The sequence below is a fragment of the Hippocampus zosterae genome, chromosome 13 (genome assembly GCF_025434085.1).
Source record: "Hippocampus zosterae strain Florida chromosome 13, ASM2543408v3, whole genome shotgun sequence".
Taxonomy (NCBI): domain Eukaryota; kingdom Metazoa; phylum Chordata; class Actinopteri; order Syngnathiformes; family Syngnathidae; genus Hippocampus; species Hippocampus zosterae.
The window spans coordinates 17,227,203-18,380,635 of record NC_067463.1 but is presented as its reverse complement, the minus strand read 5'-3'; the positions used below and the strand labels follow the sequence as shown (position 1 = coordinate 18,380,635).

The following is a 1,153,433-nucleotide window of genomic DNA, read 5'->3' as shown; positions in this document are numbered from 1 at the left end:
ATGTGACCCAATATTTAAATGTATCCATTAGATGCCACTCTAATACGATTTGCCACACAGCTTAACAGGCTTCTCCTCTCTCACAAGAACAGGTGATGTGAAAGTATAATAGGCTGTTAAAACCCTCTCAACAAAGACTACGGAGGGAGAGAAGGCCAAGTGTGGACTGCAACTTCAGACGAGATAACTAACAGACAGACCTTCCAGGACTTTCTTTTACATAGTAGTTGGGCGACAGCTGCTCACGGCTGAGCTATGAAGTGTCCCCAGGCAGTCTGAGGAATGGTTCTTGTAATGATTGAATTGACCATGTTTAGAGTTTTTTTCTTTTGGAAATTAAGATTAAGATGGGGCGGCCCGGTAGCCCAGTGGTTAGCACGTCGGCTTCACAGTGCAGAGGTACCGGGTTCGATTCCAGCTCCGGCCTCCCTGTGTGGAGTTTGCATGTTCTCCCCGGGCCTGCGTGGGTTTTCTCCGGGTGCTCCGGTTTCCTCCCACATTCCAAAAATATGCATGGCAGGCTGATTGAACACTCTAAATTGTCCCTAGGTGTGAGTGTGAGTGCGAATGGTTGTTCGTCTCTGTGTGCCCTGCGATTGGCTGGCAACCGATTCAGGGTGTCCCCCGCCTACTGTCCGGAGACAGCTGGGATGGGCTCCAGCACCCCCGCGACCCTAGTGAGGATCAAGCGGTTAGGAAGATAGGGGAAATTAAGATGAAGATTGTGCTTCCTTACTGATGAGGGGAACAGACCTAAAGCGGGACTCCTAGGTCCTCCTGTGGTTTTATAGTATAGTGAAAATGTCACAGTGTATAAGAACTATGAATGAATGTATTCTCAGACAGGTTTAGTTTATCGCTTGTCTATGGGGTGGAGGTGGTGGTGGTGGTGGTTTGGTTACTGTGTCAACCCCAGCAAGGCGCCTCCTTTCTCTTATTTTCTTTGCATCCCCTCTTGCGCCCCCAAGCCAGTATTAGACTGAAGAAGAAGCTAATGTAGCGCTTAGTTGAGGCGGGTTCTTTTGAGTGCAAATACGCCTTAGCGAGGGAGAGGGAGAGAGAGAGAGAGAGAGTGGAAGAGAGCAAAGGCGCACGGGCGCAAGAAGGGAGGGGAGCTCGAGAGAGAGGCGCGCACTCTTATGCGAAATCGATGCGTGCAACAGATCTGTATGACAGCGTACCGGGGGTATTTTTAATCTAAATTGGCGCAACTCAGCCAGTATTCCATATGAATGTGTTTTTTGTGTGTCAAGATCGAGGAGCAATGCAACGGGGAGCATCCCATCCAGTTGCCTAAATCAAATCTGGAAGTGACCGCCTCAACATTTTGGAGCTCTTTTTTGCTTGATTTCGACCACAAGAGGACATGATGACGGGACTCTTTGAAATGAGAATGTGGGCACTTTTCATTGTTTTGGCTCTGTCAGCGCCTCACGCCACCGGTAAGACACTGCGATATCAGATTTTTGAGGAACAGAAGGTTGGCACCGTTATTGCTCGTTTAAAAGATGATGTCGCGGATGTTCTGGCTAAACTTCCAACCTCTGTGTTGCTCCGCTTTCGAGCCATGCAAAGAGGGAGTTCATCCTTCCTCACGGTGCGCGAGCAGGACGGAGAAATAAGCATCAAGTCCAGAATCGATCGAGAAAAACTTTGTGAAAAGAATCTCAACTGCTCGATCCAATTCGACGTGCTCACGTTGCCCACGGAGCACCTCCAGCTTTTTCACGTCGAGGTGGAAGTGTTGGACATCAACGACAACGCGCCACAGTTTTCCCGTGCCATCATCCCAATTGAAATATCCGAGAGTGCGTCCGTCGGTGCGCGCATTCCCCTGGACAGCGCCACGGACCCAGACGTGGGCGTAAACTCCCTGTACAGCTATGCTTTGGAGCCCAACAATGTTTTTAATATTGACATACAGTCCAGAACAGACGGGGCAAAATATGCTGAGCTGGTTGTTCTCCGGGAGCTGGATCGGGAGGTGCGCTCCAGTTATGAACTTCAGTATACGGCTTTTGATAGGGGTGTTCTCTCCCGAACCGGAACCACCCTGCTTAAGATCAGCGTTGCAGATTCAAATGACAATAGCCCGATCTTTGACGAGTCCTCGTATGTGATAAACCTTCCCGAAAATGCACCTGTTGGAACACTGTTAATTGACTTAAACGCCACTGACGCGGACGATGGGACGAATGCCAAAATAGTCTATTCGTTCAGCAGTCATGTATCCCCCAAAATTATGGAGACATTCAAAATTAACCCTGACAATGGTCACCTGACCCTCATTGCTCGTGTAGACTATGAGACAGCTCATTCCTATGACATCGATGTCCAAGCGCAAGATATGGGTCCAAACTCCATGCCAGTTCACTGCAAGATCCTGGTCAAGGTGGTTGACGTAAACGACAACAAACCAGACATTAGCATAAATATAATGTCCTCGCAGGTCAACGGGGATGCAGCTTATATATCAGAGGCTGCTCCTCTGGACACATTTGTAGCTTTAGTAAGGGTGGAGGACTTAGACTCTGGTTTGAATGGCGAGGTGGAGTGCAAGCTTCACGGTCAAGGTTATTTTAAACTCCAGAAAACATACGAAAACAACTACATGATTCTAACGAATGTGTCTCTGGATCGAGAGAAGAGGTCAGAGTTCAGTCTGACAGTCGTGGCAGAGGACCGAGGCACTCCGAGCCTCTCCACAGTCAAACACTTCACGGTGCATGTCACTGATGAAAACGACAACCCTCCACATTTTGAGAAGGGCCAGTTTGAGATCTTTAAATCTGAGAACAATGCTCCGGGGGCATATTTGACCTCCATCATGGCAACAGATCCAGATCTGGATGTCAATGGACAGGTGACCTACTCCATCCTGGAGAGCTCAATTCACGGGAGCTCCATTTCTACGTACGTGACCATTGACCCCTCTAATGGTGCCGTCTATGCGCTGCGTACATTTGACAGGGAGGACGTGAGTCGCATCTCCTTTACAGTGCAGGCCAAAGATGCTGGAAAGCCACCACTGCTTAGCAATGCCACCATTGTTCTAAACATCCTGGATGAGAATGACAATCCTCCAGTGATTGTGGTCCCCCAGCTGTGGAACTTTAGTGCTGACGTTCCACTGTCAAAGTTCACTGAAGCCGGACATCTTGTGACTGTGGTCAGGGCAACTGACCGTGATACGGGGATCAATTCTGAGCTTGTTTGCTCCATCGTCAGTGGCAATGAAGAAGGCTTCTTCATTATTGATCCGAGAACCTGCGAAATTCATGCCAACGCCAGTCTGGACAACTTCCCTCATGAGCATGCTGAGATAACTGTTGTGGTGAGGGATCAAGGAAGCGAGAGCCTCAGTGCTAAAGCAGTTCTAAGGATCAACCTCTATGAGAATATGGAGAACCATGTCCAACTGATGGACCGAGGGGAGTCTCCACTTGATGCATCGCTGATTATCATCATCTCCCTTGGGGCCATCTGCGCCGTGCTGCTGGTAATCATGGTGGTGTTTGCTGCTCACTGCAACAGAGAGAAAAAGGAGACAAGGCAATCTTACAACTGCCGGGTCGCTGAGTCGACCCACCAGCACCACCCCAGGAAGCCCTCACGGCAGATCCACAAAGGAGACATCACCCTGGTTCCCACTGTGAATGGTACCCTACCAATCAGATCCCATCACCGTTCGCCTTCAGCTACACCCCCCTTGGACCGAGCCCAGATGGGGAGCAGGCAGAATCACCACAGTCGCCAATCCCTTAACAGCCTGGTGACAATCTCATCCAATCACATTCCGGAGAGCTTTGCCCTGGAGCTGGCACATACAACTCCACAGGTGGAGGTGAGTGCATGCGCACACATGCTTGCTCGCTCACTCGCACACACACAAACTCACACATGTACACAGACACACACACACACACACACGCATACACAGACACACACACACACACACACAAAGTGTGGGTAATAGAATTTCCTTTGTAGTTTTGAAGGAACTCTCATTAAGTGTATTGATAGTTACAGCCCTTTGTCTTTACTTTGTTTGCACCGTGTCCCAATCCATGCTAACCATGAGTCATCTGTCTCCAAATTCACCAAGATTCACTCTCTCCACGAGCACGCACCCCTTTTTTTGTATAACACCGTCCATTTTGTGTCATCCATATTGAGCAGCCTCTCCATCATTCATTTTGTGTACTCATCCATTTTTTTGTCTTCTGTCTTGTTTTCTCTCTCTCACTCTCTCTCTGTCTGTCACCTTTATTTACCACCCCGACCCTTTTCATTTTCCCCCTATTTTTTGTTTATTTGTTTTATTTGTTTTGTTATTTTTGGATACAGCAAGTCTCACAGCTTCTGTCCATGCTCCATCAGGGCCAGTACCAACCCAGACCCAGTTTCCGTGGCAACAAATACTCTCGCAGCTACAGGTAATCCCTCGGCCCCAAAAATGCCAATATATTTTTATTCACCTTTTAAAAAACACTTTGTTGTCTTTGATTTACATCTGTGCGACATCTTCAACAACCTGTTGCATAGTTTGTCTTCATTTCCATATTACAAATGTCAACATACATACCAATGCCATTCACTTTCCAAAGTATTCAGCTCATTTGTCAAAACGTCCCATTTAGTTCTCGACTGCCCCTGGAACAAATTTGGAGTATGGAATTTTTACTGTACTACTTTGTCCTGCTGATCAAATCACTTGATAGACTTATCGATGTTTGATAACTGTTGTCACATATTTACTTATCAGACCTAATTTCAGGAAGTAGAAATGGGACAAGATAGGCTCCAACACGCCCGCGACCCTCCTGAGGATACGCGGATTAGAAAATGGATGAATGGATGAAATAGGACAAGCTCCTTTGGAGATTTAACAGTTGCAAAAAATCAATTTGACGACTGAAATGTTTCATAAAACATAACGGGCCATTCCAATTTACAAATTTTCCAGGCATTGAACTTGCACTTTTTGTGATGGTTCTATCTAGGTATGCATTACAAGACATGGACAAGTTCAGCCTAAAGGACAGTGGACGTGGGGACAGCGAGGCGGGGGACAGTGATTGTGAAATGGGGAGAGAATCCCCCGTGGACAGGCTGCTTCTGGGGGAAGGCTTTTCTGACCTGATACATCTCGAAATGCACCACCGCCTTCATCCAGGTAAGCTACCTTAATGTAACACACGGATTCTGATCATTTTCCTCAGCCCGTCTTGTTGCAACTGTTCGGTTGGCTCTGCTCTCCTGAATCACAAACGTCCAACACGTTCTCCAAAACGTCTTCACATGCTCCTCACACCTGAGAACACAATCGCACTTCCAATTAATTTTGTCACGCAAAAAGTGTTGAAGACATCATTTTAGCCACTTGCAATAGCATATGCAGAGAATGGTTAAATGTGTTTTGAATTTTTTTTTTCCAAATATGAGACCAGAACAGAAGGAAAATGTAGACTTGAAGTAATCCCTAAAGCAGAGACAGCCAGAAATCGATAGGCAGTGCGGATGGACATCCAAACATGTGAGATGGCATTTTCCATATTGAATTTGAATTGCGGCCGCTTGCAATCTGCATCGGATTTGGATGAAACTCGTTTTGCATGGTGAACTTTTCACTCTGCAAAGCAGATTTCATTCAATTCTTTGAAGGTGTGAAACAGCTTTATTGACCACCATGAGAAATGTGATTAAAAAAAAAAAAGCCGTAATTGGAAGAATAAAGATTCATGGTGCCCATCATCAAAACAAAGTTATCGTTACCCAACCATGGAAGTAGGACACAAATAAAGTTACATAGGAAATCATACAAACCTCCTCGGCAGACGTCACATTATTGTGGAAGTGAACTGAATTGAGTTGTTTCCTCTGCACTGCTCCTTGCAATTTTGTGGACATGCCGTCTGACAATTTTTAGCACTATGGACAGGTCAGGCCTGAGCCAACTAATAGCTCATACGCCTGCCTATACAGCCATTCAGCACACTGAAAACACCGTCCCATTGTACTCGGCCCATTCTTCCACACAGACTCTATTTTCTCGCTTGTTATCACACCGAGAGAGGTTAAAGTGTGCCGGGCTGTTTGTGTCATTCTGCACATGTGTGTGTGTGTGTATGTGTGCACGTTTATCTAAGCCCCAAGTCGTGTCTGTAAAATCCTCCCCGGAGCAGAGATGAGTCGCTTGTCACTCATCGCTATGCGTCTCAGGGTGCTGTTTTTTTTTTTTTTCTACCCCCTTTCCTCCATTTTCTTTCCATTCTCCCCCCTCCTCTTTTGAGTGACAGTGTTGCACTTTCATGTTTGAGCTGAAGAGAATTCACAGTAATTGCTTTTAGAATTATGTTATTCTCTCGCTCACTCACTCTGTCCCTCTCTCACCCATCGCAACCCGGAGAGCTTCGCCATATACATGTCTTTTTGCTGTACATCTTAATTGTGATGTATAAAGGGAGGAGTGGTGGACACCAATGTCTGTCAATTTAAGTGACTTCCACTCCCCACCTCACATCTTTTTTTTTGTGGCAATATGTAAAAACAAATGTGAATGAATGGGTAGGATTACTGTATCTTGATTTCTCTTCAATAGATTTAATTTATTTGGATTTTCAGTCGTGCTGGATACGATAAAGCAAGACAATCCCTGCTTCACCCTGAATATGTCAAAGATGTGGGTAATATGATAGGAAGATGAGTCAGATTTGAATTTATCAGCCACCTTTGATGTCAGATGGAAGGAATCTAGCAATTAATCATTTTGTTATCTCGTGATTGTTTTCTTATCTGCCACAATATTCCTATCGTAGCCTGTAAATAGCACCACTGTGCTCATACTGATAGAAATATGAAAGGCTGCAGAGAAAATGGAGGGAAAACAATTACCCAGCTGCGGTTTAAGAATAAGACAGAACCACCCTGTGAAATATTGAACAGGCATCGTACATTAATATTCCAAAATGAAAAGTGAATGCATTATTTCCGCTTTTCATGCAGAAAAAAACAAAACAAAACACGAGGACAACCACTGTTGAATTGTTGCAGCTTTGGAATAGCATTTGTCCCGATTCCACTCCCAAATTTTGTACATGTAATGTATTCAAGATGACAGTGCAGTCGTACTCCCAGTGTGATGCTTCGGATGGATCTGACTTTACCGATTTTGCAGTGAGCACTTGTTCATAAATTAGTTTTCCTCTCTGTGCATCAGGTCACGAGGACACTCTCTTTTGTTGAATAAGCTCCTGATGGTTGTCACTGTTGTTTTCCTCTAGCAATGAGGCTGTGCACGGACGAATGCCGGGTCCTGGGACACTCTGACCAATGCTGGATGCCTCCCGTCTCCTCTCCAACATCCTCCTCAGATTACCGCAACAACATGTACATCCCAGGGGAAGAGTCTTCCCAGCAACCCCAAATTGATGATGACCAGTCCTCGGAAGAGTCAGAACAGCTCAAGAGTTTCTCCACCTTTGGCAAAGAGCAAGGGAGTGAGGAGGCGGGGCCTGCGAGAGTCGCTGCTGCTGGAGGAAGTGATGTGTGTCCACCTGCAGGAGCGGCTGGTTCGCTCCTCACCGAGATGAACAGCGTCTTCCAGCGGCTCCTACCCCCGAATATGGACACATATAGTGAGTGCACTGAAACAAGCCCAACGTCATCATCGTCAACCGGCGAGAAAGGAAGCGGACGCCCTGGCAACATTTCTGGTAATCAGAGCAACAACGCTGTTCCTCAGGATAGCCGTAGAGGCTTGTTACCAGGTGGGAAGGGTCCCGCTTACCCGCCGGGTGTGGCCACGTGGGCTGCCAATACTCACTATCTAAATCCAGGAAGTGGATCTGTGGGGAACAACCACGTGTCCCCGGCCCCTCCGTCATCCTCCAACCCCACCAACGGACAGCCGCCACACCTCAAATGGCTCCCTGCCATGGAAGAAATTCCAGAGAACTATGAGGAAGATGATTTTGACGGTGTGTTCTACCAGGCTGGCAAACGTGGCGAGAACCGCCAGGAGACTGCCATCGATGCGAGCGAGCTCGTCCACGAGATCAACAAACTACTGCAGGACGTCAGGCAGACCTAGAGAGTGAAATACATAACGTGGTTTTCCTCCGAGTTATTTGACCGCTTTCTAAAGAAAGTCAAACGTGCAAACATACATAATCAATAAGACGAAGGTGTTGTACTCATTGTAATGGCTGTGTTGTTTGTTTTACCAAATATCTTCTCACCACTTTGAGATGAGAGACTTGAAGAGTCAAACTCTGCACTGTAAAGGAAGCGGCGCAATGACCGACAGCTTCTACAATTGTTGTTGTGTTTGTAGGTGATTTTGAGGGAGAATCCACCGACGGACTCCCGATTCATCATTTGTACTGTTTACAGATGCCAGCAGGAGAACTGTTACGTGATCTCATCTTACAATGTACAACAAATGTACAGTGTCTGTGAGAAAAAGACTTCACTTGAATATTGTGCTTCGTCTCATGTTTTGTTATCATGGAATGTAACTGTACAAATGGATCTTTGTATTTTAAAAATACACTCTTTTGTATTTCTATATATTTATATGTGTCCATGTATGTTTGTACAGAAAAAGAAAAAAAAATCCGTCTATTTTTTTATATTGTCACTGCATGTCTAAATATTCGGTGTGTCCCTCGTTGTTCTTCTTTGTTACTTTTATAAAACAATTGTATTTAATTTTGTATTGAATGTCTGTGAGCACCATTTCACAAAATCACATTCCAATGAAGTAGAAGTGTTGAAATATGGTTTTGTACAGTGTCCTTATGACAAAGACGAATAAAGTAGAAGAATCCATGATGTCATTTGGGCCAAGTGTTTTAATTTTAGAACGTCCTGAAATTCCAACTCATCTCAACTTGTATTTCCTCTCGCCAGGCTTCGTTTTGCCCCTTTGTCTCTTAGCCCCTCCTAATGTTCACCATCTGAACTGCACCATTTTTTCTTCAACATTAACAGTGCCCGCAGACTGTACAACAATTCGCAAGCATCACTCCACTAATAGTCACGTATTCCTAAATATGCATTATTTACAAATGTCTTTTGGGAAAACCTATTTAAAAATCCTTCCACAAATGTGCTATATTCTTCCTTCAGCAACTGTAAATGAAGTGACAAGCGCTGCCATTAGAATGTATAATTCAGTTAAATTGAAAAGAAGGTTTGCGTGCGTGTGTGTTTACGTGTGTGTGTGCGCGCCTGACTTGCTCCGTTTAATCATGGGTGCTTTTTTTTTTTTTTTTAACACTCGTGCGCGCATACGCAAACGTATACAACTGACAAATCTGAGGTTAAAACATCGAGTTGTTTTTTTACAAGAAGCAAAAAACCAACAACTCCGGCCAAATAATGCACTTCAACCTCATTAGACGGAGCTCGAACAAAGGTGAAGTTTACAATTTGCATGCGCACACACAGAACCTGATGTGAATCGGCCCGACTTGAGAGCAGGTCCACACACACACACGCACGTACACACGCACGCGCAAGCACACGCTGCACATGCACCCACGCATACACAGACGCACGCACCCACACAACGGCGGACGCACGCACGCATACAACGGCGGACGCACGCACGCATACGCATAGATTTATTAATGAGCTCATTTGTCTTCATCATTAAAAGGACCAAGCCTCAATAATCAGCAATGACACTGTGTGTGAATGTTCTAAGCGTGCTCGATTCTCAATTAACTCAGCTTTGTCAGGCATTTGATGGCTGTTAGCATCTGGGAGGGACTGTTGTTTACAATGGCACGTCTAACTTTCAAGTAAACATGCAACAATATATGTATAGACTTCAGTATGCATTCACTTGATTCATTCGTACGACGGTGACGATCTTTTACTTGTCGTCTGCCAAAGAAAAGCACTTAAATAGTCAGTGTTCGAAATAAGCTTGACTTTCACATTTGAACACAGACGGCGTGAGTAAATTTACATTTTAAACAGTGTTGCAAAACAAGCGAAAAAAAAAAAAAACATCTAAAAATGAGCCAGTGAAGACATGATGGATGATCTTTAACAACAAGAAATATCTTTGGTTTTGGGTAATGGAGTGTGTAATAGAAAAAAAAAAGAAAAGAAAAAAAAACATTTGGATGAAATATTTGGTGGGGCTGATTTATTACCGTGGAGGTACAGTAATTAATTTTACACAAATAGCTATGACAGTCACATTGATAGGATATTGAAATATAACCTCCACCTTATCATTGTCTCTGCAAATCCTACATTATTTGTCAGTCCCAGACTCACTTGTCTTCAACTCATGCCCATTTATAAACCCGTTTTCTTTGGTCTTTTTCATCTTTCAGCTCTTTCTGTACATCCAATTTTTGACAGACATGCATTTGCATGCACGGTCTATGCTTCCTTCAGTCTGTATGTCATCACTTGCCACATTTTCATTTCTTTTTTAATCCCTAACTGTAATCGTATTTTGAAATGCCTCCCGCTGAACTATTACAATGTCACTCATGTAATACTGATGTGTTTCATGACAAACACACTCTTAGCTGTTTGAAATGTCTTGTCTCACTGTTAAACAGGAAATTAAGACGGAAATGGCCTCTGTAATTTTGATTTATGGGAAATCTCAACTAGACAACAGTTTTCTTGTGAAGTCGAACACAGCACGGTGACCCAACTGTCCAGCAAACAGGATATTAGAAAGTGTGATATAAGCAGTGCTATATGTGCATCACTGTGATAAAACCACTCAGTTTGCGATTGAATTTTTGCTTTTGTTCATCTTATAATATTATATGCTACATATCTATTTAATGTATTATTTATTTACATTTTATTATATTGTGCATCCTCCGTCAAATTATCATGTCCATTCCTCTCTGCCTTGCATCGTGGTAATGCAGCAACATTACTTGATATGCTTGATTAGGAAATATTAGTTTGGGCTAGGGGGTAGTTGTCAACATGGTGTGACATACAAAAATTTTAATCAGGTTTCATGACGTGGTACACTGGGGGGGGGGGGGGATATTTACTTGGAAAAAAGAAAACCAGGAATTCAGAAATTCTAAGTCACTTTTGCAAGGAGAGTTTTGGACTACAGTTTACTTGGACAGTATTAGTTTATTAAAAAGAAAAAAAATCACTCCAGAGTTGAGGAATGAAGCCACCATCCTCTGATTGGGAGATGGCCACTTTACCACCTGAGCCAAGCCGCTCCTACTGTGTGTTTGTAAATCACTGGTGTCAGGCGAAATATATCTCCGAGACCATTTCTGGGGTCTCCTTTTGGAGACAGCAGTAATATGCGAATACAAAGTAGGAATGGCGCAGCTCAGGTGCGAGAGTAAATTTTGAGGGTTTATTGATTTAAAGCCTAGAATATTCATTCATTCATTCATTCATCTTCCGAGCCGCTTGATCCTCACTAGGGTCGCGGGGGGTGCTGGAGCCTATCCCAGCCGTCTTTGGGCAGTAGGCAGGGGACACCCTGAACCGGTTGCCAGCCAATCGCAGGGCACACAGAGACGAACAACCATCCACGCTCACACTCACACCTAGGGACAATTCAGAGTGTTCAATCAGCCTGCCATGCATATTTTTGGAATGTGGGAGGAAACCGGAGTACCCGGAGAAAACCCACGCAGGCCCGGGGAGAACATGCAAACTCCACACAGGGAGCTGGAATCGAACCCGGTACCTCTGCACTGTGAAGCCGACATGCTAACCACTGGACTACCGGGCCGCCGCCTAGAATATTCTTTTATTTATTTATTTTTTACACCTCTCCCGACTGATATCTTTGAACAATGGGATCCTGCTAATACTGGAAGCTCTCTTGAAACCATTTTAAGATATGACTACCAAAATAAAAGGAAAACCCTACGAGAACAGCTGTGGTTAATTAGGGTTGATCAGAGTCATTTTTAAATGGCGGCAGGTCCATGTTAACTGTCAACGAGAATGTGTGAGTTTAATTTGACATCTCCACTAAAAATATTCTTTTTTTTTCCAGTTTAGTGATGCGGGTTCAATGTCATACTGTATCACAAAAACCTGGTATTTGAACAAGGGTGCGTGAACCTTTTTGATGCACTGTAGCTTCCCTTCAGCTCCTTTGAAACTGGGTTTGCTGACTGTGTTGATTGTGTTGACAGGAATAAACACATAACTAAAACATGGGGGATGTACAGGACTGTTTGTATAAATATGTGAATACATTTGGTGATGGGTGTGCCCTTTTTTGACTTGAGAAAATGTTTGTGCATATGTGCCTGATAGCAAGGCGACCTTGTGAGTGACTGGTAGTTAGAATATGTGGTTTATATATCTGACACAATTATCCATCCATCCATTTTCTGAACCGCTTGATCCTCACTAGGGTCGCGGGGGGTGCTGGAGCCTATCCCAGCCGTCTTCGGGCAGTAGGCGGGGGACACCCTGAATCAGTTGCTAGCCAATCGCAGGGCACACAGAGACGAACAAACATCCGCGCTCACACTCACACCTAGGGACAATTTAGAGTGTTCAATCAGCCTGCCATGCATATTTTTTTGGAATGTGGGAGGAAACCGGAGCACCCGGAGAAAACCCACGCAGGCCCGGGGAGAACATGCAAACTCCACACAGGGAGGCCGGAGCTGGAATCGAACCCGGTACCTCTGCACTGTGAAGCCGACGTGCTAACCACTGGACTACCGGGCCGCCTGACACAATTATTTTTCAACAATTTACACTCCACATACTGTGTACTGTGAGCTTATTCCAGTGTTCTCAACCATCCTGGTTTTTATAAGCCACGTGCAGAGGCCATTCATTAATGCAGAATAAAGTTCAAGAGGATTGAAAAATAATGTAACAGTAGGTATACCTGCATCATCTGTTTAGCTAACGCAAGGGCAAAATCAGACAGCTGTCATACTGGACCTCATTAGATTGTGCAAGTGTGCATAATGTGGTGGCTCCTGAACGTGAACTTCAATTAAGGCTACTTCAGCTGTTTTAATTTAAATTACACTCCAATTGATTCGTCCAGCAGATGGCACTGTGGTTCTTACCTTCCCACATCGGGGAATTTCCTTTCATGCAATTCAGCCTTCACTTCATGCCATACACTCAGCTTCAACAATGCTGGGGGGCCAGTGAGGGGACACAGCAATCCTCTCTTCTTAATTGTGTTCAATTCAGGCGGCAATTCTTTCTTTTATTTTGTCATGCCCAGGCATGTTGTCTTTCTTTGTGAGTGAGTGAGCGAGCACATACAGTGGCCTACTAGCTGTCCGTATTATGTGTGGAACGTGTACTGTACAGAATGTTTGGATGAGGGTGTGACCACCGGTTTGTAGGAGTGCTGTGAGGCCTCTGTACGCGTGTTCTGCTTGTGTCTGTGTGTACGGGGGGTAGCTGGGTGTGTTTGCAGTTTCCTCACCCTCTCGCAGTTATCCTCATCCAGCTTGCCATTTAGAGTTGGATCGCCGCCAATCGCTACATGCTCCATCTCTGTGTTTCTCTTTCTGGCTCTCTCCCTCTGCCTCGCTTTCTGTTTGAACAATTGGATTAGTGCGGAGTGACAGAGACAAAAGCCAAAATCGCACTCTCTCAGCCAGTTGCTTGTCCTCGTGACATGTATGATGGCGACACACACAAATGGGAAACGCACGTTCCTACACGGCACTGCTGTCATTGTATCCTGAGGCTGAGCTAGTTTGATATCCAGATGGCTTCATTATTGCAAACACAAAATCACACCCACACACACACACATACATGCACATGCCTACACCCACACGCCCACACCCACACCCACACCCACACACACCCACACACACACACACACACACACACGTGCCAGTGGGCTGTTTTGTGACGGTCCATGACTTCATCTTGTGGCTCTTAGTCATTATTATTATTATTATTATTTTGCTGCATGTTGATGGTTTGGGGTTAACATTTTAAAAAGCTGACAAAATTTAGAGATACAATACAGGTTCCTTTTTTATTTGTTTGTTTTGGAGAGTGACAAAATCTCATCCATGAAACGTGTGCAAGTAGACTATTTTAAACATAAAAAAAGTTATGGACAATATAATTGGTCCCTTGTTTATGATAGAGTACATTTCCACTTACAGTACAGAATTCACATATTGATGATCAGTATGAGACTCAAAATGGGGAAACCTCATTCCAGAAGAAAGAAAAAGAAAAGCAAATGTTCAAACTCTTAATAAATGCAAATGAACCATCCATTTCAAAACATGAGTTGGCTGCAAACACTTTAAAATGGCCTCATGTAAAAATAAATTTAAAGAAATAGATAAACAATACTTCAAATGCTTCAATTAAAAAAAACGGATTAATTGAAAAGTTTGTATTTTAAAGTAGTCACTTTGTGCATTTGTTTTGACAAAAGTCATATTTATATCGTGCCTATTTAGTGCACGCTTTGACCCTACTGTTCAAGTCTTGGCTCACCTTGTTCCCCTCTGCTGCAGTGTTCCAAACCAAAAACAGATGTTGGTACCTTGAAGACAAGGAGCAAAGCTATTTGTCGAGCTATATTAAAAATAGAAACATAACAATCTGAACTACACAAGCAACACAAGACCCAATGATTGTAGTTTCTCACTCAGCCTTTCAAATTACACATCTCAACTCAATTACTGTACAGATCTATGCTTGTGTGTCATGCAGTGGACATGGAAACATTTCGAGCACTCTTTTTCAAAACGCTACAAATTCATTTTGATTATATGGGGAAAAAGAGATTACTTTCCCAAGAAAAGCAGATGTTACAAACATTAATTGTATCCTGCAAATTACTTAGTCAATCTGAACATGTTGAAAGAGAGAATAGTCCTTGCCAATGACTGGCATAGTAAATTAAATCATAACATTTGGAATTTACCTTGTTTTGGAAAAAAAAGCTCTTGATTTGTCGCAATGTGGTTCTGGCTACCCCAAAATGAATATGGAACGCAATCTGCAATTGAAGTTAAAGAAGCAGCATTGAAAGCAATAAGACAAAATTGCTTTGAAGGTTGTATGTGTGTTGGCACCGTTGCATTCAAGTCACACATGCACACATGCAGTTGTTTATAGGGCAATAATAACCCCCCGCCCCCATGCATTTCATGTGCCCCCCTAAAGACTGAGGTCTGGTGATGGCTCTGGAAGGAAATCCAATGTATAATAGTGTAAAAAGAGAATACCCGGGTAAGAAAGAAAACACTGTTGATGGGGCGAAAAGGTGCAGCAACTGCACTGTTATTTCCCAGATGACCCGTCTCCCCCTTGTGTCCCACTGCAACTATGGGTTACGTCAGATTCCATTCACTCAGCAATTCATCCCCCTTTAGAGTATCTGCCTGTGTGTGGGATTGTTTTGGTTCGTGTGTGTGAAAGAAGATAGGAAGGTGCCATATCTGACTAGGCTTTGTATTTTGAAATATTATTCACCCACCGTAACGATGCACAAAACTATGTGTTTCTTGTTGCACTCATACACTTGTGTGGAGCAGGGACAATTGATCCAGGTATCCTGCATCATTCTTTAATGAGAAATCAATCTTTGAGGAATCCAGATTACCATTAGCACAAACAACCAAGACATACCAAACAGTACGTTACTTATAAAAGGGCCTCACTCAAGTGAAACAGTGATGATAATGTATCACTTGAACAGACTTTGTACTATCTCTGTTGATATATCATTGATAATTTGCATAAAAGATGCATAGTGACCTTTTTGTGAATTGAATTGTTTTTATTACCGGTATAAGAAAACAGGCAAAATGAAGAAGAAACATCAAAATATGTGCATGGTAAATTTTGATATACCGGTAATTCTGTGTTTACTGTGCAAAGAGAATATCCTGTGGGTCTTTTGTGAACTCTTGCACAAATGATTAGGCAAGTGCAAATGCTCCGTTGATTAGTTTTTCCAGCCAGTTGATGGTAGCAAAAGGCACAAAGATGTTCTGGAGCATGACATTACCATTAATTTATTTGCCTGTTTGAGATGTCTGAGTGCTTTGCTAAGCTCCGCCCACCCTCTGAGCATGAAAGCCTAGATGTTGAGTAAGCCCTCAGTATCTGAGGTTCACAACAAGCAGGAAGCGTGTGCTCAAATGTGGTTAAAGTGTGTGTGTGACTGTGTGAAAAAAAAAAAAAACTTTCAACCTTCCCCTCTCTGTAATGTGGACCCACACAAGAACATCGGGAAAACTGTTAGGCTATAAGCTTTTAAGTTGCTAACGCCCAGGGGCATTGTGTCCATCATGAATTTCGGGAAAATTCACCGCTTGTCTATTTCCAGCCATCACGGCCGCAGGTCGCCCACCCCATGGTCGCCGGCTATATATATATATATATATATATATACAGTCACAATTATACATTGTAAAATAAAGAACCAAAATGTATGTTCTAGCTTTATTGGGAGTTTGAACCAGTGATGGGCACCACAGATTTTTTTCAACGTACTGAATAAATAGATGCAACAGATTTGTTCAAAAGATACATTCACCAAATGGTTCTGCATTCTGCATTCTCGAATGAAACAACACGAGTTTGAACTCTTTGTGTGTTCTTTGGTTCAGTTTAGTTCTATCATGTTATATAACAAAAGCCTGGAGCTTGATAAGATCAAGCATCCATACATGGTCCCAGCCAGACGGTAAAGGCCCACTGCTTGAACTAAAGAGCCATATATTTCCTTTGGGATTAGGTACCATGAAAAGATGAGCAGAAAAGTCCAGATTTCAAATTGTTTTTTTGGAAATCATGGATGTGGATGGATGTCCTTCGGGCCAAAAAGTAAAAGGTCCTTCCGGATTATCAACCCAAAGGTCGTTACAAGGTTAGGTAACAGGGTAACAAAAGTCTTGCAAAATCTCAACGTTGTTTATTGCACATGACAATTTGACATTTCAGTACAGATTTTAGCAAGGATCAGTGAAGTTGACACACATGATTTGCTTTGGTTTTTTTTTTTTCAAGATGGCGCCCGAGTAGGCAGCCTTCGGCAAGTGCTCTTCAAGAGCCTTGCTTTTTTGTTCTTTTTTGCTGTTTTTGTCTTTTGTTTTGTCACATGTTGTTTGTTGTTTCATTGTGTGGACCTGATATGGACTGTTTTCAGCGCTTTTTGGCCACGACATTCGTCAAAGGAGCAGTATCTGTGCTTGGTGGTTGCGCCTTCTCGGCAGCACGCCTGTACCAGCACAGATTTTGATTGGGAGGAATGTCGGCGCCATTGACTGTCGGTGCTGGACAGACCTGGGGCGCTTGTGTTTTTTGCGCCAGTAATGGGCAGCATTTTTCACAACCCCGATTTGTTCAGCGGCTATGTCGGCGCTGTTGGACAGTTGGCGTTGGTGCGGCTGGATGGATGGCCGCTGAAGTTGAGGATGAGGAGAGAGGAGCGTTGGCGAAGAGCGCCGATGCGTTTTTGGAATCGTGAGTCGCCGCTTGGAATTGAAATGGATTTCCATGGGACAGGAGAAGTGAACCAATCTCTTTTTTCGTCAATTTTTCGTCAATGGATGCTACAGCTTGACTTTGAAACTTAGCTTGTAGCCGACGTGTGCACATTTTGAGCATGACGTCTCTGATCCACTGGTTAAAGGACACTTTGATTCTCTCCTCTTTCATCTCAAACTGCTTCAAACAACAAAGCGTGTGATGGAAAAGTGGTTAGGACTGCACGACTGTCCGTGTTTTATGTTATGTGTTGTGTTTATTATTTTACTTTATGTTAACTGTTTTGTAAAGCGCTTTGTTACAGCTGCCACTGCTGTGAAAGCGCTATATAAATCAGCATGTATTATATTGTATTGTATTGTATTTGGTGGGCCACATCAGGCCCCCGTGCCTTGAGTTTGACACCTGTGCTGTAACGTAAGGGTATCGTCATGCAGTAGTAAGACCCAATGACAGTTGTGAGACAACGTGCAAAGTATCAAGTTGGGCTAGAGTGATCATTGGTAGAATACAATTCTATAACAGTTGACCAGTAGCAGTATTTGAAGAACAACGTAATGTGTGCAATTGTACAGAAAGTCCTTGAGTGCTTTAAAGTGGGTGGTGTTGTGGATAATGTAACTTTTGTTTGTTTGTTTGTTTTTTAAACCACACTGCCGATTGTATGGCAAATTGCAGTTTTGCTGTCTTTTCTAATGCTACACAGGAGGATATAATTGTTTATTAATCAGAATGTCAGAAATAAGCGGCCTGGTAGATTAGTGGTTAGCACATTCACCTCACACTTGTGAGTTTAGGGGTTCAAATATGGGCTCTAGCCTTCCTGGAGGCAGCTTACGTTTTCCCGCCATGTTTGTGTGAGTGCTCTCTGAGTACTCTGGCTTCCTCCCACATTTGAAAAACAGCCCGATAGGTTAATTCACTAAAATGTCTGTGAGTGTGAATGGTTGTTTGTCAGTGTATCCCCTGCAATTGACAGCTCATCCATGACAGAAAACGAATGGATAACTTCAGATATCCATCCATCTGATATACAGTACAAGGCACTTACCCTCATGAGAGTAAGTGGCTCCACCTACTGCCCAAAGGTGCCTGGGATAGGTCCGAGCCGTCTTTGGGTAGATAGGTGGGGTACACCCTGAAATGGTTGCCAGCCAATCACAGGGCGCACATTGACACAGAACCATTCACACTCACATTCAGAACTGGAGACAATTTGGAGTACCCAACCAACCTATCAAAGTGTTTTTGCGGGAGGAAACTGGAGCACCCGGAGAAAACACATACAGGCAAGGGGGGGATTTGTACACTTCACACAGGAAAGCCAGGGCACTGTTAGGCGGAGGTAACCACTCGACCACCGTGCCTCTGCTAATTTGGAATATCATAACTTTTCTTTGGCATACTGTATTGGCTGAATCTTATGTGAACTATTATTTAGCAGTGAAAGCATTGTCTTAGAATTGTCGTACTTTATTCACCCAAATGACCCATTCATCTATCCATCCATCCATTTTTTTCAGATTTACATTTAGCCTTGTGGAATTTGGGTGCCCAGAAATAATCATTTGGGCCCTACCTGTTAGGGAGGGGTCAGCCAGGATGATCTGCACCTCACACCTGAGGCTTGCCAACTCATCACCCACATGTTACTCATCAGCTCATTTGGGCTGGTTTCAGTTGGCTTCCAAACCAGTCCTCAGTGCAATTTTGTGTTGTAACCACCTCACAGCAAGTCCTGGTAGACGCCTCATGCAGTTCTCGTGTCCTCTGTGGATATATCCTCACTACGTGGACTCCTCGTGCTCTCGCTTGAATGCTAAGTAAATTTTCAGTTCAAATTCTCCTGAGTTCACTTTAGAAGACCAAGTTTTGTCTAACGCCGTCCTTGTCTGTTGTTTTGCGTTTGGGGTTGCATGCAAACCCAAACACTCACGACTACAAGACCGCAAATTAAAAATATAATTTTCATGGAATCCCTGTCAGTCATGGATATTCTCCCCCTTATAGCGTCCAACCCATGATGTGAGACAGATGTGCTAGTCAATTACCACAGGAAAAATGTAACTTCTGCTCTCCAGGTTGTCACAGTATCACATATAACACTATCACAGTTGTTTGGTAGGCTTAAATAACCATCAGAAAATACTGCTTTTTTTCTACTAAGTTGAAAATTTTGTTATATATTATGGTAAGCCACCATTTGAACGTTAACACTGCGCTTCAACATGGTGGGTAGGGTTGGGAGATACACTGAACTTGAATTATGATTCAGTCAAAATGTATTCCTCCAAAAAAAATGGCATAAAATTGTACATATTTAATTAAAATCCAACATTATCTTCAAGATCAAATATAAAGGTATTTATTGAACTGAAAAATTTAATACAAGTAATTTAATACAGTGAGCTTAAACAGTGACTCAATATGTGCTGCACGAGAGAAAAGCCCACAACTATTCATTCTACACTTGGAGAGTCACTGTGCCAGACCATTTATGCCACTTTATGAATAAATGATTTGCAGGTGACACTTGACAAAGTCATGTTTGATAGCTCATTATGCCAATGTATGAGTCATTCGAGTGTTGATGCTTTGACACACAAAGAGCCTATTTTCTAAGTATGTCCCGACAAGAAATTTCTAATATAGTCTCGCCAAAAATATTGCATCACTGTTGGAAACAGCTGTGGACTGAAGCTGATGGTTTACTTCTCTGTTTTCTTTGGAGAATGACAAGAATAATTGTGCGATCTCGCTCTCTCTCTCGTTGCAATCTTCCTCTCCTTACTGTAAAATATCTTCCTAAAACTATGTCAAAAAAGAGTGGGAAAATTGAAGAGATTTTTATGATAGCAGGTGTTATATTTGAAGAATCGAGTGTGTGCCTGTTGCTGGGGTACAGGTGCCAGGGTAGTGTCAGAGTAAACAGTCTCAATCTGGAATCGGCTGATTGACCAATTAGGGACTGTTTCTATGTGACACAGAGCAGTCAATTTACACTCCCTTTTCCACCGCCTCTTACAATCGCTCCTTTGCTCTCATCCTTAAGTGCTTCCGTCTTTAGCTCCATCCCATCTGTCTCTTCCAGTATCTTGTCTCCTTTTTCTTCCTCCCATTTAATTTCTATCTCCTCACTTGCCCACATCCGAGGTTTATCCATCCCCCCCCCCCCCCCCCCACCATCCCCCGGTCCCCCGGAACCTTTAACTTTGACTTGCCACAACATTAGGAGGTGTTTACGCGTGAGCAATTTTAACTGAACTGTGCTGTTGCACGGATCCTTCCACAATCAAAATAAATAATGAAGATACATTTTGCATTAGGCTATCTGAGGTGGATTAGTTTCACAGCTGATCAAAGACAGGCACAGTTGGTCACATTAAAGTAACAATTTACATTGAACAGTAATTAGAAGCTTATGCGCAGTTGTTAAATATAGCTGAAGGGGCTATGCCTTAAACACTTAAATGCAGCAATATAGACAAAATTAATGACATCAATACTAAATCAAATTGCAAGTTAGTCAAAGCCTGTGATTCTTTCCTCCCTCGCGATGAAGACTTTGAAATAGACATTTCATCGACAGAATCACCGATGGTCACTCTTCAGTTTGCCGACCACAAAGGTACAACAGTTAATGATGCTAAAATACTGTCTAACGTGAACAAGCAAACCCGCAGCCAACCTGCTCTTCGCAGACGTCTCTTCTGCTTTCCACTCGCCACAGATCCTATTCCCTTTTTTTCACCTCTATTACCAGCTACAGTAGTGCAGATCTTAGGCTTTCAGATGAGCGGGTCGTAGAGAATTCGCCAACCTAACTTTCACCTCTCCTGGCTCCAGCCATGGTTGTGTCCTCACGCCAACGCTGCCATTTATTTTCCACAACAATAACAGCGGGACCACCCATCGAGATGTGTCACCTGGTCAAGTATTCGGACGACACACTTCTCCTATCAATGCACTCAGCTCAGTGCTCCTTGGGTTTATGGAGTGTTGCGAAAACTCCCACCTGGAGTTACACGTGAGGAAAGCACATGTGAATTTCTTCTTCCGAGGGAGCTGGTTGGAGTAGCCTGACACATAATGCATATCGAAGCTGCAGTGGTTAGTGGATGCAAGTCCTTCAGACCTCCAAGTGCATCCCAAAGAGTACAAATATCATTGTGAATCTATATCGTTTCAATCAACCCCTTTCATGCACAAATAATGATTACCTACGTCAAGATTTTTTTTTCTTTTCTTGAAAAAAAATGGCAGTGGATGGCAAAACGCATAAGGGTCTGTTGTAGAGTCGTTGCACAACTGTGACAGAAAGATGAATTACCGTATTTTCCACACTAAAAGGCGCACCGGATTATGAGGTACACCTTCAGCGAATGGCCTATTTGTAATTATAATAATACTAATACATTTTATTTATAAGCGCCTTTCAAGACTTCCATGGACACTTTGCAATAAAGTTTCATATATTGGACGCACCACACTATAAGACCAAATCTACAATGCATACACTAGATGGAGCTACGCTCAAGGAAATACCAACAGTACTAAAGCAACACCACTCGAATGAAGCACACCTCAACAGTCCATAATCCGTTGCTTTCTGCTTTGCTCAACCGACGCGACCACGTCTCACAGATCAAAGAAGCTTTGAACAAACAACAACAGCTAAACTTAGCTGTTGAGTGGCGTTGCTACAGAATGATCAGATGTCAGTAAAACATACTTAATAAAGCTGCAGCACAGTTCACTTTACCAACAGCAAGTTATAACATTGACTCGTTAACGTTGAACTCTCTTGCCACTGCTCTATTTCCGTGTTCAACTGCGTAACTGATCGCCTTAAGTTTGACCTCTCCGTTGTAAGCATGTCTCTAGCAAGTAGCTATTTTACAATACAATACAATACATGCTGATTTATATAGCGCTTTCACAACAGCGGCAGTTGTAACAAAACAGTCGACATTCAATTTTAGGTCGACATATTACCGTAATAACACCACACAAGGCGCATAGGATTTTAAGGTGCACTGTGAGCTTTTAAAAAAATGGAAGGATTTTAGGCGCTCCTTTCAGTGCAGAAAATACGGTAAGAGAAAACATGTGGATAGCTGTCCACTCTAGTAACCACTGTCTCTGGAAGGGTTAAAAAGGTGAAATTCACAATGTAGTTCCCTCTTCTGCCGCAACGCACACAGTTTGTGACAGCCCTGCAAATAATATCCTTTGTTCAAAAAAATATTCCACGACTAAAACTCTACAAAAGTGCAACCAGTTTCGCACGATGCAAAACATTAAAGGTGGAAAGGGCCAATTCACGGGCGGACACAACACCAGCAACTATCAATACTCTGCCCCCCCCAAAAAACCCACAGACAAAATGCTGCAAATGTTCAAAACCGTTTGCACCAGGGCACTCATGGGGGCTGGGGGGGGGTGGCGTGTCAGATGTCTGGATGGGAGAATTGGCAAGTGCGCAAGCAAGTAAAGTTAAAAAAAAAAGCGGATTGGGAAAATATAGCCTTAAATGCTTTTCACTTTTCACCAACCATATGTGTCGATCGCTGCTGCCTTTTGATGCTTGGACGCACAAGGCTGCCAATAATTCATCTCCAGATTGGAGAATGCCGAGCAGTGATGTTGTTTGTTTCATCAACAGTACACAACACTCCGCAATTTCGCCCTTACACACGTGCCAGTGGAATGTGCTCTGCTTGACATGCAGGCTCCCAGATGTCCAAACATTCAAAAAGAAACACAATTATCTGTCATGCACAGGCCTGTTGTTCGCGCACAGACACACACAGTTGCCACTGGAACGATCGTCTCCCCTCGGTTTTCTCAGCACTTGGCGAGTGTTTCCAAGCCTGGATTCCTCTAACCTGCTTTGATGCTGGTGTCTTGTTTTATTGTCATCTCCCAGCTCTCCATCACTCCGGGAATATCAAGGCTACAACAATGCAAGACATCGACCCCCCCCCGCCCTGCACCCCCCAACACACACACACACACACACACACACACACACACACTCTATCTGGTCTTTGTGCCAGACAATTACAATTCAATGTTCTTAACTCATTCAATACCAGCCAATTCTGGACCAAGTCTGAAAAGATGTTGAAAAACGTCTTTGGGAGTGAATGAGTGAAATGCTATTTTTGTGGTATTCCCTTCCTTGCTCTTTGGTGTAACATTGGTAACACTGGTGAAAAAATGAACGGGAAAAAAAAAATATGTCTTATACTGCGTTTGCTTCATAACATGTATCAATCAAGGAAGAAACGTCTTGTGAGTGAATATGTAAGTCATAGAGTAAAGAGCATACCAGGCACTCTAAAAGTCTAAGGTCACTTATTCATCATGACAGGGACAGTTTTACACTGCGTAAGGTACAGCAGTCTGACTGCAAAAATGAAAAAAAAAAAAAATCAAAGCAACTTAGGAGACAATGAATGAGTCAACAAGACTTTGATTCTGAGGTATCACGGAGCATGACACTGATATACAGTACAGCGATACTTCAGTGTGTGCCACTGACGGTATGTTCACGACTGTAATGGGTTAAATTCAGTACATAACAATACATAAACAGGATTATTCTTGGAATTGTATTCTATTTAGGATTGAGACTACCCCCCGCAGGCGGCCCGGTAGTCCAGTGGTTACCATGTCGGCTTCACAGTGCAGAGGTACTGGGTTCGATTCCAGCTCCGGCCTCCCTGTGTGGAGTTTGCATGTTCTCCCCGGGCCGGCGTGGGTTTTCTCCGGGTGCTCCGGTTTCCTCCCACATTCCAAAAACATCCGTGGCAGGCGGATTGAACACTCCAAATTGTCCCTAGGTGTGAGTGTGAGTGCGAATGGTTGTTCGTTTCTGTGTGCCCTGCGATTGGCTGGCAACAGATTCAAGGTGTCCCCCGCCTACTGCCTGGAGACAGCTGGGATAGGCTCCAGCACCCCCCGCGACCCTAGTGAGGATCAAGCGGCTCGGAAGATGAATGAATGAACTACCCCCGCACGCAAACCTGTTCTCTTTTACCATATGCATATGTCATATCCTTTCCTCGGCAACATGGTGATCGACTGGTTAGCACAACGGCCTCACAGTGCAGAGGTGCAGGGTTCGATTCTGGCTCTGGCCTCCGTGTGGAGTTTGCATGTTCTCCCCTTGCCTGCGTGGGTTTTCTCTGGGTGCTCCGGTTTCCTCCCACATTCCCAAAACATGCATGGCAGGTTAATGGAACACTGTAAATTGGCCCTTGGTGTGAGTGTGAGCACGGATGGTTGTTTGTCTCTGTGACCTGTGATTGGCTGGTAACCGGTTCAGGCCGTCTACTGACCGAAGACAGCTGGGATAGGCTCCAGCATGCCCGCCACCATTGAAAGGATAAGCGGATTAGAAAAAGGTTGGATCGATATCCTTCTATCATTAACTTCTATCATTTTACTCCCTTAAATAAAATGCAGTGCTAATGTCATCCCTCTCTTAGTGGAACGCTACTGTCATGTTTTGGATAACAATGTCACTGTGGAAGGGAAAAATAGTCATATTTCAAATGTCTGAATGGAAGCTGAAGAGAGGTGGCATAGCCGACCTTGAACTGTTGCTTGCTTTTAAATCACAAAGCTTTTCTGAGATTTTTATTTAACCCCCCCGCCCCCCACCACCACCACCATATATAATTGCACAGTCGTTTGCTTGTGTTCTCCTGCCTCCTTGCTGTCCTTGTAGTTCTGCAGTATATATTTTCTGGTTCATCGGCCATATATAATTTCAACTCAGTCTTTCCCAATTAGTTCTGCAAAATGATAAGCTGTGAAAGAAAGCAACGTGGGGGAAATTCCCGATGTAATTCGGCAAGATGAATTAATAGATTAATAATTGCATTATTATATGAGAGCAGACCAATAATGGGGCCAAAAAGATCAGGTAGCTATGATTAAGTCTGTCGCTACTCAAAGGACAGGATTTTTTGCAGAGATGTTATTGCGGTTCCTCAATGTTTTTACTGTGATTTGAGGGAAGTTATTTCAGAAATACATTTGCAAGAGTTGACCTTGATGGAAGTCTCGTGCAGTGATTCTCAGTCACTGTTAGTCTTCCGTAAGAAGTCATTAGGTGTGCCAGATGGTATCCAGTTTCAATTAGTTTGCAAATGTAATTGCCACTGTGTCTTTTTTCCATCGATGCTAGCCATGTTTAGTGTCACGCAGGACAATTAAATGTTCTTCCATTAGATAACCAAAGGTACTAAAGTTATGCTTTATGCATCCAGATTTCGGACTCTGTAAGTACATTTGTGAGTAAATTGAAACCATATCATATTGAGTGCAGTTTACACGTGAAATTGTCTCTTGCTTTTTGCCCGTTTTTCTTCTTTTTGGGGCGAATTTAAACACAATCAATTAATTCAGAGATGAGGCATATAGTTACTGAATGATGAGTATTAGATAAAATTAACAGTACATTTTATAGCAAAGTGTTTATGTCAATTGTGTCATTGTTGTATTTTATTTCTGTAATCGCACAAGGTGTCAAACAAGGTGCTTTCAATTTGGAACAAAAGGCTCAGGAAGGCCGGTGTTGTGATGCGGAGACACAGTCTTTGAAATTAAAGTAGTCTTGAAAAGCACAAATGGATTGCAAAAACTTGGTTAAATTACAGTTGATGCAATTACAGACACAGCAAACTGCACTAACAAATAGTAATGTGACAAGAATTCCCCAAAATATTGAAAAACAGGGTTTAAAAATACATTTTCAAGGTAGGGTTTTATCATAGGATTAGGGTTTAAAGGTATTGTTTAAAAGTAGGGTTAGGGTTTGAAAAAAAGGTTTTTATAGTCGGGTATCAGAGTCGACTATCATTAGGTATCGTGATGAGATTGTCTGGGTTCCATTTGATGCGTGACAATACTGGACCTGTCTGTCTGTTCCCTGTCTGATAAACGCATTGATTTTATGGACTGGCCTACCATTCCTCAGACATTATTTGGACACAAATATTCTCAAATGTGATTTCCCACGCTATTCCACCCCCAACTCCAGAGCTCAGAATACAGTGCTTACAATATATTAACACTAAGATGAAAATGTGTCATTGTATTTTTCCTTATGATCATTGTTGACAGCCAAAAATCTTTACCCTGCCCTTCTGACATCTCCTGGATACAAGTATTCTCAAATGTGGTCACTGAAATGTGAAATTACTAAATAATGCATGTGAAGTGAATGAAGAGAATAAATTGCCGATATTTCTGAATATAAGTGAAAATGGTTGTTTGTGTTTACTGGGACTCACTGTTGACCAGTCAACAAGGCTTTGATGAATGGATGAAGGCACAGCGTGTCTCTCTCTCTCTTTTTACCTCACGATCTCGCACACACACACACACACACACACACGCACAGTTGCCGCATTCAGCGACAATAACTCAACTGAGGTCTTGGCCCTCTTTATGAGAAGATTCTGGCTTTAGGAATCCAATCACATCGGGGGATTTTTAGAGAGATCAGAACCACAATAGTTTTAATTGTGACCTCAAGCTTCCGGTAAATGACACAGATGCATGCCACTGGCAATGTCTGTATATTAGTTTGTTATAAACTGGGTTGCAATGTCAGATGTATAACGCTTGACTGATCAGACAGTGTTGATTTTTATCTCACGCGGTTCACACTCAGCTGTCGACAGCTTCAGTGAGAGTTGAAGACGAACCCCTGAAGAAAGACCTTACAGACTTCGCCTGTTCAAACTATGCGTGCGGTAATCTTGCCATCAACCCCCTGCTGGCCTGCTTCGACAGTTACCTGTTCTGTCTCGTCCATGGTCACACATCTCATTAGATTTCATCACTGGTCTCTCTATGTCTCGTGGCAACACAGTCATTCTCACCATGGTTGCCTGTTTTTCCAAGTTGGCCCATTTCATGGCTCTACCTAAGCTGTCGACATCTCTGGAAACCGCACAACTCCATCTTTTTTGCAATCATGGTATCCCTGCGGATATGGTTTCTGAAAGGGGTTCGCAATTTGTTTCTCAAGTGTGGAAGAAATTATGCAAGACATTGGGAGCAACGGCGAGCCTTTCGTCTGGGTAACATCCACAGACCCACGGACAGACGAGAGGGTCAACCAAGAACTGGATGTGTGCCTCCACTGACTTTATATCCTTGTCCATCCATTGTGTGGTATACACACACCTTATCTCGTCTGTCACAGGTCGGTCCCCCTTTTTTTGTCTGCTTATGGTTATCGATCACTGTTGTTTCCCTCACTGGAAGGGCAAGTAGAAATCTTGTCGGTACAGCTCTACCTGCAACAGGCTCACTGACTCTGGAGGGAGACCAGAGAAGCGCGGTCAGGCACAGCATCCCGAAACCAGAAAATCACGGAGCGTCTATGTCGCGCCTTGCTCCTGTTTACCAACTCGGACAGAAGGTCTTGCTGTCGAACTGGGATCTGCATCTTGTTGGTTCACGCAAAGTGGGACCTCGGTTCATCGGAGCAATAAAGGTGGAGGCTATCATGAATCTCTGTCAAGCTCTGGCTGCCACCCACCATCAAGGCATGTCAAACCTCTGAAATCCTGCCCTTTGGCTGCTACACCTACCACACCACCACCTCCACGCATCATTGACGGTGAACCAATGTACACGATGAAAGAGATTTTGGACTCCAGATGTCGGGGGAGGGGTATCCAGGGTCTAAACAAAAACATCCTGTACAAATAATATTGCAATGAACATGACAGGAAATGTGCAACAAGAAATAATGTTCTGCCGCAGAGAGTCTGATCGATTGTTGGACTCTGTCCGCTTCTCTCATCGTCATCCCGTGATCAAGAACATGGTGTACAACAGCTGCTCCAATTTCATTTCATCCGTGATGATTATTCTGGGTCTTGCTTGGCCACCTCATCCTCATTCCCTTCCTTCTTGTCTACCACCTCCCCAACGACCCCCTCTACCTTGTTGTACGTTTCTGTCCATTGTAGAGGGAAGCACATATGCCACCTGCATACTCTGAACCAGATTTTATCCTGCCGAATCGGTCCGATCACATCGTTATATACAGTTTTAATGCATTCAATTTTGAATTATTGTGTGGAAAAGATGGCATACATTGGAGTTGTCTTCGCATTGTGTATCCAGCGTTTACAGTGTTGCAAGTATATTTCAGAGTGGAAAGGGTTTAGTGACTGATAATGTTTACAGTTTTGCAAATTCACAATGGCAGATCACTTTTGCAAATGGAGTCTTCAGGACCCGAACACAGTTTTTAAGGTTTGGCCAACAGAGTGTCTGAATGTTTCAGTAATTGTTAAAAAAATGTTTTTGCAGTCCTCTCAAGAGCTACAACAGTACCTCCTTCAATGCTTTTTGGGATTCCAACTAACACTTGACAAGCTAACCTGAGTGGTTGCGAGCATTAAGAGCACAAGCAAATGGAGTGCTGCTGATTTTGCACCCCACATGTTAATGTTATTATTCTCAAATTTTATGATGTAACATCAATTTAAAACATGCAGTGTAATTCTGTTTAGATTTTTTTTCGAATGCTAACATATTCAGTAAGAGTGTGTGTGTGTGTGTGCGTGTGCGTGTGCGTGTGCGTGTGCGTGTGCGTGCGCGTGCGTGTGCGTGTGCGTGTGTGTGTGTGTGGTGGAGAGTATGGGTAGATGGTGCCAAGACTTCAGAGTGGACCAAAAGGGGTTCAAGCACAAGGTCATAAATCATTACTCTCTTTTATTTGGTGTGTGGATTTCAAGACCTATGATGCAGTACCGACACTCAGGGCAGATGGAAAATGGTCCCACTGAGTTTGGTAAACAGGTGGTCATAACTACCACTGAACACCGAGGTCACTGCGTCGTAGCTCTTTGTGGTCTATGGTGGATGTTTTACCGACTGTTTTCATTTTAGTGCACTGTAAGTCAATTTGCACAAAGCCAGTCGTTATCCGAATGGCAATTAATCATCAGTATGCATCTGTTTATCATTATTTGCATCTTTTCTTCACTTTTTTTGTTAGATTGATTTTACTTTTTATTTTTTGTTTTTGTAAAGGGCGTGTTAGTAACCACGACGCGCCAGCACAGGATCCCTGGAAATACAATATACGAGACAACGCTTGTCTCTTTTTCTCAAGGAAGGGAATATAAATTGCAGGGTTTAGAAGGGGTCTTTACGACTGCATTTTGCGGGGGAAAGAAAATGGCAAAGCGGACAATTTCATGTGTAATAGCACCTTGGTTGCAATGAACAATGTTTGTTCATAATTTCTGACGATGACCATATTCATCGTCAAAGAAGGAAAGACGTAATAGCCCACATAATGCTATAAATAGAGACTGGAATGAGAATGGGGCACTCAGGCCAGTAAAGGCTTCCAATAATGATTACAAAACTGAACAGGATCAATAAACAGTATGTGTTACAAATGGGCTATGGTGTGAATGTGTCATTCATATTAATCTCTTGCAATGGCCATTTTAGTGGAGAGCTCACATTGAATCCTTCATTAGTGTTTCTTTTTTTCGAGTGGGGGGGGGGCATGATGCATGTCACGGTCCTGACTTAGTCACATGGAAAGTCATATTCCTAATTTAAATGGCTCTGTAAGGTGTGGTAATATACACTGAAGGTAGTGGAAATCATAACGAAGGGAGGGGTGCAGGGTGCTGATATTTCTTCACGTGTACATTCAAGATTCTAAATGGTAGAGAATAGGGTTGGGGCAAAAATACTGATGTCAGTTCAACAGTCTCCGTGGGAGGCTAATTGTGTGTTATCCACGCAATGAGTTACATTCCCATTCCGAATCCTGTATGCGGTTACTTCTCTTACCAGCAGATGGCAGTAAAGTCTTTCCATACATCGCCAGTTGAGTGGCGCCAAATGCATGGTAAATTTTGGCATCAAAATAAAAGGTCTGTGTCACCAACGCATATTTCATAATGTGTGCTTCAAAAATAATGAATCTTTTTTTCTCTCTCTCTTTGTCTCAATTTTCTTGTGATTCTGTTCTGGCAGTCACCTTCCAGTACTAAAGTGTCATTCATGATATCAATATTAACATTTGCTATTTCCTAAACTTAAGTGTCTCAGATCGCGGTCTATTAGAAGTTGTCATATTTATGAATGCGCCTGTGTGGTGAATATATCTAATTTATCAGAGGCTATTTAAAGCTGTAAGCAAGACAAGATTGAGTAAAATGTGATTCCTAGGTACTCAGGCAAATGTTTAAAAACTGTCACCATAGCAACACCACGCAGTAATGGAGAGAAATCATATAGCACACGCTCAAGCACACACCAAAAATGCCACAGACTGTATATGCGTTATGTGTTATTGTTGTAAGACCTGTGTGTTACTTCTCATGGGTTGCACTTAAATTCATTAGTCCTAATCCACTTTTATAATCTTTTGTCCATGCTGTTAATATCACCATGACATCTTGGCCCCTGTACCAGATATAAAGAAGCGGGTGACACAAATGAAAATGAGTTAAATCCTAAAACACTTATCAAATGTTAAGCCTTGCTCTCAGCAAAATTGGATACATTTTGTCAAGATTTGTTAATTTACTCTTAAGGGGTGGGGTGTGTGTGTGGGGGCATGAGCAGTACATTGTATATAGAAGCCATGCAAGTGCTGATATTTTGTTGTTGTTGTTTTGTCACTTAAAATTGTTACAATGACAACGACCTCCCTCCAAAAGCTGCTTTATGAATTTGGACCTGTGTGGAGCCTTAAAAGCCGAAGACCTATTAGAGAGTTAATCTCGTAAAACCAAGAGATTATTGAAAATTCTTTGAGAGTCAAGGCAGTGGCCATTAGCCCAAAGTGCCTCCTTAGGTTTGCCTTTTTTATCCAAAATATATTTCCTTTTAATCCCTATGATGCTACTTATACTCAATATAGATAATAGCTCCGCAGATACCGTATATCGGCAGCTGGACATGGGTGTGCGGGTATGTGCGTGCATGGACGCGTGCACGTTGGCCTTGTTTTGGCTGCCTGTGCATGTTGCGGCCAACGTGAGAGCAAGACCCTAGGATGAACAGGAAGGAATATTTCATTATCAAATGTCTCTCTCAGGCTGCTCATGCTTACACAAGCTAAACCCGGCTTTATGAACCCCCTTGTCACAGTGTTCCTTTCCATTTTACTCAGATTATATGTGGAAGCTGGGAATGGCACACAGGCATTGCATTGTCGACTAGAGGAGGGTGAGTAACGAATAGGATAAGAGGGTGAACGCAGGACTGACTGCGGGCTGGATACATGTATTACATCCTGTTCTCTTCCATTGATGGCAGGGGCAGATGCCTATTTGCCATTTCAGCCATTAGTCAAGCAGTGAGGTGTACACAACAGTACATTGGTGCACACACACACACCCACACCCACACACACTCACACACTGAGTCAAATATAGCCCTTGGTGCCTAGCTGTATCGATTAGAGTAGGAAGTTACACAGCTATTTCTGCAGGTCTGTCATCAGCATCTGCTGTCCCCCTGTAGCTGTCGGAGAAACACACCAAGAGGAACACTCAACGTGCCCTTTTTTTTTTCTTTTTCCTACCACTTCTACCTGTTCATGGTCATGGATGAATAGTAACTCGTTTAGTTTGTAAAATCCATCCATCCATTAATTTTCAACACCGCTTATCCTGAACAGGGTCACGGGGAGTTGCTGGAGCCTATTCCAGCTGACTTTGGGGGGAAAAGACAGACTACACCGTGAACTGTGTGCCAGTCAGTCGCAGGGCACATACAGAGACAAACAACCATTCGGACCCACATCCAAGTCAAGTCAACAGTATTTATAGAGCACTTTCATACAGCCATCGCTGCATACAAAGTGATGTACATGGAGCAATTTAAACATCCACACTATCACTCAGTGAGAAATGACTCCACGCAGAACCGGCACCTTAGCTGCTCTCACTATCCGTGCGCCATGCGGGCCCCGTGAAGGCACACAATATCTTTTGAGGATTGCTGCTTCCTTTTGCGTGGACGTAGTGTCTTGCTTTCAGCAAACCCATCTGCCTTGTCATGCTTGGTGGATTTCCCCCCACCCGCAAAAAAAAAATCTGTCCTCAAGGATTAATCGTTTTGATGTTTCTATCGCTACTGGTTCAAATGCACTCTCGACTAACTCCACGCAACTCCATACGACTCCACGCAACTCCACAACTTGTTTGGCAGCATGATCTTGGCTGATCCCTTACACCCGCTGCCACCTGTTGGACAGATTGTAAATGATTTTCAATGCAGACAAACCTGATCATTAGTCAGAGGCTACGGCAGACCCATCTGCACACTATGATGCAAAAAATCAACAACAAAAAACGCAACAGGTGTCAAAATATGTCATGGGTAGTTGGCTGTAGTGGGTTTTCAAGCAGTATTAATAAGTCAAGGGAAATAGTTAAAAACAAATTATGCCAAGATTAATTTCTCAGAGTTTTCAAGAGAACCAACTTTTAGCCCTCGCTCTCAAACTCCTCACTGATCAAACGCATACACAAGGCTAGTAAAGTGTGACAGAAGACAAAATGAAATAAGACTATCCTCCTTTGGCATGACTTGTTTTGTTTTCAAAGATGGCCCTCATCAGAGGTGGGGAAGAGATTAACACGAACTCACTCAATAAGTGACCGCTGATCAAAGATTGTGCGGGAGTGAGCTGCGTTTGGTGATCGTTTCCAGTGTGCATCCAATGTGCATTAAGAGTACTCCATCGCAGTAGAGTGCGAGTGTGGCCTCACATTTTCAAGTCGGAAGAGTTAAATGTCAGAGTGGAGTGCCACTGAGAGAAAAACACTGACGTGGTAAGAAAAAAATATTACTCGCCTCCCTCCCTCTCTTCCCTTTTTCCTCACACTTGCTCATCTCAGACACCCTGATGGGCCAAGGTCAGCCAATTACCCTTCAGTGACCAATGCATACGCACGCTCACACACACACACACATACACACACACACACAAAGACTGGCCTATATTAGCTCACGTGTCTCTGAGTGTGGGGCAGTGGGCAGCAGCCTGGCAAGCTAAATTCATGGTGAATATGTCAGCCATCAGCCTGGGCCTTTCAAACAATGCTTCACAATGTGCTTGACAGCCCTGAAAAACAGCCTGGTGCTTGGAAACTGCCAGCCCATCATCTCCACTCCCTCATCTGGGCTCTCTCTGACTCTCTCGCTCTGTTTGTGCACTTATCACTCAGCATCACACTCTCCATATCTCATGTTCACTCCTAATTCATCTTCAACCTCACATTTTCTGTCACACACATGCTTACAACAAGTATATATTTACATAGTCTCTGTCCGTAGTGTTGACTAGCGTCTCCCTCTTTGTAATAAAGCATTTGATAATGCCGACCAATTTCATTTTTTCAACAGATTTTCTCCCCTGCACATCCTGTGAAAGAGCACCAAATCACCAGATGCCACTTATAAGGTGCAGGTCGTAAGCTATTTTAGTGCATAACATGCACTAACAGGGACGTAGATGTTGCATGCACGTGCGCACGCACACACACACACACACACACACACACACACGTATGTACATTAAGGTATTATCTGGACAGCTGGTGATACATCTTGGTGGGACACCAGCTCATAAAACTACAGGGATGTGCAGTGCAGCCCCCTTCTATTTGGCAGAGTGCCTTTCCCGCACCTCCTTTCTCTCTTTGCCTCCCACTAGTCACATGCAATAACAAACAACCCTGATTCACAGGCTCATAAGAACAAGCGATGGGCTCTTTGAGATTAGAGGACTATCGGTATCGGGTTTGTGTGTGTGTGTGTGGGGGGGGGGGGGGGGGTTAGGAGTCAAGAAGCAAAAAAGTACTGATATTGCGAAATGAACGGGGGAGGGAGAAATTTGTATGTTTCCAACATGTTAATTCATTGTATGATCACTAAGTTGGAGAATTTCTATTCACACTCCTTATGTTTTTGTTGCTGGAACCATATCACACACATGTAGCCATGCAAGGAGAGTTGCCAGTGGAAATTGATTCACAGTTCAGTGTCCTTTATGCTTGGCTTGGGGTGCTAGGTCAATAGGTGTTTAATTCCTTGCTCAAGTGCTTCTTGACAGTCAGGCAGCACGATAGCATGCCTGGTTGTCTATTTTTGTCCGTTGCATGACTCAAACCTTGATCTTCCAGTTCCAAAACCGAAGTCCTATACAGAAGACCAAATCAGTATGAGCATATGCGTATTTCCGCTGTTGAGAAATACCCTGTTTATTTAAAGGACTACGGGAAAACAATTTGTATGTGTGAGTTAAATCAAGTACCGAGTATGCATTTCTGTTCACATTCTTTCATTCTGTTATGTCTCACTCCAAGGTTGCAAGCTAGCCATGTTGTGCCTTGCGGGTTCATGGTTTGATGTGTCAGCATGGGGGTTGAAAACAATACAGAGAACAGATCGACCCCAATCCCATTCCCCATATGAATATGTATTATTCCAAAATCCCTGATCCATATCTACATGCTGGAACTTTCAACAATAATTCCAGAGCTCCACTTTTCCACTCTTTGCACCACACGATACATACCTGCAGTGGAAATGTAAAAATAAGCTCTGACTGAACAGCACATTTTCTGGATATCCAAGCATTTATGTCATATCTTATTTTTACCTTTCTTCAATTGAAAAGCCTTTCCAATCATTTTCTTTCCAGGCTGTATTTGTGTGCGTGCGTGTGTGTGTGTGTGTGTTATTCTTAACAGAATAATTATGAAAACAGGGGTAAGCACCTGAAATTATCAATTGATGTGTTCCATATTTTTCATTGTGATCAAGGTCAAACCTCTTCGGCAATCACATTTGGTGAAGAGGATGGAAGCATAAAAAAAATGAATAATTTATTGTGTTGATTCATTCCACTCGGTTTTATCATAGTGAGCCCCCAACGTTAAGCGTATGAATAGGTACCAGCAGAATAAAACAAGCTTCTCCGCAAACTTAGCAAAGTCACATCTCTAGACACTTTTTATGTGATATTGCTCCCCTGCTTAGGCACATTATGATGATGTGCATGGTGGGAGGTGTTAAGAAAAATTGCATTGCTTTTAGAACACAACCCACTTGAAATCATAAACGTCTATTTAAATGACTACCTCCTTAGAATTTTGAAGGATGTGAGCTATGAATCTGACATTTTGATGTAACGGTTGCATTGAACACAAACATCCTATGTGATTTAATTAGAATCAGAACTTGTGGGCGCTAGTAGTAGGCCTCATAGTACATGTCAGTTCCTGAGCGATGTTAAGGTTTGCAGTGTATGTATTACACAATCTTTGCATTATTTTCAGTATATTAGTGATTCCCAACCACTGCGTGGACTAGTGTGCTATCAGAGAACATTAAGATAAGATATCCTTTATTCGTCCCACACAAATTAGCTGTGCGGCGAGAAATTATACAATTTCACTCTCATGGTCATAAAATTTTAAGTACAAATAATATATCTTTCTTATGCCAGCGACATGGTAATAATTGATGGAAGAATTCAAATGCTTTTCCAGTAGATCTCTGCATACATTTTTATTTGAGTTCATGTAATGTACTGTTATGACCATGCGGGGCCATGCATCTCCTGAATGGTTCGCACCATTTGCCGTGTTAATGTGCAATAATGATGAATGCACCGGTGAGGAAAGCTGACATTGGTGCATTCTCATAACTTATGATCTGCATTGGGCATGGATCATCCTTATTGTCCCTCAGGCTGACAGAGATGTGGCACACCTGAGTGCATTCATTCATTCATTTTCCGAACCGCTTTTGTCCTCACTAGGGTCGCGGGCGGTGCTAGAGCCTATCCCAGCTGTCTTCGGGCACTAGGCGGGGGACACCCTGAACTGGTTGCCAGCCAATCGCAGGGCACACAGAGACGAACAACCATCCGCGCTCACACTCACACCTAGGGACAATTTTGAGTGTTCAAACAGCCTGCCATGCATGTCTTTGGAATGTGGGAGGAAACCGGAGTGCCCGGAGAAAACCCACGCAGGCCCGGGGAGAACATGCAAACTCCACACAGGGAGGCCGGAGCCGGAATGGAACCCACGACCTCTGCACTGTGAGGTCAACGCGATAACCACTGGACCACTGGGCAACTGGGCACTGGCCACCTGAGTGCAATGGAAGATATTTAGCATTCACACTCTAGCCTGAGTGTGAGTTTCAAATGGTCAGTGACATCTAGGGAAGGTGATTCATATTCCAAAGTACATTCGTCCAGCACTGGTAAAGGTCTCTGACACGTGCTTGATCATTGAGATTCATTATCTGCAAGAGGCTGAAGTCGCAGAGATGTCAATAGATGGACACAGGAGGAAGTGAGGCATCAGGAGAGACAGAGCAGAGATTGGGCTGTCTTGCCTGTCATCTCTTATTTGAAGAGGGAAACCCATGGGACCTCAGATCTCTGCGTAGCAAATGGATAGGACACACACACGATAGCCCACTTCAAGGGTATTGTAGTTAACAAAATCTAACAAAACAAGTCAAACTTAAATTGAAAAAGAAAAGCCATGCATGCTACCGTATTTTAGTTGTCATACATTTTACCATGCCTGAGTCCAATATTATAATGTCTTGTGTATATGTTAAATACAGAAAAGTCATAACTGACACTATGCCTTTTAATACAGTGCGCCGTATGGTCATGAAAAGATGATGTGTGTGTGTGTATATATATATATATATATATATATATATATATATATATATATATATTAATGTATTGTGAGATGTCAAATATTGTTCATGTGACAGTGACAAAGATCAATTATTACATTCTAAAAATTGAGACATTTAAAACGGTTCCAGTTGCATTGGTCTTCAGCCTTCATTTCCTAAACAGAAGACACACTATTGATCAAGCTGTTGCCTAAAAAGAAGAGATCTGGGCCCGGATAGCCCATCCTCGGTTTCTTAATAAGGTGCAGTGAAAGGCACTTTCAATTTGTGGGCATGAATTATTTTTAAAAACATGACATTCTTATGTTTTCACAATACATGTTCTTTATTGTTCCTTACTTCTCTAAAAAGTGGGTCACTCACGGACAATAGAAAAATGCGGGTCCCAGGGTGGCAAAAAACAGAGAACCAATGGTCTGTACAATGCAAACATAACCTGATATAAATTATTTTCATCTGTCTTATGAGGCAATTGAGCTGCTCATCCCAGCAGACTATCCTTGCATCATTTCCCGCAATAATGTGTATAGTCAGAAGATGTTTTATACACATCCCAGCGATCTTGTTTATCTCAGAGAATGGCTCTGGATGAGTGATTACACAAGGAATTTAACAAGATTAGACAAATGAGTGTGATTCGACAATGTACTGTTGTGATGTTTGTGTAGGTTAAAACGTAATGTTTCAAACATTAATATATGGCCTGCAGGACACAACCGGCTTACTTGGGGGTCCGGTTTGACCGGTGGAACGGGCTTACTGTGATACTCGGGTAATTGCACTTATTCAGATGGTGTTGGGGTAATTTAATGACTAAAGAGCACCCCTCTCTTAGAAAGCGGCTATACGTACAGTATGGTAGGTGTGTTAAAAACTCTCCCACTTCATGAACATCAGCTACATTTAAAGTGGTTCTCTGTTCTATTTAAAATAAAACGGAACAGACTCACAGTGCAGAGATCCAGGTTCCGATTCCAGTCTCCGACCTTCCTGTGTGTGGAGTTTGCATGTTCCCCACGTGCCTGTGTGTGTCGACTGTCTGGAAGCATTCCGGACAGAACAAGAATTCCACAAGACAGAAATAAGAGGCTTAGAAGAAAAAAATATATTTATTTTAAAACCACAAGACAGTCAAAGTGCAACGAAAGACGTTGGTAACAAAAAACCATGAAAAGGCGAGAACAAACCAAAGCACTTACAAAAGGAAAGGAGCAAGTAGAATGTAAATTGCTTGTCAAGTCAAAGAACAAGAGAATCCTTCATGCAAAGAACATAATCCAAGAGTGCATAACAACAATACTTACAGAACAAAAATACTATGAATCATATACTATATAAATACTGTCCAGTTGATGACAGCGTCGTGAGCAAGGCTAAATAATCCGACAGCCAGTTGTCAGCGTGACATGTTTTTTTTTTTTTTAAAGGAAAGATGTACCGAGGCCAGATTCGGGCAAGGTGAGAGTGAACGCCTTCTCTCCAGCTGGAGACTGAAAAAAAAAACCAAACAAGACAGGATCATGACAGCGTGGGTTTTCTCTGGACATTCTGTTTTCCTCCCACATCCCATGGCAGATTAATGGGACACTCGAAATTGTCCCTCGGTCTTATTGTGAGCGTGAATGCTTATTCGTCTACGTGTGTCCTGTGATTGGCTGGCAACCAGTTCAGGGTAAATCCCACCTACTGCCCGATGACAGCTAGTATAGGCTCCAGCATGCCCGCAACCCTTCTGAGGATAAGTAGTTCAGATAACGGATGGATGGATAAATAAGCCCTTTAGTTAAATTTGCTAAACTTTACTTGAGTGGCAATTAGTGGGATGGTGATTTTGGCATGTTGTGGCGGATGTCGTCATGAGCAATAACATCAGCAGCTTCTAATCCAAGGCTTGATGACTGTTACTCATGAGAATGAGCATTGTGAGAAAATGTCCAGACTCTTCTTGGACCACACTACTTTCGGATGCAGCGGGAAGAATGTCTCACACTTACAGTAGTTGTCACGAGTCACATATTGGCACATTTAGTTTTCTCGGTTCTCACTTTGTAAGAAGAGATCACACGATACACATTTGTGACTCAAACATCAAACAAAGGAACGCGAGGTGTCAGAAGAAACTCAGCCGCAAGCATTATTATTATTATTATTTTTAACTTTTAATCATTTGTGATCTTTGCGAATCCACGCTGAAGTAAGAAGGTTGTAAAATCCTTCACGATTGCATTTGCAAAATGTGTTTTTGAAGATGAGTTAAATAATATTCTGAGATTACATCTCAGATACAATTACGCTGAATTTAAAGGTAATATGTGTGGTGCATTTTTCTTTTGCGGATGTGGGGATCCTAGGCCAAAGGTCACCCAGCTGTCATTTCTCTCTGCGCACACGTGTGTCTGATTTCCACTTTAACAGTTGCCCTGCATCCATTGATGGCCTGTACCTCCTCTTCCTTTCCGTTTCCAACATTTTTTTTTATTCTTATGTTAATCAGTAGAACCCTACTGTGCACTGTTAATCTCTCCCTCCCTCTCACCCATCCTGACCATTTCACCTGATCCCATAAGCTCCATTTTCACTTGATCTTTCCCCAACGGCTACACTTTAATGATCATTCTCTTTGCGGTTTCTGCTCCCAGTCCCTTCTTTTTTTAGACTTCTTTTGCTCTTCGAACCCTCATCGAATTGGTTACGCAATGGAAATTAGGTTTTCAATCCTCACTGCCTACTGGTCTTTTTTTTCCTTCTCTTGTTTGTTCCTTGCCCTGGGCTCGCAGCCTCTGCTGTGACACAATTTAATATTTTTTAGTGGCACAGTAAAGACAGAGGAGGCTGAGGTTCACAGGACAATGCGAGGGCACACATTGAAAGCTTGCATCAAAGACTGACTCTCTAGATTTTTTGGTAAAGTATGGTAAATCTCAAACAGGTGAAAGGGAGGATTAGAAATACAGTAAACAGCGAGACTGCAGGGGTGGGCAATTCCAGTCCCGGAGGGCTGCTGTGCTGCATGTTTTCCATCTTCCCCAGTTGCAACACAGCTGATTCAAATGATCAGAACATCAGTAAACTCTGTGGAAGCCTGATATTGAACCTGTTCATTTGAATCAGGTGTGTTGCAACAGAGAGAAATGGAAAACATGCAGGACAGCGGCCCTCCAGAATTTGAATTGCCCACCCCTGAGCGAGAGGGAAGTTGGAGAAATATATTTTCACAACCAAGCCTCACATCTGAAACATGTTGCAAGACATGTATGACAGCATTGACATTAATTAGAGCAGGGGTTGGGAACTCCCCGGGAGCCATATCCTGCCTGTTTTCGATCCTTCCCTACACTAACACACCTGATTGAAACAATCAGCTCATCAGCAAGCCCCGAAGAGGCCTGAAACAATCAGGATCAATTGAATCAAGTGTGTTGGATTAGGGAGGACTCTAAAATAGGCAGGATATGGCCTTCGAGGAACCGGAGTTCCCGACCCCTGAGTTGGAGCATTTTCCCACACTGTATAAATGTCACTTTTTTTGCATATTGGGACTATTGACAATTATAAATAAATAAATAAACAAAAAACATCATATTTAGCTACTCTGTCATTTTTATACATTTTGTTCATTACCATTTTATGATCTGACTTTGTGTTTTTGCTAAACTTTGTGCTTGCCCTTCTTATTGGTGCAGAAAGCACACTGCACCAAGATAATGAGACCTTTTCTTGCAAATGTGAACAATTGATTACATTTTGTGGTACAAATGATTGCACCCAATCAGTTCTGCCTCGTGCTATGTGGCCGTTCAAATGTGGCGTCAACAAAAACAAAATTACAGTGCTGTGAAAAAAGTATTTGCCCTCTCCTCCAATTTTTTCTTTTTTTTTTTTGCATAGTTTCATCCATCCATCAATTTTCCGATCCACTTATCCTCACAAGGGTGCTAGCTGTCTTCGGGCAGTAGGCGGGGGACACCCTGAACCGGTTGCCAGCCAATGGCAGGGGACAGACATACAAACAACCATCCACACTCACTCACACCGAGGGACAATTTGGAGTGTTCAATCAGCCTGCCATGCATGTTTTTGGAATGTGGGAGGACATCAGAGTATCTGGAGAAAACCTACGCAGGCCCGGGGAGAACCTGCAAACTCCACACAGGGAGGCCGGAGCTGGAATTGAACCCGGTACCTCTGCACAATGAGGTCGACGCACTCACCACTGGACCACCGGGCTGCCCCTTTTTTCATTGTTTCCCCACTCAAAATAGTCGATAAAATTAGCCCAAGTAATATATATATTATAACTAACTGTTTGTACCATTGTGAGTGCTGACCATGTTATCTACAGATAAGCAAAGTTGCTTTCTCATGTGCCAGACTTCATCCTGTTATCTGTAAGTGTCTCTGTCCAAAGTAGTGACTGTCCTGGGTGGTCGGACTCTAACTGCTCCCAAGAAAAAAAATGGTATAAAAGGGGAGCAGCCCACTGCTTAGGGGAGGCTCCATCACATATCTGTCAATGGTGCTATTGTAATTCTTTTGTAGCTGAAATAAATCATTTTACAAAGACTTTCGTCGTCTTGGTTTCCCTGGATGAGACAGGGGGACGCTGTACAAAGCTACCAGGGCCTGTGTGGAAAAACACCTATGCCCTAAACTGAAATAAAACATTTTCTATTACTGGCAATGAGTCTTTGACATCTTTGGGGAGATAATAGGCCCACTCTTGGTTCTTTAATTCTGCAGCACAGGATGTCTTTTGAGCAACAAGGACAAACACGTTTTAACAGCACGCCAAGAAAATACAGTATGTGGTGTTACAGTTCTGCACCACAAGCTGACAAAATGTTTACAGTCAAATTTCGATTGGCCCAAATGTTGAACAATTTGACATCCGATAAGGTGCCATGACTGTCACTTGGGATCAAATTGTGTTTTGGGCATCTGTATGTGGTTTCACATTTTATATTACTGCTTCATTTCAACTAAGGTGAGAATAGGGAATGGCTTACAAAGTATGACTTATTCTGAATATCTATTTAATAATTCAGAGAAGGCGGCCCGGTAGCCCAGTGGTTAGCACGTCGGCTTCACAGTGCAGAGGTACCGGTTTCGATTCCAGCTCCGGCCTCCCTGTGTGGAGTTTGCATGTTCTCCCCGGGCCTGCGTGGGTTTTCTCCGGGTGCTCCGGTTTCCTCCCACATTCCAAAAACATGCATGGCAGGCTGATTGGACGCTCTAAATTGTCCCTAGGTGTGAATGTGAGAGTGGATGGTTGTTCGTCTCTGTGTGCCCTGCGATTGGCTGGCAACTGATTCAGGGTGTCCCCCGCCTACTGCCCGAAGACGGCTGGGATAGGCTCCAGCACCCCCGCGACCCTGGTGAGGATTAAGCGGTTCGGAAAATGGATGGATGGATGGATAATTCAGAGATGGGCAACTTCAATGAATTTGGGTGGTACACTTTTTTGTCACCGCAGATGTACAGTCAAAATAATTGAATGGGTTTTTTTCCCTTTTCAAGAAAATTGCCCTTCAAAGAGGCCACACAAAATAAGTCGATATTGACAACTCATTTTGTGGACATTACAACCAAAAAATGTAACTAATCGAAATAATTTAGAACTAATTAGTTGTATTTATTTATTTTTTTCATAGTTGCCTTTCCATGAAATTACTGTACTTTTTGGAAGATAAGTTTTTCCTTCACTTAACCTGATAATCTGTTCACTGTAGTAACCGCCTGTTTATGTGTTAAAAGAACATCAAACAAGACCTGACAGAACCACAGGGTTTGTGTGCGCTATCCCCCCCCCCACCCCCCAATGTGTGCAACAGCATGGGGTTCACATTTTTTTCATCTTGTGTGAGGTCTTGGAGCGTCCACCTATAGGAAAAACTAACACATGGGCACTTCTAATTGGCCCGTGTTTGTGACACCATTTTCCTGATACCCTAAGATGGAAAACAACTTTTACTCAAAAGCAAGCAACTGTCAAAAGTCTTTTTCATGGGATGCATGATTGATGCTTTTGCCATTGTCAAAATCTATGATCATCTATAAATGAGATGAGTCAAGAAAAGGGGAAACAAATGTATAACTGACCTTTCCTTGAGATAAATCAACAATTTCTGCGCTCATTTTTACTCACCAGTTTTTGTAGTGTCATTAACTGACCTCAGTTGACAATTCAGAACACCTCAGTAGAATCTCTTAACTTCCATTCACCGTCTCAAAAGCACTTTGTGAAGAGGCATGTTGATCTGTAGAATGACACAGAAAAATCAAGAAAACCAACCTGGTTGAGCGTGGACCAAGCCAGCAGCCTGCTAAGTTTTGAGCTATAATGAACAGCATTTCTGTGTTTTTTTTTTTTTTTTTTGAGCAATGCATTGACTTTGGAATTCTTTTTTCCCCCATGCAGTTATTCTTTGTGAAGCTTTACTTGTTTTGACTTTTGGTGTGGACGTGAGCTGCTCTCAGTTGGCTTCTCCTTGGACAATTTGCCGTCTAATTAAATTTGTTTCTCACCTGATTTGTCTCGAGACCATACCTGATAAATCTTTTTATACTCTGAAGAAAGACAGAAACTTGCAAATCTTGCAGGTTTTGAGAGGTAATATGGAACATAGTATGTACCATTTGAGACATTACAAGAGAGCGCTGGTTTGAGCATTTAGTAGGAAACGTATCAAGAAAGATTGAATGAAAATTGTTATATTTTTAAAATAGCATCATGCTCAGCAGGTGAACGCAAGAATCTCATGATGAATGATGCTTTATGGCATTCAATTACATTTATGTCAAATGTTTGTGGAGGGATTGATCCACTGGGTAAGATGATGTATGTGGGTATCATGTGTTGAAGCACTTGGCCAAGGTTTTAGGTTGGGACCCTTGTAATTCATATCGGCCCCATGAGGTATGTTGCAATACGTGCGTGTGTCTCTGTGTACGTGCAAAAAATATTTGTGTGATCCATAACATGGCACCCGCTCGGCTATGAGGGAACTCATTAGACTCCTGTCTTCTTGCCTGCTGGTTCGAAAAAATACCTGGCATCTGGGAGTTTATATTCCCTCTACTTTGCAACTCTTTATTGCTTCCACACTCTGCCACAAAAAACTAATGGCAATCACCAATCAATCGTATAAAGCCACCTAGTATTCCCTCCACTGCTAACTATTGTTCGTCTACTCTTGTTGCCCTTTCCTATACATTCATTCATTCATCTTCCGAGCCGCTTGATCCTCACTAGGGCCGCGGGGGGTGCTGGAGCCTATCCCAGCCGTCTCCGGGCAGTAGGCGGGGGACACCCTGAATCGGTTGCCAACCAATTGCAGGGCACACAGAGACGAACAACCATCCACGCTCACACTCACGCTGAGTGTTCAATCAGCCTGCCAAGCATATTTTTGGAATGTGGGAGGAAACCGGAGTACCCGGAGAAAACCCACGCAGGCCCGGGGAGAACATGCAAACTCCACACAGGGAGGCCGGAGCTGGAATCGAACCCGGTACCTCTGCACTGTGAAGCCGACGTGCTAACCACTGGACTACCGGGCCGCCTTTCCTATACATTCTACCTCCTATTCAGGCACAGAAGGAAATGTTGGTTGAAATGCTTTCATCGTATATGGAATGAAAAAAAGTGATCACGTCCATGTTGTTACATCGTTTTTACTGTAAACCAAATAAACCGCAGTAAATCATTTTCAAACATATCCATAATATTGTGAATTATAAACTATCATTGTCTATTGTTAGGGTCACAAGTGAGCTGGAACCTATGCCAGGTGATGTTGGTCAAGTGGCAGTTTGTATGCCGGATTCTCTACAATGATGTTCCAACAAAGATCTGAATCTGGATCTGTGAGGAAGGTGCTCTGCTGTTAAAAACTCTACGACCAAACTGAGAAAGAAAGAATCCTCTTTTCGTGAAAAAATATACATACAAAATGAAACAGGTGAAAAAAATCTGATTGCATAAAATATACGATCACAAATACTTTGTTCAGATTTTGATGAGTAGTGCTCAAACTTTTAGGCGAGGAGTCTATAAGCATGGCCTGTCTTGACTTGGCAATGTTGACCCATTTCTGTTTGCAAATGTGACCCAAATGTGTCAGATTTTGACTGTGTTCAGCCCCGTTCAGGTCACGCCAAAACATTCTGAACAAGGTAGGCTACTCCAAAAGTATTTTCTTCTCACAAAGACATTCTTTGGTTGATTTAGGTCTATACTTTGTGTTCTTGTCAAGATGAATGAGGCAATTCTTCCTGATCTATCTCAGGGAAGGCTGAAGGTTTTGTGCCAAACATTTAGAACTGTTTATAATTCCCTTCACGTTGACTACAAGGAGATCATTCCAAAAACTTAATACTGCCGTTGTTATGTTTCATGGATGGTATTCCTTTGTGCAGTTTTGCTTTTGCTTCTGCATCCTCCTCTTTGACAAGTGCCCTCATGTCTTACCTTCTCTTCGACCTTCTCTTAGGTCTTTCTCTTGCTCTCTTCGCAGCCTTCCTGACTTGACTTCATCTCGTCGTTTTTTTCACTTTTGAAGGGCCCAAAAAATTTGTGACATACAGTATTTTTGCCACTGAATAACTCCCTGTGCTCTTCACTGTGCTACATGGTATATCGACGCATTGGCTATTATTTTGTTCCCTTCTCCCGAGTAACACCTTTTAATGCGATTCTTCTGATTCTTTGGGAGTTCTTTGTCGACCGTTGCTTTTAATATAACATTAAACCAAGAAAATGGGAGGAAGATTCGACCAAGAACATCCTTCCATCCATTAACTGACCTGTTTATTCTCATATGTGATTGACTCCCACCTCTGCATTAAATTATTTCTATTTTGCATCGTTATGTCTTAAAATCTCATGACTGAAAAACAGACCCTTACAGCCTTTAAGTAATCACAATTCACAAATCAAAGGGAATACTAATTGTCCCCCTCAAAAGGGGAACTCAATCCCATTAGAGTCCATGCGAAAATTGAATGAAAACAAGTAGGTGTTTTAGTGGCATGGGGCTAGAGACAGTATGTGTCATAACACAATGCCAAATGCTTGTTTGGTTGTTATGAGTGCTGTCGCCTCATTAGGTTTTAATGGTGGTTTCAGTGTTAAGTTTGGGCTCAGGGATAGCTGTCACCTAGGAAGGTAATTTCGCACAATGATGGATTGACAGAAAGAACTGTTTACACTGCTCACCGCATTGCCTCGGGTGTGTGGGGATGAGGTGGCACCTGAAAGTGTGACTATCCGCCTGTTTTCTGTATTTGACAGTGAAGATGCACGCGCTGATCTGGATCACTGTGCAGGTGAAGGCACTCTGCCAGGTATTTCTCTCAACGATTTCATTCTTATCTTCGCAGCCTCACATAAACAGAGTTGCGCATCAGTATGCAAGAAGGAAACTTTGCAGCATGGGGAAAAAAAAAAAAAAACTGGAACAGTTAGGAAAGAGGGAAGATTTGCGTGCATGCTCAAGCATAAGTATTTGTTTGCATTTTAAAGTACTGCCTTAGCGAGCAGATTGTCAACCTCAGTGGCATATGGTGTGCATGCAGGTGACTCCAACACCGGGCCTTGCCGTGTAGTATTGTCTAAATGTGTGCCTCCGTCTTTTTAACTCTGCTGACCATCTGCGGCCCTTCTTCAAAGAGTCCCTTGTGCTCCATGCTGCTGACAAATTAATTATTTAACGGCTTTTCCGATTGATTCAACCTTTGTGGTGGGACAGTCACAAACTTCAGGAAATAATCACTCAGAATCTATGATTGCTCCCTCCTACCGATTTCCCTCCGGTCCAATTTCCCCTGCCCACCCCATCCATGACAGCTTATGTAACTGTAGCACTCATTTACTACGATTGTCCGCTCTTCTTTCACTCTTCTAATTGCTCCCATTCTTTTCACTGCAATGACTGAATACTTAATTTTGTGCCTTTCTTCACCCCCACTTTAAATCCTATCGTTCTCATTCTGTCCAAATAAAGTCAATTGTCCTCCTAACCTCAATGGCAGGGACAGCAGACACTTGAGGAATCTAACAGGGCTGATTAAGTGCTGAAAATATAATTACAGTGAGTGTGCAAGCCCAATCAATATTTTGCTTCCACAATACAGTACTACAAATTTGCAATCTGGGTCACAGGATAACTTCAGGTTTGACAAATACATTTCGCCGTGCGAATAACTTGGCCACCATGCCGACACAGAGTAAAATCACAATAAAAATGTGTTTCTTAAGAGTCTCATCATTGATAATGTAAGTTTTATCAATGGACATTTAAAGATTCAAGATGTTTATTTGTCAGCATTTGTCAGTAAAAACACAATGGCAGTATTGAGCAATGAAATTCTTACTTTGCTAATCTCCATCAAATCGTCCAAAGAACATCATAATCACAAAAAAAAGAAAGCCAATTTAAACAACGAAAGATTAATACTTGAAGGAACAAAGAGTGACAGGCAATAACACAAGAACCATTAAAAAACAACAACAAAAAAACCCATCAATTATCGGAACCATTTTATCCTTGCGTGGCTTGTGGGCATGCTGGAGCCTGTCCCAGCTGTCTTTGGGCAGTAACTTAAAATAAATACATAAATAAAATACAAAGTACAGTGTATTTGAGTTCAGAAGTGGCAATAGTCAACTTAGTGCAAAACGAAAGAATATGTATAGAAAATGGTCAAAGATGCAAGCAAGCAGTGGGCCATTCAAGTATTGCAGGTTGCACAGGAATTTCACAGTGTAAACGTTCAAGTGAGTTGAACGAGGTGAAGCATTTGAAGAGCAAATTATTATTTATCTCCAGTATGTGTGTGAATCCTGAGAGACCATTCACTAGATGTGGGTGGTGGATGACGCCAAGTGATGTAGTCCTTGAAGCCAGATTGTTGCTTCCCTGTGTTTTTCAACGTCATAAAATGTATTTTGCAATGTTATGGGAAGTTTCAAATTAATTCAAATTAAGAATCATGCATTGTGACAACAGGGCATCGCTTTTAAATACGTTTAATAGTTTGTGAACTCAATTCTCAGTGCCAATAGGTTTAATTTTCAGTTACCGGTATATTCATTTCTCAAGAGAAATTTAAAAGTCTGTCATGAATTAATTGTTTTTTTGCATATAGTTGCAAGAAAAAAATATTTATGCCTAAAATAGTCATTAAATGTATGATGTTCCTCTCTTTCAAAAATACTGTAGAAAAAAAGTTTTGTAATTATTAATTCAATTATTATTGATACTTTCTACCCACATTCTTGCTGCTGGAGGCTGTAAATTTCCCCAGTGTGGGACAAATAAAGGATATCTTATCTTATCTTACATGTAACCTTATAGAAAGTGATACAAAGCCACATTATTCTGAGATTTGGAGCTATTATTGTTTTAGTCCCTCTCAAGACAACATAAACCAAGAGGAGCCGCTGCGGGTGCCCGCGCCGCCATCAAAAGAAAAGTTAACATAAAATGACAAAATAATACAAGACAACACATTAGACACAGACAATCGTGCAATCTTAACCACTTTCTTGCGTACACTTTGTTGTCTGAAGCAGTTATAAATGAAAGAGGAGCGAATCAAAGTGTCCTTTTCACCAGTGGATCAAAGACGTCATGCTGCAATGTGCACATGTCTGCTACAAGCTAAGCTTGAAAGCAACAAGAAGCTGTTGGATCCATTAACGAAAAAGAGATTGTCTCTCTTCTCCTGTCGCATGTACAGGTAAATCCGCTTCAATTCCAAGCCGCGACTCCCAGTTCCACATATGCATCGGCGCTCTGCACTGACCCTCATTTCTTCTCATTGTCAGCTCCTCAAGCCATCCAGCTGCAGACTGTCCATCAGACCTTTCCGCTGAACAAAGCGGGGCTGTGAAAATGCTGCCAATTTCAGGCGCAACACACAAGCTGTCCAGAAACGATAGTCAAATGGCGTAGACATTCCTCCCAATCAAAATCAGTGCTGGTACACACGTGCCGCCGAGAAGACGCAACCACCAAGCACAGATTATTTTTATTTGATGAATGTCGTGGCCAAAAATGCTGAAAACAGTCCACATCAGGTCCACAGAATGTAACAACACCATGTGACAAAACAAAAGGCAAAAACAACACAAAAAAAACAAGGCTCTTGAAAAGCACTCACCGACGGCTGCCTACTCGGTGCCATTTTGGGGAAAAATTAAAAAATACAACTTAACATGATTTTGACTTTGTAATTCAACTGTCTTGCTTTCTCCAGCCTTGACAACGTCAGACTGTTCCTTCCTTTTCTGACTCTGGCATTTTGTCTCAGTGTTGAAATGAAAGATTCATGACTCATCCCCAGTGACGACCGTCCCTCATGTAACTGGTCGTCTCATCATGACTCACTGTGATCATTACTTGACGATCTGACACAGACAATGCTTTTAAAAGCATGTAAAAAGAGGTTCAATATAGCAGCAGATTGCCGAGGTTACAGTCATACAATCTAAGGGTAGTTATGTTGAAAGCAAAAATACATACTATGTGGGTTGAGTTCGAAATATATATTTTTGTGAGACCAATCCTGCAACTTGTCTGACACAACTCATACATTTCGCGAGGGTACAAAATGCATAATGCTTTTTAAATGTAAGGCTTTTGCACAATGGGACATTCCATTAAGTAAGAGGAGATTAGCAAATGTTTTCCTACAAACAGCCCAATTTGCTGTTTGTTTAATTTATAAGCTCAGCAAAACATACTGTATTTTGACAGGATAATGACTTGTGGTTCCTGGGAATACTCTTTTGGGAGATGATAAGCGAATAGATGGTGGCCAGGTGGTCAGCACATCTAACTCACTTCCTTGATTCTTATTTCCCCACTTCCCAAAATGCTTGTGATTTGAAAACTCTAAATTGTCCATTGATGTGAATGCTTTTGTTTTGTTTTTAAACTCTATGTGCTGGCAACCTGTCCACGGTGTACCCCGCCTCTTGTCCGAAGTAAGCTAGGATAGGCTCCAGCTTACCCATGGCCCGACTGAGGCCAAGCAGAAAAGACGGAGGATAGTTGGTTAACGTAAATAGTTTCTCAGATTTTCTAAAGTGACATTACCTCAACTGTCAATTAAGCATATCTTTTGCTTAGTCTCACACTCGTCGTCAAGCTACTGCCTTATCAATGCCGACATTATTTACCTAATTAAAAGGGCTATCACTGACACAGGAATTTAATATGCAATGACGCAACACTTCGAAAACTCCTGATGATGAAGGGAATGGGGGGTGGTGGTGGGGGCGGCGTAAGGGAGAAACACTCCTTCCTCACCGCTATCCTTCTCTTTTGTCAGTCCACTGGGACGAGGAGCTTAAGTACTTTGGAGCTGCAGTGTCTGTCTTTCACACATCAAACGATTTGTTTTATCCGGTTCATATTCTCCCCTTCCGACCCTGTGCAGCCTGATAAGGCTTTGATGATGAAACGCAGAGGACATCCATTGCATTATATCTGAATTGGCATTCACATAGGTGTGTTTGCGTATGAGTGTTTTGTACGTGTTTTACCGCTTCAACAATGTAATTTCAGGCAAGGTCCTTCTCTGACAGCAACGGCAATAGACCTAATTCTCTCCACCTGTGCCTTTTAAAAAAAGCTGCCATCCTTCGCTGCCCTCTTTTTCTCTGTCGGCTTTCATCTCTCACAGTCCTCTCATCCCTCAACCTCGCTGGAGTGAGTGCAACCAAATGAATAAGATAATTAAGCAGAGAAGATTTCCTAACGACCTCTAACAAGTTGTCGCCGAGTAATTTTGAAGCAAAGAATTCAAAGAAACAATAAGATACCTTCCTCTGAAGTTCTACTATTAAAAAATAGTCCTCAACCTCATCTCATTAACTCTGTGACATTGTAGGGTTGGTAAATCTAAAAACACCCAAATTTAAAACTTGTCCACGTATTTCAGATGGTCTACTGGTTCCTCTGGTAAACACTGTTGAAATATGACAGTAAATAAATTGTTTTTATTTAGAGCATTGGTGGGACCGAATCAGAACGCATGCTACACATCACAATGACTTGGATCTTGGTTTGACATTTACTTGAACAGGACATCTTTACCTTGAAGGCTTTGTTCAGAATTGTCACATTTGGTTGTGTTAAAATCAACCCTGGTGTGATAGCTCTGCTAACGTGGCTTGTTTGGTCAAGTGCAAAAGCTAGCATGCAAACACTGATCCGCACCAAATTATTAACAAAAATAAAGTTTGATTAGCTTGAAAATGAACGGTGCGGCTGGTTGATGTGAACTGAGTTATGAATTGCATGTATTTAACTAAAATGACAGCGTCTGGAACCCCTCAATCTGTGTTCTGAAGTGGTTTTCTCACCAATCCCTCTCCTTACACGTCTACATAAATGCCGGGCTAATTAATTACTTTGAGCTCTCCTAAACTAATTCTGAATGTTTTAGTGTCTCGCTGGCCTGTGATTGACTCCGCTAACATAACTCAGTGAGCCAATTCAAATGAATTATCGGAGTCCATCAATTTGCCTTGTACACTTAACAGGAGAGACCCAGAAAAGTCATACGAGTCAGGTTGATGGACAGATACCTCGGGCTCATGATTGTTGAGTCAATGTGGCGATTTGATTCACCAACCTTTTGTTGTGACTGCTTGCTTGTTCTTCCTTATTGCTTGAGTTGCTATGCAGTTGCTGTGACTCTTTTATGCTTTGTACCTTTATCCTGTCATATAGGCTCGATGTCTCATAGTATATATAAACTTGCATTAATCAATGACGGGTTGTTACTCAGTACATCAAGCTTTTTACCGTGATCCCAAAATCTTCTGTGTCTTCTGCATCCAGCCTTGCTCTCGATAGTTTGTATTTTCATAGACAGACTTTTACTTTTCAACCTCCATGTCATGTCTGCTCCTGGGTCCTAATTCCACTCCCCACGCGATAGATTACCGGTAATCAAAAAACGACCCTTTCTAGTCTGTCAAAACTACTATTGCTCTCCTAACCTGAAACTAAAAACCCATAATTACACAGACATATTAAACACTGTACCTATTTACTATTGCCTCTACAGTAATGCCATGGCCAGTCAATATTAAATGTGTTTACCAGATGTACTTTGAAACAAGGCTAACTCTTACAAAGTAAATGTGAGTAACTTGTCCTGTACTATAAAATGATTTGCTCACATCGTGGCCGTGACTGACACATCCATCCATTTTCTGATCCGCTTATTCTCACAAGGGTCGCGGGGCGTGCTGGAGCCTTTCCCAGCAGTCTTCGGGCAGTAGGCGTGGTACACCCTCAAATGGTTGCCAGCCAGTCATAGGGCACACACAGACGAACAACCATCCATGCTCGCACTCACACCTGATTGACTCATGTGGGATTGTTTGTCAACATGCATATTAAAAAGTAGTGGAACAGAATCGGTTAAGACCTGCTCCAAAGAGCACATTCAATTCCAATTTATCCTTGGGGAATATTTTTTAATCCATCTGAGGAAATGATGTGCCAAGCCCGGTGCTGGAAATTGCAGATGGTATGTCTCAAAGCTATCATTGTAGAAAACACTACATCATGACCATGAGTCAAGAGTCTAACTAAACCTCCATGGCCTGGAGCCGCTGCATGTATCACTGCAGTTGCCTGGAAATATCACAGCCATATACCCTTGCCACACTTCTACTTTGCTATGACAAAGAGCCAGTGTTGTCGACGTGCACAAACTCACAAAACGTCGATGGCTTGTCACATCTCCGTATTGGTACTTCTCCTTCTCCCTACATCATGTTGTCCATTCACTCCTCCTGCCAAAAACCCCTTGATCAAATGGACTTGCTTAGATTTATACAGTTCCATTGTGCATCTGCGACATTTCCATTCAACCCCTCCTCTCATCCATCTTCTCTCTCAGGAAGGCTCTCACACTCACTCACGATGTGTCAGAGGGTTAAGATGCATTTTTCCAATAACACACTGTAATATTCAGAATCCTCATCCATTTGACAATAGCTAAAAGTAGGTCCGGGCAGTGAAGTGAATAGACTGTTTTTGCTTTTGGTTCTTTCATTCATTTATTCCATTCACTGTGATGGATAGTCAAATTGAACAGCGTCAACATGATTTCTTTCACGAAGACCATGAACAATTAGGGATTCTGCGATTAGGGATTTGAGGATTTCAATTTAACAATTACGACAACTGATTTTTGTTGAATAATCAGTCATTTGTTTTTCAATTAATTTCTTTAAATTTATTAATAAAATTATATGAAATGCTGAGCGAGGCAGAAACCGACCTGAAAGCTAAGATCATGGCGAGAATGAAAGCTGGGCAACCTAGAAACTGATTACAACGGCTATGTGAAGTACCACCTGAAAGTCTCATGGAAAGTGCGAATGCAGCACTGAGGGCAATTCCGACCGTAACGATCACGGAAACCAATGAGCTGATATACGCTTCAGCATCAGTGATCCTTGAGATGCTTAGCTATAAGATCAACCATGGAAGCCATGAGATATGTTACCCTCCATGGAAAAGACGGTTGGAGGCCAAGATCAAGGCGGCTCGGAAAGATGTGAGTCAATTGACAGAGGCCCAGAGAGGTGTGATGAAAAGGCCAATACCTGAGAAGTACATCCAGATGACCATACCTGAAACACTCGAAACTGCCAAACAAAGGCTCCAAGCCTTGTCCAGCCGCCTAAAGCGGTACACGAAAGAGAATGAGGCCAGGCGAATAAACAGGCTGTTCGCAACACAACCTGCGAAAGTGTACGCTCAGTGGCAGGGTCCTAACAACAGAGCAGACCCACCAAGACTGGAAACTGAAAGGTACTGGAAAGGCAAATGGGAGAAGGAGGTTGCACATAACAGCAAGGTGATGTACTCTCCCCACTGCTGTTCTGCATAGGACTGAACCCCCTAAGCCAAGTAATCACCAAGACAGGCTATGGATGCCACCTCAGAAATGGAGCTACAATCAGTCACCTCCTCTACATGGATGACATAAAGCTGTATGCTAAGAGCGAAAGGGACATAGACTCCCTGATCCACACTACCAGGATCTACAGCAGCGACATCGGGATGTCATTCGGGCTTGAGAAATGTAGTCGGATGGTGACTAAGAGAGGAAAGGTAGTCCGTACTGAAGGGGTCACACTCCCTGAAGGAACAATAGCAGACATTGAGGACAGCTACAAGTACCTCGGTATACCACAAGCCAATGGCAACCTCGAACTGGCAACAAGGAAAGCGGCTACGGCCAAATACCTCCAGCGAGTGAGGCAAGTCCTAAGAAACCAGCTCAATGGCAAAAATAATACCCGGGCATTAAACAGCTATGCCCTGCCAGTGATCAGATACCCTGCAGGAATAATAAGGTGGCCAAAGGAAGAGATTCAGACCACGGACGTTAAGACCCGAAAGCTCCTGACCATAAATGGAGGGTTCCATCCCAAATCCAGCACCCCTACACGGGATGTACCACCGGACCATAACTGAAGTGGCCGATCTCAAGAAGTCCTATCAGTGGCTCGAGAGGGCTGTCCTGAAGGACAGCACAGAGGCACACATCCTGGCTGCTCAGGAGCAGGCCCTGAGCACCAGAGCCTGCCAGCCAGAGCTGAGACGATCCAACACATAACTGCAGGGTGTAAGATGCTGGCAGGGAAAGCCTACATGGAACGCCATAACCAGGTGGCTGGCATAGTCTACTGAAATATCTGTGCAGAGTATGGACTGGAAACCCCAAGATCAAAATGGGAAACACCTCCGAAGGTGGTGGAGAATGCCAGAGCGAAGATCCTGTGGGACTTCCAGATCCAGACTGACAAGATGGTAATGGCGAACCAACCAGATATCGTGATCGTAGATTAAGGGCAGAGGAAAGCCATTGTAGTGGATGTAGCGGTCCCAAGTGATGGAAACATCAGAAAGAAGGAACACGAGAAACTCGAGAAATACCAAGAGCTCAGAGAGGAGCTGGAGAGAGCCTGGATGGTAAAGGTGACAGTCGTGCCTGTGGTGGTTGGAGCACTCAGGCAGTGACCCCCAAACTAGATGAGAGGTTTCAACAGATCCCGGGAACAACATCGGACATCTCATTCCAGAAATGTGCAGTGCTGGGAACAGCAAGGATACTGCGCAGAAACCCCAAGCTTCCTGGCCTCTGGTAGAGGACCCGTTCTGAATGAGGGACGGACACCACCCAAGGGGTGAGACGAGGATTTTTTATATATGCTGCATCCCTTTAGTATTCAAAAACAGGACATTGGTTCAAATTGACAGTTCAGAAAACGCACAAATTATGATTATGTTACTATTTTGGTCCGTACTATGTCACAAAATAGAGGGAAATGTGGGTCATCATTTTCCCTCAAGGAAAAGGGGCTGTTTTCAAATACTCGCACACAGATTAAACACAGCCGGCCTAGTGGTCCAATGGTTAGCGTGTTACCCTCACAGTGCAGAGGTACCAGTGTGGAGTTTGCATGTTCTCCCTGGGCCTCACATTAGCTGAATGTCACAGCCAATAGGCACTAGCAGTACCGGCCCAATGAACTGACCAGCCACACATATCAAATGTCTGCTCAAGGATTCATCGGCACCTTCACTTCTTGCGGCGTCGAAGAATATTTGGAGTTGGCAGAGAAATATTATGTTGATCTTTTATAGAGCAACCATTGAGTCAGTCCTGCGCTTTGGAATAACCCGTTGGTTTGGGGACTTAACTGTTAAATCTAAAGATCATAAAACAAGCTTGGTTAAGACAGCGGAGACGGTAATGGGCAGCTGCCACTCCCTGCTCCCCAGCTTATATATGTCCAGCCTGTTATTCAAGAGGCCAACAACATTTTAGACAATCCTTCCCATGTGCTACACTCCCAATTTGAGTTCCTAAACTCATGAAGGAAGTATAGGACTCCTCTCTGCAAACTAAATCGAAAGAAAAACTCATTCATACCGCAGGCTAGCAGCTTAATTAACAAACAATTAGAGGGAGGCAGACAGACAAGCAGGAGGACACGGGGGCAATGTCGGGTGTGCATATGCCTGTAATGTATTGTCCAATATATGTAGAGTATATATTGTCCTGTACTGTAGATATTGTCCCATGTATGTAGCGGCGCAGGGATCCTGTTCTCCGAGACAAGTTTCTCCTCGGGGAGACCAAATTAAAGTCAAATTCAATTTATATAAGGAGGACAAGGACAGTAACACATATTCCATTGAAGCACCACATTTTTTTAAAAAGTCATTTCACAAATGAGAACACCAAAAAAAATCCCTTCATAATGAACGATCAGTTGGTTTCTTCCCATCAATTCTGTCAGTACAACGTACCAACAATGTATCAAAATCGTTTAATAACCTTGGAAATGACAACAAAGGTTTCTCCAGCTCTAAAGTTGCTTGCCTCCCCATTGACACAGGTTGGGGAAGTCCGGAATCAAAGTGCATCCCATAAACATAGACCAAGCTGGATCGTTTGACAAAAATATATTAAAGAACAAAGCAAGACTGACAAACAACAAACAGCGATGCTGGTAACAATGAACCCGGAGAAAACGCAATAAACAAAAAGCGCTTGCAGAAGGCAAGAAAGAAAACAAGAACATAGATTGCTTGCCTCAAAAGGACAAGAGAAATGTCACTGTTTTGACCAGTTCTGTCATCCAGTTCAGTTAGCTCCACCGTTGATACATTTTGGAACATATCAACAAACAACAGTTAGAAAACTCAGGCAGATTTACAAAGTCTCCTTGATTGGATTGCGATTTGAGGAAAGCTATTTAAGAAAAGGACCAATTGGCCGAAAAAAACAAAAAGAAAACTGCTGTTGTCTGGTAATTCTGTTGACTGGCAACCTTATTAGTCATTAAGGAACAAAGTAACAAACATGAATAATCAGAAGGTAAAAATATGACCAAAATAGATATACTGAATATAATAAAAAGGACCACACAAATATGGACTAAAACTCAATTAAATTTGGGTTGAACAAAATGAGTTAAATATTTTCATTTATTAAGGTGAATGCAACATGTATTATTAAACATGTTGAAATTGCAACTATTTCAATAATTACTACCAAGATAGAGTGAAAATCATAAAAAATAACATCTTCCAAGTGAGTGATATGCTGTCAGAATCAATCCATCCATCCGTTATCTGAACCGCTTTATTCTCACGAGGGTCACAGGCGTGCTGGAGCCCATCCCAGCTGTCTTTGGACAGCAGGCGGGGTACACACTCGGCTGATCGCCAGCCAATCACAGACACATAAACAAACCATTCGCGCTCACAACCACACCTCGGGCGGTCAATCTACCATGAATATTTTTCGAATGTGGGAGGAAACAGAGTACCCGAAGAACGTATGCACGGGGAGAATTCCACACATGAAGGCCGCGGCCGAAATTGAACCCCGGAAGAGAGGTGACCACCATGTCCTTGTAATCAATTATAAGAAGAGAGAAATTGTTTGACAGGAACAGTTTATTCAATTTTCAAACGACAATATTCAAAGAATACTAACAAATACGAACTGCGACAAACCTTATGGAAGTGACAATACAGATGGAAAATGAAAGATTGTACCTTATCAGTGGTCACGCCTCGATAAAAGAATTCATATATCCAAATTTGTGAAAAATATCAAAAGTTGTTCCTCTGGCTAAAAATTCCAAAGAGCCACTGAATGGGTTCAAAAGCAAGGGTTCAAAAGAAGGCGGTCACTGCCATTTTTGCAGAAAATATCAACATTTGGCAGGGTGTAGCTCTCAAACTCCTGCTCCGATTGACCGAGAATTTGAGATTTTGTGTTGTGCCATCACTCGCAACAAGTTTCATAAAAATCAAAATCAGTTTCATTAAACCCACTGGGTGATTTGGCATGGAATGACTCAAATGATTTGATCTAAACATCATAATTCATTTTTTTGTTGTTGAACTGCTTGATGGAATATGGTTGTTTTTTTTATGTAGTGACAGGTTCGGTCACAGGACAGGATCATTCTCAGAGCACTTAATGTTAATGTTATTTCCAGAGACCAGCTGCTGTGAGGATTTCACCAGATGCTGACCCTGCATGGTCCAGCAAAATCTTCATGAATGTATCAAGACCATAATCTGCCCTACCACCATTGCAAACGACCCTTCAACTCCTTCAAGCATATAAATGATAATTAATGCTTAAACCGGCAATTGTAACAATATCCCATAAGAATGAGAACCGCCTCTGTGCCGGACTCCTTGAAAAGACAAAGTAACAGTCCACCCTAAGGCTGACAGACAGACTACTTTGAGGGCCATGAATAACAACTAGCCAAGGATAAAGCTGAGGCCCCACTCAAGTAGGTGTCAGGAAGTCAAGTGGGTTTGGTGTTATCTCTGCGTACTTTCAGCTGGCCCATTAGCATAGCTTTTCAGTCGGCACGGTACATGGCCCACAATGGGAATAGAAAGGAGGGAGCCAATCTCCCTCTCTTATTTTCCTCTTTATGTCCTCTACTCTTCAGACCTTCTCTCTCCTTGCTCCCTTACTCCTCACTAATCCGTTAAATCCCAGAAGGGGGTGAGAAGTTGTTGAGGTTGAAGTGGCTTTTTGTCTTCTAGTTTTGTGATGAAAAGTGGGAAGTCCACCTGCTCCTGATAATTTCCAGTTGTGTGAGAACAGTGTGAGTTTGTGGTTGTATAGAAGGGTGCACATAAATGCAACTCAGCGGCAATGAAATGTTCTGAGTGGAAGATTGTTTTTTTCAAGACTAATGTGATGTTAGGCGGAATTAGGTGGGATATGTCATTTTAGGTCTGCGTGTACATCATTCTTTGCAAGTGGAAGCTTTTGATCATAAAAGTTAAAAGAAGACAGATGGCAAATAAAGCACCAGAGAAAACAACAGAGTACATTCCGTCTTTGGTGTTGCAGGGAAGCACTTGGATCCCCCCCCCCAAAAAAAATCTGGAAATTAGGTTTTCTTCATTTTATGAATGGACAATTATTCTCTGACGATGATGCTCTTTCTGAGCATTGGGAGCAATGTAATTATGATTTAATGACTACTTAAAATTAGAACATATTTAAGTGAATTGCATCACTGGCAGTGTTTAATCTCTCACCTTTTCTTTTACAAAAATAACATAATAATAACAGGACAGCATCACCAATGAATTCATTTTTAATTAGTTGCACAAAAATGTTCTGCTGCAATGTTGCTAGCATGCAATTTGCAGTTTGGACCTGTGGGCTATGAGACAAACCATCAAGATGACTGACCTTATGAAATATGTCGGGATGTCATTTTGTGCATGTTTTTACTTTGCTTTCTTTTTTTTGTTTTTAATCAGTGGAATATGACTGCGGGGGAAATTAGAGGTTCTCTTTCAAACTGTGCATAAACCCTAAGATGCACAATTGTTTTTTCACCATCGATTTTTAATAATGTTTCTCACATAAATAATGCGTGAGTTGGAGAAAATTCTCCCTAATTCTTGAGCGACATAAAGACCCTTTCAAATTCCTCTTGAGGATTACTGTATTGTCTAACAAATTTATCATCGGAACACTGAACTCAACATAAAATTTAGGTTTCTATTTCAATGCCTCGTATTTTGGATGTAAAAAATGCTAAGTTTTCTACTGTTCGCGATTAGGTCGATTCCTTAAATGCATTTCTTGCGCACATTCAAGACGCGGCGATTCCGTCTTGGCTTCTTGACACACCTACCATGCGTATCCCTAGTACACGTGCTCAACCACCAAAGAGGCGTAGTTTTGTGACGTCTGTGGGGATGGTGGGAGGTGGGTGGCGTAATTTACAGTTTGTACAATTATCATGAAGATTCTAGAGCGATCTATTCTGAAAATATGGCACATTTTGATTTGGGAAATGAACTTGCATCGAGGACCCGGTTTGAGCAAAATGATCCACAGTTTTCATTTGTCCTACGTTTGCAATAAAGCTTCACTGTAATTGCCATGTTGCCATTTTACTTTGGTTCGCTATTGATTGAGCCTTTTGCCACCGTACATGTTCATCACGTTGTTCACAACACGGCAGCTTTGCCCTTTTCCACTGACCTACGCATTAGTTGTGTGACATCTTCCTTTATCGGTATGTGTTTCCTTTCACCATCTCATATTGATTCTTCATCCTGACGTTCTTCATTGGTGATGTCTCCTCAATAGGTTCATAGATTCTTGTTCTATTTCAACATAGAATGTCTTCTTGCAGTCATTCTGGAGGAATTTGCACAAGCCATAATGTGATCTGATGACTGCAAGTGCTCACAAATCACTTTGCCATTGAACAAAGGCTGGATTGAGGAAAAAGTTCTGAGCCATGGTGCATCACTCTAAACAGATTAACTTGGATTTGACAGTGTTTCTAAAGATTCTCTTCAGACATCATTCCACTTAAAATATACTGTACTGCATGTGCATTGACTCACCTATTAGCTTCCCACTCCTACCTCAAAATCTTCTATTCCACACCATTCCTTCTCCCTGTCCATGTCCCGCGCAAGTCGATGCTTTGACCTTTTTAGCAGCTGCTTAAACAGATTAGCTGTTATTAGAAACTATGCACTGCTGATGACTCTTTCATGAGGTGGGAAATTGGGGGGGCGATTGGAGATAAATCGGATGTTGACAGAGAAGTCAGTTTAGGGCCGACTCTGGGTGGGCAAGGTATCTCAGACATGTCAGAGACGAGTCCCATTTTCTGCAGCGAACTTAGAAGTTGGCAAGGGACAAAAATTGGGTGCAATGTAATTGAATTATTGAGGAGGAAAAAAAATCTGCGGAAATTCAACCGTTTCAGGCTCAGCAGTTACTACAGTGGACAGCTTATCTTGTTATCAGGTTACATGGTGCATGAAAGGATTAAAGTATTCGATAAATGAGCGAGAATGAAACTGGAAGGATTCAAGAAATGTATGAGGTGCAATATTGTGATTTACTTCAGAGGAACAGCAGCTTTATCAGTGAAGTCTGTTTCCCTGAATTTTCCCTTGTCACCCTGAAAAGCATCATCGAAATGTGACTCCTCATCACGGGCTGACATTTGTGATAATTGCACTGAAAGTGAACTGACATTCTGATTTATCTGCCAAAACCTGGAGACTTGCATCGTGCCAGTCTGTTGATCACACAACAACATGCATTTTTTTTTTAATGATACCCTTGATCATTATACATTGTGTTGAATTACTTTGGCTACGCTCACACTGCAGACAAATATGACCCACATCAGATTTTTTTGCCTATATGCAACCTGTATCTCATTATTTTTTTATTATTATTTATTTTTTTTATGACAGTCTGAAGGGCTCAATTCCGATTTTTTCAAATCTGAACTGGGTCTCTTTCAAATGTGGCCCTCGATCAGATGCATATCTGATTTTTTGGAAATGTGACCACAGTCTCAAAGGTCAGGTCACATTTATCCGCCCTGAACGTCATCCAAAGCTCATAATGCGCTTCACCCAGGCAGGAGAAAGTGTTTCGGTGTATTGTGCTGATGTTCCTGTCCTGTTTCAACTGCGTACGGGTGACTTAGGGATTTTGAGTTTGTTTACTCTTTTTCCAAGGCTTTATTCTTTTTATTTATTTATTTACGTTTGCCTTAGGTACACTACAGAGCATCCGGCGCAGGACCACCAGGCTGAGGAACAAATTCTTTCCGGAAGCTGTTCGACTGTTAAACTCAAACTACGCTCTGGAGCCCCCAACATTTTTTTTTTGTTTGGTTTCTTTATTGAACATAAAACATATACAGTAATAATTTGACAGAAAATAAGGTAGATAAAAAAGTAAAAGAAAGAAATCAGTCTTCATTCAACACAGTTATTATGTTCAAGGGAGTAGGATGAAGTAAAAAATCGTATCTAGTCCTACCCCGTTATGTGTTTATATCTACTAAATCATTTTTATATCAATCAAAACATCATAATTGTTGCCATATCGTGTTCAAAATGTGTCCTGGACAATTCAATCATTGATCCATTCCTCAACACTGCCAGAGAAAGTCTAGCTTGGCAGGGTTATCTGCTCTTTTAGTGTAATCTGCGATCGAACTACCATTGTTTTGACTTTCGTCTTGTCATGTCACTACAGTAGGTCACTCGCATTATTTTTTTAATAAAGGTGGGTGTACTATTTTTATGCCGAATGTCATTCCTGACATAACTCATTCCCTTTTCTAATCCAGTTTGAGGAGTGAGGCACTGATTAGGAATCGGACCTGCTGTGTGAAAGACAACAGCATGTACCACTCTATGCTTCTATAACTACTCAGTTTTTGAAAAGACATGTATTAAAATAGCACTTCTTTATACTGGCTCCTTGGGGCCTGTTGGACAGCATTCATTTCAAGTGACTCATTATTGCTCTTAAAAATGTAGGACATTGGGGGGTTAAATTAACCAGTTCATTTATTTTTGTGAGAATTTATTGAGTATATCAATATGTTTATCACAAAAATTAATGCAGATGTAGGTGTATTTCAGGTTTTATTCATTCATTCATTCATCTTCCGTACCGCTTGATCCTCACTAGGGTCGCGGGGGGTGCTGGAGCCCATCCCAGCCGTCTCCGGGCAGTAGGCGGGGGACACCCTGAATCGGTTGCCAGCCAATCGCAGGGCACACAGAAACAAACAACCATTCGCACTCACACTCACACCTAGGGACAATTTAGAGTGTTCAATCAGCCTGCCACGCATGTTTTTGGAATGTGGGAGGAAACCGGAGCACCCGGAGAAAACCCACGCAGGCCCGGGGAGAACATGCAAACTCAACAATTATTTTCCTGATGTGGTGATCAGTATAGCGCTGCAGATTTTCCCAGTTGACCTTGTAAAATAAGTATGATAGGATTCTACATCCCCCCCCCCCCCCCCCCAACCCTTCACACACCTTGAAAAATCCATGCCAAACAACAAATATGACATTGGGACCTAGTTGCTCCCAATGATTATGCAATCATACCATTTACAAAATTTAAAACAAAATTGTCCAATTTTGCATAAAATACAGTTTTAGCATTTCTTTCTTTGTGGTAAAGTCTCTTGGGAACGACTTTGTTACGATGAGTCCCTTGATGATAGGGGCCTTCAGAGTCGACGAGGCCGTTGAGAGTAGTTCTACCATTTGTTTGCACAGTTTCCATTGTGTTAACTGGTGCTTGAAAGCGAGATAGGCCTCATTCAATTAAAAAGAAAAAGAAAAATCTCTGGGTCTTTTAGGTTAATAGAGTAAGCACTGTTGTACGATCAAAGACAGAATCCTGAAGGTGAAGTGTTCATGAGAGGATGAGTAAAGTAATTAACTAAACTTTAAAATTTATTTTCCCTTTTCAAACCAAAATCCAATTTCAGGCTTTGCAACACCCCATGATAGGTCAATCACAGAGTGCCGAAGCCAAATTATCAAACATCTTTTCATTTTTGGCCCAGTTAAACTTCTTATACGCCCTCTGCTCCACCACAATGCACAAAAACATCCATTTAAATAAATTGTGCGAAAGAACCAGACCTACAGGAGTCTATGTGCATGCATTTTTCATTCTTCTAGCACTCACGTTTTATTTTTCTCTCTAACCTATTACAACCTTGTTTTTTTTTTGTCAACTTTCCTTCAGAAATAACCACTGCCTCCTAACACAGCACCATTTATTCATCCGACACCATCCAAATGGAAAAAGAAAACCCAAGGTCACATTTCATCAATTGGAATTGTGTGTCAACGTTTATTTTCCCCTTAAAACATCATGACGTGTTTGTTGTGGGTCATTTTTCCCTCTTGTGATGCAAGAGCTTGTCAATCTGAGTATATAGGTATACTGTAGGTGCATCTGTGTAGAGGAGCATAAAGCATGTATTTCTGCACCTACACAATATTATTTTGTTTACTCGTCTGATGTACAATCTAGTAAATTGAAGCAGTATGGCGATCGGGCCATCAGTGGATCAATCAGTTGATTTCCAGTCTCGTGTGGGAGCTCTTTCAGAAGGTGGATGTCATTGTTATATGGATTGCGTTGAGAGTATTTTTGTCCGCATTTAATAGATCTCTTCCCACTGGATGCAATTAACATTTTCTGACATTCAAATGAACACTTTTTATCATCCTCTCCGACTTCATAATCAGCGAGGCTTAAAAAAAGCAATAAGATTTCCCATCTGGAAAAAAAAGATCCCTCAAAAGACTAAAGCCCTGAAATGTCAGTTTTATGGTTTGACAATTTAATGGTAAACACGGCTGTTATCTCAAAAGATTTGAAGATGTTTTTTTTTCTTTCTTCACTTGCTTCAGTTTCTCCTGACAAGCAAATTCCATGGATAGTGCCTGACAACATCAGTGTGTCCACTAGAGAGTCAATACTTATGTACTATTAAAACACAAAAGTCAAATCTTGTCGCGTTGGGGGAATGCTTGGGTGCGCGCGCGTGTGTGTGTGTGTGTGTGTGTGTGTGTGTGTATGTTTTAATTACCCCTGAGTCATGGATTTAAGCACAGATTAGAATTAGCATGTAAACAATGGCGACAGCAAATCACTAAGAAGCGCTGGTCATTAATGTGACAAGGCTCCTGCCGGAGGTTGGGGGGGGGGCATGGGGTCACAATGGCAGGATTCACCCGCTCGCTCTGACAACTGTAAAAGGTATCAGACACATTGTTATAATGAGGGCCAGACAGGCAGTCCAACATGTCCTTCACGGTGCATATGGAGAGCAAAATGAAACAAACACACAAAAAGACAAACAGCGACTCAGGATAGTACAGAGGGAAGAAATGGTTGTACTGCATTTTGAAAGCTGGACCAATGAAAGTTCACAAAACCTTCACCATTATTATTAGGATTAGTATGGAACCGTGAGTCGCCGCTTGGAATTGAAATGGATTTCATTGGGACAGGAGAAGTTAACCAATCTCTTTTTTCGTCAATGGATGCTACAGCTTCTTGTTGACTTTGAAACTTAGCTTGTAGCCGACGTGTGCACATTTTGAGCATGACGTCTCTGATCCACTGGTTAAAGGACACTTTGATTCTCTCCTCTTTCATCTCAAACCGCTTCAAACAACAAAGCGTGTGACGGAAAAGTGGTTAGGACTGCACGACTGTCTGTGTTTTATGTTATGTGTTGTGTTTATTATTTTACCTTATGTTAACTGTTTTGTAAAGCGCTTTGTTACAGCTGCCGCTGTTGTGAAAGCGCTATATAAATCAGCATGTATTGTATTGTATTGTATTGTATAGTATTAAAGCCAAAGTGATGAGTAGGTTCCTATTCATATCGTTTCAGTATTTGTCACTGGCAGTTCTAGAGAGTTTAATCAGGGGTGGCAACGGGGTGGGAGGCAGTTCAGTTGGCAGGGCGAAGGTTATAACATCCACACAAATGCAATCACATGCGTACATACACGCGCACACACACACACACACACACACACACACACACACACACACACACACACACAAACACACACATTCACAAATGTGTTTCAAATTCAGGCTTCATTCTCCCTTTTTATGCTCGGCACAACATAGCTTCATGTTGAGCACTTAACCCAGTCTGTGTCGGCTCTGCAATAACAATTCTCACCGAAAGGCTTGCCACACATTAATATTTCGTTCGTCAACTAGTCACAGATGGTAGTTGCATTTCGTCGACTAATCAGATGTAAATGTAAATCACAGCATATCGCTGCAGCAAGCAGCTGCTCTTATGTAACCATAGTTATCCGTTCGAATTGTTTAAATTATGCACAGAATAATCATAAAGAGAATTAAGATGGCAGTACGTTGAACTTTGATTGAACTTTGCAGCCTGTACCAGCATTTGAGACATGTTTATAAATGATGGTACAAATTCAATCGAAGGCAGTACTGTGGCCTTAACATTTTTATCTGTAAATGTTGAGTGCAGTTTAAAATAGAATCAACACCTTCTCTACACACATGCACTATGACTACAATGAAAGTATCTATTGAACTGCTATGTTTTTGTACATAAGAACAATTTGATTAAGGTGTGGATCCTGCTATATTTGAGACATTCCAGGTGGTGTCAAATGCTTCGCAGAACATATTGCTCACACTTAAGATGACTGATTAACTGATAATTCATTTTGAATTTTATCGATAATTTATGTGCCATTTACTTAGTTGGGTTTCAATAAATAGCAAGGCACAATTAATATAAAAAAGGCTAATTCATCTATTGAAAGGTGACTATTGGTGGTCGTCCAAAATGTGAGGAAAATATGGCTGGTTTGATGTGATGATATTTCTTAATTCCAAAGGATGCATGAGTAGAAGCCTTAACTACGGTACTGTATTTTCTAAACTGATCAAGTGCGAAAGAAAAATCAGTATCAGGTTAAATCACATATAGCATACATTATTAGCATACATTAAAAGTTGCACTTCACAACCATAAGTGTAATTTATCATTGTTTACGGTAGTCCATTTACACCTAAATTAAGATAATTTTTCCAGTGTGGAAAGGCACACAACGCTTGACATTTCAGAAGCAAAATTTGAGAAATGAAATTCGCGCGGGCAATGTGCATTTATACAGATAGACTGCAAGATCTCCCCTTGCGGATGATGGAGTCAACTGCGCATGTTATGTGGGCCTGTCTACAAAAATATGGTCTCATGTGATTTCTGGACTGGCAAAATACTTCTGAGTGTTTCCCTTGTGGTGGTCTGTGGGTGTCGGGGGTGGGGGGGGGGGTGCTCTTGGGATATCCACGCCTTGTAGAATCAGAGTAAGAACATGGTTCACATTCAAGATGCCAACAGGCAGGTGACACTTTTATGACCTCAACGGAGATGAACACTTGTAGGATAAACTCAAATATATTACTTGTACTAGAATGACCAACACAGATCAGAAACAAGGCTGTTGACCAGCTTGACGAGGTGGCAAGCTGTTGTGGCTGTGTATTCTATTTCCATATGCTCACTGAGGCCCCTGACCGCTGATAATAATAATGAATTGTTAAATATCCAAGAGGAGTTGTTGCTCTTAAGACTTGCATCATTCGATCCTCCAAATGACAAAGTCAATAACAACACATAATAATATGTTTGAGTTAGACAGTGAGCATTTAACATTCATTCATTACATTTTACTGATAAGATGTGGAGAATGTCGGGTACAAATAAATCTTAGGATAACAATGGTCTCTTTTTAGGCCTCTGATTTCTTTCCTCGTGAGATTTCTGGCTTCTTTTTTTATTTATTTATTTTTGGGGGTGATATCGGTGTACTGTATTTATTGTGATGTGCACATCTGAGTCGATTGGAGTGCCGTGCTCCAAAACCAATTTAGATGTTTCATGCTATGCAATAAAACATTGATGCGTGAGCTCACGAACTCTCAGTCTCGAGGCAGGTAATAAAACCACAAGGTCAGCGAGCCAGCTTCATACTTGACACCATAAGTATTTGTCAATGGTCTTTCATTTAAACGCTGATGGAAACAGAGAGGAGCTATTGATGTTAGCTGCCACTTTTCAGGTCATGCAGTCAATCCACTTGGTAGGTTAAGTGATGACTTCCTCCTCTTTTGCAACAGACTTGTCACACATTTTTTGCCATTCGGCTTAAAATTTTATTTATCACTTTTTTCCTCGTGTTGTGTGTGACTTCTCATCTTACTCTAGGTTTCACAGAGGGGTCGCGTTGCTATTGTAGCCGTAGTAGTCGAAGTACACTTTGATGTAAGACAACAATGTGGCTTGTGCCTCCGCTCAATTCAATCATATTAAGTAGTTGACCATGCCACCACTGTGACTCTGAACGTCTTCAGTTTCATTCATTCTCTTTTTGTCTATCGTCACCTAGCCTTGGGGCTGAGAGGAAGACAGCACAGTGCTTAACAGAGGTACTGCTACCTAGCGCCATCTATTGATGAGCCAACACCGGTAGTGGGACACTCACTTAACACTGGAAAAGCAGAAAATGGCTGCCAAAATAATGCTTATTGTAATTTGTCAACGCTTGTTTTCCCCTCAAATTTAATCATTCAAAATCAAGGGTGAAGTACAATAGAAATTCCCATTTCCCATTTCCCATTCCCATTTGTCCGATTGTATCGACCAGGAGTTCCAATCCTTTTGATTGTGGTCGACTGGTAGAACCTGGACTGTGGGGATGGGGGTGGGGGGGCGAGTGGGTGTGCATAATATTAATTAATCAATTAATTATACATTTTGTGTTTGTGTATACCAAAGCCTGCAAACCTTCTAACAGTCATCTCCACAAAAAATATATTTCAAGGAAAAAGAAAAAAAAAAGTCTGTGATTGTTAACCTACGGTGGCGCGTGACCTGTATCACAGGAAGTTGTTCACGGTCAGCAGTGCCTTTAGGATTGAGAGGTTTGTTTATTCTCATTCAAAGCTTGTTTGTTTCATCCGCAATGCAATAATGGCAGTGGCAACTAAAGGTCATCTGGAACACTATCTTAAAATGGTGTGAAAACACGAGACCTACAACAAAAAATGGCTTTAAGGACTACAAAGTAAGTCTCTACCTCCATCTCCCAGTATCAAATCTCCCACTTGGGGTGGCAGATCAGTGGTAGAGTAGTCACTTCTTAACCCAGAGTTTGGTGCTTCAATCCCTGACCACGTCAAAGTGTCCTTGAGCAAGATACTGAACACCCAGTTGCTCCTGATGTTGTGTCATCAGTAGGTGAATGAGGTTAAAAGTGTAAAGCACTTTGAGTACCTGAGGTAGAAACGCGCTATATGTGTGACAGCCCTTTTAGCACGGAGGTATAGAGTGATTTCCTGTTTTTTATGTACCGTAGTTTGTTTTTCTGTTTCATTCATGTGAAGGTCATAAAGGCGCGTGCCTTTATTTATGGGCTTGTGCTCACATGAGTATGCATGTGCGTGCCGACGCATATACAGTTTGTGTGTGCACGTGTGAAAAGGAGCTGAGAGAGCGACACGATGTAAAGTGATTACATGACAAGTGTTAAGGGTGGTTACTGCAGGTTAGAAAAGGTTGTGTGTGTGTGTGTGTGTGTGTGTGTGTGTGTGTGTGTGTGTGTTTGCGATGTTGAGAATGAACTGTTTGATTGCGAGAGGTTGGCTACCAAGGAAAGCATAAACACAACGCAAGAGAACACCAAACAAATATGTCTGCACATAAGGAGTCCCTTTCTGAGCATGAATAACAGCAAATTAGGGGAGCTCCTAATCCATGAGGACTAAGCAAAATCAACTTTTGTCCGCCAATTTTGGGAGGCAGTGTATGATATGAGTGTGTTATTCTCCAGAAATTACAGTTCCCTACCAAACCGGATCATACTGCCAAGTGAATGTGTCATTCAGATTCAATGGTGATCAGTCCAGGGTGGACCTCACCGCTCATCCAATGTCAGCTGGAATAGGCTCAAACTCTCAGTGATCCTGGAATGGAAAAGCAAACAAATTCCAAAAAAAAAAAAAATCCAATTAGTAGCATGTTGTCAGACAATTTATAACAACAGCAAATGTCTCACAGGGTTCATCAGGAATACCAGCCAGACATAAAAACAAAACAAAAAAACAAGTAAAAATGAAAAAAACATATATCAGGGTAGGCAAAGACATCAAGAACCGCTTGTTGAACAGGTGGAATAAACGATCAGTCAGTATCTCCTCTTTTTTTTTCCTTCCCTTGCCTTAAAGAAGGAACTTTTTTTCTCCTGAAATTTTCCTTTTTTCAGGTTTCCAGTCACAGGGTAACCAGTAGCAACCCTGAAGGCATGGTTTGCTCGTATCCACTCTACCTGCCAGTGTCTCTTCAATTGAAAAAATCTTATATTGCCAAGTTAACCACACAGTGAACATCTTTATCTTCTCAAAATGTGTTTTGTTGTTTGTGTTGCTGCTCCAGGCATTTGGTATTAGATTACTACTAGCTTGGAGATTGTTGATCTTCCACTTTTGGTGTCACAGAAGTACAACCTCACAGAAAGGCCCGATTTTGTTTTTGGCAGGTTTTTGGCAGCTTTGTCAATGGGTTTATTTATGCACCAACATCTCTGTTTTGATGATTGTTGCGGAAGTGATTATTGATGGCTCTGTGGTTTCCCTGTGCTTCTGCCGGAGAGGTCAGTGTTTGGAATTATTAGCGCCTCTCCAAATCTGCGTTTATTTTTGTCATCATTCCAATTTCGCTGGAGCAATCACTGTGGCAACAGCCCAATCGTCTCATCACCATATGTCGGCTGTGTCATCATCCCTTATCATATGGCTGTCAGGCTAATTGTAACCCTATCACTCAATGCTTTGTTGTTAATTACATTTCATGTTTATTAAAAGATTATGTTGCGAGAAAATGAAATCATTAACCCAGCTGTTGTCCACACTTTGGCCTTTCGTGCTCAATTGGCTAAATCAAACAAGCTCTCGACTAAGCAGCCACATTTACAGCATTTTTATGTTGAGTCTTTTATATAGTGATGCGACCTATTGCTTTTTGTATAATGCCTTCCAAAAAAATAATGAGTCAATTAACTGCCCCCCCGTTTTGTTACACAAAACAACCCCTTCAAGTTTCTGCATGCTATTCAGATAATGAAATGGAGTTATGCAGATTTGTGCGTTTATACATCAAAGTACAATACATCTAATCACGAGTTTCAGCAAGTCAACAGATATCTTTAGAGGCCCCCTTTTCCTCTTAAATCTTACAATACTACTTCATAAATGACTGGAATACGCTGAGACATAGCATTAGTGGGGAATTTTAGGATTAGCCAGGATTTAACTAATCCGCCCAGAGAAGGAAGGGTTTAGTAGGGATAGCACAGCACAGGTTAAAAAGTAGGAGTAGGATAAGGAGAGCAGAAAACCCTCTGGACGGGTTAAAGGTAAGAAAATATGATCTGTTAATGTTGAAAGAGCATTTGGGATAAAAGTGGGTTGACAGAGAAGGACAGAGGAAAACAGTCAGTATTGTTTTAATCCTGTCAGTAGGAGCCTTCTAATCCCTTGTTGGGAACATCACAGAGACACTTTGGAGTTTTTGTTAGCGAGAGTAATCCCTGGTTTGGCGGCCCCTAAAACCGGGGTGGTACATCATAAATACAGTTTCATGTCTCTATATATTTCTGAAACTGAAGCATGTAAAGAACACAAGCAATTACCTGCACTGATATTTCAAACTGTTTTAATAGTGATAGACACCAGGAAGAACCCCAATCCATTTATTTGATGGAGCCTACCCCAAAAGATAGATGCACCAAGGACAGATCACTGGTCAAACACCTGGCTGACACAGCAAAAGCCAATAGGAATCTTAAGTGAATCATTGTACATGTTTGTGGAACGGTTTTGGATTTATTTCTAGAATATATATACTGTAATTACAGTATATATATAATCACAGGTGTCAAACTCATGGTCTGGGGGCCAGATCCGGCCCACCAGGTCATTTTATGTGTGTCATGTTCCATATTCGGCAGCAGGTGGCACGCGTTCACTTCTGCCGCCTGCCCACCTGCTGCCTATTTGTTAGTGATTGCACCTGCTATATCTAGGCGCTCCGGCGGTCGACCCATTGCCGGAGTATTGTATGCCGTGCCACTGCTGTTCCTCATGATCTATATTGTTCGATAACTTTCACGTTTAGTTATATTGTCGTTGTCCCAAGGGAATCTTTATATAATCGTTGCGTGAACTAGTACTTGTGTTAACCTATCTTCCTTGCCGTTTTTTGCAAGGGTTTTCTGTTGGTGCGTTCCTTATTTCCTGGCTCTCGTTTTTGACCAGCGTTTTCTGTTCTTTATTAGGCGGGATTTTTGTTTATAATAAATATTATTGTTTTACAAAGTCCTTGTCGGTATCTGCTATTTCGAGGATCCGCTTATTTTAGTTTTCTCGGTTACGTATGAAGCAGTTCCCTTTTCCCGCTTCGTACGTAACGTGACAATGTGTCCTGCGAAAGCAAATCATGGGTGTCAAATTGCTAAAATTTGTCATAAAATGTCAAATTGCCATTTGTAATAAATAACATTGAGATTTTCTAATAATTTTGTGACCCTGTTGACACTCATTTGAACAATAATTGCACAAACTATTGAAATTGACTGATTTCCAAAACTAGCATCTCTTCATTTGTTGTGTACAAGTTATAATTTTGTGGTTTCACTCACATAACAGCCCTCCAAGGGAAGCCGTAACTCCAAATTGGCCCGTGACTCAAATGAGTTTGACACTCCTGACATAGAATATATTATCCTGGGTCAAAACTGATGCCAGTCATTTCTTGTTGTCAAAGATGCTTGGGAAAACATAATTTCCTCTGCAAACATCCATCCATCCATTTTCAACACCACTTATCCTGAAGAGGGTCGCTCTGAGTTCTGGAGCCTATCCCAGCTGACTTTGGACGGGAGGCAGACACCCCGACCTGGTCGCCAACCAGTCACAGTGCACATACAGAAACAAACGAGCATTCACAACCAATTCCACACCGTCACTGAGCAGGATGTCACACTGCCCGCACACAAGTCAGGCGAGTGTACCGATACACCATCGGCGACAATGCAAACATACATCTGATGGTGAATACCTTCCCTTTGTTGTATCCCCTCATATTCTATAAAGACAGTGAATATAAGCTCTTGCCTCATCATAGATGACAATGTAATATCTCGTTGCTCAGCGTGGTCAAGGCAATACACAAAAGACACACATTTAATGACACAAAGGTTCCATTTTTGCCTCTTTTGAGGATAGTCAGACACTGTTTTGCCTAGTGGCTTAAAGTTATGATGTCAGTGGGTCACAGTGGTTTATAGGATTTAGCCCCTGGAGGAAGTTGTAGGCTCTTTAAATCCAAGACAAAATGGCCCCTAAACTTAATTGAGGTTGCAAGTAGGTGCAAGAACACTGATTGTTGTTATCATAAACCCACAGAGGCATTGCACGCTTCACTGTTGTTGATATTACAATAAAAGCCACATTAGTTGTGTGAATCCAATTGAGCTTAACTAAGAAAAAACTGTGGAAGGGTGTCCAACATAGTCGAAGTATACACTAACTTGAACTCTGTAGGTCAAAAACAGATTAAACAACTGCAACAGCAACTCAACATTAATGGGGCATTCCATTTCACTGCCATGACACGTACGGTATGGGCTTCATTAGCAGAAAAAAAACAGATTGTCTCCCTCCTAAAAAATGTTATTAGTCATAAGGGGTGTTCACACAGCACACACTTGGTGCTGCACCGATGTATTTTGTTGTGATATATCTTACATCGGTGTCGATTTTGTGGAGCGTTCACACGTATAAAGCTACTTACTAAAGAGAAGCGTGTTAACCCCGGTGCAGCCCCACTTGCCTTCACACAGCAGTTTCTGCGGTCGTGCAATATGTTAATATTGGAAATAAAACATGTGCATGCATAAAATGTACTTCCTTTTCCCCGCCATGTTTGTGACATATCGAAAAACTATGGCTTATAATTCTTCAGACAAATCAACGCTGTGGTCAGACACCGTAAAAGTACAACAGAGCACGAAAGTAACGCATTCTTCCCGTATGTAATCAAGTCTTCTCACGCGTCCAGGTCAAGTCAAGTCGCGTAGCGAGGCTACCCCTGTAGTGTTCCCACGTCCCATTTTATATCGGTGCTGCCCCCAAACTAGCATTTACTCCGGGGTAAATTTTTAAACTTGGGAAAGTGGCTTGCCATTGGCTTCAAGTGTGGTTTTCCACATCCTCATCGAGTTCGGAATGAAGGCACTTAGGGTCCTGTTCACCTTATACAACTCCAAGCATTCAGTGATCCATGTATGTGGCATCGAGTCATAGGCTTTCTTGTAATCAATCCAGGCTGTGCACAGGTTGGTACGTCGGGACCTGCAGTCTTGTGCGACTGTTCTGTCAACCAGGAGCTGATGTTTGGCTCCTCTGGTATCTCTACCATATGTGTCATATGTGTCCTCTTATCTTAGCCACAATGATGCCTGACATGAGCTTCCATGTTGTGGAGAGACAGGTTATTGGGCGATAGTTGGATGGGACCGCACCCTTTGAGGGATCCTTCATGATCAGGATCGTTCGCCCTTCGGTTAGCCATCCGGGGTGAGTCCCATCCCTCAGCAGCTGGTTCATTTGTGCTGCTAGGCGCTCATGGAGTGCTGTGAGTTTCTTTAGTCAGTAGGTGTGGACCATGTCCGGGCCTGGTGCTGTCCAGTTCTTCATATCTGAGACTCTTTCCTGTATGTCTGCCACTGTTATTTTAACTGGGTTCTGTTTAGGGAGGTTGCTGTGCTCCTCTCTCAGGGTCACCAGCCATTGTGCACTGCTGTTAAGTGCAACCTCCTTCTCCCATATGCCTTTCCAGTACCTTTCAGTTTCCAGTCTTGGTGAGTCAGCTCTGTTGTTAGGACCCTGCCACTCAGCGTACACATTTGCAGGTTGTGTTGCGAACAGCCTGTTTATTCGTCTGGCCTCATTCTCTTTCGTGTACCGCTTTAGGCGGCTGGACAAGGCTTGGAGCCTTTCTTTGGCAGTTTCGAGTGCTTCAGGTATGGTCATCTGGATGTATCTCTCGGGTATCGGCCTTTTCATCAAAACTCTCTGGGCCTCCATCAATTGACTCACATCTTTCCGAGCCGCCTTGATCTTGGCCTCCAACCGTCTTTTCCATGTTGTGTAACGTATCTCATGGCTTCCATGGTTGCTCTTATAGCCAAGAGTCTCTAGGATCACTGATGCTGAAGCGTACATCAGCTCATTGGTTTCTGTGATCGTTACGGTAGGGATCGCCCTCAGTGCTACATTCACACTTTCTGTGAGACTTTCAGATGGTACTTCACATAGCCGTTGTAATCGGTTTCTAGGTTGCACAGCTTTCATTCACGCCATGATCTTAGCTTTCAGGTCAGTTGCTGCCTCGCTCAGCATTTCATTCATTGGGGCTGGCCTCCCAATCTCAACATCTGTATTCATTGGGGCTTTCCTCCCAACCTCTGGTATGACCTCCTCCTCTGATCTGGCAGCCTGGGGCCCTTCACCATGGAACCTGCGTTGTACCTCATCAATCTCAAGTTGTGACAGCAGTTGCCGTTTGTGAATGATGGAACGCTGAGCTACTAGTTGTTTCGTGGTCAACCGTGACTGTGGGTTTCGAAGTAACCATTTAGCCCACATTCTCTGCATGTAACCCCTCTGACTAGGGTTTCTTGAGTAGTAGCATTCCAACAGAGCCATGTTATCGCATCTCGTCCATCTCCGCTTTGTTCCAGTAGCCCATGTTTCATCAAGGTGCTCTGGTTCCCCAGTACCTGATGCAGACCTTGTTTGACCGGGCTCCAGCAACCCCCGCGACCCTAGTGAGGATCAAGCGGTTCGGAAAATGGATGGATGGATATATATACGTATGTATATATATATATATACAGTATATATATATATATATATATAATTCCAATGAGAAAACGCATTTGGAGCAAACACAGATTCTCTGGAATACTTCGCCTTGATGAATATCTGAGACCTGTGTGCGGATACCTTGAAACGCTCATGGCAAATATTAATGTGCATATGCACTGATACACAAATGCACATTTAGCACTTCACTCACAGAAGTGAATATTTACAAAATGATAACGAGTGATAAATGTACCCCCCCCCCCCAAAAAAAAGAGATGGGTGAAAATTCCACCTATATTTGTGGATCTGAAAAACACGTGTGTACTTTGCACAAAAGGCTCCCCACAGTAATGCAGTATATATCGTTTTCCTGATAATGAAAAGTATTGATGCTCTAAAATTGGCTGGATAGGCTCCAACTCCTCCGCAACCCTCATGACGATAAGGAGTATACTGTAGGTTAATGATGGATGGGTGTTTGTTATGATTACAAATAAATTAAAAATCCCACATGGTTAATATAAATCAACCATTAATATAAATGGTAATGGATGAATTCCCAGCATGACTTGCCCCAAATAGCCTATGAAGTAATCACTGAAGTAAATCAATCTCTTCCCGAAATGGATTCTGTAAATGGATTCTGTAAATAACTGAATACTGCTACTGTGTCTTGCAGTGTTTTTTTTTCAATGATTTAAAATTAACCTATTAGTTTAATGTTAATGTATTTAATGTACGAATGAAGGACTAATTGTATCCGTCTGGCAAAGTACATGATTGAATAGATATTGCTTTGATTTGGAAAGTGTCATTTTTTTCAGAAGTGTAGTTTGCATGTTCTCCCTGTGGTTGTGTCTCTTTTATGTATAAAGTATGTTGCATAGTTGCATTGAACCAACCGTTATTGATGCACAGAATTGAATAGGAATAATTATGAATTAAGAATCTTGTTGATTTTAATGTGAAATACATTGTAGATAAATACATAAGGTAAAACAAAGTGTTTCCTCCTGACCTGCCTTTTGCAAGATGAGTACCGTAATATAAATGGGATTTGCATGGGATGAATGGGATACGTTTCTCTGTCTTCATCTCATTGCAGCGTAAATTGCGGTATTCAAAATCATAGCAGTGATTTTTGTTCATTGCTCTCCTTCATCACGGATAGCGAACCACCTTGTTTGGTGGAAGATGTTTGCCAGAAAAAGACAGAAAGTGATGCGTAAGATTTCTGAAAAGGGTCCATGTGCCGTCTCTATCACCACTGACAATATTCCAGTTTTCTCGCTCCCCAGTGACATTGATTGGAAAACAGCTACAGGCAACCCCAAGGCTCCTGTTCTTTTTTTCTTTTGTTTCTGTGTATTTGATGGTGAATGTGCATGTCTTTGTGCCCTGATCTCCTTCTCAAGCTCTTTCATTTTCATTAGCAGTTGCTAGCTTTTGTATCCATGACATTGTGACCGCACACGTAACTTTTTTGCTGTTGCAAACCCTATTTACCTGGGATGTAATATTTATGATGATGACTATAATTTGCCCGATGAGATATTAGTGCACATTTTTCTTAATAAGGTGGACATATCAAACACCTGAGTGACTACATAAAAACTACAGTTCTGAAATATACGTATATTGTGGGTTTTACGAAGAACAGGGATTTGCAATTTTAAATCTATAATGGTGGGATACGAATTTAATCAATGATGGTGGGCTAGTGGTCTCACCAGGCTTTGACTTCCTTTCCTTTTTCCTTCCGTTTGGTTCCTCATCCTTGGATTGGTTTGGCTTAAATACCACACAAAAATATAAAAATATGCACAATCTTTCAAATGATGACTAAGTGCCCATTGGTGTAAATGTGAGTGTAAATGTTTGTTGGTGACTCGTTCAGGGATTACGTGTTATTTGGCCCACAATCAGATGAGAGAGGCTCTACTCTTTCACGATCCTGCTCAGCACAAGCTGAATGGAAAGAGGAAGGATGGACAAATGGATGCGAAATTCCAAGATTGTGTAAGTCATTTGAAGTATTGATTCAGTTAAAAATAAAAAAAGAAAACATTTACATCAAACTTCCACAGCATGTTTTCTATTCATCGCATCAGTGACTTTGAAAAGTCTGTGAAATCGACGCACAGCATAGCAAGGATGGCGTCTCAAACAATGCTCCTCATCTATCTGAGAGCTTTCCATACTCTTTGTGCACTCACAAAAGCACACGCATTGTGCCTAGATCTCAGGGAAGAGGCAGGGAAAAGCATTTGAGCGCTGTCTCCATTCACTTTCATCTCTCATCTCTTTTTAATACTGAGTTTTCTCCTTCCACCCTCGCTCCCTCAGCTGTTATTTAACCAGCCCGCTGTGTGTGAAATGCATTACCGATCGGTGAATGGGTTGAGCTGGTGTGTCAAAACAAAATCAAACTGTTGGACTTCAATACAACATATGTGCAGGTATTAGATCACGTTAGGCCCATTCTCTTGCATTGTCTCATTTGGTTGGTTGTCAACATGGCAGGCTGCCTCATGTCCATTAACACCCCTCGCGCACCCACCTGCCACTTTTTCTTTTGAGTTGGGTGTCATGGTTCACTGAGCACTGTCAGTGTTTATATATACACATCCAATTTTGAATGTGTCCATCTTGAGGGGAGGCATACAGTAATTGCGAGTGTTAGTCTGTTTCCATGTGGAAACTCTCATGCTTACGCCACTCAGTCTTCAATTTTCCGTTTTCGAATCTTCCGCTATTGACCTGAGAATACCAGTGAATTCTCACATGGGGTGCTGCTTCAGTAAGCATCTTAAATGGCAACAAACTCCCTGTGATACTGTTTTACATCCGCACACTTATACCAAAAAATGCACTGTACATTTGATGAGATCCCATTGGAGGGCTGTATGAAAAATGTTGCCTTTGTAAATACAAGATAAAAGAGCTAACATAAAACGGCATATTGTCATTGTATTGCATGACAGACTTGAAACGTTACTCTTTGCTGTGATGAAAAAAAAAGACAGTAGGGAAAAGGGTAGTGTATCAATAAAAATGTACACAATACAGTCGAAGCAATTTGAAAAATAAGACGATGAATAAAATTAAATGCAAAATGTTGAGGTGAGAACACTTGAAAACCTGAAGGTAATGTTGCACATTTGTGTTCTATTAATATTTCACACTGACGTTATTCATATTAGTGCTTATTCTTCTTAAGAGGGAAAAGGTGCATTGCACACTTACATTTTTCTAGCTGAGTGGATTCTCCCATACACTTAAATCTGTCATTTACATACCTTCATACCAGATATGCACTCTTGAGTGGAGCAACCCTAAAATGTGTGCATTTCCAATCGCGTGCATTTCGCTGTTGGTTGAAGCACTTGTACTTTTACTTGACTATACTAAGTCAAGTACCCCAGGAACAATGTTCACTCTAATTTTCCATGTGTTTGAGCATTCAAACAAACTCTCTGCAACACACAAAAAAGCCTCATTTAAGGGGCTTTTATACATGACAAGCTGCAGTACGCTGGAGTGGACCACCACCTCATATCATGGATTACAGTTTGTCTCACAAACCGGCCTCAGTACGGAAGGGCGCAGGGCTGTGAGTCGGACAGGCTCCTCTGCAACAACGGGGCACCACAGGGGATTGTCCTGGCTCCATTCCTGTTTACTCTGTACACCTCGGACTTCAGCTACGTCACTTCAACCAGCCCTCTTCAGAAGTTCTCTGGTGACAACGCGATCGTCGGGCTCATTATGAACGGAGATGATCGGGAGTACGGGGGACTGACGGAGGACTTAGTGGACTGGTGCCTGCAGAACCACCTCCAGATCAACCCCAGGAAAACTCAGGAGTTGGTTTTGGATTCCTGCAGGAAACTGTCTTCACCAGCGCAGATGAACATCCGGGGTACGGACATAGACAAAGTGACCTCTGACAAGTACCTGCGTGTTCTTCTCAACAATAAACTAGACTGGTCTCACAACACAGACGCTCTGATCGGGAAGGGGCAGAAAACTGAGGTCTTTTGGAGTTCATGGGTCACTCCTTAAGACCTTCTATGACTCTGTTGTGGCCTCAGCCATTCATTATGGAATAGTCTGCTGGTCAAGCAGCATCTCAGCCCGGGACAGAGAGAGACTGGATCGACTGGTCAGGAGGGCCAGCTCAGTCCCGGGATGCTCCCTGGACACTCGGGAGGAGGTGGGCAACAGCAGGATGCCGCCATTACTCTCTGTGCTCCCATTAGATGCTGTGCCCCCGGCGTATCATGCCTTTACAGTCCTTTACAGTAAATATACAAATACTGAGAGTAAAAGTACTAGATTCCATTATTTTTATTAAGGTTGAAGAATTGCACGACATCATAGGCTACTGTCAGGTGGTAAGCACATAATAACTATGACAAACACAAATTTCATCCCACCTTTCTGTTACCCACCTCATTGTCGCTCTTAAACTGATTTATGCACCGCACAAAACTGTACACATATTTTTCAACAAAGTTGATAGGTAACCCAAACATTACAATGCAAAAAGGCTCTTTTCTTGGTAAAACCAGGACATTTCCCTCCATCGAGGTTTCATTGTATTGGATAAACACCCATCTTTATTGCTCTTCTTTTCTAGCTTCCATTGTTCAAGTAGGCGTTAACGCTGGCTGTGATGTTCTTGTTCTGTTATTATGTCTAAATAGACTCCATGCTGGGACAATTGGCTCAAGTTCAACGTGAGTATAAATGACCAAAAAGGCATTCTAATAAGTGCACATAATGACCTGTGTGCTCATGCGCTCGCCTCTTTGTATTTTCCCGCATGCGTTCACTTGTGTTTTTATGTGTGCATTTATCTGTGCATATGGGTGTGCTTGATAATGATGTCCATGAATTATGCATGCAATGCGATGCTTTTCATTCAATGTCTGCTCTTATAACCCCCAAACAACATTACAGAGGCGGGTCTCTGGGCATTTGGCTGTAAATAAACTGTGAACTAATAGACTCAAGACAACTCCGGGCAACACTAGTCTAAAAAACACTCACTGGGGAGGGAGAATAACAAATTGCCTGGAGGCGGAGCTGTTTTCAGGTCAGCTCTTGTACATTACTTTTGACTGACATAGTACCAGTGAGGTTAAAACGAATGTGAAACCAGCAATCTAGGGCATTTTGTTGCTGTCGTTCAAAGACGGGATAAGAGAACTAAAGATAAAATAATTTAAATTCAGTAAAATAAAGACTGATCATTTCTGAGAAGGACACATGAATAAATTTTGCTGTCATTGTCAGTCTGTATATTTCAAGCCAAACCAAAAGTCACACCACAGCGAAGGTGCCGGGTCTGCCTTCGCAACGGCGGGCGAAGTGAAACCAGAATGTGGTGTAAAACATGGTGCATCAGGGCAATTGCTTCATTTTGTATCTCACACACACACAAACCAAAATTTCAGGGTGAAAGAGACACACACATGCACGCGCACAAAATTGCAGAGTGGAGGGGACAGAGATGCACGTGCACACGTGCATGTGCAATGTACTTATACAGGCGAACACACGTGCCAATGCTCACTGAACTCATTGTTTCACTTCTGTTCACAGTTCATGTCATCAGTTCCATCCAGTGCAGATAAATAGTTTTGCTATCAAAAGCCCCTTTGTGGTTTTGTTTATGTTGCTTTGTAGAAGGAAAGTGTTATTTAGATGTTTGAGATAATGATAAAAAAATAGTGGTGCCATACTTAAAAGCATGCTTGAAAGGTCTTTTCCGTTTTTTCCTCAGAAACTGGAAATCTGATGAATTTTAGCTATTCTCTCATGCTGATTGCTAAAGAATGGAAAATAAGATATATATATTTTTCAGCTGAAAGAAGAGGGTTTCAGCTTTCTCTTGGCAGGTCGCATGCTTATATCACAATCAAACACAATCTGTAGGCCTTGCAAATCAGTCAAAGTCCATTAAAATGGCGGGGCAATTGAAGGGTTTGCTCCAGTGAAAATGGTGAGGATTCAATGAGTTACTAATGAAAGGCCAACAGTTTAGTTTTTTTTTTTTTAATTCAATTTTGTTTTAAGAACATTATATTCACTTGTATTAAAACTGTGCAAAACAGCAATTGAGTTTCCTCTTTGGAAACATTTGTGAAAATGTTGATAATTCTCTCCCTACAGTTTGGTCTGTAAGATGCAGAGATGTCAGAACCACAGGAGTGATTTTGATATATATATATATATATATATATATATATATATATATAAAAAAATCCTCATCTCACCCCTCGGGTGGTGTCCGTCCCTCATTCAGCTCGGGTCCTCTACCAGAGGCCAGGAAGCTTGAGGGTTCTGCGCAGTATCCTTGCTGTTCCCAGCACTGCACATTTCTGGACTGAGATGTCCGATGTTGTTCCCGGGATCTGTTGCAACCACTCATCTAGTTTGGGGGTCACTGCCCCGCGTGCTCCGACCACCACAGGCACGACTGTCGCCTTTACCTTCCAGGCTCTCTCCAGCTCCTCTCTGAGCCCTTGGTATTTCTCGAGTTTCTCATGTTCCTTCTTCCTGATGTTTCCATCACTTGGGACCGCTACATCCACTACAACGGCTTTCCTCAACCCTTTATCTATGATCACGATATCTGGTTGGTTCGCCATTACCATCCTGTCAGTCTGGATCTGGAAGTCCCACAGGATCTTCGCTCTGTCATTCTCCACCACCTTCGGAGGTGTTTCCCATTTTGACCATAACTGAAGTGGCTGATCTCAAGAAGTCCTATCAGTGGCTAGAGAGGGCTGGCCTGAAGGACAGCACAGAGGCACTCATCCTGGCTGCTCAGGAGCAGGCCTTGAGCACCAGAGCCATCGAGGCCCAGATATACCACACCAGACAAGACCCAAGGTGTAGGTTGTGCAAAGAGGCACCTGAGACGATCCAACACATAACTGCAGGGTGTAAGATGCTGGCCGGGAAAGCCTATATGGAACGCCATAACCAGGTGGCTGGTATAGTCTACCGAAACATCTGTGCGGAGTATGGACTGGAAACCCCAAGCTCAAAATGGGAAACACCTCCGAAGGTAGTGGAGAAGGACAGAGCGAAGATCCTGTGGGACTTCCAAATCCAGACTGGCAAGATGGTAATGGCGAACCAACCAGATATCGTGATCATAGATAAAGGGCAGAGGAAAGCCGTTGCAGTGTGTGTGGCGGTCCCAAGTGATGGAAACATGAAGGAACACGAGAAACTCGAGAAATACCAAGGGCTCAGAGAGGAGCTGGAGAGAGCCTGGAAGGTAGAGGTGACATTCGTGCCTGTGATGGTCGGAGCACTCGGGGCATGTCCATAATATAGTATTTGGTAAGGTGAGGTTTATTTTTAATTTGTCCTTCTTCATGCATTGGCGCTGTCATACTGTCATGTAGAGCATGACCAATTGTTGAGGTTAGTGTGAGGGTTTTTTTTTTCCCTGAGAGTGTAGACACAAAGAAGGAGGTTGCGTGAGGCAGAAAAAAAAATGCCTCGAAAGAGATGGATGGACTAATTACAGTTTTAGTTTTGTCCCTTGAGGGGTATTGAGTATTTTCCAGGTTTATTAGGGTTGATGAGGCTGAAACTAAGCAGATTTGCAACAAAGTATGAGAGTCAAAATTGAGCATTTTCCGTTCAAATCCAACACATTGAAAAGCAAAACTGAACGAGCATGAACGCCCTGCTTTGCACAATGCTGAACTGCCAAGTGTTTCGGAAATCCCCAGACGTTACACCTGTAAAACTGATTGTTCCGGACATATATTTTAAAAAGAAAATCTTCCAAAGGGTCACAAGTACAGATTGCTTTAAAGTTCCCTTTGCTCCGGAAAACGCTTTAATTTGGCACTGAGTGGAATACTTGGGAAAGTGAGAGCGCAGCAGCCCTGGTGGGTCCCTCATAACCCATCGAAGAAACAAGACAAATTGATGCATATCACTGCGACGAGTATGTCAGCCGAATTACAACGTTGCTGTCTCAGCCCCGGGCTGTTGCGAGTCATTTTCAGTCCCAAGGCAAAAAAGAAAAAAAGGCAAAGCTGCTTTTTAAGTTAATTTTTATTGCAAAAAATGGCTCCTTACATTAAGAAAGTTGATCCTCAAATGAATTCATTGATTGAGCAAAACTACTCTTCAAATCAAACAATTATTTCAAGCCTTGGATGTGGATAGATTATGTACACAGGTATGTCATTTTTCAGATTCTCTGTTTGCCAAGATGATACCAGGGTGAGTAGATATGTTGCGTTATGTGACTGCTCATATCACCAATGTCAATGATTTGTGACCTTGCTCTCTTTCATCACTTGCTGTTTGTGACTGTGCCATGGCTCAGAGCACTGTTGCACTTTGTCCTCTCCCTGTCATCACGTCTCTCTCTCTCTCTCTCTCTCTCTCTCTCTCTCTCTCTCACACACTCCTTCTCTGCTTCGATGCTCACCAATGGCCCCAGGCTACTTGTTTGGGGCCTGGGGTGACCAATTCTGCACTTGTGACATTGAAAGCGTATATGCCTGTGCATGTGCATCGACTGTATGAGTGCACAGTGCAGATATATATGATTGTGCTGTGACCACCAGATGAGGAATCATTTTGTTTAACTGACAGAAGTCACCTGCTGCATTGCTTCATCCATCCATCCATTTTCTGATTCGCTTATCTTCTCAAGGGTCGCGGGCATGCCTGAGCCTATCCCAGCAATCTACGTGCAGTTGGCAATGTGCACCCTGAACTGGTTGCCAGGCAATTGCAGGGCACACATAGATGAACAAGCATCCGCACACAATTTCGAGTGTTCCATTCACGTGCCACGCCTGTCTGTTGGAATGTGGGTTGAAACCCACACAGGCCAGGGTGAATATGCAAACTCGGAATTGAACCCTGCACATCTGCACTGTGAGGCCAACACGCTAACCAGTCGATCACTGGGCCTCCTTGCATTGGTTCAATTGATATAATTAAATTTTATTTTTTTCCACAATATCTCAGGGTACTGTATTTAACTTGTTCTCAGGGTAAATACCCATTTGACGGCTATTTTTAATGACCAATTTTTTTCGATGCTTTTTATTGAGACATCCACATACACTTTGTATTACACCCTGATAGATTTTAGGACAGACCAGATTCCTGTGCAAGCAGGTACTGCTTCTGGCAGCCAAAAGCAATCCAGACTCGCCTTTCGACGACACGACGTGCGTTGTATCTGTGCGGTTTCACAGCCATGACGTCTTGGAGGGAAAGGTTCCGCGAGCGCTTGCTTGAAAAGAGATCATTCGGACTTTATAGTCACACCAATGGAGCGAACTGATTTTAACATTTCAGACACAAGTCACAGTGTGCCGTTAACAATGTGCAACTTAAATTTAACCCAAATGTTCATTGAGAGGGCGGCCCGGTAGTCCAGTGGTTAGCACGTCGGCTTCACAGTGCGGAGGTACCGGGTTCGATTCCAGCTCCGGCCTCCCTGTGTGGAGTTTGCATGTTCTCCCCGGGCCTGCGTGGGCTTTCTCCAGGTGCTCCGGTTTCCTCCCACATTCCAAAAATATGCATGGCAGGCTGTTTGAACACTCTAAATTGTCCCTAGGTGTGAGTGTGAGTGCGAATGGTTGTTCGTCTCTGTGTGCCCTGCGATTGGCTGGCAACCGATTCAGGGTGTCCCCCGCCTACTGCCCGGAGACAGCTGGGATAGGCTCCAGCACCCCCCGCGACCCTAGTGAGGATCAAGCGGTTAGGAAGATGAATGAATGAATGAATGTTCATTGAGACACACATTAGATGAATTATAGGATACAAACAGTAATGCACAAATTATTCACGACATAATGACGGAAAAGATTCAGTATTGCATGCCGAAATGCATCCTGGGAACTCAAGACTGGTGGAAAAGTACACCAATAACTGTTATTTTTTTTTCTTCACAAGAACTGTTGACAGTTGATTTAAAGTGCACAAAAGGGAAATCCCTACGGCATGGGTGGCCAACCAGTCAAAGACGAAGAGCCAATTTTTTTTCCTGTGTTCCTGCAAAGAGCCACACACACACACGCACACGCACACACACACACACAAACACACACACACTTTTTTGCCCCGAGATCGACTTTTGAAGCGACCAATCTCCCCCGTAGACCCAATCGCGCACATGCAAGCATATGCACACACACAAACACACACGCACACACACACACACACACACGGACACACACGCACAACCATGGACTCGCACAGATATGCATGCACACCACGACGAGCAACAGCCAGAGCACCCAAACATAATTTAAACTTGAAGACACAAACACACAAATCTTTTTTTCCATTTTTTTTTTTTCATCTCCTCCCATCGCTCGCGGTCGACTTGGGAGCAGTCTGTTGGCTCTTGGTCGATTACAATCGACGTATTGGGAACCCCGGCCTTAAAAACAGAGTATTCGCTGACTAGCTTAGCACTTAGCGCCGTATTCTGCACATGAGTGGTGATTCAGGCTTCTGATTGGTTGCCCTCGATGTCAATCAAGTAACAGGATTGATGATAGGCTGATGTAGTTCTTCGGTATATTAAGAATTGTTGCTTGAATGGCAGGGCCATCGCTGAGGCGTTTTTGACAATTGTCGTGTGAAAGCCCGGGGGCCGCATGGAACCAGCCAAAGAGCTCACGAGCCGCGGGTTGGCCAACCACTGCCCTATGGTCTGTATTACAACTATTACAATTTCTTTAAATTGCTTTCCAGACGACAGTGGAATCTTTCAAAAGACAGAGGCTGAGCAATTTTTCGTACCCTTACATGCAAAGAAAAAGAAAGATGGCCTCTTTTTTATTTTTTAGCCATCTGTGGACTTGAATGCTTTTGGATAAGAAATAAAAACAACAAAGCTTTTTGCTTCCCCTGGTTCTTCTATGACCTCTGCCCCCAAAAAATATCACAGACAGCGGCATATTCCAAGATTGAGTCACCTATTTTGCCCAGGCACAATGTGGGTAAAATGACTCAGAGAATGGCAAAAAACATACTTATATATATTAGTTCAGTAATAAGCCTGACCAATTTACTGACCCTCCAAAAATTAATCTGAAGGTCAAACGATGGGGGCTGGATATCGTTTTTTGTATGTACCTGTACGCTAAGAAGATGAAAAGCTCGAAAGGGGTCCCTGTTCATATTTAGCCGACTCAGAATGTCCGTGATATCCAGCTTTACCTTTTCCGGTTTGTCTGGATTGGATGAGAAACTAATATTAATGACAGTGATGTGTTTAAATGTTACATCGTAGTTGTGTCCTGTTTTTGTCCTTGTGCTCTGTTTTGATCCCCACTTATTTTCCACAAATGCTAGATTTGTTCATAAATCGATACTATTGGTCAGTCCACAAGCGTGGGTGTTATTTTTACAAAAGTGAAATGACTCGCTCTGTCACTTCTCCTTCCTCCTGTGCCTGTCTGATTGTTGGCCCCGCCCTGATTGTTTCCACCTGTCGCCCCATACCTTGTGTTTAAATGGCCTCCCTATGTCTGGCGCCAGTGTGTTTTGTCTCAGTGCATGCACTGTAGCCTCTGGCCATAGTTCTGTCCAGCCCTTGTCTTGTTTTTGTAGTCATGCCTATTTTGAGTTTTCACCTGTTGAACCTAAAAAAAAAATAAAAAAATCTCCCCGATTGCTCTGAACCCTGCAACTGTGTCCAAGTCTGGTACTGACACTCTTTTACGATGCAATATGACTCGTTGAACAATCATGCTGTTTTTCGAATCCCTTCAAATCAAAGTGATGATTTTGGAGGTACAAAGATTCCGCGTCATGCCAGCGATCTGATATAATAATCACCTTTCCACACTACCGGTTATAACGCCATCAATATATAACAATATATCAGATTGTTATATTTTTCACTTAACTCAGCAGTCTGGCCTTGGCAGAGGCCTGCAGTCTGAGTTCTATTCATGTTATTGCTTCAGTCCATACTCACTGTTACCTCGAAACCTCATGCACTGCACTGTAACTCTTATATGTAGTATGCATCTGAGTTCAAATAAAATGATTTAATGAATGATTCAAAATCATTCAATGCTTGCTTTCTGTGGAACTGACTGGCAACTAGTTTAGGATGTAGTCCGCCTTTTCCCCCAAATCCTAAATCCCTGAATAGGATTAACAGGATATGAATTGATTGTACTGTTTGGATTATATGTTCTGAATGTATGTATGGATCTATGGGTTGATGTTTTGTGTGTCTCATATCATGTCCCTATTTGTTTTGTTTTTCAATTCCTTTTTATGATTCAGGTGCACCAGACAAGAAGAATGCCTTTTTTTTAAAAACTGTCACAAAAATTCATATTGACAACAAAATAAATTATGATCACCTGATAGTCATTATCGCCACAGCAGCTGCCTGATTATCTAGTGCTCCTTATCCATTTTAAAGCTCAGGCTAATATGTATTTCTCCGCTCATGGTGGGAGGGTGCCATAGTGCCTTGAAATGAAAAGAACTTTGACCCAGATCTCTGTAATTAGAAATCCATATTTCATTTCTCAGGCAAGAACCTTTGTTTCTCCAAAGCCGGCAGCTGATGCTGGCAACTATGATAGGTTCTATGTCAGTATTCAGGCCAGCTAATCCTCATGTCTCCTTATTTAGTGGTTGAAAACTCGGGATAATGAGAGACAGAGAGAAAGTAAAAGGAGAGAAAGCGAGACTGAGAGACAAACAGAGCGAGTATAAGAGAGAAACAGAGAGAGTGTTCCAGCATGCTCCAAACGTTCAATCGTGATATTAGGTCATATGATCTGGAATGCTCATAATAGAAGTAGAGAAGCAGAGGGTGATGACATGACCTTTTCAATGATCACCAAGGTTATTCTTTTTTTTTTTCAATTATGTTTGACTTATTTTTCTAACTGTATTAATGCCTGGAGAAAAAGACCCATAGGTTATGGTTCATCAGCTGGCTGGTTGTTGGTTGACAAATTTTGTTTCCTGCCAACTAAAGACAGACCCTTATGGACTTTAGTTAGTCTCCTGGGGCACAATCACGCTGGAAACATTCATTCATTCATCTTCCGAGCCGCTTGATCCTCATTAGGGCCGCGGGGGGTGCTGGAACTAAACTTGGGGAACTAAACTTGTAATGAAACATTTACTGTCAACTGGCATATTTTTTGTTACAGTTTAATGCCTCACAGAAATGTCACCTCATTGTAGTAGAGGGGTTTGTGTGTCCAAGTGATCGTAGGTTGTCTGGAGCTATATGGCCCTGGCACGGTCACCCCTGGAAAACAGGTCTTTGCTGAAGGACCAGACAAAGCATGACTTCAAAACTCCTTATGATGAGTAAAATGTTTTGTACATTTTGCCTTACGCATCACAATAATAAATGAACAGCCATAACCTCCCATTTTTGATTTCCTACTCCTTAAATTCAGTTTACATTTATAGCTGATTTTCAAATTGTGGTTGATCTGCCTTAGAATTAAATACCTGACCTTTTGATTGCCGTGATGACATTTACCTGCTTATTCACACATAAAGTACTGTACAAATTAAATGAAGGTCAGAGGTTTATGTCAGCTGTAGGCTAATGATGAACCATGTTTCATATGTCAGCTTGTGTGCCTTTTTCACTTCAGTGCTATGACCGGATTAATTGACCACCATTTAATTTAAGCATGGCACATTTAAGCCGTCTCCCATTCTGGCGTACATTTAAATTTTTACTTAGTGACTCATCCACAGAGGAGGGCTGGGAAATGCTGCACAAAAATATTTCAGTTAGTTTTTGAGGTCTTTCGTGCCACTGATCCACCCATCTTTATTCTGAATGATGATAACAAAAGTTATTGTCATGATGGTGTGTGATGGTAGAGGACCAAAAAAAGAAGGGATGCAGGAGAAGCAGGGTGAGCCGGACCAAATTAATTCACAGAAACACTTACATTGGACAACCTAAATCAATAACATAAAACAAGTCCTGAAAACCCCCAAAGCTCAAAGCAACAAACAAAAACCCATGACAGTAGCACAACGATACGACGTGGAGTGTGCCAGTCCTTTTAACAGAAAGGAGCCAATGACAATCATGAACAACACGTGTGACGCTGGAGGAGAAGCCCCCCCCCCCCCAATACCAACTAATGGTCACAAATGGAACAGAACCATGACAATACCCTCCATTCCCTCATCAGATGGATCCGAGACATCCTAATGTCACCCAGTGGCGGTGACAGGACATGTGGGAACAGGAGGCAGCCACAGGACGTGCACCTGTAGAAGAGGAACAGGCGGCGGCCGCAGGTCGTGCACCGCCGGGACAGGAACAGGTGGCAGCCGCAGTTCATGCTTCGCCGGGACAGGAACGGGTGCCGGCCGCAGGACGTGCGCCGTGGGAAAAGGGTGGCTATGAAATAAGGCCTATGGTCCTGCTGGGTCCAGTTTTGGTCGGATCGTTCTGTCATCAGGTCCTTGATGGTAGGCGACCAAAAAACCTGGAAGGTAGGAGAAGCAGGACGTACTGAACCAATTGTATTCACAAAAACACTTACAGGGGGCACATTGGACAAACTATTTGGGAAATAGCGCTTCACGATCAATGGCAGTGATAGTAAAGCTTTCAAGAGGAAGCACAGATCCTCCCTCACGTGAATCAACTCCGACCTATGGGTCGTTAAAAATAATCATGTCATCTGTGTGGCTTGCCCCAACTCAAACTGTATAGTTCACTGCTCACACACGCCTGCCTGCTTATCCTTTGTGCACACCAGGGGCTTTGTGCATCAGTATCCTTTTTGTGGAATATCATGCCTGTGTTCAACTCGCTTATTGTTTCTGATCGACCCCTTGCAACCTTTTGCAGTGCGTTATGCCATTGTTTTTGTTTGTGTCCTCCTCATTGTCAAATGTCTCACTATTGTCTGGCAAGTGAGTATGCCCACATATTACATCTTGTTGCCTGCAACACGGATGTATCCTTGTGTTGCCATGAAATTGAAATACTCAGAGGTGCATTTTTCAGTTCCAATGCATTTTTCCAAGCTCAACTAATTAATTACTACACATTAAGCCACATACGTAAAATTAATGAAGCCTTCTTTAAAGACGTGCTTCGGCTCAGCACAGTTAACATAACTGGATACGAAAATCTTATTCTTATGCTTGAACCCTGCATTGCAATTTTTTTCAAGACAGCTATTTAAAAGCTATACTTGAGGAGAAAGGATGCAGTAGAAAGTGAAATTCTGTCAGCAGTGCATGTTGTGACAACCTCTAACATTTGTCCAAATCGTTCATGCAAGTCATACCTCAGTTTGACAATTCATTTAATCAACAATTACTGAATTGTGAAAACAAGATGCCTGGAAACTGTGTATTTCAACCAAAGACCACACTGGAGTGTTACTAGCTGAAGGACTGAAGGAGGCACTCTTGTCCTGGAACCTAATTGAGGATGAAATAGTGACTGACATTTGATTGACCGGTGATCATTTATTTACCCTGTTTTAAACTTGTATCTCTCAATTTTTTGCAGGGAACAATATAAGAGTGCCTGCATGGTACACAGGACATGCTTATTGACTTGTAGGCTTGATGTTCAGACATTCATTACAATTGTTTGGTGAAACACATTTCGTTTGAATCAGCTTTCACTGTGTTGATTTGAGTTTTTCATCATGGTGACCTCGGAGGGAGAAAATAACAAAAATTAGTAAATAACTTCAGCCTTTTCGAAAGGATTCTCATTTGGAATAGGTACAACTAAATTGATTGAGAACTCCTGAGTGACATTTTACTAATTTTTGACATCTCTGTTGTCACCATTATTACCATTTTCATTGTTGTAACTATTTCACTTGGTTACATGCATAACTACATGCATATTTTTCTTTTCAGTTTTACTGCGGCGCACTACTGGACACGTTTGAGTGCTTGAGAGCTCTGTATCATTTTTCACAGTTGTCGTTTTATCAGAATTATCATACTGGTGGTCACTTTAAATTGTTTAATGAATGGTTACATAATTTACTCAATTGTCTTTGTCTTGACAATAGCACGCAACTGCAACCATGACAATGCTCACTGACTTCCTCGCCATTGTGTGAGAGCGATTGCACACCCGCGCACCTGTCTCAGTGCACACAGTACACACACATCAATAGTAAAAGGGGCATGTCCTCCAGCATCCAAAGACTGCTGGCAAGGCTGATCAAAGTAAAAGTTTCACGACTACACAGAGTGTCAGCTCGTCTGGGCTTTGGTGAAATGGAATTTCGTATTGGTAGCACCCATCCATTTTCGGATCCGCCTATCCTCACATGGGTCGCAGCGTGTGCTGGAGCCGATGCCAGCTGTCTTTGGGCAGTAGGCCGGGGACACCCTGAGCTGGTTACCAGCCAATCACAGGGCACACATAGACGAACAACCATTTGCGCTCAGACTCACACCTAGGGACAATTTGGAGTGTTCCATTAACCTGCCGTGCATGTTTTTGGAACGTGGGAGGAAACCGGTGTACCCGGAAAAAAAAACACACAGGCATGGTGAGAACATGCAGACTCCACACAATAAGGCCAAAGCGAGAATCGAACCCTGCACCTCTGCGGTGTGAGGCCCCTGGTAACCATTCGCCCACCGGGCTTCCCTGTATGGAGGCATTTTAACATTTTATTTTTCACAACAGCTGTGGTGAAAATCAAAAGAAAATGAAACCTTTTTTCCACAGTATTTTTGGTGACATAGGGCCTTCACTTTACCCTTCCACCATATTCGTTTTTGCACAGTCAAGGAGAAGGTCCTGGAAATGTGCTGTCAGTAAACACCAATTTACTTTCAGGAACAGGTCAGGGTATTCCACAAGCGTGCCTTCTTGATTTAAGTTGACTCTTCTGGAATGGGGGTGGCACAGCTCAGTGGTAGTGGTCGTTTCCCAACTCAGAGGTTGTAAGTTCAATCGCCAGTCATTGTGACCTTCTTGAAGTGTCCCTGAGCAAGATTCTTAGTTGCTTCTGATGCTGCGTCGTCAGTTGGTGAAATGAAGAGGACAGTGTAGTGTAGTGTCAAAGGTGGAAAAGAACTACAAAACTGACAAAAAGACTGTGACTCGAGCTGGGTGGCACATATGCAAGAATAACAATCATACCACTACTGGGTAGTCCACCTTCACACATTTCACACATAATATTATATATCGCTATACACATATAGAGTAAATAGATTCATTCTGTTAGTGACAAACGCAGAGGTAATCAAATAAATATGGACACATACACGTTTAGTGAACACAAGCATGCATACGGTGGTGTGTATATATATACAAGTACACGCTTTCTTTTTGGATTAACACTCAGGCCTAGTCTCGAGGAGAAAATCATAAAGCAAGAGGTGCCTTAATGTTTCACAGCATCCCTGAGACTGCTGCTCTCTCTGGAGAAGCTGGTGTTTTATAAAATAATTGACTACATCACAGTATGCGAAACCAAGCAAGGGCTCTTCTCGAGCATAGAGAGTGTGGAGGACTAGATCAGTGTGGACTCAATTCAATTACTGGTAAATTTTATTACATTTGTACGGATGTATGTGATTTAATGTGGATTATGCCTGACTGCCTTGTAATGAAATAATTTGAATGCTTGATATTCTCTGTGAATATGCGTCTGAACACACACACACACACACACACACAGTGCTGCTGACACCTCTGCTTACTTATTAACCTCCGTTGCGGGAATCCCAAGCATCCTTGACTTCTTGCAGTGCATGCTTCTCTCATGTTAATGCAATACTATTGGATGTGTTTACCTTGTGGTTTTCTTTGAATTTAGTCTGGCTAATCAAGCTATTGTTTAAACATAGGAAAAAAAAGCATCCGTTCTTTACTGTGTGAAGCTCTGAGGACATTTGCATATCTAATTAGTGACAAAGCAAGTAAACAACTGAATATGTATCACTTTCATACATTGATGATCAACACCTCATCAGTGTCAGGACTACCTAATCAATTTCAAATACATGTTGACAGAGAGAGAGAGAGAGAGAGAGAGAGAGAGAGAGAGACCCCTCAAAAACTCGATTTCTTCTCAAAATCACTGTTCAATAAAAACAAGTCATGCATTGTGAAAACTCCCCAAAATTACTTGTTTTGTCAATATTCATTCCAAAGATACAGAAAAAAATAATAACTAACTTTCTGATTTTGTGCACAAATGAAATATGGATAAAACATGAGGGGCTTTGAAAGGCACATAGTTCCGCTGCAGGCTGTTTGGCGAAGAGAATAGATGGTCACTTGATGGTGTCCACCGTGATGCTGGAATGCAACGGCCGTGCATGAACATTGTTTCTGTCTCTTCAGAAGTTAGTTCAAGTTCAAAGTATAATTGGTCTTTTGGACCAGTTTCCCAATGGAATATGTTTGATTGAAGGTCGTGAATCTGTTCAAGTGGAAAGGAATCATTCAAAAATAAAGTGGTACTAGATTGTTTAGTGTTTGGGGTCCATGTAGCAACCAAGTAGACCCCGACATTCTCCAATCTCCTGCAAACAAAGGGCTGAGTGAACTATCTTTATTTATTCAAAGCATCTAACAGGAACGTTTGATTTAAAGAATATTTAATATTTTTTATTACTGGTTTTGCACAAGTTCATTTTGGGGCTCACATGTTACCGGTAGTCCAGTGGTTAGCACGTCAACTTCACAGTGTAGAGGTACAGGTTTCAATTCCGGCGCCGATCTCCCTGTGTGGAGTTTGGATGTTCTCCCCGGGCCTTCGTGGGTTTTCTCCGGGTCCTCCGCTTTCCTCCCACATTCCAAAAATATGCATGGCAGGCTAATTGGACACTCTAAATTGTCCCTAGGTGTGAGTCTGAGCGCGAATGGTTGTCCGTTTCTGCGATTGGCTGGCAACCGGTTCAGGGTGTCCACCGCCTATTGTCCAAAGATAGCTGGGATAGGCTCCAGCACCCCCCACAACCCTAGTCAGGATAAAGCGATTTGGAAAATCAATGGATGAATTAATCCATGATGAATCAATCAAATTTTTGCCAGGCAGGGTGAACCGATACTCTTTGGTCTGAACGTAGCGTAAGGGTGGCCCTAATTCCTGGATGGTGGAGTTTTTCCTCATCAAATGATAAGTTGATATCGTCACAGGCCAATGTGAAGACATTTTCATGGACCAAAACGATTAAAAATGTCACTCAGCATAGCTGCACTTCAATGAGCAGTGGGCATATGTATTCCAATAAGTACAGTGCACTGTCATCCATCCATTTTCTGAACCACTTATCCTCACAGCTATTCAGTCATAGTTCAGCTTGACATAGTGTTTGCATGTTCTCCCCATTTCTGTGTGGATATTCTCTGGGCACTCTTGTTTCCTCCCACATTCCAAAATATGCACAGTAGGTGAATTGATCACTAAATTGTCTGTAGGTGTGATTGTGAGTGTGAATGTTTCTTTGTCTATGTGTGCCCTGTGATTGGCTGTCAACCAGTTCAGTGTGTATGTTCAAAGTCAGTTAGAATAGGCTGATGAGTGCCTGGCTATAGCAATCAGGCCCTAATAGAAAGTCCGGTCTTGTGTCTGATGGATGCGGGAGGACAGGGGGAAGAAAGCCACAACCTGGGACACCCAGGACAGTTTTGGGTACCCTGGGGGACTTCACCAGCAGGGAAGAGATGGTTGGGAGGGTGTCTGGATGACTTCCATGGCTGGAAAGTCATTACCGAGATGTGCTACATGTCCAACAAATTGGAGTGCACTGTTCTTGAGACTGCCTCTGGACTTCAGGCACCATTAATACTGAAAGGTACCTACGGGTTCTGGACGAACAGATGCAGCCAACCACGCAAAGTCATTTTAAGGAGTGTCCCAGATTGTTTCAACCAGACAATGTCTATCCGCATTCTTCAAACATCATAGCTTTATAATAAAAGAGTACAAGTTCTAGGCTTGACCGCTCATCGTCCAGATCTATGTAAAACGTGTATGTAAATACGGAAATGAAGGTAGGGTTGTTGAGCAATTGAAAGATTCCACCTTCAATTAATAGAGTCCTCAGTTCCCAAAAGTTAATTGGGTGTTCGCAAGAGGAAAGGCGATGTAACAGAGTGGTAAACATGCGCCTGTCTCAGTTATTTATTTTTTTAATGTTTCCAAGCAGTGTCTTTTATTGAGTACTGCATTTGTCTCCACAGCACCCCCTCTCCGCCCTCCACAAAAAAAATCTTGATTACTGGAATTAAACAAGAACTACACAATTAGATACACACACACACACACACATTTTTTTAATCGTTCCTTCATTTCCACCCCATTCTAATCTACAAAAAGGACACCACACGATTGCCATTTCCATTACAGTTTCAGTGGTCCAACCGAGAGTTCACACTCCGTTGTTCCACGGTAGTTTGATGCATATATTGACAAACATTCACTCACAATCACCACAGACGATAGCCTGCAGCGACGCGCGGAACGCTCTTTTCAGGCAGTCCAAACATGGACATAGTTTACGAGGCTCTTTCGCGTATTTCAAAGGTCACAAATGTTTGTTTTCGTAAATGTTTTCCTTTATTTATGAGTGGACAATGTGTGACCATAGTTATACAGACTGCTTTCATGAATTATCCTTCAAATAACACTAACAAACTTAAATCTCCATTCGATTATATGTTTGATTTTGATATACATAAAGGTAATTTCCTATTTTTTTTTCAGAACATACTAAATAATGTACCTTGTTATGATTTTGGACAAGGGTGATCCTGGTTTTGGCCATGCAGACAGTTTTTTTCCCCCTCAAGTCATTACTGCAATAAGTAACCACCGAAAATAATCAAAGCGACTGCATTTTAAACCTAAACTCACTACCTCACTTGTGCAATAATGAGCAATATCCGAACCATTTCATTCAATGTGCAATGTGTGTCCTGCGTGCAATATAAGCCTCAGTCCACACTACCACTACTGCTGCTGTTGTTGTGTGTTGTTGAGTTTTGTATTTATTTTATTTAATTTTTTTCGAAATGCACTAATGAATGGCACCCAAATTTCCTTGTATGCTATACAATGACAATAAAGGCGATTCTGATTCTGATTCACTGTATACATGTGTTGATTTTGCTCACCATGGACCAAGGACAGATCAGGGAGTTTATGTGAATGCTTGGACGATGCTAAATTAAAGGCAATATTGCTGATAACAAACTAGGTTTAAATGAGAAAAACCAAAAGGGACAAAGATAAATTGAAAATGTTTGTCACATAAGGGCAGGCAATCCAATACACCTATGATACACACCGATAATAATATAAACAAGAACTACTTACATGAAAAATCTTAACAAAACAACTACAACGCCAACGTGCTGAATGTCTGGAAAATACAGGCACTTGGAAAAAGAGTCATGAGATAGGCTGAATAATCCGATAGCAAGTAGTCGAAGTGGCATTTCTTTTTAAGACAAATGGTCAATAAGATTCATGGACAGGTGCGGCTTTGGTGGGAACGCCCTCCAATCCCACCTGAGACTGGAACACAAACCGGACAGTATCATGACATAAATGTATTCTTATTATTTTAAGTGGAAGTCAATTGTGCATAATTTTTCCCAAAGATTTTCTTTTGAACCAATTGGGCACGTGACACGCCAAGGTACCAAGGTGTAGATTTTATAGTACTTAACAGGTACTTACAGATTGGGTACACCCAATCAGCCATTTTATTTATTTTTCAAAAACTATTTTAGTAATCCCTTAACACAGTGGTATCAAACAAGCGGGCCAGAACCGGCCCACAAGGAGGTGTGATCAGGCCCGCGGGAGAATTTAAAAGTGACTAAATGCACAAAAGACACAGAATGAATATTTTTAATGAGGTGCAATTCATAGAATATCCACTAGTTTGTCAGTTTTGATCAGAGTAAAAGACAACTTCGTTTTGCATAAAACACAATAGTCTCTGAAAGACTCCATCCTGGATTTCACTGACAAGATGAAAAACCTTGTTAATATTGGAATCCAATTTACACCACACCCGGCCCTTCTTTTCATCACCCCTCAACCTTTCCTATTACATGACCTGGCCATCCCAAAACGCACCGAATAGCCATCCACCAATGGCTACCAAGGCCGTCAGTAAGTCGGATTTGTTTCCCGTGAGGCTTGGACTCCTAAGACTGCGCTTTCTCTACCATTCTGTTCATAACCTTTATGTATGGATAGACTTTTTTTTATCGCAGACGGAGTCCATTTTGGTGGCCTCAGTATTGAATCTCTTTTTGTTACAGATGATGTGATACCGTTGCCTTCTTCAACCTGTGATCTCTAACCCTCACTTGTGCGGTGTGCGTGTGTGAGTGTGTGTGTGAGTGTGTGTGTGTGTGTGTGTGTGTGTGTGTGTGGTGCGCACGAGCTGTCATTGTGCACTGAGACGTGTGCGGGTGTGCAATCGCTCTCGTGAGCAATTTAAAGGGAGCATTTGTTACCAGCATCTTTGGTTGTACTTTGTCGGTCCTATGTTTTGTGAAAAACATTTTTTGTCAACTCTTATCTCTGTCTTTGCTTCTGTTCCAGAGTACTTTGGAATACCAGACAATTGAGAGGGCACTTTAAAATGTTATGAGACTACATACAGCCTATCTCATAAAACATGATCTCAAAAAGCAGCCAAAGGATGTATTTAGATGCATCCCCCAACCCTCCCCATATGCTAGCGCAAGTAGAAAAGCTGGGATGTTGGTAATGGAACCGAAAAGTGAATTTACCACCAGCGGATCACGTAAGTCATCAGCATACCTCATTTCAACTCTTGTGACACATTTTGGAAATGGCCGCAGTGAGGGGAGAAGGGAATATGTAGGCCGCTGAGGTTATTGTGAAGTCAGCATGGGATAGGGCTTAACGTAGTTGCCTCACAGTCAGTAAATCTCTGTTGAAATATTCTGTGTGCAATAAATAAACATTTGCACATGGAAGATCATTTAAGTTATGCAAAACTTTCAGAACTATAATGGCTTGTGGAAAAAAAAGTAACTTTAATGTAAATCATGCATCGAACAATGGATTTGGCAATTACCCCTTGTCATAGTTCAATTAGTGAACGTAGGCTGGATGAGATCAGTTCCCTAACAGGATGTAAATATGATGGTTATTTGAAATGAATTTTTGCTTTTTTCCAAGCAAAAAAAAAATCTGAATCTTCACTCCTCAAACTCTCCCTGGCATGTAATTACTTTATGCATTGGACATTGCATTTAGTTTTTAATATTTCACACACCCCATCTGCCATCACTCTCCCAACCTCAGTCTGCCCCGCCGCATGTGTTTAATTCTCATTTTCACCCCAAATGGCAAATCTTTGAAAGAAATTAGATAGCTCTCCATTTCCTTTCACACGACAATGAACAACTCTTGAGTTGGGGGTGAAATACGAGTCTTGTCTCCTGTCTTTCTTGGCACCGCGTTTCAACCCACAAACATCTTTGACCTCTTTCAGTTTCACTTGAAACGCCCCGAGCATCCCACCTCCAAGACCACTCATCCTCACACATTCTGCTTCACCTTTCACATGCATTAAATCAAATGGAATACATTAAAATGGCATGCACAGCAGACAATAGCTTTTATGATTGCCTGTCATGTTCAGCCTGGTTGTGCTGCAAGGCCCCATAAAATGCCATTTGAATCACCTCATTTGATCAGACCTTAGTACACGGGGGGGAAGGCGAGCAAGATTAGAGGGAGATATCAAGCAGAAATATGGTAGGTTGAGCACGGACGGGTCGAAAATGGGGAAAAAGGAGAGCCTGTGTGATAGGAAAGATTTGGGCCAGGGTTTAAAAAAATATATCTGAAAAAAATGATCACGGAGAGAAAAAATAATTTTAAATTTGATCAAACAGTCTATAAATTAAAGTTATTGTGAACATGGGAAATGAGGATTAAAAAGGGGAGTAAAGATTGACAAGATTAAAAAATGAAATGTGGCGAAAAAGGTCAACGTGGAAAGATTGGCAGAGTGAGAAAAGACAATGTAACAAAAAACGTGAAAAATGATGCTCATGAGAAAGCCACAGTAGGAACAAATAAAAGGGCTGCACACACCGACTTAATATCCGTATAGGAATCCCAGAAACCATTAAAAAGAGGGACTGTCTGCCAGGACAAACGCCAATCACAGGACAAACAATCATCCGCGCTCACAATCACACCTAAGGTCAATTTAAAGTGTTCCATTAACCTGCCGTGCATGTTTTTGAATGTGGAAGGGAACCGCAGTACCCAGAGAAAATCCACACAGGCAGGGGGAGAACATGCAAACTCCACACAGGAAAGCCGCAGCCGGAATTGAACCCGACACCTCTGCACTGTGAGGCGTACATGGTAACCGGTTAACCGATTATTTTTTTTTACGTAAAAAAAATAAATATTTATTTTATTGTGGTATGAAGTAGTGGTATATTGGTGTGCATTACCTTGAGAGGTGTTTTACCCTCATGCAAGTTAAATAAATTGGCAACATCATTATTGGAGAACAGTAATGATATGACACGACTTGGGGCTTGCCTTGACTTAGCACAAGACTTCACGTTGAGCTTATCTGGGACTTGACTCAACCATTTCAAGGGACAATGGTTACTACTGCACATCTTATCATGTTATCAGGTCACAGGGTGCATGAAAGGGTTAATTTAACTGGCCTAATACAAAATGACTTGTGACTTGAAGGATACGAATTGTGACTTACGCTGCATTGCAAAAAATAATCGTTCACCTTCCTTAACTTGCATTTGAACTGACATCCATCCAGTGACACAGATTAAGAGCCTCAACTCTTCTGGGAAGGCTTTCAGCAAAAAAAATGTTTTTTTGGAGGACGTTTTGACTGTTCTTCTAGACTCTAGAATCTAGAGGCATGTGTAAGGTCACAGACTGTTGCTGGATGATAAGGTCTGGCTCTAAGTCTCTGCTCTAATTCATCCCAATGGTGTTCTCACGGGTTGAGGTTAGAACTCCGTGCAGGCCAATCAAGTTCATCGACACCAAACCGTACGTGGCACGGTGAGTCTGAGCTTGAGGTATTTGCTTTGCTAATTGGAAAATGTTCATTCCCCTGATGTGTCTGGTGTGTGTTGATGTTTATTGAGGGACTGATAAAAACACGGCAGAGCGATAACAATTGCAGGAACCACAGAGAGATGGGAGGGCAAAGTGTAAGAGGAGCACCTTGGGGGTATTTACCGGTTAGAAGGAATATGAAAAATCAATGAGTGCATAATGAGCTTCATTTAGAAAGTTGTCAGACACCAGCAGAGGGCTTTTTAGTATGCTGAATCCAATGTGTGAAACAGACACTGTTTACTTAACACAGCACACAAGGTTACTCCATTGTTACAAAACAATGTCCAGTGCTAAGATTGAATCCAACAGGAATGCCTCCTTTCAGCATTCGAAATATATTCAAGACGTATTAAATGAATAATATTGCATGTCTGCACATAAATGGACATTGGGCAATGAATCAAAGAATACTTTTTGTCATGTTACAGAAAATCACATTTAATTTGTAAAATGAAACTGCATAATGTAGCCCAAGCCGAGGGTGACCAGAAATTCAAAATTAATAACCGGGCCAAAACAATTTAGCTGAAAATGAAATGTATCATAAATTCTCACCAGGAACTATTTATCACAAATTGAATCGCTAGTCAATCTAGTGACCATGGTTGTGCTGTTATTTTAGCTAATCCTAAATGTTATTTTGGTTGACAGTTCAACAGCGCTACATGAGTCAATTAACCTATAATTCCACCATACCCCGGCCCCCCTCCCCAAAAAAGCTTCTCAGTTCCAACATTAAAACAAAAGCAATACTTAAAATGATATTCTTGTCTTTTCATTAGTAGTGCCGACATGCGAACCACTTCTCGGCACAGCGAGGGTTCATACCTCATCAATGGTGTCAGTCCCTTATAATGACTCACGCTTTGGTATGCTCTTCAGAAATTCTATCCTGGATGATTGGACACACCCTTCGAAGCCTCGGCACATTTTGACTCATCACTACCCTAGCCCTAGCTGTGCACAGTTACCACGTTACAATACATTTGCATACAAAATCCTCATTGTACATCACCGCTTGTCTATCGCTCAAGAACGATACCCAGAAATAAGCACATCCTTTATGTGCACCTACAGGCAGCATTTTCCACAAGCTCTTTTAAGAGGTTAGAAATGCTTCCTGTACTGCCCCTCCACCATTTTTACTTTCTTTCCTCCTTATAATAATATAAGCAGCACATACCAAAAGCTGCAAGGAGGTGCAAAAACAGTTTACCGTGTTTCCACACGGCCTTTTTTCTGATGAGCAGGCCACACGTTAATGCATGCGGAACAGACACACAAGAAAACATGCTTGCCATACTTGTCAGCAAAGATTCCAGATACATATCACCGGGTGCAACCACTTTCATTCTCAGAAGTATAACATGGAATTGCGCAACTGTTGCTGGACTTAAACTAAAAGGATTGTGATAGAAATACATTGCATGCTTGCCATATCATTTAACATATCCTTGTAGGCTTGGAATTTTTTGACATTCCCATGCCATACTAATGACATACACCAGGGTCTCTGTCACCCGACTGCAAATATAAATGACCTAAAGCTGTTGCAAGTTTACAAAGAATATTGCATCTGCTCAGTCTCATGAAACAAAACCAACTCTTTCTGTTAAACCTCCCAAAACAATTTAGCTGGGAAATCTCAGACAAAGGTATGTTTTTGTTGACGTTTGACATCTTATGTCATTCGATCTCTGGTACTATTAGAGTTGTGATTAAGTGCTTCATCATCAGCAGCTAGTTCAACACTGATGAAAATCAGCATTTCCTACATCGAGTTAATCATCTAATAAGGCCTTAGGTGGACAATCAAATTATCTGAGACATCAGATAACGCTATTTGTAATTAATTTAGGGAAATTGTACTATTTTTCTTGGTTTTAGACATCACAGTGTGAACTGCTACATAACCAATGCTGACACAGCGGTCTGCCATTTTACTCAGTGTGATGCTTACCCACGTACCCCCTTTGAGCACCCAGAAAAGGAATGAAGATATCCTTCATCCTGTTGCACTTGGACTGGTTAAAGAGTGTGTGGGCTTTCACTTTGGTCAGTTCGCTCAGGTGGTTGCGAGGTCATCTCGCAGCTTGAATTTGAAGAGGACTGATGCTATCTTGCTGGCTGACTAATGTGGCATCACATCTGGCAGTTGCAGCCAGCCCTTATTCTACTCTGACTGGACTCCTTTAGAATTGTTTCAGACTGCTGCAAGTTATGTTTATTTTGTTCTTAGTAATGATAGCAGAATAAAAACAATTCCATTCGCCAGGTCTGACAGCTTATAATGCCCTATTTTTATAATGCTTGTCTCTGTGCTTGCTTTAATTCTTGCAATGGAACATGTCTTTATTTTTTAGATAAACTTATGGAGCTTAATAAAAATGGAGTTGTCATAATAACCCAAAAGCTGGTACAGGAAACCCGCCTTCTACATGTTGACGATGATCGACTGGTTGGGAAGTCCTGGTATGCAATACAATGCATGAAATATGCATCCATCCATTATCTGATCCGCTCTTCCTCCCGAGGGTCATAGATGTGCTGGAGCCTTTCTCAGCAGTCCTCGGGCAACAGGCGGGTACACCCTGAACTGGTTGCCAGCCAATCACAGGGCACACAAAAAACAATTACTCCTCACAATCACACTGAGGGACTGTTTGGTGGAGATATTTTTCGAATGTGGAGGAAACTGGAGTAAATGGAGAAACCCCATGCAAGCATGGCGAGAACATGATAATTCAAACGTGAACAGAGAGACAAGTTTAAAGTCAAACTTTCAACATTTTCATTGATGTAGCTGCTGTAGTATTCTCAGGTAGGGACTTCAACAATACTGGAACCATAACAGAGAATGCTTTAGAGCCAGCTGACTTCTTTGTAGCTCTCGGTCACCAAAAGATAATCTTGTTGCGAGTGTGAGACCCGGGATGGAACATTAGGTCGCACTAAAGCAGCTAAATAAGTAAGTGCTATGCCATGTAGCATTTTATAAGTGGCAAAACCTGAAAGTCACTGTCATCCTCATGGAGTTGAGAAAGATGGTCAGAATAGGTGCCAGAATGGAAAAAGGCTGAAGCCCAAATGAGTCTTGCAACAGAATTTTGCACTCGCTGCAAACTTTTACTCAACATGGAAAGGATGGAAAGCAGCATGCCACAATAGTCAATGTGAGATGTACTACATAACATGCTTGAACTACGGTTTTCCCACGTCCCTCATGGATATACTGGGCCATATTTTCAAGATGGAAAAAAAACCCTGCGATTCTAATGACATTCCTTATGTGGAGGTGAAGGGGTGAGCTACTGTGAATAACAGTACTTTGGTCAATGCTCATATATTTATTCTGAAGCACTGTGTCTGTGTCTGGTAGGTCCAACAATCAGCTTCTCAGGTTTTTTTGTCTTCTGATTTCAGGGTACAGAAGTCAAAGGTTACAGGGCATCCTTATTACATGCCACATGTTTGTGGCAATTGCATGGGTTACTTGGGACTCCAGGCACATATTTGATTTGTACCATCATTTCGGTGAAAGCTGATGTCTGATATCTCCAGGTTGAAGCACTGAACAATAAAGGACTGTGTACCAATCTCTGCGGCACTCAACAGCTAACATTGCAACACTCATAGGTCACAGTGTCATGAATGTTAATCCCTTCTCCATTTAACTGAGCGCTCCTCTCTTGTTTGCTAAATAGCCAATAACAAAACCCAGGGATTGGTTATCTTGTCTTCATTCCTCATATGCATATACAGTCATAGTGATTAAAAGTAATCTGCAGCCATATTGATTGCTTAGAAATATTCTGTCCTTGATCTAAATGGGACCTTTCTGCACTCTTGAGCAGCGCTCATTGTCTGATCTACTCTTTCGGCTAGTGTGCAGGATCATCTTCAAGTCTGGAACACTGATTAACGTGACTGTTAAACTGCTGAGTGAATGATGAATCTTACAATCCAGCTCCTCATCATACTCAGAGCTAGACTGGTGGTCCCCTGGCTGGGTCGACTACTGTCTCCTTCTGAGAATCCATGCATACAACGGTTGTAATCTTTATGCAGTCTCAAAAGGTAACTAAATGCAATTTCTTCAGAGAGTGTACTTTAGTCCAGTTTTGACAAAAGGTAAAGGTAATTTAGGACACTTTGTCACAGGAGGGTGGAGGTGTGATGTTTTTTTTTCTTATTTTTTTTACATGTGAATGAGAATAAAAACAAGAATAAATGTTTTAAATCAAATAAGACCAGTTTTTATGTGATGGTTATGGGGGTGAGATGTGAAATCCCTGAGATGGCCCAATGATAAGTTTTCCTTAGCTGAAGATGTGCTACACCATTTGCCCCCCTTATACTCTGACATCTCCACTTCCCTGCCTATGTAAACTGCTTTTCTGTTTGGTGTGCAACAAAAACATACAGTGGAGTCAGTTGAATTTCCCCATTAGGGAGTATTATGGGAAAAATAAATAGATTTGCTGATTCCCTTCTCTGGGTGTATTTGTGCATCCCATCAATCCATCCATCCATCCATTTTATGTACCTCATATCACCATATGGGTCATGGGAGAACTGGAGACCATCTCAGTTGAGTTGTGGGTGAGATTCTGGACCGGTCCCCAGCCAATTGCAGTATGTGGGCATTGCATTAGATATACACGGAAGCACTTTTGGCTCCCATGTCTCCGTTTCCCTGCTACAATGTTATTTTTACACTGCTATGTGTCATGGCTTATATGGGTAGGTTGCTGTATAACTGTTAAAAGTAATGGTTGCTAGTTCCTCAGTGATTTGGCTCACCAATTGTTCAGGACATGGACTGTGGAACAGTCTGTGAATACATTTGCGCGGCGGGCGGACTGTATGTAAACAAAGAAAAAAAAAGGCAAATGGTTTCAACCAAGTATTTATTTTAGGGGTGTTCTGATCATGCTGCTGATTGCGACACAGATAATCCATGTCTGGAGGCCTCTACAGATTCCAATCACATGGATTACCTGCCATTTTTCAATTATAGAGCTGCTCACGATGATTACTTTGATAATCACTTAATCTGACAATATTTTTTGATTAATTGATTAATCTGATTTTAAAAAAAATCACATTCCCCACAATAATCACATCACGTCCTGCCATATTTCAAAAACATGCATGGCAGTTTAATAGCACACTCTAAATAGTCCCTCTGTGCGAGTGTGAGCGTGGAAGTGTGCCCTGCGATTGGCTGGAAACCAGTTCAGGGTGTACCCCGCCTACGACCCAAAGACGGCTGGGTTAGGCTGCAGCACGCCCACAGCCATTGTGAGGGAAAGTAGCTTGGAAAATGGATGGATGGATATCATGGTGCTGAAAATGAATCCTGACAGGCTTTCCAGTCATGTGGGTCATTGTTTTCGTTTCATTGGCACGTTGTACCTGTTAAGTCAATTTTGTTGCTCAATTTGCATGCATGATTACAAGATCCATTCATTCAAAAGTTCTGAATTTCAGCTCTAATTTCATGGCATTTACGTTTAGATGTGTTAACCATCCAGGACAGAGTACCTTTTCTTTTCAAGTGAGCACAAGTATTTGAAAGGCCATGATTAAATTTATTCAAAATGATGAACATTTATCATTGACTTCACCAGACTTTTGCACTGTTCATTTGAAATGCTTTTCTGGGCTTCTACTGCAGCCTCTTTCAGGTCTCGTTTGATTCTGGGGGTTTCTCCCTTCAGTCTCCTCTTCAGGAGGTAAAATGCAGGTTCTTTTAAGATCTGGTAATTTTCTATGCCAGTCTCAGACCTGCTTTTTTTTATTTTTTATTTTTTTTTCGCTCAATGAAGTCCTTTGTTGTGTTGGAAGTTTTACGGGGGTGATTAGCTTCTTGCATGATGAAGCTTCTCCCAATTTTTTTGGATGCATTTTTCTGTGGTTTTGTAGACTTATATAGTATATAAAACTCTTGTTCACACTACTTTGTGTTAGGCAACTTTATACATTAAAAAACTAAGCTTTCAATGCCTTGGCCAACGTCCTTGTATATGTACATTGGTTGTACAAATTCATGTCACATGCATATACATGAGGTGCAGTGTTATATTTCGGAACACAAATCAGGAATGATCAAGTGAAGTATGGCTAAAAAAGTGTTTTATGCATATACATACACCCAGCAAATGTAATGCTAGAAATCTCTTTCAAAATATATTTGTCTCCAATTGTAACCACAGATAATTATGGATATTCATGTATACATGGAGCTCACAATGTGATGAAATATTGTCATATTTTAGTGTTTACAAAATTTGATTAGTGGTGATTTTTTCTTTCAAAAGTAATGAGAGTCAGCCCAGTCACTGACATTGTTGATGGTAAGTCTTCACTATTGATGGTTGTTGACAAAACATGGCGGAGAACACCAAGACCCCAAAACAAAGTCCAACTCGTTAAGTTTATTGACACCTGACCCTGTTTCTGCATGTCAATGTTATCCTGAGAAATAGCAATCGATCAATTGTGATATCGATACTTTACTTACAGCCTTCAAGTTGTTGACTTACAGTATTTGCTAATTGGTAAATTAACCAAATGGTTCATTTGCATTAATAAAGACCAATGCCAATATTTAATTCAGGATATGTTCGAGTGGGTGCTTACACAGTCATGAAATTCCATCTTTTGAATGATTGCCTTCAATTATTAGGCTTGAAAGGAGCAGCAAAAGAGTAATGGTCTTGAGATTCCTTTTAATCTCCATCAACTTCAATTACCTGTGCACTATAAAGTGGAATAATGCATTCAAGGTGCCCACAAGACTGACTGAATGTCAAAGTCATTATTATTTTTTTTACATGAAAACTGAAGTGTCCAGAAGGTCGTTTTTTTTTTAGTCCCCCCCCCCCACCCTCCCACGAACAATCTCCACATGTACTTTTTGATCAGTAAGATGAAACTCATCCAGAATAATATCCATTTATTATGGAGCAATCTGTCAATAACTAATTCACCCAGGAATGCCCCTTTTTCATTGCCTAAATCGATATGCCAATCATGTCTTGATGTGACATCAGCAGCAGAAGTGGAAACCAAATTAGCTATATAGACGGTGTAGATGAACAAATGTAATTTACAATAGTATTAACTTGTCTATATTATATATACTGGCCCTCAGGTGGCATCCCTTCATCTCCAAATGTAAAACTTTTGACAAACAAACAAACATCTTTCTTGAGTTTCCAAATGCTGCATTGTTGAAGTTGGTGTTTTATGAACAAATACTGTTACAGATACAGTTACAACCAAACACAAAAGCATTTCAAAGTTATATGTCCCTACCAAACTATGGCCCGGGGGCCATTTATGACCCACCATCTCTTTTTAAACGGCCCTTGACATGTACTAAAAACAACTTTGCGACAAAAGTATTGTTTTTATGTACAGTACTGCAGTGCTTTTCTAAATATGCAGAGATGCATATTAACTATTTACATCTGAACTAGTAACATTTCTCTTCATAAACTCTCTTCATAAACTGGTAACATTTCTCTTCATAAAACTGTGGTGAATATACATCCGTTTTCAATACCACATGACACCACTGACCAGGGTCATGGGGACTTCCTGGAGCCTATCCCAACTGACTTTGAGCAGAAGTCAAGCTACACCTGGGACTGGTCGGCAGCCAGTCACAGGGCACATAGAGAGAGAAAAAAAAAAAATATATATATATATATATATATATATATATATATATATATATATATATATAATATATACACACACACACACTTACACCCTCACCATCACTGAGTGGGAACCAATCCCACACGCGTCAGGCGCGTGTACCACTACAACGTAAACTTAAAATAAATTTATACCAGCAAAAATGGTTTCCTCCACTTTTGCTTTGTGTCAAGGTCCAAATTGTGAACATCACATGAGTGATTTGCAGCCTATTCACCAGTGTAACGACTAATCTCCTGTCTGCTGTTCGTTTAAAGTGTATTTAATTAATCTGTTCACAGTCCTGTTCCTGTTATCTTTCTGCCAACACCTGCCTTGGATGGATTCGGCCATTTGTACAGTAAAGTGTCACGCTTCTTAGTTGCTTGGTTTCCATGTTAGTCATCATGTTCATCTTGCTGTTCATGCCCCCGCCCTCCAAAAAAGAGTACATTCCTCAAGCTTTGGACTAACTGGTTTTACAGATCGTATGTTTGTTGTTTTATTCAGGCTCAAAATCTTGCCAGATTCAATTTTAAACTGTGGTTGCTGATTGTCTCCATTGGCTGCACTTGCTTTCACACCTCATCAAAAATGTAGCACCTCCTTTTCTAGGTTTGGTTTTTTTTTTCACTGAATTGAAGGAATATTTCTTGCTTACGACAGCCCTGGATATCTCAGGGTATTTTTAATTTGTTCACGTCCTCTCAGACTTCTGAAAGCATTTTACATGGGAATACAATTATGATGGCAACATAAGACTAGTTGAATAAAATCACTACTTCCGATGAAATATAAGCACATCAGGTCCTTCATTTTGGCATTTGCATGTTACCGTGATGCTAGTGTGGGTTTTCTAAAACTAAGTACTGTACTCTGGTTTTCTCCCACATTCCTCGTAGGTGTGAATATCAGTGGAAATCGTTGTTTTTGTGCCATGCAATTGACTGGCGCCCAGTCTCGTGTCAACCGTGTCTCCAGCTCACCAGTGACCCAAATGAGGACAAGCACTTTAATGGAGGGATGAACTTAAAAAAAGAAAAAAAAAGGTATTGCAGCATATTTCGATGAAATGGAAATTTTCAAGCTTTTCAGTGTGTGCAATTTAAAGGGTTATTGTGAGCCAGGGCTCCAGACTGGACAAAATGAAAACAAACATGGAATCAAAGCTGATGGTACTACCATTTTGCAGCCATTTGTAGCTCACAAGTTTTCATTGCGCCATGAACCAGACACTCTCAAGGGCCGGCACATAACAAGCAAAAAAGCCCGTCTACCCACTTAGCTCAAAAATGTTCTTCACACTCTTCGGTGAGCTAACTTTTCTTGCATAAATAGTGTGTTTTAAAAAAAGTTAGCTCGACATACACACACATAAATGCCTGCACTTACACAACCAATCGCACGCACGCATACACACACACACACACGCACACACACGCACACACAGGCTGACAGACAAGGTTGGCGAGTGTAGATGTGGGCAGGTTCAGTGATTCTTATGTCAAAGGCAGTCTGAACACTGTGTGTGTCTCTTCTCTCTCCAGCAGACCTTACATGGCAGTTCTCCTCTCATGGGTGTTCTGAAAAGAGACAGGAAGGGCAGCAAAAGAGAGGGATAAGTGGAAGGATAGGATATGATGGCAGGTACTGGGGAATTCTTCCAATGCCCTTGACATCCAGGAAATGCTAGAATAAGAGGGAACAAGTGCCAACCAAGAAGAGGGATCAAAGATAAGACACCCTTAAAAGGAGTGTGTATCTGGGTGGGAACATGCGTGGATGAGCTTTTAACTTATTTAACTACTGGTATATTGTATATACGGGAGATGGATGTGTTTTCTTCTGATTGTGGGTTAAGTATGAAACCAACTCACTCCATTGAGAAAGACTGGCACATTGTGTGTGTGTGTGTATGTGTGTGTGTGTGTGGTGCTAGGGTGGGGGGAGACCCAGACTGAGGCTTTTCTTTGGCAGAGCAGATGTTCAGATGTTTTGCTCTCACCTTGCCACACCTCATAAAGCTTGATGGCTCAGGACCCTGGGGCCAGAATATCACTCACATAAACACACACACATGCACCAATATGTCAGCCCATGCTGAACTTCCACATGCATCCACAATTACTTACAACCACCATGAAATGGTCTCTCTCTCTCTCTCTCTCTCGTTCTCTTTCTCTCGTGCCATTCATCATACATGTCCCAAACAGAAAATAATTGTGTGAATTGTTCACAAAATATTCTTGAAATAAATAATTTCACCAATATTTAACAGAAAAACACGTTTAGGGTTTATATGCAAAAAAACACATGCATAAAATTAGACTGAAACAAAGATTAACCTTCGGATGTCCTGTCAACCAATAGAAAGTATTGTAGGCGGCAGCGTGGTTGTAAAGCACAACAATGTTTATTTCTCACTTTAATTTAATGCCACTTGAAACATAAAACATAAAGTGAACATTTGTCATGATGTTAATAATTCTGACACGCAGACAGTGCATGTGACAATGACGTGATATCATTTTAAGCAGATGTCTCCATCAAATGAGTGTTCGAAGAGCCACTAGTAATTAGTGACGCTTCCACTGATTGATGAAAACCCACTTTTCTAAGTTAGTCTATCATGTGTTTTTTTTGGTTTTGTTTGTTTTTGTAACAATGAGAAGACCAGGAAACTCCCTCGTCACCGACAGGAGAGAAGGCATAAACAGGTGAATCTTGTTTATGCCTTATATATATATATAATCGCCGAGATGCGATAACATAATGTTGGAATGCTACTACTCAAGCAACCCAAGTCAGAGTGGTTACATGCAGAGAATGTGGACTAAATGGTTACTTCGAAACCCACAGTCACGGTTGACCACAAAACAACTAGTAGCTCAGTGTTCCAACATCCACAAACGGCAACTGCTGTCACAACTTGAGATTGATGAGGTACAACGCAGGTGAAGGGCCCAAGGTTGCCAGATCAGAGGAGGAGGTCATACCAGAGTTCGGGAGGCAAGCCCCAATGAATGCAGATGATGAGATTGGGTGGCCAGCCCCAATGAATGAAATGCTGAGCGAGGCAGCAACTGACCTGAAAGCTAAGATCACGGCGAGAATGAAAGCTGGGCAACCTAGAAACCGATTACAACGGCTGTGTACCACCTGAAAGTCTCCTTTCAGGTGCTGAAACACCAAGACTGGAAACTGAAAGGTACTGGAAAGGCATATGGGAGAAGGAGGTTGCATATAACAGCAGTGCACAATGGCTGGTGACCCTGAGAGAAGAGCACAGCAACCCCCCTGGCCACACACACAGAATTAAAAAAAAAAAAAATGATTGTGTGATCTTGACAAGCTGGTCAGTCCCATGAAGATGTAGAGATGATTAAATGTGGGACCACAGGTTTGATAATTGGCAGAGTGATGGACAGAATGACAGGCAATGTCTCGTCTGTGGAGTCATTATCGAGCTCCTGAGTGTGTCAGAGATTCAGGGATGAAGGTGTTGCCGCGCTCCTAAATTTTGACTGATTTATTTCTGTATTCATTCTACTGTATTTCCTTTTTAAACAAGCTAGCTTATTCCCTCAAATCCACTATTTTAACAACAGAAATAAAGCACCTCCTTGCCTAACACCCATCTCTCTTCGACTGCCAAGACAGTTAGTGAGAGACAATTTTTATTTAACATGACACAGATTTTTTTTGCATGTTGTTGTTTTTTTTTTGTCCAAATAAACCACGACAATAACGTTCCATTTCACAATTTTTATGTGTTTTGTTCATAACACCACCCACCGAGATGAATAAAAGCGGGTGGCTTTTACTGCTTATTTCATATACTGCAAATGCAACATTAATCAGAATATTATGTTTCGATAAGTGGGGTGCAAAGAACACATTATAGTACAGAAAACGTCTGACTTCACTTCCTTTTTAAATCATACCAAATAGTAACATTTATCTTGCCTGGGTAGGAGTTCAGCACCGCAACACCTGTGATTCTAAAACTCAACAACTCTTGTGCAGTATATATTATAATTACCCTGCATTCAGTGACAATGTTATTATTTGAAACTGTCTTCCTTCCTTCCTTCCTCTTTGTCACTTATCACGTTTGTTTCTTCATGCAGCATGTTCACATTTGTTTGTTTGTTTTTTTTTAATACAGAATGTTTGATGTCACGTGTACTCATTCAGTTGACTTGTTATTTTCGTATTTAATTTTTGATAACCCAATGAGTGAGGCTGGAAGAGAGGTGGTTCTTCAGAGCAGTATTGTCCCGAAGAATTGTACCAATGAGGATAAAGAAAACACAACGATTTAAGACAAGAAAGAGAAAAGTGCACACACGCATTCTGTGGGTTTGACAGACAAACCAGAGGGCGGTCAACACTGCTGCGATTCTCATTAAAACACAAAGGAGAAAAGCCCTCTTAATCGTGAGAGCGTTGTCCATTCGGTAATCCACTGTGTTGGTTGTGCTGAACATAAACCCGCAAGTGAAACCACAAGGCGGCAGAGAGCCTTGGCTGTGTGGCTACAAAAACATAAACTTTAGTTTTAAGCTCTTGAAAGAGCAGAATAAGAAGTAACCACAGAAGTTATTCACCATCTTCTTCCTTTGCATTCCAAATATCAGAGACAATTTGCACCTGATATCTTCAGCAAACAGGTTATAATCAACGGTACAGACCTCTTCATTGCATCAGTACACTGTGGCTGTAGCATACATGTTTGTTGTGTTGGTGTTTGATAATGTATTCATCTTAATTTATTTTTCAGAAATATTTTCAGTCCTTTTACTGTTATCATAGCAGCTTGATGTTAAGTCACTCCCAATCACGGACAATTGTTAACATCCTCTTGAGGGGCTCTTCCTGAAACAGACTTTTTCAGCTTCGTTGCTGGAAACATTAATTTAGATCATCTTTTATACCGTTCATGATTCACTTTTGTATGTAGCCATTCTGCTTTTTGTGTGAAGAAAATACCCCTGCACACATACAATCATCCCTCTTTACATTAGCTCTTTTTTCTTTTCTTGACATCGCTTATCTTGGTCATCAGGGTCATGGGGAGCTGACCTCTTCGCCAGCTGATTTGAGGTAAAAGACGGAACCCACTTTGAACTAGCTGCCAGACAATCGCAGGGCACCGACTGTACAGAGACAGACATCCGTTTATGCTCACATTCACATAAATGAGCCCACGCTGCCTGCACCAAAGTCATAGGAATGAGCCGGGGTGTATTATAATTCACCAATTCGTCATTATAGATCACTGTCAACATGATCATTTCCTGTTGCACTCGTTGAACGTCTGCTGCTATAGCAAAATTGAACCGTACTACTTTTATTATTTATTAGTTGCCACAGACCATCAGGCAATACCCGTCTCATTTCTGTCTCATCCCTGCTTAGATCATATTGATTGTCTTCACTCGTGCGGGTTCCTCTCAACGGTTGCTGTTGGATTCTTTTATTTTTTTTGTTCACTTTGTTGGTTGCTGTTAATCTGGTGGAATTGTGATGCTTTCTGATGTGACAAAATAAATTCCATCACTGGATATTCCATCCATCCATTAACCCATGTTTCTGGTCTGTGAGTGTTAAACATTATTGTTTGCACAAAAAAAAATGAATTTCATTTGATGGAATTATGTATTTGTAGTCTGGTTGAACGGTCAGATACAGAATGTTTATTTAAAAAAATTTTCTACATGTCGGATATTCAGTCAACCTCAGCTATGATTGATAAATAAATGACTTGAAGTAAGCACGATGCACCTCTTATTTGGAGAACTTTGCAAGCAAAGTGATTCCTCAAAGTGATGTGATATGCGTAAGTCTTCAATGTTTTTGACAGCGTAAGAGTGAAAATAGGCGTTAATACTAGAAATTTTGCTTTTATAAGTTTGATTGCACCAAACAAAAAACAAATATGCTGAGATGGTTTCTCTCTCAGATTTTCATGGGTTTTCAATCTAGCGCAAACATAAAATATTTGGCATCACTGTTCAACACTTGTGGAGAGGACTGTATTTGTCTACACGCCAGAGCTCAAATCACAGACCTTGATACTCTGCATCTTATCTTCCTGGCTAGTATCAGCACCAGAGGCGTCCTGTTTAATCTTCCGCCCGACCAGCGATCACAGTCCCTCCGTCGTCCTATTTTATTGGTTAGAAAAGACTAAGCAAATGTATTTGTCTTTGAAAAGACATTCTATGCATAGTGACTTACTTTCCATCACAATTGGGCTTCGTCTGGTTGACTACCCCCTGATGAGAAGCGTTCACACATTTGGTCCTTCTTACATTGACTGAAATGCACAAACATTGCTGTCAAATGCACACACATACACACCGGCACTTCGCTTGTCATTATTCGCTCAGTCAAAGCAGATCATAGAGACATTAATTGAGAGTGCAATCATGCTCTGAGCCTACGGTTCAAAGGAGCTGATAATAAGCTGTGATAGGTCCAGCTGATGAAAAAAATCAGTGTGGCAGTTGGAATGCAGAGACACACTGCCGCGCGTGCTTTTGTCCTTGTATATTTTTTCATTACACACTAGAAATGAATTGATATCAGTCCCCCATTTTAAGTGGATGTGGACGCTTGAATTTGGAGGCAAAGTAGAACAGATTTAAAACTTGATTATTTGTGACGCCATTTTGGATTTGAGTCAATGTTTTGCCTTCAGTGATTCTTATAATAAGGAAACTGGTGGCCCGAAGGCCACACAGGCAGAGCCCCACCCTCACCCGATCTGGCCTGCACGTCAGTGGATGACATGTACAGTAATTGCAATCACAGTTGGCACGCCGGAGTGCTTAGATAAGTTGTCCCCGGTGCAGGACAATGTGCAAGAAGAAGTGGCTCGGTGATGCTTGATGGCAGTTCAGCTTCACAGTGCTACACTGATTGTAGATGGCTGGGGAAAATGGTTTGCCAATAAAACAATTATGATTGCAATCGTCAGAGTTGTCCATCTGATATTGAGCCTCTAAAATTAAAATTGAGTTTAACGGTTAACTGTTCAGTAGAAGCATCACAGAATTCCTTCAATCATCAACAATTGCAAGCACTAACAAATTTAATGGATGAAAGGATGAAGAGAGATTAAAAAAATATTAACCAACATGCTTAATGAAAGTTTTATCATCAATTAACTGATAAAAGACAATCAAGACCATCCAGCTGCTACTGTTCTCTCATTGCCCCTTTGTCATCATTCTAAATGTGACTGTGTGCATTTGAATTACCGAATGTGTTTTGTGAACATCCTCTGAAGCCTGTACCATGTCTCATTATCACTTCTGTGTTCCTGACACAGATGTGGTCCATAAGACGGTTCAATACAAATTCAGTGTGTGTTGGAGGTGTCTATGTCATCCATTTTCCACACAACTGCTCATTATAGTCATGGGGCAATGGCGGCTTTCCCAGCTGACTTTGGGCGAAAGGTGGGATACATGACCCATCACATTACAGTGCATATCCAGGATAGACATTCATCCATTTGGAATTAAATTCACACAAGTGGTTAACTTTGAGTCTTCAATTTACCTAAGAAGTATGTGATTGGCATGCGGGAGAAAGCCAAGTACCCGGAGAAAACCGACACAAACATGAGCAGAATATGCAGACACCACACACAGATGTTCCAGCAGAGAATCGAACCAGAGCGACTCATAGTAGGGCACTAGTGCAAACTGCTGTTTCACCTTGCTGGCCATATTAAACATATATGTTTTTATGAGGGGGGCAATGGTTAGTGCGTTGATCTCACAGGACAGGGGTAGTTCCAAACTCCCTGTGTGAAGTTTGCATGTTCTACGTGGGTTTTCTCAGAGCTCAGAGAGGTAAGGTGGCCCGAGATTATTCAGAGATTTGAAAACAAAGAGCAGGATCTTGAAAATAACTCAAAAATGAATGGGGAGCCAGTGAAAGGATGCCAGAGTAGGAGTTATGTGCTCCCTCCAGTCAAGAGGCGAGCAGCGGCATTCTGGACCAGCTGAAGGCGCTTAATGGAGGATTGGCTAACTCCAAAGTAAATCGGGCCGGGATGTGACAAAGGCATGAATTACTGTCTCAAAGTGTTCATGTGAAAGGAGAGGTTTTATTTTGGCCAGCTGTCTAAGGTGAAAGAAGCTGGATTTAACAACGGCACCAATTTGCCGATCGAGTTTAAAATCACTGTCTAGTTTAAGGACCAAGTTTGAGACTGTTGACTTAAGATAAGGAGACGGGAGCCCAAGTCTACAGGATGGAATGTACAAGGGCCACTGGGACCAAACAATATCACCTCTGTATTCTTTTCATTGAATTTCAAGAAATGTTGTGCCATCCAGGTTTTGATTTAGGTGACCTTAATGATAAGGTGTATTTCTTGCTCAGTGGGACATAGATCTGGCAGTCATCTGCATAGCAGTGGAAGGGAATACCATGTTTCCTTAAGATGGAACCCAATGGGAGCAGATACATCGAGAACAGCAGAGGCCCCAGAATTGAGCCCTGTGGAACACCACATGACAGGGGAGCAGTGCGTGACTCAGAGCAGCCAAGGCTGATACAAAAGGTTCTGTCAGCTAGATAGGACCTAAACCACTCAAGAGCACTGCCGCCAATGCCCACCAAGTGCTGCAAACGAGTCAGCAAAATACTGTGATCCACTGTATCAAATGCTGCAGTTAAGTCCAATAAAACTAGACACACGTGGTCTCCAGAGTCATTTGCCAGGAGGATGTCATTAGAAACGCGTAACAGGGCTGACTCCGTGCTATGCATCATCTTGAAACCTGACTGGAAGACCTCCAAGTGTTATGTTCATTAAAGAAAAGTTTCAACTGCATGTGCACCACATTTTCCAGAATTTTGGACATGAAAGGCAGTTTGGAAATGGGCCTGAAACTTGACAGCACATCTGGATCAAGACCAGGTTTCTTGATCAAGGGTTGGACCACAGCATGCTTAAACTGTTGGGGATCTACACCAGAAAAGAGGCTGCTGTTGATGATATCCAAGACCGATGCGCCAACACTCGGGAGAACCTCCTGAAAGAAGTGCGGGGGAAGAGAGTCGCAAGGGGAGCCAGATGGCTTCGTCTGGCGAACTACATCCTCCAAAAGCACCAAGTACACAGTTTCAAAAGAATTTAGTACAGATGAACATGGAACATGGACAGAGGGGTCAGATGCAGTCTTTGAGACCGGAGTCCTAGCTGTAGAGACCTTATCAATGAAAAACTGAAGGACTCTGTTGCACATCTCAGGTGAAGAATCCGAGCAAGTAGGCAGAGGGGGTTTGAGTACAGAATCGTTTTAAATAGTGCGCGTAGGTTGTGACGGTTAGCTTTTAAACGATGATGACTCTGATCATTGTAACGTGGCTAATGCTATTCGCGATTGGTGTGATCGTTCTTTCTTAGAAATAAATGTTTCCAAACCTAAATAAATGCTCATTGAAGCTAGTCTCCTCCTCTTCCTCTTGTCCTTATCCATGGCCAGCTCGTGGAGGTAGTTGAAAATTCGAAATACTTCGGGATAACTCTTGTCAACAAGCTAACTTTTGATGCTCACATTGAGTCTGTTTGTGCAAAGGCCCATCAGCAAATAACATTTTATGGGAAGCTTAGCGGTCTTAATGTTGAATCAGTTTTTTGGGGATTTTTTTTTTTATTGAGTCTGTTTTAACATTTTCTTTTATACAGTGGTTTGGGATCCCTCGTAAAAACAAAAAAAAGTGCTTACAACACATTGTAAAGGTGTGCAGCAAGATTGGAGGCCTCAATTTCCGGGAGCTTCCCTCACTTTATTGAGCGAGAGTAGCAGCAAAAGCCCGTTCCATTACAACAGACACCTGTCATCCTCTCTGCTGTATATAAACTGCTGACATTAGGGCGCAGATACATTATGCCCAGGTACAGGACAAACAGATTTAAAGGTCAAATGTGAATTAATTTTCGCAAATCCCAAATTAAACTTTTTATGTCACGAATAATTGAACAGACTACATTAAAAATATTATATTTCTTTAATTAAAAAAATAAAAGTATGGCCTCCTGAATGGAGTTTTTATGTTCTCTCACTCAATTAATTCTTTCACAGAAAGCAATCACATTGGTTGTGAGGTTTGTCAGTAGGACCATCAAAAGCTGTGGAAAACCAACACTTTTTTTTTTAATGGGGGAGGTAGGTGTGCAAGCTAAAACCCATTACAATGAGTGACTTGTTCTGAGCACGGTGCAGCAGTTAGTGAACCATGCTGGACTGCACTTGATGGTGCATTACTGACTCTCGAATAGTTGAAGTATACATTTTTGTAATTCAGCGTACTTGTCATCAGAAGGGAGAAAGTACACTCTTAGCACACATCAGTAGATACACTTCCATAATGAGATCCCATTTTCAAACGCTTTTAAAACTAAATCTTTACAACAACGGGCAATGTCGGCATTTAAACTGAACCAATCTAATCATTTCTCAAATGTTTCAAGAAACTGCTTCAATTAGATCACAGTCCTTCTCCATGCCTGAAGGTTGTATACCTTACACCATCATGCAGAAAAACAAACAAAAAAAAAACCCTCCTCTATTGGGTTTAGGATGGGTGAATATGGTGGAAGGTATAAAACTGCAAATTCAAAATGCTCATGGAAGCAATTCTGGTCCAGAGAAGATCGATGTAGAGGGACAAATTACAACGTCCCAAATGACAATGAAATGCATGCGATCCACTTTGTTGAAATGCAAAAGTATTAGATTGCCATTCCCAGATTAGCATGGTGGTGGAAGACCCCATTTTGGGTTATGGTTGTTAAAAGGGCGATGTTACGCCCTCGCTGCTTTGGCCATAACCATAACAAAACATACATAGACTCCCATGCCTCAAGATAAGTACATTATTTAAAAATCCCAACAGTTTCACTCTGATTCTATTTTCATTTTCATTTTAAAATGGATTAATACAAAAAAACACATGAGACAAACATAACTAAATACCGATGTTAAATCCAGGTGTTCTATAGTGCAAAACAGTGACACAATACTGACAAACTGCCAACACAGTGTCAATATTTTGCCCAGTGTGCAACACTTCATTAAGCCTCATCTACCCATCGCGAGTGACATTAATGAAACCAATGAATACAATTTCCCATTCCATTCTCCCTAAGTGGTGTACAAGACATACTGATGTTACAACTGTTTTGTAGCATTGCAGAGGAGAAAAGGGCAAAAATGGAAGTAACAGCTGGATGTGAACAAAAGAGGTATTTTAATAGAGTTTTCAGACACATACATGACAACCAGCGCCCATGATACACGGAACAAAGGCATACCACAACACTTGACCTCCACCGAGACCTTTCACTCAGGAATCCCCCGTCTGCTAGTGCTGCACAAAAACGAGGAGAATACACACACAAGGCCGAGTCAAGATATTTCTCAAAGAAATGAAAATTATGCATTGCATACAAAAGACAGCGAGACAAAAGTACACAGGATGCATACAAACAACATGAACATTCATTTACAGCCAGTCCCCCTCTAATGGCAAGAAGAGTCCTTTTTAAACAGTGATAGTTATTAGTGCAGCCAATGGCGGAACTGTAATCCAATTAGTGATCAGACCTCTTCCTTCACACAGGTTGCTGGATAGAGTCGGGGAGGGGGGTGGGGGGGGGGGGGGGTTAGCAGTAGGAGATTGTCACCAGCTCACACACAAATTAACATCAGAAGGCAATTCAATGGCCATGCAATAATGTGAGCCGCAAGACTTGAACGAATGCGTTTGGGGCAGGGTTTCATCCCCGACCTGAAGAGGGCACTCCAATCTTTTCAGACCGAGGACCATGGTTGCAGATTAGGTAGACCGGATGATGTATTTTGCAAATATTGCATATCTGCATATATTTTGCCAAATACATCACCCATCCATTTTCCGATCCACTTAATCTTCACAACGGTCACGGGGAGTGCTAGAGCCTATCCCAGCTGTCTTCGGGCAGTAGGCGAGGGACCCTGAACCGGTTGTCAGCCAATCACAGGCCACACAGAGACGAACATTCGTGCACACTCACACCTCGGGACAATGTTTGAGTGTTCAATCAGCCTGCCATGCATGTTTTTGGAATGTGGGAGGAAACCAGAGTACCCGGAGAAAACCCCCGCAGGCACGGGAAGAACATGCAAACTCCACACAGGAAGGCCGGAGCTGGAATCGAACCCTGTACCTGCGCACTGTGAGGTCAACCACTCCTGCACCAGCCCTCCCCAAATACATACAAACTTCGTGGCTCATTTCTGGATTCAACTTATGTTTTTTTCATTACCGGTACATAGACACTAATTTACATGAAAGAAAAATAGTTTTCTGACTCGGATTCACAGTTATCTCTTCCAAGCAGCCCTGCATGTTCGTTGTTTTCTTCTTGTGCTCATATCATTGCCAATATACCCATCTGTCCACAATGACAGTTCAAACAAGAAAGGTCAATAAACATGTGGTGCCGCCTTGTACACCAATATGACTCTTTTTCTATTCGACTTATTTCATTTATGCTGAAGCTCTGAGCATCAACTCTGGCATTACACCCATAGTACAGAAGATCGACAGAGTCACCAAAGTCACCATGATTTCATTGATTACGTTTACATGCAGTATATAATCCTTTTAAAACCAGTATAGTTTCTTACTCAGGTTTTTCAAAACATTACTGAGACCCGTGGTTCAGATATTGAGTCATGTCAACGAGATTGCGTACCTCTTTTCGAAAGGGGCATTGATTTGTGTTCTGCGCATGCTCTTGCTCTATTTGCAATGATTTTTGGTCTATGAGCCCTATCTTCATGTCCAGCTCAAGTCTAGCGCAGTGTAATCTCAAGGCTATATCCCACTGAGTGGCGAATGTTTGCAAGTGTTTGAGAGGGGAGCAGATACTGATTTTTAGTCAGGGTTCATTCAAGGTCGCAAAGTGATCTTGAGTCTGTCCAATATTCCCCTCTGCTAAATATTGCTGGACTTCAACCATTGCAACTGCACTTACACTTCTCCCTGAAGTATCTACTTCATTATCCAAGTGCTGCCACAGATCTTCTAAAAACCAAAAAAACTCGGATTACATAAATATTGCCAAAACATCAGATTGTAAAACCAACACCTGTGGAAGGAGCTGAAACATGAAAACTGGAGAAGGTACCCTTCAAACCTGAGGCAGAAGTGCGATTTGCTCAAGAGGAGTTTTAATTGTGCCAGTTTGGACACAATATGAAGTATTTGGCGAGAATCAAATGTATACTTCATTCTTTGTGAAATGTCGAACTGGATTATATCACATTACATTGACCAATGCATTTGGAAACCCTTGTTGCGAAGCACATGATTATCAAAATAAGGAATTTGGGAGTATTGCTGCCCTTCTTCCAATTATTGGTAGCAGACATGCCTGTCATGTCTGGCACTGAATAAAATATTCCCATACTTTCTCTGCCATTCTGTCAAAAGCAGTTGATTAATGAATAGGCATGTCAGCTACGCATTCGAGGCCATGTCTGGTAACAAGCAGGAGAATTATGCATCAAACCTTCCTGGATTGTCGGATGGAAATGACTGGCTCATATTTCTCTTAAATGACAGTAAAATATACATATTTAGTAATGTATAAACAACATGGAAAGGATCACACTTATTTATGCATGAATTTATGGAACCGCACATTCCAGCTGGCTGAAATAACACTCAATTCAACACATCAGCACAATCTCCTGACAGCTAATCTAATGAAGTACCTCTTCTCATCACCGGCCGCCAAGTGGCAACGCTTTGTCAAGGCTCTTTAGCATCTCTTACTGATGAACAATGCAACCTTTTGTGATTGTAAGAGGCATGGCGGGCGGTTAATCACTTCCAACGTAAGGCCTCTCGTAAACTCAACAGCTCCTGTCATCATACAGTGAATGAGATGTGTGATACTAGTGATGGATGTGCAATACTGACAAATCTTTTTTTTTTTTAACCGCAACCATGACGACACCCCCCACCCCCTCCTTCCCACAAACCCCCCCAAAACAGACCCCAAAAAACATACATTTGACTGGGCACATATTCTAATGACAGCGAACAGCAACAGGACATGAATTATTCAATCACAAGAATGACACTCAACTCAGAGTGCCCTCAGATTTGTTTGGACATAAAAATGTGATGGGCAGAAATTTGATTCCACTTCACGGATGTTATTGGAGGTACCTGGGAAATTCCACCTTTAACCACTCTGACCACCTTCCTTTGGATATTTCTGTTTGGATTTTAGGGAAGGTAAGTATTTAGACCCACAGTAACGGTAAATACTTTGACCCAAACACACACACACACACACGATTCATGCTTGGCTTCTGGATATGGTCAAGGTTTATTAACTCCACCTATTGAAACATACAAGACATACAACAAGATCCTACACCACAGGAAGCCTGAATGCAAAACAAATATCATGAATGAATGGCAGGTAAATGGGATGTGTGAGAAGATGGTAATGAGGATTGTGACAGTGCCGAACTTTATGAAACACAAAGTTTTGCCAGTGCTCATTAAATCCTTATACGCACCAAACTGATGCTTAATTGGGCTGCAAAGTCAACATTTACATTTGATCAGCAGAGTATCACCCGATGAGCAGGTGGAAGGAACTTCGACTTGTTTGCCGATGAAGAAAACAAAGATAAAAAGGGAAAAAAAAAGCAGCTGGAACCAGGAAAACAAAAGCTTGGTAGGTTTTGTTGTGGTTTGGAACCTGTGCGTTTGCAGAGTTCCGTCAGGATTTTTTTTCGGTCTTGTGGCAGAAGCAGAGCAATGTAGGTGCTTCATCTTGTGCTCACGACGACCAGGTCGTCACGGCTAACATGCCACGAGCATGGTGCTGGGAGACGAGAAACCGGAAGTCAAGCTAGTGGGAAGTCCATTGTGTACATTTCAGAATTTCTCACTTGCATCAATTTTGATGCATCAGGTGGAAACATTCTCAACTCATTCTAAATTCATGCAACACTGATTTTGGTTTTGACAAATTTTCTACACTCATGTGTTAGTTCTTCCATGTACAGCACTTTGTATGCAGCGATGGCTGTTTGAAAGTGCTCTATAAATACAGTTGAGTTGAGTTGAGATAAACAGCCATCCATCAATCATCTCATCCGCTTATCCTGACAAGGGTCCTGGGTATGCTGAAGCCAATCTCAGCTGTCTTCGGGCAGTAGGAGGAGGACACCCTGAACTGGTTGCCATGTTACATTTAGACAAACAACCATTCACATTCACAATCACACCGCGGGACAATTTTGAGCATTTAATCAACCTCCCATGCATGTTTTTGGAATGTGGAAGGAGTACCGGAGTACCCGCGGGCCCAGGTAGAACTTGCAAACTCCACACGGGAAGGCCGTGCTAATCAATCGCCCACCGTGCCACCTACTGTATAATTCATAAACATGACCAGAGAAAAATGATTATTATCATGGCCTAGCGAAGACATCAATGCAAAGTTAGCAGGAAAAGCATAGTAAACAAATATACTTTGCATTTATTTTTTTTTCATACACAACTGCAAAGGAAGGCTTGTATCTGCAGTTCTCATGTTTCATATCAAGTTGTTTGGAGTCCCCACCCTAGTTTTTTTTATTGATTGGATAATTTCTTCAATCACCTTCAGTAAAAAGAAAACATCACGGTCAGTGCAGGTCCCCCCCCCAGCCCTCCCGCCCCCCACCTCCGGAAAACAAGCCAATTGAAATGTTATAGGGTGAAGCTACAACCTTTCTAGCCTACACGCTTTTATATGACAAACCCAATTCCAGTGACGTTAGGATGTTGTGTCCAACATGAATGAAAACAAAGTAGAATCATTTGCAAAGTATACTCGACCTATATTTATTTGAATACACGACAAAGACAAGATAGTTCATTTTTAAACGGATCAACTTTATTGTTTTTAGCAAATAATCATTGACTTTGAATTTCATGACTGCAACACATTCCAAAAAAGCTGGGACAGCTGACAAAAATGAAAGTTGAGGAATGTGTTGTGACTGGTAGTTCTTGATGTTTCAGTTGCGATGCAGTTGCTGTGGCCCTTTTATACTTTGTTCTTTGTCATATAGGCTAGATGTCTCACAGTATAAACTCGAGTTACGCAGTGACATTCGGTCAGTATGTCAAGCTTTCTTTCAGTGAAAATGTCAACTCTCTTCATCGTCTTATGCATCCAGCCTTGTTCAATGTAGATACTTTGTGTTTTGGTTGAAAAGGACCTTTACTTTGCAACGTTTGGGTCATGCCTACTTCTGGGTCCATATTCCACTCTTCGCACGACAGACGGTTCATTAAACACTTGTTTGGAACCTCCCCACAGATTAACGGACTACCGTATATTCTGGATTATAAATCACTTTTTTTTTGTAGTTTGTCTGGGGGTGCGATTTATACTCTGGAGCGATTTATGGGTGAAATTTTTCACAGATTATTATATCATTTCACATGTTATTTTCACATTAAACCCCAAGAAGCCGCTCTAGACCTGTGTTGAAAAACCATGATGATTCTGATGTAAGCAATGTAGAAGAAGCGCTGCATCAGAGGATGACACAGAGGATGAAGATTCCATTGGATTTAGTGATTAGGAGTGACATTGACGGTTTGGTGAACTTGTTAGCATGTTCTCTCTGCTATAGTTATCTGAATAACTCTTAATATGTTACTGGAACATACCAGGCACGTTCTCAGTTTATGTGTCATGTAATGTTAGCATATTGTACACACATTCAGTGTGTTGTTACTATTTTATTTTTTTTTAATTGCTTTTGAAGATGACATGTCTGTTCTTGGGGTTGGAAACATGTTACTTGTGACTTGTTGTAATTGTTATATGCTTATTCATGTGCTAAGGCCTTTTTTTATCCTGGACTTAAATTATCCTCAGAAGAGGATAGTTTTTTTCCCCCTGTCCCTACCCAGTGTTTTCCTTTCTGAATTCTGACTGTAATTTCCCCATTGTGGGACAAATAAAGGATGTCTTAATTTTATCACATAAATCCCCCCCCCCCCCCGCCATGCGACTTATACTCTAGAATGACATATGTATGTTTTTATGTTTTTTTTTTGTTCTTTATTATGCATTTTATGGCTGGTGCAACTTATATGAAAAATGGGAACAGGTGGTTACCATGATTTGGTATAAAAGGAGCTTCCCTGAATTGCTCACTCATTCAAACACAAAGATGGGGTGAGGTTCATCTCTCTGTGAACAACTGTGTGAGAAAATAGTCAAACAGTTTAAGGACAATGTTTCTCAATTTACAATTGCAAGGACTTTAGGGATTTCATCATAAATGGTCCGTAATATCATCCATCAAGAATCTGAAGAAATCACTGCATGTAAGCAGCAAGGCGGAAAACCAACATTGAATGCCCATGACCTGCATCAAAAACTCCCCCCCAAAAAATGAACAAAAGTTAAAACAAATTTAAAGCAGCGCCAAATAGATAAATTAGAACTGCAGTTGTGTTCCATGCTTTTGAGTTGTTTTTACATTTTTCTTTCTTACAATTTCCTTTTTGTCTGTGAGGCAGTGAAGATGTTTGAATGTAATTGGATGAGGGAGAGTGTGAATGTGATTGAATGTGTGTGTCAGTGGAGTGGGCGTGACGGCGAATGACAGTGTTGATGTCAATGGCTGGGAGAATGAACATGGATTTAGGGGCTGAATGCAAACAGTTGTGCGCATAGCAAGGTGACAATTGCAAAAAATGGCAATGAAATCATTTACTACAGTCATTGTTGACTCAACTATCACCACTCAGCTTCAACTACAAAAATATCTGAAGTTGACTTGTGCGTATTGTGGTCCCTCACCTGGGACCCGTTTGCCATATGTGACATTACCAGGCTGATAAATCCCCAGACAATGTGTCTCCTAGTATCAGTGGGGACACACAGCCCCACTGCCAAAACAAGATGATTGTTCAAGGGAAGATAAAAAGAGCCAGAAGCTTCAGAGTTGGAAAGTCTGGGTTAGGGGGTTAGGCGTGGCATGTCTGAATTCTCTGAGGCATAAGCCAAGTCGCATCGCAAGCTGGTGTGATTGGGTTGCATAAAAGAAGGTGAAACAATACAACAAAGGGAAAGACAGATCCTAATAGCAATATCCTCATTACGTACCGTACACTGTCTACTCATCACAGGTCCCATTGATCCAAATCCACATTTTTGTGATTTAATTTAAGATTTCAGCGAGAGCTGAATATCGCAGCTCGGTGAATCCAACAAAACCACTTTATCTGCAGAGTAAGGACGGAAAATTCAGGCCACCAAATCTGAGTTTTTTTTTTTTTAATTTTGCTAGTAAAGCTTATGAAGAGGATCGGTGACGAGAGCAGTGATTACTTTTAAAACTCTTGACATCGATAGACAGGCGCATCAGACGTCGAGACAAGGTTTACAGTAGAGTTAAGTGACAGCTGGCCGTGTCAGTTTTCTGGGGATATTCATTGTAAGATTTGAGGGCAATAGAAAGCATTGCTGTGTGACATCCTGGAAGCATCATTATTTGATATCATGGCATGAGAAGATTTTAGATAGAAACTGGGAGTGGGAGCGACACAAAAGATCTTGGAAAAACAAGTTTGAGTGCATCACAAGATCACTAAATTCCAGTGAATGTAGCTTTGCTATGATAAACAAAATGAGTAATTTGGTAGAGCTGCGATTGGCTGGCAACCGATTCAGGGTGTCCCCCGCCTACTGCCCGAAGACAGCTGAGATAGGCTCCAGCACCCCCCGCGACCCTAGTGAGGATCAAGTGGTTAGGAAGATGAATGAATGATAATTTGGTAGAGGTCTGTGCTCTGTAAATCATCTAGTTTTCTGATTTGTTGCAACTTGGTGTTAAATTTCTGTCATGATTATCATACAGCGTTACTGACAGGATATCATGCAATTAATAGCTAAACATATTAAAAGATCAGACTGACTGCAGTTAAAGCCTAAATATCGGCAGCAAGCAATTCATCTCTCCCTTAATCATAAATGGGTTCGCTTTCCGCCTGGACTCGGGGTTCCACAAGGATTGCTTACATGTGTGGTTTTGGGATAAACTTTTATATATCTGGATTAGCTATGACATTAGTGAGTGTTAAATGCTCTGAGACTGGATTAGATTGTTTCCTCATTTAATTCATACATTACTGTTAAATGTGTGGCTTTGCTCAGATAGTAGTGGCATTAAAAGCTTAACGTATTTTGTTCTGAACCCCCCCCCCCACAAAATTAATAACCTTTGCAAGATTTGTTCATTTTTATATACTATTAGTACATGAAGGGATTGAACCAGAACATGCACATTACACCAAGCTTCTCAATGTGTTTTTTTTTTTTTTGTAAATGTGATCTTACCTTTCCATGCTGCCACCAACAGAATGAAAGTCCAAAAAAATAAACCAAATGTGACGAATAAATAAATGAGGTATGTGTATGAACAGAATGCCACGAAAAAATAGAAATTTATATATATATATATATATATATATATATATATATATATATATATATTAGTTTGAACGGCTTGAACACTCTAAATCAGGGGTGCCCAAACTTTTTGGACCGAAGATCGACTTTTCGATCAACCAACCTACCGTGATCGAACCGTTACCGCATTTTTTTTTTCCTCCTATAGACCACTCTCGATCAACTTGGGACCAGTCCGCAATCTCCCAGTCGATCACGATCAACGTAATGGGCACCACGGCTCTAAATTGTCCCTAGTTGTAAGTGTGAGCGCGGATGGTTGTTTGTCTGTGTATGCCCTGCAATTGGCTGGTAACCGGTTCAGGGTGTCCCCCGCCTACTGCTCGAAGACAGCTGGAATAGGCTCCAGCACCCCTTGTGAGGATAGAGCGGATCGGAAATGAATGAAATAATATATATATATATATATATATATATATATATATATATATATATATATATAATATACACATACCTACAGTATATGTATAAATACACACACAAATTAATTTACAGTATTTCTATTCTGACTGCCCAAAGTCAGCTGCTTCGGCTTCAGCACGCCCACAACACTCGTGAAGATGAGTGGATCAGAAAATGGATGGATAAAAAGAGAGAGAGAGACCGGGAGACAAGGTTGTCAAAATTAAAGGGCTCTATTGTCATGAAACTGTGCGCTTGGTTGGAGCTTTCGTTCTTTATGCGTTTTGCTCGATGTTGTGTCACGAGATTTGGGCGTAACAGGGCGTTTGCACATTTGTGCGCCATTGTGGTATGGAAGTAGACTTTTATAGGCCAATCGGATGGTGGCGGACGTGTGGGTGCTGTGGATAACCCCTTTCAGGTTCAGGTGGATCCCCGGGGCCGATGGGGGAGTGGCTTCTGTTGTTTCCGTCCAGGATCCAGCACATGACGGTCAATTATTCCCAGGCTGCACTGAGCTTAAGTGAGTGATGGCTGTTACAGCACACAGAAGAGGGAGGGAGAACAGACAGAAACAGTAGGGACAGATAACACGACAGACGGCAGGAAAAGGAGTTAACAGTGATCCTTCGCTATTTCACGCGTTGATTATCGCGACCTCAGTGCATCATGTTTTTTTTTCCAAAGTACTGTATTCAGAAAAAAATGGCAAATGACTCAGAGGTTTTGCGCATGACTCTAACTTCATGGTTCCCAGCGCCAAAGTCGACGAATCACAGCACGAGTGGATCTTTCCCAGAAAGAGAGAGAGAGAGAGAGAGAGAGAGAGTAGGGGGGGGGGGGTGATTGGGTTTGTACGAAAAATGCAACACTGTCTCTTCGCCTCCTTGATTGTCTAATCATAAACGTATCGGCTGCGGGATAGCTGGCCAGCAGCTCGCTGGAGGCTCACGGAGGCTACACTGTCAGAGCTGCATAAAAGCAATGATGATGAATTAAAGATTTAAATAAATATGTGAACTGCTATAGTCTTTGTCTCAAATATGTAAAGTATAAATCCTGTTTACGTATTTTAAACATGCTGGTACCCACAAACCTTACACATGAATTCCTAGGGGGGAGGGCAAAGACTACTTCGCGGATTTCCGTCTATCGGGGGCAATCCCGATCCCCATGAACTGCGATAAGCGAGGGATCACTGTACATCTGGACACATATAATTGACAAAACAAAGGCCGAATGTAGAGTCGCAATGAGAAAAAAGAAGGAAAAAAAAACAATATCCAGAATCAGAATCTTTATTGGCCAAATCTGTAGAACACACAAGGAATTTGTCTCCGGTAGTACATGCTACCCGAGTACAATCAATAACAAGCAACTACGATGAACAAGGACATGACAAATAAGTATGGAAATACATTCCGTAAGGTAAAGGTACCGTTGTGCGGTAGTACAGCACCACCCAATGACAGCTGTGAGACAATGTGCAAAGTATCAGGCAGAGCTAAAGTGATCAGTGGTAGAATACACTAATATAAAAATATTGCAGTTGGTGCAGATAATCGTTGCCCCATTTTAAAGTGACCAGTAGCAGTATTTGTAGAGCAAGTTTAAGTGTGCCATCGTACATAAGCCCTTGAGCGCTTTAAAGTGTCTGGTACTGTGGAAAAGAGATCGGTGACAATGGTTCAAGTACAGAGCTGGAGCTACAATGATCATTGCGGTCATGCTGTTCTACAGGGATGTGCAAAATTGCAAAGAGCCACGATACAGGTAGATTTGGGTTACTGTTTAGGGAGTTAATGGCTAGAGGGAAGCAGCTGTTTGAATGTCTGCTGGATTTGTTCCGCATGGATCGGTAGCGCTTGCCTGAGGGGAGTAGCTGGAAAAGGTGGTGGGCAGGGTGTGGGGGGTCCAGTAGAATTTCCCTGCCCTTGTCTTGTTCTTGCAGTGTGCAAGTCCTTAAGAGTGGCTAGGGCAGTGTCAATGATTTTTTTTCCACTCTTGTGATCTTTAAACACAGTTGAGTTGAGGAGAAGAACTGTATTCAAAGAGAGAAAATGTAAAAAATGGAAGGCCATTGTACTTGCGTGTGCTTGGCAGTGTGCAGTGCTGAACGGAATTAAGGTAGAGAATAACACAACAGCTAGTTTAAAATTGTTGTTGCAGAAAGCAAGAAAACATTATTGTTTCACGGAATCAAAACCTAATTGTTGAAGTATTTACGCTTGTTGAACTTAAGATCACTCTCATTCAAGACACATCATAAAGGGTACAGTAAAAAGAATAACACATCAGTGTATTGATCTCTAGCAGAAGGAGCACAATGATGTGTCTTTTGTTTTCCTTAACGTTTGTTTCTTTGAAATAGTATAATTAAAAATTAAGAAGCGTGTATCATGTCTTTACTAAATTATCTCATGCATCCTTCCCGACTTTAGCAGCCCCTCATTTTATGAAAAACATTATGGAAGCTTTAAAATCTCTTCTGCGTACTGCTCGGATCATCCAATTACCCAAGAGCAAGCTGCACTTGATTTTAGGAAGTACAGAAAGTCAATCCATATGCCCTGCTTAGGCTTTAAATAATTGCTCTGGAAAAACATTGTGTACGTGGCTTCATTTGCATTAAATATGTAAAATGTGCATTGCATTTAAAGGGGGAGTTTGCAGTTAACCTACGATTGACTGTTGAACAGTTCAGGGTGAACTCTGCATATTGCCCAAAGTCAGCTGGAAATAAGCTCAAGCACATAAATGAGCATAGTGAGGATAAGGGAGACAGAGAATGATGGATGGATGTTTGCCATGAAACAGAGACAAAGTAATTTAGATGTATGTTACATCTATGTACAATATATAATGGTAGAATATATAAAACAAGCTTTGGAAAAATCATTCCCCCCCATTTTCATTCATTCATTCATTCATTTTCCGTACCGCTTGATCCTCACGAGGGTCGCGGGGGGTGCTGGAGCCTATCCCAGCTGTCTCCGGGCAGTAGGCGGGGGACACCCTGAATCGGTTGCCAGCCAATCACAGGGCACACAGAGACGAACAACCATCCGCGCTCACACTCACACCTAGGGACAATTTAGAGTGTTCAATCACTCATATTTTTGGAATGTGGGAGGAAACCGGAGCACCCGGAGAAAACCCACGCAGGCCCGGGGAGAACATGCAAACTCCACACAGGGAGGCCGGAGCTGGAATCGAACCCGGTACCTCTGCACTGTGAAGCCGACGTGCTAACCACTGGACTACCGGGCCGCCCTCCTCCCCATTTTATTACTCAAAATTTACTTTTATAATTACTTTAATGCCCTACGATTGGCTGGCAACCAGTTTCCCACGCCTACTGCCTGAAGACAGCTGGGATAGGCTCCAGCACCCCCCACGACCCTTGTGAGGATAAAGCGGATCGGAAAATGAATGGATAATTACTTTGAAACACATCGCTTCTTGAGAAAAATAACCAATCAGCGACTGCAGAGACACAGAAGGTGTGACAGAGAAATCTTGTCAGTCATTTGCCATGTACAGGCAGGCACAAAGCCGCAGCTTTGCCGTGTTGCCATGGCAGCCTCAGTTACTTTGGCCGCAATATTTACCTCCGGTTCACAGCAAAGTTAAAAAGAAGAAATTGGACAACTCTCGAGACCAAACAAAGGTAGCAACACAACACTACATCATGAAGAAGTCATGCTAACAATGTAGCCGCTATGGCTAAGAACAGTTTATTTGCCTTGCACGTTCACATTCTGAGGGGTGTGGCTTTGGTCAGAGACTCAAGGGTGGGGGATGAGGAGAGTGAAATAAAGCTACATTCAGAGTTTGATCCTATTCGAGAACTCCAACTCGGCCTTGAAGTCAAGAGATGGTTAAAACGGTACAACAACAGCAACAAAAGAACCTGTTTTGTCATCTTTACAGTATGCATTTATGTCTATATTTGCCTTTTTTTTTGCGAATTAAAACATTTAGAAGCAAAACGTTTTTGGCCAATAAAAATAAGTGAAAGTTTTGGTTTTACCATTAGTGAGATGTTTATGCTGATTATGAGGTAGATACAGTAAATCCTTTGTTTGCTTTTTAACCTCTGCTTTTGTGCCCCAATCGCTCTGAATTAATACATGCGGCATTATAAGAAGGCATAATAAAGAAAGTCCGTACAATATAATAGATCAAATACCAAACAAGAAACAACACAGACTCACTGTCAAATCTAATGGTCTACAACTAAGGGGGAAGAGAGTACATTTGTTGTCACCGAGACCTTTCTTGCTGTGCATTTAGTTGTTGAGCAATTTTGGCTACTTACCGTATGCGTCTGAATCTCTGTGTGCACGTCTGTACCTGTGGGAAGAGGGGTATCGGAAGTGCATGTGTGGCTGTTACTAATTCACAGCTCGCTCCAGAGACTGTTATTTTCCAAGAAAAGATCAGTGTTGCATATTCGGATGATCTGTCTCAGTGGGGTCATTAAAAAGCATGCCAGCAACTCCACATTGCTATTAATGAGCTATGCTTATGGCTTTATTAAAACTACTTGTTAGCCTGTCCACATTTGGAAATCGGCAAAGAAAGGACATCAATGTGCATTGGCCTTTTTGCTGGGCACTTGCACTTAAGCTTTTTCCCAATCTACTCCCAAAAGACTTTGAATATGCAGCATGCATTCATTAACTGCTCTGTGTCAGTCGCATCCAGATATTTTGAAAATTGAAATGTGCTGCCAACCTCCAAAGTGATACGAAACACTTGACAGCATTGTAATTCAGTGCAACAGGAAGCCTGCCATTCATCGCCAGAGCTCTAATTTTAGTGCACCAGCTGAAAGCCTGTTGACATTCATTTCCAAGCTTTTGTGAGAACCCCCCCCCCCCCCCCACACCCCACCAAACCCCTGGACCTGTTCTGTCATTCCATTTAAAGAATGTCTTTCAAGAGAGTCTTGAGCTGTTTGAGCACTGTACTTGGGTCATTTGGAAAATGTGGGATTATAAAGTGACATTATATTCTGTAAGGAATCAAGAAACAAATGAGCAATGTCATGGTGAATGGTATCAACACATTTGCTTTTTAATTGTAATTTTATTTCTTCATATTTCCTCTTGGGTCAGGTGTTCCATTCTTCCGTTTCATGTCATCTTTATTTTAATACCAGCATGTTATTGTTTTCGTGCACTTCATTTAAAAGGCGGAAAGAGCAGATGATTACATCTGGTCCGGTCATCACAGCCTCTGCAGTTGAACTAATGGTCTCCCACAACGGGACACATAGCAGACAAAAATTACATCGTGAAAATGCTGATATGTTCAGCAAAGGACATGACTACCATGTGTCATTGTTTGAAGAGAACATTTTCACTGGAACATGCTCTTATCTCTCCAGTAGCGCTTGGTTGCGTTAAACCGAGCACAAGTTACAAACCTGCTATAAGATCAGATCTGTAATAATTTCAATGCACTGGAGGACATCGTCTCCACCAACGACTAGGAATTGAAGCTGATCCTCGGTGCCCGAAGCAGCATGCTCTCCATGGAGCCAGATAAAACACATGAGGTGCAGGCCACTCCTGAATAGTGCAAAACCAGTTGAGCAAGGGAAGCACAATCCAATAAAAGCTTTGCTACGCTCAAACTGTTACATCTGAAGGAAAGTGCATGAGTGGGTAGGATAGTGTGTGATTAGAAATGCTTTCTATTTATTTTATTTTTTAATATATAAACAAGTAGCACAAGATATATAGTAAAAAAAAAGATTTCAAAGAAGTGAATGTACATAAATATTCAAGCACACGTTACATGTTCGAAAGGGAATAGGAAGAAGGAAAACACTAATATAGTCCTACGCTTTGGTCTGTGTGTGTGTGTGTAAAAATTAAAATAAAATTCCTGGTCTCACCCCCCCCTCGGGTGGTGTCCGTTCCTCATTCAGCTAGGGTCCTCTACCAGAGTCCAGGAAGCTTAAGGGTTCTGCGTTCTGGGTTCTGGTTCATTTGTGCTGCTAGGCGCTCATGGAGTGCTGTGCGTTTCTTTAGCCAGTAGGTGTGGACCATGTCCGGGCCTGGTGCTGTCCAGTTCTTCATATCTGAGACTCTTTCCTGTATGTCTGCCACTGTTATGGTAACTGGGTTCTGTTCAGGGAGGTTGCTGTGCTCCTCTCTCAGGGTCACCAGCCATTGTGCACTGCTGTTAAGTGCAACTTCCTTCTCCCATATGCCTTTCCAGTACCTTTCAGTTTCCAGTCTTGGTGGGTCAGCTTTGTGGTTAGGACCCTGCCACTGAGTGTACACTTTCGCATGTTGTGTTGCGAACAGCCTGTTTATTCGTCTGGCCTCATTCTACTCTTTCGTGTACCGCTTTAGGCGGTGGACAAGGCTTGGAGCCTTAGTTTGGCAGTTTCGAGTGCTTCAGGTATGGTCATCTGGATGTACCTCTCGGGAATCGGTCTTTTCATCACACCTCTCTGGGCCTCCGTCAATTGACTCACATCTTTCCGAGCTGCCTTGATCTTAGCCTCCAACCATCTTTTCCATGGTGGGTAACGTATCTCATGGCTTCCATGGTTGCTCTTATAGCCCAGAGTCTCCAGGATCACTGATGCTGAAGCGTATATTTGCTCATTGGTTTCCGTGATCGTTACAGTAGGGATCGCCCTCAGTGCTGCATTCACACTTTCCATTAGACTTTCAGGTGGTACTTCACATAGCCGTTGTAATCGGTTTCTAGGTTGCCCAGCTTTCATTCTTGCCATGATCTTAGCTTTCAGGTCAGTTGCTGCCTCGCTCAGCATTTCATTCATTGGGGCTGGCCTCCCAATCTCATCATCTGCATTCATTGGGGCTTGCCTCCCAATCATATATATTTTTTTTAATTATTACAATAAAAGGTTGTTCATATCGTATATTCCAGGAGAAAAAAATAGTTTAACAAAACAAACGAACCCAAAAAACCCCACAAACAACTGCACCTAAACAAGTGCGTACATTTCCCTTATAGCTTCATATTCACACATTTAATTGCCATTGGACTCCTACTAATGCGTCATCGAAGTTCCGGCATTTCTGCTGTTTCACAAGTTTTTCCTGATTTACGATATATGTTTTCTTTGTACTTTGCTTTTGAATCTCACTAGCAAGTGATTCACATCTTTTCAGATCAGTTGACAAAAGAATGCCTCTTACAGAATTATTCCTTTAATGCATGTTTGATCCTGTTTTGTACTTTTTGGAGAAACTTGTGCCCCTTAAGCCACAGCAATTTTCTACATTTTCGAACACCTTCTGAATATTGTGGCAGAATAAGCTATTGTGTGCTTTGTACATTATTTGTGCTGTTTTGAACTCGACTACATCAAAGAATTATTTTCTTAGATGCTTTTATTGAGGCGCAAGCAGTGCAAAGCTGAAAGCATTAAGGGCTCGTGTGCACAAAGAAGTTGAGCAGTTGAGGGGGGGGGGGGAGAAGGAAAAAAGATCGCTTTGATTCCATGCACGTAGTTTTCACTCTGCCAAACATTAACGTCAAGATTTATATTAAAAGCTTCAAACCACTATCAGGACAAATTGCCTCTTGTGTCCAGACTTGAGCTTTCAGTCCAGTACACAGACATTTCAACGTTAAATATCAGGAACAACACCCTGAACCTCAATAGTATTCAGACCCACTATAACATATTTTACTTTCTTTTAATCAGTCATCTGAGATTTAATGAGATGCTATGTTTTTATCTATCTATCTATCTATCTATCTATCTATCTATCTATCTATCTATCTATCTATCTATCTATCTATCTATCTATCTATCTATCTATCTATCTATCTATCTATCTATCTATCTATCTATCTATCTATCTATCTATCTATCTATCCATCCATCCATCCATCCATCCATCCATCCATCCATCCATCCATCCATCCATCCATCCATCCATCCATCCATCCATCCATCCATCCATCCATCCATCCATCCATCCAACCATCCATCCATCCATCCATCCATCCATCCATCCATCCATCCATCCATCCATGTGAAAACAGTCATTGTTGCACATGGCCTTCAATCCATCCATCATCCCTGAAGCATGGTGCCCGAGTGGGTAGCAGGTCTGCCTCACAGTTCTTGCGCTTTGGATTTGAATTGCAGGTGCTCGGCCATTCCCCAGCATTCCAAAACCATGCATATTAAACAAACAGACTGAAAAGAGCCGAAAACTTTTCATGAATGAATGAAAACTTTATATGAAAAAAAAAAACCCCTTCACTTTCAGAAGCTTTTGGATTGCTCAAAACATACTTACATGGAGCAGTTCGAAAGTCGGCCACAGCTCAGCGAGTGAGGCATGTTGTTCAGTAACTGGAGGATCGGTTTTTCGAATCTGGTTCTGTCTGAGTCATGTGTTGTGTCCTTGGGCAAGACACTTTGCCCACTTGGCCTCCAGTGTCACTCACAATGGTGCATGGCTGTTTTGTGAGTGTTTGATGGAGATAGGAGTGCCCTAGGCTCACACCGGCAGCCACACTTCCAGCAGCCACCCGAGGGCAGCTGTGGCTACCTGCCTAGTTTACCACCATGAGAGTATGAGTGCATGAATAATGTATCCATTGTGAAATGTCCTTTTGTGTCCCCAAAATTGGTATATAAATGTGATATATTACTGTTAAAACTAGAGATGAAAGTCCTCTGGATTTTCCCAGAATTACGGATTTTTAAATTTTTATGAAATTTCCTCCGGAAAATTGAGGAAAATTTGCCTACAATGAATCCATATATTAGTTGACAACATTGAACGAACACACATTTGAGTTTGTTCGTTGTTTTGCTTTCAGGAGCGTCGCCATGTTGAGGCACGAACACAAGTAACAGTAACACCCCTCCCCTCGCATTGTCATGGTCTCGCCATATCTCGGAGATTTTAAAATTTCCGTGAGAATGGAAGCCACAAAGGGTGCATGTGTGGACACAAAAGATAGAATACTCATTGAATGTCGAGTATTTCAATAACGTTTTGTGTAAACTAATTCATGCGTGAGCGGCCAGGTACGGCCCCAGCAAAATGCTCAAAGAGGTAGACAGGCTCGCTCCCATGTGCCATAAGCGCGGGTGTGAGAAAAACGTTCACGTGGTCATGGCTTGAGGAAAAGGTCTTGAACAGAGATTTTTTTTCTGTCCGACTACATTAGAAAGGTTGACAAACCTGATCAGTTAACATTACTTATATATTTGCGGAATTTTCAGGAAAGACCACTTCTCTACAAAACTGACAGGACTTTAACACTATGTTTAGGTTTCTAAATACATTTTATGACAGGTAACTCACAACTGTATCGGAATACATTTTCAAAAGTAACAATCCTAACCCTGGATAGGAACCAGTAATTGGTGAAAAGATGCCTCTCTCCTCTTTTACAAAAAAATAACGTTTTTCACTGTTTTTATTTATGATGGAAAGATAACAGCTTTGTATAACAGGTTAAAGATGTATGTGAAAGGTTGCACGGCCATGTCAATATTCTTGTTTTTATGTCTTACATTGAATAGTTCTTTGTCATTTCCAGTACTAAGGCACCTAGTGGAGAACATGGTTTTAATACATTTATCTATTTGTATCTTTCTTGCAACATTGACAAAATATTCTTTTAAATTCAATAACCATCCATGTATTCTTTTAATAGTATTTTCATATTGGAATGGAACACTCAAAATTTTCCTTAGTTGTGATTGTAAGCATCAATGGTTGTTCGTCTCTGTGTGCCCTGCGATTGGCTGGCAACCAGTTCAGGGTGTACTCCGCCTACTGCCCAGAGACAGCTGGGACAGGCTGGACGGTAGACTAGATTTGCAGCGGCACCAAAATGAAAATGCTCTAATTTTTATGTTGAGCGTACGGCTGCCTGCTCACGAAAATAGGGCCCAAAGTGTTTTTTTTTTTAAAGAAATCTGTGACCTGACATTTATCTTTGAATGTTACATGCACATACTTCAGAAAATATATGAAAGGCACTTAATAGAAGATGATAAAGTGATGCAGGGGTTGAGTGAAGTTTGCATCACTTAACTCCCCAGCCACTAATGAGTTTTCATCTTCTGTTTGGGTTTGAATGACACACTTTTCATCATCACACCATACTGTATGCATAGAAAAAAGGGTCTTTCATTTTTTTCTGAAAACTATTTAGAGACTGCTATGTGTATAAATGGATTTTAACTTTCGAAAATGGTCAAATGTAGCCCCCCAAATGATTCCTTGATTTAGAGTAACTGCATGAAAAAAAAAATATTGAAGTCCTGAGAATCTGGTGAACTGGTTTCAAGAGTGAATGTCAACTTCAGACATTGCCCAATAATATGTCAAATGCAAATAACAACATGTTAATTTATTATAAAATAATACAAATTAAGAGACATTTATTAAAATGAACTTCCTTTGTTTAGACTTGTGAAACCTCACAATGGGCTCACCAGCCAGGCAAGGCATGGCGTCGCTGTTCTTTTTCACAGTGAGTGAGGTAAACACAGATGGAATCTGAGGCCAGCGGTGTTCTGCCTCTTCCGTCTGCGAGTCACACACCATTGTTTTTATCCTGTGGCAAGTAAATGAGTCACTTTAAAAACTGGGTGTATCTAAGGCCCATTAAATGTATCACTTGTGTGGATCTCAGGCTTCTTAACGGAATCATTTCTATGTCTCCTTATTAAGGAGCATTACGATTGTTTTAAATATCGATTGAAGTGCGAGGAACGAGCATCAAAGAGGTTCCAAGGAATAGCTAAAGTCAAGGAATAATTGTTGTTTCCTTAAATAATTAAGCTTTTTAGTTTTTTCTTTTCCTTAAATATTTTAGTTGACGTGCATATTTTGCAAAATGTCATACTAAATTTCACACACACACACACACACACACACACACACACACAGTCTCTTCCTAGCACTCTCAATCGCATGCATCGCGACGAAGGAGCTAATGTGTGGCATTAAAGAAAAGCATTTTACATATTTGAGGATATTCTTAAAAGAAAAACACACACTTATCTTTATCTTCTGATACATCACATAAAGAACTCCCAAACTCCATTTTTATCAATATAAAAACTTTCAATGAATAAGTCATGACATCATCCTTACCAGAGATGCAAATGAAAAAGTTCCTGCTTGACGGTCCGTGTATGCTAACTACTCCAGTCACACATTACTACTTTGAAAGTGCCCCCCTCCCTCCCCGGATTGACCAAAAGCCACTTTGCAATGCAGTGCTGGTTGAAATAGCCTCACAAAGTCCCGTTTTTCTTGATAACTACACCTTAAAATTGAATTTTTAATTCTGATTTCCATCGTAAATCAAGCTTTGACCGCAAATCGAGTGGAACCAATCAAAAACAATAGTAGCTGAACCAGTGAGAGGACTCACTTGTCACAACAGCTGCGGGATGACTTTGGTGAATCTACAATCTGATTGGCTAACAGAAAAAAATATACAATACAATACATCTTTGTTAATGTAGTGCTTTCACAACAGTTGCAGCTGAAACAAAGCGCTTGAAACAAAACAGTTGGGCAAATAGGCCGGGTACACCCTGAACTGGTTACCAGCCAATTGTAGACCTTTGGGTAACCATATTTATAAAAGTGAGTAAATTAGATAAAGGGAAAGTGGTTTGTTAGTTTGTTGAACGTTTTTGTAACTATTTCTTTGACGTTATGGGCTGATGAACACTGTTTGTGATTCAAGTCTCCAGACAATGTCTTGCATGTTTACTGCTAGGTGACCTCGACATAATTATCAGCTGCGGGACTCATCAGATGTTGCCATACTCACTTCAATTGTGGCGTCTTCCTTGTCACTTATTGCCCATTAGCATTTACAAATGATCTGCATGCTCAACAACATGAAATGCCTCCTCAATTTCCTCTGAGTGAATATGAAATGGCTTCTAGGGCAAACAGAAGATCGTATTGAGAGAGGGAGGAATGCACAAAGAGAGATACGGAGGTTTATTTTATTCTATCGCTCATTCTGGCTTATACGTCCCCATGGGTGATTAATTCCAGCACTGAGAAACCCGATAATTTCAGTCCTGAATGAATACGCATGTCATCAGTCGGAGCCGTGCAATCTATTGGGGTCTTATTGGAATGCATGACTGGGAGGGTTTTTGTGCCTGGACAGATTGGCTGCGGAACAAAATGAGAATCGCTCGTTTTGTGTGATCCATTCCTGGCTTTGCTGGCAAGTCTTTACCATGCATCAGCTGCCGCTGCTCTTTGGAGACGGGCAGCATCTGCGCACCGTGTTTCGCTCTGCCGAGTGAGACAGCCCAAGGTTGTGCACAGCACAACAGGGACTGAGTGACCACGGAAGTATATGGCGAAGAAACAGATACAAATTTGAATAAACAAAAAGAATCAAAACAATAGCTCGAAAGGGTTACCAAACCACAAATTGACTGGAGAGAAAACAGATCAAAGGCATCAAAACAACACAACAGTTTTTTTGTTTTTTGTTTTTTGTGGATTTGATGTGATTGCTTCTGTTGGTGATAGACACGTCGAAGAATGGCCCCAGACTGACGTACACAACTTAAGGTGGTGGTGATGTGTGTGCGTGTGTTTGTGTGTGTGTGGGAGGGGGGTTAATGTTACTCAGTTTAATGTGGCACTGACCTATAATTTTTTGCAGTTATGAATCACGCACAATTTTGCACACAGTCAGGTGTTGCATAGTTTCTGAATCATCTTTTTTTTCTAAACTGTTTTTCATTTAATTATTTGATATTTTCCCCTCTGTGAGCCGTACATTTACCGTGATGGAGGGGTTTGTGTGTCCCAAACATCTTGTGAAATACTAGATTTATGTACAGATTCAGATCAGTGTCATAGGAACAAACACGTGACAGAATCTGACGACCCATTGAACTTTTTTTTTTTATGTACAAAATACACATAAATTGGGTCAAAGTGACAGCAGCCCGTTTTTATGATGCAATGTGTCATGGAATCAATATGTAACGATGTTGTTGGATAGCATCGTTTCATCTGTCAAATTGTATTTTTCTAAGGTCAAAGAAGAAGACAAAGCTGAGCCCGGGGAAGGGGGCAAGAAGTGTCATAGGGAACTTCAAAGGGGTTCAACATGATGCAAGTGAATGCAACATCTTGCCAAACTCCCAACACTGGACCTTGAAGAAGCAGGTATTTTAAACATAGGCCAACAAACTGATCACCAGTGTGGACAGGAACCAGTGGCTCTCATTATTTTCCTCTGATCCTTTTGATATTCAAGTTGAGTCTGAAAAGTGGCTTTGATTAAGATTTCTCTACTCTGCCTGTGCAAGAAAGTATATATTCATTGAGCTGAAAACGGGCGCAATCATGTTGACAGTTCACATATCACCTTGGGAGATGAGAATAAAATAATAATAAAATCCAAAACATTAAAAAAAAAACATTGAAGAAGAAAGAGAAAAGAGAAATAAGCCCTGTGAATATGCAAATCTGAATATGCAGAGGTCAAAAGTCGTTTTAAGTTGTAATTTTAGTTGCATCTTAGTTGCACCGACACTGAGACTTATACTGCCCTATACTACAATGTGAGTAGACCTAATTTTTTTTTGTTGTTGAAAATTTAGAACGTACAGAACAAAAAGTAATTAAAACACTACTTTAAATTTTTCACAGAAGTTGATTTCTGTGAAAAAAATGAACAAAATGAGTTATTGCAATTCATTTTGGTTTCTTGTCGGGCAGTATTGTGTCATACTTGAATTTTTATTTTTATGCAAGATGACTGGAAAAAAATACACTATGAGCTTATTTTGTAGGTTGTTCATTTAGGATTGTGAATATTTCATAGATGCATTGAAATATGTGTTATCAAAAATAAAATTGATTAAAAGCACATAGAATGCATGTAGCACATATTTTGTAGGTAGACATTAGGACTGCACGACTGTCCGTGTTTTATGTTATGTGTTGTGTTTATTTTACTTTATGTTAACTGTTTTGTTAAGCGCTTTGTTACAGCTGCCGCTGTTGTGAAAGCGCTATCTAAATCAGCATGTATTGTATTGTATTGTATTGTATATTTAAAACAGCATTTTAAACGTGCCATGTATACCCAAATGTGTTTTAGTCATAAGTGCACTTGCATGCTGTTAAGCTTCATCTTAGTACCTTTTTTTTTATAACCTGTTGTTTGACAAGGCTTGGTCACCATGTCAGAGAACAATCTTTCTCCAATCGGTGCCTTTAATAAATTAAATGATCTCATGAGTGACTTGATATTAAATAAAATTTGAAAGTGTTACATTAGTTTTCCACCAATTACTCTTGAGTCATTTAAAAATAATCTATAAAGCATTGGTACCATTGGCGGTGATTTCAAGAGGTCCGCTTTCCTTGGAGATTAGTCATCTATCAGTAGTTGTTGATTTATTTGCTTCTGCATCTCATTAATGTTTGCATACGTGAGGTAAATTAGTGGGAAAGAAACACAATGAAACAGCAAAAGATCAATGTTTTTTAATTTGGTCTTTGCACTGTCTCGTCTTTCTACGGACATTCTAGGCTGTCGTTTGAAGGAGCCTGACTTGAATATGCAATAGCTGAAGCTTTGTACACGTGTTTACCATAACGCGAGCTGTTTTCAAAGGCCGAAAGAAGAAATCTAGCCCTTTGAGATAAGCGACACTTTGTTTTTAATCAAAGCCTCTGTTTGAATGAGAAAATGTTCAAAATGACTAGCATCAAATGACAAGAGAGATTTATCTAGGCAGCTACAGAGCTTTTAGTTATCAAATCAAGCCTCAGAACAACAAACATAAGAGAGCAGACTGTAAAAACAAAATTAAGATTTTGCTACTTTGAAAAAAAAAATCATATTCACGCTCTGACATACTTCACAGTTACGGAAACTGAAAGAAGTTTGTGCATTTAGTATGCAGTGGTGAGGAATTTGTCCGTTATTTGCCAGCGGTCGATCAGTGGTGAGCAGTTTTGGATTCACGGACGATTGTCTGTATAGTGTCCCTTCCAGCACTCTCACCACCACGCATTACATTCATATCCGATTTATACACATAAGCAAAAGAGGTTGATGTATGACATTAAAGACGAGCATTATGTCACGTTGTGCCCGAAGCGATAGAATGATCGCTCCGTGCACAACAAAATAAGGAAGAGGATCCCGAAATAGCAGACACAGAAAGATGTTTGTCAAAGAACAAAAGGAGTCTTTAGTACGAAACACAAAATAACCCGACAGGGAGAATAACAAAAAGCGCTGGTCAAAATAGGGACCAGGGATCAAATAAAAGGACAACAGAAAACGCTTGCGGAAAAAGATAGCAAGGAGGGTCAGATTAGACAACGAATATAAATTTCATTCACAAGAGGAACAACGACGCGTAATAACAGCCACAAGGCTAAGAGGCAACGAATCAAATGCAAGTAGAAATAGGGCGAGAGAAATTTTGGCACGGCGTGGAATTCTCCGGCAGTGAGTAGACTGCCAGAGCGTCCAAATAAAGGCTGAGCAATTACTCCGCAATGGGTGTGTAAACGGCGGGCAGAAAGCCCGCCCCCTGCTGGCAACCCTGGGACGTGACACATTAGAAATAAATAATTTCCACTCCATTTAAGTTTTAAATGTAGGTCTGTGCTTCTGATAGTGTTTGTTACTGCAAAGAAGTCTCTGAATGCCGTGTTGCCTCTCTCTCTCTCTCTCTCTCTCACACACATATGCACAAAAGAATGAACCAGTCCAACAGCATTTGACCTACTCCTGATCTTGTGAGTCAATAAAAATAACACAAAAGATTATGGAAGCTGCACTTGAGTCACCCCTGTTTTGCAATCAATGATCTGGTATCTGATCTTATTTCGGTTGGTAGGCAGTCTCTTTTAAATGTTGCAGGCGCAAAAACACATGATGGAGCAATAATCATGAAAAATCATTTCAATGTGTTTTTATTTTGCCTAAAAGGATCATTGGGTTAAAAAAAAAATCACAAAAAAGAAAGCATCCATTCAGAGCCGCAACCTACGATCATCAAAAACAATTTAATAACATAAAATCACAGATGCTACTGCCCACCAGAACATGTGATATTCCGCTTTTACCATCTCAGCCACATATCTACCATGACAGAAATGTTTAATATCAAAGATTAAAATCCGAACACCAACACTTTAAACGTGAAGGTCTATTTTGTGTACCACTGCCCCCGTGTGTGTGTGTGTGCTTGTGTGTGTGCTTGTGCGCACCCGTGTGTGTGCATGCATATGCGTGTGTGCGTCCGTGTGTGTGAAAAAAAATGTGCGGCAATAAATTAATACGTTTATAAAGTTAAAAGTGGAGTTCATTCCAATAGAGTAAAAATACAGTTTGTTCATAACATATTCTTTGCCTTGTGAAAAACACAATGTCCATTTTTGTCATTAAAAAAAAAAAAAGGCCTTTTTGCATGTCCGAAACGGGAACACCCCATGTATTCAAGTAAAACTAAAAAGTAAATTGTATTAAAACTATTCTAGCAAGTACAATTGATCCTGAACGTCACTTGAGTAAATGTAACGGACCTCTGCTCATGACACATCCACGGGAATCCGTCAATACACTCATCCATTCCTTTATTGTGCCCCTTGTCGTTTGCGTGCAAGCTGTTAGGAGGGACTGTGATCAGCAGTAATCACAAATGTTCCCAGACAATTATATTCAAATTCGGACCTATATTTAGTGTCTTCAATTAACACATTTTAGTTGTGGGAGGAAGTGAGAATGACTGTTGAGAATAGGCAGAATCAAGCCTCGAAAATTCTTGCTCTGCTCTTGCAATTCAAACTTGCACACTGGATTGTCACCTTTCTTTCTTATCGGCGGAACAAGGCACAAGCATGTGTAGAATTGAAATGATCGGATTGTCCACCTCATGCATGGGAGTTCATCATTGTAGATTACTAGCTGGTTCACCGCCCTCCGGGCGGCTCATCAGCTAGTTCCTGCGGAAGGCTGGTAAGGTGGGCCTTCGGCACACAAAAGTGTTGTTGCTTGGTTCAACTTTTTGTTCATCTTCATTGCTTATCGCGAAAATAAAGAGATGTTTAGCTCTACTAAATAACTAACAATTTCATTGCAATGCTTGTGGGTAGACAACATTTTTTCGCTAAGATGCCCGCGCGATTGTAGTGAGCCACTGCCTGAGCGGCGCGCAGCGGCGCGGTGAAGTAGGTACGTTTTGAAAAGGGACAGACGGAAGGACAGACCGCGTGCGGGAGGACGCGCAATATATATATAGAAGAGGTGGCGTGTTTTGACTGTGTTTTCTGCCCTGAAAGTGATTCTTCACCCACATACACAGATACAAAGATTTTAAATGTGAAAACTGTCCACTGAAGACGTTTCACTGCATGTTGCAATTGGGTTTCATTCTTCAGTCGTCCATAGTTCACATAGAGGGTAAGTCAAATATGCTAGAGAGTTCACTGCCCAGTAGCTGATGTCAAACAAGAGCAGAGGCCCATACTCCATTCCTGCGTTTTTGAAGGTCCTTTAGAAGTCAGTGCTAACAAGAAGCTGGGGAATTAAGTGTCTGAGTTGATGCAGAAACGAGTTGAGTCCCACAAGTGGCTCCGTCAGACCCTCAACGCTTGCACCTCATACAGATTCTCTTTCATGTGGACTATTAGCATCAGGTAACATGCAACTCGCCGCTTTGAAGTGAACTTATATATCACGGATGTAGGAAGAGACGTGGGAAGAGGATGCTAATCATAATATGTAATGCTGGCGTTGGGCTGAAACCCCATATGTCCAATATGGACTAATTTAACATTTTTTTTCACAAATCACAACAAATCGTCAGTCCCCATATGAGTATTATATGTTATTTATTGATCGGCCAATTCAATGTATAGAATCAAGATATAGAAATTATATTACATTTATGGTGTGAAGTATTTTTCACAGCCAGAGGTGATGCTCAAAATGGATCGATTGGATTGTATTCTGAATTTCAAATCACAACACAAATCACAAATCACAACAAATCATCAGTCCCCATATGAGTATTTTATGTTATTTATTGATCGGCCAAAATCAATGTGTTTAACGGCACGTGGCAGGATAATATGCTTCAGTTCGGCACAAATACACGCTCACACACGACATAGGTTCTCTTATCTGATTAATTGGTATTCAGAACAATCTGTGATGAGCGTTCACTGAGTGATTTGGCAGCTCTGCCTTTTGCCACGTAAACACTATCATGAAGACAGCCCCACTTACCTGAACTCGCAACAGGGTAGAATAGCTCCACTAATCAATCTGTGACTGGGGCACTCCGAGTTCACCGCTGGTAGTGCAGTTTTTTAACTTTTACTTTCATTCTTGGAGAAGTTCAGAGTTGGTACTCTGCCAGCCTAGATTGGGCGAAAGTGGCGTGTTCTAAATTGAGGGCTAATAGAAAAGTGGACAGTGAAAATTGGCGCAGGGTTCACACGTGTGAAGCTCCTGAATGTTTGGGCAGATTTTTTTTTCCTCCTTGCTTGCTTCTTTATGTTCCTCGTATCTGCATGTGTTGACTGGCATTGTGTTTTGTTTTATTCAACTTTTCAATTTAATTGAGTGTATGTCAAAACGAAGTGACATTTTAGTTGGTATTTTGTGTTTTTTTTTAAAAGGAATTGTCTTGTTTCAAATTTTACAGTGTAATCATGTGACCTGGGGTAAGTCAAGAAATGGGCCTTTGACTCATCCCAACATTTGTTTTTGAGTACGTCTGGTCTAAAGTCCAGTATATTATTCAACATATTCATGTTCACATGTCAAACAAATATTAATGCCATGGGAAGAGATTGTCTGGAATTCTCACAAACACAAGCACTGCACGAAGCACATGATGAGACATGCATTTCACACCAAAAATACTTTTTTTTTTTTTTGTGACTTGGTTAATCTTGTGCCTGCAAAGAGAAAAAGAATAACTGAAAGAGATGGACAGAGGCAGAAAGAGACTTTCATGTATGGGGTTCAGCCAAGTGTGAACACCAGATATGTGGAATACTGGAAGGGAGCCTGATACTCAAGGCCCATCTCACAAACACAATCAGACATCCACTTGTACATGCACACGCGCGCACACACACACACACACACACTCAGTACACGCACAGATGCCTGAAAATGTAAAAGTAGGTGAATTGCAAAGCCATCCCAAGCCCTTTGGAAGCGCCTTAAAAAGCGAGTGGTAAATCACCGTCAGATAATCAAACCAATGACTGGCAAGAATCAAACTCTTAAAAGAATGACAGATTTCAGTAAATGTAGTAAATGCCCAAGGCTCGAAATAAGCGGTTTCTCATCGCTGTTTGCAACATAAAATGTGTATTGTTCCTGACAAATGAACCCATTGAAATGCAAAACTGCCAGTGGGATGCCGTTTATTTGGCAAAAGGCTGCCAAATGTTGCGGAATCACCGATTGAACTGGTATCGCCCGTCACACATTGAAATTGAATGTTTAAAAATAATAATAAAAGATCGCAGTTGCCGCCGCATGTGAGTCCTTGTTTTTCCTCCAGATCTATTCTCTTTGTTTTATTTAGTTTTTTCTCAGTCCACTCTTTCTGCCGCTACTTTGTGGGTCCCTCCTAACCAAAAAGGGAAGAGATCCGGTCTCGTGTGAGCCTATCTTTGTGCCAAAATGAAGCATATGACTGTGGCTCGAGCCGCTAAGCACAATGACGCTGTATTTAGCTGGCTTTATCCTAAATACGATAACTGAAATTGATGAGGACTTTAAACTGATTTTAATTCCTTAGGGTTTTTGATAAGATATGGTAAATTTAGATTGAAATTGATATTTGTTTAGACTTGCCCGACTCAACATAATTTTACACGATAAAAAATGTAATCTATTGATCACATGAAAAAAAGAAATAAACTAATTGCTTGTTTGTTATGAAGTGAGACATGTTAATTAAAAATACGCTTTTTTGTACACTGCATTTGGCTGGCAACCAATCCAGGGCATACTCTGCCTACTGGCCGAAGACGGCTGGGATAGAATCCAGCACGCCCCGCAAACCTTGAGAGGATAAGCGGATCAGAAAATGGATGGATGGATGGACATCCTTTTATAGGAATACACTATATTTACAACATTTGGAAGTGCGAAAGGTGTTAAAATAAAGAAAATTCTAAATTGTTTAGTCTTGCCCGACTCGACATAATTTTACACGATAAAAAAATGTAATCTATTGATCACATGAAAAAAAGAAATAAACTAATTGCTTGTTTGTTCTAATAGAATTAAAATTCTAATAGATATCTAAAGACAGACAGATAGATCGGCAATTGGACATGGTTTCCTAACTGGTGCATTTGTTACCTTGTTGAGTCTTACTATGAACAAAACAGAGCTATGGATTGCTTCTGCTTTGTAGAGGTAATGCATTGCTCCTGTTCCAGTTTCCTGATCACTCTGATTAATTAAAATGATTGGGGCCAGAGATTTCTTACCGAGGCCACCGGAAGTGAGTGCTGGGCTGCATTTATCTGAGCAAGCATGCAGAGAATTATTGTCTATAGGATGGAGAAGTTAACCACTGTTGCATTAAAAAAATGAGTCATTCTTGAAAGGCTGCAATTATTGGTATTAAAGGAGTGGCGTCAGCCATTCATTTCAGGGAACAAGTATTCAGAGACATGCCAGAGAATTCAAGATTCAAGATGTAATCTGAACACAGTTGAGGTTAGATGAATAAATGTGCGGTGTATTTTTTTTATTAAAAAAAAGATTTCCTTATTCTTAATATAGATATGCACCATTTTCCTCTGCCAAATTATGAAAGAGGAAAGATGATATAGATTTGCAGCCACATCCTCTTCCTCCCTCTTCCACTCCCCTGAAATGTTTTAGTCAAAGTGATATTAAGCGAGTGTGGGCGGTGATTTTTGGTTAAATGTGGGGGTAATCAGCTTAATGCAGAGTTAAAGGGATGATGGGATGCTGGCCAAATAGCTGAGCTATTAAAGTCGCAACGCATCCCTGACTGTGACCTCAACTGCAAGCTTTAATTATGGCTATGGTGTTGCCTTTAGCTCCTCAGTCCCCTCGCTATTTGTCTTTTACCTCCTTTGCAGCTCACATTCTGACTTCTTTCAATTTGTTGTGAGAGTGCTTTTACACTGACACCCTTAAGTGTATTTGTATCAAGCTGCACTTCATGCTACCCCCCTGTTGTGTTTCATTTGGCTTGTCCAAGACCACTAGCAAGATGTAATTTCCACTGTGACCAAGGAAAATATGCATGATATGCTAGTTTATTAAAAAAAAAAACATTTATCAGGTTTGATACATTTTATGTTTATTTGTGTGGCTTCATTTAGTTCATGCCTTTATGGTGCACTTGGAATTTGGCTTGGAAACCTGGGAAGTGCGGGCAAGGGGAGCAGGGGAGGCAGGGCCCCACCTGTTCTCTATAAAGAGTATAACACTACTATTACTACTACTACAGTTATTTTTTGTTTAGATTACATTTGGGTATGTTCCCTTATGTGTCTTTTTTATCTCTACCTGTTCTCGTCATCCGTGCCTCTTATGTTTAACCAATCAGCTCCCTCAACCCTTTGTGTCTTGTCCAGGTGTTTCTCATTGTCTCGTCACTTTGCTTGTATTTAGTTGCAGGGGTTCTTTCAGTCTTTGTTGGATCACTGTATGTGCCTGTGTGCTCCTGTCATGTTTTGTTTCTGGAATGTTTTTGTTACTTTGATTCCTGTGGTTTGCAGGACTTTGTTTGTATACTTCAGTTAGTCGTTTTTTTTTTTTCTTTCCTCAGTGTACTCTTGTTTGTACAGTATTTTTGTTAAATACAGTATTGGCTCGAATATAAGACGGCCTTGATTATAAGACGCCCCCCTCTTTTTCAAGACTCAAGTTTGAAAAAATACTTTTTGAACACCAAATTAATTTTATACAGAAAATAATTACAGTACATCTGAAACAAATGATTATAACAATATATTTGAGGGAAAAAGCATATTATTTTGCCTCATTCAAATCTTAATATCTGAACTTTTAAATATGTAAACTAAAGTGCAATCACATTCGTAAATGAATGGCTCCTGGTTTTTGAAATGTAAATTACATCATAACTTCTCCTCAGCTGCCGGTTAACCTGGCTGATCTTCGACCCATTTTTCTCCAGATTGTCGCTACGTTTCTCCATTTTCTGTTATCTCTTCTATTATTTTCTTCTCTTTTCTTTCTTAGTGCTATTTTTTATTTCTCTTTTTCGTGCTACCGCTATTTTTATTTTTATTCTTCGTGACGTGTTTGCTTTGGCCTGGGGAGTCATATTCAGCATTCGCTTCAATGGTATCTGGCCCCATCTAGCGTCTTGAATGGGTATAATGTCTAGACCCCAAATATAAGACGACCTCCACTTTTTCAGTCTTATTTCAATGCAAAACACACCATTTTATATTCGGGTCAATACGGTACATCTTGCTCAGTCCACTCTACTCCTCCTGCCTCCCTGCTTTTTGGGGTCCTCCACCTGCCACCTCATAAATGTGACTACTACTACTACTACTACTACTACTACTACTACTACTACTACTACTACTACTACTACTACTACTACTACTACTACTACTACTACTACTACTACTACTACTACTACTACTACTACTACTACTACTACTAATAATAATAATAATAAATATATAATATTGTGGGCGGCCCGGTAGTCCAGTGGTTAGCACGTCGGCTTCACAGTGCAGAGGTACCGGGTTCGATTCCAGCTCCGGCCTCCCTGTGTGGAGTTTGCATGTTCTCCCCGGGCCTGCGTGGGTTTTCTCCGGGTGCTCCGGTTTCCTCCCACATTCCAAAAACATGCGTGGCAGGCTGATTGAACACTCTAAATTGTCCCTAGGTGTGAGTGTGAGTGCGTATGGTTGTTCGTTTCTGTGTGCCCTGCGATTGGCTGGCAACCGATTCAGGGTGTCCCCCGCCTACTGCCCGAAGACATCTGGGATAGGCTCCAGCACCCCCCGCGACCCTAGTGAGGATCAAGCGGCTCGGAAGATGAATGAATGAATGAATGAATAAAAAAAAATAATAATAAATCTTTATTTTGGGCTACTAATTTGTTGATAGAGTTGTTTCAAATATTTGAGCATGATTGTCAAAAAGGAAAAAAATTAAAGTAAAAGTATTCACCATGAGTTAATGTCTAATTCAAATCTGCCTTTTTTAGGAGGATGTCAATTAGTCGTAAATTTTTGCTATTTGCAGGGAATAGGGACCTGAGCCATAAATATCTAACTGCATGCGTGACTCTAATTCCAGTGCCTTGCGAGCCGTGCACTTCAACGCACACCACTGGTGTGAACATAAACTGAACCAGGGGCATGACATTCCTTCTAAACTCGGCAACGGATTTGCCCCAGAGAAAGCGGAAGGTGCGAAAGCACCCAACAACTCACTTAATAAACTCCTTCAGCACCTTGTTTCTCGGGTTCATTCGTAGATGCCATTCCTCTTCCTTTGCTGACATACGTTCATATTTCTGAAGCTTCCTCGCTCGGCCCACCCACCCTCCAGTTCTCACCTCCTCTTCCAACCCTTCCATCTTGTGAGGGGAACAGCGGCACATGAACACTATGCTGCTTTATCTGTCATCTTTTTTTTTCTCTCTTGTTCTCCCTTCTCCTCCTGCATTCTGTGCTTTGCTCTTGCTTGTCACTTCAGGACACTGGAAGTGAATGGAAGACTGAGTGAGCTCGAAAGTATGCCACTCGTTTGATGACATCAAGAGAGGCTAGTGGGACATTTCATACCATAATGACCCTCGATTTTTATTTTTATTTTTTACTTTGTATTACAGTGGCGCCACACCAGTTCAACCAAGTGGCACCAATTAACCGATTTAACAAAGAGCACACAGCTCATTGCGTTTTTTTTCCTCCTCAACATGTGGGTGCTATTCGAAAAAAAATGGGGGGTGTCTTTGCATTCACAGTACAAAATAATTAGACTAGCCATCTGCATCCCAACAGTGGCCAAGGTGCTGGATTACAGAATCACTTTACTCTTCTTTCCAAAATGGAAGAGTGAAAGGAAAAAAATGTGAAGTGAACCAAACTGTATTACTGGGTGGAAACTGATGTTGAGCGACAAAACCTATGAGAATCAAAGACAGATCTGATTTACTGTTATTTAGGAACGAAAAGGGGAATTTATTTGACAGTTTTTCATGTAAAATGTTTGTCTTTGCACAGATGGTCTGAGGCTTGTTCAGCCATGATTGAATGATGTGTCTGGCGATGCTTGTCCTGTGATCATGTGTGCCGAACATAAATGTCCAATAAAACCTCTGGCAATCAGTTGTAAGCGGCTCTCAAAATGCATCGTGTGATTCAAGTTACACCTTACCTTCTCTTAAAACCGGTGTGCCCCAATTTGTATCATCATTTTTTATTATTGTACAGCGCTATTGCCTTCATTGTACTTTTTAAAAAAAATATCAATGGAGGCATAGTGGTGAGGACGTTTGCCACACAGTTCTGGCTTCAAAAGGTGAATTATATTCAGCTTGTGAAGCCTTTCCTGTCTAGATATTATTCTCCCTGCCTAATCGGCCAAATCTAACATCCCCATGCTTTTGTGGATTTCTTTGGGCACTCCAATTTCCTCCCACATTGAAAAAACAAGGTAGGTTCATGAAAGACACTGATTGCTTGTCTCTTTGCGTCCTGTGACTGACGCGGGACTTGTCTTGGGTGTACCCCAGCATGTCAGCCAAAGTGATCTGGGATAGGGTCCATCTTGCATGCACCCCTAATGATGACAAGCAGTGTCCAAAATGCTCATGACTGGAAAATTATCCTAAACATTTTTGTGTCTGGCGGTATGATCTGTTGTGGGCTACAAGAGTGAGCGCTGTTGCGTGAGGGAGTTGGCTAACACAGGGATGATTCTTACAGCCGATTGCCTTCAGTTTTTTTAATTATGTTTTTTTTTTTGTTTTGCTTGTGTGTGTGTCAAGCCACTGCAGACTGGAGAACCTGCACTCACGACTGTAACCAGGCACCTCCAACCTTAAGCCATTTTGTGAGGGCTTTTGACATCATGCCATATGTTGTGAAGTGTATTCGGAAAAGGAACCGCAATTTCAGAGGGAGTTGAATTCAACACTTTGATAGCATCTACAACATTAGTGTCAAACTCAAGGCCCAGGGGGCCAGATCTGGCCCGCCTTATCATTCTGGGTGGTCTGGGAGAACAGATCAAGCATGTCAAATTTTACATGATGCTTGATAATGTCATGATTCTGTTTGGGACCAACAGGTGGCACTGTAGGGCTCTCCCTGCAGCTGCACACCTGTTGGTGATTCTGTAATTAGGGCTTTAAAAGACTCCCAGCCCGACGACTCATTGTCGGGTCATTGTTATTTGCTGTTTGTTTGTCACTGTCATGTTTGTTCTAAATCATGTTTTAGTCACTGTTATGTTTTAGATTCAGTCATGATTTTTGTTTGATACTTTCGACTTTGTTTGTTTTGGATTTAGTTTTCTCTGTTTTAAATCAAGTACACCCTGCTCCTTCCTCTTGCCTATTTTTTGGGGTCCACCACCACCTCGCTAACGTGACAGCTAAAGTCTCAACCAAATTTACAATTGTCATATGTAATCCACCATTACATAGAGAGATGGCAAGCATTCTCATTATGTACTTATTACATTAACATAAAAAAATGGCAGAAGTAACCATTATTCTTGACTTCTGATTTCAAAACTAGTTATCCACCGATTTGTTGTGCACTGTATATTTAATATGTGGAGGTGATCAAACATTTATACAGTTTCACAAAATTCACAGGAGAAAAAGGCCCGCTCAGGGAAACCGTAACTGCAATGTGGCCCATTGAAAAAAAATAATTTGACACCCCTGAAATACAATGTAAAATAAATAAATAAATGGCTTTGTAGTAACCCCAACAATACACTTACACATTCTAAATTTCAGTTGTGTGAGCTGGATTCAAGTTCTACACACCTCTTGTGGAATGAAGCCATATAAAACGGTTTTATAGACTTAAGAATTCATTCATTACGAGCTCTCACAATTTTTATGTCATCAACTGCTGTTGATACCTTTGTTGAACCTGTTTGATGTTTATTGCTCAGTATGCCAGTAGTTTCTTTTTCAGGACATTCCAAAGTGTATTGTCTATGCCTGATGTTTGTGTGACAGCTCTGCTTTATTTTCCCTCTTCTCTCAGTTTCACAATCGTTTGCTTTTCTCCCATAGACAGCTGTCTGGTTTTCATGTTTGCTTAATAGCTAATGCAGTTTTCACAGGTGAAACCCAAAGCCTAAAACAAGCATGATCTAATGCTTCAGCAATCAAGCTATCGGGCAACACCTGAACAACGACTAACACCCATCAGTCACATTTCAAACAAAAGGTGCTTCGTTCTGAGTTAGGAACCTCAGTGTGAATACAGTACCATGAAATAGAAGATGGACTTGTGAACATGTGTCTCATATTCACATTTTGATCGGAAATTCAAATGTTTTCAGTATACATGTTTAAACTTTCACCATTCATGGTCCTAATCCTCCACAAGTAGCGGATAGAATAGAGCACAAAAATACTCTATTCAGTGACATTTGAGCAAAATAACCATTAACGCACCCATCAAAAAAGTGTATTGAACAATCAAGCTAACTTTAACATGGGACTTAACAATGTCATGATGTTGTTTTTAAAATCAACATTTATCACGCTAAACACCAACTCTTGCGGGACCAAAAGTCTTATGTAGTTGAGCTTGACTCAACAAATGAACACCGGCTTTTTAACGGACATAAGCATTCCATCAAAACTGACAGTCCATCATTGTTTCTGCCAGTATTTCAGGCCGACCCACGTGGGACAAGTCCGTCCGTCGTGGGTGACAGCTAATATTTGTCAAGAAGCTGTCACGCAGCCAAAAATAAAGGAGAAAAAAAAAAGAATAAAAACAACAAACACACACGCTCAGCGTCCTGATTGGTGAAATAAAAACAATATAGGGACACAAAGTTTGCCGGACTGAGAACTTGCTTTATTCTATTTGTTTTCCGTATTTTGGCAGCGGCTCAAGTGTAACGACACCAGTATGTACCGGTAAGTCCGTTGTCAACGCCCCTTTCCGTCACTGACAGCTTGGACAGTCTGAGCAGGCCTGAAATCCTGACGGAAGCTCACTGACAAGACTCACCTGGCAGACGATGCTCATCTCTGATTTTTAACACCAAACACCACTCTGGGGGGGGTTGGGAACTATTTTGTTGTGAAGATGTTCCATGGCATTGGAGATGGCCATCATTTGACTTTAGCAATATTAAATTGGCTTATTTAGCCATGTGGAACATGACAAACACAACTTGGGAAATGGATGGGAACAAGAACGACCATATCAAATTGCAATTTTTAATTGCTTTTTTAATGCACAGATCAAGTTCAGCGGTATCTCTGGTCGTCCGATAAATAAGTAAATCTGGTTTATCCAGGAAAAAATAATGCATCTAAACGCAACTTGGTTACACTGGTTGTATTAAAGCAAGCTTGCAACCTATCTGTCCGAGAAGTGGTAGCAGCTAATGTGACGGACCATCATTCAAGGTGAAGCTGGCAGTACCTGCTTGCACAGGTTTCTGGTCTGTGAAAAAGCTAACATGGAGGAATGCAAAGCATATGGATGTCTCAAAATGCTAAAAAACCAACAGCAACAATAACAAAAAAAGATATGGCTAAACCTGTTAATCCAGAGCATGAAATGACCATGGAAAGGTAGCTGCAGAACTGGGATCACTCATGATCAACTGGTGGGTGCAAGGGAAGGTCCAGTCAATGATGTGACATCACATTCATTCCTACCGCTGCAGCGTGCACAAAAAAATGAACCAGGGTGATTGTGAACGTGCTTTTTCTTTTTTGGTGAATACACAAAGACTAAAAAGAAAGATGGGAAGACCAGATATTGATAACATTTTACAATATTGCTGTTTCCCCATCAATACCAGGAGATTCTGCTGTCCCTGTGCTTCATGTGACAGTCAATCATTCCTTCTCAACGCACAGAGACGCAGAGAGAGAGAGAGAGAGAGAGAGAGAGAGTATTTGGGCACATTAAAGAAGATTAGAGTAAGCAATCAAGTAATGGTTGTCATGGCAACGTCAATCCTAAACTGTTATTAAGTGGAGCCCAGTGGCGAGCCAACGGTCAGATTGAACAATGGGGATAAACTACCCGGGCTATGTTTTCTGGTTCTCCTAGCTCGACTGTAATTTGCAATCATGCAGGAACCCACATAGTAACTTGCCTACCATATACATATTGTGTTCTAAATACATTTTTTTACATTTGTTTATTATCGGCAGCATGGAAAACCGAATGAGCATTGTTTCAATTATATTCATCCGTAGATGGGAAATATTAGGAAACAAGTGACATAACAACAATCCACTCATCATGGCTTGTAATTTATTTCTATTAATCACGTAACATCAGTGCATGAAACTACATTTTTCAATTTACAGTATGATCAGTTAGCTTGGCATCTTTGTATGTGCCTTTTTACAGCAATATTTAAAAACATTGACTTTCAGGGTCTGCGTTGGCTGGCAACCGGTTCAGGGTGTCCCCCGCCTACTGCCCGAAGACGGGTGGGATAGGCTCCAGCACCCCCTGCCCCTGACCCTAGTGAGCATTAAGCGGTTCGGAAAATGGATGGATGGACGGACTTTCAGGGTTGAACATATATTTTTTTGTCATTTTAAAAGGTTGAATCAATAACGGCTTCTCCTTCAGCAGTAAAGGTCTCGCCAAACTCCAGGAACCATATCAAACAGGAGAACTAGCACAGAGTGCTTTCTCATTCCACGTCTAAGAACAACTCCAAACAACCTACACCAGCAATGCTCAGCGCCTTCAGCATTAGTTTTTTTTAGAATCACTGGTCACTGTTGTAATGTTCATGCTGGCAGTCAGGGAATGTATAAGGATGCTATAAAAGATGATGTCATGCAGTGTAGCTTTTGGAGCAGGATTTTTTTTTTTTTTTTTGCAGAGATAAAAATCCTTCAGATTCCTAAGTGACTGATGTTGCACTCGATGGAAGCCAAGGCACTTAAGTTCCTTCATACTACACTCATCACACTATGATCTCCACTTCCAATGAGCTAATAGGTTTCACAAAGTGTTTAGGATCCACCACAGGCACCCTCCAGTCAAAAAGGGTTGCTCTAATAGCGGAAAAGATGTGTACAATATTTGACTCAATGCAAATGTAAAGCTTAACTGGCAGAGGAAGCGCCTTCAGCTTTTTGACTCCAAAAGTGATGGTGCTTTCTTTTTCTTAAAATAAATGAAAAATAAAAATAACATTTACATAATGGATTTTGTGGGTTGGCGGGTGGGGTGGGGGGACTGTGCAGAGGATTTTGAATAAGACAAAAGATATATCGCATTTTAAGATGAGAAAAGTAACCACACAAATCTAAATACTCCATGCCACCAAACAATTAATAGTGTTGACTTTGATTATCATGATAAGTCTTTGTTAGCACTGTGTTAGTTTCATACTGAAACATTTCAAATGTATTCATGTAATACTATGATGTCTTTATTTATAATTTACAGTAATATTATTATAATCTGTGATTGGCTGGCGACCACTTCAGGGTGTACCATCAATCCTCATGACGATAAGCAGTTTGAAGGATGGATGGCTTATTATTTTTCTATATTACTTGCCATGGCCCAACGTCATCAAAACCACAAAATACTCTATGGATCCTGATCTTCCTTCTTAAATGAGATAGACAGATATGTCAATGTACATCTATATATCATCTATATATCTATATCTATATATATATATATATCTATATCTATATATATATATATATATATATATATATATATATATATATATATCTATATCTATATATATATATATATATATATATATATATATATATATATATATCTATATATATATATATCTATATATATATATAAATTTTTTTAAACAGGTGGCCCAGTGTTTCAGTGGTTAGCACGTCAAACTCACAGTACAGAGGTACCAGCTCCGGCCTCCCTGTGTGGAGTTTGCATGTATTCCCCGGGCCTGCGTGGGTTTTCTCTGGGTACTCCAGTTTCCTCCCACATTCCAAAAACATGCATGTCAGGCTGATTGAGCACTCTCAATTGTCCCTCAGTGTTAGTGTGAGTGAGGATGGTTGTTGATCTCTGTGTGCCCTGCAATTGGCTGGCAACCGGTACAGGGTGTCCCCTGCCTACTGCCCGCAGATGGCTGAGATGGGCTCCAGCGCCCCCTGCGACACTTGTGAGGATAAGCGCATCGCAAAATGGATGGATGGATATATATTAAACAACCGGTAGTGTAGATGCAACCAGACAGACACTTTGCCGGTGTCTAAAATGAGCACCATAGGTGTTGAATCAATAATCATAAAGAGATTCAAATTACAGTATGTTCAGGCTCTGTTACAAATTACTCCATAATTACATATACAGTGTATAAGGTGGCATGAAAGGCGCTTTTAAATGAACAATGAATTATTATTATTATTATTATAGCTGCAGTACGTACTGGTCCACCACTGACAGCTACGACAGTAATTAGATTGAGAAAACATGTTTAAAGAGATTCCTGGTGAACATTCTGACAATTTATTTCATGTGCTTTCTCCATAATGAGAGATAACAGCAGTGTTTGATTGTTGTATGCCAATTTCTGCAATTCCCAGTTGACCACATTAATCGTAATGGAATATATATATATGTGTATATATATAAGTATATATGTGTATATATATATATATATGTATATATATATATGTGTATATATATATATGTATATATATATGTGTGTATATATATATATATATATATGTGTATGTGTGTGTGGTGATTTGTGCCACTTGTCACCCTGTAATTTATGCAAGTTGCGGATTTGAGGATGGTCCTTCTCACAGTCGATAAGAAAACTATAGCCGTTAGCCCAGTTACTGCTATTCATTTGAAGTGAGAACAAATGCAGCCTCAATCTTTTGACAGATAGTTTGGCTGCGTTTGAATATCCGGCAAACTTCCACCCACCAGAGAGGAATGCTGGTGATGGTGGCGTTATGTCTCACCAACTTTTACTTTGTCATTTGTACAGTACGTGTTTGCTCAACTCGGCAATTTGTGTGTTGCTCATCTTTACTTATCTTTTAACAAGGCGTACGTAGGAATAGTTGATGTCATGTCTTCTGTGGTATTATTGTTATACTCTTTTAATGTTCTGGAAAGCGCTTTGTTACAGCTGCAGCTGCTCTGAAAGCTTTAGATACCGTAAATAAAGCTGGATTGTGCTGTATTGTATTTTCTTTAGCGGTCATAGTACTTTGGGGTTTCAAAGTCAGGTAATCTTTCATATGGTTTATGGTTGAACAGAAGTTTCAGCAAATTTCTCTTTACTGCGACGGCTTATCATGTTTTTTTTTTCAACCAATGTCAGTCTTATCAAACCCCGAAATACTTCCACGAAAGAGATGGTGGACTTAAATCAAGCTATTAAATGATGATGTTGAAACGGTAGACACTTCCATATTTGAAATAATGTAGTTTTCCCCCAGCTGCTGCCATGTTCACATGACTGAATCCTGCCCGCACGTGGATGCGCCAAAGGAGGACTTTCAATCACTTCCTCTTACTTTGCAGCGAATCAATGGATCGGTTCGTGTTTTCTTTGGAGACAGTGCCAATACTCGATAATGTCAAATTGCACATTCTGAAAACAACATTGAAATTAATATCAATGGCGATATGCATCGCTCACCCCGAGTCAACACCATTCCTGTTTTTTCTGAAATTTTGACTGACTGACGAAACCCTCCCCTCCCATCTCCTCGACGCCACCCCATACATTCTGGAAAAGTTTCCAAACAGAAGACTGCATATTGCATGCACTATGTTACACATGTTTGTGTCATGTCATTACACCTGTACTACATGCAAATCCTGCCCTTTCATGAGCATGGGAGTTGAGGAGCAAGTGAAGCAATGCCCTAAATGGCAAGTAGTGACAGAGGTCACCTGCATGCATCTGGGAATGCTCCTGACATTAATTATCCTCCCTGTTATATTACCCTATTAGCGAAATCCCAAGCAATGCAATATCTTTACTGCCATCTGCTGGCACGGCATAACACAATTGATTAATGAACAAACAAGATACTCATTAAAAGTCATTTTATAGGAGAGCCACTGTCCTGAGTCTCAACAATATTTTGGGTTATTCAGACTGACTTCCCTTCACCTGCCTTCTGCCCCATCTTTCAGTACCTTAGGGAGCAATACTGAAAAATGGTGACTCCTCCTGAATTTAGGTCCATAATTAAGGAGAGAGGATGGAAGGGAGTAGAGGTGAGCGTGAGGAGTGTGTGCGTGTGTGTGTGTGTGCGTGCATGCATGACGGCAGAGCATAAAGACTTGAGGGAAATATGAGAGACTTGCGATGCACCTGCATTACAGCAGCTTGTGGCCCTCAATAATATAGGACGAAACAGAAGCACAACACCATTAAGTACAAGTTATTACCCTCGAGGGAGTTATTGGCTTTGGGATTTTTTTATGGGCACTTTGATGGCTGGAAATTGGCAGGAGATCTTGTAGCATTAATGGAATGCTGTTTAGAACAAGTTCCCGTTGGATGTATTTCACACGCTTGACTGTGCAGTGCACAGGAATATGTGTATGTATGTTTCTGTGCTTGTACTTGAAAACTAACATTTCATATCCCTCACTGCTCCAGGAAATTCACATCAAGTACCCTTTATTATTATACTTTTAAATTTGTATCTGCCGCAAAATGGCAGCAATGGCACACACTGTGTCCCCACGATGTTGTGATGCCACAATGATCTCTTCCTGTTCTCATGACAACAACAGTAACGTTTAGAGTCCCGCTACATCCAGACACATCTATCAGTACAGTAGCCAAATTCTACTGTACTTCATCAGAATTACGTGCCACAATCTGGTAGACTCGGAAACGCTTCCGAATCCTCTGCATAGTAGGACTTGATACTTTGCCACTCTGCTGCACTTACAATGGACTTGACTGCTGTTTTAGAGGAAGCAGACGGAAGGCAAATGAGACCCACAAGTCATAAGTCTCACGCCAAATTCACATTCACTCAAAAATCAAAAGGAAATGTATACAGCTGCAGAGAGCTCCGTACACAGTAAATTTAATCGAGTACATTTTACTCGAAAGCTTTGGTACCAGTTATAACGGAGTAAAATTTGAACATTTTACACTGAACACACATTTGAGCAGTATTTACTTGAAAAAAAATCCATAGTTGCGTTTTTTTCACGACGGGTAAATATTTCAAAGACAATTTTTGAGTAAATTTTACTTGCGTAGTATGATCCATCCATCCATTTTCCAATCCACTTATCCTTAGGAGGGTCCTCGTGTGCTGGAGCCTATCCGAGCTGTCTTTGGACAGTAGGCCGGATACGCCCTGAATTAGTTGCCAGCCAATCACAGGGCACACATAGAATCCATTCACAGCTCACAATAACTTCTAGGAGCAAATTAGAGTGATCAATTAACCTGACATGCATGCTTGTGTGCCCAGAGAGAACCCACGCAGGCACAGCAAGAACATTCACATGTCACACAGGAAGCCGGAGACCCAGAATCGAACTCTGCACCTCTACAGTGTGAAGAGGACATGCTAACCAGTTGACCATCGTGCTGCCCTGTGTCATATTAGTTTACTTTAAAAATTGGTGGATCAATGGATAAATTGATTGCTTGAGTGCAGGCCGAACTGTCCCTGACAGACAGACATTGTCGATAGACACAATTCATCTCATGAGGGGAAGTAGATTTACTTGCTTTACTTTTTTTTGTTCCTATAAAGCAGGAGTAGGGAACTCTGGTTCCTCAAGAGATTGATCCTGCTTGTTTTAGATCTTTTACTCTTTATTGCAACACACATGATTATTGATCATGATCGTTTCAGGCTTCTCCAGAGCTTGCTGATGAGCTGATCGTTTGAATCAGGTGTGTTGAAGTAGAGAGAGTTGTTGAAGTAAAGAGAGAGAGAGATTGAAAACAGGCAGGATATGGCTCTCGACAAAGAGTACCACTGCCACAAAGAGTGAAATGGGGGAAAAAGAGGATGAAATAGGACAAATTCACTGTGTGAAAGGAACATTTTCTGCCAGTAGTCCCCAATTACCCACACACATGCAAACACGCATGAGTGTGCACAGACTCACTCTGTAATTATGAGGCCGTGAGAATGACGATGCGTGCCGTCAACCACGAAAAAACGTTTTAATGCCAGTGAAAAAAGTTAAACCATTTTTGTTGTTAATCACCTGTCACCTATCCCTTGACCTCGGTTGTGGTCGTTGGGGCGCCCGTGAAGACCCTTTCACCGTTTCTTTCCAACCGTCTCTGTTTTCTGCCGCTCTCTGGGACTTTGCGAAATCCAGGTTGGTCCACTCTCTGATGTTGTCCTCCCACCTCTTTTTCTGCCTTCCTCGTTTGCGAGATCCTTGTACAGTTCCTTGTAGCACCGTCTTTGCAAGGCCTGATGATCTCGTAACATGGCCGTACCACCGTAACTAGCTACGGGTATTTTGTGTCGGGAGGGTAACACTTGGTGCTTGGTGCAGATAAATCTCTTAAACTTTTTTTGTGCCAAATTTCATATGCATATATTTAATAGACTTTTTTTTAACTGTTGATTGTTGTTCTGTCACATCCTGTCACAGGATTGTATACACACATCTGATGTCAGCCAAGTGAGTTGAAAGTTTTCAAACTTGGCCAAACATTTGGCGCCTCCACTGCAAGAAGTGAGAATTTATTCTCCACTTAATCAAACATGTTTTCACTCCATAAATAAAAGGGCCCAGTCAGTTGAGCTCCCTTTCGAAAGACTCAACCCGAAAATCAACAAGGGAGTGGAAGGACACCGCTCCATCTTGACCAATGCCCACATCTGCTGCTTCAACTCTTCAAAATTGAACCCATGTGTTTATTTGACCAAATTCTTACTGTGGTAAACCTGTTCCTAATCCTTACTGTATTGTGGGTGTGTGCATGTGACCCCCCCTCCCCCTCCCCATCACTACCACCACAGACCACCCCACTCCCCTCCAAACAGAGCAAATGAGGGGCATGGATGTGCTCTCTTGCCAACAATGTGCAGAGATCACCAAGATGCATGTAATTGATTCAAAGTACATTTCTGGAGCTGTTACATTTTAAAAAATATACTATTCAGGGATAAGGCTATAAAAAAGATAATTGATTCATAGTACATTTACGGAGCTGTTACGTTTTAAAAAAATATATACTATTCAGGGAAAAGACAAAAAAAAAGATAATTCCAAGACTTACATCAGACAGACTTCTTTACATTGCATACTGAAAAGGTGCTCAACAGCCAGAATTCGTCAGTTCACATTGAGTGAAAACACACACGCATTGGAATGTTCTCATTGCTGTTTCGACATTAATATTTTACAATTCTCACACAAATGATTAAGTGCATTCGTCATTTAGGTCCTGTTTTAAGATGTCAGAGCACACTGACTGTGGATTTTCCCGTGTTTACACATCCTTTGTAAGTGTTCTCTTTCAATAATGTCACGAAACCCCATAAGCTCCTCTGGCATCTCTGTATCACTTGCAGACAGCCATCGCTAAAGCTATTCTCACTGAATAAACAAGTGTCTGCCTCTCCCAACACTTGTCCCCTAATTATTCATAAAGAGCTGAATGGAACATTGTTCGTCAAGACTGTGGCTCCATCAGCCCTTGTGGAATGGGCTGTACACCTATGTGAGTGTATGTGTGTAGCATGTTAAGCCAGAGGAGAATAATGAAGAAAAAAAAAAGATCTCGAAGTAGCTCATGCTCAGCCAGCCAACTTTTTAAACTGGTAATTAAAATACTTTCGACCAAACAAGTTCAGCTGTCTTCTCACGATTGTTATGCTAATGAGGGTTCAAGAAGTAAATTGGGTTCCCACAACCAAGTGGGTGAAGAGGGCTGGTTTTAGACTACCGGTATGTACAGCATTGTATAATGTGGAGTATGTTTGGTCAAGAACACAGAAATAAGTGTAAATATATTATAATTGTATCATTACAATCGTGGAGCAATTGTTTTTGTAGGTTAATCCCAAAGGACCGGAAGGATGGTTTTTATTAGTTAACACAAATAAGACAATTGAACAATTAGTGTTTTTTTTAATATATAATCACCAGTTTTTATTTCTTAAATCCATGTCGAGATGCAAAGATGAATTGTTGAAAAAATATACATCTACTGCAATGTAATTTGGAGAACATTTCCGGTTTCCGAATCAGTTTAGCAACTAGAAATGTATCTTTGCCGTGAGATGCTTATTAATGTGCCTGAAGGGTCGTGCATAGTACAGTAGATGCTCAAATTGAATGGCCGGTTTTGAAGCTCCCAAATTTGAGGGTCTCAATAGAGAGGGGTTATGGGTGGAGGGTATAAATATTCATTTAAGCATCCTCGCCCAACTCGGGGATTGAGCCCGGGTTACCGGCTTCATCATATCATATATTAAGTAAATGCTTTTTAGTGTTGGGTTAATCAACATGTATGTTGATGTGATGATAAATAGTGCCACAGGTACATGCTTCAGGGGTAGTGGTCCTCCTCAGGTCCTGTCCTGTTCGAGGCAAATGACTTTGCCATCTCGACCTCTCAACAAGCAAAAGAGGGTCAAGATATCAGCGGAGAAGCGGCAGAAAGACAGGCCAAAATCCAGATATCAGCGAGTGACGCAGGACGAGAAAAAATTGCAGACGAGTTGTTCTTTAACCAATTTCAAGAGTGTACAAATAAGTTAGGTAGAGATTTAAACATTTTAACAAATGTTAAGAACAGGTGGAATAAAGGTCAGGAAAGGAGACTTTTGAAAGAGGTCCACAGACACACATGCAGAGTAAAAAGCAGCGGGGGTTGAAGGAGGACAGTCAAGACGACCTGACAATTTTGGGGAACTTCAGCAAAACTACGGGCAGCCGTAGTTGAGTGCCGCTATCGAACAAGGCACATAATCCCGAAAACTTCTCCTTGAGCACTCCCAGCCCCTTTCCTGCTTTAGGGTACGCTGCTGTGAGGCCCTGGTCAGGCTCCACTCGCCCTCCTCTGTGGCTCCTGTCTCAGCATTTTGTGAGACTGATGGACCGCCCTGAAGCCATGAGTGTGATTTGTGTATTCTTGTCCGGGTCCCACCATCCTCATTGTGTCGGCATAGAAACTCCGTACCTCTCTGATAACTAACGTGCATGTCTCTCTAGACACACACACACACAAATGGGATTTAGTTGCTTGATGTGGGCCCATGCGCTCTCTAATTTCTATACACACCCCTAATTATTACTTAATTTCCTGGACCTGTCTCTCATTTTCGCTTTAAATTTTTCCAGGGATCATTGGCAGGAAATAATCACTCCCACCATTCACCGGTAGCATTGCCTGGTTCAGTACCCTAGCCCTGCCCCATCTTGTTTTGTTCCATCCTGTCCTATCTGCTACTGTACTTGTTAATTTCTCAGCGAGTAGTTGTCATTTCCCGTTCTACTGTCATACTGTGCATGCTCCAAATTAAATTGATTCTTGGGTGACTTATTTCCACACGTTTGTGTGCAATGCCACAGAATGCATTTATACTCTTATTAAATAGTATCAGTTTGACCTGTGATGCAATTGAAATGACAAAGATTTTATTTGTCTTAATTATATGTGATGATAATGTGATCATTCGTTCCACTGCACCCAGGCAATTCATCGCTTCACTAAATACAGAGTTGCTACTTAATACTTCTTGGCAACCTGAATTAATGAGATATCAGGACAACTGCAACTGAAGTCCATTTCCTTCCCTTGTGTTTGAAATTGTCATTGCTAAAACAAAAATAAATGTGATGGCCGCAAGACTTGTTTACAATTATATTCCCTTCTGGATTTCACAATCATTCACATATTTTGGCATATCTCATTCCCCATTGCCAACACAATAAGCATTGAATTAGGCCCGAGCTCAAATTGTCCTTGACTGATTTTCATGAGATTCCACTGACATTTACAATAAAGTCGGATGGAAACGTAATGAGGGATGCAGAGAGGCAGACATGGCAGTGGTTCTCTGCACATTCATTCAGAAACCTCCCTGGATAAGCACCGACTTTCGAGATAAAGCCCTTGTATCATTCAAATGTTAATAGGCTTTATATAGGCTTAAACCTGCATTTATTATCGTGCAAATTAACCAATTTCCTCATATCTATATACTGCTGTTAGAGCTGGCATGTTTAGTTGTCTGAACTTAATTAGAATTATTAGAATGGAAGGATAATAGAAGGCAAGTATGAGGACAAGGGGAGAAAAGAAAAGGGAAAGGTGAAGCTTTTGCAGAAAGTTTCCTCAGACTTTCTTGTTAACGCGCAGATTGATGGATGATTTAATTTTCTCAGTCTTTCCTTTTTTCAAAAGAGAAAATTGCCATACTATGCGAGGGGAGATTTTTTGCCGAAAGCAGATGTGGAGAGAAAATTTGCGATTTGCAAATACAATACAATTGACATAAAGTCAACCCCCCCCCAAGATGGCGCCCGAGTAGGCAGCCTTCGACAAGTGCTCTTCAAGAGCCTTGCTTTTTTGTTCATTTTTGGTGTTTTTGTCTTTTGTTTTGTCACATGTTGTTTGTTGTTTCATCGTGCGGACCTGATATGGACTGTTTTCAGCGTTTTTTGGCCACGACATTCGTCAAAGGAGAAGTATCTGTACTTGGTGGTTGTGCCTTCTCGGCAGCACGCCTGCACTAGCACAGATTTTGATTGGGAGGAATGTCGGCGCCGTTGACCGTCGGTGCTGGACAGACCTGGGGCGCTTGTGTTTTTTGCGCCTGTAATGGGCAGCATTTTTCACAACCCCGTTATGTTCAGTTAAGATGTCGGCGCTGTTGGACAGTCGGCATTGGTGCGGCTGAATGGATGGCTGCTGAAGTTGAGGATGAGGAGAGAGGAGCGTTGGCGAAGAGCGCCGATGCGTATTTGGAACCGTGAGTCGCCGCTTGGAATAGAAATGGATTTCCATGGGACAGGAGAAGTGAACCAATATCGTTTTTTTGTCAATGGATGCTACAGCTTCTTGTTGACTTTGAAACTTAGCTAGTAGCCGACGTGTGCACATTTTGAGCCTGACGTCTCTGATCCACTGGTTAAAGGAATCTTTGATTCTGTGTGTGTCTGAGTGTGTATGCATGTATATGTATGCCTGTGTGGAGTTTGCATGTTTTCCCCAGGCCTGCGTGGGTTTTCTCTGGGTGCTCCGGTATCCTCCCACATTCCAAAAACATGCGTGGCAGGCTGATTGAACACTCTAAAATTGTCCCTCGGTGTGAATGTGAGCCTGGATGGTTGCTTGTCTCTCTGTGCCCTACGATTGGCTGGCAACCGGTTCAGGGTGCCCCCCGCCCGAAGACTGCCCGAAGACAGCTGGGAAAAGGCTCCAGCACCCCCGCGACCCTAGTGAGGATCAAGCGGTTCGGAAAATGGATGGATATATATATATATCGTGTATATATATCGTGTATATATAAGGTAGAGCATGTTCCCCAGGGTCTGAAGGTTCAGTTGTTTGAATCTTGGCTGTTTCGCTTTTGCTGCTCATCAGCACAAAAACAAACAAACAAAACAAACAACCCCCCCAAAAAACTTTTCTAGTTTATTTTTACTCCTTTTTTGTTTGTTTTTGTTTTCATTACAGTGATCGGGGGAGAAAAACTGACCTAAACGATGGGATTAAAAATTAAATTTAAAAACCAGATTTTAGTCATTTTCCTGCTGCAACTTATTTTCTTAACGACAGTCTAATTTACCAGCATTTGTGGTGTCCCTCCCTGCTCTCATTTTCTCATCTGTATACATGCGCATATGCCATGCAATTGACGGCCCTTGCCCCCTGCCCTGTGCAATGGCTGGCATGTAGAAAAGTCTCCGGGGGTGGGCGAGGGGGGGTTGGGGTGTTGTGACGTTGGTCTTAAGTAAGGAGCCGCTCCTCGATTACTTCAAAGAACACCCTCAAAGTGCTTTTCTTTCATTGCACACTTGCAGTTTGCTGTGTTCTGCCACAAAGATTTAAAGAGTGGCCTGGTCAGGGGCATTGATTTTGCATTGATCAACAATATGAATTGCAGTTGCACACTGTGACAGGGTCGCAAATCACAGCCGAATCAATACTCTCTGTGTTTTAGTTTTGACATCTAGTGATCTACTCTCTATTAAGGTGCTTTTCCATTACAGGTTACAGAACGGCCTTGGCACCGCTCTGCCCTGGCCTCGCTTGACCTGACTCGCCCTCCGTTGCTTCTCCATTCCAACTGGCCAATTTGAGTGGGATCAATTGAACTGCACAAACCTTCACTTGCACACTCTTTTTGTGCGGGGTTCTGGCACAGATTTCACATGTAGCCGAATATCGACCACTGATTTTGCGGTATTTCATGATATAAATCACAGTTCCATTATTCCATATTATATTCATCAAACCTACTTTAGTGTTCAGTGGAGTCAACCCGGCTTATTCAGCCCCATGAAGAAACACATGAGGAAGTCTTGATTATAATTTCACCAAACAGAAAACAACAACTATAACACTTTATACACAAATAGATACACATCCATAAATTATTAAACTCAAAAAGATTGCAGATTTGTGTTGTTAGAGCAAGAACAAAAAAACAAAGCGTGACATCATGTGGTTTCCTTAGCCAATCACAGCCGGTCAATCACCGTCCCTGCAGGGATCCTTTTGAAAACAGGAGCATTCACTGTCACAACTATATTGTATAGTCAATGCACTCCTCGCTAAGAAGCCGTAGAAAACAGCACACGAGACAGACGAGCATGTCAGCCGTCAGCAAAACGGGCGTCAGTCAGTGATGGACAGAGAGGTCCGTCAGTCCTGACAGAATGCCCACGTCTGGCAATCATGTCACTGCTCTCTGCTTCTTTATTACTAAATACGACACTCCAAAAAGGAATGTTAACTCCAAGTAGAAGAGTAAAGGTGTCAAATTCATCAAACATGACCATGTCACATCGAAGGATCGTCCACCACATAGGATGGGAGGGGACTGAATTATGATGGACTACTTCAAGACTCCAAGTGTATAGTTGGAGTGATAATTGAACTGAATCAAAGTTTAATTCAATTTAGGAACTCAGATCACACTTTGATGTCTTTGGTAAGCAGATCCATTTTGTTTTTTTGAAACAACCCTTTTAGTAGAGACCATTTGGTGCTGATTATTTATTAGACAGGGCGGCCCGGTAGTCCAGTGGTTAGCACGTCGGCTTCACAGTGCAGAGGTACCGGGTTCGATTCCAGCTCCGGCCTCCCTGTGTGGAGTTTGCATGTTCTCCCCGGGCCTGCGTGGGTTTTCTCCGGGTGCTCCGGTTTCCTCCCACATTCCAAAAACATGCGTGGCAGGCTGATTGATCACTCTAAATTGTCCCTAGGTGTGAGTGTGAGTGTGAATGCTTGTTCGTTTCTGTGTGCCCTGCGATTGGCTGGCAACCGATTCAGGGTGTCCCCCGCCTACTGCCCGAAGACAGCTGGAATAGGCTCCAGCACCCCCCGCGACCCTAGTGAGGATCAAGCGGCTCGGAAAGTGAATGAATGAATGAATATTTATTAGACAACAGCAATGATGTGGACAATATCAGTGGAATACAGTATTGAGTCTCTTGTTCCCTGTCACTTGTGTGCATTCTGTGGTGACCGTCACAAATTAAATTGTTGAGAAGGAGCGGGAAAGAATCATTTAAGATTGTATATGAAGAGGAACATATTTTTAAATACCGGTAAATACAAAATTAAAGTTGCTTGCCGCATATGTTGAATATGTTCTACAATAGCACCATTTTTGATTCTGGAGCAGTAAGGTTTTTTTTTTTTCTTTAAAGATCTTTTCAGGTAACTTCACAATACCCTCTAGTTGCAGTTGTCATTGTCCATTCATGCTCACACAAGTCATGGCATTAATCTAGTGGCTACACCGAACCAAATCATTGCACTGGCTTCAATAAGAAAGATATGTCCAACCATCTGTTTGCTTCTTCAATTATATACGGTATATTTCAACAAGTACATGTTGGGAATACAAAAAATGAAGTGATTCTTTATTTGTAGAATATCAGGATCTGAGTGGCAGTACATTATACTGGAAGAACGAACGGATCATAAAAAGCTTGAAGGATTCATTTATTCTCATTGTCTGACACAATTTAATTCGTTTTCACTTTCATAATTGATTGTATACCTGGCATCTCATGGACATATATTGTGTATCGTGTTGAGCCATTGGGACAAGAACATAATTTGTATCTCATTTGAACAAAAGATGTTCCAGGCTTCCCAAGGCAAGACTGCAAGTATAGGGGAGAAGGTGGCTGGAACTGTATATCCAAAAACCTCACCACTACTAAGGTGAATTCATGGATGAACCTGTTATATTGGTTTGTTAGTCCGAGTTAAATTGAGCTTTGCCCTCCTATCTCCAAATATCTCTAACTATCTGTCGACAGTCAATTTCAGATAAGAGAACAGGATCAGATTCGGTCATCAGTGACCACAATCCACAGATTTGTCATTCCAATTTTTCATGACAGATGACCTCCATCATGCCCTCTTTTTTCCACAAAATCTTTCTTCTACACCCTGCTTTGTCTGCATGTCACCAATTATGTTGCCATTGTAGCCTTTCTGGTCAATCAATAATTATTTTTCTTTTCACCTGCTTCTTTTTTTTTTTACAATAGATATTGAACTTCTCTCTGGTATTACCATCTACAAATTTAATACCCACATTGTTTTTGTTTTCACCCCACAGTTCTCCGTCTTTTTTTCTTTTTCATCGCCTCTAGTACAACCCCTACTCTGCTCTCCCCAGGAGAGATTGTGTCCATCTGCTATATCACTGTGACAGGACAGTGACAGTGACCACTGACACCCGCACAATCAGACAGTCTGGCAATTGGGGCCGACAGATTTCTTTCGCACTTGGTTTTTGAACAGTCCAATTGCTCACTTGCTGAAGCTTGGCAACGATTTTCAAAAGATTGTTAGAATAGATGAGGCCACACGAGACAATACCAAAGAGCAGCGGTTTACACAGTCAGGCCAGACGAATTATTATAACACGCAAATAACAATAACCTGAATGTGTTAAGCTTGCGCGTGAGTCTAACAAGGCTGGAGCAATCATTCGAAGAAGATTAGCGAGTGTACTTTCATGAGTGTGAAACATCACAAGTCAGTATGAGAATGTTCGAGGCGTGGTGGGAAAAATATATCTTTAATTAAGTCAAGAGGAGGTTTGACTGTTTTATATGCATGGATGTAATTGCAGACCATAATGCTTGAAGACAGGAACAAAGCATGAGAGTATGTGTGTAGGAGACAGCAGAAGTACACGAGCCTCCTAAGGTCAACTACATTTTTACCGTGCCCCTAAAATGTAATATTTATTTTAGTTAATTTTACTCCATGGCATGTAATATGATTGCTGATGACACAAACACCACCATTTTTTTGTCTCTCTGACTCTATCTCTTTGTATATATATTTGTCGCTCTCTAAGTAAAAGGTAAATAACTTACTTTGACATCCAGGATCCCTCATCGTACACTAGGCAATGGCAATGGGTGTTTGTTTTCTTTTCTTTGATTTTAGGTAACGTTTTAAATCCATTCATTTTCATTTTCGGACCAGGTGGGTAGCGCTAGACTAAGATAACTGTCTCTCTGCTCCAACATCTGAGTTTGCAAACTCCCGTCATGCTTGGGTTTAACAGCAAAGTAACGACAAAGGCGTTGATACACGGCCGAGATTGACCTATTGCGCAATCGTAGAATTAATAGTGTGTACTATGCACATTTCTTTTCCCGTCCCACCGACATCATGGATGAATGTAAAGATTAACAGCACATCCAGGCAAAGTAGGGCTCATGGGCCACATCTGGCCTGACTACAGTCTCTACTGGCTTTGATAAGTCAAACGATAACATCAAGAAGTGTGCACTGCTTTTATTTAGATGTGTACATATGTCAACATATATATATATATATATATATATATATATATATATATATATATATATAAATCAGTATTGGGAATAACAGTGTTTAAATACAATGAAATGATTGAGTGCCTTAAGTTTTGAATATTAAATTAATCTACTTAATGCATTTGTTGTCATGCTGCTATTGTCGTTACGGATGCTGTATTGTGCCACAAAGCCAGCATTTTTTAGGCATTTAACTCTTTACATGACTTTTATAGTTAATGATAAACAACACCTTTGCTATGGACAACATAAGTTTGTCATATAGCTCGGGGGTCATTCTTTGTTGTGAAATGCACACATCCAAAATCTTGCTCAACACATTCATGGTGGGGGTAGGAACAAACTCAAGCATATACCAGTGTTCAGAATTGTGGAGAATTAATAGATTTTTGTGTGATGGTGCTTTTTCGACATTGTGTCTAATAGAAGTTAATGGCAAAAAAAAAGGTCTTCTAGTAAATTCAGCTCAGCTAAACCTTTCTTTTTACTTTGTATCAATTCTACGTGTGTTGCATATGTGTTGTGTGGCGTTTTTTTTATTTTATTTTTTTTTTAATATGGCATTGATAAAAATTACTTATGTTATAGTTATGAGAGCACAAGAAGAAATCCACTGCCGTATTTGTTCATAGAGATAAACCTGTCTGCCTGTAAACATAAAGTGACTTTTACCTCTACCATCAGACAAGTTGCGGACACCTGCAGTGGTTCTTAACCTGGGTTCGATCGAACCCCAGGGGTTCAGTGAATCGGTGTCAGGGGTTTGATCGAGCCTCTCCCATGGAGGTTAAAATGCACCCAACTCAACACGTCAATTAGTTATGATACGCCCGCTTGGCCATCGCTGGCTGGTTCATTTTGTGCACAATTTAATTTCACAGTTCATAGTAAGTGTGTTTACTTTTTTCAGTTTTCAGTAAATGCCTTTTTATGTCTTGAATTTGTAAAAAATAAAAAAAATTAATCATATTTGTATTTTTCACAAATGAAGGTTTTTTTTAATGTGCATATGAGCTGCTTGGGTTCAATACCTCTAACAAGGTTAAGAACCATTGTTTTAGCAGTAAAGTAACACAATTTAACATGTTTTTTTTCTTACGCAACATTACAGAGTTGGATAAAGCTTAGTTTACTGTGCAGCAATATAAAAATATAGAGCTACCTAATGGCCAGATTTGTTCTTTTTTTTTTTACATTTAAGTTTACATTTATGTCTCGGTTTTGCACTTAAATGCAGTGAGAGAATATTATTTTTTCAATATTTACTTTTTATACATTGTTATTTTACGTTATCTTATTTGAACTCAACAGATTGCAAGTTGTCACATCACTCTGTTGAGATGAAATAAACACCAAATGTTTCAAAATATGCTTTTTTATCACTCATCCCCTGGTTGTAAACACATTGATTTTATTTTAAATACAACGTAATGAGAAACATTTCATTATTACTGCGCTGAGTTAGTAACTGAATTCCTTTTTTGAACAAGGTATTCATAACTTCGAAACAAATACGTTTTCATTAATTTATTTTATATTTTTTTTAAATCTTGTATCTCTTTGTAATGATGCACAAACTGAGTATATGTGTGTCCTCTGATGCTTTAAAGACATGAGATGAGGTGGTTCATACAAAGCGCCCTACTGGCAGCTGGAGCACATGCACCTTTTAAATGTTCACTGAGCCTTTCATGTGACATTACAACGCAATGTGTGTCAGAAGTGATAAAAACAAAACCCGCTCGACAATGCACCCAAGTGACACATAAGTATGGCGGAAACAGAATTAATCATCATTTCCGTGATTCATATTACTCAGTGTGTAAAGGGATTAAGGGTCTAATTATTCATTGATTATGTTGGTAGCCTGAAAACGTAGTGGGTTTAATCTCATGAAAAATTTAATTGGATCCTACTTCCTTGGGATAGACTGACACACACTGTCTTACCTCCAAGCATGTGCGTGTCCTCAAATAAATCTAAAACCCATTACATAAGCCACTGGTGACTTGTTAGCATTGAAATGATTTTCAAATTTACTGCTATGCAACTGCTGTGCTGAAATGTTTCGAAATGATGTGCTTGTGGAATTCACATCATAAAAGAATGAGATCAGTACTGCAAATTTTTATGGTCTGTATGTCAGTGGTGTTAATTACAGTACAAATCCAAGATGGTGACTTCTTTTCAAATGCTCAGAGTCACAAATTAAAAGAAGGTTGAAGAGTTGAGGAATTTAGGTTGTGCATTGTGTCATGCTCACAATTCTTTTCAATGATACACCAGTTCCCTCCTTAGATCGAGCCGGCGCATTGTATTTAGATCTCTTTTCTGTAATAGTTTATCTTCCTCTGGGCAATTCTCATGGGGCACTTTAAACCCAGTACGAGAGTGGTCAGTGAGGCACTAAAGTGCAGTTGATGTACTACAATAACAGTGTATACCTGAGTGGAATTTCTTTTGTTGTTGTTGTTGTTTTAAAATTCTGTTCCTTGTTTAAGGTTCAACACTACCTCGTTATCATTTTAGCGTGCCACTGGAACCAGGTTTATTTCCTGATATATTCTCAATTTTACGGTTGAGATTTTCCTGGTTCTTTCCCAAGTTGTTTTTCTAACCAGGGTGACATTTTTTTCGCTACCCCCAAATCCTTCCCTTAAGCCTTTACTTTACTAACCCAGTTGGCCATTTGGCAGGAACCTCAGTGGCGAACTAAATGTTCTGGTTCATCTTGTTATTCTACCTACGACTCGGTGTATCTATTGTGCTCCCAACCTCTATGGGACCAGGCTGATAAAATGTACATTCCCATTCCTGCACCTCGGCAGTAGCAGGTTCACGTTCCTGCGCCTCAGAGCTACAGGCGCAAGTTTCTGCGCCTCGGCAGGCGTACGCTTCAGCAGTGCAGGCACTATGTCCGCCCTCACCTCATTTGTGGTCTCCTCATAACTGTTTTACTGACCAGTCAAGAACGGAACTGTGAGTTTGGCATTCGGGCCAGCCTCCTGACAGGGCCATCCAAACATCTAGCATGTACTGTACTGGACACAGACAAGACTTGACCCTGATCGGCGGGCCATGATCTCACCTTCAGGACTCATTCCGCCTGCCCTGTTTTGTGGATTTTTGTGTTTCTTCGGGGATGTCTGGGGTCCATCCTCAGGGTCATGATCTGTTTTTGCTGATTTGGTTAAGGTTAGATTTGAGTTTTGTCATGGTTTCCTTAATATCTATTTATTTATTTTTTTCTGTATGCCTCGTTAAGTGTCCACCTGTGCTTGTCATCTCGGTCCCAATTGTCCTCCTGTCAGTCCCCTCAGCCACTTCTGTCTTGTCCAGGTGTTCCTTGATGTTGGTTCGCACACAGTCACGCAAGAATGAATGGCGATATGCATCATCAAACTGGAACAATGCGTCATCTATCTGTGACCACTACTACTTAAAAAAATAAATCAAATAAAAATATTAGGTGTCATACCAGGGAAGTATGCATATATGCCTTACATACAGAATCACAATAGATCTATCCACATTGTTTACAGCCTCCCAAACATCATCTCTGTGTGGACGAAATGCACAACTGGTAAACAGCTTGGGCAGATTCACTAAATTGCATTTTCGTTTTGAAGGGGGCTATAGAAAACATCTTCTCTTTTGTTTGCTGTCTTGTGTCAGATGCCATCCCAATGTTTGGTTGTAACTTTTTGTTTTGGGTCTTTGTTGATTTTGCGTATTTAGATGAGCCCAAGTACAGGTACCTTATTTTCATTTCTTTTCGTCTTTTGAAATGAAATGATTTTTTCTTTTTTTCGTAGTTCTTGCCTTTCTGCTTCCTTGCATTATGGTGCACATCACTTCCAACTGTCAGATCCCGCTTACCTATCGGGAAAGCCTTGGCTGACTCTCCGTGCAAAGGGTTAAAACTCCCCTTATCCTTCGTCCGCTATAACGCGGGAGGGGACGGGAATTTTCCAAGGCCGGCACGAGAAAGACTTGTCAGTTTGAAGGAATCAGTCCTGTTTTAAGGCCTTTCATCCACCTTTACTGAGTCACCTTAATAGAAATAAGGCGAACACCAGGCCACTCCCTTTTCACTATCATGCTTTTCCTCTTTAGATCTGGTGTGTTTGTTCTGACTTAGATGGGATTTAGCTGTCCTGGTAAAACCGCAAGGACTCGATTCTAGTTTCTCAATGAATCTGGAGGAACTACTTTGATTACTTTATGGCAAAAACTGATGGGGGTGGAGGGAGCCATTCTTCCATTTGAGAGAGGGTGATTCTATAATAAAATAATAAGGCTGGCAAGAATAAATCCAACATTTTTTAATGGATTGAAGAGCAAAGCAAAAATTTAAACAATAATTATCAATCAAATATGATGAAATATATTGAGTTGATAATCATCAAAATATGATAATCATTACAGCAATTAAACAATAAAAATGACAAGGATATTGATAATTTTAGAAGATTTATACATTATTTATCCATCTTTTATCATCCGCACCTCACTTATGGGCTCTGAGCCCTTAGCTCAATTCAACACAACCTTGACACATCCATTTTGTTCTGCAATGAGACGATTTATGCAATGCCAGTTGTCCTTCTGGGTACAGTAATAACATACACCAAAAAGCACTTTTTATTGGATATCTCCTTTGAATCAAATAGCTAGCAAATTTTGCATTGGAAGCTCTGACAAAGGAGATGGCGAAAGGAAAAATGATGAGGATGGTACATTTCAGCACAAATGGACAGAGAAATTAGCCAATGTTGAGAGAGCAGTTTCCGCTGTATCTAATATACAGTTGAGGTTGACAAAAGTAGAGACGTTCACATATAATTTGAAGAGTGATCGGAGTTTTATGATAATGAGCGGTGTAAGCTTGTTCACACTAATTTCCTGGTTATGTGATTACCATGCAGTGTGATCCCTGCAAATATATTGTTATAATCATTTGTTTCAGATGTAGGGTCATTATTTTCTGTATAAAAAATTATTTGGTGTTCAAAAAGTCTTTTTTCAAACCTGAGTCTTGAAAAAGAGGGGGCGTCTTATAATCAGGGCCGTCTTATATTCGGACCAATACGGTATATAAAAGGTGTGCTCAGACGGCACACATTTGCATCGGTGCTGCACCGATGTACTTTGTTGTGATATATCTTACATTGGTGTAAATTATGTGGAGCATTCACACGTATAAAGCTGCTTAATAAAGAGAACCGTATTAACCTCGGTGCAGCCCAAATTGCGTTCACACGGCAGTTTCTGCGGCCGTTCAATACAATCGTAATAAAATAGAAATAAAACACGCGCATGCGTAAAGTTTACTTCCTTTTCCCCGCCTTGTTTGTGACATCGAAAAACCATGGTTTATACTTCTCCAGAAAAATCAACACCGTCAGACATTGTAAAAGGATGAGAGAGAGAGAGATGGCGATGTACAACAGAGCACGAAAGCAACACACTCAATACCCGTATATAATCAACTCTTCTCATGCACAGCGAGTCGACCCCTGTCGCGTGCACACGTCCAATTTTATATCAGTGCTGCCCCGCCAACTAGCATTTACTCCGGAGTAAATTTTTAAACCACCTCCTGAGCATGGTTCAATTTGCTCCGGTTTAAGCTATTTTCAGGGGCTACAACTTTGAATGTGTGAACACTCTACGGACGGCAGCACCGGTGCTACACTGGAATAAAAGCTGCTGTATGTACATATAGGTGTGTGTGTGTGTGTATGTATATATAATATCTCATGACATTCAACCTTCTGTGCTTGCAGGGACAAATCTACCTGTTTAATTACCGTCTCTCCAGAGCCAAATGGCTCCTGGCATATACAGTACTTGGAAGAGCTCTGATTTTCCCACCAGTCAAATCTTTTGCATTGTTCAGGCATATGTGTGTTGCACAACTTCTTGACATGCACAGATGAGACAAATGCTGCGTCCCTCATGGCAATTTCCCTCTTGTCCTTTGGCACTCTTTAGAAGGTCAGCTACACATGAAGCAAAACAGTGACTTCCATCCTTAAGGTCACCGTCCTCTCCTCTGATGCTTCCTTTGAGTGTCGATCTCTCTCAACAGTTCCCCATCATCGTTTCTTCGCTTTCTCTACTTCGTGCGGAGTTGGAGGAGAGAGGCAGAATGCGGTTGCTGGCCACTGATGCCCGGTGAGCTCCTGGGCTGAGGGCTGCTGGATTGTGCGCTGCTGGTGTGAGAGCTGCTGGATTGTGTGCTGCTTGGCAGAGGCAACACACCAGGGGAGCCTGTTAGCAGCCGTGGTTTCCTTCATTTGTTTCTGGCAAGCCAGGGCTGTGTGTGCAGATGTATGTTGGGGAAACAATTAAAGTTTATTTAAGTTTTTCAGTAGCCAGGGGTGCCAAACAACTAAAAAAAAAAAAAAAAAGAAAGACAAAGGGAGCTCTCGCTCCAGTCTTCAACTCCACCGATGTCGTAACATATTCATTTCTTCTCCTTCACTCAGAAATGAGTCATTGTAATTCGTCTCCAATGGAAGTGTGGAACTGCCAATGTGGAGTTATTATTTATTGACTCCCAAATGCGTCCAAACGTGTTCACAAAGAACGTTTGAATATATTGTTAAAATGTATACAATGCTAAAAGCAGCATGTTTGCCCCAATACACCATGGGATGATGAGAAAAAATGCAGAACGGAAACCATGCATATTTAGTAAAACCTTAAAAAATGACTAATAAACAATGTATATTCACTGAATGTTCAACATATTGGTATGATACCCCGCACTGATGGTTCCACGCATCCACAAGAAATAATTATTTCAGCAAGATTAGTGGACAAGTTACTCTACACAGACGGCTAGGAGCTTCTGCATGGCGTGTCTGAGGAGTAGGATGCTATTTATTTGTTTAAAGTTTTCATATGGATAAAAATGGATTTTTAAGTACTATATTGTACTGTTGAGGTTTGGAGTTCTTGTGGTGATGTATTGGAAGATAAAGGTAGCTGTTTTTCTTCTCTGCTCTTTAATGCTCACATTGGCCTCATTCCTATGGATACGTGCGAGTGAGAGTGATTGGAAGGGAAACTATACGATTCAATGCAAATCTGCAAAGGTGTTTTTGGAACAGTTTCGCGTAACAGGCAGTGAACATCGACAGAGTTATATAGTGTTTTGGGGGTTGGCAGGGAGTGTGGGGTGGGGTGGGGGTACATATTTTGATGCAATGGGGTTATTAAGAAGTGGATTCGATCACGAAATACACACTGAAGGCCCAGGTCCAAACAAGGGGTGTGGCATACGGGATATCAGTGATGCCATCTTTAACTGCTGTCACCATGAAATGAGGACATCAAGGAGGATTAATCTCATATCTCCAAATATTTGTCCCTCCTCTCTTCGCTGTTGTTTTCCCTAAATCTTCAAATGTCATCTCGAATGGAAGGTGCTTGCATGTAAACAGAGAACTGAGGAGGTTGACAACAAATAAAATAAATCAGACTTTGTTTTTGAATACTACTTTTTTTTTTTAAATGCAGACTCTGTGTTATTAATTTACATTTCCCAACGCAAATTTACATTCATTCTCTTTCCTTGGTTTGATCAATTATATTTGATTTATCAATTTTGTTGAGTCTGGGTTGGTTTCCAAAGCTGTGTTTTTGCCTTCCTGACAAATACATCTATTATTGAGTGTTATTAGCATGATCTGGATCATGGCAATGGGTGTGCCTGCAGTGCAGAAATTGAACAATGCTGTTTTTACTTTTATATTGTTTTTTTCTCTCATTAACTAATCGACATTTGAACATTTAAATGCTGTCGCATACTTCTTATTCATGAAGATGGGACACTATTATCTCAAAATGTCTTTCAGAACAGAGTACCGGTAGTTAGTTATACTAGCATCAAACGATAATGTCCCAGTTCTTTATTGTACAGTTGCACACGTATTAAGGATTGCCTTTTTAGTATAATGTGAATCTTCATATGCTCGCTCCTTCATGTATTGTCATGTTTCATCACTTGACGCTTGTAACGATGAGCTTCTCCGATACTTGTCACTGTGTTCATTTTCTTTTTGGAAGACTGAAACAGTCAAGACAAGAGACATCTGTAGGGTACTTTCTTTTAATCTAAAATAGAGTGTAAAAGCAGTGTTTTGTGATCATCACGGCATATTGCTTTTATATTCTTTATCTCATTTTGTACTGAAAAAAAAAAAAAAAAGAATACAATAAGCGAACACATGTGACTGAACACTCTTTGGTAAGGTTGGTCCTTCTTTTGGTATAAACTACAAAAAGCCAGGGCTTTTATTCATATCAGTGTTTTATTACCGGTATCTATTGTCACGGCATCTTACTGAATAAAAATGTGGCCATGTAAAGAGCTGAATACGTTTCCTGAATCCACCCATGTCCTTGAGAAAAGTATGCACTCAACTATCATTGACAAAAAAAATATATATTAAAAAAATGTTACAGTACAGCCACTAGAAAAAAAGTGTGGCAAATGTATTTTTTTCCTCCCATATTGTGCTTCATGAAGGCATTTTTTTTTTCAAGCAGTAATGACACATGTGTCATTGTAATTGATAATGCATTTTCTTATATTGTAAGTTTACGTACTAGAGATATAAATATCTTATAGATATGTTAGTCCTACTTTGAGATTTTTGGGGTGTTGTAAATCACAGGTGACTGCTCTAACAGCACCGCGTTGAGTTGAGTGCATGCGGCAGGTATAACAAAGCGCTTGACTGAATAGTTTACATAAAATAACAAAATATGGTCATATAACGCGGTCATGCAGTCATCACCATATTCCAGCATATGCCTTGTTGTTTGAAGCAGTTCTAGATGAAAGAGGAGAGAATCAACGTGTACTTTCACTAATGGATCATCATGACATCATGCTCGAAATGCGCACACATATGTTTCGCTTCAATTCCAAGTGTCGACTCTCAGGTCCAAATACACATTTGCGCTCCATGCCAACGACACTCCTCCCTCCTCATTATTTAAGTAAGTATTCATTGTTTGCAAAACCCATTAAATGCTTGCAGTTAAACTACAGTATATATTGTACATTTCCCCAGTGTGGGACAAATAAAGGATATCTTATCTTATTTTATCTTATATGATTACTAGCCCCCATGTGTACAGCTCACTTTAAAATCTATTTACATCATCCCGGTTCTGTTCTCTGTAATTTGTGTTTCTTTTATTTGTGACTAATACAATTTTCCCTGCCTCTCTGTTGTTTTCTTTCTCACCTTCCGGCTCATTCAAAATTGTCACTCCAAACACATAATTGGCTTTCTTCATATGCCTTCACTGGATTGCCTCTTTCTGCCTCCGACAACACCCAAAACACAATGCAGATTCTGTCCTTCGTAATAAGCCGTTGTGCCGCAGTGAATGAAAATGGGCCCTGCAGAATTAGAAAGACCAAATAATCAGGAGGTACAGTAATTATGTTTTAAATGAATTAATTATCAGCGAATCATTTTACCACTAAGCCAATAGCATGAGTGTGCTACACATTTTAAAACGTACCATGAAGCACAAGTCGGTGATTATGGGGTTGGTTTTATTGTGGGAATAACTCATGGTCAAGTATGGCGTCTCAACTGCGTATGACTTGCAGGCTGGTTACATCTGGAGCTTACACATCTTGCATATCTGACTCTTGAGTGGCATGCCTTTGATTGCAAGATGCCTCTGCCCTCCGGGTAGAGGGACATGCTTCAAAGTCACAATACAGCACAATGGCTCCTTGTTGTCAGGTGATTAGGCAGTCTATTGTGTTTTCTCGAAGCAATTTCAAATAACACCGCTTGCCAGAGTTGACGAATGAGCAGCATGACTGGCAGCGCTTTGTCACATAGACCTTTTCAGCATGATGATGATGTTGGTATCTTCATTTGGAAAGCTTAAAAACAAAAGTGTTTTAATGACAAAAAAAAAAAAGTTATTGTCCTCCTTGTTTTCTGCAGAATATAGGATGGCCATGTGCTTATGAGTTGTGAGCCATACATGATGGTATAGTTAATGATGTGTAAATGTCAGCATAAAAAAAATAAACACGTTGAGTAGCATCTGTCTCACATGCATCAAGCTTTGCTACCTCCTGCCAAACTCTCTTTTCAAAGACACTGGCTGTGGCGTGCTGGCTTTCCTTTATCTCTCACATCTTGTTGTTGTAATTTGGGCAACTGCATTGTGAATAATAAAATGCTTTCTAAAGAAAATAGCCCAAAACAAATTGGCCAAAACAGACTGACCTTCTTTTGAAAAAAAATGTTGACCTATTGTTTGAAGCGCAAGCAATGCCAAAAATGTAATTTTTGCAACCATTGCTATAAAGTTAAAATGTTAATACATTTAGACTAGATATATCTTGAGGGCAGGAATTGAGAAATCAAGGAAGATGTTAGGATGTGAAGGAGAACAAGGTCAGTGCTGGGGTGGGGGTCTGGCTATCAAAGTGCTTATTAGGTCAAAGAAATTCAAGCCCAGGGGCAAAGTCTACTGTCTCACCCAGCGCGGTGGGGGCACAGAGACAAGTTTTGGCCTCTGACCTTGGATCTTTCCACACGGCTCCATCAGGAAAGCACATCTAACGCCCCATTAGTTCTGTATGTCTCATAGAAATGCTGCAAGAAGCCGAAGCAGATGTTTTACACTGTAATCTTTTTTTTTCAGAAGTTTTGTGTGATTTATTATCCACTGTAAGGTGGGCTCGTCATTTATCTCCAGTCATTGAAATTTACCTGTGGAAGCAACAACGTCAGACATGGGCTCAGAATCGCATGTTATCCAATTCAAGAGCTCTACCAGCATAGGTGCAAAAGAATTCATCTCATTTTGATTGTTTATTATTAGCTGAGAATTGTTTTGAATATAATCATGTAGGTTCATCCTCAAGAACTTATAGTCCAGCAATTGAATTAATAATTAATTTGTGGAGGTGTTCCTAATAGTGGTCAGTGTAATGTCTCAGATATAGGATTCCCACCTGTATTTATTTATTTTTTGAAATGTAAACTTTTTTTAGTTTGCAAAATGGGCAATCTGGTGGACTTGTGGTTAACAGTGCCACACAGTTCCATCCACAGTGTTAATTGAAGACATGGAATTGAAATCCCCCATCCAAAAAAAAAAAAAAGAAAAAGTGATTTTAGGCTCTTTTTCTGACTTTTTTTTTCTACAGATTTTGGAAAGCCCACATTTAGGTCGGAAACTACATTGTCAGACTGATATAAGGCATAATATGTGTCTGTTCCCACCTGGTCTGTTATTTTTCAGCAATATTAACCATTTTGAAGTGGTGAAAATAGCTTGAGAACAAATCAAATGCTCTTGAACACTCAAAATGTCTGAGGAGTGATCTGCTATTTCTCATGTTGTGAACGACAGCTATGCCATGTCGTCGTCTCTTAAAAAATCGAGTTGTTTTCTTTTCGACAATCACAAGTAAAAAGGTCGAATGGTTAGCACATCTGCCTCACAGTGCAGAGTTTAAAAGTTGCAAAAAGACAGCAAAAGTCCAAGTCTATGAAGACTGAGCAACATAGCGTTGATCATATCAGCTCAAAGAATGCATTCACCAGCTAAATTAAACATCAGACATCACGAGGTGAGTTTATGCATGACATTGAATGACATGAAACTTATTTGCATGAAGGGTCCTGGGGATGTGGTTCCAATACAATCGGAAGAAGGAACTTTGGCTGGCTCCTTCCTATGTCCTATTATGTCCAACATCTTTGAACAAAGCGCCAACCAAGTAGGGACTGATTCACTTCAGAACGTTTGAGATTTCCCATTGCCCTCGCGTCTGAAGTGATAACCAAGGAACTTTGATTCCGTCTTCCAAGCACGAAGGAAAATGATGCTGAAGAAAATTGTCTAGACTCAAGCCAACAAACTTCAAGGGTGTGGTTTCAATTTCAAATCGACACCAATGAGGGTCAAATCCAGGTGACACACCCATTTAAACAACATTACAGTGTTACATCCGAGACGACATTATTGAACGGTGTGTATGCAGACATTTGTTAACACTACCCTTGAATTTTTAACAGTGACTGATTTTCAGTGTAGCCCCATAACAACTCCTACTTGTCGGACTAGAGTCATTTTTACAAATCTGTTACACATTAAAAAATACAGATGGAGTGTGAGACGAAAGATTAGAACTGAATCGTAGTTTAACTTTGAGGTCCTGTCCCCCTCTCCCCGGCAAACATGTCTGTCTCCCCTCTTGCACATCTGCCTTCGTCGTCTCCTTCATCTGCTTGTTTCACCCGCTCATCGTCACCTCTGCCTCATTTAAAAATTGCTCCTTTCTTCAGGGTAGTGTTAACCTCGACCGCTCAGTCACACAGCCCTAAGGCCGTGATTACAGAACAGAGACGGACTGGGAAGGCAAGGGAAAGAGAAAAAAAAAGGACGTAAAAAAGAGTGATGGTTGCTGAAAATTTGAATGGAAGCCTCAGCAGTACACAATAGTATGATGCAGTCATCAACCATCCAATTAAAGGCGTTTTCTTGCCCTTGTTTATCTTCAAACACACCGACTTTGATCTCATTGTCTGCTATGATTGTTTTGACCTTCTTGCACTGTCTTTGCTGGTAAACAAATCATTTATTTACTGGGATGTTTTTGTAAAAAATAATGAATCATCGTCAGTTATCCACTGCCTTGGAGGTTCCGGGTACCCGTTGGCTGATTGAATCGTATTTCTACCCGTATAATTTAATAATATTTTAATTAAAATCGCAAAAGTATTTAGATGGCATTTGTTCTGTTTTTTTTTAAGTCAGTTTCTCCAACCTTTATTTTAAGCCAAGTCGCCCATTTTACATCTCAGTTCCCCTCAGCAACCCAAAATATCCCCAAAGTATAAATGCTGAAATAATGATTATTGTTAACCTTTAATCATAAATTGACTTACTCAGAGTGAAATCTGGGCACAAAGCTGATGCTCACGGGAAGCCGTGACCATTTGCTGTTCGAAGTACATGTAAAAATTTGTTTTTCACTGTGGAGTTGGGTTTGGAAACAGTAACATTATCATAATATCAACATGACTACCTGTTGTGGAACAAATCGGAGGAGAAAGGAGTTGAGTCGTTCTTAATTCCAAGAGGAAACAGGCCAATTCAGAAACACTGATCTTGTAAGATTTTCAAACTCTGTTTAATTATCTCCTCATCTCTCCTTAGTGTACCAGCAATTTCTTTGCAAGATTTCTTTTGAGCAATCTGTTGACCAAGTGACTTGTTTGCATTGATTTCATAAATCGGGCAATCCAAATTATTATGGTTATGCCTGTACATTTATTAATTACCGGTAACTGGTGTCAATGTGATGTCATGTTGGTTCGATTAGAAATGAATACATTACCTTTGTTCAAGTTTGGTTCTGTAGCTAAAATGTGAAAGAAAGAATATCACAGCAATCATGCTTCAAGTGAAGTGTGATTGGTTACATCAGCATGATGCCTCATCTCCTGTCGCGATTCGTTGTGGTTTTGGACCGTCGGTCGTCGCACGGTTTTCCTCGGTCGCGCTGTTGCGTCCTGCCTGCTCGGCTGTCGGACGGGGCTCGGTGCCTTCTCTACGCCTCTGCGCCCCGTGGTGGGGGTCGACGAGGCCTGTGTCTCGGCTGTGCTGCCATGGACCGTCCTGTCGCTCCTCATTCTGCCCGTGTGGAGACTGCTGCGGTGTTCAGTGGGGGGGGCTTCTTTGGGCTCTGCTTCCGGTTGCCGGGCTCCCCGCCTGCACTGCACCGTTTCTCGGGCTGCGCTCCTCGTCCTTCCCGGAGGTGCATCCGCTGTGGATTTCGTCGGGGCTTCCATCTCGATGGCTCCAGGGGCATCACCTCTTTTTGGTTGTCCTCCCGCCGGCCACGCTGAGACAACAGCAGAAACGGCGGGCGATCCGCGGACCGCGGCGATGTTGCCGATTCCGATATTCGCTATATTCAGTTTAAATTCATCTTTCCTTTGATTTATAATTGTATCTGTGGTTTTATTGTTCTTGTCTTGATTGTAAACTGTCCTTGAGTGATTTGAAAGGCGCTTATAAATGACATGTATTATTATTATTATTATTTAGTCACGAAATGAAATGTTTGTAATATCCGGACAACATTTTATTCGCATTTACCAAAGAAGACTCGGCATACATTATCTGTCTATAAATCTGAACTTTGTCAACAATTGAATTAAAATATGATAAACAAAAAGGAGAGCTTATTAGAAAAGGATGGTTTTGTTGCTGCTGTTGAAGAAGGGCTTTAGTTACCCTGGAAACCAATTGAATTGTTCTATTTTAGTTCACGGTGGTGAGCAAATAATTCCAAGAAAAATAATACATTTTCCAACACAGTTAAATATGTGAACAATCTGTGCTGTCTGTCACATTAGATTACCGGTATAAGTACGTCTCTATTGTGTTTTGACATGATCCATTTTACATTATTGTATTGTCACTTGCAATACCAGGGGAGATTCATTTTCCAGACTGGTGGTGCATTGTTCCCATAGGTGCAGCACTTTGAGAATGTTCTGAAAGTGTGTTATGCAGGGTTTTTTTTTTTAATTTCCCCTGAAAACTTCTTGCTCCTCCAAATTGATACTGATAACCGAATGCAAAAAAAGTTGAACCATCAAATAACTTTTTGATTTAATAAAATTTCCTTGTGTAGACAAATTCATTTGCTATACAATATCCATGATAAAATATGAATCAATATTCTTGGCATAGGCCAAACCGAATGGCAAATAATCTCATGACACAGAATTCTTTGATCAAGTTTCCCATTGCGGAAATTTGACCTCATTTTCAAAAGCACGCGACGCAGCAAAAAACAAAAAAAAATTAAAAAATGAGGCAAACTCTAGCAGATGATGCATCAGGAAATGAATTGTAGCTTAATGACATTTTCAAAGTTGTTTTGGGGTGGAGACCACGTGATCTCTCTCGGCACTCGAAGGCCTAGATTGTATTACGTGCTCAGGACAACATATACCATATAATATTATTGTTTATGTTCCAGTGCTGGAACGTGATTTTGAAAGCCTCGTAGAGTGCTGTTCCTGTGTGTGAACAGGACACATTTTATGAATTCACTGTCATCTTCTGCATGTTATCGTACTCGTCCAGCCGTAGCGGCTTCAAGCTGAGCCAGTCATTTGCGTTTTGGTTAAGACTTGTCTGCAAAGTATTGTGTGCTGCAAATTAAATGTAAGTATATTTTATATACACACACACACACATATATATATATATATATATATATATATATATATATATATATATATATATTATAAGATAAGATATCCTTTATTTGTCCCACAGTGGGGAAATTTACAGCCTCCAGCAGCAAGAATGTAGGTAGAAAGAAGAAAGAAGAAGAAAAAAAAACAAAAACAACAAAGACCGTTCAATTAAGTGAATATAAACACAAAATGGATAAATCGCAGTGCTATTTACAATTGTCTTTCACATCATTTAATTATTATGATTGTTATTTTTATTCAGAAGCCTGACAGCAGTCGATAGGAACGAGCGTCGGTATCTCTCCTTCTTGCAGCGTGGGTGTAACAGTCTCTGGCTGAAGTAGCAACCAAGTGCTGTCAGGGCGGGCTGGAGGGGGTGGGAGGGACTGGCCATCATAGCTTTTAGCTTAGTTAGCATCCTTCTGTTGCCCACCTCCTCCAGAGTGTCAAGGGAGCAACCCAGGACAGAACTGGCCTTCCTGACCAGTCGCTCCAGTCTCTTTCTGTCCCGGGCTGAGATGCTGCCTGACCAGCAGACAATGCCATAATGGATGGCTGCATTTTATACTATAATATACAATATTATGTATATTGTATAATTTTATATTTTAAACCTGTATTAATGTGCTACTTCATGCAGCATAGGCTCGGCACTTGGTGTTCTTATAATCTTAAAGCTGTTGTTATCGATCCAATTTCATTGATCTTGGACCAATAAATGAATGCCATTTTTCCCCAATATTGGTCCGATAGTTATTGTCTATCCCTAATCTTTACCCTGAGCCTGTTGCACGCATAGAGAGACAGGGGTGAAGTGAAATGTGAAGTTATTCTCATCAAGGTATGTGCCAACGGACCGCATTCTGTCGTAACTTGTGACAGCATCGTGCGCAATGTGATAACATTGCGCACGATGCTTTGCGCTCCCCTCAGAAAAATGCGCTCTGGCTGCTTAAAAATGTCTTTCTAATGTGTAAACAAGCGAATTCATGAGAACTGATGAGCTTATGTTTGGGCTGTATTCTTCATCTTCGGATTGTTATCTGGACATCCTGACTGTTGTAACTTATTTTGCATGACTTCAAATGTCAATTTGCGCTCATTGATGGGGTATTTTGTAGATTGCTCAACACTGCCTTTGCTTTCTCCTTAAAAAGATAATGCTGCAAGAGTACCAACATGACCAATCCAGCTGCTGGAGAATGCCGTGTGAATCAAAGACTGTTTTTTTAATGACCTTTCTTTGGGTGAAGTGGTGACTGAGGCCTACTACATTGTGCTCTTTAGTGATTGAATTTTCAACAACACTCAAAGAGGTTGGGATGGTGACTGAATCATTGTGATGGCGAAAAGTAACCTTTAACAGTGTATGAATAAACAGTTGATGCTGTGTTTGGTTGACATTTACTTTATTGGCTCATTGTTTGGGGTCCCACAGAGTCCACTGCTGCGTGCTGAATTAATTCTAATAACTCAAAATGATGTTTGTATTTTTTTTCTGACCTTATGAAAACGTAACATTTTCAAACAATGATTCTTTTTCACATGCTGAAATGAATAGAGTGTTTAACGGCATCGTCAAAAGTCTTTTACCAGCCATAATGTCAGAAATCATGAAATGTACTGCATGTACAGCATTAAGTTTTGGGGGCAATTAGACATCTTAAAGCGCAACTTACTTCAGTAACAGCTTAAAAACAAAAAAAACACGACAAAAACACTAACCAAAGGGTGTCAAGTCAAGTCAAGAGTATTTATAGAGCACTTTCAAACAGCCATCGCTGCATACAAAGTGCTCTACATGGAGAAATTTAACATGCACAATAAACAGTAAGACAAATCGGTAATAAAGGTGGTAGAAAGCACCAAGCAGTAAAACCAAAAACAAATCTAAGTCATGCTGAGTCGAATGCCAAAGAATACAAGTGAGTTTTGAGGAGGTCTTTGAAGATGGGCAGCGAGGAGGCTTGCCGAATGTTCAGTGGGAGGTCATTCCAGAGAGAGGGACCAGCAACAGAAAAGGCTCGATCCCCTCTGAGCCTCAGTTTAGTTCTTGGTACGTCTAACAAAGACTGGTCCACAGACCTGAGGCGCCGGGCAGGTCTGTAGGGGCGGATGAGCTCAGAGAGGTAAGGTGGCGCGAGATTATTCAGAGATTTGAAAACAAAGAGGAGGATCTTGAAAATAACTGTAAAATGAATGGGGAGCCAGTGAAGGGATGCCAGAGTAGGAGTTATGTGCTCCCTCTTACGAGTACCAGTCAAGAGGCGAGCAGTGGCATTCTGGACCAGCTGAAGGCGCTTAATGGAGGACTGGCTGACTCCAAAGTAAAGGGCATTGCAGTAATCGAGCCGGGATGTGACAAAGGCATGAATTACTGTCTCAAAGTGTTCATGTGAGAGGAGAGGTTTTATTTTGGCCAGCTGTCTAAGTCTTATTAAAGAGTTCAAAAGTAGGTACAGTGCTGCCTTAGATATGTGTTTAATTAATTTCAGGAATTATATATATACCGGTGTGTATATTAAATATATATATATATATCTTGCACAATGAATGTGTTTTTCCTTTAATCACTGCATATGGCGAGTTTACCCTTTTAGCCCGTAGTCTTGACCTGTGCCCCTCGCTTAATCTCCTGTATCTGTCCTTTTTTATTCCCATAATCACACCATCTATCATCCCTCCATGTATATCCCTACCTCTGTGATCCCTTTTTCGACAATATAGATCGAGATATCTATTCCGCCATTAGACCTCAATTTCCCCATTCTCTTTCATTTTGCCTGCAACCCCCCCCCCCCCTCTTGATCATCTCCTTTCTTCTCCAAATACCAATCCTCATTTCAAACCTTGCTGCATTGCCTTTTCTGACATCAAGCCACTCTGATCATTCCTTGCAGCTTTCGTTCCGCCTTCTCTCCCCTCTTCTCCACCCCCACCGAAGCAACCCTCTCTCCCTTGCTGGTTTCTGACCTCCATCCTCCCTATGATCATCCCTCCAGATTTAAGACCATCTGTTCCTTCAGGAGAACCAAGTCCTTCCCAGCCCCTATTGCTAGCTGGACGATTCGCAGGCATGTGCACAGACATGTTTGTTTTGTTTGTTTGTTTGTTTGTTTTTTTTGGGGGGGGGGGGTAACATCATGACCAAAACTATACTAGATATGTATTTAAGTGAACACACTCAAATGGTCGGCTTTTTTTTTTTTTTGCTTTTGTGATATTCAACTATGAGAAAAAAAAAACATAATTTTTTTCCCCCAGTATTTATTCATCTATAAATTGTAAAATTCACCTGAAAAACACATGAACATATTTTCGACAATATTTCTAAAAGATATGTTGAGTGCAAAAGAAACACTGATCATCACTACGGCGCAGTATGGTGGTGGCAACATCAGGAACACAGGCTGGAAATGGCACCTTAGTCAAGGTGCAGGGAATCGGCGCACTTCCCAATTGCAGTTTGTTTAAGCCAGAAAGCAAACAAAACGCCATGACAAGCCTTCAAGAAAAGCTGGAATGTATTTGGGCTTTTATCAGAGGCACTTGATGTGAAGGTAGTTGTGTGCTGGCTCTCATTCAACATAAGTTTGAGCGTGACTGCTTACTTCCGAACACAGCCGCATCATACTGGTGCCTACAGATTAGTTGAGGTGTTTATTCTCACCCTTATCGAGAATATTTGATTCTCAATTTGATTTAGGTGTCCAAGTTATAGGTCACAATAATGGTGTAATAAATACATATATATATATATATATATAATTTTTTTTTCCCCAACCAAGACTTCCGTGATTGGGTGCAAATTAGGGATGTAACGGACTGTGTGGAAAAAAAAAATACTGCTGAAATATTTTGAGGCTTGTGTCCTCATTGTTTACTTCCTTCCTAAATGGACTGGAAAGTTCCATGTTGTCCTGCTGCTGTGTTGTCAAACTATTAACAGCACTCATCCAGCTGATATGCTGATATGCCATCAGCCACACGTGCTCAGTGCAAACGCTTACCAAAACAGGATGAACAAAACTGCCTTGTGTGGAACGTGGTTGTATTATTGTTAATTCATATTTGCACCAGTTGTATTTTTCCCCAGGTTAAAGGGGAAAGGCATTTTTGTTCCACTGGATCTGGTGGCCGAAACATTATCTTTTTTGAGTAGGGCATACCAAAAAAAAAATGGTGAATACAAAACTTAATTTAAATCAATTTGTCACCACAAGAAGCCAATATGTTAATTATGAAGCCAGTAAATTTAGTTACGTTGTATATTGTACCGCATCAAGCACATTTGATCTTTTCGAATGCACAAAGAAAAGTCACGGGTCACAACTGTACATTTTGGTGGGGACTTGCGACTTCAGCGTTGACAACAAACGGTACCGTGAATGTCGAAAATTCACTCACCTTTCTCAGCGCTCCAATACCTTTCCTCTCATTTGAGCAGCAGCTGTGCATATTCCTCCTTCGGCTGAATCCTCTTCGAGCGAGAAGGCCCGCTTTTACAAGAATGACCCAATTTATCAGACAGGCTGTTGATGGATCTAAATTAAAATCTGTGTGCCAATCTTGCAAAGGCCAGCGGTAATCATATTCATACGGAAGGGTTTCAGTTCCACTCAGGCAGTGATCCCCAACCCTTTTTCGCACCAACGACCAGTTTCCCCGAAAGACATTTTGGACAGAGCAGCATAAACACAAATCTAGCAAACGATTAAATATATCTATCTATCATTAGGCCATTTCCCTGAATGTAGTTATAATTAGTGGGAGCCCTGAGGTGGCTTTTCTTCAATGAGCCGTCCCGTCTTGGGGTATTTTTTCTTTCTTTCCAAAAACTCCAACGATCTGTCTTTTAATCCAAGGTGTTTGGTCTCCATGTTGCCTCGTTTGCAAACCTAGCATGACAGATTATGTAGATCCGCTCGAGTGCCGTGCAAGTTGACGAGCTATAAACTCATACCATAAGTAGTACGACTGATATTATTATCTGTTAAATGCAACTTCTTTTTCTTGAGGGTTGTTGGCTCTTCTATCTCAACTGTTTTGTTTAAACATTAGTCATGAGCATTTTGACAGAGGCACGGATGCACTTATGGGTCTTATACTTTATTTCAGCATATTGAGTTCTCAATTTGATAAAAAAGTTTAATGTAAAATGTTTTTATTTTCACATGCGTTCTCTGTACCTTTCATCATTCACAACTTATTAAGCCTTGATACTTCCTTGTGACTTTAGTTCATGAAAAATGAACTTTTAAGGAGATTTAAGGAGATTATAGAAGACTGAAATGCATCATATGCATTATTTGGATCTTTCTTTGAATAGACCTCAGACCAGTTTTGATTTTCTAGGTCCATCATAAAAGCAGAAAAGGAACATGTTTTTCTTTGTCTCATCTACCTCTTTCTGAGCCAAGTTTATGTTGGTTTTTTTATCTATTGGACTTCCATGGTAATCGTATCCATCAAGTCGTGGCTTGGTTGAGTCCATTATAATCTGAACAAATCCTTGAAAGTCGTCATGCTGTTGTTGGTGTAGTTCATTTATTTGCGTGAGTGTAATGTATTCATTGTCTTGCTTTGTGTCCTGCTTATGTTTGGGTGGCATTTTGTCAGAACTTTTTGCTAGGTGCTTGTTAGTTGCTGAGTTGGCTGGTGGATTTGTCGCTCTACTGGTGCTGCCCCTGAGGACCAATGAGTGAGTGAGTGCCACCGTTGCCGTGGGGCTTGGTGTTTTGCCACTGGTGGTTCTAGCTGGTTGTGCCGAATCCAAGGTGTCAACCGCCACTCGTGTTCCAATAGTGGAGCCAATAGTTGCTGCTTAGGCCAGGCCTCCGCTCGCTGTCGTCCGTGAGGCTCGCTCGCTAGTCCGTCCATGTAATCAGATGCTTTGCGTGGGCATTGTCGGGCATTTAGTAAGCAGGTCAGGCTGGTAAGTACACACACACTTACTAGCCTGAGTAAATTACAAAAATCAAAGAAACTTGAATTTGTGTGAACTTGTGAAATGAGACAAATAGCTGCAGTGAACGATATCAATTTTTGCAGCCTATACCAAATACGCTTTTTTAGACATCTTGCTTGCTTTTTATTTATGTATTTAATTGGGGGGAGGGGGCATTCTTCTGGTCCACACAACAGTTGGATAGAAGTTATATTCTCATAACATGTTTCGTGCCAATCCACAGTTTAAGGACAGCATTGAATTCTACTGTGTGTTTTTAAATGGAAAAACCTTCAATATCAAAGCTAACTTTTTCAGTACTAATGAAAATGTGGAAATGTGGCTTATTTTTGTAAATGACGAGACCAAGTGTCAGTTCTCAAGCAGTTCTTTCTTCTTCTTTTCCATCTCATCTCGGCTCTACTTTAGTCAATTCCGCTGCCATCCCTGTGCAAATATAAGCTTGGATCACAGTGTTACAGTCTTAATTATCTGGATTGTTTGCACAAAAGGTATCCTTATAACGTTATGTTTTACATCCAAATACTGTACATTTGGTGCGACTCACACTTTATGTGATAATATAGCTCATAGACAAATTTTAATTTTAAGCAGTCGGAAAGGTTATTGGACGTGCACAAACCTACATTGTATACCTGGAGTACCTTGGTAAAAAGCAAAAATGAAAAGATCTTGTTGTGACACTCTGTTGAATACGGACTCCATTTTCTGCCATGATATTTTGTATCCAGCCACAATAAATCACTTTTAAAAGTACTACATACTGTGTTAGAACAGCTTTGTTGGGGAAAAAAATAATAATAACAACAACATTGAGCCCTCATGATTACCAGATCCAATCCCCGTTTTGCTTTTTTAAACACATATATTTCAAAGAGATATTTTTGTTGTGCTGAGGCGCAAGTACTATTTTCAAGAGGCATATAACGATTAAATAAAGTGAGTCTTCAATGTAAGAAATTTAAAAAATGTGTCCATTAGATAGCGGCTGGATTCCAGCGATTGGTTGCATGTTTATGTGAGTTGAAACCTGTCAGTACTTTTCTCCAAATACGGTGCCTTAGTTTTGACGTTTAACTGATCACATTGTTCCACTCCCGACTCCTTAACACAAACAGTTCCATTTTTTTTAAGCAGTGAAATTGCATTCATCGCATGGGCTATGTTCCATACCACCCGCAAAATATAGAACATTCTTAACAAATATTTTGGTGTGGTTGACCACTCTCTTATGCTTTGAACACATTTTAACTATTTAAATCACACTTTTGAAACACACTGGAAACATATTTGAGCACACAATAAAAATGAATTGAAACATAATAATAAAAAAATACTTATACTCAGTATGTTAGTATTTTTGTGTTAACATATGTGTCTTAATGAGGTGCTGCTTCTTTGGATGGCATCTGAGAATGAGCTGGATGGAAATTGACCACTTGACTCAAACTATGATGAGTTAACGTGGATGTGTGTGTGTGTGCGCGTGTGTGTGCGTGTATAGCCGTGTACTCCATTTTCCTCCCACATTCCGAAAACATGCACCGGAGGATAATGGAACACTCTAAATTTTACCCAAGGTTTTATTGTGATTATGAATGTGTACCCTGTGATTGGCTGCCAAAGAGTTCAGGGTGTACCTCGCCTAATGCCCGAAGACAGCTGATTTTGGCTCTAACACACCCGCCAACCTCGTGGGGATAAGCAGTTCAGATCGTGAATGCTTGGATTTTGGAAGCCTGAAATGTGGCAAAACATAAAAAAAGGTTCAAGGGAAGTGAGTGCTTTCACAAGCCGCTATATATCATGCACTGTCATGGGAAGACTGGAAGGTTTTGAAGCTCCACATTTCTCAGGTTTCTTCACTAATCTTGAGGAAGGCATTTGCTCGTATTTGGGAAAAAAAGTGAAGTGCAGACTTGGTAAAGCCAACTGCTGAGAAAAAAAAGTATCGCTCTAGTTCAGATCATACAAGCACTAAACGTTCAGAGTAAGACCCTGCTGTTCTGCAGATGGATTGGGGGCAGCAATTTTCTCTGTGCATGGTGGAGATTGCCTTTGATTGCTCCTGTAGGTTGGTATTAGGGCACAAAGCAAACACTTGGCTCTGCAATGGCAGATTCATTTGGCCAAATTATGATGATGGTGATTGTTATTACATGTTCTGTACAAATATATAGTGCTATTTAACAAAGTAAGTAAAAAAACAGAATTCTAAATCTAATTTTACCATGTCACTTCAGTGGCAGTATGTCTGAAGTTTGCTCCTGAATAAAATTTTGGTTTACCAACACAAATAACGTGACAGCTCATAACTCGAAAACCTCGCAAATTGGAGCCGTCTTCAATCAAGCCACCACAGGACACCAGTATCAAACCCAGTTGGGAACATAACTTTCCATAACCCGAGTTGGCACATATGAGTGCAATGATAACTTCCTTTTCTGTTTTGAACTTTTTTGAGAATCTGAGGAGTGTGAAATCACAGGAACGTAATGAATAATCCTCACTTTAATATTGGAAACCAACAGCCCATCTGTCATCAATGAATGTGGAAATTATGAGCACTTCCTCTTCAATAAAATCCCTCTTTAAGATGTGCCGACACAGGTCTCGCTTCATTCTTTGACAAATGTCAACTATGTCAACATATGCTAATGTACTGTCTCCACAAGGGGTGGACAATTAAATTTTCAAATGGGGCGCATGAGAAAATGTTGGGTTTGGTTTTGGGCAGGGAGACCGGAGTTGGACACCCTTCGTTTTGGGTTTCTCCGGGTACTCTGGTTTGATCCCACATTCCAGAAACATGCACTGTAGGTGATCTTAAGACTCTTAATTGTCCATAGATGTGAGTGTACTGGTAAATGGGTCTTTGTTTATATGTGTCTTCCTATTGTCTGGTAACTAGTACAGGGTGGACCCCACCAGATGGGATTGATTCCAGCACACCTGTGACATGAGTGAGGATAAGAGGCACAGCCTGCCCCTCTTAAAAAGTTGAAGAAAAAAAAATGAATCAACATGTGTGCAGGTTGTAGGACGCAATAATGGTGGATAAAGTTTTTAAATGTTTTATCGTGGTTTCATGTTTTTATGTCATAAATAATGTGGCCTTTGATAAGGGCTGTATTGACTTGTATCCATCCATTTTCTGATCCACTTATCCTCACAAGGGTCGCAGAGGGCGCTGGAGCCTGTCCCAGCCGTCTTCGGGCAGTAGGCGGGGTACACCCTGAACTAGTTGCCAGCCAATCGCGTAGCACACATAGACAAACAGCCATCTACGCTCACACTCACACCTAGGGACAATTTCGAGTGTTCCATTAACCCGCCCCGCGTTTTTTGGGAATGTGGCAGGAAACTGGAGTACACGGAGAAAACCCATGCAGGCACGAGGAGAACATGCAAACTTGCAAACTCCATACAGGAAGTCAATAGATCCAATTTATATAAAACCCTGATTGTTTCAACAATAGGCATCAAATATTCTCCCAAGTATCAGGTATCCTAGAAAATGAAAATGACAGAAAAAAAAGCTAAATTCAACATGTTGAACTCAGGCACAGTAACAAATTATCAGTTCCACTGTTGTTTTAGCAAACCCATCAATTCCTGAGTAAGTAGCAGGGACAAATAAATGTGAGTCATCTCGCCACTTATACTGGTATGATTTGTGGTGTAATATGTGGTATAAATGGGTAGGGCGAAATGAAACAAAAGCGCACATGTAGTATTTATTTTGCATTTAATGTGCTTATACAACTCTTGAAATATGTACACCTTTGACTCGATATTAAAAACACTGAAGCTGCAGCGGTAGAAGAGTATCAAAACAAATGTGAGGGATTTCAAAGGATAACAGTATCTGCCCAAGAGCAGACTTCTCAGTTGGAATTTCCCTGCAGGAAAAATACACACAGAGGGTTTTTCATCCCTGATAATAAGTCTTAGCTGTACCTTTGAGGGTTCAAGAATCTCCTGTAAAATTAGCTCCCAGATGCTTTGCTTTTGCTCTTAACACATTACAGTATAGTCGATTCAAAAATCAAAATCCAGTAATCAAATCAGCTCTTTAGGCATTTAGGAATCCACATTTGGCTTTGTGTCAATTTCATTCCCTTCAACATTGAATGTCACGACAACCCACATGGTAATGTTTGCGTGGCTTAATAACCGTGACCTTTCCCATTAGTCAATTGACATCAACCCACTGGTTCTTGGGCAGATACTGGTAATAGAGATTTTAGAGGAAAGCAATGCCAAACTGGTCAGAAGACAAAAGAGCAAGGTAGTCTCCACCAGTTTTTGAAGATTAGGATGATACAGTATATTTATTGAACTGAATCTGAGAGGGAATGAGATGGACACATAATCTTGCCTTGCTTATCAATGAAAAACTGAAGGAATCTGTTGCACATCTCGGGTGAAGAATCCGAGCAAGTAGGCAGAGGGGGTTTGAGTACAGAATTTTTTCGTTTTAAATAGTGCGCGTGGGTTGTGACGGTTAGCTAGAATAAGGTCCGACAGATATTCTGTTTTGGCCTCTTTTACTGTGAGCTGGTAGTTACGCCAGCAGTCTTTCCAAATTTGATAAGAGACATGCAATTTGTTTTTTTTCCACTTGCGTTCAACTTTGCGACACCCCTGCCTAGCCGCATGGGTAATGTCGTTAAACCATGGCTCGATATCGATTATAGCTATGACATTTTACACAATTCTAGCCAAAAGGCTAGTTTCCATTGATCAAACCACAACAATAACATGTTAACAGCAAAGTATAATACAAGCTGTCATGTTCTGCTCTGCTTTGTTTTTGTTTGAGCACCAGCTGGGGTGTTGGGCGTGATCCTTCAGCGGTGCAGCTGTGTATCGTCATGCAATCAAGCTTCTTTGTATATTAAGGACTCTGACTTCTGTTTCTCTTTGTTGGGTTATTGACCTTGATTGTTCTTCTTGTGCAAGTGCCATTTTCTAGACCTCATGCGCTCCCTCATTTTGCCTTGATCGATTTTGATTTTGTTTTCTTAGTCAAACTATTTTTGACTAGGTGTGCGTGTGCGTGCGTGTTTGGACTTGAGTCATTTCATTTTGTGGACTTTCGATTTTCAGTTTTCCATTGCTGGTTGGAAGCGCTTTTAGTTCTCGTTTGATTTACCTGGCTTTTTGTCACCAGTGATTTCTACTTTGTCAGTCTCTCACTTTTCTAGGAATTCATACTTTTTTTGTTATTGTCATTTATTTGAGTCTGCGTTTTTTGGATCCACTTACCTCCCTGTCTTTCTTCAGACCCTGCAACAACCACAATCTTTTTAAAAACGGCAGAATAACTAATAAGCCTGCGTGTAGCAGTGTTGACACATTTAGTTGTAGATTAAGCATTTATTTGAATTGTTTAAATGTGATGTATGAGAGGGACTCTCTTATGTTTTGTGGGATTGCAAGGAACACCAAGTGCTGGCTTCAATTTTAGTATTCAGGAAAACTCAACTAAGAATATATATATATATATATATATATATATATTGGGGTTTTTTTTTCAAAATTGGGACAGCCAGGTTTCATAGCTTGGTACGGTAACACTGCTGATGTGAAGCAAAAACTGTTACAGCATTATTTATCCTTCATCCTATACCTCCATCCATTATCGGATCCAATTATCCTCACCAGGGTCGCAGACCCTTTGGAACCTATCCCAGCTGTCTTTGGGCAGTAGGCAGGGGTATACCTTGAACTGGTTAACAGACAATTGCAGATAATTCAATCCCTTTCCTTGAATTATGTCCTCCAGTTACAGTAATTTCTTGATTTGCTTCCATATCCTTTTGGAGTTTCCGTTATTTCAAGAACGCAATTTGTCAAGGGCTTTCTAAATTCTCTTGTTACTTTATTTCTTCATGATGTGTATTTGTGCCGATCAGCTGTGAATTTATATGCAGTATGTTTTTATTTTTTTTAATCCATAAAATAGTAACCGTTTAGTAGAATTTCTTTTTCGAGTTCATTAAATTCTTTAATGAACTTGCACCAATTATCTAAAATACTGACTGGTAAAACCCAAAGGATTATATTTCATCAGATCAGTCCACTGATCGGTACTACCGGTACTCTGGACCACATATTTAAAATCTTCCCTCTGATTTTTTTGGCATCCTAATGTCTTCCATACATTGAGAAGAGTTGTGCGGTCTATTTCTGTTCGACTTTCTGATCATTCAAATCAGATTATGGTCACATACTCCAGTTATATTGTGAGAAATTTTAATTATTCTGTTTGGCATAAAAGTTACATCCATCCGTGTGCTGGAGAAATGTGTAATTTCAAATTCATCAATTATTCGTGTCAGATTAAAACTGTCAGTCACCAGTTTAATTTGCTTTCCCAATTCACATTTTCATCAGCGATCTCTACTAAAATCTCACTGCTGTAATAATTCTCAAAACCTTTCATAAAAGATGGCATTAGATGAGAGCAGAGTAAATGCCATTTATCATGACAGTATAATCATTACACCCAGACATTTGCAGAATGACACAGAGAACATTTGTGAAATTGACCGAATGGTATCTCGTAGTGGCTTTGACATAATGCGTAACATTTTTTTTTTTTTCCCCATTGTCAACGATGATTCTGAAAATGTTTTAAAACCAGACACATTTACGGCCACGTGAGATTAGTTTTCATTCAGCCAGGTTTCAGTTTCATTCATCATTGTAAAAAAAAAAAAAAAAGTACATCTAGATTTGATTTGTGTAGATCAGGCTTGTCCTGCCGGTTTTCCAGTTCCCCAGGCGGCCAGACACATGATTGATCCTATACACCCCAGTATCTGTGCCATTTGCTTTGTTGAAAAATATGGTTCAGTCCACCCTGCTCTACTGCTTGGCTTCAAATGCTTCCCTTCACTTGGCTCCACATCCCTGCCACCACCAGAAAATGGATGTGGCCATTGGTAAAATTTGCTCAGAATTGAGTTTGAAGGACAAAATATTCAGTCTTAATCCCATGAGTCCTGTCTCGTTGATTTTCAAGGAGCAAATCGCTTCACTTTGGCACGTTGCAACATTGATGTATTCAAGACGGGGTGTATGTATACACGCTGTAGATGTTGTCTCAGGTAGGAATTGCCAATGGTGTTCGCAAAGGGCGCTTATCAAAACTACCGACTCTGAGCGGCAGTTCTGTGCGAATAGAGTATGGTAGCAAAAAATATATGGAGCAAACTAAGTTGTATCTTGAGGGTAATGGGAATAATTTCAAGTGACCCTCCTATGTCTGAAGTCTGGGGGCTGTCTGTTGGTTGTTCTTTACATGTTCAATTGCTGAGTGTCTCAGGTATAGTGGTCTGTTCCGATAACTGTAACCTAATGAATTCTCGTATGCATCATCTCGGATGCATTGAAATACAGCTCAAAAACATGCACACTATGTGCTGGACCGCTCCATTTGATAGTTTTTTTTAAGAAAAAAAATATTCAGCCTTTTTTAGAGACAGGAAAAGATTTGATTTAGTTTTTGTTATTTTTACTTTGAAATTAATATTACCTGACAGGATGGATTGCAAAATCAGAATGCAGCATCATTATTTAAAAATCCAGGGTCGAGAGTTCAAATTAAAATTAAATACATCAAAAACAAAAGATATTGTTCAAGTTCATTCTGATACTAAGTGAGTAAAACACAGCAAAACACTGAAACACTGCTGGTGTCAAACAAATTAAAAGATGATTTGTGTTTTCATGTTTCTTGCTTTTTGTTTGTTGCAAAAGATATTGTGATGTTTCTTGAACCTTGCCTCACCTCTATCAAATGATTGTCACCGCTATTTTAGGTAGTGTTAGTTCAAGGTCATCGCAAAAGTGGCTGTTTTTAGAACTTCAGTGGAAAAGATTATTCAGACTTGCATTTTTGGGGGGAGGGGCATTGACTATAATAATGTAATGAGAATAAAAATGTAATTAAAAATGCATATGTTATGTGGTTCTACTCCCAGGTGAATGATGTAACAATAAAATGAAACTTAAATTCTTTTTATTTGTGGAACAATCTAGTCAGCCTGTTGTATACATACTTGGCTCATCCAGTGAAAACAGACAAAGCAATGGATGCAAAATCAGAAGAAGCAGTTGTAGAAAGTTGGAAATACAAAATGTCAATCATGTAAACTTTCCTCAATAGATACCAAATCAACCATTAACATCGGTTGGAGTGTCAAAAAATGGTGTCTGTTTCTACATATCAACAATGGTCTTTTTTTTCCCCCTGCAATTATGAATTAAAGATGAACTGCCTGAGCAAAAAAAAAGCACTTGTGACAAAAAAAAAGATGTGTTCCCAGAGTGATTTAGTGTTTATGCCTGACTACAGAAGCATTTTGTCAAGCCTGCAGAGATTAACATGTGTACAAAGTTAGAGACACATGGATTGACTCACAGACAAACAAATAAAAAGACAGCTAGTGACAGATGGGGTCACGCACACCCACTCTCCACACACACACACACACACACCCACACACACACACACACACACACACACACACACACACACACACACACAGCAGCTCTTCAGATGATCAGAGACGGTTCCAGTGTCACCTCTCTCCTCTCCGAGGAGCTTGCTATGTGTCAGTGACGCCAATTTGTAGACGATGTGCCAGCCACCTCTCTGAGTGCATATTTGTTTTGTCGTGGGGGAGGGAGTTTAATATTTCATTCCCGTGGAAAAATGGAGTGTGGATACTTATGCTAGCTTTTCAAATGTCTTGCAAATGATAGATTGAGATTCAAATGCAAGAGAACTACAAGTTCAAATTGTTGCTATAGGGATGCGGTCGCTTGAAACCCACTGATTGATGGCGTTCAAGCAGAGGGGCAACATCATGGTCATCGGTGCAATTTTGTTGCAAGCACGCTCACACCCACGTGCTTGGACTGACGCACGCGCAGCCACTCGACAGAATTGCTATTGGCACCACGTAATTATGCAGGGTGTCCAGTTTTAATATTGAGATTTGTATGTTGAACGTTAACGATATAACAAAAATGTTCCAATACATTATATTCTGTTTTAAATCATTTGGAATATATGCAAGGCAAGTCTCACTGAGGCACCCAAAAAAGACTAACAAACAAAAAAAATAAATACCCACTAAACAAATTTACAGGTATATTAAAATTGATTTGCCGGTAAATAAATTTCACTACACTAATTCCACTTCATAATAAAAATACGCACATTAGAAGTCCATCTTATGGGCCTTGTGCTCAGCAAGGTCATTTACGAGTCTCTATTCTTGTTTTTTGTCTCAGAGGAATGGTCAGGTACGGGCCTGCAGTACACGAGTCATGAGTTACGATGACAGCTTTTTGCATTGGCATCAGGAGTACAATCATAGAGTTCTTGTTGCATGGCCAAAATAGTTTTTACAATCGGTGCACAGCTGGGCACGGCCGAATCCGCCAAATTCGTCCCCTGAGGCTGGGGTGGCGGAGGAAGCAGGACGCGGCAGTAGCATCATTGCCTCTTCGCTGATGGAGCTAGCTGGCAAGCTACTGTTCGACTCCGGCATGACGCGAGTTTTTGCCTGGCTTTGATCAAAAGAAAACAAATCGACCATAGTCATTTTAATGTTAATCTCATCCTGCACAATTTTATCCTTTCTTTTTTGCGCGCTCCACGTCATGTCATCAAAAGTCATGGTGACTGACAGGTGAGTGGACAAAATATAATTTCCTCCTCCCATACTCTAGCCACTCAGCGTGACTGACCCGCCCCAAACGATATGGGAATTCTGGACAGCTCTATTTTTTTCCCCCTTCCTTCTTGAGTCCCTAACATCGTCTGGACCCTGGTTGCACTGTCAATTTTTGGTGCCACTGTGTTGAAGATATCATTGCACTCTGCACATACCAGAGAAATGTGAGTGTTCTCTGTGAAAGATACAGGCACAGCTTCTGATCGGATGCCGAGCAAGAGAGTACTGGAAGTTCAATTTGAAAACATTGTTTCACTGTAATAGGCATAAGGGGAAAAGGAGGATACATTTTGATGACTGTCAATCACTTTGCATATACAACGTTTCATAATCATAAAAAAAATAATCACAAAATACAATTAATATTGCTGCTGTTGTTTGAGTTTAAAGGGGAAAAAAAATGAAACAAAGTGAATTTTAAACAAAGACAAATGATGTCTCCCAAAGCAACAGTTCAAAGATTATAATTCTAATTGTTGTTTTGCAGTTTGGGCCATGTACACTAAAAATGATGGCTTGATGTGATTAATGTTACACTGTTTCCAAACAAAGAGGGCGCGCTGCGTTTTATCTCCAAAGCCCTGAGAAATGTGGATTCTATGCAAAGCAACAAAGAAAAAGAACAGACTTGTCGAGCCAATGTTTTGACATCTACAGGCAGAATGCCACCACTGAGCTAATGTTAAGTGATAAAATGTAGGTTTATGAAGGATTAATCGGCTGCGTGTGTGAATTAAACACGCGCACACGCAAATGCACATGAAGGCACATGAGATTCCCCAAGTTTAGCGATGCATTAGTGGTGTTTACAACAGCTTTGAATGGAGCTTACCCTCTGCTCCTGTAATGCCCGCCCTCCCCATCGCCGTTGCCTTGTACCAGGCATTCAAGCTACGGAAACCCGTTTTGGAGGGGGGGTTTAGTTTAAGAGAGAAATTGTCAGTCACAGATGTTCAGGGCACCGAGAGTGGGAGGGATGGAAACAGTCGCGCTTGGTTGTTATAGTGGGGTTACAAGGAGAAGGGAGATGGAGGTCACGGCAAAGGCGCCCGGAGAGGAGGAAACATATTTGGGGTTGTGTGAAAGAAACTGCTTTTTACACCATGCCATCGGGGCTGGTGCGGTTGGAATGTGGGTGTGCAATGAGTGCAAAAATAAAAAAACAGACAACAAGAGAAACTCAAGAAATCATCAACAAAGAGTCATGGAGCATGTGAAAGAAATAATGTTATAATTTAACTAACCATTTTTGTGAAATTTACCAAATAATCACCAATAAGATTAAAGACGGTCACATGAATTGATCGGGGTTTTCCAGATCGTATCTCTAAATGCTGATTATTTCTATATTACAGCAACAGTGGTATTAATAATAGTAAGAAAGAAAACACATTTTTACTGTAGTGTGAGGTCTTGTTTTTAAATTGAAATTTCATGAATGGTCAAACTGAAAAATCGAGAAAAGCAGCAAAAAACGCACACCACCCTCTCTTCTTCCGTCACAAGTAAAGGATGACAATGTTGTGTTTGCGTCTCTCTCTCTCTCTCTCTCTTACTATATATATATATACACGATATTTATGTAAATCTTTTTGAATCAAAAAGATGGCTTGTGCTTGATATAGGACAGAAACACTCTTAGCTCAGAGCTTAGCAAACACTGGAATCTTCTTAAATCTATACTAATCCATTATCCTCTGGGTGTACTGTTTTCATTGGGAGGGGCAAATGTGTGTGTGTGTTTGTGTGTGTGTGTGTGTATACACGTGGGTGTGTGTGTGTGTGTATACACGTGGGTGCGTGTGTGTGTGTGTGTAGGTATTGAACAAGTCATACAGTGTGTGTCATTATCGGAGGTCACACATGTACTCCAGGTCGATAACTATGAAGGGGAAAACTTGTATTTTTTATTTTAAATATCTTTAGTAATGTCATCCGTACGATTTTTTTTCTGACACACTTGTTTTCTTCCGGTTATCATTCTGCCATTTTATGGGAATGGGTTGGGGTAAGGTGTGGAATAATGCCATACACCATTTAATGTACCCACACAGATAAAGCATCAAAAGATGTCTCTCTACGGTGCCAGGTGTCATGACAATTTTTTTCTTCTGAGAATTCCATGTTACTATGGTGATGCAACTCGCTTCAAATTAAGAATAAATTATCATTGGAAATGAATGTGGTGCCTTCTTTTCCAGGCATCACGTTGTAGCATACAAGAACTGACAGACTCATTTGCCATTTTATTTTGTTCAAACACTTCTGAGCTACAACTTCACTTTTTTTTTCATATGCCAAAACTTCAGTCAGATTTTTTTTTCTACTATATATTTCCCTTTTCTCTCTGGGCTACAGTAAACTCCTTTTGTTTTGGCTCTTGTCTGAACTTTGCTCAATAAAAACAGATGTTCCCAACCGCTAGGGCTGGACTGCTGCCCAGTGGGCCGGTGTGTTTGAGGGCTGTTGATCTTTAATTTACTATTTAATTCTTACGACGGACTGAGGACGTCCATCGGTACTGAACCGTACGATTCCGGTGATGGATAAAAACCACTTGCGTCGCTGCTCAAGCTGTCAGTTTTTCAGTTTTCTGTCATTTGTCATTCACCAGCAAAACGGGTGTCTGTCATAAATGGACCTTCCGTCAGTACTAATGGAACAGATTGTTTTCCAGTGTTTGTTGGATGGTCTTCCAGTTTGCAATTATTTTCTATGATATTTTTTTTCAGGTTTTTTTTTCCCCCACACTAATTCTCTATATTGTTTTATCAATACCAATGACTTGAGAGGATATATTATAATGTTTATAATGCTGCCCCAAGAGGATTGTCTCCTTGCCTTGATGTATTTTCATCAATGAGGTTATGTTACCAAACTTTCAATTAATAAATTTTTGTTGGACCGTATTTTGAGTCAATTACTATGTATAGGAATTTGTATAGCTTTCAAATTGCTCACAGCCAAACACCATATGTGCAGCGCAAATGATACTAAAGTCTTTCCACTGCCTCCATTGAAAATATTCAACTCCTACAGAGGCAGAATGAGTGCTACCGGCTGGGTATCTTTGTCAACAGAATAATTGTCTTTGATTAGTCTATCATTGCTGTAGAGAGTGGAACAGATGCTGCCTCATCACTCTCACAATCTTCAGTACACACTCATGCACACATGAAGGAAAGGGATCTAATGCATCGTTTGATTCTTTAGTTGTCCTTTGGATACAGACGATGTGTTTCATTGATTTATGTTGTGTGTACGTGCACGATTCGCTGCTTTTGGGTGAGCCAATGCTTCTAAACACTTAACACTGAATTAATTTTCCAGTACATTTTTTTCTTCTAACAATACAACACAAAATCACGATGGTGATAGAAATTGCTTTTTACAGCTTTACAGTGTATAGTGTGTTCCATAAATTTCCGCCCCCCGCCCCCTCAATCCGAAGCCATTGGCAACTGCAGCAGGCGGGGCTGGAGTGGCACTAAAAATCCACCCTGGCATTATTGGCTTAGACCAGTTCTTGTCAGAGATGTGTGTGTGTGTGTGTGTGTGTGTGTATGTGGTGGTGGGGCTGGGGGGTGACGATGGGTTGGCTTTGACACCAGGGAACATGTCAGCATGTCATTGCACAACCACGACTACAGAAGGTGGCAGAGGTGCTGCCATTTGTACTGTGCGCAGGGATCTCACACATCGTACAGAGCAAGAGATATAAAGTGGACTGAACCAAACCTTGAAGACAACAGAGAACATTTTTTTGTCTTCTTTAATGTTAAGGAGGGCACAATGTTATGCAGAGGTGTACAAATAATACCATTTATAGTCACGGTGGAAAGTTGGGGAGGCACGGCATATTTTCTTATTCCTGGGAAGGGTGTAATTGAAAATAACTGAGAAGAACTGGCTTCGACCAGCCCATGTCGATGTCTATGCATAGAGAGAGAGAGAGAGAGAGAAAGACTCCTTCCAAAAAAAATACAGCAATTAAAGAACAGCATTGGACAGGGACACTGACATTGCACAGCAGTGCTTCGATCCAACATGGCCTCACTTGTACAATGTAAACACTGACACAGAGAGGGGAATGGGTTATGCAAATGATCATGGCCTGTAAAAGAGGACAGTCAGTGGTGTTTCTTGTCACTGCCAGGAGCAGAAAGTTAACTATACAAACAAGTCAGGAGAGCTCTGAACCCAATCTATTTTTCCTTGTTTTCCTCATTTGCGTGTGATTGTAAAACTTTGACCTTAATAATTTTTTTTTCTGGGAATTTTATCAGTTTATCACAGATTGTTAATCCAAACTCCAAATTCACCTCAATGTATGTCTTTTTCAAATGCAGTTTGTAATTCTTAAAGCACATCTTGTCTCCTCTGACCCAAAGAGTTCCTCATATTCCATTCAGTTCAATGACTTGACTTGAGAGAGAGCGACAGGACGGCTGGGTTTAGTGGGTATATTTTCATACCGTTCTGGTGGGAGAAACTTGGCCTTGTTTTCAAAGCCTGGTGCCAGATGGTACGAGCAACTTGTGAGGCAAAGGAGGAGATAAAAGAAAACAAGGTTGACTCCAAAATGCCAAGACCAGATGAGAAGACAACCCAATTCACACGCAGCCTGACACACACAGACGTCCAATTTTGCATCTCGATCACCATTTCAAAAGACCACTTTCAGATATATATATATATATATATATATATATATTTTGCAGGAGCCTTGCATGCTATTGTTAGATTGTGAACAAAAGCATCTGTCCATCCCACATGGCTGATCCTACATTTACATGAACAATAAGGAGGTGAAACACGAACTCTCTTCTACACTTCTAAAAAGTAATGTCTTCAATATATTTGGTATTGGAGTAATCCATGATTAATCCATGAAAATCAAAAAGTTTCATTCCTTAATATTATGATGCTCGGATTGCATTACAGTGGTCCCTCGCTATTTCACGGTTCGTTTATCGCGGATTCGGAAAAGACATAGAATTGGTCAAACATACTCACTAAAAAAAAAAAATTAAGAGCAACATGGCGGTGGTGTTTAGCATATGGTGAAGCCAGACAGCTTAGACCCTCTTTAGACCAATAATGGGGTACAAGTCAGGTCAACCAGTCAAGTACAAAGATTGTACCGACATGAACTTATGAGGAGATGATCCTCACTTCTGTTTACTGCTCAAACCTCAGTAATCACCCCAAGCTTCTGGTTGGTGCCTTACCATAGATGATCGTGACATCAACAGCATGGAGGATTTTCGGACCTGACATGAGCAATTGTTTCCACAGGTTCCTTGGATCAGACAAATCGGATGGTTTTAGAGATAAAATAATCCTGCCTTTGGGGACAGTGTTTACTAATTGCACATTATTGTGTGTTTTAGTTAATTACATTTCCCTGCTAATGATCTTAAAGGGTAGATCACAACTTACAATTATTTACTATTTCTTTTTAGCTTCCATGTTGTGGAGAGACAGGTTATTGGCCGATAGTTGGATGGGACTGCACTCTTTAAGGGATCCTTCATGATCAGGATCGTTGCCCTTCGGTTAGCCATTCTGGGTGAGTCCCATCCCTCAGCAACTGGTTCATTTGTGCTGCTAGGCGCTCATGGAGTGCTGTGAGTTTCTTTAGCCAGTAGGTGTGGAACATGTCCGGGCCTGGTGCTGTCCAGTTCTTCATATCTGAGACTCTTTCCTGTATGTCTGCCACTGTTATGGTAACTGGGTTCTGTTCAGGGAGGTTGCTGTGCTCCTCTCTCAGGGTCACCAGCCATTGTGCACTGCTTTTATGTGCAACCTCCTTCTCCCATATGCCTTTCCAGTACCTTTCAGTTTCCAGTCTTGGTGGGTCAGTTCTGTTGTTAGGACCCTGCCACTGAGCGTACACTTTCGCAGGTTGTGTTGCGAACAGCCTGTTTATTCGTCTGGCCTCATTCTCTTTCGTGTACCGCTTTAGGCGGCTGGACAAGGCTTGGAGGCTTTGTTTGGCAGTTTCGAGTGCTTCAGGTATGGTCATCTGGATGTACCTCTTGGGTATCGGCCTTTTCATCATTTATGTATTATTATATTATTATATATTAGCGATTTCTCACAATCCTTATGAAACAGATAAATACCAATTGGCTACGCTTCATTAGAAATACCTGCTAGTGTTCACATCTTGAAATGATCGCTTCTACATTATTCCTGGAGAGTGACAGTGTCTCATCACTGGTGAGCTATTTTTGGAATGGGCCCGTGGGCTACTCATGTAGTCCTTCAGGGCTCCCTGGTGCCCATGGGCACTACGTTGGTGACCCCAGGTCGAGGTATATCTGTTGTTCATCTATCCGTTGTTTAATCACTATTCCACACCACTAGACACAATAGAGTGCTCAAGGACTCCCTGCATCATTAATGACTCTCTGTATCTGTTGTGCGTTAGTGTTCATTTTGTTATAGCTGCGTGTTGCTGTAATACGTGAGTTGTTCAAACTCCGAGACGAAAAAAAAATGAATCAACCCCAAAGGATTGTTGGCCCACCGGGCATTTGCCTGGTGTACCCGATTGCCAGTCCAGCCCTTGACCCACAATAAGTATTTCGTTTCACCAGCATGAACGTTCATAGAATGTGTGAATCAAATCCAAATCATTGACATCGCCCTCACGATGCATCAAAGAATGTATTTCTTCAACCGCCTCTTTTGCTGTTTTAAAACAGCACTGTTTTGAAACACTTTATACTTAAGAAATAACATCATCATTGCATGGTGTGCATACTTTGGACATCTCAGTTATAATTATTTTCGGAATAAAACTTGTGAAAAGATCTCTATCTAGGGCATCGGGAAACCAACCCTCTCCTCAGCTCAATACAGCAAAGGCAGATAAGCTCCATTTTCAGATGGATTCGGTATTCCTCCTCTGTCTGTCTCGCTGTCTTCCATTCTCACACTCTCTGTACAAATAAAACCATAGGGTATTTTGGTTCCCATGAAATGGATTAGACTCATTTCTCTCTGGCAACTCTGAGAATTTGTGCCTCAGTTTAACATTGTTGTAATTCCACTCACTATTATTTCAGTAAAACATTCATCATAATAATTAAGCATTTTGACATCTAATTTAAACTAATTAATTTGAGAGAAATATAGCTTGCAATACTGAGCTCCAGGAAAGGCAATAAAACTTATCATGAGGATAGTGTGTGTTTCAAGTCGTATTGTCACAAAAACAGTTGTTAATTGGTTCATGTGTTTGGGTATAACTCTGAATAGGCCGTTTACCACCAGACAGCATGAATGACCGCTCAGTCGGCAAAAAGATTACTAGTGTACTTTACAAAAATAGCACGATGACGAGGGATCCCCACAGAAAATATTAAAAGTATTCACATGCAAAAGCGTTTTGCATTTTTGTGGGAAATGGGGTGCGGAGGGGAAAGGAGTGGAGCGGCAGACGGGGTTCAATTAGTGTTGTGCTGTTCGCAAATGACTCATTCATATGAATCAGTTGAGTGAATGTGCTGAATGAAATCTATGAGAGTTCCTTTCTCGATTCAGTTTCGCTCAGCCACGAGCATGCGTTGCAGGAGCGAACTTCTCCATAAGCGGGTGTTTGGTAGCTGACAAACCAGTCCGTGGCAGAAAATTCATTGCGGAACCACTGCCTTTGCACAACTGCCATATAAAGTCTCTGCGAAATGTAGTGGAGCACTGATTCAACGTTTTCTCCTCTTTGGTAGGGCATTTAATAAACTGCTTGTACTTGGGTCGTTCATGTCACAGATTCCCCTTGTTAAAGTAACCAAGTACAATTACCAGGGATTTGGTGAAAGTCAGTTCAAAATTCAAATGTGCTCCACAAACATACGCTTGCAGATATTCCGGAGCAGGAAATTATCGTTCGGATAATGCTGTCACATTTTTGGTGGGGAATCAGACACTGCTAACTTTGCTTTTGCTGGGGAGCTCTGGGTTACGATCTCCACGGTACATCTGAAATCGCTCCAGATGTAATGCGGTACTCAGGATCTGGTCACAAAGCTATCTCTCTGTGAAGCTTTCTTCATTGATCAACTCAATTCAGAGGGGGACCCACCTCTCCGAAGGGGTCTCCCGACTGCGTTTTCATCTTGTTAAATGGACATTTATGTCATTCGAACATTATGTCAATCAATATAGTGTCAAATGTTGGCCACTCGGCATCCATTGCAACTTGGTAATCCTGGAAGGGGGATTCTCCCATCTGCGGCCCCTTCTCAAGGTTTATTTTTGCCCAGAAGGGGATTTTTGTTGTTGTTTTTTTTTGCCTGTCAGGTCAAGAGATGCTGTTAATATTTGTCAACTCTGGGCATGCGAAACCCTTTTAGTCTGTTTGTGATTCAGGGCTATATAAATAAATTGAACTTGACTTGAAGCACAAAAGAAGAGGAAGAACAGTCCCTTTTTGTGCTTCTTGTCCCTCTCTTGATGACTGGAGTGCACGTTGGAATGGAAGATCCCAGGTGCGTGTGTTTGTGCCCCCCATACATGGAGTTGCATGAGAATGACAGCTCGCTTCACTCTTCTATGGTGTCTCACAATTTCCATCAAAAAATGCACCAAATTCATAGCAGGTGCCCCAAAAATTGGCAATATTTCCATAGGAATCGCATTTGTGATGTCTTTGAGCTCTTCTTGGGTGTATGATCATGTGGACATGCTATTGACACACAAAAACAGACAAACATAACCCACTAATAGACCAGGGAACAATCATGTTTACTATATACTGAAACTGAACGAGATGGCAATTATTTCCAGGTTTGGAAGAAGACTGAGATGGTAAATTATTTAATAATTACTAATTTAAAAAAAAGCCCATACATGCAGCAGTGTATGTGTTATTATATTATATATTTTGTGTTAGCCATCATACACACCTTGTCTGTCTCACAACCACAAAAAAGTAATATTTTCTCAAATACAGAATTCAAAATTTTTGTTAACCACACATGACCTACATCACAGGAAGGTGTTTATGGTTACCAGCTGTCAGATGATAATACCATATTGTTTTTCATTCAAAGCTTGTTTGTTTGATCTGCAATGTACAATTTCATTGGCAAAGGGAATTTGGATTTTAGCACGGTAGATGCGAGCTACGATAGTGATGTTTTTGGACTTTACGTGACAAGATTGCATCGATGCCTCCCTGTATCAGGTCTTCCAGTATGTAGGCAGTCATTTCCTTTGTACAAACTCAGATATTTGTATCCTGTATCTGGTTTGTGTTTATGTTTCCTTCACATTTGGATCAGTTATGGCTATTGCTCATCATGGCTTGCATGCGTGTGCGTGCACATGTGTGTACGGTGCACTTCCTTGAACTGATCGATCACGGGAGGTTGGCCGCATGAGAATTATATCTCGATCGAAAAAAAGATTGGGCTAGACGTAGTGACATGAGTACGAACGGGTTGCTAGTATAGAGTTAACCAACAGCATGACGTGTTCAGTGACTGACTAACAGCTTGTGTTCAGCATCCGTTACGGTTCGAAAAACTACAGAGGGAGAACTATCGAGTGGGCAATTTTCACAAAGATTTATTTTCACAATATGTGCCGCAAGCTAGACATAAAGACGTATCATAAAAAAGACATGTATTGCATTTTTCAACAAAGACATCCATCATCTGTTTGAATGTCTCAAAAGTCATGTTTTTTTCCAGCGAGATAATGCCAGTTTATCATTATAAGGCTGTGCAGATCACCAATGCATTGCATAACGTTATCTGAACCACTTCTCACCAGGTGTGGCAGGAAATTCATGCTCTTTACGAGGAAGACGCGCTCGGTTCTACAGTAGCTTGCGGGGGTACGGACATACGTGCATATTCATAGAATGTCATCTTCAGACTGCTGAAATTATGCCATCTGTGGTACAGCAACACATTTGAAAAATTTGGAATTTCCACTCACTTGGTAAGTCTCCGTAGTTCTTGGTAGATACTGTAGCATTCAAAAGTAGACAATACACGTGTACGGGAATGTATGACGTACTTTCCTTTTTCTAAGTGTCTCTTTTTTTCAAATTGAATATGGGAATTATTGTTGACAGGCCTGTGTTGCTCTCAACGCATGTACTCACTTTTTCGGATTTGCATGTGTATGAGTGTTGGTGTTCAAGCTCCTGTAAAGGAAGCTGGTCTTTGCTCTGACACACTGTTGCAGTGGGAGCTTTGTGCAAGGGAATCATTGACATGGACGCAGATATCACAGGGCTTTTACTGTGGCTCTGTAGAAGGACATGCACAAATGCACAACTATACCGTACACACAACATTTTTCCCAACATCAGGTCCATGGGGATTCAACGGATTAAATACAACATCCAACCTTAGAGACTTGCCTTTGTATGGATGAAGCATTTTAGCTCTCAGCACTCCTGTGGGTTTGCTCCCATGTTTTGTCGATAAAACCTAGAATGCTTGCTTATGTTTAAAAGGCTTGAAAAATGCAGTTCTAATTCCGGGTCCGAGGTCAGGCCACACTTGTTTCATCTTTCTGTCACAGTTGTGGCAGCGAGAGATCAGAGGAACGAGGGGAAAGGTTGTGATTTTCATTTCAAAGTGTTGTATTCATGTATTCATTATAAAGAAGACGAGGCCACATCAACACACACACACACACACGCACAGTTAATACAAAGAAAATTGCTTCACAGAGCTTCTTTGGCCTTGTCTCTTTCCACCTGCATGTGATATACATTATTTATTTTAATCTTTTGTTGAAATACAGCACATAAGGAACCAAAATGGGAGAAGTACAGTATGCTTCCTTTGATAAGGACTCTTTTGACATCATGATTTAAGCTTATTTTAGCATTACTCCTGAATTGAATTACTTCTCTCTGTATATTTGAACATGTGGTATCCTATTGACATACGCTAAAGTTAGACTCTATATTAACAGGTTAATATAAAGGAAATCAAGAATATGTTCACAGCACACTAGCCATGAACAATTAGTTAAGGGTCTTATTTGATATTTACCTATGCTAGACCACATTTGGCCTTAATATATATCACTTGCGTCGGACCGAACCCTTATTTGTCTGAATTTGGTCTTTTTTTTCCTCACTAATTCAGACTACTGGTCAGGACACGTGTGTGGGTTTTATATCTTGTTGTTTTGTTGTTTGTTTTAAAGGCGCTTATAAATAAAATGTATTATTATTATTTTAATTGTTGACCAATATTAACCAGTGAAAATTGCCTTTTCCCATTGACAATGCAATGTTAATGGTTGAACAAAAGTTTTTGGGGTCTCGTCTCTTTTTGGAGCTCTATGTGTGTGTATGTGTGCACGTTCGCGTGTGTGTGTTTAATGTTGCGGCCACTCTTGTTAAATACTGGCCATGAGGAGAATAATGTCACAATAAATAAGCCCAAGACATTTTGCAAAGCACTGTTTTTTTTCTTCTTCTTCTCAGTTGCAGTGTTACCTGACTTAACGCCACTTTAAATTACGTCAAGTGTGCAGAGGAGCTTTGATCAGCTGTGGGGCATCTCTTATAATTATGAATACATCACTTCAAATGGGCTTTTATTATCAATAATGCAAATGGATAGTTGGGTTACTTGCTTACAAAGCACAGTGACTGAACTTAACACCCCAGAGCCTCAAAAAAGTTGTGCAACAAACTATATTTTCAGTGTGTCTTTGATCCTGTCAGTGAAATCAGTGAATCAAAGACTCTGCAAGCTGAGTGAATGTTTAAAACGCTAGTTTGATGTGATGAATCACATTTGACTTTTCAGAAAAAAAACTGCTCCATTACGGTAAATATGTCCATGTTTGTTCATATATATACTGTGTATATATATCTATATATATATATATATATATATAGATATATATATAGATATAGATATATAGATATAGATAGATAGATAGATATAATATATATGTGTGTGTGTTGAGAGTCTGTTTATGGGCAAATGTTTTGTGATTCTGTATGAATCCTAGCTCCAGAAGCTATCTCCCCTGGGGCAGAAGACCCTTGTCTCAGTGTGACAGCTGAGTGCCTGCACAAGAAGGACAGGGGAACAGTGACAGAAAGAACTTGACAAAGTTGGAGTTGAAGGAAGGTGGAAATAGATATGGAAAAAGAATCATATCCCTCACTGGATCAATGTCTACCCTGCGCAACATGCGAACAAATCTTCAGTTTTTAGACCAAAAGCTTTCCTTCTGAAAAGGATTAGGATTCCTGCGCCACACTCTGTATCACTGTAGGATTGAGAGGTTGAAGGATGCTATCGATCTCTCAGTGGTAAGGGGATAACATTATACAATGTTTTTTTTATAGACATACATATATATCTATAATTAGATATGAATGTGAAATGCTGCGGCAAGAATAGGAGTGACACACGTTGAGCTGCTGTTGACAACAGCCTGTTGTCACCTCAGAAGGAGAATGTATTCGTTATTATTTGAGGACATACGTCAGGTTTCAAAAACAGAATAAAAATCAATAGGCTTTCAGTTTCAGTCTTGTTTTCCAAAACAGCCATACCGTAAAATATTAATATAACCAATTGAATCAAATATAACCTCTTTGAAGTTGCTTCATAATTTATTTTCACAATAAAGTTTCAAGCAAACATTTACTGTTTTCACGACATATCTTTTATACTTTTAACCCACATGAACTACCATTTTTATATATGACTTACAGTATTGTCTCTTTTTCCATCCTGTTGGGTTTTTTTTTTAAATAACTCGTACAAAGTAATCACATTTACTTATTATTGGCTGGGCAAAGCTGAATGCCGTGTCATTGCATCTGGCACAAAACCTCTCTGAGATGGAAAAAGGATGTCATCCAAAAATGGCATGCAACACTCATTTTGGAAACCTTCTCACACTACTTCCATGCAACTCTGGAATGCACCGGGTGCGTTTATTCGACCAAACGGGATTCTAACCCATTCATAAAGACCACGGGGTGTGCTAAAAGCTGTTCAGCGTCTTGATTCGTCGCTGACAAAACCTTGATGCTATGCGCTCCCTTAGAACCATGAGTTGCTTGCTAAACTATCAGATCTTACATTTGTGGCAGTGGGTGACGATCAGGGATGGTCTTGCCCTTGAGCTTTCTGAAATCAACACACAGACGGCGTCTTTTCTGCACATGAACACACACACACAGGCTGACTGTAACTTATATATACACAAAACACACTTTTTTTCTCCCCCCCACTGCCCTTGCGATCGACTTGGGGGCAGTCTGCCGTTACCAGTCAACCACGATCAAATGGTCGGGCAATACTGTATTACCAATGTCTAATATCAGAAGGTTCTTTTTTACTTTTTGTGCATTTGTTTGCCATGGAAATATGTGTTCCTTTAAATCATCCATCGTGGCTGTATACTTAGTCTGTTTTGTCTTTGTCAATCAAGTTGCGTTAGCTAAAAGCTGGAGGCTGAGGTCTGGACTCTCCTGGTTTATTCCACCCTTGGGGGGGCCAGAGCATGAATCAGAGGCCTGATTCCGTCACCCCGGGTTACCAACTCATGACTTCCAATCCAGAATATTAGAATGAGAGGGGATGGTGGCTGAGGGCAAAATGTTGCAGGCCTAACGAGCGAGTGCGTATGTGTGCGTGTGTGTGCGTGTGTATGTGTGTGTGTGCTATTTTTTGGTGCTAAAATGGAGTAATTGTAAAGTAGGACAGAACAACTGCGCACCGATGAGGGACAGATCCCGTTCTATATTTAGAGTTGCCATTTTCCGTCCAATATACTGGTATGTCATTTTTGCTTACTGAAGAAGTGTATTGTCAAGGGGCTATCTCATCCACTGTCTATTGTCTTACGATCAGAACAAAACATACACACTCAGCACATTTTGTAAAAATGTGCAGTTCAATGAGCTCTAAAGTAAGAGCTTCAAGATTCAGTGTTTGCCCTTTAAAAGATGACTTATAATTCTGTCATGCTAATATTTTATCACTGTTATGCAGAAAATAACTCCGGTGCACGCAGGCCAAATAGAAAATCAAAAGAGGTATTTTTGCACAGCTATCATCATCCATCCATCAACTTTCTAATCCACTTCGCTTCACGAGGGGCGTGGGCATGCCTGCTGTCTTCGGGCAGCAGGCGGGGTACACCCTGAATTGGAGCCAGCCAATCGCAGGGCACACAAAGACAAATAACCATTCGTGCTCACAATAGAGTGTTGTGTAAAATGTAATGTAAAAGGAAACTGTAGTCACCGTAGAGAAGAGGCAAACGCCACACAGGAAGGCCAGAGTCAGAATTGAACCCCCCTGAAAATTTATCGAATGTTGTCGTCGATTCATACTGTCTGGCCTGCCAAACTATTTTACTTTGAGCATCCTTGTCCACTTCTGCGGAGGATATTGAGGTTTATGAGCTGCTCTTCGCTCCTCCTTGGTGTTCATCTGTTTTTTCAAAATGGGTCTGTTTTCCTTTTTGCAGGCATTTGGTCAGGATGTGAACAGTGGATTAATGTTACTTGGAAGAGCTTTCTGCAAAGTGTTTATCTCCATGAATTACACTTAGATCCGAGGTGCATGTAGACAGCCCCCTACTTAATGATATGTCGCCGTGGTGGTGAGATTGGAGAATGTTGCAATCATGGGCTTAGTGATCTTCCTTGCAACCTCCAAACCACATGACTATTTTAATATATTTATTTGTGAGAAAAAGATCAGGAAAATGTCAATGAACCCAATTTTGTCCTTGTCCACGTTGTATTGCAGCTTTCACAGTAAAAGCTTTCATGAGACCTGGTATAAATGCAGACCATAATAAAAGCAACCCTTGCTTTGAATAGTGTTAACTTTATATGCACTCCAAGGGCTGATTAATTAACCATGTTTTATTTCTATCAAATGCGTAATGAAAACATTCTGTAAGAGTATTCACATTCAGTCCGAGCAGTTATTTTGAGAACTGATTTAATTAAAAATGGATCTTTGTATTTAATATGATTCATCCTATCATGACAACACATTCTTTTTCTTAAAAGTTAAGATCAAAAGGACGTTGGTTTTTATTTTTTTGTTTGTAATACAATACATCTTTATTGATACAGTGCTTTCAGAACAGCTGCAAATGTAAGAAAGCACTTTTCACAACAGCCAACATACAATACGGGAATATAACACAACACGTAACACACGGACATGCAATCACAACCATGTTCCAGCATATGCCTTGTGTTGGAAGCAGCTATAGCTGAAAGAGGCGAGTATCAAAGCATCCTTTCACCCGTGCATTCGAGACGTCATGCTCAAAACGTGCAAGCGAAGTTTGAAAGAAAACAAAAAGCTGTTGTGTCCATTGATGAAAAAAGAGATTTGGTCACTTCTATTGTCCCATGTAAATCCGCTTCAATTCCTAGTGCTGACTCTCAGTTCCAAATAGGCATCCGTGCTCCACGCCGATGTTCCACTCTCCCCATCCTCAGCTCCAGCGGCCATCCATCCAGCCGCACCAACGCAGACTGTCCAACAGCACCGTCCATCATCTCCGCTGAAGTGAAAACACAAGCTGCCCCGACAGCCAAATGGTGCCGACATTCCTCCCAATCAAAATCAGTGCCGAGAGAAGGTGCAACCATCAAGCACAGATTCCTCTCCTTCGACGACTGTCGTGGCCAAAATCGCTGAAAACGGCTCACAACGGGTCCACACGCAGGACGCCAAATAAAAGACAAAAACAACAACAACAACAAAATCAGAGCTCTTGCAGATGGCTGCCAACTACTGCGCCATCTTGAAATCTTTGCGGTTCCGTGTAAATTGAGTATTTGAGGCCAGTTTACATTGGCTAACTATCTTGGACATGAAATTATGACATCTTCCAGACAACCATAAGTGTGTCCATGTCTTAAAGTGGAGCAAAATTACATAATGAGAGAAGCCTGTGAGGATAAATGCTCCTTTGAGCACACACTGTAATAGCTGTCTGCTGGTGTCCGATGTGGTGGCGAGTTGACGTCGACCAGCAGTGTGTCTGTAAAAGGCTGTACATGCGTGTTGACTGATGGGCCTGTAAAAAGATAAGGCAGCAGGAGGGGTTGGGGGGTCGGGACATGTGTTCCTGCGTGGGCGTGTCATATTACGCTTGTGTGTGCGTATGGCAGAGTGCGTATGTCTGATGAGGTGCCTGTGTCGAAAGGTGCGAGGGCTGATGGGGTCTCTTGAAAGTCTATTTAGCCAGAGTAATGAAGTGCGTCTGCCAGGGATGAATATGAGGGAAAGGCTCAGAAGCTCAGACTGACAGCTAGGTCACCTCACTAAACCTTCTATAAGTGAAAAGAAGTGAGATAGACACGATGATTCAGCTGTATTGCCGCTGTCTGCTATGGAGGCGCCTTAAGATCAGGTCAACTCAGGGTCATTGATTAGAATGTCTGGCTCCTCTTTAAGGTCATATGTATTTGACTAAACAGGATGCGTACCTTGTCCTTTCTTTTTATGGTTGTGCCAGTTGTGTTCGGCATCCAAAATCCTGTTAAAAAGAGCTGTCAGACCTAAGTAAAAAAAAAAAATGTGCTCCCCAATGTTATACAATTTGATGTTTTTTTTTTTATCAGTTCAGTTATAGTGATTATTTTCTCAAATATATATTCATTCATTCATCTTCCGAGCCGCTTGATCCTCACTAGGGTCGCGGGGGGTGCTGGAGCCTATCCCAGCTGTCTTCGGGCAGTAGGCGGGGGACACCCTCAATCGGTTGTCAGTCAATTGCAGGGCACACAGAAACGAACAACCATTCGCACTCACACTCACACCTAGGGACAATTTAGAGTGTTGAATCAGCCTGCCACGCATGTTTTTGGAATGTGGGAGGAAACCGGAGCACCTGGAGAAAACCCACGCAGGCCCGGGGAGAACATGCAAACTCCACACAGGGAGGTGGACTCGAACCCGGTACCTCTGCACTGTGAAGCCGACGTGCTAACCACTGGACTACCAGGCCGCCATATATATATATATATATATATATATATATATATAACATTTTAAACAATATTCTATTTCGTCAGAAATGTCTGCTCTTGTTCATCTGAAAGGTGTTTGATGAACTTTGAGGTCAGAGCACTATAAGTTTCAGTCCAGTTTTTCAACAGCTCAATGCTGCATTCCCTCAATGTTGAAAGGATTAACTATTCACAAGTGTTTATGGAAATAAAATTGACATTTACATGATGGACACATCAAGAAAGATTAGGTGGTGTGTTTTTTTCTTTCATGTGAAATATACTTACTTGTCAGATAAGAAAAGTCACGTTTTCCGGAACAAGATTCCAAGGTAATAACAGTTTCCTAGAAACGGAATGCAGCATTCTCTCAAATCAAAATTGAGAACACAGCACGGAACACAGTACATGGGGTAGGAAAGTGGTCAGTAAAATACATAAATAAATAAACATAACCCTTCTAAATTATCACATGAATTTCTCTTTTGTGTTTTACATTGATCAGAGCCCATCAACTTCCAGTCTTCAATCTCATGCCTTAGCATTTGATAGAACGTTTCTGGATGAGATGCTCATCCAAAACCCAAAGGCCATTCATTCATGCAGGAAACCACCGGATCAGTCACATGCGGCAGTCACATGAATCTCTGCTTCTAAAAGAAGGCAATCTTGTGATAGATGCAAACAGATCATCTCTGTTTGCAGTCAGCCAATTGACAGCCCCCCCCCCCCGACCCCACCCCTTCCGATGACCTCAAATTCAAGAGCTCTTTCTCTTCTTGTAAACATCTGCGAGGCCATGTGAGAATCACATTGGAGTAAAGCGATGATGGAAGTGGAATGTGAGGGTTGAGCTTTCGCCGGTGACTTTGGGAAAATAGGTGGAAGCGAAGATTGATGGCCATTTTAATTTGTATTTATTTATTTATTTATTTGGGGTCAGTGGAAGGTAAACCATTGCTATTACATCTTTAAAGTCCATAAGATTCATGAGGGATAACTCAATGCCACATGAAAATCCAAGCACTAAAAATAACAGCGAAAGCAGAAAAGATGTTCTGGGAAGAAAAGTGCAGGTTTCCCAGCGGACTTCTGGCAAATTACTCCCGACAAAACACACATTAGAGAACTTCAATGACATGGTTTATTTATTACTTGACCTGTGTGTGTGTGTGTCTGTGTTTGTGTGTGTGTGTGTGCGTGTGTGTATGTACTTGTGAGCATATGATGGTAAAATCTCAGTTGTAATAGACCCTTCCTGTACATGAGCATACACTGAGTTAAAAATACACAGGCAGCCAAGATCTCAGTGAAATGGTGAAAATAACAAATAAAAAGTCTACCAATCCATGGTTGACGTGAATGGGGTTTGCTTTTTTTTTTCGTCAAAGCATTCCTCCTTTCCAGTCAGAACAACTCTCCATTACATCTTACTTGGAATACTTCATTGAACGAGGCGTAAAAACCAATGGTTACACAGTTTTCGGGAAAACAAAACGGTTCTGTTTGTATATAGTTTCATATATAGATGTAGTTATATATGTATAGATTGATATTAATTCAAAACTTTTTTAAAATAGCACAGTAAACACTTTTCACACATGATAAAAACCACAGAATGTGTCTGATTGTTTATGTATAGGCCGAGGGCATTAAAAGAATCACATCCTGGTAGTTTATCACTTCACTTCCATAAATCAACACTTGGAGTAAGAACATTCTGGTAATTGGTGACTTGACCTTGAAGCTGGCTTTCGACAGCAAAAAGTCATCCAGAAGAGGACTGCGACTCTACTTTGCTGTTTGCGTCTCAAAATTGTAATATGTATGCCCCTATATTTCTGCACACTGAACCACACAGAAAGAACTGAAACGGAAAAGGTATATAAAGACAGTCGGTCAAAAACAGAAACACAGAATTTGTAGTCCGTTTTCTGTGTCCTTTTCTTCCTGTGCCATCAAAGACCTGAATAGCACCAGCTAGCCCTCTCTCACACAATACTGTATGTCATTGTCTTTGTACATTTGACTCACTGGTGACCAAAGAACACGCCAAAGGGCTCCACATGACATTGGTCCAAGTTAATAACGCTTCATGTATGTAAACAGGCACACACAACTCTTCCCGAGTCCGAATCACATGTGGGAGGTCCTTCATGGTCTGTCGTATTCCTGTTTCACTACTTCTCCACCCGTTGCTGATAACGTTGAAATCCCCAAAACGTCAAAAGAGTGTGTCAAGCCCAGATCTCAGTCCTGCTGAGAGGAATAAGGCCTTGGAATGCTCCACAGATACTGAAAGATTCACAGCTACTCAGAATGTCATTCTCTTTGCCTCTTTTTGGCAAGCAAAGCCGAGAAAATGGCATTAATCCAGAGTTGTTGTTGTCCAGCTTTCTGTTTTGTTTTGTTTTTTGTCTTAGTTTGAGGTCTCTATCATGAATGTGGTGGTCTGTGACTGAACTTCACGCTGTCTCTGACAGGTCCACATGGAATGAGCTAGCAAATCCTCTTGCGGGCTGTAAGACAGAGAAGAGTCGTTAAGACACTGGCACTGTTTCCCATGCGGCTTTTTAGCAACGGCTCCAAATACAGCTCGTTGGAGGATGCACGCCACGAAAGATTCTCTGTGAAGTTATTTATGCACCATAAAATCTCCTCAACAGTGTGCAGCACTAAACAGAAGGAATGGTATTCCAAACAAGGATGACGTTTACCATATAAAGGTTAACACCCCAAAAATGGATCAATAAAAAAATGATATATTATGTATAAATACTTTGGAAGAAAATGATACTACTGTATTGCTACAAACAAAAACATGATATAATGTTAGTATATCATCAACCCCTAGAGATATCTATCCTCGTTGTTTTTGCAGCCAACTGAGCCACACAACATCTGTGGTTCCAAAATGAAGCACAGCGATTTTAAAAAGACCAAAGAGAAAAAAAAATCGCTAAAATGTTGTTCCATATTGCACATTTATCATTACCCTGTGAGGCAGAAGAGATGAACTACCTGCTATACTTAGAGCAGGCTACCTAAAGGCTAAATAGTAATGATTTTTTTTTCTTCCCACACGATGCAATTGATGTACAGGAGAAAAAATGCTCAGCATTTGCTAGGTCAAAAACAATCCGTTACCTGAGAGACAGTCCGCAGTCAGCACGCAGTTTCATGGAGGACGACGGTGTGTATGCTAGTGACTTGAGTGGAAATGACCTCTCTACTGAGTGTGTAGATCGAATCCATTCTGTACACTTAGAGCTAATAGATTATTCATGCTATGTGGGAGCTCGGAAATGATTTGTTATTATCTTCTAATGAATGCTGTGGAACTCTTTGGAACTGGAAATTCCTTATCATATTCCAACTGATGTCAACATGATGCAGCTCAACTTTCCTAAGAGTGTAGTTTATCAGTTCTTGCAACACAAGGGACGCATACTTTTCCGTAATAGAAAGAAATGACCACTTCTTTCTGTGAATTTCACGGCACGTGTCAAATGGGGATTCAATGAAGTTTTAAACAATAAACAGCATTGAGATGAATGTGTGCGGTGATGAAACAAATAAAAACAGGAGGTGAGCTTGATGTAAATGACCTTTACTTACAGTATATGAACAACAGATAAAAAAAGAAAAAGATAGCTTGGCGAAATTTACACTGGGTGGGAGGGAGACAAATGGGCCACAGCAGGTTCATAAGAGTCCGATTATTTCTTGTTTGTTTATTAGTATTTTTTGATATGACATAATAATTACAGACAGTATCTAAAATTAGTGGGGAAGTCTCGTTCATGGATTTTAGAGAAAAGCCGAGTAAGCAATTATGGATTTGACCAAAAAAAAAATGTATATAAATTACAAGAGAGCAATACAACAAATTAAAGTTTCACTTTTAGACTCCCTAAAAACAGGAGAAGTAGTTTATAGTTTATAGTCCAGATCAGAAAAAGAGCTATTTTCAGCACCCTGTCCTTTAGCATCTGTACTGGATCAGACCAAAGTCAAAGGGTCCTAGGGATTTTTCATACTGATACTCACAGAAAAAAGTGGATTTGTATGGAAGGGTCCCCCTATCATATTCTTTCCTCTCTAGCGTGCCGGAGCTGTACTGCTGCTGTTGCGGATGGAGGTGGTGGTGAAGACTGTTGTGTGACTGTGACCTTTGACCATCCTTGCCAAAGGTGAAGAATGACCTATCGCTGGACGAAGCGGTGGACGATGTCAAGGCGACTTGGTCGGAGAGGTTGACAGAGGAGGGTACCTCAGTGTCTGGCAGTGTGGCATCCATTCCGGGGACGTGGAGGTTGCTGCGATAGTCTGGCCCCTGGCGTCCATCGGATGGGACAAAAGATGGCATCCAGCAGCGGTCGGAGTGGCCCAGGGCTTTGCACTCTTCTGTGCAGTTGGAGAACAGATCAGCACCTGCAGTCAGGTCAGTGAAAATACAAAGAGGAGATTGTAAACGCAATGGCAACAAAGTGGGGAAAGGCCGTAAATAGAAGGCAGCACATAACAGTGACAGTGGGAAAGAAAAAAAGGAGTCGATAGCGAATGAGAGAGACAACCGGCAAAGATGTGTAAGAGGACAAGCAAGATGGGGGAGTGGGGGAGATCTGGGGGTGGTAGTGGCACAAATTAAATCTTCCATGTTGCAAGAACAAAAAAGTACATGAAAACTATTCATCAACGAGACAAAACCAACACTGATGAAACAAATACTGTAGTTGGTTTTCCTCTAAACGTCGTTCATTCTGTATGACATGTGCAATCGAAGTAAGGCAGCATTTAAACAACAAGCGCCCCGAGCACCATCATTTTAAAACACAACCACACGTAAACAAAAACTACAATTATCCCAAGAAATGTGACACGAAAAGCAACAAAGTATTCACTTGACTGCCAAATTATACTTCAGTGTCAATCATCCCGATAGAACCAGCCAGTCTGTAAGTGACATCGGGTGACTGCCAAAAACAAAACTTCCACACAAAAAAAAGATTATATTAACACGGGAAGTGATATAATAGAAGCAGAGGCATGAAAGGGATCCAATTTATGTTAATTACGCTCTCTTAGAGAGAATAAAGAGAGGAGGGTGGTGGGATAAGTGTGTCAGTGAGATTATAAAGGGGGAAAAAAAATTGAGAAAAAAGAAACATGAACAGAGTCATCATAATAATTACACCCTGCAGACAATTTCCTCTTGTGCAGATTGGATTTGTGTTTCTTCGTGTTTTCCCCCGTAGCATGGTGAAATGCGGGAAAGCAATGGGATAGTGTGATCAAAGAAGGAGACAGGAGGTTGCGGGCTTACACCAGGGAGGCGAAAGGCAACGGGACGGAATGAGCAAAAGAAAAGGGGACAATCTACAATCCCTCCACTCCCCATCCCCCCGAGGCCAAAATGGCTTGCCGTCAAAGAGCCTGCAGCTGCAGAAATGCACGCTGGTGAACCATGTGAACGTGTGACATCAAGTATTTTGTATTTTTATCCACCGTGCAGGTGTACCTGATGTTTTGACCAGTTAATGCATGAAAATAAAAATGTTACATAATGACATCAACCCATGCAAAGTACTCCAAATGTACATGCAGAAACACCGCAGGCACTCACAAATCAGAATGCATCAATTGAAAAAAATATATCTATATATACACACATATATATATATATATATATATATATATATATATATATATATTATATAAAGATTAAGATTAAGATATCCTTTATTTGTCTATAATGTGGAAATTTACAGTCAGTGTTCAGAAAGGAAAACACTGGGTAGGGAGAGGGGAAAATAAAACCACGCTCGAACTTTCCTCTTCTGAGGATAATTTAAGTCCAGGATAAAAAAAGACCCAAGCACATAAATAAGCATATGACACTTACAACAAGTCACAAGACATAACATGTAATGAGAGGGCAGATGGATGGGAAGTGGGCGGGGGGTCGACCGTGGCGTAGCTTATTGACCAGCTGCACGGTCCCCGATGCGCTCTGCAGATAATACTACGTCACAGGGGAAAAGAATCGGAGCGATGAAGACGGTGATAATAATTATACGTATGCGCGTGTGATTGTCCAGTTGTGTATGTGTATGCGTGTACAGGTCATAGCTGCTTCGTCGAGGTCTGCTCATCATGACAGTCCCGGCTTATTAGTCCGTGGCCGAGAAGGAGGGGGGTGGTGGTGGGGGCCCTAGACTTCATGCGTATTTCCATACAGGGGAAAGGCCAGATAGCGTTGTTTGTTTTGGAGGGACGGCCGCCAACAATTTCAGACAGCCTTGAGTCCTTGGTCTGTATCTCTTCAAGGGCGCCGATCAGCCGGATCCGAAAATTCTTTCCGCAGCGCGGATTCCAACTTCTCCATGGTGTTGTCAATCGCGCGGAGTTGTGATCGTGAATGTATATATATATATATATATATGTATGTATGTATGTATATATACACGCATTACACTATTACTATTAATTACCATTATGCTGTAAGACTTTCCCATTTTTTTGTTTTCCTCTTTATCGTTTCGTGTGCTTGGAGAGAAAAATACATCTCAAAATATCTGACCATTGTACTGAGAATTATATTTACCCAGCATGAAAAGAGAAGGCGCAAAAAAAAGCGGGACATGTCAGAAATGCACCTTGTCAAATTTTCGATTTCACTTAGATTTGCTTTGACAGGCTAATGCTGCTCTTCTGCGCTGTGCACCTATCACAACAATTTGATCTCCCCTAAACAGGTCGCACCACTCGAAATAACTGAATAAGAACAGAAGGGGAAAGCACTATTATTATTGTGTGGAGAGGCGGGAAGATTTCACGATAGTGTTGTGCTTGAGGCCAATCTGTTTACCATGTGTGATGTCATTGTGCGTGAATGAATGTACCCTAAAGTGTTTTTTTTTTCTTTTGTTTGTGTTTTTATCTTAGTCTAACTTATTTGTTAACACTCCATTGTTATGTTCTTTCCATGTAAGACATTCTTTCAGTTATTGTATGTCCTCTAGATCAGGGCCATATGAACAGTAGCATGGTTCACCCCCGGAAATGGACAAAAGACGAAAGCAAAGCATTTCTTTTGAACAATAAATCACAACTAAAGATGGGTTGACACATATAAACATATAACGCGGCCTAATTTGAGCAATTTACGATCTTCTGACCAAAGTCAGCAAAGACCCAATTGTTGGATGTCTATAAAAGAGTAGTGTTACAAATGTTTCCCGTGGTGTTAAGAATGTTATTTTGGGCAAGGCTGAAAGACTTCAGAAAGAGAGGGGCTATTGTTACTGTTGACTATTTGAAGAATGAGTTTCCCCGAGTCATTCACAACAATGAAAGTGATCAGGAAAGAGCTCCCAACTCCAATCTAAGCGGTGTGTCAGAAAATGTCCAGAACATGTGTCACAGAAGATACCGGTAATTTAAAATCCAAACTACTAACTTTTCTCCTCCAAAGGCATCCCTTTGAAGTCTAACACACATTCTGAGCTTTATGTGCCATGCCTTCAGGCACTCTTGGAAGAATTCTTCCGGGATCCTCTGCAGCTTTGTTGTCACGGCCATCTTGATGTCGCCCATGCGCCTTATCATGGGTGCTGGTCGATCATCTGGCCCACGCGGAAGGGGAGAACTCATATTTTATGTTTGAAATATATTTTGTGACACCAGCCGTGGAACTTTTAGGACACTCCCTGTAGTTACCGTTAAAGTGAATGTTGGCTAAGCTTTTTTTTTTCTGCTGCTATTACCGTATTTTGCTCTATAAGGCGTACCAAAAAGCATTCATCTTGCTTAAAAGCCAACAGTATGCCTTATAATCCAATGCACCTTGTATATGGTGTCACAGCCTCTTTATAGTCCCGATTGAGTTGTTCCCCTGTTAGTGTTCCTATGCCATCTCGTGGTGATTCTTAGCAGGAACCAATTGTAACTTAAAAGGGTTCTGCTCAAAACTAATTGACATGTGCCTTTGCCAACACACACTCAAAAAGACAAGTGCTTTGTGGGCTCTGCGCAGCTATTGTGAAATGAAGATAATACCAAAAGTACAGTTAACTACTGACTAAACGAAGGAAGAAGGAGACAAGCCCGACTTCTAAGTCTTCTAATGATATTTAGCGCCTTGTGGATGTGAACCCATGAGGTTTTTGTTGAATCATTTGTCTTCAATTGTCTTATAGTGTGGAAAATATGGGACTATTCTGTGAATTTTCTGACAGTCTGGCTTCCCTGTTGCATTTCACTATGTCAGTGATGTTATTTAGTTGAATATTAGAAGAAATGGTTGTCTGCACTGTTTGTATCAGGCTGTCAGCCCTGTGAGTGATTGGTGACCAGTCCAGGGGGTACCTAACATTAGCTTTCATGAGCTCTAACTCACTTGTGACAATGAACACAACAAGGAGGTTAACATCGATTCATTCATTAATTACCTTGTTTTGTTTTATGTACACAAAGGTAAATCTCTGAGGTCGCTGATGGTGTAGTGGTACACCCACCTGAATTGTGTGCGGGCACCGTGGGATCGGTTCCCACTCAGTGACGGTGCAAATGTGGGTATGTATGGATGTTTGTCTCTAAATGTGCCCTGTGACTGACTGCCGACCAGTTCAGGCCTTATTCTACCTTTCGCGCAGAGTCAACTGGCATAGGCTCCAGCAATTCCTGCGACCTTCATCAGGATAAGCATTGTTAAAAATGATTGGATAGATGGATGGATGGGTAAATATCTGATATGAAATTGTACTGTTGTTGGAATGATCTGAATCTATTTCCAATTACTTTAAATGTCATTTATCCTCATCTAAGTAATACTGGTCATAGCTGAGGCAGGCCCTTGTTTGTTTTGCACTATGTATGTAATAATGCTGCTAATGTAATTCAGGACACAAGGCAGACCCTGTGACCGCAGTGACCATGAAGTCAGATGAGACACAAGGCTCCAAGACAATCAACAGAATGGGCCAAAACAGAAGCGGGAGTCACAGATTTTCAGGGCAGTAAAGCTGCGGGAGCCATAAGGAACAGAGAGAAGGAGCGCAAAAAACACAGATGGAGAGCACAATGGCCAAAAACAGACAAGGGGACACCGCAGATGGAATGGGGAGAGTGCTTAAATGCATACAGAAATGGAGGGATTATATACAAGTAAATACTCGCTTAGTGGTTTTCTGTTGTGCAATCATTTGCTTTAAAAAATGCACTGTTTTATATTACTAGGTGTATTTAACCTTTTTATCCCCATTACCAACATGACTTAGGGAATGAAAATTCACATTTAGATGGACATGATTTCGTGATTTCACTATTACCCAATTAATATGAATAATAATAATTGTTGTCATTAACCCTTTTATGATACTGCAAAACATATATGGATAAGCAGCGACATCACAGAGTGGCCTTTCGACATTTAACGATTTGTTGTCGTTTCCTTGTGCTGACCTCAGGCATTCGAATCTCCTCCGTGCCATTGTGCAGATAAGTGACATGACAGTCACAGTGCACCTTCAACTTAAAATATATCCGTTTTCATGAAATCAAAGGCAACAATGGGGCATTGTACTCTGGGGAGGAAGAGTAAATATAGTGCGCAAAGCCTCTGCAACCTGAGAGTGGTCTTTGCCTGTCAGCTTGCTCTTAACCAACAGCGACATCAACACATATGTTTGCAAACACACAGGCTTAAAAGTACTCTCATGCCAAGTTATGTAAATGCTTGGAAGCAAACAGACAGACAGGCCATGTGCGCATGACACCCAGTGGCTGTTGATCCTCATGAAGCACCTTCACTTCCTCGGGCAGGAAGCAAACAACAACCAAAACAGTGAGTGGCAATGACAGTCCCTGCCAACAGCGCTCTCCCTCATCATGACCTCATCCGGCAGGCAAAAACATACACACACACACACACAAGCAAGCAAATTTGTACACATGCAAGGGGGTAAACAATGCTACACAATGCAAAAACAATCAACTTTCTAATAAGCCATCAGCACATTTCCCCTCGACTATTTAGTTTTTCATTACATCGCGGCGCATTTCAGAAATCCCATGTTGCAGTGATTTGACTAATTGTGCCGCCTGACATACAATCAGCAAGTGGGAGCTGAAGGAAATAAGGGAAAAATGAGCCAAATGTTTGAATGCTCTGTGTGGGTACCCAGATTAGACCCCCCCCACCCCTTCCCCAACCGTGCCCTGCAATCACCCCTCTGTTCTTGACTGTCTCCCTTGGGGGCACCTTTTCCTCTTAAAAAGAAAGAAAGAAAGAAAAAACACCCCTGGCCGATGGTGTCTTCGAGCTGTACTATATAAAAATAATGTTATTTCTTCTTTGTTCCAGAGAGAATACAGGCGTGCCAATATTTGAAAGCGGCTCAAGACGGCAAGAGAGTAGAAAAGCCTCCTTGCGAGCTGCCCAGTGATGAGAACGCCACAGACCTCCCTGGGCAAAAACAGAGCAAGATGGCTGCCACTCTACCCGGCAATGACAGACAGAGAAATTGTTGGGAGCCTCGCAGAGGCGGCTACTAAATGTTTTGATGGAGAGTCCAGATGGCTGCTTGCCCATGCGCTGCCTGGTTGATTAATCTACCCCCTTACTGTACAGGCTCTGAGTGACCACTGGTTATTGATCTTTGGCTTGTGTGTTATTTGGATGCAATGAGATGTGCGGGATACTTTTTTAATGAAATCAATACAACTTGCGCAAAGTTTGTCACACCTCCATTGGTTGCAAAATGCTAATTATAATTTCTTTCTGTGTAGCTTGTCCTCATTTTGCATCGAGGTGAGGTAGGGCTGACTTTAGTTTCCTATGAATGAAAATATGAAAAAAAAACATTCATTCATTCATTCATCTTCCGAGCCGCTTGATCCTCACTAGGGTCGCGGGGGGTGCTGGAGCCCATCCCAGCTGTCTTCGGGCAGTAGGCGGGGGACACCCTGGATCGGTTGCCAGCCAATCGCAGGGCACACATAGACGAACAACCATCCACGCTCACACTCACACCTAGGGACAATTCAGAGTGTTCAATCAGCCTGCCACGCATGTTTTTGGAATGTGGGAGGAAACCGGAGCACCCGGAGAAAACCCACGCAGGCCCGGGGAGAACATGCAAACTCCACACAGGGAGGCCGGAGCTGGAATCGAACCCGGTACCTCTGCACTGTGAAGCCAACGTGCTAACCACTGGACTACCGGGCCGCCCACGACATGATAATACTACAGTGTATAGTATTGTACTATATGTTTTAATACTATTGCCTGTGAGCAAAGGTGGATACCAAACCCATCTCGCTTAATGCCTTTGACAGATCCCTGACAAGGAAACATGATGCCAGCTACTAATTCATAATCATCAATCCTTGCCACAGTGATTTAATTGCCCCATTTGTCATGCTGTTCGTTCTCACGAAAATGTCATCATGACGATAATTTTTGTTCTCCCTACCATCTCACAGGATCAGCATCCGTGTCTGAGATGCCTCTTTTTTTTTTGCTTGTTAACTCAATTTCCTATTAGGGAGACAAGGGAGCTAATCCAGAGTAGACAACATCGTATTTGAATAAAACAACCTGAATGAGGGTGTGGGCTAGATAAGGGTGTGGTAGTGAATCACTTGCGGTTGGGATCCTGACACGGGAACGTTTCACTGCAGACGCACTACGTTCAGCCAAGCTATTTGCACACTTTTAAAAAGCATCTGGAGAGAACTTCACAGGCACGATCCCTTTGATTTAAAACAACATCAGGAGCCTTATTTTCTAAAGTGTCAAAAAAGGGTGGCTGTGCAGTTAGCAAATGCAGGTGCGGTTGATGATATGCCAACTGCAGATGGTTTTCTCTTGATTTTAAATATTCAGAGACATACCGAAGGGGACATTGTGATGCGCGGTCCTGTGAGGACAACCTGCCTCTAAACTCCCTTTGATAATTGCTATGCAAAGGCTTCTGAAATGAATTACTGCTCAGCCAAGTGTCGCGGAGAACCAACGTGTGGGGGAAACAGAATGAAGGATGAGACTCTGCCACATATGCGAGTCACATAGCTTTTTGGATGTGTCCACACGAGCAAATTTGCTTAGCCGTCAAACTCTGGAGAAATACATAAAACCGATGTGAGGTTTATGCTGGTTTTCACTCGCTCGGTGCATTATTTTCTAAGAAAGATGCACTCAGCACAAATGCATGGTAGCCATCACACAACTGCCCATATTAGAGAAGAAGACGTAATGGTATACTGTACAGATGTCTACTGAGTTAAAAAAGGCACATCCATCACTTTTGATGCGAGAATCCATGAGGTCAAGAAGCAATATGCATTGGACCACACCGTATTTGCGGTTCAATTCACCTATTCACAGTTGTGTTTTTGGCTTTCTTCACAAATCCTCCGTTGTTTGTGTAAAAACTCACCTGTCCAACATTACTGGTTACGTGGCAACAAAAGGATTTTTTGGGGGAAATTATTTTTGTTTTACTTTCAAAATGCTGTCCACAACCTTTTTGAAAGTGAGAGCTACTTCTTTTTTATTTGATACACCCTTCTACATGAACACATTTTCTGAAAAGATCCACAATAATGTAATTATGTTCGTAATTAATGTCTGCCCATATCCATTTATGTGAAGACACTGACTATGGTAATGATTTCTCATAAAAATTAGGAAACAGATAAAGTAAATATCGACATGAAACACTTAATCTATAAATCTCTGCCAGTGGTTACATTTTCAAATGATTGCTTTGACCAAATTCCGAGAAAACCACAATGTCACATCACGAGTAAGTTATTTTTACAAAATGCCGTGGGCTAATTAATTGGTCCTTGGGGATTACTTGGTTTCGGCGGGCACTAGGTTGGTGAAACCTGGTCTACAATATGTCTGAAATGATATTGAAGTATCTCGTCAACCAAGACAACATATGTTTACTGTTGACCGAAACCATGTTCATACATCAAACTCCTCTCGCCACTTGACCAAAACTTTTGCGGAGGAAGGTGGACACATATGGTACAAACACATTTGATTGTAGCGACTCATTAAGGGAGATCATAAGCACAGGTGGTTGAAACCACACCAAAAACATCAAACTAGTCACCTGCTCAACCAAACTTCGGTTCAACTAAACATCAAACTATGAAGGCTGGAGGCTGTGTTGCGGGTCTAGGCGAATGTTTTGCCTCCACCTCATCCTATCACAAATTTTAATGGTAGCCAAGTTAAATTTGTGATTACATGGCCAGCATACTTATACGCTGCTAGACTGATATCTGTTGGCTGCCCCGGGAGCACTGGCACCATTGATATGACTGCTCCGCCTATGGTGCAGTCAAAAGTTTTACACCGGACATTATCATAATCATTATCATCATCATCATTATCATTAGCAGAATTTTGATGTGTGTGCTTAGCTGTAAAGTCATTTTTGAAGACGTTTATCAGCATCTGAAATGCTATTGAAGGGTTTTGGCATGACACTTAGCGTGTTATTCATGCTTTAACTATCAAAGCAGATTATTACAATACATTTTTGGGGAATCATTCATAATTTGCGGTCGTTTGATCATTATCCCCCCTGAATAGGTGGTCCATAGCACACACTGGCAGAGCGCCAAGCAATTGCTTTGACTACAAAATGAATATCTGTTGAGATTTCTGCTACTTAATACTACTGCTAATACGGGTATATTATCAGTTAATAGACCACAAAAACACACAATTTGCATCATGTGTATACAATTATATATATATATATTCATTCATCTTCCGAACCACTTCATCCTCACCAGGGTCGCGGGGGGTGCTGGAGGCTATCCCAGCTGTCTCCGAGCAGTAGCCGGGGGACACCCCGAGTTGGTTGCCAGCCAATCACAGGGCACACAAAGACGAACAAACATGCATGCCCATACTCACACCTAGGGACAATTTAGAGTGATCAATCAGCATGCCATGCATGTTTTTGGAATGTGGGAGGAAACCGCAGTACCCGGAGAAAACCCACACAGGCCCGGGCAGAACATGCAAACTCCACACAGGGAGGCCAGAGCTGAAATTGAAGGCGGTACCTCTGCACTGTGAAGTCGACATATATATATATATATATATATATATATATATATATATATATATATATATATATATATATATATATATATATATATATATTTTTTTTTCAATCCAAAATCCAAACTAACTACTTTCAACAAAGGAAAGGTACATTTGTACTGCAGCATTTGAAAACACTAGACAACTATAGGGGGAGCATAAGAAGCAAAAAAATAAGTGAAATCCCCTCAAATAAAAACCTTATATTGTATTGGCATGCTTCTCCGCAAACCCACACTGACTTTGGAAGTTTGTGAAACTTGAATGCCTCCACAGTCAGAAATAGCATGCATGTGCAATTACTTCCCATGGAGCGGTCATCTGTTCACTTATAAATCAAACACAAGATAAAGTGTTGATATATAACAAAATATTGTACAGTATCTATGTTCTGAGACTGGTGCCAAACTCTCTTATTTACCGTGTACGAATCCACACAAAACAGCGCTAAATTATCCTATCAAGACTAAATTGTCATAAAACATTGCCAACGCTATATTTCTCTTCTTCTTTGTTGAATAGAACTGCTGACAGTGGTATAAAGAGTCAAATATTTAAATCACAACCGCTGCATTTCTGATTTACACGGCATGACCTTCCTCGAGTGTTTGATAAGCAAGAGCAGAGTGTTACGCTATCGCTTGCGTGTAGCTGGCTCTGTTTTGCCTCAGGTGATAAATAATGTCAAATGCCACAGAGCTTGATGCGTACAGTTCGCTATCCTACAACACAGATCCAACAAAGTCTAGTTGATATTCCCAGCACCGATGCGATATTTAGCAGACTCCCGTCTAGACGGAGGTCTTATATGAGATGTTCGGAGGGAAGCCTCAAAGGAAAAGGGCAACTCAATATGAAATGTGATTTTCTATTGCCTCCTCCTTTTGTCTGACTCCACTTGGATCAATAAACAGGTACAACCGTAATCGAATGTTTGCATAAACATGATGATTGTTATGGTACACTATCTACAAAAAGGACTCGTCAACGCAGTAGCCCCCAACCCCCACCCTTGGGGTTGCACTGGCTCTATTTAGTACAGTATGTCAAGACAATGAATCTTTTTCCACATCTTTGGAAAATACAGTTGCATTGTTGGCCCGATTAAGGTGCAACAATGGCAGATTGGGCTCATCAGCTACGGAGATGGAAGGTCACTGTTCAAGTCCCGCTGTGGACAAAAGGAAAAATAAAACGGCAGCACACACATGGTTGGGGGGGATGCTGGTCTGCTTCCCGGCGACTGTTGAGGTGCCCTTGAACAAGCACCCCCTCCCCTCTCAACCACACTCCCCACTTCCCTTTCTCACATACACACACACACACGCGATGCAACACAACTTTCATGCATCCTTACACTACATCACTACTTGTGTGTGATTGTGAGTGCAGGAATTAAATGTGAACATGAATAAACGTACAATAGCTTTGACTGTTATCATTTCAAATGTATTGTAATAAAAATCCCTAGACTGTTTTCTGTTTTTGTTTAGGTTACATTTGGTTTTGTTCCCTCGTGTGCCCTTTTTGTCTTCACCTGTTCTCATCATCCGTGTCCGTTGTGTTTAGCCAATCACCTGCCTCAACCCTTTGCGTCTTATCCAGGTGTTTCTCGTTGTCTCGTCAATTTGCTTGTATTTTGTACCCTGGGTTATGTATGTCAGCTTTTGTTGGATTGTTGTGTGTGTGTGTGTGCGTGCTCCTCTGTCATGTCTTGTTTCTGGCCTAGGTTTTTGTTTGTTAGTTTGGTTCCTTTTGGTTTTCAAGACTTTGTTTGTGTTTTGGATTTTGATTTTCCAGTATGTTTCGTAAAGCCCACACTGCTACTCCTGCCTCCCTGCTCCTCTTCCGTCACGCAAAATTTGACACATTGAGTTTTTTTTTAACATCGATGCATATTTTAAATATTTTTATTCCATTGTAAATCAATTTTCCGATAAATCGTTACATCCCTATAATCATGACTTGTCCAAAAAAAGCTCACCCACTATTACCTTGATGTCCAAAAATAACTTGTTTTTTTTTTTTCTTCTTGTGAGTCAATACTTAAATGTGGCTGACTAATGACGCTGTCTCCAGATATAGATTATTTCTCACAGTGTTGATTGGCTGATTGGTTTAAAAAGGGGGAATGCAACAATTCATACAGCTGATTAGTGTCTGTGCCTTTCTCTTTCACTTGAGTGAATGTCTTGATGAATGCCACAAAGAACTGCAGGCTGAACACTTCCTCCATGTGAGTTGCTGTCCTTTCAGGTCCCCTCAGCGGAACAGCAGTTCAGGGAGAGAAATGATGGATTTTCTTTTTTTAAGTTCGGCCAAAATAATCTGTGTTCTTCACCTTCATTATTGAATGCAATCAATAAATTTAGCTTCTGCTTGTAGAAGCTAGCTAGCATCACAAGGCCATGGCAGTCTTAGTGATAAAAATGAAAAAAGACCCCCGTCTGCTGAATTCACCACATCCAACAGATTTAAAAAAAAAAAACAATATGTGCGATGATGTTTCAAAGAACTCACCGGTAGAGTGGCCCCGGTTCGTGGCATCATGGTCACTGTCGCCTTGTTCACTATCACCATGACCGCTGTCTTTAGAGCTCACAATGTCTGCTTCTTGGAATGCCGAACTGGTGGAGAGAGGCACAATACAGCCAGTCACGGAGATACAAGAGAACAAAACTAATTCATGGGTGGAGACAGAGGTCAAGACACAATACTGCAAGGGGGATTAAATGAAAGGCCAAGAGAGTGCGAGAGAGAGAGACAGACAGAGAGCGAGAGAGAGAAAATGAACGACAAGAAAATCTGAATCCGCCAACGCATCACTGAATTAATACCGTCACGGAGGCCATCACGATTCTAAATTGGATGTTACACATGGCATGTAATGAAATCCAGTCTTAGAGCTTTAATAGGCACCGCTCTGCCAGTTATGGGACTGGTGCCAAATTGAAGAGCTACATTACGGACACATTGGGAACCATGTAGTCTCTCAGAGCCGCAATTAATGATGCAGAATCCACAAGACTAATACTGATGGGTGCAATATTCAGTTTTATAGATATGTGAATAGACTCTGATTCCCTTTGGCCAGCTGGATGTTAGCAGTCCTCAGGTAGCCAATGGTTATGTGGTTCGCCTTGCTCAGCACATTTCTCCGATCAGGGTGTGTGTGTGTGTGTGTGTCTGTGTCCGTGCGAGTGTGAACATGTGCTCTTCACTACCTGTTCACACGTCTTGGTCTGTCCACCAGGTAGGTGAGCTCCGCGCGTTGGTGTTTATTCTAGAAAACCCGAAAAAGACAGAGCAGGTCACCTCAACTAAAAATAGACATCCATTAAAGAAACTCACGTGACCACAAATGCATATATTGGCATAGCTCGTTACAAACTAGTTAAGTGGTAAGCCGTACGAGATGGTGAATGCATCCACTTGCACGCATGCATCCACTTAATGACTGGGTGAGAAGAGAGCAGCGGAGAGTGGGTTAGGAGGCGATTGAATGTGTAAATGATTGAGCCGGCCTACGCTGGGACTGAACAACCTTTGTTCACGCTGCTGCCATGCTGGGTCGTGCAGAGAATACTTAAAGTGCAGCAAAGGAAAGACTGTGACTGGCTGTCTGGCAAACCTCCAGCCTCGCCGCAATAAACCAAAAAAAAAGCTTAAAGCCCTCGAAGCTCTCCGGTGTAAAACGCACGAGGTAGGCACGAAATGGGGCCACCAACTCACTTATCTCATTTTCATCTGTTTGCCGCCCGTATATATATTTTCGCGTATCGAAATCGTTCTTTTGAAGAAAAGGGGCCGTGATGATAGCTATGCATGTCTTCTGCACATGCACGGTTCTTGGATATTTTTTTAAGCAAAGATTCTAAGAAATGAAATTGTTCAATTGTGTCATTTCCCTGCATAAATCTGCCTGTGAAGATGGTTTTGACCACATTATTAACTTCAAATGGCCTTGCAAATACACTATGAAGTCACAGGATCCACAATACATGCATGGGCTGTCTTTGTGCTTAAGCAAATAAAAACTATTCTTGCATTCATGTAAAGTATGTTTTTGCTTACACGATAAAAGAAGACCGCAAAATGTCAAATTGTGCTGAAAAACGACTCGCATAAGTGCTATCTCCTTTATCTGGCATGAGTGAATAAAAACTAAAGGGCCACAGGAGATTTAACAATTGACAATCGCCATTAGGCATGACAATGATTAAAGGCCACAGAGCAAAACAGTCAATTCAATATCCATCTTCTGAAGGGCTTTCGTTTGACATGAATAGAAAACATGAAACAGATCTGGTTGAATGATTATTCGTGCCGATATAATCAAGTTAAATGTTAACATGATCATGCATCTGGTCTGATAATTGAGATGCTTACCTCACTGGAAAGAATGCTGCCATTGGATATGATGTCTGGTTGTTGGTCGCTGTAACCAGTGACTAAAGCGCCACACGGGTTAGTGTGATCCGTATCATTGCTTCGTGAGGGGCTGCACGGTTTTAGGAACATCAGATCAGTTTTGGCAGATTCTGGTGTCAGACACACTTGGTAGCAGTAGGAGTTCTGGTTCTGGTGGTGATGGGAGCCAAATCCTCCTCCCACACTCCCCACTCCCGACTCCTCCACGGGCACCTGGCCCACGGGCCCAACACCCGATGTCACATTGGTACTCTGAACCAACATGATGTCGGACTTACTCAGCTTCTTCTGCTTGCGGCCTCGAGCGTGCCTGCTGCAACAGGAGCCGCAACACATGCAACAGTCACCGGCTAATAGGCAGGTGTTCAGGTTGAGTTTCTTGTCCTTTTGGCAACGCACGGCCAAGACAATCATAGCCAAGAGGAAGATGAAGGACACGGAGCCGAGGGCTATGATGAGAATGAGCGTCAGGTCAAGGGAGGTCTGCTTTGCCTTGGAGGCAGAGCCACGATCGCCGCTGCGACCTTCGACCACGGTGTCCACTAATATCACACTCACACTGGCTGAGGATGAAAGGGGGGGCTGCCCGTGGTCCCTCACTTCGATTAGCAGGTCATAATGGCCCTGAGAGTCCCGCTTGTGAGAGATCCGGCGGGCGGTCCTCAGCTCTCCGGTCCTCCAGTCCATGCGGAACATGCCCATCTCGTTGCCCCGCAAGATGCTGTAGGAGAGCCGTGCGTTTTCGCCATCATCCGCATCCATGGCCACGACGCGTGTCACAAGGTAGCCGGGCTCGGCGGAGCGTGGCAGGGGCTCCCTAGCCGTGCCGTTTTTACCAAGAGGGGCGATGACAGTCGGGGCATTATCGTTTTGGTCCACTATTATAACGTTCACAGTGGAATTTGAGAAGTGCTCGGGCGTTCCTGTGTCCTTCGCCTGGACCATGAAGCTGAATTCTTTGAGCTGCTCATAATCGAAAGAGCGCAGGGCGTAGAGGTAACCGGTGTCCTGATTGATGGAAACATAAGTGTCCACAGACATGCCCTGTATGTCGCACTCCAATATGGAGTAAGTAATAAGAGCGTTCTGTCCAATATCAGGGTCTGAAGCGCTCACGGCATGAATGAAAGCCCCGGGCACATTATTCTCTGTCACATACACGTCATAAACCACCTGCGTAAAACACGGCGCGTTGTCATTCTCATCAGAGACGTGCACTTTTATGGACTTGCTGGTGGCAAGAGCGGGCTGGCCCTTATCTTTTGCCACCACTGTGATCGTGTACGACTCTGTCGCCTCTCGGTCCAGCGGACCGTCCGTCACGATCGTGTAGTAGTTTTTAAACGACGACTTGAGCTTGAAAGGGACATCTCCCAGGATCTCGCAGCTCATTAAACCGTTCTCGCCCGAGTCCCGATCGGAAACGCTGAAAAGTGCAATCACGGTGCCCGGGGCGTCCTGCTCGCTCACGGACTCGGTCACGGTGCTGAAGCCGATCTCTGGCGTGTTATCGTTCACGTCCACCAGTTTCACGAGCACTTTGCAATGAGCGGGGACCGCGTTCGCTCCTAAATCTTTTGCCTGCACGTAAAGCTGGTGCGTGTTGCTCTCCTCATAGTCCACCTCGCCCGCCACCTCTATCCTGCCTGTCCTGGCATCGATGCTAAATAAGTCTTTAATCCGCGGGGTATTGTGGTTGCTGAAGGAATAAATAATTTCCCCGTTTTGCCCCTCGTCCACGTCAGTGGCGTTGAGCTGAATGACCTGGGTGCCCACGGGGGAATTTTCTCGCAAGTTAACAGTGTAGACGGACTGGTCGAAAGTGGGCGCGTTGTCGTTTGAGTCGAGAACTTTAACGACGAGCAGCGCGGTCCCGGTGCGCTGCGGGTTGCCCCCGTCCACCGCGGTGAGCACGTAGCGGTGCACGGCTTGCTGCTCCCTGTCCAGAGGCTTCTCCAGCACGAGCTCAGCAAACTTGTTCCCGTCACTCTGAGTCTGCACGTCCAGGTAAAAATTGTTATTATTGGTGATGGCGTACGTGCTGAGGGCGTTTGCGCCCACGTCCGGGTCGAAGGCGTTCTCCACTGGGAAGCGCGTGCCGGGGATGGCACTCTCGGATATTTCCACCGAAATGTCCGCCTCGGGAAAACTGGGTGGATTGTCGTTGATATCCATCACTTCAATCTCGACGCGAAAGAGTTCCAACGGGTTCTCCAAAAACACCTCCAGGTGCAGTAGGCACGGGATGGTCTGCTTGCAGATTTCTTCCCGGTCAATTTTCTCCCTCACCACAAGCGCTCCGTTTTCTAAGTTCATTTCCAGATAGGGCGTCCGTGAACTGGGCACAGTCTGGAATCGGCGAGCAGAAAGTTTGGTTATGTCCAGCCCCAAATCCTCTGCGATATTCCCAACCACTGTCCCGGGCTCTTGCTCCTCTGCCACCGAGTAGCGGAGCTGAGAGAGCGCTCCGTCCAGGAAGGAGACCAGAAAAAGCAAACGAATCATGTTTGCTCTCTCCCTGCAAGTGCACTTCAAAAAAGGCAAAGCTGATATGAGAAAAAAAAATAAAATAAACTTTACTCCTTACTTTCTACAAGCATTCCCAAATGATCTGCCTGGAAAAAAGGCGGTGGGATTAAAAAATCAAGAAAGAGAGAAAAGGTCTCCATTTGCGCAACTCCTCTCCTTGAACTGGGTAATAGAACATTTCGTCGTTTGAGCGGTGTGAAGCACGGCCATCTGATCCGAGCGCCTCCGTTTTAATCAATTCCGCACCGCGCGGCTGTGAGTTTAGGCGTCAGGCTGGTGCAGAGCCAACACTTCCTGTGTGCAGAAACACACTGACCACTTCTTCACAAAAAGTCACCAAAAAACTGGAAATTGCTGGCTGATAGACGGGGAGGGGGATGGAAAAAAAAATGTCAATGCAATTTCTACATGAAGACGATGACGAATAGCAGAGCTTTTCTCCCCCCCGTCTCAACCTCGCTGAGTGAATGGAAATCAGTGTGTCTGTGCGCTCAAAGCGGATGATGTTCTCAGCTCGGCTTTTGTCAGGCGAGTGTGAGCGGCGGGTTGGTTTTGCGCACTGCTTCTTTCCCCACCAGCCAATGGTGAGCTCAAAGACCGCGCGTAATGCCACCTGATTGGGGCTCCGCGACACCAGCCAGCGCACACACTGGAGCATCTTAACAAAACCAGTTAAGTGCAGTTGCGCTCCTCATCTCTTCTTCCCCTCTTCTCCTCCAGGCCAACCCTTGGCAGTAACAGGGAAATGAAATGTTCTACACATTCGATGAATTAAGAAAGCTACGCGCACCCAGCAGCTGTCGAGGGAATACTGTTTTGATTCATATTGTACCTGTTAGAATCAATCATACTGTATATACTCAAAACGAGTAACTTTAGCAACAAGCCAATGCAAAGTTTCCAGCAATTATTTTTGCAGTGCGTGAGTCATAGCGTAATCATACATAAAGATGCTCACAGTTCAGGGGCACCCCGGAAACATCCATTGCTTTCAATTGAACTCTACGCGGTGCCTCATTGCCCTTGTCATGGCGCATGTCCAACGGGCGGGCTGCATGTTTTGGATCTAAGTTACATTTCCCGTGTTGTTGGGGAGTTGTCACTAAAAGGGTTTCCCATCAGAGCACGATCACACATGGGTTGCTTTAATTCAGTTTAATGAAGCATCATGCTTTAGTCCCACCGTGATGCTAATAGCTTGGAGTCTATTAGTTCCCCCTGTCTTCCATTTCTTATCATTAACTCGCCTCACATGCTGGCCTTGGCTGTACTTCCACTTGCATCATGTGCTATTTTAATTGACAATGAATATATTTAGGAGGCTTCCGAGAGCGGCACATAGTTGAGGTAGTACTTGTGCGCATTTTTTTGAGACGGAGATAACAAAGAGGATGAAAAGGGGTGTAATTGAAATTAATTAGCATAAGTCTCTAAATCCAAGTGTAATAGACGGGGCGCAACAATATCGACCATAATGCAAAGCGACGTGCCCATTGTGGAGTGGATTAAACAGTGATTCTGCATCTAGCCACGCAAGTCAGAAGAAACAAAGAGCAGACGTTGGATACATTTTCACCCATGTCTGAGCCAGAGCTGTGTGACTGAATCGAGTTGACACTGAAGTGGGATCTCACAGCCGCTCTCTCCCTCTCCCTTTCTTTCTCCCTCTGTCATCCTCCCTTCTCCCCGCTTGTAACAGACCATTTTAGAGACCAACGACGCCCCCTGGTGTCTTCTTCCTTTTGTCCCGCTCCATTTTTGACCACTAATTCAGCTCAGGGTACCAGATGAGCTGGGGCCTTAAATGTACATCACCCCAATTTGTACTTTCGCCATTTATTTTAATCTCGTTTTTTTTTCAAATACACCGCAGTCTCGATTTCAGCACAGTCTAGGCTAAGATGGCATCAAATAAAACACATACCGAGATGTTTCAGACACAGACTGACAGACTTGACCCAAGATAACACTGTGTCACTAATGGCTTTTCTCCAGTGAGGAGATAAAAGTAAAGTAAACATTTCATGAATGCATGCTCATGATGATAAACAGGGACAAACTTTGGAACATATCTGGACCCTTTAGAACTGGAAAAGAGAAAATAGTTATACACGTGTAGAGAACAAGTTGCGACAGTGTAGATAACACACTAAATCCTAAACATCGAGAAGAGAGATGATGGTTAATGATGGTCTATGTCACGGAATAGTAATGAAACATGCACCACACAATTCCATGTACCGGTACCTGTAATTTACAGGGATGTGATCCTGATACAGATTTACAGTGGAGCCACTTGACAAAATAAAACTGTAAATTCAACAAAACCTCCCAGATGAGAGGAGAAACATTTTCTGAGACAACCGAAGCAGTCCAATTGTGATTCATTCAATGTTCTGAGAATCAAAAGATATCTATTGAGCTACTTCGGACCATTGTGCCGCTTCAAATATTACTTTGACTCTGGAAAAAAAAAGTAGGTACAATCAACAGTGCTTCAATTGATAATGTTTTTTTACTTTCAACTTGGTACTTTTTGGTAAGGGTTCACAAAGCAAGTTATTTCTAAAAGGAATTCATTCAGCGACTAAACTATCTTTACAAATACAGCCATCTGTCTACATATAAAATAGGTAAGCATGAATATTAACAATGGAGAACTGGGTGTGACACCATACCCGGACAAGTCTGTGGAAAGTGAAAATCTGATTTAAAGTGTTTCCTATTATCGCTCCTTTCTAATTCATTCGTGGTTCTGGTACACCGAGGAAATGCGTCTTATTCTGTTCAGAAAAAAATTAAAGTTGAATTTCACGTTGTCATTTAAAAGATTAATTGGTGACACATTTCTTTTGATCTTTTAATCCAATATACTCACACTGGAAGATTGTTTATCTGATACTTCTGAAGTTCCAATAGTTTGCCTCACAACTAAATGCATTTAAAACTAAACTGCAAGTTAACTGCAAGTTAAGCAACCAAGAAAAAAGGTATACTAGCTCTACATTACATTGCATTTGGAGATGGTAGATTGGCTATTTTTGTATGAAATACTGAAGTAGAATGATGAAGTCAGGCATTCATTTAAAAAAAAAAAAAAGGTTCTGCTATACAACAACAATATGCAATGTGGTAGGGACGGCGCTGCAGGATTTTTTTTTCTCTCCCGAGGCTAAAGTGGGGCTTGACCGAGCCATAGGAGGCATGAAAAAAAAAATATTGATATACTTTAGGGTATCAAATAAAATGTTTAACTGAGGCTCCACAGGTTTCTGACGGGGCTATATAATCTTAGAACCAATATCTCCCCATAGGATTATAAGCATCCAGATGTTGGAAAAGTTTGAACACCAATGCCACAGATGATGGCCCTGATAGAGAGTTCAAATGTTTCAGTTCCAGGGATATGTGTAATCTGCATACCTGCTGAGATGAAATCTATGATACCAAGAACATTGCCTATCTTCCCCTATCTGGTCATGTGTATGATCTTGACAGAGAACTCAAGTGTTGCAGTTTTGAGTTACCGGTAATTAATCCAATATACTCAGGATGTGACAGTGAGAAATCCTAAGAAGCAGAAAACAACGAAGATACAAAAAAAAATGTACAAGTAAAAACGTAAAATCGACTTACTTGGTCAACCCTCACATGTCAAATCTAAGTTCAACATGCTTGAAGTGTCCACTCCAGGCGGGGAGTTTTATGTTACGGTCTGTATTTTTTTTAGCCACTCAATGACCACCATTTACAAGGCTCGCTCTTCAGTTACTGTATATCACATCTTAAGTAGAATAAATAAACAATGGAATACACATGGCGGCCCGGTAGTCCAGTGGTTAGCACGTCGGCTTCACAGTGCAGAGGTACCGGGTTCGATTCCAGCACCGGCCTCCCTGTGTGGAGTTTGCATGTTCTTCCCGGGTCTGCGTGGGTTTTCTCCGGGTGCTCCGGTTTCCCACAATCCAAAAACATGCGTGGCAGACTGATTGAACACTCTAAGTTGTCCCTAGGTGTGAGTGTGAGCGTGGATAGTTGTTCGTCTCTGTGTGCCCTGCGATTGGCTGGCAACCGATTCAGGGTGTCCCCCGCCTACTGCCCGGAGACAGCTGGGATAGGCTCCAGCACCCCCCGCGACCCTAGTGAGGATCAAGCGGTTAGGAAGATGAATGAATGAATGGAATGCACATGCGCGTACACACACACACACGGAAATCAGCAGGGCTCACAAAATTATGCTGATATACAAAGTAGACTAAAACCGTTGATCTTCATACAGCTTGTACAGTGCAATCTTCAAAGACTAGAGGTAATGTAGATGTTCTGTTTCTGTGGGAGATTTACACTACAAATCCTCTTTATTGTTTTTAAACCCCCTTTTCTACCCACATTAGCATGCCAATTGATTCTTCTGCCCACTCATTTTTGTGTGGTCACTGTTGTCATATCCTACTGACTCACCAACATCCTCCATCCAGGATGAAAGTCTGCCTGTACCATCAGAGCTTGAATGTGAATTAAAACGGTATAATACAAAAGAAGTGAACAATTCAGTCAAATTGATTGTTTCCTTCATAAAGTCGTCCATCCATTGGGAAGGAATATAAACATATGTTAGGGTAACAAATGGGCATTTCTCACAAGCGTTGACACAAAGCAAGCTATATATAATATATTTTAATAACTGTTGCCATGAACAATCTTTTACATACCAGGGACTATAGCAAGCGATAACTCAATTTACCACCTGTCATCATTTGATGGATGTGGACGCTTGGGTTGCCAAAATATGTTTGTGAATCCACACTGTACCTAAACCTGGTGTTCTCGAATGGAAATGACTGCAGTTCAAAGACTGTTCTGAGCAGGGCTCCAGACAAAGTTTTTTTTTTTTTTTAACTTGGAACACAGTGGCCCCTAACCGGACATTTTTTGTGTGCAAGTAGATTTAGGGGCAGGAGGTCTGTCAGCAAAAACAACCAAAATTAAGAATATCCTTCCATCCATGTTATACGCTGATCCTCACAAGTGTTGCGGTGCATGCTGGAGCATATCCCAGCGGTCTTCGGGCAGTAGGCGGCGGACAGGAATTACTCTGTCTGTGCCTTGATCAGACATACCAAAAGTGTGTTAGAGCACCTGCACAAAATAGACTTCCTTTTAGCCAGTTTAAAATTCTGTCTACTTTTTGCAAATAAATTTGCAGACGTGTCTGGGGGTGAGGCAGTAAACACACTGAAGCATTGCCCGAGCACGAAAATTGACAATGCGCATGTTTTTTACGCTGAGCGCAGACTACTTTCTGTTTCCAAATTGTCTGATGAGTCTCAGGCGAGGCAACTGCATGCGCCAGGACGCCTACAGAGCCGCAACATGGCCCCAAACGCACTAGACCAATTACGCCTATTTTTACGCGCAGCGCACGGATGCCAGTCAACCAAAATTGGGACCTCGGAGTGCAGAGCACCCAGATGAGGCAAGGGGTATGTAGAAAATGGATGGTTGTACCCTCAGCTTAAAGTGACTCTGTGTGTGATAAGTGTCTGTCCCAGACAGCTGCAGGGTGACTCCTGGGTCTTGAGGCTATTACTCAGCCTGATGGGTGGAAGGACAGCAGAGTGGTGGTGAGAAAATGTAAAGGGTGGTAGGAAGGAAATAGGGATGGATAGGGCTGAAAGGAAGGCAGGGACAGGACATTGAGGCAGGATGAAAGAATGGTTGGAGTGAATGGAAGAACGGGGGCCTCAGGAGACTGAGGTGTTAATGTGTCTTGAGAGTTGAAGAGAAACGGAGGTAGAGCGATGGCAATCTATGTGATGGACTTGACAGCAGTGATGACATGAAAATGGGAAAAATAAAGAGCACAAAATGAAGCTTACATTATTTGAGGTGAGTGGTTGCTTTGCACAAATGATCGTCATGTGTACAGTGGTAAGAAAGCATTTTCTAACTCGATCACATAGGCATGGAAATGGCGATTATCAGTGATCAGAGAAGCCCCTGGTGAGATGAACTGCTCAAGAAAAAGAAGATGGGGGGGGGGGGGCTTTAATGCTGCTTACGTCACTGCATGTAATAGAATTATCCAGCTGCTGTGCAAAGCTGCACCTTCTGAGAACGGAAGCAAACATCGTTCAAATTTCACCAGTCAACAGCAAATTTGAATCAGAGCTGGCTCTATGTGTCCCTAAACACATTTTCAACAGTGACTTAAAAAAATGCTCCTACTTTTTCGAAAATATATTTTTTTAAGTACATCAGGTTTTTGAGGGATGTTTTTATTTTATACAGATTTTACCACGTGTTGCCATTCATACCAATGACGTATCACAAAAAGTAAATAAATAACAATCCAGCTATTGCTGAACCGAACCCAGAATTTGTGAATTCCACTTAACATATTACTAAATGACATGCTATATTATTTCTATTATCATATCATTTGTATTAACATTCTGAAAACCTGATGTGCTTGAGGAAAACTGAGGGCATATCGATATACCCGATACTGATATACCCATGTTGCAAGAAGGAGCGGTACCGCCGCTCGTTCCTGCCGACTGCTGTCAGGCTATTGAATAGACAGACCTGAAAATCTGGACTCACCCCCACTCATCTATTTTTAATATGCTTGTATTTATATTTTATAATTTTTATTTATTTATATACGTTTTGTCCTATATATATATATATAATATATACTGTATAACATAAAAATATACTTTTGTTCTTCTACTTCTCCCTTTCATAATGTTCCTGCTGTAAATTGGGAATTTCTCCATTGTGAGACAAATAAAGGTTTTCTTATCATATCTGGAATCCGCTGAAAAAAATCATTTTGAAAACTTAACTTGCATCTCTGAAATTGGGAAAATTTGACTCATGTTATCATCACTCGTAACTATCATGGGCCGTTTTGGACGTGGGGTGCCCGGCCCCCCATGAGGACATCAAGATGGCAAACCAATACGAAATACTTGGGGGATATCCGTGAATAATTGGCTGAAATGGGTGGGAACACCAATATGGAAGTGTCCACAAAGGGAATGAAAAGAAGGAAGTGCAGCAAAATTTTGCAGATATTGTACCACAAAACAAGTGCCTTAATTTGATTCCGCTGATTTCTGCAAGATATGAAAATAACCCCATATTAAAAGATGTTTTTTCACAAGATCAAACAGTTCCCAGGTGTCTTAAGAACTTTTCTCCTGGCATGCCTTCCTCGTCGTTCAGGAATTTATTCAAAGTATCAAGAATCAGACATTTTTTTTAACAGCATCTTTTCTGCCACAGTGACAAAAGCTCACGCTGGGGGCTGGTCTGTATCATGCAGCGCGTCAATTCTACTGTCCCAAATTGTTTCGGCCAACGTCAAATAGTCAATATATTGACAACCAGTGGGTACTTCCTGCCTCATTCGGCAACCAGCTGCACGCTTCTCTTGGTGGAAGCTAAGCCCAGAGTTTGAAAAATGACAAGAAAAACATTTCGGCGTAGGCACATTGCCAAACACAAACAGCCCTCTTCACCACCAACTCGCCGACAAATTCATGGAGCAATCACCTAAGAGCCTGTTGATTATTAGAAGCTAATGTTGATATAATGCTTTTTTTAACCATATCCGTAAGACCCCGCACACGTCCACACTGAAAAGCACACCTCGTAGCTATTCCATTGCGTTGTCACAAGTGTAGGCAGCACCATACCATCACCAAGCGGCTGAGCTACGTTTGTCAAATAGTGTAGTGGTGTGATGAATGACATCAGTAAACACATACTGCTTCACCCCATGTCGACAACCCAGCCAAACATTATTATAACAACATTATAACATTATTCATTTAAAGCAAATGCTGGTAACACTGTAAACTAATGCCAATCTGTGCTAATCTTGCATCTTTGATTGAAATAAGAGTGCTTTGTGGCTGGGTTAAATTGTTTTTGTCCCCCCACCCCTCCCCAGTGGAACATTGGCTTGCCTCGCTGATCATGTCATTTGTTGGAGAAACTCAGTGTGGAGGAGGTTATTATGTTAATTAGCCTCAATATTATGTAACGGTGGGTCAAGTGCAGAATGGCTCGCTCACCGAAACATTTTAAAATTCTGTCTCCACGCATTCCCTCTTGGAGTTAACATATTTGGATTGAATTGTAAAGGAGTCTCTTTGTCATCGGTCAAAGTTAACTTAACTTGCTGTCATGTATTAGAGGGACCGTACACCAAGTGTTTCGCATATTCATTGGGGATCAGTACCGCTTCTTTGGCATCTTGATAAATGCTGCTGATTTCCGTAAAGCGAACTCCATTCCATTCAGGAGCATTTGTTATGCGCATTATTTATCTTGCAAAAATATAGTTATTTATCATTTATTTATTTTATTTTATTTTTTGTTGTATGAATGTGGCATGTTTGCCTCGAATTTTGCCTCGAAAGACTTCAATCAAATGCCCATGACTATTTATTTTATGTATTTATTTATTTTTAGTTCCTGGTTTCATCTATGCACATTCTTCCATCCAGACATCTAACACACCCATTATGCTGAATCTAGGAAATTGTGTGCAACCACCAACGAGGAGTAGTTTCATTGAAATCTTAGGCTGACTGTAAATCATGGAACACAGAGTTTTCCTGAGACTTGTAACATCACAGAAATCCATTTGAAAGTTTGCCTTTCAGTTCTCATCACAACTGTACAGCACCAACTAGCTGATATCAGATATTACATTTTTTATTGTTAATATTGCCACTCTAAAAACGTCCAACAAGCAATCTGTGTATATCTCAGTTTGGCCCCTGGCTCTGATGTGCTCTGCCCGGGGTCTGTTTGGTTATGCAGTGATAGCCTGCTCCATTGGCCCTCCTCTCCCTGCACCTCTAAGCCTCACACTTCAGCATATACAAAACTGCATTTTCCAAGTCTCCCCAGACAGTAGCCTGATCTTTGTGCTCATATCCATCTTAGCTGGAACTTTCTTCTCCGGCCTTTTTCCCCTCTGGGTTAGGTGAGGCCCCCTTCATCACATTCCTCCCACATGCACTTTTTCTATCGCTCTTAGAAACAACTGGACACTTTAGTCCAGGAAAGACAGCAGACATGCAAAAAAGCAAGTATAATATCTTCTATGTGTGTTTATAATGTACTGAATATACACTGCAAAAAAGTTGCAAACACGAATTATGAATACAGTCATGGTTTGCTGAAGGATAAATACTGTAGATCGTGTTGGTTCAGGTTTCTTTTCAATCTAAAATCCCACTTATCACCCATCTAATGCACATTAAAATGTGACTGTATTGTCTTAATAATGTTTAGTTGAATTTTCTAGTTTGTCAAACCCTTTGCTGTCAGGAATGTCCATACAATATCAAACAAAAAGAAACTTGAGCCCAACACCTTCGCTACGGTTATCACCGGAGGCTAATGGATAGGCAAACCGTGGCCGTGTACACTATTTAAATCAGCATAAAGGTAGGTGTGTGTGTGTGTGTGTGTGTGTGTGTGTGTGTGTGTGTGTGTGTGTGTGTGTGTGTGTGTGTGTGTGTGCGTGTGTGTGAGACAGCAAGTGAGAGAGGAAGAGAGAGTGACATTCAAAGAGCCAACCAAAATATGAAACTTCAAACTGCTATGGAGAATGCTCACGCTTTCCTTTGGGCTTTTTTGGGCTGTTTGAGCATATCTTTGTTTATTCAAGCATTGTTCCATTCAAAGTTCACGACATTGAATTGGTTTTGCAGCAGTGTTCTGTGTAATTCAGTATATCCCTAAACCTCATAATCACCAAGATACAGCTTGCCTTTTCCACCGTATTAAAGCCTCAAAAACTCTGGCAGTCAATTAGCGAACGCTGTGGGTGTCAATGGTGTGAGGAAAGTTTGCTTGCTGGTATTATAGCTAATTAGCCCAAACTCAATTCCCCCAAGACAGAGAGGGAAGCACCAATGTATTGTTGTGTTTTCGGTGCCATTCCAGGTGGTATCTCTTAAGTTACAACTCCATAATCCTCTTCTCTACATTTGTTTGGATAGGGATGAAAATGTGCAGTTCATTTGTATTCTTCAGTTCAGACTTGGAAGACTTTGCAAGGGAGAGGTATGCTCAGAGTTAATACTTTATCTGTCCCTTGGTTTATGCCTACCGGTGCTGTCACGGGTCTGTTTTCAGGTCTGTCAGGTGTACTAAATCATTCCAAAATTAATTCATTCATGGTTCCCAAAATTACCAATCTCCTAAATGTGGAAAAGCTGGAGACAACACAGTCATTCCAGCATAAGTCAAAAGCGAGCAACTGATATGTTGATTATATTTGTTGTAACTCACCAAGAAGTCACAGCCGCAGACTACTTGGCCTCCAACATGACGGACTGGATTTGGGAAAGGTATTATCTGCTCTAACAATTCCCAGCAGTGTGGGTTTAAATTAGGGCTGTAACAAAGGATTATTTTACATGAGTAATCTGTTGATTATTTTGTATATTAATTCATCACTCAGAGATTTTTTTTAAATTGTACTTTCCATCCTTTCATTCCAAAAGATGATGCTATTTCAATGTGACATTGCAGGGAAAAAAAACACAGTCAAAGATTAATTCCTACCGAGTTGGTCCATCAGAAAATAGGCACACAAATTGTTTTCCATCCGAAATCAGATATTTTCAAACGTTTTATTTTGATTCAAAACAAAAATAATCAGCCTGTTTTCAATGAGGACTGTGGCAATCTGAGAATATTTACTAATGAGAAGCTGAACTTCTGAGGATTTGGACAGCTCAAAATGAAACAAGTTCTAAATGATTTTTTGATTAGCAAAATGTTGATCAAAATAATATTTTTTTAGTTTATAATTGATTAGTTTCGAATTAATTGATGCTTCTGTGCAGCTGTTTGAATCTTTGATTGGACCTTTCTGTGTTTGCCCTTGCATGTGTGGGTTTTCTCAGAATGTGAGGTTGCAATTATGCGCATTTGAGGCAAAACAAACTCTCACATGGCCACTGGTGTCAATGTGTTGTGAATGAACAAATGTGATTGGTTGTTTGTCCTCATGTGCTCGTGATTGACTGGCAACCATTCAACGTTGTACTATTGCTGTATCGTCATCTCACCTTAAGTCAGCTGGGAAAAGCTCGTCTTCACCCGCAATCCGATACGAGATCATTCGTTGAAAACGGATGGCTGAAGTTTGGTGTGGAAGAACATCACCTGACAACATCCCCATCAAACATCACAAATTATGACACGGATTGGGAGACAGCACCTATTGTACACCATCACCTAGCTCACAAATGCTCTTCTGCTGATGTACAGCACTCCACCTTGACCGAGTCTTTCAGGGGAATATACAGTCACTAAAAAAGCGGAGCGTTCCACTACTTTTGACTGAACAGTCTGCATTGCTTCTATAAAGGCAAGACCTTAAGTTGTCACTTTGTTCAATGACCACAACCTCTAATATGCATTTTGAGAAAAAATCAGGCCAAGGTACACACAGCTGAGTTAATTGAGTAAAGAAGAGCCGCTGTAAAAATATGCTTCTGGTCGTCTGCAAGGCCATAACTACAAGGCATCACATTCTCCTCTGAGATTCTTGACGATAGAGTAAATTTAATCAGCTGTAACACTTTCCCTCTCTGGGATGTGATGTATAGTGAGTGTGAGCAGTGCAAATAATTCTTCCATTAGTGTCCTTGACTCTTTCATATTGCAGAAACAACTTTATGCCGTCCACAGAAGAAATTCTCGTGAAGCAATATTAATATGAGTCAAAGGCCCTCTTCATCTCAAGTGCCTCCTTTTACTTTACAGTCTGAAGCATAAATGATACTCCAGAGATTCGATTCTCAGATTCAATTGTATGACGTTGATTGCATACAGGTGCACTACAACCGAGTTTGGCATTCATTCAAAATTGTGTTGCAAACCATTATTCGCTAAGATATTGACACAAATACAGTAATATCATTATCATGGGTCCCAAACAATTGGAATCCCGGACAACTAAAAGATTTTAGGCGTGCTTAAACGCACGAAATAAAACAGGTAATGTGGAGAAGGAGTGAAGACATGTATCACTCTCTTTCGATCCCAAGTTTCCTCTGTTAATGAGGGGGAGTGAGTTCCCAAACTGGGCACAACAACATTCGAAAACAATGGTTCAGATCTTTTGTTTCCTATCAACAAAATATTTGCGACCAGATATTTTTGAGTGGGCGGCCCGGTGGTCGAGTTGTTAGCGTCGACCTCACAGTGCAGAGGTTGTGGGTTCGTTCTCGGCTCCGTACTTCCTGTGTGGAGTTTGCATGTTCTCCCCGTGCCCGCGTAGGTTTTCTCCGGGTCCTCCGGTTTCCTCCAACATTCCAAAAACATGCACGGCAGGCTGATTGACCACTCTAAATTATCCCGAGGTGTGAGTGTGAGCGCGGACGGTTGTTCGTCTCTGTGTGCAATGCGATTGGCTGGCAACCAGTTCAGGGTGTACTCCGCCTACTGCCCGAAGACAGCTGGGATAGGCTCCATCACCCCACGTGACCCTTGTGAGAATCAATACGATCGGAAAATAGATGGATGGATGGATGGATATATTTGAGTGTCACACCACAAAAATACAAACAATACCAAGTCCCATGAGAAACTGATGACCGTATTTTCTGCACTATAAGGCGCACCAAAAAGCATTCAATTTAGTTACTAGCCCCTAACGCTGCCAGCCACCAACGGTGATGACGCCGCTCAACGCTGACGAGATGTTGTACAAAAGCATTTTTAATTAGCGATTGAACTTGATTTCAGGACAATATTGTGTTGTTGACATTAGTAACAGTTTGTGACAGTAATATAAACGGCTAAAATATAAAAAATATTCCAGACAGTTACTCCTTCCGCTTTCCCCACGACCGTTCAACAGGTGAATAAAAAAGACTGCATGGAACTCTCAAAAGCGGCTTTTGTCTTCTGAATAGTTACAGGTCCTCAATTTATTCACACACATTAATTAAAGTGACAATAGTTTTCCATATAATATCTATGTTCAGTTAGTTTTTAGGGTAAATAAATCAGTTTGGATTTATGGCAGCAAACAGACACCTTGATGAAACCGGCCGGATGCTCCTGAAAGTCAAAAGCCACACCTTTGATATCATGAAGCTCTTCCTCTTCAGCAAGATTACGTAGTATGGTTGTATGAAGCTCTCTTAGTGGCACAAATGTACTGGAAGGGCAAAAAGGACAAAGTATTAATTGAAATGAGAACGATATATCATTTCCCAGTCAGTATGCTAACATTAATAAAAACGATCAAAACATCGACTGCCTCCCATTTAATTTGTGCATTGCCAACTTGTCACTGTACTTTAGAAAGAAAAGCAGTAGAGGTGGGAAGTTTTAAAGGGAGACCAAACATGATGAACTGTGGCTGACACACTGCAGTTCTGGTTGGGTGGCTGGGATGAAGGAGGTTGATAAGGGATGCAGGGCACAACTTTTTGAGTGGAATGTAAAGACAGAAAGAGCAACATATAGCACATTCTATGGCCATAAATGTGATATAAACACACACTTGCACACACACACATTTATAAAAATATACATATGTATATATATAACTTTTTAAAAATTTCTCTGAGCTACAGATGGCAATTGTATCATCAAGATTCCACTCTTATTGAACGAAATGCACACATGCATGCCATTGTGCATTCCACGCACACATGCCCACGGTTACATTTTAAACAATTACCTCGTTGCACTGGTACCTTCACCATTAACGGATCAAGTTTGCCTCGATGCACCCTGGTTCTTCTCAACACGGTTTGAATGCAAACATCTCAGCGTGTCGTCGTGTGTATGTGCTCTTGATTGCCACAACAGCAGCAATCAACAAGGGGGCAATCCATCAGCTGTCTGCCCCGTTGTGACGTTTTAATTAATTACACCGAGGGAGACAAGGTCAACACTGCACACCGTGGTGGACTGCTGGCCTTGCCTCTCTACGGGAGATCAATAGGGCTTTACGCACGTGCAAAGACTGAGACTCTTACGCAGAGTTATTAAGGAAGTGGCAATCGGTCTTATGTGTGTTCCGAGGACTTGAACGGGCGGAAAGGATGTCAGAATGGTACGGGTTCACAGTAGGGGAGCTCCTGAGTGGGACTTAATAGAGGTAATGGCTCTCAGAGAGTTGGAGTGTTGAAGAGGTAAATGAGCGAAAGAAAGGTAAAATGATGGCAATTGTGCTGCAAGCAATGACATTGAAGTTGTTTTATCATAGCTAATATGGCAGGGCTCATCCTTGTTAATGGCTACAAGTCAAGGTTTGGATCATTTGAAAGCTCTAAAATTGCATTGTTCAATCAACATATTTAACGCTTATTTTTTGGGGAGTGGCATTTAAAAAATGTTTACATGAGTGGAAAATAGGTTTTCTCCATGTTGGATCTCATTCAAATTGGTCTGTGTGTTTTTGGATGCGGTGTAAGAAGTACATTCTTGACGGCGATTGGCTGTTGTGATGGCGCGGCGAAAAGTTCACATTTTCAAATGGTAGCAATCCCCGGCAAATTTGTCATCCGCACATGTACACCACAGTTTCCACGCTTATACAAGTGCACTGTATTTCATTTATATGGAGTCGTACCTCCAGTAACGCTCAACTGGTCAATTTGACCACAGCATGAGAAATGGGATGTAAGTGACGGAAGGTAGCTTTTTAAGTGTGTTGCACTATTCCATTGTAATAAAGCACGCATTTCATTGATTCATTTCAGATACAATTCTTATCTTTAGATCGTGCAAGAGGAGGACATAATTTCTTACAATATGTCTCACTGGATAATACTATGAGCGACAGTAACCTTCATGGACAGGAGCACAGTTCCAGAACAGGTACTTGACGACATTATCATGGTGGTATTTGGAATTTGAAGTACTCTCAAAGCTGATGAATAATATGAAAATCACGCGATGTGTTCTAAGTGCTTTATTTCTGCTAAGAGGTTTGTAGCATGCAGAATTATATTCTGGGTAAGCAGGAAGTGTGTTTTTTTTCTTTGTCAATAGTGACAGATCCAGTTAGACGTTTGGCTCTGGGGGCGCTTAGCTAGTCTAAAATGCACTAAAGCGAGGAACGCCAGGGGGCAACTCTGAAACGGCTGTCTATTTATTGCAGAAGGAATATCAACACACGCTCGCACACTCATAGGAAGATCATTCTCTCTTTAAACATTTCAAAGCACTCACAAAAAGTGTGCAGGCCTCACAATTCACACACTCACGTCAACCTCCTGAGGTGAATCAAACCAACATTTCAACATTGGTTGATTTTTATTTTTATTTTTTTAACCCCTTGCGGTCTGAAGTGAAGTAATACCCTAGGCCTTCTCCACTTTAATTCCAATATCTGATTTTGCACTGGTACCCAACATGCCTTAAGGCACTAATTGAAATAGCATTGGGTGTCTTTTGATTTTTTTTTGGGGGGGGGTGTTCATCCTCAGGTGGATGCAATTTTCTGGTCCACTTGTGGAAGCGGTGTAAAGGTCGAAGTTGTAGGTGGAAACTAAATGGGGGGGGGGGGGGGGATTCAGTGTCAGGCTCAGAATACATCAAGCAAGTGGTGAGATTCGGAGATTTGGAGTCGTGAACTGTGCTCTAAACAGATGGATCTGAAAATCTTTCTCTTTTTTATCTTTCTTATCATTTTTTTATCATTTCAGAGGAACAGAAGAGTAGCGAGGGTTTGGTTAATTTGAGTACCAAGTCAAATATTTAAGATCACAAAGACCTTGAACTGCTGTTTCCGAGAGGACGTGTCAAAAAGTGCGAAAGGATACAAACTGCATCATGAGAAGCCAACCTTAATAACATGATTGACAGATATAGCAGCAATTATTTTTTGACCATTTTGAAATTACACCAGATATAGTAAAATACAAAATAAAATGAGAATCCTGTCAAACTGCATTTAATACATCTGTTGAAAATTGCCCCCCCCATACACACTTAAAAGGGCACATATTATGGAAATACAACTTTTTTAATTGCATGTAAACAATTATGCAAACGTCATGACCTTTTTCTCTGATTAGCGACTGGAATGAGATGACTTCTAATGGTGTCTCTATTAGGTCCTTTTATGTAATCTGATGGTGTTAATTACCTGACTATCAGCTCACGGTCACTTCCATATTTGTCCGTCCCGTCCCCCACCCCGCTTTTATAACCGCGTAAATTACTGGAAATGTGTGTATGCAACGATGTTTTTTGAGGCCCTCTTAGTTTCCACATGTTTCCTTTTCTCTAAATGTCACTCTCACTGATGTCATATTGTAACTGAATGCTTAGGTTTGTGTTTTTTTAGTCTCACATGCAGACTGCCGATAGCAACCGTTAGCACGCATGCTACAGTGGCCTCTGATTTGATACTGTAACAATAAAGGAGCAGCCTGCTACCCTGCTGATGAGAGGCACTCAACTATATTGGAGTCTCTTCTTTTCATAATTATATTTTTCAGTCACAGTGTCCTGAGCAAGTTGTCACATTCAGGCTAAAACTAACAAAAGAACAAAAGAAAAGGGAAGACAAGGGACACCACAAACTGTTAATGATGTGAAATAATTTTGCAGAGAGAAGAACACCCAATTTATGTGTTTTAACAAATACATGGTGTCCAGTGTTTTTGAGAAAATCAAGATCGCTACTGAGCAGCCAACAGTGAAATAGGTTTTCATACGCACGGGAATCCTGGATGTTCTGAAGTAGCAAATCTGAGATACTGACATAGGATTTTATTGATTTTCTCTGACAATGGTATGATGAGGAGATGAGCCTTGCAGCAGATTATTGGTGGATGCCAACATCAATTGGATGCCCAGTACCACCACCCCACTGGCCCTGCCCTTTGCCTGCCCCCGATCTCTTGTCCACAAGTGTGGGAGGAATGGAAGGGGAGATCAACAGGTGAGTTGATGCTACATCTACATTGATCTGTACTCTGTCTTAGTCTGTCGTGGTGAAGAAGGCTGAAAGCTCCCAAGATCCCAGATTCAAGTGCCTGAAATGAGCTTCCTCTGTGGCTACCTCTAAGAGATAAGGTGAAAAGCTTGGTCATTCAGAAGGGACTCCAAGTGCCACAGACGCTGACACTGTTGGATCTATCCTAATGCAAGCAGAATGTAACAATGTAAAGTAGGGAAAACAAAACAAAACATTAAGATCGATCCTCACCAACAATTTAAAGAGTTCTTCTTGGGGTGCCCCTTTTTAGTTTCTTTTTTTAGGAAAATGTCTATTTTATTTTCGCTTTTCTGAACACATCAATCCCTATAAAATGTCAAATGCCAAAACATGACTTCTAGCACTGCAATGTGCTTGGCCGATCTGATACACATACACTGTATGAAGGCTTTTGACTGACATCAAAGTAACATGTTGTCCGTTTGTATCATGTTTAGGTTTGTATGGGGCTGAGGGTATCATGGTATCGGCACATTTTTGCCTGCAAGGTAGAAGGTTAAATGACCCTTCAAGGTCAATGATAAAATGAGCTGCTTGCAACTAAGCAGGGTATACAACAAAATAGTTGCTTTGATCGGCTGTGAGTGCTGCTCCACTGCCTGCAATTAGCCTCAGGGTTCATCTTTTTAAAAAGACATCATTTTCAGCATCATTCATCATCCCACTACCTGTAAAATCATTTCGGCACTGTAATACCAAATGCTATTTATAATAATCTCTGTTTTCCAGACAGTGCGGCAGATCATTTAAATGTGTATTTTTTTCCTCCACCTCACACTCTGAGGAAATGAAACAACAATACTACTATTAGAATTTGAAATTGGATACATTTACTCCAAGTAAGCTGCACGGACAGCTTTCCATTTCTGAATTTTTCATGAGTGGCTATATATCTGTAATGCATACAGCTCACCATTCCATGCTGCATTGATTGAATAACTTGTTATAGTATAGTGTGATGGAGTGGAAGCAAGGACAGGTGGACCCAAGTGCTGAGAGGGAGGCAAGGCAAGGCTGGAGCGGAGGCAAAAAATGTGTATTCATAACATGCTGCATAGAGCCAAGATCATTCAAAATCCAAAGAAGGAACTCCGATGGGTCATATTATGCCGAGGTTTAGCAGTATGTGTCGAGAAACTCAAGAGGCAATTCATGGCAAGCAAATTGAGGTGTAATTCATTATGGTTGAGTAAGATCATACAGTATATGTATTATATTTGAAAATGTGTCAAGTCTTATTTTCACGAAAATGTTCCAGCGTTCACGTGACTTATGGGCAATTTACAAAATGTTCCCCGCCCGCCATTTGTAATTGTCATCCCGCTATTTTTCAATTATTATTATTAAATTATGATGATTAACAATCAAAATGCAACCATTCAGGGCACACATCATTATAGATTGTGGACTTTTCAGACCACGAGGCATCATTCCAATTTGTGTAACACCATTCAAATAAGATGTTTTAGCTTTTCTGGACCCTCGTTGACAAGTTCATTCACTTGCGTTTAAAGATGCTGCAACCGCAAACTGTTTATTGACAACTTCCAAAGTGTTCCTGAATTCTTAAATAGTAATATCAACTCATTAGCTTCCCTGAGGGATTTCAGGTCGCAAGCATGGAAGTTTTCTCTTGGCCTTGTGCTGTACAAATGGGTTGCATTTAGAGAGTGCTTTTCTTCCTTCAAGGCAGTAAAATCCATTTGACATTAATGCGTCATTCACACAGAGATGTACTGTATGCTGTCATCAATCACGAAAAGATAAATAGTCTTCCTTTGTGTCACAAATGCACGTCACCAACCTCTCTTGGTAATATTTTTTGTCACAGCTGTCAAATTAAAAAAGTGTAACCAGAGTGAATATAAAACAATAGAAACAACACTCTCGCAACTTAAGATGCGGAGAATGACACTAAAGGCATCGTGTTTTAACCCTTATGTGCATCTCCTGCCATATGTACACGTTTCCACGAGTGAGGTCAAAAATGACAATACTGAGAATGAATGCAATTTAGGCTGTAAACTTGAAGGAACATTGTCACTTTAGGCTTCTGCCAAATTCAACAGTATTCATCATGGAGAGTGGATTCTCGCCATTCCCGTGGACAACTTGAACCAGACACATCACGCCAGTGTGGAGCCCGCCTTACTTAAGACAAAGTCCCTAGGTGTGATTATGAACACTGATTGTTGTTCATCGATATGTGCCTAGTGATTGTCTGTCAACCAGTTCAGGGTGTATCCCGCCTACTGCCCGTAGACAGCTGGGAAAGGCTCCAGCACCCCCCGTGACCCTTGTGAGGATAAAGTGGATTAGAAAATGGATGGATATATAAAACAAATGCATTTAGTGTTTATAGATTCTTTATAGTGAAAATTGCATTGATATTCTGCCACACGCCCCAAATTAGCTTTTGCAGATTGATAATAATTTGTCTTTGTTTAAAAAAAAAAAAGTTGTTAAGTATTACAATACAATACAACACATACTAGTTTATATATCGCTTTCACAACAGCGGCAGCTGTAACAAAGCGCTTAACAAAACAGTTAACAAAGTAAAATAATAAACACAACACATAACATAAAACACGGACAGTCATGCAGTCCTAACCACTTTTCCATCACACGCTTTGTTGTTTGAAGCAGTTTGAGATGAAAGTGGAGAGAATCAAAGTGTCCTTTAACCAGTGGGTCAGAGACCTCATGCTCAAAATGTGCACACATTGGCGACAAGCTAAGTAGCTAAGAAGCTGTAGCATCCATTGAGGAAAAAAGATTGGTTCATTTCTCCTATCCCATGGAAATCCGTTTCAATTCCAAGCGGCGACTCTCGGTTCCAAATACGCATCGGCACTCTGCCCCAACGCTCCTCTATCCTCATCCTCAACTTCAGCAGTCATCCATCAAGCCGCACCAACGCCGACTATCCAACAGCACCGACATCTCCACTGAACAAAGTGGGGTTGTGAAAAATGCTGCCCATTTCAGGCGCAAAAAACACAAGCGCCCCAGGTCTGTCCAGCACCGACAGTCAATGGCGCCGACATTCCTCCCAATCAAAATTTGTGCTGGTACAGGCGTGCTGCCGAGAAGGCGCAACCACCAAGCACAGATACTTCTCCTTTGACGAATGTCGTGGCCAAAAAGCGCTGAAAACAGTCCATATCACGTCCGCACGATGAAACAACAAACATGTGACAAAACAAAAGACAAAAACACCAAAAAAGAACAAGAAAGCAGGGCTCCTGAAGAGCACTTGCCAAAGGCTGCCTACTCGGGCGCCATCTTGGAGAAAAAAAAAACATAATTAATAAATAACAATAAATAAAATTAAATTAAAATAAAGTATTGTAGCAGTAGACTAAATCATTTTTCAACTTGTGCACAGTATTTGTTTTAGGTATGAAAAAAAAAGTTTAATAGCCTGTTTCATTGATCCGCTGTTTGTCATGTGTGCTTCAATGGTGCCGCCTACAATCCATTGGTAAAAGACTGTCTTCTCTAACCGCAAACAACATGGATGCAGCATATCCCGCAAAAAAATATGGGATCTCTTAATTAATGATTTGTTTCAAGTGTCTCTTGCCTCCTGCTAAACTATGTGTGCATGTACCTGCTTACTATATCATTTTCCGTCGTCTGCTTTGAAGTGAGTCTCACCCCAATTCCACTCATCACTGGATGTTAGATCTGAATCGAGATGAGATCAAAACAAATTCACTTATCTTTGACGTTTTCATACCATCCTTGATTCGAATGGCAGTCACCTGTATGCCCAGCTCTTTCAAGCAGCTGCCTTGCCCTTCAATGCTGTGTATCTGCATACATTCATTTGCTCACTTCACTTCAATCTTTATTTTTCATGAATAATATCATTTGTTCTGTCTCCTTCACCACACACTGCATTACTGGCTAATTACCTGGAATGCGTTGTTCAACCCTGTCTCATTGGATTTGATCAAAAGGTAATTGTATCCCAGTCAAATATTTGTATTCCCCCCCTTGTCTGTTTGATTTGACTGCCAATCCTTGTCAAACCCACCGCTGGACCCAGCCATAGCTCATTGCTCCGCAATCTACTTTGCGCATGCAACGGCTTCAAATGACAAAGAGAGTCGCTGGATCCCCACAGGGACTGTTCGATGCCAATACGTTCACGGTCATTCTGAAGCGTAAAGCAGGGATTTGTTGGAACAATGGTTTTATTGAATGAGTCTTAACCCATCCGCAAGGGCATATATTGGGGCCCAAGGCAAAGCTGGTCATGGGGCTCTCCACGTCTGTGTATTGCAAAAATGGAGTACATTTATGTTTATTATCATCAATGAAAAAAATGAATTTGAAAAAAAAATCTTCAATATCCTGAGCTAAATAAAGTCTTTATAAGTCCTGCGAAGGACGATTAACAAACAAATGAATCATTTCAACACTGTCATAATCAGTGCTTACAAGGCTCGAAATACCTTTTTTTTTTCTTTGCGGAGTAGTTTTGTGAATCAATTACTTCATTTGAGGGTCAATTAATTCCGAGAGTTCCAAACTTCGGCCCGGGGGCCAATTCCGGCCCGTCTTCAAATTTCAACTGGCCCGTGGCCAATAGCATAAACGTACAGTATTCATTTTGCACCTTCTCTTTTGCACCTTCCGAAGATGGCATCTCCAACTGCACAAAGTGTTCAGCAAATCTGGTACAGACATTGGTCGCTGGATACGCTAAGGCCTCAGAAGTAAGTAGGTTTGCTTAATCTGTAAGCATCTACCGGGCGACTAAAATTTTAGACATATTTCAGATGTTCTACACAAGAGCAGAAGTGATGATGGAATGATGGAATGATGGAAAACACACACACACACACACACTATAAAAACAGTATAGCAAGCTACCAACTAATGTCAGCAAACTTAATTTTCAAATTGCAGATGTTCGATAAGATTTAAAACTTGAATAGCAGTTCCAGCATGCCAGCTTGCCACGCTTGACTGCAATGCATACACAACATAGACCACAATCCAATCATATGCAGCTCTAAAACACAGTTTCACTCTCCTAGTCAATTAGCAAAAGCCAAATGTGATGTTGGCTCCATGTTGTGAGTGTGCATTCCTGCGTGCTGGTTGTAATTCAATCACCTACCGTGCTACCACCTCTGTCCAAATTTTCACGGGTCAATGGCTAAATCTTTATTATTTTTTTTTTCAAAAAAAAGAGAAATCAGCTTCTCATTTAAATATCAACATACATTATACATATTTTGAAATATTTATATTATGTATATCATTTTCTTTTCAGAAATAATTTTTTATTTCATCTAAAGTGATTCGGCTGACCGCCCTCTATTGACCAGCCGCCACAACGCTTTCATGATGTAATTGACAATCTGCCGACATAATCTCGGACAGATTTACAATTCATTTGACACATTCTGAAGAAACTGCAAGTTCCCAAATATCAGCGGTGACATCCTTCATCATTTCTGTTTGATATGCATGCACCTCCAATGGCTTAGTGTGCTTGTGTTGACAATGTGGACGACGGTGTATTTCCATTTTTCTGTGAGATTATGCATAAATGAGTGTATTCATACATATGCATGCACTCATGTCGATCACTATATTTGTCTCTTTCTCTAGCTTATGGCCCTCCAGATCCACAAGTCATATTAACATTAGCCTTTCCCGCAACTGTGTGGCAAGTCTGAGCCAGGGAGGAAATGAGGGATGTGATAAATAAAGCAGTGAAGGGGTCACCATTGTCAGGGAAGGTTGGGGATATGAATATTGTCACACTGAGAGCATGTGGGAGTGGCATTCTGCAGCTGAGGGGAATGAAAGAGAGAAGGCCAAGTGAGTGCTTGTCAAGTGGGAGAGGGAGTGGCAGGTCTTAGCTGGAGCATGACTCAGTGGAGGGGGCACGGTTCTGCGTCACTCACTTTGAGTTGAGTTCGAAACTAATCAAAGAGTGTGCTGTGTGTTTGCCGCTCAAATTAGACTTTCATGAGAAATGGCTTTTCTCTTTGAACTGCACATAATATGAAGTATATTTGCAAATTATTCAGATGGAGCCCACTCTTGTGTGTAGGTTCACCACAAGATGTATTATTAGCATGTGTTTTAAATTTATATTTATTAGCGTATTTATTTCATATTTACCGTATTCGCAGATTTAAAGTGTTGAAAATATGTTAAAAAAATAGGTATGAGATATTTAAGAGAGTCTGTGCTGTTAAAATGGATGACCGTAACGCTGCAGGGAGACAGAATGAACTTGAACGTTTCTTGCGGCGATGACATAGTCAAGTGACGGTCCAAGCAGTTCGTGTGAATGATGTGTTTGACTCGAAGCGAGTCGGGATCAGCTGCATGATCAACCAGAGCTAGCCAATACATGCTGTATACAGCCTGGTTGACATGGCAAATGAATGCTAATGTTTGTGTCCACCATTCAGATTATATCATGGCAGTATCATTAGCCGTAACTCAGAGAGGTTGTTTCATTTTTTTTTTCCTGATGGGCTTTACTTTCATTTAATTGTTGATAGCACTGACGACATCATAGATACAAATCACTCAGCGATATACCTTAAAGAGGATATTTCTAATCGCAATGAAATATTCAGGGTACACTTCTCCTCGGCTTATCGGTCCAATCGTACACCACACACTGTGACAATTTAGTCATCGAACCAGAAAACAACGTGAAAACGGGGGGAAGAAATCAATGTTTTCAAGTTAAGTGCACTGAACAAGTGGCAAAGCAACATGAACAGCCATGGCTTCACTTCTCGCTGCGGTGAGTAAGGATGAGAGAATTAAGATCCAGACATGAGCATCTCTGGTGAGTGCAATTTGATTTATTTCACGTTTTTAAATTGATAAAGACTGATTGTGAACTGCTGTAGTGTCGATGTTTGGAGGTGATGTGTTGGACGATAAAGGTAACTGTATTTTTTGCTTCAATAATAATAAATCTCCAAATATGTGAAAAGCATGTGTCTCTTCGTTATTGGTATACATTGTCCTTCATTCGTATGTGATGCGTCTGTAGAGGGGGGAGAGTGCTTGGGAAGGAGACTACTGATGAATGTCTGAATTACAATTTGCTTTAGTAACAGTTTAGTAACATGCCCTGCGGTGTGAACATATCCGCCGATATAAGGCATTGTTGTTTATTTATTTTTTTATTTTTTGGGGGCTGGGGGGGGGCATTATTTGGCACATGATGGCGTTATTATTAAGAGGTTTATTAACTCACTCAATACCCAGTGAAATCCCAGGACCAAAACTCACTGCCTGCCACTGCTTGTGGGAGTGGTTTCTAATCTGAATCTGAATCAGGGGTCAAAAGTGCTCTGAGGTTGAAATCAATGATGCCAGTTGGTAAAAATTAGTAGCGAAAAAGTTTTGAAAAGAGACATCATCATAAAACAATCCCTGCTCACGCAAAGTACAGAAGCAATTGGAACACATTTACAATACTGTCCTACTTGCCTTCCAAATAGTTACAGTTAATGTGTCCCAACTAGTCACAGGAAAACTTCATGGGATGAATGACATTTATTATCTTGAGCGGCACCCACACTTTTTTTTTTTTTTTTTTTTTATGTGACAATAGATGTACACATTGCCTTCTGTCAGCATAGACCAGGGTCGGTTATTTGGCCAATGTAATGCATGCCTTAATGCTCATTACTGTAGTGGCACAATAAATCTACATTTTGCTGGAGAAGCTTAAACTTAATAAACCCAACAGAGCTGTGATGTCACTATTCTTTCCAAGTCTGCTTGTTATTTTACACAGCTAAATTGATGGCTGTCTACAGTACAGTGTCTATTTATTGTGGAAATGTCTCAAAGTGTCTGAAGGTATTTATTTTATTATTATTATTATTATTTTATTATTATATTTATTAAGGCCAAATGGTGAGACTTTCCAATACGTTTACTTCATGCGCAAGTTTATGGTATAGAAATTAGATTTCTGAAGATTGTTCTTCAACATATTTATTGTTGTTACAGTTTATTCAAGTCTCACCTCACCTCATTCACACTGCCACAGTAATATTAATGGAATACATACTCATGATTGGAAGCAGTGATGATGCTTTATCTGGAGAAAATGGTTCTCCATCAGCTCTGTTACTGAATGCTTTGAGTTTAGCGAGTGCTTTTTATGGATCTGTTCCATTTTGGCTTTTGTCATGCTTTCTTAGTACCTCACCTCATCTTGTTGATAATTTGTCCTTCCCTTCCTACTCACTTAATTAACTGCTATCTCCCTACTGTGTCTCACTTTGTCTTTAGTTGCTCTTCCTTTATATACCCTGGGTTGTCTTCAATTCTTACACAGTTTGTTCCATTGGCACACTTTGTTCATTCTTTCTGTCTCCTGATTAAATTATATGACAAGTGTATTACCGTATTTTCCGCACTATAATGTACTTTTGCGTATAAGGCGCACCCTCAACGAGTGGGAATACGACACAATACAGCTTTATTTATATTGCACTTTCACAACCGCTCTCTCTCTCTCTCTAATATATATATATATATATATATATATATATATACATCCATCCATCCATTTTCCGAACCGCTTAATCCTCACTAGGGTCGCGGGGGGTGCTGGAGCCTATCCCAGCCGTCTTCGGGCAGTAGGTGGGGGACACACTGAATCAGTTGACATATATATAACAGAAATCTCCGCCAGAGGCCTCATTGGACCAATCTTCATTGAAGAATCTGGCGCAGCAGTGACAGTCACCAAGGAGCGGTATGTGGAGGCCCTCAAAACCTTCAAGAATGAGCTCCAGACCATCTACCCGTCGCTCATGAGCAAGTTCTGGTTCCAGCAAGACAGAGCAAGTTCTCACACCTCAAACCTGTCCCGAGATTTACTGAAAGAGAACTTTGGAGGCCGAGTGATCAGTCCCAAGACTGATTTTGAGTGAGCACCTCCCCAGATTTTTTTCTTTGGGGCTATCTTAAGGACAGAGTCTATGCAGGGAAACCCAGAACCATCACGGAACTCAAAAAGGCCCTCAGGGAGGAGATGAGAGCCATTACCAATTCAGTCTGTGAGAACGTCATGGACAACTTCGTGCTGCGCCTCAAGAAATGCACGGAGCTAAATGGAAGCCATCTAGAACATACGCTGTAGAACGGAGAAAAAAAGGCCAAAGACCCTTGTGTTTTGATGGGATATTTTGAATATAATAAACTAGTTATGGCTAAAGTTTCATTTCATTCGGACAAAACACTAAGAAACGGGGCCTAATTAGAGTTGGGGCCCGTTTTTTTGGGGGGGGGGTGTCACCCTGTATATATATATATATATATATATATATATATATTGCCCGTTCTTATTGGGTGGTGTTTGATGCTTGGATTGTCTTCTGACATTTGACCTATGTGGGGTCGTATTTATTCTTATAATGTCACTGCGGTGCCAATGGATCTAGCCCTTTCCTTGCACGGTAGGACATGAACGGGCTGAGGGGGAGCCGGAGATCAGACTAAAACAATGCTACCACACCATTGCTGTTAAAAAAATACTCCCACACACTTAATTTGAAGTGGTTCCACTGTCATCAGCAGCTGTCAGTGCAATGCTTGACCACAACACCAGCCGATCGACCCTTGTTTCTGATATTTATCTTATCATTTCAAGAATATATAAACAATGTTATTGATTTCAAGGTTGGTTTTAGGATTCCTGAGTGTAAGAAGCTGAAGCCATGTGAGGCTGAGACATGAAGGTTATGACTGAGACTTCTTTGGTGTCACATGGATTACCATAAGAAACAGAGATCGTAAAGCAGCCAGCTTGAGTGATGGGGCTCAGCTTGAGGTGATATGGCCGTGATGTGACATGGAACCTCATCTTAATGCGAAGTTTCTCAAGTGTTTTATGCAAATATACGCCCAAGGGTGAACATGAAAGATGTCAGTATTTCATTTGGCATACCGATCCTAAGTTCTGTTTATCTAAGCCCAAACTGGGGTACTGAAGGTTGACTTACATTGGTGATTATGTTTTTCCAACAGCTCTGCTGAGAGTCATTACGATTGTGCTACGTTCACACTTTGTTCACGGTGGCCATGGCAGACAGCCTTCAGGCCACCATGAACAAAGCAGGATGGTCGTGAGACAACACATGGGAAGGGGATAGGCAAATGTGACTGAAGTTGGATACCTGGAGGGATTTTAAAGTGATCAAAAAAGACAACTGTACAGAGGATAAATCTAAATAGCCATAGAAATACTGATAACGACTTGGATGCTCATTTTCTATGATCAATGGGGAGAGATCTGGCTAATGTTTCAAAAGAGGAAAAGTTTGCTCCTAACCGCAGTTTAAAAGTTTTCCAAAAAAAACAAAACAAAGATCTCGAAAAATGAAAAACGGTCCTTCATTATTAAGGTGAATCTTCTATATTTATCATTGTTTTTTTTAACCATGCAGAAATATATATACATATGAATATCGGAACACCAAAATATTGGATAGCTGCAGCCCAACAGTTTGCATTCCGTCAGTCCTGAATGAAGGTCTGTCAGTCCATTACTGATGGAGGAAGAATGACAGGAAGCTGAAAAGAAGTGACGGGCTCAGCACTGACGAAGTGGGTTTTCCTCCATCGGTGTAATCGTCACAAGACTATGACCATTTTTAAACAGGAATAGGCGGATTCTACCCTTGGCCATAATGTGAGATGGAATTATGGGTAAGGTAAGCAATTCAAATAGAGGTTAAAAGAGCCACAGGCTGCCACCAGCATGCTCCCACTGTACAAAATAGTTTAATAGATTGTCAAATAAGTGTATGTGAAATGTATGTAAGCGTGTAGACCTCTTTGATTAGGAACTGTGTGATATAGATACACTAACATACTGCACTCCAACTTATCAAATTAGATTTTTCATCTGATCGACTATGATGTTTGTTTTTTGGTTTTTTGACTGTCTGAAAAATTGGCAATTTATGGACAGGCGGACGTGTAAAATTTATTCACGCAAGTGATGACCGAAACGTGGTTAAAATAACATGACAGACTGAATGACTGTTGATTACTGTTTGGTTCGGCTTGAAATGATGACGGACTGACGATGACGGATGCTCGCCGAGGGTGCAGATGAATGACGAACATGCAAAATTTGTAAAAATTGACCACCACTGCTACAGGCCTGGTGTCCACTGACTGTGATCCGAGAACAAGGCAGAGTTTGTTTGTACAAATATTAAAATGTTACTGCAAGTATGAGTTTTACAGAGCAGTCCATTTTTTTCAATGATACAGCTTGTACCAGTCAGCAAGTAGCTGCCTCATATTCCTTCTTGATTCCACAAAGCTAAACGAGCTGAAAGGATGATTGCCATATTGTCTTGCGGACAAGAACATTTAGAAACGTGGCCGTGAATTGAATGAAATTGTGTGTAAACGGCAATCAAATAAAAAGTACAAATTCACTAAAAAATGTATTTGATTCAGTCTGAAAATAAAATTGAACACTTGATAACAATCAGTTGAACGACGAGGCTAGTATAGAAATAGCACATATGTCTGTTTATCAAACCCAAGAGCTTTCTCTGCAATATTCTTTGCATGTAAACAAGATGTCTGTTGTATTTATGTCTCATTCTCAAGCAAAGACAACAACACATTTCATTCATGTACAACGTAAATGTACAAAAACTGATCCATCATACATGCAAACTCATCTTCATAAATCTGCACACACACACTCACACACACACACACAAACACACAAACACACATCATGCTGTGCCCCATTTCTGTTTAGGGAAAAAAGTAATTACTCTCTTTCCTTGCCTCGATGCCTTCAGAAGCCTCAGAGGGGTGATTCCCCAGTGAGCCAGTGAAATTCACTTAAACAGCTTTTGAGAGCGTAAGCAGTCTTATTTTTGCACAATGAAACTTTGACTGCAAGTGGGAACGTGTGAAAGTGGAAATGCACAAAGGTGAAGGAAGATGGTAAATATTAAGCTGTCGGAGAGCAGTGTTTTTCCATTTTTTTCCCCCATCAACATTTCACACAACTCTTTGAATCCTTATATTTCTTCACTTTGTTATCCAAACTAAAAAGTGTGGGCTTTCGACAACCGACAATAAGGCACAGAGGTACAATATCCTGCTGTGTTTCTTGAAAGAACTGATTGAGCAGTGTGTGTGTGTGTGTGTGTGTGTGCGCATTTGTGTGAGCATTCACTCGCATCCATTCATTGACCTTCCAGAGGTTTTTCATCACACCTTCAAAAGCACAATACTCAACAGTTAGGTCCTCAACTTGTTTTTTACACCAGTCCATTTCTAATACATTTTTGTGCTACAGCTCCCGAGTTGGTACTTAAATGCAATGCATGGAATTACAAGAGCATACCTGTCAACTTTTCGGAGAGGCAAGCTGAATAAACTACCAAAAAAATCCTTATAAAGAGCAAAACATCCTTATAACATACCAAAGCATTTGATATGTCGAAATAACGGCTGAACCCCCCCCCACGAAATTCAACTAGGAACCACATGATTTACTGGAAAGTTACCGGAAATGAAAATTCGAGTAGACTCGCACCATTCTGAGCAAAAGCAAACGGAACTACCTGTTATGGGGGGAAAAAACCCTGAAATTTTCAGAATCCGTATGATTTGTGCGATACGGCCTTATACGTAAGATTCACCACAAAATCCGTATGAACTATGGCTAAACCGTATGAGTTGACAGGTATGCAAGAGGGGAATCCCACTAGAACAAGCTAAATTAATAATGATCGATGGAAAGAATGATATGATGTGTCCAAAATCCGAGGAGTTCGGGGGTTGGGGTGGTTTGCATTGAAGAATGACATGCAAGCATTGTGACACACTGGGGAGATTTGCAGCGTTATGCTAGAAATTTCATCACATTGTGTTTTCATCACAATATGTTTATGTCATTGTGCAAACAATGAGTGCTCGCCTGGATACATGAAATGGATGCCTACAAGACACATACTGCATGACCATGGTGTTTTTGATAATGATTTCAATGACTGAGTTGGTGAGTAAAGAATATACTTTTCTCTCAGGGCACTACAGAGATTGTTTTTCAAGGGGTTTCATCCATTCAAAGTCCATGGAGACGTGTGTGTGTGTGTGTGTGTGTGTATACATGTGCCTTTATCCGCACTGTTTCATCTTACTGTAGCCTACACGGGTATATAAATAATATAATTTGTTGAAGAGTGTGTAGTTGGCTCAGTGCGATAACTTCCTTTCTTTGTGATAAGAAATATAAAAAAAGGAACAAAACGGCAAGGACATCAATAAGCTTTTTGAATTATCAATTAAAAGATACATGAGCCTATGGCAGCTCTGGAGGCTGATTAAAGCACAATGATTTTTTTTTTTTTGTCATTCCTAGATGTATTTGAGCCTCTTTGGTTTTCTTGAGGAAGAGGAGCTTGATTTGGGAAAGGAACAGGGGTCTCTAAACACAACACGAACCTCACTCACATAATGACAGCACAATACTTACATGGGAGTTTACAGTTTCAAAATACTAGCGGATCTGAATGTAACCTTACCTCATCAATCGCCCACCCACTTGATTTTCCGACCAAAGCCACGGACGTCAGTGACGTCCACAAGTGCAATTCTTAAACATGGCCATTCATAATGACATGTGAGAAAAGAAAGTGCATAGTTGTGATGTGGGGTAAACATCATGTCCATGAGCGTGTGGAGTGCCCACTCAACAATGAGTGCCGCTTGGGGTGCATATTGTGGACTCATTTGTTATGTCCAACAGATTAAAAGACAGATAGAGGTCACAGTCACACTGCTAATGAGTGGTCAGGAAACCAAGATGGGTGGCCAAGATGTACCCGGAGTTAAAAAACTCCATCAGTCTATTACTCTGGCAATGCAACAGTGTCGTGTAGGTGTTCTTTAAAGTCCAGCCATCAAAAGACATCCCTAAAGACCTAGGCTTCAAAAATTGACCCCTGGTCTCTGTGCACCTCATCTGGTGCATCCAACAAGTAGAACATATTACCTGTTTCCCGGCAGTGACGCTGGTTACACTGTACTCTGGGATTGGATAGGGACTTGTTAAACCGCTTCATATGTTTCCTAGGACATAGCAATTATTTTGCTGCGTAACTAAGAAGAGGCCCGAGATGTGAATACCCACTTCCTTCATGGGTAACCCCACCTCGTGGAGCGGACAAGATGGGAGTGATGTCGAGCTCGACATCGAGGGTCTTGTTGATGCCAAAGTGGTCTTCCCTACCAAACCCTGGATCAGGTGGGACACATGCGTGTCGACTTGTGGGAGGGTAAGGAGCTGGAGGACACATTGGTTGCCCAAAAGGTCCTTCCATTGACAGTGGAGGAGAGGGAGGCGGCCAGTTGTGTCAGCATTACTTGGACTTTCAGTCATGATTTTATCAATCTTTGTTACTTTATATATTCAGATTTTGTTTCCCTTTCTGTTTTTTTCCATTTGTTTGTTTCTCGATCTGCCTGGAGACAACAGATGGAAATTAGCCTATGGCAACAATCCGGTGTGGTGTGTTTACATGCATGAGTCCCATATATTATTCATTAACATGCAGTGTCCCCACAAATTAGAAAAACATTGAGTCTGGGCCATTGTAAAGATGTGCCTTCTTTGCCAGGTCCAGCATGCTTTCATCCAAATCTGAACACAATTTAGATTGGGGTTATCCTCCTGTTGCTTCATGCTCTGGACTGCAGGTGATGCACGGATTACAGCAAAGATAAGAGAAAGCAGTTCTTAACTGGTTACACAATAGTTTTGTTTGGGTCTCCGAAATGCGCAGTGATAGTAAATGATTCTGTGCTCCTCTTGTCAGCACTGTCTCAAGGCTCACATTCATCGGCCTAAGTGGCCACTATGAATTTGTTGCTGAATGTCAGGGGATACCAACATACCAACCTCCGCCAGCTGAAACCGTATCCAGGAAAAAGTACGGCCCGTGTGTTGATGGTCTGTGTCAGATTAGATTATTGTCGTCAGAATAGTTGTCATATTTTGGGGTGAAGATTCAGCCCAGCTTGGTGGATGATGAAAACTTTGCTGCATTTCAGAGCCTTGCAGTACCGACCATGAGATCATCCAGGCAGATCACCCAGGGAATCGACGTGATGTCAGCCAATACGCTCTCCACTGAGCATTTAACGGCAGCTTGGTGATGCACACACCTAACGGCATCACTTGATACTGTCACGGTCTTGGCCTGTGGAGAATACAGTCATAGGGCATGCGTCTTGTCCTAGCTCCAACACCCAATAACTGTACAGTAGGTCAAGGAATATCAATCAACAAGACCCCTCAATGTTGGCACGGGCATATGAGTCCTGCCAGGTTATTTTGTTGAGGTGGCAGCAGTCCACACACTTCCATCCTTCTTCCAGACCAGAACTACTGGAATTGCCAGTGGGCTGGTCAAATACTTGACGACTCCCGCCTCCAGCATTTCCTGCACCTTTCGCTCTGGTGAGGAACCCTTGGCAAAGGGCAGGGGGATGGGGTCTGCTCATCCCACCCTGGTGCTATGCATTGATGGAATCCCTTAATAGACCGTCAATTGGCCTTTCTCATTTCACGCTGCAATTACTGCAGAGGTGGGCTGGTGGCTTGCTCAAAATATGTTTCCAACTCGGTGTCTTTCCCTTTAACTCATGTTCTGGTATCCCTCTAAGTGGCTGATGTTGTTGTTGTTTCTTTTAATTAAATTTTAAAAAAGGAGTTACATTCGCTGAAGCAACATTTCACGAAGACAACAAAGTAAAATCACAAAAAACAAAATAACAAAAATATAGAACGGGTTTCAGCCACGCACACTGCACCTCACCAGTATTTGTAAAATCAGATGGTTAGCTGATTAGGTGACTATAGAGATCGCATTGGAGCTGTGAAGGTGCCTGTGTAAATGAGACAGTAAGAAACGGCAGAGGAGCTCATTAAAAACGCAGATGGTGCAGGCACACCTCCTGCACAGAATGCCGGGCTGCTGTGTAAAGTGCATATTCTTCTGTATTGTCACTTCTAAGTAAACAAGCAGGGTGTCATGCCAGCAGCCTCACTGTGACTGCAGTGTTGAACCTTTGCAAAAGTGAAGACGTAAATTTTGTTATAGGAAAAAAGTTGATATGGCAGGTTGGAGTATTTATAGGGAGGGGTGAGTTTTATTGTATCATGTTTTTGGTGTGAACATGTTTGTATGTGGGAAGGAGTGCGTTCAATATGTGTGGTGGTGGTTTAAATGTCCTCTTTCTAGCTTTCATCTCTGTGATTTCTTGTCTGGAAAGGCAGCTCCAGAGAATGGCAAAGATAGTCACAGAACATGAAAAACAAGATAAAAGAGTACCAGTGATAACTGAGGTCAAGTTATGAAGACAGTGTACTGAGTGGAGGACAATTGTTATTGAAAACAACAGGGCAAGAATACTATGAATTGATTTTTTGGTTTTATATTTTCATGTGTGTACACACACACACATTGTACATTGTCGTGCATCTATTTTCGATACAATTATGTTCATTATGTGCTGGGGCATAACCACTTGAGATGACAGGCAGGGTAGTGGTCTGGATTGGTCGACAGCCAATTGCAGGGCACATACTGTATAGATAAACATAGACAAACGACCATTTGAATAACGTGCCTTGTTTTTGAGTGAATGATTGCATTATTCTGCATTCTCCCACTTGAACCGTATGGGTTCTGTGTGTGAGTCATTTTGACCGCAGTGTGTTTGCTCATCTGACAAATAATTGATTGGCTAATTGAACTTAGGTACTCTTTCATGTTTCGACATGTGTTCCTGGATAGATGATGACAATGACATGTTTGAAGAAGAAAGTCCCCGCTGGAATCATGACACCCTGTCAGCCTCAAATGGATTAGCGCTTGATTTTCGTGGCGGCTCAGGGCTCACTTGTGAGGCAGTGGCAGGATGACAGGCAAATGGTTGGAAGACAGCAAAAGGCAAAGACGGTGATTTGAAAAGCAGGATGCATACGCAAGGGAGAAAGTTTTTTGAAGTTTGAATTTTTGCAGTTAAAGAGGACACATAATTTTGATTTTTGTTTTCTCGAACAACAAGCCCAAAAAAGTCCTGTCTGCCAAAAATTATATCTTTATGTTTGGCTTGATTAAATGTATACAATTTAGGATAATTCTGGTCTGTGTTTCTTTCTAAAGACTTGCATGTTGCAAGTGAGGTTGTTACTGGAGCTGCAAATTATACACAGTGTGAGATCTCCCGGTTGGTATACGGTGCCATCTGTTTATTATGATACATTCGATATGAATCATTTTGCCCTGCTATTGGATGGCAACCAGTTGAGGGTGTAGCCCGGCTACTGCCCAAAGACAATTGGGATAGGCTCCAGCACACCCGCAGCCCTTTTGAGGATAAGAGGATTGGCAAATGGATGGATGGATTACTTATATATTTATATTATTGTTTCCATGCATGTCCTTGTATGGACTGGTTGTCAATCAATGGCAACGCAAAAAAAAAAAAATAAAATCGTACTAAAATTTGCAGCAGCCACTGAGTGGGAATTAATCTAATGCTGGCAGCGCAAAGTCAACCACTACATTTCAGGCACACGGGCCATATTTTCCTAAACTGTCATCTATGTATTCATCCTACAAATGAGTGTTACCACATTTTCGTGCCGACACAAGTTTAGTGTATAGTGTTTGTGGCTGTAGTGCGGGTAACGCTGGTCATTCCAGCGCAAAGAATTGCCTTGCCACTGACTCATCTGACAATTTGGTAATGCAGTAGTCTGTGTTTGACGCAAAAACGGGTACATCTTAATTTTTGTTGGCAAATATTAGTATGCTATTTTGATCTGAGCAAGTAGTGTAGGTGCAAGTGTGCATTGTGTGCCAATGTGGTTCAGTGTTGTTGTTTATTGTTCAGTCCAATACTATTAAAATATATTTTATTCACAGAAGTCAGATAAAAAAAATGTACTATTGTATTTTTTTTTAATATAGTGTGTGAGCCTACTGTTTGCCTGGTTAAAATTGAAGAAAAGCATAAATATGTGTGCAGATATGATGGTCATTGTTGAAAAATGAGTAGACCTGTTAGGGTTGAGGAAGGGGGACAATATTTGATGGTTAGTTCGAGGGCTTATGAGAATATAAAGGCAGCTCTGACTGTAAAGGGAAAATTTGCAGTTTACCTGCAAACGTCATGCACGTCTCGCTAATTGGTGCACCTGCCTCCCTTACACACCTGTGAGGGTTCTGCTCATCAGCCACTTACAGTATAAAAGCTAGCCTGAACAGCCACCCTTTGTCAGTTTGTCAGCGATTCCTTCCTGCCGCACTCCCTTCTGCCCAGCCGTTACGCCCCTGCTCTTCTTGAATTGGTCGTTTTTTTTGTTCTACTATGCGAATCCTGCCACCTTGACCTATCCAACTCCTAGCTCATAAATACTTGTGAGGTCATTGTGTCTGCGTGTGTATGGGTCCTGTGCTCTTTTTCCACGAAGCCTAATACAAAGTCTAACAAAATACCAAAATAACGGACATGACCCTCGTGAGGAGAAGCGGATCAGAAAATGGATGGATGGATGGATAAATTACTTCACAGAATTTAAGAATGCAAAATTAAAGTCAAAGATAAATATATTCAACCACAGCTAAGTCAGTCAAAATCCAGGAAATCGTTAGTGTTTGCAAAAAGAAATTGATAAGTAGCTTATTTCACAATAGGGGATTTATGTTGTGCCCTGTAAATATATATGTCTAGAAATTTTAAGAGGCGTCTCCTAAATGTCTTCTATCCAAGTAAATGGAAGTTAACAAACTAAAATTGAACTGACAAAAAGCATCGATGACAACCAGAACTGTCTGTTATATAGATGTTTTGTCAAAAAAAATGAAAACACCAAGAGCAACACTTCCAACCTCAAGTAGTCTCGCTAATGACTTCACAAGCACTTCTTCTGTTTTATGTTTCCAGATGTTCTGAGGTGTTGTCTTGTTTTATATTGATATGTGGGAGATGAAGCACAACAAAGAAGAAAACAAGGTCCTGAAGTGCTCCCCCGTGAGAGTGCTGATGTGTGCCTCCTTGCTGCCTCCAGGGACGTCTACCATCCTCCTTCACCCACTTCAGGGAGTCATCTGTCCCCAAAGACTCGGGCCATGTACCAGCTCTCTGCGATAACTAGGGCATCTGGGAGGAAACTTCACAGCATCATTAAAGGAGTGTTTGTGGCTCTGATTTTGTGCATGTATGATGTTTCTGTGCGTGTATGTCTGTGTGTTTGCTTCTTTCACCTCAAAGTTACTTATAGGAGGAACTGTCAATAACTAACTACAATTGCTACCGAAATGCCTTTCACAACTTCCTAGTCTATTTCCATTAACTGTTAGGAGAAAAGGTTCTTTTTATAGTGACTGTGGGGGAATTTAACATACTGCAGATTTGAGTGGTGTGTTCTCATCAAAATGTGACATTTAAAAATAACGCGAAATTGCCATAACACATTATCGTATATGATCCAGTTCATTTGTTCTTATGCGGTCACACTCTGCTGTTAATGCGAGGTCTGAAAAAGTGAAATGTGACACCAACTACAGAGAAAAAAAAGATAAATTGGCTACAAAGTCATTATTGTAAGTCGCTGAATCAACTGTACCTCGACAGCAGTGGCTTCTTTCCAACTCCTCGTTCCATGGATATGAAAATAGCAAGGCACCACTCACTTTGCAAAACATGAAATAACACTACACATAGAAGAGTCCCATTGGACTTCTTCCCCTCTTTGCAGTGCCTGACAAAGTATTGACACTGAAGGGAAAAGCCAGATGCATTTTCTCACATGCATCACACACTTTGTCCTTCTGAATGATTGATATGAATTGAGAAAGAGTCAAATGTTGCCCTTAACTCGGGCCCTTTTTATTTTAACAAAAATTTAGTGGAGTAGAGACTTTGGGTACAATTCTTGGCTGCAAAATTTGAACAGTAATTCAGTGGACTGTATTTTTGTTATACGGTATGTTATTGTAAAACACAACAAATATCTCATGAGAGCAAAAATAATTGATGCTCTTTCCCTCTTGACTGTAATTCCACTGTTGTTCCCATTGAAACTTTATTCCTCGTATGCCCTATAAGCCCAAAGGCATTGTTCACCTGGACCAACGTTGTTGACTTCACAACAAAAGAATTCACACTTTGTCTTTAGTCTTTGTCATTAATATGATGATTATAATGGCGGGGATGGTGATTATCATCCAAATGATAATTTCCATCCATCCATTTTCTAATATGTTTATCCTCACGAGGGTCGCGGGTGTGCAGGTGCCTATCCCAGCTGCCTTTGGGCAGTACGCGGGTCACCCTGAACCGGTTAACAGCCAATCGCAAGGCACACATAGACAAACAACGAGCCAATCTCCTGTTGAAATGTTCAGTATTTCACTGAAGATTGAAATACTGAGCAGGTTCCCTTATGTACTTTTTTTTTTTTGTCTCCACCTGTTCTCGTCATACAGGTGCCTTATTTTTAACCAATCATCTCCCTCAACCCTTTGGGTCTTGTCCTGGTGTTTCTTGTTGTCTCGTCAGTTTGCTTGTATTTAGTTCCCTGGATCCTGTCAGTCTTTGTCAGAACATTGTGCTCCTGTTATGTTGTGTGTTCCGGTCATGTTTTGTTTCTGTCATAGGTTTGTTCGTTTGTTTGTTTTCTTTCTTTCTTATTCACTTTGGTTTCATGTGCTTTTCAGTACTTTGTTCGTGTACCTGAGTTAGTTTTTCCAGGGTACTCGTACAAGTATTTTTTGTGAATATATTTTGTTCAGTTCACCTTGCTCCCCACGCCTCCCTGCTTTTTTGGGTCCTCTACCATCACGCAAATCATGACAGTTTCATCTTATAAAATGGATTACATTATTCAAACTAACATTGTCTAGCATTACATTGTGTCAAATATTGCCCACTTAGCATTCATTGTAGCCTGGTCATCCTTGAAGGGGGATTCACCCATCTGCGGCCCCCTCTCAGGGTTTCTCATTATTTCAGAGACTGGTTTGGGAAGGCCTTTTTTTTTCCCTTCTGAGCTCTCCTTGGGAATAAAATCAGAGGATGTCATTAATATTTGTCAAGTGTGGGCATGTGAAGCCCTTTGACTTTTTTTTGTTTGTTTTTTGTGATTGAGGGAGGTAGAAATACGTTTGGCTGAACTTGAAATGAAATTCCTTTAATTTTTTTATCAATCTGGCATCTTGTTACATAACAGATTTATTGTGTGTGTGTGTGTGTGTGTTTTACTCTTTCTCAATCATATTGTCTCACTTTCTGTTTAACATACAGTATTTTTTGCCTGTGATACACGTTCAAATCATGCTCTAGGACATAAATATAAATAAAAGTGTGGTATGTGAATCACAAACAGTCTAATTTCCATTTCAGTATTCATGATGTTAGACATTTTAACACATAAAAAGCGCAACAAAATGCAGCCTGCATCGCAATATTAAGGAATAAGTGCATCATCTCTTCCTGTTTCCTCGCTTCCTCGTAGGCATGCGATGGCACACAGAGGCACTGTTCTATTTCCTTTGACTTCCTGGTGCACAGGCCACCTGAGGCGTACCCGTAAAAGCAAAGATCTAAGACTTTAATTCATATGATTTCATTAAAGATGTGTGATCGCATTAATACCATACCCAAGGTACTCCCTTTTTATGCAGGCAGTAAGTAGTTTGTGTGCGTGAGTGTGCTCGTGCAGTGTTTGATTTGATTCAGGGGATTTCCGAGCTTATTTCGTCACTTAATTAGACGGGGAATACTGTACATAGTTCAGGCTTTTCTTTTTCTGTTTTGTTTATCTAGTGGCCACAAAGGTACAGTCATCTGTATGGCTTTGGTCGAATTTATTTATTTATATTATTACTGTAAAAGCAACCAGAATATGAGCATATTTTAATGATATCATGTAATGTTTGAACAATATTACAACAATCAAGGCATACCGTGGGTATTTCCCGAGACCCTCAAAACATTCTTTGCAATGGAATCACCCTACTCAATTACCCCTGCCTTGTTCTAATTACAGTCAATTAAGTCCAGAGACAGGTACAAACATCAAGTCAACAACAAGTCAAGTCAAGTCAAGTCAACAGTATTTATAGAGCGCTTTCAAACAGCTATCGCTGCAGACCCCCTTCAACAATTTCTTTCAGTTGATTATGAAGCACATTTCATCTCCACACACAACATCCCCCAGAGGGCTAATTGAGTCTTGGATGATTTCACCGTTGTTTATTTAGCCCTGATTACACCTGGGAGAAAAGGCTTCAATTAAAAATCAAAGCTGTAATGATCTCGTCTTAAATGCCAGCCATGTTCACCAATGGCCTCCTACGGAAAGGTCACCTGTGCTTGCAACCACACGTTTGTTTTTGTTTTTTCTCTCTCTCTCCCTCTCTTTTTCTGCAGATTTACTGCTGAGGCAAAGACGGAGAGGGAGAGAGTGGCCTCCATAAGCACGAAACATCATAAATACTTAATCGCACAAACTTTCTCCTTTGAGCCAACAGGGAGGAAGACAACAAAGTTAGTCACTTAAAGGTGCTAAAATGAGATGTTTATTCTATGTTTACATCACATGCCGCCTCTGGGCTACAGCCATAGCAAAACCTGATCATCATGTTGACAACAACTGCCAAGGAGGGGCTCGTGAGTGTGGATGAGTGCATGTTTGCGTGTGTAAATTTAGTGTAGAGGAAAAAGTGTGTTTTAACTTTGCTCATTTGTTTTCCCTTGTTTACCTGTAGGCATTGTAATGAAGCAGAAGCGTAAGCTGAGAAATCACTCCAACTGATTGCTATATCAGGTCTGCTGTTTTAAATGACTCCTCACTACGAGTGCTTCACTATTGCTCTCTGCTGTTTGCTTTCGAAAGGAATTACACGTTTTCCCTACACAACTTTAAGGTGTCCAGGAAAGCAGATAGGCCTGACGATGGATTTATCTTCTTTCAAACTTTTGATTGGTTACCAGAGTAACATATAATAAGGTGTGAGTGAGTGTTGTCTGGAGCACCCATGGCAACTCGGAATGTGATTAGGCTAGCTTTTCATTTCCAGTTTCTTCAGGTTGCATCAGTGTGACTTGTCACCGACATATCCTTCCTTGCTAAAATCCCAGGGGGTCTAAACCAACATTTCTCGCCTTTCAAATCATTTCCTTTGTTTCACAATAACATCATTGTCAGCATGACACCATGCACACACTGATGTGTCAATGTAGCGAATGTTGGCATCCTACAGAGCTGCAAAGACGAGATGCTTTGTTTCCTGTGTCAGAGATCACCTTGGAAAAATCATGTTCCTCTTCTAATTGTCATCAGGAGAATATAAAACATTTCTTCCGGCATGATGCACCCTTCTGTTCAACCTTCCCTTGAAACAAGTCTCCTGCTATCCATTCACACAGAAACAGTAATATTGATCACTAACATTCTGTTCTAAATAATTGTAAACTAAACTATTTATTTTAGGATGACACTTATGCCGTTCATGGGTGCACACTCTGCATTGATGTTTAGTGAGGTTCATGGCTGGTGGGGCAGTAACAGAAGTTAGTTTAACAAATATATGAGCCAAACATCCATCATTCATTTTCCAAACCGCTTTATCCTCACGAGGGTCGAGGGGGGGTGGGGGGGTGCTGGAGCCTATCCCAGCTGTCTTCGGGCAGTATGCAGAGGACATCTTGAACCGGTTGCCAGCCAATCGCCGGGCACACAGAAATGAACAACCATTCGCGCTGACACTCACACCTTGTGACAATTTGGAGTGTTCAATCAGCCGGAGGACCCGGATGTAACCCACGCAAGCACGGTGAGAACATGGAAACACCACACAGGTCAGGTTGTGTTGCGGACTGATTTTTGCCAAAACTGTTTGACACAGTTGGACGGGTCGTTCAGGAGTTGGCCCGAATTGCTCATTTGCCACCCCCTCCCCTGCTTATAATAACATTACAGTCTTCAAAGAGAAATTGTTTTACTTTAAGAAATATCGCGCTTACATCTGAGAGTATTTCATTATCATGCCCAAATATTTTAAACAAAGACAGATAAAAAAATTCTGAATTCGATTTAAGTTCAAGATTTCATGTTTTTAATGAGATGTTTGGGTTGTTTGTTTCATTAGTTATATTATAGACTGAAACAAGATCAAGGATGCACGTGCACTTATTTAGCAAATAAACCATGTCTAATCGCTTTTGCATTCTGAAACCAAGAGAGACTCACCAGACGCATAGAAGACATGCACGGATACTGGTGTGTTCATAACTAGAGGTGCCTCAGTCAATTTTACCGGGCCGTCATTCGTAATTTGCCAGAGGCTTGGCCAGCCGTTCGTTATCGTCATTATTTCAAGCCGACCACATCTGTCATAGTCAGACCGTCACTCTGTCATTATATTAACCAAGCTTCCGTCATCGCTAATTCAGAACTTGTCACCACTATCTTAGGACCGCCAAATCTTCTGCTTCTTCTTTTTCTTCTACACCGATGTCACGTTGGCAACAGTCAGACAGAAATAAGAATGTGCTAGTTACTACGTTGCACACATTCACAGCACAAGAAGCCACAGACATTTCTAATAATTGTTATGTAGGTTATTATACTGTATACGACCATAACACTCTGGTAGCAAATAAAGTTTGAACCCCCCCCCCCCCCCCCCCCACACACACACACACCATTATGATTGGTGAAATACAAACATGGGACCATAGGGGTGTTCACAAGGAAAGATTAGCTCCGGCGTAGCCCCGGAAAACAGCTTACACTGGAGCAAATTTGATCCACCTCAGGGAGGTGGTTTTAAAAATCCCCAAACGTCATCTTTCCTTTTGTTGGAGACTGTACTGTCTCGGAGTTGTTTGTGTAGTTTGTTCCTTTGTTGTGTGTTCACAACCCCCAGCCCCCATAGAATTTATTTTTTGATTTTCTGCGTGGCGCATTATATGTATGCTTTTCTGAGTGTCGAGGAGAAGGCACGTACACCGAAAAGGAGAAGGACGTGCCTGTAGAGTAGTCGCTGGAGTTGTGTAAAAGTTTTAAAAAGAACCAACACGACAGCTCATTTGTTTTCTGTCGTTTTGCTACGCTGCAGAAACTGCCGTGTGAACGCAAGTGGAGCTGTACCGACGCTGTGCTGGTGCTGACATGCTCAGCGGTTTTGTACGTGTGACCGCACCACAAAATTTGCTCCGGTGTAAAATATATCACAACAAAATACATCGATGTAGCGCCGGAGCAAATGTGTGCCGTGTGAACACCCCTAATGTCGTTGCAGTCTGTGAGACCAGCAAAGTCTATATACAAAATAGTATATACAACTTGGAGAATGGAAACTGAGATTTACCACCACAGGTCACCAGGTTGACTGCCTGCGTTCAAAGTTTTTCTTTTTTTTTTCTCTGCTAGAGGACAAGGAGCTTCTGCACAACAGAAATACTCTTACAAAATAGAGAATGTGTTTTGTCATTGCCAGAACAAACCGCAACCTTCTCTCCAAGTCCAGCCTTCCCGGCTGTTACTTGTCCTCAACCCGTCTCGCTCCAAATAACGTACACGAAATAAAGATACTGTGGTATTTTCTACCGAGTTTATCTTGTGATGTCGTGCCATGTTTGGCTTGTCATCGAGGTACGCTTTCAAAATGAACTCTGCGGCGGGTTCGATGAATAATGGCTTCCTGAAATCATTTTCAAGGTTAGTGTTCACTGAAAAGTACATGGCTTCCTTATCGGAAATGTTGAGAATGCACACAAGTGTTGTAAATGGAGAGATTATTTTTTGTTTTCTTTTAAAGCTGTTTCACACAGTCACTGTTTGATTTTGTCTCTTCCTCCTTGCAGCTGACTGATTCTTCTCACCTCACATATTGTCTTTTGCTTTGTGTATCAAGTTAAGACAGACTTTTTTCATTGCCACAAAACTTTCCCAAGGTGTGAAAGCGCTAGCCTGGCCATACATGCTTGTGATATTATGGCTGAACATTCTCTTCGAAAGATTTAAGTTGCAACAATTCGCGATGGTATCGACAATGAATTGCATATATTTCTACAGTATGTTTTTGGAGACATTTCGCATGATTTCAACCCAATGTTGTACCAGCTAAATTACACTTTAGAGCAATTTGCTGTCCACGGGAATGCGACAGCTCTCCTAACTCGCTGCTTTGTTCAAGTGGTTTCTGTGTGCTGTTAATTTGCTTTGATGGGGCAGTTGCACACAACTCATTCTTGCTTCCCGCACACAGGGTTAATGTTGTTTTTGTTGGCTCTTTTACATTTCCTGTGTTAGTTTTTGCTAAAAGTACGGTTTGAATGTGATGTATGTATGAGATATGTTTATCACTTTTATAAGCATTATGTATAAATAGGATTTTAATATAGCTGCGGAGAGCCAAGGAATATGAAGCGGCGGCACTCCATAAATCTTCACGCAAGGTTTTGGCATGGCCGAGATTCAACACAGGAATTCAGCCACGACCTCAAATTCGACTACCTCCTTATCCGGAACCTAGAGGAGTAAGGACAGGTTACACTTGTCTTTTGTCTCGCCACTGTTTTTTTTCTCCCATATCATGTGTAACAATTGTCATTTTTCCACCTGTTTTTTTTTCTCCTTTTAATCTGCGTACATTTCCTGACCTGTCATATTTTACTCATTCCTAAGTAAAATGTCTCTTCTCCAACAGGCTGGAAATCTTTCCCCACTTCCTCCACTGTGGAACCGTCATTATAATGGTGGGGCTTTGGCTCTCGAGGCTAAAGGACGACAACATTTATATGGCAAGGCTTCCACAACAGCACGTAAGGGACTTTATCGTGAAAAACACAATAATAAACTTTCAATTTCCGAAGAGCTTGATTCATAGTGCCTTACTTTGTTCAAACGTTTGTTGCAGAATGCGTGAGAAAGCTGCAGTAGCACAGGGAAGAACATAAAAATTCCACGTGAGGGACATTGACGAGATTTTAACCGTGACTTTCAGAATTGCAAGGTTTGTGTGCCTACCACGAGGTCATCATGCTTTTCTGTAAAATGTATCAATTGTTGAAAAATGGTCGTGTAAGCGTACTGGACAAAGTGATGTCTGTGACAAGAGGAACAACTGGAAGGAAAAATGGGTTTTGTACACATGCGCACACACACACATATATATTTATATATCGACTGTGTAGTGCGTCGGCTTCACAGTGCAGAGGTGCAGGGTACGATTCCGGCTCCAGTGTGTGAGGGCCGTGGACTGGGACAGATTGTTGCGGCCCACTGACTTACAGCATGTAGTTTTAAATAGTTTCAAAATCCACTGTATGTACTGCATATGTTTTTTGCTTCACTTGGATGAGAGCACACATCTATATACAGAATACTGGGATTTAAGGATAGAAAGGATTTGTATTACCATGCAGTGCAAAGGTTTCATATGCATATGCAAGAGCATATTTTTTATGAAAACTGCATACACACTTGTGCTCCTCAAGTGTTTCTGGTTATTTAACTTTTCTTAGTAGTTTTGTATGCCAGCATGCATGAATGACTTTGTAGAAATAGTGTGTGTGTGTGTGTGTGTGTGTGTGTGTGTGTGTGAGAGAGGCAGTAGGAATGAGCAGTCTGTCATGCCTGAGAGGGAGCCAAGCCTGTTTAAATTGCCTTCTGGCTTCCGAGCCTCTCATCTGCAAACTGGCACCTCTTGCTCACTTCTCTCCGTCCTCTGTTTGCTAAGCATGTCCGCCTTTGTCTTTCCTCCTGTTTTTTGTATTGTATGCCTCAAGTTTGTCCTCCTAGTCTGTTTATTTATTTACTTCTCTCACTATTATAGTGAGTTTATGACAGTGTTTTGCCACCAATCATCTACAAGGTTTAAGACAGTAAAACTTCTTTGCAGTTTAACCAATACATATTTTTAAATGTTCATATATGACCAAAATACCGCCGGCACGGGTGGCTGCCTCGGTTACTCGCTCCCTATTATTGTCTTTGTTTTTGTCATTTAGTTCATTTTGCCGCCTACTAATTCGAGAGAAGACTTAGTAAGTATTAGGAAGTGTACACTTGGGCTTTTTTTGCCAAGACACGGAAACACATAAGGTTTTTCAGAGTTAATATCTGGCGGGGAAGTTTCTCTGTATGGCGCATGGAAACACCGTTGGAAGAGGGGGAAACGATCAGGTGTGCTCGTCAAACTATGTCAGCGTAGCTTCAGATCCCCGCTCCCATCGATCCATCTTGCTAATCTATGTTCTCTGCCAAAGGAGATGGGTGAATTTTTTTTCTCACGAGGACAAAAAAAACATTTGCACGTTCTCCCGCACTCTTCAACAAAACCTGCCATTCTACTCATCACTGAGATCTCCTTCTTCATACTACTGGGTATTTACATCCCACCACAATCTGGCTCTGGTCATCACACAGATCTTCAACAGATCCCTGGAGCTGTGTGACATCCCATCCTGCTTCAAACAGTCCACCATCATGCCAATCCCCAAGAAACCAGCAACATCGGAAATGAACAACTGTAGGCCTGTCACTGTCACGTCTGTGGTCATGAAGTCCTTTAAATGACTTGACAAATTTGTTTAAAATGACAAAATCGCTAAACTGATGTGATTGTTAGCCGTTAATGGTTGATAATCACCTCTTAACATGGTTTGACCTGTTTTCTAAACAGACAGTGATCACATGGCTGAATATTTTAAGTTTCATGTACACACAAAACAGATGCATATTTCTTACACTGAATCTGTTCACTATCATTGAATGATTTGGATTTATTGATTGTAATCCACGATAGAAGTCTGTGTAAATTAAAAAAAAATAGTCAAAATATCATAAAACGATGAAGAAAGTAAATGGAAAATATGCTTGAGGTTTCAAATCCACTTTATATTTTTGAAACCCAGTCTGGTATGTTTTTTTTCTTTTTTCTCTCTCGTTCATGAAATCGACTAATGGACAGGCTGACACTTGACAGAGGGAATAAAAGATCTATTCATGAAGCAAAAAAAAAAAAAAGCAATTACACAGTGAAAACCTTTCCATCCCCTAAATGCAACGGACATTTTGTGCTATTGTCCCACACTGAACACAACGTAAAGTAACTCCGATGTTCAGAGCTCACTTTTATCCATCACTGTGCCTGTGTGTGTGTGTGTGTGTGTGTGTGTGTGTTCACATACTCTTGATACACCACTAATAACTACCATTTTTTTCTCCTTCAGTGTAATGGCCTCCATAAATCACATCATATTCTCCTTAGTGATTCGCCACTGGGCCCCTGGCTCCATCTCTTGTAGCCTTGTGTCCCCCCCATACACCTGCCCCACCAGCACCCCCGCCTTACCTCTTTACACGGATTCTGGCTTTCCTCCCTCATTCCGGCCCTTGTTCAGGGTTGCTGATGAGGTCTGCTTGATCGAACCTGGTTGTTTGGAGGCCTTTTCGTTTATCAGCTCAAGCACTTTGACTCTATTTTTCTCCCTCCATTGATTATCACATTAGCAAGGCTTGATGTTAAGTCCCTATCCTCATCGTTTGCTTGCTCCAAGGTTATGGGCTGTGCCACTAAACGAGGTGAAAAAGCCACATGTCAGATGGAGGGATTAGACTTGTTTGTGACGCACTGTGGACCAAATGGCTAAACAGTTCACTTCGGGATCATGTGGAGTGTGTGTGTGTGTGTGTGTGTTTAGGTGTGTGTGTGTGTGTGTGTGTCGGGGCCTCGTATGTGTGTGTCTAAGTCTAAAGGGCATTCATGTTCGTCCTTGGATACTCAGGCATCATCAAGATTTTGAGAGCTTTAAAAACCTTCACGCTATTTCAGCCAAAGCTTTTTTCCTACCCTTTCATTCCATCGCTCTTCACCACTCATGTTTCTGTACTTTTTTCCTTGATCTGTGGACTTCTATCATACACTCCTCGGCAGGCATGCACATACTTGCATGCGCACAGACTCGCACGATACCGTTTACAACCTATTGCTATTACTCAACCGACTGGGTTCATGATAAAGCATAGCTCCTGTAAAGCATTTCAAAACACCAATGTAGATCACAGGAACACACAACTGACCCAAGATAAATACATTTCACTTATCGGTACGCATAACGAGTGCCTTCTACACTTCAAAGTGGAACAGCCAACAGTATATGTCAGGAGGAGGCAGTCTTGGGTACTTACATCATTAGAACGTGGATAAAGAAATGTTTATTGAACCTGGACATGTGCTCTCAAACACATCTAAAGACTCCAGTAGGGAAGAATCTTTAGAAAACTGCCTTAAGGTAAGTAAAGACACAAAACAGAAAGCAACCAGATATATATGGCGCTGTAAAAAAACAAAAAAAAAAAACAATAATACCCAAAAAGGAAGTAGACAATTCACTCAGATGTTCCAATTTATGTATCTATAACAAAACTTCAATGGTTTCAGCCACACCTCTTTGGCAAAGTCGGATCGTATTCTGAAAAAAATATATACATTGTTTTCAGCCCCAAACACACAAGAATAATATAACATTGTTCCTTCCTAGACCCGAAATATTTGTGTTTTTGGAAGAGCACAGGAAAGTGTATTCCATAAGGTGCCGTAAATGTTTTTCGCAAATCATTAAAGAGGCCTTGAATGCTTGCAAGTTCCCCAAAAATACTGTTATTATTGATGGAAATTTGAACATGCTGACCTCCTCAATGAATCAATCTATGTGACCATTTAAATAAACAATGGTGTTTTGCTTTTTTCCTTCTCAAGGGGCATTTTTATATAAATACAGCATTTCTTGAATTCACCACTGCCGATTGTCTCCTCACAATGACTTGACTTGACTTGACAATAAATGGGCTATGGCTCGTTATTACGTTTCGATGAATACAAGTTTACAAAGAAAAACACACTGCAATAATTTGATTGTTTTCTGCCATGGATTTGAACCCCATCAAGAGTTTCTGTTTATTTTGGGCTTGAAAGAAAAAAAAAATCTATTAAAACGCAATCAACTTTATACTGCACTGCTCAACAGCTCCAGTTGTAAGAAGTGCTGAAAATAAATAATAACAGAGAACCATTAAAATAAGAAAAACTAATTTAAATGCTATATTTTTATAAAAATTAACAACAGCTCCCTTGACCTAAATCCATACAGGAGGTGCACTTTCATTACCTCTCAGTGCATGTTGTGCATAACCACTGCTGCCCGTTAATAATAAAAAGACAATGCAATGAATGTTGTTTGTTAAATATTACATCCAGGTGTACACTAAAATGGAACGGCTGTTCGGGAATCACCCGAAATCACTCGTGTCCATTTAGGCTCCTTTGGAGGAAATATGGTAGGTAGTGCATTTGGTTTTATACGTCGTTTATAGCCAGACGCACGACAACAGCACAGCTGCGGGTCTTTAAGCAAGTGGACTCTTCCAAATCTGCCCGTGTTTTCTCAACTTCTTTCTTTTGGAAAGCTTTGAGGGCTTACCTCGCTTTGTTTATACCTCTCAGATTGAAAAAGACACCCAAAAGCTATGCAGTGTGGCATTTTGGCCACTATTTGCTGATACTATGTGTAGTTCCTGATTATTTTGCTTTGTCGGGCTGAGCGGAGCGATGTGGGCAGCAACCGTCCCACGTCATCATCCCAGACTGCATTGCAAATGCGAAAAATGAATCATCGAGGAAACATGTCATTACAGTCAAACGTCCTTTCAAATTCAGTTATTGCACTGAACGTCAAAACTCCTCGATTCTGTGATGTGCATGACAAGCCCCGCCAATCCATAAATGTGTCAAACAACATAAGCTATCCAAACCAAATCACAGGAATCAAGTGCACATTTTATTCCCCACTACTGTGGTTGTAATAGCACTAGAAGTACAATAAATCATTTTGGGAGCTGTTATGGTTTACTCGTATTATTTAGGGGCGACCCGGTGTTTGACTTGTTCGGCCTCACAATGCAGAGGTGCAGGTTTCGATTCTGGCTCTGGCCTTCCTGGGTGGAATTTGCATGTTCTCCTTGTGCTTACATGAGTTTTGTCCGTATTCCGGTTTCCTCCCGCATTCCAAAACCATGAGTGGGATAGGCTCCAGCAAGCCCCGCGATCCTTGTGAAGATCAGCAGATCAGAAAAGGGATGGGTAGATGGATCGTATTATTCAGCTATGGGTGAAGAAACAAATATTTCTCAGTTTAACTGAGCTATGTTGTATTAAAACAGAGCTCATCTCATCACCTATTCCAAGCATAACCAACAAGCGTAACAAATATACGCTGATCTGCCCACAATAAATACATGAAAACATTTTTTATATTCAGTGGTGTCACCGAAAACGTTGCAACCAGTCTAATTTGTCAGTAGCAAACTGAAATCAGTTTGGCAGAGCTTCCATTGGGAGTTGCCTTTACTCATCTGACAGTCGAGTTTCAAACAAGGAGGCTCACACTCTTATTTGCACCCGCCTCCATCACCACTTGTTCATCTTTTCTCACACCATTTTTCACTGGACTGGCCGTCACCGGATCTTCATAGAGTGTCTGTTTTTCAACGTGTCGGCTATCCCTCTGGACCTTCGCTACACTCCAATTAGGTTTGTCACTCAACTACTGTGGATGGGATTAAGGGAAAAGGATTGGTGGGAGTTGCATACAGAGTGTGAGCAGCAGAAGATACATTATAAAGGGAGAAGCAAATGGTGTGCATCTGAGCGATAGATGAGGAAAATGCAAGCAAAGGAAATGAAGAAAATAATATTGAGCTAGAGGGCTGCGAGAAAACGGCTGGATTTGGCCTGCGGGACTCTGAATAATATGTCGTTAAACAAGATTCATAAACCCTCAACCCTTCCTACTAGTCTACTCACCTTCGCTACTTTGTTTCCTTCCACTGTCATATTCGACCATTTGCACAAGTGCATTTTCCATACAAAGCTTCATATCAAAACTAATATGGACAATGTGAGAGGAACCGGTGCGGTATATTCTGCTATTGTGGCTTGTAATAATATTCGGTCAAGATATATCACCCTGTTGGTTGAAGGCAGCTCACCCACCATACATACATAGATGAAACTGTATAAATATTTGAGTGGTCTTATGTTGTATGAATATTATCTTGATGCTGTTCTTTGATGCAGGAGAACAATTTACTCACAGGAGGAGAACGATAATGTCAGAACCGGCCAAACAAGACTTTGGGCTTTTAACCCTTGCATTGCAAGTCTTTAGTTGTAAGTGGACAAATAACGGCTTTCGGCTTTCATTGTTGCTTGAATATTTAAATGAGTCTTGAAGTTACTCACTAAATCACACAGTATGTGCTGGAGGCAAACTAACATTTCCAGCTGTTATAGGATGCCATCACAATTTTACAATGTTTTATTTGTGGCATGAAATAAGAAGGCACACCCGACTTATTTACTGGACTTCAATGCGAATGAATCCGACTTCCTGTTTCAGCTTTAAGTTTATGCTTCTAGTGCTTGGGGTTTTATATGATTAAGAATGGCTTTTAAAAATATGTGTATTGAATTTAAAAAAAAACCAAAATATCATGGTGTCATCTGGAATAGAAAATTAAAAAGCACATTATACAGCATACATTTTAACTTTTAGTGCTGATGTGTGGTTTTAAGCACTTAAATCTAATTATTTTAGATGATTTTATTATGCTGTGTTTGGCTGGCAATCATTTCAGGGTGTCCCCTTTACTGCCCGAAGACAGCTGAGATAGGCTCCAGCACCCCAAGCAAACCTTCTGAGGATAAGCGGATCGGAAAACCGATGGATGGATTTTATTATGATTTTTGCCATGTCTTAATATTTTGTCTCTTTCTGTCATGCTTTGCAGGCCTTGTTCAGACTACTCGCCAAAATCAGATTTATTTATTTCTATAAATAGATATTTTTTAGCTCATCCAGATTGAAATTGGATAGCTCTTTTGTAGTCTGAACAGTCTCAAAGCACATAAAAACAAGTGTTTGTGAGACAGATTGAATCGGATTCGGATGTGTCTCAGTCTGAACAGCTCCAAACACACCAATTAGTTGTGACTGTCCGTGACGTCACTCTACGCGATGCAATGCCCAATACGCCAGTGCAGAGAGCATCAATCTCAGTGCAGAGCTAGAAAGAATTGAGCACATTGAAGAAAATGAAAACTGCAATCGCTGAACAGAAGAGGAAAGGCATTGCCTTTTTGGTCTGTCGGGAGATAACGCTATACAAGCAAAGCTCGAGGGCCTGTATCATCAGTTTATGAAAGTATTTCGTGAGTTGGCTAGTGAGCGTCATGGGCACTATCCAGGAGGAAACAGGCCTCCAAGAGTATATCAAGATGATGGTCTCTTGGGACAACCTACTTAGTGAATGCTTCGGGCAACAGAAGCCCAGTAAGGATAAGGACTCTTCTGGAATGTCATGAAGAGACAATCCCCAGCATGCCATGTACCACCAACAAACCGAAGAAGTGTCTGACATCGAGAAAACCGACTCGTGGCTGGAAAAAGCTGGACTGAGAGAGAGCAGGGAGGTGCTAATCATAGCAGCGCAAGAACAGGCCCTAAACACAAGATCAATAGAGGCTCGGGCTCCTGTCTGGTGTGGTCGAACCAAACAGGACCCCAGGTCCAAGCTGTGCAAAGAAGTCCTAGAAACGGTGCTGCGTGTCAAAGCAGGGTGCTGGCGGGCAAGGTATACACGGAGTGGCATAGCCAGGTAGCAGGAGTGGTGTATTGTCCCAAATATGGACTTGAGGTCAAGATGGACGATAAATCAAGATGGCGGACACCTCGAAACATCCAGGCCTTCTTTTACAATATCAGCAAAATGCGATTTTTTTGCTTGAACTACCGTATTTTGCACCGTGTACTACTGATAGAGTATCGACAAACTCAAGTTTATTATGTTTAAAAGTTTCATTTTGTTGTATGCTTGATTGACCTCGAACGCTTGTGTTCATACAGCTTTAGAGCACACAGAAAAAAGGGCCAACTTGATAGTACAGACAGGAGGGTTCAACTTCGGGTGGGCAGCACGATAAGATGTCCTTGAGTTTGTGACAGTGAAATCAACTCATTGAAGTGAAAAGGTATCCAGTGTTTGTACAGAGAGATGTTTTGGCCTCCATGTGCCCACTGAGGGGCATATCGATGGGCTAGGCTGAGAGGCGTGACATGTAAATGAAAAAGGGAGTGTTTTTCTCATATATCAATTGTAATTTGCATACACGATCAATAAAAAGCCGGCAGAGGTCAGGTGTCAGTTGAGAAGCGCACACGGAGTGGCTTCAGAGAAAACTGCGCCTCCTGCCGGCAGCAAAGACAATCTCTTCCCGAGTCCGTTTGTTCAACTGTCCGAGCGAACATCTCTGACGACTACAGACTTAATACTGACTTGAGATTTGTACAATAAATGTTCCTATTTGTCATTATGTATTTTAGCAATAAAGTTATCTTTTTGTTCGGATAACATTTGGTTTTCTTCCCTCATGTGCCCATGTTGTCTCCGCCTGTTCTCGTCATCCGTGTCCCTTGTGATTAACCAATCAGCTCCCTCAACCCTCTGGGTCTTGTCCAGGTGTTTCTCATTGTTTGTCGCTTTGCTTGTATTTAGTTCCCTGTCGGTGTTTGTTGGATCATTGTGCATCTGTGTGCTCCTGTCACAGGTTTTTGTTCGTTACTTTAGCTCCATGTTGTTTTCAGGACTTTGTTTGAGTACTTAGACTCGCACGAGCACACTGGAAAGAACTATTTTGTTCAGCCCACCCTGCTCCCTGCTTTTTTGGGACCTACGCCTACCATCACAGAACCTTGACAATAGCTTCATGAATAAACAACATAACTAACCTATTCAGACATGATTCATTGATTACATTTTAAAATTATTAACCCTTGGGGCAGGTTGGTTCCCAAACGTGCACATTTTGCCTTTTTTATGTTTTTATTCTCAATACATCGTTCAGTTTAAAGGCAAATTTTATGAAACTTGACCAGGATTTCTTTTTTGTTTTATTATTTAAATTCCATGATAATTTCTACTGCAAGGTGTAGAGCATAGGAGATGTGCATGTATGCCTACACCTGTTGGGTTAGTTACCGTTTTGGGCCCATTCATTCCCATTAGAATGAAATAGAATGAAAAAAAATATTTGCTTAATGTTATATTGTGATACAAACTGTTATCGTGCGGGGGTGCAATTGATACTCCCTTTTGTGGCCCAATACAAAATGAGTGTGACACCCCTGCTGTAAATGAATATGTGCATGAATTGTTTATCATGTCAACATGCATCTGGCACTGCTACATCCCAAGAGTAAAGTCAGTTCAAATAGTCCAATGTGAATGTCTCATCTCCCCCAGAAATAAAAACAAAAAAAAAAACCCACAGCTTTATATCTGTCTAGTGGAAATCAAAACATTTACCTTGAAAGGTACCTCTGGAGAGTAGAGACCCACAGAGAAATGTTTAACAAAATAATTAGTTGACAAAATGCTTGCTTTGAAACTGGCAAATGTCTATCACGTAGAATCCATTTGTTTTCAGTGCACTGTACGATCACAATGTTGACTGCTTTTGGTGACGTGCTGGGAAACGTAAATAAAATTAAATAAATATATTTATAGTGGATTAATGAGCAGGGGTTTTTTTTGCCGACATTAAACATGTTTAGAACAGCTGGATATTAATGGTCTGATAGTGAGAAGTCTTGCCTTCCAGCCGTATGTTGCAATTTGCCAAGCAACCCTGCAAAGCCTGAGTGTCTCCATGGGGCTAATTGCTTTTATTGAGTTTGTGTTCTATATAAATGTTTTGAACGTGTAGTATGAGTGGCATTGTTGCGCATGTAGTTAACACGTATAGCTCACAGCCAAACGGATCTCCATTCCAATATTGGCCATAGTCCCAGTATGGAGTTCGGAAATCTACGTAAGACCTCTACCCATAATTAAAAAGGTGATTGCGACCTTTTCCTCCTGGCTAGGCATCGTCTTATATATGACACCCTTGGCACACGTTATAATTGATTTCGGTTAAGGCAGAGTAGAATGCGATAGTCACACACAGTCACATGGCCCCCCCCCCATGTTAAAAATAAATAAATAAATAAAATAAAACTGGGAAAGGCTCTCTCAGAACTTTTCAGTATGTTCTCTTATCGCCCATAGTCAGCTTGTATAAGTTCCAGCTACCTGCAACCTGTAACGGCATAAGCAGAAAAGAACATGAATTGATAGCTGTGTTTTCACAGGGTCAAACTGAACAACTGCTCATCCTTAATGTTTGCATTCTCTCCATGATCTTGAATGATGGCTAATTTGGCATTTGTCTCCTCAAATGTCCCTTTTTTTTTTTTAGGAAATTTTTTCAACCAACGTGCGTGACAAATCTATGTACTGAGTGGAGTTTCAGGCCATGGTCTGGTCCAGCTTGTCATATTAGTCAAGGCAAGCTGACCATCTGTCGTCTGAAGTCATTCTGCTTTGTAAGCGTAATGTCCTTTCTTGAACTAGAGGGTGAGTGGCGAATTCAAAGCCCAGAAAAAAACTACTTTACCCGTTTGATGTTCGAAAGACCTGTTTGCGTGAAATCAATCAGAGGCACTTTTTTCCCCCCCAATACCAGACTTCAAAGTGCTGTCCTGTCCCATTGCTGTTGCTGAGGCCGCTCTCCATTTTCATCAGTTAGACCACGAGATTGCAGTCTCTCGCTTCTTAAACAAGATTCTGCTCTCTGATTACACCTCTTCTAGTTGAAGGACTGTTACTGGAACATAAAAATAACTGACCCTGAAAGCGGAGGGTATTTTATTGAACTCCCCCAAGAAAGGATCAACAGCGGCTACGAACACAAAGCAACCAGAGGTTCCGTTAACTGCTGAGAAATACTCTTCACATTCATTGAGCACTCTAAATAAGGTGACCACTATTCATCTTTAAGTATTTCATACTGAACTGAAGCAAGTGTACTTTGTGTTGAAGTGATTAAATCAGTGCAATCCCATATTGCTACATCGTACGTGCTGCAACCAAACAACCTTGTCATGGCACCATCATTACTTTTGCGTCACACATTTCACTTTCTACAATGTCAATTGCATGCATTTCAGAACCATTGAGAAAATGGAGAGAAAGAAGCGGCAGACATTTGAAACAAGAGTATATACACACACACTATTTATATATATATATATATATATATATATATATATATATATATATATATATATATACACACACAGTCATACCTCGGTTTTCGACTAAGGAAAGTGAGAGGAGTCAAGTGGCGCACTCAAGTGCGTTCAGTTTGGTCGAAAACCAATTTTCGGTTGTAATCCGAGGCATAAAAAAACTCGAATTTTTTTTGTCGAAAACTGATTTGGTCAAGAACAGAGATGTTTGACTGTGTGTGTGTGTGTGTGTGTGTGTGTGTGTGTGTGTGTGTGTGTGTGTGTGTGTGTGTGTGTGTGTGTGTGTGTGTGTGTGTGTGTGTGTGTGTATATATATATATATATACTAGCTGGTTCGCCGCCCTCCGGGCGGCTCATCAGCTAGTTCCTGCGGAAGGCTGGTAAGGTGGTTGTTCGCCGCCCTCCGGGCGGGTCATCAGCTAGTTCCTGCGGAAGGCTGGTAAGGTGGGCCTTCGGCCCACAAAAGTGTTGTTGCTTGGTTCAACTTTTTGTTCATCTTAATTGCTTATCGCGAAAATAGAGATGTTTAGCTCTACTAACTAACTAACAATTTTATTGCAATGCTTGTGGGTAGACAAAATTTTTTCGCTAAGATGCCCGCGCGATCGTAGTGAGTAGTGGCGGCGCGGTGAAGTAGGTACGTTTTGAAAAGGGACAGACGGAAGGACAGACCGCGTGCGGGACGACGCGCAATATATAAATAGATATATATAAATTTTTTTTTTACCTACACAGTGAATGATTACCATTAAGTTATATTGCATGGTGGAATCACCATTCGAGTGCTAAGACAATAATCTTATTTGGAATGCCTCTCAGTCATGAATGCATTTTGTTAATAGTATATACAAATAACATTTGTCACCCCTGCATTAAATTCTAATTGACAACATACCCATTCCTCTACAGAAAGCCAAGCTGTACCATGACACCTTCTCAGAAATCTGCAGTGTCCCACTACTTGGTTAATGTTGTTTGAGGGTTATACATTTGTATATTATGATAATTGGTCTCTTGTGTGCATGTGTTGCAAGAACAGTTGGAGCACAGCAAGGTTGTGGATCGCGCTGCCTGTATACAGTACAAACAGGTGCTGCGGGAGCGGGAAATAATGCGTAAAAATACGGACAACAACAACAATGGGGGGACAGCATGGGTTCACTGGGAAGTAGTCCCACTGTTAATGTACTAGATATTACAAATCTGTTTCGTGAATTATTAACAGCATCACTGTTTTATGCTCTTCATTATACAAGCAAAGGATACAAAGGGATGAAGATGTTTTTGTGTGCATGCAGTTATTTTACAACAAGATATGTTATGGTGCCGGCTGAGAGGCACCCACTAAATACTGTGATCTCTTCCCTTGATACAATCTCTTTACTGAGCTGCAGTTTAGAAATCCACTTGCCCACTGGCATAATAAAATGTGATGTTTAAAAAAAAAAAGAGGGGGTTTTCTCTTCCACTTTTGTCTGATAGTCGATACAAAGACACAGACGGTAGAACAGGCAGAGTTTGGCAAACTATAAAGACATGAGGAGAGCAGAAACAAGTGTCCAGCTCCGCGCCAAGGCAAAAAGGCTGAGGGGTAACCCGGACGAGAGAAAAACAACTCAAAATGTTGCATGTTGTCTGAAATTTGTGATAAAGAATCACAAAAACACATTACCCCAACAGTTAGAGAGTCTCCTTTGAGGGAATATGCTCTGCTATTATGCTGTGAATGTTTTCGGTGTTGTTTTGATTTCTTTTTTTAAGTTGTTGGTATAGTCTAATTTCTGAATAAAGCATTTGTTATGCATTGTCCTATGGAGCTCACCTTGCCAAATTTAATTGGAGGCTGGGAATCAAGAGTCACTTCTCTTACTGTCAATCACCCAAAAAATAAATTAATTAAATCAAATAAAAATACTGTACAGAGAGGACTTCACTTTAAACACAAACAAAGCTTTGAAGTGACCGATATTTAAATCGAAGCAAAAAAATAATACAAATAAGAAAATCATTTTTGGGATGTCACATTTTTTTAGGTTGACCTCTCTCGCTCTCTCCGGTAAGGCTTGGAATAAGCATTTTGCATTGAAGTTTGCACGTCATTTTTTTTATTTTGTACTTCATTAAGACATATTGAATCACAAAACTGAATCAAACGCCGACCTTCAAAAGTCCTCGTGTATTGGGAGCCTTTTCATCCACTTGAAAGAGCCCGTGCATGATTGTCAATTAATTACAAACTATCAATGAGTCACTGACTGGACGAGGCGAAATGACGGCAGTCTTTGCACAGAGCAGACACAATGCTAATGAGGGATAAAGTGACGAAGATTAGGGAAAAATATGTATTCTAGGACACATTTATTCATTTATTTATTGACAATATAAAGGCAGAATGTTGAGTGTGCGAGGAAAAAAAACAAGAAAAAACATTCTATGATCGTAATGAAGAAAGTGCCACTGTCTCGAATGCCAGATGGAAACTCTGCATTGTAGCAATTTTTGTCCCTTCTGAGAGAATCTTATTATTATTATTATATATCTTTGAATGAAGATAAAATATAATTCAGTAACAAGCAGGGCAAGCCATCATAATCATTCAAATAAATATCACATAAACACCCTATAAGAAAACAACAGCCAAATATGGATGGCCGCTTTTATGAATCATTGTTCTCACTCAAATTCTCATCCCTAATTGTCCACTGTATGGACACACGCGCACATTTCAAACACACATACACACACACACCACACACACACACACTGTATCTAATAATTATACGCCCCCACAAACAAAAACAAAAAAAGACACAGAACCTTTGAAAGTGTTGCTCTTAGGCATACCACAGAATAGTAAATATGAATTGTATCTTTATGTGCATAGTATCCCAAACATGGCCTAATTAGAGTCCCTAAGATGGGACAAACAATGTGAATTGTCGTTTTAATTTTGTTTGTGGTTATCTGCGAATATCTTGATGGTGCTGATGCAATTAGTTGTAAGACTGTGTGTTTGAGTGTGTATGTGTGTGTTTGAAATGATGCCGTTTTTTTTTTTACATGCATGTGTTTTCTTACTCTGTTGTCGATATTTTTTTTTTTGTCATTATGTGATGCCCACCACATCAGTCAGTATTGAGGCTGCGAGAATGATTTCACTCATAAATCAGCATTAGATAGCAAGACTGATTTTGATCGGATCTTGGGTTGCACATAGTGTGAGTGGGTGTGCGGTGTGGTATTGCGATCCTACGTCGCAAGGTGGCGTGCGGAAGCAATGCCACCAGTGAGAACATGGATAAATACTGGCAGCTAACTCTACAACAGAGCATTCAAAAAACAAAAAAAAAAAAACCAAAGGGGTGTTCACATGGCAACTTTTACTCCGGTGTATCACCGGGGCTGCCCCCCATAGAACGTTCACACGAACAAAGTTATACCGGTGTAGCCCCTGAAAACAGCTTAAACAGGAGCAAATTTAGCCCTGCTCAGGAGGTGGTATAAAAATTTACTCCAGATTAAATGCTAGTTTGTGGGGCAGCACCGATATAAAATGTGACGTGTGAACGCTACAGGGGTAGACTTGTTATGCGTAAGAAGAGTTGATTACATACGGGTATTCTATAACTTGCATCCTGGGTATTTTGCACTTATTTACTTTCTCTCTCTCATCCTTTTACAGTGTCTGATAGACCACAGCGTTGATTTTTTTCTGGAGAAGTGGTTTTTCGATATGTCACAAACAAGGCGGGGAAAAGAGGTACACTTTACGCATGCACATGTTTTATTTCCATATTATTACGTATTACGCAAGTGGGGCTGCACCGGTTTAACACGCTTCTCTTTAGTAAGCAGCTTTTTATGTGTGAACGCTCCGCAAAATTTACACCGGTGCAAGATATATCGCAACAAAATACATTGGTGCAGCACCGATATAAATGTGTGTGCTGTGTGAACACCCCTTAAGTTCCATCATCATCCTTGACAATCACACACACACACAATTTAATGTTCATGAAAGTTTTATGCATGTCTTGCATCAGTGCAGTGTTTTTCTTGCAATAAACTGTTGTTGTGGAATCAAAGTGACTTTTTTTATTGTTTATGTAATAGGAATCTTTCTACACAAAGATACATTGATATATTGGCCGCATATGATCACTTAGTGACCTTCCATCTGAGGGCATACAAATTCCACTTCTTTTACCATTTTTTTTTTAAACAAAGAATATTTATTCAATTCAGGAGAAATGTACATTACGGTACTGCAAATTGTCCCAAGTATTGTATGCTGGCAAACATAAAACTCTTAACCTTACATAGAATAGCTCTATTTAACATAACTCAAACAATGAATACTTACTGAAGGATCTGCACACCCTATTTCCGGTTTGAAGTGAGCCACAACTCATGCCATATTATGCATGCCCAATCTCAAACCTGTCTTTTGAAAGCATGACGGCCAAGTGTAACAATGGGCTGGATCTTGCCACCAAGTGTGCATGTTCCAGCTGGTGTTTGGCCGTGTCTTCTTCTAAATCGCTCTGAAGGCTGGCTCGCATCATTTGGCTGCAGACTGTGCAATGAGGCCAGCTGCTTACTTCTACTTGTGGAAGCAGAGCCCAGAGTGAAGGGAAAACAGTCATCACCTAAAGACTAGAAAAGCATTGTAACTTGTGAAGTTAGCAATTCACGTAATACACTGTGTGTATGTGGGACAGATGGAATCCCTGCAGTTCTACAGGAAACAATATGAAATAACTGTGGTATAAATGACTAATACGCATGGCACCCTCGTGTGGACGAGTGGTTAACATATCTGCCTTCCAATTTAGTGGTTTTTGTTTGAATTCCCGTGTGGAGCATTTCTCCAGCTTCCTCCCACTTTCCAAAATTATACAAATGACTTATTAATTTTTTTTTGTATTTTTATTGACTCCAAATTGTCCGCAGATGATTGTCGAAATCGTCGAGTCTACCCCTTTGTTGTCTCAGCTGAGCTTCGTCTGGTAGACTCCCTTTCGAAAGTGAGAGACAATTTCAGCCTTCACAGGCAGCAAGATGGATTATTTGCTCCATTAAACCGCTGGGTTATGAAACATTTTACCCAGTATGTTTTTTTTTTTTTTAAATCGGCAATGACTCAGCATAAGCATTGTTTTGCTTTGAAAGTCGTGATGTCAACACATTGACAAAATCCCATCTACCCAATTATTGAACTCTCCACACAGGCTCTATGAGGGCACAAAGTACCACTGGGAGAATTTATCCTCCTGGCAAGGTAAATTAATGATTTTGTGAACACCACTATAATTCACGTCTGTGTTTCATTACCTACTGAAGAAGTATCTTACAATATCGAGACTCGTTGGTGAGTTTGACTAACAGCATTGCCAATCATTTCACCGTTATCAAGGAAAAACAATGATACAGCTTTTCTTTTTGTTCACGCCATTCTTGTTCACAGCGCCTGTAGTCATGTTAGTTTTGAGCTGACCAGCTAGCTGGTTTGGTTTGGAAGTTTACAGATAATTTCCAAGCCTGTTATTTTGCTAGTCAAGTAATTATCCAATTTAAGGACAATTCCAGGCAAATTCAACCTGTGGACATTGTTTCCTAATATACTATTGGCACACTTTATATAAATGTGTACGGATGCCTGCTTGTACTCTGCAGATGTATGTGAGCAAAACCTTACATCTGCTCATTATTACATGTATACAACAATGATCCAGTATATTCATAGACTTCCACAAATGCGGTACCTGTGTACCATTGAAAAAACATTCATTCATTCATCTACCGAACCGCTTGATCCTCACTAGGGTCGCGGGGGGTGCTGGAGCCTATCCCAGCTGTCTCCGGGCAGTAGGCAGGGGACACCCTGAATCGGTTGCCAGCCAATCGCAGGGCACACAGAGACGAACAACCATTCACGCTCACACTCACACCTAGGGATAATTTAGAATGTTCAATCAGCCTGCCACGCATGTTTTTGTAGTGTGGGAGTAAACCGGAGCACCCGGAGAAAACCCACGCAGACCCGGGGAGAACATGCAAACTCCACACAGGGAGGCCAGAGCTGGAATCGAACCCGGTACCTCTCCAATGTGAAGCCAACGTGCTAACCACTGGTCTACCGGGCCTTTCGAAAAAACATTGCTGTGGGATTTAGATTTTATATATGTTGGATACATAAGAACAATATCACAGGTATGCCATTATTGATACTTATGTTGTCCTAGACATCAAGTAGAGGAGCAAAGAGAGCTGCCAGCTGTGCTTCATGTGTATAAATCTTCAGTTCTATAGATTTGAGCACAATCCAAATGAGACCCAGTGTTCAAGAAGGGCATCTTGGCCTGTGTTGACAATAAGCATGCACGTCATGTGGCACATTTGAAGGAACGTTGTTAAATTTTAACACATTCCTCTTATTCTACGTACAGACATAAATTTTGCTGGTCCGTCATTCGTTATCCGTCAGCAGCCTGGGTACCCGTCCGTCATCGAGAGTCTGCCATGTTTTCAAGACGAGCTGGATTTAGCAAAGATACACTTGTAATCGTACACATTTCATTGGTCTGCCAGTCCATCAGCCAGTCCGTGGCACCCTTTACCACCCCAAAAAGTCATAATCCAACAGATGAAAAAAACAATGTGAATAAAATTTTAAATGGAGTGCACTATCTATCATGGTATATATGTGGTGCAGTTTTGTTTTTTTTTTTACTACTGCCCGAGTGTGAAATCTGGGATTTTTGACTGAGCACAAGCTGATATATTTCCAGGGAGCCATGACTTAGTCTGTCGAAATATGGCAACTGCTGGATACACAAGATATGCCTTTTGCCAGCCACTGGAGGAACATGTTTCACAATACACCACATGCATATATAGAAAAATGTATATTTATATTTCTGATGAATACATTTTATTTAAAAAAAAAACAGCCAACAAAAATGCTAGTAACAATACTAATCATAGCCATAAAACCAGTGATCGTTCTTTCATTTTTAACATACAGTAACTGCAATACGAATCCCACCCCCCAAAAATTCTGAAAGAGAAAAAAAAACTCCAATGTCAATGGTTGAAGTGTAATTCTTTCACAGTGCCTGACACCCATCCATCCATCCATCCATCATCTACCGCTTATCCGGGGCCGGGTCGCGGGGGCAACAGCTTTAGCAGGGAAGCCCAGACTTCCCTCTCCCTAGCTACTTCTTCCAGCTCTCCCCGGGGGATCCCGAGTCGTTCCCAGGCCAGCTGGGTGACATAGTCTCTCCAGCGTGTCCTGGGTCTTCCTCTGGGTCTTCTCCCGGTGGGACATGACCGGAACACCTCACCGGGGAGGCGCTCAGGAGGCATCCGAATCAGATGCCCAAGCCACCTCATCTGGCTCCTCTCGATGTGGAGGAGAAGCGGCTCGACTCTGAGCCCCTCCCGGATGACTGAGCTTCTCACCTTATCTCTAAGGGAGAGCCCGGACACCCTGCGGAGAAAACTCATTTCAGCCGCTTGTATCCGGGATCTCGTTCTTTCGGTCACGACCCATAGCTCGTGACCATAGGTGAGGGTTGGGACGTAGATCGACCGGTAAATCCTGCAGCCTGCAGCCGAGGATCGGACCGCCAGGGTCCCCGCCTTTGGCTGCCGCCCAGCTCACATTGCACCCGACCCCTTTGGCCCCTCTCATGGGTGGTGAGCCCATGGGAAGGGGGACCCACGTTGCCTCTTCGGGCTGTGCCCGGCCGGGCCCCATGGGTGTAGGCCCGGCCACCAGGCGCTTGCCAACGAGCCCCACCTCCAGGCCTGGCTCCAGAGGGGGGCCCCGGTGACCCGCGTCCGGGCAAGGGAAACCTTGGTCCATATATTTTGCTCATCATAAGGGGTCTTTGAGCCGTGCTTTGTCTGGCCCCTCACCTAGAACCTGTTTGCCATGGGTGACCCTGCCAGGGGCATTAAGCCCCAGACAACTTAGCTTCTAGGATCATTGGGACACACAAACCCCTCCACCGCGGTAAGGTGACGACTCACGGAGGGGTGCCTGACACTTAAAAAACAAATACATTCATATATCTTTTATTCTCCTATATTTCAGATGCAAATGTTCAATATTATTGAGAATTGAAAGCTAACATCTCTGAAAATGTATGTTCTTTGTTTTTTTCTCTAATATCATCACAACATTAGTGGCATTAAAAAAAAAGCAGCATAACAAATAGTTCCACCATTTTTTGTTCCACCAGAAAATATACCATTCAAAAGAAATTATCCTGACAGGCCTAGCCATTATGGCTTGTTTGCAAATTATTGTCAGAGAGGCCCGCGAAAGAAAATTATGTTTTCTCTCCGTTATCCAATAACAATGAATTATTTTGGAAAATTATATTTAATCAGAACATTCTTCCTTGCGCACTACCCCCTCAGTTACTCTCACAACGCACAATTATAGGCATTATATTACTGCTGCCAAATGTCTCTCCAATATACATAAACATATTCATGAATGCCGAGCAGTAACTCACTCTGTATAAAGGTGACTGCCAGAGGTTCTAAATGTATAGAGAATATAAATGTAACAGGAATTGAGAATATATACGAGCTGCATGTTATGATACGCCACAGTGCACGAGTCCTTCTTGCTCGTAAAACAGGCAACACACATTCACAGCAGATAGAAGTCAACATGTTGCGTTTTAGAGTTTGCATGTAATCAATTCATTTTTTTTTCAAGTTGCTTTTCTTTCATGACCAGTATAGTAAGCCACATAACCCTGAAATACGATTGGGGATTGATTATAAAATGCACAGCCGAGCTCACACTATAATTTCTTGCAAGGGGCACAAACTTTGATACTGATTAACGTGTGACTGTGCTAACTTGATATGGCTACTGTATTTGCAAAAGTATTGACGTGTCTACACAAGGCCCCACAGATGATAAAACATACTGTGAATCAGACCAAATTGACTTGACCAGAAATCAAAGAAAATAAATTGTTAATTGTGATAATTGGTCATGCATTTTGGCTCTAGCATCTGCTCTGAATACTACTGCATGATCAAGTGGAAAGTTGCATGCGTGACACTCTTCATTACAACTATGTGAGTATGAGAGAAGTTAATGTTTTTACTGAGTAAGAGCGTTGAGATGTTAACTTATTCTCAAGGAGGGTTGAAAGGAAATAGGATAATTTTCTAAAATTTATACGTTTTAATTGATAATAAATATTACAATTAAAAATCTTTTTAGAGTACCGGTAACTTGTCAGGTCATTGTAACAGACTTAAAAATCAGGACAAAGTGGCCTGAATGTCATGTATGTTTGACTGAGTCAGGCAACGTATGATCATTAGCGGTTTGTAAATTGGTGACGAAGATAGCTCAGAGCTGCCAAAACTCGTAAATTGCACGACATGTGATCCTCATAAGATGATTCAATTGTGGAGGCATTCTTACACAGCATCGAAGCTCCTTCCCCCTAGGTTATGTGCGGTTTGGTGAGGTGACGAGTAGAGAGCGCGAACGCTGGACAACACCACCTCTGGTCGTAGGGTTGGCTTCAGCGGAGAGCAATTTTCACGTGACAATGATTACATGATGTGTGTTCGCCTTGCATTTCCATCCACCCATTTTTCGATCCGCTTACCTTCACAAGGGTCATGGGGCATGCGGGAGCCTATCCCAGTTTTCTTGGGGCAGTCGGCGGGGTAGACCCTGATCTGGTTGCCAGCCAATCGCAGGGCACACAAAGACAAACAACCACTGACACCTTGGGACAATTTAGAGTGTTCCATTAAGCTGCCATGCATGTTTTTGGAATGTGTGAAGTACCCGGAGAAAACCCACGCAGGCACGGAGAGAACATGCAAACTCCACACAGGAAGGCTGGAGCCGAAACTTTTTTTAAAAATATATATATATTTTTTTAAACTGTATATGTTTGGTGTGTGTGATTTGGAGGTTTCTATTTTCATGTGTATTCCCACTGGACTCGCCAGTCCAACGACGGGGGCAAATTACGGGTGGGCATGAGTAGTTAAGAGGTTCACGTGACGCATCAATGCTCGTTGATTGTGACTGCAGATGTCTGTCGTTGAAGTGATGATTGTTTCAAATGAATATTTTTCAAAATGCTTGATAGCTATAATAAACATCTGGAACATAATGTGTTCGTCTATGATTTTTGGGAATGTGTATTTCAAGATCAGATATTATCGCTTGAGTTTATTATTTGAGAAGTTATTCCTGTAAAGAGAGCCCATGTTCACAGAAAGAATATTGTTTTTGTATTATTGGTGAAATATTTGTGGCGCTTTGTATTTATTGTGAATATTCAGAAGATAAGATTCTCACTTGGGCTGCTAAAGAAGAAGCAACTGTGCCCGAGTGGTCAGTGATATCTCCCTTATCCAGGCTGTAGCATTGATAAGACTTGATCAAATGTTGGGGAATAATGCCAGTAGGGAAAATGACATGCAGTGTCCTTTGGGAAGTTACATGTCAAGCAACCATTTTCAAATGCTGTGTTCAGACTGCATGTCGTAATGCTCAATTTTGATTTTTGGGTGAAATCCAATGTTGTGGTGGAATCGTTAACATTACTTATGAATTGCGACCTCAGTCGAACTGAGCAAATGCATCGCCAAAAAGACCCGTATGTGCAGAAGAAGACACAACGACACTTAGAAATACAGTATTTACTGAAGTAAATAATGGTCCATCTTTTTCCATCACCTCATGTCTACAAAAGAGCGATGCGGAAGGAGATAGAAATGAGACAAGGCTTTTCGATCCCCTGATTTCATGGGGATATATCTCTTCACCATGATTCCACGCCATTGCCGCGCGTAATAAATGAACCGTCTGCATGGCTTAATTACTTTACTGCTATCGCCACGGATGTCCACTTCACGCTTCACGTTTCAGGTGGGATTAAATTAAAGTGAAACATAAAGTCAATACTGTTACTCAAAACTACTTTGCAGATTCACAGACAATTGTCAGTCTCCCTCCCAAGAAGTCTCCCTCACCCGTGCCAAGCGCATATTGGTCTTTTGATCACATATAGATCGGGTATGTGACCTGTACTGTCAGACCGAGGGCATGTTACAAAAAAGTCCACTGCGTATCCAATTTAGGGCCTTATATGGAAGTGACCCAGGTCAAAAAAAAAATTGAAAAAAAAATTAAATTGAGCCATTCAGATAAAAATGTCTGATCAGGTAAAGAAATCTGATGTGAGTCGCATTTGCCTGCAGTCTGAATGTAGCCTAAGTGTCGGAATATCCGTATCCATGACTTGAGAAAATGCCTGGATGTCACTTCTGATGAACAAATACAGTAACGTCCTTCCGAAGGACGAACAGCCAATACGAGAATGGCAAGCCCAACCCTTGGGAATTGAAAATTCTGTCCAGCTACTCCTCCTTGGTAATCCTTCGTGGTGAGGCGGTCTATGAGGGTAGCAACTGGGAAAATAAAAACGTTGTCATTGGAGTTGAGGTTGTGATTAAGCTCCGTGAAGCTCTTCCACCTTCCATTGAAGAAATGCAAAAAATAATAATAATAAAAAGTCAACTTTGTGTTACAAAAGTGTTGATCTCCAGCTTACCAACGAGTTTTATTTAAGTTATACTGCTCCAAGAAATTCAGGTTTAGGTCAACTTTATGTTAAACAGCAAACACGGAATTATATTATTTTCTTTGTAGTCATTCACAATGTGATGCCAGCAGAAAATATCGTAACTACTGTGTTGGCAGTCTTGTTTGAAACCAAAGCTTCAGCCACAAAAGAGGCATGAACACACGCGCAAGGCCTTGCCAAGCAATTCTATTTCAATAGAATTCTATTTCTCTTCACAAGCGGGACATGTAGATCAGAGTATCCACAAACCTCTCGCCTCGACTTTTTACAAAGCACCCTTTTATGCAGCAAAAACTGTTGCTTCCCATTCTTGCTTCATGTTTTTCAAGTTGTACCCTATAATTGAAATTCATATCAGTGTGGGATCTACAGTGACAAGTGAAAGCATAGTTTTACTTTATTCGCTAAATACCAAAAGTATTGGAACATTGGGGTCGTTTTGTCAACCTCACAGTGGAGATGTCGTGGGTTCGATCCTGGCTCCGTCCCTCCTGTGTGGAGGTTGCATGTTCTTCCTGGGCCTGCGTGGGTTTTCTCTGGGTACTCCAGTTTCCTCCGTCATTTCAAAAACATGCATGGTAGGCTGATTGAATACTCATTGTCCCTAGGTGTGAGTGTGAGTGGGGATGGTTGTTGATCTCTGTGTACCCTGCGATTAGCTGGCAACCGGTTCAGGGTGTCCCCCGAAGACCACTGGGATAGGCTCCAGCAACCCCTGCGACCCTTGTGAGGATAAAGCGCTTCAGAAAATGGATGGATGGACTTATACATATTGGAAAAGTAGAGTTTCATTAGGAAATATAATGTAAAGTGACTTGAAAAAATATTTCCCTCCCCCCTTTAGGTTTTTGACTTTTTGCCACATTTCCAGCTTCAAAGACATAAAATTTGAATTTTGGGGTGGCAGAATCAAAAGCAAGTAGGACACACTCGTGAAGGGGAATGAAATGTATAAATACATATTAAAACTTTTTGGAGAAATAAAAACAACTGCATGGAAAAAACATAATGCTAAATTGAAGTAGAGAAAGATATTCTACTGAAAAAAACATTTTTAAAAAGGAATTATTTTGCAAAATAAAAATAGGAACCGTTTTCTGGGGGTGCAACATTGCTTAGGCTGATATTAGTGTTATTGTGAGTAAGCCCTTTGAAAGGTGCATATGATTATGTAGTCGAAGCATTTATTAATAGTCAAATGCTGAAGTGACAGGTCAGGTAGGAACATGAAAAGCTTCTTCCTATACATTTCTTAACAATTATTTCATTTCATCCCACATTCCAAAAAACATGCACAGTAGGTTAATGGAACACTCTCAATTGTCCTTCGGTGTGACTCTAAGTGTGAATATTTGTTTGTGTATATGTGCCGTGCAATTGGCTGGCAACCAGATTACGGTGTGCCGTGTCTTCAACCCAAAGACAGTTGGGATATCCGTTTCAGGTTCTAGATTTAGAAATGGAGACATGGACAAAGCTATTCAAGCAGCAAATATTCAACATAAACTTATATTCTCATCAATACACGAACAATTTCGGGAAGAGAAATGTCAATTATGAAGAGGAGGATAAAGCGAATGCTTCAGAGGAAACATAAATAGGCATGCTGACAGTCAAAAGGGGACACACTAGTGAATCCTGAGGCCTGACTGGAGGCTGTTAGTCAGTTGCTAACAGCCTCTTACGCCAATTAACCGCGAAAAATCAGGGATTATTGCATCTATCTTGTCTTTTTAGGGGATTTCATTGAATAAAGGATTTTCAAATCGTTGTATTGTGTACTGAACCCAACTTCTTAACTTCAGTGGAATTGATGTCTGTATTTCAATGTTTCCTCTGGGCGAACCTCCCTGAGCTGGAAGTTGTGGTAGGCCATGTTCTTGGTTGCTGTGCATGCAGGCTCTTGCTGCACCATTGCAGTGGGGCGCACCATGCTGGTGACCTGTAATACTTGGCCTGTGGTCTGGTCCTGGTGCAGAAACTTCCCTGAGATGGGGTTTCCTCAGCTCTAGATTCCCAAACAAAACCCTTAATCCACTTTATAGGGTCTTTAGTTTTTAGGTCATTGTGTTTTATGTGTGCGACCTAATTTCCTTTTTCTATTGCTGACGTATGGATAGTCGTTATCTCTGACGCTTTCAACAGGTCTGTCAGTCTGTTTTATTGTGAATGATTACGTTACAAGAGCAATAGCAAGTGACTGCTCCTTGGGGAGGCGATGCATCTGGCACATACTACTAAGCATGTGTTCCTTAGTCAGTCTGAGCAAGGTGAATTTGCTTTTTTAGGAAAAGTCTGGAAAGATATGGAAAAAGTGATGGTGGTTTTAACGTCACTTTTTCCTTTCCGACATTGATTTTGCATGAATATAACGTTATTCTCATTGATGGGCATTATGTCACACTGACAGAAAAGTAATCAGACCATCACTGTTTCTGTGATTATTTCAAAATGCAATTTCCACTTCACACACCGGAAAAAAGGCAAATAAAAACACGTGTGGTGATTGGTGAAATTAACCCTTTCATGCATCTGTGAAACCTGATAACATAATATGCTGTCCACTGTAGTAGCTGCTGGCTCTAAAAAGGTTGAAATAAAAGGAACACATGTCATTGAGATCTGTGGGATCGAAAAGTATACATTGTTTTTTTTTGTTTTCGTTTTTTTATGTATTTGGCTGTGTGTCAGGTGTGTGGCAGATGCATGTGACGACTGGGCCAGGCTGAAATGTTGACAGCAGCTCACTGACAGGCTCGTCGGATTGCCGATGCCCATCGCTGGTATTCCTTCTCAACTGAATGCATTTACTTCACTTACATGTTATGAAACAATGTGCACATGTCTGTCTCAGATATGTAAAACAGGAAAGAAATCTTCTTTGACAGATTCAGGATCGACTTGCACCTGTTTCTTATACAGTCACTTCGGAACAATACCGCATTTGCAGTATTTACACCCTAAATGCATTGAAAAACAGTTTTTATAGTGTCAGAGGCTTTAGAGCCCAAAATGAGGCCGCTACCTCCAAATTGTATGTGCAGTAAGAATCTTGACAGGTAACAAGGTTACGATTACTCTGGGTTTAACACACTACAGAGGGTTGTGTTAATAACTAATAATTATCACTAATTGCACAGGAGACTCCGTGTAATGAAACAATGCTGCCTCAAAGTGTTGAACTAGGTCACATTATTAATACATGTTATTCCGAATTATTTCTTTTTATCCGTGTAACCACAGTTTGTTTCCTCGCGCCACCTTCTCAACATAATCGTGAAATTCATTAACATGACTTGCGCCAGTTCTTCTTTGTCTCCAGAGGGAACTTTTATGAGCAGCGAACTCTCACTCCTGTTGTTAGCAGCCAAATGAGTTTTCTGTGTTGTTCATCACACTAAACTTGAGGGAAAAGTGGTTAGCACAGCACAGGGACCAAACCATCGCAATTATTGCCCTATCGCGATGAGATATATCAAACCGTTTGTAAGTGTTGAACATGCATCCCCAGAGAAAGCATTTACAGTTCTACGTTACACTATGTGAACTTGTATTTAATTTTTTTTTTTTTACATATAACTTCAGCAGCTTCGCTTTAATTCTGCCTTGACCTGCTCCTTTGAGGCAACTAAATGAATATTTCGGTCCCAGCTTATGGTCATGGCTGCATGTTTTATCACTACATACTAGATTGTGTTCTACTCTTGAAATCGACCTATCGGCACTGGCACATTTTTTGGGTTAAAATTAATGAACGAAGGGTTTGAAAGTATGATCGTTGCGGCAAAGATTTTTTTTTTTACCTGATTAGAACCTCTATTTCATCCATCCATGCATCCATCCATACATCCATTTTCTGACCTGCTTATGCTCCTGACAGTTCACAGGAGTGCTGGAGCCTATCTCAGCTTCTTCAGGCAAGAAGAACTGGTCGCCAGCCAATCACCAGGGCACAAAATGGCAAACAACCACCCTCACATTCACACCAATGGACAATTTAGATTGTTCAATCGGACAAATGGACAAAACGCACGCAGGCATGTGGAGAACATGCAAACTCCACACATGAAGGCCGGAGTCCGAATCCTTGACCTCTGCACTTGGAGGCGGATGTGCTAATCAGTCGTCCACAGTGCCGCTTAATTTCACAAACATAATTCAATTTGTTTGCGAACAGAAGTAATTTTCTCATCAAAATGCATGGAAACAGAATTGATCCATTCCAGCCACAGAACCAAACAGACACCTGGCAAAGAGCCGGAGCCCCTCCGTAGCCTCGCCTTAATCTCCAGCCGAGGCAAGAGTAAGACTACCATAGTCTCTTAAAAAGTTGCACTCTTGAAATTATCAACGCTTATCAAAATAATAGATCTGACAGTTGGATGTGAACCATTTATCAAACCCTGGTTCAAGTGATAAAATGTTTCGGGGTTTAAAAAAAAAAAGTATGAATTTTTCAGCCGCCAAAGCACAACACGATAACACACTAACTGCCAGGAAAACATAACCTCCTTGGCAGAGGTAAAAAGGGGTAAACAAATTATTACTTTCAACAGCAGGGAAGAAGTCCTCTGCTATTAGTTCTGGGAGTGTGTGTGGTGTGTGTGTGTTTGCAGGACAGCTCTGCGTTGTGTTTGTACACGTGCCTTTGCGTATGTTTACAGAGCTTTTATGTGCTGTCTTTATCTCCACGTTCAATCCCGTCCGATTTGCTCCACTCCGTGGCTAAACCACACTGTAGATTTCATTCTTCTGTTTGGAGGTTAAGGTAATGCCCCCGCGTGAGCTTGTTTGTGGGAAAAGGGAAAGTGAGGCAGAAGCGTAAAGAATTATAAGTTATTTATTGTATGTGTGAATATGTATTGTATACATCAGAATTTATCTCGGCCTTAAACTCTATACATGTCGGTACATCTTACCCCCCCCCCCCCCCTGTAACACTGCCTGTGTGTATCCATGCACTTTAATCTATGTCTCAATGTTTATCTTACCTCACAGCTCTCTGATCCCGGGCTTATGCTCAAGTCATTGAGTGTCAGTCACCACTATTCAGGAGCTCACTCCTTGGGGCATAATGCATTTGGGGGGGAGAAAGAAAAAAAAAACAGCTTAAGGGCACATCAATTCTCCGGGCTTAACCATATGATGGGTGGTGGGTTTGAATGCTTTCAACAGATGCATTTTCTTACAGGAAATCCACCCAGCAATTGGTATTTGTATGTGAGGTGGAGATCTTTGTCACATGTTATATTGCGCTATAATTAGTGTATTGAACCAAATGTCACTGTAGGAGCAGCGAGATTTAAGGGGATTTAAGCCTTTATTAAACACCCTTGACAACAGGGACAAAGTTTTAAATCCAAACAATTTTCATATCCCCCAAATGAATATCGGAGGCTCCTGAATTACTGTGCAAGTGACATGTGATTTGTTTTGTGTTTGCTTTGTCCCAGAAATGATTAGACAATCGTTTGGAATACTCAAAGATGAGAGATTCTTCTGTCATTTGTACATTGTGCGTTGTGCGCATCCATAAGTGAGAGCAGTATCAGCAATGTCATATAAATATTTAAGACGTGACATTCACGTAACGGGGAACAAAACATGACATTAAAGAGATGTCTGTTTCCCTTTGTTGTCTCCAAAAGAATTGCAATGAGAAAACAAAAGCAACAAACAACCCACGATCGCACTACTCAGGAACAATTTTAACTCTTTCATGTTTCTCTTTCCGAACATGCTGCACTGTAATCACACATGAAAAATCAGCTCTCCTCCACATTTGATGCCAAATCACAAAGTACATGCAATGTAATTAGTTCACCTAACCCCCTCTTGCCGAATGTAAATCCCACAAAGCATTCATTTTGAAGAACATCATCATTATTTAATTTTCCCCAGCAAGTGAACAACACAATTTCATTTGATTACGAGCTGTGCACTCATGCATTATAAACGACTCAATCATTTCATTACATTTCAAGTCATTGCAGGGGAATGGCGCATGCTAAATCAGTATTCATCAGTCCACATTTCTTGTTTGATGATAATTTCTCATTTCACGAGATTAAACAGCATATTATTGCCGAAGACCTACATAAAGCACCGAGGCTCAATTTCCGAGAAAGAATCGCAAAGGAGAAATGATGTGTACATTCCAAATCGGGATACATTTTGGGATATTTGGTTGGGTTGTATTAAAAACTCATTTGGTTCCCCGGAAAATATAATTACACACAGTGACAGTTGCCAATGTGCATATGTGCACTCCTAGGAAGTAGGAGCAAGGTTGGTGTCTGAGAACCGAGCGCTCCTCCCTCAGCGCCCCGCGAGCAGACACCAGACAGCAGTTGTCCAGAGTGCCAGTCAGAATGTAGGTTCACTGAGAACGATCAAAGAGCGCTTCAAGCACCAAGGGATTTAATGTCCCCGTGATGAGCGGGTAGAGAGAATCAAGGGGACGGGCTAGGGCAGAGAAAAGGGGGCGAGATGGAATGAGGCGAAGAAACCGACGAGGGCTACGAAAGAATGACAGATCCTAAGCGAGGGCGACGGGAAAACTGGAAGCAGAATGGCTGAATGAAGACAAGGATGTGAGAATAGGAGATGAGGAACAGATGGTGGAAAAAGGAACAGAGGGAGGAGGAGATCAAGAGAAACGGGAGGAAAGCGCTATTAGTGAAAATGAATGGGGAACTAAGAACCTCGGGCTAAAAGCTTCTTAGCAGCATAAGGAATGATTGCAACTATCACATCGTTCCTCATCTTTTTGCACGAAAGTTGCCGCCTTTCTCCAACAATGCATACAAAATACACCGGAATGATGACTAAGGAGTCGGAAGTGGGCCAAACAAGCTAAGAAAGGAAGTAGCAACTTGAGGTCTGTAAGAGGCAGAAGCTAAAATGTGAAGAAAAAAAAGCCACTTTCACTACATTGCGCGTGATCTGAATGAGGAAATTAACTTGACCACAATAATAAATTGCAAGACTTCACGAGTCAGTTCAGCCATTATCAACACACTATCTGTGACCATTTTTTTCTGGCCTTTTGTGACTTTGTGGCATCGTTTTTTGTGACAGCGCAGTGTAGCTTTCGCGGTCAAGTGCCATCTCTGCTTTCACCCATCCTTAACCAGTAGAAATGGAAACTGTCTCAAGTGACAAAGGGATCATGCACATTACACAGCACATCAGGAAACATGATAATTATACAATCAGATCATTCATTCATTCATTCATCTTCCGTACCGCTTGATCCTCACTAGGGTCGCGGGGGGTGCTGGAGCCCATCCCAGCCGTCTCCGGGCAGTAGGCGGGGGACACCCTGAATCGGTTGCCAGCCAATCGCAGGGCACACATAGACGAACAACCATCCGTGCTCACACTCACACCTAGGGACAATTTAGAGTGTTCAATCAGCCTGCCATGCATATTTTTGGAATGTGGGAGGAAACCGGAGCACCCGGAGAAAACCCACGCAGGCCCGGGGAGAACATGCAAACTCCACACAGGGAGGCCGGAGCTGGAATCGAACCCGGTACCTCTGCACTGTGAAGCCGACGTGCTAACCACTGGTCTCACGGGCCGCCCCCATAATATGTTGAAAAATTATTTTGAACCCGTTTTGTGGCTCTGTACTCAGTTCTGATGTGATCCCCTCTCAACATGACTGCAGGCATTAGTCATGCTCTACAGCACCTCCAGAGGCGAGCTGTCACGCTTAATGTCATACACATAACCAGGGTGCACAGAGCTTAGGCACATGAAACAAAACACCCACATCCCCACGCCCACTTGCACCTCCTGGCACTCTGGATATGTGTGACATTTACTGTATGTGCAAATGCAAACACATCCAGTTGGCATAAACACACACATGAAGAGACATACAAGTATAGATTCACATTCAGACACAGAACCAGTACCTGTGCGCTATGTCATACATTTGTAGCAAAGCCACTTGAATTTCGAGGATGATGTCTCCCTAACTTCAAATTAACGTCTCTGTGAATGCAATTATGCCATACTACAGAAATATCCCCCAGTAATTGCCTAAACCGCGTATTGGAACCACTATAAAGGATGCCTATATTTTCAGAACAAATAAGTCTGACTTTGAGGACAAATACTTTGTATCCCAAGATTTGAATTGGCAGCCCAAAAATGGAATTGGCCTGATGTGCAGTTTCTCATAACAAATGCCAACTCGTAGTATTTAAGACGGTCCTGGCGGTGACACGGTGTGTGAGAGCGTGCTGCCGTTTATGAAGCTGCCAGTGTCTCATTCCTGGCTAAATATTTATAACAGAGAATGGCAACAAGTCAGTCAGACATACGCGCACACACATATGCTCAGAGAAAGTGAGAGTAATCGAGAGAGGGAAAGAAGAATTAGCAGAGCTTATTATTTAATGTCATACTTGGCAGAAAGCTGTCAGAAACCACAAAACTGAAGGGTTGACAGGCACTGACACAACTAAATAAATTGTTGTCTTCTTCTAATCAAGACATGAACAAGCTTCATAAATTAAAACACGACCCCTTTCCTCCTTCTCCAGCTTGTAATGTGCAGACAATGTCTTGGGGGTCTTTGAACCAGTGGGCATTGTCAGCAATATTCAAGCAACACAGCAGTAAATCCTAACAAAGGGCAGCTGGAATGATCTCTCTATTATGAATTGTTCTTTCAAGTAAACACACGCACACACGCTATTACCTTCAGTGAGAGTGCCCCGGCTTCCTGAACAATGGCAGAAAAAGTGAAATTAGCAAACAATACAGAGTGCTTCCTGAGCATTTGGGATAAAAACGTAGTGTCTGAGCCAGCCATTCCTGCCCCACTCTTATCTCTACCTAACACACTATTCTAACAAATTACAACAGGGTCCACTTAACTATCCGTGTGTGTGTGTGTTTGTGTGCTCTGCCGTTGAAATATCGCTTGTCTGTTCATTAAGCAACAGCTTGCACTCATCTCATGCCCCCTCTCTCTCTGTTATTCATCGCTGTTTAAATGATCTCAGGCACCTCTCATTTGTTAAGACCGCGGCGATCCGCTGTCTTGAAAGAGAAGGGCATGCTTCATGCAGTAGAGAAACACAGAGAGGAGAATTTTGACTGGTCATTCAAGATTTGTGTAGACAGCGTAAAAAAATGTTAATGGTAAGGATCACGGAAATCAGCACGACAGCCTCACAGTGTTGGGGTGCGAGGTTCGATTTCGACTTTCCTGTGTGGAGTTTGCATGTTCTCCCTGTGTCTGTGTGGGTTTTCTCCAGGGACTCCGGTTTCCTCACGCATTCCAAAATCATGCATGGCAGATTAATGGAACATTCTAAATTGTCACCAGATGCAATTGTGAGCACAAATGGTTGTCCGTCGATGTGTACCCTACTATTGGCTGGCAACCGGTTCAGGGTGTCCCCCGCCTCCTGCTCGAAGACGGCTGGGATGGGCTCCAGCATGGCCACGACCCTTGTGAGGATAAATGGATTTGTAAATGTATGTATGGATGGATCTTGGAAAACAGCTGAATACAAGCAAAATGTGAGAGAAAATGGATGGAAGGACACTCAGGCACACCTGGTTAAGATCTGTTTTTTGACTCGTTGTCCTCCACCCCCCCCAAAAAAAAATCACACTCAAGAAAAGTCAAACCTTTAATTCAAGTGCAAAAAAAAAACAAAAACACATCAAATCATCAATGCCACAATTATTAACGTATATATATTAACGAATATATAATGTATATTCTGATACAGATTTGCACCATAATTACATGAATTAAAATAAATAAATAAATACATAAATATAAGACTGACGATTGAAATAAGTGCAGCAATCAAACTTTAATGCCAATTCCAGAAAGCAATCGCCACCCATTCTGAATCTCTAAACTTGTGGCCATTAAAGATTAAAGTTGAGTGAAACTAAGCTCGATGCTAATGCTCGTTCCCATCGAAGGCAAAGCCTATGCATGTGGATTGAAAATTACACATAATTTGCCTACATTCTCAAATGCTTTTCATGAGGATCATTTTATTATCCATGTCAAAACTTGTCCGATCAATACAGAGCAGACATCCTTTTTTTTCCTATTGTTTGTCAATGTACACCCCCCCCCCCCCCACCTTTTAAACAAACAGTAACTTGTTTAAAATATTGACATCAAAGTCAATTTCTCAACTCTTGTCTGTCATGTGTTTTTCATTGCTGGTAAAAATAAATAAATAAATACAATGTAGAGTCAGTACCAAGTCTGGACTTATCTTGTTATAAGCAATTCTTGAAACACTTAAGGAGGAAGCACTGTAAAAGGATGACAGTTGAAAATTCAAACAAAACTGCACTCCCATAGATAAAGTATGTTGTGATCCTACTTGTCTTTATTTTCATCCCTCAATGTGTGTGTGAGTGTGCGGAACAGTGAAAACGTGTTTGTGGTACTCAGTGAGGAATCAAAGCATATGGACCAGAAGTGAGAGAAGTCTAGTTTGTCTGATTAGGTCCCTCCGGGGAATTTGGAGAAGCTAGTGGGTGGTATGCCACTGCTGTGGTTGTTAAAACAGTCTTTTACGCACACACACACACGAAGAGTAGACATATTTATCCATGCACACATGCTCAGTTGAATTTTAAAAGTCTATGATGTAATTTCATTTGTAGTTCACGGTGCTTTCTCCGAAAGTGCTCTCTGAGCACCCTAATGTTATATGCCAGAAAAACTTCCTGTACTTGTTTGATTCTGACTAGTTTAAGTTGAGTTGCATGAAACATGTAAAACATGCACACACAGGGGGAGTAACATCAGTGAATGGAAGCACAAATCCATAACGGAGTTTGTCCAACTCAATCCATCTGTACAGTGCAATACAATGCATTTTGTGATTCAACACACGGCATCCGTCAAGTCTTTTATCTCGTGTAGTCACGGTGAAATAACAATTCCGACGCAGGACATGAACTGTGTAATTTATCTCTTTCTTACATGTCCAAAGAGTGTCTGCGAGATTGTCCTGACACTTCACACTGTACACATGTACCACATGTACAGTCAATAATTTCCAGTTCTTTTTTTGCCCTTTCATGCTAATGCATTCCTTTTCTCTTACAGTTCAGAATATTTGTTATAATCAGTTATCCATTCCTAAGATAATGTTACCACCCAGCTCGACCTCAATCTGCTGATGGTGTCTTTATCTTTTGCCTGTTCATTTATCCTTTTTGGGTTGTGGGCTGCTTTGTGGTCTTTCCGAACAAGGCCCAGCAGAAATCATTTTTGTGTTCTTAGATTTTAGGTGAATCATATCATTTGATTCAAGTTTTGGCTCTACCGATGACATTATCGTTTGTTTGTTTTGTTGGTTGTTTAAATAGCTTGTCATTTCAGAAAGATAGTGAGATTATTGTGCCAAACAAAACGTATCTAAAAACCTGTCAAGACGTATCCGAAGAATTATCAGTTCTTCTTTGAAAGGGAAGTCTGTTAAAATTCACTGTATAGCGCAAAATATAATCTGTTTCAACCGTTTGTAATTATTTGGTTCCTGCCTTAGGCAGCACAGTAGCACAACCGCCTAACAGTTCTAAGGTTGTAGTCCAAAATCGGACTCTGGCCTCACTGTGTACTGTTAGCATGCTATTCCGTGCTTTCGTTCTTTTTCTGTAATCAAGGTTCTTCCCACTTTCCAACAACAGGCAAGTTAATTCATTTAAGAATAAATATGTGAAGGTAAGCGGTATCGACAACGGAGAGAATGATGAATGGCTGTATGGATGTGGTTTAATGTTGTTGGTGTGATATTATTTTATATCAACTGAATATGTCTTTCTTGGACCTGTCGAGAGTTCGGAAAAGCACATCTAGTTAGATGTAAAGAATTTGGATTTGAATTCATTTACTTTGCCTGCCCACAAGTACAACTCTATACATGTAATTATTTCTTTATTTTAGAAACATGAATGACATTCATGTACAAAGAGCACCGTTTATTTAGACAAAGAGTATGGTATATAGTAAATGTTTGAAATTCCTCATCTATTCTCTTTTTTAATAAAAAACGGGAGCATTCAAGGGGCAGCCTGTAATAAGTAACAAGCACGGTTCTGTCTTGACTCAGCAGACTGCTTTGTTCAACTGATGACGGAGAGCAAGTGTAGTGATAAGAAAGTACGCTTATTTACTGAAATGATTCCTCAGCCCAAATTGGCAAAGTGGGCTCCCTTTCCCATAGGTTCACCACCTATGGGAGGTGCCAAAGGGGTTGGGTGCCAAGTGAGCTGGGCGGCGACTAAAAAGCAGGGACCTTGGCGGTATGATCCCTGGCTATAGAAGCTAGTTCTCGGAACATGGATTGTCACCTCTCTTGCAGGGAAGGAGCCTAAGCTTGGTGTGCAAGGCAGAGAGGTTAAGAGTGGACATAGTCAGTCTTGCCTCCACACACAGCCTGGCCTCTGGTACCAGTTCTCTCTCGAGAGAGAGAGAGAGAGAGAGAGAGTCTTGGACTCTCTTTCATTCTGGAATTGCCCACAGTGAGAGGTGCAGAGCAGGTGGGGGCATACTCATTACCCCCCAGCTCAGTGCCTGTACATCGGTGTTCGCAGAGAGAGGGTTGCCTCCCTCTGCCTTCGAGTGGGGTGACGGGTCTTAACTGTTCTTAGTGTCTATACCTAGTCTATAAAACTGGGGAACTCACTGTCACACATATGTAGCCAATGCAGCCTTCTCGAAGAAATCCCGCAAACAAACATGATATACCTGTAGGCCGGGTGTGTTTCTGTCAGTCGTTGGGAAAACGGGTGTCAGTGACAGACTGAAGGACCTTATATCATCACTGCCCTGTAAATAATAATCTGGTGTGTCAAACTCAGGTCCTGGAGGGCCACTGTCCTGCATGTTTTCCAAGTCTCCCTGTTGCAACACACCTGATTCAAATGAACAGGTTCAATGTCAGGCTTCTGCAGGGCTTGCGGATTTTCTCATCATTTGAATCAGGTGTGTTGCAACAGGGAGACTTGGAAAACATGCAGGTTACCGGCCCTCCAGGACCGGAGTTTGACACCTGTGCTGTATTTTTTTTTCTAAAAATGGGAATAGCGCAGTGGTCAGTTGGTGAGAATGTTGTCCTCACAGTGTGAAGATCAGATTCTGGAATTTGAAAGGAGAGGATTCGAACCCAGATGGTTGCGAGTGCGAGTATTCCAAGTCACCAGTGGTTGATGTGTCAGTTGAGTTAGAGATTGGTTGCTGGGGCCACTGTCACATCTGGGATTTAAAGGGGATCCTTCGCATGAGAGTTTAGGGGAGACTTGTCATTGGTGACCAGAGAGTACAGTGCTAGTTCGGCTGCTTGTTGCAGATATATATCAAACTGAACAGGATAGGTGGGGAAAAAAAGGGATGGAAAGTCTTACAAGAAATGTTATAATTTACACAAGCTAGAAGCAAGTGCACACATTGTGAAGAGACGAGAACTTTAACAGGTATTTACCAATGGGATGTACTATATTAGTTTATCTAAAATCATGCAGTTAGGACAGAGAAAGGACAAAACATTTGTGCTGCAGTCCTGTCCTGACCCATCCCAATGTGTCCGCATTGAATCTGTTGTAATTACCAACTACAGTATCGATCATAGATTCTTATCTTATCTGAGTGGGCCATTTGATAATAGAGTTTATCAGTGAAAATGACTGGTTAGATATTTACCAAATGAAGGATAAGCAAGGGTATACTAAAGATTTTTTTTCCAAGATGGCGTCTTCGGTGGTGGCTGTCTGAAAGAGCTTTGCTTTTTGTTGTTGTTTTTGTCTTTTTGTTTCGTTCTATGGTGTCGTCTTTCGACTGTCTGTGTCTTACGTGTTGTGTTATATTATTTTGTGATTATATGTTAACTGTTCTGTAAAGCGCTTTGTTACAGCTGAAGCGACTCTGAAAGCACTATACAAATAAATATGTATTGTATTGTATCATAAGATGTAGTGAACCAAGCATTCTTTGATTTGCTGCGGCTTTTCATGTTCAGGGTCGTGGAACAAGTGGCACATCTTAGAAGTTCCAAGGATATTAACTAAAACATTGTTTTGTTTTTTGTTTTTTTTATAGGTTACATTTTGTATTGTTCCCTCATGTGCTCTTGTTGTCGCCACCTGTTCTCGTCATCCGTGTCCCTTATTTTTAACCAATCAGCTCCCTCAACCCTTAGTGTCTTGTGCAGGTGTTTCTTGTTGTCTTGTCACTTAGTTTGTATTTAGTTCCCTGGGTCCTGGCAGTCTTTGTTGGGTCATTGTGAGTGTCTGTTTGCTCCTGTCATGTTTCTGAAAACTGTTGTTTTCAGGACTTTGTTCGAGTACTTCAGTTAGCTATTTCTGGTGTACTCCTGTTTGTATTTCTGTTAAATACATTTTGTTCAGCCCACCCTACTACTCCCTGCTTTTTGGGGTCCTCCAACTACCAACAAGCAAAATCTGACAAAGATACAGTTATGAATATCTTTGGGGGGAATCCACCGTAATATGAGTTGTTATGAGAGCAATACCAGAAAAGGAAATAATTGAAATAGGAGACACGGTTATGGTAATCATGTCCCTACAATCCTTTGTATAAAGTAGGCTAACACAACACTTTGCAGGAAGCTGTTCTTTGAGTTATAATAATAATAACAATCATAAATGAATACATACATAAATAATTGAAAAGATGATCCCATCCCATGAAATATTGTACACAATTGTTTTTCAGTTATTAACTTAATCAGAAGAACTCAAATGTTGTAATTTCTATCACAACAAAGCACAATTCTAGTTTCAAAAGGCTTCGCTGTTTCTAAAAAAAAAGTATATTTCTCAACTCTGAGTTTTAGTTGCTTTGTGTTTTCATCTTGAATGATTTTTTTTTTCCTTTAGTTGAATGGGTTTTAGCAATCACAATGTGAAAGAAATGACATTTTAAGCTATTAGCATCATAGTTTGTGGTATATTTACAGTTTCAACTTGTAATATGTACAATTACGTCTAAATTTTTTTGGGGGTGCGGGGGTTCAGATTTACGGTAGTCCTATAGTGCCGTTGTCCATAATATTTTCAATTTAATTAAGTTCAAGTCCATTAAATTACCAAAATACCACATGAATGAATGGACATTTAATATCTTCAAAGAAGGTGATAAAATTATCACAACCGTTTTTAATGCTTGTATAATCGATGACATATAATATCAAATTTTGATAATTCTTATCTCAAAATTCAATGTGTCTCTACATTGTCTCATACTCCTAACTTAACCAAAAAGCTTAATTTTTTTGGGAGGTGCTTAGGAATGCTAATGCTGATTAATTGCATTATAATGTGAAGGAAATGTTCCCTTTATTTGCTCATTAAAACGTGTCACATAGTGAGTCCTCATGTTTTAGTTACTTGGTAACACATAACACATTTGTCAATTGAATGCACTCCTAATTTAAATGACTACTATCAGCAGTGTAGTGTCTGTATTACAATGAAAACGTCAGTGCCATGAATCAAAGTCATTCCGCAAAACCTCAAAATTCTTTGTAGGAGTGTTTCTAACCAATTAAGCAACATTCGGTCTGATTTCGGGAGCACATACATTAACAATGAAATGTACTGTGACGAGATTTTTGGTGAAATTACACTATGTGCCAAGACTAATGGTGCTTTATTCTCGTGCTTCCTGCTGATCCTTAAATACACAGAAACAAGAGTAATGTGAGCAATAATGGACAAGTTTGTCTCTTGTGACAGAGACTCGGCGATGATTTAAAACATTTTGAATTTCTGAACAAAGCTTCGTACACATCAGGGATTACATGATTGATGAATTTTGATGCACATCAACATTTTTAAACATGTGACATTTTGGTGATGGTGTTTCAAGCTACAAAAAAGGCAATAGAGTTCTATACAGAGGTGTGCAGGTGCATGACGTACGCACTGGGAATTGGAAATTGTCATGGACCTGTGTTTTAAATATACGTACCATGGTTCAAAACTATATTTCACTGTAGAATCTCTGGATATTTTGTCTTGTTTTTTCTGAATACATGATCAATTCTTCAAGATGTTCAAGGAGGAATTCAAGGCCAAGTGAAAATTTCAGAAGATTAACCATGTATATTTAATTGTTAATAGTAGTGGCATTTATTTATTTCTTTTGTGTTTATTTTTATTTCTTACAATACAATACAATACATCCTGATTTACATAGCGCTTTCACAACAGCTGCAGCTGTAACAAAGTGCTTAACAAAACAGTTCACATCAAGTAAAATAAACACAACCCATAACATAAAACACGGACAGTCGTGCAATCCTAACCACGTTTCCTTCATACACTGTTGTTGTTTAGAATATTTGGTGCCTTTCTTAGTGTTTTAGAAATTATTATTTAACTCCTATTTTTATGAAAGATTTTGAAACATTAATATTGAGAGTGTAAAATAAAGCAATTGTTCATTTGTGTCAGGGGTGGTGTAGGGTGTGTTGGTGTCACCCCAAAGCATTGATGCTTAGGGCACCATAATGGCTAACGCCGGCCCTGACTGTAGAGAACCTGTTCAGTACATCAACATTTGCAAGATGCATTGTGACACTTGAGACATATACTGAGACATTTGCAATTTGATGAAATGTTGGAGAAATCGCATGCCTTTGTGAACAATTGCAAAATGATTTGGGGATTTGTCAATGTTATTTTGAGAATGTCATTTCCGTTTCAAGAAATGAGTCAATCCAATGGAGAAAGGCTGGAACATCAACATAAGATACTGCACGTATCTCTGCTGCTAAGCCTGTATAATCATTTCGGCACGGATATAAAACAACTACAAATGTGCTGCGTTATCTATTTGGAGGGGATTTATTGCATCTTACTTGTTCCTGAGGTAGCATTCTGTATCTGTGAAAGCTGATCTCTTATCAACTTTCTTAATTCTCTGGTCCCATTGACAAACAAGGAAAAGTACAACGTGACAGTCGGGGTCATTTCCGAGTGACACTGGATAATAATGGCTTCTGTTTCGAACAATCGACATCGAATGAAATGCTTGGCAACCTTTCCCTTGAGCTCTGGATTTCTTCCGTTTATTCTCTGGTGATTTTTGCTGTCTTGCAAAAAATGTGTGTAGACTGCTAACATGGCTTATAAGATTTACTAAGAAGCACTATATATATGTATGTATATATAATTATATATATATATATATATATATATATATATATATATATATATAAACGGTATCAGACACTACTTTTCCCCTTATTACTTGTGATTATTCAGAGACACAGTAACTACCTTGTACATGATGTATCAATTTTAAACCTTGATGATGATCCCCAAGACAAAATTAAGTGATTGCAATACATATTCATTTAATTAGAACAGTACGTGAGCGGCAAACTTGTTGACTGGTGATCACGTCCACCTCCCAGTGCAGCGGTGCAGGGTTAGATTCCGGCTCCGGCCTCGCTGTGTGGAGTTTGCATGTTCTCCCTGTACCTTTGTGGGTTTTCTCTGGGTACTGCAGTTTCCTCCCACATTCCAAAAACACAGTAAATTGCTTGTAAGTGTAAATGGAATATTAAGATTAAGATATCCTTTATTTGTCCCGCAATGGGGAAATTACAATCAGAATTCAGAAAGGAAAACGCTGGGTAGGGAGAGGGAAAAAAAACACGCTCGAACTATCCTCTTCCGAGCATAATTTAAGTCCAGTATAAAAAAGACCTTTCACATAAATAAGCATATGACAGTTACAACAAGTCACAAGACATAACATGTATTAAAGGGGGAGGATGAATGGGAAGTGGGGGGGGGGGGGGGGGGAACCGCGACGCGGCCGAAATGACCAGCTGCACGGTCCCCGTTGTGCTCCGCATATCGAACCACGTCCCGGGGGAAAAAGAATCGGAGCGATGAAGACGGTGATAACAAGGATGTGTATGCGCGTGTGGTTGTCCAGTTGTGTATGTGTATGCGTGTACAGGTTATAGCTGCTTCGTCGAGGTCTGCTCATCATGAAGACAGTCCCGGCTTATCAGTCCATGACCGAGAAGGAGGGTGGTGGTGGTGGGGGCCCTGGACTCCATGCGTACTTCCAACCAGGGAAAAGGCCAGATAGCGTTGTTTGTTTTTGGAGGGACAGCCGCCAACAATTCCAGACAGCCTTGAGTCCTTGGTCTGTATCTCCTCAATGGCGCCGATCAGTCGGATCCGAAAATTCTTTCCGCAGCGCGGATTCCAACTTCTCCATGGTCTTGTCGATCGCGCAAAGTTGAGCTCAGTCACCACTTGAGTCTGAGTGTAGGACATTCGCACCAAGCCATCCAGAGTGACCGGCAGCTTCTTCACTTCCTACATATTGAATGGTTGTTTCCAACCAGTTTAGGGTGTACCTGCCTACTGCCTGAAGTCAGCTGGCATAGGCTCCAGCACGCTGCGAGCCTTGTGTGGATAAAGCAGTTCAGATAATGAATGGACGGATAGAGTAGATCCAGGGCCCTATGAGGCTTTTTTGATATCCCAAATATCTATCAATTAAACATAGTATAATTCTTGCCTCAGTACTTTAACTGTTTCGTTCATCATCTCAGCGACATTCAAATATAAAGCATTGGCTTTATACTGTTTTGGGATACTGTACTGATAAGGCTGATGAAAATATATCGTTTTTTTCATTCAGTTTCCTTTTTGTATGATGGTTACAGGTAGATGAAGGTTGTGGAGAAAAGGTTTCCCACTGAGATTCTATGAGCCCAAAACTTTTTTAAATGGAGTTGGAGAAGAATATATTTGTGCAGAGCTTGGTGTTTCAGATTCAAGGAAAGGTGAGAGGGAAGACAGTGCATGAGAAACTGGTATAAAGTGGCAGATTTATCTGAGAAATAAAGTAGACAACTGGAGATGATTGAAAAACAGACAAGAAAGAAAAAAGAAAGCAGAGATGAACGATGATGCAGAGTAGATGTAGCGTGAAGTCCTGAACACTTGATCTCGCACTCTTTAAAAAGGAGTAACTTGCACCCTGGAAACCCAACAGATGGCTAAATCCAGCAATATGCGGCCGCTGTTGTTTTGTATCTTTGTTGTATGCTTTCAATCTCAGGAAAATTGCTAATATCTGATGGGGCAATCAATGTGTTTTGAAATTATGGCACTTTCATTTCAACACTCACTGAACACTTTGGTACAACAGCGCATCAGGTCTCTTAAAATGGTCTCTGGCCAAGATGCCCGTGATGATGTAAATGGACAATTTTCATTCAGGTTAACAAAGGTGATCTTCGGCGATGTATGGATTATGCACCGATAGACCGGGTCATGTCCTGAGAAGAGACACTTTCCCAGAGGCGTCTACCTCTGGCACTTTATCTCACTAAATGGACCATTATGCTGTTTCAACTAACATTGTGCAGCACTGCATTATGTAATAAATGTTTCCCACTCACCATCTATTGCAGCCTTGTCATCCTAGAAGTGAGATTCCTGCATTTGTAATCCCTTCTCAAGGTTTATTCTTTGATCCTAAAAGTGTTTTTGAGTTTTTCAGGGGATGTTACCGACCTTTGTCTACTTTGGAACTGTGATGTCCTGGAGGGTCTTTTGTGATTCAGGACAATACAAAAGAACTTGACTTGACAAGTGGAATTGCACTCTTTAATTGGTGTTTCTTCATCGATGTCCCACTTAAATCTCACAATGAGAGGGTAATTCTGGTACCATAATGCAATCACGTGCACGTGCTGCCTTCAGTGTCATTCAGAGATGACAAAGCCGAGTCTTGTTCAGCAGATACCAACACCTAAAGCTGAGCCGATAGTAGCCTCATTACCTATAGCTCAGACAGAAATTTGCTGTGGAACAGTGCGGTATATCAAGAAAGCATCCGCATTGGCATCATTGTCTGTTGTAACATATTTTCAGTCCCACAGGCATCGTTTTCGAAAAGTGAACCAATTTTTTTTATTTGTTTCCTCCAGTAAATGAAAAAGCATTGCGCGAAGACTGTGCGATTAATTTGAAATCATTTTGATGTTCAGGACAATGAGAAATCATTCCTCATGCAATACTGCCCAATTATGAAGAGTTACAAAAATCATCTGATTAGGAACTTCACTGCAAAACCTCAGTTGATTTGATAGTTTATCTATTTAAGACTGCCTTGCGTTTGTTGGGAAACTTTGGCCTTTCCCAACAGTCTGACTTCTGTGCTTCTCAGGCCTCGTTCAGACAGACAGCCAAAATCAGATTTTTAGCATATGCATATTGAAACCGGATGGTTCCATTGTAGTCTGAATGGTCACGAGCACATTAAATCCATTTTTTGCAAGATGGATTGAAGCCATATTCGGGTGGTAGTTTCATATTGCATTTTGACTGGATGCGTCTCGATCTGAAGATTTCCAAACAAACCAATTGTGACGTGACTTTAGGCAACGTAAATCCAATGCGCCAGAGCAGAGAAAGCCAATCGAAGTGTGGACTAGGAAAAAATGTAGCACAATGAAGAAATTGACAACAACAGTCCCTGAGCAGAGGAGAGAAGCATGCCGGTCTGTCAGGAGATAGCGCCATTGAATCAAAGCTCGAGGGCATGTATAGAAACAAGTCCATTTATGAAATAATGTTGTGTCTTGCCGCTGTCACTGTTATATGATGATGATAAACACTACACACGCCTCCAATCTGACGTAGCTTCACCAGACTACATGAATGTAGCTTAACTTTGAGCCAACAGACGCGTCACAGAAAGACATAGTGTTTCGCAGTTGATTGTGAGCTGTCCTGATGCGTCGTAGCCCATGTCGTGTGACATACTCAACGATGCTGAATGTCTCGCACGTCAGAATTTTGGTTCACCTTTCCGCACAGTCTGACATGTCCTATGTCATCCTTTGACTGATTTTTCTACAGTGACCAATAGGAAGAGAGTGCCCTCCTACTTATGAGAGCTGGAATGTGGCGCACACAATGTAGAGTACTTAAAAAGTGAACATAATGCCTCCGTCGACATATCTTTGACAGCTGCTTGTCCGTCTCCCCAACACACTTGTGCCTATGAGCTGAATATTGACGGAAGCACAAAATGACTTTGCCGGATCTGATCGGGGATGGATTTGTGTTACATCTCACCCAGTCCAAGACACAGAACAGTATTTATCTGATAGTCTTACAGCACGACTGTAGTGAATGAAAAAAATTGGAGTTTTACAAGGCCGTCAGATGGGTCAGTAATATGTCCCAAAGGCCCAAATCCGGTTTGGTTACTTACGAGAGTCAGCCCTAAAAATTTGATTCGTGCAGGAATCTGATTTGTATCAGATATGCCTGTAGTCTGAATGCAGCCTAAAAGCACATAGAACCCAGCGTATACATGTAATTTATAAAACAAATCTGTTGGTGATCGAGCAGAGGCATAAGGTCTATCATCTGGTCTGACCTTGGTCATGTCAAGATAGAGAAAAGAGGAGAGCATGGAAAAACGAACAAGTCGATGTCGTCCAACAATATGCCTTGACACATCAAGGAACTTTTGAAAAGATTTAAATATACGTGTCTACATCCCTACATTCTTACTGGGGGAAAAAAAGAAAAACTTATAAAAACTAAAATAATTGAGGTTCTCTGGTCAGATTCAAGGATAAGCCTTTCAACAGCTAACTGTTGTTAAATTACAAAGCCCTTTATTCAGCATGCAAAAAAAAAAGCTTTCATCTAAAAATAAATCTATATAAAATCATGAATGTAATTGGTGGTGCGTTGGACGACTGGTTAGCACGTGCGCTTCAGGACTCCGGTGTGGAGTTTGCCTGCTCTCCCTATGCCTGCGTGGGTTTTACTCTGGTTTCCTCCCACATTCCAAAAACATGCATGGTAGGGAGTGAAATTGTCCCTAGGTGTGAATGTGAGTGTGGATGTTCATCTATGTGTGCCCGCCGTTTGGCTTGGAACCAGTTCAGGGTGTGATAATTAATTATGCCCCAACTAATAATTAATTATGCCCACAGTTTTCAGATGTCAGGGAAAGCCTTTGAAAAATGTGTTTTGGGGTAACTGTGGGTCCATATGCTATTACCAGCTGTTTAGAAAATGATTATCCTGTCAGTTCATATTTGAGGTTTTACTTTTTGTTCTTAGTTTCCGCATCTGTTCACACTCATACATGGTGTTTCTTGCACTCCAGTGGGAAGTGTTCCAAAAATTCCATCTCACAACATGTCCCCCACACTAAAGAAGCATTTGTTGCTCTCTTTACTATCAGACGATGAAAAGTGTTTTTTGGAGCATGAGGAAGTGGTGTGTCTGTGGCACGGTGCATTAGTTTGAATAGAGGTGCACTAATTTAGTTGCAATCCATTCTATTTAAGGATTGCCATCTTGCCACCTCTCTTCAGCAACCACGCATCCAATCATTGTTTGGACGGTCAGTGCATGATTATTCAAGCTGCATACTTGCGGTTCGGCACCTGTGTCTTCGCGGATTCAAATTTGGTATTCCAGTATTTTTTTTTCTTTTTCTGTTTATTTCAGGGATATTTTCCATTTTCCATGATATTTTCTCCCCATTTCCTCTCAATTTTCATGGGAAAATGTTTCCGTGAATGAAGGCTTATTACCATTTTTAAAAATTATATTTTAATGGTTTTTTTGGGGGGGGCGGGTCAAGGGGCCACTTAGAGTATGTTTGGGGGGTGCCAATGTCAGGTCGTGCCTATATACAGTAGTAGTAGCTGTGTTAAGGTAGCGGTCATTGTAACTCTTACTTCCAAAGATCCGTGAAACAAATTAGTGAATTTGACTTTGAATCTGCTTTGATCATCTGCTTTGATAAGCAGGATGATTAAACCTCAATAGGTGATGTGTTCGTCTTGAGGAGAAGTATTTTGAAAAGATAGTTAACCTGGAAAAAGACCCAGCGGGATTTTCACATCTTTTCATTTTGAAAATCAAAGTAAAATCATCATTACAAGAAGCTTAGAGAGAAAGAGACAAATATGAGGGACCGAAAGGGGCAAAAGTGTCTTTAAAAACTCAATTGTTTAAATGAAATGGAATTTTCATTCCAAAGCACATTCCCTTTACCATCCACTCAGCCAGTGTTCGAACTGTGCTTCAACATGTGCTTTTATTAGCTCACAAACCTCACAACTAATCCCCTCTTGTTTGTCCTCCTGGCAGAGGTCGTAAATGACAATAACTTCAGGAACACTTTTGTGTCTTGCTGATTACATATGCACATACGCCAGTGTTTCTCTGTCAACTATTGCTGGAAACGTATTCTGAGTGGATTTAAATTTTCCAACAGAGAACAGCACAGTAGAATATTTTAAAAGGAGGGCACTGTTGATGCAGTCATTTTATAGCAGCATACTAATTACGACCTAAAGTAATTGGTAGACAATTTGCGAGAACAGATTTAAAAAAAAAAATGACCACAGGGTGAAGGGTTAATTGTGGTCATTCATGCCCGAACATGTACGCCGGCATTTAGTTTAGAGAGGTATTATTTTGAATGGAAAATATTGAAAATATTAAATGTATTCACATAGATCAGTGGGTCATTTCAGAAACCATTAAAGATTAATGTGATAGAAGGCAAAGTGCATTGCAGTACTTCTGGTGCAATACTTCTTAGATCGGGGATGTCCATATCTTTTATCTTAATGCTTAGTTTTAGGGGCTATTAGGGAGTTAATTTAACACTCATATTCTGGTTTCTCTTTGATTCGCTGGCATCCAGTCCACAGCCACCTCTTGCCTGAAGTCAGATGGGATAGGCTCCACCACACCTGTGTCCCTCATGAGGATAAGCAATATAGTAGATATCCTTGTGGTTGTAATTACAGTGGTATTGGCACAGTGCATTGATGGCTGACATAGCCACCTCACAGTTGAAAGGCTCAACGTTCAACTCTAGGTACGCAGTTTGCATGATCTGCCCATGCTTGTGTGGCACTTTACTTTATATGGTTGTAAAAGTCTAAGGTCGTCAACCTCACAGTGCAGACGCCATGGATTCGATCCCGGCTCCAGCTTTCGTGTGTGGTGTTTGCACGTTCTCCCCGGGCCTGCGTGGGTTTTCTCCGGGTGCTCCGGTTTCCTCCCACATTCCAAAAACATGCACAGCAGGTTGATTGAACACTGCAAATTGTCCCTAGGTATGAGTGCGAGCGCAGATTGTTGTTTTTCTCTGTGTGCCATGAGATTGACTGGCAGCCAGTTCAGTGTGTTCCCCGCCTACTGCCCGAAGACAGCTGGGATAGGCTCCAGCACCCTCCGCGACCCTTGTGAGGATAAAGCGGATCGGAAAATGGATAGATGGATGGAAGTCTAAGATCGTTGATGAATTTTTGGCCCCATTTACCCAACAATATAATTCATTCATAGCATTCATTATTCCTATTTTTTATTTATTACATATACATTTAGTTAATGAACTCACCCAATGTAGTATTTGTGTTGTCTGCGGTTCTGGTGACATGAAATGGTGGGAAAAATAAAAACCATAACAAATCTGGACTTCTGTGCTTGTTGTGGAATTATTTTAAAATTAAGTTAAAATTATTGAACGTTTGTCTTTTCTGACTGCAGGTAATTCCTAATACTAATCTCCCCCCTCTCCCCCGCCACACACACACCGAAAATTGTGAATAAACTCGGATTGAAATGAAGCGCCATCGAAATCATTCCCTTATTCCCAAACGTGTTGCCCTGGCATATGGCAATCAACATTCCTTGTCTCATTCTCTTGACACAGATCTTAATCTCTGCATCAATCTTTCCTTTTGAAAACCTTTCTGAAAATGCGTAAATTGCACCAGACAGCCCCCCCCCACCCAAAAAAAAAACTTTCAAAAATTCAGAGATGACCCTGTCGCCCTAGCTATACATTTTACTCTAATTGCATGTGTTCCAAAGCCTTGGAAGTGTTTTGGAGAAAGCCGATCTCAAACGGTTTGTTCATGAGAGCAGTTTTTGCAGGTGAACATTCTCAGCTGAATACATTGAACATGCCCAGTCATGACATCCATAGTTGCCATATTCACAAAGCTGCGGTCAATTAACCACCTGTCACATTACTCAGCCACTATCCACCCGAAAAACAGACTTGAACTAACCGTCAGTATTATTCAGCCTAATGGACTCTTTGAACATTGATGAAATCTAGCACGTTTTTGGAGAGAAAAATTGAGTTATTCTTCCTGTATTTACAGGACTTGTCCAAACTTTACCTTTGAAAGTTCTCCTCCAAAGCACTGTGTGGGGGAGGTTATCAATATGCTCATAAACAATCAACATGCTCAAAACCAATCCTGGTTACTCATATAATATGCATGTGGTAATGTAGTAATATGAGTATAAACATTTCCACTTATTTCAAACAGCATCCACAATGGGGTTTTTGCAATTCTGCGATCAATTCTGCGGTAGTATCAACACAGTCACTATTTATGTTTTGCTTCAGAGCACATGCGGATAACATTTATTATTTAGATTAAAGTTGATTAGATTAATGTTGAATATCATTGTATCCACTGTGGTTGTACACCTTGAAAAACTTTTTTTTTATGATGACCATGAATTTTTGCCCTTCATTAATAAGTTCATTAAAAATGTTAACTGTTGAATAGGAATCCTTAAGGACTCCACGATCATTGCACAGTTAGGGTGATAATTTCATGCATATTTCATGGTAGCAGCGTTCACTGTCCAAATTCCTGCGTGGGGGATTTCTGCAGAAAACAATTTCAGAACTGGTTCAAAATGAACGGTACATTGGCACTTTATTCAGAAGAGTACGTCTGCAGAAGGTCAAATCACCTCCTTCAAAGGAACACTTTATAGATCTCTTAAAAAAACACAACTGACATGCCTCGTTCAAAATACAACATGGGCCAGCAATTTAATGGACATTTCATCTTTTTGGCACTGTTGCCTGCTACTGTGGTGTGTTCCAATACAAGAATGGCTTTGTGCTACCATGATGACCAAGGTTGGGGCCGTTTTGAGACTTCAGTCTGAATTTTACTTTTAAGTAGGCGAGTGTCAAGCACACCAGAGCTCCTATAAAACCGGTTAAAGTATTGATTGTTTTTGTCAGTTGTGAACATGGCACTTCTCCCTGAGCTGTGGAGTTGTGAACATGGCACTTCTCCCTGAGCTGTGGTGTAGGCTTTTGTGTGTCCAACAAATGAGACTTGGAGCTCAGTTGTCAGGGGCTTTATGCCTGCAGGGTCACTCATGTCCTGGGTTAGGAGGCTTACTTTTAAAATGCATTCCAGTACAGGTACGAGTTGCCTGTTGACAAATGCCGTGAGTAATGTAATACGAGTATGAAAATCTTAAAGTTATGTACCGTAAATCTAATATTTTAAATTACAGAGGTTCAGGGTTTGATTCCGGCTCCGGCCTTCCTGTGTGGAGTTTGCCTGTGAAGGTTTTCTCGGGTTAATCCAGTCCCAAATCCTCCCAAATTCCAAAAAACATGCATGGCAGGTTAATTGAACACTTGTGAGGATAAGCAGATCAAAATATATATATACCTGTATATATACAGTATATTAGAGTTGTCAGTTGAGCGCGTTATTGTCGGCATTAATTTAAATGAATTCTAACGTGATTAAATTTTTTTCTCGCGAGATTAACGCGGCATAAATCACAGCGGATTTTACGTTGCTCTATAATTAAACCGGAAACATAACAACAAGCACGTGCTGCAGAAGCCCACGCCCATGTCTGTTTTACCAGCGCGAGTTACCGAAAATGGATACTTGAAGTGTTTATGAATGGAAAGATGACTTTTAAAAAGTTGCCAGATAGTTCCAATGACAAGACCAAATTTATCTGGATGTTTTGCAGTCGTAAACTGAACTATCTGAGAAGGTTGAGTCTAAAATACCACTTAATGGCCAAGCACACAGCTGATGTGAGTACTCCCCCTCGTCTAAGACAGACAGCTATGGATCATTTCAAAGCGATGAAAATGGATAACATGACGAAGAACAAATTTGTTGAAGCCATAGTTAAATGTATGGCTACTGCATTCAAGCCTGTCAACCTTGTCCACAGCTCGACTCAAACTGAAATCATTCGCATTGCATCTAACGACTCCACCACGGATTGCCAGCAAGAGCCTCCATTACAAGCTATGCACAGAAATTGTACGTAGCGGAGAAGGCACTGTTTCGGGATTGAAATAAGAGACTAGGTTGATGAGCCTCTGGTGAATAAAGAGCAGGCATTCTGTTGAGTTCGATGTATGCCACTGACGCAATGTTACTTGTTTGGCACTATTTTGTGTGGAAGGTTACCGTGTTCCGTGTCCATATAAATAAAAGGGGTGGAGCTTCTCTGTGTTCTTCTGACAGTTTCGGTGCACTGAGGCATGTTGAGAGTTCAGCAGTGCAGTGGTCGCAACCACGCTGAAATTAAGAAAACGTCTCCAGTGTTGTTTCGAACCAAGTGTAGTCATCCGAAATGATGTCTACACAAAACCATAGTGAGACTTCCGCGCAAGAAGAACCAACAGAATCAACATAGCCTGACTTCTGTGTTCAAAGCAAACTTCAGAAAAACGAAGTATGCAACCATGGTTTAAAGCCACCATAGGCTGAGTACTAGTTTACCTTAGATGTGCACATTAAAATGTTACATTGCTCTGTTTTGATTCCCTAAAAAGAGCTGGTAAAGGAGCTGTTGTGTGACAAAATATTTTTTTCACTGTTGTTGATCGACAGTAATATTGTGTGAGAGATTGTGTGAATAACCGCTCCAAGTGAAAAATATTCATGTAAAATTGAAAATCGAAATTGTTGTTTCAGTAAATATTTGCATTTTGCACATCGAAAACTGATCCATGATTCCATATTGATGAGAGCATTAAAACGGGAAAAATAGGACAAAAAATATAAAAGAAAATTTAGAAACGATAAAAAAAATGTGTGAGTAATAATGATTAATTATTTGTTCACTTGAATTCATTGTGACAGTTGCGTTTTAGATTAAATGTTTTAATCGTTTGAAAGCTCTAATATATATGTATTAGATGGAGACATGTAGTGAAAGAACTTTAGCTATTTCAGAAGCCTGTGCCGCACAAAAAAAATGGCAGACAATCCATCCACTACTTTTCCCAGCATGCCTCACAACCTCAACAGGTGTGGCTCCTTAAAATTTTGATCAAAGCAGTGAGAGCTGGATATAAAAGACAGGAAATCAAGGAGCATAAGGAGTGTGAGAAGAGGAACGAAAAGAACTTAAATGAACCAAGAGGGGAATCCCATGCAATGTTGAGGAAAGTTGTTTTTGAATTTTGAGAGCAGACTTTAGTTGGAGCTTTACATTTTTGATGCCTCTTTTGTTAACATTCATGCAGCCAAACTGAGTTTCTCCACCGCGTTTCCTGGCTCTCTTTGAGGGATAAGGCGAGGAGTTCGGTCATGCATTGCCCCCTAAATACACCAAATTTTACAACGGAATGCTAGCATTAGATTATGAAATTTATAATGAACAAATTGTATGGATGTACACCTCATTCAAAACTGTAGTTCCACAATGCTCACTATGCCCCCTCCCCTCCCAAACAAATAAACAGAAATGATCAAATTTGTAAGATGCTTGACGTGGTAAAGATGGTTCATCCAGCATTCCTCACGGTGTCTAATTTCTCTGCAGTGCACCTCCTCGCCAGAATAACAAGTATGTCAGACGACGCTGTGGGTCAGGAGAAAAGCTACATCATTGCCCCTTCGAAAGGAGTTAACATACTCCTTTGAAGATGGGCTTAATTGGGTTAGGTGGGGGGAGATGGGGATTGTGCAGTGCAACAAGCATACAGTCGAATGTGAAATCCCCTGGTTGGAAGAGGTGTAAGAGGAGAAAAATTTTAATTGATCCCCCACTTGTGTATGTAGAGCACCTCTCCCATAAACGTAGCAGTTATAGGCTGGCTTGGCACCACCATTATACAGTCGAGTCACAAATGTCCTATTTTATTTAGCGTTCTTTATTTGGCTGTTGTGGGAATATATTTTCCCAATGGTTTAAGCATCAGTTTTTACCGGGGAAAGGATAAATGTTAAAAGCCACAAGTACTGTATACTTTTTGGCCATAGAGCACGAATGACATTTCGAAGGAACACATAGCCACACCCCGTATATCAGCAAATTAATGCATTTGATCTACAACCTTTCTCATTGCGGTGTAGTGCCAACATATTGAATGAGGTGCGGAATCTCAGCAATTAAATTAGACATAAAATACCGGCACAATCCAACAGAATGACACATGCTACTCTCAACATTTGGCCGCTGCACAAAGAACAATGTTTTTGACTGTATATGGAATGGGATATGGCTTCAAGTGAGATAGTTAATCATGCACAAATCGTGTGAAGGTGGGCACAGAAAATCCAGAAAATGGGTGCTGTGTCAGTTGGTAATGCCGATGGAACGGTGATGTCAAAGGTCTTTAGGAAATGTGTTTTTGTAACCAGTGACGGGTATCCTCAAAGTCACTTTCTATCTGGGAGAGTGGTCCGTTGCAATGGTTGTATTTTACATCTAAATACACTCTCTTGAGACTCAATTTCATGCAGCTTTCACTGATTTGCTGTCCTACAAACACACGCGCACACAAACACACATACATACACACATTTAAAGAGTGCAACTTTCGCACACATTTTAGTATCGCAGAATTGTGAAAGGAATCATCAAAAGAATAGACGTAGGTTACCTTCTGCACATATATGCTGTGCTATTTGACTTTCATCCACCGAACGACTTGTCTTTGTACTGTGTGTGTTTGTGTGTCTGAGTACGCGCGTGCGTGTTTGTGCATTTGTGTCTGATGAAATGATAGTGGCATGCCAGTGGACTAATTTCTTAAAATATCCATATTTCACTTAGACCAGGGTTGCCCCAAGTAATTTCATGCTTGGTATTTTGCCAAGAAATTGTGTGTGTGCTTGATATTCAATCAACTCTTTACTCTGATATTGCTGACCTTGTAAAAAAAGTCGCCCAGGTCTCATTTTGTGTCCCAACTAAGTTTGAATAAGTAAGTCTGCCTTCGATGTTATTCTATTCAATATATTTATTGTGTAATTTATATTCTCCATAATAGTCTGCTGAATTCCTTCTTGGTGAGGTAAATCCGTGGCAACTCAAGAATCCCCTTGTCGTTTAGGCTTACAGCGAATTAATTGAGGAGCATTCAACTACTGAAGCTCTCATGTTTTTCAACTTTCTAATTTGACATTTAATCAATAATCAGTGGACCATTACCTTTCTAAATTGCTGAAAATAATAAATCAAACATAAAAAAAAAACTAACCTAAAACATTTTCAATTTTTGGTAAATGAAATCGCTTTGGTAAACATCCTCATATGATTTGACTTTTACCATGGCCCACTCTGTTTCAACCCCGTATAAGGGGCTTTTACCGTGAAGGCGTTCGCATTTGTATGCCGTTCTGCATGGCCGCTTTTCAGCATCTTTATTTATTCAATGCAAAGTAGCACCTTATTTTACAATCAGATCATGTTTGCGTTTATCTCCGGCATGATTAATGAACTTGGATGAAGCTAAGCACAGCAGGTTTCATTTGGCTTCCTGAGAATGTTGTGTGTACGGGCTTTAAAGAGTATTTGTTCAGAAGGATGCTTCCATTCTCGTGATAACTGCTGTATGGCGTTTTTTATTTGTATTTTTGATATATGTTTACTGAATGTCCTGCAGATGATATATTTAAGCCAATGTAATAATGTCTTGCACAACAATGACATTTATTTCAGCTACAATTGATGGAGGAACACCATTTATAGATTTGTGATTGAGCGACTCCCCAAGCAGTGAGGTGCGGCCCCTCTTAAAATATTTTTTTTCCTTCTTGGGAAGGGTTAAATCCTGACGTACAGTAAAATTACAACCTCACACAGCAACCAACTTTGCAAACCAACACTTACAGATAGCATGATCGTCTGATACAATGATATAAATTAATGGTGTTAACTTGTATCTTATGTTAAATGTCAAATTGCCACTACAATACTTAAGTCATGGGTTAGAGAGTGGCCAATAAAGAGAAAATGTAGTCTTTGAATAGCAAGGTAACAGTACACTTGATATAGTGCAAGTCGTAGGTTTTCTTGCACAGCACTAATTTAGTTTCCCCACACCCCCCAACCTAAAAACAATAAACCGCCTCTCACTCTGGATAGCAATACTTGGCCTACTTGGTCCCTTTATCAATTTTGTACTTCATTAAGTTTATAATAGATTAAACAAAATGGAAACTGATAGTTTTGCCAATTAACATCCTTGTATGAGGCTTTCCTGCATATTTAAGATATCCTTTATTTGTCCCGCAATGGGGAAATTACAATCAGAATTCAGAAAGGAAAACGCTGGGTAGGGAAAAAAAACCACGCTCGAACTATCCTCTTCTGAGGATAATTTAAGTCCAGGATAAAAAAAAAGACCCAAGCACATAAATAAGCATATGACAGTTACAACAAGTCACAAGACATAACATGTAATGAGAGGGCGGATGGATGGAAAGGGGGAATTTATAAATGAATTTATAAAAACCCAAAGTGGACATGTCTGGACAAAAGAGGATGCTTGGTCACCCTAGAATATGTCAGCGCATCCGCCATATTAGCAGTGGCCACTATTCGGCAAATAATATTCATAAATTTAAGTTCAAAAGACAATTAAAAGCCATGGTTTCTGCACAAACATCCAATTCGACTGCAGTGTCAACGTACACAAGATGCCCTTGTATGTAAAGTATATGTACTGTTAATGTTGCCATAATACTTTAAGGCATGGTTTTCAAATGTAGGAGGAAGCCGGCGTACCCAGAGAAATCCAGTGCACGTCCAGGAGAACAATCTCGAAATTGCTCGGCTCAAGCCCAGAACCTTAGAAAAATGAGGTACATGTGCTAACCACTACTCCTCAGTGCTGCAGATAATCCATTGTTGAAAAATATGTATGATATGTATCATATAAGATTGGACACAACATGGACAATTTGATCTGCTTGGACAGTCCAAACTGATATACTGAATCAAGCCTGCTGTGAAAAAAAACATTGGCCAGAGAAGTGAACTAACTTTGCAGAGTTTTCAGCTATTATACACAGTAAGAGACATGGATGCCTGACAGGTTCCAGACACACTGAAAATGAATGGGGGTGGTAATGGCAAAGCGATGAGGCCAGTATACATCATATACTGTACCGCAAAGCAGGTTGCGGTTGACTGGCTGCCAGCCATTCGATAAGAAAATACAGTACTTTATATGCAGATGAAAGTATATGATGAGCGCCCTTGGTAAGAATACATTTTTAAATGTGGATTTACACTTTCCTTGAATGACCAAAAGCCCGAAATTGTACGACTTTTTTTCCCATTCATTATACAGACATAAAATAATCACAGCTGGTCCAATTCCCTTTCTCGCTAATCACTGTCTTTCTCAACAGCTGCTGCTGTGTCTTGTCATGTTTAAATGAATACCTAGCTGGTGTTCACGATGTTCTTGTCACTCGATGAATTTTGACTTGTTAGGCTAAAATAAATAATGAAAGCTTCAGCTTGTCTCAACTGCCGCCGTTAAAAAAAAAAAAGTTCAACAGAATGTTACATTGGCAAGTTTCATGAAATATAAATAACTACGGATAATAAGCGGGCTGCTATTCTAAGGATAAAAAAAAAACCTCCCATGTAAAATAATGATTTCACTAGGCAGCTATGGAAACACCACGGGGCCGTCTACAGTAGATTCTTAAAAAGCCTTGACAAAGTAGTATTTGTCAATGTGTGCACCGTGCACACGCGCGCGCGTGCTGGACTCTCACAATAGAAGGTGCAGAAAAGCTTTGTGGATCAGCGTACAGGTAGGTTTAGCGTTCCTTCAGACCGATCAGATGTGGAGTTTATGGATTCATTCTTTTTATCCATCCATGCATCCCTCTATTCAGTTCAATGCACCACCTTTGGGGTTGTTGCAGACAAACATTTAAACAGACAAACAACCTATGGACAGTGTAGAGTATTCAACAATCCTAATGTGCATGTTTATGGAATTACATGAGTATCTAGAGAAAACCCTTGCAAGCATGGGGAAAGCATTCAAAGCAAAGTGCGAGCCCACAAGCTCTGAAATGTGCAAAAACCAGTTGGGCGCTGTGCCACCCAAGGGTCTTTTTTGTACTTGGTAAACATTCAGTGAGGAATAAGATGATTCATGCCACAAGCGCACATACAAAGATTATTTTTTAAGACAATGTTTTTCACACAAGCATCACACATCAACAACAGCGTTGGTAGTAATAGAAAAAAAAAAAAAGACGGGTATGATGGAAGAGGGCGCGCTTCCTCTGAATATGCATATTGCTGGCGAAGACACTCATCACGGTCACACAAATACTGATGGAAACACAAAAGCCTGACAGGCTCCAGGTAAGATTGATGCTGGAGATGTAGACATCCCAAGCTTCTCTCTCCATTTTGCACTCTTATTTGGATTTTTTTTTTTTGTCATTCTGCTTTTTAAAAGTTTCCCCACCTCTCCAATTTATCTGAGCTCAGCCTCCACATCAGTTCATTTCTATATTTTAGAACAAATATTTTGGTTGAATTATTCCACTGCACATAATGGGCATAAATGCTGATGAACTTCATGTTTGTGTTCATTGAATGAGAGTTGGGTTGGAGGCAAGAGGATTTGGGCCTTTCTTTCCCACGGTCCTCCACTCAACTTCCTTACAAAATAAGTGTTTGAGACTTTTCTTCGTCATTTACATGAATATGAGGAAAAGTTGATGTCAAAATAGATGCATGCGAAGGTGAACTTGTTTGAGTACTGTTGTGCATAAAATGAAGAGTCATAAGTCAAACAGTTGTCACCTGCAGTTCTTCATTGTGGGTTTACAAATCACAGCTGCAATCTAACTGTGAACAAAATATAAATACATTTGCAAGTTGTGCACGTATCGGCCCTACTTTCACTCCATGATGCCAAGATGGCTGACAGTACTTGATTGGATTTAATGTCATCGTTGTGTTGCATAGTTCATGGTTTTGCAGATATGTTTGAGGGCTTGGAAAAAAGAAGGGCATGGGTGGATAAGTCGTATTTTCATGCCCGGCGTAAGTGTCCGCATCGATGGAGTGTTCTTTCTTTTTTTTCTATTTAAGGCCATACATCTATTCAGTCATCATTGTGTGTGTGTGTGTGTGTGTTAAATCAAGGTGGCAGATATTCTTGACAGGGCACCGAAACTTGTGTCAGTGATAATCAGTAGGATAAATGAATCTGGGAATGTGAGGCAAATTGGACTTCCTGCTCAGGGGAGCCAAGAAATAGCTTTCTGTTCTGGAATTGTAGCTTTGTTAAACTAACTAACACCCACAAATATGAAAATTGTGCATACTAGTTTGGTTATCAGCAAATGTGAAAATTAATTTCAGTAATTTCACAGTTGCTGATGAGCATGAAATCCCCCCGCCATCCACCCCCAGATAATTTCCAAAGAGAAATAACTTTTGCACGATATTATCCACAACAAGGTTTAAGATGAGCTTTTTTTAAAATATAAATTTCATAAAGGCATTCTGGCGGTCAAATGGTTCGCGCATCGGCCTCACAGTGCAGAGGTGCATCGTAGAATAGGCCCCAACACGTGAAAAAGGATGGGTGGATGGATTTTGCGCTTGGATCTTTTAATAATTTTGGAAAGTTAGTTTTTTAATTTTTTTTCCTGTTTTAAGTGCCTTTTAATTGTAAATAAGCTTTGTCAATTTTTTTTCATTAAAAAAAATTTAATAAGTTAACTTTGTTCTCGTTGCTCTGGGAATCTCTTCAGTTGTTCTATTCAATATTGCTTTTGGACGTTGTGCTTTTGCTTGTGTGAAGCACATTGAGTTGCTCTGTGCGTGAAATGTGCCATTTAAATAAAGTTGCCTTGCCTTTTTTTTGTAAGTGGGTGCAGAATTTCTCATGGGGAAAAGCTCAAGCCTGATTTCAGTGCGAAGGGTTCTAATTATTACAGCAGGGAAGTAAACACAATGATATTCTTTTCTGCAAGACACTGGAAGAAATTCCTTTGTCTGTGGCAGGTCTTTGACTGGTTTAATTAATTACGTAATTATTCTCGTCATTTATGTTCTTTTTCAGATTCAGATTCAGAAAACGTTGTTTATCCCCGTGGGGCAATTAGGATTTATCACTTTTATCTGCCGAGCCACTGTTTTGTGTCAAGTCACAATGTAACTTCAATTTTAGCCACAATAAGAATCACGGTTGCTTTATTTCTTGATTTATTGATCTATATTTGGAGGTTGGAATGTGTTGATCAAGCAGCATTGTAAACAATACAAAACAGCGCTGCCCTAAACCATGGAGACAAGTTTCATTTGTCTCTTTTAAATCACAAATCATTTTTCACTTCAATGATGAATACTTCCATTTTTTGTGATGCACAAATGATATTGAATAAATGCCCTATATTGCTCTCCCTTTTAGATACAGTGGGTGCACCAACAATGAACGCCACAAAGTACATGGAGCAGTTATTTTCGTAGCCCTCACGAGTGCTGATCACGGAAATTCAAAACAACGCCATACCAAACTATGCTGTGTTGAACTGTGCTAAACACAGGATTTTTATTTAGATTGGCCACGCATTTATGAGCAAAGTGAAAAACCCTTTCAGCCAAGCTTCCAACACTTGTTCTTTATCGTATTGTGATAATCTACCTCGGCCGGCTGGCCTGAGTCTTTAATTTGCAGAAGTTGGAGACAAGGAAAAGAAACACGAATGATAAAAGGTGGAGGAGGAGATGGGTCGCTTTAAGCTGGGCCAGATCTCCCAGTGAAATCAGTGTTTTAACAGTCAGTGCGCGTTCTCCATTGACCTCTGTCCTCTATTGATTTGCACGCTGTTAATGTAGTCTGATCGTGCTCTCTAAAAAAAGGCAAGACCGTGGAGAAACTAAGTTGCATTTGTGTGTGTGTGTTTGAGAGAGAGAGATCATCTTCAATAAGTACCTCCATAACCATAAAAACCAAGAGGGAATATTCTCTTTCAGGAGTACATACCAGAGAAAAAGGGAAAATAACAAGTGTTAGAAATAAAAGTGGGTATGGTGGGTGGGCTGACAAAAAAAAAAATGATGGAAGATATTCTTATGAACTATTCTCAAATACAGGAGAAGCACAGTGATAATTCTGAAGAGGTAAAAGGCTCATGGCTTTACCAAACATTTATTACTCCTCTGCAATCTTTCTTCATAAGATGATAAATTCACACACACACACACACACAGATACAAACACATTTTCATACTACCTCTTCACCCTCGAAGCATTCAGCAGTTTTTTTTTCATTATTGTTATTGTTTTATCTCTGCCATTATTCCACAGCTTATGAATTTTAATAGGCCTCAATCAGAACGCCCCAGCAGTGTTTTTCGATCTCCCAAAGTAATGGGCTCAAACCACCTGAGAGTTCTTCGACAGTTCTGCATTCTGTGTAGATCCGAGGACGTCAGAACGAAACAGGGAGCAGTGGGTGAACGAATGATAAACGTGGACGGGATGTGGATGAATACGGGCGATGGAGAGATCGTGCAGGGAAAAGAACGCACAGACTGTGGTAGAGCGAGAGACATATGGCGGGAGAGAGAGGGCGGCCTTGACTTTGGATGGATGTCAACATTCAATAGCATGAATTTAGGCTCACATACGCGCGCGCGCACACACACACACATGCACACAATTACACTTTGATTGTTTTTTCAGGTTTTCTAGCGTTTAATATCCACCCACCTCCTTTCACCACGTTACTATCTGCATTGACAAATGGGCATCCTTGAAAATGCACAGACGCATACACACTGATGCACAGTTTTTGCTGACTGTCGCTGTTCTTTTTTGGCCCCGGTGTTTTCATGCATTTTTCATTTCAGCAGCAGATTGAAAACAAAACCGCTTCGCATTCTTTCAGTGTCCCCTCTTGTCCTAGTAATAATGTGTCTTTTGTTGTAAAAATCAAAGGATCCCAGAAATTGATTATTTATTCTTTCAAAAGTTGACTATCTCTCATTCATTTTCTCCTTTTGTGCTAATGCCTGAATGAGACAAAGTGATTACCGGAGATTAAAAAAAAAAAAAAAAGCAGGTTGGGTCGAGAGAAAGGTAACAGCTGTGTCTCCATGATCACAATGGAGCTGCACAGTGAGGTGTTTCAGACACGTTCGAGTGCCAAAGTTGATGGTCTGAAAACAATGCATCACCACTTTCACCGTAATCGCTCCACTTTTAAAGATCTCGGCCCGAACAACAGGAGAATGAGAAAAAGTGGCGTTACATTTGCAAAACCGACCTTCATTCACAGGGGCCTGTAGTTGCGGTTTCACACAATGTCTTCTCGCCACTGCAACGACAGCACACAATAGAGAGAGGCCGAGGCGTTTGCTGAACGCAGCCTTAATTAGGTCCTGATACGGGAAAACGTCATTATCAAAGGCCTACAGACAATCACTTGAACACCGGCAAACCCCAAATATTCATCTCCAACCTTAGAAATGTCATAAGATGACATATATGTGTGTGCGTGTCACTGAGAATGCCAGCCAGATTGGGTGATTTCATTGACTTTTTTTGTAATTGTTGCTATTATTTTTGACCTTTTAGAAACCATGTCAAGTGACAAAAAGGGGGAAAAAAACAACGCCACACAAAGTCCTTGATATATGTTTTCCTAACACTTACTGTCAAGTCAAATAAAATAAATAAATGTGCTCAACTTACTCAAAAGAAGAGAAAAAAATCTTTGTATCCATCCGCCCACCCATCAGTCGGTCAGTCTGCCTGTCCATCCGTTGTTGTATGGGTATACTTGACAAATGAATGTAAAGCTTATTTAGAACAGATTGAACTGACCTTGAATATCTCTGTGGATGTGGAGTTGTGCGTGAAAGATAAGGAAAGCTTCAGGCTGTAGTGTGTGTGATCATTCATCACAATCCATGCAGACTTGAATGGCCATAGTCATTAAGGCAGAAGGGGCAGTTGCAAATCTCCGACAGCAAATAAAGAACGTAGGAAACACTCAGTTGCAGGGATGTCAAAGCTCAAGTTTTGTTTTTGATAACTGATGAAAAAAAAAAACCACACATACAAGTGTCGGATAATTCTGGCATGTTAACAGAAATAGCAGAACTTAATGGCAGTTACATGGTGTGGTAAGCACGACCATCAACATCTGCCTGATTGAAATCAACCGTGATAAGTGTGTGTCACATTCCACAGGATCCAATTTTGCAATACAAACCTGTACCAAAGGAACATTAAAATTGGATGAATACAAGTTCAAAGATACATTTGGTATATGATACTATCCCTTTAAGTCCATGTGCTGATGCAATTGTTTCTGCCATCTGCTCCATAAGAAAAAAAATGTCTATCTGTTCCAAGGCTATAATAATTATCATAGCTCATTGATCCAGTTCGAAAGCAATCGTGCAAACCTGTTCGTTGCTCCCCGGCCGCCCTCCATCATTCTCAGTCAAGGATGTGAGAGGCTGTTGTTGCAAGTTGGAATGAGATTTTGAATGATTGCTTCAAAAGACAAAAATCACCACATTCCAGCTTTTTTGTAGGCTGTGGATCCATGTGGATCACTAAACCTCACAGTTGTTGCAGACCGCCAACTATTTCTCTAAAGCAGGGGTCACCACCTTTATAAACTGAAGTACTACTTCTGGGTACTGATTAACTGGGTTGTGCAGAGACCTTTAAAGGGGCAAGTGTTCAAAGTGAAATAGGGGGCACACAAAACTTTTTTTTTTTTGAGTGGAAGCAATACAATTTTCAGCATGACGTCTCTGATTTATATTTTGATTATATTCAAATTTATATTTTTATAATACATAGTCTTATTATATTACACAAATAACAAATATATCTTTAAAAAACAGTAACAATTGTAAATAGCACAGCCACCTTATACCAGTTGCATATATGCTTATATATATATATATATATATATATATATTTTTTTTTTAATATATATATATTTATATTGCACTGTGTACAGCTCTCTTCTGTAATATTTATTTTTGTGCATGCAAAAACTTTGTTTTTTCTTCTTTCTACCCCCCAATGTTGCTACTGTCGACTGTAACTTTCCCCAGTGTGGTAAAAATAAAGGATATCTTATCTTATATACATATGTATATATGTGTGTGTGTGTATGTATAATAATATATATATATATATGTTCCTCGTCTCACCCCCCCTCGGGTGGTGTCAGTCCCTCATTCAGCTCGGGTCCTCTACCAGAGGCCAGGAAGCTTGAGGGTTCTGCGCAGTATCCTTGCTGTTCCCAACACTGCACATTTCTGGACTGACGATGTTGTTCCCGGGATCTGTTGCAACCACTCATCTAGTTTGGGGGTCACTGCCCCCCCCCCCCAAAAAAAAAAAATATATATATATAATTTTGCTGCTGTAAATTGGGAACTTCTCCATTGTGAAACAAAATCAAGTGTTCTTATTTTATCTTGTCTGATCCACTTGTGAAAGGACACTCTCCTTTTTCATCTAGAATTGCTTCAAACAGCATGAATGTTGTGTTGTATTATTTTTGTTATTTCATGTTAACTGGTCGGTTGCTGGTGGTGTGGGTAAAACATCGGCTCCCCTCTCTCCTATGGTGTCTCCCGCAAAGGTGTGCACCATTTGCTTCCCCGCATGTCCAAATTCAAGACCAATAATTTTGTATTCATGTTATACTGTATATCCTGAGTATCTTGGCGAGAAATAAAATCTAAAAAAAAAAACATCTAAGATCTGGCGCTCCACAGATGTTAGTAGATTGAATGTCTGTTGCTGTTTTTATTCTCTTTTCAGTGAAACACACAGTTGTGGAAATCCTGATGTGAGAGCGTGGTCCACCCCACTTTTTTCCATCCACAGCATAGCATTGCTAATCTGTCCTCAATTACTTAGTGTTCCTTTTTTGACACAGAGTAAAATGAGACACTTAACAATCAAGCGCCTTTGCAACGAATGACAAAAAAAATAAAAATAAAAAAATTCAACAATCGAGACAACGCTTCTGATCCCGCCTGATTTTCAGTGAACCATTCCTATCATCCCACTCAGTTCAAACACAATGACGGCGAAGCACGAGTCTCAGAGTGAATTAATGCCCAGTGTTTAAAAAAAAAAAAGTAATACATCATCGTTGCCACCAAGCTAATAGTTGTGTTTTACATTTTATTACATTGTATGTTCTTGGTTTCTGTCATGAAGAAGTTAGAAGAGTGGCAGAATGCTGCTGATGGAACCTGCCCGAGCTGCCTCTGTCTTTTGGATGGAAGTGGTAAGCATGCGCCACCCTGCCAATTATTGGACCGACATTCTACAATTACAAAAACTCATGGTCATATATTTTATCGAAAATAAAATATCTTCTCTTGTTCCTTCACAATGGTGAGAACTAAAATGGGATTTTGCAGTACTTTTTCATTTGTATGGGAAACCAAACTGTCTTTTAACATGAAAATAATAGCATACAATTGTCCAACTTCAAAATGACCTCTATATCATTTTTTTTTCAAGCGGAACCGAACTGTAATGAACACTCGATCAGTCCGGAATATTATTTTAATTAAGTCCCTCTATCGTCAGTACCCACTACTCCCCGCCCACCCCATAAAAAAATACGCCATTCCAAAAGGTGAATGATCCAATTTGTCATGATTCGGTTTGGTACCAACAGGTGGCACTGTAGGCTTCTCCCTGCAGCTGCACACCTGTTGGTCATTATGTGATTAGTACCGGTTGTATAAAAGGACTCCCGCCTGAACACTCATTGTCGGGTCAATGTTTGCTCTTGGCTACTGTCATGTTTGTTTGTAGGCTACTGTCATATGTGTTTCAGTCAGGTTTTGGTCATTGTTATGTTTTGTCTTCACTCATAGTGTTTTACAATACAATACAATACAATACATGCTGATTTATATAGCGCTTTCACAACAGTTTGTTTGATACTTTTGACTTTGTTTACGATTTAGTTTTCTCTGTTTTAATACAATCTTTCAAATACACCCTGTTCCTCCCTTTTGCCTACTTAATGGGGTCCACCACCACCTCACAACGTGACACAATTTGACTAAACTGATAAATTGAGCGCCCTATCAATCAATCTGCGTACATCATAGAGTGCCTGAAACAAAACATGAATCAATGTGCTTGTCCATGCCAAGACAATATACTATACTACTATATTGAAAATAGTCAGTAAATCAAGTTCACTTTTGTAAAAATAAAATATGTCTAACCCAAAGCGTTTGTTGAAAAAGGAACATTTGCAATTCAAGGTTCCATTGTAGTTGGTTAATCCCTTCCCTTTTTGAATTCGAAAATGGTTCACAAACTGGAATGAAACCCCCAATCCACACATCTGAAAAAGGGATTTTCCCCTTGCAGGGTTCAATAAAGAATGGGATTATCAGCAAGTGAGTGATGGGACTGCACTCCCCCTTACCCCTGGCTCTTAGCATTTGCATCTCCAAGAGCAGCATCATGTCTGTGATGCTGAGTACCTTTTAGGACGACTGTTTCATTGTGAGTGTTTCCTACTCGAGGCCTCTATACATAATGGATGGGGGCTTGATGGGGAGTAAAAGATGATACTCCCTTGTGAAAACTTAGGAATCATGTAATGAACGGTGAAGGAAATGGTGCAGTGATGTCAAACTATTTGTTTTGCGGTGCAATCCATATGTTGGCAGCACTATGAATTGTGAAGTACAAGGGGTCCCAGAAAGATCTGAGTACTTTTAGACCTTTGGGATTATTCTTTGTCATTTTCTGACTAATAGTATGAATGTGATACTGAATTAAATATATAATTGATGTATTCTTTTTCTTCCTGCTTATATACTGTGTGTATATATAAAATTTAAATGATCATTTCATTGTCATTTTTGTATATTTGCGAATGTAATATCAATGTCATTGATGAATATTTTCTGTGTTAGGCGGCCCGGTAGTCCAGTGATTTGCACGTCGACTTCACAGTGCAGAGGTACCGGGTTCGATTCCAGCTCCGGCCTCCCTGTGTGGAGTTTGCATGTTCTCCCCGGGCCTGCGTGGATTTTCTTCGGGTACTCCGGTTTCCTCCCACATTCCAAAAACATGCTTGGCAAGCTAATTGAACGCTCTAAATTGTCCCTAGGTGTGAATGTGATCGTGGATGGTTGTTCGTCTCTGTGTGCCCTGCGATTGGCTGGCAACCGATTCAGGGTGTCCGAAGACAGCTGGGTTAGGCTCCAGCACCGCTCGCGACCCTAGTGAGGATCAAGCGGTACGGAAGATGATGGATATTTACTGTGTAATTTGCACACTCCGCTTCCATCATACCTGTTGGGCTTCCATACCAGCTTCCTTCCTCCCTCACAATGCAATGATGATTGCTGATGGGAGCAGATGTGCAGTCTTAAAAAGGCAAACTGTGTGCCACACTGTCTCCTGCGGTGAATAAATCCTGGAAACCAGTGAATTGAGTGCTTTTAATTTAATCATCCACACTCACACACCCATTACACATACAGTTACTTAAGAAATAATGTATTGGCAAGATATTTTTGGTTTTTAACAATGTAAACAAATTTTGAAAAATGTGCAAGCCTTGTTATAATTGTATATTTTGATGCAATATAAGTCAACTTGATTCACTTCATTCAGAACTGTGACGACATCTACCCCAATTTAGTCGACGTGTAGGAATTAATTCCCAAAGTACATTAATTTTCAATGGGATAATGGCTTCTCATGGGTTATGCTACACATCGATCACCTTGACTCAACCAAAGTAAAATTATTCAGAGCAAAGAATGTTAATGATGTAGCAAGGTAAATTCTCTGCATATTTTGATGAATTGTTGAATTGATGTATTTTTTTCCACATAAAAAGTGCAATGCCAAGCTCAGAAAAGCAGAAAACTGCACGTTCACAAACAACAGCGGGTTTTAACAAACAAAATGAGCCCTTACAAGTCTGTCTACCTTGACCCAAAATTGACTTATTGTCCTTTGAACTAAGTTTTACGAATGTCACAAAAACACATCAGCCGCCATTTGGGTATTAACCTATTGATCCGAAACATCTGCCCGTTTTGAATATTTGAGACATTAGGTTACCCAAAAATCACCACAGCGTTTATTCAGTCACTTGATCGCAAAACCTCATAATCGGACAGCTGGCTCATGGACTAATCCAACTCGTGGATCAAACCTGGGTCACCCCCACGTCTCTGGTCGGGAGTGCCGAGCGTTGGCCGATGAGCTATAATTCCAGTCTGTCACCTCAGCTCCATATTTGAAGGGACATAAAGTGAGGCTTTACTAACCAAGGTGATATTTTCTTCTATTAAAAAAATGTAGATATGAATCTGGTAGGGTTTACATCATATAAAGTAACATAATGGAAGACATTCTCATCAACAATTCTCAAATAAAAGAGAAGCACAGTGATAATTCTGAAGAGGTAAAAGGCTCATGGGCTTACCAAACATTTATTACTCTTCTGCCATCTTTCTTCATAATATGATAAATTCAAACACACACACACACACTTTTTTTCTCCCCCCCAACACCCTTCATGGTCAACTTGGGAGCAGTCCGCCGTCTACCAGTCAACCGCGATTGGCTGGTTGGACACTCCTGGATTAGAGAGTGGACCTTTTACCAATGATGAAACAACCTAATTGTTTCAAATAACACCAGATGACTAAACTATTCAAATGCATTTTGTTGAGCTCAGCGCCAGCATCTCTCTGACATACTGACTAGTTGCTGTTTGACTCGCCAAGTAAACATACAGTGTATGGGACAGTGAAAACACAGTACGCATTAAAAGTCAGCGTTTCTAGTGCTTACTGTATACTTTTCTCATTATTTATTTTCATTAGACGAAAAAAATCTGGCCCAAATCCATCAAGGCTCGGCTCCAGTTCACCCACCTCCCACACACAACCATGTGCCCATGTCGTATTCATGTAAAACATACTGTCTACACATCAAGTTGACATTTTCCCGCACCGACAAATACGCTCCTCACTACTTCACAGATTCTTAACTTTCGTAAGTGTTGGTGGGAAAAGAAAAAGGTCTTGAAGGAAATTGGAGCGAAGATCTCGAAAGATTTACAGATACAAATGGAAGACACCTGATGGATTACAAGACTGCCTGGGGACTCCACTTTTGGTCAGCAATTCCTATCCGGAGTCAGATGATTAATTGTTGAACCTGTGTTACCTCAGTGGCAGTAAGTAACAGTTGGGCTGACATGTATAAAACTGATTAATTTCCACTACTGCCCCCAGGTGAACACACAAAGTAGGTATATTCTTATGGCATTTCAGAAGCCTGCTTTACACAGTATAAGTTCGGCTGACTCAGGCAGAGAATTTGAAGTTGTGAGGAAAAATCGGCCATCGTAACAACAACAAAAAAATCATCCTACATTGCAGAGTCAGACAGGAGAAAAGATGAATGATGGAAGTGACTGATATCAAGCAGTATAAGAAATGTCAAGAAATCTCACGGTGTTGATGCTGGAACGAATGCTGACAGCGAACCAACCAAGTGGAAGACACTGAAATGATGTGAAGATCGCTGTCAGTGCCAAGCACTAAAGAGATGGAGCAGAACCAGAAAGGGTGTATGTTTATGTGGCACTTAAATATAGCTATCTACAGTTGGCCCCTTATCCCAAGCAATAAAGAGAGATGGGAACTACAATTACTTGTGTAAGAACAAAAATAATAATAATAATAAGTGGGTAAAAGTCCTCAGTCAAATAAAAGTAATAAAATGACTCTGAAACCTGCTTGAAGTGTAAAAGTTAAAAACATATTTTAGTGGATGCTTCCTCCTCCCATCATATAATTTGATTTAAGAAAATCTTCACTGTTGTAATGGTTCAACGGAACTACAGGAACACAAAATGCATTTAATGCCTGCAGTAATGAATAAAGTGGAACTTTGGAAGCATTAAAAATGAACTGCATATTAAATGCGAAAAGCTCTGCCCTATTGGATTGGATGACTATTGCAAATGTATTTCGGCACTTTTGGAATGGACAGAGATGGCAGGGACCGACATAAGTCCCTCTTGGTAATGTCTTTTCCCTGCAATGAGAGGTAATGTAAGCTACAATATATTTTTCATGGAGCACCTTAGCAGTTGGCTAACCGACGTGCTTAAATGGGAGCCAGGTTGGGTAGAGGCAATGCGGACGCGATGAAATTAAGTCCTAATGTGCTCATTTCTGAACCGATTATAATGACGTTTAAAAGTTACCAAAAGTAATGTTTTCAATCACAAATGCCAATCAGTAAACGTAATGCCATTCTCATCGTGAACAACATTGTTATGTCTTGGATAAACCGAGTTTGGGGGGATCCAAAAAGCATAGACAAAAACTAGCTCTTCGTAGGAAAGAAGACATTTCGGTGCGATTGAGACATTAAATTACTTACTCAAAAATGGGTACCGAGAACTATAACGCGAAATCGCGATGAGGACAAAAGCCAATAAGTCAAAGAACAGCGAAGAGGGCAATGCCGTAGACCAGGGGTGCCCAAACTTTTTGGACCGAAGATCTACTTTTCGATCAACTAACCTCCCGAGACCTACCCTTACCGACACGCACACATGCACGCCATGATGAGAAACAGCCTGAAACTGAGGCATGCGATGCACTTTTGCAGCTTGTTAATTATCGTAGCTCACACGTACAGTTTTAAAGTGCTTCCCTGGGCCCTCCTAGATTCCTATTCTTTGCCCTTTGCCCAATTGTACACAAAGCAAACTCTGAATGAGAATAATGACGATAAAAGATAGACCGCAACAGCTCTGATTACAAGCTGCAATTGCAGACTGCTGAGCTCAAACAACTTCCGGTGACGTAATCATGCGCCACCGTAAATTCAAGATTTACCGTACCTGCTTTATTTTTTTATTTTATTTATTTTTTTTGTGAAAATGAGACTGATAGGATGATTAGGGTGCAACATACGTGAACACAAAAAATATATATTACTAACATGTAGAAAGAGAATTTTTTTTTTCTCCTTGACACTCCTTTGGATCTACTTGGGACATGTCTTAGATCTACCGGTAGATCAGGATCTACCTAATGGGCACCCCTGCCATAGACAATACTCCGACAACAGGTGATCCAAATGATGAAATGAGTCCTTAATGAGTCCTTAAATGCTGAGTCTAATGATTACCGATTGGCAGCGGGTGTGCCAGAAAGTCCGCTCATGCCACCTGCTGGCCAGACCGCAAAACAGAAACGTGACAAACATGATACCAGTTCGGTCAGTGAACGGACTCTTGTCATGAAAGAAGGAAGGAAACGCAGACCGAATTCCCGCTCTTTTTGCCCTTGCGGTTTTCAGCTTTCAGTGACTGTTTACATGCGGGCAATATTTGGGTGTATGTCAAACATTTTGGAATAACCCGTTTACATGCATGAGCGGACTGTAAAACCCGCATTTGAATAACCCAATTTTAAACGACATGATTGTGGATTGATGTTTGATAATTCTGTGTCGCTCAGTTTGGTTACCGTATTTTCCACACTAAACGGCGCATCTAAAAGCCTTCCATTTTCTTAAAAGCTCACAGCGCGCCTTAAAATCCGATGCACCTTGTGTATGGTCATTATGGTAATATCTCAACCTCAAAATGGCTCCTTGCTTGACACATGCTTACAACGCAGAGTTCAAACTTAAGGCGATCGGTTTCGCAGTTGAACATGGAAAATGAGCAGAGAGATTTCAACGTTAACGAGTCAATGTTATAACTTGCTGTTGGTTAAGTGAACTGTGTCGCTGCTTTATTAAATAAGTTTTGAGCTGATCGTCGCTATATACATCAGGGTGTAGTGTAGTGTAGAGTTCTGTTGGCATTTCTTTGAGTGTAACTCCATCTAGTGGGTGAATTGTAGATTCTGTCTTATAATGTGGTGTGTCCAATATATGAAAAAAAATTGGCCATTCATTGATGGTGCGCCTTTTAGTGTGGAAAATACGGTATTTGGGTGTTGTGAGTACGAATTAGGATGTAACCATTAAATCCTCCTAATGATCACTAATCCTTTTAGGGACAGCGGTTACTCCAGTCGACAGTTTATCATGTTATCAAGTTACAGTGTGCTTCAAAGTGTTCAATACTGTTTCGTGTGTGGGTTTACATAATTGCACAAACACACATCACTAAAACACATTCATACACACCAATTAGTGGGATTATTGTGACCCGCGGTCATGGTCCACTCGCCACAAAGGTTAGGGGTTTTTAAAATAGAATGCAAAATTGCATGCCCCCAGTGACTGTGAGAATAACAGGGATGACACCCAAATAGGTGGGCACTATGATCTTTTGGAGATTATTTCACAATTTGACCTATAAAACAAAAAATGGAAGATTCAAATTGGAGACATTTTCACTTATTGATTGCAGTGCCAAAATGATATAAATTGCAATTTGGCATTTAAAATTTAAAAACATATGTCAGCATATATATATATATATATATATATATATATATATATATATATATATATATAAATATCCAGTATTTTTTCTTTTTTAAAGTACATTTTATGTCAGTCAGTGTCTTTAGCAGATACATGCGTGGGTGCTTGGTTGTTTAGGTTTGCGTCTGCATGAGGACGAGATTTAGTGAAACCCAAGGCAGAGATAATGAGTGCATGCAGAAGCAGTATTTCTGCGTGAGTGTGTGTAGGAACTCTTTCATCTTCACCCCCGAATCCCCTGCTAGGTCTTCAATGCCAATCCATTTCCTGGTGTTGGCTGCAGTCTCACCCGATGGGACGACACACATACGCAGATGCACAGACTTTGCTCGTTTCATCCCACTGTGAAAGCTTCACAATCTTGCCTCTACACACAGACAGAAACACACTTGGCCCGCTGGGATGAGAGTGAGGAAATGGCAAGCAGCTGCTGGGTGGTCCCTCTGCTCCTCAACAGAAAAATGTAGCACCCCGGAGACACCCCCTTGCCCTATCTTAACACTTTATACTTGCATGTTTACTTGTGCAGGTTTGTGTGCTTCTGTGTGACTAAATCTGAGCATGAATAGAAATATCTTAAGTTGGCCAAATTGATCACCGCAATAGTACCTCAGGCTCACAAACACCTCAGGGTAGACAAGTGTTTCCTTTCAAGCGTCAATGTGGTGACCGCATTTTGAGTGCCGTACACATTCACCGTTCGTCACAGCCCAGCCGGCCGTTATTCAATGTGTCACCCTAGGCATGGAATTTACGTGGATGCAATACCATTATTTTTACCATTGGCTTCATCATACCATCCATCCATCCATTTTCCACCGCTTATCCGGGGTCGGGTTGCGGGGGCAGCAGCTTTAGGAGGGAAGCCCAGATTTCCCTCTCCCCAGCCACTTCTTCGAGCTCTTCTGGGAGGATCCAGAGGCGTTCCCATGCTAGCTGGGTGACATAGTCTCTCCAGCGTGTCCTGGGTCTGTCACGTTGTGCCCGAAGCGACAGAGTAATCGCTTTGTGCGCAACAAACTGGAGATAAGTGGATCACTGAAATAGCAGACACAGAAAGGAACTTTGTCACAAAAATGATATTTATTACAACACAAAATCCCCGTCTAAACGGACAACAGAAAATGCTGGTCAAAAAGAGAACCAGGAAATAATTGTAACGAGGCAACAGAAAACGCTTGCGGAAAAAACGGCAAGGAGAAAGTTTAGGCAAAATACTATGATCTCTCACGAGAGGATATCTAGGAACGCAACAATTGTCAATAGTCCTTAAGGCAATGTTTTAACCGAGAAGGAATGGGCAATAGCAATGGCATGGCGTGGAATACTCCGGCAGTGAGTCGACTGCCGGATTTATGTACTGTACATATATATATTTTCTTTTCAAAACAGCCATAGCTGTACCGCAGTACTGCACGCGAAACATAACAATCATAATAATAATGCAATTATTAATTATAATTAATTATTAATTATTATAATCAACAAAATGTTCTCCAGTAAAATTACAGCATAGCTCCCTTCACACTTTGCATACAGGAGGTGAAAAATTTTATTCTCTCTTGCTGTCTGTTAGTAGGTGAGAGAGGAGAGATTGAAGTCTTCTTTCACCAGTGTGAGAGCAGACACATCACTCAAATCTCTTATAAGCTAAGTTTCAAAGTACATAAGCAACTGTAGTTATCTAACAGACGAAGGTTCAACCCTTGACAAGCAACACACATACAGAACAAAAAGAGTAGTTCAATTCTTCAGTCTCATCAAGTCATCGCTCACGCATCACTATACTTTTAAGGACTTACTCTCATTCCTTACAGTGTTGCAGTGCCTCCAGGCATACCATCACAGACACTTCGATTTCTACTCAAAAAGTGGTTGTTGCAAAATTCAGCAAACTTGAGTTTTTAAAAATGCACTTCAACAGACAAAAAAAAAATGTCCAAATGGAAACATGCGCGTGAAAGCCTAACAAAGTTGTGGGCATGTAATTACTATGACATCTGGCATATTCACTTGCACACTCTCTCTAACTTGGGGGCAGAGCTAGTGGTGACCTGTGATGGTCATGAAAACCGTGAGAAAGACTCCAGCCACCTCACTGCCTATCATTCCGTCTTTGGGCTTTTTTTAAAAAAAATATTATGTGAATGAATGAGTCGTGGATTGCCAGTATGCAAAATGGCATTGAAAGAAGACCATGAGATAGAACACAAAAGCTAAGACAAATGCATTTACATTGTTTTTGACTTGGATTTGTTCCTTGTTATTATAAGAAACTGGCAAGGTTCTGGATATGTGCATTTTTAGTCATGAAACCATGACTGTGAATTGTATGATAATAATGTAGTCAAAGCAGCTATGAATGTGTGCGCATGTGAGCTGTTGTGCACACACACATGTCATTTTATGGCTACCTCAGTGAAAAGGTTCTGGTTCAGCCCCCCCCCCCCCCTACGTGATGTTTAATTAACACCAATTGGCTTGTTCTATTGAAAAACTGCTCAAGCCCTACTGGCAGCAGACACATCTGCTTGTTTTTTGAGAATTTACAGATGCTCATGTCATTCACGCTGGTAACTCATTGCAGCACTTCAAATTATAGGACGTAATTCCCTTAAGAATGTGTGAGCGTAGCCAGTCGTGATCCATCACAGGGTGCCTGTGTGTATTCATGTGTAAGTCTCCTTCAAGATCGCATAGCTGTGTTAATCATCGTCCCTGTCACTCAATCTCAAGGTTTTAGCGCCCCACTGTTGAAAGCTAAAAATCTGTAATTGAAGTAGAAATGGAAAAGGGGGCTCTAGACACAGCTCAGTGATGCATACGTCTGAAGCAGGGCATTCAAAGTTGAAATGTCATTAGTTAGCTAAGGCATGTGAAAATGTGTTTTAAAATCAATATTCGAGATCCAAGAGTATTAGCAGTCAGAGAACAGAATTGTGATGGGAATGTATGCCAGATTTAAGTGCAAAAGGACGGATGAACGAAACAAACAAGGTGTGATGAACATTTGCTCATTTCTAAAAAGAAAGCCATGAATTAAAGTCTGACTTCTTGCTTCTTTGTTTAGGCCTAATCATGAATGAAACCATTGTTGGTGTTTTATAATGAGAATGACTCAGGGGCCATGTGACCTTCTTCATGACATGCATTTGATGCTTTACTTGAAACCCCACAGTTGCACAGCCAAAGCATCACTGTGAATGTTTATAAATGTATATTTTTTTAATCAATCAACCAAAGTTATCAGGTAAGTAGTTCTTGGAGTGTTTAAGTGTAGCCACGGTTTGTTGTCCATGAGGGTTTGGTCTTTCTTGTACCCTTGTAACAAGCTGTTTTCGTTTGTTTTTTTTCCCCGCTTTTTGTTTTCTTCGCATTATTCCTGGCTTGTTGTCCAGCGTCATTATTTGTACTTGAACTTTGTCGGCTTTGCACTTTGCAATTCATATACAGGTATATATACACATATATGTATATATATATATATATAAAACGGAAGAAAAGCAGGCACGGAGATGGACAAAGTCTTACCTGTCGCTCCATCTAGTTGATGCATTGTAGATTGCGCCTTATAGTCCAGTGCGTGCAATATATGAAAAAAAATCAAAATATAGGCAGTGCGCCTTTCAATACGGAAAATATGGTACCGGTAGATAGATTAGAGACGATAATATATGACAGAACATTGGTTTCATTAAGTTCATTCATTAAATAAAAATATACAGTATATGGAAAATAAAATGTGAAAAGATGCCAATCGTTAATAATTGATATCAATTAAAACGTGAGTAACATAAAATTGTCAAAAAATAGAGAGAGAGAGAGATACAAAATACATAAAATAAGGATGAAACATCTGTATTTTCTGTACCTCTTATCCTCACTTGGGTCTCGCAAAACTAAGTTCAATACTAAGTTTACAACCTTTTATCGCTTTGTGTGCCTCATGTGTAAACATATTCTTGGCAATGTATGACTCTTACGAGCTGTGACATTTTATCGAAAATGGTCCGTGAAGTTCATGAATAAGCAGGTAAATGTAGAGCAACACACAAGAGAAATGCAACAGAGTAGTGTGCATGTTGGGCATAATTAAGTCGATAGTGAGGATGGGTGCAGAGGACCTCTGAAGTACCGTCAGACCATACTGACCTTGATAACAAAGACGTCGAGCCCAGAGTTATTAACGATAATTGGATCTAATTATATAAGGGGCAAAAAATTGTAAGGTGTGTTCAATTAGCCATTTCAAAGCCTGAAAGAATAGTTCAAGAGGGATCACTACACTGCAGTTTTATTCCAGTGGCAGATTAAGTCAATATGTATTGTTTTTACTGTGATGCCTTGAAATACCAGCCTAAATTGATCTATGACCACTTTCGTAACTCAAAACCCACATATTTCCCAGTGAAATGAATGGAAATGCAATTCATTCATTCCGGCCCCCCTGCCCACCCACAAAAAGAGTTTGTGATGTGTTTTAAATACATAAGAAAAAACACACTTGAAAATATATATTTTTTATAAAAACACAGAGCAAAGACATAATTAAATGGAATATAAAGATTATTTTTATTTTATTTTATTTTATTTTTTGCTGCAATTCAATGGACATTGTGCAGATCCGTGTGGTGTGTGTGTGCATTGGCTGCAGATGGGCAGTATCCATCTATTCATCTATCTGTTTTCTGATCTGCTTTATCCTCATAAGGGTCGCAGGGTGTGCTGGAGGCTATCCCAGATGTTTTCGGGAGACATCCTGAACCAGTTGCCAGCCAATCACAGGGCACACATTGACAAACAACCATCCACATTCACACCTAGGGACAATTCAGAGTGTTTTTGGAGTGTGGTGTAACGTGCTAATGTGCTAACCACTGGACCACCGGGCCGCCCCAGATGGGCAGTACAAACCAGAAATAAAGATATTCAGTACGCCTGTCAGGGGCGGCCCGGTGGTCCAGTGGTTAGTGTGTCGACCTCACAGTGCAGAGGTTGTGGGTTTGATCCTGGCTCCGGCCTCCTTGTGTGGAGTTTGCATGTTCTTCGCGGACCTGCATGGTTTTTCTCTGGGTACTCCGGTTCCCTCCCACATTCCAAAGACATGCATGGCAGGCTGATTGAACACTCAAAATTGTCCCTAGGTGTGAGTGTGAGCGCGGATGGTTGTTTGTCTCTGTGTGCTCTGCAATTGGCTGGCAACCGATTCAGGGTGTCCCCCGCCTACTGCCCGAAGACAGCTGGGATAGGCTCCCGCACCCCCAGCGACCCTAGTGAGGTTGAAAGCGGTTCAGAAAATGAATGAATGAATGACAATGGCCGATCTTCATGAAGGATAAAGGATAAATGCCTGTGAGCATTTTGTATTACCTGTCTCCATGTGTTGCTCCACTGTTTATGTTGAATTATCATTTCCTTAAAGCAGTTGTCCCCAACATTTTACCTGGGACCGGTTCATTACTGATATTTTGTGCGTGCACCGGATAGGCACCATTAGTCTTCATTTTCTTTTTATAATGTCTCCTTTTTAAGGCATTATTGCCAGAGCATGTGAATAAGGTTGACTTTAAAAAGACATCGGGCCTCATCATCAAACCAGACTTCGGCACAAATAGATGCGGCAAAATGTACAAATGCTTTTGGGAAGGGGGACCAATGTTGTCCATTTGGTCCGATCCCGGCCTGGCCCCCTGGGTGCAGGCCCAAACGCTCGCCTTCAAGCATCACCTCCAGGCCGAGCTCGAGAGGGAGGCCCTGGTAACCCACATTCGGGCAAGGGAAAATTGGATCCATTATTCGTATTCATCATAATAGATCTCTCGATCATCCTTGATCCGGTCCCACACCTGTTTGCGATGGGTGATGCTGCAAGGGGCATAAAGCCTCAGACAACTTTGCTCCTATGAAACGCTAATGCACTGTACATCCACAACAGAATTTTCAAAAAGAATACCAAAGTTCTAAACCTCCGAGATGGTCTTAGTATGGTTGCTATAGCGTACTTCGGACAAAATTATGTCTTGTAAGTACCTGTAATATTTCATCAGGGATTGAAAAAAGTATCTTTACATTCAATATTAACATAAAGAAAGCCAGATTGGATTAAGATATCCTTTATTTGTCCAACACTGGGGACATTTACAGTCTACAGCAGCAAGATTGTGGGTAGAAAGAAGAAAGAAGGAAAAAAAACACTGTGCAATATAAACACAAATATGGATAAGGTCGCAGTGCTATTTACAATTTTTTTCACATCATTTAATTATTATTTTTTTTATTCAGCAGCCTGACAGCGGGGGTGTAACAGTCTCTGGCTGAAGGAGCTCCTGATGATAGTGTGCAGGAATTATCAAGCATCTTGCCTCATGAGCATGTCCTCTTTCACCAGTGGAAGAGAGAGGATGAAGGAAACACTTAACATTTATTAACATTAACGTCTGTGGGGTGTACCACATGTCCTCAAGTCCAACACACTACAACCGATTCACTCAGCCTTCTCTTAATAAAGCCTGAATTATTTAGTTTGAATCGGTAACACATTTGCACAATTTATTGTTTCGGCCGTTCATTGTCTTCCCCACAGAGGTTGTTATCACGCATCCCTTGGTTTGTTTGTTTTCCCATCTGTCACTCAGCAGCATCAAATGTTTTTTTCCCCTCCAAAACTTAAAAGAACAAACGTTTCGACTAAAGTAAAACAGACAGGCAGAGAATTGGACCTTAAAAACAAATTCAAGGGATGAGCAGAAGGCAGGCTGCAGGAACAGAATGTAGGAGAGGACAGGGTTGGTTTTTCACATTTTCGAAGTGGCTAGATGCAACAAATTAGACAATTGTTGATTATCTGGCAGCGTGGTGGAATCCAAGAATGGGTAGCTGCCAATTTGTTGGATGAAGCGCATGTCCTGGTTGGCTCCAACATGTCTGTGTCCAAACTTGCAATCAAACACATACAATGGTGTGAATAGGATTTGTATACTTCCTGGTTTAGTCTTTTTTACCCGTTTGTCACAGGGTGGCCCGGTAGTCCAGTGGTTAGCATGTGGCTTCACAGTGCAGAGGTTCAATTCCAGCTCCGGCCTCCCTGTGTAGAGTTTGCATGTTCTCCCCGGGCCTGCGTGGGTTTTTTCCGGGTGCTCCGGTTTCCTCCCACATTCCAAAAACATGCATGGCAGGCTGATTTATCACTCAAAATGGTCCCTAAGTGTGAGTGAGGGCGTGCATGGTTGTTCATTTCTGTGTGCCCTACGATTGGTTGACTACCAATTCGGGGTGTCCCCCACCTGCTGCCCGAAGACAGCTGGGATAGGCTCCAGCACCCCCGCTACCCTAGTGAGGATGAAGCGGTTCGGAAGATGAATTAATGTTTGTCACACGTAGGGCAAATGTTTCCCACTCATCAGAAAAAGTTTATTATTAGTCACACATAATAAAAGTAAACACAAAATAGCCCACAGTTCTTGAATGATTATGTTTAATTATTTAATGTAATTATTCATTTTAATTTCATTCAGCAGTACTGGAGTGTTTTTGAGCATGAACGTCATTTTAAAGGTTATGCCAAAGCTTTTCAATCAGGTTCGAAATAGGACTTTATCGAGGCCAGGGGTACCCAGCCTGCAGACTGGTCCCGAGGTGATCACATGGGGTGTGGGGGGAAATAAAAATGAAAAACTAAGTTTGTGTCTGTGTGTGCGTTATTAATATTTGGGACTACGTAGGCGGCCTGCCAGATGTCTTTACTCGTTTTTCTTTTTTTTTAAATAAACAAAATATGTGTGTTTTGTGTACACTACACATTAAGGATCCTATCAGTTTAACTTCAATTAAAAAAAATTAATGGAACAAAAAAATCAGGTCACCATTAGCCTACGGTGACATGCAACTGGCATCACCAGTTGTTAGCGATCAACCGTCTGCCAATTGTAGATTCTGATGTGTTTTCAATTGCGCTTCAGTTTGAGATAAAAACTGATGGCCAAACATCTTCCCTCAGAAATATTTTGGGGTAAAGAGCGTAATTTTCCGTCAATCACAGCAAGTCATTCCTGTCCTGAATTAAGATGGGTAAACACAAAATAATTTTTCGACTCTATTTTTTTTTTTATTATTAATCGTTGTCAGATCCCAAACATAAAGTTGAAAGAAAATCAGGGTTTTAACAGTTTTAGTTGTATTGTATGTATGGGGTGTTCAGATGAACACAACAACACAGTGTGTCAACACAGTGCCTCAAACACAAAGATTACCTTACACCACCGGTCAAGAGTTCAGCCTTGTAATGTGACGATGTCGGCAAGGAAATACCGGTACTGGGTTTTGAAAATACTTCCTGCCGCCGAGGGAACCCATGTTTATTTAAAAAAACAACAAAAATAGAAAAAAAAGAAAAAAGAGTAAAGACATCTGGCAGGCCGCCTACGTAGTCCCAAAGGTGACATGGTTGAAAAAAGAAAAAAAACAAACAAACGTTGTGTTCCCTCCTAATCTGTGTATTCCCTTGCAAAGTTTTTTTTTTTTTGAAAGTGAACCTTTCTGTATTTCTGGGTCATTTTGGCTACTGTTTGCTCTCCATCCATCCATCCATCCATCCATCCATCCATCCATCCATCTTCTACCGCTTATCCGGGGCCGGGTCGCGGGGGCAACAGCTTTAGCAGGGAAGCCCAGACTTCCCTCTCCCTAGCTACTTCTTCCAGCTCTCTGCGTCTAAAATGTTTTTTGTCAAAATCCAGATGATTCTATTGTGTACAGCCAGTTGAGACAATATAATTGAGTAAATTCAACACACCATTTTTTCGTTGATAGTGGTTCCATACCTTTTTTAATTTACTGATGCATCCTCATTCTTCAGTCAGAAGGCTTCTTCGATTGGCTTTATGCCGTCACGTCACAGTTCATGGAGTCAGCTGGCTCAGGAAAATTCTGCTTGCTCCTCACATACGAATATGTTTTGCTTGTAAATACTTAACACGTTCATTATTCAAGAATGTTGGCCTCAAGTGTTTTTGGACATCATTATGGGGACAAATCCATTCTAAAGACACCTCGCACATACAGATAATCTAAGAGGACATAAGATTGGCCGGCATTTGACGTATGTCGGGAAGTGGCAAAATCAGGACAAAGACAGCTAGCTCCATTGTCTTTGTGTGTGTACCGAGCTTTAGTGAAGCAGCCCCAGACCTTCAATCACACCACCATGTTTGGCTGTTCTTCTCTGAAATGATGTGTTCCATTTATGCCAGATGTCCATCCATCCATTTTCTACCACTTATCTGGGCGGGTCGCGCAGGCAAAAGCTTTTGCAGGGAAACCCAGACTTCCCTCTCCCTAGTCACTTCTTTCAGCTTGTCCAAGGGGAACTCAAGGTATTCCCAGGCCAGCCGGGAGACATGTGCTGGGTAATCCCCGGTGCCTCCTGCCCGTGGGACATGCTTGGAACACCTCACCATGGTGGCATCCAGGAGGCATTCTAATCAGTCGCCCTAGCAACCTCATCTGGCTCCTCAATGCATGGAAAAGAAGTGCCTCCACTCTGAACCCCACCCGGATGACCAAGCTTGTCATCTTATTTCTAAGGGAGAGAGCCCGGACACCCTGCGCACGAAGCTCATTTCGGCTGCTTGTATCCGGGAACTTGTTCTTTTGATCACAACCCATAGCTTGAGACCGTAGGTGCGGGTAGGACCGTAGATCGACTGGTAAAACGAGAGCTTTGCCTTTGGGCTCAGCTCCTTCTTTCACCATGACATACTGATTCAAAGTCCGCATCCCAGCAGATGATGCACCAATCCACCTGTCGATCTCACCGCTTTGTCTTGCCCTCACTCGTGAAGTTCCAAAGATACTTAAACTCCTCCACTTGGGGTAAGATCCCATCCCCTAACCGGAGAAAGCACTCCACGCTTTTCCGACTGAGAACCACTGTTTCTGACATTGCGGAGCTAATTTCCATCCCAACCGCTTCACACTCAGCTGCAAACTGCTCCAGTGAGGGTTGGAGATCCCGACTTGAAGAAGCCAACAGCACCACATAATTTGCCAGAAGCACAGATGCAATACTGAGGCTGCCAAACCAATAAAGGGCAGCCTTAGCGGAGTCCAACCCTCCCTGGGAACAAATCCGACCTACTGCGGCAATGCGAACTAAACTCTCACATTGGTGGTGTAGGGACTGAAGAGACATTAGGGGTTTCGTTCGCCGATGCCCTCAAAGCACTGCCCACAGAACTCCTTGAGGGACATGGTCGAATGCCTTCTTCAAGTCCACAAAGCACATGTAGACTGGTTGGTCGAACTCCCATATACCCTTGAGGACCCTGCCAAGGCTATAGAGCTGGTCCACTTTTAATTTAATATAATTGGATTATTGGTCGGGGCGGCCCAGTGATCGACTGGTTAGCACGTCGGCCTCAGAGTGCAGAGGTGCAGGGCTCGATTCCAGCTCAGGCCTTTCAGTGTGGAGTTTGCATGTTCTCCCCGTGCCTGTGTGGGTATCTGCCGGGTGCTCCGGTTTCCTCCCACATTCCAAAAACATGTGTGGCAGGTTGTCCCCTGATTGCGAGTGTGAATAGTTGTTCGACTCGGTGTGCTTGTCAACCAGTTCAGGGTGTCCCCCGCCTGCTTGCCCAAAGACAGTTAGGATCGTCTCCAGCATGCCCCGCGGCCCTTGTGAGGATAAACATGTCAGAAAACGGATGGATGGACGGATGGGTTTCTTGGTCAGATCCAACTTTCTTGATCTAAAACAGATGTTCAGCTGTCTACTTTGAATGTCAACTGACCAGAAAGCGCATCTGGTGTGTGTGTGTGCGCGCGCACATTCCAAAAGACCGGACCAGCCTACGGATGATGTTTAATTAAGTAAAAAGCAAATACAGAATCACAACTTTAAGAAATGGAAGGGCAGAGAGAGAGGGCACGCACTGATGAATCAGACACAGTGAAGGTGTGCAGGATTACTTCCAGAATATCAAAGAGGCTCTATATTTGAAAGGATTAGTTCTGCCTTCATTAACTCCGGTCTCTTAATGATGAAGTTCTCCGTCCTGCACTGATGGGGAAAAGAGTCAGACCAACATACAGCTAATTGGGAGTCGATTTCTGCATGAGTTATCATGAGCTTTCCTCTAAGTATAAATGTGCCTGTTTCTGCACATCCATATCAGCACACGTAAATGCCCGTTGACGTACTTATGAGGCTGTCCCTCAAACTTTAAAATGAATGTCTTCTTTTTGGCCCAGCTGTCATTTACTGTACCTGAAAACACCTTTTCTGCCAGTCTCAATCAATCAATTTTTCTCAAGGAAGAGACAGGCACCAAGCTAACAAGCTAAATTCAGTCAGGGAACCAATTGAAGGGCGCATATATTGACAGACAGCGAACACAATTGAATCAAATTAGTCCACAGTGTATTTATTAAGTCTAATTAGTTCCAGGCCTAATGTCATAGGAGGAAAACTGCCAACAAACCACTCACCGTCGCAAAAACTCGTACGAATTTTAGGTGAGCAACCTGGTGGATGTAAAAACATGATCAGTCTAATGACACGTAAATGATTAAACATTCAAATGGAGATTAATGTAATTTTAAATTATTTTATTTCTGCAGTCCGATGTGGAATGCAGGTCAAGGAAGGTGGACTCAAGTACAACGCAGCAAGCAAGGCAAGGTAGGAGTGCAGGCAAAACTTGAATTACCTGGATATGTATTCAATGTTTGATGGCAAAAAAATGTTGCCATGAAACATTTTAGAACTGTGTTATGCATACGCCCAGTTATTTTATTTTATTTTTTTCTTTCCAGGCTCTATTTATAGGGAGCGGGCCGTCCTGTGATTAGCAACGATCCACATTTAATTGATGTCCACTGAAATGAACTGGAAAAAGAATATTGTACTTTGGATATCATTATGTCATTTTTGACAAAGGAAGATGTGAATTCACTTGGACAGAATCTTGGCTGATAAGATCTAGTTCTATCGCTATTTCCATTGTAATCCGTCACTACTGTCCTGACAATATGGCAGTGTAATGAAATGCAGTGATGTGACGTTCTCTATGAATCTACTATTGCTCATAGAATATACTGTACTGAATATGTTTTGATTTGTCAGAGAGACGTCCATCTTGGGTGCCATCAAATGACTCTGGTTTCAACAATCCAACAGATGTATTCGCGATGTTGACCAATTTTATACAGATGTTCACCATAATTATCAAAACCAGAACATGTAATCATTTGCATTCGATTTCAGTAGTGATTGTGTTCTGATCCTGACTCTTAATCATGGACAGTGATTACAGAATTACTCCAAAATACTTGTCAACAACGGACCTGGTGATGATTAGGAGGAATTCATCCTACTGTACTGGTAATTGGGCAGTTATGAGCAACACATAGGGACATGTGCACTGCGTTTGTCCTGAGCATGTGCACAGTTGTATGACAAGACACGGTGGCCACCCGACTTCCTCTGTGATTATTCCAACAGCCTGCTGTTGTTGCCCACCTGCCAACGCACACACACAAACACAGAATATAGCCATTTAGAGACAGAAAGCTGTACACCTATTATTAAATGGCTTATACTCTGCCAACTGCTGCTTCCAACCTCGAGACTGCATCATTGCTCAACTGGCGTTTTTCAGAAGCGCATTGGGCATGAGGTGTGTGTTTGTGCGTGTGAGTGTGTGTGTGTGTGTGTGTGCGCATTGAGATACAGCATATAGAAAGGATGAGATCTGAAGGCATATACTGACCACATGCTGTCTGATCTCAGTTATTGCACAGTTTTGAGACCATGCACATCAGAATGGTACCACAATGGTAGCACAAGAGCTGAATGTTTTGACTGTTGCCTTTCCATATATAATCGATACAGTCGGCGTGGTGGTGGGCCTGGCAGAGCTGATGATGTGCTTCAAAAATCCGACTTCAACGGACAGTTAGGACGGCAGAAAAAATCGTTGGCACCGCCCTACCCACTCTTGAGGACTTGCACACTGCAAGAATCAAGACAAGGGCACGGAAAATCCTCCTGGATCCCCCGCACCCTGCCCACCACATTTTTCAGCCACTCCCCTCAGGCAGACGCTACAGATCCATGCGCACCAAACCAGTAGACACTTAAACAGCTTCTTCCCTCTAGCCATTAACTCCTTAAACAGTCACTGACATAGTCACTCTTCTTGCACCACAAAATGGTACTACAAACTACTGGTATACTCTAAAATGGTTCAATGATTTTGTTGTTTACGATGATACTAGTGCAGCGTGTTATACTGGAGACAAATTCCTTGTGTGTTGTACATACTTGGCCAATAAAGATGATTCTGATTCTGATTCAAGCAAACATTCATCTTAGCTCATCTCGCCGAGATTTGTGAATGTGAACTTTTCATTGCATTACATCAAAAACAGCCACTTGGCATTGAAAATGTACTTCATAAGTCACAAGCAGCAGCACAAGCCCCAACAGACATCCACAGGGTGGTGAAATGAACAATGTGGGACAATATCATTGCAGTTTGTGAGAACAGGGAGGGAGAATACCACATAGCAAGCTTCCAATACCAGTTGGGACCAAGCCAAAAAAGAACAGGCTTGGAGAATGGGAACTGAGAAAGTTAGCTATCTGGTGAGTGGATTGACTTGATCACAGGTGTTGAACTCTCAGCCGAGACAGCAATAAGCAGTCAACAGATTGGCTAGCGATGTTCAACCTTCTAATTTATTGATTTATTTATTTCTACTGGAGGAAAAGCAAAAGCCCCTCCTCCATTTGAGGCAACCCGCTTGTAGTTCCCCTGTAAAAAAAAGCACGAGAGACACCCTGGGTGACGCGATATTTCGTGTTTTGGTCTGAATCTACCCTTAATTTTTTTCTGAAGATGTTACTGAAGGTCTGCACACCTTGGGAAAACCTTTACTCATGTTTCATGAAATAAAAAAGCAAAAAATACTGTGAATTATGATCGTGTTAAATATGAATCACTGTGACAACTGTAACCTAGAGGAATAGTTCCCTACTTGTCTATATTTAGATACCAGGTTAGTCATAATCGTGTTGTGAGGATGTGAAATTGCCAAGGTTGCTCAATTATACATTCTCCCCCTGCCTTTCATTCGTTATGCCACATCTTTTCCTCTTTCTTCACCTCTGCCTCTTCACGCAGATTATGCTCAATCCGTCTCTCCCCAGCAGTGAGGAAGGAATCACGCATAAAGCTTTGAACATGAAAGCAATGGCAGAAAAACAAGGACAACAGATCACTCTGCGTGCGTGCGTGCGTGCGTGCGTGCGTGTCTTCCTGCTCGCGCCTGTAAAGGGATCCACCCACTAATGTGTATGCCGATTTAAAATGAAACCTCAATGCAAGATATGATTGTATTCCTGAGTTTTTGTATTCACCTGTATGGTCCCTGTCTGCACGCACACATCAACGGCCTTATATGTTTGTGAGAACACAACACGAGCAGCGGGCTACAAGAAAACTTTGGTCTCGCTTTACACATGTCACAACTAAAGCGAGGGATGCCATCGTTCCATCACGACTAAACTATACATCCTGCAGTTTAAGACACATCCAGCATGTTTCAGTTCCTCTCGCTCTGTAGTAAAAAGCCGCGGCTAAGTTAGTTAATGTATTCTGCTCAGGACTCTGGCCTAAAAGTTGATAAAACTGAGCATGAATATAATTCTAAGGTAGGCTGGAGGTTCGATGCTCACAATACAAGTTTGACAGTTCTATTGTGCAAACAAGTGATTCGGCTTGAAAAAGGATATAATAAAGCTTGCCAGCCAATGACACTCAGTTGGTCGTCAGTTACATTCTGCTAGCGGAGGAGGGAGAAATCCAAATAAGCAATTCTGTGCGCACACCCATTGCAGATAACCGGCGATTCATTTCGGTATGCAGTGACAGAGGAGCTTTAAGAAAATCACGCAGCGTTGCTCTGGGGCAAAAGTTCTGTTTAATTACAGATTGGCGTTAAATTCCAGTAAACACAATGTGATCCATATTGAGCCTCTTGATTTCCCTATATACGGTAACTTGGACCTACGTTACATCCGACCAAATGTTTGCTTCATACTACATTGTCAGTGAGATTGACAAGAAGCAATGTTTTTAAAATGAGTTTGTCCAGTCCGCTTTTATGTTTGTGTGCTTCCAAAGGCAGGTTGGCGGGGTTGGAGGCTGTCCTGGAAGACTCTTGGCAACAGGAAACTTCCAAATCCCTTTTTGATTATGCAGTGGATAAAAACCTTGGTAGTCTCTTCCCTCTTACTTCCATGGAAGAGCACTACCTGAAGACAGCTTTTTCTTTGGTTTGAGGTTACTAAAATACAACTTCAGCTTTAATGCCATTGTACCAATTTACACCTGTTTAAAAAGAATCCAGGGGCCAGTTCATCATGTCAATATATCATCAGCTCTCTGTCATTCTCAGCCTTCCTCCACCCCCCCCCCCCCCACACACACACACACTGACGAACCATATTTCCTCCTAACATCCACTCCTTCAAATTGCTCTCAACCATGCAACGCAAAATTAAAACCTACTAAGGTGCTATTTGCTGATGCTGGTTCTGCAAGAAAATAATAGGGGAAATATGAATGAATATGTGATCTGCTGTGATCTCAAAACAGGCTGCCACCATGTATACCGTAATTTTTTGATGTTCAGACAGCGCCAGCCTTAGTTTTACAAGTGACATTAATCATATGTGGACCGTTGTTTAGCTTTTAACACATTTGCACGCATCTAGAGAATGCACACGCGATCGACAAGCACATTCTCAATCGCTTTCTCAAGCATGCACGCACAGCCTCCTTTTAGAATAAAAAGTATTGCTCAGAAAAATGAACATCACAACCAACCATCAGACCGATAAGATTGAAAGATGAGGCTGTGCCGCTAAGGAACAGCAACACCAATACAACCTGCAATCTCTTCAATCCTTCTGAGTACACAAGCAATCAGCAATCACCATCAAGGCTGTCTCTCCTCTTGCTGCAGATGTGCATCTCCGATTGTCTCTCCTGCTGGCTTCCTGACATATAAAAAGGTCCTCAACTAGGATATCAGGGCAGTGATTACGCGATTACAATTCAAATGATATTGACAGAGACATCATAATAGCATCGTACAGGTCAAATCCAAACTAAATTTTATTGCACTTTTTCCTCTAGCTGGTATCAACTGCTAAGCAAGCGTGATTCAAGTATGAAAAGAGCTTCCCTTTTATGGTGAGACCAGTGAACTTGACATATTTGAAGAGGTAAAATTTCAAGTATTCAGTGTGGGCGTTCCATGGCAGCAGTTGACTGAAATCTCAGCAGAGACTCATAAAGGGGACAGGCTGTCAGTGTCAACTTCTGGATATGCTTGTACATCTCAACAGGTAGGTGTTACGCATCTGGTGAATGCATTTGCTAAAAAACTGTACTGTTGTTTACTTTCACCATAAAAATAGGTTGACAGATGTTTGATATGGCACAGAGATAAATTCCATTCTCAAATTACTGTTTGCTATCAATTGCTGTTTGATTCAATGTTCTAATGAAATAAGAGTGCAACTTCCCGCCTATTCTCTTCCTCATGCCAATATATAACTTTCATGTAAAACAATTTACTATAGCATATGATTGCCAGGTGTGTTTTGATGTCGAGGTGAATTTTGATGTTCATTTTCAGATCTGGGTTTTGCCTTAGATGGTTATATTTACATTACTGTGGTTAAATGTGTAACCAAAATGAATCGGGGGCTGTCTGGGGGTGCAAAAACAAGACCTTCAGCTGCTCATACTTAATTTAATTTGGTGTGTGACTCTGAGAACAAACACAGTTCAGATAAAGGTGTATTAAAGAAGGTTTCGGGTGCAGGATGTCATGCATAAAGCCTTATTCAGCCACGCGTAACCAATTTTCACATGGGGAAGTGCTAAGAAATACATTATGATTAATTTTTAAACGGTCTGATGAGTAATTTTCAGTTTTATTCAATAAGGTGGATGGCCACCATGTCCCATTTTCAGAATGGAAAAATGGGGTTTGAGATGGGAATGGAATGACCCGAGAGAAGGTACCAAAGGGTGGGTTTCTTTCTTGCCATATAATAAAAAGAACTGTACCATCTCACACCGCAAACAATACCAGACCAAAAAAAAAAAAAACTTAACCCGTTACGTGAGGAACGGAATTTGGACCAGAAAGTGATATGACACAGAGGTTGACATGTAAAAGTCTATTTACGAAAATCTAGAGTAACTACAGAGAGCATGGCTGGATGCAGAAGACACATGGAGAGCTAACATTCTGACTGCAAGAGAGCTCGACGTACTGACGTGTCACTGAGTAATCCGAGTTCATGTAGTGTGAGACTTCAACCCTATGTGACAGAATGAAGGACTCAAGCATAAAAGAGACACAGCAACCGCATAGCAACTGAAACATTAATTAAGCAAGATGTCACAAGTTGCATTCAGCATTAATAACAGCAAATATCTAAACCAGTGGTTCTTAACCTGGGTTCGATCGAACCCTAGGGCTTCGGTGAATCAGTCTCAGGGGTTTGAAAGAGACTCTACTATGGAGGTAGACACACCCGACTGAACATGTCAATTAGTTATGACATGACCGCTTGGCCATCACTGGCTGGTTCATTTTATGCACAATTAAAAAAACTTATACTTTATACAAATTGTTTTTACTTTTTCCTCTTTTTAATAAATGCGCTTTTTTATGTCTTGAATTTGTAAAAAATAAAATAAAAAATACAATCATAAATTTATTTTTCACAAATGAAGGGTTCGGTGAATGTGCATATGAACTGGTTGGGTTCGTTACCTCTAACAAGGTTAAGAAGCACTGATAAACAATGCGGGCTTTCTATCAATCCATAAAAACTGACATTTCAGGAAGAATGATGGTTGTGAAATCCCTTTGAAGTTTTGTTTAATTACAATCAACAGTCCATCTAGTGGGCGGCCCGGTAGTCCAGTGGTTAACACGTCGGCTTCACAGTGCAGAGGTACCGGGTTCGATTCCAGCTCTGGCCTCCCTGTGTGGAGTTTGCATGTTCTCCCCGGGCCTGCGAGGGTTTTCTCCGGGTGCTCCGGTTTCCTCCCACATTCCAAAAATATACATGGCAGGCTGATTGAACACTCTAAATTGGTGTGAGTGTGAGTGCGAATGGTTGTTCGTCTCTGTGTGCCCTGCGATTGGCTGGCAACCGATTCAGGGTGTCCCCTGCCTACTGCCCGAAGACAGCTGGGATAGGCTCCCGCCCCCCCCCCCGCGACACAAGTGAGGATCAAGCGGTTAGGAAGATGAATGAATGAATGAGTCCATCTAGTCACTTACAGTAAAGTAACTACCGGTAGGCTTCTGGCCTCCGTTTTAGTGGTTCTAATATCACATGGTAAATATTCAATGTGATTATAGACAGTTCAAAGGCTTAAAAATTTAACAGCAAATCCTTTGGTGCCGTAAGACTTTTGTACACTCCTGAATATAAAAATATCAATCGTGAGTAAATCCATCTATCCGTTTTCCAAGCCGCTTACCCTCACGAGGGTCGCAGGCGTGCTGGAACCTATCCCAGCAGTCTTTGGGCAGTAGGTGGAGTACACCCTGAACTGGTTGCCAGCGAATCAACAGCACACAGAGAAACAATCACATGCGCTCACAAAAATGCCAAGGGACAATTTAGAGTGCTCAAACCAACCTACCACGCTTGTTTTTGGAATGTAGGAGGAAACTGGAGTCGCCGGAGAAAACCCACGCAGGCACAGGGAAACATGCAAACGCCACACAGGAAAGCCAGGAACCAGAATCGAACCCACAACCTCTGTCCTGTGAGGCAGACGTTGGGCACCAATGGTCTAAACATTTAATTATTTGGCAATATCTTCTTTTTAATGAAAATTAAACAAATATGTTGTATTCGTAATATATATTCAAGCAAAATATTCACCAAAACTAATAAATAAACCTGCCATTATTATATACAAATCTCAATACATTTTCCACCCCCTCCCCCAAAAAATAAATGCACTGAAGCGCTTTAAAAAGTCCCGTTTAACCTTTATAGGAAAAACGTCCTCAACCCAACTCAGCCCAAGACGTTTCTTTTCGATAACTTATATGCAGCCCTTCTAGTCTAAACACGGCATTATCATTATTATTGCGTTTGTGGAATATGTGTTAAGCAGGAAAATCTATGCATTTTTGAGTCAGCTCTAGAAAACGGGTAAACTTGCCAAGTTCTCAAACAAGTCATTGATTAGCAAAATTGCTCTTCAAAGAAACACATTTGTTTTCACGTCTTGATATGTGATCAAATGTATAAATACATCGCAGCATTTGTTGGACATCATGCGGTTCGACTGGTAGGGGAATATACCGCCCATTCGGTAATATACCACATTTTCCTGAACTTCCCGATGCCCAGCATGCTACTGCACATTTATGTCAAGGATATTTAAAGAAATCGGTTCAACAAACTCTGATGTCTGAGGAAAACATGTAAAATTAATTTTAGCTTTGATGCATACTTACAGTAATAACTAATTAAATCTTGCCTTCTTAGTGAAAACTGATCAAAACCAATGCCATCTTCTTTGTAAAATAGGCACCTTAATCACTTGTTGCTATGGCTACAAAGAATTCCATAGGTAGCATACTGCGCAATACATTTCCTACCAGCTAGCAAGCATAAGCATTTTTTTGTTCCGATAGGAGAGACATCATTATTAGGGAGACATCATCAGGGAGACATCATTCCTTGTGTCGGTGATGAAAAGCACACAAAAAGTGTGGAAAGTTGTGACGCAAATTCAAGCAAGGCGCTGCTGAAGAGCAGATTTCCCCTGCCAAATATGATTCTCTTCTGAGGGACTTTCATTCTTGACTCACCCACCGTATATGATTGTAGATAAAATGTTCTCTTCACACCATCTACTTACTTTGCTGTCATCGTCACTGTAAAGAGGGTAAGATGGTTGTGATGACGGATTGGTGTTCTATTGATTAGCTGGTATCTCTTTGTGTGTATCACTCCTAAAACAGCGGGCTTTGCATACTTGACTTAAAAGTGCACTTTGCCCTTCATTCTGACACCTTGCATACTTTCAAGGACACAGACAGCAAAAGCTAAAGCGCGAACGAACTATTTGATTGACATGTCATGCAGACTTCAAAACACCAAGCAGACCTTGTACATTAATAAGATGTACGGTGGGTAACAATAAATTGCAGTGCTGCAATTTTGAGAGAACAGACACATGTGGAGCAACTCTAATGTGGGAAAAAAGTTTCTCTTTACCACCATTTCTTTCAGCCAGGCCACAAAGTTTTGTCTTAGTGAATATTCATTTGACATGATCCTCCCAGCTTCGATCATTCATTCATTCATTCATTTTCCGAACCACTTTATCCCCACAAGGGTCGCTGGAGCCTATCCCAGCGGTCGTCAGGCAGTAGGCGGGGGACACCCTGAATCGGTTGCCAGCGAATCGCAGGGCACACAGAGACGAACAGCCATCCACATCTACACTCACACCTAGGGACAATTTAGAGTGTTCAATCAGCCTGCCATGCATTTTTTTGGAATGTGGGAGGAAACCGGAGTACCCGGAGAAAACCCACACAGGCCCAGGGAGAACATGCAAACTTCGATCAGCTATTTAAAATGATATTTTCCGAAAATTATATTGAGGATTGAATTGAGTCATTGCCTCTCTATCCTTTCATGCATAAACTTCAGTGTAAATGAAAAATGTTCTTTCCAAATACGTATTGAGAGACATCAGCCTGGAAAAGATGTGGAGAGATGAGAGGAATAAAAGGAATCCTGTATCTTGATGACGAAGTCAAAGCATTGTGAGTTTCGCAAAGGATCTTTAGCAGGCCGGTATTTACTACAAACAAACTGAAGAAATTATTCATTCATTCATTCATCTTCCGAGCCGCTTGATCCTCACTAGGGTCGCGGGGGGTGCTGGAGCCTATCCCAGCTGTCTCCAGGCAGTAGGCGGGGGACACCTTGAATCGGTTGCCAGCCAACCAAAGGGCACACAGAGGCGAACAACAATCCACGCTCACACTCACACCTCGGGACAATTTAGAGTGTTCAATCAGCCTGCCACACATGTTTTTTGAATGTGAGAGGAAACCAGAGCACCCGTACAAAACCCACGCAGGCCCGGGGAGAACATGCAAACTCCACACAGGGAGGCCGGAGCTGGAATCGAACCCGGTACCTCTGCACTGTGAGGCCGACGTGCTAACCACTGGCCTACCGGGCCGCCTGAAGAAATTACTCATTGCTATAAAAGGCATACAAGGAGAAAATGTCAAATGCTCGACTGACAGTAATTTATATTGTAGTTTTTTTTCAATTTTATTTTATTTGTTTTTGAGTATGTTTGCTTGTATTTACATTAAACCATAGGAGAAGTCTAATCTGAAAAATACTGGCATGACTTAGTATAGTTAAGCAAAAGGCACCACATTCAATGGAAACACACTAACATGTGAGACGAAAATGCATAGCCTATATGAAATTTCAATATTGATTTGAAAATTAATTTAACTGTGGTTAAAAAGACTGGGCAATTGTCCCGATTCTGTTTTTGTTGTTTAGATTGCATTGATTTGATTTCATATTGTTTCCTCATGTTCTTTTATGGAATGATGGGCAAAATTAAGCTTTGAGAAGCTTCATGAACTACGTGTTGTATTGTTTGACTCTTCTACAAGGCACTGTTGGTTTGAAAAAGAGGGTTAAGAAATGGAGAGTCAGTGGGCTTTCAGCCCTATGTTGAACAAAGACTCCCATCTTCAGGGCTCGATAAACACAACTGCTTCGTGAAGCATCTTGAAGTTTCAGTTTCCGTTACTACTTCTATTTCGTTCTCGTTAGGTTTTGTTTCCACCTGTTCTCGTCATCCTGGTCCCTTGTGTGAAAAAATCAGCTCCCTCCAACCCTTTTTGTCTTGTCCAGGTGTTTCTCGTTGTCTCATCAGTTTGCTTGAATTTAGTTCTCTGCTTCTCTTTGTGTGTGCAGGGTCATTGCTTCTCTTGCCGTTTCTGTCAATTATCATTTATTTTGTTTTTGCATGCAATGTTTTGGACTCTGATTAAGTCTACATTGCTTGTTTACTTTTTTCTTTTTTGGGGGTAGGGGGGGATAAATAAATTTTGTTTGCACTTCTGCCTATCCTTCCTGCACTTAGGTCCACTTTTTCTACCACCACCACAACAAACCTCAAGGAGAGACAACAATGAGATCAGTACATGTGCTCTTTGCTTAAACACCAGCAAACAGGGAAAAAAAAGTGTCAAAACAGTGAGAACAGATGGTGAGCTGTAAGTCATGATATAATAAAGACAGGTCAGCTCACCATATGCACCATGTCGCGTGTTGTGATTTACTTCAGCCTTATCTTAAGTAGCAAGTAGTTTGGAATGCCTTTTTTTTTTTTTTTTTGCATATTTGTGACATCGTCACATGCTTGGGTTTAACTTCGCTTCTTTTTTAAAGGTATGGATTTGGTATGTTTTCAATGTTTCCCCTGCATGCTCTAGCTCCCACCCACACACTATAAACATGGAAGTTAGATTACGGTAATTGTAGACTCACTATTGCCTGTGGTGTGTCTGATTTAGATATTCATAGATTCCAATGTGTTGCCTCCAGTCAATTAGACGTTCTGTGCCATTCTGTAATTTTGGAATTGGATGTGGAAACCATTCAAATATGAGGCCCCATAAACTTGCTAAAGGGGGAGAATTCCTTTAGTATTTTTCTGCTCTTCTCAAATTGAACATGATCCAGTTGTTCATCATGTAGTTTCTCAGTTCTCTTCCCCACAGGAACTGATTCATTTTCAAAGAAATCTTTTACTTCCACTGACAAATACCAAAACCCTTTGTTCAGCTCGTCTGCAATAGTTGTGTGTTAAATAGTTTCAAGTTCAGCGTCAATCAGAAGAAAGAGGATATACCTGTACAGATTTTTTTTCCCTTAAGGAAACAGCCAATCGAAAATTAAATAAAACAAAATGTTGTTAAAATTCTTAGAATAACAGTCAAATGATCTGTACAGAAAATCTATCCTCTCTGTCTCCATCTTGAGCATCAATTGTGACTTTTAAGAAACCACCGTGCCTGTCAAAAAATAAATAAAATAAACATGTACTACGCTGTTACCTCCCTTCCTTTGTAGCTCAATCCACCACCTTTTGTTCGTTAGTAATACCACATCTTTTTGTTATGTCGATGTTTTGAGTTACTGCTCCTCGTTTGCTTGGACTAACATGTTGGAATAGCCTGTGTCACTACATTAAAACCTTTTAATCCGCATGGTCATCCATTCATTATGAGAGTGGCGCCTTTGGTCTGAGACCAGAGGGTGATTACTGAAGTGAGGTTGCATAACAAATCTTAGCAGTTTTATGGCCGCAAACTCCCCTTTACAATGAAAAAGTGATGATACAAATTGAGTCAGATGTACATGTTATGGAGCCATAGTTATTTCCTGATATTTTGAAGAGGCGCATTGCTTTCTGCTGGTCAATTAGAATGATCTCGTTCTGGATGTATTCTTACCTTTTCCCGCTTAAGCGCCTTATTTACATCAGCAGTAGGTATCGCCAGGTATGGAGCCAGGAACTTTTTAGTGGGTGGCCAACGTGACATGACTCACTAATGAGTGGCCATAACATGACGTGAATGTGAACATGTGTGTGTTCATGCTCATTACAAGTATCAAATATTTCAGTTATGATATGCTGTCTGCAGCTATATTTTCCTGTTATGAAAGTGTATATTGTGAGCAACTCAATAGTATCACTTATTTAGATAGATGGTGAATCTGAATGTACAGTGGCAGAACATCCAATTGCCTCAGCTTAATGTAACAGAAGTGCAGATGGAAAATGGGCGTGCACTGAAAATAAAAAAGTTTGGATTTAATTCTTATCCAGTCGTCAGCATTAAGGTTCACGCACCTGCGACAAGTGGGAGAGAAACTTCACAAGACAGGGCATCCTATAAATCCCAGCAATGCGTAAGCATCAGCAGAGCGGGATATATCCGGTAGAGCTCTGATCTTCTTAAAGTCTGGCCATAGACCCCTGCTGTCAGTTCCTGTCTGTTACACTGAACTGGATTTTTTTAATCTTATATATTTTTTTATCTTACTGCATCTATCCATTAAAGTGGTAAGTTTACTGGCGTGATCTAACTCGGCCTCATCATCAGTGTGGCCACAACCAACAGTCAGCATGTCATCAGCTATGGGTTCAACGCCACTGACCCCGATAAAACTTTGTGCTGTTTCCGCTGATAGACTTCAGAGGCCACAAAGAGCTTCAAACAACCCATACCCAACTTAGCCTTGCCAGCACTTCTGTGTACCACTGGGATGTTGCTCGGAGATGCTTTAACAGGTGCAGCTGCGTTGTCCAGCTCAAAATGAACACCCCCTGGCAGTGACAGAACAGGGACCTCAAATACATCTCCATATGAGTCCACAAGCTGCTGTTTAGTGAGGAGGGCGTTGTACTAATATGTAATATGTATGTACTCGTACTTTATTCAAATCTTTGGATATAGTGAAATGTATCAGGTCCAGCTGCAGGCATCTCCTGCCTGATAGGAGGGGCCTTTAGTGGCAAATGACAATCTCAAAGTGTCGCCTGTGAATGATTTCTCACACTGGACATCCACTCCGGCGGCCCGGTAGTCCAGTGGTTAGCACGTGGGCTTCACAGTGCAGAGGTACCGGGTTCGATTCCAGCTCCGGCCTCCCTGTGTGGAGTTTGCATGTTCTCCCCGGGCCTGCGTGGGTTTTCTCCGGGTGCTCCGGTTTCCTCCCACATTCCAAAAACATGCGTGGCAGGCTGATTGAACACTCTAAATTGTCCCTAGGTGTGAGTGTGAGTGCGAATGGTTGTTCCAAAGACGTTTCTGTGTGCCCTGCGATTGGCTGGCAACCGATTCAGGGTGTCCCCCGCCTACTGCCCGAAGACAGCTGGGATAGGCTCCAGCACCCCCGCGACCCTAGTGAGGATCAATCGGCTCGGAAGATGAATGTATAAACCATAGAACTTTTCCATTCTCCCCAAATAGGGTCCACAATGTCGACTGCATTCCCCCCACATTCCAAAAATATACATGGCAGGCTGATTGAACACTCTAAATTGGTGTGAGTGTGAGTGCGAATGGTTGTTTGTCTCTGTGTGCCCTGCGATTGGCCGGCAACCGATTCAGGGTGTCCCCCGCCTACTGCCCGGAGACAGCTGGGATAGGCTCCAGCACCCCCCCCCCCCCCCCCCCGCGACCCTAGTGAGGATCAAGCGGCTCGGAAGATGAATGAATGAATGAATGACATCCACTCCTAAAGATGCCAACCAAGTGTATTGTTTCCCCTCAATCAATCACCAGTTTTGCTCTGCAGGAAAGTAGCAGTATCTCAAGTTTTCTCTTATTGTTGATGCTCATGACATTGCACCTCACACTGGAGTCCACCTTGGCACCAGTGTGATCTCCGGTTTATCAGCAGAATGGCAAAACACTTTCTTTTGGGCCCATCCATGGGGTTGAAGACGTAGTCCCGTATCCTCTCATCTTCACTCTTTGTAATCTCTGCGGCATTCACTTGATCTGATTGTGTACTTCATTTAAATCTTCGCAAAATGGTTGAGCGACCCACAACCACGGCAGGTCTTTCGGTGCTAGTCCACGGTAATTGCATACACTTTGAATGGTTGCCTGCTGCACCACTACACGGGGGTTGCCCAGGCAACAATGTTGAAACAGATCTCGCTGCTGTTGCCTTTTTGCAGCATGTATATGTTGCCCGGGCCTGTCTTGAAACATCGTTTTCAAATTTGTTCCTTGCTTAACCTCCTCTGCATTTCGATGGCAGAGTATAGAGCGAGATTATTTCGCCTAAGCGGCAACCCACACTTTCATCAGTAATGCCAAGAACCAGCCTTACCCGTATTAGCTCCTCTTGTGGCTCTTCATATTTTCAAGTGGCAGTCATTTTGATCAGCCTTGTCACAAATGAACTGGCTCACCTTCATCCTGCTTAGAATTTCCAAAGACGTGCAATTCAAATATGAATTTCGTTAAAATACCACTCCAGCGCATACAGACTTGCTTTCGCATCCACCTGTTGCCCTTCCAACAAATTCAGGTTGTGTTTGTAGATGTTACGACATTCACAGCCAATTACTTGCCCAAGCATCACCGCCTGAACTGCCCCCGATGTTTCATCCAAGGCAGGTGCGAGCAAATAGTCCTCTAATTCGGCCCTAAAATTGTCCCAATTGTTTGCTACATCCCCGGTCAACTTAATTTCCCCGTGAGGCAAAATATGTTATGCCATGTCATCACTCGTTTGCCCAAGTCAGTGCTGGCTTGAAATTTGAGAGATTTCACCTCCTTCCACTTGCAGCTATTCAAGGTATCCGTGTACTTCTAACACCATGCTTGTGTTTCCGTAGACGTAGAGGTAGTTTACATCATTGTGCTGACCACGGAACATTAATGCACACACTTCTGCATTTCCATCCCGCGGGAACCTACCATTGCTGCATTACCGAGTTATGTCCCATAATAGTTTTCAGTTTTTTGGGGGAAGCGATATCAGTCGTTGAGCTGCATTGCTTCCTGTTTCTAAAATAATTATCCATGTTAAACCACCTATTATGTTTGTGTGCGCATGTGTACGCATATTTCAATCCTGAGTGCCTCATCAAATTTATCTTTCATGAAAATACAAATTGAGATATTTGTCAGACATGGTCATTGATCCCTAATCAGATTGGTGGCCAGCAGTTAGTTTAATTTAAAATGATAAACAATCAGATTGGTGATTCTCATATATTTACAATACACTCCCACATAAATTACTAAGTCCTCTTCATTGCTTGTATACAAGCTTTGCTGCATTGCTGAGAAAAAGTCTGTCATCAAAATTTAAAAAAAAAAAAAACAACGACAAAAACAATGTGCATCTAGGGAGAATGTTTATTTTCAGGACATGTCTGCTGCTCCCTCTTGCTCTCACTCAAAGAGCCTCGCTTCATGAGCGAGTCGATCCCATGCCACCATGGCGAGTCTGGAAGTTAAAAGAGTGTTTATTGTTTCCAAAGAAATGTAAAAATGTGCAGACAATTCATGTCACTGCTTCCCTTTTGAAGTGTGATTTCTGTTTATTTTTTTCCGCACGGTTTCTAGTTTACAGTTGGGAATACACTGTAAACTGAATGGCAAAGGTGTGCAAGTCAAATATCAGATGACATTTGCTCTCCTGTCGTTGGAACCATGACGTACAATAAAAGGCATTTTCTTTTCATGTTATTTTGAAATATTAGTGACTGGGACTTTAAAAAGTGTGTACAAATCTTGAGTTCTTAAGAGAATGTGTAGGGGTTTGCGATAGAATCCTGGAATCAAATGTAAATAAATAAAAGTACTTTTTGAGCCATTAACACGTGTAAGAGAATGTCCTCTACACGCTTGCATGAACACACAAACAGTTGTCATCGCATCATGTCGAGCATACGCTTCCACACCTGTTCACACAGGGTCGACAGGTTGAGTTGTCAGAAACAGATGGAGAAAATTACATTAAATGTGACTTCAATTCATTTCTTGCATGTAAAGGCCATATTGTTCATTCTGGTTCAGTGTTGGCTGAAATTCATCATTCTTAATGGCATTATTTATTCAGAATTATTTAATGGACCCGGAGAGCAATACGCTGGATGTCATTTACAAAAATGGGCACATTTACTGTATGCACAACACAGTACTACAGTGTACATAATTCAAGCACAAATGCAGTGAGTAATTACTTTCTCAGCACTGCACAATGGCTGTTTATTTATATTTCCTGATTAGGAAAGGACAGAGCTGACTCTTCCTACTCAGGAAACTGAGGTCTTTTGGGGTTCAGGGGTCACTCCTTAAGACTTTCTATAACTCGGTGGTGGCCTCGGCCATCCATTATGGAATTGTCTGCTGGTCAGGCAGCATCTCAGCCCGGGACAGAAAGAGACTGGAGCGACTGGTCAGGAAGGCCAGTTCTGTCCTGGGCTGCTCCCTTGACACTCTGGAGGAGGTGGGCAACAGAAGGATGCTAACTAAGCTAAAAGCTATGATGGCCAGTTCCTCCCACGCCCTCCAGCCCGCCCTGACAGCACTTGGTAGCTCCTTCAGCCAGAGACTGTTACACCCGCGCTGCAAGAAGGAGAGATACCGACGCTCGTTCCTACCGACTGCTGTCAGGCTGATGAATAAAAATAACAACAATAATATAATAATAATTAAATGATGTGATGTGTGTGATGTGAAAAACAATTGTAAAGAGCACTGCGATTTATCCATTTTGTATTTATATTGCACTTAATTGAACGGTGTTTGTTTGTTTTTTCTTCTTCCTTCTACCCACATTCTTGCTGCTGGAGGCTGTAAATTTCCCCAGTGTGGGACAAATAAAAGATATCTTAATACTTAGTTGTAATGCTTTTTCCCTGAATTACTTTAATTTAGCGTGTCATGCTTTTTTTTTTTTAACTGATGTGCCTCTTATTGATTACCATCTTATTCCGTATTATCTCCCTGCCATGTGTTCCAAGAAAATACCTGCACCTGATATGGAGGATGTGTCGGAGGGGGAGGACTCGCTTGGGTGCGTTGTTTCAGTGCAAAAACAAAAACACAACAGGTTGGATGGGGTTGGAAGAGAAAGACCAGAGTGAAGTAGACTGTTGGAGCAAGAATGGAGACAGGTCTGCTGCTAGAGCCTATCACAGCTGTCTTTGGGCAGTAGGCGGGCGACACCCTGAACTGGTTGCCAGCCAATCATAGGGCACACATGGACGAACAACCATCCGCACTCACACTCACACCTAGGGACAATTAAGAGTGTTCCGTTAACCTACCATGCATGTATTTGGAATGCCAGAGGAAACCTGAGTACCCGGAGAAAACCCACGCAGGCAACGGGAGAACATGCAAACTCCATACCGGAAGCCCTGAGTCGGAATCAAACTCTGCACCTCTGCACTGTGAGGCCAACACACTAACTGGTCTATCACCAGGTCGCCCGCCTATCATTATTATTGTTGTTGTTGTTGTTGTTATTATTGTCCATCCATCCATATTATTATTTTAAGTTGTTTAATGCAGTGACAACCAGTTGTCACGGTTCCCGACACAATGACAGCAATAAGCCTGACATAAAGGGTAGCAGTCCATGTTCCATGAAAAATAAGATCCAGAGAAACAATCTAGTCAATGACCTTCCCTGGTTCCTAACCTTAAATGTCTTTAGGTCACCTCGTTACATTGAGTTGCTCTAGTTTAAGGGCAACAGGAAGAGACAATCGTATATGAGACAATGTCTTTTGACGTCTGTTCGCCGCTGTGGGGAATCCACACTTCTCTTTTTCCCACAGCTGACTGACTCTCTAATACTCTATAATACGGTTTAATTGCAGCACTTAAAGGTGTAACTATGCTCTTTATACCCTCTACTTAAGATAATTGTTTATTCTGCAGGGATAGGATGAATTGTCAATGAAATCTGGGATGTCTGAAAATCACTCTTAGCTTTTATACTGCCCTAAATTGAATACAGTCAAAAGGTCCACATGATGTTTGGAATGAATGCATATAAAAGAAGCATTAGATGCATTTTATGCACATATTCAATATATCATTTTTTGATTGCATATTATCATTCGATACCCATATTATATTTTACAATAATTAAATGTTGCACACATTATTTCATCACATAATTTGATCTTTTCCTTGCAATGTAGAAACATCACAATCATATTTATATGAATAATGATGATAAGGCCATCTGTCTTATTATCATCATTATTCATATGAAGAATATAAAATAAAATACAACAAATCATGACCTAAGTTTGCAGCATTGTCATGAAAGTGTGTAAGGATCTAATTTCTCCAGTTAACAATACAAATATCACAGGTGCCTAGAATTACAAATGGCAAAATTGCATTACTTGCTATGCTTGTGAGCTTTAAAATCTGTTTTATTTTCTCATTCAAAGCCTCTACAGTGTACATGAGGCTAATCAGAGGATTCATTAATGTGATTACCAGTGTGTGTCATTTCCATGAGGAGTTGTATGAATTGGTAAATGTGTTTACATTGACCTTTACATCCATCAATCCATCCATTTTATTCACTTATCCTCACAAGGGTCGTGCGGCGTGCTGGAGCCGATTTCAGCTGTCTTCGGGCAGTTGATGGAATACACCCTGAACCGGTTGCCAGCCAATCGCAGGGCACACATAGAACAACAACCATCCACGCTAACACTCACAATTTACCATTAACCTGCCACACAAGTATTTGGAATGTAGGAGGAAACCGCAGTACCCGGAGAAAACACACCCAGGCACGTGGAGAACATGCAAACTCCACATAGTAAAGCCGGAGCCGGAATCGAACCCTGCACCTCTGCACCGTGAGGCCGACGCGCTAACCTGTCGACCACCGAGCTGCCCTTGAACTTTCCATACACAGGCAAATCCTTACAATTGTATGACAACCACGACCTAGCGTGGAAGGCCAATTAAAATGTGGCCAGCCATGTCAAACAAACGTGTTTTCATTTACACAAGCGAACATTCTTCTTAAGCTGTTGTTGTTGGTACCCTCGTGAGCCATTTTTCCATTTATGTAACATACATGCAATGATATATATACTGTAAATCACAAGTATTGATGTGCATCACGAAATCCAGTCTCGGCTCATATGAGCAGCTGTTTCTGAAAACTGCAATGTTTGTGTGGCGCTTTCTCCCACCCACCCACATGGGCTGCCAAGCTCTATTTGGTATCAAATGCCAGGTGGTTCTTCCATTCACACAGTGGTTTATGATGGTATTAGCTGAACGTCTTCTGGAGCCTATACAGCTGTTAAGGGATTGTGCCATTGTGGAATAGGAACATAATGGTGTACCTTGTCAGAGAAGTGTGTACCTGTCAAATGTAGACACAGAGCAAGACAAGCTTGTACTTGGAAAAGTTCCGCTGTGGGGTATTGGAGCATCGTGTCACTGGGTTGGAGAGGACTGATATAACTTGAAAGCTGTTTTCCGCTCATCATCCTCTCTGACACGGACATCGCAGTGATTGTATTTGGGAGAAAAATGGTGGCCTTAGTTAGGGGCTCAAAAGTATTGCAACTTATGTGGAAGTGGCAGGAGTTATAGTAAAAATTGGAAAAAAAGCAAAGTTCACCTGGGATACTTGGCCACTGAGCAGGGAGGTCTGCAAAGGTCTGACCCACTTTCTTGACAATCCTTTCATGAAGGACAAACATTGCAACTTGGAGGTTAAGGTATGGAGTCAGTGTCTGCTGGGCCCATGTGGCCTCATTGTTCAGTCATGGATGTTTTTGATTCAGAAACCAAGACATGTATAGCAAAAGTCTTTCAAAGCATGAAGGAGGAATCGGGTGAGAGGTGTGGCATATGGGGAAGGCGGGGTCTAAGATACAGTCAACAGACTTGCGATGATCCATTGGAACTCTCATTGGTCAATGTCGTGGCAGGAACCAATCACGTGCCGTGGTTGAGTGGGCATGCCCACATCAGCTATTTCTTGGGAATGCGGGGAAACAACATGCTTTTCCGCATTCGGGTACTTTTTTATTAATATTGAAAAAAAAAAGTCCTGTCATTGATCACAATCATCCAGCAATGTTGATTTGAGAGGCGCCGTGGAGGAAACTTGAGCATGGTATTTTTGCTCTGAGATGATACGTCAAAGACATCCAATTAATTTGGTGTTTGAATTTAGTTCTGCAAATGATCATTATTACTGTCTGGTCCCCCACCAAGGGACCTGCTTGCCATGGGTGATCCTGCTCGGAGCATAAATCCCCAGACAAATCCCCTGAAGCTCAAATCAATTAAAGGAATGTTTTTTTTTTTCACGTGTTTTTTTAAAAACCAAAATTTTGTAAATATGGCATCTTTTACAACTGTAATAGAGGAAAGCTATGGAGAAAAGGATGAGATCAAAAAGGAGACAGAACTAGTGCATAAGTGAAGATGAGGATGAGTTAATCGTTTGTCACAGCTTGAGAGGTGCCTTCTTCATTGGAAGCGGAAGATCTGAAGCCAGTAGATTTAAAATTTTCAACACATTTATACCACACAATGTAGTGTATGACTGAGCCATCAACATGAAGGGCCCTCCGTTTTAACGCTTTCTCTTACTCCCACTACAGGAGACTTAAATAGCATTCCGTGAATTATATAGCTTTGTCAAGGTGAAACTGTTAAGAAAAGTGAGAAATGGTATTTGTGTTTCTCCAACAACACAGTGCCCAACAGCATGCGGCACAATCATGCACGGTGTCACACGGGGGCTAGGAGACGCTATAGACCCATCAGAAATCTCTCTAGAGAGCGGAGTAGAAAATTGATGGATGGACCAGTAAGTAGCCATTCTGTTCCAGTACAATTCCCGTTTCCCCTCTTTGTTTTTGGAAATCAGAATTCCCAGAGAAACCCCACAAAGGCATGGGGAGAACATGCAAACTCCACAGAGATTTGCCGGAATCAAACCTAGCACCAGTTGACCACCGCGGTGCACCATAGCAACTGTGAAGCTGAAAAAAACTAAGAAATTGATCAGAGGCATTGTGTACATAGCCATTTGGAATGGCTTGAAGAAAAAAGAAACCACTGGTGTCCTACTTAGAGTCAACAGAGTACTTGAAAAAGAAAAGCAATGGGCAACAGAATCATTTTGAGAGCAGATCCTGTGACAACGACAGGGGCAAAAGGAAGCAATGCCATCTCCAGAGTCAAACCATTATAGAGAGTGAATTTGTATGTGCAGTGAAGGAAACTAAAGAGAGTAATTCCTCAAAACAATTAACAACTCAAAGAGATAACCATATTTTCACAAATCACTTTTAATTCATTTTTGCACACTCAATTTCATGCCATCTCTCCATGAAAAGTGAAGGTGATTTTTATAAGACTGATCACTTTGAAAGCACACCCTAAATCACAGTGACAAACTAAAGGCCTGGGGACCAGATCTGGCCCGCCACATCATTTTATGCGGCCCGCGAAAGCAAATCGAACATGTCAACTTCCATGTTACTTGCTAAAATATCTACCAAAGTTCAATATTCTCCTATGTAATAAATAAGAGAACTATTGTAATAATTTTCTTGTAACCAAACCTCTCATGACACTAAATTAAACAATAGTTGAATAAACCATTACTATTGACTTTTTTGGTTTCAGTCAGAATGGCCCTCCAAGGGAAATGGTAACTAAAATGTGGCCCACGACAAAAATGAGTTTGAAACCCCTGCCCTAAATACTAGAGCATTCAGTGGTTTTGCGTGGGGTTCTCGAGCTCAGGTGACTCAAATACGTTATACTGACCCTTTGCTCCCTAAAATGTTGACCTGTTGGTTCCTTGAGTCTACCAGTCCAGTGTTTTGCCTTTGAGGCCTTTAGTGCGTTTCAGCAATACATTAACAAGGTATCAAAAGCCCTATTTGAGTATACTGCTTTAATTTTGGTTTGAGTATGGACCCCAATGAAGCCAGATATCATGGTGTAGGATTCGCAGCACGTGAATGGTTTGGAAATCAAGCAAATTGGAATTCAACGTAAGATTTCAAACATAGTCCAGTCCCAGAGCAATTTTTGTTGAAAGGTTTTTGTGTATGCCTGTCTTTCTTTTTTTGTTATTTTAAATTAATGTCCTTTAAGAAAAACATATAATTGCAGAAACAGGTTGTGTGAGGTGCGTCTGCCAAGGGTTCACAGGAATTATGATGGCGTAAATCGTGCTCAAGTAACATTTATTTGAAGCTTGACGATTGTTTTTGTCCCAAATGATGCAACAGGAGTGTGAACAGCTGCTCTGGCTTTCTTCCAGTGGCTCTGAAAAAAAAAAAACAACGCAGTTATCACAGGGCTGTGGGGTGTCTCACATTTTTTTTCCCACACAGCAGGAAATACAACACAAACAAACACAGTTACACGAGTGCCTCTTATCATTGTAAATTCTCATGAGAAAAATGATCCCCCCCCAAAAAAATCAAGCATTTTTTCATACAATCTCATGAAAGAGATGAGCCAGATTATAGCACACATTTGTAACATTTCTCTTGAGAGAAGCAAAGATGGACGTTGGTGTATGCACTGGTCTTAGTTTCATTTTGCACTTGTCTTCAAAAGCAATATATGGTATTTTCTGGGCAAATGTATTATTTTAAGGGTTCTGAGAAAAAAGTAATGATATTAACGGTCCTGAATGTTTCTCCTTTCCTGCAGTTTGTTGACACTCAATAGTCAAGTGAAGCTCAATTTTATAGCTCTTGAGCACAAAAGCACCTCAAAGGGCATCACAAGACCATAGTTGAAAAAGTTGGGTGCCATACCTTGATCGAAATGCCCCACAACTGGACAAGGAAAACCCCAATTGGGAACAAAACCCCAATATACTTGAACTCCTCCACTTGGGACTGAAGCCTCCTCTCCAACCTGGCGATACATTCCACCCTTTTTTGACTGAGGACCATGGTCTTAGAATTGGAGGTGCATAATTCGTACCAACCGCTACGGTGAGAGTTGAAGAGAACAGCTTGAGGAGTCTAACAGTACCACATCATCTGCAAAAAGAGATATAAAACTGACTGTCAGCAATCCGGAGCGAACTCTGACACCAGTTGTTCAAAGAGGGACCGCCAATCCAGAGACACTGTGCTCTCAATGCAATATTGTAGAGGGGTGTCCGCACAAAATCCAGAGCCTTTCGGAACTCTGAGCGGATCCCATCCACCTCAGGGGCTTTGCCCCTTTGTTTGTCTGTGTTTTTCTGACTAATACATTTCAACAAAGAATCTAATTTGAATTTGTATAAACATAGCAGTTATCTAAACTGAACTTTTTTTGTGGAACACTCAACAAACAACCACAGCTGCATAAGTGAAAATCATACATTTATAACACCAAAACGGTTAACAAAAGAAAATAATGCCAAGTCTCATGCTGAGTTGAAAGCCCCAAATAAAAAATGCATTTTACGAAGAGTTTGAACGATGTCCAGAGAAGGGGCTTGACAAACATTTAAGCGAGCATCATTGCAAAGCGAGGACTTGGCAAAGCTTGATCCCCTCTGAGGCTCATTCAGTCCTCACTACCAACAGTAGCATCTGGTCCTCTCACCTGAGGCACACGAGGCTCCGTTTTCTGCATCCACAGGAGTATCTCTTTTCATTTGCAAAGCATGTGTCTGATAGGTTGTTGATCATGTTGGAGAGCCACAGCTTGTTTGTATTATTTGCTAATGCTGTGTGGCGTTGGTAGGAGCCTGATCCTCCATAAACAAATCTTGCAATAGACATGACCCTTACACTCAAAACAAGGTTACTTGCAAAATTCTGTATGTATGAAGAGAAGTAAAAATTTACAAACACGTTTAAAGGTTTTTGCACTCAGTCCACTATTCTGAGGTCTTGCCTGATGTCATGTTTGGTTTCTTAGTTCAGTTTATTCATTTGTATTCAGGGCCATTAGGTCAAATTTGTTGTCGCTGTTTCTATCCACCGAATCTTGTCATGCCCAAAAAAATATTTTTTTATATATATATATATAAAGCACATGAAAATAACTTCGGTCATACAGTACACCATAGCAACATGCAGAAAATTTGGTTTTGGGGATATTTTGATTACAAAAAAAAGGAAATCACTAAGGCCACTTTTATCCTGCCTGGAAGAAATCAATCAATCAAGAAACCAAATGAATTTCAATGAAAGAAGACAGAGGTGATATTGTTTGGTCCCAGTGGCCCTTGTACTTCCCATCCCATAGACTCGGCCCCCCTATCTCCTGATCTTAGGTCAACAGTCTCAAACTTGGGTCTTAAACTGGACACTGATTTTAAACTTGACCGGCAAATTGCTGCTGTTGTTAAATCCTGCTTCTTTCATCTTGGACAGCCGGCTAAAGTAAAACCTTTCCTTTCTCATGAGCACCTTGAGACAGTAATTCATGCCTTCGTCACATCCCGGCTCAATTACTGCAATGCACTTTACTTTGACGTAAGCCAATTCTCCATTAAGCGTCTCCAGCTGGTCCAGAATGCTGCTGCTCACCTACTCGTAAAAGGGACAGAGACTCAGAGGGGATCGAACCTTTTCCGTTGCTGGTCCCTCTCTCTTGAATAACCTCCCACTGAACATTCGGCAAACCTCCTCGCTGCCCATCTTTAAAACCCGCCTCAAACCCCACTTGTATTCTTTGGCATTTGACTTAGCATGACCCAAATTATGATCTTAGTTATACTGTTTGGTGCTCCTTACCGTCTTTGTTATTGATTTGTTGCTTTACTGTTGTATATGTTAGTTGCTCCATGCACAGCACTTTGTGTGCAGCAATGGCTGTTTGAAAGTGCTCTATAAATACAGTTGAGTTGAATTGAGTTATAGAAACAGAGAAATCAGTGTCAAATGTGTAATATTGCTGTGATAATTCTTCTGAAGTTCACAAGCCTGTTGACTGAAGGATTATGCTCCTTGCCCACGGTGCTTCTTTTCTATCATAGCCAGAACAAAGGAAAATGTTCAACATGTCTCCGGCACATACCAATTAAGCCGTCACATTTTTTGCTATAGTAGCTTAATTAGGATTTTTTAATGAAGGAACAAAGTGCACTTTGATGTGAGACGTAACACGAAGGACATTCTTGGACTGCTGCTTGAACACCTTCTTCCTGCTCTCTGGGCACTCTCCATGAAATCTTTAGTATGCTACGGAATGCAATGTATTTATTTATTTATTACCCTTTTATGGTCTAAGTAGGCACATTTCTGTTGACAATTTTGCAGTTTTGAATGTATTTAGAAAGTTACTTGTAATTTCCCTTTACACTACTAAAACTGTGCTGACTTGAGTTGCAGATCACAAAAAGCTGCAGATTGAGTTGTCACACATCCAATCTGTTCATAGTAATTTCACTCACTCAGAGAGAGCTTTGAATATACTAATCTTATTCAAATGAAACCTCTGAAAAATGGATAGTTCTCTTCACTTCAGCCTATGACGAGATGGTTGCTCAACACCCTGCTGTGCGTTCTTAGAACGCAAAGCCAAGCCTTTAATTAAAAACTCCAACAAACTCTTCTACAAATCTTGCATTTGTACTCATGTGAGAGCACATCTGTTGGACCAATATGCACAATATGTCTGTTTGTGTGTGTGTGCGTAAGAGAGAGAGAGAGAGAACCTACAGCCTACTATCACACATTGGCTTTCCGCCCCTTTTTTCTCCTCATTGGCTGAAAATCTGAATATTTAAATGCCCGTGTCACGCCATCATTTTGCCTAACAGCAGCACAAATTCAGAGTAAGTTCAATCAAATGTTGAAAAAAGAGGCACTTGACTGTTGCATGTCTTCATAATAACATTAACACCTATTTTGTTACGGAGACCTTGTTTACGTCTACGTTTTTGGGATCCAGACTTAACTCGGCTTGTCTGAGTCGTGACATACCGGGTTCGATTCCAGCTCCGGCCTCCCTGTGTGGAGTTTGCATGTTCTCCCCGGGCCTGTGTGGGTTTTCTCTGGGTGCTCCGGTTTCCTCCCACATTACAAAAACATGCGTGGCAGACTGATTGAACACACTAAATTGTCCCTAGGTGTGAGTGAGGGCGTGTATGGTTGTTTGTCTCTGTGTGCCCTGCGATTGGTTGGCAACTGATTCAGGGTGTCCCCCGCCTACTGCCCGAAGACGGCTGGGATAGGCTCCAGCACCCCCCGCGACCCTAGTGAGGATTGAGCGGTTCGGAAAATGGATGGATGGATGGATGGATTTTACACTTAAAGACTGCATATTACAGGATTACATTGATAAACGGCTTGGAGGAAAAAAAAGATGTGGTTGTAGAGTGAAATCATATTCAATTTAGACAAGATTGTATTAAATTAATCATGTGTTACCCCTGATTAAATTATTGGGAAAGAAGCCTCTGATTTCATTGCATTGAATTTAAAATAAAGTCTGAGTTTACACATTTTCATTTCTAACATTGATTGGCAGATAAAAATTGATATTTTCCCTACTGCCTGTTCTAAAGTAATGCATTTAATGTATGGGGGCTATATTAAAGTTTTAAGCTCTAATTAGGCAAATGATAGCCTTCAAATGGCCTTACAGTTGTGCTGCACTCGTCTTTCAGCAAATCGTAACGCACATTAAATTTTTAAAATGTGCTCCATTTCCCAACCATCATTATGCCATCATTCTGCCTGTACTGGTTCACCACTGCTAACCACTGTGGTAACTTGAGTTCCTTCTACAAAGGCATTGCTGCTTTGAGCTCCACTCCACATAATCATCACCAGTGTATAGGCCCCAAGGGAAGTCTGCTTCACACTGGAAGCACCTAATTCATAAAAATGCTTCCTAAGGCGCACCATTTCCTGCTGGTATGTACGTGCTAAACTCTTTCCCTCTTCATTTTAAATATTAATTTGCCTTCAAATCCCTCTTTCTACAACGGTACTGTATTCTTATTCTTTTCTCCTAATTGAAATACATGCATTCAATTTGCATATCTTATTCACCTTACAGTAACATTTGAATGTGTGAGCTCAGGGCGACCGAGGACTACCCCATCTCAGGCAGTAACGCAGAGAATATACTTTCTGCAGCCAAAGGAGCTTCTAAGAATGTTTTATTCATTGTCTCTAAGGATTGCCAAAAGTTGCTCATGACAAAGGCGATCCCATGATTTTCATTGACATTCGTCATAAAAGTGGTTGAATCCAACATTTACTATCTTTGTGAGCATTCACCTCTCAATGAGATACAAAAGAACATTGCATTCGATTTGTATTTATTTATTTATTTATTTATGTGTATATCCTCCCACATTCCAAAAACATGCGTGGCAGGCTGATTGAACACTCTAAATCAGGCATGTCCAAAGTCCGGCCCGCGGGCCAAATCCGGCCCGCGGTCGAATTTCATCCGGCCCTCGGCCCCTGTCATAAAATCAGTGCCGTCTGGCCCGCAGGTTGGGCGCAATGGAACACGTGTTGCATTGACTGAGGTCTCGTAGAATGGTGAGTGATGTTTCATAGAGTACTGCTTCCCTCTAGTGGCTAAATGAGCAATAGCATTCACTAAATGAGTAATAGCATTTAGACACTAGAAGGCATCACTCACGAGTTAACAAGACATCACTCCGTGTTTATATTGACTGATATGTCATATTTCAAATGATCCTTGCAGTTGTGGATATGTGTATTGCTTGTTCATTTCCCTGTTGTTCGAGTCAAAGGTTTTGTGACTATTGAAAAGTCATGGTGATACATTTTATGTTTCAAATCAATCAATTTGCACTCAGGAGACTTCTGTTTAAGAAAAAGTCAAGTGAATAAGCAGTTACATGTGATATACCTGTTTCAAATGAACCAAAGGAAATTCTTAAGATGGTTGAAATTAAAATAAAAATGGAAATGTGAAACAGACTGGCTTACTAAAATTTGTTGAACAATATTGTTGTTCAATGTAAAGAATGTCAGCCAATGTCGGCCCCCCGACATTTTACCACATAAAATCTGGCCCCCTTGGCAAAAAGTTTGGACACCCCTGCTCTAAATTGTCCCTAGGTGTTTGCGCGTGGATGGTTGTTCGTCTCTGTGTGCCCTGTGATTGGCTGGCAACCGATTCAGGGTGTCCCCCGCCTACTGCCCGGAGACAGCTGGGGTAGCCTCCAGAACCCCCCGCGACCCTTGTGAGGATGAAGTGGTTCGGAAGATGAATGAATGAATGAATTATTCCGGAATACGAAAGATGTTTTATTTTGAAAATTTACGGGATTCTACGTTACATCCATCTGTGTCAAGCGTGACTCGCGTCAAACCACGCTTCTCGGTCACGTGACCAATTACGCTAAAAAGGAAACGCTGGAGCTCGCAAAATGAGTCAAAAACTGCTGGATATCGCAAATGACGGCGGCCTTAAAAATACGTTCGAGACAACTGAATTAAAGATATGTCTGACTACTCTGAGATCGCCACAATAGCAATATTGCTATTTTCGACTTCCTACCTGTGTGAGGTGGGGGTTTTCTGCATCGACGGCGACTAAAACAAAATTACGAAGTAGACTGGACATAAACCACACATTGTCTCTTATTACCCCGAGATGGGACCATCTGGTTGCAGAAAATCAAGCTCGGGGCTGTGGTGAGTCATCATTTTCATGCGCTTTGAATTTGCGTTGTATCGTATTTTGAAGGCATTAAACATTATCACAGCGATTAGAGTTGCGGTCAGATTAGATGCTCCTTGTGTTTATTATTATATTTCGAAAACACCACCGTTTTCATGCAGCTCATAACATATTATTTTTTCGTATTAATCCGCCACACCTTAAATGCCGGTCCCTGAAAATATTGTCTGATATAAACCGGTCCGTGGGGCAAAAATGGCTGTGGACCCCTGAATTAGGGTATGTAAAAAGTATAACAGTTTCAAATCTCAAATGTGGAGGAACCCTGTGATACCCAATTGCAGTATTTGTAAACAAGCGAAAGAGAGGTAAAAATTACTTTTGTCCCTTCAAAATTTACCAATTTCAATAAATACTTTGAATGAATAAATTTAATTAATATTATGTGATAGAGGGACAAGAACGTGAGACCATAATTGACAGGAGTCTCATCTCAGACAGCGCAATTTACCCACAACAAAAAAGGAAAACCCTGCGATTGGCTAGCAACCAGTCAAAGGGATATGTCACTTCTCACCCCAAGTCATCTGGAATATTGTCCAACTCAACTCCCACTCTGTGAAAGTAAGCGGTACATAAAATGGGTGGATGATGAAGTGCTGCCCCAACTTTTATAAAAATGTTGTCGAGTGACACATCTGGAGTCAAAGATAATATAATTATGTCTCCACATGTGATGAAGGCAAAAGGGTTTTTGTTTGTTTTGTTTGTTTTTCATCTGAGCCCTAAAAATAAACACTTGAGTTCCTTGACCTGGAATTCTTTCCAACCTCTATTTTATGCACTTTGTCTCCAAAAGGAATTTTAATCATATTGTGCCTGAGGGACAATTTAATCATTTGTAAAACATATTCTTTTATAGAATGCACAAATCGTGTATACATGTGCAAAACTCTCTGCTCTCTCAAAGCTTTCAAAGCTTCCTTTTCTCTGCAAGACGTTTTATTCCGGAAAGGGAGGAGGGGGTGCTGTTTAATGCTAAGTGCCAATTAATGGCACTCCAAGGTCAGCTGGCCAAACTTGCCCACTCTCTGTCTGCACTCCAAGCACTTTGTCTCTGAGACAGCCAAACCTCTGACACATTCACACATGCATGCATACACACACACACACACACACACACACACACACACACACACACACTGCATATCTGTCACCATTTTTTTAATGCTGTCGTCACCACTATACTTCCCTTCTTCTATCTCTATTATTGCACTTGTGCTGCTTTCATCAGCTGGCTGGCTTTCTCTCCTCGATCAAATGCTTCTCTTCCTTCAAGGATGAGGACCGAGAGTTCTGTTAAGCGCGCTGAAGCATTACTGCGATAAAACGGACCCAAACCCTGGCCTGTGTTCTTGCATACGTGCGTACATGTCTGTCTCTGTCTCTCTCTGGGCCTCTGTTGGTATTTCCGTACACTGCTGAGGTGTGTGCATTCAAGAGCATCTGACGTATTGCAGGAATAGCAACTTTCCCTTTCAAATGTGCGCGTGTTTGTTTGATACATTGATTCATGCCGCATGCTACCCCTTGGCGATCAGCACTAATAGGATCGCATCATCTCCCACTGTGCTCATTCAAAGACAACAAGCAGTGACTGACAGGTGCTGTAGGAACTGCATACAGACGCGCACAGAGCCCAAACTTTTTGAGCGCATAACAACACAGTGGGACTGGGACTGAGATTCCAGCATATTTCGCATTCCACATCTAAGCGTGTTCACACAAATCAACAACAAAGATGACAAGACCCTATTCAAAAATAAGTTTAGCCTTTGTTTCCTGATTTTCACAAAAGCTTGTGTGACCTTGTTGACGGCAAATTATCGGTCCAGAACAGATAATGAAATAAACTGCCATGTTGTTATAAATAAGTGTTCGGGAACCTATGGTTCGCGAGCCATATGTGGCTCTTTTGATGATTGCTGTTTGTGAATGACCGTCTATTTGATGTGTAACTGGCAGGTGATCCTTTGGGTGTGTATGCTTCCTTTCTCTCACTAGCGGAGATGGTTTCCGGCCACATGAGTGCGTTTCTGAAAAAGAAAATATAATGTCAGAGGATGATATTCGGTCTCCCCCGCATCTGCTATAAAGAGAAAAGTATATGTTTATTTGAAGAGAAAGGAGTCTACAATTCTCTTTTTTTATTTTTTATTTTTTATTTTTAATTGTAAAGACAAGTTAGAAAACTGGCATGGGTCACGTTCTTGCCCACACCAGGAGGTGCCTCGTGCCTGGGCCTCCAATGTACTCCCGCCTGCCTTGGCTGGAGGTCCAGCCAGCCATCCTACCAGGGACAAGTTTTTCTCTCTCACGAAAACAATATCCATGAGACTCAAAGCACATTGATCGTCGTTTCGTTTGTTATTGTAGCAGTAGGACTAAATATTTTGGAGATATTTATTTTTCAGTGGGAACACAGGTCAAGCGATTTGTTTTGGGCAATTCTCTGTTGCACAGAGAGGAGGACATCTGGGCAAAAATACAACCTTCTCGTTACAAGATCATGTCCCTGTTCTGTAATGAAACGATGACAGTGTGGGTTGGCTGCAAGTAAATTATAAACCAGTCATGGCCTCTCCTCTAATGAGAATGCTGAGCTTCTTTTCTACTCCAAGACATGTGAAGCTTGTCGACAAAAGAAAATAATCTGTTTTGGTTGTGTGCTGATTACACTGTCATGTAGCTCAAACCCAAACGGATGAATTTTCTTGATTCTCTACAATGGATGAGTGGGATAATTCTGACACAGGCAAAGAGTGGTCAGGTATACATGCCTTGACATGCTTTGGTGTAAACTCCTAAATATATTAAATGTCCAACAACACACATCACACGGTAGAACCACTTCTGGTGTATAGCTGACAATTAATGTTTTTTAGTCCAGAGGGACAACATGTTTTGTTACTTAAAGTCAGGAAGTGTGGAATGAGAGAGACACAATTTGCCAATAAACATCATGACACAATATGGATAATAATCTTAAGACACATTTATTAAACACGTGATTAACATTTATTAAACACGTGATTAATCAGAGGTCGGACCTTTATTTCGTAAGACACTTGGGGCATTTTGTCATGTTGTTTCCAGCATAATAGGACCCAATTTAGGAAAGGTCATTTTCTGTTCCAGCATGACTGTGCCAAAATGCACAAAGAATTTCTTATAAATCCTTGGAAGGGTTTAGTATTGAAAAACTTGAGAGGCCTAACATCACCCCCATTAAATAACTGCTTTATAAAGCACCAACTTCATTTTCACAGGGCGTGTGTGTGTGTGTACTCCAAAAGACCTGACCAGCATGTGAATGATGTTGAGAGGGGTGTAAGAGAGTTGACTCACTAGGATTATAATAAATCAGTTTATTAATTTTCATTCGCTGTATGCATTTATTTTTTTTAAAGAATTTGTATTTTATAATACAGGACTATGTTTCTTTAGCAAACACGCACAACAAAAAATATACTTATTTGGGAGGGGCTGGAACGAATTAATGATATTGCAATTGGTTTCAATGGGGAAAATGAATTTGATCTACATGTCTGTGTAAAAGCAGTTACACGCCAGTCACAGTACAAATTCTTCTGGTAAATCAATGTATTACTGCAGAAAACATTCACACTCACATCCTCAGTGTCCAATGGCAATTAAACCCAGGCTGCTTGCACAAACATCAGGCACATGAACCACTTCACCATCAGTGGCTTTAGAAAGCAACCAGTCGTATAAAATACAGAATTGATGAGTCAAGCATTGTTAGTATATTTGCATATGAGAGGTGTGTCGGCTGAATGATGAGGCTTCAAACCGGCTTCTTGGAAATATCTGCTATATTGAATTGGTTATGCACTGATTGTAAATCATGAAAGCAGAGTGAGCAGGTATGTATGTGCATGTGAGACTTTTTAATTCATGACATAGTAAATTATTCTCAGCCTATGAAAGCCTTCCTGCATATTCAATCAGTACACTCCACACTCCCAGACCAAACTTGACTTGACAAAATCTGTTGTGCTGTATAAACCATGGCGGCCCGGTAGGCCAGTGGTTAGCACGTCGGCTTCACAGTGCAGAGGTACCGGGTTCGATTCTAGCTCCGGCCTCCCTGTGTGGAGTTTGCATGTTCTCCCCGGGCCTGCGTGGGTTTTCTCCGGGTGCTCCGGTTTCCTCCCACATTCCAAAAACATGCGTGGCAGGCTGATTGAACACTCTAAATTGTCCCGAGGTGTGAGTGTGAGTGCGAATGGTTGTTGGTTTCTGTGTGCCCTGCGATTGGCTGGCAACCGATTCAGGGTGTCCCCCGCCTACTGCCCGAAGACAGCTGGGAGAGGCTCCAGCACCCCCGCGACCCTAGTGAGGATCAAGCGGCTCGGAAGATGAATGTATAAACCATAGAACCTTTCCATTCTCCCCAAATATGGTCCACAATGTCGACTGCATTGTAAAAATTCACTCCATTAGTTTTAATAAAGAGTGTGTAAACAGGATTTCGGTCAAATGTTGCCATTTTTTTTAATTTGTTAAAAGGCTTTCGACTGATAAATTTGTTCTTCCTCAGATCGCCATGTGAGCTGAGTTAAACCCTCAGTCTGACAATCCCATTACCAGACCATTGAGCGTCATGAAAGAGCAAAGCAAATATGTGCATAAGTAGTGTCTGAGATGTTTAAAAAAGGAGGGGAATACACCTTTCTGTAGTCTTCTGGGGGGGAAAGCATTAATCCAGTGATCTGTGTCCTGGATATGATGGTGATGTTTTTTTTTATGATATCATCAGCACATTCAGAGACATACTCACACCCTGATGGATACTTAATGTCTATCATGCACACATAAACACAGCTGTCATTGTGCTGCCATGTGAATATACTCATATAAACCGTTTCTCACCTCAACAAAATCAGCACATTTCTATATTTTCTCTTGTCCTTCCACACAGCATGTGTACAGGATAGCAGTTCCTGACATGTTTTTGTTGTCCATCATATTCAGGTTTTTTTTGTGTGTGTTCACATCCTGAAGTTTTGTTTCCTCTCTTTTTCTGTTTTTTGAATCGTTCCCTTAATTTTCATCCATTAACCTCCTTTCAACTAAATTTGCTTCCGTCCTGTTATTAAATCCAACCTATTTCTTATTATTTTCCTATTCGTTTTCTTCCCTCTTTGTTCGCATGGCCCAAATCCTCTCCGTTCTCATCCCTCGTCTCTCTTGCTTCAACTTTGGAACAACAGATCAAGCAGATTAACATTCAGTACCAGGGACAGATCCAGCCACCGTGAAAACGTGGAGTGCCTTTGCCACCTGTTGGTCATCATGAGTACTACAGGGAAAACATGAGAACAGAACATTTGGTGTCTTCTTTTTTTTTCACGATGCGAGACAGATGGCCTCTACGTGAATATACATCAGTGAATATGTCTTATGTATAACTTATGTAGTTGGATCTGAAGAAAGCTCGGGCCGAGAGGCCTTGTCCTCATGACAATTGCGCCCTGTAGTGAGTGTCTCAATGTTCCTATAGATGCAATGCAAGTAAGAGAGGGATGCGGGGGTTGGGATACACAGCCAAAATCAGGATCACATGTCTCATTCAAATCATGGACAGCCAAAGGGAGGAAACGAAAGCATCTGCACACCTCAGAGACCAAGAATTTAATCGCAACCACCGCCAACATAAGATTTGAATATAAAGTAGCCTAGCTTGTGTTCGTGTGTGTCGGAAAGGCTAAGAGATATTTTGCCTTGACATTTAATAACCAAATATCAGGAGGGCAAATGGATGAATCAGATGCCTGTGTTAGAAGTCCAAGAGACGTGGAATTGTGTCCGTTTACACGTGTTGACAGTTATGATCCAAGTGAACACACACACACACAGTGTGTGACTTCTTGCAGCAAGCACATTCTGCCTGGGAAGCCACAGCTTGTATTTCATTTGAGGAAAATAAGAAAAATAGAAAGTCAGGAATTTGTGAAGATGGGTGGAGTAATGAAAGCATAGCTCTGAAAAAAACTTATCTTTCTCCTAACCCTTTCCCTCCCTCCCAAACCCTTAGAAGCAGTAGTGTGATGATTATGGAGAGGTGATTTCAAAGCGTCACCAGTTAAAAGGCAGCGAGCCGAGAGAAAAATTGACGCTTCAAAACAAAATAACGGCTTTGGTTAACCATCTTGCAGGTTTACACGCTTATAGGGCATTTTATTAATGAGCATGGCAGTCAATAATACACAGATGAACACACATCAGACGTGCAAATCTTAATTCAATGGAGTTTACATCTTCATTTTTTTAATGCATTTTCTAATTTATTGATTTCACCAGTTGACTACATTCTCAGCTACTTAGATGTTGTAATTTGTTCGGCATGCCGCCACAGTGGAATAAAATCAATATTCATCTTTAGCCACATTTTATGCAATCATAATGTAACTCTGAAGATGAAATTGCATGTCATGTGTCTCTGCACATGCTGCGGATCAATTTAAATGCAAAAAATATAGGAAATCACTTTGACTGATTGTAAAGGGATGAAATATGGAATACAAGAGCAGCATGGTTGTTAAGTCAACATATATCATTGTTTGTATATTTGGACATTCCGTAAAATCTGCATTGATGTTCGCGGCAGATCACCCACTTCCACGTGGAGAAGATGCTAACTTCAACCTCAAGTGCTAGCTAAGCCAGCTTCACTGTAAATGTTGCATAGCAAGTAAATTTGCCACACAATTTGAGATTGGGGTGAACCGAGTGCTCCTGAAAACAAAAAAAAGCTAAAATATTAGTACATTTTCCGCTTACAAATGTTAACATATTATTTATTTTGATTATATTAGTTTGCCTTAGCTTTCACTGAATCTGAAATGCAGCCTCAGGTTTGACAAACATTTGTACGTTTGTAAAACGTAATTATTCAGTCCTAAAATAAAAATCCATTAAGAAATGCTCTTAAGTGCCACATACAATATACCAAACCGGCCATCTTTTTTTTCCTGTACCGCTCATCCTTACGGTGGTGGGGTAAGATGTAGCATCTCCCGTCTGACTTTGGGCAAAATGACAGTACACCCTGGATTAATTGCCAGACAATTGTAGGACACATATCGACAAACATTCTCATGTACATTCACACCTGTCCTCCAGCCTATCCGGGAAAAAAAATATATTGTTCGATCACCATTTGCTTAATTCACCGCTGTAATTGAAGTCATTTGTAATGCTTTTCTTGTGAAGCTATTGTGCATTATGTTAATAAACTGTATTTTATTTCCTGTTTCATACATATTTAAATTTGAGAAAATGAATTGATTTCCTGTGTAGTTACTGAATTGCTTCGATATATATATATACTGTATATTGTATATCGATATATACCAGGTTCATTGCAAAAAGGACTTCAAGACCTGCATGAAAACAGCCAAAGAGCATGATGCGGCTCGTGAGCCGCGGATTTGCCAGCTCTGTTCTATTCGGTGGCAAGTAGAGAACCTCCAGCAGAGGCACCAAGAAAACCATCAGGATGAGGAGAAAAACGGTCTGAAAATCCATTTATCCACCTTGGAACACAATTTACACACACAGATGTGCAAAGTGAAACCCACTCTGACGGCAAAAGAACGGGGGGTGGTGGGGAGGGGGGTCTGTCTCACAGGACTGACCACTGTGGGCGTTTGCTCACACACACAAACTCCCACTCACATCGACACACAGCTTGACCACCCATCACTGCCCTCTGATTACCACCAGCTTCCACAGCCACCCGAACTCCTTCTCTCCATCTCTTCTCCACACCCCACTGATTTGCTCTTTCCGCACACCCAACCCCCCACATTCATCCACCTCCCACTAGGCCTGCACCCTCTCTCCCTCCAGCATCCTCCCCCCAACCAGCTTCCGCTTTGTCACCATAGCTTGCCTTCTTACTTCTCGTCACACCACATTCATGACTACCTTTCCTGTTTCCCACATTAACATATAAAACACCTCAACCATCTCTGAGGCTTAAGTGCTCGGTGGCTTAATCAGTCAGATGCAGTCACTTACGAGCTCATTTACTCACTTGATTAGTCAGCTGCTTGCTCACCCTCTCGCTCATTTCTTTACTTTCTTGTTACTTTGCCCCTGACTCTCAATCCCCTTTGAGCAGACATTGCCATTGTCATAAATTTTAAACCGCCTTCAGGCACAGCAGCCCCGTTAAACGGATTCCCTCGCGAGTTTTTCAAAGAACTTTTTACCTAACCTTTTAAAACGCTGAACACCAGAAGTTGCTAGACCAGGTTTGACATCTTTCATGCTTGAAGATTCTGATTTATTCTTTCATCCTGTCAAACAACCTATCACCTAAATAACTCTCACACAACTCCTTTGCATCAATAAATAAAATTTAATTTCACTAACCATTTGCATCCCTGTGCTGGGGAGAAAACTCTGTGAACATTACAGAGTTTAAAGGAGGGTCAGGGGTGTTACTGAATGACCAAAATGACGATAAAATTGCCACATGAAATCACAATGGCAGACGTCCTATTTTATTGTCTGGGTTCCTGAGCCTTTTTTGTGCCTTTACTAAACACTGACATACAGCCATCCATGAATTTATAATTACTATTATCTTCATCAGGACTATCAGGACTTTAGGTGATAGTCACATGGAACTTATCGCCATACAATCACAAAGCACGCATAGTAATATAAGCATTCAGTCTCATGGCTAGGAGCAATTTAGAGTCTTCATTTAATCTAAGAAATATGTTTTGGGATATGGGAGGAAACTTAACTACCCTGAGATCCATGGAAGCATGAGGAGAAAATGCAAATTCTACAAAGAGATGATAGTAGAAAGTCTGAATATGTTACCTTTGGGTCAAATGCTTCAGAACGCCAATGTTGGCGGTCACTATTATACAGATGAGACTATTCTTATCAATGTCCTCAAATGGCATTGGTTATATTAACATAATGTGTCACTGTCTTGAGCAAATGAACAGCTGGAAGAACCAAAATTTCATTCAGCTAAACCAAAACTTAAAAGAAGGTAACTATTTTCGGAAAAGAGGACTGCTGTTTGAAAACACCTGGAGTCGATGTCTTGAGAAAACAAAGCCCATGTCTGAAATCTTGATGTGCTGATAGACTCAGACTAAAACAGTCTTTTACCAGCTGAAAAACAAATCCAGACTGAAGGGGGCTGTGTGCTGCAAGCAGACCAGGAGAAACTGTTCCATGCTTTTATCTGCTGTACACCATGAATTCGTTGCCACCCAATTGCAGGGCACACAGAGACGAACAACCATTTGCGTTCACACTCACACCAAGGGACAATTTAGAGTGTTCCATTCGGTTGCCATGAATGCTTTTGTCATGTAGGAGAAAACCAGAGTACCCAGAGAAAACCCACACAGGCACGGGGAGAACATACAACGTATAACTCCACACAGGAAGGCCGGAACCAGAATCGAACCCTGCACCTCTGCACTGTGAAACCTGATGTACAAGGCTGCTTCCAAATAAAACTGCCTTGCCTTGCCTACTCAAATAGAACCTGAGTCTCACTCTGTCACAAAGGGCCATATTCTAACATTTGCAGACAAGTCCTTTTTTTTTAAATGTCTAGACTTAAGACTTATGCATTTTTCATCACTGCTAATTCTCCCATCCAGACCACGCGTAAGGTATGAAAAAGCTTAGACACACTAATGAAGGTGTTATGCACTGTAATTTGTGGATTTGCTGTTTCAAGTTTCAAACAGTTGTCTGTGAGCATTGTAGAAACTAAATTCGCACCGACAAATTATCTGGTTTAAAATATTGTAATTGGCCACTCACAAGGCCTCTTTAATCAAATCAATAAAATCTTTTTTTATTCAGTCTCGCCACATATATTTGATAGATTTCTGGAAGTCTCACAGTATATGAGTATGTGTGGCTTATATTGTTACTGCATCCAAACAGTGTATTATGATGTTTCACCTTCCCAGGTCACAAGTCTTATTACAGCCACTGAAACGTTCAAGCAGTAAAGTGCCCAAATTGATGGGAGGATATTCGCAAGGCTAGATTTGACAGGGAATGTCCAGATTTTACTGTTGCTCCACCCAGAGAGTGTATCTATCTGGCACAAATATGTGTGTAAGTTGATGGGAGAATCTGCACCTGCCAGAAAAGTGTGCTACTAAGTGCCTTTTACCACTTCAGCAGATCAAATATGATCTTGAATATGGCTTCAAGTGTGTCAATAAATGCTTCTACCCAAATGGTAGCAGCAACAGTTAGTAACACTTATCTCAGTTCATACAAGCCATTGTTCGTACACAGACAATAGATAAGTTATTTGCTTTAAAATTGATTGTGAACCAAAAACAGAAGCACCGTAAGCAGCCTCTCGGATGAATTGACGTGTGGAGATTAAACACATGTTGCAAACATTCCTGAAAACCATGGGTTCATGGTCAGACCAGTATACAGTATATGGTCAGTCTTCTGGGGGTGGGTTCCTGTTTTCAACTTAGTTGTATTTGTGAGCTGAAGGCAATCCCTGGTCATAATATACAAAAATAGGATAATGGAATATTATTTCAAACCACCGAAATCACTGACTAGTGACCATACCAAGTACCATATGCATGTATGGGTGTCCCCTCCGTGAGCCGTCACCTTACCGTGGAGGAGGGGTTTGTGTGTCCCAATGATCCTAGGAGCTAAATTGTCTGGGGCTTTATGCCCCTGGCAGGGTCACCCATGGGAAACGGGTCCTAGGTGAGGGACCAGACAAAACAGAGCTCAATAACCCCGTATTATGAAAAAAATAAATGGAAATCGGTTTCCCTTGCCCGGACGCGCGTCACCGGGGCCCCCCTATGGAGCCAGGCCTGGAGGTGGGGCTCGTTGTCGAGCGCCTGGTGGCCGGATCTCCACCCATGGCGCCCGGCCGGGCTAACCCGAAGAGGCAATGTGGCTCCCCCTTCTCATGGGCTCACCACCAATGGGAGGGGCCAAACGGCTCGGGTGCAGTGTGAGCTGGGCGGCAGCCAAAGGCGGAGTCCTTGGCGGTCCGATCCTCAGCTATAGAAGCTGCTGACTTCGACTCGGGACGTTGTGAGCTAGTGGGCAGAGCGCTTTGAAGACCTCCTCAACTCCACCAACAGTGAGTTGGGCTCCCCTATCTTTGTGGTTAATGTCACCGATGTGGTTAAAAAGCTCCTCAGTGGCAAGGCCCTTGGGGTGGATGAGATCCGCCAGGAGTTTTTCAAGGACCTGGATGTTGTAAGGCTGTCCTGGTTGACACGCCTCTGCAGCATCGCGTGGTCATCGGGGAAAGGGCTTCTGGATTGGCAGACCAGGGTGGTGGCCCTTTTTTTAAAAAGGGGGACCAGAGGGTGTGTTCCGGCTACTAGTATACTAGCATACTAGTGCTCCATTCTATGAACTATCTATTACGGTTGATTTGTTTGGGACCAACAGGTGGCTCTGTAGGGCTCCTCCTACAGCAGCACCTGTTGGTCATCATGTCATTCGTAGGTTTTCTGTTACAAGGACCTCGAGCCCGACCACTCTGTCGGGTCATTGTTTCTGTTACTGTTTCTGCTGATGTTGCTGTTTTTGTCACTGTCACTGCTTCTGTTGGTTTGTGTTTATCATCGCATCCTATTTTTTGCCAATGCCATGGGTTTTGTTGTTACTTTGAATTCTTGTTGTTGTCAAGACGTTGCTTGTTTTGGATTAGGTTTTCTCAGTGTTTTGTTAATACAGTTTGTCAAATTTACCCTGCTCCTCACTCTTGCCTACTTTTTCGGGTTCTCCATCTCACCGCATCGTGACACAGTCATTCTACTTGTCCTTGAACAAAATACAAATGTAAATATTTTTGTTTTGCAGAACAAAGCCACCATCTTTTCTCATGCCAGGTTTTTTTTACTTTTGATAAGTAACCCAAGGTTACCGTTGTCACGTTGTGCCCGAAGCGACAAGAGTAATCGTTTCGTGCGCAACAAACTGGAGATAAGTGGATCACCGAAATAGCAGACACAGAAAGGAACTTTGTCACAAAAATGATATTTATTACAACACAAAATCCCCGTCTAAACGGACAACAGAAAACGCTGTTCAAAAAGAGAACCAGGAAATATTTGTAACGAGGCAACAGAAAACGCCTGCGGAAAAAACCGGCAAGGAGAAAATTTAGGCAAAATACTATGATGACTCACGAGAGGATATCTAGGAACGCAACAATTGTCAATAGTCCTTAAGGGAATGTTTTAACCAAGAAGGAATAGGCAAAAGCAATGGCATGGCGTGGAATACTCCGGCAGTGAGTTGACTGCCGGAGCGCCTAAATATAGCAGGTGCAATCGCCTACAAATGGGTGGCAGGTGTTCAGGTGGCAAGCAAGAACGCCTGCCCCCTGCTGTCAAATATGGAACGTGACAACTGTCTATAAAGATATGATTTGACTTTATCTGAAAAGGACAATGCTGCAACATTAGAATTGCACTACTGTGACATAGCTGGTTTCAAATTGCACTGAACGCATGAAAAGCATTTGGAAAAAAATGTGTCAATATTTTTCATGTGGTTCGTGTGAAAACTACAGTGTGAAGCTCTGTATATAATAGTCCTTTCATAGTGAGATACACCACGTTCACATTTCCATCCATCCATTCTCTAATCCACTTATCTTAACAGGAGTCGCGGGCGTGCTGGAGTCTATCAAAGCTATCTTTGGGCAGTGGGCGAGGTGCACCTTGAACTGGATGCCAGCCAATCGCAGGTTCATATTTGCGTTTCTAAACAGTTTTTACTGTTAGCAAGACTCAGATCATGGCTTCTTTATCGTGTGACTGTTGCCAGTCCAATAAGCATGCTTGTTCGCTGAACCTTATGGTGTGTCTGTCTTAGTATTTGCGGCTTGGTGTGGTCATTGATTTAAAAAAATAATTGAAATGGCCTGTGCTTCTCTTCCGTTCCTGATGTACTCCCCAAGGTTTGTGTGTATATTCCACCATACATTAAGCATGATATTTGTACTTTTACACAACCAATCAACTGCCTTGACTAAACTTAAAATTTCCTGTTAAAACAACCTTGTCATACAGTGTCACTCTGGTTATGCTATTGTGAGTACCGGTAAGTATATAAGAGGGAAAATTAAGGTAATGGTCGAATCATTTCTGAGGTATGGAAATGACTAAACCGCAAAAAATATGCAAACCTTCCTACACCTACATTTTCGGCCATCCGATAACTGGTATGCTGCTGTTTGGTGTTAACAGTTTCCTGATCTATGGCAAAATTCAACCAACGGGAGCGGCTCTATTGGAAGTGAAGAGACTGCCGGTCTAAGGATGGCATAGTGCGGGTGTCCAACACTCAGACTCAGACTGCGCTCCACCACAAACTGTTGTGGTTTTGGAGCGTCTCTGCAAGATGGTCAAGAACTTGGAGAAACTGGAATCCGTTCTCAAATATTGACTGAAATCACGGATTTGGCTGATCAATGCCACGAAAGAGACATAAGCCACGGCCTCAAGGCTATCTTAAATTCTTGGGCAGCCTGCTACCAAAACAACATCTGCAATCTTGACCTTCCCCTGATGAAAGTATGCACGGAAGCTAGTCCCCCACAATCACCCCCGCCCTCATACATTCGCTTGTTTCACCGTCTTCATTGTTTATGTCTTGTGACCTGTTGTAACTGTCATATGCTTGTGCAGGAGTTTTTTGCCTCACTCAAATTATCCTCAAAATGAGGGTAGTTCGAGCGTGTGTTTTTTTTCCTCCCTTGTGGTTTCTTTCTGACTTTCGGGTTGAGTGAACGCTGGCGCGTTTTGGCTGCCGCTGCTCAACCCGTATTGTTTTGTGTTTTTTGTTATTGTAAAGTGTCTTTGGGTGTCTTGAAAGGCGCTTATAAATAAAATGTATTATTATTATTATTACATATTCACCGAAGGAGCTTTCCAACACTCACCAAGAACTAAACTGAGGCTGAGAGGGGATCAAGCCTTTTCTGTTGCTAGTCCCTCTCTCTGGAATGACCTCCCACTGAACATTCGGCAAGCCTCCTCGCTGCCCATCTTTAAAGCCCTCCTCAAAACTCACTTGTATTCTTTGGCATTCGACTCAGCATGACTTGGATTTGTTCTTGGTTTTACTGTTTGGTGCTTTCTACCGCCTTTATTACCGATTTGTCTTACTGTTTATTGTGCATGTTAAATTGCGCCATGTACGGCACTTTGTATGCAGCGATGGCAGTTTGAAAGTGCTCTATAAATACTCTTGACTTGACTTGACTTGTTGACTCACATTCTAATCAACCGACCATCTCCATCTGTATGTGTGTGTGTATGTGTTTGTGAGAGACTACCGACTTTTTTTTTTAACGTGTGCTTTTTTTAAAAAAAATCTAGTTTTGTGTCATACATGCCAATACACCTGGTAACTCACCCACCCTAAGATGCGTTATATGATAAGTGAGGCTGTCTTGTTGTGCAAGAGTCACAGAGGGCACTTCAAACATGTAAAAAAAAAACACATTTCAGAGGACTCCAGCATGTATTATGCTTCCACCTTGTCGACCTCGCATCTCTCCTGTGCTGGTTTAAAGGGAATCAAGGGAACTGCTTTGACTGGCCGAGAATCAAATTGGCTGTGTTCAGTCTCACAATGGCGCATACACCCATTTCTTGCGCCTATCTATGAAAATGCCAAAAGAAAGAAAGTGCCACAGGCAAGTCCAATGTGACAACACATTTCAGAAGACTTTCACTGGCCATGAAAGAGAGAGGCATATCGAGCCTCTATTTTCCAAACAGTTTTTCTTCTTTAGGGTTGTGGGCGAGCTGAGGTATTTACCAGATGGCTCTGGGCAAGATCCAGCTTGGATCGGTTGTCTGACAGGTCCTGTCTCACAACAGTGTATCTTCGGTATACACTGTTGAAGTAATGTCTTGCTATAGTTGCCACACTCCATGAGTATTAATTTAGAAGAAACTAGTTTAATGATACATGATTTTAGGTGGCGGCACGGTGATCAACTGGTTAGCACATCTCACAGTGCAGAGGTGCAGGGCTGGATTCCGGGTCCGGCTTTCCTGTGTGGAGTGTGCATGTTCTCCCGGTGCCTGTGTGTGTTTCTCCGGGTATTCCAGTTTACTCCCACATTTCAAAAACATGCACGGTAGTTTAATTGAACAGTATACTTTATGATGTCCTTAGGTGTGATTGTGTTTTTCAAGTGTGCCCTGCGATCGGTAGGTAACCGGTTCAGGGTGTACCTCGTCTACTGCCCGAAGTCCGCTGGGATAGGCTGTAGCACATCCGCGACCCTGGTGAGGATAAAGTGGTTCAGATAATGGATGGATGGATTATAGGTACCCTTTGGACCGTTGGACCACTCATCACACAAATCTGAGGCATTTCTGTGTTGACCTCTTATTTCCTCTCCACGCCTGCGTGATTTCTTTCACTGCTGATTTTTTTAACATGCGATTCCTCCACATAAAAAAACATGTAAGGTTAATTCCAAGCCAGTTCATTTGAAACTCTCCGATGAAAGCTATGCATACGGTCCACATTCACTATACAGTTCCTGCTCATTGAACGAATTTAGCCACCAGCCACAGACAGACGGATATGCAGTTATTATGTTATTATGAAACACAGTTCTAGGTAGTTCTTGCCTGGATGCAGCAGCCAGTCATACTGTTGCAGAGCATGTCCTGTCTTGGACTTAAGTCAGATTTATAATAACATTTCCACTCCTCTCTTATCTCATCAGTACAGCAATAATATTAGTTATTCTACACAGAGGGTAAAGATGATACAGTGGTACAGTTAAATTGTCAGTATACATGTTGTTGCCGAAACATTTATCTTGACTCAATTGCTTAAAGATTTAAAGCACTGCAACATAGCAGTTAATTTGCATTATCGTTAAGCTAGCAAGGCCTTTCTTTTCGTTTGTGGTCTTGTAAAATTGAATGGTGCGTGTTGGTAAGTGAAAGCACCCAGCTTGCATTTCTCTCAACTTTCGGCCTTCATCCTGCTGACACAAGCTCTCAATCCGCTTCCTCCTTCGACTGGCCCCACTCCCAACTCACTCATCCAATCTCAATCACCTTGAGATCAGTAGGAGGGACAATAAAGGAATTGTTCTCTTTATGTACAAAACTCGTACTGTAAAAATGTCAAACACACCAAACTTACTACATAGGGCAATTTCTGCATTAGACATTTATAGTAAAAATTATCCAATGTATCATAAAAAATATTAATTGAATGTAAATATGAGTACCTAATAGCTAACGTCAAAAACTTTTCTTGTGACGGACATTAGGACTGGTTCATCAATTTCTTGTTATCAGAAAACAAGACAGAACATAACCTGCTGATGAAGATCTGTACAATATATACACCGCGAGGAGCTTGACAACCAGAACACTAAAGGAATGTTGTAGCCTGCCATCACATCTGAGGTGAGAACATAACAGAAGATTCAAGCAGGTAGAGATGTGTAAAATTGCAAATGACAGGAGGTGGTGGCCTGAGCATCAAAGTAACTGGAACATCTGCAAGAAAAGTGATGACAGCTCATATTCAAACTGGTGTGTCAAATTCCCATAAGCAGAGGTAGGTGTGTGTGGGTGGGTGGGTGTGCGCGCACTCGTTGGTGCATATGTTTGTCTCACTCTACTTGATACCCGTATATTATTTATAAAATAACGGAAATTAGATTGCAAGTAAAAACCTGTATCCTGTAATTTTTCAGACTAAAATTTAGTTTAACATTTATTGTGACTTTGTTATGTTTTTGTTGAGGTTACATTTGGTTTTGTTCCGTAATGTTCCCTTTTTGTCTCCACCTGTTCTCGTCATCTGTGTCCCTTGTGTTTAACCAATCAGCTCCCTCAACAATTTGTGTCTTGTCCAGGTGTTTCTTGTTGTCTCGTCACTTTTCTTGTATTCAGTTCCCTGGGCAGTCTTTGTTGGGTCATTGTGTGTCTGTGTGCTCATGTCATTTTTCTGCTCCTGTCATAGTTTTTGTGTTTGTTAATTTGGTAACCTTGTGGCTTTCAGGACTTTGGATACTTCCAGTAAGTTAGTTTTTCCAGTGTACTCCTGCAAGTATTTTATGTCAATATATTTTGCTCAGTCCACCCGTCTCTGGCTGTCCGATCAAATTAAATATGAAAGTGGAAGTGGAACCACACCAATAAATCTTTCAAGTTCACGACATCCAAAGAAACTGTTAGTTTTTCTTAAAATATGGTCAGCGAACCACTGGTATACCCCGAGAAAGTGATCCAAATCAAGTCAAGTCAACAATATTTATAGAGCACTTTCATACATTTTGTGGTCAAAATTTATAGAAATTAAAAGGAACCCCAACTGCCATGACATATTTGATGATGTAATTCGGTTTTTCGTAATGCAACTGTTAAAATAACATTTTCAAAAATAATTTCCAGTTCATCACATTTTATAGAAACTTTATTTGCGTATGTCGCCATTGTTATTTTGCAATGTATTCTGGGGAGTGTTGTAATTTGGTTGAGCACTGTTGTTTTTAGCAATCGCAACAATCTCTTTAGAGAGGCACGAGCTCCTCTGTTCAGCCTGTTCAATTTGAACCAGAGCGTGAGCAAAGACATGAGCAAACTGAGGAAGAGGCTCGAGATGAAAACATAGATAATGGACATTGCCTGTTTTCTGAACTTACTTTCTTTAGGAAAGCGAGACACGCTTTCCTTACTTTATCTATTCCCCTTGACAAGGATGCAAAAGGACCCAAATGTACAATTCACAGGTTTCGGGTGGGGACAAAGAAAGAGCTTTATCAATTTTTTTAAAGGGATCTCAAGGGATCGACAAAAATTCACAGCAAAGCACTAAAACAAAAATGCAAGAAAGGGAACAACATAGTAATGGGGATGACTATAAACAAAAGATCACAGCAAAAACTGGAAGGTAAAAACAAAATTGGGAAACAAAGAAACAAAAGGCATGGATGGGTTCTTTCTTTATTTACAAGAAATGATACATTTCTAACAAGCCATTTTAATAGTGGAGCCCAGTGGTTGTATTTTGAGATCCGTTGTGCTAGAGTTTTTTTTTAGGGATTGTGTGTAGCCTATGGAATGTTGCGGTTCTCATATTTTAATCGTTATTCCGTGAATAACCAGATCCAGGTGTTGAGTATAATTGTCTTCTAGCATTGTGGGATTCATGGTCCTATTTCAACATTTTGTGTGAACTTTGATAAATTAATCTGGGCATCCTTGGCAAGGGTTTGTGCTTTCAATTTGCTACTTCAATGGAATCAGGAATTGCTTTTCTGTTCTTGGTGCAGGACTCAGAGTAGTGGAACTCCTAACGCTATCAAAACTTGTGGCTAACAAAATACCCCCCCACCCCCATCCAAATGTCAATCTAATTTGTACCAACTGCATGAGATAAAACATCTGAAACAAAATACAACCTAAAAGTTCTTTTGACACAATTAGCAAGAATATCTGAAACAGTGAAGGTGAAAGAACCAGTTGGAGCTCTCAGTCAAGTAATGGTGGTTTTTATGAACTGTGTGTGTAAGAAATTGTCTTGCTATTGTCGTCATGATGGGTCATAGGAAGGGGTCATTCATTTTACAGGTGTGGCTTGATTAGTCGTAATTAATTAATTTAGCTCAGAAGAACACATAAGAGCTGAAAAAGACACCTATATTGATATATTTCACTTTTATGGCAACCTTTTCAACACGGGTACATCCACGATGGGTCCAACGAGACGTAACGTGTAATTTACTGCTGGATAACAGACACACGTTGGACAACTAAGAGGACACAACGAAAAACAATGCCACAATGCACGGCAAAAATTTGCAAGGGGTTGACCACAAATGGGAAATAAAGGTGCACAATTGTTGCACAAGTGTACTTACACAGGATTTTTCGAGTCCCCCGTGTGCACAAGAACAGGTAGGCATGGCACATGTGTGTGTAGGGAACATTTCAGCACGTCCATCAGGCATGCGGTGTCTCTGCTCTTAATTAAACTGCTGATACACCAGACCAGAAAGCACTGTTCATTTTAAGGTAAGGGCAACATACTGACTTAATTCCACCATTGGCCATGTGTCTGGCGCTGGCAAATGAGCACCATGTCTGCTATATTTCCTGGTCTGCCGATGTGTATTTTTGAACCATCAAAAGACACTGGCACTGCAGATAATGTCAGATACATTTCATTTGGTGAAGCTCTGTATGCGCTGTATATTCATAACATATCTAGTGGTGTTTAATGAACATGGTGACCAGTTTATTATTTTAAAATTTGTTTTTTAAAGTTATTGAATATATCTGAAAAAACATGAAGTCATGAAATGATCTGTAGACAAAATATTAACCTGTTCCTGCTGCAAATGGCAAACGTATGTGGATTTCCATATAACGGATTCTTTTGATCATGTGAGGTCTTATCAAAATGCCCCCACCTCCCCCGTTCAGGTTGAAAATACTGAAACCAATCTAAGTTTGTTGAAAATGAACAATGAGACTCGATAAGCACAAGTGAACTCATTATTCCGTGCAAGTACAGATACACAGAGAAGCATGTATTGCAAACATTAAAATCTGATCGAGTAAAAGATAAAAAATAAATAAAAACACCAACCAATCTTAATTTGACATTAAAGATTAAAAACGATGGTTTAAAAAGTGTCTTCACAGGAGACTTTGAGAAGATTCATAAGATATTTCTCCAGCTAGTTAATCCTATATCGCAGGCACTAGATTAGAGAAGACCAAGAAGTTGAAATGTCAGATTTGGGATGAACGTGCTCAGATTGCAATTCACCACTATCCCTTTTAATCACTGGCTCATGTAACCCAGCACGGAACATTGCAAAAGTGTGTACATATGAGTGTGAGTGTGTGCTTTTCCGTGTATCATGTTGAGAGAGACATACCTTTAATGGAACCCCACATCTTTTTCATCACCACTCCAAATTTAAATGAGACATTTTCCCTTCTTGCCTTTTAGCAATGAGGCATATTAATAAGATGGGGAAAATGTGCTGAAAGGTGAGACAACCTTTTCCGCACGACATAGAAATTGCGTGTGTGTGTGTGTGTGTGTGTGTGTGTGTGTGTGTGTTTTTTTTCTGTTGTGCTGTGAGGCTTCAAATGTGTGTGTGCTTCAGGGGATAGAGCATCAGAGATAGTGTAGATCAAAGAAAGAGAGATTGATCAAACACTAGTTAGGGGTTCATTTCAGTGACAACCTCAGACTACCTGATGAGCAAAGTCATCTGGCCAAAGCACTGTTCATCTTGACCAAGCTCCAACTGTTGGACCATATTGCTTTTAGTTTACATAAAATGTTGTGAAAACGCAATATAAATAAAGATGTATGACTCACAGGTGTCGAAGTCCGGTCCTCGAGGGCAGGTGTCCTGTATGTTTTCCATCCCTCTCTGCCGCAACACACCTGATTCTAATGATCAGAATCACAATCAGGCTCTGAGAGCTGCTGATGAGCTGATCATTTGGATCAGGTGTGTTGCAGCAGGAAGGGATGGAAAACATCGAGGACACCGGACTTGTCACCTGTGAGTATGTGATTCGCCGCTCAATATGTAAGACAAAATACTTTACATGAAAATTAAAAGAAAATATATCCCAAAAAAATATCTTTCTGTTATGACAGGCCATGATGACAGTCGTCACATGTTCACATGGAGCCCATAGTAAGCAAACTACAGATGGGTCCAGTAGGTCCTAACTAGGGGCATGGAATGTCACCCCTCTGGCAGGCAAGGGAGCACAAGTTGATGTATAAGAAAGATAAGTTTCGCCGAGATATAGTCAGGCTCTCCTCCACACACAGCTAAGTTCTGTTAACAGTTCTCTCGAGAAGTTGGACCCTCTTCTACTCTGGTTGTTGCCGACAATGAGAGCCACTGAGGTAGGTGTGCGCAAACTTGGCACTAGGACATTACCACAAGATTGATCAACGAACTGAGTCTAGGGTATACTGAAGTTATTATACTAGGGCTTGGACTCGCATCCATAAATCGGTGTTCACTTATTCGTTTGCAAATATAAGCATATTAAAAATGGGTGAGTGGGGGTGAGTCCAGGTTTTCAGTTCTTTCTTTTCAATAGCCTGACAGCAGTCGGCAGGAACGAGCGGCAGTACTTCTCCTTCTTGCAGCGCTGGTGTATCTGACTGAAGGAGCTGCCTAGTGCTGTCAGGGTGGCCTGGAGCCGTGTGGGAGGGTCTGTCCATCATAGCTTTTAGCTTGGCTAGCATCCTCGTTTTGCCCACCTCCTCCAGTGTTTCCATGGAGCAGCCCAGGACAGAGCTTGCCGTCCTGACCAGCCTATTCATTCTCTCTGTCCCGGGCTGAGATGCTGCCTGACCAGCAGACTATGACATAATGAATGGCTGAGGCCACCACAGAGTCATAGGTCTCAAGGAGTGACCCCTGAAATCCAAAAGACTTGAGTTTTCTGAGCAGGAAGAGCCAGCTTTGCCCCTTCCTGATCAGAGCATCTGTGTTGTGAGACCAGTCTAGTTTATTGTTGAGAAGAACACCCAGGTACTTGTAGGAGGTCACCCTCTTTTTGCCCGTACCTACATATATGACCACCGTTGTATACTCTAAGTTGACATCCCTTCCGTTTCATCTTCCTTGTTCCACTGTTTCTCACCTGCTTCGTCTTCCTTCTCAGCCCCGTTCTCCTTTTCGTCACTGTCTACATCGTCGCTAGTCGGCGAAGAAGGCTCATCATCCACGGCACCTGCTGGTGGATGATGAGAGATCTTTTGACTCATAAATTTGGGGTCCTTGTCGCTTGCACTAAAGGGAGGCATTTTGTCCTTGCAGTGTTAAGTTGTCAGGGCGATGTGTGTGTTTCTGCACCCATGGGTGTAATTGAATGTGAGTTAAACTTGTGGGGAAAAAATGCAAAGGAAAAAGCAACTTTTTTTTCCAGTGCTGTTTTGGTGTAAAAGCACCCTTAGATCAAACAGGGGGATTTAATCACAGTCCCAGCAGTGAGCTAATAACATCACCATCTCTTAACTTGCTTTGGTGTTTGTGCTCCCTGGTTCTTTGGCACACACTGTTGCCTCCACGCAGTTTCCATCACCATGAAGCTTTCCGCTAAACGGAAATAGTAAAGGTGTTCCAGCCCATTCCACCTTCCATCTTAGCCTAATGTAGTAACCTTGTGAAAAGTACTTGTTATTTTGTTATCACTTAAGTGCTTGAATGAAGTGCTTGAGTAAATGTAAACCCCCCCCCCCCACCTCCACCACCAAGAACAGAGCCATTAAATGGCACAGTGGGAGATTTTCACAGCCACCAAAAAACAAAACAAAAAAGCAAATCACAGCAGGAAATCGGATTGGAGCAATGTGTCAGACGCCTCTGACCTACTCAAGTTTATTTGTATAGCTCTTAATTACAAAAAAAAGTCTCAAAGGGCTTAACAAGGCCGCAGTTGGCAAATAACGACATCCCCTGATCCCTCAATCAGGCAAGTAAAAACTCAAAACCTCATTTGGTAAAAAAAGGAAGATAGCTTGAGAAGAGACTTCAAACATAGAGTATGGAGGGAATCCCTTTTTCAAGATGACCAGGTTGAAATGAATGCTAAGTGGGCAACATTTAACACATAATACAGTGGTTTACAATGTGAACCAAAACAACATGAGAGTCCATATAATGAGATGAAGCAATGCGGGTAGATGCCTTTGGGAAAGCGGTTGTTCCTTATGATCTGACCTGGTCTGTCGATGCAGTGTCTTCTATAGCAACGCCTTCGGGGATGTGATCTATTTTGTCTGACTCGGTCAGTGCAGAATCTATACAGCTATAGCCGCTCTAATTTCCACAAGTCGGCCATTTCAGAGTACTGGAGCCCAAACGGAGAACATTCGAGAACCCGTGGACTACTTCTTAACTTTCGGAGTCACCAAAAGACCAGAGTGTTGCTCCTGTGATATTTAATAATAATGCAAAAACCCCTGTGGTGATGATGAGAAAATAACTTGCCTAGCAAAGAATTTGGCAACTCACAAAAAAGTGTTGTAAAGGAATAGCTTTTTTTTTAACTTTGCATCTGTCAGTATTTTTTTGGTGTCCTTAAATTAAAGAAATTGTATCCACTTGATAGAACTGCCCCTTCAATCATTGGCAGCCTTAAATTCCCATGCTAAAATATATTTTCATTAATCATAAATCAAGCCTAGTGTGAATTATGTGTGCCAACTTCAGCGTGTGATAGTTGCCATGGTCAAAACTAATAATGATCCTTTGAAAGGTCCATGCTCAGGGGGAATATCCCTGCAGTGATATACGACAAATGAGTACGTCAACAGTTCTCCTTGGAGTTAACCATGAGGCTGATCTTGACAGGTTACCCATATACTGTATAGCCACCATCCCGTGATGTACTGTTGTCGCGATTGGAGCAGAGATGATTAAAGGTGATAAATTGAGTTTCATCACAGGCTCAACATGATCAGGTGCATAAAAACCAGCCGAGCCTAAAAGTAATGCATATTTATATCGACCATACACCTTGAATTAAATGTGCCAAATATTTCATACATGTAATGATAGTGATAAACGTATTTTCACTGCACTAAAAAGAAGGCTTGTAGTCATGCATAGACCTTTCTCACATGGCATTGTTTTCATTGGATTGTCGCAATAATTCATTTTCATTCTTTCCACACTATTTGAACCCAGTTTGGTATGCAATATATTGTTTTGTAAATACTGGCAAAAAAAGAAAAAGTTCTCCAGCATAAAGTTAATATTGAGTTGGAGCATAAACACAATTTTACTAGTCAACCAAAACACAATGATTACCTCCTTTACAAGTGATTATATAATATTCCCATTGCTCGGTACGGTTAAATTCATGGATTGAGAATGTGCCTCTGCTCTGCTTCCCCTTTCTTCTGTCCTCTTCCACAGGCAGAGCCTGTTTATCTGGAGGAAGATGAAACGGTGACTTTTTGCTCATTGATATAAATAAATGGCGCTAGAGAGAGGGATGAGATGAATCCAAGTAGGAGGGCAGATATCCTTGGGGCAACAGAACTAGTAGGAGAGAGATATGGACCTTCCACTGGAAAGAGAGGTGGAAAGTGAATGTTGTTAAAAGAGAAGAAAGAAATGGAAAATACCCCGAAAAATAAACAAAAGACAAAACCAACAGTCAAATGTAGTTTTGCGAACGCTTCAGAAGAACTCCACAGCAATTTCAACCACAAATGATCACGTTGGGATGGAAGCGATTGCGTCTGCCTTTGCTGTATGTGGAGATACGTAGATGCACAGTACTTGTTAAAAGTCGATGTATCTTGCCTACCGTGCATATTTGAGAGTCTGTTTGAACTGTCCTTGAACTTGTTTTTATGGTCTCGTGGGTTTAACTAAGCCACAAAGGTGCAAATGTTCTTGAAGTTATGTGCGCACATAGAACGTGTACACAGTATATATGCATGACGAGGCTTCATCTCTCTCCTCCTCCAATGCTTGTTGAAATACATTTATTTGAAACTCCAGTTAACCTTTCTTCCCTGTCTGAAGCCAATGCGTCATGGCATTTTATTAACTGTGGCAGGTGATGTATTACCACACTTCCCCCTGCAAGATTACATTACCTCTTAACTTTCTCCCTATATTCCTCTTCCCTTCCACTCTCCCTTATCTCTGCTCTCTCTCTGACTCACTCCCCCTAGCCCTGGCTGGACTCTTACTACCTGTAATAACATTAAAGGGTGGGGGAGGTGACAGAAAAGAGAGAAACGGAGGAGCAGCAAAACGTGTGCTCCAAATGAAGGTTCTCAATGTGAGAAGAGAAGATGTCCAAAGACAAAAGCGAATTGAGAGTGACAGAGGGAATGGGAGGAGAATTGGCACAGTTTAGCTTGAAATGACATGTTCTTAAAGCAATCACTTTGCAGCCCGTGATGGATGCCGGGGTCTTGAAATAAAAGGGCATTCATAACGGAAGCTTACGCAACAGCACACGATTGGGGGTATGTGGTTGAGACCGTAAAAGTGAACGTTGCAGAAAAGTGCTAAACAACGGGCTCAAGTCCTCGGGCGGGTGGAGGGGTAAAGATTAAACCATTACACTGTTGCTAATATAAATATAAACAAGAAATCAAATAGACTAACCGAAGGCATTGCAACAAGTTTTATTTTGAATACAAAACAAATAGAAAAGCAACTTTTTTTTTCTCCGATAAATTGTAAACAGAAACCTATAGCAAGTACGATCAGTGGTTTTACAAGGTGGCAAGGAGCGGCAGCTGCCACCCCACCTGTAACCCCTAATCCATCAAGATTAAATATTTTAGTCAAAATGTCCCTTATATTGTCTGTATAGTGTATATAAATGTTTTAAAAACCAGTTTGGAATTCACTTTTCTCTCAAGAAGAAAATGATTACACGCTACCGCAGGGTAGCGCACCAGTTAGAGCAAGTCCGAACGTCATTGCAGTCATCTAATTCTGGGTTTACACTGAACGATTTTCACAGTCTGACTAAAAACACATTCCAAAAACATTCATGGCAAGCTAATTGAATACTCTAAATCAGGGGTGTCCCAACTTTTTGCCAAGGGGGCCAGATTTTATGTGGTAAAATGTCGGGGGGCCGACCTTGGCTGACATTCTTTACATTGAACAACAATATTGTTCAACAAATTTTAGTAAGCCAGTCTGTTTCACATTTCCATTTTTATTTTAATTTCAACAATCTTAAGAATTTCTTTTGGTTCATTTGAAACGGGTATATCACATGCAACTGCGTATTCACTTGACTTTTTCTTAAACAGAAGTCTCCTGAGTGCAAATTGATTGATTTGAAACATAAAATGTATCACCATGACTTTTCAATAGTCACAAAACCTTTGACTCGAACAACAGGGAAATGAACAAGCAATACACATATCCACAACTGCAAGGATCATTTGAAATATGACATATCAGTCAATATAAACACGGAGTGATGTCTTGTTAACTCGTGAGTGATGCCCTATAGTGTCTAAATGCTGTTACTCATTTAGTGAATGCTATTACTCATTTAGCCACTAGAGGGAAGCAGTACTCTATGAAACATCACTCACCAGTCTACGAGACAGGGGCCGAGGGCCGGATGAAATTCGACCGCGGGCCGGATTTGGCCCCCGGGCCGGACTTTGGACATAGTGCTCTAAATTGTCCCTATGTGTGAGTGTGAGCGTGGGTGGTTGTTTGTCTCTGTGTGCCCTGCAGATTGGCTGAAAACCGGTTCGGGGTGTCCCCTGCCGACTGCCCGAAGATGGCTGGGATAGGCCCCAGCACCTTAAATAAATTTATATCTTCTCAATTTTTCAATAAAGTTTGTTTTGTTGCAAATGTCCAACGTGGCACAAAAACGCGTGTGATTTGGAAAAAAATTAATTCCTTTGAAACTCTGCCAGGTAAAAACAATGAAGCTTTGACTTCTATAGCCAACAGTGAGAGTGAATTAGTTTTAAGGAAATGACATTTTGAGATAAAGTCTCCAGTTAGATACATTAGATGTGGTGCAGTCAGATTTTCCTGAGTGTGGACACGATCAAAGACGACAACGTTAAATGGTAATTGTCAGCACCAATAGGCGTGTCTCTTTGATATGCTCCCCCTGCAGAAACACATCCTCAGTGACTACTCCCTCCCGGAGAATGCAACTAACCACACTCACACACCAAGTTGCAACCAATTGAACCTTGACATCTGAATAGTCTGGTCTTTTGATGAAATACATGGTGTCAGTCGGTGCACAATTTCTCTGCTAATATATGTTCGGATAATTTGTTGAAGACTAACATAGTTTCTCCCTGTGTTATTCGTAGGTATACGTCTACAAGCTGTAGGAATTCTTGTAAACAAGTGGCAACCGATCAGAAACACTGGCCAGAGTTGGTTTGCAAACATACAATTTTAATGTGTGTACTCCTAACTTTTGGGGTAATAGATGAAATGTGCAACTCTCTGCGCTCCTTTGATTTCTTCTCATTCTAAGTCAAAAGCATTGCATCTGCTGCCTCTCGCTATGATTATTGGCTCGCAGAGCAATGCAGTGAAGTCTGATAAGATCTGTAATGCAAGATGAATGTGGAGATGCATGCGAATAACAGATTTGAACAGCCTCTCAATGCAACTTCTGAGTACTGAGACTTAGCCTGGAAGATGACGGCAGTGTGTATTTGAAAGCGTTTTTACCCCTTCTCTTTCAAGAGAGAAGGTAAGGTGTCACAAGTGATGGAAGGTTGTGAATGTCATTATTGCCTTTTATCTGTTTATATTGCAGCATAAAGAGCCATGACACCTAACCCAGATAAATACTATCATTATCAGTTCTGCCTCTCACAGCTCACCCGTCTGTCGATTGTCTGTCATATCCATCATGCACATACTTCCATTCCTCCGACCAACACACATACATAACAATACACACATTTTCTTTTTCTTTTTAGTCAAATCTGTATCCATCATAGCCTGTGTTATCAAGTCAAAGTGAGATTTAGTGCCATGCCCGGAATGAGTAAGTGCACTGTGGGTGAGTTCATATTAAATTGTCGACTGATGTGGGGCCAGATTGTGTTTGGCCAGTCAATCCATTCATCTACGCTAATGCTTTGTTTGCATCCATCCATTTCAAGAGCTGAGAGATGTAGAAAGAGAGGGCGGGGCTCGGCTCAGGAAATGGGGAGGCGGCGGGGGTATACAATGTTTTATCAACTGGAAAAGGTGTTGTTTATGTGTCTGACGGTAAAATACCAAATCAAGAATCACCATCTTGTGTACTTTCGATAACTATGGTTTCATATTTTGCTTCATTATGTTTATCAAATTGATTTTCAGACCAACATTTATACGGTTCGTCTGGTGCGAATAATTCTGACAAAATGACATGCCGGAGTAATGTGCGATCCATGCACATTGTAAGATTTGCACGGTTACGAGCCTGAGGGAAAAGATAATGGACACATAGAAAATGTAAATAATTATTGACTAGTGTTGTGGAGGGGATCTGTCCATTTCCTTATGGCCCTCCTTGGACACAGGTTCTTTTATCTCTCTAAAAGGCGGAATAAAGCCGTCAAACCACACCATCTTTTCTGCACTATATCCCATCACAATATGAATCGATTCAGGCTCCTGAGAGTTTCAGATTTCGTCAGGAAGCATAGAAAAAAATACAGTCATGAGAATATATAGAGACAATATGATAATGAGAGGTGGGCAGTTACGCCTCCATGCAAATTCCGTAAACAAAAAAATGAACATGTCATCTGATCCGGTGTGGCTGGAAAAAGTTGGGAGTGGTGAGGTGAGACCAGACCACAACTAGCCCCCCCGCCCCATTGTCTTCGATCTGAGCTTTGATGTGATGGAAGCAATGCAGATACTTGAGATAACAGTTCCTCTTATGATGTTTAGCATGTTCTCTGGAGGGGGCCCTAAAAGTGGTGGGGGTCATTACAATACAATACATTCATTCATTCATTCATCTTCCTAACCGCTTGATCCTCACTAGGGTCGTGGGGGGTGCTGGAGCCTATCCCAGCTGTCTCCGGGCAGTAGGCGGGGGACACCCTGAATCGGTTGCCAGCCAATCGCAGGGCACACAGAGACGAACAACCATTCGCACTCACACTCACACCTAAGGACAATTTAGAGTGTTCAATCAGCCTGCCATGCATATTTTTGGAATGTGGTAGGAAACCGGAGCACCCGGAGAAAACCCACGAAGGCCCGGGGAGAACATGCAAACTCCACACAGGGAGGCCGGAGCTGGAATCGAACCCGGTACCTCTGCACTGTGAAGCCGACGTGCTAACCACAATACAATTATAATAAAATACATCCTTATTTATATAGCGCTTTCCCAACAGCTGCAGCTGTAACAAAGTGCTTAACAAAACAGTTAACATAAAGTAAAATAATAAACACAACACATAACATAAAACACGAACAGTCGAGCATTCCTAACCACATCATTTGTTGTGAGGTAGAGTTTAATCGGCACAACCTTAACTGCCCCAAAGTCCAGCAACAAAGCTGATTTGTGTTAATCATGTCCGTAAGGCTGTTTGAATGAAAAATTAGATGCTAACAGTCCTTTACCCTTGACAAAAAGCCAACAGGAATGAAAAATCAGACAGACTAACAAACACATATTTGTGAATCTTTAATACATTCGAAGGATAAAAAGTCAAATCCATTGAGACTCCATTTTGTAGTTGTGTCAGTGCTCTGTGTTCCATCGTGAAAAACATACGTGAAAAAACAAAACAAAACAAAACACGATGTGGTGGACACTGACCCATGCACAGTCATCCCTCGGACAAGTGCCTCCAATAGTTCTCCCATCCTTCACCACTGCAGTTCTCTCTGTGATGATGTTCCAGTTTGAGAAAATAAAGCAGAGCTATTAGGTTGTCATTACATTCATGGAAAGTGGGGGTTGATATATTTCGCATTGTTATCGCCTCTGCTGATAAGATACACAACTGCACCTGCAAGTGAATTATCACTTTTGAGAATATTTTAGTACGGGGCTGTTTCAGCGATAATATGTTTAGGATGGCACTTTCCCAGATTAAGTCTCACATGCACACTGATCAAAGTTTACTTTTGTTTGTGCACACATCCCGTTGGACTCAAGCCAAGTTGGGTCTGTATACTGCCGGGTGTTGATAAGTACAATCACGATGTACAATCTGGCATTTTCTGTAAAGGCAACACTATGTCCCAGTATCTTACAAGTTCCAGAATAAATCATTCGCTTGAGTCGACATCACAGAACCTTAAAAATGAGAAAGTCATTGCGTATTCTACATTTTCAACCCGTTTGCTTGTTTCATGTTCCAAGCCCACTCCTTTATCTCGCTTGCGCTACTTTTCATCGCAACTTCATCCTCATTTATCGCTTGAAACACACTTCAAACTTGAGGAAATGAGACCCCAAGCCCCTGAACAGAAGAGCTCAGTCTGGGTGAACACCAGAAAGTTTCTGACAAGCAGAATCACCCCTAAGCTGATTGTGAATGTTTTAGAGGAGGCGGTCGCTTTTCTGTGGAGGATGAGAAAATTCGTGTTCCTGCCTGTCTACTGGGGATTTGGAATTAGACAAGAGGCAGCTACCTGTTCTTGCCCTCCCCTCTCATCTCCTCAAACTAATTAGATGGAACTAGCTATGAATCATTGTGGGGACACACATATTTTAGATTCACTCAGGTTTGTGTTGTGTGCATATGTGATAGGAGGCAGGGAAGCGCGGGATGGGGGGGCGGGTTGGGTTTCACCAAGGGATGTTTAAGAAGTGGGATTTCCTAACCACTGCATGCATTTCAAATCTTGAGAGTGCCAATTAAAACCGATCAGACTCACTATGGGCTTTTGGGCTGTTACAAAGAAGAACAATCCAACATCAAATTCAATCATTCTGTGGTCCTGTTCAAGAGAAGCCTTGTTTGCCAGTCAGTCAGGAATGCCAGAGGACATTGAAATACTGTCTACGGCAGGGGTGCCCATTACGTCGATCCTGATCTACCGGTAGATCTAAGATGGGTCCCGAGTAGATCAGAGGAGTGTCAAGGAGAAAAAAAACTAACAACCATTTTGTGTGTCTTTGTACATGTTAGAAATATATATTTTTGTTTTAATGTACACTGCACCCTAATCATCCTATCAGTCTCATTTTCACAAAAAATAAATAAATAAAATAAAGCAGGTAAATCTTGAATTTACGGTGGCACGTGATTACGTCACCGGAAGTTGTTAACGCTCAGCAGTCTGCAATTGCAGCTTGTGATCGGAGCTGTTGCGCTCTATCTATTATCGTCATTATTCTCATTAAAGAGTTTGCTTCGTGTACAATTCACCGAGGGCTTAGGGAAGCATTTTAAAACGGTACGTTTGAGCTACGATAGTTAACAGGCTGCAAAAGTGCGCATCACCTACCTCAGTTTCAGGCTATTTCTCATCATGGCGTGCTTGTGTCTGTGTCTGTGTGTGTGTGCGTGTGTGTGTGTGCGCGCATGCGTGCGTGCGCCGGTATGGGTAGATCCCGGGAGGTTAGTTGATCGAAAAGTAGATTCGGTCCAAAAAGTTTGGGCACCCCTGGTCTACGACAAGGACAGGGTGGAGTGGAATTTCAGGATAGTGAAAAAAAAACCCAACAGGTTGGTTTGCCTGTAATCCTATTTTTTTTTCCTTTTACTGTTCTCCCCACCCATAAGCACCCCATTTGCGAGGATGGAAGTCAAATTCTTCAACAATAAAATAATAAATAATAAAACAACAACGTTCAATTTAAAAAAAAAGAAATGTATTGAAGCAGAATGACAAGCAGATATGTGACCTCTATTCATTTAAACATCCTGGACAATGTTTTGACTGTACCTTTGACACAGATATTGACTTTTCATGTCAAGCAAGGGAAAGCCCCTTCTCATAATCGCCAAGATTGATTTAGCATCAGCAAGTATTTGCTGCTCTCTGCTGGACGACAATGAAAGCTATTGTTATAAATGTATACATTACCATCCATTTTCGAGACGCTATTTAATAAGACCTAATAAAACCAGAAGCAAACGATGAGGGAATATGTCACCATTTCCACTGAATGTCTGATGTCTGCGATTATGACTATTGGCTGTTTCGTCAAGATTCGAGAATGTCCCTCGAGTTCCACAAGAGCAGGATGTCAAAGTGATTTGTTGCCGCATTATTACAAGGTGCAACCGATGTCATCAGACAATGTGTAATGCGTGCAAGTATCACGTGACGGTGTGTCTGGGAATGGAAAGAAGCTCGTGGCAATTTTGTTGTCATATCATTTGCCATCATTAATTAACAGAAATGCTTTGCTCTTTGCTCTGAGCAATTTCAACTATTGTTCTGTAATCTGTGTCTGCGTGCGTGCGCGTGTTAACGAGAGAGGCAGAGGGGAGTGTTTTTCAATGGCTTATGCAATCGTTCTATTAGCTGACCTAGGGCTTTACTACGCAGATCAACTCCGTTTTGCATGACTATAATAGCTTCTTCTCAATAGATGAAAATGTTTAATTAAGTTCCTCATTGTTTAACGTTGTGCAGTGTTTTCCGCTCCCTGGGCTCATTGTGTAATTATGTGCACAGTAGATGCATTTCAGTGTTTGTATCTGTTCGATGTATTTCAAAAAGACTCGATTCAGGCAATGGGGAACATTGTTTGTGCACAGTCAGTGCATAGCATCCCCCTACTACTATGAGATGAAGATGCAGCGGTTACTGCACTAAAAACAAGGCAATTACTGTACATTTCTTCATAGATTCACCTTTTTGCCACCCCCACCCCACACACACGCACACGCACACGCACACGCGCAAAGAAATAGCAGCCTTGCGTAAAAGCAAAAAATAAATACATACCTGTACATACATAAAAAAAAATTGACGTGCATGAAATATACAGTATTTTGCTTCCAATGAAGGTGTGGTGTTGCTTACTTAAAATAATTTAATTAAATACATGTAACTTGTCATATTTTTAGGAAAATTAAATGTTGCATTTTACAGTAAGGTTGAACATTGGGTAAATCTACATGGTTAAGTATAAGGTGGTAATCTGACCTATTTTGGATCAGCATTTACCGAGTTTTGGACTTGTGATAATGTCGTATGTGTTTGAAATTGCCCCCCTTTTTGCCCCTGCTTCAATGTCATTACGGCATTTACCACACAATGTCTTGGTCATGCAGTGCATTGCAATAAAGACTGAATAAGAAGAACACATTCAGCAGACCTGCGATTGGCTGGCAACCAGTTCGTGGTGTCCACCACCTTTTGCCTGAAGCCATCTGGGATAGGCTCCAGCACACCCGTGACCCTTGTGTTGAGAAGCCGATCAGAAAATGGATGGATGGATGGATGGATGGATGGATGGATGGATGGACATTCAGTAGACTAAACCCGTTCTTGAAGGAATACGATTTTTTTTTTTGTGATGTGGACATGATTGTTTTCGGCTTCATTTTTTTTGATAAATGTTCAGAACAATGACTGGACTTAAATAATCAGTTGTATGCACTAAAACAGTGGCAGCTCTCTTCATTCATTCATTCATTCATTCATCTTCCGAGCCGCTTGATCCTCACTAGGGTCGCGGGGGGTGCTGGAGCCTATCCCAGCTGTCTTCGGGCAGTAGGCGGGGGACACCCTGAATCGGTTGCCAGCCAATCGCAGGGCACACAGAAACGAACAACCATCCATGCTCACACTCACACCTAGGGACAATTTAGAGTGTTCAACCAGCCTGCCATGCATGTTTTTTGGAATTTGGGAGGATACCGGAGCACCCGGAGAAAACCCACGCAGGCCCGGGGAGAACATGCAAACTCCACACAGGGAGGCCGGAGCTGGAATCGAACCCGGCACCTCTGCACTGTGAAGCCGACGTGATAACCACTGGACTACCGGGCCGCCTCAGCTCTCTTTATTAAATGCGTAATTGGCTTGCCATTTCTGAAGCTGGGTCAGTATGAGAGGGAATGGTTGATGCGAAGCACACAATCTTGTGGTTCGTTTGCAGCGACTGATGCCAATGTTTCCTGCAGGTGAAAGGCAACTTTGCATGGCTGACTTTAGACCACTTGACGGTCTGTAAACTTTACTTGACTCCTGGCACAATGAAGTTCCGCAAGTACATCAGTGAAATTCCTTAACTTTGTGATCTTTATTCTTCATCTTTGGGAAGCTGTAAATCTTTTACAAAGTTCATCTGTAATCAACCATGCCGTGCCCAAAAAAAAAGAAAGAAAGTTGTCCCCACATCCTCGTCTGTCTAGCCAGTGGGCTATTAATGTGTATAGCTTTCATTTGCTCAACCGATCTAACGTATTCCTTCTCAAGTCACATGAAAAATGCAAGCCACTCTTTTGATTTGGGATATGGTTTAAACTCCTTGTCGCATTTTCAAAGGTGTGCTTCCAAGTTCTGTAGTTGTGAGGTTTGATATGAAGCGAGAACTATAATATTACAGTGAGCCAAGTATCTGTCACCAGTGTCGCCAATGTTTGAGCTCAATTTTCCCAGGTTCTGGCATTGTTTCCCTTCTGATGTCAACCTGCACTCGCTCTTCTTTGCTGGAGGTGCATTGATGCTTTACACACTCATAAAAAATAACTCCATACTTTTTGAAAGTTGTGCATGTCCTTGCTGTCATATTTCCCTATGTCCATTGCATTGGAAAGAAAGTTGAGAATTTTATCTGCCATCGGGCCCCGCTCTGAATGAAAATGGCTCATTATACCAAAAAGAACAAAAACGTTTTTGACAACTAATATGGAGTATATGTACATGTATGTGTTTATTGGGAAGAGGGAAACATCAGAGACAGCTTAGCATGCAGGCAGCAGTGGTTTGTGAGGTTGTGCAGTGCACGGTTCCAAAGAGGCGAGAGTGTGCAAGAACAAGGGAGCAGTCACACTTGTTGTTTTATGTCGTTCTGTTACTGTGAACAAGAAGATAATTCCCCAGAGGAAAACACGCTCTGAGTCTGTTGTCATATTTTTTTCTGCACTGAAGGGAATAGGCGAGACCATGAGTTGCAGTCAGAGCTGGAGAACCTGCATGCATGGTCGAGAAAACACTAATAAATTAAGGAATGTCGACGTTGCTTATTCCATTGCTGATATTCAATAGAATCTCAATTCTGACAAACGTTTCTGTAGTACAGTTACATTGGGTGTGTATTTGTAAGCGTTCAGGTGTCGGATGAAAAAAATAAATAAAAGTGAATGCAGAATATGCATGAGCAGCTCCAATCTGAATCGGCATGTGACAAGACTCACACAGCGTGAATGAACATTATAATGTGAATCTAACACTGTGGTGTTCTGGATCTGCGCCATGTAAACCACTGACCAACTATTTACAGTGTGTTGGTAAGAAGGGATGCTCCAAAATGTTGTGGAAGGACTCTGGAGTTAAGCTTAACCGGAAATATATTTCCTCATCCTCAGTCAAATTTGCTATAAACAACCAACTCAAGCATGTTAAAACTGATGTGTCTGATCTGGCAAAGAAATGTGGGCTAATTTCCATACTTTGTATGAAAGAGCCATGAGACGAGAGGTGAATCTTGAGAGAGCATTTTTCACATCAAAGTATTGAAAATTGGCATACAAGGAATACAGGTGATCCTTGTAACATGGAGCGAGATTGATCCGGATGAGGAATGTGTCATGGTAGGGGATATTCTTTTGATCTTTAAATATTGGAATGTTGCCACAATGAAGAGCGGTACTTGAAAATGTGTTCTAAATGAGGGGCTCCACATTTGTAAATATGGAAGATGATACTAGTGCAGCATGTTATACCGGAGACAAATTCCTTGTGTGTTCTACATACTTGGCCAATAAAGATGATTCTGATTCTGTACTTCGAGCCACCAGTCACCTGTAGATGTCAGTGTGGAAACAGTGTTGACCAGGAAATCTTTACTGCCATAAGTAGTTCAATTAGACTTCAATCATTTTAACTCAAATGTTTTAACAAATTTTAGCTCATATTTTTTGACAATGAGAGCAGCCTAACAAAGTCAAAGTCAAATCACATGACTTCACAGGTGGCCAAATTGATGTAACAAAGGACAGACGGTCAAACGCGGATCTATAAAGGCAGTTGTTTGTCTTTAATCTGCACTAACGTTATGTATTTATTTGTGGAATAGTCACATAATTTAACCAGAATTGGGCAGTACTCACCACTATTGTGTGAAAAGATTTCTTGCCTGTTGATTTTTAACACTTATTTGCAAATGTTTGGTGAAGTCGAACTGCAGGCTACATGTTCTTATACAACGTATGTTAACGTTTCACCTGCTCATAATAATGAAAGTATTCTATTAGAACTCATTTTACATTGGGTATTTTTTCATGTATACAGGTGACCATGACGGATATCAAAGTGAAGTTGGAAAATGATGTGAAGGAGAACAAGTGGTATGGTAATCTTCAATCAAAATCTGTTAGTTAGGAATCAACACAAGACAAAATGCTGGATATATTTTGAATCATATTTAACCATGAACTTTTCACTACCTTCTCAGGCTGGACAGAGAGCTGACGGAGCCAGTCACAAATCAGCTTCAGTTGCTAGCATTGACTTCAGAAGCGGAGTGTAACGTAGTAGAGGAGAATGGATTTATCGATAACTATGAAAGTCAACTCCAACTTTTCAAGCAGGTCTGCATGTGTTTTGCTCTTGAGTTGATTGTACTGTATATGGAATAATAGTGCAGGGAATAATATATCCACATAAAATATTTGGCTGAATTCAAAGAAAGGCCTAACTTCAAGGGATAATATACACTAGGCTCTTTTACATACATTATCTGTATTATATAATGATTTCATGTATTTGCAAAGATTCCGTTTGAGTTTCCATGTGTAAGTTAATCGTGCATAATTTATGATTTATGTGGGAAGTTGTCCTTTTTCAAAATGGTTTTCTGGGTTGCGGATTCAAAATGTTTTCTCGTCTTTAACATCCACATGTATACATTGCTTTGAATGTGTATCACTATTGTATTTTATGTATTTGAATAGGAGCGGATGCAGGTCACTGAGTTATGGCAGACAGCAGCACACGAGCTTGACCACCTACAGGAGTTCTACCAGAAAATGTTCACTCATGGACTCGATGCCAATGCTACAGGACAACAGCTCATGCCAGTATTTCCATTTTAACATTTAGAGTTTTGATGCAATTTGACGATTGACCCCAACAGAGTGTGCAAAAGAACAATACCCTTTCTAATATTACATTTTGAACGGTGTTACGTTTGTCAAGTATTCTTCCAAAATTATTTCACGGAGAACCTACATAGTTCTCCAGGCTTCGGCATGATGAAAAATGTACAAATGCACTGTATCGTGTGATGAATGGGAACCTCTCTCGCTTATATGCGAGATGTTGGCGTCGCTTTCAGGCGACTATTTGACACATGGTTGTTGCCAACAGCAGTCAGACAAATAACAAACTACATAGATTTGAAATAAATGTGTGACCGAACAAAATCAAATAGGGATATAGCGTCAAGAGTCCCAGCTGGATTTTTTTTTTCACAGAGCTGAGTTGTAGCATTAGTCAATTTTGAGTTTAAATATATGGTTATATATTGTAGAATAATTGTTCATGTATCACTCGCTACCACATATTTGTCAACTTGCAATTAGGTTCCACCATCCTTGGAATTCTGAGCAACGTATGCAGTACAGAAATTTGATGGATACAATAAAATGTATGCTTGAAATCACGCCACGCTAATGCCAATCGTGTGTCTTTTTGTCACCCGCAGACAAACTGTAATTTTCTAAAGACAGCAACAGGACACAGTACAGAGTTGGAGGACCTACAAATCCAGCTCAGGTAATTGCATGTTTGATTCACTCTCGTCTCGCTGTTGCAACATGCATTTTTTTAAACCAAAATAGCCCTGCAATTGGCTGGCAACCAGTCCAGGTTGTACCCCGTCTTTCGCCCAGAGTAAACAATAATTAAAACAATTAAGAAGAGTAAATGTTTGCATATAAAACTTTTTTTTTCATATTCACCTGGTGTCAGAAGTATGTCACCCAGCGTATGTCTGTCACCAGCAACCACAATGACAACAAGATGGATAGATGATCACTGTTTCGCATCTAAAGGCAACATTATACTGTATCAGTCACAACAATGACACATTGTTTTTTCTCATTCTTCTTCGTGGTAATGTCACACATTTTTACAGCACACTTGTCAGAATTCCTAGAGCGCGATCATTTGAGCTCAGTGATGACAATTTGGATGATGCTCGTCACCCCCTCAAGACTGTTATGGCAAACTGTCATACACCTCGACAGAGTGGCATCAAGATCGCGATGTCAGGTGGCTTAAAAGTAATCACGAAATAAGCCCTGGCTAACGAGTATACTGTGTGTTGTCTTGTGTTGGAGAACAACCAAAGCTGATCTGAGAACAGCCATAGCCAAAGTGGATGAGATGACCCGACAGCTCCAGTCTGTTCAGCACCAGCTAAAGAGACAGGTGAACAAAGAAATGCGGTATTTTGAGTCGGATAGACATGGGGAATTTCAGGCTTAAAAAAAAACTTTTCATACATTTCATAATTATTTTTTTATCCACATCATCAAAACACTGCAATGTTTTTTTTTTCCATTTCAATTTTAGACAAGTTTTTCTGGCTTCCAGTCAGAAAGTAATTGATATGGTTTTCTCCATTTCCACAATTCTGTCAAATTTTTTGCCAGAGTGGCCTTTTCATAGATTTTTTTTGGGTCATTGCATGTAGTAAATGCACTTAGACAGGCCACTGTTGTTGGATAAGAGGATTCACACATTCTCCGGTACTTCTGACTAAGGATGTTTGATTGTATACAAATCAGGGCTGGTTTCCATCCAATCAAGTTTGTGAACATCAAACTGACTCCCTCTGTTTTGTGCACTGGAGTTCAACTGAAAATTGGACTCTGTCCTGCTCTCACACACAAGGTCAACTGTACGCAATACTCACCGTTAAATAATTACATCGAGCCAGTACTAGGGTGTCTAGTTCAAATCCTGATTGATTGGTGAAAATCTCAGGAAGACTTTTATCCATATACCGGTAAGTGTTTGTAAACCGGAATGCGCTCGCTGGAATATCTTTGACACTGTAGCGTGCACCAATATCATGATGCTATATTGAAATCAATGTGCAGAAAAATCTCGACGTAGTCTGTGAAATCAATGTGCAGAAAAAGCTCGACATAGTCTGGTACCAGATCTGGCTTTTCTGAAAAGTGCAAATGCAATGCACATTCAGGAGGAAGATGAAGCAGAGGCCCGAAGTCGAGAGGAAGCAGCACTGAGACAAATCCAAACCCTTCAGACAACCATCAGCGAGCAGGACACCAGGTGAGTATGAAAAAACGGTCTTATGTGCAAACATTTACTATTCTTACTTAATTGTTTTAATTATTTTTTAAATATATGGACAGGTCGTTCGATGATTTTCTGATCAGCTCTTGATATTTCCGTTTGCTCAGAATAAAATTTGCATCTCAGGAGACAGAGGCTGCACTCAAAGAGCAATCTATGTGGGAGAATACAGCAGGGACCCTAAAGGCCCGCTGCGCTACGTTAGAACAGGAGAAGTACGAAGGTCTGGACAAAGTGCGAGAGTGTGTTCAGATGGCTGAGGAAGCAACACTGCAGAAGCATGAGGTACATATATATATCTATATACGTATATACTTGCTTTTTTTGTACCTTTCACCAGAACTTGATTTCCAGTTAAAAGTATTATGTACATCAGGTTCTGTACTTTCATTTGCATTGTTCTGAAGAGCCTCGTCAGATCAAAAAAAAATACTAGTAATACTGTATAATGCAGAGGAGTGTTTATGTTATGAAATTAAAGTGTTTTTGGTGTTACTGGCATATGCCAATTTTTTTTCGGTCGCCGAGAGTGCAGTTATGAGGCAGCTTATATTGAACACTGTTTGGAAATGAGTGACCATGAAAAATAAATAGCCATTCTGTTGCTCTTCCCTTTCTGTGACTTGTGGATATGTGAGTCCCAAACACTGTGTCGTGACACAGTCTGCGGTCAGATACCAGAGTGTTCACGACAAAAACGATGATGTAGGGGCTACAAATAGTGGAGCCAAAGCTGCCATCGGTTTTAAGCGCGAGCGCGAACAGTAAAGAAAGTTTTTACTTGACTGCAATTTTAAAATCAGCTTAAGCAGCAAAATTGACAAAACAAGTGCTGTCAGTACAATGGGCACATCTAATGTCGCTGATGTCAGTTAGACGTCTCAAGGTTCCGACCTAAATTTGAGTGGGCCAAAATCTGCTTAAAACCAACAGAAACAAGACAATATTAGGGGAGAGCTTCTTGGGAAATTGAGTCTGAACTCCAATCACTGAAGCTTAAACTTTCTAACCTGCCGACCTTCCATTTGTTCCCACAGGCTCAGTTAACGGTAAAGCGTTTGACAGAGGAGCTTGAAAAGACAAAAAAGGCCTTTCGACAGTTGATCCAGGATGCTACTCTTTGCTCCAAAAAAGAGGTAGAGAAGAATGTATGTGGTTTGGAAGCAAAAACTGTTGGCAAGACTTTCAAACAAATTTGGATGTCAAAGTATGCCAGTTTGAAAATGTACTTGTCATAAATTGTATCACAGCTATCGTCAAGAAGAGTATTAGTCTCCATTTTCGTGTTTTATTGGTGACAATAGTCTGTTAAGATAGGTCCCAGCTCAGAACAAATTGCTGAACTAAATTTTCCATACTGACTGTACTTTACTTCTTTAACAGCTGAATAATATGCGTCAGCAGTGCAACACTGAAATGCAAAGTATGGCTGAGGAATTGTCTCGATTGCAAGTGGCAAGTTTTTACCCTTCTTAGTACGAATTTCTCTCAATGTCATCCTTTGTAAACATTGTTTTCCAACACCTGGCTTTACCTATATGTTCTTGTTGTTTTCCCCCGGCCCCTCACTGTAGGAATGTGTTGAAAAACAATCTCAGATTGAGAGGTCGAAGCGAGAGAGAAAAGCTTTGGAAGAAGAACTGGCAAAGGTAGATGTTTAACTGTAGCACAACAACAGACAGCTTAATCCGAATCCAAAGTCCTTCTTATGTTTTATTATGCACACCAGTGGTACAATAAGCTTATGCAATGCTAAATTGTGTTTTTTTTTAAGGTGACCAAATGCAAGGTAGAGCATGAGCTTAGGAAAATTGACGCCCTCCACCAGAGGTGTTTAAAGGCAGAGCGGATGAAGGATGAAATAAGCATCACTTTGCAAAGTACCCAAAGCAAACTAAAAAAGTTGGAAGTGGAGTAGGTGGAATAAGATTCACTGTTTTTGAAGCCAATCAGTGATTCATCATGTTACTACTACAGTGTATTACACTGATGATAACACAGACCCCTTCACACATAGCAGTCGCCGAACATGTATAAAATTATGTATCCTTTATCCATATTTCTATTTTTAGCTACAATGAGGAGTTGTCCCGATGCCATGAAGAAGTGCAGCAACTAAAGGGCTGTCTGACTGCAGCAAGGGAGGACTGTGCCAGAATCAGTGATGAGCGACTCCAGTGGCAACAGGAGAATGTTCAGTTCCGGAGAGAGATGGATGAACTGCGCAAGGCTTCCTTGCAGGTCCAAAAGAAGGCCAAACAACAGGTACACTTAAGAATTTAAGGAAAAATGTGGGAAAGTATCCATCCATTCATTTTCCGATCCGCTTTATCCTCACAAGGGTAGTGGGGGGTGCTGGAGCCTATCCCAGCTGTCTTTGGGCAGTAGGCGGTTGCCAGCCAATCAGAGGGCACACGGAGACAAACACCAATCCGCACTCGCACTCACACGTTAGGACAATTGACTGTTCAGTCAGCTCGTCATGCATGTTTTTGGAATTCATTCATTCATTCATCTTCTTAACCGCTTATATCCTTACAAGGGTCGCGGGGGGTGCTGGAGCCCATCCCAGCTGTCTTCGGGCAGTAGGCGGGGGACACCCTGAACTGGTTGCCAGCCAATCGCAGGGCACACAGAGACAAACAACCATCCGCGCTCACACTCACAGTGGAGAAATATGCCACGGCAGTTAAGCCAATAAAGCAGAGTATACCTGCACTGTTTTTTCCTTTTCATTTTCCCTACTCTTTTACATTTCCATGCCTGGACAACTTTTGGGACATTGAATGGCAATACACTACTTGTATTGTTAAAAAAAATTGAAAGAGATATTCAGAAGATAACACTGATCAATATGCTGCACTTTGCTAGGTTACACAGATGGCGCAACAGTACAGCATGAAGGAGAAGACGCTAAAAGCACAGATGAGCGACCTGGAGAAGCACAGTCACAATTCAAGTGCTGATCTGATGCGTCTTCTGACAGCACAGCAGAAAAGTATCCAGCGCTGGAAATTGGAGGTCCCAAACATGGCCCAGGCTTTCGAATGCAAGATCAGAAATCTGACGTAAGAACCAATAATAACAGATTGAAAAAGTAGACACTGGCAGTGAAATGTGATTTGAGACTCGACAGTTGTTTAAAAAGAACATGACATATAGTACAGTACTGTATATCAATTTTAATGACTCTCTGATAATCACATATGTGCAATTTCTTTGTGTCTCTTTTTTTTTCCAGAGAAGAGCTGGATCAACACCAGCAACGTTCACATGAGTTTGAGATCCAGCTAAAAAAAAACAACAATACTATTGTGAAGGTTGGTAAATGAGTGAACAAGTGAGGTGAATGATGTGGTCCTTGTTTTTCAGCTTTCACCCACATTCCCAAAACCACGAATTTCAAACTTTAAATCTCGCCCAAACATTAAAGACAATATAAATGTGAATTCTTTGTCTGATTTTTGTCACATGCGCGATGGGAGAGGACCCAAAAAAGCAGAGAGGGCAGATTGAACAAAATATATTTACAAAAACACTTACAGGGGGACACTAAACAAAATCAATAACAAAACAAAGGCCTGAAAAACATCAAAGTAACAAACATAAACCCATGACAGCAACACAACGATCCGACCACAAATGGTTGGCGAGACAGTCCTTATACTGTAAACAAAGAGCTGTGACAAAATGACCAACAAATGCAACGCTGGAGAAGCAGCCCTCCGATGCCACCCAGTGGAGGCAACAGAACAAAGCGTGACAATTTTCTGACCTCCAAATGATTGGGGTTCAGTCCAGTAGTTTTCCTCCTCTCTCATTGCGAATGATAGAAAGGGTCCATCTACCTTGCGAACCGAAATACGATAAGCGGTATCGGAAATACCTGATTTGTTAAAGTATACTTTAATAAATGCTAGGAATGCATGTGTAAGATCATCACAGGGGATCATAGGGATTTCATCGTCTTCGATAATTCTCGCATGCCACCAAAAACTGACAGTATGCTTGCATAGTCTCTTCATACTGCAGATTAATCCAGACCGACGATATGTTCTCTTTATTCTATTTGTGCAGTATGAGAGACAGCTGTCTGAATATCGAGAGAAAGCCAGTCGCCTCCAGAGACAACTCACTGAAGTTCAGCAACGCACGACGACACCTTCACAAGAGGTATGACTAATGATGAGGACATTGTGATATGCGATATTATGGTGACCAATGGGCTTAGCCATACCATCGACTTTCATTAAGTAATTTCGAGGACAGTCAGAAAGATGTCAATTTATCACTAATATATTGTGCCAGTGTGATGTAAAATACATTTTAAAGAAATAGACAGAAGACCTTTCTTCTTTCTACATACATTCTTGCTGATGGAGGCTGTAAATTTCCCCAGTGTGGGACGAATAAAGGATATCTTATCTTATCTTACCTAATCACAATGTTTCTGACCAAACAGGAATGTGAATATGGCATGCATATGATATGAATGACAAAGTATTCAAGTATATAAAGATGCAAGAAAAAGTAAGTAAATCATTTTTGGTTCACGTTTCGTAGTTCTTCATAGAATATAAAACTCATTAATCTCGTTAATTGGACTCTAGGTTGGCTGACACCTGCTCCCCAATTAGCTCTTAGATATGTCCTGAGCCTCGGGATTCACGTGTTCCATTTTCTTCCCCAATGTTTACGTGATATGTCCAATGAAAACAATCATTAGTGTAAGCAGACTGTGTCTGTTTTTGTGACTTAGATGAAGATCGGATCAACTTTGAAGACCAATTTATTCAAAAATCCAGGTAATTCCCAAAGCATCCACAGACTTTTCCTTGCAACTATCAAAGTGAAAATGAAATTGATGTTGATTCTGTTCTTTTCCCGACAGTTGTTTTGCCAGTTCGGCGGGTGAAGAAACAGTCTTGATGAACACTTAACAGCTACTCTTTTGTATGTAGAACATTTAGAATAAACACAATAGAAAATGCAAACACCAAATGTGTGCAATGGAAAATTCACATTTAATGATTTACCACAAAACCTCTACAATTCCAATTTCTTTTGGTTATTACTAAACCAGTGCATAAATGGACAAACAACCCCCCGTCCCCAAAATAAAAAAAAATTGAAATGAAATAAAGTGAAAAGCATTGTCACAATAAACAAAACAAAAAAAAACAAATACACCACTGATGTTTTAATATGTGGTACTCTTGAAAAATCTAGAAAGGCATGGAATACACTTTGTTGAATTAGAAACCACTGACACCAATTAACAAAAAATACATTTCTATATTCGTGACATGTGAACATGTCAGATGTACATGGTTGAACGCAAGTCCAGGAAATCGATAAGAGAGAGAGGACAAATGAGTTTCTGAGATGCTCAGGGTTTCCCCTTCCACAGTTCAGACTCCGGCTGCTCCCAGCCATGCCCCATGATGCTCTGCAGGCGGAAATCGCCAAAATACTTCAGGGCGTGGCTGATAGGAAAAAGAGAACATAAAAATCATGCACAATGTATACAGTATGCATACATGTAGAGTAAACCATTTCAGAGTGTAAATGTTTACCAAAGTGTTGTCTTACACATCAAAACAATTCATTTGTATTTCTAAAAGTCTTAAAAACAATGAAGTAAGTAAGAGTAGTTAATTTCCTTCTGGTGATGTATTATGGATTTTTTTTCAATACAATCCTGATATTCTTTGGTTTGTTTATTGAACATAAAACATATACAGTAATAATTTGACTGAAAATAAGGTAGATAAAATAGTAAAAAAGAAATCAGTCTTCATTCAACACAGTTATTATGTTCAAGGGAGTAGGAAGAAGTAAAAAACTTAGTAGACTAAGTAGATTGAGTTTACAATTCTACAATTCTAATCGTGCCATAGGACGGCATGTTGGCCGAATGCTTAGCACATCTGCCTCAGAATTCTGATATATGCTCCAGCTCACCTGTGACCTGAGTGACAATAAGTGGAATGGAAAGTTGATGGACAGATGGCTAATTAACCATTTGCATACCAAGTCACTGAAATGCATTGATCTGGTTCAAAACAGTCTTACGATTTTCACGGGATATCCAATTTGTTGGCGTACTAATTAGCTGGAAAAGAAAACAATAGCTTTGCTATGAATAAAAGTTAAGTTAATGCGTTACAAGTATACTTACAAGTTCGGCTTTTGTCCTTCGACGAGCTCATCACTGGGGATAGGGTAGAGTGCTTCATATGTGCGCTTTACTCCAGAGCCATGTATAGCATAAGCGTTCATCTTGTTCACATTGGGAGGAAAGTAAATCCAGGGAAGGAGAGCCTCGCCCATCCATGTGTCTCCGGTGACTGTCGCATTGAAAACCATTGGCAGTTGTTGCTGGAAGCGGAAACGAGAGTAATATTTTAAAACATGGCACAGGATTAATGAACCCTTTTGATTACTTCTATTACATCTGCCTACTTGGAATGCTTGGCCGACCCCTGACAGCAGTAATACCAAGTGCTGTCCATGTCTGAAACGAAATCACAGAAAGTGATACAAGATTACCGGTAAGTGGAAGTCTCGGTATTCATTTATTAGATGTCTATTGGTGTGTTGAACCGAAAAGCAAGTTAAAATTTTACTTACGGACAAATCTCCACCTCTAGGTAATTGTCTGTAGTACTATCAAGAAAGAAGGACTCAACAACTAAGAAAATAAATGAAATATTTCAATTTTCAGCACCAGACTTCTCAACATGCTGCATACTTTTTAAAACCTCATGCCACACACTCTTATGTTGACGATGCATTTTTGTTTCATATAAATTTTAATTGAAATTGTTCCTAAATAAACACATACACTGTAATTTTGGCTGAGCTGGACCCACCTTCATAATCCCAGAGTCCAGGGAAGGGCTGGGCAGGTGGTCCTGCTGGGGCCTGTGGATCATTGAAGAAGGGAGCAAAAGTCTTCATTTTTAACCCTTCAACACCAGGAGAGAAGATGATCCTGATGGGGTCATGATTCACAGGAATGCTGTCCCAAGTGTGCAGGATCTCAAACTCTGCTTGCATATTCGGCCTGGAAGTAGAATCACATGTAAGGACTATGAGGTTCCATCCGGCCCTAGTTCAAGAAATGAAATGCATTCTTACAAAGAGTCGCAACTCAGAGTCATGCAGATGACTGTCACAAACTGCAGTCCGCGAACTAAACCCATGTTGTCTTTCCAAGAATCCAACTCAACGAATGAGCTTCGCATGTTAGGCTCCTAACCACTTAAACTTTTCCCGTCATGGCTGTTAATTACTTTACGCAATGCGTTATCATATTAGGTTAATGTCTAACGCAGTTCTGATCATTCACATCTTATCAAGCTCGTAAAACGAATTTGCTGAGGTAAGAAGCAAAAGTAACCTACGTATTGTTTCAGACCTGTCCTGGTAGCAGTGGTCGAGTTGATGAACTAACAATATGACATTGCCGAAAAACGTAAAACCTTTTGCTAGCAGATACTGTATGTGAGTACAGTTGTGCGTTTGACAGTAAACTGCATTCAGCAGTGCCTGCAGTTCTTCTCGTCGAGGGCGGAACTATTTTGTTTGGTAAATTGTACACATCGGAACAATTAATTTGGTGCACAGCTTAGCTGTCATTGGCTGCTGCTTGTTGTCTTCAAAACGGACGGCGCACCTCTCAAAAGTAATGCTCTCAGTTTGATCATAATCGCGAAAACAACAGTTGTCAAACTGTAAAAGTTAATCGATTATCGCGTCCAATGTAATATGTTGGCTACTTTAGCTAACCAATTGCTAGCGGACGTTGATTAGCGTGCTTCTTGTGTTATCTACTGTATAAGAAGCATTAGCTAGCGCCGGTCTTCTCTCTCGATACACTTTTTAAAATTAATAGTTCGCAAACCTGGTCGAGCTTCGTATGCTCGAAACAAAAGCAATGCTTATGTTGATCCTGGGTCCGTTTGATGCGCTTGTATGATTTTATTTGCCTCGGTCTAGGGTGTACCAACCAACATGGAAACTGAGGTCGAATATCTTCGTGATCAAGGTAGGTAAACTGAAAATGAATAATAGTGAACGGGAAAAGAGGCTGGGCATTTTAATAGGAAAAACTGCAGCAGTTTATGTTTTCAGTCCGTAGGCTCAATTCTTCTCTCAGTCGGTATCAACGTGAGGGGAATGGACCGACCAAACCATCTCAGGTATACACGCAAAAAATAAACATGTTATTTTTTTTCATTTCACTTCACTTTACTAACAGATTATTTAGTGAACAATATAGTTGGCTTAAATCGGGGCGGGAGGACTGATGTGTGGAGGAGAGATTTCACGATGCATAAAATGTGATCGTATGCTTGAATTCAGTCTGTCTGATACATGAGTACGACGTACCACCCTCTTACCAAACTCTTTTCCCCCACAGGTTGAAGATGCAAACAAGACAGAGTTTGATGCTCCCTGGCTCTCTGATCGGAGGTCTGACACAACAGTCACGTCGTTTCATTGTACATTTTAGACACAATTTTGGAACAAATCATTGAGATTTGTAAATTGTTATGTCTTGATGGTTCGAATGTATGACTCATAAATTATAATTACAGATTATTTTTCTGTATTCCAGTGTAATGGCTCCGCTGATAGCCGAGTATGATCGCCACATTGATGAAATGTCTCAACAGCTCCAGAAATATCAGGTGAAAACCATAAGATGAGTGAATTACCAAAACGAGGCAGTCAAAGTTATGGAAAAATATAATTTACCTCTTTAGTCATGAATTAAATGACAAAGTTATAAAGTTAAAATTATATTGTAGTTGATCAAAGGACAGTATTTTTCTTTTTTATGCACCGGTATCTTACTGTATCCCACACAGTGACAAAACTACATGTGATTAGGTTAATTCATCTCTTATTTTTATTTGAGTGATCTGACTAAAGATGTCGAGTTTAGCTGACATTTATTTCCAGGCCATTTCTCAATTTTGGTCACATCATTGTCTATTACAGAGTTTTTACAGGTGCTTGGAACACTCAATGTACTAACATGTATTATTCAAGATTTTTGTGTTTCAATATTTTATAAAGGTGATGGACATGTGGAACATTTTTAAAGGATTTGGGATTGTACGGGATGAGGTTTAGTTTTCATCTTTTTTTGTTTATTCATTTATTTATTTATACTTCACTGCTCATATAAAACCGTTTTCTTGTTAAAGTATTGTTGCATGTTGAGATTTATGTACTTTTGCTTCATGTACTTGAATTCTTGTCTTCAGGTGTCCATGACAGATTTCAAAGAAAAGTTGGAAATTGTTGTCCAGGAAAATGAAAGGTATCTGGCTTCTTTTGGTGACTGATTACTGGAACTGGAAATTATTCGCAGCACTTCACTTTTTCCATCTTTTATGTTACAGCCTCATTCCAAATTGGAATAAATTCAGTTTCCCCTTCAAAATTTAACACACAATATCCCATGACGACAATGTGAATGTATTTATTTATTTTTATTTTTTTTACATTTCTGCAGATTTATGTACCGGTACATAAACAAAACAAACAAAAAAAACAAGGAAATTACATGTACATAGGTATTCGCAGTTTTTACCACAAAGCTCAAAATTTTGTATCGGGTGCATCCCTAAGTTTCTCACAGCCATCATTATCCGCCTGTGATAGTGGATTTCTTGAGGCATGAATCTGGAGAAGGCTACAGAAATGTTTGTGCTGCTTTGAAGGGAGCACAGTGGCTTCCATCCATCCATAAATGTAAAAGTTCATAACCAGCAGGACTCTTCCTATAGAGCCGGTCGGCCATCTAAACTGAGCAATCAGGGCAGAAGGTGGGCAGGGTTCGACATGATGGCCAATGGCGTGGGGCCACAATGTAACTGAGTGGTGGCAAGTGGTAGCTTCACCATTGCTTTTTGAAAAATCATGAATATCGATTGTGAACTTGGACATCGATTTATTGAATCTTGGCATATAAAATCCCAATAGTTGAGTGAATCGATTTTGGGGGTCACACCCCTAGTCACTGTCAGACCCGTCAAAGGGTTACTCATGTTGGCCCAATAGCCATACTACATAGTCCATTAATACATGTGTTGAAATCAATGCGTTCTTGCCTTATAAAAATATTTCATATTAAATATTGTCTTTTGTCAAACATAGGTGTGCCGAGCTTGTGGTATCATCTTCAAAAAGACTTCAGGCTGTAAATACTGCCAAAAGTGCAATAACAAAATCTTGACCAAATGCTGTGAAGACTTATTTACATATTTTATTTTTAAGTAATTATCAAAAAAATTCAACAATTTATTTTTCACTTTGTCATTATGGTTTGAGGCGGACAATTTTATTTATTCCATTTAGGTATGACGTGTGATAAAACCCCCCAAAAATGGACATAGTGAAACGCTGTGAATACTTTCATGATGCGCTGTATTTGTGTTATTGTTGTTATGCCAAATTGAGATTGAATATGTCCACGCAGAAGGTGTGTCCATATTGCTGGTAATTTTTTTAAAAAATGCTCTAGAGATGAACAATAGCAGTCTCACATTTAGAATCCGATGCATGCATATTAAGTCAAGTCAAGTCAACAGTATTTATAGAGCACTTTCAAACAGCCATCGCTGCATACAAAGTGCTGTAGATGGAGCGATTTAACATGCACAATAAACAGTAAGACAAATCGGTAATAAAGGCGATAGAAAGCACCAAACAGTAAAATCAAAGAACAAAGTAATGCTGAGTCGAACGCCAAAGAATACATAAATACATAAATAATATTTTTTATTAGTATTATTTGTATGATAATAAATAATACAAAGAATATTAATAAATACAGACATCATGTCTGTGCTCGTTTCATTTATAAGGCATGCATATGGTGCCAACTCAAAAAAGCCTTACCTAACCTTCGACCTATCGGTGTTGTGGGACTAGAATTGATGGATTAAGATCCCAGGCACAATCTTAAACTGTGATTCTCCCAGCGGAAGTGGTTTAGTAGGAGGAGTCGCCACAAGAGCTGTAGCAGATCAAAGTTATGCTGCTGTTAATTTAAGTACAGCATCCATTTATTCATCAATCTATTCTCGAAACCGCTTTTCCTTTCTTGGGTTTGCGAACGCTCTGGAGCCAATCAGAGTAAAAAAAAAAAAAAAAAAAAGAGTGTGACTGAAACATGTGCTTGTGCAACTAACTGTGATGGTTGGTTGTACAAGTGCTGCCAATGGAAAAGTTACAGCTCTGTCTCCTGAAATGATTTTGCTTGGTCGCGATTTTTTTGCATTCCCAACATGCTGGCAATTGAACAGTTTTGTATGTAGTAGATATCCATTGCAGCATAAACATTTCTTCAAATCTGCAGTAATTTCAGCCATTTTACTGATGAATGTTGGTCGACAATATTTACATGACAATACGTATACTGTATTTGATTGTAATCTAGACAAGTGCTTTGTGAAATGTTTGATATTATTTTCACTCACTTTGCAGGCTGCATGCAGAAATGAGGGAATCGGTTGAGAAGCAGCTTCAGTCAGCCTCGAACATCCCTGGAGTGGAGATGAGCATTTTGGAGGAGGAAGCAGTGGTTAAAAATCTCCAAGAACAAGTCAAGCTTTCAGAACAGGTCTTCATACTTTCATATGTGATCACTCCCTGTTTTGACTAGTACCGGATATGTTTTGCTCCTTTTTGAAACAGAAAGGAATTTAAGTAATATGGTTAGGTTTGAAGGAAGCGTTTGAGGTTCCAGTTAATGTTTCACATGTGCAGCTCTCTTGTTATGCGCAGTTGATGTCCAGCTGCCTGTTGCATCAACAGTCTTGATTGAGCGGTTGATCTGCATTCGTACCTCACCTATGTGGGCAGAATTTACTCTGCAAGATATGCCGACTCTTCTTTAGAGAGAGTTTGACAAGCTCGGTCATCCAGGAGGGGCTCAGAGTAGAGTTGCTGTTCATCTGCTTTGAGATGAGCCATCTGAGGTTCGGGCATCTGATCAGGATGCCACCTCGATGAGGTATCAGATGTCCTGGGGAGTCCTCCCCAGGAGGTTCCCCCATTGCCCTGAGAACGCCTCAGAACCTTCCCGGAAGAGCTGGATGAGATAGGGAAATCTGGGCTACCCCCCTTAAGATGGTGTCCCACGAATCGACCCTGGAAAAGTGGAAGAAGATGGATGGATGAAGTGCCTGTATAGTCAAAACTCACGATTATTTTTAAATATTGTATGGTTGATGACCCTTTCCCTTCAAATTTTTCATGGGTTTGAATGTGTTCTGTGTATTTGAGTAGGAGCGGATGCAAGCCATGGAGTTGTGGCAGACAGCAGCACTGGAGCTTGATCGTCTCCAGGAGTTCTACCAGAAGAACCTCATTGATAGGCAGAGTGCTGATGCTAAGGAACAGCAGCTCAAGGTACTCCTCAAAGACTTTAACAGCAAATTTGTTTGGTGCTGTATAACAATTAATATCATAGTACAAATCAGGGCAGGGGCAAGAAGGAGCTTGGCTCCCTTAAATAAATGTTGAGCCCACCCATACTAAATCCCCCAAAATATATTCTATTTCACATATTTTTACTAACACGTGCCTCTCTCCTCTGGTTCTTACTGTCTTAATTTCATGCTTATTACTCTTTTTTTTTTCAGTTGATTACAGCAGTGGTCCCCAGCCTTTTTTGCCCCACGTACCGGTTTAATGTCAGACAATATTTTCAAGGCCTTTAAATACAACAAAATAATATAATATGGCCGCCATGAAAACTGTAGTATTTTCGAAACATAATAATAAACACAAATCATGACACGAAGAGCGTCCTATCTGGTCGCAACATTCTTTGGTCGCTATTGTAAAGTTTTAATGTGTCTTCTAAATAAGATACACCGCAAAATGCATGACAAATACGACTCGCCAACTCTGCATATTATGCAGAGTGGGCTTGTTGTGTGGGAATCTCCCATTGAGATAAATCCGTATTGGAAGTCGGACTCCTGATACTGTCTATTTCTTGAAAGTTGTAGGCTCCTCTTCGGTCACCTGGCTGGGCCTTTTCCCTTTTCCACAGACGTTTTTTTTTAACTCATTTTGCTCGCTCCTGGGTTTCATTTTTAGCGGGAATCTATCACGTGACCAAGAAGCGCACTTTGACCTATGTCAAATGTGACACACTGTCAGCGGATGTAACAGAGAATCTAATAATTTTTCCAACTAAAACATCTTTCAGATTCTGAAATAAATAAAACGGATGTGATGTAAGTTATTTATTCTTTCTGTGTGGCCCGGTACCAAATGACCCATACTGGTACCGGTCCGCGACCTGAGCGTTGGGGACCATCGGATTACAGACTACCAGGATGCCTGGACCTTCTTTTTTGGACATGTTTTTGACATGCCTCATGGCCGCATCCAGTACACATAAGTAACTGCTAAGCTGTTTTGTTTTTCTAGGTTAATAGCCCTTGTTGCGTTTCTTGAATTGTATTTGAAAAAAAAAAAACATCTTCCTTAGGGTATTATAAAAAAAATAGAAAAAGCTCAGACTTAAACCAACAGAAGCTAGTATTGGGACACCCAAGTTGGGAAGGTCTTAGGTTAGAGACCTGACAAAGCGCTGTCAGTTTAGGTTGAGGGTAGGGCATACAACTAACCCTAACCTAAGTTCATACATTGCAACGACAACAACCACAGTAAAATAAGTGTGCTAAGCATTTGAGACCACGGTGCTTTACAAACACTTGTTTAGTGTACCTGCATACAAGTGAGCGATTTGTGCCTGCCCCCTTATACATGCATGTCTCGACCCACACTTGGTACTAATTCAGATTATTGAAAGATTTTGATCTTACCTGATTGAAATTATGAGGCAAATACAAACTGCTTTTATTGTCGCAGGATCAAATTGTAGTTAACCACCAGCAGACGCACCAACTCCAAGTGACCAACCAGGAACTACATTTGGTATGTAATGGCGAGACCATGATAGTACTTCTGCATGTTTCGTAGCTCTCACATGTATGGACCTGTACACAAACTGTATACAGGTACGTATAGAACCTTAACTGGAGTCGGATGAAGTGAGAGCAACACAATACTTATCTAATGTATTTTTAATGAGGACAAAGCTAGGACTGTCACGTTTACGCTCTCATGAGAGAACAGTAGCATTGTTGTAAATTCATTTTGAATGTTTCAACAGTTTTGAGTCAAAGAGTACAACAAGAACAATGCTCCACAAATGTCAAACGTGTGTCTCTTGTCACACACAGACCAATCAACAGCTTATAAAAACGGTAACAGAGCAGAGTACGGAGATGGAGGGGCTACAGAGCCAGCTCAGGTAACTAAATAACTTTTTGATTTACAATGCTTATCACAGAAGTTCATCGTCCACGACTATATTCTGGCGATGGTTGATAGGTTCAGGATCCAGCAATATCTATTATGGCTGTTATAGAGTACTAATTGAGTATAATGATTCGGAAAAGTAACTATTGACTGAATTGTTCTCTCGGTATTGTGTTGTAGAACGACCAAAGGCGATTTGGGGACAGCCACAACCAAAGTGGAAGAAATGAACAAACAGCTTCAGCTAGTTCAGCATCAGCTAAAGCGACAGGTGAACAAAAACATATTTTAGAATATGATAATTTGTTCTTCAGTGGACTTGCCCAAAAGAGCTGTTTTATTTTCACTTGTGGAGGATCATTAAGACTGTCATTTTACACACATTGAATGATTTAGACCGGGGTGCCCAAACTTGTTTTTACTGAAGATCTACTTTTCGATCAACCAACCTCCCGGGATCGACCCGTTAATGCGCGCGCGCGCGCATACGCACGCACACACGTAAACACGCATACCATGATGGAGCAACAGCATGACGCTGAGGCGTGCGACACACTTTTGCAGCCTGTTAACCATCGTAGCTCACGCGTACCCTTTTAAAACGCCCTCCAGATTCCGATTCGTCCCCTCTGAATTGTACAAAACAAACTGAATGAGAAGAATGATAACGATAAAAGATATAGCGGAACAACTCTGTTCACAAGCTGCAACTGCAGACTGCTGAGCGCTCACAACTTCCGGTGACGCAGTCACACGTCACGTAGGTTAAAGATGACCCGCTTTATTTTAGTTTCTTTTTAAATGCTTTTTGTGAAAGTGAGACTGATAGAATGATTAGGGTGCAGTGTGCATTGACACAAAAAAATATATTACTAACATGCACAGAGACACAACTGTCTTTCTTTTTTTTCCCTCTCCACCCCTCGGATCGATTTGCGACCAGTCCCTGATCTACTGGTCGATCATGATCGACGTAATGAGCACCCCTGATTTAGACTTTTGGACATATGATTTGACATGACTGTACATACTTATATATTCATGTAAAGATTGCCACTATTTTGTCAAGGCTGATAGAAAGGAGATTATCTGCCCTGATTAGTTTAGAGTGTTTCCTACATTAAAAATTGCATGGCAGCCACCTGCAGCTAATTTGGGGTTGACTGCCCCTTTCAGTATTTTTGAGCCTGAGCCTTACATGCAGCGCGAGTGTGGAAAGTCCACAGTCGACTGATATAATTTTCACTGTCGATATGAACCTTGAATGTTCATATCTAGATATTAATACAACAGTGATACATTTGCCAGTCCTACGACTTCCAAGAAGAGCTGGCAAAGTTACCAGGGAGAGGAAACTGCTTAAGCTGTTACCTTGCCACATAACCCGGATAAGCGGAAGAAGGTAGCTAGATAAGTGAGCCTGTTGTAATAAACCGTACACATACTGTATGCATCCAGGAGGAAGAGCTCATCGAGGCTCGCAGCCGAGAGGAAGCAGCAGAAAGACAAATTCAACAGCTTCAGTCGACCATCTGTCAGAAAGAGAGCAGGTGAGTACAAAAGGACTGTAGCTTCACTTGAAATGTCTCCTTTCATGAACTCACTTTATTGCTTGAATTTCTACTACAGCAGGGGTGCTCATTAAGTAGATCGTGAGCTATTGTACTGGTACCTCGCGAAGGGAGTGTTGGTATCTCTCATGGCGTCAATTCAATCACTGCATGCCCTCACACTTTTATGTTTTTGAAATAGCTACCTGTCAACGGCACTGAATTTAAGAAAAAAAAATTTTAGACTCCCGCCGATCCATTGTGAAATTTGTCATCTGATAAACATACAATCATACGTATTGCATACCGTGTCATGTATAAATAGAAGTTCATTCAGTTATGCAAGTTACACCAATATACAGTGCTGTGAAATAGTATTCCCCCTCCCCCTTGATATTTATGTTCTTTGCATATTTGTCACATACAAAGGTTTCAGTTCCTTTAATATCACACAGAGATTACCCAAGGAAATAAAATATACAGTTTGTAAATGCCATTTTAATTTATTGAGGCACCCAAAAAAAAAAAACTGCAAAGAGTGGACCAAAATTCCTCCACAGCGATGAGCAAGACTCATCACCAATTAGTGCAAACGCTTCATTTCAACTATTGCAGTGAAATTTTCAGAAATCAATTACTTTTTTCACATAAGGACAGGTCGATTTTGAATTGTTTTGTGTCTGAATAAAATAAATTGGCATTTAATAACTGCATTTTGTATTGCCTCTGTGTGATATTCAGTTTGGTGTAATGAACTGAAACATTTGTGTGTGATAACTATTGCAAAGAACACAGAAGTAAGGAAGGGAGCAAATACTTTTTCCACGGCCCTCAATATTGTACATATAAAGAATCCAAAGTATATTTTTAGTGAATTCATAAATAATCATTTGACCTTGGTCCAGTATGGGCACCCCTGTACTACAATATATGCAGTAGATGAGGGGCGCCAAAGTCTGGTCCTCAAGAGCCCCTGTCCAGCCTGTTTTGGATGTCTCCCTACTCCAGCACACCTGCTCAGCAAGCTCATCAACAAGCTTTACAGAAGCTTTAGAAACAATCCTGATCATTTCAGGATTCAATTGTGCTGGAAAAAGGAGCCATAAAACAGGCTCTCAAGGACCAGATTTGGGCACCTCTGCTATACAAGTAGATCCATCCATAGTCTAGGTCATTTGCACAGTTCACCATCAGTTTTTTATATGCCTGTGTGTGTGTGTGTGTGTGTGTGTTTGTGTTTCATTTGCTGAGGCTCAAAACGACATCCCAAGCGGCAGATGATGTTCGAGGAGAGCAAACTATGTGGGAGCAAATGTCCGGGAACCTGAAGGCCAGATGTACGACCTTGGAGCAAGAGAAATATGATGCGTTGGACAAAGTTCGAGAGAGTGTGCAGATGGCTGAAGAGGCAGTACTGCAGAAGAATGAGGTAATTTGTGCTCTTTCATCACTACCAAGAATGTTGCAGGTGTATGTACAGTCCCCTCCTCCAAAAGTAAAAAAAATCTGATGTTTTTATTGAATAATAAAGACATTTGGGTCTCTGATGGAAAGATGAATGTCAGAGAGAAGTATTGAACATTTTTTTATTTCATGGAATTTATATCTTCCTGCGTTAAATCACTCACACACAGCACCTTTAGTTGGAAGCCACAAGAAATCTACAGTCTGGTGAAGTAAATGGGTAGCAGGCTTGATCCAGTTGTTACCCTAAAAAGGGAAAGTACAGATTCAGCGGTCGCATTAACACTATGTCACTGAACTAATCAAACCACACATCTTGGAGTGATTATTGACTTGGACCCAAATTTTAAGAGACACTTAAAAGCTATTTCGAATTCTGGCTACTAGCCCTCGAAAAAGTAGCTCAAATGATGTTTTTTTGTCTGAACAAGACAGAAAATGTGTTTATGCTTTTATTTTCAGTACGCTAGATTACTGTAATGGTATCCAATTGAAAAAAAATAAATCAATCGGGCAGCTGGAGCTGAACCTGTCCAGAAATCGCTACCATATTTTCCGCACTATAAGTAAGGCGCACCGGAAAGTCTTCCATTTTATTAAAAGCTCACTGTGCGTCTTAATGTCCGGTGCGCCTTGTGTATGGTCATTACAGTAATATGTCGACCCCAAGATGGCTCCTTGCTGGAGACATGCTTACAATGTTATAACTTGCTGTTGGTTCAGTGAACTGTATCGCTGCTTTATTCAGTTTTTGTTGCAGCTCCGAAAAAAGGAGAACTGTAGTGATGTTTTTTAAAATGCACACTTTATTAATGGTTTTCACAGTCTCAACAAAGACAGGTACGTCTCTGTCCGTCTCCATTCCTTCTCTTCTTCCGTTCGACTCGAGAGGTGTTCATTACCGCGTCAGAAAAACATAAATTAACGATTCCTTCAATGAAACTACGAAAATTGAAAATAATGCATCAAAACAGAAAATCAAGCGAGGGAATCTCAAAATAAATTCAATAGCCCCCCCTACAGAATTTATTTTGTGATTTCTTCGTTTGTGAATACAGTACACAACAAAGGAATAAATAACAAAACACTTCTGAGACAGTCCAGTCTCCTACATTTTACTGACATCAGATTTTTCTGTTGGAGCTATGCTCAAAGAAATGCCAAAATTAATTCTGTAGGGGGGCTATGGAAATTAGGTTGTGATTTTTCTCGCTTGATTTTGTGTTTTGATGCATTATTTTCAATTTTCGTAGTTTCATTGAAGTCATCGTTAATTTACGTTTTTCGGAGGTGGTCATGAACGCCTCTCGAGTCGAACGGAAGGAGCGTAGCTCCATCCAGTGGATGCATTGTAGATTGCGTTTTATAATTCAATGCGTCCAATATATGAAACAAATTACAAGATAGGCCATTCATTGAAAGTGCGCCTCATAATGCAGTACACCTTTTCGAGCGGAAAATATGGTACACTGTCGTTCTGTGATTCAAAGAATATATTTTAAATTCTTGCTGTTGGTCGATAAATCTTTAAATGGTCTCGGCCCAAAATACATGTTAATGTGTAGTACTCTTCCAATCACCCTGACTCCTCAAGTCATCTGTGACAGGTCTCTTTTGTGTTCCCAGAACCAAAAACTGAAGCAACATTTAGTTACTTTGTTCCGCACCTGTTAGCCAAACTCCCTGAATACCTGAGTTCTGCTCAAACCGTCAGTTCATTTAAACCAGGGCTGAAAACATTGTTGACTGCAGCATTCTCATGACACTACACTTTATTCTCTTGTTTTAATCCCCATTTTCATGCTATTTTTGTGGGACAAATAAAGGATATCTTAATTTTAACATGATAATCATTTAAATCTAATGGCTTTTGTTTATTTTTCCGTCTAACATTTTTTTTCTTTTTCTAAAATGCTTTTCATGTTTTACGTAAAGAACTTTGAATTGTCTTGTACATAAAATGTGCTCTACAAAAAACTTGCTTTGCCTTGATGAATTTGGAACAGTCTTCACATCAAAGCTATGTGCTTTTTGTATTTAGGCTCTCTTAAGAGAGAAGCAGATGATGGAGGAGCTTGAGAAGACAAAGAAGGTTATTGCACAGCTGATTGACGATGCTGCCGTCCGCACCAGAAAAGAGGTGAGGGTTTTTCTGAACGGTCACTGTAGCAAAACTGCAACGGGATTATCTCTGCTGACATTTCTATGATGTACTCTTTGTACACTCATTCAGAAAACCCTTTTTTCTCTGCGGTGCCAGCAGACAAATGGAGATAGATTCTCAATATGTTCAAAAAATGTTTGTTTCAAACTGTCGAATTTGTTAATCCTGATAACATTTTGTGTGACTCGATAGTGAGCTGTTAAGATGTTGTGGTCGAGCGAGTGGGGAAAGGGAGAGAGAGAATGACCCACGCGTTGAGATGGTTGAGAGCAATTTAAGAGTGGGGCTATGAAGAGATTTTCATCCTTTTGAAGGTGTTTGTGTTTGAAAATAGTTTTTCATGTGCCTTTTCCAGTGTGAGGTGAGTGGCGTTGCCATTTAATGTGTGGTAATGTGTGGTAGTGCTCATTTTTTGGTTAAGTTTAAGTCCTGCTGCTACCGATGGACATGCACTAACGTTAGCATGAGCTGGAGTTAAATTGGCCTGGCGCATAATGTCATTCATGCCTGTGTGCCTCTTAAATAATTTGCCTTTTATCTGTTTGGTGTATTTGAAAAGCGCATTACCATCCAACTAAAAAAAAAAACGACAATGTTGCTCTTCAAATGAGGTCTGATTTGCAAAACTGCTCTGCAAAGGGAAAAAAAGGTATTAGATTTGGGAGGGTATTGCATTGATATGGTCAATTTCACCGACACCAAAATCAAACCAAAAGGATTGATTGTATTTTCAGAACTCGGGGTAACAATTGTGCCAGTGTTGCAAGAATAGGCTGACGTCACAATTATGGAATTTACTCTCACTAGAAATAGTAATAGTAGAAATGTAATATAATATTTAACATAGTGTTACTACTGTATGTACTATGTATGTAGAAAAGGACACTCTGATTCGCTCCTCTTTCATCTATAACTGCTTCAGACAACAAACTGTATGCAGGAAAGTGGTTAAAATTGCACGATTGTCTGTCTCGTGTTGTATTTGTCATTTTTTTTGTTAACTTTTCTTTTGATGGCGGCGCGGACACTCGCAGCGGCTCCTCTTGTTTCATGTTGAGAGGGAAGAAATTTAATCTGTGCTGTATGTTACACATACGTACAGCACATTTGACAATAAAATTCAATTCAATTAAATTTTTCTAGTTTCATGGTTTTTCATCTGAAGTTTCTGCCCTGTATTTGATAGGAAAGCTACACTTTGTAAATAGTAAAGCCCACTAAAAATTGTCTTTAGATTAGAATATTTGTTAGAGAATTAAATCACAAACTGTCTACAATATGATTTAATGTGTGACCATGAATTGCCGTTGTACAGTATATGCTGTTTTGGAGCTGCATAACACATTTATGTTAAACAGGTGGATAACATACGCAAGCAGTGCAATGTTGAACTCCGTCGTATGGCCGAGGAGCTGTCTTTAATGCAACTGGTAAAAGTCCGCCCCCCCACAAAAAATAGGTTTCCAAATCACCTTTGAGTCCCATTCACTCTTGACTACTCTGCTTATCCTACTAACTGATTGGTTGTTGTTGTTACATTCCCCACCTGTTTGCAGGAGTGTGCAGAAAAAGAATCTCAGAATGAGAGGTCTAAGCGAGAGAGAAAAGCTTTAGAGGAGGAACTGGCAAAGGTATATTTGTAGGAATGTAAAAAAAAAGACTCCATCTTGTGTTTTTGTACATAACAGCAATGACAAAGAAATTGGCAAGACCTGTCATTTGATTGTCATGTCTTCCTATTGGCTCTTTGACACAATGGTCAATGTACTTTGTAGTTCACAAGTCTGTATTCGGCTGAAGTGGGCAACAAATACTGTAATGTTTTTTTTGTTTTTTTTAAATAAATGAGCCGCTTTTAATAACCTAACATGGCAACGACGGTAGCGTCACAATTTTAATAGACCGATATTACCATTGTCATTACATCCCTATATATATGCACTGAAATGATGTTTAAGTCAGTCCCACCTTTCTTACGATGTTGAATTAGGCTTGTGGCCTTTATAAGCCATCACCACCATCCTGATCATCTACAACCACGAGGTTGATAATGATGTTTTTGTTGTTGCTTTTTGTGACTAGGTGGTTAAGGAGGGTCGGTCAGAACCTGAGCTTGGGAAATTTGATGTCCTTCACCAGAGGTGTCTCACTGCAGAGAGGATGAAAGATGAAATAAGCATCACTTTACAAAGTACACAAAGCAAACTAAAAAAGATGGAAATGGGGTAAGTGGAATACTTGGAACAGTTCAGGCCTTTCCTCCCAATTGTTACTAACTTCCTGTAATTTGCAGGGCTTTTACTCAGCCAGAATCATTCTGACCATGTACTTCAGGGGTCGCCACTCTTTTTGAAGCCGAGCGCTACATCTTGGGTTCTGATTAATGTCAAAGGCTTACAATTGGATACACGCTTCTGATATAACACATTTGTTCAACTGACATCACTGTATTTCCTAGAGTACAAGTCGCTCTTGAGTCTCAGTCGCACCAGCCATAAAATGCATAATAAAAGAAGAAAATAACTTACAGTATATAAGTTGAATTTTTGGGAGAAATAAATTTGATAAAATCCAACACAGAGAACAGACGTGTCATCTTGAAAGGCAAATAAAAATAGAGAACAGTAGGCTGAATAAGTGTACGATAATATATATAGAACGTGACATATCGCATAAACAACGAACTGAGAACATAACTACAGCATAAAGGACATGCTAACAAGTTTACCAAGTAGTTCAGTCAAAATTAAATAATTGTGATCACTTTTATTTGATGAAGTTATTTTAAGGTTGTTTTTTTTGTTTGTTCGTTCTAAGAAAAGGCCCGTAGCTACCCATGAGTTTCTTTTAGGGCTACTTGGCCCCTCCAGACACCATGCCGGTCACCCCTGAACTAGTTATACCACACTTTGTCTAATTATTCTCCACCATTGTTCCATATTTCTCATTATAGCTATAATGAAGAATTGTCCCGTAGTCAGGAAGAAGTGCAGCGGCTGAAGGGTTGTTTGGCCGCAGCAAGAGAGGACTGCGTCAAAATCAGTGACGAGCGACTCCAACTGCAGCAAGAGAACTTTCAGATCCGCAGGGAAATGGATGAACTGCGCAAGGCCTCCTTGCTTGCTCAAAAGAAGGCCAAACAACAGGTAATGGAGAAGAAAATCAATCATACAGTACATCTTTATTTAATGCTACAGAAGTTACAACAGGAGTGCCCAGCCAGTCGATCATGGTTGACTGGTAGATCGTGGATTATGGTAGTGCCAAATCAGTCTGGAAAAGCTGTGTGGGTTTGCAATGGTGGCACTGAAGATTTTGGGGCACTCCTGGGCTAAAAGACGAAAGTTTGCCCTTGAATTGAGGGAATAAGACCATTTTGTGCCAAAACTCTTTACTGTGCTGTCTTTTTCCAGGTGTCAGAGATGGAACATGAGTACAGCCTCAAAGAGAAGACTCTTAGTGCACAGATGAGTGACCTGGAGGAGAGCAGCCGCAACTCAAGTGCTGATCTGATGCGCCTTCTCACTGCGCAGAACAAAAGTATTCAGCGTTGGAAAGACGAGGGAAAGAACATGGCCCAAGCCTTTGAAATTAAAATGAAAAATATGAAGTAAGAACCAATGAACTGAGCGATTGAATTAACGAAATATTTTAAGGATCGTAGCACAGCTTCTCCACTCTCAGTCGCTTTGATCACAAACTCTAGAATGGACGCCTGAAGACTAATATGCATTACCGTAGTCTAAACTGGTGCTGCTCAATATATCGGAAAAACATGCAATAACTGAATACTTATGGAATGGTATGCTTTTTACTGACTTTGACTAATCAAATGCAACCATAATGCGCATCACCATCAAATCACTATCATGGCACTTTGTCATTTTAATTCTTCTTTTTATTTTTAATCCAATTTTCTTACTTCTGTATAATTCAGTTTTAAATGTTTGATTGTGATTCACACAGGGTCTCGAAAGATGCTTCCAGATTGAGTGTATTGTTTTTGTAATTATTACTAAATATTAGAACACTACGTAGGGGTATTTATCACTCTAAGTAAATAATAATAAATAATATATACATTTAAAAAAAAGAAATTGCTACATACCCAAAAAATAACTTTTTTCATAACATAATAAAAATGTCATTTATTTCGGTACATTATGTTAAATATTGCAATAATATCGATCCTGCAATATTCGGCACTCATGTTGCATATCAAGTTTTTCCAAAATCGTGTAGCCATAGTTAAAACTACAGAGAAGAGAAGGGAAGAGAGCGAAAGAGAGATCTGTCACTTACATCCACAGTTCACAGGTCCCGTTATCGATGCAGTTCTGTGAGGTGTCATGACGGCTTCTTTTGTTTTTCAGGGCCGAGCTAAATCAACACAAGCAGCGGTCACATGAGTTAGAGCATCAGCTCGGAAACAATCTCAAAATGATTGAAGAGGTGTGTAAAACACATAAATTATGTTCTTTTTTTGTGTCAAGAGTATCGGATATTGTAGGCTATCCTTTAAATACCAGACAGCGGCCTTTGAGCACTGAGTTTTGACAGCCATGCTCTATCATAAAATGTGGAAAAAGTGAGACACTGTGAATACTTTCCGGATGCATTGTGGTTACACTTGCACAACAAGTGAAGCTAATTTTACTGCATGGTTTTTGAAAATGTTGTCACTGTAATGAGACCATAATCGTCTCAGTGTAATTGAAGTATTTATGTGGTGTTTGTGCAGTATAAGAGAGAGTTAGCAGAGTATCAAGAGAAGGCCAGTCGCCTCCAAAGACGACTGAATGATGTCGAGCAACGTGCAACAACTGCTTCACAACAGGTACAACAAGGGGCAAAGCTGGATTATTTTTTTTTAGTGGGGAGGCCAGGTTGGCACAACACTTCAGTCAGGGGTCGCCGTGCACGCGTGTGTGTCATTCTTTATAACACCATCGGATCAGGGTTTCATGAAATAAAATTCACACAAATCTAGAACAATGCACATAATCAAGCGGAAACAAGTCAAAATGAAAAGCCGTGTTTTGCTGAGCTTCATTCATTCATTCATTCATCTTCCGTACCGCTTGATCCTCACTAGGGTCGCGGGGGGTGCCCGGAGACAGCTGGGATAGGCTCCAGCTGAGCTTCATTTACTAGGAAATTGCATTTTATTTGCCGTTGCTTTGATTTTGTGTACTGCCTCGTCGCCGACTTCAAGGCTCATGCATTCAAATCATATCTAAAAAGCACGACACAAAAATCGCTTAATTCTTCACAATTCAAAATATTGCTGTTTACTTTGGTTTGTTCTTGTTTGTATTGTGAGTGTGTGTGCAAATGTGTACATTTTGTTTCATGAAACCTTGACTGTGGATGATATGATAAACAATTACTTCTCAGCCATGTTTGCTTGCTGTGGTGTGAAAATAATGATTTTGATTGATGTTGACTGTAAGAAATCAATATCCTTAACTTGCAACTAATTGTTTTAGAATTTACATTCAGTTCAATTGCACATTTATACTATGAATATGGAATTAATATTAAGGAAAACTACATTCATGTGAAATTGGCAGAAAAATCAGTTCTCAAACTTTCAATGACGAGAGGTGGCCATTGCCACCCTGATCCGTCATTTCGCTCCGTCCCTTTATACAACTCATGTTAAGCACATAGTCGTCATGGTGACAGTATGATACTGCAACCTTACCCTCACTACATCTTGAGTACTATGGTTGTGGAGGTACGAATCAATTGTGACCGACATATGTGTCCTTGTTTTTGTTTCCAGCAGCATGTCAGAGAACAATTTTAAATGTTAAAAAATTGTGAGTTTGTGCAAATAGTACCGGTAATGTTTTTGATCTGTTCCCCCTAACAGATTACAGTTATGGCTTCCAAGCAAAGAAAAACGTACTTTCTTGAGGCAAAGCATGAATAACAGCACTTTCAATGGATTTATTGGACCCGAAGTAAAAATGTGTTTCCTCTCCAGATCCTAAACTTACACAAATAATTTATACAATATGTATTGCCATAACATCAACATGTGTATACCAATGGATGATTGAGAACATAACAGACATCAGTTTTTAATTCATGTGGTTTTGAATGAAGATTGTCCTCCCCCGTGTACATGGTGTAAATATTTGATATTTTGGGGTATTCAAGCTTTTAATATGGAACATTTCACAGGATGTATGGTCTCAATGGCATTGAGATTGTGTGATGTGTTCTTCACAATTGTATATCTGTTTAATAGTTTGTCTTTATGAAAATCAATTTTATATTCAGGGATGGCAATTTTCCACGGTTACGTGGAAATTCACCGTTATTTCTTAAATTGATCATTTTTGTGAATCGTCTAAATCCGTTGAGAAAATTTTAGGCGGGGTCAGGTACTTTATCGTCGAGTTTTCACGAGCTCTCCGATCAGTCTTTCTATCTTCCGATTGTAAACAGCCTTGCGATTGGACGTGTATGATGTCTTACTTGTTGTGATTGGTCGCCCCGTCCAGGCCACGCCTCTTTCCAATTTTTTTTCATCATTAGCCATTGCCATCCCTGTATGTGTCATTTGAATAGAAAAACTATTTGCACTGGTTAATCTGTATCAAATGTTGTGTCGTTGCCATTGTTAGATACTTTTATACTGATGTTTTTCTTTTCAGAAATGATCCAATTGACAAAATGAACATATTCATGATGCCACTGACACCCTCATTTTAGAATGATCAGTTTCCCTTTTCGATTGGGTGACATTAGTTTTATTCATTGATTGATTCAATCAAATTCCGATAAGGTTTTTTTGGCCAAGGTGACCAAAAACATTTCAGTGGCTTTTGCAGATTATTCTTACTCACGGGCCAGCCGACCCTTACTTGTGGGGCCACAGTGTATGTGTACTGAAGCTAATTTATCAGCCAAATCAGCATTGTTTGTTATTTTGTGTTGTTTTCTGGTATTGTATACAATAAAAATGTCTATTTACTACTGGATGTTGGGATATATCAGAATTTTGACTTTTTTTTCTTATTCTTTTTTTATGTATTTAATATGAATCAATGTATTTAATATGAATCAATACTTTTACTACTGTTGTCATTGTCTTTCTTTCTTTCGTTTTTTTTTTTAAGGACAGTACACACGTTCCCTAACTGAAGTACAGGGAGGGAGTGTAATTTTGTCATTTATGCAGTTGGCCAAACTTCTTTTAAAAGGTGCAAGTGGTTGAGGACTAGAGGGGGGGCTCCTGCTCGTACTGTATTTACTGAGGCCTTTATACGGCGGGTTGTCGGCAGTGCTTGTTGGGGAAACCTGACGTTGCTAGGAGACTGTAAACGTGAGCTGGTGGCGTAATGCTGACGCGATACTTGACGGTTTTACAGACTAATCCTGAAACGCAAAGGTATGCTTGTCTTAACACTGTGGTGATTTACGTAATGCCCCGAGAAAGGTGTGTTCACAATAACATTGTGATTTAAATGTAACTTGTTTGGCGTTGATAGTAAAATGTATAAATTGTTGATTAACATTAAGTTTTTATTAAGTGAATAAGCAAAAAAACGAACATGCGATCATTCCTAAAAGCTTTACCTCCCCCGCAAAATATTGTTTTGTTTTGTTTTTTTGGCGATGGAGATTTTATCTTGCTGAAGCGTCTGATTTATGAATTTATTAACCGTGTTCTCATAACAATGTATGCACTTCTACTCAAAGGAGTGCTGTTAATCCTGACCAAGTTACACATGACCGTGGTCGTACTATCTGTGGTTTCATCTTCTGAAACATTTTATCAAAAGGAAAGATATAAACAAAAAAATAAAACGTTTCATTATTGTATATTGACGAACTGATTTATAGTTTGCGACGGAATACATTGTACCTACAATACTGTACGCACTCAGACAAGATACATTAAATATGAGACAGATTCACTCTGGATTCACCTAATCTGAAATCTATATTTAAAAAAAAACATTATTTGGGATATTGCAAGTTGCGAGTCTTAACATGCAGGCATGAACTAATGACAGGACTTGTGCAAAAAAATAATAACATGTAAACACCCGTCGCTTTTGAATCGATTACGCAGTGGAAAGCTAAATTTGGCAACAGTCGTCAAAGGCTTCGACTCGCTAACGTCCGCGTAATTGTCTTTTGTTTCGCTCATTGGCGCGTTATCCGCGCGTGTAACAATTCATGGCTGATGTCAGTGATATGTGCTCCTCTGACGTATGCGCAATCACACATTCATGGCCATGAATGCCGTTTTTGATACTGTGCGGAATTTGCGACGGATTGGATTAATTGAGTTGAAAACAAAGAGTTGTGTGACTTCTATTCATGCTATCCTGCAGCCAATCGCACATTGCATGAGGACTTTTTACCTAAAATGGCATCGACATCGAAATGTCCCTCGTCTGGACATAGCGGAGAGGATGATTGCATGGGTAAAAATTTGACAACATATACAGGATGCGTTATGGTTAATCTTGGGTTTAGTGTTATCATACCCTCTATACAAAATGCACATAATAAATACAGTGCTTAAAAAATGCAATACTAACTTTGCTGTGAATTATATATAGCAGTTTTTAAAATACAGTAGCATACTCATTGCAAATACTGTGTCTACTTAATGAGAATGCAAGTGTTGTTTTTTTTTGCTGTACTTTTATAGTCATGTTGCGTATCTTGATTGTGATTGATAGCATTACCCACAAGTGGGATTCCAGTGTGGTATTCCTGATTTTGACACTACACATCCATAATACATCTCACGCCCACTTGACATCTTATTTCAGAGCTCGAGGTCCCACAGCAGCAAAGCCCCACCATGTTACCTCCACTCCATGAGAAAGGCACACAGGTATGAGGAAATGATATCACGAGTCAAGTGAAACTATATTATCATTTCTACTGAGCATTTATTCCATTAAAATTAATTTCAATGGTTGTAACTTGGAGGCATGGTGCCCCAGTGGTAAGCATGTCTGCCTCCCAGAGTGTGTTCAAATCGAGGTTCTGGCCTTCCTGTTGGTACTTTGCATGTTCTCTGCGCGCTTGTGTGGGTTTTCTCCAGGTACTTCTCTTTCCTTCAACATTCTAAAAACATACTTGAAGATTAATTGAAGACACTAAATTATCCATAGGTATGAATATGAGTGTGAACGGTTGTTTTGTCTGTTTCTGCACTGTGGTGGCTTGGCAACCAGTTCAGGGGGTACGCCACCTCTCGCCCAAAGTCATCTAGGATAGGATCCAGCTCACCTATGACCTTTTAGGATCAACACAGTATTGATGAATTCATGTAATTTTGATTCTGGGCTCGACTCTACTGTTGTTATACAAATTATTGTTTGCTGATGTCTATTTTTTTGCCCCATAATGTAGGCTTTGCTGAAGAGACGTGTGAAACGGAAATTGCCAATTGAGGAGCACGTAAAATCCCAGGAAAGGAGGTATTTCCCAGGCTGGCATTCTCAGGTGCCTTTAGCCCAAGAAAAAGAGCCACCGCAGAAGCGCAGCGTGCCATCACATGTCAAACTGCCTCCACTGCAATGCCGCACCAAGGTCAGTGAGTATGAGGTAGAATATGACAAACAATCACTGTGACAAAGATCCCTCAAAATTGCAGCAGGAGGAGTAGATTTGGCATTTGGCAGTCTTGGCCTTTTCCACTGACTCTAGGGATGATGCAGCAACTGCACAGCGTGTGAGCTTTCATACGATTAATTATGTGAGAAAATACTTGGTTTGATTTCAACACAACAGGGTGGCAGGAAGGAGTGTTGAGTACCGGTAATCAACTTCACACGCCTTTCCCAAAATTGGGCAATTCCTGGCTGTTACAGCTGTAACATGACTACCATGGGCAAATTCCATATCAAAGCCCATAAGAAATGTCAGTTTTTACAGTTGCGTACAGCAGTGGCGTTTTTTTTCCTCCAATTAATAAATGCATTTGAATAAAAGGTTGGATTTTCCTCCTTTTTTAAAATGTTGAGCCTATATTGTTGAAAATAAAAGCATTTATTAGAAGCTAAATAAGGCATCTTAACTGGAGGTGCCAATAATAATGGATGGAAATTTATTTGTTCTCTTCGCTCTTGTAGGATCAATTCTCCCTAAATGGAGCGTCAACCTCTTGTCCTGCAAAAAGACCCTTTTCCCTTAAGAAAGACGCAAACTTGGAAACCCCCTCTGAAGTGCGAATTTTTGAACACAGCAAGGATGACTACACAATGGTTAGCAAAGACGGCGTATTGTCGACTTGTCGAGAAAACTTCGACTTTGTCAGCCTTGAGCGGTTTGAAGAGGAATATCAACTCCACCGCAAGCTGGTTCTCATTCCCTTCTTTGCTCGCTTCAAATTATTCAAACCTTTCTATATCTGGCATAAAAAAGTCTGTGCCAAGAAGATGCACGTGGCTCAAATGGCTCTCAAAGAGAATTTGTTCTTGATCAACCCGGTAAGTAGAGAAAATCTCTCTGTTCTGCCTTGTTCTTTGAAAATATAGCGGCAAGAAAAAGGATGTGTTCCTCTTGGAATTAATGAATTATTTTGAATACATTTGTCATCGTGAGATATATACATATCTATATACCCATCCATCCATTTACCGAACCGCTTGATCCTCACTAGGGTCGCGGGGGGTGCTGGAGCCTATCCCAGCTGTCTTCGGGCAGTAGGCGGGGGACACCCTGAATCAGTTGCCAGCCAATCGCAGGGCACACAGAGACGAACAACCATCCACGCTCACACTCACACCTAGGGACAATTTAGAGCGTCCAATCAGCCTGCCATGCATGTTTTTGGAATGTGGGAGGAAACCGGAGCACCCGGAGAAAACCCACGCAGGCCTGGGGAGAACATGCAAACTCCACACAGGGAGGCTGGAGCTGGAATCGAACCCGGTACCTCTGCACTGTGAAGCCAACGTGCTAACCACTGGACTACCGGGCCGCCCTTATATCTATATATATATATATATATAGATATATATATACACACACACTGATGATCAGCTCACAGTATTTGGTAAATCTATTCAGAAATCCATCAAATTTTACGGGTTTACTTGCTTTTTCTCGTCACTCGATGCAAAGGTGCGTGAAAATGTGCCGAAAGTTTTAAATAATATCATTTAACCTTGTCTCCTGTCTCTTTAGGATCTAAGTACGGCACTGTCAGACGTCTGGAAAATGTGTTACCAAATCAGAACCACAAACTTGTGTCACATTGAGAAAAAGCACACATATACTCTCCAGGAATTTCATGAAGCTCAGTTCACACAAGTAGAAGAGGTACCGTTGTTTATTCCTGAACACACAAGTTTAGCGTGTTTTTAAGTGACCGATATGATTTGTGTTTGTTCCCCCCCACCCCCACAATCTTCATGGTTTGCTTTAATTAGGCACTGATTGACCTGAAAAACTTTCAAGACCTGGTAAAGGAAGTGACACTGTGTTCCTGTAGCACCTTCCTGTCAGATCGTGTGTGCATTTTTATTGTTTTATGATTTTTTTTTGCCCAGATTTAGAAAGAGAAGAGTTTCTTTTGAGCCATTTATCTTTTTGTGACAGATAGCGACAATTTGAGTGAAATCCAAGTTCTATTGGGTATTAACAAGGGCTTCTTCTGTCAGCGCCTTAACTGGTAGGCTTCCTTGTTTCGTTTTGTTTCTATTAAATGTCTCGCACAAACTCAACCCCTCCCTCCCGCATCTTGCACCCACGCAGCTTCATCCGACTTCTTGACTATTTGGTAGTCAACACCATGCACACATTATTTGTGAGTGCAGTGGACAAGCTGCTGGCTGCGTTCAAAGAGCTCGTTAGTCAAACCCCCAGCCATGAAATCATTCAAACGTGGGGCCAACAGCTGGAGACTGCTGTCAACCCGACTGAGGAAAAGACGGATCGAAAGGTAGGGTGTTGCCTCTCTCGCACTACCTCCACAGTTTTTTAGAAGTAAAGGTTTGTTGCATTTGTGTCTTAATAGGCTGCGGAGTCAGAATCTTCCCAGAGTAAACCAATGTTGATCAGTGAACTGATTTTAGACACAAGTGAGCTGTCCTACAGACCCTCTGAAAAGAACTTTCAGGTTCAAGAAAGATTGATTCAGAAAGCATTTCATACCAATTGATACTAAACTCCAAAGCCAAATTAATGTTTTTTTTTAATTTCTCGCAGGAGACTGTTGCAGAAATCATTGGGAAGTTCCAGAAGACTGTATTGTCTGTTGAAACACTATCAGAAGATCCAGATTTAGTTTTACTGTTAAGTCACGAGTCTTTTCAGGTAGACCAATAATACTAGTTGTGCTTTTGTAAATACTGTATGTTCGATAGGGGCGGCCCGGTAGTCCAGTGGTTAGCACGTCGGCTTCAGAGTGCAGAGGTACCGGGTTCGATTCCAGCTCCGGCCTCCCTGTGTGGAGTTTGCATGTTCTGCCCGGGTCTGCGTGGGTTTTCTCCGGGTGCTCCGGTTTCCTCCCACATTCCAAAAACATGCACGTCAGGCCGATTGAACACTCTAAATTGTCCCTCGGTGTGAGTGTGAGTGCGAATGGTTGTTCGTTTCTGTGTGCCCTGCGATTGGCTGTCAACCGATTCAGGGTGTCCCCCGCCTACTGCCCGGAGACAGCTGGGGTAGGCTCCAGCACCCCCCGCGACCCTAATGAGGATCAAGCGGTTAGGAAGATGAATGAATGAATGAATGTATGTTCGATACAACTGTGTAATTTAATGTCTGTCCATTAATTTTAAGAGTCAATATCAAGATGCTCCCAGTTTGGAATCGGTCATTGAAAATGATGGATACATTCAAAGTATCTGTCAAAAAATTAAGGTCAGTTCCAATTCACGCTAGTTCCCGTTGGAAGTGACATTCCAGATGTTCCATATTTTGTCTTTTTGCCCCTTAGGAATCACTGCAGTTCACATTTGAAGCCGCACAAGTCTGCGCGCGCATGTTTGAGCGTTTTCAGCTGTATTACAAGGAGAACGAAAGTCTAGATTTGAATGCTCTACGACAGATAGATCACGGTACGGGCTTACTGGAAAGAGTACATGATTGTCACCCAACGTGAGAAGTTTTCATCCTGGGCTCAGACCTTTCTTTTCGAGACTTTCTTCGACTGTTGAGTCTTTGCCGTACTTTGCTGAACAGGCTTGGAGTTTTTTAGAACATCGCTGGACTTGTACCACAATGAGCATGAAGAAGCTGTGGCTCTCCAGCCACAGAGGCATCTTGGTCTCCTCCTTGTGGACAAAACGGAGATGAAAGAGAAGCTCATCTCTTCTCCACTCCGTTGTCTAAAGGTCAAATCGTCGCACAAACATAGCGGGCACGCAAACACAAAGACAAGTGTAAAGTACAGCTTAATTGTCAGTGAAAGGGGCAATGGTGTAATCGTAACCTTTCTGCTCCTTTTTATAGGTCATTAATGAGATACTGACGCAGCAGGCCAAGCGGAAGCTAAAAGCTGTCATGGCGGAAGCTGGGGAAGCTCAATTTAAGCTAGAACTCAGCCCCACTACGACAACCGAGTTAGCCAGCTACCTCACTTTCCTTGATGAGATACCAGAACGGGTACGATTTGTCCCGATGTAAAGGCCGATGAACATCTTACGAGAAAATACGGATTTAAAAAGAGCATCACAAGAAAACATTGCTTTTATCCACTGGCGTCATATGCTGTACCTGTTCTGTTCCCAGATGAAAGTGCTGGAGCAGGAACAGGAAACCGTGTGTCAGATGTACAATCTCATCAACCAATCCTCACTTCCCGTCACCGCTGACGACGTTGCCTTTGCCTCCATGGAGCCTTACATGAACTCATTACACAACATGATCAATGATGCCATGTTTGACAGGTTCAAAATGATGGAAAAGTTTTCCAAGTCTCTGCAGGTAGACATAAAAGATCTGAACCAAAAAGTCAAGAAAATCAAGGAACAATCGCAGGTGTGGTGAGGAATGAGAGTTTGTCTTCAAATATATCATGCTGAGTGTCTGTGAGTTGCTATACCACATGTGGTTGCGTTGATGTCATGGGTGTACACGCAGGATCCACAAATTCTCGAAGTCACCGCGGATCTTTCCCAAGTGCGTGTTCTGCTTGGGGAGCTTCAGATTTCCATAGATGACCTGCAAGCCGAGGCCTCAGCATATATTTCTTACCAGAAACAATTCAAGGTGACTCGCTCATTCATGAAAACATCTGAAAATATTTTTTACCCCTAATCTAATGTTAGGAATTTTTTTTTTAATACTTAACAAATTTGTGCCTCTTTAAACTGTCTCGGACGTTTTCTCTTGGCTTTTTAAAATTGCTTTCAGCTTTGTGTGGAGTAATCATAACTGCACAAGTCATGTCAGTAAATTCTATCCAACAACCATTCCAACCAACTCAATACCATTCTTCTGCGAATACTCTTTTGAATTTAGTTGGAGGTAACCAAATTTGATGACCTGGATGACCTGAAAGGAGAGTTTAGGCTGAAGAGGCTTCTTTGGGACTCGATGGTCGAATGGGACTTATTACAAGATGGATGGCGGCAGGTGAGACACTCCCAAAATATGTCCGGCATGGTGAAGATACTTAAAATGCTACTTCATGTCTCTCCATTAATCTTCATTTATTTTGTCTGTCGTTGCATCTTCAGACAATGCTTGAGAAATTGGACCTGGAACAGTTAAACTCACATGTCAACAAGTACACAAAGTATATCAACCAAATGGAGAAAGGCTTGCCACGGAACAATGTAGTGCCGTGTCTTAAAGAGAAAGTTGAACTTATGAAACAGAGGGTGGGTGTGTTCAAAGTATTCATTCAGTCATTTTAATGTCTTCCAATGAAACTACACCATTACACTGTTAACTTGTTTTATGATGGAGCGCTTCCTGTTGATGAGTGGTGAGCCAATTATTCCCCTGACGATTGTCATATCCATGTTTCTGTTCAGGTGCCTGTGATCACAGATTTACGTAACCCATGTATGAAACCAGAGCACTGGAGGACCCTGGAAGCTGTTGTGGGGAGTTCATTGAATGTGGAGCAGCTCACTGTGGCTTTTATGGAGGAGTTCAACGTATTCTCCTATGGCACAGAGATACAGGAGGTCTCCTCTAACTCCTCTTAATTGTTAAACCTTAACATTTTGTCTTTCGGTATATTACAGCACATCGGCATATCTTTATTTCTAAACTATCCAGACTGCACTGTATCAAAATTGTCCACAGTATTTTACTATTGATTTTTCAGTGTTTAATATATAACTGATGCACACTGAAGGAATACACTTTATGAATTTTAGGTGTCAGCGCAGGCCTCAGGAGAGGCATCAGTGGAGACTATTATCAATAAGGTTGGTGAAAAGAGGACTCCATTTATGTCGTTTGTTTTCTTAGGTGTTTGCCACGTTTCTTCTTCTTTTGGATTTGATCTATCTTTAATCTCGAATTCCATTTCTCTCTGGAGCTGGGGTGATGGTGTTTATTCGTGAATATTTTCTGGGTTATGATTTGGATTCATCGGTCCTTGAAAAATGTCCCCTTGACATGAGGCACGTTTTGATCACACTGCAGGTGGAGGACGTGTGGTGGACCACCACTTTCACTCTTTTGCAACATGGTGACTCCAAAGAGGTCTTCATCTTGGGAGGCACAGATGATATCCAAGTAAACATGAAGTACACATTCTCCAATAAATTATATAAAATGTGTTGTGAGGTAAGGGCAGCGCAGTGGTGCGGGGTTCTATTCCGGCTCCTGCCTTCCTGTGGGGAGTTTACATGTTCTCCACGTGCCCGCGTCGGTTTTCTCTGGGTACTCTGGCTTCCTCCTATATACCAAAAACATGCATGGCAGGTTAATGGAACACTCTAAAATTGTCCCTCGGTGTGAGTGTGAACGTGGATGTTTGTTTGTCTCTGTGTGCCCTGAGATTGGCTGGCAAATGGTTCAAGGTGTCTCTATTGCCCGAAGACGGCTGGGATAGGCTACAGCACAACTGCGACCCTCGTGAGGATAAAGCGGTTCAGATAATGGATGGATGGATAAATGTCGTGAGATTTTGTTCGTGAGTTTTTATTGTATTTTTTTTTTTCCTTGTTGAGGTCCTCTTGGATGACAGCATTATCAATGTGGGCACAGCAGCATCTTCTCGTTATGTTGCTCCCATCAAAGCCAGGGTGGACAAACTCCTGATGAGACTGACCCGCTTCAACCAAACTCTGGTAAAGGCTTTGAAAAAAACTGAAGCAAACGCGCTACAGTACACTTTCGTTTTTTTCTGTCTTCATGAAGCTTAAAAAAGAGATTTGTTTTTCCACCCATGGATATATCCATACAGTATTGTTGCATTGTTGTGTTCTCGAGTAGTTTAAAAAAAAAAAAGGCCACTTGCTTATGAAAATGTTTCGCTTTCTGTGACCCCGATGCAGTCTTAACAGTTAAAACAACTTGCCGTTATTTTTGGTCTCCTTAATCATGATTTTTTCTTTTCCCTCTCCCAGGACGAGTGGCTTACGTGCCAACGAAACTGGTTGTATTTGGAAAGTATTTTCTTGGCCCCAGACATTAAGAGGCAGCTTCCTGCCGAGTCCAAAATGTTTCTTAAAGTGGACAAGTCATGGAAGGCCATCATGGCTAAGGTCAAAAAGATGCCCAATGCACTCAAAGCGGCCACACAGCCTGGTAGGTAGCCATTGGTTAACACATTGGGGAAAAGACGGCGCCATGCATTTGAAAGATCTACATTTACCAAAAAAATTGCACCCTCAAAGTTTACATCATCCGACACAGATCTTTTGGAAACATTTCAAGAAAATAATGTTCTGTTGGACAAGATACAAAAGTGCCTTGAAGACTACTTGGAGTCCAAAAGAGTTATATTCCCAAGGTATGCTCATTTTTGGTTTAGTTATAAAAAAAAGTAATAATTCACAATGCTATGTACAGTCCTTGCGATTAATGTAATATGACTTATGCTTTAAATCTTTCATATATGAGAACGACTGATGTGAGTGTTGCATATTTTGCAATGTTTCCTCGATTCTTTACAGATTCTACTTCTTATCCAATGATGAATTGCTTAAGATTTTGGCACAAACAAGGAACCCCCAGGCAGTGCAACCCCACCTGAGAAAATGTTTTGATGCAATTACACACCTTGAGTTTGCCTTGGTGTCTGAACAGCCAACGACCGGTGCACCTACACTGGAGCCTGGAGAACAGGAGAAGGTCTACACTAAGGACATCTTGAATATGGTTTCCCCTGAAGGAGAGAAGGTCAGCTGTGGTTATGTTGAAGCTTTGAACCTTGTTAGTCTGATTTTGGCTTTGTGATTTAAGAAGGGGAAAGTTTAATACTGGTTGTAGTTGGGGGAGGGGAGCAAATTGGCTGAATTACCATGTTAGTTTGCTTTTCGAGCAATTTCAATGTGTCCTTAAGCATGGTTCAGAAACCTCCAACAACTTTTATCCCCCCTAAGAATGTGAAGAGGAATCCAATATTTTTTTTTAGTTCATCTTAAATCGTCAGGCTTCTTTTCCATGACTGACTGATTATATATTGTCAGATCCCGCTTACCTATAGGACTATCAGGAAAGTACCGGCCAACTCTCCGTTCAAAGAGTTAAAACTCCACCTATCACTCGCCCGCTCTCACGCGTTAACCGGAGGAGACGAGAATTTTCCTAAGCCGGCTCGAGAGACTCGTCTAAGTCCTCACGACCTCAAGCCATCTACTTTGTCCTAAAAATATAACGTTTGCTGCACAAGATATTTCCTGAAATATCTTGGTACTTTCTGCACTATGTTGTCGGCATAGTACTCTAATAATGTGAGCTGTTCTGAACCTTGGAGGATAATCACAACCCACTTTCTGTAAGAATGGAGACAAACCATTTCTCAGGCCAGTACAATCCCCTCTTCTCCAATTCTTATTTTTTCGCATAGTGTCCCCATTTTAATTCATTCAAACAAATTCCTAAATTCCCATTCCAGCAGAGATAAAACTTTTCAAAGCAACTTGGCCTAGTGTGATAAAGTACCTCCCTCTCATTAAATCAATAATTAACTGTGACTCAGCAAATTTTTGGAAAGCTGAATTCATTTTCAATGACTACACCCAAACACGACTACCTCCTCTGTTCAATCAAGAAGTGACTGAAATAGAACCAGTCTGACAAATGGACTCAACCAAAAGATCTAAAAAAACTGCAACAAAATACATTTCAGAAATAGAACATCATGGCACCAGTCAAACATGGTAGTGGTAGTGTGATGGACTCGGGGCTGCTATCCTGCTTCAGGACCTGGATGCTATAATGAATGGAACTCTGCACTTTACCAGAAAACCTTTCTGATTGAAATGCTGTATGACCTTAAAAAGACCCGTCATGCTTGAAAACCATACGGTATTGCTGAATTAAAACACTTCTGCAAGGAAGAGCGGGTCAACATATCTCCACAGAGATTTGAAAGACTTAATTCCAGCTCCAGAAAATACTTGATTTCAGTAATTGCTGCTGAGGGTGGCCCTTCCATTTATTAGGTTTAGGGAGCAAATACTTTTTCCACACAGGTAGCTTTGAATTTTCTTTTTTTTTCTAACTGAATAAAATCACTATTAAAACTACATTTTATGTTTACAGTATTTTAATTATCTTTGCTTGATATTTGCATTTGTTTGGTGGTCTTAAACATTGCAGTGGGTAAACTGTGCAAAAATAAAATAAAACTGAGAAGAGGGAAAATACTTTTTATGGCACTATAAGTCGGAAGGCAATTTCTCAGGTCCATACAGCACAATATAAAATCTAGTGAATTTCAGCATTTGATTACAAGGGCCTTTGAGTACGTCAACAAATACATGTAAAGAATGGTCTGGTCTGATACATCACTGTTTACCCATTGAAATTGTCCATTTGTGTGCAAGTGTAGGTGGGTTTAACAAAAGGCCTGAAAGCAAGAGGAAATGTGGAAGATTGGCTGTGCAAGGTAGAGGAGGCCATGTTCAACTCACTGCGACAGCTCAGCAAGGCTTCCATTGCCGACTACCAAATAACGTCAAGAGAGGAATGGGTGGTGTCTGGGTATCCTTCCCAGGTAAACACCCACATAGATATGTATTTACAGTGTTTTCCATTACGACCTCTTTTCGTTATACCCAAACTTGAGCCGACTCACTGGGCCCTTCAGGAAAGTTAGATATTGATCAAGCATACTTTTAAACAAACTAACATTTGCTTCAGTAATGGAAGTGAATACAACAAGCATTTGTCGTTATGTGTAGGTTTCATAAAAAAAAATAAAGTAAATAAAACGGTCCTATTGTTAATCCTCCAAATGTGGCATTTTAATCTTATATCTGGATTATGAAAAGTGGTTTTCTGCGGTTATTCACTTTCCTTCATATCTTTAGTCCTCTTGGGTGTTTCCTTGGGTACACCATGATTTGCAGAGCCCACATTCTGTGTTTGTCATCCTTTACCACCTCTCATTTGTTTGCAAAAGTTCCTGTTCTTTTTTTCCCCCTCCCATCAGGTGGTGTTGACTATTTCACAGATGATGTGGTGCAGGGATATGGAAGATTGTTTGGAGGGAAATCATGACCACTTTGCAGCCTTGCAGAAATTTGAATACACCAACTTTGATGTAAACTGCAGTAGTTATTTTTTTCCTGAGTACTGTATTTAAAGAAATGCAAACAAATTCTGCTCATTCGGTATTGAGTATTCTTGTATTTTTCAGAGGTTAAATGCTCTCGCTGCTTTGGTCAGAGGCAAACTACCGACATTACACCGCAATATCATCACCGCCCTCATCACGATTGATGTGCATGCCCGTGATATTGTGACAGATTTAGTCGGACAGAAGGTGGAGTACTGTGGCATACACACACACATGCACGATCAAGCATCATGTTTTTGAGATTTGGCTTGGTGCGCATTTTGTTTATGGCCTGTGGCTTTTCATAGCATTTAAATTCTCAGGATGAGTGGTAACTTGAGCCATTCTTTCTTAGGTGGACTGCAGGACTAACTTTGAATGGCAAAGACAATTACGCTACTACTGGGATCTTGACATGGACAACTGTATAGCCTGCATGGCCCTGTCCACTTACATTTATGGTTATGAATACCTAGGTGCCTGTCCTCGGCTGGTCATCACTCCGCTTACGGTAACATAATGGACTCATGCACAAAATATGTTGTCACGTAGGAATACAAGGCTAAGAGCTGATACAGTAGATCTGTTTGACTGTTGCACCACAGTGTTTTTGGACTTGTTAATGCTTAAATAATAAGTAAGTTGAAGGAGTTGAAATATATGTACTGCAAACAAGCATTGTTCTATCAAGTTGCTCTGGATATAGGCTAGACACTGATGAGGTGTATTTCACTCGAATATGAATTTCAGTATATCCGCAATTTTTAAAAAATGGTTTCTGTGTTTACTCCGCATTGTGATTGTGAAAGCTACATTTTTTTAGACTGAGCATCGATGGTTTCAATGCACATAACTGATTTTGGCATACTTGTTGCCTTTCCTTTTGAAACTTACCTGACCGACATTTACGGACATGCAGGATCGTTGCTACTTGTGTCTCATGGGAGCCCTCCAGTTGGACTTGGGAGGAGCTCCAGCTGGCCCTGCAGGGACAGGGAAAACGGAGACGACGAAGGACTTGGCTAAAGCCTTGGCAATTCAGTGTGTGGTCTTCAACTGCTCCGATGGACTCGACTACAAGGTGCAATGTGGCGACCGTTATTGCATTTGGCTATCCTTGGAATGTCAACATTTCCTCTGAAATATGATTTATTTTAAAGGAGAAGGAAATAGGACTTTTTTATATTTAACATGAAAAGAATACTTATTTAGTTCTGTGAACAAAAGCAAACATTGTCAGAAAATGGCTCTTGGAGAAAAATCCAGATCAACCAGGACAGTTACTACAGTCAAAAAAGTTATAAATCGTGGTCAGCACACTTACCAGCAATTCCAGTGGTCAACTAAATTGCAGTTGTAAAGAATAAATGCCAAATTCGATCTGGCTGAGATGTACGAGTCACAGGAAGGTTAAACATTTCCAAAGCACTAGAGACATGATGCCATGCTTGAATGGGGAATTCGAGAGGGCTGCGTACAGGAGATTTGCAATCACATGGTTTTGGAGCCCTTTGCAAGTAGACAACTAAACCAGTTAGCTCTCTTGACTCTGTTTGATGGCACCGTTGCCAAAGCAATCAAGTCTCATGCAATGCTGCATTTCATCATAGTGAACTATAAAATGCAGTACTTTGTTGTGTATTTTAGATTTTCCCACAACATCCTTCCCTTCTAGTTGTCAGGCCAACATTATGCTTGCTTTATGTGTTCATTTATGAGTTTATTAAAATAATCAATTGACATTGGCATCAATTGGCAAATACCTATTCACATATTGCCATCAACACACAATTTCTCGAAACTATCTGACATATACTGTCTTTGTATTCCTAAATGGTCAGTTTGATTGACGGTAAACACATTTTTTGACAATCAATTCATATTAGTACGACAGTAATGATAACCGTGATTTTATTGGAAAAAAAACAAATTTGTGTCATTAGCACCGTCATTAAAAAAAACAACTATGTAAAGTTTAAAAACACATTTTCAGATCACATTACATGTTGAGATAGGAGCCCCTCTTCGATATCAACTCCCTCGTTGGCCAATAAGAGACCAGTCCAGGGTGTACCCCGCATCTCACCCAAAAACACATGCGATAGAGTCTCGCTTAATCCTGACCCAAATAAGTGCAAGGAGCAGTAAAAAAAAAAAAAGGATTTATGGATGACATTTCCTCTCATCCATTAAAATGAAAAAAAAAGTGAAAAATACATAAAAGGAAAAATTGAAAATCAGTGGATTGTTTCTGCTTGTATATCATTTGAAGATGCAAGAGTTGCCGTTTTGATGTATACTCCCAACCACCTTCACATATTCCTGCTCAGGATGCTCCTCAGGTTTTACAGCAAACATTTAGACCTAATGGCAATTTAGAGTTTCAACATCTACATGAGGAAGAAGGCGGAGTGCCATGAGAAATATGCATCAGATGCCATCCCTAATATGAAAATATCATTTATGATAATGATCTAAAACAATTGTTGATGTTATTTTCGCTCCCTTATTCAATATCTCTCCATCAGATGATGGGGCGTTTCTTCAGTGGACTTGCTCAGTCTGGTGCTTGGTGCTGTTTTGACGAGTTTAATCGAATCGATATTGAGGTGTTGTCAGTCATTGCGCAGCAGCTCATAACCATCCGGAATGCTAAAGCTGCGAAGGTATGGACAAATATTTAGAAATGCTATCACAAACAATATATTTTTGCACCAAGTATCGTTTCAGTAGCGTGTGACGACATTCTTTCTTAGATGACAAAGTTTCGATTTGAGGGCCGAGAAATCAAGCTGGTGATGACCTGTGCGGCATTTATTACCATGAACCCAGGCTATGCTGGAAGATCAGAGCTACCTGATAATCTTAAATCTCTCTTTAGGCCCGTCGCTATGATGGTGCCCAACTATGCACTCATTGCTGAGGTAACAATTTTAACTTTCTATGCCGGATTTTAACGTTGAGCTACTTATTCACAACATTCCAGAGGAATACAAAAAAAACCCACATTGCCAACTATTTGCTAAACTGCATTTTGGCCTCGGTACCTGTGTTTGTACTTTTTATCCCACTTTCTCTCATTGCAGGTGATTTTATACTCGGAGGGATTTGAGTCCAGTAAAACTTTAGCAAGGAAGATGACCCAAATGTACAAGCTGTGCTCTGAGCAGCTGTCCCAGCAGGACCACTATGACTTTGGAATGAGAGCCGTCAAATCTGTTCTTGTCATGGCAGGGTCAGAGAATCACACATTGTCACCCTCCTAAAATAATAACTCGGGTTGTTTTCAGAAAACACGGAAAACTGAACCAAATTCTGATTAGATTCGATTTAAGAATATTTGTATTTTATAGTACAAATGAGCGATCTGTTTTACAAAGATGTCGCTGATTTTAGCAAAGGTGTGCAGCATCCTGTGGTGATGCTTAAGGCAAGTCAAGACTTGGGGCATTATTTTAAGGGGCTGACATCATGGAGTATATAACATCTGGGTTTATTTATTTATTATTTTTTTGATTGCATGAACACATCACATGAACAATGCCATGATACTAATTAAGTTTCTTTGGAAGAAGTACAAACACCTTACAAACATAACAAAATTGATCTAGGTTTGCATTTATGCATTACTAAAATAATAATAATAATATGCTGATGTATCGAGTGCCTTCAGTCAAAGTGCTGCCTTCTGTCAAGAGGTGCCATGCAAGCTACAGAAACTACTCATGCTTGTTGTGCACGTGTGCATATCATCTCATGATCTGCCATCAGGTCTTTGAAACGACAGAATCCTGACCTCATTGAGGATGTGGTTCTCATTCGAGCTCTTAGGGATTCCAACCTGCCAAAATTCCTCACAGATGATGCAGAACTGTTCGGGTAATTGTACTCCTAGTTTTATTTCATATTTTGTAATGGATAAAAGGTGTTTCTTTCCATTGCCGAATATACAGTGTTTCACTTTTGTTCTACATTTTATTATGTTAGATCCTGATTTCAAAAAGGAATTACCAGTCATTTTTATTCTTCTAAATTCTACCCGCAACGCCCCATAATGATAACAAATGAAACTTTTTTTAAAATTACTGCAAATGTATCAAAAATAAAAGACAAAGTCACAGCTTTTGTTCAATACTTTGGTGATACACATTTGGCAGCAATTCCAGTCTCAAGTCTTTTTTTTTTCTTTAATATGATGCCACACACACCTGCTTGAGCTTTGGGTAGTTTTGCCAAGTCTTCTTTGCAATACCCCTCAAGCTCCACAAGGTTTGAATGGCGAAGCATTGCGTGCAGCCGTTTTCAGTTCTCTGCAATGATCAGATTCAAGTCTTGGTTCTGGGTGGGCCACTCAGGAAAAGTCACAGAGTTATCCTGGAGCCATCTTGGCAGTGTGCTCCAGGCCATTCTCCTAGAATATTTTTGGAAGACCAATAAGTGAATTTACAGACAACTGTACAAAATGTCCCTTTCTCAAAATTGCCCTGTCCCCCTGTCTTATCTTCAAATGGCATTCTTAGAACTGCAATGTATATGATGAAAAATATTTGTGAATGACAATGCTAGGTAAACATGCTCTGAATTATATTCTTAAACTAGCATTACACCCATTCATACCACCAAACATGCACTGTCAACTTGTGGGCAGTTATATAGACAATAGTGTGTCTTTCCAAACAATGTCCAGTCAACGGAATTTAGTTAGGGTGGACCAAGAGTTATCCTGTAGAAACACGTTAGGGGTGATCAGTTAAAATAAGATAAATATGAGCTCCATTTTGAGGCTCATGGCATACTCCTTTAATAATTTCTTTTTATTTGTGAACAATCTAAAAATGTTGACGGTAGAAAAAGTTAATTTGGGCATGATGCTGTCACATTACAAAATGTGAAACAAGTGAAGCACTTTGAATACTTTGTGTATGAACTGTATATATTGATTAACTTGCAAACAAATCTTGTAGTGGCATCCTGTCTGACCTGTTCCCCGGCGTGGCCATCCCTGAGCATGACTACGGCGTACTGCACTCAACCATTGTGGATTGTATAGTGAAGCGAAACCTGCAGCCTCTGGCCACCATGATTAATAAGGTACAAATGTCAAAGGGAATTATCAACACCGGTTTCTTTTTCAACCTGGAAGGAAATACAGTTTTAATCAGATGGCAATGAATAGTGATGACATCAGTTTGTATTGTATGAGCTGGCCCAAGCCCTTTCGATTCATACTGCTGGATGCATAGCACCGGTGTTTGCTGCTTATGCCCCTGTGTCTTGAACACTAGGTTATCCAACTGTATGAGACCATGATCGTCCGTCACGGTGTCATGTTGGTTGGACCCACCGGTGGTGGAAAAACCACAGTTTACACCATCCTGGCAGATACGCTGGATACCCTTTATGACTCCGAGTACAGGGATGACAACCCTTTTTTTCAGCCTGTGAAGACCTATGTTCTCAACCCCAAATCTGTCACAATGGGAGAACTCTATGGAGAGGTACGATGAACAGTGGGGACATCATGGCCTTTTGGCACATTCACCAACGTTCTGTTTGCTTTTCAAAAATAATCTGCCTTAGGTGAACACGCTAACCCTTGAATGGCGTGATGGATTAATGGCGCTCAGTGTCCGTGATGCCGTTGACGACACCAGCGATGACCACAAGTGGGTTATTTGTGACGGGCCAGTTGATGCCCTGTGGATTGAGAACATGAATACCGTGCTGGATGACAACAAGATGCTCTGTCTGGCGAACAGTGAGAGGATCAAACTTTCACCATCTATACACATGGTCTTTGAGGTAACAGCTTTTGCAGAACCATACTTTGACCTGCACCCATCTGATGCATGTTTGTTCTTCCATCATTATGACCAGAGACATTTTAAAATGCCTCTTTCAGGTCCAGGATTTGGCTGTGGCTTCTCCAGCCACTGTGAGTCGCTGTGGGATGGTCTACATTGACCCAGATGAACTCAAGTGGATGCCCTATGTGCAGACATGGCTCAGTGGTCTAGGATCCAAAGTAGGATTGTTTCTTTCTTATTTCTGTCCCCCCCCAAAAAAAATGTGTATAATATATATATATATATATATATATACACACTCACACACTGTGTAAATATATGTAAATATTTTTTTCCATAATTCCCCAAGTGGGTTATAAAACAAGATACCCTTAGTTCTCATTGTGCAATGTAAATGAAGAAGATTACAAATCTGCCCAAATTTCTAATCTCACTGTTAATATCTGTGTTCTTTTGCATCATGCTGTCCTTCAAGCTTCCAGACTCTGTGAAGACGTTATTGCTTGAGTTATTTGAACTTTACGTGGAAGATGGTCTCCAGTTTATATGGAAATTCTGCATCCAAGCAATTCGCCAGGTGGACATAAGTAAAGTCTGCACTCTTTGTTCGCTGATGGAGGCACTACTGCTCGGCAAAGATGGACCAGACTTTAATATGGTACTTGGTTCTAATGCAATATCCGTAAACTGTTATCAAGGACAGGATAAATACGATGGATATTTCAAGTGGTTCATTGCTTGTACTTTGAATTGTAACATTCCATTCCCTTGTGACATGTTTGGTATGTGTTGGTGCATGGCAGGATTCCAAGCGCCTCACTGATGTACTATGTCAGACCTTCATATTTTGCTACTTATGGGCAGTAGGAGGCAACCTGCCCTGTGGTCACTGGGATGATTTTGACAATTTTGTCAGAGAGCAATTCAAAGACAACAACAATGCCAAGGTACTGCAGAACGTATTCACAGGTAGACATGATTGTTATAAATTGGATTGAACGTTTATTTGGTCATTTGAAAGAATATGTTTATTGTTTGCTTTTTTTCATGTGCAGAACACTGCTTTTGTAAAAGAACCAGGCAAAAAGATCTCTGTTGGTAAAAAGGATTTGCGCCTCAACCTAAGAGCAAATAGAAATAAAGGGTAGTTTCCTTTATTTGATAAAACAAAGGCTGGGCATGCATGGTTTGAAATTTTACTCAATTTCAATAAATTCAGATGATGTGAGAATGGAGACTATATCGATTATTTTAGCAAAAAAAGTGATCGAGCGTATGCTTTACAAAGTGCATGTCAAAGTTTACTTAATGAAGAATATTTTGTACCTTTAAGTATTTGCATGTGTTTTAGTTGTTGCATTTTCATTTTGTCTTGATAGCTTCCTACCAATGGAGCCCTCTGGGATGTGTTCATCAACTTCAGCAAGAATTCTTTTGTGCAGTGGGAGAAAATAATTCCATTATTTTCATACGACAGTGAACAAGCCTTCTTCGAGATGTTGGTTCCCACTGCCGATACCGTTCGCTATGGCTATCTGATGGAGAAACTGCTCTCAGTACGCCATTCTGTCCTCTTCACCGGTTCCACAGGAGTGGGGAAGGCAAGTAGTAACAAAAAATATACTCTATATACTAAGTATACTCTGTTTCAGAGCTAGACCAGATCCAAAAGGATAATTGTTAGTTTGGTTGTATTTTTATGATGACCACAACTGTTTACCTTGTACTTAAACCAGTGGGCATTTGACTTGGTTCCCGGCAAGTCTGTATTGCATCTACTGTCGTTTTGTCATTCCTCAGAATTCTCACAATTTTATATTGGATGCAGAATGCAAAGATCAAAGAAATGTGTGTGATTTAAAATGGTGGGGTTCCCACAGGTTCTTAAAAACTTTGAATCCGTGACTTAAAAAGCAAGGCCCTGTTTGTCAATAAATGTATTAGATCACTCTTTCAAAAGTGTTCAAACACAACAAAATCTCAAAAGAAATGAACATTCTTAAAAAAAATAATTTATGGAATGACTCATGATTCCTGCAATCGGCTGACAAATTACATTTCAAATGGATTTAATAAGTCTCAGTGAGCCTTGAATTGAATTGCTTTAAGCCAGGGGTGTCAAACTACTTTGGAGTTACATCTTCCCTCGGAGGGCCTTTATGACAATGAAACCAAATAAATGTTTCATTGTCTCATCGTATTATTACCTGTACACAGCAAATTGCTGGATTGCCACTTTTGAAATCAGTCAAGTCAACTATAATAGTTTGTTTGTGAGTGAGTGTAAACAGGGAAACAAAATGATTGCAAAATCTCAATGGTCTTTATTGCACTTGACATGCATTTAGCAAGTATCATGGGAGTTGACTGACATGACTTGCTTTTACGGGCCACATAAAAGGATGTGGTGGGCCGGATTTGGCCCCCGGGCCTTGTGTTGGACACCTGTGCTTTAAGCCATGGGAACCCTGAACGATGTTGTGTCTCTTCCAGTCAGTGATAGCTCGGGGCCTTCTCAACAGTATTCAGGAAAGTCGTGGCTACATTCCTGTCTATATCAACTTCTCCGCTCAGACATCTTCTGCCCGCACACAAGAAATCATTGAGTCTAAGCTGGAGAAAAAGAGGAAGAACATGCTTGGTAAATAGTCCACTGATTGTGATACATTCAGAAAAAAACATAACAGTTTTACAACCACTAGTATCTTCACTTTGTCTATTACCACAATCATTTGTTTAATTGCAAGACACATGTTTATTTTCACTTGCGGATCCCCACTTAATCGAAACATATTCTTTGTGATTTCTTTTCACTCGTTTCACTGACCTCGTTTCCTAATCCTGTTCCCCTCTCACTTGGGCAGGTGCGCCTAAGGACAAGAGGATAGTGGTGTTTGTGGACGATCTGAACATGCCCAAATTGGACAGTTATGGCTCTCAACCCCCTATTGAACTTCTACGTCAGTTCCAGGACTTCTCTGGATTTTATGACAGGGAGTTTTTCTTCTGGAAGGAGATACAGGTACGCTATTGTGCAAATACCATGTGAACAACTTTATAGAAATGATTGTGCCTGTAGGCATGTGCTAAATAATCAGCATGGTGAGAGACAGTTTATGTCATGTCCTTTAGAGGACAAAAGGGTATCTTATCATTAATGAAAATATAGTTGCAAAGATACTACACAAACTTCAGTCTTTGTAACTTCAAAACTGAAGTTATTTACATGCATAAAAAAATATCAATTGACAATGTGGAAAGAAAACAACAACCTTGAGAAGTGGAGAACGTAAAAGGTCATGTTTCTGTTCAATGGAATGTCATAAACTAAAAATCAACTATGATTGATTATAAAAGAAAAAAATGCAGAACCTGTTTCCCTGCCTAAGCACTTCACTCACTTTCTTCTCCAGGACATGACAATCGCTGCAGCATGCGCTCCACCAGGAGGAGGACGCAACCCTGTGACCCCCCGTTTCATTCGCCACTTCAGCATGCTTTGTCTGCCCACACCCTCAGAACAAAGCCTCAAACAGATAATCATTGTCAGGATACACATCACTCAAGGACACTCATAAGGCACTTCACTCTGCTGATCTTTTTTTTCTTTCCCCCCTCGGCTTTCCCCCCCAGGCGATCTTGTCTGGTTTCCTCAAAGAGTTTCCCCAACCCGTGAAGGACTGTGCAAAACAGATTGTGGATTCAGCCGTGGAGATTTACAACCGCTTAAGTGTGGATCTGCTTCCCACTCCAGCCAAGTCTCACTATGTCTTCAATCTCAGGGACCTCTCCAAGTGTGTCCAGGGTGAGCATATTGCATATGCATAAATACATCCTTGCCTACAGTTGTATGCATACATTTTCCGTGTAAACATGTAGGTATTGTTGTGTGCTTTGACTTATCTGGAGTCATTCCCAAAACCATAGGAAATTTTTAGCCGCAGTGCCCCTTTGTCCAATGCCATACCTTGTCACAATATCTCAATTTTGTTTTTCATTGTGAGTAAACGGCTTCGGGGCGCGGCACATCCTAAATTGATGACAGCTGGCTTCGTCGGCGACACTGGCACTTGCCTCTGGCGGGTAACATTTGCTGACTGAACGTTGTCAGAGATGAAACGCTACTGTTGACGCTACTGTTGACGCTAATTCATTCATCTTCCGAGCCGCTTGATCCTCACTAGGGTCGCGGGGGGTGCTGGAGCCTATCCCAGCTCTCTTCGGGCAGTAGGCGGGGGACACCCTGAATCGGTTGCCAGCCAATCGCAGGGCACACAGAAACGAACAACCATTCACACTCACACTCACACCAAGGACAATTTAGAGTGTTCAATCAGCCTGCCACGCATGTTTTTGGAATGTGGGAGGAAACCGGAGCACCCGGAGAAAACCCACGCAGGCCCGGGGAGAACATGCAAACTCCACACAGGGAGGCCGGAGCTGGAATCGAACCCGGTACCTCTGAACTGTGAAGCCGACGTGCTTACCACTGGACTACCGGGCCGCCCACTTTTGACGCTACTGTTGATTTTTTTTTTCATTCCTTATAAAGTAATTTTGTCTTCATATACACGTATTTGTAATCAACAAATTTATACTGTATTAGATGTTCATGTTTTTACATCAATCAATGTTCATACGACCTAGTTGACGGCCATTTTATTGGAAATGGTTACAATGAACTACCATCATGATGTACAGATTCGTTATATCCCTCAAAGTATGTTGTAATGAAGATTGACTGTATGATAATAATAATTTTGCAGCACAGTGGGCGAATGGTTGGCACGTGTGCCACACAGTGCAAAGGTACAGGGTTCGATTGCGGCTCCGGCCTTCCTGTGTGGAGTTTGCATGTTCTCCCTGTGCCCGCGTGGGTTTTTCTGGATACTCCGGTTTCTATCCACATTCGCTTCGTCTTGAAAGCCTTTGGTGGAGCCAAGCGATCTTACTGGCCTCGGATGTACGGTTGTGCCGATATGAAGTCTTCTCTCACTTTTTTTTCCAGGTATGCTGCAATGTGAAGCAAGTCAAGTGCGAGATAAGACTCAGATTTTTCGTCTGTTCTGCCATGAATGTCAGCGGGTTTTCCATGATCGACTCATCAATGGCCAAGACAAAGAGTATTTTAACACAATTGTGTGTGAGACAGCCAGTAAGGACAGTCTTACTTCATACGCGACCCCAATTCTTATTTGAAATGTGCACATATCAAGAGTCGGATCATCATTATTATACATCAGGGGTGGGCAAACTACGGCCCGCGGGCCAAATCCGTCCCGTTGGGCTTTTTAATCCGGCCCGCCGACGGTTGGTACACAATTAATGTTTGATGTCAATGACTGCATTCATTTCATTTGAACTTGTAATGACAAACATTTCAACGCCAGGTGGCACACTTACTTGAAGTTGCAGATCATTGGGAGGAAGCGGGAGACAATACGGAAGCCCGCAGTAGCGCCAAGTCAAGCAAATCCCATTCGATACGACGGAATAATGTACTCTTAAAGTCTGAAAAATGTGCCAAAAAATGCAAAATAATGCTTTTTAAATAAAGAAATCCAATTAATATTATGTTGAATGTAGTTCACCCTTTTGATCCGGCCCTCCATATTTTCTGGTTCTCATGTGGCCCTATGCAAAAAATAATTGCCCACCCCTGTTCTACATGTTAATATGTCACCTTTGACTCATGTCTCTTTTGTTTAGCCAAATATTTTGGGATTAACTTGGATCCCTCATACTTTGTGAATGAGCCCATCATATTTGGGGACTTTATCAAGGTATGATTCTTAACACCGATTCCTATCCTTTAGAATCCACCCATTTCAGAGTGTGTTTATCACTCAATTAGTTCGGGTTTTGAAATGAATTGATATGAATGATAAAACTTTTACATGTTGTACTGCTAATGCTTTACATACATACAGCATTTAAACAACTCACTGTCATGTAGAGATGAATATTTATTTTGGAACAATAAATTTAAATAATTTGACATAGAGCTAATATTGATGTGGAAAAATTGCCAAAAAAGCCAGATGAACACACACACACACACACACAAAATCTCATAAAATTACAAATGGGGGAGATCAACTCATTCCGAGTCACCAAATTGTGTTCCGTTTTTGAGGGACATCAAGTTTTGCATCCATTATTCAGCTCAACAAGTTTTGCCTTTTAGGTGGGTGCAGAAAAGGAAGAACGCCTGTATGAAGATCTTACAGACCTGGATAAGATCCAATCTGTTCTTCTGGACTATTTGTGTGACTACAATATGACTTACTCGAAGGAGAGCAAGCTGGTATTCTTCCAGGATGCAATTGAGCATGTTTCCAGGTACTTGTGCTCAAGCACTCCCCCTAACACTGATCTTGTTTGTGTCTTGGGCGCCAAAATTTATAGATATCATACTCATAAAACCGTAATCTAAAAACATTGATACAATTGCACTGCAACTCTCATCATGATTCTATCCAACAACATGATTTTATTGAATGCATACATAAAATGCAAGATTGATTTATGCCAGGGGCTGTAGAAACTAAAACTATAAAAACATGTTTCCTTTCATATCACAAAACTGAATTGGTAAAATACTCTTTGGTATAGTATGGCATTTTTTTGGCGGGGGGGGGGGGGGGGGGTAGCAGGGGATAAAAAGCAAAGCCAATGTGTCATACTATTAAAATGCTGAATAATGTATTCATGCATTTTTGTCTACCTTTCAGTGCAAAGGTTTGCTCACCTACTCTGTAGCTAATTAGAAAGTGATTGATTTTTAATTTTACTGTCTTGTGTTGTTGTATGAATTATTTTTGCTCCATGCACAGCACTTTGTATATCGCGGTGGTTGTTTTAAAGTGCTCGATAAATACAATTGAGTTGAGTTGACCACGTTCATACTTGAAATGCAGACACCTAAACACTTACAGTACTATGAAAAAGTGTTTGCCTGATTTCTGTGTTATTTTGCATGTCAGTTAATCTATCCTATTTTAATATCACACAGAGACTACCCAAGGAAATGCTAAATACAGTTTCTAAATGCCGATTTAATTTATTATGGCACCAAAAAAAAAAATCTCAAACTTCCTCTCCCGATGTGAAAAAGTAATACCCCCAACCCCCAACCCTCTTGTTAAATCACAAAGTAACTGTGACGAACATCAGTTTTTGGAAAGCAACATTCTTGCACAATATTTTTTTAATCAAGAAATCACTTAAATAGAATCTGTCAATCAAAGTGAAGTGTGCTGAAAGATCTCAGGAAACAAGCAAATCATGCCACAATTCAAAGAAATAAAAATAAAAGTTATTGAAATCCATCAGTCTGGAAAAGGTTCTAAAGCCGTTATAACCAGCGAACCACTGTCAGAGCCATTATCCACAAATGGAGAAAGCTGGGAAGAGTGGCAGTCATTCCCAGGACTGGTCAACCAGCTCAAATTACTCCAAGAAAGCAACGACTTATCCAGAGGTTTGCAAAAGACCCTTAGAACAACATCCAAAGAAATCCAGACCTCGCTGCCTTCAGTTCAGGTCAGTGTTCACGACACTGGCCAAAAATGGTATCCATGGGATGTGAACGACTCCATCACCAATTATCGCAAACGCTTGATTTCAGTAATTGCTGCCAATGGTGGCACAAGCCATTCGTAGGTTTAGGGCGCAATTACTTTTTCACATAGGGACAGATAGATTTGGGTGTTCTTTTTTGTGCCTTAGTAAATTAAATTGGCATTTTTTTTCCTTGGGTTGTCTCAATGTGACATTAAAATTGGTTTGATGAAAAGTATGACAAATATGCAAAGAGCACAGAAATCAGGAAGGGGGCAAATACTCTTTCGTGGCACTGTAAACATCATTTTGAACCAGAAAGAAGACCGCTATGACCAAGTTTGCCGATTACACGTTTTAGAATCGCTCGGATGGTTCGCCTGGAGCGAGGCAACGGCCTCCTGGTAGGAGTGGGGGGCACAGGCAAGCAGTCGCTCACCCGATTAGCATCTCACATTTGTGAGTACCAATGCTTTGAGATTGAGCTGAGTCGAGGCTATAACTACGAAAGCTTCCACGAAGACTTGAGAAGGCTCTACAGAATGGCTGGGGTGGAAAGGAAGGATACAGTATTCCTCTTTACCGATACTCAGGTATGACAAAAAAGAAAATGGTGAAATTATGCACGTCTTGAGCTGTGTGTCTGCTCACCTGCATATTTAAGATTGTTGTGGAGGAGTTTTTGGAGGATATCAACAACATGTTGAACTCTGGTGAAGTGCCCAACCTCTTTGAAAAAGATGAGCTGGAACAAGTACTAGCTGCAACCCGCCCGAAAGCCAAAGAAGCTGGAATCAGTGAGGAGAACAGAGATGAGGTAATCATATGCACACACTGCAGCATAGAAATATTTCAATCATTCTGTAAGAAGGGATTCAATTGTGATACAAATAATGTTAACATGCAAACGGATTATTTCGAATTAGCAGGGAAGGTGATCTTTAGCAAATAATTTACCGGTACTCGTTGATATGAAATCTTGCACATAATGTTCTCCCCGGGCCTGTGTGGGTTTTCTCCGGGTACTCCGGTTTCCTCCCACATTCCAAAAACAAGCATGGCAAGCTGATTGGTTGTTCATTTCTGTGCGCCCTGCGATTGGCTGGCAACCACTTCAGGGTGTCCCCCGCCTGCTGCCCATAGAAAGTTGGAATAGGCTCCAGCACACCCCGCGACCCGAGTGATGATAAAGCAGTTCGGAAAATGGATGGATGAATGAATGAATTACTGTACTCGAAGCCAACTCCTTTCTTCAGACTTGCCCGCCACTGCAGACTCAAATCAAGACAAACCTCCGACAGCTCATCTATTCTGAGACAATCACTCAATGGAACATTTGCAAATTACAAATGAATGACTGAATGTTTCGTGTTTGGAAACACAGCTTTGGAACACATTTAAATTGAATTACATCAGATTAGAAAGGTGACTGAAAAGTTGATTTGATATCATATCTCGCACCGTAACTATGTGGCTTTTTCAAACATTGTTGTTGTGTGTATGTGATCTTCAGGTGTTTCAGTATTTTATCTCTCGTGTACGAGAGAAGCTCCACATTGTGCTGTGTATGAGTCCAGTCGGCGATTCCTTCAGGTCTCGCTGTCGCATGTTTCCCTCGCTGGTCAACTGCTGCACCATTGACTGGTTTGTGGAGGTAAGCAGAAAATCACTCTGCCATTTTCTGGCCACATCAATTCATGTTTCTCAAGAAAGAAAGATACTTGACAGAGTTTCTGTAGCACCGTAACTGGAAATGAGAAACAAACATAATGTGCATGTGAAGTTTCTCTCTCTCTCTGTCTCGCTTCCCGCCCCCACCTCCCCCTCTCTCAATATATCAATTGATCCTTCCATTATATACAGTATACCGAGTGAGAGAGAGCACATCATGGATTTTGTAGGGGTATTTCCTTTGGTCTCCTCTTTACCTGGTAAAATGCATGCTCGATAGGGTTTAAATTGAGAGATTAATTTAGCCATGAGAATAAAGGCATTTCTTGCTTTGCTGGTTATCTTACTGCATGTTCACCCAATCATTTTGGCTGTATTTTGTTTCCATTGGAGATAAAATGTTTCTGGAAACTTCAGGTTTCATTTCGTTGCTGCCATCATGTTTTACATTACAAGACTCGTGAGCCTGCCTCAGAAAAAGCCATGCAAGCCCAACTCATGACAGTAACTCTATTGGGTTTCACAGAATTTCCTGTGATTTTGGAAATGTAGCCTGCACATGCAAAACCCAAATTTGGTTTCTTATAAGTTGTGTGTCATATCCATCTATTCTCCTTTTTTTCAGTGGCCCCGTGAGGCTCTACTTTCTGTCTCTCAAGCCTTTTTCCAGAATGTGGACTTTGGTACAGAGGAACTCAAGCAGAGCTTCTCAGATTTGTGTGTGGAAACGCATGTCAGCGTCTCTGTCATGGCTGAAAGATTCTTCTCAGAACTGAGACGTCGCTATTACACCACGCCCACCTCCTACTTAGAACTTATCAACCTGTACCTGTCAATGCTAGACAACAAGAGGCAACAGCTAGTTCTTGTAAGGCCAAGTCCAAAAAAAATGAATGGAAAAATATGTGTTGGAAATAGCAAAGATTTGTCAATTGAAGAGTTACGCCAATATAATATCAGGTCAGTTAATTATTACACTGCCATCTCCATATTTATTTTTATATAGGCAAGGGACCGTGTGAAGAGTGGTCTGACTAAGCTTTTGGAGACCAATGAGCTTGTGGCCACAATGAAAGTGGACCTTTCTGCTCTGGAGCCACTTCTCAAACAGAAAAGCATTGATGTCGATGCTTTAATGGAAAAATTGTCTGTTGACCAAGAGAGTGCTGATGAGGTATTTTATACCCTTTAATGAAGGTGCCATGGAATATATAAATTGTCGTATGCAACTTTTAGTGTATATGATGAATGTATCTTTTGAATCGTGCAGACACGTAGGGTCGTGAAAGAAGAAGAGGCAATAGCAAAGGTCAAGGCTGAAGATACTCAGGCAATAGCTGATGATACCCAAAGAGACCTGAATGAAGCTCTGCCTGCCCTGGAGGGTGCGAACCAGGCTCTTAATGCTCTGGACAAGGCTGACATTTCTGAGCTCAAAGTGTTCACCAAACCTCCTGACATGGTCATGACTGTCATGGAGGCTGTCTGTATCCTGCTCAACTGCAAGTTTGTGTGCTTCTCTCTCTTTAAAAAAAAAACAACAACAAAAAAAGCTAAATTGCAGTAACAATATGACGAGAACTAAAACCAGCCTTTAACATAAAGTGACAAATGAAATGAAAAATGCTGCTACCCCACTTACCGTACGTTTGACAGTTAGTTCTGTTTCAGTCCTTTGCTGAAAGCTAATGTATTTTAATGGCAGTTTAGATCAGGTATGCTGTTTTTGTTTTGCTTTTTAATCCAAAGTGATTGAAGAACAACTAATGTCACAATCATAAAAACATGGCAGTATGAACCACAGGCCACTTAAAATTTTCCGTCATAAATTGACATTATTTTTAATGTGTTGAATTGCATTTTGAGTTTTTTTCCTCGCACAGACCGGACTGGCCCAATGCCAAAAAGTTACTGGGTGATTCCAATTTTACCCGATTTCTGACTGACTACGACAAGGACAATATTAAGCCTCAAGTCCTCGCAAAGCTGCAGAAATACATTAACAACCCGGACTTTGTACCCGATAAGGTCTGTTGGCATTTTAAATCCCAAATATTTTTTGTGCGATTGTTTTGAGTGGAGGGATATTGGCTTTGATAAAAGTAGCACTACACAGTGTCACAGAGGGAATGAAGTTCATGAATGGCTTCTCGTTTATATATATGTCACTAAGAAATATACATTTTCAATTTGGAACTTGGTGAGATTTCATCATTCATTTATGCCTTTCTCTTTTTGTTTGGCCTTTAGGTGGAGAAGGTCTCCAAAGCATGTAAATCCATGTGTATGTGGGTTCGGGCTATGGACATATACTCCAGAATCCTCAAGGAAGTTGGTCCAAAGAGAGAAGCATTTGCCAAGGCACAGGTAAGCAAATTAGTGTGCAGTCTAGACATGCCCAATCCCAATGGGGCTGCATGCACTCGGTGACTATGTTTACATGTATTCAAGTCAACATTATTTATTGAGCACTTTCAAACAGCCATCGCTGCATACAAAGTGCTGTACATGGAGCACTTTAACATGCACAATAAACAGTAAGACAAATCGGTAATAAAGGCGGTAGAAAGCACCAAACAGTAAAACCAAGAACAAATCTAAGTCATGCTGAGTCGAATGCCAAAGAATACAAGTGAGTCTTGAGAAGGTCTTACCCCTAGCAAAATGTCACTTTCCCTAAATATGCTCATCTTCCACCTGAATAAGACCCCGGGTCAAGGCATGTACAAGGAGCATACTTGACTGCTTCAGGCGGCCCGGTGTCTTGAGTGGTGAGCGCATCAACCTTACTGTGCAGAGGTTGTGGGTTCGATCCCGGCTCCGACCTTCCTGTGCGGAGTTTGCATGTTCTCCCCGTGCCTGCATGGGTTTGCTCCGGATACTCCGGTTTCCTCCCACATTTGAAAAAACATGCATGGCAGGATGATTGAGCACTCTAAATTATCCCTAGGTGTGAGTGTGAGCATGACCGCGGATGGTTGTTCGTCTCTGTGTGCCCTGCAATTGGCTGGCAACCGGTTCAGGGTTCGGCCTACTGCCCGAAGACAGCTGGGATCGGCTCCAGCACTCCTCGCAACCCTTGTGAGGATAAAGCGGATTGGAAAATGGATGGATGGCTAAGACCCCTGGGTGACTCTTCTTCTAATCCGAATATGCGCTTAAATAAATGCGTATCAGAATATCTCCATTGAAAGGAACATTGGTTTGTGTTCTTCTTCTGTACATGCTCTATCCAGATGGAATGTTGGTCTTTTGAGTACAGGAACTATTTGTAAGCGTGGAATCCACAGATTTATATGTGTTGAACAACTGGCCCTTCGGGGTGGAAACCAAAGGGGGGCAATCTTTCGTTGCTGGTACTGGTACAATATTACTTCATATGTAATGTGCATGTAACGTTTCTCCCAGACTTGTTGCATCATTTTCTACTTAGAGACAGAAAATAATGTGAATACGCCGCAGTCAAATTAGTGTATTCAAGTTAGTCGAGCTTAGCGAGTGCCCGTGCAAGATGGCCACAGATGGATTCGCTTCTTGCGTCGGCGAGTAAGTGGCATTGTTTAAGAAGCGGTAATTACGTACATATTTGTCATGATGTTGTCTGTGCGTCACGGTAAAGATGGAGGTTTTCCAATTAATGACAATTACATTGTATACGAGAATAATCTTGTCTGCTCATGCATGTGAAGAGGTTATTCCTTATATTTCAGAAGTCGAAATTTTCACCTTGACCCGAATATTGACAGCGTGTAAAGTAGTCACTTCCAACAGTTTAGTTACAATGTCCCTCACAGTCCAATGTTTCTTTCTACTCAATTATACCTACACATCCAATCTAGGCGGAGCTGGAAATGACAATGGCAACACTGAGGGAAAAGCAACTACTGCTCCAGAGTGTGGAAGACAAGATCAGGGTTCTACAGGAATCTTATGACAGCAGCCTCAATGAAAAGCAGGAATTGGGTGATTGTCATGTCCTTTTTACCTGTATCAAAGTAAAACTTTTAATCTTAACGATAGATTACTGTATTTTCCGCATTATAAGGCATTTCGGAGTGTAGGTCGCACCTATTTTAAAACGGTTTTCATATATAGGGCGCACCGCATTATAAGACACATAAAATAGAATAGAATACAATATATGTTTATTTATATAGCGCTACAAATTATTTATATATTTATATAACAACGCGTTTTACAGAACATTTAAAACACTACGTCAAGAGAAATCAAAATATTGATCATATATAATGCGCATCGGATTAAAAGGCACACTGTCTGCTTTTGACAAAACTGAATGCCTTCTGGTGTGCCTTATGGTGCGGAAAATATGGTAATTCTTGAATGTACACAAATTTCTCTCATTATGTCTGACTCCTTTCATTTTGCACAGTTAACACTATGGCAGTGACACAGGCTCGGTTGACCAGAGCCGGGAAGCTCACTTCGGCTTTAGGAGATGAACAAGTGCGCTGGGAGCAAAGTGTTGCGACATTTGACCAACAGATCATCGATGTTGTGGGCAATGTCTTCATCGCTGCTGCTTGTGTGGCCTACTATGGAGCCTTCACTTCTCACTATAGAAAACTGGTAGGAAGAGTCTGCTGATTCAGAGTATGCCAAGATAGTGTAACTTACAGTATGGGTAACTGTGAAAACAAACACAGTTTTAAGTTGTCGACTCTTTGTGAAAATTGTTTTTGAGGGTTTTTGAGAACTGTGGCAGGAATGAGATTGGGCTGTAATTTGAAAATAGATCTTTCACTCCACTTGTATATATTAGCATGACTTTTGCTGTTTTGCTGTTTTCATTTTTGATGGAAAATACCAGTTTTGGAAGTAACTTGCCTGACACTGACCACACCACAGTAACCGTAGCACTGCACGTGTGATACATAATAACAAACGTCCAAGTTTTCACATTTGCCATTTTATCCTCAGCTTGTTGATGATTGGATAATACAGTGCCAGAACCTGAACATTCCCATAAGTTCCAGCTTCAGCCTGATAAACATTCTGGGTGACCCATATGTCATTCAACAATGGAATAATGAGGGTCTGCCCCGGGACACAGTCTCCACTGAGAATGGAATACTGGTGAATGAGGGGCGCCGCTGGCCTCTGATGATTGACCCACAGGATCAGGTGAAATATTGAATTAAGTATCCATTGTTGACTGAATAGTGTCTCTTAATAAATTATGAGTCACCCCCCCCCACCCCCACCCCAAAAAAATGAAATGTAATGTACCACTTCCGCCGTTTTACTCTCAGTGGGTTGTATATTTCAGAGCTTGAATATCCGGTAGCATATTGGTCCATCTTCAGACATATCTTTCTTCATTGAAAATTCTTTCTTCATTAGGCTAACCGATGGATTCGCTCAAAGGAAGCCAAGAATGGTCTAAAAGTGATCAAGCTCACTGACCCAAACTTTCTTCACAAGCTAGAAAATGCCATCCGTATGGGAATGCCAGTTCTGCTGGAGGAGGTAGAAACACATTATTTTGACATTTATGTCAGACTGTAACATCCATAATTGATCTGAAAAATACTTTACATTCATTCCAAAAGCAATTGTAGCAAGACAAATCTGATTCACAGATGTACCACAATTCATGCAGTCTAACTACAAATTGCAAAGTTAGGTCCAGAAGTATTTTCGACAATGAAAGAGAGAGATTAGTATTAGATTTGAAATGACATAATCACAATGTGAGTGAAAGGTTTACGGTCACTTTTCATTTTAGAATTTTACGAAACAATGAAATAAGCTACCAGTATGTCAAAAGGCCCGAAGCTAACATTAGACAGCTAAAGTTAATGTTGGCAGCCTTTCATTGGTGGTAATACTCACTAACCGAGGACCACTTGTATCAGAAGGATGGGAAAAGAAATTTACAGTATGTCAAACTTGGTGTGTTATGACATGGAAATATATGGCAGTTAGGTTGAACAGGCTTCTGACAGAAAATAGAAAAAAAGAATTGAGTTGTCAATGCTAAATACATTCTGCTTTCAAAACACAAACAATTCTGTCATTGTCCAAATACATCTGGCTCGTGCTGCGTCTGTTAAAAACAAAAAGAAGGAAAAAAAAGCTCATGAGCTCATTGAACACTTAAATTTCACATGTCAACATTTGTGTTTTCTTCTGTTTGTGCAGTTAAAGGAGAACCTGGATCCTGCTCTGGAGCCCGTCTTGCTGAAGCAGACATTTGTGGCGGGTGGACGGACTCTGATCCGACTTGGAGACTCAGATATTGACTATGACAAAAATTTCCGGTTTTATATGACAACTAAAATGGCCAATCCGCACTACCTACCAGAGGTAGTGACAGCCCTGTTGTCGCAATTTGATAAATATTCATTTATTTTAATTACAGCTGTAATGTAGTGATACAAGCTACCTTTTATGGAGCCTGCAAAGATTTGATTCCCATCCAGCTTTCAAGGAAATGGTCACTGTTGAGTATTTTTTTTCTTTCCCTGGCGATTGGTGACCCCCCCCCCCCACCAAAACACACACACATATATATATATATATATATATATATAACAATATGTCAGATATATTTTGTATCGTTGAATTAATCTTTTCATATGTGTGTTTTTACCTTTCAGGTGTGTATCAAAGTAACAATCATCAACTTCACTGTGACTAAGTCTGGTTTAGAGGACCAACTGCTTGGGTATGCATGACACAACACGCACGCACACACAAAAGCTTTTCAGATAGAATATATATATATATATATATATATATATATATATATTATTATTATTATTATTTTTTTTTTTTTAAAGAAACAGTAACCAGTGATGCCATCACATTCTCCCAAATTATTTGATGTCCTCCAACCATTCTCTTCTCAGGGATGTGGTGTGCCTGGAAAGTCCACACTTGGAAGAGCAGAGAAACGATCTGGTTGTGCGCATCAATAATGACCGGATCCAGCTGAAGAACATTGAAGATCGCATTCTGAAGCTTCTCTTCACCTCTGAGGGAAACATACTTGACAATGAGGAGCTTGTTACCACTCTCCAGGAATCAAAGGTAAAATCCGACTTGGTTGTTAAATAAATGACTCGGTGTTAAATTTGACCTTGACTTCATAGATAATTTCCAACTTGGGTGGCTGCTACATCTTATTCTACAAAATAAGTCCTTTCCAAAATTGTTGAATCAGTGAGGCTGATTCCATATATTTTTTTTTGGGTGGGGGAGGGGGGTTGTCGACTGAAAACATTTGGGTTTGATTTCAAAAGGTACTTTTGCTCAACTATAAATGTGGTCTTGATTTTATGAATTATAATGTTACATATTGTTGTTGTATCAAATTCTGAAATAAATACCTGAAAATAAAATCTGAAAATTGAGTTGATCCCTTCTCAAATTAATCTTTGGATGCCAAACCCAAATGTTTCAAGTCATCGATAATAAGCATCAGCCACACTTTTCCAATTTCGAGGGGCACATATGTGTGTACTTTCCCAAACCTCAGATGTTACCTTTTTATTCTTCTGCTGCTTCATTTTTTATATGTCGTTCTCTTCCTCAGGTGACATCAGCAGCTATAAAACAACGGCTGGAGGAGGCAGAGGCCACCGAGCTAATGATCAATAATGCAAGAGAGGGTTACCGATCTGTAGCCACCCGAGGCTCCGTCCTGTTCTTTGTCGTTGCCAGTCTCTCTGAGATTGATCCAATGTACCAGTTTTCGCTCAAGTACTTTAAACAAGTGAGAGATTACATTAGCTGCCCATTTTAGCCATGGAAAAAAATTGTATTTTGTGAGGAACCCATAAAGATGCTATTTTTTTTCTTGCTCCTGCCAATTGCAGCTCTTCAACACCACCATTGAGACATCTGAAAAGAGCGACATATTGGAAGAGCGTCTCCAGATCCTACTGGACCAGATCTTACTCAATTCCTACATAAATGTTTCCCGGGGCCTATTCGAGCAGCACAAACTCATCTACAGCTTCATGTTGTGTGTTGAGATCTTGAAGCACCGTGGGGACATCTCGGAGGCAGAGTGGCAGAATTTCATTCGGTCTTCTGTAGGCATGGAAAAGGTGCGCCGGGGAATGGCATCACACTTTAATTAGTTGGTTGGAAAAACCTCTTGCAATTGTAGAGTTTTAGGGTAGAATAAATACCCTGAAACCTGTTATGTGCCAGTTGGTGACAAGGAAAAAAATCACTCTTGCTAGTGAGGAAATAATGGTCTGGATATCCTGGAGCTCTTCACCAATGATCGCACTAGCTATTTTAATGAGCCTCGTATTGGTACACTTCCAAGTTGCGGAACAGGAGAAAGTGACTGGCGGCTTATGAAACCGATTTTCTGTCTTCAGTTTTATGAGTTGGAATATTTGTTACTGGGCCTTTCTGTTGACAGTGGCTGTATTTGTCTCCGAGGACTGCTCCAACGTCACTGTGTCACAATGCGGTGACGTGTTCTTCCACATGCGGTCGATCAGGAGATGATTTCTCTCATCATAAGATGAAAATCATCTCCTTGAAGTTGGCGTTCATACTGAGGTTATTGGAGCGTAGTTTACAGAGTAAGAAAGGACTGAGCACGCAAACTTGTGGGGGCCACATTGTTGGTAGTTGAGGTCGAAGAGCTGCTTTTCCCCAGCTTTTTGGTTGTGTAAAGTACCAAATTCATTTCTACAGTGAAGTATTGTTGTCAATCTTGAAAGGAATGGCCCTTCTTTCTTCCCATTTTTGTGTTGTTGTACATTCAATTCCTCTTGTCAGCCCTGGTCACAGTCCTATGGTGGATATCTCGACAAATAAATGTGCTCTGCTAATGAGGAGAGCTAGCGGGAACTTTAAATTTACAAAGGAATTGATTTGCTGTCACATGCGCCAGTGATTCTGCTGTTTGGAGAATCTTTCATGAATCTGATTAAAACTTCATTTGAGAAAATTCCTTAATTTCCTAATTTTACAAACATTTGGTGATTATTTATTCTTGACTCACTGGGGTTTTTATAATGGATGCAGACATTTTCCAAATATTTAGTTCTCACCCAGTAATATGTTCAAATTTCAAAAATCATCAAATCCGCAATGTGACGTACTGAAAATCTGTAAGTAAAAATAGAAAAGCCCTCCTGTTCGGAAGAGGCTGTCCGGCCACCCATAGAATTCTAGAACGGTGCGTTTCCAAGGTCATTTAAGAAAAAGATAAGATAAGAAAAGCTTTATTTGTCTCACGATGGAGAAATTCCCAATTTACAGCAGCAAAATTATGAAAAGTAGAAAGTAAAAGACAAAAAGTATATTAATAAATATCAACAAAAACGATCAAATGTAAATAGAAGCATATTACAAATGAATGAGTGGGGGTGAGTCCATGTTTTCAATTTGGATTCCAATTAAATCCAGACCATTATCGACTTGCAGCCAGTCACTCGAACTCCAGACAAACTTGTAAAAGGAGTGCTAATTTGATGGACAGCTTTGGACACAATACAAACCGGCCTGAATGTATTGCATTTGTGTGCTCATTTTATGCAATGACAAGAGGCTGCACTGGTGTCCTGATTGTCATTCCAATAGCATTCTTCTTTTTGTGTTCCTCCCTTTTATGTGTCGTTGTCTTTTACATACATCCATCAACATCACTGCTTCTACGTATTTGTGTTGAAATGTATCGTGAGCCAAACCTAAACCCACACCCACCCACTCTTGTAATAACCACTGGTCCTATACCTCATAGGAATTTGCAGAGCGGCCAGATGTCCCATGGCTCAGTGATTATTACTGGGAGACTTGTTGTGAACTGGAGGAGTCACTGCCATGCTTCAAAAACATCACCAAAGAAATTATTGCAACCCACATCCACGTTGAACTTGGTAAACTTGCACCCCAGCTATTAACCTACTTTCTGTTTTGCATGAAAAATTTCAAGAGTCTTAACTCATCCCTATAACCTTTATTTAGGATGTTTCGAGACATCGTTTAATCCGGAAAATTGGGAGGGCTACGTGACAAAGTTGCCACCTCTTGATACGTCAGAAGAGGGGAAGCAAAAGAGTGGAATCCAAGGCTACTGGAATGAAAGGCTGACTTCTTTCCAAAAGCTGATCCTTATCAAGAGCTTCATGGAAGAGAAGGTAGGATCAAATCATGAATATTGAATTATGAAACCATAAAAGTATAGTTTATTTCTGGTGTCACCCAAGAGACGTTTTTGGGAGTGGTGTACTATCATTCCCATCGTACATCTTTCGCTACAACAATGGGAGACTTGAAAAGGCCTTGTGAAATGTAAACACTACGTGATATTGATGATTCTCAAAATATATGGGCAACATTAACATCTGCAACGCGCATTGTGTGTTCTTCTCGTTCAATTTCTGTTGTTGCACACAATTCGGTTTTATTCGTCAACCAGTTCACGGACTTCAGTGTGTCTAGTTCCACCTAGTCTATCATCCGTAAGCGGTTGATAATATGAAGCCGTGGTACCAAACAAATGTCAAGATCGTCACTGTTGTTGCAATTGTGTCTCTCTTCCTTGTCAGGTTGTTTTCGCGGCAACAGAGTTTGTGATTGTCAGTTTAGGAAAGCAGTTTGTTGAAAACCCTCCCATTGATTTGGCTAATCTCTACAATGACATGTCCCCATCTACGCCACTGGTCTTCATCCTCAGCACTGGATCAGACCCGATGGGTGCCTTCCAGCGTTTTGCAAAAGACAGGGGTTGTCTTGACAGGTAAAAAAAAACACACGTAAAAGGTGGATCAATTGGATATGTAGATTATGTGGAGCTGTCGGATTTTTAACCCTCTTACTGCTGGTCAATTCTGATGAATTTAGTGTTCCCCTTCACAGAGGAATTGAGCTCTTCCCCGTAAATAACTTTGCAGAGTCTTTAAGAAATTAATTCATGAATTCAATATCTGTAAATTGAAGCAATTAAGGTGATTTTAAAATAATATATAGAATATACAACCGCATATTAAAATATTCCTTTCTCTGTAACAATTAGGGTTGAGTCCATTTCATTGGGTCAAGGACAGGGGCCCATAGCAGAGAAAATGATCAAATCGGCATTAGAGGATGGAGGCTGGGTTTTCTTGCAAAACTGTCATTTAGCAGTCTCTTGGATGCTTCCTATGGAGGAGATCATTAAGACCTTTGCAGAGCCAGGTAAAATATATATATATATAGTTCAGAAAATGGATATATATATATATATATATATATATATATATATATATATATATATATATATATATAAAACACACATACGCTATTTGAACTTTGTTGTTATACCATGTGGTCAATGTAAACTTGAATACTCACTCTCTTCCGTAGACACATCAATCCATGAGAACTTCCGTTTGTTTCTCAGTTCCATGCCTACTAAAGTGTTTCCAGTGACAGTGCTACAAAACTCTGTCAAGGTAAACCTTGACTCAGTGCCTTAGTGAGAAAATGGAAGTGTATGACATTAACTTTTGTCCACTATTTTTTTTTGTGGTTCAATATATGATCTGACAAGACAATGAACTATTCGGGAAAAAAAAAAATATTGTGTAATTATTGATTCCATTTGGCTGTGTTCAATGCTTCAAGGTGACAAATGAACCTCCGAAAGGTCTGCGTGCCAACATTCGTCGAGCCTTCACAGAGATCTCTAACAATTTCTTTGAAGAGCACACTCTGGGTCTGGACTGGAAGAAGATGGTCTTTGGAATCTGCTTTTTCCATGCAGTCATCCAGGTTCAAAAACAAAATACCCATGCACTGTTTGGTTACTTTGCTATCAATATAAATTGACCTTGTGTATATATACTTCAGGAGCGCAAAAAGTTTGGTCCTCTTGGCTGGAACATTCCCTATGAGTTCAGTGACAGTGACAGGGAGTGTGCTCTTCTCAACCTCAACCTCTATTGCCAAGATGCCATTATTCCCTGGGATGCTCTTACATACATCACGAGTAGGTGTACCCAAATACATAACTATCACAATTACAGGTACTGTGTTTTAAAAATTTGACTATGAAATATTCGCTTTGATGCTGCAACGCGTGTTGGATTTATTTTCACATTACTTTGTCCACCTGATCCACAAGTCATGGTGAACTAAATTCCTGAAAAGATTTCCAATTTATGAGAATTGTTATTTTTTTATGTATATAGCGTATAAAATAAGGTTCAGATCCCATTCAATGAATGTGAATAAAAATGATTGCCTGCCTCTATATGTACACCGAGTGTGTCAAACTCAAGGCCCGGGCAACTGTGTTGTTGTGGCCGAGTGGCCCACCACATAATTTGATGTGGCCCACGAAAGCCAATCAAGCATGTCAACTTCCATGATGCTTCCTAAAATCTGTCCCAAAACTTTAATCTTCCATAATAAATAAGAGCTGTCGTCGGATTTTCACGTTACCAAACTCCTCATTATAGTCACTTAAATAGCTGAAGAAACGATTATTCTTGACTTCTTAATATGGTTTCACAGTCATAATGCCCGTCCGAGGGAAATGGCAACTACAATGTGGCCCCCGACAAAAACGAGTTTGACACCCCTGCTGAGCATTATTGAAGTGCGACCAGTCCAGGGTGAAGCTGGCTTTTCGCCTGAAGATAGCCAGGCTCCAGTTCCCTGTCAGTACCAGCCAATTCTGGAACAAGTCTGAAAAGACGTTTAGAAACGTCTTTGGGAGTGAATGAATTAAGTGGATAACTGCTATAGAGTGTGGATGGGTCACTTTGAGAAATGGACACCAAACTAATGTTTTTATTTGCGTCATTGAATCCAGCATACTACTGATGCTTCTCTTGTAGAAGGATAAACCTGGTCAAATGTGAGTGTATATCCCCAGGTGAGATCACGTACGGAGGCAGAGTGACAGATGTCTGGGACCAACGCTGTCTCAGAACAGTCCTAAAAGGCTTCTTTTCCCCTAAGACCCTGGGGCCCTGCTACACCTTCTCAGCATCCGGTACCTCTTAAATTTCCATTTGGCTCGTGACTTGTTCATGAACTTCACAGTTGTACAGATACATTATGCAGTTTTTGTGTTTGACATATCAGTGTGTTTAAAAATGTCACAAAAAATGCTTAGAATACTTTTATTTGAATGCATCATGAAAAGAGCACATTGTATTCAAATTATAAACCCGACAAAATGTATTGATTTGTTAAATTACATAGCAGAACGTGAAGAAAAACTAAGATCGGCGGTCGCCTACATTTTTCATGATGAACCCCCAAACTGTATGAATTGAAAAGTAGAGGATTAAGCTTTCCTGTGAATCACTAAAGGGATATTTGCATTTGCCAGAAACAATTATATTGTTTGGAGACGAATCACCAACAGTACTTGTGACCTGTGCCTGCTGTTCCTTTGTCAGAAATGAAATTAGGCATCAGCCACAACGTGCTTCCTTTTTAGAGGCTCGTTTATCATGGCCATGCTGCCAAGAAAGGGAGGTTTGCATCCAATTCAGTATTTTTGGACCAATTTTTGGACTTTCTTACTGACATGTGTTAGCATGACACTGCATTACCCGCAATTCTCCTGTTTACAATACAATCCATCACAGATGACCCGGATTCCCACTAATGCGCATGTGCGTCACAGACAGAAATAATTAAATACAGAAATAAATGAGTTGTTGACTATTATATAAAATTGTTAATATTATTGTTGACGAGTTGACTAATTTTGGCAGCCCTAATTTACAGGTAGCTGCATAACCACCATTTCTGAGAACTGCCATCACGTTTGTGTTGCATGAAGTTGACTAACTTCCTGTGCTTTTTAACACATATTGTAGCCCAGGATGATTTGATACCGTTCCACAATTCCCCTGCATCTCTTGGTTTTGCATCATAAACAGCATTATTGAAATTACGTTTTCTATAGGATGAACGTGCCGGGATCGATCTGGCCACACCATTATGTTAATTTTGATTGTCTGAAATTAAGGTGTTGAAAGGAGCACATTGTATTCAACATATAAACATGGCAAAATCTATCGATTTGTTTTTCCAGATTGAAATAATTTATAAATTAACGCCACACTTCTTATTTTGAACGGGCCCTTTCAATTAATATCTTAAACGTTGGGTCTGTTGATTTTCTATAGCCCTATTAAACCTGCTGGTGAATGATTTTGCATTTTGCCGTGTAGTCATACAATCAATACCAAAACGAAGATTGATTTTCTTTGTCACGTTGGACTGTTATTATTTTAAATACAACTGGATATTCCTGTGATTTAATGGTTTCTCCTGTTCATTAGGTGTCTACTATGCCCCCGCGTTAGACACGCTGGATTTATATATAGAGTACATTGAGAAACTTCCAATCATTGATGACCCTGAGGTCTTTGGCATGCATGAAAATGCCAACCTGGCCTTCCAGGTATGGAGCTTACACATGTAAAAGAAAAGACACAAGTTGGAATTGTCAGCTTTCATCTCCCAACCATGATGGAGTTATTCTGTAATGAACGCTTAACCTCCAGTGAACATTGTTCTTGTACATATACAATAGTTAATTTAGTATACCTACTCTGTGTAAAGGAATTTGGAATAAACATCCATACCAATAGTTCATAAAATTATAACGCGTCCTTATTTTCAACCTGTAAAAAATTTAGACCAATTTCCATCCTCCCTGTACTATACGTGTGTTTGTCTCCACAGCGCCAAGAAACCATGAATCTGGTCAACACTATTCTGGATGTTAATCCTCGCTCGTCAGCCCAACTAGGAGCCAAAAGCAATGACGAGATTGTGTGTGAGCTTGCTGAAGCTATACTGGCTAAGCTACCTGGTACGAAGACATATAGCATGTTATTTTATTTTTTTGTCAATGGAGACACTATTTTATTTTTGTTTTTCGAATGGTTATAAAATACACTATTTAAGGCAGAGTTGTGTTTCCACTACTGTGGTACATGTCTGACAATGTGTTTTTTTGTTTGTGTGCCTTTGTGTGTAGAGCGCCTTGACATGGATGAGGCGCTCGAAGGTTTATTCGAGCGAGACGATAGTGGTCGTGTCAACTCCCTAACAACTGTGTTGGGCCAGGAGGCCGACAGATTCACCAAACTGATTCGCTTACTAAGGGTAATGAGAACGATTTCAGTGAATTACTTCCACAAAATGCGTGTATTGTAATTGGGACACTATTACACTATTATTTAAGATTAAGAAAACCTTTATTAGTCTCGCAATGGAGAAATTCCAGATTCACAGCAGCAAAGTTATGAAAGGAAGAAGTAGAACAACAAAAAAATAGGAGCTGCTGGAAAGGCAGCCACTCTCGCGGCGCCATTTTGAAGTCAAAATAACAAAAAATAACACAAGACAACACATAGGAGAGAGACAGTCGTGCAATCTTCACCACTTTTCTGCATACACTTTGTTGTCTGAAGCAGTTATAGATGAACGAGGAGAGGATCAAAGTGTCCTTTCACCAGTGAATCAGAGACACCATGCTGAAAAATGTGCACACGTCTGCTACAAGCAAAGTTTTGAAAGCAAACACGAAGCTGTAGCGTCCATTGACGAAAAGAGATTAGTTCACTTCTCCTGTCCCACATAATCCGCTTCAAACTCCAAGCCGCGACTCCCAGCTCCAAATCCGCATCGGCACTCCGCGCCAACGCTCCTTTCTTCTCATCGTCGGCTCCTCAAGACCTCCATCCATCCAGCCGCAGACCGTTCAACAGCACCGATCTCTCCGCTGAACAAAGCGGGGCTGTGAAAAATGCTGCCCATTACAGGCGCAAGACACAAGCGCCCCGGGACTGTTCAGCAACGACAGTCAAATGGCGCCGACATTCCTCCAGTCAAAAACAGTGCTGGTATACCCATGCTGCCGAGAAGGCGCAACCACCAAGCACAGAGTCTCCTCCTTGATGAATGTCGTGGCCAAAAAATGCTGAAAATGGTCCACACGACATAACAACAAACACAAAGTGACAAAAGAAACACAAGAACAACAAAAAAAGCAAGGCTCATGAGAGCACTTGCTGACGGCTGCCTACTCGGGCGCCATCTTGACTTCAAAAAAAAAAAACAAATTTAGAAGAAGTCACAGCAACAGTTTATATTGTAGATGAGTGCCTGGAACCAAAGGTTGCTAATAATAATCAGTTTTCTATAAAGCTTTTCTGGACACTTCACACAAGACATTTCACAGTGGCTATATTATTCGTGCGCTCACACCTTCACCTACACTTTCACGCTCTGTTGTTAAATCCAGCTTCTTTCACCTTAGACAGCTGGCCAAAATAAAACCTTTCCTCTCACATGAACACTTTGAGACAGTAATCCATGCCTTTGTCACATCCCGGCTCGATTACTGCAATGCCTTGTACTTTGGAGTCAGCCAGTCCTCCATTAAGCGCTTTCAGCTGGTCCAGAATGCCGCTGCTCGCCTCTTGACTGGTACTCGTAAGAGGGAGCATATAACTCCCACTCTGGCATCCCTTCACTGGCTCCCCATTCATTTTAGAGTTATTTTCAACATCCTCCTCTTTGTTTTCAAATCTCTAAATAATCTCGCGCCACTTTACCTCTCTGAGCTCATCCGCCCCTACACACCTGCCCGGCGCCTCAGGTCTGTGGACCAGTCTTTGTTAGAAGTACCAAGAACTGAACTGAGGCTCAGAGGGGATCAAGCCTTTTCTGTTGCTGGTCCCTCTCTCTGGAATGACCTCCCACTGAACATTCGGCAAGCCTCCTCGCTGCCCATCTTTAAAGCCCTCCTCAAAACCCCACTTGTATTCTTTGGCGTTCGACTCAGCATGATTTTACTGCTTGGTGCTTTCTACCGCCTTTATTACCATTTCGTCTTACTGTTTATTGTGTATGTTAAATCGCTCCATGTACAGCACTTTGTATGCAGCGATGGCTGTTTGAAAGTGCTCTATTAATACTGTTGACTTGACTTGACTCTGGCGGAAGACTTTATTCTGTAGCCACAGCTAGCCTGGGGCAGGCTCACTGAAGCGTGGCTGCCAGGATGCGCCTACGTCCTCTCTGATTACCACCAAACATTCACACCCAGCCGTACACCAGTGTGAATGACACTAGGTAAGGTGGGAGGAGTGGCATGCCGAAGGACACGATGACACATGACTCAGACAGAGTCTGATTCAAACAGCCATCGTTTTGCTTACCGGACGAGCCGCTCAACCTCCTGAGGCACGGCCACCCGCTTGATATCGGGAGATAAAGGAAAGGGAAAAAGAGAGAAAAAGGAAAAATAAGGGATTGGGAAAAAAGTGATGGGAACTATGGAAATGAATTACTGATACATGGAATGTGAACTGTGGGGGAGGGTAAACTGTAACTTTCAAGGGATTCAACCATTTTTGTGTTTCCAGGTGTCTCTCATAACTCTGCAGAAGGCCATTGGAGGTTTTGTGGTGATGTCCGAGGAGATGGACCGGATCTACACAAGCTTTGTGAACAACCACGTTCCCGCGCAATGGTCAAACTCCTCCTACCCATCGCTAAAAAGCTTGGCTTCCTGGGTCAAAGACCTCTACATTAGGATCTACTTTGTTGAGGTTTTTTTTGCATGAAATTTTATGTTTTCTTGATCGCCAGAGGATCAACTCAAATTTGTGTGCCCTCTTATGTTTTGTTACAAACATGACACACACACGCACACTGGATGCTATGCCAGTGGAGAAGTGTCAGACTAGACTAGAGAGACACACGCGATGTACAAGTATCACGTTTTTAAGCAATTTATGAGGGTTGACTATCTCGCTAACTGGTCTTGAACCTGCAAACCCCCAATTGGGAACCCAGCCACTTCACGACTAATCCGTTGCCTGTGTAAAAAAAAAAATCTACCGACAAACCTCATCTCACTGAACTTCTAATATGGTTCACTTTCTGGCTATACAGTGAAGGCTTGAATGTTTTTTTTTGGGGGGGGGGGCGGGGGGGGGTTGTGACTGTGCACTTGTTTGTGCGCATGTGTACTTTTCTCATGGACGTCGCAAACTCACACATCCTGTGTCTCTTCCTGCTTTTAGCCATTCACATCTTCCCCCAACGCAAACGTTTCTTTGATAAGACAGGTCTCAACGTGTCATTTGCTCATTTGGAAATGGGCCACAATCTTTTTGCACAAATATTCAAAAAGAAGCCCACAAGGAAGAAGATAATGTCTTAATCGTGTAAAGTGAGCGGGGACTTACATGTTCTACGCGCTCTGTGGCAGTGACGCCACTGCTCTCATTTTCTTTCCTACGCAATTAGAAGGCTGAAATGCATACATATGGACTATATTTCCCAGAGTTATTTGAAAACATCTATCTATTGTTATCTCCTTTTAGACTTGGATCACGCGAGGCCACCCCAAATCTTTTTGGATATCTGGATTCTTCTTTCCTCAGGGATTTCTAACTGGTATGCGCGAGAAACCTTTTCTTTTCATGCTTTAATGGACCATGATATTACACCAATCTCTAAACTGCCAGATTATTATTCCGAAGTCATGGCCATTGCATGGCAATTGATCGTATGTGTCATAAATAATTTTTCACAGCTACAAGTAATCGAACGTCAACAAGGGTGTTTCATGGGAAAACGCTTTTCGAGGTAACACATTCTCTCTTAACTGTTGTCATGTAGCAGTTCTGCAGAATCACGCCCGACGATACAATTTGCCCATCGATGAGCTGAACTTCCGCTTCAACATGGTGCCCGTGTACAGAGACCAGATCGCCGTGGCCGAGGCTCTCCGCAATCTGAACAGCAACGCGGAACTTCCCATGGACACGGAGGTACAGTACCGCTAACTCACCACGTATTTCTCATGCCTTTTTCAAAACGATTTGTTTTTTGAAGGATGTAAAAATCAGTCTTGTATAAAGTACGCGAATGCAATACTTGATTACAAGTACCAATCTAAACAGAAGATAGGCATTAAAGTCCCTAGCGGGGTGATACACTGAGACCAGTATACTCGCAAATGCTCCCATTTTCTCCCAAGTGTGCTAGTACGTACACATTTCATCTGGTCACAAGCCTCCTGCCAGTACATAGAGCAAAGACGCTCCAACAATGTGCGCGTCTGTCAGACTCCACACGGAACATGGAACCTGCGTCAGGATAAATCCTTTCTGTATAAACTGAATTAAAAAATAATAAAATAAATCCAAGTCTGAATGTGTATGTTCCCACATTAATGATCATCTGACTTCACAAGCACTATTTGCTTTATCAAGAACGGCTTCCCATTCAAGTCAAGTCAAGTCAACAGTATTTATAGAGCACTTTCGAACAGCCATCGCTGCATACAAAGTGCTGTACATGGAGCGATTTAACATACACAATAAACAGTAAGACGAATCGGTAATAAAGGCGGTGGAAAGCACCAAGCAGTAAAATCAAGGACAAATCATGCTGAGTCGAACACCAAAGAATACAAGTGAGTTTTGAGGAGGACTTTAAAGATGGGCAGCGAGGAGGCTTGCCGAATGTTCAGTGGGAGTGGGACTTTCTTTCATAACTTTGCTGCTGTGAATCTGGAATTTCTCCATTGCGAGACTAATAAAGGTTTTCTTAAGTTTTCTTGAGGTCATTCCAGAGAGAGGGACCAGCAACAGAAAAGGCTCGATCCCCTCTGAGCCTCAGTTTAGTTCTTGGTACTTCTAATAATGTCTGGTCCACAGACCTGAGGCGCCGGGCAGGTGTGTAGGGGCGGATGAGCTCAGAGAGGTAAGGTGGCGCGAGATTATTCAGAGATTTGAAAACAAAGAGGAGGATCTTGAAAATAACTCTAAAATGAATGGGGAGCCAGTGAAGGGATGCCAGAGTAGGAGTTATATGCTCCCTCTTACGAGTACCAGTCAAGAGGCGAGCAGCGGCATTCTGGACCAGCTGAAAGCGCTTAATGGAGGACTGGCTGACTCAAAAGTACAGGGCATTGCAGTAATCGAGCCGGGATGTGACAAAGGCATGGATTACTGTCTCAAAGTGTTCATGTGAGAGGAGAGGTTTTATTTTGGCCAGCTGTCTAAGCTCAACATTTCGATCTGAACAGTGATTTTGTCCTGAATCTTTGATACAACAGAACCTCTTCTTGAGTGCTGTGTACATATACTGCATATCCATTGAAGGCCAGTTTATTCCGGGGCATACATTTCAGACCCACCTGCCATCATTAAAAATCGTAAATGCATTGTAGGATGAATACAAAGTACGACACAATTACCGTCGGTGTTTCTTATTTGTGGTTGTAGTTGCCCATGCCTGAGAATGGTGTGCTGGTACACGGCATGTTCATGGATGCGAGTCGCTGGGATGATGACAATATGGTGATCGAAGATGCATTACCTCGAGTGATGAATGCCGTTCTTCCAGTGGTGCACTTTGAGCCACAGCAGAACTACGATCCCGAGCCCGAGCTCTACCATGCGCCACTATACAAGACCTCAGCAAGAGCAGGAACTCTTTCGACCACAGGTGCGTACTTCATCCGGGACCCTCAACATATAATGCCTCAAATACACGTCATATTTGAAGCATGACAAGTTTATTGCCCGTGATTCATTTTTCTCTCCCTCCAGGACACTCAACTAATTTTGTTGTGACTGTAATGCTTCCGTCAAACCGGCCAAGCGACTATTGGATATCCAAAGCATCTGCTCTCTTGTGCCAGTTGAATGACTAAGTCCTTTCCAATTTAGGCACACATTTTTGAGATTTTCAAATAAATGTAAGATAAACCACAATGGAGTGGCTTCAGTCAGCATCTCTGTCGTTGCACATACGGTACTTGTGGTGCCAAGCGAGCCATGAATGATCCAAAAACAGTTCATCAAGTACACGCTGGTGAACAGTACATCCTGATCGTCTCTCCACACACTGAATTAGTCGACTCAAGATAGCCAGGCACTATGTGTGGAAGGTTACTAGAGAAATGTGTTCAGGAGACTTTGAGTAATATGTCTAGCCTCGGGCAATGAGGAAAAAATAGATGGGTAAAGCAAGCTTGGTGAGCAGACGCACAAATGTTCATGGTTAATAAGCAGGGGCGCTGTATGGAGTGCTGATCAGCAAATCAGGACATGTTTCCACCAGAACTCCAATGTGCAGCAGCTTCCTATTTGCGTCATTTAGGGCATGCTGTGCAAACACATTAGCTTTGTGCATCCAGCTCGGTGCTATGACAGCGAGCTAACAAACACAATCTTTTTCATATACAAGCTTAAACAGGGACACACACACACACACACATATCTCGGTTTTATTCAATTCATACATCCATCATTTTCCCGATAAAAATACATGATAAGTTGTTATCATTTCAATAATCTAATGACCTACTGTTACCCACAGCCTAATTTCCCTGGTAACAGTCAAATAAGGGGAGCATCGGCACTTACATTTTGCACTAAAAACATTGACTATGGTCCATAAAAACATCAAGAGTCAGAAAATCGAGATAAATCTCTGAACATAAATGGCAAGCCAAAAAACAACATTGAATGACAGTAACCTTTGATGTCTCAAGCGTCAACGATATTGTCACGTGGGATCAGGAATGCTTCAGGAAAAACATTTTCCACGCAAATGAAAACTCAACCATGCAAATACGAAAGCCATACAGTATACCAGCAGCACCCAGAAATGTCGCCAGCTTTATTGGGCCTGACCTCAACTGGGATGGACTGATACAAAGCGGAAAAGTGTGCTTTGGTCTGATGAGTCCACATTTCAAATTGGCCAAAGAGAAAAAGGACCATCTGGATTGTGCCCAGCACAAAGCCAGCGTCTGTGATGGTACATGTGTTCCACCACCACATCCTTATTGGCATTACTTGGCGTTGTTATTGGTGAGTGATGACCTTCCATCAGATTTTTTTTAAACAATATGTAATAAATATATTTTTAACCCAGCTGCCTCATTCCACTCACAAATATTTTGTGTGCAATCCTCGTGTGCTAAGCAAATGATCTCTGCGGGGCAGGGGTGTCACCTTCCTTATTACACTTCGCCAACTGAACAAAGTCCACTGAGATTTCTTCCAATGGACCGACCGGGCACTACCAAAAGGAACCATGGGTAATCACCAGGACTGCGTGTTTGGTATGTTCCAATTCCTGACTCTATAAAATGTAACTTTTGACTCAAAAATTAGTCAAATGAAAATGTGCTTCAGACACTGTCCATTGTATGGATGTCAATTGGTTTCTAAACATCTCAAACACTTTTTTTTTACCTATAATATGTCCTTTAGTACGGAAGAGTGAACATTTTGGACTGGGCTATGCCGTTCGAACGTAATGCAAAGTCGCTGGCAAGAGTTAGTCGAGTCTTTCGAATGGCACCGGAACGTCGTTTGATTGTATTGATCGTTCAAACATACTGCTGAAGTCGTTCAAACAGATTGCCAAAGCTTAGGCCAAATGGTAAAAACAATGACATTTAACATTTAAAGAACTGTTTGCAGACATTTGACTGTCTGCAAGCGTTGCTTGAAATCTTCCCCATACCACATACCACCCATGCATTTCAAGCGTTTTATTTGTAACTTATTGCGAAAGATTTGTCACCCTTCTGCGGTCGGTATACACACGCACAAAATTGTTGGTATGAAAGAAGAACTCACAGTGGTCACGGAAATAACTTTTGACTGACAAAACTAGTCATACATCAAAATGTCATGAAAATCAACCGACGTGAATCAAACTTATGAAACAATTGTTGACAAATATGGAGGCACAATTGACTTTGTTTTGTTGCACAACCTTTTGAAGCAATCAATGCAATCAAAATTTTTTGTAAAATTCTAGAGAGTGTGTGTGGTCGTGGCCTGGCTTTAGTCGGCAGTAGCAAAAGGCTTTGGACAATTCCTGTCTCTCACTTATTTATTCCTCCTCTGCCCAGATGCCAGGCCTGCAGTGGATCCCTTTTTTTTTTTTTTCCTCATCTGGGGCCAGGGGCCAGACGTCTCCGTGGTCTGCCTCTCTTCCGAGCCGCGATGTACTTCTTCCATTCCTAAGAACTTATTTTCCTTTTTTCTTTTCAATTACTCAAAGCCGGGCAGCCCGGTGGTCCAGTGGTTAGTGTATTGACCTCACAGTGCACAGGGACCGGGTTAAATTCCTGCTTCGGCCTTCCTGTGTGGAGTTTGCATGTTCTCCCTGTGCTTGCGTGGGTTTTTTTCCGGGTCCTCCGGTTTCCTCCCACATTCCAAAAACATGCATGGGAGATTGATTGAATGCTTTAAGTTGTCCCGAGGTGTGATTGTAAGAACGGATGGTTGTTCGTCTATGTGTGCCCTGCAATTGGCTGGCAACTGGTTCAAGGTCTCCCCCGCCTGCTGCCCGAAGACAGCTGGGATAGGCTCCAGCACCCCCCGCGACCCTAGTGAGGGTGAAGCGGATCACAAAATGGATGGATGAATGAATGAATTACTGTCCTTGAAGCTATCTCCTTTCTTCAGACTTGCCCTCCACTGCAGACTCAAATCAAGACAAACTTCCGACAGCTCATCTATTATGAGACAATCAGTCAATGGACCATTTGCAAATGACAAGTATACAGAACAAATCTATTGCTTAACATCAGGAATAAGGGGTTAAGTTAGTCCGTGAATCTCATGTCTGTTTTTTTTTGTTTTGTTTGAGAAAGTTAACACAGTCTCATGGTAATATCATTCGTTTTTAAGTTGCTTTTATTGTTTTGTTTTATTTTATCCTATTCAATTGTCATTTTTTGCCGCTCTTTTTCACAGTAGTTTGTTTTCCGTTTGATACACAGTACGTACTTCTAATAATTCCCATGTCCATTTAGAGCAAAAAACTGTGAATCTAGATTTATTCAATAACAAAAATAAACAATACCTTATACAGTAATACATTGTTTTTAGTGTGAATAAATGCAGATCTTTCCAGATTTCTTGAAATACTGTGTACGGCTTATATAGTACTATGTAGTAAAAAGAAATTACCAGAGGCTTAAAAGCAAGGAACGATGTGCTTGAAATTAACAAAAAGCATGGTTGCCTTCTTCTCAATTTCCACAGAACTGCAAATAAAGAAATGAAAATGGATGGGGGATATGAACTACAGAGTGCTAAGTGGCACGTTTAGATGTTGTCGGTCCCAAGAAGTTGAAGCATGGAGCGGGAGCAGTTTCTGGACATTGACGCAATCTTTGAGCTTTTCCATTCTTTTCTCTGTCGAGGGCAATGATCCGTTTCATGTGAAGTCCTTGGACACCGCCTCGATGAAATTGGGAGCTGACATGAGGATGGTAAAGGTGCAGATGATGGAGAAGAGAGAGAAGGCTACTAGGCATAAGCGATCCACCACCGCCGCCGCAAACTTCCACTCGCTGCAGATGGCCTGGGCCTCATCGTGCTCTCGGAAGCGCCTGGCGATATACTGCACTTCTTCCAGGATCCGAGACACATCCGGAAGCTGCTCCGGCAGCAAAGTCCGTGTTTGCTCCAAATGGATGTCACCCGGCGATGAACCGGCGGGGTGTCTGTCGCTGCCTCCTCCGCCGCTACCACACAACAGCACACTCGGATCAGTGCTCGGTGGGAACGACGGGCTTTGTGATCCCATGGAATCATATCCCAGGTACAGGTTAATGTTCCCATTCGTGTTAGTTGACTGGGTGGAGGCCTGGCCTGGTATGGTGCTCATTTGAATGCTGGTGGGGTGAGGAGGGGGGTGGGGATACCTGTAGGCTGAGCAAATGCCAGACTGACCACTTGTTTTCCTTTCCTCTCCAGGCTTCTTCATGCGCAGGAACCAAGCGCACCAGTTGAGAAGAATAACTCGAACCTGGATGTAGCGACGAGGAGAAACAATGATGTGACAAAATCATGACCGACTAAAACGAGGTACACACATACTAAGGTCAACCCCCCCCCCCCCACACACACACACGATCTGGTTGTGTTGATTATATCATGTCTCTCCCCAATTATTCATCTCACGAAGTTGTCAAGGAAACTATTAGCATACTAGATAGGCTGGTCTAAAACAGTTGTCCTCGCGTCTTCCATTCCATGTACAGGTACTAGTATTTCTCTTTGTCCATCTTGGTATTTTCCGTCAGTTTTGATGCCCTGTGGCATTATTTTGCAAGCCAACACAATATCTTCACCTACCCACTTGGGCATCTTCCCTCCTTGGGGGTCATGGTGGTGGAACTGGAGGACCAGCACTGTCACAACCACAGATAAGCCCACAATCATCATTGTGCTGGCAAAGTACTGAGCTGAAAACGATGAATCAGATCAAAAACAAAGGTGAAAATACAAAAGATTAAAAGACTTTTAACATGACATGTGACCAACATCCTAAGAGGCAGTCAAAGATATGACACTTTGTTAAACACTTGTTATCCAATCCTTCGTTGTCAATGAGGAAGTTGTTCAACTAAAAGAATAAAATAGCAGTTTTAGAAAAGCCGATCAGAATGAAGGCTGTGTTGCATTTTTGTTGAGTTTCAGAGCTTCAGTTCTGCTCTTATGTGCGATGCAATAAGATGTCTCTTAGCAGGGGCGGTGTTAATGGATTTTTTTTTTCTTTTTCACTGAGCTCCACCATGATGCAGAGCATCTGTCGATTCCTCTCATATCATGACATATCTATTGACATATAGGTGATTGTTTTAATCAATCTTATATGTTCAATGTACCTCCTTGGTGAAGGTCTGAATTATCTGGAAGCTAAAAAAAAAAAGTCCAACAGTTGTAAAGCGCATTTATATTAAACGGAAACCATTGCACATTGCAAAGAGATGAACCCAATTTCTACGACGCGGAAAATCAAGAGGCGTCAGTTTTTACGCTCAAGCACAGCTGCACCGTCTACTAATACAGAGCCCTTAATTTTTCTGAGCAATCTCAGTTGGCGTGAGTGATCAAACCTACAAATTCAGCAGCGGATCGAATACTGATTTTCCCCAATATGGATTGTGTACATGATACGAGTTAGGCCTCAAGCTCAGCACAAATGTCATTCCATGTTTGCCCCTGGACTAGTTGCTTTTGCGACATCATTCTTGTTGTTATAGCTAAGTGACTTGACATCTTTCCTCTTGTGAATTTGTTGTGGCTTCATAAGCAATTTAAAACACCACAGATGTTACTTTCATTTGTTATGAATGATTCCACAGTAGCATCCCTTCAGCAAATGTTCAGGGGGATTTTTAGCAGTAACTAGGAACTGTCGTCCAAATGACATGACGCAAACTCTCTCAGGGGGAAATGAAACATTTAGCACCTGATCATTTTGTTGAAACAGACGGAAAAAAAACAAGTGGTTGCTAAACAGAAATTCCCATTTTAGTATGGTGTGGACATTTGTAATTGGAGAGGATGAAACTGATTAAAAAATTAATTGATATATCATCTATAGTTGCTCTTTGCATTTTTGCACACCTCTGTGGATCATTGTAGCTCCAGCTCTCTACAGAATTGAACAATTGTTGCTGATCTGTACTCCACAGCATCAGACACTTTCAAGCGCTCAAGAACTTTCTGCCTAATTCCACACCTCAATCAAGTCATACGACAATTACTGCTACTGGTCACTTAAAAAAATGGTCCAACGATTATCTGCACCAACTGCACAACCGTCATACTATCGCATTGCACCACTGATCAGTTTATTTGCACAGCTGTCGTTGGGTGCTACTACTGCACAATGGTACCCTTACATTACGGAAGGTCTTCCAATAATTATTTGTCATTTCTTATAGTGTATACTCTTGTAGGCTGTACTACAGAGACAAATTCCTTGTGTGTTCTACATACTTGGCCAATAAAGATGATTTTGATTCTGATAATATCAAAAACGCGACTTACCAATCAGAGGAACAGAGTCTGATGTAGCGGGCATGATCTCTGCCACCAGTAACATGAACACAGTTAAAGACAGCAGCACAGTGATGCCTGGAAAAGGAGGAGAGAAGAAAGGTCTGCCACTCTGCTCCTAAAAGTTGAGTTTTCAAAGTGAGGATCATAAGAATTGCAAACTTAGTTTGGAATACTGTAGTTGCCCACAAGGGAAATAAATCTCCTTCACTTGAAATCGGTTTCACTGAGTGACATTTGTAAAACAATCTTCATTTTTATGTCTTATACTTGATGGTTTATAATTAAGCAGAAATGCAAATATGTTGCCATCCTGTTAGTGTCAGCTTATACCAGTGTTGTGCAATCAGGGTCAGCAAGACCTTCTCTGCTGGCCTAAAAATCAGGTGCACTGACCTGACCCAGATTGTCATATTTGTTCCATGAATTTCTATTAATTTATTCCCAACAGTCTATTTTCTTATCCTGTTGTCCTCATTTCCTGTACACGCCCTGTGTCCTCCGGGTCAAAATGACCCATCTTCACTAACCCCCCCAAATAAGCAGCTAAATTGAATTTTAAACACCAAATGTCATATTACTTGAAGAAACAACTTGTCCTTCACCACATTATGTGTGATATACTGTACTTCTCCCTCTTTTCAATAGCTTAGATTTCAATAGCTTAAGAATAGGAAAAAAATGTGCGAAAATGAGTTATGGATGCATTTGTATTCATTCCAATGACTAAAGTTGTTTTATTATTTTTTTCCTCCAGTAAACTTTTTAGAACAATACAATACAAGACAAAAATATGAAAAATAAGATAACCCATTCAACTAATTAGCACATGTAGCGCAGTATGCAAGTGCACTGCCTTTGCAGATATATTTCTTTCACCTGTAGCACACAGTGTGTGTTTTACAGTCCTTCTTTTGAGGGCAGAACTGGCATTTCTTCTTCTTCTTACTTGACCTCGCTGGGGAAGTGGCTGTGGAAGGTGGGTTATCAGGTTTCTCAGGCGCTCCTGTACGTTTTCTTCTGCATGCCTGCCTTGTTCGTTGTATGCTGCTGAGGACCATGTTATTTTGCCATTTTTTGAAAGGAAAGTCTCCCTTTCAGCTTCAGGGATTTCTTCTTGTTCTGAAGATGATTCATCATACTCTGGGTTATATTCCTCCCCATCTTCTTTTGATACATCCACTACTTCCTCTTTTGAATAAGTTGTCTTGCTGGACAGCAGAAAAAAATCAGCTCTAGAGTTCTGCCATCTACGAGAACGCCACCCATCTTGTCTTGTTTATGTTTGCTACTGTCTTGTTCACATGTTCTACTAATTTGATCTGAGACACAACTAAAACACTGAAACATTCTATGGTGTGTAAATAACTTTGTGACCTTGATTTCAACCCTATTTGCCTCATGGGTCATTTTGACCCGAAGACCATCTTTGTACTTTTTTTTGTACAGCTTCCATGGAAATGTGAATAAAAACACTTCAAATTTTCTGCAGTTGGGGCCAATCTAGCAAAAGTCATAAAATTCCAAGTAAAAAAAATATCATTTAGGGTTTTTGGGGGGGCGTTTTTAACACAGTGACGGGTCATTTTGACCCGAGGACAACAGGAGGGTTTTAAATTTGTCATCATTTATCTTGGCTGCACTGCTTCCGGTAGTGTATGTTGATATTGGATCATTTTGTTTTGTTTTTGTTTTGTTCTGTTCTGTTTTTTGTCCAATCAGATTTCAGTTTGAGTTGCAGTTTCAGGCAGCATATTTGAGTCTATTTGCATTTCCAGTCTTGTCGACTTTGACGTGTCGACCTTGAGAACCCCTTGAAATTGGATGGATTAAAGGATATAGATAGATTGATAGATAGATGACCACAGCGCATGATGGACTATGATCGCAATGATAACAAAACATGATGCCCTATAAATCAGTCACGATTTGTGTTTCCTGCTGAATTTCAGCATTATCTTTCTGTTGAGTGAAGGTGTTTTTGTGGTTATTTTGGGTCGCACCCAGTGAGATCTTCTCTCCGGAGTCTGCAGGGAGCAGGAAGACCAGCAGGGCCAAACCAGAGATGAGCACACAGGGGATGAGTAGGTTGAGGCCGTAGTAAAGTGTCCGACGGCGCATGGTGACAGTGAATGTCACATCAGGGTATGGTTCTTTGCAGCAGTCGTAGTAGAGCTCATTCCGCTTGGCTGGCACACCTACGAGTTAATGACAAGAAAACGATGATTAGTTGTACAAGACATTGATATTGCTTTGACCTCATACAGCAAGCGAAAGAAAAGGGATTGAAGTTTGGATGTTAGTATTTTCAAGGCACATCTTATTGATTACTAAAGTAGACAGAAGGAAGACTAGCAATAAAACAGAGGCAATTCCTTCACCTCGTTCCTTTGACAGGAGGATGACACTCTGAATCTGATCAGTATCAGAAGTGTGCAGAGGAATGCAAAGTGACAACGCTACAATGATGAATGCAGTGATAATGTGCAAGAGTTGTGCAAAATGATGGCAAAGTGTCAAGGTGAACTGAATCAATGATTCAAAACATTCGTGGCAAAGACAAGGAGGCTGTTGAGATGGCAGGTGGTTTCGGTGTGCAGTTTTTTAATCGTCGACTGGAGGAAGAAGCCATAAAAGCTGGTGTACTGGGTGGGATGAGGCCATGAGAATGTTGCTTACTTGCTTCCTTATCCCTGCACTCTTGGTTCTTAGTCCCTGTAGCAAGAACCCTCAATATGGGGATGGGTTTCCCGACTATTTTTTTTTCTCTACTCTCAAATGTATATGTCTGGTACAACAGTCTCAACAACTCCTGTGACATGCTGTGCTAACTGAACTTTGCCACTTTAATGTTTTATGCCTTCTGCAATCCATTAATAATCCATCATCCATTTTGCCTTAAAACCCCACATTCAGAAAATCGACCACGCTGATCATAATAATGCGAGCCCTGTTGTCAGCATAATCATCTTTACCCCACTAATCCGTCCGAACGGCAGCCACTCCACAATGAATTTCAAAATCACCTTCAGGAGGTGCAAGTTATAAATATATGCGTTAATGTGCATGCGAGTGAGTGGGTGTGTTTGGGTGGTTGTGTGATTTGGCATTGCTGCGTTCAGAGGCACCGGGGCAGTGTGTGCTCTTGGCAAGATTGATGCCTGACTGTGCCTGAATAAACTGAACCATCTCTGGGCCAGCTGTCATCGCACACATCCATGGCTACCAATTCATTCTCACAAACAGCTGGCTATGCTTGCTTTTTGTGTGTATGTATGAATAGCAGAAATTACACCAGGGAGCATAATTTCTGGTGAGTTAGGTCTCACATCTGTTTTTAACCATTTTTTGGGGTGCAGAATACAAAACTGATGTTTTTCCTCTTTTATGTCATGTTTTACAGCGATAGGATCCCCATTCTCTTCAAGAAATCTGAATTACATGTGCACGTGCGTGATTAAATCACTGAGCTAAAATAGTTAAAAGATTTGAAAACAAAAAAACAGCCTGAGCCCATGGTTACAAGGTTAAGAGAAAGGATAGCACGAATCCTCTTAATGTGTTTGTCTGGTGACTTCCTGTTTGATTTTGAAAGAATGATTCTCCTCTCGTTTCAAGTCCTGTGCCAGTCTGATTATCCACTCCAGCCTGATTGTTTCCACCCGTTGACCCTTAACATGATTTTAAATGTTCTTCAAATTCAAGAAAGTTTTGAAATGTCTTTTCAGACTTGGTCTAGAATTGGCTGGAACTGAACTTTGTCCTGTGCCAGTGTGTTTCGTCCTTGTGTGTGCACCCAAGTCTCTCGCCAGAGATCGAACTAGTTCTTCCCTCGTTCCCATAGCCTTGCCATTTTGATTTGACAGTCGCTGATACTCAGAGAAATCTATCTTTTTACTCTATGCCCTGCAACTGTGTCCTGAGTTCAAGCCTGGTTATGACAATACACACTGTCACACATAGTTCGATTGCAATTTGCGATGAGCATAATAGCAACGTCTTCTGGTGCTCCTTTGGGAACCAGACCAATAGTGTTATGCACATCCCTTATGATATGCAGCAGTCAAGGTTTGCTTCATTGAAAGTTCAGAATCCTTTGGGGTCCATACTTTTGTTTTTGTCTTTTTGTTAGTCCGTTTTGTTAGGCCTTTGACTGCTACATTGGAATTTACTGACTCAGTTAAGAACCGCAAATGAGGCATCTTTGGTATCGTCTTACCAACAAGGTCCCACTCGCCATTGGGTATGTAGTTGGAAATATCCACGTCCATCATCTGGAGGTCTAGCAACCAGCCGTTGTGCGTCCAAGAGCCAAATTTTAGGTCGCACTTCTGCACGTCAAACGGGAACCAGCGCACATCGATGTAGCAGGTACTCTTTAAAATGCCTGGATATAAGTTGTTGTTGTTTTGTTTTTTGGAACAACAGAGCACGTGACACACGGTGAACTGATGAATTTACATTATTGGGTCACCGGCGGAGTGAATGCTTCATTGTCTCACCTGGTGGGATATACTGGCAAGACCCTGTCGCATTGACCAGTACATTAGTATGGAAAGTGGCATCGAATCTCTCATCGGCGCTGCAAAGGAGTTAGATGGAAAATAAATAAAACCAGCAAGGGAACAATTTGCATTTACAATTGGAATCAGGTTTGAATGAAAGTAGAAGTGAGGACGCAATGAAGGGGGTCTTTGTAGCTCAACACAGACCTACAATATGTCGGTTTCATGTTACATGTGAAGCAAAATAATCACTGATCTTGTCTTTCACTTTGAAACTAAAGTTTATTGTTTGGAAAAATACTAGCCCTATATATTGGCATTCAACCAGATTTTTGAATTGTCCTCCACAAAAAAAATGGAAAGCAAAATCTTGAAATGTGGAATTTTCACATTTTGGTCACATTATTATGAACATGCAAAGTTGATGTGAGCCATGTTGCACTTTGAAATGTATTATGACTGATTCTGCATAGGTACATCGCAGGGGTACTCCCGACACGTTTTTAATTAAATCTAATATCTTTACGGAATACCATTGGCCGTTGTATCAGCAGCGTGATACCGAAAATATGTTTATGTCCACTCCGACTCCAAAGAAGCTGTTGAAAGCGCGCCTTACATGCTACGTTATATTCATCAAACAGCTCGATTAGATCAAGTCACTCCAATCATTTTTGCTTGACATGCTTGTAAGATTTAGGTTTTTAAATTTAAAGTGTTATCTCAAATCGCAAACCTGTTGTAGAGGAGAATATCTGGAGCCCATATTAAATTGGAAGGGAATCGCAAGTTTTGAACACCAGGGTACCTCTCTATATCCCATGTAAGATATACGTCCGTCCACTGCTGGAAGAAGCAGAAGCAGAATGGTTAGACAAGGGAATTTCCAAGTCAGTTTGTAGTCAGGAACAGGTACGGACTTATTCAACTCTAGAGTCGATCGAGGGAAATTCATTTGAAATGCAAACATATTAAAGGTCGACCGGCCTTTTGGAATGCATTGTGGTCAGCTTCCTGGCGTTCAGTTCATTCATAAAGACATAGTGCCGACAATATTTTGTGTGCTTTGTGGAGTAGGTCCCTTCAAATTCCAGATTACAATTTGAAAAATTACATCACATAGTTTCCTGCTCATTGCCAGGGTCAAAAAAATTAAGTTTGTCGTGATCACTTTTGTTATTATAAATTCAATAGAAACTCATGTCTTTTTTTTTGTACAGGGTGTAAAACACTATCCTTTACTTCCACCTAAGCACAATTCATGTTTTCAAATAACCCTCACAGTTCTGAATACCGGTCTACCTTTATGAAACAATAACAAAATAATACCTATTTCAAACTCAATGATCGCAATATTGTAAATGGTGACTTAGAGAAGTTAACTTGACATTTTGCAAAGAATTTTGACCTGTTAAGCTTTCCTTTCATTTGATTGTTTCAAGTTAAGACAACATGACAAAAGAATCTTTGAGTAGCACTCTGAGATATAACTTATGATAGAAAAATGATAATTGTACACTTAATGATGAAATGTACATGTAGCGCTTCTCTCAGACTCATTGGTACAATCGCACGGCATGCAGTGGCATTTTTTGTCAGAGACAGAAAATTCCCCAAGAGAAATCAATGTATTCAAGTTACCCAGAGTTGGCGAGTGGCAACATAAGATGGCTGCTGGTGGCTTCTCGTTATGGCGAGTAAGCTTCATTGTTTCTCCATTCATATAAAACTCAGTGATATTGGGCTAGTTTTATCCATAGTGAACATAAACGCAGTGCACCGAGTACACCGGCTCCAGTTGACCAAAATAGCCCCCCCCCCCCCCCAAGTGTTTTTGTTTTGTTTTGTTTTTTGTCCCTGGTAGTGTGGTTAAGCATCTTCGGATGTTAAACAGCACAATTCAAACAAGATGATAACACTTCCACTCTTACAACCCCGTGTTAAATCCCAATCATTCGAATATGGGATGTCCATTGCCTGATGAGCCTGTAATCCTAAAATCATCAAAGATACAGCTGTCTGTCTGCCGTCATTCTGTCTGTGAGCTCGGGCTTGTAGTTCTCGGGTCTCCTGGAGATTTTCTCCATCTGCAAAGCCCCTTCCAGGCATTAGCCCTGTGTGGATGCTGTGTTAAGGAGGTGGCTTCGCGAATAATTGAATCATTCATAACATGCGAGCCAGTCAGCAGCTGACTCGGACAAACTGGATGTAGACTGTGCCATTCGTAATGAGCTAGTCTGATGGGGGAAGGGGGACCTTCCTGACTTGTCTGATGTCACATTAACAATTAACTGACTTCTAAGATGTAGCCCAAAAAGCCTTCGTTAGAATATGTGTACGCTAATGAATTTGAAGACGGCAGCACATTTTCCCATGATTTAGAAAGACCAAACCTTCTGAGGCATTCCCAGTTTTGGTTTAGGTTTGGCTGTTCTAGGCTAAAAACAATGTCCAAAGGAAATAATTGTTGTCCAGGCTGCCTCGTGTGGCATGTTGTTAGTTCGTCTGCCTTACAGTCCCGGATTCTGGGTGCCAAGAATGTTTTTTCAGAAAGAGCAATTATGAGCAGTAGAACCTTCCCGAAACATACAAAATGACAATTCATGTGCAATGATCGCACAAAAGTACCAAAAGGGGGGAGACATACCAGATGAAGCCACGCATTTGTGATCAAAACCTGGTTCTTTTCATCCTGAAAGAGAGAAAAGCAGTGCGAGATAACTATAAGTCGATGTTTGATAAAGATACAGCAAAATATTCTGCACAATGAGGTAGAATTCAAAGAAAAAGCATTTCATGACTGACTAACAGAAGGTGAGATTAAGACAGGAAACCTGCAGCCTATGAGTCAGAGATGCTGAGGTGACTGAATGACAATGACGGCATCTTTTGTAGCTCCATGACTTAAATAGAACCTGTTTTCAACAGTTTATGGGGAAATACGTCAAATAAAAAGTCAAATAAACTCGGACATCTGAGACCCGGACAATCCCCTCTTGATAGAATTTGTCTTGTCAGTAAATGCCGTCATTGCAGTGTATGTCATGTGGGGATGGGCATTCGGTACAGTTAGGATGGACTGCGTAGGCTGAACAAGTATGTATTTTTTTGTCATTGTAGTGGTGGTGATCGTGGGTCAGCGCTAAGTTGTTCCATTTCTTGTTGACAGGGAGTACAGGCGATGTTTTAAGCAACAACAGAGCACTCTTCCTACACTTTTGGTTCTGAGCTATGGGGCCTCAAATTCTCATGCACATCACATCAATTATCTTCACTTGCTGTGAATGATTTAAAAAAAAATCAGCTCAGTCGTGGCTGCTTTAAATCAGATTGATCGTGTCACTTTTTCTATTATCATGTCATCATCATTTGTTATCTGCAGCAAACTACGTGTCATTAATATGTGAAATAAGCTTGATTTTATGAGCTAGAGCTTTGACTCATTAGCTTAAACCACAATGCTGCCACTAGGCGGCAGGCTGAAAACGAAAAGTGAATCATAATACCAAGTGTCCGTGAAAAATAAATACTAAGAGTCCATCCATCCATTTTCAACACCGCTTATCCTGAACAGAGTGGCGGTAAGTTGCTGGAGCCTATCCCACCCGACTTCGGGCGGAGGGCAAACTACCCCCTGAAGTGGTCGCCAGTCAGTCGCAGGGCACATATTGAGACAGACAACCTTCCACGCCCACATTCACACCATCACCGAGCGGGAACCATCCCCACGCTACCCGCACAGAAGTCAAGCGAGTGTACATCCATACCTTAGAAAACAAGCAGGCAAAAAAGCCAGCCGAGCTCACAGGCCCACGGTAACATTTTCAACCAAGACAGGGCTATCGATTTTACCTTCAGCCTCAGCAAGAATGCAATTAGCCGACTCTTTTGTAGAGACATTTAAAATAACGGTGATCACAATAGAAAAAGGTCACTGGCAAGTAAATAAACGAGAAGCCAGAAATAGGCAAAGATAAATATTCTCATTACATTGGGTTTTCAAACTTGTGGATTCAGTTGTTGTTATTTCCAGTAAAACGAGCATAAGCGTCATCAATCGTGGACATCCACAAACATAGTGGCGACCCGATACATTTGAACCTCGAAAGTCGACTGCTCCACACGCTGTACAATATGCATTTCAACTACGATTTTGCAGGAAAAAAAATACACATAAATACTGTCAGTCGACTTGAGGTGTTCCACTGTACATCTTCACCTCTTTCACAATGTCGAAAACAATTCATATCTATCACCCAATTAGAAGACACTCACCACATCAATGATCTGCAGCAAAGTGAGACCAAGTTCCACTAGGATGGGCGCAGAGTCGTTTTGGACTGGACGTTCCAATCGATTATAGTTGAGCATCAAGTCCCGATACAGCTTCCTCTGATATACTCCACCATGGCAGCCTACAACGGAAAACAACTTGATGAACATGACGTTGTTCAACGAAAACGTTTTTGTTTTTTTTCCAAGATGGCGCCCAAGTAGGCAGTCTTCGGCAAGTGCTCTTCAAGCGCCTTGCTTTTTTGTTCTTTTTTGTTGTTTTTGTCTTTTTGTTTTGTCACATGTTTGTTGTTTCGTCGTGTGGACCTGATATGGACTGTTTTCAGCGTTTTTTGGCCACGACATTCGTCAAAGGAGAAGTATCTGTGTTTGGTGGTTGTGCCTTCTTGGCAGCACGCCTGTACCAGCACAAATTTTGATTGGGAAGAATGTCGGCGCCATTGACTGTCGGTGCTGGACAGACCTGGGGCGCTTGTGTTTTTTGCGCCTATAATGGGAAGCATTTTTCACAACCCCGTTTTGTTCAGTTAAGATGTCGGCGCTGTTGGACAGTCGGCGTTGGTACGGTTGGATGGATAGCTGCTGAAGTTGAGGATGGGGAGAGAGGAGCGTTGGCGAAGAGCGCCGATGCGTATTTGGAACCGAGAGTCGCCGCTTGGAATTGAAACGGATTTCCATGGGACAGGAGAAGTAAACCAATCTCTTTTTTGCCGTCAATGGATGCTACAGCTTCTTGTTGACTTTGAAACTTAGCTTGTAGCCGACGTGTGCACATTTTGAGCCTGACGTCTCTGATCCACTGGTTAAAGGACACTTTGATTCTCTCCTCTTTCATTTCAAACTGCTTCAAACAACAGCGTGTGACGGAAAAGTGGTTAGGACTGCACGACTGCCCGTGTTTTATGTTGTGTTGTGTTTATTATTTTACTTTGTTAACTGTTTTGTTAAGCGCTTTGTTACAGCTGCCGCTGTTGTGAAAGCGCTATATAAATCAGCATGTATTGTATTGTATTGTATTGTAAATTAAGAAAAAAAAGGGACATTTATCAAGTGTCAACCAAAATGTTCAATTCCTCATACATCGGAAATAAGATGCTGAAATGCGGCTTCAGCTATTTTGGTGGTGTGGCGTTCAAATGATAGTTTTTCTCAAATGTTTCTTGAAACAGAAATTACTTTCTGAAAACTCTCAAATCAACTCGTCTTACCGTTCAGAACAACACCAAAGCTCACTTGCAAAGCATCATTTCTCTTACATGCAGTACAGTCGAATTTCTTTTCAACTGACGTTTTCTCCCCCTACATCAGGGGTGCCCATTCGGTCGATCCTGATCTACCGGTAGATCTAAGACAGGTCCCAAGTAGATCCGAGGAGTGTCGAGGAGCCAAACAGATGAACAGATGATTAAATAAAAGCAACCCAAAAAAAATTCCCAAGCCCATTGTTATCACGTCAGTTTGCTGTTACAATAAGAACAGATTCTCAAACAACAGCTCATTTTTTGTCTACCTGTATGTGTAACGTGACATTTTCCTGTCTTGCAACAAAATCTTGTGAGCCTATAGCAGATTTTCTTCACAAGTTTAATATTTCTTTTCACCTTGTCTTTTTCTTACAAAAAAAAAACAACAACAACAACAACCTCAAGTGCACCAGTGATGGAAAACAGAAAAAGTCTGATAATGACCAAAGAACCAAAATAGAATCTTGCAACTTCGGAAGAAAAGAGGCGTGTACACGTCGCACGTAGAGGTGAGACAGCGTTGCGAAAATGTTCATCCACCATTTTATTAGACAACATGCAGATTTTCCTTCACAGAACTTTTGATGCAATGGCACAGATCCAAACTGGTTTCCCCCTGTCTGTCTGTACCATATTGTGACCTTAAAGTGCCAGACAAAGGCAGGCCCCTAACAGCTTGTTCCTTGCAGCAACACTGACTTCCCACGAAGGAGGACATTTTAAGGAAAGCCCTTTTACTGAAACATTTCAAAACTGCCAACAATAAGAGACAATAAAGGCAAACACAAAGGATCAATGGCAAGAGAATTCGTATGGAAATTTACAGCAAGTGATACACCAAAAACATTGCGTGCCCCTTTCTCAGAAATGCAACATTTAATCTCGCATTACACAGATTATGCATGATTATTTCTGTCCTTGTCCGGTGATCCTTTTATGTTTCCAATCAATGTTGCATCGACAAATCATACTGTCTTTTCGCGCATTATGTCATGACACATGATCGTAACCGTTCAATTAGAATCAGATGTTCCTTTCATGACACACAGAAGTGTGCCAGAATTTTTTTGCTGCATACAATAGTCAAACAAATCCACTTGAAACCGCATACAGTGTAATTTAGGAACAGAGAATGACAACCGCTCTCTAATTGTTCATATTTGTGTCTTGGAGCGCAGTTAAATCTCATTAAGATCCTGTAAACTCTTTCACACTTTTTTGAATGAAATCTAGGAAAGTTCAATGTCACTTGCGCAACTTTATTTTCCAAACGATATCAACTGTAACTGCGCTTTAGTTTTCGGAAAAGTGTAGAACCACAATCACAAATTTAAAACGTTATACGGTACACTACATGGTCTCGTTTCGTCAGGGTTCCTTCAAAGTCACAAAGACGTTCGCCGGCCATTCAACCAAACAGTTTAAACGGTCGCGCGCAGTTTTTTTCTTGTCGCATTGACATTTTTTAACATGTTCACCGTCTTTACGACTCTTTGCGACCTTGAACAAACCTTGATGAAAAAAAAAAACAACTTTCGCTACCTTCCTCACCACTCTTTGCCACTTAGTGGGATAAGGTTACTATTTTGAGTGACAAGCTGTCCTTTTTTGTGTGTGTGTGTGTGTGTGTGTGTGTGTGTGTTGGAACACATCACAGAATAAGATATCAGTGTCAGTAGTTTTAATATCTGTTCTTAATGCCTTAAAACTAGCCTAACAATTGACTGGTGACCAGTCGAGGGTCTACCTCGGCTTCCACCAAAAGTCAACGGAGATTCCAGTCCACCCTGAAAAGGGGTGTGTTACTTTATAGTACAATATTGTCCAGATCTCACAAATACTGTAAAGCATGGGTTCAAACAGGGCGGCCCGGTAGTCCAGTGGTTAGCACGTCGGCTTCACAGTACAGAAGTACAGTGTTCGATTCCAGCTGCGGCCTCCCTGTGTGGAGTTTGCATGTTCTCCCCGGGCCTGCGTGGGGTTTTTCCGGGTGCTCCGGTTTCCTCCCACATTCCAAAAATATGCGTGAACACTCTAAATTGTCCCTAGGTGTGAGTGTGATTGTGAATGGTTGTTTGTCTCTGTGTGCCCTGCGATTGGCTGGCATCCGATTCAGGGTGTCCCCCGCTGGGATAGGCTCCAGCACCCCCCGCGACCCTAATGAGGATCAAGCGGCTCGGAAGATGAATGAATGAATGAATGAATGAATGAATGAATGAATGAATGAATGAATGGGTTCAAACACGCTAAAGAGATTTAACTTCATCTGATGGTCTTTCTGCTCCACTAATCATGCATTTAATTTGTACTGCAGATTACTCAGAGGGGATGAACAGTCCCAGTGGGACTGCATGCATCATCGCTGGTGTGCCCTCCTTTTTTTTTTTTTTGAGCCAGATGTTGTCGGTCTAAAGAGCAAGACTCACACAAACACACTGACCCACACTCGCACTCCAGGCACAACGCAATATGTTCAGCTGTCGTAATGTGATGGAATTCCGAAATATGCTAGAATATTACACATAGTCACAGTCACGTCAGGGAATCTGTCTGTGTCTGCATCGTTGATGAACAGAGGCAAAAATGTCATAAGATAAAGCTAAAGCGTATGGTTATTTCTGGACAAATGGGCAAATGTAAGCGTCATTTAATGACTTACCTTGAAAGCTCAAAGTCACCCAAAGGTAAAATCCTGCCAGTATTGATTTGCGAGTCATCCGTGACTCCATCACAGCAGTGTTGTAGGTCTCCTTTTTAGTCCACGAAAGGTGTCAAACTTGGTGAGCTTCATCGAAGCCCTGTCCTCTCTCTCTCTCTCTCTGACCACTCGCTCTCTGACTGTCTCGCCCTCTCTGTCTGTCTGTCTCTCTCTCCCTCTTTCCTTTTCTCTCTCTTTCTCCATCTTTCCCCCTCCCTCTCTACCGCTTTGTCTCTAGTTGAAAAAAAAAAAACATTACGCCTGTGATCTTCCATGGCGGTTTTGACAGCCACCAGCTTGCTTCGATTCTACTTGCCCAAACTTTGTCCAAGATGATGAGTGCTCTTCTTCAAAAGCAGTGTTTCCCACTCTTTAATAAACCAAGGCACTCATCTTGAGAAATATTTCACGGCACACCTCCCAACAGTAATTTGTACAAAAAGTATAAATACTGAAATGATGATACTTTTGTCTCAATTTCCTTGCAAATTTGCTTGAGAAATCTAGCTGTTTGCAATTTTACTCAGTTGCTTTGGTACAGATCATAATTGACAAAATCAAATCTACTTCAATCTTCACGTCATCATGGCACTTCAAAAAAGGCAGTTTGTCATGAATTGAGGCAAATTCCAAATACTTTGCTCCATCGATGCAAATGACTTAAGCGTGGATGCGAAAAAAAGCCCCTATACCGAGATCATTCATTCATTCATTCATTCATCTTCCGTACCGCTTGATCCTCACTAGGGTCGCGGGGGGTGCTGGAGCCGATCCCAGCTGTCTCCGGGCAGTAGGCGGGGGACACCCTGAATCGGTTGCCAGCCAATCGCAGGGCACACATAGACGAACAACCATCCACGCTCACACTCACACCTAGGGACAATTTAGAGTGTTCAATCAGCCTGCCATGCATATTTTTGGAATGTGGGAGGAAACCGGAGCACCCGGAGAAAACCCACGCAGGCCCGGGGAGAACATGCAAACCCCACACAGGGAGGCCGGAGCTGGAATCGAACCCGGTACCTCTGCACTGTGAAGCCCACGTGCTAACCACTGGACTACCGGGCCGCCCTACCGAGATCATCTTCATTTAAATCAGTGTAGCGCACTTACGTTTCCCCATGGGTTAAAAATTCCCTCCATGCATGAGTAGTACTCATAAATCAAGAGGAAGAGAATCCGCGGTACAGGTTAGTCAATTTTGTCCAGTAACTAACTTTGAAGTAAAATATAAAATGATGAATTGCGGAGTACAAGAACATAGCCATGTTGAGGATGGCGAAAGAACCAGAATGTGGCAGATCTTCTTTCACCTCAAGTCCTGGAGTAAGCAGATAACCTGAGTGGGAGATTTACTCAACAATAAATGAACCATTTGAGCACATTTGTTCACCCAGCATGCATAAAAGGGCTACAAATGTTTGATCAAGTATCGACACCGGCAACAAAATAAAAAGCTCTCAGTGGAACCTAGACCTCAATCATCATCTTAATTTGGATCACAACCAAATGCTGCACATTCATTGTCATTCATTTAGAGTGTTCCATTAACCTGGCACGCATGTTTTTGGAATGTGGGAGGAAACCGGCATGCCAGGAAAAAAATCCACGCAGGCATGGGGGAGGAAAAGCAAACCCCACACAGGAAGGCCGGAGCCAGAATCAAACAATGCACCTCACCAATATATATATATATATTAGGTCACTTTTATTTAATTAATTTAGCTCTGAGATTGACAGGCAACCCGTCCCCTGCCTACTGCCCAAAGACGGCTGTGATAGGCTCGAGCCCGCCCGCAACCGTCGTGAGGCTAACACGGTTCAGATAATGGCTGAATGGATAATATAAATATAAATATTTACATTTATAATGTTAGTTTTTTTTATTGATTTCTTTTCTCCACAGTGAAGCCACAGTTCTGAGACCTCCACTGTAAATTGCTTATAAATGGCTCATTCGCCTCGTTTTAAACCTACCCCTTGGTTGGTGTAAGCTTCACCCAGAAATCTGTTGTATTGACACTGCAGAATAAACTATTCTGCCTCTGTGCATACGACTCCTGATTTGAGGTTTTAAGTTATATCACCTTTAATACCTCAACCACGTTCATGCACACCAACAGTCGTAAGATCATTGATGTATACCTGATCTAATCTATTCTGCCGCGATTCCACTTTCCTTCATGTGGCCCAATGGCCTGGGGCCCATACTGTTTAAGATAAGATAAGATATCCTTTATTCGTCCCACACTGGGGAAATTTACAGCCTCCAGCAGCAAGAATGTATGTAGAAAGAAGAAAGGAGACAGAGAAAAAAAAACAACAAACATCTTTCAATTAAATACAATATGAACACAAATGGATAAATCGCAGTACTATTTACAATTTTCCTTCACATCATTTAATTATTATTATGATTGTTATTTTAAGTTTTTTAATATTTTTATTTAAGTGATCCATGTTGTCGTTACTTATTCTCCTTTGATTCTATTTTCCTTTCTCATCACTTCTTCCATGTCTTGAGTCCTCTCTGCCCTTCACTGTCTGCCTTCCATCTGCCTCCATGCTGAATGTTTATTTTCTCCCACCTCTCCATTCTGTTCTTGTGCCGAACTGTCAGTGCACAGCAGATGCAGCCCTGTTCTAACACCATTAGAAGAGCGCCCGCAGCGCTTTAACTCTCGCTATTTATCACTCCTCCTTTCATTTGCTTTAGTTTTTGTGCATACAGCCCCTACACTCCTCTCCTCATCTCCCCTTTTTGCACGTCTTCATCTGGCTTCAGTGTAGGGACAGTGTTGTGTCCGAAAAACGTGAGGACACGACTTGCTTTTTCAACGGTCTTTTATTCCACTGATGTCATAGGTCTCAGTTGTCACCCAACCCACCAATGCTTTGCGACACTGCCGTAACATCGTGTAGCAGTATGGTAAACGGCCATATGCTACATTTACCCCCTCCCTTGATGGAATCTGGAAAACTTCTCAAATCACAAACAACTAGACAAGGGACAGAACAAAGCCCTTCCTGAGCTGAGCAAACCGGGTAGACTGCCGGTTTACCCGCTTAGCCTTGTGGGTATTCTGCCACGCAACAGGCTAAGCACTAGCTAGAACTCAGTCACGTAGTCGTCTAAATAACGAGGTCGGAGGCGGACCCGAGCTGGACGAGGCCCCGGTCCCTCGGGCACAGCTGGTTCCCCATGTTCTTGAAGGCGCCTCACCGGTGTCCCAGGACAAGCAGTAGGAAGATCGTAGTCCCTCTCGGAGAGGTCCAGATCTGCTACAGGTCTTTCGTTCAAAGGAGTAGGTGATGCCACTCTCCTGAGGCGGCTGGCATGCCAACGTGACCCGTCGGCCAGACGGAAGGTGGCTGGTCCAAGTTGAGCAGTAATCTGGACAGGCGCTGTCCAGAATGAGTCCAGTTTGTGTGAACGGCCTGGCCGGCGAATGCGGACCCAATCTGACACCGTAAGTGCAGGTTGCTTCGCCCGGTGCTTCTCATCAAATCGCCGCCTCATCCGCTGCTGCTCATTGGCCACCCTGCTGGCTGGAGAGACTGCTGATGCTGGAGTGGCTCTTGTTGGAGGACGGAGGCGATCAAGGGGCAGCTGCAATTCGCGTCCCAGCATAAGGGAAGCTGGGGAGGTGCCAGTCGTGGCATGAGGTGTTGCTCTGTAATGCAACAGAGTGCCCTGTAGTGCGGAAGAGAAAGGAAGGCCATCCGCCAGGTGTGCTCTTAGTCCATTCTTGAGGGTTTGGTTGAATCTCTCTACGCCCCCGTTGGCCTGGGGGTGATACAAGGCGGTCCTGATATGCTTTATCCCCCTCGCTCCCGTGAAAGCTGCGAAGTCGGCTGAGATGAACTGAGGCCCATTATCCGTCGTGATAATGTCAGGCACGCCCCATCGTGCAAAAAGAGAGGATAGGAAGCCCGTGACGACCTCGGTTGTGATAGACCCAGCAGCCAGAACCTCGGGCCATTTTGAGTGGAGGTCGTATGCCACCAGGAGGAAACGCTGGTGATGAGGCACGGCATGGAGTTCACCGCAAATGTCGACCTGGATATGAGTCCACGGGCCGGCCGGCCACGCCACGGGTTGCAGAGGGGGGGGAGGGGTGTGGCCAGTCTTGCCACTTGTGAGGCACGCTGAACAGTCCTTGACCATGGTCTCCACATCGTTGTCAATACCTGGCCACCAGACCAGGCCCCTGCAGCGTTGCTTGACCCTCACGATGCCCAGATGACCCTCGTGAACCATGGTCAGGATGCGAGGCCTCAAGGTGACAGGAACTACAGTGCAGAGCCCCCTAGCCACACAGACATCGTTCCAACAAGAAAGCTCACCCTTCACCCGGTGAAAAGGTGCAAGTTCCTCTGAGATCTTTGCGGGCCAGCCCTCACGGATGAAGGTCCGGAGCTTGGTTAGTGTTGGGTCTACGGCGGACGCTGCCTGAAGGTCTTGCAGTGAGACGGCGGCTTGGATGGGTGTGTGGAGATGGAGGATCAAACCTTGTTCCAAGGTGTCATGGTCTGTGTTCGGTGCGGGACTGGGCGTGGCCCGGGAAAGCAAATCCGCCACCACGTTGTCCCTACCTGGTGTGAACTGGGTGGTGAAATTGTAAGCTTGTAACCTCTCAGTCCACCTATACAACCGCAGCGGCTTGTGCCCTGACCCGGTTGTAGCTAATAAGGCTGTGAGAGCCTTATGGTCGGTGCGGAGTGTAAAGTGTCGGCCATACAGGTACATGTGCCACCTCTCACATGCCCAAACACAAGCCAGGGCCTCCCTCTCCCCAACAGAGTACTTCTGCTCAGCAGAAGTGAGTGACCTTGACGCAAAGGCTACCGGGCGCTCCGTCCCGTGATGGAGCTGAGACAGCACAGCCCCAACCGCAGTGTTGGATGCGTCACAGGTCACGAACGTTGGGCTTTCCAAGTCAAAATGGGCGAGTACTGGTGGGGAGGTGAGCTGTGCCTTGAGCCGGCGAACGGCTGCTGAGCATACCGGCGTCCACGACCACAAGGCGTCCTGCTTTAGGAGGGCACGCAGTGGCGCCGTCGTATCAGAGTAGTTGGGGAGAAAGCGCAAGTAAAAAGCCGTCATGCCCAGAAAGGTGGACAGTTCTGCGGGGCACGAGGGCTCTGGCAGGCGCAATACTGCATCGACGTTGGAGTGTAGTGGACTCAGGCCATCAGCAGTCAGGCGAAATCCCACAAACTCAATAGCCGATGCCGAAAAGATGCATTTCTCCCCATTCAGGGTGAGGTTGTGGCTCGCCAGCACATCGAGCACCTTGGAGAGGCGGTCATCATGCAGGTCACACGTCGCACCGTGTACTACAATGTCATCTAGGTAAACAACCACCCCCGGGATGCTTGCGAAGATGGTGGCCATGATCTTTTGAAAACAGCTGGGGGCAGAGCTGAGGCCGAAGGGCATGCGGGTGTAGCGGAAAACTCCCATGTGGGTCACAAAGGCTGTAAGGTTACGACTGTCAGGGTGCAGGGGAACCTGTAGATAGCCTTGGCGCAGGTCCAGTTTTGTGAACACCGTAGACCCATAGAACTTGGCAGCCAACTCCTCCGCTGTGGGCAGTGGGTATTTGTCAGGAATCACTGCCTTGTTAGCCATTCTGAGGTCAACGCAGGGTCGCAGACCACCCGTCTTTTTCTTTGCTGCCACCAGGTTGGAGATCCAAGGGGACGCGTCAATCCGCTCGATGATGCCAGCATCAAGGAGTTTCTGTAGCTCGGCCGAGATGTCATCACGCAGGGCGAGGGGCAGTCGGCGAAGAGGCTGGATCACGGGGGGCACAGTAGGATCAATGAGTGGCTGATGGTTGAAGGCAGTGAGACAGCCCAAACCTGTAAAGAGCGATGGCCAACGGTGCTGCCAGGATGTAGTCACCGTCAGAATTGCGGCGCCTACGTTGTCCGTGATGGAAAATCCGAGTGCGCAAAACAAGTCGAAGCCCAAGAGGTTGGCGCCATGACGGGAGACTTGGAAGGTGAATGCAGGGAGAGTTTTACAGCCATAGCGCACGGTGAAAGTGGCGGTGCCCACCATGCCAATTTTAACGTGGCCATAGCCAAACAAGTCTTCGGCGTTGGCCTTAATCGAGAGCCGGGGAAATAGGCGTCTAACTGTGGACACGTTCAACAGAGACCTGGAGGCTGCAGTGTCAAGTAGAAGTGGCAAACTCACGCCGTCCAGTTGCACTGTGCACCACTTGAATGGCTTGGCGCCGGAGCCCACGGAGTGAATGGTGGTCAGGCCTGGTGAGCGGGATGAGGGGTTTGTCGGTGTGGGGGCAGAGCGGCACATCCTGGAGAAGTGGTTCATCTTCCCGCAGCGCTGGCATCTTTGTCCGGTGGCCTTGCAAGATGGCGCACGCGTGGGGTGTGAGGCTGAGCCACAGTTGGCACAAGGTCCGCGTGTGGCGGCCCCTTGACGTCCGGCCACATTTACCTCGGCACCGTCGTAGGTGGAGGCGGAGTCTGAGGGCTGAGCGGTCGGAGCGACAATCTGAGCCAGAGCAGGAGAGCGTGAAGCGGTGGGTGTGTCTGGATTCGCGAGCCGTGCTGCCAAGTGTGCTGCATTCTCGAGTTGGAACGCCATTTCCACAGCCTTCGACAGCGGGAGGTCGTCCGGCGACAGTAACAGTTTCTCCCGGAGCTTGGGATCAATCGTGTGCTCCGCTAATTGGTCCCGAATCATCTCCTCCTCCAAGCGGCCGAATTTGCAGAGGCCCGCTAAGCACCGCAAATCGGCAATGTAGTGGTGCACCGGCTCGCCCGTGTGTTGCCGTCGTTGGCGAAAGGTAATGCGCCGTACTATCACACTCTGCGGAGCAGCGAAATGTCCCGCCAATAAAGAGACACAATCTGCATAAGTCCGTGCGGGTCCGAGAGTACGGAAAATGCGCTGCCCCTCGATGCCCAAGCTGTGCACTAGCATAGCCGTTAGCCGTGCGTCGCTTGCCTCGTTTAGTCCGATCGCCGTCAGATATGTTGTAAAAGAGTCATACCAGCGGGACCACGGGACTGGTGGCTCACCGGGGAGCGTAAGGAACGAGGGGAGGGGAGCTGCGTTAAAGTCCATCTTCGTCGCCAAAATGTTGTGTCCGAAAAACGTGAGGACACGACTTGCTTTTTCAACGGTCTTTTATTCCACTGATGTCATAGGTCTCAGTTGTCACCCAACCCACCAATGCTTTGCGACACTGCCGTAACATCGTGTAGCAGTATGGTAAACGGCCATATGCTACAGACAGAGTCATGTGTAAGATGACTGCCATCAGCTTACATCAACCCGTATTGTTTTGTGTTTTTTTTGTTATTGTACAGTGTCCTTGGGTGTCTTGAAAGGCGCTTATAAATAAGATGTATTATTATTATTATTAAGAAACAGGTTTTCAGCTCTACCTGCAGGAGTTGGGACTCTTGCTTGAATGTGTAAGCCTGGTTATCTTGCTACAGTTTCTACCTTATTTGTCTCAATGGACTCGATACCTGTTTATTTCAACCGTTACCATGCTTATGTGCCATTTCAAAGTTCAGTTGTCAGTATTTTCTGAGATTAAACATCTAGTATGGCTGGAGATGGACGTCAATTACGCACAGGTGCACATGAACACGGATAATATAAAAAGTTCACAGGATTCAAGTATGTCCCTTAACATTTGCGTACTGAGCATTTTGCATTTCCTTTTGTCGAGGCTCAAGTCGTGTTCTAACTAATCCCCAAAAAATTGTTGAGCTAATGTACTGAATGGAATCACTTCATTGGCTGATGAATTCTTATTTCAGATGAGCTCAGCCGCGAGCGTGTATCGCATGAGAAACTCCTGCGCAAACGGTGGAACTAATGGGGCGGTGACAGAGGTTGAGCTTGAAAGGGCTGATGACAAAGCTGGCAGGCCTCGTCGTGCAGGCTTCGTTGGGGGTGTCTCAATCTCGCTGTGCAGCGAGCGGCTACAAGGCTCAGTCAAAATAAGTCTCTTAGGGCTGAGTGATAAAATAATAATACATACTTTTTACTTGATTTGAGTAAACAGTTTATTTTTAGAAGAAACATACTTTTACTCCACGTTATTAGCTGCATTCACTAACCTTTTCAATTCCACGTATCATTTGCTTACTTTATCAGACGGGAGCTGTTCTTGAAACTCAAATAAAATCTGAAGTTCATGTTTTATTAGCAATAAAGCAAGCTTGCCGGCGTGCTCATTAATGCAGTAAAATGCATTTGCTGCCCTTTAGTGGTCATTCGATGGCATTACAGTCAGTCATAATACGTCATCAAGTTATCAACTCTCAATTTAATGAATATTTTCAGTATTGACAATTACACCTTTTTATTAAAAACATTATTACAATTACAGAGTAGTGAGCGCCTTGCCAAGCAGGCTCTGTTGGATGCAAATCAATATATTGGTGAATGGTATTGGTTCTACGGTTTTAAGTATTGCATCGGTGACATTTATACACTGTATGTAAATTGCTGTTTAAAACGATTCATGCAACTCTTACCTGCCGCTTGCTATTTGTCCTCATTATTTTGTGCATGCTAATTAATAAATGGGGGTTTCAAGTTTGGGGGTAGAACTTACTTAAACAAAACAAAAAATGAATGTAAATTTTATTCTAACTGCACTCTGAAAAACAGGAATTCCAGAAGAAAAGTGCGTATATGTTCATTATGATGAGCTGAGGTACATCTGCAAGGCTGGTGTGAAGATGAGGACAGTTCCTAATATTGACACAGTGAGGAAGGCCCACAGGAAAATCCTATCCAACACCTGAGCCACAAACTTCCAGTCTTGTACAACCTGTATGGATAGAAAACCCCAATTACAGCCATAATCCGAAACAGTTCTGTTCATTTTGCTATTAACATTCGAGCTGACCACAGCACGTGAAACTCACTATGCCTCATTGCATCCAAAAGTATCCCTCAAAGCCACAGACCTCACGGCTGAAGTGCTCTTTTCTGATGTGATGACTGATGTAGCGGACAGAATGCGTGGCTTTCTCCAGCATTGAAAGCCAGGCTTGATTCTCCTCCTCCTTCCCTCCCAGGGGCCTTCTCTGCTGTCCGGGAGCCCGTTTTTTTCCGATACCCTTGCAAGGCTTCAGCTCATGGCTGCTTATGGCAATATCCGAGGAGTGGTATCTATAAGCGATGCATACATAATTACATGCTATTATATGCAAGTCAAAACATAACGTGTGGATTGTTTTTGCGTTACCTGTCCGTGTGCCCCCGCATACACAGCAGCCTGGGGAGTCTCTGAAGGAAAAGGGTCTTCACCCAGGGTGCCATGGGGTGGTAAGTTGCAGAGGAGCGGTGATGGACATTAATGACGAAAACGGTTACAATAATGGAGAAGGTGACAAAGATCATAATAAAGAGCAAGTATTCTCCAATTAATGGGATCACCTGCGGTAAGGAAAGACAAAAAAATAGATACATATCAAGGAATATCCTGGAAAGGACATCATCTGTAGTCAGTATTTCGTTACAGGAGGGAATGGAATGTGGAAATTACCACGTTATGCAACAATCAGTGTAGTACTATGCAAAATTAATTATATTTGTTGCCGTAGCAATGCTGCAATGACCGTCGTAGATATCGAGAGTCATGAAGTATATAGCACACATGGCTGCCCATGGTAAAAAAGAAAAACCGTTTGGTTTTTTTTTTTACATTTTAAATTATAGATAATAGTAGTATAATAATAGAAGTCTCGAGACCATTACACATTACCCTCGTTCAGCTCGGGTCCTCGACCAGAGGCCAGGGAGCTTGAGGGTTCTGCGCAGTATCCGTGCTGTTCCCAGCACTGCACATTTCTGGACTGAGATGACTGATGTTGTTCCCGGGATCTGTTGCAACCACTCATCTAGTTTGGGGGTCACTGCCGCGGTCACGGTCTGTCATTCTCCACCACCTTCGGAGGTGTATCCCATTTTGACCTTGGGGTTTCCAGTCCATACTCCGCACAGATGTTTCGGTAGACTATGCCAGCCACCTGGTTATGGCGTTCCGTGTAGACTTTCACTGCCAGCATCTTACACCCTGCAGTTATGTGTTGGATCGTCTCAGGTGCCTCTTTGCACAACCTACACCTTGGGTCTTGTCTGGTGCGGTATATCTGGGCCTCAATGGCTCTGGTGCTCAGGGCCTGCTCCTGTGCCTCTGTGGTGTCCTTCAGGCCAGCCCTCTCTAGCCACTGATAGGGCTTCTTGAGATCGGCCACTTCAATTATGGTTCCGGTGGTACATCCCGTGTAGGGGCTTGTCCTCCCATGATGGTCCCTCTTCCAGCGCCTCATCCTCTGTTCCCCATTGTCTGAGACATCCTCTGAGTACGTCATCCGTTGGAGCCTTCTCCTTGATGTATTCATGGAGCTTGGATGTTTCATCCTGGACAGTGGCTCTCACACTCACTAGTCCCCGGCCTCCTTCCTTTCGGCTTGCGTACAGTCTCAGGGTACTGGATTTGGGATGGAACAACTCCATGCATGGTCAGGAGCTTTCGGGTCTTAACGTCCGTGGTCTGAATCTCTTCCTTTGGCCACCTTATTATTCCTGCAGGGTATCTTATCACTGGCAGGGCATAGCTGTTAATTGCCCCGGGTCTTATTCTTGCCATTGAGCTGGCTTCTTAGGACTTGTCTCACTCGCTGGAGGTATTTTGCCGTAGCCGCTTTCCTTGTTGCCAGTTCGAGGTTGCCATTGGTTTGTGGTATACCGAGGTACTTGTAGCTGTCCTCAATGTCTGCTATTGTCTTAAAAGCAAGGGAAGGATGTGATGAGGAAGTGCCAGTGCCGGGCAAACGCAGCCAAACTGTCAGCACTGACAGCTGTTCATGGTCGAGTGGAAAGCACTACGTTCCCAAGGCTGACAAAACGATCATGCTGACATGATCACCCCAGACAGAAGCACTGCCAGGGGAGAGAAGAGTCGAGTTGCTCTGTGAAGTCAGGCACAAGACGTAACAGTCATTTAAAGAGTGACGCTCAAGCTGAGCAAGAGACAGCCGGTAAAGGATGACTGCCTCCTCTTGAGAAATCTTCGAGACGTCCGCTCTCTTGGGTCAACAGACTAAATCACATGGTGGTGTTGTCCTCTTTTAAAGACAGAGAGGCTAGTGCAGGGTGGCACGGTTTCTGGCTCATGAGCAAATCCACCCCAGTTCAGTGTGTGTGGGAAATCTCAGCCTTCTCGTATGGAGTGTGCATGATCTCCCCGTGCCTGCGTCTCTAGCTACTCTGCTTTTTGACCACATTCCAAAAACATGCACGCACAGGTTAATTGTAGACTTTAAATTATCAATTTCTTTGTCCAGTTGTGCTCTGTGACTGGCTGGAGTCCAGTTTCGGGTGTACCCCACCTCTCGACTAAAGTCTGCTGGGATACCCACCACCCTAAGGTGCAGAGGATGGATTGATGCATATATGTAACACTGTGCAGTTATAGAAGAACAACAATTCACACACATTCAAAACTGTGAGCGATACTGTGTTAGCTGACCCTGCATGTTTTTGAAATGTGAGAGGAAGCCACAGTACCCAGAGAAATTCCACACAGACAAGAGAGCATGCAATCACCACAGGAAAACCTGAGATGAGGTTTAAACACAGGACCTGTTTATGTATACATGCTTTCGATAATCTAAACGTGCAAAAACCTGACTATGCTCATATTTGGGTTTTTAAGAACACAAATAAGACCCCTTTTCTAACCTGAATATGAGGAGCGCTGTTTTTTGTTCTTATTTGGCATACATACCGGTGCAAATTAATAAATCCCCTTTTTGTGTATTAACATGATATCATGATTTTTAATCATGTGTGGAGTTTGCATGTTCTCCCCGGGCCTGCGTGGGTTTTCTCCGGGTGCTCCGGGTATGTATTGATATCTTTTTCTTTGGTTTTTGTTTTCTCTGTCTTTCATGTTGTTTATATGATCAAACAATCAATCATTATTTGGTCAAATAAATGCAATTGGAATACCCTCTTTGAAAGGAAGTTTGGTTTGTGTAATGATCTATCCACAAGTAATCTTCCTCTTTTGACTGCAGGAAGTACTGATATGTGCGGCGATGCTGCTTACTCGCCGAACCAAGTATTGGAGCTACGCGGGATCATATTTATTTATGTAAACACTACAGCACGTGACGGTATTTTTTGGGGGAAGGGGGGGGGGCGAGGGGGAACCACGTCACTCGACATCGTCATTTCTGCACATGCATGTCACATCACGGACGTGTTAAATCCACATTAAGAAGTCGGGCTCATTTTTTATAATCTGAAAAAGATCGCATTTATCAATAAATCCAAATTGCACATCACGTCTCGGAGTTTGAACGTAATCTTAGTCTGTGCGTCTGCAGCGCAACTCATCGGAAATACATAAACAGGGGTAAACAAGCATGGCAAAACTTAGACATGGCACAGAATCACACTTAAATCCAACTGCTTTGTTCCCATGGTGAATGACGTAAATAGTTTTATTGAAAGAAAGTTAGACGCGGAAGTGATGTCTAATTGCGTCGTGACATTATCTAATTGTTGGGCCGATTGTGATTCACAATATCTCCACTGTTGCCCCCTAGCAGACGACAGTGAGAATCATGAGACACGAGCTGCGCTCCACAGTAATTGTCCTGAAGTTGCACGACACAAGATGCCACAGTAAATCAGCGGTAACCCAAGAGCTCTGAATATTCAGCAACATATGACATTTGTGCTTCGTACCGCAGCACAGCGACAAACACGCATCAAGAGACGTGGAGGGGAGAGAGCTGATCAGCAAAGAGTTGGACGATTGACCTCCCGGTGGTGTCTGAGAGCGACAAGAAGAAGACTTTGGTTTGGAATGCGAGGTGAGCATTGGTTTGGGGAGTCAGAACAGACAGCACAGAAACATATTCCTTTTACAGATGGGGAAACATATACCGGTACTTAATGGAAAAAAATAATGGGACATAACAGGCTCCATGCCTCCAACCATCCATTTTCTAAACTGCTTCTTTTAGCTACGCACTGGACCACAGTCATGCACAAACCAAACAAGGCTGTTTGCAAATTCTCCCACATTTCTTGGTATTAATGCTACAACTACCAATTACCGTATTATCCGCACACTAAGGTGCACCTAAAAGATACAATTTTCTCAAAAACCGACAGTGCACTTTATAATCCGATGCGCCTTGTATATGGACCAATATTCTGATTTCTTGCATGAAGTAATTTAAATGTTCTGTAAGGTCTTTGTTACAGCTGCAGTGGTCATGAAAATGCGAAAATAAAGCTGCATTGTATTGTATTCCCTTTTAGTGTAGCTGAATCAAGTGGAGACATAATGTAACCGCAATCACTTTTGTAGCTTCTACTCTATGAGCCTTATAATGCGATGCGCCCCATATATGAAAAGAGTTTAGGCCATTCATTGAATGTGTGCCTTTTCCTCCAAAGCACCTTATAGTGCGGAAAATACGGTATGTTAATAGTAATCACTTAAGTATCGTCTTTTTTTTTCATTAATCGGTGAATCTGATTCAAGGAAACATTTTTGAATTTCCATCTCTTTATTCAAAAACAGGACAATATGTCACATTGACAGTGCAGAATAATGCACAATCATAGATTGATCATGATTCAGTTACTGGGTCAGTAGGTAACATGTCAGAAAATGGGCAAACATTATTTTCTAAAGTAGTAGCAGATGTTTGCAAATGTTTGGTTTTGATTCAACACAAAATAACCAGTCCGCTTTCATGAAATGAGACAATACAGTCTTTCCTGTTAACATGCTACAATTCTGAGTGCTTGGACATTTTTTAGTTAAACATGATCTCTTAAGTGATTATCAAAATAGAAGTAAATTAATATGGTAATTGATAAGTTTGATTGTTGAACTAATAACTAAGCATCATTTCAGTTATTTCAGCCTCCATTAATTGATTAATTGTCGCATCTGCTATGATGGGTCTAGTCCAGGGTTGGGCAAACTATGGCCCGCGGGCTGGATCCGGCCCGTTGGCCTTTTTAATCCGGCCCACTGAAGATTGGTGCACAATTAAGGTTTGATTGCATTCGTTTTGTTTGGAATTGTAATGACAGGTATTTCAACACCAGGTGGCACTGTTACTTCAAGTTGCAGAGCACAGCGAGGGAAGGGAAGACGAAGAAAAAGGCAGAGAGTAATGACCATGGAAGGGAAAGTGATAAGTATCTTATTAAACGAATCGCCTGGAGTTGGAAAGACTCAAATCTACGAGACTTTGAAAAACAAGGAAGCGATTCTTACTCAGTCCAATTCTGGCAATTTCCATGCTCAGAGTGAATTGCTTGTGGCTCGAGTAAATGAACATTTCCTAGAATGGTTTGATAGTTATCATGTTAAAAACCTTCCGCAAACTGGACCGCTAATAAGAGTCGGAGAGCAGTCAAATGTGTAGAGCGTGAACAACAGGGGCTCAGTACACATCCGTGAGGAGAACCGGTGCTGAGTGTGATGGTGGAGGAGAATGTAACATTCCTGGCATGCAAAGACATTGTGCTATCTTCTTTATTTTCTATTTCTATTTCTAACTTTTGGCCCGGCAAATTCAAAGACGCTGTTTCCTGCCTCATTTGCCTTATTTGACTATGTGTTTGTTTGATTTAGCACAGAGGTGAAGGGCAGCATATTGATTGGACCACAGTGGGTGTTAGCATATGGAGGTAAAACCAGCTGTCATGATCCTCTTGCCTGTCAGTCAACCAGTTTGTCAGGAAACACACTTACAGATTACAATATGTGCAACACCAGATAGCGCACAGAAACTGTCATTAAGGTCGTCGGGGTGGACACAGATGCTGGTAAAAGATCAACAGTGTGCTATTGAGTCAAAAGAAATATGCCATTCTTATGTTGAATGTTAATCACAAAAAGTTCATTAACACGTTACGTGATGTGAAATGCCGACATAGGGGTCGCACTTGTCAAACCTACAAATTACACACTACATTCTTACCTTGTACGGCAAGCTTTTCCGCAGTCAGGAGCGACCACAACATGAGCAGCACAAACTTCATCGTGCGTTTGACAGTTGATAAGTCAACCGATTTCAAACCAGATTTCTCCACAAACCAGAAATGTCGCTACCTTGACGTTCAATTTAAATCCGCCACGTCTTCACTCCGATGTTGTGAAGACGCTCCCCCGATGGTGTCCTGTCGCGAGTGAGTCCCGGTGAAGAGACCGCCGCTGTCGAAGGGGGTTGGTGGGGGGGGGGGGGGGGGGGGGGTACTTCCCCATTGAAGGATAGAAAGCGACACGGTGTCCACAAGAAATATTAATACATTTCCGTCCTCCCACCGTGCAGTTATGTCACACTCTATTTCCGATGAGACTTTTTCACCTACTTTGAGCATGACGAGAATTACAGTGCTAATGCAAAAAAAAAAAAAAAAAAACGGGACAAGAAAAGCTCTTTTACATCACACGGGTGAACGTGCCAATCAATTGTGAAAATTGAAAGTGGAACAGCCAAAGGACTACGAAAATCAAAATTATCAGTCAAATCAAGCACAGGACGCCATATTGATGGGCACGTTTGAAAAGTCACTTTCCAGTCTAAAGCACTCATAGAAATTGGAAGATAATACTGCATGCAGCTGACCAGAAACAAAGTGGTGCAAAACACCGCTGATCATGGTTATCGGGGTTACAATTTACTTGAAGTTATTCATGTTACAAACTGTTCCTGGCAACTTAACCCTCATATGGTGTTGAAAAAAAAATCACATTGATTATGTTGTGGGTCATTTTGACCCGCACTGTAAAAATCCACACAAAATAGTCAAAAAACAGGTTACACCAGTAACAACTTTGTTTAAGATGATGTAAACATTCAGATAAGAGACAGACAACAGATTTTTCATCCCAAAAGTATATTTAAGAACTGTTTTGTTAAAGTTTTTCCATGTCACGCTTCTTTTTTTTTTTCATTTAAAAGAGAATAAATATCACTGAACACCGGAGTTGCAACATTTGAGCAATTCGTTAAATTAACAATTAACAGCGAGCGATGTCCTTTTATGGTCGGCAAGTATATTCATGAGGAATATTCTGGGTTCAAATTCAGTTGGATAAATTTAGTTGTGAAATCACACACTAATGCCAAAGTGTTCACTCTGCATTCTCCTCCCACTGTTCCATTAGAAGTGGGCCTGGGAGAAACAACGCATGAAAAATGTGATTGTTCCCTACCTCTGCTAGCTATCAAAGAAAACACCTCCCTGCTGTTGTGGAGAGCATTCTCTGGCTTTCTTCTTTTCCTACCTCTTCCTCCCCCAGTACTCAGAAAAGAAATTGATATCTCAGCAAGGGGAGAGAAAAAAAATCAGCACCGCCTCCATATAAGCAAAAGAGTGAAGAGAATGTTCGACAAGTGTTTGTATATTATCTGGAACTCTCTTTATACAAGATTTGTTGATGAATTCATTTTAATAAGCTGTCTATTGTATTATTTTTATAAATTATATAAATGTACGTATATGAGCTGAATTTGTCTGATTGTGAGTGTTCCCCCACTTACTCAACAACTCCTACTTTTCTTAGTCATAAGCATCTGCTTTCCTGTTTTGCACTTTAAGGAGAAATAAAACCCCGTTCTTTACAATAATATGTTCTAGGCAGACCCACTAGACTAAACACGGTATTCTGATTGATATTGAGTGTGCGGAATATGAATTAAGCAGAAAGAAAAATTCACCATTTTTTTTATCATCTCAGGGGAATGCCGTACTGCCTTGTGCTGCCACTTGCTGTCGACTGAAAATGAGATCACAGCGCCCAAGGACCCAGCTTGTGAATGTCACATGACCAAACCCCAAAAATCAGGTAAGCCATGTATGTCAGTTGTTGCGTTAACGCAATAGTAATCAGAATACCGTGTTTAGACAAAAGGGGCACATAGAACATATTGTCAAGATTTTTTAATTGTTTTTTTATACTTGACTTCCCTTTTAAAAAGAGAGAAGTACTGTATGTCTCCCAATAAGTCATATCTGTGTTGAATATGTCAAATGTCATCTCATTGCATTTGTTTTCTTACCTTGCTTCTTGTCTTGAAATTGTGTGTGAACTATTGTAATGTCAGAGAAATTATTAATCCTGCACATGCGTAAATTATTATCCCTGCTAAATGCTTACTTCCGGGGCGGCCCGGTAGTCCAGTGGTTAGCACGGCGGCTTCGGGTTCGATTCCTGCTGCGGCCTCCCCGTGTGGAGTTTGCATGTTCTCCCCGGGCCTGCGTGGGTTTTCTCCGGGTGCTCCGGTTTCCTCCCACATTCCAAAAACATGCATGGCAGGCTGATTGGATGCTCTAAATTGTCCCTAGGTGTGAGTGTGAGCATGGATGGTTGTTCGTCTCTGTGTGCCCTGTGATTGGCTGGCAAACGGTTCAGGTTGTCCCCCGCCTAATGCCTGAATACAGCTGGGATCGGTTCCAGCACACCCCACGACCCTAGTGAGGATAAAGCGGTTTGGAAGATGAATGAATGAATGAAATGCATACTTCCAATAAATGCCCAAACTTCATCAACACTACCTCCTTTGTAGGTTGTATAGGCCAACAAGAAATCACAATGGCGAAATATTACATTTATTTGTTTTTCAGAATCAACCCATTAAAAAGGGAAAACACATTTTAGAAACCCTTTATACAGTGTATCAAAAAGGCCCAATTCAATTGGATCTCTGCAGTCAGAACCGCACATTTCATTACCATACATTATTGGCAATCCTGACTGCTGTTTCTCACAAAGCATCAAAAGTCCATAATCCAAAGTGGTAAGCAAAACAAGAATTAACTAGCACCGAATTAGAAACTATTCCTTGATGATTAAATGCAATGCTATTTTGGGAGCAAGCAACCAAGTACATTGGATTCAATATTTTCTAGGGTAAACCAATTAACATGTGGAATGTTAATCATTGTGAACATTTAGAAACACATGGATTTTAATTACAAAAAAAAAAGAACAGCCTGCCCTTATTCATTAATTGCTAGTACCAAGCTAGTACCGTCACAAATCTGACGTCTATATGAAAATGACTCAGAAAGGCGATGAGTGTGTAATGATTATGTACTCCAATCAAAGTGATTGAGAGAAAAATATGAACTGAAGTCAATTAAATAGTTTTTCAACGAAGCTACTTCTGCACACCAGAATTATCAGGCTCACATTTTTTTTCCACATTGTTGAAATCTGTTTAACCATTTAAAACAGTATGCCTCAAAAAGGACGAAAGGGGGAAAAAAAAACACACGTGACCTTCATGTATGCTAACTTAGTGGTGGTTGGCGAGATGCTTCACTGACAGCTCGTATGCCTCCATCCTTAAATTGTGTGTTTTCCTCTTGTCGGCTTTCCTCGGTGTGTCTTTTGCTGCTCATCGTAGTATAGCCGAGTCAGCGTCAGCACTCAAGCATTTTTTTAGCAACAAGGACAGGAGCCCCACAATGGGGCAACAGGTTGTTGTAAAATGCATAACAAATGAGTGAGTTTTTGGGAATGTGAGGAATCACTTTGTGCTCATGACTTTGGAATCGCAGTGCTGTTGCAGACAAAAAGAAATGGTTGGACAAATGCTAAGTCTGCTTCCTGACTACTGTCGAGGCTGTCAAACAGTGTCAATTGAATTACACCTCAAGGGATTCAACACTGTTTTATATAATAAATTACGTACACTTAAGAATTCGAATACACACATGATCGGTAGAGCCAGTGGGGACTCGCACCGCCATTTGAAGTATTATTGTCTCAGGTTTCAACAACACAGGCGCCAGCCTAAAACAGGTGTATACAATAAAATTAAGGCATTAAAAATGTGTGCTGCTCTATGCAAAAGGCAAAAAAAATAAAACGATCAACGAGTGCTCTTTGAGTCAATTGTTTTGTCATCAAATGGGTCATTTTTTTTCAGAATGGTCCAATCGCGGTCACAGTAAACGCTGATCGTTGAGGGGTTATGAGACAAATCCAAAAAGGGGTTGAAGGAAGAGGCCCACTGTCCCCAGGACACACACAGTCACAAATACCCATAGGAAGATTCTGTCAATCACCATGGCAACATACTTCCAGTCATCTTCCACCTGCGAGTCAGAGAAGGGGCAAAAGGACGGAAAAGATTTCAGTTATGATTTTAAAAATAAAGGAGTTGAAATTTTCTTGTTGTTTCACTGAAAATGCACAACTTAACAGACACTTCTATGCTGAAAATCAGAGTGTCACTAGAAGTGCTTTGGCATAGCTGTTATGATGAATACCATTTTGCATTCCCGAAGTTTACTCTCCTATGGGGTATTTTTTGCTGCTGCATTTTTAACTGAAAGAGTGAGTAGGGAAAAACGATTCAATTCCAAGAAGTGTGTTTATAAATAACATGATTGTATTGTTTTGGGACAGGCTGGAATCTGCAACATTTGTGTTCTGAGATCAAGCAGAGCTCTCCTAAGTGTGTTTTTGCTTTCATACATTATGTATGGCGTTTGTGTGCCGTGCTGTACATATTTTCCCTCTAAAACGCTGCAGGGTTTATCAAGTGTCCAAATTGAATTTCCTATTCGATTTAATTCTAAAATTATGACAATTATATTTCCTAGAATGTTACACCTGTCTAAAAGTTTAACAAAACTGTGAAATGTGATACGTATATATTTTTATGTATCGTAAATCCTGCTCTTAGATTTGTCAAGAGAGGGGTGGCCTTCGGGAATTTTTTCAGAAAATATGCCCATATTGAAATGTCGTTTTCGGTCTGAAAGATTTTTGTAATTTGAGAAACTAGCAATATAATTACTACAAACTTTAGAAAATGGTGGTTGGTTTGGCATTTTATCATTGAACTGACCAGTTCCCTCATATCATCATCAGTTCTATAGCATCTTCTTTGTACTACTGACTCTTTTCTTCTCCTTCGTCAACTATTGCTTTTGGCACCTGCTTGTTTTGTTGCCTTTTGATGACCCGATTGGACCTGAGCATACGATACATATCAGATTTACGTATATCCACACATGAAAGAGTCCTGAGTCATACAGTACTTCCAAAAAAAAAAAAAAGTAATGTTCACAAATTTGGCAACGTGCAAAAAGGATCCACTCGAGGAATTTTAGGGGAGTCTAAAGGGACAATATTATAATTTCTTTCTTTTTTCTGTTTTTTTATTTTGGTTTCCTCTTTTTGGGGGGTTTTCATTTTCATGCATCCATAATTTTAAGCACAGACATGACATCTCTACAGTGATGACAGAGTTCACTTGTGTCGGCCACAAAGGATAACAACTGACCTCTTTGGCTTCGTTTCGGCTTCTCATGTTCTCAGCGATATACTTGACGCTCTCGATGGCCTGCTTAATCTCGGGTGACACAACAGAGAAGGCCATGACTGAATTTATGCTCTGTGGACTCGGCTGACGTGTCGTTTTTACAGTTGTTGTCGATTCAGGACTTTCTTTCCCGTGCTGGCAGGGACAAGAGCATTTTTTCCCAGCGCAGCCTTCCATGGAGGACAATGTCGTGTCCCCAAACTCCAGACAATTTAGGGAACCCCCGCCAACTTGCTGGAAAGCAAAAATAAAAAATAAAAGTTCAGTCTCTTAATAATCCGTTCAAAAATAAACATATTTTCAACAGTGTGGTTAATTAGAATTTGACAGCACTCTGAGAAGACTGAAGAATAACTTTTGTATCGCAAGTATGCTCTCAAATACTCAAATTGAGTGTGTAGTTGTGAGAAGACGAAATGCATACAAAAAATATGAATGGTTTTGATATGTTCACCACTTTTCCATAGCAGGCACCACGAGCTCTTCCCACATCAGAGATAAATCACATTCATGAGGTTATTTGACATCTACCAGAGGACTGTGTAACAATTTAACAAACCAATATCTGTCAAAGAGGTTTTATGTCAAAGGGGATGCAAATCGACTTCTCAGTCAAGCTCAGTCTGCAGCTCAACTGCTGGCTGCAGTAAAGAAACGTTCTTTTGTTCTGAACACACCATCAAAATCAGAGTTTTACAAATGTGTAGTAGTGAATTTAAAATGTCGGGTGTTGTTCCTAACCCACTTAATGAGTAGCTGTGGATTTCGAGCAGGTTGGGTTAATTATTTTGAGGATTGGATTTAGGTGTGCTGATGAGCTGAAGCTGTTCACCATTTTGGAAAGTTGTTGTCAATTTAATGTAATATTTTGGTGGTGGCTGGAGGGGGTATGTGGCGAACAGGGTGCTTCAGCAGACGGGGCTGCCGTGCCCCTGGCGCATCTGTGATTTTGGTGAAAAAAAGTCAACAAGATTTTAGACTCTGTAAAACCAAGCGTAATGGTAGCGCAGATGGTGTAATGCGATTTTTGTGGATTTAAACAGGGCGCTGGCAGACAGATTCTGAGCTCCGCAGACATGTGTGGCAGGATGTTATTGTACTCACAAAAGTGGGGGATAGCCGAGTCATTGTCGAAGTCAATTCATTGAACCATTCATTCATTCATTCATTCATTCATTCATTCATTCATTCATTCATTCATTCATGCATTCATTCATTCATTCATTCATCTTCCTAACCGCTTGATCCTCACTAGGGTCGCGGGGGGTGCCGGAGCCTATCCCAGCTGTCTCCGGGCAGTAGGCGGGCGACACCCTGAATCGGTTGCCAGCCAATCGCAGGGCTCATTGAACCAATTATTATCATTACAATCTTAAAGCTATTTTAATAGTACCCCGCTGTACAACTTGGAGGGGTGCATGGCGGTCTCTAAATGTACACATCACATGCATGGCCAACAACATCGTCCGCAAGGTCAGCTCTTTTTACCTATTTAGGTATTTCACCGATATGAATGCACTACCAAAGGAAAGAAGAATCTACCCATGGATAAAGTTGACTGCTTAGCCCGAGACTTTTGCTGGGCACAAAAATAGGGCCCATCATGCGAGCGGCTAGTTGTGGTAACCCCTGACCAGGGAATATTGTTTCTCAGCAGAAAATGTTTAAAAAGAAATATTTTGGGGTTTTTTTAAACCACAGCTATACTGTGTGATGACTTGGTAACTCATTTCCTTGGTAGCTTTTACTTTGCGGTTTGAGTAGTTTTTAACCCCTTGGTGGTTCAAAATCCTGAACCAACAAATCTTGAACTGGTTCAAATCCTCATCCTAATGTACATATAAGAAACTCAGCATTGGACCCAGCACCACCGGGTTTTACCTTTTTCCCGGCAATTTTAGGCATGTAGCTATCATGTTTATTGTTGTTGCTCTCTGTTTTGTCTTTGGATTGGAGCAGAAATGGCTGTGCACCACACATTCTACACACTGATTCAACGTTACGTAAGCAGGTAAAATCCATCCATCCATTTTCTATTCCACTTGGTGGGCTGCAGCCTACCTTTGACTGGAAGCAGTGCGGTACATGCCGGACTGTTCGCCAGTCAATCACCAGGCCAGGCACAAATCGACAAACAACTATTCACTCTCATAACCACACCAATGGGCAATTGAGACTTCGGTTAAACTAACATGCATGTTTTTGGAATGTAGGAGTAAGCACCATGTTTGGAATAGGAAATGTAAGAAACAAATAGCAGTCATCAGTTGGGTTTACTTCTTCTATTTGGCAGATGTACCTCTGTTTGACACGTTGTGACATGACACTCCCGTCTATGCACAAATGGATGAAGGAACTCTTGCCTGCGTCAAGTTATTCTTCCTCTTCTTGGCTCCTCTGCCTCCTCCTCCCCCTCCAGCTCCTCCTGCCTCCCCACTGTCGTCCAACCCTCCAGCCTTGCTGCCGTCTTCATCAGTTGGTCTCCGCATCAACATAATCCTCGGCAGCACTTTTAGAAACACCGAGCGCACCCATCCGGGCATCGTGTGCGTCATGGGGGTGCGGTAATGCACGTTCAACACGAAAACCGTAATGACAATGCTGAGCGTGACGAAGATCATGGTGAAGAGCAGATACTCTCCAATCAGCGGGATGACCAGAGATGTGGAGGGGATGGTCTCGGTGATAACGAGTAGAAATACAGTGAGGGAGAGCAGGACGGAGATACAGAGCGTGACCTTCTCTCCGCAGTCGGACGGGAGATAGAAAACCAGCACTGTGAGGAAGGAGATGAGGAGGCAGGGGATGATGAGGTTGATGGTGTAGAAGAGTGGCAGTCGACGGATGTAGAAGGAGTAAGTGATGTCTGGGTAGATTTCCTCGCAGCAGTTGTACTTGATGTCATGCTTGTAGCCTGGAGCGTCAATGATCTCCCACTCACCGCTCTCCCAGAAGTCTTTGAGGTTGACCTAAATGACGGATACAAAGCTGTAGTTACACAATCGATGACGTTGTCCGCCAGTCTGAACGATCCAAATTTGGATCTGCACCACATACTTTCCACATTATAAGGCGCTTCGGAGTATAAGGCGCACATTCAATGAATGGCCTATTTTAAAACTGTTTTCGTAGAGAATGCAAGCTACTATAGTGCCTGAGGTTGTGCACCCACTAGATTTCTGGTAATGTGACTGAATTGGCACCGGAATTCAATTTTGACTGCTTTTCTTCGAGGGTTTCCTAAAATCGGTTTAATTTTTGAGCATGCCTGAACAGCACACTCCCGCTGCCTAAAAGGCTTTGAGACAAATATAATCAAGACAACGAAAATAATATTTAAAATAAGATTTAAGATGGGGCGGCCCGGTAGTCCAGTGGTTAGCACGTCGGCTTCACAGTGCAGAGGTACCGGGTTCAATTCCAGCTCCGGCCTCCCTGTGTGGAGTTTGCATGTTCTCCCCGGGCCTGCGTGGGTTTTCTCCGGGTGCTCCGGTTTCCTCCCACATTCCAAAAATATGCATGGCAGGCTGATTGAACACTCTAAATTGTCCCTAGGTGTGAGTGTGAGCGTGGATGGTTGTTCGTCTCTGTGTGCCCTGCGATTGGCTGGCAACCGATTCAGGGTGTCCCCCGCCTACTGCCCGGAGACTGCTGGGATAGGCTCCAGCACCCCTCGCGACCCTAGTGAGGATCAAGCGGTTAGGAAGATGAATGAATGAATGAATGAATAAGATTTAAGATCAAAGTGGTGTCAGATTTTCTTAAGAATAATAAAGGCACGTGTCTGCAAGATGCCGCTCATCAATGTTACTGTTGATGCAGGTCTCTTGAGAATGTAACTCCCAAGTCCTTGTTATGAAATGCTCATCGTTTGTCTTTCATTCACAATTCAAGACAATGGTGAGTACTTTTTGTTTCCTCGACAGTGTGCTTGACTTATGAGACTGTCGCAATCCCATCTTGCTAAGGTGATATATTTGGCAGCAGCTGCCCACTTGAATTTAAATGAAACAAAAATAGTGACGACTACAAACGTTTACAAATTGGCACTCAAGTAGGCTATGTTCGTACTGCAGGTCAATCTTGTGATTGTCATGGTTCTGTTTGTGACCAACAGGTGGCACTGCAGGGCTCCGCCTGCAACTGCACACCTGTTGGTCATTGTGTCATTAGTTGTCTGTATAAAAGGACTCCCCGCACGATAACTCAGTGTGGTGTCATTGTTGTGTGTTGCTGTGTGCACGTGTCATGTTTTGTTTTCAGTCTTAGGTTTTGTTTGCTACTTTGGATTCGTTTTGTTTTCCAGACTTTAGGTGTTCTGGATTTCGTTTCCTGAGTATTTTAATACAACTCGTCAAGTTCACCCGGCTCCTGCCTCCTGCCTGCTTTTTGGGGTCCGCCACCACCAACGTGACAAAGATATGTATCACATTTTTTTTGTGTACATTATAGATTTTTTTTTTCAAATCTGACCTAGGCCTCTTTGATGTGTGGATGTAAATTGGAGATGTGTGTACGGTAGCTGTTGTGACTGCATTATGGCTGCACTGGTCAGTCTCATCCCACCTATATGCTATCAAAAGGTGGAAAATGGCACAATTTTCTTTCTTTAAAAAAACAAAAAAAACATTACGTGCAAAGAACAATGGCGGAGAAGGCTGAGAAAACAGTCAGCAGCAAAAGGAAGACCCTTCAGATAAATGGAGGGGGTTGGTCAGTTCAAGCACAAAATTGTTGAAATTGCCGCAAATGCATCAGGAGTGTACGGAGCCCCTAAGGGGACATGGAAGGAAAAAAAAAACTTTGCGAGATCTCGCAAAGTAATGCGAGATCTCGCAAAGTAATGCGAGATCTCGCAATGAAAGATTGCGAGATCTCGCAAAGTAATGCGAGATCTCGCAAAGAAGGATTGCGAGATCTCGCAATACTTTATTTATTTATTTTTAATGGTCGTTGACCTGCTTCCGGGTCATCGTACGTGCTTCCGGGTCATCGTACGTGCTTTCGGGTCATCGTACGTGTAAACGCAGACAACAGTTATGGAGTGTGTTCTTTTCCTGCGCGTTGATCTACTTCCGGGTCAGCTTGGCGAATGTTGACTGTCGTGCGCGGCTAATTTGAGCGACTACACACGACATCGGAGGGGGAGAGAATAATGGAGGAGGACTTGGAAAACTTCTTGCGATCAAGAAATGTCGCTCAGGTGGACATTACGCGCATGAAAAGCGACAAGGTGGGCATACACCCATACACTAACATAATAAGCGTAGCAATAGCAAAATGGACACTGGCTCCGACACTCCACTTTCTCTACTGTTAATTTTCTGTTTTGTAAATACACTACTGTAGTGCAAACCGTTTGATTCTTTTGAGAAGTAAGAAAAGCATTACATAAATTCTATTATTATTATTAATCCTAGTAGTAGTCATCGTAGTAGTAATTTGTCATGCAGGCCTCCAAATACAGTGAGAAACTAACTTGGCGGGGAAAGTGAAGCTAGCATTTCAGGGAAAGTGAAGCTAGCATTTCTATATACTCTACCTGTACTGTTGATGTTCTTAGTTCTTACAATAATGACTTTATGTAACACAATTCTAAAAAGACATCACAGTTAGTAAATGTGCTGCTGCTTCCTGATGTATTATTATTATTATATTATGTAATATTGAATACAAATAATGATGACTGCTCTGTACCATCACTCATGTTACATTTGTTAAAAGTTATTATTAATCAAGTCAAAATTTCAAGTATTCATTCTCACAATTTATCTTTGCAGGTTGACATGGAGGTAATTTCTCTGATGACTGAAGAGCAAATGGTCAAATATATCACTTCCTATGGTGATCGAATAGCTGTCCTTTGCTTTTGTCAACAAAAAATGGCAAGATTTAAAAATGTTTCTGCTGAAAAGCCTAACAGGAAGATTGAAATTGGGTGGCTCCATTTTGATAGAAATGAATTCTATCAAGTGAGGACAAGCAATGGTGGAGGAACAAGGCATGCCAACATGAGAAAAACAGCTACTGTGGCTCAGATTTTGGAGTTGGGAAAAGAGCTATTTTTCCCAGATGGAAGCTCAAAAAAAGGACCAGTTGGTGACTTTACTTTTGAGGTCTGCGATTTTAAAAGAAATCCGATTGCTCTCGATGAAACGGTTGGCAGACTCTACGAAAAGACCAAATTGAAGCTTCTTAGATTTTACATTTCCACAAAACAAAATCCTCCAACATGTCAACCGGGTGAATGCAGTGAAGCTCCTTTATCTGTTCCCAACGTGGTGGGAGAAAGTTCACAGAGTCTTGAAGATGGATCTCATCTTGATGCAAATGATGGACACTCGTCTGACAGTGACATCGGAAAACAGGTTTGTGCCATTTGGTGCAATTTTTGTCATGTTGGATTGAAGTAAAACAGAAGTGAAGTCATTTTGCTATTTCAAAAATTTAAAAACATTGTGTCCCAGCAATGAACATGTTCACAATACAATAAAATACATCCTGATTTATATAGCGCTTTCACAACAGTAGCAGCTGTAACAAAGCGCTCAACAAAACAGTTAACATAAAGTAAAATAATAAACACAACACATAACATAAAACACGGACAGTCGTGAAGTGTTTGCTTAAAAATGCATCTGAGGGAAAATTAACAACAATCTTAAACTGGTTCTGAAGTTTAATCCTAATCTGTATAGTTTGCACAACATGTCTTTGTTGTATTTGTTTCAGAGTCTGCATTTGCAAGCAAGATTCAAAAAACAAAAAGGAATTACGGAGACTGGAACAGCAGAAGGGGCAGGAAAACCCCAACCGTCTCATTCAACGCCAACAACAAATAATGAAACAGACATTGGCGAGGGGTAGGACATCAACACAAATGAACAGGATGCCGTTTGGATTAATCTGCCAAATTCCAAAGATTTCTCTGACGCTTGCTTTGACATTATTGACCTAAACAGAGCAGTTCCCAATGCCTCCTCACAAACAGAGATGGAGTCCATCTGTTATGACACATTTGAAGAAGCAGATACAGTTGTATGGGATCCAGATGACAGCCTTGTTATAATAGATCAGGATGAGGCGGCAGTAACCATTGGGGTAAGGTAGAAATACTAACGCGGGTGTTAAAATACATACAAGGTATTTGAGTGTGAAATACTCAGCTAATTAATGACAGTACATAGTTGTACTTCTCTGTTTCTGAAATATATTGTTTCTGTTTTGACATTTCTTAAAATCAGTATGGAATTACTATAACTTCCAAATGATTTTTTGTTTGTTCTGTGGGGAGGTGGGAGACAGGATGATAAAGAGATGTAAAATGTCCATTTGGAAAGACTTGCAGTGTACTGTAAATAACAGTCTTCAAACAGGCTAAGACATTTTATGGGTCATAAAATCATACATTTGTCATTTAACACATTGTTAAATTCATTCTTCAGAGTACTGAGATGTATGGAGGGACTGAACAGGCTTCACAACTCCCGTTACCTTCTGACAATGAACTGGCTTCACAAGTTGTACAGTCCCTACAAGAGGAGGGACCACAGACTGCACAGGTAAGCTCTACTGCAAGTAATCCTGAATGCTTTTTCTAAACTACTTAATGATTTTACACAACTGTTAAGTAATATAATAATACCCATTTCCCACTGAAACAAGTGGATGGTAGTGATCCGTGGCGACACGCAACCAATTGGCATACTGTATTGTCCGTTTCCCATTGACCAACAGAAGGCTATTCTGCGAACAACCATCCGCGCTCACACTCACACCTGGGGACAATTTAGAGTGTACCATCAACCTGCCAAGTATGTTTTTGGAATGTGGGAGGAAACCGCAGTACCCGAGAAAACCCACACAGGCCCGGGGAAAACATGCAAACTCCACACAGGCAGCCGGGATCGAACCCACGACCTCTGCACTGAGGTTGAAGCGCTAACCACTGGACCACCGGGCGGACCACAAACCAAAATACTATATATAATTTCAAAAATACCTTCCATGAAATCATTTGACACAGCTCACTTTAATGTTAGTCTTGAACTGCAATTTTCCCTTGAGTGCTTTCCGTAGTTTGTTGGTCCTTGCCAGGCATTTATAGGACCCGGCAACATTTCAATCACCTCTCTTAGCTCATCCGCCCCTACACACCTGCCCGGCGCCTGAGGTCTGCGGAACAGACATTATTAGAAGTACCTAGAACAAAACGGAGGCTCAGAGGGAATCGAGCCTTTTCCGTTGCTGGTCCCTCTCTCTGGAATGACCTCCCACTGACCTCCCCCTTGGTGCTCATCTTTAAAGCCCACCTCAAAACTCAGTTGTATTCTTTGCCATTTGACTCAGATTTGATCTTAGTTTTACTGTTTGGCGCTATCTACCATCTTTGTTACTGATGTATTGCTTTACTGTTGTATATGTTAGTTGCTCCATGTACAGCACTTTGCATGCAGCAGCGATTGCTGTTTGAAACTGCTCGAGAAAAACAGTTGGGTTGAGTTCATATTTCACCTCTGCTACCTTTTTCATGTTTTTTTAAATGTTTTATTCTTACAGGACAGTGGAACACATCGTTTACCGCAAGACTTGTTCTCAATTTCAAGCAGTCCGCTATCCCCTTCAACCTCACCGAACAATCTAGGAGATCCAAGGACACCATGGCGTGCAGCCATTTGTAGGATCAAGGTTGTTGATGATCTTTTGTCTGTGTTTATGGACTGCAGCATAATGGAATTCAATTTAAAGATTAAGTTTGTAAATGAAAACGCTATTGACGATGCTGGTGTGTCAAGGGAGGCTTACAGTGCATTCTGGGAACAATTTCTTGAACAGTGTGAAGGGGAAACAGAGCGGGTTCCAAGGCTCAGGCCAGATTTCTGTGAGGCTGAATGGCAAGCGGTTGGGCGGATCTGGGTGAAAGGATTATTAGACCATGGTGTCATGCCAGTGAGGCTATCAAAGGCTTTCGTGTTAGCTTGCATCCATGGCATTGACTCAGTTGATCGAGACATCCTAATTTCATCATTCCTTAACTACCTTCCTCCCATTGAGAGGTCAGCAGTTGAGAAGGGCCTCCAGGGCACAATGGAGGAAAGTGATGAAGAGGACTTGCTTGACATATTTACAAGGATGGGTTCCCACTGCCTCCCGCCAAAGAATATCTTACAGCCTTCCATTGAAACAATGGCTCATAAAGCCCTTCTACAAGAGCCCAAATATATTCTTGATTGTTTCGCCACAATATTGCATCTTGTGCATTACAAATTACCGGACAAGGAAAGTGTGTTGTCCTTGTATGATTCAAAGAAGGCCACAGGCAAAAGAGTGTTGCAACTGCTTGAAACAACCAAGACGGTGTTGTCTCAGGGGGAGCAAGCAACCTTTAACTATCTTCAACGTTATGTGAAAAATGCTGATCAAACCAAAGCTGAAAAAATCCTGCGTTTCTGGACTGGTTCCTCTGTCATCTGTGTTGACAAAATTCTCGTATGCTTCAATGGTGAAAGTGGACTCAACAGAAGGCCTGTTGCCCATACCTGTGGAGCCACACTTGAAGTACGATGTACATACAGCTCTTACCCTGAATTCCGCACAGAGTTTGACAATATTTTGTCCAGTAACCACTTAGAAATGGACATCCTCTAAACCTGACAACTCTCCTGATCAGGCCTATATATTTATGTGCATGCGAGTGTGTATGTATACACACACACACACATTTTATATATATGTATCTATAGATATATCTATAGATATCTATAGATACATATATATAATCTATAAATGTGTGTGTATACATAAATGTATATAGATATATCTAGTGTATATATGTCTATATATATATATATATATATATATATATATAAAAAATCTATATATAGATATATGGTGTGACTTGAAGCATTTTATTGGCTCTGTGGTTCATTTGCACTTTTGAGATGTAAAACATTCCATTTTCTGCACCACTTATTCACATGATGGTTTCAGGCAAGATGGGAGTTTTCAGTTTTACCCAAAGGTCTGAAGTTGTACATTCCATTTAAAATGTTGAGATTAATGTTTGTAAGATTTTGTCAATGTGAATAAAATTTGTTCCAAATCATTCTTAACAGTTTTTTTAAACACAAGAAACCACCTGCTGACGAAAGTGAGGAGTGACAATTACGCAGTCATCATTTGCATGCAGGTGAAGATTCAATTGGGATGATGTACAATTATGTAGGAATACTCCCCAGCATCCACGTTGGTTAAGTATTTGTGAATAAAGTCGGGAACCAAGAAAGAATGTTTATTTACACCGATAATGCTTTGACAGACAAACATTTTATATTGTAGATAATATATGTTGTCCTTATACTGTACAGGTAGAAAAACAGCAGATCAACAATGCTTTTAATTATGATGGGTATATATTATTTGTCATCAAAAGTGTTTCAATTATCCTTTGAAGGTGAAGTGATAAAAGAAATGACAATGGTCAAATTCAGGCTTCAGTAAATGTTACTTCTCACACCAGTTGAGGAGCCGTAATATAGTTTGGTCCAAACACCAAGCAATACACAGATTGCTGTAATTTATAAAGTGTATGCAGAAAATTGGTGAAGATTGCACGGCTGTCTGTCCTATGTGTTGTGTTATTTTGACTTCAAAATGGCGCAGTGAGAGTGGCTGCCTTTCCAGCAGCCGTGAGAGTGGCCGCCTTTCCAGCAGCTCCTATATTTTGTATATTTTATATTCTTCCTTTCATAAATTTGCTGCTGTGAATTAGGAATTTCTCCATTGCGAGTCTAATAAAGGTTTTCTTATCTTAAAGAGTAGCGGTGAGGGCCTCTCTGAGGTGTAAATACAAGTTCACAGCCTGAAATGGATCTTTTGGTGGCATTAGATCGGACTGGGCCATTAAAAAAGCACACAATGCAAATACATCTGGATCACAAGGCATGGTCAAACGAAACACACACTGGCTTTTGCACAGTTGAACTTGTTCATTGTCAACCGGGGAGAGGAAGTCCGTTGTACCATAAAGTTCAGGTAACGTATACATCACGTTGGGCCGACCACTGGGGACATTCATGTTCTTTGAGGGCCTGATGAGATGGCTGTTCCAAACTAAGGCCGTGTCATCCAACTCATCCTGTTGAAAATAATATACAGCCAGATTAAATAAGAGTTGCACAGTCATATCGGCTTTTATGAGCAAGAACTTTTAGCGTGAAGCTGCTTTTTTGTCTCACTCCTCCCCTCTCATGTGTACCACATCTGCCCAACTTTTACTTCACCTTCACCACACACCATTATCCTCTTGGGTGTTCCTGTCCACTTTCCCATCAACTCACTCTCACATACAAAAATACACATTTAATTAACGAGTCTATCAGAATGTATGAACTCACCTGAATAAGTCCCATGCAACAAAATTGTAGGATGTTTTTGTCCAGAAATCCACCATCAAAGAAGCCATTGTCTCTGAGGTCTGTGAAGAGGGATAACCAGAACTCCATGCACTGGCTGCGAAGAAACCGCCACCAATATTCAATTCTTTGATTGGCGGTGCTGGCTCCATCCAAGTAACTGTCAAGAGTGCTGCCTGGCGGTATTGGCACGAGGAAACGCTGAAAGCCTTTGACGTGACCATTTTCAGTCCCAAGATCAGCTCGAACGATTCGAGGACAACCCCCCAAACGGTGCACAACGTCGATGTAGTAACCCCCAATCAACTTCGGGTCACTACTAGTTATGTAGGCATTGAGCCACATTATTTTCCTTGAAAAACCATCAATAGCCCCATTGATACAAATTCCAAATGGTTTCAGTTTGTCATAGGAGTCCATGTGCCATATAAAATTGGGCCCTTTGGAGAAGTAGTTTCGCCGTCTCAAACGTCTTGCTTGCCTTAACGACACTCCTCTCGGATCCAACTCTTTCAGGACCAGACGAACGTCCTCTTTCCTGACAAGAAGTCCATATTCTCTGCACTTACTGTACATCCACCTGTAACCGTGTAGTTGTCCGGAATGCTGCAATTGGTTGCGAATGAAGTCAACCAGGACTGCCAAGTCATTGAACGTTTTCCGACGAAATAGTCCTCTTTGGTTCAGCACTCGCTTCAAATGTCTTTCACTTATTTGGAAACCGTACTTAACATCAAGAACAGATTTAATGTCTTTGTATTTCAAGCCGATTTCAAAGTAAAATTCTATTAAACTCACGAACGGTTGAACACGCTCCATAACTGTTGTCTGCGTTTACACGTACGATGACCCGGAAGCACGTACGATGACCCGGAAGCAAGTCAACGACCATTAAAAATAAATAAATAAAGTATTGCGAGATCTCGCAATCCTTCTTTGCGAGATCTCGCATTACTTTGCGAGATCTCGCAATCTTTCATTGCGAGATCTCGCATTACTTTGCGAGATCTACGGAGCCCCTAAGGGGACATGGAAGGAAAAAAAAAACTTTGCGAGATCTCGCATTACTTTGCGAGATCTCGCAAAGTTTTTTTGAATCTTCACCTGCATGCAAATGATGACTGCGTAATTGTCACTCCTCACTTTCGTCAGCAGGTGGTTTCTTGTGTTTAAAAAAACTGTTAAGAATGATTTGGAACAAATTTTATTCACATTGACAAAATCTTACAAACATTAATCTCAACATTTTAAATGGAATGTACAACTTCAGACCTTTGGGTAAAACTGAAAACTCCCATCTTGCCTGAAACCATCATGTGAATAAGTGGTGCAGAAAATGGAATGTTTTACATCTCAAAAGTGCAAATGAACCACAGAGCCAATAAAATGCTTCAAGTCACACCATATATCTATATATAGATTTTTTATATATATATATATATATATATATATATATATAGACATATATACACTAGATATATCTATATACATTTATGTATACACACACATTTATAGATTATATATATGTATCTATAGATATCTATAGATATATCTATAGATACATATATATAAAATGTGTGTGTGTGTGTATACATACACACTCGCATGCACATAAATATATAGGCCTGATCAGGAGAGTTGTCAGGTTTAGAGGATGTCCATTTCTAAGTGGTTACTGGACAAAATATTGTCAAACTCTGTGCGGAATTCAGGGTAAGAGCTGTATGTACATCGTACTTCAAGTGTGGCTCCACAGGTATGGGCAACAGGCCTTCTGTTGAGTCCACTTTCACCATTGAAGCATACGAGAATTTTGTCAACACAGATGACAGAGGAACCAGTCCAGAAACGCAGGATTTTTTCAGCTTTGGTTTGATCAGCATTTTTCACATAACGTTGAAGATAGTTAAAGGTTGCTTGCTCCCCCTGAGACAACACCGTCTTGGTTGTTTCAAGCAGTTGCAACACTCTTTTGCCTGTGGCCTTCTTTGAATCATACAAGGACAACACACTTTCCTTGTCCGGTAATTTGTAATGCACAAGATGCAATATTGTGGCGAAACAATCAAGAATATATTTGGGCTCTTGTAGAAGGGCTTTATGAGCCATTGTTTCAATGGAAGGCTGTAAGATATTCTTTGGCGGGAGGCAGTGGGAACCCATCCTTGTAAATATGTCAAGCAAGTCCTCTTCATCACTTTCCTCCATTGTGCCCTGGAGGCCCTTCTCAACTGCTGACCTCTCAATGGGAGGAAGGTAGTTAAGGAATGATGAAATTAGGATGTCTCGATCAACTGAGTCAATGCCATGGATGCAAGCTAACACGAAAGCCTTTGATAGCCTCACTGGCATGACACCATGGTCTAATAATCCTTTCACCCAGATCCGCCCAACCGCTTGCCATTCAGCCTCACAGAAATCTGGCCTGAGCCTTGGAACCCGCTCTGTTTCCCCTTCACACTGTTCAAGAAATTGTTCCCAGAATGCACTGTAAGCCTCCCTTGACACACCAGCATCGTCAATAGCGTTTTCATTTACAAACTTAATCTTTAAATTGAATTCCATTATGCTGCAGTCCATAAACACAGACAAAAGATCATCAACAACCTTGATCCTACAAATGGCTGCACGCCATGGTGTCCTTGGATCTCCTAGATTGTTCGGTGAGGTTGAAGGGGATAGCGGACTGCTTGAAATTGAGAACAAGTCTTGCGGTAAACGATGTGTTCCACTGTCCTGTAAGAATAAAACATTTAAAAAAACATGAAAAAGGTAGCAGAGGTGAAATATGAACTCAACCCAACTGTTTTTCTCGAGCAGTTTCAAACAGCAATCGCTGCTGCATGCAAAGTGCTGTACATGGAGCAACTAACATATACAACAGTAAAGCAATACATCAGTAACAAAGATGGTAGATAGCGCCAAACAGTAAAACTAAGATCAAATCTGAGTCAAATGGCAAAGAATACAACTGAGTTTTGAGGTGGGCTTTAAAGATGAGCACCAAGGGGGAGGTCAGTGGGAGGTCATTCCAGAGAGAGGGACCAGCAACGGAAAAGGCTCGATTCCCTCTGAGCCTCCGTTTTGTTCTAGGTACTTCTAATAATGTCTGTTCCGCAGACCTCAGGCGCCGGGCAGGTGTGTAGGGGCGGATGAGCTAAGAGAGGTGATTGAAATGTTGCCGGGTCCTATAAATGCCTGGCAAGGACCAACAAACTACGGAAAGCACTCAAGGGAAAATTGCAGTTCAAGACTAACATTAAAGTGAGCTGTGTCAAATGATTTCATGGAAGGTATTTTTGAAATTATATATAGTATTTTGGTTTGTGGTCCGCCCGGTGGTCCAGTGGTTAGCGCTTCAACCTCAGTGCAGAGGTCGTGGGTTCGATCCCGGCTGCCTGTGTGGAGTTTGCATGTTTTCCCCGGGCCTGTGTGGGTTTTCTCGGGTACTGCGGTTTCCTCCCACATTCCAAAAACATACTTGGCAGGTTGATGGTACACTCTAAATTGTCCCCAGGTGTGAGTGTGAGCGCGGATGGTTGTTCGCAGAATAGCCTTCTGTTGGTCAATGGGAAACGGACAATACAGTATGCCAATTGGTTGCGTGTCGCCACGGATCACTACCATCCACTTGTTTCAGTGGGAAATGGGTATTATTATATTACTTAACAGTTGTGTAAAATCATTAAGTAGTTTAGAAAAAGCATTCAGGATTACTTGCAGTAGAGCTTACCTGTGCAGTCTGTGGTCCCTCCTCTTGTAGGGACTGTACAACTTGTGAAGCCAGTTCATTGTCAGAAGGTAACGGGAGTTGTGAAGCCTGTTCAGTCCCTCCATACATCTCAGTACTCTGAAGAATGAATTTAACAATGTGTTAAATGACAAATGTATGATTTTATGACCCATAAAATGTCTTAGCCTGTTTGAAGACTGTTATTTACAGTACACTGCAAGTCTTTCCAAATGGACATTTTACATCTCTTTATCATCCTGTCTCCCACCTCCCCACAGAACAAACAAAAAATCATTTGGAAGTTATAGTAATTCCATACTGATTTTAAGAAATGTCAAAACAGAAACAATATATTTCAGAAACAGAGAAGTACAACTATGTACTGTCATTAATTAGCTGAGTATTTCACACTCAAATACCTTGTATGTATTTTAACACCCGCGTTAGTATTTCTACCTTACCCCAATGGTTACTGCCGCCTCATCCTGATCTATTATAACAAGGCTGTCATCTGGATCCCATACAACTGTATCTGCTTCTTCAAATGTGTCATAACAGATGGACTCCATCTCTGTTTGTGAGGAGGCATTGGGAACTGCTCTGTTTAGGTCAATAATGTCAAAGCAAGCGTCAGAGAAATCTTTGGAATTTGGCAGATTAATCCAAACGGCATCCTGTTCATTTGTGTTGATGTCCTACCCCTCGCCAATGTCTGTTTCATTATTTGTTGTTGGCGTTGAATGAGACGGTTGGGGTTTTCCTGCCCCTTCTGCTGTTCCAGTCTCCGTAATTCCTTTTTGTTTTTTGAATCTTGCTTGCAAATGCAGACTCTGAAACAAATACAACAAAGACATGTTGTGCAAACTATACAGATTAGGATTAAACTTCAGAACCAGTTTAAGATTGTTGTTAATTTTCCCTCAGATGCATTTTTAAGCAAACACTTCACGACTGTCCGTGTTTTATGTTATGTGTTGTGTTTATTATTTTACTTTATGTTAACTGTTTTGTTGAGCGCTTTGTTACAGCTGCTACTGTTGTGAAAGCGCTATATAAATCAGGATGTATTTTATTGTATTGTGAACATGTTCATTGCTGGGACACAATGTTTTTAAATTTTTGAAATAGCAAAATGACTTCACTTCTGTTTTACTTCAATCCAACATGACAAAAATTGCACCAAATGGCACAAACCTGTTTTCCGATGTCACTGTCAGACGAGTGTCCATCATTTGCATCAAGATGAGATCCATCTTCAAGACTCTGTGAACTTTCTCCCACCACGTTGGGAACAGATAAAGGAGCTTCACTGCATTCACCCGGTTGACATGTTGGAGGATTTTGTTTTGTGGAAATGTAAAATCTAAGAAGCTTCAATTTGGTCTTTTCGTAGAGTCTGCCAACCGTTTCATCGAGAGCAATCGGATTTCTTTTAAAATCGCAGACCTCAAAAGTAAAGTCACCAACTGGTCCTTTTTTTGAGCTTCCATCTGGGAAAAATAGCTCTTTTCCCAACTCCAAAATCTGAGCCACAGTAGCTGTTTTTCTCATGTTGGCATGCCTTGTTCCTCCACCATTGCTTGTCCTCACTTGATAGAATTCATTTCTATCAAAATGGAGCCACCCAATTTCAATCTTCCTGTTAGGCTTTTCAGCAGAAACATTTTTAAATCTTGCCATTTTTTGTTGACAAAAGCAAAGGACAGCTATTCGATCACCATAGGAAGTGATATATTTGACCATTTGCTCTTCAGTCATCAGAGAAATTACCTCCATGTCAACCTGCAAAGATAAATTGTGAGAATGAATACTTGAAATTTTGACTTGATTAATAATAACTTTTAACAAATGTAACATGAGTGATGGTACAGAGCAGTCATCATTATTTGTATTCAATATTACATAATATAATAATAATAATACATCAGGAAGCAGCAGCACATTTACTAACTGTGATGTCTTTTTAGAATTGTGTTACATAAAGTCATTATTGTAAGAACTAAGAACATCAACAGTACAGGTAGAGTATATAGAAATGCTAGCTTCACTTTCCCTGAAATGCTAGCTTCACTTTCCCCGCCAAGTTAGTTTCTCACTGTATTTGGAGGCCTGCATGACAAATTACTACTACGATGACTACTACTAGGATTAATAATAATAATAGAATTTATGTAATGCTTTTCTTACTTCTCAAAAGAATCAAACGGTTTGCACTACAGTAGTGTATTTACAAAACAGAAAATTAACAGTAGAGAAAGTGGAGTGTCGGAGCCAGTGTCCATTTTGCTATTGCTACGCTTATTATGTTAGTGTATGGGTGTATGCCCACCTTGTCGCTTTTCATGCGCGTAATGTCCACCTGAGCGACATTTCTTGATCGCAAGAAGTTTTCCAAGTCCTCCTCCATTATTCTCTCCCCCTCCGATGTCGTGTGTAGTCGCTCAAATTAGCCGCGCACGACAGTCAACATTCGCCAAGCTGACCCGGAAGTAGATCAACGCGCAGGAAAAGAACACACTCCATAACTGTTGTCTGCGTTTACACGTACGATGACCCGAAAGCACGTACGATGACCCGGAAGCACGTACGATGACCCGGAAGCAAGTCAACGACCATTAAAAATAAATAAATAAATAAAGTATTGCGAGATCTCGCAATCCTTCTTTGCGAGATCTCGCATTACTTTGCGAGATCTCGCAATCTTTCATTGCGAGATCTCGCATTACTTTGCGAGATCTCGCATTACTTTGCGAGATCTCGCAAAGTTTTTTTTTTCCTTCCATGTCCCCTTAGGGGCTCCGTAGGAGTGAAACCTCCACGCAGAGCCATATTTACTTCTGTAAATTGCTTCAATCATGTTAGCTGACAGTTTGTGAAGTTAATCATCCATCCATCCGTTTTCTGATCCACTTATCCTCACTAGGACTAGGGTCGCGGTGGAGGACCCTATCCCAGCAGTTTTGAGCAGTAGGCCTGGGAAAACCCTGAACTGGCTCACAGCCAGTCGCAGGGTACACTTAGACACACAACCATTCATGGTCACACTCCCACCAAGGGACAATTTGGAGTGTTCCATTAGCCAGCCATGCATGTTTTTTGGAATGTGGTAGGAAACCAGAGTACCCAGAGAAAACCCACGCATCCTCGGGGAGAACATGCAAACTCCTCTGGAATGAAACCTTGCACGTCTGCCTTAAGAAGCCGACACGCTAACCAGTCGACACCGTCCGCCCTTGAAGTTAACTAGCTGTCTGAAATTCATACCATCTAAATGGAAATATCAGATATTTGAAAGCATTTGTCACTTAATTAGATCAGTGTCCACATGCTTCAGAAAGGAAAGATTAAATTCAATATAAACAAATAGGTGTTCAGTAATCCATTCATCCATTTTCTAATCCGTGCGTGCGCTGGAGCCTTTCCCAACTGACTTCAATCAGTAGAACTGGTTGCCAGCATATCGCAGGACACACAACCATTCAGACTCACAATCATACTTTGGGACAATTTAGAGTGTTTAATTAAATTAAAAAAACATTCATCATATGTCACTAACTTCACCAAAGTGACACTACTGCATATCTACTTTTGCATCCCCGTGTATTGTCCCAAACACTGACCTTAGATCCAATAAGTACCAGGTCAATTTTGGCTTTGTCATAAGTCCATGAGCCGAACTTCATTGAGCAGTTCTGATAGTCGAACGGGAAGTAGGTGATGTCCATAGGGCAGGAGGATTTGAAAATAGCGGGAGGAATCCAGGTTATGGTACCATCAAACTTGAGCAGTGCCTTGGTTTTATCCTCCACCAGGAAATCCCCAACGGCACTGCATATGAAGCGCATGTGTACAGTATGTGTAACAACATCAGCGTTGACATGGCGATTTGAAAAGGACACACAGGTTAAAGGATGACATGTTAAATACTGAAGACGACATGCAAACAAGAAACAGGATAAAATAGGTGGCATATTTTTGTTCCTGCGGCAGCTACGATAATAAAAAGAGGACGTATAGCTATACATTCTTAGTCTGTTTGTTCTAGTGTCATTCGGAGACATGTAAAGAATGTAGCACCAGAGGCTGAATAAACTATGTTGTTATCCATTGTCGTTCAAATCTCGCACGACGTGTGCATTCGTGGTGGCAAAGAGACGGTTAATGGGATTGACGCGCTCACTTGTTGTACAGAACAATATCGGGTCTCCAGATCTTGTTTGATGGGACTCGAATGAACTCTATTCCATCAAAATCATCGGGCATCCATCGCAGCTTGTAATCATTCCAAATCTGAAAAACAACGAGAGAGGTCGATGATCAATCTGTTTTTGCTGTCAAAGCTGCAAGCTGTACAGGCCCCTCAAGAAACCAACATGCATACAAAAAGTTTAAATGAGTATTTATTCTTAGTGTGCACTTTCTTCTTGCAGAAAACAACTATCGGTATTTACATACCCCACCCCCCAAAAAAAAGTAAATAATAATTGTATGGTGGGGGTTTAATGCATTCATGCCTGCTTGAAGCACGTACTGTGTAACTGGGAGCAAAAAATAACATTTACCGGGTACTGAGCGTCTGTTTTATGGAGCAAGTAAATCAACAAAACGACAGGATTCACTTGCTATTCTGTCAACATACCTTGCAGGTAATGTTTCACGATCCATTAGTCTTGGCCATTTGCATGCCAATCAAGATGAAGTCTTTCATTAGCCAGGCGGATTAATGCCCAGTACCACCCCGAGAGCCGTTTCATTAACCACTTCATGCTACACTGCCTTTCCCATTTATCTGGGATTATGTTAAACCGGAGATGAAATTCCTGGTAGGGTGAGCTGGATGCCTTATTGTTTATAAAATGCCACCGATTCCACACTGACGCAAACATAGAAGCGCTTCAAATCCGCTGATATACAGAACATTTTGTATGACACAAAATACATTTGCGAACCAGGAGGGTATGAAAGCACGTCATGCATTAAACTCATTTGACAAGGTTCAGATCAACGTATGAAGCAGCAGCATGAGTAGAATGTTTTTACAAAATGAGTTGAATATACCGTACCTAGAAACAGGCCTGGAGATGCGCCTGGAGAGTTGTTACAGTGGTGTTAATCCGCTCTCATGATATTCTTAACAATAGATAGCTGAGACTCAACAAACAAAAGTAACCTCTACAGACAATTTTAATGAATTTTTGAGTGGAGAAAAAAAATCGCGGCGACAACCTGTGTTGAATGAATGGTATCACCATCAAACAGACATGTACTAAGTTAAAAATCGTGACTCTAACGACACGCGTCAATTAGGCTCTTATCAAAAGCACTTGAACGCACACATACAATGAGAGCAAATATGACGATTGAATGAGTATGTGGCAGGGCGAAATCAAGAGTTTAGTGTATGTGGCTCAAGTCCTGCAGAGAGGAACTGTGTGACGATACATGCTATTGTTAGCAATGACCCTTTTCACCCATTTGAAATAGCTTTGTTTTACTGGTACAACCTTGAGTCCTGTGTTTAACATTTCAGTCAAAACTGGAAACGCCGTCATGGCATGCATGGAGTGAGGCTAAAGCAGGCATGTCCAAAGTCCGGCCCGGGGGCCAAATCCGGCCAGCGGTCGAATTTCATCCGGCCCTCGGCCCCTGTCATAAAATCAGTGCCGTCTGGCCCGCAGGTTGGGCGCAATGGAACACGTGTTGCATTGACTGAGGTCTCGTAGACTGGTGAGTGATGTTTCATAGAGTACTGCTTCCCTCTAGTGGCTAAATGAGTAATAGCATTCACTAAATGAGTAATAGCATTTAGACACTAGAGGGCATCACTCACGAGTTAACAAGACACATCACTCCGTGTTTATATTGACTGATATGTCATATTTCAAATGATCCTTGCAGTTGTGGATATGTGTATTGCTTGTTCATTTCCCTGTTGTTCGAGTCAAAGGTTTTGTGACTATTGAAAAGTCATGGTGATACATTTTATGTTTCAAATCAATCAATTTGCACTCAGGAGACTTCAGTTTAAGAAAAAGTCAAGTGAATAAGCAGTTCCATGTGATATACCTGTTTCAAATGAACCAAAAGAAATTCTTAAGATTGTTGAAATTAAAATAAAAATGGAAATGTGAAACAGACTGGCTTACTAAAATTTGTTGAACAATATTGTTGTTCAATGTAAAGAATGTCAGCCAAGGTCGGCCCCCGACATTTTACCACATAAAATCTGGCCCCCTTGGCAAAAAGTTTGGACACCCCTGGGCTAAAGCATTAACAGTGGCATTTCACACTGATTAGTCCGTAGAGCTACTCTTCACCTCTGCTATTGTGGATCCTTCTAAGTAAAATGAGAAGCACACAATTTGACAAGTGTGTCTTTGTACCACACAAACATTGAAAGCCCATCTCTTGTGGTGGTCCACACGAGAATTTGATCAAATTATTTTACCCAGTAGTGTGTATGATGTGTATGTGTGTGTGAGTGTACGCATACACATACTTACATGCCTGAGCCACAAATTTGTTTCCATGATCTGATTGACCTCATCCTGTAGAGAAGCAGAGAAGGATGTGAACTTGTGTGTATTTTTTTCCCAGTGAGTCCAATATTGCGTATGGATTCCATCAAGAGAAAGTGGGTCACTGTCCCAGTACAATTGCTTGGGTGTAAAATGCTTTGTGTTTTTGTTTCCATGGTTGTGCTTTATTGGATATATTCATTCATATAAATGAAATTATAATGTTTTTGGGCGGCCCGGTAGTCCAGTGGTTAGCACGTCGGCTTCACAGTGCAGAGGTACCGGGTTCGATTCCAGCTCCGGCCTCCCTGTGTGGGGTTTGCATGTTCTCCCCGGGTCGGCGTGGGTTTTCTACGGGTGCTCCGGTTTCCTCCCACATTCCAAAAACATGCGTGGCAGGCTGATTGAACACTCTAAATTGTCCCTAGGTGTGAGTGTGGGCGTGGAAGGTTGTTCGTCTCTGTGTGCCCTGTGATTGGCTGGCAACCGATTCAGGGTGTCCCCGCCTACTGCCCGGAGACAGCTGGGATAGGCTCCAGCACCCCCCGCAACCCTAGTGAGGATTAAGCGGTTCGGAAGATGAATGAATGAATATAATGTTTTATTGCTAGCTTTTCTTTTTTCATTTTAACTGCTGGATCTCCCTATACTTGTTCAGCAACAGAATCGACATTGCCACGTTCATTAAAAACAAAAATAAAACATATGCGAATGCAAGAAAAAAAACCTGTGGAATGACCTGCATTTCTCCATAAATTGGTCATAAAATGTGATCTTATGTTCATCTGATTAACAAACTGGACAACACCCTTATTTTTTTTAAAAAGACCACACCAACTATTGTTTTCACACCAAATAAACATCACAGCTGATGAAATGAAGTGGTTGGGTATCCTTTGGCGACAATCACCTCTAACAACGGGTTTGTGCACTGCAGTTGCAGCTCAGATCTGCACAACTGTCAAGAAGAATTTTGGACAATTTCTCTTGACTAAACTGATTCAGCTCTCCAACAGTCTTGAGATGTCTGGTGTGGTCTCTTGAGGCCATGCCACAGTATCTCAATTGAGTTAAGGTCAAAACTGCACCAGTTCAGAAGGCTTCGATTGGCAGAGGGATGTCTGTGGCTTCAGTTCGCCTGCAGAATTTCTTGATTAACTTGGAAATGAATTTTCTCATCAACGATATAATGCATTCGAGACCCGAGGCAGCAAAGCGATGATGCCCACTTGTTTATGCTTCATAGTTGAGATGAGATTTTGATGGTGGTGTGCTGTGTTTTTTTTTCCCCTCTCCACACAACATTTTGCCATTATTGTGTTGAAACCCCAAGGCACTTTTCAACAAACTTACTCTGCGGCCGTCTTTTTTTTTTCTTTTTTCCCAAACTGCAGTGGCTACCTCTTAGATGTCCTCAAATGACAATCCATTCTTGATTTATGATTTTTGTTTCTGAAATCACGCCTAAATTGTTCTTGACCTCATTGATAATTCCTGCTGTGATATTATAGTTAGCTGACTCCGCATTGAATGTTGACATTGTGTCTTCAATGAAAACATGAACACATATTTTTTTGTCTTGTATGACTCTGAGCAGGCTGGGTTTCTCAACTGCAATGTTGTGACTTAGCTGAAGATCAGATCACATTTCATAACGGCCTTCCTGTGTGGAGTTTGCACGTTCTCCTCTTGCCTGCGTGGGTTTTCTCCAGGTTCTCTGGTTTCCACCCACATTCCCAAAAACATGCATGGTATATTAATTGATCACTCTGAAATTGTCCTTAGGTGTGATTGTAAGTGTGAATTGTTGTTTGTCTATGTCAGGCATGTCCAAAGTCCGGCCCGCGGGCCAAATCCGGCCCGCGGTTGAATTTCATCCGGCCCTCGGCCCCTGTCATAAAATCAGTGCCGTCTGGCCCGCAGGTTGGGCGCAATGGAACACGTGTTGCTTTGACTGAGGTATCTTATCTAAATGAGTAATAGCATTCACTAAATGAGTAATAGCATTTAGACACTAGGGGGCATCACTCACGAGTTAACAAGACATCACTCCGTGTTTATATTGACTGATATGTCATATTTCAAATGATCCTTGCAGTTGTGGATATGTGTATTGCTTGTTCATTTCCCTGTTGTTCGAGTCAAAGGTTTTGTGACTATTGAAAAGTCATGGTGATACATTTTATGTTTCAAATCAATCAATTTGCACTCAGGAGACTTCTGTTTAAGAAAAAGTCAAGTGAATAAGCAGTTGCATGTGATATACCTGTTTCAAATGAACCAAAAGAAATTCTTAAGATTGTTGAAATTAAAATAAAAATGGAAATGTGAAACAGACTGGCTTACTAAAATTTGTTGAACAATATTGTTGTTCAATGTAAAGAATGTCAGCCAAGGTCGGCCCCCCGACATTTTACCACCTAAAATCTGGCCCCCTTGGCAAAAAGTTTGGACACCCCTGGTCTATGTGGATCCTGCGATTGACCAGTTCAGAGTGTCCCCTGCCTACTGCCCTAAGTCAGCTGGGATAGGCTCCAGCACACCCGTGACCCCTGTCTACCACTGAGCCACCCTTAAAAACAATTTAATTCATCCTTTGACTATAATTATATTGAAAGTGAATCTTCACCCGATTTTTGGCACCACCTAGAGTGCACAGCGCATCTGCCCATGTCAGTTAATGAGCGAGCCAGCCCTGTGCCATACCATGAGCAGAACCCGTCTAAATAAATGATCACATTTATTCAGCGTCTGTGTGAGTTTAACTTACAACTTTGACCAGCTGTGAGATGGAAACTTCAAACTCCACCGTGACAGGGTCTGAGACGTTCTCCACTGGTCTGATGAACTGGTTGTACCTCCTGAAGAGCTTTCTGAAGAGGCGATCTTCTGCTTTCGATGCAAGGCTGTCTGAAGGTGCAGTGAGAAAAGAGACAGGCAAGCCAAAAGCACGTGTACTTGATAAAAGTGCATCTGAATTTGGAAAGGAAATGTCAGATCAAATCAATGTTCATGGATGAGGTCGAGTCGGCAAAGGGAAGCTGAAGAAATAATAACTTATATAGTTTATGCTGCGAGTTCATGAAGAACAAAGCACGGAATGTATTCCTAAAAAGTCTGTGCAATTTATTATTTATTATAATTATTATAAATCATTATGTGCAGTTGGAAGATAAACATTGTGCTTGAACGTAGGAATTCAAAAAACGACTTGGGTATTCAATTAAAATGTTGCACATAAAAGCTACATAAAAATTTACCTTAATAAATGTTATTTAAAAAAAATGAAAATGATTAAATGCAAATGCATTGTACTTTTACTTTCAATACAACTGAATTGTACTCAGCAAGACTGCTTAAAAAAAAGATGGGAGGGAGTTGCACATACATTGGAAAAAAAAGTATGTTAGATATGCATTTAAAAAAGAAGTTCGGACATCAGTTGCACACATTGCGATCACGTTTCACTGTTTTTCATTGTACCACACTTTGTGAACCACTGCTGAAGGATATTGTTTGGCACATGTTTGACCTCAAAGTACTGCAGGCCAGATTGATGTATTTAAGATTAAAAAAAAAAATACCCCCGGTGACAAATACACACACCTACATGAGAGTACTCTTCACATCCGAGTTACACGACTGATGCCAACAGTCAAACATGATGGCAAAATGTCTGGCCATCAGTTTATACCCTCAAGCTCCAGCAAGCACCCTTGGGTTGTGCATGTCGTCAATGACCCAAAACATACCAGACCACAAAACCACTTCTGAATGGCCTAAAGAATAAAATCAAGTTTTTTGGCACGGCCGAGTATTCAGCCGTAGTGTGAGCAATCCAATCTCAAAAACTCTCCAATAAGAGAGTGTGCAAAGAAGAGTGAGCCAAAATTCCTCCAAAGCAATGCAAGACTCATCAACAGTTATTGTAAAGAAATAATGACATTCTTTGCCATCAGGGGTCGCACAGGCAATTATCAGGTTCAGGGCCCTCGAACCGTTTATATACAGTACACACACACACGCTTCCAGTGTGGAGTTTGTATGTTCTTCCTGTGCCTGCGTGGGTTTTCTCTGGGTACTCCTCTGTTTCCTCCCACATTACAAAAACCTGCATGGGAGATTGATTGAATGCTTTAAGTCAGGCATGTCCAAGGTCCGGCCCGCGGGCCAAATCCGGCCCGCGGTCGAATTTCATCCGGCCCTCGGCCCCTGTCATAAAATCAGTGCTGTCTGGCCCGCAGGTTGGGCGCAATGGAACACGTGTTGCATTGACTGAGGTCTCGTAGACTGGTGAGTGATGTGTCATAGAGTACTGCTTCCCTCTAGTGGCTAAATGAGTAATAACATTCACTAAATGAGTAATAGCATTTAGACACTAGAGGGCATCACTCACGAGTTAACAAGACATCACTCCGTGTTTATATTGACTGATATGTCATATTTCAAATGATCTTTGCAGTTGTGGATATGTGTATTGCTTGTTCATTTCCCTGTTGTTCGAGTCAAAGGTTTTGTGACTATTGAAAAGTCATGGTGATACATTTTATGTTTCAAATCAATCAATTTGCACTCAGGAGACTTCTGTTTAAGAAAAAGTCAAGTGAATAAGCAGTTGCATGTGATATACCTGTTTCAAATGAACCAAAAGAAATTCTTAAGATTGTTGAAATTAAAATAAAAATGGAAATGTGAAACAGACTGGCTTACTAAAATTTGTTGAACAATATTGTTGTTCAATGTAAAGAATGTCAGCCAAGGTCGGCCCCCCGACATTTTACCACATAAAATCTGGCCCCCTTGGCAAAAAGTTTGGACACCCCTGCTTTAAGTTGTCCCAAGGTGTGATTGTGAGTGCGGATGGTTGTTCGTCTATGTGTAAGTTGTAAGTTAATAGTTAGTGAATAATGTTTCCATTCTGTGAATGCTGTGCTTGTACACTACATTTATTAGAAATGTTACATTAAGGTTAGGTAAAGAGGTGAACTGTTTTAGGCAAAGATTGCATTAGTGTCATGCAAAAAGATGATACCACGTTCGAGCCAATAAAACAAGACAGAAGGTGTACGCTGGGTAATTACATAAAGGCTTGATGTTAAATTAACCATCATGGTGCTTCATTTAGTTAATTCACAGAAACAGAACTGACTAAATAGCTCTTTGATCACTCCCTTACACACACAAATGCGCACATTTGACACGGTTTGCATTTTACATTGCGAACCATTACACACTTAATTCTGGTCGAAAATGAGCTCCACTTTCTGCTTGCTTGCATCTTAAGAGCGTCAATTTCAGAATCACTATCTCTCCACGTGTTGTTAATTTTATATTCTATATAACGTGGCCACTCAAACTGACAGACTCTACGGGCTCTATCGTCATAGACAGCGCAGCTGAATATATATTATTTCGTTATCGCCATGTATTTCTTTGTGAGTATTTTTGCCGTGAATCATTTCGTGGATAAGTAAATAATTCATACAGAATGAAAAATAGAATGGTCCAAATGTGCAGCCTTGTGGGACCCCTATTGGACACTCAAGGTAGGCACCATTGACCGCAACACACGGTTTTCCAATTATTGAGATACGATTTCATCTAGTTAAAAGCTTGCTGGCTCTAAAAATTAATTTAGTTAATTTTGCGAAAAAAATGTTATGGTCAAAAGCATTAAATACTTTTTTTTTCAGATTCAAGACATTTTTGCTTTTCAAAACAATAAAGAAATAAAACATACAAAAATCCTGGGCATAAGGGAGTGCATTTCCACAGTCCAGCTCCCAAATCTATAACACTTGCTTGTCCCTGTTTTATATGGTTGGCTGACATGTATTAGCATTTTTTTTTTCTAGTTTGCGCTCCCTGATTGTTTCCGTCACTTTTAAACAGTCAGACTCCCAAATGACTCCCCTGTAACAGCTACAGTATTATGTTGTATGTTGCAATGAAGCCACGTCTGATAAAAGAGCGACATGTCAAACCATCTCAGTGCCGAGTTTGAGTTGCTGCTAATTTAGGCTTTAACTTATTAAACTATTTATATTATACTATTTTTTTTACACTGAGCTAATTCCTTCAGGGGTTCCCTATAAAATGCCCAGTGAATGTCAGTGTTAAATGACCGTAAGTTTATTGGCCTTCTAATCCGTTAACCCCTCATTTTTGCAATTTCTGCATTTCTCAATTCTGCAAATTTCCCCAGTGTGTGACAAACAAAAGTTATCTTTTCTTATCTTATCTTATTTATGATACAAGATTGTTTCTCCACTGGCTGAATACACACACACACACACACACACACACACACACACACATTCGCACGCATATTATCTGGTGGATCTCAAAATACTAGCAGGGCTTTCGTTGGAATTAGTTGAAAGCATCTGTGATGACCCGGATGCTTATTGAACAAACACATGGCATACAATCTGACATTTTTTGTCTGTCGCAAAACGCCATTACAAAAGGAAGATGGTGTTCAAATAATACAGAGAGGAGAATAAAAAGATGTCCTGAAGTGCAAAGGATGTTACGTTCATGTCTTAAAATCCACAACATGAATGATTCAACATAATGTGCCGAAGCTGTCAAAACATGGAGCACAAGTTTCTTGAAGTGAAGATCTCATGAGGGGTATTTAACGCAGCCAAGCATTGAGCACTGGAGGTCAACTTGGATCGTGAGAAGAAAAATGGCTGCAGATGGGTGTCATTCTGGAGGATGATGGGGAGGGAATAGGAGCAAAAGGTAGCCAGGGTGGAGAGACACGCACTAGTGAAGGAGATGAGTCCTTGCTGTGTGCAGAAAGCCTTTTAGGCGTCATTCTCGCTTGAGTGTACAGAGGCTTTTAAATGAGTAAGAGAAAGTTGAGGTCAATGCATTGGATGAGGCAACTTTCACTGTCTTTAACATGAATGCAGTGTGAGTGACAACAACTTTCCCGGTGTGATCAGACTTTGTGTCAAACAGGGTCAAGAACTATTCATCAACATCCACAGTTGACAGATTCCACGTCGGCCTTTCTCACCCATCTCTTACCAACTCGCAAAGAGCAGGCGAAAAAGAAATTGCACAAATTTCCCTTGAGAAACACTCGTGCTAAAAATAGATTCTTTCAACGATCTAACAATCATTCCAATCTATATAATTCCAAATAATTTATAATTCATTCAATATATTAGAGCAGGCTGAAGGTCGTATTCTTCTCTCTGGGGGTTTAGAACGCGTCTTTGACCTTAAAATATTAAAACCAGACTTTAGTCGTAGCATTTGGTTGCAAAACGGGTGTAAATATGTTGAAATGAATGGAATGGCGTGCTCTCCAAGTTAAAAGTAGCGTTCAGAAATCGGGCAGATATAATGACAGATGTTTATGAGGTATTTTCAACACATTTGTCTGCGATTCGCTCGGTGCTTAGCCATGCCCCTTCTGTTCTGTCTTCTGCTCTATAAATGTTCTGGTGATATAATCCTTGTTAGCGTGCAGCTACATACACCCCATGCACACACACACCCACACACACACACATACACTATACTATTGTTGCGTTGCACAGTTCACTGACTGGCTCGTCAGTCATGCATTGAAATACTGTTCGCAAACAGGACCTCATCTACATGTATTAAATTTTAAAGTGGACTCGAAATGACACATTTGAAGAGCTGCATTTTTCAACTTTTGTACCATAAGTGTAATATAACATTAAAAATCAAATATATTATCACACGGGGTAGGACTAGATAAATTCTCTACTTCTTCCTACTCCCTTGAACATTACAACTGTGTTGAATGATGACTGATTTCTCTTTTTACTATTTTACTTACCTTACTTTCTGTCAAATTATTACTGTATATGTTTTATGTTCAATAAACAAACGAAACAAAACAAAAATATAGTTTTTCATTTCATTGGAATGTCTTTTGATTGTGTCCTGACAAATTCCGTGCACGTGTTCGGTGACTGTGAATGTTAGTATGAAATGTTGTCTGTCTGTGACTGACGAATGGATCACCTACTGGCAGAATAGAAATCAGAGTTGACTGGATTGCTCTTACATTGCATTTATTCTGTTGTGCATAATTATAATACTGAAGACTAGATGACGAGAATGTTTTCACTAAAATTCTGCACTGACTATATTGAAATGTTTTAAAGTACTACATTTCATAATCGGGCGGCCCAGTGGGCGGCTGGTTGATGAGTCTGCCTCACAGTGCAGAGGTGCAGGATTCGATTCCGGCTCCGGCTTTCCTCTGTGGAAATTGCATGTTCTCCCCGTGCCTGTGTGGGTTTTCTCCGGGTACTCCGGTTTCCTCCCACATTCCAAAAACATGCATGACAGGCTGGTTGAACACTCAAAATTGTCCCTGGGTGTGAGTGTGACCGCAGATGGTTGTTAGTTGATGTGTGCCCAGCAATTGACTGGCAACATTTCATAATCAGTTGCTGATGGTGTAGTGGTACACTTGCCTGACTTGTGTGCGGGCAGCCTGGGATCGGTCCCCACTCAGTGACGGTGTGTATATGGGTGTGAATGCTCATTTGTCTCTGTATATACCATGCGACTGACTGGCAACCAGTTCAGGGTGTTGTGTGCCTTCCACCCGAAGTCAGCTGGGATAGGCCGCAGCATCTCCCCACTGTTGAGGATGAGCGGTGTTGAATATGGATAAATGAATGAATGGACATTTCATCATTCAAACAAAAAAGGTCACACCACTGCCTTGAAACTTTTACCAGAACTGGCAAAGGTGTACTGTAACAGCAGGTTTATTTGGAACACACACACGCTCGCAGGCAGGCACGCACGTGCGCACACACACACATACACACACACACACACACATACACATTTAGAATACTGACAATATCAGTGTGGCTTGGATTATTTCGTGATAACCAATTTTATGTATCAGTATCATGAATAAAACTTCAACTAGTTTAGCTATTTGTGAATGATTCATTTACATAGTGAAGCGGGCATATACCGTCTGTGTATGTCATTTTTAAAATCCAAAGTACTTTATCATTTTATGATGTTGATGGAGAGCAAAATATATGCACACCTTCCATCCCACTGGGCTGCATGCAATAAAGAATTATGTGCAGAAGATGGTAAAACATAAAAGGTCCATCTGCCACATGGCATAGATGAGATACCTGGTACCATTGTATCAGTACCCTTGCAAATGCACTGATATGGCACCACATAATTACCCTATGCACGCTCCGCTGAATATTTATATGTCAGATGCAGGCCGTCAGCCTCAGTCACAGACACAGATAAATAAAACCCTTCCCTCACTTAATTGTACACCATCAGTTCTCGTTTCTTCTCACTTTTTCCTCAGTTTAATTCTACAGTTCAACCACAAAAGATTTTTATTTTTTCAAAACCACCCATAATTTATTTAGGCATAGCCATAAAAATAGATTCATTTATTGATACGAATGAAATCTTTAGTGGTGAAGCAATTGAGGTCAAATGGAACGCTTTATGGGCCACGACCACCAGAGGCGCTGTTTATTTACTCCCAACTAGATTGTGGTATCAAGAAGGGGTCCAGAATTAATTCTAAAATCCATGTTCGATACTGCTTGTCTTCTTTAGGGCTGTGGGCAGGCTGGAGCCTCCCCCAACTGACTTTAGAAGACGGCTGATGTTGGAGGAAGCCGGAGTGCCCGGACAAAAACTCACACAAGCACAGTGAGAACATACAAGCCGAGATTTGAACCCAGAACCTCTAAACTGTGAAACGGATGGGCTTCCAACAACTTCACTGTACTGTGAGTAACCATGAGAACATAAATTCCAAAACAAGACAAGAAGGTCACATCGGAGCAGGCTACCCCACCCCACCCTGACCCCCCAACTACCCTCCCTCATTAGCTGCAAAGAGGGAATTACATCCTGTAATCTGTATGTAATTTCCTGAAATCACGACATCAAAACAACATTTGCATTCATCCAAATTCATTTGCCTTCTGTGCATTTCATTTTTGATGGCCTCGTTAACACCAATTATCTAGCTTTCTCCAGAAAAGAATAACGTATGTGTTTTCTACAGCTTGCATATCAGCAATTGGTGACTTACACTCATATATGCAGGATACGGTACTTTCATGGACTCTCGCAACCTTTTTTCTGACTTCTCGCAACTTAAAGAAAGCTCATTCTATGTAGTCATCCCTCTCTGAAAGTATCTAATGCAAATCCTACTTACCTTGTGTCACCAAACCCCCGAGAAGAAGCAGCCAAGTCCATTTTACAGCTAGATGCATGTCTCATCTGTTTTTTTTTTGTTGTTGATGTTGTTTGTTGTTATGTCGCTGTCCTTCACCTTTTTGAGGGAATCAGTCGATCGTCCAACGTGATTTGAGAAGTGGCACTGTGCTCGCGTCTCTCGTCCAGGAGCGTTGGTGTGGATTTGCCGGGTCGCTCCTTCCTGATCCAAACTTGACTGCGCTCGTCTCTCCTCCTCCTCCTCCTCCTCTTCCTCCTCCTCCCCCTCCCCTTTCTCCTCCGGTCTGCTGCATCCCTACGACTCACTCCACGCACGCACACACAGGCACACACATGCACACACATGCAAGGAAAAAAACAAAACAAAACAACACGTTAATGCTAAGCCAGTGCAATCACAGCATTTTAATAATACTAATTAAATAGTTCCCATGTCTCAGTGTACAAAGAAAACATTCAAAATGCCTATAATTCGTAATATGACATTCATTCAATAAAAGTAGGTTGTGTCCTCAATGTTAATTTGTGATTTTATTTATTTTGTATACTGTACGTACTTTAAATTGATGGTAAATGCAGAGAGCGTAATACCAAAGTGTACATTGCACAACAAAATTAGATACGAGAATTGTATCCAAAAGTCTGACAAAATATTGATGTGTATTACAAAAAAAATGCATATATTGTAATTGCAGAGCTCTTAATGTGTTTATTTTGGCTGTAGTTTGCAAATGTGTTCAAATGCCCCGCATCTTACGTGTGTGGATTGTATAGTTTCATGAGGTGGTCAGTTGGCTCTTCAATTTTGCACAAACCACCGCAGTGAAAGCAAAGTTATGGTTAACGCCTTGCTGTCAAGTTTTCACACTATCTCCTTAGCTGATCGTTTGATTCCCCCTTTCAGATCGGGCTGATTAAATTTAACTTGCGACTGGATTTGCAGTGCTTGGTTTGACGTCATCCAAGTAATCAGGTGCCCTCAGTCAGGTTGAAGTCCTTCCAGTAACTGGTGAGAAAACAAGTAACAAAAAGCACTCGTCTGGATTGTTTTTAACTACAGCTTCTTTTATTCTTAAGGAGGCCGCACAAACAAATCAAAACATAATAAAGCTTATATGTATATGTGTATATATATATATATATATATATATATATGTGTGTGTGTGTGTGTGTGTGTGTGTGTATATATACACTGTATGTATAGAGAGAGAGAGACCCCACCCCTTTGTTTTTTCAACCCCAACAGCACAACAAGTTGCCATTCTGCGCAAGACATTTTGAAATGCTCCAGAGGCTGACAATCATTTAGAGAAAGCAAACAAATGTACATTTGAAGCATGCAGCCTTCAACATAAGATATCTCTAAATGGACCCTTCATTCTGAATGACTGATGTGACAAACAGGCAGTCCAGTGATGGTCTCTCAAGCCCCGATTATAAAATGACAATTTGTACCATAGTTGCATGTCTGGTGTTTGCAACAAAGCAATCTGTAATCAAAAGATAATTAACTTATTGGAACTAAGCACGGGGCGGCCCGGTAGTCCAGTGGTTAGCACGCCGGCTTCACAGTGCAGAGGTACCGGGTTCGATTCCAGCTCCGGCCTCCCTGTGTGGAGTTTGCATGTTCTCCCCGGGCCTGCGTGGGTTTTCTCCGGGTGCTCCGGTTTCCTCCCACATTCCAAAAATATGCGTGGCAGGCTGATTGAACACTCTAAATTGTCCCTAGGTGTGAGTGTGAGTGCGAATGGTTGTTCGTCTCTGTGTGCCCTGCCATTGGCTGGCAACCGATTCAGGGTGTCCCCCGCCTACTGCCCGGAGACAGCTGGGATAGGCTCCAGCACCCCCCGCGACCCAAGTGAGGATCAAGCGGCTCGGAAGGAAGATGAATAAACTACTGATCTCAGCCACAACATTAACATTAAATACACTTCAGCCTTGAAATGAAATCCACTCAGAAAATTGATCAAATTCAGGTTTTACACAATAACAATGTTGTGCTTCGATTGAGATGATGTTTTGTCATTCAAAATATGCCTTTGCTATTCGGGGTCATTTTCAAAGATGTTTGGACGCTGAGCTTTTGTAGTTTCGTGAGAAATGCCATTCTTCACTTCTCAACATTTTGTAGAGAGAGGATTAGACAGAGTGTAGGCCAAAAAGTGGAGAAGAACATAGGATAAGGCAGGTTTTGTGGCAGGCGACTTTCTTTGCACTCCATATCGAACCCAATTAAACACAATTCAACTTCCAGTGAGCATGTTCGTTGGATCACATCAAAATAATCAATCGATCCGTTTCCTCACTTTCTTTTTAACACAGTCTGTCAGTGTTCCCCCGCACACAAGAACAACAAAGGACATAAACAATAATAATAAAATAAGAGGATGAATGAAAGGCATAATGAAAAGCCATAATGTGGTTTTGTTGTTGCTGGCGACGATGACATCGGACCTCAGTGCGAAGCGTGACGACATATTTCCCTTTGCCTGTCTTATCAGTGAGGACGCTTCAAGGAAGAACTAGGTGAGCGTCAGTGTTTCTGCCAGGGCTGTTTAGCGTGACGCACCATAGCCTGCCCCTCTGCGCTGCATCGAAACATGTTTAATTCATGTTTCTTTTTTGTAAAGGCTGGCTGCACACACTCCAAAAGCCATTAAGATCACATTTTCTCCACTCCCTAGTGTCACAGTAACTCTTCAGTCCATCTCATCCAACAATCTCCCCTTGTCATTCATTTAACATCTTTTTTTTAAATTTCATACGTCTTTCATTCCTATACTTCCTGCCTTCTCCTTTCACCTCACGTAAAGGGCCGTTCTCCCCCTTCGCACCTGCTTTCATTCATCCGTCGTCCGCTAGTGCCATCTTTCTGCCTCAAGTGAAACATAACACATAACAATATCTGCTTCCCCCGCAAGAACTTTTAGACTCTTTTGAATTATTCACACGCACATATCTGCAGCACATTCCTGACCCCAAGATAAGTGCTTTTCTTCTCAAATCCACGTAATAAAATCTGAATGTCCTTTTTTTTTTACACTCCTTGGCCACATCGCCTCACTGGGGTGGGTTTAGTGGAACACAGATGATCAGCAGATTTGAGGCCATTCTACAAAGGATTGGGGTGGATACACTCTAGTGTAGATCCATTGCTGCTGAGTCGAGGAACTCATATCAGCTAGCCTTTTCTGTACGGTATATTTTAGTACTGGCTGTTGTTTACAACGCAAATCAAAGGAACTATATTATGTTCATTTGATACGTTGCAGTTGATGAACCCTTTCATGCACCCTGTGACCTGATAACATGAGAAACTGTCCACTGTAGTAACCGCTGTCCCTGAAAGGGTTAAATGTGACACAGAAAATAGTCATGCCTAAGAATCATGATGGCTGCCAATCCTTGTCATTCCTTTTGAAAATGACCGTTTTTTTTTTAAATGAAACAACAAAGGGGAGAAAAAAATGTATCATAGATCATGTTTTAAGAGGAAGACAGCGAGCTGCTCTGTGCAGTTTAGTTAACACTAATGTTGCACATGGACTGATTTTAATACCAAACTCAAATAATTAAGGAGGCGACACCCACAATTTGCTCCTGTATTAATTCGCTCAGCTTTTGGTTTTGGCAAGTGCTAAAACTATAAGGATGTCACACTACAGGTATCTCTGATTCCAATTTTATTTTATCTATTTTTTTTGCTGACTGCCCACACAGTTTTTAGCAAGTGTCCGAATTGGATTCAACCCTATTTAGGATAAAAATCAGATTTTTGGCTAGGAGTCTGAAAATGGCCTTACCGTAGTTCCTTTTTGTCACGATTAGTTTCTTGCGTTTTCGTGAGTGTGTTTTGGTCATTGTTCATTCCTTGCAGTTTGCAAGCATTTTTTTCTGTTTTTGAACTAACTTCATACATTATATATATATATAAATAATAAATAAAAATAAGAAAATAAAGATAAATCTGTGCTAAACTTTACCCGGTGTCTACCTTTCTGGGATCTGCAACATAAGACGATAATACTTTCAATGAACTGTTGCGAGAAGAGCTCTGACTGTGGCAACACTACTTTAATAATAATAAGACTGGGTAAGAGCAGCAAGTTAAAAAAACAACAACATAATACTGTATTCCACTTGGAAAAAAAGATCTGTAGTATGTTTATACACACTACAATATGGGGAGGGAAGATTGGGGGGGGGGACACAACCCTCATGTTAATGTTAAAAAAAATAAAGGCCTATTCTGGCTCAAAGCAACGTGTTCATTTTTTGCATGAACTAATGTGTGTTGTGCACAGCTCCAATAGACCTACAGACATGGCCAATGATTTACAATCTGCTGCAGGTGCCATGAGTTAAAACACGCAGAGCACGCAGAAATGGAAGCTGATTTTTTTTTTTCCCTAAAATAATCTCCCCAGTGGTGTTGAGGTTCACGTGGTTTGGTGCATGTAGCCCAAATGGCCTTTTTCATGCTGACGTCTGCTTCTAGAATACAATTTACTACGTTTATTTTTGCTCCAAATTACATATAAAACTACTCGATCACCGGTTTGCACAAATCCATCCATTTTGTGCTTTGCTGTTCAGATGCAGAACACACACGCACACACACGCATACAAGCATGTCAGGCAAATCAGCATTTTGCAGGTGTCAATGTGTCACGAGTCAGAATACAATTTAAAAAAAATAAAAGTTACGGGTATAAATAAATAAAACTGCAATTTAGTCTGACAACACTGATAATATTCATGCAATGGGAAAGAGTGTCTGAGACTTTCAGTCTTAAGCCACAGTCAAAATAATGACTGTGCTGAAATGACAAGCTGAAAACCTTTGTTAGTACACAAGTGCTGTCGAAGAGCGTCCCACTCATTCAAATCAAGTGTTGGATAGTTTCATTATTGATGCGGCAGCGAAAGGATAGGGTAATTAAAATTAGAGCAACATTCAACAGAGCTGTGACACGCTCGCATGCCTTCGTTACAAATCACATGAAATCAACTCGGAATGCGAAAAGAGCCATTCCGCCACGGCAAGTGTGTTGAAATGTGGCGTGCTTGTGATTTATCGAACGTCAAATCTTGCTTTATTTCACAGAAAAGACAAGTTGGATGTTTTGTGTTTCATGGGTCGTGAATCAATTTGTCACCGCAGGTCGTTTTGCCACATGGCATGCATTTCTACGCGAGGTGATGCACTAGAGATCGCATGCTGTGGGCTGCTCATAGTTGTTTATCTAATATGACAACCTGACTCTGAACCGTCAAGGTTTGCATGCAATTTTAAAACACAAATACAAGTGACAGTTGAATACTGAAGAACTGTAGCTGATTTGACAGGTTGTTTTGCCACTTAAATGTGTCATAACCACTAAACCACCGGTGTCAAAGCCAAGGCCAGTGGGCCAGATAAGGCCTGCCAATTCATTTTATGTGGCCGGTGAAAGCAAATCAAGCATATCAACTTCCATGATGCTTGCTAAAGTCTGAACCAAAATTGTCATACGTAATCCATATGTTAGAACGAGCCATTATTCTTGACTTAACGTGACCAACAACTCACTAGTTTTAAAATGTTATGTGAGAGCCAATGGGAGCCAAGCCACAGGACGCAAACACCAAGTAAAAGTAGTATGTCTACTTTGGTAAATAATTACAATGCAGCTGGAAAAAAGTACTAGCACAGTAGTCTCCAAGCCTTACAGAGTAAAAAAAGGATATCAGACAGATGTGTCACGATTGTATTTATTTATTTATTTGAATGACATTCACATTTAGGTACATTTCTCAGGAAAGCTCACTGTGGATACAAGCCCAAAGGTGCAAACAGTTTACCAAATTGTAAAAGTCATATGTTCTGGGTACCCAGTGTATCTTTGAGAGAACCAACAAGGATGCAGTCTTTTGTTTTGTTTTGTTTTAGCACAGCTGAAAAGACCACAGGTAGAACTAACCAGATCAGAGGGAGCACTGTGACAGGCATATACTTTAATTCTCTTTCAAATGTGATTTTGGACCACAATCATGTCAATAACTGAGCATGGCCGCATGATTAATGTCTCGTTATTTGGTAACAGCAGCTGGTTGAGGCTCTCACGTTGTATCTCACACACAAGTAAATGGAAGCCTGCTGTCTGAGAAATAGCTTTCTAATCAATTTGGACGCGTCGTGTGAGAAAGATAATTGGATTCAAACCATGGAACATTTGTAGCTCCTTTTCCAATTCCGGCTTCTGTTATGAGTTTACTATAGTGTGACTGAAAGAAGAGAGGAAAGGGACAAGCGACATGGCCCTGGGTCGGTGTACAGGTTTCACTGAGTGTTTATGATGCGGTAGTCATGCTTTCTCCCGCGCAGGCATGCAGACTCTAGAATCAGTCTTCCAGACAACTGGAGAAGTGTTAGACACACTCTGCAAGAAGTGTAAACTCCAGCAGGACAACCAGAGATTTTTAGTGGAGGAAGCGGGGTCAAAGTTGCTGCTGAGGCAGGTTCCAGAGGTGGGCGTAATGACTCAATATCAGACCCAGTAGTCCATTTTTCAATGTAAATGATGGGGTAAAACTTTCAAGGGAGTAAAAAAAAAAAAAAGATAAGATAATACGAATTACTGTATGCCAGACGTAATGCATGAGTGAATGCAGGTAGCAGCACCATCGATTGCTGCTGTTGCTCACCATCAGAAAAGAACCAAGTCTCTGTGACGTGAATTTGTGAATCACATCACACTTAGCAGTTAAGGAACATATTATTGGATTTGTGAACAACTAACTGAAACTACATTTTATATTTCCGAAACTAACCAATGATATCAAAAAATGTCCTAGAGGTGACGCCTCGTCTGGCAGCAGCCAATCAAAAGGCGCTGCGCAATGACATCACTCCTTTTGGAGATGGACCTGTTTTGACAGCTACATTTTCCTTCTTCTTGACGTTACCTGCCTCGGCAGAGCAGACAGATCTCGTGAACCTGACAAACCCAGTGCATAGTTTCAATGTGTCGTGTTGCCGTGTTTGCATGTGCAGAGAAAGGGAACCACTCCAGATCCTCCACAAAAAAGAGAGAGTCACAAAACTGAGGCCACCGAATCAACACATACTGTAAACCGGGGGTGCCAAGTCGTTATCAGGCTTCTGCAAAGCCGCATGATGAGCTGATCATTTCAATCAGGTGTGTTGGAGGAGGGAGACATTTAAAACAGGCCGGATAGGGGCTTTGAAGGACCGGACTTGGGCACCCCTGCTGTAAACTTTATGAGGAGAATCTCTGACAAAGTGTCTTGGTGGTGTCCATCTCCCTGACTGGAAACCAATCAGAGTTGCTCTGAAAGATGAAGCACTGAAGTACATTTGTTCATATCACACGAGATCTTCGTGGCATTTCTGGAGTGTCGTTTGCATGAAAAATGTGGAGGGAATTGAAATCATCCCCTTAGACAAAACCGATGATGAATGATTGAGGAAACATCACTGTCCAAACACATACATTAATTTTTTTATATATATTCTCATTGATTATACAATCCCTCACCCCTGTTAACTGATCAACGAGTTGTAACGGATACTAACTTCTCTGAACCTAACAAAGGCAGCATCCTTCAACATACCTGTTTCTGCAGCTTCAATACGCACGAGCCCAAATTAAAATTGTGTGTAAACTGATTGTATAAATCTGGAGTAATGCTACAGTATCTGTCCTACCATTGTACTGGTTTACAGTGTCCATATGAATGCAGTGTTAAGGGTTAAATACAAAACAAAGGGAGTCGTGACCAAGATTTCGCACAGTATATTTCAAAGCATGTAGTACAATTTGTATAAGTGACATCACAATTGCTGCCTCTTTTCAAGATCCTGTGATGAAATAGGAAGTCAAATCTGAAATCATACATACATTTTTCACAACAGCCGTGCCACAGAGAAAACACACACTTCATTAAATCGATTGTGTTTGTTCAACCTCATTTCATAGTCGCAATGAAGTACTTTCTGATCCAAGGTTGCTATAGTGTCTACATTGTGAAAGTGAAGCATCTATTTTGAAAGACTACAATTAGATTGTGTTAAAAAGTAGAACAGAAGAACAGTTCATGGAATCATCAAGCCTGTTAAGCTCGGAGAGTTTGAGTGAAGTCTAGTCAAATTAAAAGACTTTCCTCATTATATAATCTACCTTAAATCTTTCAAGCTTAAAACCATGACACAATATTTTGATCGATTGACATATAATTAAACGTCTGTAGACTATATGTCTGTGCAATGATCACCAACGTGGTGCCTGAGGGCAGCAGGTAGCCCCCAAGGACCACGATAGCAGCCTGTTCTAAAAATAGCTCAACTTGTGATGGGTCGTTGTGATTTTCGAAGAATGTTGCAGAAGTGATTATTTGAAAATGTAAACACTGGCAGAGGTTTGTACAAATGAAGTGTTGCATGTTATATTAATTTTTCCCAATTATTGTGAGAAATCATGAGCAGTGTCTTAAAATGTAGGAATATCTATGCATGTCATTTGAGCAAATTTGTTATTTTCAGAAAGAAAATGGTAGCCCTTCACATTGATCAATAGCCACAGATTAGCTCTCAGTTACAAAATGGTTGGTGACCCCTGATGTACACTATATATGTAAGTTTGTACAGTATGAGAAAACTCCACCAGCCGCCACTGCTTGAAGACGGCACACTAGACCTTAATGTTGAGTTTGGACCAACAAAGCCGGATCAGGAACGAACGTTGGCATAGTCTGCCAGCTCTGGTTAATGAAAGACAATTTTATTCTCACATCCTAGAAATCTCCATACCTGTGGAAAGAAAAACATAACAGGATAAGTCGGCATCTCGGAATTTTTGTGATTCTTGTATTATGTAATCTATCCATCCGTTTTCCGAACCGCTTATCCTCACGATGGTTACGGACATGCTGAAGCTTATCCCAGTTGTCTCCGGGAAGTAAGCGGGGTACATCCTGAACTGGTTGCCAGCCAATCGCAGGGCACACGTAGGCAAACAACCTTTCACACTTATAATAACATCTTGGGACAATTTAGAGTGTTACATTAACCTGCCATGCAAGTGATTGGAATGTGGGAGAAAACTGGTGTACCCGGAGAAAAACCCCACGCAGAAACGGGGAGATCATGCAAACTCCACACAGGAAGGCCGGAGCTCAGAATCAAACCCACAAACCTCTGCGCTCTGAGGCATATGTGCTCACCAATCCTACTTTTTTTTGTTTTGTTTTTTAACAATACCAAGATCTAACATTTTTTTAACACGAGGCCTGATATTATATTTTTCAGAAACAAGTTACGACTCATCTGAATACAAACTCTAAATGAGTCTTTCGTAAAGAACCTTTAATTCTTATGCTCAATGTCAGTCAAAAGCATTGCTTTCACATTGTAGTACACAAACAGCGTGACTGAGAAATCGTTGTTTATAACCTCATCACAGCCCGTTTAGGGGCTCCGTACAGTCTTGGTATCATGAAATAAAAAGCACAGATGTGCCAGACCTGCCCACCACACTTACAGTATAATACTAAGCAGAAACCAATGTTTAAAATAGTGAAGAATTATGAGATTTTTGGATGGGCCTGCAATGGCAGTATGCAAAATGGCGTCGCCGTTCGGCTTTTAACTAGCAAACCCATGAGAGTAGGCCATAAAAGCAAAGCAACTGCGATTAAAACGACATTATTTAGTAAATGAAGCGCATCAAAACGTTGCTTTTTGCTCTTTGTATTGTGAGTATGTTGAGCAAGGTTGTGAAAATGTGCATTTTACTTCATGAAATCCTGGGATGATCATGACGTCTTAGTTACCGAAGGAGTTACAAGCATGTGAATATACACGTGCGCTTCCAGCCACCTCTCTGTGACGTGTTGTGTCACGCTGGCAACCGCACTGAAAAAAAATCTTGCGATGTCCCTGCTAATCAACAATCATTAGTCAGGCAAATTTTCTGCAGACTCATGACCCACATGTTAGTAACTTCTAACTTCATAATTAGATGTGTGATAGTAGATCTTGAAATTGTCAGTTCTGCAGAATATTTAAAAAAAAGGGGCAGCCGCCATGAATTGGGTGGATGTGTGGAGGATTCTTTGGGATAAAAGTTGTTTCTGCTCTACTGCTTGCTCGATGAAGTAGGTAGAATCAATATTTTACATTGTAAATGGATCACCTGACTAGATGTGGGGTTGAAGTCAAAGAAAAGATTGTGTCTGAGCTCTTCTTTTTTTCCATGTATCAATTTAACCCGGCTTACAAACACGTTCTTTTAGTCATTTGCCCCGTTATACACTGAAAGGCACAAAAATGCGAACATTAATTTGAAATGATGAACATTGCTCATGTTCCTGGATTAGCAACTTCATGAAATGTGCTTTTTCTGTCATTTTAAATTCCCTCAAATCACAAGTTATGATACAAAAAGTACATTTTTCAACATACAGTAGGTTTAAGCATTCTACGCGGCCTTGTTTAACTAGCTATTTTTGTGATGTAAAAACATGAGAGTATGATAATCCATTTTAAACCTTTTACCACCATTAATGTGACCTATACAACTCATTTGACATTTTTTAAAAAATCTAAAAAAAGGGTAGAAGTAAAAATGTTGATTGCACAAGTTTGCACCCCCTCTGATAACCTAACCTGCATGTGGCCGTCTCAGAATTAACTTTCACATTTGACCTCACATGGAATGTGAGTCATCCTACACCCCACACCATTTTAAGTGCCTCAGATTAGCCTGCAAATAATTGTATTTATCCGAGTAGCTTTTTCCTTTTTACCATTTTTTCTTTTAGCTGTTCGTAAATTTACTCTTCATCTGGCATGTCTGTGCTGTGTACTGTATGTGAACTGTCAAATTTTTTAAATTGTTTTATCATTTTTCGTTTTCCTATCTTATGTTTGATTTTTGTATGATGTACAGTGCTTTGTCTCAGCTTTGCTTTAAAGTGCTCTACAAATGAACCGATGAGTTGGGATTAGTTGAGTTGAACTGAGATAAATTGAATGAACATCAAGATTTGCATGCACTGCCCATCTTGGCCTTAATCTAAAACTGTAATCGCATGAAATGAACATCAGTTCCCCATGTGCAGAATGTCATGTGACCATACCTGAAAAACAGATGCAGCGGATTTCCCATGTATACGAAGATAACGATCATGACAAAGCTAGTTGTGCTTGCTGACTTAATTCCAGGCCGACAACAGCCAATCAGCTGATTGGTGAAATGACAATATTGGACAATATCATTGCAGCCTGTGGTACCAAATGGTATACAACTATGTTTTTTTTTTAAACTCATGTCTGCTTGTGCTACGCCTGTGTGTGACCGAGTAAGTACGTTCTCGATGCCGATGGACGGAAGGACTGGGCCGACCTGAAATAATAATGACTGATGGACTTATGTGCCCACCTTTGACCCAAATTTCCGAAAATGTTGTTTTATTTTTGGCTGGTGTCTTTGGACAAAATATGTATACATATTTGTATAGCATGATGTATTGCCATCTTTGGCAGCTGTTGAAGACATCTGATGTCAAACAAAAACACACTGCAGCCATTTAAAGTTGCTGCAGGTGCTTTGTCCTGGGATCCTTTTGAAGGGTTCCACCATTTACCCCTAGCCAGAAGGAAGTGCTTCAATCTGTATTGCTGAGTAAGAAAGTTGGTTACGAACATACCGGATTAAATGATCTGCACCGTTATCGCTGTCTGCACCAAAATGTATGGATTACACTTTGGGCCATGCACCATCCCTCTATAAAATTTATAGCTAATGACTAATGACTTACAGTACCCAACTGCAAGCAACACATAAACCTTGCACAAATCATTTGCACGGTAAGAAATACAAATTCCATCAGTGTTAACAGGATTAAGGTCATTGCTGCGGCCCTTTTCTTGCATTTAAAGACAGATCTTGATTTTCCATAAATGTCTAACAAACATCTGAAACTACAATAAAAGGAAATTGTAAAGTCTTAATGATAAGGCGTTTCTCATTCTGAATTTGAGTGTGTTCCAGGGTGTGTTCATGACTCACGCAGCATCGTCGGCAGTTGGTGTGTTGTAGCTTTGGAACAGCGGTTGCATGAAGAGCCCCAGTGTTCCTATCACACACACCAGGATGAAGATCCACAAAAACAAACGGTCGATCACCATGGCTACGTATTTCCAGTCTTCTATTATCTGAAAAACAACACACACAATAACCCAATGGTTGGGATGTTGAAGCTGAAATGTGTGGGAAGGCTTGTGTTTTATTAATGGTTGATGGGATTGTGACTGCACCAGGACAGCAAATGCTTATGATCCACTAAACTAACGTGCAATTAAGATTCTGTAATATTTATTAAGCAAGGGAGCTTTGTGAAAGTTTTAGAATCTAAAGTTTCACATTTGGGGCTCTATTTTGGTCGACTGTACATGTGCATTCTGGCGTAAAAACGGGCGGATCTTGATTTTCGTGCAACTGAAAGCCTCCGAGAGCATATTTGGGAGTTTGGCGGACCGTGCTGCACTGTGCTGGATAAAGAGTGTTTTCTTTTGGACACCTCTGACAAAACTTGCTGACAGTTTGGTGGCACAAAGTAAAGTAATCTTTAGACCAGCTGAACACCGATCTAAGTTGTGGTTACACTGGTGGTGTAACGAGATTTTGGTGAATTCCATCGAGGTGCAGGCAGACAGATTCTGAACTCCACGGACATGTCTGGCAGATTTCTTTGTGTTTCCTTCATGAATCTGAAAAAAAAGTGTGTCAAACCCTCTGAATAATTGTCAAAATACTGCTCGGCAGACATGAGCAACACTTGCGGAGAGGTTATGGAATCTATTCAGAACCTGTCCACCATCGCCAACACAATGGCTGTCCAGCGCTTTGCCGCGGACATCACCACCTGCTCCAACACATTCCTCCAATCAGGGTGTGAACGTCTCATGAGCCGCTGCTTTGACTTTTCACTGCGAAGCCAACATTCCATCACCCGAACATTATTCTGAGGAAGTAGGAGCTTGTGACCGATTTGCATTGAATTGTTCTTTTGTCCTTGTCTAGCGGCAACTAAGCATGTACATGACCGATTGCGCCAAAGTTATCAATTTGCTTCGGGGAAGAGCAGCAAGGTCAGCCAATTCCTTGTGGGAGTCAAAGTCAGAGACATTGGAATCATTTGCCTCTTTTCCGTGTAGATGTGTCGAGTCTTTAATCAGTCAGCCCTTCATTTATCAGTCATCCGGCAAATGGTTTATAGCATTATGTCAGGGCTCTCAGTCCCCTGCAGACTATGCCATGGAATTCAGGATTTTAGTCTGAGAGTTGATGGAATGAAGCCAGACAGAAGAGAGATTTTCTTTGTGGACTTTCTGAGGAACTCCAAGATCGGCTGTCAACTCGGGATAAACTAGACTCTCTCGAGCAGTTAATCGCCCGAGTAATTTGGACTGACAGTCGCATGAGAGAATGCCAGTGGAGCACCAAACCTGACTGCCCTTCCTTCCCTCTTGCCGCTGTTCCTCGACTGGTCTCCCAGCACTGCACAAGCCTCAAGACACCTGCTGCCATTGGGGAAGAACCAATGCAACTCCGAGCATTTAATCAACCAACGCCCACTTTGACCCTAGAGTCCCCATCTGACCACACAAGCAAGTATCTTGCCCTAACCAGTAAGTGCAATTTATGGAAAACCCCCAAAGACTGTGACATATCAGACTGCTTCAAATTTCCCCCTGCTGTCCTGGCAGCGCCTAACCTTCAGTCGCCACAGTTCCTCTTTCAGTGGCGAATTTTCTAGCTGCCCTTCGAATCCCCTCTTTCAAATTTGAGAACCCATTTTGACCAGCAAGTCAAAAATGTTGCCCACCCAGGGGATAGGCTATAATCCCCATAGACCACGGGTAGACAACTCCGGTCCTCGGAAGCCGTTCTCCCACCTGTTTTCCCTGCTGCTACACACCTGATTCAAATGCTAAGCTCATCGGCAAGAAAGTAAGGTGTTTTTAGCCCCAAAAGAATGACCATGTATAGTAAGGTGATTTTAGCCAAAAAAAACGACCATGTATAGTAAGGCATTTTTTGCTGAAAAAAAGGCCATGTATAGTCAGGCCTTGTATAGTCAGATTTGAACTAAATGTGTATCGCATCGTATCACATTGTGAAGACGGTGAAACGTATCGCATCGTGTCACCAGAAAATTCCATGTATCGTTTAAGTATTGCATCGCTGGTAGTGCATCGAGATGTGTATCGAATCGTCCTCAGTGCTGAGATTCACATCCCTAATTGTCAGGTGTTTTTCCCCGAAAAAACCCACCATGTAAAGTAAGGCGTTTTTAGCTGAAAAAAACGACCATCAGAGATTTTTTCCTGAAAAAAAACCCAACCATGTAAAGTAAGGCGTTTTTAGCTGAAAAAAAACGATCATGTAAAGTAAGGCATTTTTCACCCAAAAAAGATGACCATGTATAGTAAGGCGTTTTTTGCTGAAAAAAACCGACCATTTAAAGTAAGGCGTTTTTTGCCTCCAAAAAATGACCACGTATAGTTAAGTGTTTTTCACCCCAAAAAATGGCCATGTATGGTAAGGCATTTTTCGCCCAAAAAAGATGGCCATGTATAGTAAGGCGTTTTTTGCTGAAAAAAAACGACCATGTAAAGTAAGGCATTTTTCGCCCAAAAAAATGACCATGTATGGTAAGGCATTTTTCGCCCAAAAAAGATGACCATGTATTGTCAGGTGTTTTTTGCCGAAAAAAAACGACCTTGTAAAGTAAGGCGTTTTTAGCTGAAAAAAAAACACCTTTTTTACGTCCCGATTGGCGGTTTTCATCTCAGTAATCGAAACTAGATGAGCTCAGAGACACATCAGTTCGGAAATGTTATTTCTACTGGTGAAGTTTCATGTGGAGCTGCAATTTGTCGGCCTGGTCAAAGTCCTGACCACAGACATCACACTTGAACACCGTTTCGCTTTTGCACTGGTGCCTCTCGAAAAGAACAAAGTTGTCAAAACTCTGCCCGCCGTAAGCGCCAAGTAAGCCGTTTTTAGCCCCCCAAAAATGACCACGACTAGGAAGTTGTTTTTCGCTCCAAAAAATGACCATGTATAGAAAGGCATTTTTCGCCCAAAAAAAACAACAATGTATAGTAAGGCTTTTTTAGCCAAAAAAAACAACCATGTATTTTCAGCCGTTTTTTTAACCCCCCAAAAAACGACCATGAGTAAGACATTTTTAGACAAAAAAAAGAACAACCACGTAGAGTAATGTATTTTGATTACTCAAGTGATTGGCTACGCAGGTTTGTGCGATCACACAGGAAGGCCAGAGCCGGGATCGAACCTTGGACCTCCGCAATGGAAAGCAGATGCTCTTACCATTCAACCACAAGAGAGGTCATGGTCACTCTACATTGTTCCTATGTAAGTAGCTTTTTTACTAAAATGGGGCCAGAAATCAGAAGGCCTGTTTATTAATTTATTTTTTTAATGATTTTTTTAATTAGAGGAAGTCGGCGATTTTTGCCGAAAAAAAACCGTCTATAAGGAGGTGTTTTTACCCGAAAAAAGCGACTATGTGTAGTAAGGTGTTTTCAGCTGAAAAAAAATGACCATATATAATAAGGCCTTTTTTTGCCCCCCAAAAATAGTTATCATCAGTTCATTTAGATTGTTCTTTTTTTTGTGAGGCAGTTCACAACTTTAGCAATGCTATGGGAAACATTTTGATGCTTAAAAGTCAAGCTAACGCTGACGGCACATAAAAATATAATTTAACTTTAAAATATTAAATTTTAAATATTATTTAAGTACATGAATTGAATCAATACTTATACTTTTTTTTTTAAGACAACACATTTATGCCCTTACCCCTTCATCATCATCTTCTGTCTTCATGTGCTCAGCGATGTATTTCACACCTTCCACCGCCTCCTCAAGGTTTGCATCCCATTGAGAGCGCAATGGCCTCGGGATGTCCGAGCATCCACCACCTGCATCCGGGATGTCTCCACCCCTCCAACAATACTTGTGGGCCCAGTCTGCATTCACATAGAATGAGTCAGAATTCGTCTGAGTGCCACCAAGTTTGATATTTGACAACCGATGTTTATCAGTTGCAGTCTGAGGACTTTTTCTGGCGGTGTCCCGGTCGCCATACTTCCGCCTGAGCTTATCACGGACATTAGTTGCACCTGGACGCCTCATGAGGAGAAAAGTGGGAAGCTGTACTAAGAAGAGGCGGTTCACCCATTCAGGCATATGGTGAGTGGACGGCGAACGGTGATGCACGTTCAGAACGCACACGGTGGTCACAATGGAAAATGTGACTAACACCATGGTGAACATCAGGTATTTACCTAAAACGGGAGAAGAGTTATAACCAACAAATTATATTGACAAAGATGTTTTTTTAAATTATGAAACATCTCAATTCGTTTTTAATTTCACATAAAAAATGTATCATACAAAGGGTGCGTTTGGAAAAGATCTCTGAGCGCTCTTTGCTACACTCTGACCATTCGGAACCTCACAGCATTGTTGGGATGTTCCCGTTGGGTTATTCAGAGTGCAACACTCTTGGGGTTGGGGGGGGGGGGGGGGTCGAGAACGCACGTTCGCAGGATGAGATGGGCGCTCTACAGCCAAGATACAAGGTTGCGGGCTGACGTTCGGATCTCAGCAGATTTCAACAAAATGGTTGTAAATTCAAAGAAAGCCTCTCGGAACACTCACACGCTCAGAGTAGAGTTAGGGCGTCAGATTGAATTTATGAAGGCACCGTAATTACTATATGACAAAAGTGTGTGCCACTTACAAAATTGTTAGAATTTACTATGTATAGGATGAATGACAGTTTAATTAAGAATTATCTTCTTGATGTTTAATTCAAGTATTATGTATTTGCTGTCAGGACAATTGTTTTGATGAATAATCCTTGTCTTTGAAGGTGTGGTTCATTCGTCGAAGTAAAATGTATTTTTTTTCTTAAACTCATTCATATTTAATGAAATTCATATACATGTTAATTATGTATTTGCCTATTTTGCTCTCTCAATAAATTGTTTTGAATGTCAAGTGGCTTAGTCTGAAGTTCCAGCGAAGTTCAGTGTTCCTTTTACACCTCTCAATGTTTTTCATTATGTTGAAGTAATGTCATTTGATATCACTGATGTGATCAAAATATATTCAAATTGTTAAATGCTATGCTATTTCCGTGTGTTTTATTGGTGTAACTCGTAGTAAAAAAAGTTTAAAAAAAAAGAAAGAAAGAAATTGCCCTCTAAGTAATCAGGAATCAAAATCACAAGTATTCAACATTGAATAATATGTCAACTTGACCTTTAGTGAAATAGAGGACGCACGGGCTCGAAAAAAATAATTTGAAATGTTTCCTTTTTAATCTGGTCATTGTGTTATTTCGTGAATGCAATATAATCCCCAATGATGACAGTTTCACATTCCTAATTGTGCTCATGTGAACAAAAATAGACAACACTCACCAATGAGAGGGACTGCAAGGGAGGTAGGCGGTACAATCTTGGAAATAAGTAACAGGAACACGGTGAGTGCCAGCAGCACTGAGATACACAAAGTCATCTTCTCGCCACAGTCCGATGGCAGGTAAAAGACCAGAATAGCCAGAGAGGTGATCAGCACACAGGGGATGATCATATTAATGGTATAAAACAACGGCTTCCTCTTGATAACAAAATCATAGGTGATATCGAGGTAAGTGATGTCATTCGGGTCCTCGTTTTTGCGTCCCGGCAGTGAGACGATGTCCCACTCTCCGCTGGGTGTGAAGTCGTCACGGCTGGCAAAGTCGCTTGTGAGAATCAGGTCAACTTCTGTGTGATCGTACGTCCAGGAGCGGAACTTGAGAGTGCAGTTCTGTTGGTCGAAGGGGAAATTCTGCACTTCGATGGCGCAGGCTGATTTGTAGATGGCCGGGGGGAGCCAAACGATGTCGCCCGTGTTGGAGACCACAGTGTTGCAATAGAAGGACACCTCATACACACCGTCGGCGCTGTGACCATATGTTAGGGAGTAGACGGTACGGATTAGTTATGCAGAGGTGGAACAAACACAAATCCAGTTGTTGATTGTATATGACATGGGCCGTTTCTAGCCCAATTTTGGACTTTTTTTTCTAGCTCAGAAACGTTTCAGATAGTCAGACAGCACGACTGTCTTCTGTTTGAACTGGAATGGGTTTTTTTTTGTAAAAGGTAACTATCATCCATTCTCTGCACCGTCAGCTGAAGCCTATTCTAGCTTCCACTAGGCGGGAGTTGGAGTACGGATCACAGGGAACATATCAGCAAACAGCCATTTACACCTATGAGCTCTAGGAGTCTTCATTTAACCTAACAGATTATTTGGGAATGAGGGAAGAAGCAGCGGTACCTGGAGAAAACCTACACAAGTACAGAGAACACGCAAGCTTCACGCAGGGAGGCCGGAGTAAATAAACGAAGCCTGAATATTAAAAAAGGTAAGGTCAAAGTGTGCAAAGTAAATCTGACCTCCTTGTACTCACTTGTTGTAAAGCACAATGTCAGGAAGCCAGAGGAGTTTGGAGGGTATTCGAAGTTTCTTTATGCCTTCGTACTTTTCTGGGTCCCATCTTAGCCGATAATCATTCCACTCCTGCGGAAAGACGCGCGGGTCAGCAAAATGAAACGACATCAAATTCAAAGGATGAAATAATGGTGCAGGGTGAGCATCATTTTACCTGAGACAGCCACAAGTTGGTCGTCATTATTTGCTCCCGTTCATTCTGTAAGAGAGCAACAATCCCATATTATCACCTTTTCAGTTATTACAATTAACAGCCAGTAGGTAAAATGACTCATTCAAGTTGGGTCTGTTCAAGCAAATCAGTTTAACATGATTATTAATGATGAGGAAATCAATATTAGCAAATTATGACGAGCTGTTAGGAAGGTTGGAAATCAATTTATAAAAGCCAGGCGTTTTCTTCACTTCAGTGGGTTTTCAAATGAATGACAGATATTTGTATTCATACCGTGAAGCAGTGTCATAAATATCGACAGGGCAACCAGTGCAATGCACCAAGGCCAGACGTCGTGGGGGGGGGGGGGGGGGGACCCATGAATGAAATGGTAAAAAAAACAGCTGACTCCCGCAGACCTTTGATTTTGTAAATAAAATACCTCGCAGTGGGTCAGTCACACCGAGGCTGCTATGGGAGGAGGAAATAATAATGTGTCCATTCATCAGTCAATCACGATGAGCCTCAAAGACGTGACGCGGAGCACGCAAAAAAAAAGGACAGAAATTTGCAAGAAGACGTTAACGTTAAAATGACGAAGGTAAACGAAGTGACGAAATGACGAAGGCAAAAGCTTGCGTGCCGCCTGAGTTAAGTGCTAGCTTGCTATCTAGCTCCATCAGTAAAGCGGCATTGACAATCCCGCCGTGTCCCGCTTCTGTGGGTTCAAAGGAGACTTTTCTGACACTTTAGCCTCGGGAGGATGAATTTGGCAGATTCGGCTGTGCCCACCTGCGCACTTGTTGCAGGGACTTTTCTGTCCCGCACATCAAGGACAGGTTTACCCAGCCTTCTGATGCCATTGCAAAAAGCTATACTGTATAGTAGCAACTGGCTTGTACTGTAGGCCAATGGGACCATTCCTCAGAGATGAAAAACAAGGAAAAAGTAAATGCCTTTGTTGAATGCAAGGCCCATAAGATGAGCTTCGAATGTGTTACGTGAACCGTCGTATGAAATGCAAAAGTGGATTTAAAAAGTGATAACAATACATTCATTCATTCATTCATTCATCTTCCGAGCCGCTTGATCCTCAGTAGGGTCGCGGGGGGTGCTGGAGCCTATCCCAGCTGTCTTCGGACAGTAGGCGGGGGACACCCTGAATCGGTTGCCAGCCAATCGCAGGACACACAGAGACGAACAACCATTCGCACTCACACTCACACCTAGGGACAATTTAGAGTGTTCAATCAGCCTGCCATGCATATTTTTGGAATGTGGGAGGAAACCGGAGCACCCGGAGAAAACCCACGCAGGCCCGGGGAGAACATGCAAACTCCACACAGGGAGGCCGGAGCTGGAATCGAACCTGGTACCTCTGCACTGTGAAGCCGAAGTGCTAACCACTGTACAATACAATACAATACAATACAATACATGCTGATTTATATCGCGCTTTCACAACCAACGCAGAGAAAACAAACGTTTGGATGAGGTCAAATAAGTCCCTACTAAAGGCCCATGTTCAACATTCTGGGTTAAATGACAACATTTTGATGGCTTCTGTTCTTCTCAGGCTATAAAACATCAACCATATCTGAAGATAATAAAATAAAGTTCATCAACTGACTCAGCTGACTCATTGGCAAGTCAGTTTTTCCTGTACGGTGGGCTGTAGCAAAATGGATCAAATGATGCTACATCGCTGGCCTCTCTCCCTTGGTAAGTGTACGTTTAAAACCAACGTAAGTGAGACAATCACAATGATGATGAATATACTCACGACACTGATGAGCTGGGACAGTGACACCCGAATAGAGATGGTGACCTGTTGGCTCTTATTGACAGCCGGTCTGATCAGTTTGTTGTAGCGTTCGGGACCTAACAAGAAATTGACCAGCCGCTCCTCAGCACTCTCTGCCCTGCTGCCTGGAGATTCACAACACATTTCATACATTCATTCTTTCATTTCTTTTTTAACTTTTTTAGTGGAAGTGGTGGACAAGTACATTGCATCAAACTGATGGATATCATTCTACTCATTGGAATGACACATGTAAGCAATTTCCACCTATTTTTTGTGACTTTTTTTAATTGACATGCAAACTACACAAAGGAGGGCCCAAGTTGAGATTCGTAAGCAGGACCTCTCAGGTTTTGCCTCTGCATTATATGTCATCCATCCATCCATTTTCTGATCCGCTTTATCCTCACAAGGGCCGTCTACGGGCAGTATGCGGGGGACACCCTGAACCAGTTGCCAGCCAATCACAGGGCACACATAGACGAACAAACATCCACGCTCACACTCACACCTACGGGCAATTTAGAGTGTTCAATCAACCTGTCATGCATGTTTTTGGAATGTGGGAGGAAACCGGATTACCCGGAGAAAACCCACGCAGGCTCGGGCAGAACATGCAAACTCCACACAGGGAGGCTGGAGCACTGTGCACTGGGATGCGCTAACCACTGGACCACCAGGCCACCCATGTCATCCAACGTAAATACAGTTGCATCCAAATATGAACGGAATTTGCTTCAAGGGATGAAAATAAAAGTGTTGTCCTTAAAATCCACATAAAAGTAGTTTATATGACGCAGTTCATCTGACTTGTTCATTGCAAATGCTTTGAAATTGTATGATTTAAAATGACAAGTTATGGTCGTCCACTGAGCCACCACCACGTATCCAAAGCAACATGCTCGAAGACACAAACATGGATTCCATCATTTAAATAATTGAGACCTTGACTTGAGGGTATCGTTGTCTTGAGTACAATGTGGGATTCTGTTTTCTGTCATACAACATCTTCATCAGACGAATTGTTGTGGGGTAGATGTCAGCTTGTGTGGTTTCAACCACAGTACGGTAAGTTATTTATGTAAAGAAAAAAAAGAGAGACGTCTCTGGAAAATAAAGCAACTTTGTCGTCCTTTCTTCAGATTGGATTGCTGCTCCCTTGATTATAGGTTAAAAGAGCCATCGGTAAATTATTAAGAGCGACCATCTGCCTCCAGGTAGAGATATTTTAAGTTAATGGACACCACATACAACCAGGTCATTGCAGTCGGCTGCGGAGGAAATTGAGGAAATACCGCACAGCCATTTCTGTACACACTCGCTGGACTATTCGTACTGCCAACCTCCAACGAGATTTATTGTAAATTCTGCAATCTAAAACTCTTCCTCAGCATAGACAATATGGCGGTGCTGGGCGTTATTTCTAATCGTGGTTGATGCTAATATTGCTGAAGAAGGAAACCGACAAATACTCTGGCGATTCATCAGTAAATATCTCTCAGCATGATGTTGTATAGTATTTCAAATTACAACCGCAATAATGAACATACGCGTTTGTTATTGTTTTTTATTATTATTATTATAGAAAAACTGAGCTTTGCTATCCTTTATTTAGTTCTTGTATTGCTCTCATTCGATATAGTTGTGGAAGTAAAGTGATCTCTTTGTAATATACAGTAGTGCCTATATTATGTAATACACAATGGGGGACATTTATACTGGATAAGTCATTCATTGACACAATTGTTCCTTTTGCCAGCTCCAAACATCTAGCCCGAAAATAACCCAGAGAAGAGGAAATAAGAAGGGGCAGTCAATCCCTCCTGGATTAACTAAAACAAGGGTGCCAAAGTCCGGTCCTCGAGAGCCCCTTCCCAGCCTGTTTTAGATTTCATCCTCCTCCAACACACCTGATTCAAATTATCAGATCGTTTGGATCAGGTGCGATGGAGGAAGGGACGTCTAAAACAGGCTGGATAGGGCTCTTGAGGACCGGAGTTTTAACACAATCACATAAAGATGCGCAGTGCAGGCAATTGTGCGTGTGAGCACCACGTACAGCAAGACAAAGAACAAAAAGACTCTAAATCCAGAGGGGAAAGCATCTTACTTGTAAAACAGAGTGTGCAGAGCAGTAGAACGGCGTTGATTCTCATCCTCATCCTTGACCAAACTTGAGGTAAAAAGAAACACTTTGTTAAAATATAAAAAGAAAAAGGAAAAAAAATTACATTCATATTCGTACAACTGTCGCTCTGGTGGCATTTCAACTGCTCAGGTTGTTTGCGGCAATCACAGGCACGAAAACTTGAGTTCTGACATTTCTTGTATTTGACAGCATATTCACCGAAAGACACGTCACTACGCGTACTTTCGTTAGTTCGTCTTACCTTTCGGAGGAAAATGTCAGTGCTCGCCTTGAGTTTAGATCCTTTTTCTCCTCGGATAAATCGCCAAGTGGTCTATTTGCTGTGCGTCATCTGAGGGCGTGCGCGCACCTCCCCACTTAAGACCGCTCAACTGTGAGGTCCACGATGATCACCGGGCTGGAGCATCTCATGAGGAAGGGGGAAAGTAAGTGCGCGTGCCTCCGTGGTGTGGAAGTGGGGGTGGGGGTTGGGGGGGTGAGCTGCTTTGTTTATTACTCGCGTCATAACTTTGAGTGAATCCTTCAGTTTGTGCTCCACTCGCCTTTCTCGCGCATTTACAGCCGAGAAATGTCAAATCGTGAGGCACTTCAACTAAAAAAAAATATATATATATATTAAAAATCATGCATCATTCATGAATATATTCAACACACAAACTTATGGTTTCTCTTACAAGAGTGCTTGTGGTGATAAAAACCGTGGGGTTCATATGTAGTCACCGCATCACATTAGTCACATATAACCTACACAACGGTCCAAGAAAATGATTGTTATATGGGCCTAATGTCTCTAGTTAGCAATGAGCTGAATTCCAAATCGGAAGAAAATGGTGGCGCACAAATATTTAACTGTATTGTACCGGGTGTGCCAGTCAAATTCCAGGACTGGAGTAAAAAGAAAGACACATTTCAAATTCAAACTTTCCAAGCGATTTCTTTTCCGGCATTGTCTGCCATATCCTCAAGCACTCTTGGAAGAAGTCTTTGGCTGAGCCCATGGGAAGGTGGACCCGCCTTGCTACTTTGGGCTGATCCTGGCCAGGCTCCATGGGTGCAGGCCCGGCCACCCGGTTCTTGACAACAAGGACTGGCTCCAAAGGGCATCCCCAGTGATCCGCGTCTGAGCAAAGAAAATCGAAGTCCATTTGTGTTATTCCTCATAAGTGGTATAATATGAGCCATGGTTTCTCTGGACCGTCACGTAGAATCTGTTTGGCATGGGTGACCCTACCAGGGGCATAAAACCCTGCAGACAAAATGGCTCCTAGGATCATTGGGACACACACAATTCCTCCATCACAGTAATGTGATGGCTCACAGAGAGTGCTACCATTTATACTTCTCAAAACGCAACTCTTAAGAAATGCTCAAGGTACACATACAGAATAATCTGTGCTTCCGTTTCTACTTATTCTTTTCAGGATCGTATCAAACTGCTGTTTGGTGCATGTTTCATAGTGGCCGTTATTATACACACCATTGTGAGGTTCAATCAGAGCTTCAATTAGCATCCCGAGAAGCAATATATTGTGACATTTCTATGCTTATAATGTACAGTACAGTGTTTTGCCAACCCCATCAAACACACAGAATAGTGTCACTTTGCTGCACATTTTTCTGCTTGTCTGAGAGCTACAGCCAGTGTATTTTTTAACAGTACAACGGAGTCCACAAAGATTTGTCATCCTAGTAAGAGGAGATTTGTGTCCCAATCCGCTCTAATGCAGAAGGAAGATGCTTGAAACCTCATTGGGTCATGCATGGAAGCAATAAAGAAAATAAATAAACTCTCTGCTGATTTTGAAGGCATACTTGTTACTCATAAAGATCCATTTTAACTTCAGTGGTGAGAAGGGATTAATTGCACTGGCCCTGAGCGTGCGTTGTGTATTATTTTGGGGCTGTGGGGGATGGGGTTGGTACTCTCAAGTCACGCGAGGGCATCCTGTCGAATGCAAACTAGAGCGAAAATGAGTTTCAATGTTAATACAGTCTGCTGGCAAATTACACTGGTCAACAGCAAATTTTAATTGAAGATGTCCCGAGGCATATGTTTCACGTCGATCTAAAAAAAGGTTTTGACTTTTTTCTAGCTTATCAGGTTTGTCAGGTATATATATATATAGTATATATTTAAGTTTGGATTTTTAAAGCTTGTGAAATATGGATTTTGTGTTGTAATTTATAGGTATGACATCTTAGAAAACAAAAATTCACTTGTTGCTGACCCGAACGCTTGATTAATTACTAAATATATCACTATATTAAAACAGTGGTATGTGGTCAGCTGGTTAGCACATCTGCCTCATAGTACGGAGATCCTAGGTTTGATTAGGGGCGGGGGGGGGGGGGGGGGGGGACACTGCCGATAAACGAACACTCCTCTGCACAGAATAATTCACTAGTTTTCAAACGGGTAACTATATGACAGTAGCAACCTCCACAAACCATCAAAAAACACGTATGGAGGCCCGGATTTTGGTGCGACAACCCTCATAGTAGAGTCGACAATATCTTTGCCTATCAACACAGAATTTTTTTTTCAATATCCCTGTTTTGGCTTTTTCTAAATCCTATATTCTACATGGCCCTCAACCCCTAGCAGCGAGGCCCATGGAAGTGGAGTGTAATGTGGCCCGCTGGCGACTTTCATCTGCAGTAAGTGCACTTGTGTGTCCATCCATCCATTTTCTTTTCCACATATCCCGTTCAGGGTAGCTGCAGCCGATCCCAACCCACTTTGGCTAAAAGGCTGACTACACCCTGGTCTGGTGAAACAGAAGACAGAGTATCAAGAAATTAAACCACTACAGGAGTGACCCATGTGTTTTCCCCTGTAAAATGTTAAAGGACGAGCTCATACCTACCACTTGCTCCATTGGGCCTTCATTTTCCATGATGATTGTTGACAGAACATCGCTCGAAAATCAGACAACTTCTTTCATATACAATATACCACTGGTGTCAAAATCAGGGTCCGGGGTCCAAGTCTGGTCCACCACATTATTTTATGTGGCCCGCAAAAGCAAATCAAACATGTCAACTTCTACAATGATTGCTAAATTAGGTATTAAAATGTCAACTGCTCATATGTAATAAATAAGCGAGGTATTGTAAGCATTTTCTTGTTATCCATTCATTTACACGAATGTGAACAATTATTGAATGAACCATTATCGTTTACTTCATTACATGTTTTCAGTCATAATGGCCCTCCAAGGGAAACGGACACTACAATGTTGCACACTACTAAAATGCATTTGTCACCCCTGCAATATATGATATGTACATAGAAAATGCAGTGCAGTGGTCACCATGCTGTGACTCATGTTCACCACCAGGTGGCAATAAAACCCGCATGACTGATTCTGAAAACCGTGCAGTAATATCATTATACAGTACTTATACTCTAAAGTACACATTTATTACTGGAGTGTATTATAGTCCAGTGGGGTTTGCTCAACAAGCGAAAGGAAAATCATCATTGAATTTGACTGTTCTTCAGCCTTCATGAAATAAATTAAAAGGTCCCTGGTTTAAGTCAGGTGGTAAAAACGTCATCGCACGAAAGAAGCCACTGCAGAAAATGGATGCATGGGTAACCAAATACGTGTACGAAAGCATATTATTTGAGCCAGTGAATGTTGTACTTCAATAGCTAGCGATGCGCAGTGATTTTTTGTTTATTCGAAGATGCAAAATGATTATTGGAAACCAATGATTGGAAAAGACAGAGAGGAGAACAAGATTTTACTTGCCTGTAAGAATGTGGGCATTCTCTTTCTGACATTTTGGATATGCTGGTCATATAACCATTGCTAAGATTTAAAAATACATAATTTTTTTAAATATAAAGATGTATTTTCCACATGTGCAGCTTGAAGTCAAGTCTTTTCTCATGACACGCTCTCATTTTTTGAATTTTTTTCATAGCTGAAGAGAACAGAAAACTGAAGCAAAAGTAACAAAAACACTAGTGGTCACTGTAAAGATGCAACACCTTGAACTTTAACCTTTCCATAATTTTTTCTTTCTGTCGAGTCACATTGATTGTCTATGTCCATTTTATCACATCCTATTTGGAGCCGTTTCCCGGTCGAGGGGCTCCTGGGTTGCCTTTGCCCTCAGCGCCTTTGACTACACTGAGGGGCTTGTGGAGGGATGAGCTTGCCTTGCTGGTTACATCATGTTCAATCTTGTTCCTGATGGCAATTTCCAGACCCTTTTGGAAAGACAGCAAATGGCTGATCAGCTTCAGTATACACAGTAAATTTCGTCAAATACATTTCCCCCCCAAAATAACAAAATTTGAGAGTAAAATATTTCACAGAAAAAAATAGCGATATTTATTTTGGGAAAACAAAACATTTTTTCACTCAAAAATTCAATGTAAATTTTACGAGGGGCGTTTAAGTAAAATTTACTTGCGTTGTGTTCGTTTATTTAACAAAAAAGTCATTCAAGGGCGGAGGACCGAACCAACAACCTTCGGGTTGGGAGACCGCCATACTTCCACTTGACCCATGCTGCCCCTATTGCGTGTTGATAAATTGCTTTTGTCAAGCGCAGTATTTGTACCTCCAAAAGGCGACACAAACTATTTAGAGTCTCCTTTTGGAGATAGCAGTGTAAAAGAAAATGTGTGTAGAGCAACAAGGGTGGAACATTCTGTTGGGCTGCAAAAAGAGTAAGGTGAGATGCACATTTTCTATATGCTCATTGAGGTTGCTTGCGTTTCTCTCCGGCATTTTAACGACTGATTGCATTTATCACAATGTGCATTCAGCAGCAATGTTGCGACCAATGCTACCGAGACAGTGACGCAGTGTCTTTGAACCCGAGTTGGTGGGACTCTGATGGTGGAGTCCCTTCCACAATTAAACAAATAACTATCCCACACATTGAAAAAAAATACATGATAAATACAAGGCTTGTACAGCGCTATGGACATTCTTAAATAATACAGCATATCAGAAGGAGGAGTCACAGGTGACTCACACATGGCAAAGCCATGGCTGCCCTCTGGCTGTGAAAAAGCATCTTTAGACCAACATAAATGTTTATTTTATTTTGAGTTACAAATGACATCAGAGAGGTAAAAGGTGCAAAATAATGTTAATATAGCAGAAATCAAGCAAAAATCCAGTTCAGTAATTTCTCCAGGAAATTCTCCCATCTTATTTGGAAATTGCTGAAGCCATAAAATGATAAGCTCATGATTATTTGCTAAAAATTATAGTTTGAACATAACATATCTTGTCTTTGTAGTGGAGTCTATTAAATATAGGTTGAACATAATTAACAAATTATTGTATTCTGTTTTTATGATTGTTCAACACAATGTCCCGACTTCATTGGAATTAGGATTGTATTTAAAATTGAAGGATGATTATAGTTAAATAAATGCAGATTATTTAACCTTAGCTTTCATGCAGTACATTACTCGCAGGTCAGTTATAAACGAGAGATCGACAGCTGCGTCGCTCAAAGATCTTACCTTCTTCAGCTTCTGTTGTTGTATGACTTGTGCCTTCTTGGGCGCAATGATTCTCCCTTTAAGAAAAAAGTAAACAAATATGTACTTATTTATTTTTCCTTGAACTGCAGTCACCATTTTTGTACAGCCCTGAAACAACAACAAATCCAAAACTAACCGTGTGTAGGCGGGCGCCAAAAAAGCTGTTCAGTATGCCCCAGCTTTGGTGACATTTTTAAGAGCGGTACCTTTGAACATAACATAACATAACACTTAATATATCCTTACTACAACTTGAAGGATGATCTTGGTCTTTTCCCTATTATGTCATTATCAGGCGTAATAGGAATTAATTTGCCAGCCACTCAGTCAATGACGTGATCCGTCGAATGGAACCTGCATGGCGGCCGCCGAATAACAGATCCAAACGTACCTACTATAAGTAATTCCCCATACATCCCTGCCCCAAAAGGCACCGTGAATAAAACAAGACGATGACTTAGCTTTGTAATGTTTGGGCGAATGGCTAGAACGGTGTCAACAGAGGCACGTGCAAATCACATGACGCGGTGATTTAACCAGATTGTTTCACGTTTTGTTTCTCGTGTGGGCTGCTAACTGGTAAAGTATGACATTCTCACCTCCTTTTTTTGGACCCTTCTGTTTGTTTTGTTGTTGCTTTTTCGCTGCTCCAGGGCGTTGAGCTTTAAACTTCTTCGACCCTTGCGCCATGTTGGAGAACCGGAAAACAATACACCACCGGTCTTCTTCTGTTATCCTGTACGTCGTCTACTTTTTACTTGACCGCCACCTAGTGGTTGAATTACGATATTAACATCGTGCGACCATGACAATAACACATTATTTCACCTTGGTTTATTATAATTTTTTTCTTATGTGAAAAGACTGTACCTGATTGTATTGGAGCCATATACATATATTAAACAACAACAACAAAACAGTCAATTACTTCCACATCACTAAATTAAACAACGACCAAGTGGTTATCAATAACAACATATTGATACTACAGTACTTCCATAAAGAGACCCCCTGAACTAAACTCGTACTTTCCATGGAGCAGGTGACACTAAAAATCATGCTAAATTCTGGCACGTAGTCGGGCATGTCAGTAATACATTTTTTTGCTTAGTTTGTTTAGTTAAAAACATAAATGGAATTTTATTGTACAATTCCCTGAAGGGAGACCCAATTTAACACCCTGAACCTAAACTAGATGAAAAACTGAGTATTACAACAACATATTTGTCTCACATATGTTTGAAAAGATGTAGACAACATCTGTCGGTAATGTTCGGCAGTTCTTTTTTTTTTTGATCCACTGTGTGAGATGGTGCTTGTTAAGTCCTTGCGTCCGTGCTTGTCAAAGTTAGTCGGCAGTGAGGTAGTGTGCATGGTTTAATAGGCCTTTCCAGTAAAGAGAAGTATAGGCCTTTCTTCACTTGGAGTTACAATATCATGAAGAAAAAAGAACGTTGCACTGGAAATCATTATGGTGTAAACAAACATTTAAGAGTGCTCATACCCATAGATGGTCAAGGACGGAGGAAAATAAAAAGTATACTACACATTTGACAACCCTAACGTTGCCATATACTGTATGTCTTGGTCAGAATTGCACAATACAACACAAATCCATGTAGACAGGTGCTTGTGTTTGCCAGTAAGTAGCATCATTGTGGAGTAAACAGAATTTTAAAAAATACAATCAAAGCAATGGGATTATTGATTCAAGCACATAGAATAGGAGCGCTTCATGAAACAAATAGTATACAGTAATTACCTCTCACTCTTCCATAGCTCCTCTGAGACATGTTTACTGGCTCAAAAAGTCATTACAGGTATTTTAAGGCGCAACCCGCTGTGACTCTCACACACAGACACGACTCTCAGGTGACCCCCATTAGAAAAAGTCCCTCATGTCTACATATCTTATGTTGGGTGTTTACTGTTTTGTTTGTTTCAAGTGCTCTGTAAATCAAGTTGCGCTTTTGTGTTGAGCATCAACAGAACACTTTAGTTTTAAGATAAGGACATAATATGGATGAAATGTGCTGAATCCATTATACACCTCATCAACATTGTGGCATCATCCGTGCCAACTTCATTTTAACACAGATAATAATAATTTAATGTGCCCCACTTCAAACAATTTCAAATAAATGAATACCCCAGAAGAACTGTAATTGTACATTGTCTGCACGGGCATGATGAAAACATTTGCCAGAGTGAGGAAGGGCAGAGAGGCTGCTATACTGTAATGATTTTAAACAACAAAACATTCACTGCAAAGATGGATCGCAATAAATCAGGGTATTGTAGAAAAGTTCACTCATTTTAAAAATGAATTTGATAAACATGTGGAAATACATTATACAAGGCAAGTATGAAAATGATTTGTTCCTCATGTAATAATAGAATTTGTTGACGTTTGGATTTTTAGGAATAAGCAATGATCATTAAAAAGTGCAGTGAATTTGAGTCGTTTTTCGGGGGGGGGGGTTACGTTGAACTAATGAAACAAAATAAGTTTATCACAATATTCTCATCAATGGATGTGCACCTTTACAATATGGTTCATCCAGTAGATTGTCAATATATAGTAGGAACGGGGTTCAAAAAGCATTTTGAAGCAACACTCGTGGTTGATCCAGTAAAATAAAGGGCATGTGACAGCCGTGTTGTCATGTTTTAAAATGAGTTGAGTGGAGACATGAAAGAATTCTGCCAGATCACATGGCCTGACAGTTACTTCACTGCAAATGAAGACATACCAATCTCCCAAACCCAAGCAAAATGCCCACTGTGATTACTCTGAGAGAAACTGCAGATAATAAACACAAAATGCTGAGATAAAAGCACAATTGTATTATTCTTTCAGCTTAAAATCCATCTGTGCTCCTTAAATAAAAGAAAACCCAGCAATTTCAATCTGAATTTTTGTTTTTATGGCAGGTTCATGAAAGAAATTAGATTTGATTCTGATAATCTAAAAAAAAATATCTGAGTTGAATATTGTCTTTTTTTTTTCTTTTTTGCATCAATCTCACAGAACACAGAAGTGTCGTCCCAAGCTTCCTGTGTTAACTGTAACTATGTTACATTTCTGTCTGACTCCTAAAATATTTCAATGATTGTTTTTATGTCAATTGGATCATGTTAACTCAATTAATGAAAGAGTCAAATATTTCACTTTTCTTGACGAGACCAGTTTTCAGTTACAGTGAGCAGCACGTCTGTGGGTTTCGAGCTTCGAAAACACCTTCCAGAGTAGTGTAATGTTTTCGGTCAATTAACCAACCTGTCTGTTTTATTTGCACAGTTTCCTCAAATAATTCACAGCCATCTTGTGCTCAGGCAAGAAGGAACACAAAGATAACTCAGCATTGTTCAACGAAAAAAAAAAAACCCTGACCAATTCACACTTGAATGTCAAACTTTTATTTTGAGGTCTATCCCTCGCTGTGTGTATATGCGAATTCAAAGCAAACACTGTTTTGGGATACACTTTCCCTTCTCTAGATTATTCCAAAGAGTGCAGTAGACGATGAACATGGTGAGAATGGTTCTGAAATGGCTATGTACATACTATAAGTGGATAAGATGAAGTAAGCGTGTATGATAAGTAAGTACGGGATAAAATTAGCGATGTTTTGTCTTCGGGACCCATCAAGATATTCCTTTTTTTTTTATTTGAAATGATCGTTTCAAATTACAGCTATGAATTTGAATGACACTCCTACTAAAGTATCTACACAAAGACAGAAATGAAATGTTAATATAAAATTTTGATGCCACTGTGCGTCATTTGAATTTACTAAATCAGCAGTGGCAGTAGATTTGATTTCTACATTATGTACATGCTACCAGCAAAGACACATACGTATTTACAAGTGGACAGCAGCACTTTCAGAGACTAGACCTGATCGGAATACTACCGGTAATTTTAATATGAAAATCAGTCTGGTCATCAATGTTATTGTTTGTAGTTGCCCTGAAAATTTCCTTCAGGTAAGACTCAAAATATGTTGCTAAACCCAGCTGAAAGATTGGAGTCATGTCAGCACTCACAGAAGCCTTTTGAAAAGTGAAGAAAAAAAAAACGGCCAAAAATTAGGAGCAGCATAACAACTGTGAGATTAGAGTGATGGGAGGAAAAATATGGAAAGGAATGGGGGCGTAACTGCTCACAAATGTTTGATTCCCTGCAGTGTGTTTCGGCTTGCGCACTGAGTGTGTTTCTGTGTGTGTGTGTGTCAAAGAGGGAGAGGAAAAGTAAAACACGTTTTCTTCCACTTATGTGGGTTTTTTTTGTTTTTGTTTATTTTTTTTAACCAAAATTGAATAACATCGTGACAGTGTGCGTGCGTGTGTATGTGTGTGTATGTGTGTGTTACGATGAAATTAAGTGTCAGTGTCTGAAAGTAAGGTGCAGTGACAACAAAGTGCCAGCAGGTGAGGCTCTAGAGCGCAGTGAGGCGGCCAGTGAGGGCTGCCTGGAGCTCCGAGGGGAGGAAGACCCCCAGCTCTGTGATGATGCCTCCTGTGATGAGCTGGTGGGGAGTCACGTCAAACGCCGGGTTCCACACCTCAATACCTGCAGATTCATGGCAGACGTAGGGACAGCAGATTATGTGAAGAAAAGAGGCAATGGTAGGAAGTAACAAAATAGAAAAATACTTTGTTGCTTTGCTATATAGATTTTTCAGCTTATTGGACTTGAGAATATTTTCGACGACTTTTTAGTTGAACTCTCTGCATTTGAAAGCATCTATATTGCTGCTCCTTTGTCAAAATAGGACGGTTATTTCCCCCCCCCCCCCCCCCCAAAAAAAGAACTCTACAACCTTCATTTTCCCATCACTAATCATCAAACAGCTATCCATTTTCCGATCCGCTTGTCCTCACAAGGGTCGCCGGGTGTGCTGGAGCCTATCCCAGCCATCTTCGGGCAGTAGGCCGAGGACACCCTGAACCGGTCGATAGCCAATCACAGGGCACACAGAGACGAACAACCATCCACACTCACACTCCCACCCCCTGGGACAATTGAGAGTATTCAATCAGCCTGCCACGCACGTTTTTGGAATGTGGGAGGAACCCGGAGTACCCGGAGAAAACCCACGCAGGCCCGTGGGTGCATACATCATGCAAACTCCACACGGGGAGGCCTGAGCCGGGATCGAACCCACGACTGTGAGGTCGACGCGCAAACCACTGAACCATAATAATCTAACAATAAATCATAATTATATATCATATTTCAGAACATGCACTTGGAATTTGAGGACTTAAAATAAATCAGGACTTCTACTCTTACTAGTCTTTATTTTTTTTTTAAAACAAGTATCTGTACTTCTACTTAAGTACAGAGAGCACTGGAAAAGGTCTGTAATTTGACAAGACAAGAGTGTACCCAACCTCTCACCTAACGTCAACCCAGCTCACCTGCGACGGAATGATGGTTGCAATTAAAGATACACTATCTAAGGGGATTGAATGGATGTAATAGTGGCAGACCATATACAGTAAAATCTGTATTATTATCCTCAATAAATTATATTTTTACTCTTTTGAATCATTAATCCATCAACACTCTCTAACATGAAGATTACAGTCAAGATGAAGTCCATCGCCTGCCATTGTGAGATTCTGAATGACACCCAAAGCTGTAGTGCCCTTCAGCAAGGGACCAATCCATAAAAGCGCTCCCTCAAACTGCTTCCTGCTCATTGTAAATCGTTAAAGTGCAGAGTGTAAAATTGCCCATAAAGTTTGTTTTCTTCAAAAAGTTACAACATATCGTAAATTCACTAAAGATTAAATGATGGACCGGCAGTAGACAGTTAACGTATGGTAGAATTAATGTTACATTCATAAAAGTTAAAAACTGCAACCAACGTGCTGATGTGATGCAAAAAGCGAGAGATGACTACACTGACCGGTACAACATGATTGACCTTTGACCATTCTAAACGTATTGAATGAAAAATATAAATTACAAAGCTAATACTGTTTGTCTATCATTGACAGTCAGCTGGTTATTAAATTAACACTGCTTACTATTGTGGTATTTACAGCGGTATGGATCTGCACTGCATCAAAAAAAACATTTCCAATGCGATCCTTCATGACTGTTGACCAATAGAGATTTTGTCAACCGAATACTTCTGATAGCGTCAATCAACAGTGATCATTTCGATTTTATTGCAGAATTGGATACAGCTCTTGCGTTGTTCTCATGTACTCAATGATGAGTCAGACAAGCGCATCACATTTGTTTCATCTTGCTTCATGCAAAACTAACTGGTGACATCTGGACAGAGAAAGAGGTTCTGTTCATTCCGACAATAGAATGACGGCAGAGACACAATGTTTAAATTAAAATTGCACATTCTCCTGTCCATTAAATGACTTCTTTAATTACTGTGGAGCACCTCTCTACTGTACAAATCCAATTATAGATCAATGGCTCAGCCCAGCTCTCAGAAAATCAACTTAAACACACACACGCACACACACACACACACACGCACACACGCACACACACACACACACACACACACACACACACACACACACACACACACACACACACACACGCAACTCACAAGTGTACAAGCTAGAGAGCTACAAGTGTCATTTAAACTCTGTCTGATAGTCTCCTTTATCATTAATTAGTGTGGTGTTCCATAATTATGTTGAATACCAAAGCAACAACATTAATCAGCCTTAAAATAATTGGACCTCAAATAGTTTTGCAATAATTCTTATCTTGTGAAGTGAAGAGCATCTTTGCTGTTTCCATGGTGACCCTGGACCACATACAGAATTAGTCTGCAATATTGGTAGAGCGGCTGCGACACCTGTCACGTTATGTTAGCGCTACAGTCCAGGTTAGCCTTGTTATTCAGGAGAGTGCACGAGCTTTGCTATATGCAAAAAATGATCAATGTCCATTTCGAGACATCTTTGTATCGTCAAGGAGTCTTCTTAATAAGCACGCCGTGTGCTGTATATTCATTTGAACTACCGGTACTTATTTCGTTTCTTTGAGCTTTCTTCAGAGAGGGGAAAAAAAAAAGATTTACGGGGATTTTTTTTAAAGATAAAAAGGAATAAAAGAATTCACAAAAATGATGACTGGGTCTAATATTATTGGTAGGGGATATATTTTAACACAGTGTATTGTGGAACATTTTAAACCTGCTGGCTATTGATGAATGCGAAGGGCGACCAGTTTGATATGCACCTCTGAAATAAGAAATGTGTTCGAAATACCTTTAATAATGGTGTTATGAGGGCCTGACCTAAATAGGCCAATATTAGCTCTTTTAAAAGAGTCAAAAATCGGTACAAAAAAAGCCGATAATTTTTCTTAATTTAAACGTTAACAAAACGATGATTTTTGTGATTGTGTTATTGATTTGCTATAATTGTGAAACAGATAAGTATCTGCATGCAAGATCTTTTCATTCATTCATTCATCTTCCGAGCCGCTTGATCCTCACTAGGGTCGCGGGGGGTGCTGGAGCCTATCCCAGCTGTCTTCGGGCAGTAGGCGGGGGACACCCTGAATCGCTTGCCAGCCAAAGGGCACACAGAGACGAACAACCATCCACGCTCACACTCACACCTAGGGACAATTTAGAGTGTTCAATCAGCCTGCCACGCATGTTTTTGGAATGTGGGAGGAAACCGGAGCACCTGGAGAAAACCCACGCAGACCCGGGGGAGAACACGCAAACTCCACACAGGGAGGCCGGAGCTGGAATCGAACCCAGTACCTCTGCACTGTGAAGCCGACGTGCTAACCACTGGACTACCGGGCCGCCCGCATGCAAGATCTTATTTCTATAAATATCCACCAGTGTTCACATTTTCAAATGATCACTGTTACAATGCGTGTCTTCAATCTAAGTCTAGAATCTTTTTAAACAAATGGCTTATCACGTCAAAATATTTAACATAGCACATCATAATGTGAAACCCATCACGTTATAACGTGATATTGAACTTTCTCTTTCTTGTGTGGCAGCAAGATGCTACCGTGGTCATGCTCTCGCAGGTAGGCAAGGAGAGCAACCTGTATCAACAGTATTTTGCATGGCCGTCTGCTTATGTCAAAGCAAAATGTTAAGATTTACGTTTGAATATAATGCAGCTTGTATAAATTACTGCACGGCCCCCAGTTAATTTTCCATTTTGAAATCTTACCCAAATTCCACACTTTACATTCCCGTAAAATTGACTGGAACCTTTCCAGAAATGTACCAACCCTTTGAAAGCCTAATTTGTACGAATGGAAATCCAATTTATTACCAACTGAAAAATATTCCAAATATATAAGGGCCAGGTCAGACACATTTACAAGTGTAAAGAACCTGACAACAACAACATAAAAACATTCTTCCCATATCTTAACTCGGACGTACGTATGTTGGGTATGCTACTTAAATCTACAGCTCCAACTTTGGCATTAGCATGCACAGAAGGAAACGCATGCACGCGGACAGTTTTCGCATACCTGAAGCAGCGATGGGGACGCCATTTATACTGGTGAGTTCATCAGGCGGACGAACTTCAATTACGATGTCCCTGCCACTTTCCAGGCTTAAGTCACATGAAGTGCTGGGAGCGGCCACATAGAAAGGAATCCCATGATGCTTGGCAGCAATGGCTAGCTGGTACGTTCCGACTTTGTTGGCCGTGTCGCCATTGGCAACCACCCTGTCCGCTCCTACCACCACAGCTGCGAGAGAAAGCCGGCAGATAAACGGGGTTAAGATGGGATGGAGGTGAAATGAGGAGAAAAGACGTGGGAAACCCAAACCTGTGATGTTCATTTCTCTCATGGTGAGGGCCGCCATGCTGTCTGTGATTAGCGTAGCGGGGATTCCCTCTGCTACTGCTTCGTACGCCGTGAGTCGAGACCCCTGGTTGTACGGTCTCGTCTCCGTGCAGTAGACACGTTTCAGCCGGCCCAGCGTGTGGAGGCTTCGCACCACTCCTACACACCCAGACTCAGGCTTAGGCACACTTACAGCTACGCCGTCCACACAACCACCCGCCACAATCAAGTCTGACCTAGTGCAGTCCCGTATCCAGCCGTGGCCAGCGAGCCAGTGTTGCAGTGTGTGAGGATGGTCACCGACTCCCTCGGGACACCCGAAAGGATGTGCTGGGCGCCAAAGTTTCCGATCTTCTTGTTGTCGTTGACATCTCGCTCCAGCATGTCTTCAATCCAGGCTATTACACTGTGGGGGGCATGACAGGTTAAGCTCCTACTGAGGATTGAATGGAAAGATATTAAGTGCATGCATGCACATGGAAAAATGGTGAATTGTTTGTCGACCCGAAACAGGTAAAATTGTTAGTCGCCTGAAAGAAAATCCAACAATGGTCATTGAATCCCAAGAACCAGACAAGACTGGAATTTCCTAAAATTAACCCTTTCGAGGTTATTACTACAGTGCACAGCATGAAAGGGCTACTGTTGACAAATACTGAACTTCTGGGAGATTGCAGGAATGGGAATTTGACATATGACAGTGCTAAAATGTAAGTAATTGCAAAGTGTCCTTGGGTGTCTTGAAAGGCGCTTATAAATAACAGGTATTATTATTATTATTATAACCGTTTGTACCATTGAATGCTGCATTGATTTTTTTTTTGCAGGGAAGCAAAGTTGCCTGCTCATGCACTAAACTGCATTCTGTGTAGCTGCTCAAAATGCTGATTGTGCTGACCTTAACCCCCCCCAAAGAGAAGAAAATGAGATAAAAAGAGAGCGCAAGACACGGGAGGGGGGGGTGGAGGGAGGGCAGGCTCCCTTGACAGATCTGTGAATGGTGTCTCTCCATGTTTTGTTTTTTTCTTTCTCAAATAAACCTCATCATTTTTTATAATACCGTACTTGTTGTCTTGGTTTTCTCCTGGACAAGAAATTGCCTTTTGGACAGATGAGACAAAGCTGGAACTTTTTGGCAAGGCACATCAGCTGTGTTTACAGATGCAAAAATGAAGCATATAACATAGAAGATCACTGTACCTACGGTGAAGCATACGGGCAGCCTAGTTATGTTTGAGGCAGCATTGTATTTTATGGTATCTTGATGACCCAAAAACACGGAGGTAGAGACACCAAAGAATGACTTACAACAAAACAATCAAACTGTCCTGAAGAGGATGGAGCTGCAAGGCAATGGAGCTGCAGGAAGACAGTTCAAGAATTTGCAGAACTTTGCTACACAAATGACACCACGGCTGTCTGTCCACCAGCAACAACTACTTATCTGATGAGCGAATAACCATTTCAGAGCAAATACATACAATGGATATGGAATATTACATTCTGACCTGCCAGGAAGGTTTTCTCCACTATCAGAGCAATATTTTTTTTTTTAGCTTGAAGGACCTAATTATAAAAGTATTTCTCTCATTTAATATAGCCATTGCATCTTAACAGTGACATCAGCCATGGCGTTTCGTCTTCACACTGACTGTCAAATCTTCAATTAAACATTCGGAGAGAAAGCTTCCCACTTTTCACTTTCTTTCATCCGCTAACACTCATGTGGCTTTTGGAATACAGATGTGCTGTGACAGCTACTACTTGGGCGTGGAAGAAAACCCCAAGTTCGATTGTTTAGAATCACGTTGTTTATACCTTTGCCTCAGTGAACCATCGCAATGAATTCAAAGTGAAGCATATTATTTCAGTGAATTGGGCAGTCATTTAGTTACCAAGGTTCAAACCTCAAGTGACAAGGCAATGCTCATGTGGCCTTTTACCGCGCCGTCATAGTACATTAAAAGGTATAGAGGTGATTCCAAGTATTGAAAAACATTGAGTAGTTGTTCATAGAATCACTTAAAAGAACTGCCCAGGCAAGTGAAAGGGAATATTAATAGACTTGGGGAGGAAAAAATATACAGACTTATCAAGACAGATGGCATTAGCTGTAGGAGTTGCCAAAATTCCAATCTGTTACATTATTAAGAAGAAAGTATGCACTGGTTGCCACAGCACCAGCCAAAGGTTGCAAATGACCACAAACGGACAAATGTATGTGATGGAGAAAAATCAATAGCGACAAGTAACAACATCTAGTCTGTGAGGAGAGCGCCATACTGCATCACCGTTAAAGAAATTGGCAGTGGAGCAATCCAACAGTGGCTGACTCAACCCCGAGAATTTCACATTCAAAGTATCCTTGAGCAAACCAACCGTACGCCTGGAGGCAACCCAACTGCCACGGTCACATCAATGTGTGAATGTGAGTGCATGAACGGGGGGGCAATTTCAAGTTCAGGCCATTACCGCTGAGTTCACAACACTGGTGAGACTTCAAAAGCACAAAGGACAGATTAAACTCCTTGAAACACGTCGAACTATCCTCATTTTGAGGATAATTTGAGTTAGGCAAAAACTCCTGCACAAGCATATGACAGTTACAACAGGTCACAAGACATACACAATGAAGACGGTGATACAAGGGAGTGTATGAAGTGATGTTTGCATTTTCTACAAAACCCAGTTGCCATGTAAATTAAGAGCCTAAACAAATACCCATTAGTTTCGGCACAGCTAAACTCAGTCCAAAGTCTTCTTTGGCATTGTATTAGCCTTGCAAAATGGGGCTATTTAAAAATTGTCGATTGACAATGGATAAGAAATCTCCTGAGTGAAAAGTTCATATGCTGGTAGATTACAACAGTTAAATGACTTTCCATCAAACCTCCAATTCGTTAAGTCTTTATTTTGAGTTTTAACACCACCAGCGCTCACGTCTTACGCCCTGACACTTGTATTACTGGGTGTGGTTTCCAGGATGTTGGTGATTAGTTTGAATGCATTTGAATTTCAGATGCACTTTAAATATTTTCTGTTCCAGTTACTAAAGTTATTCTTTGTTGTAAGTGTGTCCATATTTCTTTTTTTTAATTCTCTTATACGTTGATAAGGAAACAGTGGTTATGCAAAGGTGTACTTATAACAATTTTATAGACAAATGATACTATTTATAGTCGTGCGGGGGGTGGAGGGGGTTGTTTTCCTCTTCCTTGGGGGGGGGGGGGGGGCATGACAGAAAATAAATGAGAACCACTGGGTTAATATAAGCAGGTGATATTTTTCTTAGTCACACCTATAGGATTTTCTAACTTTCAATTCCCAACCGACTGCAATGTAGATTATTTTTCAAATGGCACCAGACAAAAAATAGCATTGCAAATAATAGCAAGCAGGCTAGCGCCTGCTGAACATCCATCCATCCATTTTCCGATCCGCTTATCCTCAAAAGAGTCGTGGGTGTGCTGGAGCCTATCCCAGCCGTCTTCGGGCAGTAGGCGGGGGACACCATGAACCGGTTGCCAGACAATCACAGAGCACACATAGAGAAACCACCACCCTCTCTCACACCTCGGGACATTTAGAGCGTTCAATCAGCCTGTGGGAGGAAACTAGAATACCCGGAGAAAACCCACACAGACCCGGGGAGAACATGCAAACTCCACACAGGGAGGCCGGAGCTGGAATTGAACCGGGTTCCTCTGCACAGTGAGGTTGACGCCCTAACAACAGGACCACCGGGCTGCCTCCTGCTTAAAATTTAAAATCAAACTTGCACCCACCTTTCCCTCAGCTGCTCAGAGTTCTTCTCCATGCTTTCGTTCTCGGCAAACTCCATCAGTTCACGGGCGGCACGGCCCATGTTGACAGCGGTGGGCCTCGCTGATGTCAGGCGACACAACGATTCACGGATGAACGTCACGGGGTCCTCGCCACCCGCGCCTGCTCGTAACTCCACAGCCAAGCTTAGGCAACCTACGATGGCGATGGCTGGGGCACCGCGTACCTGATTAAAAGAGGAGACCATGTTCAGCAGAATGGACATCACACGACATCCTGTTTTTGCAAATTACAGTGGTACTTTGACTTATTAGTTTCATTTCAAGCTCTGCACTTAATTGAATTATATATCAAATCAGTATTTCCCAGGGAAATGAAATCAAATTTCAAATGCAATTAATTCGTCCCCGCCCCCACCACATTTTTGGTTAAGAGTTCTTAAGAAGAACAGCACTGTAGTGTAAACATAATATAACATCATTGAGGAGAAGTTAAAGAAATTGATTTTATACGTATGCGATTATTGCACGTTGAGATAAGCCGGAAGCCACGGGGTCTGCTGCCTAGTGAATAAAATCAGGAGCAGCTTGCAAGACAAAGTAATAAAATGTGTGTGTGTGTGTGTGTGTATATATATATATATACAGTATATTAATGAGCCAATAAAGGCACGGCTTGCAACTCAAATAGCTTGTAAGATGGTGCACTCATTAGTCAAAACTGTAGTGTTTCTACATCAATTTGTTCCCTTAACTGAGTGTGACAAAAAAAGTTTGGTATCATTGCTCTGAAAATACAAAAACAGTTAGTCATTTCTCCCTCTCTCATTAAACTACATCATCATGACATCACCTAGCTGCTTACAGCACAATTGTTCATGCTGACACAACCACAACATCACACTTGTAACTGCTCCATATTTGTGCAACTGGGAGGAAGAAAGAGGGTCCCGAACATCTGTGAATGTGCCTCCAGCTGCTAAAAAAGCCCAACAGCATGCAAGGCCACATCTCATCTTCACATCTGCCTTCAAGTGTGCAGTGATAAATGCAATGGGAGTGTCATAGAGTGCAGCACAGGACCGAAAATGTGAACAAAAACCCTGGCAAGGGGCATTAATAATTCATCAATAAGCCTTCTTAGAGAAAGGAGGGGTCCGCTTGAAGGGTGACTGAATATAAGCAGATTGTGTATCTTGCACGAGGCGATAAGTAATCTATACATTCCGGATTCAGTTATTCGTGCGTGCGCTAATGCATGTGCCCCCAAAACAAAAATCCAGGCCGAGTGTAAGCAGAGTAGGGCCACATATGTGCAGTGGCGGGAGCACAAAGGAGTCGACGGCAGATGAGCGCATGGACAACGGGAGGAGATGCACATGCAGCCGGCGTGCACAGAGGGGTGGGGAAGTGAGGTGATCGAAGAGTCTTGCCTTCATGGACTTGATGGCGTCGTAGGCGTCCTGCACCGAGCGGATGTCATCGTAGACGGTCTGGTGAGGCAGCAGCAGCTGGTTGAGGATCTGCAGAGACCCGGCACGGTAGCGGATCGCTTCCAGCGTCATGACCGACACAACCAGGCGGAATGTTGGGGAGGATAACACGGACGGGAGGGTAGCTGGCACGCACACATACAATATCACACACGCACACTTGAGCACGCACACTCGTCCTTTGGACTGTTGAGCGCGGCCTGGCAGGCAGTCGGCTGGTATCAAGACGAACAAAGTTAGAGGAAATGAGACGCAAGAGGAGGAAGAACTAGGAGGAGTAAAGGGAGAGGAGGGTTGGAGAGCTTCACCTCCACTGACAGGCAGACTGACACGGAACCACGTGTCCACAAAGCCGGAAGTCCTCGCCTAGTTAGCCGCGCCCACCCAATGCTCTCGCCAACGTGATCGCTCCTCCTCGCTGTGCCCCTGCCCCATCCCCCCTTTTTTTCTCTTCTAGCCCCTTTGTCAGGGGAAATTTCAAATTCAAAGCCGTTATTTGCATAACACCAAAGCCTATTGTTTCCCCAGACAATTGCGAGAATTTTCTCCCAACAATGCTTCTACTTTTGCTGCATTCAGTCGTACTAAGCTTCATTATTGTTTTCGTTAAAGAATTGCACTGAAAATAGAATTGTCATGTACATGTACTATAGTGCACACGTGTAATGCTTCCCAACCTTTCAGCACATTAGAAATCACCAAAACAAATCTCACAAAAAGTGGATACACAGTTAAATGTCATCTGGCTCCCCAATCTTAAATGCGCCATTTACGGCACTGTACACGAGGAAAAGAATCAGGATGTGCCAGTTATAGTAGGTCCTGACCTACCAGTAGTTCTCGAAGAGCGTGTCGGTAGCTCTCTAGTTGGAATTAATTCAAACACTGCCAGAAATCCCAGGTTTATGCTTTTGTTTATAGCTGCCTGACAACAGCATTGAAGGAGTTCAAAAAAATTGTAGGCTCCCTCGTACCATCCATTGTGAAATTGTAACTTGATTGACGTGTCAATCAAATTACCGATTACTTGTAAGAAAGGTTCACAATTCATCCTTTATGTTACGGAATACTCAATTTTAAAAAAAGGGATTACATTCAGGACTATTCGCTTAACACTTTGATGCACAACATGCGTCAAAAGTGACCCGGCTGAGTTTTTATTTTCAATGTATTTGCAGTTAATTAATTTCATCATACAGTATTGGAGGTATTCCTCAACTTGTTTTTTACCATCACACACAATTATTTTGTTTTTTCCTTTGTTACTTTTTGAATAATAAAATAATAACTACCCTTCTAATGCACAACATGGGTCTAAAATGACCCATATTCATTTTCTATGTTATGTCATGCATGGCTGAGTTTTTTTATGAAGTAACTTTGAAAAAATATATAATTTACTTTCCAAGTATGCAGTAGATATTTTATTTTTGATTACCACTGATCATGATTTCCACTTTTCCTTTATGTTATGAACAAGCACACCTTTTGTATTTCGACCGCAAGGTTACAGAAAGATCCACATTGATTTGCTAGCTATTGCATTTGGAGAGAAAAGACATTTCAGAACTCTGCACAAGTCCCTTTGCCCATCTCTAATACATCCAAGTATTGTTTTTCAAGTGTTCTTACGTTGCCTCAAAAAATATTTGGTGACAATTGAGAATTGCACATAACATTTGATTAGGTTTAGTCTACTTCGACTGTGACTTGTTATTATTTCCCCCCCACAAAAACCTGGCATTTGAAAAGGTGGGTGTTGATTTTTTCATCCTATATTTGGCATCTATGTGCTATACAAACTGCACACTGTACATATTCCAAGGAATGATGTCAAGTTTGATACACATAGAGAGTGTGTGTGTGAGATTTTATATATATATATATATATATATATATATATATATATATATATATATATATATATACGATGGTGAAATCTGATAAATCTGATTATGACCTTTAAAGGGTCTTCATGCCATGAAACACTGAGAAAAGATGTCATTAACTAGCGTATCAACAGTATAGTGACAAGAACACACAGTTTTCCATTTATTCATATTAAAAACAAACCCTGTACAAAACATAACAGCATTGATTCATTCCCACTTTGAATTGCACAAACATCATGACAAACACTTGAAAATAGAGAGAATTAAATGCTGTACTTCGGTATATAAATAGTATGTATGTATATTCTGATTGCCCCGACATGAAAGAAAATAATATAAAAGTGATTTGTTCAACAAAACCAAGCCAAGAGGGATAGATACACCGATGCAGATCTAGAGAAAATAATGCTGTAATGTCAAACAATAGTCCACACCGCTTTCTGATAAACTCAATCTTTCAATGGAGTGTACCAGTAGCCGGATTACACTCACTCTCTCTATATGTAATTTGTTTTTTTTAATTGCACGCACATGTGAGATAGTCAGCTGAGCAAAGTTTTGCAATATGCCGTCCTGTCCAACTCAAACCATCCAAAATCCACACTGATTAGTGCTGAGCTTGTCACTATGACAACAACAAGAAGAAAGTCTCTTACTCAAAAGTGTGGGTAATGTGTTAGGTTGTGTTTGTTTGTTTTGAGGGGATGTAGCATTAAAAACATGTGAGATCAGACAACTATTGAATATTCATACTTCTTCAAGTCGATATGCATGGCTGGAGCTAATTTACTGATGCAATAAAACTGTTTAACACATGTTAAATGATTGGTTAATTCTTTGTGTGAAAAGTAATCATATGGCGCTTCAACACCATAAGTTTAAGTACTTATTATTTGATAATTATTTGGTAATGATTATTTGATTTATTTTTGCAAAACTGTTATCAACAGCAATCCATTTGAGATTAAAGAAACTGGAAGTGGTATTTTCACCTTTCTCCAGAATTATTTAGGAAACAAACATTAACAAAAAGGCTCGTTATAAGTTGCCAGCTGCGTCCAGGTTGTGTCTGAATAAATCCAGAGTAAAAGCGGTAGCAGCTGTTAATTATTTTCTATTAGACGGCATGGAGGGCTTAAGTCTGTGTAAGACTTGGAAGAAAATCCAAATGGAGCCGCGTGTAACTCTGAGTAATCTCTGAATGTATGTGAAGGAATTAGTGTGAAGACGGAGGAGATGAAGGAGGCGACCAAGAAAGAGCAAGTGGATGATGTAGACGGCAGCGCTAAACGGCAACCACATTCATGGCACACTAATAACACCTCCCCGCTTTCCCGCAAAAACCAAAGGCAACTTAATGTCTCTTCCAGTTGTCTCCTTGGTGAAACAAATACTAATCCCTCCTTATGAGATGTAGGTTGTTATACCCCAAAGCCCCGTTTTTGTTTTTTTTCTTTTTTGCTTTACTCCCGCATCACACCACTGCAAATGTATCAAATTACTTTAATCTGTGAACACTAGAACAGAAAGATTAGTTTAAATTCCAGTATGACCACAAAAAAAGGTGCTAAAACACCTCAGAATATTGGTCAAGGACATACCGGTCCACATTTTGGTTACGTGTGCTTAAAACTAGACATTAGACAAACGTGCGAATTTTTGAGAAGGCATTCTGTAGAGCAACCGTCTCCTTGCTTCCTTTCGTATAAAACTATTCTGTAATTTATTTTTATTGAGGCTTCCATTTTATGTTTCTTTTTTTTTCCCAGAAAATATAAATGGACAAAGCACAAGTGACTCGCTCCCATGCGTTCGTCTTGGATGTACAGACAAGAACAAAGGCTTGAGAGCAGAGCGCTCGAGTGTTTGTATCTGTGTGTATACGTGAGTGAAAAGAGAAAAGACATCAGTACTATAGCCAATCCTTGGCCAAACTAGTCTCCCCTTATCCAGCACGTTTCCTTTTCAGTGATTCCAGCTGATGAATGAAATAGACAAACAAGATCAACTCTTTCCACATTCGAACATCAAAGGATGGCGCACAATTTATTAGCCATTCGCTACACAGAAACCCTCACCTCAGTCTCGACCATCTTCAGCCTGCTCAGAGCATCCTTGGCAGCCTCCTATAGATTCATTCACATGAAGAGAGACTGTAAGTAACTGGTGGACTTCATGTTTGAATAGCAGTCAAACCCTGACCCCTCCTTCACCCTATTGCCTTGACTTGAGAATTTCTTCACGGATTCAGCGAGTCCTTGGGTGAAGCGCCGCAGCACATTTTCATACTCTGATTATGGAGGAGGAAAACCTGAGTGAGATTTCTATGCTTTTTTTTCCCCAGATGTTTGTGGGTTACCTGAGAGCAGAGCAGGAGAGGCTCGCTCCAGCTGCGCTTTTTGCCACTGCAGCCTGTGCGTGATCTCTTTATGCTGCTGAATGAAATCAGATGGGTGATCCCGTCGGTTCTTTTTGTACTCTGCAATCTGAGAGGAGGAGGACATAATAGCAATAGGAAATGAAATGCAACATTATACACAGCTAAACATATACCCCAAAGTACCTTTCTCTCTAACCGTTCCTTGTCGTAGTTGAGGAGGCTGAAGCTGTGAAGCTTGTACTGGGGAGGAGAGCTGCTGCTCCTGTTGCTTAGCTCATGTTTCGGTTTAGATCGAGGAGATGGAGCCTGACACATCAAAACATACGCAAAGTTGTTAAAATGACATCATATATGAGCATTCTTAGGTCTTTTCGCATGAATACAAAACGGTCATCTATGTCCAAAAAAACCTGTGGAGGAAACCCTCTAGAGATCGACAGGCGGATCGGTGCAGCGTCTGCTGTGATGCGGACGTTGTATCGGTCTGTCGTGGTGAAGAAGGAGCTGAGCCAAAGGGCGAAGCTCTCAATTTACCGGTCGATCTACGTCCCAACCCTCACCTATGGTCACGAGCTATGGGCCGTGACCGAAAGAACGAGGTCCCGGATACAAGCGGCTGAAATGAGTTTTCTCCGCAGGGTGTCCGGTCTCTCCCTTAGAGATAAGGTGAGAAGCTCAGTCATCCGGGAGGGGCTCAGAGTCGAGCCACTTCTCCTCCACATCGAGAGGAGCCAGATGAGGTGGCTTGGGCATCTGATTCGGATGCCTCCTGAGCGCCTCCCCGGTGAGGTGTTCCGGTCATGTCCCACCGGGAGGGGACCCCGAGGAAGACCCAGGACACGCTGGAAAGACTACGTCACCCAGCTTGCCTGGAAACGACTCGGGAGAGCTGGAAGAAGTAGCTAGGGAGAGGGAAGTCTGGGCTTCCCTGCTAAAGCTGTTGCCCCCGCGACCCGGCCCCGGATAAGCGGTAGATGATGGATGGATGAATGGATGGAAACCCTCTACTTAAGTAATGCACAATTTGGGACCCTCACTTACAATGCATGTAAATGATGCTCTTCAGCACTGTACCCAAGAGACTTGTACACTCATTCACATTAATGGTGAGAATCTTACATCAGTGATGAGCAGTGAAGGAGCACTCAAGAAGGTTGAGAATGTCAGCTAGAGATAACTTTTCTGCTTGGACAGCAAAACAAGTTTGTGACTCACCCGTTCTTTTTGTCTCTCTGGAGGTGAGAGAGGAGAAACCGGTTCGAGGATTAGCCACTTTTCTGTCGTCGGCTGGAGTTCTACCCCGGATATGGGTTCTCTGATCTTCACCCTCACCTCTAACTTGCCACCTGTGGCTTTACGTCCATCCATCACCTAGGACAAACAAACTTCTCAATTTAGTTTGCACATTTAGGCATCTTCAGAAATTAATAAAGGAGAAAGGAATAGAGTGTTGCAGATAGTATCACTTGAACTATCGCCTGGAACCAGCGGAAGAGACACCTGGCATTTATGGGAGTACCAGAAAATTCACAAGGCGCTTCACTCGAGCCAAATGTCAGTTGCATCAACTCGGGCTGTTCATGCAGTCAGAGCTCCGAGACTCTACATCTAATCTCAGAGCTGGACTCAACTCACCTCTATAATCTCTCTGATGTCACAGTGGTTTTCTAGACCCTCAAGCTTCAGCTGAGCTGTGCCCACAACCTTGTCTGTTTTAAAGAGGCCTCTGTAAACATGCAGAAGATCATGTCAGAGAAATAATTTAACATCGAAGCAGTTCTGATCCGTACCCTCTATGAATGATTTCAAATTTGAAGCCCTTGGACTGGATGACTCGTTTAAATCCTCGGTGCGCTCTGTTGATGTTGAGTCTGAACTGCTCTTTAAACTCTGGACTGCTAGTACTTTTTATTGTGTTGGTTTTGTCCCTCTGCGCATCCTCCTGTACATGCGGAAAGGGAAATGATTAAATAACACCATCTTTCGCTTCCTGTCTCTCTTGATCTGACAGCACCATACCACACTGGGAAAAGGAAACTCAAACTTCACGCTGGCATCCAGATCATTAGGCGAGACACCTGAAGGCAAAGACGGATGGAGGTGTAAATTCACACACACTTTCATTTGTAGCAGACTGGCAGGAAATCTGCCTACCGGAGGGAACTGGTAAGTTGATGCCTCTGATGATGTACAGTATCATGTCATTGGGAGTCAGATTGGGGTAGGTCCTACAGAGACAGACAGGTGTCTTGAGCCCAGTATGAGTGACATCCATCAGTCATCATCACAGTGATCCAAACAAGTCAGACTGTGAAATGAGTCATTTAGCTACCAGATTGGTGGGTGACCGAAGCCCAAGAAAAATCTGTCACAGTGAGTCACTGCGAATCAACAACTTCAAAACATGAGTCAAAAGGTGTCTCACAGCAATATGAATAGTCAGTTGATACACAACCACATAGACTGGCATGGATAAACTAGCCATCCATCCATTATCCAAACTGGGATGACCCAAAAATGAAAAGTGGTACGAAAATGATCAATGAAAGAGTGTATATCTTATCTAAATAAAGGACAAGAGTTTTCCAAATTAATTACTGGAATAGTTGCCTCCAAACCACAACACACCTCAAATAGTGTTTATATTCAGTAGTGGATTTTCACCTTCCATCTTTTGTCAAGCACAATCAAACCAAAAGGAAAGATATACAGGTCGTAGACAAATTGTATTGAATTTGAATGTTCATTAGGAGTTTGCTACTGACTTGACAACACTGAAGGTCTTCTCCTCCGTGTGACACCTGGGCACTGGATGGCCCTTGGTGTAGGAATTCTTCAGTATCTCTAGATTTTTGAATGAATCCTCGACAAGCTTTTCACACCTGGAGAGAGACAGGCACAGCCCTAGGGCACAAATACAGTTTTTGCACAATAGTCGTGACCTGACTATAGATGTTAAGACTAAAGTACTCTTATAAAACTAGATTCTCAATACAGGCACAAGAAACAACATTTCAAAATGCTAGACCTCGGAAAATTAATAAACCTCCTTATTCTGAGAAAAGAAGACAAATGAACAAACTACAGCATCTGTTAAAGTCATGCAAATTATGTGAAACGTTTTTTCAATATTATATAACTACAGTGGTTCTCAATGTGAGCTGGGAGTCGCAACCCAGTTTATTTGTTTAAAAATGACCTATGAAAACATGCATGTACTATATTCTCAAAGGTCGTTTGATATACTCCCCAAAAGCATATAGTTCTCAAACACATTCTCCAGCCAGAGACTGAGCTGCACTGTATTTATTTACAGAGTAAACTAGTGGCTAAACCACAAAGCAGCCATACATAATGAAAAAGAAATGCATGTAATTTTTTATTAGCTGTCCTCAACAAACCCGAAAGAGATCCAGGACGGATCCAGTTTTGGGTCCCTTCCCACTAGCTGAGGATCACTATCTATCTATCGATCTATCCATGTGTGTGTGTGTATCTATCTGTGTGTGTGTGTGTGCGTGTGTTGAGATTACATTCCCGTTAGAGTGAAGCTGGATCCAAAAGGCTAAATCAATACAATCCAGCGTTAAATAACGCCTTTGCGAAGATAACTTGGATAACATTGTCGGAGAGCATTTGATTTATTTGTATGTGTACTTTTGTATTGGGAGTCAACAGTCAAATAGACGATTTTCTAATATTTTGGTCATGTTATTTAGCTACAGTGTAAAATGTACCAAACGTTGGATGTCATTCGATTTTGCAGGTATATTTTACTCTATTGCGTGTCTATGAATCACATCGTTGGGCCAATTAAACTAAAATCTTATCAAAATAAATACATTAATAAGTAAACAAACAAAAAATGGCTTCTATACAATTGTTTGTATGTGAATAAGAAATGTTTGCCTGAAGATGGCAATTGTTATAATACAAACAATAATAATAATCATATATATCTGAAAAGAAAGCTTTGAGCAACATCTTCTTACTTGAGAGCCTCGCCAATATTGCCCATGAGTGTGAACTGCTGTGAGTGACTGAGACATTTCTGGAGATCAAGTTGGAGAGAGAAACAGATGCAGTGGAAAAGATTGCATCCACAATTACATAATTCAACATATATACAAAATTGTTGGTCCGTTGATGACAGAAAAACCCACGGTGATCACATACTGTAAGTAACTTAAATCTGACAACAACAACAAAAAATAAAAACAATATGAACATTTAACCAATTCTAATCAGACATTGCTTTTGAATTGTGGTTCAAGAGAATAATTTTTAAAGAACAGATTCATGACATAGTGTAGGCCTGGATGAAAATTATGGTACCCTTCAGCCTAACATTTTGTTTTTCTGTCATTAACACAAGGTCGCCAACAATTTTGTCCACTCGAGCTGCTATCGAGTGAAACGTCAATCCCAACCTCATGCTGCTTTCGCAAAAGATCCATGAGGCCATGGTACTGCTCACTGGTACGAGGAGAAAGGGGAGATGAACGCGAACGAGCCAGCAAGAAGTCGTCCTCACCGATGGGACGACTGGGTATCTGAGAGGAGTACAAATATGATGAAAAAGAGAGATTTTTATACTTTTTTAGACATGAAACAAAAGACACAAAGATGCACCATCATATGACAACTGTGCATTGTGCCCCCGAAAGAAAAGCAGTATTAAAGTTATTATTTTTTTTTAAACCTAATTTGTGATGCCGAACAGCTAAAAATAAAAGACATGCACCCATGTCAAATCAACTTTCCACTTTCTATCACAAGTCATGAATACTAAAAGCAAAGGAACAGAGGCACAGGAATAATATTCCGTTTTTATAATTATACTGTGACTCTGAGTCAGAAAGGAACCTGTGAGTTCGAGGAAACAAAAGGTGAGACCAAACCAAATGAAATCAGTCCTGTGGGATATATTCCCACAACATAGAGGAAATACAGTAGATCGTGTGTGCAAACACATGCACAATTGTTTTTGGTACACCTCACACATTCTGTGACTCCTGTGACAAACACAAACATATTGTGCCACATACAAAGGTCTACTGTATTATCTTGTCTTTCATTAGTTTTAATCCATAAATTCGGAACCTTGGTGATATCAATAGGAAGGCCAGACTTGGCGGCTTCGATCATGGGGTCGAGTCCTTTGGCGTGTCTGAGGTTCTGTGCTGCTGCCGCCATATTCTACGAGATAATATCAAGACTTTTTTTTAAAAGGGCTATTGCGGTTATACTGGTTACAGAGACACAAAAATATCAGCCACTCAATTGACCCGAGAAAAACAACTCTTTGGAATACCTTCATCTTCTTTGAGTGCAGTGCAGCGCGCAAAAAAGCCTGTCGACGTAGTGACAGGAAATCCACTTGCTGTTGGGCTAAAATGATCATTAAAAAAAAAAATAAGTGATGTGGCAGTCAAAGGATGGGTATGCGGGCATGGCTTGGAGTTACACCGCCAACACACCTTTGGCTCCCAGTTTTTGCATTGTGGAACCACCCGGGGCTTGAGGAGCTGGAGATTTAGCTTTCTGGGCAGGTGGACGCACTGAGGGCTAAGGAGAAATAATTATCATTAAGAAGGATCCAAATAGAGATTATGATGAGAAGAGTGACTGTCATTTTATAATAACATATACAGAATAAAAAATGAACAGAACTACATATCTGATTATGTTATGGAGGTGCAATAAATGAGAAAAAAATGTCAGAATTCAATACATATGCGTAAATACACAACGGACTGTACTGCTATCTGGTGTCTAAAGGCAACCCAATCAAAATCTCTGGCTGTACATCAATTAGTGCACTTGGCAGTATATTCATGAGTTGTTTGTTTTTTTAACCTTGGCAGTCCCTCTTGGACTGTCCTCCTCTTCTTCTGCGTCTGGATCTCGATTAGCTATTTTCATAGCTGTTTCCAGGACACCCATAAAGTTTTGAGAATCGCTCTCTGAGCCCTGTAACGGTGGACAACCTAGAAAAGAATTCCGCACTTTACACAGTATACAATCTGCGCACACTGTTCCCAACTAAAAACAAACTGTATGCAATCAGAAATATACCTGGTGGTACAGGTAGATCGGACAGGTTGACGGATCGACCAGCTTTGTGTGCTTTAATGGAATCTTGGTATTGCTGTTAAAAGAAGAAGTGATGAGTCCGCCACCGCCCCCTGAAATACTTTTTTTTTAATTAATCAAGTCAGTCTTGTCTTGATTTTATTGTGATAAAAAAGCCCAACTCTGTGAAGGCTTTCAGACATGACAAATTATGTCAGTTTCATATTCCCTCTGTGTCAGCAAAAGGCTTATTCAATGTATTCTTCCTACTCTATATTTTCAAGGACAGTACATTCTGTACTTTTTACTTGTGTGTACACTACAGGTGTAGGAAAAAGTAAGCTACCCCCTTTAACATAAATTGGTCATAAAATGTGGCATGACCTGCAGCAAAATAAGAATAAATGGTGTCTTGCTTTAACTATAACCGCACAAACAATTATACTGTACATTTTTCGGCAATAACAAATCTACTTTCTCGGGACAGGGAGGAAAAAGTAAAGTAAATCCTTTCATTTAATAATGGGTCGAGCTTTCTTTGGCAGCAATCGCCAACAATCAAATGTTTCCTGTAGTTACAGATCAGACGTACAAATCGGATTGGGTGGTATTTTAGTTTTGACTGTATACACACAAAATTTCAGAATTCACTTTATAAGATACTAGCTGGTTCGTCGCCCTCCGGGCGGCTCATCAGCTACTTCCTGCGGAAGGCTGGTAAGGTGGACCTTCGGCCCACAAAAGTGTTGTTGCTTGGTTCAACTTTTTGTTCATCTTCATTGCTTATCGCGAAAATAAAGAGATGTTTAGCTCTACTAAATAACTAACAATTTCATTGCAATGCTTGTGGGGAGACAAAATTTTTTCGCCAAGATGCCCGCGCGATCGTAGTGAGCCACTGCCTGAGCGGCGCAGTGGCGGCGCGCAGCGGCGCGGTGAAGTAGGTACGTTTTGAAAAGGGACAGACGGAAGGACAGACTGCGTGCAGGACGACGCGCAATATATATATAGATTTAACATGAGTCCAAATGTGACTGGTTCTAGACATACTGTAGTTGGAAGGTCTGCACCCTAACCTCTGCAAACACATGAGTTCAGCTGTTCGTTTTCACTTCCTTGCTGGAAGAAAATCATGGTAGAGGAAAAGTTCTGAAATGATTTATCTTAGTCTCATGGTTTTTTTAAATCACAAAAACCCGCCATTTGAACAGGAGTGTGCATCGAGCCTTTTCCGTTGCCGGTCCCTCTCTCCCGCTGAACGTTGGGCAAGCCCCTTCACTGCTCATCTTTAAAACTCGTCTTAAACCTCATTTTTATTCTTTGGCTTTTGACTCAGCATTTTTGCTCCATGCACAGCGCCTTGTATACAGCCATAGTTGTTTTAAGTGCTCTATAAATACAGCAGAGTTGAGTTGAGCTGAGTCTGATTATTTCAACGTCAAGCATACATAGAAGTACATGTACATAGAAGCATTTCAATCATAATTTACACAGAAGATAACCATTGTAATTGATCTCAGGTTACCATGGCACTGATCATGTTATTATTCTCCTTAAGTTAACGGACTCCTTTTTAGCTGCATAGCGTGTACCTTGACAATGCGCTGATGCATGCGTGCTTTACGGTCATCTCCTTTGCTCTTAGCTCCATCTGCTGCTGATTTGTAAATGTCCATCCTTTGCTGCAAGGCTTCTGCCAGACTGCTGGGAGCAGGAAGGCCTAGAACAAGCACACGCACATCTAATAGTGATGTGTCGTTCGCGAACGAGCCGGCTCCAAGAGCCGGCTCTTTGAAGTGAACGATGGGATCCGGCTCCCACCTCATTGGGAGCCGGCTCCTCATTGGGGAGCCGGAGGGGAGGGTTACACACGCACGCACGCACGCACGCACACACACGCTGCAGTTTAGAGAAGGGGGAGGGGTTAGAGAAGAGACACACACAGCAGCACACTGAGCAGCACGCGAACAAGACAGACGAGGAGACGAGAGAGCTAGTTAGTGAAAAAAAACAACACGGTGGAAAGTGGAAAGGTGAGAAAATGGATAGGAAACGCAGTGAAATGTGGACTCATTTCAATTTAATCGATAGTTCAAAGGCAGCGTGTAGACTGTGCAAGGTTAAAATATCCCATAGATCAGGCTCCACAAATAACCTGCACAGGCACATCAGAAATGTCCACCCATCAGTACAATTTGAAGAGAAAAGACAAGCAAGGGAACCAGATATTAATGAAGGTGCTAGTGTGTCTGCAACTGTTGCTGCTGCTGCAATGTCACAACTGCCTAGATGTACAACCCAGAGCTCTATGAGCCACTTTATGCAAAAAGCTATAAAACCACCAAAACAGAACACATTTGACGAGGAACTGGGTAAAATGATTGCAAGGGATTTTCATCCATTTTGTGTTGGCTGTGTGTTGTCGCAACATCTGTCCCCTCAGAGAGAATCTTCTCCAAAACAGGGCAAATATTAACAGAGAGGAGAAACAGGATCAACCCCTCAAAGCTGAGGCACTTGGTTTTTCTTTATGCCAATCTTCGCTAAAGACAAGCTAAAACCTTTACCTGGATGCTGCTTTTTTTCTTTTTGTTTTACAATTTTAATTTATAATTTGTTGTGTGGTGTTCAAAGCTTACTTATATTTTACTGTAAATAGTTAAAAGCTTATAAATATACACATTCAGAGATTGGAACTTTTTGACAACCTTGTTTTGAGATGGGTCTTTGTACTTTGTTTTTATTTTTGTAGCACTCCATGTTGAGTATGTTCAGAAGAATATAAATAAAGTCATATAAATAATAAATATTTGATATAATGTCTATTTGTTGCATTAGTACTTCATTTTACACATAATATTACGTTATTTTTGGTATTAAATTAATTTAAGCAACAAAAAAAACTGAGGAGCCATTTGGGAGCCGAAAGAGCCGGCTCTTTTTAGGGAGCCGATCCAAAAGAGCCGGCTCTCTAAAAGGAGCCGGAATTCCCATCACTAACATCTAAATATTCAGTATCACCTTCATCACACATTGCTAAACAATTAAGAGAGAAGAATCAGGGCTACTTGCCAGCGGGAGGTTCCTGTGTGGTTGTAGGAGCAGCAGTGGCTTGCTGTTTAGGGGAAGGTGCTGCATGTGTCTCGTCTACTACGTCTCCTGTGAATCATTACAAAACTGTGGTTGAATCCAACAGCACACCATGACTGAATAGAAACAAAAGTGTGACAACTGCAGTAACTATACGGTATAGGTCATGATTAATAGGGATGTCCCAATCCAATTACGTATCGGAAAGCGGGGACGATGTGATTTTCAGCTGATCCAGTATCGGACGAGAAAGTTATTCATTTTCTGAAGATTTAAAGGTCAAAAGCTACAAAATAATGTTTTATATTGCATAATGTCGAGTTTCTACTTTTTTTTCTGTTGCGTTGATGTTCGTGATGATAACAGAAAAAATATATAGGAAAATGAGAAAATACGTAGAAAAAATATTTTGGGGGGGGGTTCATTCTGCTGAAGTCCTCATACTGACCAGGGGCTGGAGGAAGCAAGCTCAGGTCTACTGGTTCACTCCTATCTATGGCCTCCACCACCGAGTCCAGTTTCTGTATATTGAAAGCCCATATTCATTAGCTTGTGTTGAAAAAAAAATCTTCTGCAAGTAAACTACACATGCCATAAGTCCTGTTACCTTAGCAACGACATAGTGCTGTTTGGCCAGGTCAATGTTACCACTCTGCTTGGCTTGTATGGCCGCTAGCTTGTACTCTCTCTGTCGGGACAACACTGCTTGCTTGACCTCTGAAAGAATAGAAGAAAAACATCTATATTAGTCTTCACAAAGGGACTTGTTGAATTGTTCCGTACATCACTTAAGGAATACAAAGAGAGAGAAGTCTGAGAGCAGTATGTTATTATGTGACCTGAGTGTTGTGTGCCGGACTGACAGGGTGTCAGTGGAGAAATCATTGGGGTTCCCGCGGTGATGGCAGCAGCTGGGTTGTGGGGGGGAGCTAATTGGAGCGGCTTAGTATTAAGAGCTGCTCGCTCTGCCTCCAGTGAAGGTTTTTGATTGACTGGAGGGTAGGGAATTAACACGGGCTCTGGCATTTGTTTCTCTTTCATGGATTCAGACTCAGTTGCGGCACTGGCTTTTCCACCTACAGCAACCGGAGGTGGCATCTCCTCCTCGTTGACTGTTTTTCCTTTCCTAACCGATGTAAGCATGGACTGCAATGTCTGAGGACGGCAACGACACAAACTGTAAGCATAACTTACATCTTCAACGCAGGAGGCACCCATGATGAGAAATGAAATACAGTTAGAAATGAAGACAGTTTTCAAAACCTTTAATCCACGATCATATCTTCGAGCTTTGCTTGTCTCCCCAGATGCAGTTGCATTAGAGATGGCAACCTTGTACATCTCCATGCGCTCCAATACACGATATTCCAATCCAGTTGCACCGGTGGAATTCGCAGGAGGAAAAGAGCCGGTTGTCACGCTAACTCTGGAAGGCTGAGCGGAACTGTGTTCCTCGTCATCTTCCAAAACTTCATTCAGTTCTGCCTGTGAACAAACAAACGAATTGTACATGTAGTTTACGGGGGGAAAGGGAATATCTGGCACTGATGAACAACTAAATATCAATATGTACCACTGTACATCCCCTCCAAGAGTTGGATCATTAAGCGATAAAAAGGGTGCATGTATTTCAATGGGTGTTTGTTTTACCAACAGATCTTCATCATCAGCCAAATCTTCATCCTCCACGTCCTCTTCATCCAGGTCTTTCATGCAAAGAGCTGCCATTCGCTCAATATCGGCCATAGCAACAGGAACTAGAGACCAGAAAAGGTCAAAAGGCCAGTAAAATGAAACTTTAATGTACATCGGAGGGAGAGAGGAAGGGAAGCAATCGAGTGGTCATTACACCTTTGTTTTCACGTTTTTTCCTTTGAGGGCCTCCTCCTCCTCCCATCAAATTGTGTAGCTCATCCTCCAGATCTTCCTCGTTAACGTCATCATCCATCCCCCCATCCGGGGTCAAGTCAAGGAGTAGCCCCATCTAATTCACAAAGAATTTCCACAGATCTTAGGTCAGACACGTGCTCAAGAATGGGCATCTCGTTTAAGACCTCAGCTGAGTTACCTGTTTGGCACGCGCTGCCCCTTGACCCCGGGGTGGTGGGTTCCGACTTCGACTCATCGACTGTTACTGATGTAAAACGTAGCTTCTAATAAATTGTGCAGACGACAAAGCGAGGGGCGATGGGTATTTTCACCTTGGCTAAAATGAAACATTTAAAACTTAGTTATCAGGGTTGGCTGGGTAATGCAAGTCATCGCAATTTATGTGTGGCTAATGCCTTTCGAAAGTATATCCTTTACCTTGTCACTTTCACGCACTTCGCGACAGCCGATCTGTTAAAGGAGAATATCAACAGGAGTCGAATATTGCTCTGAAATAAACGTTAAAAGACTATAATAATAGTTTAGTGTTAACAGGCGTCGAGCTTTCAAAACAAGCTCGACAAGCAGTGGAATGACTTCCTACATTACGTCTCCAATGGCAACAAGCAAAGCGCTTTACGGCTCACCGCAATACAACCTTTCCTGACGTAAAAGATTTCAGGCGCGCTCTGGCTTAGGTTCTAGTGGACGAAAGATAAGTGAAGTTTCACTTCTTTTTATCGCTGTCCTCCAGGGAATGAATCCACAAGGTACATTAAGTTACATGTTGTTTAAGTAGGATTAGTAAGTATCTAAACCTTCAATCTTATGGAAATTAGCTCTTCATTTGCCCAAGGAAAGCATAAATGTGATGTCAGTGATAGCTTCATATGATTGAAAATCATGCAAACGTGACACCATTCGTTTTGGAAGCTTTGTAAACACATAAAACAAAATTTAAAAACTTTGTGTATCATTTTTGTATTATTCATTTAACGTATTCCTAAAGATAACATTTGAAAAAAGATGACTGAAGCAAGTGCACTGATACACAAGGAAGGGTAAAGGAAGCTAATGCACCTTCATTTATATTTTTGTTGTTGTTGCTTCAAATTTACGTAACAGTTCATACTTTACCCTATGTATGTTATGGTACTGTGATTACTGTGTTTGATTCAGACATATGGTACTTTATTTTTCAAGACAGCTCAGATCCACCACAGCTTCTGTCCCTCGGGATAAGAAAAACGCCATGTGACAAAATTTTCTCTACGGATGCTGACCATACCTTTCTACGACAGGTGATCAGATCTTTTTTAAGACACTTTTATTCTAACAAAACCAACAATAATTCCTAATAATACCAGAATATGAGAGATAAGAATGCAGCAAGAAATGCCACACTTTTTTGTTCCCCTCTGCAGATGTCTATTGTCATTTCTGTGCAAGAACAGGCAGCAGCACAGTCCTCCCTGACCAAACCAGATGTCATCCCTGACGAAAAGGTTGACGAATCCAGTGTGAATGATATTGTTATAAAGCAACAAGAGGCAACAACCCCACATCCCATCAGTGATTTTCAACGACAGATGTCTCCTTTAAGTGATGATAGCAACAGCACAAAGGACAAGGAAGAGGAAAAAATGTCTCAAACACTGTCTCAAACATGCACTCAGTTGACCTCTGACAAAGCTGATCAGTCATGTTCAACTGCTTTAGAAGATCAGCAGAGAACTAAGAATAACCTGCAGTCTGATTTAGTAAGAAACCAAAAAGTGAGCCCACCTGCACCTAGCAGTGAATGCATGGGAAACAGCAAAGATGACAAAGTTGAAGCAGTCACGGAAGAGCCAGCCAAAAAGAGGAAAAGAATGGGTATGTGTGGTCTCACAGAGAAGGAGCGAAGTCATTTTTTACAGATAAGTAGGAATGTAAATGGACAGAACAGTCGACTGAAAGTTGAAAGGCAGATAGCCTTCAATAACGCTGACACTGAATCATCTCTCTTACAATCATCGCTGCTTCCAACCTCTGTGGCCGTCATTACAGACCCGAGGGAGGAAGAGGTGCTTCACTCCAGTCAGGATAGCGCAGCAGACAGGTTTGTATCCATGTCTTGTTTTTTTTTAAACAGCTAAACGTTTTCAATTGAAAATAAAAGTATTCATAGGTTTATAGAGCTCACGTTCTCTAAAGGAGTATGCTTCCAACTATTTTGGGGTACACACTTACAAATTGAGTGTAATCGGAAGCTCCAAAATTCCAAATTAAGTGGGAAATTAGAATAATATAGTTTGTTCTTCAAAGTCAAATCTGTTCTAACACAGAAGTCAAGATCAAGTGTAATGATGATACAGATAAGAAACACGTTAAGTTGGTTTCCATTTGGTTTGTTAAAACACAGGCCAAAAACAGCAATCGACATTCCTGAAGAGGGCTCAGTTCTTGCTCCAGACCCACCTGTAAAGGAAAAGGAATATTGTTTGGAGAACCCAAATCCTCAAGAAGTGGACTGTGGATCGTCAAGCGTAACTTCTTGTGACGTGGAGGTGCAGTATGTTGCCATAACAACTGATGAGAAGATGCAGGACGTGTGTGGTGATGCTGTGGACTGTGACGAAGACAAAGCAGATGCATTGTCAGTTCGCACCCAAGAAGGAGACTGCAGTGCCAAACTCTGTGAAGCTGCGCCCTCTGGCGTCCAAGAGACGAATGACATGGTGAGTAGTTTATTCAGCTGCCCTGTCGGGAAAGCCGCTGCACCATTGAGGCACATGCACATATACTGTAGAATCCTTTGTCATCAGTTGCCCCCAGAGTGATAATTTATAAGAATTGTGCTCCTTGCTGATCCACGGTGCACACAAGCTTCTGCCTTGCCCTCCGTCCTCTTTGTCCTCCTTCTTCGTTGACTACTTGAGCATTGTGTTGTAAATCCCATTTGAAAAGAATTGTATTTGTGCTTACTTAATGTATTTGTCTCTTTGTTTGTTTTTTGCAAACAGCCTGGTCATGATAATCAGCATTGTTCTGGTGCTGTAAAAACAGAGCACCCAAGCACCATGAGCCCCACTGACTTCCTTGGATCTGGGTGCTTCGATTTCATCTCAGACTCGCAGCTCTACAATATCCAGTTGATGTAAGCAAACGTTCACTGTAACAAATATGAGCATAGATCATTCACATTAGGTTCTTGAATGCAGAGTCCTCACTCAGGTACCTCACGTTCAGTTAATTATTCAAGGCGTTCAAGGTCCTGCAACTGTTCGTGCAATTTGAACCGTGTTAGACAAAATTCCATGGGACGTACAAACTCTTTGGAAGCGCTTTAAAGAGATGAGGACAGATGTGGACGGAGGATAATTATAATATGAATAAGGACAGAGGGACGATGACGGAAGAGTACCCAGGTCCCGGAGGAAGGACGTCTGTATGACTCAACCCAATCAAACATATTAAATTAAAATTTCTACATTTAAAGTTGACAACTATTTCACGGAAAGACTGTGGAAGGGGAGTGATGGCGTGTTCGCCCCATCCACATCACATTTGGAGTACAAAATGACTCAAAAGGCTACATTGGATTTTAGCAAGAGCTGGGCCTGGTTAAAAAAAGTGCATCAAAACATACTTTATTCTTGTTTTTATAATTTTATGTTAGTAAATATTTTATTATAATTCATGAACGCATCAGCCAATTAGATAAGAACCAAATTAAAATGAAAGTTAATTTTACTAAGGAAATATTATTAGATGGTTTTCTAATAAATGTAATTATAATTATTCAATTATTATAATAATTTCATGTTAACTCTATGTACACGCAATAATAAAATCCTTCAATAAAACGAAATGATATACATGAAACAGTATTTTAGTAATTCATTTTACATTTGTATTTCTACCTAAATTCAAACTAAGCAATTCTTTAAATTTTTTAAAAATGTAGATTATCTTATTTATATTCAACGAATCGTCCAGTTATATCATGAAAAAACACAATTATAATAAAGGAAACAAACCAATGAATGAACGTAGTTCTCGGGGTAAGAAGCCTTTCCGCCTTTCCTTTCGGTTGCCCCCAAGCATCGACACACAAAACCCCGTTAGAAAATGTCTGCTTTAGTATTGTCGGAATGTTTCTGTATTTCCTTGATCAATATTAAATGCGTCGAGGGGTTTGTGTGTCCTCCAGTGAGGAGCAGGAAATAAAGGAGAGAGTCGCTGAACCCTGCGGCCGTGAAGAAGATGCCTCGGTATTGATCTGCGGGCTCATCAAGGAACTCTCCTTTCTAAAGTTCGTCAACTTCGCCTTCTCCTTTTCTGGCGATTTATCATTTGTTGATACAGTAAAACCGAATGCATTCACTGCTCTCTTCCAGTCGAACCGTTATGGCCGCTCATCGCGAGATTGAAAATTTGCGGCGTGGCAGTAAGAAAACAAGGAACTTGCCCCGCTGAGAGGTCGTTCGACTGACATCGCAAGTTGACGAGCAATAGAAACGTTGGCTCTGCTTTACTCAAAGAAACAATTCAGATGACTGTTTGGCACAAATTGCGTTTTGATATTTACTTCTATTGCTTTGTTGTGAAGTAAAGCTGGCCTTTATATATCAGTCATCTCTTGTTGATAAGTTTTTTAAAAGAATGTTTTTTTTTCACATCAGAACCAAAGATCAAAGAGGAAAATGTAGATTTTACAACAGTGTTATATTTTGGATGTCCAAAAACAGACACAGTTTACCACTACAAACGAAGAGGAACAAACATTTTTCAAAAGCACACGCATGCAGAATAGTGACACACCGCAAAACACAGTCATTAAGTCTGTTAAAAAGGGGGGGGGGGTACCTGTCGTTAACTTCGTCAGACAGGAGCGACTCGACGGCGTCATAATATATTTTAAACGTTTTCCAAGGAGTCCCTGGCAGTCATTGACTGATAGTAAAACAACAATTAAGCAGTAAGAACACCTTAGACACACGAGCATGCATATTCACCACGAGCACAAACAAAAACAAAAAACGCAGACGCGTGTTGAACCAGTTCACAGTCAATGACATTTAAAAGTCAGCTTTCCGCGGTGCAGCCGGGTGAAAGTTTCGTCGTGGAGCTCCGGCGCCCGAGCGGGTGTAAATAGAAGTGTAGACGGTGCCAACCTTTGGGCAATAGCGTTTGGTGTGGGCCTGGGCGCCCGTGGCACCACACAGAGGGCACACGTACTGGCGAAGATACGGGCACTCCACCTCTCCGGCGAGATTCCTTAGCCAGTGAGAATTATAGACCAATTCAGTCTCGCCGTTGCGTTTACAAAAACTGCACTTCATGCCGATTACGTTCCGAGATCGAGGCTCGGGTGTCTGCTGACGGGCTGTCTTGCTGCGATGCTGCGGGCCGTTTGTCCTTCCTCCCAAAACATCTTGGATTGGCGGATGAGCAGAAGCAGAAACTGTCAACAGGTCCCACGGGCCGCCAGATGGCTGTCGCGCGGAGGATCCTCGGTTTAGAGATCCAACGCGAAAAGCTGGAACAGGGTCGATTCTTTTTGCGACTGCGTTACAGCGCAGAGAAGCCAAAGCCGCGTCAACGTCATATTCCGAATGCAGATCTTCAGGGGCCAAAGAGCGATTCTGGGTGGTGGCATTCCGACCCAGGGTTCCTTGGATTAGATCAGACAGACCCATGTAGTCTTTCCAAGGCTGAAAACGTTTTCTGTTCGATTCCATAAAGAAGAGCTCCCACGGCATGCAGTTCATTGTAGAGTTATGGTCGAACTGCTCCCCTCACCCGTAGCGGGGCTATTTATTTGGCTTCAACCCTCCAATAAAAGCAAATTACCCCCAAAAAACTTTTTTTTTTAAACGGCGGCGCAGTGTCTTGCTCGGGACTTTGATTCTTAATTGAGTGCAGGTGGCGACTCGCGCAAAGGGTCAACCAGAGGCCAGTTGCCTTAGGCAAGCCCACTACAAATCCTTTTTTTCTAACTAATCACAGAATCATTTGCAATTGAATTTACACAGCCTATCGAGATCAAAAGTTGTGACCGTCTTCATGTGATGCGTATCATCTTTGAGACGATCATCTCTCAATTTTCATTTTGCGTATATCAACCTTGATGCCAAGACCGATGTGACTTGGGTCATTGCAGATTTAGAAATTTAAAATAATAAATGCACAAACATTTCCACACTTGCAGAAGTGCAATTTATGGCTTACTGAAAGTAAATCAATATTTGGAGGCCAGAGGGGACAGGACTACAGCACGAAGCGTTCATACATGGTGGAGATGGGTTTTGAAAAGAGACAACCAGACACCCGAGATTCCTCTGAAGAGAAGAAAAGAAATGGATGCTCGTTTCTTTTTCAGTCAGCTAGTGGCACACACTTTAATTGGATGTGGAATACATTGCATAGGAAATGCATTGTAGTGCAACCTCATTATTTAGCTTTACCTAGTACTCCACTCCATAACATAAAACCGCTATTCATTCATTCATTCATTCATTCATTCATCTTCCGAGCCGCTTGATCCTCACTAGGGTCGCGGGGGTGCTGGAGCCTATCCCAGCTGTCTTCGGGCAGTAGGTGGGGGACACCCTGAATCCGTTGCCAGCCAATCGCAGGGCACACAGAAACGAACAACCAATCACACTCACACCTAGGGACAATTTGGAGTGTTCAAACAGCCTGCCACGCATGTGTTTGGAATGTGGGAGGAAACCGGAGCACCCGGAGAAAACCCACGCAGGCCCGGGGAGAACATGCCAACTCCACACAGGGAGGCCACAGCTGGAATCGAACCCGGTACCTCTGTGAAGCCGACGTGCTAACCACTGGACTACCGGGCCGCCCACATAAAACCGCTATATAATTTTTTGTGTCTGGGTTTTTTTTGGGGGGCGGGGGGTTAATAAAATGAAGAGTTCAAGAAAATACTTAACTTTTATTATTTAAAGAAAGTGCATGTTTTTAAAAATGGCTTTGGAACTCAATTGCCTCAAAATGACTGATCCAAAGGTGCAGCTGGGTACATCCCATCTATTCCACGACACCATCTCTCCGAGTGGATTGCTCCCTCTTCGGCTCTGTAGACGGGAACAAGCACATCAAGTGGATTTTTTTTCAAACATGGAATTTCACGGGTACAATATTGTTTTGTAAGCGAGCCATTCTTTTTATTTCCAGTCAACTGACTGGAGTTGTATTTGCACCGAGATAATTTTCTATTGATTGGCAATAAAGTCTGTATTCTGCTCATATTTCGTCATGCTGAATAACTTTCCCGTGCCCGCAGGGTAGCTTTGCGTCCTTGTAACAATCATCACCTAGAATTGGAATACTCCTTGCTGAAGACGCTCAAACTTTGGAATGCGCCAAGCTGAGAATCGGTTTAGGAGAAATGAAAGTTATAATATCACACTTTGTGTCTCAGCAACACCCTTCTGATGATATAGAAATGATGTGAATCTCTTCCTGCTTCGCACTCGTGACCCGCAGCCATGTCTGTAATTTGCGAGTGCCCGGAATATTCTGTTATTAAAAGCTTTGAAGAAACTGTTCATCGATTCCAGCCTTTATTTGAAGAACCAACATTCTCCTCGTCCGAAATTCAATGAACATGCGAGGAAGAGGAGGCCGCTCTTCCCCCAACATTACTTGACTTACTTACTACTGAAATTGGCTTGACACAGCACCAAAAACGTGACACAAGCAATGACGTCATAGCCGGAGGCTAAGCTTTGTTTGTTTGTTTGTTTACATTGTAGCCTTGGAACTTCAGTGTGAGGCCCTTCCACTTCCTGTCCTCAACATAATATATTCAGGTGAAGCAAATCGATAACCTCTCATAAACTGAGGACGGATGGCCTGAAATCTTTTCCTTACCTGTCCACGACCCACCTACAATGGGTCCGAGACCCACTTCAAGCATTAATTAAAATGTCCTTGACTGACCTGTGGTTGTATGACAAACTCAGGGCAGCATAGAGCTCGGGGGTACTGGGTGTTCCGACTCCGACTCTTCCCAAACGGCACCCTGAAACAGTCAGGGGGCTGGATTTGGTGGACGATGGAGAAATGGGAACACAGCCAGATATGCCATCGGGCTCCAAACCTGAGTGAAAAACAGTGGCTTTTTACCCCCACTTTGATACCACAAGCATCGGGTGCATCATTATGAACTTAACACCCCCACCTCCTCAAAAAAAAAAAAAAAAAAAAAAAAAAAAGTTATATACTGCACAGCTTTCTACTTACCGTGTGTGCAGTCAGTTTTGTCACTCGATGCTCTTTTACTACACAATGGAGCATCACGTAAATACTGCTGCTTCAAAAGAGAGCCCTTCTCATTCTCAAAGTCCTGACGCTGTTGACACAAAAAAATGTGGATTTGCATACAAACAGACAGCTTTTTATGTAGAATTGGAACATTCTCACCTCACGACTTAAGCGTATGGCGGCCTCAGTGAAGGACTGTCTCTCCCTTTCGAAAGTCCGTCTCTGTTGTTTGAACTCCGCCCATTGCACTTGGAGACGCTCCCGTTCTTCCAAAAAATAAGAATCAGTCAGCTCAGATGGGAGGGATGATAGAAGGCTGTCCTGCACAAAAAAAATACCAATAAAAGGTGTGCAAGTCCAAACCGTTTTGGATATGTGTCAAAATCGGCATCATTGAAAATAAGACCTGCAGCATTTGTTGTTGTAGTTTGACAATTTGGTGACTCTGCTTCAGTTCCAATTGAAACTGAGCCAAGAGTTTGTCATGGTCAGTGCCATCGCCTCTGTGGCCTGCACACAAACAGAAAGATGGCAACGAGAATAAGGTTTTCTCATAAATGATGCGAGGAAAATATTTTAATCAGTTTGGGATCTTATTAGGCTGCGACGATGCACAAGAGAACACAACAAAGTCACTTTAAAGATTCTTCAGTGTTTCCAACCTCACCTTGAAGGTCAACCAGCCTTCGCTGCACACATTTCCAACTCTGAACCACACCTCCTGTCACATGGTCACCCAGCGCCGCCTCAGCGCGAGTTAACCTTTTGTCTTCATTTGGGGATCCGACCACAATGTCTTCAGAGTTTGACAAAGTCTAAAAAGAGAACAACTGAGAGAATTCCGATAACGTCCACATCCATTTGAGGTCCCTAAAAGCAGACCTACCCATCCACAAAGGCCTTCAATTTTCAAGACATACAAACTATGGTAAAAATCTTTGTGAAGGCAAGACCAGTATTAACTGGTGTTTTCAAATGAGGGCTGTGCGCAGTACTCCAAGTTTGGGGCTTAACTTGGGCAAGGCTACAGTACACACCACAAATTGGCCACATTTTTCACATATCTTTTCCTAACTTGCTCCATGTCAACTCTGATGGCATGTAGTAAGGTGGTGAGGCTGTGTCGCAGCTTCATTGCTTCCCGGAGCTCCGCTTCTCTGCGCTCCAACATCAGATGCAGGGCTGCCTCCTCTCGCCTATCCGAAGGAAGAAATAAAAAAAATACGTCTAATTTTAAAGCGATTCCGGACCAAACACTAAAAGTTATCAGAGTAAAGTTTACCTTGTAGTGGACTGAGGTGATTTGATTGACTTCACATTTTTGCCTCGACCCGACGTTGGAAAGTTCAGTACCTCAATGGCTTCGGAGAAAATTATTTAAAAAAAAATATTTGACATGCATTCCACAAGTTGCAATTGCATTGTGATCATCTCACAGGGTCCCTTTTCCTGGTTTCTATCAGACAACTGAGTAAGTCGTTCTTTCATTCTGTTGTTTTGCTGCTCTTTGCGTCTCAGCTCTGCTTCATGCTGGTTGACCCTCAGCTGCAAACGGGCACTCTGGCAAAAAAATGGAGTCAAAGATGAAGATGGAATAAGACTTTATTCATCCCACACTGGAGATATTCACTATCAAGAGCGCCACAAAACTGAGAATGTTGGCCATTAGCTCTCAAAAAAATACACTTTACTTTTGCCCGTTCACACTTCAGCATGTCTTGAAGTCTGGCCACATGCTCATCCGTCTCTTTCAGTTGCTCCTACAGGAGTAGATTTTGCTGAGCAAGTTCGAAACCCTTCACCATACACGACAGTATTGATTTACTCACTCTGAGCGAATCTGCTTGATCAGGGTATTCCCGTGAGGGGATGCTGCGAGTGATTTTACTCTCAGGGCTGAGGTCTCTCAACGAAGAGCCTGAAGAAATGCCAGATAATGACAATGGTAACTTAACATAATTCCCACAAATCAAAATCTTGTGTACTTTGTGACTATTGATAGTCGTCCAATTTCAATCTGAACGAGTTAAAAAAACGGATTTTGGCCGACAGTCTGAACAAGGCCAAAGTATTAGTCAACAAAAACTGCCAAATATTTTAGTCTAGTTAAGTCATTTTTTTAAATGACTATTAACACTGCCAGTCATTTTTAGACCCTTCTTTACCCTATCATGTGAAAACATTTTAATATTAACACACTCAAGACACAACATACAGTAACAGTAGCATGGGGCAGTTGTGGCCAAGCAGCTAGGGCAGGCATGTCCAAAGTCCGGCCCGCGGGCCAAATCCGGCCCGCGGTAGACTTTCATCCGGCCCTCGGCCCCCGTCATAAAATCAGTGCCGTCTGGCCCGCAGATTGGGCGCAATGGAACACGTGTTGCATTGACTGAGGTCTCGTAGACTGGTGAGTGATGTTTCATAGAGTACTGCTTCCCTCTAGTGGCTAAATGAGTAATAGCATTCACTAAATGAGTAATAGCATTTAGACACTAGAGGGCATCACTCACGAGTTAACAAGACATCACTCCGTGTTTATATTGACTGATATGTCATATTTCAAATTCCTGTTTCAAATTAACCAAAAGAAATTCTTAAGATTGTTGAAATTAAAATAAAAATAGAAATGTGAAACAGACTGGCTTACTAAAATTTGTTGAACAATATTGTTGTTCAATGTAAAGAATGTCAGCCAACGTCGGCCCCCCGACATTTTACCACATAAAATCTGGCCCCCTTGGCAAAAAGTTTGGACACCCCTGAGCTAGGGTCATCTCTTGCCACCGTGGGACCCCGGCTCAAGAGCATCCACACTGAAAAGCCTGTGGTGTCGTTGAGCAAGACACCGAGACACTAGACTGCTTCTAGACCCTCTTCTCCAGTTTGTTTGCCGTTTCCACGACTGAGAATGCACAAATGCGGTGGTAAAAATGAAAATGGACATGACAAATGATGCTGCTGCTGCTTTCAACACACAAGTTCATCAACTGACTTCAACACAACTTGAGCTTGAAGCTAGCCAGCAGCCCATTTGTGCCATGGGTTATGTAGAAAACATTAATCTTACTATTAAATGTATCAAAAACTGATTGTCGAGCAGCATTATAGAAGATTAGATATCGTTACAAAATTTGTTGTAGGACTTGTGTCCGTTTCTCTAAATCAGGGGTGTTCCAAAGTCGGTCCTCAAGGGGCGCTGTCCTGCCTGTTTTCCAGCTTTCCCAGGAGCAACACACCTGATTCAAATCATCAGGATCATTCGAATGCTGCTTCACAGCTGGCTGATGAGCTGATCATCTGAATCAGGTGTGTTGCAGCCCAGAGAGATGGAAAACAGGCAGGACAGTAGCCCTCCAGGACCGGAGCTGGACATGCCTGCTCTAAATGGAAGAAGCAATTTGCTTGGAGCTGAATCCGTACCAGGCCCACCCAGTGCCCGCCGACTGCATTTGATGCGTTAGAATGACATATCAAATTATTTCATGATGCACTTGGGAACGAGGGTGCCAACATAAAATGAATGAATAAATAGACAAATTGTGAAATAAAAATACATTTAAAATATATTTTTATGAATACACAAGCAAATAAAATATGCCTTCATGTATTTAAATATGTATTTGTTGATTTAATTCTCACACTTAGTCCTGCATAAAAATTGGCACAGTTACCTGAAAACTCCTGCTTCATTCCAGCTCTCGTTTTGCCAAACCTTGAAGCCATACAGGAGCAACACTGAAACAAGTTAAATTCCGCTGAAATTTTCAGGACAAAATGACTTCTCTGAAAAAATGTGATTAATATCAATAACAATTATACTTTAAAAAAAAAGAAAGAAAAACGACAGACATACAGATAAGATGGGATCACTTGAAATTGTGTCTTACCTTCAGGGGTGCAACTTCCCGTGGTGGATGGAGCCACTCAGGCAGCTGTACAAATTAGCAGGCAACAAGAAGGAAGAAGGGAGGATACTACAGAGCTGCAAGGTAGCAATAAATATTTCGAAAAGGAACACTGGGAAGGACACTTGTAATCCTGTTGTTACGACCGAAGTCGTGAGAGTTTTCGGTTTGTGTCTGCTGCAGGTGTTTCCATTTTGGTGGCAACGAGCGTGGACTGGTGGCTGAAAATTGGTAGCTCGGAGCCTCAACGGCTTTAAAAGCTGACTTGTGATGTATTGACGAGTAGATGAAGCCTTCTGAACTTTTGAAGCTTTCCATTTCCAGCCAGCCAATCGGCCAAGTGGTTCACCAAAGTTCAACTCCCGAGGCTTAAGGTGCACTCTAAGCCTCGTGGTGGCCAAAATCGTGACTTGTCATTTGAACTGTGTGACAGTTTAACAATTGTGTTCACACGGAAAGAATCGCAATCAAAACAAAAAACATACCTGTATATATTTTGCTTTTCCCGGTAAAGTGTTTTGTTACAGCTGCAGCAGTTGTGAAAGGAAAGCACCATATAAATCAAGATGTATAAGTTTGTGGCGAATGCTCCGCTATACTCAAATGACTTGATATTTATGTTCACATTTGTATTCAACAAGATAGGGCGGCCCGGTAGTCCAGTGGTTAGCACGTCGGCTTCACAGTGCAGAGGTACCGGGTTCAATTCCAGCTCCGGCCTCCCTGTGTGGAGTTTGCATGTTCTCCCCGGGCCTGCGTGGGTTTTCTCCGGGTGCTCCGGTTTCCTCCCACATTCCAAAAACATGCGTGGCAGGCTGATTGGACGCTCTAAATTGTCCCCAGGTGTGAGTGTGAGCGTGGATGGTTGTTCGTCTCTGTGTGCCCTGCGATTGGCTGGCAACCGATTCAGGGTGTCCCCCGCCTACTGCCCGAAGACAGCTGGGATAGGCTCCAGCACCCCCCGCGACCCTAGTGAGGATCAAGCGGTTAGGAAGATGAATGAATGAATGAATGAATGAAAGATTATGATATATTATTATATTTATATATTATGATAGTCATTGTGTTTATGAATGCATTTACATTTTTTTCTTCCTCTCCTGGCTTGATTAGCTGCACTTTTAAATCCCCTGTGAGGGGTATTGTCAACTGTTTAATTTTTAATAAATGGAATAATTTTAAAATACACTTTGGTTTAAGGCAGTGGCTCTTAAGCTTGTTTGAGGCACCGAACCCAACCAGTTCATATGCACATTCACCGAACCCTTCATTAGTGAAAAGTAAAAATGATTTTTTTTTTGTTCATTCAAGACATTTTAAAAAAACGCATTTATTAAGAACAGAAAAAACCCTATATAAAATTTCAAGCCATAAGTATATGGGTTTTTTTTATATGTGCACAAAATGAACTAGCCAGTGATGGCCAAGCGGGTGTGTCTTCACTAATTGACATGTTGAGGCGGGTGTGTCTTAACATGGCAGAGGTACTGTCGAGACCCTGAGACCGATTGACCTAACCCCTAAGGTTCGATGGAAACCAGGTTAAGAACCTCTGGTTTAAGGGAAGAGAGGACAAGCAAATAAGTGTGTGTGAGGGACTTAAACTGTTTCTGGAAAGGAGTCTTCAGCCACCTCCATGTGTCTCGGGAGAGTTTTGCAAATTATCTGAGCCAATTCAATTATGAAAGACAAATGAATTTGATGCAGTAAATAAACAGCAAAAGTCACCACGAGCAAAGTTTGGTCACTGTGATTTGGTTTCTAACCTCCTCAATTAAAAAAAAAATACATACAATATATATTAAGGTTTCACACCCAGAGAAAGCATCTTCTTCCAAACCACTCTCAGAAGCTGCCTTTTGTTGCAATGACATGTGAAATCAAAGTTTCCAAATGGTGCCCACGAACCAAACAAAAGCAAATTGTCAGTGTATGGAAAAAGAAATTTTAATTTCTAAAAATGTTGCTCACAGTAGCAAAGACAAGGAAAATACAAGTGTAACAGTAGTAAAAGATATGGTTGCATGGCATACCGTTCCATTGCAGGAAAACGGGTCATGCAACAGGCCTTCAGCAAACATTCATTATCAGGAACATTTGGGTGTTGTGAAATAGCTGCTGTTCGACCATTTGCATATATAAATGGACATACAATAAGTCAGTATTTCAATAGTTTAAGGCATGTTTTAAAGATGGTAAAAGAGTACAGGCTAAAAGCAACACCAACAAGCTATTAAAAACACACACACACTAACACACGTCTCGGTCGGTACCATGTCGTAGTGTTTCTCAATAGTGAGGACAAAATCATAACGGTAAATATCTAAAAAGTGGATCACACCTCATAAATATTCTCATGTCCACGAGTTCAATTCTATGCATTTCTGTAAGTCTTTGTGTAAAGTATCGCGTATGACATAACAGCACTACAATTTAAATTAATATCTGTCTTAATCTATGGCACTAAATATAAAATAATATTATTAATTTGAACAACAAATGTCTAGCAAAACAAAATAAATACTTCAAATGTATTAGTAATGTTGGTGTGATTTCTTGACCATTTTTGGACTCCACAAGTTTGGTGCAGCATGAATGTGACTGATGAAGTGTTTTGGCAAACAAATGGGCCAATCCCGCTCCCGAAAGCATTCATCATGACGTCCAGGAGGGAATTGCAAGTAGATCTACAGCCTCATTAAGTAAAATTGAAGAGAGCCTTAGTTGTATAGATTCAGAAATTCTTCATTGCTCTTGCCAAGCTACAAGGAGGGAAATAAAAAAGAAGAAAATGTTAAAATCACAGTTTCCTAAATGTACTGTATTGCCTCTGTACAAGTCGACTACGGTCATTTTCAGAGGTGGGCATTTCGGAAGTACTGATGTAACGGCCATCAGTCCATCACTGCCGGCCAACTGAGTATCTGATGAATGACGATGAACTAAAAAAAATAATTTTAAAAAAAATGGAAATGGGCCAAGCACTGACAGGTGGATTTTCATCCGTTGATGTACTCATCGCAAACCGGTTCACGTACTGACAGACCTCTCAGTGCGTCACTGATGGATCATACAAAACTGTCTTAACACGATAAGATAAGATTTTTCACATTTTTACAAGCGTGAGACCATGTGGTTACCAGCAGTGGGATGTAGTGGCTTTGTCTGGTTTCAGATAAATCAGACTTGTGTCCAACCTTTTTGAACAAAATGTGACCAGTTTTATTACTGTGTAGATACTGTTACGCCTCAGATTTTTGGATTTAATTTGATTATGAAGGTGTGTCGAGAATTGTATGTAGTCCGTGCATGCCATTATGAGTTTGCAACCTGCGCTTGTACCTCAGAACAGGGAACAGGACTTTGGCGGTCTAAAGGGATTATCGCTGGAGGGGACACCGACCAGGAGTGGGTCCTTGGAGGCATTTTGCAGACAGAAGTTCCTCAACTCGGCAGCAGCCTGAGACACCTGCAAGCCACACACGACGTTAGCATGGCAGGGCGCAAACACAGACGTCATGTCAACCGCAAAACCACCACACAACAACAGGCCTGACTGTTATTTGCAAGCAACGGTGCAACTGTATATGTTCTGTTGCGCTCAGCGACACCAAGTGCTGTCACGCGTCTGTTTTCATATGATTAGGAAATGTTTTGGTTTTTTTCGTCGCGTATGCAAAGTAACTTTGCCACAGTCAAACTTGTGTCAACGCGGAACTTACCACTTCAAAGTTTTCACGCTTAGTTGGCAAGGTGGAAACTAGCGACAGTGTGTAAATTTCCCTAAGACCGAGATTTTGCTCTCCCCTGTGTAAAAACTAAAATGTGGAAGCCTGTTTATTCCCGAGACTAGCAGTTTGTCTCCGCCATTCAGCAGTCGCTTAGCTTGTGACTCTCTTGGCGTTTGTGTCCCCGTGTCGACCGCTGGTACCTTGATCCTACGGAAGCTGGCCTCCAAACGGAGCTGCTTCACGGCCCTCTGGGCGATGATTAAGTTGTTGCTGGCGTTGTTATTGGACATGACGACGGTTGTCTGTGAGAAAAGTCAAGAGCTTTTTATGAGTAGGACACGTCTACCAGCGAGAGGAAATTGGTCCCAAACACGGGAAAGCCCTTCCCCGAATAGGATCCCGTGGCTGCTCAATTGTCCCTCCCAGCAGGCCATTCTGATTGGCTTCTGACATGTCAATCAAATCCTCCTGTCAAAAATATCACTGAGCGTTAAGCAACAGTACAGTAAAGGACTGACTTGACTTAATAATTGGACATGTTGGTTTATCGCCAACTATGAGATGCCGAAGTTGCAAACTTCAGTAAGTATATTTATTTGTGGGGGGCGTGTGTGAAAGGAAATTTATTTATTTACGTGAGTACAGGCAGGGGCGTTTCCAGACCTCAGGGGGCCCCAAGCAAGAACGACCAAGAAGGACCCACCCCCAGCACTTACAAGAAAAAAGAAAACAATAAAAATGAAAATGCTTTCAAAAAACAAAAATAACTTAAACTTACCAGCTTATGTTGATAAAACTGACTAAACCTAATTATAATGATGCCAAAATGTGCTTCTTTTCACCTTCGTCAATGAATATCAGACATGAGCTTTTGGGGTTCATTTTAAATGACATTCCTGGATTTCTGTCCAGCCTTCCAGAAGAAGGTTGTTTGATAATTGTAGTTTACTTCATTAAACTATAGTAGCCTCGTTTTTAATCTTGCACTTGACAAATACTCCATATCGTTAGCAACATAGCATAATTGCCAAGTCATTTTTTGCCCAAACTGTGATATCCACATTACTTGAGACTCCTTCCACCGCTTCATCATTTTGCCTTTCTTCCTATGTATACTATGTGTATACTTCTTCAAAGCTGATAACATGACAGTGACTGTGAACTCTGATCAATATTGTGAGATGCTGGAGACTTTTCTCAGACCAAAAATGAATATGTGATGGAAAACTTTCGTGAACGCCTTCAACAGTGTGTGGACAATAATCGACCCCATTTGACTGATTTAATTTTGAAAACAGAATGAAACAGAATGGCATTATTTGTACTCTTCGAAAATAAGAGCACCTTTTTGTTTCCTTACTTTATTTGCCTTTTATTTAACCTACAAATGTGTCAGATCATTTTGACTGACCCTGTACATCTGACTAAAAAACTAATGTGCTACTACTACTATCAAATAAAAAGCTGCTGCTATAGTGGTGTTTCCCCACCCTCCCCCGAGTTGGATATTCAAAATGTTTGTTTTTATAAATGGAAATAAAATGAAAACAGGCAGACTTATTTCATGTTTGCTTTTTATTATAATTATTTGAATTGACAAGATGATACAACGTATTGTAATTTATATGCAGGAGATTTCACCATTTTTGCTATCGTGGTTTCTGAATATTAACTGAACAGTCAAACTGTTTTATTCGTTGACCGGATGTTGCTCGGATGATTTCTCCCCTGAAGATAAAAAAGAAAGAGGAAGCGAATATCTTTGGTTGACTATTCCAACTTGTCAACATTTTGCCTGATATCTGAGTGGGTATGCTTACAACTGATTGGGCCAATGGTGAGTGGCATCAGAGGAGCAGAGTCTGAGACAGAACGTCGTACCCTCCTTGTGCAAGGCTACAAAGTGTGTAAAAAGTAACAGCATAAACAGAATTAAGTAGTAATTAAACAATGGACAAGTCGTTGCCATGCTGTGAATCAAACGGAATAGAAAAAAAAATACTTACCGGAATGCAAGAGTGCCTCCTGAGGTCACACAGGCTGAGGCTGCAGTGGAGGTAAACATCTCGGTATTCTCCCTGAAGCAGGAAGAAGAGCGCAGCGAAACGAGCCCGAAGCGATGAGCCACTCTCGACCACCGACACTTGTTGGCGGTCAGCGGGACATCTAAAACAGCCGAGGGGACATCATTGGTTATCATCCTTTTGTAGTCACGAATCGATAGTCATCGCAACTGAGCAGATGCATACTTATTTTGGATGAGAGAGTATCGCTCAGGGTTTGCAGGGTTTGGGGAATGAGAAGCGAAGCAATCCTCCAAAACAAGTGCCAAGCTGGGATCTCTTTTGTCCACCGAGACCCCCACATACAATGGTGAGCCCACTGGAAGGGAAACTGCACCCGCTGCATAAGGCTCTGTGTAATTGGAGTTGCGGAACAGGACCATGGAGGCTCTGGCTTTGTCACCCGAGCCAACAAGAGCACCTTCCAGACTGTCGAGAAAGAGTACATATCATCAATCAAGATAAGTGTCTCTCTTCGCGATTATTCGACAGCCCTTAACATCGTTTATGAGACTTATTATTGCTGACTAGACATGCAATGACTGTACACCTGCAACACCGTTTCTTATAAAATCACAGTTTCCTAAACGAGAGCTGAATCAATTAATTCACGGCAAAGTTCGCCCTAGTAGTTATATAACGACTCACTCCAGGTAGGGCCTGACGGCGACATTCAGCCTGCTGTCTGTGTCCAGGGGATAGGCACACGAGAAAGGAAGTTTCAGAGGAAGGGAGAAGGATGCGTTGTTCAATGGGTAGATGAATAGACTGTTGGAGTAGATGGCGTGTGTCCGGTTGGTCTGCAAGACAGATGAACATGAGATATTATTATTTCATTCAATCACAGCCTTGTTATTGGTGATAGAGTTCAAGAAAAAAATGGCCTTCAGTCTGGCTAAGTACTTTTGTGGTACTTCTTGAACATTAGCATTTGTATGGCACTAACGAGAGACAATTATCATCAGTCATTATGCACGTATGAAAAAATAAATATATCCCCCAAAATTCTTGAATAAGCAGGGATATCCCCCCTGCCCCACAAAAAACACAAAGATTGCTACCCTCAAAAAATATTGCCAAAAAAAAAGATTGACAAAAATAACATCTGCCACCAGGTGAATTCACATGTGCCGACCCGTGAGTATTCGGTAGTTGACTGGATGTTTGAAACCAAGTCTAGGACCATGACCTTGAAGTCCTTCTGTTCATGTACTCATATCATTTCATTCACTGAATATTTTGCAATACAAACAAGATCCTCAAAGTCCTGAGCATCACAAAAGACAGCACAACAAGAGACCCACCAGATAGATGTGCTAAGGTGTCGTGTTTTTGGTTTTGTTTTTACCGTCAGCGTGTTTCCGCAGGCCTGTGCCTTCGTGTCGGCCTCGTACCACACGATGCCACTCTGCACTCTGACCGAGGAACAGTTGTGGACTGCCAGGTTGCCAGAACGTGGGTTGTAACCAGCGCTTGTTATGCTAACCGAATTCAGGCCCACTTGGATTTTGTCAGGACCACAAATAAGGTGTGAAGGTCTGAGTGAAGGTTGGTCAGCTAAAAAAAAAAGAAAAAAATATATGGGTTCATAAATGTCATGGTTTCAGAGTAATTATGCCAAAACTGAATCCAACTTTACCAAGTTACCTTGACAAACCACTCCGGCATCCTCATTGTGACGACAGTTGTGTCTCCCAAATCCAAGATGTCGGCAGCTTGTTATTGAGGTTTCATTTCCAAAACAACGAACATCATCCAACCAGATGGGTCCACTCCCTTGTCCAAAAGCCGCATTGGACGGTGCTGAACGAGCCCTGCCGCAGTCCAACTGTCTACACACCACGTTGGCGTCGGTGAGGTCCCAAAAGTCGTCACACACAGTCCCCCACTGTCCGTTATGGTAGACCTCAACTCTTCCAGAGCAGCGGTTGTCAGAGTTGACCAGCCTCACGGGTGAAGCAGCTAACACAACAGACAGACGGAAGACTCACTCGGCGATGAAAAAACCTTTTGGGATGTTTTTTACAAGGAGAAATTTGGGTCAGTGTCCAAATGTTTACTGTATGGTTCATGACAAACTAACCCAAATGAAAACAATGTTTTTTTTTCCATATCATCTTGGTGAACCACAAGTGGAGCCAAATGAAACGACCTCAAAGATTTTCCTCTGGCGTTGGTGTTCTTTTAAAACCTCAGTGCCGTATCATAATTTCTGGCTGTAATTCGTACCTTCACAAACCACTCCAGCATCCTCGTGGTGACCACAGTTGTGCGACCCGATCCCTTGGTGATTGCATTCTCCCAGCTCTGCTTCACTTCCGGTGCATCTGACGTTGTCCAGCCAAATGGGCCCTCTGCCCTCTCCAAAGTGAGCCATGCGGAGGGCCGCCAGGGCCCTGCCGCAGCCCAACTGCCTGCACACCACTTGCGCATGCTTCAGGTCCCAGATGTCGTCACACACCGTTCCCCACTGCCCGCGTTGGAAGATTTCCACTCTGCCGGAGCAGGAGCCGTTTCCACCATTCGCCAGACGGACCTCCCCCTCATCGAATGGTCCCGCTGGTGTTGTTGGGAAACGAGATGTTGTCCTAGTTGTTCGTGTTGAATTACCGCTACTGTGACCCTCTGTCGTTCTACCCATGACACGGGTCGTTGTTTCAAAGGTGATTGTTGTTGGCTCCATTCCAGAACCATCAGGTTCTGCTGTCGTAAAATAACTTGTTTCATTCACCGCTGAGAACAAGAGACTTCTGTTAGACTGAATGACTCCACAAAGATTTTACGCCGGCGGACCGTTAAAAGTTGATCATCTTTGTACCTGCGCAGTATGCCCAATGACACACGGGCGGCTTCACAAGTTTGTAGACGTAGTAGCTGGAAGCTGCTGCAGCGCAAAGCTTGACATGGATGCGGTTGGAGTCAAAACGGCAGCAGTCTTCACTCCAGGTATTACACACAGCACGAGATACAATTACATCAGACTGTGTGGGATGAGGTTCTCTCAGTGACATGGTGATATGGGTTCCACACTTAAATCCATGGACACACCCCTCAGGAATATGTGCACTGTCTTGTCCAAGAAATAAGCGATACCAGCCATGAAACTCAACATTTCTGTCACACTTTGTAGGTTGGGTCATTCCATGTTGTGTCGAACGCCAATCATCGTCCAGGACAGTGTACACCTCGCAGGGGTCAGCACATCTTGTCCCGTTATTTCCAATGCAGTCCATGCCTGTTGGACACACTGTGTTTCCACAAGTGAACCGGACTGATTGTGAGGAAGGGCCCGATCTGGAGAGTGCGGCAGGCTCGAGGCATTCATAAGTGCCGGGTGTGTTTTGGCAAATCAGCGGTGCCGTGCAAGGTGATTCGGCGAGCGAACACTCGTCCGTGTCCACGCAGCCACTGCCAGGTGCCCACTCGTAACCCTGACTACAACAAGAGCCATCGGCACAGTCGAGCGTATTGTAACAGGTGAGACCGTCGCCGACAAAGCCATCGTTGCACACGCAGGACAAGCCAGTAAAGTCTGACTCTTGGCACATCGCTTCTTCATGGCACAATTCGCAGATGGAAACAACTGCATCTAAAAAGAATAATTCATATTTAATGACAATTTCCACAAGAATCCGTAAAAAGACATCTCACTTTAACATCTTGGTTTGAACTACAGTCTCAGGGTATGATGAATGTGTGAACTGCATCTCGGGTAGTTTGGAGTTCGGCCAGTCTTGGAACTCTGAACATTTTTGCAGTCAAAGAATTTGGGATTGGACCATATTTGAATGGTAAATGTGGAACAAAAGTACCAAGGTGAGACATAGCCGAAGGCAAAGTTCATCCATCCATTTTCAATCCCGCTTATCCCGAAGAGGGTCACGGGGGATGCTGGAGCCTATCCCAGCTAACTTCGAGCAAAAGGCAGACTACACCTCAAACTGGTCACCAGTCAGCCACTGGGCACGTACAGAGATGAAAAACAATTCACATCCACATCCACACTGTCAATGAGTGGGAACCAATCCCACTCTGCCTGCTCTCAAGTCAGTCGAGTGTACAACTAAACCATCAACGACTCAGGAAAAGTTCAAAGCTTGAATTTTGCATCGTTTTAAACTTTACGACTGACGCCAGTTATTTGCTCATACAGTACATTAAAAAAAACAACCACAAAAAAAAACTATGGTAACCTTTGTCTTAACCCGTGCGGTATTTAAAGTGGGTATGACAATGACAGTGCCCAAGCTTCCTGAAAGAATGCATTTATTGTCGTTTGTATACTGTAATTGGTTGATTTTCTTTGAATTACTTCTATTTTTCTGTCACTGATTGTGAGAGGACATCAAACCAAATAATATAAAAATAATATTAACACTTTACCTGAACCTCTTGTAATGAGCTGCAAAATCAGAAAGAGTAATACTCTTCTTGGCATCCCCATACTGGCCATGTGAGAAGAAAAACCATGAAATTCATACATTTTTAAAAAAATGCTTGACGAGATGTGAATAACAGGCAATCATGAAGTCTTGCTATTATGCATGAAAAGCAAATTGCTTTTCTTACCTTGTTACCTTGACAAGCTGTTCAGGAGCTGGTGGTGATGGTTCAAAGTGAGGAAAGAGAGAGGGAATTTATAGCCCAGAATTTCTCGACATAATGACAGACGTCATACAAAACAGTCATTTGTCAAACACAAATGGTTCATTGACAATTCATACTGATAAGGAATTCAATTGAAATGTTACATATTAATCAAAACTACATCCACAAAATAGCCCTCAAATAGGAAAAACCCAGAGTCAATAAACCTTATGGGCGTCAGTCAATATCAGGAGGAAAAGACAACAGAGGATGACAAATGTAGTTTGTACATTCCCCCCGTTAGTGTTAGACATATAACAAAGTATATTATGCAACATGCCAATATACAGTATGTGTATAAAACCTCTTTTATGCCGTATGTCCAAGATGATGTATCATTAATTTTTTAAATATTAGATATACTGTATAATATTATTCATACAATATAAACTTAGATACAATTTCAACAAAAATATGTTGTGAGTCTTATTTCCTTATACAGTACTGGACATCATTTTTTTGAAAGGTTACCAACTTAATTTTTTTTCCATTTTTATTTTTTTCATCTATTTATTTATTGTGTTTATTTTGACTGAACAGTTCATGTTGTCACCCGCTTAAAATAATGGCCTAGTCATATTTTGCCCAGAAAAATCTCCTGAGGATGCTGGCCATCTCTTCGAAACTGGCTACATAAACAGACCATTCAATTCTACCCCTGAAATGACAATCTGAAAAAAATAAGATAATCAGTCTTTAGTTTGTGTGTTTTGTGAAAAAAATTGAAAAAATACATATTCTTTAAGGAAGGCGATATTTAACCATAACAAATACAGATTCATTTATGTTCATGAAAGAGTTTCTCACCCATGCATGATAAAAAACCAAATGCTTTTACTTTTTGTATTCTGTAGTGCGGTTATGCAATAGTTTGTCGAAATAATTAATTTCATATCAGGACATACGGTACACCCTCTGAAAATGTTTTATCCAGCGTAACTGAAGTAAACGATTAACTTGTTGCTTTGTTCTACCCAGAGTGCTTACCCAATACGGGCATTTTCTTTATGCCAGTAAACTGCACTTACATATTCCTGAAATTATGTTGTAAAGCAAGCAAGTACTTATTGTAATTTCGGTGCAGTTATGTAATTAGGACCACCTCATCGGGTGAGGATGTCAAAAAGACGTGACTGCACATGGTGACAAATCACTGGACAGAAGGGTTATAAGGAGGGTTAATTTCCTGAGGAATCTGACCATCCTTATCGTAGTATGAAAGACCATGTCAAGGGAATTACAAGATTTGTTTCTAAATACATGGTGTGTGTTTGTGGATAAATGCTGAAAGCATGTTCAAATACCACACCCAGACAGCATCAACCGAGGAGGGCGATCAGCCAGGTCGGGAGGAGCCCCGGTTCGTTGTGATATGGAAAATGCCACTTCTCCATCCAGAATTTTGCACACGCTCCTCTTTCGGAAATGTCCAAATATTTAAGACCCAGTGTTAGGACAAAAATAAAAAATACAAATTTAAAAATAGCTTGTTTTGCTAGCCTGTTTTGAAAGAACAAAATACAGAACTGAGTTCAGTGCAGTTGAGACATGGCAATTTGCAGTGCTTTAAGTGGACCGGTATGCAGCTCTATGGAGGACCAGCACTTCTCAATTTTAGCCTTTAACGGACCAGGACTTCATATGCGTCAACAGCACTGTCGCGTTGCATGGTGGTGGTGGTGGACCCCAAAAAGCAGGAAGGAGGGAGGAGCCCTCCTTCTTTTAAACTTGACAAATTGCATTAAAATACTAAGGAAACGAATTCCAGAACACACAAAGTCTGGAAAACATAACAAATCCAAAGTAGCAAACAAACAATGGCATAAGCAAAAAACAAAGTGATAAACACAAACCAACAGAAACCGTGACACCAACTAACATGACAGAAGCAAACAATGACCTGACCATGAGTGGGCGGGCGGGAGTCCTTTTATACGACTAATTACATAACGACCAACAGGTGTGCAGCTGCAGGGGTAGCCCTACAGTGCCACCTGTTGGTCACAAACAGAATCATGACAAGCACCCTCCCTTGTTCTATTTCTCTCGTCTTTTGTGAAACTGATACGACTCCTTCATTAAATTCAGTACCTCAAAAAATACAATTCAATTAAATTAAATTTAGAGAATAGAAGCTCGGGTGGCCCGGTAGTCCAGGGGTTAGCACGTCGGCTTCACAGTGCAGAGGTACCGGGTTCGATTCCAGCTCCGGCCTCCCTGTGTGGAGTTTGCATGTTCTCCCCGGGCCTGCGTGGGTTTTCTCCGGGTGCTCCGGTTTCCTCCCACATTCCAAAAATATGCATGGCAGGCTGATTGAACACTCTGAATTGTCCCTAGGTGTGAGTGTGAGCGTGGATGGTTGTTCGTCTATGTGTGCCCTGCGATTGGCTGGCAACCGATTCAGGGTGTCCCCCGCCTACTGCCCGGAGACAACTGGGATAGGCTCCAGCACCCCCCGCTACCCTAGTGAGGATCAAGCGGTACGGAAGATGAATGAATGAATGAATATAAGCTAAGCAAATAATACATGTATGCCAATGCAATAGACTTAGTAAGCTTTTATTGTGAAGTTGACTGACGTGGTGGCGCGCTTGACTCATCGTTTCGACATTTCGGCTTGCCTTGTCACAGTTTTACATTACATAGTTGCGACCGAAATCTACACAACAATCCGAAATCATATTCAATCACTAATTTAGAGTCTTATTAACTGCTTTGTGACTACACCGTCATTGTATGATACGGCACAAGTGTCCACCGTTTACAACCAGCAATTAGCCACTAGCTGCTAGCAATTAGTGCCCAGCTGGCAAAAGCATCACAGGTCAAGTGTACAGGTGTATGTCAGAAAAAGTTTTAAACTGTTGACCCTATAGATGTTGGCGTGGCACCAAAAGGCCCCAAAGAGAACCTGGACTGGTGATGATGATGATGATGATTCAGACACACATTAACCTTGCGAGTCCTCGCGTGGTGAGATGCCTGTGAGCGGCGCGAGGGGTGAAGGCCGGCGCTCTTGGGCACCAGACGCGGCAAAATGCCCACCAGCCGGCGGGGAAGGAGGTGGGGTTTCACCGGAAGGTGAGGCGCCCAGCGCCACCCCACAACCCTCCTTAAACAATAATCAGGCGAGGGCCCTTCCAGGGCCCACACTGGGTGTGAACCTCGCGAGGCGCCAGCGAAGGTCATACCAGGTGTGGGACCTGATGGGGGCCGATTGCCCAGGAGGAAGAGGAGGAGAAGGAGGAGGAACCTTGTGAGTGAAGCGCAGTTACTAATGATGCGATCAGGAATTGGACAGAACATGGCCACTGTTGATCAAATGACCAAATAAGGTACTAATTAACACATAACTGTTCATAGGGCGGGCCGGTGGACCAGTGGTTACAGCGTCGACCTCACAGTGCAGGGGTGCAGGGTTCGAGCTCCAGTCTCCCTGTGTGGAGTTTGCATGTTCTCCCCGTGCCTGCGTGGATTTTCTCCGGGTACTCCAGTTTCCTCCCACACTCCAAAAACATGCTTGGCAGGCTGATTGAACACTCTAAATTGTCCCTAGGTGTGAGTGTGAGTATAGATGGTTGTTTGTCTCTGTGTGCCCTGTGATTGGCTGGCAACCGGTTCAGGGTGTCCCCCCGTCTAATGCCTGAAGACGGCTGGGATAGGCTTCAGCACCCCCGCGACCCATGTGAGGATCAAGTGGATCGGAAAATAGATGGATAACTGTGTGTTGATTGATTATCTGTTATATTTATTTATTTGTTAAGTTCATGATCTGCTTTAACCCCCGGCCTAATTTATCTGGCAACAGGCGAATAAGGGGAGTATCAACATTTATTCTTTTCCACTTTTGGCAGTGGCAATATTATCACATCCAAGAAATCATTTAGCATTTCTTTTGTAAAGTAACAGACTTCAAACACCCCTTTTCATTGCAATGAAGACCACAAGACATTCTTTTCAAAATGCTTGTATCCTTTAATTTGAAGATGATTTGTTGATTATTATCAGTCAGAGATTGTCACTTTCAAAGAGCAAAGGGATTGTATGAGAAATAATCATGCTGTCCTGCACGGTGAGATTTGTGCTGAACCCTTCTGTCTCACATTCAGGAGGTCCGAATCCAATCCATGTTGAAACATCTCTGTGTGGAGCTTGCACTTCCTCCTCATGCTCGAGTGGATCTTCTCCGGATTCTCCAGTCACATCTGCCCCCAACGCCACGTCTCAAAAAATTTCTTTGGTTAATGAATTACTCATAGATTTGAATGAAAGTCTAATGATTGTTTGTCTATTTGTTGCCTGTGTTTGACTGCTGAATGGTCGAGGGCGTACCCCACCTCCAAACCAGGTCATTCTTTTTTAGTGGATGTCACTCAGATGATTTATTCCCTGAAGATAAACAAGAGGAAAGAAGGCGAAAAGGCCTTTGCAATTATTTCTATTTTGTCAACACACTGTATAGCCTGGTAGCCGAATGAGTATGCTTACAAGTGATTGGGCCAATGGTGAGTGGCTTCGTTGGGACAGAGTCTGAGACAGAGCGGTGTGCTCTCCTTGCGCAAGGCTAAGTGGTGGGAGCACATGAAAAGCAAAAGGAAAACGTTATAACCAAGTGGGTAATAAACATGGGACAAGTAGTTGCCTTGCTGTGAATCAAACAGAATCGAGTATATTACTGACCGGAATGCAAGAGTGCCTCCTGCGGTCACACAGGCTGAGGCTGCAGTGGAGGTAAACATCACGGTATTCTCCCTGAAGCAGGAAGAAGAGCGCAGCGAAACGAGCCCGAAGCGATGAGCCACTCTCGACCACCGACACTTGTTGGCGGTCAACGGGACATCTAAAAGAGCCGAGGGGACATCATTGGTTATCATCCTTTTGTAGTCACGAATCGATAGTCATCGCAACTGAGCAGATGCATACTTATTTTGGATGAGAGAGTATCGCTCAGGGTTTGCAGGGTTTGGGGAGTGAGAAGCGAAGCAATCCTCCAAAACAAGTGCCAAGCTGGGATCTCTTTTGTCCACCGAGACCCCCACATACAATGGTGAGCCCACTGGAAGGGAAACTGCACCCGCTGGATAAGCCCCTGTGTAATTGGAGTTGCGGAACAGGACCATGGAGGCTCTGGCTTTGTCACCCGAGCCAACAAGAGCACCTTCCAGACTGTCGAGAAAAAGCAGGTCGTCATTCTCAGTCATAGTTTCTCATCGTCGGAATTGAAATGAGAACGTGTAATTTAAAAACTTTGCATTTCGGTCGCAGGGATGTTAACTGTCAATGATAGTTAACATCCCTGCAGATGTTAATTATCATGTCATTTAAGCCTTTCAGGGATAGCGGTTACTGCAGTGGACAGCGTATCATGTTATCAGGTTACAGGGTGCATGAAAGGGTTCAAATAATGACAAATCAACAATTCACTTTGAAACAAAGCCCCATGATACAAATGCAGTTCAATTTACCGTACATTTCCCATTGACCCTGACTGGCCAAACTGTTCAACAACCGTGCAATACTTTCCCGATAAACATTACATCAATTACTTATGACGGCAATTGGAGTCCCATTCACGAAACAACGACTCACTCCAGGTAGGGCCTGACGGCGACATTCAGCCGGCTGTCTGTGTCCAGGGGATAGGCACACGAGAAAGGAAGTTTCAGAGGAATGGAGAAGGATGCGTTGTTCAATGGGTAGATGAATAGACTGTTGGAGTAGATGGCGTGTGTCCGGTTGGTCTGCAAGACAGATCAAACGGCACTTTCTGTTGAACTGCTGCCACTGTGGTCTGATTTGATCTTGAATGCAATGCAAATGTAGCATGTTTGGGTGGGTTTTTGTGGTGTTCCAGATGATGTTGATTATTTGGGGTTTTTTTGATCGTTAGTCCAGATGAGTGTAACCATCGATGCTAAAGATTTTTTTTCTTTGTTGAGCTGGTACAAAGGAACATTGGTATTGACGAAGTACAAGTTACCTAACTCGTGGGTGGGCAAACTACGGCCCGCGGGCCGGATCCGGCCCGTTGGTATTTTTAATCCGGCCCGCCGAAGATTGGTACACAATAAAGGTTTGATTGCATTCATTTCGTTTGGACTTGTAATGACGGGTATTTCAACACCAGGTGGCGCAGTTACTTCAAGTTGCAGAGCACAGGGAGGGAGGGGAAGACGAAGAAAGAGGGAGAGAGTTATGACCATGGAAGGGAAAGTGATATGTATCTGATTAAACGAAGCGGGTAACAAAGTACGAAACATTCAGGAGACGCCTGGAGTCGGAAAGACTCAAATCTTTCAAAAACAAGGAAGCGATTCTTACTCAGTCCGATTCTGGCAATTTCCATGCTCAGAGTGAATTGTTTGTGGCTCGAGTAAATGAACATTTCCTAGAATGGTTCATTGTTATCATGTTAAAAACTTTCCGCAAACTGGACCGCTAATAAGAGTCGGAGAGCAGTCAAATGTGTAGAGCGTGAACAACAGGGGGCTCAGTACACATCCTTGAGGAGAACTGGTGCTGAGTGTGATGGTGGAGGAGAATGTTACATTATTACTGGTATACAAAGACATTGTGCTATCTTCTTTATTTTCTATTTCAATTTCTAACTTTTGGCCCGGGCCTCCACAATATTTTCTGCTTCTCATTTGGCCCCCCCCGGGAAAATAATTGCCCACCCCTGCTATATACCATAGTTGTGTCATTGTTGCCATTTAAAAAAATATGTTATGCTTTTGATCTGTTGATGTTTGGTATGGACTGTCAACATATGCAGTTTTTTTATATGTACTGTATCTTGTGCTGACCCGGCCCACCTGTTAAATTTTAGAAATCAATGTGGCCCCCGAGCCAAAAAGTTTGCCTACCCCTGACCTAACTAACCTATGAGGGGTTGAGGTACATGCGGTTGCATGGCCCATTTTTTTCTTTGCTTTGTGTTACTGTCAATCAGCGGCATGCAAAGAATCACAATCAATATTTTTGCATTGCATACTGCAGTCCATAAAACTCACCCAAATTATCAGCAATTGGTTGCAAACAAGATTGAAGAATATTTGTGACACCATACCAATGGCATAATAAACTGCGTTGATTGCGGACAGCACTCATTACTCGGAGTGAAGTTGCAGGAAGTAAACTCTCGAATCGTTGAATTCATGATATCAAATTCATGATGAGCAAACTTGGACAGAAGCTGTTTTTAAATGAACGTGAGTCGAAAGTACAGTTGTGCTAAGGTGTCGTGTTTTTGGTTTTGTTTTTACCGTCAGCGTGTTTCCGCAGGCCTGTGCCTTCGTGTCGGCCTCGTACCACACGATGCCACTCTGCACTCTGACCGAGGAACAGTTGTGGACTGCCAGGTTGCCAGAACGTGGGTTGTAACCAGCGCTTGTTATGCTAACCGAATTCAGGCCCACTTGGATTTTGTCAGGACCACAAATAAGGTGTGAAGGTCTGAGTGAAGGTTGGTCAGCTAAAAAAAAAAGAAAAAAATATATGGGTTCATGAATGTCATGGTTTCAGAGTAATTATACCAAAACTGAATCCAACTTTACCAAGTTACCTTGACAAACCACTCCGGCGTCCTCGTTGTGACGACAGTTGTGTCTCCCAAATCCAAGATGTCGGCAGCTTGTTATTGAGGTTTCATTTCCAAAACAACGAACATCATCCAACCAGATGGGTCCACTCCCTTGTCCAAAAGCCGCATTGGACGGTGCTGAACGAGCCCTGCCGCAGTCCAACTGTCTACACACCACGTTGGCGTCGGTGAGGTCCCAAAAGTCGTCACACACAGTCCCCCACTGTCCATTATGGTAGACCTCAACTCTTCCAGCGCAGCGGTTGTCAGAGTTGACCAGCCTCACGGGTGAAGTAGCTAACACAACAGACAGACAGAAGACTCACTCGGCGATGAAAAAATCTTTTGGGATGTTTTTTACAAGGAGATATTTGGGTCAGTGTCCAAATGTTTACTGTATGGTTCATGACAAACTAACCCAAATGAAAAGAATGTTTTTTTCCATATCATCTTGTTGAACCATATGTGGAGCCAAATGAAACGACCTCAAAGATTTTCCTCTGCCGTTGGTGTTCTTTTAAAACCTCAGTGCCGTATCATAATTTCTGGCTGTAATTCGTACCTTCACAAACCACTCCAGCATCCTCGTGGTGACCACAGTTGTGCGACCCGATCCCTTGGTGATTGCACTCTCCCAGCTTTGCTTCACTTCCGGTGCATCTGACGTTGTCCAGCCAAATGGGCCCTCTGCCCTCTCCAAAGTGAGCCCTGTGGAGGGCCGCCAGGGCCCTGCCACAGCCCAACTGCCTGCACACCACTTGCGCATGCTTCAGGTCCCAGATGTCGTCACACACCGTTCCCCACTGCCCACGTTGGAAGATTTCCACTCTGCCGGAGCAGGAGCTGTTTCCACCATTCGCCAGACGGACCTCCCCTTCATCGAATGGTCCCGCTGGTGTTGTTGGGAAAGGAGATGTTGTCCTTGGTGTTGCTGGTGTTGTTTGTAGGGGATGGAGGTCTGTCGTTTCATCATTTGGTAAAGTGGTTGGATTAACTTCAGGTGCTGGTGTAGAATCTATTCCGTTCACCTCTGAAAAAAAAAACGTTTTTCATCACACAAACATTGACAACAAGTGACTGAGAAATATTTTATTTTTGTTATATCATCTAGCTAATGGATGGATCTTATGCTGCCTATATTTGAGTGTAAATTATTTCAAACAGAGAAATACCTGCACAATAAGCAAGACGGCATGTCGATGGCTTCACAAGTTTATACACGTAGTAGCTGCTCGCTGCCGTAGAGCAAAGCTTGACATGGATGTTGTGTGAAGCAAAATGGCAGCATTCACCCTCCCATGCGTTACACACAGTACGAGATGCGATCATATTAGACTGTGTGGGATGAGGTCCTCTTATCCACAACGGTGCGTGGGTTCCACACATGTTTTCATCTATACATCTCTCGGGAATACGTGCATTGTTGCGCCCCAGAAACAGACGATACCAGCCTCGCCACTCAATATTTCGGTCACATATTGCCAAGTTGGAGTTATTATATCTAAACTGTGTCGAACGCCACTCGTCGTTCAAGGCAGTGTAGTCCTGACAGGGATCAGCACATCTATTTCCAATACAGTCCATGCCATTTCGACATACTGTGTTTCCACAAGGGAACTGGAGTGATTGTGAGGAAGGGCCCCATCTGGAGTGTGCGGCAGGCTCGAGGCATTCATAAGTGCCGGGTGTGTTTTGGCAAATCAGCGGTGCCGTGCAAGGTGATTCGGCGAGCGAACACTCGTCCGTGTCCACGCAGCCACTGCCAGGTGCCCACTCGTAACCTTGACTACAACAAGAGCCATCGGCACAGTCGAGCGTATTGTAACAGGTGAGACCGTCGCCGACCAAGCCATCGTTGCACACGCAGGAGAAGCTAGTAATGGAGTCGCCTCTTTCGTCTGACTCTTCACACGTTGCTTCTTCGTGGCAGGAACCACAGCTGGAAACAACTGTCCCTAAGTTGATGAAAAAGAAAAATGGAATTCTCCTGCGCACTCATGACATAAGTGAGGAAAAGTGGTCCGGAATACGGACAGAAGCATAAATACTTGAGAGTATATCGATAATCAGAATTGGCCTTTTGCTTCATCAATTCGTATTGAGAACTGAATGCAATATTTTTGGGTGGACATTTTTAATCGTACTGGCATGGGATACACGCAGTAAATGTGTACTGCAAAAAAAAAAAAAAAATTCAAAATGGGATTTTAACATCTCCTACCACAAAGGGACAGACCAACAGGAAGGTTTTGGTTTGATTATAAAAACGGCATACCTGAAATCCCGCCGGTGTTGAGCAGTAGGATTAGGGGCAAAAACACCCCTCCAAACATCTTCATATTGATCCACACGCAGAACTTGCTGAAAGGCAATGATCCCAAGTTCAGACAGATTTCAAAGGTACATTTTATTCTCCAAAAAATCAAGGGTTGTCTTTGAGTTACCTTCGAAACGAAGAGAGCCTCTGAGTTGTTGATGATGTTGCTGGTGATGAGAGTGTGACAGAATTTATACTGTCGACCAGCTTTTGGTGTCGAAAGATCATACAAAGCAATCAATTGTCTGACACAAAAAATAAGTGCTTGACTACCTTGATTCTGAGGAATTGGTAAATATGACATACAATCAAACAAAACTGAAACACAAAGCCCAGAGCCAAGAACCAGGAATTCAATGTAAGGCGTGCGATTAAAAAAAAAAAAAAGGTGATAAATGAGGTTGCTCCCTTTCTCTCAGAAGTAGTGACGCAAATGCCAATGGAATGATATGGGAGTGAATAGATCATATCATAATTTATTTGTAACCAAATAGAATCCTTTGAATAAATCAGTCTTCAATTGTCACATTGAGAACATTGAAAAAAATGTTTGCCTGGGCTTTTATTCGGCTCATATCCAGTACAGCCTAATTAGAAAAAAAAAGGAAGATTAATGTGCAGTATACCCAAAATACGCCTATTCATTCATTCCCTTGATGTGGTCTATTGAAGCATTCCCATTTACATGTCATGTTCATTGACTAATACAGTATTCCTTAACCTTGGTTCGATGGCACTCGAGGGGTTCAGTGAAACAGTCTCAGTGGTTCGACGGAGCCTCTGGCATACAATGAATTTTTTTTTAACTACTTATATCTTGACATTTGATTGACTTTTTTTCCCTTTTTAAGGAAATCTTAAATTTGCAAAAAATCATATTTGTTTTATTTTTCACTAATGAAGGGTTGAACTGGTTGGGTTTGGTGCCTCAAACAAGGTTAAGAGGCACTGGACAAACAGAAACAGCTGCATTTGAAAACATACTATTGGCAGAAAATATGGCATATTCTAATGATGTTCTGTATTTTTGTGGGGGTAGAGGAGGGGTGGGGGAGTAGGTCTAGTCGCCATTCCTTATTTTTAATCAACAAGAGCATTATACTCCTTCCAATAAAGTGTCATAAAGGAGCAATTCATCTGAAGTAAATTGGTAACTTATTCGAAGAGCACTTTTCATTCCAGTAAGTGTATATTGGGTCAACATAAACTGAAACCGAAAGTGTGCAACAAGGCAAATCATTGATTGGCGGGTGTCAGAACTTTATTTCTAAGGATGCTTTGTGGAAATGCGCCCACTCAAACACTTATCGGTGGTGATAGGTCACAGCCAAAACAAGGTCATTGTGCTTTTGCGCAGCCCCCCCCAACCCAGCCTTAAAAAAACACGAACAATGTCCAGAACTGTTTTGCTCATTAATTTAACGTTATTGTCATTAATAAAACGGAGTAAGAGGGGATTTTCAAATGACCCCAAACTTGAAAAAAAAGGTCCATACACTTGTGCTTTTATTTGTAAAAAATGAAAGGCATTTGTAAGTGATCCCAAACTTTTGAAGGGTAGTGTGTGTGCGTGTATATATATATATAAAAAAAAAAAAAATCCTCATCTCACCCCTCGGGTGGTGTCCGTCCCTCATTCAGCTCGGGTCCTCTACCAGAGGCCAGGAAGCTTGAGGGTTCTGCGCAGTATCCTTGCTGTTCCCAGCACTGCACATTTCTGGACTGAGATGTCCGATGTTGTTCCCGGGATCTGTTGCAACCACTCATCTAGTTTGGGGGTCACTGCCCCAAGTGCTCCGACCACCACAGGCACGACTGTCACCTTTACCTTCCAGGCTCTCTCCAGCTCCTCTCTGAGCCCTTGGTATTTCTCGAGTTTCTCATGTTCCTTCTTCCTGATGTTTCCATCACTAGGGACCGCTACATCCACTACAACGGCTTTCCTCTGCCCTTTATCTATGATCACGATATCTGGTTGGTTCGCCATTACCATCTTGTCAGTCTGGATCTGGAAGTCCCACAGGATCTTCGCTCTGTCATTCTCCACCACCTTCGGAGGTGTTTCCCATTTTGACCTTGGGGTTTCCAGTCCAAACTCCGCACAGATGTTTCGGTAGACTATGCCAGCCACCTGGTTATGGCGTTCCATGTAGGCTTTCCCTGCCAGCATCTTACACCCTGCAGTTATGTGTTGGATCGTCTCAGGTGCCTCTTTGCACAACCTACACCTTGGGTCTTGTCTGGTGTGGTATATCTGGGCCTCAATGGCTCTGGTGCTCAAGGCCTGTTCCTGAGCAGCCAGGATGAGTGCCTCTGTGCTGTCCTTCAGGCCAGCCCTCTCTAGCCACTGATAGGACTTCTTGAGATCAGCCACTTCAGTTATGGTCCGGTGGTACATCCCGTGTAGGGGCTTGTCCTCCCATGATGGTCCCTCTTCCAGCGCCTCATCTTCTGTTCCCCATTGTCTGAGACATTCTCTGAGTACGTCATCCGTTGGAGCCTTCTCCTTGATGTATTCATGGAGCTTGGATGTTTCATCCTGGACAGTGGCTCTCACACTCACTAGTCCCCGGCCTCCTTCCTTTCGGCTTGCGTACAGTCTCAGGGTGCTGGATTTGGGATGGAACCCTCCATGCATGGTTAGGAGCTTTCGGGTCTTAACGTCCGTGGTCTGAATCTCTTCCTTTGGCCACCTTATTATTCCTGCAGGGTATCTGATCACTGGCAGGGCATAGCTGTTTATTGCCCGGGTCTTATTCTTGCCATTGAGCTGGCTTCTTAGGACTTGCCTCACTCGCTGGAGGTATTTGGCCGTAGCCGCTTTCCTTGTTGCCAGTTCGAGGTTGCCATTGGCTTGTGGTATACCAAGGTACTTGTAGCTGTCCTCAATGTCTGCTATTGTTCCTTCAGGGAGTGAGGCCCCTTCAGTGCGGACTACCTTGGTGATTTATATATATATATATATATATATATATGTATATATATATGAAAACGATTTGTTCAGTTTCCATCTTGTGCTTGACAAACAATAAATTAAGCATTAGGTTTCATTGAACTATATTCAAAATAAAACAATTCTACTCATACAAATATATCGTACCTTTCTTTTACCTGAGTTGCAAAATCTTCTTCGCGGAACAATCTAAGCACAACACATTACAGATATGAACTGACATGACATTGCAGAAATGGTTCTGGAATGTCACGCATGGTATCTTCGAGCAGTGATGCTCAATTGGTGGGTTGCAGGCAGCTAGTAAAAACATCACTGGAATCTCATTCTGATTATTCCGCGACAATACAAATTCCCACATGGAACATACGGAGACTAAATTGCAAATGACAGGAAGTGTAGCACTAGCTGCTTTGTGTTTTACCCACAAGTGTACTCCGTAAACAAATACAGTGCAAGTCAGACTCTCGCTTGAAGATGTCGTGGTGAGCAATTTGCTTTTGGCAGCACATCAAACTCCTTGAAAATGGGTTTGAAAACACAACAGGAGTTTTTACAGGGTGGCAAGTCATGACTGCTGCCCCCTTCACCCAATGCCTTGCCACCCCAGGTGTTAATCTATATTTTGAGTAATACTTGGAGGTAAAACTACTTCATGCATAGCTTCGTTAATTTTTTTTTTAACATGACCCACCCAGATTCGTAGTTCGACACACAGCAACGCGCTTAACAATGAAAAGGCTTTTATTCGGCAATCTCCTGCGACTGATGTCATTTACAGAATGCCGAGTGCCAGTCAGCTGCATTGTTGATTCTCCCATTAACTGCTCTTTGCCATTGTTATAGTGTTATTTGGTGAAATGTCTCGACATTGTGTGCTACACATTCAGGCTCACAGTTGTCTGAGTGACCAATAGAAAAGAATGGGTACTCATCATCTCATCTTCCGTACCGCTTGATCCTCACAAGTGTCGCGGGGGGTGCTGGAGCCCATCCCAGCCGTCTCCGGGCAGTAGGCGGGGGACACCCTGGATCGGTTGCCAGCCAATCGCAGGGTACACATAGACGAACAACCATCCACGCTCACACTCACACCTAGGGACAATTTAGAGTGTTCAATCAGCCTGCCATGCATATTTTTGGAATGTGGGAGGAAACCGGAGCACCCGGAGAAAACCCACGCAGGCCCGGGGAGAACATGTAAACTCCACACAGGGAGGCCGGAGCTGGAATCGAACCCGGTACCTCTGCACTGTGAAGCCGACGTGCTAACCACTGGACTACCGGGCCGCCAGAATGGGTACTCGTGACATAAAAATATTTCCTTGGGGATTTTCAAAAATTACTTCAGGTAACCTTAAATGGCGCAGTCCTTGACATGGCAGAATAAGAAACTCATTTGCTGAAGTCCCTGCAGGAAATCGAAGTGCACAAAGCACATTTATAAGGAACCTCCACGGGCAGATGATGTCCAGTTGTCGAGGGAGATCACAGATCTGTAAAGCGGGTATTTGGAGACCACATTCTCCCCTGGACCATTTGTGTCCGTGCAGGATCTCCCGTTTAGTTTAGTGTGCATCGGGAAACATCACTTCCTACATTATAAATTGAGGTTCCCCGATCCCATCTGCAGTGCTGTCTCAACACCGTCAGCATATCGGAGGCCCTCCAGATCAGCAGCTAAAAGAATCTCCAGGACATTTGGCTGGTGGGGGATGCAAAAACAGACAACAAAAGCTTTTAGACATCACAGTGCACATTCTGGAGATACAAAGCAAGCAAGCAAGCAAGCAATCAAAAGGTTTTTCTTGAGCATCTGTCACATATGGACACGCAATCAGCGGTGGAACGCAGTCTCGAATTGGCCATCCATAGCCATCAACTTTACATCATCCGCAAAAAAACTAACAATAAAAAAAACTGTAACAATTTGAAAATGTACTATTTATTGGGTATACCTGCAGTCCGGAAAGGATTAGATGCACATCTTGGCGTTTGAACTGTCCCAGCAAGTCACTCAGCTCATGAATCACTGTGTAATCTATCACACTGACATGACTGCAATCCAATACAACTGACCGTGGAGGAGAGTCTGGTGAACATTAGGAAAAAAACAACAAAAACTGTAATGATCATTCTTTCTCTTACGTTTTACGATTTTCATCTTTTGATTGAGCACTTACCCTGTAAAGCTTGTGTATGTATGATGTGACTCAGATGTTCTGCAGCAGGAAAGCTGAGCCCGCTGGCCAACTCGATGAGCATGACACCTTCATTTGACATCTACACACACAACAGGCACATGGAAGACACACCGGTCATCACGAACGCGGAGGCATGTTGTGAGAACATTTTCCTTAAGAAGAAATGGGAGTGAACAAATAGCGTGTCTGCCTCATTTTTTTCTGTATTGCAGTACAGTAGTCATAATACCGGTACTAATTATGTTGATAATTGATCGCCATCACTGTTGATTATCACTATACCAGTATTATCAGCAACAATTCTTCTGTATTTTGTCTTCTGATCCCGGTCCCAATCCCACGAGCCATTATTCTCTCTACGGTATGCAGAAGGTACAGGAGGCTAATCTCCTCTGCCTCTACATTGCAACAGAGCCAAATCGTGGGTTGTTTAAACCCAAGCTCATGAGATTGAGGATTTGAAGCAGCACGTGGGATTTTGATCCAACAAGGAGAAAAAAAAACTATCCATACTGTTGAGTTAATGCTACCAAGAAATGCGTTACCGGTTTATCAGTGTAGCTGGTGTTAAAAATAATACAGATTTTACTCGCAACATTTCCTCAAATTCCAAAACATGGAGCTCAACGGTACATAAGGGCTACTGCACCGGAATACCTTTATTCCAGGTCGAGCCACGGTGTACATCAGTAAGACTCCAGATATAGCCACACCTCCTATGATTCCATACTGCACCCGCCAGAAACTCAGCAGGAAGGTCACAATGAAGGGAAGGAGGTCAAGCTCTTCGGGATCACACAGCAAAAAAAAGGGAGTGAGGTAAAACTGTGACAGTACACTGTGTACAAATGCAGAAAAACATACTATGCATCTTCCATATCTTAGTCACGACACGATAGTCAACCATGGGAGTGACGGCACAGATGACAACAGCAGCGAGAGAAGCTTTTGGGATGTAGTAGAAGGCCGGCATGAGGAACGCCAAAGACAGCAACACTATAACACCTGCAAAAACAAATATATACCAGTAAAGTTTTTTGTTTTTTTTCGTTCAGGCCAGACCAACAATTAACATGTATCAGATGCTCACATAAAACCGGAGTACCGGTAACATTTCAGGATCAAAGCTAACATACAATAAGTGAAAGTAGCTTTGGAAGAGCTGTTTGAACAATATATATTATTCTAAACGGGAGGAAAAGCATTTAGGTGTGGGAAAGGTGATTCGACCCTGCGCAAAAGCATGTTTAGACACATTCGTCAGTGGTTTCAATTGTTAACTGAACTTCCAAAAATAGAAGTGTCATTCTAATGTTGAGGAGTTTGATTACATTTTCCTTGTCGAGCGCTCTGGCAGGTTAGAGGTTTGAGTACTTCATTTACTATATTCTTATAACATCTCATAATTTCTCAAAGGCTTTGTGGACCGTGACGGTGAGGTCACTGAGGTCATCGAGTTAAAATGAGTCAATTCTCCACTTCAAACAATTTCAGTGGAATCAACTGACAGCTAGTAAGAGATGATTTTGGAGGTTCGACACATTACGAGGTGCAGATTAATAGACGTACACCGATCAGCCGTAGCAATATAGCCACACGCACAGTCTAATCAATGAGGTGTAATGAAAAGTCATTGAAAAAAAAGTTTTATCATGCTCTGCATTACACGGTTCAGTAGCATGGTATTAATTCACAATTTAAAAAAGGTGTATTTATTGATGTGGCTGTAGTTTAAACCAGGGGGTGCCCGAGTCTGGTCCTCGAGAGCCCCTACGCAGCCTGTTTTAGACGTTTCCCTTCTCCAACACACATGATTCAACCGATCAGGATCGTTATCAAGCTTGTTTTAGACAGTGGTGTCGAACCAAAACGGAGCATTTTCAGATATTGTTTTGGTTCTCATTAAATGAGATGGACTTGACAGTGTAGGTGGGCAGGATATTTAAAAAACAAACAAACAATATATAGCATATGCGCTGTTGTAAGACTGATTTAATAACGTTTTTAACATACATCAATGCAAAAAGGTGTAGACTCACTTGTGACAATCCCTCCAGCTGGAGTACAAACCCCAGTCTGTGAATTCACTGCAGTTCTAAACATGATGACAAAAGATTATTTTTTTTACACACTGTCCATGTTTATTCCTCCTCTCTTCTTCCCTTCCCCTCTCTCTCATACACACACACACACACACCTGCCAAAGCTGCCGGTTACAGGGTACGCTGAGACAAAGGAGCCCATGACGTTGGTCATACCAATTGCCAACAGTTCCTGGTTGGTATCTATTCTGTAGTTGTTCTGCTTGGCTAAGGACAAACAAGAAGGCAAAAGTTGAGAGCACTGGCCCAAATATCGTGTTGAATAGAAAAGTCCTTCTACGACACCTGTAAAATTGAGATTGTTAATGCAATCACAGATGAATTTTTTTATACATTCATGTGTAAGGGTCCTGTATGTCATACACTTGCTGTCTGATTGGACTCTTGAATTTTCTCTTGGCTGGGGGTGGATGGTGGTGGGGGTGGGGGGTTGCTCCTATTTTATTAGAGTAATGATCAGAAACCTTTTGAAGCTGAGAAATACCTCTTGGCTACTGATTACTGCGAAGGGATACCAGTTTGATACACACTTCTGAAATAATAAACGTGCTCAAATTACATCAAATCCATCCATTATCCTCATAAGGGTCACGGGGTTGCTGGAGCCTATCCCAGCCGTCTTCGGGCAGTAGGCGAGGGACACCCTGAACCATTTGCCAGCCAATCGCAGGGTACACAGAGACGAACAAACATCCGCGCTCACACTCACACCTAGGGACAATTTTAGAGTGTTCAATCAGCCTGCCGTGCATGTTTTTGAAATCATCTTGAAAAGACACTGCGTATGCTGCTTTTGCAGTATGGTTCTTGTTTCCTCATAAGATAAGAAAAACTTTATTTGTCTCACAATGGAAAAATTCCCAAATGCAAGAATGCGCCCGAGTAGGCAGCCGTCAGCAAGTGCTCTCATGAGCCTTGCTTTTTTAGTTGTTTTTGTGTTTGTTTTGTCACTTTGTGTTTGTTGTTACGTCGTGTGGACCTGATGTGGATTTTTTTTAGCAGTTTTTTGGCCACGACATTCATCAAGGGGGAGACTCTGTGCTTGGTGGTTGCACCTTCTCGGCATCATGGCTATACTAGCACTGTTTTTGACTGGGAGGAATGTCGGCGCCATTTGACTGTCGTTGTTGGACAGTCCCGGGGCGCTTGTGTCTTGCGCCTGTAATGGGCAGCATTTTTCACAGCCCCGCTTTGTTCAGCGGAGAGATCGGTGCTGTTGAACGGTCTGTGGCTGGATGGATGGAGGTCTTGAGGAGCCGACGATGAGAGGAAAGGAGCGTTAGCGCGGAGCGCCGATGCGGATTTGGAACTGGGAGTCGCGGCTTGGAGTTTGAAGCGGATTACGTGGGACAGGAGAAGTGAACTAATCTCTTTTCGTCAATGGATGCTACAGCTTCGTTTTTGCTTTCAAAACTTAGCTTGTAGCAGACGTGTGCACATTTTCACCTCTGATCCACTGGTGAAAGGACACTTTGATCCTCTCCTCTTTCATTTATAACTGCTTCAGACAACAAAGTGTATGCAGAAAATTGGTGAAGATTGTACGACTGTCTGTGTCCTATGTGTTGTTTTTTTGTTGTTATTTTGACTTCAAAATGGCGCCACGAGAGTGGCTGCCTTTCCAGCAGCTCCTATATTTTGTTGTTCTACTTCTTCCTTTCATAACTTTGCTGCTGTGAATTGGGAATTTCTCCATTGCGAGACTAATAAAGGGTTTCTTATCTTATCTTAATACAAAAGCATCCTGCATCTAATCTAAGTCTACAACATATTATTTCAATCATTTTAACTAGCAAAGATATTGTGCACTGCAATTGCAGGGTCTACCCCGCCTACTGCCCGGAGACAGCTGGGATCGGCTCCCTCATGCTTGCGACCCTCGTGAGGATGAGTGGACTTGAAAACGGAGGATACGGAGAAGATACCAACATGCACCTTTGTCCACTTGGAAAACTGATGGAGAACACACAAATACAATGTTATCGTGTTTAAAAATTTCATTTCGTTACATGCTTAATTAACCTCGAACGTGTGTGTTCATACAGCTGGTCAGTTTTAGGTGAATGGAACCAAGGAGCTTGTTAACTGATAAGTTATGAAGAAAGATTCAACTTCGGGCAGATAGGGAGGACAGAATACGCTGTAGCATAATAAAATGTTCTTAAGCAAAAGTTACAGAGGTATCAGTTCATGGGAAGATGTTGGTACTTGTACCAGGGAAGCGTCTTGGCCTCCACTGAGGGGAGTGTCATTGAAATGAAAAAGGGAATGTTTTTCAGACATGGTCACTTGTAATTTGCATAAACTATCCATCAAGGCCAGCAGGAGCTGCGAGAAGTTCGGGTTTTCGGTTTGAGAAGCGAGCACGAGTTAGTGCGGCTTCAAGAGTGCCTGGCAGTGAAAGACAATCTGTTCCTGGTCGAGTCTCTGTTCAACTGTCCAAGTGAGCATCTCTGACAGAAACTCACCAAAAGCTTTTGCAATTGCAATGCTCTCCAGCAATCCCATGAAAGGAATCACAGCTAGACCTCCCCCAAAGCCCTGTGCACGTACAAAGAGGAAGACAAAGACATCAGCCGTGAGATGGTTACAAAAAAAATGTCCCGCCCTCACCTGGACTCCTTACCTCCACAATCTCTCCAAATGTTACCACAGTGCCATTGGCGGTGGTGTCTGAGGTGGGCGGGGGCCTGAAGGGTGGAAGCCCCTGAGAGGCATGCCCAGTGATTGAGAAAAAATGAAGGCCAGAAGCTTCGCAGGAAAAGGCGCAAGAAGATGCGGCCACGACGACGAGGGCGTTACGCACTGATCAAAACACAAAAAAACATTGAAGGAGAACTGTTGTGCAGACACGCTGCAGGCCAAATGAAGGGACTGACTGGTAGCAACAGCCCACACAAATCTTCTGGCAGCCGATCCGATCCGATCCGATCTGGGGAAACTGGGAGCATCATCATCACCATCATCATCATCGGGTTCCAGACTCGTCTTCATTGACGTCAACATGATCAGCAAGGCTATACAGAGCAGACCAAGGACCACGTCGCCTATTCGAGCCTCGGCCATCTTGTAAAATGTGTAGTAAACCTGTGGGAAGAACTCGTGGGGAATATCTTGGAGTCCCAGGATATTCTAGAAATAGAATTTTAAATATGAAAAAGGCCAGGGGGAAAATTAACTGTTAATGTCACATGTGTCATCATTCCGGAAAGCCTTTGAAAAATTACTGTATAGTATCATCAGATGAACCATGAAATAATGTGACGCCTATTCAGCTAACCGTATGTTAATTTGTTACTTTGGCTCGATTAACTTTATTGCTAGAGGGCATTTTCTTATTGCTCTCGTTTGTGTGTTTTCACTGCTTGGTGCCTTGTGTTTGTGCAATTACAATGATTACCTCACCTTCACCTGCCCAAAGCCAATTGTTATTGCCGCAGCACAAGTGAAACCTTTTATAACAGGGAATGAGATGAAGTCCAAGAGAAAGCCTGCAACAGAAGATTTAACACGTTACATTTGGACCTGCAACGTGGCAAAGTAGATGTCGCAGCGGAATGTAAGACCATATTTCTTTGTCAAGCTCGTAATGGATACACATCCTTCGACAGAATGTGACGCTTGTTTTTGTGAGGTCAACCGCTCCTAAATTAAATCGCTCCATGTTCACATGACTTGAGTGGTTTCCTCCCCTCACCTAATCTTAGTAACGCCAGGGAAGCCTGGATGAGACCACAGAGGAGGCTGAGCAGCACAGCTCGGTGCGGTTCACCCCCCACCAACGAGAAGCAAAGAAGGGACATGATGGCCGTGGGACCCAGCGTCACATCCTTGGATGTCCCGAGGAAGGTGTAGATGAAGCCTCCCATGAAGGCAGAGTAGAGCCCGTACTGTGTGTGCAAACGTGATTGTGTTGAAATTGGCTGCAACTCTGCATCAAACGATGAGGTCATCTCATAACACTGAGTGGGTGAGGGGGGGGGGGGGGGCAATTCAGTCAAACAGATTCATAGTTTGGTTCTTGTGGGTTGGCAACTGTGGCACCTCAACATTGTTCCTTGACACCAAAGATGTCATAATATGGTAACAAAGCATTCATTGCGTCTAAATGAAACTTCTCTTTACTTCAACATCATTCCTTGAAACCAAGATGCCATGAGACGTCACAAATGTAACTTCATGCCTTCATTTTATATTTCATATTTATTTAGCTTGTTTTATCAGTTTTTTGGCTAACATCTTCTTACATTGATGATTTACGGATGCTAAAATGTTACTTAAAACATGACGTGGACTCCATGAAAGTTTTATGATTGCAATCCTGGATTCTTTTTTTTATAATATCCATTGTTTTCAAATGTTAAAAAAAAAGGGTATTCCAATTTACTTGTTTTATCAATCAGAAAATCGTATATACCACTTTATATGAAAAGGACACTTTGATTCGCTCCTCTTTCATCTATAACTGCTTAGTACTGTATATGCTGGAAAGTTGTTAAGAGTGCACGATTGTCTGTGTCTCATGTGTTGTTTTGTATTATTTTTTTTGTTAACTTTTCTTTTGATAGTGACGCGGACACCCGCGGCGGCTCCTCTTGTTTTATGTTGAGAGGGAATCTGTATGTTACACATACAGTACATTTGACAATAAAGCTTATCTAATCCAATCCAATAGATAGGACTGACCTGCACGGGAAGGCCTGCTACTTCTGCATAGGCCAACGCCTGCGGAACGGTTGTCAGCCCAACAGTGACGCCGGCAAGGAGATCCATCTGAAGCCATTTCAGCTTGTATATGGGTAGCCAGGAGAGAATAGGCAACCACGCCTTTAGCCTCCTACTGGAGCAGCAGCCACTCTGTCTTACTCTTTCCTCTCTTTGTAGCAGAGGTTGGTCCATGGTGAAGAAAAGGTTGAGTAGTGTGTGTAAGAGGAGAATCTGCAGAGGTGATTGTTGTCAGAAATCACAAGTGGAGGGAAATGTTATGTAAATACAGGTAACATTACATTTTGGTACAGTTCTGTAGTTACAATATCAAATCCACTTACGCAGAAAGATGAACGTTCCTCCTTTTGTTTTTGTCATGATTCGGTTTAGGGACCAACAGGTGGCACTGTAGAGCTCCCCCGGCAGCTGCACACCTGTTGGTCATTTGGTAATTAGTTGTATAAAGGGACTCCTCAGTGTCGGGTCATTGTTGCTTCTCGTTACTGTCATGTGTGTTGTTTGCTCTTGTTTTCGGTCATCTTTAGTTCATTGTTATGTTTTAGATTTAGTCATGGTTTTTGTTTGATACTTTGGACTTGGTGTGTTTTGGATTTAGTTTTCTTTGTTTTAAATACAATTCTTCAAATACTCCCCGCTCCTGCCTGCTTTTTGGGGTCCACCACCACCTTGCTACGTGACGGTTTTATATGTCACTCATGTTGTTATTGGACTGGTGACTACTGGTTATTGGACTCGTCACACTGAAAGCACAAAGCAGATGTGAAGAAGAAGACTCGTTTCTATTTGTACACACATGTGAATGAAACTTTCTGAAAAAACACCTCACAGGAGTGGACATAGCAAACACACATTGGAGAAGGGGGGTGCTGAAGCACACAGGGTTTCAGTGTCTTTTGGCAATCATAAATGTGCGCACTAGTTCACGAGTAAGCTCATTTTAGCGCTTACTCGTTGACATGTAAGGCCATAAACGTGCGCACTAGTGCCACCACTTACATTACATGCAAATAAGGGTGAATACGAATGCATGCAACGGTTTCCTATTGGCTGTACATTTCAAAATACAGTGGTACCTCTACCTCTACTTGTTACGCAAGAAATTTCAAGATACGAAAGGTAAAAAGACAGTATGGATCGCCCGTTACAGCTCCGCGTTTCATGACTCAACACACTTATAGCTGCTCTGCCATTGGCTATTCCCGAGTATCATCTTGGCATCCCATCGGCTAAGAGGGACCTCTACCGTGTGTGCCTGTGTGTCGATAGAAAGATGCCTATTTAAGCAGTGTCCTCGTCATTCGCCTCTCGGGCCATGAGGTCTCCGCTAGTGTAAATGTGAATCCCCGAAAAAGTGTTCACCAGTCGGGCGATTGCTCACTCTGCTGATGTTTGCCTTGGACATTTTCGAAGGAGTGTCAGAAGTCCTTGGATCGGTTCTTTACAAAACGTCAGGCAAAAACCACTTTCACCAGAGAACATGAACTAAAGAGGGCAGTGCGGAATGCGAGGGGACGAACCTCCAACGCCACCTGCTGGAGACAGACAGGACAGAGTCATGACACACCCACTGGTCATTATGCATACTGTATAGTATCTCAAGTGTTTATCTATACCATTTTGCGGGAAGTATCACATCGGTGAAATTAGTGACACATACAATGAATATATTTTTAATGTAAGATTGAATATATTTATAATTAATACACATTAAGTATTGTGCGTGTGTTCCATTTTTTTATAACTGTATACCTACTTTTGCACCTCACTGTATATATAGAGGGAGAAAGACAAAAAAGATTAATCAAAAGTATGAATTGTTTTTATAAAATCACTACTTTTTTTCAGGTATTACGAGCCGGGCTCTTAGACTGAATATTTATTGTCTGAATATTAACCAATCAAAATTCTTGTCCCGCCTGTTTCATTTTCATGCAGTCCACTTGTGAACATGTCAGTGTTTGAGTAGCAATTGAGACATGAATGATCACGTTACAGTTCACATGTTCACTAGTCAGAGCCAAATGTCCACTGGGTACACGAGTTAAGGTGTTCTGGCCTTAGCAGTTAACTTGTCAGTTTAATAATGTATCACTAGCTCACTAGTAAGGCATATTATGTCCACTAGGTGGATCTTCCCAACCTTACTAGCTGACTACTGAGGTTCAAAAGGGTCACTAGTTAGCTTAACTAGTTGGACTCATTTCGACCTCACTTGTTAACTAGTGAAACACATGTTTTCTTTCTAGTAAACTAGTTGTCCAGAATGAGTCACTAGTCAACTAGACACACTTGTGTTTATTCAACTAGTTAAGGCATTTTGTCTCATTCGTCAAACCAAGAAATGAACTTGTGCAAGATTTGACTGAACACGTTTGACATTTTTCCTACACGTTGGACTTTTCTTTTCACTTGTTAGTGTTCATGCAGCACTAGTGAGCGACTGTGCACAACGTGTGCAACAAATATCTAACATCTAGGGATTGTTGTTGCACTAGCTCATGTTTTTTGCATACTTTTGACATGTACATCGTACTAGTAAAAGAGAATTGCTTACTAGTTGACATGTGTGCACAACTAGTGAACTGTAAGACGTGTAAACTAGCCAAATGCGATTATTTCACTAGTAAACTAGATGTGTGCACCTGTCACTTAGTGCCCAATTTTATCAGTCTATACAAGTTCAGCATTGAGCCTGACAAATGTGACAAAATACGTTCCACTAGTTAACTAGTGATATGAAAATCTGTGTCACTAGCTAACTAGTGTCTCACTCTGAACCCAACTAGTTTACTAGTGAGTAAACATGTGTATCACTAGTTAACAAGCAAAGTGAAAATGATCCCAACTAGTGTAACAAGTGGATATCTCTATATTGACTAGTGAACTTGTTCACATTTTGAAACCGTTTAGTTAACGTGTAAGGTCAAATCGATTTCAACTAGTTTATTAGTTTGGATTCACTCGTCGACATGTAGCCAATAATGGGCATCCTCTAGTAAACTAGCTGCAAATCTTCAGGACAACTTGTAAACTAGTGTAAAACATGCAACTAAAGTGGGTGTGATTATGACCAAATCTGAATCCTGATTGTTGTATTTTAACTGCAGATCCAATAGGTGTGAATGCTGCGGGCGGATGGGCTTGAATGGGTATCCCCACGGAGGCAAAGGACAATCTTAAGCAATAATAAAACGTTTATAGACTATGAACACACGAGAATCACATGACACGTTCACTAACCGTCTTTCACGCTCAAGCAACAACTCTCTCAGTTGTTATGACAGTGTCTATACGCGTTAATTATCGTAACATTTCATAACAAACAGTTACATATGCTCCATGAGCGGTATCGAGTTGATAAATGTGGATACAACCGGCACAAAGCGCGAATAAAGTGCGACTAAGATTTTGAAACGGCCATCTTATAAAAGTGGTGATTGGATCAGAAGCATAAAAACGACAAAAAACAAATTCGGGCAAGTCACAAGTTCAAATAATCAATAATTGTGGTTCCATCTTACAATTGCGATTGCACAGGTCTTCGTTTTCCGCTCAGTGGTGCACGAAACACTTCGCAAAAAGCATCACCACCCAGTCTTCCGGCTCTAAAGCGTCACAAGGCTTCGGTCATGTGATTAGATGCGGGGGGGTTGTTTGCGGAAATAGATAGTTTCGTGATTTTTTTTTTCAGGCTCAGGCTAGAAGAGCTCGTACTCGAGTACAGGACAATGTGAAATGCAATACTCTCGAATATTCCCATTTCAACTACGCAAAGTTTCCAAATGACTAATCCGGACATTATTAAAATGCCCAAGCTACTCAAGCAATTTCTTTGGGTTTTGCTTCTCTGTCGCCCTGGGGTGTCCAAGAGAAGAAATGTTCTTCTAATTATCGGTGAGTGATTACGTTTTAAACTGCTAGGGCCGAGTGCAAAACAAACAAACACTAAAAATCGCTTTGCTAAAATGTGGCTGAATACAGGGTAAGACTAAAGTGTTCGCACTTCAGCATCAGGTCCACCGAAGACGAACAAAAGAAACAACAGTGACGTCATGTAAATGCTTCACAAGGAACTTGCAATAAGAATAAATAAAGTTCTAAATACAATTCAATAGTGCATCTCTTGCGAGTACAGGAGTACTCGCATTGTATACACAATTGCAGTAGTACAGATTAACTGTTACAACATAATATATTGACAAAAGCAGAAGTAATCGACTTCTTAAGGAACAATAAACAGTATAGATTCTGAAAATGTACTGCAGTACAAAAATAACATAAACCTTTATTGTAAATTGAATTTATTTCTTAAATGTATTTCTCCCCCCCCCCCCCCCCCCCCCCCTCTTCCAGCTGATGATGCGGGTTTTGAGACTGAGGTGTACAACAACTCAGTGGTCCACACACCGCACTTGCGTTCTCTGGCTCAGCGCAGTGTTGTGTTCAAAAATGCTTTCACCTCTGTCAGCAGCTGTTCCCCGAGCCGCTCTGCCATCCTCAGTGGCTTGCCACAGGTAACACCCAAATGCAATACCTTATGCATCCAAGTATTTTTTTTTGGGGGGGGGGGGGGGGGGATTATGTTATCAGTCAGATGGAGTTGGTATGTGTTCACCCCACTGGTTTTAAACAGTTTCCCAGGGCTTTCATTAAATTTCCTGAAAATACCTCCTGGATCAATAACAATACGCTATACAGAGCTTTCTTTTTTAAACCCCTTAGATGCATAAGTGGGTTCAATAATGACAATATGTATGTCATTTAAATTTTTTATCATCTCATCTTCCATGTTTTCCTCAAATCGGTTGTCTTTGACATGAGGCTTTATGGATTTCTATGTAATTACAGAGTTTAAGTCATTGGAATTGTTGTATTACATTTTCATATGAGTCAAAAATGACATCAAAAACTTTCTATAGAATTTAAAAAACGTTAACCCCAAAAAGCTATCAGATAAATATTTACTTGTTGAGCCACATATCTAATCCCAGTGGTGTGACCGCCATTTATGCAGTACCACAGCAACATAATCACTGATAAACCTCATGGTATGTGCTGTTAGAATTCAAATATGAACTTATTTTCCACATCCATGAGTTTTGTGTTATCATCAAAGATATGAAGACGTGCCAGCGTCTTCTTGGGCCGCTATGTTGGCAGGGACAACATTCCCTTAGGGCTTAGGCAATGCATGGGCATTGAAATTAAGTTGCAATTAGCTCATTACTCAACCGATTTTAATGAGGTTGACTTTTTTTGTCAATGCCAAAACGTGCTATCGATACACAACATTTGAAAAGAAAGCCAAACAATATTTTATCTGTGAAAGGTTACCGATATTCCTCATTCCATTGTTGGTCATTGAATGCAGCACATATGGACTGCGCTGATGTCTGCCTCTCCTAGTGTTGCATCGCTGTAAAGCGATAAGAGCAAATAAACGGGTTAAACTCACCTCAGATGAAGAGAACCCAAACTATTGTACAGTTGGAGTTGCCTGGCTATTTTCAATTACAGGGGCACGTTGAAATCTATCCTCAATACCAGATGGACGTAAATGAGTCATGGCCAGGGCAGACCACCAAACCAATGCTGTTTTGTGCTAAAATATTCATTGAAAAGTAATCACTCAACATACCAAACATGAAATAATGTTGTTTTTTTTGTCCGCGGAAATCTAAAACAAATCCTCTTTAACCAAAATGAAAGGTGTAGGTGTGATAGGTCATACAGCTATGGGTTGATGGTATTTAACTGGAAACCATGTTACAATAATTGTTTCCTGCCTCCTTAGCACCAGAATGGCATGTATGGCCTTCACCAGGGGGTTCATCATTTTAACTCTTTCGATGGCGTCCGAAGTCTGCCGTTGCTCCTCAGCCAAGCTAACATACACACGGGTTTGTAATAAAGTTTATTTTCCCCTCCACTTATACACAAATTGCAAACATGTGTTCATCCGTATTTCTGTCATTTTCACTGTCAGGTATAATTGGAAAAAAACATGTTGGTCCTGGATCGGTGTACCCTTTTGACTTTGCGTACACGGAGGAAAACAGCTCGGTCCTTCAGGTGGGGCGAAACATCACCCGCATCAAACTTCTCGTCCGAAGGTTTTTCCAGACCCATCAGGAGGAAGCTTTTGTCCGAAAACAAAAAGCAGAGAAGAACACGGGAAACAATTTGAAAGATGAAGAAAGGCCTTTTTTCCTCTACGTCGCCTTCCACGACACCCACCGCTGCGGCCACTCCCAGCCTCAGTACGGTGCTTTTTGTGAGAAGTTTGGGAATGGGGAGATGGGAATGGGCAGAATTCCAGACTGGACTCCACAATATTACACACCAGAGCAAGTTACGGTCAGTGATTAAATGACAATTATTGGCATGTTGAACATTTTCGGTCTTTATTTAATTTTGTCAATTGTATGTGATGATATACATGCAAATTCAGACCGTTTGCTCTACAAATCCTAAACTGGCTTCTGTTATGTAATGCAGGTTCCCCCTTTTGTACCGGACACATCTGCAGCACGAGCTGACTTAGCCGCATTGTACACTACAGTTAGCCGACTGGATCAAGGTACAGTATGTGCACACCGCAAATTCATTCATGTGAAACAATGGAGTGCATTTCTTCTGCGCAGGTATTGGATTAGTTCTTCAAGAACTCAGGGACGCCGGTTATGAGAATGACACTCTGATCATCTACAGCTCCGATAACGGTATCCCATTCCCCAACGGCAGAACCAACCTGTATCAGTCCGGCACAGCGGAGCCCATGCTGGTGTCCTCTCCAGAGCACAGGGAGCGATGGGGGGGCACCAGCCAGGCCTATGTTAGTTTATTAGGTAAGAGGTGGGATGCATCCAGTATTCTCTTGAGAAGAGAGGGGAAAAAAAGCATGTGGAACCTATTGACTTTGATCTCAGCGTGCAGTTCTTGGTGTATAGAAGCACAGATCCACCAAGAAACACCTTGTGATTGTTAGGCTCTTAATTGGCCACCACATTCAACGTGGTAACCCCCCAGGTAGATGGGTCGCCAGTGGGCAATGGTGCCAAAGTAAAACTTTTATTCCTGTTATGAGTTGCAAACTATCTATATATATATTGCGCGTCGTCCCGCACGCGGTCTGTCCTTCCGTCTGTCCCTTTTCAAAACGTACCTACTTCACCGCGCCGCCACTGCGCCGCTCAGGCAGTGGCTCACTACGATCGCGCGGGCATCTTAGCGAAAAAATGTTGTCTACCCACAAGCATTGGAATGAAATTGTTAGTTATTTAGTAGAGCTAAACATCTCTTTATTTTCACGATAAGCAATGAAGATGATCAAAAAGTTGAACCAAGCAACAACACTTTTGTGGGCCAAAGGCCCACCTTACCAGCCTTCCGCAGGAACTAGCTGATGAGCCGCCCGGAGGGTGGCGAACCAGCTAGTGTTTCTATAAGTTCTCAAAAATTATACTTGTCATGTGACCTGTAATCTCTTCCTCTTTTTGTCAGATGTCACCCCCACCATCCTGGACTGGTTCTCTATTCCCTACCCGTCATACAGCCTCCCTGGCAGCACCACAGCCCCAGTCCACCTCACTGGTCGCTCTTTGCTTCCTGTCCTGGTCACTGAGCCCAGCAGTTGGCACACAGTCTACGCCAGCCAATCACTGCACGAGGTGTGTGAGTGTGCAAACATTCAGATCTGAGGCAAATATCAGCGGTAGTGGGAAGTAATGGAGTACAAATACTTTATTAGAAGTACTTGTAGATTTTTGGCAGGTTATATGTAGCACTGTGCTTAACTCGAGTGTTTTAACTTCCTGACATTTTACTTTCACTCCTTACATTTGAAAAGCGATGGCTGTACTCCTTGCATTGTCAAAATAGACTCTTTACTTTTTTCAACCTTATTTTCGAGAAGTAAAGTTAACGGAGGTTGTGGTCTTGATTGCTTGAGATCTTGCCATTGGCAAAAACTGGGAGCGCAATGACATGGAGGAGCACAAACCAGGGAGCATGAACAAAAGTGACGCAACAGATTCGGAGAAGCAAGATATTCCCCATACATGGCCTTATTTAAGCCAATGAAATATTGGCCCGAATATAAGACGGCCCTGATTATAAGACGCCCCCCTCTTTTTCAAGATTCAAGTTTAAAAACAATACTTTTTGAACTCCAAATTAATTTTTATACAGAAAATAATTACAGCACATCTGAAACAAATGATTATAACAATATATTAGAGAGAAAAAGCTTGTTATTTTGCCTCATTCAAATCTTAATATCTGAACATTTAAATATGTAAACTAAAGTGCAATCACATTCGTAAATGAATGGCTTCTGGTTTTTGAAATGTAAATTACATCATTACTTCTCCTCAGCTGCCGGTTAACCCTGGCCGATCTTCACCCCACTTTTCTCCAGATTGTCGCTACGTTTCTCCATTTTTACAATATATTTTTTTTTCTTCTCTTTTCTTTCTTACCGCTATTTTTTTTCTTCTTCGTGACAGGGGTTTGCTTTGGCCTCGGGAGTAAAGTTCAGTATTCACTTCAATGATATAGGGCGCCGTCTAGCGTCGTGAATGGGTATAATGTCTAGACCCCGAATATAAGACGATTTCTTCTTATTTCAATGAGAAAAAACATTGTCCTTGTATTTGATGTTGTTGGCTTCAAGGATGATTTGTGGTCAAATTTAAGCTAAGTTATCAGAATTAGGGCCTGACTTTTTTTTGGAGGCCATTAACGATTATCGGCAAAAAAAATAAAAATGTTACCATTGCGAGAATAAGTAGTTGGATGAATAATAGATAAAATCCCCCCACCCCACCCCTAATTAATTTCGATGCTTGTCAGTTATTTGCAGCTTTTCGCTATTCCCAGGCGGGCTTGATACCAATTCCCTGCGAAGTGCGGAGGTCAACTATGAATGTATTGTTCTGAAAAATAGCTTTTCCTTTCTGAGTCCTAGAATCCATTGACTGATGCCATGGATTTGATTGGCAAAGTTGTCAGGGCATTCATTATACTGTACAATATAATACACAACCTTAGTTCTAGAGCAGATTTCACAATAGCTGCAGCTGTTACAAAGCACTGAGTGGCATCCAATTAAAAGTATTGCTTGTAAAAATTAAGAATTGTAATGTTTTAAATGACCTTATCAATCTTTTGTTGATAATTTTGTGAAATATATTTAAGGATATAGTTATGACACAGATTTTGGTGTCATCAATAAATAAATAAATCTGACCGGTGTTACTTTCATTTAACTGCAGTGACTGGTTAGAGAACACAAAGGTAAGGAGTAATCTGCAAACATTGGCTATTTGGACGATTATTATTGTTTGAAGGGCTGAAATCGGCCGGGTCCTAATCAAAACAGCTATTGTCTATAATAGAGATTTTAAAAAATGCCTTTTTTGCCGGTTTCATAGTCTGTACTTGTTTACTTTTATTTGAGTAAGGGTGTTGAATCAGTGCTATTCACACTTTTTTAAACAAGTATCTACTTAAATTGAAGTGGAGAGTGTGAGTCCTTCAGTACTTTTTTTCTCTTTTTCCAACCAGGTCACCATGTACTACCCAATGCGTTGTGTCCACCAGGGGGCGTATCGCCTCCTCCACAACCTGCACTACCGCATGCCCTTCCCCATCGACCAGGACCTGTACGTTTCGGCCACCTTCCAGGACATTCTGAACCGCACCAGGCGGTGTGAGCCCACGCACTGGTTCAAAAGCCTGCAGCAGTATTACTACAGAGAGCGCTGGGAGCTGTACGACATCAGGTCTGATTTTCATCAGTAACAACACTACATTCTCACATTTTGGGGGGCTAAAACAACTAATTAAATGAAAAAAAAAGACTTTATATGCAGGCGTTATTTAAAGTGCAGGATGAAACTGCTCTGAGTGTCCAAAGTTTACATTTATCGATGAGCCAATGTTTCACCAATTTCCTTCAGGAGTTTTGGGGGCATTAAGCACTTTGAATGGACATTTTTCGATTTGTTGTGTCAGTTGAAGACTTTTTTTTCCCTGAGTATTACGACAATAATAGGCCCTAAGTAGACCTCAGTCAAAGGTGCTGCGTGTTTGCTTCCGATACCTTCCCTTTTTGCACTACTAGGTAAGAATTCAGTCCTCCCCAATTCACTGTTTGCTAGTGGTGACCTCCACTAATTAGCTCATCAGTACTTAATATAGTAATGTACCGTGTACAGTGGTGTGAAAAAGTTTTCCCAGTTCATATTTTTTACATGTCTATCACATTTAATTTAATCTTTCCCAACATCAAACAAATATAAATATTCGTCAAAAACAACACAAGTGCACGCAAAATGCTTTTTTAAATGAATGTTTTATTGTTAAGAGCGGGGAAAAAAATCCAAACAGTGTTTAAAAGGTGATTTCCCCCTAAACCTACTAACCGGTTTGGCCGCTGTCGGCAGCACCAACTGAAATGAAGAGTTTCTTTCACTGGTAATGAGCCTTTCACATCTCTGTGGTGATATTTTGGCCCACTTTTCTTTGCAGAATGGCTTTAATTCAGCAACACTTGGAGGGTTTTCAAGTGTGACTGGCCTTTTAAAGGTTATGCCACAGCATTTCAATCCAGCCTCTTTTCCATTAGAGCAGGGGTCGGGAACTCCGGTTGCTCGAGAGCCATATGCTGCCCGTTTTAGAGCTCGAGGAACCGGTGTTCTATATCCCTGCATTAGAGATTTCAGAACAACCTAAAAACCATGTCGGCCTCGCTTGGCCCAGCCTGGCCTCCTCTGCTTTCGCTTTACAACAGGCGGCAATCATTTGGGGCGGCGACGGCTGTGCTGTGCAAGACTCCACTGCACAGTGCACACTCGCAGCGCACGGGGCTCTGCCATAAAATTTAACGAGTGGCAAGTGTCTGCCCCTGGTTTTGCTATGAATCACAGCCAATGCACAGAAGCTTTCAAACAGATGAAGAATCAATTTCCAGGTTTCAGTAAAAGAGACACCGCCCTGCGACATTAAGTGAAAAATACAGAACATAGAGTATATTTGAGTGCTGTCTCAATAACTTGTGTTTTCATATCAGATACAATCTCGATATTGCGGCCATGGGTACTATCAGAGACTGATGTCATCCGCTACGGTATCAGCAGTCATTATACATGCTCTTATTTCCTTTTTTTAAGAATTAAATATAAGAAGAGACTTGAGCAAGTGAAATATTCGAGCAATGAACAAGAGTCAGCAGCAGTAGGTTTGAGAAAGTATGCCCCAACCTTTTTTCTTGGTTGCACTAAAGCCAAAAAAAAAAAGTCTAAATTTGCAGCACATTTGCAATATTGTAACAATACATGACTCAAGATAGCTACTGTACTATTTTTGCCCATTCCTGACTCGTTCCAGTGTTTCTAGTCAGAATATTGGAATGTCTTCTGTTTAAATATTGCCCTGGCTTTTAAATTGAAAGTCACAGTCTTACTTTTTGCGGATTCTTATTTCTCAACAATGTATTGCTGAAAAGTTGATGACAATCTTTTTTCCCCGATTCACCTACACGGCTAATACAGGAGAGACCCTCTGGAAACCAAAAACCTGGCATCAGACCCGTCCTACAGTGGTGTACTGGAGAGCCTGAAACAGAATCTCCAAAAATGGCAGTGGGAGACAGGGGACCCGTGGGTCTGTGGAGCAGACTATGTGCTGGAGGACAAGCTGGAGCCACACTGCAGACCACTTTACAATGGACTCTAATGGGCCCGACCTAAGCATGTCTTGATTGGCAAAGAAGTCAGAACTGAGTGCTCGTTAAATCATTTTAAAAAATCATGTTTATTTATATTTTTGTATGCCACGCTGTTTTTAAAAGGTCAAATATAAACATTTTACATCCCCTTAATTCATATAATGGTCAGGTATCATGCTTGATTATGTTATGTTATGGGTCCATAATCGGTTTCCGTACATGTGCAGTTTATTCTTATCATCCAGAGCCTCTTATGGAGAGGCAAAATGGCATCCGTGACATTTAACCGTTTTATTATTTCATTGAAGGAGTGCATCGCTCACTATTCTCCTCCTGAGGGGTCGGTGCTGATGATGCATAGCCACTGGGATCAGTAAATCAATCCGCAAATCACTTTGTATTGATACATTTCTTTTGCTTTCCTCCAAGCCCAATATGTAAAGCAGGACTGATTCACTGACTGCTCATCGTACGTCAGTGAAACACTTCCCTATATTTATTGATGAGGTCCTTTTATTTCCCTTTAACTATTTGACTAGAGCTGTTTTTTTTAATGGATTAATCGAATCAAATCAATTTTCCTTTTCATAGGTTCATATTCACTCATAAAATCCCAAATTGATCCTTTAGATAAGTCTTAATAAATAATATGTATATAAATTCATGGGCGGCCCGGTAGTCCAGTGGTTAGCACGTCGGCTTCACAGTGCAGAGGTACCGGGTTCGATTCCAGCTCCGGCCTCCCTGTGTGGAGTTTGCATGTTCTCCCCGGGCCTGCGTGGGTTTTCTCCGGGTGCTCCGGTTTCCTCCCACATTCCAAAAAACATGTGTGGCAGGCTGATTGAACACTCTAAATTGTCCCTAGGTGTGAGTGTGAGTGCGAATGGTTGTTCGTTTCTGTGTGCCCTGCGATTGGCTGGCAACCGATTCAGGGTGTCCCCCGCCTACTGCCCGAAGACAGCTGGGATAGGCTCCAGCACCCCCCACGACCCTCGTGAGGATCAAGCGGCTCGGAAAATGAATGAATGAATAAATTCACGTGATATCTTGTGTCACACACGATCTCGTCCCAAAACAACCTAGCAGAAGCACCGAAATCGGCGCCAACAAGCTTGAAGGCAATGTCTGGAAGGTTTATTTATTTAATTGTTTATTTTAAACACAAAGACAGCAATGGACAGAAACTTTGTGAGACAGTCGCAAGAACGTGACGACTGTCAATGGTTTACAGTGTGTTTTTGCCACTTTATTTACACAGCCTGCACTGAGGTTGGAATTATCCATCCATCCATTTTGAACACCGCTTGTCCTGAATAGGGTTGCGAGGAGTTGCTGTAGCCTATAGCAGCTGCTTTTGGGCAGAAGACAGACTACACCCTGAACTGGTTGCCAGTCAGTCGCAGGGTACATATAGAGACAAACAGCCATTCACACCCACATCCACTCCGTCACGGAGTGGGAACCGAGCCCACGCTGCCCGCACACAAGTCATCCGAGTGTACACTCCACGTGTACTCGTGCACAAAGTTAAAGAAAGAGGTTTGTACTATTTGCACCATTGTTTCTTCTGAGAATGTCTTCCATATGAAAGTAAAACTGGTACAACATGAAGTCCTTAACTGAATCGAAAATCAGTCAAAGTGAATCTGTGAATCAAAAGTGAATCAAATCAAATCGGGCCCTTGTGAAACGAATCAAATAGATTTTTAAAGTCTGAATCGTTACCCAGACCTTCATCAATCCAACCGTTCTGCTCTGACCCAATTCAAAAGCTGCTGGTGTTTCCGACATGACTTCATGGACAACCACGACACTTTTGGTGTATCAGTACATTGATGGACAGAGTCATAACATTTCCGCTTTTTTTGTTGCGTTACAGTAATTTGACAGACTCAATGGATCACCTAACTTCCCAGGGTTTAAACCACTTCTCTTCTGACCTACTGTTCCAGGTTATGGATGGAGTGATGGACATTTAACTTCTTCAATACCTAGAGGGCCAGTGACTTTTGAGCATTTGGCCTGATTTTTCAAGACCCACAAAATGTTTTTTTCTTTTTTTATTATTTTTACAATGAACCTATTGTATGAAAGAATTTTGTATCTTCTTTCACCAGGAAAAACTATGATTGTAACTTTTTCCGTTTTCAATAAGCAGTACAATGGGTAAGTTTTAAGAAATTCAGACAAGAGCAAGATAGCTTTTTGCATAAACAAACCTCTAAGGCAAAACAGTCACGAACGTAGATGTTTTTTCTTTTGTGACACCTGTAACATCTAAGCCAGGGGTGCCCAACCGAGGGCTACTTTTCAAGGAGCCTAGCTCCGGAAATCTACCAGTCCAGTGTCAGCATCGGACCCCCACCCCCGCACTTGCTCATGATGAGCAATAGCCATAACTCACCTTAATTTGAACCAAGAGAAATAAGCTAGATACAAAACATGTAGATCTGTTTGAAAAAAAGGAAATCACTCCTACCTGAGTGGGAGACCTGGCACTCTGAGGAGGAGAGCTTTCCGTAGTTCGTTACTCTGCGTCTTCGGTTTGGTGAAGATTGACTGTCGTGCGGCAAGATGCGCTTTCTAATCCTGCACTTTTGTGGCACATAAAAGTGTTTTGCAGGGAAATCCATCTCACAGCTCCTGTGCACCGTTTTGAAATTGCGCTCCAGATTCGCTTTCTTCGCCAATGCCACCGTTGCATTGTAAATCAAACAAACAGGTTTTGAATGACAAACAAAAAATAATAATCTTGCTCCCACTCAGGGTGAAAATGGTAGATCTTGGCTCGTTTCCCCTCAGCCATGTTGACGTTTCGGGGTGTGTAATCGCTACCGTTGACAACTTCCAGCAGTGTTACCAACTCATCGGTAAGGAAAGTAGCTATTGGCTGTCATATAAAGTCGCTAGATGATGCCATCAGGGCGTGTGATTTACTTGGGGCGTGTTTTTTTCCATCTTTTTTTCTTTTGTCATTTTTATTTGTTGATGTTTTTTTTAGTTTATGTTAGACAAGAAAAAGTTTTCATTTACATCCAGCCCTGCAAACCTGGCGGGATCTGCCAGCAGCGACTACCTTTGGGGCCACAGCAGCACTGGACGCTGTGCAGTGTGCACTGAGAATAGGTTGAACAACGTGCTTTCATGCCACAGACTCCAAAAGTCTCAAATAACACCAGAAAAAGTCGCTAGATTGTCATTATCCACTTTTTGAGGAAAAAAAGTCGCTCAAGAGGGTCTGAATACTCGCTAAATATAGCGTCAAATCGCTAAATTGGCAACACTGACGTCCTGTCACGTCAGAAAAATTCACTTTTTTCCGACACACCTCGCGGTCGCCTTGGGATCAGGTCGACTGGTTGGCACTCCTGAACTAAACAGAGGTTAATACATCTATGAAAAAGTCAAATTAACTGGTCAATTTAAAGATTAAATAAATGTAAGTTGAGAGGTTCGTAGGTTTGGAGTGGATAGCTCTACTTTAAGAATGGGCAAAAGGAGAGATGGAATCCTTTGAACACAGCTTTTATTCTTTCAACGTCTGCACCGCAACTTCCAACGAGAACACAACAAACCCCCTTCCAGTAACGAAATCACTTCCTGCTTCTTTTCAGCCAATCAGACGCAAGCAACATAAGAATCTTTCAACAATTATTGAACAGAATATAATTTAGGTAACTATAACATAAAGGAATACAATGCTCAAATATAAAATGAAAATAATTAATAATTTAACATAAGCTTAGATAAACATCGTTTAATATAATATGCGTAAAAGGCCCAAGCAAATCACAATGTCCGTGTTTCATATTCCTCTATTATTAATAATAGTTTTTTTTATTATTTAAAAGAACTAAGACAAATTAAAGATAAAAGTTGTCCATTATCCGAGCCGCCTATCCTCAGAGTCGGGTGTGCTGCGACGCGGGTGTGCCTGAGCCGACCCTAGTTGACAGCGGCCAGTCGGCGGGGTGGTTACCGTAGCCAATCGCAGGGTAAACAGATAAACAACAATTTTCACTCACATTCCCGAAAACGCTACTAAATTACATGAAGTATGGCCTACGTTGTTACTGTAAGTTGAGGGGTTCGTTGTTTCTAGTGGATAGCTCTTCTTCACGAACGACAGAAGGAGAGATGGAATCCTTCAATGCAGTTGATTAAAACGGGGGGGGGGGGGGGGGCGTCTGCACCGCAGCACGTTCGAGAACACAGTTCTCGTTACTAAAATCACTTCCTGCTTCTCTTACTTTTACAGCCAATCAGAACCTATCAACATAAAAAACATGTTTAAACAACAGAATATAATTTAGGCATGCTTATTATGAAATAATATGATGCTAAAACATAAAATGACAATTAATAATATGACATAAGCTAATATTACTTCCCACCACTAATGAGAACAAAAGGTACAGATAGATAGTTGTGCAATGTCCCGGTTACTGCTGAGTTCTATTAGTCGGCCCACTTACGTCATTGTCTTGGACCACTGGGGTCAACCTTACTTTTACCTCCACAAGCGTCACGCGTTTGACATATTCCTCTCTCTCTCTCTCTCTCTCTCTCTCTCTCTCTCTCACGCACACACACATTCTTACACACACATACGTACACACACACACGCGCGCGCATTTCCCAATCCACCACAAGCAGATCAATTGGAACCTGTCCCCAAAGACTCCTCCCCAACCCACCCGCACTCCTTTCTCACTCATCAAGACGGAACATCATTTGCTCTCCTCCAATTTGATTTGACGAACGTCTTGGGTCACGATACGTTTCGCCGCCCGCTTATAAAAGCAGCAGGAAATTCGCCCAACAGGCAACCAAGCGCAACACGACTTGCAGGAGAACAGCCCCTCATTCCTACCCCAGAAAAAAAGAGCATCGCGTAACGGCACAAGTGCTTTCCAGACATGGATAGGTCCCTTCGGTTTGCTGTGGTGTGCGTTGGAGTGTCTTTGCTCATCTCCTGTCATTCCGTCCAGGCCTGGTACAAGCAGTCCACCGGTCCCACTTACTACTCTGTGGGTCGCGCCTCCGGTTTGCTCTCTGGAATCAGGAGGTCGCCTTATGTGCGTAGGTCCGAGTCCCAAGAAACGATGGAAAGTGGAGAGACGACCGGTGCCAACGTTGTTCCAGAAACGGGCAGGCAGGTCTCCTTGCTCAAAAGTATGGTGAGTGGTATTGAGATGGTGATCATTTCGTTTTAGTTCGTGTCCGCGGTCTTCTTTTCAGCAGCGCAATTCCACTTTCCGCCGAAACGTAATGTATTTTCTTTCCAATTCGTTCCTTCGTTTTGAAATTGCTTGTCAGGTAAAACAACAACGTATTTATCAACACATCCAAGCCCGATGAAAAGCACGTTTTACGCACGTGCATCAGGCGCTTCCCGAGCGCGCGTCAACGCGGCGCAACTAAAAGTGCCATGACAATGACTTTCTTTTAAGGAACGCGTTTGAAATTGGATTTGGATCCTGAAAATATGTTGCGGGAAAAGAAAACATTGGCGTTTACGTGACACCGCTCTTTCATTTCATCATCTGACGAACCTTAACCCGTCTCGTAAAGCACTGGAAATAACAGACAAAAGTTTATATGCCCACTGAATTAATTTCTGTCTTGTTATTGGTGTGTTATTTGGATTGAAGGCTATTTGCGTGAAGGACATCTCCCCAAACCTGAAGAGCTGTGAGTTGCTGCGGGATGGAACCGGCACTTTCCAATGCAAGGCGGACGTCTTCCTCACCCTGGACTCGCTGGACTGCCTGTCCGCCTGAGTCCACCTTCCGCTCAACTTGTACAAAAAAGGGAGGTCATTGTCGCCTAGTATTGACACTTGAATGTCTTTTTCCCCCTTTTATGTAAAGGTGCAGTTCTGTTTTTCTTTTTATTTTCAGTTGGGTATAAATCGTTTCAGAGTTCACATTAAGTGTTCTGTACCGTGACGTGCACCCGCACTGCTGTATGTGAGAAAGTGGATTTCTGTATATTACTTTTTAGTGTATCGATAAAAATGAACAAATATTTGGAACCCGCTGTGTACACGTGTATCTTAATATTCCATTTCAGAGCAAGGAAAACAAAGACAAATGATGCAAGATTCAAGCCACACATTTTTATTACATCTTGCAGTTTCAGGACAACGTTGAACATACCGAACCGAATAACACATTGGGGAAACAAACAACAACAACAATGTGTATTTTCATTTTTAGTTAAAGACAAAAGAACATTAAGAAGAAGAGGAAATGACCAACATAAGGCATTACTCTCCTTTAACTTCCAGTCAAGACACAAACATGAAACAGAGTACTGACGTATTAAGAACATCTAAAATGGCCTCTGCAATGCAAGAGAGGCCTTATGGATCACATTTAAAACACACCAGGTTTGATGTGACCCCAAAATGTCAAAGACAGGTAATTAAACGCTTCGGCCGGTTTGCACCAACAAGGTTCAACTTTAAATCTAGATTGAATCATGATTTAAGTTTGAATTCTGTTGCAGCAAACTTTAAAGTAAAACAAACTCCATTTAAACCTCTCTTTAAACCAAAGTTAAATTTCTGCCGTGAAACCAAGTTGAAATTCCAGTTTAAACTGCAATTAATGGTAAACTGATAGTTTGGATGGTTTAACTTCAACAATTGGCAGCATTTTTTTTTTAGGCTGTGGTCTTTTATTTGCTACGTTAATTCGGCCGAGCTTCCAAGTGCCGTTGGGCTCGTGTTTCTTGCTAACTAGCAACAGTGTAAAAGATCTCACTGAGCGGCATGGCGCTCACCTCTGAGGGCCCTCAAAATTTGATGGTGGGAAGAAAAACTGAGTGTCTGGCAACTGTCTTCACAAACTCGAATGAACCTGAATGAAAAAAAAACAACATTCGCTACGTGTATATACACTCCAGAACCAAGCTGCTCAGTGAGTTTAATTGGGGGGAAAAAAAGCAAACGTTGACAGGGGTCTCCTCCACAGTGGTGTAGCAGTGTAGGTTCTATATTTTATTGCAGAATTAATGATTTGTTTTCATTTCGATGTCCACAATCGTCCCTATTAATTAGGTTGGGCTCATCAATGAAAATGAGTTTTCGTCAAGCGAGATTAATGTGAAATGGTGCAACAGAGCTCTACTTCATTTTTTGACTGGATGAACTCATTTTAAATTTGGTTTTACTCATCTCTAATTAGAGCTCATTTCCGATCGAATTATGGCTCGTTGGTGCCATTCAGCCTTAGACTTTCCGAAGATACACCTTTTTTAAAATATAAATGGGTTATTAACGCACTAAACTAATCGTTACGACGAATGGCAAGATGGAGAGAATTTTTCACGATGCAGCTGCTCGCCGCCCCCTCGGAAGTGTGACGCCGTCATGGATGAGTGGGGAAAATATTTCATAGGATGCACGAGTGTACGTGGTACAGCCGCCCCCCGTGGACAAAACGGTGAATTGCTCGCCCTCTCACACACAACAGGCACATCTCCGCTGCTTCCTTTCGCAGCATGTTTTGAAAGTACAGAGTTCAAACATCGCTGCTTAAAGGTAGTCCTTGATTGTTTGGGGATTTTTGCAAAGCTCCTTGAAATGATCAGAACTCCCAACTAAAGTGGGCAACCGAAAGACAGTGTGTGCATCACGTCCAAAGGTCCCGGGGCCCTTTCAGTTGCTACGAACTCAAGACTTGCTCTGGCAGTCACAGGAGAGACACTGCCTCCAAGTTCTCTTTTATAATTGTGTCCATAACCACCTGAAAGACCACCTGGATGTTGGAGGTGTCGGTGGCTGTGGTGAAGTGGTGATAGATGAGCTTCGTGGAAGCCGCGTCCAGCGAGACGAAGGTGGCGGTGATGAAGCGGGCCGCCGAATCCACGTCACAGTCTGCTCCTGAAAGACGATGATGCCGAGTTAGAAACATTTGTTTCGGTGGTTCAAGAGAGGTCCTCATTTCAGAGGCTGCTGTGCGATTAGTGTTCACACTGGTCCAAAATTCCTTTTTTCCCCCCGTTATTTGGAGCTGCAGGCTATCCCAGTTGCATGTGGGTGAGATACTGCACTGGGTACGCAATGCAAATATCGACCGACAGCTATTCACACTTCTATTCATTCTTGGACCCAGAGAGAACTTAAGAGTCTTCACTAAATCTAACATGCATGTTTTAGGAATTTGGGAAGCAACTGGAGTAGCATTACGAAAACATGCAAACTCCACAAGAAGCCAGCGCTGAGATTTGAACAAGCAGAACATCAGAACGATGAGGCACACGATGACCAATGTGCTGCCGAGACCAGAACTGATTTAAGGATAGTTATATCCATCTCACAAAATGTTAGCGATATTGGGCTTTCCAGTGACATTTCAGAGTGAACCTAAAGTGCACGACAACCTTTAGAAGTGAACATAATTTGACCGTATCTAAACTTCTGAATGCACACGTACATCTATCGCAAAAACCTTCTGCTCTCAACCAACAACCTGTACTTTTATGCCTTTCTGTGACTCTTCCAGTCACTCTGCATATGAAAGAAGCTGTATTGTATCAATGTTGCAACCTGCACTCTGGGACACTTCCATCCGAGAGCAATGCTGATCTTACGTGGCTCAGCCTAGCGAGATACGTACATCACGGCAACGCATGGCTTCAGTGTCAGTTTACACTCCTGATTTGTCAATGCCAAATTTCGTCACTTGCATTTCGGTATGGTTTGAAATGATTCACACACATTTTGAGTGGGTGCATATGTGTGGAAAGTGCGTCAGCTGGCCAGCTGGGTCACAGCGGAACCTTTACGGTCAACATTCAATTTGTTAGCATTTTAAACTATTATTCTCGCACAAAGAATGAAAACTGAAGTCACCCTTCCCACTGTTGTCTTTATAAATCCTGTAACTGTAATGGTATTGTACAATTACAAAGTAACATTTCTCATTTTTATGGTTATACAAGTTCAAAAAAAGTTCAGAACGTGCAATATACAGTCAAACCTGGGTTTTCGTCCATAATCCGTTCCAGAAGGCTGTTCGTAAACAGACTTGTTCGAAAACCGAAACCATGCGCTTTAAGAAAAAAAAGAACGTTTATTGAACACGTCTGCCCACAATGGAAAACGTCACTTCCTCGTCTACCCGAGGAAGCGTCACTTCCTCGTGAAAGGAAGGCGAGAGAAGTCAAATGGTGCATTCAAGTGCGCTCAGTTTGTTCGAGAACCGAATTTCGGTCGCAATCCGAGGCATAAAACACTCGAAAGTTTTGATCGAAAAACGATTTAGTCGAGAACGGAGAGGTTCGAAAACCGAGGTTACATGTAAAAGTAGCCAGAGGCATTTAGTTACTCAATTACTGAGCTTTATGGGCATTATGAGATGGCAAGTTGTCTGCTGAGTGACCCGCAGAATTTTTGCTTCCGTGTTCCAATGTTTAGCAAAAGGCATAACTTTTAGACAAACCTTTAAACTGAGGGAGGTAATGGCGCAGATGTCGCCCCGAGTGCAGAATCTTGTCTTGGAAAAGGTCAATTTTGTTCATGAATAAAATCTGCAACAAAGAGAATAGACAGAAGGGAAAAATATCTGCAGAGAGTTCGAGAAATTCATCATGAGTCACCGGTTTTCTATCATGTGGAAATGAAAAATAATTTTGAAAGATCATCAAACATCAACGGGGACCATATTAGTGATTCCCACTTGTAAAAACACAATCACAAAACAAGCAATGAAACCAATGACTCACGTTTCAAAGATGTGGTTGTCACTTGAAACTGTAACTATATACAGGCCAGGATGTCCAAAAGTCACCGCACGCTTACTTAAAAAAAAAATCATTTTAGGTAACTGGGACAGAAGCAAGGGCACCAGAGACTCTGCAGTTTTTTAGCATCAAAATCTTCCACCTTAAGCCTATGAACAACCTGAAGTTTTCGAACAGATTCGGCTCCAAGAATCTCACCACAGATAAAAGGAAAAGTAAAAGAATTGGAGCAGTGAGATGGCCATGAGCTGAAATGAAATCAGAGATAAAAAATACTGACCCGGCGACAATTTTACAGCCCTGCGCCAAGGTCAACTGGCGAGCCAAGGACGACGGACGCAAAAACTGCAAAGCCTAACCTGTCAAAAGCTGACAACCTTACATCTTTCTGGATGATACCCATCCCAAAAAATAGAAAAAGGGAACAGTAATGACCTTCACTGACACTGGATGTAGAATCTAAACTACTGAAAAAAATAAATATACAAACACTAATTGGGCTGGTACTTGGGGTAGTTGGTGACCGTGGATCAATTAAAATGCTTCAACATCGTAGTGCAATCAATCATTTGTGTTCCAGCGCGGCACACGCACACATGCGCTCACACACACACACACAAATTAAAATGTTCCCGGTGCTCAAATGAACTCCTGTTCTGACGCCAGGTCTCACAGGTATACATTATCGACTTTGTAGTTGACCAATTAAAACTGTCAGTGATCAAAAAACCCAAACAAAAGGCTCAGATGAATACAAGAAGCTGCAGGGTGTCATTACAACTGACAAGCGCCGAGAAATACTTCACTGATGGTACAAATATTCCTCCCACATTAAAAATATCTTTTAACATGCAGGGGTAATGAGCTGGTTTCTTGTGTTAGCATGCAAGCCCACATGCAATGACAGCACACAAACCTTTCACTGTCCACCCGACAAACACACAACCCCCCCCCCCCCTGAAGTCTATTTAGTTCACAAAGAATACTAAAGTGTTGCTTGAATTGTTTACTCAAAATATTTTCAGTGAAAAAATGATGAAATGAACATTTTCATTGAATCCACATGAAGCTAACAGCAAACCCATTCAGACGTTCCTGGTTTTGGGTTTGCTTGCCATCGAAAAGTTAAAAACCGAATTCCACTGAAACCTAAAGCGTTGTGTTAAACATGAATAAAAACAGAATACTGTAAAATGACATGCAAATCTTGTTCAACATATATTTAAATGAATATGCTACAAAGACAAGATGAAACTGGTAAACGTTTTTGGCATCCATCCATCCATTTTCTAATCCGCGGGCGATGCTGCAGCCTCTCCCAGCTGTCTTCAGGCATTAGACGGGGTAAATTATTCACTTTGAATTTTATGGCTGCAACAGGTTTAAAAAAAAGCTGGGACAGGTCACGTTTACCACTGTGTCCCATCACCATTTCTTTTAACAACATTAGAAAAATGTTTGGAACTGACGACACTAACTGTTCAAGTTTTGTCGGTGAAATTATTTTCCCTTTCTCGGTTGACATACAACTTTAGTTTTTCAACAGTCATGAGTCTCCATTGTCGTATTATGAGAGTCCGCGATTTCCATTCTCGTATTTTATGCTTCATAATAATGCGCCACACATTTTCAATGGGAGACAAGTCTGGACTGCAGGCAGACCAGTCTAGTACCTGCAATCGTTGACTACAAAGCCACGCCGTTTGTCATTGTCTTGCGGAAATAAGCAGGGGCCATGAAAAAGACATTGCTTGGATGACACCATATGCTTCTCCAAAACCTAGATGCACCTTTCAACATTAACGGTCCCTTCACAGATATGGAAGTTAGCCATGTCATTGGCACCAACACAGCCTCACACCATCACAGATGGTGGCTTTTGAGCAGTCTGGATGGTTCTTTTCTTCTTTGGCCCGGAGGACACAAGGTCCTCAATTTCCAAAAACAATTTGAAATGTGGACTCGTCAGACCACAGAGCACTTTACCACTTTCCATCAGTCCATCTTAGATAGGCAAAGACCCAGAAATGCTCGCGGTGAGCGTTTTTGATCGATGGCTTTTGTTTTGCATTCTAGTGGTTTAAGGTGCACTTATGGATGTAGCGCCGGACTGTGTTTACGGTCATTGGCTTCTTGAAATGTTCATGAACGCACCCAGTGATGTCATTTTTTGATGTAGTGTCGCTTGAAGGAACAAAGGTCGAGGACATTCAATGTTGGTTTTCGGTCAGGGAAGCTAATCGCTAATCATGGCACTCACCTGTTCCTAGTCAGTCTGTTCACCTGTGGGATGTTCCAAACAGCTGTTTGATGAGCATTTCTCAACTTTCTAAATCTTTTTTGCCACCTGTCCCAGCTTTTTGCGGGAGCATGTTACAGGGCCAAGATTCTAAGTTCGTGATTATTTGCTAAAAACAACAACATTCTTCAGTTTGAAGATTAAATATCTTGTCGGGTTTGTAAAAAAGTTCAGAAAGCAGTGCAGGCTTCACCTGTGTTTGTGGACACATGCACCTTCCTGAAGTGCAAATTGATGAAAATGCAAGTGGAAAGAATTGAGCAAGCCCGTCTCACGGTTTGTCTTAATGGAATAATTTACCAGAAACGGGAATGGAAAAGCTCGTCTTAATTATAACTTACTGTTTAATTACAAGTGACAGAAGCCTCAAAGGCAGAGGCCACGATGGGCATGTGTTCCACTTATTTTTTTATTAACGCAAAAGCTCAGGCTGAATATTACTCTGAATCAAAGGTAATTGGCTCATTTAAGCATGGTGGGCAAAATTGCCTCTCCGAAGAGAAAGAGGAGAGAGAGCGCAAATGATTTGGATTCCATACTCAAAAATCCTGGCAGAAATATGCAGACAACTTCAGAATTTTAGAACTGCCATGATCAAGTCAAATTGTTACCTCGGTGTGAAGTTTGTTTTGCTCATCAAAGTTAAGATCAATGTTTTGCAATGTTGTACAAAGGTAAACTTGTTTTTACACTTATAAAAGTAAGAATATTAGAAAGTAACCAATAGGTGCCACATTGCTGGTGCAAACATGACGTTTGAATTTGTCATTAGTACCCACTTTCACGCAATAAACACTCACACTCTGTACTCTAAAGTAGACAGACAAGCAATGTATCCATCCATCCATTTTCCAAACGGCTTATCCTCATGAGGGTCGCAGGCTTACTGGAGCCTATCTCAGCTGTCTTCGGGCAGTAGGAGTACGCCCTGAACTGGTTGCCAGCCAATCGCAGGGCACACTGAGATTAACAACCATTCACACTGACCGTCACAATTTTGAGTGTTCATTCGGCCTGCCATGCATGTTTTTGAAACGTGGGAAGAAACCAGAGTACTCGGAGAAAATCCACACAGGCAAACTCCACATAGGAAGGCCGGAGCCGGAATTCAACCCCACACTTCTGCACTGTGAGGCCGATGTACTAACCAGCCCACTACAATTCCGGCCCAAGCAACGAAGATCATCAAAATGTTCAGGTTTCTCATTTCTGGTCACATCACATTTGCCTGGCCAACGGTTGCCGGGAGGCCCATGAAAAATGAGGCAGATGACAGTTGTGCCCAACAGGCTTTTTGAATCACAATTTAAGAGGTTATGCAAACACATTAATTTTGAAATTAAACATTACCCTGTATGAAATATTTAGAAAAAAACTGTCTATGCTATTCAAAATCCTTCTGAAATAACCTGATGAGGATCTCCTCACCCAAGTCACAGCATATCTATTCTCATTTTCCAAGTGATGGGCTGAGAGAGGTCTTCCTCACCATGGATGTACTTCGGAAGAAGACGTTGTTGCAGATGGAGGAGAAGAGCTTCATGCTCTCCTGCAGACGATTCTACACAGGAGACAAATGCTGCAATCAGACAGCCGCGGCGGTGTCAAGACAACTTTCATCTTCAAAGATCATGACCGAGGGAGGAGTCATGGAGTGAAGCAAACAACTCCAACTATGAAACTGTTACCATGGAGGGGTCCTCCACCAGGGTCATGTCATAACCGCTGAGCGACACCACAAAGAGCACCGCCCGGACATCCTCAAAGCAGCCAATCCACTTCCTGCGCTCCGTTCGCTGACCTCCAACGTCGTACATCCTACACACATCCAATGGAAGAGTCAGGAGAGACCAACAAATCAAAGCATGTGGAAATGCACACTTAACACAGATGTATGCGTTTTGCTTTTTCATTGATTGACTTTGGGGCGAGTGAAACTGGCCGTAAATGTGAATACAAGTCAACGAGTCGCACAGAATACGCTCACTCAACTTTTTCTCATCATAATCCATTCAAGCATGTTTCTCACTTTCCCAGTGTGCACTTTCCCAGCCTGTTTGAGCTTTGCTCTTACTGTGCATGGAACTTTTATCCTCTTGCCATGATGACAACATTTTTGATACCATTAATAAGGCCTTCTTGAGATGTGGATGTGAAACAAAATAAGGTCAGAACAGCACAAAAACACTGGACCTTCAAGTACATTTATCTAATTATGTAGAAGAAATGTATTGTTCAGTGGTGGACAATGCCTGTGATTTAGCAAGATGCCTCTCCCCACTCAAAAGTTTACTCTTCCACCCTTTTTTTGCTTGTTCATACTGTACTGGTTTCATAACAAGTGACTCAAATCATCATCATTAATTTACAGTCAATGCCAGTTAGGAGTGACAAAGAGGCAGCTTGAAGCACGCACTCCGCACCTCTTACTTGGAGAGCTATGTAAGGAGAGTGAGAACAGGCTCGAAAGAACACTTTAAAAGTGTTTTAATGTTCTTTCATGGGTTCAAAGAGGGTGTTGGGATAAAGCAAAAGCAAACAAACAAAAAGGCAGATTGTTACCACCTATTGTGGGAAGCGCTCCAACCCATCGCCACAGTAAACGGGGGTTCACCCTGTACATTACTAAACAAGGCATTTGTGATGGATCAGACCAAAACTGTTTCCTTAATTAATGCCCCCAAAATAATAAACGTTAAATACACTTTACCCAGAAAAAGCGATGTGAGATAAGCAAACTCGCACTTCATTTTAAATCTTTTCATGACCTTCCACAATGGGGAGGACGGATAAATGCTTTGATCCATGCAGAAAATACACCCAGAAAGACCAGCGCTATCTTATTTTCTGGACTTCTCGGTGTTTACCAACACGTTTCAATTTATCCAAAACACTGGAACAGAATGAGTGTGAGGTCAATCTGATAGAATAGCACCCAAAAAAAACCCACAAGAAAGGCAGTAGCTGGTCCCCAGTTGGTCAGGTGCGCCATCTTTTATTCGAGCATCCTTGGAGCTAATGTAGCCATTTTTCAAGCGGGGGAAGGAAAAGAGACGCACAGAGCAGAGAGGGAAACAAACAATGGATGTGAAGCCATAAAAAAAACAGCTCACAGATGGGAATATTCCATAGACACTCATTCAATCAGTGAGGTTAATACAGTCTGCCATGACGCAAAGCTATTTATTTGCAATAAATGCAATGACAAACACACACTGACTAAAGAGTTTTCAGTCTTCCTTCGTCTCTACACGGCACAACGTTCCATCTCATCTACAGGCTTAAGAAAGACTGCAGGAAAATCGTACATGCTCGTTCCAAGGAAGGGTCAGCGTTTGAAAAGCGACGTTTCTGCCGCTTTTGATGTTGTTTGTTTGGCCAAACTCGTCAGAAACATAAAACAATGGAGTGAAAACGATGACACACAGTGTTGTCACTAATTAATGCGTGATGAATGTGTGGTGTTTTATTAGCTAATCCATCTATTTTCACAAGATGGATTAGCGTGGGTGAGCCGGAGCCAATACCAGCTTATGTCGGGAGAAGGGGCGGGTACACCTTTTAAACTGGCCGCCAGACAATTGCACAGCACATATAGTGTTTGTTTGGAAATACACTGCGAGCGCGCCCTGGTTGACTTTGAAAATCAGAGCGTAACTCAAATTTGCCGTTCCGTTCTTCAAAGTGCACTAAAAACGGGCGTGCCAGTGCGCATATTAGGCACACCGACTGAGGACACTGTGTGCCAGTGTGGGCTGTGTTCAGAAATAAATTGGAGCGGAGCATACTATGCTTCTCCGAAGACAGGTAAATCCGAAACCGACTTGGACCTGACTGTCGCAAAAAATTACAGTTGGTAATTGAAGCCATTAATTAGCGATGAGCATTATTATCTTAACGACGCATTATGGACTGCGACACTTTTGACTATAATGTGACCTCGACATGAACCGCCTTTGCGCTGGTAAATGTTAACACCCTTGCAGACAAAGACTCGACAACGCTGTGCATGCACCTTTTAGCGGACTTGCGGTTTCACACTCAAGTCCTGTCCAGACCTGCTAGAAACAAAAGTACGACCACAGCGATTCTTGAACGGAAATGCTGAAACCGTTCTTAGGAAAATGAGAATCCTGCAAATGATCCGGGAAAAAAAAAAACCCGAAAGTGCTATATACCCGTATCAGTTGAAAACGACGCCTTGTTTCGAATATATACTGTAAGACACGACTTGAGATGTTGCTGGCGCGCATTTGTGCCTTAACCACAACGTTTACTCGGATCACACGTGTGCCCTGAACGTTCAGATAAAACCTTCTTGAAGAAAGTCCTCAATTTCCAGCCTCTGATTTCACACCTCACCTCAGCCCGAATTCAAACGAACACGCGGAGGACCTGGAGGACGGCGAAAGGATCCCGCCGTGTCTACAATATCCTCTCCCTCCTCGCCTCCAATACAACTCACTAGCAAAGTAATATGTGGACTACCTGTGATAAGTATCGCATTTTGAGGTTCAATGAAGTTGCAATATGTTATATCATGTTTTTTAAATCCACAAAAAGGTAATGCTAGTCAAAAAAACACAGGTTGCTACACAGAGAAGACAAAATGTAGATGTATTGAATGGTGAGGCTTGGTCCTAATTTATTTTGGACAGAGGAGGCGTGCACGGCTCGTACATGTTGACCACAAGCTTCGTTATTTTAACCACTGGTACATATGAAATTACGAATATTGTTAATTGCTGTTGTAAAACAACAAAGGTTCAGTGTTGACACTACACATGTATTGTGTGTCGTGTATTCTATGGCTTGGCCGACAGCGACTCACTTGAGTACAACCCGGAAATGGGATTTCTCGTGCGTTTGCTGTGCGACCGTGTTTCTCTCCATCTGCCTCCGTCAGATGATTGCCATTGGGGGGCTTTAGCTGTCGATCAATGGAAAACTTGAAAGATGTATATGGTTGGTCGGCCTGAGCTGGACATGCAGCACAAACATGGAAAATCCACATATGTAGTTAGTTGCTAGAGTTAATTTTTGAGAACATGTTGAATGTTCATATCGCTGGATAGATACACTAATAATATATTGCCCAACCCTATTTGGAAGTGTGAAAATAACAAGCAAAAATTTAGTACAGTCAATGCTCGTTACACCGTACCTCGAGGGACATACTAAATCTATACGTTATAGTGGTCGTTTGTTGTAATTACTTACGATAAAATGGCTGGCAACTACGATGTATAATACTGTATGAAATACCGTATGAAAAGTGCCTTGTCCAGTTCAGGATGTGCCGCGCCCTTCGGCCGTTCACATCATCTTTCAATCTGTTGGCCACGAAATCTGCCATTTTGTTGCCATTACGGACGATTGTCAAAATCGTTGACTTTGCCAATTCGTATTCACGGCTGAGCTTTGTCTGGGAGACTCCCCTTTCGGAAGTGGAGACAATTTCATCCTTCACAGACAACAAGATTGGCTTCCGTTTACCAGACATGTTTTCAGACCATGTGCATACATGTACGCGTCCTTGTCACACTAATTGCAATGCACCAGGAGTGCTGTTCCTGCCGAGCTAACCTCCCTTGTACTTGGCAGAGGTCATAATTATTAAATGCAAATGCTGGTAAAGATGGTAAACATTCCTATAGGTAAACGTAACAGAGGGACAGCTCTCAGCTGGAAACTAGGAAACTTTTTTGATTAAGATTCTGATTTATATTTATTGTAACATCGCCTGGATGCACTAACTGCAATGAAAAATGTTCTTCCGTTTCTTTTTAACAAACACAGTTCTGAAGAACACACTCTATAATCCAGTTCATCTCGGCAAATTTCTGATGATTGTATTAACATATGATAAGCTCCCCTGGCAACACCCAAGATTTTCCCAAAGTAAGGCGCGTGTGCGCCTTACACACACACACACACACACACACACACACACACACACACACACACACGCACGCACGCATACACTGCTGGGTGTAAATTAACCAAACTCATTTATGTATATCCTCAAGATTTGTGGCAGATAAGAGAGAATGTGTGCTAGAGGCAGGAATCTGAGATCATCCGTAATACCACCTGGGACGTCTACTGGTCTACTTAATCAAACGTGACAGAGTTGATGAAATGTGCTTCAAAGCAAACAAATACAAGCATTTTCTTTTAGAACCCCTATATTGTGAATACAGAGATTGGTTTCTCAATATTTTCTACAGTATATGTTTAATGACAATTGCTGAAAACATCTGCAAAGAATAAGAACAATGCGTTCACCCGCCCGTCGGTTCATTTTACTGGATTTGTTGGAGATGTGACTCAAAGAAATCCAGGCAATAACACACTTGAGCTTTCTGGCAAGGGACAACCCTCTCCCACTATGTCAGTACTGAGCGCCTTCCTTCCATCGGTAGTTCTTCTGCACAATTGGGAGTTACTCACTAATAAGAACGTGGCTCATTTCTACATCTACAGCAGCTAGCAAGCGAGCGTATGCCTACAACCTGAAAAAAAAGCACCGTCGCTCATTATTTGGGCTCAAGTGTCTCTGTTAGGTGGACCTATGCGTGCCACATGATGCCAAACTAGCAAATAGCATGACCGCACCGCCGAACTCGGAGACGGTTTGCGAGCTGGAAGCTAGCTGGCCTCGAATCTAGAAAAATGCATCAACCCCAAGTCAGGGCGAAGCAACCGGCGGCTAGGCGAATGAATCTGAGTGTACCGAATCATAAGTATGCAGGGTGGTAGTTTTATGTAGTAATATCATGTTGTTTGTTGCAGTTTTGTGCCATCCTTGAGTGAGAAGTTTTATGCAAGAGATCCCTTTGCACTGGGAAAAAAAAATCAATGTGGTTATTTTGTTTTGTTCTTTGGTTAGGATATTTATACATGCATTGACAAATGCATTATGAAAATTTAATATGTGAAGAGTTCATATGCATGTATTTTTACCCCATTTAATATGTGCCCCCCCATATAGTGGCCCCTCAAAGCATTTAAGTTGCCCATGCCACCCCTAAGTGTTATGTGTTACACAGGCAAAAGTGTCGCTGTTGTTTTGACTCGCGCGCAATGCAATGAACGAGGCCCTCCAGTTTTTGTCCATTCAAATTTGGTAGACACACTTCTGTGTGGTGTGTCAAATATAAATGACATTTTATTTTCACTTACAGGACGTATATATGAAGAATGTGCTTCTGGGTGACTCAGTGGGGGGAACAAAGAACAGAGCAAAAAGGCAACATTCATAAGAACATAAAACCAATCCATTGATGATCAAAGTGGTTTCATGTTGATAAAATGTTTTGAGTTTTGGATTTACCAAACATAAAAGAACTTCCCATTGCATAGTAATTGCCATGACGGAAATTAATTAATGTGCACTGCTTAGAAAAACAAATGAAAGAAAGTCTAACTCAAAGGAACCGACCCAGAAGGGCGAAATGAGGGCCAGACAACCACAAGTGTGGCCTGCGCTCACAGCCGAGCCCCACGCAGCCCGATTCGAATTTGCCAGAGAATCGCAGAAGCGGCAGATTGGTCGCTGGCAGGACCGTTCGCTTCACAGATGAGAGCATGCTCACACTGAGAAAATGTGACAGACGCGGGAAATCCAGAGGGACGCTGTGGAGAACCTTCTGCTACCGGCATCATCTTTGTGACACTTCAGGGAGTGCAGAGAGGCACTTACTTGCCCCACCAATCCAAGAAATGACACACCATAATTAAAGCTTTTTAACTGGAAAACTGTCGACCAATATAGCATTTAGCAGCCAACAACAACCAGCGGTCATCAGATTGACGAGCGATGTTCAGACATTTGTTTATCTCCTCTCCGAGGAGAAGGAGGAGCCCCTCCTCTTCTCTGCTCGAAGCAACCCAGGTGTGGTCACAACAAAAGCATGCAAGACGCAGGGAGAAATTTCGTATTCGGTCCGACCGTAGTATAAATCCGAGGTCTGGCGGCTGGTGTGGTGTGTTGTCCTCCAAAACCATGCAGAAATAAAATCAACACATTTAGGGACCGTGGATTCTGGGTGCCAGAACCAGCTCTAATTTTATCATATGCAAGTCACACCTGACAAACTATGAAAAACAGAGCAACGTATTGTCCAAAAAATATGCTATGTGTATTTTTTTAAAATAATTTAGTTAGACTTAACTGGTTCAATCAGAGACGGAGGCTTGAGCAACAAGGCCTAAAATTCCTTGTATTCGTGTTCATCCAATCCCTTAACAGTAAACTATTCATTTCGGGTTTTTGAGCGTGTGCCATGTAGCTGCTGCATGGTTATTTCTAGATACTTAATTGTAATGCTAATTTTCTGTTGATAGCTACTTGCTCTTCGTGCTAACGTGGTTCCAGACAGACTTTGGGGAAAAGTGTACTGTGCACCTAAGCACTAATTCTGGTCTTTCCCGACTCTGAATTTCACATTTGTGACGAGTAGACTTTACACCGATCTGATCGAGGGAATCGAAATCAGTCGATATTTAGCATTTTAAGCAATATCACTGAACAACTGTAAAGTAATACGTTGCGCACTCTATCGGTGTGTTGATCGGCTCCGCAAAATAACACATGAGAGCAGCGGTTCTTAACCTGGGTTCGATTGAACCTTAGGGGTTCGGTGAATCAGCCTCAGGGGTTCGACAGAGCCTCTGCCATGGAGGTTAAGACACACCCGACTCAACAATTGATAGAGAACGTTCTTCAACGTGATACACATTAGTGAAGCACAACAGAAAGAACCATAAGTCAGCAGCACCCAGAGACAAACAAACAGCATTTAGATGTTGACTCCAGTCATCTGCTGACAAACTGACTCGGGCTACATTGTTTATATACTTAGGAAAAGCCGTCCTAATGTGTTTCATTATGATCACTCAATATGAGATGTGGGGATGAGGGACAAGTTAATATTGTGGAAGCTTCACAGCCGAGGTAGTCCTCAGGTAGACATTACCAACAACAGAGAGCATAAAATTCAATTTTGTTGTAACAAATATCCCTTCCAACCTTGTGTGTATGGCTAGTCAGATGTGTCACAATAACACTACTAATCAGCTCAGCTAATTAACATCAGTCCAATTCAACAAACAGTGAAAACCACCTCAATCCTTCTGTACTGTCTTTACAAAACACAGATTCATAAATACAGTAATCCCTCGCTATAACATGGTTTATCTTTCACGGCTTCGCTGTTTCACAGGGTTTTTTCAATAGCGCGTTGTATTCTGCATCCTGATAAGCTAAGGGACTGAAGACTTATGTCAACAGTCTCCGTGTTCCATCGCTGTATAGCTTGTCATATTTTCTCCATGACAAAACACACAATTTTTAATATAAGGTTCTGTGCAGTATATCGAAAAACCGTCAGTTGTAATAAATAAATAAATAAATTAAATAATAATAATAATAATAATACAATTTGTTTATAAGATATGATATATGTTAATGCTTGATGTGTGAAAAAAGATGTAATATTTGGCTTCATTCAATATTGTATTGTACACATTAAAAAAAATAAATAAAGACAACTTCACGGATTTCACTTATCACTGGTTCTTTTTGGAACGGAACCCCCGCGATAAACGAGGGACTATTGTATTGTATTTCCACATGCATCAAAGAGCTGTGAGAAACAAAGATAGTGGCCATTGTTCAACTAATTCTCTTTTGGTTTTTCTCCAAAACAGCGGTGAGCAATTGATCACAATATATTAATGGAAGAATTCGAGAGATGTGGTATAAAGGATTTGGCAGCTAAATGGTTAAAAAGCTATTTAGATGACAGATATCAATATGTGCAGTTTAACAATTTCAAATCAAACAAGTTGAAGATACAGTAGCTCACGGGGTACCCCAAGGGTCTGTGTTTGGTCCTAGACTATTTATTTACACCTTGTATCAATGACATTTGCTCTGTCTCTAAAGTTTTTTTTTAAAAGTTCAATTTGCTGATGACACAACAATATACTGCTTGAGCAAATGAAGTTACCTAAAGCTTTTTATTTCGTCAAAAGGTACTGACTGCTCTTGGACACATTGATGGACAAGAAAATCTCTAGGCCTAAAAACCCACAAAACTCACGAGATGTTTCCTCTTCTGAAATTGTGTATGAGGTGTTAAGTCCCATGTTTTTTTGTCTGCAAACAGCAAATACATGAGTAATATGAAGTCAAGTTGTCCGTTTGTATCGTGCTTATTAACACAAGAGTCTCAATAGGCTTTACAGGCCCACTGTTGAAAAAGATTAACGACATCCCATTATGCAAAACCCCAGGCAAAGAAAAATTCTAAATCCCATTTCAGGAAAAAAGAAAAAAAACTTGAGAAAGGACCACAGATGAGGTTCTAAGCATGTGTGAAAACCCATTTAACTTTGCACACAAATCAGACCTGCCAATAAATAAAAAAAATAGTAATAAAATAAAATAAAAAATAGTACCCCAATGTGTCCAGAGCTCTGAGGGACCTAAAAGCAGCTAAAAAAAATTCTGATCAAAAACAAACATTCTGTTGAAACAGGAAATGAAATTGCCATAGCCTTTGATTATAGTATCCCAAAATTAACTGATATTATTTTCACAGTTTTTAGCAAATGGATATGCTTGACAACACATTCTAATGCTCCCCTTTGAGAAATGAACCACACCACAAAACGGAGATGCTATTATTTGAAATTCTCTGGTTTCACGATAATCCCGTCTTAATGCGCATGGATGGATGGATTTAATTTACAGCCAATAAACGGCATACTTTCGCAACAATGCCAAGCACAAACAGCAGCTGCAAGACAATGTGAAAGTCAATCAATGAAACGTATATTGTCTTTGTTGCATCTTTTTTCTTTCAAATCAATGTCATTCAATGGCACAAAGGGGAACATAGCCTTTAAAAAATGCAAAAAAGGGCAAAACATGAACATTGCATATTTGTATTCTTTTTCATTCATTGATAGTTGGTGGACAAAAGATTGCCACACCCACCTTTGAGTTCTGACATTGAATCATGGCTAAGCACAATTTTTTGAAGCTTTGTCGGTGGAATTCTTCCCCATTCTTTTTTTGATGTACAACTTTTGTTGCTCAGCAGCCTGAGGTGTAGCGTGTAGAAATTAATGTATGTCTGTAGTGTTATTTTTTTTAATTATTATTTGTAATGTGTCTTTATCATTTCATGAGACCACTTCAATGGTCTGATATTTGGGGCAGTATTAAAACCTAACATTGTAATTATGACAGGGGTGTTCAACAAAGGCCGCGAAGAAATCAAGATCTGTCATCTGTCAGCCTGTCGAGATCATCAGCAGCTTGAGCTAAAGACTTTGGCCATTGATCAGGGATGAATATGATGATCTGACTGACATCCATGCTCTGCGCCTATACTGATAAGGCCACGACAGAGATGTCTTTGACGTGTATGTTGTCGTATTGACTTATTGATGAATGATGCCACCAATCTCCATCTTACATCTGCGGCCTATCACATGACTTTAGACAAAGATAAGCGCACAGCAGCACAAAAAGGGGCAGTAACTTTAGATGAAATGTTTTCCCGAGACATGTCAAAAACCTTCAGTAATCAGAGGCATCTGTCGACCGCTTCAAAATGTCACAGAGTATGAGGGAAGAAAGTGTAAGCAGTCTACCTGAAAGTGAGGTGCTTGACTTTGAACTGTGTCTCGATCACGCCTGTAGTCCTCAGCCGCACGCGCAGAACGTCCATCTCTGTAGGAACGTAGTCCGGAGACGAGATGCGGCTCATATTTTCAAAGAAACTAAAAAAAAAAAATACACACAGATAGAGGCGGTGAGAAAAAGTGGTGCAAAAGGTCATAACAGAGGAGACATTAGCAAAATAAAAAAATAAAAAAAGGAAATCAAGAAATAACCTGCAGACAAGCTTTAGATCAAAGTGAAAATGATGAATAAATTGCAAACGTGTGTGTGTGTGTGTGTTAAAAGGCTATTACTCGATACAACAGGTGGAGTGTGCAGCGATAAGATTGAAGCCCCAGGGAGCGCAGTGGTACATCGTGATGAATATTCACACTGCGGTTTACCATTGTAACATTTTGAGGCAAACTATCAAACGCGGATTGGCTGCGAACACAATTCGCACAAGCAAGTGCGCCGCGTGCCTTGCAGAAGTGCGGCCCTTGCGTAAACAAGCACAGCTGCACATACAAGACATCTTAAAAGTCACTAGGCTGACATTCTCAACTCGTCATCCTGAATCAGTTTCTTGGACAACAAGCTGCATCCTGCTGTTTAGTAAACACAACACAACACTAGTTGGAAGATGCTGCTGAGCACACACGACCTGTTGTTGATGCTGATTTTGTTTCTATGCGAGGAGCAATCTGAGTGGAAGATTCCCGCCCCACTTTTTTTTTGGTCAAATGTACATTTAAAGATGTTTCTGTCTCAATTTGCTCTTCATCAAGTCGGTGATAATGGTCGTTTTGCTGCTACGTTAAGATTTTAATCAGAATTTTAAATCCTTCTGCTGCCCTATTAAAGCACTAACTAATCAAGCACCTGCTTAAACAACTCCTGGTTGCCCGACAAACCTACTCAAACACCAATTCACTTGTGGTCCCAAGAGTCTGTAAAAATAGAACCGGATCAGTTATCAAGCACACGGTCGATGGAATCAACGCCCTGATTCTGTCTGGCAGGCTGCCACTCTCTCATTAATGAAGCGTATTCGTCTTGGATAAAGCATAATAAATATGGTCAGGGATGATTTTTATGGCCTTATGCTTCACGTGTCGGATAATAATGGACAGCTATATCTCCCTCACCCTCTACATTTCCCTTTTTAGTCTCCTTCTTTCCTTCTTTGTATCAACTCTCGAACCAAACCAGAAGAGGCAGACAGCCGCCCCACATTGAGTCTTGGCTTTGCTTGAAGTTTTTTTCCTAACGGCGTTTTTCTTTGGCTCCGTCGCCTGATGCTTGCTCATGTGGGGTTCAGTTGGGGCTCGATTAGTCTTTTATTAAGTGATAAGTGCTCCATGTGTAAAGTGCACCGAGACAACCGCTGTTGTGACTCAGCGCGAGACAAAGAAAACTGAACTGAATTGTTATCTGTCGTCTATAGCTGAGGGGGAAAGAATTAACATTTTTAATCGCTAAACAGATACAGTCTTGGCTAAAAACATCAGCGCTCCTGTGCTTCTGCAAGTTAATGCGCCCCTTCTCCCAGAAAACTAATCAAGTTTATTTCGTTTGTTCGCATTGGAACAACACAACAAAGCGAGTGAAAAAGCCACATCTGATCCCATGCAGAACTCCAAAAATCGACCGGCCAAAATTATTGACACCCTCATCTTAACCCTTTCAGGGATAGCGGTTCTGCAGGGGACAGCTTTTTATGTTATCAGATTACAGGGGGCATGAAAAAGTTCATATTTTAGAGTTCACCCTTGGGGCGGGGGGTCGAATGAAATCAATTGCTTCCTGTAACCATCAATAACTTTCTTCCACCTCTCTACTGGAAGAGAGGAGCAGCAACTCTACTCTGACCGCCTCCTGGGTGAGCAATTTCTCATAGAGACCCCCAACACCTTGCAAAGAAACCTCATTTTGGCCGCCTCACGTCACCAAAGCCCAGGCCCGCAACACCTTGACGACAACTAAAAATACTACTCATCAAGGGAGGTACGGTACACCATACTGTACTCCCAAAGCGCCTTCACAAAAAACTCTGAAGTCAGTTGATGGTCATGTTAAAATGCACAAAGCACAAATAGGCTGGTTGGCCAAATTCCCATGCTCCCTCCAAAACACTGTTGAGGGTGTAAGAGCTCATCCACGGCCAGGAAGAAGACCCCAATAGGAATTGAAACACATCCTCTGGTTCGCCTAGAAAGAGGGACCACTAACCCCAGTCTGCCAATCCAGGGGCACTGTCCTTGATTTCCGTGCGATCTTGCAGAGAAATGTCAACAAGGACAGTCCCATAAAATCCAGAGAGTTTTTTAACCACCTCAGCGACCTCAAGAACTAGGCGAGCCCGCTTCTCCACGAATTCTGCCTACTCATTAAAAAAAAAAGGCGTGTCAGAGGAATTGCGAAGGTCAAACTATTCTCCCCTCCAACTGACAAAGATTCAAATCAAGGGTAGCATGACCTCATGCCCACAATACACAGTGTTGTTGGTGCACTGTAGTGTTCATTCCATGAATGAAAACGGAACGAAAATGTTTTCTTTTTTTTCACCGGATGGAAACAAGACTAAAATCCTCATTAATAGACAATAACTCGTACTAAATCAGTATGTGTTTTTGTCGTCAACACAAGATGGAAATGTAGTTCACTAAGGAAATACCGGGTTAAAATCGATGCACAGTTGAGTTCAAGAACTAAGATGCAACGAAAATGACGATATTTTGTCAAATCCTGTCTCCTCCGCCTCCTCCTCGGCTAATCCGCCACTACCACACAGTGACACGTGACCTTTCGAATCTGCAGCGAGTGAGCATCGTGTGCACAAACACATGGGACAGACCGGAGGTGGATTCACGGTGAAAGGTTCAAAGTAAGGCATTAATGGCCGTGCTTTGCACGGAACCTGGGAGAGAAAGAATAGATGTGGTCTGTGGACACATTCTCACTACATCGGTGCATAAAATAACCGTATGCATGATTTTAGTCCGAGGGAAGGAATGTGGGCACATGATAGCTGGCTGGAAAAACACATTCAATCTGAAGAGACGATGTCCGGCACCAACTCCAAGGATTCCAAAAAGGGTGAGCACAAACACACACGTCTAAGCGAGGGAAAAACATGGCCCAAATATTTTACTCTTCATACAGGGTTCTGAGCCCTGATCCCTCCCCTACGATCAATTTGTGCCGATTAGTCCAGTCGTGCTAATAACCAAAGACTTATCGTTCCATTAAAAAAAAAAAAAAAAGACAATAGATTTTTCCAGACTAAATTTCCATTTTACATGCATGCTTGTTAACATCTGTCATAAACACGCAGTTGCACTGATTTTTTTCCTTCTTCAGACAGTGAATTGCTCGCTGGATGGTGTGTTTAAATAAAAAAAAGGAAAAAAAACATTTAAAGTATACTCTAAAGCAGGTGTGTCAAACTCTTTTTTTTGTCAACTCAACTCAACTCATCTGTATTTATAGAGCACTTTCAAACGGCCATCGCTGCGTACAAAGTGCTGTACATGGAGCAATTTAATTTTAAATTAAATTTAATTTAAATTTAAAGACGGTAAAAAGCACCGAACAGTCATGCTGAGTCAAATGGCAAAGAATACATGTGAGTTTTGAGGCGGGTTTTGAAGATGGGCAGCGAGGAGGCATGCAGAATGTTCAGTGGGAGGTCATTCCAGAGAGGCTCACTCCCTTCTGAGCCTCAGTTTAGTTCTTGGTACTTCTAATAATGTCTGGTCCGCAGACCTGGGCCTCCGGGCAGGTGTGTAGGGGCGGATGAGCTCAGAGAGGTAAGGTGGCGCGAGATTATTCAGAGATTTGAAAACAAAGAGGAGGATCTTGAAAATAACTCTAAAATGAATGGGGAGCCAGGGAAGGGATGCCAGAGTAGGAGTTATATGCTATATGCCCTCTTATGAGTACCAGTCAAGAGGCGAGCAGCGGCATTCACGACCAGCTGAAGGCGCTTAATGGAGGACTGGCTGACTCCAAAGTAAAGGGCATTGCAGTAATCGAGCCGGGATGTGACAAAGGCATGAAGTACTGTCTCAAAGTGTTAATGAGAGAGGAGAGGTTTTACTTTGGCCAGCTCATCGGCCACATTTTAGTTACCGTTTCCCTTGGAGGGCCGCTATGACTGAAACCAAATTAAAAAAGTCAATGATAACGATTTATTCAGCTATTGTTTAAGTTCCTGTAATGAGGGTTTTGGTTACAAGAAAATGGTTACAATATGGCTTATTTATTACCTATGAGAATTTTGACCGAATTCACGATTTGCACTTCGTCTGTGCCAAAACACAGGGTGGCGTCCGTCACCGATATACATACGTTTGGACATCTCTTCCGATTACCCCTGGAACACCCAACTTGCGCCATCTTATCATTCGATCCAGCGACAGCCGGCTGGAAAAGGCCATGCGGCAGAGCCTACACCAGATAGCTTCATGTCACGAGGGAGGATCTCAAGCCCCAGGGCCTTACCCCGGAGGATGCAGGGGACCTGGCTCATGACCGTGGTCATTGGCGGGAACCTGGTGAAGCTGATCGGCTCTATGCACTGTGAAGACCCAGCCGAATGAGACTGGGCCTCCACATCGCAAGAGCATTTATTATTATTACCGGTATTTATGAGAATTTTAAATTTCGGTCAAGATTTTAGCAAGCATCATGGAAGCTAGCATGTTTGGTTTGCTTTCGCAGGCCACAAAAAATGACGCGGCGGGCCAGATCTGGTCCCCGGGCCTTGAATTTGACACCTGTGCTCTAAAGTTTGATGGCTTGATAAATATGTTCATTTGCATTAACCGGGAAAAATATAAGTTGCCTAATAATTTGCAACACAGTGTATTATTTGTAAATTGCTTGGCACGTCTGAATGCCGTTCCACTCGGATTCAGTTCAAAGTAACTACGATGGGTGGCTGGTGAGCTGGCTTCCTGTGACAAAATATAAAATATGTACAAGTGGCGTTTCGAAAGATAAATATGTTTAGCAATGACGTACTTCCCCTTGAAGACCCTGAAGCTTATTAAGATGTGTGAATGCGAACAGATTCAGGCACAAAGATGCATTTGAGGATTATCTCTGCCTTGGCTGGTGACGGAAGTCATCAAAGACACTATGAAGTGTCGGTATTTACGTGATGTAAACTGATTCTCCTTGCCACTGGGGCACACGCAGACTTCTCAATATTCCGCATGTTAGTTTACCTGAATATTAAACTAACCGTGATCTAGCCATCCATTCATTCCTTTTCCTCCACTTATTCTGTTTAGCGTCAAGCCGGAGCTGGAATCTACGCCACTTGACGTTGCTCTCTGTAGGCCCTGGACTGATCACAGTCAATTGAAGGGCAAATGTAAAAAAAGAAAAAGAAAAATTGTCGACAATTTTTCCACATAAGTGCCACACTTGAGGCATTACATTACAGCCAGCATTTAAACACGTGTGCCTTTCATAGAGAATCAACAGAGGTGTGACTTAGCCATGTACATTTACATAATTGACAGAGCTTTTGCCCATACAGATTCCCGGTGTATGTTTCACACTGGTGGAGGGGAGTATCAGTTGTTAAAGCCATGTTGTTTTTCTCCCCCCACAGGAGCGAAATATTGGAGCATATGCCTGACAGGTGTATCTATTTGTCAGGTATGTCCTTCAGAATTATATATTTTTTTCCTTCCTGACTACTACTACTTCATATCCAAGCTACATGTAAACCAGTGAGTGAGCTGTCTGTAGGATCCCTGAGTTACGCCCGCCTCGAAATAAACAGCGTCCCCATCACATCAGACAGTCAAGCGGAGAGTTCGGCTATCTCACATAGCCACATTCACACATTCCAAAAACATGCATGGCAGGCTGATTGAACACTCCAAATTGTCCCTTGGTGTGAGTGCGGATGCTTGTTCTTCAATGTGTGCCCTGCGATTGGCTGCCAACCGGTTCAGGTTGTCCCCCACCTACTGCCCAAAGACAGCTGGGATAGGCTCCAGCACCCCCGGCGACCCTTGTGGGGATAAGCGGATCGGAAAATGAATAAATGAATGAATGTATACTCTGAAAAAACAAATACGAGTAAGGGGGGATTTTTTTCCCCCCCGATTTATCATTTTTTCACTTTTTGCGGGGTGAAGGGGTAGGTGCATCCAGTAACAATTAACTGCAAATAAACGAGGGATTGCTGTACTATTTTTACCAGAGTTGTATTTTAAACGTGTCACTGTATTTGTATCTGTGAGTATCTGTACTTACGCCACCTCTTGTGGCTCTCAGTGGGGGGGACCACTGTGACTTGTCAGTGTAGATAAATGCAAAGTTGCAGCCTCTCGCTGGGTGGAGAATGAGACCAGACGGCCTCCCCCAGCCCTGACGTACTTGTGCGTTACACACACTCTCAGCTCTCCGGTTACCCTTCATTCTGAGTTCTCGTCATGCTACGTTTTTCCGGCACAGAAAATTACAATTAAATTCACAGCACATTACAGTCATTCTTCGGGTTTCGACCATAATCCGTTCCAGAAGGCTGTTCAAAAAGCGATTTGTTCAAAATCCGGAACTATTACATAGGCTTTATCTTGCGATTGCCGCTAGCATTACCACATAGCAAAAGAGTTAGCCTATCCTTCATAGATTTGTGGCCTGGAAACGACTTCTCGAGTGTGATGTAGATCCTTCATGGCATTGTTTTCCAAAAAAGTCAAAGTCTCATCCATATTAAAAGTTTGTTGGGGAGGATATTCCTCGGCCTTGATGACATTTTCAAACTCAACTTTAAACTTTTGCGTAAATCACAACAAACATGTCTGCTCACAATGAACGTTACACGAGAACAATCGTCACTCGGGAGCCGAGAGGAGTCGAGTGGCGTATTCGAGTTTGCTCAATTTGGTCGAAAATCGGTTTGCGGTCGTAATCTGAGGCGTAAAAATCCCAAATTTTCTGGTGGAAATCCAATTTCGTCGATAACGGAGATGTTCGAAAACCAAGGTTTTTACAGTATTTACAAATGAAACATGTTTATGCAGCGTAAAGTGTCAAATTGCTTCGGGTGCAAACATTGACCTCCGCCTAGTACAAGCTAACGTTAGGCGATAGGTCATGTTTTGATTACCATGCTGGTAGCTTGTTGGTTCGTATATTCAGAAGTCAAAGAACCACATACAGGTGGCCCGTGAACTTTGACATCGAGGTCCAGATCCAGATAAACATGCAGACTGAGGAATAGCTTGACTCGTTTCACCATTACCCTCCATTGACACCAAATGGGGCAGTGAGGCACCACGTTCAACTGATGATGGGGTGCGCCAACATAAAAATTGAGAGTGTGCAACTCATTTTGTAATTACTGCCTCCCACTGGCCTGGAACGGACCAACATGGACCCATCGGAATATTTCAGTCAAAGACAGACATTCTTAGGATCGTGTGTCCTTGGCATATGGCGGCGTCCTCCTGGGTGTCATTCTAGTTTTTGTTTCTCATTACGCTCTAAGATTAACACCCAGTGGCAGCAAGCACATGTCTGAGTCGCAGCTGTAAAGTCCAACTAATTAGACCCCTGCTTCTTTTCAACACAGTGTGCGTGCGCGCGCGTTTGCATGCTCGCAAGGCACTTACTACAGCGCTGAGTCATTGAGCTCATACTCGTATCCCCGGGCCACTGCAGCTCTCACCCCTTGGTCCGCCCATAAGCAGGCCAAGGCGTGGCTCAGGAAGGGAAAAAAGACCTGATCTTCATCAAAAGAGCGACCACACGACAGCACAGAGTGGGCGTGCACCTGCAAGACAACAAATCACTTTGGATAAATGAACACTTACTGTGGCTGCTTATCACTATAAATATGACTGATGACACACACACGCACACACACTGCTGGCAATTATCAGAGGAAATATTTTCATCATCTTCTCCCAACAGGTTGTGATTAGTGGGTGGAAAATGTGTGAGCGCTGTTGTGTTAACGTAGGAGTTTAAAATCTAATTAAACCTCACAATCAAACCCCTTAGGAATCTTTAGTTGTCAGTCATGCATGCAATTGAATGCCGAGAGGGAGGAAGAGGCATTGATAGTGGTGAGATACTGCTCCTTAGTGGTGTTCTGGTGTCGGTACAAGAAATCAGTAACACTGGGTGGGGGGGAAGCATGCAATAGGCTCGCCGAGGGGTGACAGTAAATACAAAGGAAGCTGCCTACCTTGTTCCTGCTGTTAGCCAGGTTGATGCGCAGGATGCCCATGCCATGAAGAACAAACTTCATGGAGGTCAGGAGGTTATCCAACACTGCCGGCTGACATATCAAAAGACATTAATATAGGCTATAGGGTAGTGCAAAAATATTTAACATAATGTCAGAGTGCAGCAACATAGACATTCATTCATTCATTCATTCATTCATCTTCCGAGCCGCTTGATCCTCACTAGGGTCGCGGGGGGTGCTGGAGACTATCCCAGCTGTCTTCGGGCAGTAGGCGGGGGACACCCTGAATCGGTTGCCAGCCAATCGCAGGGCACACAGAAACGGACAACCATTCGCACTCACACTCACACCCAGGGACAATTTAGAGTGTTCAATCAGCCTGCCATGCATGTTTTTGGAATGTGGGAAGAAACCGGTGCACCCGGAGAAAACCCACGCAAGCCCGGGGAGAACATGCAAACTCCACACAGGGAGGCCGGAGCTGGAATCGAACCCGGTACCTCTGCACTGTGAAGCCGACGTGCTAACCACTGGACTACCGGGCCGCCCGCAACATAGACAATTCAAATTAAAATGATCACAAAATCAACTGAATCAGATGACCACCCCCCCCCACCCCCCCAAAAAAATACACTTCAGTTCAATGTTAGTTTGAAGTTTTACTTTGTTCAGGGTGAAGAATGAGATGCACCATCGAAGATATAAGATACTATTTTGTGTAGAAGAACACAGCAACGTTATGTTTGAAGTGACGAGAAGCTCCTCAAAATGTAAAGTGGCCATCTGGGAGCGGACAAAATTTACAAATACAAATGCTCAGAAATAATGGATTTAATTCACATAGCAACAGAGAGGCTCCTAAAGAGAATGAAAAATGTTTGTGTGTGTGTGTGTGTGTGCGTGCATCAAACGGCACCCCATCTGAGCCGTCAGTCTTCTGCCAGCTAACGATAAGCTTTACATTCCATTACGATTCCATCACAGTCTGATGGCTGCTTTCATGAGTGTCCACACGGGGAACTGTTGTAACCTCAATAAAAGATGTGCCCTGATTTGGACATCAGACTCTTTTACCAGAACTTGGTTGACAATGCTGCGGTGATTCGCGATGCAAATAACGTGGAGATTTCAATGTGGAGGAAAAATCCTCAAAGTTAAACAGTGGGAAGCCACCCTCATGTGTAACATTACATGAGAGGTATTCAAAACGCGGGTTGTTTTTCGACAGCTTTTGTGTTTGTTTAGTGCCACCATAAGGGGTATAATTCATAATATGTAGCAGATCGCATCATAGCTAAATAGGAGCATGAAAATGACCAGAGAAGCCTGTCAACACACAATTTACGAAGTCAAATTTAAGACATTTTGAAGGTATGGATGGCTAAGACCGCTTATGGACTAAATATGATTACATAAGGTTGCGATACGAGTATTCAAACACACTTGAACTTATTCATACACATTCTACGAGGAATGGGTGAGTACTGAGACTCGCCTTATTTTAAGGTACCTTGTGGTGGTTTTAATTCAGGTGTTCATGCCACAGTCTAAAACAACTTCAGAGCTGGAAGACCCAAAATCTCCTTCACCGAAACTAAAACACGACATTGTTTTGGGCATTTCTGTGGTGATAGATTCAGACATGACTTTCAGCAGTCATATTAAATCAATCTTGAAAACTGCCTTTTACCGGCTGAAAAACATATCCAGAATTTAAGGTTTTGTGTGCGCCAAGCAGACCTGGAGAAGCTTATCCATGCTTTAATCTCCAGGAGACCGTTTTTTGGGGGGTTTTTTTTGGGAATGGTCTTCCCGACTGGACTCCCTCAAAATGAACATCAAACAGCTGCAGCGCATTCGGAACGCTGTAGCTCGGGTTTGTAGCACAACAAAGAGACTGAAGAGACTGTCTTACTCCAATTCTAAAGGTTTTACACCAATCAGCTGAAGAAGAGATTTGAAAATTCTTCTACTGGTCTATAAATAACAATGGTTTAGATCAGGGGTGTCAAACACACGGCCCGCGGGCCGGAGCCAGCCCCCGAGGGAGTTTGATCAGGCCCGCGGGATAATTTAAGAATGAAAAACATGCATAAAAGACACTGAATTAATAGTTTTAATAAGATGCAATTCATGCATTATCCGCTAGGTGGCACACTGTTTTCTCTTTAGTTTGTAAAGTGTAGGCGGGGATTACATTTAGATTTCATATGCACATGTGTAAATGGTTTTTAAAATCCTTTCTTTATAAATCTCGTTTCATCTTAAAATGCATGACTTGACTATATGTTTAAATACTAATTACTTGTTAAAGTTGTGTGCCGTTGTACAATCAGTGGGATCAGTTGCAATGCATATGTGTGAATGATAAAAGTAAATTGCACATTTGTCTAAGCTCTAAGGTGTTTTTTGAAATGTTAGATAAATGAAATGTAGGTGCATTTCAACATTTTCCTCATGTTCTTGTGCTTCGCTATATGAAAACAAAGGAAAGACATGATATTTTGATGATTCATAGCTGAGTATGGTATAATTTTAATGGTCTGTCCCACTTGACATCTACCGAGGCCGTATGCGGCCCACAATGTGAAATGAGTTTGACATCCCTGGTTTAGATCCTCAATACATGAAAGAAATGTTGATTGAATTTAACCCAGTCGGGCTCTCTGACCTGTCGACTTGGGAGATTAGCGGAGCTCAGAGTTCAAAGTAAACATGGTGGACCCGCATTTAGTTGTTATGCTGCACGCAAATAGACGAAGCTGCATGCCAACAGAAGTGATGTCAGCCCAGTGTAAAAGTTTTTACATCCAGGTTCCCATTCTTGTACTGTTTTTGTTGTTGTTGTTTTTTGTTTTGTTTTTTAGCAAATTAGCTACTTTTTATTTCTTTACCGGTACTCTTTTGTTTGTAAATGCTTTTAATTACCTTGTGCATGCTTTATAAATAAAGCTGACTTGCCTAAATTTGAAGATTCATGTCTCATGGACAGCAACAAAAGGAGCAAAAACACATTTCACAGATAAAAATCTGTCGGAAATGTGTTGGCAGAGACGGTGGATTCCTTGGGTTCGTTCTCGCATTTTTCTTCTTACTGGCCCCCTCGACCTTTGTTTTCTTTAATCTACGGTTCAGCTTCTCCCCCCTAGCGACTCCTGTTTACCTCACTTTTGTATTAAAAAATGTACGCCGACATCATTAATCCATCCGGATTGGGTGGTTCTGCATGATTGATCATTTTTAAATGGGTTACAGTGTCTCTTGAAATCAACAGCCACATATGACAAGGAAATACTCTTATCCAACCACAATCATGAAAATGAATCTCTCACTGCACAAACAAAAAAAACACAAAAGCATGAAGCCTTAAACGCATTGTAGGGTATAGTCATCAAAAGACATCTTTTTGCTATCTAGCCTTTGTAGGTTAGATAGAACGTGTGCGCGTATGCGTGAGCGTGCATGTGTGAGCGCTAGTTCGGTTGCATATTCAACAAATCCAATCCAATCCAATCGCTCCTCCAATGGTACCATTAGCAGCTGCGGCGCGCAAGAGTTCAAAGCAAGACATTTGCACACGAGTCACCTTCCTTGTTTACACAATGTTGTATGCGCTGGAGTCTTAGTCCATCGGCCTGTGGATAGTAAAAACAACGCGCTGCTGCCTCTGGCTATGAACAAAGGAAGGATTAGATGACGAGCAGTCCCCTTGCTCCCCAATTCCCAGCATTAGCCAGAGCAGTGCCCTATTGTGACACAGAGTTGATGGAAAGAATGCTCAGTGAGATGGAAGACAATAAGGAGAAGAGCTAGTGTGGACTTTGAAGTACCCGCCCACTTTGAAGCATGCCAAGCAGAGCGGCTCTCCAACGTGCAACACCCCCCCAAAAAATTTTTAATAAAATTAGGAATCACAGAGGCCAAACAAGAGGTGACACCATGAGTGTGTGAACACGAGACAGGGTGTGCGTGGGTAGAGGTGATCAGAAATCACGGGGCGAGGTGTCCATTTTTTAGGCGTAAAATATAAAGGGTTGCACATGCGAGCCAAACCCAACTGACAGCATAAACAATAACTGGCTTTTTACAGCATTAGCGCAAGCTTGTACCTGTCGACTATTTTTCTATCCAAACGGTACACACCCATTGCAATAGACATTGTGCTCGTGCATAACCTAAAAAGAAGCAATACAAGTACTGTAAAACCCTTACAACTCAACTGTATTTATAAAGCACTTTCAAACAGCCATCGCTGCATACAAAGTGTTGTACATGGAGCAACAAATCGGTAACAAAGACGGTAGAAAGCACCGAACAGCAAAACCAAGAACAAATCTGAGCCATGCTGAGTCAAATGCCAAAGAATACAGTTCTTGTAGAGGTTTTAAAGATGACAAACATAATAAGGCTCAATTTGGAGTGACACTCTTAATAACTAAATCCATCTATCCATCGTCCTCACAGGGGTGAACTGGAGCCTATCCCGACTGACACTGGGCAAGAGGTTGTGTACACCCTGGACTGGTCACCACACAATCAAAGACCACATATAGACCAATAACCATTCTCACTCACATTCTTGCTGTGGATGCACCGCCGCCCCTCCCCGTGGGACAAGTCAAAAGTAATCACGAGACAAATTGTAGCTCTACGAACCAATACTCCGACGAGTTTCAGACTACATCAAGCACAAAAAATAGTCCTGTGAAACTAGAAATGTATTGTTGTAAGATGACCCCCATGCATTCCAACTGCCATCTTGTGATTGCGTGGCATATTTCACAATATACCGTGAAATTGACCCTTTAGTCCTGTCCTCTACAGATATCGGCCTTTTTTAATAAGAAAATCAACGTGTCAAGCACAACTGCGATGCCTACAGGGAGCGGAATGAAGGAGCTGACTAATATTGAGGAATGCAGTGAACATTCCAAATGTGCAGCACAAGAAATTGGGGCCTTCAAACGGGATGTTAAATGAGAGCGCGTACAAGCCAGAGACAAGTGACGCAAACTGGCTGTTGAGCTTTGTTTCAAAGACGTTGCATCATCTCAACTTTCTATCAACTCTAAATTAGGGGTGTCAAACTCATTTTTTGACGCGGGGAACATCGTAGGTGCGTTTTCCCTCGAAGGGCCTTTATGACTGGCAACTTGGGCCGAACGATTCATTGAATTCAAACTTATATTGTGACGTCGCAGAATGCAAATTTCAAACTGCAAAGGCTGCGATTTGGAAGGGGGAAATAAAAACAGCTGCCACAAGATTAAGCTTATGTCACCACCTCCTCTTTCGTCCGTCTCTCTCCATCTCTCACGCACGCACGCATGCACACACAAACACACAGTTCCGCCAGTCGTAGGACAATATAGTCAATGGTAGGGGCCGCTGGCCAGGTTGAGACCCACACGAGTATAAGCAACAGCGCTTACATGTGCGCACGCATATACAATTAGACCTTTTGATTTATTTTATTAAATGAATCATTTGCTTATTTCATTACAAAACGTGTTCCCTTTTAAATTCTAATAAATACTTTCACATACAGGCGGCCCGGTAGTCCAGTGGTTAGCGCGTCGGCTTCACAGTGCAGAGGTACCGGGTTCGATTTCAGCTCCGGCCTCCCTGTGCGGAGTTTGCATGTTCTCCCCGGGCCTGCGTGGGTTTTCTCCGGGTGCTCCGGTTTCCTCCCACATTCCAAAAACATGCATGGCAGGCTGATTGGACGCTCTAAATTGTCCCTAGGTGTGAGTGTGAGCGCGGATGGTTGTTCGTCTCTGTGTGCCCTGTGATTGGCTGGCAACCGATTCAGGGTGTCCCCCGCCTACTGCCCGAAGACGGCTGGGATAGGCTCCAGCACCCCCCGCGACCCTAGTGAGGATTAAGCGGTTCGGAAAATGGATGGATGGACTTTCACATACACACTAAAGGAATTTCCTGTGAGTGACTTGGCCCAGCTGTCTTAAAAAAAATCCAATCGCAGCCCTTGAGTACAAAAATTTGCCCCCCCCCCTGGATCTAATGCACAGGTGTATGGAAAGTCATTTGAGTATTTGTGTGTGTGGGTGTCTGTGTGTTATTGATTGTTCCATGAAAGTGAGTGTGCAAACCACGTGAGCATCCTTTCTTTCAATTACGAATCAAAACGCAATAGAGTGTTCAAGGTGGTCGGTTTAATCGCCGTTATCTGCCTAAATTGAACCCTTTTCCAGAGTGGAAAGCTAGACAGAGAAACGAAGCTGGGAAATGACCGACCGCCGAGGCAGGGATGGGATAAAATACTGCACGGGGGGGGGGGGGGGGGGTTTGGGGGGGGGCAAAGGAGAGGCGTGCGGCTAAAGATAAGAGTTGATGGAAAATGGAATGCAACACTTTCCGTTCCAGAAGGGTTTCCGTTCTTCTCCGCCAATCAGAGTGCAAGCAAAATGGAGGAATAAGCAAAGTTTCCAGGTGGACACATGTAGAAACAGCAACTTGGCTGTTGTCAAATGTCCTGAGGCAGGGGTGCCATAAGTTTGCTCAATTCCCACTCTCCATTTTCCTCCTAGTTTATCGATTATGGTAAGTAACAGAATATAAAGGCAGCTTTCCAAAAAAAAAAAAATCATAAAAACAAACCACAAAAGAGAAGTCATAAGACTTTGGAGTCTTCTCTGGGCCTTTGGAGTGTGCGTGCGTGTGTGTGTGTGTGAGGGTGTGTGTGTGTGTGTGTGTGTGTGTGTGTGTGTGTGTGTGTGTGTGTGTGTGTGTGTGTGTGTGTGTGTGTACGTTACTGACCTTGAAGCTGCTGAGTTCTTGCTTGGTAAATCCATTGCTGTGGATGATTTTCATTTGTTTGACCAAAGTACTTTTCCCACTCTCTGCTGCACCTGGAGGACATCACAACATGTGGTGTAATGTGCAAAATGAATGCTTTTTTTTTTTTTAGAGACAATGATTTGTCTTTGCGGCACAACATCAACTAAGAAAAACAAAGACAAACATAAAAACTTATGAAGTTGAGCTGAAGTCACCCATGATGACATGCATAATTTTAGTGCAATTTTAGAAACGCATTCTTCCAGAAACTGTTGGTTGTAGGACTTCTTCCACCCATTCATCCATCTTCTAGAAGGCTTGTCTTCATTTGTGTTGTAGGTGAGACCCTATCTTAAATGAATTTGAGTAAGAGGCGGAGTACACGCTGGACTGGTTACCAGCCAATCACAGGGGCTTTACGACTTCAGAAGCATTCAAACTTCGATTGTAGATCCCACCATAATGGAAACGCTATACACAGTGTTGGCGTAAACGCGTTGCACACCAGCACCTTCGGCCTCTTGCTCAGTGATTCCTTTCCCATGTGCCATGGGAACAGACATAGGCCAGTGCAAGTGTGCGCTATGAACAAAGGGAAAATAAAAAAAAGCGGAAACAGCGCAGGGTTTGCTGACTGCTCACTGCATCAACGGGAGGGCGAGGGTTTGCCCGCACTGACCCGCAACTCAACTTTGCTTCTAGAGCACTTCAAAAACAGCTATGGCAAAGTGCTGCACATAAACCATGGAAAAAAAACAACCATTCATTTAATCAGAACAATAGTGTAATAAGGGCGGCCCGGTAGTCCAGTGGTTAGCACGTCGGCTTCACAGTGCAGAGGTACCGGGTTCGATTCCAGCTCCGGCCTCCCTGTGTGGAGTTTGCATGTTCTCCCCGGGCCTGCGTGGGTTTTCTCCGGGTGCTCCGGTTTCCTCCCACATTCCAAAAATATGCATGGCAGGCTGATTGAACACTCTAAATTGTCACTAGGTGTGAGTGTGAGCGTGGATGGTTGTTCGTCTATGTGTGCCGTGCGATTGGCTGGCAACCGATTCAGGGTGTCCCCCGCCTACTGCCCGGAGACGGCTGGGATGGGCTCCAGCACCCCCCGCGACCCTAGTGAGGATCAAGCCGTACGGAAGATGAATGAATGAATAGTGTAATAAGTCATTTTAAAAATATATATACTTGTTTGCCACACATCAGCATCCTCTGTTGATTTCAGAGGGACACTCATGAGAGGCAACGAGTCCGCTAGTTGTTTCCATTCCTAATGCCCATGTGGGAAATCGTGTCCCGTTTCACTGAATTGCTTTTGAAATGATCTATTCACTCCAAATCAACGTGTCCTTGTTCATCGAAGTTTTTGAAGCGGATCGAAATGTCACTGGAGAATTGAACTCTACTTCCTGTCTGTGAGGATGTTACTCGTCAACGGACGGCTTCTTCTTCGCTTTCCAACTTAGCATGGAGCAGATGTGCGTTCTGTGATCATGACGTCTATGAACCACTGGCGAAAGGAGACTTTGATTCTCCTTTCACCAGTGGTTCATAGACGTCATGATCAGCCACTTCTAACCAACAAAACGGCGTATGTAGGAATGGTTGTTACGATTATATTATTGTCGATGTTTCATCTGTTGTATTATAGTTGAGGCGTTTTATTTTGTGTTCCGTCAAGAGCTTTGTTACAGCTGCAGCTGTTGTGAAATGACTTTCTAAATAAAGATGGGTTTGTATGGTATTGTATCTATGCCAATGACAGAGTCCAAATATTTAAGCGCTCTTCCATTCGATTAGGGGTGTCTACCTCAAGGCCCGGGGGCCAGATCCGGCCCTCCACATCAATGTATGTGGATCGTGAAAGCAAATTATGAGTATCAACTTTCTTGATGCTTGGGAAAATCTGTACCGAGTTGTCATACATAATAAATAGTGTTAAAACATTGCAACATTTTTTTTTGTTACCAAAGTCCCACGAGCAGCAGCTGAACAAACAATCATCCATTACTTCCGATTTCAAAATGAGTCATCCATCATTTTTTTTTCCAGCGGATGTGGGAATATGGTGAGGAAATTCAACGTTATTCTCTCCTCTTTCATCTCAGACTGCTTTAAAGAACAAAGCATATGACGGAAAAGTGGTTCGGATTGTTTTATGCATGTGTTGTGTTTATTTTTTATTTTTTTACTTGATGTTAACTGTTTTGTTAAGCACTTTGTTACAGCTACAGCTGTATTGTATTGTATTGTATTTTCGTGACCATAAGGGCCACTAGAGGGGAAATTACAATGTGACTCGCGACAAAAATTAGCTTGCCACCCACCGTCGCACTAAATGGAAGGTACTTGTGTAGCCAATTTTTATAACATTTTTGTTTGGTGGTGAGATTTTGCACCCTGGACAAACACACACACACACACACACACAACACACACACACACACAGAGCTCGTGCGCCCCCCTGACAGACTGCGCCCTGGGCGACCGCCCTCCTTACCCACTTACCCATAGCATGAACCGGCCCTGGTGGTGAGCCGTGAGACTTTTCCCGAATGTAAAATATGTGCCTTGGCTCAATAAAAGTTTGGGAAACAACCATTAAAACTGCCCAGTGGGCGTTGCTGTTTTAAATCAGTTTTTTTTCTCCATTGGCCTAGGAGGAGCAGTTGATTAACTCCGATGAACACTACCGAGCAACAAGTGGCTTGAAAGGTAGGATTTTTTTAACAGGAAAACAATTACATTGATCAAAGCATCTTATTAAAATCAATTTATAAGCACCTTAGAAAATACGAGAGATTAAAGTAGTGTATCCAGAGGAACGTTGTAAAGTTCGTGTATCTTACCTAGAAGGAGTATTTTAACCACATTCATCTCCCGCTTGGCGCCCTCGTACAGGTCTCTGTCGATCTTGGCACTGAGTATCCTCGCCTTCTTCTCCTCCTCTGTAACGTCGGTACCGAGACACAGTCCCATCCCGAGCGCACATGTCCTCCTCCCGGAGCTGGACTCAGACGAAGTCCTGACTGAGTTCAAACCGAGCGAGTTTGTTCAAAGTCAGCCGCATGCTCACAGCTCCTCGGTCTCGGTGGCCAGAAAAGCGCCGTTAACATGTGCGAAATATCTCTCTAAAAAGTCCTCTTTGTAGGCCAAACTCATTGGAAGCATCGCTCCCGGTTATGCTTTCTTATTTCACCACAAATCCAAGTTGTTGCGCTTGTTCACCCCAAACAATCCACAGTGCCTCCTCCCACTCCAAAAGGGAATGCTTTGGAGTTCGTGGGAAGTGACGTCATCGTGCAGCCAATCAGATTTGTCACCTGTGTGTGTGGCAGGATACAAGGGTCAGTCGCACGTGCGCGCGCGCGGTAGGCAATACGCTGCGCGCGCCCGCAGTTGCATCACGGGGTGTGCATGCTGATGTGCTCAATGGTCATAGTGGACATGGAAAACGGTCAGACAGGCCAAGTCATTCGTTGATTACAGTTTTTAAAATAATTATTTATTCTAAAAAGAATCCAATCATCATTTAGACTCGCATTCAATTATAAATAATTGAATTTTCGCCTGGAAGGGGCGGGGGATTTTATCGCCCTGGACAGCATGATGACTGGTTACCATGTCCGCCTCACGGTGCAGAGCTCATGGGTCCGTTGACGGGCCATGGTCTTCCTGTGAGGACTTTGCATGTTCTCCCCGTTCCTGCGTGGGTTTTCTCCAGGTACTTCGGTTCGCTCCCACATTTCAAAAACATGCATGGTAGGTTAATTGTACACTCTATATTGTCTCTAAGTGTGATTGTGAGCATGAATGGTTTGTTTATGTGTGCTGGCAACCAGTTCAGGATGTACGTCGCCTACTGTCCGAAGACAGCTGGGATAGGCTCCAGCACGCCCACGACCCTCATGAGGAAAAGCGATTTAGAAAATGAATAGATAAAAACACCCTTACTGCCTGTAGAAAGACGACTATTAGTAACAAAGAATGTGCAAGCCTACTTTAATGGAAATATGTATTTTTCAGATTGTCTCACAAGGGTTAATAAAAATGTCTTTTTGTTCAGAGCACCAACATCTTTGTCCACCAAAAGAAGCAAACATTTTTTAAGTTCATTTAAAAATACATGTCCGCACAAACAAGCTTGAAATGGTCGTAAAATCAAAGGCCAAGGCAGGGGTCTCAAACTCAGTTCCTGGATGGCCGCTATCCTGCATGTTTTCCAAGTCTAATTGTTGCAACACAGCTGATTCAAATGATCAGATCATCAGCAAGGTCTGACATTGAACCTGTTCATTTGAATCAGGTGTGTTGCAACAGGGAGACTTGGAAAACATGCAGGACAGCGGCTCTCCGGGAACTGAGTTTGAGACCCCTGGCCTCAGGCATATATGAGGGACATAATGTAATGTGTCCGCTTTATCCTCACAAGGGTCGCGGCGGGTGCTGGAGCCTATCCCAGCCATCTCCGGGCAGTTGGCGGGGGACACCCTGAACTGGTTGCCAGCCAATCGCAGGGCACACAGAGACAAACAACCATCCGCGCTCAAACTCACACTTAAGGACAATTCAGAGCATCCAATCAGCCTGCCATGCATGTTTTTGGAATGTGGGAGGAAACCAGAGTACCCGCAGAAAACCCACGCATGCACGGGAAGAACATGCAAACGCCACACAGGAAGGCCAGAGACAGGATCAAAGCCACAATCACTGCACTGTGAAGTCAATGCGTTAACCACTGGACCACCCTTGGTACGATTGTAAAATTGTTTATCCATTTTCTATAGTTCTTATGTTCAGAGTTATAGATTAGATGGAGGCTACGAGTTTACCTCAGGTGACAGACTGCTGTGGACCAGTCCCTAGATAGTCCCCATGCAGAAACGGTGTTAATCGTTTTCCTCCCATCACTGGTATTTGCCGAGTGGGAATTACACCAACACTGCTTGCATGGAAGTGAGGCGGCTGTACCATGACATGGTATCAGTAGATCAATTAACCATTTAAAAAAATTTGATACATGAATACAATTTTAATTTGCCAAGTATTGCAACAGGATTCTTGATAGGGTACAGTAAATGCTCAATGGGAGGGATCATGGAAGTATTGAGCCAGTTAGACTTATTTTGCACGCCCCTGGCCAACATCATTAGGTAGACTTGCACTAAAATCCAGTGGTGCCTGTGGGGATTCTCTTTCACAGGCCCTTAGAATCTTCATAACTCTTCTCTCCCTTTTGGCGCCCTTCGGTACATCCCCAGCGCTCAGTTCTTCAGGAAAGTGCCAATATTTGAAGCTTTCAACAGCTTGGTGAGATAAGACATCAATCAAGTCAGTCATCTCTGCTCAGTCACAGACGTGAGAAAAAAAATACTAGACAAAAACAAGATATGAATCTTTCATATGAAAGTTTCAACACACACTACAGAAATATGAATGTTTGTTTATTTTACAATTTCCTCACTGAATTCGACATATTAGTGACCAAAGCTTCAGCTGTTTTTGCCATCAAGGAGTACTTACGGCTTGAGTGCGGTGCGGTGTTAACCGACAAACAGAAGGGCTTTACAACGTCAGGCTTCTGGTATCCCTCAGCCGGGTCATCCCATTCTTGTGACATGAGCTTTTCCACGGCTCTTTGTTCTCATAATGAGGCTGACGGTTTGCACTTTTCTGCAGCAGACGGTGCTGGACCGCACCCATCACATTTGGCAAGTTTGGAGCAGCCGTGACCTCATTTCATGGACTCAATTGGCCGTGATGCACGCTAATGCACAAAGAGCTCTGTCATCAGAGGGGTTGCTGTAAGGGAATGGAAATTGATGGCGACTCAAAGGGCCCATGACTGACAGGGGCCCGAGATTTTTATTTTTTTAATCCCTGGCAGCACAATGGAATTTATTTTCACTCAAGGTAATTTATAAGAAGACTCTTTGCTATATAGCAGGTTTATTACATCATATAATAATTATTGAAAATATTTGAGTAATCCCATTATATATTTATTTCCTTCCCACAGGCGCACTTCAGAAATATATTGTCTGACAAAGAATTTGCATTGTTCTGTCATTGGAACACGCAAAACCTTGAAGTTGCAAACTACATGAAAAATATTTTAGTTCTCAGTCTCCAAAAATGAAATAAGACATTTTCTAAAGCACATATCCCACAGCATTGAAAAAAACTGGGAAGACATGGAGCCAACATTAGAATTAGTTTAACATACTTCCCCGATATTTGCTATAGCCTTAAGAATGAAGCGCCACTTGTCTAAAAAGCCAAACAATATTCTTTTAATTCTGCATTTAGACCGCACACATACACGCATCTCTTCAGGTAACCGAGTAGTGGTTGAAGATCCAGTTCATAAGACTATTTAAAATGTTAAATCCCTTATTATTCTTATGTTAAAAACAAACCTGAAAAACAACAAGTTGAAAAGATTTGTAAAAACCCATTTAAAATTCCAACAGAAATGATAAGTTATATTTTTTCCTATAAGTAAGAGCTTTAACATACTACCTGTATACCCCATCCTGTGGAATGTGCTGTGCAATTACAGGAACGAATGAACACACGATTGAGGTTTAAGATATTGCGCTTAAAAACGGGCCAAACCAAGTCTGAAGCGGAGCACAGAAAGAAGCCTACCTAGAAGCAAAGAGACACAAACCAGGATTTCGCACCCAAACAAGTGTCTGTAACCAGCTGCATTCAATTGCAGCGGCAGATTGTTGAGAGAGAGCGTGGATCTTCCACCCTGGTTCAAGCTCACTCACGTAGCAGAGCCAGTACATCGGAGCAATCGGCGTCCCATTTCTTTAGTGCGCCATTTCACTCTGCTCCTCTTTCTTCTTCAAGGCCTCGATCACCGCCATTTCCTTGGCCTCCTTCTTCTGGTTCCTGGCTTCAAACTGCAGCCTGCCCAGGAGGACGGTGACCGTTAGGGATAAGAGGACCTTGGCGCTGGAGCCAAATACACGCAGACGGAAAAGACCAAGAGAAGCAAGCGATTTAAGGCATGACCTGTTTTCAATGATCCTCTGTACGATATCATCGGTGGTGAGACTGTTTGCACTATCAATGGTCCGAAAGATCCCTCTCCTCTTGGGTTCCTGGGGCGAAAAGACACACAATGTTACAGTGGTCTACCACCGTGAAGGACCTACAGTCTTGAACCGAGCCGTGCCATTTGGACTGACCGATCAGAATTAGATTCATTCATTCATTTTCCGAACCGCTTAATCCTCACAAGGGTCGCGCGGGCTGCTGGAGCCTATCCCAGCCGTCTTCGGGCGGTATGCAGAGGACACCCTGAACCACTTGCCAGCCAATCACAGGGCACACAGAGACGAACAACCATCCGCGCTAACACTCACACCTAGGGACAAATTAGAGTGTTCAATCAGCCTACAATGCATGTTTTTGGAACGTGGGAGAAAACCGGAGCACCCGGAGAAAACCCACGCAGGCCCGGGGAGAACATGCAAACTCCACACAGGGAGGCCGGTGCTGGAATTGAACCCGGTACCTCTACACTGTGAAGTCGACGTGCTACCGGGCCGCCCCCAGAATTAGATTCGAAAACAGCAAATACAACAAAGATTTTTGACATTTGCGTGTAGACTGAAAAAACAGTCTAACAATGGTGAATACACTTTTCTGTTGTCAAAAGCGCACCCCAAAAAAGGAGTCCAGAGAAGTGCATTTTTGCTTTGCATGAGTTTCATTTCTGATTCGTTCCGTTTGAATCAGTAATTTGAACTTCTGCATTCATGCGTTAAGAATTTTAACATACGTGGGTCGATTTGAATGAATAAGGTCGTGTCTCAGTTCACAGACGGATGTCACTCATTGATCTACTCCGTCGTATACAACCATATTTCCTTTTAATGATAACGAATAACAAAATTCCAAATAAATCTGTACTCACTGCATAGGGGTCCGACCCATCCTTGTCTTGAAATACTTTTGTCTTGCCATGACAAACCAGGTCCACCTGCAAATAATTCAGATTAAATTATTTGAAATAAGTGCCTCCAAAATCCCAAAGAGAAAAAACAAAAAAAGATTTTCATTCCAACACTGACTAAACTCACATACATAGATGGATTTCTCTGATTAACATTTGAAAACTGTAAAAACTCGCCACCTACCTTGAAATGATCCAGCAGGTCTCTCGTCACCGCATAGGGCGCACCGATCACCACTTCGGAAACATACTGCGCACACGGAGAGACAACTGTCACACACTCGGAGTCTCATTAGAGGCAAGGTCTGAAGCCCGAGCCTAAAATGTCAATCATTGCTTCAGGTCGGGTCGGGCTTCTCTCTCGCTGACTTTTTGAAAAACTAAATGGATAACAACGCACTGTGATGTTGCTACCCAAACGTCACAGTGCACTGAGGCATTTCGACGCCGTGAATAGTTTTGGCCACGAGAGACGGCGGTTCGCAAAAAAAAAACAGAAGTCGCCTCATCACAACGCGTACTGTACTAAACTCGTGCAATGACAATTCAAAGAACTCCTTCATGTCTCTGTCTATTATCCACCCATCATTGTTCTTCTTTGTCTCTCTGCTTCTCTCTCAAGTGACTAGATTCTTAACTCACTCAGTACCGGCCAATTCTGGACCAAGTCTGAAAAGACGTTTAAAAACGTCTTTGGGAGTGAATGAGTTAAGGACGTACTGCTGCTGTGGTATATGGCCCAATTTTCAACCCGTCAAAATGACGGGCAGCCTTCAATTTTCCCCGTCAACTCTTAAGAAAAATCCGACAATGATGGAAAATTGTCGGTTAAGATAAGAAAACCTTTATTAGTCTCGCAATGGAGAAATTCCCGATTCACAGCAGCAATGTTATGAAAGGAAGTAGAACAACAAAATATAGGGGCTGCTGGAAAGGCAGCCACTCACGCGGCGCCATTTTGAAGTCAAAATAACACAACACAATTAATTATTATTAATTAATACATAATTAATGTACCCTCTGCAGAAATAGAAATATAAAAGATGTGAATGTTTACACAGTCTTGTTAAATTTTGATTTCGTTACAAAAGATAGGCTTTAATTTGTAATAGAAATCACCCCTCCTACTCCCGAGTCCTCACAAATAAAATATGACATTACGGGTTTGCTTCGGGCTCGGGCCGGCAAATCAAGTTAATTGGTCGGGCTCGGGTCGGGCTTTAATACCCGCGGGTCAGGTCGGGCTGGATTTTATGACCCGATCTTACCTCTAAGTCTCGTCATCAAACACTCTTGGTAGCACACATGAGCTTAATGCTTTTAAAAGGAATGAATGAATCCATAAAGTAGGAGATGTTGTGAGTTGTGCTCATGGAAAGCTGGTGTGATTTGAGTACAGATGCTGGAGAAGGATGGCTGACCTATAGCCAAGTTGGACTTACGACACTGAACACCACTGACCAAGTAACACATTGATGAGTGTAGCACACGCGTGTGTCCGTGCCATTACCCGACAGGCCAGGACGCTCAGAGTCCTCTCGTGGACGTTCATGATGGGGTAGTTCTTTCCCTTGTACCGATTCACTTCCTGAGTAGAATAAAGAGCTTGATGAATGGCATAAATCAACCCCCCCCCCAAAAAAAAAACCCAGAATGTTTTTCACTGTTATGTGTTAGGTTTGCGGAGATGTGCCTCATGTGACATACCTGATCAAAATGCAGACCTACAATGACATAGGGTCTCTCTGCCAGCTTGTAGACTTTTGCTAAGAAGTCGACATGGCCGATGTCTGCCAGGAGTCACAAGTAAAGGCAACAACTAATAGAAAAAAAAATCATGTTGCATTTTATGTTAAACGCTCTGTAAAGTGCTTTGTTACCGCTGCAGCTGTTGTCAAAGCGTTATGTAAATAAAGGCGGATTGTATTTGATGACCGGGAAGTTGAGCAGTTACGCTAAAGACCAAGCAAAGGGCAAGAGATGACATTGAGATCAAATTGATGTTTCTTTACATTTGTGAAGGGCAGCCCGGTGGTCGAGTGGTTAGCGGGTCGACCTCACAGCCGTGGGTTCGATCCGGGCTCGAGCCTTCCTGTGTTGGGTGTGCATGTTTTCCCCGGGCCTGCGTGGGTTTTCTCAGGGTAATCCAGTTTCCTCCCACGTTCCAAAAACATGCATGGCAGGCTGATTGAACACTCTAAACAAGGCATGTCCAAAGTCCGGCCCGCGGGCCAAATCCGGCCCACGGTCGAATTTCATCCGGCCCTCGGCCCCTGTCATAAAGTCAGTGCCGTCTGGCCCGCAGGTTGGGCGCAATGGAACACGTGTTGCATTGACCGAGGTCTCGTAGACTGGTGAGTGATGTTTCATAGAGTACTGCTTCCCTCTAGTGGCTAAATGAGTAATAGCATTACCTAAATGAGTAATACAGGTAGCATTTAGACACTAGAGGGCATCACTCATGAGTTAACAAGACATCACTCCGTGTTTATATTGACTGATATGTCATATTTCAAATGATCCTTGCAGTTGTGGATATGTGTATTGCTTGTTCATTTCCCTGTTGTTCGAGTCAAAGGTTAAACAAGCCATGCATGTGATATACCTGTTTCAAATGAACCAAAAGAAATTCTTAAGATTGTTGACATTAAAATAAAAATGGAAATGTGAAACAGACTGGCTTACTAAAATTTGTTGAACAATATTGTTGTTCAATGTAAAGAATGTCAGCCAAGGTCGGCCCCCCGACATTTTACCACATAAAATCTGGCCCCCTTGGCAAAAAGTTTCGACACCCCTGCTCTAAATTGTCCCTAGGTGTGATTGTGAGCGTGAATGGTTGTTCGTCTCTGTGTGCCCTGCGATTGGCTGGCAACCGGTTCAGGGTGTCCCCACCGCCTACTGCCCAAAGACGGCTGGGGCTGGCGACCCTTGTGAGGATAAAGCGGATTGGAAAATGGATGGATGGATGGATGTATTTGTGAAGTACAGACAGCCTTGTGAAAATGATCCCCATTTACAAAGAGCTCACGAGATAAAAATGTGTCCATACCACCTTCTTATTCAAAAGCACATTTCTAATGGAGTATTTGGCCTATCTTTGAGTTGAGAATTTGAGTTATGCGAGTAAAATGTAATACAAACCAGAACCCCTTTATTTGTACGGTGTTTCACAACTGCTGCAACTGTAACAAAGCAGCGTACCAATGGGTCCAGGCTACTTTCTGTAGATATCATTTCACCAGAAAAGCGTTACTGAGGTGTGTGTGTTCCGCCATTCATGACTGAATGTGAGATCAAAAGCATCTACTGTGAGACACAATTGAAAAGTTTGTCAACAACACACGGCCAGAGTAGAAATGCGGAGCTTGGTTTGTCAATGTAAGGATACGGAAGAGGTCAAATGCCCCGGCGACATATATGATGGTGTCTCCGGGTTGAGGCTCCTTCCCCGAGGCAAACTGGATGATCTTCTGGGACGTCTGTAAGAACTGTGACACTCCAGTCCATGGACTGTGGCCTTTAGGACCCTTGAACACAAGACCACAATTTGTCATTATGACAGCCTCATTATCTTTTTTTTTTTTAAACAACTCACACTTAAGAGGGAAGAAAAAAAAATAACTGAGACTTACGTACCTTCCCAAAATTGTCTGTATGCTGCTGATAATCAGGATTATCCTGTAGAAAATAATTAGAAGGAAGTATGATCTTCTGAACTAAATGATTAGAATGCAAACATTCGGTTATATCCAGCTACTTATTATTTTCTCTTTTCACTTTCGATTGGAAATTGAAAAATGGAAAGAGTTGTCCGTTTTCCGTCCACTTCAACTCGGCAGTCATTAACTTTTGCCGGAGTCATCGTGCACTCACGTAACGTAGCTGAAACGGGTCAATAAATACAGTTGAATTGAGTTAAGATAAGATAAGATATCCTTTATTTGTCCCACAATGGGGAAATTTACAGCCTCCAGCAGCAAGAATGTATGTAGAAAGAAGAAGAGAAAAAAAACAACAACAAACATCTTTCAATTAAATAAATAAATAAATTCAATTAAATATGAACACAAATGGATAAATCGCAGTACTATTTACAATTTACCTTCACATCATTTAATTATTATTATTATTATGATTGTTATTTTTTATTCATCAGCCTGACAGCAGTCGGTAGGAACGAGCGTCGGTATCTCTCCTTCTTGCAGCGCGGGTGTAACAGTCTCTGGCTGAAGGAGCTACCAAGTGCTGTCAGGGCGGGCTGGAGGGGGTGGGAGGGGTTAATCGTCCAGCCCTCTCATACATATCCTTGTATACATTGGACAATGGCTGCACATATCGGTGCTGTTGAAGTGATTTGCCCCAAGCCTTCTTACTAGTTCACATGTGATGTCAATGTCATACAACGCAACGGAACATCCAACATAAGGTCGTGGAAGCGTCAACTCACCAGGTTGCTATGATGTGATTTGGTCATGAGAAGCATCCGTCCCACAAGGTCTGTGGTGGAGACTCCCTGAGTGCGTTTACATTCCCGATATCGTCCTGCTCTTTTCACCTCGTCATATGTGTCCTTTCCATCCACAGTCAGTGTGATGTCATCTGTTACAAAATAAAAATAAAAAACAGGCAAAAGTCATAGCTGGTAACATGCGGAGCATTTTTAACAATCGGTTCCTACCTCCGTGCACACAGAAGTCACAGTTGAACTTGTCCAGAGTCTCCAAGGTGGTGACGTAGGGAGCCCCTTCCACGATCTCGTCCACCCACTTGATGGCCCGCACCATCTTATAGCGCTCTTCCTGAGTGAAGACTGGCGGGCCCTTGTGCTTGGAGATTTCCGCTTTTGGCGGCATGAGACAAAGAATACCGGCTATCGGTTATCACTGCCAGAAAACAAGAAACTAATGCACACCAATGCAATTGGATCTAAAAGGCTGTGCCAAAGAGTGAAGCAAGACACTAATTTTATTTCCATTTTTTAAAACATTGCCGGGAAAGCTTAACAGATTACAGAAATGAAAATCACCCAACATGAGGGTCATTTGCACAGTCTAATTCAGTCCAGAAGCTTCATTTCAGTTTATTTCTGTGTTTGCAGTGGTGTAGAGACACTCACTATTTTACTGAGAGCTTCTTTTAATATTACGCTGACCTTCAAATTATAAACCTGCTCACCAAAAAGTAGCTGAAAGTTAAAGGCGGCACTTTGTAATTGTGAGTGTTTTAACAAATGTGAGGAGTGACTACTGAAACAAGAGCGCACAATGTGTCGGCTGGGTCCTTCCTTACCATCCGTATGCACTCCAACGATGAGGTGATCTCCCATGCCTTTAGCTTGCCGCAGTTGATTTGAGTGACCGTAGTGGACCATGTCATAACTACAAAGAAAGCACAGAAACACAATGGCGTGGAAAAATTGTCAGAAAATACCTGCTTGCTGGCTTTTTATAAGTTGGGAATTTAATCGCGACGCGGAATCATTGATCACTGATCAATTCACCGAATAAAAATTCTAATGATTGTTGGGAATTGATTGATGATTACCACTACACGACTCTCAACGTTTGTTGTGCACCTCCAAGATGTTTTAGGTTGACATGAAATGGTGTTCGTTTTTTTTTTTTTTTTAATAAGAGCAACAGCATCCAGGACATTTGAGATTTTCCATATTGCTTGTGTCAGTTTTCAGCTCTTCCGTTATGTATAACTTGTCGCACACGTGAATGACAAAGGTTACTGGGAGAAAGGTTATGACTAGAGACAAGACACGTTTATATTGGCTCTCTAACCTGGCGCTTTATTTTTTCACTTAACTGATCGATGAAACGATTCATGAAACCCTTCATCAGCCAATTCATTAGGTAGACCTTCACAATCATATGAGATCCAACGTATGAATAGAAATGCAATTCAAATGAAGTCGGGACGTTGTTAAACATCAATAAAATCCGAATACAATGATTTGAAAATAATGTTTAAAAAATATTTAGATGGCTACTCGACAAAGACAATATATTTAATGGTCAAACTGATAAACTTTGTTTTTAGCAATTAATCATTAACTTAGATCTTTATGGCTACAGCACTTTCCGAAAATGCTGGGACAGCGTCATGTTTACTACTATGTTACATCACTTTTTCTTTTATGCAGTGATTTCTCCAGATTCTCTGAAGCTTCCGATATATTATGGATCGCGGATTGTACGTTTCTCACACCGTTGTTCACAAAGAGATGAACCTTGCCCCATTTTTGCTTGTGAATGACTGAGCAAATTACGGAAGCTCCTTTTATATTCAATTGTGGCAGCCACCTGTTCCCAATACAATGCTCCAAACGAGTGTTTGATGAGCATTCTTCAACTTCCTTTTTTTTGCCACCTATCCCAGCATTTCTGGAGTGCTCCAGCTATAAAAGTTCATGATTATTTGCTACACTTTTGAAGTGTATTCAATTAAATACAGGTCCATGAATACACCAAGGAGAAAACTCCAACGGATGACGTACTCAGAGAATGTCTCAGACAATGGGGAACAGAGGATGAGGCGCTGGAAGAGGGACCATCATGGGAGGACAAGCCCCTACACGGGATGTACCACCGGACCATAACTGAAGTGGCCGATCTCAAGAGGTCCTATCAGTGGCTAGAGAGGGCTGGCCTGAAGGACAGCACAGAGGCACTCATCCTGGCTGCTCAGGAGCAGGCTCTGAGCACCAGAGCCATTGAGGCCCAGATATACCACACCAGACAAGACCCAAGGTGTAGGTTGTGCAAAGAGGCACCTGAGACGATCCAACACATAACTGCAGGGTGTAAGATGCTGGCAGGGAAAGCCTACATGGAACGCCATAACCAGGTGGCTGGCATAGTCTACCGAAACATCTGTGCGGAGTATGAACTGGAAACCCCACGGTCAAAATGGGTGGTGGAGAATGACCGAGCGAAAATCCTGTGGGACTTCCAGATCCAGACTGACAAGATGGTAATGGCGAACCAACCAGATATCGTGATCATAGATAAAGGGCAGAGGAAAGCCGTTGTAGTGGATGTGGCGGTCCTAAGTGATGGAAACATAAGGAAGAAGGAACGCGAGAAACTCGAGAAATACCAAGGGCTCAGAGAGGAGCTGGAGAGAGCCTGGAAGGTAAAGGTGACAGTTGTGCCTGTGGTGGTCGGTGACCCCCAAACTAGATGAGTGGTTGCAACAGATCCCGGGAACAACATCGGACATCTCAGCCCAAGCGCAGTGCCGGGAACAGCAAGCATACTGCGCAGAACCCTCAAGCTTCCTGGCCTCTGGTAGAGGAGCCGAGCTGAATGGAGGACCGACACCACTCGAGTGGTGAGACGAGGAATTTTATACATAAAACGCGCAGTGCACGTTCAATGAATTCCATGAATTATATCAACAACTCTTCAAATTTGCTAGTTCATTTTCACATGTCACATTTTGATAAAAGTTTAAGTACCATATTTGATAATTGAGTTCCATGTCTGACATTCCAAATTTGGAGGCTATTAATAAGGGATACTGACTGGAGAAACTTTGAAGGTTACCGTGATAGTTTTCCAGACATTGCTGATTAAAATGGCTTTTTAGAGTATGACTAAAAAAAAAACGCTGAAAATACCCTACAGTCAATGACTTTTCATGAGAAAATATTGACAACGGCGACCTAATATTTGGGATTTTTTTCCCCATTAACAAGTGTGTCTTTTACTCGAATGTTTACAGGACATTCAGAGACGGCCAGGTGGGGGGCGTTGGATGAAATGACACGGAATGGCCCATTTATTGTGCTTGTCTTTCGGTGTTGTTCAAGTATAAAGTGCGTTTCCGCAGACAAAGCTGTTCTTGTCTCGACTCGTAGAACTGACGTTACATAACATGACACGTATCTAATGCGATCAGGAAACACATAAATGGTACGTTTTTAAGACCTCAGTTGAACAAATGCAGTCGTCAAGATTACGTTATTTACGGTTGTGCAGTCAAAACAGAATTATTCCAATTGCTGACATTGCCAAGCGACTAGCATTAGCATGCTGAATAGCTGGAGTACGATCTGCATACAGTAGTGACTAGTCATCTGTGACGTGACAAACCCACAATCCGCATTCAATGAATTCCACGGAGTTAAACACAGCAGTGAGGTTAACTATAATCTTACCAGCCGTCACACCAAAGCCGGACAACGCGCTTCCTTTTCTCCGGGCTGCGCATTGACCCTGCCGGCTGAGTACCACGGCCGTCGTCCCCAAATTGTTCCTCCGTGTCGTGATGGCCGTTTTTAATCATTTTGACGGATTTTTACCACACACCGCCCGACTGTAGTACAAACTAAGAATAGCGAATCCAGTCACTCACGAGTGAATTTGTTTTCACGGAGATTATGCCAAGTAAAGGACACCCGCTGGCTGGTTGTACTCGGGCAGTGACGTCACGTAAACAGCCAACGCCCCCAACTACGCCTGATCGATCACGTGATTAAAGTAGCCCGCAAAAGCGCATTTTTCCCTGTAGATGGCAATGTTTTTCACAATTTTGCACGGGGAGAACTGTTAAGCCATCCACTGGAGCCAGGTTTCGAGGTGTCCTATAAGGAAGCTGCGTAAAAAATGTGCTCCAGGTGAGAAACTCAACACCATTTTGTTTTTGCGAAAAGTCCAGCAAAATCGTTCATTTAATCCAGAGTGTCGTCTTTGCAGGAAAAATGCCATTGTTGGTTACTTTGAACTTCATTTATTTATTTTTGGCCATTGATATTTTTCATAAAGGGTCTCCCATTTGAAAATCGGTGTAGTCTATGAGACAGGGAAGAAGCCCAATGCAGTTTTGTTTTTATGGCAAAAGTAGCTTGCCAAAGTAACTGATTTCACCCAAAGCAACATTGTAGTACAGTAGTTGTGGCAATTAAATTGCCAACAATAAAGACTTTGAATGTACTTGATTGCATTTTATTGCCAAACAGAGGGATAATGGATGTGTGAAACAGGCGAGAAACTTAACACCAGTTTGTTTTTGTACCAATGGAAGCCTTTCAAAATAAGGGAATTCGATCATTAGTTGGACCAGGCATTACGATGGACAAGATAAGGAAGAAAAAAGGTGGTTATAGATTTTTTTTTCATGATAGTACATTTATATATGTGTTCTCAGTCATAATGGCCCTTCCGGAGTCCATACTTGTGAATCGGAATGGAATCGCATTTAACTAGGACAAGCTGCAGCTCACTCACCACGCTAAATAGAGGACAAACATTATAAAAAAAATGACAGATGGGTGTTAGGATTAACTGTGCTGAGAGATAAATTGCATCATGAATACACGAGTCTTTGAACACTTAAAAATGTCCTCGATCATTAACGTTATCCAAGATTAAGATGTGACATTATTGGGGAATGGTGAATTTATCTAGCAGTAAGAAAACTCTTGAAAAGTCTCATGACAAAACAATGTCAAAATAAAGCATGTTTATTGATTCACACGGAGAATGTTTCTATTTTTTCTGCAAAATGCATAAGGAACATAATCTTCACATGTAACGATGGCACAAGTGTTAGTAATGGTGACCCATCACTCAATATGCTTTACTTTGCCCCCCCCCCCCCCACCCCCCGTTACCTCACAAAATGGTGCACAATGTCAGCATCCTGAGACAAATGAATGGGTGTTATGTACTTCAACCCCAATTCTGTAAATGGCAACAAACCACAAAATAAAAATTGTAAACTTAGGAGTTAAGTCTTGGACCTCTACTTCTTTGATTTAAATCAAAAAGAGAATGTAAAAGCACTGATCAACAACAGGTCAGTGAGGTCAGGAAGTCAGTAAACCGGAAATCAATTGCCATCCTGTACATAAATGGAAAGTAAATAAATGGAAGTTTGGTACATTCATTACAAGATTTAAAAAAAAAAAAATTACCCAAGACATCTGTCGAAAAACTGTCATCGGTCTAGCTGCCAAAGCTTGTTGCTGTAATTTACCACTTGGAAGCAACATGTCTTAACGAGCACAAAGAACCACTATGTCTGCGAATGTCTATGAATGATGCTCAGTGAAATTGCCGTTTCATGCAATACTAATACTCTAAAGTTCAATTTCAAGTAAAAGTTGACTTTGCACCGACTTACTCATAGACTTGTTGAGTGGTTGTGGAAAATTAATCTGCCGATTTATAAGTACAAACAACCATACACACACCCACGTATACGTGCAATAATACAATACCACACTATGCCACACCTAATGGCGGCACAGGGAAGAGTCCTCAAAATACTTTGAACAAGGAGTTTGCGGTTCCACATGACACCCAGTGCCACGAGAGATCCCAGGGGAGCACCCTTACACCTCAGCAACCTTTTAATGTAAACATGTTGAAAATAGCTTTTGACGCACAATAGTTAGCCCATCCTTTGATCCAAAGGTGATCAAAAAATAAACCGTGCTCACAAAGCCATTATCCAATAGTTTTTTCTCATTAATAAATAACTGGTGATATATCAAGCCACTGATACAACGTTCAATATCAAATCCTATGATAGTCCTTTACACATTACAAATCAGTAATGAAGGAAAAAAGTTTTTAAAAAAAATAAAAAATGAAAATAATCAGCACCTCAATCCCAACTTGTCCACCGAACGATGAATCCAGCTGATCCATCACTGGTACGCTGCAATGTTCTTGTCCATCATTCACCTTTAGGCTGTTTTTTTCTTCTTCCTCCCTTTGCCATAGCCTCTTCCAAACCAACCACCTTGCACCGCCGTGGCTTCTGCGGCCCCTCCAGGTTCACCAAAGGACGACTCCTTTGGTGAACCTGCGTGGCGAGCAATGACCGCACGCGTGTGGCTGTCCTCATCGTCAGGCCGCAGAGGTGCAGCAAGGTTGAAGATGGGATCCTCTTCCCTGAAGAGACAAAACAAAATAGTTAATTTCATCAGTGCCTTGCCTGTGTGACTTGTTGGACTTAATGTACACATTGTAGATATAACAGCACACAAAATAAGTTATTTATGATTGTATTATTGCCCAGTTGTCCGCGATCGTTGTCAAGCTAAGCAGATTGGAAGGATGATTGGCATATTATTTTAATGATTGTCTTCTGTGCAGCATTTTTTTGCTGCGGTGGCTGTTAACCCGCAATGTAAACTGAGTTTTAAAGATATTTCAAAAGGACATTTGAATTATGAAAGGCCTTTTGATATTTTGAAATCTGTAAAAATTGTGTTATTCCAGCGTCACACTCATGCTTGCAAAATCATCGCAAGTAACAGCTAATGCCATTCATTCTGTTGCCACCTGCCATTGTTATGCCAGCCAGAAAGCCCGCTTTCAAAGAGCGCCCGTAAGCAAAGATGCAAACTTAGCTTCGAAAGTGCTTTAAAATCAATAGTTATTCCACTCTGAATCAAAAATAGAGCCTGGCTGACCAATCGCTCAAGAAAGGGACCGGAATTAATGTCGACTTACTCAACACCGGCAGGATGGTTGACTGCAGTGTTTCTCAATTATTTTTTGTTACGCCACCCCCACCCTTGGAACAAGAAAATATTCTGCCCCTTCCACACCCCACCCCATCCAAATATCTGCTGCGATTATAAATGGTATCACTTTCTAAACTCTACAACTAGACTCCACAACTCAGCATGACATTATATCCCCACATAACAAGAAAACAAAGGAAAAACATGAACTTGCAACTCTTAACATCGTTTATAAGTCCGTCAAAGAAAAGATTTGAAGTGCATCAATTTGCCTGAATTTAAAAATAAAAATTCAATGGGCATCACTGACATCTACTACAATGAATGTGCAATTGTACTTTATTCTAATGCAAGGGGAAAAAAAAACATGGGGTCAAAAGCACGACCTTCACCATCACCGACGACAGAATACAGAAGCATTTGACTTGTATCAACATACCTGTCATACACAGGAATTTGGAGATGAAGCTCTTCCATAAGAAGTCTCATGACATCATCACACTTGGCATTGATTTTTAGGACAGCCAAGTCATCTTTTGGTGTCCACTAAAACAAAAAGAGCACAAGTGCAGTCTTGCAAATTAATGAATACACTTGCGCAACACGATTTATTGAGCTCAAGACCAATTACAATTTATTACCGGTACATTTCATTCACACTACTGTACTTTACCTGGAGGTTAATGATGTACAATTTGGGCCTTTTGCTCGCTGGTTTGTTCATGCACCACAGACATGCGTATTTCTTCAGCACCTGCGCACAGAAACTGTTTTAACATAGAGAAGGCAATACATTCATTCATTCATTCATTCATCTTCCGTACCGCTTGATCCTCACTAGGGTCGCGGGGGGTGCTGGAGCCTATCCCAGCTGTCTCCGGGCAGTAGGCAGGGGACACCCTGAATCGGTTGCCAGCCAATCGCAGGGCACACAGAGACGAACAACCAACCACGCTCACACTCACACCTAGTGACAATTTAGAGTGTTCAATCAGCCTGCCACGCATGTTTTTTGGAATGTGGGAGGAAACCGGAGCACCCGGAGAAAACCCACGCAGGCCCGGGGAGAACATGCAAACTCCACACAGGGAGGCCGGAGCTGGAATCGAACCCGGTACCTCTGCACTGTGAAGCCGACATGCTAACCACTTGACTACCGGGCCACCCTAAGGCAATACAAAAAAATACAATTCCAAGAGAGGACCACAATGTATCCCAGAATACAACCTGGGATTGTACGTGAAAAATGTTTGTTTACAATGTTTGTTTAGATGATTACAACTTTTACAGCTTTGCTTAAGCCAAAGAAGAAAATTTGACATTTTGGTAACAAACCAATTACATGAAAACTTTGGTTTCAGGGAAGAGAGAGCTTTATTTTTCTATTAAGCCATTAGTAAACAGTTGAAGCATTTTACCACTACCCACAATTGTAGCATTTTACATTGAATGTATGACAAATAATAATGTTGTAACATCAATTCAAAATTGATCTGAATTATGCCCATGTCGAGATTGAGTAATCTTATAAACACTGGAAACATAACACCCCCATAAAATGGACCAAAGTCATGGATAGGAACTACCTTCAAACTGGAACCCAAGCAAAGGATAACGTCAGCCATCTTAGCCGCCTCTAAAGCGCCCTTCCAGTTGAGAGGTTGCTCCAGGGTTCCTCGTTCCCCAAAGTGCACGATTGTGTCCCTGAGTTCACTGCCACAGTGGCAGCACCTGCGGCCCGTGGAATGCCGGTGGAGGGATGTTCGCTCCGTCACATCGAATAAACGCACGTATTCCCTGACTGGAGAACAGCAAGTACACACCTGGAAGATGGAGGCAAAAGCAGCATGTTCAGAAAAGAAAGGCAATAAAGCACACCGGGGGTGAATCTGGGATCTGAGGTTTAGGCGTGCTGGCGGTTTTGCTGCCCGAGCACATCCAATTTGGGGGGGGGGGGGGGGGGGGGGGTGAGGACTGCGGGGCTGTTGGGTACAAAAACGTTAACACGTGTGCATGGCAAATTGCTCTCGTTGCAATTCAATGAGGAGCGCCAGTGACTACTACATTTCCAATCAATACTGTGCCCATAAGTAGTTCACACAACAGTCTGGAGGTCGATAAAAACAGTGGAGCCAAATTAGAATCAATCAATCAATCAATAAAGTCTGGTGGGAATTCTTATTGGCTGGATTGTTTGTGTGTGTGTGTGTGTGTGTGTGTGTGTGTGTGTGTGTGTATCACCTCAATAAACATGTTTCCATGAAGTTCAGACAGGGCGTGCCTGGGAAGACCACTACGTAGATGAAGTCCATCACAGTTTTGAGACACCACATGCTTCACCTTTAAAAACACGCACATTTTTAATCACACGCGAAATATTTACCATTACATGTTGCTACACATGGGCTAAACCTACCAGCATTTCCTTATAAAGCATTTTAATGCACATGTGTGTGAGTGTCGGCTCTGCTTTGCTCAGGTCAGACGAGCTGTTTGGAAAGAGGAAAAAAAGGGGAATGGTCCCATCAGAAACCTTACAGTCTACAATAAAATCCCATTATAGATGACAATAGGCAAGAAACCTGACGGCGCGGCCCTTCTGCAGTTGTGTCCAAACACCGTTGGGCCCTCGGTAGTCAGGGATGGATGCTGCCTACCATAAAAAATATATATAATAATTTAGCCAGACAGAAGACCTTGAAATATAATGTCAAAGAACAATGATGCGAGTTTCTTACAGTACTTATTCCAGCTCCAGTGTAAACCACCAAGTGTTTTGCTTGTTTGACTGCCGCTGCCAGGCGCCATACTTTACTTTTCAGGTCATCAGCAGTATCAAACAACTGTAAGAAATAAAAACGTTGAAATATGTTCATAAATTGCTGTACAAAATAAAGATTACACAACCACCTGTGAAGGTGCGGTATTTGACGATACGAGAAGAAAGTGAGTCATGTCTCTATCCTCTCCAAAATAACTGTTTACACATCAAGCAGCAAGTTACTCCCTTTCAACTATTTTACGTCTATAATCCCTTTTAACCCAGAAACAAATCAGATCAAGGTAGGTACAGGTCCCCGCAAGGTCCAGGTCTGTGGTTGAACATCCGTCCCTTGTGGTTCGACACAACCGCCAATTCTCGAAAGTACGTGTTAATGTAAGGGTCGTGGGAGAGCTGGAGCCTATCACATTCTGAGTCTTCAAATCAAATAAACTAACGTGTATTATGAATGGATGCGTAATCGTGAAAAACACAGAATAGTCTTGCTTTGGGACAAAGCTTGTATGAGCCGGTCTTACTTCCTCTTGCTTCCTCTTGAGTTCAATTCTGCGGATCTTTCTCTTGCACAGCTCCTCCACCGTGTCTTTGTGCAGCACAAGCACAGAAGTGTCCTCCTTCGACCTCTCAGCCTCAGGTTTTTTCAGGATGCGCCTAACCTGAAGTTTAAAAGAAAAGATCAACCACGGTCAGCTAAAACGGAAGTAACGTAGACTCATTTGCATGTCGTTTTTCTGTTTTGGCGTACCAGACTAATTATCTCCTTCTCGTTTTCTCGTTGCAATATCTTGGCCTTTTGTAAAGCTTTTCTCTCCACCCGGGAAGAAACAGCGCGGTCGGTCTGGTTTGCCATTACGGGATTGACCAGCTAAGTGGCTCCGTTTTCAAAACAAGGCTCCTTTAACTACAGCCGGACGGATGTTCGTCTATGTTGACATGAAAGCGAGTGGCGCCCTCCTGTGGCTCGGAGTGCGCCCGCCGCTTTGTAACTTGTAAATCCTGGAAGCTATTGTTTAATCAGTCTTCCATTTTCCGGGGTGTACACATTCTTATACTAACTGCAGCAATCAAGTCATCATTGCGAGATATGGTTAAAATACTCCACCAAAGAACAGACACTTGTGAAAAAAAGGCTTTTGGCTTTTTTTTTTATTACTTACTTCAAAGTCTCAAATTTACATACAGTAAAATGACTGTCTTCAAACAAGTTAGGAAAAACAGATGACGATGTCATGTTTTTGGGGCCTTCTGACATTTACAGACAATATTCGAGTTAATCAGGTAATGTAATTGAAGGCACACCTGAAACATACCGCATCTTTGTGTAAAATCATGGGAAAGTCAAATCAGCCAAGAACTGTGTCTTGCACAAGTCTGGTTCATTCTTTGGCGCAATTTTTAGATGCCTGAAGGTGGTTATCTGTTCAAACCGTTACACGCAAGAATGAACACTATGGCCCGCCATCGTAACCCTCAGGAAGGAGAATCATTCTGTATCTCAGAGATGAACATACTTTGGTCCAAAATGTGTACGTCAACCTAAGAACAAAAGGAAAAGTCCTCGTGAAAACGTTGGCTGAAGCTGGTAAGAGTGAAACGAGTATTGTACCAACATGGGCTGAAAAGCCACTCTGCCAGGAAGAAATGACCCCCCCCCCCCCCAAAAAAAAACAGATAGAAGGAAAATAGAGAAGCTCGCAAGCCTGAGAATACCATCCCAACTGTGAAATATTGCGGTGTCAGCATCATCTTGTGGGGTTATTTTTCTGTAAGTGGGACAGGCACATGGCATAGGCATGATGAGCAAAGAAAATTTTATGGAAATACTGAAGCAACATCTCAAAACATCCTCCGGGAAGTTTAAGTTTGGGCGCGAATGATTTTCCAAATGGCCATCCCAAAGTCCTAACACCATTCCTATTGAAAATGTACAGGGTGGGCAAATCTGAAAAGGCATGTCTGAGAAAGACGGCTAATGAACTTGGCTCAGTTACACCAGTTCTGTCGGGAGCAATGGGCCAAAATTCCTGCCCATGATTGTGAGAAGCTTGTCAGTGTTTGACCCAAGTCATACCATTTTAAAGGCAATGGTACTAAATGCATCCATGATTTGAACCGCTTTATTCTCAGTCGGGTCATGAGCATGCCAGAGCCTATCCCAGCTGAGCCAACTAGTTTACTGTGCAAATTAAGTAACAACCTTGAAATATCTCGCATCGGTACTAAGGGCACCCTGTCTGCTTCACAGTACGCACGGATAGCAATTGTCATGTTGTAAAAACCTTTATTATCACACTAAAAACTTACAAACATAAATAACACAAACTTCACTCTGGAGGCTTTTTTTGGTAGACATGGAAAGTAAACCAGGCCTGAAAATTAAGGCAACAGTTGAGCAGATTTACTGAAGTACAGTAAATTAGTGTGTCGATGTGAAAGTATCTTATCATTTCTACGGAAATGAAGACACAACAGTAGTTCAAAGGGAGCCCAGATTTGGGAAATATAAACTTAAGTCCTTAGTGGGGCCAAATGAGCTTGTGTCATCGGGGTCTGCAGGAGAAGAAGCTCTGAGAGCTCTTTGCAGGCTTTGTTCTCAACCGCCCTCGCTTTGTGTCAAGTGGCTGCTCGCTCATGAATCCTGTCTTGTCGTCAGTCGTCACAACTCCCCTGCGTCTTTCTGACACCTTCTTCTGGATCCTGGTGGGTAAAAGACGTCAATGGTTCAGCTGCTTGACAATAGGTTCCGTCTGTGATACAAAATGTTTTATTTAAATTAAAGAATAAATTGAACACATGCAGTATCTCAAAGTTCATATATTTGTAAATATTTTATTATTATTATGCAGTGGTACCTCAACTTACAAACTTAATAGATTCTATGACCCCATTTGTAACTCAAAATGTTCGTAAATTGAGCTAAATTGTCCCAATGACATGAAAGAAAATGCAATTAATCTGTTCTGCCCCCAAACAGATTTGTGGTTCACATAATGAAAGATGTAGTACACTTTTTTTTGTGCGTAACTTGAAAAGTTTTTTTTCATGGGACAACACTGATGATCCTTGGTCATGTGACTCGTTAGTGTTACAAGGTAAAATATAGTGTTATTGAAATATTTTTTTAAATGTGGTCGAGTGTAGTTGAGTATTCCATCTGGACATTAATTTTGTATGCTGGGCTTGGTGGCCTCATGAAATGAGCTAGTTCCGACTCAAATGTCCACAACGGAAAACTCACAAGATGCCTCTTTTTCTCAGGAGTGACTTCTGTGTTGCGGCAGACAGAGAACTCCTGCCTTTTGGACAGCTTGTGTGCCCCATCTGAACAAACAAAAACACACGTTGTTATTGTCTTGCTGTGATTTCCCTCAGACGCAGCACAGAAATTCGCATACAACTAACATTTGAATCTTTTGCTGCCTGTAATCAAAAGCTGTGCTTACAAATAACATTCATCTGTTTTTCATATTATAATGATGCAGACAAGCCAATGTTTTGCTTTTGATAGAAATGGATCAAATAATGCAAATCCTCATAATTCCAAATGAATGTACAGTTGTACCTTGCCTTGTTTATTTAGTTAATTCACTCTGTCCCCAAAAAGTTGTAAATACATTTTAGAGTAGGTTTGTTAAAGGCTCTTTTTTTCCCCCCACCCCAATTCAATCGAGGAGATGCATTTGAAGCTATCTTTTTCTCAAATGTTGTTTTACAACAGAAAGCAAAAAAATAGCTAAATAAATTAAATAAAGCAAAACATAAGTAAATAAAATTTGGCCAAGTAACGGCTCACAATTTAAAAGCCTTTTACCGGTAAATTGGGGCCCTCATACAATAAGTCAGGGTACCACTTTGGTAGTTCGTAAAGTGACTTTCCCAGCGTGATTCCCACATGGCTTGAAAGCTGTCAGTTACCTGTCGTCTGAGCACTCTCTCCCTGGCCAGCTCTCTGTCCAAACTAATCAGATGCATCCTTTCCGCCACTGACAGGCAGAAGAAGATATCGTACATTTCGTAACGCGCCGCTCGCAGCTGCAGGAGGGAAACAATCACACAGCGGACGGTTGTTTGAGTAAACCTGTGAAATCTCACTCTCTGTTCTGGGTAATTTGCCATTTAAAGGACAACTGTGCACTGGCAGGAAGGCACCTCAACAGATGGGTACAACATGTGGCTGACTTAATACCTGCAGAGAGACTCTCTGCTGCAATAAACGATCCTGTTTGCTACAGATATCCCCTCTGTGAAGAGGTGGCTGGAAAGCCTGCAGGAACTGTTGTGTGTCCTGAAAGAAAAAACACATGCAATCACAAAAGAAAATAAATATTTAAATTAGAGCATTAAGAATGAAGGAATTCAATTAAATGCCTCATTTGCTGCGGGCGCCGTTTAGTCTTGAGCAGAGTACACGCATACAAATAATCGGGCCCAATTTGAGCCTTTTTCGTTACGTCCAATCACAGTCAGCAAGGGCCTGCCTGATTATAAGATTACATCAGTTCGATGCACATTTTGTGTGTGCGTGTGTGTGTGTGTGTGTGTGTTAGGGGCATGGGGGGTGGGGAGCATCAGCACACTTTCAGGCAATCCAAGGACTCCGTGAATGAGATTTGAAATGGAGCAATGGACAATTAGAAACTGACATGAAGCACTGATAGCCAACACAAATAGAGGAGCAACTGGGTGTGGCGTTTTAATTGCACATCTCCCAAGTCATTTGACACAATAAAAATTATAAGGAGAAGGGTTTATTATCATAATGGACAACCACACGCGCATACACATCCTTGTTATCACGTCTTCATCGCTCCGATTCTTTTTCCCCCATGTGGTTCGATATGCGGAGCGCAACGGTGACCGTGCAGCTGGTCATTTCGGCCACGTCACGGTTACCCCCCTCCCATTCTTCCTCCCTCTTATTACATGTTATGTCTTGTGACTTGTTGCAACTGTCATATGCTTTTTTATGTGCTAGGGTCTTTTTTTATCCTGGACTTAAATTATCCTCGGAAGAGGATAGTTCGAGCGTGGTTCCCCCCCCCCCCTCTCCCTACCCAGTGTTTTCCTTTCTGAATTCTGATTGTAATTTCCCCATTGCGGGACAAATAAAGGATATCTTAATAATGTACTTACCACATAACCTAATATTTATCTTAGCTTCTTATATTTTGTCTTCTACTACGGTGAACCCCCGTTATTAATGGTGGCATTCCGGATGCCATGCGACACAATGGTACACAAACACATATGACTGTCGGTGGTCATATTGTGATGCGTGTGCTGTCCTGTGTTGGACGTATCTAGTACACCGCACACCGGAGCAGTAAGTAGACACTCAGCAATGTCGTCATGTCACTCAGTTTATAAAAATCAGATGTCAAAAATCAATATATGCGAAAGACGCTTTCGACAACTACAGCAGAAGTGAAAATGGCATTTCTAGATACCAAAGCGCCGTTGTTCGGCGAGAGCAGATGTGAGAAAGGCAGGCTTCACTCACCCCAATAGTGCGCACCAGCTGCGCCACTCTCTCAGTCCTGAGCAGCCGTCGCGTCAGATAGCCTTTGACAGCAGCTAACAGCAGGGGGCGGCAGTGCTCAAGGTGAGAGCTTGGGGGCTAATGAAGAGGGAACGGGTGATGAGCAGGGTGAATAATGAAAACAGGAAGGGAAGAGAGAGGAGAATGCTAATTCCATCAGTGACAACCAATTAATTTTCCAGACTCTCAAGGTCTTTGGTTGGCATCTGTTTAGTGCATCCATGCACGTGCGCTGCTTTAATCCAGAATCACAAACAACTGATAGGTTGTTGTCACTCACTTGTTGATTGCTCAGCCTTAGAGGCTAATGTTTTTTAAAGACACGAGAAAACTGCTAGAAAACCAGGGTTAGTGGAACGTACCATTTTTGTCACTTGAAAAGGTAGTACAACAAGAGATGAATAGATACACAGATAAACAGCAGAATGTTTCATATTAACGCAAAAGGATAATACCTGAGAGATCTTTGAGAATGTCACTGTGTCCCCAAGACGGGAGCCTGACAGAGACCACAGGAAGGACGAGCCCTGGAGCAGGCAATAGCGCATTGCAAGTGCCTAAGAAGGAAAGTCGTGCAGATGTGAGCAAAGCATGTGTGTATGCACGCATGTATGAACACCAGCATGTATTTGGGGAAGCAGACAAGGTTGGCAAATATTGAATTGGAAAGGAGGGACAATGAGGCAGGAGGAAGGAATTAATTGAGGGTGGAGAGAGAGAGAAGGCATACGAGAGGGACAACGTGGATAACAAGACAGGAGAGATGGCAGAAATAATTCAGCCAGAGAGCAAAAGAGACAGCAGAGGAGGCAGGAGACAAAACAAAGAGAGGGGTGAGAGACAAAAAAAAAAAAAGGGAGACCATTAGCAGTGGCACACGACACGACGATCTGGCACTTAACCACGGACACTCATGAATTAAACAAATGATCCTTTTCTCTATCAATTTCTTCACTCGTCTCCTCCCTCTAAGCAAAGGCTCCGGCCACCTTGAGCTCCCATTTCAACACAAATGACAAGGTGGACAGACGGGAAGCAAAAAGGAGCATTCTCATATCACGGCTGTAGTTCATGATATATCAATTAAAGAACACTGAACTCAAAACATGGACAGATACAAACCGGAGGTAGAGGAAGTGGATGGCAAAGAACAGCCGGCGCCCTTGAAGTGCCCCCCCCCACACACACACACACGCAGACGTCCATACAATTTCAGCTCTTAGGGATGTGATGAAACATTTATGTTGAAAACCCTGAGGTTGTTTTTTTTTTTTCTGTGGGAAATGGAGAGTCTGAAAGTCTCTCGTAACGAGCAGATTTCTGTAGTCTGCCCATGACTCGGCTCTTCGGAAAACACTCAATCAGGTCATGCGACCTCATTTTGAGTGTGTGTCACAGGGCACATATGGAAGCATGCAAATGTTTCAAATGAGAGCTCCGCCCAGGTCACTCTGACATTCCGATTGAAATTCTTTTGAACTAATCTAATCTTGAAAATATGGGACCACACACTGATTCTTCAGTATTCTATCAGTGACTCCGAGTGAAGCAAACCTTGCTCATGTTTCTTATGGTTGTTCAACAGGGATTACTATTAGACCTGCAGAAAGTGATGCAACATCATGCAAGAAGTGGGAGGGGTGAGTTAAGTGTGACTTCTCATCTGGACCGTAAAAAATATGGACTGGATGTAGTTCATACATGGAGAAACAACATTCTTTTATTCCTGCACTGTCTCACGTTTGGCTCATACAACTTGACAGACACACATTCTTAACCAGCATGGATGAAGCGATAGAACTTCTGCGATGTCTTATCACACTGAAAACAATCTTTTACATCATCAATTAAGTCTCACCTGACACAATTCCTCCTGCTGCCTCCTGTGCTCTTCTTGCAGGGCTCTGACCTGAGCAACGTGGACCTGTTTTAGTTCCTCCGCAAAATGGTCACTCCCCGGTGAAGTCACTGGACGCGCAAAAGTGATAAAGGGAAGGAAAAGAAAATCTTGTTAGTACAACATCCATCGCACTTGAGACTATATCAGCTGACTGGGTTGCCATATGATCTTACAATTTTGACTCAGTTATTTGCGATTCAAATCACTGCTTTTCAATGAACAGCAAACACATGCACATTCAATTCTCTAATGTTTGTTATTGCCGATTTATTTTTCATGCTGGCCCAGTGAATGTCAAACCTTTGCTGTTAATAATTGGTGGGATTAGTGTACATGAAAAAAATGGTGCTTTACCAATATCAATGAAGTAGTCTCTTAAAATCATACATAAGACGCTTTGTGTCATAAGGTGCATTATTTTTGTGAAGTATTGTATGTTAAATTGTTTATTCTAGCTGTACCGTATGTCCATTTGCTAGATTTAGCTCTATTCTGCCACGTTCAAACAAGTCGAAAATATCGTGTCGCGCCGTGTGTCTCGTTTGGGGGGGGCCCACCAGAATCAGCGAGCCATTCGTTGCCAGCGATGCTGTGAGAATCCGGAAACCAAATAAACAACATGGAGACGGAGGGGCTAAAATCGTCCGGCTGAAGAATTAGTCTGCCCAAATAACAACAGTGTTATCTCAAGGCATATACAGATAGAATAAACTTCACATTCCATCACTTAAACCGTCATTTTGTGCATGTGGTGCCTTCTCAAATTCTGATTCTTGCAATCATTTATTGTGAGTGAACACAAAAATCTAGCACCCACCGTTTGGGATCATAGTCAAAGATTGCAATCTTAGCAGAGCACATGCAACATGCACACCTGTAGTGCATGCAATTTGTTCAAGTAACCATGCAATTTAGCGCCTGCTATTTGGTCTGTTTTAGTACATATCAGGCTCTTAGAGATGTATTCAGATTTATGCCGCAACATTGTCACACACACGGTGCCTTACTGAGATCGCTCACTAAACTGTATATTTAAAACGTGATACAATATATGAAGCACTGCATTTGACATAGGGCGGCCCGGTGTAGTCCAGTGGTTAGCACGTCGGCTTCACAGTGCAGAGGTACCGGGTTCGATTCCAGCTCCGGCCTCCCTGTGTGGAGTTTGCATGTTCTCCCCGGGCCTGCGTGGGTTTTCTCCGGGTGCTCCGGTTTCCTCCCACATTCCAAAAACATGCGTGGCAGGCTGATTGAACACTCTAAATTGTCCCTAGGTGTGAGTGCGAATGGTTGTTCGTTTCTGTGTGCCCTGCGATTGGCTGGCAACCGATTCAGGGTGTCCCCCGCCTACTGCCCGAAGACAGCTGGGATAGGCTCCAGCACCCCCCGCGACCCTAGTGAGGATCAAGCGGCTCGGAGGATGAATGAAATGAATGAATGCATTTGACATGTGGGTCTTACCGCTGGAAGAACCGTAGCTGTGTTTGACCTCTGACAAGTCCTCACTGCTGGGTGTTGCAGTCATGTCCAGGTTGTCTGTCGCATGCATAAGCAGTCTCCGTTTGACCTTGGATGATGTGCCCTCAATAGCGGCCACACTCACGGGGGTCAGTCCCTTCGCTTGAATCAAGCGGTCTCTTGAGTCCTGGTCAGATCCCGAACACTCGAGGACCCACACCTCAGACGGTGTATCCACATCGAATGATTGGCGGTCGACAGAGAGCCTACTAGTGAAGCTACAACCGTCCTCGGCCAATTCCGGTTTTCTTTCTGTCGGATGTGACTTGCTGCACGCCAGGACAGAAACGTCATGAGGAGCTGTGGGTTCTGATGGAACATTTCTGAAAACATCAGGAATTGGCATCCACTTGGCTACGGAGAGAGCACATTTAGCTGGTGGCTGTTGCGTTCCGCTTCCCTCCAGCTGTGGAGAACTCATGTTGACAGCGTCTTCATTGATTCTGCCCTGAAGCGTAAAGGTGTTGACCACGCTGAACTCTTCTAAATCAACAACCTCTTTTTCTTCATCCTGTAAGATTGACGGAGCATCGTCTTTGTTGCTGTTGTTTTGCTCATCTGTGTATTCCAGCACGCTTCTCCACGATTCAAGGGATTGTCTATCTGGATCCGCATTGTTCCTTTGGTCTGGCTTTCCAACATCGTCCTCATCAGGCCTATCCTCACATTTCCCTTCAATTTCCATGAGGGATGACCCCAGATCAGAGATGAGTTCTTTTAAGACGGACAGGCCGGACTCAAGCTGGTTTATGTGCTGTGAACTCTGGACTATGACGCTCGGTCCATCGCTTTGCAGTCCCGGGTTACGTTCATCAGCCTCGTAGCTTTCTTTATAGCTTGAGCTGATTGAAACGCTCCCTCTGAAGTTATCCTCTTCATTTGGTAAACTACTGGAACCCTTATTGTAAACAGGGCTCGGGCAGAAATGAGGCACAGGGATGGAGTGATGGGTTCCGTGCCCTTCGAGGGAAGTAACTGGGTCGATGGATGCTTGCACACTTGTCATGTGATTGACTTTTTGTGTTTGGGATTGCAACAGGGACTGAGGGTGAGGAAGGCTGATTTGTTCAGGTGCTCTTTCAGGATCACGGTTTGCCTTTTTGCTGATCAACTCATCCAAAAACACTGGATTCTTCTCGCTGTATTTTTTGCAGATGGTATTGATTGTTTTGACAAACCTCTTCTCTTTAGTTTTTCTCCCTTCTGTACTTTTAGAGTGAAACTCATTGTTCTCCTTATCAGAGAGGCTCTTCTCCTCCACTCTTGGTTGTTCTTGTGCTTTCTCCTGCATTCTCGCATTTTTGGCTTGGTTCCTAAGCATGCGTTGCTGCCAGCGGTACTCCTGAGATTTCCTCAGCAAGTCCTGGAGGCTCGGCCGATTAGGAGGCTGCGATTGTGCTTGGGGTACCTGCGTGTCCATCGTTTCTTCGTTTGCTGGGTTGCTCTGAGTAAGCTGATCAGTACATGAACAATCAATGCTTGGTGTTTGAGGTAACTCAGCAATGTCTGAAGTGCTGCACCCGTCCAAAGAGGGGACAGGGACCACCACGTGCTTCATTTTTTGGCCTTCCTTCATGTTGAGTACAGCAGAAGAGGGAGGCTTATGTTGACACTTGGTACTTTCCATTTGACTAGTTTCATTTTCCTCTTCAGGGAAATGGTCGCTTCTGATTGAATCCTCATTCCGCGTTATAAAATCATGACAAAAGGATGACTCTTGTCCACTTCGCTCCAATTCCTCTCCATCTATAGGAGGGTAGCTAATAATATCTTGCATACTGGCAATTCTCTTTGAGGTCTTGTGAAGGAAAACGTCAGTTGTATTATTAGTTCCCTGTGGGCCGTGACCATCATTCCTTCTGTCAAGGCTTTCTGAAAGACCACTGGTGTTTTCCATAATCGCACGAGCCAAACAACCCACGGATACAGAGCAGTCACTAGCACTATTATAGGAGCTTGATTTCGACTCAGAGTCTTGTTGGTTTCGACAACGCTCAACAAGGCACCCTCCCTTGTGATTTGGTTTAAGAATCACACGAGAAGAGGAAAAGGCACTATTTGTTGTTGATGGCAAAGGACCAATGTGTGGACTATTCATTTCTGCCACAGTATTTACACTTTGATGACTCGATTCACTGGAGTTTGAGGAATCCAAAGATTTTGGGGTGACATTCAATTCCTGAAGCAAGTCCTCCAATGTTGGTGAATGCCGCATCTGTAATTGAGAAAAACAACCCAAATATCATAAGCAAAGAGAACGTACCAGCGTTTTGGGATCGCAATTGTGATCTAAGGCAACGCAATTTTAATTAGCGTACTTTCCGGACTATGAGCCGCTACTTTGTTTCCCACGCTTGAAACCCTGCGGCTTTAAATGTGATGAGGTTGAATTAATTAACTGTTGCAGACAAGCTTCATGCCGCCAATGTATTTACCGATAAGTCTCAAAACGTCGGACCGGTGGAATTATAGAAAACGACACCGTGAACTAATGAGATTGTCCGAGTCTGCCCTCATACTAAATTTTCACATCAGTCATTTGCGTACCTTAGTGGAAGGCATGGGTGACGAAATCTGAAAACAAAACTGACCGCATGCGAAGACTGAAGTTCAAGAGTAAAGCTTATAAGGGCACCTATTGCTGAGGTTTGCCAGTGTCGTGACAGCATGGAGCAGTGCCAAAGAAATTTTTCCATTCCCAACATTATTTCAAACCTCTGAAAAAGGACTGCCCCGCTCACACAGCTTCTTCAGTGTCTATGAATTATTTGAGTGAAAGCCTTTGCGGTTGTGATGGTATGATGTAATTTTCTCTCAGGTTTATAATTATTAGTGTATATATTGAATATTGCACTCAAGCTTGATTTGAAGAAAACTTGAATTAAGGTCACAATAACTGTCAGAGAAAAAAAAGTCACCATTCAATCGTTTCCTAAAATCTTTCAGTCCGCGTCTGCTCCACAATATATACCGTACTGGCATACATCGTGATGAGAAGGAGGATATGCCAAATCTCAAGTACCTGAACACTATGTAGAATTGTTTGCACATATGCCAGTCTTTCATTGCCATTCATCCTTCGACTGACAGCATTTCTTTGCGCCACTTCTTTGTGCTGCTGCATTTCCGCTATTTGAGTATCTGTGAGCTGTCAAAAGAAAAGCAGTCATGAGCCACAAATGATAACATTTATCATAAGTAAAGCACTGGTTTGAGTTATAGGAATTAGTTGGTGTTGTAAACAACTCACTTAAGTACCCAAAGATGGACTCCATTATACATGAGCACTACCCATAAACAGTTAGTGATACCCTGTTAGGGTTGAATGTTTAAGGTGCTCAAAATGCTCTTTCACATTGACAGGTGAAATTCATTTAACCTCCTCTAAACCTTTGCATGCATATGTCCAAATGATCAGTGCTTCAGTACTATTTGCACAACTTGCCATTGTGATGTTTTCCAAGGACCACACAATGCACAGGAATATTACCAGAAGTGTGTTTTATTTCCATCTTCACAATATCACTAAGCTAAATCCCATTCTATCCCCGAGTGATGCAGAGACCATAGTTCATGCATTTGTTACGTCTTGCCTTGACTAACGTCTCGTGTTGCTTTCCAGTTTTCCCTCGTCTTGTGTCAAAAGCCTGCAGTTAATACAAAATGCTGCAGAAAGACTCCTGATAGTGAGAAGAAAATGTGTTTACTGTACCCTGATAGTGGCACACTGGCATTGGCTCACAGCCCACATCAGATGCAAGTTTCAGATTTTGTTCATAAAATATTAAGATAAAGATAAGATATCCTTTATTTGTCCCACAATGGGGAAATTTACAGCCTCCAGCAGCAAGAATGTATGTAGAAAGAAGAAGAGAAAAAAAAACAACAACAAACATCTTTCAATTAAATACAATATGAACACAATTTACAAGCCTTAGCACCTTCTTATCTTGACGATGTAGTAGTACCATATTTTCTGTCCCAGAACTTTTGTCGCAACACGAGCTTTTGGTGATTCCAAGAGACAAAAAAAGTCTACAGGTTCAAGAGCAAGGCTGTCAATCTCATTTCACATTGTGGGCCACCCGGCCTTGATAGATGTCAAATGGGCCGGACCATTAAAATTATACCATACTCTGCAAAAAAATTATACCATACTCTGCTATAAATAACCAAAATATTATGGCTTTCCTTTATTTTGGTCTAAAGAAGCACAAGAACATTAGGAAAATGTTGAAACTCCGGGCTTGTTAAAACCTTTGAGCCTTGGGATGAAAGCCTGCTGTATATAAATAAACTTGGCTTGACTTGACCACTTCTATGGCTTTCTGTCACTGTTTCGGTCTTTCTTTATCTGCTGCAAACTGCAATGACACTCTTTGACACTAAATTCAGGTGCCATTGTCTCTCTGCAGAGGGAAGGTACTGATGATCAATTATTTGGTGTCGACTTGGGGTCTAATGATGTCAAAAATGTGAACATCCAGAAGAGGCCTGTTGAGATAATAATCGCAATTGAGGCAGCAAATGTATCGGTCCATTTATGGAGCCAACATTTGACTTACAGGTCCCTATTAGAGAACAGAAAATTGTGCACAAAGTACAGAAACATTGGACAGTTTGACAAATGCAATAAAAAATGCTGGCATACAATATAATACAATACATGCTGATTTATATAGATGGTCAAAATGTGTTATTTTGTAATGCTTATACTGTAGTGCTCATCCTAAAATTTCACCCAAACGCCGACTACGTTAGGGTGAGTAGTGTATCTGTTCCATGAAAAAAAAGTTACAAGTTACAAGTGAGCGCTAAGAATCAAGTCCCAAGGAAAATATCTTGAAAGTTTCTCCCCAAGGCCAAGTGTCATTGTACTGAAAAAGCAACAGCATCAAGTTTACTTCGAATAGAATGAGAGTTGGGAAGGTGGAAAAAAATTATGCTCATACCACGGGGGGCAGGATGGGCGCTCCGTAGAAGCGAATGGCAGAAGACGCAGACTTTTGGTGTTCCTCCTCTTTGTTCCGCATCTGTGCTAGACGATTCTGCACAAATGTGTCGTAGTCCTCCATTTGATTTTCCTGAAGTTGGTTGTAAATCACATTAGGGTCCGTAGCTATCTTGTCTTTCATAACGGTCGCTATGATGCGAGAACACTAGCTCGCTAGCCAGCTAACCAGTCAGCTTGATAGTCAAGTAGCGCGTTACTTTTTCGAATAGTCTAAGAGAGACACGTTGGTCTATCAAAGCTACACTACAACGGTGGTGAAACTCAAGGATAAACCAACATACCGAACTCAATCGGGTTTAACGCGATCTCTGCTCGGATAGTGTTTACGTTTTACCCGCCTCTCTTCCCGGAGAAACTACCGGTCACAGTTTGGAGAGCACCAAGACCAGGGGTGGATCCCGGCCTGCTCACGGATTTATTATGCCAAGCAACTAGAATAGACACAAACATGACATGGACAGTAAACGAATTCATATATGGCTTTAACTCGTTAAGGCCTCGTTATCACGTAACAAATTGATTCAGGTATCAACATTGACAAAGTCATTTAAGTCTCTATTTTCACAAGCTCCAGATCGGAGGGCGCGAAGAAGAGTGCTTCTCATCTCAGCACGTCATTGCCCCCTACAGGCAATGGGTGCATTTTTAGCTAATTTTAAATGGGGAAATGCAGTTCGTGTTTCAAGCCAATAATCAATAAATACATCACTGTGAGCGTGGTGCCGTGTATCATGTTTTTCAATTTTGATTTAAACTACTCTCAGGGTTGCAATTTTATCTTTCACAATATTCTACTTCATGTGTTCGAGGATTACACTCACTGATCTACTGCTTTCTTACCGTGAACGGTAACATCATTCACTTTCAATCAACAGCTACTGTCGGCTACAACTCAATCGCCGGCACTCCAAATGCGCCTTTGCTCTTTCATCTGAAGTGTTTCCTTTGGTCCTTTGCTTTTAATTTTTTTTTTAAGGAATGACAGTGGGAGGGGCGGGGCTATATGGCGTCAAAATTGTTTAGCAAATCGAATTGGAAAAATATTTAATTTTACTCTGCTGCAATAACGATTCGAAGAGAGTTCAAACCTTTATTTTAAACCAAGTTTATTGGTCATATAGAAAATAAAGTAAACTGTTTATTGACAAACATACAGTATATACATCAATACATTAAAAGAACATTAGACGGATGATGAAACAATTAATTCCATAATTACCAATACCTTGCCATCATCACTTATGTATCTACAAAACAAAACAATAATTTAGTTGAAGATAAATACTTACAAAGACTGTCACATTTTCAGTATTTTCCCATAGAAAGAACAGTATAATTTATTACACCCCATACAGAAATACTGTAGTACAAAACACAATTTCTTATTACCAGACCTTTTCTGAACAAGCTGCATCATAGTCAAACAAACTCACTACTTCTCTATAACTTTATATCGACCATTATTTACTTTCAGACACAAAAATATCCCAGCTTTGATGTATAATTTGACCAAATGATCACCATTAGATAGGCATAGTTTGAAGGGCAAACACTCAACGATGGGATGAAAAAGAACTGCAAAAAATATGGAGACATGGATTGATGCCAGTGCACGGCCAACAGAAGCAAAACAAACATTAGGATTGATAGACACACCAAACAAACGATCAAAGGAATGTTTGGTTCTTTCACTCTCATTGATCAGCTTTGAGGGTGGGTGAAAAAGGCCTTTTCGTTTGGATGTGTGATTGACTACACAGGGAAATAAGTGTGTGACACCAATTGGCCCCGGCAGAATGATAAGAGGTTTTTGGTAAGCATTCATCAGATGTTTTCAACGATGCCACAGTTCATTCAGTCCGTAACGCATGAAAATTGCTCACTGTTATCATATTGGTCACTATTATCTATTTTTCTGTGTCATAAGATATTTATGAATATGATTCAGCAGTGGCCGTTTGATCTGATAATGAAACCTCTTTTCATTAGTCAGGTAAAACGTCTGCACAGGAAGCAGTAAAACATGCAAAGCTCATAAAATGTGTTACAGAAACCCTGTTTGATAATGACTAAAGGTGACCGTTTTCAGCTGACTTAATGTTTAGGTGAACTACATTCGAGACCAAGCGCACAGCTTCACACAGGAGGAAAAACACAGCGACAAGAAGCGCCGTCTTTCAAACTAAAATGGATAGAAAAATAGTGGATTTTTCCTGTCTATGCACATTAGTAATACAACGATATGCTGGCAAGTCACAACACATAATCCAGAGAGAAACAAATAAACGGCAAAAACATTTGATACCCAGTCACATATTGCTAAACACTGTGAATATAAAGTCTTTAACCTTGCCACATCACACTGAACCTGAACAATTTGACACAAGCCACAATAGCAGTACAGCTCCTGTGTGACAGGAGTTCTACTTATGCCTTACACAGTTTGCATATTAAAAGACAACTAAACACCATCTTGACACTGTTACACTCACAATGTATGGTTTTTATCCTGAAGGTTGAGACAGTGTGTTTGCCATTGACAGTTTCAGCAAAGCATTGTCCTCCTTTTTTCAAAACAGAACCGAGGACACCATATCAAACACAACGGTCAAAAACAGAATGAAGGCATTTAATAGGAGGCTCGAGACAGGGGGGGGAAACCCACACAATTACTAGGAAACAATACATTCAGAAAAAAACAACAACAACTTATAAAGGTTACGAAACGTGTGTTTATGTTCTGGGCCTTATTTGGTTCCAAATGAATACAATGTTCCCTCGCTACTTTGCAGTTCACTTATTGCGTATTCACTCGATCGCAGATTTTCATTTATGACCATAAATTCATCGATTGCAATCTAGCCTCACAATTTTGCAGGTTTTCTCTCTATTTTTCTTCATTCTAAATCAGACCAGTCAAAAAATGTCCACATTTTTTTTTTCGGGGAAATTTCTTTTACAGCTTTTTTAAAAAATCCTTGTTGTTGCTGTGTAAAGCACTTTGCACGACAACAACGAGGATTTAAAAGGTGCATTCATCCACCAGGACCTTTGGATACAATCTGAAGCATGATTCCGGTTAAGGTAAACCATTTTGAAAAAATAATAAGATTGTACATAGTCATTAGACAACGTTCCGTTGTCCTTTCCTGCTGCTTTCAGAGCATACTCCACTCACACATTTATTTATGAACGCAGCCTGCAGCTCTGTATTTATTCTTCATGTCGCATTTTTTTAAAGTTACAGTTATTAAGTGTAACGAGTGTTGGAGGGTGGGAACCACGTGTGTGTGTGGTAAACAAGGTGTTAACTGACTCCTTATAAATGGAAGACTGAATAAAAGAAACATCAAACATAAGATTAAAAATACCGACAGTAGAAGAAAATGGCTTTGCATCTGTCTTACTTTGAAGCATGTCAACCTTGCACACAGAGATTGGTCACTGTCTGCACTAACGAGAGCAGAACATAAGGCGGACATAGAGCGGCGGAATAAATAAATAAATAAAAAATAAAAAGAGCTTCATAAAAACCAAAAGGGCAGATTATGGCCAGATGCTATAACATGTTGAGATGGGCCTGGGCACGCTATATAACAAGCACGGTTACCAGCTGTGTCATCATCACTCGCCCTGGAATCAAACAAGGATCAAAGTTGTACCCATCAAATACAGTGAAAGTTACACAGTATAGTTTCCCCATCGCAACACACCACACAGTAGTTCACGGCTACACACACGTGCCTAGTCACTAGAGAAAGAACAAAGCTATTCAGTAGTTAAGCCACTTTTGGTACAATTGCAAAATAGATACTGTATATCAAACTGATTTTGTTACCTTATTTGTCACAGGTCAATACAAACAATGCAAAGCTAATTGTCTTTATAAAATTGGAGACACTACCGTACATGGACAATGATTAATTCTTTTTTTCCCCCTTTTTTTAAGAGAACACCACGTAAGATGACTTTTTTTTTGTAAAGCTCGTGTCAGTGACGCCCCATTAAAGTGGATGCACATTAAAAAAAGAGAGAGAGAGAGAGAGGGAGAGACAGAGAGAGAGAAATAATCATATCAGTTATTGGTTAAACTACTCTGAGATGGAGACTATACTGTTCACCGGTTTCATGTAGGTATCTTTCTAAAAAAATAAAAAAACTATTCAAATTAGTGAAATAAATCAATGAAATAAATTTGTAGATACAGCACATGTAAGTGCAAAATCACATCAATTGTATTATTACTACTATTATTATTACTAGTGGCTACTACAAGCTCATAGAACGATGCAGCGTTAATTTTGTCATAGACATCCAGACGACAGTTTATCCCATTGATCACAGGTACGGCCCAATTATTATAACATAATAATTATACGCTTCAGCTTTTCTTCTTCTCCAAACATTTCAATTAGCGGATGCAAGGCACTTGCCCTTCCAAACGTTTTCAAATGTATACTCTACTTGGAGAGAATCATACAGAAGATGTGTCAACATTTTTTTTTTTCACATTTAGTTTTCCCTTCTATTATATTTATGTTTCCACTAGGTTTTAAAGTCCGTCGTCTGCTGGCTACCGGTGTAGAAGTAGAAGCCAACAGGAACTGAACAAAAGGGAAGGGCAAATATGAATGAGAGGACTGTCAAAAAAAAAAAAAAACCTAAAGACAACTGACCAAACAGAACAAATACCAATGCAATCACGAATTTCACAGAATTCCTGATATTTAACAATTCACACACAGAGAATACAGTTTGAACCTCATGTGAATGACGACACGGTACAAAACAGTAAAAATACAGGTAACACAATTGCCTTTCAGATCTAGATTCCGTTGGACTGATGTGAAAAAGTTGCAGCTAGATGGGACTCATCTGCAGCCAATTAAACTTGCAGGTCGTATGAGATGGATGATCTATCAGATGATTCCGTCTCTCCATCCATCACAGAAATGTGCCATTACCTTCTGTTTGTTTAGCCACGGAATGGTGGAAACATCGGGTCCTCACGACTACAACAGCTCATTTGGGTGATCAACTTCAAATTGTCAGATCCTTTTGTTAGCAAGTACTGACCAAATACTCGGCTTCCGTCTCGCCCTTGACTGCGCTCGTGACCTGTGTCAAGTCAGTGTAGTGACACAGGCCACTGAGGCAATGAAGGAGGCGTGGCAAGCAGAGAAGAAGAAATTCTTGGACGCAGCTGAATTCCATCCTGACACACCTTTGTCAATCGAAAACCTCCCTCAAGACCGCGCATCTGTTTTGGACTTGACTATTGTAATGACGCTCGTCGCCGTTGCCGCCTTCCCGGGTATGAGTGGACCAATGACTGATGACGCCACCCCTCCTCCTCCCCCTCCAGCCCTGACTCCGACCCCCACGTTGGGGCTTCTTGCCACAGTCCTGGCAAAGGTCTGTAAGGCCTCGTACTTGGACCTGAGAGCGTCCAGCTCCAGGCGCATGGAAGCGTTCTCATTGGCCAGTTTGTCCACTTCCTGTTGCAGCTGGGCCTTTTGCTTCTCCAGCTCTTCCTTCTGGGTAACTCTCTTCACCCGACAGCTGGCGGCGTAGCCCCGATTCTTCAGGGTGCGCCGCCGCTGCTTCAGTTGCAGGATCTCCTCCTTGGTGAGCCCCCGGAGATGCTGGTTAAGCTCCCGCACTGACATGGTCACCAGCTCGTCATCTGTCAAGCTGGTGCCATTCTCCCCTGGCTCTCGCTTCACCTTCATCAAGTAAGAAGGAATCAAATCAAATACAGCTCTGTCAGTCAAATGCAACAAAGTGAGCGGGCTACTTGGAGCCGCGTGCATATCGCGGCTCGTCTTTTGCAGCCCCTGTGACATCCTAGTTTTTGGGGTGATTTATATATTTATTCTTAAAGTATGCAGCAGGGGTGTCCAAACTTTGTCATTTGAGGGCTGCATTCAGAAAAATGTAAGGAGGCCACTTTATTCATTACATTAATAAATAATTACATTTATAATTAATAATTACATTTATTAATTAATAATTACATTTATTCATTACATTCTGACATAACAGCTTTCTGTTTAAAAATGGCAATGGCAAATTGGGATTGTCCAAGATTTTTGGGGTGCCCCGCGGCCCCGTCCCCACTAGACTAGATCCACACCTGCAATGAAAAGTGGCCGAATGTCATTCAGAATTCAGAATTCAATTCAATTCCACATTCAGAACCAAAACAAAATCAAACTGCAGCGAGCCGACCATTTTTACAGCATTCTTTGAGGGTGATTCAACTGATATGTCCATAAATCGGACCTTCTAAAATTGAATTATCTTGATTCCCCAATCTTTTGTGGTGAATTTGTAGTATTATTTTAGTGATGAATAAAGCAGTTCCTTTGTATCTTTGCATATCTAGAAAACTGCACAGTATGTGAATCAATTTATTAGAAGAGGCGGCACCTATTTTTTGGACACTCTCCACCTCCTCCATCTTTTATTTCAACAAGCCTTGTGGGCCGTGTTAAGTGTCCTTTTTTTAATGCCGCAGGCCACTGAAAAATTGGCTCGGGCCATAGTTTGAACATCGCTGGTATACAGCGTAGTCTGAATTTAGAGTTGCGAGCATTCCTTGTGTTGCACGTTGTGCCGCAACGTGCGTTTTACTGGATATTCATGTCATGTAATGAAGAGAAGATGAAGCCAAGGAGGACCCCAGCTGCTGTGCAATGATGTCATATTATTTATGGCTATTGCCATGTTGCCTCAACGCTCAGCAATGTTCTATAAATTCCGGCCGAATCGGGGTTTACTGGATTCAAGCCGTACGGTGCAGAACCTGCCTAAACTGGACCACTTGGTGGATGTGCTCCCTCACCTTTAAGGCTTTATTTCCTTTGTTTGTCGTCGTCATGCCCCAGGAGCCTTGTTCTTCTGAACAGACCTGCACAAATGCAAAAAAAACATCATCAGTTATCCACCTTTCATAAAAGCAAGAGCCTGATCTAAAGACCTTCATAATTTTCACCAGTAAGTGTTGTTACTTGTGGATCACTACCCACCAGGTCAAGCACAGACAAACCAAATCCTATTGTATTCTCTCGAGGACTGTTGCTTGAATGTCAAACGTTGCACGTCAATATCAGGTTGTATGAGTGAAAGTGACACACAATATTTCTTAGAATTTCCCTGACTTCCTGTTTCTTGATCGTTACAGTGATAGTGCCCACTGCTTTTGTCAAGTTGAAGCGTTATTGGTTGGCTTCAGGCCAATCGCTAACAAGTCAACTGAGAGAAGAGGAAGTGATAGAATTTGTGGGAAGGACTCCAGGGGAAAGCCAACTGTTTCAGCCTTTTATACTTTCATACACATTACGTACACGCACGTCTTTAGCAGCACGCGAGAGAGCGGAGCTCCACTTGACGGGAAGACAAATATCGAACGGCAGAAACAAACACATGATGCATGTGTGTGGTTTACATGCAGTTGCTTAAACGTGGAAACAAAAAACAAAGGGCTGGAGATAGAACTCAACACAGGAGTGCAAAAGATGACATCAGTCCACCGGGTGCACATTTCCACAAGGGGATGCTTTGTGTTGGGCTGTGCAAGTCTGTCTCTCATCTCTCAGACCTCTATGTGTGTGTGTGTGTGTGTGTTTAAAAAGTGTCTCTTGTTGCTGCTCTGACCTAAGCGATCATCATGAGACTAGTCACGATGACTCAGCAGATTCCTCGCCTCACTCTCTCCTCCCATGCCGCGCAAATTTCATCTCGCTTCCGTCACTTTCTAGAGGTCCGCCTTTTGCTGTTTTTATCAACACAATCCAGTGCACACAACACTACCAAACATGTGGTAGTGTCATCAACACAGCTGCAGGTTTTGAGTAAAGCTTGAAAAAAAATGATTGGAAATCTTGCAGATAAGTTTTTTTGGGTGTCCTAAAAGTGTCACGCGTGTCATTTATTTCTATAAATCATTATCGTTAGAAATTTGGCCTGGAAACAACGAGCAGTTTACTTCCCCCACAGCGCACCTCATGGGTCTGCGAGGATGCTGCAGCTCCAATCGTTAAAAATAGCAGTAGAACAGAGAAAATGTACATTGTAAGCGCATACGTAATATAGCCAGCACATATTAACGACACAGAAACCACAACTGCGCTGCCGCTGCCACCATTACTTACGCCCATCGTAGTTTTAACTCTTTCCAACACATACACCTGCCACCAATATTATGACCACTGATAGAAATATTCTAATGTTTTGGTTACCTCATGAAACTACCTGAAAGAGGCAAAATATTGAACACACACTCAGGAGGATAAACTCAAGCTGTACAACACAGCAAAGTACAACCACAACACTAAAGAAATATCATGTCTCTCCGTGACGGTCAATCAAAACTGAGAATGAGTGTGTTTGAGAAAGGCATCATTTATGATATATCGGTTGCTCTCTGGAATTGTACTTGCAGCGATGCTCGGATGCATTGTACGCTGCCGCAGCTGGAGGTGCATCATCATCATCATAATCACACAATAGATGGATCAAAGACATGAAGACTCAGGGTGCCTTTGGGGGTGGGGGTGGTGAAAACAAGAGAGGCAAAAAAAAAAAAAAGAGGCGTTTTTACTGCCAGGCACAGGTTTATTTCCCCCGTGCCCAACCCCCAACCTCCATAACCCCCATCTAGATACAAACAAAAAGCATGCCAACACATTCCCCCACCACCGTGCTCGGGGGGGGGCACAATAATATCCACGCGTTCCACTACCAATACCCAAACGTAAAGATGCAGTCGAATTTCAAGCTGAACACAATGCAAGTAACGTCGAGGAAACTGGAAGCTGACTATCCATATTGTGTCTTGACATCAGTGATTGAATGAGCCACATAAAATGAGAAGTGGGACACAAATACATGAATGTCATGAAGCTATTAGCACAGGAAGGTCCCTATCGCCACAGCAATGAGGACCACGCCGTACTGGGAACGCCGTACATGGGAAATACGACTGGGTGCAAGCATTTGCTTAACTGCACAGAGAACTTGATGTCTCGGGGAAAGCGTTTGCTTGTGTTTATGTGTGTAAAGGATGCATTTTTTTCCATAACTACAGCATATTTTTAAATACAAAATATTATTTATTGAAGTATACTACATGTCGAAAAAATATTGCTCTTAGTTTTATGGGCATTTTTATCTCACAGGGAAGGAATCCACTTCAGCTTTTTGTGTAATCGCAACCAACACCAGCTTAACAGATACCATCTCCGGTCTGTAGGTGGCGTATGTTGTAAAGATGTCTGCAATGGCACAGGGTGATATCAGATGTTCTATGAAAGGTAATTATAGTGCGCCGCACCCAGCGCTAAACTGGGACATGATGTCATATAAGATACTGTATTAGAGCAAATATAGAAAAATAACTGTGCCTTGGGAGTTATTTTAAAAATATATTAAAGGGAAAGTCAAGTCAAACATTATCTTTACAATTCTGTTCTATGCCTCCCCCTTAGTTTAAACATGATGTTCTATTGCGTTCATGGAAAAGGAATTAAGCAGAAAAATCCACCTGCAAAAATTGTATCCATCTGAGTTAGAGGGCTGCCGTTTTACCTTGTACTGCTGCTTACACCCTGATTCCATTAATGCATCTAAGAATAACATGAGACACCTGTGTGATATAAAAGAAATAATTCACACATTTCAACCTATCATCCAACTAAATAGCAGAAAATATTTCAGAGCCTACTTACGATATAATTCCTACATGTGCCTTAATCTACTTTTAATGTTTGATTATAAACACAACAAGCTAATGAATTGCTTTAGCCATGTTGTTAGCTCAACCAAAATAACTTAAGCCTGAAGTTAGCCCATTTGCGCCAGGAATTACGTGGAAAACTTGAAGCTTACAATGAAAATCATCACAAGCCGATTATCGACAAACATTGAATGCTAGCAAATTAACAAGACTAGCTGCGATTTACCTGCCTCTTGAGATTAAGAGTATTCTTTCCTTCTAGTTTGTGGTCACATTTACCATTAATGCCATCTACAATTGTTCTTTCTGCTGGGTTGTACAGAAAGTATCTCCATATTTCTTTTCTTTGTTTCCGACCACCAAGCCCTTTTGTTGACACTGCCGCCATGGTCCATCAATGGAAAGCGTGTCTGTGTATGTGACCCCAGACGTGTTGTGTTGTTCCAGTGTGTGCATGTGCCCTGCGTGCGGGTCAGGTGGTGAGCGTGACCAAAGGATAGGTTGCAGCAGCATCGCTGATATTTTTTAAAGAGACATATTACATGCACAATAGGATGATATGACGTGCATTTTTAATGTCTGACAGACCACAGTTAGCCTCGTCCAGTCTTATCTCGTCAACAAAAAACTCACATGTCACGTCATATTTTAGTCATCAAAGAGCAATGTTTAGCTCGTCATCGTCTCATTAAAAAACGGGCACTAACTAAATCATTTTGTTATCATCATTGTTGACAAAAACAGCACTGCATTACACCACCTGCGCCGCAACTTAGACCAGCGGTGTCAAGTTGAGTGTACATTAAGCCACCACATTGACACTTACGCCGGGGCAGTGGAAAAGAAAACGGCCTCAGTTCACCAGAAAACCCAGCAATGTGCAACGCAGTCTGCCAGATTCACACTCTAAAGGAGGCCCGCTCCTGCAGGAAAATCAAGATATGCCAGTTTTTAGGCTCAGGTGCAGGTTTGCCGTCTACAAAAATAGAGCCCTTGGGGTAGAAATGCAAATAACAGATACATAGCCTTGCAAATATCCATCACAAGTACTGCACACAAAAAAGAAGCTCTATTTTTATTGACAAAAAAAAAAAAAGCTGCCCCGCAGCACAAAACTGTCTTGGACAGCAAAGGTCCTGTGTAAGTCACCCAGGTTAGAGATCACCTTCTGGGCAAAGGTATCGCCATTCATCTCGAGCTTGCCAGTGGCGTCCTTCCCAAAGTACATGTGGGGTGCTTGCGGTGCTGTGGTCAATGCCGCGACCATTCTCGCTACAACAGAGCTTTTCTGCTGTGCTAGGCTGTATTTTTATGTAGCCACAGAAAGAACGCTGACGACTCAAGAGCGGACCTGCTTATGGTTACTGCTAAAAGACAGCACACACACACACACACACATAGATGACATGCTGTAGAGATGGCTAAAACACAAGCAGAGATAAGACCATGAGCGTGAGGAGAAAAGCGGTAAGAGAGGAGGTGATGCTGGAGGAGGAGGACGGAAAGAATGCTGACGTCTCCAGAGCTGATTAGCACTACAGCAGAGACATCACACCCACAGCTGAGGAAAATGCTGAGTATGGAGAGAGGACGGGCTGGGGGGGTGCAAATGACAAGGGAGACAGAAAAGAACTTGAGCGGGCGGTGGGGGTGGGGGGTGGGGGGGGGACATAGGTGGAGATGGAGGGATGGGACAGCAAGGGAGGAGAGGAGGAGGAAGAGTGGGTGGGAGGGTGTTTGGGTGAAAATGCATCCTCAACACATTTGTAAGAGCTTAGCTGTTGGGCATGGAGGTGGGTGGAGGGAGGATAGAGAGAACACCAGTGAGGGCGGGCGGTGGGGGGTGCTGGGGGCGGGGCGGTATTGGGGTCGGGTAGAAAAGAACTGAGCTCAGCAACGACCATGGCTAAAAGCTCCAATTAGAAAAGTTCTGAAGCTGATCCAATGCAACGAAACAACTGCTAACCATCTGATCCACACATCCACACATAGTCCTGGACCGGGTGAACCAGTTTTCTTGCTAAACGGACGAAGATGAAACACTTTTCATGTAGTGCAGACTGAAAGCACCGTATCTGTGTTTGTACAGTAAATGTGTGTATACGTGTGTGTGTGTGTGTGTGTGTGTGCATGTGCGCGCGTGCCTATCTTCCTCAGACGGCAGCCTAATTAATCTTCTTTGAGAAAAACCTTTTGCGCCAGACCAATAACAACACAGAGAGGAATTTCTTAGAAAGCGACTTTCAGCTGGTGTTTGTGTCCCCGCCCACACACACACACACATACACGAATAAACCCGAGGGCGTGTGCGTGCGCGTGGATGCACGCAAGCACAAACAAGTCAACAACGAGAATGATTAAGAATAGCTTGTTAGAGTAATGCAGCGGCAAGTCTATATTTAGTGAGTAATCCCAGCATAACAACATGTTTAACTCTGCCGGCGAGGTGACCCGGCCATCACTGAAAGCAGGCGACAACAGTTAGTGGAGTAGGACACAATTACAATTCCTACAGCTCACCTTGCCGATGAAAAGAGGAAGCAAAACTTGGCCGTCATTGATCAGCAGTATGCGGGCAGCGAGTGTTGGTAAATAATTAACGTTGAGCTCTGTCAGGAGGCTAATTGAGACTTCGGAATCGTATCGGTGATAATGGCAACCTGTGAGAGAGTGAGTGGCCTCACCACAGAGATCATGGCAAGACCGAGGAGGCGAATACAAAGGAGTACACTTTCTCCGCATGTGTTAGAACGTGTGTGCAGAGTGTGAAATAAGCGTGATGAACTGGGGAGAGGAGCGGAAGCCATGGAGAACATATGGGGACAAAGAAGACTCTTGTCCCATCAATGACGAGATTAGGAAGACAAAGTAAACGGACAACAAAAAAACCTACAATTTTGTTTGAAAGCTCGCTTGAAGCTTGATTTCAGTTCAAACGTCCCATTCTGTCAAATATTCATTGAACAATTTGCTTATTAGAGTGATGTTCTCAAACGACTGCCACCTCGAAATGAAGTTGGGAACAGAGAAACAACATATTATGGTCAACGTTGTATTAATAACAAAAGAAATATCAAATAACTGACAGTTATTCATTCATTCATCTTCCGTACCGCTTGATCCTCACTAGGGTCGCGGGGGGTGCTGGAGCCTATCCCAGCTGACTCCGGGCAGTAGGCGGGGGACACCCTGAATCGGTTGCCAGCCAATCGCAGGGCACACGTAGACGAACAACCATCCACGCTCACACTCACACCGAGGGACAATTCAGAGTGTTCAATCAGCCTGCCATGCATATTTTTGGAATGTGGGAGGAAACCGGAGCACCCGGAGAAAACCCACGCAGGCCCGGGCAGAACATGCAAACTCCACACAGGGAGGCCGGAGCTGGAATCGAACCCGGTACCTCTGCACTGTGAAGCCCACGTGCTAACCACTGGACTACCGGGCCGCCAGTGTCGGTCAAAATTTAGATCAAAATTATCCATCAGTCTGTTTACTACAGCATTTGTCCTCCGCCCGGAGCTGTCACTCATGGTCGAGTATTTAGAGTGTCTAATTGAACCTTGGCGCTGTTGTATGGGGTTTTTATGCCCCTGGCAGGGACACCAAGGGCAAAAAGGTCCAAGAGGAAGAACCAGAAAAAGCCACAATGAGGACTTCGGTTTGCCTTGCTGCGATGCGGGTCACCAGGGCCATCCCTGCAGCCAGGTTCACTGGCGAGCGCCTGGTGGATTGGTCTTCTCTACACCCATGCGTCCCGAGCACAGCCCAAAAAGGTTGGGCTAAACCCTTGGCATGGGCTAAAAACCAGTTGGAGGGGCCCAGGGGCCAAGTTACATCCCTTTGTAACATTGAATTTAAAGGGAACGACGAGGGACGCTTCCATTGCTGGGAAACAAGCCTGCTCTGTTCACTCCCATATCATCACAAACCATTTTCTTCACATCTCTGAAAATACCAAAAGACTCCACCGATGTGCATAATTAGACCGCACTTTGTGCTCGACTTGCTCTGGGCATGAAAAAAGGGCCAATCGAGTTAGAGCGGGCCATATTCCTTGCCTTCAATGTTGAGGCGAGCTTGTAAGATAGTCAGGGGCTGTTATGGCAGCGATACCCAAAACTGTTGGTGAACACCCAATGAGGCATGCGATCAAATTCAAGGAGCCCTATTGGGCCTTTTTGGGCTGTGGCTCTCAGGAGGCAGGTGATTGGTACTGGCAAGACAAGCAGAAAGCATTTTCTTGGCCGCTGAGTCAAAATCTTGGCCTTGGGGGCGTGTTTGGTGAGAAAAATGTACTTGTGTCGTCTCAAAATTTAGGGGCGAAATGCTATTCATGGCAGTCTAGAGCCCGGAAGGAATAAGACCGGTGGCTTGTGCGCTAGACACACGCTCCAGTCCATAAGCAAACACAGTGCTGCTCAGCTTCTGAAGAGCCATGGCTCCTTGTGGTTCAAACGCGACATCAGGCACTTTAGCTCTTCAGATGGAGTCAAAGCAATAACAATTGCCATGATTACAGTTTTTACATTGTTGCGCTGCTGGACTTGTCTATCTTGTAAATGTCCTCAAAATTAGATCAACTATATTTAAAATGATGTTTCATACTAGACACATTTTTAAAATGTTCTTGTTTGTTTTGCATTTTTCCCCTTTACTGTATCAAATGTGAGGCAATAGTCTTAAACCAAGTTACGTACCAAATCCCTGAAGTATAGCTAAAAACTGTGAAGTGGCCCGCCATGAAAACAAGTCTGACACCCTTGATTTAGTCTTAAATGAACCAAACAAGCGTGTTTTGGGAATCTGGGAAGGCTGATGTGTTAACCACTAGATCACCGAGCTGCCCCTTAGTTAAAATCTGTGACAGTAACAAGTGCACATTATATCTCCACCTAGCTTATGATTGAATTGACAGTGTGCTAATTGCATTCATGCGTCAGCAAATTTTAGCTAGCACTTTGTGACAACATTGCATTAAATGCAACTTTTCTGGCTTTTTGTGGCACATTTCAAGTCCTTCTTATCTTGTATGTAAGGTGGCATACAGTTTATCAACAATGACTAGCACAAAGAACGTTGGCGAGAAGGTCCATGCCTTAGTTGGGCACTAATTTATGTGTTTAAGCTGTCCAGACTAACCAAACATGGTTGCCTCTAACGTGACCTCAGTGAGTTTGGTATTAAATTAGATAGTAAGTGAATTACTTGAATTGTACGTGAGGAGGATTACGTAAATTCTACATAAGCTGCATCCATTCGTGTTCTCTGCCCCTTGTCCTCATTAGGGTCACCGGTGAGCTGGAGCTTAACCAAGACAACTTTGAGCGAGAAGCAGGGTTCACCCTGGACAGGTTTTCAGTCGCAAGTCAACGCATTGCTGTGTGTGGCAAATGTTTTCTCACGCTGTCATCGGCATTACGGCCAACCTACAGGACAAGAGTGGTACATTATTGCCTCACACCTCAAGCGTAAACGGGACACATTTGGATTGTCTGGTTTTGGGACAGGTCTGTATTCTGCTAGCCAGTGAATGTCCAGAAATCTCGGAAGAATCGGTTCCTCGAGACTTTAAACTGGGTTATCTACATGTGGAAGATGTGTGTATAAGCCAATGATTGTGCACAGTGAGTTATTAAAAGTGAGGGAAAAGTCCTGGCGTCAACACGTTTTTTCCCATTGCAGGTAGTAAGTCGGAGTGTGATGACTTTTTTTTCCCCAACACAAGCAAAAAAAATTGCATCGTCAGACTGTTGAGCCCTGGCTCTGCAGTTTTTTTATTTATTTATTTTTTGTTGTGGGGGGTGGGGGGGGCATCCTGGTTCTCATTTAGTATTGTACAAATAGAGAGGCCACAAGTAAAACCATGTCAGGTGCCATTCGTCCACGATTATGTGCATCCAAACAAAAACAATTCACTACAGCAATGCAGTAACATCACCAGAAATCTGACAATAACATTTCACAATCTTAGCCCAAAAGGTATACTGCATGGAGAACAGTAGAGTATTCTGCCGATCCCAATTGTCACTCTTTTGGGATTCCAAGGACAAATGTAATATTTTCTCCTTGCTCCATATAGTAAGCTATATGTATGTTGTCCATTCTTCTTGCATACAGCAAGTTAAAGGATGCTGGCTTGTGACAATAAAATCAAAAACTGCCTACTCAGATTGCATGAAGTCGGGTAAGCTTATGCGCGCACTCATTTGTGCAATTATGACATCCTATTATTACACTGCTTTAGAACAGAATTCCCAGTAGAGATGTGAAGTGCATCTGTCACTCTGTGCTCTCTGTTGACAAGTGTGCACACGGTTCTGAAATAGAGCACACGCTCATTTCAGAAAGCATACACACGAGCGTCGAGTTTGTAGCTGGCCTTGAGAGCCCTGAGCTTCATGGTCATCGAGAAGCTATGGTTCTAGTGAAGTCCTTTGCATGTCGCAATGGATTACAAAAAAAATAAAAATAAAATAAATAAAAAATCCGGCGCCCATCCAATTTCTATATCACTTTTCTCTTATTGTGGCGGGGATACTGGACTGGTTGCCAGTCAATTGCAAGGCACATATGGACCATTATTTCACTACGCTGCTCTACTCAAATCGATTACTGTACTATATAATAAGAAATACTTGATTTGAGTCATTTTAATGATTAGGCATGTGAAGTTTGGTGTGTGTCGCCCATTAAGTTCAATTACATCATAATTGTTAAGATGATACTAGCAGAGAACGGTACAAGTTGACCAATTATATTTGTTGCTTATAATAAGACCGTTTTCCACAGAAGGTAGCTGCTAAGGTAAACTATGCACAAAACTTTGCATCTCCTTACTTTTGTTTTGCAATTGGGCCTTGGCTGGATCAGCCATTGTACAGTATTTATTTATTTATTTATTTATTTATTTATTTATTTGTTTTTGAAACAAGTGACACCAAGAGATGTCAATGCCAAAATGAGCTATTCACATGTATTCCCATCCAACAAGATGCAACAACATTTACGAACCACAAAATCCAAAATGTCTTTGCAACAATTAAGAATGTGTTTTGGTGCAAGCTTATATCTGCTTCCCACAAAACCCGCAGGACCTACTGGGAAACGTAAAGACGATGATGCTTCATGTGATGCGCGTGTTTATCTTTTCTTCACCCGCTAAACTCGATACCGTGTGTGTCCACACGTTTCCAAATCAGTACGGTTCATGAATTCCAACGGCAATTCTGGTATCGTCACACTGCAGTCAGAAATGCGCAAGATGATGCAACTGGAAGAAAACCGCTCATCCAGATTCTCTGGTGACCAACACCTTGCATCTCAAATGCTGCGCGCCATTCCTAAGACTTCAACATGGCACGAAAAACAAACTCACAATGTGGTTTTGAGCACTTTAGTGTGCGAACAAGGTGTCATCTCATCAAAGAGCTCTATCTAGAGTGAGCGCTGGAGCCCTTGGAAGGGAAACATTAGAGGCAGAGGGCATAAATCGTGTAATTACTGATAAATACGAGCTGCTTTGTCCTGTCGGTGCTTGAATCGGCCACAATCATTTCAGCACTGACGGCTGGATCACGAAAACGAGTGTCATAAACTCAAACTAAACCACCATTCCATTTTCCAATTCGCTTTAGTTCATGTTGAATTTGACTTTTTTTTCCCCCCCCTCAAACATTGTTGTCTCTTCAGGGAGGTAAACACCTTTAGACACTTTGGAGTTTGGGCGAATTTAACACACGCAGTAAGCAGAAGCAACATACACTGATTTAAAAAAGAATTCCGTGGAGCCTAGAGATGATTATGCACGAGATCTGCTTACACCATATTTCATCATTACCACTGAGGAGGGAAAAAAAAAAACACTCAACTATTGATCTGCCCAACTGCTTCCCCCTCACATACTCCCTGTGCTTCTTCTGTCTTACATTCTTCTTCTTTTGTTTCCACTTCACTCACAGTAGACCTTTCCGAAATCGAGCCTATAGAAGCAAAATAAATAAATAAGGATCCCCAACACACACATGCAACCATTAAAATTGGCCAATGCACTCATCGAAGGTGAACACGACGTTCGGAGAAATTTATTCTGGCGACTCTGCGATATACTCGATCTACTTTGTCCCACTACTTTTTTCCTGGAATACAGGAGAGCGGACGGATCAAAACTGAAAAAAAAAAATATTTTAAAACAAACATTGTTGCAGCTCCATATCAGCAAGAAGAAAAAGAACATATAAGATGAGAAATGTAAAGAAAGTGAAGGGAAGTCAAATGCTGGCCAATATTTCCATGACCGAAGAGTCACATTCATTTCTATGTTTGTTCCGGTTTGTTCCTAGCGATCAACAGTAAATACACAGCTTGGTTTCCCATCAAACACCTAATACATGTGCCACACTTTTGAGGTGCGAGAATCCTATTAAAAGGTATGAAGTAGTTTCCTCTCCACACAGTTACCGTGAAATCCATTGGTTTGTACTATTTCAGCAGGGCAGACATGACGTACAAACTGTCATGATCCTGTTCTGTGCGTATCGTCAGCAGGTGGCAGAGGAGGGCCTTCCCTCCAGCGTGCCCACCTGCTGCCATCTGGTCATCATGTTAGCCAAATCAGACTGCCAAAATGCCACGTCTCTGTCGGATTATTGAACTTGTTACTGTTCTTCAAGTGTTGCTTTCTAGACCTCTCGAATTATTCAGTTCGTTCCCAAACTGTGTCATAAACATGGCAACACTTGTTTCCACATGGTTGATTTCCATTCACTTTTGACAAAAAAAAAATTCAAAATGCTATAAATTTGTTAATTCATTCATTCATTCATTCATCTTCCGAGCCGCTTGATCCTCACTAGGGTCGCGGGGGGTGCTGGAGCCTATACCAGCTGTCTTCGGGCAGTAGGCGGGGGACACCCTGAATCGGTTGCCAGCCAATTGCAGGGCACACAGAAACGAACAACCATTCGCACTCACACTCACACCTAGGGACAATTCAGAGTGTTCAATCAGGCTGCCACGCATGTTTTTGGAATGTGGGAGGAAACTGGAGCACCCGGAGAAAACCCACGCAGGCCCGGGGAGAACATGCAAACTCCACACAGGGAGGCCGGAGCTGGAATCGAACCCGGTACCACTGCACTGTGAAGCCGACGTGCTAACCACTGGACTACCGGGCCGCCCAATTTGTTAATATCGTAAAAATACATACTTGGACCATCTGAAGACAAAAACAATGACCTTCATTTTTAACATTCAAAACAATCAGTGCGCTTGCTCTGGCCTTGCCTGAAGAGGCAACAAAAGTGGAATCACAACTTTTGAGGCTGTGATCACACAAAAACAAACCGAGGACCAACTGTCATGTGTCTCATGTCACGTGAGCTTTGTAATTCATAGTTGGGCTTCAGCCCATGAGATGTGTTTTGCTTTTGCTATTTGTGTGCGTTTTTCTTTTTTTTTTTGGGGGGGGGGGGTAGGTAGCACCTCCACCACAGAAGTGCACCAGTAATCCTAAAGAAAAAGTATGCTGATGACCTCACAACCTGAAACAAAACTTATTTCTCAAAGTGGAACATGGGTCCGTAGTTTACTCTATTCAATGTTTTCAACTGTTATTTTATTGTGTTTATCTATGTAATATCATTTTTTTCCCCGCATTTATTTTGCTCATCTGAGACAAAATATCCACGGCTCTGGCAGGTTTTTTTAAAACCCAAATTAATAATAAACCAGATGAGACTCAGGGTAAATAACCATGATGCTAGTAGGCTTAATGATATACAGTAATTAGTATCTCACTTTCTCTCAATTATGTAATTCAGCCCCAGTCCTCAACACCGCTACAATAACTTTATCGTAGGTCTATGAATAATTAGTACTGAATAGAATTAGCCAAAATACAGGTCCTTAAAATCACATTTTGGTCCAGGCCCCATGGTCAGTTTGTAGATGTCTCTTACACACAAAGTCACTTAGTATCTAAGTGCATTTCCTGCTTACTCTGTTCACCCTCGCGCACACACACACACACACAAACACACCCACACACCGGAGCAAGCGCACAAGTCAAAGAAACTCGCTGTGGTAAGTAACAAGTGAAAACGCCATCTGTCAAGCGAGGGAGCATTTGCTTTGCCTCAGCATTTTCAGGGGAATGCCTTGAAGACAAAAAGGTCCTTGTTCTCAATCTCTTCGCAAATCCTATCTCTCATTCTTCCTTCATCCCCCTTGCTCCACGCGCCTTTGCCGCCGCTCCGCCACCATCAGCAAAGTTGCACACATAAGCATTGGTCAGCGTTCAATTACTGTGAACACCAGGGAAGGATGGGGAAAGTACTTGACAGAGAAATGCACTTCAAGCACTGATTAAATACTGATACCAAGTATAAAAAGCTTAGCCCCTAGTTTGTGCGTGTGCGCCTGTGCGTTGTGTGTATGAGTGAGTTGGGGGGGGGGGGGGGGGGCTTTTCTATCCAATACTGATGCAACTATTTCATCATTATGACCCTCTATTACAGTACTTGCCAACTTGCTTACTACATACTTTTGATACACTCCGCAGAGTGCTGACTCGAACTAAAGCTGCTGATTTGGAATCATTAGGGGGTGAAGTTTCAGTTTTCTTGGGTCCACAGAGCTTCCCTATTACTCTTGAGTTGCAATGCGCATAGGTTGCAACCAGTCAGCAGGTAATGGAATAATAAGGCAATGAGGAGGAGAGTGCCTCCGCTTGCAACAACCAAGAGATAATCGCTTTATATTTCTAGTTATTTCATTCTTCATTTAGATACAGTGTATAACTAGCCAGGCTGGGTCAATGAACTCCATTAGCCATCCATCCATTTCCAAGAATGGTTATCCGTTTCAGGGTCACAGAGAGCTATGCCAGATGACTTTGAGAGAAAGGCAGACTACAACCTGGACTGGTCATCAGGCAGTCCCGGGACACGAATAGCGGCAGACGATTATTCACACTCACATCACGCCACCACTGGGTGGGAATTGAATCCAATTGACAGTAGCGGGAGGATACCACTAACCCATCAGTAACGTGAGCTTTTTCATATGATGTTTAATAGGACAGGCACGGCTACACATGGAAGCTTGTGGGAAACTATTTCACTTAATGCAGTGGTTCTGAAACATTTTACACCAAACACAACATCAAAAATGAATTAGCACCAACAAGAGCTGCAACATTATCATGGACATTAAAAGACTTTGGCGTGCTTGGCCCAAGTGTTACTACTATTAAGAATTTCATACGATTGCTAGGCATTGTAACGTGATGCACATTTTGAGGATTAATATTGCACAAAATTGCACTGAAATAATGACGACATTGAAATGTAGTGCACATAAACGTGAATTCAAAAAAGGTATCTTAATAAATGTTGAAAAAAAAACATCTTCAAGATTGAATGCTAATTTATTGTACTTCAATGTTAAACATAACTGAACATGATTTAACACGTATAACGTATGAGACCACTACCACACTTTGAGAATCACGCACTATTTGAATTGATTTACTCCAAAAATAATGAGGTCAGCCCTATCACCACATCCCATGATAGTCAAGTCGTGCCCCCCCCCCAAAAAAAAAAAATCAAACGTAAAACATGCACCTTAATGGCTCCACAAAGGTCGGTAAACACCGACATTAAATCACTCATACTTCTGAATGTCGCTTGCCGCAAATAAGCCTCACAGTCCTCACGGCGATGGGCGGGCGCACTTGTTTGCGAGCCCCCCCCAATCGAAGGCGAGCGCTTTCCCCTAGCTTAGACCTTTGTCCGCCCGCCTCCCGCCGGTGCCATGTTGCCATGGCTCCTCGGTACCTCTCCGCGAACCTTCATTAAATCACCAATCGGTGTCAGAAGGCGCGAACCGAACCGAACGAGACAAGGAGAGGTGTCGCCACTGCGTTTCGTTCAACATTCCTCCGGGTGGGAGAAAAGGCCCGTCGGGGGGCACAAAGCAAATGTCAAAACAACACGGGCGCGCGCACACACACAGACACAATTCAGCGAGCGCCGCTCCATGGCTCTCTCAAGCTAATCGCCGACAGACTGCGTTCGCTTCCGCCACGGATTGAATTCAAAGTGTCAAACCGAGCAGGAGGAGGGTAGGATACAAAACAGCTGAGCGTGTGCGACTGCATGTCGTGTACCTGCGAACGAGCGCTGGCCACGCAGCCGCTTTCAGCACCTCCGCGCGGGGACAGTCGGCGAGGCGAGGCGAGTTACTCGCTCTCCGTCTTCCGACTCGTTACTTAGCACATTCCCCGACTTTCCCACTTGGAGGCTGCGACACACGCCTAATGGCGAGCAGACAGGCGACACTTCCGCCGACCTTTGCTGTCAACGTGCCCTAGCTCGCCCCTCTCATTCCGACACATGGCTTCTTCTTTCCAAGGTTGCCCGTCACCTCGTGCACATCGCGCTCCCCCCTTTGTCCGTATTGTGGAATCACCGTTCAGACCCGCTCGCTCGGTCCCGACTGGACGACGAGCGGGCGGCCAGCCGGCTCGTGATGATTCAGCGCTTCTACGGGGGCGGGGTGGCTTTTAAAACAACAGCTCGACGCCGTGCGCACTCAGCGAAACAAGGCCACTTTTATTCAGCACTTTGTGGAGATTTCAAGTTGGGATTTTGGACTGCTGACTCACCAGAAGTGGAAACCGGACCGGCGCCGTCCGTCCGCCCCCGACCTTCGATGGCCGCGGCGTTGGCCGACGGTTGGAGGTGCTCAAGTGGTTGCGGGGCGAGAAGGACGGAGCAACGTCTGGCGCCTCTCCTTCGCTTGACGCCTTGTGGCACCGTCTGTGTGCTCTATCCACTCCTTCCTCGCTTGTTTCGGTCTGGCACAGGCGAGAGACGTCAAATGATGTTTGGATCACATGGTTTCATTCATGAAGGCGCTACGTAACCCGCATTTATTTAAAGAGACACGGCCCACTACTACGAACCACAACAACGCTCGAGTCGCAAGTGGAGGATTAAGTGGAGGATTTCGTTTCTGGAAATTCGGTTGCCGACACTGCTGCCCATCATCTCACAGCTGATGACTTTTTCGAAAAGAAAAGTCTAAATTCAGTCATGCAAAGTATCCGAACAAACACAGTAACTAGATTTTTTTTTAGGTTGTGACCTGTTTTGCATTTTCATATTTTTCATATTTTCATATACTATATATATATATATATATATATATATATATAGATATATAGTATGTATATTTGAAGCTTATAACTGTTTTGTAAAGCGCTTTGTTACAGCTGCCGCTGTTGTGAAAGCGCTATATAAATCAGCATGTATTGTATTGTATTGTATTGTATTATATTTTAAATAACAAAAGGACATTTTATATATATATATATATATATATAAAGGGCATTATATATATATATATATATAAATGTCCTTTTGTTATTTTCATATACTATATATCTATATATATACTGTATATATATAGATATATAGTATATGAAAAATATGAAAATGCAAAACAGGTCACAACCTAAAAAAAATCTAGTTACTGTGTTTGTTCAGATACTTTGCATGACTGAATTTAGATTTTATATATATATATATATATATATATATATATATATATATATATGTCCTTTTGTTATTTAAAATATAAGCTTCAAATATCAATATATAAATATAATATATATATATAATATATATATCTATATATATTATATATAGATATATATATATATAAAATGTCCTTTTGTTATTTAAAATATAAGCTTAAAATATCGGGAAAAATGCAATACAGGTCACAACCTTAAAAAAAATCTAGTTACTGTGTTTGTTCGGATACTTTACATGACTGAACTTAGATGACTTTTCTTTTCGAAAAAGTCGGCAGCTGTGAGATGATCTCTATCTATATATATATAGATAGATAGAGAGAGGGGAGGCTGAGGGGGGGTCTAGTGGCTAGCACGTCGACATCACAATGTAGAGGTACCGGCTTCAATTCCAGCTCCGGCCTCCCTGTATGGAGTTTGCATGTTCTCCCCGGTCCTGTGTGGGTTTTCTCCGGGTATTCCAGTTCAGGGTGTACCCCGCCTACTGCCCGAAGATGGCTGGGATAGGCTCCAGCACACCCCCACCCCCGCGACCCTTGGGAGGATAAGCGGATCACAAAATGGATGGATGGATATATATATAGAGAGAGAGAGAGAGAGAGAGAGAAAGAGAGAGAGAGAGAGAGAGATTAGGTCAATTTGGGGGTAAAATAAGTTGAACTCTTGCTTGGATGAAGCTTACTTTCAAATCAAATACGCATTATGTCTGAGTCCTCCTCATATTCGTGATCTTAAAGCCAAACTGAAATTATTCGCCTGCAGCCAACCAAAAATCGCACCATCATATGAATCATTTATCACGTGTAGAGTGTGCACTCATTTGTCAATTTGAATTAAAAACAAGCACTTCACTCAACAATGTCAAACCTATATTTGCAAAATAAAAGCCAACTAAATGATATTTTTGCCTTGGTGAATGCACTTTTTGCTTCTGAAGCGCAGTATACAGCATCGGCACATAAAGGCAACTGATGCCTTTATGTGCCGATGCCGCGACCATTGTTTGTTTTTAATAGATATGTTCTGTTTTCTTCAGAAACATTGTTTTCCTCTGATTTATTCACTGTTTGTTTGCCCACTGTTACAAGGTCAACACGATCATCCAATTTAGAATTACTTTTGAAAAACAAAGTGACTCATTTAAATTCAATTCTCATGATTTATTTTCCAAAGTCACGAAGAGCCACGGCAGATGGATCAAGAGCTGCATGTGCGGTTCTGGAACTGTGTGTTGTAAATCCCTGATCTAAATTGTCAAGAGGCATCCATGTGTTTGCTGTTAATGATTGTGTGTCTACTGTATGTGCTCTGTGATTGTGTTGCAACCAGTCCAGTGCGTAAGCCTGCCTCTCGCTCTGACTCAGCTGGGTTAGCCTGCAGCTCATCATTGACTCTAACGAGGATAAGTGTTATCGATAATGCATTGAGAAATCGTCAAGGACTGTCTTGAAAGCTACGAAGAAATGATTCATGATGTGTGTGGAAACTGTAGGGGCTCCTGCTTTTTTTTTTTTTGTTTGTTTGGTTTAGTTTTTGTTTCAAGTGACAGCTGCGCCAAACTGATACTATATCAGCCCGCATTTCACAGTATGGCAAAGCAAACACATGTTCAGAACACCTCTTATCACACTTGTCTCAGTTGTTCATTTTAATGTGAGAGGTGTTCGATGTTCTGTCTTTTTTTTTCTCCACTTTTTTTGTTGTTGGATGGTTGAAAAAGTGCTTCATTGAATTCACTCATGTTAGTGTCTGGCATCCTCATCCTTGATATGCAAACAAGCATGCACCCGCAAAGGTCAGTGATTAAATTGATTGGATGCAGATGACAGGTAGCATCTGGCTTACCTGTGCATAGAAAGCTCACTGTGGTTGCGGTATGCACAAACCAAATCCCCAGTCGACACGATCCACTAAATGTTGTCTGCCACGATATTGATGTTCTACTTCTGGTGTTGAAAAGACGGACAAAAAGAAAGTCTTTCAAAGGGTGCCCGACATACACAAAGTAACAGGATTCTAACAATGAGACTCGAACGAACGTATCTGGGGGAATGTTTAATCTTGGCAGCGGTGACAAGCATGTAATTATCTTTGAGCATTAAAGAAGGGACAAACAAAGCTCTTCAACACAACAGGAGCGGCCGTTGCTTGTAATATTACCTGATGATAATGTGCCAGTGTATTCAAGAGAGATCCGCAAGCATAAGTGGCATCAGTTAATTTGAAATGCAACAGGATTTACCAACAGGAGCAGATCAAAAACATCTCATCCTACTTGTACAAAAACTTTGTTGGTCATCAGAAATGCACTTCAAGCTTCCACCACACTTCTTCATTTTTGAGATATTGAAGGAACGGCCTGTTGGGTGTGACGAAGCGAGCAGCAGTCGTATTGTGCCTCCAGATCACAGAGCGGAGTCAAAGAACCTTAATTGTAAATCATGTGCAGTGGTGGGAAGTAATGAAGTACAAATTCTTTGGTCGATTTTTCAACTTTACTTTTTTTTTTTTCTTCCTATGTTTACCAGGATCCGGTGTTCAAAATTCTCCGCCTTATATAAGGTTTCATTTGTTTCATTTACCTACCATCTTTTTGATTGTAAGTTGGGAACATGTTTTGATAGCATCAAAGCCTGAATTAATAAAATGGATCTCATCCTATTTCATTCCTCCTGATTGCCAGAGACACGATGCTTCAAGCTCTGGATGATCACTTGTCTAACGCATGCTGAGGTCGAGATTTGAAGAACAAGAAGGTCACGCTTACACTGTTTTACATATGCTCAGGCTTAGCATATGTAAACGTGTGTCACCGGGAGTCTTTATTCTTCACATGCTTTGGTATGTGCTGGTGGAGTTTGCAGCTTTGGTCCACAACTCGTTCGGTTTCCTGCTGCTTATTGCTTTTCACCTCATGACCTGTGGTTCAGAACATAGTCGGCCGGGGTAGCGAGGCTGTCTCGGCCCCAGGGGCTTGCATGAGCTGCACTTGCTCAATTTTGAAATCTACCTGGATTGCCAGTCGGCCCGGTCGGTCCCTGGTGAACTGTAAGTCTGCTTCCTGTTGTCCGTTACATAAGGTAAGACATTTTTCTAGTTTTTTCTCATTTCGGCCACTTTGGTTCAGCAGTGATTTCACGACACATTTTGTCATTTGCCTTGTGTTTCACCATACTTCAAAGCTACCACAGAAGAGCTGACTGTGTAGGGGGCTTTGGCCGAGCCAGACAATGTATGCAATACCTTGCTATTCACCGTCGTTTATGTTTACCGGTGAAGCGTTTAGCTCATCTGGGGCCTTCACTTTACCTGTACATTTTTGACCCTACGGTGTCCCGGTGTCCAATAGTGGTCTTTTCGATTTGGTGATTCGATCATGAGTGGTGTGTCCTGCTCAACATGGTCGGTGGCTGCGGTACTGGCCGGATCAGTAAGTGGCATACCTTGCTCATCCTGAATCGACAAGTTCGATTCGTACTTCTACCAGTACACCCCATACTTCTATTTTATTTGAAAGTTCTTTTGCTAGTGCTGGTTAGCTCTTACAGCTCCGTTGTGTGACACTAAGAATAAGATTTTCAATTATTTATGCATAACCCTAACCTTATTAAGTTTAGATGCCAGTGACAGATGCTGGATAGAGCAAGTGACAAACCTGAGCTCTTCATAATCGTGCAAATGGAAAAGCCGCCATCTGCAGGCCATGGTGTCACCTCAATCATCACTTAAAGCAGGAGCTGTTTAGTTGCCATGTGTAATCTACAGCGTGGGAAGGAAAAAAAAGCACAACAAAGTGACTGGAGGCCAAAGAACCTTTGGTTTCAATTTGTTTAATGTGGCATAAAAAGGGAACCCCAACCCAGAAGTGGTTGCCATTCCAAAATTGTTAATTCAAAACAATTGGAATATTAGAAAATACACAGTAAGGATGGACTTTACTGAAGTGATGCTTCTCAATCATGGTCGAACAGCACCGTGTGATACGTGGGACATTTGTTCAATAGAAAAAAAGGGTACCAAGCGATGTCTTGATAACATCCCCTTTATAAATGCTATCAAATGTTTATTTTTGCCTGTAGTCAGTCAAAATACACTTCACAACTACTCATCTATGTTGATGTGCACACAAGGCAGTACAGGTGCAACAAAACATAGTTGCATGTGACGTGTACTTTTGCGAGACACTTTTGTAGGAAATAACAGGCTGAAATAAATAATTTGGTGACAGGAATCTGGATCATTGGTCTGGCCGTTTCGGATACCTCCGACAAGCATGGTGCATGTCCGAGAGGTACAGTATATGAGACGCAGGGCCACCTGTAGGCTGGTAATCTGAAATGCGTTGGTTTGTCTTTCTGCGTTTTACTCTCAGTTCTTTTTCTTGATTCCAGAGTTGCGATTGTTGTTGTTGAACAGGCTGAGCCCTGATCTGCCGTTTCCATTGCCCACTCCGCTGACTGTGACTCCGGGCTGCTGAAGCACTTTGTCCAGCGTGGTCTTCTTAATGGCTGCTGGAGAGATGCGCTCTTGATCAGCCAGAAACTGCAGCTCACTGGAGGAACAATGAGAAAGCTCATGATCAAACTTTGAAGTTATTATTTAAAGAAGGAATCCTCAAGAGAAAGCCCCTGAAATACATACATTTTTTTCTGGATAGCAACTGTAGTTGTGAATGAGCAAGACAAACGCTATAGGAATGTTTTTTTTTTTAAAGATTGAATGCCATTATAAATGGACAGATTATCAGAAGTACGGTATATTTTATCCATCAATCCAATATTACGGGGACGAACCCTGCTGCGAGTAGCGCAAATCTGCAAGTAGACATATAGATACAGCAAGAGATGTGCTAAAGCACTACCTTTCAACTGGAAGGGGGCTGAAACTTGGCTAATTGGAGCTCCTCACCTCATTTCAATTTAACCCCTTGGCACCAAAAGGCCACAAGATGGTGTCAAAGTGTGGTTTGCAATTACAGTAGTCAAGGGTTTGGCACCATCTTGTAGCATCTTGGGCCATTTTAAGAACAGAAAAAAAAATAGAGCAAACAGCTCAGTTAGTGTGAATATTAGAGGATGCGTAAAAAAAAAAAAAAACAACGCATCAGAACAGTGAGTTACAAATAGGTATAGTAACACTGATATGCATATATATATCGTCACTGTCCGTCGAAAACCTCATTTGTCCAAATACGATCAATTTCATATTCTTTCAGAAATTGATACTATTAGTCTTTCCCGAGGTGATCTGCGACACATTATTAACCAATTTAAAGTGTTGAAAATAGATTGAGAAAATCACACGACAACGGTAAACTGTCTGAGATGCGTCGTAAAACTCCGCCTCTTCCCTCGCTCCGGGGGAGTCGTGTGGATTTATGCTGCCCCAAGATTGAAAGTCTGAATGTTTCTATTCAAAAACAAGTGAAAAATAGTCAGGCTACGTTTCAGTCCTGCACTGCTGTAATCGTTCGGTGCAGATGGAACTGGTCCGCCACAAATAGCAGTGCATGCAGATAAACTTCTGGCTAATAAACCGCTAAAATAACAATACAATAAACGTGTGTCAATTTACTGGTTTTGTCATTGTATCAGTCATGACTCTAAGACCTTAGAAAAAGAGTTCAGGAAGCTGATGTGATCACATTTGTTACTTTTATAACATAATAGGCCTTGTCTGGTTAGGGGTTAGTGTGAGTGTAGACATTGATGTGTCACTTTAATCAGTGACACATCGAATAATACCAACTAGAATGATGTGGTGCAAGATGCCCCCCTTTTTTTAAAACTTCCTGAAAGGATTGGTGTTGAAGTGGGATTCAGCTCAACAGTGACGATAAGTAAATGTGAGTATGTGCGCACATTATTTACACTTAGGTACACCTTTTTTTTATGGAATACATAAACTGTCAAAGAAATACTGGTTATGTAGAATAGCCTCTCAGGCAGAAAATTCGTAGATATCCATTTTGGAACAGATTTGACTCTGCGGGTCCAGTAACCTTACCGTGTCCTAATACAAGAGGCCTCCACCGCATTGATCAGAAGACTGCGGAAGCCCCCACTCTCCATAACATGGAGGGCGTGAATGGTGGCGCCACCTGGTGAGCACACATTGTCCTTCAGCTGGCCAGGGTGCTGCTCAGAGTCCAGCAGCATCTTAGCTGCACCCTGAAGAACAAAAATGAATAGGGAGGAGTTTCTTCCAACTGAGGATTAAAAAAACAAAAAAAACTACTGCAGAGTTCTACATTTGTTTACGCTCCAGAGCGAGAATAAGAATATTCTCTGCCTGTGTGCAGACTGCCATTGGATCAAAGAGAATTAAATGTGGAAAAAAACCCCGCAAATGTCTAAAGACCACTGACCAATAAGGCCTGAGCTCCAAGTCGGACAGCGAGTCTCCTGGGCAGACCCATCTTGACTCCTCCATCCGCTAGTGCATCCAGCGCTGTGAACGCCTGTTTATACACAAACATACCATCGTATTGTCAGTCATCATAAAATCCTCTGCAGTTCTTTGTGCGATATTGGTACAAGGGTCGTGTCTGCCACCTTTTATCATTAGATTCTGCTGCAGATTAACACATGCTGCGGATGAAGTGTGACGCCCCATGCACACGGTGAAAGCAGCGATGTGGCCGTGTCCAAATTTACAAGCTGCATCCTGCGAAGCCCGCATTTTCGGCTGCATGTTTCAGGGACATGACATCACTTCTGGCGCGACTCGATTGCATGTGCATTACAAATGCTAGAGAAACAATTTGCAGACTGGGTCCTTCGACGCCTTTAAAGGCTCCTCATCATGTAGCCTCTGTAGACCGCATTAACAGTGGTGAATTTGGACATCACGTGTGTTCGAGTCGCACCGGAAGTGACGTCATGCAATTTTAAAAAAAATCTTAGGGTTGTAGTTATACTCAAGTTCAAGCGGCCTTTCCAACTTGTCACATTACTCGTCCAAGTAGTATTAGAAGTAAATAAATTCATATCAAACTGCTTCAAACAACAAAGCGTGTGACGGAAAGTGGTTAGGACTGCACTTCTGTCCGTGTTTTATGTTATGTGTTGTGTTTATTATTTTACTTTATGTTAACTGTTTTGTTAAGCGCTTTGTCACAGCTGCCGCTGTTGTGTAAGCACTATATAAATCAGCATGTATTGTATTGTATTGTATTGTATTGTAAATAACCAAAGTGAGAAAGACTCCACCTGCTGCCACAATGTTGTGTGCAAAAAAAGTTATTGCCGAATGACCACTTTGAGGGAAAACCTGATAGCGGTCAGGAGGAGCATTTTTTCCAGGAGAGGGGAAGAAAAACCAAAAAAGCAACCCTGGATTGATTCCACAGAAACAAAACATAAAATGGACATTAAGGAGTGTGTGTGTGTGCGAGGGGGGGGGGGGATCTTAAGAACATGCACTTTTTAATGACTTTTACACAAATTGCTGCATTTCTAATCTGGAATGGATGACTACCAAGTGTGAAATTAACAAACCGATTCCGCTGTAATTTGCTGACAATGTGTCTATAAATCAGGGGTAACTCATTTTTGTCAAGAGCCACAATATTGTTATGACTGTAACTATGAATGTCTAATTACCTCAACATATTATGACAAAGTATTTACAACAAATTGATGGATAACACATTTTAAAATTAGAAGACAAGGAAAATGGTCCCAGTGTCTGTGCCGCTAGCCTCTGAGGGATTTGCGGCTGGAAGTTTAATGCCACCTGGCTGCCCACAGAGCATGTTGGCAATTAGTTCCAGAGCCCTGGTACCGAGATGATGACGTCCCCGCAATGAGGTTTCCAGCAATAGCCGAGTCTGAGGAGTTGCACAGCCAAAGCTGGAAAGAAGCCATTGCTTCAGAGTGAGGCAGCCATGAATTCTTGTTCAAGTGAGCCATGTCCTACCAAATTCAAACCAAAACACTTCATCTTCCAATTCAGAATGATTGAAATGATGACTGCATTGATTGGTCTAACCAATTTAATACGTTTTGCTTAATTCTTTGAGTTGCATGAGAAAATGATCCTCGCGAAGTAAGTAAACAATAGCACTTTCTGGAGATAAAAATGTAGCCGTTTTTAAAACTGCTGACTACAGTCAGAAAAGAAGCCTAAAATTGCCACTGAGTACTTTGAAGGGCCATTTTTGTAGGTGACATCAATCTTAAATCCAGAATAGAAACTACAAAATAAGCGCCACCGTTTTGCGTCCTTATCAAGCTCCTTCAAAAAGAGTGTAAAGACGGTCAAATATTGAGAACAATAAAATGGTCACTATTTCAGATATTTTTAGGGGCAAATGTTTGATGTAATATTTGCGAAAGTGATGTTTTGTGGCTTATTGCCCTCCAAGGAAGCAAATGAATGAAGCCATTTGATTTTAAGAAGATACGGTTTTTTTCATTGACAAAGTGGCATGTTTTCGGATGACTGTAGAAAGACTGTATTTTGATCAAAACAAGAGAAAAAGTGGTACTCAGAATTTCATTTCAGAGGTTGTTTACTAACCGGAGCATTGAGCAAACATAGGAAAGTTTGATTTAAAAAAAAAAGACTCTTATTATATTGCTCTACATATTCTATACTAATGACAGGAGCTGGTGAAAATTAAAAATCGGGACAAAGAAAAAAGTGCACAAAACAATCTGAAAGGGGTAGTGTAATAGAACAAGGCATGAAGGTTAACTGTGGGGGGGGGGGGGGGGGGGGGGGGAAATTGATGCGTAGAAATGTCGACATAAAAATGTTACTGCTCTTCATTCTTATAAGTGTCTCTATCAGACACCAAAAGCGAAGTAAAGGCTCTGTACAAGATGTGCCAATTTCCCGTTTCTTCATTTTATATGGGGCAGAATCTTGCTGTGAAGGCCAAACTCGGTAAACAGCACAACCACAACCACACCCGCTGTGGCTCACTGCTAATACAGAGGGTTCAGCAAATGCTCATCGAATCACACCCACAACAATATCACCAGCACCACTATGACCGCCGAAATTCCTACAAAGCGTAAAGATGCAGAAAGTAGTTCGTATAGTCTACAGTGTTAACTTACATAGGCAGGTCCACTGCCGCTTAAGCCAGTGACAGCGTCAATGAGGTCCTCCTCCACTTCGGTACAAAAGCCAACGCTGGCCATCAGCTGCTCCAGCAACTTTCCGTCCTCCACCTAACAGGAGGAACACACAACCAAAAAGCTCATTGTCAACAAAAGCAAAGGCGATCGCGGGTCGCAGGGTACAGAGAGACAAACTCCCATTCCAATGCAGGAGGACACCAGTGGAAACTCAAGCAAGCCAGGGGACAACATGCAACTGGAAGCTAGTTTTAAGCCTCTGAATTGTGAGTCAAATTTACTAATTGGCATGACTGGCAGACATATTCTGAGAAATTTAAACCCGTTAAAAATATATAATAGGCAGTACCATGGTTGACCGGTTAGCACGTCTGCCTCCCAGTCCAGAGGTCAGGGTTATGACTCCAGGCCCCAGCCTTGCTGTGGGTAGTTTACACGTTCACCCCGTGCGTGCATGGGATTTCTCTGGGTACTTCAGTTTCCTCCCACATTTTAAAAACATCATGGTAGGTTAATTGAACATTCTAAATTGTCCCTCTGCGTGACTGAGTTTGACTGGTTGTTTGTTTGTGTACTCAGCGATTGGCTTGCAGCCAGTTCAGGGTGTACCCCGTTCTACTTGTGGCGGCTGGGATAGGCTCCTGCACGCCAGTGACCCTCGTGAGGATAAGCGGCGTGAAAATTGCATGGCGAGATGAAAGAAAAAAATTATCTTATGCCACCAATAATACAGTTCAGGTAGTGACACTGCTGAAACATTTTTAAAAATACCGGTAGTTTAAATGATGATTAAATGCACAGTATATTACCGGTGCTTTTTTTTTTTTTTTTTTAAACCAAACAACAGATACATCTACTTTTGTTTTAAACTTGCCTAACAACAGACTGAAGCTAAAACAATGAAAATGACCAAATACACATTGTAATGAAGTTTGCACAGTGTCCACATCTCTTGACTCATTACCTCGGCATGAGTGCCAGTCGCATATACTGTAGCTCCTTCTCTCACTACCACTGGAGTGTTGGTCATACATCTCATGACTTTTGGGGCTGTCCGGTATTGAAGCAATTTCTAAGAATTGTCACAGATAAGATGAAGGAAGGGTTAATCAATAACAATAAAAACATTATAGAAGGCGATTACATTATGATGCGTACAAAAAAAAAAAGAGGGGGGTGGGGGGCTGACCTTTTCAATGGAGCTGATGGTGACACCTGCAGCACAAGAGACGATCAGATGGCGATCTTCAATGTCTGGCCCAATTTCATCCAAAACAAATGGGATAATATGTGGCTTGACGGCCAGAAAGAGCACATCACTCTTGTTGACCGCCTCTTTATTACTTGTTGTCAGGCTCACCCCCATTTTCTACAAAAAAAAAAAAAGTATGTAACTTAAATGAAGCAAAAAATCAGGACAGGCCTACAATTGCCGCATATTCAGTCGGGCTGGGTGATTATGTAAAAAATAATCACTATTGAAAGATTAAAAACGAATATTGAGTGATTTTAAAACGTCATATTTACTCAATTAACAAAACTCAACTACTTAAAATGGCCATCATACCCTCATTCCAGTGTATCCCCGTTTATCAAATACAATTCTTGAACACTCTAATCCAGAGGTCTCAAACCTGTGATCCGACTGCCATTTGAGGCCCGCATGATTATATTTTGCAGCCCTCTACTTGAGATCAAACTTTAATATCAGTGGCGCCTCCACCTTTTTGCTGCGTCGTCGTACTTGGTGTTTTGTGTGCGTGTGTTTTAAATCGGTTATGGGCTACCATAACTCAGGCTCATGAAACTTTTGGACAACTTGTCTTGTATTTGATTATATAATGTGTGCAATTATTTTTGTTGTGAGTTTAGTTTTACAGTAAATTCCCAACTGGTATGTCTTTAAAATGGTTTAAGCATTCTCAGGGAGTGCAGACTCACATAAATGTGCCTTCAGGTTACTTTCACAACATCGGGAGCTTGGAAAGACACCGCCAGTCGGCACTCTATCGTCTGTCTTTATTACGCTTTTCAGCTTTGACAGAAGCCAAAACTCACAATCCCAATTAAATTTGGATCAATTGTCAAGCCCTAACATAGAGCAGCTGACCATTACCTATATTTTTAAAAAGTTGAACTCACCCTGAGGCCGGTCACAGTGGGTAGGTCAGTGTCTGGGGAGCTGGCTGTGATCCTGTGTGCAGCAATCACACCTGAAAAATGACATGAGAAAAGGAAATGGGGGAAATGAGCAACAATCAATAGACAACTGGGGGCAGATGCTATTTAACTAAAATGTATGTATCATGTTTAAGTGCATATTAACTCATTCAGTACCAGCCAATTCTGGACCAAGTCTGAAAAGACGTTTAAAAACGTCTTTGGGAGTGAATGAGTTAAAAGTAGGGTCGTATTTTTGACAACACTGCAAAAGACAATTGATAAAAACTATTGTTAACATTGAGGACATATGATTTCTTAGAGAAGGTACTGAAATGTTCCAAATTCCAAATTGTATGACCATTAGGTCAGTGTTTTCCTGAATCCCAACCACCGTGAAACGATCATTGGATGCTACAGGAAATGATCCAATGCCACTCAATTAGTGTCCCAAGCATTATTTAACACATGTTTTTGTTCATCTATCTATTCTTGTGATGTATAGTGATGAGCAGAATAATAAAATGCTCTTCCACTAGATGGCAATAAACCTATGTATCCACTTGGTGTCCTTAAGTTGTCAGTTTTGTGTTCAACTAATCAGGCCAGGTTCCACACAGCATTAGTAAAATTGCGAGTACAGTAGATTATACGATCTCATCCTTTTTAGTATACAGTCAAACCTCGGTTTTCGAACGTCTCTGTTCTCGACCAAATCGGTTTTCGACCAAAAATTGAGTTTTTTATGCCTTGGATTACAAACGAAATTCGGTTCTAGACCATACCAAGTGCACTTGACTCCTCTTGCCTTCCTTACACGAGGATGTGACGCTTCCTCATGTAGCGTTCCATTGTGAGCAGACGTGGTCAATAATTTTTCTTTTTTTTTTAAAAAAAGAGCGTGGTTTCAGTTTTCGAACAAATCGGTTTTTGAACAGCCTTCTGGAACGGATAATGGTCGAAAACCGAGGTATGACTGTATATTTTCTTATCTTATATATTTTTTGAGACACTTTTGATGGTGTAAGATATGTAGGCTCATTATTGGTTGAGAAAAACTATACTGCATTAAGTGAAATTTGTTCTTGCATTTCACTGAAATGGAATTATGAGGATAAACTTCAACCAACCATCCATGCATCCACCCACCCACCCACCCATTTTCTGAACTGCTTTATCCTCACCAAAGTTGTGGGCGTGCTGGAGTCTATCCCTGTGGTCAGTAGACAGGGTACAATGGCTGGGTATACATAGAACCACCCGCACTCACAGTCACACCTAATGACAATTTAGAGTGATCAATTAACCTACCATGCATGTTTTTGGAATGTGGGTGGGATGAAGTACAGTACCCGCAGAAAACCCAGCCAGTTACAGGAAGAACATGCAAACGCCAAACAGCAAATCTGGAGCCCGGATTTGAACCCATAACTCGTGCACTGTGAGGCGGATGTGCTAACTAGTCACCCATTGTACCAAGGATAAACTTTCTGGAAAATGTAAACTGGCGTCACCTGCAGCCGTAAAACCTTTGACCAGTGCATGAGCCAGCTGGCCTGCTCCAATGAATCCAACACTCATTCTGACAGATGATGTGCTCTGCGGAACAGAATAGTTGTTTTATTAGGTAATTCAAAAAAGGACACCAATGTCATTACAATGTGAAATGCAACAAATACAAACGTATTGTAAAGCCTTATTTTAGCGGAAACGGGTTGCCAAAATATCTTAAAAAGTCCCCCAGTTGGAAAACTTTCTGAGCACACAGACCGTCGACATTTTAAGGAGTAACAATTATTTCTGTTAAGTACACACATTGAAATACATCATACATCGCAAGTTCACTGATCTTCCGGTGCTACCAAAATTGATGCTGATTCACAAGATGCTGATGGAACGTACGCCATGCTAACCGGATGGCAGCTTGTACTTTACTAGATAGCTACACTGTTAGCAAGCATTCGTAGATACTTTGTATTAATAGGAAAACACGACGATACTTCCTTAAGCAGGGATGACTACCTTTGGTTGGATAAACAACCTATCGCCCGAGAACGACAGATGACAGCTGCGACACGTACCTTAGGGCGCCGGGGGAAAATATGGAACAAGGACTTGTTATGTCAACGTGGCTTGCCGCTCACACAGACCATCAGACAAGGACTCCGCGATCGTTACCCCCAGATCAAGATGACCAATCAAATTAGGGATACCAGGAGTAGCAGCCAATGAGAGAGCATTTGTCAGGAGTTGGGCGGGATTTGTTCTTACGTCACACCCGGATTCGTCGGCTGTGACGTGACCCATGCGTTGACAAGTAGGTTATGTTAATTCTGGAATGTGGCAAATCATGAAATGTGTTTCCCGGAAAGCATTATTGACTGTTCAACCTAGCACGACATTTGTAAGGATAAGTGGCTTGGATAATGTATGGATGTAGTTTAAACTGTTTGGATTCAGGATAAAATAAACAAATAATTCTGTGGAAGGAAGTAATAAAGTACTAATACCTATTTACAGTACAAGTAGATTTTTCAGCTACTCAACTTTAATGTTTACTTTTTACTTCCAAAATTTCAGATATTAGTACTTGATATCGTTTGCTTTGTCAAAATCAGCTTGTAGTGAAGTTTTTCCACTCCTTCTACTCAATGATATTTCTGTGCACTTGTGCATCTTGCTAATGAGTCAAACCTGTGCACAATTTGACATTTACGTGTGCCTAAGCCCATTACTCAAGAGCCCCTATCTAGCTTGTCTTAGGTGTCTCCCTCACCCAACACACCTGATTAAAATGATCAGCTCATCAGTAAGCTTTGTAAAAGCCTGATAACAATCATGATCATTTGAATTTTTTGTGCTGGAGTAGGGAAACATGTAAGGTCCACGCCCGGATTGGATAGAGGATCTCGAGGACAGGACTTGGGCATCCCTGTGCTAGATGTTAACTCGTGTATATAATGTCATTAGTAGCAAACAGATGCCAACTATTGCACAGGCTTGCCTTTCTAGTCACATATAGTTCTTATAGTAAGTGCAGCAGCTGTGGAAGGCAGTTGTGGATAAAACATCTCCAGAGAAACAATTATTCTGATAGTGTGCCCTAATCAGTCTGCCAGTGCACTTGATTTGATTTAGATCTTGGGTCATTGATGGTGTTGAGGAATGGGGGCTGTCAATTTGCTCTTGGCCCTTCCTTGGTTACAGATTCTTTTATCTCTCTATAAGGTGGAAGAAGACCCAACACCACGTAGTCTTTTCTTCAGTTTATCGCAACGCAACACGAATCGATTCGGGCTCCTGTGAGTCTCAGATTTCATCAGGAAGCCCCGAAGAAACACATTCATGAGATTATATAGAGACAATATGATAATGAGGGGCGGGGAGGTACGCCTCTCATGCAAATCCCGAAACAAAGAAAGTAACATGTCATCTGACCCGGTGTGGCCGGAGGAAGCCAGGAGCGGTGAGGTGAGACCAGACCACCACTACCCCCCATTTGGTGCGATGGCAGGAACAAAGATACCGGAGATAACAGCTCCTCTAAAACATGTCCCGCGGAGGGGGGGCCCCCGAAGTGGTGGGGGCCGAGGGCACTAAAGTTGATTGTAATAACATTGAGCAGGAAATACCTTCAACCGCATTTGTACATTGTTTCTTTCAGTGTCTGAACAAACACAACCAACAGGAAGGAACAACACCATAACCAAGTAAAAAGCAGAAATAAGGAAGATCAAGCAAAGTTCGATTTTGATATGATGACAAAGTATAGACCACTGCTGCTGGTCACAGATCTTGAGATTAGGGTTCCTCTTTGAGGGCACTTGAGAGCCTTCAGGGACTTTTATGAGGAAGTGGAGGCAATAAAAACCCTCGGGGGGCTGTTAATTAACCAAAGGGAGATGGGCTCTAAACTTCAAAGTACATCCTTTTTAACTACTTCAGCAGATGTTCAGGAGAGAGACTAGTGTCAATAGTTCTCATACCAAGATGAAATTCAACAATGTTCTACTACTACTTCTAGCGGAATAATTCCTTAACAATGGACTGATGGACCTTCTGTCAGAACTAGGGAAATGCCCATCTCTGAACGTTTTATTGTAGAGTAGTGGAAATTTTGGCACAATTAATGTTGCAAGCACCAGGCATAATTTGTGCTGAATGCATTTTGCTTTCTAATCTTACAACACTCACACAAGCAAGGCGTACCTATATTGGTTGCATTTTTCTTAATCAGTTTACCACTTTAGCGAAGGTTTGGGTTCTCGTTTTGATTGCAAAACTGACTGCGCAAAATGAGCAGTATTATTCCTGATTGACCTACTTGAAAAATCTATAATTTCATTGCAGTATGTGAGTTGTGAGAAGTGTGTCACAACTACTACAAGTACCTTCCTTCATTTGTGCCTAGTCCATTGCTTAAACTAAAAATCCACACCCATACCTGTTCTGAAATGTTCCATCTTGCGCTCGTGTGACCTAAAACCACAATTGTCATGACCTAAAAGCACAATTGTTGTGTAATTGCAAGCTATGAACTGTTCATGGCACACCATATGTCATTTACTAACACAGTCAAGTCCAGACAGAAAAAGTCATGGAAAATTATTTTTAAAAAATATCTCATTAAAGTCACTTTCTTTGTAACGGTTCATTCACCGTCTTTCCCATTTGAGCATTTATTCGATGCCGTGCTCAAGATCCTCATAAAACTGTTCATTGAACGAACAGTGTTTCTTTCCCACTGCATGATATTTCTGTATCCTGGAATGAAAATTTTGGTAAAACGAAAAGAGGCCATTATGGGCCCACGAGTAGAGAAGGAGGCCACTACTGGGTGACACATGCCTACTATTGGGCCCTACTAGTGCAGCATCATAGTTGGTTTGTTTAGGTTTAATTGTGTACTCGTAGACCAAACCTGCAACATCCATCCATTATCTGATCCGCTCTTCCTCACGAGGGTCACGGGCGTGCTGGGCAGTAGGCGGGGTACACATAGAAAAAAAAGCATTCAGATTCAGTCACACGTAGGGGCAATTTCGTGTTCAATTAAGACTACCATGCATATTTTTGGAAGGTGGGATGTTGTCAAAGAGGAATGTTTGGATGGTGATCCTGTACATGTGACATATCGATATAGGGGAGTTCCCATGCGCCAAAGCTAGCTGCTACATTGCAGCGGACGACCGGAAGTAGTTGCGTGAGTATGGGAATATTTGGCCGGTTAATGAACATCAATTTCAACTATTAGCAGTCAGTCTATAAAGCACAGCTAGAAAATGTATCAATACCTCGTTTTTGGCCTCTCATGCCGTAAAACAGGATCAAAGAGGAAACAATCCTGGGATGTGCCGTTGGCGAAAGTGTGGCACCATATCCTGGAGATTAAAGTAAATTCTCAACTAATAAGGAAAATCTTTCTGTGATTTGATATGCTACATCAATGCCCCGGTTGGCTACACTCTGATACGTTTGAATGAGATATGTAAATATGGCTGTGTAAACGTATGATGAAGTTAAATTGCTGTATAAGTGCACTCCCATTTACTATTTTGATAAAATAATTCTTTTTTTTTGGGGGGGGGGGGGTTGGGCCATGTGCGTGTTCAATAGGAAGAGAGCAAGACCCATTTGAACTAACTTCACTGACGTTAACACAAATGACAAATGAAAAATTGGGGTACGGGTCTGAGCTCTACCAATAAAGACAGTTGTTCTACTAATGCGTCGAATTGTCCTACTAGTGAGGACAAAGAGTGCACTTGTACATGAACATTTACCAAGGAAGTCAAATAAAGGCTCAAGCAGCTTTCCAAGAACTCAGTAACAGTGAATGCGGGTTTATTTCTGAGCCAGGAATGATTATTGGTTTTTTGTTTTTTTTTATCTAATGTTGACCACATGAGAGCCTATTGCCTTGGGACCCAAGACTTGTGTCCATCAGTCCAAAGCAATGAACCTCCTTACCCCCAGGTCCCATAGACCCTCTTCAGGGCCACTAGAGTTCTTGCATGTATCCAAGGAAGTCCCAGTCGCCATGTTTAACAATCCATATTAAGGTTGTTTATGGCATAACGCATCAATCTTAACATAGAAATGATCACAGAGGCCTTGTGGGTTAGTATGTCCCACCGATGAGAGGTTCTGCGTTTAAATCTCATCACCGGCTTTCCTGTGTGGAGTTTGCATGTTATCGCTATATTTGAGTCTGCACGAGTTTCCTCCAGGTGCTTCAGTTTCTCCACAATATTCCAAAAACATACATGTTGGGTTAATTCAAGACATCAAATTGTCCGGATGGTTGTCTTATTTTTTTTAATTCAGGCTCATCCAGTCTTCAAGTGGTGAAATTAGTTGGGGGGCGGGGGGGGGGGGGGGGGGTTCTCCAATAACAGTCACTTTGATGTTTCATTTGCAACAGCGCATATTTGAATGAGACAGGTCCTTTCTTTTGTGTGCAGTGAAGTCTCCTCTGCGTGACCGAATTTCACATCTATTTTGACACCGTGCTGCCGGATTGGAATGCAGGCGGAAGGATTGGTTACTGCTCACATCTATATAAAGCGGGGAGCACACCCTGGGGCTGGCCTCCCAAAAGCACCAGCTGTTACGATCCTTTCCATCCATCTTCACAAAAATAAACTAATACATTTTTGCCCACATGTAATGGACAACTTTTTGGTGAAAATCTTCAGGCATGGTTGTTTGATTTTGATGACACTGACGAAAATGCATGGGGGGAGTGCTTTGTAATAGACACTGCAAGAAGTAAGAGCACGTGAAGAATAAGTAATAGCCAAGTTGTTTTTCACTGCACACAGTCACACTCAATTTTAGACATGAAATGTGTTATTTGTCATGCTGAGTGCGACTCATCTTGTGAAAGGATGTATCACCGTTTTATGTGGCTCTGGAGAAACTTTTTTTTCTATTTGGATGATGTCTTTGTCTTGTCTTGGCTTCATTTTTTTAAAACAGAAAAGCAGCTTGATAGCAGTGGCTGAAAGGGTGTTAGCACCCAGACAGCCGACTTGCATTATTAGCATGGGCTGATTCCTCAAATTCCTGAATTCATATTTTTGCCCTGAAGCAGTTACATTGAGAGACCCAGATGAAATCGGGGAGGAAAAAGTTTGCACATAGCAAGTCTGAAAATTAAAAAAGTATTTTCAGGTTAACTTGACTTTTTATTTCATTACCGTCATTATGAGAGGCTTCGCCTGGCCGACTTCATTTCATTTTGTAATTACAGGTAAGCAATTTTTGTTTTCAGGCCATTCAGGCTTGAAGCTTCCCTTTGATCTGTGTTATTGCCGTATCAACGGGTCAAGAAAAAGCCCGGTTTGGTGTAAAGTGGGATTAGTGATGCAAATGCAACTTGTGCGGCCACACTTTAGAATGAGTCCTCAGATCCAATTAAAATATCAATGTGCTAAGAAGAAGCTTCATGATATCTGAGGAGAGGCCTTTGAAATGGAATGTTCCAGAGTTCATGCATAATTCTTCAATTTTTGTAACTGGGCACAGGTACTTGTAGAAATGGTCTTTTGTACCATTATGGGACTAAACGCAGACAACTTGAACACAGACAATTGAAGCGGCTCCCCTCATTGCCTTTGAGTTCAACACAGGAGAGAGGCACATGGTCTAAGACTCGCTGGAATCTGTGCAGGAGATCGGCGTGTGCAAAGGAAGTTTAGAAGGAAGCGTAAGATTTCCACTTGCGGATGATGTAAAGTTGGCTGCTGTGGATGGGCACTTGTAACACAATTCAAATGTTTCGAATCCCGATTGTGTGTCAATGTTCGTGTGTATGACACAGACACACACGCGCACACACCAGTTATGCCACAATACGGGTGCTTTTAAAAATACATTCAAAGTGATGATAATAACACTTCTAACGATAATAATAATAATAATAATAGTAATAACAGTTTGTATTGATTTCTACAATGATTCAGAGGGTTCGATGCCCTGTTTTCATAGTTATGAATGAAATACACTGACATCCACCACACACATTGGTGTCGCTCAAAATATTTCTGCCTGCACTTTGATCAAATCCATCAAAATGGCATTACATCACCTGCACCACAACCTAGACCTGCTTTCAGCAAGTCTAAAATCTAGTCCACCAAATTGTCATGTGCATTAGGTGCGTGTAATAGAAAACGCCCTCAGTCCATGGGAAGGCCCAGTGAGACGTAGCACGGTCTGGCAAATTCCCAAACACGGTAAACTACACTTCCCGCAGGACGATGAATAAAGATGACCGTTTTTACATCAAGTGCGCATGTGCCTACTTAAGAAAATAGGACCCTCAAAGTTTTTTTGGGGGGGGGAATAAGATGATACGTGATGAAACGTAACACACTGCAAGGTGTAGGAAAACAATGTATTTTATAGTAATATGTATTGATTGTAAATGAATGGATTCCTTCATTTTTGTGAAATATTATGAGAGTTTTTCTAAGATGACATGTTTCACTTTCAAATGGAGACTGAGGTGTATTTAAACAACAAACATATGAAAGTATGGGAACAAAAGGTAGAATTTGCATAGTTACATTGTCAGCGAGAGCAGTGGGGGATAAGGAATGTGAATCTTATCTTGTTGTCCAACTATTGTGGACAATATAGGGAATACAATTATCCACATAATAGAGCTCTTTGCGCACTTGATATCTTAGTGCTTGTGAGAATATTGCATTGAAAAGTGCCGGCGGGAACTGCAGTTACGTGACAATGAAATAAATAAATAGGCCCTTATTTAGAAAGAGGCAACGAGTCATTGTTTTGCTTTCAAAGCCAGTGTGCCCAATGTTCCTAATTTTTTTTTTTTTTTTTTAATCGGGATGTGTCTCTCTGGATTACGCTGATGCTCCATTTCTTAATTCAGTCAATCCGAATGGATGCACCAGTGATGCAAGAGTTGCCTCTAATGGGAAATATCCCTGTGGGATTTATCAGAAGAAAGTCAATTTTGGAAATGGCACGCCTTCAAGCTCGAAATGTTTAGATATGCCAATTAAATCTTCGTAATTGGAAAAAATAAATAATTAAAAACAATGATTATTTTTGCAATTACTCCCTGAATAATATGCACACTATTTGTGTTTGTAGTTGACAAAACAATGGTGCTGTTGATAAGTGTACAACACACGATGGAGCTTTCTCAAATCGGAGTTAGATTTCGATAGACAAAGCAGCCAGTTGGCCCTGAGACAGCACAAGGATACGGGGTAGAACTTTACATTCATCATGGGCATGAAGTACCCTTGTGCTCAGATGATGAGATTGAGAAGAATGAGCTACTTAGTCACGGTGACAATATGTTGGGAGAAGGCTTTAAAGGTAAGAGTAATAATGTACTAACTGACTCACATTTTTTGCTGCAAGTGGTATTTGGTCCATTGTACAAAGTGGATGGAATCATGAGGAAGGAGGACTATCTCCAAATTCTTCACATAAAATTGGATACAACTGGGTCCAATAGGATGGTGATCCCAAGCACACATTCAAACTCGTTTTGGAACGGACAAAGCAGACTAGACTAACTTTCATTTTCTGGCGTCGCCTTCTCAAAGACCTGACCTCAACCCTATTGATCACACAGTGTGTGGATTACGCTGAAAGGTCAGATTTGTGCAAGGGAACCTATCAATTTAAATGAACTCTAAACCCTCTGCTCAGACAATTGGTTGAATATGAATCAATTATTAATGGGAGGGTATTCACCCCCTCTGGCGTGCATAACGGTAATTTTGTCTCTGTGTGAATTAGACAAAAAATAAATAAATAAAATATTTTAAAAAGGATTCAAAATTGTGCACTCACTTCATTGAAGATGTACTGTACCATTGGACTGGGGAAAAAAGGTTGAAATGAAATGCTGAAAGTCCAAAATATGACATGCACGGACGGCATTGAATGTATGTAAACCTCTCACCACAACTGTGTGTGCTGATCCCGCTCAATTGGAGATGGAACGTTTGATGTGAATCCCAACCACACAACCTCTCAACAAAATAATTCAACCGGTTTATCACATAGTGCTTTTGTTGTGCGTCCGTGGTCATATGTACTTTTGAAACCTGTGCAAACCATGTGTCACATTCACTATATTGAAATTGTGCAATCATGAATGCTGTGTGCTTAAACTCCGCCGTTTTATGGGGCAAGGTCAAATATAGCAGCTTTTTTTTTTTTTTTTTTGCCGAACTGCTTCACAAGTCGGTGGACTGGTGGGCGACTGGTTAGCATGTCAGCCTCACAGTGCAGAGGTCCAGTGTTCGATTCCGGCTCTGGCCTTCCTTTGTGGAATTTGCGTGTTCTCCCCGGGCCAAAGTGGGTTTTCTCCAGGTACTCTGGTTTCCTCCCACATTCCAAAAATATGCGTGGCAAGTTAATGGAACACTCTAAATTGTTCATAGGTGTGAGTGTGAGCGTGGATGTTTGTTCGTCCTGGTGTGCCCTGAGATTGGCTGGCAAACGGTTCAGGGTGTCCCTCGCCTACTGCCTGAAGACAGCTGGGATAGGTTCCAGCATGCCCCGTAACCCTTGTGAGGATAAGCGGATCGGAAAATGGATGGATGGATACTTCACAAGTGCAGAAAGCCATGTGTGTTTATTTTCAGTAACATAATTTTCACCTAGCGTTAGCTTTTCAAAATACAGCCATACCACGGATGCCACTGGCAGATCTCCTATTTATATTCCACACTTGTATGCATTATTTTGCAAGGGATGCAAAAGTAAAGTAAGCATTAGGCCACATGAGTGCCCCATTCAAGACTGAGGTGACGCATGTGGCACATAGCAACTGGTCACTTGGGTGAGGCTGTCTAGTCAGCCTAATCCCCTCAGAGGGTAGGAGGGGTCAGTACAAAGGACCAAGCTGCCACTTTTTTGGGGGTGTGGTCAAGCACATGTGTTGATTACATTCCGAGTTCACATTCCGGAGAGCATCCATACTGAACTTGACAACAATCTTGTGAAAAACTGAAGATTTTTCTTTTCCGCATTTTGAAAAGTTTCACTCTCAGTCTTATCAAAATGATCCTTGTGATATGCCTGCCAGGACAGAATCTGGTAAATGTCACTTGATGTAATGAAACACCATGCTGACCGATTCCTGGCATATCAGACTGAAAGTCTTTTGGACACTTGTCATTGTCCTAGAAGTTGGTTCATGATGTGACGCAAGGTATATGTTCCTGCTTTGGAGGTTCCTCGGGAGTTGGGGAATACTTTAGTGCCCTTTAGAGCAGTGGACCCCAACCGATTTTGTGTCACGGACACGGACCAGTTGAGACAAGTACATGCTGCTTGTGGACCGGCAAACCATTTTTTTCATTGCTTTTAAAGAGCCAGTTTTAAAGCACTGGTACTGACAACAAAGACAATAATTTAAACATTTTACTCACATTGATTTTTTTTTCTCCATTCATTTCAAACAGTGAAATTCTGCTGTACCGATCCGCGCGCCGATGGTTGGGGACCTCTGCTTTAGAGCTTTCTGTGTCTGAGCTTGATGATGACAATTTTAAGAGCTCATGACAGACAGGGGACCTAAAAAAAGGAGATGGTTAAATTTGCGCCATTTGAAGGGCCAAACTCCTTGGCGACAATCCCGAATAACAGTAATAGTTTCAAAAAATTTGTGTTGCCATTTCAAATATTTGCTTTTTCTGTAAATGACCATAGTTGTACAACAAAAATGTTTTTAACAAGGAAATTGCTCTGCAAAAAGATTTTTTTAAAAAGCTACGAACCACCTCCCGACTGCCCAAGTGTTACGGCCGACGTGGGGCGTTGGCCAAATGTGAAGTGACAAATCGTATCCTCTGCGAGTAGACGAGGTCCGCCACATAGAGCGCCAAGTTGACAAAGGAGAAAACGGCCACCACCACTTTGCTGTCCCATGGGCACTTCCCTTGAGGACATGAGGACGGTCGCCAGGGTGAACCGTATTTGGTGTCGAAGCAGAACACGGGCCAAACCACTGATGCGCTCAGGTAGAGCAGCACCTCCAGCAGGGTGCACACCACCACGAAACGATCAAAGGGCATGCAGCGCACCGTCTTGGTGCGCCCGCACACCGACATGATGACCACCAACGCAGTCAGAGTAAAGCAGAAAGCGTAGACGACCACGCAATAGATTGTGGCGGCGTAGAGGTAATACTGGCTCCCGTTAGCCAGGGCGCCAAAGATGACGCAGGCCACAAAGCCTTGGACCACTTTGAGGAGGCCGGAGACCGTTGCCATGTAACCCGCCACGGCTTGGCCCGGTCTGGCTCGGCACAGGGCCACCTCGGCCCCGTAGGCCAGAGTCCCGAGGATGGAGCAGACGGTGACCGCGATGCGGAAATTGCGGACGTCACAGCCGGCGTAAGGACACTCGGACCGGACGAAGAAGAGGGGGTAGACCACCGAGGCCGTCACATACCTGCAAGTAAACACATGAGGGGATATGGATGTGCTGTATAGCGGATGTGCGCTACATTACAGTACTGTGCAGTGTACGTTAGCATAAAGCAGGCAGACTTGCACATTCGTATGACTTGGTTGAACATGTTGATGTTGAAATTCATTCATTCATTCATCTTCCTAACCGCTTGATCCTCACTAGGGTCGCGGGGGGTGCTGGAGCCTATCCCAGCTGTCTCCGGGCAGTAGGCGGGGGACACCCTGAATCGGTTGCCAGCCAATCGCAGGGCACACAGAGACGAACAACCATTCGCACTCACACTCACACCTAGGGACAATTTAGAGTGTTCAATCAGCCTGCCATGCATATTTTTGGAATGTGGGAGGAAACCGGAGCACCCGGAGAAAACCCACGCAGACCCGGGGAGAACATGCAAACTCCACACAGGGAGGCCGGAGCTGGAATCGAACCCGGTACCTCTGCACTGTGAAGCCGACGTGCTAACCACTGGACTACCGGGCCGCCTTTGATGTTGAAATATGTCTTTTTTTTTAATGTATTACTTTTACAATAAACTCAACTGAGAATCACGTATACGCAGCAAGAAGCACCCTTTTATTTGGAGAACCGTGTACGTAAGAGAATGACAGCAGATGCAAAGCACTTTAAAAAGTGGGTTTTATGTGGGTCATTCAGGGCCTGCTTTGCATACCTTTTTTATTTTTATTTTTTTGTACGAAAAGGTGGGTGGAGGTCCCAAATCCAAAATTCTACTCCTGAAATTCTAATGACTATAACTACTACTAAAGGTTTGATTCATTACAGAGCTTTCCTTTTTTGCCAGCCTAACCACATAACTGCCACACAACTGAAGTTCAGATGCGTTGATTCAACCATGAATGATTAAAATGTCAACTAACTAAAACCACACTAACAGTGAAAATATTTTTTTGCAACTACCTTTGTATTTTTTTTTAATTGACATTGTGAACAATGAGTTAAAAACTGATGTGGACAGTTAGGTTACTATGCTAACAATTCAGGGTGTCCCGCGCCTGACAGCTGGGATAGGCTCCAGCACGCCTGCCACCCTTGTGATGAGAAGTGGATTAGGAAATGGATCCATGGAAGGATGAATTTGCATTGGGGCAGCAGAGTGTGTGCGTGGTTTGCAAAGCTCCCTCACAGCTAAGAGTTTTAAACTTGTGCAGTCTTCCTGAGTGAAATTTTCATGTTTTACCCATGCTTTGGTGGCTTTTACTCCGGCTTCCTCCCACATTCCACGTAGATTCATTTTATGCTTGTGTTAAACAAGTGACTTTTTTCATCCATCCATCCGTATTCTGATCCGCTTTATCCTCACAAGGGTCCCAGGGGGTGCTGGAGCCTATCCCAGCTCTCTTTGGGCAGTAGGCGGGGGACACCCTGAACCGGTTGCCAGCCAATCACAGGGCACACAGAGACAAACAACTATCTATGCTCACACTCACACCTAGGGACAATTTAGAGTGTTCAATCAGCCCGCTTTGCATGTTTTTGGAATGTGGGAGGAAACCGAAGTACCTGGAGAAAACCCACGCAGGCCCAAGGAGAACATGCAAACCCCACACAGGAAGGATCGAACCCACAACCTCTGCACTGTGACTTCGACGCGCTAACCACTGAAACACGGGGCCGCGATTTTTCAGAAATTGTTTTTTATAACTCCTAGTGGCAACAGATCTGCAAAAAGTCGACGTTTTGCCTCAAGCAGCTTCTTTCCCTAAAGCCAAAGCCAATTTTTTGAGAGCCATAACATATTCTTTGGCCCCAAGCAAATACTGATGTTGATATATATATATATATATTTTTATAACGAACTTCAAATTTACTGGCTGCAATCAGCAGTTTCTGACATGGGAATCGCCTTTTTGGGTTTCAGGCAATGCAGTCGTTGACAACATTTTATAAAATAAACAGAATAAATTGGACTGGGATGTTTCTGGCACACAAACATACAGTTATTTCAATTCCTCTTGAAAGACAAGCACAGTGGAGTTTATTACTTGTGCCCAACAGTAGTCATTAACTATTAAATAAAGGTAGAAAACCGGTTTGCCCAGTCTTTTAAAAAAATACAGTATTTGACAATTCATAACATTTGTCAGCACTATTTATCTTGAGCCTTTAAACGTGTTTTATATATTTGAGAAGGACTTTTGTTCACATCAATTAGAGATACAGTAGAAAGATGTATCGAAATATGTTGCTTGAGTTAGATAAATAAAGTCTGTTTGGCCCGATGGTCATGTTTTCAAGTATTGCAATGTTGAGGTGACTTACACGAGCGTGGCAAAGGCTGCACACGTGACGGTGAGATTGTCCCAGGAAACCGGCAGACAGCTGTAGAGACGCGTGGCATCCAAGAAGAAGACCACCACTGACATGGCAAAGCAGAAGCACCACACGGCCATGCAGAACACGCCGTGGGAACCGCTGTACCCCGCGGTGTGGATCACCATGGCGATCGCGGCACAGCCCATTGCCAGCTGACAAAGGCGGGCAGCGCCCAGAGGTGAGAGGAGCGCCCTCATGTTCAAGTATGGGCCGCTTTGTGAATCCATCACTGGGCGGTGGAAGTGAATACAAATTTAGTCTGAAGCAAATGTTGAAACCTTTTCCGTCCTTGGTGTCTGGCTCTTCATGAAGTGAAATCTATCAGCGGGCATTGTCGTCGTGACGGCTCGTGCCCCGTTTTCTCTGCTGACTTCCCCACGCTTCTTGAGGCCTTGTGACCAGTGTGTGTAGAATGAAAAATGTCTGCAATTGGCTGAGAGATCATACGTACTCTTACAGTAGTCAGGCCCTCGCCGGCTTCTTGTAGTAAAAAGTTCTTCCAGGTGATTATTGCAATCCAAAATAAAATCCTCAAGAGCAAAATGTGACTGTATTGTCTTGCTCTCAGATCCTAACACCCATCTTCTTCGTCGTCCTCACACACTTGCTGCCTTCCAACAGCGGATGCAATGTGGACGGTATGCTGGGGCTCAGCCAGTCCAGAATGGAAGTTATTTCGGGTTGGGACGGGTCACGGCTTAATGAGTGTGAGGGGCGTGTACGGAGCGCTGCCGGCCATGGAGACAAGTTGGGGAGCCTACCAAATGTCACATGACTAAACCCTGGAAGAATATCACAAATTAAACAATTGATCATTGATTAAATTTCTCACTGATAGTTCACAAGTAAGCAGATGTTTGATTCTGTACTTTCATTCCTTTGTGAATACGTTTTGTTTTTTTCTTTTTTAAAAGCTCATTTATCTTTTGTCACGCTTGAGCTCTGACATACAAGTGCGAAACTCAAGACTCCAGACCCAGATCCTGCTCGTCGTATAATTTAATCTGGCCCACTAAAAACAAAGACTGTCTCCTTCATGTTTCTTTCCAAATTGTTTACATACCTTACAAACTAAGGAGAGTGCTATTAAATGTGTAAAGAATAAAGTACTCACATGTCATTGATAGCGTCTGCTGTGTTGGGTCTGTCTCAGCTCTGTTTTCTTCTCTGCTGTTTTCCCCGGAAATACTCCATGATTTGCACCTTATTAAAAATATTCATTCCGTCTCTTTATGCATTTTTTTCACTTTTAAATGATCCTGCGGGCCTGATCGAACCTACTGGGGGGCCGTTTCTGGCCCGCGGGCCGTATTTTTTACACCGCTGCAGTAGGATATCTGCTGATTAGATACAGAATTTGTTGATTTCACTGCTGAATGCTACTTTTTGCATGACCATTTTTTAAGTGCAGACTGTATGGCACGTCTATTTTTTTCTATGACAAAATTACAACACGAGGCGTCAAATTTTCAAACGGGCAAACAATGTGAAAGGGCCCGTTATATTTTTCTAAATACCTTTGAGGACATGATTAATACGTGGCGGAGGGGAAATTTTTTGGTAACGTTTCGAACCATGTGAGCAATCAGAGCTCAGTCTGAGTCATTATCTTCATTTGGATGGAAAGCAGTGCCTCCACTTTAATCTTTGACGATTCCGTCGTCCGACTGCGATGTCTGCAACCCGCTTTTGTCGCCCCCAGAAGTTTCTTGTTAAAACGACGGAAAATGGTACTAGCAACTTTCCACTAAGAAGAAGAAGAAGTAGAAAAAAACCTTTATTAGTCTCACAATTGAGAAATTCCCAATTCACAGCAGCAAAGTTATGAAAGTAAGAAGTAGAACAACAAAATATAGGAGCTGCTGGAAAGGCAGCCACTCTCGCGGCGCCATTTTGAAGTCAAAATAACAGAAATAACACAAGACAACACATAGGACACATGTCTGTAAAATCATAACTGAAAAAATCGATTCAAGACACAATCACATATTGTTCAAATTGCATCATTTATTATTTAACTATTCTTAAGCTGTCTTGAACAAAACATATCCAGCACTTTTTCGCCACACACATCAACCATAATGAAATCAAATGAATCTTTTCATCAAATATGAATTGTTCACTCCAACACATTACCTCACACTGTTTAAAATGACAGGCATCATCCAAGTGGAATTTAAGTGTGCGGCACTCACAAAGCTGAGGTCGAAGTGCTTATATTGGCTGTGTAAGGCAGCTAGTGTCCAACATCTGGCTTGGTTGCACTTGTCACCCTCAAATACAGTCTTATTTATTACCTGTAAGGAGTACAGACAATCCAAAATAAAAACATGTTCGCTTTTAGCCCTGGCAGTGCTGGCTTGAATGGTCTGAGCGAGACCGATCTTTGGCGCCCCCTGGTGACGCTTCCCAACACGCACAAATCATATATTGCAAAAAAAATTAAGAGAAATGTATGATAACCTAATTGCATTCATTACTTTCCCAGCATGCCTCCTTTATTTTTGCTCTATGCAGAATTATCTCTCCATGACAAAAGATTATGTCATTAACTACAAGCAAGTTCTCTGGTGATGCTCGCACAATGCCACACTTTTAAGATGAGCACACACTAACTAAAAAAAGTGATTACATAGACCTGTAAACTTGTGTCAATGGCCTATTAAGTATTTCCGCAGCTGCTTGCACAAGTTATGCACTGCCAACCATGGAGAACATCTCGTCAGCAACCCTGCATGACTGGAATCAATTTGTGTTTGTGTGTGTGTGTGTGTTAAAAGTTTCATTCTCACCTGGAAGTTTGAGCCACTTGGGCACCTTGCCAACGTCCGATCTGCTAGGCTTAGCAGCCTGTGTGTTTGTTGACTGTTGTTTTTCATCGTCCTGCATGGATGCGCCGGTGTCTGCAGTTGGCTCTGGAGGAGGCGGGAGTTCTTGAGTGTCCAAAGAGCTGGGCGAATGCTTTGCTGACGGGAACATGCAGCTGGGATGTTGGAGGTGGGTTACAGATGAGGGACAAGTAAGTAAAAGTCAAGTCTAAAGAATGTTGTCCTTTAGTTTTCTGAGGCAAAAATAGAAGAAAAAAAAATCTCGTACACCCCTCTGTTTTTGGACATATATTTTTCTGGGACAACACAGAGGAAATGGCAACAACGTAAAGTAACCATTGTACAGCTTGGCTCACAGTTTAAATGTGCTGCCCCACACAGTCATTATTTAAACCACTGTTAGTGAATGCAACCCTAAGTGAAAATTGTCAAACTGGGCCCAAAGTTTGTGTGGCATGTTGCGATATTTGACAGGACACTAAAGTTGAAGCTGTACATTGTGTGTTTCATTAGGTCGGTCTTGTCCCATGAAACGATCAAGATATTTACAAAATGTAAGCGGTGTAACCATGTTTCCTCTAAGCTTTGCAAATGAGCATTTGGGCACTGCTTTCACCCTCTCAGCACACAGCAAACGTTTGCAGCGCCTAAAAAAAAAAATGTTGTATTTGCATTTTGTATTTACTGCTTTTCCTATGAAGAACTTGAAAGTTTATTTGTCACTTGTGGCTAAGCGTGGGAAAGGAAAATGTGACCCCCCCCCAAAAAAAAGACTGGTATGCAAGTCAAGCACACATGATCACGGGTAGTCATTGTCACACACGCCGAAGACACAACCTACGCGCACACGCGGCGTTGTCAAATGACCAGGATTGTTATCAACCTTTTGCAAAGCTACCTATAGAGTGCTCGGTCCTTTTAGCAATTACCCACAATGCACTACCGGCGGCCATATTGGAGGGCTGTTATAAACGAGCCATATACGAATTCTATAAGCCGATCATTTGAATCAAGTGTGTTGGAGTGGCCAACAACACGACAGAACTACCTTACTCTTCAGTAATATACTTTTTGTTCTTTTATACATATGCATCCAAATAAAGGTTTTATTATCTATATTACCAATGACAATGTAGGTCGTCAACCCACAGAGAGCGCATTTCGGGTGGCCGCGAGTGCGCCGATAGTATGCTACTTCAACCAAGGGCTGTTACATTGTGCGGGTTGAGCTCACGACCCACTGGAACCATGGATGTGCGTTTCTTTGGATTTCTTGTACACAATGTCCCACAATAATTCATGTCACCAACACTTGGTCTCTGCTTGGCGAAGTGTTGCGAACGGGAGTGTCTCAAGCTACGCTAAGTTTCGCATTCTTGCAGTTTAACTCTAATGAGTTTCAATTGCCAACTGTCAGATCTCGGCCTTATATCTCCTCTTCAAACAGGAAAAAATAATAATATATGTAAAAGAAATAAAAATAATAATTGCCAAACTCAGACATTCCATTAGTGGTTTCACTGAATAAGCTTAACAGATGTAGCGACTTACCTTGCAATGGATTCGTTTGCTTGCAAAGCAGACACAGAGGTTTCGAGGAGTTCCCTCTTTAAGTACAATTCTGTTGACACAAATAGACAAATGATAAAGAAAAAGCCACATTGGGATCTACAAACCCACTTCCAAAGAAGTCGACGCGTTGTGTTAAACATCAATAAAAACAATGATTTGCAAATCCTGTTTCACCAATATTTAGATTGATGTACTACAGAGACAAGATATTTAAGATTCTGTTTAATGCAATGTCCCAATTTTATTGGAATTGAGTTTATACTTCAAATGAACACAAAAAGTGAATAAAACCAATCAAAACCTGTCTTCACGTCAGAGCCGAGGTACACCAGGGCACCCGGAAACAGGTCAGCCTGGTGATAACACAAAAAGATGCAATACATCAATTTACATCAATTTGCAAGATGGTTGCCTTGTTGTGTGCTTGTGTGTGCATGGATCAAAGTGAAATTTGTATTAAGCCTATGTGCCAGCCTGGATAAAATCAAGTCCAGCTGGGGTCAAGGACAGTGGAGAGGGAAACAAATATGAGCACAGGTTGGAGGACAACCAGAGAATGAACGTAGAGCACCTTTGAAGATAAGAGTCATCCAACGTGTGTGCACTAATAGTGAAAGTCCAGTTTTTTGCTGTTGTCGTTTTCAGAGTGTGTCTGAGGCAGATTGCTTGAATACAATCCTTCAAATGAATGGTTGTGCTCCTTGAGGGGTGCCTCTTACCTGAAAAAGTGTGACAGCAGGATCATCCAGATTTTTTTTGGGGGGTGTGATAACTGAAAAAAATGGAAATCAACTTGAGTTGTTGGAAGTTGCTCAAACATACGCTGGTCTGTACATGCTTAGACTTGATTTAATATTTTTATTTGGTGAGCCAGAATTGGCATTGTGTGACTGATTCTGATTTTAAGTGCAAATTAAAATGTTAGGTCTGCTTTTCAAACATTCATTTTTTTCAAAGGCTCAATTTGAATGCAGTGGGGAAAAAAAAGCCATCAAACATGATGAAAAATGTAAAAGGAAAAATCAACTGCCAAAAAACACTAGAACAGTTCAAATGTTTGAGGTCATGTTAATTGCAGTAGTTTCTGTTGTGTCGGCTGTATCAGTTATGATTTTACAGACATGGGAAGGCGCTATCAAGGTAAACCAAACAAACCTGTCTGCTGACAACAGTACCATTTTGAAAATTTGGGCGACAGAGGACAAGACATGTGTAACTTACACCCACTGAAATGCATTCGAGGGCGAAGAAAAAAAAACGGATTAAAAAAAAGATAAACACTTAATATCTATCAATTAGCTGCTATCTTGTCTAAGGCGTGTGTTTAATGCACAGCATGTTTGCACTGAGGAGGATTGAGAGGAAGAAATTTCATCTATGCTGCATGTCACACAGAAAACATTTGACAATAAAGATGACCTTGACCTTGATATGCATTTTCCGTGCAACCGTGAAATGGGGGGGAACTTGTTTTTTTCCCCTTTCCCTTTACATTGATTTATTTTTAACTCCGTGTTTGTGAATCCACCGGTGGGGTCCACTGTACAGTATATCATTCTTATAGTACTACAATAAAAGAAGATTTGGAAACAAGTTTTTGCGAGGTACATTATTTTCTTGGTTTGCTTGCTTTGGTTGTGAGGCGGGTTGAAGAATTGTGAAATGTAACCTAACTCTATTTTTATTCCCCCCTCAAAATAGCGAATGATTGATTGATTTTTAAGAAACACAGATTAATTTGTCTTCATTCAAATAAACAACATGAAATCGATTGTACAAGATAGGACACTAAGATAAAGGAAACTGAAGGATTAATTTATATGAAAGTTATCTGCTCCAATTCCTGTAACATGAGGGATGTGTGTGTGACCACACCATCTGTGCGTGAAGACACCATCTGACTTCATGGCACTTACAGAGGTAGAAACTGAGCAGCGGATCTTCCAAATGGCTCCTTACAAAATCCGTTAAAGCCCCAACTAGAACAAAAACATAAAACAAATCAGAATCAGAGCATGTGTGCGTGAGCATTATGTGGAGTAGAGTTGTTTTAGACAAGAGCTGCATGATTTGAGAAAACATTTTTAAGTGGGATTTTTTTTTTTGGGGGGGGGGGGGGTCAGACATCTTAGCAAAGGTCAGACATCTTAGCAAATACACAGTAGAACTAACCTCTAAAATGGTCTGTTTCTGGCATGTCTCGAGAACAAACGGCCACAAAGAATGACCAAAATACATGAACAGCACAATTTAAAGTTTACAATTTGGGATTTTTTTGGGGGTCCCTCAATATTGCAAATGCGATATACATTTTTTTTCTTTGAACAGGTTGTCTGCACTAAAGGGAATCCTTGCTTTCTGCCACTGTGGCGATCCTTTTTCACCAAGGTTCTATTCTCATGTATTAAGCATGGGTGAAGAATTGCTCACTCTGTTTGATTGTTAGTTCCTGAATCATAAATGGATTCAAATTTTATTTATTTAAACCGTGACTGTGGATATTATGTTAAGATAAGATAAGATAAGATATCCTTTATTCGTCCCACACTGGGGAAATTAACAGCCTCCAGCAGCAAGAATGTATGTAGAAAGAAGAAAGGAGAGAGAGAGAAAAAAAAAAACAATATCCTTTTGTTACAAGTTTGATGGAAAAGGTTGAAGTTAAACTCTCGACGCAAATTTGTGCGAGCATGCCTGTGTATGCTTGTGTGCACGTAAGCTTTGTCTCTCTCTCTCTCTCTCTCTCATATTTTTAAGTGGGATTTTTTTTTGGGGGGGGGGTCAGACATCTTAGCAAAGGTCAGACTCTATCTGACCTTTGCTATCTCGAGAGAGAGAGAGAGAGAGAGAGAGAGAGAGAGAGAGAGAGAGAGAGAGAGAGAGAGAGAGAGAGAGAGAGACATGTCAAGGTAGGTAGGGACGAACACAAACCTGTCTCGAGGGGCCTGAAGAAGCCCTGTAGAACATGTCGATCTGGAAACTGGATCCTTAGCACAACCTGAAGAAATAGGCCGAGTGGGCAGATGTTGGGTACATTACAATGGCACGTGTCTCAAAACAGAAATGAGCGTGTATCTGGGTACACACTTTGGGGTATTTGTCTATCTTCTCCTTCATCTGTTTTTCTCGAAGAGATCTAGTCATCAGCGGTGCCTCCTCCAATGACTTCCTGAAGAAAAAGGACAAACAGCAATTCCGCCATTATCTGATGAGTGAAATATATAAAAAAGCAGAAGGTGAACTCTAACTTTGCTCAATAGAGAAAGACAACGTATGAAAGTGTGTGTCAGCGGTAGAGATGAATGCCTCTGGCCTGTTTAACATCACCTTTGGTAATTGCGGTCATTTCCAAAGTAGTCACAAATAATCAGACAGGCAGACAAAGGATTTATGAGGCCGGTTTGCTAACCTGAAGTTTAAATTTAGACGCTTTTGTAGTGTGTGCATTGTCTTTTAAATGAGGCTTCCACACTCCACATCATGTCTCAGCGGCTGGGGGCCGCACTCAGAAATAAATGGCACGCGTTTCAGCTGCTTAGAGTCTCTCATTATTATTAGTAATTAAAAAGGTCAGACATCTTAGCAAATACACAGTAGAATTAAAGCTAAAATGGTCTGTTTCTAGCATGTCTCGAGAACAAACGGCCATAAAGAATGACCAAAATACATGAACAGCACAAGTTAAAGTTTACAATAATGACATATTGTATTATGAAATAATACTAGACTGCATTGTAATAAACTATTATTCATTTTACTTTTTGTGCTTGCATGCTGTATTCTCCCATTTACGTGCAAGTTTGATTCTTTTTTTTTTTTTTTTTAATTGCGCCTGAACTTTCGGACACACAAACACACACAGCGTAAACTATGGAATGAGTGCACCAAAACCAAATTCACTTAATTTGCAAGCCTGGATTTAAATGATGAAGCACAGAGTTTTCCTGAGACTTGTCATTGTCACTAAAATCAATTAAGAGAAATATAACAAAAGTAAAATATGAAATTCTGATTCAACACTCCGAAGGCAGCTTGGATAGGCTCCAGCACACCCCGCTATCCGTTGTGAGGATAAAGCGGATTGGAAAATGGATGCATGGAAAATATGAAAATACCTTCACGGTTGTGTTGTTGGCTAGTCAAGACGTGCACATTGCTCTGACTAAAACATTTCAACAGAGAGCGAGTTGATTTCTTTTGTGGGATGTAACACCAATCAAGGTCATATCTGAAATTCAAGTGCAACATGATGTTTCACCTTTCGTTAAGAGGTGAGAGACTCTTGGTGCATAAATAATGTACCCTGCAATAACAAATAGTATATTGTAAGATTAATATCCCGTTTCACGATGTTCATTTTCATCCACTAACCTCTCGCTCTTTAGCTGAGCAAAACGCTTGCGAATATCATCCACAGTCACTTCAAAAAACTCATCTGGCAGCTCCGCGTCATCTTCAGAGCGATGGCACACGTGATCAATGTGGTAGATGAGAGGCTCTCTCTCGACAGGCTGCAGTGATAAGAGTGTGAAAGCCAAAATGAACACCTGACAAGTTCCCGGCAACTTTCATTTAAAGATTGCAAGTATTTACCGCCAAGAACCTTTCTGCTCCATCCATAATCCTATCTGACTTTTTGGCAGTGGCTTGATGCTGCAGAGGAAGAATTTCTAATTAGAAAATGTTGTTGATTTGAGACAAAATTAATTGCTCAGCGAGAAAGATCTGCAGGGCAGCGTAAAAGGACGACGGTGCCCTGGTGCATCCTTGCCCATATTTAGAAGTGCTGACAAAGCAGTCTACCAAGAAATAAACAGGGAGAGACTGACAGCTCCTTCCCTATTGGTGGTGCTTTCTGACAGCACAATGACACCACTCTCAAATTAAACAATGTTGAATTAATTGGAGGCATTGCGCCGTTTCATCAAATGAGCCCTTGACTGCGCCTTGACACGGCATTCTGATGGTACTACACGCTGTCAAGTGCATTGCGAGCAGGCCCTTAGCATCTCCTCCATGCTACTTGCAAGTGCTTTCATTTTAGATTGGTGTGTTTGACGGTGTTTGGACCATAGAATAAATGGCTGAAAGTGTTCTGCAAAATCGATAGGTTTACAAAAATAAAAAAGAGAAAGCGACAGCTCGCAACTTGAAAAAGTTGGATATTTAAAGCACTTGTGAATCATGGTACCACCATGTATAATAAAAATAAAAAGGAAACCCATTTTCACACGACACCACATACCTTGGGGGCAGAACTATGGGAAGGCTTGGCTTTCTTGGCTTTGGGCGATTCTACGGCAGACGCTGACAATGATGAAGATGACAAAGGAGAGGAAAGCACGTGTCCAAATGCACTTCCATTAGGACCACCAAGGCGCTGACCCCCTCCAGAAAAAGGAATGAATGGCACCGCGGGATCAGAAGTAGATGATGATGATGATGATGATGATGATGATGATGATGATGATGATGATGATCGATCGATCGAGTGGGAGTTGACTCCTGAAGGCCCTGCCTCCTCACCACAGTCTTCTAACATTTGTCTTACTTCAAGAGGAGCCTTTGGTTGATTTGTATCATTGATTTTTTCCTGTTGTACAGGGAGGGTACGAGTGGAAGAAACAGGAGTGCGCACCGGGACCGTTTCGATTAACTGAGCAGGGCTAGAGTTTTTGGCCGTCTCTTGTGACATTGAAGTTTCAGAATGAGAAGGAATAGGATCAAGCTGACAGGCTGAGCTTTGGGATTCAGTGACAACAGGGGGGGCTGGCACAATGACGACTTTAGTTGTGTCCATGCAATCTTCTGGTACGTTGTCCCTTTTCAGTAAAAACCTAGCAAGAGAAAACCATAAACACAACGCAATGAAATGGCTTACTGACGAACTGGGATCTGATCGAGAGGAAATTACAGGTAAACATCAAAAGGCGGTTTACCTGACAATGGCACTTCCTCCCATAAGGCCTAATGACTTGAGAGTGGCCTTCTTGAGCGCCTCTTCCCCACACACCTAGACGCATGCACGCACACGCACACACACACACACACCCTCTAACAACTGGGTATCACACTAAATATTTTTGCTTTCTTGACAGATAAATATTCAATTCGCACCTCATCTCTCATGTAAACACACACAGGAGTGGACCCAGATTCTGACAGCTCCGACACTCTGTGGAAAGGCAACGTAATTAAAGCAGGGATAATTCAAGTTACTTTCATGTGGTTTAATGCATTGTTTTTCAAACCCTGTGCTGGTGTGCCGCGGCACAGGGTTTAAAATGTTTTGTATGACCTCTATGTGCTACTAAACAAACTGATCTTAAACTGTTTTGAAAGGAGTTGAGGACAAGAGGTGGAAAAAAAATCATACTTGATCTTTCAAAGGCAGGAGGCGCACCATTAATCTAGTCCGACACGCACCTGATCTGAGGAAAATGTGTCAGGAGTTCCCAAAGACTCTTCTCACACGAAAAGCTACCCTGGAGACGAGAGCCATCTTCCATCTGCAACGCAATCCGCACCTAGGAGAAAAAGTCAGTAAGCATACATATTTACCCAGTATTACAATGAAATAACACAAAACTGGGATTTGAATTAATGTGGAAAATATAAGATAGCTGTGCCAAAAGATTTTAAAAAACACACACACATACAAAAATCAACACCTGAAACCTCAATTAAAATACAGAAGCACAATTTTATTCAACAATCTTCTCAACAGTCAAACCACACTTGTTGTCCATAGAAAGTTTAAAAAAAAACATAACTCCAGCCATAAGACTAATTGAAGAAAAAAAAAGAAGAAAAAAAAACAGAAGGATTGGTTGAAGTGTGGATGCGGTTACGATATACAAAATGTGGCCATAAAGCCTCAACTCTCCAATGCTTCAAACTAATCAATTTCATTAACCGAGAGCAGAATCTTCAGTAGATCCCAACAAAACCTTTTGAGTTGAACAAAGATACATGGGGAGTTGGCTTTTATGGTGTTTATTCTTTTATGGATTCTATCGAACTTTTTCTTTCTCCCACCTAAAACTGTGAAGAGTGATTCCAGTTAACACATTGGGTGGGGGGAGGACTTTTGGAGTTTGCACTCGTAATAACTTCTTACATTGTAACGCTGAGTTGTGTTTTTCATCGTCGGTTCTTATGCTGATCATTTAAAATGACGACATCAAAACTGGTCAGTGCAACATAAAAAGGCTGGAGCTGCTCATCTCAGGACGGGAGGCACTCAGCACATCCCTTCTTTATTGGTAGATTTCTATCCATGTATTCAGTCAAAAGTGCAATATTCGGACTAAATTGTTTTTATTAGAATAATTTCACACAAAATTGAAAAAAGAAAAATGAAATCCTCTCCTTTAAAGTCTTAAGTGGAGCTGGAGCAATCCACATGTTACAACTGGCCCAAACCTCAAGTTACACACTTGAGGTTTGTCATGGATTTCAAGTACAATCACAAATCTCAGGATAAAGCAATGTTTCCATGATTTGAAGCTAGCCCCAGCTGCCACAGAATCATGCATTTTGGTGTTTATTTCCAGTTTATGCACCACAGGTGTATGTATGAGATGTCTGAATGGGAGAATCTGCATAGATTAAAAGTGATGAGTCCAGTCGCATAAAAGAGGACCTGCACACAAATGAGAGAATATGGCTCATTGTGCCTTGTAACTGACCTGGCTATCAGATACAGTCTGTGTCCTTGTACTTGGCACCACTTCTAGCTTTGCGTTGTTGGGCAGATTGGCAAACCTCCACTGCTGTGTCAGGTCGAGAACAGTCCTTTGAAACCTGCACAAAAAAGGCCCAGTGGTGTCCATAAAATTGTATTTTAAAAGCATACCCATTAACAAACTGAAGATAAATTATGGAAAAGTCAAAAGTTCACTCGTTATGTGACCTTACTGTGAATGGTAAATATCAACATTAGATTTGTTGACATCACCGTGAAAGATGATGCTGAAAGTTATATAGTGGACCGTCAGACCCTTGAGTAACAACTTCATGAAGACTGCTTTATACATTTTACTCTTCTCGATCGTACACCAATATCACAACGTGTTAACTTGGATTCAGTGCACAATGCCAACCCTCAATCAGTAATTTACGTAATTACTTACTTCAAACCGTGAGTATCGGGATTGAATCCATGCTTCTTGCAGACCTCCTCCAGCACCTGTACGAAAAACAACTAAAACTGAACCTTCACAATATTACGCGATCAAAGCGTAGCAAAACAAAATCCAGGAACACAGAATTTGAGCTGTCACTAGCTATAGCTACAGTTAGCCAAACTAGCTAAGGGCAACATTGTTAGTCTCAATACTGATAACAACCCGTCTAATAAAGGAATCGTGAAATGTTGTTTAAATGAATATTACCTGTAATAATGGTGTATTTGGGGACACCTTAACTGTCTGCCTTCTTCCATTCGGAGTTAGGACCGTCACGGACGCACCACTAGCTGCCATTTCGTTTTGTGACGTCACAGTTTATTTGAACAACCTTTATTGATAGCGAAACACGTACTGGTCGGTCTCGAAAATAAGTTATAATCGTAACTTATAAAGTGTGGCATGAAATGGAAATAAAAACAACATTAAAATATAATGATGTATACAGTCTTAGAGGAGTTAATTTAAACGGGCAAGGATCGGGAATCATAAGTCTTTTGTTTTGCCCTTTTTTGTTTGCTTTTGATGATTCTTTCTGCTTTTGATGATTCTTTCTAATTCAATCATTTGTGTGTCTTTGTTCCACTGCGCATGTTGTTCCGACTACGCGGTTCTATACATTATGCATTGTTACTTTTAGGATTCAGTACATTGTTTGTCACTTACTGTAAAATGTTGAGTCCCCATCCTGTATTCTATATGTATGCCTTTAAATGTAAGAGCACTGTTTCAGCCCCCTGAGTGAAAACTGCTGTATACCTTTATGAATATATATATATATATATATATATAGAGAGAGAGAGAGAGAGAAAATTGTATGAAGTTACTGTTGTATGGGAAGTGAGAGAGAGAGAGAGAGAGAGAGAGAGAGAGAGAGAGAGAGAGAGAGAGAGAGAGAGAGAGAGAGAGAGCAGAAAGTTATGCTTTCTGTGAATGTGTGTGAAACTCTTACAAATATTAGCTACAGACAGTATGTTGCATGTGTTTTCCATGGAGTTATGTTCTCCTGAAACTAGCAATTGTCCATGGGTGTGAATGTTTGTTTGGCCCCTGTTTTCCCTGTGACTGAGTACAAGTACTCGACAATGTGTATAAAATATAATTTAATTTTGATGTGTATAACTAAAGAATTATAACTCTAAAAACATACAAATGACAAAAGATAATCCAGTTGCCTACAGCACACACACTTGTAAAATTATACCATAACGTAAAAAAAGAGCACTGTATATTTTTCACACAAGAGCTAAAATAATAATAATAAAAACAGTTCACAGTACTTATGAAAGTGCACCTACAAGGTTTTAAAAAAACGAATTAACAAATCAGTTACCTGATCACTTATACAGTTCATTACTTTGGCTTACTAGCATGTGAGTTCAGGTTTTTTACCTATGCCAAAACCTTTGTTTCAATCTCCTTTTCCCCACAGAGCCTGTCCTCATCAAATAAGCCTATGTCCAGTTTAACAAATGCTTTACACATTTGAATTTTGGTCAGATTCCACTACCCTTGTCAAGTGATTTTTCCAGTTAAAAGGCCTCCAGGTCTGAAGGAAGCTTGCCTGCTTGATTACAGTAGTTGGTGTCTCAGTAGGCAGAATCCTAGAAAAAAATGTTAGACATGAGCATGGCATACATCCTTTTACAATGTACTGTCAATGTAATCTCTCAGCGAAGTATCTTTTGGGCTGGATTTTACACTGCGCAGTTCAACTGATAAAATGTTGATTGTTTTTATCCTGTGGCCCAATTCAGATATGGGAATGGGAAGGGAATGTTATCATTTCATATTGGAAAACGGTCTCGTTCAAATGTGTATATTAATCTGATATGAATTGGATATCCACCAATATGTTTGAAATATACATATGAATGGACTTAAGAAAAATAAAGTAAAACTGATATAGGCACTACATTGGAACCGAGCACTTGTAACTCCAGACTTCTGCACCTGGCTTGTGAACCTCCGAGTGGGGGTTCGTCTCTGCTCATGGATGGACTGCAGGCGAGTGATGAGAAACTTCTTGTCTTCTCCTTCCTGAGTAGAGGAGAGATACACATAAGGATGTTTGGAAAAATAGTCCTAAAGAACATTTCGTCAGGTATTATATGCAAAAAAAAAAACAACGCTCCCCTTTATAGTTTTTGAACATATGTAAAGAGGAGCGTTGTTTTTTTTATTATTATTCAGGATACCGGTATGTACTGGTACATATTTATGAATAACCTATTTGTGTATTCACACGATAACATGATTTTTAATAATTGATAGAGAACGAGATACATTTTTCTACTTCTTTTTACTCCATTTGAGCATATAAACTGTATTGAACCAAGATATGCTTTGATCTTTTTTTTTATTTTGTTTTTGAATTCCTTCATGTTTTTCATATGTTCACCAAAAGTTAACATACATTCTCGATCTGCTCTTGTAGTAGGCCGATGATCTTCCTTTGACCATCCACCACTTGACTGTGGAAATAGATGACGATCCTGATGGGAAGAACATATTGTGTCTCCAATCAAGAATAGCATTGCAGAATACACAAAAATATGACCAGCCATCTATTGCAAATACAGTTCTGTTGTGTTTGACTATCACAATAACATCTGTATACAGTGATACAATATTTTCAGTGTTGAGTACGAACAAGAAGATGCCTGCTCCCACAAACAGGAAGAACGGGTTCTCCACCAGATAGGAGTGAGCCCTGGCCAGCATTGATAAATTGGGGTTTTCCTTTTCTAGATCCTCCACCCAACGCTTTCCAGCCTGAAACATTGTTTTGAGATCACGAAAGGGACCACATGACGAAGAGGGCTTGATACTGGAGAGAAAGACAACGCATATGATGTGAATGAGACAAGCGGTAAGGGTATTTTGGTCAAAGGCAGTCTCTGTTTGGACAGAGTGATGAACAAAGGCCTCATGTGAGTTATGTAGAACGTGCGTTTACCTCCACATGGTGTAGGTGACACACACAGAGGCCCCGAGGTAGGAGGGGAAGCAGAGGAGAGTGATGAAGATGGTGGTCATCTGGCTTACTCTGTACGGCCTACTGGGGGCCTGACAGTTCATCATCACACTGCTCTAGAGGCGGGGAATTGCATACCATATCCACATTTACTGAACATGCAAATATTACATGTAGTGCGACATAAAACGATATTCATTAAATAAATTATTAGATCACACTTGTTTCTTCAGATTCTTGTTCATTTTAAAATCCTGGTACAAACAAAAGGTATGTTTGTTTGGACAAATATAATGACAGCAAAATAGCTTCTAAGACCGTCTTCCTCAACTGGCAGACCGCGATCCACGACCGGACCGCCGACCTCAATGTCAATCAGGTTCCTCCCTTTTTGGCCAAGCTATATTGTTTCATTTGAAGTACGTACTGTATATGCATCTATTTACACATGATTTCTATTAAGGACAACATACCTTTTTAATGTAAAAAAGCAGCAGAAGTTTCAGTATCTGCACCGCAGGCAGCAGAGGAGTGAAGAGAACGCCGAGCCTGAACAACACATGTTCCATGTAGTAATCAGGCAGTCAGTCAACAGCGAGGTTGATATAGTGTACATCAGAGGCAAAGGAGCTTATACTGTACCAGGCCAGTGTTTGCCCATAGATGAGATCGAGAACATTCTTGGCAATATCAAACACTGGTTTCCTGTTCTTCTTCAGCACCTTATGTGAAAACAACCTGCAGAGGAAAATTGCGGAAGTGACATCAGAAAGGTCACTTGATAAATGTCACATCGATTTGGTGCTTTTCATGATTCATTTGAATTACTCTTTTTCTTGGGTCGAGTGATAATGCACGAGCTAATATACAACGGAAATCATTCCAAAAATACCCAAAAAACATTTGCCCCAGAGTCATCTCATTCAGAAAGACTCAAAATATACAAGCACCACTTGGACCACTCTTTTTGGTTCATTTAAATTGGTTGGTGAAGACTTTCAAACATGCTCCACAAATGGTCAATAGAGTTGAGGTCAAGAGGTTTGGGAAGGCTACTCCAGAAGCTTCACGTTGTCCTGATTTTTTTTTTGTTGCCATCACTCATTTATTTTATGACATCCACAGTGAACTTCTGATGACAATTATAACGAGTTAAGATTTGTCTTGAATGGCACCCAGTAGAGGGCAGACATGCGCCAAAGCCAAACTAATCCGAAACTTGTATGATGTTACACAAGTTTGCAACAAGGGAGGACACAATAATGAAAACAATCTCTTGCCACACATTTTTGCTCTCATCAAAAAGCAGCGACCTAAATACCGAAGTGAGAATGACCCACCTCCAAAGAAACTCTCCAAACAAGATGTCGAGCAGAGTAAAAATGAAATCCATTAACAGGAAGCGATAAAGTTCTTGACCAACAAAACTCTCCCAGCACTGCGGATCAAAAAACGCATCAAACACCACAGAAAACAAATCAACACAATTGACAGACTCCCAAATGATTCCTTGTGATCATAATGAGCTATGATACCTTGAGGCCGATACTGTTTGGATCAGCAGCCACTCGACCGAGCCAATGGTAGCAAAGTACTCCAAGCACACTCATTTTTAACATCAAGTTTCTAGAAAACAACACGCAGGTCGTAAATACATCTTATTACTCGGTTGCATTTTGAACTGTCTGACAGTATTTGAGCACATACAATTTCTCCGAAGACTGTACCTGCCAATGGCAACATATGTGCGGACGGATGGTGACTCATAGTCCTCCATCCATGCAGCCAGGTTGAACATAATAGGCAGCAGCAAGTTGATACAGGACACCACCACGGGGAGAGCCAAGAGGCTGGCCTCGTTCAGCAAGGGGTCCTTGGTCACACTGCGAGAACTTTGCTGGAGATTCTATGGAGAGAGTGCAAGACAGTCTTTGCAGACATTACATCACCAGCAGGACATGAAGTGTACAACAATAGAATAAAATCCAACAAGAGCACAACAGTGGCATAGCTGGGCTGTATTCCACATGCGTCACGGGGGCCCGACATTGCACACACAAATAAGAGGACAGCAAAAAGACCAAAAAAGTAAGGAATAAGTAAGCCAGGAATAGACAGTGACAGTGATTAGAATTGCAATAGCTGCTTCGCACCCTTTCCAAACAGGAACATATAATAAATAAAAGACACGCAATAAAACTTGCTCCAATAAACAACTCACTCAAGGTGCCATTACACCACCAGGAATAGAAATTGAAAAATAACTTCAGTAGACATTGGTTGACATCAAAGTCCAGCTGCATGAAAGTAAAAACGGCTATTAAAAAAAAAAAAAAATAGCTGAGTTCAGAACTTTGCAACTTTGCATTTCTGCCACGATTTGACTGAGCCTAGAACGTTGCTTTTCTTTTCTTCACCCTAGTAAATGTCACAACAACATTGATCAAGTTAGCCCTCTCAGTAAGGTCGCTCTCAAACAACAAATAATATTTATTTATTTATTTTTAAAGAGAGAGAGAGAGAGAGAGAGAGAGAGAGCCCATGGGTTTACAGAACCTACCCACCTCGCGTCATCTCCACAACTGGAGCACAATATCTATCTATTTTTCTCTGTAAATAAGGGGCCAAACTGCAAGACTGTACAGTCAATAACAATTTCACAGAGGTTTCAATGCAATGAAAATGTTACGACCGCGCTATACCTGGTGCATGTATTCAGAGAAGAAGTAGATGGAGAGCACACAAGCGGTGGTGCTTGCTACACATATAGCCCACGCCAGACAGTGGACCGCCACTCGCCACAGCTTCTGGTACAGTGTTTTGGGCGAGTGTTTATGATTCACCTCTGCTAGCAGCTCCTGCAAATTGGGGATTGAGAGAGATGATCTGAGAAAATGTTTTGCATCACATTTCTCTTCTATGCTTATTATGGCCCCATTTCCACCAAGTAGCTCAAGCTCATTTCTGTATTTTTGTCTATCAGTTGCAAAGGGGACCAAACTGACAGATCTGCACCAGAAATGTTCCGGTTATTTGTTGAATTGGCTTAGTCCATAGTGGGAAAGCTCAACTCAACTCTAATGCATGGTGGAAACACGGTTAAATTAAATGTGTAAAGTTATTTTTCCTTGTACTGTACCTTGAGCTGGGTGCAGATATTCCCAGACATGAGTTTAATGGAAGATTTCTTGATGACCTTGAAGTCCCAGGAGCAGAAGGCTTTCATGGCCAGGATGCTATGAGATTTGTCAATTCGGAAGCTTCGACCAAATGACTTTGACATGCTGGTGGGGGGTAACGTGAAAGTATGCATCAGAAAAGGTATCATTCGGTTAAGAGATAAGTGTTCTCATAATGTGAGTTTAAAGTGCACATTTCTCTACAAAGAATGCATACCTGTAAACAAGGATGATACATGTGACAAAGAATGCCATGCCTATAGTAAAGAAATAGGCAAGTGGCATCTTGTAAGGTAGATGCTTCAACGTGCAGTCCGAACTGGTTCCAATGGACACGGATGTATATTGCCCTTCAATTTCATTTCCGCAATCCATACGCAGCGTGTAGTTACAGTAGTACCCGTAGTACATCACTGTGTCCGAGAAATATCCCTGAAACATGACCAGATGGACGCTAGTTAGCTTTCTGAAAATATTACAGGCAAATGGAATTAATCTGCTTAAAAAGTAAGCATGAACGTTTTCTAGACTTGATGCCAACAATATGCTTTAATGAGGCAAGGCAACAAAATGTGACAAGGATGGCACAAAAACATGGATACTGAATAATTCATTCATTCATTTTCCGATCCGCTTTATCCTCACAAGGGTCGCCGTCTTCGGGCAGTAGGCGGGGGATACCCTGAACCAGTTGTCAGCCAATCGCAGGGCACACAGAGAGACGAACAAACATCCACGCTCACACTCACACTTGGGGACAATTTTGAGTGTCCAATCAGCCTGCCATGCATGTTTTTGAAATGTGGAAGGAGTACCCGGAGAAAACCCACGCAGGCCTGGGGAGAACATGCAAACCCCACACAGGGAGGCCCGGAGCAGGGATACTGTAGAATGCTTGTCTTAATTTAATTGTTTGGCCCGTCACTATAGCTCGCTGGCATAGCTAAATGAACAATGATACATTACTGATCGTAAATAACTCCATTTTCAGATCGGTTTCATAAAAATGTAGATGATTTCCCGTAGCACACCTGATGATCACTCACGGCACAGTCATTTTGGGAACCACTGTGATATTGCCATTCTAAGAAGACCTAGTGGCATTTGTTATATGTGGAACATCATGAAAACACAACTTACTGCTCCGGTAAAAAGCTCCAGTCCAGTGAAAGAGTGTCTGTCCTCGGACAGAGCTGGAGGGTGCACTGCCTGAGGAAGCACTACGAATAAACCGGTCAGCAGAAAGAGGAAGAGGTTGAAGAAGAGTAGAGTCTCGAGAAACAGGAAGTAGGACAGGACCCCGCTGCCAAAACGGCCGCTCACTCGCTTGAGTGCCACCTGCCACAACTGGAGTGAGTGCACGAAAGACAGCCAACTGTACCAACTCTGTCTTGCGGCCTGAGAGTAGAAAGTGAAAGTGAACAAATTATGTTTTGTAAACTCCACTCACACAGATCGCAGCAGTGTTCATCTTACAAAAATATCCAGATATGTAATCCGTCTTAACCGCTGTCAGTAAATGTTTGAGTGATTAAAATGTTTTTAGAATGGACATTGAATTATAGACTAAAAGTCTATAATTCTTTCCTATCTTTGACTTGTCCTGTGATGATGATGATGTGGTCGTTGACAAATGTGATTTGTATATCAAACGTATGAATATGGTTTCCTGTTAGAATTTAAAAAGATACCCTCATGAGGCTTATTTATAAAAGGGCTCATTGTGGATAACAAACAAGTTTCAGAAGTAAATGACGCAAAAAGAGGCGAGGAATTGTTGTCAGAAAAGGGACACTTGAGGTCAGAGTAACTCACAATGATGACATAATATTTGAGTCGGCTGCAGCAGGGGATCTGATTGCCAGACGGAGTGCGTCTCTCCTTTTGCGAAGCTAACCTTCTGCACACAAGCGCAGAAGCAATATTCAGTGGACGGTAGAAGCTACCCATACGAAATAACACGATAAAACAATACAATACCTGAGTTCACTCTTTTCTGCCACACTTAGAGGCATAGCCCGGAGCATCCTGACTCTGTCGCTTACGGAGAGGTTCTGCAAGTTATTCACCAGACGATCCCTTTTATTTACTAGAACACAAAGAGTTTGTAAAAAAATCAATCAATCAATCAATCAATCAATCAATCAATTTTAAAACCCTCTCAGGCTCAAATTAAGTTCTTGTAATGGGCAAAGTAAAGGTACTTGGTTGTTACAAATCTGCAATAGAGGGTTAAAAAGAGATAAACATACATGAGAGTCAGCAGACAATAGCCATAAAATAGGTACAGAACACTCACAATCGAATGGCAACCAACTTGAGAGTCATTTTAAAATCTTCACTTGCAATGATCATTCTACTTTATGATAGGTCATTTCTTCTGGTATGTCCAGCCAGTGCAAATGTGCAGGGCAACATTTAGTAAAAGCTTTCGCTACACTATGGTGCAGTGCAGTTCTAACGAACACGATTGCAAGTATCATCATAGGTAGGGTTTCATTAAAACTTGTCCAACAGTCATTTTCAACACATTGATAGCTTTTTTTTAAAAAATTCATTAGCCTCCCTGTTTGAACAGTAGGGCATTATTCTCACTCTCTGCGTCTGCACTGTCTGTCTCGATGCCGTAACCTCGTATGGTCGGTCTAGCCGAGCGTGAGAAGTCTTGGATTGAGGGCCTGCTCTGCTTGCGTCTCCGAAGCTGCATGGTCCTGTTGTAGTACTGAGAGATGATGGCTCCCCTGCTGCGGCCTGAAAGAAACATTTTGGAATGCGGTTATCACTACGGTATTTAAAAGCCAATCTCCTACATGCACCACAACATGAAAAGGTCAATGATGAGAGCTGAACTCTGGAAAAAATGGCTTCAGTATTCATGTGTGTATATATGTGAAGTCCTAGTACAGTATACATTTTGTGTCACCATTTCCATTTTAGCAATTCTCAATACAGCAAATTCTTTACAGGACTGCAGAGCAACAGACAAGAAAAACTGAAATGTTTTCAATAATGGGTTACCAATGTTAAAACTCAAGCCAGAGGATATAATATTTAAGATTAGAATTTAAAATAATTCAAGGTTCTTCCACAAACTGTACATGGTGAAACACCTGACCTGCCAAAGATGCTGACAGGGACATGGCAGACACTTTGGTTCCCCATGAAACTCTGCTCAGCTGAAGTCAGGTTGAGTGTGTGGTACAACCCAACAGCTCACAACGGTAGGGCAGCACCAATGCATACATATGGCCTGATTTGCAAACAACCCACCTTCTGCTCGTCCTTATCACAATAATCGTAGTGTCGTTAGACACAGCGATGACATTTTACGCCTACGTTTCAGATGCTGGATTTACAGAAGCAAAATTAGCCAATGTCTCTGGTTTAATGTATTACATGTACAAGTGTGTCTTTTTACATCTACTCTTCCCAGTATCTTGCAGTTTGGACGCACCGGGCAAAATGGCACTCTGGGAGCACCCTGTTAGTCGATCAGCTTTCATATCTGGTTATGAGGGCAATTAAAATCGTGCCGGTTTTCGCTTGCGCAAACCTTGAGTAAATAAGGCTCGTAGTGACCAATCACTGATAAGCAAATATTCAACCGCGTTGTGCGAAAGGGATCATCTGCCAAGATGTCAACATGCAATGAAGTACTGTATGAGATGGCCAAAATGTGATAATGAGCTCTATTTCTCTACAGCCTTGATAGGACCAACCGATGGTGCGGCTGGGCATGGAGGACAAGATCTTCAAGGTGGCTGAAGACCATCGTTCACCAGTGAAAGGGTCAGATTCTCTTTCATTGTGCTGCATTCCCAACCGTCTCCGCTCACTGCGCTCTGATCCAGGGCTGGACAGCTGGGCAACACAGTCTAAGGAATTCAAACAAAAATACAAAGTCCAAGCCTGTGTAGTATGTATTGAGAAGACCACAGACACAAGCCATGGTCATGCTGTAAACAAAATAACATTCCTTGACTCACATCTTTTGGAGGGCATAAAAAGCCTTGTAGACACATGAATTTATTTTAAAAAAAAAAAAAGAAAAAATACACACCTACTTGTCACAACATGCTGAGAGCAACAATGTAATGAGCGCCAATACAAGAATCCTACCGATAATTCTGCCTTTATAGAAGACAATATTGTTCCGTTGTGATTGGCACCACAAATTTAATTCCGAAATTATTTGTAGTTCCAATTTCCGGTGGTGCACTCTACAACCGCACCGCTTCATATGAACGGTTGTTCCTAACAATTGGACTCCCATCTAACTTTATACTTGAGCTGAAGAAAACTTTCAACAAAGCTTTCATGATGAAAAAGTGCAGTTGTACACAGGTGCAAGTGACAACCACAACAATAAACTTTGAGCCATTGTCTGACCCGCTTATACCCATGAGGGTCGTGGGGGGGTGCTGGAGCCTGTCCGATCTGTATTCGGGCAGTAGGAGGGAGACACCCTGAACAGGTTGCAAGCCAATCCCAAGGCGCGCATAGACAACCAATCATCCAATCATCATTCACGCTAAAAATCACACCGAGGGAAAATTTAACACTAGCACAACCTCAGACAAGCATTCCAACCTGCCATGCATGTTTTTGGAACGTGGGAGGAAATCTTGAGTATGGAAATTGTACTTGTGAGAAATATGATGTTGGAGTAGTCTTGAATAAACTCTCAATGTTGAAAGAATTTGGGCAAGTTGCAGATGGAATGGAGTTGTGCTGCTTGCTCTACGTACCTCGGCTCTCCTCATCCAGTTCTTTCTGTAGTTGCTGTAGTTCAAAGGCTTCGCCCAGGCCTCCGTTGTGAATCTGCTCTGCTATTAGCTGGTGGAATGAGTCATGAACACCTTCCTCATCTGCTGGGCTCCTGACACCACGTACAGATACAAGCACATACACAAAGACGGTAAACAGCAGTCTCAGCACAAAGATACATGGGCGAACTAAAGTCCCATTTCAGTCAAAAACCGCACTGAGATAAGTTGAGGACTTAGAAAACATGACATATCTTGGTCACCAGTACTTCCAGTGGAACAAACTGTAAACCGATGCTCTGTATTATCTTGATGTGTGGTAAGTCAAAGTTGACAACTCCGCTAGCATGAAACAAAAACCACAGAAGCAGTTCACATCTGTGCTGTTAGGGCACAGTCACAGAGACATATGAAAATTCTGTGTGTACCTGGAGACAACAACAATGATTCCCGCCCCTCAACCCCAGTGCATTTTGGTCTAATCATTTTCTTTCTCCTCTTTAAATGTGATCTATGTTTCTTTCATTCCAAAGCAGAAACGCATCAGGGTGAAGTGAAACTGTCAAAGTCTGCCTAGATATTCGTGCGACAGTAATTACACGGGAGCTCTGCGCTCCTGAGACATAGGAACAATAAGGTTCCAAGACTGGGGGAAACTCGTGAACAAATTGAAGTTTCTTTCTGGAAGTGGGGAGTGTTCAGACAAGCAAATAAAACCTCAGGATTATGATCTACCCTTGTACAAACAAACACGGTATCCAAGAGCAAAACAGTCCGATCACCTGTGTTCCTTAATCTCCACCCACCGACTGTGCTGAGCAAAGGCAGGTGAGTTTGAAACAAGTCAAACGGAAAAGTACAAGACGACACTGTGTGAGCATAAAAAGAAACATTGCCACACTCACTCCAGCCCAGCTTCCATGAGGGGGTGGCCCAGGTCGCAGTCAACATTCCGAGCCATTCTTCTCTCCCGCTGACTGTGTTTGTGTCGACTCCTTGCTGCGGGGTTCACACCTTTACCAGCTCATAAATGCACTCCGCCTCCATCATGGCGCCAATACCTGTTGAAAGGGGAGGAGACATCACAGAGGAGGCAGGACTATGAGAACATGACAGGAAAACGAAGGAACGGCATCATACTACTTTGGAATGTGGACACACGAGTCAAGACTTGCCCGGTGCACTCATTCAGTTCCATGTCGCAATGAGACCTCAAAATCTATTTAGCTTATGATCACTGAGATTTTGTTCAAGTATGTTTACTCGTAAAGGGAAAATGTAAGATTAGAGCCACATAGGTGAATTATAAAACCCCTTATTAGGACTCTTCCAAAAATGTACGCATCCGTGGTTCTGGGTCTTCAACATCAATCAACACTGGTCTTGCCGTGAGAAGTTAGGCCACTGTGGCTCAGTCACTAAAGCTCCTTTGTCGCACTGCATGTGATGTGGACTGAGTCAGATGCCACCGTCTCCCTTGTAACATGAATATTCAGAAATGAAATCAGAATGATGCATTGTCAGAATTGTGTGGAAATATATATATATATATATATATATATATATATATATATATATATATATATATTACATTCATATACATTCGGGCTGGCACATGCCTGTCAGAACCAAGAAACACCGCAATGTCAACCCCACCTATTCTTCTGTTTGTTCCACTATTGCAGCAGGAGCAGTATCATCATGTGCCCTCTCAAACGGGATGTGGTCAAGCGAGCTCTCTGCATACTAGACTGCCATTCAGCAAGAACTGAAGGCTTAATTAATTTCTTCTAATTCCTTGCCTGACAGTTACTTCCACTCATAAAGGTTTTATGAAGGTAATAGTTTGTCTCTGTATTGTATTGTATTGTATTTGACTGTGTTATTGCGGTCTTCTTGACTGGTGGGGAAAAGGCGAAATGTCAACGGATGCATTTTGTTCTCATGCACAGGACAGCAAGGACAGAATACTGTGGGGGTGACGTAGCCACTTGGGGGAGGAGGTTGCACCACAGACACAACAAATAGTCTGGACAACTCAAGTTGACAATCGACATTGATGGTCAAATTGTTCAACTGGGCTTGAATTACAACAGGAAAAAGGAGTGGTGTCACATCTTTCATAGTAAAGAAATGATTTACTTGCTGAATGAGATGTCAGATTCCCAGAGGGCCAAATAAAAAGCGCAAAGGAATTTGTCAAAGAGCAACAACAAAACACAGCACCATAACTGAACTTGATTGTCTGCTTATTTTGCCAAAGATATGCATGTGTTTATATTCAGAATGCAAATGAGGGAGAACATATGGGGAAGAAAAGGGGAGTCTGCAACAAATTCAGTCCATATGGCAAGTGCCCACATTGTTCAAGACCAAAGGGGACAAAATTATAGAGTAAATCCGGGCTTCATCGGCACTGAAAATCCCCGTTGCGGGTTTAAGCACAATGCATCTATCTAAGAACGTAAGAAAGCTCAAATCCAGTATCCATGGAACTTTAATAACAAACCATCCTGCCATTGTTCAGCACAAGAGACAAACTCATTCGGCCTGGCTCGGTGTTGTTTCAAACGACTGCATTTTTTCTGTAGACCAAGCTTACTTCTCTGGGTGACGAGATTTATAAAACATTTACTACGACAATATATCAGCTGTAAATTTGGAAAGTTGCTCGTTCGTTCGGTAGCTACTTCGTCAAGTAAGTAATTAAGTTGTCAAAACTTTCGAAATGGCGACGTATCTAAATTTTATTAATGTGACTGATTGAGATGGAGTTTAAAATCAAATCCGAAGAAGTCCGTATTCACTCACCAGTTTTGACATTTAGCAAAGACTCCTGAGTTTCAGTTTACGAGTAATAGTCAAACCAGTGAGCACTCCAGTCTAACCACCGATTCACAGGGGAAAACCCATTATGTTTAAATGGGTGAGATTAGTACAAAAAAAACAAACAAACGTGCAATGCTGTGTTCAACTTCAAAACGTCATATATCCTACTCACAACCATTTTCAACGCACCCAACTCCAGATTTATATCCTGTATTTAGCGACATGACACTTTGATTGATAAACAAGTAACTACAAGTTTCCCCCAAACATTTCTCGCAGTGGTTGCGCCTGATTCGCACCAGTTGCTCTGGCGGTTTTTGGAAAGACATTTAAAACTGCAACAATTAAATAGCACTTCAATACAGGATACGCTATGGAATGTATCGTGCCCGTCTGAACATTCTCTGAAGAATGTTCTGATTCAGCGGTTCTAGTAAATGTCGATTTTAACATATGTATACAGTACTTGACTTCAAAGTATTTTACTGCCAACTGTATAATGCAACAGGGGTCACCAACATGGTGCATGTGGGCACCATGGAGCCCCTGAGGACCATATGAATAGCCCGTGCGCGGGGGTGCTTTAATAATACTGTGTAGGTCATAGTGATGGGACAGTGTGTGGCGGGGTTTTTTTGGTTTTTTTTTTTTGGGGGGGGGTGCATGTGATCATTTGAAAATGGCATTTACAGAACCAAAAGTGTTGTATATTGATATTCCATATCCATTCATCTGTCCATTTTCTAATCTGTTTAGGGTTGCGGGTGTGCTGGAGCCTATACCAGCTGTCTTTGGGGACTAGACAGGGTCCACCCTGAACTGTTTGACAGCAATGCGTTGTTGACAAATCATTATTGCGTGTCATGTTTCTGCATCCTGTCACATGAATGATTTCCTGTAAACAGTACAGTTTGGGGTGTACCTTTTGGGCAGATGATGCACATCAGACGTCTGCTTCACCCAGTAAAATGTGAGCTGTTCAAACAGGATTTTGCACAACAATGCTAATTCTAGATCAGCCACTGAGGAGCTTTGAATATGACTCAATGGTCCAAAACAGGATATTTTGACTGACACTGGGGAACTAACTTTTGTAGGGCAGAGTGGCTGCTGAGAAGAAAATGTTTTCTGTGTGAATACTTTTGCAGGACGTACATTGTTTGTACCTTTTGTTTATTAACAAGCTAATTGGAGGGAAAATGGGGGCTAATGTCAGCTTCACGAGACTCTTATCAGGTAACACAACATTTTATTCCAAATATGCCTGTACAGTACACTGGATCTGTATGTGGGAGGCTAGAGGACTGTTTTTTTCTGACACTCAAACATTTTAAACAGTCAAAGCAAAATTATTACAGTACTCTCACATTGTAATCTTTTTTTCATGTTATTTTGGCTGCAGAAGAAAGCAATGTTTCCATTGTCGTCAGACTACTGCGAGTATTATCATAAAGAGGTATTTGACCACCTGCCTAGCATGCAGGTTTTCCGGCCTGAGCAGAGCAGACAGGATGTTTCAGATGTTGTATGAAAGTCATTTGCATAATTAAACTAACAATTCAATTGACAAATTCATCTTTGTTTTTAATTTTGTTTGGAAGTTTTAAGAAACCTTTGAAGAGTGATTCAAATGTTTAAATCCCTTTATTATGTTTAATTGTACCGGTTTTTATACAATACTTAAAAAAAATAAAAAAATTAAAATGCAATTTCAAGGTGAAATGTTGATTTGATCCATTCATTCTCTATACCGCTTTTCCTCACAAGGATTGCAAGCATGTCTCCCAAAGACAGCCGGGATAGCTGGAGCCTATCCCGGCTGTCCTTGGGTGAGGCAGCGTACACCCCGAACTGGTCCAATCGCAGGGCACAAATACACAGTCGACCATTCACACTCGCATTCACAGCTACGGACAATTTGGATTCTTCAATTATGGAGTAAATCGAGTGCAATGAATTAAACTCAAGTTGACGTACCACCATAAAAATGAAATCGATGGTGTGAAGAGTACTTCCATGAAATTTGAGGTTTAAATATGCCCGCGACACTGACACACATTGTTTATCTTCTCATCTATACTTGCAGGAGCAGCGTTTCTCCCAGTATGAGGCAAGGAGGACAGTGTGGCAGCGGGTGCGTCTCTACCTGCTGCGGCTCATCCTCCTTCTGCTCGTACTGTCTCTCCTGGGTGGAGTGTTCTACCTCATCTACTTTGCAATCAAAACATCACAGTCTATGGCAAAGGTAGTTGGAGTTGATGTAATATGGCGGATTTGACTTCTTGGTGAAAAGTCTTCCCTTTGTGACACCATCTGATCTCCCTGCGTTCTCCAGAACAATCATTACTGGTTATTCGGTTTCCTCCTCCAGTACTTCCCGCCGATCACCATCACCTCTGTCAACCTTTTGCTCCCTCACACCTTCTGAAAGATGTCATTTTTTGAGGACTATTCCTTCACCCTGCAGGTTAATATCATGTTGGTGAGGTAAAAAGCAGAGCATATTATACACAGTATAAGGGAAGGCTTTTTTTTTTGTATGCACACGGCAGCTGAACTCGGATTGTCTTCCTTCAGGAGCATCTTTTTGAAGCTTGCCTCGCTGGGGATATACTTATTTTTTGTGTATACAACAACACATGAGCATGTAAGACATGTTTTACTTTCATGACAATTTTCAAAGCAGCACTTTTAAAGCTCATTCATGCAACATGGCAACTGATGGCTGTCTCCAACCACCATGACACTGAAACACTCGATAAAGATTGACAAAAGTATTTTTGTATGGGGTCAATTTTTGCTTACAACATGAGCTTACTTCACATTAAGGTACAGTGGATGCTTCTCCTCTTTTTTTTTTTTTACACAATTTTTTTACAGTATTATACATCTAGGCTACACTGTTTTTAAAGGACAGTTTACCCATTTTCACAAATTAACAAAAGTGTAATTGGCCTGTCAATAGATGGGGTAGCACATTATTGTGCAAAAGTATTTGTGTATGTAGAAATGCTGCAAAGGTGCCTTTTGAATATTTCTTAGCGTGCTTATGAGAATACTGTACAGCTAGGAAACACACTTCATCTTCACTTGGTTGTCTCATTCTACTTCTATTCTTCACCTTTTTTGTATTTTGTTTTATTTGTGGATTATTGATTGGAAAATCACTCTGTTGTTTCAAATTTGCCACGAATGAAGGTTAATAGGATTGGACATTCTGTAAATACTGTGCTCGTACTAATAACCAAAATCGACAACTAATTGGCTTATAATCGCCCGTCAATTTTGCAGTGTGGCAGCAAAGCAGTACTTTTGTACACGACAGGGTTATGGCATCACTAAATGAAGCTCCTCATCTAATCATCTAACGCCAACATAGTTCTCAGGCAGCAAGAGGCCTTTCATATTCGACATAGCTTTAGCCAAAAACAGCAAGTATGGTAGTTTTTCAACGACTAACAGAGGTCAGTTTCCCCCCAAAATATACAAGTGCCAGTAAGTTAATTTGTAAATAGTGAACCATGAATATGCATGGCGAACACTGCTGTAGTTATTCTGATATATTTTAAAATGTGGTCAAATGCAGTGCAAAACTTTTTCCAATAGGGTGCATTGCAACGTTAGTTATTAGCAAAAGCAAATACAAAAACTCAGAGGGAACAACAATATCAAGCTGCAGGACCCTCTCAAAATGGAATGGAACCCAAAATAACATTAGTTACGGTTTCATCCCACATTCCAAAAAACATGCGTGGCAGGCTGATTGAATGCTCTAAATTGTCCCGAGGTGTGAGTGTGAGCGTGGATGGTTGTTCGTCTCTGTGTGCCCTGTGATTGGCTGGCAACCGATTCAGGTTGTCCGAAGACAGCTGGGATAGGCTCCAGCACCCCTCGCGACCCTAGTGAGGATCAAGCGGCTCGGAAGATGAATGAATGAATAAATGTATGCTTATACTGTACTAACTGTGCTTAGTATATAGTTTTGGATGTGTTCTGTTAAATAGAAACATTTTCATATGCTTGTGCTTTTGTAATCCTCGTTCACATTCAAAGAACTGATTATTAAAGCCATGCGTGAAGCCAAAGATGACGCCTCAGTTGTTATCTATTTCTAACATGCGTAATTCATGCGTGCACATGAAAACACAGAAAAAAATGTGTCATGGTAAATTTGGAGCAGTGTTATGAGGACCCTACACGCACTTTTTTTGTTGCCACTTCTGGGTGAGTGAAACAATTTCATTAAAAAAAAAAATTAATACACTGTGTTTCAAATGATTTCTCTATACAGTATACTGTTTTAGTTCATTTTTCTAAAAAAAAACAAAAAGAATAAAAATCAACAAAAAGTATAATGGATTAAAAACTGTTGGATACAAAATAATTATATCGGCCTCCAAAATAATTGGTAGACTATTGAACAAAACCAAATTAACATTACCAAAATACCATGTTCCAAATTACCATAGTCCACATTTCCCTAAAAATATTCACATAGGTTGTGAAATACTCCCATCAAATATTTTGCATAACATATTGTATTTAGTATTTTTTTAATTACAACTACAGTAATTAAAACAGTATCACCAGTGCTTCTTGTTGCACATTTGGTGAACAGTACAGTATCACCAAAAAGACATATTTGCCAATCAAGATAAAAATGAACATGGGAGCGCTTTGTCAATATCACCTTGACAATGTGTCACTTGCTTAGTAATGCCGATACACTGTCTTCATTTTCCTTTAATTAGGAAGACAGCGCCTCCACCGGCTGAAGTCAGATACTGCACTCATTTTGACCTAATTTCAACAATCATTCGATCAATTTCATAACAATCAATGAATCATGAATCAGTGTTATACCCATCCCCACCTTTCCCGATTGTTTCATGTGCGTAACTAGTTGCAGTGCTTGTCATGCGTTTCCTCAGGTGGATCAATAGTTTCTCATCCGGTGCTCAATGGTCCTGCCATGGCATACCTTGGTTCCCAAGTGGTTCTGCGTTGTAGCGCCTCCGATTCCTCCCTGCCAGTCACATATGAGCTGAGAAAGGACGGTCTCCTGATTGACGCGAGAGCACACCTCCAAGAGGTCCAGCCTGCATCATTCTCGTTGAAGGTGACTTTGAGGTCAGGAGGGCTGTACCATTGTGAGACAAAGACCGAAGGAAGCGTGGGAATTAGCAACAGCATCAGATTCAATGTCGTTAGTGAGTATCAAGCTAAAATATGCTCATTTAAGTTGATGTACAATAATGAATCTTATGAATCTTCTACCACCAACGCCTCACTTGCAGTACCAGCATCAAACACCAGGGTGATCTCTGACCCCTTTCCCGCAGTCCTATATGAGGGGTCCAGAATGGTTTTGAGGTGCGACGCTGCAAAGGGCTCCCACCTCTCCTATAGCTGGTTTTTCAACAAGAAGCAAGTTACCTCTGCTACCTCTCCTCGGCTGCACATCACTGGGAATCAGCTTGTGATGGAAAGGGCGACTCCAGATTATACTGGGGCCTATTCATGTATGGCATGGTCCAGGGTGCAGGATGTCCAAAGGTTTTCCAGCAGCTCAGAAGTCAAGGTGATAGTCAAAGGTATAGATATACTCGTGAAATGACACTTAGGTCCAGAAGTACGTCAAGTGACAATTAGCATGATTTTGCTCGTGATACAAGGGCAGCATAATCATAGTGTGGGTGGTGTTTTTTACGACCTTTGCCTCACAGTTGTGGGAGCGAGGCTTCCAATCTAATTGTGACCTGAGACGTAACAATAGCCAAGGAAGCGAGCTGAAGCTTGCGCTTTTGCCAGACACAATTAGAAAAGTATCAGCTTGTGTTTTCAATTGTCAGGGGGGGGGAAAAAAGCCTTACGTGTGAGATCTGAAATGTACTCTGTTGCTCATCTCAACTACACAAGTACTGCACACCAACAGAGTAAGCATAGACTGATTTTTTATTTTTTTTATCCGAGTCATGTGTGGGGAGTTCACATTTGAAAAATTGGTAAGAGCAGAAGAGGGCTTGCCTTTCTTCTAGAATTAACGAAGACGAATAAATAAGTTCAAAAAATGTTTTGATTTCAGGAGGGTGACATTTGTCTCATGGGATTGTATTTTGTTCAAAATTTATGGAAGGAAAAATTTTGTAAGAATGAACTTGATGAGACTTTAGAAATGCTGTTTACATGCACCATAAGATTTTTATTAGTACAATCCACTATTGTCCAGTTACTTTCCAAAGTAAAAAGAAATGGCATCAGTTGTTACATTTATCTCTCGTCTTCCTTCCCTCTTTATTCATTCTGTAGTCCATCTTTCGAAACCAGAGATCTCTCTTTCCATCTTCAAAGAGGGAACCGGCTACCGTGGTAACGTGACCTGCTGGTCATCCAGAGGAACTGTTCCGGTCAACTTCTCTCTTTTGGTAGACGATAAGATGGTGGCCTCCGTGGTGGCTTCTGAATCCGTCATTGCACGGTTCAGTGTAGCAGTCGTCCCTGGGCTAGATATGGGCGTGGCTCGATGCTGGGTGAAAAATGAGGTGCAAGAGTTGATGAGTGAGCCTCTGACACTGGAAGTGGGTATGAGCTACTCGTGTGTAGGAACTACCCTTATTGCTTATTGTGTTTTGTTTTGTCAACAATTCATTATTTCCTGCTTGTCCAGTTCCAGTTGGAGGTGACGTAAACGTTGAAGTTCAATATGTCTACAGATCGGACGCCACACTGGCTGCGGCCTTACTGACATGTCATGTCAGTCGAGGGTCTTTCCCTTTTGTCTCTTGGCGTTTTAATAACGCCACGCTTCCTTCTGAAACACAAGTGGATTTCAAGGGGCAGCAGGTCCGACCTCAGTTTGCCCTGATGGACTGGGGACGTACTCTTGTTCTAGCCAAACTGGACTCCGAAGACTCAGGCTTTTACCAATGCAGGGCCAGGGACAGATATGACGACTCCAGTCCTTGGGTGGAAAGTGGAGCCATTCTCATTCAAATCAAAGGTGAACATTTCAAGACTAAAATATACAGACTGATATAGTACAGGGTGGCCCGGTAGTCCAGTGGTTAGCACGTCGGCTCGATTCCAGCTCCGGCCTCCCTGTGTGGAGTTTGCATGTTCTGCCCGGGCCTACGTGGGTTTTCTCCGGGTGCTCCGGTTTCCTCCCACATTCCAAAAACATGTGTGGCAGGCTGATTGAACACTCTAAATTGTCCCTAGTTGTGAGTGTGAGTGCGAATGGTTGTTCGTTTCCGTGTGCCCTGCGATTGGCTGGCAACCGAATCAGGGTGTCCCCCGCCTACTGCCCGAAGACAGCTGGGATAGGCTCCAGCACACCCCGCGACCCTAGTGAGGATCAAGCGGCTTGGAAGATGAATGAATGAATGAATGAATGAATGAATGAATGATATAGTACACTTAGATTCCAGTGAATGGTGCACGAAGACAGCAAATCAAACATTGTATCCCCCAATCAATGGACTGTATTTCAAAAATACAAAATTAAGCCTTTCATAGAATGTAAAACAAATTAGATTTCCTTTTATGTAAGATTTGTCCACTCTTGTTTTGGGTCATGAATTTTCAATTCTAAACCAGACTGGATGCTTGACAACAGACCCCAAGAAGCAGCGTCTCCTGAAACAGCACCAAGTAAACTCAACCCATAGCAATGATTTCAATGCTGCTTGAGCATGTATATAAATTCAATAACTGTTCTTTTTTTTTTTTTCTATTGACCAAGTGGTCACGGAGATCATTGCCATAATATTCTGCTGCTTTCTACTCCTCACTTTGGCAGTCAGCGGCTATTGCGTGTACAGGATGATTGACAACAAAAAAGGTGAGCGTGTATGTGTGTGTCTGAATGTGTTTGGTTCAGTGAGGGGGCATTTCCATGGCTGCAGAATTAAATGTGTTGGGGTTTTTTTTTCCTGCCCATCTTACTCAGGTCTTCGCTCAAGTACGGCCGCAAAGTAAGTGATTATACTTTGCTGCATGTATTTATTTATTTAATGGAAAAAAAATGTGGTTGGTTAAGGATTCTTCCTTTCAGTGCTACTTCTGATGTGCTGCCTCTGTCTATTCCTGTCTTCCATTTGGAGGGCAAACAGGCTGATACAGTACATGCTCAACAGGCTGCAGTATAAACTCTCAGGTAACACAAGAAAGCAAAACAAAAAAAAATTGTAGTTAGCTGTACACAGTGACATTCAAAGCTTGTGCCTTCAGAAAAAAAAGATAATATCCTCTTCTTTGAATGTTAACTCTAGATCAGCTACAAGTTAACATTATGACATTTGTTCCTTTTTGCTGTTCTAGATTATGGAGAGCCCTGTATGAGAGTGTGCCTTTCATCAAGATTCTTCGAGCATTTTTTCACTGTTGCATTTAATTTCTTTTAATCATCATAGTCATTTTCTGCAGGTCCATTTTGACTGTACATTGGGACTCTCTGACAAATAAATTGGGAATTTAAAAATGATGTGCTGTTTTTTTCACTTGAGAAGTATGTTGTCGGATTATGAAATAAGAGCATCTCAGTGTGAGGGGATTGGGTCATGCTGCAGTGTGACTGAGGGGGTGGCCCTGGGAGGGAGGTGTACCATGCTATCAGTTATTTGCACGTTTCAACGAAGTGCGAATGTGTGTGCGTATGTTTGTGTGTTCTTGGAAAACTCTCAAAACTCACGCCTCACACCATCTTTATTTCAACGCAGCATAAACAAGATTTTCCTCAATATATTCTTCAAGAATGTTTCCGTACATTATTGTGGGCTTGTTTCTGGGTAAGTAGAAGAATTAAAAGTGCATGACAGCACTCATTGTACCTGATATTTTATTTTTAAAATTTTCTTGTCCTTCTTAGGGTCGTGTCACTGCAGCAAGGAAGGTGGTAATTGGAATCTATCACAAATATGGACGTATTTATTTAGCTTTTTTTGTACAGGCCCTTTCAAAAATTATGGAATTACCGGGGTTGGAGTATGTTCATTCATCGTTTCAGTTTGGAGGGAAAAAAAAGCAGATCCCGGCCAGGACACAAAACTAAAGTCATTTCACATCACAACTTTCTGGTTTCCAGAAACCCTAAAAGAAATCAAGGGGAGAGATCTGTTCATTTTGAAACAATAGTTTGTCATCCCCGAACATCCTATCAATTGATGGGATAAGAAAAGTGTCCAAAATGTCAACGGGAACTTTTTAACTCTGCTTGGTCTAAAAATATTACTGATACTGACTACCATCTTTTTTTTCTTGATTTCTTTTAGTCTTTCCTTAAGGGGAAGTCAACTACCAAATTTCCTTGAAAATACTATGCTGGCTGCACCTCCACTCGTCTCATCACAAGATTTTGATTAACGTTGTGTTTGTGAAATATAAATTAAGCGGCAAAATGCACCCATTTTTATCCGGGTAGGCCACAGACCAATCACCTGTTTTCTGAGTTTATGTGCTGAGTTGTGATTGGTGGTTACAACTGATGTCATGTTTAGTTGACAGCAATGAACAAAATGGCTGCTCCCTGAGTTGATTAAAAACGAGTGGATTTTGTTGCTTCATGTATACTCCATAAATGCTATATATTAATCAGAATACTGTGTTTAGACTAGTGGGGCTGCATTGAACAGATTATTGTTGCCGGCCCGGTAGTCCAGTGGTTAGCACGTCGGCTTCACAGTGCAGAGGTACCGGGTTCGATTCCAGCTCCGGCCTCCCTGTGTGGAGTTTGCATGTTCTCCCCGGGCCTGCGTGGGTTTTCTCCGGGTGCTCGGGTTTCCTCCCACATTCCAAAAACATGCGTGGCAGGCTGATTGAACACTCTAAATTTTCCCTAGGTGTGAGTGTGAGTGCGAATGGTTGTTCGTTTCTGTGTGCGCTGCGATTGGCTGGCAACCGATTCAGGGTGTCCCCCGCCTACTGCCCGAAGACAGCTGGGATAGGCTCCAGCACCCCCCGCGACCCTAGTGAGGATCAAGCGGCTCGGAAGATGAATGAATGAATGAATGAATTTCCTCCCACATTCCAAAAACATGCATGGCAAGTTGATTGAACACTCTAAATTGTCCCTAGGTGCCAGTGTGAGAGCGGATGTTTGTTCATCTCTGTGTGCCCTGCGATTGGCTGGCAACCGATTCAGGGTGTCCCCCGCCTACTGCCCGAAGACAGCTGGGATAGGCTCCAGCACCCCCCGCGACCCTAGTGAGGATCAAGCGGCTCGGAAGATGAATGAATGAATGAATGAATTTCCTCCCACATTCCAAAAACATGCATGGCAAGTTGATTGAACACTCTAAATTGTCCCTAGGTGCCAGTGTGAGAGCGGATGTTTGTTCATCTCTGTGTGCCCTGCGATTGGCTGGCAACCGATTCAGGGTGTCCCCCGCCTACTGCCCAAAGATAGCTGGGATAGGCTCCAGCACGTCCCGTGACCCTTGTGAGGATCAAGCGGATCGGAAAATGGATGGATGGATGGATGGATGGATGAACATCTTCTGAGACTGGTGATTGCATAATTGGTGATTTACCAGTCCCTCATCCCGTTTTTGATTAGGTGTAATATTGGGACGTCCAGAGTTATTTGGCCCTTCATTGGCCTTGGTGACTGACGTTGCCGACTTTTATTGTCTTCTGTTGATCTACCCTGAGAATCAAACTATCCTATTGGAGTTGTACAAGTGAGTATTACATGATTGAAAACCATACCAAAATCTCGGACGTAAATGTGTAAGTTCTCAATTTGGTGTTCCCAGGGAGGGAAACCGGAACAAGTTGCTGGGGTTCTACAGTTCCTTGGATGGGCAGGTTGCATCCTTTCCCGTCGTAATCAGAACTTTTCATGAGGGCAACCTGGAGTGTGTGGCCAGAGCGCAGAACAATTCTCACGTCGAGCCCTCTGTCAGCAATACACACTACCTCAAGGTCGTAGGTGAGTGTTTCTATTGTGCAAGGGAAATGTGTTACACATTGCATATGTGTCTATCATTGATACCTCAGTATTTCATTGGACCCCTGTTATTCTCAGGGATCGGTTCTGGGCTCACTGTATTTGCTTTAGAGATATCAATTATTCATCGATTATTTGAATCAAGCATGAGCTGGGCCCTATTCCAGGTGCCTCTGGGTGAGAGGCACCCTAAAACTGGGCGCCAGCCAATCGCAGGACACAAATAACTATTTACAGTCACATTCACATGGGGAATTTCTTTAACACTGGTCATTTCGACAGCAATTTTTTAATTTAATTTTAATCAGAGTCTTTTGACTAAAATTTAGTTATTTTTTTTCATCATAATTTTATGATCTACAGAAGATCAATTTTAGTCTCGTTTTAAAATGACCATAAGAGTGAAGTTGACAAAAATTGCTGTAGATTTACTTGACTACAATGAAAAGTATGTCACGGGTCATGTAAACTTTCGCTTCACTTTCTGCAATTCATTACCTTTACCAACTGCCACTAGTGAGTGATACGCGGGCTTACTCCAGCGTTACATAAGAGTCACTCCTCAAAATGCACAATGTTAACAGTGGCTTAAAACTTTGCCAGCCGGAGCTGAACGAATAAAATGGAACCCTGGAGGAATACCAAGATGACTATTCATCAAAATCAATACAACCATAGGCAAACCATAGTTCATGCGCAGATTAAATATCACCCGTTAACCATCTGTAATTGGACATTCCAGGAAAACAAATGTCGGCTTATATGATCCATACTATGTTGTCAGTCTTTGACTGTCTGTTCTACAGAGCCAGTTGCAGGTGCAAAGGTCACCATTGAATCGGGTGCAGAGGAGTTCTTTGAGGGGAGATCACTGGAGCTGAGGTGCACTCTTACAGCTGGAAATCATGTCTCTTACAAATGGCTAGTAAATGGGAAGGCTGTCATACAGTCACCGCTCCACAACGTGGCACAGGACCAGCTTTTCATCTACAGGTCAACCATCTCCCACTGATGGATGACATTTTTGTGTGTCTGAACGAAGCAGTATGTGTCAAAATGAGTTGAGCTGTAATGATGTGTCTCACCCTCAGAACCACCTCTGCAGACAGCGGCGTATACATGTGTGTCGCTACTAATCGCTACAACACAACGAGAGTCTTTACATCCGATAGCCCTGAAGTGAAAATCACTGTCAAAGGTGAATTCACTTGTCATTAAATGTACAAAGTATAATTTTTAGAGGAAAATATAATTCGTGTTTAAAACATTTATTTGACTGATTATAACCCCTCAAGGGAAAATTCAACTTAACCTCTGCTGTATATTTTGTGTGGCACATTACACAAAGAACCAGAATGCAGGTACGCAAAGAGGGATGAGCGACGGCGCGCAAAAAAACTGTGCTGCACTTCTTGAACGAGGGGATGTGGGAGGGTCGTAGCCATGTCTTTTAATTGGCAGCGGGACTCAAACCATGACTGTGAACGTCTCACCTTCGTATTGTTGTAGGTCACAGGCAAATGTTGCACCCAATTGTGTGCATGCTGTTTTTCCTCAAGTGTCATTTATATTCAACACAGACAACTGATTCAATTATTTAAATAATGTTTGTATATGAACATTATTATGCATTGGGACACTTCTTTGGCTGATTTAAAAAAAAATTCAACCCTCGGCGTACTGACTGCAAATGAATGGTGTGTTTAACTATACACCCCTTTGCCTTACCCCTCAAATAGGTGGATTACAAAATGTGCACTTGATGGTTAATTTCACACTTGATGAATGGCGGATCGTCTCGGCATTATAAAATGGAGCACTGCAGCTTTCTAGGAAGATTGTCCGACTGGATTTCTTTAGATTATTTACTTTTATTTTTTAGATTTTTACTGCTTGGTGCTTTCTACGGCCTTTATTACCATTTCGTCTTACTGTTTATTGTGTATGTTAAATCGCTCCATGTACAGCACTTTGTATGCAGCGATGGCTGTTTGAAAGTGCTCTATAAATACTCTTGACTTGAGTTGACTTGAGATTGTATTTTAAGAAACCCTATTTCCACATCTTCCCTCAGACACGGTGTCCGACCCTGACATTTCTTTCAAGGTACTGAAGGAGAATTGCAACTATTTTGCTCTGGTCACCTGCCAGTCAACCAGAGGGACGCTGCCCGTCAGCTTTTCTCTCTACAACAGAACAGAATTGGCTTTCAATACAACAGTTGAAGCGAGAAAAGCAAACTTCAAGGTTCCATTGGTTTTGGACAAATACTTGGGATGGCTCCAGTGCCGGGCCAATAATGGCGATCAGGTTGCACACAGTCGGCGGTTGCCCTTACAAATTGGTAGGTTTGTTTTGCAAGGTGCTGCCAATACTGCAAGACTGACCCCTGTTAACGTCCCTCTATTTGTCTATTCTTAACAGTGAGGGTCGGTGGGCCAGTGATGATGCACTACGACTACGAAATTGGACAAAACTATGCTGTGATTGGCCTCAGGTTCTACTGCAAGGCAACAAAAGGATCTCATCCACGGTACCGGTGGTTCCTCAACCAAACTCTTCTCCAAGGTCGAGGAAACTTTTACCACATGGTCAATCAGCCACCGGACCAGTCCATCCTCCTGTTGTCCGTCGGGAGCAGCAGTGCAGGGACGTATCATTGTGAAGTGTCAGACATCTTTGACAACACCACTGCCATCAGCAGCCAAAAGCAGTACATAGACAAAAAGGGTAATGTCAGTCCAGTCGTCCTCCTGCTTGGATCGAATTGAATGTTTTTCATCTCTCTTTTCGGTCTTCTTCTTGTCGCCCTAGTGCTCAACCGACTCCCCGTTTCTGTGGTGGCTGTTGTCTTTGGATGTTTCACTTTGTTGGTTGTTCTGGTCTCAGGTTGTTGTTTCGTTGGATTGTTTTTTAGTAAGTCCACAGTCAAAGATTTTAGTTTTTTTTAATTGTTTTTCTTCTTCCAGAGTTTGTAACGATTTTAACTCTTCTTGCAGGGAGAAGAGATTGTGGAGAGGAGTCCCTGTGAGTTCCAAAATTGTTGTCCAATCTTAAATGTATTTATAGCACACATTTAATATCAAAGGTGTTAATCCATCATCAAATAGGAAGTTGTTGTTTGATCTATGTCTAACTTTAATCTGGCAAGCATTGGTATGTCTTCTCCAGAACCTCTCTCAATTCTGAATAAATAAAATATGCAGTCGTCCCAAATTTTAAACACAAAACAAAATAACAAATGCTAGCCAATCATCTGCAAGTTTAAAGTCGATTTTTAATTCTTTGGTTTTTACTTTTATCTCACAGGGTGAGCCAAGAGACAGAGAAATTTGCTGCATACGAGGACTCCTTAAATCTACACTTGCAGGCAATGTCAGGGTATCATGAGGACGGTGATGTCGTAAGGTCAGCCAGATGTGATGAATTAGATTGGGTAAGAGCAAATACAGTTACAAGAAAAAGTATGAAGTGTGAATCCTCTGGAATAACCTAAATTTTAGTCTGCTACCCAACTGTCAAATCAATGTAATAAGATCCGAGGTGCTGTTAAAGCTGCCCTATTAAAAAACATAAATAAATAAATTAGCTTTGAGCTTCCTATTCTCATGGAGCATTGCCCCCTGTGCCCAATTGCCGAGAACATTCGTAAAACCAAAAATTGTCAATTGGCACAAAGCTGGAAATGGTTCCTAAAGTATCTCCAAAAACCTTATTGTTCATCAGTCCATGCGAACCGAGATTGTTCATGAAGAAAGTTTGGCACTATTGGTACTCTCCCTAGTAGTGGTGGCCTATAAAATCAAAGTTGAGGTGACACCATGATTTGGGGTTGTTTTACTCCTTCAGGGCCTGGAAGCATTGCTATTTTCTCTGGGGAAAAAAATTAATTCCCCAGTTTATCAAGATATTTTGCAGGAGAAATTAAGCCCGTATGAAGTCCAAAAGGAAAAACAACCCAAATCACAGCAGTAAATTGAGAACTAAATTGCTTCAACGGAAGAGTCTTCTGGAGTTTCCCAATCAGAGTCCTGACCTCAATGAGATTGAGATACAGTAGCATGGTCTCAAAAGTGTGAGTCACACCAGACATCCCAAGAATACTAACGTACTGAAACGTTTTGTACAGAGGACTGGTCCAACATTTCTCCTCGCAGTTGGTCAGGTCTGAGGAGTAACTCCAGAAAACGTTTGTTAGAGATTATTTCTGAAAAAGGAGGCTAACACGGTTATTCTAGGTTGATACACTTTTGCTACCCTGCACTTGGGATGGTTAAATGTACTGTACTGTGTGTTGTTTTCAGGTGTCAGGTGTCTTCTGAAGATGATGAGATCTGATGAGCCCCAAGAGAGCAAACTGCTGTTTTTTTTCGGCTTTTTTTTTTTCTCAACCAAGTGTGCTCAAGGGAACGTGTGCTTCAACGTCAAAAGAATCCGGATTTGAATGTTAGCTCAGGCCTTTCTCGATGGAGCCAATTGGTATAACAAGCCTGCTTTTGAGGGTGCGGTGTGGTAAAGTATGAAGTGCCCAACATCCCCCGCCGACCAAGTGCCTCCCTATCGGATGTGCTCTGGCAACCATAAACTTGTGATCATCTAATCACCCCTGGTGGAGCCACAGGATAAATTATAATAATTCATTCATTCATCTTCCGAACCGCTTGATCCTCACTAGGGTCGCGGGGGGTGCTGGAGCCCATCCCAGCCGTCTCCGGGCAGTAGGGGGACACCCTGAATCGGTTGCCAGCCAATCGCAGGGCACACATAGACGAACAACCATCCATGCTCACACTCACACCTAGGGACAATTTAGAGTGTTCAATCAGCCTGCCATGCATGTTTTTGGAATGTGGGAGGAAACCGGAGCACCCGGAGAAAACCCACGCAGGCCCAGGGAGAACATGCAAACTCCACACAGGAAGGCCGGAGCTGGAACCGAACCCGGTACCTCTGCACTGTGAAGCCGACGTGCTAACCACTGGACTACCGGGCCGCCTAAATTATAATAATGGCAAACAAAAATAATTTAGTTGAGCCTTGGGCACCTAATAATGGTGTGCTACAATCTCCTAACAGCAACAAGTTGTTTGCACAAATGTGTCCATGTGACTGCAAAACCGAGTTAGAGCTAGTTTTGTTGATGAGTGTAGCTGTTTGCAAGCAGACACAGACCATTTGTTGTCTCCCTGTCACCGCAGCACATTATTGCTAACGGAGAAACGGGAAATAAATGAAAATTCTGATCTCGCAGTAGCAGAGACTAGCAGAGGAAGCAACTAATACACATAATTATTTTTCCTTTAGAAGTTTGCCACATTGCCGTGTTGTCGCATAGCAGAGTTCATACGGCTTGATCATTACTACATATATTGCCTGAAAAACATGTGCATGAGTCACACCCACGAATGGAGCTTGGCTCATGAGTTAGATGCAATTGTGAGATGTTTACAACTGCACTGATGTATATGTATGTACTTTACTGTAAGCACTCAGCAGAAAAGTTTGTTTGTCCGTTTGTGGTGTGAAACTGTAAAATAGTATCAATCAGTGCACCATTAAAAAAATGTCTGAACATAATCCTGTTTTTAAAAATGTATAAAAAATAAGATGCACACAATATGGATGGAAGGAGGATGGATGCACATCATGTACAGTACTGTTTATGAGGAAGAACGGTCTAAGTCAGTGGTTCTTAACCTTGTTAGAGGTACCCCAACCAGTTCATATGCACATTCAGCGAACCCTTCATTAGTGAAAAATAAAAAACAGATTTTTTTGAAAATGCATATACCGGTATTAAAAACAGAAAAAAGTAAACACAATAAGTAGAAGTATTAAGTATATGTTTTTTAATTGGGCACAAAATAAACCAAGCCAAGCGTGTCATAACTACCGATAATTGACACGTTGACTCTGGTGGTCTTCACCTCCATGGCAGAAGCTCTGTCGAACCCCTGAGACTGATTCACCGAACCCAGTTCAAGAACCACTGGTCTGGTGTTTCATATATGATCTTTAAAAAATAAGAATAATAACTTTTCCCAACACTTTTTGGAACTGGAACAGATTTTCAGTATGGGATGTTACGATTGTCGATTTTTAATTTCGGGGTTGGGGGTGGGGGGTTCAAGCTACATTTTCAAATTTAAAAACAGCTCATGTAGCTGGCGCGTGAACTGCCTGACCAACTGGCCTCGAGTACTTTGTATTCTTGGGGCAATGAATAACCAAAGGGCCCATTTGAACAACCTTCTTAGTTTCTGAACGATCCGAGTGAAGCAGTGCGTTCGGAGTGTATTTCCGACGCATACACGACGAGGAACGCAGATTTTTTTTTGGTGGGGTGATTAAAAGACGTATCATAATGGTCCTGTTTTTATTAATAAAATGAATTTCCCCCTGAAAATGACGTTTTTTTCCCACTGGTCGGACAACTGAAGGAAAAAAATAGCATGAAAACCAGTAAAATAGCAAGGTAAAACTCCAACAGATGAAGTTATGGTCACAAATGAAAACCTCAGGACAGAGTGAGGCCGCAATAACCGAACCGCGAAGTAACGAGGGATCACTGTAGTATATAGTTGACAGCAAAAATTCATTTTTACTTTTTACCGATACTCCTCTAATTAAGTGCATACACAGCGCTTGTACTTTAAATGCAGGGGCAGTTAAATCTATCCATTTTAAGTCTTTTCAATTATAAACAAATGTGTATTACCCGTGTGCAGACCATAAATGAAAATCAATATAGTGAACAGTAGAGGCGCAAGACGTCACGCGCTCCCTGTCCCCGGGCACCGGTGTGGACAAATCTCCACCCCGTGTGACTGCAGCTCAACTCCTCTTGACGGTGTCAAATCAGGCAGCGCGGTGGAATGCAGGAGGCGGTATTTGCTTGTAGCACTCAAGACTCCGGACGAGTCTCCTACCGCCTTAACTCGCGACTGAAACAGGGAGTTGCTTGTCAATAGAGGACAGATATGGAGGAGACCGGAGCCACGAGTGCGTACGGAGTTTCGCTCCCCGGAGGAAGTTTGGACGTTGTAAAGTTTTCCCGGCAACCGCAAACCATTGTGCGGCTACTGAGCTGGGTGAGTACTTGGAAGTGGGGGGGAAAACGGTACGCAAGGTCCAGAGGTTGACAAAAGGAGGAAGAGAATAGTAGCCGAACAGGTGCAGCCGTCCGCCCGTTCGTGTGTGTGTGTGTTTTTTCTTTTTTTACGACTTAGCTTAGCTCGGAATCAAGCGCAAGAAAGCGTCCTAAGAGGCGTCAAGTTGCAAATGCAGCTGTCGGGTAACAGACAACACATGCACCCTAAGGACAAAAAACGTTTGCTTTTTTAAATGAAACAAAGTGAGCTAACAATGAATTAGGGAGCCATTGCGTGTGGAATACTTAATTCTACGACTCGCTGTCAAGTGTTTCAATTGTAGCATTGTGTAATTCTTAATTATGTTATGCTCAAGTGTTGTACAGATACTTACTTTGCAATTAAAAGTAGAAGTGCAGATACATGTGTGAAAAAAGATTGATCCAACTGCTGCACTTTAAATAACAACTCAAAATAATGGACTCTGAGATGTACTAGTAAAAACCCAAATAGTATTGGCTCGACTTTTCTGCTATTAAAGTCTGTTCACATAGATTGGATAATGAAAACCACAAACTTTGCAAAAGGTAACACAGAAACGAAAAACCATTCGCACTCACACCTCGGGACAATTTAGTGTTCAATCAGCCTGCCACGCATGTTTTTGGAATGTGGGAGGAAACCGGAGCACCCGGAGAAAACCCACGCAGGCCCGGGGAGAACATGCAAACTCCACACAGGGAGGCCGGAGCTGGAATCGAACCCGGTACCTCTGCACTGTGAAGCCGACGTGCTAACCACTGGACTACCGGGCCACCCCCTGCTAAAACAGCATTGTTAAAAAGTGCTCCAGATAATTGGACTCAAGCAGAGACTTGGGCTCTCATTAGGTGAAAAAAAAGGTGGCTAAAAAAAAAGTCAAAAAGGTGATCCACCCAAATGAATATGCTCTTTCCAGGGAATTTGTCCTGATGACCCTCGACTGGCATTCCCTTGCGCCCCTGACAAAAGCACACTTGTGTTGTATTGCTTTATGTCAATATTCTTATTTTTATTGATTTATTTCTTACAAGTGGTCTGACAGGTGCGCCATTTGTGTCGTTGAAGCTGAATGCACATTTGAACCAGGAAGCTGCAACTTAATTGCTCGCACCAGGATCAATAAAGTCCACTGAATCTGAATCAAAAAAGTTTTCTGACTCCGTCGGAAATCAGGGCCTGTTTCGTTGAACACAAAGCTGGTATTGACAGGAAGTCACCACTAATTTGGTTGTAGGAAAGCAGGCCAACTGGTGGATACACACTTTAGTTCATTTGCTGCTAATAATTGTAAATTGTAAATTTCACCAGTGTGGGACAAATAAAGGATATCTTAATAAGTGAAATTACATGATTTCCCCCGGCACACCTGGAAAGGTTTGGAAGTGTCACACTGCTGATCAGTTATTTGAACTTTTTTTTTATTTTTAAGTCTGTGGTCTGCGTCCTATTATAGAAAGTCCCAAATTAACCACAACCTGGCATGCAAAATAATGCACGCTGTCTTTACCCTGACTGATGTGAGGAAGCAGGTTGTAGGATTAATGTTTGAACTATTCCGAGAACTTTCATTCCAATGCCATCTGTCCTCGGCCTGCTCTATGTAGTGAATTTCACAGACTTGTGACACCAAGTTAAAAATGTTACCCATGGTGGGTGAGGACAGAATGTGCTTGGAGCTGCGGGTATACATGTGTGTTTGTGTGCATGGGGATACCTTCGGTGGTGTGTGTGTGTGACTTGTAAACAGGAGATGTAGGGTAAGATGATATCTCTGCCTGGCTAAACCTCCCTTCCAGTTTATGTCTCATCTCTTCCACATACACACGCACGCACACCGACAGAAGACCTTTCAGCTGCCATTTTTCACAAAATCTACCAGCTGGATTCCGTTATTAGTGCTAATTTTCTTTTTACTATCTGTGAGTTACCGACTTCATTCTTCTACTGGCAGTAGAAGAATAGTTTGCTCAGTCTCCACATCCCATAATGCACTTGTCACCACGTCTGTTTGTTTCATTAACCAAGACTTGAATACTGAAATTGACAGTAATCGTTCAATTAAGAGGAGGGGGATTCTATCTCAGTGTAAAGAGAGTTTACAAAGAGAAGTTTATTTTCCATTTGACCAAAAATTCTCATATCTTGGAAAGCACCGCGGAGCTGGCTGCCTAACAGCCTGAGTTTGATCAAAATAATGGGGGGGATGCACCCAATTTGCAAAACTGTAATTACTGCATGTATAATGACTTGTAAATATTTTCTGTTTATCATTCTGACTGTAAATAATGTGATTGAGTTCATGTTTGGGTGTCCTGGTGGTCCAGTGGTTAGCGCGTCGACATCACAGCGCGGAGGTAGTGGGTTCGATCCTGGCTCCGGCCTTCTTGTGTGGAGTTTGCATGTACTCCCCGGTCTGTGTGGGTTTTCTCCGGGTACTCTGGTTTCCTCCCACATTCCAAAAACATGCATAGCAGGCTGATGGAACACTCAAAATTGTCCCTAGGTGTGAGTGTGAGCGTGGATGGTTGTTTGTCTCTGTGTTCCCTGCGATTGGCTGGCAACCTAGTTCAGGGTGTCCCCCGCCTACTGCCCGAAAACTGCTGGAATGGGCTCCCGCGCCCCTTGTGAAGCGTTTCAGAAAATGGATGGAGTTTATGTTTTTTCAATCTTATGTTTTTCCATATAGACTCTAATTCGTTTATTTGTGTCATACAGTTTTGAATTAATTTGTCCTCTGGGTAGAGCTGCAACAGTGTCAAAAGTTCATATCACATTTTTAGCAACAAATGATGACAATCCACCTCCCTGAGCCGTCACCTAATCATGGTGGAGGAGTGTGCGCGTCCCAGTGATCCTAGAAGAAAAGTTGTCTGGGGCTTTCCAGAAGTTGGCAGAGCTGTCAGCAGCTGGCTACGATGGTGGAGGAAGATGCCGGTCTGACCTGGAAGGCCCAAACGTATTGTGAAGTCCTGTTGGCAATGTCCGTCCAAATCTCGTGTCAGAAGGAGTTTCAACTCCCAGAGTGGATCATGTTCCGCACCTCCATTGGTGAGGCGGCTGGCTGACCGGAGCTGTGGCCATAAGGTGGTACCGACCACCTTATACCAATCCTTGAACGCGTTGGTGGACACCAGTGATTGACTAGTGACCCATTTAGGGTGTACCTTACCTCCCGCTCAAGTCAGCAGGGATAGGCTGTAGTTGTTGTTGAGTCTATGCAGAGCAAGACCGCAGTGATGAGGTGAACAAAGTGCCTTGCATTGGTGCCCAATTTTGGGTGGTTGTCATGGAGATGCCTCAAAGGATTTGAGTTTTTTGCCCCTCCTTTCAGCTTCTATCTTCTTATTGTAACCAGCGATGACATGCAGATCCCGTAAGCAAAGACAGGAGAGCTCACCCCAAGTCACTCGTGCGGTTGGGTATCGCATGCTCAAATCTTGGCTCACAACGCAAAGTTTTAAAAAAAAAATAGACTGAGCCTGTGGATGACTCAAAACTCATAACTTGGGGCACTCATAACTCAAGGTACCACTCAACTTCTTTAGTGGTTGATCGCAATGGTGAAAAAGTTGTCATTCAACATGCGATTAGTTTCAATTCAATAGTCTGGAATAGTCTTTTTTTAACATTCCACCTACAGTATTTCCACCCCACTGCTCATTATCTGAATCTTTTGTCTCCTCCTCCCCACCAGCCCAAAAGCCCCTCTCTGTCCTCCTCCCAGAACTCATTATGAGCATCATGAGGGAACTGCTGGTGTCACTGGAGTCACAAGGCTGGCAGCAAGATTCAGAACTAGGTCACATGATGAGGTGATTTGCGAATGTGGATGACAACAAACCACGGAATGGCCCCAAGAACCAGTTCAACAGAAAGTTAATCGCCGAGTGGTTTGGGTGCTATGCTGTGCCTTCTTGCGGTCACACGGCCGTCTGCACGAGGCCCTCTCATGAAATTCGGTGGACTGTAGTTAGACAATGTCAAAATAAAATGATGAATGCACCACCAACGTGCTATCTGCTGCCAACAATCATTTTGACATCATCGAAATCATCCAGAATATTTTCCTCTAAATTATATATGAGGGCAGCCCGGTGGTCCAGTGGTTAGCGTGTCAAGCTCACAGTGCAGAGGTACGGGGTTCAATTCCAGTTCCAGCCTCCCTGTGTGGAGTTTGCATGTTCTCCCCGTGGGTTTTCTCCGGGTAATCCGGTTTCCTCCCACATTCCAAAGACATGCGTGGCAGGCTGATTGAACACTCCGAATTGTCCCGAGGTGTGAGTGTGCGCGCGGATGGTTGTTCGTCTCTCGTGGGCCTTGCGATTGGCTGGCAACCAGTTCAGGGTGTCCCCGGCCTTTTACCCGAAGACAGCTGGGATAGGCGGTTTGGAAAATGGATGGATGGATTATATGTGAACTGTAGCATTGATGTGCATTTTTGTTTTGCTCCCATCAAAGTATGACTTAACAATATGGTCATACATTTAGTTAACTTGTCAAACGGAAATTGAACGTAGTCACTGGGTCAACATTCCAAACGAGTACCATGTCGTAACTAAGGCAGGTTTGTCTCGTTTGGTTGTGGAGAATCAGTCTTTATGCCGCTTCCTTCAATGTATTTTCTAACTTGTCTGGTTTCCTTGTCTCGCTGCAGCTCTTTGCCATTGTGGTCTTCGCCTGCATCGCAACAGAAGGTTACATTAACCCGGTCTACAGCGCAGAGCCAAAGTGCATCTTCAACCAAAATGACTCGGCATGTCATTACGCCGTCGGCATCGGCGTGATTGCTTTCCTGGCCTGTGTGGGATTTCTGCTTTTGGATGTATACATGCCTTTTATGAGCAACGCACAGCAAAGGAAATACGCTGTCATGGCAGACCTGGGATTTTCAGGTGAGAGCGTCACATCTATCATGGCTTTTTTTTTTTGGAGTTGATTCGATGTCACATTGATTGCTGTCATGAATCTAGAAAAAATGTGCATGCTGATTGAACTGCATTTGCCTCAACTATGTTCTTCCTGCGAACACTTGTCATCAGACTGTGACACACAAGAAGTTAAAACCTTCAGATATGTTTGTCTCAAATTGTGCAATATATACAGTATATATATTTTTTAATGTTCTAAAGTACCAATCAAGACTCACGACTAAAAATATTGTACTGTATAACAGCGCTATCCAATTTTTGCCTGGATACAAAAGTGGCGAACATTGGGAGATGCTGGAAACCATTCATTCATTCATTCATCTTCCTAACCGCTTGATCCTCACTAGGGTCGCGGGGGGTGCTGGAGCCTATCCCAGCTGTCTTCGGGCAGTAGGCGGGGGACACCCTGAATCGGTTGCCAGCCAATCGCAGGGCACACATAGACGAACAACCATCCACGCTCACACTCACACCTAGGGACAATTTAGAGTGTTCAATCAGCCTGCCATGCATGTTTTTGAAATGTGGAAGGAGTACCCGGAGAAAACCCACGCAGGCCCGGGGAGAACATGCAAACTCCACACAGGGAGGCCGGAGCTGGAATCGAACCCGGTACCTCTGCACTGTGAAGCCGACGTGCTAACCACTGGACGACCGGGCCGCCTTGCTGGAAACCAATAATTATCATTTCTTTTTGCCGATTTACCGACCGGCCCTCTACTTCCTTGACATCACGTCCCATACAGAGAGCCTTAGTGTTCTATTACGCGAGACAAACCACTCACTGTTATCCTTGCATTACAAACCCGTATTATTCATTGTTGCTATCAGCAGCAGATGGTGCTGAATGAACAAGATGGATGGCGAGGATGACCTCACAGATTCTCTTTCAATTCATCAGCTGGACATGACTGTGTTTGTTAGGCATTCTTTACGGAAACAAAGAAGTGCAACTGTGAACCTTGCGGCCATTTACGATAATTGCATCATGGAATGCATCTTCCACTGCTTTTACCAGTGATGGATAAAATTTGTGAGTCTGTCCTTTTCATTCCGTAACGTTTCTCTTGGCAGAATTGTTTCCGTTATCTGTACGTTGTTGTTGTCAATGACAGATTTTTTTTTTTTTTTGCCAGCCTCTATTTGCTCCCATGACAATTTTTTTTAAATAGGACTGTTTATTTAAAGCAGGAATGTCAAACTCATTTGTAATCAATGACCACATCAGCTTAATGCCTGCTCTCAAAGGGCCACATGCCACTCTCAGGCTGTATAAATGTCACTAAATGTTGCCAAATATGTTGTAAAATCACCTACTCCTGAATGTTAAATAACCTAAAATGCGTAAAAATTCAAAGTACAAATATTGTATAACGTATGCGTTTTCATGGGTTTAAAATAAAATGTTTGCATGCTGCGCGATCGTTACAACAAACATAAATCCTTTTCATTTGTCGGGTTAAGAAAGCCACGTGACTATGTCAATCTTTAGTATTATGACATGAACTTAAATTTGATCAAAACTTTTTTTTTTCCTCACTGGTGAGAGGGCCAAAAGAATGGCATAATCAACAATCAGCCCTTGAGTTTGAAAGAATCTGATTTCAAATTCATCCTCACAGGGCCACCAAGCTGGCCATCAATACCATTTTTCCGTCCTCTGATTGGTTGGTCAGAGCAAAACTTATTGCGGCTAACTTTGACGAGCAAATCACATCTGTAGCACTCCGCATCTCTTAAATATGAGCAGTACCTCTCGTGAATACATGCAATGTATTTGAATAATTTTTGGGGGGTCATGTTATTGAATAAGTATTGATTCTGGACAGTATTTGAAACAAACTTGGTTTTTTTTTTTTTGAAGCCTTTACAAATCAGTAGTTGGATCTTCTCATGCAGTGACTGCATCTGGATGTTCTTCTCCTCAGGGACATGGACCTTTCTGTGGTTTGTGTGCTTCTGTTTGTTAGCCAGCCAATGGGGTCGCACACACGACGTCAGCGGAATCCCCCAGGATGCTGCACGTGCAACAGTGGCCTTTTCATTCTTCTCCATCGCTACCTGGGTGAGCAAGGCAACATTTTTTTTTTCCACCCCAAAACTCGGCAGCCACAAACAAGAAACCTTGTGTTAGTAGTTTTCGTTTGTCGTTGCTGTCAGGCAGAGATCCACTATATCCAAATATGGTTGCCCCCCCACCCCTTCTTTTTTCACAACTCAATACTAATGATCATTGTGGGTTTTTTTAAACATTATTATTACAGAGTGTTATTACAGAGTGTTGAAATAAGTTGAGAACAACTTATGACCCGCCCAGCCTCACATTGACCCCAATCTCTCATTTTGTTTTATTCTGCAGGGAATTCTGACCTACTTCGCCTTCAGTCGTTTCCGAAGCGGTGGTGACGACATCGCTGTCCCGACCTATACCGAGCAGCCTACCGATGAACACACGCCTTACCCTCCGACCTATGCCCCCGCCTCCTACAACCCCACGCCATACACCCCCACCACCTATAGCGCCTATCCCGACTTGAGCCAGCAGCCCGCCTTTACCCCAAACTTGCAGCCAACGCCCGGCTATCAGCCACCTAATTACTGACACAGAGGGCTCCGGTATGGCCGCAGTTAGTAGCAGATCCAGCGTGTCAGAGACATGTCTCCATTGATGATATGGCTTCTCATTGGATTTAGCACTTCGCTAAATGTCAAACCCGAAAAGTTAAAGAACTGCATGCAAGTGAAAAGAAGAGGGACAGGGCGGATTATTACCGCCAGGGGTCGAGGCTCTCTGCTCTGTGGTCAAATCTTCACTTCGGACTGCACGCTGACATTAGATGTGATCTTTGGATCAGCCGACCTCTGTGCTATGACACAACACTTACCTCAAGCAGGCTGATAGGCAAATGGAATGCACGCAGGATTAGAGTAACTGAAACTGCCAATAACAGTTGATGAGATCAACACTGTGTTTCTCTTAGTTGTACAGATTTCTCGGTGAAACTGTTGCCACAACTTCTTTTCGTCTCCCACGAATTGAATTGTCTTTGTTAGCTGCAAACAACTCGCAAGGTATCATGTGGAGTAAAAGTAGCTATGGCAATTTCAGTGCAAAATGTTTCTTCTGTTCATTGTTTTGTGTTGAGATGCTGCCGTTTAAGTAGTCATAGCCTAAAACATCTAGGAGACAGTTTTAGGGTCTCAAAAAAAAACATCTGTGCAAAAAGACCTAGTTGTGTGACGTTTCATTCAAGTGCCCTTTGAACTTGTGGTTTAAATTATGATAGTGAAGGTGGGTGGGAGTACAGATAATGGCGCACCCACTGAACAGTGACTAATTAACAAAAGAAGTGCTTCTGTTGGAGCCAAGTACATATGCCTATTCTTCTTTCAAACTTATTTTGACAATAAGTTTAACTACTGTACACTTGACATGGTCATACTGTCATGGAGGCTTCTCAGGATCGAGTGATAAAAAATGCGTACTCTTCAATTTGTGCCTCTTGCTGATACACTCATGTTATGGCAACATGACTTGTATCTATGTTTCGCTGAATGATTAACTCTCATTGATACTGTTATGGGTTACCTCAATAACAAATATGAAAGCACGAATGATTTTCCCCTTTGGGTCCCAAGAAAAGTAGAAAACGGACATCTACCGTAAGCTTGTGTATAGACGGAATACATCACAAATTTTAATCACTTCGATACTTGACACTATAAAGTTGAATGATTCCCGTCTCTGCTGACAAAGTTCATATAGAGAAAATGTATGAATGAATTTGGATAGGAACGTTTTTGTCAAATTGTGTTTGAAAAGAGAGACAGACTTCCACACACCGCTAACTAGTGGCTTCAATAATTGGCCACGGCACAAATAAAAATGAACAGTACATCCACTTCATTGCAGTCACTTGTAATCTGAGCAGTTATTCACCCTCTGCCTAAGCACGGAAGTGTATTTTGAGGTGATTTTCTACAGTGTAGGTCACAAAGCATTCAATTGCTTGCCATGGAAGTTAGAGTCATTTAAGCACATTTTATTCTAATACTTTAAATTGGCGGACACGGGCTATAAAGATCCGGTCCACCACGCAATTCTGAAAGCCTCAAAGGAACTGTAAGGAAAACAGTGATGTGAAAGCTGCACAGAAATATGTCGTCACAATATTTATTATCACATTTTATGTAATTCATAGACAATGAACATCACTTTCAGTCAAATCATATCCCCACATTCATTTTAAACCAATGCCCGGTCTCTTAATAGACTGTGGTGCTTAATTCAATTTCACTCCAAGGACTGCCAGCTTAAAGAAATTTCTGTATGTGTTCTTACTCTCCCTTATCCCAACAAAAAGGCAGAGTTGCTTTTGGAAAAAAAAAAAAAAAACAAACTTAACTTGCAGATTACACTTTACAGAAATATACCCAAAATTAACACGCAACCTTAGATATACAGTAATCCCTCGTTTACCGCTGTTAATGGGGACCAAAACCACCCGTGATAAACGAAAATACGCAAAGTAGCGACCAATTAACATGCAAGTAAAAAAAAAAGCTTTTTAAAAGTCCACAAACGGTCCGCGAGAAGCTGCAAAACAACAGCGAGACACATAGAGCAACATATACAGTACTGTACTCCATGTAATGTATATTTAGAAAATGAATAAATAAAAACAAAAAAAAAATTGTTTTTCCGCGATGCACTGAAGCCGCGATAAACGAACAGCGAAATGGCGAGGGATCACTGTACGTTCAAAAGGGAAGATAAAAGTAACCAAGTTGTTAAACAAAAACCATGAAAAACACACTGCACTCGTATCAATACTTTGACACAATAACCTATTAAAATAAAACCTGCTGAAACACAAATATTTAAGTGCTTGTTTTGGTTACATTGATAATGTATAAAATTACATAATCAGTAAAAAGCACAACTATTATATGATTGGAACCCAAATAATTTTCCCATGTCTCCATTTAGGAGGGGACTTGACCACAATTGTAATTCATTAAATTGTAACTGCGGGCAAAACAACGAGACTTTGCTTTAAACATATAACGGTTATATTTCCAAAACTTGCCGCTTGTGTTTGAGTTTTCAGAGGTGGAGGGAAGAGAAAAGCTTCCTGGGAATTCCAGAGTCCACAACTTTTCCATGAAGTGCGTTTTGAGGAGTTTCATCCCTGAGGGGAGGTCGGTTCTCTTTGGTCGCCATCAGATGTCCGTAACACTTTCGACAGACTGCCTGGTACTTGTCAGCTCCGCCGATCACTTCCACCTGTGTAACACAGGAAATGTGACGGGGGCGGGGGATACAAAATAAACCTTGCTAATTTATTTCCTTGGGTGTATGCTGACCTCTTTCTCTGCTCCAATCCTCTTGGTGTAGGCCGCTTCTTTGTAACACTGCATGCAGACGGCGTGCAGCTTCACCACGCTTTCCGCCAGAGGGACAAGGTTCAGGATGTTTCCAAATGGCTACGAAAATGCATGAGAGAGTAGTTGACATTTGACTGAATGTAGGTATAATCTCGAGAGAGAACAGAGATTTCATTGTGAGGAACACAGAGGATTTGCAAAATGTTTGCCTCCATCTTGACAGTTTAATGCATCAAAACACATTCTTGCTGGAGTAGACAGACAATGTGCATTTGCCAGGGGGTGGGGGGGAGAGAAGACCTCACCCTTCTCTGGAAGGTCCCATCCAAGGCAGCAACAATAATGGTCTTGCCCAAATTGGCCATCTCCTCACAAAACTCCACTGTGTCTGGGAACTGCAGCGATTAAAAAAAAAAAAAAAAACAACCACACGCACACAGTTGATTGATAAAGTGGGATCCATAGCTACACATGAGTCCATCTACAAATGGTCCAATAACATTGGCTTGTGTATTGGCCGCTGCCCCCCCCTTTTTAAGAAAAAGATAAAAAATAAATGTGAAAAGTGGGGTATGCAAACATTTGACCCTTCGAGTTAATACAGTACTTTGTACAACAAGCTTCTGCTGCGATGACAGTTGCAACTCTTGGGGCATGTCTCTATCAGTTTTGCACATGTGGAACCTGAAATTTCTGATGATTCTTCCGTGCCAAACAGCTCAGACCCCGTAAGGCTAGCCGGAGAGCGTTTGAGAAAAACTTTCAGATCTTTCCACGGGTTCTCAATTGGATTGAGGTGTGGACTGTGACTTGGCCATTCAAACACATGGACATGTTTAGTGTGGAACCTTTTCATGCATCATTGTCATGTTGGAAGGTAAACCCTCATACCAGTCTCAGGTCTTTTGCAGACTTCATCAAGTTTTCTTCCCAAATTGCCCTATATTTGGCTGTATCCATCTTCCCATTAATTGTATGCCTCTTCCCTTTGCAGTAGAAAAGCAGCCCCAGACCATGATGCCGCTGCCGCCACCACCATGTTTGAGAGTGGGAATGGTGTGTTTAGGATGATGTGTAGTGTTACTTTTACACCAGACAAAACATTTTGCATGTTGGCCAAAGAGTTTGATTTTGGTTTCATCTGATCTTCCACACGTGCCACGTGGCGCCCTAGTGGCTTGGCAAACTTCACAAAGGATTTTTTATGGATTTCGTGGAGAAATGGCTTTGTTCTTGCCAGTCTTGCATAAAGGCCAGATTTGTGCAGTGTGTGACTAAGACCGGGTACACACATAAGGATTTTTCGGATCATAAAAGAATCGTCCTTGGCAGACCGGACCCCATACATAACTAACTAAATAAAAACAGGCATTCCATACTTTTGTTTGAATTGTGCACGGGGTGCTCAGATAATTTCAACCCAGCTCCCCAGACACAAAGATTCTCTTCCACCACTGGTCAAGAAGCTAGCCTTCGCAGGCAGCGCTCCCACGTGATCACACCCTCCCCCACTACAAACATAACACTGCAATTAAAATAATCCTTTTTTAAAAACATTTTTAACAGTTTATTTTCTTTTTTTTTCATTCCTTTATTAAATACTATTGCCTCCCCCTCCCCCACAAAATTTCAGGAAAACAAATGTAAACTTACAAACTGTCCTTCATCAATTCCAATGACACTGCTTTGGAGTGCCAACGACTGCACATCTCGCAAACAGTTTGCAGGTACTGCCTCCATTGTGTTTCTAAGGGAAGTAAAAAGTCAAATGAATTCTTTGCATGATCTAAACTCCCCTCAATCCTGCCAAATGCGCGCAATTGTCAAGTTAAAAAAAAGACGTGTATACAGGCAACTGTTTTGCAAGATAAAACATTAAAAAATATCAGGTTGCTTACTTATCATGCGTGGCCACGCCAAAGTCAGAGTAACGTGTATCTTTGGCATATTTGATCAGCAAGCAGCTGTACTGGGCTATTTGGAAACGTCGCACCCTTCGCATCAATTCGGTGCTGTAAAAAACAAACAACAGATTAGTAAATTGATGCAAATTTCACAGAATAAAATCCATTGTAACACATAATGCATGTCCACATGCTTAGCCCTGTGATTCTCAAAGTGCCATTAGCGGAAGTCGAATCAATTACTGTATTAAAAATACAAATTAGAACATGCAATACAATCTAACATATTACAACATCACATGATCTGCCTATGCGGGCCACCAGAAAATGGTGTTGAGGGCCAGATCTGGCCTTGATTTTTACACTCATGTATTAGAAGATCGCTTATTGCTGTGCATATAGTCTGAGTTTTTAAAAAAATCTTATAGAGTACATATTTTACTTTTTAAGCCTAGTAAAATACATCTGTATTTTATCTTTCAGGAACTGTTTCTTTTTAAACATTTATTGAAATACAGTCATTCGTATTTTATGCACAATACGATGTAATTGAATCATTAAGTTGATGGTTTTCCTTTTGCCCTTTCAAGCATGTTGTTAATGCTAAGATTTAGCATATATGTCACGGTGTTTTACAATAATATACGATACTCATTGTGAATGCGTCAGGAATAAAGCCTCGGCCTCGTTTATAAGGAACAGTTAGAATGCAACACTCATGTTGCTCATTATGGCGGTATGGTATTTTTGGAGGTGGTAATTTGTGTAAAAAGTTTGCGAGCGATTAGCAGAGCACATCTGAGTGAAAGAGAGCGGGGGTGAAAGGAGTCGAGTGATGTGCCCGATGCGTGAATTGGCGGGACTGATTAAAAAAAAGTTGTTGCCAGACACAATTTGAAAGACGTACACACATTGATGAAGTCAGGTAGTAACGCTAACGAAACATAAAGTATTGCAAAAGATTACCTTTTGCCTGAAAACATCGGTCCAAATATGACCTGTAGAAAAACATTAGCAGGGAGACAGCAATGAGGTTACGGAATTTACGTGCAAATGTATTGCTGGAAAAAATATGTAAAAAGGATTACATAAAATACTACGGTTCGTTTCGATGAAAACAAAGCCGTTGCAGCAATGACAAACCTGGATTTGCCCCTGGGCCTTCCTCGGAGAATTCGGAAAAACTTTAGGATAATCCACACAGTCCATTTTTTATGGGAGCAAACAAAAAAAATAAACTGGAAAAAAAAGTGAAGTGATGTAACCAGGGCACACGTAGCAGCTGCTCTCAAACAATAAATTAAACGAGCGCGCGCCTCTGAGTATATCCGCCCGGTCAGTTCTATACCGGAAATGATAAAGACCAATGGCAGTGGTTCTCAATGTCACATGATTCTTTTTAGCCAATGAGGCCTGAAACGTGCCACTACTGTATCATTTTTTTCCTATTTAACTTTATTCAAACCCATGCACAGGATAAAATCGAAAATATCTCCCAGCCTGCACGGCTTCACTCCTAACGTCGTTCAAACCGTTTCTTTATCGTGTCTTCAAATAAATGAGTGCTTCCTGCGTGAGGCAGTATAGCCGAAAACAGTCCAAGAATGAGCTGCTGATTAGTTATATTGGTTATAAATATGTTGCGTTCGGAAATGAATGGGATGGGAGCGCGCTCTGCCTCCGAACATACACAAACCTGCACAGTCTCTTATACCGTATAAGAGACCAATTTCCGAACGTAACCACAGTCGCACTCTACACAACGCCTACAAAGCACTGTATTCACATTGAACTTTCTTTCAACTCCTTTACTTCATGCAAAATAAAAAGTACAGACTTGGGAATTAATCTTTGATATTAATTTATTGTTTGTTGCGCCAGACGCTGGTGGAACAAGACATTCACATTTAGTTCAAGGAATTTCCGATAAGAAATTGGATTAGAGCTAGTTAACAGAGAATTTACATCTGTTGTCACCAAAAATTTGCCATGAATGATTCTTGAATCCGACAACATCCAGGAATTCTCTTAAATAAAGCCATGGACTGAGAATATTTTACTCCTCTTTTTTAAAAAGCTAGATAACATTTAACATATGCATATCGAATGATTAGCAGTCTGCCACTCAAGTTAACTTGACCCCGCGACCTCTGTTGAGTGACGATGTATGCCACTGGCATTATGACAAAATCTTTGGTACTATTTTGTGTGGAGGGATACCGTATTATGGGGTGTATATAAATAAAAGGGTTGGAGCTTTCCTGCAGTTCGCTTCTGGCAGTGACGATGCACTGAGGCACATCGGGTGTTCAGCGACTCAGTGGTAGCAACCACAGAAAAATAAGAAAGGTCTCCAGTCTTGTGCCTCGAATCGAGTGTAGTCACCAGCAATAATGCCTACACATGAACAGCGAGAGACTTCCGCAGCAGGACCTCCAACAACCTCTATCTATATTTTCTTTTTTACATAGCGTCGTCATCTGTTGAGGGTGAAAATAAACAAGGAGTTGGAAATTACCGGTACTCCATTGGTTACCACATCGGCTTCACAGTGCAGAGGTATCGAGTTCAATTCCAGCTCCGGCCTCCTTGTGTGGAGTTTGCAGTTCCCACATTCCAAAAACATGCATGGGAGGCTGATTGAACACTCTAAATTGTCCCTAGGTATGAGTGTGTGTGGTTGTTTGTTCGTCTCTGTGTGCCCTGCGATTGGCTGGCAACCGATTCAGGGTGTGCCCCGCCTACTGCCAGAAGGCAGCTGGGACAGGCTCCAGCACCCCTCGTGACGCTAGTCACGAACGGTTCGGAAAATGGATGAATGACTATAACAATTGGTTTACTAACACCCACTCCCCCAGATTATGAAAAACAACATTCTGAGCTTCAAGAGTAAACATTAGGCTTCAAACTGTCTGTCAGGGGGAGTCAAGGGTCAAAGTCCAAAATATTTCTCCCCACTGCTGTTCACAGTTACCTTGGTCATCTATCAAGAGAGTTTCAAGAAGGGTTCTTCAAGACATAGAAAATGATATCCTGGACTGCAATGAAGAAAGATGTAAGAATGCAGTTGTGTTATTGTACTTAGCCATCCATATTCTAATCTGTATAGCTTCACGAGGGTGGCGGGCCTATCCTAGCTGTTTTCGGGCAGGAGGCTGTGTACACTCTGAACTGGTTGCCAGCCAATCGCAGGGAACACATAGAGCAGGGGTGTCAAACTCATTGCTGTTTTGGGCTACTTCTGAGTTACATCTTCCCTTGGAGGGCCGTCGAAACCGCAAACATTTTTAATTGTCTCGTCGCATGATTATTTGTACGCAGCAAATGATTGGATTTATATAATTTATATAACTATAATAGTTTGTACAATTATAGTTCAAGTGAGTGTAAACAGGATCACAAAATGGTTGCAAAATCTACTTTATTATCTATTACACATGACAATTTTACATTTCGGTGCACATTTCAGCAAGGATAACGCAAGTTGACACACATGATTTGCTTTCGAGGGGCCACATAAAGTAACGTGGCGGGCCAAATCTGGCCCCGGGCCTTGAATTTGATACAAGTGACATAGAGGAACAATCATTATGACTCGCATTACATTTACCCGGTACATACATGCTATAACTGACTAACAAGGCGGATGGTCACACCAAATCAGAGGAGGGCGCTGTTTTCCTTGTTTACCGTATTACTCCGCTCAATGATGGCGGACGTCCTGTGCGGCTTGGTTCGGCTCATCAGCGTACTAAATCACTGCTCGTCCGCGTAACCAGGAGCTTGAGAGGCAGTATTCACCCAGCCGATGGTCTCACAGGATGGCGGCAGACGACGTGATCAAGGCCCACGTCAAGGCTTTAAAGGAAGGTCGGTCGCTTTTGCTTTTAAAACTGATATTTAATGTCGATACTGTAATGTAGATAGCTACTGTACACAGAAGCCACTTTCACACCATCGAGCCATGGAAGAAACGAGCAAAGGAACTCATTTTAAAACCGTGGGAAATATTGTGCTTGTCTTGAGGATTTGTAGGCAATAATCGCCATAAAACACACCATATTCGGGAGTGAAGGATGTTTTCTGATCAATTAGGGAGTCCTGTCATGCAGCATTGGCAGGTGTTTGACGTCTGACATATACTACTGTTGAAAGTACACTACGACTAATTGCAACTCTTTGTGTATTTGGACTTTCAAGTGAAATTTCATTGTGAACCGTAACTCATTCAGTACCAGCCAAATCTAGACCAAGTCTGAAAAGACGTTTAAAAACGTCTTTGGGAGTGAATGAGTTTTAAGTGCATGCACGGCATATACCTACACTGTTAATTCCTAGGTTATCCCAATATGACCTATAGACTTTTCAATGCACATATCCACCCATACAGTGTTTCAGTATTTTTTGCATAACTTTCTGTTTTCTCTTAAAAGGAGCTGAGTGGGGAAATGAATGTTTGTGTGTTATCCATGAATCAACATCCACCTCTGTGCCTTTCTGTCTGTTCCCGTGTGTCTGTGGCCTCTTTACAAGAGTATGGTCTTGTGAACTAGCCAAGTACACTCTTCCAAAGATGTTCTTCCTAAGAACGTGAATGTGTTTGTAAATTGGAATGGCTGTGTACTTGTTAAGCCCCAAACAACTGACATATTTCTCTGATAGCAGCAAGAAACATCTGTTGGAATATTTTCCTACCCAATAGGTGTGCAGAGGGCGTTCTGTAATTTGTGGATAAATAATTTTCAAACCAATTACCGGTAGTTGGAATGACACGGTGGTTGGGACTCACTGTTTTAATAACTACAGGTATGATAATACCATGGATTAAATGCTCAATAATTTAAATCACTGAAATGCACAATGCGATATTGACATTGTGTTTTTTGAGATGCAGGTACAGACCATGCACGCAGTCTGGCTCAAACTCTACTCAATGTGCCCTATGGAGAAGGTGAAGGTGAAAAACTTGATGCCTACATACCCACCACCAACTCTCTTGGTATGCAGCAGTCACGACTCGCTAACGTAGTGTTGACTGAGTTCTGATGATGCTCTCTCGTTTTTCAGATGTACCTCTTGTTATTTACCTACATGGAGGATATTGGCAGTTTCTCAGGTTTGACAGTTTTCTCATCACAATCTGTTTTTTTTGGGTATTGTTTTGTTTATTTGTTGTCAGGCGAAAGTCTGCCTCGCACTTGAGAGGTCTCGGGCTCAGATCTCATTTCCGTATGCATGTTGTCTCTGTGCTTGTATCTGATTTATACAGGCCAGGGTTATAGTTTTAAATTTGTTATGACAGTTTTTGTTTTATTTTGACTTTTTTGTTTTTTAAATAGGTTAGTTTGAGATCAGATGTGCACGTTTTTATTTTTAAAAAGGCTTCATTTAAATTTTTATTAGTTTTAGTATTAGTTTTAGAAAATAGAAAAATTGGAAAAAAGTCACCAAGTCTTATATAATGAAATAAACTACAATCCTCAAATAAGATAAGATATCCTTTATTTGTCCCACACTGGGGAAATTTACAGATGACTGTTTGACCTTCCTTCTTCTGTACAGACATACACCAATATCTAAATCAATACAGTTAAAATGAACCTCAAAGGTCTTGAATGACAATAATTAACAAAAGATGAAAAACGAAGGATATTCTCGCTATAATTCTAGTTAGATTTATCAACATGAGATTTAATTGCAGTTCGTTTTAATTTTTTAAGCATTGTCGTTATTTTATTTTGGGACAAATAAAGGATATCTTATCTTATCTTAGTTAAAATTCACTCATTCATTCATTCATTCATCTTCCGAACCGCTCGATCCTCACTAGGGTCGCGGGGGGTGCTGGAGCCTATCCCAGCTGTCTCCGGGCAGTAGGCGGGGGGACACCCTGAATCGGTTGCCAGCCAACCACAGGGCACACAGAGACGAACAACCATCCACGCTCACACTCACACCTAGGGACAATTTAGAGTGTTCAATCAGCCTGCCACGCATGTCTTTGGAATGTGGGAGGAAACCGGAGCACCCGGAGAAAACCCACGCAGGCCCGGGGAGAACATGCAAACTCCACACAGGGAGGCCGGAGCTGGAATCAAATCCGGTACCTCTGCACTGTGAAGCCGACGTGCTAACCACTGGACTACCGGGCCGCCCGCTAGTGAAAATGTTCTTTAAATTTTAGCTTTAATTATTACTTTATTTTTCGTGAACTATAATAGATCTAATGCGGATACTCTGGCTTCTTTCCAGATTTAAAAAAACATGCATGTTAGTTAACTGAAGGTTACCTTCAGACTTGAAACTGTTCAGAGCTATGAATGGGAGCGTAAATGGTTGTTTTGTCTATATGTGCCTCATGAGATCAATTGTCACATAAAAATGGATGGATCGTTTTTGAAGTAGTTGTTCACTTTTTCATGCTGATGCATTATTCTGTGATAGTAAGGAGGAGTCAGGATTCATGGCAGTCCCACTCATGGATAAAGGTGTAGTCGTGGTGGCAGTTGGCTACGACATCGCCCCCAGAGGTAAAGTCCATTCCCGATGGTTGTCCGTGTCTGTACACTACACTGGTTCAAATGACACAATTCCTGCTCCCAAGTGGCACGCTTCAGATATGCGTCATGGCCCCATAAATACAAAAAAAACCATGCACTTGGCTATCTTCTTGCCTTTTACAAATATGGATGAAAATGTCATAGGTGTTGGATATCTGCCAATTGAAATACACTGTAATTTAGTGACGGAACGAACAACACTGGTGCGTCAGCACTGTGCTGAGTGCGCAAGTGTGAAACCCCGTATTGGTGCATGTATCGCTTAACAAATCATATGAACAATACAGGAAGTGTGTCGTTTGGATGTGCCACGCCACATTGTGATTCTAAGGAAACAAACTGCATCTACATGTTGTGGATTTATTGGATGGAGATTATACCCGTGCCTTCGCCTGTGTCTGTGTTGGAGTGATGCTTTGCTTTTACATGGAGGTAGAAGCATATAAGGGTAAATGGAGGGAAATAATCATTAAATATCACTGCATCGGCCCCAAAAGCCGAGCGGGTAGCTGCTCTGTATGCCAGAGGACTAGACCAGCCCTGCTGTCAATGTTACGTTGACTTCATTGAAATACACTGATTGATGATGCACACCCGCATCTTTGCAAACAGTACAAATAAACAACATTTGAAAAAACTCCTACTGTGACTTTAGACGCCAGCAAAAACATCAACACGTCATGTCATTCAAACATGGTATACTTGAAGTGTATTGATCGCGAAATAAATTTCCAGCTGCTGGTTGATGCAGAGGTTTAAATTGGTGGTGAAAGGTGTAAGCTCGGGCTAATGAAACAGAATATAACATGTAGTATTTATGAATTATCTGAGTTGTCACTGCCCCCACTCTTGACGCTTGTGGCCTTATTTACATGCAATTTGGGCGTCACGTTTCACGTGCCCTGTGAATGTAAACAGCTAAATCGGCTGTGAGTCACTTGAATTGTACGAGGAAATACACTCACTCGGGTATAGGCTTTAAATCAGACATGGCCACTTAGATGTGGCAGTGTAAATTCATCTTATGAAAGGCACAATTATGTATGAAAAGGTCTTTCTCTTTAGGTAATATGGACCTGATGGTTTCTCAGGTGCGCAGGAGTGTTGTGTCTGTCGTCCAACAGTATTCTCATATCAGGTAGTCCTCACATTCACCGTTGGTCTCGGTTATCTTCAAAACCACCATGTGACACTTCACACATGTGTCTCTTAAAAGCGGTTTGTACCTGTGTGGCCACTCTGCTGGTGCTCACCTGGCTGCAATGGTTCTTTCCACGGACTGGTCGCAATATAGCTTCATGCCTGAAATCAAAGGTGAGCAGCGTCTTGAGCCCTTGTGCCTGGAATAAAGAAGAATGAGAAAAATGTTCACAACATTTTTATTTTTCCTGAGGTGCTTTTCTTGTCAGTGGTATCTATGACCTGTTGCCCATCTTGTCTACTTACGTCAACGAGCCTTTGAAGATGACAGAGTAAGTATGTACCGGAAGATGGCCGCCTTCCAATCTGTTACATGGGCCTCTCTTGCCCTGCTCTCAAAACATAATTGTGAGCGCTCTTTTGTTTGGATAATAATTCATTTTTGTTTGTTTCGATTTGTATATTTGACATGAATGTAATGTTTTTATTTGCTATACCAAACCTTATGTCAAACACGGTGGAGGTACTGTAACGGAATGCATGGCAGTTAATGTGCTTTTGGCACGGGATCACTTGTGTTTATTGATGACTTGACTACATACAGGAGGAGTTCGCTCAGTTTGAGAGAGACCATCATGGGTACAACTCACTCATGACCTTAGCGAGGTCAAGCGCAATACAAAATGGATGGCTACAATGGCCACTTACGGTCTGGGGGTTGGCTAACTGAATGGTTGTCAGGCTCTACTGTAAACTGCGATTGACAGTGAACAACAACTGCAGAGAATAGAAAATTGATAAATACTATTTTACATTTTCACTATTCTTTTTATTAATAGATATGCAATATAATCAATGTATTTTTATGCAGCAGCTTTGATAATCACTTTTTGCAGTCTTCAAAAGGAATGGACAGCATACAATTTTTGCCTAATTTAGAATCATTACCACCACCATTCCAATGAGAGATTATTTATTATCATTATTTTTTTTAACTGACGGCAGGGAGGTGGCCATAAGAAACAGCCCCAGCAAGCTGATCCCTCAGGTGAAACTCTCCTCCTCCAGCTGCCAAATTGTTGTGGCCTTCGCTGAGAACGACTCACCGGAGTTTCGCAAGCAGTCAGAGGATTACTACAATGTCTGTGTTCCGTAATTCATTGTTCCTGTCTGGTTTTGGTGTTATCATGCCTGTTCCCCAAACGATTCACGTTCATAAACTGTCTTTTTATTTACAGCCATATTTAAGGATACTATAATAACTATTACAAATTGACAATTTTACATATTTCTTTACTTCTCTGTGACAAGTACTTTTTAATGTTGTCTCTTAAAGACTCTGAAGGCAACCGGGGTGAATGTGACCTTGGAGGATGTGTCGAACACCGACCACTTCAGTATCATAGAACAGCTGGTTGATGAAGATTATCACCTGACAAAGGTAGTAAATTAAACTGTTACAAGTGTACTAACCATGAGGGTTCAGAATCATAAATTCCCTAATTTTAGAGCAACTACCTATGATCTACTTTTAGTCGACAAATAATACCCAAAGAGAAAAGTGCTTTAAATTCAATACAAATACTGTAGCGTCTTTGAAGGTATGACTGTTACTCCTGCAGCTCCTGTTGAAGATGATGGGGAAACGCTGAGGTGGATGCGTCCCCGATTGACATCCCTCTGAGGAGACCTATCATGCAGTGATTTGGAAATGTGCTATGATGATAATTGAATCCCATCATCAGGTTAAAGTTGTATATCAATGTTCAGTGAAAGTTGCTGTTGTTTGAGTGTTGAAAATGTTTAACAATATTGTATCCCATGCGGAAGCCTGCGCAAATACATGGATTCATGGCTCACTCTATGCGCTGGCATTTTTGTAAATTTTTCTTGTGCTCGGAATGCAGTTGATCCTTTGTAACAGCACTGGAGAGCTCAACACGGGCCTAGAATGCCTGTTGTTTTGAAATTGTTTGTATGCAACCATGCTTTGTTAGATATCAGGAACACAGACTGGGACACTTCGGGTTATCAGTTCAGTGTAGCAGTATGGTGCCATTATAATCTGTCATCGTTGGTTTGTCTGAAATTCAACAACAGAGCTGATAGGTCATTATGGCATTGTTAACTTTTAATTTTTTTTAAATTGAAAACTGCATACTGTGTGGTTATTAAATGTAAAGATTCGATATAAGATGTCTATATTTTAAATGGAAGTACGGCCTAGATAAAGTAATGAATAGATGCACACGATCATTCACCACTTTAATTGCACCTTATCTAGTGACATTATTTTTATTGTTAAAATAAAACAAATACCTATTACAAAATGGATGTGTCTGTGTTTTTTGGTATGTTTAACTGGTTCACTTTTATTCGAGATGTAGGTTTTAAAGATTTGTAATTTAATTGCAATTTTCGTCAATTCGTGATAACGAAAGGAGCTTTTGTTGTTATTGTTGTATTTGCACGCACCGCCCCCCGTTTTGTCTTCTACCAGGAAGAAGGTCATAAATGTGATGGTCACGCACCATTTTAGTTTCCAAACCGCCGTTAAAACACAATCAAGAAAGGGAGGTCGCTAACTCTTTCGAAAGAAAAAGTTAACGAACACGTCCATGTCGACATGGAGCCGAACATCTACGCCAGGTAATTTTGTTTTCTGTTTACTGAGAATTCTATCCTGACTTGTTAAATAAAGATTGTTTAAAAAATCTACGCCAGGTAAGCTAACAGTTTTAAACATCGTGAATTTACCTTTGAAAAAAAAGTGCTAACGTCCAAATGGGTCCGTTGAAAAATTCTGCATCGGCAAACTCATAAAAGCTAGCCAAAACTGCTGGCTCACGTCAGCACTATGGCGACGTTCTCAAGTGGGTTATAAGTTATACGTTAACTGTTTTTGTTCTTATTTTACAATACAATACAATACATGCTGCTTTATATAGCGCTTTCACAACAGCGGTAGCTGTAACAAAGCGCTTTACAAAACAGTTAACATAAAGTAAAATAATAAACACAACACATAACATAAAACACGGACAGTCGTGCAGTCCTAACCACTTTTCCGTCACACGCTTTGGTGTTTGAAGCGGTTTGAGATGAAAGAGGAGAGAATCAAAGTGTCCTTTAACCAGTGGATCAGAGACGTCATGCTCAAAATGTGCACACGTCGGCTACAAGCTAAGTTTCAAAGTCAACAAGAAGCTGTAGCATCCATTGACGAAAAAAGAGATTGGTATTTTGACAGTAATGAGTTCAATCGGTGCAGCTCATGACGAGGTGATCTGACACTTGCTAACCTAACAAACTTAACGTACTGCTGTAACCATCAAGACACCTTCTCAAAACTAGGAAGTAAACGTGCCACGCCGTAACTTGACAGATTTCTTTTCAGGTTCTGTTTTCAGTGAACCAGCAGCCTTGCGTGTACAAATGGCTGCTGTGAGATGAATTACAAAGTAGGAAAGTAGTAGCATTTTTTTCACATTGAAATCTGTATTTGACGCAACTTCTTACTTCGTCCCACTGGGAGCTATGATGTATCTATTAACAAACTGTACAGTAAACCAATGCAAATCAATATTTGTACATACTAGTAAATAAATTACTTGGATACGGTAAAGTATACTGTCTCTTGACTTTGGCTAGAACAGTGAACTACTGGTTCGCATTTCTGCCTCAAAGTTCTTCCAGGGTAATCCAACTTCCTCCAAATCAGCCAGAATGTACATACAGTATTGGGTTAATTGAGGTCATTTGTGGCGTTGTTTGTTTCTTTTGTTGCCGTAATTGCCAGATGTCATGCACTTCAATTCACCCTCTACCCACTGACAAGTGCTATAAAAAAATAGATGGATGATTTGATGTCAGTAACCTCAGGTTGACAGCGTGATTAAAGAAAAAACTGTGAGGGCCCTCCGAGAAAACGTTCATTAACCAAATAGCCTCTTAATTCCTCGTGCAACTCACAAGAAGCACAAAAGACACCGCCAAGTATACATGCACAACTATTTTTTTCCAGTCAACTCTAGCTATTATGTGATATTTTTTTCTGTTACTGTCTTCCAGTGTGGTTTGATTAGAAGGGTAGAAGCATCCATTCATGTGTTCAAGTTGTTGGGGAGCTGGAGCACATCCCAACTTCCTTTGGGCAAAAGCCAGACGACACCCTGGATTGGTCACCCTTCAATGACAGGAGGAAAAAAAACACATAATCTTAAAATATACAATCAGCTCTCGATGGGACATAGATATTGTGGGACGCAAGCAAAAACATGATATCTAATCTGTTGACGCAGGAATCCGACCTAAAGGGGCCATCAGAGGGGAGAGTCAGTGATGTGCAGTCATGGCAAATATGGGTCGTGCTTACACGAGTGACAACAAGAGCGTTCTTTGTTGGTTGTGTGTGGGAAAAGTTGAAGAACCGCTGGGAGTGCAAGGAGCACGAAGGGCAGAACAGAAGTACAGAGGATCGGTTGTCCTCAAGGTTTGAATTTCGAAAGTAAAAATTCCTATAGGAATCAATGGATATTATATTCCAGGGTAAAGTTGTCCATGTCATTCAACGATTAACTGTTTAAAACTAACATTTTAACATTCTGTAGCTGTTCTACAAGAACAAATTGAAAAAGTTACCGGGAACTATAATACAACACTCCATAGGAATAAGTGGTACAGTCGTCCCTTAAACTTTGATTGGACCTTCAACCTTCCCATTCAGATCAGTTGTTTTTAGATTACACTTGACTTGCATATTTGCACATTCACGCTTTACCTATTTTTACAATATTTTTAAAATTATAATTTTTTTCCTCCCTTTTTTTCCAGGATTATTTTTTTCTGACCTCCATGGGACTTTTACTCATGCCTCAGACCTCGCGTCAGAGACATCCCTCCAAACCTAAGCATATAACTAAGGACAGAAAAAGAAACTAACAAGGTTAGTTGATTTATTTTATTTTTTACTTGGCTTTCTCTTTTATTAAGTGTGTATCTGTTTTTCTTATGACATATTTTTGAACTAAGTAAAGAAATCACATTTCGTTGGCAGCAGAGTATTCTGTAATAGACATTTTTTTAACCCAAATGTTTAAAATTGTGTCCTAATATCAGACTCGATAAATATGCTTGCACATGTGGCCACATTTTCAGTGTGTGCTGGGAGAAATTTAATCTGGTCGCACTCGCTTGAGTGACGGAGGAGGTGCTCCAAACTCTTGTGTTTTCCCGTCAAACCGTGCAGAGAAGGGGGATAAGCCTGTCTACAGAACACGTCAGGTTAAATCCTTCCTGGATAAAACGAATACATACAAACAGTATCTAAGTCTGGGTGCGCACAAATTTTCAGGTGTGTTTGGCAATGGAAAGAAAAAAAGAGAACTCAAAATATTTTTGTTTGAGACTGCTTGTTTGAGGACAGGCTAACAACAGACGTTTGGCTAATTAAAAGATATCACATCATTTTAAGGCTCAAGTATAATTGTATAAAACAGTTAGTTACACACGTTCTTATATATTTGAGTTTCTGTCAGAATAATATTTCAGACTTTAGGACAGTGGTCCGGCATGCGGCCCATTTGTCTCCACGCTGCACAGAGAGACAGACAAAATACTTTAGCGGCAAACAAATAACTGCTGAGTGGAGCGCAACAAAGTACTATCTGCTAATGCGAGCTGCTAGCGGTGACATTCCCAGAAAAGGCAAAGGCAATGTATTGAAAATAAGCTATAGCTTGCCCAACTCTAGAAAAGAGATTTTCAGGAGGCAGATTTTTTTTTTTTTTTTTTGGTGAGGACCAAATCTTGTGCTCTCAATACAGAACTTGCTTTCATTGAATCGGGTGTGTTGGAGGAGGGAAACGTCTAAAACATGCTGGATAATGGCTCTCAAGGACCCGAACTGGCCACCGCTGCTTTTGGTTGTGTGTAACATAGCGACGGGCACGTCAATCACTTGTTTCAATCTGCAATGCTTTGAACATTGCTGGTGAATGTTAAATTATATATGGAAACATATTTAATTCCCACAAACAGTGGCCGATTAGGATCAGTGTCCGATCGATTGGAGCACCCCTATTTAAAATGTACCAAACAATGAAATTTATCTTGCCTGGCTTGGATCTCATCACCACTAAATATTTGATCTTAGAACCGCCCCTGCATCCTCCCCAACCTGAACTGCCCAACGAGGATGGAGACGATCCTTCTATGAGCACTTTTGGCATCGCCGTCCAAGGCCTCCCCTTGGCCCTGTCCACCATGACGCAAGCGGTTTCCTCAGACTCCCGCCTCAAGCCCAAATGGCCGGTGATCTCCGTGGCCGTCCTGCTGGCTTTGATGCTGATGTTGTACCTGCACCGCACGGGAGGGTACGGAGACTCTTCAGCCAGCCAGTCCCACCACAACAGTTTGCAAATGTATCATCAGGGAAATGACCAGATGATCTGGGACACTCAGAGACAACGTATGCTGCGCGTCTCCCAGCTGTATAAAAGGGAAAATCCTTACAATGACACGTACCCTCTAAGTCCGCCTGTGAAGACCAGCAATGGCATCAGGTACCGCATCGCAGTCATTGCAGACCTTGACACAGCGTCACGCAGCCCGAAGGACCAGACGTGGTTTAGCTACATGAAAAAGGGTCACCTGACCGTCGCAGAAAGTGCCGACACACTGGAAGTGGAATGGGATGAGGAAACGATCACACTGGAGAGTCACCTTGCGGAGAAAGGACGAGGTTGAAGCCACCATTTACGCCAAAGTCCACGTGTCCTCCGCGTTGACTGAAAAAAAGTTTCTTTTCCAGGTATGGAGTTGTCCGAGCTGGTGGCGTTCAACGGGCATCTGTACAGCGTGGATGACCGCACAGGGGTGGTGTACAGGATTGATGGCAGGCGGGCGGTCCCCTGGGTCATACTGCCTGACGGCGATGGGTCTGTTTCCAAAGGTCAGTCAACTAACTTCTGTCTCGCTCGGCTGGATTTACACTGCCGATGCCTTGTCCAGGGTTCCCGCCACCCATATGTGATCTTGCTACTCGCCGCTTCATGCAAGTTGGGATTTGTTTTTGCAACGTATTCTCTGTTATTCATTTGAAAAACTCACCTGCTGGCTGTTTTAGTGCTCTCTCGACAATATGGATGTTTGGCAACCAGTTGAGGGTGTACCCCGCCTCCCGCCTGAAGACAGCTGGGATTGGCTCCAGCACGCCCGTGACCCTCGTGAGAATAGGCGGATCAGATAATGGTCGGATGGATGAAAATTGGCTTTTCGGCACTTGCATCTGTTATTTGCTGAAAAACTATCATCTGTTTTTAAGCTCCAGGCAAAGCAAGCAAAAGTATTGTTTTGCCAGCATCTTGGTGCCAAGGAATTATGTTTAAGTGAGTTGAGTTTTTTTTTTTTTTTAATTGACACAAGCAGTGGTTTGCCATCATCTTGTGGTACCTTCAGGAGAGGTGCAAACCCAACCCAGGAAAGTCACTGCAGAGATTTATGTCTTGAACTTGAAAAGTGTGAGGAAGATGTGCTCGCGGCCATTTTGCGAACCAGAAGTAAACTATAATGCTGGACATAAATATTACAAATCTGAAGAGTTCCGCACTATTTAATTGGCTTGGGTTGACTCATGTCCTCATTCACTTAAATGAGGGTAACATCTACAGTACTCCACAAGTATTTACACTAGCGTATTTAATAATAAACACACCCCTTTATGTCCATATTTAGCTGTGTATGTTTTCACTGTGGTTGAAATTCTCTCTAATTGTGACCATGATTGTGGGGTGATTGTTAGGTAAGTATCCCCTGAAAGGCCAGGTACCAAATACTGCCCAGTATTCAATAGATTGTGCTCTTGATCCTGAATTGAGTGTTGATGCGTCGTGTGCATTTGTAGGCTTTAAGGCGGAGTGGCTTGCAGTGAAGGACCAGCAACTATACGTTGGCGGTCTTGGCAAGGAGTGGACCACCACCACTGGCGAGGTGGTCAACCACCACCCGCAGTGGGTGAAAGTCGTCGGTTACTACGGTGATGTTGAGCACAAGAACTGGCTGTCCAACTACAACGCCCTGCGGAGCGCTGCGGGGATCAAACCACCAGGTTGCAACGGTTCTCACTTCCGTCACTCTCATTGACTCTTTCTTAGAATGTGTATGTTTTGTTGGTCTGCTGCAGGCTACCTTATCCATGAATCTGCAGCATGGAGCGAGCGGCTTCAGCGGTGGTTCTTCCTGCCTCGCCGCGCCAGTCACGAGCGCTATGACGAGGGCGCAGACGAGCGGCGCGCTACCAACTTGCTGCTGTCCTGCCGAGTCGATTTCAGCGACATGACGACGCGCCGTGTTGGACCTCTGAACCCGACCCATGGTTTTTCCTCATTTAAATTTGTTCCGGACACAGATGATCAGATTATTCTGGCCCTGAAATCCAAGGAGGATGCGGGCCGGATCGCCTCCTACATCGTTGCGTTTACGCTCGACGGCCGGTTGCTGATGCCCGAGACAAAGATCGGCGATGTCAAGTACGAAGGCTTGGAGTTTATTTGAAAATAACGAGGCTTTTTTTCCAGTAACATGTTGTTTGTGCCCCCACTTGTCTACGCACTGCATTCTGTTTAATATCGCATTTGCGAATTGTGATTAAGCAGGAAAGCTCACCCTTTTTTTATACATCTCACGGGGCGGGCCATTTTGTCACCTGCTGCCGACTGAAAAGAAATATATATTACAATTGCTCAGGGCTCAGGTAACAACCAATCAGCACTCGGCTTCAGAAAACAGAAACGCCGTGGTCATTAACCGAGCAACTGTGATGTCATTTTCAGTAGACGATAAGTGGTAAAATGGCCGCCCTACGAGATCGATAAAAACAGATGGATTTTGGTCATTCCATGAACAAAATATTCCTCATAACACCATGTTTAGACTCGTGAGGCTGCATCCAACAAATTACTGTCAATTTTGGGGTTGACTTCCCCTCTAATATAAGCACACTGGTTCGCTTGATCATGATTACCTTCAAATAACACACAAAATATGCAATTTGTCTCCTGTGGGTAAACTCTGCTGGCCAGACTCTCAGGGCTACCCGTGTAACATCGCACACCATTGAATGTTCAGGAAATACTTGAATAGTTTTACTTATAGCTTTGTCTTGAAAGGCTATTTTCATATTTATACTGACTAGATTTTAAATGTGTTCTCGTTCTAATGAATCACTAAAGCAAATAAGCAACAGAATTATTGACTATAAAAATAAACCATTAATATATTTTGGAACTAAGCCACACAACAGAATAAATGTATCCCCTATGAGTGATGTTTTGAGTGACATTTTGTTTGCTGACCATGGACAAGAATAAAAATTTAAGAGGAGGTTTTCTCTTTTGGGTCGTAAAATCAAACAAGGCCTACATCCACCCAATGTTTACACCGTGCAACAAATCAATACAGCCTTTTATTGAGCTGAAAATGAAAAATTGGACATTACAGCTCAACATGCAAAATTCAGTCTTCAAAAATGAATTACGCATTTTCACAGAGCTTGTGAGGCAAATGTGTTTTTCACAGCAGGTGATGACTGCTATTAAAAATGACATTTTTACTGACCATTTTTCTGAAGTGATTTGAGATTAAAGGCTTGTTCCCATGGCGATGACATCTGGAGGCAAACCGGCCAATTTGATTAGTTGGAAGGAGCAACTTTTGGTGTAGAAGTCGAGCATCCTCCGGTCACCGTGTCTCAACTCACAGAATACTCCTCTGGAACCTGAAAAACACTCTAGTGTTTTCAATTTTACCTTAGCAACGAAAAGCCAGTTTACCACTTGGAACATGTATTCAATATTCTTGAAACGTGGTGAGTACAGTATTTGTTTTATGGATATCAAGGATAACAAATACTCAAATGGCTTTCTAGAATCGTGCCAATTTCAAAGTTGACAGAATGATAAAACCAACATTTTGCAGATGATAAGATATTCATTAAATGTGTCAATTTACCACAGTTCCTGATGGTGGTCAACAGTTGTGTAATCATACGCTTCACCGGAGAGGGGTCGGTGACCCTTGGCAGCACTTGTCCAGTGATTAACGAAGGGAAGTCCTCAAATACACGCTCACTCATATCCCTCTGGAGGCAAGAGATAAAGCCGCGGCATTTGGAATTCATCCCGATCTTCCCGTTTTCAGGATTTGCTCATTTCAAATTGTCACCTGAACGGAGGCCGCTTTGACATCCGTGAGCGCCAGCATGTAGCCGCAAGCCCCCGCATCATCTTCCAGGACAAGCGCGCACTGAGGGCTCGGGGGGATTTCGCCTGCTGACAGGCTGCAAACGACACATTCAAATCAGGAGAGGAGTGTGTTTTTGTTTCTGCAGGTAATAATTAAATTGTGTGTCAATTTCCTCATCGAGTGGTGATTATCTGGGACTGGAATGGCAGCAAAACGCAAATGCACTTGGGGCACAAGTTGAGTCTTTTTGCTGCCTTTGCGTAACTTTCTGTGGACATTCTTCCTCGCACAATACATGAATAATCTCAAAACCAACCTACATGTCACTAATAAGAGGGGACTCTGTCACGGAGGCGACTTGAATCTGTCTTTCTCGTTGCATCTTCACAAAAATTCTCTGCACGTCCATCTAGAAAAGACAACAAAGTGACGCGGTGTTGGCAAAAGGAATGTTGGGCTGGTTTAGGGCGACTGATTGAATAACCTCACCTTATCCTCTGCGCAGTAAGGCCGTATGCAGTACACCGACGTCCTGGGCGGATGTTTGAACAGGTCTCTGTTTCCATGGCCCGGCAGCATTCTCTGAAAGGACATAAACGGTGTTTAATGACATTATCGCGCTAAGGTCAGCAGTAGCAGCTTGTTTTGGAAACGCTTGGCTTGAGTTTTGAGAACAAGCCACGCTACAAACGAAAGTTCACAAGTATTATATCCATGCAAAAAGGGTTTTGCCATAAGATTGCGGCAAAGCACTTTTTTTTTGGTACCAGACAAAACCATGTGTTGACTAAATGAAATATAACTCATTTCAGCATTGTTCATCCCAAAATGGCACCAAAGCAATATTTTGATTTTAGACATGCCTTTGTCCTGAGCACAAAAGTTTTTCAACAAATAACACAGGACAGATTCCCAAATACAGGTATATCAATCGGCAAAAATGCAAATTTGAAAATGTCTTAACATCTCCTTGATCAATACCGAGGTGCCCTTGAATCTGAAACTGCTCTGTATCGTGTCCTCAAGCGCACGACCACAAGAACTTGTTTGTGCATGTGCGGCATTCCAGCTTGTGGGTAGGCAGGAAGCACAGAAAAAAAAACCGTCGATGTAAATGTCACCAATAATAATGGAGTCTAATAAGGAGTTTCCTGTCTTACATCCTTTTATCCATCAATCCACTTTGTGTAGCACGCGTGTGCCTATCTCGGCTTACTCTGACCAAGAGCCAGGGTACACCCTGGACTGGCACATTTACCCTCACATGTATTTACAGGTTGGAGTCTCCAATGAACCGAACACACATTATTGGAATAAGAAAGGAAGGTACAGTACCCAGGGAAAACCCACCCAAGCATGGCGAAGTCATGCAAACTCTACACGGGGTTTGAACTCAAGGTAGACATGCTAACAGTGGTGAGTTGTCAGGGCCAGCAACGCTTTCGCCGGCTGCCAAAAAACCATCACAGTCAGGCACTGCCCTCCATTTTAGAACCTAAATTTGAACATTTGTTCCATCAATTTGTCTTTGTCCCAATAGTCCAACCTTCTCATTTGTAATTGGAACTACATTTACAATGGGACCGTTTGTTTTTTTTGGGTCCGATGACATCCATTCAATAATCAGCATCTCGAGTGAGTATATTTTACATGCACGGCCTCCCGCTGCGTGCCAACTACTACTCTGGCATGTGCCATTTCAAATTCAAAACAAATAAAAATGAACTTTGACATCCATTGCTTTCAGATGACAACAAGCCAGTCAGTTCACCTGAAACTCTCCAGAGAGGCCTCCTCTGAATCCCCACGGTTCAGGATCAGCACTCATTAGCTGGGCCGATGGTTTGCTAAGCCCTCCTGTGGTGAGAAAATGTTGATGTTAAGCTCGGAGTGTTCCAAATATATTCCTTTTGTCCGTACAAGGTGCAATTTGTAAAGGCTATCATTTTGAAGATGCAAGTCCCCAGCTACCTTTCGCCACTCTTGCACCAAAGGAGCTGCACATTTTGCACAGGATTTGCAAAAATGTCTGCGGTGCGGCTTCCTATTTCTTTTCTTTTTTCTTTTTTTTTTGCTCCTGTATCAATCTAACCACTCAAAAAAGCGCATCCACTGATATATAAATGAGCACAAGCCAAATTGTGGGTGGCAAAATTCTGGCTGAGTTGGAGTGGAAAATCAATTATAATTATTAGACTCAATATTTTATAACTTATTGTTCCCCACTGATAGCATGTAACCATAATCAATACAAAGCCAAAAAATGGGAAACTTAATTTCTTTCGAAGTAAGCAAACTTACAAATTCTTAAGGTGATCCAAAAAAACGAATTATTATTTCCCATAGAGAATGTACAAAGGTATCAGTGAAGGACAGCTCAAGTGTCTTTGCAATGAATCTCTGAGGGGGGAAGGTAAAAACTGTCATCAAAATTAATTGAACCCTTTCATGCAAGACTTATGATAACCTACATCCGATTTTATTTTTTTGGAGGGGGGGGGGGCGCATTCATTCATGTAGGAGACAGTAACTTTTGAAGATCTGTCCACTGTGGTGACCGCCGTCCCGGAAAAGGTTTAAAAAAAAAAAAGAGACCAATCTGAAATAGAACACTGATATTGACCCGTTTGAAGATAAATGACATTATTCTGCTTTTCTCACCGAGCGATTTGACGTATGCTTGAGCCAGACTGACGCCGCTCTTGATGTCGCAGATGTAGTTGTAGAGGTCATACAGAATGCTGCGGTTGGGCGCATTGGACAAACGGTTGAACATCCGCACCACCGCTTCGCACATGTCGTCAAACTGCCGTGCTCTCGAACACCACTCGGCCGTCTAGAAACACATCAGTGGGCGACGCGCTTCAATCTTCAGGTCAGATTTGACCAGTTTTGAAATTTGACACCATTACAAACGACCACAATGTCATTCTGTCATTCTGAAATGGGATGCTCAAGTATCAAGTACAACTTTATTGTCAAATGTGCTTTCCTCCCTCTTAAACAAATAACAAGAAGAGCCGCTGCGGGTACCTGCGCCGCCATGCTTTTCCCTCAAATACACAAAAATGAAAATCGTTTTTAAAATGTCATTCCTTTCGACGGGTGCTACAAATTTTGAGTTCATTTGAGTAAATTTGACCCATGCCTCCTCAAATGGATTTTAGATTTTGTATGTGTTAAATCAAGTAAAATGGTGGGACTCTTGAGGCTGTGAAACTGTCTTGCACAGTTTCCCGCACGAAAGAGTAAAACAGCATAAGAATGATCATGCACACTCAATACAAAAAAAAAAAAAAGGGTGACAGTTGGTGAAATATGAAACTTTCCCTTTTCTCTGAAACAAAGGCTGAATCATCCATTTACTCTGTATTTAAGTCAACACGTTTGGAAATGATCTACAGGTCATAATTTGGCGTCGGCAATTATTATGAGGTTATTCTCGGCGGATGGAAAATGCCGACGATGTATGCAAGTGTGATGTCAAATCTGACCTGGTCTGTCTTGACGGCGGCAGCTTGACTGTGGCTTTTGAGCCAGTTCAGCTCATGCAGCATGGTCTTTGCTGTGGAGCCATATTCATAAGGCAGGTAGAAGAGGTCGGACAGCAGCTTCAGGTCATCTAGGGTCAGGGGCTCGGCTGTGTAAAGCGGGTTCTCTCCCGCTGCGGGCACATACGAGGGTTCTCCAAGGTCTGTCTGCATGGGCTCCTCGTCAGACGATTCCTTCTTACAGCCAGCTGGAACAAAATTGGGTAGCTGGTTTACGGTTTGACTTCCATTTCGTTGTGTTGCTCTGCAGCGTGTGTGTAGGGTGTGATACAAATCTGTGTTTCAATCTTCTGCCAAGCCGGAACATGCATACATGCGGCCTGTCACTATATTGAGATTGATTTCAGGTGATTGCGATATCAGAAGGGGGTGTTTTTGTTTTTTGGGGTGTTTTTTGTGCACCACGTTCTAAGCTGTGGCGGAGCTTATCTACCTGTAGGCTGATCTGTGCACAGAAACTCCTCCAGCCAGTCAGAGAGGGCTAGCGTCAGGGCTTTGTGGGGGCTATAGCAGGGGTCCTGCTCCTCGTCGCCTCATGTCGGACACACAAGCGCGAGAATAACAACACAGGAAATCTCATGGAGGCATCCATCACGGCGAAAACGGGAGAGCTCACCCATTTCCACATCCCTGGCTGCTCCATCAGCAGAAGCTTTGCACCAGGTCCCCAAAGTATGGATTGCCACAAAATTTGGATGGAACTCACAGTTGGGATTTGTGAGCACACCTCTCAGTTTGGGGATCAGTTCAGTTGGACGATCCTAAATGCAAAAGAAGAACATTTCAAAAGTGCACAAGCCAGGGGGAGTCCGATTCCATTTTCAACGCTTTTGCACACTGTCGTCAAACTGGTACATTGTGTATTACTGTACTATTACTTTCTCATTCAACGTTTACAAACTTTAAACAAATGACTGACATTTTTTTCCCTTTTTTCATAACTTTTTTGAAATTCTAATTTAATGGGCACAACTAGGTAATTATACATTTTTATACATTTTTAACATCGAGGTATGGATCTTTTTGTCCAAATGCAGTCATCCCTTGCCTTCCAATCAGCATGCCGTGTCTCACTCACAATTTGAGATAATGAGTACATTGAGTCACAAATTAAACTTGTAAACCAAGGTACGACTGTATTACGAGAAACATTTTTTTCCGTTGAGCATCATTTCTTCAAATCAATCAGTATTTACCTTATAGGGGCCCATGAAAATTCTTTGTGGGTCATAGTCGTTGGCGTGTATATTGTCCCAAATGACTGGCGCCCTCTTGAGGATGGAGGACACCTCTTCTATGGACTCCACTGAGATTTTATGGGATACCACCTTTGGACCTGAGATGAAATTTTACTTTTGGAAGGTTGTGTACTTTTTTGGGGTGAATGGGGGAACTTTGGATAAAGTCTTAAAATCTAAATGTGTTACCTGTCCACAACACGTCTATCCCCGGTAGCAGCTCATCTCCCACAGTGTGAAGGTAAGATGACTGTGACACGTTTGGAGTGCAGAAAGCAGCACAATAATCTGCAGTTTTGGGGAAGAACATTGGCTAATGAGCAAAACTGTGTTTTTAGAACTTGATGGCATACAACATGTTAAAATATGTACGCACACAGCAAACCCGCCGCCGATTCACCATTCGCAAATTCACCTAATCTTGAGGTTTTTTTAAGAGGGAAGGTAATTTATTTGCTGAAAAACTCAGCTTTTTAGACCTGTGTATTTTTGGTGATCTTTCTAGAATGCCGCACCGCCAAACCAACCGGCGAAGGCAACAATATAGGCAAAGCGCCAGCCAGCGTTGACCACAAACTTGACGGTCAACAACAGCATCCTGAATAATTGTAGAAGAGGTCAAATAGGCAGGAGAGTCTGCTTGTGGGTCTCATCCAGAGGAAGGTGAGGATCACTATTGACAGCGGTGGAAGTGATCAACTAGTTATGACTAGTTGCTTAGGTAGACTTGGAGGAAACTAAATTGATGGTTTATTGCTGTGATAGCTATATATATATATATATATATATATATATACATATATATCACATATATATATATATGTGATATATATATATATATATATATATATATATATCACATATATATATATATATATATATATATATACATATATTTATACATACTGTATATATATAATATATATAATATATGACATGACATGACGGCTTCATCGGTTATTTTAGAAAGATCACAAAAACTGATAGACTGATTTTTGATAAATCGCTGTCACTTGTAAAGCGCTTTTCTACCTCAGGTACTGAAAGCACTGTAACACATTCACCTATCGATGATGCAGCTCAGGAATAACCTGATCGAACCACCAACCTCTGCGATGGGAAATGACCACTCTACCAGTGAGCCATACCCCCCCATACCGCTTGAGCACGTAAGTTGCACAAATAAATATGTGCACAAATAAAACCGCAAACAATAAGCAGGGAATTGCTGAATAAATTTAATGCACATGCCATAGCCGTGTCTAATAAAGTATTGCTTTGGTGGCATCTTGGAGCTAAGGACCTACAAGATGTTGAAGTACCGGTAAGTTTAAAAGCTTCATGTAGTGCTTTTCGACCATCCTGTGGTATCCGCAAGCACTTACAAAACTTTTTTGGTGGGGAAAGGCTTCAATTATTCTCAGTTTTTTCCTACATGTGGAAGGTCTCAATCACTACCACTATCTGTGTATCTCCTGCAGTTAGAAATGGAATAAGATGGCTAATTCCAAACATACATGCCAACATCATCACACGTCCGGTTCATTTTTTCCTAAATCAAATGTTCTATTTTGTTCATTTTAAGAGTTATGTTGGGAGATGAATTTAAAGTGTTTTTCTATCATATTATAGCTTGTGGTATATTTAGTGTTTGAATTATTAGCAGAGAAAATGATTCTTGCAGGTCTTCTTTGTTATCGCGGATGGAGTTTGGTAATTCTTGTGAATTGCAGGGATTCACTGTGAATAAAATTTGCACGGTCAACTGAAACTAAATCTTCACAGAATTTAATTAAAGGGAGTTGATTTGGACACGTTTTTCAATGTGACCTGTGGGACAGAAGAGGAAGGTCTCCGGTTCTCTCAAATGCTGGTACACCTCATTGGTGATGGCCACCTGTGCGTGGGCGAAGGAGCTGAAGGCCTGGTTATCGGCAGGACACATCTCTGTTTCGATGTCATCAAACAGTAATGAGAAGGAGCTGCAGCCAAACTCTCTAACCTAGAGAGGGTATGGGACAGGTTTTGAACACATATAGGTTATCGACTATATTTTTCGCACTATAAGATGCACCTTCAATGAATGGCCTATTTTAAAACATATACAATCATACCTTGGTTTTCGACCATAATCCGTTCCAGAAGGCTGTTCGAAAACACATTTGTTCAAAAATCGAAACCACGCTCTTTAAAAAAAAAAAACCTTATTGAACACGTCTGCTCACAATTGAACGCAACACGAGGAAGCGTCACTTCCTCATCTACCAGACAAAGCGTCACTACCTCGTGTAAGGAAAGCGAGAGGAGTCAAGTGCTGCATTCAAGTGCACTCGGTTTGGTCGAGAACTGATTTTCGGTCGTAATCCGAGGTATAAAAAATTCAAAATTTTTGGTCGAAAACCGATTTGGTCGAGAACAGAGATGTTCGAAAACTAAGGTTTGACTGTAGGGTGCACCACATTTATAAGGCGCATAGAATAGAAACTACATTCGCGGCTGCGGTTGCATTATGCATCCACTAGATGGAGCTACACCACTAATTCTATAAAATACACTCATCATAAAACAATCTAATCTTATTAAAAAGTATGCATTCATTCAATAATTATTACAGATGGTCCATGACAGCAATGATGGAATTAACGTTGCACTTGAGTTGTGTTCAAAAATTACTTTTCATTTGACGAATATTAGGTGCTGAACGATATACTGTACTCCTTTGATTAGGCATTTGGGCAGTGGTTCTTAACCTGGGTTCGATCGAACCCCAGGGGTTCGGTGAGTCGGTCTCAGGGGGTTCGAAGGAGCCTCTGCCATGGAGGGCAAGACACACCCGATTCAACATGTTAATCAGTTATGACACGCCTGCTTGGCCATCATTGGCTGTAGATGATCACATGGCATTGCTTGTCCAATCAGTGCTGTGGGAAATTTCGTTCGCTTAGTTGTCAACGCATGACTGTTGTGATAATACGTCGTGCAATTTCCAAAAAAAGTATACTTATCTCTTGAAATTGTACTGACTTTTTTCTGTTTTTAATAAATGTGTTTTTTATATCTTGAATTTGTAAAAAATATATACAGTATATTTATTTTTCACTCATGAAGAGTTCGGTGAATGTGCATATTAACTTGTTGGGTTCGGTACCTCTAAAAAGGTTAAGAACCACTGCACTAGGGAATCAGAATGAGTGACAAAGTCATTGCTGGGAAGGCGGCTGCGCCGCAGATCCTAGTTGACCTACTTGTAGTGTTTTTTACCGCTGATAAAACTTTAGAAATTATCAGCAATAAACATGGCTCTTCCTTTTAATCACACATACAAAGTCCTACCTGATCCAGTTTCCTCTTTAGTGCAGCCACCTCTTTGCGGTTGGAAAAAGTAATGTCCAGGCCAGGTGAGATAGCATAGATGAAGTCGATGTTGTGTCGCTTCGCTGCTGATATCAGGGCTATGAGTTGCTCTGCATGCATATACAAAGAATAATAGTTTTCATCAATGTACAAATGTCCCACAGTTTAAAGTAGGGATGCATGGTAGTTATCAGACAGAGTAATTCAAGATCAGTTGTATTAATGATAGGAATGTAAAGATCACTACAATTAAAGTTTGCACCATGCCATCGTTGTGTCACGAACTGTGTTGAATGAAGCCTGATTTCTTTCATTCTACTTTTTTTATCTACCTTATTTTCTGTCAAATAATTACTGTATATGTTTTATGTTCAATAAACAAACTCGCAAAAAAAGCACCACACCTGTTCAAAAGGCCAGATAGTTTCCCATTTGTGCAGTTCCAGCGCCCTCTAGTGGACAGTTGATCAACACTGCTTAATTTGAATTGGCCATATTTTGGCCCCCTTCATGAAACGACGCTTGCTATCGTTCCCAGATGAAGGGCAACGTAATACAGTTGAGTTCCTCCACAAATTGACTCGATTCATAATGTGTTCGTGCATTAGCAAGTAAGTAACTCGTTATTGAATGGCATTAGTGACTGTAACCGTAATATTAAGTGGTATTAGCGATTGTAAGGTGTGTATGTACATTGAGGTTAATCTTACCTGAACTATGTCAACCGTATGTATAATTACAACCTCAGCTTATTAACATTGTATTAACAATGTATAAAATGTATTCATGTTTATTAAAAAACAGGAGCAATTGCATCTACATGCAGGTTTATTTTACTTGGATTTGTACTTTGACCGGTTGTCACTGCTATAAAATCAGTCATAGAAGCAAATATTTTTCAACATCTCCATCAAAAACATGACTTTTCTCACGCTTCAGCCGAACATGGCATGGTGAATTCCATAGACCATGATACTTTGCGCTGCAGAGCCAATGCTATTTCTTTCTCATTGCTGTTATTTTCCTCCGATACATGTTCAATGTTGATAGGTGAGGTCAGTGCGCAGCAGCAACAAACCAATAAAGCGTTTAGCTGTGGTGACACGAACTCACCCGCCTCCCTGGGGGAGTAAAGGTCTCGCCAGTACATTCGGTGTTTGTAGTCATCCTTAGGAGCGTACAGGTACGTGTTCAAACCCCACTTCTGTTCCCTGAGAAAGTAGGAGATGCAAATTACTTCACATCACATTAAACAGCTTTTTTACATCATTAGAACATATTAAAAAGAGGATGTCTTGCTTTGCAAACGAAGGTGCAGGTAAATACGCAGAATGGGGCCATTAGCTGCGTCCACACAATGCCTGACCAAAAATAAATTATATTCCTTTTTTCAACACAAATTAGTAGAATGTTATCAAGTAGTTATTATATTAGTGGTTGTGGGAGGGTCACAAGGCTTTCTGTGCTGGCCCGATCACTACATTAATTCTAATATTTGCCCCATGAAAACTGCATTACTGATGCACAACGGTCAATTCTGATCATTTTGTAGTGTCTCACATGGCAGCACCACTTTTCCAATACTGTTGTTCATGTGTGATAAATGAAATACTCAATAAAATAAAAACAACATAAACATAGTCTTGAAAATATTGATCATTACTGATGATTCAAACTAAAGCAGGTTGGAGGTGTTTGAAATTTGGATTGCATTCTACCTTTTGAAGAGCTCTGTTCTTTGCTCCATCGTCCAGGGTCGACCATAAAATCCTGCAACAAACCAGGTCGGATTAAAATACGACTTCACGAAAACAATCCTGTTAGTCATATTGCATTTGCGAAAACTCCGTAGTTAACCGTGTGTTTGTTTACATGCATCGTGGGGGAAGTCGGCGGCTGACTCGCCATTATTCTCCGTGGGGGGGGGGACGAACCCCGGTTTGCTCACCTTCGACCACGCCACCGATGAAGCGCTTGGTCCCACTGCGTGCTTTCTCGCTGACTTCGTTCGAAGTTGCCATGACTGACTGTCAATCTGCAGGAGTCAAGCCTCTCTTGATGTATTCGATGTGTCACACCCTCCGACTGTCAGTCATGGCTTGGAGTAAAAGCAGGACTGCCCTTTGGTATGTCTTCTCACACGACTGCGCGCGTACACACGCACACACACACTTGCGTAACGCAGATCTGCACAAGCTCTAAAGTCTGCACTCGTAAATATGTAGTGCGTAAACTACCGCTAGTGAAGAGTGAGTGAAGTTCACCACGACTTGGGCCGCGGCTCACCGCCCGCTCACGGACTCGACGTCACCTGCAGCGGGGTGCACGTCTTAAAGAGACAGTGCACCAGCTTTTTAAAGGGACAGTGCACCAAATTTGAATAGGCCGCATGAAAAATTAGCTGTTTCAAGCTTAATAAATGTACATATTTTTTTAATATATGAATGTATTCAATAGGTAACATCAATCAGAATCAGAATCAGCTTTATTGGCCAAGTATGTAGAACACACAAGGAATTTGTCTCCGATAGTACAGGTGACACTACTATCAGCAATAACAAGCAACCATGAAAAATAAGTATCAAAAGACATTCTGTTGTGTAAGGTGTACCGTCATGCATTAGTACCACCCAATGACAGCTGTGAGACCATGTCGTATCGTATCGAGCAGAGCTAAAGTGATCAGTGGTAGAATACAATACTAAGACTGTTTTGCAGTTGATGCTGATAATCGTGTCATTTTAAAGTGACCAGTAGCAGTACTGTATTTGTAGAACAACTTTAAGTGTGCAGTTGTACAGAAGTCCTTACTAGATTATTCAGGTAGTATGAGATTGTCACAAAAGGGCATACACCTTGCCGTCACTGTTAACACCGCCGCCACCATATCTCAAATATGGTTGTTGGCCATCATTTCTGCTCAACGTGAATTGACTTTCATCAGAGAACAACTCAGAGAGGCCCACCGTAAATGCTCATGCAAGATGAGGTGCCTGATGGTGTGGTCAGGTACCCTTGCAGGCGATCTAGCGCACAGACCACGCTGCTGTTTTGAATGGTCTGACGTGACACTTAGCTACCCCTCACCTCCATTAAACGTGCTTGAAGTTGAGTGGCTTTCATCATCTGGTTTCTCAGGCCATTGTTCACAATGTAGCGGTCATCAGCATGCGATGTGGCCAAAGGACAGCCATTTCTACATCGTTCTGTAACGCTTCCAGTCTCTCGATAGCTTTGTTGCAACCTGCCGATGACACTTTTGACACTCTAAGCTCAGTGGCCACTCACGTCTGAGAACGTCCAGTTTGAAGCATGATGTCAAAATGAATGCATTTTAAGCTCATCCTGAAATTTCACCTGAGAGCGAAATATTACTAAATTTTTGGGAGGTGTGTGTGTCTCTCTCTCACACATTTGTATATTCACATACATGGACACCCTGCATATTAAAGCAGTTTCAGATAAAACACACACACACCATGGTTAAGTTTTCCTATTGGTATAATACTGCCGTTATGGTCTATAAAGGGCATAAAAAAAATACATAACTATGTAATTTGCGAATTTTCCCAGTGTGGGACAAATAAAGGTTATCTTATGTATGGATAGCTCTGATGTCACTGAATATTTTGATGACTTGGAAGAAAAAAAAATGCACACCTCAAATGCAGAGCCAGTCTTGAGACAAATATTGCTAAACCTGCTTATAATATCAGTCCGAACCTCATCAGCGACAAACCGCACCACGTGACTGTTCATTGGGGCGGGGGGTCCGTGGGGAGCAGTAGATACTGAAATAGGCAACATAAGTGCGAGCAAAAAGTTCTGAAGTTGGTGTCGTTCTCTCTTCTGCGATCCTCTCCTCTGCACTGCTACCTCAGTCCTCTTTGGGCTTGTTTCAGTAATGAATCAAAGTCAAGCTCCTGAAACCTGCTCTTGGCTGGAGACTGCTCTGCATCCACTTTTGCATCTGAGGAACACAGTTTGATAACATGTTCAGTGATCCGGGGTCGGCTTCAAACTGTCCAATTTTCCACGCATTTGTGACGATTACTAATAATCGGCTCATGATAACGGCGCACTTTCTGGAAAAATGTACAGTACAGTGGAAGCTCTAAATCTGAATTCCCTTTATGTATTCCAGCAACATTTAAGGAAAAATGAAGGTAGCTGCAGAAAGCAGGTGTGTAATTGGTGGAAACCTCACATACTGTTGCAGTAGCACATAGAAGGCCTGATCATGCCAGGCAGAGCTGCCCCTCTGCTGCCACAAAGTACAAACTAGAGCAGATGCAGAAAAGTTGTTAAGATTGAATGACTGTGTCTTATGCACTGTGTTGTATTTTGTTATTTTGACTTCAAGACGGCGCAGCGAGACGGGCGTGGCTGCCTTTAAAGCAGCGCCTATACATGTATTTTGTTGTTCCACATTTGCCTTTCATAACTTTGCTGCTGTGAATTAGGAATTTCTCCATTGTGAGACTAATAGAGGTTTTTGTTATCTTAAACAATCAGTGGAACGCATGCACAGAAGCTTAGCGTCATCCTAGGCATCCAACTCAAAAGGAGTGTTTAATATGAACCTTTTCATATCCATACCAAGCTCTAGCGGCGTAAGTTTCGATAAACTTCAAAACCTTTTCAATGGTTTCCACATTTTCATCATTATTTCCAATCATTTTGTACTTTACTGGGCATTTTTTTGGCCTCGAAAATGCACTTCAATTGCTATCAAGGATCCAATCGTCATTAATGGTTGACCCCTTCCCCCAATTAGTCCATTAAATCGAGGTTCCGCTGTATTTTGAAATGGGCTAAAATCAGCCAATTTAATCAACAGGCAGGAAAGGCTCCCTTTCGGGCTGGGTTCTCAAGACGACATCGATAAAGGTCAGTATTGCTACTGGCGCAATTAGCCGAGGTGCAAGTTCACATCTGATTATCTGCTCAACATAAAGAACAGTAAGTACCCAAAAAGTGGTTTGCAATCTATTAAATAAAAAAATTAGAATGTCTTTATATGTAACAATGAGTCCAAAATGTACTAGAATTGCTCAGAGGTAGCAATTGTGAGTTTTTCGATTGGATTCATTTCACCTATTTCCCATGCCAAACAAATGAAATCCTCGCAACTCGGTTCAGTTCCGAGTAGGGTCAACAAATGATTTGCGTTGGGCCTCAGAGGTTCCACCGTACCTGCCTGGTTACACTCTCACCTAAATCGGCATAGTCTGAATTACAAAACTGTCTTCTTCCTCCAAAGCAGATGTCAAAGGGCAGCTCATCGGGTCTTCTTAGTTTTGCACCATTGTCGATGGCTGCAAATGCATCATCCATGCGGTAGAACGTGACAAAGCCATAATGGTCACTTTTGGAAGCAAACAAAACCATTTTAGTACTTCACAGTATGGACTCACAGCACACATGAGACATTTTCGGTGTACCTACCCTTTATCTCTAAAGTGTAGCGACACGCATTCTACTTCTCCGAAATAAGAGAAGCGCTCCCTCAGTTCATCGTGCGTCATGGACCTGCGGATGCGGCCGACGTACACGACTCTGCGCTCATCCTATGGTAAAGAATTTTAGAAGCAAATGAGCACGTGTTGGACAGCAGATAATCCAGACACCAGATGACATGTTTGGGGGCTAACGGAACACATGTACCGACGTTACGTATTCAGGAAAAGAATAACTAAAGCAGAGTAACCGCCTGAAATGGGGCCATGATTGAGAGGGACGGCTGGAGGTAGTCGTATTGTGCTGCTTGAGGAGACATTTTTGGACCGGCGCAAGACGGCCCAGGGCTAAACCATTTGCCAAGAATGTTTTCATGAATCATGAACGAAAGTCGGCGGTTTAAAGGCGATACCGTCGTAGTTCCGACCATAAACGATGCCGACTCGCGAATCAGCGGCATCACTTTCATGACCCGCCGGCCAAATTCCGTGAAACCGCCAATCTTTGGGTATGGTTGCAAAGCTGAAACTTAAAAGGAATTGACGGAAGGCCACCACCAAGAATGGAGCTTGTGGCTTAATATGACTCAACACCGCAAACCTCACCAGGCCCAGACGTGGACACGATTGACAGATTTTCAGCTCTTTCTCGATTCCGTGGGAGGTGGTACTGTACATGGACGCTCTTAGTTGTTGGAGTGATTTGTCTGGTTAATTCCAATAACGAATGAGAATGCTAAGTAGTTACGCAGCCCCTGAGCAGATGCCATGCGGACTAGCGGGGAGGGTCGGTCTGTCGCCGGGCATGCGCCCCTCTGCCCGGCCAGGCCTCCTAAACCGACCAGCTGATGTGACAAGACTGTTGACTTACTATGGCTTTCAGCTTCTGAAGTCTTGCCTTGTGTTCCCTCTTCAGTTTCCAGGACTTTCTGGTGATGAAGCGAGAACATTTTAGTGATAGCAAGACAACATTTCTATTGTTCCAGAGATACATTGGATAATAAGTGTTTCAACTTGTGGGTTTTGCAAGGGACAAGCCTATGCTTGGTTGATTTTTTTTGCCTTGTGGTGTGAACCAAAATTTTAAGGTGCAAGCAAGCTTCAGATACACCGCCATTCGGGTGGAAAATAAAAAAGAGCAATTAAGGTACTGTACCACATTAGCATGTGGGTAAGCAGCCAGTCACGATTCACTTCCAGCTATTTCTTCAGCAAACATTCATTCACACAAATACAAAATGACAACAAGGAGCTGCTGGGGTGAGGGGTGGGGTGGGGTGTATCTGCTCGACAAGTCAATGCATCAAATGAATGAAACTTGCAAGGTACGGTACGATTCTATTTTCATCACTAATCTAAACCCCTTCATTTGCAAACTCACCTGTAAACGTTTCTCCTGCGCGTATGAAAAGTTGGTGAGGAAGGAGACGGCGACCGGGATCGAGACCATGATCGGAGTCTCGATCTGTTAGATGTTAAACACGTACAAGACAGTTTGCGGCGCCGAGGCGGGGAAGGGGAGGCGGAGCCAGAAGGGGACGAAGACCTGCTTCCTGAATGCTCACAATGGGACCTGCGGACAGGCACGCACAAATAACAGTTGAGCGCAAAACGCTAACTGAAAATCAAGAGAGGGTAACGCGACTACCTTTTTGGGGAGCGGGATGGAGAGCTGGACGATGACGAGCAAACGTCAGAGAGCGGGGATCTTCTCGAGTATCTCCTCTTCTCTCGCCCTCTGCTCGGAGGGCTGGGTGGAGGTGTAAGTTGGGTATATGAAGGGGCTGTCGGGGTGCAAGTGGATGAGGCTGACTGGTATTTCTCATCAGTTCTGATGGGAGAGTTACAGATTTGATTGCATTTAACAAAGGAGGAGGTCACTTCCACTTCACGAGTGTTCCTGAGAAGAGACGGAGGGGCTCTTGGATGCAAATCATCCACAGACATGCAGTAGTCGTGATCTGTGGACACCGATGAACAGATGTGAGGAGCTGCAGCGAGATCTGTCGCGTTTGTCTTCCTGCATGGCAAAGGGCGAGGATCAATGATCTGAATGCCCTTGGATGCCGGTGTTCTCCGTCTTAGGCTGACAACTTCCCGAGTGTCGAGAATGACGTCAGCGCTGACAGGCTCAGGAGTGGCATGTTCCAAGTTTCTTTGGCGCTCCAGATATTTGATGGTGCGTTTTGCTTTTACGGAGTTCAAAGTTCTGACAGGTTTGGGTTCCTTTGTGGAGGTCCGCATAGGCATAGACTTCCTCTCTGTGTCTTTGTGCAGGTTTGCGGGTAAAGCATTTGAAAGGATAGCTGGATCGGCCTCTTCAGCTGAAAGGGAGACAACCACAATAGGTCATGTGTGCAAATGCGCATTATACATTATATATACAAGGGGGGTTTCACAATTGCACTTTCTCAGTTCTCCAGATTTCTTTGCGTGTGGCTAAAACGGGGGGCAGTGACGCACTCCGGCCCATGGCATGAGCTGGGCCTGACCCACAAAAATGTACTTGTGCAATCTTTCCTGTACATCTTCTCTTTGTAGTCAGTGGCTCACGTTTCAGTGAATCTGACGTTTGTATCTTGCTGCTGGCACCAACCTCTCACTCCAGTCAGCTGTTCAACTGAGGGGTGGGTGTGCCAACAGAGCCAAATTCAAATAATTGATTTGCCTCAGGTATGTATTATTCATTCATTCATCTTCCGAGCCGTTTGATCCTCACTAGGGTCGCGGGGGGTGCTGGAGCCTATCCCAGCTGTCTTCGGGCAGTAGGCGGGGGACACCCTGAATCGGTTGCCAGCCAATCGCAGGGCACACAGAGACGAACAACCATCCACGCTCACACTCACACCTAGGGACAATTTAGAGTGTTCAATCGGCCTGCCACGCATGTTTTTGGAATGTGGGAGGAAACTGGAGCACCCGGAGAAAACCCACGCAGGCCCGGGGAGAACATGCAAACTCCACACAGGGAGGCCGGAGCTGGAATCGAACCTGGTACCTCTGCACTGTGAAGCCGACGTGCTAACCACTCTATGTATTAAATACTAGTTAATAATAATAATAGTCAAATACTAGTTTGTCCAGTATTGTGCCCTTTTTTGTTATAATGAGAGCAAGCATTGCTCTTTTGGGACACCGCCTGAATTTGCAGGACACATAAATTGAGCTCCAAACCCTGTATGTGCATGGGCCACGCATGGACGGTTGGTCATCCTAATGCTCTACTGTGGCCAACAGTGCAAAATTGTTTCTGTAACAGATATATCGACGTCCGGTCAATGAGTAAAATTACAAAAGTGAAACCAAAATGACCAACTATCTACATATACTGTACTTGCTGGTTCGCCGCCCTCCGGGCGGCTCATCAGCTAGTTCCTGCGGAAGGCTGGTAAGGTGGGCCTTCGGCCCACAAAAGTGTTGTTGCTTGGTTCACCTTTTTGTTCATCTTCATTGCTTATCGCGAAAATAAAGAGATGTTTAGCTCTACTAAATAACTAACAATTTTATTGCAATGCTTGTGGGCAGACAACATTTTTTCGCTAAGATGCCCGCGCGATCGTAGTGAGCCACTGCCTGAGCGGCACAGTGGCGCAGTGGCGCAGCGGCGTGGTGAAGTAGGTACGTTTTGAAAAGGGACAGACGGAAGGACAGACCGCGTGCGGGACGACGCGCAATATATATATAGATTTGAAAACAACAACAAAAATATAGTAAGCCAAAGAATCACTTTGTTTCTCCTCAAACTGCTCCAACAAGCTGGTAAGATCACAGGCTTCAATCCCTTTAACAGAAGAAACAGAGAGTGATGTCAACAATTTCCTTGTTTCTGCGTTATCCACCCATTATCTAAATCGTTCATACCAACATCATCTGATAAAAGTCGTGCATGTGTTTGGTCTGTACCTGACTCCGCTGCAGCACTTTGGTTGCGACGGGTATATTGAAATGATGGTCGTGCTTTCTCGGAAAGAGAAAATCTTGTGGGGCCCTCTGCTAACACTTCCCTGACTGACTGGCCTTGGTCACACGTTACCGGTTCCGAATTTACTGACTGAGAAATCTGAGGCATGAGGTTTTGTGTTTCCCTGCATTCTGAACTGGATTTTGTTTGAGGCGTAATTGGGAAGTAGCACTCCACTTCATGACTTGAATGAGGTTCCATAGTGGACTGTTGTATTTGTGATGCTGCAACTGAGTGTTCAACGCTGGACATGAGAGAAGAGTGAGAATTCGAGGGGTTGGCCGTCGGGCTAACGGGCAAGTGAATGATGACAGGGTTTGGGGGATCAGTGCTGAGCGCTGTCCGATTCTTTAATGGACTTGTCTTGCTTGCAGCTCCTTTAACACGGAAGTCACTGTGCTCATCACGGCACTTTGAACCATCAAGTGAGGTATGTTCAGATTCACTTTGAGGTGATTTGGATCTGCGATGCCTAACGGCCAACAATGGCTTCTTGTCGAGTGCTCCGGGTGGATGACGACATGTCGCCTTGCAAGGAGCTCTTTGGCGTGGATCCGGACTGATTGTAGACTTTTCTATCAGACAGAGTGAAGACTTCATCTCACAGAGGTTTTGTCTCTGCCCATGTGAACAGAGAATGGGGGGCAGTTCTTTGGGGGGCTTGGAAACAGAGGGCCACCTGGTCGTGTTGCTCCCCTTTGTCTCCACCAGAGGGTGCCTTTCCTGTCGCAGCTGCCTGTACTCTTGGAGGCTTAGCGATTTGGCTTTGCCCTCACCTTTTGGCGGTGGAGCCTCAGCCTGGTTTTTCAAGTCTGATAATATGGATGCTGTTGTTGGGGCTATAAGTACTCGGTCGTTAGGTGGATCTGCAGCGGCGACGCTTGGGAGAGTCTTCTCATCGAATCCAACCTCCACAGACTGATCAAATGAAGCCACTTGAACGGGGCCGAAACGGACTTTTTTCTTTGCCCTGGGGAACGGACCTTTGGATGATTTGCTCGTGAGGAATGCGCTTTTTAGCGGTGTGCTGCTCTCTTTTTTTGCAATCCCCTCTTTACCCTCTCTCTCTTTCAGGGGGGTATCATCATCATCATCAGATACGACATTTATGTCTTCGTCACTGTCTGCAGTTGGCTTCTTATACTTCCATATTTCTCCCTGGGAGAATATGGTGTGTTTCTTCTGTAGTTTGTCCCAGGGCGACAGTGGTCCAGCTGTGCCCCGGTGGTCTCTCCCCTCCTCCTCCACATGCATCTTAAGGCAATAGGGGTGCATGAGTTTCACTAGGTTGACCAGAGAAGACGTAGTAAAGATGTTCACTTGAGTATCTGCTTTCTTATTTGGACCTTGAAAAAATGTCCGACTTTTGTGTTGGAAGACTGGCTGAAGTCTGGCTACTTTGCTCTTGTCTTCTTTTCCTGCGCCATTTATGGTTCTCGGTCTAAGTTTGGCGGTAAAGGCTACCTCATCCTAAAAAGAGATGGAAACATAGGAAATAGTTGAGATGTTTTGCCACTGCAATCTGGCCCGTGCCACTGTTGTCAGATGACAACATTTTGAAGGATGACGTATATTGTTTTACTGAACGACAAACAGCATGAGGCGATTCTCATGAAAAAAGCAGATTGCCCTGGTCGCTGTAGTTATTTAGAGCACAGGTCAGGAGGCCAAATCTGTCCTGTCACGTCCTTTTATGAGGCCCACAAAAGCAAATCATGTGTGTCAACTTGCACGATCCTTGCTAAAATGTGCACCGAAAAATTGCCATGTGTAATAAATAAGAAATGAGATTTTGCAATAATGCTGTTACCCTGTTTACATTTGAACAATAATTGAACAAACTATTATCGTTGACTAATTTCAAACCTGGTAATCCATCAATTTGTGGTCTACAAGTAATAATACAATGAGACGATTAATTTGTTTTTGGTGTCAAAGTGGCCCTCCACAAAAATGAATGTGACACCCCTGAATTAAAGGAATTAGCTGAGAAGAAAGGAGAAACTGTAGATAAAATGATATACTCTCTACACTTCTGCTTTTTCACCACAGTAACATTATGAAATTATGAATATACAGTATATACAGTATATTTGTAAACATAACATGCACTATACATTGTGCGTGTGCTTTAGGCTCACTATTCTTTTTTGTCCAATGCAGTTCTGGGGTGGCTTAGGGTTAACCGTGAAGGATTTGATGATGAAAAAAAATGAAAATGATTGTTGCACTTACAGTAGTCATGCTGTTCCCAAATTCCTGACAGTTGAGGAGCTTGGTGTCAGGCAGGGTGTCAAAGGGAGAAAGCGTGCTGCCGACATCATCCTCCACACACTCCAACATCTGATTCAGAGCAGACAGCAAGGTCTCGCTCTCTTCTTCCGCTTGCCTTGTGTCCTATAATGAGTAATAAAAGCTTATGACTAATTTTGGCCCATCCACATTTAGTGGGCATAAATACAAGCCTATTCCTCAGAGCTACTGTACTGCCATTCCTGGCTTGCGCTCTGACCTCTGATGAAGAAGCGGGCTCATCAAAAATGGCCAAGACAGAGCGTTCCATACAGGACCGCGTGTCCATGTCCTCTGCACCCATGGTGCCTCCACACGAACCAATCTGCAGAGATATGGACAAAAATGTGAATGTATCAGACTAAACACACCGATGTCTCTAAAAAAAAAATTATCCTGACGGAATATCCTGAGGTGTGCGATGTGCTACATGATCGTTTTCTTCCTGGACAATCAAGAAACGCTTAACCTGTTCAATACTTCCAAACAAAAATCCTTTGTGTGTAGCCAACATTGAGTGAGAACTCTGATGTGAGATGAAACAGAATAGAAAGTTAGGGAGTGACTTAGAAGTTTGAATAAATGGGTGTTAAAACATGACCTGTTTTTTTAATATAGTATTTGGTATATTGGCAGTTCTTAACGGGTGTCAAATATTTTTTTCACTACCCAAGATAGTATTCAGTGCCTTCTCCCCAAGAATAGCAGGAATTTACGATAAGCACACACATTTTTAAAACATCGGTTAACATGTTAGAAATCCTTATTCGAATGTGCCGAATAGCACATCGGCGGTCTCAAGATAACCGAGTTGAACATGTTCTACTCACATCCTCAAAATTCAGACGGTAAATCTTAGGAGTGTTGAGTAAAAGCTATGATGACCAGTCCCTCCCACCCCCTCCAGCCCGCCCTGACAGCACTTGGTAGCTCCTTCAGCCAGAGACTGTTACACCCGCGCTGCAAGAAGGAGAGATACCGACGCTCGTTCCTACCGACTGCTGTCAGGCTGATGAATAAAAAATAACAATCATAATAATAATAATAATTAAATGATGTGAAGGAAAATTGTAAATAGTACTGCGATTTATCCATTTGTGTTCATATTGTATTTAATTGAAAGATGTTTGTTGTTTTTTTCTCTTTCTTCTTTCTACATACATTCTTGCTGCTGGAGGCTGTAAATTTCCCCAGTGTGGGACGAATAAAGGATATCTTATCTTATCTTAATATTACTCCATCAAATAATCCAAGTTGATGTGTGAACATTTTGATGACCGTAGATTGTTTTTCTTATCCGATATGCTTTTATATTTGCTGTATGTGAAAAATAATTGGAACAAAATTGAGACGCAAACGATATAACAATGATGTCACGATGAAAATGTGATTATAAACCACCAACTGTCACATTTGAGACAGGTATTTGTCAATCAGTAAGCAACAATAGTAGATGGCAATGGAAATTGCATCAAGTAAGGCGATTTATCACAGCACCAAACCAAATGGCACTAAAACTGGTCTGAAACTTTCTGGTCTATTGGGCTGAATAATAATAAGTAGTATTAAATATGTCTCTGGGTTCAGAGATCTTACGCTTAAATGTAGTGCTACAATGAAAATAAATGTTGCGTTTTTAAGTGAAACAGGGTAAAAATGAAACGCATCTAAGTGATGAAGAAGGCCAAGAAATGTTTCTTCACTTCAATCTCGCTTTTCTCGTGTTCAACAAAGAACAGTGCAACGTGCCTGCCTCGGCTGACTTCAATGCACGGTGCAGTCAAGAAGTGCTGCACTCCTTCGCTTTCAACAATCCATTGCTGGTTGCGATTACAGGAAGCAACACTTGAAGACCCAGGGTGTTGACTTTACGTGATGGTCAGCGGTTTCCGGGCTTTTGAGGACCAAAAAGAGTGGAGCGGTCCATCTACAGCTAACCACGTAACCTGCCGACAAGTCTGTCTCAGCCACGTGTCGCCACGCGCACATGTGCCGGTGAAACAATCGCCACTACGACGCCGAAAAAACGCTCCATTGTTCTACTTGATCAGCACAGTAGCTTAACTAGCGAAAGCAATACCTGGCAAGGGTTCCTGATGCTCAGAAAGTCCCCGTTGCCGGCATTTAAAGCCTCGTCTATGGGCCTCCACTGCGCCGCCATCTTGCTGCTCCACATGGTCGACTTGGCAGTCCTGGACACGTGACCACCAACAACGCGCGAACAGCTGGACTGACCTAGGACCAGTTTGACACTCACAACACACTTGGAACACGCTGACTATCAGATCCTAGGTCAGAGAACTCTTTTCCACTCATACGCCATATTTGGCACAGAAAAAGATTTTTGTCATAATATTGGCCCGTTTCTGATAACGTTTGTTAGAAGCTGGTACATTTGCATCTTGGTTAGGTACATTCAAGTCACCAATTTACCAACTTCTCCAATGCACGTGATTTTGATTGTGCTGGAGCGACATCAAGCGTTCAGTTTGTGGTATCACAGCTCCACTTACAATACAGTATTGTACTGCACTGGTATTTATATTATGCAGAAAGAAGGTACTGTGAATGAGTTTCCCCCGGTATCTGTACTTTATTTGAGGATTTTATTGTAATTTCCTGCAACACTTTGGGCTGCACAGCTCAACCCACCGACTGAAAAAAAAACTTGCAGGCACGGGGAGAACATATAAACTCCACACAGGAAGATCAGGGCCTGGAATCGAACCTTGCACCTCTGCACTGTAAGGAGGACGTGCTGTCAGGTCGAGCACCGTCCTATTTTAAAGCATTTACAAATAAAAGAGTTAAAGACATTTAAAAGTAAAGAAATCACTAAAATTATTAAAACAACAAACAGTGCAAGAACTAACCTTTTGAAAACATGATTTTGAAAATGCTCTGAAAGACCGCAATTATAGGTATGGGCTGAAAGGGATAGTTTTTAACCTGCATTAAAAGCATCAAATTGACTTGATGACACATAGTGAACCAAAATGCTATTGATGTTTCATGTGAAAGGTTTGGATCACAGATTCAGACGCTTCCCTCTCAAGTGGACTTTTCACTTTCTCCACTTACGATCTGTTAATTCAGAGGTCCCAAACACAGGTCCGCAGCCAGCCGTTTGGTAGTGGGCCATATAGACATTCCTCCGCCCCCATTTTAAAAATTGGATTTATTTATTATTTATTTTGGGGGGGGGGAGGGTAGCAGTGCAATGTGGCCCGAGTGGGAATGTATGTTGACACCCTGCTTTGTCCTAAAATGTCAGCTCACAACTTAACAGTGTGGAAATATCTGTGATGCTAATTAGAAGACACCTGTGGTCAAATGATCTTTTCTCAGGGTACCATCATTTTTGTCAGTTCCCTATCCACAGAAAATACCAATCAGATAGCAAATACATAACATATGCAAGGCAAAACAAAGCGCGGTTCATTGGCTCCTTATGCTTGTGCTGCAATTTTATATTATCTCCCCATTTTTGAGAGAGGACGATGCATGTGTCTGGCCTGTTATCTCTTGCATACCAGGAAAGGGTTGACCTTTCTTCTGAATGTCACGGCGGTTTACAGAGTCAGTGGCTCTGCAAGATTAATAGGAAATGGGATTTAGTCACAGGAACCGCTTTTATGACCTGGTGTAGAAGCTTTTCTATATTGTTTTCAGATGGGTTGCTTGTTGTGTTCTTGTCATTACTTCACCATTCAGCATTTCATCGATATTTGTTTGAAATGACTGGACACAAAAAGTACATAACCAGTTTCCACAATCCTCTTTGAATTGGTATCGTAAGCAGCCATTCAAATTTGATACCAATGCAGATCAAGGTGTGAATTGTTCTTAAATTTCCCCAATGTTAAAATGAATATTGCTGATATATAGTGAAAGAACTCTGAAGTCTGTAAAAGCGATTTGGAGGTGATATATATATTTTTTTGCTTCTTAACCTGGATTGTTTTTGTTTTGGTATTTAAATGCCTAAATTTTGCTGCTACTATTACTCCCTCAGCTCTCACTCATACGCCCACATGCACACACACACACGTTTTGAACACATTACTGCGTGAAATGGGGCCAAAGCCTCCGTCAGTCTTCTGCCGGTGCAGTATGTGCAAGAATATGTGGAGAATTGAGTTGAGGAGGGGCAATTCAGTGTAAGTGGGTCACCTTACTGCAGCATCCAACGCCAAACATCCACATCAACACTCAGCGTCACATGCAGTGTACTGTTCCACTGGGACCACTGTTTTTGTTTGGCAATAAAATACATAGTCACTCACAAATGGACACTTTTCCAAAGCGTTAGTGCTAAAGGGACAAACACGCGCGTAAAAACCTATTTATTTTCCATCATGTTTCTCAACCTCCAAGGACTCCCTATGATCTTGTTTGAAGAACCTGCGGGGTCTTGGGAGTCATATTTCTGCTTGTGTTATACACTTCTCTGTTCTGCACACCCCACACCCCTCCACTGAGTTCATGAAATACATGTGTGTGCACTGTAGCGCCTTGCAAAAGCACTTTGATCTTTATCTCGTCATCTCCCCTCTGCAGGACGCGCAAGCATTGTTTAGTGCAGGTGTTGTGCCACTGTTGTCCTCATTGGACTTTGCCTCATGTCCCTTTGCTTTCAAAGCGGAGAGGAAGAATACCCTCCCACATGGCACAGAGAACATTTGGTGAAAACAACCGAAAGGTTGAGAGAAGCACAGGAGAAATGTGCCTTGGTTAATCGAAAAAGAAAGATCAAGGAATGATGCGGGCAAAGATGATAAAAAGACTGGAGGAGATATGGATGTGATCCTGTCGATAGAACAACAGAAAAGGCAGAAGTGGGGATTCAAGGGTGCACATATTCAGTTGCACACAAACACAGCACGGTGATGGAATCCTAAAGTCTTGAAAGAAACAAGAAGCCCATTTTAGACTGTATTACCTAAGAGTTTGAGGCATCAGCGCACCCTTAAACTGAATCTACCACACAACATGCAAAGGTACGATAACACCAAATAAAAGCTTGACATTATAGACCTATCTTTCCGTAATTGAAATGATTAAAAAAGGTATTTATATAGCAGGTGTAAGTACAAAAATGTTCCAATATAATGACTTTGGGACATTGATGTCTTGTTTTTCTTTGGAATGGGAAAACAGACATGGTTTATTATGAATATTCTGCATTTGCCAATAAAATAAATATAACTGGTTGTTACATGTCATTTAAGGGAATGTTCATGCCGTGGATATAAAAAGTCTACACACCCTGCATGGTTCAAATGCCAGTTTCTTTTCATGTAAAAACACGAGACCGAGATAAATCCCTACTTTTTCCGCCTTAATGTGACACATAACCTGCACAACTCAAGTAAAAATGAAGTATTTTCAAGAGGCAAAGTCGAAATCAACAATTGTGCGAATGTACTCGCGCAAGTGTTTTCGTTGTGTTCAGAAAGCACCAATCACATTCAAACTCATGTTACATGGTAGTCAACACACACACACACGTCATAATTTAGTTTTCAAGAAGTGCTTCTGATTAACTGCAAACAAAGTTAACCTATTTTAGTGTGCTTTTGGTAAGGTTTTTATCATTTAGTTTTAAAGCACAAGCCTGGTCCTTAAAACACTTCCACAGTAACCTGGGGAGGGATCTCGTTTTTCAAAGGTCTCAGTCAGGGGAAAGGTATAAAATAATTTCCAAGGTATTAAATATGACATGTTACACTGTGAAGGCATTCATTATCATGTGGGGAAAATATGGCACAACAGTGATATTAGAACTAAATGAGAGATTAGAACTAAAAACATATAAATCGAGAGGAGCCAGATGAGGTGGCTTGGGCATCTGATTCGGATGCCTCCTGAGCGCCTCCCCGGTGAGGTGTTCCGGTCGTGTCCCACCGGGAGGAGACCCAGAGGAAGACCCAGGACACGCTGGAGAGACTATGTCACCCAGCTTGCCTGGGAACGACTCGGGATCCCCCGGGGAGAGCTGGAAGAAGTAGCTTGGGAGCGGGAAGTCTGGGCTTCCCTGCTAAAGCTGTTGCCCCCGCGACCCGGCCCCGGATAAGCAGTAGATGATGGATGGATGGAACATATAAATCAGAAATCCATGTTAAGAAGAGTGGGCCTACAGAGGACATATGATTGCGACGACGATTTTGGGGTTGACTTCTCCTTTAGTCGAGGCGTAAATTTTGTAAATGTAGGTCTGTCCATTGAGTGAGATTTCACTTTTGATGTGAAAGATGCAACGCCGGATTGTCTTTTGATGGCACAAAATACACTTTGGAGAACAAGTGGTTCAGGAAGTACAGCAGACGTGGTGATTAGTCGCAAGCCTCACATGCATGGACCATGCCGGAATAATTAACACAATATGTCCTCCTACCTGTGCGCAAGATGAACAGAGAACTGCTTTGGCCTGGTGTATAATTACAAATCATATAAATAAAGATGTATGCGTTGCATAATTTACAAGCATGGACTACACTCGCATTATGGACGTAATGACCCAGAAGGCGTCACTTGCACCAGGGGAATAGTGGAGGTTTAAGAAGACGCACGGATCCTCCCTCAGGCAATTAAGCTTGTCACCCACCTCTTGCTCATTAAAAATATTCTGCTCGGTTTTGAGTTTCAATGTCACGTGCGTGATGTGTCCCATCTGAAATTGTAATTGACTCATTTCCTGTTAAAATGTTCATGGCACACGCACGCGTGCCTTTCTGCCCTTGTGCATACAGAGTGCACAACAAAATATGCATAAGGACACTTTTTGTAAAAAAATGTGTATTAGCATGCCTGTGCACCTTGTTTGTGGTGTCGAGTTGACTCCTTTCACATTTTTGCTATGTTTTAAGGCGTTGTTTTTCTTTGTGTCCTCCTCGTTGTCCACTTTGTGTCTCTTGTCCAGCAGAAAATTGTAGTGTATACTTTATGTCTCGTTGGACGCCATATGGATGTACGCGTGTATCGAAAATGTTGCCATAAAAGTGAGCTACATCAATATGGTGGTGTATTATTATTATTTATTTTTTGGTAATTTATTTTTTCCAAGTTCAACTAATTAATTATCTATTAATTAAGACACAAATGCAAAATTAATGAAACCTTCTGTTAAGGTATTCTGGATCCAAACAATTTATCGATTTATTCATTTCAAATCTGTTTTATAGCTGATTGGGAGCCAGTGCAAACCTTTTAGGACTGGAGTAATATGTTCTGATCTCTTTGTTTTGGTCATAAGCCACCCTGCAGCGTTTTGATGCTCTTTTGATGGAGTCCAATAAGAAGACTTTACAATAATGAAGTCTACTGGTGATATAAGCATGGATATGGTTCTCGTGGTCTGCTTGGAGCATACTGGAACATCTGAACTTTATTTGGGGTTCATCAGAGGGACCTTTAAAGGGTGGAAGTTGTGTGCTGACTCCCATTAAACATGTGATTGGCTAATTCTAAACACAGCCTTATTCCTATTATTATAAATGCTAATAATATCACAAAAATATTGCATTTTGGATTGGATTGGATACAACAAATGTGCTGTATGTGTAATATATATACACTGTATATATATGTATACACTGTATGTATATAATAACACTAACGATTAATCTATCCAATACTCAGAGCAGCTGATATCAACAGAATACATATACCTACAGTAATGCATTACCAATATGATTCATTTTCTTGCTGAAAAATAAAAATATGTGTTAAATAATTCAGTGCACAGTTATCTAAGCACAGAATAAAGCATAGCAAACAGTTGAGGAAATGTGGAAGTTGAAGATTTGTCCCAATAAAACTTGGATAAGGGAAGTAAATGTTTGGCAACCGTGATGCTTCTCATTTTTTTCCTCTTCTTTCCTTTGTAATGGTGTTCCCTCCTAGCCCTTTATTCACTCTCTTTTATTTTATTTTATTTTATTTTATTTTTTGCTTAGTCTGTTTGTTACACTTTCTGTGGCACCCGGAGACTGTTGTTTGTCTTCATTACTGGGGCTTTGATTGTTCATCAGTCGATTTTACAATGTGGTTTCATGTGCTTGTAGATAAGGTATGTAGGTAGAGCAGCTGGTCATGTACATACCGTAAGATTCTATGAACTTGTCAAAATCATTTTAAGAAACAGTTCATGAGGGCAGATTACAATTTGTACTAGCAAATATGTGTGTATGTGGTCTTTGAGAAGCTGATCATGCTTGTGCTATCCTTTTTCTGCCACATTGCCATGGCGACAGTGCCCTCCCGGGGTAATGGGGGACGAGTGCGCTAGAGCTATTTATTCTCCCTCCCTCACCCGTGCATTTCCTCTGTGTCTCGCTCACTCCATCTTTGCCCTCTCCCTTCTGCAACCTCTCCGTCGCTCTCCTTTCGCCATCTCCCCCCTTCCCTTGCTCTTTCTTTCCCTCTCTGATTGGCTCAGCACTCCCCTCCTCAAAATGAGATACTGCCTAATGAGACGAGGGTGAGGACAAGAGCAAGGGAGACAAAGAGCAAGTGTCTTAAAAAAAAGAGAAAAAGAGAAAGCATGGGGGAGGTGATCTATGCAGACTTACGTTCTTCTTTTGCATGTAAAGCGACAACCTGTTTCAACACAACTCTGTGATACCATTTTGGAAGCAAACAGTGGACAATGATGATAACGCTGCCGAGATATGTGACCTCCTTTCTCTGACGTGGTGGAGTCTGCGCTCACAGGTCACATCATTAGGTACACGTGTACAATCTCATGTCCGAAAGACAAAAGCTGTGTCAGGAATTCTGACTTTATGATGATAATGCTCAATTTGTTTTGACACTCTAAGCGGTATCCATTTCATAATATATCCTTGATGGTGATGAAGATCCCAATTTTTTTTCCCAATATTTCGGTCCTCAATATTTGTAGGTCCTCCAAAATCCATAAATAAATAAATAAATATTTTACACATACACACACACACACGGTATATTGTGTGTGTGCGCGTGTGTGATTACAATTGTCCTCCATCCTTTTGTGGCTATTTTCCTGCAATGCTTAAGAAAAGTTTAATGCTGTTCTTTTTCTCCTCTCGACAACTCATAACTTGGAAGTACATAGTTACTTGTGTGCTAATTTCATTTGATTCCTTCATGTGATTTTCTGATATTTAAACATACACATACATGAGCAGAAGAAATTCTGTCTCACTCACTTTGTTTCATGTAATAATTAACCAGTTCAACAATTCTGTGACACAGTTGGATGACCACAAGCAGGGCTGAACATCTATATCTGGGAGACACGAATGCCATAGTGATTGGAGAGCGATTATAAACAGTGGGAGGGGGGAAATGAGAACAGAGGAGCAATAAGGGAAAAGAGAGGTAGTGCGTGAGGGAGATGAATGACAGAGGAGTCGAGAAAGAAAGATGAGAGAAGTGAGAGAGCAACACTTTGACATACTGCAGACAGAAAGACTAACGGAGCGAGAAAGCGAGATGACAGAGAGAGGCAGCGAGAAAGGAAAGAGCTGAGGCACGTCAATCGCCCCCATCTCCCTGCTCCTCCCCCTCCTTTTACCTCCCCCCTGTCGTGTGGCAGACCTTCGCTAGATGGTAACAAGCCACTCGGACGGCTGAAGCACACATACACAAACACGCACACACACGTGTATACTTGGACCTCGCTAGATTCCCTGAAGATCCTTTGAACATACGTGTGTGCACTTTCTTGTATTGGAGTGTGTGTGTGTGTCTGTCACTGTTACAGCATACTCTCTACATTTTTAAAGGGGGAACTCAAATCTTTCAGGTCATTTGGACACATACATACACACACACACATGCAGTCTCTATACACGCTATATACACACACATATATATATATATACACTCTGGCACTCGGCCTCATTCCCTCCCTTTCTCTCCTTCTCTCCTCCCACCTGAGCTGTAATTTGCAGGGCTGATGAGGGCAGAGCAGAGGCAGGACTGAATTCTGCTCACTCTATATAACATTCACACACTCACACACACATCCACAGTGCTCTCGTACTACTGAGAGAATCTGATCCTTTGTGTCTGTCTGTGTACGAGTGAGTCCGTGTGCGTGCGCGTGTGTGTGTGTGTGTGCGAGCTCTCTTTTTAACCTCTTCTTCTTCTCGTCTGTCTCTCTGTTGCATTTTGTCACTCTCCCGTCCTCCCTCCTCACTCTCCCTCCATCTCGCTCTGCTCCCCGGCAGTGTGTGAGTGCGTGAGAGTGCGTGAGAGTGTGTGTGTGTGTGTGTGTGTGTGCGTGTGCGTGTGTGTGTGTGTGTGTGTGTGTGTGAACCATGGGGAAAACAGACGCTCATGTGAGCAGCAGCAGTGACTGGTGAGAGACAGGATAGAGGAGAGGAAGAGAGCAGGGATAACAGAGGCAACACCATCATTCTCATCGTATTCCCACCAGACATGTGAGAAGATGTCGGTGGGCGGCTGCGCGTGTCCCGGTAAGTAGCCGCCATGCCGATGCTGGATGTTGACGACATCTGCAGCGGCCGCCACTGCCATGGCCAGCCGCTGACATTTCCATATCATGTGTTGATGTATTTTGAGTTGGAGAGTGCCGTCCCTGTCGTGGCGTGACTGAGGCACAGGGAAACAGGGAGCTCAGAGCCCCGGGGCCCTGGGCTCAGGCTGCAAAGGCTCATGGGATGTTGCCTTCTGTCCTGGCCTGAGAGGTGGGACGGAATAGACCGGTCAACCGTTATCCGTTTCTTTTCATTTTTAACTTCAACGGAACTTTTAGAGTTAAAAGATAGATCGTGAACAGATGTTTGTGTCACACGGCCAAGAAGTTGTTGCTACGGTATTACGAATATTCCTTCATCGTGCCTCGGCCCGTTGTTTTTGAAGATAACAACTATTTATGAGTGAGTTCTTCTTCTGAGGTTGGCATGGATGAAGTCTTGTAAACATGTACTACAGACTTTGAAGAACTGTATAAAGAATGCTGAATGTGCAGTTGGAGGTCAAAGGTCGCACTGATTGCAAGACGAGCTCAGCTCAGTTAATAAAAATGACTGGATTTGTAACATTTTAAGATTCATTTACAAAGAAGCTCACATCGATGACTCTCGTCCATCTCATGACGTCAGCAACTTTTTGGCCAAGCCAGCCTTGCCCAGACTTTTCCCGACAGGTCGTTGTTATTTGTCTTGGGTTTGGGGAGCAAGTAATTAGCATCGTCGAATGCTGTAATTTTGGCGAGAAGAGTGGTAAAAGTGTGGTATTCGATCAATGTTTGTGTTGTTGTGTTGTGTTGAGCCTCCTCGCTGCCCATCTTCAAAGCCCTCCTCACTTGTATTCTTTGGCATTCGACTCAGCATGACTTAGATTTGTTCTTGGTTTTACTGTTTGGTGCTTTCTACCGCCTTTATTACCGATTTGTCTTACTGTTTATTGTGCATGTTAAATCGCTCCATGTACAGCACTTTGTATGCAGCGATGGCTGTTTGAAAGTGCTCGATAAATACTGTTGACTTGACTTGTATGTTATTTGGACTTGACATGTCATCATTTAAAATCGAAAAAAAAAAAAAACTTCACAACAATCGCCAAACTCTCTTGTACGTATTACTTTGCAAAATGGCTTTCCCTTTCCCTACCTAGAATCCCTTTCTTCCCGAGGTCATGAAAGAGGTCAATACATGTACACCTGACAGTGTAGAAACATTTTGATACTCAAACAGAGGCATTTGTGTCTGGTTTAACTACGCATTTAGCTATCTTGTCCTCTTTGTTTTAGCATAAAATCAATGCAAGGATAAAAACATCGTTCCAGATGGTTGCTTGTTACCTATTTGAATGTGTTTGTTGTTTGTTTTTTTTAATCACAGCTGTTTGGTTTCTGGGAGTTCAGTCACAGACAGCAACTTGGTGGAAGGAGTATCCATCATATGAAAGTACCATATTGGAAAATGTGTGATTTGTCGACTGTCTTTGAAGGCTGAGGAACTCCCTGCAGGCTACATATGGTTGTATTTGGGTTTGGAGAGTCTGACAGCAAGCAGATAACTCCACTCACTTTTATTGACTCTAATCACACATGCTAGGAAAGAGAAAGAGGAATCATGGTGGAGAAATAAACCCTGTGCTGGTGTGCCCCAGGCATAAGTGTTTGCGCGATTTACAGTATATCCCACTCCTCATAGCACATGTGGACATGAAATAGGTTATAATCCCATATCTGGAAATGTATTACTATATATTACTTGTACTGTCATGCGATATTCAGCCGCGGGGGAGTGGAAGTCAATGTGTTTTCAGTCTTTTGGAGAGGGTGTAGTATCACCCTGACATGGCCTCTCCACCCCTCCTGTGGAAACAGACCACAGTGACTGCACCGGTCAACAGCCGCGATGAACGCTGAGACATGTGGCCAGCCACAGACTTTAATCATGAGAAGGATCGAAACACGAAATACTCTCATGTTTTGTGGTTTGGAAACGATTTAACTGTTAAGTTATTCGAAAGGCAGCCACTTCAGAAGGGGAAACCGAGTTCAGAGACAATGTTTCGTCATCACAACGGATGAACGAATAGCAGAGCGTTGTTGTGGCAGATCTATAGTCGATGCCGAAATGTGGAGTCTGGCCGTGTGATTAAGCCTGTGCATGTGTGATTAAACCCGCACGTGTGTTTCCAATCTCTGGGCCCTGTGTTACACAAGGCAAATAGTGCTGCCACTTCAGCCGTTAAACAAGCTTGCGCAGCCGCGGTCTGAGCTCTTGTTTAGAATGGGTCCTTCGCTGTCTTGCGGTCAGATTGCATACTTAATCAACATGGTCATGGAAATTTCCAAAAAGACCTCTGACTGCCCCGTGCATGGCGAACCTCCCGTTTTACTCTCTCATCTTGTTCTCTTCAGTGTTTCAAATCATTTCTTTCCACCTCATGATATCGGCTCGGTGCATTTTACTTATTTATTTGATTATCATATCCGGAATTCACATCAGGGACTGCCGCACAGTTCTGAGTTTTGAGATTTGACTCGTCCAAAGTCAGATGAGATAGGCTCTCGTTCCCTTAAAGAATATAGGAAAAGGATAAATGCTTGGTGTGTCTGGCTGACAATTCTGAGTTTCATGGTTTGATTCTTAGCTCTGGGCTACCTGTGTGACATTTGCATGTCCTCCCCTTGCCTGCGCAGGTTTTCTCTGGCTACCCTGACTTCCTCAAACATTTCAAAAACATGTTCACTAAAGATTCGGAATTGCCCTCAGCGCGAATGTGAGTACAAATAGTTGATGCCGACGTGTGTTGTGCAATTAGCAGGCGACCGCCAGCCCGGGATGTGCTCTGCCTTTCTCCAAAGACTGCTTGGTTGGCCCCAGCTCACCCTTGAACCTTATCGAGGACAAGCGCCATAGAAAATGGATGGATGATGGTTAAGGCAAAACGGAGTGCACTACAACTGTTGATTTAGTTTATGGTCCAGGGAAAAAGAACAACATGACATCACCTATGGGCTGCAACCACTCAGACATGGCAACCTTATTTTGCGCAAAACAGCACAGGAATCATCAATGTAGGAGTTCAGAACAATAAAAGTAATCCGGCCATTTACTATACTGCGTTTCCTCAATGGGGTCATTCAATCTGGATCCTATCCAACTTACACTGGGTGAACTGGTCACATGCCACATGGCCGTTTGATGACTTGATTGTGAATTTTACTCACAGTCATTTACATGTAGTCAAAAGTAATGGCAACAAAGGCCAACGAACGGTGATTTACTCCACTTAAACCAAAAATGAGCAAACTACAGTCGCCCAATAGTTGGTCCCTTCCTTCTCTGTCTTCCTTTCTGGCTTGTTTACATTCCAGTGCCATGTTCAACAGCATGGGGCCCTCCCCTCCTTCTTGTGTGGGCTCAGCGTTTGTGCTCGTGCGTGTGCATGTGGATGTATACACACTATGTGTCCCAGCATTTGGATGACATGACAACACCGGAGCAGAATGTTTGCCGATGTGGTCCAAGCTGTGACAAGAGAGAGGACTTGTTATTGTTTCTGAACTGGCAGATGCTCCGAAAATTACATGAAATGCCCCCCCCCCCCCCCCCCCCCCGGTTCCAATTGTGTAGTCTCCATTTCTTTCTCAACTTTGTTTGTCTCCCCTCACCTTTCTCATGTACGCTGATTTCCTACTCCTCTTTTCTTTTTGACTCCCCTGATTGCTCACGTATGTTGCCTGGCTTGTCGGCAAAATTGGGAGGAGAGGGGGGGGGGTAGGAGGGAGAGAGACAGACAGAGAGAAGAGGTGGGAGGGACTGTGGCCTCTCATGCGGGGAGTCACATGGTGTCCCTGATTGGAGGAAAATGAGTAAAGACTGCAGCCTGGCTGAAACGGCAAGAGACAAAAAGGCACAAAGGCTTAGCTGTTTGGAAACGGGTTGCACAACAAGAGAGCCTGAAGAGGAGGGAGGGGGGGGGGATTATGAAAAGAAAAAGAAAGCCAGAGTAGAGAGATGTGATTTGCCAAAGGAAGAGTTAGAGGGAGGGCTGAGATAAGAGAAAACAGGAGAGGGTGACAGAGGAGGGAGAAGTAAGAGGGATGAGGAGCAAATGGGAGATGAAGGCTGCAGGAGTGCATGAGGAGTGGGGAGGGAGGGGGGTTGAGACTGGGAGAAATCAGACTGTTTCTATGTTTTCTGCAAGGCTGAGCGCTGACGTGATTGGCTGGAGGCGTTGGATGGGTGTAGGGGGGCAGACCTGACTCGGAGATCAGAGCGAGACAAAATGGCTCCCAGAGAACAGAAGAACGCAGCATCAGGCCACTGTCACATCCCCTCACACAGCTGTCAGCTGACTCGAGACACGCACTTACGCTTGCGCACGCAGACACACACACACACTCACACACACACACACACACACACACACACACACACACACACACACACCGGCCCCCTAACATACACCCACCCACCCACAGACTAAGCCACCTGCTAGTGTGAGGGAAGAATGCTGACAATGATGCAGAACGATGACGATCGTTGATTTAGTATACCACATCGGCTTCTTTTTTCTTTTGCTGTACTTAAAATCCGGTTGTGGTGTTAACTCACCGATTCCAACATTTTGTCTCCTTGCAAATACTGTACAGTATAATGATATCCGATACAAAAGCTTTATCAAATATTCAGATTTTATAAAAACAGTATATCAGTGTCCACTTTTGATTGACACCACACTGCATCTTATTGAGTGACAAGATTTCGGATATTTTTAAAACATTACGCTCTCATGATAATAGAGTACGGATCTACACCTCTGCAAACCACAACCGCAATGATGAACATGTTGAATTCACACTTTGGGAATCAAAATTGAGCACTGTTGTCTTTGCAAAAGCAAAAACATTGTTACAGATCTTGTTGGCTATCATTACTGTATATTGAGCAGGTGGACATTATGGCTAGTCGGTTTGATTCGACGATCACAGCCAGAGATCACTGCTGGCGTGCAATGACACGTGTCACACATGCCATTTATTTTGTCGTGGTGATACTGTATGTCGGTGCTCACCTGAAATCCTGCGAGTGGGTTCGAGATGGGGGCAGAGCTGCTGGTCAAGTCAGGATGAAATGCACAATTCGGCCACACGAGGGTGCTGCTACCAAGGGTCCGACTAACAGACTTGCCTTTTGCCTCTGTCAGCATTCCCCTCACTTCTTACTCATCAATCCATTTTCTATACTGATTATCCCGTTTACGGTCATGGATAGCTGGAGTCTTTCTCAGAAGGGCAGACTTACTGCAGAGAGACAATTTCTACACTGACAAACTCATTGACTGTTCTTATATCTTTTTTTTAGACTCACTTTTATCATGTGGCATTCTTCCAATGGTTTTTATTCTTTCTTTTTTTGCGGTTCTATCGTATTATTTGCTTTTCTATTGCGTTATTTATTTTTCTATTTATTAATTATTTGTTTATGTGTTTGTTTACTTTCACGTGCATTTGACTATGCTGAAAATGTCAATGGATTTATTTTGGTCATTGACTGTTTTGAATGTGGAACACCTTTGACCTTTGTACCTAAGATGTGCTATATAAAGGGAATGATGATGATGATGATGATTATTAGTCGTAGTAGTGTTTTTTTACTATTATTTCTATTTTTATTCACACTCACATGCACACTAAAGTCACGTGAATGAACCAATATGCCGTTTGAAACTCTACAAGGATGTTCTTTCCACAAATGTAGAGTGATTTGTTTTCCCCCCTGCCGCTGCAGCAACATAATCACTTGTAATGGGGCTGCTCATTGGTAAAACAATTCCGCTCTGTATTTAAGAAAGATTGTCAAATCGGAAATATAAAAGTCTGAATGCTTGACTGAGTACAAGTTGCGTACATTTTTAATCAATGGATATGTTGCAAAATATATTTAATGATACATTTTGTTGTAGGAGTTGATTCATATTTAATATATAAACTAGAGCCTTATCCAATTATTTACGACACTGAATTTTTTTTTTTTTTGTGAAATTACAATTTCAAGACTACAAACTTCAATACAATTGAATGTGGGAAGTTCAAAAAAACATTTAAATTAAAAATAAATAAGATTTTCACTAATTGTGCCATTTATTGTGTCCCACGATTTAGCAAATTGTTTTGGAGGAAATCACTTAATTGTTTTGTTGTGCTAACTAATATGGTTGCCATAAATGTCATTAATTTATATTTTAAATTTTTTCGAAACTTGAGTCCCCCAAAATACAAGTTGTGTTTTTTACAGCTTCTCCTCATTAGGGTCAGAGGTGAACTTGAGCCTTCCCCAGTTTGGGCGAGAGACAGGGTACGCCCTGAACTGGTTGCGAGTAAATTATCGAAGGACACAAATTGACAACCAGCCATTCACACTCACATTCACCTTACTTAATCTATCATGCATGTATTTACAATACTGGGGGTATCTGGATTACTTCGAGCTAACCCGCGTAAATACATGGAGGACATGCAAAGTTTTGCTGGTGCTGAGATTCAAAACCTCCAAACTGTGATGCAGATGTTCTCAAGATTAGTCCACCGTGCTGCTGAATAATAAATCATCCATTCATCCATTTACTATCCTGTTCAGGGTCGCAGAGAGCTGGAGTCCATCCCACCTGACTTCTGGCAAAATGTGGACTCGTCAGCAGTCAATCACAGGGCACATACCGTTGAGACAATCGATAAAACTTTGTATCCCACTAGACAAATCAAGGTGTTTCATCATAGTGTTGCACAAATTATAGGAAGAAAAATTTCTATTTAATGCGGTAAACAGGAACTTCATAATTATCGTTTTGCATTAGTCAGCTGACTTCAGATGAGCGCGGAAGAGTGAGTTGTTAAGAGAGGGCAAATGGGATGGTTGTTATCAGAACTGAGGCAGACATTCAGTTTCCTGTTGACTAGTGAGTGGAAATGCCCCCTCCTCACCCTGCAATGCCTCCGAGCTGACAGTCTGGACACTGGAGATATCACACAGAGGGAGAGGCATGAACACACGACACAAGAGTGTCGGATTTTGAGCAGTGTATCGCAGTCAACGTGACTTTATGGGTGACAAAATGGCCATGTCACAGCTAGAAACTGAGGGAGGTAAGATGACCTTTTCCTTGTGGCCTCTCGCACAGCTGATTCAGCAGCACATGACTCAGGCACATTCAAGCCAGACTGCTTTTGCTGTGGCTTCTCTCAGCTCTGGTTCATTCTCATTTGTTTTTTTTCCGCCCCCGCTGCTCGTGCTTTGACTAAATTGGATTAAAGAGAGAGGTCAACTTCACTCAGCGCACATCGGGGAGTTTATTCATGGTGTGCCCCCTTTAATTACTTATCAAATGTCAAATTAATATTTGTTCACCAACTATTTGAGGTAGGCTCATTACTAGAAAAATGGCAACCCTCTCTTACAGTCTGATGTGTTTAAAAAAAAATATGACAATTGATTGTGATTCACGTCAAATGTGTGCTTGGCCCCTTGTTGCTGGAAATGAATTCATAGGTGTCAATCACGCCTGCCCCTTGGGCAAAAGAAAACAGTTACAGTAGTGGATGTCAGCCATGGCCACTATGTTGTGTGAATGGGAAATTAGGGGCTGAAGAACCATAAAACAGACAGACACACGCAAGGGAATTGAGGTATGAACAGCACAATAAGGATCATGAGAAATGTTTGTGTTTACACAAAATTTCCCAACGGGATCATTGCTCTGTGTTACATATAACATAATAGGTTATCTTAAGCTGTGATGTGAAAAAGCAACCAAACACAAGAAGATTTCCTGATGCTTTTATTGGATTCAATTGTTATTCTTTATGCTTTCTACTGTCATTTGAACATAGATGACGTCTTTGGCCGTATAGTGAAATCACATAATATTTCACTTTAACCAAATCAAGCCCATAGTGAACCAAATAATTTTTCATTTAACAAGATGTTTATGAAATTGACTGTTGTTCGCAGTGTTGCATGGCTGCATTATGTCATTCTGAGAACCGTGAGTGTTAAAATATTGCTTACCAGTAGAGGCAGTACAGTTGTACACCATCTCTCTCTGTCACCGTCAATCCAAAGTGAGCATTCTTATCTTTCTTTATATACAGTATACATATTGCACTGTGCAAGTGTTTACATGGTTTTGACCGTTGAATGTATAATGTACGTAACAAGCACATCTATTTTGTTCCACAACTATCTTGGCACAAATTTTGTACACATTGATATCATAATGGTTTTCTCCCCGACTGGTATACAACATGATCTTCTATGATCATATATTTTGAGTTTAACTTGAATCATATTGTGTTTTAATTAAAATAGTCACATGACTGTTAATGGAAGAAGCGAATCAATCTTTTGCATGAGTGGATTGCTTCGCATTATGGAGCATTTGCTGTCATACCCATGCTCATTTACTGCCCATTCTTGTCGGAGCGCAAGTTGTTAATTGCACAAACTGCTCCTGTCTAAAATGTAGTCTGACAAGCAAACAAAAATACATTTTTTTCAAATCTATTTTTTCCATTCGGTGATATACTGTATTCTGCTTACATAGTACTTGGATTTCTGGCTTTGGCTATGAGGCTAGCCAGTGCAGGGAAGGTTCAGCGGCTTAACATTTGTGTGCGTCGTGTTTGTGTGTCACTGGTTAGGGTGGTGCTTGAAGATAAGGCCTGCCCTGTGCCTCACAGCGAAAGAGATGGTGTGTGTAAGCCCTTAAAGCCTTATCCTGATACACCTCCTACCCCCACTGCATCTCCATCACCCAACACTTGCTCTGTGGATTAACCCAGTCCCAGTCATGTAGCATTTCAATGGCAAAGCTTACAAAACACACACACACACACACACGCACGCACGCACGCACGCACACACACGAACACATACACACACACACACACAGAGCGAGGATTAACCCCTGTGTGCCCAGAGATGATTCTTAGCCACTCTCCAGTTGTTAAAACTTGCTTGCGTTACCATGGCTACCATGGTCATAGTGTAAGACAGACAAGTCCACATAGGTTACACATTCGCACGCGATGCCGCAAGGGAGCCTTCACCCTTGTACTAAACTAAACGGATGCTGCCAAAAATATTGAGAGAAACCTCAGAGGCTATGAATGTAATTGTGTCATACATTTAGTATTTTTGATGAAATACAGTATACAGTAACCACATAGGCGGGGGACACCCTGAACTGGTTGCAAGCCAATCTCAGGGCACACAGATACAAACAACCCTCTGCGCCCACACTCACACCTCGGGACAATTTAGAGCAGGGGTGTCCAAACTTTTTGCCAAGGGGGCCAGATTTTATGTGGTAAAATGTCGGGGGGCCGACCTTGGCTGACATTCTTTACATTGAACAACAATATTGTTCAACAAATTTTAGTAAGCCAGTCTGTTTCACATTTCCATTTTTATTTTAATTTCAACAATCTTAAGAATTTCTTTTGGTTCATTTGAAACAGGTATATCACATGCAACTGCTTATTCACTTGACTTTTTCTTAAACAGAAGTCTCCTGAGTGCAAATTGATTGATTTGAAACATAAAATGTATCACCGTGACTTTTCAATAGTCACAAAACCTTTGACTCGAACAATAGGGAAATGAACAAGCAATACACATATCCACAACTGCAAGGATCATTTGAAATATGACATATCAGTCAATATAAACACGGAGTGATGTCTTGTTAACTCGTGAGTGATGCCCTCTAGTGTCTAAATGCTATTACTCATTTAGTGAATGCTATTACTCATTTAGCCACTAGAGGGAAGCAGTACTCTATGAAACATCACTCATCAGTCTACGAGACCTCAGTCAATGCAACACGTGTTCCATTGCGCCCAAACTGCGGGCCAGACGGCACTGATTTTATGACAGGGGCCGAGGGCGGGATGAAATTCGACCGCGGGCCGGATTTGGCCCGCGGGCCGGACTTTGGACACGCCTGATTTAGAGTGTTCAATCAGCCTGCCACGCATGTTTTTTGGAATGTGGGAGGAAACCGGAGTACACAGAGAAAACCCATGCAGGCCCGGGGAGACCATGCGAACTCCACACAGGGAAGCCGGAGCTGGAATCGAACCCGGTACCTCTGCACTGTGAGGTCGATGCGCTAACCACTGGATCACCTGGCCACTTAGATGAAATTATATCTATGTTTTTATTGACATTTCACACAATGTCCCAACTTCTTTGGAATTGGGGTGTGTAGTTAAAGAAAATGAGAGTAGCTGCTTTGATTGGCCAAGAATCTAGTCGGCTGTGTTCACTCCCACAAAGCGCAAAAAGAAAACTCCACCCATGTGCACCGTTAGCCCCCATTTTGCACTGGACACAAAAGCAATTGCTATAGTTTGATTTGCAAATGTGTTCTGTTTTAATGTACGTTTCACACGATGCCTCTACTTCATTGGAATTGAGGTTTGTACATGTGAAGTCAACCGGATAGACTCTAGATAGAAAAAAGAGGTATGGGGGTGAAAAAAAAGTTGTTCCAGGTCAGGGTAATCCTCAGAGTTATGAAGCGTACTTTAATTAAGTCAGTAAAACAGATATATGAATATGTATGTGAACCTTTAATCACTAGAGTCACCTAACTTATGACTGACGCCTAATTTTGTCTTCATTTCATAACTAGAATGGATGGACATGTTACCATAATATGGTTATTGTTTGCCTGTGTGCTCATACGTTAATTTAAAAAAAATATTTTTTAATTATGAAGCGCTGCATTTTCACTTGTCATGGCGTACTAGTGGTTACTGCTTAGTACATTCGTCCAACAGTTCTGAGGTTTGGTTTTCTAAAATGGGCTCTGGCCTTCCTGTGTTGTTGCAATGGTTTCCCCCATGACCCCAGTGAGTACTAGCAATGGAGAAAGGGGATGGATGGCTGCATGGATGTGATTTCACTCTCTCTATGTGCAAAACTCAGCACCCTGTTTTTGCTGATCCACATATGACAGACATACACTGAATAATACCTGTTCTTTTTTTATTTCCAACTTTATCCATATGGGTGAATCCTTTCTGGCTGTGATCTGAATATCTGATTATATTTTGAGGCGATTTAATCAGATTTAGAGGCCATGGGATTCTCCTTTAGGCTTAATGCTCTGTGCGCGTGTGTGCGTGAACGCGAGTGTGCATGAGTGACTGTGGAACAGAGGGTGGGAGAAAATCAGTACCTTTTGAATACTACAATGCTATAAGAAGCACACATCATAGTTTTACACTTCTGTATTAGAAATGAAAATATGAACAAACGTTGTTAGTGAGAGAGAGAGAGAGAGAGGGAGAGAGAGAGAGAGAGAGAGAGAGAGAGACGGAGGGGGAGAGACAGAGGGACAGAAGAGAAGACCGCTAACCCTTAAGGACAATCCAAACACTTTCAACCAAAGTGAGAATCATATGGCCATGCAAACCAGGGGTGTAGTGGGCGTGGTACGCCGTCCACCCACTTCTCCCGACGCCACATTCAAGTTTTATTTCAGTTTTAGCCCTAATGCGACTTATGCCTAATAACGTTGGCCTGTGATAATTTTGTTGTAGTAAAACATTAAATTTAACGTTAGTTCAATTGGTGTTGTAGCCTATGATTGATGTTCTGTATGTATATATAGAACATCCCAGAATTGCGTACACCCACTTAAAAAATCCCCACTACACCACTGATGCAAACGACATACGACACAAAATTTTCTCTTCGTCTGTACGGTGTCACAAAAATTGATACGAAATACCTGAGTTTAACAATGAGAAACTTCACTGAAAAGAAATGAGAAACACGTTCAAAGTGTCGTGCAATATATACTTTTTTTTTTTGGTCAACCAAAAATGCAGTGGACATAAGAACTGTATGCACTCTTTTTGTAATATAGAAAATGAGAAAAAGATAAATTAAGGACAAAAATTAAAATGAAAAAACTTTTTAAAAATGAAATACTGTAGGTTAAACTCGTAGAAAATGCTGTAAAAAAACTATAAGTAACTGAAACTAGATTTTACATTTCAAAAACTAATTAGAAAAAAGTAAAACTAAGCAGAACAATTAAATGCACTTCCAGTAGACACGTAAATCTGAAAAAAACCCTGCGTATCCACGTTTTGTGATATGTTTATGAATTTTTAAAGTGTTAAATTTAACAAAGTTCATCTTTCTTTCTTTCTTTCTTTCTTTCTTTCTTTCTTTCTTTCTTTCTTTCTTTCTTTCTTTCTTTCTTTCTTTCTTTCTTTCTTTCTTTCTTTCTTTCTTTCTTTCTTTCTTTCTTTCTTTCTTTCACTGATGCAACTCAAGCTGGTGTGCACTAATTAGGTGCACATGAACATCACAGTCAACATGATCTTCATTTCCAAACGTACTTCCACTTGGCTGCATTAGGCCAATTCTCATCTGTCACTTAGAAGGACGACATGGGGTAAAGGAGGACGAGGAAGAGGGGAAAATGCTTAGCAGACAACCTATACGAGCATTGAAGTGGTAGGGGCGATTGGCGGTGGCGGTCAGAGGAGAGAAGAGCAAATGTACTGCGGAGAGAGAGGAGGAGGAGGAGGAAGAAGAAGAAGAAGAAGAGGAGGAGGAGGGCCTTGAGCTATTGTTCATGTCCTCCCGTGAACAAAGGGCTCATCGGGGTCCGTATGTAAACCCACAACAGGCTTCAGCCCTTTGACAAGGCCTCATGCGGGAGAACACATAGCGGTCACACTCCCGCAATTTGGGCCGTATCGCTTCCTGGGCCTCACAGTTCGCGGAGAACTGCATCGATCGACTTCACTGGGACGTGTTGTGTTGGCTCCGTTGCGCCTCGCCGTTCATTCAGCGGGCCTATCGGAGCGTACGTACGGACCCTAGCACAGATCTGTAAACATTCGTTTTCTCATTGGACTTCAGCGCAGGTAAACGCTCGCTCGGCCCGGCTACAAGCCGCGCATCTCTTCCGCAGCCGGTGCCACGATTAGTCACGGCAGACCGGCTGACGGGACTGCGATTTCTTTGCTTATTTTGGTGACTTGTGCTTTAAAAAAGAGATTTAATGCTAAGGCGTTAGCAGAGCAGCTAGCGGTGGATACAAGCTGCCATCTGGGCTTGCTACCGTGAGCACGTCCACGAAATCTTCGACGTGGTCTGGTTTCACCCATTGGCGATGAGGGCCAGTAAGAGCGTTTGTTGTGAATGTTTAAAGTTTGTCTGCTTCTATATTATTTACTTTCGTGCGCGCCCGAATCCGTCTTTTGCTTCGAAATGTGTCAAGCTAGCGCTTCGCATAGCTAGCTGCTCATGTTTAGCATTGTGCGCTTGGTGCCTTTCTAATTGCCTTTGTAACCTCGCAGTCCCTCATAAAATGTGTGTGAACGGATTGAGAAATAATATACGTGTCCAAGATGCCTTTGCAAGTGTTACACTTATAACGAACCTCCCCGTTTCGCAGCAGGTTTTGTTTGTAGGGAAAGTTTGATTTGTTTGTGTTTCCTTGCAAGCTGCTGAGTGATTGAAGTCTTCGTAACGTTTGTTGTTTTCAAGTGAATACAGTAGTTAGTTTTTGTGTATATTTTTTCTTGAGCGGGTATCTTTTAGTCATTGGTGTCATACAAGTAGTGTTGAGCCTCGGCATATCATGCATGTTCACTGTGTGTGTGTGTTTGGACAGTGCAGCTTGTTGGACAGGAATGAACAAATTCCCAATGGAGGAAGTGGAGTCCTGCTGATGTGATTGGGACTGCCTGTCATTAACCACTAACAGGGGAGGAGAGGAGCTAATGGAGCTCTCACCAACTAATGGACGCATAACATCGATTATTTATTTATTTATCAACTCCATTTGTGTTAGGGGGTTTTCCCCTCCCTCTTGTTGTTGCGCCCAGTCCATTCCACATTAGGGTTCGCCTGCATGATAAATGGCTTCTGTTGACAATGAAATGAAGGCATAGTTTTATGGTTGAAGTTGTGAAACTTGTTTTAGTTCCTGACAAAACAATAATCTTGTGTTGTCACAGTCAAAACTAATTTTGGGGTATATTCATGGAATACAGTATACTATGGAAATGTGAATTAAGCATTTTAAACATGAAAATACTTTATACTTTTGTTGTTGTTTATAAACAAGCACACATCCCCTTTTATATGTGCTTGAAAATCTGTCACACAAAGACAAGGGGGCATACCTTTATTATGTTGAGACAAGACATCATAAGGCGGGGCTTCACTATGGTAACGGCTGGGGTCGTGACCTGGTGGCTGCTGCTGTGGGTAGCCTGAAGAGAGCTGGTCAATTAGACAAGTATTAGGGGCAAGGGACTTTGTGTTTAGCGATGTCTGTTAGTACTTGTGGACTGTATTATACTGATAAGTGTGTAACAGAAGCACAGTGCATACAGTGGTGTGTACAACCTCATACTCAATGTCGATTAGCATATTTGAAATTATTTTTAAAAAAAAAATCTGTATTTTAAATTTTATTGAACTACTATTCCCTCATTTCCATCCGTTTTCCATGGAAAGCGAATATGGAAAGTTTATCAGTGTTTGTGTGTGTGTAAAAACACATGCACAAAAAAATTCTCAGTGTCATATTTTCGCTATTCGCCGGCTAGGCTGGTTCCAAACCCCCTGGAATAGCGGGGCCCCCCTGCACAGGAACTTTTTTTTATTTTTCATTACATTTTTTTGTCATAATATAGGACTTAATAGCCCCAGGTGGTTGCGTCTTCCAGAAGTGTTCTATGCATAATTTTTATGCGATACTATAGGTTTAATTTATTATTTTCAGTTTATTATCAACGCTGTAAATTAACTGCAGTTCCTCAAAGATAAGAAACAAATACTACCTTTTGTTTAATTTTTTTCTTCCCTCTGGTTTTCCTTCCAGGCTGTTCCTCAAAGTCGTTCAAGCTGTACTCCCCCAAGGAGCCCCCCAACGGTAGCACTTTCCCCCCCTTCCATCCCGGCACCATGCTGGACAGAGACGTGGGGTGAGTTTTGTAACTGTGAATTAAATCTGGCAGATTAAAATTTAAATCATGCTTTGGGCTTTTCCCTGTCATTAAAATGTTACAATCGCAGAACAGTGTGGTGCGTTCACAAGTTGCCGACATTGTGAAAGTACCCTGACTGCACCATGTTGCTTGCGTAGCAAGCGCGTAGTGTCGTGTGGGTGTGTGAGATTCTGCCTTTCCTGAGCATTCTTTAAGTTGTTTAATGGCACCCTTTCACATTGCTTTTGCGACTACCCAAGTTAAAAAGAGGACCCCATTGATAGGGTAACCGCGAAAAAAGTGATATTCCTTCAAATAATGCACAAACACTGCGGAAATATCCATTCTTCCCAATCCGTGAAATACGAGCTGTATTAATAGAGTTCGTTGACAACTTCTCTTCTCCTTTCCAGTGTTTACTCCATCCATGCCCGGTACCACTCTGCCCTTAAGAGGGCAACATGCATATGAACAGCTATACAATACAGTACAATACATGCTGATTTATATAGCGCTTTCACAACAGCGGCAGATGTAACAAAGCGCTTAACAAAACAGTTAACATAAAGTAAAATAATAAACACAACACACAAAACACGGACAGTCGTGCAGTCCTAACCACTTTTCCGTCACACGCTTTGTTGTTTGAAGCAGTTTGAGATGAAAGAGGAGAGATCAAAGTATCCTTTAACCAGTGGATCAGAGACGTCATGCTCAAAATGTGCACACGTCGGCTACATGCTAAGTTTCAAAGTAAACAAGAAGCTGTAGTATCCATTGACGAAAAAAGATTGGTTCACTTCTCCTGTCCCATGGAAATCCATTTCAATTCCAAGCGGCGACTCTCGGTTCCAAATATGCATCGACGCTAAGCGCCTACGCTCCTCTCTCCTCATCCTCAACTCCAGCAGTCATCCATCCCGCCGCACCAACGCCGACTGTCCCACAGCGCCGACATAGCCACTGAGCAAAACGAGGTTGTGAAAGATGCTGCCCATTACAGGCGCAAAAAACACAAGCGCCCCAGGTCTGTCCAGGACCGACAGTCAATGGCGCCGACACATACATGCATACATACATACATGCATACATGCATACAGCTGACATTTGTTTTTGTTTTTCCAATGGATATTAATTTAGTCTATTCTTATTTTACGTTCTTAGTTATTTTGTCCTTCTCCTTTCAAATTATGTTTCAATTTGAGTTTTCAAAGATTCAAGGACCTTTACTTTCCTCGAAATCCAAAGATACACGCATCCAAGCACTTTTTTTGTCCTTCCAACACACATTTCCACCTGACATGGCACAAAATAGAATCCCAGAGGTCCTGGGTTAGCCCAGTAAGTCTCAGATCTTGTGAAAGTAATGTACGATAAAATAAATATGATGAAAGATGTAAGGGTAATTCTTATTCAAGGCTTTAATGTGTGCAAAGATGCCAAGGCATCAAAGCTGTGGATGTAGCAGAATGAAGATGCAAGAGTCTTGAATGTCATAAAATTGACTTCCAAGGTCATTTTGTATTTGACAAAAAAGAGAGAATGTTCAACGTGCAAGGATGAATGGGCATGAGGCCATGATGACAGTTTTGAGTAGTTGAGTTTGAGTAGAATAAATAATGTAAGTTTTAAAAACATGCTCTTGACGTTTTGTTAGATCTATTGTCTAAAATAAAAAAAAGCAACCAAAAAAACCCTCCTGACACTGTTTATTTTTTTATTTTGCATAAAATCAACGAGTACCTGAACAAAAGCCACAAATGGCATTTATGCTCATGCAATGTTAACATCAAGCACAATATATATCGGTGTGCGGAATGCTTTACAAAAATGTATTTTTATTTTTTGTAGAGTGCAATATATACATTTAATTTCCTAGTGATGCAAATGGCCTCAGTTTTTTGGAAAGGCCCGGAAGCATTAATATAGAATGAGTCATTCCTCGATTTGAGTGCATTTGATTTATCTAATGGTTAACAATGCATTTACATGGATATTTATTGCCATGTGTGGGCCAAAATGACAAATCGAGGCCGTTATATAGTTGTTTGGTACGTGCATGATTTCTCTCATCTACAAAAGTATTGATTTATAACATGGGCAACAAGCTTACATGTCAACAAGTAATTTACACTCATTTAACATCGATATGAAGTTACGTCGTTAAGATATGTCACATTTGCTAACCGCCTGGTTGCCTCTCTTCAATGAGGCAGCTTTATAGCAGGGAAGGCTTACTTAGGATGTTTTAGAAGCATATTTTGGCTTACCCTGAGTGTCTTCACATTTTATGTCGTCATTGCTGCAATTTACGACTGCTGCAATGAGTAGAGAGACGACGTGCCTGTGCGTGCCACTGTGACCGCTATTGCGCCCCCCCCCCACTCCAAAATAAACAAAATATAACATTGTGTAATATAAAATGAAAGCTATTACTGCTCCATTTGACAAGAAATGTATAGCTTTGAATTATTTCTTACTTTGGAATCTATATAATTTCAGAAAATGAAAAAAAAACGCTAGCCATGTGATCACACCACAATTTTGATTGGCTTGAGACATCCCTACTCTTGACGATACCAGTTATCCATGTGGTACTTAAACACTATTCTTGTCTGTACTGATATTTTTAGAAAAACAAAAAATGGTATCCAGTATTTATACCTGTATGTGTGTGTACTGATGCTTTTTTAAATTAAAAACATATTGTATGCTTGTATTTATTTTATAAAATCTTTTGCACGATGAAGTGGAGATTGACGCAAGAGACGCCCATACTACTTCACTATACCTCGCCATACTACTATTATTATTATTATTTTTTTTTTTTTGCGAATAGCATTCTTTGCTATTCGAAAATTGCATTCTACTACATTGTGATGTCGATTAGAATTCTTTTTTTTATTTTTAAACATTGTTTTTTATTTAACACGCAGTATTGAAGCGTTCGTGTTAGTTTTGCCAAGGGACAGCCTTGGAGAATGATTTTATTCTGGTGACGTGAACTATTTGAGAATGAGGAAATTCCTCCAGCCGACCTGTTATCGGTTCTCTGCGAGAGATTTCACGGGGGTTGGTTATTCAGGTTTCAGCAGAGTGTAAGTTTTGCCTTTGGGCCAAAGTTAAATTTGCCTTGAAAAATCACCATCAAAGTCATTGGGGCTTCTTTTTTTCATTGCCATAAAAATGATGCCAAAGTTGGTCCTTGTTTGCTCTCTTTTATATGTTTAAGATCAATTAATTGTCTGCGTAATTATAGCTAATAGATTATGGTGGTGTCTTGCTGTGAGTTACTTACGCGAAGTGTTGTCCAGAATATGATTCTTGTGGGCTCTATTAGGTAACAATAAATCTGATGTTGGGTGGCGTGGAGAAGTGTTAGAATTATAGTCTCATCCTATTTATCTAACAGTTTCTGTGATCTTTGTTGGTTGCACTATATGTTATTAAAAGGATCTCTCTCGCTCTCTCACTCTCTCCCTCTCTCGCTTCTCCAGTCCAACCCCAATGTATCCTCCCACATACCTGGAGCCAGGCATAGGGTAAGACAACATAAAACCAGTTAATGTTGTGGTCTTCTATCGTATCCAATTGAGCAGTAATGTCTGATTGAGGTTCTTCAACAACTCTGATAGTGCTGCAGCTCAGAATTTTCCCTTCTCTTTTATTACCACACGCCAACTGTTGTACTTTTTTGTTATCATCTCCTGTCGTTTTATTGTGTGTGTGTAGGAGGCACACACCATATGGCAACCAGACAGACTACAGAATATTTGAACTAAATAAACGGCTACAGAACTGGACAGAGGTTTGTAAATTCTCGCTTTTGCATAACACTAGCACTGTGTGTGGGTAATGGAATATCTGTCCTTTTTCCAAACTGTAGGAGTGTGATAACCTATGGTGGGATGCATTTACTACAGAGTTTTTTGAAGATGATGCCATGTTGACCATTACTTTCTGTCTGGAAGATGGGCCCAAGCGTTACAGTAAGGACAAATGTCAAATAAACATCCCATCCTGCTGATGTGCTGCCTATTTAGTACGATCTGATACATTTTTTGATGTGTGAAACGATTCAAGGAGAATACAGTTTGAATGTGGAACGATTTGATTCCACTCCGTGGGATTACAATTTGATTCAATATATTACAGCTCAGTTCGAGAGGGTCTAAGGCAGGCATGTCCAGCTCTAGGCCTGGAGTGCCACTGTCCTGCCTGTTTTCCAGCTCTCCCAGCTGCAACACACCTGATTCAGATGATCAGCTCATCAGCCATTTCTGAAGCAGCATTGAATGCTTCAGAAATGAAAGAATGATCCTGATGATTTGATTCAGGTGCATCGCTCTTTGGAGAGCTGGAAAACAGGCAGGACAGCGGCCCTTGAGAACCGACTTTGGACACCCCTGGTCTAAGGCAAAGCCTTTTTTGTTGTTACATTTGAATCAAATGTGCCATTTTCTTATAAGATACTGTACATCTTAATAAAATAATTTGTTACGTATCTCGATTAATACAAAAGCAGAACAATTAGATTCAGTTCGATTTGATGCGCTTACATCTTTCAAATCAAAAAACGATTTTCTGGTTTAAACCATCTTTGTTACACCCCTATTTAGCCTATTATCTACTGTTAAACTAAATTAACCATTTTGTTGTGACCCATTTGTTTCCTTTCCACCCATCAAGCAATTGGTCGGACATTGATTCCAAGATACTTTCGGAGTATATTTGAGGGTGGTGCCACTGAGCTCTACTATGTCCTGAAACACCCCAAGGAATCATTTCACAACAACTTTGTCTCACTTGACTGTGATCAGTGCACCATGGTCTCTCAGAATGGAAAGCCAATGTTCACACAGGTAAGTGTCCCCCTCTTCTATTTTGTTTATTCCTGTATCCGTCTAGAACATGTATTGGAAAAATGGTTGACTTAACTTAATAATAATAATAATACATTTTATTTAAAAGCGCTTTTCATCCCACCCAGACACTTTACAAGAGCATAAAAACACAGGATAAAAATGTGCATTTAAAACAAGCATACATAATTTACAAAAGCACATTTAGATGAACAAAAGAAAAATGGGTAAAAGAGATTAGATTGTATTAAAAGCATAGCGGAACAGGTGAGTTTTTAGGGATGATTTGAAGGATTGGAGGTCAGTACAGTTGCGGATGTGTTGTGGTAGAGCGTTCCAGAGGGTGGGGGCGGCGACAGAGAAGGCTCGGTCCCCCCAGGTTTTGAGCTTGGTCACGGGGGTGGCGAGGAGGTTTGTGTTTGAGGACCGGAGATTGCGGGAAGGAGTTAGATACTAAACACAAGGTAAAAATCAACAAAAATTGTAAGGTTTCTTTCTTCTTCACTCTTAGCGAGCATTTTTTCACCACACCCCTATAATAGTGACAGGCAAATATAATTAATTTTCATAGTACGAGTTTAAATCAGAGGGAAGGTGTATGCTGAAGTACCGTACCGCCCCCCCCCCCCAACCATAAAATGCAGGTGTCTCAAAAATTGATAGTGGGCTTTATAATCCAGTGTGCCTTATGTATTGATGTCATCTTTTCAGTTGGACGTCTTTAATTCAATTGACTTCCTGTTGCATTCGCCTTTTCATTCTCATCCATATCGAATCACGACTGTACAGTGTCCTTGGGTGGCATGAAATGTATTATTAAATATATATATATAAAATTTTAAATGTAATGTATTATTAGTATTACTAGCAGGCGTTAATGTTTTCATTATACCAGAACCAGAACTACTCCCACCCTCCCTTGGAGTTGTTTGGCGAACAGAAGCAAGCAAGATGCTGCACCATCCGATATTTCGTGTTCGGTCTCAACCTAGCATAATAACGCTAAATATGTCAAATAAACATGCATTATAATCAGAATAAACTATATTTCACATACGATGCTTCACAAAGACAATGTGCTTTACAACCCGGTGAGTTGTTACGTATGAAAAAAACTCACCTAATAAATAATACGCTACACTTGCTCGAGGGTAAAACATGGTAATATTATGATGGGATATATTTAGGATTATTTATGGTCACAACATCCTTCTAAGCCAGCGCTATTCAATTATTTTCTGTTAAGCCCCCGGAGGAAGAATACACGCCCCCAAGAAACAAAACATTTCACACACACAGAATTTTCCGCCATTAGAAATTGCATAACTTGTCAATGACATTTTTGGAAATTCAAGAAAAAACAAGGAATAACTTTATCAACATTGTTTTAGTCTACAGGAAAAAAATTGAAGGGCATCAAATTGTCCGAAATTTAAAAATAAATAAAGGAGGGGCCTACTCTTAGGGCAACCATATCCATGATATAACTTGTAACGTAATGAGTAGAACACCCGCATACAAACTCAATGAAGAGATTATTTTTTTGTTGATGCAGTGCTGCATACATCCTAACACAGACTTAAATAGACAGGCACTTTGTAACATGTGAACATTATGATTTAGGACTCTGAAAATGTTCAATCCTAAAATATTGTCCATCCTCAACATGTTTGAATGGGTTGGGCTCTGCTTTGTGCACAGGGATGCAAGAGGGGCTGCTGAGTTGATGGCATATATCCAATATGGCTTGGTAACAGGAAGAATTAAGTTACAGGCAATTATCAGGGCCACTGCCCAATCGCTGTTAATATAGTATTTGTCTACTTGGGGCATCATTGTAGTGCCAAGTCAAACAATGTAAATGCTCTTTGTTGATCGCTAATCAATTTAAAGGAGCAATTAACTAACATTAGTTGTGAACGCTTCTCCAATAACGCAGAGTGAGATGGAGCAATCCGTGTAATCAAACTTTGAATATGCACATTCACAATCCTACTCACCTTCCCTTCTGTAGGTGTGTGTTGAGGGGCGCTTGTACTTGGAGTTCATGTTTGACGACATGATGAGGATAAAAACGTGGCACTTTAGCATCCGACAACATCGTGAACTCATCCCTCGCAGTATACTGGCCATGCATGTGAGTGGATGGCAGCCCTTAATCTTGTTGTTGTCGTGTTATTGTCCGTGTGTGTCAAGTTATTTACTCTGTCCTGTTGAATAATGTCTCAGGCCCAGGACCCACAGATGCTTGACCAGCTGTCCAAAAATATTACAAGATGTGGCCTGTCAAACTCAACTCTAAACTACCTCCGAGTAAGTTGTACACAAAACATCATGACCCTACACTTGTTCTTACCCAATTTTTACTTCAATAATATATATTTTTTTTAAATTTGACCATACACCTGAAGACTGTCTTGCAGGTGCATAGAGACAAAAGGTCAAAAAAGGGTGATCTTCAGTGGAGTGCGTGTCTTAGTCTCTAATAATACATGTACAAGTCAGACTAGGTCTGCAAGTTTATGTGCCTTCTGAACAATGTTCACTGCATGAGTCAGTCTTGGGTTGGTGAATGTGCCTTATTTTCGCAACCATACAGCCTACTGCATTGAGGTCAGTTACGGGTGCAATTTCAGTATTTTACACATATCCAAATTCTTCTTTTACACAAAAGGAAAAGCAGAATACTTGTGGATGAAAAAAGCAGCAGATTCCTTTAGGAAAGAAATAGTTTGTGTGGCTATTTATTTTCACCCTGGTTTCGGTCAGGTAATTGATTAGTGCATCCCCACATTGCATCAAAATATACATCTATTGAAGACACGCTTAATATTTCTTCATGATGTTGAACCTTGAATCAATGAAATCCGTATGATTTTGATCAATAAACAATGGACAATGCATTGACTATACACCAGCTGTGTGATGTACCTGTACTATGTCAAACACAGGCTCGGCACAAGCAGACATGCAGCCAAATAAAGAAAAGTAAATAAATAGTGTTGAATACCTTTTGATCCCACAGACTGCAATGGCATTGTCCGATATTGTTAGCTGAAAACTCAATTTTGTGTGGGTTCATAAAATGAAGACCTACATGAAGTCATTAAAATTATGGCTGTGTATTTCTTTGAGGGATAAGTATTACGGTAAGCTTGTTCTGTACCAAGAAGCTAACTAAATGTAACTTGTAACTCATCCATAAGGAAATAGAGGGTCACTTTTCAAGTCCTGCTGCTAATAAAATGTATTGGAATCAATTGTTGCGAATTTCCTCATTCTGGCATCTTTCTATGCATGACTGCATGTGTGGTCAATGTGTGGTCAGCTTTGTGTGATGTGCACCAAAATTATGTAGAGCAAAGTGTAAATCGAATTTCCCCTAGAGAGATCATAATGAGAACAATTTATGACTATACATAGTGGATTTACTGTATATTTTAAAGCTATAGCTCTTTCATACTAGTGCCTCTATTGTAAGCAAAGCTGAACTGCACTGAGGATATTTTAATTTTGTTGTATACATTAATTTGAAAATTATTGTACTATTGTAAAAAATGGTATATGCTGAATTATAGTGTAATTTATTTTTACTCATATTTAACATCTTAAAGTTGAAAAGTACTGAAAATGGGAAGGGTTTGTTATTTATTTCTTTTTGATTTGATATCAGCTTTCTGCCTGTGTGCTCTCTGCTGTAGTTGTGTGTGATCCTGGAGCCCATGCAGGAACTAATGTCCAGACACAAGACGTACAGCCTCAGCCCCAGAGACTGCCTCAAGACCTGCCTCTTCCAGAAATGGCAGCGAATGGTGGCACCTCCGGGTATGTGAACATACATATTCCAACATCTGACAATGTAGTAAAAACACACAAACATTTCCATCATGTAACTTCCTGTTTCCCATGTGTAGCCGAGCCATCCAGACAGGCCCCAAACAAACGACGGAAGCGTAAGATGTCAGGTGGCAGCACCATCAGCGGAGGAGGAGGAACTAACAATAACAACAATAACAAGAAGAAGAGTCCTGGCAGTGGCTTCCCTCTGTCCAGCCAGGTTCCAGTAAGTATATCACTGGAATCGTCTTTCTATGCTAAGATAAGATAAGATAAGATATCCTTTATTTGTCCCACAATGGATATCTTATCTTATCGACAGAAAGTCGAGTAGCAAATGCATGCCGAACCAAAGCATGGCTTAACTGTTCAAATAAATGACTAGTCAACTCAGTGCAAATCTTGTAATACCATTATATAATGCAAACTAAATAGATTAAACACCTACCTCAATGTGGCTCCCACAAGGAAGAAAGGAATGATTGACTTGAAAGGGTTGAAAAAGAGTCACTTGCTCTGTAAAGAATTTGCTTTGTGCGGAAACAGCCAGAGTGAGGGTGCTGCTGGAGGCTCCACCGGCAGTTGGCAAGCACGATGGGCTCAAGTCATCCCTTTTGGGATGCTTTGAACTGTCCAAACTGGCGAAGGCAGACTGCCTGCTGTCCCTCAACACCCTGTGTGACGGCGAACCATACAAATTTATGGGAAGGATGCTGGCTGTGTTAATCCCTCATATTTCACCTGGGGCTCGATTACGATGTCGAAGCTGCTGAATTGGCTGCCAACTCTTGACACTCAAGCGGCCACCGAACTGCGTCTCTCGGACATCGCATTTGATTACGCTAATGCCACACTCTTCTGTGATGTCTCCACCGGCCAGCCGCACCCAATAGTGCCTGCTGCCTGCAGCGCTGTTTGACACCATCCACGGCCTTTCCCATCCATGTGTGAAAGGCCTCCAGTACGTTGGCTTGGCCTCATGAGAGATGTCAGGATGTGGGCTGGTATTTGTATGGCATGCCAGCGCGCCAAGTTACAACACTATACCAGAGCCCCGGTGGCACGCTTTCTAGTGCCAGAGAGTTGTTTTGACCAATTGAACATGGACTCACTTCCTCTCCATGGTGGGCAGGACCACCAGGTGGCCAGAGGTTGTTGCCTTGTTATCGACTAACTCAACAGAAGTGGCACTGGCATTCATAGTATCCTGGGTTGCCCGTTTCAGCACACCAGCTGACCTCACTTCATGACGGGGGCCAACAACTTACATTAGCGATCCGCACAGCAGTCGCTGAGCACCGGGGGTTTAAGATTCACAGCACTACGGCATACCACATTACATTTTCGGCCATATTGCCCAGCCCTGGTTAAGCAGAATGCTTTTGGCCAAAACAATAAACGACACGAAAACAATTGAAAAAAATAACAACCCAATATGCAAGTCCATGGGTGCCGAAACGTGATTATGTAGGGATTGACAGCCCAATGATTTACAAAGAGTGTTGACTACTAGTGCTGTATTTAGACTGTATTCAACATTTTATTTTGTCTGTGCAGGATGTGATGGTGGTGGGAGAGCCTACACTGATGGGTGGGGAGTTTGGTGACGAGGATGAGCGTTTGATTACGCGGCTGGAGAACACCCAATTTGACGCAGCCAATGGCATCGACGACGAGGACAGCTTCAACAACTCCCCGGCTCTGGGATCCAACTCGCCATGGAACAACAAGGCGCCCTCTAGCCAGGAGAGCAAGAGCGACAACCCCACCTCGCAAGCATCGCAATAGAGTTTGGGCTCCTCCTTCGCAACACAATTCCCTCGCGCCCTCCTCTGAGCCTTCCCAAAGACAAAAGTCACGAGAGCAACAGGTTTCTTAGCAGACCCCCGACATGCGTTTTGAGCTCGGACTCTTCCAACACGCGGTGCCTGGCGGAGCTCAGTTACACCTCCTGCCAGAGCTTCATCATGACAGTGTGACTTTCCGAAATCAAGGCCCCAAATTTCCTTCTAGTCCTTTTCCGCATATCATACTGAAAATGTCCTGTCTGCTCTTGCTAATTTCAACTTTGGACAGTGACATGATAGTTGTGATGAAGAAGACGTGGTGATTGAATCCAGGAGAAAACTCAACCACACTTAACTCAAGAATGCCACAAAGCAGTTGGGGCATGGCCATGGTGTGGCAAGATGCTTAGGGACAACTTGTCCACCAACGACTCAATTCTGGACAGCTCCGATGCAGCAAGGCACTAGAAAACTTTGTAGATTAAGTATTGGTGAGTGGGCAAGTGAGAGAGAGAGCGAGACGGACACACACAGTGAAGTGTGTGTGTGAGAAGTTTGAGGAGAGAAGATATACCGAAGTCTTTGACAAACTGAGCAGGCCAGAATTTAGAGACGTCTTGCGAAATTGTTGAAATTATCACACTTTTAGCGTGAGATGCAACACACGCATACACAAATGATGGTAGGAATTTCAGTACCTTGGTGTGTGAGCTATCTGAGTAGACTCTGGCGTGAGCAACATACACACTTACACATTTGAAGAGTTTTTATACAGTATATATTTCCCTAGAATGTTTTTTTTATTTCTACTATTAAATCTTCAGTTCAATTAATACTTTATTTTTATTTTTTAACCAATACTGAAAAGCTACAGACCAAGGAGCACCACAGGACTTTTATTCCTCCCCTAAAATATATTGTTTTTATCTTTTGTTTATAAAAGGAAAATTATTTCGTGTGGATGTTTTATTTTGTCTTTTCTGTTGCTTTTGGAAATTTGACATTTTGTGTATTTGTGCTTGTATATTTAAGGTAGTAGCAAAGTTCTGTCTGACTGTAATAAGATGTATTCTTACTTAGATATACCTAAAGCCATCTTGATCTAATGTAAAGAAACAAAATAGGAGAAATGAGGAAAAAAATACCCCAGCTCTTTCCTCCTCCCTCTTTTTTTAAGGGAAGTGTAAATGAAATGATAAAAGCCCTGAGGGTACAATGGCACCATGGGGCGGTGTTTCCTTTGTCTTATTTGACTTCTGTACGGTATTTATTTAGGACATTCTGAAATTCACTCAGCTGTTTCATGTCTACATAAATTGTTTGTTCTTTTTCCCCTCCACTGTCAGAAGTTTTATGTTTTGGGTAACCCGATTTGACCCGATGTCAAGCGAATGTGCTGAAATGTTAGTTTGACTTTGACTCCAATCACTGGTTTTAAAAGTTAAAATGACTTCCTCCATTTCCACAATGTTTTAATTTGTGCTATCTTAAAACATGTTCTAAAACCAGCCTAACATGATGTTCAGCCTGCATAGTTTGTAACAGTTTAGTCTATCAATTGCATTCATGAGTCATAAAAATCTTGAAAGAAGTACTGCTGTTCTTGATTTGACCCTGCTGGTATTCATCACGATCATAAGTGAAATGGAATCTTATAAGTCTTTGTACATTTCTATTTTGTTACACTTTCAACACATTTGAAATTGAGTTTGAATGGTGACTTGTACCTTCCTCAAACCCTGTAGAATCATTGTTTGGTATCAATTTTTTGATTTGGTTAGTTTCTGCCCTTGCTAATTAATGTATGGTAACAATAAAAAAAGATACATTTTCACTTTCGAGATTGAAGTTATGAAGTTATTGCTAAACAAAATAGTTTTTTAATATTGGAACAATTCACTGCAGTTTTATTTAGGGTTTTTTTTTACTTTGACAAATTGATGAAAATGACAAGATAAGAAACCCTTTATTTGTCTCACAAAGGAGAAATTCCCATTTTACAGCAGCAAAATTATGAAAGGGAGAAAGTACAAGACTGAAAGTATATAAATATAAATTATGAACTATAAATACAAACATATTAGCGAGGACCTCAGATTTAGGTTTAATGATTAATTTTTTAATTGTACTTTTAAATTTGCGCTGGCACAGGAAGGAGCAGTTAGACATCCACTGATTACAAGATGATGAAAATAATTTTTTTATCTTGGAGTGAAAAAAATAAAGATTACGAACAAATATTGTTACTTTCGTAATATTTGTCCAATGCAATGAGTAGAAAGTAGGAGGTATATTGTAAATTTCCCCAAAAAGGATATCTTATCTTATTGACAGTGATGTACAGTATTTGCGGTGAGAGATACACAGGATACCGGGTATGTACCGTTCAATACAGTGCAAAATGCGAGGTTAACGTGGATAATTAGCACCCAAAGACTACATGATCAAACACACGGAGCTGTTCTAAAAAACTCAATGGGATGGGACATTATTTTTGGAATGTAGAAGTGATCGTTTGAAAACACCAGCGGATGGGACATTATTTTTGGAACGTAGAAGTGATCGTTTGATAACACTAGCAGAAATTTATACAAAGTGTTGCATATGATATTTATCTGTTTTTCAGTTGCTGAAAGAAATTACAGTACATGATCAGTATCGTCACATACAAACGTAATTTGAGCAAATGTTTTATTTCAGAAGTGCGTCTAACGCTGGCATCCCTTCAGATATCATTAGAAGTATCTCTAAAGACACAACACTTAAAAAGTTTACAGATTGTCTTTTATCAAATTCTTAAATATCTCTAATAAGTCAGTCAGGGAGTCTATAGATGTGCCATGGACGGAGAGAAAAATACCACGAAATGAAGATCATCGATAATAAATTATAGGCCATGAGATATCAAGTTTAATTTATGAGACCAAACACCTGCTCGGCACTGTACTGTATGTGTGTAATCTGGGTGTAGTGGCACTATGGGCCGGTAGAAGAAGACTCAACATTAGTTAGCATTACCAGTATGCTAGCTGAAGAGCAACTGTTGTGTCAAGGATTCATGACCTACATTATACACTCAAAGTGAGGTGAGAATTAACACTCGTATCTCAGCAGTAACGTGGCCAATTCATGCAACACGATTTTTGACGTCAATTTTCACGGCTACACGTTGCTCGTAAAAGCTCGATAAATGGATACTAACGTCGTTTTCTTGTCAGACTTTAGCTAGGTAGCGTTAGCTGTATATTCGCTAATCAAATACCCCAAAGCAGGGTGTTACTTGATAGTTATTATCGGGGGAATAAAAAGCGTTCGGTATCACGATGAACAGATTCCGTTTTGTTCACTAATCAGGTAAAGTTCAAAAGGCTGGTTTACAAACATAGCGCCTTAGCTAATGCTTGTTGATTAGCTGCCAATCATGTGCATCTTTAGCGATTCATTTTAGCCACCGTCAGCTGGTAAATAAATTAGATGGCTAGCTAATGAGCATAATTGCGATTTTCCATGCGAAAAAAACTGCCGCACATTTTGTTAAGCTGTCAACCGACTGACGGCCCTACTCAGAGGCGGCGTGTGCTGTCTTTGCTGTGTCCCTCAGCTCCATATTCATGTGTTCTCATACCCCTTATTGCTCTTCGTGGTGCCTATATGAACAGCTATCATTGTTGAATGCATAGCAGCATGGGTTAGCGCTTCTGCCAGTTGTTCACATCAATGTCACTGCTATTCAAGATACTGTTCAAGAGATGATTGACGTTCATAGAGGATATACTCTTGAATTAGAATGGCATAGTAATACGGATAAGGATACCGCAACCATGTCTTTACACTTTATAATGGGGTTAGTTTACGACTGAACCTATTGTAGCCCAATTTATCAAGAGATAAAGCCCTTACTTACAAGTCTGAAAAATGTGTACTGAACTGAATATGGATGACGATTGATGTCCTATAGCCATTACTCTGAGCCATTGTCTAACATATATCGTTAACTTTGATGAATATTTAAATGTCCATATCCTTAGACCTCACCATGTCTCAGATGGAGAAGAAGGCAGGTTTGCTGAGGAGGACATCATCCTCCAAGAAACCGCTGAAGGAAAAGGTGGTGTTGATGTATGATGAGATCTTTGCAGTGAGTATCATGCATCACACACCCACATTACATCAACATTTATAGTCTTATTATTTTTGTAAATAATGTGTTGTGTGTTTGTTTTAGAAAGAGGACCCAGCTAAGAATAACCCTCGCTTCTGGGATGAGTTGTTTCTAATGAAGGTACATTGTAGAGTCAATACTTACTACTGTAATAATGTATGAATGTGTTGTTTTAAAATCAGCATTTTTTTCCCATCTATCCATCCATTTTCCAAACTGCTTATCCTTACGAGGGCCGCGAGGGTGCTGGAGCCTGTGTCAGCTGTCTTCGGGCATAGTAGTGTAAATATACTCAGCAGACTTGACTATGTGCATTTCATCATGAAATCTGGAAAATACCTAAGAATTTTGGGGTGCAATGCAGGGCCAAGTGTTATAAATCTGGGTCACCATCAGACTTCAAGGGTTGTATGAAAACTAATTGCACTATTCTGTTTATGACAGACAGATTGATAGGTAGACAAAGTCGTTTGTGTGTGTGTGTGTGACAGAACAAAATGTATAACAACCAACTTAAAAAAAAATATTGTTTATCTGACAATCAAAAGGTGTCATAAGGTCCGAAATAAGGTAGAGGGTGAAACATGAACTAAAGCAGGTGTGAGTGTCCTATGAGACTAATTGAATAATTGAAAAATGTTTGAAAAATCCAGAAAATATTAATAGAAATCATGCCTAAAATAAGATGTCAGGTAGGTGGGAGTTGAAAACGTTGCCGTTGACTAACTTTCATGGTCTTTATGTCTCTTACGTTATATTTATTACTTGTCTGTCATTTGCGTGTTCAGCATTGTTTTGTGCATTTCAAAATGATGTCCTTCATTTTCCAGGTGAACTTGGAGTACCTGGAGTCGAAGCTGGAGAGTGTGGATGGCGAGGAGGTGCAACGGATCCAGGACAACATCAATTCGCTCTTCCATCACAGTGTTCTGGCTCTCGGAGAGGAACATCAGATCAAAGTGGTCAATGCTCTGCAGGTGACTACAGGTTTTGGACTGCCTTGTGTGCGTGCATGTTTCATCTCTAACCAAATTCTCGCTTTGTGCCACCGGTCTTCTCCCTTTCTGGTCTGGCAGACTCTCTGCGCACTTTTCAGAGGAGTTCATCAAAAGAACAAGTCGGCGTCTGGCTTTGACATCATTAATATGCTTGTGGGCTTTGACAAGGCCGAGCAAAGGATGAAGGTATTCAGTCAATCTAAAATGTGGAAGCAAAAACACCTATCACGGAAAATGTATAAAGTGAGGTTCAATCATTGATGTGTTTGCCACAGGATTTAATGGAAAGACTGGACAGCCTCCTTTGTGGAGATGGGTCAGAGAGTCTGAAGAGCCTTTGTCTCAAACTTCTGCTGTGTCTGGTGACGGTGAGACATCACAACAATATTGAAGAGTACAGTTGCTACTGTTACGGTCAGGGATCATTTTTAACTTCATTATACTCTGTCTGTTTACAGGTAACTGACAATATTAGTCAGAACACGATCTTGGAATATGTGATGATCAATAGTATCTTTGAAGCCATTCTGCAGGTGGGTGTGAAAATATCCATTTTGTGTACTTGTTTTTGAAGTAAAAGAGCACATTTAATGCAGAAATATCCAATATTTCAAGTACAATGTCAAATCTGCATAGCAAAATGCTGCTCGAGTTTTAAAGGTGAAATTAACATTAAAATCAACCGGAGGAACTGAATGCCAGCCCTGCTGATCAATGAACAAGTGCTCATGGGAAAAAAAAAATTCAAAAAAAATGTTGTCTTATCAGTTGTTCGCATTTCCTTGTGGCTAGTATCGACTGTAAAATGTGTTTTGTGATTGTTTTCTTTTGGTCATCAGTGCTTCTGCTCGGTCTCTGCAGATTCTTTCTGATGTGTCCAGCAGAGGGCAGCATGGTTATGACGCCGTCGTTCTTCTCGCCCTTCTGGTCAATTACCGGAAGTATGAGGTTTGTTCTTAGACTGACTTGATGCACTCGTAATCCACTAATAATGTAAAAAAAAAATACAATACCTTGATCGGACGTGGGCAGATCTTGTCTACTCCAGTACATTTGTTAGTGTAATTTACAATATGTACATTCCTTCAAGGGTTCTATTTTCACAGCTTGTTTTCCTTTCTCTGTCAGTCTGTAAATCCATATATTGTGAAGCTCTCCATTGTGGATGATGAGCCAACATTGGATGTAAGTATTTCTTGAAGCATGTTGGGCAATCGTTTCAAGCTTCCTTTTGCTTTGTTTGAATTACCCCTTGTCACACGGTGATTTGGAAATAGTCCCAAAAATAAAAGGGTCATACATCTAGTTTTATTATGGAGAAAAAATATTACAGATTTCCTGAAAACAGATACAGCTACATACTTATCTTCAATCAGTGGAAAGTCAGCTTTCTGACTATCTTTACGTTCATCACTAAATCAAGAAGTGGCCATGAACAGATGAACAAACATGATGCACCCCAATATTTGTTTTCATTTGTTGTTGAATTTGCTCTTCACTGAGTGACGTTCTAGACGTTTAGCTACATCTAATATGTATCTGTGTATTGTTTTTCTTTCTTTTTTTTTCTCCCAGGGAATGGGCCTTGTTGTCCACCACGCGCTAACAGAATATAACAGGTAAAATGCAATCCTTTCCAGGTATAAACAAAAAATGACAGTCTACAATGATGAATGTTGGCACCATGAACTTTATGGGATATTTTAATATTTTGACAATAATATGTTCTATGTGCGTTGACCTGTCTAAAACATGGCTTTCTGATTCATACTGTGTTTGTAGATTATGAGTTAAGCAGCAAAATCCACCTGTTTTTACCCATCTCAGGCGGGCATTTTGCCTCTTTCTGTCAAATGAAAATGACATCACTAATCATGACTCGCGTGTTTTCTGAAGCTGAGCCCTGATTGGTGGTTGAGTGAGCCGAGCAACTGCTGCCCCCAAAATGGACACAATGGTAGATTTGGGATAAACTTTATTGTCAAATGTACTGTATGTAAAACATACAGCATAGATGACATTTCTTCCATCACAACACAAAACAAGAGGAGCCACCTCTTGTTGCTTAACTCATATTTCACAAGCACAAAATTAATCAGAATGCCTTAGACTAGTGGAGGCGCATTGAACATATTGTCAAGGTAATTTTGGGATTGAAATCCCATTTAAGAAAATTGTGAAAAAGTTACTTATATAGCCCGCTGTCCTTAGTCAGTCTGTCAAATGTTTTTGTATGCAGCAATGTTTGGAATTGCTAAGTAAGTGGTTGTGTTAATTGACAAAGGTATCCGAGTAATGAGTGACAGCTTTGTTTAGTCCATTGCTGTGCACACAATGCACACACCTTTTGGTTACTTTGTCTTCGTTTTACTCTACCTATCATTTTGTCAACTTTGTTACTTCCTGCTTCTTGTCAATTGTCTCAATTCATTCTCTCGCGACAGACAGTACAAAGACAAAGAGGAAGAGCACCAGGGTGGCTTTTTCTCCACCCTCACAAGTATGGTAGGTATTTTCCTTCGTACAATTTATTGAAAGGAATGATGAACAGTTTAGCACTGAGGGTCAGAGTTGTTTTCCAAAGTTGAGCGAAACTATATTTCTATATTCGTCCACAGGTGGGCAGCATGTTTATTGCAGATGCAGATGAGAAGCTCTCTGTTCAGTATGTGACAATCTCAGCTTTAACATTTTTGTTTTTGTGGTTGCAACATTTTCGGTTATCTGATTCTGCCATTCTTGATGGTTAGCAAACAAAGTAATGTGCCTTTCTGACTCAAATGCCACTACATACATGATACTCAACGTAAAGAACAGTTGGGATGGAAGTCAAATGGTGGATTGCTTGTGTTGCTCTCTCAGATTTAAATAGTTTTTAACCCAGAACTAAGGACTATTTATAAATGTAATACTGTTTACTAGAAAGGGTCACCAATGTGGTGGTCTTTGGGGGCTATGTAGTGCCCAAGTAGCAGGCCTGCTCTGTAAATAGCTCATTAGTTAAGGGATATTGTGATTTTCTCGGAATGTTACAAAAGTGATCATTTGAAAATGTGAGCACCGGCAGAGATTTATAGGAAAGTGTTGCATCTTTCCCGCAACATATCTGGTATCAGTTGGCACGGTGGTTGACTCGTTAGCACAATCGCCTCACAATGCAGAGGTCATGAGCTCGATTCCAGCCCCTGGCCTTCCTGTGTTGAGTTTGCACGTTCTCCCAGTGCCTGTGTGGGTTTTACTCTGGTTTCCTCCCAAATTCCAGAAACATGCATGCTAGGTTAATTGATCATTCTAAATTGTCCCCAAGCGTGATTGCGGGTGTAAATGGTTGTTTGTCAATGTGTGCTCTGTGATTGGCTGACAACCAGTTCAAGGTGTATTCTGCTCATCGCTCGTAGTCAGCTGGGATAGTCTCCAGCACGCCCGCGTCCCTTATGAGGCTAAAGCAGTTCAGATAATGGATAGGTGCATATACCTCGTATCCTCCTTCTGCAAATGTTTTGTCGTGTGACACGACGGAGCTATTTCCGTGTTTGATCAAACACGCTTGCCTGCTGATGGCATGAATCACATTGATTACGCTGAATGATGAGAGCTGTTTTGAATATACAGTAAATAACATTAAATACGTTTTTAAAAGGAAAGAAATAACACATACTTTAGCTAGTTGTTTGTTTTTTACGTCAATAAAATGTTTTTCCGGACTTCTTACCAGTCAAACAGAAAAACAACACAAATGCTATTCCCGGTATTTTATAATTGGATGGTCAGGGGCACGGTGGCAGTTTCCTCATTATTTGTGAGAAATAATTTCAATGATCAGTGTCTTCACATAAATGACTAACATTTATTATTGTTAATAACATGACATAACAATATTATTAAAGTTAATTTGAAAAGAAAATTCTCAAATGTGTGTCAAAGTCGCTTTCCATTAATCACGACCCAAGATATAGCTCTTATCTTTGAAAAGGGTGGTGGCCCATGTGCTAGACCTAGCTCTATTTGTTTATTGTTGTTGTTTTTGACTTTGTTGGGACAGATTGGTAATATTTTTAATGCTAAGGGTGTGTGTTGCTTTTGTGTGCTGGCTCCAACTTTGAATTTCCATTTTGTCTGCAGGACCAATGAAGCAATTTTGCTGGCACTGTATGAGGCCGTGCACCTCAACCGCAACTTCATTACTGTATTAGCACAGGTAACATTCAGACCTTTTCTATATATTTGCACATCTGTCCACACACATTGAGCTGCATGTTTTGCCCTGTGTGAACTGCTATCAGTTATGGTACTCCAATGCTTTTCATGAGCATATCATTTTATAAGTTATAACCTTTGGGTAACTTTTGGTGTTTTTTTTTGTTTTGTTTTTTGTTTTAATGGAAACTCACAGGTAGTTTCATTTCTTAGTACTCATTTGTAATGACATATTTTTTCAGTGAACAGATGGTAACATGAACTCGATTGTTCACTTGAGTGACGCCTTACTTGTAAATTCTTCGATTGTTTTTTGGTCTTTCCACAGAGCCACCCTGAGATTGACATTGTAGCTACACCCACTAACCAATCTCAGAACACACCAACAACGCCGCTTGGCACGACGCCGCCCTCTCTAGACAGTATGTCATTCTTGTTTTTTCCTTTTCTTGTTTCTGTCTTCTTATTCAAAGGCATTTTTTCTTTGGAAATTAGATAGGGAGTCATACCACAAGGAATAGCATTCTAGATTACTTTTAATGCTCTACAACCTTCTGAATTTCTAGAATGAAAAAGTAATTTCCCCTGTAGTGCCCCGAGCAAACTCTCCTGCTTTCCAATTTTAAGTTCTTCCACTCAAACTAACGGTATGTATTTACAAAAGCTTGAAACTGCAACTTGCCCTGTAACCAGTTTGGAAGTATCTGAAGGGGCCAGGAAATAGAACACGGTATTTTGAAAGTTTGGAAGTATCTGAAGGGGCCAGGAAATAGAACACGGTATTTTGAAAGCTTTTTAGCATTAAAGGTCTCTGCTTCATGTTTGATTTTGACCGTGTTGCAAAAATGCATTTTTCATTACTCCTTGACAAAACATTGTGACTTTGTCCTGTTATGACCAAAATCTCTGAAGAGAGACATAAATGTACCTACACAAGCAGGCTTTTCAAACATTTAGTAGTTTGTCTTACGAAATGGAGTCGCTTCGTTTAACTGCCCTGCCAAGACAGCTGGAAGACACTTTCGTACTCATGTTTCTCTTCGAACCAAAATGCTTCATGTTTCGTGTTTGCACGTGTGGTTCATTTGGGATACACGCTCACTAATAGGTACATGTTTTTAAATCAGGCTAGTTTTCCCATGGCCGTGAGAGCAATCTTCTGTATGAAATATTAACTCCTCTGTTCAGATGAACCTGTCACGTGCAGGCTGCGTTAAAACCAGATCATACCGATGCCTGCAGTCAGGAATATCCAAGCATAATAGAACTCCCTGTGATGAAATCTGTTCAGACACATCCTCTGCTGTGTGCCTGCAGTGATCGGAGGAACGTGGAAACAAATGAGCATTTGAGCGAAGGGGGAAAATAGAAATGACCGCTTCATCATTAGTGAAACAATCAATTGTGATCACAGATTCTCATTAGCTGAAGATACCGGTCTAGACAACACTGCAGCTTCAGCGACAGATCTGAAATGTTCCTTCTCTTATCGTTGTTTGCTTAAAATGAATACAACCACTATAAGCCTGTGCTCTCATTTTTGGACGGCCAAGTCAAGGCTCAGGGATTTTTTGATTAGGTTATTAAGGGAGGAACTGACCTGGAACTGACATGTGGTGAATGCTTTGTCAGATTTAAAGTCATTCAATGAAATCTTTCCATACACTTAGACCTAAAGTTTTAATTGTTCATGCTCCGTGTAGTGATGAACAACCCAGAGCTGCCACTGGATCCCAACCTGCAGACAAGTAACCTTCTCATCACTTTCCTCAAATACGCCTCTATCGTCATGCAGGATACGAAAGGTAACAAATAGTACATTGCCTGTTCCATCCCCTTCCTTTTCATGCTTCCTTTAGTCCTCATCTTCATACATAGAGTATATACTGACATGATGTGTGCCCATATCCTGGCAGATTTATGTGGTTTAATCATTTTTACCGATCTTGTTCTCAAAAATATACATGTTTTCAGATGAGCATCGACTCAACAGTGCCAGACTGTGCCTAATCATCCTCACATGTATAGCCGAGGTAGGAGCAGCGTGCCTACTTGGACATCCTTCCGTCACCTGAGCACTTAAACTCAGTCGTGTTTACCATGTGATCTTTGTGTGTGACAGGACCAGTATGCTGATGCCTTCCTGCATGACGATAATATGAACTTCAGAGTCAGTCTGCATCGAATGGTGAGTCAATGGTAGGGTTGGGCAACTGCGGTCGGCGAAAGCTGCAGTTTGGCCTGTTTTAGAAGTTTCCCTGTGATTCAAATGAAAAGCTGATCAACATGCGCTGTAAAAGCCTGATAACGATCTTGAATCAGGTGTGTCGGAAGAGAGAAAACAAGTAGAATTGTGGTTCTCAGGACCAGTGTTGCCTACGCATGGTCTATGGCAGGCATGTCCAACTCCGGTCCTCGTAGGCCGCTGTCCTGCCTGTTTTCCATCGATCCTTGCTGCAACATCCCTAAGTTCAAGGATCAGCGCATCAGCAAGCTCTCAAAAAGCATCAGAACGGTCCTCATCATTTGAAACAGGTGCGTGTAGCAGGGAAAGTGGCAAAACAGGCAGGACAGCGGCCCTTGACAAACGGGTTTGGACACCCCTGGTCAATGACATGATGATTTTGATTTGTCTACTCTTGTCTATTTGTGCTATCACCTTGTGCTTCATAGTGGTTACAACTTTTGAAACAATTATTTAAACCTGGTCCAGTTGAAGCAGAGGCCTTATTATGAACAAAACTGCCATTTCGTGACTGGCTAAGGGACATGTTGGTTGCGCTGATGGAAATTGCCTGAAATTGGCTGTCGACTACCAGTCGACTGCCTAGCGCGTCTGCCTGGGTTCAAATCCGGCCCCGCCCTTCTTGTGTAGCAGCACTTGTTGAATGCTGTGGTAAATATGGCCAAAGGTAAGATATTCAGCATCATAACAAGGAAAAAATTATCAGACCAAAAACCTTCAGAAAAGTGCCATAGAAATGTTGATGTATTATTATTATACGGGGGGGGGGGGGGGGCAGCAGTGTAGCCCAGACTTCCCTCTCCCCAGCCACTTCTTCCACCTCTTACCAGGGGGGTTCCCAGGCCATCTGAGAGACACATTCTCTCCAGCATTATTATCGTCGTCATCGCCATTGTTGTTATCATCTTGATGATTGTTTGAACCATGAACCAACCATATTTATATATAATAACCATATAACTGTTTTGTAAAGCGCTTTGTTACAGCTGCCGCTGTTGTGAAAGCGCTATATAAATCAGCATGTATTGTATATTATAAAGCATCAGACAATCATGTCAAGTCATAAGAAGACATGTCCGTGTTCATGTTAGTATCGTTAAATGCGTTCCCCTTTGCAGCCCATGAGGCATAGAAAGAAAGCCGTGGAGAAGAACATCCCTTCTCTGCCCCTGGTGTGTGCAGTTTTAGGTAAGATGTTTTACATGAGTTGTTACGTACATTTGCCTCATCTTTGAGCTTCCATTTAATTCCTGTTTATAATTACTGTATGTGCTGTAATTAGTGTTATTTGGGAGTCGTATGTGTTACCGGAATGTCAGTAGCGTGTTCACTTTAAAATGCTTTTGTAGTCTGGATGTTGCTTATATTTTCCCCCAAAAAACATATCCGCTTTTACAATGAACTTTTCAACTGCTTTCCATAGATCTGATGGTGGAATTTATTGTCACACACATGATGAAGGATTTCCCCATGGATTTATACTTGTGAGTAAACACAGTACAAACTCAAAGCACACTAAATTGCATACATGTCCATATTTTTACTTTTTTTTTTTTAATGTCCTGATCAGGCGCTGTGTTCAGATCATTCACAAACTTCTCTGCTACCAGAAGAAGTGCAGAATCAGGTTACACTACACTTGGAGAGAGCTATGGTCAGGTATGCATCATTTCAAATAACAGAAACTCAACTGTAAAATTACATTAACCAGTCACCATAACAATATGACTTTGTTGAGGAATGGGAGCTGTCAATTACAACTATAAGAACGATGTCAAATATTCTAATACCTCAAAATATTTGTAAAGGCAGAATATTTTATTGTTAATCATCATAGATTAAAGTATCATAATGGGGGCTAGTGTTAAGGTTTGTGTTAGATTTGTGCTACAATTACAAGCACATAAAACAGAGCACAAAAGAGAGCCCACTTCATGCGTGTCACAAACACGCTGAATGTAAGGTGGCTTAACTTTGTTCACTTAAATGATCGGTCGCCTCAATGCCACTCTAGTAATAAGATTATGTTGTGCAAACTAAAATGAACACCGTCGGATGGATACATGGTATGGAGGTGAACAACTTCTCTGTCTTTGACTTGCTTGCTCCGGTGTTCAAGTGGCTATAGTGTTCTGGCTGATCAGTATATAGGTGTCATTTGCTAGCTATTCTTCTGGTTCAAGAAAAATACTAGTTACAAATACCTCCGAAAAATAATGGATATAACCTTAAAAGGGGAGTTTGCAGGGATTTTTTGGTCTTGTTTTGTTCCTTTTTTGCTTTAAATAATCCATTATGTCCAAAGAATCAAATACTGATCAGAGACCGAAGACATGACCGATGTGTTGTGAGTCATTTGCTGTGCAGTCTCCGGCACACCTCTGTAGCCTTTCGCATATTGTTCACCTTCGTTTACCAACCAAAGTTAAAAGGAAGAAATCGGACACAGCCTGAGACAAAACAAGGATAAACGATATGGTGTCCTGCGTGGTTCAGCCACGGTGGGGATTTGAAGATGAACCTCTACCGTTCTCACCGGTGGAAAGCTAAGTGCGCTACCGGTAATTGCTCGGCTTTCAAGACTGAGCTGCCAGCACTCTCTCTTGAAGCATCGCGGAAGTGAGGTTCACATACTCGCCCAGCATTTTTGCTCGCCTTCGTTACACACAGAAGCTATGCTTCAGAGCTATCAAAAGCAGCTGAGAGGACTTAGAACCAGTGCAGAATTTGCAGCACTCCTGCTCGACAAGTAGATTTATCACCTCTTTGATTTTTATTTGATAGTACATTCCATAAATCTCAAACTTCAAACCGATAAAATTCAGTGTTTTGCAACACTTGATTACAAGTAAGTCGAGGCTAGCAACATAGCAGCTGTGGCTGACATGGGCTTGTTTATAGTCCTCGTTTGTAGGACTATAAACAAACCGATAAAATTCAAACCGATAAAATTCAGTGTTTTGCAACACTTGATTACAAGTAAGTCGAGGCTAGCAACATAGCAGCTGTGGCTGACATGGGCTTGTTTATAGTCCTCGTTTGTATAGTGCGCATCTCGTGCATGTTCACATTAGTGACGTGGCTTTGGTCAGAGACTCGCGAGCGGGATGGACTTCATTCAAATTTGGGTGGCAGCTTTTGAACCACAAACACCCCTTTAAAGCTCCATACTTTTTTTTTTTTAACTCAAGGTCCCAATTTTGCTATCTTTCATCTTTTTTCCTCCCTTTTAGCTCTGGCGAGAAATACTGCTTTTGTAAGATTTGTGTTGTAAATCCCTTGATGCTTAAATTTGTTGTGCATCAATGTCGAAGAGTTTGCAAGCAAAATGCAATTTCACTCTGAAGTCATTGCCAGGTGCATTTGGAATTAAATTGCATCATTGAGTTTGGGTAATGAGTCTCTGAAGAAAGCAGAATCCATCGTGGTGGTCCTATTTCAGCCTGGTCAACACAACACAGGATCACATTCTACTTTTTAATGGTCCCATTGCGCTGTGTCTCATTAGAATACCGATTCCTCTAATCAGACCAATAATCAGCTTCATTTTCTGGATGGCGCCACATTCCCTGCTTGTTCTGATGATAATAGAGGGAAAACAAAAGATAGAGTCAAATTCAACCGGCAGATGCTTGTTATCTTTCAGTGTGTTTGAAAAAGCATTTATCTTTATGCTTGTTTGCATAGGTTTCTCTATGTCCTGCATTATTATGCCTTAACAATAACTTGTGCACCGAATAAATCTTGGTGCAGCCATAATTCTCTGTATAAAGATGTCTATCAAACTCTAGATTTATTTATTTATTTTTTCCATTACCGGTAATCGTTTTTCTCCCGCTGCACAGCACTTATCAACCTGCTCAAGTTTCTGCTGTCAAATGAAACCACATTGCTGGCCAAGCACAACATCTTTCATCTTGCACTACTGGTAAGAAACACACAGCAGTGTTAAAAGGAGAATAAACGCTGAATGGAGAAGTGTCTGGTAATTCTTCTGCATGACTTAAGTGTGCAAGATTGAATTACGAGGTGTGTCAGAAATGATCCAAGACGGATGTCACAAAAGATATCTTTCAAATTGAAACTACTAGTTCCCCTTGCTCAAAGGGGCCATTAAAGACCGGTTTTAAAGACATGGAGATGGTGGTGATGACGGTGTTGCAGAGGATCCAGGGAAAAATCCAGCATGGCGTGGCAGAGAAAGCCAAAAAAAAAAGTGTGTTGGATTCCAGTGGGGTTACTTCAAAGGAGGAAACTTGGATTTTGAAATATCTCTTATGTGACACCCGTCCTGCAAATTTCCAGATGAAGTTAATTGAGTGGAAGCACATTGTAATGTTGATTTAAGCCTACTGTATGTAGTATTAAATGGTTCGGCCTTCCTGTTTCCCCTATCCAGGTGGTAAACCTGTTCAACATGTTCATCACATATGGCGACACATTTCTTCCCGCTTCTAACAGCTATGATGAGCTCTACTATGAGATTGTACGAATGCACCAAGTGTTTGACAACCTCTACTGTATGGGTACGTTTCAGTTCTTATAGCATTTCTCAACCCAAGTAAAGCCGAGTTCACCCACAAAGAATGCAAATTTGCTCAAGGATTCATGACATTGACAATATAACGATCTTTAAAAATATTACAGTAGCAACATTCACATTGGGTCCTCAATAACGCTTAAATTAGATTTAACGGAATGGAGGCCTTAATTATCCTTGAAATGTATATTTTTAATTATTGTTAAACTTGCAGATTTCATGCTGGAAAATAATTACCTGTAACTTTATTATTTTTTTTCCAAGCAACAAGACCGTTCCAGGTTGTGCTAATTATGAAAAAATGTGATCACTTAACAAGAACTTGCTGTAAATCATTTTTTAATGAACTCTTTTGATCTGCAACTGTTGCTTTTCAGTGTTGAGAGTGTCAACAAACACCGGCCAGTGGAAGGAGGCTGCGAGTAAAGTCACACATGCTCTTGTTAATGTTCGGTAATAAAACGCACGCACGCACGCACGCATGCACACATTTGACCATCAGAAATGTATGCAAAAGGACAGAGTCAGATTGGGTGGCATGTTGAACAGATTGCAAAGAAGAATGTGGTGGGAAAATTTCAAAATGAAGTGAATCAATTATTTGTATTTAATTTTGTTTCTCGATCACAACCTAATCCCTGTTTGAACTTCCTTCACCTCTCCCTAGTGGCCGTCGGTGAGGTTCACACGCATACTGTCTTTTCCCAGTCATAAAGTAATTCCTCATCCATGATCCTCAGGGCTCACCCTGGCTTTGAGGTCCCTTTATGAGCTGGTTTCTCCCCTGAGGTTTCTTTCACCTAATCAGTTGCGCTCTCCGCGGAGCGTGCGCTGCTTCAATTGGCAGTTGTAAAGGTTGAAGGGAAGGCAGCCGGATTTGAGTGTTGTGGAATAATTTAACAAAGACTAAATAAATGAAGGAAGGGAGGAATAAAGACGTCCAGATAGTCGATGGAGAAACTAACCCAATTTGATTTCTTCCCATCATCTCCTTCCGACATTCAATGACCTTCCTCACGTAAATGACAGTGGGAAATAACATAGAGCACAATTCTCTGTATTGCTGTCACTAGAATTTATTTGCTATATAATGCCAGATCAACCTGAGCCATTGCAGCTTGCGCTTATACCATCAGTTTATATTTGGCCAATAAAACAGGTCATTCCATAGAATTGAATGCTAATGCGGGAAAATATTGCCTTTTTGAAATTCACCAGTGTGCTCCAATTAGATACAATCGAACAGAAATGAGGTGCTGAACAGGTCGGCTGTTGCATAGCTACTGCCTTCTCAGTCCTGCACACTCTATACTATATTACTTGGGTGCACTTAAATGTGGGTTATCATCTGCAGTTTACCAAACATATATTAACACATCATAGTTCCCTCATGTACTTCACTGCAGTTTTTCCCCAAGGTACGCAAGCACATTACAGGGTGTGCATGGGAACATATAACAATTTATTTCCAAAACAATAAGTAAATATCGTCACGTCAATAAAATGGTATACTGTATGAGCGCTGCAACTTTTTCCCGTGAGAGACAATAACCTGTGGCCAGTCCCGCCAAAATCACAACACCCTTTTCTTATTAAAGCGCAGATGACTGATTAAAAAGTCAAAGTCAAACTGCTCTAGTGGGGCTGAATATTATTCCGTTTTCTTACTATTTCAAGTTGCAATGCCATTTTAAAAGGGTCTTATTGATGTAGCACAGTTTTTGTTGTAATTGAGAGATACATATGTGTAAAGGGATACACATAGTAAGACAAAAATGTTGGGAACCACTGCTTCACTGTATATCAAATGTATTTACAATTTGATAAATGTAGACAAATCGAAAGATGTTATATATGCTTCAAGTTTTATCGAGCGTTTGCATCTTGATACGATTAGTGCAGTCTTTGGTGTGCCTTGTGCCCTCTCTGCTGCAATTTGCTCTTAGAGATGAATTAGACTCAGTCTGTGAGTTAGGCCCTCATCAGTGCCTCGTGGCCCTAATGCTCTTGTGGGTGTTTGGGAGCAAATCTCCCGGAGCCCGCTTCCAAAATCGTGATGAAAGCTTTTGCAGCAGACTGGAGCAGCTGATTTAATTTGTGCAAACAGTGAAATGAGGTATTCCATCACAAGTAGCTGTACACTTGGTAACAGTCTCATTTTGTCTTTGAAGGGCAATCATCAACCATTTTAACCCGAAGATTGAGTCGTATGCTGCTGTGAACCACATCTCGCAACTGTCAGAGGAGCAGGTAACAGTACACATTCACACCAGAACACCAGTATCACTTGGGCTTTTGGGCTAGATGTGGCATTACACAAAATTCAGACTGGACTCATTAGTATTGTCCAATACAGGGTAGGTTTCTTAAGTGACATATCAATTGTAGTCACAAATGGCGTCAAACTCCGGTCCTGGAGGGTCGTTGTCTTGCACGTTTTCCAAGTCTCCCTGTTGCAACACATCTGATTCAAATGAACAGGTCCAATGTCAGGCTTCAGCAGAGCATGCTGATGATCTGATCATTTGAATCAGGTGTGTTGCAACAGGGAGACTTGGGAAAACGTGCAGGACAGCGGCCCTCCAGGACCGAAGTTTGACACCTGTGGGCCGTAGTGGTTCACCTGGCCCACTTCTGTGGAGGCAGCATGGATTCACTTCCCCACTCAGACGGTGTGACTATGAGTGCGAATGGTTGTTTGTCTACTTGGTGAGACAGAATCCTCTTATTTGCCAATTTGAACAAACATGCAATTTTCTTTTTGGGGTTTTCATGAAAAATGCTAAAGAATCATTTTTTTCCCTTAAATTGTGCATGTATTCATACATGTGCGGTTAACAGGACGGCCGTGGGAGGTTAGTTGCTTGAAAACGACATCTTCGGTCAGAAAAGGTTGCGCACCTCTGATATACAGTGTAAGCAGTATAGAAAATGGATGGGTGGATGGATGGATTCTTCACCTTAGCATTCATTCCTCTGAGAATTTGGTGTTGACAAAACTACCATTTGATACTTTCCATGATGAAACGCTCCCATTCCAGCGTATGTCAAACTCGGTTTATTTGGTTAAGAGCCGGTGAATGTGGAAGCCAAATTTAGTGCAGATAGATATCATCATCTTCCTGAAATGATTTATTTTCTTTTTGTAAGTAGCCATCTGAAGATTGTCCACTGGGGACAATAGTCAGATTATCAGTTACATTCAAACATTTCCGAGTTGGGGTAATGCAGCACAGTCGATTTGTGGTTCGTAGGTATGCTTCACAGATGAGACCTTAAGTGCGTAAAAATCAGAATGTACCCCGTCTGTCGCCCTAAGCTCACCCGCAACCCAAATGAGGGCAAGCGCAATTGGAAATGGGATGCAAGCATGTCATGTCGGGGCCATGAAAATATCCCCTGCGACATTACCTCACCACCAGGGTGAACCAACCATTTCATCAATCTACCCCTCTTAATGATGCAGTAGAAATGGAAACTCATCAGACAAGCAAGGTTCCACCGTGGTGTGCCAGCTTCTTGACTAGGGTCTCATTTTGGATCAGCCTGTGGGAAACAGATCCTCAATTACATGTTTTTAGATGACACCTGGCCGAAGCTTCCGTTGGAGCCAATGTTCTGAAAAGGTTTTGTTTTATATGACAAACGGTGGATGTTTTCCTTTGTTTTTGTTTTTTTGACTCGGTACACAATGAATTGCTGTTACAGTCCTTGGACATTTCCAAAACTAACTGACCCATCTGTCGCTTTCCTAATTCAGCTCTTCGCCAGGCAGAACACAAGCTATGTGTCAAACTGCTGTGACTTGGCCTATGTCATTGCCAGATGTGTTTTCCGTTTCCCTCCACTTGTGGCTGGTTGCTGTACAAACCACACGAGGACTTACTTATTTTGTCTTTTTACAAACATAAAACGAAATGTTTTGAAGACGCATCCAAACACTAAATTACTTCTTTTTTGTCATTAAGGGAGAGCTGCATGTAATGATGACGAGACAAGCTCATTAAAAAAAGAGCACAGTGAGGATAGGGGAAAAAAACATTTTTCAAAATGATAAGAGTGATGGATATGGTCGTTATAATCCCACCATACTCTTATCTGCTTGACTTAATCACAACAAGCAAACAAGGAAAATGGAAGTTGGCTGTGACTGTGCTGCTAGCGTCACACCAAGTGACAAAAGAGTTCCGAATTAGACTAAGAAGCCCAATGGACCGACGCGTGCTTTGCACATCAGCCTCAATGTTATCTTGACTGCTTTCGGAGCTCATTTAAACCATCCGTCCTCAAATGCAGCATTAAGCCTTAAATTTCTTTATTCCTCCTTGAGTGATCGCACGCGCGCACACACACACACATGCACACACATTTCACCCATACACTATCTTCTCCTTGTCTTTGTTCCCGATAGTGACACAAGAAGATTGATGATTTCCACAACCACACATCAACATTAAATTGCAAATGCATCCCAGCATGGGGCTGGTTGTGTTTTTTTACTATTTGAGATAACAAAAACACAGCGGTGACGTTCCTGCTTGATGATGCAGAGCGCTGCCTCGGCGAGAGTTGTGTTTGTGGCCCAAAGCCTCTTTGCTCAACCGTCACGTGAGCCAGCTTCCAGCCTCCTGTCTTCTCCGGATGCCTTTTTCATGCTCTGTTTACTTTCCTTCCATTTTTCTTTTTTTTTTTCTTTTTTTTGTGCTTCCAGCCTGTTTGTCACAGCTGATACTTCTCCTCAGACTGTCCCACCTCCTGCCAGTTTCACCTCTTTCAGCTTTTCATTTCTTTTCTTTGGAGGCACATTAACTGAGGTTATCATTCAAACATGTCTCACACAGAGATGGGATGGATTTTTCATCACAGTGCCATTTTACAAATAAAAATATGTGGAGAGCTTCCCATTAATCCAAGTAAAATATCTAAAAGCGATGGCTCAGCTGTTTTTGTCATACCGCACGCCATGTGGTGAGTGCATCCAATAAATGGAACCGATCTCCACTTAACATCGATGTGTTTCCATTTGTCCACATCAGCAGCATTTTTGTTTGTGGAGGAAAGTGTTCCAATGTGAATGCTTCATGCTGTGTTTCGGGCTCATTAATAAAATAATGAAAGATGTCCACATTAGTGGCTATTTCATGGATGAGAGGGTAACTGTCAGGGGTGGAGCTGCGGAGAATTTTGGCATAATTGGCTCTGATTTCACTCCAGCTTCTCATCTCAGCTGGACAAACGCGCACACACACACGTCAAGTTTTATCATTTAGAATAAAAGAGCCAAAGAGCCCCAGTTGATTATGCACACTTTGAAGCACGAGTGGAAGAAGAGCTGCAAATAGCTTAGAGGGAGCCAGCAAGCGCTTATGATGATGACAATGCAGCACGTGATCCCTCATAAATAAAATGTAGTGTGGACATTTGACTGTCTCTGTATCCGTTTGTTTGTTTTTTTTGCCTCTGGCTGCGTTAGGTGCTGGAGGTGGTGCGCTCCAACTATGACACCCTGACACTCAAACTGCAGGATGGTTTGGACCAGTTTGAGAGATACTCGGAGCAGCCCAAAGAAGCGTCTTTCTTTAAGGAGCTGGTAAGGCGACCAAAGTACACCTCACATTTCCATCCAGCAGTAATGCTTGTGTCAATTTGTTCTTGTCGCTATGTCAAAATGACTGTTGCGAAAAAGATCGTTACAACTACGGGGCTTCACACCCGGGACTGCTTTCAGACGTGCAGTTGCACCGGGATAAACACATCTGTGAATTTGGGGAGGTTTTTACCGATGGGAAAGTCCTTGAAATTGCGTTTTGTGTGGGTGGATCATTCAAACAGGACAGCAAACTGGTCAAATGGCGTTTAAAAGCTGACTTACAGGGCCATTTTGTAACATTATAGTTGAGTTTATTTTTCAGCCACAAGCAATTTGCGACATCACTTAGCTGTGACCGCATTGACCCAGAGGTGTCCCGTGTGTGTCCTCAGGTGCGCTCCATCAGCCTGAATGTGAGGAAAAACGTATCTTTGAACACCCTGAGTCAGGATGTGCTTCTCAAAGAGTTCTCCACCATCTCCTGAGAAGCTTTCCCATCTCCAGGCAATGTACGGGCGCATACACTAACATCAACTTTGAACCTGTCCTCTTCATTCCTCTCGGACTATTGAAACCTCTTTCACAGGACGGTGCACTTTCTCAAGGGTGGCTCTGCCACGTGTGTGGGTGCAAGTGTGGGTGTGGCTCCTTGATGAGCAAGCTGCAGTATTGGCCGGACTGTTAACTGGCATGAATGTTTGGATTCCAGATAGTTTGAACGAGTATTTTTAAACCAGTGCTTGTGGCGCCCACCTTGATTGGGTGTGTCTAATTTATTTCTCCACTTTGCGCTTCATGTTCTGTGTGTGTCCATTTACATTTCATGTATTTTCACTTGACATGTTTTGCTGATGGAAGACAAGTAATGAAGTTGATGCGCCGGGGTAACCAAAAGGAAGCCATGACTAACTACTGTATATCTTGCCAGTCATTTCTTTCTAAAGTTTAATGAAACTAAATATGGTGAGGGTTTTTTTTCTCCCCTAAATAGATGTTTTTTTCCCACATGGTTTCATTTTTGCTTCAAGTCTGACAAATAAAAAGGTATATAGACACGTACCTGTTTCTCTCACTTACTCACTGCCTGTATTTTATAATATATTCTTTCAATTTTCTTTGCTCAACGTTTGTATTTGTGCCCGTTTATTGTGGAAATAGAGCAGGCTGTCTGCTCAGGTGGACACATTTCGTAAAACGTTCGTGTTTATCCATATGGTGTAGAGTCAACAGGTTTTAACTTCATTTTCTGTGCGTTATTTTTACCCTTTCAGGCACACACCCTTGTCCAAATGTGGTCTCAATTGAATAAACAGACATGCAAATATTATATTCAGCAGATCTTGATATGAGGAACTGATAAAAGGATTTATGCTTTGTAGATGTTTATGGTCAGTGTCAGAGATTTTCTCGGACAACGTTAAAGGAATGACAAATGATCACCTGGGCGTGACAGCTGTTCCCAAACTGTCTATTGGCACTCAACAACTCTTTGTTCCCAATTTGTTCATTCCCACTCTGTGATTGAATGTAGTCTTCTTCCATCAGTTCGCCCGCCTTGCTTTGACTCAAGAAAAGGCCCTCCGCCCAAACGGCCGACGCCCCTGCGCTGAGTATGTCGAGACATGCCCAAATTAACCGAAACTTTAAACATAATACAATTTCGTTCATAGATTTCTCTTATCAGTCAGGCTGCTTGTGTAGTGGTTCACTCGCCTGGCTTTACTAAAGGCAGCATGCAATCAGTTCCCACAAAGTGACGGTGCAAGTGTGAATGGTTGTCTTTCCTGCAATGTACCGACCAATCAAAAGTGTAGTCTGCCTCTTGCCAAGCTAATCTGAGGGTGAACGAATGGGTGGATGTGTTTAAGTGCTTACCAGGTCAAATGTTTTACCACGACGATCCATTAATGCTGCTAAGTATTTGGAATGTAGCATATCGGTTTTCTCATCAAATTTTCATTCAGATGAAGATTGCCTACTTTGTTTTTGCTGATTTCCCCCCCCAGCTCTCCTGTCCTTCATTTCACTTTGTGTGGCTTGGACTGCATCTCTGTTTGCAACACACCAGACTAAACACTCCTGAAGACGTTTGGCACTACCGTACTGAATGTCTTAATTTGTTGGTATCATCCATGTAATGGTCAAGCTGTGAGTTTGCCCACTCATTTGTGCACATGCAGGACAGGAGACGATTGTCATCTGAGAATTTTACACTGTGGCCGCCCTCTTGGGGAGACCTGCAGCTGTCTGCACAAATGATAAAGAGCCGAGGTGAAAGGAGAAAGCCCCATGGGGAAACTGGATTTGAGGTGATGGTCTTTCGACGTGTGACCATTCACATCACCTCCTGAATTCTGTCTGTTAGGAAGTTCAAACGCAACAATAAAAGCTGCTCTGGTAGATTCAAATCAAAGTATTGCATGTGAACTGGGTTTTCTCTTGTACTGCCCTTTATAACCCATGTCTAAAATTATAAAAAAAAATATTGGCCTCCTGTACACCTTTCCTAGCTTGAGTGGGTCTAATTGACTTTTATTTTAATTGACAGTTCAATCTTGCAGTATTTTCCATTAAAGGCTTTCCATTTAAAAGGCATCTTAAAACCCGCCACCACTACCAACAGCCAAAAAACTCACATTTACTTTTTTTTAAACAGCTTCGCAACTTCATTTTTTTCTGACTGTGTGACAGATGAAATATTTTTGTATCATTTATGGCGAAAGTGTGATGTTTCTTTGGAGAAGCACAATTAACTACTAAAAATGGCGTCAATGTTTTTCCCGCCGCCCACCGGTCAACAATAGTAAACTAAATAAATGAATCGGGGATACTGTATACATTTTTTTGTGCACTTCTGCCCTTGTTTTTACTTTAGCACGTCACGTTTTAATAGTAATAATAATAAAAAGGAGAAATACAATAGCATAATATGTAATACTGCAGTACTTATATATTTTGTAATGTTTATGAAATAATGGTTCGGTTCAGCAACAGGTGGATTATTTTCTGAAACGTCATTCCTATAAATTACGACACATGGTAAAATCCACTTCGTGCAAGCTTTTATTGGTCAAACTAAAAACAAACAAACACAACAATTGAAAATCTCTCACAAACTTGATGTGCTTCGAAAAAAAGAGCCATTTTTGAAACCGGGGTCAAAAATACGTTTTGGGACACATAAACACGTTTTGGGACTGATTAACATTAGCCTTTGACCAGTGTAGTTAATAAATACTATTCCTATTTGTCAGAAATCTTTATTGAGTCTTTTGATCATTTGTATTGGCTGACGTGTCGAATGAAGCAACCAGAAGTGTACGGTAGGGAACAAGATGCTCGATAAATGAACCAAGTTTGTCTCACATCTGCATTGCTCCCTCTCGTCGTCCTCCTACCCGGGTGGCATTCGTGCACCCGCGTGACCGGACGAGGCGAGCAAAGAGTGTTTTGAAAGTTCGTGCGCAAAGAGGAGCAGATTGGATGAGCAAGGAGGGGGGGAGGTGGTGTGAGCGGGATCATCGACATAATCACGCTCCGACGCGCTCGTCCATACTTTGCAGCCTTGGCGACATTTGCGAGATGAACACACACGCAAATCGTGTGCAGGTCTTGCCGTTCCAACGGGTCCTGTAAAGTCGAGGGACAAGCATGAAATCCCGAAGTCAGGATCACAGCTTGTCGGAGTCCACGGAACTGGATCGATCTTACGACCCGCTCACAGGTACGTGAATCTCATCTCGCCACTTGTTCATGGTTTTGATCTCCGCTCTCTTCGCTCCCAGAAACGGAGGGAGGAGGTTTAAAACTTGTACAAGCAAGGTACTTTAGTGTATTGTTAATGTACTTTTTTTAATCAAATAGCTGCATTCTCATTTGACTTGACATACTTCAAACGTGATGCACAACAAGCAGTGTTTCTGAACCTTTTTGTTGAGTCAAGGCACATATTTTACAGAAGAAACATCTAAAAAAAAAAAAAAAAGTGAATACACCGGTCACTTATCTATCTACTGCCCTTCTGTAATTCAGTGGAAGAGCATTTCATTGTCCTGCATGCCATTGTACATAGCTGGGATAGATAGCTTAACAAAGGAACGTTATTTGATGTAGCTCAATAATTCATCAAGCATCACAAATGTTAGGAGTCACATTTATGATAAAATTGAAAATAAACTCAATTATTTCTCGTGTGTGTCCGTACTTTGATGATGCAGTCGATATTACACTAAATAAAAACTTTTGACAGTTTAAACTTTTGAGTTATAAAGTTTGTGATGTTTGATATATGTCTCACTCCTCTCACATTTGGGTTCAAATCTCAGCTTCAGACATCCTGTGTGGAGTTTGCTTGTTTTTTCTGAGCTTGCCTGGGATTTTTCCAAGTACAGTACTCCCACTTCCAAACACGTTCCAATCACAAATAAGGTTAATTAACAAATCTAAATTGTCCATAGCTGTGACTGTGAAAGGTTGTTTGTCGAAATGTCCCCTGCAATTGACATGTTGACCAGATAGGTGAATTGTATCAGATTGTGCAGGTGTACCCAAAGACGGGCCCACCCGTGAAGCCTGCAAGAACATTTGATCCAGTCTGCGATTTTAAAAACAAAAAACACCTCAAAGAAACTCCAATTAAAAAAAAAAGGCCAGGAAAATGTTTAACTCAGACTCGTCCTGTAACGGAATGACAATCTGTCCAGGGTGGTGTCATCTGGAATAGGATCTAAATAGTACACAGATGAATTTGTCCCGTTTGCGAGGTGGCGTGGACCCCAAAAAGTAGGCAAGAGGGAGGAGTCGGGTGAACTTGACAAACTCTTAAACAGAGCAAACTTTTTTAAGTGTCTTTTAAAGCGGCACTAATTACACAATGACGAACAGGTGTGCAACCGCAGGCGGAGCCCTAAAGCGCCACCTGTTGGTCACAAACAGATCCATGACAGAATTTCTAGGAAACATTTGTATGTAACTGCGAAACTAACCGGTGTGTGATTAGGATGATAATGCAGCCATAACTCTGTGTTAACAGCATTAAAGCAGATATTGTATGAGCGATGTGATCGCTTTTAATGAGCTCGAGTCTCTAAGTGAGCGTGTAGCGAGAGAGAGAGAGAAAGAGGAATCAAGCAAGAAGGGAGGCGCAGGCAAGAAATCAAGTGAACGTCTCCAGCACCTCTTGTCATCTCCAGCGATCTTGCTCAGTGTGTTTGGAGTGTAATTAGATCAGTGAGACGTTCTTCTCTCTCCTTCACCCCCCCCCCCCCCACACACCTTTTTTTAACATACTTGCAAAGACAAGCACACAAAATCATTCCTCTTAGATCATCCCAAAATAGACTTTGTCACCAAAAATAACCGAGTGCCTGCACCGATACAAAATCTTTGAACATGTGTATGCACAGCTGGCTTGGTTTACAGACTATTAGAATGAAGGCTTCATTTCATGTCAGTCGGTTACTTCTGCTGGTGTGACGGCCATTCAACGTTTGCTTAACCAAACAGTCAACAGGTGCATTCACACACAGGCTGCACTCCACAAGACACACAAACGGCCCTTTGTATGGATGGATGACAGCCACCGCGGCAGGGATTATAACAACACACTCGCTCATAAACACAATTAAGTGTGTTTACAACCTCACGTTGATGTGCCCGACAAAACGCTTCATCAACGATTGTTTTTTATTTTTTTTTAAAGGAGAACGAGACAAGATTAAATTTTTCTTGAATCTTGTTTCATCCTTCTGTCGTGTGGCACAGTTTGGAAACCTGAACTTGTCCGGCCTCTGTAGTATTATCAAAACGACTGGAAAAATATCAGCAAGTCAGCAAGCTGGGCTACTGTCAACCGATAAGAGATAAGAGATGAGGAAGGCGAATGCTATTTGAAACAGTTCTAATCATCCACTCCAAAATGAGTTTGAGCTTCTGCCCTTGGGCTGTCGATTTAGGGTTCCGATGAGTTAATAAAGTTCATCAGTGCAAGCATTAAATATCTTGTCTTTGTAGTGTATTCAAATGAGTTGAACATGATTTGTTATCCTGTTTTTAATTTTTGAGTAAAACAGTGTCCCATCTTCATATCTGGAAGATTTTTTTCCAGTGTCACCATCATAAAACCGTTGCACTCGTAATGTTAGTGTCTTAGAACTCAAAGCACAACCCAACCAGTCCAATTGAAATATTCTACAAACATTCATTCATTCATCTTCCGAGGCGCTTGATCCTCATTAGGGTCGCGGGGGGTGCTGGAGCCTATCCCAGCTGTCTTCGGGCAGTAGGCGGGGGACACCCTGAATCGGTTGCCAGCCAATCGCAGGGCACACAGAAACGAACAACCATTCGCACTCACACTCACACCTAGGGACAATTTAGAGTGTTCAATCAGCCTGCCGCGCATGTTTTTTGGAATGTGGGAGGAAACCGGAGCACCCGGAGAAAACCCACGCAGGCCCGGGGAGAACATGCAAACTCCACACAGGGAGGACGGAGCTGGAATCGAACCCGGTACCTCTGCACTGTGAAGCCGACGTGCTAACCAGTGGACTACCGTGCTATTCTACAAACAATAAATAAATATTTTGTTTAACGCTCACTATCCCACAAGTATCTGATTCTATTCTGAAATGAACCACTGATATAATGGAAAACGTCAAACATATCTAAATCGAAGTCCTTTGTTCACAAAAAGCTGCAACAGTCAGCTCGGAGTCCTGCAGGACCAGAAAAAACAGGACACATCATAGGATTCAAACTTCAGACTCCTAAAATGGAACATTGGAACATACTCTCAATTTCCCCCACTTTTAGAACACTGGAACCTCATAGTACTACTGCATCATGATAACTGTATAATATGTACTGTATAATGGAGTATTTGCACGAAAGAAAAACAGTAAACAATATTGATGACGAGCAAACAAGCAGATTGGATGAACAGAATATAAAATATGGATGAGCTAGGTGTAAAAAAAAAAAGATGCATCAGAAATGCTGGATATTTGCTGAGTCATCAACATCCCCTCTAGACTCAACATGTCTGCACATACATCACTTACTGTAACACTTTGCGTAATGAAAAAGTGAATTCGTAGGAACACACTACTTTGAGCCCATGTGTGTGTTTGTGTGTGTTTTTGCTTAATCTCCGTTACATTTCTTGTTTGCCAGCTGACATGTGCTCCAAGGAGCAAATGGGGGTTTGTGTGGTTTGATGTTGTGTAACAAATATTTTAAGATCATCCTTCTGCCCCCCGCCACCCCCAGTGTGTGCAATTTTAAAGCCTGGTGAGAGAGAGTGGACGGTTTGGAAGAAATGGTCATCCAGAATGTGAGTGGAGTCCCAGTGAGGATTACTGGAAGCGCAGAGGCGACCTGATTGAGTTAGCTGGGCCAAACCCTTCTTAGGATGGCGTGACGAGAGAAAGCCTGACTTATTTGAAGATTTTGCATCCAAAAGGCTTTTTTACGTGTCAACACTGGTGACAAGTATAGCCTACTGAAATAAAAAAATTAAAAGAATTAGAGTATTTTACGGGCGGCCCGGTAGTCCAGTGGTTAGCACGTCGGCTTCACAGTGCAGAGGTACCGGGGTCGATTCCAGCTCCGGCCTCCCTGTGTGGAGTTTGCATGTTCTCCCCGGGCCTGCGTGGGTTTTCTCCGGGTGCTCCGGTTTCCTCCCACATTCCAAAAATATGCATGGCAGGCTGATTGAACACTCTAACTTGTCCCTAGTTGTGAGTGTGAGCATGGATGGTTGTTCGTCTCTGTGTGGCCTGCGATTGGCTGGCAACCGATTCAGGGTGTCCCCCGCCTACTGCCCGGAGACAGCTGGGATAGGCTCCAGCACCCCCCGCGACCCTAGTGAGGATCAAGCGGTTCGGAAGATGAATGAATGAATGAGTATTTTACGACATTTTACTTTGACTCTGTCCAATTGAAAAACGTACTAGCTACTCCTTACCTTTTAAAAATGGGTTTGATATTTTTTTTCCAACCGCTGAGGATGTGTACACGACTTTACCCTGAGCTAATTTAGCAATTTTTATGTGACTCAATTCAAACTCACGATTCCAATGTTGACCCCACAATCAGTTTAGAGCAAACTGTGGTTTGCCGCGCTTGGGTGCCTTTGTCATATGCTATTTCTCTTGTTTTTGTGGTGTGAAAGAGCCAAACTTGAATTTGGGGTTTTCGTTTGGTTTGAATGATGGAGGGATGGATTTCATAACATCACATTAATGTCAAAAAGAAGACTCACACTCTGAATAGACACATTTAGTGGCGGCTTCCTTTTTTTTTTTAACTTCCTGGCCAATGTATATTTTCCAAGTATGTTTTTATTCTCATTTGTCTCATCCGCAGCTGGTAAAAGAATGCATAAGAGTCTTTTAATTGTGTTAGAAGCAGCAGGGTAGAGTCTATTGATCTGCCTCAGCGAGCAGCATACAATGAAATTGATTGAAACAATCAAAGTCAGCCGGAGGGCAAGTACAGGTCCAATTTTTGAGGGAGAGGTGTTTTGGAAGCACATTTAACCACTTTATGGACATGCCCATGCTTAAATGTGCTTGTATTGTTAATAAGATAAGATAGGATATCCTTTATTTCTCCCACATTGGAGAAACTTACAGTCTACAGCAGCAAGATTGGGTAGAAAGAAGAAAAACAAAGTCTTTGCATTCACAAAATGAATTTTTTTTAATTGCGTCCAGCCACAACATGCACTGTGAGAAACATTGTCTATGTGTGCGGGTGTTTTGTTCTCATTAAATTCTGGCCGATCAATCTTCTCTTCTAAAAATAGTTGCCAGGAGAAAAAAAATGGCATCGCCAAGGAAACTTTTTTCTCCTCTCTCCACTTCTATGCGCTCAATCGGCAGAAATAGAAAAACGACTGCATCATTTTTGCCCTTCTGCGTCATGAAGATGACAAGTGTCGTCCTTTGTTTATTTGCTTTTCCACCCGGCTGCAGCTGCCGTATTTGAACATTTGATTGACATCTCCTCAGCAAACATCATGACTGCATGAAGCTCTCGATGAATAATAGCCCTTTTTTTTTGCCCCTTTTCTTTCTTAGCATTTCTCTTGGTTGCACCGTTTTGATTATGTGTGTTTTAGATTTAGTTTTAGTTTTTGTCCAATCGGGTTTCAGACTTTGCATGCCCATCCAGTATACCTTAGTCCTTCAGAATCAACAGTGCTGGCTGATGTGTCTTAAATATGTTTGTAATGATGTTTTATTTCACAGAGTTGGGTGGATTAGCGTGTAGTTAGTAGAGAGTGCATTCGAACCAGAAGCAATGCAAAAATCAAAACAAATAACGGAACACTCTAAATTGTCTCTAGGTGTGATTGTGAATGCGAATGGTTGCTCGTCTATGTGTGCCCTGTGATTGGCTGGCAACCAGTTCTGGGTGTACTGCCAGAAGGTAGAAATCCTTAGGCCTGCTCCTGAATTATTTAATTTTTTGCAAAATTTGTTTAGAATTGTATGTATATGTTGTTGTTTGTGTTATTATCATACGCAATTGAATAAGTAGACCATTTCAGAATTCAAAATTTGGGACTCTCAATGCATAATGGGACTCGTACTTTTCTGATCAGCGAGTCTCTGGGACTCGCTGCCGGTAAACTGTAAAATTATCACTGCAGAGATTACCGCTTTTTCTGCACTAAGTGATTGACTTCTATGCAGTCATTTCTCAACTTGTCTTCCGTGCCATGTCATGCCTGTTGAGTGTTGATTTACTTACTACTACTGATTTACTTACTACATTAAGAAACTACTGCACTAAAACATTAATTCATAAATGTATATCATATGCTTTTTTTGTTTTTCTCAGTATAAATAACACGTACCCTGACTGTTCTACTCTTTGAATAAAAACACTTCATTCAAGCGTTAGTGAGTGCAAGGGGTTATGATGGAGGGGTGTTGCAAATCATGAAGACCTGCCAAGTTTTATGATAGCATTGTTTTATACATGTCCTTGGCTAGCCCTCAGCTTCAAAATCAGTCCTTGATCCCTGGCCTTGGAGGCAAGTCCTTGGTCCTTGGCCTTGGCCTCGGAAAATTTCTCAAGTCCTTGGCCTTGGCCTCGGGGTGCCGGTCCTTGGACACAACACTGGAACAGTGAGTGCACGTACACATGCAAACATACATGTGCACACAGTCACTGAACTCATTGTTTCACTCATTTCATCAATTAAATTAAGTGCAGATAAATACAAACTGTAGCCTATTTTCCTCGAGCAGGGTGTGTGGCTGCATTCAAGTGAGTGAATTTGTCAGTTAGATGTGGTAAAAGGTGCTGGAGCACAATTCCTCCTCAAGATTTGTCGCTACCCCCCTCATACGTGCCTGTCGAGACCCGGCCTTGGTGCGCTCTCAAAATCAAAAACGTCACCCGCAGATTGGCTGTGGCTGTTAGCGGCAGTGGAGATTTAAGTGAAGATTTCTCAACAGTCATTTATTCAACACGTTGGAACTTTGTGTGCGTGGAAGAGTGCCGGTCTTTCTTGGAGAGTACCGGTCATTTGTTTCTTGGCCTATGTAGCTACGAAGCAACACTGCCCTCTGCTGTCAGAATTGATCATTGCACGGTCCAGTTCGCTTGGAAACAATTACCAGAGAATTCGTGGGACGAATGAAAATATTGGAGGTGTTAAGAGTATTTTGGAACGTCATAATTTCAATATATTGTACTGGAGTGGCCTGAAATGATCAAATTCTAAATATTTGCGCTTGACAATTCGGGGGGTTAACGGTCTTTCAGCCCTTAAAAAAGAGATCATATTGTATGGTTGGGATGGTTTGTAATCACATTTTTATTTTGTCACAGAAATTGGTGTTACGCTCAATAAAACTGGAGACATTTTATCATCAGTTATACAATATTGTAATTTTTAGATGAACCAACACTGTAAAAAAAATTAACAAATCAATGCAAAGAGCTGGATGAACACACAATTTGAAGACCACAAGCTTTGATGAAATGTTTGTTGGGCAAATAACTTTTTTTGTAAAGTTTTGCTTTTTTTTTTTTAAAGATGTCTTTCCCACATTCCCGCACACAACAAAGAATTAAGACAGGCATGTCCAAAGTCCGGCCCGGGGGCCAAATCCGGCCCGCGGTCGAATTTCATCCGGCCCTCGGCCCCTGTCATAAAATCAGTGCCGTCTGGCCCGCAGGTTGGGCGCAATGGAACACGTGTTGCATTGACTGCGGTCTCGTAGACTGGTGAGTGGTGTTTCATAGAGTACTGCTTCCCTCTAGTGGCTAAATGAGTAATATCATTCACTAAATGAGTAATAGCATTTAGACACTAGAGGGCATCACTCACGAGTTAACAAGACATCACTCCGTGTTTATATTGACTGATATGTCATATTTCAAATGATCCTTGCAGTTGTGGATATGTGTATTGCTTGTTCATTTCCCTGTTGTTCGAGTCAAAGGTTTTGTGACTGTTGAAAAGTCATGGTGATACATTTCATGTTTCAAATCAATCAATTTGCACTCAGGAGACTTCTGTTTAAGAAAAAGTCAAGCGAATAAGCAGTTGCATGTGATATACCCGTTTCAAGTGAACCAAAAGAAATTCTTAAGATTGTTGAAATTAAAATAAAAATGGAAATGTGAAACAGACTGGCTTACTAAAATTTGTTGAACAATATTATAATAATAATAATAATAATAAATTTTATTTATAAGCGCCTTTCAAGATTGTTGTTCAATGTAAAGAATGTCAGCCAAGGTCGGCCCCCCGACATTTTACCACATAAAATCTGGCACCCTTGGCAAAAAGTTTGGACACCCCTGAATTAAGAGTTTACAGAGCATTGTATTGAACCCCCAACTCAGAGATAGCACACGGGTCAATTAATACCAATCTACGTGTTGCCATTCATGCATAAGAATAAGAGCTTTGGGTTCAACTAGCCCAGATTTCACACTGGCCAAGTACAGGACATTGGTTCGTAAAGTGAGACGAGAGCATCATCTTTTTAAAATATGTTGTGGAGTGCCTTGAGTTACCCATTCAACTCTTCAATTCTTTCTAGGTAACCCACCAAATCAAGCCACCAAAAGGACCATCAAGCAGCGCTTCCTCAAACTGCTGCCCTGCTATCATTCTGGCTCCGGGGCGTCCATCAATCAAAGCAAGTGGCCCTTCGCATTCCTGTTAGTCATGCAATGCATCTCTTGCGTGTGTGTGTGTAATGGTGTGTTATGTGTCTCCCTGCGTGTGCAGATAGCATATGTGATGAGGCCGAGTTGTCGGCGGTGTGTCACCGACCCGAAGGCCTCGAACGTCTCATGGGGCAGACTAACTTCAGTAAAAAAGAGCTGCAGATCCTCTACAGAGGATTCAAAAACGTGAGCCCAGTTGGCAACATTTGCTCTCGCCTGCAACCACTTTCATGCGTGTGCAAGAGCGAGGGCTTTTATATCTTCTCGTTCCAGGAGTGTCCCAGTGGCGCAGTGAATGAGGAGACGTTTAAAAACATCTACTCTCAATTCTTCCCTCAGGGAGGTCAGTTGCGGTCTCTGTTCTTACTTCTTAAAATAAAACTACCGTCTTGTCCAAACTCAAAATTTAAAGACCATAATTACAAAGATGTGCAAAGAAAAGAACCAGACAAGGGCCACAAATAAACAAACCACCGAAGTCTGCATAAAAGAGCCAGTCCATTGTCATTTTCTGCGAGGGAATTTGGATATTCTGCATGAGTTGGATGACATTGTTTACTTTCAGGACTGTTTTTTTCTGTGATTTTCGGCTCAACACCAAATGGAACAATATCAACATATGAATCAATGAAATAGCGAGCAATCATTCGTGACAACAAACGCGGTTTGCTCTGTAAAGATATAAAAAAGCTTCAAGATTTATTTTAATTTTAAACTAACGTGGGAGTTTGGGAAACCCCCTTCTTCTGCAGGGTGCCAGGGTTAAGATGAAAAAAATATGTGGATGGGTGTGGAAGCTGATTTTTGAAATTTGAGACCCCACACGTGTTGTAGGGGGGGAAAAAATCATGTTTCCTAAAAATGTATTCAAAAAATCAATTTTATTCATTTATCTAATTTGAACAATTGGTTGATTGATGTATTGTAAACAGTAAAATAAAAAAAAAATCCATTTTACTTTTTAATTTTTGCGAAATAATTATTCCGCTATTAAAATACAATATTTTACTTTTTGTTTTGCATACACATTAACTTTTTTTTTTTTGATGATGTGGCTCATATGTCCGTTTTATAAATTCAAAGGTGCCCTTGAGCACAAACGTCAGTTGACGTTGCACATTTACAGGAGACAAAATATGTGCACACCCCTGTTCAAATGCCAGGTTTTGATTACATTAAAAAAACAAGAGGCTAAGACAAACAATTTCAAAACTTTTCCCACCATTAATGTGACCTGGGGCGGCCCGGTAGTCCAGTGTTTAGCACGTCGGCTTCACAGTGCAGAGGTACCGGGTTCGATTCCAGCTCCGGCCTCCCTGTGTGGAGTTTGCATGTTCTCCCCGGGCCTGCGTGGGTTTTCTCCGGGTGCTCCGGTTTCCTCCCACATTCCAAAAATATGCATGGCAGGCTGATTGAACACTCTAAATTGTCCCTAGGTGTGAGTGTGAGTGCAAATGGTTGTTCGTTTCAGTGTGCCCTGCGATTGGCTGGCAACCGATTCAGGGTGTCCCCCGCCTGCTGCCCGAAGACAGCTGGGATAGGCTCCAGCACCCCCCGCGACCCAAGTGAGGACGAAGCGGCTCGGAAGATGAATGAATGAATGAATGAATGAATAATGTCACCTGTAACCTGTACGAGTGCCACATTCAAACTCAAGCTCAACAGGAGTCAGCACACAACTGTCACATTTTAAAGCGTTAACGCCAAATCAATTTCTGACGTTCCCATATGCTTTTCTTGACATTGCTTTCAAGCAGAAGCTTGCCAGTTTTATGCTCAAACACTGACTGCTGTTTGGAATTGTTCATAATTCTTTCCACCCTGTCTTGGGCCCCAGTTCCAGCTGAGGAAAAACAGCCCCGAGGCCTGACGCTGCCACCGCCACTCTAATTTACTATTGGTGATGAGCAGTGTTGCCTTTTTTTTTTTTTTGTACCAAACACACCATTAGGAAAATAGAAAATAATAACAACACATTCCATAACACTGAGATGAATCCTGTCACAGAGTACAAAGAGTAGTCAGTGACAGAGCTGTTTTCTCTCACCAAATAGAGAGTCCACAATAAAACTAAGACTATCATGGTTCAACTTAAAACCTCTACTATCTAAGTTGTTACTCACCATCCACAAATGTGAACAGTAACACTACTAGCATTGATGCTAGTGCTAACAAAACTGCTCCGCTGGTACTAGGAGAGCTCTTAAGTGTCTGATATGTGGTTACTATTTGTAAATCTGCATAGCGCTCATATAAAATGTTCCTCTTCCAGATACAAGTATGTATGCACATTTCCTGTTTGAGGCTTTTGACACTCACAAAAGCGGATCTGTCAGCTTTGAGGTAAAACACACAACAAAGGCTGACTGCTCTAGGCAGCGTATCAATTGTGTCATAACATCTCAACACTTCTAGCTTGCGTGAATTGATGCAGGATGTGGTTTAGAAAAGAAACAAATGTCCATTTCGGGTTCATTTGGATCAGAAATATAGCCTTCACTTCTCTCTTTTCTGTCCCATTTGTTTTTGGTTTTTACCGGGCCGTAGGACTTTGTCTTAAGTCTATCCGTCATCCTCAGAGGCTCCGTCACAGACAAACTCAACTGGGCCTTCAACCTGTATGACCTCAACAAGGATGGTTGCATCACTCGAGAGGTGTCGGCACGCTTCACTAAAAGTTTCCTTTTTTTTTCTTCTGTTCATGTTTTACTAACAGCTTGTGGTGATGACTTATTTTGTTCAGGAGATGACAGACATTATGCATTCCATTTATGACATGATGGGCAAGTATACGTACCCCTGCATGAGGGACAGCGCTCCCCAGGACCACGTGGAACGCTTCTTCCAGGTTGGAAAAAAAAAAATAGAAATATAGAACAAATATTGGGCAGCACAGTGGCATCATTCAAAGGTCAGCATTGTATCTGAGACTCGTAGCGCTACACATTAATCAGAAGCTTTTCGTAGTAAACTGCTGCACAGGAATCAGATGAACGCTAATTATGTGTCGCCTTGTAGAATATGGACAGGAACAAAGATGGCGTCGTCACCATCGATGAGTTCTTGGAAACGTGCCAGAAGGTGGATTTTTTTTTTTTTTTATTTAACCTTTTTTCCAACAGCATATTAAGAGCGCATAACGCGTGCCTCCCTTCTAGGATGAGAACATCATGCAGTCCATGCACATGTTCGACGACGTCATCTAAAGGTGGCATCAAACGTTCCTCCAATTGGAGCTCCACTTCAACGCTGCAGTGTGTGTGTGTGTGCATGTGTGTGCGTGTTGGACTTCAACCTGTCACCTCACAGAGTGCTAAAATCACTCTGCTCTGATTGAAAATACATTTAAGGTTTGTTTGGAGCTGTTCAAGACTGAATCAGGATTGCGGGCCTGTTGTCTTACGAATTTACAAAACCAAGTTTGGCCGTTGGGTTAAACATAAATAGAAACAGAGTACCGTACAATTAGTCTTAGCTGTATTTAAGTGAATACACTGCAAAGACTAGATATTTAATGTTCAAACTGAAAAAAATGGTTTTCACTAAGAAGTGAAACGGTGTTGTAACATTTGCAAAATGTGGTTTGGCATTGTCTTGTTGGAATAAGCAGGGAGGTCCATGAAAAAGACATTGCTTGGATGGGCCAATACCTATAAGTCCCTTTAGGTGTTAATGGCGCCTCCACAGATGTGTAAATCACAGATGCCATTGGCAGGAACTCAGCCCCATACCATCACAGATGCTGGCTTTTCAATTTAGCATCCATAACAATCCCGATGGTTCTTTTCCTCTTTGTCCCGGAGGACACCGCGTCCACAGTTTCCAAAAACAAGATGAAATATGGACTCGTCAGACCACAGAACACTTTCCCACATCAGTTCATCTTCGAGGAGCTCGGGCCCAGAGCAGCTAGTTGGGTTTCTGAAAGTAGTTTTTAAAACATTTTCTCATGCAGTTGTTGACAAAAAGGGGAACCTCATCCCATTTTGGCTTGTGAATGACTGAGCGATTCAGGAAAGCTCCTTGTCTTGCCAATCTTGGCACTCATATGTTCCAAGTTAGCCTGTTCACCTGTGGGATTTTCCAAACAGGTGCTTGATGAGCATTCCTCAACTTTCTCAGTCTTTTTTTTTTTTTTTGTCACGTGTCCCAGCTTTTTTGGGGAGCATGTTACAGGCCTAAAATTCAAAGTTAATGATTATTAGTTCAAAACAATGACATTTTTCAGTTAGATTAAATAACAGACGTTGAAATGTATTCAACGGAATATACATTAAATATGATTTGCATTGTATTTTGTTTTTATGTGTCACACAACGTCCCAACTGGATTGGAACTGGATTTGTACTTATAGGTTACCAATCAAAAGGGGAAGTCGAGACCAAAATTTTTCTTACACTCAAATTTAACCCTGATAAATTCAATTGTTAGGTTTAGTCAATCTACAACATTTAATAAACAACAAACACGAAAGGAAGACAAGAGAACGGACAAATTGTAGATACAACCTGCAATTTGTGTGCTTCCCACTCCCTTCTAAAGGGAAGGGAGTGGGAAGCACACACATACGTCCGAACCATTGATGAAGTTCACAGAAAGATGATGTCTGGTCCGAAACAATGCAAACCTGTGCTCGGAGGAGTTCATGAGCTCATTTGTGCAAGCTCGTCATGAGCGCGCCGTCTCAAGGTCGCCATTTCCACTCCTCAGAGCTTGTGATCTGATTTCACTCTGAGAGTGTTGGTGAAGTCTCCAATCCAAAGAATATAATATAGGTCATCACTCTTGTATGCTCCGAAGGGTTCGAGTTCTTTTCCACAGCCGTGCAGCCTAACAAGCTCCACTCCTTGATGGCTTACCTCGTCCCAAGCTTGGGAACCAGCCGGCCCCCCTTCAAAGTTATTCTTTGCCGTCTCTCTCTCAGTGAAGCCTCGCAAGGCCATACCGCTGAATAAATGCTTTGTAGTAATATGAGAGTAAATATGGGAGAACTTGATGTACATCAATCCTATCAGCTATCACAGAACAAAATCGTGCACAGAACGAAATAAAAACAGAATAGATTCTTAAAATACAGACGAAAAAACAATCTATATGTATAATCATTCATTCATTCATTCATTCATCTTCCGAGCCGCTTGATCCTCACTAGGGTCGCGGGGGGTGCTGGAGCCTATCCCAGCTGTCTTCGGGCAGTAGGCGGGGGACACCCTGAATCGGTTGCCAGCCAATCGCAGGGCACACAGAAACGAACAACCATTCGCACTCACACTCACACTCACACCCAGGGTCAATTTAGAGTGTTCAATCAGCCTGCCACGCGTGTTTTTGGAATGTGGGAGGAAACCGGAGCACCCGGAGAAAACCCACGCAGGCCCGGGGAGAACATGCAAACTCCACACAGGGAGGCCGGAGCTGGAATCGAACCCGGTACCTCTGCACTGTGAAGCCCACGTGCTAACCACTGGACTACCGGGCCGCCCTATGTATAATCAATAAAAATGAATTCATCCCGAACAAAGAATAGCACTTATCGGAGAGCCTTTGCACATTGTTTGTTGCACAGTGTTCCCACTCATTTCATATTTAGCAGTTTTATGGCGGTCGGATAAAAACGGTTCTTAAACCTGGCAGCTTTGCACCTCAGGCTGCGGTTGCTCCTGAAGGCAGGAGGGAAAACAGCAGCAACGCCGCCGTGCCAGTTCATCCGTGGTTGGCATCAAGCACAAGTCATAAAAGTCTCCCCTCGTCTGCGTTGTCATTTGCATATTTAATGACATCATGACTGCTGAATTTTGTCGTGGGTCACAAGGGTGTAAGAAGAGGAGGGGACTCACCTGCACATCAGGGTCCTGTGGGATTATGGTACTGAATGCAGAGCTAAAATCAAGCGGCAACATCCGGACCCACGCGTTCCTGGTCTAGAGGTGATCCGTGGATCGATGGAAAGGAGTCCTCAGTAGAACAATATAGTATATGGATACTGCTGCTTCATTCATAGACCAAAAACGCAGTGGGGGGGTGCCTAAAAAACTTATCGTAAGGAAAAATGTGTCCCAGGTGTACTGGTCCTTCGTCATTTGTAGGCAAATACATTCTGACATAACTCTCAAGATCATTTCTTCTCCACTTATCTTAAAAAAAAACAGCCGTGTACACCCTGGCATGTTTGATACACATGGGACACATTGTAAGATAAGTGATGGCTGCGAAATGATGCAATAACGTGGCCATGACGTTTCTTCAGATCGTATCGTGTCTGCATGACGTGCGCGGTCACACAAGCCATGTGTTAAGAGTATTTTCCATTGGAACATGATGATGATGATGATGATGATGATGATGGATGACAATAAAACCTCACAGTTATGATGTAACAACTGCTTCTGTCCTTTAATATTCACCAAGTTTGCTACAGACTTTGGCTCCGATTGGACCCGGGCCTTGCTGTGAGGAGTTTGCATGTTCTCTTGCGGCTTCAGGTGTAATGCAGACAATAAATTGTCGTTAGTTGTAAATGTCGCGGGGGGTGCTGGAGCCTATCCCAGCTGTCTTCGGGCAGTAGGCGGGGGACACCCTGAATCGGTTGCCAGCCAATCGCAGGGCACACAGAGACGAACAACCATTCGCACTCACCTAGTGACAATTTAGAGTGTTCAATCAGCCTGCCATGCATGTTTTTGGAATGTGGGAGGAAACCGGAGCACCCGGAGAAAACCCACGCAGGCCCGGGGAGAACATGCAAACTCCACACAGGGAGGCCGGAGCTGGAATCGAACCCGGTACCTCGGCACTGTGAAGCCGACGCGCTAACCACTGGACTACCGGGCCGCAATTCTTTTTTTTTTCTCCAACAACAAAAAAAAAAAAACAACAAAAACATGGACAGGTAGGTTTAATATATCCTTTAATTTTATTTAACAAAATTTCAGTAAAAACTCTTTGTAAGTACAAATTTCCCTGTCAGTAGTGTTTCTCCAGCTGGCGTCCCGACTATATTAAATCCACATAAAAGAAATCAGTCAATCTGTTGAACCAATGAGTCAATCAGAGTTTTGACATCAAATCGTAAAGAGTTACACACAAGCTCTTCCTTTCGGTTAAAACTGACACGTGTTATTATTCTGGCTAAGCAAAGTATGCAATCCTTTCCCCATAAAATATAAAATGTGAGAAACAGCTCATAAAAAGAAGCATCTCGTTTTCTCCCCTTTCCCTAAAGGCGCGTGTCTCCTTCCCCAATTTGTTCTCCGCCTGGGTGGCAAACTCGAGCACCACGTGCGCCACTTTGCGGTTACAGCGGGACAAAGTTGATGCGATATTGTCAAAACGACTCTTTTAAAAGGCATCAAAAAGAAAGATGAGCAGGTTCACACTTTTCCACCTGCGGCAGTGTTGTCAACTAGTCCTCTTTTTAAGAAGAAGAAGAAGAAGAAAAAAATACAAGCAATCTATGTGATCTTCACAAAATGAAATCTCTTTGGCATAGATTACCCACCCAAAAGCAGAAACACTCACACAGAAACACACTTGAACTTCTAACGCACACATACACGCTATCTTAGAAACGTTTTCAAGCGTGTGTAAATGATCCTCAGCAATGTTAGGATATAAAACATATGCAAGCCCTGTTAAGATTAGGAGTCCCGTACTCAATGATAATTGCATACATTACAGATAAAAGGAATCAAGACCCTTGTTCCATTCGAGGCCAGCGCCCCACTTTTCCGAAAATTTCTTCTCTCTTGGATCTGTGGAAAGGAAATAAATGGCATGAGAACAAAACCTTAAGAAGGGGGGAAAGCATATTTTGGGAGGTTATTTAATTCAACGTTTTTTTTTTCCAATCGGCTTCAAAATGCTACATGCGGGGAATGAAAATATTGAGTGAATGGCTTTGATGTGAAAGATAAAATGTGTGACGATGACAATGGTTCCTGAAAGCTTCCTGAGGCTGTAAAAAAAATAAAAACTATTATTGGTAATTCGGGAATATGACTACCATTGCTGTGCGAGATCTTTTAAAGGGGACATAATGCAAAATTGCTTATACAGAAATTGCATCGTCATTTCTGTTTATTATCTGACCACGTAAAATGAATCTTGTGTTATCTGCACCATTTCCCATTTGTCTAATTTACATACTATGTTATACGCCCCCACGCTAACTTTCTCTGCTCATTTTGGCTGAACGATGCACCATTTTCATCAGCTGCTTCAAAGTCAAAAGGTAAGCAGAGCTGCGCTGTGAGCACAGGTTAGTGCTAGCTAACAGTGTTATCAGCATTAGCTTCTGATAACCAGTACATAAGGTAGTTATTATCGAAAGTTAAGCCAAGCTGTCAAAGTAGGGTATCTGTGTTTGCCGATGTGTTTGCTGCATGCGCCACAGGTGCCAATCCATTACACAAATTGACAAAATGGAATTGGGAGCTTTTACTGATGAAGTGCTGCCACCATGAGAGAAAATAGAGCTTTTAATGGCGGCTAGTCATTTTCTTCCCAATCTGTAGTACCTCTTGGCCTCTGACCATCGTCCGACCTCCACAATTGACACAAATTCAACTGTTTGCAGATTTTGGGAGGAACCAATCCACTTTTAATCTCAGTTTAAAAAAAACGTTTTTTTTGGTGCTATTCAGAATTACTCTATGAAGACACAGCATGCCGCTAAACCATTTTAATAGAAAAGCAGTGCTGCAATGTTTATGTGCGAAGAGATGATTTACTATCGAAGTGATCTGCTGATAATGCCGACGACCTTTACGGCATATGGTCCAGATGGCTTCACGTTTCTGAGGTGTGCTGACCTTTTAATAAGGTTCAAACTGCTGTTGCCTGTCGTAGACCATGTTGCCGGCGAAATCGTCATGCATCAAGTTGGCGTCCACGGTGTCCATGGGAATGTCACCTGCGTAGCCGCCGAAGTTTTGAAAAGGAGCGTCAAGTTCTGCAAAAGACACGAGCGCATTTGCCATCTTGATCTTGACACCGGCTGCTGCTATTGTTTTTGTGATACATCCAGAAAGTACTATAGGATGCTCTTTGTCCATACTCCTGAAACAATTTCGCGTACTAAGAGAATGACTGTCTTACACTTAATATTTCTTCCACTACTGTATGACATTTAAACACGCTGGTAGGACAGTAATTGGGGGCGAAAAAAAAAAACAAATGGTAAAAACATTCATTCTACTTTGTACACAGTTATCTTACTACTGAGGACAAAGAGTGTAACGTAGTAGTACATGTAACTTACTGTAAGCTGAATATCAAGGATATCAAATAAATGCCGAAACCGATTTCCATAACAGAGCACACAACGGAGCTAGAAAGTCCCCAAAAGCGAACAACTCAAGACGGAGAAGGAAAAAATGGAAACGGTGGATGAGTGACGACAGAACGAGAAACTGACGTATCCTTGGGTGGACCTTCTGACTAATCAGATGCAGAATTGACATTTGCTGACTGTCTTGTTTCCTGGAAGATCACCTCTTGTGTGACTGTACGTTGAAAGTGCTGATGTGTGGCCTGCTCTTGCGGTGAATGCTGACTAATACGTTGTGTGTGTGTGTGCACATTCCAGTCACATGTCCTCACCATCTTGGTAGGGTGCTTCCATGGTGACGCTGTTGTGGGCCTGCAGAAAGGTCAGGTAAGGTAAGACTTCGGCATCTCCAGGGCAATAAGTCACCGTGTGAGCGGTGGCGGTGGCAGCTCGACACTCACCATCTCCCAGGCGGCAGGGTCGTGCTTGAACATGGAGTGTGTGAGCTCCCTGGAAACTCTCTTCTTGTGCTCGGCGCTCTTGTCCTCCGAGATGCGGAAGAGGACCGCAGCAGCGTATGTGGCTGATGAGGACATCAAAAAGTAGCAGTTCGCACTCAACGTCTGGTTTTGTTGGGAACACTCATGCGACTAATAAAGGTGACTTCAACCGAGGTGGCTCCACTGGCTCTACTTTATCGCCTGTGATGGGTTTATAGCATCTTTGCATGACCGAGTTAATACAAGCTGGTTCCTATGGTGGCAACAAAACCCAAATTTGTACGCAAATCAAAAAGGGGCACTGGCCATCAGTAATCTACACCAAAATTTGCTTGTCACTTTTCGCCAGTTGCTGAAGGGTGAAAATGTATCCTTACGTCGCTATGCAAGCTAGTACATGCCATCTCGTCGATCCTTTTCACGCAGCACGCTGACTTGAAGCTCATAATTGACTTTAACAGAAGAGTATTCGAGTGCAAACGTTATTCCATTTTAACATCACCAATTGCACTGGGTGATGTTCAAATAAATTTGGGCATCATATGTGTCTACAGTATGCGCCGTCTTTGAAGAGCGTCTACACATTTCAGTCAGTAATTAAAAGCTGAAGAAGGTTTCAAGCATTGTCGTTTGAAACCGACAAATGCTAACAATTCGCGACGTTAAATGTTGAGCGTCCTACCGATGCCCTCGTTGTCCGAGTGCAGCAGCTCCATCAGGGGAGAAGACGCGCCCTCGCCATCGATGGCCTCAGCTGATTGTTTGTCCAGAGCCAGCTCGCAGAGAACGCCCGCCGCCACGCGCTTCACATTGTCTACTGGCGAGTAGAGAAGCTGCCCAGGGGGGGAGGACATTTTAAACTCAACAACAACAAAACAAGACAAACAACAACAGTGTTTGGCTTCTGGTACCTGAACAAAAAGAGGAATGGTTTGCAGGTTGGCAATCTCTGCTCTGTTGACAGGGTCTCTGGCCAGGATGTGCAGAGCTCCTGTACAGCCTTCCACTATCTCCTCCATCCTCACTCCATCCTGACCACACGCACATGACGAGAGATTAACATCGATGTACAAACACATAAATGGTCATGCGCAGCATGTGGCGCCGCTAAAATACTTACCTGGTATGTCTGCTGGTTGGACGAGCCGTGTTTCTGGGCATCCTGGTGGGCTTTCAGCAACAGGTTGACCAGGCGGGGGATGGCGCCCGAGTCCCTCAGCGGGGCCTGGTTGTCCGGGCACAGGGCCAGGTTACGGATCAGGCCGACCACAGCCTTCGGGGCAGGAAAAACAAATGAACGAGTCACACCACCGCTCAGTGTGGAAAAACAAGGCGCTTATATACTTCCCGGATCAATACAACATTTCCACCTGGTCCTAGAAATTCCGTCCCTTGAAACTGCTTAGACTAAAACCAGAACTCTATGTGTCATGCGTATCTAATATTCTATATCCTCGACAGTGTTTCCTTAAGTTTCCCACGCTCTTGACTTTGTCATTTTTCCACACCGTCTGCCCAAACTACCTCTCGATCAGCCCCGCCCACAATACCTTGATAACCGGCCAGTAGTATGGCTGGTTGAGCAGTTTGACGATGGCCGGTATGCCGTAGTGCCTCCTCACGGCGTGCTGTGCCATCTCGGCCTGCTGGTGGCGGGACGTCAGGTGACGCAAAGCGCAAATGGCGGGCTCGGTCACATCCTCTTTCTCGCCGGCGCGCAGTATGGCGTGGATCAGCGCCTCAATGCCGTTGCTCTGGGTGACCAGAGTTTTATTGTAGGCGTTGTTGCATGTGAGGTTAGACAAGATCCCGGTGGCACAGGTGAGCATGTTGATGTCATCGGAGCTCAGCAGGTTGACCAACACCTGCAGCAGGCTGTCCATTCCCTCCTGAAACACAACAGAGAGATAGATTGGCACGTGAAGAACTAAAATACCGTAGCAATATCTGTCTATCTAGCACCTAGACCAGGGGTGTCAAACCTACGGGCCCGTGACGAGGTTCGACCAGGCCCGCAGAATAATTTAAAAGTGAAAAAATGCATATAAGACACGGAATTAGTATTTTTAATCAAATGCAGTTCATGGATTATCCGCTAGGGGCAAACTGTTTTCTCTTTAGTTTTTTCAAGTGTAGGCAGGGATTACAGTTTGATTTTCTTTGCACATGTGTAAATGGTTTTAAAATTCCTTTCTTTATAAATCTCGTTGAATCTTAAAATGCATTAACATATTTTTCAACAGCAATTAAAAATAAAAGTAAATTTCACATTTGTCTAAGGAAAATGTTTCATGACATGTTTTGAAACATTTTCCTAATGTTCTTGTACGTCACGATACCAAAAACAAAAGACAGACATGATATATTGGTTATTTATAGCAGAATGTGGAATAATTTAAATGGTCCAGCCAACTTGACATATACCGAGGCTGTATGTGTCCTTGGGTGCTTTGAAATGCGCTAATAAATAAAATAATATTATTATTATGATTATGCGGGCCAAAATGTGAAATGAGTTCGACACTCCTGACCTAGACCTAAAATGCTGCAACAGCAAAAACAAAGTGCAAAAACTACAATCACTCAGATAAATAAAATAAAATAACATAAAATGTACAAGAACAGCATTTGAATGAACAGGATAAACAATATAATGTCAAATACTAAAATAATGATGTGACTGAACAAATGAACCTGAAACAAGATGGCAAGATGCTTTCAAAAATGTTTATATAAAGCTAACTAATTAGGTCCTACAACAACGTAAATTTAAAGCAAAAGGATTAGTTTTGCTTTTTAAGCGCAATTAACAACTTTAATCTAAACATTTAACTCTTACTCAGTCTCCCTCAAAACGACTCCAAAATATAAAAATGAATCAATACTGTGCTGGTCTTAACTGACTGTTCTGTTTGTGTGGGCCCCGTAATGGTGATGGGGCCCCTCTTGGGGCCTTAAGAAGGTGCTTAATTCGCTTATGCCTCAGGCAGCCCCTGTTAGGGGCGAACATTACCCTGAAAGAGAAAACACACCTGCTTGGTGGCAGCATCAGACAGGTTCCGGAGTGTCCAGAGGCAGTTCTGCATCAGACGCTGGCTACTGCCAGTCAGGTGTTTGCCCAGAGCCTGCATCCCACCTGGAGGAAACACGGGCATGCATCAGCCCACAACCACATCATCACATGCTGTCGTGGAAAGTTGCGGCTCATGAGAAAACGGCCATTACCCACGGCTCCATTGACAAAGAGTCGCCACGCCTGCGTGACTGGCTTATGCACACAGGTAGGTGTGTGTGTGTGTGTGTGTGTGTTCACAGAATAGACATTTCTCACACACCAGCTTCTACAATGGCAGGTTTGTTGCTGGGGCACACAGAGAGCACTTTGAGGACACGGCTTGTGGTCCACAGCAGCTTTTCGTAGTTGTAGTTCCTCATGATGTGAACAAGACCCTCGGGACCCCCGTTGGCAAGGATGATGAGCTGTGACGGAGACAAAGTAAATACATGGCTAGACAGATAGACGGACGGATGGATCGGAATGTGCGAAGAGACATGAGGTTCATATTGAGAAAATAAAACTATACTTTTATGGACAAGGCTGTTTAAGGAACGCAGCGTGTAGACTTTGAATATTAGCTATGACATGTCGAAGCATGTGAAATAATTACGTACGGATTCTAATAACCACACCCAAACCTGACTGTCCTGAACTGTGTACGGATGGCGCACCCAAATCAAACCATGCATTCTGTACACCCGACGGACAAAGTGCGGTGCTCGACAGGGGTGAAGTCTTGCTTTTATACAATGTGGACTTGCGCCATGTTGTGCACACACACACACACACAAACAAACACACCTTGCTCTCCTGATTGCCATAAGACAGCAGCTGCAGACAGTCCGTAGTGATGGCCAAAAACTTGGGGTTGCTTTTCTTCAGAAGGGGCACCATCCTCTGCAGGCCGTCAGCCAAACGGACGGCCATTTTGGCTCCCTCCTGATGCAGGAGCAGGTTGTGGAGGGTTGTGATGGCGTAAAAGAGCACCGACTCCACGGGAGAGCTGAGGGGCGTCACAGAGGGATAAAGTACGAGTAAGGAACAGCTGACCTACAAATGTCAGCTTGCAATTTACCCAGAAGCCATTGTCAGGAATACAAATCAGAGTGCGTATTTGATTGGTAAAAATAGCGAGAAGCTAAATGTGTCCTAAAGTTCCGTCCAGAAAGAGAACATTCTAAGGTGCAAGGAAAGTTTTTACACGCATGCGTCACGCAAGTCGTCGACACGAGCTTTTGAAGAACAGGAACTGTTTGGGCTGATCCGCCAATGGTGTCAAATGCGGGATGACGGCGACCGGAAGTACCTGAGCATGCGGACGAGCGCGGGGATGCCACCGGACTTGAAAATGGAGAGCAGGCCCTCCCTTTTGTGAGAGAGATTGTGGAGGATGCTGGCGGTGGCCCTGGCGGTCTCCATGTCGTTGGTGTTCTGCATGGCTCGCACCACTGCAGACACCACTTGAGGCGACTGCATCAGCGCATGGCGGGAGGCCTCCTTGCGCGTGAGCTGGTTGACAATCTGCGCTGCCTTGCTGACCACCGCCTGATGGAAAGATAAGTATTGCCATTGGTTGACGTAAGAAATTAAAAGACTGCAAGACTTCAGCAACCCTGAGCAAGGGTTGCAACAGAGGGGCCATTTTTAAAATGGCGGACCGCGGTCTGGGTCTGGACCGTGTCGTGGTGCCTATGTTGCTTCAAGTTCTTTTCCAGGCTTTCTTTTTTTAGATCCTACTGGAGGTAGCGAGGACTAAATATACGTTCAGAGAGGATTGCGCCTTTACCGTTGCAATGACCTTCCGTTAATGGTCAGGTCAGGCCCCTCTCTGTCCATTTTTAAAACAGGTCTTAAAACACAGTTTTCCTCTGTAGCTTTTGACTTCAAATGACACTCGTTCGTCATTGTTTTAATATTTTGTGGTGTTTATTGTTTTTATGTTGTTCATTTATTGTTTGACTCGCTCTGTTCTTAGAATTCTTGCTGCATGTTGTTGCACTCTGTTGCAGTGATGGGTGTTTGAAAGTGCTCTAGAAATACAAATGAGTTGAGATGACTTTAAGGCAGAAAACATCGTTTGCCAGCACGAGCCAAAACACAGTGCTCTGGTGAACATTGCGTTGGGGGAATAATAACTAAACAGGAAGAGCGATTCACCATAAGGGCGAGGAGGGGCACCAAATTGGGCCATGATCAGCTACAGTCGTGAGTAGACTGCTAGCACAGCACACTACTGTCGACTGACAGCTGCTAAAAGCGATTTCTTTTCTCATTTGATCCCGTGTTACATCAAGGCTGAGATGGAAAACATGCAGCGGTCGTGAGAGGCAGCGTTGCCAAGATTAAAAGCGTTGGACATCAATTTCTTGATGTGAATGAGATCCGCAAAAAGGATCCATAGTAGCTCGCAACTCGGAAAGTACATGTCGATGATGACATTTGTGATTACCGTCTGTCATGTAGCTTGAGCGCATGCTATCAACTTGAATATGTAGCTTGATGTTGCTGAATTTTGACTAACAGTATGTTTTTCTTCCACCCATTTTCCAATCCTCTTATCCTCACAAGGGTTGCCAGCCCCAGCCGTCTTCAGGCAGTAGGCGGGGAACGCCCTGAACCGGTTGCCAGCCAATTACAGGGCACACAGAGACAAACAACCATCCACGCTCACACTCACACCTCAATTAGCCTACCACGCATGTTTTTGTAAAGTGGGAGGAAATCGGACTACCCGGAGAAAACTCACGCATTGTGAATGTTTTTCTTCATACAATAAAATAAAATCGGCATGAATTGGCCGACACACATTTGTCCCTTTCAGTGACCTTGACTCTCCTTGGCAGTCATTACAAAACCCGAATTGCTCCACTTCTTTTTCACTTCACTTGAGCAGTGGATGCTCGCTCATAAATTACATTTTGGCTCACGGCCCGCAAACAATGACACTTGAATTACTGTGCATGGAAGTCTGTAGTTTGTATGGCGTATGAGGAGAAGACCCGAGTGGTTCCCGTATTTGAGCAGAAAAAGTCAAAGAGACCTGGCAAGAAATTCGTACCTGATCTTCATCATTGAGCAGTTTGGTGAGCTCGGGCACAGCACGTGTGGCGAGCTCGGCGTCATCTTGGTAGTTGATCAGATGAATGATTGCTGCCTTCAGCATCTGGGAGGGCTCGGCCAGCCGTTGGACGTTGGTCAGCTGGGACGGATCCGTTTGGGTTGTAGTCAAGATGGTCGTGCTGTCCACCAGCGTCTCTGGAAACATGGCGGCCCGCACCCGCTGGCCTCTGGTCAACACGTACTGGGAGTCTGGAAATGAGTGATGACGCTCATCGTGTAAATAGCCAAGAGACTACACCGGACGATAGGACCTTTTTGGGTCATACCCGGCGGTTCTGCTGTGACGGTGGTGGTCACGGTGTACTGCTTGGATGTGGTTAAGTCACCGTCGTCATCTCTGACAGTGTTGGCTCCAGACTGGATCCCAGAGTCATATGCGTACCTCGTCTCCTGCCACTCCGAAACCTTCGTCACCCCGCTATCGAGCTCACCCACTGTCACAGAAACAAACAGCAGAAGACCCAATGTCAGACCAAAGTCTTCTCTTGTAGCTTAAATCAGTCCGAAATGTTGCGTTTCTCCATTTTGCTTCAATGCAATCAACCACAGACTGACATTTTGTAAAATCATCTTTTCTTCTTCGGTTCTATTGAGAAGCTAAATGAACGACAACATGAATTGGAAGGTGCATCGATTAACACCATCATCAATATTTTATATAGAGCCTCAACAAAGAGTTGCGCTGATGGGAAGACACAAAAATGAATAACGTATTTGGACACACATACACACTCATGCGCGCACACACTCACAAGATGGCAATAATTCAAAATGAGACTTACATTGCATAGACATCCTGGCCTCCTGTAGTCAAAAACCTGAAGGGGGGGGGGAAACAGACCAAGAATTTTAGATATGAAATACTTGTTCTGAATGAATGACGATACGCTTTATCTTATCCGTGTTGCAAGCACATGGGTCTTTCTTTTTGTTGCCATTTTCAAACATGGGCGTAAGAGAGTGTATTTGGATGCTAGAAAGAAAGTCTGCCCCTTCAGCTAACAACCGCAAATCATGTGGGGAAGAGAGCGGCATAGGAGAGATGAAGATTAGAAGCTTCCGCAAATTAGGAATGCTAGCCGCTGACCTTTCACTAGCCGCTGACCTTTCACCTCAGGCCCACGCCCAAAAAGTTGTGGGAACCGCCGATTGCTGACACATCACAAACTGGAACCCGTCCTACTGGTTTTGGATCACAGCGTGCACATGTCTGCATGTGAAGCGACAGTAAGTGAAACGGGTGATGCGGTTGCTAGTGTCGCACCCAACTTTGTCTCACAAATGCCTGCAACTTATTGTTCATAAACGACTTATAGACACAAATAGCTCGCCAGACAACAAGAGATCAGACTTCTCCGGCTTCATCAGCACTCCAGATGATGTAACAGACATTTGTCAGCGCTCGTCTGATGTAAAAAACTTTCCGTCTTTACAAATCACCCTTTTCAGATCCTTCTTGGGAGTAGCAGTACAACAACAGCATGATCAAATTTGTTCCTCTTTCTCCATTTCCCTGGTCCTCCACATACACGAGGTACTTAATACCATCCTACTGTTTTCTTTCATCATATGAAAGACGTTTTTTTTTTCCAAGACTCAACCGAAAATAGCACGCTTGAAGGAATGTTTTCCTGCAGACCATTTCTGCAGCTGCGGCATTATCCGCCACAGCCCTCGCTCATCACAGAAACATCTGCATTTTTAATGGCGATCCGTCTCAGAGATCTGACTGATAACACAATGCGGCCGCTGTGCTGTTTCGTCTTTGACTCTTGGGCATTGCATGTTAGCATTGTGCATAGAAAAGTAGTTGCTCGAATGGACGCAACTTCACAAGCCTTTGACTGAGAAGTGAGAGGATGCAAAATTACATTGAAATGTTTCCCACAATGTGTTAAAAAAAACTAACAAACAAACCACATGTGCACCGCATCTGTGGACAAATTCATACCGAAACAATATTTGACGGGGTGTGTAGGCCTACTGTACAAACAAAAGCAAAAGGTAGCATTTTGCCCATGCTTGGGGTAATGAAGACATGTACTCTACGTGGGTTTCATAGCACTCTCACAATTTGTCATAGTCTACAAATATGTTTTCTCCGCGTGTAATCCAGTTGCCCGGAGCACTGTCTCAGCAGTTGTGTGCGTAGAGCTGTCGATCCTGCCTAACCAGGCTTCTTGACTGCTTGCAGGAACATGCTACATGATAAGGCAATGACTCATGCGAGTATAAATCACTTGTACTGGGTGTGGCCTCTTGCCCATTTGGTGGTAACTGACCAAAGTCTGTTTATCAAGAACAGAGATATGCGTCCGCAGAAACATTTTACTGATAAACCGCAGCGGACACAACACAACAAGTTTCCTGTAAATCCGAGCCAGCGTTTAAGTTGTTTTTTTTTTTTCCTTTCTCAGGGCGAGTCAGTGGGTTCACTGAACTGTTGCAATGCAGCGACACACCCGCATATCACCTTGGTAACCCAAACTATGCATGGCCAGTGGTCCGCGGTGGGGATTTTATCTGCTGACCCATCGGATGGCTCAAGAAGGGCTTGCTTGCATGTGGATGCATGCTGGGGGGGTGTTCTTATTTGCTACCCACAAATTCTCGTGACTCAAGCTAAAAAAAACAACAATAATAAAATCAGAGTTCAAGTTTTTTCTCGTGTACTTCTCAAAGGACTTTGCTCTCTTCCAGTTAATAAGTGATGCCTCATTTCACTCTTTACTGTATATTGCACCGTCAGCTGCATGACTGCAAATGCATACTTACGCAGCAATACCCAAGCAACACGCTTTGCTTCGAAGGGAAAACGCCCACTCTCTCGTTGAGCAACGTCCTCCAATGACGGCGCGGGATGAGGCCTCCTTTCTCAGTGGAGCGTAAAAGCGAGGCAGATGTTACGTGAAAGCTGCAGGTGAACAAGTTGCAACAGAAACGCTTGGCTTGCGTTGTTGGGCAGCGCCGCTAAAACGCTACCGTGACATTCCACACAGACATAAGATATTCAGAGTGCGCAGTGCTCATGTTCTTCAACCTCCTCAAAACTCACTTCCTAAATTTATCTCAACGACTCGCTCATGAATTTATGAAGACACTTGGGTAACAATGGAAAATACGCAATTTATTGCTCGCCCATCACTCAGGCATGCTCGACAGGGAGTGTCTCCACACTCCCCAGTGGTGACAAGCTCTCAACAGGGGTGTGGCAGCAGCGCGTGGGGGGGTGTACGTGTGGAATGATTAGGAATAATACACCTAAAAGCTTACTGGAAGGCCTCGCTCATGCGCTGACAATTAACCATGAAAGTCTCATAGATAGGAAACAAATGTGTTTGATATCCACACTGAGTGCACGTATAAAAGACATTCCAGTGAGCCAGATTTGGACTGTGCTGGTCTAAGCGCTTCTTTCTGTCACAGCAGGAATGAATCAGCTCGGGCAGGAGGCCCGGGGGGGGTTGGAGATGAATGCTGCTTCGACTTCGCAGCGGATCCCAACATACATACTGCAATGATTTGCTCTTCACACTCCTACGGTCTTGGCAAGAATGGGCGAAAATAAAGACGGCACTTGGACAGTACCGTCGCCTCTGCTGTTCGATCCTTTGTCAGGCATGTTTTAGGTTTGACCATTAAACTTAGTATTAAGTTCAACATAGTGGGTGGTACATTGTTGGGGATTTGCTTGAGAAAGCAAGCGATGCCATTCTAAATATGTACGGGACAGTATTACTTAAGCTCAGCGTAACAAGAGCAACTTTTGGTTTCTTTTCAAAGTCGGTAAAATGCAACAAAGCATAACAGGTACCAACATTTTTTAGGGCAACCAAGCCACATTTGATATTAAACAGAGTAGCATGCATTGATCCAAAGAACCCCCCCCCCCCCCCACCCCACAACAACAATCTAGGAAAACAGCCAAAGTTCTTCCTTTGAGCTTTTGATCGCATACATAAAGATCACTGCTCACGAGGACCTGCAAAAAGCAACATTGAAATACAAAATGCTTTAAACATGCACGCCGTAGCTGCAGTCAATAAAGAAACTGCCATTAACGTGGCATTTCAAATGACCTTTGTGGGCTTCTATGTGGGTTAAAATTTTACATGATAGCAACACGAGCTACCTGTACATTCTCCTCCGTTTGTGCGGATGAATTCACATCTCATTCAATAGTCTTGCTTCAGTTTCACTTTCATTTCCAAATGTTTGTATTTTCAGGCGTCAAAAGTTTTGTCCAAAGGACTTTGTACAACAGACTTTTCTCTGATCGCAACAACAAACCACACTCATATTAACCAATAAATTGCCTCGTTTGTTTGGCCTTGGTTTTTAACAGACTTGCTAATGTCATGCTTACGGCGACATGCAAATAAAGCAGATTATTACCACACATCGGTAATACGTTCACCATCTGCACAAAAACAGATCAAGTATCAGACATGTCGTCTGGCTCCACAAACACGCGACTCCTGATCCATACAGTAGCCGGCCGGCATACAAAGATCTCTTCGTTTAAACTGTTTCCAAGAAGACAGTCCAGTCCTCTCAACACGGCAACAGACTGGAGCAGACTGCACCAGTTCTCTAGGGAGACTGCATCTTTACACGCCACAAACCTTCCGAGTCCCGACGACACATACAGTACAGTGATCCCTTGCTACTTCGCGGTGCATTGCGGATTTTTAAAAAAATCGTCATTAAAAAAATAATAATTATAATAATAATTAGCGAAAATGCCGCAAAAGATCTGCGGGACTACATGCATGTTCATTCATTCATTCATCTTCCTAACCGCTTGATCCTCACTAGGGTCGCGGGGGGTGCTGGAGCCTATCCCAGCTGTCTTCGGGCAGTAGGCGGGGGACACCCTGAATCGGATGCCAGCCAATCGCAGGGCACACAGAGACGAACAACCATTCGCAATCACACTCACACCTAGGGACAATTTAGAGTGTTCAATCAGCCTGCTATGCATATTTTTGGAATGTGGGAGGAAACCGGAGCACCCGGAGAAAACCCACCCAGGCCCGGGGAGAACATGTAAACTCCACACAGGGAGGACGGAGCTGGAATCGAACCTGGTACCTCTGCACTGTGAAGCCGACGTGCTAACCACTGGACTACCGGGCCGCCCGACTACATGCATGTATACCATTAAATTTGGCCTGATAAATATTATATATACTCATAAACATGTCCGGGGCGCAGGGGGGGGTACTTCACGGATTTTCCTCTTTCGCGAGGGGTTGTGGTCCCCATTAACCGCGATAAGCGAGGGATCACTGTATGGCCAACTCAAGCGCAACAGGAGCTTCGGCATTATAACGGACCAAAAAGGGGTTGGCTGGATAGATGTTTGTTACAAATCAATACGGGAGGATGTGAAGTGATACACAGTTAATGGTTTCATTGAGGCGGGTGACAGGAAGTGGTCGAAATTACCTAACATCAGTACTGGATCCAAGAGGAGACATTTGTTAGAAGAGGCTGCACTCTAGCAAATGTTGATAGACACAAAACCTTTGGAGACACACTTTCGGGGGCGTCGTGTGATGGGCTTGTTTCACAATTGCTGGCCTTAATCTTATAAAAACACTGTGCGAGAGCATTTTTTTTGGAACTTTTGACGATAACCGACAGATGATGGAAACCAGAAGACAGCAAGAGCACGAAGCCAAAAGCTCGGCAGAAGAATGGAAAATGACATTCTGATGCACGGTTGTGCAACACACAAATTAAATGCGTCTAAAAGTGGCAGATGCAGCAACACTTGCACCCCTTCTTTGGCTGATCTGGAAACGTTCCCGGCAACACGGTCGAGCAGAGCGAGCACACCAGTGAAAAAAGTAAGCAGTCCGATCTGTCAGTTAATTCAGCGCGCTACTGAAAATTGAATGACTGTGGCCAATAGAAGCAAGTTGGCGGCTGGAAAATAGCGTGTCGCGCAATCTATTGTGAATCAAAGGAAATGCGAGCTGTCTGGGGGGGAGGGGCCCTTGTGTTGTGCTGTATCAGATGACATGAGGTTGATAAAGAAGGACGGAAATGGTGAGAAATGCATTGGGGCCTAATTTGCATGGCTCATGCAAGGGTTCCCCGAACAGCCACATAATATATACTGTTCTCCGAGGGCTACTGTTGTGTTGCAGTTGGCTTCCAAATTCGCATGAGGAAAAAAAAAAAAGCCACAAGAACACCCCCCGAAGTCAGTTTCAGGACTGCTTTTCAATGTATTACCACTATAGCCGCATTTTTTAGAACGTTCAGTTCAGCTAGCCAAAGTATTTTTTGTTAATATTTATTGAACTGTGTACAGTTCTTTCCGAAACATTTATTTTATGTAATGGAACACTTTGGGGTTCCCCCCCGGTTCTCTCCCCCAATTTTGCTGCAAATTTCCCCTGGGGTGGGACAAATAAAGATTATCTTATCTTATCTTATCTTATCTTATCTTATCTTATGATGTTGACCGTCAGGTAAATCCTGAATAGACGTGCAGTTTTCAACGACAAGCAGTGCGTTCTGAATCTAACTTCCGGATTCTCCGCATGATCTCAACGGCAACTATTTGCCTTTTTTGTGTTGCACTCTTTCTTTTCTTTCGAATCAATTTGTTCCACTTTACCGTGGCAGGCAGACAGACAACTGTCTATTAATCAATCGACAGACAACACAGTGATTGGATGAAACCCCAATTGATTGAATCCTGAAAAGTGGGAAACGTTCACGGCAGTCATTTCGGGACCCTTTACGATAGAAACTGCAATAAAACGCCAGTCATACCTAATCGTTCAATTTGGTGGAAAGGAGGCGCGAGCGAAACAGACTAAGCCCTGTTGACCGTTTCATTAGATAGATGATTCACATTGATTGATGCATGTGTTGCTATTGTGCTCGCTAGGGTTGGGAGATTGGTAGCTTAGTTGCGGACTGCGCTGGGGAGAGCTGCGACGACGGGCCATGACCTAAACCCAAGATCTGCTGGACAGATGATAGCTTGCCTTTCTTGACAATGCTGCGACCGCCCCCGCTGTCAGGCATCACCTTTCCAATGCTCAGGGGGGATGACACGGTTTTCCCAACCCTCAACTTAGTCTCTCATGCAGAAATTCCACAGAATTGCCATAAATTTGTGAATTTACCTGAACAGTGCTGCAACTGGGTTTGCTTTTACACAGGCCACGATCAGATAGATTTTATAACGTTCAGAGCTCCAGCATCTGACGTGATGCATTTGAATACTCAATTATAGTGTGGCATGGGAGGAAAAGGATGAAAAAGAGCGTTTTTCCCCTTTTTTAAATAAAAAGCAGGCGTAAAAGTGACACCTCCAACCGCCCTAACACTAACAATATCAATAAGTCATTTGGTTGAAGCGAGCGATAAAGAAAACAAGTTGTTGGAGATGTGATAAGGAGAACAAAGGCAAGTTGAGTGTCTTTTACTCGCCAAAAAACAAAACTGACAGTTTTCACATTGGGCACTCGGCTGCTCCTTTTCAACTCTTTCAAGTCTATCGGACACTCCACTTTGAACCCAGAAATATGTAAAACTCCCTATCCTTCCTGAAAACTACAATACATACAGATCACAATGAACTGAGCACATGCAACCTTTTTATCTCTTCACAAGAAGTTATATAAGAGTGATTGTGCCCATGACGTCCAAGGTACAGGCCTGTGACGTGCTCCGATACTATGACAACGATACCACTTCACCAGCCTGACATTCTACGTCCAGGAAGAAGCCATGTCGGCCGCGTAGAGATATTTTTAGGTAAATAAGGATAACAACACTGAGCCGAGTGCAAGTTCTTCTTTAAAAACTGGATGTTACATTCCGCTCTGTGAGTTGCGGTGTCTGGCTGTTGACCAAGCACAGAGCTTCTTGTCGAGACCTCTGTTTTCGTGCTTGGTCATTTCTTCTTTTCTAGCATATGGGCTGAGAATATGAGATGAACATAATGTGCAAGAAGTGTATTCTTTGAAGCATTCATTCATGACTTCCCACTCAGCTGTGATGTTGCAAGTTCTTTTGTATCAGGAAGCAATGCATCATCAAATGACTAAATTCCACAGCATAATACAAAACTTGAATTTTGCACAACGCTCCGTCGATCTCCACTTACTGCATTTTAAGGTGAAGAAGATTTTGTGCAATTTTGCATTTGGACCTACATCCCAACCAATTGTTTGGTTGCCGGTCGAAAGGAAAAGAGACGGATCAAAGTATTTGACTGAATACAGAGAGTTACTCTGTTAAAGAATGGAAAAGAGTAGCGGTATTGTCCCAGCACTGCTGTCACAGTGAAAAACAACCTGGGATTCAAGTGTCTCTATTGGTTGCAACCAAAGAAGCAGAAACGTCTGTGCTCAGAGGCCAAATGTGGTGGGGCCAAAGCGGTCCATGTATGGGAATGGACAAGCACTTTGAGGGCAAACCACCACTGTTTGGGCATCAGTGTGTGGCTGCACACTGAGGCGGTCTGACAGATGATGAATTTTTCAGGGACAATACTGTCTCAATAGAGCCGGACGGGGGCTGTCTGGGAGAACAGGGTGGAAGTGTAATGGCACAAGAATGCAAAGCTGGAGTCCAGTGAGTACAAAGCTTGCTCAAAAGCATAGCAACAAATACATTTATCATATATATACACTTTATAGACACTTATCTGGCTGTTTGAATGTGTGTGTGATGGCCGTTTGAAAGTGCTCTATAAATACTGTTGACTTGACTTATACAATACGATACATGCTAGCAAAAATTGAAAGAAAACAAAAAATAATTAATAAAAATGGTAAAATCTATGAGTCATGACATTTTAATTAGCAGTGATACCACATAGGTAAAATTTACAATCCAACAAGTATGGTCAGTGTCCTTGTTGATTTCCAAACCACCACCTTGTGCTCCTCGCTCTCTTCATTTAGCAGATGAGGACGAACACAAGGAAACAAGAAGAAAAAAATACCAGGGTTCAGTTCCAGAAATAAAAGGGGCCAAATAAACCAAATCTGCCGACTGCAAAATAGTCAGCATCATGTTTACGCCCTCCTGTTTGGATACAGCGATGATAATAATGAATTTCAGGAAGAAAGCAGAGCTGGATATTTCTGGCATGTCAGCCTGATGACCCCGGTGGTTTGGACAGAGCTTTTGCTTCAGGCAGATTTAAGCTGTAACTAATTAACTTCACAGAGATGCCAATTAATTTTAGATTAAATTGCAACACTGGAAATCTTGAGGTATGCTTTATTTTTTTTAATGCTTTTGGAGCCGATAGGAAGAAAATTAGCGGATGAAAATATCATTTCAATCTACAGGAAATTCCTCTTACGGTGTCCTACTTTGATACCGATAAAATCACCTGCAGTCGAGTCACAGGCCTGGAAGCCGTCTAGAAACTTGATCTCTCTGCGTTCCTTCTCTATGGGAACAGCAGAGCACATCGGCAAGGTGATATGCAAACACTGAACAGGCCACGCGACATGTGCGTTTGGGCTGCAATTGAGCCCATGCAACGCACTCAATCAGACACCATTGTTCACCAGTCAAAATTCAGTTGGGATGGGGGGGGGGGGACCCTGAATCCGTAGGAAAATGTTATTATACCAAGCAAACAAAGAGGTTCGTTCGGCTATATAGTAATCCCCTTTGCAAAGTGTAGACCTATTTATAAATGCAAGGATCTCCCGGCCTCTTGCTCTGCTAATGTAGGACAGTATGAGGGAATTAAGCAGGAGGGGGAGAGATTATCACTGTAACCACCACAGCTGTATCTGTGAAATCTAAAGCAAGTGACCCCCTACAGCGCTCCCAGCACCCATCTCTCCTCCCTCCCCTCTTCCTCTTTTGAGAGCAGACGGGTGGAGCTTTCAGACCGCGATCTCGTCTGCTACCGCACTACTTGGCCAAGGGTTGACTTATTAAAAGCGTTTACTTTGCGATAGTGTCGCTAGCAAATATCGTGAACAAAAGGGACAATGTGACTGCCGAGCTCGTGTTTCACGCCACTTAAGATGATACGATTTGATAAAAGTAGTAGAAAATCTCATTATATGGCAAACCACTGCAGAATTTACTTTGGCAGATGGAAAACGTTGGATGCTACTTGACTTAATCGCAGCGAAAACAGCAGATGAGATCTAAGTAATTTCGTCTCGATGCTGATTTCGGTGGAATTACTCATGAGAAGTTAAATGAAAGGAATGTGTGCTCCCGTGCCCATCGCTAAGCAGGATTGGAAAAATGTTTTCTTGTCAAGCCTGGAGCAAAATTATCAAGGCTGCAGCGCGAGACGTTTGGGTGGCTAGTTGTAGTAAGACCATTTCGGGGATAATTTATTATTTAGTCTCAAACAGTAGTGATGCGTCACGCTCTAGATATGAAATGTGTGTGTGTGTGCGTCAGGGGTAGGGTTAATTTATAGTCTTTCATAATTTTGTAAACAAATTAATCTCCAGACTATTGTTCATAATGTGATTGGTCTTAGTGGACCATAAGATTTTCCATGAGCCCAAAACAACAAGAAAAAGGAAAAGATACTCTCCAACAAAGCGTTTCTTTTGTGACTGAATTCACTTTCACTTGAGTTTGTAAAGGATCAACCAACTGGAGTTCATTCATCATTTCAGTTTCAATGACAGAACTTGGTGAGAACAATATCCATGTCATTTAGATATTAATTGGGGCTGAACATTTAATCAAATCCACATCGATATGCTGCAATTCATAAGAAAAAGAAAAAAAGCTGCTTCATTTTAGTCAGCCGCTTAATGTTTTTTTTTATACATGCATGTTATTTATATTTTATGTATTAATATAGTTATGCAGTGTCTAGATAAAAATCAGCACTTGAGTTCACTCCACATGTTTACATATCAATCTTTCATGAAGCATGAAAAGCTGAACCTTTGTAATCTGTCTTGGGACTTAGTGACTTGTGTTTCAAGCACAGAATTGTGTTCAGTTGTTGTATTGAACACTTAAAAGACTAAGTCAAACTGTTCCCTTTGGAAAGTAATTCAATTGTATTGTATTGTATTGTACTCCGAACTCTGACAGTTTATTGGTAAGTACTGTTTTTGAAACTCGTTCTATAGGGCTCTTGTTTACATGAGGGGTGTTGCCATGCCACAAACCGGAAGTAGTCAGGGTGGCTATTATTCTCTGCTCAAAATACATTCACACACAAACAGCACAATTCTCGGTGGTTTATTTTATTTCTACATCATTTATGCCAGTGGTCACCAAAGTGGTGCTCTAAAAATCGCTCACTAATGATTTTCTCGGAATGCTGTAGGACTGATCATTTGAAAACAATCTTAATTATTAAGAGAGAGATGTTCAGTGTCTTAATACTGACATTAATAAATGCCATTTGAGAAAGTAAGTCATTTCAGAAGTGTGCATCAAATCTGTAGCGCTTCACATTGATCAATACCCAAGAAGTACCTCCCGGTTTCAAAACGGTTGGTGACCATGACCTCTGCAATCTGGTAACCTACCAGTGCTTATTGTAATACAGACGTAGTTAATTCTTGAGGACCTTGAAAAATATATATATCACATATTAAATTGCAATTAGACCTACTGTTAATATGCACAAAATCATTACTTCAGCCGGGTGTTCACTGTACTGCGAGTTAAACCAGTCCACAAAATGGAGCCTTCCCTCCTATATAAAGTTACAGTAGTCATACACTCTTTTATCCTGGAATTCTGTTTTTATTTTTTAACTTTTTTTTTCTCCGTTTACTGTTTTTTTTCTCTCTCAAACCTCGTTCTGTGCAATTGCATTTCCTAAAAATACCTATAATTAAATTAGAAACAACAAAAAAAACTGTTCGGGCATAAAAAGGCATGCAGATCCATGGTTCCGCACGATAATGCACTAAGTCAGGTCCAAAAAAAAAAAAAGAAGCAATGAAACCATCTCATAAGAAAAGATTACATGAAACAGCGTCCAATTATTCACCTGCCTCACGCGCACGCGCATACAGTGAACTTTCCGAGCGCTAACCATAGTAGGACTTTATTGACGGGTGACGTCAAGTACCAATCGATCCTGAGCCCAAACATTAAAAAAAAGATTAAACAGAGAAAAGGCTGGAACACCGTGACCAAAGGAAAAACAATAGTAAAGTGTCGATGACTGCAGCTGAAATGGTAGCCAGGGCAAACCATGCGGAAATGAACCGAGGACTTCAATAACAAAAAGCTTCCTTTGAAATGTATAACACGTCGAAATACATTGTTCCAACAGACATACGAGTGGTTACATATGACGTAGTTTCGAGGTGCCCATTCACAGAAACTGTCCAAAACACGGCAAGGCGGCACAGTGGGAGAAAGGTTCATTTGGCGAAACTCACCTGTCGAGTTTTACACAAAATATTATTCCAAGACGGGTTTGTTTTTCTTTCCGTCAGGACGGTGAGCTCTCTTGTATTCTGCGCAACTTTCCGCCACTCTTTCTTTCTTCCCCGCAGCACTGCCGTTGAAAGGCGACGTCCTCACTCCAACGCTCAACGAGTGCAAGCGGCAGCGTCACCTCCAAGCGACTCCGCCCCCTTCACATGGACCCCACCCTGCTTACTGCACGACCTCTGTTCGCGCAATGCCTTCATTGTTAACTGGAACTGTTGTATAGGAGTGTATTTACTCGGTAAAGCAATGTTGGCTCACTCGTCATTTCTTGTTGAGTACAACCGCATCGATTTTTTAAAAATAAATGAATCTTTGTGACTTGACTGGACAAACATAAACGACATACGTCAAGTAGCTGTTGTGTCAGTCTAAAAACCACCAGCTTCCGTCTTTGAAAATGTCACTGTCTAGTCTGGGAGTGTGTGTGCGTGTTTGTGTGTGAGGGGAAGTGATTTTTGTTGTTGTTTTGTCTTCCTCATTTAGGACCCGTTTTTTGTAAGTTTTAATTATCCTGTCAGCTTGCAACGTGCTGTTCTTTCTTTTTTTTTTTAGTTAGTTGAGAGCTACTGTAAACCATTGAGTGATTTTCCTCGTGTATGACTGACAGTAAAAATCCTTTTTACTTCTGAAAATGTCAGACTTAAGCGGAATATTTGTCTACACGAGTATTCGTGCGTTGTGTTGTCCGTTTGCCCCCTCAAGTGTCTTACTTCCAACAGACAACAACACACAAACGTAGTGCTGACACGGCGCGTAAGCGCGAGTACTGTTCTCGTCATGAAGGCCACACCTCGATGGAGTAACAACGAAACCAGACAACCAAAGTGAGTCACCACAGTCGGGAAAGGAATTACTCATGCACTGCATAGGGATACCACCGTTTTTTTTTGAACGTGTGCATATTGCTTTAGGATGCTGTTCACGGTGTTTGGTAGTGAGGAGGGGCGTCACATCTGGGCATATGGAACACACATTTAGTTCTAAACTGAAAGATGGGCCAAGCCCTTCGATGATGAGGTGAAAGCAACAAAAAAGCTAAATTGTTGTTAATTGCAGAAAATGTGTCTGTCTTACTGATAAATTTATAGGGGTTTCTAGGATATTTACATATCCTGTTTAGAATTGCAAAATTCCAGAGCCTATCCCGACCGGCTTTAAGAGTATTGAAGAGTACACCATGGACTGGTCACCAGCCAATCTCAGGGCACATAAAGACAAACAAACATTCACACAGTCACTGTCAGTTGCAGCAAATATATTCAAGGGTCAATGTGACCTACAGTTGTGTTGCTAATAAAATAAAATCAAGTTGTATTTGCAACAACAACAAAAAGATTGTATCAATGAAACATTGTACCCTCATTTTAGCCCCGTGTGTCACTACTATGCCCATATATTTAATATACCGTTGTAGCGATGCAGTAAATGACACACAAGGAAACAATGCACGTTATGTCTCCACAACAACAACAAATAAAAACTGTCTAGTGTCTACACAGCAGGTAGCAAGCTACTCATTTTCAACCCTTTCATGCCTATCATCTCATTGACAAACCCAGAAATATGTCACCTCTCTCCCCTCCCTTAAGGGGAGAGATTACCTTGCGGGTCACCACATAATGCTAGTTCAAAAATCATTTTTAAAACAGCAATAATAAACCAAAGACAATAGCAAGGTCATTCAAAATGTCTGTGCATGTGAGTGTGTTTTCTCAAAAAACATTTACATGGTCACTTACAAAATAGCTAAATGCATCACATTTAAATATTATTGGAGTTTTGTTATTGTAAATGCTCGGCTTGCTGGAGTAAAGAACAGAATGGGCTTTACACACGTGTTCAAAACTGGTGGTAGCCCTCCGTTAATGGAAGAAAAAAAAAGCATTGTAATATTTTCAAAAAGATAGGCCATACTCTAAGTTGTAGGTTGTGGTTTGTGGTCCCATCATAATGATATACTTTATCTTTAATTCAGTGTGCATGAATACCACTATTGTGTTGACTATTGACTGTATTTAGCAGCCTTTACGTGGAAAAGAGCACCCCTCAGTTTTTGATAGTGTGGTCATTTTTTTTTCATTAATTTTATCAGTTGCACTGCAATCATGTAGATGATGTACAATGTGGATGTAGATCTAAAGAAATCGACCTGTAAAAAAAACAACAAGTTCATTGTTCTTGCGACCCAACACATAGACCATAAACAAATCCGTTCGGTCTTCTGCCTCACACCCGCAGGAAATGCTCCCATTGTCCTCCGGAGAGGAAGTGGCCTGAAGCCACAAGCTAGATCTATGGAGACACTGGTGAATTATTAATCATGACTTACAAAGTGACCACACACAAGAAAGGCTGTGTTGCCTGCTCGCTGTGAGCCACTTAGACAGCTGACCTCTGGAGACACTCCAGTAGTTCTTTGACGTTTTCAGTGTTGATTGACTAACTCTTGATTCAAAATGTCAAAATCAACAACAATTCTGGGAGAAAAAAAAGTTAAGAAACTTTGCATCATAACCAATTCATTTTACGGTTCTGAGGTAAATGACAAACATTCAATGCAATAAAGAGCTTGGTTTTGTTTGTCCTACATACCCATCCTCACTAGGGTCGCGGGGGGTGCTGGAGCCTATCCCAACTGTCTTCGGGCAGCAGGCGGGGGACACCCTGAATTGGTTGCCAGCCAATCACAGGGCACACAGAGACAAACAACCATCCACGCTCACACTCACACCTAGGGACAATTTAGAGTGTTCAATCAGCCTGGCACGCATGCTTTTGGAATGTGGGAGGAAACCGGCGCACTCGGAGAAAACCCACGCAGGCCCGGGGAGAACATGCAAACTCCACACAGGGAGGCCGGAGCTGGAATCGAACCCGGTACCTCTGCACTGTGAAGCCGACGTGCTAACCACTGGACTACCGGGCCTTGAGAGAGAGAGAGAGAGAGAGAGAGAGAGAGAGAGAGAGAGAGAGATAGTATCCTGTATATATATATATATATATATATATACATATATATATATGCATATATACAGTATATATATAAACTATATATAGAGAGCGAGAGAGAGTATATACTGTATATATAGAAAGAGTATATATATATAGGGAGAGAGATGATTAGTTATTGCTCGGAGCTAATTTACAAGAAAGTATCAACGTTCTATGAACAGAAACTAAATAATGTATTACTGTATATTGTGATTGAGATAATTTGTCGTTCCGATTAACAACACTAGAGGTCGACAGCGAAGGAAAGAAGCCTTTGCTATCTATCTATCTATCTATCTATCTATCTATCTATCTATCTATCTATCTATCTATCTATCTATCTATCTATCTATCTATCTATCTATCTATCTATCTATCTATCTATCTATCTATCTATCTATCTATCTATCTATCTATCTATCTATCTATCTATCTATCTATCTATCTATCCATCCATCCATCCATCCATCCCAACCGGTACCTGCCGTTTCCCCCTGCCGTTTCGTCGTGTTGCTGCATAAAAATACTACACTACCCATAATGCCACCAACAGTGACCAAATGGGTCAAACAACGAACGAGCCGCAGTGACAGCCGAGTTTGAGTTTTACTGAGGGAAACTTAAACACTGACTGTAATCCGACAACAAACGACAATTAAAGAAACATGTAAGTGTGACATTTTTCTCTTTGAGATACCTTAGTAACATTTTACCGACTGAGGTCGTTTAGATTCGTTGCAACATAGTTTTTCACTTCTCGCGACTGACTAAACTTTGTGAGGGGAAATTTCCATCGAAGTGTTGGTGTGCAAGACACGGTACATGCTGGCGTCCAAATCGGTCGTCTTTCTCGCAACTTTCATGAAAGTGAATACCTAACGTGCCGGTCGTACGTTGTGCCGAGGTTTTTGTAGGTTCGAAGGATAGCGGCTGTTGGCGTTAGCTACTTGGTTACAACTTGACTTCTTTTGAGGAATATACTGTGCCGTCTGAGCTGCAATACAATATGCGGTATCAGAAACGGAATGAGAATTATTCATATTTGAATGCTAAACTTGAATAAGTGCATTGAAAAACGGAATCTAAATTACATAAATTGAATGTGCTTTGTGTAATGCACATTTTTACTTTGTAAGACCGAATCTGAATTGTCGAATTAAAGTTTTAATTCCTCACTGAAAATTCGATTCTGTATATATTTTTTTACATTCAGTTTTATCATGCAAATCTTTTCCAAAACGGTTTTATTTCGCTTGGTCACGGGTGTCAAACTCCAGTCCTGCATGGTTTCCATCTCTCCCTGTTGCAATACACCTTATTCAAATGTTCAGATCATCAACAAGCTCTGCAGAAGCCTGATTTCGATCCTCTTCTTTTGAATATTGCAACAGGGAAAAAAGAAAAGATGCAGGACGGCGACCCTCCAGAACCGCAGTTTGACTCCTGTGGGCCTTTTTACATTCAGTTTCACAAGTAAAAATTCAGTTCGTGTGATCAACATCTCGGTACTTGAGGATGAGCAATTGAATGCAGAACTCGGATCTCCTATTTGTCAAATAAGCATCTTCGTTAACACAAGCTGTCCAGAAAAACAAAAGTTATCTCCTCAGTAGGTCCTTACCTTTATAACACTCTTTTAAACCTTTGTGATACAAGCCATCCCTTCAGGGAGGAATACAAAGGTGCTTCCTTTCAAATTTAAAAAAGGACAGTGTGTATTGAGCAATGTATCAAAACGAAGAACCGTAGTCAGTAATTCTCGATTTCCAGGTTGTTCTTGTAGATGTTTAAAAAAAAAAGGAAAATTATCACATACTGTGCACACAACAAGTTGATGGATAATTGGTTTTGAAATCAGAAGTCACTCAAAAATTGTTCAATTCCTTTTTCCATTTATTTTAAAAGTGGTTATGGTAACAGCAAAATCCTTACAATATCTCAACAATATACAAAGTGAAGACTTTTGAATTTGCAATTTTGCATCGCGCAAGAAACATAAAGTCCCTTTCACATGAATAGCCTTTGCGGGCCACATAAAATGATGTGGCAGGCTGGATCTGGCCCTCGGGCCTTGAGTTTGATACCAGTGGTTTACTCTCTTAAATGCCTTTGCCTTGCGTATATCCCTACATGTCCCTCATATCTCATGTCCGCCATTGGCCCTACCTACGCCTTTCCTCACAGTTTCTCTCTTCTCTTACAGGACACACATTTGGCACAGCACCCACACCAGTAGGTCGTGAAAAGAACTTCAGCAGCAGGGAACGGTGAACTTGATGGGTTCACATTAAACACGATTGTGTCTTAACTGTGGACAGCCAAGAGCACGGTAAGTCCTGTTAAATGTTTTCATATTTACAAATTCATTCATTCATTCATCTTCCGAGCCGCTTGATCCTCACTAGGGTCGCGGGGGGTGCTGGAGCCTATCCCAGCTGTCTTCGGGCAGTAGGCGGGGGACACCCTGAATCGGTTGCCAGCCAATCGCAGGGCACACAGAAACAAACAACCATTCACACTCACACTCACACCTAGGGACAATTTAGAGTGTTCAATCAGCCTGCCACGCATGTTTTTGGAATGTGGGAGGAAACCGGAGCACCCGGAGAAAACCCACGCAGGCCCGGGGAGAACATGCAAACTCCACACAGGGAGGCCGGAGCTGGAATCGAACCCGGTACCTCTGCACTGTGAAACCGACGTGCTAACCACTGGACTACCGCCCCTATTTACAAATTAAGAACGTTTATATATACAGTATATATTTTTTAAATGACAGTAGCGTACTGTTTCATTGCTGCGCTCATTTGCCAAGGGGCCTTGATCTGATGCAGTCCCAGTACTCTTGACATCATGTTAACTGCCACTTCATGAACAGCCTACAGCTGAGCTACAAGCTGTTTATGTTGACCACCATCACAAGTTGTTTGTTCTGTTTCCACTTTGTTTTCTTTTTATGTAGACACGTGACAGCGTGAGGAAGACTTCCCGCTTTGTGTGTGAACTTCATGTCTTGTGTGCTCAGTTGTGTTTGCACTACGACTTGTGGTTTCATTGAGCGATACATGCATTGACGCTGACGTCCATACAATGACGCTGACTTGTTGTGACAATCAGCAGATGGTTTTCACTTCTTTGGGGTTGTAATTTGATCAGTTATCTGTGTAAAAAAAACAAACAAATCGACTCACATGTTTATTAAATGTGTTGAGGGCACATTTTTACAGTAATTTAACAATTGGCCGGTAGTAACGCTGTTGTTTGATGTCCCTGTTTTCAGATTTAACTACACACCACAATACCCACAAAAATTGGCGAAGAACTTTTTTTTGGTCTTTGTTTTCATGTTTTTTTCTTGTCAGTTGGACTTGTTGGTTTTGAGCCAAAGTGACTTAGGTGAATGCAGAAGAGATTGCCCTTTATAGAACGAGTAAAATAGCACATGGGGTTATTTTGTGACCACTTTCTCTTCACATGAACTTTCTGTCCACATATCCAGGGGTGTAGTGGGCGTGGTACGCCGTCCACCCACTTCTCCCGACGCCGCATTCAATTTTTATTGAAATGTTTGTTGATCATTGTTCTAATGCGAGTTATGCTTTTGTTTTACAAATGACTGATAGTTTTACATCACATTTAAAGGTTAATGGGGAGCAGAACCCCCCGTGAAAGAGTAAATTTGCGAAGTAGTTAACCCCCCCCCCCCCCGATTAATGTACAGGTATATGTACATGTGTATGAGAAACTATAATATTTATAAGGCCAAATTTGATGGTATGCATGCATGTAAAAGTAAATGTTTGTTGTAATTAACATTACTTAATGCTATCTACTAATATATAGATCCATGTATAAGTTAGGTTAGTGTAGAAATGACAAAATACAGTAAACATGAAATATACATGTAGTACTGTATATGTTGCTCTATGTGACTCACTGTTGTTTTGCTGACATTCGCTGCCTCGTAGACCTTTTGCGGTATTTTCGCTATTTTTGAAAAATTCGCGATGCACTAATCCGCAATAAGTGAATCGCGAAGTAGCGAGGGATCATTGTATAGATTAAAAAAACAAAATCACATCCATATGTATGTGGTTTCCTGGAATTGAGATGTCCTTAATTTACATTTTACAGGGAGGACATGTTCTTTGGACATGGGTTCAGAGAGTTGTGCAAGTCATAATAAAGGAGATGTCAGCAAAATCAACAATGCAATGTATGTTTGTTTTTTTGCTGGCTGTTAATCAATATCAACGTGGCTCCTTTTCTCTTTCTCTGTCCTTGCCAAGTACTGCCCCATCACTCCCCCCTCCCAATGCTGTGTGCTTTCACTCACGTACACACCCTCCTGAAAGGGGATTGCATTCTTTGCACGGAGTGCCATTGAGGATCTTTGTGAGTTAAGATCAGGTCCAGTCCAAGATCCAAGGACAAAGGCTTCTTTGCACTACCTCATGGTAACAAGCCTCAGGCGCAACCCTTATTGTGGCATGTTGAAAGTATTAGTTCATTAATGATTAAGGTTTGCTTTTTTTTTATTTGTAATACAACCATGGAGAACATAATGGACTTGACACTGTTATGTTTTCTGTGGCCGATGACCCTGTTGAGTCTTGTGGAATCCCATGTCGCATGGTATGAAGTTTGGGTTACAAACACCAAGGAGATGGCTCATAACCATATTCACTGTGTCGCCCCAAAGTGGACAACAGACTCTTGTGTTTGTCCGCAGGTGTGATAATCCAACAGTGTGCTTTGCTTTCTGGCCAAATTGGAAGTGTCAGAGCGTGGATGTGGCTTTTGTGCGTAGCTTGAATATTCGCATGCACACTCTCTCATGAAGAATTAATAGTGGGCTGCAAATAAGAAATACATCGAGTAGATTTCATAAAGCTTGGCCACAAATCAACACACTCAACTGATACAGTATGGGAAAGAACCAGGCAGACCAACAAGGATAAAGAGAACTAAAGGCCTTGTGATCGTGAATCAGTCTGCGTGCTGGCAAGGATGTGTGGGCTGTGCGTGCATGGGGCGGGGGTTGGAGTCCGGTTATTTATGTTTAATTAGGTGAGTGGTGTGTGCACCAGTGTCTGCGCTCCACTCAACCTGACAGTTGCGCCTGATCCTTTGCCCTTTGGAAGTATGTGTGATTGACTTCAGTTATTACATTGAACTATTAGGTTATCCCATTGTGGAGCAGAAAAATCATGCCATGTCATATTAGTTTTCTTCTCTTCCAAACTAAGAAATTGAATATGAATTCATATTTTTCCATTGGCAACAGTGGCCTCTGCTGACAGAAGTGGTAAAGACAACACACTCAATTGAACTCGCTTTTGACAAAACAGGTGTAGATATTATTTATAGTCGTGATTTAATATTGTTGAGCTGCTCAGGGATTCTGGCTGGAAAATAAAAGCCATTAACAACACAACTCTTCCATAAATGGATAATTATGTATGCATATTTTAATCTAACAATGTCTTACTCCACCAAATTTAAACTGCAAAGCAAACACACGGATACGATTCAGATTAATTGCGTTCGGTGTACATAACGAGGAATCTTGTTTATCTCACTATACCGTCAAAATAATTCAGACGCTGTTATGCAATCATTTCATGTTTGCGTCAAGCTCATATGTCAGCCGGGACCCGCCACTGCCAGAAAATAGGCTTTCAACATGTGGAACAAAGCAATTGTTGGCTCTCAAGTTTGCATGTAGAGTATTTAAGTTATTACTGCATGCACAGTGTGTCCATGGGTGCGGTGCAGTTATGCTGAAGAACCTGATCGGTGTAGCTTCAGGCTCTGGTAACTCTATATGAATGACACGCATGAAGAGGCCCAACCCTCCTGCACACCTAGTGAAAGGCTCTTTTGATGAAACTAAAAACGTTTTCTTTTGAGTTTGCTATTGAGTTTTATGAACAACTTGATCAATCCAACAGATGACTGCAATCACCACTATGGAAGTTGTTGAGCATTCACAAATACTTTATGCCCACATTTGAAAGTTTTACCACTCTTTTCTCTCCCTCTCTCTTTCTTTTTTCGCTTCAGTTGTTGCCTTCTTCGCTCAGCCAAACCCCCTGTCCTGTGCTCTCTCTCTCTGAGCCACCAGGGGACAGAATTGGCCTTTGCTTTCCAGCTTCTGTCAACCTGTGCTATACTCCTATTCTCCAGCTTCTCTTTCTCCTTCCCCCTGGCTCACACAGGCCCACCTGGACTCCCAGTCATCCCTCTCCCTCCATGTGGGTTGGGGGGAGGTGCCAGGGGCCCTGGATGTGGACCCCCAACCTATTCATCTTGGCTCAGCTGATGGAGAATTGGGGCAAGCATCTTGCGTTGATGCATCCACTCTCACAGGTGGGTCAGCCGCAAATGTTTCCTTGTTTCAAAACGACTGTCGAAAAATCCCTTCTTTGATTTAAATAAATCCCAATACAGTGAAACTCATCTACAAGAAAACCTACATGGGTGAAAATACCCACTAGTGTGAAAATATCTTAATGCATTAACACAATTCCCACTCTCCTGCCCCCCATACAACGAAAAAACCCCCAACCCTGTTGCGTGATACGAAATCTTTTTCTCTGCTCTTGCCTCGCGACGAGATTCACTACAACAAAGTCTAATCCAACAGCGACCTCTACTGCTTCGTTCAGAAACGGCAACAGCAACCATCACACTGGTTTACACATGCGCAGTAGTCCAGGAAGTATTTGTTATTGTTAGTTTCGGACGCAGGAAGAACGTTGCATTGCTCAAATGGCTATAAAACGGACCTTTGGATGTCAAGCAGCTAAGACAAGAAGAGCTCTGACGCTGGAAGAGAGGGTAAAAGTGATCATAATGAAAGATGAAGGAAGCAAAATAAAATACATTATCCAAGAAATTAATGTAAGTGAAAGTGAATGCTGATCGTAAATTTCTCAATTTCTTTCCCTTTTTTCTTTCTACACTGACTGTATGAAGTGTCAAATAAGTGTATGCTCATACTTATGCACTATTGGAATAAAGATTAAGAGTACACATACGTTTGTGTGTGCATGTACACACACGTGTGTGTGTGTGTGTGTGTGTGTTTAAGATATCCTTTATTTGTCCCACAATGGGGAAATTTACAGCCTCCAGCAGCAAGAATGTATGTAGAAAGAAGAAGAGAAAAAAAAAAAACAACAACAACAAACATCTTTCAATTAAATAAATAAATAAATTCAATTAAATATGAACACAATATTTACAATTTACCTTCACATCATTTAATTATTATTAAATACATCTGAGATCAAATTTGCTACAGTGAAAAAAACCCTGTTGTGAAAAATTTCTTGCTGCAAACATAATTTTGTTGTAGAGGAGTTTCACTGTACATAGACACCAGTCAGTTTACTGTTCATTCTTTATTTAATTGCACATGAAATTCCCATGCTAAGATATCGACTTCCTTTGCTCAGACCTCTGTGCAGATCTGCCAGAGTTGGAGATAGTGAGCCTCCTGTCAGAGGGTCAGCCCAACTACACTCTCCGAGCAGACTGTGTATTCGGCTACGACAATGACGACTGGTTGCATACCCCTCTGCTACAGCCAGAGGTGGTCCTGGGGCTCACACATCAGCAAATTGAAGAGACCTTCAAGTACTTCTGTGAGTATTTATTTTTCTTTCTTACTGATTATGGGAGTTAAGAGGTCAAATGTTTTTCCACATTTCATTTAACACTTGCAGGACTTGATTGACTTTGTTGTATGCATAAGGTGTTGTGTACTGTTTGTTTATCCAGGGCAGCTTGTTTAGCTTGTCATATCAGCACCTTGTATTGTGTTTGAGACTTACCATTTTTTACTGTCTTAAGCATAATATAGTGGTTATTATGACCAAAGGGAAGATCGAGTCTTCTCAAAAATACTTTTTGTTCGTCAGTAGTGCCATGTCTTAAATGGCTCTGTATTCTGTCTCCAAATCACTCCACACACCGTCACTTCAGTGCGCCACATAGGTCAGCAATGTCACCAAGCTGATTAGCCTTCTGTCATTTGGCTTCCATAACAGTTTCAACTATAGCTCTGCAGACAGAATAGCCAAGTGGCAATGTTGACCCCCTGATGGCATGTTGACCATGTTAGAAATGCAGTCAAACCTCGGTTTTAAAAAATTTTGGTTCTCGACCAATTCGGTTTTCAACCAAAAATTTTGAGTTTTTTAATGCCTCGGATGACGAACAAATTTCGGTTCTCGAACAAACTGAGCGCACTTGAATGCACCATTTGACTCCTCTCGCCTTCCTTACACAAGGAAGTGACGCTTCCTCGGGTAGACGAGGAAATGACGTTTCCTCATGTTGCTTTCCATTGTAAGCAGACGTGTTCAGTAAACATTTTTATTTTAAAAAGAGTGTGGTTTCGGTTTTCAAACAATTTCAGTTTTTGAACAGCCTTCTGGAAAGGATTATGGACGAAAACTGAGGTTTGACTGTACCTCCAATTTGTTTCAACAAAATGCTTCAAATAAGCGGTCAGCCGAGAGACCCATTGACATATTATTTAGTAGGCAAGTCTGAAATGACTTGGATCACGACACGAAACGTTAAAAATGTAATGAAAACAAAAATCTGCAACACATATCCAACAAGACAGAAAAGGTAAGTTACATACAGTATTTTTCGGACCATTAGGCAAACGGTATAAGCAGGTAGAGGCATTCCGTCAGTATTGACGGAACGTCAAACGCTCATTGACGGACAACTGCATGCATCTTACAAAAACATGCAACTTGACAAACTTCACTTAATAATGATTGCTTGGGCTGCAGTGGGTTGCTTATTTCAGAATCTTGTTTGTTGGTCTTGCGAAGAGAGACAAATATTGACATCCAAAACTGTGTAGAGCTGTCTTCAGTATTTCTTTTCACAGAAAAACAAAAAACATCGAATGCCGCCATCGTAAAACTTTTGATGACCCTTGGGAGGAATTGGAATTCATGAGCTTATGCGGCTGCATCCTCATAATGCTACTTAGGCTGTACTTGAGTGATGCCAAGCCACATGTTCCTATGTAAAGCAGGACAGACTAACCTGTTCACTCATATGGTGTTGTTTGGTTTCTGTTTACCCATCTGTTACATCTTCAATGCTGCCACCATTTGGGATGACGCCTCCATTTTTTTCCCCTCAAGGAAAACAAAATTGTATTAAAACCATCATCATTCAAAATCATTCAAACACAGACTTAAAAAAAGTTAACGGCTGAGGCCAGTATAACTTCTTTGCAAAGTCTGTTGCTAAGCTGAACACTTGCACAGACTGAGGCACAGGTTTCAAACTCTAGGCCTGGGTGCCAGATCTGGCCCGCCACATCATTTTATGTGGCCCGCGAAAGTAAATCAAAGTTGTCAACTTTCAAGGTGCTTGCTAAAATCTCTAATTCTAATTCTCATATGTAATAAATAAGAGTGATACTGTAAGCATTTTCTTGTCACCAAACCCCTCATTACAGTAGCTTAAACATTCATTCATTCATTCATTCATCTTCCTAACCGCTTGATCCTCACTAGGGTCGCGGGGGGTGCTGGAGCCTATCCCAGCTGTCTCCGGGCAGTCGGTGAATAAACTGTTATTCTTGACTTTATATGGTTTCAGTCATAATGGCCCTCAGAGGGATACTGCAACTAAAATCAGACCCGCGACAAAAATGACCAGCCTGCACTCAGGCATTTAAACAGTATGGTATTTTTCTGGCCTGCCACTCAGATATTGTGAACAAAGCCTTGCAGATTTGTTTATCTGGCACATTGTGTCACACGTCATATGGATGAGGACACAACTGCAGGGCAGCGGGGCTGGTGTGCACTCAAACATGTGCTCCCACCACAGTCAAACATGGGACATCTGAATGTATTCCCTCTGTATCCATCAGCCCGATGCAAAGTGAATGGCCGTTGTCTGCACTAATCTTACGCAGAGCCCTCTCTCTATCAGGCTGGCATTAAGTCTGTGTGGTGAATCAGAGCAGCCATTGACGTGGTTGGAATCTACCATCCTGTGTTGCAGGGGTGGGTGGTCTTAATGCCACATCATTATCACTGCGCCAATGTTCCCATTTTTCAAATCTTGCAACATTAAAGGAGATATTACACTAATCTTAAACTAAGTAGATGAGGCCGGTGCGATCGACATGAGAGCTCCGCTTGAGAGTGTGAATTAGAATTTACTTCATCCATGACCCCTCCTCCACATTGTCCCTTCTGTCCATGCCCGGTAGTCCAACGTGGCCAGGTGAATGTAGGCAGGAATGACGACAGATTGGCCGTACAGACTGACGGATTACGCATTAGCCGCAAGAAGCTCAGAGTCTTTGCCACAATCAAACACAGGTGTATACTGCCTCAGAGGCAAGGGGATCTTGTTTTTACCATACACAGGAGCCAGCAGCACGATGCTGAGGAAACGACAAGTCTGCACAGGGAACCAGCAGTAGAATCAAGAGGATTTAACTCATGGATGGCAAGACTGAGGGCAGTTTTTCTCTGGCTACAATGGAGGTATGGAGCTCCTCTGCATCCGAGGAGGAGGAAGACGAGAGGAGCACTGCCGGTTTTGTGCTGGAGGACAAAACATGCCACAACAACTACAACAACAACAACAATAATAACAACAATAATCTTTGCAGAGAGGTGAAGCAAGGTGAGACAAGGCATGATGACGAGTATGCTGGAATAGACATCAGGGATTCCTGGGGGAGAAGCTTAAAGATGTTACGAATAGATCTAGTTTGCTGGCTCGAATACTTATGCGGTTTGTGTTGTCGAAGAGCCTTAATACGTAACCATTTGCAGAATGTACTGCGGCGTGCCAGCTGTGGAGTCACCTCTTTGAGGGTCATGCAATGATTAACAGTTGCAAAATAATTGTTTTCAGCTCCCTACTGATGATAAAAATGTCCAGCGAAGGGGATTAATTAAGTTTGCTTGTGCTTGACACAAACTACTGCATTGTGCGGCATTTGATATACGATGCTCATTGTTCTGTAGAAATCAAAAAGACGATTGCATCATTCTCTAATGATTATTAGTATGGTCTTAGTAGCTTACAGTATAGCTTTTTGGTGTGAAAGGAAGTTCTCATAAATTAACTTGGCTTCCCATTTTTCTGAAGGAACTTGAAATGCACAGATGTGCGTGTGTGTGTGTGTGTGGGGGGGGGGGGGTTACATTTGCTAGACCTACATGATGTGTGCTGCTGCCCTAGATTCTCTCTCATCTCAAACTCATCTATAGTCACGCTCACGTAAAATAATGACCACATGAATGTTTACTCATTTATGATAGCACCGTTCCACAATTAACATTGAAGTTTAAGGTGATCCACTCATTTAATAGCAACACATGTGTGGAACATATTCTTTATTCATCGTCTGTGTAGCGTTTTCTCTAAATATGCGTATTGCTGGCATCAAGCCCAGCACTGCGGCACAGGGGCCACTCCGAAAAACAGGATAGTGATGATCCATATCCCGTCTTTAATATGATTTAAAAAAGACATTTTTTTACCCATTTTAGAGACTTTGGACTATTGTCATGTTGTCAATGTTTTTTTTAAAAATCAGAACAAATCCTCCGAGCTGTATGATAATGTCTTCCAGTCTTGGCAAGACTTCACATTACAACAGTAGACGGTGGAATAATGCGAATCTCAATCTCTGAGTTTATCCTTCCCCGTCTCATCCCTGCACTCCAAAGGACGTCATAAGTATGCCTAAGTCAGCAACGCTCATCCTTTGGGGAACAGTACCTTATTAGGCCATAGGTTCATGTCGCTACCGGCGCCAAGAATTAGCACCGCCAAAACCCTAAAACCTTTAGCTGTCATAGCAAATCTCTTCCTTTGAGCTCTCCTGCGCTGTGTAGCTGCCAGGTCCACGGGACGCAGATTGTGTGTTCTATGCTGAATGAAAAAATATTCAGCAATCATCACTTTCCTCCAAACGGTTTCTTTACCGGTTGCAAGTCCCATTAATCATGTAAAAAGTTTTGATGATCATAATAATAATACATTTTATTTATAAGCGCCTTTCGAAACGTTCAAGGACACCTTACAATCAAAACAAGAACAATAAAACCATAATTAATAAAAGAAAAGATGAATTTAAACTGAATATGCGATTTTAAATAGGTGGGTTTTGAGATGGGATTTGAATGTGGGAAGAGAATCAATATTGATGTTGGATGGGAGTGAAAGGATTTATCTCAGTAAGTAATATACTGTCAAATTAGATGTGTTTGTACAAGGTCATGTCTTTTTTTGAAATTATTATATGGAACCTAATTTCTGGTTGACTTTATATTCAGTCCAAAAAAGTAAAGGGTTTTCGAAAGTTGAAGTAGTATTCCATTCATTGTTTTTCTTCTTGAAATACAAGAAAATATTCTCACCTGTTTCCTGAGTTTGGTCATGTGATGTTTGCAAGCTGAGTGCAGTTGGCGGGCATTCCGTCGGTACCGACCCAAGGTCACTGACACCACTGACACAAGGTCGATCACTGAGAGGACTCCTGTTTTAATGGCGATTGATAAATCACAAAAACTTTGAAACACTCAGGGACTATGCGCCGATGTAAGCGATTTTTCATCCGCCACCCAGATCTGCACAAACCCCTGTGGTAGGCAGTACATCAGTACTGATGGAAGGTCCATCAGTCCATCACTTACAGACTCCCGTTTCTCTGACTGACGACAACACGTGCTGTGTGTCTTACGTGTGTTTGTTCATGGGGTGACTACACTTGGGTTGCTTTGAGCGGAGCAGAGCCTACTCATCCTCCCACAGGAGAAAAAAAGATATACTTTTAAGCATGGCTAGTCAGTCTAGTGACCTATAGTTGTGTTGGTTGCTAAATCTTGGTTCGTCCCAGTCCATTGAGGAAGGTTTGTTGTGTATACCTTTTCAGTCGCACTTTTGGCTGTGTCACTGCTTGTGCTGTGTCTCTGTGTGTCACATGGTGATCGAGTGACAACTGACAGACTGGGCCATTCTGAAATAATGACAGACTGATGATGACAGACTAGTGAATGACGGACAGGCAATGAATACAACAACCGCTCTCACACCACGTTTCTCAGCCAATGACATGCACAACTTGGCACAACAAAATGGATGGGGAGGGTCAAATTAGCCTGTAGTGGATTTCACAAGTGTTGACCGATGCACAGATTGGCCGTCCAAAATTGCTTCATACCACTTACTAATGCGGTAAGGATTACAGAATCATAATTTTTTTTTAGGGCATCTGTGATGTAAACCTGACATGGTGAGGTGGTCTAAAAAAATTTGTTTTGGGTGAGCGCACCGCCAATTAATCTTGCACCTGATGTCTAATCGACTTGGTCCTGGATCTAAACAAACAATTCTATACTCCAAATTCAAAAGTTTAAAACAAAACAAAACAAAAAAACAGCCAATGTTAACCTCTGCTGTACATGTCCTGTGTCCAGTTTATTCTTGGCAGACTCTCACATTGAGCTATATCAGTATCCAGGCGAACCAGGTCTTTAGAGGTGTCTTAGTTCGGCTAAAAAGGATCAAGCTAAGAGGATTGCTATCTGACTGACCACATTGAGTTGTTGTGGTCTGTGGAACACGGCTTCACATTAATGAATCAGTTATTTTTTGTTGTTGTCATAAATTCATTTAAAAAGATTCATGTGTGTTTTTGTATTTATTCCACACCAACTCAGACTGGTCAGTCTCAGGGTCAGTATGTACATACACTATACCATCCACATCAACAAAGCCCTTTTGCCTGAATTGATAAAGCTTTTAGGATGAGAGGCAAAAACGGAGCAGTCCAGTTTCGGTCGATTCAACAAAAATAAAGGGAACGTAAATTTACAGTATTATTACATTTTACTGTGTGCATTATATATCATACTAAAATCCATCCATCCATTTTCCGACCCTGAACCGGTTGCCAGCCAATCGCAGGCCACACAGAGACGAACAACCATCCGCGCTCACACTCACAGCTAGGGACAATTTTGATTGTTCAGTCAGCCTGCCATGCTTGTTTTTGGAATGTGGGAGGAAATCAGAGTACCCGGAGAAAACCCACGCAGGCCTGGGGAGAACATGCAAACTCCACACAGGGAAGCCGGAGCTGGAATTGAACCTCTGTACTATGAGGTTGACGCGCTAACCACTGGACCACCGGGCCGCCCGTTTTTCAACCAAAGGTGTAAAATTATAATGGAACAACTGTAGTCTGGAGATGAAGTCATTCAGAAACCACCGGGCCACCTCATACTAAAATATATAAGAATATTCCAATTCCCTTTCTCGTGAAGCAATTACCTTGTACTTACCTTGTTACTACTACCTTGTTACCTGATGAGATGAGCGGTTTTACATGTATAGTGGCGTATGCACCTGATTTTCAAAATAAAACGTCTTTCTGACTGATGATCAATAGAAGGTTTTGTTTTGTTTTTTTTTGCTCGGTCACTCTATGCATATCGCAACTATATTACAGATTGGTGCTGGAACACATCCCGGTGGATGTGGTCAACCGGTTTACATGATGTAATGGTCATTGCGAAGGGGATTTATTGCTGGTAATAGCTCACGTCTCCCTGTGTGAAAAATGCATGACGGATGCGGAGGCACGCGAGGCCATCTTCCATTCATGAATTCTGTTTGCTTCTCTCCCTCACTCAGTGCTGTGCTCAGACAGAGTTGGCCAGGTCACTAAGACATATCATGACATTAAGGCAGTAACACACCTGCTGGAGGAGGTAAGACACAAAAGACACACACACACATGAAATAGGATGAGCAGTACTTTAAAGAGGATTACACTTGCCTGTCGATAAATAATTTGGGTCAAGAAAGAATATCTTCCTTGCTGTGCTACATTGTCACCCTTTGTACGAATGCGCTCTTTTTCAGAAAGAGCGGGATCTTGAGTTAGCAGCGCGGATTGGTCAGTCGCTCCTGAAACAAAACCAAGAACTGACGACCCGAAATGGATTACTGGATGAACAGCTCGAGAGTGCAAAGGAGGAGGTGCAACCAAACGAATATGCTTTAGTTCAATCCCACTTCGATGGTGACTCTTTTACTGCTATGAACTGAAGTCATTGTGGTCCATTTCCCCAGATTGCTCAACTGCGTCACGAGCTTTCAATGCGTGATGACCTCCTTCAGTTCTACGCAAGCACGGAGGAGATAGAAAACGCTGAATCACACTCACCGTGAGTACACCACAGAGAGCTGTTTGACCATTAACGGTGTGCCAAAAAAAACTAAAATCCTTTGCTACATAATCTACAGAATGAAAACATGAAGTTTCGGTCGGAACATGCTTATCCTTACTGCTTTCACAAAAACCAACACAAGCTAATCTGACGATTTTTAGTCAGTGCGGCTGTTTTCACTTTTTGTCCATCTGTATCATGTTACCGCACAAAATAAATCGAACAATAATTCAACTACTCTCCTTGACTTCTATATATTTCAATCCTTCTATTTAAAATGAGATTATCCATCAGTTTTTTATATGTGTATGCACTAATACAGCAAGTTGAGGCAATCATACATTTATACAGTTTGATCATCAGAACGGCCCCTGAGGGACACCTTTGCTACAATGCGGCCTGCCACAAAAATGAGTTTAACAGCCCTGATATGTACACCATAGAGTTAGAAACGTGGCACGATCTGATAAACGGGGCTTAAACCAACTTCCGCTCACAACTATTAACTGTCAATCTCGGTGTAAGGTTGTGATCGGTCAGCAATGTCAAAAGTAGCACAAGAATCTAACGTGCGAGGCACAGAGACGAATCCTTTGGTCGGATATAATTAGGAGCTGTCTAAAGCTGAATTTACACTGCAGGTTACCAGTCTGCTTGTTGTCTACCGTCGTATTTTCATTTTTTTGTAAATGTAACCGTACATTGTGTAAATTGTGTCGAAGCCTCATTGAAGGAATTCATTGAATTAAGATCACAATAGTGGCTATAAAAGTTGCAAATAGATGTTTTCCTCAAATCTTTTTGCCCTAACAGTGAGACCCACTGAAGTAAATAAAAACCAACATGACATTTTATACACTACAGTAAACCCTTTATTCGGTCTGAGTTGATTTTTTTTCCTCACTTGATTTCAATGAGTAACTGCGAATTATTCTTGCATATTCAAAGCATATTTGCCATATTTTATAACCAGTGTATATGTATTCATCATGTGAAAAAAATGTTCTTTACAGAATAAAACGAAATGAATCCAGCAGTTCTCTCAGCAACCTTGTCCACTATGACTTCATGCAGCAGAAACTGAAATGTTTAGAGGACGAGAACCGCAAACTTCGACTGGAGGTATTTTAGTATGCACTCTAATGTATATGACCTAAAGAGACCGTTTTTTCCTTTTCCTTTTTTTTGTCCCTGGTGACAATAATTAAAATTTAGGTTCCTCTTTTTTTTTTTTAATTGTCTTTTTAGATCAATTTTTTTGTTGGAAGTGTCCTCAGAATGTAGTCCATAATGGGGTTCAATATTCTGCTCTGTATAAATGTGTCGATTGAGTGACATCATAAATAATGAGACCCAACATTTGTGCAGGCAAGTGAGCTCTGCACTGAGACCACCAACTATGAGGAACAAGAGCAGGAGCTGATGATGGTGTGTGTGGAGGAGCTGTGTAAGTTGTCTCATTTTACCAAGATTGAAATTGCAACATGAAACACTCTTGATTCAAGTGCACGAATCGGATCTGTGCTTTTTCAGCCTCTGTCAACAAGCAGGTTGTGGACCTATCCGATGAGCTAGCGCGCAAAGTAGAAGACTCTTTTCGCCAACAGGAGGAAATCAGCATGCTTCTTGCCCAGACTGTTGACTTGCAGACCCGCTGCAAACGTGTGAGTAAATATTTTGAACCTCAGTCTTATACTTAAAAGGAAGAGGACTTATATCACGAGTTACGCTAAATTCGCCGATTGCACAAATTGCACTTCCGAGTTGGAAACGTTGAAATGTTGCACTTTCTTTTGGCCCCTGTAGCTTTCCAATGAGAATGAGGAGCTGAATCAACATCTGAGCGTCTCCCGTGAGAATAACCTGAAAATGCAATCTGAGGCAAGTCACTCAAACTCACTTAGGGATCAATCTGCCTTTTTGGATTTCAAAGCGATCATAAGTGAGATATTATATTGTCAATCGTAAATGATATAAGCTTGACAATTGCGTCTCCTGTCTGCAGCTGAAGGACCTGCGGGACAAATACTCCCAGTGTGAGGACATGCTCCACGAGGCTCGAGAGGACATTAAAAATCTGCGAAATAAAAGTCTCCCCAACAGTACTGTGCAGCGCTATACTGCTCTGGCGTCTGTCCTCCCCATGGACAGCCTGGCAGCAGAAATAGAGGGCACCTTCCGTAAAGGCTTGGACACGCCTGCATCGTCGGAATACAAGTAGGTGTAGCGTGCGTGATCATCAACGAAGCCGTTGGTGTGTGGATGTTTGTGTTCTTGATCAGATTCCGAGTTAAGTGTCGCAATGTCTTCCCGCAATGTGTTCTTTCTCATCAAAAAGCGAAAAGAATGGATTTAAGGTTCATCTTTTTTTTTTCCCAAAAATTTTAGAGGTTAAAAAAAATACAGATTCCCTTTCCCCCCCAAATGCTTTTCAATTAATACATTAAATAGAATTAAAATTAAACAAAATTCAAAATTTTGGGGAAACGACCTACATATTCAAAAAACAAATTCATGACAAATAACACAGTGTAAGCGTAATTAATGTTTTAGGAGTACAAATTAACAATAAGTTAAGCTGAAAGCCTCATATCAATTATATCAATGTCAAAATATCCAAAACAATCGCAATCATGTACCAAAACAATTGCAGTCATGAACATAGCCAAGAACCTTTTGAATCAAGCTTCACGACATAAACTGTAATGTTCCCTCATACAGTACTTCCATATATCACCGACTGTGTGAAGTTGTGGGGAACACATGCAAAACAAACACACATTCTGTCTTGCTCCTGCAAAAAAGAGCCATTTGTATCATCAATAAAACGCGCTTCAGAGAGCACACCATTCATCAAATTACAATTCCTCAACTGCCATGATCTAATTGACTCTAACAATCACCAAATCATCCACATAGCAATAAACCAACAATTACATAATTGCATCCAAGAGTTGTTCGAACTGAGAAAATAAACATACCAACTGAAACATCATTAAAAAATAAATAAAAAACCCCGAACTGTCAGAACAAATGCAAAAACGTCACTGTTTTTCAGCCCAAAGTGTCAAACTGTAATGGAACAACTTCCATCTGGAGATGAAGTCATTCAGAAACTCAAAACATTTGGTATGTAATTGGGAATAAAGGGGAATATGCAATTGTAACTCATTTACTTTGACTGGACTCAAAATAATTTTTTTTTTTCCCATCGGTTACTTGCAGATTTTCACTTTTTATGGCAGCAGTCAGTTCCTTTCCCAGCGCTGTTTGAAAAATGAGCATGCCTGCACAATGTCATCAGAGGGAATGCAATAATGTCTTTACCATAATCAAATTTTGAATGGCATTTTTTCTTTTTCTTTTAATTTTTTTTTTTTTTTTTGCAGATTCTGTATACTACGAGTTCTGGGTCATTATTTTGAGCACGTTTTCTGCTACATAAATTCCCACAGAGCACTTGGACATAATGTGATTAGAACAATGTCGTGGATTGTACTTTTAGTTTGCGATAAATCAATGGCAATCACTGAAGTATGTTCTATTTTTCTCGACTACGTTTCAGATGCCTGTTTTCTGTCTTGCAGAACCCACCCGAGGCGTGTGTTTGAAACCGTGCGCGTGGTCAACAGGTCGGTGAGGCTGCGTTCTCTGTGCCACTCTCCGCGCTTTCCGGGTTCTAGCCCCGTGTCCCTGCGCTCCAGCTCTACCAGCACCCCCCGGACCAGTTACTACGGCTCTGACAACACCAGTCTTACACTAGAGGAAAAGCCCAGCTGTAGTCCAGCCCAGAAAGAAGATGGGTGCGCCACAGAACCTCAACACACACTTTTGGGTCACCGCCAGAGTCATTTTTTTTTTTACATTCTCATGTATTTTTTTTTCTTTCCTGTAGCATCAGTGGGCCAAAACGACTGGGCCAGCCAGGCACTCCGGGAGGCCAGGACCTTGAAGCCGCCTTGCGCAGCTTGTCAGCTCGCCAGCAGAACCATTCTTCTGAGCGGCCTTTCTTCGATGTGGAGCGTGAGCGGAAACTGCGTGCCTTGGCCGCAAACAGCGAAGGGGATGAGGGTTCTAGTGGCTTCCTCACACCAAATGACAGCCTGGCCTCCAGTCCAGTGGCATCAAGCGGCACTAACTACTCCAATGGAAGCTCCCGTCACTCCTGTGACTCATCGGGATCCAGGTCATACCTGCCTGACCGCTTGCAGATCGTCAAACCTCTGGAAGGTAACTGTTTGATTGATCTTTTCAAACAAACATACACGCAGACAGGTGTGTGCTGTGAGCAACTTCACACCGAGAATGTTAATCATTCTTGGCATGGGCGTTTCCCACGAATTATCTCACACTTAAGACTTTGACATTGTTCTGCTAGCAAAGGCTTTCCAGGTCCCCAAAGAGTTATGTTTTAACAACAATAACCATTTGACAGATTTATTGTTGTTGTGATTTGGGCTTAAAGAGAGAGCAAAGTAACAACAACAAAGTACAATTACCACTCTGTCAATCGCGTTTTTTTTGTATTGCTGTCATTTTAATTGTGAATATGATGACCACCATCCTTCACATTCAAACTCAACTATTTGCTTATTCCAGTGGAAGTGCTCTCGGATATCGGATATCTCTTGTTCGTTAATGCTAAAGCTAAAGCTAAAGCTGTTGCTTTCAAACTTAGCTTGTAGCAGACGTGTGCACATTTTTAGCATGATGTCTTTGATCCACCGCTGAAAAGGACACTTTGATTTGATCCTCTTTCATCTAGAACTGCTTCAAACAGCAAAGTGTATGCAGGGGAAGTGGTTCACATATCACGACTGTCTGTGTCTTATGTGTTGTGCTGTATTATTTTGTCATTTTATGTTAACTGTTCTTTTGATGGCGGCGCGGGCAGCTGCAGCGGCTCCTCTTGTTGTCTGGTTGAGAGGAAAGAAATTTAATCTGTGCTGTATGTTGCCCAAACAGCGCATTTGACAATAAAGTTGTACTTGACTTGACTTGACATTCACAGGACAACTATCCACAACGCTCGGTCTATTATTCTTCCGTCATGCCCAAAGATGCTATAAAATGGTGCCAAACCTCTGACTAATTGGAATGTAGTAACTGTGTCAAGGAAGTGTGTAATATTCCAATCTGTTTCATAGTAATATGTATAAATGTCGACGATACAATAAAGGGAGGCTAAACTGCTCATATTGCGTGTCTCACGGCGATGCGACACGACTTTCCATCCTCGCAGCACATACACAGTGAATGTGTATGTTGCTGAATGCCATGTGAAAAGACTGAACACAGAGAGGTTTAAATAGTTGTTTCCACACCCACAACTTGTTTGGTTGTCGTTAGTGTCTGTGCATGTCATGAACAGGGGCGAGGCAAGACTGTGTTGGCACAATTTGATTGAAATATTAGTGCAGTTAAAAACAAAACAAAACAAAAAAACCACGTTCATGCTCCCTCAGTTGCACAGTGCCATGCTTACATTAACACGGCGTCAAATGATGCCATTTACATGCAATATGGAGCTGGCAAAGTGTCAAAAACGCAACAATTTTCTCGACAGTAATATGGTCTATGCGCCTCCACAAAATGGCAATCTGATTAATACTGCATTTGTAGAATATAAATTAAGCAGCAAAATCCGCCCGTTTTTTTACCCTCTCAGGGGGCGGCAATCTTGCAACACTTTGCCAACTGAAAATGACATCACAGTTGTTCAGGACTCAGGTAATGACCAATTATGGCACACCTGTTTTCTGAGGCTCGGGTGGGCGTGCTGGAGCCTATCCCAGTTGTCTTCGGGCAGTAGGCGGGGGACACCCTGAACCGGTTGCCAGCCAATCGCAAGGCGCACTGAGACGAACAACCATCCACGCTCACACTCACACTATATAGGGACAATTTTGAGTGTTCCATTGAGTGTTCCGGAGCTGGAATCGAACCCCGCAACTCTGCACTGTGAGGCCGACGCGCTAACCAGTCGACCACCGGGACGCCCATTATTTATTTTATTTATTATTTTAGGGGGGCGGGGAGGGGGGTTGTGCCCTTTGATTGATTGGCAACCAGTTTAGGGTGTAGCAGCACGGGCGACTAGTGCTTAGCATGTGTACCTCACAGTCAAGAGGTTTCGGGTTCAAATCTTGACCCCCCCAACCCCCCCCATGCCTGTCTCCCTGTGTGGGGTTTGCATGATTTGGCCGTAGTTGCGTGGGTTTTTTGCAGATACGCCAGCCTCTGACTGGCTGAAGACTCAAAATTTTCCACGGGTGTGAATGTGTGGGTGAACATTTGTTTCTTTTTACTGCCATTGGCTGGTGACCAGTCCAGCATGTACACCACCGCTTGCAAAAAGACTTCAGACTTTAGCTCACCCACGACCCAACTGAGGACAAGTGCTATAGAGGGCCCCGTCCTTTTAGCAATTACCCACAATGCACTACCAGCAGCCATTTTGGGGGTCTGTTTTAAACAAACCATACACGAATTATATGGCCGGTAGTGCATTGTGGGTAATTGCTAAAAGGACGGAGCCCTCTATAGAAACCGGATCGACGTGTTTTCTTGAAAATGTCTGACTAATGCATATGTATCATACAGCCACGACAAACGTGAACATGTTGTTGTGATTGGACATTCGTACAGAAAATGTACTTTTTTGTTGCCTCTGGTTCTTCAGGCTCAGTGACTCTGCACCAGTGGCAGCAGCTGGCCATACCAAACCTGGGGGGTATCCTACACCCTCGTCCTGGTGTCCTGACAAAGGACTTCAGGGAACTAGAAGTGGACATACAGCATGTCTACAGTCTGAATGACCTGGAGGAGGATGAACCTGACCTGTCGCTGCTCTCAGGAGCTCACAGCATGGGTAGGACACCTGTTAATTACCATTTCACACCACAATTATTTTATTTATTTTTTGTTTGATGTGCAGAGTATTATTTGTGCATGTTGCAGGAGTGAGTATGTTGTTGATATGTTGTAAAAGTTTAGGGTGATGTTTTCCTTCCGCCAACCCACAGTGTCTCCGTCGGGTCCCAGCCTCCCTCAGACCTTTCTCACTCCCACCACCACCGACTGCCAAGTCCCCGCACTATCCCTCCTAAACCCTTCAGTCCCCTTTAGGTAAGAACTCAAGTAGTAGTCTTGCACCTTTTCTTGCCGCTTTCTTTGTCATAAGCGATGACAAAGGAAATAATGTTTCACAACTGACTTGATTTCTTCGTGAATCTGAGTTTTTCAGGCAGAGAGTTATATTCTGTTGCAGTGCTCTTAAAGCATTCCACACAACTTTACCATTCACCATTTGATACTTTACTTGATATTAAGCTTAATTTCCATGTACTAATATCGTATTTTCTGCAGTATAAGGAGCACCGAAAAACATTCCGTTTTCTCAAAAGCCGACAGTGCGCCTTACAGGCTGATGCGCCTTATATATATCGATCGATATTCTGATTTCTTGGACATAGTATTTTAAATGTTCTAGAAAAAGCTTTGTTATAACTGCAGCGGTTGTGAAAGTGCAATATAAAGCTGTATTGTATTGTATTCTCTTTAGCATAGCTCCATTTAGTGGATGCATAACGCAACCACAGCCACTAATGTAGCTTCTATTCTATGCGCCTAACTAATGCGGTGCGCCTTATATATGAAAATAATAATAATAATAATAATGCATTTTATTTATAAGCGCCTTTCAAGACACCCAAGGACACTTTACAATACAATCGCCCATTTATTGACGGTGCGCCTTATACTCATGAAGCGCCTTATAGTGCGGAAAATACGGCACGTTCTTTGTCCTCACTGCAAAGACAATTCAGTCTACTTGGGTCTTGCGAAACAATTTTTTCTCCCTACTTCTGCATGACATTTCTGCACATATAGGCCATTTAACTAGTGAAGCAAAACTGTGCACTAATTGATATCTGCGCGCTACTCAGTTTCATCAAATGCCAAATAATGTCAAAGTCGTACTCGTAGCAGGACAAAGAGTGGACTAGTAAGTGGGCTCGCCGGATATCAAGGATGTGGAATAGATGCTCATTGGGCTTTCCATAGTCATTGTGCCCTTTTGTTTTGTTGCACATCCTCAGCTCAAGTTCACTTGTGTGCTGAAGGCCGATTGAGCTGTTCCATCTGCTCTAACTTGTTTGTGCACCTCTCATACTCGCGTAGCTTGTTGTATAATTTTTCTTAACGACTCTTTCATAACAGTTAACCGCAAGATTGCGTTGCATCAGCGCTGCTTCATTAACCTGTTTTTTTTTTGTGTTTGTTTTTATTAACGACATTCCACTACAACAGCTAACAAACCTAATAAGATTGCTTGCACATTTTTGGACTCATTTTCATTCTCATCCCTTTGCAGCCATCACCCTATCGGCCTGCCATTATGTCCGAACTGTGAGCACATGAATGCCTCACCTCTTTCTGGCCAGCGGCTCTTTGGCCTCAAAGGCCGCCCCACCCCAAACGTAAGCCGGTCATCACCGGGACTCCTGCAGCTTCTGGAAGAACGAGGTATCTCTGCCTGCCATTGTCCTCGCCAACACACACGCCCCATCCAGAGCACTGAGCCTCAGCTCTCCGGCGCCGTCGAAACAAACGGGTGCTCATGCACGAACGCAGGTGGGACAAGGAACATTTTCAGCTTGAACATAGTTAGAGAAGCTTCAGCCTCTCAGGCTGCACAGAGTGACCGCCTGGGGGAAGATGAGTCGTGTGGGCAAAGTCGAAGGAATCCTTGCAATGTTCACCTGACGTCTTGAACGTCTCACACTGCTGTTTGCCCATTGCACACGTGTCCGTGTGTGTATGTGTCCTCTTTTCTGTTGTCGTGGCAACATGCGTTCTCCTCTATGTTCATCTCAGGACAATCATCCAATGTCATGCTGCTTAATTGCGGCAACAGCTTCTTTTTACACACAAGTATGACACTCCAAGAGAACTGAACTAATCTTTTTTTAAATACCATATGTTGTATAGGTTATTTAAACTTTCAGGTTGAAAATATTGTATGTTGTTGATGTAAATTTCATGCAGTAATTTATTTCTGGCAGACTAATGAACTTTCAAATTGCACTGAAACACATTCTGGTCTTCCTTATTACCTGCTGTCTTGATAAAACACACATTGTATATAACATGAACTATCATTAAATTTACGCAACGAGATGACGATGCACTGAGAGGACGAAACAGTGACTCCACTAATTAATGCCAGTGTTGTTCGCCTTTTGCTGTTTTCACATCGCAAATGTTCTTGGGACATCAAAACACTGATTTTAAATCAAATGAATGAATGTTTTTTAAGAAAAAAACAATAGTACTCAAGGCATCATAGGGATTTTCATTCTACACTGAGTAAAAAAACAACAACACAATATTGGTGTTGGGCATGTAGGCATATGCGATCGTTAGAAGTAGAGTAATTGACACCGTCGTCTGTAGCAAAAGGGCATAGGATACTGTAGTTTTTAAAGGGAATAACATGAGAAACACAAGTTATGGTCACTTGTGCTTGAAGTTAACCGAAACACTTTGATCTGCACTTTGAATGTGCTACGTCTGATTTTGTAATATTTCAGTGCGAGTATGTGTGTACCATCCCATCTGTGAATAAAATGTCGCATTTCCTAACCAATTCAGCTGTCAAGAATGACTTTTTTTTTTTTAACTTTGCCCAAAAAATTTATTCATGAAGTTGCAAGAGTAGCAAAATGAGCAGCAGCTCAAAGCAAAAGCATCCGGCGAACACTGAAGCAGCCGCGGCGGCCTCCCCTCTGTCATTCTGCGTCCCGGCGTCCGAAATCCACCCAGCCTTCATAGTCACGGTTCATCATGCAGTCAGAATTCACCATCTCTGTCAACAGATCATTCCTACGTGAACCACGTGAGGCGTTTCGTACAGGTGCACACATGGGAGCATCTCTTGGTAAATTGCCCTCATCTGGAACCATTTTTTTTTTCACGCCCCAAACCCACAGCATACCTGAGATTGCTTGCACGATTTGCTTGGTCATAATCACACGCTCGTCCTCCGAAAGGTGTGCCCGTCTCACCGTGCGTGAAGGCAGAGGCTCCTGTCTGGCTGCGGAGCTCCTTGCTGCCTCCCTCCCGTCTTGGAGCTGCTCGACTTTTTTGCTCCCTCTTGCAGCAACTGCGGCACACGCGAGCAAAACAAACACAAGTGTAGTAAACGCTTTCATCCTGTTCCCTGACATGACCGCTGTACAAATCTCTACTCATTGGCTACTCACGGGTCCTCTTTTATAACACCGGCAGAGCATTTGAGTCGGAAACATAACGAATATCGATAAGTGACCATGGCAGAACTTTTGATTGATTGGGCCACCATTGTGGCCAGGAGATGTACGTCAAGGAAAAGATACATTGCTACATCCATAAAGCCATCGTTGTGCTTGTCAATTCCACGTGGGGAAAGCTTTTTGCGCTGCAATAACAATAAAACAAGTCAATCTATTTCCGCAAGCAATCCAATAGTTCCTTCGTGCGTTTTAACCAAAACATAGACTGTGGTGTTGATGGACACGTCTGACAATCACTTATCTCTTAGAAACTCGGCTACAAGGGTAAACACTTTTTTTTTCCCCCTCCTTCAAATGTTTACACATATCTGACGCAGTAGCAGGAAATGCAATACTGAACATGTGACTCATCTTAGTCTTATTTTGATAATGCCTGGGCTGCTTCAAATGAATGTCTTTGTGGTATACTAATTGTATACCACACTTACACAAGGTGTTGTGTAAGTGATTTATTGTTAAAATATAAAGGATCAACAGTTTCCATTTATTTCAAATTCCAAGAATTTTTGCAGCTTTGGGGGAAAACAAATGCGGTAAACTGGATCATGACAGGACGGCCCGGTAGTCCAGTGGTTAGCACGTCGGCTTCACAATGCAGAGGTACCGGGTTCGATTCCAGCTCCGGCCTCCCTGTGTGGAGTTTGCATGTTCTCCCCGGGCCTGCGTGGGTTTTCTCCGGGTGCTCCGGTTTCCTCCCACATTCCAAAAATATGCATGACAGGCTGATTGAACACTCTAAATTGTCCCTAGGTGTGAGTGTGAGTGCGAATGGTTGTTCGTCTCTGTGTGCCCTGCGATTGGCTGGCAACCGATTCAGGGTGTCCCCCGCCTACTGCCCGAAGACAGCTGGGATAGGCTCCAGCACCCCCCGCGACCCTAGTGAGGATCAAGCGGCTCGGAAGATGAGTGAATGAATGAATGAATGAATGGATCATGACACAAAAGTTGGTGCACACACACACCGAATGTTATGTCATGGGAAACAGAAGATACTGTAGCACCTCGGCACTGTGGCTAATCAACAAATGAGATGACAAAATAATTTATGTTTGAGTCTGTGAATGCCCCATGTGAACTTCGTCAAATTGAATAATTACAAAAAGATGTACACACCCATCAGTGAAATCTCATCTATGCGTCAACAAACGGAGAAAGCTTGTTCCCTTACCTCTTGCCAGGGCACAGGTTACTGCACACACACACATGCACACGCACACACGCACACTTGATCACGACATTCCACCTCTGTGCTCAGTTCTGTGTCAACTTTAACAATGTTCTGATCTCTGACCTCTTCATCTTTACATAACTACTCATCGGGCCCAAAAAATGTGTCTTTTAACACAGGGATTTCCCAGAGATTTTGGTGCTCCCTAATTTTGCCAGTGGTCTCCCTTTTTGGGACATCAGTCCAAAACTGACCCCACACCCCACGGTCCTCCCTTTTTGATTATCCTGGGATCTCCCCCATGACACTCCCACTGTGGGTCAGAGTTTATCAGACATTCACGATATTGCCGATAACAGGTCGGGCCGATCAAAGTGTCTAGTTTTTGTCTCTTTAACAAAAAAGGAGCATAATCAAAAGCTTATTACGGGCATCTTAAAACTGCTTTTTTTTGTGATTTGATGAAGTGGTTTGAATTGTGTCGCGAGAGATCAAAAGTACCACATTTAAATGTGTATTCACCTATTTAAACTAAAAGACTACCAAACATCTGTCTTTTCAATTGTAATTTCATCTTCAAGGCCCATGCGCTTGACTTTTTTTTTTTCTTCGTCAGTAATAGCCAGTTTTAACTACAATTTCGATTTAACAAAAGTAGGTTGGTGCTGCAAAATGAGTCCATAGATGTGGAGTAAGTCGCCTGTGTCGCATTTTGACACGCCAAGCTTTCTTTTAAAGGGTGTGCCACACTACAGACATACTTTTCAAATGCTTGCTTCACTAAATGCCTCTTTGAAATGTGTTTAATCATGTTTCCAGTGTGACAGGTGTTCTAACTCACTCGGAAAAAAAAATCACCACCAACTGACTTTTGAGTCATTCAAAAACAAAATCAATTAAAAGCCTTTTGTGGCCTCTCTTTAGCAACGTTATCGCTCCATTATACAATGCACAATATCGACGTGCAATTGCAGTTGATAAAACGCAGCTGAGCCTGCCCAGCTCAGGCAATGATCAAATGTCATGGGAGAACAAGCAGTTAAAAGTGGCTTGGCCGCAACGAAGGGCGTGAGCCAAAATTGAGTGTTTGGTGAAAAGGTCACCGGAGGCCACTGAGACAGCCTTCCCCTTGCCGTGCCTTAATTTGATAAGCTGAAAAGTTATTGATGCTCGAAAGACTATTCAGAAATGTGCATGAAACTAGAATTCAGGGTGTCAAATTGGCACCCGCGGCATTAGAACGTATGTCCACATAATGCCATAAAGGCTTTTTAAAGGTTTTACTGTGCTTATGTCATTTTTATTTGACTTCTTATTCTTCTTTTACTATGATTTTTTTTAACCACTAAACTCCAGGGTTACTGTACTGCAGTTTAATTTTCCCAAAGTCCTGTCCCGTGCATCCTCATACTTGCACGTTGAAGTGGAGCAAATCCTGATCACGTACATTATCTTTCCCTCTCTTCTTTTGCCTTCTTCTTTTTTTTTCCTTCTAACTTACAGCCTCCCTAACAGGGTCCTCTCCCTCCATTATCCCAACTATCCCATGATGTGCTCACTTGTCATTTCCAGTCGACTGCATGTTGCGGTCCATGACAAAATGGCCGCCGCCTGAAATAGATTTTTAAAAAAAGGAGGTGGATTTTCTGCTTAATTCCGATCCCAAGTGCATAATATTAAAATTTGAATACCATGTTGCAACTATTGGGGCTGCATCAAACATACATCATTAAAAAAAATATATTCATGTGGCAATACCGGAGAAGGTTGTGTCCCACTTAAAGCATATAACCTGCCTTTTACATCCAAAATTAAGATTAAGATATCCTTTATTTGTCCCGTAATGGGGAAATTACAATCAGACTTCAGAAAGGAAAACGCTGGGTAGGGAGAGGGGGAAAAAAATCACACCCTTTTTCAAGTTTTTGTCCTTTTAGCAAAAAATGTTGTTGACATTTTAAATTGTTAAGGCAGGTGATTTTTCATGCGCCTTTAGGATGGCCATTGTCAGGCCCCTTCTGAAAAGAAATGATTGATGGACTGCAGAGCAGTCAAATTAAAGGCCAATGTCCAATCGGACTTAAAATAAATAAATTAATAAAAACCAGAAGCTTGCTTCTAACCAGTTAAATGATTTCCCAAGTCCTACGTTTTTTTTAATGAAAAATTCCAAGGGTTTTGTACAAATTATAGTGCAGAGAGGGCATTTAAACAGTATTAGAATTTATATGGACATGAGAAAACTCCATCCTGGTCTAACTGGATCTGAGTGCATGCTTTGACCACAATAATCATTTTGAATAGGCTGCACAATAAGGGCGGCCCGGTAGTCCAGTGGTTAGCACGTCGGCTTCACAGTGCAGAGGTACTGGGTTCGATTCCAGCTCCGGCCTCCCTGTGTGGAGTTTGCATGTTCTCCCCGGGCCTGCGTGGGTTTTCCCCGGGTGCTCCGGTTTCCTCCCACATTCCAAAAAACATGCGTGGCAGGCTGATTGAACACTCTAAAGTGTCCCTAGGTGTGAGTGTGAGCGCGGATGGTTGTTCGTCTCTGTGTGCCCTGCGATTGGCTGGCAACCGATTCAGGGTGTCCCCCGCCTACTGCCCGGAGACGGCTGGGATAGGCTCCAGCACCCCCCACGACCCTCGTGACGATGAAGCGGTACGGAAGATGAATGAATGAATGAATGCACAATAAGATCAGACTCTCAGGTTCTGTGTTAATTCCGAAGTTACTGGCAGGCAATTTTATGTCACCATCAGTGAAGACTACTTGTCAACAGGTCACGGGCTGGATTGTGGGGTTCCCCATGGTTCAATTTTAGGCCAAACATGTTTTATTCATGTTGGAGACGTGGGATATGTTTTTACGGTTATGCTGATGACACTCCTCTCTAAACCTTTGTTTGGAACGCACATTTACTCTCTGTAACTGTATTTTAGAATTGCCTTCAGCTCAAAAAGGACAAAACGTTTTCGTTATTGGTTCTGAAACTCAGAAAGAGACTTATTTTAAGATTACAGCAACTTTTTTTTTAACCAATTAAAAAAAAAGTTAAAAAGTGAACCAAACTTCATTCCGGATGTTAAGAGCATAGTGAAAACTATATTTTAGCACTTAATAAACATCACCATAGTCCATTTATTTCTCTATAAAGGAAACATTGAGATGCTAATGCACACTTTTATATCCAGTGATATCTGTTTTATTTTATCATATCAACCCCTTTGGAGACTCGGTACTTCCGGTCCCAGCCTTTTAGTAGAGCCACGGCGAGGCTTCGTTCCAAGTCTAGGCTTCATCTAAACAGGCCATCATTGAGTGAATAAATTAAAATTAATATGACAAAAGGTCGTCATTGTTTCAGTACATCCACGTGTGATATGTGGTGGTGTGCCGTGGGATGTAAAATATGTGCCTCTGTTCAATCAAATTTGTGAAACAGCGGGCACACAAAATATCACGCAATTGTATGGAACTGGTTGAATTTTAAAAAAAGAAAGAAAGAAAGTGTGTTTTTTTTCTTCAGTGACAGTTGGTGCTCTATTATTCATGCTCATATCATAAAAAGAATGTTTTAAAAAGAGAATCAGTAACGCTTCGTGATCAGATTGTTGTCCAACCAGTCAGCCTCCATTTAAAACATTGACTCTTTAAATGTTATTTGGCCCGGTCTATCGGGAGTAGACATCAAGCTGCTGAACTTGATTGTCAACCTGTCGTTCGCAATTGTGCACACCTATTAAGCGCAGAAAACTATTATCAGCATACCGAACATAGTTGTGGCATCTGCAGGGACGCTCTATAAAATGTCCACTTGCGCCGTCCGCAGTCACTCCTCATTGACTGTAGCTTCAGCTTCCACCTGCAGCTATTCACCATGTCTCTCATCGGAGGCCGCTCAGGCACCAGCGCCCGCAGCATCTCTTCCGCCAGCAGCTACAGCATCGGCGGAAGCCGACTGCCGCTGGGTGGGGGAAGCCAGATGACTGTCTCCGGTATCTACCAGGGCCGCGCACCCAGCGTGTATGCGGGCGCGGGGGGCTACGACACCCGCATCTCCCAGGGCAATGTCTTGCTCTCCTACGGCGGGCTCAGTTCGTACGGGTTTGATAACATCGGGACCAGTGAGAAGAGCACCATGCAGAACCTCAACGACCGCCTGTCCACCTACCTGGATAAGGTAAGAAATCAGCAGGACCAAAAGCGGGCGGCAACTGCTCCTTCTTCAGCTTCGCCTGTCTTCTTCTCCCTACATGCTCAAATGTTTTCTAAAATGGTTTCCAATCATAAGCTCGTCGTCAGCTTCAGGAGGAGCTCAGTGCTTTTAAACATTCCATGTTTTCTTTTCTGTCAAGGTAATGAAATGAACAATTGAGAAGTCAAGGTTGTCTAAGAATATTTTCCAAGACTGTAATATTTGCCATGACAGCCAGTACGATTCAATGCTCTTCAACTTGATTAACCCGTGTATCCGCTTTCTGTGATCATCTTATTTGGGGATATGCCGTTTGATCTTTTTCTAATATAAAATGTGATTCAATTAAATTTGGGAAATGCTGAGCCGCAATAGAAGTGATGCATCCAAATCCTACCTTTGCAATGATAACTTTGCTTACTGTCAGAGAGTTTTTTTTTTTTTTTTTAAATAGGATGTGATACAGTTTTTATTGATTCCAACAAGGCAATATTAAATATTAAAAGGAGACTCGGCACTCATAAGAATAAATAAATGTGTTTGAACATATTTTTAGAAGGAGTTGCATTTGGTAATGCAATGCAGACAGTGTTCACAACACAACATTATAAAAAAACAAACCAAAAAAAAATCCCAGTCAATCTAACATCCAGAATGCTGTGCTAACGCTCAATTTGTTTTTATGCCGGTCACGGGTTGGTCCTGAAATGTTCTCAAGGAAATGATTAAATACCACAAAGGACTTAATGACTCGTTGATTGTCTGTAATTGCCGCTTGCGTCCAGGTACGCTCTCTCGAGGCTGCCAACAGGAAATTGGAGCTGCAGATCAGAGAGTTCTATGAGAAGAGGTCTCCAATTTCCAGGGACTTCACCGCCTACTTCGCCACCATCAATGAACTGCGAGCCCAGGTGACTATTCCTGCTATGCAAAAAAAAAAAACCAAGGATCCAAGCCCAAGTCTAGACTCATTATCCGCCAATAGCTTTACTGCAGAACCGGTTTAGCTGGCTGGGCGGAGCATGCTTCTCTGTCTTGCACATTTACACAGCTTTCTGTTGACACCGTAAGCTTACGTCTGCTTGTGTGTATCAGACAATCGGTTAATAAAAAGCATCAAACTAACGCTAGTCATGGAAAGTTGCGGGGCCAATAGCAGGACAAGTACAGTACACTCCGCTTCACCGCGTTGACAATTGATCTTCCATTCCTCAAAAAAAAATGAAAAGCCGTCTGTATGTTTTAGCCTGTGCCACACAGTTGCATTTTCTTAGTTCAACCCAAAAACATTTATTGGTGACACCAAAAAAAAAACAAACTTTCATCGTGTCGCCCCATAAAAAAGAAATATATAAATAAACCGTAACCAGCTCTCCTTGCGTGTTTTAGATATTTCCCTGCTAGAACACGCCCACTTCAAATGATCAGGATCGTTATCGGGCTCCAGCAAGGCTTGCTGGTGAGCCGATCATGTGAATAAGGTGCGGTTAGGGAGGGAAACGTCTCAAACAGGCAGGATAGTGGCCCTCAAGGACCGGACTTTGTCACTTGTGTCGTCAGGAGTCTTCCAGCAACTCCTGCTACCTTCCACATTCCTATAAGGATGTCATTCTTCCCTTTTAGATTGCAAGGAGGTATGCAGAGAATCAGAGCATCATCCTGCAGATTGACAATGCTCAACTGGCGGCGGACGACTTCAAAATGAAGTAAGTTGTAAAGTTCAACTTTTGATGGCCTTTGTGGTATCTGGACGCATAAAAAGCAAGCGTTCTTTTCTGCAAGATACGAGGTGGAGATGAACACGCGTGCACTGGTGGAGTCTGATTTGGTTCGTCTTCGAGGGGTCCGGGACAGCATGGTTGTTACCATCGGTGACCTGAAAATGCAGATAGAGAATCTGAAGGATCAACTGGCACAACTCAAGAGGATCCACGAGGAGGTCCGCTCATTTCGGCTCAAGCGCTTCGAATGAAATGCTTCCATCTGCTGGTTGTCTCTCATCCACTCGGCAGTTGACAATGTGCCTGAAAACATAATTTTCCACGACGTAGGAGATGAATGCAGCAAGGCTCCAATACACTGGAAACGTGAACGTCGAAGTGGACAGCGCGTCATCTGTGGATCTTTCCAAGATCCTTCAAGAAGTGAGGGATCAGTATGAGGCTATGGCGTTGAAGAACAAGCAGGAACTGGAAAGATGGTATCAAGCGAAGGTGAGATGGGAGGCACAAAATGATGAGGCTCTTGAAGCCGTGATGAGCAAAGTTTGGGGACCGCATATGCATCACTTATTCCTGAACATGAACATTGATCCTGTCACATTTGTGATTGTAATTAACGGAGAATGAAATGGGTATTTGTGTGCGTATGGTAGATGGAATCCCTCCAGACGGAAATCAAAAGTTACAGCACGGAGGTAAAGACCTTTTCCTCCCAACTTTCTGAGCTGAAACGGACATACCAGAGTTTGGAGATCACATACCAGGGCATCCTTGCAGAGGTAAGCCAACGTCCCGTCAGTCGCACGCGCCGACCCACAGCCCTTCCGCTCAGTCGTTTCCCCGTCCGCCGTGCAGATCGAATGCCTCCGCCAGAACCTCAACGACACCAAGATGCGGTACAGCAATCAGCTCAGCCAACTGCAACTGACCATCAACAGCCTGGAGGTGGAGCTGCAGCAACTCAAAGTGTCCATCGAGCAACAGAAGACCGAGTACAACCTGTTGCTGGACCTCAAGATGAGGCTGGAGAGGGAGATCGCCGAGTACCGCCGTCTGCTAGATGGAGAATCCTATGAGCAGAAAAAGTGAGAGAGAATCCGTTCGTAGTCCACGTATGACGTGTCTGACCTTACTCATGCCACACTGTCCGCTCTCTTTGAAGGCCTTTGGTCATCAGCAAGGTGGTGCAGATGGAAGGTAAGCGAATGTCACTCTCTCGTCCACGAAATGACGGCACGTGATGTTGTCATGGCTGTTTTCGTGACCACAATTCCCTCCACTTCGGCAGAGCACAAGCCCCACCTGGAGAGGAGAGTGAAGACCATTGTGGAAGAAATCATCGACGGAAAGGTGGTGTCCACCAGCGTGGACACTAAGAGACAAGAAGTTTAAATGGTTACGAATGAGCATGAAAATAAACCGTTTGCTCCTCTTGGTCTCCTTTCCCCATAAAAAAAACACATCATGAAAAAGAGCTGTGTTCACTTTCCTATGTTCTCCTTTTCCTTTTAAATGCATTCATGCAGCAGTTGAAAGAAAACCAGCAGCAACTTTCCCAGTGTTTGGACGAAAAGTAAATGCAATAAGGCGATCATAAAATCAAATGAATCAAAACACATCACACAAAGATATCGCCATCAATTTTCTTCGAAAGGTGTGCAAAAAAATCCCATTTCGTTTTCGACATAACATGCACAAATGACTACCTTGACTTGTGTGAGGGAAATGTTGCACTGTTGACATGAAAACAACAGCAGTGGAAATTAAAAGTGTCTTGCTGCAGGTTTTTGGTGTGTGTCTTTTATATTATCAACATGATGTTACTTCTGGGAACAATCACAATGACAGTACAATTTTACACTTACACGTACATCTTACAAAATACCGTATCGGCCCGAATATAAGACGGTGTTTTTTGCACTGAAATAAGACTGAAAAAGTGGGGGTCGTCTTATGTTCGGGGTCTAGGCGTAATACCCATTCACGACGCTAGATGACGCCAGATATCATTGAAGCGAATGCCGAACTTGACTCCCAAGGGCAAAGTGAACCCCTGCCGCAAAGAATAAAAATAAAAATAGCGATAGCACGAAGAAGAAAAAAAATAGCTGTAAGAAGGAAAAAGAAGGAAATAATAGAAGAGATAACAGAAAATGGAGAATCATAGTGACAATCTGGAGAAAAGTAGGTCGAAGATCAGCCAGGTTAACCGGCAGCTGAGAAGTTATGATTTAATTTACATTTCAAAAACCAGGAGCCATTCGTTTACGAATGTGATTGCACTTTAGATTTGAATGAGGCAAAATAACATGCTTTTTCCCTCAAATAAATTGTTATAATCATTGGTTTCATATGTACTGTAATTATTTTCTGTATAAAAATGAATTTGGTGTTCAAAAAGTCTTTTTTCAAGTGTGAGTCTTGAAAAAGAGGGGGGTGTCTTATAATCAGGGCCGTCTTATATTTGGGCCAATACAGTACAAACCCACCCAACCCAATTGCAACTACAATAGGGATGACATCATCTACACTTGTCTACATCATCAACAGCCCATACAGAGAATTTGTAGAAATCTCTGGGAAATTTAATTAATTCCAATGTAGTTTTCTCTTTTGAAAAGATATGAGCTGTCAATCACTGTGACGCCGTATAAGGAATTTGCGCCCCCTTATGAAACTGTACTCAAGTTTGTACTGTACAATATCACTTATACCAGAGATGCGCTGAGACGTATTATCTCAGAAGGAAGGATTTAAAAAGTGGTATTTGTCAATACGATGCATCAGATGTAGTGTATGTGCATTTTAAAACATTTCAAGACATGCCAGGTGACTAAAAGTACTACTAGGTCCACCTCTACCGTGAAAGTAACCACTTTGGTCCCTAAACAGAATGCTAACCTCTTTGAGAGTACAAAAAAAAGTGAGTTGTTTGTTTTTCCTCATAATGTCGTCATAGTTTTTGTTAAGTTGTTCTGCATCATCTAGCAGTGCATTTAATGAAATTACTGCTCTGTTTAGTGAGCCGCATGTTTGTTTAGGAAATGTGACAAATTGGAAATAGCAACACACAAGCATAAGCGCTGTGCGTATTCTCTTGCTTGCTTGATCACCACGAAATACAGTCTATCCATTTTTTTCTGCTAATATGAATCAAATTTACAGCCCGAATGCTATATTGAAAGTTGTCATGCTGGCAGACTAAAAATAATGGAATGTCATTCATTGCTTTGGTTAGTACATCCGCCTCAAAAGTTGTGGATTTCAATCCTGCTCTGGCCTGATTGTTTGGGGTTTGCCTACTCTCCCCCATGCCTGTGTGTGTTTTCAAATCGAGGCCATTCAAGTTAGGACTGTCACTACGAATGCAACAAAGCCCTAATAATTAAAAGTAAAATAAATAAGGTGAGTTTAATCTTTAATCAAAAATCTGAATTTCTTTTTGTGCACACTGAGAAACGGACAACTATTGCTTCTTTGGTACTATGCAGGGACAACATTTTCTACAGTACGATTACTCTAATAGTAAGACCTCTTGGCCACTAGGTGGCGTTTTTGTCTTTCCAAGACGAAAGCCAGACCTCAGATCTAACCCCACTGTGGGTAGTGGAAGGAAGTGCTGGTGGTTTGTCGGCTGGGACGATGGAAAACGCTCTTATACAATGTGCGCCAACGCCCCTACATGTTCCGCAAAAATAAATACATAAAAAATAAATGAAGATAATATTCGTGGTGAAAATTCTACTAGTTATAGTACTTCACTGGTCGTAACCTACTAAGAGAGCGCACTCGTGCACAGTTTTGCGTTTTGTTTCACCATGTAGCTGTCCTACTATGAAGGCAAAATTGTCCTGCAAATGTAGATTGTAAGATGGCAAAGTATTTCTAGTCTTATTTGCATTAGCCGTTTTACGATCGTACTTAATTTTCTTACTAGTGAGGGCAAAGACCGCACTGGATATCAACGATATTAAAAAAAACTGCTTATATGGCATTTACTGAACCTGCTTCGACAAGACCAGGCTGCTCTCAGGTATGACACCCGGAGGCGCTCCGTGCAAAGAATGCACACACCACTTTTCGGATTGCAAATGGACAACACCCCAGTCATCTGCACATGAAAGAGCATGTTACACGACGGCTCAAGTTTGATGGGCAATTAATTTTTTCTCTCTCTCTCTCGCTCTCTCTCTCTCTCTCTCTCTCTCTCTCTCTCTCTCTCTCTCTCTCTCTCTCTCTCTCTCTCTCTCTCTCTCTCTCTCTCTCTCTCTCTCTAAAACTTTATATATATATAATACTATAACTTTATGAGTGATGTCAATTGCTTTACAGCAGCAAATTGGACCATAGTAGCAGACAAAGATGCTGATAAATAAGAATCAATGCACATATTTCCAACATCAGACAGTGACATCGAGCAGAATGAGCAGTAGCAGTCTTTGGGAAATTTGAGAAATATGCAGATGGCAATGGCAATTAAATGATTAACACGTGTATAAATGAACTCCGACTGGGGCGAGAATAGTCATCACAATTGCATGCAGTAAAACAATATTAATTGTGCATCAATCATGAAATAGCAGCTGCAATAAACACCAGCAATACTATCAGCAGTGGAGTGGCAGCTGCCCACATACAGTCTCTACATACAGTAAGTTTCTCTTTTGTTTTTAATTCATGTAAATGTTGCAAGTAAGTCCATAGTAGCTTTGTTCACGTCTTTTGCAATCTCTGCTGGAAACTTCCAGAACTCGAAGAGCATGCAAACTGCGCTGCAGAACTCATTGAGGAAGTTAAAGGTGGAGCCAACACCTGCAGGCTATGTCACCGTACTTCACCAACCTGCCCGAACCTGAATTCGAGTGTAGCTTCTAAAAGCTGACGAAGAAAGCGGCTCTTGTTTCAACATTTCCTCATTGTAGGAATGAACCTTCTTCCCCCTGCTAAAATAGACAGTAAAGGAAATATTGTTTCATTGCTGTTCATTTGTCTGTCAGGAGAAGAATTAAAAAAAGTGATAGTGTTCATCAAACCTGTTGCACTGGAGGGAGCATGGACTGAATAAAATCCTGTGAGGTATCAGAGGTTCAAATGGTCTGTTTTACTCGGAGGGGGGTGGGTGGAGGGGGGAAGAGATATATTGTGCCCTTTCATGTGTCATGTTCCATATGTGCTCCAACAAGAAAGTTCCACACCCAACTAAAAGCACCTCAGGCTCTCTCTCACTTGCAGGTCAGAACACAAATGGCATTCCCAACATGCTCGAACTACTTTCCCCTCAAGCTACAATCGCGTTTTTTGTCTACTGAGCACGTTGTACTGCGAAACGGACACTTTCCATGTAGAAGAACAAGTGAGCAAGCCAGTGAATGTGCTGCCCAGAGACAGTATAAAAAATGAGACCAGAAAAATCATTTTAAAGATCTTGTAAAGGGAACGAGGAGACGTTTGAAGACAATTGCTGTAAATGTGCAAAGCCTGAGAACAATGTCAGACTCAATTGTGGAGATATAGCATGCAACTGTGTTTTCCCAATGCAGTTTTTGTGGGGTGTGGCTAAAAGTCATGCAGTTGAGCATCGAGCATGAGTGCCTCACCCATCCCCACAAGACATGATAAGAAAGTGAGCAATGACGGATCAATATAACTCGAGTGACAGACTGCTAACCAATACGTATATGTTATCTGTTATCAAGCTACAATAACCACTACGTTATAGCTACAGAAATTACTACATTATGTGTTGACAGTGCCTACGATATGGCACTTAACAAGCGACACATTAAAGTGTAGATGAATCTTAGTTGCACTGCTTCTAAAGCAAGACACAACTTACTGGTCCACAAGTTTGGACACTTTTTAATTGTAGAAACAGTGTAGTTTGTCTGGTAAACCTATACAACATTATGGATTAGAGCTAGAGCTCATTCGAGTAATTCCTCATTGTTTCCTGCCTAACCCTCCTTACACATGCGCACACATTCATCCATCAACTCAATTAGGGATCTCAGCAATGATTGAGAAAATGTGTGGAAGGAAATATCAAAAACCTCAAACCAAATTGCTAGTTCGGGCCAGTGCCAGATTCCAGTCACACCTTGCTTGTCTAATGCCTCACATACCAACATCGCTGTTTACTTTGACGCAACCCGATGCGCTCAAGCAAGAGCGTGTGCAAGTGGTCACGAAGCTTTACCTTCCACAAAGTGTCTGTATTTGCTCAATTTGCTCAACGGCACCATAGAAATATCTCGACAGAGAAGTGAGATCATATGCTTGTTGGACACTCAGGAAACATGTTGTCGGACGCTTTCATATCATGAACATTGTCGTGAAAGGACAGCGGCTCCTCTTTATTTAGAGGAGCCGCATACGCATCTGCGATCTGTGCTGACGCTCCTTTCTTCTCATCGTCGGCTCCACAAGCCGTCCATCTATCCAGCCGCAGACAGTCCAACACCGACATTTCCGCTGAACAAAACGTGGCTGTGAAAAATTCTGCCCACTACAGACGCAAAAAATGATGTTGTCGGCGCTAATTACTAAAATTATGCAGTCATTTGAATTTGCCATTTCAGCAATGGATGCAATATAAGCAACGCTAATCTCGTTGGTTTTTATCTCTTTTAATGTCATTTTTTTATGTGTAGGTTTTGATTTTCTGAGGGAGTTCATGTTTTTTATGTCTCTTTGATTTTACAACAGACCATGTCTTCATTGTGTTTCTTTAAATCAAAATTATTCTGCACATCTGCAATTAGTCCTGAGACTATTTGAGTTTGTTGTGCATATACCAAATGCAATAGTGACACAAACGTCAAACAACGGCAACCAAGCCCTGTAACAATACTTAAGGGTTTAATTTATAGCATGTACAATTGATTCATTTCAAAGCATCGTGCGTTTTGAAGGAACCTTGCAATAGCCATGGTTGTTTTCCTCGTGTTTACCAACTTTTCATGCAAAATTGTTCTTACTTCTCACGAGAACAGGCTGCACAGCCTTGCAAATTGTGAAATCCTCAGGCACTAACTTGCCGCCCTGTTGTTTTAATTGAGATCTCGTGTTGCTGAAACCAACTCGACCAGAGCAACGTGTTCGGATCAGCCTTTTGCCCCTTTGCCACACCCACCAGTCACACACACAGTGTCCTGTTGCGCCGCTTATGCAAGCACAAAGCAATGACTCGCAGTAGAGCGCAGAACTCCACTTTACAGCTGTGAGCGTAGCAGTTACACAGGAAATTTCAGTGTACAATTTACTCTAATTGAGGACAATTGTATTCTGAATAAGAATCATAACAGAATATAAACTTGTAGTTGGTTAATTGTACATAGATTTGGATCCATTCTGAAGATGCACTCTCATGGCCGGGGGAAGAAGTTGTACTCCAGAATGTTTAAATACAACTGAATTAGAGGGGGAAAAAACAGATTCTCTAACAATTTAACTGTGTATTTGATATTGTGTGAAAATGCTAACCTCAGCGATGCAAGCACATTAATTACGGACGTGGATGTACTGCGGTTTCCTCCCTTCAATTAGCACCTGCATAGGAGTTGTGGTTTTAACTGAAATTCTGGAGTAAAATATAATTAGTGGGATTCCTTTCATGACATGCCTGGCAAAAAGTGTCTTATCTGAGGTTTTACTCATTAAACACAGTACAGCGGTTATGCATCTGCTTGATCAGTCTCTGTTCTCAACAACCGTGTTCAGCTTCTATGAAAAGCTTGAGCTAATTTTTGCACAAAATAAGCGCTAAAGTCGAATGAAACTGATCTCCGTGTTCAGGAATTTGCAATACTTGTTTCTTATACAAGATTGATATTCGCCCACAGGGTATGACTGACTTGTTTAAGCAAAGCAGCAGTTCGGTGAAGATGGATCATCTGTCAGGGCACTCACTTGACACTTCAAACTGGTTGGATCTGACTAAGCGGCCTCAGGCTAACAGGACAGGGTGCGGCCCTTGCACAACTAATATGTTTGAGCAATGAAATGTAGCCGGCGTAAATGAAAAATAACTTTCGTTCACCGTGATCTGGAGTTAAAGACGATCAAGTGTTGAGAGCAACGAGCCGTCTATATTTTCTGTGTGGTCAAATTGATGAGAACATTTCCCACTTTCTCCGTCAGCTAATACTGTGGAAATGAACCCAAGGAATAAGTGCAAAGGGTGGGGCCCGACATCTTAGGTAATGCTCCTCCCATCCACACGCCTCCACTTGCACCAGAGGCCGCCTTGTGTTGCATAAAAAGGGGAGTCAGGAGGAGCCGTGTATCTCACTCCATCATCTCCTCTCAGGCAGGCAGGCACCACCGACCAAACAGCATAATGACATCCATCAGTCGGTCCACTTACTCGACCCGCTCCTACGGAGGCGGAAACCTGGTTGGCGGTATCCGCAAGGGTCAGGCTATGAGTGTTTATGGCGGTGCAGGTGGATTCGGCTCAAGAATCTCCACTGGCGGTTATGTATTGGGAGGTGGTGCTGGTGGTGCTGGTGGCAGCGGTGGCAGCAGTTACGGTTATTCCATTGGAGGGGGTGCAGGCTACGGCTATGGCGACGGCCTGGATGTTGGAGTAAGTGAGAAGGCCACTATGCAGAACCTGAACGACCGCCTGGCCTCCTACCTTGACAAGGTGCGCAGCCTTGAGAAGGCCAATGCCGAGCTGGAGTTGAAGATCCGTCAGTTCTTGGACAACAAGGCCTCCCCCCTTGCCCGGGACTACTCTGCTTATCAGGTCACCATCACTGACTTGCAGGGGAAGGTAAGAGTGTTCTTATCTGATTCTGTGTGTATTCACAAGTCATGAAAGGCCACTAACGTTCTCTCTTTCTAAATCACACAGATCCAGGATGCCACACGCATCAACGGAGGCATCTATCTAGCCATTGACAACGCTAAACTGGCAGCAGATGATTTTAAAACAAAGTAAGTTGGAAGACTTCCACTGAAGATGACTTCACAAACTGAAAGTGCACATTATGCAGGCTGTAGCATGATTTTCTCATCTCCTGCTGTACCACAGGTACGACAACGAGCTGGCCATGCGTATGTCAGTGGAGTCAGATATCGCCGGTCTGAAGAGAATGTTGGATGAGCTGACACTGGTCCGCTCAGACCTGGAGATGCAGATTGAAGGCCTCAAGGATGAGCTAGTCCACCTCAAACGGAACCACGACGAAGTGAGTAGCAAAAATGGGCATTTTTCTGTGTCGGAGTTACTACAAATTAGTTTCTGTCCAAATATCTTACCGACACTTTTGCGTGACAGGAAATGGCAGCTATGAGGTTACAGATGACTGGACAGATCAACGTAGAGGTAGACGCCAAACCACAGGTCGACCTGACCAGAGTCATCAGTGAGATCCGCGAGCAGTACGAGACCGTGGCCGCGAAGAACCAGCGAGACCTGGAAGCCTGGTTCCAGAACAAGGTAATTCCCGGTGAAAATGTATCGGTTGTTCCATAGCACGTTCCGGAGTACGACAATAACGGACTATTCTGTCTCCTGCAGTGCGAAACATTAAACAAGGAAATGGCTGTCAGTACTGAAACTCTCCAGACCTCCAGGTCGGAGATCTCTGAGATCCGTCGCACCCTACAGGCCTTGGAAATCGAACTACAGTCTCAACTTAGCATGGTAAATAAAGCAGAGCCTTCTAGCTATACACTCACATGAAAATGGTGTCCCCATCTCCTCATTCTTAAATGCTTTTATACGCTCCTCCAGAAAGCGTCCCTGGAAAACACACTAGCTGAAACCGAAGCCCGATATTCCATGATCCTCCAAGGACTCCAGGGACAGGTGACAAGTCTTGAACAACAACTGACACAACTGCGCGCCGAGATTGCAAACCAGACCAGCGAATACTGCATGCTCCTTGACATTAAGACCAGACTTGAGGCGGAAATTGCAGAGTACAGGAGACTGATGGATGGGGAGGGCAGGTAAGAGAAATTTGGATGACAGCATTTCTGACCACAAGAGAAGTGCAGTCTTCGGATTTGCACCGCATGCTTTGTGACCGGTATTTCATGCATGCATCGTCTTTCCCCAGCATTGGTTCCAAATCCTCCACTTCCAAGGTGCTGGTGTTCACAGAAGAGATACATGACGGCAGGGTCGTGTCCTCCAAAACCATCTCCACATAAGAAGCCTCACACGGCAAACAAGAGCATAAAGGGGAGTGACACCTGACGACGACCTTTGCATCTCAAACAAATAAAATGATGCAATAAAAAGGCCCCTTGTCTGCCAACCTACTCCTTGTGGCTCCGTTTGGTCATTTGTTTGACTTTTTTATGTATAAGACTATATGGCATATTGTGCAAAATCAGAAAAGAGTAAGCGGTATTTTCCGAGCCCATTCTGTCACATTGGTACTGGTCAGATTTTGTAAAGGTCATTTGTCTGATCATTTGTGTTAGCAGCTCTAAACTGTAAAATATTCCATATGAAATTATGTCTCTCAATCTGTTCGTGATACTCCTTGTCCTACTGAGGGTGAATTGGAATTTTTAAAATATTTTTTTTCATTTTCTTAATGAAAACAAACAAGAATTAACCACGCGATCTTTATTAGGTTAGACATAGAGGTGTCTAAATCTGATCCTCAAGGGCCACTATCATGCCTGTTTTAGATGTTTCACTCCTCCAACACACCGTGTAGAAATGATTTTATCAGGCTTCTGCTGAGCTTGCTCATGAGCTGATCATTTGTATCAGGTGTGTTGGAGGAGGGGAAAATCTAAAACACGCAAGATAGAGGACTCGAGGACCGGATTAGGACATCCTGAGTTAGAGTCTCTTCCCAGGTATCACTCAATCTGATCCACATCTACATCCACAGTCTTGCTGCTCTCAACCACCCTTCCATCCACGACCGTCTCCATCACCGTGATGGTCTTGGTGATCACTGTCCGAAAGAAGAGAAACATGAGCAAATGCAGTCCTTGTGTTTCAACCTTATTAAATGTTAACGTGCCTTCAAGGATACTCACCTTGCTTTGAGCTAGGGAAGAAGAATAAAAGCAGAACAGATTAGTTCTGTTTATTTCTGATGATGTGATTGCTGTGGTCACTACTCATCTTACTCCATTACATAATAAAATTTAGTCTCCTCCTCACCTGCCATTCTCTCCATCCAGCAGCCGTCTGTACTCTGCAATCTCCAGCTCCAGTCGAGTTTTAAGGTCCAACAGCATGTCGTACTCGTGCTTATTGCTGGTGATGTTGGCATGGATCTGTGAAAGCTGAGCCTCTAAGCTCACGACCATGTTCTGGAGGCCTGCTAGCTGTGCAGCGTAGCGGCACTGTGTCTCCTCCAGGCTGCCCTCCAGGGATGCTTTCTGATCACACAGAGCAGACAGGAGCGGGGAGCATTAGTTGGAAATTCACACGAGACCAAGCGTTTGTTTGAAAATGTGAGGTTACACATACCATGCTGAGATGGGACTGCAGTTCAATCTGGAGCCTCTGGAGGGTGCTCTTTAGGTCATTGATTTCTGAGTGGGAGGTCACCAGAGACTCTGACTGTGTCATCACTTCCTGCTCTACTGCTGCGATCTTGGCACATTACAGACATAATTTGACGTGTTAATTAGTTTTTTTTAAAGCTATCATAAGCCATGTTCTTCACCTTGTTCTGGTACCAGGTCTCGAGCTCCCTGCGGTTCTTGGCGATCATAGTCTCATAGTGATCTCTGATCTCCGTCATAATCTGGTTCAGGTCTGGAGACGGCGACGCGTCCACTGCCACATTAACTTGACCGCCCATCTGACTCCTGAGCAGAGCCAATTCCTGTGAGGGGTCAAAAAAGAAGGAAGCTTATCAACTGACGTCTTTCCTGGTTTTGGTTCTTTTGAAACATGTGTTTGGTACAGGTATCTTTAAGTGTGTGACAGACAAACAATAGCAGAGAGCTAATGATGCAGGCAAAGAAGAATGCAAAGAAGTGATCTTAGGTGAGACAGCATTGTTGAAAGGAGGAAAACTGTTTGTGGAAAACATTCACCGAACATGAAACTTCCTCATTGTTCTCAGAGGGGTGTGTGGGGTTCTGTGTGTTATTTGGGATCGTCTCAAGCTACGATAGACCCTGATAAATGGTGACACTGTGCACATACTGTCGACTGAACGGTGAAAGGAATGGGACGGGGGGAGTTGTTGACTATAGGTGCTGAGTTGACGAGTTGTGTGAAAACACAGGCGTTAGTCATGCATAGGAATGTCGTGATTGAGATAAAAGTCAATCATTTTGCTCAAGCCCCTTTGTTAAAAAACGTGGCAGGCCACCCTCACCTCTTCGTGGTTCTTCTTTAGCATGATTAGCTCATCCTTCAGACTGTCCATCAGGTACTCCAGATCCACTCTGGACAAGTTAATCTCTTCCAGCATCTTCTTCAGCCCAGCGATGTCGGCCTCCACGGTCATTTTCATGGCCAGCTCATTCTCATACCTGAGAGCATCACAAAGCTCGTGAGTTTTGGGTGGTTTGTTGCAGAGCTCCACGATGCGATCGCCCACACACACACAGCACAGCACAGCACAGCACACTGACTTCATTTTGAAGTCATCAGCAGCCAATTTTGCGTTGTCAATATCCAGAATTGTCCTGGCATTCAGCCTGGCAGCGACACAGATCTGGCAAGAAAACAAAAACATGCAAGAGAGCCCACAACATGAGCTCATTGGTCAAACAGTACATGAACTCAATCAAGACTACACGTTTGGAAATCAGTTGAGATGTTTTTTTTTCCCAGTCACAATTCAGGTTTTTTTTTTTTTTTTTTTTTTTAAATTGTAGTACCAGTGTTTCTTTTATTGTATTTTGCAGAACAGTATGGAATTACCCATCCATCTTCCTTCCCTCTTGTCGTCATGAGGGTTGTGGGCGAGACAAAGCCAGCTGACTTGGAGCAAGCGGCGCAGTGCTTCCTGCATTGTTTGGGAGCCAATCGCAGCAGGATGGAATGATTGTGTAAACAAACAAACAAACAAAAAAAAATCATTCGACCTATTGTGATCTTTTTGGAGTGCTTCAAGTGGCCACACTGTGTGGGATTTCACCTCTTGATCAACATTGCAGCACCTTGTAGATCAATCTGTGATCAGAAGAGTTTATATCTATAAAACAGCAATGTGTAGTTGTCTTTGGATGGAGTGATTTTTTTCCCCAACTAAAAACAGGCTAAAAATCAAATTAAAAATGTGTGTGTGTGTGTGTGTGTGTGTGTGTGTGTGTGTGTGTGTGTGTGAGAAAACATGTCATTGCTATGTAATTGTTACTGATACCGGTGGGGGGAGGGGGGGTGACACAAACTTTACTTGAGTTGGTGGCAGTTGTACGTGTTATCATATCTCTGTTACATGCAACACAGACACACGCACACACACAGACACACACACACACACCATTTGGAGCCTGATCCCGGAATACGTCTTCTCTCACCTTATCCTTCAGGTCATCAATGATGGCAAAGTAACTGGAGTAGTCGCGGCTGATGACCGTTCTGCTCTGGTACCAGTCTCTGATCTGCTTGTCCAGGCGCTGATTCTCCTTCTCCAGGCTGCGCACCTTCTCCAGGTAAGAAGCCAGGCGGTCGTTCAGGTTCTGCATGGTGGTCTTCTCATTGGCGCCGACGTGGAGGTCCAGGCCATCGGCCAGGTTGAAGCCAGGAGCGGCGGCGTAGCATGACTGGGTGGAGGAGATTCGGGTGCCGCGGCCGCCGGCTCCACCGTAGACGCTCAGCGTTTTCTGGCCGTAGGATTTCGTGCTAAAAGACATGATGGATGATCTGGATGTGGACCAAGGAGAAATACTGGAGAGGATCTCACAACACAAAAGCATCACTATGCTCCCGGTGTTATATAGAGAGTAAAAAGGGAGGGGTTTAAGTTGAAAGGCAAGAATGTGTCTGCCATTATTGCTTGCAATCGCTCCATCAGCACAAGTGGGTGAGGGGTTCATCTGCCGTCATTACAGGTCAAACCGCATTTTGCATTTCTCAATGAATTAGCATTCTTGAAATACTTCTCTATCATATCCCGCATCCCTTGAGGAATGCATAATTGCCACCTTCCGTATTTATTCCGAGACAAAACGAGCAGTGCGAAGATTCACACACCTATCGAAGAAATGTCATAAAATGTGAACTCAAATTGATTCCTCACCACCGTGGACGGAAATTAAACACAGCGGTGACAATTACACATCAGCCAAACAAGGGCCAAAGTAATTTAAGTCAAATATGTCAGAGCAGAAATGTGCAAGATGGCATTTACTGATGCTTGCGGAATCATTTCTCATCAACGGTTGAATATTTTCACATCCAAGTGTCATAGACAAACACATCACGCCTGTACACAGATGCATAGTGAACTCCACATTCAAGACTAAACGACAAGCAAATACAATATGTGGGTCTGTGTGAGTAAATGCCATATATCCTGCCATATATTGAGAAGCCTGCTGGGTTTTGTTCGGTTACGTGTTTGCAAATACATATTTTGGGCATTTGTCTGACGACCCAAACTGGGTGAGACTTATTGTTGGAAAAATGAAGAGCAAAGTGTAAAACAACATGGAGTTTTTTGGTGCTACATTCTCTCTCTATCTCTGTGTGTGTGTGTGTGTGTGTATATATATATATATATATATATATATATATATATATATATATATATATATATATATATATATATATATATATACGTATTTATTTTAATAAGAAAAAAATTATAGTGTGATAGTTTTGTGAAAAGTCATTAAAACATTTTTATGCTAACTCTCCCATGTATCCTGTTGATGTTAATGATCATCACAATTTTTTGTTACATCAATACCAGGTATTTCTTTTAAGGCATTAAAAACAACAACAGAAATCGTACGACGTGCTGTAAGCAGCAACTGGTCTGGAATGGTGACTCAGTCATGAGGTCAGGTCAGTGCGCATAAAGATACTTGCACTCCTGTGATGAATTTGATGAATGATTGATTATGAGCAATGATTGAAATGCTTTCTGCATCAGCAAAAGCTTCCCTCGGGCTAAAAACAAGGGAGGAAAATACATGCTGTGCACTGTATAAAAGTATGCCCGAAGGTGCTGTTTCGGTCCGTCTTGGTTGCATCTCACAGTTGGCGACTTCCAATTAGAGGACATCATTGAAGACAGGGCCATCTTACTGGTGAGACAAACTAGAAATCTAATTGGTTAAGAAACAGTCCCATCGTTGATATAGTTGACATTACATTGGCCAGCACTATTGATTTGGACAGCCCAGGGAAGATTAGATTAACATGGCAACAACTAGGGGCTAAAAAAAAAAAAGAATTACTTTGTAACATACAGTACACACATACACTACTAGAAACAGTGCAGCCAAGAGGAACTATCAGAGCTATAGGAGAATGTACTGTTGGGAATAAATGAATCTAATTCAATGGAACAAATATAATTTAGCTTGAGTTCAGTGCTTCTGATAACATTATGGCCAGCAGAGAATGGCCACCTCAGAGGGCCTTGTATGTTTTGATGGCTCACCACCTGGCGAGCGCCTGTCAAATGGCCCACGACGTAACGTCTCAGCAAATTGCCAGAAAAAAACCCATCCTGTCTACGGTAGGAAATTACCACTTATATACAGTGGAACCTCTTTTCAACGGACCCCATTTACATTTTCACACCTATAACATTCGCATTTCAAAGTCCCGATTTCACATACCGTATTTTCACGACTATTCGACGCATCGTACTAATGGCCGCAGTCTCATTAATGGGTGACATTTCTGTATTTTACACATACACAGGACGCATCGTACTAATGGCCGCAGTTTTACAGTGGTAAAACATACGCCAGCTTAAACATACGGCATGCATGCGCGCACTCTAACACGTTAGCTTGAAGCAAACGGTAGCATGCCAAGACATACAGATAAGATAAAAACACGTTTTTAAAAAGGGAACGAAAGCAGAACTGAGTTCGGGTGTATTTTATTTAGCCATCGTACAATGTTCTCACGTTTTTCGATCAATCATCACCAAGAAATCCATCAAAGTCCTCATCCTCTGTATCAGAAGCAGAGGACTGCACATCTCAGTTGTCATTGAATGCATCACATGCTAGTGTGAGTTGCTACGCATTGCCAAGCGGAAAGAAGGAGTAGCAACAGCAAAGTCAACATTTCTCTCGTGTGAAGCTTTCCCACATTTGAAAGTAAAGAACAGAGCGAAACATGGTGGCAGCGCGTGTGTGTGTAGAAAGAATTGAACAATTGTGCAAGTACCGTAATCCATCAAAAACGCTGCGTTCCCTCTCGTTGTTGCGTATTGTGGCGTAACTCGCCAAGCGCTGCCTCTCACTCTTTGTAAAGTTGTGTTTGCCACCGATCATCCATTGTTCCCATGCCGTTTGCAACTTTACTTGCCCGGTTGATGCCAATGTCCAGCGGTTGGAGTTCTTTAGTCAAGCCTCCGGGAATAACGGCAAGCTCAGAGTTCATTTGCTTGACTTGTTTTTTTCACCGCTGCTGTGAGATGGGCACGCATGCCAAAAGCATAACCGGTGGCTTTAAGTTTGAACTGAGCTTCGTAGGCGTGTCTTTTTGTCGAATTTATTTTCAGGGGTTCTTAGAAACCAAAACCGGAGTTGTTTTGCAACAATGCACATTGCCACACGCTATACAAGTGTTGGTACTGGCTTGAGGCGTCCACTTACACGCCCACCCTTCACCATTGGCGGACTAGCTTGCCTGTCCTCTCTCTCTCTCCCTCTCTCTCTCTCTCTCTCCCTCTCTCTCTCTCTCCCTCTCCATATATGTATATATACACGCCCACCCTTCCCTGATTGGCCGACTTCTTTCACAGTCACTTCCGCCTTTTCTCTGTATAAACAGCGTGTCGGCTGTCAGTCAGATTTTGGAACTCAGCGCATATAAAGGACGCTCCGCACCATAAGGCGTCCTGTCCATTTTGGAGAAAATTTAAGACTTTTAATGGCGCCTTATAGTCGTGAAAATACGGTAATTCATTTTCCATTTGCCCATTTTGCCCACAACAAACGCCTGTATAACGTAAACTTAATTAAAACGACCCGATTTTCCCCACAAAATAGTGAAAAGGCCTTCGTTACAACCAGCTGTGGGAAGCTATCCGCCGCTGCGACTTTGCTTATAAAGAAAATGTACAGCGTGGGATTCCCCTTGTGTTGCTTAGCAGCGCTACTGATCGACTCGTACATTGTTGTACTTCCGGAGGCACTACGTAAATTGGTGACAGTTGGCCTCATCGGCGCCACTGGCAGTTGACGATGGCGGGTAACATTTGCTGACTGAATGTTTTCGGAGATTGAGTAAGAATGCTGCAGTTGTTTGTTTCATACCTTATAAATTCATTTTTCATTCATATACACGTATTTGTAATTGACATGTTTATACTGCATCACGTTTTTACATCCATCAATGTTCATATGACGTAGTTGGCGGCCATTTTACTGGAAATGGTTACAATGAATTACCATCACGATGTAGAGATTCATTATATCCCTCGAGGTATGTTGTAACGACCGCATTTGTGTTTTGAGCGTCTCTGCTTGTTGAGCAACATAGCCGTGCTGCTTGACTGCTGTTTGCTGTCATCGTTGACGTCTCTTGTCGTCTGTCAGCCTGATAAACCGCGTGACATTTCGTTGGATGACAGATAGTACGGATGATGATAACCATTGAGGAATATCCAATGTGTTGGCTCAGTCATTGCTTCTCTTCATACAAAGACTTTTGGGAATGCTGTGCCAGAAAAGTTCGACTGACACAGACTGTGGAAAACTCCTTTTTAAGTACTCCTAGTGCAGAACATGGTTAGCAAAATGTCATGACAGTTCTGCGATTGTTATTTATTTGACGTATATTGACTTTTCAAAGCAACCTAAGGTCATTACTTTATAAAGTCATACCAAATCCAATAAAACAGCACACAAACTCTGCCTTTCCATAGACATAAAAGCTGAGTTTTTGAAAGGGGTGTTGTTTTTTCAGAAAAAAAAACTGCTTTGGATCATAATGCAAACTTTTTGTAACAAGGCGGCTATGTTATTTGGCTAATTCTCACACAACATGACTGAAAACAACTCTCAGTCAGAAGCAGTGCAGTTCCACATCACTCCAATCTACAACCACAGTTGTATTCATTATTACCTTTGTAAAGGTCGTTTTTTTTCACTTCAAAAGGGCCTTGCACTAGATCTGATCAAATCATAGTGATAGTATCCACGTCATTCTTGAGGGCTCTCATGGGGAAACAAATATGGGCGGAACAGCCGGTAAGAAACCTGTTGGCTGTACTACCGAGCAGAAAAATTTGAATCTGTGTGTCATGATCATTTTTAAAAAATTGGTTTCTCGGGTATTTCAGTTTGAATTAAATATTTTGTCTTAAATATTTTGACCCTACACCTCTGCACTGTGAGGCCAACGCGCCAAACGAATCAACCACCGGGCCACCTCAAACTTTAACTGTTCACTGAAAATTGAAAGATAAAATTGTAATAGTAATAATGAGCATCAAAAATAAAAACAAATAAATAAAATAAAAAAGCATAAATTTGATATACCTGTAGCGCTTCAATTGACACATTTATAGTTTAATGCCAGTGAAAGGAATCATTTTAGTGTGAGTCAGCTATTATCTCATTTTCGGTGTGATATTTATGGACAGAGAACGTCGTGTTTCGTCATTTGTTTACGATGCTCATTTAAAAATGTGAGGAGCGAAGATTTTTTCCAAGATGGTACCTGCTAATTGAAGAGGAGACAAGCGCAGGGATTGTAAAAAGAAAAAAAAACAACTACATTCATGGCAACAGCACTTTAACATCGGTCAGACGTGCGTTTTTACACACGTTTTTCACTATTTGACCATTTCTTTGCATTAAATAGAAAATGCAATGACCTCGTTTCAATACTTTTTGTACTCCAGCGTCCTCTGCTGGCCGGGTGCGGTAGGACACTGTGCTTCTTGTTCTTTGACCCAAAGGTGCCGTTGCCTCCTCATGTCGCCGTTCGTCGCTGCTGCACATCTGGGAGGGTGGCAAAGTAACAAAATTCAAGAGGTCATTTGAGAACGCATTGATCGCAGGTGCGACTTAACACAGGTTGGTTGCAAAAGTGTTCTTTTTTTCCGCCGTAAGATTTAACCAGATTTGGAAGGTGTGTTGAGCTTTAAAAAGAGGGAAATTAAGACTTATAACTGTTTACACTGATTTATTGTTTACCACGGAAGATTCCCCGAGCCAGTCGTGATGGGGTGTACAGATATACATTTCCTCCTCCTTTATATTTAAGTACACTTTTTAAAGGATTCCTTAGCCCCCTGCTTTCACATACTTACACTGTCAACAAGTGGGAATGAGATACTGTTGTACGGTGGTGAGAGGTGAGTCTTCAGTCTTAATTGAATTAATCCAACTCTTCAGAATACCATCACATCACAAAAATGCATGTACAAATATGCTATACACAGTCATGTTAAAGAAGAGACTTTGGCATTTTGCATATATAAGGATGGATACTAAAGCAAGAAAGACATACCTTTTTCTTTTCAATACATGACCTTCAAACAACTCCAAACTTCAACACTACAATACATCGCAATCAAAATGTATCAAAACAAAACTTTAAATAAAACAAATCGTATTTGATCCTCACAAAGGTCGAGGAGCGTGCTGGAGTCTATCCCAGCTGGGCGGCCCGGTAGTCCAGTGGTTAGCACGTTGGCTTCACAGTGCAGAGGTACCGGGTTCGATTCCAGCTCCGGCCTCCCTGTGTGGAGTTTGCATGTTCTCCCCGGGCCTGCGTGGGTTTCCTCCGGGTGCTCCGCTTTCCTCCCACATTCCAAAAACATGCGTGGCAGGCTGATTGAACACTCTAAATTGTCCCTAGGTGTGAGTGTGGGCGTGAATGGTTGTTCGTCTATGTGTGCCCTGCGATTGGCTGGCGACCGATTCAGGGTGTCCCCCGCCTACTGCCCGGAGACAGCTGGGATAGGCTCCAGCACCCCCCGCGACCCTAGTGAGGATCAAGCGGCTCGGAAGATGAATGAATAAAACAAATCGTATTTGGCAGAGATGCTGATGCAGCCTCAGCAGACCTCTTATCTTTGCTCTTCTTGTGTGCAAGCTAACTGTTCCAATCATAAGTGATGCTTTGAAAGCACCCAAAAGAAACATCTCCGGGTTTGATACAAGCCAGCCAGCAACAGTGTTGGTTGACCTAGATTCATAAAAATCAGTTATTTGCCTTTAGAAATGCACCCTGTAATTTAATTTTTAATCATGTGAGACATCAATCTTTGGTGCGCATTTTAAGCGCAACTAATCAGAGGGACAAACTTAATTTAACCAATTGGAGGTTATAAAATTACAGACATCACTCCAATGATTTGTGAAGGCGCAGAAAGGTGAATCCAACATTTCCTAACGCACGGGCTGGGCAGCTGTGGATTTTGAGCAGAGTGGATTCGCTTTATCCAATTTTGCCACAGCAAATTGTGTTGATCAGATTTGGGAAGGTGCGAGAGCTGATGGCCATTTTGTCTGTATAAAATTTGAAGTACATTTTATGTGATATTCTTATAAAACATCGGTGGTGGCTGGATGGCTCAGTGGGTACCCGGGCTGATTTGGGGAATAGGGTTCAAATACCGGTCAGGATAGATGGCCCAAGTTCAAATTCCATTCGGGCCATTATACAGTACAGACAGGCTGGCCTTAATTCACACATGATTCTTGTCCAAAGAGCAAGCAGTGTTGGAGAGTCAAGTGAGTTTAAAGAATAATAGCCCAGTAACCAATCATGGCACAGTATACGTCAACACCCCCCCAGCAAGCCTTCACGCTCACTCTTCCTTTTCCTAACAAAAGAACTGACAGAATTAATGTGCACCGCAATTGGAACAAAAGGCGATTTGGGCCTCTCTCTTCTTAGCTCTTAACCTACAAGTTCTGACACATTTTGCAGCTCCTTGCTGTGCACATGCAGGCATGCACATTGTGGAGGTTTTGTGAGGAAAAAAAAAAAACAACCAAAAAAAAAAAAACAACCCACATACTTTCAGCGTGTCTGTGTGTATCACAGGAAGAGAGAGAAAAGCATGTGTCTGTACTGTCATTCGTCTTTTAAACACATCAGAGACTGTAATTGTTCCACAGTGGGGGTGAAATTAAAGTCCTCACTTGTAATATAACATTTGGGCCAAATTTGACCCCCCCTTTCGGGCATAGTAACAAAGGCTTGATTATCAAATGTCTCTAAAAGACTATCCGGAGTGATTGTGGTATAGGAGAGAGGTTTTACCTCCCTTGTTTGTTTGGACAACAACAAGCATACATGTTAGTTGATTAAACCAGTTCACCATTTTCACTCGCAAACTTATGTGGGTGGTGAAAACAGAGCAAAGAACTCTGTTAATGCCACATGAAATGGAACAACAGTCATTTAGTAAGCGACCTGAAGGTTGCAGTGTTGGCAGACACAAAAAGAGGAGTGACTGGTTGTGTTGAGTGTTTGCATAACTGTATCTTTTGTCATTCACCACAATAATTATTGTACTACTAATCGTGACTACTTTTTTCTTCTTCGGCGTACTTTCTGGCAATCTGGCTGCTCTGAGTCACCATGCTGCCCCTCACAGGTCAGTATTGGTACTACATCAGACATTACTGTAGGTGTGGTGTTCCACGTTGCTTTTAACGAGTATGCCACACGGTGGTGGAATTCTTCAGAAAAATGCTGCTACGTGGAATGCTTTTCTATTATGGATTGTGGTTTGCAAGTGAAAATTGTGAACTGGTTTAATCGACCAACATGTATGGTTGTTGTTGTGCAAACAGACACGGGAGGTAAAATCTCTCCCCCATACCACAATCACTCAGGATAGTCTTTTAAAAGAATTCCAAGATAAAAGTCAGAACTCTTGACTCCACTATTTCGTTTTTTTGGCCTGCCTGTAGTTTATGAATTGCCACTAGAGGAGGCTGTGTAACCGTGAAAGTTATCTTCAGTGTTCAAGCCTCTGATCCCATGAAGGGTGTGGCATTGGTATGATCTGATGTGTTTGTCAAATAAATAAAGTCAAATACAAGGATCTGCAAGAAATATTAAGACGTTGGTTTTTATTTCGATGTTAATGTCGTGTATTTCTTATCTTGCGACACGCTGTTTCATTGTATTGTCAACGACAGCAGGAAGAAGAGCTTAGGCATCTCAAGTAAACATAAAAGGTTTTTGGAGAGCAACATCTGTTTTCCAAATTAATTTCCAAAAACAATATATCTTATATCTCTTTAATGTAACAACCACCCTCACTCCACGTTAATCTTTTTCAAATAATTTTAATGATCCAAGCTATGATATCTATTGACTCAAGCATGCAGTTGTGTGCTTTCCCAAATTGAAATAGATGACGACTTTACGAGCTTTTATACACGTCAGTGAATGTTTAACACACACACACACACACTCGGATTGCTGGACTTTTAGCGCAGGGTTCGCATGCTGGGAAGCTATTGCACAGCGCAGTCCGAATAGTTGAAGAGGATGTGATAACGCCTGCGGTGGGGTGTGGTACACTGACAGGAGCCTCCGAGGAGTGCATGCTATGATTCACTGTTGATCCAATACAGAGAACTGCTAACTCTGCTATATAGGAAACATGTGTTGAAGAGATGCCCGCAACTCTGCAAGCATGCAACACATCACAATTGGTGGATGCAGAAAATCTGTCAAAGTACCCTCATTAATAAATCCATTTTGTCTTCAGAATATTCATTGATTCAACAAATAATAGAAGTGTATGAGACGGTGGCTCATGTAAAACCTGGTCTGGATGTGCCTAATCAGAGAGCATTATCAGCATTTCTAAGAAAGGAACAATGTTCATGTATGCTAAAGTGACCATTGTAACCTGACCTGGAGATAGTAAGTGCCATTTAAGCATGAGAAGTGAGTGACATGCTTCATTTGTTGCTGGGATACAAGAAAATAACAGATTCTGTTTTGAGTGTGATACGTTGAAGCAGACAATAGATTTCCTGTTGTGATTTTCCCTTTCATTCCCAGGGCCGAGTTAAGACAACGGACAGAATCCTTCTGACACATTTATATTGACTTACTAGCCTGCCTTCAAAGACAAACAGCTGAATCGCTTTGTATTTTGATTTTTCTTAGGATTTGCTGGATTTTCTATCCTTTAGCGTATTGAAAAAAACTGCATGTCATCAGGCCAGAAATCAACAAATTCTGTGAGACCTCAACTCACAGAATCAAACATTTATTGCATTGAATATTTGTTTTAAAAAAAGTAGATCTGTGCCATGCATTATCGATACAAATCACTTTACGCCTTTGTAACATTAACATTGTTTATATTTGTTTATACTGACCAGTAGTGGGTTGTCAGGCCCACCAAAGCCTTTTCTGTTGGGCAACACACTAAAGAAAAACGTACCCACAATTACAACCTCAATTTTAATTGTTAGATGAAAATTGGATCAATTTGATCTCAAAGGTCTATTCTCTTCATTTTGTAGCATTTCAATCAGCTGCACTGCTTCAAGTACTATGTGTGTATATGTTGTATTTTTTGTCCAATCAGATTTCAGCCTCTTGTGTGCTTACCGTGTCCATTTCATCAGTTTATAAACTTTTTATATTTCTTGAAAAATAATAAGAGAACAAATCAGAGTCAACCGCCATTCCAGTACAGTTAATGTTCATCCTGGGATGTTCCGCTGTATTTATTTCTCTTCCCTCCCTCACAACTTGGTAATTATTTTACAGCCCCTTCTCATCAGTCGGCTAGGAATGTGACGTAACTTTCACAAGGCATTACAAGTAAGAACTCTGGACCAAAACGAGATGAGAAAAGGAAGGGCCAACTCTAAATCCACCCAGGTGGATGCGTTCGCTTCAAGTATGCAGTGAGCTCAGGTTGGCTTTACTTGACTTCTCTGACCAAGCACTGGCATTGGAAAAAGGGAGTGGGCAGAAGATATTTCACAGAGTCATGCAGTATATGACAAGTGAACACTCCCACAAAGTACACAAGCATTTAGATAAAGTGAGCAGGAATGTGTTTGAAGATTTGTGGGCGATAGAGAAAAACGTTCAAGATAATGCGTTATTATGGATTGCAAATGTTTGGATCTTAATTCTACTAATTCTAGTGTTGTGACATACAGACTTTGCTCCAAATCCTGTTGCAATCATGCTGATTTCGTAGGAGTTTGAAATTTTCTGGAAAATCAGGACTGTTGCACACACACATACCCATGATCATAGACGCAAACAATGCACGGGTGATTGCCATAGAATTATCGCAACAGGCACTAAAAATAAATTCAGGAGTGAATAATTATGGAAGTTTTTTTTTTAATTCAATGATGTAAGCAAGAGTCATTTGGTTTGGGTGTAAAGGCCCATTTTCCACGTTGCATGAAAATGCTGTGACTGCAGCGTGAAACGCACGACAAAGATTTGTCAGTCTGTCTCTAGATATTCTACTTTGTGGCCTGCACTTGAATGAGACACTTTGCTGCACACCTATCAGGCAGCATATCCAAGCGTTTTAAATGAAACTTTCACTCTGAAGCCTCGTACATGCGTGATGATTTTGAACAATGAGAGACCGTGTCTGCCATTGTCACACATGTCAAGGATTTTCAATTGTTCAGGATTATCTTTTGAGGCATTTGGTGATCGGGCTTTTGGAGACTTAAATGAAAATCAGCCTCAAAACATACAAAATGACTTGACTTCCAAAAAAAAAAACCATACAGCAGATTCAAAATAATGTCATAATTACATGTGAAAATCAATGATTAAATGTTACAATTACTGCAACAGTCAGAACCAGAAGCAGCTGAGTCTTGGACTTTTTTCTTTATTCTTTCGATATATTTTGTGCAGCTTTATTTGGATTTTTATTGACGTACCCGTGAATTGTTGACTTTTGTTTTAGAACAATTTTGATTTTTTTTGCCACATTCAAAAGGTTCCACTGTTACGTTTACTTTTGGGAAGGGGGGATTATGTTCATATTTAGAACAGTGCTATTTCCCCTTATTAAAACCGTGTTACGGGGGTTGGGGAATAGTGAAACAGATTTATGGCATTTCCTTTCATTTTAACGGGCAGAGTTGTTTCGACATATGAGTGATTTCATGACATGCCTGGTAATGGGATGGATGAAACTGGTAAGTCAAGGCACCACTTCATTAGATGTACAGTAAATGTAACACTATTCTCCTTATTGTAAGATCCTGGGCTCACAGTCGCAGTCATTTTCATTTTTGAGACACTCCATTTTTAAGAGGTATGATTTGCATGTCCTGTTGCTATGAAGTAGACACAGCAAATGGGCATTTACTTACCGGTACTTACATACTGGAGGAACATGTATTATTTTACTGAAACATTAACATGAGCCACAATGTTATCTTTTGTAAAGGGCGTGGCGCACCTTGGACTGGTTGCGAGGAAATTGCAGGAGACATTCCATTTACAAATCGTGATGCAATTATGGTGGCCCGGTAATCGAGTGGTTCACAGTGCAGAGATACCGGGCTCAATTCCAGCTCTGGCCTTCCTGTGTGGAGTTTGCATGTTCTCCCCATACATGCGTGGATTTTCTCCGGGTGCTCCGGTTTCCTCCCACATTCCAAAAAAATGCATGGCAGGCTGATTGAACACTCCAAATTGTCCCTAGGTGTAAGTGTGAGCACGAATGGTTGTTCATTGCTGTGTGCCCTGCGATTGTCCGGCAACCAGTTCAGGTTGTCCCCTGCCTACTGCCCGAATACAGCTGGGATGGGCTCCAGCACCCCTTGCGAGCTTTGTGAGGATAAAGCTGTTCGGAAAATGAATGAATCAATGATACAGTTATTTCTTGTTGCACGTGCGAGGAAAACAAGTAGTTCTGGGAGGTCACATGGGGAAAAAAAAAGATTTTACTTGGAAGTACATTTTGTGTCACATATTGATGACAATTAAAGGTGTAAAATCATCTTTACGTTGCTGCAATGTGAATAGAACATGGAAAAGGCTGACTTTCCTCCATGCTTGCAACAGAACTTCACTACTCCTTTAAAAACAAAGGCCAGAGTGCTGGTCTTTGTGATTTTGTTTGTTCAAACACCACTTTTTGTATGTTCACCTCAAAGTGCATTGAGCAAGCAAAATAGTTTGTTCATCATACATCATACAGTGAAATTCAAGGCCATCTCCAAATGCCTGAACAGGGTTTCATGAAACATAGCAGTGAAAGATCTCTCACAGTACTGCAGAGTGAGACCAAACCCTGTTGCTCCAACCAATAAGAAGCATGAGTCATTTCTCCCTTTGGCTGAGGGGTGATGACCCCACAAGCCTCTCCCATCTCCAACAGTGGAGAAAAGTTGGCTCAGAGCCTAAACGGAGATAAGGAGTTGCACACACACTTGCACTCCAGCAGTCCTGCATGCACACACGAGAGTAACACACAGTCCCTTCATACGCACCGTTTCCTCCCCAAAACAGGCCCTAGCAGGGGCCAAAATCAAAACACTCAAGAACACACACACATGCATGCGAGCGCACACACAGGAACTGGGAGGGTTTGTCGAGCGTGATATGGTGAACAATAGAGGCACAGATTCCTTTCTCGTGGGCTTGTCAATAACTAGGGAAAAAATACATGTATATACGTGTATGTGTGTGTGTGTATGTATATATATATATATAACTTTTTTTTTTAAATTAGATGTTGGCCACAAGTTCAGTTATGAAACGTCCACTCTTCCTACAGAGTGCAAGGATAAGTCCATAGTTTTTTGATAGAAACAACTTGCATGCTAAGTGATGATGTTAAAGTTGTCCAAAAAAATAAAGCAGTGAGTCACTTCATTTTTGTATGTGAATATTCAAACTGGCATGAACGAGAGTAGACGAGCTGGTATTTAGATAAGCATGCAGAAATGTCAAAAGTGACACTCTCACACACACACGCACGCACCTACACCTGTACAGAACTCTAGCTCCCTCAAACATGAACTTAAAAGCAGCAACACACACACACACACACACACACACACACACTCACACATTCCATGAGAGTGCCCTCATAGTGGGAAAGGGAAAAAAACCCCATCGGTCCTTAAAGAAAAGCAAATGGTGGTTGTGTCAAGCCTGTGTTGAAGGGCAGAGCAAAACTCGCCTCCTCCCCTCCCTCCCACCAGCCAGACCCGCCCCAGGACCAGCACTATATCTGGAGCTGCCTTGCCGCGACCCATCTCCACTCCTGGTTCAAGCGGCTCAACTCCTCTCGTCTCCTCTCTCGAAAGACTCTCAGCCATGCAGTCCAGCTACAGCATCTCGGGCGGGCCCATCACGATGAGCAGACAGAGCCACAGCTACTCATCCAGAGCTGCGCCCAAAGCTCACAGCTTGTCCGGACTGAGCCTCAGAGGTCCTCGCATCTCCTCTTCCAGCATGCGCACTGTTTCATCCGGGGTCGGCGGCGGCTACGGCGGCGGCTACGGCGGCGGCTACGGCGGCGGCTACGGCGGCGGGTCGGCCTCCTTCGACCTGTCCAATGCTTTGGACCAGAACACCATTCAGCTGAACGAGAAGGCCACCATGCAGAACCTGAATGATCGTCTGGCCTCCTACCTGGAGAAGGTGCGCTCTCTGGAGGCGGCCAACGCCAAGCTGGAGAAGCAGATCAGAGTGTACTACGAGCAGAAGGGGCCTGCGGCCGACAGGGACTACAGCAACTACTGGGCCATTATCAATGACCTGAAGGACAAGGTAGGCTGGGTCAACACCATGCAAGAAGTTTGCACGCTTGTTAATCATTACCATGGAAAACTGATACAGGTTTTAGACATGTCGACTTGGCTCATACCGTACGTATGCTTGTAACAAGTGAAAAACAGCTGCTGTCTAACGCATCCGACCAATTCTCCAAATGCACTCCAATTTAAGATCATGAAAGCCACCATCGGCAATGCCAACATCCTCCTCCAGATTGACAACTCCAAACTGGCTGCTGATGACTTCAGAACCAAGTAAGTGTAAGAACCTTGGCTAGCAAAGTTTCGTTTGATCGGCGTTCATATCCCAAAAATCACGTTCATTCCACTTTCTTTGACCAAATCAGGTTTGAGCATGAGCTGATGATGCGGCAGTCTGTTGAAGCCGACATTGCCAACCTGCGCCGCCTGCTTGACCAAACAACTCTGACGAAAGCCGACCTGGAGATGCAGATTGAGGGGCTGCAAGATGAGCTGGCCTACCTCAAGAAGAACCACGCAGAGGTACAATATTCTTCACGAGTGCAATTCTTGTTAGAACGCCCTCTGAAAAGGTTTCAAATTCAAACTTTTTTTTCGTGGGCGGGTGTGCTACTCAGGAGCTGGCAGCGATGCGAACACAGCTGTCCGGCACAATCAATGTGGAGGTTGACGCCGCACCCCAACAGGACCTCAACAAAGTCCTGGATGAGATCCGCGCCCAGTATGAAACTATCACAGATAAGCATCGCCGCGACCAGGAAGCCTGGTTTAACGAGAAGGTAACACAATTTTACATAATTTTTTTAAACTCATATACAGATACTTTGAATTAGACTGAGGGTTTTTCTCTCCGTAGTCGGCCGCCTTGACCAAGGAGGTGACCATCAGCACAGAGACCATCCAGACGTCCAAGACAGAAATCGGGGACCTAAGACGTACGCTGCAGGGCCTGGAGATCGAGCTGCAGTCCCAACTCAGCATGGTGAGAGATGAAAGCCAGACGGCCTTCTCACAAGCTCGCCTTATATGAGCAAACATTCCCAGATGCCTCTCTTGTCCAGGGGAAAAGGAGACAGTGATAAAGGGTGCGGAAGGAGGGCTTTACAGAAGAATGCGTTTGGGAGGGACGGGGGAGGGGGTGGACTGGGAGAGGAAAACATTTCACAGTCCGGTCAGATTCTGGTAGACACTAAAGAGCTTGAAGAAAAGGGAAGGAACGCAGAACACGATGGTCTTGTAAGACCGCGGGTCACTGGAGTTCAAGAAGGTCCCCCTGTGACTTTGGCAATGAGTCAAAAAGGACGTTAAATAAAAACACAAAGTGTTGAAAACATCGCCGTAGTGTCAGATACAATTCAGGGTGTGGCTGGTCTGCGTTATTTTTCACATTCGGTGTGACAGTGGTGCAAGTACACATGCGCTTCTTGTTGTAACCCTCTACAGAAAGGGGCGCTGGAAAACACGTTGTCAGAGACAGATGCTCGTTACAGCGCCATGCTCGCCAGTTTCCAGAACACAATCAACATGCTCGAGGCAGAACTCGCCAACATGCGCGCCAGCATTGAGCAGCAGGGCCAGGAGTACAGGATGCTGCTGGACATCAAGACCAGGCTGGAGCAGGAGATTGCGACCTACAGGAGCCTACTGGACTCAGAGGAATCCAGGTAAATGGAAACAGACGTATTTGGAGGGAACGTATATTGGAAAACATAGATTTTGAACCAGCCAGTCATTGTTTTCTCTTTCCTTTCTCCATTCAGGCCAATTGGTTCAGGTAAGTGAGTCTTAATGCCAGGCAAGGACATATTACATCAGCGCATGGAAACTTGAAACGCTGCCATGATTTTGTCTTGTTCGCAGGGAGCGGCAAGACCACAGTCACGACCACCACTGTGCGCACTTCCAGCTAAAAGGCTAAAAGGGCCACCTGGCAGGACAAAAAACGGTTGCATACACACGCGCGCACACACTGTCTAATAAAAGATGTTACACCTGATAAGTGAAATTAAAAAAGAACTGACAGATAATGCAAGTTGAAGGCTGGGCTCGAGACCGAGAGGAGACGGAAGGCTGCGTTAAAGTTCAGGGCAGAGAAGAAATGTCTGTACGTGTGTGTTTGCATTCGCCGTCTAAGCAATAAACCTGCTGGTGAATACAAGCTGTGTCATTTTTGAGACTTCATCTTAATGCTGCGACAGCTCTGTTTATGCAGTTGTCATAGTAACGGAGTTTCAATGCGGGAGGTGGGAAATGGGGGCGGTGGAAATGTGTGTTCCGCAAGGAAAAGGGTGAACAATGGTCAAACGTATTCACGTTAAACTCGGTGCCCTCAAAGTCTCTGATCAGAAACTTGAAGAGAGATGAAAACTAAACACAGTGAGTGACCCCTGGATTTACTCAGAAGACACACCCCGAGGGCTGACTAATCTGGGCCCTGGAGCCTGTCAACACTGTTACATAAACTCTTGTTACCTAAGTGACAAGAACACGTATACTTCAATATAGACACACCGACTGGGAATGCAAATAGGGACAAACTGAACAAAGACAGGGGTTGTTAAAATCTGGTCCCGGCCTGCACTTTGGACCCATTTATGATGCTATGTAAAAGCTATGAAGAGGGTGGCGGGGGAAGGGAGGGCGGGTGCTTGGGCGCAGCCTCTTGATCACTGCATGGACATAATCTTAGCTGTTTGAATGGAATAGGAACAAGAAAATGAGGTGCGCTATATAACTGCCACCCTGCCGTGCTACCGTCAGCACAGTTCAGCAGTAAAAGCAGCATAATGCCCATGAGGAGTTCACATTTCTCAAACAATGGTGTAATGTTTGCTTTGGACACACAGAGATTACACAGTGAGTGGGAGTGCAAAATCCAACCCCCACTGGCTGAAGCTTTACGGGCCCATATTTGGATCCGTTTCCAGCACCTTTGTTACATTACACTGTTTATGTAAAAGACGTTCCAAAGCCAATGCGATAACAATGTCAAAATATTTCCTTAACATAAACGATAAGATGTGTCGGAACGAGTCAAGAGTGAACTGTTAAGTAGACAGAAAACACCAGTTTGGAGGTCAAGGCGCTCAGGCTCACTCCATCCTTTCTGAGTTAAATGCTTAACTTCCTTCTATTATGTGTCTTAATGATTATATAGTATTTAAAAAAAAGCAGGAAATGTTTTGCACAGAGCTCACCGACCTGAGTACGTGTTGCCGACAATTCAAAACTATGTTTCAAAGTCTCTTTTTGTTATTCTGAAGTAATAATGGAGTATGTCTGGGGAAGACAACAGCTGATATCCTAAAGTGGCTTGACTCATCTCATTCCTATCTGCATTTTTTGGGGTGTTATTTGCAACGTAATAAATCCATGTTGTCCACTCTGAGCACATACCAAGTCGTTAAAATGATCATGTCCAACGCTCAACTCAATTCTTACACAGTAAAGCATTACATTGTTTTTGCACTTACTTTTCCGCAGAGTGTAACTGAGTATAGCTGCGGCTGTTTTTATTCGGTGTGATGGGGGAGGTTTGTACTGTAATGGTGCCGCAGATTAAAGGTGAATGGCCGGCTTGTAATCAGAAGATTGCTGTTTTGACTCCTGTTTCCTTCAAACAGGTCAAAATAAATATCCTGGAGGAAGATGTTGAACCAATAGTTGCTTAAGCTTAAATGTTCCCACTCTGTGACTGTGGAGGCATTTTACCAGCTCCTAAAACAACCACATATTGCAAAGCTGATTCAGAAAATACGATGCTCGTGCAGCCCGGCAGGACCTAAGAAACAGGTTCTTCCTAATCCTGATGACTTTGCAACAAAGCCAAGAATGTTGAAAAGTACTGGACAAACTTTAGTTTGAATGGTTGCCAGTGGTGAGACTGAACGTTTTGTTATTATTATGAACACTTACAAGCTAGTGGTGAACCGTCAGGGCCAGCAAAGAAAGCCTTGCTGGCCTAAATCAGAAGCACCAAAGTACATTTACAATCTACATTCTACCATTCATTTATTTTAAACATTCTGTTATCTTTATTTCATAGTGTTTCTCTTGGCTGCACTACTTCTTGCATGTGTGTGTGGATTTTCTTTTTCTTATCAGCCTGTGTATTGCCATGTCAGTCTAATGTACCCACGGCCTCCAGAATCAGTAGTTCTGTCCAATTTAAACCATGTTACTGATGGGAGAGTTCAGTTTAGTATAACCAATCAGGCTTCAGTTTTGCCCACAATTTTGAACGTCAGCATTGTTACATCCGCTGGAAGGAGCACGGCAAGTTGAGAAGGTTAACCATCAAACTAACATATAAATGGAGTAAACATGAAAGCTAAAGGTGGCATTTTCCGATCTGAGAGGCTTCTGCCTTTGTTGGGAATTTGCCCCATCCAATATGGCCACCACATCTAATGGGGCTCTGCAAGGTTTCTACAATTAATGTATCGAGGTTTGTCCTCATATTCAACTCAGGAGATTGTAGGGCCCGGGCAACATGGTATGGTGGATTTATTTAACACCTTTACTTAGACTATTAGTAGGAGGCAACAAAGTGGAAATTTCCAACAACAATCCATTCCTTTTCTATGTCGCTTGCCCTGACTGAGCTGGATTCTATCGCAGATGATTTGGGGCAGGAGGCGGGGTATGTCCTTTTTCAAAATGTCATTATAATGTCCGAATACCTAATTTGTATATACTGTCATGTATTTTGTCTAAATGAGAAAATGTCTTTATTCATTTCTGACTGCGTTATGTTTTATTGCTAATCTAAATTCAAATTGCCAATAAGAGCAGCGATAAGAGTTACTGATTAGAGGTGGACTTTGACGGAAAGTCTGCATGAATTCTGATAAAAGACAGGAAGCCACGTCAAAGGACTCTCTGCTTTGTCATGGCCGCGTGCCATGCAAGGCGACCTTGAGGTGACCAGAGAGACTACTTAGGAAAGGAGTATACGCACAAAGACATTCATGACTGCATCATAAAAAAAACTCAACTACATGGATGTGTAATAAAATTCAAATCCAGCCATAGTAAGTTTAAGGCCGCTTTTTGTCAAGTATGTCTGTGGAACATTCCCAATATGTTTTAACCTCGTTTTTCCTTCCGGGTACTTCTGCTGCACACAGGATGTGTAAGCAGTAAAGTCAATCAAACATGATATGTCATCAGGGAAATTTCACAAATTCAAATCCATCCCTCATACCAGTGAGGCATAAGTCAGCCCTCCCAAAGTTGAAAGGAGGACTTGGCGCTGCTACTGGGAGGAATGTGGCAAGGTCCTGGAGTAGAGCAAAGAAAGAGCATTATTCACATGGCTGCTGGCCTGGATTCTTACTCTAGAGCCGTGTTCGCTTTGACATACAAGCTAAGAGGAAGGCCCAACCTCCTTGTAAATGCTCTATCATCAAACATCCTTGTGCAACGTTACAAAGTAGGCCTGGAGGACAGGTCGGAATTCAACATACTTTAGATGGTTTCAGGCTTTGCCAAGCCTGAGGTGGCTCTTTTGCATATATGGGCCTCCTCTCTATGTGGGAACAAGCCTCTTTTGTCCATTGCCACCATTCGAGTCAAGCACACTGGAATCATCATCAATAGAAACAAGGTTGGCTGGGCAGTGCAGGATGGCTAGTGGGTGGGGTATTAAACAGGTAGAGCTGGCTGCAACTACCACACCCACTTTTAATCCTCGCAGACATAGACAAGGACACAAGCTAACGTAATTGGGCAGGGCTCATTGTTCTGGGGAGAGTAAGACTTCATTTGATACACAAATACATGGTATCACTAAAACAGGGTTTACGCAAAGAAAGGCTTGGATCACTCTGCATGCCACATCCACCTGTAAAAGCCATCACTGGGGTGGGTTTATTTGTTCTGGAACGTATCCCAGTTTGAGCTGGGCGGAGAAACATAGCCGACGTATGTATTGACAGACTTTTGTTCTGACAAACCTGACGGCCATTGCTGTGTGAGAGAAAAAAAATACCCTTCACTCAAGAGAGGCAACGTGAGGCACATTTTCCCTACTTGTCAAACTGTAACTGAGTATGAATATGTTGCATCATGAGTCTACTTTTCCAAAAGCTCTGTGCGGATGTGACTGACGATTAGGAACATAACAGAAAGGCATTCATTGCAGCAGCTACAGTGCACTTGCACAGCCTGCAGTTGAAAAACAAGTAAGCTCTGCTCAAAAGAATGCTTTATAATCCACATCAACTAAATGGCAATGGCGTGTAAAGCGTAGTTCAGTTTCTTTTACAAATTTATTGTCTCGTTTTTATAATGCCGTGCAGAAGTACACCGGGAACCAAGCCTTTTAAATGAGAATAATGGTCAGTTTTGATTGCCTCTGTCAAAAGGTATTCATTCACCCGAGAGAATTTCTGGAATTATCAGAATGCCACTGTACTGCATTATACGAAGTTACCATTAATACATAATTTAATTCTACGCACTTAATTTGTAGCTCATGATACTCGGAAAATTACACTTTAAATTAGGTATTTTTAAAAATCCCCTGCACACCCCTGGATTAGATTTATGCAGCCTTTAGCTAGTCAAACAAATCAATGAGCGGAAAACTCCAACAACCGAAAGTTAAAGTAATACTGCCACCTGGTGGTCATTTTTAGTAGCATGTTAAAGGTTTCCAATGTTTGTCAGTAAAGCCCCTGGCGTTGGCTGAAAATACACAACCATTTGAGTATTGCTTTCAAACTTCGCTTGTAGCAGACGTTAGGTCCAAAACACAAGACGTAAACAATTTATAAATCTGAAGTAGTGAGGTAACATATAAACAAAGACAAATTATATACAATGTCTATGCGGAATTGCATGTATATATATATTCTACATATACTGTCTCTTTATGCAGAATACCTTCCTGACAATCAACCAGAATGAAGACTTGTCTTCATGGTGAAAAACTGCAGATCCAACATTTGCACTTATTGTAAAGTCATACGACTTGTCAGGCGTAAACACGTGCCCCCTTTACTTTTCATTCATTAATTAAAGGAGAGATGACACATGCCAATGATCCTGACTTTTATTTTTTTTCTATATAGGGGAACCACAAGTACTTTAAAAGGTTATACAGCGCTGTACAGTTGGGAGCAGTACAGACCGACCGGATTAGTCTCATCTTCTCCCTTTAAATACTATTTATTTAAATGTTCTATAATCTTATCCTGATACATTGATACAATAAAAGCTTGTGTAACTGGTCCTGCAGCTTTTATGATATGTCAATACAATTTTTGTTGGGACTGTTATTTCCTTATATTTGTTGTCCAAAAAAAGGAAAATAAAAGCGATGATCAAAAACCATACGACAGGCAGAATCTGCCAGACTGTAAGACTCCCAATTCACTCACACAATTAGAGAGAAAGAGAGACAGAAAGGAGACGGAGAGAGGGCAAGTAGAGATACAATTTTCATGTTCTTGAAGGCTGGTCCATGGTGGAAATCGACATCAGTTCGTGGTGAAGTGCAGAAAAACACAAAAAGAGCTTTTGCACCTTCTGCAACCACCACTCTTCCTCCGTCCATCCGTCCGTGGTCTCACCGAAAAGCTCACTTCCATAATTGTGTGCTCAGAGTTTGGCCGGATCCAGGTGCCGCCCAACCTCCCATGGCAGCTGGAGACTGAGTGAAGGCCATGTGTCCGGGTGCGCCGTTCAGATGCAAGCCCGACATCTGATGGTTCACCTGAGGGTGGCAAATACCTTCCGATCAATAGTGGGGAAAGAAGCCATAATCTTGACCAACAACTCAATTTCTAGCACTGAAGTGATCATACATAAAATGGACACACCCTTGAGAATAAAATCAGATGGAGGTAGGCCTCATCCTTAAAATGGACTTTGGTGCACAACATTTTTTTTCTTTTGGCTTTTCCTCTGTGACACAGATTTTTTTTTTGCACGTGTCGCATATTGCCCTCTCGTGGTCAGAATTTCAACTGCAGCTTTCAACTACCATCGTAAATCGGCCAAAGCTTTTACGTCCACTCATTCCCTGTACGGTAAAACACTTCACATTACACTTTTTGGCCTATGGCGAGCAGTTTTGGCAGGGACCGCTTTCTTGTGTCGTTTTTAATACCACACCGAACATAAATAATTCTCCATCCATCCATTTCCATCCATATGGGCAGTGACTTTACAGAGCTGTAGCATCAATCACAGTGATACCTGAGCCATGTTCCACTGAGCTTGTTGCCCAGGCTGGATGGCGTACATGCCCTGGGCAGGCACCATGCCGGCAGGCATCGCACCGCCATGTGGCGCCATCATTCTGGGGGCCATGCCCATCACGCCACTAGCAGGGGTATTTCCCATGAAGCCATTGGGCATGGTCATCCCAACCATCATTCCCGGACTGGGCCCCATCATAGCTGCTCCACTCTGTGCCATCATGGCACCCATGACTGTCGTCGGTGGCATGGCCGGGCCCATGCCGGGGAAGGCTTGATAACCAGCAGAGGTGTGGACAGGAAACTGCATCTGAGAGGGTCCCATGAACATGCCAGCTGATGGAAAGAAAGACATTTACGCAAATCATAATGTTAATTTCCCGTGAAATACAGGTTTGCTCATGTTTAGAATGTCCACAACTCAGTAGGGAGCACACGCAATGTGTCTAAAGTTATTTCTCCTTATGGCTTCATTCGGCACCTTTTGCACTGGTGTTACCAATACTCAGACTGATGGATGGAAGGCCAGTGATTTGATCAGATACTCTAATACAAGTAACTCGATGGACCTTTGAAATGTAAAATCAAAAAAAAAAATTTCATACCAATTGTTCTTCATGTTATATAAGCTTTTGTAGATTAATAGAAAGCCCCACATTGTGTACTCTTTGTAACTATTGACATTTAGGGCATTGAGGGACTTGTATTCAGTTTGAATTTGAAACGTCTGACCGTCTCTGAACGCATCTCGAGGAATGCAAGAGATGTCACCGTTTCATGTAATATTTCCGTTGTGACGCTATCCATTTGAAACACAAAAGTTGAGTGTGTTACAAATGATAATACTGTACAAATATTCGATCACAACCGTCGACCTGCCTGCAACATGGCACGAGTGCTCATAACATGGCCCTTCTGAGGTTTTTTGTCGGTAAGTTACAACATAACGTAAGTTGGTGTTCGCTTACTAGCTGGAGCCTGTGGCGGCATGTTGTTAGTTCCATAGAGTGACAAGATGGAGTCCTTGGACATTGGTTTCTTTGCATGATCTTCTGTCTTGGTTGTGCTACTGCTGTCATTGAACAGGTCAAGCTCGCCGTGTCCGGACCCTGGCATGCCTCCGCCCACTGCTGCCTGTTGGCCTTGTGTAGGAGTGCCTGCAACGCTGTTGGAGCTCACCTAGATGAAAAACAGCCAAACATTTAGAGCGAGATTGGACGGCACCAGGTTCGTGCTGGATTCACATGGGGCAGACTTGGATTTTTTTCTAACTCCACTGCAAATATTGTTTGGATGTATATTAAGTACCTATGAGTTAGTTGCAACAACAACGAAGTAAACACGGGCAAATATCAATATTAAACATTTTGTATGCATCTTGACACGGATGACCATTCTAGTCTTTAACTTTCATTCAGATTCATAGAGCCTTGAAAACGTATTCATGGCTTGAATTTTTTTCACATCTTGTGACCTTACAATCACAAACTTGAATGTATTTGTTGAGATTTTATGCGAGAGACCAACACCAAGTCGCACATTATTGACAGCTGAAACCTCCCATGTCCAAATTCAGTCAATTTCAACTTTTTTTCCCTTGCAAATCAATATTATTGGTCAGTCACCACCCCATGTGCATCTGTTATTTTTATAACTGGTTAAGCAATATCAAAAATAGATCAATACAAAAAATCCAGAACAAGAACAAACATTAAGCAAAGGTGTGTATCGGTAATTGGTGTCAATCTATGGAATAAGCTTGAAACGGATCTGAAAATGAGCAAATCGTTGGAGGAGTTAAAAAACAAATTCAAAAGATTAGTGCAAAATAACTACATGAATCTGAATTAAAATAGATACATTTGATATACTTATAAAATATAGTAATATTACTGTTTGTTCTTGTTTTGGATTTTGATCAACTTAACAATTGTATTCAAGGAATGCTAATTATAATGAATATCAGAAAATTGAGATACAAAAGAAAGAATAACTATCTATATACAAACCAAAAGGTGTAGAAATAGAATAGCATAGTATAAACAAGGGTAAAAATATTTAATGATATTTAGTTTTTCATGTTTTTGTTTTGAAAAATGAACAATTCAGTTACATAATAAGGGGTAGGACTAGATAAGTTATTTACTTCTTCCTACTCCTTTGAGCATATAACTGTGATGTGTGTTTTTTTTCTCTTTTAACGATTTCTAATTTTCCTTTTATAATTTTGTTTGACCTTTGTCAACCTGTTATTGTGTGTACTATATATGCTTAATAAAACAAACAAACAAACAAGTGTTGTAAATGCTGCGCATTCTTTGACGATGCAATGACAATGGCTGAAGACGCAAGCGGGTTTTTTTTTAATGTGATGGTTTTGGAGTTGTGAGGATTCCGCCTGACGCTAGCAATGTGGTGGATTGTAGGTTGTACCTGAGGAAACTGAGCAGTTGACGTGGAAGATGGTAGGGGGTTGGATACCATAGGACCAAATATATCCAGGTCATTGTTGTTCTGACTTGTGCTGGTGATCCCATTGTTGCTTGGTGCAGCTGCCGGTGCGTCTGCCAGAGAAAAGTGAAAAGACTGGTTTTACAGGTGGAAAAAGCTTACCACACAAGGGAACAGAGCACTGTCAAGACACACACACACACGCACAATTATTCAGTTACACAACTACTAACTAGAACCTGCAATGTTTCCCCACAAACACAGACCAAGTGCGACTTTTGTTTAGCGAGGTCAGAAAAAAATAATCCCTCAAATCATGGGCTCACTGACCACAAGACATGAACTGCAACCCGTCTCCTCTTTAAATAATGCATTTCATCAAGCATCAAGCCAATATGGTCCGGCACTGATGTGACTTTTTAGTGACCCTTTCCTTTTTGCCATGTTGAAACACAAAAAGTCAGCAAGGAGCGTCAGTGACTGAATCAGCAACTTCAACTTCCTGTCAGAGCAAGGCTTTCGGTGGTTCACTGCTTCAACATTTCTGGATGTGTCAGAGATTTTCTCGGACAAAGTTAAAGAAACGACTTGGCACACGGGAAAATTGTCTTCAATATCGGCGGAAGCGGACCTCTGAGAGCGAACGACAGTTAGTTGCTCCGCGATCACACTCAAAGTCCAGACTCCACGAGTTCGACATTTTATTGTAACATATGCAAATATTGTAACATATTTGCATGCCGCACCCCCGGTCCGGCACCTCGGTAGTGATTGGTTACCTGTTTTTCAAACTTGAACCATCAGTACATTGGCGCCTTTCCTGTTTGGTCTACATCGAATTAACAGGTTGCAGACTTTGCGGATGGCCAATGTCGCCTGGGCGCGACGGGTGTTCTCAACTCGTCTTTTGTTGCTCAACTGTCGCCCACCTGTATTGACGTGCTAATTGTGGACTTCAACAGCCCTCCGGCCAGATGGCCGGCGCCTTTGTGTGCAGGCATTTGGGGGTGCTGGATATGCACCCAAACACTTCGATGTGCCCAAGGAAATGAAACTTAATTTTGCTCATAGATTCCTCTAACAGGATGAACACATAATTTTGCATTGCAAAGAACATCCTGTAATCCATGACTGTTGCCCGTGAGCTGTTCATGAGAATTTACAAACTACACCGTTCCTCTGCAGCTGTGGAGAATCAACATCGACACGATGGCTTTTGAACTTACACTGTCTAATGTTGTGAAGGGTACCAAAAATATTCAAATACTGGACCGAGAGGGTGGAGCTAGACAAGCCGCAGGGTGTTGATTACTCAACAATCTTCAATTGTGTGAAACAACGGGAATGGGCAGGACAAAAAAATGTCTTCCCCCCCCAGGCTTTTTGTGTCATGAATGAGTAAACAGAAGGCAGAACACAAAATGCTTGATGCCGTCCACTGTTGCCGTTTGAGTGAGTCACACTCCACTCCTTTGTTGAATTCATTAGAGGTTAAAACATTATATGACATCATCTCATACAGACGTCGCCAACAAGGATTAGCTGCCAAAATACAATAGAAAGCTGAATTTAATGTGAAGGGAGAAAATGGCAAACGAAAGAGAATTTGGATTATTTTCTTCCTCGAATGAAGTTCAACTTGGCATGATGATGCAGTGCAAATTACGGGATGTCCCTCAGACAGATATTACCATCACAAGCCTCCTCATAGATAATTTTCTGACGCAGAATACACCTCACCAAACTATCAAAGTCATTGCTCGGGGGCCAGATCTGGCCCGCCACACCATTTTATATTGCCCACGAAAGCAAATCAAACATGTCAACCTCCATGTGGCTTGCAAAATTTCAAATTCACATATGTAATAAATAAGATATTGTAAGCATTTTTGTGACCAAACCCCTCATTACAGTCACTTAAACAATAGTTGAATAACCCATTATTCTTGGCTTCTTCATATGAGTTGACAGGCAATAAGGGCCCTCCAAGGAAAATGGTGACTACAATGTGGCCCCGAGACAAAAATGAGTTATATCTTAATTAGAGGTAAGATCGGGCCAAAAAAATCCAGCCCGACCTAGCCTGCGGGTATTGAAGCCCGATCCGGCCCGAGCCCGACCAATTAACTTGATTTGCAGGGCCGAGCCCGAAGCAAACCCGAAATTTCATTTTATTTGTGAGGACTCAGGAGTAGGAGTGATTTATGATAACAAATTAAAGCCTGTCTTTTGTAACGAAATCAAAGTTAAACAAGACTGTATAAACATTTACATCTTTTATATTTCTGTTTCTGCAGAGGGTGCATTAACCGACAATTTTCCATCATTAACGGATTTTTTTTTAAGAGTTGACGGGAAAAATTTAAGGCCGTCCGTCATTGTGACGGTTTGAAATTTGGGCCATATACCACAGCAGCAGTACGTCCTTAAGAATCTAGCGCGGCACTTTGAGAGAGAAGCAGAGAGACAAAGAAGAACAATGATGGGTGGATAATAGACAGAGGGTTTAGTACAGTACATGTGATGAGGCGACTTCAGTTTTTTTGTGATCCGCGGTCTCTCGTGGCCAAAACTATTCACGGCCTCGAAACACCTCAGCGCACTGTGATGTTTATTCATTTTTTAAAAAGTTCCTCTAATCTTAATCGAAACATGGTTGATGAAAAAGTGAAGCAGACTCACCAAGTGCCAGTAGGTTCACTGAAGGTTCTGATGACTTAACTGGGCTGATTTTAGGGACTGGCCTTGACTCTTCATTTTTCTTAAAAAAAAGTAAGTTAACAGTCATTTAAGATAATAAATTGCTGAAATCTGAGAAAGCTGTGCGAATGAGAACTTACCTTGGTGTAAGAAGACACCTTGATCCCTCGCTCTGACTCCTTCTCTTTTTTCATACAATCGTTAGGCTGAGAAAACAAGCATTCAAATAAAATAAAATAAATGAGTTATGTTTGTTTGGGGCCAGAAAAACATATAAATTGATATAAGAATGGACAAATAGTCACACCAGACAACAAAAAGGAACATACACTGCCTCCATTGGTCACATTCATATTGTAGTATTTCTTCTTCTCATATTTATCCCTGATGAAGAATTCAACTGCTCTGGGGCAAGAGTCAAGGAAAAACTGCAAGATAGCGGAACTTCCGGGACCGGATTTGCCCACCCCTACTCGACAGGGTAAGCGGTGTTGATGGATGGGATCATTTTGACAATGGTTTGCAGTGGTGTAGAGCTCTGCACTATATGCCAATGTTATGGCTCTTGTGCCAGTGCATCAAAAATTGTGGCCAGTGAATTCATACAAATCACATGACACTTTCAGGTAAGTGCAGATCGTGAAAGATACTGGTCCGTTTGAGGTCGTCTGAAGTTTGTAGGAAGGTCAGCCTCATAAAGCTGCCTGGCCTTGGTGTTTCCCATATCCTGTATACGCTGAAAAAAGAAGACAGAAATACGGGGCACTTCTTCATTACATGCTCACAGTATTCATGTTTGTAACAAGTACAAGCTGTCAGACCATCAGAATGACCATCAAATTATTGACATTATCAGTTTCAAAATGTGACAACAACTTGACAAGGGACTACAGATGAAAATTAGCCGATAGCTATAATCGGGCATATTTACGTCTAAATGTTCATTAATATGCACTGCCACTTTTTAAATGAATAATAAAATAATACAAAATCATTTGTGTAAAACTTGGGCCGTTTACATTAACAAAAAGCTGATCAACTCGTAGGATGCCTTAAGGCCTTTTCACACAAACGTCAGCCGGGTTATGAGTTGACGTAGTAACATACCAGGAAGTAAATAGGGAGGCTTTTCACATGGGTTTAGACGGGAAGTAGATTCCACCTTGGCTAAACGTACCCATCATTGCGGTTAAAAAAAAAGCCCTGGCTTTGCTCATTTTCAGGAGGAGAACAAGACAAGTATCAGAAGAAAATGCCAATGGTGGATCACATCAAGGCTCACCGGGAACATGGAGATGTTAAGTTCGTTTATGAGCTACCATTTCTAATACCGTTTACTGTAAAAGCCCATCAAAATATCGCATAGAATCAATCACTCTGCCAGCTGCTCTCCTATAACCGGCAGCGCATTGTCATGTGATTGACTTAACCACAATTTATCCACTACTGGGTTACAAGGCTCACATATTATATCACAAATTTAGTTTTTTGTCAATTGTTTGAATCAAAGGCATGATTGTAAATACTGATTATAAATACTATGGAATTATCTTTTACTTTTCGCATAATCTGTTCTGGTTCTTTACTGGAGGAGATATGCTGCTTTTGCTGGATAAACCGTGGAAGTAGTAAGCAGTGCTAGAAGAACAAAAAGTTCTGTCGATCATAAAATAATGGTGACAAACTTTAATTTTAGCAGTGACGTACTGTAATTTAACAATGACGGAAGCAGCGCTAAAATAATGACAATGGACTGCCTGACGGTGCTAAAATATTGGTGATGGGCTATAATTTAGCGATGACAGAAGCGCTCTTCAAATAACGATGACGGACTGATGATTTTTGTGAGATTCATAATGATGGTACTTGCGATGACGGACGTGTGCCCTGGCCACTGACTAATGATGGACAGGCAACATTTTATAATTTCCCACCTCTGTCGCTGGAATTAATAGAACACACATTTCATTGTAATAATACCCTGCAGCACCCCTGATGAGCTGCTGTGCCCCCGTGATTAGTAATCACAACGTACTGTATTCACCCACTGCATTATGCATGCTGTAGTACATTGTGCTTTGAAATTTTCTGTGATAAAACACGACGGGAAATAAAAAGGCAAACCTTATAGCAGGAACATTAACACAACCGTACCTGGATTTGATCTGAGGTCCATTGGTCCAAGTTGACTGACTTCACTCGGGATATGTGGACACCAAGGTTCCTGTGGATGCCCGCACACCGAATGCAGATAAATACTCCCAGGTTCCAAGACGCCCATCTCGGACCTGATAAAGGAAAGCGGGCCCCATGATGGACCGGACTTGTAAGAAGTGGCATAAGATCAAATCCCAAACACTACTCTTGCACCCTACATCTTTCTGTGTTCTGCGACGTGACATTGAAAGATTTAAAATTATTTGGATTAATACGTGGTAAACATGCTGTGTGATGTTTCAAGGAGTAGAAACGGATTCATTGTGAAAGGACACGATGCGTGCTCGAGCAAAGACGAAACGGGTTAACCTGTTAGCGAGGCACTTAGTTTAGCTTCAAGAGACGCGGTGTCAGCTGACAGTCGGAGCCGCTTCCGTACCTCGCAGTCGCCTTATGTAGGCTTACAGATGCTACGATTGTTCTTAACGACTACCCTGAAATATAAATCGACGTTTTGTGTGGCAAAATGTAACAAGTACTCGACATCGTGATTGTCGCACCTTTCGCCTCGCAGTCGGCACAATACTTGTTGTCTTCCTCTCTGAGCATTTTGGACAGGATGACCTGGTGCTGCTCGTTCAGTTTCTGGGCCTTCTCTCTCTCTGAGCGGGTCGTCATGTTCACTTCTTCCGTTGAATGTATCGAATACAATAGTAACTACAACAATCCGTCGATAGGCAAGAAAAGGTGCCGATAAAAGACCATAATCAGAAAGGCGAACGCCTCCGATTGGTATGAAGACACCCGGAACCGGAATCACTTCCCCGCCCACGGGAATTCGCAAATTGACGCGTCGGCCAAATGGGATTGGACAGCCGCAATGACGTCGAATGACTCACAAAGTTCCTCTACGTTTCGTACTAAAGGAACTGTTTGGTTTCAGGATGTTAAAATGCAACTTTTACGCAATACAATCAAAAATCCGTGACAACCATTATACGTGTAGGGGGGTAATATGAAAAAAAAACCCCGTACTGTACGCTACAACAGCTGGACGACACACTTCATTAGGTACACTTGAGAAATCTAATACCAGAGCTGCGAGTAAAGTGATTCCATGCCCCAATTTATGAGTTTTTCGACTAATGAGCCGTCGCTGGGTCAATTTTCGTGCTTTGTCTTGCGAGTCACAATTTGAATTAAGAGCGATCATTAGATACGCCCCTCCTCGAGTGAAGTGAGCAATCGAAAAGGAGAAGTCACTGATGCACTTTCAACCATTAACTGAATAGGACACACACTAAAACACAAACACAAAATGAAAAAAAAAATAAATCACAAGGACACAAGAAGGCGCCAACACAGAACAAGCTTTATTGCAAATGGCCAAGCGAAGCGGGCATGTTGGAGCCTATCTAGGAGATTTGACAGAGGCTTCAATATGCCCGTGACCTTCGTGACAATGAAGTGGTTCAGATAATGGTGGATGGAGGAATAATAATATAATATGTAAAATCGTAATAATATTTGGTAATAGTTATGATTCAGTGGTTAAGTTCAGTAAAAGGTGGAATTTTCTTCTGAAATGTCAGAGCTATAAATTACAGATTCTTTTTTAATATAAAGGTCAAAAATACAATGAGGAACACAAAGCCTTCGCTGATTAAAAAATGCTGTTGACCAATGTTATCCAGCTCAAAATGGCCATCAAAATTAGCATGCAGTATTGTTTTTGAAAAAGACACTTTCATTGGATCCAATAGATTGTGCGGCTGTGCCACCAAAGGCATTTTGGCATATGAGAATTGTATACATGCAACTAAAGCAACATAAATATAAATTAGGAAAGACAAGGAAAAGCAGGTTCAGGATTGGTCCAGTTAATTAACGCAAAATACACCACAGCTTCAGAAAAAAGTTTCCAGGCGAAACTTGAAGTTATTCTCCCGATGTCTTACAGCGATACCATGGCGGAGCAGCATCTCTACATACGGTGGCCACAGAGTGGAGTCTATTGCCACATACGGGTCATGTGGCGTGGTCAGGACCTTGTTCATGAGTGCCTGCAGGGTATAGAGGAAGAAGTTCATATGATTCAATACTCTCTCTCCATCCTCACAGAACAAAACAAAAAGGTATTTTTAACCTCCGAAAAAGAAGGCATATTGTGTCGCCTTTTCGACTTCAGCAAGTAACTTTAGTCTGGAAACAGCAATTTATTAGATTACTAGTGATTTACTCAAGCATCTGTGGTGGAAATGTGCGCGGCTAGCCAATCGAAGCCCCCCGTTAAACATTGGTTTTCAAGTTGAAATAAACAGAATCCTCCAATAAACGAAAGTAGGAGCAGTAAACAGGGAGTACTGTACTGTAATAGTAACACATTGACCAAATTGTAAATTTCCCCATTGTGGGACAAATAAAGATATCTTATCTTATCTTAAATGTACAGCTAAACGCGCAGCTGATGGGCAGCCATGATTTCCAAAAACAAAGCTATTTTGGCAAGAGAAGTTTCTCCCCTAACGGTATCTCCCGAACGACACAGAGGAGGAAGCTGTTGTGCACGAGATGTCGTCAAAAACAAGGAAATCCAACAAACCCGTTGAAGCATTTGAACATGTAGCAACCAAGTGATCAAGTGAAAAGCATAAAAATTCGAGTAGTTTGTTGCTGATGCTATTTTGCATACAGCGGTCATGACTCATTCATTCAAATAATATCTAAGAAGCACAATAACGCAACAATCTCTTAAGTCTTCATAATTCTAAATGTTGAAAATTGAGTAGTGTGTAAGTAGTGCAACAGAACTCACCTCCAGAATATCATTAAGGGAAATGAAGTCTTCATTTACATCATTTGGAATGTTCTGGGGAAATTGGGATCATGATGAGATGCAGTATATCATACTCGGAAACACCATAGAGTTCGTGTCTCATCTTCAACAACATGGTGATAACACTGGAAAAGTGAGCACACCTTCTTGTTTGTTTTGAGGTCATCGCATGGAGGAGGAACATATTTTTCTAGGATGTATCCCAGAGACTCCACCAGCTTTTCCTTGTAGTCTTTCATTTTATTGATCTTGTCCTTGGTTTCCAGAAGAACACTAGAATACACGTCGTCATACACACACCACAATAATCACATTTTTTACTAGCTTTCTATTAGTTTAAAGTATTTATCGTTTTCTGCAGTAATCAATTTTTAGACTGTTAAATGGACAAAAACTTAGTGCAGTGGCTTTTCGCTAGCTCACACCGGTTCACATCTGTCATGAATGACAAGAAATTGAAACCGTTCAACCCCAGTAACCAGTTGGGCATAGTGATTGACATGTTCCCAAACTTCAACGTGTATAGATCCCTGGTAACATGGCCCGGTGCACCAGTGGTTAGCGTGTCAATCTCACAGTGCAGAGGTACCGGGTTCAAGTCCAACTTCGGCCTCCCTGTGTGGAATTTGCATGTTCTCCCGGAGCTTGCGTGGGTTTTTTCCGGGTAGTCTAGTTTCCTCCCACGTTCCAAATACATGCATGGCAGGCCGATTGAACATTCTAAATTGTCCCCAGGTGTGAGTGTGAACGTGGTTGGTTGTTCGTCTCTGTGTGCCCTGCGATTGGCTAGCAACCGCTTCAGGGTGTCCCCCGCTTACTGCCAGAGGACGGCTGGGATAGGCTCCAGCACCCCCCCGTGACCCTTGTGATTGGAAAATGGATGGATGGATTCATGCAACCCGTTTTAACCGTTACCGTTCATCTAGTTGGTAATTTTGCCAGTCCAAGCTCTAATTGTAATATATACAAGTTGCACTCCTCGCTGCCCATCTTCAAAGCCCTCCTCAAAACTCACTTGTATTCTTTGGCCATCGACTCAGCATGACTTAGATTTGTTCTTGGTTTTACCGTTTGGTGCTTTCTACCGTCTTTATTACCGATTAGTTTTACTGTTTATTGTACGTGTTAAATCGCTCCATGTACAGCACTTTGTTTGCAGCGATGGCTGTTTGTAAGTGCTCTATAAATACAGTTGAGTTGAGTTGAGAATATACCTTGTACTGTAAATCACAGGACCAGCTAAAGTATGAAAAAAAAGTGAAATGTATAGTCCGGAATATACAGTATTACAAAATATAGAGTGGGCCGAGCATTTAGCAGGACAATAATAAGTTTAAGTGTTCAATAGTTTTGTCTTGGAAAACAGCAAAAGTATCAATTTCACCGAACCTCACACGTACTTACCTGTGATCGGATAATTTCTCACTTTGTTCTTGTAGTCGCTTAGCATGCTCAGTGGCAGCACTTAGCACCTGTCCTTTTTCCTCCAACCACTTTTGTTCACTTTAACACACAAATGACACAAAACCATGAACAAAACACCTCACAAGAGAAAGTAATGCATGCATGCGATTTAAAAGATCATGTACAGTTCTTTCGTTTCTCGCAGATTGTCCCGCTTTGCTTCATAGCAAGAGAGAACCATCTCAAGTTCAGAGCATAGCTTGAGCATCTGTGCAAAACAGAGCGGGCATGTCAGAAGCAGTCTCCTTTTTCAGGCCTGTACTTTTCTTGCACATGTACCTCCTCTTTTCCAGCTTTCAGTAACACTTCAGAGTTTTCTGCCAGCACTACATGGATTAAAACAAACACACAAAATCAATATGATATATTTCCCACAGTTTACTGGTGTATACATGAATGGTTTTGTTTGTTGGTGAGAAAGTCAACATAAACTGCAAAACTTTGGAGAAAAAGTGGTGAATGTGTTCTCCACTTTTTTCAACCTGTGTGAAACCGAGTTATTTCTTGGGTACTGATTAATGCAAAGGGCTCCCAGATTGAGACACAATTTGGAAATGACAATGCTCAAATTCCATTTATGCCTTCATAATTGTATTATCATATGTTATTCATATTTGAATATATTCATTGATATGGAGTAATTGATTTTGTTGATTATTTCTCACAATAATTAGCAAACAGATAAGTATCAATTTGCAGCACTTGATTTCTGTGAATCTCTGCCAGTGTTAACATGTACATCACAAATGATCACGTCTGTAACATTCCAAGAAAATCAATGTCAACGACTGTTGAGGTACTTTTTTTTTTGTAAAGAAGAAGCTCACTCGCGGACTCATGAGGTCCTCGAGGACTACCCGGTGCCCGCGGACACCACATTGGTGAACACTGGTCGATAACAAATAACAAAATAAGTAAGTTAGAGGCTGAACTGGGCAGACATCAGCATTGAGTGTTGTTTTAGTTTAGATGTATTCTGAGTGTATGTCACTGAATGATTTTATTCCAACTTTTTCAGCATACATCTTGAAAAATATGTTTTATGTACAATTTAAGTGTAAGCAGTCATATTTATATCCAAAAGTTCCAATGGTTACTTACGCCTCGGTTCCACTGTAAGCCACTGCTTCATTTCCGCTTCGGTTGCTAACAGCTGATTAACAGACTAAAAAAACAAAACAAAAAAACCATTTGTCATTACAAAAAAAAAATCACCATTGCTTTGAATTCATTAACTAGCCCAGGCCACATTCAAGAAATACTGATCAATCTAAAAATATGCTGCAATACAGTATGCAGGAAGATAAATACCAACCACTCAATTATTTCTACCCTAACTGTATGTCAGGTATTGACTGAAGCATATTTTTTTTAAAATTAAAATGTGCAGCCAGCTCACCTGCGCTTGAGTATTTTCACATTGGTCTGGCTCACATAGAATGATCTTGTTTTGAAGCTGCAACAGGGTAAGTATTTTGTTTAGGTTCCACAGAATTGTCATTTCAGTGCTCAAAATCAAACATTTTGATACAATACTAATGCATAAATCACCTTATCGAGCTGAGCAAACTGTTGCTCACATTGGTTCACTAGCTCCACCTGGGCAGCTTCTGACAATTCCGTTAGAGCCTGGTTGCCCTGTTTAACGTCATCCTGCAGACATAGAAGCAATTTTGCGTAGAAGGTGAAGTCATGTCAATAATTCATAGTCATTGGTGTAATGTTTCGATTTTCAATATTCAACAAACATAAAACATATACCCAAGAGTTGTTGCTGTTGTTTATTTTTTTCTCTGAGGTGTAGTACCTTGAAAAAGTATATAACCCCCAATTCCATGGGTCTGATCATCAAGCCACTATTAGTGTCTCAAATCGGGCGGTATGATTTACTATATGGTTTGTTCCCCCAAAGTCTTCTTCCGATGTATTTTTGTAATAAACACAAGCAATACATTGATCTGTATTACATACATCAATATATTTATTATATTTTAATGTTTTGATATTACAGATTAGCCTTATAGAACAAAGGCAAATGAACAAAGAATTAATTTTACAGACGGTTAACTGATTGACTTCAATTAGAATCGTTAACTGACTTTAACCTGCTCATCTTATATTGGAGATGCACAGCTCTAATTTACCCTCTCAAATACTGTGGCTTACAAACTATTGTTCTCGTTCCAACTTTTATTTATAGATTGGATTCCAAGTTCAAATTAATTTGTTTAATTACATAAAGTTGTTTTTGTTGCCTGTTACATATGTTGTGCTTATTTAAGAAATAAGAAACTATCCAGAACATACCTTACGATTAAATAACTGAGTAACTACGTAAGTAACAAATGGCTCGTCTTACTTCTTCGCGTAATTTAACACAGGTTAGGACTTTATGCTTAGGTGATACTGTATATGAACATCAACACGAGGATGTCGTGTCATGTCATGAAGATGAGCAAGTAGCTCCTGTCGTGTTAATTTAATCATCGTTCATGATGTGACTTTTGTTAAACCAACAGAAACTATTCATGGTAATCAATCCACAAGTTGACATAAACAGGAACTCAATACTTACCATTTCTGATTAAGCTGAACTGACTAAAGTAAACAGTACGGAACAAAACGCTTCTTTTTCAAAATGCCGCCAACATTGATGATGTCATAAACGCGACAGTGTAAGTGCAAAACATTGAAGCGCACCACTGCTGCGTGTATCTGCGCATTCGTTTTTTAAACTTCATGTACGGCCTGAATTCAGCACTGTATGTATTTAAGTTAACAGGTGTCATTAAAATAAAAGACAAGAAAATATATCCTATACGAAATAAAAAATCATGCTACTCGTAAGGTTTTCGTATAAATGCACCTCGCCTGCTTTTAGCTACTCACCTTAAAATCGTTGAATGTACAGTATTCCTTCCATTTTTTGTGCCTCTATGGCCCCTATGACCGAATTAAATATTTTTGTTATTATTTCAGAGTAACCAAGATTTTTCTAAGTAAAATCTAACCTATATCATGGTTAAATATTAGGGTTGAAAACAAATTCTACTGCTAATGAAGTAAGCAAACACAGTTTACAAAGTGATTAGCTGTCCGGATATGTCCCAAGTAGTAGTAGTAGTAGCAGCACAATCGTCATCATCATCATCATCATCATCGTTGTTGTTGTTGTTATTGTTTTTTTTTGTTGTTGTTGCAGTGAGTACCGCGTATAAACGTGTCCTGATCTGGTCAGCGTGCGTTTCCACAATTTGCCAGCAGGTGTCTCTGGTTACTCGTCTCCCCGCCAGCACAATCGTTTTTAAATTATTATTTCCCCATTTTACTCACGTGATCTTGTCTCTGAATATAAGATGTTCGTTGAAAACAAATTTTCGTCTATGAATCATAAATGTTATGTTTGATAAAAGATATACTTATGAGAGCGTGCCTTCCGGTTATTTACTACAAGCCCCAAGATATTTAGGTTAAACTTTTTTAAAGAATGCGCCAAACATCTTTAATATTAATAAAACACACTTCTCAGCTAATAGCGATAATATTTAACATGTTGATAAAGAATGAATAATGTTATAACATAACATAATATTCATAAAGTATTACATGGTCGTGATTAATTGCATACTGACTTTAACTAGAGGGGGCTTCTGCCCTTGGATAATGCTAAACGTATGAATCATCTTTACAACAGAATGTTCCGAGCTATAATTGTATCTATTTGCAGACTGTATTTTGTTTCTTTTCTTTTGCTTTGTTTTACTCTGCTGTCTGATTTCAGGTCAGCATTGCGAATGATAATCTGTTCCCAATTACCTTATCTGGACTAGATTAAAATGCCGTTACTTTATGTTAGACTTTGTGCCGTATTTATCACCATCAAACTTTACAAATACCGCTGCTTTCACTAAAATCATGCCACTTTTAACATATTCAAACACGTTTTTTAATTAATTAGATTTTTATGATAGGCTACGTTTTATTAACAAATAAGAATCTGCATTCAAAATTTGTTGGTGCTTTAAACAGATGTTTTGAGTCAAAGATTGTTTGGGGTAGTCTGTAACTCTATGAATATAATGAATAGAACCTAATCATGTTTATCATACCAGAGCGTTGTGTGACTCCATCGCGTTAGAGGTTCAAATTCATCGCAATTTGAGGGGAAATATAGTGTATTTCTGCTGTTTTCAAGCTTCCTTAAAAGTCCAACTGTATATTATTTGAATGATCAACTAGAATTTGATTAATATGCAAATTTACCAACAAATCGTTCCGCGTGAGCCTTCAGCGCAGCCTAATTAATCAACAGTTAAAGGAAATTAATACATACATCAATTCTGTCAGAAACATGCTTAGCCCAATCGCCCGTAAAATTGAAGTTTGAAGTATTAACTGGCTCTGCAGGAAGGCTATGATTAAAACTCCGCAATCCCACTCCATTTATATATAGTGATTTAACTGCAGGCAAATATAAAGTCGTTTACATGTCTATTGTTTTTTGTTTGTTTGTTTGTTTTGTTTTGCAAAAATGGCAATGTTATCAATTGTGAGAAAGTGCTTGTGATGATTATCATCATTGTTACTGTTGCAACTATCACAAAATTTAATGTTTTTTTGTTAACATCTAAAGTCTTAATTTTGGTCATTAATTGCATCATTCACATTTCAAAACAGAGTTCATCCATCCCATTGTCTTATTGCAATACTGTCAGTGGCTCAAAAATTAATTTAGCCTTGCACCTGAGACTATTTTCCACAAGGTGCAAATAATAAAATAAAAGGGATTGGGGGAGAGAAATGAGAAGGGAGGGGGGGGGGGCGGGAGGGAGGACTGTACTATTGTTTCAGTAGGGACTCATGCATCAAACTTCAATTTTCCGGACGATTGAAGTAGTGATTTTTTTTCCTCATCTTGAAGTGAAATACTGAAATACACTTAAGACCTCCAGATTAATTACCATGAAGTGGTCCCACAGACTGTAATATTACTTATCATGGGGCCTCCTGACAAGCCCTCATAAAATAAACAAGTAAATCCATAAACTTGGGTTGCCTTAAGACTCTCCCTTCATACAATATATGCTTGATTCAGAATGAGACCCACAAGTAAAATGAATCTTTTACATCCACCCGTTATCCAATCCAAACACACACACACACACACACACATATATATATATATATATATATATATATATATATATATATATATATATATATTCACAACATATAAACAACCCACTGGCCACTATAGGTCAACTCCAAGCTTCATTTCACAATGTTTGTGAATGTAATTTTAAAGTTGCATCATGCATATTAATTATTCAGTGGCATGAGAAAAACTAAACAGCAGAAACTCTAAAGTGTACAGATTTTTTTTCCAGATGCACCAAATGGAATGGCCCAAGGATACTTTCAATTAGGACTTCAAGTTGACTACTTGCAAAGTGTGTGTGTGTGTATGTATATATATATATATATATATATATATATATATATAGTCCCATAAACCTATTGCAGTTTGAAGTTGGGCGAAAACAGGCAAACACTATAAAACAAGCCACACAAAAAGGCAGGTCTACTTATCATTTCTTTGGACAAAGGAGGTTAAACGGGAGGCAGCCTTTTGAGTTGCTGTTCGTGACACTCGCTCTTTCTCACATCACCATGTTTTCAGCTTCATTAAACCCCTTAAAGACAAAAGGAATAAAGAGGCAAAAGGAAGAAAACAAACAAAAGGCTCCCTAACCAGGCTTTGGCATCAATGCCACAGTTTCAACTCTTTATGGGCTCCCTACTTAACATTAAAAACACTTTCCAAAAAAATCCATTTCTGGTTTAGAAACCCTTCTTGGACAAAAGTCAAACATCTTATTCCGCAGCTAAAGCGGAGAAAGACAAGCGACTCACAAAAAAGGGCCACTTTCATTGTAATTCATTGACTTGTTCAAAACGGGAGGCAAAGAAAAGGGCCAGACATTAACAGCCGCAGATGCCCTCGTGAAGGGAGAGTCTATGTCGGCATTATGGTCTTTGTTCGCACTCACTTCAACTGTTTAAAAGGAGGGTTAACTCAATCCATCAAATTGTCCGAAATTGTGAGGAAATTTCAAAAACCATATGGCCTCCAAACGTTTGCGTCCTTTTTGTGCGGTGGGACACACTTGTCTCGGTATTGCAGGCAGCGGGGGGCGGCCCTGCGCCTTTGTGGCTCGGCCCATCGGGGAACGCTGCTCATTTGTCCCCACTTTTCATGCTTTACGCTCAAAATTACGGCCTGGACCCGCAGAACAAAAAAAGACCCCCAAAGGCCGGCAGAAAGTGGGCCAAAACTTTGTGTTTTCGTGGCATCCTCCTCTTTATTTGCCGGGGCCAGATTTGTGTTTCTCACATAAATTTTTGGCCCGAATAGAGAAACACGTCTGCGGGTCAAGAAGCCATGATACGCATTTAAGACGTGAAAGGACATGGGAGATTCCGGACCACAATATGTTTCGAGCATCCTCGTAGAAAAGGAAACAAAGGGATTAAAGAGGGCAGTATAATACGTTTAAATAGACGCGTTTGATGGTTTTACACGCCCGAGCGGCGTGTCGTATAGCACGTTTTTTTATTAGTCTGCAGTAGAGAAAGTAAAAATTATTGGTTAAGAATTACAGCGTAAAGGAAATATTCAGCGGGGGGGAAAAGTCATTTTATTCCCATTGTTGCCTATGTACATTGCAGTCTGTGCATTAATTGGTTTTCAAATCCTGATTTTTTTTTTTTTTAGAAAGGCACTTACAGGTGTTCAAATAATAACAAACGGTATCCAAACAAAGTAGTCCAAAAAAAAAAAGAATTAAAAATCACCGCAATAAAAAAGGAGTTTTTTTTCGGCATCAGATAAAACGCCTCATCGTAGGAAAAAAAAAATCCCAATCTTTATGCACTGCGGCACAAGGCGAAAAGAGGACGGGAGCACCGCAGCGGCTCCCGAATCACAAAAACATTTAAATAAAAAAAGAAACAAACGGGGATAAAAAAAATACGTAAAATAAATAGAACAATAATCACAAATCAAATCATGCATTTGCATGCAAAACATGATTGGGTGAGGGCAGGCCCTATATGAAAACGAACAGGTTCTGAACGTGCGCGTGCGCGCGCGCTTGTATGTGTGTTGGCGTTAAAAAAATAACAAGAACAATAATCATAATAGTAATAAATTACACGTGTCATTTTTGACCATATTGCTTTGATTGCAAAAGACTGTTTGTTACATATCGTGAATGACCACTGCATATTTCTTCTTGTTGTGTATCCATGCTTATCCACTATGAGTGCCCGTACAAAAGTATAATTACATTTTGGTACACAATATAAGCAGTAAGTTACAAGTAAGTCCTCGACGGTGTTTGTGTCCATCGTTTTTTTTCTTGATGAATTGTTTTTTGTTTTGTTTTTTTGGCTCTCCCGCGCTACAGCGCCATCAGTCATCCACGTCAATCTCCACGTCCTCGTCCTCCGAGCACTCTTTGCTCGTTGTGTGGTCTGAGAAAGGCGACAGCGGGGACCTCGTCACTTTCTGGCCGAGATCGTGCTCCTGCTGGCCCCCCCGCGTGGGGGAGTCGACTCGCGGATGGCCCAGCGTGCCATTGGCGCATTTCTCCAGGTCGGCCAGTTTGGCCAGCTTGTCCAGGGGGACCTGGCCGATAGCCTTAGCCGACTCCACGTCAGCCTTCATCTCCTCCAGGTCTCGCTTTAGCTTGGCCCTGCGGTTCTGAAACCACGTGATGACCTGCGCGTTGGTCAGGCCGAGCTGCTGGGCGATCTGGTCCCGGTCGGCAGGGGATAAGTACTTCTGGTACAGGAAGCGCTTCTCCAGCTCGTAGATTTGATGGTTGGTGAAGGCCGTGCGGGACTTTCGGCGCTTCTTCGGGGTGGTTCTCTGGCCGAAGAGGGTCATGCCGTCCCGCCCTGCGGAGTAAAAGGCACGGCGTTAAAAACAAATCCAAATCAAACGCAAACACATTCGATGCCTTATTAGGAAAAAAATCACACGGGAAATGCAACAGCGTGACCGCTTGCACGGTCATCAGACAATTCAACTCCATTTTGATTGGCAATAATTGAACAGTTATTGTGGCTGCAGTTTGCGGTCTTACCGGGAGCGCGTGTCTACAAACAATGCGACTAAATGATGTCACCAAAACGATTACGACATCTCGGCTCACCGGTGCACCGCAAACAGCAACCGCAATTTGTTCGATTCACACCTCTAAACTGAGCCATTCTCTTGTATTACAACCTCAGCGGTGCTGCAAGTGTTCCTATTAATGCGACCGGTGAGTCCAATAAATGTATACATTTATTGAAAATGTGCGAGGCCCCAGTCCAGATATTGCGGGACTTTCGGGTTAATTGTAATTGTGCATTGGCATCGGATACGTTTGCACATGCCCCTTAACATTTTGTTTTTTCCAGAGTAGCATCGATATTAAGATGATCATTAAAAAAAAAATATTTGAGGCGCATACCTTCTGCCGCCTGTAGCACGCTGACCTCCAGCCCCTTGAAGGTTTTGCTGGCCAGCTCTTCCAGGGCGCACAGCGGAGAGGTTTGGCTGAGCAGAGCCCGGCTGGCCAGAGGCAGGCTTGAGGCGCGGTGCTTCTCGCTGGACGAGATGAGATGAGCCGTGCCACAAATAGTGTAACTTCGCTTCACGGACGGCTTGTTGAGGATGTCCTCGATGCTGAAGGGGGTCAGTGGCTTGTTGGAGTTGGCGGGCGGAGGCAAGTGGTCCAGCGGGCTTCGCCTCCTGTTTTCCCCCGCATCACATTTGGCCACTTCTTTGGATGTCATCACTGGTTGGTGAGTTGGACTGCAGGGTCGGGGTTGGGGGGGAAAATCACAACTGAAAACGAGTGCGGCTATGCAGGGGGGGAGATGGGTTGCAAAAGTCACATAACAGAGGGAGACTGAAGGTGGACAATCTTATTCCAAAACGGGATGTCTTTCAAAGTGCTCCTCCGGAGTCCGGTGCGGCGAGAAGCCTCCCTGAAAATGGGCGAGCTCCAAACACTTGACGATCACTAACAAGTTATCATTGACTGGTTAGCTAATCAATTATTTCCAGTGGCACTTTCGCCCTCTTCCCTTTCACTCTTTGACTATGTTGCGGTCCAGCGCGGAGGTTTTTTTGCGACTGGAAGTGGAGGGGGGGCGGGTGTGGGGGGGGGGGGGGGGGTTGTCCCATTAATTAGGATGCATGGCTGGAAGGAGGAGGAGCCCGATGGAATTATCATGCGTTGTACTCATATCATCTTCGGTCTAATTTAGTCGTGTGGTGACTTACGAGAATAGCTTTGTGGAGTCAATGAGGGGGGAGGGGGCAAGGGGGGGGGGGTGAGAACGAGAAAAGGAGGGAGGGGGGGCATACGGGAGAGAGGGAGAGAAATCACAAACCGTAGCCTATTTAAGCCTTTTTACGGATAAAAGTTCACCTTCCGCTGGCGACATTTTTGCGTTCTTTCATTTTGTGAGAGAAATTGGATTATTCGACGAGTGGACACTGGTTGGTTTTAGTTGTCGAAGTTAGACATAAGGATGTTTGTTTTTCTCGCCACGAAAACTGGATGATTCTTACTTTTGTAAAGGTAAAGTCGAGCTGAGCCATATATCAGCTCTGACGATGCCTCCTCTGGGGCGCCAGAGAGGAGCAGCATGCGGCCCTCTCAGCATCACCAAAGCGCGCTCATAATTCAGGCAATGGCTTCTTTTTCCTCCCTTTCCCTTCCTTTTTTTATTACTTGCAAGAACTACTTCATCTTCTCTCAAATGTCCCTGCGCCGTGCAGGTTTGGCATCCCGGGTTTGCGAAATGCAATTTTGAACATAAATACAATTTACCCACACAATAATAGATGAATGAATGAATGAATAATAATAATAATAATAATAATTTAATCGTTTAGTTTTTTTCCCTACAAATTGTTCAGTTTAATTGTTAGTGATTATTTTGTGGCTATATATATTTTTTTAAACAGAAATATGGATGAAATTATATTTAAGTCTGCTGGTGCAAAGATGATTCATTATTACACTCTGTTCGATATAAATATTATTAATGTTATTGTTCTTATTATGATTCTGAAATAATTTGTGGGGTTTGTGTTAACTCCAATATTGCACACAGTAATTCGTTGCCTGCACGCTAATAGTTGTTGATGTAATTTTCACAGGAAATATTAAAATGAAGGCTAAAAGAAAACAAAACCAAATAACAATAATCTGCTCGGTTGAGAATAATAGATCCTGTCATTTTTATTTGCTGCTGCAGGGGTTGAGGTTTAATTTCAGCGGTAACTGCTTATGTGGTATTTTGTTGAGAGGTGATCTATTTTCTGTCGCTTCACCAAATGTGTTTATGCACAAATGTGTTTGACGTTGCTAGTGAGATAACAAATAACAAATAATTCAGGGTTTTATATCAACATATTTCCAATCCCTTTGCAGTTATTCAAACCAAGTTTAATTTTTTTTTTTATCATGATGGAAGATGAAAAATGTCGAAATGTCAAACCTGCAAATAATGTCAAATGACAATTTGACACTAACTTGGGGCGGGGGGCATTTTGCTGTATTAGTCAACTACCAATGTCTGTTTCAAATAAGAAATTAAAAATGATAAAATAATCAAATCTTTATGTTTAATGTGTATATGTGTGTGTGTGTGTATATCTATATACAGTATATATATATATATATATATATATATATATATATATATAGTCACCTCTACGCTCTCCTATCAAGGGGCTTCATGTCTTTATAGCCTTTAGACTGTGGATGCAGGAGAGAACAGTATCATTCTCTTGCAATTCCAGACACTGACCATTTTGTGTCTGTCAGATGCTTTTGGGTCTCAATTGGCGGCGTGATCTTAATTGACCGGTTTTCCGTTAAAGCTGATGTTTGGCATCTCACACATCTGTAGCATTTCCCGGTGCTTCTGTGGTCTGCGCAGCCTCTCCCCTTTCACCTCTTCCCAACCAGGTGTTGATTTAGGCCTTCCACACTGCAGTCTGTTCGCTCCAAGCTCCATCCTGCTATGTGTTAGTGACCTCATGCGAGGAGACGCAGCACCCACTGCAGGCTTAGGCGGCTGTTAGTTGACAGCTGCAGGGGAACAATCCACATTGTAGCCATTTTGTGAGACCCCAAAGTTGGGTGTCAGATCTCCACTCTCCCAACGGCCCCTTAACTCCCACCTCACCATATATAGAAAGCAAGAAAATAGAGACAGAGTGATTCTCGTCTTGTGTCTCTCTGTATAAAACATGTACTGTATAAATCACATGTCATTACCAGAGGGTCACTCTCTGAGGCGCACCATTGGGCGCTTTCTTCGCAAGGGCCAGTGTGATTGGAGGAGAGTGGATTTATCTGGCAGTCGGCTCTGTGGAGAGGCAGCCATATTTTATGTGACTGGAGATGTAATAACAGGCCCCTAACAAATCCCTGACGGCCCGCCTTTCCCTGCCTTGCAGTACAGTGGCAGTGCTGCTGGAACCTCAGAACAACAGTCCTATCAGTGTAAAAGCATGGCGCCTCTCAGCGCACCTTTTGTCTTCGCTGGATGCCACTCTGCCCTTTACAATGGCCTTGTCCAAGGTCAATTCACTCAAATCCCCCAACATGTATTTCTAACAGTGGCTAGCCATGCAGTCGTTTACTTTTCACCTCTAACACATTTTTGTCAAGCATAATTACAATGACACCACTTCAGTTTTGTTTTCCTCAGTCTAACAATTGTGAGTAACCTAGTTAAGGAATGTGTCGAATCCTTCTATATTTTCTCAGCACTCTATTCTTTCAAGTATCTTAACTACAGATTGTGCGAATGTTAGTGATGATTGCACAATAAGAATTTAATATCTTTTCATGCAGGGATACATAATAATTCTTGGCAGTGCTATTACAAGTATCCTCTATGTAAAAACAACAATGTGGCTTTGTTCAGTAGCATTTCAATGAAATGTTTATATTGCTTAGTAACTACATTTCACTAAACATTTTCATGGAAAAAATAAATGTTTGTTTTCAGTGGATTTTTAAAAATGGATATATTACCAAGTCAAAAATTGGTGGCATAGACGGGTAGAAAAAAATACACCCATTGATTATTATTGTAGTACGTATCAATACAAAACAACGTCATTTGGCTAATAGCAATAATTGCCTCCGTTATATTTAATTTTGGGAGCAAAACAAGCTAAAATGCAAAAAATTGCAACAGCAAGACAAGTTCAGTTGCCTTGATTCAACCTCTGCGGATTACCATGACCTGGAGAATCTACACAAAAATGAAGGTGTGCTGTGATGAAACCCCACACAATTTTTTAGCAAGAACATTGTTTTTTTTGTTTTTTGGATTGATGTTGTGACATTAAGTTAAAAAGGAATAAAGGCAATTATGCGATTAGGCTCATGGTACATATCATGCGTGTACTTTTTTTTTTTTTAAATCTTTCACTCAGCGGACTCATTGTAACCTGACATAAAATTGATCTGATATCTTTCAAAACCCCTGAAAGGTGTTTGAAGGGATAAACAAGGACATAAAATGCAGCTGAACACAACAGTCAATCAATAAATTACAAGTCAGGACATTTTCCCCCAATGCAAGGAAAAGCACAAACAGGTGCACGGACTCCCAAGAAATACAAGACGCACAGACGTTGCCCCATGGGGGAGTGCATAATGCAGTTTTACTCCCTCTTTAAAGAAACCTTTTCATGGCTCTCTAGATGGAAGACAAAGTCACTGTTGTGTATTTTGATACCATAGTTTCACCCAATAGATATTTTAATATAACATTTTGACATGATAAAAATGATGTGCATGAAGCATACACTGGTGGGTTATTCTCTCTGTCAGCCCTGCCAGGCGGTAACAGCATGTCAGACCATACTGCTGTGGTTTGGGGCCTGCATGTACACTTGTTGTCAGTGTAAGCATGAACGTAAGCTTTCCTAATTCGCAGAAAACACTCGTCCCACAATTGTATGTGGCCAGCAATAAGACACGTGTACACTTATCATACCTCCCTTTTGAGGATCTTTGTCCTTTTTTTTTTTAGGATATGTGACTATACAGCAAACAGTGTACTCACTGATTCCTGAAGAAGGATTTCTTCATTAACAAAAGTACAATCTAAGGTGACATAACGGACCTGCATCAGACCTTAATGGATGATAGTCCAATTTCTAATTAGGTATTAACTTACAATATATTTATTCTTGTAATTGTGGTTTGCAGTGATGTAGAACCGCACAGCACACAAGAGATGTTTGCAACATTTTTGATAATTGTATTTATTTACAAAGGAGTGGCAGAAAATAGCAACACTTCCGGATGATGCAGTGAAGTCCAACACACTTACAGAGAAGTTATTTTCATTGTGTTTATTATTTCAATCTTTGTAAAAGTAAAGTTTCATACACCACTTAGCGATAAGACCACCCGGACGGACTACACATTAACGATTATCTAGCTAAACGTTCTTCAAATGATTATCAAAAAGCTATAAGAACATCGAGAGTTACAGTTTGCATCGTGCCCTGCCTAAAAAAACGGTGCTTTATATTTACAGTAATTTAAAAAAATGAAAACAAAAATAAGAGAATAAAAACATAGAAAGTTTTTGATTTGCTTAAATTGCTAAAATAATGAGCTAGCACATATTGCCGTTCAACGATCAAGCATCTTCATTTATTCACCATTTAAAACCCAGCTAGGATGTCAACAATAACCACGTAATAAATCTGTTAAGAGGGTACCCCGAATGTGAAATCGTTGCCAAGCATTTGATCGTTTCTTACTTTGGATCACATGAGATTCAGGTGTACCTTATAATGTGTCTGATAATTCTATATTATATTCTTCTTCCTATTTATTTTCCACGTTTGACGACTTGCGAATCTCTCCTCTGCACTGTTTGAATGCTATCCTGCAGCAGCAGACGCGGCAGCAGGGGCAGTGCATCATTTCAATGTGTTTTTCTTTCTCATCTGCACTTCACCATAAAACACAGTAAGCTGTAGTGCTGAAGGATTGTGTTATTTGGGATGGCCTGAATGGTGAAGATTATTCACTGCTTTTGCTAGTAAAAACTGCCAGAGGAGAACTGGGGAGAATTATGACAACAATCCTTCAGTTTTCGTTTGCGCAGCCTTTTTTTTTTTTTTGGATGCAAAGACTTACAAAATAGAATAAAGACGCCTGGAGGCGAAAAGCAGGAAAACTAAGCCGGTGTATTAATAGAAGGAAAATAGTGCTATTTTTTTTTTTCCGATGCAACTCTTCTGCAAAGGTGCCTGTATTAAAAAATAGAACCCATCATCACTTATTGTTCATCTCAGCCATTGTTACCTGCAGCACCTGTTGTATTTTTTTTCCCACATGGTAAGCATGTGTCAAGTGCCTCTTTGAACGAAATTGTAGCCTCTCTAATTCAAACATGAATGCCCAAAAAAAGGGCCACTCTAATTACGTACATGAAGTAGGATTGCTTCGAGATCATTCAAAGCCCATTTGGGGTTTTCCAATGTGGCCGCATGGGAACAAATGCTGAGAGGTCAGCTGTTCTTTCTGTGGGGGCCACAATTTTTGTCCTCCTTCTCCCCATCGCTCGCTGTTCCTCATTTTCTCCATCCTTTGACACTTGTGTTCCCCCTTGTTTCTCTTCTTTCAGTCACACGCACACATAAATACAAACAAACACCGAGAGGTGGCCTCTGTCTTTCAATTAGCCTCTTACAAGGCTGGCGTCTGGCGAGTTGGGCCCACAGCAGATGCTGCTGCGGAATGGCCGTTCATCTGCAGCCTGAAGACTGTATTGAATAGTCATTAGGGTGGAGCTGCGTATTCATGAGAAGGGCTTTTGTGTGGAAGGGGATGTTGCTGCTGACATCTGTATTCTGCGTCTCTCTGTGGGACTTACGTCTTGGGAAAAAAAAAACGGGACAATAACTAATGATTCTCACTGACGATCGGGTGCAGTGTTTTCACTAATGGCGATGAGTGAGCTCTATAACTTGGAACGGTGGTAGTGAGAAGCTGGAAGAAGACGCCCACCCAATGGGAAGAAGAGCCACGAGCCAAACTGTCGCATTTGTGTATGATTTGTCGGCTCTCAGTGTGTCCGATTATGAAGCACCTGGAAACCCTGCACAGAGGAATATGGTGGCTGCCATGACCATACAGCAACACTCACACAACCATATGCCCTCATTGTCATTCCAATCAGTTTGGACAACATTCACTTTCCCCTCCTTTCACAAAACACTATCAATACAAACCCCATGTGGAGGGCCCCGGGTCAAGAGGGACACTCTCTACAAAGTGGTTGATGACACACACACACACACACACACACACACACACACACACACGCACCCTATGTATTCATAGACACACACATCACTGGCTCCCTCAGGTCCTCCTCCCCCTTTCTGCGGAACCCCCGTAGGCTGGACTGAGGAAATGTGAATTAGCTTCATCAATGCAGAGGTTAACATTGCGCAAAGATGATGTTGACCTCTCGTTGTATTCGAGGTTTGATGTCTTTCTTAGGGCCAAATGCTTATGAATAAAAATGGCAAGGGGAGAGGTTGACAAAGGGATTTGTCTGACTAATACCAAAGGAAACCCCCTCGGGGAAAGCCTGGTTAAGCCCACCACTATTGAACCCTGCAGTATTATCAATCATTGCATGGCTCACACAGTGCTGTTATTGTTTTTGCTGTAATCGTGTCAAGACAGCTTTCATTTGTCTCTAATGAAGTGTTTGCATTCATCATGCTAATCTAGTGACAAGATGAATATTACAGCCTTAAATATGAAGCAGGTCAAATACTGCACGCATGTTGTCAAGCTGAATGTACAAGATATTAAAGTATAGAATTTTACTTGACTTAATTCAGTTGGTACATTAGTCGACTCCCAACATAAAGGTTGCTGGTTCAATCCTCAGCCCCTGTGATCATGTCATTGTGTTCTTAAGCAAAATACTGATCCCCAGTTGCTACTGATGCTTGGTCATCTGTAGGTGAATGAGAAGACTCTTATAGAGCATTCAATAGTAAGTAAATGCCCATTGGCCATTTTACTCATGTTTTTTTTTGGTTACATTTTGTGTAATAATTATTAGTTGAGGCGGCCCGGTAGTCCAGTGGTTAGCACGTTGGCTTCACAGTGCAGAGGTACCGGGTTCGATTCCAGCTCCGGCCTCCCTGTGTGGAGTTTGCATGTTCTCCCCGGGTCTGTGTGGGTTTTTTCCGGGTGCTCCGGTTTCCTCCCACATTCCAAAAACATGCGTGGCAGGCTGATTGAGCACTCTAAATTGTCCCTAGGTGTGAATGTGAGCGTGAATGGTTGTTCGTCTCTGTGTGCCCTGCGATTGGCTGGCAACCGATTCAGGGTGTCCCCCACCTACTGCCCGGAGACAGCTGGGATCGGCTCCAGCACCCCCCGCGACCCTAGTGAGGATCAAGCGGTTTGGAAGATGGAGATGGAGAATTATTAGTTGATAGTAGCATTAATACTAATAATCATGAGTATGTTTACCTATATTTGAATGGGTTATTTAGTTATTAATTATGGTGAGGTAAATTTTACTCTGTAAGTATTTCGTAGCGTTTGAAATATGGTACTCTTCATCCAAATATCTGATTCAAATTGACCCAATTAAAGTGGCTGTCATGTGTTGCCCTACATTCATTGGGTAAATTCTATAAGTTGTGCATCATTTTTTTATCCCGAACAAATTGTGCGAGTGTACTTAATGAAATGTCCAGTCCAATACTAGTTCGAATAACAACTCAAGTGCACGGCTGACTCGACAGAATCAGGATTAATTTGATAGCCAATTCAAAAAGGATTTGATGGCATCGTCCATAAACGTGTCTGTAGTAATGGTGATAACATAAACAAGAGAAAACCTCAGGCCAAAAGGGTGAGTTGGGTTCTTAACCTTTAACCTTGATATAATTGGAAAGCATTTTCTACATTTTTCTAAAGAGCAGACTCAAAGCTTTTTGATCCATCGGAATTTTACACTGACATGACAAGCAAACATTCAACATTAAGTTATGATTTGTGATTACTGTTTTGTGTTACTTTTTTCTATTTAAGCCGAAACGCCCAAAATGAAATACGACACTGACACATATTTACAGTGTGCTTTCCTGGAGTGTTTTTTCTGTGTGTCTTGTTACATACAGTATGATACTCTCCCTCTAAAGAACCTTCTTTCCAGTATATCATGTGGTTAGGTGGATAGGTAATTAAGACCAAAACATGGTATTACAAAGCGCCTGTTGTGCATAAGCAAAATTGACCATTTTAATTGCAAAGGCTCTATTAGCTTGGACTTTATCCGACATGAAAAATGGAATTATTCTTCTTAATACTGAGGTAAGCCGAAGTCCATAGAAAATAACACAGCCATTCATTATACTAACAGTCCCTTTTAAAATTGAATGGTAATGAGACACAACAGCTATTTACTTTGCTTTAATGCCGGTAGCGAGAGAAGCACCCACCCCTGCCCCCGCCACCCTCCCCTTACAAATACCCCACTGCTGCCCCAATCCTTTTAAATCTCCTGACTTGTTAAACTGCAAAATATCACTCTGCATTAAAAATGTAAGAGATACAATTCTATTCGGGATATATTCACCTCATGCTGGTGATCCTACTAATCAGTAGAACACTGCATCTGTTTTTCAGTGCTTCTGAATGCAATGCTGTTGTCCTTATCTTTTTTTTCCTTTTTAATCAAATATTGAAAAAAAATCCCAGCAACCTCATCATTTAGTCATCATTTTTAGTTTCATTCTTGCTCGTCGCCTCTCTCTAAGCCTTCTCCCGTTTTTCACAGCGAGCTCAATAAGCCAAGCATCTCCCTCTCTCCAATGGAAGTGTGGCCTGGAGGAGGATGGTCGCCATTCATCCACATCTCTGCCCGTTCCTGCCGTTTAAGCCCGAGCAGGCTCGACTAATGCGCCTTCCTCACTCCTCTGTTGCACTGCTTTATAGGCTTTGTTCCAGACGTCTCCTTTACTTCCCTAGCAATCTGTCTTTTTCATATTTTCACCTCCTAACTCTTCCCATTCTTCCCTCTCTCTCCCCCTCACGCCTTTGTCCCACATGTTTTTTTGTTTTCTGCCAGACCCCTCTCCTTTCATTTACCTCTTTTACCCTTCCCGGCGCTCCTTAGCAATTTCTCCCTCCATCCCCTTTAGAAAAGCGCCTTAGACGAGAAGTCGGTGGCGTTGAGCCGAGGAGGACACACTCCACTTAGATAAATATCCCCATCGCTCTGAGCAGCGCCAGGGAGATTTATTCTTCCGCCGAGCTGGCAGAAAATTGACTTGTTTCATGGGGGCAGGCTAGTGACGCATTGCTATGAGAGGCAAAGAGGCAGGAGGGAGAGAGGCAAGGAGAGATAAAGAATGATAAAGAGCTGATGGAGGGCGGGAAGGAGGGAATGCGAGAGAAACACGGGGAAGGGGGAGAAAGAGTAAAGCGATTTTGGGAGTGCCGATGGAGAAAAACAATAAAAAGAGATGTGAGCGAGTGATGTCCCTCCCCTTGTACCAGAGGATAAAGCCAGTGGGGTGGTGAAACAGTGATGAGGGAAATTGTACAGTTGACATTTATATAAGAGGATACTGATGAAGCAGAGACAATAGCAGACTCAGTCCACTCCTCCTCATCCCCTTTCGCCTTTTCGTCCTTGTTTACTACTTCTCACTCCTCTTCTCCTTCAACTCTCGCTCTCTCTCTTTGCACTGACATAGTATACTTATTGGCCACTATATCCTCATTGGGAGAGAAGGGCCACAACCTCTGTGACTTAAGACTATAGCCGCCCATGCATCAACGTAATAATCTCTTATTTTCTGCTCCCCGCACCGCGTATGTGCTGAAGCTGCATCGCCCCTCAACAAACTACAGTGTTCCCAGTGCTTCATATTGCCTCCATGCTAACACAGCAAAGAGCAGGGAGACTTATGCCGCCTCCCCTCGGCTTTTCCAAAGGGGTGTGGTTGAATGAAGGTGTCTGAGGGGGTGTATTTGTGTGTATGCGTGCGTGTGCTCAATGTGTACGAGCGTATGTGCTCTGGGAGCGATGGGGCGTGCAAGATTTCTGCTTGTATCAGCACCTGAGCTGCATCGAGAGGGAAGTATACAGTGGAGAAAGATGGGGGAAGTGTGTGTGTTCGAGAAAAACACAGGGCTAATAGGAAGCAGAATATAGTTTAGTTGCACCAAAGCTCAAGGCTCATGTCAAGCTTGGGTATGGACCCAGGATGATAATTTGAATTGGGAATTAAGTCACCAATCGATGGTTCTACTCATGCTGATTCAGTGGTTTATGAAAAGAAGAGCGCTCAATCATTTGCCTGCGTGTGGGTGCATGATCACACATGCGTTGCACTGGGTGGGCAACATTAAGGCTCCAACCAAAATAACCTTATTATTAATACAAACTCTCTTTTTACCTCAGGTCAGTTTACCGGCATTTTTAACACCGTTAAGACATTTTCCACATCAACAAAATGCTTAGAAACGAGCAGTAGAGTTGATAAAATGTTACATGCTAAATTTCCTGCAGAAGCGTTTGGTGATTTATGCCCCTCTGAGATATTATAATCTGTTTGCGCACATATGGTTTGCATTGGTGATCTCCAGACTTGTGCCCAAGTCCATTTCTGCCATCCCGGTACAACAAAAAAAAAACATGTGAACCCAAATGACTGTGCTCTGAGGTAAATTTAAAATTTCCTTTGCCAATAGAAGTGCAGGTGTGTTCCCAAGGTTAACCAACACATTTGGAAGGTATTACCTATGTAATGAGAGGGAGTTGGCACGGTGGCGTGGAGACAAAAACAACAGGTGGACCCAAGTGCGGGGAACCCGGCAAGGCAATATTGTAGTGCATTCTCAAAAAAATATGACAAAAAGTCAACAGGTCCTTCACAGGATCAATTAAATACACACGGAATGAGGCACATATTCACAAGACAGGAGTGGATGGAGAGTGTGGATTGGTTGTTACCAAGGGAGCAGAACTGCTGAGACCAGGCAGGGACAAAGGCTTGATCACAGGAACACAATACCAGATGAAGGCAAACTAAGCGTAAGACACATGATCTGTTCCAGAGTCCGAGAAAAACTAAAAAGTGCCACAGTGCTGCCATAAAGGTTGAGGGAGACCCATAGAAGAGAAGCGAGTGAACAGACTTGCACCATGGGCCGTAAAGTGATGCTGTCACTTCAGTGGCGTGCAGTCAGGCACTTTAAGGCCTAAACACAATCAGAAGCACCAAGCTACATTTACAAGTGATGTAAAAAAAAAGTATTCCTTTTTTTCAACAGTTTATCTTCATTTCATAACATGTGTCGTGGGTGCACAGCTTCCAGTAGTGTGTTTTTTCTTATGTTTTTTGTTGTTGTTTTTTTTTGTCCAATCTCGGCAGGGATGTCAAACTAATTTCGCATGGTAGGCCACATACGGCCTCCGTTGATGTCAATTGGCCCAGACCATTAAAATTATATCATACTCTGCTATAAATAACCTAAATAATATGTCTATCCTTTATTTTGGTCAAAAGAAGCATAAGAACACGAGGAAAATGGTGAAATTTAATGAACATATCTTTTAAAAAAAACATTTCATGAAGCACCTTAGATTTCCTTTTAGACAAATGCGCAATTTACTTTCATCATTCACATATATGCATTGTAAATGATCCCACTGATTGTACAAAGGCACAAAACCTTAACAAGTAATTGGAACTGTTAAATATAGTAAGTATAGTATATAGTTGTCTCCTGTCTCCTCCTTGTGTTTTATTTCTGAGTGTCAAATTGGAGCAGCCTGACATTAACAATCAAATTTTAGATTCACCATTCTGTCTCTTTAAGAATAGCTTAGAGAAGGGTTCACCAACATGGAGACGACAGACACTGGGTAGCCCACCAGGACCATATGAGTAACGTGTGGGCCTGTTCTAAAAATAGCTCACGAGTGATGAGACATGATGATTTTCTTGGAATGTTGCATAAGTGATCGTTTGAAAATGTAAACTGGCAGAGATTTATTGAAATCAAGTTCTGCATATTGATATTTATCGATTTCCTCATTATTGTGAGAAATAATTTACATGATCAGTGTCTTCACGTAATTGAATATAAAAAATAATAACGTACGCTATGATTAAAGGCGTGGGGACGGGGGGGGGGGCATGTCCGTCTCACAGTGTAGAGGTGCAGGGTTCGATTCCGGCTCCGGCCTTCCTGTGAGTAGTTTGCATTTTCTCCTCATGCCTGTGTGGGTTTCCTCATTTGCACTAATCAGTAGCCAAGAAGTCGCTCTCAGTTTCACTTCGCTTAGAGTAACGCCTGCATTATTCTGTCCTCTGATTGGTTGATCAGCGCAAAGAAGTCTGGCAATATGTGAAAGTGGAGGACTAATGTGGAACATCCTTAAAAAAATAATTTTCAAGACATACTTCTAAAGAAAAACTGCAAATTGTGACGATAGGTCAAACGGAGTGGCGTTTTCCAACGCAGAAAATTATTTATTCGGCACTTGAGCATAACAATTAGCTAAAATACCCCCACACTCTCTCGCTCTCCCTCTCCCCCTCTCTCTGTAATGCCACTCACATTTTTATATTATTGTGTAAAACTGTGATCCGATAGTGGTTGGATTAAGACCTGAATTACAGTAGGTCACAAAATTGCCCACTAAAGGCCCAGGTCTGAAATGCATCGCTCACCACTGAGTGACAAGAGCCTTTTGTGTTCAAATATATTTACAATGTGTATCTTAATAGGTGTAATTGGGTTTAACGTGTGTGTGTGTGTGTGTGTGTGTGTGTTTGTGTGGTGAGGAGGGGGGCATATTATTTTTATGGTCTCTCTCTATATGGATTTTCACTTAATGCAGGCAAGTCTGGACAATATCCACTGTGATAAACACTACACATTTATTAGGGGTATGTTGCATGTCTCAGAATGATTATGGAAAAACGATTTAGCTAATTTTCTCCAATGTGTTGCATAATACTTGCACCCCCCATTTGAAAAAGCTAAACATAGAAGTGGATCAAGGTGTGGATCCAGGAATTATTTTTCTTTCTCACAGTCATCCCCATATCCGCAGGGGACGGCAAGCATGTTTAGTTTTCCTTAATTTAGTTGACATTTGGAAAGAAGATCAGAAAGCACACACTAACCACGTAGAGGGCTGGAGTGAAAATAGTACGACCACAACTTTCATCTGTTTAAAAAAGATATTAAGAGCATGTTTACAAATCACAAGATATGCATTAAACTGTTTGTTATACAGTAGTCTGAATGCATATGAGGGCAGCACACTCATACACAGCTCATTTTGTCTTCTAGGAGCTCCCATATTGTTTAAAATGACACTTTTTTCATGCTAGTTTTTTCCCCCACCATGGTTTTATATGTGTAAATGTCTCCCATTCTGATTTCCTAGTTTCCAAAGCGAGTGATGAATTAAAATATTTAAACTGTAATAATAAAGACAGTCAATAGATGTTTGCTGTCATTTTAGGGCAGTTCAATGCAAATATAATCTGAACAACAAGCTTTATTAAACCTGTGTGGAAAAGATCATAGACACCAAAAATGATTTAAATCCACAGATTTGCCAATAGAACCCACTGACAGAGGAAATGGTGGTGGGCCACTAAAAGACACTTTATGCGTCACGGTAAAAAGAAAAGTGCAGTTAAGACAAACAGCTACGTAGGAACCATGTGAGTTGTACAATTTACATGCAGTACCCTTCAAACTATAGATACAAGTGCACGTATGACGCTACATTGTCATTAAAACCATCACACTCTTGTTTATATACATCATTGCTCTTATATCTTGGGCATCTGCGATTACAATAAACTTCAGTCATTCATTCATTCATAATGGTAAAATTCATACCTAAGGAATAACATCTATTCTGCTGTTTGCTATTGGGTGAATGCAAAATGGTTGCTCCTTCAGATTGCAGATCCCTGGGATGTATTGCAACAACATAATGATCAGCATTATCATTCAAGACAACTTGAGTTAAGTCACTTTTGTAAAAGAACACCCCCCCCCCCCCCCCCCCCCACACACACACACACACACGCCCAAAATGTTGCAAATCATGAAACTGCATTTGGGACACCGAACAGTAAAGATATTTTGGCATTAAAAGTGTGAAAAATATTCACGCCCTTTAGAAAACATGAATCACATTTTTAATGATAACTGCAAACAATTTGAATCCTCATATCAGTAAGATTAAATCAAAATTCAGTGGTCTACGTTGGTATTGATCAAATTAAATGAAAATGGTGCATTTAGTAAAAAGTTTGAGTTCTTATACTATTGTCTCCAGGAAAGAGTAACAGTAGGCATCCCAGCTGTTTTATATGCCCTCTCTTTGGTGGCATAAACGTTTCTGTCATGGGTGTCAAATAAGAACTGCATGAGTGAAGTGAATGTGTGTGTGTGTGTATATATATATATATTTTTGTGTGTGTGTATATATATATATATATATATATATATATATATATAAAACATAATGCAAAATCTGAATATATATATGATTAAATATATTATAATTGATATTTATTTATATACCTTTTGTTCTTCTACTTCTCCCTTTCATAACTTTGCTGCTGCAAATTGGGAATTTCTCCATTGTGAGACAAATAAAGGTTTTCCTATCTTATCTTAACGTGAACATTTTAATTTCATTATGTGCCGTGCCGTGTCGATTTAGAGGATGCAGTGTATTGTGCTTTAACACCCAGCCCTAACAATCATTCAGAACGTGTCCCAAATGTATAACACCCCCGAAGAAACAATCTGAAAACACATTAGTTTTAAAAGACCTCAGGTTTTCTTGAAGGTGTGTGAGTGTATGCGAGTGTGTGTATGTGGTGTATGTGTAATTGCCACATCAAGGACTATTTGGTCTTGCAGAGTCTTGATAAAATGTGAGTGGCAGCCGTGTTGAGAGGCAGCATGACCGTAACTCAATCAGAGCTCAAGTCGTGACACCTTAACCCCGCGTGGCAGGAAACGGACTGACTCCAGCACTCAGTTAATGCCTTCACTAACGGCCGTGACCGCACTACGCTCATATCCCACCTTAGGAAAAAAAAAAAAAAGAATCTTCACTGGTAGTGCATTTACAAGTAAGAGATAAGCCTGTTTTTTGGGGGGGGGCATGGGGGGGTGATTCATCGCAAATTGTGTGCTTTGGATGACAAGTTCACAGGTTACCAACTCTCAGATTACAGGTTCATCAAGGGAATTAATGATGCTTCGGCAGCAGCTGGATTAAGAGAGTATCTGCTTTCCCCCCAACCACGCTCTGCAGCAAGTTCTCTGGAAACACTGTGTCGTAACTCTGATTATTTTAAGTGACCTGAAAGTGGAGGGAAAAAAAACTTGAGCCTGGGTTGTGACTTTTGTGAGCCTAAAGAGTGGTCTTAGGTTAGGTCGGTAACACTTGTAGATGTTTGGATAAGGGAATTGAGCTCATCTTATTATGTGGAGTTCATCACCGACTAAATCTTGGAAGTTGGCTGTGTTTCATCAGCTGCTCCCAGGAACCACACAGCTTGTTGCTCGGCTCAGAAACACCTGCATAATGTGTATGTGTGTGCATGTGCATGTATATTTAAGAACTTGAACACACTAGCTTGTTTTTCTTCATGGCCAAAGTCAACATTATGTTACATTCGTATATTTCTAACAGAACAATAATTAATATGAATATTGAATTTGGTTTATGCTTTCTCTTTTTCCCCCTCAGCCTTCAATGTAGCTGTCAATACTTCCCGGTGACACCCGAAACTGTACACCAAGTGAGAGTTTTTTTGCTCCCCCCCAAAATAACATTGTCTAGAAAAAAGAAACCTTAAACCTAATTCAACCGTAAGTAGACAAAATGAACATCATAGCGTTGAAATGAGCTTTAATTCATGCGGCATACAGTTAAACAATCATTCAGTCATTGTCATAATGCTGGCTTGCTGATTGATTCAATTTCCCACAACGTCGGTTTACAGAAAGGCTCTCCTTTGCGTGGACTGTAGGATCACTTTACCTCCTGTAGAGAGCAGTCTGATTACCGTATTTTTCGGACCATTGGGCACACTGTATTATTAGGCGCAATACCAATCAACTGATCTATTTTAAAATATCTTATATATCATATATAATGTACTCCGCTGTATTTTTGTGAAGCATTTTATGTGAAATAGTGATTCTAATTGTACTCTATGTTTATTTGATAGATTCAGCACTATTATGCTAGGTTCAGATACAAACACAAAATATCCGATAGCGCCGTGTGTCTCGCTTGCTTTTATTTTCCGTGGAACCACATGGGGTTGGTTTTGAGCGGAGGACGAACAAAAAAAAAAGTTTGAACATTGCTAGTCAATTTTTACCTTGAGCCAGTGCTGGCCCACATTGTTACATTCGAAATACGTCACCAGAAAAGCTCAGCTAGGAGGTTTAGCTACATTTATGATGATTCTTAAGACACGGAAGCAGAAAGTTGTTGGAGTTCGATTCTGATGAAAATATTGACGCCTTCTAGCGATTGGATGAGAATGAGAATGTGAACATAATAGAAAGACGTTTGAATTCAAATATGTCAATTTATCAGAATGGGTTCCACGTATGCCTAGTGGTCCGAAAAATATGATAATTAATCCATTCATTTGTTAAAATGTTTTATAAGTAAACGGGTCTATGAGTTAGAAACGAATCATATCATCACTTGATTCAAAAATACTTTAAGAAGTAAATATGGACATTAATTTGCAATATAGCGACCAAAATGTTTTTCATTTATTGTGTTCAGAGTACTAAGATATAGCAAAACTGTACCAAATATGACTTCATGCTGGAAAAAAAAACAACACTATACTTTCTACTTTTCACGTGTATAACATTGTGTACAGGGCTGTATAACGTCTCCCAAACAAACGTAGGAAAATGTGTTTTGGTCTCATGAAACCAAGGTTGGTCATGATTCCAAAAGATGTTTACCGCAAAATCAGCCTTGCTCACCCATCGCAAAAAAACGTGACATCGATGTACAAGCATGCTGATGGCAACGCCATTTTTGGGGGCTGTTTTTCTTTAGCTGGAAGCAGGGCCTTATAGTCGAGGTCAAGGGAGTTACAAGGAGCATTTCCAAATGCCAGTCAGAGTTAGCACAACACCTTGAGGCTTCTACAAGAAAGCAAAAGCAGAAAAATAACAATTTAAACAACAAAAGTTAAAGGACATATTACTGGTGGAAAACATTTTGAAATTATTCATCTTGGTCATATGTTTTTATAAAACAAATACTTGCTAATTGAACAGGGGTGTGAGGACTTCACATCTATCATATTAGCACACTGCTGATTGGTGCGGGGATGTAAATAATTACGGGTGAGATGACATCTACCACTGCCTCTGTAATTATTAAACAAATGTAGCTTTAAACCATGCTTTGCTTTTAGTAACTTCATTAAATTAAGGCAAGTATAAAGTTGTTATGTCAAAAAATTAAAATCCAAGCGAACAAAAAAAAAAGCATTAAAACCAATAAACTCTCAGAACAAAGATAAAACTTTTTGTGCTTTTCATTCTCAGGCTCATTCTGGAACACAACTCGAGTTAAACAAACACTGCAATGAGGCAAAAATTGCATGTAAAAATAGATAATAAAACCTTGAAGTGAAGTGAATATATCTGGTCGAACAGGTGCGAGAGCAGCCAATTCTGATACCGTCTCCCTTTGAGTCCGAAATCGTGACAGGGGACAAGGTCGTTCCAATGGGACAAAAATGTTGATCCCGCTCGTAAAATCCAAGGTGCCGCAGATAAAAGGAAAATGTAAAAAATTCACGTGTGGAAGTGATGGAGAAGTCTGGAATGTGGTGTCATTGACTTCTGTGCGCTATTTCGGGCCACTGTCACTTTTTAGTGGATGGCGATGGAATGATGGCGCATGCAATGTTTTGAATTGGATTACACGCTGTAAGCAGCATAGAGGAAAACCTCAGAAATGTGAGGCGGTGCAAGCGTGCAATTTCATGAACATGACTCCACACCAACATGCTTCCCGATACTCTCTGTTTATTATGCAGACCTGTTTGGGAGAGGCTTAGTAGCAGGTCAGAGGTGACGGCGCTGAGATTTCATGGCAAGCTCAAAGATCGGCCCACTTGTGAGAGAGCGTGCCCTCCGAGAGGTGTAAACCAAACCTAACCTCACACTGGACAAACAAAGAGCACACAACATGGAGAAAGAAAATAGTTATTCATTGTTTCAATTTTCAATCGCTAAATCAAAAAGTGACTCCCGGGTAATTCTTTTGTCTCACACACACACACATCAGACTTCAGATCAAAAAGGGAATGAGTTTTAATGATTTAAATGGTCATGTTTATGTGACAAGGAAGTTTGGTGAGGAGCATCAGTAAAGCTACGTTAGCTTGTTAGCTGGCGCAATCAGGCCAGTGAGGATTATATGGGTACACACAATTGCTTGCATATCATTGCACAATGGTTGAAAGAAGAATGATAAGAATGGTAGTATTCAAGTAATTTTGGCCCAAACCCCAATTTATTGTCTGGGTTAAAAATAATATGATTGGACAGACAAATAGTAGTGAAAGCAACTGTCATGTCTCTCTTCTTAAGAGGCACACATTCATTTTCATCTCATTGAAACAATACACGACATGACTGTCCAAATTATAATATGTCTGATGGACCGTGGTTGTGGCATTGACTGATGGTGGCAGCAAACATGCTAACATATCTTTATTGGTATTTGTTACCAAACCATGTAAAATACTGAAATCAGTCTTGTGGCTGTTTCACTATTTTTGTGTGTGTGTGTGCTGGATTAAAAAACAAGTAACAACCTAATTAGTCACTAGTTAGTTCTTTGGATTTCGAATGCCAATTGAAAACGGAAAGAAAGAATGAATGATATTACACAGATTCGAGGCGTTATGTGTTCACTTCCTGTATGTCGGAAAAAAAGCAAGCATAAAGCATCCCGCAGTGAGCAAAATAAATATACAGACATGTTTACTGCCTGTCAGTTCCATTTTCCAGATTTATATCTTTTTGTTTTAACTGTTCATTTGTCTGCTGGAAAATGTAATTTGATATTGGTATAAATTCCAAATGGAAGCCTGATTTTTCTTCCAACTCCACACACTTTAATTTCTCTCCCCCCCCCCCCACCCCATCCGACGGAATAAATCTCTGTTTTGCTCTTTTTGCCTTGAATCATTGGGATATTGAACTGCTCCCCTGCTTGCGCACATTGAGGCATTGTGCATTACATTGACTGATAAGCTGTCAGCCGCAGTTTAACTTAGAGACATTCAAAGGGTAATACAACAGTCGAGGATAAACTAACCGCAGTGCCCCCCTCAGAGAAAGCCATGACGCTGTCACCATGAAAAATATGACGAGGGCATTTCATATAACATGCTGCATCTGGCATGAGAAAATAAAGGAAAACACCTCTGAACAACGTTTAGTTGATGGTGCTTTTCATAAAGGGCGACCACCCTTGAACACGAGGGAACACGCTTGAATCACAGCACCAAAGGAGGAGGAAAAAACATCGACGCAAGCTTCTTTGTTGACTCTTGCTTCGTTTTCAACATGCAAAATATGATGCTGTGAGTTATTAATAAAAACGCAACGCATTCGGTTTCATTGTTGCGCCGGTATATTTCGAGCGTGTGTCTTGTGACTCGAGATGGATCAGTCTTCTGTTTTCCCTTGTCATACCGTATTAGGAGCAGCTAAAGGGCCTTTTCATGCTCCAATCTGGGAACAACCATTAACACTTGGAGCTGAACCAATGGGAGCCATCAGTCTCTCAATCGTCTGAGCTGGCATGAGCGCGGGCCGATCCATCATGGCGTGTTTGGCGGCACTGAGGCTTGTGGTTCTGAATGCCACGTTGCTTCAGGGTGGTCTGTCCCAATTCAACATCTGCATGTGAGACTTTGACTGTAGCAGCTGGAAGTGCATGTGTGTGTGTGTGTGTGTGTGTGTGTGTGTGTGTGTGTGTGTGTGTGTGTGTATCAGCACAAATGTCTTTGGACTTTAAACCTTGCTTGTACAGATTTGAAGATTTCTTGTCTCTCACTCAAAAAACTCATGTTAACATCCAGCAGCAGCTGGTTAACATTTTGTGAAGTTACTCGAAAGTAAAACGATCGCACACCTCATGGTTCTTTCATGACCTTACAGTCACAGAAGTATAAAAAAAAATGGTCATAAATACAGGAATACTGATTTTGTGTGCATCCAATTGTTTTCACTATGATTGTACCTTTTTATGAAGGTATGTGCAGTACATCGATGTTATGATTTTGATTGAATCCAGTGTGTCACTTGAAAGACAGAATGAGCTTTTCGGGCTACACGTACAACAGAATAGAGAATAGACTGGAGTAAGACTTTTTTTAGTCCCAAAATGAAGACCTTCAGTTTTAAAACAATAGCATATTTTCGATATAAGATTGTACTCTATTACATTTTGCAGTAAAGTATACATTTGCCCGACAAAGGGTTACAGCAATTGGCGACCGCAAGATTAGAGTTTTGAATTATATAAGTGCACTTGAATCTTCCAATTTATGAGCCTCCACTTATTGTTTATTGACAAGAGTTTGTTCGGGATATACAAATCACTTGCGTTCACATTAATAACTGATTTGCAATGTATAAAACCGCTTTTGTAAAGGGGATGAAAATGTAATCTTTTAAATATTGCAATAAAGAAAGAATCTTCTATCTTTTAAATCCGAGGCCCTAGCGTGACAAAGCACCACCTAAAACTAAAGTAATAAAAACGTGATACAGCCGAGGACTGCCACTGAGTGAGCGGACATAAACAAGACAGATGTCCATCCCCTTGAATATCACACAAAGACCGAGCGGGCGAAAATAAAACACCTCATTGTAATGAAATGCATTTACTGTCTGGAAATCAGGCGGCGCAAATGTCAAAAGAGTGGCAGAATGAGGCGGCCTGATATCCAATCCATTTCCTGTGAAAGTGGCGCTGCAGAGGACATCAAAGAGAGTTAGAGGGGATTTAGTGAAAGCTGTTGGTGTGGCAAGGCAGTGAAAAATGGCACATTTGGTTCCTCGCTACACCCCCTAGGCATTGTGCCTTTGGAATAATTAGAGCCTAATTTTGTCTAATTAACGGACTCAATTACTCCTGAAGAAAGCTCATCAAAAAGATGGCGGGAATGCAGATAAAGAAATGCTCATGTTTTTTTTTAAATTAATGAACTGAGTTGAATAACAGTCATGGAATTAAACATTTCCCCGAATGTGTATGAATTGCAAATTGGAGCTGTGCATATTCTGTTTTTTGTTTTGTTTTGTTTTTTTCTTTTTTCTGAGCCCGCCTCAGCCCAGGGGCTAAGGTTGCTGTCAAGTAGCTTTAGAAAAAGTCAAAGTGCCGACGAAGCACTCACAAATGATTTAGGATTACCATCTTTAGCACATGCGGAGGTTCTAACGAAGAGCGGTGAATTAATATGCCGTCTGTGTGCTGGCGCTCCCATTGGCCACGCGTTTCTGATCCTACCAGAGCCAATAAACCGAGCACCGGCGTGAAGTTTATGGAGCACCTTTTTGGTTTTTTTCCATTTCTGAGCAAGTGGTTGTGTGTCAGTTGCGTATTTCACAGCCTTGAGACGTTGATACAAGTCTTGTTAAACTACTCAGCTGAGATAGAGCCCTTCATACACACGACTGTCCGGGGGTTGAAAACTTTTTATGTGTTTTCAGGGCCCAATGTGCATGGGTGGGTGCGTGTGAGTGTTTTTGTGTGCATGTGTGTACGTGTGGGTGTGCGTGTGTGTGTGTGCGCGTGAGAAAGAGCTCGCCGTGCTGTGCTCAGCAGCTTTATAGGCCCAAGGGTCGGCTAAGCTAACTCACTAGCTCAGCAGTCTTTAGCTCAGCTACTCAACACATTCGCTGAGCTACAAGGAAACAAATTTAAAGGGCCGATATAATCGCCCATATGTAGACTTGGAGCCCACAAGGCATTCAAGGCCAGCTGAAAAATTGAAATACATACAGTATAAGTATCATACTGTACAAAAACATTAGTTATTAGAGCTACTCCAATATAAGTGAGTGCAATCAGAGAGTATACAGTAATTATCTTGTAGTAATATACTGCTTTATTATGGTTCTCATTGTTTTAACTGCAGCGTTCTGCCTTCTTAGGACAACTGGTTGAAAGATTTTTAGGAAGTGTTTGAAATTGTCAGATGTTAGTTGGAATTATACAGACAAAATGTGTATAGCATTATTGAGGTGTTGACTATTATGCATGCATTCAGCTGATGCCTAAAGCGGAACAAAATTGAAATTTTATTGTGTCACCTTTTATAAAAAGCATTTCCATTCACAGATGAATTACTAATACTCATACACACCCATCCAAAAAAAAACATAAACAACAAAACATAACCAGAAAGTAATAAACCAGAGAATAAAATAGATGTTTTTGCTCGTGGATGTATTCTTTATATATGTTTTGTATTTCTATTTATAAATGATTTGTGACTTATGTGACTATTAGTTACAGTATATAGAAGAAGTCATCTTTAGTTTTTACCATTTCCTGTCTCCAAATGCAGAAGACGGGTCTCTTTCCTGCTTGGCAATCCGTTCTGCTAAATGTTCTTTCTTATTATTATTTGTGACAAAGCAGAGCAATATGTTATGATGTGCCTTCTGGGATGAAGTTAAAAAAAGAAATAAATGGGAAACCTCTGAGAGGCATTTTTATTAGGTTTGTTCATTTGTCATTAGATGTGCCATGACACGCCTTGTTTACATTTGGAATTGGGAAAAAGGAGTTTGAGATCATCCAATTAAAGTTGTAACCCCCCAGAGACCCAGTGCCCTTCTTTCTTCTCAGATTATTGGGCAGCACCCACTGAGAAAAAGCATTTGACTGCATTAACCGCAAATGAGCCCAACTTTGTTTTGTTCATTAAAGCGCCGTTCTGAAGATGGTAAAATTGATAAGAGTCACGACCATGTATTTGCAAATTTGCACTCCTAATTTGACATTTTTCACGTTTACCGAGATTGGTGGGAGTAATTGAATACATTCGTATAAACAAATACAAATACTGTTACAGTTCAAGTCGTGTTATAAAAAAGACTTATGATAGCCTGCTATTTCAGCACTGTCTCCAATGATCATCGTTTAGGAGCACCTACTGTGTTTTTAATATCCTGTAAATCTAATTAAGAAGCAAAACTGTGGTTTTGGGCTTGTGTGCAAACAAGCATTGGCACACAGTACCAATGCAGATGTTGAAATTGAAATTAGAAAAAAAAAAGAATCTAACCGAACTAAACAAACAAATCTGAGGCCTCGTAATTGTTTATGTCAAGATGTTAAAAATCAATAACACGAGTGTTTATTAGCTCTCCACTCACTTTGTTCGAACGGCGGGGCTCATATCTCTTAATGCTCTGTGTGTTGTTTTAAAGTGGCTGAACAGGTACGGAGACAAACAATTTTTCCACCTAAATGCATCTAAAACAATACAGATGGCTGCTGTGTCCCATCTGTTAAAGAAATGGTGCGATCTCATTCCTGAGGGTTATTTCACTTTTAGACTGAATAGCATGTGGCAGGGCATAAACGGTATCCTAGCTTATAAAAGGCTTCACTGGTTTTACCATTTGTAATTAGCAAAAAATAGACACCACTAATCTGCCCTCTCGTAATAGCCTACAAGAAGTCATTAGTTCATCACATTAGTTTCTAAAGTTCAAAGATAACTCTGGACAATGTGAAGCTGGGAACACATAACTCTGAATGACAAGCTTTTGTTTGGGGTTTTTTTTTTTCTTGAGCATCGCTAAAGTAGATTTCCTTGTTTCGGATTCCATTAAACTGCCAGTAACGACTAATAGGTGTGTGTTATTCTGTTCTCCTGTACAGTAATGTTGATTTTATGTGTCGTGTCACAGCTGGGAGGGTTACTCTACCAATGTTTTCTGATGAAGCTGCAAAAAAAAAAAAAAACCCCATGCAAGGAGTATCATGATCTAAGTACAGTACTATAATATTAAAGTAAATAACTTGATTATGTTTAATTATATATATATATATATATATATATATATATATATATATATATATATATATATATATATACAAAGTCCTATTAATTATTATTATCATTATTATTCTTTCACCAAAGGTGTTTAAATGTTTATTGTCTTTACCCTCTAAAGAAATTGGATTATCACAAAGTAATTGAGGGCAGAGAATCAATGCTATGTTGTGGGTGGAGAATGTGAGATGGAACAACTTCTCATATCAGAATGATTTCAATTGTGTTTTTCATGAAAAGAAAAGGGGGGAAAATCTTCAGAGAATAGTTTTTTTCTTGCTCTCCTGCGAGTTAAGATCAGGGGATGCTGCTAATATTTGTGAACTGCGGGCATATGAAGCTCTTTGAGAGTCTGTGAGTAAGGGCTATATAAATGAATTTGACTTGAGTACTGTAAAACTACTAAATAAGACTTTTAGGATTTTTATTTTATTTTAATTTGTCAACTCAATACACTAAATGTGTCCATGAAATAAAATAATGTATAATGTATGCACAAAAGAGTAGTTTATGGCTGTAATATAATTCCCATGAACAATTTTGACATCTGGATAACCAAATTGCATGCATTTTTGTTGGACACTATAATGCCACGGGGTCCTCAAGATAAGCGTCTTTTCTTATTCTGGTCTCGTCAATAGCAGACAATGGCAGCATTTTCAGAATGTCTCTGTCGCCTATTCGTAAACTGCTGGACACTGTCTTCAGCCGTGATATCTACCTCAGTCTTCCCATTTCTAGACAAGAAGCTCTGAATTTGCTTAAAAAAAAGATTTCTATGTGTCCTCTTTTAATTTTAAACACCATGGGCCTGGTTACACTAATGTATCTCCTGATGGAATGCCCTTTACATTGAATATCCAAGGATCTCAACTTTAGGAATGGTCAGTCGCAATTCAAAATACTGTAGTGTTTCTCAGAAAACTTTTGTCATGGTTTTGTGTCTGCTTCGGTTTCAGTTCTGTCCAGCAGAACACCTGTTGAAATACAATCAGTGGGCTACCTAAGGACTCCTACTCCGACTACTTTGCTGTCGTATTATTCGCCTTGCTCGACTCATCCCAAGTGCTAATTCTCTAGATGCTCATGACTTTGTTCTTTCCGCTCTTGCTCGTGCAATGCTTTTTCATAGTGTAAGTAGTATTTAAGTTACCTTCTTCAGAGTGCTCGTTTTGTGTTTTCTTCTAATTGGATTCCCTTGTTTTTTTGTTTTTTTTTTACGTTATTGATTCTCCTTGACTTTTGCAAGCGCTTTGTGTTCATTACATTTTATCCTGGCTCTGAATAACCAGCGTCCGTATTTGAACTTTGTTGGTCTTGCACTTTTTGTAAAACTTGCTTTGTGAAAACTTTGATCCTTGTCCGATTCCGAATCGGAAATAGGTTTATGAAATAGGTTTTTACGATATTTCATAAACTGTCTTTTCCAAAGAAGTGCTTGACCAAACTTTCGTCCCCCTTATAGGCCACCATGCCTGGGTTACCGAGGGCTGGGCCGAATATGTCTGCTGGGTTTTTGACAGGCTGGCATTTTGGCAGACATATTTTGGATTACAGATCTTATTAATTCATGAGTTTAATTTTGAAATACTGCACCACGGATTTGATCAAAAAGAATAAAAACAAAATGATCAAAACGGACTCAGCTTTACAAGCATCCTTGTTATATTCGTTTCAACAGAAAACATTCTCTGATATCCTCCGTTAGAGGTTTAGTTCTGCCCACGAGCACCAGTCTCCAGCAGTGTTGATTTGCGACTTGCGAGGCCCTGAATCAGTAACTTGAGCAAGTGCATTTTGCTCTGACACGATACACCAAAGACATATAGGACTCCTATTCGAATTTGGCTTGGCAGCGTCTGGAAATTACTTTGGAGTTCTCCAACGAGTCAAGCAAGTAAAACTGAAACTAAAACTTCCGATAGTTCGTGTTTGACCATCTTTGCGGCAAGGGCTCTAAGTTTGGCTGTAAACGTGTGCAGAAGTTATAGCCACCACAAGTAATAAATAAAACTGTGTTCATTGAGTTTAGAAAAAAAAAAATAATGCTCCAACTAAATGTTCTTCTTTCTTCTTCTACCCACAATCTTGCTGCTGTAGGTGGTAAATTTTCCCATTGTGGGACAAATAAAGGATATCTTAATCTTAATTTAAATTAAGATCCAAAGTCAACGCTTTAAATTTGACAGTCCTCAGGCCAAAATCATGTAAGTCATTTGCTAAATTTCACATTATTTTTCAAAAAATCTATACGATTGGTCACTCTATGTCATGTGGCTGTTATTTTGACCAATTCTTAACCAATTTAAAATGTTGAAATTGGCTTGCTCTCTTTGATGGCGGAATGTTAATGGTTGAACACACAATTAAGCAACTGTTATGGGGAGGTGCAAACTGTGTACAATACGCGTAGTACGTCCAGTGTATATCTGCTGTATATAGACACGGAAACACGTTTTAACACGTTTATTTGCGTAGGCTGCTACACGTGTGGGACTTCCATAGTAAGCGACCTGGGGCCACCATAGCAAGGATATGGTTTGCTCGTCATTACAAGTGAGCGCATCACAATCACAATGATGGATGGTAGAGGATGATTTCAAGCTGAAATTGTGACGTACTGTTGCACTGCTGAAGAAAAGTCACCCACACGCACGGACACACGGACACAAAAAAAAGGGATGCATTCCACTGGGGGCATCCATCTTATCGTAAGCACAGCTGAACCATTAACCTCATTAGTATAATGGTCACAGATGAGTGGAATGCCTCGCCGTGCTTCATGGCAGCAAATTGATGTTGATACACTACTAATGTTGCTTTGATAAATACAGGCAGGAAGACGGAAGGCACCTGAAACTTCATATATCACTGTTAATGAAAAGAAGTGTCTGTGGCTTTGAAAGTCTCATGCTTCATTCGAAGAGTCCTTCTCTGAATTTCAGGATAGAAAACAAGATGACAAAAATAAAACAAATAAATAACTACATACATAAATAAAATGAAATCAAAGTAAAACACAACCATCCGTTCAAAGTGTTGTTTCCCATGGCTGGATGGATGGACTTTGAAAACTTCAGAGCACCACAGCTCCAGCAAAGGGTCGGATCCTCGTGTGTGTGGATGCTTTGAGCGCGTCATTTGCGGTGGCGAGCATACCCCCTGGAGGAGGACTTGGAAAGTTAAGACAAGCAAACAGATTGAAATGTAATATTCAATGACCTACCAACAATTCAGCTCGTGAAAAGCCTGATCAAAGGCATTTTGTTTGCATCTTGGGTGATGTAAAGGGGTGTTCAAACGGCAACTTTTACCACTCCGGTGTAGCCACCCGTAGAGCGTTCACACGTACAAAGTTATGCCAGTGTAGCCCCTGAAAACAGCTTAAACCGGAGCAAATTTAACCCTGCCTAGGAGGTGGTTAAAAAAAATTTACTCCGGAGTAAATGCTAGTTTGCAGGGCACCACCGATATAAAATGGGACGCGTGAATGCTACAGGGGTAGACTCGCTATGTGTGAGAAGAGTAGATTACATACGAGTATTGAATGCATTGATTTCATGCTCTGTTGCGCCATCTTCCGCCATCTTTCCTTTCTCCCTCTCATCCTTTCACGGTGTCTGATAGACCACAGCGTTGATTTGCACGGAGAAGTATAAACCAGGGTTATTCGATATGTCACAAGCAAGGCGGGGAAAAGGAAGTACACTTTACGCATGCGCGTGTTTTATTTCGTATTGCACGGCTGCAGAAACTGCCGGGCTGCACCGGGGTTAACTCGCTTCTCATTTTTATGCCTCGGATGACGAACAAATGTTGGTCCTCGAACAAACGGAGTGCACTTGAATGCACCATTTGACTCCTCTCGCCTTCCTTACCCAAGGAAGTGACCCTTCCTCATGTTACTTTCCATTGTGAGCAGACGTGTTTAGTAAACATTTTTATTTTAAAAAGAGCGTGGTTTTGATTTTCGAACATTTTCGATTTTCGAACAGCCTTCTGGAACGGATTATGGACGAAAACCGAGGTTTGACTATACTTTTAATTGTGGATGTGTCGGTCACATGGGCCTCTCAGCCAATCATGTTTGTATGTGTTCTGTGAGATCACATTGGGGGTACACTGCCAGGCGGGCTGACTGATTTTTGCAGTTGGATAATTGCTACAACTAAAAATGTTTGTACTTCTCATTCTTCAACAAAGTGTAAATTTACTGCATCCCTACTGCTTCCAGTCGTGTTGCATTACTTACGGTAGAGTAGAATGGAAAATGCAGGTACTTCAAAATCCTAACCCAAAGTGGGGTTTTTTGTTTGTTTGTTTTTACATGATGACAACTGGCCTGGCATGCACACAGCATATGTTGTTTTAAATGTTGAGTCAATGTTGACGTCTGGATGTGAATCTTTTCAAGACCTCATAAGAGAAATGTTTCATTTACCTCTAAGGGGTTGTCGAGTAAACCATCCATCCTACAACAAACAACCTTGCCAAACTCTTGAAATCTCCACTATGCTTTTGCACAAAGTGATCGGTTAAATCCCTTCATCCCTTGAGACAATCAAAATTCTGGGCTGCATTCACTACCTTGTCCCGCAAATGGAGTCAGTGGCACACTGCGAGCCGTTCGAAGCCACGCAAAGGCAGCGTGCACGGTGCGCTGCTCGGCCCGTCTACCATGACGGGTAGAGTGTGGCTCAGGCTGCGACCCGCTGTCCTGCAGGCACCCTGTTAAAAATGTCACTGCAGGGAAGGAAATGGCCGCCCCTGGGCATCACGGCCCCCTTTTTTCCACGGAGATGGAACACAAATTGCATCCTGGCAGTCACGATGGCGCTCCAAATGTTAGATATCAATATCATTTCCGCGGTGCAGTGGCCTCAGAGAATATAAATAAAGGATATGTTTATACATATAAATACATTCAGAGACGTGTCCGATAGGGTAGAAAAATGATAACGCAGTCAGGAGCCGTGTGGAGTGTGTGTTTATCCTTTTGGAACGCAATGACTTCTATCCCTCCTGACATTTCCTCGCCGCCCATCCCCAGTCAACACCAGTGCGGCTCGAGCGTGTGTTTGTGCGCGCGTTACTACTTTACAAGAAGCTAACACAACATGGCCCCGAGAGGTACCCTTTTCAGCAAGAGCCATAAAAACCACCAGCTTCTGCAGCCTTTGGAATCATTCAGGATGAAACATCGGTAGTTTGCTATTAAGTGTTTTTGATAAATCACTTTTATGAGAAATGCTTGGAAAACAAACCAGGGATAAACTGCACTGGGCAACAGCGAGAGAATTGAAGGAGAAAGATGGCCCAGCTGCAATGGAAAAGACGTGTTCATTAGTCTTGCTTGCTAACATATGGCGCCGGGATGGAACAGATCTACTTGCGTGTCTTAAAGATCTTACTGGAATTAAGAGTAAAGGCGAAAACAATGAGAGAGTGCGAGGTGATAATATGGGGGGTGGGGGGGTGGGGGTACAGTGGAAGTGGGTCGTTGTAGTACTGCTGCTCCTATTTGGCCCTTTTCCAAGGCTCCACTTTGGGTTACATCCCTGAAGCATTAGCATCACGCGTTCAAGCTGTTCCAACAGCCTGAGTGCTAACGGGCTAATGGGCTAATGGCTAATGAAAAGGCTGCTTCATGGCTGCGTCGCACCAATAACACGCGAGAACAACAGGAGCACAACCATCCTGATCCACAACCAGAGCGGTCATCATTTAATCTGCAGACATACGATCAGATTTAACTCGCATGTGCAAAGCTGCTTTTGTCCAGCGTAAGGAACGTAAATCCTGCACGCTTGAGCCATATTCTTGTTCTCACACTCTTTCACTGTTTTCATTACTCTCTAGTTCTAAAAACAACTGTGAGCGGGAGAAGAGATTCATTTCTGAAATGTCATGATTTTTATTCATATTAATGCCTTTACTGGAACAATGAGCTGATACACTTTACGTTTTAAAATGTCAGGTCATTGCTCCAATTGATTACCGGTAGTCTGATACTTGATATTGCATGACACAATGTTCAGTCACAGCGTATGTTATTCAACTTCCATAAACATCTCTGCTAAGTGTATTGCGTTAACACTGCGAGGAATATTTTTAGTGACAATTATTTCAAAGCTGATGTGAACACAAAAATGTGAACACAATCCGTTTCAGACACTTCTGAAATTAGCAATGAATATGAAGACCTGATGTACTGACAGCCATACATACAGAAAAACAGATAAATATTTAGTCAATAAAAAAAGAGGCACACTTTTGCAAGACAAGTCCTCCATCGCACTAGCCCAAGACACCGCCAAAAAGCTATTCATTGTGTACTGACTTTTATTTAACATGCTCAGAGTGAGCCAATGAATTGTTTGAACAGAATACACATTTGAAAAACTGGTCTGAGTTAGAAACTAACTTTCTCAAATGAATATATATGTATGAATAAAAAATAAAAAACAACAATAATAATAATAATAATAATTAAATGATGTGAAGGAAAATTGTAAATAGTACTGCAATTTATCCATTTTGTGTTCATATTGCATTTAATTGAAAGATGTTTGTTGTTTTTTTTCTCTTTCTTCTTTCTATACATACATTCTTGCTGCTGGAGGCTGTAAATTTCCCCAGTGTGGGACGAATAAAGGATATCTTATCTTATCCTATGTTTTATGATATTTCCGATGATAGCATTTGGAGTGGGGTAGGTTCAAAAAAACTTTTCCGTATATTAAAAAAATGTATATATGGAAATATTTTTTTTTACACCTAATATTGATGAATAACAACGTAGACTAAAGCTAATTTGTTTGTACACTTACTCCTTCAGTTGACTAGCTCCGGCAATTTTTATTTTATTTTATTTTATTTTACAAGCATCTGATTTGAAACAGAGGACTGCAAGGAAGGGAAATATTTTATAGATATCCGCACATCACTGAGGCTGTAATAGCTCAGTCCATAAATCAGAGTAAAATATTGAAAGCTCAAATACAGTTGAAGATGAATATGGAAGTGTGGACTCATGTTTGACATGATCCCACTCCACTATTGGGGAGCCCCCGAGCAAGGCATTGAACTTCCAAAATTGCTTAGGAGGACGTGTCTTTCATACACCTACTGTCTGTGTGTGAATTGAGTCTGACACAGTCTTCTAAAGTATATGAAATACATATCGAGTATAATGCAGGAAGCACCAGCTGCATCTGTATCTATATCTAAAGACCCAAAATGCGATGTCTGAAATTGTTGCAAACCAACTTCCCAGGGAAGTATGGACATGTCAGTGGTGTAAACTACTGCTATCTAGTGGTTCAATGATCCATTACACTGCAGTGGTGCACTCCCACAAATGACCAGCCACTGACCATTTGTCAATCACTTACTAAAATTATTACCTCTTACTTTTTTGCTGAAAAAAAGACATTTGTCACCACTAAAAAGGAAGTATTAGAAACTTATGAACATTACATAATATTACAAACAATATATAAATTATACTTATTCCAATCAGATTCCTCCTCAAATTAGATTTTTAGGGCTGATTGTCCACACTGTTTTTAGCTAATGTCCAAATAGTATTTGGACCCGTTCGGCCTGGGCCACAATTATTGACCCATCTAATTTTGAAAGTTTCCGCAATTTTCCAACCCTAATTTTCATCGAGAAAAAAAAACCTCACTGCCTCGGCCATCTGACATGCAGCAACCACGGCACGTTCATCCACAGTGACGTATCCGTTGTGGCCCTCCCGTGCTGCTCTCTAACTGAAGTGTGGCAGGGATGAGTGATGAGCCAGTGTTTGGGTTAACGACAGGGATGGGGTGTTAAACCTGAAGTGTTTAATTAACCCCACAATGGGCCTGCCTGTCAGGCTGCGCCCATTCTCTCTTGATTGAGACTTCAGCTCACCCTCTGGTTCGCAGGCGGGCACACACACACACACACACACACACACACACACACACACACACACACACACACACACACAATCAGAAGCAAGTGTGCATACAAACTCACATGAATGCACTCAGGCACATAAGGCCTTTGAGATGCACACATAATAGCAGGTGCACACACAAACACCCATACACACATGCACAATCGCACACACACTAGCCCAGGAGGAGAGGAGATGAGGGGAGGGGAGTAAAGTGATAATGCTCCGCCACTAACGCAAGATTGCTTTTTTTTTTCTCCCCCCGCTCCTTCTCTAAAGTCCATTTTCTGGGTCACTGCATTGCATTCATTACTGTCTTTGAAGACATTGGCCTACGAAGGAATAATGCTTCTCTTTCACTGAGAGCATCAAGAGTTGTGACTACCAGAGAGTCAGGACTACAGGCCTGGGAGTGAGGAGAGGAAGGCGACGACGCAGTAATTTGTGACATCTTTATCTGATTTTAATTTCAGCCATAAATATTGAATGCTTTATTTGCTCATCTGCAGCTGCCTCCACTCAGGCAGCATTTTGTCTCTCCCCGTTCCTGCTCATCCAGCACGCGCCATGTTTCTCGTGTTAGCTTGGGGGCAAACTAAAAAGCATGTTCCCATTTCTAAATTAACTTGAAGATCGACTTTAGAAGAATGAAACGCTCAAATCTGTGACTCATTAGCTACTTTCAGCTATGAACTTTGGTGATATTTACCAGTCATTCAATGCTATTGCTACTCTTGGTAAACCAGTAACCCTTAAAAACACACTTATGCCAACAATGGCTCATTTTCTTTTGATTTTTTTTCTTCTCGTTAGTAAGTTTTGAAATGTTGCTAATTAGTCCCATTAAAATCATATACGAGGGCAATTTATTTGAAATATTTCAATTATTTTCCCTGCTTTTTTTACTTTCTCCCACATACTTCTACTATCGAGTGTTTAGTGCTTAAGCATTATAAATAAATAAACAATAGTTATAATAAATTTTCCACAAGAAGTGTGGTTTTGCTATTAGTTCGATTTACTGCCTCACTTCGAGTCTGTTTCGATTCTACGTTCACCCATTACACCCAGTACAGCCCCGTTACAAAGCACAAGACTAAACTTAATGATGAAAACCTGAAAAAGCATTTATAAAGGAAAAGCATAAGATAAATTATGGTTCACTCTTCGGCAAGCTTGAAGTCTCTGTCTTTTGTTATCTCGAGACTTTTAGCGTATGACTTATCGAACATTTAGAAAAACAGAACTTAGCAAACCAGATACCTTTCATGCCCTTATTAAAAACGGGTGCAGCATTTTCTTGAGAGAGGACCTATCCTGAGCTGCCTGACAGGGTGGCACTGACATAGGGAGCACCTTGGGAGTCATCTCCACCCCTGGGTGAATCAATAGGTGCCATGTGACAGCGGCTCACCCATCAAGTGGCGCAGTGATGGGGAGGGCTGCTGGAAATTTGCTTAAAGCCTACACCAATTAACTTCAACATGACGGATCCAAGCAGCCAGTGCTGCCGCCTGCCCTGCAGAAGGGAGCCCTCAGCTGTTGGACTGCTTTGTTCTTTTGTGCATGTGTGACAGAGAGAGAGAGAGAGAGAGTTACACGAGACTCCACGCAAGCCTTAACCTGTGCCTGTGTAGTTGTTAAAGTGAGATGCTTGCCTGTGTGGCGTGTGTGCCTAAGCCGGCGGGGGGAGTAAATCTGCAGTGATTCAAAGCTCTGCTCGCTCGGCTCCTTAATGATGATGTCAATCTGTGAAAATGCATGCACACATTGGAGCTGTCAGGGCCTCATCAATCACAGAGGGGTTTGTCAAAGGAGCCCACGCCCAGATTAACGAGGCGGGAACAATGACGGCAGCCCATTTGCATTGAAAATTACCCTGATCTCAAGCGAAGTGATTGCGTTTTGGACGAGAGGCCCACGATGGAGATGTTGGTGATATTGTCAGTTGTATTATTCATGAAAGAGTGGCTCCAGCTCTGCTTTGAGATGACTGTGTCATCACATCATATAATTGGAATACATCACTTAATATTTACCCTCAAGTGTAAAGAATTTATTTTACAGACATTTAAAAACCACTCACGGAAATTCAACTTCATAGAGAGAAATTTTGGGTTATTTGACTTTGATTTGACTTCAACATGTCATTGTAGAAATTATTTACTATAACAATCCACCTGAAAACAGGGTATTTTATGCACCCTTTCGAGGGCATTCACTGAAATGCTGAGAAAAAGTTGTTGCTGTTGTTGCCATTGTTGTTCTACTTAAATGGGAAGTGAAATCACAAAAATTAAAAATAAAATGTCCTATGCAGCCCCACTAGTCTAAAGACGGTTTTCTGATTAATATTGCATTCATTCATTCATCTTCCGTACCGTTTGATCCTCACTAGTGTCGCAGGGGGTGCTGGAGCCCATCCCAGCCGTCTCCGGGGAGTAGGCGGGGGACACCCTGAATCGGTTGCCAGCCAATCACAGGGCACACATAGACAAACAACCATCCACGCTCACACTCACACCTAGGGACAATTTAGAGCGTCCAATCAGCCTGCCATGCATATTTTTGGAATGTGGGAGGAAACCGGAGCACCCGGAGAAAACCCACGCAGGCCCGGGGAGAAGATGCAAACTCCACACAGGGAGGCCGGAGCTGGAATCGAACCCGGTACCTCTGCACTGTGAAGCCGACGTGCTAACCACTGGACTACCGGGCCTCCTAATATTGCAAATGTGGAATATGAATTAAGAAGCAAAATCCACCTGTCTTATACATTTATGGGGCGGCCATTTTGCCACTTGCTGTTGACTGAAAATGACATCACAGCTGATCAGGGCTTAGGAACCAATCATGCATGGCTCAGCTTGCAAACCTTATATGACCAAACTCAGAAAACAGGTGAGCTGTGATGAGCGATGGCTACCGAAGATGGTACCATGTTTCGTTCTAACGTGTCTTTCTCAGTTATGACTTTGCGGGAGTGGAAGGCTTGGTGACTCTCCAAGGTGCACTTGAAAGCAGCAGTGTACGCAGACCAAAGTAAAGGTTGTGGCCCACTCGCGCATGGTTTCACACAGGCTAAAAATACATTTCGGGGTTTGGAAGTGAGCACAACTCATCCGCTGCCCAGCCAAAGAAATGCAGTTAATGAAGGATATTGTAGTGATGGTGAAGCCTCACACTTACCGTACTTGCATGCTTTGGTTGAGCATGGTGGGTGGACTTCTCTGTGCTGGCACTAGGCGGTGGCTGGCGATGTCCCTGGGTCTCTGCAATCAGTGCGGGGTTAAGAGAGAGATGTGCTGGCAATCCTCCCTTTCAAGCGTCACCCGCCTCTGCCGGGCGCAGACACTGAGAGGTCCGCTTTCCCCCACTGAATGGAATCATGCCGGATTGTTAGAGCGATATTTTCTGGTGACCGTGTTTATAATTTTTTTGGTGGGTGGAATATCAATAGCTTGTGGCCAAAATGTAGCGAGCATTACAGTCCGTGTTGGGTACATTGAAATGATGATTTTGATCCCAATTTTTTTCTTGGTTTTCATTCACCTCCTGTTCCAGCTATCATTTTGTTGCTATATTTCAGTTTAAGATGGATTCAAACTCATGGCGTGGCATGCGGCAGCTCCTTGCGTTCTTGGATGAGACGAGAAGGTAGCCTCGCTCCGCCTCCGGGTTGGAGGACAGGTCTTGACTGCTGTTTGTGCCTGTGCACCAACAAGGCCGGGATGTCAGCAAGGTGGCAGAACGATGAATGACACTTGGAGAATGTGATTGCATCAAATTGATATATGGAAAATGTGGGAAATTTCTCACTGAATTTCTTTCCTGCCATGGGATAAAAAGTGGAAACTATGTCTTAGTTGTCCTGTCAGACAGGGCACCGATGGTGTGGCATGATTCAGTGGTAGAGTAGTCATCCCCCAATTCAGAGGTTTGGGGCTCGATCACCAGCCATTGTGAAGAATTTGATTGGGTTGATTGTGAATTGGGGCGGCCCGATAGTCGAGTGTTTAGCATGTCGACTTCACAGTGCAGAGGTACTGGGTTCGATTCTGGCTCCGGCCTTCCTGTGTGGAGTTTGCATGTTCTCCCCGTGCTTGCGTGGGTTTTCTCCGGTTCCTCCGGTTTCCTCCGACATTCCAAAAACATGCTTGGCAGGCTGATTGAACACTCCAAATTGTCCCTAGATGTGTGAGTGTGAGTGCGGATGGTTGTTCGTTTCTGTGTGCCCTGCGATTGGCTGTCAAACGGTTCAGGGTGTCCGCTGCCTACTGCCCGAAGACACCTGGGATAGGCTCCAGCATCCCCCGCGACCCTTATGAGGATAAAGCGGTTTGGAAAATGAATGAATGAATGATTGTGAATTTGATTTTTTTTTCAAATAAAAAGGATTAATTTTCATTTTTTTTTAAAAACTGTCCTCACTGTAAATTGCGTTGATGATTTAGAAAAGCAAAACAAGTGTTTTCCTCATAATTCGTAATGTTGCCACCGCTGACAACATACTGTTGCAGTTTTCATTGCCGACTTCACACTTCCCTCACAACACATAATAACACGGTATGCCCAGCCCTCCTTTCTTTGCTACATGTCTGTGTGCGTTCCTGCCCAAATGAGACAGTGATGAATCAAGTGGGTTTAAGCTTCATTTTTATGAACTCCACCAAGAATTCACACAGAGTCCATCTTCAGCTATAGCCCAAGCGAGTGCCCCTCCCTCCCAACTTGCGCCATGGTCATGAAGAGGACACAATTGGTAAAGCTACATATTAACTCAGCCTGTTGTTCAGGCCTATTGGGCTCTGCTGCCATCTGGTTTACTTGACAGACAAGACGATAAAGGTCACGTCACCTGCAGGGGCAATCCGGGATACGTTCAGACACAATGTTCATTCTGGTTCCAGTGTGTGTGTGTGTGTGTGTGTGTTTGAGGGGGCGTGGCGGGGAGGAAAGAGGAACTGTTTGGGTGGCTCTCGCTCTTGTGTAAAGTGTTTAATGTGCAAACTGGGGCTCTAAAATCACCATATTTTGACTTTGAATCTGTATATGAGTGAAGACAGCCTGACTTTTTGAAGGTGTAAGAATACCGGTAGTTTAACATTTAGAATGGGATTCAGATTGTGTGAATGAAGCAATAATGACTTGACAGTTGCACCTGTGTAAAATAAGAACATTTTGTCATTGTGCTTGTTCTTTCACCAGCAGATGAGAGAGAGAGTGCGCGTGTGCGTCTGGTGGTGGGGGGGCTTCCTCATTGAGCGAGCGCACGACAGTTAAGGTGTCAGTGCCATGATGGAGTGGGTCTGACTTTGCAGGAGGCCAGCAGCTGCCAGCTTTTCAGCAGCTTGTGTCGAGGCCATCACATAAGTTAGTGGTCAGAGGTTTGGGAAATGTGGAAAGAAAAGGGAGGGGGGAAAAAAATAAAGATTTACAACACGGGCCAAAGGGGAGAGGTCGAAGCGTGGAAGGTCAGAAAGTGTGCCTTTCTCTCCCATACACCCACACACAAACACTTATCCAAACAGAGCCACATCTCCAAGATGAAAACGCACATCTGCATTTTCAGCCTGACCACCTCGAGCTGAAAGCGTTACTGGCATGGAAGGAGGTCAATGATTTGCTCGGTCATCAATTCATTTGGTTCAATAAAATGAAAGAAATAAAAGCATACTGTCATATGTCATTTCTATCTATTTATCTATTTTCTTATTAATATTGCTGTTCATTCATTCATCTTCCTAACCGCTTGATCCTCACTAGGGTCGCGGGGGGTACTGGAGCCTATCCCAGCTGTCTCCGGGCAGGAGGCGGGGGGCACCCTGAATCGGTTGCCAGCCAATCGCAGGGCTATTGCTGTTGTTGTTGTTGATATTCAGTGTTTCACTGCCTTAAAGTGATTCCTTTTAAAATAACAAAATAGAATAATGATATAATAATAGCAATACATGGATATATGTACATTCATTCATACACAGAACAATAAATTTAATTTAAAGTTCGCTCAATGGCAAATAAGTAAATTTCCATCCCCACTCTAATTATTATTGAATTAAAAATGTCATAAAGATATTATCAACAGGAAAAATAACAGCTACAAATTTTGTACATTGATTGATTACGTACATTGATTTCATTCAGAGGTGTCCAAACTCGGTCCTCAAGGACCGATGTACTGCTTGTTTTCCATCTCTCCGTGCTGAGACTCACCTGATTCAAAGGATTAACTCATCAGTAAGCTCTGAAGAAGCAAGATCAAGATCCTGATCCCATTAGTGTGACTGGTATCTCAAAAAATGGTGCAACGATTATCTGCACCAACTGCACAACCGTCATATTATGTTGAACCACTGATCAATTTATCTCTGCTCGATGACTCTGCACATTGTCGCACAGCAGTCATTGAGTGGTACCACTGCACAATGGTACCCTTATATTATGGAAAGATTTTCCGAGTTTGGACACCCCTGATTTACTTAAATTAAATTAAATTAGGAATAATGAAAATCAGTTTGGCATCTCACAATTTAAAAAAAAGTGATTATTCACGTGACATAATCTGATGTCAATTTATCTATCCATCCATTCGCTTCATCCTCACATGGGTAGCAGGGGGGTGGGGGGGGGGCTATCCCAGCTATCTTCGGGCATTAGGCGGGGTACACCCTGAACTGGTTGCCAGCCAATTGCAGGGCACACTGACATGAACAACCATCCACGCTCACACTCACACCTAGGGACAATTTAGAATGTTTGATTAACCTGCCATGCATGTTTTTGGAATGTGGGAGGAAACTGGAGTACCCGGAGAAAACCGGCATGGGGAGAACATGCAAACTCCACACAGGGAGGCCGCAGCTGTTATCGAACCCTTGCATCTCTGCACTGTGAGGTCGACACATTCACCAGTTGACCACCAGGCCGCCATGATATCATTGACATGTTGAATTCAGAGATGAGTTTAAATAAACTCAATTCAGACTTTTTTTTTCTAAATTTGTTTCATTACCTAAATATGAAATGTATAGACTGCCAACATTTACACTTTACAGTTACAAAACGAGAGTGCTCCAAATCCCAAGTACCAAAACAAACAAAAACATTCACTGGCCAAACTAGTAAATGAAAAATTCTTGCTGTTGTTGTTTTTTTAGAACCAAAATGCGTGGTAAGCGTAATTGTGTTCTTCTGACACTCACATTTGGAATAAACAAGTACTGTATATTTGTAAGTGTAGTTAAGACCAGTAAATAAATAGATAGCATCATTAATCAACTCTAGATCAGAGCAGACACTTAAACACTCTGGCAGTTGATTTGGCATCTCCCCCTTATTACACCGTCACGGACCAATAAACACCCAGGCCAGCGCCAGTCCACCAATCAAACATCTGGCATCCGCATGTCGTTAAGGAGGACAACGAATCAGATGGCTAGCTCTTGCGAGGGTAGAGTGGGGGATGCTGGTGTCGGCTCGGTGCCCGGACCCTCCTAATCTCACCAATGGGAATGCAGCTCTCCTTGTAATCCAATTAAAGGAGCGTAAGCGGTTTGTTAGACACTGTGTGTTAATGTAAGCACCATCCAATATACCCTGGGCTGGTAACAGCATGGCTGGGGATACACTTTGGTCCATGGAACATCGAAGTAGTATACAGCTGGAGGCGCTGCTGCGGTAATATCTGGATCAGCAGATTTCCATGGTATTTGCTTTGGCCTTTTGGAGTCTCATTTGTACCATCTCAAACCAGGCTTGTGAATTCAGCAGGGGGTAAAGGTTGGGGGGGGAATAGCACTCTGAATAACAATAGTGCTGACCTTGGTTGTTCCTTTCCAGATCTGATGACCAAGGCAAACGTTATCTTAAAGGAGGAATGAGAAAGGTTGTGCTCAAAGTCAAAGAATAAACTTGTACAGGTTGTTGATAACGTCATTGTACAGATTGTTGTACAGTATTCTGTTATTTTTGTACACAATACAAACCTTTCCAAATGTTGAAAACATCACTCCCTCTGTGAAGTAAACCGAGGGAGCTTAACTACACTTAAGCATTTAATATCTGTATATTTGCACAGTGGCATTTTTATATTGAAAATGGGCCACCCTCCACTTAAGAAGGCCACATACAGGGAAAACTACTCTCCACTCGCTTGCTTTTTTTTTCCACTCGAGTTTCTCTTCAACAGCAATGTACAAATCCGCTCAAACAACAAACCATACTGTGCGAGTCACCGTAAAACTAAAACTGAAAACATCTATCAATTGATGTTCGAACCTCTCGTCGTCATTGGTGCACTGCAGCCTGCCAGGATACACCGGATGGGAAAAAAAAATGCACATTTATTGTCATAGTCACATCTATGGACAAGTTAGAGTTTCAAATTAACCTGACATGTAAGCATGGGAAGAGCATAGGAAACTCCACACTGGAGGGCCACAGGAAAGATGAACCCGAGACCCCTTGACTATGAGGGGTACCTAATAAGTACCTAATAAGCCAATGTCTAAATTACATCTAATGAACACAATTGCTCAGATTTTCCCATTTGTGTAGTTGCGTGGAGGAACATAATGCAAATACTTTGTGACTGTACTTCAGGTATTTCTACGTTCTTGAGAAATTATTTTCCTCAAAACTTATCACTTTAGCTCCCAGCATTTGAAAACAGATATCAGTACTTTCCACTCCCTAAATTGACAAATAGCGATTTATTTTTGAATTCTGGGGAGGAAAAAAAAAGTACAGTGAGGTCAAGTCAACCTTAAATGTGAACTGGGTTGATTTACGGTTAGAAAAAGGGACAGGGACAGCAGCAACAGTAACATGGAGGAACGGGAAACAGAGAGCACTGATGATTATGACGCAACAGATTTGGAGAGGCAAGATATTTCCATCCATGGCTTTATTGAAGATAATCGCTTGCCGTTGTTGGCTACAAGAATTATTTATGCCATTTTTTTCTTCTCCTCAGTATGAGTATGATGCACGTTAATAAAAGAGGAGTATGTGCAGAGGAGTTTCATTGTTCCAAGTTATCATAACAATATTGTATATACTTTTTTTTACCACTTGTAAATTTCTGTCTGCACTTTTTTACTTTTACTTATGATTAGAGGATAAATCAGCTCTTCATAAGTACATATACATATATATCTTCATTTTTTGGGGGGATTTTGTTTTTGTATCTGCACTCCTTGTATAGACCACCACAACTATATTAGTACAGGGCACCACTACTATAATTTTGGATTCATTTTAGTTCATTTCCAAGACCACATGCTGTCCCATACAGCAAATAAAGGACAGGGAAATCGAACGGGAACATGATCGGGGATCAAACTGTAACTCTACAGTAAATTACTTCAAAACAACATATATTAAAGACAACATTATTTGAACACAATCATTTTCCAATTTAATCACCAAGCACCATCTGCTGGATCTGGTAGGGCACTGCCCCACTTGTCCCAAATAGCAATTCTCCAGTGTATTTGCATCGTTTGCTGACAATAATTCTCTCTTTCTTGCACCTCCCACTCCCTGCAATCCAGCAGTCGCACATGCTCGCGACAGTTAACATGGAGGAACTTAATCATATCTTCCTTAGTCTCTTTCCCAGATGCTCATGTTTGAACTTAATTAGATGCTACATCACCTCAGCGCGGGTCTGCACAGCAAATCTTATTAAGAAAAGCAATGTGTTTCTCATGTGCTCGCTGATTCCTTTACATCTCACCGTCTGCAAGGAGAAATCCCGCCGAGGCATATTCTCCAGCCCCTGTAACTAATGACGCCACTGCCCAGATCTGACAGTGAGCTGTGTCTGTATATTGTGCTTAATATCATAATAATAATGAGAGCAAATTAGAACAATCAATTTCCATGGGTAGTTGTTGATTGGAGGAGGATGTGGAAGTGACAGGAGGTGATCCATCATCCTCGGCCAGTCACATTAAGCAGAGCGCCGCGGAGCAGGTGGGCTGGGCTGGGGGCCAGTCGCAGCCAATGGGAATGGGTCGGGATGGGAGGAGGGAGATCCATTACACCCAAATCAACTGCTAATGTAGTTGTGAAGTGGATAAAACCTCAAGCAGGGGAGGGAAGGGAGGAGAGAGGATGACAGAGTGTAGCTGAGACTTCAGAACGCTTTGACAAGGCTCTAAATCTACACGACAACAATCTAGAAAATACTACAAAGTTTGTTTGTTTTTTGCTGGAGAATTTCCTATTTTCTCCATTTAAATGGGGCCGTCCAAAACAATTATGCATGCGATGTTGCAAAGAGGGGCGGCCCCGTAGTCCAGTGGTTAGCACGTCGGCTTCACAGTGCAGAGGTACCGGGTTCGATTCCAGCTCCGGCCTCCCTGTGTGGAGTTTGCATGTTCTCCCCGGGTCGGCGTGGGTTTTCTCCGGGTGCTCCGGTTTCCTCCCACGTTCCAAAAACATGCATGGCAGGCTGATTGAACACTTTAAATTGCCCCTAGGTGTGAGTGTGAGCGTGCATGGTTGTTCGTCTCTGTGTGCCCTGTGATTGGCTGGCAACCAATTCAGGGTGTCCCCCGCCTACTGCCCGGAGACAGCTGGGATTGGCTCCAGCACCCCCCGCGACCCTAGTGAGGATCAAGCGGCTCGGAAGATGACTGAATGAATGAATGTTGCAAAGAAGCTGTTCGTAGATGTGCATCCACTGTGTTTCTACCTTGTACTTCGAACGACTCTTTTGAGTCACTTTTGTCAGCATAGGTTAGGGTTCGATGAACATATTTCTAACTCCACTGGAAGCAGTAGCACTGTTGTAGATGTAACCTTTTTTGTTTTGTTTTGTTTTTTTGCTATTTGTACCATTTGCAAAGAGGATCAGGATGTTCATTGGTGGAGGCCTTCATTTGAACAAGTACATTTGGATAAGAGCATTTATTTGTACTTATCTATTTTCAATAGAAATATTGATGGTTGAGAAAAAATAAAATAAATAGAAACTGTAGTTTTAAACAAGGCAGAATGATCATTCCCGAGAAAATGGACCTACAACATGTTGCAGAGCCAACGTTAATCAGCAGGAAAAGGAGACGTAACGTAACGTAAAATCATCTTTAATCATTCGCAGGAAGCGAATTTAGTCCCTGGGCCTTCTGCAGGGACTTAATCCACCTCTGAATTCCAACACAATTGCATGACAAATTATAGGAAGTGTCAATATTATTACAGTTTTGCTCTGACCAACCAATCAGAGGATAGAAAAACAATGATGTCACCAAAGGCCACCTCAGTGGCTTGTGAGGATGAAATCGGTGAAAGAAACAGTTCCATTCCTAAAATAGTTCATGTTACATCGTCAGGCACTTTTGAAGGACCGGGGCAGGTTTGCGTGACATTAAGGCACATTAGCTGCAATCTAATTGGACAAAAAAAAGCAAAGCAATGCAGCCAAGAGAAAGAACAGACACATGAATACAATTTCATGGAGAAATATTAGAACTTTAGTTTGAGTTTCTGATCATGTTCAACTTTTTCAATTCACTGCCAGCCATTTTCAGACACTCCATTACACTACCACGACAAAAAAATTCTAAATAGATTGGAAGATAGATAGGTGTTTTGTGAGCATTTCTCAACTTCCCCCTTTACTTTGTGTGTTACCCTCGTCCCAGCTTTTTTGAAATGTGTTACAGGTATCAAATTCAAAAATGAGAGTATATTTGCAAAAACAAGAGCATCCATCAGTTTGAACATGAAATATCTTGTCTTTGTTGTGTCTTCAACTGAACGCAGGTTGAAAATGATTTGAAAATCACTGTATTCTGTTTTTATTTACATTTCACACAGCATCTCATCTATGTTGGAGTTGTGATAAAGTGACGGTCAATACTTGCAGAAATAAAGTAAAGAAACACGATTCCTTGAGTGTCTTTTGTTGTCGAGCATTTCTGCAGGCCTCCATCGCACATTTACCACAGATGCACATGCACCGCGTCTTTTTTGCCCTTACATGGAAAATGTCAAGATGTGCTTTTTGAAATGTATTTGTCAATTTAAAGATCAAAATCCCTGAGTTAAAACCAGTGTTGTATATTTGGCTCCTTTAAAAAAAATGGCTGCTGATATTAATCTGTGAATTCAGTGGCACATTGCCATGTCACAGGTTGCATCAAGACAGCCCCCCCCCCCCCCCACCCACTTTGAGTCATTGAAAGGCACCTAGCAATCATGGAGTCTTTGTAGTTTCATTTGCTTTTAGCTCGGCAGAGCTTTCAATTATTCATCAATTCAATGAGCTATTTCTCTCACAGCATCGGTGTGACATTGCACGTTTGCCATGTAAAGCTTTAGCTTTCCAAGTCTTTTGCATTCAAGCTTCGGGGGGAACTTTGGAGCCAAGTCACTCCACTTTGTTTTTTTTTTTAATGTGTCAAATCTGCTGAGGAAGTCACATGCTCACTCACACATCAGCTGTCTTTCCACGGCTCGTACCTCTCACTTCTCTTGGAGCAATTCCAACTCAGCAACATACTTTATTAGCGATCGTCACAATCCTTGTCTCTAATTCTGTTTCTGCTAAACGATGACATGCCGTGACATTATTATATTTCATCAGCAGTCATCAATCATGGGTGCAGTTAACACGATCAGCTCCCCAGTTTGTTTGAGAGAACAATGGGGGACTAGGCCATCCTATGTGAGCAAATGAGGAATTTAAATACTGCACAAGAGACCAGAGTGGTTGGGAGGGGGCTGGCTGATTAAAGGCCTCAATATCTATTTTTCTGAGCAGATGATTTTGTCAGTGGTATTCAAGTGGAGGTTTATTGAAATAACGGGCTGTTAATGGGCACCCTCCTGCACACACATCAACCCTCGTCTCTTTTCTGGAAACAAAAATATGTGTAGGTTTTATGACCATTAAGCATCTCTTTTCCCCCCTCAAACATTCCCAGCACAGCTCCCACTAATGTTTCGAATTAATATAAGTGATGGCTTTTTGGCTCAGTGTGTGTTCTCACCTTGTCAAGTTTACTTTTTGCCAGAGTTACCCTATATAGACTGTCACTCAGAATGCTAAATGCCAAGCACACGATGACTTAAAAGACATGTATTGGTATTCATTGACTGAGTAACTCTGTTTCCGCGTTCAAGACTTAAATCCATGTTTGATGCAGCCAAAATTATGTTTGAATCAATAACTTCACATTGATTAACATGATCTTCTGAAGCAAAGTAAAAAAAGGTCACAAATTAATTTTTAATGTGAGTATATTCATTACACACAGAAGGCCCTAATGATGTATTGAAATCAGAAAGCTTATTTGATTTAATTTTAAGCATCCATTTCAGTTTGAGTTTGCTCTTTGGGTGACATAAACACATTTTTTTACAATCAGGGGCAACAACAATGACTAGGGGTGAAACAAAAAAAACGTTTTCATCAGTTTTGAGTTAAAAGATGAGAGTGCATTGAATCGAATGCAGTGGCGGGCGTGCATTTCAACCTTAGGCCTTCAGTGACGTCACATACATTATCACAATATAGGCTCGTCAGGCAGCACTTCATTTCGGGAGCATTTAAAACCATCGCGTATGCATTCACAATTAAGAGCAGAAAACTAAATTTACAGATATTGTCAAAAATAAAAAGATTTTAAAAATACTAAATAAAATGCCACCCAAATTACGCTGTGTGATCATAAACAAGTCTGTCCAATAATGTCCAATGTTGCAGTTTCATATAAGACACCAACCACACAATAACAAAACAAACTATTCTTTGAAAATAAAATTTCCACATTTTTTATTCACTCATACCAAAATGATGATGGACGTTTCTCAGACGTTGAGCCCGTTGTCCCTGTTAAAGGCAGGACATAATCTCCTCTTATTGTTACATAAAAAATCAAGCTTTTAGGGTTACAGACTATAACAATAGGGCATGATCTATCAATTGAGCATGCACTCTTCATGTGATGTTAATGTGCACATGCACATTACACACGCACATGTGTACATGCACATGCCTTGATCTTTGTTGATTGTCCTATGAATGTGCAGGAAATGTGATTTTGCACGCCAAAGCAGCATGAAACGACAAACATTTCACAATTAGACACTCTTGAAGGCATGAGGCATTTTACTTATGTGGAAGGCTCAAGATGGTGGCCTTGGGCTGCAAAATCTGATGGATGAGAGGCGATTCAGAAGATTTAGGGGAATTAGCTCCTCGATTATGTGAGGACCTGGGAATACCTTTCATTTATAAATCCATCACTTGGATCATATAGTTACAATGTATGAAATGAATGCCCTACAGCACCTTTGTTAAGTTTGTCCTTGTTGTATATAAAGAAAAAAATGACAACACAGCATGCTTTCTGAAACTACCACTGATAAATAAAAAATATAAATAAAAAATCATTGTGCAAGTACAGTATACTGTTTCCTGCAGAGGTTGTGTGTGCTATACCCCAAAAAACTAAAACTAAAGTCATAAAAGTAAATATTGAAGTCACTGGAGAATAGTGATGGCTACTCATATGGTAAGTTCTGAGCTGGAGAACTAAAGGTGGCCATTGCAAGGACATCCACATGCCACCTCACGCAAGACAGTCATGTGAAGAAAACAAATTGGAGTTTATCTAGTTAAGTACACTCGCTGTTGCTATGGGGACAATGGTGGTGTGTTGCAATCATGCATTGATTATGCTGGAAGAATTTATCGTTATTTAGAATAGTATAAACCCATACTTAACTTTTGTTAATAGAATTGCTGCCTGTAATTCTAGATTATCACTGATAAACAACGTTTTCTAAGTTCATTTTGGAACCTATTTGTTTAATGTAGACCAGGGGTCTCCAACGTGGTGCCCGCGAGCACCAGGTAGCCCGTGAGGACCACACCAGTAGCCCGCCAGTGCTAGGATTGTGATTTGCTCGTAGAAATTATGATTTAAAAATGCAAACATGGGCAGTATTATAGATTCTATAGCTACCTATTTAGCTATCTAACTAGCTAGCTACAGTATACATCTAGCTAGCTAATGTTCTAATATTATTAAATGTAATTTGTACAAATGTTATTTTAGACGTGTATCAATTTAGTAGCCCTTCACACAATCAGGACACATGAAGTAGCTCTCACTCTCAAAAAGTTTGGTGACCCCTGATGTAGACCGTATTAACGCGATGACGACAGGCCCTGTTGTCTCACGTGACATGAGGATAGTAGCATCGCTCAATCTGGCGCTGAACAAACTTCCGCCCTCAACACGCCCTCGACAGTGTCGCAGCGGCGGGGAAAGTACAAATGAGCCTGCTGAAACAAAGCTGAGCAAAACTTTCATGAGCTTTTACATGAGCATTCTTCTCATTTCTTACGGAGGGACTTGCCTTTCACCGTCGACATGATGGAAGAACTGTTGGTGTTAAACGAGGCTAAAATCAACTCGGTGAGTACTAAAGTATCACTTTAGAGAAGGAATAATATGCAACTTTTATGTCACGGTGTTGGGCTTATAAACACGTTTTCAATGATTCTTATAGTGAGCATGCTATGGAAAAGTGAGTTTTGTGGTCAAAAGAGAAGAATGCTGTTCACCGAAGTAGAAAAAATCTCAGATACATAGAAGGGGACGACTGAATTTAACAGTAACCAACACACATATGTGGATGCCTCTAAAAATAAGCAATACCCATCCTGCTGGTAATTAGGCCAAATTAAATTCTAACTGGGCAGATTTATTTTCCGAGCAGCTATTTTCACGTATAAAATTTCTATTAAGTGTCTATGCACACATTGTTTGGACAGATAAGATCT

At 41.8% G+C, this 1,153,433-nt stretch overlaps 54 protein-coding genes and 4 long non-coding RNA genes across 113 annotated transcripts in view; 24 read left to right on the top strand and 34 right to left on the bottom strand.

The window, feature by feature from the left end:
* Positions 1–962: 962 nt before the first annotated feature.
* On the top strand, positions 963–8,840 carry pcdh18a (protocadherin 18a). 2 transcript variants are annotated; one of them, XM_052083220.1, is made up of 4 exons: positions 963–3,844; positions 4,381–4,436; positions 5,004–5,176; positions 7,284–8,840. In XM_052083220.1, the coding sequence occupies exons 1-4, from the start codon at positions 1,367–1,369 to the stop codon at positions 8,090–8,092; spliced, it is 3,516 nt and encodes a 1,171-aa protein (XP_051939180.1). In that variant the 5' UTR covers positions 963–1,366; the 3' UTR covers positions 8,093–8,840. The 2 variants fall into 2 exon arrangements, with proteins under 2 accessions (XP_051939180.1, XP_051939179.1); XM_052083219.1 differs by having other exon boundaries at positions 4,348–4,436.
* A 213,315-nt stretch (positions 8,841–222,155) lies between these two features.
* Positions 222,156–242,433, bottom strand: pcdh10a (protocadherin 10a). 4 transcript variants are annotated; one of them, XM_052083236.1, is made up of 5 exons: positions 239,314–242,433; positions 238,149–238,207; positions 237,445–237,551; positions 224,838–225,221; positions 222,156–223,306 (listed from the first exon to the last, which is right to left on the bottom strand). In XM_052083236.1, exons 1-5 carry the CDS (start codon positions 241,858–241,860, stop codon positions 223,287–223,289), a joined length of 3,117 nt encoding a protein of 1,038 aa, XP_051939196.1. In that variant the 5' UTR covers positions 241,861–242,433; the 3' UTR covers positions 222,156–223,286. The 4 variants fall into 4 exon arrangements, with proteins under 4 accessions (XP_051939196.1, XP_051939197.1, XP_051939195.1 ...); XM_052083237.1 differs by having other exon boundaries at positions 225,061–225,221; XM_052083238.1 differs by lacking the exon at positions 222,156–223,306 and having other exon boundaries at positions 224,852–224,998; positions 225,061–225,221.
* Positions 242,434–432,600: 190,167 nt separating this feature from the next.
* On the top strand, positions 432,601–440,914 carry LOC127612575 (sodium channel and clathrin linker 1-like). The gene is made up of 19 exons (XM_052083287.1): positions 432,601–432,761; positions 432,846–432,901; positions 433,009–433,144; positions 433,508–433,633; positions 434,260–434,330; positions 434,897–434,987; positions 435,766–435,857; positions 435,989–436,166; positions 436,919–437,017; positions 437,265–437,336; positions 437,456–437,530; positions 437,656–437,795; positions 437,954–438,146; positions 438,753–438,949; positions 439,123–439,201; positions 439,959–440,054; positions 440,344–440,411; positions 440,641–440,686; positions 440,773–440,914. The coding sequence occupies exons 1-17, from the start codon at positions 432,747–432,749 to the stop codon at positions 440,371–440,373; spliced, it is 1,746 nt and encodes a 581-aa protein (XP_051939247.1). The 5' UTR covers positions 432,601–432,746; the 3' UTR covers positions 440,374–440,411; positions 440,641–440,686; positions 440,773–440,914.
* c13h4orf33 (chromosome 13 C4orf33 homolog) lies at positions 440,887–443,454 on the bottom strand. 3 transcript variants are annotated; one of them, XM_052083378.1, is made up of 6 exons: positions 443,369–443,454; positions 442,757–442,950; positions 442,515–442,575; positions 442,347–442,398; positions 442,063–442,262; positions 440,887–441,367 (listed from the first exon to the last, which is right to left on the bottom strand). In XM_052083378.1, exons 2-6 carry the CDS (start codon positions 442,941–442,943, stop codon positions 441,271–441,273), a joined length of 597 nt encoding a protein of 198 aa, XP_051939338.1. In that variant the 5' UTR covers positions 442,944–442,950; positions 443,369–443,454; the 3' UTR covers positions 440,887–441,270. The 3 variants fall into 3 exon arrangements, with proteins under 3 accessions (XP_051939338.1, XP_051939336.1, XP_051939337.1); XM_052083376.1 differs by having other exon boundaries at positions 443,025–443,432; XM_052083377.1 differs by having other exon boundaries at positions 443,291–443,426.
* Positions 443,455–443,495: 41 nt separating this feature from the next.
* On the top strand, positions 443,496–462,512 carry LOC127612570 (sodium channel and clathrin linker 1-like). Of its 2 annotated transcripts, XM_052083279.1 has the most exons (22): positions 443,496–443,571; positions 443,886–443,934; positions 444,021–444,088; positions 444,310–444,362; positions 444,508–444,580; positions 445,163–445,218; positions 447,390–447,525; positions 448,194–448,316; positions 449,793–449,858; positions 450,167–450,237; positions 450,426–450,516; positions 451,704–451,795; positions 453,047–453,224; positions 455,301–455,399; positions 456,782–456,853; positions 456,980–457,054; positions 457,506–457,648; positions 458,377–458,569; positions 458,837–459,033; positions 459,797–459,875; positions 460,165–460,260; positions 461,302–462,512. In XM_052083279.1, the coding sequence occupies exons 2-22, from the start codon at positions 443,901–443,903 to the stop codon at positions 461,359–461,361; spliced, it is 2,055 nt and encodes a 684-aa protein (XP_051939239.1). In that variant the 5' UTR covers positions 443,496–443,571; positions 443,886–443,900; the 3' UTR covers positions 461,362–462,512. The 2 variants fall into 2 exon arrangements, 1 of the variants encoding a protein (XP_051939239.1); XR_007965874.1 differs by lacking the exon at positions 459,797–459,875.
* Positions 462,513–463,682: 1,170 nt separating this feature from the next.
* Positions 463,683–510,898, top strand: dnah6 (dynein, axonemal, heavy chain 6). 2 transcript variants are annotated; one of them, XM_052083199.1, is made up of 81 exons: positions 463,683–463,873; positions 464,228–464,292; positions 464,817–464,996; positions 465,539–465,895; positions 466,596–466,730; positions 466,841–466,919; positions 467,010–467,082; positions 467,166–467,352; positions 467,428–467,529; positions 467,619–467,726; positions 468,195–468,275; positions 468,352–468,472; positions 468,597–468,748; positions 468,867–469,019; positions 469,146–469,394; positions 469,497–469,625; positions 469,878–469,991; positions 470,096–470,239; positions 470,396–470,551; positions 470,747–470,797; positions 471,018–471,110; positions 471,548–471,667; positions 471,947–472,127; positions 472,236–472,332; positions 472,496–472,721; positions 474,379–474,543; positions 474,982–475,092; positions 475,189–475,314; positions 475,463–475,618; positions 476,027–476,188; positions 477,636–477,773; positions 477,864–478,031; positions 478,194–478,342; positions 478,879–478,986; positions 480,072–480,198; positions 480,393–480,605; positions 480,688–480,909; positions 481,010–481,132; positions 481,390–481,572; positions 481,718–481,861; positions 482,294–482,515; positions 483,408–483,555; positions 483,779–483,936; positions 484,328–484,459; positions 484,548–484,719; positions 485,923–486,069; positions 486,624–486,697; positions 487,102–487,256; positions 488,839–489,070; positions 489,142–489,294; positions 489,991–490,131; positions 490,774–491,016; positions 491,155–491,322; positions 491,419–491,654; positions 492,032–492,176; positions 492,399–492,515; positions 493,988–494,111; positions 494,542–494,738; positions 495,090–495,293; positions 495,513–495,638; positions 496,314–496,478; positions 496,772–496,839; positions 497,024–497,204; positions 497,710–497,889; positions 497,993–498,226; positions 499,885–500,020; positions 500,109–500,281; positions 500,693–500,883; positions 501,160–501,320; positions 501,489–501,577; positions 501,750–501,896; positions 501,975–502,113; positions 503,005–503,124; positions 504,431–504,552; positions 504,837–504,966; positions 505,135–505,262; positions 507,530–507,715; positions 508,496–508,568; positions 508,794–508,945; positions 510,407–510,629; positions 510,734–510,898. In XM_052083199.1, the coding sequence occupies exons 1-81, from the start codon at positions 463,816–463,818 to the stop codon at positions 510,835–510,837; spliced, it is 12,102 nt and encodes a 4,033-aa protein (XP_051939159.1). In that variant the 5' UTR covers positions 463,683–463,815; the 3' UTR covers positions 510,838–510,898. The 2 variants fall into 2 exon arrangements, with proteins under 2 accessions (XP_051939159.1, XP_051939160.1); XM_052083200.1 differs by having other exon boundaries at positions 482,294–482,519; positions 483,412–483,555.
* Positions 510,899–511,397: 499 nt separating this feature from the next.
* LOC127612589 (neuronal acetylcholine receptor subunit alpha-7-like) lies at positions 511,398–529,866 on the bottom strand. 3 transcript variants are annotated; one of them, XM_052083310.1, is made up of 11 exons: positions 529,711–529,866; positions 525,790–525,929; positions 524,162–524,206; positions 522,251–522,360; positions 521,512–521,591; positions 521,229–521,396; positions 519,013–519,207; positions 517,001–517,087; positions 515,297–515,406; positions 514,864–514,967; positions 511,398–514,683 (listed from the first exon to the last, which is right to left on the bottom strand). In XM_052083310.1, the coding sequence occupies exons 1-11, from the start codon at positions 529,778–529,780 to the stop codon at positions 514,374–514,376; spliced, it is 1,419 nt and encodes a 472-aa protein (XP_051939270.1). In that variant the 5' UTR covers positions 529,781–529,866; the 3' UTR covers positions 511,398–514,373. The 3 variants fall into 3 exon arrangements, with proteins under 3 accessions (XP_051939270.1, XP_051939268.1, XP_051939269.1); XM_052083308.1 differs by having other exon boundaries at positions 511,398–514,967; XM_052083309.1 differs by having other exon boundaries at positions 511,398–514,967; positions 522,251–522,357.
* Positions 529,867–538,055: 8,189 nt separating this feature from the next.
* Positions 538,056–539,383, bottom strand: LOC127612640 (neuronal acetylcholine receptor subunit non-alpha-3-like). Of its 2 annotated transcripts, none has more exons than XR_007965893.1 (3): positions 539,004–539,383; positions 538,681–538,927; positions 538,056–538,583 (listed from the first exon to the last, which is right to left on the bottom strand). XR_007965893.1 is itself a non-coding variant. In XM_052083391.1 (3 exons), exons 1-3 carry the CDS (start codon positions 539,225–539,227, stop codon positions 538,452–538,454), a joined length of 561 nt encoding a protein of 186 aa, XP_051939351.1. In that variant the 5' UTR covers positions 539,228–539,362; the 3' UTR covers positions 538,056–538,451. The 2 variants fall into 2 exon arrangements, 1 of the variants encoding a protein (XP_051939351.1); XM_052083391.1 differs by having other exon boundaries at positions 538,723–538,927; positions 539,004–539,362.
* An 8,018-nt stretch (positions 539,384–547,401) lies between these two features.
* On the bottom strand, positions 547,402–582,305 carry LOC127612590 (neuronal acetylcholine receptor subunit alpha-3-like). Of its 2 annotated transcripts, none has more exons than XM_052083312.1 (8): positions 582,157–582,305; positions 574,582–574,721; positions 571,797–571,841; positions 569,474–569,583; positions 568,914–569,121; positions 552,510–553,115; positions 550,108–550,380; positions 547,402–548,911 (listed from the first exon to the last, which is right to left on the bottom strand). In XM_052083312.1, exons 3-8 carry the CDS (start codon positions 571,821–571,823, stop codon positions 548,786–548,788), a joined length of 1,350 nt encoding a protein of 449 aa, XP_051939272.1. In that variant the 5' UTR covers positions 571,824–571,841; positions 574,582–574,721; positions 582,157–582,305; the 3' UTR covers positions 547,402–548,785. The 2 variants fall into 2 exon arrangements, with proteins under 2 accessions (XP_051939272.1, XP_051939271.1); XM_052083311.1 differs by having other exon boundaries at positions 582,040–582,301.
* On the top strand, positions 557,125–559,858 carry LOC127612607 (uncharacterized). Its single transcript, XM_052083338.1, has 3 exons — positions 557,125–557,247; positions 557,592–557,708; positions 558,706–559,858. Exons 1-3 carry the CDS (start codon positions 557,140–557,142, stop codon positions 559,792–559,794), a joined length of 1,314 nt encoding a protein of 437 aa, XP_051939298.1. The 5' UTR covers positions 557,125–557,139; the 3' UTR covers positions 559,795–559,858.
* On the bottom strand, positions 560,423–562,487 carry LOC127612615 (uncharacterized). The gene is made up of 2 exons (XM_052083351.1): positions 561,543–562,487; positions 560,423–561,283 (listed from the first exon to the last, which is right to left on the bottom strand). The coding sequence occupies exons 1-2, from the start codon at positions 562,377–562,379 to the stop codon at positions 560,957–560,959; spliced, it is 1,164 nt and encodes a 387-aa protein (XP_051939311.1). The 5' UTR covers positions 562,380–562,487; the 3' UTR covers positions 560,423–560,956.
* LOC127612606 (uncharacterized) lies at positions 563,147–565,877 on the bottom strand. The gene is made up of 3 exons (XM_052083337.1): positions 565,755–565,877; positions 565,294–565,410; positions 563,147–564,296 (listed from the first exon to the last, which is right to left on the bottom strand). Exons 1-3 carry the CDS (start codon positions 565,860–565,862, stop codon positions 563,208–563,210), a joined length of 1,314 nt encoding a protein of 437 aa, XP_051939297.1. The 5' UTR covers positions 565,863–565,877; the 3' UTR covers positions 563,147–563,207.
* A 7,538-nt stretch (positions 582,306–589,843) lies between the features above and the next one.
* On the bottom strand, positions 589,844–604,989 carry LOC127612612 (neuronal acetylcholine receptor subunit beta-2-like). Its single transcript, XM_052083347.1, has 8 exons — positions 604,736–604,989; positions 602,605–602,750; positions 600,822–600,866; positions 600,627–600,736; positions 599,587–600,113; positions 597,956–598,443; positions 594,134–594,279; positions 589,844–590,871 (listed from the first exon to the last, which is right to left on the bottom strand). Exons 1-8 carry the CDS (start codon positions 604,860–604,862, stop codon positions 590,856–590,858), a joined length of 1,605 nt encoding a protein of 534 aa, XP_051939307.1. The 5' UTR covers positions 604,863–604,989; the 3' UTR covers positions 589,844–590,855.
* A 3,452-nt stretch (positions 604,990–608,441) lies between these two features.
* c13h19orf53 (chromosome 13 C19orf53 homolog) lies at positions 608,442–611,059 on the bottom strand. The gene is made up of 3 exons (XM_052083397.1): positions 610,892–611,059; positions 610,272–610,327; positions 608,442–608,996 (listed from the first exon to the last, which is right to left on the bottom strand). Exons 1-3 carry the CDS (start codon positions 610,980–610,982, stop codon positions 608,850–608,852), a joined length of 294 nt encoding a protein of 97 aa, XP_051939357.1. The 5' UTR covers positions 610,983–611,059; the 3' UTR covers positions 608,442–608,849.
* A 1,714-nt stretch (positions 611,060–612,773) lies between these two features.
* mri1 (methylthioribose-1-phosphate isomerase 1) lies at positions 612,774–624,783 on the bottom strand. 2 transcript variants are annotated; one of them, XR_007965887.1, is made up of 6 exons: positions 622,908–623,167; positions 619,359–619,528; positions 619,105–619,281; positions 618,799–619,023; positions 613,387–614,868; positions 612,774–613,012 (listed from the first exon to the last, which is right to left on the bottom strand). XR_007965887.1 is itself a non-coding variant. In XM_052083357.1 (6 exons), exons 1-6 carry the CDS (start codon positions 624,467–624,469, stop codon positions 614,735–614,737), a joined length of 1,062 nt encoding a protein of 353 aa, XP_051939317.1. In that variant the 5' UTR covers positions 624,470–624,783; the 3' UTR covers positions 612,774–614,734. The 2 variants fall into 2 exon arrangements, 1 of the variants encoding a protein (XP_051939317.1); XM_052083357.1 differs by adding an exon at positions 624,338–624,783 and having other exon boundaries at positions 612,774–614,868; positions 622,908–623,131.
* A 2,450-nt stretch (positions 624,784–627,233) lies between these two features.
* Positions 627,234–640,316, bottom strand: cc2d1a (coiled-coil and C2 domain containing 1A). 2 transcript variants are annotated; one of them, XM_052083245.1, is made up of 28 exons: positions 640,142–640,316; positions 639,903–640,040; positions 639,686–639,818; positions 639,485–639,591; positions 639,098–639,319; positions 638,674–638,989; positions 638,442–638,551; positions 638,283–638,355; positions 637,817–637,903; positions 636,337–636,464; positions 634,748–634,820; positions 634,529–634,659; positions 634,150–634,237; positions 633,984–634,060; positions 633,773–633,868; positions 633,100–633,222; positions 632,662–632,720; positions 631,435–631,551; positions 630,824–630,897; positions 630,689–630,747; positions 630,460–630,611; positions 630,305–630,395; positions 629,885–630,040; positions 628,853–628,975; positions 628,649–628,775; positions 628,503–628,579; positions 628,368–628,415; positions 627,234–628,267 (listed from the first exon to the last, which is right to left on the bottom strand). In XM_052083245.1, exons 2-28 carry the CDS (start codon positions 639,957–639,959, stop codon positions 628,235–628,237), a joined length of 2,937 nt encoding a protein of 978 aa, XP_051939205.1. In that variant the 5' UTR covers positions 639,960–640,040; positions 640,142–640,316; the 3' UTR covers positions 627,234–628,234. The 2 variants fall into 2 exon arrangements, with proteins under 2 accessions (XP_051939205.1, XP_051939204.1); XM_052083244.1 differs by having other exon boundaries at positions 639,903–639,987.
* A 46-nt stretch (positions 640,317–640,362) lies between these two features.
* LOC127612598 (uncharacterized) lies at positions 640,363–644,319 on the top strand. 3 transcript variants are annotated; one of them, XM_052083326.1, is made up of 8 exons: positions 640,364–640,473; positions 640,907–641,004; positions 641,128–641,578; positions 641,753–641,804; positions 642,108–642,423; positions 642,709–642,842; positions 643,899–644,000; positions 644,086–644,319. In XM_052083326.1, exons 1-8 carry the CDS (start codon positions 640,461–640,463, stop codon positions 644,162–644,164), a joined length of 1,245 nt encoding a protein of 414 aa, XP_051939286.1. In that variant the 5' UTR covers positions 640,364–640,460; the 3' UTR covers positions 644,165–644,319. The 3 variants fall into 3 exon arrangements, with proteins under 3 accessions (XP_051939284.1, XP_051939286.1, XP_051939285.1); XM_052083324.1 differs by having other exon boundaries at positions 640,363–640,473; positions 641,128–641,804; XM_052083325.1 differs by having other exon boundaries at positions 640,375–640,473; positions 640,911–641,004; positions 641,128–641,804.
* A 447-nt stretch (positions 644,320–644,766) lies between these two features.
* nanos3 (nanos homolog 3) lies at positions 644,767–645,462 on the bottom strand. The gene has a single exon (XM_052083403.1). The coding sequence runs from the start codon at positions 645,457–645,459 to the stop codon at positions 644,767–644,769; it is 693 nt and encodes a 230-aa protein (XP_051939363.1). The 5' UTR covers positions 645,460–645,462.
* A 1,148-nt stretch (positions 645,463–646,610) lies between these two features.
* On the bottom strand, positions 646,611–652,522 carry si:ch211-286b5.4 (afadin- and alpha-actinin-binding protein). 4 transcript variants are annotated; one of them, XM_052083340.1, is made up of 13 exons: positions 651,868–652,522; positions 651,652–651,715; positions 649,810–649,898; positions 649,672–649,740; positions 649,417–649,540; positions 649,263–649,341; positions 649,056–649,176; positions 648,648–648,795; positions 648,387–648,490; positions 648,140–648,301; positions 647,960–648,068; positions 647,657–647,816; positions 646,611–646,788 (listed from the first exon to the last, which is right to left on the bottom strand). In XM_052083340.1, exons 2-13 carry the CDS (start codon positions 651,701–651,703, stop codon positions 646,701–646,703), a joined length of 1,305 nt encoding a protein of 434 aa, XP_051939300.1. In that variant the 5' UTR covers positions 651,704–651,715; positions 651,868–652,522; the 3' UTR covers positions 646,611–646,700. The 4 variants fall into 4 exon arrangements, with proteins under 4 accessions (XP_051939300.1, XP_051939299.1, XP_051939302.1 ...); XM_052083339.1 differs by having other exon boundaries at positions 651,652–652,522; XM_052083342.1 differs by lacking the exon at positions 651,652–651,715.
* Positions 652,523–653,820: 1,298 nt separating this feature from the next.
* si:ch211-286b5.5 (uncharacterized protein LOC100003596 homolog) lies at positions 653,821–656,027 on the bottom strand. Of its 2 annotated transcripts, none has more exons than XM_052083401.1 (3): positions 655,817–656,025; positions 655,228–655,354; positions 653,821–654,647 (listed from the first exon to the last, which is right to left on the bottom strand). In XM_052083401.1, the coding sequence occupies exons 1-2, from the start codon at positions 655,904–655,906 to the stop codon at positions 655,229–655,231; spliced, it is 216 nt and encodes a 71-aa protein (XP_051939361.1). In that variant the 5' UTR covers positions 655,907–656,025; the 3' UTR covers positions 653,821–654,647; position 655,228. The 2 variants fall into 2 exon arrangements, with proteins under 2 accessions (XP_051939361.1, XP_051939362.1); XM_052083402.1 differs by lacking the exon at positions 653,821–654,647 and adding an exon at positions 654,667–654,827 and having other exon boundaries at positions 655,817–656,027.
* A 1,146-nt stretch (positions 656,028–657,173) lies between these two features.
* Positions 657,174–672,468, bottom strand: LOC127612552 (uromodulin). 4 transcript variants are annotated; one of them, XM_052083239.1, is made up of 13 exons: positions 672,353–672,468; positions 672,184–672,269; positions 671,081–671,863; positions 670,471–670,938; positions 660,317–660,445; positions 659,909–660,238; positions 659,327–659,641; positions 659,028–659,236; positions 658,328–658,479; positions 657,866–658,108; positions 657,623–657,782; positions 657,437–657,512; positions 657,174–657,344 (listed from the first exon to the last, which is right to left on the bottom strand). In XM_052083239.1, exons 1-13 carry the CDS (start codon positions 672,451–672,453, stop codon positions 657,307–657,309), a joined length of 3,090 nt encoding a protein of 1,029 aa, XP_051939199.1. In that variant the 5' UTR covers positions 672,454–672,468; the 3' UTR covers positions 657,174–657,306. The 4 variants fall into 4 exon arrangements, with proteins under 4 accessions (XP_051939199.1, XP_051939200.1, XP_051939202.1 ...); XM_052083240.1 differs by having other exon boundaries at positions 660,317–660,412; XM_052083242.1 differs by lacking the exons at positions 670,471–670,938; positions 671,081–671,863; positions 672,184–672,269; positions 672,353–672,468 and adding exons at positions 660,498–661,268; positions 662,063–662,149 and having other exon boundaries at positions 660,317–660,412.
* Positions 672,469–676,182: 3,714 nt separating this feature from the next.
* On the bottom strand, positions 676,183–687,841 carry slc26a11 (solute carrier family 26 member 11). 4 transcript variants are annotated; one of them, XM_052083294.1, is made up of 16 exons: positions 687,734–687,841; positions 685,591–685,744; positions 684,533–684,625; positions 684,171–684,422; positions 683,182–683,374; positions 682,890–682,975; positions 682,364–682,616; positions 682,111–682,289; positions 681,953–682,025; positions 679,580–679,691; positions 679,422–679,477; positions 678,247–678,387; positions 678,040–678,167; positions 677,362–677,461; positions 677,137–677,270; positions 676,183–676,883 (listed from the first exon to the last, which is right to left on the bottom strand). In XM_052083294.1, exons 4-16 carry the CDS (start codon positions 684,381–684,383, stop codon positions 676,779–676,781), a joined length of 1,773 nt encoding a protein of 590 aa, XP_051939254.1. In that variant the 5' UTR covers positions 684,384–684,422; positions 684,533–684,625; positions 685,591–685,744; positions 687,734–687,841; the 3' UTR covers positions 676,183–676,778. The 4 variants fall into 4 exon arrangements, with proteins under 4 accessions (XP_051939254.1, XP_051939255.1, XP_051939256.1 ...); XM_052083295.1 differs by lacking the exons at positions 685,591–685,744; positions 687,734–687,841 and adding an exon at positions 684,897–684,928 and having other exon boundaries at positions 684,533–684,563; XM_052083296.1 differs by lacking the exons at positions 684,533–684,625; positions 685,591–685,744; positions 687,734–687,841 and having other exon boundaries at positions 684,171–684,433.
* Positions 687,842–687,856: 15 nt separating this feature from the next.
* Positions 687,857–696,096, top strand: sgsh (N-sulfoglucosamine sulfohydrolase (sulfamidase)). The gene is made up of 9 exons (XM_052083307.1): positions 687,857–688,106; positions 688,566–688,726; positions 690,007–690,112; positions 690,199–690,569; positions 690,711–690,792; positions 690,857–691,060; positions 691,716–691,882; positions 693,780–693,997; positions 695,768–696,096. Exons 1-9 carry the CDS (start codon positions 687,995–687,997, stop codon positions 695,949–695,951), a joined length of 1,605 nt encoding a protein of 534 aa, XP_051939267.1. The 5' UTR covers positions 687,857–687,994; the 3' UTR covers positions 695,952–696,096.
* A 4,501-nt stretch (positions 696,097–700,597) lies between these two features.
* On the top strand, positions 700,598–701,980 carry npb (neuropeptide B). The gene is made up of 2 exons (XM_052083394.1): positions 700,598–701,123; positions 701,598–701,980. Exons 1-2 carry the CDS (start codon positions 700,863–700,865, stop codon positions 701,724–701,726), a joined length of 390 nt encoding a protein of 129 aa, XP_051939354.1. The 5' UTR covers positions 700,598–700,862; the 3' UTR covers positions 701,727–701,980.
* Positions 701,981–702,049: 69 nt separating this feature from the next.
* On the bottom strand, positions 702,050–737,995 carry gnav1 (guanine nucleotide binding protein (G protein) alpha v1). 2 transcript variants are annotated; one of them, XM_052083352.1, is made up of 9 exons: positions 737,547–737,995; positions 734,677–734,768; positions 727,897–727,989; positions 727,319–727,479; positions 719,666–719,794; positions 709,684–709,813; positions 709,485–709,556; positions 705,396–705,483; positions 702,050–703,834 (listed from the first exon to the last, which is right to left on the bottom strand). In XM_052083352.1, exons 1-9 carry the CDS (start codon positions 737,674–737,676, stop codon positions 703,644–703,646), a joined length of 1,086 nt encoding a protein of 361 aa, XP_051939312.1. In that variant the 5' UTR covers positions 737,677–737,995; the 3' UTR covers positions 702,050–703,643. The 2 variants fall into 2 exon arrangements, with proteins under 2 accessions (XP_051939312.1, XP_051939313.1); XM_052083353.1 differs by lacking the exon at positions 737,547–737,995 and adding an exon at positions 734,882–735,062.
* A 2,634-nt stretch (positions 737,996–740,629) lies between these two features.
* On the bottom strand, positions 740,630–751,137 carry pcyt2 (phosphate cytidylyltransferase 2, ethanolamine). The gene is made up of 12 exons (XM_052083350.1): positions 750,843–751,137; positions 747,962–748,050; positions 747,351–747,512; positions 747,120–747,271; positions 746,309–746,350; positions 746,061–746,199; positions 744,377–744,459; positions 744,180–744,257; positions 742,854–742,919; positions 742,631–742,696; positions 741,724–741,812; positions 740,630–741,618 (listed from the first exon to the last, which is right to left on the bottom strand). The coding sequence occupies exons 1-12, from the start codon at positions 750,968–750,970 to the stop codon at positions 741,519–741,521; spliced, it is 1,194 nt and encodes a 397-aa protein (XP_051939310.1). The 5' UTR covers positions 750,971–751,137; the 3' UTR covers positions 740,630–741,518.
* Positions 751,138–752,596: 1,459 nt separating this feature from the next.
* Positions 752,597–757,873, bottom strand: sirt7 (sirtuin 7). The gene is made up of 10 exons (XM_052083346.1): positions 757,691–757,873; positions 757,464–757,601; positions 756,902–757,006; positions 756,746–756,816; positions 756,580–756,652; positions 756,405–756,503; positions 755,750–755,986; positions 754,837–754,917; positions 754,603–754,709; positions 752,597–753,585 (listed from the first exon to the last, which is right to left on the bottom strand). The coding sequence occupies exons 1-10, from the start codon at positions 757,793–757,795 to the stop codon at positions 753,378–753,380; spliced, it is 1,224 nt and encodes a 407-aa protein (XP_051939306.1). The 5' UTR covers positions 757,796–757,873; the 3' UTR covers positions 752,597–753,377.
* Positions 757,874–759,206: 1,333 nt separating this feature from the next.
* si:ch73-100l22.3 (uncharacterized) lies at positions 759,207–771,515 on the bottom strand. Of its 3 annotated transcripts, none has more exons than XM_052083225.1 (10): positions 770,855–771,513; positions 768,925–769,050; positions 765,846–768,117; positions 764,343–764,452; positions 762,940–763,041; positions 762,446–762,562; positions 761,132–761,230; positions 760,861–760,977; positions 760,184–760,266; positions 759,207–759,642 (listed from the first exon to the last, which is right to left on the bottom strand). In XM_052083225.1, exons 1-10 carry the CDS (start codon positions 771,035–771,037, stop codon positions 759,486–759,488), a joined length of 3,366 nt encoding a protein of 1,121 aa, XP_051939185.1. In that variant the 5' UTR covers positions 771,038–771,513; the 3' UTR covers positions 759,207–759,485. The 3 variants fall into 3 exon arrangements, with proteins under 3 accessions (XP_051939185.1, XP_051939186.1, XP_051939187.1); XM_052083226.1 differs by having other exon boundaries at positions 759,540–759,692; positions 770,855–771,515; XM_052083227.1 differs by lacking the exons at positions 759,207–759,642; positions 760,184–760,266 and having other exon boundaries at positions 760,858–760,977; positions 761,095–761,230; positions 770,855–771,515.
* Positions 771,516–772,041: 526 nt separating this feature from the next.
* Positions 772,042–796,233, bottom strand: mafgb (v-maf avian musculoaponeurotic fibrosarcoma oncogene homolog Gb). 9 transcript variants are annotated; one of them, XM_052083386.1, is made up of 5 exons: positions 796,107–796,233; positions 793,329–793,520; positions 788,530–788,640; positions 777,764–777,829; positions 772,042–776,642 (listed from the first exon to the last, which is right to left on the bottom strand). In XM_052083386.1, the coding sequence occupies exons 4-5, from the start codon at positions 777,797–777,799 to the stop codon at positions 776,163–776,165; spliced, it is 516 nt and encodes a 171-aa protein (XP_051939346.1). In that variant the 5' UTR covers positions 777,800–777,829; positions 788,530–788,640; positions 793,329–793,520; positions 796,107–796,233; the 3' UTR covers positions 772,042–776,162. The 9 variants fall into 9 exon arrangements, with proteins under 9 accessions (XP_051939346.1, XP_051939342.1, XP_051939348.1 ...); XM_052083382.1 differs by lacking the exon at positions 788,530–788,640 and having other exon boundaries at positions 796,107–796,231; XM_052083388.1 differs by lacking the exons at positions 793,329–793,520; positions 796,107–796,233 and adding an exon at positions 792,831–793,278.
* Positions 796,234–797,254: 1,021 nt separating this feature from the next.
* LOC127612659 (uncharacterized) lies at positions 797,255–812,691 on the top strand. Its single transcript, XR_007965899.1, has 2 exons — positions 797,255–797,341; positions 811,975–812,691. It is a non-coding gene; the product is annotated as an uncharacterized LOC127612659 (long non-coding RNA).
* Positions 798,076–881,482, bottom strand: pycr1b (pyrroline-5-carboxylate reductase 1b). Its single transcript, XM_052083356.1, has 9 exons — positions 881,479–881,482; positions 807,025–807,106; positions 805,493–805,563; positions 804,540–804,719; positions 804,315–804,422; positions 803,330–803,443; positions 800,629–800,721; positions 800,268–800,431; positions 798,076–798,813 (listed from the first exon to the last, which is right to left on the bottom strand). The coding sequence occupies exons 2-9, from the start codon at positions 807,089–807,091 to the stop codon at positions 798,630–798,632; spliced, it is 981 nt and encodes a 326-aa protein (XP_051939316.1). The 5' UTR covers positions 807,092–807,106; positions 881,479–881,482; the 3' UTR covers positions 798,076–798,629.
* Positions 816,146–821,496, bottom strand: LOC127612623 (myeloid-associated differentiation marker-like protein 2). The gene is made up of 2 exons (XM_052083359.1): positions 820,271–821,496; positions 816,146–817,966 (listed from the first exon to the last, which is right to left on the bottom strand). Exons 1-2 carry the CDS (start codon positions 820,549–820,551, stop codon positions 817,312–817,314), a joined length of 936 nt encoding a protein of 311 aa, XP_051939319.1. The 5' UTR covers positions 820,552–821,496; the 3' UTR covers positions 816,146–817,311.
* aspscr1 (ASPSCR1 tether for SLC2A4, UBX domain containing) lies at positions 822,312–833,280 on the bottom strand. Of its 4 annotated transcripts, none has more exons than XM_052083284.1 (18): positions 833,121–833,280; positions 832,860–832,915; positions 832,416–832,530; positions 831,151–831,251; positions 830,842–830,899; positions 830,664–830,737; positions 830,216–830,561; positions 829,970–830,176; positions 829,318–829,377; positions 829,096–829,235; positions 827,812–827,893; positions 827,656–827,722; positions 826,641–826,703; positions 825,444–825,496; positions 825,026–825,077; positions 824,704–824,773; positions 823,117–823,307; positions 822,312–822,621 (listed from the first exon to the last, which is right to left on the bottom strand). In XM_052083284.1, the coding sequence occupies exons 1-18, from the start codon at positions 833,208–833,210 to the stop codon at positions 822,611–822,613; spliced, it is 1,836 nt and encodes a 611-aa protein (XP_051939244.1). In that variant the 5' UTR covers positions 833,211–833,280; the 3' UTR covers positions 822,312–822,610. The 4 variants fall into 4 exon arrangements, with proteins under 4 accessions (XP_051939244.1, XP_051939245.1, XP_051939246.1 ...); XM_052083285.1 differs by having other exon boundaries at positions 829,970–830,173; XM_052083286.1 differs by having other exon boundaries at positions 829,970–830,167.
* tmc6b (transmembrane channel-like 6b) lies at positions 834,002–846,790 on the bottom strand. 2 transcript variants are annotated; one of them, XM_052083256.1, is made up of 21 exons: positions 846,647–846,790; positions 844,741–844,896; positions 843,818–843,948; positions 842,789–842,944; positions 841,665–841,820; positions 841,050–841,158; positions 840,885–840,969; positions 840,210–840,467; positions 839,287–839,501; positions 839,030–839,174; positions 838,593–838,748; positions 837,618–837,796; positions 837,426–837,516; positions 837,231–837,328; positions 836,533–836,628; positions 836,364–836,439; positions 835,873–836,006; positions 835,567–835,743; positions 835,330–835,408; positions 834,867–834,953; positions 834,002–834,517 (listed from the first exon to the last, which is right to left on the bottom strand). In XM_052083256.1, exons 2-21 carry the CDS (start codon positions 844,794–844,796, stop codon positions 834,503–834,505), a joined length of 2,499 nt encoding a protein of 832 aa, XP_051939216.1. In that variant the 5' UTR covers positions 844,797–844,896; positions 846,647–846,790; the 3' UTR covers positions 834,002–834,502. The 2 variants fall into 2 exon arrangements, with proteins under 2 accessions (XP_051939216.1, XP_051939215.1); XM_052083255.1 differs by having other exon boundaries at positions 835,330–835,743.
* Positions 846,878–849,441, top strand: LOC127612657 (uncharacterized). Its single transcript, XR_007965896.1, has 2 exons — positions 846,878–847,900; positions 848,095–849,441. It is a non-coding gene; the product is annotated as an uncharacterized LOC127612657 (long non-coding RNA).
* On the top strand, positions 850,764–904,598 carry LOC127612594 (inactive tyrosine-protein kinase 7). Of its 3 annotated transcripts, none has more exons than XR_007965880.1 (11): positions 850,764–850,888; positions 851,596–851,874; positions 851,962–852,258; positions 852,974–853,246; positions 853,332–853,664; positions 854,261–854,314; positions 854,406–854,504; positions 854,613–854,637; positions 854,703–854,819; positions 854,984–855,091; positions 904,581–904,598. XR_007965880.1 is itself a non-coding variant. In XM_052083318.1 (11 exons), exons 1-10 carry the CDS (start codon positions 850,849–850,851, stop codon positions 855,064–855,066), a joined length of 1,536 nt encoding a protein of 511 aa, XP_051939278.1. In that variant the 5' UTR covers positions 850,764–850,848; the 3' UTR covers positions 855,067–855,091; positions 904,581–904,598. The 3 variants fall into 3 exon arrangements, 2 of the variants coding, with proteins under 2 accessions (XP_051939278.1, XP_051939279.1); XM_052083318.1 differs by having other exon boundaries at positions 854,767–854,819; XM_052083319.1 differs by lacking the exon at positions 904,581–904,598 and having other exon boundaries at positions 854,613–854,641; positions 854,776–854,819; positions 854,984–855,146.
* On the top strand, positions 855,279–862,241 carry si:dkey-93h22.7 (platelet endothelial cell adhesion molecule). 4 transcript variants are annotated; one of them, XM_052083316.1, is made up of 12 exons: positions 855,279–855,450; positions 855,531–855,557; positions 857,217–857,340; positions 857,416–857,591; positions 858,416–858,602; positions 858,701–858,807; positions 859,684–859,953; positions 860,034–860,339; positions 860,424–860,525; positions 860,609–860,636; positions 860,919–861,045; positions 861,914–862,241. In XM_052083316.1, the coding sequence occupies exons 1-12, from the start codon at positions 855,417–855,419 to the stop codon at positions 861,929–861,931; spliced, it is 1,506 nt and encodes a 501-aa protein (XP_051939276.1). In that variant the 5' UTR covers positions 855,279–855,416; the 3' UTR covers positions 861,932–862,241. The 4 variants fall into 4 exon arrangements, with proteins under 4 accessions (XP_051939276.1, XP_051939274.1, XP_051939275.1 ...); XM_052083314.1 differs by lacking the exon at positions 861,914–862,241 and having other exon boundaries at positions 860,919–861,900; XM_052083315.1 differs by lacking the exons at positions 855,531–855,557; positions 861,914–862,241 and having other exon boundaries at positions 855,280–855,450; positions 860,919–861,900.
* On the top strand, positions 864,417–875,016 carry syngr2b (synaptogyrin 2b). 2 transcript variants are annotated; one of them, XM_052083373.1, is made up of 5 exons: positions 864,417–864,700; positions 869,397–869,634; positions 871,599–871,735; positions 872,030–872,286; positions 874,782–875,016. In XM_052083373.1, exons 1-4 carry the CDS (start codon positions 864,590–864,592, stop codon positions 872,270–872,272), a joined length of 729 nt encoding a protein of 242 aa, XP_051939333.1. In that variant the 5' UTR covers positions 864,417–864,589; the 3' UTR covers positions 872,273–872,286; positions 874,782–875,016. The 2 variants fall into 2 exon arrangements, with proteins under 2 accessions (XP_051939333.1, XP_051939332.1); XM_052083372.1 differs by lacking the exon at positions 874,782–875,016 and having other exon boundaries at positions 864,419–864,700; positions 872,030–872,786.
* Positions 873,697–878,325, bottom strand: tk1 (thymidine kinase 1, soluble). Its single transcript, XM_052083379.1, has 7 exons — positions 878,106–878,325; positions 877,929–877,960; positions 876,957–877,070; positions 876,712–876,805; positions 875,364–875,453; positions 875,038–875,157; positions 873,697–874,957 (listed from the first exon to the last, which is right to left on the bottom strand). Exons 1-7 carry the CDS (start codon positions 878,169–878,171, stop codon positions 874,778–874,780), a joined length of 696 nt encoding a protein of 231 aa, XP_051939339.1. The 5' UTR covers positions 878,172–878,325; the 3' UTR covers positions 873,697–874,777.
* On the top strand, positions 880,592–886,761 carry afmid (arylformamidase). Of its 4 annotated transcripts, none has more exons than XM_052083364.1 (11): positions 880,592–880,832; positions 881,628–881,768; positions 881,857–881,961; positions 882,030–882,078; positions 883,407–883,492; positions 884,588–884,660; positions 884,739–884,836; positions 884,916–884,994; positions 885,668–885,803; positions 885,999–886,103; positions 886,285–886,761. In XM_052083364.1, exons 2-11 carry the CDS (start codon positions 881,729–881,731, stop codon positions 886,312–886,314), a joined length of 801 nt encoding a protein of 266 aa, XP_051939324.1. In that variant the 5' UTR covers positions 880,592–880,832; positions 881,628–881,728; the 3' UTR covers positions 886,315–886,761. The 4 variants fall into 4 exon arrangements, with proteins under 4 accessions (XP_051939324.1, XP_051939325.1, XP_051939326.1 ...); XM_052083365.1 differs by having other exon boundaries at positions 881,625–881,768; XM_052083366.1 differs by lacking the exon at positions 881,628–881,768 and having other exon boundaries at positions 880,593–880,832; positions 885,668–885,710.
* Positions 887,133–894,043, top strand: cant1b (calcium activated nucleotidase 1b). Of its 2 annotated transcripts, XM_052083332.1 has the most exons (6): positions 887,137–887,311; positions 889,496–889,607; positions 890,817–891,404; positions 891,474–891,614; positions 892,566–892,769; positions 892,845–894,043. In XM_052083332.1, the coding sequence occupies exons 3-6, from the start codon at positions 890,876–890,878 to the stop codon at positions 893,213–893,215; spliced, it is 1,245 nt and encodes a 414-aa protein (XP_051939292.1). In that variant the 5' UTR covers positions 887,137–887,311; positions 889,496–889,607; positions 890,817–890,875; the 3' UTR covers positions 893,216–894,043. The 2 variants fall into 2 exon arrangements, with proteins under 2 accessions (XP_051939291.1, XP_051939292.1); XM_052083331.1 differs by lacking the exon at positions 889,496–889,607 and having other exon boundaries at positions 887,133–887,311.
* ogal (O-GlcNAcase like) lies at positions 894,113–905,369 on the bottom strand. Its single transcript, XM_052083272.1, has 17 exons — positions 904,996–905,369; positions 904,766–904,817; positions 904,161–904,258; positions 903,027–903,157; positions 901,524–901,695; positions 899,883–899,981; positions 899,652–899,791; positions 899,072–899,216; positions 898,889–898,987; positions 898,399–898,643; positions 897,566–897,740; positions 896,676–896,761; positions 895,394–895,486; positions 895,225–895,313; positions 894,884–894,998; positions 894,671–894,800; positions 894,113–894,437 (listed from the first exon to the last, which is right to left on the bottom strand). The coding sequence occupies exons 1-17, from the start codon at positions 905,066–905,068 to the stop codon at positions 894,301–894,303; spliced, it is 2,079 nt and encodes a 692-aa protein (XP_051939232.1). The 5' UTR covers positions 905,069–905,369; the 3' UTR covers positions 894,113–894,300.
* A 164-nt stretch (positions 905,370–905,533) lies between these two features.
* On the bottom strand, positions 905,534–916,957 carry LOC127613349 (peroxisome proliferator-activated receptor gamma coactivator-related protein 1-like). Its single transcript, XM_052084359.1, has 11 exons — positions 916,840–916,957; positions 914,980–915,084; positions 914,703–914,864; positions 912,410–913,937; positions 912,234–912,287; positions 910,155–910,830; positions 909,888–910,079; positions 909,378–909,435; positions 908,496–908,617; positions 908,264–908,415; positions 905,534–907,017 (listed from the first exon to the last, which is right to left on the bottom strand). The coding sequence occupies exons 1-11, from the start codon at positions 916,933–916,935 to the stop codon at positions 906,920–906,922; spliced, it is 3,243 nt and encodes a 1,080-aa protein (XP_051940319.1). The 5' UTR covers positions 916,936–916,957; the 3' UTR covers positions 905,534–906,919.
* Positions 916,958–924,771: 7,814 nt separating this feature from the next.
* ldb1b (LIM-domain binding 1b) lies at positions 924,772–952,590 on the top strand. 3 transcript variants are annotated; one of them, XM_052084394.1, is made up of 11 exons: positions 924,772–925,225; positions 940,158–940,260; positions 943,761–943,805; positions 943,996–944,071; positions 944,150–944,252; positions 944,953–945,125; positions 947,140–947,262; positions 947,355–947,438; positions 948,827–948,950; positions 949,040–949,188; positions 950,520–952,590. In XM_052084394.1, exons 1-11 carry the CDS (start codon positions 925,198–925,200, stop codon positions 950,748–950,750), a joined length of 1,239 nt encoding a protein of 412 aa, XP_051940354.1. In that variant the 5' UTR covers positions 924,772–925,197; the 3' UTR covers positions 950,751–952,590. The 3 variants fall into 3 exon arrangements, with proteins under 3 accessions (XP_051940354.1, XP_051940353.1, XP_051940355.1); XM_052084393.1 differs by lacking the exon at positions 924,772–925,225 and adding an exon at positions 932,215–932,379; XM_052084395.1 differs by lacking the exon at positions 924,772–925,225 and adding an exon at positions 937,823–938,187.
* Positions 952,591–953,579: 989 nt separating this feature from the next.
* armh3 (armadillo like helical domain containing 3) lies at positions 953,580–974,894 on the top strand. 2 transcript variants are annotated; one of them, XM_052084373.1, is made up of 27 exons: positions 953,580–953,835; positions 954,778–954,887; positions 954,975–955,031; positions 955,742–955,888; positions 955,988–956,095; positions 956,185–956,277; positions 956,368–956,442; positions 956,771–956,857; positions 957,038–957,094; positions 957,485–957,528; positions 958,354–958,414; positions 958,528–958,574; positions 960,032–960,107; positions 960,435–960,528; positions 961,810–961,911; positions 962,081–962,139; positions 962,229–962,294; positions 963,470–963,539; positions 963,775–963,835; positions 963,922–964,010; positions 966,197–966,279; positions 966,751–966,877; positions 967,269–967,344; positions 969,063–969,141; positions 972,365–972,481; positions 972,874–972,990; positions 974,662–974,894. In XM_052084373.1, exons 2-26 carry the CDS (start codon positions 954,786–954,788, stop codon positions 972,964–972,966), a joined length of 2,070 nt encoding a protein of 689 aa, XP_051940333.1. In that variant the 5' UTR covers positions 953,580–953,835; positions 954,778–954,785; the 3' UTR covers positions 972,967–972,990; positions 974,662–974,894. The 2 variants fall into 2 exon arrangements, with proteins under 2 accessions (XP_051940333.1, XP_051940332.1); XM_052084372.1 differs by having other exon boundaries at positions 974,488–974,894.
* Positions 974,895–975,040: 146 nt separating this feature from the next.
* LOC127613388 (Kv channel-interacting protein 2-like) lies at positions 975,041–989,189 on the top strand. Of its 2 annotated transcripts, none has more exons than XM_052084406.1 (9): positions 975,041–976,205; positions 984,553–984,651; positions 984,744–984,868; positions 984,956–985,025; positions 986,955–987,025; positions 987,230–987,337; positions 987,426–987,530; positions 987,701–987,763; positions 987,841–989,189. In XM_052084406.1, the coding sequence occupies exons 1-9, from the start codon at positions 976,133–976,135 to the stop codon at positions 987,886–987,888; spliced, it is 762 nt and encodes a 253-aa protein (XP_051940366.1). In that variant the 5' UTR covers positions 975,041–976,132; the 3' UTR covers positions 987,889–989,189. The 2 variants fall into 2 exon arrangements, with proteins under 2 accessions (XP_051940366.1, XP_051940365.1); XM_052084405.1 differs by having other exon boundaries at positions 975,846–976,205; positions 984,553–984,655; positions 984,748–984,868.
* On the bottom strand, positions 985,783–986,940 carry LOC127613396 (uncharacterized). Its single transcript, XR_007966172.1, has 2 exons — positions 986,305–986,940; positions 985,783–985,916 (listed from the first exon to the last, which is right to left on the bottom strand). It is a non-coding gene; the product is annotated as an uncharacterized LOC127613396 (long non-coding RNA).
* A 2,383-nt stretch (positions 989,190–991,572) lies between the features above and the next one.
* Positions 991,573–1,013,189, bottom strand: jupa (junction plakoglobin a). The gene is made up of 16 exons (XM_052084371.1): positions 1,013,012–1,013,189; positions 1,001,411–1,001,446; positions 1,000,895–1,001,062; positions 1,000,567–1,000,817; positions 998,815–999,053; positions 998,310–998,511; positions 997,786–997,930; positions 997,483–997,586; positions 996,001–996,339; positions 995,571–995,723; positions 995,362–995,481; positions 995,133–995,283; positions 994,412–994,533; positions 994,283–994,322; positions 993,493–993,632; positions 991,573–992,433 (listed from the first exon to the last, which is right to left on the bottom strand). Exons 2-15 carry the CDS (start codon positions 1,001,421–1,001,423, stop codon positions 993,496–993,498), a joined length of 2,184 nt encoding a protein of 727 aa, XP_051940331.1. The 5' UTR covers positions 1,001,424–1,001,446; positions 1,013,012–1,013,189; the 3' UTR covers positions 991,573–992,433; positions 993,493–993,495.
* Positions 999,621–999,883, top strand: LOC127613398 (uncharacterized). Its single transcript, XR_007966174.1, has 2 exons — positions 999,621–999,713; positions 999,803–999,883. It is a non-coding gene; the product is annotated as an uncharacterized LOC127613398 (long non-coding RNA).
* A 12,927-nt stretch (positions 1,013,190–1,026,116) lies between the features above and the next one.
* Positions 1,026,117–1,040,960, top strand: hap1 (huntingtin associated protein 1). The gene is given in 15 exon segments (XM_052084366.1): positions 1,026,117–1,026,743; positions 1,030,770–1,030,846; positions 1,031,001–1,031,117; positions 1,031,211–1,031,305; positions 1,032,322–1,032,430; positions 1,032,677–1,032,755; positions 1,032,842–1,032,972; positions 1,033,115–1,033,189; positions 1,033,314–1,033,525; positions 1,034,896–1,035,111; positions 1,035,204–1,035,538; positions 1,037,991–1,038,179; positions 1,038,334–1,038,436; positions 1,039,686–1,039,977; positions 1,039,979–1,040,960. Coding segments are annotated over 15 exon segments (2,316 nt in total). The 5' UTR covers positions 1,026,117–1,026,556; the 3' UTR covers positions 1,040,078–1,040,960.
* Positions 1,040,961–1,046,633: 5,673 nt separating this feature from the next.
* Positions 1,046,634–1,050,512, top strand: LOC127613372 (keratin, type I cytoskeletal 20-like). The gene is made up of 9 exons (XM_052084389.1): positions 1,046,634–1,046,994; positions 1,047,795–1,047,920; positions 1,048,633–1,048,715; positions 1,048,792–1,048,948; positions 1,049,061–1,049,222; positions 1,049,384–1,049,509; positions 1,049,586–1,049,815; positions 1,049,893–1,049,927; positions 1,050,019–1,050,512. Exons 1-9 carry the CDS (start codon positions 1,046,692–1,046,694, stop codon positions 1,050,120–1,050,122), a joined length of 1,326 nt encoding a protein of 441 aa, XP_051940349.1. The 5' UTR covers positions 1,046,634–1,046,691; the 3' UTR covers positions 1,050,123–1,050,512.
* A 6,487-nt stretch (positions 1,050,513–1,056,999) lies between these two features.
* LOC127613373 (keratin, type I cytoskeletal 13-like) lies at positions 1,057,000–1,059,005 on the top strand. The gene is made up of 7 exons (XM_052084390.1): positions 1,057,000–1,057,506; positions 1,057,588–1,057,670; positions 1,057,768–1,057,924; positions 1,058,014–1,058,175; positions 1,058,257–1,058,382; positions 1,058,473–1,058,690; positions 1,058,801–1,059,005. Exons 1-7 carry the CDS (start codon positions 1,057,069–1,057,071, stop codon positions 1,058,892–1,058,894), a joined length of 1,278 nt encoding a protein of 425 aa, XP_051940350.1. The 5' UTR covers positions 1,057,000–1,057,068; the 3' UTR covers positions 1,058,895–1,059,005.
* Positions 1,059,006–1,059,303: 298 nt separating this feature from the next.
* Positions 1,059,304–1,062,599, bottom strand: krt98 (keratin 98). The gene is made up of 6 exons (XM_052084391.1): positions 1,062,195–1,062,599; positions 1,061,304–1,061,386; positions 1,061,045–1,061,201; positions 1,060,382–1,060,543; positions 1,060,183–1,060,308; positions 1,059,304–1,060,091 (listed from the first exon to the last, which is right to left on the bottom strand). The coding sequence occupies exons 1-6, from the start codon at positions 1,062,591–1,062,593 to the stop codon at positions 1,059,867–1,059,869; spliced, it is 1,152 nt and encodes a 383-aa protein (XP_051940351.1). The 5' UTR covers positions 1,062,594–1,062,599; the 3' UTR covers positions 1,059,304–1,059,866.
* A 13,448-nt stretch (positions 1,062,600–1,076,047) lies between these two features.
* Positions 1,076,048–1,078,725, top strand: krt94 (keratin 94). The gene is made up of 8 exons (XM_052084392.1): positions 1,076,048–1,076,580; positions 1,076,758–1,076,840; positions 1,076,933–1,077,089; positions 1,077,185–1,077,346; positions 1,077,424–1,077,549; positions 1,078,011–1,078,231; positions 1,078,328–1,078,341; positions 1,078,428–1,078,725. Exons 1-8 carry the CDS (start codon positions 1,076,125–1,076,127, stop codon positions 1,078,475–1,078,477), a joined length of 1,269 nt encoding a protein of 422 aa, XP_051940352.1. The 5' UTR covers positions 1,076,048–1,076,124; the 3' UTR covers positions 1,078,478–1,078,725.
* A 4,884-nt stretch (positions 1,078,726–1,083,609) lies between these two features.
* On the bottom strand, positions 1,083,610–1,092,924 carry smap1 (small ArfGAP 1). Its single transcript, XM_052084387.1, has 10 exons — positions 1,092,643–1,092,924; positions 1,092,080–1,092,213; positions 1,090,576–1,090,661; positions 1,090,255–1,090,330; positions 1,090,066–1,090,131; positions 1,089,908–1,089,986; positions 1,087,208–1,087,338; positions 1,085,743–1,085,953; positions 1,084,773–1,085,110; positions 1,083,610–1,084,287 (listed from the first exon to the last, which is right to left on the bottom strand). Exons 1-10 carry the CDS (start codon positions 1,092,758–1,092,760, stop codon positions 1,084,153–1,084,155), a joined length of 1,374 nt encoding a protein of 457 aa, XP_051940347.1. The 5' UTR covers positions 1,092,761–1,092,924; the 3' UTR covers positions 1,083,610–1,084,152.
* A 512-nt stretch (positions 1,092,925–1,093,436) lies between these two features.
* cenpk (centromere protein K) lies at positions 1,093,437–1,099,068 on the bottom strand. The gene is made up of 10 exons (XM_052084404.1): positions 1,098,958–1,099,068; positions 1,097,934–1,098,035; positions 1,097,782–1,097,838; positions 1,097,484–1,097,547; positions 1,096,662–1,096,708; positions 1,096,508–1,096,590; positions 1,096,323–1,096,421; positions 1,095,062–1,095,191; positions 1,094,898–1,094,951; positions 1,093,437–1,094,145 (listed from the first exon to the last, which is right to left on the bottom strand). The coding sequence occupies exons 1-10, from the start codon at positions 1,098,958–1,098,960 to the stop codon at positions 1,093,990–1,093,992; spliced, it is 795 nt and encodes a 264-aa protein (XP_051940364.1). The 5' UTR covers positions 1,098,961–1,099,068; the 3' UTR covers positions 1,093,437–1,093,989.
* A 3,923-nt stretch (positions 1,099,069–1,102,991) lies between these two features.
* Positions 1,102,992–1,105,552, bottom strand: lbx1b (ladybird homeobox 1b). The gene is made up of 2 exons (XM_052084403.1): positions 1,104,905–1,105,552; positions 1,102,992–1,104,344 (listed from the first exon to the last, which is right to left on the bottom strand). The coding sequence occupies exons 1-2, from the start codon at positions 1,105,227–1,105,229 to the stop codon at positions 1,103,857–1,103,859; spliced, it is 813 nt and encodes a 270-aa protein (XP_051940363.1). The 5' UTR covers positions 1,105,230–1,105,552; the 3' UTR covers positions 1,102,992–1,103,856.
* A 47,306-nt stretch (positions 1,105,553–1,152,858) lies between these two features.
* The window catches only part of slc2a15b (solute carrier family 2 member 15b), a 15,199-nt gene continuing 14,624 nt past the window's right edge, over positions 1,152,859–1,153,433 (top strand). The window contains exon 1 of the mRNA XM_052084380.1: positions 1,152,859–1,153,065. Within this exon, the coding sequence (XP_051940340.1) occupies positions 1,153,021–1,153,065 (45 nt within the window). The 5' untranslated portion in view covers positions 1,152,859–1,153,020. The remainder of the gene's footprint in view (positions 1,153,066–1,153,433) is intronic.

What these genes read in the sequence shown, in the direction of transcription:
- mri1 (XM_052083357.1), bottom strand. Translation starts at nt 624,469, where the DNA reads ATGACGCTGGAAGCGATCCGCTACCGTGCCGGGTCTCTGCAGATCCTC. An exon ending in TGGATACGGGACTGCACTAG is followed by an intron (nt 619,282 to 619,358) that starts GTCAGACTTGAT and finishes CTGGGTGTGTAG; the next exon opens with GAGTGGTGCGAAGCCTCCAC. An exon ending in CGTCCCCATCGCTGCTTCAG is followed by an intron (nt 614,869 to 618,798) that starts GTATGCGAAAAC and finishes ATGAATCTGCAG; the next exon opens with GTATTGAGGTGTGGAACCCG.
- slc26a11 (XM_052083294.1), bottom strand. Translation starts at nt 684,383, where the DNA reads ATGGACCAACCTCTGCTACAAAGAGAGGAAAGAGTAAGACAGAGTGGC. An exon ending in TTGGCTTTGGGCAGGTGAAG is followed by an intron (nt 682,617 to 682,889) that starts GTGAGGTAATCA and finishes TTCTATTTCTAG; the next exon opens with AATATCCTGGGACTCCAAGA. An exon ending in TGGCTCGACCTGGAATAAAG is followed by an intron (nt 677,462 to 678,039) that starts GTATTCCGGTGC and finishes TTGTGTGTGTAG; the next exon opens with ATGTCAAATGAAGGTGTCAT.
- mafgb (XM_052083380.1), bottom strand. Translation starts at nt 792,485, where the DNA reads ATGGCAACATGGCACCGGCGGGAGGCGGGCGGACAAAGGTCTAAGCTA. An exon ending in GCGGCAAGCGACATTCAGAA is followed by an intron (nt 777,830 to 792,335) that starts GTATGAGTGATT and finishes GCATTTGTGCAG; the next exon opens with GTCTGTTCAGAAGAACAAGG. An exon ending in AAGGAAATAAAGCCTTAAAG is followed by an intron (nt 776,643 to 777,763) that starts GTGAGGGAGCAC and finishes TACTTGATGAAG; the next exon opens with GTGAAGCGAGAGCCAGGGGA.
- LOC127612606 (XM_052083337.1), bottom strand. Translation starts at nt 565,862, where the DNA reads ATGGAGTCCATCTGTTATGACACATTTGAAGAAGCAGATACAGTTGTA. An exon ending in AGGCGGCAGTAACCATTGGG is followed by an intron (nt 565,411 to 565,754) that starts GTAAGGTAGAAA and finishes TTCATTCTTCAG; the next exon opens with AGTACTGAGATGTATGGAGG. An exon ending in AGGGACCACAGACTGCACAG is followed by an intron (nt 564,297 to 565,293) that starts GTAAGCTCTACT and finishes TTATTCTTACAG; the next exon opens with GACAGTGGAACACATCGTTT.
- LOC127612640 (XM_052083391.1), bottom strand. Translation starts at nt 539,227, where the DNA reads ATGTATCTATTTTTTTGTCTTTCCTTACCGCAGGTGATCCCATTAATT. An exon ending in ATGCGGGGGCACACGGACAG is followed by an intron (nt 538,928 to 539,003) that starts GTAACGCAAAAA and finishes CATCGCTTATAG; the next exon opens with ATACCACTCCTCGGATATTG. An exon ending in AAGAGCACTTCAGCCGTGAG is followed by an intron (nt 538,584 to 538,722) that starts GTCTGTGGCTTT and finishes CTATCCATACAG; the next exon opens with GTTGTACAAGACTGGAAGTT.
- krt98 (XM_052084391.1), bottom strand. Translation starts at nt 1,062,593, where the DNA reads ATGCTTTTGTGTTGTGAGATCCTCTCCAGTATTTCTCCTTGGTCCACA. An exon ending in TTGATGACCTGAAGGATAAG is followed by an intron (nt 1,061,387 to 1,062,194) that starts GTGAGAGAAGAC and finishes TTTTCTTGCCAG; the next exon opens with ATCTGTGTCGCTGCCAGGCT. An exon ending in TAAAGAAGAACCACGAAGAG is followed by an intron (nt 1,060,544 to 1,061,044) that starts GTGAGGGTGGCC and finishes GACCCCTCACAG; the next exon opens with GAATTGGCTCTGCTCAGGAG.
- cant1b (XM_052083331.1), top strand. Translation starts at nt 887,281, where the DNA reads ATGTCGACATGGAGCCGAACATCTACGCCAG. An exon ending in GAGCCGAACATCTACGCCAG is followed by an intron (nt 887,312 to 890,816) that starts GTAATTTTGTTT and finishes ATTTGATCTTAG; the next exon opens with AACCGCCCCTGCATCCTCCC. An exon ending in CGATGGGTCTGTTTCCAAAG is followed by an intron (nt 891,615 to 892,565) that starts GTCAGTCAACTA and finishes GTGCATTTGTAG; the next exon opens with GCTTTAAGGCGGAGTGGCTT.
- syngr2b (XM_052083373.1), top strand. Translation starts at nt 864,590, where the DNA reads ATGGAGGAGACCGGAGCCACGAGTGCGTACGGAGTTTCGCTCCCCGGA. An exon ending in TTGTGCGGCTACTGAGCTGG is followed by an intron (nt 864,701 to 869,396) that starts GTGAGTACTTGG and finishes GTCTCGCTGCAG; the next exon opens with CTCTTTGCCATTGTGGTCTT. An exon ending in TCTTCTCCATCGCTACCTGG is followed by an intron (nt 871,736 to 872,029) that starts GTGAGCAAGGCA and finishes TTTATTCTGCAG; the next exon opens with GGAATTCTGACCTACTTCGC.
- aspscr1 (XM_052083283.1), bottom strand. Translation starts at nt 833,210, where the DNA reads ATGGCAGCTAGTGGTGCGTCCGTGACGGTCCTAACTCCGAATGGAAGA. An exon ending in CCCGATACTCACGGTTTGAA is followed by an intron (nt 832,531 to 832,859) that starts GTAAGTAATTAC and finishes TTTTTTGTGCAG; the next exon opens with GTTTCAAAGGACTGTTCTCG. An exon ending in CTTCAGGCCCCTCGAGACAG is followed by an intron (nt 826,704 to 827,655) that starts GTTTGTGTTCGT and finishes TTTTTGTTCTAG; the next exon opens with TTGGGGCTTTAACGGATTTT.
- LOC127613388 (XM_052084406.1), top strand. Translation starts at nt 976,133, where the DNA reads ATGAAATCCCGAAGTCAGGATCACAGCTTGTCGGAGTCCACGGAACTG. An exon ending in CGGGGCGTCCATCAATCAAA is followed by an intron (nt 984,652 to 984,743) that starts GCAAGTGGCCCT and finishes CTGCGTGTGCAG; the next exon opens with ATAGCATATGTGATGAGGCC. An exon ending in TCTACAGAGGATTCAAAAAC is followed by an intron (nt 984,869 to 984,955) that starts GTGAGCCCAGTT and finishes TTCTCGTTCCAG; the next exon opens with GAGTGTCCCAGTGGCGCAGT.
- LOC127612570 (XM_052083279.1), top strand. Translation starts at nt 443,901, where the DNA reads ATGGAAACTGAGGTCGAATATCTTCGTGATCAAG. An exon ending in GACCGACCAAACCATCTCAG is followed by an intron (nt 444,089 to 444,309) that starts GTATACACGCAA and finishes TTTCCCCCACAG; the next exon opens with GTTGAAGATGCAAACAAGAC. An exon ending in AGCTGTCTTTAATGCAACTG is followed by an intron (nt 456,854 to 456,979) that starts GTAAAAGTCCGC and finishes ACCTGTTTGCAG; the next exon opens with GAGTGTGCAGAAAAAGAATC.
- afmid (XM_052083363.1), top strand. Translation starts at nt 880,784, where the DNA reads ATGGCGGCAGACGACGTGATCAAGGCCCACGTCAAGGCTTTAAAGGAA. An exon ending in CAACAGTATTCTCATATCAG is followed by an intron (nt 884,661 to 884,738) that starts GTAGTCCTCACA and finishes GTCTCTTAAAAG; the next exon opens with CGGTTTGTACCTGTGTGGCC. An exon ending in AAGATTATCACCTGACAAAG is followed by an intron (nt 886,104 to 886,284) that starts GTAGTAAATTAA and finishes TTACTCCTGCAG; the next exon opens with CTCCTGTTGAAGATGATGGG.
- LOC127612594 (XM_052083318.1), top strand. Translation starts at nt 850,849, where the DNA reads ATGAGGACCCTACACGCACTTTTTTTGTTGCCACTTCTGG. An exon ending in GCCTCTGACACTGGAAGTGG is followed by an intron (nt 853,247 to 853,331) that starts GTATGAGCTACT and finishes CTGCTTGTCCAG; the next exon opens with TTCCAGTTGGAGGTGACGTA. An exon ending in CGCTCAAGTACGGCCGCAAA is followed by an intron (nt 854,638 to 854,766) that starts GTAAGTGATTAT and finishes TTCCATTTGGAG; the next exon opens with GGCAAACAGGCTGATACAGT.
- LOC127612612 (XM_052083347.1), bottom strand. Translation starts at nt 604,862, where the DNA reads ATGAATGTAATTTTTTTTCCTTTTTCTTTTTATATTTTAACAAAGTGT. An exon ending in GACATTGTGCTTTACAACAA is followed by an intron (nt 600,114 to 600,626) that starts GTGAGTACAAGG and finishes ATATGGTCACAG; the next exon opens with CGCCGACGGTGTGTATGAGG. An exon ending in CCTTGCAGTCCCTCTCATTG is followed by an intron (nt 598,444 to 599,586) that starts GTGAGTGTTGTC and finishes CTCCCGTTTTAG; the next exon opens with GTAAATACCTGATGTTCACC.
- ogal (XM_052083272.1), bottom strand. Translation starts at nt 905,068, where the DNA reads ATGGCAACTTCGAACGAAGTCAGCGAGAAAGCACGCAGTGGGACCAAG. An exon ending in CTTACTGCGCAGAGGATAAG is followed by an intron (nt 895,314 to 895,393) that starts GTGAGGTTATTC and finishes TGTCTTTTCTAG; the next exon opens with ATGGACGTGCAGAGAATTTT. An exon ending in TCAAAGCGGCCTCCGTTCAG is followed by an intron (nt 894,801 to 894,883) that starts GTGACAATTTGA and finishes TCTTGCCTCCAG; the next exon opens with AGGGATATGAGTGAGCGTGT.
- krt94 (XM_052084392.1), top strand. Translation starts at nt 1,076,125, where the DNA reads ATGCAGTCCAGCTACAGCATCTCGGGCGGGCCCATCACGATGAGCAGA. An exon ending in TCAAGAAGAACCACGCAGAG is followed by an intron (nt 1,077,090 to 1,077,184) that starts GTACAATATTCT and finishes TGTGCTACTCAG; the next exon opens with GAGCTGGCAGCGATGCGAAC. An exon ending in AAGCCTGGTTTAACGAGAAG is followed by an intron (nt 1,077,347 to 1,077,423) that starts GTAACACAATTT and finishes TTCTCTCCGTAG; the next exon opens with TCGGCCGCCTTGACCAAGGA.
- LOC127612589 (XM_052083308.1), bottom strand. Translation starts at nt 529,780, where the DNA reads ATGGAGTCACGGATGACTCGCAAATCAATACTGGCAGGATTTTACCTT. An exon ending in GGTGACTTTGAGCTTTCAAG is followed by an intron (nt 525,930 to 529,710) that starts GTAAGTCATTAA and finishes TTTCCGTTGTAG; the next exon opens with GCTGCCATGGTGGAGTATAT. An exon ending in GATATTCTCCTCTACAACAG is followed by an intron (nt 521,592 to 522,250) that starts GTTTGCGATTTG and finishes ACTCCTTTGCAG; the next exon opens with CGCCGATGAGAGATTCGATG.
- c13h19orf53 (XM_052083397.1), bottom strand. Translation starts at nt 610,982, where the DNA reads ATGGCGCAAGGGTCGAAGAAGTTTAAAGCTCAACGCCCTGGAGCAGCG. An exon ending in GAAGGGTCCAAAAAAAGGAG is followed by an intron (nt 610,328 to 610,891) that starts GTGAGAATGTCA and finishes TTTTTCTTAAAG; the next exon opens with GGAGAATCATTGCGCCCAAG. An exon ending in AACAACAGAAGCTGAAGAAG is followed by an intron (nt 608,997 to 610,271) that starts GTAAGATCTTTG and finishes TCTTTCCAAAAG; the next exon opens with GGTCTGGAAATTGCCATCAG.
- smap1 (XM_052084387.1), bottom strand. Translation starts at nt 1,092,760, where the DNA reads ATGACGACCCGCTCAGAGAGAGAGAAGGCCCAGAAACTGAACGAGCAG. An exon ending in AGACGACCTCAAACGGACCA is followed by an intron (nt 1,090,331 to 1,090,575) that starts GTATCTTTCACG and finishes CTCTTGCCCCAG; the next exon opens with AGCAGTTGAATTCTTCATCA. An exon ending in CTCAGTGGAACATGGCTCAG is followed by an intron (nt 1,084,288 to 1,084,772) that starts GTATCACTGTGA and finishes TGCCACCCTCAG; the next exon opens with GTGAACCATCAGATGTCGGG.
- LOC127612590 (XM_052083311.1), bottom strand. Translation starts at nt 582,097, where the DNA reads ATGCATCTAGCTGTAAAATGGACTTGGCTGCTTCTTCTCGGGGGTTTG. An exon ending in CGGGGGTTTGGTGACACAAG is followed by an intron (nt 574,722 to 582,039) that starts GTAAGTAGGATT and finishes CTGCACCTTCAG; the next exon opens with ACAGCCTTGCATCGAAAGCA. An exon ending in TCTCACAGCTGGTCAAAGTT is followed by an intron (nt 571,842 to 574,581) that starts GTAAGTTAAACT and finishes GCTTCTCTACAG; the next exon opens with GATGAGGTCAATCAGATCAT.
- cenpk (XM_052084404.1), bottom strand. An exon ending in GCTTACAGTGGAACCGAGGC is followed by an intron (nt 1,096,709 to 1,097,483) that starts GTAAGTAACCAT and finishes TAATCCATGTAG; the next exon opens with TGCTGGCAGAAAACTCTGAA. An exon ending in CCCTTAATGATATTCTGGAG is followed by an intron (nt 1,094,146 to 1,094,897) that starts GTGAGTTCTGTT and finishes TATACCCTGCAG; the next exon opens with GCACTCATGAACAAGGTCCT.
- LOC127612552 (XM_052083239.1), bottom strand. Translation starts at nt 672,453, where the DNA reads ATGATCTTTCGACACCAAAAGCTGGTCGACAGTATAAATTCTGTCACA. An exon ending in AACAACGACCCGTGTCATGG is followed by an intron (nt 660,239 to 660,316) that starts GTAGAACGACAG and finishes CAACAACACCAG; the next exon opens with CGGGACCATTCGATGAGGGG. An exon ending in TGCCGGAGTGGTTTGTCAAG is followed by an intron (nt 659,237 to 659,326) that starts GTAACTTGGTAA and finishes TTTTTTTTTTAG; the next exon opens with CTGACCAACCTTCACTCAGA.
- si:ch73-100l22.3 (XM_052083225.1), bottom strand. Translation starts at nt 771,037, where the DNA reads ATGAAAGACAAGATAGCTACGGACCCTAATGTGATTTACAACCAACTT. An exon ending in CGCCCATCCTGCCCCCCGTG is followed by an intron (nt 769,051 to 770,854) that starts GTATGAGCATAA and finishes TTCTTTTGACAG; the next exon opens with CTCACAGATACTCAAATAGC. An exon ending in CAATTCTACATAGTGTTCAG is followed by an intron (nt 768,118 to 768,924) that starts GTACTTGAGATT and finishes TCTCAATTACAG; the next exon opens with ATGCGGCATTCACCAACATT.
- gnav1 (XM_052083352.1), bottom strand. Translation starts at nt 737,676, where the DNA reads ATGGGACTGTGTCTCGGTACCGACGTTACAGAGGAGGAGAAGAAGGCG. An exon ending in TGGCTAACAGCAGGAACAAG is followed by an intron (nt 727,480 to 727,896) that starts GTAGGCAGCTTC and finishes GTTGTCTTGCAG; the next exon opens with GTGCACGCCCACTCTGTGCT. An exon ending in TGGTGGAGGACCCCTCCATG is followed by an intron (nt 709,557 to 709,683) that starts GTAACAGTTTCA and finishes TCTCCTGTGTAG; the next exon opens with AATCGTCTGCAGGAGAGCAT.
- LOC127612615 (XM_052083351.1), bottom strand. Translation starts at nt 562,379, where the DNA reads ATGGAGCGTGTTCAACCGTTCGTGAGTTTAATAGAATTTTACTTTGAA. An exon ending in GTTGCATGGGACTTATTCAG is followed by an intron (nt 561,284 to 561,542) that starts GTGAGTTCATAC and finishes TATTTTCAACAG; the next exon opens with GATGAGTTGGATGACACGGC.
- pycr1b (XM_052083356.1), bottom strand. Translation starts at nt 807,091, where the DNA reads ATGAGTGTTGGATTCATTGGAGCAGGCCAGCTGGCTCATGCACTGGTC. An exon ending in CCATCAGCTCCATTGAAAAG is followed by an intron (nt 804,423 to 804,539) that starts GTCAGCCCCCCA and finishes GACAATTCTTAG; the next exon opens with AAATTGCTTCAATACCGGAC. An exon ending in TTGGAGCTCAGGCCTTATTG is followed by an intron (nt 800,432 to 800,628) that starts GTCAGTGGTCTT and finishes TTTGTTCTTCAG; the next exon opens with GGTGCAGCTAAGATGCTGCT.
- jupa (XM_052084371.1), bottom strand. An exon ending in ATGGCAATCAGGAGAGCAAG is followed by an intron (nt 997,931 to 998,309) that starts GTGTGTTTGTTT and finishes TCTCCGTCACAG; the next exon opens with CTCATCATCCTTGCCAACGG. An exon ending in ACCCTGCCGCCTGGGAGATG is followed by an intron (nt 994,323 to 994,411) that starts GTGAGTGTCGAG and finishes ACCTTTCTGCAG; the next exon opens with GCCCACAACAGCGTCACCAT.
- pcyt2 (XM_052083350.1), bottom strand. Translation starts at nt 750,970, where the DNA reads ATGATTAAAAACGGCCATCACGACACGGAGGAACAATTTGGGGACGAC. An exon ending in TGACTTCTGTGTGCACGGAG is followed by an intron (nt 747,272 to 747,350) that starts GTAGGAACCGAT and finishes ATTTTGTAACAG; the next exon opens with ATGACATCACACTGACTGTG. An exon ending in TGAGCGTCCTGGCCTGTCGG is followed by an intron (nt 742,920 to 744,179) that starts GTAATGGCACGG and finishes CCGTGTGCGCAG; the next exon opens with TATGTTTCCGAAGTGGTGAT.
- ldb1b (XM_052084393.1), top strand. Translation starts at nt 932,337, where the DNA reads ATGGGTGACAAAATGGCCATGTCACAGCTAGAAACTGAGGGAG. An exon ending in GCGAATGGTGGCACCTCCGG is followed by an intron (nt 948,951 to 949,039) that starts GTATGTGAACAT and finishes TCCCATGTGTAG; the next exon opens with CCGAGCCATCCAGACAGGCC. An exon ending in CTCTGTCCAGCCAGGTTCCA is followed by an intron (nt 949,189 to 950,519) that starts GTAAGTATATCA and finishes TTGTCTGTGCAG; the next exon opens with GATGTGATGGTGGTGGGAGA.
- cc2d1a (XM_052083245.1), bottom strand. Translation starts at nt 639,959, where the DNA reads ATGAGTCGAAGTCGGAACCCACCACCCCGGGGTCAAGGGGCAGCGCGT. An exon ending in TTCCTATTGATATCACCAAG is followed by an intron (nt 633,223 to 633,772) that starts GTTCCGAATTTA and finishes TACTCCTCTCAG; the next exon opens with ATACCCAGTCGTCCCATCGG. An exon ending in CAGAGAGACAAAAAGAACGG is followed by an intron (nt 628,976 to 629,884) that starts GTGAGTCACAAA and finishes TTGATGTGTCAG; the next exon opens with GCTCCATCTCCTCGATCTAA.
- armh3 (XM_052084373.1), top strand. Translation starts at nt 954,786, where the DNA reads ATGTCTCAGATGGAGAAGAAGGCAGGTTTGCTGAGGAGGACATCATCC. An exon ending in AAGTGGTCAATGCTCTGCAG is followed by an intron (nt 955,889 to 955,987) that starts GTGACTACAGGT and finishes CTGGTCTGGCAG; the next exon opens with ACTCTCTGCGCACTTTTCAG. An exon ending in TGACAACCTCTACTGTATGG is followed by an intron (nt 966,878 to 967,268) that starts GTACGTTTCAGT and finishes GTTGCTTTTCAG; the next exon opens with TGTTGAGAGTGTCAACAAAC.
- nanos3 (XM_052083403.1), bottom strand. Translation starts at nt 645,459, where the DNA reads ATGAACTGCATGCCGTGGGAGCTCTTCTTTATGGAATCGAACAGAAAA.
- LOC127612575 (XM_052083287.1), top strand. An exon ending in GACCTACAAATCCAGCTCAG is followed by an intron (nt 434,331 to 434,896) that starts GTAATTGCATGT and finishes CTTGTGTTGGAG; the next exon opens with AACAACCAAAGCTGATCTGA. An exon ending in CTCTTTGCTCCAAAAAAGAG is followed by an intron (nt 437,018 to 437,264) that starts GTAGAGAAGAAT and finishes CTTCTTTAACAG; the next exon opens with CTGAATAATATGCGTCAGCA.
- sgsh (XM_052083307.1), top strand. Translation starts at nt 687,995, where the DNA reads ATGACTAATCCGGACATTATTAAAATGCCCAAGCTACTCAAGCAATTT. An exon ending in ACACACCAGAGCAAGTTACG is followed by an intron (nt 690,570 to 690,710) that starts GTCAGTGATTAA and finishes TATGTAATGCAG; the next exon opens with GTTCCCCCTTTTGTACCGGA. An exon ending in TGGGAGCTGTACGACATCAG is followed by an intron (nt 693,998 to 695,767) that starts GTCTGATTTTCA and finishes CGGCTAATACAG; the next exon opens with GAGAGACCCTCTGGAAACCA.
- LOC127612623 (XM_052083359.1), bottom strand. Translation starts at nt 820,551, where the DNA reads ATGGATTCACAAAGCGGCCCATACTTGAACATGAGGGCGCTCCTCTCA. An exon ending in GCAGCCTTTGCCACGCTCGT is followed by an intron (nt 817,967 to 820,270) that starts GTAAGTCACCTC and finishes GTTTACTTGCAG; the next exon opens with GTATGTGACGGCCTCGGTGG.
- lbx1b (XM_052084403.1), bottom strand. Translation starts at nt 1,105,229, where the DNA reads ATGACATCCAAAGAAGTGGCCAAATGTGATGCGGGGGAAAACAGGAGG. An exon ending in CGTGCTACAGGCGGCAGAAG is followed by an intron (nt 1,104,345 to 1,104,904) that starts GTATGCGCCTCA and finishes TTTACTCCGCAG; the next exon opens with GGCGGGACGGCATGACCCTC.
- pcdh18a (XM_052083219.1), top strand. Translation starts at nt 1,367, where the DNA reads ATGATGACGGGACTCTTTGAAATGAGAATGTGGGCACTTTTCATTGTT. An exon ending in ATACAACTCCACAGGTGGAG is followed by an intron (nt 3,845 to 4,347) that starts GTGAGTGCATGC and finishes TTTTGGATACAG; the next exon opens with CAAGTCTCACAGCTTCTGTC. An exon ending in AAATACTCTCGCAGCTACAG is followed by an intron (nt 4,437 to 5,003) that starts GTAATCCCTCGG and finishes GGTTCTATCTAG; the next exon opens with GTATGCATTACAAGACATGG.
- dnah6 (XM_052083199.1), top strand. Translation starts at nt 463,816, where the DNA reads ATGGCATCGACATCGAAATGTCCCTCGTCTGGACATAGCGGAGAGGAT. An exon ending in GCAATTGAGCATGTTTCCAG is followed by an intron (nt 487,257 to 488,838) that starts GTACTTGTGCTC and finishes TACACGTTTTAG; the next exon opens with AATCGCTCGGATGGTTCGCC. An exon ending in AACTTCCCATGGACACGGAG is followed by an intron (nt 508,946 to 510,406) that starts GTACAGTACCGC and finishes TTGTGGTTGTAG; the next exon opens with TTGCCCATGCCTGAGAATGG.
- LOC127613373 (XM_052084390.1), top strand. Translation starts at nt 1,057,069, where the DNA reads ATGACATCCATCAGTCGGTCCACTTACTCGACCCGCTCCTACGGAGGC. An exon ending in TCACTGACTTGCAGGGGAAG is followed by an intron (nt 1,057,507 to 1,057,587) that starts GTAAGAGTGTTC and finishes TAAATCACACAG; the next exon opens with ATCCAGGATGCCACACGCAT. An exon ending in GCAGATGATTTTAAAACAAA is followed by an intron (nt 1,057,671 to 1,057,767) that starts GTAAGTTGGAAG and finishes GCTGTACCACAG; the next exon opens with GTACGACAACGAGCTGGCCA.
- c13h4orf33 (XM_052083376.1), bottom strand. Translation starts at nt 443,131, where the DNA reads ATGCGAAGCTCATTCGTTGAGTTGGATTCTTGGAAAGACAACATGGGT. An exon ending in ACTCTGAGTTGCGACTCTTT is followed by an intron (nt 442,951 to 443,024) that starts GTAAGAATGCAT and finishes TTCTACTTCCAG; the next exon opens with GCCGAATATGCAAGCAGAGT. An exon ending in CTAGAGGTGGAGATTTGTCC is followed by an intron (nt 442,399 to 442,514) that starts GTAAGTAAAATT and finishes ATTTCGTTTCAG; the next exon opens with ACATGGACAGCACTTGGTAT.
- LOC127612598 (XM_052083324.1), top strand. An exon ending in CAGGATAGCGCAGCAGACAG is followed by an intron (nt 641,805 to 642,107) that starts GTTTGTATCCAT and finishes GTTAAAACACAG; the next exon opens with GCCAAAAACAGCAATCGACA. An exon ending in TCCAAGAGACGAATGACATG is followed by an intron (nt 642,424 to 642,708) that starts GTGAGTAGTTTA and finishes TTTTGCAAACAG; the next exon opens with CCTGGTCATGATAATCAGCA.
- npb (XM_052083394.1), top strand. Translation starts at nt 700,863, where the DNA reads ATGGATAGGTCCCTTCGGTTTGCTGTGGTGTGCGTTGGAGTGTCTTTG. An exon ending in TCTCCTTGCTCAAAAGTATG is followed by an intron (nt 701,124 to 701,597) that starts GTGAGTGGTATT and finishes TTTGGATTGAAG; the next exon opens with GCTATTTGCGTGAAGGACAT.
- si:ch211-286b5.5 (XM_052083402.1), bottom strand. Translation starts at nt 655,906, where the DNA reads ATGTCCAATAACAACGCCAGCAACAACTTAATCATCGCCCAGAGGGCC. An exon ending in CCAGCTTCCGTAGGATCAAG is followed by an intron (nt 655,355 to 655,816) that starts GTACCAGCGGTC and finishes TGTGGCTTGCAG; the next exon opens with GTGTCTCAGGCTGCTGCCGA.
- pcdh10a (XM_052083235.1), bottom strand. Translation starts at nt 241,860, where the DNA reads ATGATTCGTTTGCTTTTTCTGGTCTCCTTCCTGGACGGAGCGCTCTCT. An exon ending in GCAGCATTCTTTCCAGTGAG is followed by an intron (nt 238,208 to 239,313) that starts GTAAGCATCTCA and finishes CGGGTTTTCTAG; the next exon opens with AATAAACACCAACGCGCGGA. An exon ending in GAACCGGGGCCACTCTACCG is followed by an intron (nt 225,222 to 237,444) that starts GTGAGTTCTTTG and finishes ACCTGACTGCAG; the next exon opens with GTGCTGATCTGTTCTCCAAC.
- tmc6b (XM_052083255.1), bottom strand. Translation starts at nt 844,796, where the DNA reads ATGGCTCGGAATGTTGACTGCGACCTGGGCCACCCCCTCATGGAAGCT. An exon ending in TTTGGAGAGTTTCTTTGGAG is followed by an intron (nt 836,629 to 837,230) that starts GTGGGTCATTCT and finishes TTTCCTCTGCAG; the next exon opens with GTTGTTTTCACATAAGGTGC. An exon ending in TGCTTTTTTACATTAAAAAG is followed by an intron (nt 836,007 to 836,363) that starts GTATGTTGTCCT and finishes CCCCGCCTCTAG; the next exon opens with AGCAGTGTGATGATGAACTG.
- LOC127613372 (XM_052084389.1), top strand. Translation starts at nt 1,046,692, where the DNA reads ATGTCTCTCATCGGAGGCCGCTCAGGCACCAGCGCCCGCAGCATCTCT. An exon ending in GCGGACGACTTCAAAATGAA is followed by an intron (nt 1,048,716 to 1,048,791) that starts GTAAGTTGTAAA and finishes CTTTTCTGCAAG; the next exon opens with ATACGAGGTGGAGATGAACA. An exon ending in AAAGATGGTATCAAGCGAAG is followed by an intron (nt 1,049,223 to 1,049,383) that starts GTGAGATGGGAG and finishes TGCGTATGGTAG; the next exon opens with ATGGAATCCCTCCAGACGGA.
- LOC127613349 (XM_052084359.1), bottom strand. Translation starts at nt 916,935, where the DNA reads ATGTGGAGCAGCAAGATGGCGGCGCAGTGGAGGCCCATAGACGAGGCT. An exon ending in AGCCCGCTTCTTCATCAGAG is followed by an intron (nt 914,865 to 914,979) that starts GTCAGAGCGCAA and finishes TACTCATTATAG; the next exon opens with GACACAAGGCAAGCGGAAGA. An exon ending in TTCAGACTATGCCGATTTAG is followed by an intron (nt 907,018 to 908,263) that starts GTGAGAGTGTAA and finishes TGTGTTCCTCAG; the next exon opens with ATGCAAAAGTGGATGCAGAG.
- si:dkey-93h22.7 (XM_052083314.1), top strand. Translation starts at nt 855,417, where the DNA reads ATGTTTCCGTACATTATTGTGGGCTTGTTTCTGG. An exon ending in TATTGTGGGCTTGTTTCTGG is followed by an intron (nt 855,451 to 855,530) that starts GTAAGTAGAAGA and finishes TGTCCTTCTTAG; the next exon opens with GGTCGTGTCACTGCAGCAAG. An exon ending in ATCCTATTGGAGTTGTACAA is followed by an intron (nt 857,341 to 857,415) that starts GTGAGTATTACA and finishes TGGTGTTCCCAG; the next exon opens with GGAGGGAAACCGGAACAAGT.
- si:ch211-286b5.4 (XM_052083339.1), bottom strand. Translation starts at nt 651,703, where the DNA reads ATGGCTTCAAGGTTTGGCAAAACGAGAGCTGGAATGAAGCAGGAGTTT. An exon ending in TGAAGTGTGAACGGGCAAAA is followed by an intron (nt 649,541 to 649,671) that starts GTAAAGTGTATT and finishes TTTTTTTGCCAG; the next exon opens with AGTGCCCGTTTGCAGCTGAG. An exon ending in TACAACAACAAATGCTGCAG is followed by an intron (nt 648,302 to 648,386) that starts GTCTTATTTTCA and finishes TTTTTTGTGCAG; the next exon opens with GACAGCCTTCTATCATCCCT.
- tk1 (XM_052083379.1), bottom strand. Translation starts at nt 878,171, where the DNA reads ATGGACTGTGTGGATTATCCTAAAGTTTTTCCGAATTCTCCGAGGAAG. An exon ending in CCGATGTTTTCAGGCAAAAG is followed by an intron (nt 877,071 to 877,928) that starts GTAATCTTTTGC and finishes TGTTTTTTACAG; the next exon opens with CACCGAATTGATGCGAAGGG. An exon ending in ATGGGACCTTCCAGAGAAGG is followed by an intron (nt 875,158 to 875,363) that starts GTGAGGTCTTCT and finishes GCATTTTCGTAG; the next exon opens with CCATTTGGAAACATCCTGAA.
- sirt7 (XM_052083346.1), bottom strand. Translation starts at nt 757,795, where the DNA reads ATGGCAAACCAGACCGACCGCGCTGTTTCTTCCCGGGTGGAGAGAAAA. An exon ending in AGAAGGAGATAATTAGTCTG is followed by an intron (nt 757,602 to 757,690) that starts GTACGCCAAAAC and finishes TTTAAACTTCAG; the next exon opens with GTTAGGCGCATCCTGAAAAA. An exon ending in ATGGAAACATGTTTATTGAG is followed by an intron (nt 755,987 to 756,404) that starts GTGATACACACA and finishes TCCATCTTCCAG; the next exon opens with GTGTGTACTTGCTGTTCTCC.
- LOC127612607 (XM_052083338.1), top strand. Translation starts at nt 557,140, where the DNA reads ATGGAGTCCATCTGTTATGACACATTTGAAGAAGCAGATACAGTTGTA. An exon ending in AGGCGGCAGTAACCATTGGG is followed by an intron (nt 557,248 to 557,591) that starts GTAAGGTAGAAA and finishes TTCATTCTTCAG; the next exon opens with AGTACTGAGATGTATGGAGG. An exon ending in AGGGACCACAGACTGCACAG is followed by an intron (nt 557,709 to 558,705) that starts GTAAGCTCTACT and finishes TTATTCTTACAG; the next exon opens with GACAGTGGAACACATCGTTT.